General features: G+C 34.2%; 49 protein-coding genes, 2 long non-coding RNA genes and 3 other non-coding genes across 80 annotated transcripts; 33 read left to right on the top strand and 21 right to left on the bottom strand.

The window, feature by feature from the left end:
• The first annotated feature begins 4,098 nt into the window (after positions 1-4,098).
• On the top strand, positions 4,099-16,602 carry LOC129809625 (uncharacterized). Its single transcript, XM_055859587.1, has 10 exons — positions 4,099-4,189; positions 5,245-5,623; positions 5,850-6,185; positions 13,700-13,860; positions 13,936-14,134; positions 14,889-15,080; positions 15,136-15,684; positions 15,748-15,965; positions 16,027-16,286; positions 16,345-16,602. The coding sequence occupies exons 1-10, from the start codon at positions 4,099-4,101 to the stop codon at positions 16,513-16,515; spliced, it is 2,556 nt and encodes an 851-aa protein (XP_055715562.1). The 3' UTR covers positions 16,516-16,602.
• Positions 16,603-20,719: 4,117 nt separating this feature from the next.
• Positions 20,720-26,266, bottom strand: LOC129809994 (cardio acceleratory peptide 2b). The gene is made up of 4 exons (XM_055860176.1): positions 26,019-26,266; positions 21,666-21,791; positions 21,386-21,592; positions 20,720-21,166 (listed from the first exon to the last, which is right to left on the bottom strand). The coding sequence occupies exons 1-4, from the start codon at positions 26,107-26,109 to the stop codon at positions 21,051-21,053; spliced, it is 540 nt and encodes a 179-aa protein (XP_055716151.1). The 5' UTR covers positions 26,110-26,266; the 3' UTR covers positions 20,720-21,050.
• A 4,329-nt stretch (positions 26,267-30,595) lies between these two features.
• Positions 30,596-49,433, bottom strand: LOC129809993 (transient receptor potential protein). The gene is made up of 19 exons (XM_055860175.1): positions 48,658-49,433; positions 48,504-48,599; positions 48,292-48,434; positions 44,451-44,652; positions 44,192-44,368; positions 43,892-44,126; positions 43,531-43,829; positions 36,110-36,350; positions 35,903-36,026; positions 35,653-35,848; positions 35,428-35,592; positions 35,206-35,340; positions 35,004-35,091; positions 34,685-34,847; positions 34,462-34,625; positions 31,244-31,461; positions 31,155-31,185; positions 31,008-31,090; positions 30,596-30,948 (listed from the first exon to the last, which is right to left on the bottom strand). Exons 1-19 carry the CDS (start codon positions 48,994-48,996, stop codon positions 30,760-30,762), a joined length of 3,288 nt encoding a protein of 1,095 aa, XP_055716150.1. The 5' UTR covers positions 48,997-49,433; the 3' UTR covers positions 30,596-30,759.
• A 4,612-nt stretch (positions 49,434-54,045) lies between these two features.
• Positions 54,046-59,291, top strand: LOC129809992 (uncharacterized). 2 transcript variants are annotated; one of them, XR_008752694.1, is made up of 4 exons: positions 54,046-54,217; positions 54,295-54,512; positions 54,996-55,111; positions 58,818-59,291. XR_008752694.1 is itself a non-coding variant. In XM_055860174.1 (3 exons), exons 2-3 carry the CDS (start codon positions 54,979-54,981, stop codon positions 59,150-59,152), a joined length of 468 nt encoding a protein of 155 aa, XP_055716149.1. In that variant the 5' UTR covers positions 54,050-54,217; positions 54,295-54,978; the 3' UTR covers positions 59,153-59,291. The 2 variants fall into 2 exon arrangements, 1 of the variants encoding a protein (XP_055716149.1); XM_055860174.1 differs by having other exon boundaries at positions 54,050-54,217; positions 54,295-55,111.
• A 2,790-nt stretch (positions 59,292-62,081) lies between these two features.
• On the top strand, positions 62,082-88,006 carry LOC129809991 (uncharacterized). Its single transcript, XM_055860173.1, has 9 exons — positions 62,082-62,527; positions 62,595-62,686; positions 67,697-67,929; positions 68,018-68,205; positions 76,304-76,536; positions 76,724-76,864; positions 82,546-82,630; positions 82,754-83,290; positions 87,429-88,006. The coding sequence occupies exons 1-9, from the start codon at positions 62,520-62,522 to the stop codon at positions 87,676-87,678; spliced, it is 1,767 nt and encodes a 588-aa protein (XP_055716148.1). The 5' UTR covers positions 62,082-62,519; the 3' UTR covers positions 87,679-88,006.
• A 3,996-nt stretch (positions 88,007-92,002) lies between these two features.
• LOC129809990 (putative nuclease HARBI1) lies at positions 92,003-93,369 on the bottom strand. Its single transcript, XM_055860172.1, has 2 exons — positions 93,144-93,369; positions 92,003-93,087 (listed from the first exon to the last, which is right to left on the bottom strand). The coding sequence occupies exons 1-2, from the start codon at positions 93,263-93,265 to the stop codon at positions 92,112-92,114; spliced, it is 1,098 nt and encodes a 365-aa protein (XP_055716147.1). The 5' UTR covers positions 93,266-93,369; the 3' UTR covers positions 92,003-92,111.
• A 2,114-nt stretch (positions 93,370-95,483) lies between these two features.
• On the top strand, positions 95,484-99,757 carry LOC129809989 (uncharacterized). Of its 3 annotated transcripts, none has more exons than XR_008752693.1 (3): positions 95,484-95,693; positions 95,760-97,014; positions 97,080-98,117. XR_008752693.1 is itself a non-coding variant. In XM_055860170.1 (3 exons), the coding sequence occupies exons 2-3, from the start codon at positions 98,567-98,569 to the stop codon at positions 99,684-99,686; spliced, it is 1,053 nt and encodes a 350-aa protein (XP_055716145.1). In that variant the 5' UTR covers positions 96,725-97,014; positions 97,080-98,566; the 3' UTR covers positions 99,687-99,757. The 3 variants fall into 3 exon arrangements, 2 of the variants coding, with proteins under 2 accessions (XP_055716145.1, XP_055716144.1); XM_055860170.1 differs by lacking the exon at positions 95,484-95,693 and adding an exon at positions 98,788-99,757 and having other exon boundaries at positions 96,725-97,014; positions 97,080-98,720; XM_055860169.1 differs by lacking the exon at positions 95,484-95,693 and having other exon boundaries at positions 96,725-97,014.
• Positions 99,758-102,782: 3,025 nt separating this feature from the next.
• On the top strand, positions 102,783-103,932 carry LOC129809988 (uncharacterized). Its single transcript, XM_055860168.1, has 2 exons — positions 102,783-103,137; positions 103,198-103,932. Exons 1-2 carry the CDS (start codon positions 102,822-102,824, stop codon positions 103,914-103,916), a joined length of 1,035 nt encoding a protein of 344 aa, XP_055716143.1. The 5' UTR covers positions 102,783-102,821; the 3' UTR covers positions 103,917-103,932.
• A 41-nt stretch (positions 103,933-103,973) lies between these two features.
• Positions 103,974-109,258, top strand: LOC129809985 (uncharacterized). The gene is made up of 3 exons (XM_055860167.1): positions 103,974-104,465; positions 106,288-108,237; positions 108,304-109,258. Exons 1-3 carry the CDS (start codon positions 104,003-104,005, stop codon positions 108,975-108,977), a joined length of 3,087 nt encoding a protein of 1,028 aa, XP_055716142.1. The 5' UTR covers positions 103,974-104,002; the 3' UTR covers positions 108,978-109,258.
• Positions 109,259-112,267: 3,009 nt separating this feature from the next.
• Positions 112,268-113,280, top strand: LOC129809984 (component of gems protein 1-like). The gene is made up of 2 exons (XM_055860166.1): positions 112,268-112,443; positions 112,502-113,280. Exons 1-2 carry the CDS (start codon positions 112,272-112,274, stop codon positions 113,260-113,262), a joined length of 933 nt encoding a protein of 310 aa, XP_055716141.1. The 5' UTR covers positions 112,268-112,271; the 3' UTR covers positions 113,263-113,280.
• Positions 113,281-113,367: 87 nt separating this feature from the next.
• On the top strand, positions 113,368-114,552 carry LOC129809983 (uncharacterized). Its single transcript, XM_055860165.1, has 2 exons — positions 113,368-113,542; positions 113,602-114,552. The coding sequence occupies exons 1-2, from the start codon at positions 113,389-113,391 to the stop codon at positions 114,489-114,491; spliced, it is 1,044 nt and encodes a 347-aa protein (XP_055716140.1). The 5' UTR covers positions 113,368-113,388; the 3' UTR covers positions 114,492-114,552.
• Positions 114,553-116,743: 2,191 nt separating this feature from the next.
• Positions 116,744-117,811, top strand: LOC129809982 (uncharacterized). 2 transcript variants are annotated; one of them, XM_055860163.1, is made up of 2 exons: positions 116,744-117,032; positions 117,221-117,811. In XM_055860163.1, the coding sequence occupies exons 1-2, from the start codon at positions 116,843-116,845 to the stop codon at positions 117,544-117,546; spliced, it is 516 nt and encodes a 171-aa protein (XP_055716138.1). In that variant the 5' UTR covers positions 116,744-116,842; the 3' UTR covers positions 117,547-117,811. The 2 variants fall into 2 exon arrangements, with proteins under 2 accessions (XP_055716138.1, XP_055716139.1); XM_055860164.1 differs by having other exon boundaries at positions 116,747-117,032; positions 117,248-117,811.
• A 106-nt stretch (positions 117,812-117,917) lies between these two features.
• On the top strand, positions 117,918-119,740 carry LOC129809980 (endonuclease III-like protein 1). The gene is made up of 3 exons (XM_055860161.1): positions 117,918-118,383; positions 118,445-118,558; positions 119,217-119,740. The coding sequence occupies exons 1-3, from the start codon at positions 118,030-118,032 to the stop codon at positions 119,628-119,630; spliced, it is 882 nt and encodes a 293-aa protein (XP_055716136.1). The 5' UTR covers positions 117,918-118,029; the 3' UTR covers positions 119,631-119,740.
• On the bottom strand, positions 118,409-119,176 carry LOC129809981 (acylphosphatase-2). The gene is made up of 4 exons (XM_055860162.1): positions 119,042-119,176; positions 118,962-118,978; positions 118,782-118,891; positions 118,409-118,718 (listed from the first exon to the last, which is right to left on the bottom strand). Exons 1-4 carry the CDS (start codon positions 119,088-119,090, stop codon positions 118,604-118,606), a joined length of 291 nt encoding a protein of 96 aa, XP_055716137.1. The 5' UTR covers positions 119,091-119,176; the 3' UTR covers positions 118,409-118,603.
• Positions 119,741-123,050: 3,310 nt separating the features above from the next.
• Positions 123,051-130,109, top strand: LOC129809979 (programmed cell death protein 2-like). Of its 2 annotated transcripts, none has more exons than XM_055860159.1 (4): positions 123,051-123,296; positions 123,372-124,101; positions 124,165-124,321; positions 129,525-130,109. In XM_055860159.1, the coding sequence occupies exons 1-4, from the start codon at positions 123,189-123,191 to the stop codon at positions 129,775-129,777; spliced, it is 1,248 nt and encodes a 415-aa protein (XP_055716134.1). In that variant the 5' UTR covers positions 123,051-123,188; the 3' UTR covers positions 129,778-130,109. The 2 variants fall into 2 exon arrangements, with proteins under 2 accessions (XP_055716134.1, XP_055716133.1); XM_055860158.1 differs by having other exon boundaries at positions 123,055-123,296; positions 124,162-124,321.
• Positions 130,110-130,141: 32 nt separating this feature from the next.
• On the top strand, positions 130,142-135,383 carry LOC129809978 (methylcrotonoyl-CoA carboxylase subunit alpha, mitochondrial). The gene is made up of 3 exons (XM_055860157.1): positions 130,142-130,452; positions 130,514-131,789; positions 134,478-135,383. Exons 1-3 carry the CDS (start codon positions 130,424-130,426, stop codon positions 135,273-135,275), a joined length of 2,103 nt encoding a protein of 700 aa, XP_055716132.1. The 5' UTR covers positions 130,142-130,423; the 3' UTR covers positions 135,276-135,383.
• A 3,337-nt stretch (positions 135,384-138,720) lies between these two features.
• On the top strand, positions 138,721-141,387 carry LOC129809976 (uncharacterized). The gene is made up of 3 exons (XM_055860156.1): positions 138,721-139,046; positions 139,107-139,800; positions 140,719-141,387. The coding sequence occupies exons 1-2, from the start codon at positions 138,905-138,907 to the stop codon at positions 139,781-139,783; spliced, it is 819 nt and encodes a 272-aa protein (XP_055716131.1). The 5' UTR covers positions 138,721-138,904; the 3' UTR covers positions 139,784-139,800; positions 140,719-141,387.
• A 6,930-nt stretch (positions 141,388-148,317) lies between these two features.
• On the top strand, positions 148,318-157,027 carry LOC129809975 (organic cation transporter protein-like). Its single transcript, XM_055860155.1, has 2 exons — positions 148,318-149,019; positions 152,715-157,027. The coding sequence occupies exons 1-2, from the start codon at positions 148,588-148,590 to the stop codon at positions 153,945-153,947; spliced, it is 1,665 nt and encodes a 554-aa protein (XP_055716130.1). The 5' UTR covers positions 148,318-148,587; the 3' UTR covers positions 153,948-157,027.
• A 14,326-nt stretch (positions 157,028-171,353) lies between these two features.
• On the top strand, positions 171,354-185,126 carry LOC129809973 (organic cation transporter protein). The gene is made up of 5 exons (XM_055860153.1): positions 171,354-171,584; positions 180,970-181,415; positions 181,478-181,646; positions 181,712-182,184; positions 184,718-185,126. The coding sequence occupies exons 2-5, from the start codon at positions 181,031-181,033 to the stop codon at positions 185,050-185,052; spliced, it is 1,362 nt and encodes a 453-aa protein (XP_055716128.1). The 5' UTR covers positions 171,354-171,584; positions 180,970-181,030; the 3' UTR covers positions 185,053-185,126.
• Positions 172,919-178,300, bottom strand: LOC129809615 (uncharacterized). The gene has a single exon (XM_055859577.1). It carries the CDS (start codon positions 178,298-178,300, stop codon positions 172,919-172,921), a length of 5,382 nt encoding a protein of 1,793 aa, XP_055715552.1.
• LOC129809974 (transmembrane protease serine 11D-like) lies at positions 185,107-185,892 on the bottom strand. The gene has a single exon (XM_055860154.1). It carries the CDS (start codon positions 185,794-185,796, stop codon positions 185,107-185,109), a length of 690 nt encoding a protein of 229 aa, XP_055716129.1. The 5' UTR covers positions 185,797-185,892.
• A 4,168-nt stretch (positions 185,893-190,060) lies between these two features.
• Positions 190,061-198,960, bottom strand: LOC129809972 (protein vreteno-like). 2 transcript variants are annotated; one of them, XM_055860151.1, is made up of 5 exons: positions 198,806-198,960; positions 198,366-198,607; positions 198,111-198,305; positions 193,046-194,328; positions 190,061-190,412 (listed from the first exon to the last, which is right to left on the bottom strand). In XM_055860151.1, the coding sequence occupies exons 2-5, from the start codon at positions 198,605-198,607 to the stop codon at positions 190,261-190,263; spliced, it is 1,872 nt and encodes a 623-aa protein (XP_055716126.1). In that variant the 5' UTR covers positions 198,806-198,960; the 3' UTR covers positions 190,061-190,260. The 2 variants fall into 2 exon arrangements, with proteins under 2 accessions (XP_055716126.1, XP_055716127.1); XM_055860152.1 differs by having other exon boundaries at positions 198,111-198,302; positions 198,806-198,924.
• Positions 198,961-203,137: 4,177 nt separating this feature from the next.
• Positions 203,138-309,776, bottom strand: LOC129809956 (M-phase inducer phosphatase-like). 2 transcript variants are annotated; one of them, XM_055860131.1, is made up of 6 exons: positions 309,477-309,776; positions 309,063-309,344; positions 281,377-281,440; positions 208,604-209,679; positions 205,213-205,555; positions 203,138-205,144 (listed from the first exon to the last, which is right to left on the bottom strand). In XM_055860131.1, exons 2-6 carry the CDS (start codon positions 309,313-309,315, stop codon positions 204,871-204,873), a joined length of 2,010 nt encoding a protein of 669 aa, XP_055716106.1. In that variant the 5' UTR covers positions 309,316-309,344; positions 309,477-309,776; the 3' UTR covers positions 203,138-204,870. The 2 variants fall into 2 exon arrangements, with proteins under 2 accessions (XP_055716106.1, XP_055716107.1); XM_055860132.1 differs by lacking the exons at positions 281,377-281,440; positions 309,063-309,344; positions 309,477-309,776 and adding an exon at positions 216,943-217,568.
• A 38-nt stretch (positions 309,777-309,814) lies between these two features.
• LOC129809959 (autophagy-related protein 16-1) lies at positions 309,815-625,354 on the top strand. Of its 5 annotated transcripts, none has more exons than XM_055860136.1 (7): positions 309,815-310,210; positions 310,282-310,718; positions 315,264-315,645; positions 315,706-315,848; positions 616,471-617,000; positions 624,747-624,993; positions 625,068-625,354. In XM_055860136.1, the coding sequence occupies exons 1-6, from the start codon at positions 310,111-310,113 to the stop codon at positions 624,859-624,861; spliced, it is 1,707 nt and encodes a 568-aa protein (XP_055716111.1). In that variant the 5' UTR covers positions 309,815-310,110; the 3' UTR covers positions 624,862-624,993; positions 625,068-625,354. The 5 variants fall into 5 exon arrangements, with proteins under 5 accessions (XP_055716111.1, XP_055716109.1, XP_055716110.1 ...); XM_055860134.1 differs by having other exon boundaries at positions 315,694-315,848; positions 625,068-625,235; XM_055860139.1 differs by having other exon boundaries at positions 309,816-310,210; positions 624,768-624,993.
• LOC129809955 (uncharacterized) lies at positions 319,792-396,527 on the bottom strand. The gene is made up of 7 exons (XM_055860130.1): positions 395,362-396,527; positions 338,627-338,979; positions 334,224-334,384; positions 333,765-333,966; positions 323,144-324,321; positions 320,139-320,318; positions 319,792-320,064 (listed from the first exon to the last, which is right to left on the bottom strand). Exons 2-7 carry the CDS (start codon positions 338,968-338,970, stop codon positions 319,853-319,855), a joined length of 2,277 nt encoding a protein of 758 aa, XP_055716105.1. The 5' UTR covers positions 338,971-338,979; positions 395,362-396,527; the 3' UTR covers positions 319,792-319,852.
• Positions 624,310-638,386, bottom strand: LOC129809968 (isochorismatase domain-containing protein 1). The gene is made up of 3 exons (XM_055860148.1): positions 638,148-638,386; positions 637,758-638,009; positions 624,310-625,671 (listed from the first exon to the last, which is right to left on the bottom strand). Exons 1-3 carry the CDS (start codon positions 638,277-638,279, stop codon positions 625,453-625,455), a joined length of 603 nt encoding a protein of 200 aa, XP_055716123.1. The 5' UTR covers positions 638,280-638,386; the 3' UTR covers positions 624,310-625,452.
• A 31-nt stretch (positions 638,387-638,417) lies between these two features.
• On the top strand, positions 638,418-675,950 carry LOC129809949 (mucin-2). 5 transcript variants are annotated; one of them, XM_055860117.1, is made up of 8 exons: positions 638,418-638,719; positions 651,284-651,621; positions 651,710-651,901; positions 659,510-664,416; positions 668,685-668,783; positions 668,880-669,024; positions 669,107-671,107; positions 675,712-675,950. In XM_055860117.1, exons 1-8 carry the CDS (start codon positions 638,689-638,691, stop codon positions 675,727-675,729), a joined length of 7,731 nt encoding a protein of 2,576 aa, XP_055716092.1. In that variant the 5' UTR covers positions 638,418-638,688; the 3' UTR covers positions 675,730-675,950. The 5 variants fall into 5 exon arrangements, with proteins under 5 accessions (XP_055716092.1, XP_055716094.1, XP_055716093.1 ...); XM_055860119.1 differs by lacking the exon at positions 675,712-675,950 and adding an exon at positions 674,991-675,017; XM_055860118.1 differs by lacking the exon at positions 675,712-675,950 and adding an exon at positions 671,175-671,324.
• A 14,818-nt stretch (positions 675,951-690,768) lies between these two features.
• LOC129809954 (S1 RNA-binding domain-containing protein 1) lies at positions 690,769-706,412 on the top strand. Of its 2 annotated transcripts, none has more exons than XM_055860129.1 (3): positions 690,769-691,002; positions 691,069-691,991; positions 704,994-706,412. In XM_055860129.1, exons 1-3 carry the CDS (start codon positions 690,869-690,871, stop codon positions 706,331-706,333), a joined length of 2,397 nt encoding a protein of 798 aa, XP_055716104.1. In that variant the 5' UTR covers positions 690,769-690,868; the 3' UTR covers positions 706,334-706,412. The 2 variants fall into 2 exon arrangements, with proteins under 2 accessions (XP_055716104.1, XP_055716103.1); XM_055860128.1 differs by having other exon boundaries at positions 691,048-691,991.
• On the bottom strand, positions 695,594-696,037 carry LOC129809971 (uncharacterized). The gene is made up of 3 exons (XR_008752692.1): positions 695,818-696,037; positions 695,675-695,747; positions 695,594-695,613 (listed from the first exon to the last, which is right to left on the bottom strand). It is a non-coding gene; the product is annotated as an uncharacterized LOC129809971 (long non-coding RNA).
• LOC129809970 (uncharacterized) lies at positions 701,832-702,275 on the bottom strand. The gene is made up of 3 exons (XR_008752691.1): positions 702,056-702,275; positions 701,913-701,985; positions 701,832-701,851 (listed from the first exon to the last, which is right to left on the bottom strand). It is a non-coding gene; the product is annotated as an uncharacterized LOC129809970 (long non-coding RNA).
• Positions 706,413-712,812: 6,400 nt separating the features above from the next.
• LOC129809963 (uncharacterized) lies at positions 712,813-713,684 on the top strand. Its single transcript, XM_055860144.1, has one exon. It carries the CDS (start codon positions 712,956-712,958, stop codon positions 713,664-713,666), a length of 711 nt encoding a protein of 236 aa, XP_055716119.1. The 5' UTR covers positions 712,813-712,955; the 3' UTR covers positions 713,667-713,684.
• A 3,146-nt stretch (positions 713,685-716,830) lies between these two features.
• LOC129809967 (uncharacterized) lies at positions 716,831-717,985 on the top strand. The gene is made up of 2 exons (XM_055860147.1): positions 716,831-717,379; positions 717,455-717,985. Exons 1-2 carry the CDS (start codon positions 717,255-717,257, stop codon positions 717,933-717,935), a joined length of 606 nt encoding a protein of 201 aa, XP_055716122.1. The 5' UTR covers positions 716,831-717,254; the 3' UTR covers positions 717,936-717,985.
• Positions 717,986-720,516: 2,531 nt separating this feature from the next.
• Positions 720,517-721,452, top strand: LOC129809964 (uncharacterized). Its single transcript, XM_055860145.1, has 2 exons — positions 720,517-720,901; positions 720,964-721,452. The coding sequence occupies exons 1-2, from the start codon at positions 720,774-720,776 to the stop codon at positions 721,442-721,444; spliced, it is 609 nt and encodes a 202-aa protein (XP_055716120.1). The 5' UTR covers positions 720,517-720,773; the 3' UTR covers positions 721,445-721,452.
• A 5,215-nt stretch (positions 721,453-726,667) lies between these two features.
• On the top strand, positions 726,668-727,529 carry LOC129809965 (uncharacterized). Its single transcript, XM_055860146.1, has 2 exons — positions 726,668-726,912; positions 726,973-727,529. Exons 1-2 carry the CDS (start codon positions 726,789-726,791, stop codon positions 727,452-727,454), a joined length of 606 nt encoding a protein of 201 aa, XP_055716121.1. The 5' UTR covers positions 726,668-726,788; the 3' UTR covers positions 727,455-727,529.
• A 5,467-nt stretch (positions 727,530-732,996) lies between these two features.
• Positions 732,997-770,360, bottom strand: LOC129809950 (PH and SEC7 domain-containing protein). 4 transcript variants are annotated; one of them, XM_055860122.1, is made up of 14 exons: positions 770,165-770,360; positions 759,356-759,422; positions 759,213-759,266; positions 757,612-759,112; positions 753,294-753,682; positions 750,624-750,816; positions 750,347-750,540; positions 750,088-750,280; positions 746,341-746,507; positions 745,922-746,040; positions 745,572-745,847; positions 741,536-741,673; positions 741,154-741,461; positions 732,997-733,140 (listed from the first exon to the last, which is right to left on the bottom strand). In XM_055860122.1, the coding sequence occupies exons 1-14, from the start codon at positions 770,294-770,296 to the stop codon at positions 733,116-733,118; spliced, it is 3,756 nt and encodes a 1,251-aa protein (XP_055716097.1). In that variant the 5' UTR covers positions 770,297-770,360; the 3' UTR covers positions 732,997-733,115. The 4 variants fall into 4 exon arrangements, with proteins under 4 accessions (XP_055716097.1, XP_055716098.1, XP_055716095.1 ...); XM_055860123.1 differs by having other exon boundaries at positions 745,922-746,019; XM_055860120.1 differs by lacking the exon at positions 732,997-733,140 and having other exon boundaries at positions 737,280-741,461.
• Positions 770,361-773,237: 2,877 nt separating this feature from the next.
• LOC129809969 (CDGSH iron-sulfur domain-containing protein 2 homolog) lies at positions 773,238-774,395 on the top strand. The gene is made up of 3 exons (XM_055860149.1): positions 773,238-773,393; positions 773,729-773,940; positions 774,054-774,395. Exons 1-3 carry the CDS (start codon positions 773,294-773,296, stop codon positions 774,141-774,143), a joined length of 402 nt encoding a protein of 133 aa, XP_055716124.1. The 5' UTR covers positions 773,238-773,293; the 3' UTR covers positions 774,144-774,395.
• A 125-nt stretch (positions 774,396-774,520) lies between these two features.
• Positions 774,521-774,592, bottom strand: Trnaq-cug (transfer RNA glutamine (anticodon CUG)). Its single transcript has one exon. It is a non-coding gene; the product is annotated as a tRNA-Gln (tRNA).
• Positions 774,593-775,133: 541 nt separating this feature from the next.
• On the top strand, positions 775,134-775,205 carry Trnaq-uug (transfer RNA glutamine (anticodon UUG)). The gene has a single exon. It is a non-coding gene; the product is annotated as a tRNA-Gln (tRNA).
• A 5,381-nt stretch (positions 775,206-780,586) lies between these two features.
• On the top strand, positions 780,587-780,658 carry Trnaq-cug (transfer RNA glutamine (anticodon CUG)). The gene has a single exon. It is a non-coding gene; the product is annotated as a tRNA-Gln (tRNA).
• A 114-nt stretch (positions 780,659-780,772) lies between these two features.
• Positions 780,773-787,106, bottom strand: LOC129809960 (transmembrane protein 181). 2 transcript variants are annotated; one of them, XM_055860141.1, is made up of 7 exons: positions 786,969-787,103; positions 786,174-786,836; positions 785,961-786,114; positions 785,808-785,888; positions 781,977-782,076; positions 781,305-781,910; positions 780,773-781,247 (listed from the first exon to the last, which is right to left on the bottom strand). In XM_055860141.1, exons 2-7 carry the CDS (start codon positions 786,710-786,712, stop codon positions 781,108-781,110), a joined length of 1,620 nt encoding a protein of 539 aa, XP_055716116.1. In that variant the 5' UTR covers positions 786,713-786,836; positions 786,969-787,103; the 3' UTR covers positions 780,773-781,107. The 2 variants fall into 2 exon arrangements, with proteins under 2 accessions (XP_055716116.1, XP_055716115.1); XM_055860140.1 differs by having other exon boundaries at positions 780,773-781,910; positions 786,969-787,106.
• Positions 787,107-787,154: 48 nt separating this feature from the next.
• On the bottom strand, positions 787,155-794,305 carry LOC129809957 (pre-mRNA-processing factor 17). The gene is made up of 3 exons (XM_055860133.1): positions 794,072-794,305; positions 792,609-793,990; positions 787,155-787,389 (listed from the first exon to the last, which is right to left on the bottom strand). Exons 1-3 carry the CDS (start codon positions 794,234-794,236, stop codon positions 787,212-787,214), a joined length of 1,725 nt encoding a protein of 574 aa, XP_055716108.1. The 5' UTR covers positions 794,237-794,305; the 3' UTR covers positions 787,155-787,211.
• Positions 794,306-797,735: 3,430 nt separating this feature from the next.
• Positions 797,736-842,633, top strand: LOC129809952 (myosin heavy chain 95F). 2 transcript variants are annotated; one of them, XM_055860124.1, is made up of 14 exons: positions 797,736-797,970; positions 813,361-813,551; positions 821,216-821,289; positions 821,428-821,557; positions 821,714-822,138; positions 826,556-826,962; positions 827,047-828,221; positions 831,685-832,147; positions 832,238-832,468; positions 836,330-836,377; positions 836,730-836,850; positions 837,036-837,140; positions 837,205-837,328; positions 841,486-842,633. In XM_055860124.1, the coding sequence occupies exons 2-14, from the start codon at positions 813,368-813,370 to the stop codon at positions 841,728-841,730; spliced, it is 3,732 nt and encodes a 1,243-aa protein (XP_055716099.1). In that variant the 5' UTR covers positions 797,736-797,970; positions 813,361-813,367; the 3' UTR covers positions 841,731-842,633. The 2 variants fall into 2 exon arrangements, with proteins under 2 accessions (XP_055716099.1, XP_055716101.1); XM_055860126.1 differs by lacking the exon at positions 836,330-836,377.
• Positions 842,634-846,946: 4,313 nt separating this feature from the next.
• Positions 846,947-857,841, top strand: LOC129809962 (uncharacterized). The gene is made up of 6 exons (XM_055860143.1): positions 846,947-847,431; positions 847,532-847,614; positions 856,511-856,677; positions 856,751-857,028; positions 857,104-857,274; positions 857,342-857,841. Exons 2-6 carry the CDS (start codon positions 847,563-847,565, stop codon positions 857,418-857,420), a joined length of 747 nt encoding a protein of 248 aa, XP_055716118.1. The 5' UTR covers positions 846,947-847,431; positions 847,532-847,562; the 3' UTR covers positions 857,421-857,841.
• Positions 857,842-861,124: 3,283 nt separating this feature from the next.
• LOC129809953 (pre-mRNA-processing factor 6) lies at positions 861,125-867,665 on the top strand. The gene is made up of 5 exons (XM_055860127.1): positions 861,125-861,366; positions 861,433-861,492; positions 861,559-861,685; positions 861,753-863,642; positions 866,975-867,665. The coding sequence occupies exons 1-5, from the start codon at positions 861,269-861,271 to the stop codon at positions 867,593-867,595; spliced, it is 2,796 nt and encodes a 931-aa protein (XP_055716102.1). The 5' UTR covers positions 861,125-861,268; the 3' UTR covers positions 867,596-867,665.
• On the bottom strand, positions 867,611-869,003 carry LOC129809961 (uncharacterized). Its single transcript, XM_055860142.1, has 2 exons — positions 868,265-869,003; positions 867,611-868,194 (listed from the first exon to the last, which is right to left on the bottom strand). Exons 1-2 carry the CDS (start codon positions 868,786-868,788, stop codon positions 867,753-867,755), a joined length of 966 nt encoding a protein of 321 aa, XP_055716117.1. The 5' UTR covers positions 868,789-869,003; the 3' UTR covers positions 867,611-867,752.
• A 3,853-nt stretch (positions 869,004-872,856) lies between these two features.
• LOC129809948 (adenylyltransferase and sulfurtransferase MOCS3) lies at positions 872,857-874,560 on the top strand. The gene has a single exon (XM_055860114.1). The coding sequence runs from the start codon at positions 872,989-872,991 to the stop codon at positions 874,336-874,338; it is 1,350 nt and encodes a 449-aa protein (XP_055716089.1). The 5' UTR covers positions 872,857-872,988; the 3' UTR covers positions 874,339-874,560.
• A 4,294-nt stretch (positions 874,561-878,854) lies between these two features.
• LOC129809947 (fibroblast growth factor receptor homolog 1-like) lies at positions 878,855-920,598 on the bottom strand. 3 transcript variants are annotated; one of them, XM_055860110.1, is made up of 10 exons: positions 919,704-920,598; positions 908,835-909,071; positions 886,821-886,947; positions 886,163-886,749; positions 883,546-884,007; positions 883,297-883,475; positions 880,185-881,105; positions 879,928-880,121; positions 879,720-879,860; positions 878,855-879,649 (listed from the first exon to the last, which is right to left on the bottom strand). In XM_055860110.1, the coding sequence occupies exons 2-10, from the start codon at positions 908,977-908,979 to the stop codon at positions 879,439-879,441; spliced, it is 2,967 nt and encodes a 988-aa protein (XP_055716085.1). In that variant the 5' UTR covers positions 908,980-909,071; positions 919,704-920,598; the 3' UTR covers positions 878,855-879,438. The 3 variants fall into 3 exon arrangements, with proteins under 3 accessions (XP_055716085.1, XP_055716087.1, XP_055716088.1); XM_055860112.1 differs by lacking the exons at positions 883,297-883,475; positions 883,546-884,007 and adding an exon at positions 882,917-883,095; XM_055860113.1 differs by lacking the exons at positions 883,297-883,475; positions 883,546-884,007 and adding an exon at positions 882,923-883,095.
• A 34,536-nt stretch (positions 920,599-955,134) lies between these two features.
• Positions 955,135-965,030, bottom strand: LOC129809930 (neprilysin-4). The gene is made up of 4 exons (XM_055860083.1): positions 963,179-965,030; positions 959,305-960,333; positions 958,974-959,253; positions 955,135-955,728 (listed from the first exon to the last, which is right to left on the bottom strand). The coding sequence occupies exons 1-4, from the start codon at positions 964,591-964,593 to the stop codon at positions 955,552-955,554; spliced, it is 2,901 nt and encodes a 966-aa protein (XP_055716058.1). The 5' UTR covers positions 964,594-965,030; the 3' UTR covers positions 955,135-955,551.
• Positions 965,031-1,000,427: 35,397 nt separating this feature from the next.
• On the top strand, positions 1,000,428-1,004,615 carry LOC129809944 (putative hydroxypyruvate isomerase). Its single transcript, XM_055860108.1, has 4 exons — positions 1,000,428-1,000,885; positions 1,000,951-1,001,080; positions 1,001,157-1,001,329; positions 1,004,232-1,004,615. The coding sequence occupies exons 1-4, from the start codon at positions 1,000,696-1,000,698 to the stop codon at positions 1,004,537-1,004,539; spliced, it is 801 nt and encodes a 266-aa protein (XP_055716083.1). The 5' UTR covers positions 1,000,428-1,000,695; the 3' UTR covers positions 1,004,540-1,004,615.
• An 84-nt stretch (positions 1,004,616-1,004,699) lies between these two features.
• Positions 1,004,700-1,010,419, top strand: LOC129809939 (gustatory and odorant receptor 22-like). Its single transcript, XM_055860101.1, has 3 exons — positions 1,004,700-1,005,642; positions 1,009,108-1,009,409; positions 1,009,469-1,010,419. The coding sequence occupies exons 1-3, from the start codon at positions 1,004,700-1,004,702 to the stop codon at positions 1,009,586-1,009,588; spliced, it is 1,365 nt and encodes a 454-aa protein (XP_055716076.1). The 3' UTR covers positions 1,009,589-1,010,419.
• Positions 1,010,420-1,012,734: 2,315 nt separating this feature from the next.
• LOC129809607 (uncharacterized) lies at positions 1,012,735-1,017,291 on the top strand. The gene is made up of 4 exons (XM_055859565.1): positions 1,012,735-1,012,921; positions 1,012,995-1,013,092; positions 1,013,179-1,013,587; positions 1,017,091-1,017,291. Exons 1-4 carry the CDS (start codon positions 1,012,850-1,012,852, stop codon positions 1,017,289-1,017,291), a joined length of 780 nt encoding a protein of 259 aa, XP_055715540.1. The 5' UTR covers positions 1,012,735-1,012,849.
• A 27-nt stretch (positions 1,017,292-1,017,318) lies between these two features.
• LOC129809933 (uncharacterized) lies at positions 1,017,319-1,023,653 on the top strand. Its single transcript, XM_055860089.1, has 5 exons — positions 1,017,319-1,018,968; positions 1,019,024-1,019,474; positions 1,019,541-1,019,899; positions 1,020,080-1,020,204; positions 1,023,280-1,023,653. The coding sequence occupies exons 1-5, from the start codon at positions 1,017,366-1,017,368 to the stop codon at positions 1,023,355-1,023,357; spliced, it is 2,616 nt and encodes an 871-aa protein (XP_055716064.1). The 5' UTR covers positions 1,017,319-1,017,365; the 3' UTR covers positions 1,023,358-1,023,653.
• Positions 1,023,371-1,047,747, bottom strand: LOC129809929 (uncharacterized). 4 transcript variants are annotated; one of them, XM_055860079.1, is made up of 10 exons: positions 1,047,428-1,047,747; positions 1,046,573-1,047,065; positions 1,038,362-1,040,039; positions 1,038,214-1,038,311; positions 1,033,748-1,033,890; positions 1,031,195-1,033,390; positions 1,028,860-1,029,006; positions 1,027,732-1,028,802; positions 1,027,445-1,027,670; positions 1,023,371-1,024,188 (listed from the first exon to the last, which is right to left on the bottom strand). In XM_055860079.1, exons 1-10 carry the CDS (start codon positions 1,047,590-1,047,592, stop codon positions 1,023,788-1,023,790), a joined length of 6,618 nt encoding a protein of 2,205 aa, XP_055716054.1. In that variant the 5' UTR covers positions 1,047,593-1,047,747; the 3' UTR covers positions 1,023,371-1,023,787. The 4 variants fall into 4 exon arrangements, with proteins under 4 accessions (XP_055716054.1, XP_055716055.1, XP_055716057.1 ...); XM_055860080.1 differs by having other exon boundaries at positions 1,038,214-1,038,299; XM_055860082.1 differs by having other exon boundaries at positions 1,033,775-1,033,890; positions 1,038,214-1,038,299.
• Positions 1,047,748-1,050,845: 3,098 nt separating this feature from the next.
• Positions 1,050,846-1,051,479, bottom strand: LOC129809597 (homeobox protein MSH-D-like). The gene is made up of 2 exons (XM_055859553.1): positions 1,051,200-1,051,479; positions 1,050,846-1,051,114 (listed from the first exon to the last, which is right to left on the bottom strand). Exons 1-2 carry the CDS (start codon positions 1,051,453-1,051,455, stop codon positions 1,050,846-1,050,848), a joined length of 525 nt encoding a protein of 174 aa, XP_055715528.1. The 5' UTR covers positions 1,051,456-1,051,479.
• Between the last annotated feature and the right edge of the window lie 8,975 nt (positions 1,051,480-1,060,454).

Genomic DNA, 1,060,454 nt, shown 5'->3' with positions numbered 1-1,060,454 from the left:
ATTATCCTGCAATTAAACTTAATTACTGAAATAATATTTAAAATCACTTTCTCACAATTAAATAAAACTTCCATTTATATTTTTTTTAAGTTGTATTAAAATTGACCATTAAATATTAAAGCCATTCTCCGCACCAATAATTGAGATATCGGTCACATAAATTAGCAATTATCGTATAATCTGTATATCTCCCTACTACTTTACGAGAATTGCTGATTTAAGTGAAGATATGTTAATTAGACTATTTTCGAAATCTTAAAGAACTCTTAAGAAATCTTAGAGAAGACACAGGCTTTCTCGTTCGAAAACAGTCTATACATAAACCAAATATAAATTGAGGGGTTAATTTTACACGACATTTAATTAATGTGATATTTGGAATTAGTAAACGCAAAATTACACCAATGATGTTGTTTTGGGAAGCTTTATGAGATCCATTGTCAAATCATTACTCTAATCGATAATTATTCTACTTACTGCACTAAATCAGAGGAAATAGAAACTTTGCTGAATTAAGAGACGAAATTTTCTTTTCACATCGAATTTAAATAAGGTGATGATGCCATTAATTAGCATTATCGACCTAGGGGAGAGATGAGCTACATTGAGCTGGGGCTACACTGAAAACGCTATTTTGCGCACGTTTCTAAAGGAAGCTGGACAGTGGACATATCCATACATTGAGAGAAATCCGAAAAATTTAAAACAACATTCTGGAAATGTTAATTTTACCCTGCAGTATTGATCCGAAATCGGTGTAAATATTATGCTTTTAAGGTGTATTAGGGGTTAAAGTTACCCTTTTTCATGTTATTTTTACACTTGAAAAGGTGTAAAATAACATTAAAAGATGTTGATATATTTTTACACATAAAAAGTGTTAAAGTTATGAGGAAAAAAAGTGAATCTCACCCCTATTTTTTTCTCAGTGTAGGGGGAGGTGGTGTTACTTTGAGCTGTGGAGACATATTGATATAGGGAGAAAATGGGGAATCTTTGAATTAGGGCAGCTTCGAAATTGGGCTATTTTCTCTTCTTTTCAAATGAAACTAAACGTTTATTATGATATAATTCAGCTCAACAAATCAATTGTGATTCCATTTAAAAATAGGTGAAAAAAGCCCAATTTCAAAGCTGCTCCAATTCAAAGGTGCCCCATTTTCACCTACAATTTTCTTGCATCTTTCTAAAAGAAACTGAGCACTGAGGTTTAACATAATGTAATTTAACTCAATAAAACAATTGTGAAATTAAATAAAATGGACAAATAATCCTAACCGGCTTATGTAGGTGAGATTCTTAACGTGAGCTAACTCGGAATGCATGCAAATTCGATTTAGAGCTGAAGTTGGGGAACGCCATTCACTTATATTGAATCAAATTCGTGAAATTATACATTTTTTTTATTTAAACAAAAATATCAAGGATTTGGATTTGGATGGACTGACAGAAAAGTGATATATGGGTGAAATGTAGACCAGAATATTCTTTATAATTTTCCTATAGAACATGATCTCATCGATTACTCAGAAGTCAAGATAAGCGAGGTTTTTTGTTTCTTAACTCGTTTTTTCATCCAGAGTGCCCCAAGTAGTCATTTGTTGAACTTCAACTATATCAAAGAATTGTTGTATTTTGCGGGACTTTCCATTTAAAACCCTGTTTTAAGTGTCTTGGTGGAGTAGAGGCAGTCAAATAGGCATCTGCGTGATTTCAAAGCGTTATTATGGGAAAAATCAATTTTTTCACACTTAAACGGCAAAATCGGAGTGATAGCGTAGTCTGAGTGGAAAATGATGTATGGACGAAATGTAGAGATAAATGTCCTCTACAATTATGTCGAAGTAATCATCAAAATCAGTTCACAGACAATCGAGATAATTGAGGTTATGTGATATTGAAATTGGTTTTTCGACTGCAGCGCCCCTGGTGTTGGTCCCACGAAGTTCAAATGTTTCAGAAAGTTATATCATTTAGTGAGATCTTTCGTTTGAGCCCTCACTCATCAAAATCGGTCAAATAGAACCGGAGATATGATTTTTTGAATTTCATGAACTTTGACCCCTCATATCTCCGATTTTATTATAACCACAGCGCACTTACTCCCCTTTTTGGAAACGTCCTAGACTAGACTAAAACACTCTAAAATTTGATTTGAATTTTTGAGAAAAATGAGTTTGAATTTTGACGCTATCGCAGCGCCACCTGTGGTGACTTTTTGAACTTTCATCTGAAAGTGCTCATCGAGACGAAACCAAAAACCTAAAATTTAGGTCAATATGTTAATTAGAACCGGAGATAGAGGCCCGTCAATATTCGAACTTTGACCCCTTATAGATCGGGTCAGGGGTTATGGATCGACTTAAGTATTTTTTTGTTTGATAGGTATAATCAGCGTCTATAACATACTAAAATTTTAGCCCGATGCACAGAGGATTTTTTTAGTTATTTAAAATCTTCTTTTCCAATGTCCAATGTCATTTCACATCATCACGTTCGTCGCAGCGACAGTTTTTCTATTTTTTGTATTGTATAATTTCTACAGTATGCAAAAACCAAAAATTCATTGAAGTTCGAGGAGTAAAAAAAGTGGCCGGAATTGCAATCTGGCCGAAATTTGGTACACTTACCCTATATAGCAAAGAATTCTCTAGCTAAATCTGTAATAATTTAAAAATCAAAATTTTTCATGCCACTCAAATCGCAGAAGTGCGATATTCTAAAATTTCACTATCCTGGCTATGAGAGTTTTTTTTTACATCAGAAAAGTCTCTAGATCAAAGGAAAATGTGATTGCACAGTTTAAAGTAAGCATACTTTTATAATAAAATAATAAAATATAATTTTTTTAAATAAAATATAAACAAATTATTATATAGAAGAGGTACTGGACTTTTCAGATAGCCAATACCCAAGAAAAACCATCTTGACCTATATAATTAGAATATTGTTCATATAGGTTAGGGTGGGGTAGTTTCAAGCATAAATTACTTTCGAAAATACAGTAGACTCTCTCAAATTCGGGCATTTGGGACCGAAATGTCACCTGAATTAGAGAGAAATTCAGGCGACAAATTTTTTGATATACAACGATTTTTTATTCATCTGCATACACATATCGAGTTTACATACTCATGATTATTTTAAATTTCATGAAAACTCTTTAATAATGCAAAAACACATCAAAACTAAGACAAACCATAGCAAATTTGAGCATATTTGCTTCATTTGATAATCATAATCAAACTTGAAAAACGTCAATAAACATTTTTTTGAATTTAACTGCCACCCGAATTAAAAAATAGCCCGATCTTAAAAGAGCCGAATTAGCGAGAGTCTACTGCACACATTTTTGGAATAATAAATAATTATCCAAAAATAGTGCGGTGTATTTAATGATAGGCATACCCAAGAGACACTAACGTTTAGCAAATAAATCTTTAAAAAAAAAACTCACTTAGCTGCTACTGCTTTCCCCTTCCCTATTAGCTTTAAATAAGTACGCTAAATTTTAGTTTTCAATCAATATTCTTTATCCTTTCAAACTATTTTTTTCTAACTTTATGGAAAATGAGAACTTGCTTTGCTTATTTTTTTGGATGAGTACATCATTTACAGTCTGTATAATAATCTTACTATCTCTAAAATATAAAAACAACGCATATATTTTCTACTGAAACATCTTCAAAAAGAAAGTCAAAAGATACACTAATTAATTCCAATAGATAATCTTATTTTCAAGTGAACAAAAAAGGAATTATTCTGAGATTCTTCTCATATTTCCCATTTCCATGCCTCCAGGAAAATTCACGTGTAGTTTGTATCTCCCAGCAACAGCTGTTGCGTTGTAGTGGGAGAGTAAATAACGTTAAGTTAGTCGAGTTTACTTCCGGTTCCATGGAAACGGCAGAGTTCCAACAAAAAGTCTCATACTCGCTCTATCAAGTCCAGTATGAAATTGACATTCTGCAGAATCAGAGTTTGTGGAATAACCACCAGTGAAAATTATAAAAATTATCCAGAAGTTCAATTGAAAGATTAAATTATGATTTTGTGCAAGCTATGATATCATCTTTAGTGCATCATTCTCATGGACACATGATACATTCTACTATTAGTGTACTTTTCTGCATATCAGTGTTCCTCAGTGATACATATGCATCGAATTTGGAACAATATCTTACTCAAGGTATGTAACATATTCCATTTGGATTAGCTTTGGTGTATCTCTTTATGTGTAGGTAAGTCTCATATTTGAAACTTATGCTAGTTTAAATGAGAGATATGCGTGGATGATCACACTTCCGGCCACTATCCCAGTTTTTACACAGAATTTCTACGAGCACCTGAAAGCAAATTATTTACAGTGCAATTCATTTTACCTGCGGGATTAATAAAAAAGCCAATTATCTTGTCAGCTCTCAATTATAATTCTCATTTATTTCGTTTTCTATTTTTGTGCGGAATTGTGAATATTCTCATAGTCGAAAGTGGAACATTTCTAATTTAGAACACTATGGGGAAGTATTCTAAATTTGGCTTTTTTCTGGTCTCAATCTAAATTAATTATCTTCCAGCCACAGAAAATCAGGCTTCCCATTCTATGGCAACGTTTGCAAACATTGATCAAACTCGGGAGTTGTTATAACAATATCATAAAAGTTCAAAGTTCTATCATAGATATTATCTTAATAGTCTGAAGAATGATTAAGCAAAGTTTCTTCCATATGTTCCAATTTCCCCAAAAACTTTCTTCTCGATTGAAACTTATCCAGTAATTTTAAATTCATTTTTCTTAATCACAGTTCTATTTATTATGACCATGTTGGTGCATCTATCATAGTTATAAAAAAATATAATATATTATATATGTAGCGTGAGATCTTCCGTATTTGTTTAGTTCTTGTAAACAAATTGAATAAACACGAAACAATTCGCTAAAGTATTTAATCAATACTGAGTTTTCATCCTTTTATGAGTACTTTCCAAATTTGCCTTCATTCATGTTTCACATATGAATATTTTTCTATGCTATCACGGAAGTGAATTATATATCAGAAGAAATATTTGTTTAGACAATATCGTCGACAGATTCCAAAATTAAATTTGTAAACAAAATTTTGCACAAGTTCATGAACTCTGGTCTCCTCTATTTTTGGGATATTTTATTAAATTTCACAATTTATTAACGTTGAAAATTATTTTTTTTTTAATTTTTATAAATCTTTACTTTTAATTTCTCAGGGACCCATCTAAACGGGAACACGCTCCATGGATCTGAGCAAGAAATCCATCTTGAGGACTTCTTTTGGACAGGTTCTGGAGATGGTCCTCCTGCCTACTTACGGAAGCCATCAAGTGATTCAGGCTCAACCCATGTCAAACACACCTTCATTAAGACTTCCACGGTTTTGGCCACAGTTTACATCGATGGATACGCAGAAGGAGAAACAGATCCCCTTTGCGTTTTTGACTGTTCCAATGAGGATCCCAATTCCATCAGTTACTCACCGAGTGACCGTAGATACTGGCTCTTAACCGTTGTGGCGGGATTCTTCAGCACCAAAGACTTTAAGATGATTGAGGAAAAATTAGCAAAGCTCTACAGATTAGCATTCTCTCGGTAAGTTTAATAAGACTTAGGGTACAAGGAACACCTATTTGGCAGGGAACACTTTTGGCAATTTTTTAAAAATATTGAAATTTTTATTAATCTACCTCTTGCTATAATAATAGATGTTCAAATTTCATATCCAAAATGCTACAAAATAGGGTTCCAATAGGTGTTCCTTTTGACTCTACAATAAAACCGAAAATATGCATTTAACTTGAATTATAAAATTTTTCAGGCAACAGGCTCGGCATCTGGGAATAGTTAATGCCACAACCCCATTATCTTTGGAAAACCATTACCGAAGAAGAAAGAGGAACTCTCAAGAAGAAGACAACTCAAGCTTTGTAATAGCTCCGACTAAAACCCTTCTAAATGACGATGCAGAGAATAAAACAACAAACTTTGTGGCAAAAGCTAATCTTACGATGAAAAATAATACGAAAAACTTCTACAGGACCATAGATCAGACTCATCAGCGGTCTGTGAGAGTCATTATTCATAATTCAACTCAGTGGACAGAATATGATTTAAAGAACGAAGAAAATCTTGTGGATTACATCAATGAAAAACGGTAATATACCTATCGTAAGTGAGAGTGACTTTGTCCCCTGGGGGTGACTTTGGCACCCTCCTGTTCGTAAGCTTTTCTTTAATTTGAATGTTTAACCCTTTAAGGAGGATTGGGTCACGGGTGACCCAAAAATGAAATTGTTCCTACGGCCATCTGAAGTTATGTTTTGCTCGTCCTTAAAGAGTTAAGAACTATTCTCACCGCTCAGATGTAAAATCTGAACTTAAAATCACTCTCCTGATCGGATCGGTAAAGACCATCCTATGTTTTAAAAATAAAGAAAATCTTACAAAGAGGAAGGTGTCAAAGTCACCCTCAGGGGACAAAGTCTCCCGCACTTACAGTATTAATTTTATTATTAGTGAAAAACGTTAAATTAGGGCCAAAGGAACACCTATATTTATAGTAAAATGTGAGTAAACTTCATAATGTAGATAAATTTCAATATTTTAACTAAATTGCCAATAAGTATTCCCTGCCGAACAGGTGTTCCTTCGACCCTAAATGCCATTATTGTTGCAGGTAGACTTGTTCTGAGCATTTATCTTTGTAAAACGTAACTTATAGGTATTGACCAGAAGCCCATTTTTCGTCTGACAATTTTTTCAATGTCCTATTCAAAGGACAACTCTGAGATAGTTCAGATAGAATACAAACTATAGCTATCTTTTTAATGTATTACAACTTTATTTTAGGAGAAAGACAAGGAACAAAAGTGTTGAAAATTTTACATATTACTATTTCGAATTTACAGGGGCAAATATTCAGGCAGAAGCATCTTTTAGGTGGAAGAGCTTTTTAAAATCGACAGCTCAGAATATAAAATGAATAACTCGCGAATGACCAAATTTACAGGAGAGCGATTTCAAATTAAGATTTTACATAATGAGTATGGGATTTTTAATATTTGAAACCCCTATAACTTTGGGAATAATTAACTTTCCGGTTTAATATTCACAAGGAAGGTAGACGGTGTCAAGGAGTACCCTAAAAGAGAAAAAAACTAATTTTGTAAAAAATTTACTTCTTCGACTTATATTCTGGGAGGTTGAAATGTATCATTCTCTTTCTGTCCTACTCTGAAAAAAATATCTTGTTAAACGAACAAATGGACTTTGTTGAAATTTTGTCAAAAGAATGTTATTTGCCAATTTGACAAAACTTTTTCTTGCATTTTATATAGAAAAACACTCTTTTGACAAACTTTTAACAAGATCCAGTTGGCCGCCGATTTGACAAAACTTTTCCATATTCTGTATGGAAGAACATCCTTTTTACAAACTTATCTTGTTAATTTGGCAAAATATTTTTTTCAGAGTACAAGGAAGAAGAGAAGAAACAAAAAAGTAAAAAGATGAAAAAGTTTAAGAACTTCAAGAAGTTGGGATTTTAATTGATTTTGAATTTATGCAATAAGGTTTTCTTAGCTGAGTTTCAAAAAATATATATATTTTTTGAAAAGTAAAGTTCTTAACTTAAATAAATATGTAATATTTTTTTAAGTTCAGCTACATAACCGATAATTTTCGTTAAGTAATAAATTAGTAAATGTAATTCATTTATGTCAAATAATCCAAATAATACAGAAAAAAAGTTACGTTAATAAATGAAATAAGGTATCAATAGATAAAACAAACACCTATTTAGGATTTTAGGTATTCTAGAAATATTCTGGGATGATTTTAGAAACTAAATACTTTATTTTTCAAATTTCCAGATTGATATTTAAAATTTTGTGGGATTGTTTCTAGAAACCTTCTCGGTTGATTCAAAAACTAAAGGGACAGATAATCCTAACCGGCTTATGTAGGTGAGATTCTTAACGTGAGCTAACTCGGAGTGCATGCAAATTCGATTTAGAGCTGAAGTTGGGAGACGCCATTCAGTTATCTTGAATCAAATTCGTGAAATTATACAAATTTTGTATTTAAACCAAAATATCAAGGATTTGGATGAACTGATAGAAAAGTGATATATGGATGAAATGTAGACCAGAATGTTCTCTATAATTTTCCCATAGAACATGATCTCATCGATTACTCAGAAGCCAAGATAAGCGAGGTTTTTTGTTTCTTAACTCGTTTTTTCATCCAGAGTGCCCCAAGTAGTCATTTGTTGAGCTTCAACAATTTCAAAGAATTGTTGTATTTTGTGGGACTTTCTATTTAAAACCCTATTTTAAGTGTCTTGGTGGAGTAGAGGCAGTCAAATTGGCATCTGAGTGATTTCAAAGCGTTTTTATGGGAAAAATCATTTTTTTCACACTTAAACGGCAAAATCGGAGTGATAGCGTAGTCTGAGCGGAAAATGATGTATGGACGAAATGTAGAGACAAATGTGTTCTACAATTGTGTCGAAGTAATCATCAAAATCGGTTCAGCGACAGTCGAGATAATTGAGGTTATGTGATATTGAAATTGGTTTTTCGACTGTGGCGCCCCTGGTGTTGGTCCCACGAAGTTCAAATATTCTAGAAAGTTGTAGTATTTGGTGAGATCTTTCGTTTAAGCCCTCACTCATCAAAATCGGTCACATAGAACCGGAGATATGATTTTTTGAATTTCGTGAACTTTGACCCCTCATATCTCCGGTTCTGTTTTAACCACAGCGCGCATATGCACCATTTTGGAAACGTCCTAGACTGGACTACAACATACTAAAATTTCATTAACTTGCACAATGCCGTTTTTGAGAAAAGTGACTTTGAATTTCGATGAATTTTGACGCTATCACAGCGCCACCTGTGGTGACTTTTTGAACTTCCATCTGAAAGTGCTCATCGAGACGAAACCAAAAAGGTAAAATTTAGGTCGCTATGTTAATTAGAACCGGAGATAGAGGCCGGTCAATGTTCAAACTTTGACCCCTTATAGCTCGGGTCAGGGGTTATGGATCGACTTAAGGTTTTTTTTGTTTGATAGGTATAATCAACGGCTACAACATACTAAATTTTCAGCCCGATGCACAATGGAATTTTTGAGTTATTTAACTTTTAAGATTTAAAAATTTTCTTTTTAAAAAAAGCGCCCCTATCGGTGGTTTTATGAACTTACGATGTTAGAAGGGGAAGTGGCATTTCACGAGAGCTTTCCAAAAAGCCCTCACTTTTTAAATTCTGACAATTAGAACCGGAGTTATGGCCATTTTAAGAAATTTTTTTTGGACCCTTATAGCTCGGGTCAGGGGGGTCGGGGGACCTTAAGTTTGATATTGATGGAAAGCTCCAAGGCCCAGCTATAATATACTAAAATTTGAGTCCGCTGAATGCCACAGGGGCGGAGCTATTGAGAAAACAAAAAAAGGGGGGTCTTCAAAATGGCGGAAGGGGGGGTGGGGGGTGGGGGGTCTATGCACCAAGTTGCAATTTTCACCCGATATATAACCTTTGCCGAAAACCGCAAGTCGATATCTTTTTTAGTTTAGGAGCTATTAAGCTCCAAAGAGCGGCCGGCCGGCCGGCCGGCCGGCCAGCCGGCCGGCCGCCCTTTGGAGCTTAATAGCTCCTAAACTAAAAAAGATATCGACTTGCGGTTTTCGGCAAAGGTTATATATCGGGTGAAAATTGCAACTTGGTGCATTGACCCCCCACCCCCCACCCCTCCTTCCGCCATTTTGAAGACCACCCTTTCTTTGTTTTCTCAATAGCTCCGCCCCTATGGCATTCAGCGGACTCAAATTTTAGTATGTTATAGCTGGGCCTTAGAGCTTTCCATCAATACCAAACTTAAGGTCCCCCGACCCCCCTGACCCGAGCTATAAGGGTCCAAAAAAAATTTCTTAAAATGGCCATAACTCCGGTTCTAATTGTCAGAATTTAAAGAGTGAGGGCTTTTTGGAAAGCTCTCGTGAAATGCCACTTCCCCTTCTAACATCGCAAGTTCATAAAACCACCGCTAGGGGCGCTTTTTTTAAAAAGAAAATTTTTAAATCTTAAAAGTTAAATAACTCAAAAATTCCATTGTGCATCGGGCTGAAAATTTAGTATGTTGTAGCCGTTGATTATACCTATCAAACAAAAAAAACCTTAAGTCGATCTAAAACCCCTGACCCGAGCTATAAGGGGTCAAAGTTCGAACATTGACCGGCCTCTATCTCCGGTTCTAATTAACATAGCGACCTAAATTTTACCTTTTTGGTTTCGTCTCGATGAGCACTTTCAGATGGAAGTTCAAAAAGTCACCACAGGTGGCGCTGTGATAGCGTCAAAATTCATCGAAATTCAAAGTCACTTTTCTCAAAAACGGCATTGTGCAAGTTAATGAAATTTTAGTATGTTGTAGTCCAGTCTAGGACGTTTCCAAAATGGTGCGTATGTACGCTGTGGTTTCAATAGAACCGGAGATATGAGGGGTCAAAGTTCACGAAATTCAAAAAATCATATCTCCGGTTCTATGTGACCGATTTTGATGAATGAGGGCTTAAACGAAAGATCTCACCAAATACTACAACTTTCTAGAATATTTGAACTTCGTGGGACCAACACCAGGGGCGCCACAGTCGAAAAACCAATTTCAATATCACATAACCTCAATTATCTCGACTGTCGCTGAACCGATTTTGATGATTACTTCGATATAATTGTAGAGCACATTTGTCTCTACATTTCGTCCATACATCATTTTCCACTCAGACTACGCTATCACTCCGATTTTGCCGTTTAAGTGTGAAAAAATTGATTTTTCCCATAATAACGCTTTGAAATCACTCAGATGCCAATTTGACTGCCTCTACTCCACCAAGACACTTAAAATAGGGGTTTAAATGGAAAGTCCCGCAAAATACAACAATTCTTTGATATAGTTGAAGTTCAACAAATCACTACTTGGGGCACTCTGGATGAAAAAACGAGTTAAGAAACAAAAAACCTCGATTATCTTGGCTTCTGAGTAATCGATGAGTTCAAGTTCTACGGCAAAATTATAGAGAACATTCTGGTCTACATTTCACCCATATAACACTTTTCTGTCAGTTCATCCAAATCCTTGATATTTTGGTTTAAATACAAAATTTGTATAATTTCACGAATTTGATTCAAGATAACTGAATGGCGTCTCCCAACTTCAGCTCCAAATCGAATTTGCATGCACTCCGAGTTAGCTCACGTTAAGAATCTCACCTACATAAGCCGGTTAGGATTATCTGTCCCTTTAATTTTGGAAATCTTTAAAAATTTCGTAATTTTAAATTTCAAAAAGTTCCCTAAATTTTTAATATGCCTTGAGCTTTAATCAAAGATTTTAATTATATTCTAAACTAAGTTTTAATATCATTTAATAAACTATCCTCTGTCTGTACGTTAATCTTTATACTGAATTTTGTGGGACACTAATTATTTTCTTTATTTTTTTTTTATTTTATTATTCACTAAAAAACGGTTAAGTTTAAATTACTCTATATCGCCGAGCCGAATTAACTCGAAGGATATCGATGTAATTTGTACTCTTATTCGTTGTAAATTTCAAGGAGTAGAAATTGAAACAACTCTACGAATGAGTTAAATTAACTCAATGTATATCAATGAACCTCGTACTCTTTTTGATGTGAAATTTAGTCTCGACCGAAGTATATGCTTAAATGTTTTCGATTATATTTCAGTCAAGATTATTTCAATCCGTCACATGCATCATATCTGAGTATATCGCAATATGGAGACCTCGAGATCAAGAAAAACAATAAATAAAGAAAATGATAAATTAAAAGAAAACAAAAGAAAATAAATATAAATTAGTACAATCTATCAATTTTTTACGATTTGAAAAAGAGTTATTTTAACTTTTAAAAATAGTTATTACAACTTTATTTTCATGTAAACTTTAGGAGGAAAAGAGTAAAAGTTAGCCTTAAAAAAAATGAAACAACTTTATTGAATTCTAAAATATAGTTAGGGGAAACTGGGGTACCACCAAACACTTTTGAAAGATGCGATTTTGACTGAATTTCCTAAGAAAACTGTGAATTTTAGAAAAATGTTGCTTACCCCATGTTATAGTCTTAGGTATAGGCTGCATATTAATGTATACAAGGATTACGTGAAGCACTTCAATTCTCCGTGAAAGGGAAAATTGTATCACCATGCATTTTTCGGTTTTTTCCAACCACCCGGGGTACCAATAAACACGTTCTGGGGCACCAAAAAACACCTGTTTGTCTCACCCATTGAAGTCATTTTGGGCATTCACCACAACTCTTAATTATAAAGAAGGTATTGAAAATGTAAGTAATTCTCAAAAAAGCACTGCAAAATTTAGAATGAGTGACCAAAATAACAAAAAACTAAACCATTGCACACCGAACATATTTTTCAATGGATTTTTCATCATTTTGACAATATTCGACTTCTGACTGGACAGCAGCGCCACTAAAATCGTGGCAAACACTATACATAACGTTCAAATTTTGCGCGCTCTTCTGATTATTTGTAATAAAATCGAGAAATCATTCGTCAATCATTGATTAAAATCATTTAAGAATCATTTAATGCAAAATTGGGTTCTTGAAACTATATTTCTCCTGAGTCTTGAATGAAAATCCCATGAATGGATATAAATTTCAAAAATCGAACAAAGAGGGAGATGAAGAGTAAGAAAGATAAGAGGAAAAATTTTGCCATTCAAGCTACGCTCGCGACATCTGCAATTGTGAGAAATTTGCCTGTTTGTTGGAGCCCCAAACTCTGTTTTGTGATGGATTTTATATTCTTTTAAAAAAATGTGAACATTAATTTCTTTAGTAGATACATAAATATTATCCCAAAACATGTAGGAAAGTACTGGTGCAGTGAAATTTGATGTAACTTATTTCAATTTTATTTTCCAGGTAGATATATAAATGACTAAAATTATCAAAATCTCACAATTTTGCGAAAAAAGATTCTTATTTCTAAACTACTTGAACCATGTGGATCATTCTTACTCTGGACAAGCATCCCTATAGTATCTATGATTTAATATAAGTCTCATTCTCTGAAATCTTATACCTATTTAAAAAATCGCAGTGTTTGGTGGTACCCCTGTTTGGTGGTGCCCCAGTTTCCCCTAATCGAAAAACATTCCGAAGAAGGGTTAGTTTTACATCAATTCGAGAAGTTTTACTTTTTTGAGTATTTCTATAAAATGGGGAAGTGGGGCACCTTTGAACTGGGGCAGCTTGAAACTCGGCTTTTTTCTACTATTTTTAAATAGATTTATCGTGATATATTATCTTCAGAAATGGTTTGTGAAGCTAAATTATATCATTGCAAGGTAAAGTTTCAATTTTAAAATAGAAGACGAAAGCTCGTTTTTAAAGCTGCCCCAATTCAAAGGTGTCTCACTTTCTTTTAATTTAAAATCAACTAAACTCGAACACAGTTTTAGATTTATTTCGTGAAAGATCTTAAAGAAGTGCTGTGTATAACTGCCCCACACTTCTCTATCCTAAGTTCCTCGTCCTAGATATCCCTGATCTTACTCTTTCATAAAAAAAATCAAAACACTATAACCGTTCTTTAATTTTACACAAACTATTATTTGCAGGGGCAACAGTGTACCCTTGTCTAACCAAACGGAATTCATCTACACCGTGTTTGTGGGTCAAAAACCCGTGCTGGCGGTCACAGCAGCAGATGATATGAAATTGGTATCGCAGCAGGAAATGGTGAAAGTGATGGAAAACGATGTATATACGAAGGCAGAACGTAAGTTTGTTTGCTAATAGCAATTTTGACTACTTCTGACATGTTTACCGAACATTGACCAATGATTTCTTCCAGCGTACTTGAAGGAACCCCTGGCCACACCTCTGATCCCTTCAATTTTAGTGAACGGAAGTTCAGGCATTTTCCAAGTTGCTACTGAAAATCCAATTATGTTTGCAATTATTTGCACATCGTTTTTCCTCCTTATAATTCTCCTAATAAGCCTGGTGCTAATGACGAGAGCCAAAAGAAAACGAAGTGCCGAAGTTCGCAGGTGAGAAAACTTTCGAATGTAGGGGAATTTTCTGTTTGTGAATCACAAAATATGCAAACAAGATTATTAAACATCATCACACTTTTCTTTTCACTTTTTTTTCTGAGCACTGGCAAATGTTCAACGAATATGGGGTATAGTTTTCCATTGCCATTTGAAGTCAACAATAAAGTTGAAAGCTTATGTTTACCTTGCAATTTTTGTTCTTCAAATTGACATAGAACAACACTTATGCATTCCATTCGTTATTGATACGAACAATTCCCTGAATAGGGTAAGTGTGCCAAATTCCGGCCAGCTTGCAATTTCGACCACCTTTTTTGTTCCTCGGATTTCCATGAACTTTTATATTTTACGTAATCTAGAGATTATACAATGCAAAAGAATAACAAAAAATATAGCTTCGACAAACGAGATGACGTGAAAAAGATATTAGAAGAATTCCCGAAGGGCAAGGAACTATGAGAATGAAGGTGGCCGAAATAGGGTACCAAAGCTATGTCTACATTTTTATTTATTTTAAAATGTATTAAGAATGAATTTAAAGTCAATAAAGACGATAAACTGTCTACAAGGTTCTAAGGAACACTCCTTAAATAGAAGGAATGAAAAAATCAATTTCTATTAAAGATATTACATTTAAAACTTGAGACTTTGGCGCTTGCATGCAACTATGCCGAAATTTGGCACACTTACCCTAATTCAATTTTTAAATAAAGAATTTTTTTTTAATATTGAAATTATATTTTTTTAGACTAGCTACTCAGGCTCTAATATCGCAGAGCAGCACACCGACTGGGAACTTGCATACTGCCCATTCGCATGAATTGGGTATCGACAACTTTGGCTTCCAGAAGTCTTCACGCTTTGGCCATGGTCAGAAAAATGAAAAAGGCAAACCCCCAACGATCCTATTTCCACTGCCACCATCATCTCCAACTAGCAGGTATTTTGTAGCTCTGGCATTCATTTAAGAGAGTTATAGTTATTAATTATCGTAGCTCCACGTCAGATTCGTCAATCTACTATCCTAAGCGAAAGTCTCACCTGGATATCCAAGATGTCCTCGATGAGAAGTCAGCATCGCTCTTCAGCAAGAGGAACGTGAAGGTAGTAGATGGCAGTAAGGACAAAGATGTCCAAGAGCACAGTGATCATATGTATGCAACCATATCAAAGGGTCAGTCTGGGAAGAAGAATAAGTATAAGAGTAAGAAGAGCAGAATATCAGACAACAGAGTAGGGTCCATCAATGATGCTGGCGTTCAGACATCTCCGACATCTTCCGACAGAAGTGAAGCCACATACGCTCTCCCATCGCACAACGAAGACTTCAATACTCACTATTTCAGCGAGAAGTACGCTAAGAGTGAGATGTACCCTGAACACCTAAAGTCGGATGACTTCGAAGTGGCCAGTTCGGTGTTTGACTCTCCCAATGAAGCCATAAACCGAGAGATACTCAGAGTACTTCACAAAGGAGAAAAGTCCCCAGGTAGTGGGAGCATTGGCTCCTACCTCAGCATGGCATCTGTTAAGAGTTTTCCGAAGTAAGTACCAGAAATCAAGAACTTTTTTCAGAAATACTCCTAATCTTGGTTCTGCTTCCTAAGGTGTAGTGCTCCAGAACCTCTAAGTCGGATCCTAGAGCCAGTCACAGTAACGCACTTTGACTTGTACGATGCTGAGGAAAGAATGAAAGCTGGCAATGGTAACAACGCTACGTTGGAAGACATCCAGTTGATAAGGAGTCACAGCGATGGAACTGATCCAGGAGTTACAGGACCAATAGTTTGGGAAATACACAGAAAGGAAGTCCTGAGAAAAAAGGGTAAGGGTTAGATCCAGCTCAAATAATTGTGTTTAATTGTTCTTCTGATTTTATTCAACAGCAAATACAAAGAAGGATGGGGTAGCACCAGAAGACATTGATCCTCAAACACAAAACGGTCAACCGAAAGTTGGTGGTGTCAAGTTAGAAAACCGAGGCAAATCAGCTACTATATCGAGTGAAAATGAGTTATTTCAGCACAATACTTCGGATCTAATGAGACCAGTTACTGCAAGTATACCTCCGTCGGCGATAACCGAAGAGATATCACCCCCTACGCCTACGAAAAAAGCCTGGAGTAGTTCAACTCCGTCCCCATTAGTAAGGATCCTAAATTCATTTTATGATGCGATTTACTAATTTATTCTTTTTTTAACAGGTAAGACCTCTAAGTGCTGGACCATTTCATCGGCCAGCTGCGCCAGTTGTTGACGTCACGAGGGTTCTAGCACCGCAGAATACTGAAAAACCTACAAGTCTCTCATCTGCCCCTCTCATAGAGGCCATCCAGAATGAACTCAAAAAGTTCAATAGAGGAGATAAACAATAATCCAGTCAGCAATACTAATCGTTCTTCAAATCGTACTTGTGAAAGCGTAATGACGCAATTGATTTTACTTTAATTTGATTACATTTTTTTCTCGAAATTTACATTCTCAAAAATTCCATTCAAAAAAGAGCTTACACTTTTGAATTTCATTTAAAATTTTCTTTTAATTATTTTTAAATAGTTAAACTAAAAAGTAGAAGCTCTCCTTCTCAGTACTAGTAGTATTACCCCTTTAAGGACGATTGGAACACCGGTGTTCCATAAAGAAAATAATTTTTCCTGACTACCTAAAGTTATATTTTTCTTATGTTTATGCGTATTTGCAAAGTAGAAGGTTGAAGGAATCTAGGATATTTTTTGCAAGTTTTCACCTATATGCTATATGTTAAATATTTAAGCTCAAAAATTACGAATTTTTAAATTCTCAAATGCATAATTGATTTTATTTATTTTTTATACTTCCAATTTTTTTAAGCAAAATCCTTTTGGAAATAAAAACTACAATAACTCATACGTAATATATTTCATTAAAGCGAAAAATATTATTCATTGGTATTGTCAGAAAAATTACTTAAATTTTTGGGCTATTTTTATCCCTATCATTCATAGAGACAAAAAATACATCAAATCAGACTCTGTTTGCTTTTCGAAGGTTAGATGTGAGAAGTTTTACAAGTTTTGTTTATCTGTTTCATTTTTATTGCTGATTTTCGGTCAGCGAAAACTGTCTCGTCGTTAAAGGGTTAAGCAACAGTAAAATAAACAAATTTTTTGAATTTATAATTTTCGGTTTATTTTTTAGTTTTGAAAAAAAATCAGATCAAAATCAAAATTTTATCACGTTAGAAAGTTTACACGATTTTTGAATATCACTTAGAGTTTTGTTACTTCATTTTTAAGAAAAAAATTAAAAATCTATTTTTTAAAACTAAAAAAATCGAAAATACCAAATACATAGTTGAAAAATAATACAAAATTAAATTAAAATAAAAAAAAGTATACGAAATTTAAAAAAAAAAAAAGTAAAGTAACAAATACAAAAATTTTGAATTTTTTACCGTGTTGGTTTACCATTATTGTGGTAATACATTTCCTGAAAAGGAAGGCTTTCACTTTCGAGTTTAAGTACTTTAAAAAAAATAAAAAATAAAAAATATATAATTTTAGGGTAATTGCACTCAAAATTGGGAGTTTTTTTATGGAATGTCGTACTAAATTGTATTGATCAACAATTAAAAATCAGAATTTTTGACATAGATAATTTCGAGAAATATATATTTTTTATTTTTTAAAAAGAAAAACCAAAAGGTTTTTATGAATACATGAACACATAATGCCAAATCGAATACATCATCGGTATATGGACAATAAAATTAACTTTTAAATAAAAAAAAGAGCAAGAAAAATCTCAAACCGCTCCTGAGGCAGAACACACGTCAAAATTTTATCAAAAACCGCAAATTATCCCCTCGATGGCTGGCGATTTTCAAAGGCTAACAACCTCCTCTTAACTGAAATTAAGAATCCAAATAGATATTCCTTATTAACAGGTTATTAGAAGTTAACCGAAGGACACACAAAATCAAAATACGCAGTTTTTGCAGTTTATACAATAATGTACAATTTTCGAAGAAGAACTATCTTTTGCTTTTGTAAAATAATTGTGATAAAATGAGAAGAAATTTTTTGATCGAGACCCTACTCAAACCTCTGTAGAAGTAATGTACGAAATTAATTGATGAATTAAGTTTTTTAAGAAAATTGTATCAACCAACTTAGAAAAAAATTATGTAAGATTTAGTCGACAACTGGTTGAATCTTCTGATAGTAAATTCCAAAGGATATATCTCCTAAAGTCTCATTACGATCGACTTGAAGGCATGTTAGCAGTCTTTGGGTCGATTTATGAGAGGGTTCCCCGGTGGTTCCAAGTTGCGGACGGACGGACCTGTTTGTCGACGTCATAAAACTCAGAAATTCAGATTCCCAAAATTCTTCCAAATTTTGAGCCCAATAACTCAAAATCCAAAAATTATATAAACTTGTCTATCTGTAGAGTTCAAGCAGTAAAACGGTTCCATTAAAATTCAAAACCCTTGTCTCCGCTTAAAGTCTAAAATGTTTTTTAAAGCAACAACTACACAATTCACGCCGTTACTTACTTTCGTACTTAGGTAGCTGCAACTTTCATTTAAGGAACTGGGCCTCTCGCACAAACCTCCTTCAGTTCCTGTCGACTCTCCGTCAGATTGCTCCAAAACGTTGTCGTAAAGTCCGTCCCATCCGAGGCTCCTTGTGAGTTTTTGTAACAATTTTGCTTCTACGGGAAGGGGTTGTTATTGTTAGTTTCTTAGCCCGTCGCTCAACCCTCTCTAGAAAGACCAGATCCCTTGTTCGTTAGCCTCAGGTTCGTGATTTACAATTGGGATTGGTTGCCCAATCTTCTATCTCTCACATGAGTGTCCCGGACCTGCTAGGCATCTAGCCCGTTTAAAGGTGAACATAGGAATCAAAGGACAGAAACTATGTAGGGGAAAGTGCTCATGCTTGATACGATCCAAGCTTAATAAAAACTATTTTTTTCCTATGTTAATCAATAGTTATGACTCAAAGCAATATATTTCAATAGCTTGTGCTAAGCCTCACATTTCCTAGCTCAAGGATCCTAGCTCTTTTTTCCTAGTTTCAGGATGCACAAATCAAAAATGGGTCCAAACCCGTAATTTCGATACATGATATTTCATAATTATTTCTTAATTAATGTCGCTGTTCAGGAAAACTACTATCATAGGCACATAGAGGGTTCATCAGAACTAATATTTATGTAAAAATATTTTTACTTGGAGACACTGTTTTTGTGGAAGGTGACAAATTCATAAATTCTACCTGTGTCCATCCTATATTTTAAGAAGGGTCCATGAATGATAATTTTAATGTGGTAACTCTATAATTAGATGTGATTCTTTCATAATTACACCTATTGTAAACCTCCAATTTTATCGACAATTGACATAACCTTTAACCCTGTTGCCTGAATTTTAAGGTTTCAGAGTGACATTTTCATGGACTCAAAGTGAAAAAATGGTTTTCGCTAGTGCCCTAATGTCATAAAAACATGGCTTAAAAAATTACATAAAAGTGATTTTAAAACTAATAACCAGTCGTACAAACTATTTAGGCAGATAGATTAGAGTTCCGTCTAAATATTGATGTTCAATTTTTTGTATGCGGTGAAATTTTTACAGTGAAAATAGACCTCCGAATTGTCGAATTAATCATTATACAGGAAGGCCCCGGACCCAACTTGTATAAAAATCGCTACTGAATTTCCATTTTCTTCTTGAAGAAAATCTAAGGATTTCCAGGAACTATTTGAGGTTGGGTTATGAACCTAATAAGTGAGACATTTTTTTGTCACAGTGGAATAATCGTTCGGTTTGTGTGTTAATCAGAAAATATTCACAAACCTTGGACATCATTTTGCAGTATCAAGCATGGGCACTTTCCTATCACATTACCCCCCCCCCCCATTTCGACCCAAAAGTTACGCCGTTGTCATACTTAAATTACAGATGTGTGTTTAATTTAAGGCATACAAAAATTGCATACATTTTTAAGTCTGAGAATTTTACCTTTTTCAAGGTGCGTACGTTAAATTTTCATTAGGTCTTGGTAGTTAATAACGTAATAAACTTCTCAAAATTAATTAAGTCTGATTTAGTAAAGAAATATTTAAATAATTTACTGGTTTTAAAAAGATATATTTTCTACTGCACCTCTTGAAAATTCGTTCATAATTAAATATGTCACTACGGTTTCACAAGTGCGAAACATAAAGCTCTCATATTAAGAGATATCTTAAAGGACTTTTAAAATATCATTTTAAAATGACCCAACTGCATTTAGCATGTAAATAACATCTCCAAATACCTTAAAAACTCATTAATTTATTTATTTAGGAATTTTTAGAAGTTATAGTGTGTCTCATAAGAGTATTGTTATAGCAACTAGTTTTAAAAAAAATCCAAATTCTAAACAGGAAGATCTTAAAACGAAAAATTAGTATTTTTAGTAGGGGATTTACATTTTTACTAAGAATAAAATGTAGTTTCAATAAGAAATTATCATGTATAACGTTTTTGTATGTAATTTTTCTGAATAAAATATCCATCCAATAAGAGAAAAAGTTCAATAAGAGTCGAACGCTTCATGCATTTTTGCATTTATTTGCCAATATTTATACATATTTAACAATTATTATGTTTAATGCAGAAATATACTTTATTGCAACTCTTCAGCACAATAAGTAAGAAATTTCTGGTGATAGTAACTGCAGAAAATCCATTTAATGAGATTTACAAAAAGAAAACTTCAAATATGTTACAATAGAATTTTAAATCCTTTTTTTAAAAATTCCTTTTGAGAAATTTTCACCAGCCTTGTGGATTTAATGTTCTATTGTCGAAAATATCTCTTTAGTGTTAGTATCTTTCATTTATACAGTGAGAGTAGAATTTTCCATTCATTTTGTCAAATTAACTGAAGCTCTTGAGATTCGGTAGAAGGGTTAGTAGTTCGTCGTATTCTGTGTTCTCCAGTTCATCACTTTCACGTCCCAGTCGGGGTGTATAAATATCATGGCGACTTTTCACTGCAAAAGATCAATTCTCTTTCAACTCAAATTGCCTAATTTTGATTTATATGTAGCCACATAGCGTTACAAAAATAGAAGTAGAACAATTTCACTAAGCTCCTTGGCAAGGATCATGGTGAAATTTTCTGGTGAATTTTGAATGTCTTCTCATAAATAGCCAGAAGCATTTTAGGTATTTAACATCAAACAATCACCTTTACACCTTGTTTTGTTCACCTTGGATTGTGTCGTCATGGTTAGGACTGCGCTTTTGAATTCTTCCCAAGCGTGGTCCAAACCAGAGTCCCCCATTGGCACCCACACCTCCTGTCCGTTTCCCATATTCCTCCCGTGCAAGTTTGGCCAGCATTGTGCCAGTTCTGGAACGTCCTACTCGTGGGAAGGGTATCAAACCTTGACGTTTCATCTCGTACTTGGGCACATCTTTAAGAATATTTATATCAAGCATTCCAACAAATTTATTACAAAAAGGTATCATAGGGGCTTAAAAATTTACCATAATCTTCTAACGAGTACATGCCATTGTCATAGGCCATCATTTCTGGATCAGATCTACCAACTCTGGGAAAAGGGAAGAGTCCCATGTTTCCGGACCGACGGGGCTTGGATTCCTCAATATCACCTGTGGCAGAAAATTTATCAATTAACAATTTATTGCACGGTAAAACTTGAAATTCCGGACAACTTGGAATTTTAGACAAACCAATTTAGAGTTAGGATCTTTTCTCATCTGATAAAACATCAATTAAATAAAATTTTAGGATTGCATAATTAATAAATTATGGCACTCAATGGGTCAAGCGGTAGAGCACTCGCTCTATGATGCAAGTGTCCCAGGTTCGAATCCCTTTTAGGTCACCAGGAATTTTTCTGGCGTTAAAGGTGTTCGGATTACATCCAGTGAGTTTCACTGCACTTGATTCCACGGGTATGGGACTGACAACCTCATCCCGTACAAGAAAAAATAATATTGCATGTCTAGAAATCCTCTTGCAGGAAGGCCTTGTTCCTTCATGGAATGTTGTGCCAGCATTATTATTATTATTATTAAATTATTACTAAACCAAAAAAAAATATTTCGCATTTTGTAAATGTTTGTGAATTCCTACTGAAGAGTTACAAAATGTTTGCAAATCATATAACCCACTAAAAAGTTCGTAAAAATTGTATTTACTTTTTCCACAAACATTGTGTGTTACATGATAACCTGATGACCATTTCTCTTCTTTTAACAAACATTTGTACGTAAATATTCGTAAAGACACAGAAAAATGTTCGTAAATTTTTGTCATTTGTTCATAAAGTTTTACCAGACAAACCGAAATATGCGAACAAATGTTTGTAAAGGAAAGAAAAATGTTAGTGAAATGATCATGTTATGAACAATGTTTGTAAAAACATTACAAACTTTTACGAACTTTTTTGTGAGTTATACAATTTACGAGCATTTCGTAAGTCCCCAATAGGGATTCAGAAACATTTACGAACAATTTTACAAAATATTTTTTTTCCTGTGTAGATTATCGAAGTTTAAAGGTCCAAATTGATTTCATCAACCCTTTCATCCGGAATTCCAAATTTAACTCTATTCTATTCTACTGCTGGAAAGAAAGCCGTTGCAAAATGACCAATTGAATCTTGTTAAAGACAAAATGATCGATTTTGTTAGTTCAGAATTGTAATATTTTATTCTGAAAGAAAATGTTTGCAAAATTATCAACTAAATCTTTACGTTAAGAACATCTTTACCGTAAAGACATTATTCTTCAATTACATAAAACTTTTTTTTTTATATTTTATAAGTAAAAAACAAGCTTTGGAAAACATTTAACAAGCTAAATGGACCATTTTGACAAAAGTTTTCTAACTTCCATATGGATAAGCAATCTTTTGGAAAAACTTTAACAAAAAAGAAACGTGTTCTTTTAAAGTATATTTTACTAAGTTCAATATTGTTCTTTAAGAAATAATTGTAGTATTTTAAAAAGAAATTTTTGTAAATCTTTTATTGACTTTTTCTGTTTTATTCCTTACTAGAAGAACTAGAAAAGAAAAACTAGAAGAATAAAGCAAAAAAATAAGTCAATAATAATTCTTCCATCTAGGGTAAGATGGGGTGGTTAGGAATCATGTACATTTTGGAATTTTGTCAGAGAGAAAACGAAAACCACTAATAAGTATAAGACTTTACATTCGAGAGTATTTCTTCTTTGTTTTTTTCCTTTTACCATCTTATAGTATTTAGAAATCTCCCAGTTCCAAATTAAACATGATTCCAAATTACATCATCTTACCCTACAGTCTGTCGTGTCTGTCCTATCCCATCAAACCAGTAAGTAAATTTTGTCAAAAAATCAAAATTAGTCAGAATGAAGAATAATTAAAACAAGAATTATAAATTTTTAACCTTAAAAAAATGAGATCTTTTGTACGCCTAAAAGGAATTTAAGGGAACAATAATTAGTTATAATTTCTAAACTTGAACAGAGGGCAAACATCCTTATGGCGCTTTTAAATTCCTATAGATCTTGTTCTCTTAAGTCTAATATCTAATTAAAAACTCGCAGTGTTCGGTGCTACCCCGTGTCCGGTGGTTCCCTAGTTTCCCGTATTATTAATTTTGACTTATTTACTAGCCAAAATCGAATATTTTACTGACCATAAATATGTAATCCATAAAAAAAAGAACTTAAACTTCAATTTTAATCTACTGGTTTGTCCTTCAATAACAGTTTTTCAACTAAAAATATTTGAATAATAAATTTGATTTCTAAAATTCTTGCCGGAAATGAAATAGAAAATACTATATGTGAATTCTCCCAAGAAAAATTTTCTTGTCAGTATCAACCTGAAAAAATCTCTGAATAAATCATTTCGGTAAAATAAAATGATTTTTTGTAAATTCTTTTAATTTATTTTTTTTTTCAAAATGACTTGCATTCGTTACTAATGGACTACATGTTTCAAAACATAATTCGTTAGAAGTAACGAATAATTTTCAAAAAGGAAACATTTTACTTTGGGGTGATGATCCAACCTTCATGGTCGATACATTACCGTAAAAAAATCCCAGAGGAATAATTTTCTTTTAGCCTGTTTCTATGACTCTTTATTTGTCCTTAATAGTGATCCTTACAAGTAAACTGGGGACCTTATAAACGTCTTTCTAGTATTTCATAAGTATTCAAATCTAAATTTTTGTAGGTATTTCAGATCATGAGACTTTTTTTTAAATTTGCGCTTTTGGACTTCGTTTTTGATCCACAATATATAAACAGCACGTCTTCAAAAAATTCCTGTAAACTTAACCATAAGCTGATTTTGCGTAAACCACCTTCAATCTTTTCTTTCTTTAAATAAATCACTTTTTTGAAAATTCTATTTTGCATTTAGTGAAGAAATTAAGTGATCAATCTTAAGCGATCTTCAGACTAGACTCCAAAATCCTAAATAGCGAGCATTTTTATTGCTTTTTGAGAGCCTAACAGGTCATTTAGCTTTAATAATCCAATCCTAAGTAAAATTTTTCCACAAAATCGTGATTGATAAGAATTCAGAATAGTTAAGCCATATGGCTAAGCCTTAGGTCTCAAGCCTGTATTAATGTTCCAACCAAAGTAAACTTATGGCTATGTGCCTCTGATATGAACGAATGATACATCGGTTATTCGCTTTCAGGAAGTAAAATAGCTCATTTTTAGTTACAGACACATCACATTGGTTATCAATTTATTTTATAAGGATCATCTTTTTTTTTTCAATAAATAAAAAAGAAAAAAATTAAAACTGCTTTAATCAATTCATAATAAATTTATGGCCTAAATTATCCACTTTTAATTTTGAAATTTTTCATCTCTAAATCTTGTAAAAATTGCAGAGGGAATTCCTTTTTATATCCTTCAAATTTCATAAGACAAATCCTAAATTGATTGAAAAATATATACGTTCAAACACATTTTTGACAATTTCTTTTTTTTTTGTTTTGAACCTAGAAAGCGAATGCTTAAAGACATCGAATGCTCGTTTTTTTTGCAATGCATGATAAGTGAATATCAATTCGAAGTTCAAAGCTTTTTTCTTTTATTTTAAAAACATTTGTTTTTAATTTTTCTGCTGAAAACTCTTTCTTATCGAAAATATCTTAAAATTTTAACTATTTCACAAATTTTCCCTCTTCATTGCATTGTCTTAAAATATTTTTTTTAGATTAACAAAAAATGCATTGTTTTTTGGATTTATGAATAAGTACAGTAAAGACTCCAATGGAGTCAATAGATTTGATTCTTATATATCTGCAATATGCTAAGTTATTTAATTTATTACTCGTTAAAGATTGTCTCAGATTATTACACAACTAAAATAGTTTAAAATTTTGATATTAAACCTGGAATTTTACAAATTTCTTCACGATTTTTTTATGGATTGACAGTAATTTTTAAATTTTAATAAAGTTCATTTCAGACTTTGATTAATTTGGTGATAGAAAAAACGGACTTAACTCACATGAATTGGTTGGAATAGACTTAAAAAGCAAAAATATAGTTTCTCATTAAGTTTAATGTATTTCACAATAATTTTATTTTAACCAATTTTATGAACCAAGTGCGGAATTTTATCACTAATCAAAATCTAATAATTCCAGTCATTAAAAATTTTAAAAATGCACACTTTTAAACGCATATGGGGGCAATTAGTGATAATAGACTTTAAATTTTAATGTGTATCACAAGGGTGTTAGTTATTAAACTTTTAATAAAACACTTTAAGAAAGAAATTTCACTAAACGTGCACTTTCTTTTATAATTAAGTATTGCAAAATTGAAAAGCAAAATATTACAGCAGATCTTACCATCAGCTGCTGAGGCAATGTGAGTGGCCAGGAGGATGCAGAAAAGTGTGTATAAAATGGTGAATTCAATTGCAGACGATGACCGAGCCATTGTATCCAAATGAAAATTTCCTAAGTCTGAAAGGATTGAATGCCAACAGAAGTATCACTTGCTTATACAAGAAACACAAACTGAAGCACTTTGCCTCTTCTTGAGGTGTCTATTTATCAACTGCAGAGCTACAAGTCGTTTGAAGTTGGGACATCCTTGATTGAGCTTTTATATCATCCCGCAAGAAATACAATAGGTTACGCTTGCGCAAGTCCTACGGCATCCTGTGGAGGAGCAACAAAAAGCGCTGAAGACTGGCTAGCATCAGAAAAAAATGGAAATGTAACACAATTTTCTAAAATAACATTAATTCTTTCTTTATTCCTGTTTGAAAACACAAATATGATCTGCTGATCCATTTAATGCTCTGTGTAGGATGGTCTATATGCCATTACGTGAACTAATATGGTACAGAGGCCATGAAGATAAGACCATCTGGGGAGCCTCCATTGCAGAAAAAAATTCAATTTTCGTCCAGTTTCTCATACGCACACAGCTTTTTATGATGGCTAAAAATACCTCAAGAAAGACAAATTTATGCAAATCTTATAAAAGAAATCCTACGTTGATTGAAAGGACACATACGGCGTTGCACATTTTCTATTCTTATCTCTGAGATTTGTCCATTCTTCAGTTACCATCTTAACACACCCACATTCACTTAAGTATGAATCAAAATGGATTGTATAAATTACATACCGATATATTAAGCCAACGAATCCTTATTTTCTCAATTCTTACGAGAAAAGTTATGATTTTTTTCAAAAAGAAATTTTAATACGATAAGCATCTGCACTGGTTTAAAACAAAAAAAAGCAGAAAAGGTGCACTGGAGACAAACCGAACTTTAAAAAATATAACTTAGTCCAAATTTTTGCTACTTTTCAGCCAATAATAGGCGCATTTTATCCTGAGAGATCATTTTAAATAAAACATTACTGAAGGTAAAACTTTGATAGATTCGTTTTTAGCGAATTTAATACAACGATATTTTTATAATTACGCAAAAATATTTCTAGAACTAAAATAAAGAATTTTTTTTGAGAGAAACATTGCTAATTCTATCAAACTAGTCAACTAGTCTTTTCTATTGAGAAGAATTTATTCCTTTTGATAATATTCTAATGAAGTTCAAATTTCAAACCATTCAAATCGTATGAATTACAGTGAGCGAAATTCAAATAGGGACGGACCTATATGTTGGTGGTGTGGGTGGTCTGTAAGTCGGATCAACCTAATATTTTTTTGTATAATATAGGCCTATCCAACAATACTTTTTATGGTAGTGACTCACGTGCACTTGCGTTCGTGAGTGCACGCCAGCCAAAATATGAAATTTTTAAGTGATTTAAATCGAAATTCAAATTAGGGACGGTAATTATTTTATGTTGATGATGCTCGAGGTGGCACCCCTGAATAAGGAAATTTAGTAGTGAGTTTTGTGGCCTATGCTGGCAAAGTGTAATCATAGTAGGGTAAGTGTGCCAAATTTCGGCATAGTTGCATGCAAGCGTCAAAGTCTCAAGTTTGAAATGTAATATTTTAAATACAAATTGATTTTTTTAATTCTTTCTTTTGTAAGAATGTTGCTTGGAACCTTGTGAAGAGTTTACCGTCTTTATTTACTCTAAAATCATTCTTAATATATTGTAAAATGAATAAAAATATAGACATAGCTTAGGTGCTCTATTTCGGCCACCATCATTCTCATAGTTTCCTGCCCTTCGGGAATTCTTCCAATATCTTTTTCACGTCATCTCGTTTGTCGAAGCTACATTTTTTGTTATTCTTTTGCATTGTATAATCTCTAGAGTACGTAAAATCTAAAAGTTCATGGAAATTCGAAAAACAAAAAAGGTGACCGAAATTGCAAGCTGGCCGGAATTTGGCACACTTACCCTAGTGAACTTAAAAAACAAAGGTCTTAGATATGGGAAGAGGCTGCAGACTCACGGAGAACGAAAAAAGTAGTCCCACCTCCCTCTAGGTGTGAATATGTAATAATCACAACGAAAATAGCAAAGAACAAGATACATTATTACACCAAAAAAAATAATCTAAAAACAAACATGATTATTTTCAAAAATGTATTTTTTATATTGAAACTATTAAAATATTTTCTAATGAAATTTTAACAATTGATATTGTAACATAAAACATACAACCAGTGAAGAGATTTTCCATCGTTTTATCCCGGAGGTTGGAATCGACGCTAAGACGGCAATGGCCGCATGGGAAGGGGGCAAAAAGATGAAAATGAGATGAACAAATAAATGAATAATAATGCATATTAAAAGAGAAAGTATTTTTAAATAAATTATGAAACTTGGAAATGTTAGTATGGGGGTGGCTGGCTGGAACCGTCTTTGGAATGTAGTGGCTCTATGGGTTTGGGGAGAGGTCTCTGGGCGAATTCCGTCTTGATTATGCTAATCTTTTCCGTTTTTCTTTTTTATTGTGAATTTTTATTGTCCTTTTTTCTTTTTTTTTTTGGTTTTCGGAATCATTTTCTACACTAATCCCAATATGCGATATGTGTTTAACTCTAATTCCGATATGCAAAATCCAAGACGACCTCAAATTTACAATTTTTCTAAGGTTTTCATAGGGTTATCTGTTCCAAAATTGTAAATTGTAAATTTATTTTTTTTTAAGATAACGAAAATAACAAAAAAAATAACAGCAGTTACAAGTCAATTTTGTCAGTAAACACTTGAATTTGATTCGGAAATATTAAATTTAGCAAAAAATGGTTAGTATAGAGCAAAAACTGGATTAGCAAAAAAATGGTTAGTAAAAATTTTAATTTGGTCGGTATAATATTTAAAATTAACACCCAATACAGTTATGGACAAAAAGAAGAATGGTAGCTTACCTTTGATAAAGAAAATTTCATAAAATCTAAATTCACATCCCTTTCTTTCTCAAACGCTTTGCATATGTCTATCCCATCCTTTCGTTCCTTCTTCTTCTTCTCCTGAACGTCATAATAAATTTAGTTTAGAAAAAAAAATACGGATTTTCACCTGGATCCTTCTCTTCCTTTATTACTCTAACAACGTTTCGGAGCTTGTTGGCTCCTTTTTCAGGTATGCAAATTACTCAAATATGCAAAATAATTTGCATACCTGAGAAAGGAGCCAACAAGCTCTGAAACGTTGTTAGAGTACATAAAGGAGGAAAAGGATCCAAGTCAAAATCCGTGTTTTTTATCTGAATTCATCTATTGACCGAGCATCACATACTAATTCAATTTAGTTTAATCCAATTTTGATTACGAAAGCATAATACTGACATCATGCAAAATGTTTTAAGGTGAATTTTAATTTCTTGAAATTTTTCTGATCTAAAACGTAGGGGAAAGTACGCTTCTTTCGAACGTTCATGTCTTCGTATTATGTGAATTTTGTTTTATTTTTCCTAAGACACTTATACATTTCTACTAAATATTAGTTGACTTATTATCAAATATCGATAATTATGTGATAATCACGTGAAAATCTCTTGGGAGAAATAAAAAAAATCAAATTATTCGAAGGCATGGACATTCGAAAGGACCTTCCCCTATACCGGTGCCGGATGTATAAATATCTAGATAGAGCATTGATTAAATATGATTTTACCTGTCCATATTTAATTTTTTACTGATTTAAATTCAACTAATTAAAATTCTTATAAATTGAAGATGATGCAAATCTTAATTGAGTACTTATCTTTCTCCCACAGGTATTTATGCAAGCTTAAGAAATTATTTGCAAAATTAAATTCATCCCACAATGTTTTGCACAATATGTGTTAATCTTTTCTATTTCTTACTTCTGTCATTCATTGGGAAAATTGTAATTTATCAAGTGCAGATATAAATGTCCTGATTTATGTATATGGATTGATTTAACGGCCCTAAACATCACGAAGGTGAAATCACCAGGAGTATCCTTCTATTCAATGAAGTTCGAAGAATAAAGTTGAGAGAGTGAAATGATTAAATGAATGGGGGTGTCAGAGACCCGAGCTCCTGGGCGTACAGTACTTTTTCTAAATTAAGCTTTTGAATGTTGTTTTGTTTGTAATGTTCTGATGACGTCACATCCTTCCAATCTATTCCCATCAGTTTGATGTGAGTTGAATGGATATATCGGGATGATGGTGGGATTAGTTTGAGGACATGAAGGATTCTTTAAGATATATTAAAGTTTAAAATTGCTTCAAGTGAAAACGTGTGTAAATGGTATGTCTCATTAAAAATTAAAAGACTTTTTTCGCCATATCATGAAGCTTTAAAAGCACATTCGCATCTTTGATTCTCAAAGCCATTGAAAGTACACATTTGCTGCCGTTAGAAAAGAATCTTATAATCTTTGTTCCAATACATGAAGGAGGGTAGTAATCTTACTTAATCGCAAAAGTTATTCGTCTCGATAGATTGAGGGGAGGTTTGGCAAAAGTGTTGTTAAAAATACATTTCGAAACATCTAAAACAAAACACATAATCTCTAACGAGGAACATGAGAAAATTTTATTGTGAAGAAATGGTCACCGCATTAAATCAATATTTATAATCTTTCAGCAAATTGTTCTCAAATGGACGGTTCATTTAGCAGAATTTATATTTTGAATAATACTCTCAATAAGCTCCAACAAATCTGGACACTAAATCCATCCAGAGACTCTCTCTCCAGATACCTTAGATTTTCCCTTTGATGTTGCAGCCGGAACTTTGGGACGATTTGAGGTGGTTGGGTATAATTCTTTAACTTCCAAGGGCGACAATATCAACGACAGTTCTGATACAGAAGTCTCACTTTTAGCTGCGTCAACTATTCCAAAAGGATGGGTCTCCTTAAAATAAAACTTAATATTTAAAATGCTACTCAGAAAGAAAAAATTTCTTTTCTTACATTGCAATCATTCTCATTCGAGTGTTCCTGGATTGGTGTTCTTGCACGAAAATGCTTGAGACTTCCTGCATTGAACTCTTCCTCTACAATTTTCATATACAGAATATTAAAAAAAAAGTGACATCTCACATACTTCATACGCATTACCATTCATTTTTGAGGAACACTGTTGATCCTTCTGAAAAAAAAATTCTTAGAAACTTGTGATTCTTCTGCGAAGAAACGCTGCATATTACCTTTTTATTTGATTCCAGTGATTCCGCCTTATCTTTTTCTTTTATTGATCCATCAAGATTGACAATTTCAGGCAGTTGGGAAAGCTTCGAAAGTGTATTATTCCTTTGTCCATTATCATCTGACTTGTCTTCATTATCCTTTTGGAGAGTCTTCGACATGAACTTTACATAAGCCATGCGAGTTTTAGGGGTAACATCGGATAATTTCGGATTTAGTTCTAGAATAGACCAAAGAACAACGCAGAAATCAAATTCTGGTACTGATTACACAAATGTGCTAAATTAAGATGTTCTTATTACACTAAATAGCTCATACAATACATCATTTCTGTTTAATCGAAGACACTTTCCTCTCCTCTAGACAGAGAAGCTATAGAAATTACCTTCAGCCAAACAAAATTTTATCTGGTACTTCACATAAGAAACTTAGTCCAATTAGGGTGAAAGGAACCCCTATTGACACTTTAAGAATTCATCATACCGATTAAGGATATGAAATTTGTGAAATTTGCATCTCTTTCTATAAAAAGAGGGAGATTACAGAAAAACATCGTATTACCTGCATTTTATCAGATACAATAAATAAATTTCATCATTTTGACAAAAGTATCAATAGGAGTTCCCTGTCGAAGAGGGGTTCCTTCAACCCATTCAACCCTATTCAATCATTGAATTTCTGAATAACAAACAAATATTTGCAGGTGATTTTGGAAAATCTTTTGGATCATTTGCCCTTAATATACAATCCTAATAAAAAAAAATTACTAAAAGTTTGTCTTTTAATAAATAATTTAGTAAAATCGGTAATGTGGGTGCTTTTCCCTCCTGCTCTTCATAAGTTTTTCTTTAATTATAGCACTTAAGAATGATTTTCATCGATCTGACCTACCATCCAATCGGAATGGCAAAGTTACTCCCGAAAGACAAAATCTCCTGCTTCTATGACATTATAGGCTGAAAGGAACACCTATTGACACTTTAAGAAGTCGTGTCAGAACTTATTGACACCCTACTCTGTACCATTTGGAATACGAAATTCGAACGAAAAACGCAGATTAATGAAAAAACGTTACATAATACTTAGATTTTATTGGATGTAATTGAATAAATTTCAACATTTTGACAAAAGTGTCAATAGGAGTTCCCTGTCGAAGAGGTATTCCTTCGACCCTAGATAAACTTTAAATCTGACGTTCGCGTAACGCTTTTGAATTTAAAACTTAAGGAATCACTAAAATAAAACAAGCTATTTAAGCTTGGATTTTATATTATAAAATCTTGACTTAAAATTAAATTACAAATAACATAAAATAAAAATAAAATAAAGTAAAGTTATAGCAATAGAATTTATAATGAATAAAAACACAGTGAAAATGAAACATGAAAAGATATAAATATTTATAAAAAAATGGTTACATCACATATTATATTATAATACCAGAACTTTACGGTTATGAGCAGTTACAAAATCGAAAACTCATCGGCCATTGTAAGCAAATTTTACAATAGTTTATAAATCAGCTAAAATTGATTTTGGTGTAGATCGATATCGATAAACATAAAATCAAGGACTTATGTAGTGAAAAAAAACTTTTTTGAATGCTCATGAAAATGTTTTTTCCCATTAATCGCCAAAAAATATTATTTATTGTGGTAAAACCAGTTTTCAGGATTTAAAATCAAATTCATTATTTTGAATTTCATTTCACTGTTCGAACTTAAAGAGAGTGAAGTAAGTAATGTAAAATCAGTTTTTTTTCCAACTTGTCACCGTTCGCTTAAACACTCAGACACTCATTTTTCCAAGTTTGCACCGGGCGCAATTCGATCTCACTCGAACGAATAAGAGCCCAGCACTCTTACCAACTGAGCCAGTGGGTCTCCAAATTTATTTATTTTTTATTTATTTTATCCCATCCTCCTCTATCATAACCCACGCCTCTCAAATCTATCAAAAACCGTTTTTTATTTATATCAAAATTGGACCTAATATTTCAATCATTTTCGTATATGATGTATAACCAGATCAGGTGAACATATCGATCAAAGGCACCTATGACCGGAAAATGCGCAATTTTGAAGTTTTTAAGGTCAAAGATTAACTCTTTAAGGATGAATGGGATACCGGTGTCATAAAAATAAAAACTAATTTGTCGGATTATTTAGAGAACAAAATAACTTTCAATAGTTAAAAAACTTGTTTTTGTTTTTGGGACACCCTTAAAAGGTTAACTACTGATGGCGCAATTTACAACGGAATTGTTTAAACTTGGAATTTTTTCGAAGGTCTTGAAATTTTGAATTGGTTACATTGATCTCAATCGGTAATGAATCAATAAAGTTTAGGAAATTGAACTACGATATTAAAATATTTAATATATATTATTAAATATTTATATATTTAAATAAAATTGAGCCTTATCATGATATAATTTAGCTGCACAAACAGATTGAGAAGTTAAATTCCATTACGATATGCCTCAGTTCCATTTAACCCTCTAACGGTTAAGGGTCACTGCAAGGTAGCATTACAAAAATCGCATTTACAGCGACAATAAAGGTTTTATTTATTCAGAATTGCTATAGTATTCTCGGTAATACACTTGCTAACATCCGTTCAAGGTTTGAACTCATTTTGACTCTTCGTTTCGACTCTGACAGGTCAGAGAAAAAGTAGGATTTTTTGTGGAAAAAATCTCATTTCCAAAATCAAGAAAAATACCGGTTTAAAGTTATCTGACTAAAATAAATTTAATTTTTACTGAAAGATATATCGTTCTACTTTATGTATTTTATTTCAAACATTTGAAAAAAAAAATTGTGAATTTTAGAAGCACAAAGAGTTTCAAATTTTTTTTATATTTTTGCATTTTTTGCCTAAACTAAAAGAGAAAATGAAAAACGGATGGTATTTTTGAGTTTATTGAACCGTAATTAGTCTAGAAAAAATTATCACACTACATTTTTTTTGCATATTTAAAAATCGAATGTTAGAAGGTTAAACCTAGGATAAAAATCTCAATTTCAAAGCTGCACTACCTCTAAAAGGGTCCCGCTTCCCCCTATGGTTCAATTTATTTCTGATCGACTTTGAGCTTTCAATATAAATGAAAATTGTACTGAGCGTTTAGAATTTTCTACTAACTAAAATAGCATTTTTACTGGAAACACACAATAATGTTTAAATTTTTTTAGGTATAAATTATCTTGGAAATTACCAATGATCTTGTCAGTATCCATGGACATTCCTTTTCCTGCATTCTCAATAATATGCCGGCGGAAACTGCTCTTCGTTCTTCTAATCTGAGAATTCTGTGCTGTACCTATAGGATCAGTGGTGACAGTTTTAGTTGCCACAACGGTATTCCAATCCTTGCCACTTCTGAAAATGAAATCCTGATTACACACTGGAAAAAGAACTTTCTTTTGGAAATAACTTACGATCTTTCAATCTTTTTGCCACCAATTGCTTTTGCAATTTGACTGAAAACATCCTTGGGTTCTCGACTTGTGCTGAGACACTCATTTATCAACCCTTCGACAAATCCTATTTGGAAATCCTTTAGAATCCGCCTCTCTATGACACGTCCTTTTTTCCCAGCAACTAATTAGTTCGCATTAGGAAAGTGTTCAAAAGCAACAAGAGAGCAAGAAAAGAGGTTCAATTTCATTAGAAACCATTAAAATGATGGGTGTTTGTGTTGGATTAAAAGAGAAGAAAAATTGGTGATATGATTCTCAAATTAAATTTAGAACTCACTTGCAGCATCTTTCGGATCGATCCTGGGTGTCTTCATGCCATTATTATGCAAGATATCGATGAGTTCATAGCGGAAACTGTTGATATCCTGAAACGTGACAATTGATATGAAATTTCGTGATTTATTTGAGAAGTGCATAAGCCAATAATGCTCGCTTGGGAGATTTAAATATTTGGAATGTAGATCACAATTTTTTTTCACCTGCCGTATCTCCATGACGTCATCCTCCGTGATACCAAAATCATCACGTTTTCTTTGTTCAGCAGTCACATAACGCCTGACAAGTAGACGCATCACGTTATCATGACGTCTTCTCACCTTCTCCCGTGATTTCTTCTGCAAAGACAAAGAGAACAAATTGCTTTCAAATGGCAGAAGTATTTGTCCTTCCGCTTTTAAATGAAAAACAATCGGAAAGCTTACCATAATACTTCTCGAGGTCCTTGGCTTCTTCATTAAACCGAGAAATCTAAAAGCAATTTTGAGTGAAGGGAAGAGATTGAATGGAGGTGGTAATGTTGAACCATCTTCAAAATAGCTCATCCAAAGTTGAGTACGTGCAAATTTCCACTCAACATCAGACCGTTCCTAAAAGAAAAGTAGTAATTTTGAAGCATATTTCTTACTAAATCCTTATTTAAAACTTACTGATATTATTTGATAAGAGTTACTCATCATCGCAATCAACATATTCAAAAGGACTATGATGTTAATGACACTGTATGATCCAAACATTAAAAGTGCCCAGAAACGCGTAAAGCTCTTGATACCCTGCAACTCGAAAGCCATCAAATCCACTAAACCAAAAGATGCCCAGAACAGGGATTGGGACGTTTCAAATAAACTGAAAGAAATCCCATGTCACAAATCATTTCAAAAAAGAATTTTAGAATTTTACTTGGCGAATCTTCTCCAAATTGAACAAGCTTTTTCATGATTATCAAAATCAGGCACTTCTCCGGAAAGATGATAACATTTATTCTTCTCTAGATCAGCATAGTACCACATTAATTGATTTAATCCTAAAGGGGAAATTGTATAAAGGAAAATAGAATTGAAATTTAAAGATAAAGTATACAATACGAAAAGTCCTTATTTCACTCACCGCAACCAAAAGCAAATAGCACGAGCGTGTAAATAAAGAAGAACTTTATAATGTCGATAATCATTCGTCCGAGCGACACTTGGAGAGGCCCCAAATGAGGATTAATTGAGAAGATGTGGACTAATTTGAGAAAGGAGAAAATCATTCCGGCTGCAAAGGCTCCCTCAGACAGCAACATCGGATCAAAAGGGTCCCACTGCTCTCTCGGATACCACGGATTTTCACCAGATAATGCGTCCCTCTTCAATTTGACAAAAAAATACCATTAAAAAGTCAATTCATTAAATTTAATACTTATTTGGCCTGTCTAATAAAGATTTAAGCAAGATTTCACATGTTCACTAAATACAATTTTGTTGATAAGACTTAACGAAGTGCTCGCATCCAAAATTATATGGAATACCACGAAAGTTAATTTAAGACAGAGTGTTTTTAAAATCTTATTAATCTACAAAGGATTAAACTTCAATTGATTAATTCAATCCGTAAAGAAAAATTGTATAATCAGAAATTGATTCGGAATTTAAAGATAAAAATCAATATATTTAATAAAGAAGATGGGATATACCGGATATACAAAAATATTTAAAAAGAAAAACCAAAAATGAATCAGGGGCACATCAAGCCTAATAAAAAGTTAAGCTATTTTTCATTTCTCCTTGTAAAAATTTTGCAGATATTGCACAGCGACTTAAACAAATTTGCTCGTAGTTCTTGTATTATTTCGGCGAACATTATGAAATATGTATTTTTAGATAGCTTTTAATGCACAATTTCGAAATATATCAAACTGATAAGTCAATTCTCTTTAGGGAAAAACTTGCCAAGAGTCTTCAGTGCCTCTATGGAAAAACATATGGAAAATGAAATATCGAGAGGCCCCTGAAATAAATACTATTGTGTTTCAAATAAATATACCGGTTCTTAACCAGTTAATTGAGGACTTAACTCTTTATCTTCTATCGTTGAAACGATTCAAATCCATTAAAATGGATATTTGAAGGTCATTGGGACGTCTGAGAATGATATTTCGCAAGGAAAAAAGGGGTGGCAAAGCATCCCAGGCTTTGCAAATTACTCGAACTTATGACTTAGACGCTATTCCTCAAACATACTTTCGCATCATTTAACGTTTACCTGTTCCCAACCAATTTGAACCGATTTATAAATCACCCAAAAGTTCCAACAAAATAGCTTTAAGAGTGATAAATTTGATTTTCGTAGAAAAATTATTTATCGGTTCATAACCGATTCATTACCGGTCCCCAACCAATTTGAAACGACTTATAAATCAGTCAAAATATTGACAAAATTATCTTTGGAGTAATATAATTGAGTTTCGGATAAACATGAGTATCGGTTATGAATCGGTTCATTCCGAATCGGTTCAAGTTTGTCAAGAATGCCAAGACCTTTCCAACGAGCTTAAACGTGATACCAAACGGTTGAAAAATACGTTCTCTAGATTTTTTTAGCGTTTGACTTTGGAAAAAAAACGTTATTAGGAGCGATTCATCTGTATTTTTGTAAAAGACGAAATGTCCGCCTGGTTAATTCCTAAAGCATGTCCAAAAAGAATAGTAAAAATAAACATCTTTAATATAAAAATGAAATAAAAATATTCAAGCTGTATTCAAATTCGTAAAATAAATCTTGCTGAAGTGGAAGAAACTTAGGACAAAAATTAAAGAAATAATTTGCTTTCCGGAATTAAGTTCAGAGGGGAACTTTCGAAGAATGAAATCAACTGAAAAATCAACAGATAATAGCATTACCTCTAAAGAGTGCATTTTCATCTAGACATTATTTTTATTTTAAGAAAATATATCACTATACGGAACCCACATGAAAGTGCTTTACTATTTTGTATTGTATTTATTATTCATCTTGATTCAGACAACTTCCACCCCCCTTGCGGCCATCACCGTCTTAGTGTTGTTGACCAACCTCCAGAGCAAAACGATGGAAAACTCCTTCACAGGTTGTATAAGCCATAGAAATCAACATTATACAAACATTTTTACAATCATATTAGCTTTTGTTTGAGTTATGGGAAATGTCCACTGAATCAAGAGACAAAGGCCAGGCTGTGACAGCCGTTTGGCATAAAGGTTAAAAAAATATATATATTTAAAAAGAAAAACAATTAATTTTAGATAAACGCGGAAAGATAATCCAAGTCATTTAAATATAAGCCAACGAGGTAAAGAAAAAAAAAGTTAAAAAACACCCACTTTAAAACCCAAACGAGAGTGCAAAACCAATTTTAAAAAAATTAAAAAACAACAAAAATAAAAATATATGATCCACTTAAAGCATATAAACCAGGGGGCCAATTCTGAAGTTTATTTGCTATGTAGTAAGAGACTACATAGCTTCGTTGAAATGTCTCTGTGTGTGTGAGCCACAGGATGCCGAGCTTTTGCCACTTCACATTTTACTACCTACGAATACAGGCACTAAAACACTTTGGAAAAAAGATGATACCTTATTGAAATGTATTTTACAGATTCTAATCGAATTAATAGGTTTTTCCGCGATTAAACTGCACAAAACTGTTTTTTGCGGAGCTGTTGTTTTTCATTTAGTCAACAACGAAAACTCGGCGGTGACTGAGACAACTACCCCAATTGACGAAATTCAGTGGAGACACACTGATTGAGACTGAAAATCGCTATTTATTTTCGCGGTAATTATTTGAATTCAAATTGCATCTTTTTTTGGGAATGGGTGCATTAATATTGTGGGTGCATTAAATTACCCATTTTCTTCATTTAAAAAAGAAGTAAAATTGAAATAAAAATAATTCCTTTATTTCCTGCAAAATATTTGTAGTATTTGATGATAAATAATTTAATTTCTGGCTATAATCGTTATAAAAAAAATCCTAAAAATATCAAGAGAAAAAATAAAACGCTAATTGATAAGTCAAAAACAGTTTCAATTAAATTTAAATTTATTTACAACAAATAGAGTTTGACCCTTTTACAAGAACGTGGTAAAATAGTTAAATGGAGGCAGAGGGGTAGTTTACGGATAATAGAAAATGCTAAAATTCTGCATTATTTTCAAAAAAACCTTTATGAAATTTTGCTAATAAATTGACGTTTTTTCTTTAATAAAACTTTTTTAGAGTTAACAAGAATGTGTTCTACGATAATTCGTAATGAGGTGAATTAATTTTCATGAGATAGAACTATTTAATTACTTTTAATTTAAAATGCTTGCACTGGACTTAGGGAAATTTAGATATTGAAGCTTTTAAGCTTGCGGGTATTGAGAAAGACAAGGAGAAAAATTATTAAAATTCTATTATAATTTCTTATATCTTTCTTTTTTTAACAACTTTAAAAGACAAATTGTTATTTCTAAAGGATTTTTCCTTTAGAAACTTTTCAATTTGAAATTTGAAAGCAACATTAAGGCTTAATATAGTTATTTATGCATTCTTTTTATAGCTTTTACTAAAACCATATTATTGGGATTAAAAAACTCTCAAGTTAGAAATAATTTTTCTAATTTCATTTGTATTATTTATCGGAAAATCACAATTTTCAATTAATTGCAAATTTGAGTATTAGTGATTGAATTTTATCTATACTTTATATATAAATTATATTTGCATGAGAAAATTAATGCTCCCTCTGTCCCAAAAATGTCGTACATTCTTTCATATGAAATGTATTAGCGAAAGTATGAGTTTTTTCGGGACGGAGGGAGTATTAAAATTGGGCATCGTTCATAAGAAAAGCTTTTTTTTTGGTAAATACTCTATCATTATTTATTGTTTATTGTTTAATATGATATAATGCTTCTGAAAGACAACAAGAATATTGTTATAATATTCTAAAGAGATATTAAAGAGTTCTACTAATTTTTGTGTTAAGAATGTAAGTGTACTTCAGACAAAATGTACGTAGCTTGCAGAATTTTTAAGTCTTTTTTTAACAAATCTCGTGGATTAAAAACTTTTTTTTATATTTATACATCTTTATAATTCTTTATTTTCACTAATTATCTTGATTAGTGAACACGAGACCTCAAGTCTTTAAATGTTTAAATCTTCTAAAGAGGAAAATGAACAAGTTAATACATCAAAATATTTTATTTCTCTTTTTTTTTATTTAATTTAATCTTCTCTTTCAAAGAAATGAGAATATTCTTGCTCCCTCTTTGAGTTCGAGCAATAAAATTTAAGAGTGGCACATTTTTAAATAGGCAACCATACATCCATAAAAAATTAACCTTCGAAAAGAAATTTTAAATTCAAATAATAGCGACTCTAAGCTTTCAAACGTTAGATGTAAAGAAATATTCTAATTTTGAGTGGACTTTTGCATACAAAAAATGCAATTTTAAATATGTGGAATTTGTGCATACATTTCATATAACTTTAATTATTTAGCATTTTTTACATTTACTGAATGTCTTCAACTATATTAAAGACATTTTTGGTCAATTTCAGAGAAATTTTTGCCATCTAGGCATGTCCAAGAGGTGCCTAGATAGCTTTTGGCTATGTAGTCTCTTATCTAGTCAGGGGTTGTCGCGTTTTCAATTCGTTAACCAACTTAACGAATTCCAGAAACTAGATAGGGATGCGGCAACACTGAAAAATGTGTCTCGACTACACTCACACAGATTCACCAGCAGTGTACATGTACAGCTATGTAGTCAGACTACATATATGTAGTCTGACTAGATACGGTCAGAATTGGCCCCCAGATGAAAAGAAAGAGTAAACAACAATAATAATAATAAACAAACAACAAATACCAAAGCTCATGACCCCGAGAGGGATGAAAGAAAGAGAGAGAACCAGCACATCAGCACCAGCAGACAGCCCCCCAAGTCCCTCCGCAAAGACGACAGCCCCCCAATCACAAGCCCAGAAAGCATCCCAAAGGGTGTACCCCGGATACCGTGCGCCCCCGACGCGGAAATCGCGTGCTCATACCATCACAAATTGGGGAAAAGAACTCAGTGAAGCCGAGGAAGAAACCCCCTCAGTATAGGAACGCGACCATTCACTCCGGAAAGGAAGTTGAATTAAATAAAAAGAATCATCCTAAGCACTTAGCCCCGTCCATTAGGTCAACCAAGAGATGTCCAGGCAAGTAACCAAGGCGCTGCCATCAAGCAGAGAAGACCGGGGGACACCCCGACGACATAATGTACCAACCCTCTCACATATCAAACATACATCGAAGTCATGAGACGCTCAACATCCAGAGGATCAGCAGAAAACAACCAAGCTCGAACTCTACCTCCTACAAATGGGGAAACAATCTTGGCAATGTTATTTAATATCAAAGGCAGAAGGTAATTCAGTGAACGTTTGAACAGTTGAGATCTTGGCAGTGGAACAGAAAATCTATCCCTGCTACCGACCCTATTCTCACGGATGTATCCTGAATCATAACCGCTGCATCTAAAAATGTGTCTGTCACCTTATGAACATAGAGGGACCTCAAGGGTAAGACCCTCAATGACTGAAATACGGCAGCAAGAGAATCCCTACGTCTTAGAAACCTCATAGTCCTAATCACTCTTCTCTGACTCGAAATTACCGGCCTCAGATGCTGTGCACACGCCCCACCCCAGCATAGTAAAGCATATCGCAACCGAGATTCGCCCAACGCAAAATAAAAAGCCCTGAAGTCAAAGGGATTAAGTGATTTCAAAATTTCGAAGTCAAAGTGAGTAAGTGTGCCAAACTTCGGCCAGCTTTAAATTCCAGACACTTTGAGTATAACTTCAACTCAGCAAGTAAATTAATGATTATGTCCCAGCTTCTCGAAATGCTTGATCTCACGAGATAGAGCTCTCCGTTTTTCGCGTGATCTTTTGGTGCTTACTGATTTACTAGATAAAATTGATTTGTAAATCACAAAAGCGTTTCAACATTTAAAAAAAAAATTGTAAAGAAATTATCATTTTAGAATGTTCTGGCATGAGTTAAAAGCATACGCACAAATAAAAATATAAACACGAAAAAAATAAATCATTCTTGAATATTTAACCGATTCATTACTGATTTCAAGACCAGTTTAACTCTGACTTTCACAAATTCAAGATAGCGATTTTTTTAGGTCATAGCTATGTTTGGACGAAATGTTCGCTTGAACCAGCTGTAAAACATATCCAAAACTAAAAGAAATCGTAGGAGCGTTTTCGAGAAAAACCAAAAAAATGGTTTTGGAGGGGATAGATGGGGATGGGGGAAAATTGAAATCATAATAATGTTTCTTGGGTCAACTTATGGGGGGTCGTCCGAAGATCCAAAATTCGTATCCCTTCCCGTCTCGCCTCTAGATGGGTAACAAGTTTACGAACAGAAAAGGAGTATTTAAAAATATTGGTCATTTACGAGTATTTAACCGACTCATTACCGATTGCGACCGATGCAGTCGGGTTGAAAGTTTCAAGGCCTTTCCAAAAAGTCCAAATTTATCTAAATCGGTTGAAAAATAGACCCTCAAAGTAGTAAAAATATTTTTCTTCAAAAATTCAAAAAGACAATTTTTTTAGGTAATACTTAGGTATGTTTAAGCGAAATGTTTGCCTGGACCACCTCTCAAATATATCTAAAACTAAAAGAAATCGTAGGAGCAATTTCGAGAAAAACCAAAAAAAACATGGTTTTGGAGGAGCTGGAAGGGGGTGGTGGGAAAAAGAGATAGGTCTAGAGATATCGTTTTTTTATTGGGGATCACCGAAAACCGGAAGTTGATATCTCTTACAGTTTAAGCTCTAGGACCTCTAGGACGGTGACAAATTCAAAAAAAAAATCGATTAACTGCGCTCTCTTTGAGTTCGTAAGTAGGGGAAACTGGAGCACCACCAAACACGGGGTAGCACCAAACACTAATTTTTATTTCTAAACTACTTGGAATATCTCTACCATTTCTTCAATGGACAAGCATCCCTATAGTGCCTATAAATTCTTATAGGCCTTGTCCTCAGAAGTCGAATATCAGATTAAAAAAACGTAGTGTTTGGTGATACCCCGTGTTTGGTGGTGCCCCAGTGTCCCCTAATTATGTAATCGGGTATTCTCAATTAAATTTGAGCCCTCATATTTCTATTGTAGGTCAAGCCAGGGGCATGACATTTCCTATGTTTCTCATATCTTTATAGCGAGCTGAAAAAATTTTTGAGTTTATTAGCTGTTTTCTGTCATTGTAGAATGAATTAGCAAAAAATACTAATACAAAATAAAAGCCAATTTAATAACGAAGAAGCAACGGAAAACCCTAAATTGGCAATCTACGTAGTTTTGGAGATATCTCGTGAAATGTGTACGAAAACAGGGAAAAAAATACACTAAAACTGGTCGCATTTTTCAGAGCTAATGTCACCCCCTTGGGTCAAGCACTACCGATCAATAAGTCAAAAAACGATGTATAACTTCAAAGTACCTGAACTGTATACCACGAAGAAAATCTCAGACTTATCCACATGACATAAAATGCATTTGATATGAAGTCTACAATATTCCACAGGTCCTGCACATAGTCAATCAATCCTCCATTCCATAACTCTTTCATTTCCCCATATATAAGGCCAATGATGTATAAAATAACAAAGCATTCTATAAAGCCGGGTGGTGCACCTCGCTCGTGTTTCTTCCACTCATCCAACAGTGAAAGAAGCCATGGAGTCCCTATGAGTTCTAGAATCAAATACTCCACCCGCTGTGATGCTAATCCCAGAAGCACTGCAAAAGAATCACAACACTGGCTCATCCACCTAAATCTATTAGCTTGGCGTCCTACTCACACAAGAAGAAAGCATAACTCGATGAATGGCATATGAACTTTACGAAAGGTTTCTTCATAAATTTGCCCATTTGAGAGTTTGGTGCTAGCATATAAATTATGCTGTATACGGGAAACATTGCTCCAAGTTTCATCACTTGCATTATCTGACCCACCATGCCCTTGCGTCGGAATCCTGGAAGACCCTCATACCAGATTGCTGCCAAAAGTTGCTGAACATTGGGATGAGCCACAAACTATGTAGACCGGGAGATCATAAAATTATTTCCTAATTACATTACAGAATTAATCGAAATACTACCTGTTTTTGCTTGTACTTGATGGCTAATTTGAGCCGTTCCAGTGTTTGTCTCTCGCCCGGCTCCCAATTCTCATTACCCAATGCTCCATTGAAGTTCAGCATAATTTCTAATTCGTGCGATGTCCTGGTGTGATCCAATAGAGCTGTAGAAAATTCTTGGCAATTTTTTCTCATGTCCTGAAAAAACAAAAAATAAATCGCAAAATGCGTTGGTGGTACCTTACCATATTAAGTAGAATAATTAAAATGCAATCCCTACATTGTATTCTAAACGGAACTCTGTTTCCATTCGACTTAAGCGTCTCAGTTCCCATGACAATTCAAATGTAGTCAAAATAGGATCACGAGAACTCAGTGCTATCAAGGAGCTGGAAGATAAGGCCTTGTATGCATTTATCCTTGACTGTGAATGCCGCAGAGAATCTTTCTCGCTGGATATTACGCAGTCATCACAACCACACCTGAAAGTAGGATTTAAGTAATACATTTTAATTATATTTCTCTTTTTTCTGCTCATGAGAAGACACATAACCGCAAGATATTATTTTTTAGAGAGTGTGAGTTTATTATTTCTGATTACTGGTACTGCGAAATGGTTTATTACAAACTCTTTTTTGCAATCAAATACCTGGAACTGTGAGTATAATTGGCGTGTATTTATCAATTTGCACATCCTTTTGTCCTTAAACACACAAATATGCGTGTTTAATTGAAAGGATAGTGGAAATGTGGAAGCCCTTCGGCAAACACATAAGTCTCATTCAACAGCGAGATACATAAGAGGAGAAATTAAGAGATCAATGAACTATTTATACGTGGAAGTGTGCAATTGGGTATTAGGACGATGATAAGAACAAACAAATGTGTCACAGTAACGCTAAGAATGTTCTTAGATTGTAATAATTGGCATATAAGCCCAATGATACGCCTTGGATTAGGAAGGCTCATAGTCTTAAAATTAAATGCGCAGTGACTTTTCATGGTAAAAAATTATTGGCTATCTTGTCATGATTTTTACTGCAAATTCAAGTAAATGTGTAATTTTTGTGTATACTACTTCACATTTTTGTCACATTTTAAAATTTATGTAATTATACATAAGATGAGATCTGCAAAAAGAGATGGAGAAAAACTGGGAAATGAAAATTTCCCGGTTGAATTTTGAAAAGATTAGCCTGGATGGTTTCTAAAAATTTCCCAAATTCCCGAGGATTTCTCGAATTCCCTGAGTTCATGAAGGTTCCCCCATTTTGCAAGATACCCTTATACGGGCTTCAGACCTAAAGCTTAGCCATATGACTTAACATCTCTAATATCTTCTTAATCAAGATTTTTTGGAAAATTGTCACCTAAGATTGGTCAACATGCGCAAGTGATCCATTAAATTTTGAAAAACCAATAAAATTGGTTGCTATTTTGAATTTAGAGACCATTGGGAACTAGGCTAAACCTTAGGTCTGAAGCCGGCCTTAGGTTTACAAGAGTGCTTAGTATACCCATGGTTCCCGAATTTCCGAAATTTTGCAAAAATTCTGGGAGGTGTTCCGAGTTATAAAACCTTCCGCAGGATTTTTAACATTTCTTGTATTCTCGACCATTCTCGTAAGTTCTTGAAAATTTTTAAGATTTTTTCGAGTTAGCAAAGATTACCGTGAACAGTTTCTTAAAATTTACCGTGTTTCCAACGGCTTTCAATATTTTTCCGGGTTTTCGATTAATTTCTCGAGGTTCCGGGATTTGCTAGGAATAATGATCACTCGCCGTGCACGCTTGAAGAATTTATTCCAAATAACAGACTTTAACATTATATGAAATTTGTATTACGGTCGTATGAACACCTCTTCGACAGAGAACCACTATTGACACTTTTGTCAAAATTATGAAATTTATTTAATGTATCTAATAAAATGTAAGTAATATGGCGTTTTTCATTAATTTACGTTTTTCGATAAGGATAAGTATTTCGTTCCAAATGATACAGAATAGGGTGTCAATAGGTCCTAACACGAGTTCTTAAAGTGTCAACAGGTGTTCCTTTTACCCTAGATATTTTAAATTAGACGTTTTCTGTGAGTAACAAATTTATATTACAAAATTGAATATTCTATATTATTTAAAATACCAAAAAAGAATTCTGACAAACAGCTTGCACACATATCTTAAGGGGTTACGTGGGTCAAAATAGATAAAAAAAAAGCAATTTTTTCCACAATATAATAAAAATAAAAGATTTAAACTATATTTTCTGAAATTTTCATTTAAAAATTTTGAAAATTCAGCCAAAAAAACGTACTTTTCGGTGGACAAGGTTTCTCAGAATTAGTTTATCTGAAATCAAAAAAACAAATATTTCCTATTAGCAAGTGTCCTTTAACTAAGATTAAAAAAAAATTAAGTTTGAATTTTTGGGAGAATTAGAAATACCATTTTTCACGTATTTTACAAGACGTTTGGTCTTCTAGAATAAGTTGTGATCAAGTAAACATAAAATTCTTCGTTCAAGGACTAGTTTAACTCACAATCTAATAGGAAATATTTGGCTTTTGTATTTCAGATGAACCAATTCCCTGATCTCTTTTCAACCGAAAAGTATGTGTTCTGCAAAAAAATCTCCCAAAATCAGGTATCAATGCTTTAATTTTTTTTTTAATTTTTAAATAAAAATCTTTGAAAATATGGTTTAAATATTGTACTTTTATATGTCTCAGACCTTGAATTAAATAAATTCTTTATTATGCTGAAAAAAAATTAGAAAAAATATTATGTTTTATAATCTTCTTGGCGTATGTTACCCATTAAATTTTGCTAAATGTTTTTTTTTTATTTTTTGTAATTTTACAGGGTTGGCAAAGCGTCCATCTTTAAGGCAAGTGATTTTGTATTATTTGTCTTAATTAATGAAGCTTAACCTATGACGAAAAGCATCACACTTATGACCGCTACAACCGTACGAGATCAAGAATTTGTTTTTTTTTTTATTTTGTCTGTTTTTAATGTTTACTGATTTAAATCGATTTATAAAACAATGAAAATATCACCCAAAATAACTTAGAAAAATACAACTTAATTACTAGCCCCATAATTCAATTCGAAGAGGTTTAAACTTATCAGGGTTTAAAGATCATTTTAATGTATATTTTGCATCAATAGGTTAAGAAATATTCTCCGTAGAGTTACTTAACATTTAACTTTCAAAAGACGTTAGAAAACATGATCCAAAAGAAAGCATGTTTCAAAATCATTTTCTTAAATAAATAAAATATTTACTTTTAACTATTTTTTCATTTTTTTATTATTTCTTTCCTTCGCACTAATACACACGATTATGTCTAATTCAATATCACACCTAGCAAGTTTCTGACTAGCTCAAAAAGCTACAATACCTACTTGCACAAATTCTAAAACCGTAAAAGCTCTTTTACAAAATACATCTTCCAAACTTCCTCAAAAAGAAAAATAATAAATAATAATGTCCTAAAGGTAAACATTTCTAAAAATATCTTGTTCTTGTCAAATTCTTATTAATCGCAACATATATAAATCGTTGGCTTCTACTTTATCGTAAAAGCATATTTTCAAAACTTCAAGCAATATTTGCTGATTTCTCAAACAAATGACAATTAACAGAAATGCATGAGAGCTAGACCAACCCTTCGCCAGAGATGGGAGTACGTCCATGTTGTAGGTGGTGGTATAGGACTTAAAAAATTACCTAGATCCAAGTCAAAAAGGCCTGTCAGTCCTTGGAAAATCAACAATTTCCTTCTGAAAATTCATAAATTTGACCTTTAATTTCTTGAAAATGGCTTATCCGACCATAATGAAATTCGGCTAAAAGTTAACTTATGACGCTTCCGCAAATGCCCTTTTCACTTTAATCTTTTAGAACACAAAGAAAAATCCAAAATTATGGATATTTGAAACAACAAGAAAATTGTAGGAAAGCTGCGTAAACTGAAATACCTATGATAGCAGTACTATTAATTGCTATGCGTATTAATTAAATGCGTCTTGAATTTTGTCCGTCGTTGCAGTTTAGTCCTTACTACCTTATTAGTCTGCCTAGTCCTTATTATTTGAGTATTACAATAATTCTTTACCTAACATCATGAGGAATTGGCAGTGTTGCTCCTCTATCAAGCAGAATTTTCAGGATTTCGTAATTATTTTTATGGGCAGCCAAGATAAGCGGTGTGATGTCCGTGGTAAAAGTACTTGTTGCCTGATTGACCGCCTCCCAACTCTGAGATAGAAGAAAAAGAACATACTACGTAATTTGTTCTACAACAATGACCTTGGTCAGAAAGTTTACATAGGGCGTTCCGGGTTTATGGTGTTCCTCTTCCCACTGAAGGAGTGTCTCCACACCCTCCACATACTCCTCTGATATTGCATGTAGAAGAGCATCCTGAAATGAGACGCCAAGATCTCAGAGACACTCACTAAGGTTTTTCAGGATGCTGTACCTTCACTTCAATTCCTTCCTCAAGAAGCAATCTTATAAGATCAATATTCTCATTCTCAATTGCCGAAATGAGAGCAGTTCTCATAAGAGGATCAACACAGTTGATATTGAATTCCTCAGGCTGATCCTTGTACTGCGAAATAATATTCTTCACAGTCACTGTATCACCTCGCTCTGCACTTAAGAGAAATTTCTTTTCCGTGGCCGTTAGTACAATATCCTGAATATCAATTTCAGCATCACGACCACAGAATCTCACAAATGCCTCACTGGATTTTTCCTCAACATCCACAGAAGTGGAATTAACGAGTTGCTCCTTGGATTCCGATATTCGCTTCATTTTGATACACGAGTGAATAATATAATATAAAATGAATATGTAACATGAAATTCACTTTGAACTGTATCACATTTACACTAATTTAATTAATTTTATCGATTGTCTATTTATAAACATCCCCATTGTAGATTATGCACTGTCTAATTTACATCGATTAACAGGTAGAGCGAAAAGCAGAAAAAATGTAGCTCTTTTCCTTTGGGAAATAATTAGGCAATTCACCTTAATTATGATCAACTAACTGTCACCTTAGCTACATTTCGCATTACAGGTAATCCTTTTCACTAGGGAATTTATCCAAAAAATTATTTTTAGCTACAATATATTACAATAAGGCGCAAAATATTTTATGTCCGAACTATCACCAAAAGCTGTTAGTTCAAAATGTTTTCTTTTAGGGCTTTTCGTCTTTCGTTGTAGACCGCAAAGAACTGACTGAAATATTGAAGAAAAAGCTCCGTATGACACCCACTAATCATATTAGTGACTGACATAATTGTATATATTATATAACACAAATCCAGAAGACCTTTTTGAACACATGTGTAAACATAGGTGAAGTATTTGGATTAGGGGTTAAAAGCGTCTGGTCTCGCGAATTGTCTGACAAACGCAAAATGATTATAATAAAAGGGTGGCGAAAAAACAAACGGTTTTTGGAATACAGCCTGAACTAAAATTCACAAACGCATATTTACGCAGAATTTATATTACGAAGATAAATTCACCATTCAACTTACAAGAGTAAAAAGTGTCTCGGCTAAAGGCAAAAATGGTGTACTGTACGAGATATTTAATGATGGTATACTTCGGGTGATGATGCCATAAAAAATTAACTAAATAAAACACTATGCAAAGAATAAGATGAACAGCGATCTATGACGTTCGAACTAGCAGAAAAGAAACTAAACCCAAAGGAAAAATTCTCCAGGGAGTCTATTTTTAAACAAATTGCGATTTTTCAATATTATAAAGAAAATTCCTATGCGTATATAGTCAGTGTATGGTGTTTTCCTTCTTTTTGAGCGTGGTGATCAAACTTTGGCAGTCAGATTTGGTTCCCGGAAGTCTTCTTAAGAGAAGAATGCCTTATAAGAATGTTGAAGGGGGAAGTCATCTTTAAACTGGGACACTTTTTTTTTAAATGGAAATGAGATTTATCATAGTGTAACTTAGCTTCTCAATTTGTTTGTGGAGCTAAATTATATAATAATAAATAATATTAATAATGTTTATTGGTTTCTCTGTAAATTAGGTTCAGAGCCTCTATATTATATATTCGTGAATAATATTATATTAACAATGCTAAATGGGTTAGACTTATAAATGTTTTTTAAACGCTATGAGATATTATATTGGTCAACAGCTCGAAGGGGCAAGAGGGGTTGGTGAGATGTCCATTGAAGAGAAAGTTTCTTCAAAGTATCCAAGGCATATTTTCTAAAGGTGTCTACACATTGGGAGCAATTTTCGTCAAAAATTGCGTTTTTGACAGAAATTTGACGTTTCCCCCTACAACGCTGCAGGGAATTTCCTTCAAAAAAGCAATTTTTGACAAAAATTGCTCCCAATGTGTAGAGGCCATAAGATTAAAAATTTAAGTGAATAAGTTAGAACGCATACTAGAACGAGCTGACTTTCTGATGAACATGACGATAAGATTCAATTTCCCTTAAAGGTGTCTACACATTGGGAGCAATTTTCGTCAAAAATAGCGTTTTTGACAGAAATTTGACGTTTCCCCCTACAACGCTGCAGGGAATTTCCTTCAAAAAAGCAATTTTTAACAAAAATTGCTCCCAATGTGTAGAGGCCATAAGGGGTTACATGGTTTCAGGTCAAAAAAATCATTTTTATTTATTTATTTTTATTTTATAGTATAACATTTGAAATACATTGAAAAATATTTTCTGAAAATTTCAAGTCAATCGGAGTAAAACCGTGTGCGCATATTGTTGTAAAACTTTAAACGCTTTTTTCTCAAAACACCGTTTTACAACGCGGTAGGCAAAATTACTCAGAGTCCTCATAATCTACTGAACCGATCTTTCTGAAATCTTGCAGACTTGTTTTGAGAAGTATTATCTACTGTTTGAACAAAGGATTTGCACTTCCTTTAATCAGAATCATTTTTACAATACAAAATGTGTTGAAAAATAGGATAAAATTGATACTTTTTTACAAAAACTTTTGCCAAAAATCCAAATTTTGTTTTTTTCAAAAATCCTTCATTCATCCAGGGGTTCAACTAATCCTCTAACAGAGTATATTCAGTTTTTTGATTTTAGATAAACCTACTGGGAGAAATCCTGCCTACCGCAAGGTCTGTTTTTTGAGGAATGGTTCCGAAAATCAGCTACCAACGGTCGAATTTTGAAAATTTTTCCAATTTTTTTTTTTACTTTTGTTCTAAAGTTTATGTTTTATATCCCAAAAGTTGGAACTTCTAAAATATTTTCGACACAATAAATTATTAGGGAAAAGCGCGCTCCCTTCGGACGATTTATGCTTCGCACAAATCATGTTTTTCAAGGTGTTATAAATGAATTTGGCCCATTATAACATTATATTTAAATAACTAATCCAATGCCTCAAATTTTCAGAAAAGAGCTATGTGTGAAATTCGTAAGGAAAATAGAGAAAAACTTTAATTGTTCGAAGCTTAAGTCGTCCGAAGGTAGCGCGCTTTCCCCTATCAGAAAAAAGGCCTATTTTTTGAGCTGAGAGACCGATGTAACCCCTTAAAAAGAGAAGAGAAAATCCCTATTTCTAAAGTTCCCTAATTCAAAGATGCCCCACTTCCCCTACAGATCCTAGAGCCCATTTAGAACTTCAATTTCGCTGATTTCAAAGTAAAAGGTGATACTATTGAAAATTCCTTAAAGTGATCCTCTGAACAATCAACTAAATGGCTGAAATTTTTTTTGACAAAATTGGATCATACTCGATCCCTCGTAAAGATCTCACATGATTAAAAATAAACATATTATTAAATAACTCTAGATCAGCATAATATTCGCACAAAATTATCGTAATTTTCTGACATCAATATAATATTTTTGAAGTATTTATGAACGTGTTTAAATTGGCAATAAATCATTTATTGTATTGCAATTCACTCATTTAAAATCTTTTTCAACAGTTCTATTTGCATTTGCGATTCATCTGTGTAAAACTAAATTCCAATAGTTTAAGTCATTCATATTTTATTAAGCTAACAATATTCTTTTGAAGCCTTTTAGTGCTACTCGAAGGAGCTTTTTATAGAGGGGAGTGGGGCAGTTCAGGCATATATGCTTTTCGAAAATATAAAATTTTGGGATAATATGTAAATAATAGTGGAAATAATGCTACAGTATGACTCAAAAGGAACAAACCAATCTATAAAAATTTTAAACAATTTTGAATACATACTAGATAAATAGTATTCCAGTAGGGGAATTTTATAACAGTGTGTCAGTATGACAATGTCATATGACAAATTTTGAAATTTTCATATGATAAATTCCCTGAAACTATTTAAAAATGTAGGGTAGAGTCAGCCCTTTTGGCCATGTAAGCACTTTTGGCCACCTAAAGTAAAATCGCATTGTAAGGCAATTATGAGTTTATTTAGAACAGGAAAATGGGTCTTATTTCGTGACCTCTAATCTAACGAATCAGAAAACCATATTTGATTTTTTATCGACTATTAATTCTAATTGAAAGAAATTCTCGACAAGGTAAACAATCACTAAAAAAAACATGGGATTCTTAAGAAACTTGTTAATGTTAAGAGAAATTGCTTTGCATTTTCGCATATTTTTAATGAAAATATTTGATGTTATTCAATGAAAGTCCATTTCTTAATTACCTAAATTTTATTGTGACATCATCCTTAGTAAGATTTTCTAACAAATTAAATGAAAATCGGATGTGGCTAAAAGAGCTTACTTTTTTGGGCAGTTTAAGTACTTTTGGCCATTCATTTTCCCATACATTTTACACGTGGCGCACCTCGCAGATTTCAGTAAAAACAATCGTGACTTTTGTGTTCTTCTCTAGAATTTGATCGTGAAAATTTGTAACATGACATTGTCATATTGTTACAGAATTTCCCATAAGATTTGATATCACATTTTTAAGCTACTTTTGGTAACAACTCGCTTGAAATTGTAGTGTACCTCAGTGTTATGAAGTTAGCGACAGTGCAGCTTGAGCTGTAAACAATTTTTATTTTTTAGGGGAAGGCTTTCAAGCTTCGCACATACTCTGGCTTCGAACACTTCTTATTTTTCTCACATTTCTTTAAAGAATATTACCTATCCATGGTAAATTTCAATAGATAGTCATGAAAGATTAAAGCGTTCGAAGCTTGAATGAGTGTGTGCGAAGCTTGAAAACATTCCCCTGCATGTCTTTTCTGTGTTGAAATATTCATGGTATAGCTTGAGTGAATAAATATTTATTATTATTATTAATGTCACATTAATCTCGAACTATAAAGCACAATAAACAAATAATAACAAAAGTAAGATAATATGAGTTTCACCTTCTTAAACCATATATTCCCTGTTAATCCTGTCTTAGCCTGAAATTGAGAGGTAAATCTCTCATGAATTATTCCATCCATACGATTTATCGTCAAAACATCATAATTTCTCAAATTCCTATGACTAAAATTGTGTGACAACTAACCCTGTGTCTGTTTATTTTCAGATCGCTTCTGGTGATCACTCTGTTACTAAACACACGTGCTTAAGAAAGGAAACTAAAGCAAAAACCTGAAGAAAAAAACCTTATTATCCAGAGAAAACATGGTTCTCATCAAAGTTGTAGAGCACATGTGCACTGTGAAGGCAGATAATCATTAGTCCGTCGCGGCAGTTCAAAAAGTCGCGTGCTGGCTGTTTAAAATTAGCATAGGCCTAAAAATAGGCCTGTGACAAAGAAATATGTGAATAATATGCGCTTTTTGCTGAAAAATTCACCTCACAAACGTTCGGAGTATGCAGACGAGATTTTCCTAGCTTGGCAAAAATTCTCAGGCCTTTGTCTTTTGGAGGGAAAGAATGTATAGGCGCATTTAGATAGCGTTTTGGCTGATTTTTTGGGCGTAAAGAAATTTGAATAAATTAATTAGAAATTGGGAAATAAGTGGTGGGGTCAAATGACCTTACGAAACCTGCGTATTGTTTTGCGTGGTTCCATTGAAAGACCAATTTCGTGACAATTTGTATCTGTATGTGAATATTTATAAATATGTGTATTCCTGACGAGCCCGCTCTCAATATAACTCCAATATCTTCTTACAAACAGTCGTTCCACAGAACTATAGTGAGCCGGTGAAAGCAAGAATTCTACGCAAAGATTTTCACAATTATTTAATTCTCATCCTATTTACTCGCTAATACTGCAAACAATCACCATCGATCGATTTTGGATTGCTCTTCTAGTGTCATGGATTGTTCTAGTGCCTTTTCCTGTGTTCTACGACGAATTATTTCCTAATTTATCAAATCAAATAAGATTTAAAGGTGTAATAAAATTTCTCAAGTAACCATTTTTGAGTGCCTTTGTGAATATCTGTGCGCACAAAAATTCTGCCCAATTTCGACACAAAATAAAAATTAATGAGAATTAATATTAATTGGAAATAATTCACCTTGCGCTCTTAGCTTCAGTAATTCAAGACTAATATGTTAACTAATTCTGTAAAATGATGCAAAAGAGAAAGAGAGAGAGAGAAAATTTGAACTCAATAAATTTTTATTGGTGAACTAAAAATAAATTTGTGGTGTAAACATGTATTAGGTGTAGATAAATATTTTCACTAAATTTTCTTACATATATTTTTTTCACTTAATACCACCCTACATTATTGGATATATTGCGGTGATTTATGAAAATACATCTTATTGTGATCACATCTTACTAACAACGCATGATTGTTCTCTTAAAATGAACAACCAAATGGGCATTTAGTACAATTCATTTCTAACAATGCAACGAATTTTAAGCTATCAAACGGCAATGAGCATGAGGGCAACAAGTGGTCGAGATGCTCGAGAGTACATCACCAAGAGGATATGCATAAGTTTTGTATTCAGTATTGGATTCTTCACTCTAATAGCAGGTATAAATTATTTAATTAAGATAATAACATAGGGGAAGGTGGGGCAATTTCACGCAGCTTAATTTTTTTTAATAAACAGCTAGTTTTAACTGAGGTTCTTTCTCAAGAAGCAAAACACCTGCCTTATAGATCCAAGTATAGATAGCAGATTTCATGAAATTTCACCGTAATCTCCATCTAGAATAGGCGGAAAAACGTGAAATTTCATGAAATTTGCCATCTATAGATCCAAGTATTAGACAAGTCTTTTAATGCACTTTCAAAAGACTTAAAGTGAGAATTTTGTGTTGAAATTCATGTAGAAGCTTTTAAGATCCTTAAGAGTGTGCCACTTTACTTATATATAGTAGTCTCAGTGATGGAACCAAGAACGTTATAAGCAAATAAAAGAATTTTGGTTCTATAAAGCTTTACTTAAGGAATTCTACAAAGTCTTGTAAGAAGAAAAAAATGCTTCTTGGGTTATTTCTTGAGTACAGTAGACTCTCTCTCAATTAGGCATTTGGGGCAAAATGTCATCCGGTTGATCGATAGATTTAGGCATCAAAGCCTTTGTAAATTCCACAAAAAGCGGTCAATTATAAAGAATCACGATAAAATAGGAAGAACTACAGCGAATTTGACCGAATTAGCTTCATAATTAAACGTGAAAATTCTCAACAAAACTTTTCGCCCGATTGAAAAAGAGCCGATTGAGTGAGACTCTACTGTATTTGTTAGTTCAGAACATAAAAGCACATTTCCCAACAAAAAAATTATTATTACTAATTTTTACAGTTATTAAAGTGTGACATGCGTGAACTGCTTCACTCTCCCCTACGCAGGTCGATTCTAAAACAATATTTTCTCAACACTGAAGATTATTTTAAAGCTTCTAAATCAAACTCAAATCAAAGGGTAAATTAAGTGGCTCTCAGAGTGAACCGTTAGCAGCGATCGGCTTAATTGACCGATCGGGAGTTAAAGCGACAGATCAACACAATTTGTGTCTCGTTTAAACGATGGTTCGTTTAAATTTATATCGCGGAATTTCTGGTAAATTTCCACGGAATTTCGGCGGAAATTCTGCCGAATCGGCATACCGTCACGAGATCGACTGGTCGGCACGAGATCGACAAATCCGTGCAAAATCAGCATCGAAATCAGATCAGCACATCGGCACTCGAGTAAACCATGAGAAGCATAATTATCTACCCCCTGGCTCAAATTTTTAAAATTCCCAAAAGACAAAAATAAAATAAAATATGTTTGGACGAAACGATTTAAATATTTAAACTTAAAGGACTTTAATTAATTTTGTGATATATTTTGATATGAAAATGATCAGTGGTTTGTATAATGAAAGGATTTTTATTAAGAAAATAGTAGCATACTATAAGGATACGAAAAAAAAATGTTTGTATTACAGTAGAGTCTCTCAAATCTGAATCTCTCAAATTCGAACGAACGTTTGGATTCAAAATGTCAATTGTGAGGTTATGTTAGAAAGTTCGTATTCTTGATGAATGAAAATCATATTTATGTGCTTCTTCCTGAATGTTTACATGCATTATGGTCGTGTAAAATGAAAAGGAAGTATGTTACCACTAAAACTTGCGAGAAAGTACGAGAATTTGATTCAAAGTACAATTTAATCTCACATAAATTTCGATAGTTCTGAAAAAATCGTTCGAATTTGGGAGGTGAGAAATGTCAAAAATACCCCCCAAGCGTTCGTATTTAGAAGACTCTACTGTATATTGTTTTAAATTTTGGATTTATATTGTAATAATGTAGAAGAGAATCAACATAAAATTCGGAAATGAGGGAATAAAATGCTATTAAGATGAACATTTCTTGGGAGTAATTTAGTAAATTTCCCAGTAAAAAATCCAATTCATCAGCAAATAATTTAAAATGGCCAGTATATAAATCAATTCTGGTCAGTAAAAAACTAAAAAGTGAATTAGGAGGTACTGGGGCACCACCAAACACGGAGTAGCACCAAACATTATTTTTTTTTATTTTTAAACTACTTGGACTATCTCGGCCATTTCTTCAGTGTACGTACAAGCAATGCCTATAAATTTCGATAAGTCTTATTCTCAGAAGTCGAATATCCGATTAAAAGATCGCAGTATTTGGTGCTACTCCGTGTATTGTGGTGCCCCAGTTTCCCCTATACATCTCTTAAAATCAAATCAAAAATGCTATGTTTATAATTTCTTTGTTATCCCTTTGTCAAGAATATTTTACTATTTTTGGACTTTTGCAGTTTATTATTTGGGTTTTATTTATATATAACGGAAGTATTTCAGGCTTCGCACAGACTCTGGCTTCAAACACTTCATATTTTTCTTAAATTTCTTTAACGAATCTGTTTTGATTTTTATCAGGAAATGTGCAAATCTATTAAAATTTATTGCCACAGGCCAGATTCATTGAAGAAAAATGCGAAAAATAATGAAGTGTTCGCAGTTCGCAGCCAGAGTGTGTACGAAGTCTAAAAGCCTACCCCTATACCCTGGTGAAATGGTGAAGCACTTATGCTAGTATCCAAAGTGTTCCGAGTTTGTATCCCTTTTAAGTCACCTAGATTCATAATTTTACGTATTTTTTTTAATTGGCTGATTGCTACTGTTGGAGAATTATTAGATTGTTAATCAAAATTGAAAAGGGTTGGTAAAGCGTCCCCTAATCTCGTGACTCAGATGACCTCAAAAGTGTTTTCGCATCATTTATTGTTTATACCAGTTCTCAACCGATCTAACCGATTCATAAATCACTCAAAAGATCCCCCAAAATAGTTTAAAGAGTATTAAAATTGATTTTTAGACAAAAATTATTTGTCGTTTCATAAAAAGTTAATTATCGGTTCACAACCGAGCCAAACTGATTTAAACCGAGCCAAACTGATTTGAAAAAAAATTGTTTTTTTTTTTTGGCGAGAATTTTATTAAAAAAATATAATTTTCGTCGTATTTTACACCATCATTTCGTCTTGTAAAATGAGTTATAATCAACTCATCATGGACCTTCATTCAAGAACTAGTTCAACTCATTTGTTCACAGGAAATAATTGATTTTAAGACTTCAGATTCAGACGGATCTACTCTTAAATTTTTTTTATTTTTTTATTTTTAATTTAAAAAAATCTATTCTTAAAATTAAAATGTTTATTTTTCAAAAATTAAAAATCTTAATCATAAATCTTTAAAATAAAAAAAAATGTTTTTTTTATTTTATTTTAAGAGAAAAAGACTTTCAAATTTAATCATAAAGTAATCGTAAATTAGTAATCATAAATATGAATTTAAAAATCTTCCGAAAGAATTTAATCTTGAATGTTACCTCTGTCTGTTTTAGAATAGAAGTATTTCATCTTTGATCCCATAAAGCCTAAACAAGTAATGACTAGGAGTTTTTGTGGTAGAATAACGAAATATTCGCATAAGAAATCAAAATAAAATTTCTTAAAACTAGATTGACGAGAACCCTAATACGATATCTTAAACTGTTTGACTTCTAAAATGAATAAGAAAATAGCAAAAACATGTAAGCACAAATAATGGAATGCGTAAATTGATTCTTGTGGCGTTTTTCATACTTTCGCAAAAATAATGTACTTTACCATTCTTTTGAGTCTAAATGGAACTTTAATAGTCGTATTATTTACGTAAACAGCATCTCGTTGCTCAAATATTTAAATATCTGACATCTTTTCTAGGATTTCTGCTTGGAAAATTCACCACAGATCGCCAGTACTACATAAAACGTTTACAAGAAGCAGATGTTTCAGCAGTAAAAGATCTCGAACACACACTCGAGGATTTCTATACTACAGCCAAAAACATTACCATCCATCAATCGAAACTCCTGCAGCCGAATTCAAATGCAAGGCTTTGGGAGACTTACACAAAATGCGCTTGTTTGCTGCAGAAGAACGTAGATTTCGACGAGAAAGTTGATGATTTTGTGGAAAACCTCATCAATGAGCACATAAAAAGTTTCACCACTTGCCTTAAGACACTCGATGGCCTTTTGCACACAATTGATGACTGATGTATGGAAATTTGTAATTTTATTAAATTATACTAAAAAAAAATCCTATAATTATGGATTGTGTATAAAGATTTTATTCCTTTTGCAGAAAAATAAATGTGGAGAATTTATAAATTTACTAATAAACTGAAGACATACAGAACACTTTTATTGTAATCGCGCGAAGTCTATTAGAAGTCTTTCAATTTTGAATTCTGTAGGGGAGACTGGGGCAAAAAGTCACAAAACGGATATTTTATTTTTTTACAAGCTACTCGAGCGCTTCAAAAATTTCTTATTAGCGCAGTTTTATAGGAAATTTACCGCTCTACAACCTTGTGAAAGTAATTTTCCTCTATTTTGTAAGGAAATACGTATATCGAGCGAATTTCTAAAAGGTAATTTTGTGATTATTCTCAAAAATGCTGGGGCAAATAGTATCAGACATTGGGTATTATCATATTTTGATTCGCCTCATTACAGGCTTCCGTAAATTTGAAAAAAAATACCTAGAGGACATATTTTCATAGAAAATTTATTCATCTACATCTTTGTAAAACACCGTTTTCTCTGCGAGAAAGTGAGAAAACGAGAAAAGCGCTTTTCAAGCTATTTTGGAAAAAACACACAAAAGACTGCAAATCGTTTGACCAATGCAAACAAACAAGCGACGAGACATGATAATGACGTTTCTTTTCGCCGTGAGACATCAGAAATTGCTCCGCTTTTTTGTTACTTTTTGCTCTATACCTTTTGTTACTTTTTACCCCAAGTGGCCATTTTTAATAAACAGATTTCTGGAGAAAAGAACTTTTGTGAAATTCTAAAATAGATAGCGGATTCGCATTCAAATGCACAGTAGCACGGCCGGTGATGGTGGCCGAATAAGGATTCTCTTGTTAAGGGTGCCTTTGTACTCGCAGCTTAGTTCAACAGATCGTCTGCAAGAGCGTTGTTCCAAAGAAAGACATGAGTGTTCCATGCCTATAGGGGAAAGTGAGGCACCTTTGAAATTGGGAACTGAGCCATATCATAATGTAATTTAGCTTTTCAATCTGTTTGTGCAGCTAAATTATATCACGATGATGCTCAATTTTATTTAAAAATATGTGAAAAATACCAATTCCAAGGTGCCCCACTTCCCCCTACTGGGGCACTCAATGAGTCAAGTGGTAGATCAGTCTCTCTATGATGCAAGTTTCTCGGGTTAGAAGTTCTAATCCCCTTTAAATTAAATCATCCAGGATTTTTTTTGGCGTTAAATGTGTTCGGACTGCATCCAGTGAGCTACACTGCACTAGATTCTACGTGGCATGAGACTGACAACCTTATCCCGTATAAGAAAAGATAATAGGGGAAGTGGGGCACCTTTGAAATTAGGATTTTTCATCTATTTTTAAATAAAATTGAGCTTTATCGTTATATATTATAATTTAGTTTCTCAATCTGTTTGTGGTTTGTGCAGCTAAATTATATCACGATAATGTTCAATTTTATTTAAAAATAGGTGAAAAAAAGATGGCAAAGCGTCCCAGCTTTGCGGAATGCTCGAACTCACGAGATAGAGCTCACCGTGAATTAGCTTTTTGCATAATCTTTTGGAATAACTGATCTACTAGAGATCAAATTGATTCATAAAATCACAAAAGCATTTCAAAATCAAAAAATCGGTACTTAACAGATTCATTACTGATGAAGACCGATGCAGCCGGGTTCGACATTGCAGTACCTTTCCAAAAAATCCAAATTTAACCAAATCGGTTGAAAAATGAGCCTTCCAAAGTGGTTGAACTTTGACCTTCAATAATTCAAAATGGCGGATTTTCCAGTCATAGGTATGTTTAGGCGAAATGTTTGCCAGGACCAGCTCTAAAACATATCCAAAAATCATTGAAAAAACTTGGGCCAATTTTTTGCAAAATTGTAAAAACCTCATTTGTGACCTATTTTTGGGGGATAGAGAACGTACGAAAGGGGAGGGGGAAAAGTAAAGAGGTGGGGTACGAGATAATGTCATTTGAGGAGGGGTCATCGAAGACCGAAAGTCGATATCTCTTATCGTTTAAGCTCCAGAACAGTGAGAAGTTGAAAAAAAAGTCGATTATATAACTGCTCTCTCTTTGAGTTTGAGCAGTAAAATACCAATTTCAAAGGTGCCCCACTTCCTAGGGAAGGCCTAGTTCCTTTATGGAATGTTGTGCCAGCATTATTATTATTATTATATTATGTGCACTATACTTGCGGGAGGATACATGAGGATGCCTTCTGCTTCTGCAATCCTCTCCTTTGTTTTCGGATGATACTCAAACAAAGAATTCTCTCTGTTTAATTAGTATTATCGGTCGAATAGAACTTAGAAGATCAAATTTATTCATCCTTTTATAAAGATTGAACAGTTTAGTAAATTCTCATCTTTCTGCATAAAATTTACAAAATCTTATTTTAAGCAGTTTTTAAGAGAGGGCTTAAAATGCTTTTAAATTCAAAATTGCTCAATTTATTTTCCGCCTTTCAATTCCGATTATGATTAATGATTTTAATTTGTTCCAAAATCAAAGTAATAGTGCATAAAAAAATTTGATAGAGGAAGAAATATGGAAAACTAAAACGTAAATAGCTTGAAAAGCGATTGATGAAAGCCCAAGTAATTCTAAAATTACGAAGACGATAATGATTAAAATCCGTACCAAGAAAACGTCAGTTTGCTCTTCATTTTTGGATATTTTAAATAGTCGTTTAGACAGGATTTTAACCATAAAGTGACATAGATTCTTGTAAATTGTTTTTGCAAATGCAGAAAACTGTGTAAAATATTGCGTTTATAATATAATAATTTACAATAAAATCATTTCTAAAATCGCAATCCACAATTTCAAAATTTGAGCTACAAAGTGAAGATAGTAATGAACACATTCAACTAAAGGAAAAGCAAAGCATGGAGCTTTACAAAACAAAGGTATCCGTCGTAAAAATCTGTGGAATGTGTCAAATAGTGTTGTGAAGTCGCGGAAGAAGAAAGGCATTTTATTTAGTTTGATGTCTTATTTGCACTTCTTTTTGTAGCTAAAACACTCTGTTTGCTCAAGATACGAGTGTGATAGAATTCACAGTGAAATATCTGTTATCTTCCGCGAAATAATACCGTGAATCTTGTGATCGAATAAACCTTCGCTAGAACGCAGTGAAGTTCAGTGTTTTGTTGGGAGTTTTTGCGTGAAAAATGAAAATGAAATCAGCGTAAATCGAATTAGGACGGAAAATTTCTGTGATGATGCAAGTTTTCTGCTAAATAAGTATCAAATAGGAAGGCTATGAAGTAGTGGTTTGCTTTGGTAAAAAACGGATTATCATCGAGGGCTAGTGTTTCATTTGAATCCGTCCGGAGAACATGGACAGGTTGGTCCGAGGTCAGAGGGGTCGTGGAAGCTGGGAGAAATTTTAGTTGGGTTCTTGATCTCTGCAGGAAGAACAAGGTCAACAAGAAACATTCTGAGGAGAAAGACGCAGCCAGTGAGAGCATTATGCCCGGCAATGCCTTGGATAAAAATGAAAGTGGTGAGTAATTCGACCTTATTCCGCAATGAGAGTCATAAAAAAAATCGTGCACATCGCACCGGAAATCACTGGAAAACACACACAAACGCGCGTTTCGATGCACATCAATACATTTTGCACTTGTTTCCATGAAAACGCGAAAACAGAAGACAGTACTGAACTAATTCACGGTAACTGAGATTGTCTTACTGGCCTCTCAATGGGGCAGGCAAATTACTATCCCAGATCCCAGTTTGAAAGCTATTTGCAAGCTGATGAATCCCTTATAAAGTGAATCGCAGTCGAATGATTCTTGAGAAACCTAAAAAATTCGCAGAGTGGTCGAGCTAGTTCAATTAGAACGCCCAAGAAACATTTTTCTAATAATAGATTTTTTTTTAAATATTCAGTAGTTTTTAAACTTCGTTCAATTATTCTTTATAGAGATATAGAGTAACAGTGATTCTTATAAGTAAAGCGGTGCACTTATAAATGACTTCAAAAATTTCTAAAAAAAAAAGACTTTTATTAAATAATTCATTCCAGTAATTCATTTTCAACCGGCTTATCCCTATCAGAGTCGCAGACCTAGGACATGCAAGTTAGCAGCCTACGCCTATCAATCTTAAGATGCTTCAAAACAAAATCTTACGGATAACTCTACTATGGATAGTAGGAATTCCTACGTACTTATCTTTAGTAGAATTAGCCGTGATATACCCTAAACCAGTAACGAGCCACTCTGATTACTTATATTTAAGTTACCCCTTGGTATGCCACTAATTCTGATATCGTTAATGCTGGGACCTCCTGGAATGCTAGAATTCCTTATTATCCTGAAAAAATTTCGCATTCTTGCAGTTTCATAAAGGTTAATGAAAAATCTCAAATTAAAAATTTTGCAATTTAGATAAAATTAGATTAAATCTTCAAGTCTGAAACCGCCCCATAGGTCACAAATCTCTTGCAAAAATAATCATTCCTGATTAAATAAAATATCTATTTATGTAACTGACCCTTCAATTTAATGAATAACTCTTTCTTGGATTCATTGAATTACAAAAAGCTCAGCGATTTTAGTCTATTACTTCGACCTTTCGCATATATGACAAATAAATATTCTGTAGCTCAAAAATTAAATTTGAAGTAATTTGAGGTAGAATCTTCATTTGTAAAAAGAATAAAACTTGTCCAAGATTCGAAGACCCTTAAATAAATCAAAACATGTCTCAATAGATTAAGGGCAGAATCACATTGACAGTAAAATGCTCACCGTCACCGTCAAAGCCCTCACCGTATTTCGTTGATTTATGCATTTTCATTGCAATTCTTACGCAAATTTTCCATTACGATATTACCTTGTCTCATACTCGGTGGCACTAGGTGAAAATAGTATAAGAAAATTGAATAAATAAAGCGAAAATGCGATAAACGGTGAGCAAAAAAACTGTAGGATTTTTTTGCTACAGTTTTGCTACAGTTTTTTTGCTCACCGTTTATCGCATTTTCGTTTTATTTCTTCAATTTTCTTATATTATTTTCACCTAGTGCCACCGAGTATATGAGATAATGTAACACGGTAATTGAGAATTTGAGTAAAAATTACAAAAAAAAAAATGCGTAAATCAACGAAATACGGTGAGGGCTTTGACGGTGACGGTGAGCATTTTACTGTCAATGTGATTTTGCCCTAAGAAATACGCTATCCAGAACTAAAAAAAAAATTGTCCAGAAAAAACTTCTAATTTTGATTTTAAGGCCGATAATACTTCATAAGTCAATCTAAAAAATGTCAGAATTGAAAAGTCTTGACTATCCTTCTTTTAAATTAAAAATAATTTTAAAAAATTAGACATTTTCAAAACAGTTTGGGTATTGCGAAAATTATTGGCATTACGGCAGACTGGGGCAAAAAGTCACAAAAACCAATATATTATTTTTTACAAGCTACACGAACGTCCCAAATATTTCTAATTAGTGCAATTTTATAGGAAATTTACCGCTCTACAATTTTGTGAAAGTCATTTTCCTCTATTTTGTAAAGAAATACGTTTATCGAGCCAATTTCTAAAAGGCCATTTTTTAACCATTCTCAAAAATGCTGGGGCAAATAGTATTAGACATGGGGTATCACATTTTGAATTTTCACATTTGGTAACATTCTGCTTCAGTTTACTACCGACTACCGTAAATATAAAAAATACCTAGATGACATACCTTCATAGGAAAAGACAATTTTTTCCTACGGTCTTCTAAAGTTAAGTTTTGTTCTAAGATGTCATAAAGTGATTTTTTTTCTAAATCCGATTTTTGACCATCTTGCTCTTAAAAGTAACTTCATTTTTGCGATTTTGAGATATATACATATTTAGAATTGGCGTAATTTTGTTTATTAAACGCACTTGAGAAAAAGAAACTTTTATAAGCCCATTCAAATTTATTTTGAACAAAAATTATCGTAAGTGCCCTTAATTAAGAAAAATTTATCGGAATTTGTCGTAACTTCCATTTTTGGGCAAGTTACGACAAATTTTCATACAAAATTTTCTCTAATCAGCATTTGCCGTAACTTCTTTTGCTCGTTTGCGTGGCTTGTAATTTGCTTGTTTTAATGTAATAATTCTCATTAAAACGTTCACAAACTCTTCCAAATATCCAAAGACAGTGCGAATAATGCAACATTAAATCATTTTAATTCAATATTTGTGAGAAAAAAGTAAGAAAAATCCCTGCCCATCTGTCATTAATTCAAAACAAAACAGCGACACGGCGCGCAAAATTTATTCAATAAAAGGAGAATGGTCAAATCCGGTCCCGGAATCGCCACGAACGGGACCTATGTTAATGGATAGACATTGGTATAGGTAACAACTTTTGTTCTGGAACCAATGTTCTAAACTATGGAGGAAAAATTCTAGAGCATAAAAATTATTTCTTAGAAGGAATAATGGTCAAAAGTATATATGGGCACCGATTCATCTTTATCCAGAGATGAGAGTAGGCGCATTTTGCAGGTACTGGTATAAAATTAAAAAAAATATGGGGACCCAGGACGATAAACGCAGGGAGTCCTTGTAAAAAAAGCCTCTATCCTTTTGAAAAAATCGCTCTTATGACAACGAATTACGCAAGAACGACTAAAGCGATCTTGATGAAATTCGATATAGGGTCAGTGTATTACTTAAACTTTTTATCCATGCATACTACCCCCTCCCCCCACCCTCCATTCTGATAGCTCCCATACAAAATGAGAGCATTTTACTTTATAACTCCTTTCTGAGAAGAGGCATTTTCATCAATCCTCACGAAGAACTTTTTGATCGAGCTTGATTGAATGAAAAAAAAAATGAATAAGTAATAACGTTAACAATTATTTTCCAGATTTTTTATATTTCATTTTTCACCTCATTGAGATCTGTTGGTACTTGAACGATAGAAAAATATTCTCATATAATCTAATTGGCATTAGTGGTGATTTTTTTTGATATTGTAATCAAGGTTTTGGAGTTGCTTCTCGATTTATTGTCTACAGAACTTGTACTAATATGAAATTCAGTGGATTAATAATTATATTTGTGTGAAGGAATTCTTTCTATATTGGGACTATCAGACAGGTGGGTGTTGGGATGGTATGCTAGTTAAAGAATCTTCCCTAAGCTTTGTTCCCATGTCGAATTTCAGGTTTTTACCTCCTCTCAGAAAGGAATTATAAGTTAAAATCCTTTCGTTTTATATGGGGGCTCCCAGAAGGGATGATGGAAGAAGGGTTCGGTATGTATGGTTAAAAAGTTTTCTTTAAGCCTTGTTCGCATGCCGTATTTCAGAATTGTACCTCTTTTCAGAAAGGAGTTATAAAGTAAAATGCTCTCATTTTGTATGGGGGCTGTCAGAATGGAGGGTGGGGGGAGGGGGTGGTATGCATGGATAAAAAGTTTAAGTAATACACAGACACTATACCGAATTTCATCAAGATCGCTTTAGCCGTTATTGAGTAATTCGTTGTCAAAACAGCGCTTTTTCGGAAGGATAAAGGCTTTTTTACAAGGACTCCCAGCGTTTATCATCCTAGGTTCCGGCAATTTTTAAATCTTATATCAGTACCTACAAAATGCGCCTACTCTTGTTTGTGGTGATTCCGGGACCAGCGCCCATATACTTTTGACCATTCTCCTTTATGAAATAAAAACTTTTAGGGACAGAGATAAGAGTTTAATTGGTTTTTTATTCAAATAAAGGCGCTTATTACTACTAGAGTCATTGAAATTGATATAATGCATTTTTGAAAATTGTCGTAACTTCCAAGATCTACATACATTGGAAGTTGCGGCTTTATAAACAATAAAAGTTACGATAATATCTTATTGTGTTTCATTTTATAAAGATTTTCTCGAGTTAACTTACAGTTTATTAGTGCCACTTTTATTATTTTGCCTCAAAAGTATCACATTCAGGGCTCATTTTCAAGAAAAATAATGCTGGACTAAAAATTTCGTCTCCTGAAAAGTTGTCAAAAGGAAGTTACGACAAATGCTGATTTAACTGACGCAATGTGTAAAGTAGTCAGAACGAGTAAGCTCATCGATTTTACCCCAGGCATATCTGTTACTCGCAAGAATTATAGCTTAAACTGTAAATTGTGTATAATTTATTATCTATACCAGTATGGCCTGCGACAATATTTTAAAAGTGAAAATCTTTATTAAAGAAATTAATCAACTTTTTAAAAGATCGTTTTAAATAAAAATTAAAGCTTACAGATAGATTTGTCTCAAAAGTAATAATAATCAGCAATTTCAAACTTATTAATTATACTCAAACAAAATCACATAAATAATTGTACTGTACAGTATAAAAATCCCCTAACAAGTTCTAGTTCAAAATTAAATTGTTCACTCGCATGCAATATCTGTGATTTCCCAAAGCGATACAAAGCGGTGTAGAAACGTTGTTTTCATGCCCTCAACAATATACCCAGACACAGTTCTACGGCAAGTCCCCCTTCAGTCACATGACAATCGTCCTCTCTCGCAGGTGTAAATTGTCTGGGGAAGCGCAAAAAGTCATCCCGGAGCCGGCAGGTGAGTGGCAGAAGCAGCACAAACTGGAGCCTGGATCAGTGGCTGGAGAACTGTATGCATCCCGACAGTGGCATATCCAATTCAACGCCATCGGCGGGTTCGCTGATTCTCAGTCGCGAGAACAATTCATCACCGAGAATTTTTCCCACAATGTCGCAGGTGTATTCAGCTAATGTCTATGAACCGGTACTTTCGCCAGATCTCCCACATTCTGTTGAAAAAAAAAAAGATATATAGTGTATCTAATGCCATTTTAATAATCCCCCTCCAAAAGGTATTCAATCACATACCACTCAACTTCTCCACGCCAGACAGTGCAGCAGCGAAGAATGGACCCAGCACCTCATTGCATGCCCATAGCTCTGATCTCGGCAGTCCCGCCAACGAGCACGAAAGGGAGAATGCCCCAAAGTCACTGCAGGAGAATCTCCAGGGGTCGGCGGCGGAAATGGAGAAGAACAGGTGAGTCTTTTTTTTTGTTGTTGCTATTTTATTTTCAACATCGCGATCGCGCTTCACTGAACAGCAGCTCTAGAAAGTCCATGATTTTTAGGCAATCAATCGATTTTCCCGCGTTCTTTCCAACGGAAATCCATCACTTGTCGCGTGATTTTCACAATTTACCGCCAAACACTCAGAGATATCGCTTTCAGCATTGATTTGGTGGTTTGCGAATGGGTCTTATCGATTGATTAAAATGTTTTGTGGCTCGTGGAGAAATCTTACTCAAAATACTAAAATGGGGAATGCGCAAGGTTGTTCCTCAAACTATTTTCGTGATGAAGGGTGGTGGCTTTGACAGATTGCTCGATAGCTGAAAGTGAAATGAGTTTATTTAGAAGGCTTTTTTGGCACAGAAAGCCATGCCCGCAAAAGAACAATCAATATTTATGGGGAATTGTTATCTAGAATTTAGAACAATAGTGAAATAGAACAATCCAACAGCTGTAAAACGCTTTTAACGCTTTTGCAATGAAGTTTATTTTTTAATAAAAACATAAAATGTAGCTTTTTAATTTTATTGCCCACAATTTAATTTTGATAATAATCTCAGTTTTAAATTCTAAAAATACATTTGAATAATAATTTTATTATTTTTCTAATATTCATATGTTTTTTTTAATCCCAATAAATTCAATTACGGCGAAAAAGTGCTACTTTAAAAAACCCGAAATTATATAAAAGAAAATAAAAAAGAATCTTTAAAACGCAAATGTTTGGCAGTATTATGGATTTTTTGCCAAGAAAATAAATTATTTAAAAATTAATTCAAGTGTTAGAGCTTAAGCAAATAAAATATTTTTCAAAAACAACAAATAATAATCAATCTATAAATCTTTTTAGTATATCTAACAAAATATTAAATATTTATTAGTTCTGGAACACTTTTTGATTAAGAATGTTTTCAAAGTCAAAATTCACGTCCCTTTTCCTTAGTTTCAAAAATATTAGAGCTTATAAGATCTCTGGGACAAACTTAAAAAATACAGCAGAGTCTCTTAAATTCGAATGCTCGGGGGGTATTTTTGACATTTCTCACTTCCCAAATTCGAATGATTTTTTTAAAACTAACGAAAGTTTTGTGAGATTAAATTGTACTTTGAATAAAATTTCCGTACTTTCTCAGAAGTTTTAGTGGTAACATACTTCCTTTTCATTTTATACGATCATAATATATACTTAAATATTATTTTCATTCATCCAGAATACAAATTTTTTAACATAACCCCACAATTGACATTTTGAATCCCAACGTCGGTCGTTTGAATTTGAGAGATTCAGATTTGAGAGACTCTACTGTAAATAGAAAATTTGACATTTCCATTCCAACTTAGTTATTGTCCCTTTAAATTAACTGAAGAAATTTTACACTTTAAAATTAAGGAGCTTCTACTGCACGAACTTAAAAAGAGAGCAGTTACATAATCCGCTTTTTGTAATTTCTCACCGACCTAAAAGTTAAACGGTCAGAGATATCAAGTTCTGATCTTCTGTGACCCCTAATAAAAATACATCTTCAGACATTCTTTACCTTTTCACCCTGCATCCCCCTCCGCCCCATCCAAAAACATGTTTTTTAGTTTATTCTGAAAATGTCTCCTACGATTTCTTTTCTTTTCGGATATGTTTTGGAGATAGTTTACCATCAGGGGAATTCTGTAACAGTATGACAATGTCATATAACAAAATTTTTGTGATAAATTCAGAAGCAGATCAACATTAAAGCCCAATAAGCATCGAATAACCATTCCAAGTAGCTCTATGAAGCTTTTAGTAACTGATATTACTCGTATTTACGATTAGTTCTTCGAAATGTATGACATAAAAAAATTATTTGTCGCCATTGTTACAGAATTCTCCTACAGGTAAACATTTCTTGTCTATGACCGAAAAGGTTTCCAACATCGAATTTTCGAAGGTCAATATTTAACCAGTCTGAAGATCTTTTATTTTCCAACTGATCCGATTTATTTTGAATTTTTGGAAAGGTCTTGAAATTTCCAAAATGACTTCATCCAAAATGTTCTCTCCAAAACCATGTTTTTTAGCTTATTTCGAAAACGGATTCTACGTCAAAGTTTAATCTCTGGAAGATTTGTTTTTAACTAATTTGGTTTAATTTTTATTTTTTTGGAAAAATCCTTAAATTGGTAATGAATCGGTAAAGTATCCGTACATTATCTTTTTCGTATTTACTGTTTTTATTTGTCCGTATGTTTCAAACTCATGTCAAAAAATTATAAAATGCTCACTTCTTTACCAATTTACGATTTTGAAATAATTTTTTTATCGGTAGTAATCAGTAATCAGCAAAACACCATGAGAAAAAAAATTCACGGAGGGCTCTTTCTCATAAGTTCCAGGAGTTCGAGTATTCCGCAAAGCTGAGACGCTTTGCTATCTCGTTTTACTGATCGAACTCTACAGAGAGTGCAGTATATAAACCTACGATTTTTCACCCTCAAAAGTTTCCACCTTCCACTCTCCAGGGACCACTATATAAATTGGTTATGAATCGGTAATGAACCGGTTATGAACCAATAAGTAATTTTTGTCCGAAAATCTGTCCAGGTCTGTTACTCTTAAAACAATTTTGGGAGGTCTCTTGTGTGATTCATGTATCGGTTCAAATCGGTTGACACCTGGTAAACGGTAAATGATGCTTACGAGACGAAGAAAAGTGCACGAAAGACTAGGATAGAACATTTTGATTGTGTGAAAATTTCCTGCTCTAAAAAGTGAACCAAAGGCTTAAGGATTAAAATTATCAAATTCAAGAGCCTATCCCCTTAATTTTTAGATAGAGGAAGCTTTAAGGAAATTCGGAAATTCTTAAGAATTCAAAATTTTTATTTAATAATTTTGTGATCGCGTCTCTTTCTCTCTTTCTCTACTCTCGTCTTATTAAGATTAAGTTCAACTTACTTAAAATCTTAAAATTTTCATTAATTCTAAAACTGATATGAAAGACCTTTTAAAAATTTGAAAATTCGAAAAATTCAAAAATCTAAAATTATCATTATTATTAATAATAATAGATATTTGTATTACGTAAATAAAAGTAGCCGTATATCCAAAAAAATTTAAACCCTATGCAAAAATTATCTACGGCCGTAGATAATGTTCTAATCGATATTACTTCAACATTGGGAAACAATTTTACAATTTTTATTCAAAATTCTCATATTTTCCTTCCTAAAAACAACTAATACTTAGTGGTCTAAAAAATGTAAAAATACTAAAATTAAATTTGGTTAGTAATAAAACCCGTAGGGGAATTTGTAATTTTTTGAATGATGGAAGTGTCTTATTACCATAAGCAGGGACCCACGAAGCCTAATAAAAAGTGAAGCTATTTTGCACTCTTCCTTGTAAAGATTTTGCAGATATTGCACCGCGACCTAAACAAATTTGCTCATAGTTTTTGTATTAATTCGGCGAACATTATGAAATATGTATTTTTAGGTAGCTTTTAATGCACAATTTCTAAATATGTCAGACTAATAAGTAAATTCTCTTTAGGAAAAAACTTGCCATTATTTTTCGGTACCTCTATGCAAAAATGTATGGAAAAATTAATGTCGAGATGCCCCTGACCATAAGCGTGGGTCACTTTGACACCCTCCTGTTCGTAAGCTTTCTTTTACTTCTAGAACTTAAGAATAGTCTTTACCGATCCGATCTACCATGTCTGATCGATAAGAACTGTTCTTAAACATTAGAATTAAAGAAAAGCATACAAACAGAAGGGTGTCAAAGTCATCCGCAATTACGGTACTTGATTGTTTCTCATGTTTTCAATGAATCTGTTCTATATATCAACAAATAGTGTAATAAGTAGCAATTCTGGCTAGTCCTCTATGTCTCAAATCTCTGATTTTGAACTGAAGTTGTGGCTTTCCAAGAAATTTAAATGAAGATAGAAAAATATCAATTTAATGATGAACTTTCTTAAATTATAATTATTTCCAATTGAGTGAAAACTTGCAAGTATTTGCTTGGTTGCTGTCCAAAAAAAAGTCTCATTTGCACACCATTTACTTGCAAAATGACTTTGGCAGCTTATGCTTCACCTAAAATTTTTGTGAGTTTAGGAGAAACCTAATTGCTTATTCAAATACCTAGACGATTATCTTCGAAGCATGTCTACCAGTAACTGTAGATATCATTTTGGCAGAAAAGAAGCTTAAATAAGTATATTTCGAAATGCAAATTGCAACTAACAAGTTCAGCAAATATGGCAAACACACCGAAAAGAAGAACACGAATATGGAGTTTTTTTTCGCGTGAATATTGTATCAAGTTGAAAATTAGCATACAATGAATGACGTGCAATATTTTTAAAATAAAATACACGGAAAAATAAAATTTTATTGTGCATTTTTTTCATTGCTTATCGGTTTCAAATTGAAAAAAAAATGTTGACTTGCAGTATGTCAAGGCTGGTGGTAAAAAATATTATATTATTTGGAAATACCAAAATTACTCCCATTATAAATGTTTAATGACCTCCTATGAGTGCCATTCACCGAGATTATCCAATTGTAGCACCCGCTATTCAAGGTCAAACCCAATGTTATCGTGAGGCGCTTCTCCACGATGATTTTGAGGAGTATAAAAAAAGCACAATTGAAATTTAATATTATTCTAAACATCAAAATGTAGGTGTAACTGGTCGTTGATTCGGGAAGATATATTAATGGGAAACAAAAAACTAGGGATAAACTTGTTTTAGCTTAGATGTGTTGTGATTCTTATATTGGATCTTCGGTTGTAAATTCCTCCCAATGGAATGGTATTTGTAGTTTTAATTCGGAAGATATTGTATGGATTTTCGAATATGAAAAAATTATGAAAATTTGTAAAATAGAGAGCTTACAAAATTTTGAAAATCTGATAAGATTAATTTCCTTTTGTGTGCGATCCAGGAAAACACCTTGATTCCTTTTCTAAACATTTATTTTGCAACTATAATATTAGTCACTAGAAGCTAGAAGGGGTACTTACTACTAACCGGGATATCCCAAAGCAATAGAAGTCTCTCGAACCTAATTGGAATCTAATCTGCCTAGTGTAATATTCAACTCACTAATAGTTGTGATTTCATGTGTTTTTCACAAGAATTATAGCCTTAAGACGAAAAATTCTTTTCTTGCGTGATATTAAATTAAAGCTATCTTTCCACTATTAATTGAAGAAAGTTTTCGAATTTGTCTTCTCTAACTTTAAAGCGTGGAATCGAATGAATTTCCCCATGGAAAATGGCTCTCAAATCTTAGTCGCAGTAGACAAAAAGCCTAATGCAGATTTGGAAAGGTTATTTTATTGTGATTCTTTTAAACCATTTCTTTGCTTTATTCCAATGGCTGGTTAGCAAATTCCCTCACCTTCTTAATTCCCCTCATCAGGTTCTTGACAAGCTCTTCTCCACGGGCTCTGACGACGTTTTTCCATTTTTGCTTGAAATCAGGCAAACTTTTGGCTGGTTTAGCCTTTTTCCTGAGATCCACCTTCAAAATTCCCCAATAGTTTTCAATAGGACGCAGTTCCGGTATGTTGGGCGGATTAAACTATTTCTGCACATAAATCACTCTATTGTCGTTGAACCACGCAATCGTATCCTTAGCGTAGTGGCGTGATGCTAGATCTGGCCAAACCAAAGATGGAACATCATGGCTTCGATAGAGCGGCAGAAGACGTTTCTTGAGACACTTCGATGTAAATCTCTTTGTTCATAATCCCGGTCATGAAAAATTCTTGACTTCGAAGACCACACGAGCAAATTGCCATCCAAACCATGTATTTTTTCGGGAACTTGGTGTAGTTCTTGTATCGATACTTGCTGTGTACACCTGTGCGAGTCTTTGCCGTATAGTGTTGTTGTCCAGGCAATTGGTGGAAGTCGGCTTTCATGATGGTTTCGTCGTCCATTAAAACACATCTTTCAAAACCTTTAAGAAGGTGATCATTCAGCTTTCTAGACCTTGTTTTGGCGAACTGTCGTTACTTATCTGTACGATAAGTAACGACACATTCTTCTCTATAAATCATTCTGCTTCTTAATTTTATGAACAAGGTAGTGTGAAATATCCTTCTTTTCTCCATGTCGCGGTCTTGAATTCCAGGCTTCCTACCACCAGCTTGCCTTCGGACAATCGTCTTGGTACAGTAGACTCTCACTCAATCGGCTCTTTTTCAATCGAGCGCAAAATTTTGTTTACAATTTTCACGTTTAATTATGAAGCTAATTCGCTCAAATTCGCCGCAGTTCTTCCTATTTTATCGTTATTCTTTATAATTGAGCCCTTTTTGTGGAATTTACAAAGGCTTTGACGCTCAATTCTATCGCTAAACCGGATGACATTTCGCCCCATATTCCCGATTGAGAGAGAGTCTACTGTATCCTTGAATCGCAATACTACCTTTCGGACTGTTGAGCGCGACTTTCCGGTGAGTTTTCCTATTTCCGCAGAAGTCGCATTTGGATTTTGTAGGTAAATGTCAACTATCTGTTGTCGGATTCTGTCCATCTTCTTGAGATATTTCAACCAAAAATCAATATTTTTTAACGAGAGCGGTATCAAAATGAAACTAATGAAATGTACTAAAAATGACAACTGACAAACAAAAAGTAAACAATAGTTGAAACTATCAAAATCATATCAAGTGTTGGGGAAATTCAAACGATTCCACGCTTTACATAACCTTAATTATCTCGACTACCGCTTAACCGATTTTGATAAATATTGTTTGCACAACGTTCCATAGATGAACAAGGCCTTCCCACAAGCAAGATTTCCCGAATATCCACCTATTAGTTTTTTATACAGGAATGGTTTTTGTCAATCCCATGCCCAGTGGGATCAAGTTCCGTAAATTGATGCAATTCGAACACATTTACCACCAGAAAAAAAAATCTTGTAGACAAATTCTATAACAATATGACAATATCTATATGGCAAATTTTCGTGATTAAGTTCAGTAGCAGGACAACATTAAAGGTTGCTGAGTATCGTATTGCTATCATAAGCACCTCTATGAATTTCTCAATCATTAATATGAGTTACGATTTCGAAAAGTTTTGCCGAATTTACCACATAAAGAATATTAAATTTGTCATATGACATTGTCATACTGTTACAGAGTTCTCCTACTGGTAACCTAAAGGGGATTCGAACCCGAAACACTTGCATCATAGAGCGAGTACTTTATCATATGATCCCTTGAGTGCCATTAGAGACTATTTCTGACTAAAAAATCCGATTTTTGTATGAATTAAAAAAATTCAAGACTTTTACAAGATCTTGAAATTTTGGTGAATTCGGTTTTAATGAGGTTAAAAATGAAAGAATATTTATGGCAATAGCGGTAACCAAACACCTTGTAACCTTTCTATATAGGGCAACAAGATTTTATAAGATTTTTAAGGACGATTTTTATAAGAGTGGTATTGAAATTGACATTATGGGTCTCTCGGAACGGCACCAATTCCTCCTTTAAGAGTGTTCCTAGTGACAGTATGTGCGTTACACTTTCGGGATTGTATAATAAAGTATTAATAATAAGAATTAGTTCATGTTGGATAGCTGGTAAGGAGTGGTTCGTTGATAAAAACATTGGGGGTTCTGAAGGAATCCATATTGTCTTTCAACTCAAATTACAGTGCACCTTTTATATGAGATTCTTTACAATCTCAGCATCTTTTATTCATTTCAACTCGATCGGTGATGATTTGTTAATGAATTGCCGGAATACAGAAGCTGTGATCATGAAAAAAAACACAACGAACTCGCGTATATGGTGAAATTATTCATTATAGTGAGAGCATCTTCTATCGGCATTTCGTGCAAAGTCAGTGAGGTCTTTTTTTGTTTTGCCTCCAAATCCGTTTAATTTGATTGAAACGAGTATGAATGGTGGGAGGAGGGGGGGAAAGGGGATGTCTGGGGCGGCTGGAGTGAAGTGATTCATTCACGAGATACAGTGATGTTCGATTTGGGATTGTGGTCGGAACGGTGTTTAATGGATTTGTGCTTCCAATTTCTCTTCTTTTTGGTAGATTTAGCGATTTGGGGATGACCAGTATGTCGGACAATGACTCAAAGGAACGCGATGAGGAGGATGAATTGAGTCCAACGAGTTCCAGAGATCTCTCAAATGCCAACAATCGACCCCATGTCGATGGAACAACAACGGCAAAAGATGGGAAATTGTTGGCGACACTCTTGGAGCAGATTTCCCTGCTTCATGATACAAATGCAAAAATCTGCCGGAATTTGCATGAGACAAAAGGTAAGAGACTTTGTATTTTTTTTAACTTTTTTTTTTTGCTTTTTCTTGAGGATTTTTGTATTCTTTCTCTTTAGCTCTTCTTTTGAATCTTCTTCGTTGTGTTTTCTTTTCACAATTTTGAGAAGTTTTCCAGAGTGTTGTTTTTTATTTTATTTACATTCTTTTCTTTCCAATTTGGATCATTCAGTTGAGATTGAGGCTTTGAAACATGCACCTAGTTGGAGTCTACGTCACCGTAGAGATAGTAGCGTTAGTGGATTTAGCACCCACAGTCAACCATTGGGTTATGTCTTTGGCACTCACAGTCCAGCACCAACGTACCATTCAGGTATTTTTCTCTGTTGTTGTGTTGTTGTTTTCAGTGTTTTCCATGCCTTTTTCGGGGCGTTCCAGAGAGCACAAAAGTGTACGCGCTCATTTCCCACGATAAAAAACCATTTTTACACTGCTGTGGATTAACAAGAATGACCCCACGCATCATAAAAATTCAAATGTACACAAGCAATCTTTTTTTTATATTCTCAAAGGTACAAAACGCTGCAAATTCACATTAAGGCAGGGAAGAGAGCAAATAATGATCATCATCATTTTCACTTTGCTATAAAATACCCTCAAATGAAGACATTGCGAGATTTGAAAGTCAAATATCATAAATAATTATCTTTCTACAATTTTACTTCACCTGTCTCTCAGCAGAGAACACTTTTATAGATTTTTTAGTCAGACAACAAAAGAAGAAGAAAAAAAACCAAACGTAAGAACTCACGGCAAAAACTAATCTGATCTTGAAATTTTTCTCCCCATCTCCAATTTAACGGTGCTAATTGAATTAATATTTAATCCAATCATTCAATTTATGTTTGCACACAAGGATTTCTTAATTGTTCTCCATTGCATATTTTCCCAGTATTTTAGCAATATATTTTTTTTTTGTGGTTGATGAGAAAATATATTGCTTTCATTATTACCTTTTCACATGTCGCAATATTTCAAAAAATTCATAATTTTTTTGCTTATAACTTGGTATTCACATTTTTTTAACGCCTTCTTAAATCTCAAAGTTGCTTCCGCAAAAATGGACAGAGTTGAAGTATCATGCAAGTAGATTTAGAGATAATAATCAAATATTGAACATTTTCTCTTCAAAAATGCTTTATAGAGATGAAGTTTATTCAGCTGATATCTCAATGCTTCTTGTCAATTCATGTATCTGTAGCATAAATTAGAGATGCTCTACTAGGAATGTTTAACATAAAAATATTGCATTTTCCATTATTCAATGACAAAAAAAAATTAAAAGAGCTTTTCCAATTCCATTCATTAATTTCTTTTGAAATGCTTAAGGAAACGGTATATTGCATAGTTTATTTAAAAATGAGTAACTTATTGATGATTATTCATAAAATTATAAAATGCTCCAGAATTGACACACGCTGCTGTTTCAGGCCTTTCATTATTTTCTTGCTTAATAAATTTTGAACACCTAATAAAATAGAAATGTGGCATAGAAAATTAGGAAAAAGACCTTTTGGTGCACTAAGAAAAAAAAACTATAGAGTTGAAACAACTCTATCGTCGAGTTGAATTAACTCCGCGGATATTGAAGTAATTATTACACTTTTTCTATGTAAAATTTCATCTCGACTGAAGTATAAGTTTAAGTGTTTTCGTTTTGACTATACTTCAGTCAAGAAGATTTCCGTGTGACAAAGTTCATATGGAACATCAACTAGAAATATACCTAACAGTGTTTCATGAAGACATATCGCTCGGAACATAGGCTTTTCTTATTAGCTTAGAAAAGCTTTTTCCTAAAAGCTTTTCTTTGCCCTCTACTATATTAATGTCATATTGGGTCCCACAGAAAGGATCTCGGTCTCCAAAATATTTAACTCCCAAAAGCCAAAATCCCGAGAACCAAAATCCTGAAAAGCCAATATCCCAAAAGCCAAAATCCTGAAAGTAAAAATTCCGAAGAGGAAAAATCCCAAACGCCAAAATTCCAAAAAAAAAACTAACATTCCCAAAATCAAAATTCCAAAGCTAAAATCCCGAAAACTCAAAATCCCGAAAACCCAAATCCCGAAAACAAAAACCCCGAATGGGTCGAAATTCCGAAAGCCAAAAACACGAAAAACCAGAATCCCGAAAGTCAAAATAACAAAAAGGCAAAATCTCAAAATCAAAATCATGAATGAGTCGAAATCCTGAAAGCCAAAATCCGTAACGGGTCGAAATCTCGAAAGCCACAATCCTGAAAGTAAAAATTCCGAGAGCCAAAATCCTGAAAAACCAATATCCCGAGAGCCAAAATTCCAAATTCCAAAATCTGCGAAAGCCAAAATACTAAAAGTAAAAATCCCGAAGAGAAAAAATCCCAAACGCCAAAATTCCAAAAAATCAAAATTCCAAAAAATCAATATTCCAAAGCTAAAATCCCAAAAGCTCAAAATCCTGAAAACCCAAATCACGAAAATCAAAACCCCGAATGGGTCGAAATCCCAAAAGCCAAAATCCCAAAAGGGAAAATTCCAAATGTGTTCGAAATTTCGAAAGCCAAAAACACGAAAAACCAGAATCCCGAATGAATCGTAATCTTAAAAGTCAAAATACCAAAAAGGCAAAATCCCGAAAGGGTTGAAATCCTGAAAAGCAAAAATCCCAAAGACGAAATCCCAAAATCAAAATCATGAATGGGTTGAAATCCTGAAAGCCAAAATCCGTAACGGGTCGAAATCTCAAAAGCCAAAATCCTGAAAATCAAAATCCAGAACGCCAAAATCCCAAGAAGCCAAAATTCAGAAAACGAAAATCCCAAAGCTAAAATCCCGAAAGGGTCAAAATCCCGAAAACCCAAAATCCCAGAAACCCAAAATCCGAAAACTAAGATCCCAAATGAGTCGAAATCTCGAAAGCCAAAATTCCAAAAAGAGAATATCACGAATTGGTCGAAATCCTGAATAGCCAAAATTTTGAAACCAAAATTCCTAAAGGGCCGTTCTGGATTTTGGTTGGCACCGTTCAGAAGCTAATAATAAAAATATTTATTGCCATTTTGAAATGGACATAAAACGATTTATTACGAAAAAATTAATTTATCAGTAATGGCTCCAGCACAATTTTTAGATAAGGAAAATTGTATGAAATCAAAATTTACAACTGTTTCTCAAATGTTTTGTATATATCTACCCCAGTTTTTCACATTCTTCGTCTTCTTTTAAACGTCACAAGAAATTCAATTTAGGTCAATTCAATTTGAGTGAGAAATAGTGGGTTAGACTTAGACATAATGCAAAATGTTGATAAAGCTGATCAGAAGTTTGATTTCCTAATTTTTTCCTAAGCTAAATTGTATACAGGAGGGATAATTAAATTTAATTTAGTCAATACATTTTTAAATTTGATCAGTAGAAAGATAAATTAGACCAAAAAATATAAAAATCTGGTGAGTAATGGCTCCAGTATACACGTTTTAGATTAGAAAAATTTCATGAAATCAAAATTCGCATCACTTTCATTCTCAAACGTTTTATAAATGTCTATCCTACTTTTTGCAATTTTTATTATGACATCACAATAATTCAATTTAGTTTAATGCAATTCTGAGTTCGAAGTGTTTAAATGGTTAACCTCGGTATAATTTCATGTAATCAAAATTCGCGTCCTTTTCTTTCTTAAAAGATTGGTATATGTCTATCGCACACTTTCTATCTCAAAATTGGACTGAACTAAATTTAATTTGTTGTGATGTTCAAAAGAAGAAGAAGAGTGCGAAATATTAGGATAGATGGGATAGACATATGCAAAGCTTTTAAGAAAGAAAAGGATGTGAGTTTAGATTTTATAAAATTTTCCTGATTTTCTAAATCTCAATCTTCTGAATCTAAAAGGTGTGCTGGAACCATTACAATCTAAATTGGTTGCAGGTAATATGCAACAATCTTAATATGATTTAGGAACTTTACTGATTTTAGAAAATTTTTAGACCATTTAAAAGTCTTTATGTTTTTTTTTAAGTATTAAAAAGTACTATCAAGTTACCTTAAGTTAACTTATTATGTAAGTTATTGAGTTAATTAGCCAAATACCAGAAAAAATTATTTTCACTAGATTGCGGACGCAAAAACATATTAAAGTCAAAATGATAAGCATTTTCGTAAATCATTAACCAAGCAATAAAAAATAACATAAAAATTCTCACATTAAATCACTGTTGCATGGTTTTATTTACATAGCTAGTGCATTTAATTTTTTATTCATTCATTGAACGTATTTAAGATCTCATAAAAGTAATACCAAGGAAAATTGTAATTGACTGGTGAGAATTCCTAAGAAGGAAAACTCTAACTCTGTCCAACTATTTAAAAAATATATATTAACTATTTGGTCTTATTGATATCTCTGGTATCAGTAAATCTGGATATGATAATTTTAAGAATTCGGGGTTTTGTCTTTTGGTTTTTGGCTTTCTGCATTGCCTTTCGGATTTTGGCTTTCGGGATTTACGAGGCACTGCAAAGGAAGTAGCAGACTACCCAAAAACCTGATATTGCTGCTCCAGAAATCAATTGAAAAACCACCTTCAGTAATTACTGAAGTAACCTTCAGTAATTATTAGGCGTGAAAGGAGTGATGGTGCTATTCCAATGAAAATGAACTTTTTTTTAGCACTGTTAAGTGCTGCTGCATTATCGACTATTCTGTGTGTTAGTTCCTGTATCGACTGTTTTCCCCAGTGCATGCCGTGTTCTAAAACCACCAAGCAGTCGTGACAGGAACCAACACATAGAGAAGTCGATTATTTAGAAGCATTTGAGAACAGTAAATAACATTAAAAAAAGACTGTTTATGAGAAAGATTTTCCCTTTTCATTTTTCATTGGGATATCACCATTATTCCAATGAAAACTGAACAATTTATCTTAGCATTTTACTGTTCTCAAGTGTTTCTACATTATCGACTTTTCTCAGCGTTGGTTCCTGTCACGACTATTTGGAGGTTTTAAAATATGACGAGGACTTGGAAAAAGCAGTCGAGACAGAAACCAACACAAAGAAAAGTCGATTATGTAGAAGCATTTGAGAACAATAAACATCTAAAAAAAATGACTGTTCGTGAGAAAGATTTTCCCTTTTCATTTTTCATTGGAATATCACCATTATTCCAATGAAAACTGCACATTTTTCTTAGCACTTTATTGTTCTCAAGTGTTTCTACATTATCGACTTTTCTCTGCGTTGGTTCCTGTCACGACTATTTGGAGGTTTTGGAACACGACGAGGACTTGGGAAAAGCAGTAGAGACAGGAACCAACACAAAGAAAAGTCGATTATGCAGAAGCATTTGAGAACAGTAAATAACTAAAAAAAGGAATATTCGTGAGAAAGATTTTCTCTTTTCATTTTTCATTGGAATATCACCATTATTCCAATGAAAACTGAACATTTTTCTTAGCACTTTACTGTTCTCAAGTGTTTCTACATTATCGACTTTTCTCTGCGTTGGTTCCTGTCACGACTATTTGCAGGTTTTGGAATACGACGGGGACTTGGAAAAAGCAGTAGAGACAAGAACTAATACAAAGAAAATTCGATAATGCAGAAAAACACATGAGAACAGTGAAGTGCTAAAAAAACATGTTCATTTTTCATTGGAATAACACCATGAAATTTTCTATTTCTTAATCATAAATGTATAAATCGTAAGACTTAGTTCAACTCTGCTCTTTAGCACTGAAAAGACGCAATTAATTCACAAATATCCCATTCTGAAATTTGCAAAATTAACTGAGTATCAATAACAAAAGAGATAGACATCACGATATTCAAAGAGAGACAACTTGGCGTGTGATACTCTATTTGCTGAAATTTCGTGTCTCTGGAGATGAAACAGCGATACCGCCTACCTTTGAGGAAGAAAAGAAGATTACAAATGGAAATGCCAATGAGATTTTTCGTCTCAACTAGTGAGAGTGTTAACAAATTGTTTACGCTTTTGTTGTTTTCTTAGGCATGTACACACCGGGAATGGTGACTGATGTCATCCGTGAGGTGCGCGATGGAGCTCGAATACGCGAAGAAGCAATGATTCATAAGTGAGTGTTGTAGAAAAAAATAATAATACTCCTATAAATTTTCACCGAAAAAAAGAAAAGAATTGACTTGGTTTTGAGAGGGAAAAACTTTAGTAAAAATTTCTCTTTTTTTCGGATACTTAGAGTGAAATCCATGTTGGAGGAAAATTCATGGGCCATGAGTGAGATGAAGATTAAGTTGATGCGAGAAATGGAAGAATTGAAGATGGAGATGCAGCATTTGAGGACAGAGAAGAAAGAACTGAGCAATAAGGTGGCAAAGATGGAAAATGAGATGCATACCTTGAGGGTGGCATTGAGTAATTCTGCAAAGCAGCAGAAACAGACAAATTCCATTGATGTGGAAAAGCACATCAACAGTGGTCATATTAATTATGGGGTTGTGAAGCAGGAAGATGGGGAGTTTTATGAAGTGGATGTGACAAATTCACCTGTGAAGAAATATTCCACAGCTTTTGAGAATCGAATGGCAAAACCAGTGACAATAAATTCATTTTCAACTCAAATGCTCAATAACGGAAGTAACAGACCACTGGACACTATGGCCAAGAGTCTGTCTTCCGGTCATTTGGTGCAGCAGGAAAAGGATACGCTAGAGCTCAGGCGAGAACTTCAGGATGCAATTGCGGGGAGGAAGCATGCAGAAAGGCGAATTATGGAGTAAGTTTTCTCATTAATCCTTTCGCATCCTTTAGAACTTTGTGTACTTACAGGGAAAATAATTTTTCGGGCTATTTAGGATCAATCAAAATCCGATTCTTGTGGATGGTTACAAATCATAAGAATGGCTGAATCTAAGATGTTTTTTTAGCATTTTACTGTTCTCAAATGCTTCTGCATTATCGACTTTTCTTTGCGTTGGTTCCTGTCACGACTGTTTTGTGATTTAACACTACAAGGTTTGGAGAAAACAGTCGATCCAGGAAACAAGAAAAGAAAAGTCGTTAATGTTAGAAACACTTGAGAACAGTAAAGTGCTAAAATGGCTAAAATAAAGTGTTCATTTTTCATTGGAATAGCAAAGTTCTCAAACGCTTTCTCGACTATTTTACCGGTTTTACTCAGTTCTCATCGTGTTCTAAAACCACCAAACAGTCGTGACAGGCACCAACACAAAGAAAAGCCGATAATGCAAAAGCATTTGAGAACAGTAAAGTATTAAAAATAATTGTTAATAAAAAAGATTTCTCCTTTTTTTATTTTTTATCATTTTTCCAATGAAAAATCAACACATTTTTTAGAATTTTACTGTTCTCAAATTCTTCTGCATTATCGACTTTTCTTTACGTTGATCCCTGTCACAACTGTTTCGTAGTTTAACACTACAAGGTTTGGACAAAACAGTCAAGCCAGGTACCAAGAAAAGAAAAGTCGTTGATGTTAGAAATACTTGAGAACAGTAAAGTGCTAAAATAAAGTGTTCATTTTTCTTTGGAATAGCAAAGTTCCTAAATGCTTCTGCATTATCGCCTTTTCTTTGTGTTGGTTCATGTCTCGATTGTTTACTCCCATTCTTGTCGTATTCTAAAACTACCAATCAGTCGTGACAGGAACCAACACAAAGAAAAGCCGATAATGCAGAAGCATTTGAGAACAGTAAAGTACTAAAAAAATGTTAGTAAAAAAGATTTCCCCTTTTTATTTTTTATCATTATTCCAATGAAAAATCAACACATTTTTCAGCATTTTACTGTTCTCAAATTCTTCTGCATTATCGACTTTTCTTTGCGTTGGTTCCTGTCTCGACTGTTTTGAACAGTTCTCACTGTATTCTAAAACCATCAAACAGTCGTGATAGGAAACAACACAAAGAAAAGCCGATAATGCAGAAGTACTTGAGAACAGTAAAATACTAAAAAAAACTGTTTATGAAAAAGTTTTCCCCTTTTTATTTTTCATTGAAATAGCACCATTACTCCAATGAAAAATGAACATTTTTCTCACCACTTTACTGTTCTGAAAATCTTCTGAGTTATCGACTTTTCTTTGTGTTAGTTCCTGTCCCGGCTGTTTGGTAGTTTTATAACACTGAATTGAGGAAAACAGTCGAAACAGACACCAACACAAAAAGGCGATTATGCAGAAGCACTCAATAACAGTAGAGTGCTAAAAGACATGTTCATTTTTACTTGGAATAGCATTATAATTCCTGAACTGAGATATTTTTGATCAAAAATTTGTCTCGTTAAATGTGTTATGGGCCGGGAAAAGTTAAAGAAAAGGCATTGAAAATCCAATCGAAACTTTTAAAAATACTCGAATTTATCGAAGCTTACTTATTAAACTTATTAAAAATAAAAATTGGTTGCTCTTTACTTGTTTGATTGTTTAAAGAAATTTAGTGATACAATTCATAGAAAAAATCATCGTGCTCATGAATTGGAGCATTTTCAGACCAAATCACAAATTTAATGTGATGAAAATGTAATTTTCACCTCAGTAAAGTTACTTCTAATCCTTCTAATATACCCAAGTAACAAAAGGAAGTCAGCATAACGTTTTTTTATCGGATGGTTATTAGAATTATTCAAGAAGATGTTGATAATGAAGAATATTTATTTTATCGGTGGCCTATACTAAATGTTCATGCTTAAAGCGCTTTCTAAGAAAAACCCCAAAATTTCTCTATTGTTCATCAGTAACTGTAGAGGAATCAGAAAAATAATGATTTTTAGAAAGAATATCACGTTTTTGGCGACTGAAAAATGTGCACTGCCGCGTCGAAAATGTTATCGAAGAAATTTGAGTTTGGTTTCTTAGAGGATCAGCACTCCTGACACATCCAGAATTTGGTTGCTTTAATGTTACAATTTAGAATATTTATCGTCAGTTAGGGAAATGTAGGCAGCCTTCGCACATTTTTTCGTGCTTGATATTCAGGATTTTTTTCTGACTAAACTGTAAAATGGACAATGAAGTTCGCTACACCAAAAAGTTCTCTGATCTTTTAGGTTTCTATGCATGCCTAGTTCACTATCACAGAATTGTTGATTTTTCCTGGACAGGAAAATTAAAAAAAAAATATGACGATTTGTGCAATTCTTGCCCCCGGGGGCAGCGTTCACACGATGGGGGTTCGGGTTCGTCATTGCTTTTTTTCTCGAAATAAATTTTATCCACAATTAAAAATTATTTTCTGATTGTTATACTGTACCCCTGTGAAACCGCGGAAACTATCACTGCACTAAAAGAAGATCTTTAAAACACTTTTTTCATATTTTCTAGAGCACTGTTTTTTCTTCCTAATAATGAGTATCGAAATCGACTAAAAACTGTCAAAATTTCAAATGTGGCAACCAACCCCCTGGCAAGTTGTCCTTTTTATATGGAGCTATTCGAAGCCAATTCCTAAATTGATCTCGGACTCACCTCACAGTGCTCCGAGGAAAAAAATTATTTAAACAAAAATTTAGTTTATTTATCCCTTCATACAGAAAGGTATCTTATAAAACGGAAAAGCTTCTCACTTTTTAAACATTTAGCATAACGGTAGCGAGCGCAAAAAAAATCCCATATAAATTTAAATCGAAGTATGAGAAAGTGACTTCAAATTTCAGGCAACATGCCAGGGGGTTGGTGGCAACCCTAAAAAAAATAAGGTTATGATTTTCAAGTGGAGTTGCCTGATGGATGTGCATGAATCGGTTCAAATAGGCTGAGAACTGGTAAATGGTAAATGATTCGCAACTACTTTCAAGATATATTATCTAAGTCACAAGTTCGAGCACTACGCAAAGCCTTAGACTTAGACGCTTTGCCACTCCTTTTTTTATATTATGTTAAGATAAAAATTTCAATTAAAATAAATTCAATTTTGTGTGAGTTGTGCTCCTGGAAATTTGAATGAATACCACAAACGTAAAACTAACGTAAGATTGCCGTAAGTGAACTTACCTTTGGTAAATTTTTAAGGGAAAGTGATTTTGTTTTTATGAATACGCTACTGCCTATTTTATCAAAAGTTTTACGAAAACTAAAGTGCCCTTTACTTATTCACTAACTGTTAAAAACATTACTTTTTGCGTGTTTTGTTACTTGGGAGTTTTGCGAATTAGGGGGAAGTGGGGCACTTTTGAACTTAATTCAATCCGATGACTTTTTGAATTTATTCCGATTTATTACCCATATCAAAACTTGCGCATAATAACGTATATAAATGAACTCTGTTAATGATGATTAATTTTGTATCTCGGGGATCTGTTTTACATTTAAATGCCTTTTTAAAGAAAATGTCCCTTATCCTTGTAGACAGAAACATCAGAATTTTAAAAAGAGGCAATTTTTGACGAAAATTACTTCTAGTGTGTAGACACCATAAAAGGTCTCAAAAAAAAATAAAATAAAATGATAGAAAACCCCAAATCGCTATCTCTAACCATTTGGCCTCTCTCCAACGACGACGTATGAATATATCATGACGTCATTTTTTTAGAAATTGTACTTTTCGTAAAATTATGTTAAAATATAACTTTCCTGAGAAAAAAAGGGGGTGCGATTAACTTTTTTTCCTCATAACTTTAACACTTTTAAGTGTAAAAATATATCAATTTTAATGTTAATTTTACACTTTTTTAAGGGTAAAATTAACATGAAAAAGGGTATATTTAACCCCTAATACACCTAAAAAGCATAATATTTACACCGATTTCGGATCAGTAATGCAGGGTAAAATTAACATTTCAGGAATGTTATTTTAACTTTTTCGGATTTCTCTCAGTGTATGGATTTTGTGGATGAGAAACGGACTTTTCGTGGTATTGATCCTGATGATCAAACCTTTTTTTGTGTTTTTTTAAAGCCTTGAACGGACTGTGGCTAATTTGCAGAAAGGAGGAGTTAATCGTTCCAGTCCATCTGCGGATGGATCACCTGAAATCACATCAAATTCCAGCACAGCTAAAAGTATCGAGAGACACTCATCACATGTTAAAATAGATCTGGAATCACCCAATGGTAAAAACTCAACCATTGTCCCGGTCTCTTCGCAAATCCAGAATGTGGGTCCAAAGGCGAAGATTTGTCTCACAGGAATGGTGACAGATCTCTAAAGGCAGGAGATTTACTACATAGACACTCCCTCTCACACTCGAATATTTTTGGATTTATCCATGCGGAAGGAAGAAATTTGTGCCATTTTACACCTTTTTTTCGATTCTGATGTAAATGCATAATTTTTTGCATTTCACTCTTAATATTTTCACATTCAATCTTTTTTCTCACGTACAATTGATTATTTTTTTCTATTATTGACATAAACTAATATTTATATTAACGCAAGTAATGATAGTGCCTTTAATTATTGCCTTAAGGGAAATGTACATTAAGGAAATCATTCTGACTTTTTTTTGAAATACAAACGAGTACGAAAGGCAAAAACTGTGTTTTATTTGAAATTGAGGACATTGAAGGCGAGCATCAAAGGACTTTCCAAACTCCACAAATCTCACAAATTCAATACAGTGGTGGAAATAGTATAATTCCACCCCTTTAAAAATTAGTTTTTCAGACTGAAAACAAGCGAAAGCAAAGTCTATCATTCATTTTTGTGCAAAAAAATGTCTTTGAAACTTTCAAATAGCGTAAAACATGTCATATTGATCAAACTGTTAAGTTAAAAGCCTTTTTTGCAATAATTTTTAGTTTTCATGCGACATTGACCCAAGGTCACTTACGAATGCCATTTTGGGACAAAAGCATCAGGACATAACCAGACTAAACAGAAAGCATCGTTTTCCAATCAAATTTTGGTGAAAAAGTTCCTTTTTCCACTGAAAAGCAACACTGTTAGAATCAAAAAGCTCGTTTGGCCTCTAACAACAGAAGATTATAGACCTTTATTTAGGGTACCTTAAGAAGCATGTAAGGCGGATATATTGATAAATTTGACAATTATCTGATAGGACCTAGTCATTTTTCTTAGTTCTTAAAATTCATCACCACCAAAACTTAAATTTTCCCTTTACTTTTGTTCGTTAAATATTTTTCCTACGATATCTCGGCAAAAATTAATGCAAAACTTTAAAAAATGGAACTTAATTTATTAATTTTAATTAAAAATGAAATTATTAAAGGACATTAACCTAAATTTGGTCAAAAATAAATACCCTAGCGCTTAATTTATTGAGTGAAATTATACTTATTTCCAGCTTAAAAAACAAAATTCTATTATATTTCTAAAAATACAGTTGGACCTCGATAGAGCCAACTAATTACTTCCAAGCCTGTTGACTCTATTGGATTTGTTGACTCTATCGGAGTCTGAAAAAAAATCAATTGGAATGGGGTATTATTTTACATTTGTACTAGATAATTGATAAATTCAACACGATAGTAAAATATTTTATTTAATTAACCCATAAATACTACCCCCTCTGGCCCAAAAACAGTTATATGTTTTGGCAAAATTTCAAGATTAGGGGATGATTTTATGGAATGTTTTTATAATTAGTAAATATCATAAGTATAAAATACTCTCGATGTGGTAATATTGAAGTCCATCCACGATGTTAAGATATGGAAAAGATGTCATAAAGATTTTTTTTTTTCATTTTTTCTATAAGACCTCCGTTAAATACTTAATCATTAAAAATTCAAATGCAATTATCGTGATTAATTAGAATTTCTTAGCGTATAAAAGAAGAGATTGATGGTTATTTCATTATGCCATAACTATGGCTCTAAGCTTCACAAAAAGAGCAATAAAACCAATTTTACTCATTTTATTCATGTTCTGTAATATCGGCGCTAAATGGTTAGATATTGATTTAGAGTTTTAGAGCCTTCAGACGACCCCCTAAGTAAACCGGAGCATTATTAATAAGACTCTCATTTCGTTCCCATCCCGCCCTTTCACCATCCAAAATCGTATTGTCTGTGATTACAAGAAAACACATCATACGGATTTTTTTAGGAAGATGAAGGGGAGGGGTGAGACGGAAAAGAGGATTATATTAATAATCTTCAAGTTGACTTATGGGAGATTGTCTGAAGACTTCAAGTCAATATCCTTAACCATTCAGCACTTAACCCTTTAAGGACGATTTGAACACCGGTGTCCCATAAAGAAAATAATTTTTCCTGACTACCCAAAGTTATTTTCTTCTTATGTCTGTACATACTTGTAAAGTAGAAGGTTGAAGGAATCTAAAATATTTTTTGCAAGTCTCTAACTATTTGCTATGTAGTAAATATTTGAGCTCAAAAATGGTGAATTTTTTAATTTTCAAATTCATAATTGATTTTATTTATTTTTTATACTTCTAATATTTGTTAAGCAAAATCCTTTTGGCAATAAAAACTACAATACTCATACGTAATATTTTTCATTAAAGCGAAAAATATTATTCATTGGTATTGTTAAAAAAAATTATTTAAATTTTTAGGCTATTTTTATCCCTATCGTTCATAGAAGCACAAAATACACCGAATCAGACTCCATTGGACTTTCCTAGATTAGATGTAAGACTTATCATTGATTATGTTTCCCAGTTTAATTTTTATTATTAAGGAAGTTAAGGGAAGTTAAGGAAGGTTAAGGAAGTTTTAACCGTTTTCTCTTACAAATTTTAATTTTCTGTTGCTTATTATTGTTTTTGAACCAAATTTTCATTTGAGACACTAAACTTTTAAATCAACTCCATATAAAAAAAAACAACTTGCCGGGGGGTAGTTTTAAATTAATAATGTAACTTAGAATAAATTTACACATTTTTTTTAGAAGGGTAATTTTTATCATAGTTTATTATGTTACATTTTTTTAAACAAGTAATTTATTTAAACAGTTTGAATAAATTTAGAAAAAGTTTCTACACTGTATTATACTCAAAAATTCTAGCATTCTGTACGTTTTTCTTTTTGTAATTCGAGTTCATTTTTTTTTTGTTTACATTACTCTTTTAAGGCGTCTACACATTGAGAGCAATTTTCGTCAAAAATTGCGCTTTTGACAGAAATTTGACGTTTTTCCCTACAACGCTGCAGGGAATTTCCTTCAAAAAAGAAATTTTTGACAAAAATTGCTTTTAATGTGTAGAGGCCATTACAAATTAATGATGGATCAAAATTCCTTACATTGCGATCATAAGCTTAATAAAAAATCTTAAGACAAAAGAACTTTCAATCAAAACGCTTAAAATCACGAAAAGAAAATTATTTTGATGAAAAATGATTACACGGTTAATTATACGAATTTTATCATAATATTGCCATGTATACGTACATAAATGTGTTTCTTGTGCTAAAAATGTTACATTGATACGCCAAAACACTGATTTTAATTTCGATAAAATCATATAATATTATTAGTTGAATAATAAAGGACAAATTGACTCTATCGGAGTCAATTTGGGTCCAAGTTGACTCTATCAGAGTCCGTAGAGTAAACAAAATAGTAAAAATAGTTTAAAAAAAATAATGGAGATTGACTCTATTGGGGGTTGCTTTATCGAGGTCTCACTGTACTTAGAATAAAGTATCAAAATGTCGATTTTTTATGTTGGCATGAAAGGACGTTATGGTCTACGTATGAATTTTTATTGACATTTCTTTTTTTGTTGATTTTCTTTAAGGATTAAGGGGTGGAATTATTCTTATTTCCGCCACTGTAGCACGATTAATGGTAACGTATATATTTTGAAAACAAATTTACTGCGGGATCAACGAACTGAGCAACATTTTCTCTTAAGAAAAACTTTTATTTTTAATATGAAGCTGATCTTATTTTTAAGAGAAATTAAAATTATTTGTTGAAATGTTTAAGACGCTTTTTCTCCATTTTCAACATTATCCTTGTCTCTAGCTCGTCTGAATAGACATTTTTCACCTGAATAATAAATTTGTAAACTGAATAATTGTATAAAATAGACCTCAGACTTAATTTTTTATAGATGAGCTGAAACAAAAATCTGTGATAAATCCAATAATTTTTTCTCAACTGTTAAAAACGAATGAAATTTTACGGCGTTATCACACATTGCACATTAAAATTTTAATGTGATTCACATTAATTGTCGCTTGTGAGCGTCCAAATATGTTATTTATGTCTTTGAGTCACTTAATATTTGGGGTTTTTCTATTTATTGATAAAGAAGTGGATTTGGCCTGCAAAAATAAGTTTAAATTTATCTAAAGCATAAATATTTTTCACATTAAAAAATTAAAGAGAAAATCGCATTAATTTTTCGTATTAATGCTATAAATCAATTTATATCAAATTTTGCGGGCCAAGTCTACCTTTTTATCAACAAATAGATCAAATTTTGAATGTAAAATTATTCAAAGACACAAATTACACATTTGGACACTCACTAGCGACAATTAATGTGAATCATATTAAAATTTTAATGTGCAAGTGTGATAACACAGTTAAGATGATTCGGATTTCAAGGTATTTATTCAAAAAAAATAATAATACTTCAGGATAACATTAAATTTTCTATTTGGAAGTAAATGGAATCAAAGAATAGACCTGCATTCAATGATCTTATTGAATGTGATGGTCTGCAATATAGTACATGAGGTGATTTCTGGCACGTTCGGTGGGCCTTTTACGGCACACACGAGTTGGTGGCTGAAGCGGATCCCTGAGATCAGCTTCATGTGGCCGAACATTGTGGCTGAGCAGGTAATTGTGGCAAACGCAGACAGAATGGACAAGGAATATAGCGTTGTCGTGATTGCAGTTTATGGGTTTGTCGCGATTGGACAGGCACTTCCACTGCCCCCTCATCATAGCCCAACAGCGAGATATCTGGCTCCTGACTCTCTCGTGGACTTCATTGAATTTCTCCTCGATTCCAAAAACTGGATTTTGAAATGGGACAACGGTGAATTTAGTCATTTGATAGCCCAAATCCCCCAAAAGCCAAGTCTGTGGATCCTGTCGATAGATCCTCTCGAGACTCTTAAGTATTTTGCAAATTTCCAATGCCGTCCACTCCGTACAATTCGCAACATACCGAGGATCGCAAAAGATCACCCGGGAATCTGCATCGCAGACAATCAGGCACAGCAGCGAATAGTACCCCAGCGTGTTGTAGTAGTCATTCACGCGAGTTGGCAGGTAACCCGTGAAGGGGATGTGAAATCCATCGATGATCCCAACAACTCCAGGAAGACCAGTTGATTGCTTGAACTTTTCCTTGATCGGAATTGCCTGGTTGTTGGAATATGGGAATGAGACGTACTTGGAGTACATGTATTTCTCAATAGTGTGGCATATTTTCTCAACATAACCCATGGCCATGTCTTCCGTTATCATCCAGAATAAACTCATCCTTCCCAGTGGCCTTTGATAACTTCCAGTGGTGAAGAAGTTCAGGACACAGAGAATTTGAAGATGATGCGGTACCCTTTGACCGCTCTGAGCACTGTATTGGCGATTCAATTTTATTAGAGGTGATAATTCATCGATGAATTCCTTCGCCAGGAGTGGAGGGAAGCCAAAGAGTTTCCTGAACCTGGAAACAATGCAAAATTAGCCTCAAGGAACAGGGAAAAATTACTTTGTTAGTACCTTGTTTGAGGAAGAGTAAAAGGATTGGTTGGATCTCGCAGAAGGCGCCTCTCCAAACGAGCTTGCCTCTTCAACAAGATCTTCAAGAGTTCACGAACAGTGCGATGAGGACGAAGTGACATATTCTTTCACGAGATTTCCCTGATTTTTCATAAAATTTCCACAGAGCACAGCATAACACGTTCGAACATGTAACGAAGTCGCAATGGCGGGGATTGCAAAAAAATGCTGCAATTTCGATGAAATAACATAGAACTGAGCAACTCTTAGCAATAAATTTAAAATTTTTAACTAACTTAACTGTGTTATCACACTTGACACATTAAAATTTAAATATGATTCACATTAATTGTCGCTGGTGAGAGTCCAAATGTGTAATTTGTGTGTTTGAATCATTTTATATTCAAAATTTGATCTATTTGTTGATAAAAAGGTAGACTTGGGCCGCAAAATTTGATATAAATTGATTTATAGCATTAATGCGAAAAATTAATGCGATTTTCTCTTTAATTTTTTTAATGTGAAAAATATTTATGCTTTAGGTAAATTTAAACTTATTTTTGCAGGCCAAGTCCACTTCTTTATCAATAAATAGAAAAACCCCAAATATTAAGTGACTCAAAGACACAAATAACATATTTGGACGCTCACAAGCGACAATTAATGTGAATCACATTAAAATTTTAATGTGCAAGTGTGATAACGCCGTAACGAAGACATTCTTGTGCCTGAAGAAGAAAAGGTGGATTCTTAACAATATCAGCTCCTGTAATCCTACCAAAATTTCATGTCCTCCGATCGGGCTCAAACTTTGCCAAAATGTGTTTAGCCACTTCCTGGTCACGAATATATCGATGGCTAAAAACCGTTCCCTTCCATCCGTCCGTCCGGCCGCTCTTTGGACCATCTCCCGAACTAAGAAAGATATCGACTTGCAATTTTCGACAAAGTGCCATTTTAAATACCACTTTTTTTTTGTTTTCTCAATAGCTCCGCCCCTATGGCATCGATCGGGCTTAAATTTTAGTATGTTATAGCTGGGTATAAAAGTATCAAAATTAAGGTCTCCCGAACCCGAACCATAATGCCACAATATTCTGGTTCTAATTGTCAGAATTTAAAAAGTGAGGGCGTTTTGGAAAGCTCTCATGAAATATACCACTTCCCTTTTGACATAGGAAATTCATAAAACCACCGCTAGGAGCACTTTTATTAAAAAGAAAGTTGTTCAATGTTCTAAGTGAAATAATTCAAGTACTCTACTGTGCATTAGGCTCAAATTTTAGTATGTTGTAGCCGCAGATTATACCTATAAAACAAAAAATTACTTAAGTGGATCAATAAGCCCTGACCCGAGCTATAAGGGGTAAAATTTCGAAAATTGACCGGCCTCTATCTCCGGTTCTAATTAACATTTTGACCTAAATTTTGAGTTTTTGGTTTCGTCTCGATGAGTACTTTCAGATGAAAATTCAAAAAGTCAAAATTCATCAAAATTTAAATTCATTTTTCTCAAAAATCGCCATTGTATTGTGCAAATTAATCAAATATTAGAGTATTGTAGTTTAGGCTATGAAGTTTCCAAAAAAATGGCGTGGGTTCGCTGTGGTTAGAATAGAACCGGAGATACGAGGGTTTGAAGTTCACAAAATTCAACAATATGCCTGCTTTTAAGCGAGGGTTTTTTTTAAATGCACCCCACTGTGCTATGCACCGGCGAGTCTTGGAAAATCTCCCCTTGAGGTTTGTGTCTGAATAAAATCTCCCAGTAGGCTGTTATAATACTCCCATTTGTGTCTCGACTAAAATAGAACGTCTAGCAGACTTTCTATTTTATTCCGAAACGTTTCGAACTTGCTTTGAAGTACGTGGTATTGGTTATAATTTAATAGAAGTCAAAGGGTTACCAAGTAAATATTAATGGTTGATGAAAAATAAATTTAAAAAAAGATATTGTATCAAATTGTCTCACCGCAGGGTCTTCTGTATTCCACCATCATCTATTTGTCAGTTCATTTACATCCTAGATATATTATTTTAAATAAAAAGTTTGCAATTTTTCAGAAATTTGATTCCAAATTGTTGTATAATATCTCTCATCTTTAGTTCCAGATCGAATTTGCATACAATCCGAGTTTGCTCACGTTAAGAATCTCACTTACAATAAGCTGATCTAGGCTTATCACTAGCTTTACAATTTGCTTGCTAAAAAATAAATTTGCACCTTCTTATGCATCCGAAGGATTCCAAAACTTATTTTAAAAAATATTAAAATTTGTACTTAAAATTCCCAAAAATCGACAATTCTGCAAAAGCTGTTAACCTTCGCTCTCTAAAACCACTTTTGTATTCAAATGTTGGCAGCACTGCTCGTGATTTTGTGTTCAAGTTCCGGACCGGGAGGCTAAGGCTAAATGGATTTCAATAAGCAGATTATTAATATCGTGCAAGAGTATCCAATTTTGTACGATCGGAAGAACAAGCTTTTCTTCCATGAAAAAGCAAACAATAAAACATGGGATGATATCGGGCAGAGATTAGGCCGCCCTGGTAAGTTTATATTTATAATTCTCTAAAAAAAAGGATTTTATTGCAGTCTCTGGCTGTTTCTCCTAGGTCCTCAATGCAGAGCTACATACATGTCTTTGTACATGAAATTTGGTATCCACCATGTCATGGTGACTACCCCGGAAATGGTGCAGATGGGATTTCCAAAACAGAATTTTCCTTACTACAATGACATGTTGCCCTTTTACAAAGACCGCATTCATTTGGTACGGGCTCAGAAAAGGGCTAAAAACATTATTAAGACTTATCAGAGGATACATGATCCTGTGGAAAAAAAGAAGTTTGAAGATAAAAGGGCCTTTAAAATGAAAACTAAGAATCTTAGCAAGAAGGCTAGGAAAATATTGTGGCAACAAGAAATGCTCAAGGCTGATAAGGATCAGGCTGCTCAAGGGCCTTCTCAATCACAAGTCGCAAATATCCCTCCAGTGGCTCCAGCCAATAACCAGGAACCTATCAAGACTGCATCTTGCGCAAGCATCCCTAACCAGACTAAGCGTAAACAGCCAATTCCTAAAAATCAACCCAATTTGAAAAGGAGAAGAGACGATTTTTCAGAAGATTATTCACTTGATGATTTACCTGAAAACTGGGTAGATGACTCGAAAGTTCCTGAGATACCACAGAAGCCCCAGGAAAAGCCTCAAATGAACAAAAATCCCGTTCCAGTCACTCAGAAATTATCTAAGGTGGAAGAAAAGCCCCAAGGAAACCAGAAGCCTGAAGTTATCCAAGGGCCTCAGGGAACCCAAAAGCCTCAGGCTCCTCCGGTGATTCAGAAGCCCGCGAATGCTGAGGAAGTCGATTTTTTCTTCAAAAGCGTCTCTCAGCAGATAAAGAGAGCCAATATCTCGCCAAATAATTTCTCAAACTTAAAAGTATCAATCCTCAAAGGTCTTTCTGGAAAAATACCATTTAAACAAAAATAAAGGAATAATAAAAATAAATTTTAAAGATTTTGTTTTCAAAAAAACAGCTGATTTCCGAGAAGCATTCAAATGAACAGCTGATTTCTTTGTGAAATGTTGGTACCTGTGTCATTGATTGTTTTCATCAGGTTTCATTCACAAAAAAAAGCGACGGAACGATTAATCAGATTGATCGCAAACAAATCAAAAATTAGTGTAAACTCGAAAATTGTAAAATATGGATGATGAATTTGTTTACAAGAGAAGTGCAAGATTCATAAAACTTTTGCAAAAATATCCTTGTCTCTACGATGTAAACCATAAGGGTTACAACATTTCTGCTCTCCAGAACGAAATGTGGCAGGAACTGTCGAGAAGATTTGGTGATCTACCACGTAAGTCTACCATCTCCCAGAACTATATTTCCGAATTCAAACTAATCCTTTTTCTTTTCTTAAAGCTAAGGAATGCAAGAAGAAATGGGAAGACTTTATCACCAGATACGGAGAGTACTACATTAGATTAGAGTGCCAGAAAATGTACAACCATTTATTCCTGGGAAAAAAGGAACTCAAGAAGGATCAGCTTAATTTAATTGACGACATGCGTTACTTCAAGCCTCATATTCGATTAAGTGAGGCTAAAGAAAATCTACTAAAAAATCCTGAATATACCACTAAAGAAAGGCAGGTAATCATGGATTTTGAATTCAGGAGTAGATCGTCCCCGGACACTGAAAAACCGCGAGTTTCAAATCCGGACTCTGAACGACTGCCCAAAAAGAAAGAGTCCAATAAAGTTCCACAAAACTTTCCAGTGCAACCCTCTCAGCCGGCTTTCCAGTTAGTGGATCCTCAGCAAGTTTTTCCAATGCATCAGCCAGCTTTTCAGAGACCAAATTTCGAACCGGCTTTCGAAATACCGAATCCTCTGCCAGTTTTTCCAATGCAAAACCCCCATCCGGTTTACCAAATGCCGAATCCTCAGCAATTCTATGGAGTTCAGGCCTATCATTCGGCTGTTCCGGATCCTTCAATGTGCCTTCCATCATCTGAGCCACTGTATTCTCAACCAGTTTTTGAAACCCAGTTGGCTATACCAACTTTCCAGAGCACTTCCTATCAGCCACCGCAGCCACCTTTTCAACCAAATTTCCCTCCAAGTAATGCTACCTATTCGACTGCATCAGGAACCCAATCCAAAGCAAAGCGTCATAAGGAATATCTCAATGAGAAATATAGAAACTTAATTGTAATAGGCCAGAGGAAGTCTGTACTGGATGTCAAAGAGGAACACGAAAAGTCTATTGACTTATTCTTCAATGAGCTCTCCCAGCAAATTGTAAAATCAGGAATGTCTCAGGAGAAATTCAAGGAAATACAAACGATAATTGTGGAAATTGTAGCTGCTAAATTGCCCGAATACAATCAATGAGGAGCACGAGAAAATTTGTATAGAAGAAATTAATTAAAACGAAGTATTTGCAATCTTTGCAATATCTGGGACTTCTTATTGAATAGTTCGTCAATCCGCGGACTACTTTATTTTCACAATATTGGCAGCATTGGAGTTTGTTGAAGAACGGAAACAAAACAAAGCTACATGAACAAAATCCAAAATTTCAGGAAAAGTCCTCTAAATAATAATAATAATCAGAAACCTTCCAAAATTACTAAAAAGCTTGAAGGGCTTGAAGTAACCGAAGAGCCTAAAATGATCCAAAAGCCCTAGGTTCTTTAGGTAAGTCAAAAAAGCTTTAGATTGAAATGAACTTTCAGGAAAAAATCACATCAATTTAAAACAGCTGATTTTCGAAAAGCTTTCAAATGAACAGCTGATTTCTTTTTGAGATGTTAGTACAAGTGTGCTACCGCTATTCTTCATTCGGTCTTCGGTCCATTCGCAAAAAAACGGTATAGATTTGAACGATTTTTATAATAAAAAAAAATGGATAAAGATTGTATTTACAAGAAAAGTAAAAAGTTAATAAGAATCGTGCAAAAGTATCCTTGTCTCTACGATGTAAATAATAAGGGTTACAACAATCCTGCTGTCCGGAACCAAATGTGGCAGAAAGTATCGAAAGAATTTGGAGCACCTAGTAAGTGTTCCTTTCAGTGAACTTTACATTTTTCGAATTCCTACCAGATATCTTTGTCTTATTGCAGCTAAGAAGTGCAGGGAGAAATGGGATGAACTGTTCACCAGATACGAAGAGTACTATCTTAGATTAGAATGCCAGAAAACGTGTTTAATCCGAAAGAAGAAACTCAAGCGGAATCAAGTCAGATTAGTTAAGGATATGCGTCACTTTAAGCCTCATATTCGATTACATGAAGCTAAAATGAATCTACTAAGAAATCCTAATCTTTCAAATGAAGAGAGACAGGCAATCAAAAATTTTACACCCATCAGTCGTGAATTGTCTCCGGACATTGAAGAACTGAGATGTCCACCTTCGGATTCGGACACTGAGCAACCATTCGAAATGAATCAGTCAACTGAAAATCCACTGATTCCTATTCACAATATCCAAAGGCAAACCTTCCAACCAGTATTTGAAGAACTGAATCATCAACAAGTTGCCCCAATACAGAACTCCCAACCGGCTTTTCAGAGACCAAATTTCGAACCGGCTTTTGAAAGACCAAATTTCCGACCGGCCTTCCAAATGCCGTATCCTCAACAAATATATGGAGTTCAGAACTATCGTCCGGCTATGCAGGATCCAACAATATGCCGCCCATATAGACCACCGTATTTTCAACCAGTTTTTAAAACCCAGAGCACCCAGAGGCTTACTCCACCTTCCCAGACCACTTCCTATCAGCCAAATTCGACTCCATCCGGAACTCAGTGTTCCAATACAAATCGTCAACAGGGATATAACAATGAGAGGAATTCTGTGCTGGATGTCAAACAAGAACACGAAAAAGCCGTCGATTACTTCTTCGCTGATCTCTCCCAGCAAATAATAAAATCGGGAATGTCTCAGGAGAAATTCACGGAAATACAAACGATAATTGTGGAAACTCTAGCTGCTAAATTGCCCGAATACAATCAGTAAGAAGCATGAGAAAAATAGGATAAAAATTGCAGGAGGATGTTGAACTTAATAAAATGTGAAGTTACTTGTCATTAAAGATGTTTCATTCGTATTTGAAGGTATTAAAACCAATTCCACGAATTCCTTGTTTGGAATCTTCTCGCTCTTGGGCCATCCGTGTCACTGGTGTCACTCACTAATTGCTTGTAGTATACTGCTCAAGCTCACCTGGAATTATATCTGGATTATTATCCCATTCACGTCGCTGCAGCAATAACACCACGAGGCATCCCGTTCAAGTCCACACTTTATTCTTCTTCTTCTTCTCATACAATACAGTAGACTCTCTCAAATTCGGGCATATAGGACCGAAATGTCAGCCGAATTAGACAGAAATTCGGGCGACATGTGCATATAGATAATGAGTTTACACACTCATATATAACGTAAATTGCATGAAAATCCCTCAATAATGCAAAATCACATCAAAACAAAGACAAACCATGCCAAATTTGAGCATATTCGATTCATTTGATAATCATAATCAAACTTGAAAAATGACAACAAACTTTTTTCAAATGTAACCGCTGCCCGAATTTAAAAGTAGCACGATCTTAAAAGAGCCGAATTTGCGAGAGTCTACTGTACAACCCGGGAAACCTTACAACTACAGTAGACTCTCGCAAATTCGGCTCTTTTAAGATCGGGCTACTTTTTAATTCGGGCAGCGGTTACATTTGAAAAAAGTTTGTTGTCATTTTTCAAGTTTGATTATGATTATCAAATGAATCAAATATGCTCAAATTTAGCATGGTTTGTCTTAGTTTTGATGTGATTTTGCATTATTGAGGGATTTTCATGCAATTTACGATATATATCAGTGTGTAAACTCAATATCTATATGCACATGTCGCCCGAATTTCTATGTAATTCGGCTGACATTTCGGTCCCATATGCCCGAATTTGAGAGAGTCTACTGTACTTATCTACAGTAGACTCTCTCAAATTCCGGCATATGGGACCGAAATGTCAGCCGAATTAAACAGAAATTCGGGCGACAAACTTTTTGAAATGCAACGATTTTTTATTCATGTGCCTATAGATATTGAGTTTACACACCCATATATAACGTAAATTGCATGAAAATCCCTCAATAATACAAAATCACATCAAAACTAAGACAAACCATGCTAAATTTGAGCATATTTGATTCATTTGATAATCATAATCAAACTTGAAAAGTGACAACAAACTTTTTTCAAATGTAACCGCTGCCAGAATTAAAAAGTAACCCGATCTTAAAAGAGCCGAATTTGCGAGAGTCTACTGTATATATATATATACACTCGACTCTTCGTTATCCGGCTGACTTGGGGACAAAATGACATTTAGGTTTTTTGAATGATCAACGGTTTTCCTATTTTGTGCTGTGTGAATTTATTTTCTGTCTGACAAAGAACAAGAGAATTTTCTTCATGATATGCTTATGTTTCATTTTTTATCACAATTATGTATTGAAAACTTTGATACAATAATAATAATACTTTAATTCACTCTGGAGAAACTTCATGTCTAGTAAAAGTAATTTTGAATACATCAACCGCCAGTGTTTAGCAGCTGTCACCCGGATAACGAAGTGCCGGATAACGAAGAGTTGAGTGTACAATATTTACATTATGTACATAACATTGCTCATGTGCGTTCCCATTTTATGACTGTGGAGGATTTACCCAAATCCCAAATGAATCACAATGATTGCCTGATTAATTCCTGATCTATTACTGCAACTCACTTCCAGCAAACCTGCACAAATCAAAGATAATGTGAGGTTAGGTTGATTGCCTTTCTATAGAACTCCACGTGTACATACAGTACACTCTCGCTAATTCGGCTCTTTTAAGATCGGTCTACTTCAAGGTCTACTTTTTAATTTGGGCGGCAGTTAAATTCGAAAAAAGTTTGTTGACATTTTTCAAGTTTGATTATGATTATCAAATGAAGCAAATATGCTCAAATTTGTCATGATTTGTCTTAGCTTTGATGTGATTTTGCATTATTAAGAGATGTTCATGAAATTTATAATAGCAATGAGCATATAAACTCAGTATGGGTAATCAGATGAACAAAGAATCGTTACATTTCAAACAATTTGCTGCCCGAATTTCTCTATAATTCGGTTGACATTTCGGTCCTAAATGCCCGAATTTGAGAGAGTCTACTGTACACTTTACTTCGCGCGAAATTCGTTTTACGGCCAAATTATTGAAAAGAAATCCTCTGCGGGAATGTAAATGTTCTCGATGCATAATGCCATTTTGAGCGTATTTTTTTTGTCTCGAAAAATGTGCATAATCCCGGGACCCGGGACTGAGTGTACAGTAGGGGAAAGCATGCTACCTTCGAACGTCTCAAGCTTCGACAACTTAATTTTTTTTCTATGTTTTTAATGGATTTGACCGATTCGACCCATGGATCTTTTCAGGAATTTTTTAATGTATTAAAATTCTTAACAAAAAACTTATGTGGATGCTCCCGTTAACCCTTTAACGACGAGACACTTTTTACGGACCGAAAATCAACAATAAAAATTTAACCGATAAATAATATCTATGAAACGTCTTATAGGTCTTATATCGGAAAATCCATCAGAATGTGATTCGGTGCACTTTTCACCTCTACGAGCGATAGGGACAAAAATAGCCTAAAAATTTAAGTAATTTTTCTGACTATACTAATGAATAATAATTTGAGTTTGAGTATTGTAGTTTCTTTATCCAAAACTATGTTGCTTAAAAAATTGGAAGTATAAGAAATAATTAAAACAATTTTTCAATATGAGAATTTCAAAATTCTTCATTTTTAAGCTTAAAAATTTACTAGTAATAGCTGGAGACTTGCAAAAAATATCCTAGATTCATTCAATCTTCTACTTTACAATTACGTACAAACATAAGGAAAAAGACCTTAAGGTATAGTCAAAAAAAATTATTTTTTTATGGGACACCGGTGTTCCAATCGTCCTTAAAGGGTGAAAAGAACGAAGTTACTTGCAATATCAGTGACTTCTCCAATGCTCCTCGATTCCCGGAATGATTGCTTTCCTTTTTCAAATGTTGGTAGCACTGGAGTTTATTTGTTTTTAGAGTGGACGGAAGAATGGAAAACAAAACAGAGCAGCCTGAAATTGCAGATAATCCGGCAAAAGGAGTAGCCAAAGAAACACATCCTACTGAAATGGAAGAACAAGAACCTGACCAGGATCAGAAGGAAGTCCTGCTGGATGATATTGATATTGCTTATATAAAGAAGAACGAATTAAAAGTAGGACGACAGGCTGATGATATCAATATTAGGCTAGTAAATCTAGTAAAGGAGCATCCTTGCATCTACAACCGAGATCATCCAAGATATACCGATGCTAATTACAAGTATGAGTGCTGGGACAAGATTGCGAACACCCTCAAGAGGAAACGTAAGTAAAGACAAAATGCTACTCTGGATCCGGGGTACAAAAAGATTCACTTTTTTCCAGGAGGAGAATGTAAGAAGAAATTCTTGTCCCTGTACCAAAAATTTGGCAACACTTACGTGATGATACGTAAGCCGGAATTGGTGAAGCAGGGATTCCCGAAAAAGAAATTTGTCTACTACGAGGAAATGATATTCCTCAAGAAACATTTTGAACTAAGTTTGGTAGAGAATCGTGTGAAGAAACTTGTGAATTCATGGAAAAAAAATGATCGAGATCTGCTGGCTAAGCAGAAGGCTAAAGCGCTTAAGGAACAGGAAAAGAGGAAGGAAGAACAGTCTAAATTGCAACTTATGGCTTCTCAAAGGCCTCAATTCCAGAATTCCAAGCCTGATTTCTACCGAAGACCTCCGGAAAATCGACCATCTTACCCACAAAATGAGATCATGCCAAGAAATAACATACCAATGCCAGGACCTTCTGCACCACAATTCTTTCAGACAATATCCACGATATCGACTACACAGAATTTTCCAGGCCCGGGAATGATGCCACAGGTGCCACAGCCTCCCTTTAGGCAGCAGGATTATGCCGAAGATAAACCACCGGCTTCGAACAACCGAGAAAACACTGCAACGGATGATTCCCACGTGGATTTCTTCTTCAAGAGTGTAGCTCAGCAAGTGAAGAAGTCAAATATCTCTGACAAGAACTTCCTGGACCTGCAGTCAACCATTCTTTCAGCTCTTACGTACAAATTATCATACGTTTACGATAAATAAATTCCTCCAAACCCAATGTTTCATGGATGTTTCATGAAATTTTGAGATCTCTATGTTGGCAATACTTTCATCTTTCAGTGAAAAAAATGGAAAGTGAAGAGAACGCAGAGATTTGCAAATCAACCGGTTCTACGGTAAATCCAGAGGAAGTACATGAATCAATTAAGGTGGAAGCGCAAGAAAATATAGATGACACTCCAAAGGTCATCTCACCGATCCCCGAAAATCTGAATGGCAATCAGAACGGCATGGAACAAATATCCCAAGTTGGAAACATGACTGAGAAAGCCGAGAAAGTTGAAGTGCAGCAAGAAGTAGACAAGGATTCTTTTGGAAAGAACAGAGAAAATGATGAAGAGAATACAAATTTGCCAGTCAAATCAACTTATAATGTACAGAGCGCGCAGAGCACGCATGATTTCAATATTCAAGTTATAAGATCAGTGAAGGAGTATCCTTGTTTGTATGATCGAGCTAATGAAGACTTCAACAATCCTGGAAAGAAGGATGAAGCTTGGAATAGCATAGCAGACAAGTTGAAGAAGAACGGTAAGTCCTTCCTAAGAATCTTATATTTCTTATTTCCTTCAATTAAAATTAAATTGTCGAAAGCCTTCACAAAAACCGCTTTTTTGATTGCTCGATCTCTTAAGACCTAGCGCTATATATTGCAATCATCTGAATTTTAAAAACTATTAAATTTTAAATAGAGATAAAAATTTAAAGTGGATTATTTATATTGTGCATTTTAATTAAATTTTGCAAATTTGATATTTTCCAAAAAATAAATAAATAAATAAAAAGCTTAAAACAAAAATTATATTAATAATGAGGAGAGGCTACCAATTATCTCATTCAGTCAATGCACTAGTAGAAATAGGATAGAATGTTCATATTTTGGAAATAGATGGCGTTGGCACACCTTTTCAATTGAGTGAAATTCAATCTATTGAAAAACCTCTTTCTCTTTCAAATTGAAATCAGATGTAGCTGTCCCTTTCTGTCAAATGAAAATTGAAATTCCAATTGTCATTTGACAGAACGAGACAAATATATCTTATTTTAATTTAAAAGAGTAAGAAGTAAATTTTCAATCGATTGAATTTCACTCAATTGAAAAGGTGTGTCAGCGCCATTACAAATTGATAAATGATTTTTTTTTAACAAAAAATTGTCTAATATAGTCGTTGTCAAACACACATCTTAACGGTCACTGAATTTAAACTCTTTTCATTAATTTAATTCATTATCGCTCCGGCAAACCCTTTAGATGAGGAAAATTTCAAAACGCAAAATTCACATCCCTTTCTTTCTTAAAAGTTTTGCATATATCTATCTTACTCTTTCGTACTCTTCTTTTTCTTTTTAACATTACATTAAATTCAATTCAATTCTGAAAGAGTAGGATAGACTTATGCAAATATTTTGAGGAAGAAATGAACGCGAATTTTGATTTCATGAAATTTTACCGATCTAAAAAGTGTGCCGGGGTCATTACAAACTCTATTGATTTATATAAAGTAACTATTCAAGAAAAAAATTGGTAGCCAGAATTCAAATATTAAGCAAGAGGACATTCCCTACGTTAGTTCGAGCAAAAAGTGCAATAAAGCCGCGTTACTTAACCTCACTTTTGATTCCTAGAGCCTTGACCAGGGTGCGGGGTCTCTGTGCCGAGAGCTCACACTAATCAGCTATCGCGAACTATACCTTTGTCGACGGGGTTGCCTTGTTCAACTCCCCTCGTTCGTTCTTCTTCTTCGTTCTTTTTTTTTCCTCTAATTTTCTGATTTGGTGTTTTTTTCTCTTAAATCAGAGGTGTGCAAGAACCGTTTGAAACCAAATAAACGTCAAAATAAGTTTGTTCAGGTGCGTTTTGACCATTGACGTACAAGTTTCATTTGACGTTTGTTCGGTTTCAAACGGTTCTTGCACACCTTTAAATAAATAAATGAAAAAAACTGCATAACTTTCCGTGAAGAGAGAGAACAACGACAATATGTATTTCTATCTCTGTTTAAGAAAAAGAAATAATAATGGATGTTCCGAACTTCCCGCGCGGGACGGCCTAAAGTTCCTATGTGGTCACCATTATGATTATTGTACTAGTTGCTCTTCGTGAACGAATTGTTCCTCACTTAATGTTTGTGGGTGATTAATAAAATGATTCAAGAAAACGGCATATCAGTAATTTGCTCTTACGATCAAACTCTTTAATTTATCCAAAACTCATTCTATACGTAAAGATAGAAAGACAAAAATGCAGTTTTTCTATGAAGATTCGGTACTCCCTGTCACTCCTCTCCAGTATATGTTTTTTTTTTAAGAATGCATAAAATATATAGCAAAGTTATACTAAATTGCTTTACAGTCAACGAATGTCGCGAAAGATATGAATCCCTCTTTCGACGCTTCGCTGAAACCCACGTAATGCTTGAGAATCCGAATGTACTCGAACAGGGTTTGCTTAAGGAAAAATTTATTCACTATGAAGACATGCTATTCGCTAAGGCAGCAATTGATATGGAAGAATGCAGTAAGGCATTTGTTGAATCTCCCAATCAGGAAAAGTCTACGGGAGAAAAGAGATTAAGGGAAGATGAGGAAGAGTTGTCATTTCAAACTAATTCAAAATTTCAGAAACTCGAATCTGTGCAATTTACATTTGACGAGCCAGGTTGCAAGAAAAAAGATTTTAAATTCACTATGCAGCTAATTCATGCTGCAAAGCAATGTCCATCAATATATAAAAATTGTCCTTCTTACTCGTCCAAAGCACAGAGAGAAGATTGGGCAAACATTGCCAGGAAATTGAATAAAAGTGTCAAGAAGTGCCGAATGGCATATGATTCTCTCTACCAGAAATTCACCAATAATTATATAGCGATGATTTGTCCAGAAATAAGGGCACCGAGAAAAAGTTTTCCTTATTATAAACATATGAGATTTCTCGAGCCTTATTTACCTATAGAGAAAGTAAAGCAAAAAGTGATTAAAAGCTTGGGATTAAAGCCGGAGTATCAGCAGAATTATTTCGAAATGCAAAATATCTATGATACTGGGCCGGTTTTATTAAACACGTTTCAACCAAATTCTGAAATGCAAGGAGATTCTCAATCTGTGCAAATACCAGAAAGCTCCTCTCAGAATGCCGCATCTGATGCATTAATTGATAAATCTGAAGATTCTCAGCACAAGAATGAAAATACAGATATGGAAAATGTAAATACTGAGAAGTCTGAAGTAGGAAGCAAGAAACTTCCTACTATACGGGTCATTTCGGCCGCATCAGAGAAATCAGAGAACGTTCCCATGGAGCGTGCAGATTTCAATGTACAACTCATAAGAAATGTCAAAGAGTATCCTTGCATTTGGGATCAAGCCCATCCGCATTTTGGCAATTTTACAGTTCAGTATCAAGCCTGGTGTGAAATTTCAAAGCGAATTGGTTCGATACCACAGGAATGTCATCAAACCTTCATTGCTCTCTACGCTAAATTTGCCCAAATCTATACAAAATTGAAAGATTCTGAGTTAGATAAGAAAGACTTTCCAAGAGATGAGTTTCCGTACTACGAAGAGATGATGTTTCTTAATTATCAACAGCGTATCCAGGAGTTGAAATTTAATCCGAATTTTAATTATCCGAGACCAGTGCGTTATCCTCTGATATACTCTCACATCAATGCCCAAACAAAGCAACCACGAAGACTTATGAGAAGTCATCAAAGACAATTGCAATATAGCATTGATAATAGGCCTAATAGTACGATGACACAGCAATCCAGTGTGAATCAGCAAATCGAGACTACTCTGCAAACGTTCCAACTCAAATTGAACGACATAACGGCAACCCTTGACGAGAAAACTAAAACAACTGAGGCAACCAAGCCAAAAGAAACATCTGATGCAATCGAAACAACCGAGCCAACCGAAACATCTGAAACTATCAAGACAACAGATGATACAACACAAGCATGGGCGATGGACACACAAAACCAAGAACAGAACACTGAACAGTCGGAACACCCAGTCACACAAGAAAATCAAATGGAAACTGAGAAAAATGAAGCAATGGATGCAACAGTTTCTACTGAAAACAATAAAAACTCAAAAAACAATGAGGAAGAACTAGAGGATTCTGATGCCGATCCGGTAGATATTGCATTAAGAACTGAATTTCTCACTGACCACGAGTTCAACAAACAACTAATAAAGACTGTAAAGGAGTACCCCTGCATTTATGGCAAAGGCTATTTGGTCAATTTTCCCAATAAGTTTCACGCTTGGGTCAAAATTGCTGAAAAATTAAAGAGGAAACGTTAGTAACTCATTTTTTTTACTAAGTCTCCTAATCCCTAACAACTAATTCTTTCATATCCTGTAGGTGATGAATGTCAGAAGATTTTTGAATCACTCAGCCTGAAATTTGCTCAAACCCACGCGATGCGACAAGATCAGGAACTTGTAAGAAGGGGTTTCCCTAAACAACCATTCCCCTACTATAAGGATTTGATGTACCTAAAGGATTTCTTGAGTATGGACGATGCAAAGAAGCAAGTGGAGCTTATGACTCGTCCACCTCCGGTTCATCATCGATTTGGACAGCCAAAGTTTGATCTCACGAATCAACAGAATGCTTTTTTTCCACAGCAGCAACATCCAAATCCTATAAATCCAGCTCCAGGACCTCCAAAATCAAAATTTTTTGGACCAAATCAACAAACTGCTTTTAGCCCACAGCAGCAATACACAAATCCTATAAATCCAGCTTCACGACCTCCAAAACCACAATTTTTTGGACCAAATCCCGCCAATTTAGCCGCTTGGAATCAGTTTCTTCAGCAACCACCTGGGAACTTCCAACAACCTGCTGCATTTAGTCATACGGCAACGAAGGATTCTTTTATCAACATTCAGAACAACCTGCATATAGATTTCTTCTTCATGTGCTTGTGCCAGCAGGTAAAGAGAACGAATATGTCTGATAAAGATTTTGTAGAGCTACAGATTGCCGTAATGAATGCGCTATCTAACACAGTTTCTAAGCGTAAAAATTGAATTTCTCAAAAGAAAAAAAGTATAGTGGTACTCTTATCTTTCCTATGATTTTGAGCTGTTCTCAGCTCGTTTTATATTCTTCCAATATTGAATTGAAAATGAAAGGCTGAATTTGCAATTTGTGAAATGAATTTGGTAAATACTGAAATTGAAATGTTATTATGATGAAATATGAAGATGGAGTTCGTGAAATTACTGAAATATACGTTACAAAGTGAATTTATTATAACATTGTATGTAAATTATTCTTAATTAAATACATAAAGAAACCTCAGACTTGAGAAGTATACTTTTTATTTGAAAACGAAATAGAATAAGAGGATTTACCGAGTGTACACCAAATTTTAAAACGTATATAAGTAAGCAATCAGAAACATTTGGGAACGAACTATTTTGCTCCCCTGAATGAGAACTTGGCCATATGCGTGCGTGTTTGACGAGCTCCTTCCCCGTGGAAATGAACCAGCTGAAAAAGTTTGCGGTTTCAGCATATTTTTGCTGAATCGATCAGCAAAAATGTGCTGACCGGTCTGCGTCCGCCGAAGAAAAGTGAGTAATAATCGTAATAGTGAATAGTGAACAGAGTGAAAAATGGTGAATAAAAAATGAAAATTGCTTACTGTAATCCTGAAATATGTGACCTCAATTCTGAGATCAAGAATAAGATAAGATCAACAAAATTTCAAGATTTTGGTTATTCTGAAATCAAAAAATTAAGATCAAAATGTCAAATCTGTCAAATACCTTGGTATCTTGAAATTCCAGACACAAACCGTGTCGATATCAATATTTGCAAATCTGAAACTAATATTTTAAGATTTCAAAACGCCAAATTTCTTCTTTTGTTGAAATAATCCCAATAAGCAATAACCTCTTGGAAGTGCTTGGAGTTTTCGAACTTTTCAAGATAACTAATAATTTGAAGTTCATATGGAAATCGCTCTCGATGAGGAACATTTTTATAAGGGAGGGGTTTAAAAAGAAAATAACTATGAAAAATACAGCGCTTGAACAAGTTTGGTTTGCTCTCAAGAGTTAGTGGCCTGTATTTATTTTTATCAATTGGATTCACGCGTGGCGGCCTACAAGGACTTGAATAATTTTGACGATGACTGATTATTCAATAAATGTGGAGCTCAGAGGCAAAATGACACATATCCTATGCTTTAGCCATAGGATATATTTTGCCTCTGAGCTCCGCAAATAATTGTCTGATTCAATGCATTGATGAACCTTAAAATATATAACCAACATTTTAATTCATTTCTTTGAACAAGATAATTCAGTTCGACTTCTATTTGCTTCCATCAACCTCAAGCTATTTCACGACTTTACAATCTGTAATTTAATTAATAAGCTTTAAATAGGTTTTTAACATGAGAAATATCCTAACTTACGCAAATTCCTTTCCAAAAAGAATTCTATAACTCCACGTCACGCCACGCTTTCTACAAAAAGACTGACATGTGCCGGAAGAGGGGGTTATAATAAATTTTCAAATTTTTTTGCCACCCAGCGAGCACACTTAGCTGAAAAAAGTAGCGTTTTCAGCATATTTTTGCTGAATCGATTAGCAAAAATTTGCTGACTGATCAGCAATTCTCGAAGAAAAAGTGCTAACCAAATATATGGAAATGACACTGAATCGCCAATTTTGTTTCAAGGTTAGCAGAATTCAGCTGAAAATACGTATGTTTTCAGCTGAATTGCGATCTGTTAGCATTGGTGCTCGCTGGGCAGTTGGTGCTCGCATTTCCAACACGTACCACAAGTCATTTCCCTAATTTAATGGCGAAATTTCAACAAATTCAACAGAGAAATGAAGATATTTGTCAGAAAAGACGTTTTGTTAAGTGTGGAACATCTTGAAATCTTGGTTCTTAGCTAAGACAATTTAAGTTCTATAAATACTTCGCGTCAGAATATGAAGTCTTGATTTTGGAAATATTTAACATCTTGAAAATTTGATTTGATCTTGGTCTCAGAATTGAAACCATTGTTAGTAAAAGGAAAATTAAAAAAGTACCGGAGCATTTTCATATTTTATTTACTAAAATGATTTTTTTTATCTATCAAATTTGAGTTTTTTACTTTAAAAAATTTGCGAATTTAAGTCTCTGGCATACCTTTTAGACCAGGAAATTTTTATGGAATCAAATCTTTCTCTCTCAAGTCTATCTCAGAATTCGCATTCAAAATTCGATTGAACTAAATTTAATTTTGTGTGATATTCAAAAGACGAAGAAAAAAAGTCCGAAGAGTAGGATAAACATATGCATAACTTTATAAAAAATGGAGTTGTGAATTTCGATTATATGAGATTTCCTTATCTAAAAGTTGTGATAGATGAGCCATTTATTTTTTTTTTTTTTCATTTAAAATTAAAAGGCTTTCTCTCATTCTATATTGACTGCCGAGATTATATTTCTCTTTTACACGATTCAGATTGAAAAATCAAAATTTTACTTTATGACTCCGGCACACCTTTTAGATCAGGAAAAATTCATGAAGTCAAAATCCACATCCTTTCCTTTCTTAGGTTCTGCATATTGTCTATCCTACTTTTTCGTACTCTTCTTTTTACACCAAATTAAATTTACTTTAGTTCAATTTTGAGTCAGAAAGAATAGAATAGATTTATGTGAGCATTTTGAGAAAGACAAGGACGCGAATTTTGATTTCATGAAATTTTACCGATCTAGAAGGTATGCTGGAGGTATTACAATCAAATTTGCATTCGTTTTAGAGTTGCATATGCGCTCTGGAGTGGCTTTAAAAAAAATCTCCTCTACCATAAGCTAATCTGAACTTACCACCTTCTTTCGATGCCCTCTCGAATAAATACAGTATACTCTCGCAAATTCGGCTCTTTTAAGATCGGGCTACTTTTTAATTCGGGCAGCGGTTACATTTGAAAAAAGTTTGTTGACATTTTTCAAATTTTGGTTATGATTATCAAATGAATCAAATGCTCAAATTTGGCATGGTTTGTCTTAGTTTTGATGTGATTTTGCATTATTGAGGGATTTTCATGCAATTTACGTTATATATGAGTGTGTAAACTCAATATCTATATGCACATGAATAAAAAATCGTTGCATTTCAATAAGTTTGTCGCCCGAATTTCTGTCTAATTCGGCTGACATTTCGATCCCATATGCCCGAATTTGAGAGTCTACTGTAACGTATGGCTCACATAAGAATCTTACCGAAAATAAGCTAAAATATCCTAACCCGGCAATTTGATATAGAAAGGTGGTAGCACTGATTGTCATCAATTGTTTACAAAAAAAAATGTCTGTACCTGTTCCGTGGGGTCAAGAAGAAACGAGGAAATTTGAGCAGAATCTAATTGATTACGTGAGAGCCTATCCTTGTTTGTATGACCGGAAGGATCCCAAGTTTAATGATTCCAAGATTAGAAACCAAATGTGGAAGGTGGTGGCCAGTAAATGCGATAGTACAAGTGAGGTTCCTTTTCCCATCTTTTTTTGTATTTATTTTTAAATTTTAATTATTTCCAGTCACTCAATGCAAAAAGAGATTTTCGAGACTTATCAGTAGATTCCTGCAAATCCATGAACAAATATTGGCTGGATCTATAAGTCTCCAAAATGGCAAAAGGCAATTTCCGTACTACGATTCTATGCAGTATGCCACAGCTTTCTTCCAATTTGGTGAACTCATGCAGGATCCTGATGATCACCAGGATCCAGAATATGAAGATGACCCAATGAGTGAGAGATTTAGTCAAGATCGCAATTCGTATGATTCATCGTCTTACTCCCAGAATTATGGACAACCTGGTCCTCAAATGGGAAGAAACTTTCCTGATAGATTTTCTTCATTTGGACCTCCACCAAACAATCTATACCCTCAGGGCAATCCCTCAGCATCCTTCTCAAGACCAACGCAATTCAATCCCAGTGGGATGGGTGGAAGCATGGGAATGGGTATGGGCAGCAACCTGAACAACAGTGTGAACGGGATGAATTTTTCCAATAATAACTTCAACAGCAACAATATGAACAGAATGGACTTTATGAATGATCGACGTCCTCAGAATATGCCCCAGAATCCACAAGAGAGGAATTCAAACATGCATCAGCAGCCAGGAAGGAATTATGATGATTCCGGAGCTGAGCGAGATTGGTCCCATGTGGATTTTTTCTTCAGAGGCATCTCACAGCAAGTCAAGAGAGCTCATTTAAATGGAGAAGAATTTCTGGATTTGCAGGCAACAATTCTCAATGTATTGTCAAGCAAGTTGCCCTCATATAAATAAAAAGATTAAAAAAAAAAACTAGATTTTGAGCATTTTGCGAAGTCTTTTTGCTTTGTTCCCAGATGTTTTTAAAAATTACCGATTCGTTCGCTGCAAACTTCACTCAGTATTATTGATTCGGAAAATATGATTTCTGCAGAAGAATTGGAATTTGAAAAGGAACTCATCCAGAACATCAAGGAACATCCCTGTTTGTATGACAAGGACAATGCAAGCTTTCAGGATGTTAAATATAAGAATGAAAAGTGGAAAATTGTGGGAGAAAATTGCAAAAAAGACAGTAAGTTTTAGAAAATAAAAAATTGAGGTTAGGTCTACCATGTTTATTTTGATTTCCAGAGACTGAATGCAAAACGAAATTCCTGCACCTCATGAGACTATTTAAGCCGCTTTTTGAAGATGTTCTCAATGAAAAAATAACTCCAGAAATGGCACAAAGCATTTTTCCGCACTACAACTCGATGAGCTATGCCAAGGCCTTTATGTATTCCCAGGATTCGCAGGATGAATCGGAAACCAGCAATAGCACAACTCCGTCCCTTCCGGAAGCTCCTGTATCGAGACCTCCTGTCTTCTACTCAATTTCTCTATTCGATAAGAACTCTCCTGAATTGTCAGCTGCTCCTGATCCCCCAATTTTCCCATCACGCAATCATTCTCGAACAGTTTTTAGCTTTGCAACAAATGCTACTCCAGCTCCAGCTACTCCCAGTCCAGCTCCAGTTACGCCCAGTCCGGTTCCAGTTACTCCCAGTCCCATTCCAGTTACGCCCAGTTCAGCTCCAGTTACTTTCAGTCCGGTTCCAGTTACTCCCAGTCCGGTTTCAATTACGCCGAGTCCGGTTCCAGTTACTCCCAGTCCAGCTCCAGCTACTCCCAGTCCGGTTCCAGTTACGCCCAGTTCAGATCCAGTTACTTTCAGTCCAGCTCCAGTTACTCTCAGTCCAACTCCAACTATTCCCAGTCCCCAAACTAATTCAAACGTCTCTTCACAACCTTTCTTTAAATCGGTAGAAGCACGTCCAGCTCCTTCGGTTCCTTGTCATCCACCTCCTTCACAGAAGCCTCCAGTCCCTCCAGCCAATGACCCGGACAAATCCCATATCGATTTCTTCTTCAAAGGCGTTTGTGAGCAAGTCAAAAGGGCAGATTTGTCCAGCACAGAATTTCTTGAATTTCAAAAGACTGTCCTCAATATCTTGGCATCGAGGATGCCAATCTCACAGTAAACAATTGAAACTTTCTTGTCCCAAGAGAAATGGATTATTAATAAAATAATAAAATATTAAACATTTTTTTAAGTCTTTTACAGCTCAAATAAAATAATTTTTGAAAAGCCCCTAAATGTATGCAAATATTTTTCACGCGGTAAATTCGAAATGCAATTTCTTATGGCTCCGGCACACCTTTTAGATCAGGAAAATTTCATGAAGTCGAAATTCGAAACCCTTTCTTTCTCACAAGTTTTGTATATGACTATTTCATTCTTTCGCATAAATTCGATTGAGCTAGATTAAATTTGGAGTGATGTTTAAGAGAAGAAGAAGAGTGCGAGGGAATGAGATAGACATATGCAAAAGAAGTGAGAAAGAAAGGGATGCGAATTTCGACTTCGTGAAAATATCCTGATCTAAAAGGTGTGCCGGAGCCATTATGAACGGTTGGCGCTGTTGGCGCTGAAAATTGGCTGAAAAATGACGTCGAAATTTTCTTGCATACATCACGGCATCTCCGTAACTTATTCCAAAGACCTCTCCTGTGGATATGCAATTTTACTGTGTCACTGGAGTTAATTCTCGGGGTTTTTTTTATCAGTCCCGAAAAATTCTTTCAAAGCGGGACTCCCTGGTGCACTCAGTCCCGGCATTAAGTACTTCTGGATTATGCATAGCTGTAATTTTTTACTTTTTTCTGATTTCTTTAAGTACGAGTAAGTCAAAAATTGGGGGTCGGAAAAATCCATTTTGTTTTTTACTTTTTAGAATAAAACAACTTTAGAAGGCCATAGGATAAATCTCACCGGTGACCCAATTGTCCCTAACCCTTTAAGGACGAGAAGGTTAAAAATCGGGGGTCAGAAAAAGTCACTTTTTCTGTCTTTTTAGAACAAAACATACCTTTAGCTTTAGACGGCCGTAGGAAAAATTTCATTTTTGGGTTATCGGTGATTCAATCGTCCTTATAACTTAGATTAGATACTTAATTGAAAAATCTTCTTTTTAAAAATAGCGCCCCTAACGGTGGTTTTATGAGCTTTCGATGTTAGAAGGGGAAGTGGTGTTTCACGAGAGCTTTCCAAAAAGCCCTCACTTTTTAAATTCTGACAATTAGAACCGGAGTTATGGCCGTTTTAAGAAAATTTTTTTGGACCCTTATAGCTCGGGTCAGGGGGGTCAGGGGACCTTAAGTTTGGTATTGATGGAAAGCCTTAAGGTTGAAAAATCTTACGTATGAGTATTGTACTTTTTATTTCCAAAAGGGCTTTGCTTAAAAAAAATTAGAAGTATAAAAAATAAATTAAATCTATTATGAATTTGAGAATTTCAAAATTCGCCATTTTTGAGCTTAAATATTTACTACATAGCAAATAGCTAAAGACTTGTAAAAAATATTCTAGATTCATTCAACCTTCTACTTTACAATTATGTACAGACATAAGAAAAAAATAACTTTAGGTGTTCAGGAAAAAATATTTTCTTTATGGGACACCGGTGTTCCAATCGTCCTTAAAGGGTTAATCCCTAATTTTTCGCCAAACGTACGACTTATTTCGGAACGGAGGGAGTATTAAATACATAATGAAAATCATGAAAATCATGATTATAAATTCTACGATGTTGATAATTTTAAAGAAAATAATATTTCAAGTTCAACCCACCCGGCAAATTCTGCAGAAATTCGTCAGATTTGAATTCTTATCTGCCGAAAATTCTACAGAATTTATCGAGGAATTTCTGCAGAATTTTGTTCTATCGGTGGATCCGATAGTTGTATGAAAATTCTGCAGAATTTTCGGCATTTCCATTTTCAAATCTGACGAATTTTTGCAGAATTCTGCAGAAATAGCCGAGTGGGTTCTGTCTGAATGAATTTTCTGACTGAAATTAAAAGTTGTCATTTTTTTTAAATCTCTTCTGGATCAATTTTCAAATTCTAGATTTTGTGATCATATATAGGCAATTTATTTAAATCGATATAGATTGATCGGTCACCGGTGACCAAACAAAATTTCTTATGACCATCTGTAATCTAAAAAGTTTTTGCTCCTAAAAATCAGAAAAAAAATTATTTTTTCTAATCCCCGATTTTGGCCCTCTTCCCTTGCCCCTAAAATTTTTTTGCAATTAAATTTTTTTTTTTTTATTTTTGCCTCGGCCTAAAAATTCTGAAATCTATTTAAAAAAAACCGTTGGGATCGGTAAAGTTCGTTTTTTCAATCTCCATTTGAATTATCGGTTCAAAAATCTCTTCCGGAAATGTCATTTATGTGTCATTCTGCCATATTAAAAATTTTCTTTCACCCATTTTCATCAGTAATTTTGGTAATATTTGATACTTTCACAATTTTCCTGAAAGAATCATGAGACGCAAATCCGAGATTCATAAACACTTTGACGCATCTCAAGACAAAGTTCGCTGTATCTATTGCAATTACGTTATTATAAAAAATGCCACAAGGATGACAGAGCATCTGCAGAAATGTGAACAGTGTCCAGAGGTTGTTAGATATTCAGAGTTTCTCAATAGGCCGAAAACAAAAGTGGAAAATAGTAAGTATCCTTTTTGGCGGAATGAGCGCACACCCGGTACATTCCTAATCTCTTATCAGTTGGAAGAAGGAGGTGGATGTTTTTGGTGAGGAAAAATGGGGAGTGAAAGCTTGAGGATAAATGGGAAAGGGCGAAAAGGGGCTTCCAACTGGCTTGTTTTTATTAGCTAAGTCCTTTTCATTTACCAGATACCATTGAATATTCTCCATCTACAGTCAAAGTGGACGAACCAGGACCAGATTTCTCAGAGATCAATGACTGGACGGTGTTCTCCAATGATGATTCCAATGATATGATAAGAACAATGACCCCTCCGCCACCGGGAAAGAGACTGAAACCAGAGGATAAGAGCCAGAATCCATTCATTGAGATGGAAGATACCCACATTGATTACTTCTTCAAGAGTATGTCCCTGCAGGTGAAGACAGCAAATATCTCTCAGCAGAACTTTATAGACTTGCAGATTGCTTTTCTCAATCTATTTGCGTCCAAGGTAAGGGAGTACAAATCATAATTCGCGTAAGCTCTAATTTAAATCACTCCCCCGGAGTTCGGTTTGATTTTTATTTTCAAACTAAAGTTCTATTTTGTAAGATTTCCGATAACAAAATCAATAATAAAATTATTTTGCAATTTAGATGTGTCATAATAAGCAAAGTATTCTAAAAAAAATTATGCTGTGTAGCGAACGTTTTGTAGAATATATTGTAGGGTCTATCACCAATTTTGTGTACTTTTTCGTTTAAGTAAGAAATAAATTATAGGATTTACAGAAACAATTCTTTTTTTTTGCTTTTTTTCTGAAAAAATGGAAAAATAATTAAAATTTTGACAGAAATTACCGGTTATTTTTCAAATCAGTAAAACATAGAATGTCGATGAGTTTTTGGCGGTCTCTTTTGAGGTTATGTATTGCCAAAACAAAAGTTTTTTGCTGTGCAGGAATTTCAGAAAAACTGGAGAAATAGATTAAAATTCCAGTGTAAATCCCTAGGGAATGCTAAGTAGACCTTCCCTGATCAAACCAATCAAACAAATACTAAAAATGTCTCGAAGGAGGGCTGCAACGAAGAAGGGAATGGAAGAGTCAGAAGAATCCCTGCCAACGACCTCAGCACAAGTTCAGAAAGAAGTTGAAAAGTCCCAGGAAGATGTCAAAGTAAAAGTGTCCAAGTGGGAGCCGGATAATTGGAGGGATACCTTGGAAAATCTCAGGGAAATGAGGAAGGATTTCAAAGCTCCTGTCGACACAATGGGATGCAGCAAGTGCTGCGATGATGAAGCAGATGAGAAAACCAAGAGATTCTGGGCTCTGGTATCTCTCATGCTGTCCAGTCAGACTAAGGATCAGGTACAGACGAGAAATTTAGAGGCGATTTTGTGAGAAATTGCAATTTATTTCGATGATTTAGGTGACATTTGATGCGATGTCCAGACTCAAGAAAGAGGGATTGCTACCGGAGAATCTCATCAAGTGGGAGACGAAGAAACTGGAAGAACTTCTTGTGCCAGTGTCCTTCTACAGGGTAAGCACATTTTCAGTAATTCCCGGTGCAATTTCAGCCTGAATTTTAGTGTTTGACTGAGAAGCTTGAGAAGGAGTAATCTGAGACAGATTTCTCCTCACTGAAGACAGCTTTGTCGATTTTGCTCATGGGACTGCCCACATGCTGCAACCAATCTTTCCTGGAAATGCAGCAAAATTGCTAATTAATCTCCTTTCTGAAGAAAATCCGTCTTCATCCTCACATTTTCCTAATTTGATCAGGAGATCCCTCCATGATTCCTTTTACCGTTCCGGCAGTAGTGTTCATACACCATCCCCTCAGTCCCAATTGACTAGCTTGTTTGTGGGTGTGCTACCGAACAAAAACCCTCCTTTAAATATAAAAATCCTTCAGAACTTACTTGAAAATTTACCCAATTTACCTTCCTGAAGAAGACACCTGAAATCATCAAGAAAACCAAGTTTTGCTTAAGAAATCCTTAACTTTCCTACTTAAATTTACCTTGAACAATCCCAAATACTTCAAATTCACAGGATATTATTCCTGCCATCCTCTCCTTCGCCTCCTTATTGATTTCCAGTAGCTATGTGATGCTTGTTTGAGAAGTTTGCTTGGATTCCCTCTGTAAACAATTTGACAGAACCATCTAACCTCCAAATCCGAATAAAATTTCCAGAACAAGGCAAAATTCCTCAAACAAACATCTCAGATTCTCGTGGACAAATACAACTCAGACATTCCCAACACTGTGAACGAGTTGATGAAACTTCCAGGAGTTGGTCCCAAGATGGCTCATATTTGCATGAATGTTGCCTGGGGCGTAGTGTCAGGCATTGGCGTGGACACTCACGTCCATCGGATCACCAATCGCTTAAAGTGGACCAGGAAGCCCACAAAAGATCCCGAAAAGACACGGATTGCCCTCGAGGAGTGGCTTCCGTTTGAACTCTGGGATGAAATTAATTTGATTCTGGTGGGATTTGGCCAGACCATATGTACCCCAGTCTCTCCAAAGTGCGATGCATGTGCAAATAATGCAATTTGTCCATCAGCCAATGTGAAGAAGCCCAAATCAAAGGGCAAAAAATAATTTGTTTTGAGTATTTTTGGTATTTTGAGGTCTTAAGGGATTTGAAATAAATGCAACAGAATTTAATCGATTGGTTTGGTAATTGGCTAAATTCTATGTTTCTTTCGTGGGATTTTTACTCAAGTTAGATTTCACTGATATTGCAATCAGCCTCGAACTTGAATTTCTATTGAGGTAATTCTAATGAGGTAATTTGGAACCATTTACAATTTGGGACAAATTTGGACAAAGAGAAAACAGAGACGGCGAAAGAGAAGAAAAAGACGATTGAGAATAAAAGGAAAAGCTTATCTTCCTTTTAAATCTCTGAAACAGTGAGAAAATATCAAATGTCCCAAATTGTAAATGGTTCCAAATTACCTCACTTTACCCTAGTTAGGAAATTTCAAATGGCGTTTTTTTTCTAATAAAAATTGAAATGTTTTGGAACAACAGACTACTCAAAAATTCTTAAAACTTAAATAAGGGTCCCGCTTTGAATGACAATGAATTGAATGACATTTGTATGAAGTGCCTTGGAAGTTAATTTAAGACATAGGGTAAGTGTGCTAAATTTCGGCATAGTTGCATGCAAGCGCCAAAGTCTCAAGTTTGAAATGTAATATTTTTAATAGAAATTGAATTATCTTATTACTTCTTCTTCAGGAGTGTTCACTGGCACTTTGCAGACAGTTTATCATCTTTATTTTCTCTAAAATCATTTTTAGTACAATTTAAAATGAATAAAAATGTAGACATAGCATTGGTGGCCACCTTCATTCTTATAGTTCCTTCTCCCTCCGGAATTCTCCCAATGTCTTTTTCAAGTCATCTTGTTCGTCGATGCGACATTTTTTGTTATTTTTTGCATAGTATAATCTGTAGAGTATGCAAAAACTGAAAATTCATGGAAATTCGACGAACAAAAAATGTGACCGAAATTGCAAGCTGGCCGGAATTTGGCACACTTACCCTAAGTTTTAAAATTGTAAACCTATTCACAGTGTAAATTGTATACTTTTGGAAAAATCCTGCCTGTTATAAACGTTTAATGTCCTGATCCATTCATGGACCACTTCTAAGGTTCTAAGCCGTTGCCGTGTCATTGCCTTCTGTGTCTTTGTCACTGTACCTATAAATTGCAGAGCCGAGAGAATCAGCCCGGTCTGGATTGTCAGAGAAGAAGGATCTGCGGACTTAGGTCTCTCGGGAATATCTGACTGAGGCTAAAAGCTGTAGCAGCTACAGTAGACTCTCTCTCAATCAATGGGGCAAAATGTCATCCAAATTATCAAGCGATTTGGGCGTCAAATTCATTGTAAATTCCACAAAAAGTGCTCAATTATAAAGATTCATGATAAAATAAGAGAAACAACAGCGAATTTGAGTAAATTTGCTTCAAAATCAAGCGTGAAAATTGCCAACAAAGTTTTTCGCCCTATTGAAAAAGAGCCGATTGAGCAAGAGTCTACTGTAGTATCCTTACGAGAGCCCATGTTGCTCAAATAATGATTGATTGGTGTAAATTAATTTATTGTGAATTTTAAAAATCTGAATGAGTTGTTGAGATTTTATTGTTTGATCTATGTTATTTATTTCAAATCTGGAGTAAAGAAATTCTGAGCTCGTAAGTCTGTTCAGTCGGAAGTTAGCTTTGATGGCCTTATGGGTCTAAATCTAAAGAATCAGAAGAAGCCATTAGGAGAGCTCCTGAAGGAGTTACGCTTTTATTTAATAGTGGTGAAAGTAAAGTATATCATTCAACAGCCTTGAGAAAGAATTTAAAAAGACAGACTGTTATTGTGAATTGCGATTATCTGTTCTTAAGATAGATTTTTCTTGAATTAAGTCTTAATAACCCATTAAAAGGTTAAGTGGATCAACGGATAGAGCATTGACTGTGTGGATGTAGTCAGAACATCTGGCCTAAAATTGTAAAGCGAGGAAAAAGAAGATTGATAGAGCCTTGTTTCTATAATTCTGGGATCACAGGTTTAATACTAGTCAGCTCCAAAATTTTCTGGTGTCTATGAATCTCGAAGACTCAAAGTTTGCTAAAAAATAAATGAAAAAAATGCCCAATCATAAATTCGTAAATTAGTACTACAAAAGATAGTAACAAATTGGCGTTAAAAATAGGACGAAAATTTTCCAATTTTGAAAAAGCTTGTGGCGTTCCTACATAGTAACGATGTTAGAATATAACCGATACTGATAGATTTTTATTAAGGACATTTGTTTATTTTTAAGTGTTTTGGTTGTAATGGGATCTTGGTCACAATAAGCCGATAGGCTTCAGACCTATATCAATGGTAAGGGGGGGGAGGGGGTAAAAAAGGACGAAAAATTGGCGCCGAAAATATTTTGCAGATGTTACGACGTTTCTGTAATTTATTCCGAAGATATCCCCTGCACGTATTCAACTTTTTCTACGTCACTGGACGTGGATTTCCAGGCTTTCTTTTCAGCTCTGGCAATGTCACTCAAAGCGGGCCCTCTGTAACGTCAATCGTTCTGGGAGCAATTTTTGTAAAAAAAACTCTTTTTAACCCTTTAAGGACGATAGGAACACCGGTGTCCCATAAAGAAAATAGTTTTTCATGAAATCCTGAAGATATTTCTTTTTTATGCTTGTACGTATTTGCAAAGTAGTACGTTGAAGGAATCTAGTATATTTTTTAACAAGTCTCCAACTATTTGCTATATAGTAAATTTTTAAGCTCAAATATGGCGAATTTTTAAATTCTCATATTAAAAATTTATTTTAATTTTTTTTATACTTCCAATTTTTTTTAAGCAAAACCGTTTTAGAACAAGAAACTACAATACTCAAATATAATATTTCTCTTTAGATTGAAAATTATCCGTCATTGGTATTGTCAGAAAAATTACTTAAATTTTTGAGTTATTTTTGTCCCTATCGTTCATAGAGACAAAAATACACCAAATTAGATTCTCTTGGCTTTTCGAAGGTTAGATGTAAGACGTTTTACAAGTTTTGTTTATCGGTTTCATTTTTATTGCTGATTTTCGGTCAGCGAAAACTGTTTCGTCCTTAAAGGGAAAGAAACCCCTCTCCCCATCATTTTAAGCGGAAACGTTAAACAAAAAAAAGGAATTTGTGACGATAATTGCTTTCAATGTGTAGAGGTCTAGCTTGGTTCTAATATCACGAGAAAGTAGCTTCTTAAATTAATAGAAATTTTGTTCTTTTTTAAATCTATTTCAAAATATAATTCTAAAATGAAATCCATTCTTAAAAAGGTGTCTTATAACATTCTAGTTCATCTGAGTTCATTTATTCTTATATTTTTACTTGTTTTCTAGAAATTTTTAAAATTATCAATATTTGTATGAGGCCTTTACGAGATTTTCGTAGGAGAAATGCTTTTGTGTTACTTGGCACAAGATATCATGTTTGGTTATCTTGTGAATCACAATCGCCAAAAGTTTCTTAGGATCTACCAAAAGTTTTTCTTGACGTTCTCAGATGTTCCCGAAAAGATGGTCCTTTGTGTGTGAAAATTTGTGAATAATTAGTTTAAAATAGGTCCATTGTGATAGAAAATTGCAATTAGAATGGCTGTTAACTGGCCAATAGTGTACTTGGGCTATCCGGATGAGTGTGTGACTGAAAAGCATGCTTCCTCGGTGGATTTTACCACAAACAAAATTGGAGGAAATCCCGTAAGTAGTTTTGTCTGCATTTGGGGGTTTAATGGGCGCTCCTTGAAAACTTCCTTTTTGCGCCATTCTCCGCAGGATTGGCCAATTTCCGGAATAACTGTACCGAATTGCCCCCTGTGTGGCCTTGCAAGGCCACTCATCCTCCAAATCTATGCTCCCCTGGAAGGTTCACAATTCCACAGAACCCTCTATGTCTTCTCCTGCGTCAATTCCTGCTCCAATCAGTCCAGCAGCTGGCTCTGTGTCCGATCCCAGACACTGGAGAAAACCTTCGAGAAGGAGAACAGTAGGATTCCTCATCAGGGTCCAGAGAGCCAAACGATGAATGTCAATTGGTGCGCTGGAGCCAATGACTGGGACGTTCCGGATGAGTCAAAGATTGCTGATGTTGAGAATTGCAATGAAGAAAATGGGAATACTATCAGTAAGCTGGACAAGATGTCCGATGAGGATGACGAGAGCAATTCCACAGAAGTGGATCTGCTCAATATTATCGAGAATGTCCATATCGATGAGCGCAATGCAAACAGTGGAGCCCAGGAAGGAGCTGCAGCTATCAATAATTCTCCCAAAGCTTCGGCGGAAATTGAAACGGATGAAACAGAGTTGATTATCATTGACACTCCAGAGGCCCCTCAGAGGGATCTTATTGCTCTGTTCAAGCAGAACAGCGTACTCTCTTCCGAACAGGTCAATCTCACCCTCAGAAGTTTCTTCATCTCTGTCGATGAAGAGAACCAATCGTCAGTGGATAATTCTGATCACATCAGGGATCTCATTCACGAGTACCAGAAGAAGGATGATGGTAAGTGATTAAATTTGCAGTTTCTGGGCAGTTTTTAATCATAATTTGAATTTTTTTCAGCAGATTTAAAGAAGAGCCCCGAGGGAGCTAGCGCTGGCGACAAGCGAGGAGAACTCTTGGGAGATGGTGAGCAGTATGAAAAAGGTGTCCCTGCTCATGGTGATGTAATGTTTCATGCATTTATAACGAGAATCCAGGAGAATCCTGGACAAATTTTGAGGTAAGAGAAACATTTGAAGTTAGTTGCATGAAACTTCATAGAAACATCAATGAAACATTCAAAAATTCCCAAAATAATTATTTTAAAGCATTTGTTATTAAATTAATTCGTAATGCAGGTCATTATATATTCACTTATCCGTACAAAAAACTCCTTCCTAATTGCCCTAAATTGCCCAAATTACCTTAAAATCGTGCTTAGGTTGAATTATGCAGCGATTAAAATATTCATGAAGGTTTGCGCTGTAATTTTAACCAATTTAGGCTGTTTTGAACCAAAAAAAGTATATTTAAATTTAAAAGGGGATTCTCAATAATACTTTGGTATATATAGAATAGTTAGAAGGTCAAACAAGTCCTCAAGTTTCTTCAATAAAGAAAAAGTTAAAGAAATTCGCGGAATGCTCGAACTTAAGAGTTATTGAGCAAGTATATGCCATTGCCGCTTTATAACCAATTGAAATTAATTTAATTAACAATACAAAGGCTGTAGGTATATCACGGGAATTTTAGGCCTTGAAGAACATTAATACAGAAGCAGAAAAAGAATTTGCAATTAATTTTTAATTAACGATTATCGGTATTTTACCAATTCATTACACTGTGCAACGATGATTTTGTCCCTGGGTTTTCATGCTATTTTTTCTACTGCTAGGGTCAAATGATTTACGAAAATAGTTATCATTTTGATTTCATTTGGATTTTGCGCCTGGAATCTAGGCAAAACCGTTTTCGCCGTTTTTGATACTTGGGTGCCTATATCTCCGATTCTCCGATATCACCGATTATGGTGATTTTTATATGACATTTTAAATTTTTAATTTTAAATATTATTTTATTACTTGGAAACTTGTATAAAACTTTAACGTATGTGATATACAAATACATAAGTAAAAATACAAGTTCAAAAACTAGTTTTAGATTTACTTCGACGAAAATCACGTAATTATGAGGTAAAAATTGTAGGATTGTAGATAAATGTAGGAATTTTTTTTTAAAGAATTATAAAAAGAAATGAATTTAGAAAAAGGATTTTTTGCAAAGTTTCCATATGTAACTGGTATGTAAAAGGTAAAATAGATACTTATTGATTCTAAAACGTCAATTTAACAAGAAATATTCTTTGAAATATTTAAAATTTTGCAATATGCAGTTAATATGCCTTTTTTGTAATAGTCTTTTGAGATTGAAATAACACTGAAATCTTACTGAAGATATTGTTTGAGTTATTACCTTGTATTATATCTAAACACATTTTATAATGCAATAAGTATTAATAAAGTCCTACAATTGTAAGAAAAGTGAAAATAATACTCTGGGTTATCTAAACTTGAAAAGAAAAAGTCAAAATGTGCGAAATAGTGAAGTTTTTCTTTAGTTGGCTGAGTGCTCGTTTTTCGTTTGAACCTCAATATCGAGGTTAAAAAATAATCTGAGAGAAAAGTTGTACATGGACGAAAATGTAGCTGATTAAATTCTCTATCAAACCCACAAAACAGATTGTTAGGGACAGTCCTAGTTTTCGAGATATTCTTGATTAAAATTGCTAAAAATTTCGATTTTTCCATGTTTTCTGACATATTTGAGACTACAGCGCCCCTGGTGTCAGTTGTACGAACTTCATCTGTTCAGAGGATTTATCGGGCATCTAAAGGAGAACAAATTATTCTATAGTGAGAAATAAATCGGTTCAGTAGAATTGGAGATATAGGCACCCAAGTATCAAAAAACGGCAAAAACGGTTTTGCCTAGATTCCAGGCGCAAAATCCAAATGAAATCAAAATGATAACTATTTTCGTAAATCATTTGACCCTAGCAATAGAAAAAATAGCATGAGAACCCAGGGACAAAAAAAAAGTTCAAAATTGTTGCACAGTGTTATCGATTGAGACCAGGAGAGATGTATAAATTTTTTATGACTTAAAAAAATTAAAAGTAAGCAAATTTTTCAGTCAGAAATTTTGCATGGACTAAATATCCGCTTTGTTTCAAAATTGTATCGAAAAAATCCAAGGGGCATATTCGGTAGGAGGTCAGCGAAGACTAGAGGGCGATATCTGTTTCCCATTTCGATTTCAAGTCTGCGGGGGAACAAAAATATGACAATGTCATGACAAACTTTCGTGATAAACTCCTGTAGCCGATCGGCCGCAAAGTTTCACGATAACAGAAAAATTAATGGAATTTATCTCCTATTTTTCCGCGTGAGTTTCCGGGGAAATAAACACTAATATTCCGCTTGAAATTCTGCAGAGTTATCAGCTTTTTTTCGCGTGGATTTCCTTGAAAAAAAATCTCAAGTATTTTCTTGCAATTAATCTAAGAGCATTCCCTGGAAATTGAAACAAAATTTCCATTAAATATTCAGAGTATATTTTCTGGTATCTTTCCGGCCAAAACTGCATGGAAGTAAACGCGAAAATTCCGCATTTGTTTTTCGTCCTAACGCTATAATTCTTGCGAGCTAGACATATTCAAATGTATGATATGGTAGCAATATTTTCAACTCAAAATTAAAAAAAAACTGAGTGTTCGTCTGATAGCTGAATACTCTCCAAGTTCCAAGTTGCCAATTGGCACAGATCCTGCATTTATTTGTGGAAATTCTTTATGAAAATTCCACGCCATTTTTAATCAATTTTAGGAATTATTTTAAATAAAAATATTTTAAAAAAAATCCACTGGAAAAGTCGTGGAATTCCGTAATATGGAGTATATTCCGTAAAACCATGGAAACTTCTAAGGCCGTTGCATGGAAAACTCCGCGGAGAATTTCGTGGAAATAAAGAGGATTTTTCCGAATTTAAGGGCTGACTGCCGATTATACCGCTAATAAATCCATAGGAAAAGACGTGGAAATATTCGTCACAGAAAAGTCCATGAAAACTCGCGGATATTTCTTATTAGACGGTCCTATACAGAGTTCCGCAAAGGTCCATGGAACACTAGGAAGAAATTTAGCGTCAAATTCCATCTCGTAAGTACGCAGATTTTTAGCGGGAAAATCCAAGAAAATTCACGCGGATTTCTAGCGAAAAAATCAAATCAAATGGCAGAAAAGACTGCTGGAAATCCAGTGGAATCGCCGTGGTCATTTTCGACTTATTTTCCCGATCTTATCAAATAAAAAAAAATAAATAAATTTGTCATATGACATTGTCATACTCTTACAGAATTCCCATACTGGAAAATAACATTACAGTTAAATTGAAAAAAAAAAAATCTAGGACACAAACAAATCAATCCTACCGATATTTTACCGATTGGGACTAAATTAATCTCAAATTATACAAATAAAAAAGTCTTTTAGATTATTTACCTTTGAACCTTCAAAAAGGGTTTGGAAGAAATTTGTAATAGCAAAGTTTTTTGCTATTGCAAAGAAACGAAAAACTATGGTTTCGGATCGGAACTACAAAACGACGGTTCCATTCCATACTATTCTATTTCAGAGGAACAACGGTGCTAGGAACAACGAGAGCTATCTCGTAGTAATATAATTCTAAGTCGACTTAGTCGGAAAAAAGAGCCTCAAGTAGGTCAGTGGATAAAGTAGTAGCTCTAAGATTGTGAGGTCTTGGGTTCAAAGCTGAGTAGCAGCAGAAAAAGAGTTCTCATGCCATATCGGCTTTCAATTCGTCCAGCGAATGAATGAATGGTGAATATTGGCAAAGAAGTGAACCGCCTAAACAATAGAGCCTATCTATTAAATAGAGAAAAAAAGAACAAAAAAAAGAAAAAATATGAAGAGAAGGTCTGAGATTTGATCACAGAACCTTTGCATTGATGATGGCATATTTTTCGGTTGCGCCACGAACTCTCTTACTTCTCTAAGCAAATGGTCAAGAGTTTTGTATCGTCAATTTTTCTAATTTACGTGATGTTTTGTCTGTTTTCAGTAGTTACATAATTATTCTTCATTTTTCACGACTGAGGCACATTTTAAGAATCCAATGAATGATTCTAGAAGACAATTATATACAGTTGGAAATGCAAAAAATGACTAAAATCTTAGAAAAATTGCAATAGTAAACAATGAAATTTTGACAGTTCTCACACAAATTTCATTACACAAACATAATTTTACTAATATTATGCTACACTGAGGAAAAAAGAGAGTGCGATTAACTTTTTTTCCTCATAACTTTAACACTTTTTAGGTGTAAAAATATATCAACATTTTTTAATGTTAATTTTATACCTTTTTAAGGGTAAAATTAATATAGAAAAGGGTAAATTTAACCCCCAATACACATAAAAAGGGTAATGTTTACACTGGTTTTGGATCAATACTGCAGTGTAAAATTAACATTTCCGGAATGTTATTTTAACTTTTTCGGATTTCTCTCAGTGTAGTATCATACGACAAATGTAATAGTAATTTTACGATTTCCAACCAAAATGCTTGTAATATTACGCAACTTTTCCCATACACAACTTTATTTCTTACACAATTTTTTACTGTGCACAAACAAGTTCGTAAAAGTTTGTACTTTTTTTTCACAAACATTGTTCGTAGCATTTTTTGTACTTCTACAAACGTTTGTTCGTAAACATACAAAAAATGTTCGTAAAATTTTGTCATTTGTTCGTAACTTTTTGCTAGACAAATGTTTGTAAAAGTACAAAAAAAACTCGTAAAATCATCATCTCATGAACAGTGTTTGTGAAAAAAGTACAAACTTTTACGAACTTGTTTGTGGTTTATAGGATTTATGAGCATTTCATAATTATACAATATGTAAGATTAAAATAACCGAGGTCTTGGAAATCGGGCAAAGTAGCGCGACTGGTGGTGGTGGCCCAACAAGGATACTCTTGTTAAGGGTGCGTTTGTACTCACAGCTGAAGAACAACTGATTGTCTGCAAGAGCGTTATGCCAGAGGAAGGCATGAGTGCTCCAGGCCCATAGTCTTATGCACATCGGAAGGCAAGCTCACTGTAGGGCGTTAAAGATGCACACCCTTCACCTCCCACTCAGAGGGCTAACCCTAGGGACAAGGCACATTGTGTACCCAATCAGTCTTTAGGGATTTAAAATAACGGCAGGGTCTTTAGCCGCGGAACCGATTCGTCTTACAAATAGGAATTTATAAACATTAACGATAAATTTTGCGAAATATATTTTTTTCTTTGTAGATAATCTCTTAAGAAATAAATAAATATGAATGAGGAAATTAACAATTTCTGTATTTTTTTTAGATACTCTCGGAATACAGTGCCATTACTCATAAGCTACTTAAAGGAGTCCATTCCAAAGTGCACATACTGTGGCAGTGATTTAATCTGTGAGGTGCAAATATTGCCAACGATTATTCCTCATCTCCAGTTGGAAAACTGTGATGCGGCCCCCATTGAATTTGGCAATGTGCTCATATACACATGTGCTAAAAATTGCTGGGATACGCCGGACAAAATGCGAATTGAGACGGTGATTGTGCAGCAAGAAACCTAAGAAATTATTAATACCTTCCCCAGAAAGAGGAGCACTAAAATTTATCTGTAGTGTCTAAAAAAAAATAATTTAATAAAAATTCAGCTGGAGAGAGCATTAACAACTTTAGTGATTGGAGTCAATATTGAAGAAAAAAAATAGAGTTTATTGGATTGTGTGTAATAGGAACGTTACAAGAATTGCGTCACAGACTCAATAGGAATCTATATTTGAATTTAATCTTATATTGTTCACAATATTTCTGTACGAATGTTCAAAGAAAAAAAAATTTATCACGTAGAATTGTGCATCTTTCGAGGAAAGTCCTAAAATATATTGATAATAGAAATTAAGCATTGTTTTTGAATTGGTTTTTTTTTGGGAAGTTGTTGACCCCTTGGTGATCTTATCAGAGACACGCGAATACGCAACTTCTAATCCACTCAGTTTTTCTGCATTATTTCTCGAAATAACATCTGATAGGAGGAGACAGGATCGTTAGTCTTCCCAGAAATTGCATTTAGAGATCCCTAAGGGTGTGATTAGGCAACGAACTGTGATAAACCAAGTCTAGAAAGTGATTTCTAGGGAAAAAAGTGCACAATATTCGCAAAAAAGTGTGGTTATTACGTAATATTTTCGCAAATTCCTCCAAGGAACAAAAGAAATGCTGCATTTAGGGCAGAATTTGAGAAGGTCAGTGAGATTTCGAAGGGTATCCTTGTCCTCGGGGAGCTAATGAGTCAATATTCTACAGGTGGTTCTCCACAGCTTCCCAGAAGATCATTTCCCAGCCTATCAACAAGATTCTGATAGCAAATCGCGGAGAGATCGCGTGTCGTGTTGTCAAAACAGCCCGCCGTCTGGGTGTTCAGACCGTGGCAGTGTACTCAGATGCAGATGCCAATTCCCTGCATGTCCAGGTGGCCGATGAGGCATATCACATTGGGCCACCACCCTCCCAGCAATCCTATTTGCGTGCCGATAAGATAATCCAAGTGGCGAAAGCTGCCAGATGTCAAGCCATCCATCCAGGTTATGGTTTTCTGTCCGAGAGTGTGGAGTTCTCAGACATGTGTCAACAGGAAGGGATCATCTTCATGGGACCACCAGCTTCAGCAATCCGCGACATGGGTATCAAGAGTACTTCCAAGCACATCATGGCAGCTGCAGGTGTCCCAATCATCAATGGGTATCACGGAGAGGATCAGTCAGATGAGAAGCTAATAGCTGAAGCCCAGAAAATCGGTTTCCCGCTGATGATCAAGGCTGTTCGTGGCGGAGGCGGAAAAGGCATGAGAATAGCAGAAAATGAGAGTGACTTCCTAACCCAACTCAATTCTGCCCGGACAGAATCCGAGAAAGCCTTTGGGGACAGTTCAATGCTCCTGGAGAGATTTGTCAGATCCCCAAGACACGTAGAAGTCCAGATCTTTGCCGACAGGTACGGCGATGCTGTCTATCTGTTCGAAAGGGATTGCTCAGTGCAGCGCAGGCATCAAAAGATCATCGAAGAAGCTCCAGCTCCAGGTTTGTCAGAGCAACTTCGCAGAGAACTGGGTGAGGCAGCTGTGAGAGCAGCCAAGGCTGTTGGGTACGTAGGAGCGGGAACTGTCGAATTCATCCTAGACAAAGAAGATCTCTCCTTCCACTTCATGGAGATGAACACTCGCCTTCAGGTTGAGCATCCCATCACGGAGATGATCACAGGAACAGATCTAGTTGAATGGCAGATTCGTATAGCTTCCGGAGAGCCACTGCCCGTCACCCAGGAACAGATCATTCGCCGTGGACATGCTTTTGAGGCTCGAATATACGCTGAGAATCCGCGTGGGGGATTCCTTCCGGGAGCTGGACCTCTCGATCATCTTTCAACTCCCACTCCTGACCAAAATGTCCGCGTGGAGACGGGAGTCCGGCAAGGAGATGAAGTTTCTGTCCACTACGATCCCATGATCGCCAAACTTGTGGTCTGGGGAGAGAACCGTACCCAAGCCCTGGACAGTTTAATTGCTCGGCTCAGGGATTATCATGTGAGTAAAGAGATCAAAGGGTGACTCATCCAAAGAAACCATTGACATTAACATGAAACATGTTTCATGAAACCGTGTAAACCTAGTTCAGTATGATCCGGGAAACTTGAAATTTTTTCATGAAACTCAGCTTCTCAACTTCGTCAGTTAAAAGTTAAATCAGCATTTGTCGTAATTTCCTTTTGCCAACTTTTCAGGAGACGAAATTTTCAGTTCAGAATTATTTTTCTTAAAAATGCGCCCCGAATACGATACTTTTGAGTCGAAATAATAAAAGTGGTACTAATAAATTGTAAGTTAACTTGAGAAAATCTTCATAAAATGTTTCAAAAGCTGAGATATTGAGATATACGAGATATACAGTAGGTGTCAAAAGTTTTTTGCCTCATGTATGATCGGGAAACGAGGTGCAAAAAATGATAGAAAAAGTTACATTTTCGAATTTTTCTTTTTACAAATTAGTTGCCTGTAATCTATAGATTTAGATCATATTTATATATTTAAAAAAAATTGTTTCATATAAAAAATTATTGTTTTCCGAAAGTTGATCATTTTTGATTCGTCAAAAGTTTGTTACCTCATTCAAAAAACTAATTCAAAATGGTCAAAACTTGCAACCAACTTTATGTAATCCAGTTATATTTTGAGTTTATGTCATTTGAGAGGCAATTGGTGGGTTTGTATGTTTCTAAAATTGTCAATGGAGAATATATGTATATAAAAGTATTGATAAATAACAAGAAATATTCTGTTTTTTGATAATTTATAATTTAGGTTAAAAATGGCGAATTACAAAAAAGTAAAAGAAGGGAAATTGTCCAGATATACTGCCGGAATGAATCTTCGTCGGCAATTGTTTAATTTTCTTTCAAAATGAGCTTGTTTTTGTAACAGTAAAGACCTGTGTCCCTTCACTAACCAACTGTCTTTCAATTTATGAAGCAGACATCATTGGGTTACTATCAGAGCTACTTACAATGCTGTTATCAGGCCTCTGAGTCGATGCCCTAGGTCTGCCAGTAACGTTTTTCAGATGTACTCGTACCTCATTACTATAATATTTGAATATTTGATGTATAACCTTTCGTGATTTTCCATAAAATTCGGCAATTAACGACGCAGATTCATTCCTGCGGTATCTTTGGACGATTTCCCACCTACAACTATTTCTAACATGCCATTTTAACCTAAATTATGAATTATTAAAAAACAGACTATTTCTTGTTATTTATCATCACTCTTAAACACATGTATTTTACCATATACAACTTTAGGAATGTCCATACCCACCATTGGCCTCTCAAATGACATAAATTCAAAATATATCCGGTTTATTTTAAGTTAGTTGCATGTTTTTGATCATTTTAAGTAACTTTTCAAATGAGGCAACAAACTTTTGACACATGAATAATGAACAAATTTTGGAAAACAATTATTTTTTATATGAAATAAAATGAAATAATTTTTTCGACATGCATAAATAAGATCTACGGATTACAGGTAATTAATTCGCAAAAAGAGAAATATTAAAAAGTACTTTTCTCTATCGTTTTTGCACCTGGTTTCCCGAACATACATGAGGCAACAAACTTTTGACACCTACTGTATGTTCGGTATGTTCGATGAAACACAATAAGATTTTATTGTGACTTCCATCGTTTATAAAGCCGTAACTTCCAATGTATGGAGATCTTGGAAGTTACGACAATTTTCAAAAATGCATTATCAATTGTGGAGCTCAGAATGAAAAATGAACATATCCTATGCTTTAACCATAGGATATGTGTTCATTTTTCATTCTGAGCTCCACAATTTCAAAGACTCTAGTGATAATAAGCGCCTTTATTTGACTAAATTAATCAATTGAACTCTTATGCCTGTCCCTAAAAGCTTTTATTTCATAAACTTTATTGAATAAATTTTGTGCGCCACGTCGTTTGTTTTGTTTTGAATTAATGACAGATGAGTAGGGATTTCTTCTCACTTTTTTTTCGCAAATATTGAATTAAAATGATTTAATGTTGCATTATTCGCACTGTCTTTGGATATTTGGAAGAGTTTGTGAACGTTTTAATGAGAAATATTGCAATTTTGCTGCAAATTACAAGCCACGCAAGTGAGCAAAAGAAGTTACGGCAAATGCTGATTAGAGAAAATTTTGTATGAAAATTTGTCGTAACTTCCCCAAAAATGGGAGTTATGACAAATTCTGATAATTTTTTATTAATTAAAGGCATTTACGATAATTTTTATTAAAAAAATAATTTTTAATGGGCTTATAAAAGTTTCTTTTTCTTAAGTGCGTTTAATAAACAAAATTACGCCGATTCTAAATATGTATATATCCCAAAATCGCAAAAATGAAGTTACGACAAGTGCTGATTTAACTGACGACTTTTGGAGAAACTCAAGAATTCCTAATAAAGAAATAGGAGAAACAAGGAAGCATTCTAATGATTTCCTGAATCTGAAATGTTTCAGAAACATGAATTCTGAAACAAAGTTTAAATAAATCAGATACATTATGTTTCATGAAACTGACTAAATTAGTTGCATGAAACAAGGAATATCAGAAACTTTCGCTAAACCCAAGAAACGAGTAACTTAACTGGGAATGGGTTGTAAAATGAGTCACTCTTTGGAAAAGGCATCCTATTTCCTGAATCCACTATCTTTTCCGCTTTACAGATTACTGGTCTGGAGACAAACGTAAACTTCCTCCTGGACTTGGCAAATCATCCATCTTTCCGTGCAGCTGACGTCCATACTGGTTTTATTCCTCAGCATTTTGATACCCTCTTCCCGCCACTAATTGTCTCTGAGTCTTCCTTAATCCAAGCAGCCGTAGCTGTTGTTGTCAATGAGCTGAATGCCGCCGTGTCCAATGGTGCAGCTTCCGGAGGAGCTTCCAATCAATTCAACGATGCCAATAACTTCCGCCTCAACCACGTTGCTGTACGAGAGTTCCAATTCAAGGCCAACGACAAGGTGAACACTGTTCAGGTCACAAGTTCCGATGGCCTCCTAAAAATTCGTGTGAATGATGGAGAATGGAGGAATGTCCAATGGAAGTGTATTCCAGATGCTAACAGATTCTGCCTTCGATGCACAATTGATGGAGTTTTTGGGAATTTTAGTGCTGTCATCTCGCCCCAGGAAGTGGCAATCTTTACGGATGCTGGGAAAACGGAGCTAGAAGTGATCCCTCCAAAGTTCCTGAGTTTGGCTGGTGAAGGAGGAGCTGCAGCTCACAATCAGGTTGTGTCACCGATGCCTGGTGTCCTGGACAAGGTCTTCGTGAAGGCTGGGGACAAGGTCAAGGCAGGAGATCCTCTCGCTGTGATAATTGCCATGAAGATGGAGCATATGCTCAAGGCACCTAAGGATGCTGTGGTGAAGAGTGTGGGGGGGCAACCGGGACAGAACATGGCCAAAGGGGCTGTTATTGTGGCCTTTGAGAGTGAGGACAAGGAAGATGGACAGTGATTCTTTAGGGATTTTTTTCTAACACCAGAATTGCATTTATTTTTAAGTACAAACCCAGCTGTACCTTGACCAAATAAAGTAGCCTCATGTTGGCTTGTATAAATCGAATCCGAATATTTTATTACCCTTATTACCCCATTTAAACCAAAGTTTTCTTAACCCTCTAACGGTGCTATCACACTAAGATTTTCGCAATTTAATTTTAAATTTAATTGAGCATTAAGATTTCTAGAATTTACTTGAAAATTCTCACAGCCAGGACACATTTTGCAAGAAATTTGCTCAATTTTAAATAATGCCGCGAGATTTTTTGGTTATGAATGACTGAAAAATTTGTCATAGGCCTTAAAATGTCTTATAAATCACTTATCTGTTGTGCAGAAGGATCCCCAAAGCCAGAAGAAAGAATTGTAGGGACAGGGCTCATGAAGAAACTCTCATACAGTCTTATTGAAAATCTGTATAGTCATATAAACAGGAGATTTCTTGGCACAATAATTTATTTCGAATGACTGCAGGAACTTAGCAAATTGCTCTCGATACTGGAGCTTCACTCCCGTACAAGTTTATCATTGTACTTATTTTTGGCCACAAATAATATTAATTACGAGTAAAAAAATTTTGTAAGAACAATTTTCTTCAAAAGACTACTTGTTTAACTGCAATAAAATTGAAATTAATGAGCAATTTTAACATTTTAATTTGCTGAATTCAAATTAAATTCAGCAACCACATTTATGTTATTTTAACATATTTAAACAGGTTTTTGTGGACTAAGTATTAGTTTATGATAATATTTTGCGTATGATCTAACATTAATAGGTCAATCATTCCATGAATAATACGAACCAGTGACAAATTCATAGAAATTGACGAAATTGACGAAATTGACCATCAAATATTCAAAAATTGGCCCACCGGTCGAGTCGTGGAACCCGGTCGAGTGAGGGTACTTTACATTTTACTCAATAAGATTCAAAATGGACAAAAAAGAATTCTATTTTAGTATGTAGAGATGAAACTAATATAATAATAAATGAACTTGTATATAATTACATTTTGTATATTAAGAAAAAACAAAAAACCTGAAATTTCTATCAAGAAATTTAGTACGGTAAAAAAATTCTTGAAGTGGCACATATTAAGGGGACAATATAGTACACCTTATAAGAAGTGATAGTTTTCGGTTTCTACTGCAATTAACAAATTACGAATTCTATTTTCAAATAAAATTTTGATAAATTAGTATTCAGTTAAGTAACTTTTGGAAAAAATAAGCGCTTAACAACGAAGGATCATTAAGGAAATCAGGGTTTGGCACTATTCTAATGTGATTGTATTTCCTGTAGTGTGGATATCTACTTAAACTATTCAAAATTAGTCACATTCGAGAGATTTACCTTGTGGTCAATCTTTTCTTTTACCTTGAACAGAATTGAGGTCCTTAGACCGTCCTGCCCATTCCAAAAGATCAATATTTTTTTGACTGAACCACTTTTAAAAACTCTTGGCAGTGTGTTTGGGATTATTAGCTTGGTTAAAACTTAAAAACCAAAAGCAAATTCTCTTCGATGTTGAAGTACATGTCTTGTCCAAAGATATCCTTGTAAAGATATCCTTGTTAGTTTATATTGCTTGATATTCCATATACAGACCATACACCACTTCGCAAAATGTAATCCCATACTATAAAATTACCACCTCTAAGTTATACGTTCTTAATAATGTATCAAGGACAAAATTTTTGAGACATCTAATATTTTATTATGTCATATCGGTCATATCCAATGATATTAAACAGGAATACATCAATTCAAGGAATATTATTCCAGAATTAAAAGTCCTTCTGGTTCTTTAACAAAAATCAATCAACAGGTGCGGTTTTGTTTGAATATTAACTCTGTACATCTGGCAACACTTCTAAACTGGGTATTTTTACATAAAATTGACTTTTAGTAATGCTGATACATGAGTTTACTTTTTCAAATTTTGTTCAATTTTTTCCTTTATTTTCGGTACGGCAGGCAGCAAAAGAATTCAATTTTACTATAAGAACAATGGCAGAATATTCTCCATATGTAGTTATTCTTTCTCGAAATTTTCAAGTTTTTTAAGTGATTTTTAAATTGGATTATAAATACTTATTGAATTATTGGTTCTCTTACTTGAACAATACCATTTATAAAAAAAATCTTAGTTATCCTAAACTTTTTTATATAAAGCCTGTACATCTGCACCAACGGCTTTATTTACGCGATTTTTCAGTTCTCACAAATTTAATTTACGAAAATTTGTGGCATTAATGCTTACAAATGATCAAAAATACAGGAATAAGGTAAAGTACCCTCGAGTCGGCCGGTTCCTCAACTCGGCCAGTTGAATTATGTAACCATTTTTTTTAACGTTTTATAGTCAATTTCTATGAAATTTTCACTGATTTACGTTAAATATAATATAGTAGACCTTATAATGTTAGATCGGTAAGACCATATTATAGCAAATTTAAGTAAATTGAATAAATACTCCCACTGGCCGAGTTGAGAAACCGGCCGACTACAGGGTACTTTACCTTATAATGAATTCTAAAATTAAAGTAAATTTCAGGTAATATTTTCAGAGAAAACGAAAGTGTGCTATTTAAATTGGCCGCACGAATTATACCTAAACTCATAAAAACACAAAAACACGTGGTTTTCAGATAAAAATATTAAATAATTATCATTTTTATTTATAATGGGCATTATATTTTCTAAAAAAACATGATCAGGTATAAAGATTGATATTGTATCATAAAACATCAAAATAGGGAAATCGCAAAAGGTGTGTTATTTATCTTGCCGCCACTGTATATAATTACGTTAAGTCGTCTCTCGGCTTAAATCGTAAATGTGTCTAGGGCATTAAAAATTAATCATATAAAAATTCATACGTTTGGTACAATTAAAAACCAATTTTAACTCCTTCGTCTCTTTTGGGACTCTGAGTACCCAAAGCAGCATATGAATATTCAGTGAAAAATAATGTTTTTTAATTTTTCAGAACTGAGAAAAATTCAATCTTTTGGATGATTACAAACTATAAGGATGTCCAAATGTAAGATATTTTTCGTAGGACCTTAATTAATTCCTGAGCTTAGATATTTTTGATTAAAAAATGGTGAAATTGGCTTGCAGCATATGCTGCGGTCCGGAAAGAGTTAATCGTGGAATTTGCCATAATTTGTATCGCGTCAAAGTTCGAAAACTTCATGTTTCTAGAACCGAGAAGTGTATGTAAATATTTTTTATTATGATTACCCTTTCAGTGCGTGAAGAATTTTGGGACGAGACTGTACAATACAGGAAACACCTCAACAGCAAATACCGGTATGAAAACAATATTTATGAAAATATAGTTACTAATCTCAGTACCAACTAACTTTTTTTTAACAAAAGTAGTAAGGTAATTTAAATTAATATGATCATCTGTTTTTAGCGGATAACTTACTAAAAATTCAGTAATATTCCTTGATGAAATCCTAACCGACAAAAAGCATAGCAACAGTTCAAGAGGGAAGCCTTTTAACAGCAGTGACATCAAAAGATTTTTTTGATTGCTGGACGCAATCTTCTTGTAAGAATTCTAGTAAAATGCGTACCCCAGCTGACGATAAGTTTGTAGCCCTCCTGAAGTTGAATAGTGTCCTTTGGGATCCCAACCACAAGGACTACAAGACCACTGTTGTCCGGGAGAAAACATGGAAGCATTTGTCTGAGAAAATGGGAATGAGCGGTAAGGTTGCTATGTCAATTAGCCCTAGGAATTTTCCTAAGAAATCACTCTTCCTTTCAGTTCTGAAGTGCAGATCCAAGTACAAGGAGATGAGAGAAAAGTATAGGACCGAAGTAATGAAAGTCACAAGAAAGGGTGGAGAAGGATATGACCCAAATTTGAAGCAACAACTCGATTTCCTGAAGATATCATTTAAGAATCTCCCAAATGTTCCCAATCACACTGGTTTGAGTTTCCGGAGGAATTCACTGCTTCAGGCTAGCTCAAATCCACGTCGATCGACACCGAGTTCACTTAGAGCTACTCCCAGTATTCAGTTTTCTTCTGATCCCTCTGTGGATCCATTGTTTCTCGATCCTGACCAAATGTCAAATTCCTCCTTGAAGATTGAGGATTTTCCCAGTGATCTGGCAACTTTGCGAATTGTGGAACCAACAGCAAATGGCTCTCTTGACAATGCTCTAAAGGGTGACAATTTGGAGATTCTCTCCGCTCGCTCGTTGCGACCCAATAATCCCAGCCACCACAATAGGAGCCAGAGAGATGTGGAGGAGTACATTAGACTGCCTCAGGTGCCGCAGACCAATCACCATCAGCGGCACCAGCAGCACCATCCATCAGGATTTGTCCTGGCTCTGGATGAGAAACTGAAACTTTTGCCACCGAAACTGAGGTACAAATTGGAAAAGGACATCTTCCTGATGGTTTCCGACGAAGTGTCCAAGTTGTACGAATAACTGATCTTCGACACAAGGTACGTCTCTAGGAATCCTGTTTTCTTGCACAAGAACATTCAGAAGTTTTTTTATCCTTCAAACTAAAAGAAATCAATTAGAATATTTGAGATTCAAAGTCGTACTTTTCAGTACTTTTAATCTCAATTTGTCTTTCGAAGAGATTGAATAAGAAAATTAAAAAAAAAAACCTTAGGAAAGTACAAAATCTCAGCTAAAATGAAAAGGCGAAAGAGTAAAATAGTTTTTGGTATTCTAATTATTTTAAGCAAAAAATCCTTATTCTAATTTGATTTTGGTTACTCAGTTTTTGCTATTCAACCGATTCTCAGTTTCATTTTTATTTTTATAAAATAGGAAAAGAATAATTTAGGAAATTATTTTTAATCACTCTGCAGTGATAAAAGCAAATCTTTTTTTAAATTATATTTCCTCCTTAGAGCTAATTTAATGTCCTTTACACCTCTTGAGAACACTCAAAGTTCGTGAAATCGCCGTAAGTGGCGCTAAATTGTATTTTCTAAATTAATATGCCTGCAAAAATCCCTTTGAAGCATATGCTTCTTATGGGTTAAGCAAGGTGTAACTTCTTAAATTCTTTAGTCTCTTTTCTTTGAACACTTTAAAAAAAAACATTATGGTGCTATTCCAAAGAAAAATGAAAATTTTTCTTAGCACTACTGTTATCAATTGCTTCTGTATTATCGACTTTTCGTGTTAGTTCAAGTCTTGACTGTTTGGTGGTTTTAGAACACGATGGGAACTGGGTAAAACCGGTAAAACAGTCGAAACAGGAACGAATACAAAGAAAAGACGATAATGCAGAAGCATTTGAGAACAGTAAAGTGCCAAAACAATGTTTAGAAAAGATTACCCCTATTACTATATCACTGGAATAGTGCCATAATCCAATGAAAAATGATCATGTTTCTTTTTAGCACTTTACTGTTCCCAAGTGCTTCTGCATTATCGACCTTTCTTTTTTGTTGGTTGAAATCATGAATTTACTTTATTATATTATAGGCCTAGTAAAAAAAAAGCAGAAAATGTGTTTATGAAGAACTTTGAGACATTTTTTTTCGAAATAATTATTTGCGAGAATTACTTTGCATTGCAATATTTTGAGTTTATATTTTTTTCTAGTTGTTTTTTTTTTTTAATAAATTTTTGAGATAGATTAAGATATGTTTTATCGCAGTAGAACTAAGAAGAAATTATATTATTGTAATAATTAATTATAAATAATTTGTAGAAAATTTATAAAGCACACTTTGCGTGATGATTTGATTATAACTTTATTGTCTTTATCGGTGCATCAAATAAATATATCTTGGAACAAACAAAATTAATTGCAGGATTTAAAATTCAATAGACTAGGCTAGACCATTTAATTGCTCGAATTCTCAGAATGGTATTTCTTTTTAAATCCTTCATTTGTGCTTTTTTGAAATCAGTGAAAAAGTTTCCAAAATTAAATAAAGGGAAATCCCAAGTTGTCCAAAAACAATATCCTGAAGATAATTTTTTTTTGTAAAAAACTTTAAAAAAAATTATATAAAGTATAAAAATTGTATGAAATTGAAATGAATTCAATAAACTATGAAAAATAGGTTTTTGTCTTTAAAATAAATCTATTTATATTTCTTTTATAATTTTCTATTTTTAACTGTTCGAACTCAAAGAGAGAACAGTTACTGTCAAGTGTGCTAATACGGGCGCTTCGCTCTTTGGATCGTTTATGACTACGCTAACTAGATAATCCACTTAAAATAATATTTTTATTTTTATTTCCGTAATATAATCACTACAGTAACATAATATAGTTATTCAACTTTGAGAAAAGCAAAAATAATATTTTTATCCATTAAATAAGTGAGAGTAATCGACTCATTTCAAACTTGTGCCAGCTTGTTGATTGAAAACATTTATTGTTTTTTTTCCTTGTGAAAAAAGTATTTTAAATTCAAAGGTTTAATTAAAAGTGAAGTGCAATCATTCCCCTACAAGGTGAGTAAATAGATTTTCATGGAATAATAATATTTTATAAAGAAATTAGTGAATTTGTGGTTGTTTACATTTTGCTCTAAATGGGTGCTTCGCAAATTAATATTTCTTTCAGAGAATCGCATTGTTCAGAACTGTTTTACTCGTTTTACTATTTCAGATACCAAAGGGAGCAAAGATTGCCGTTCACATTAAATGTTAAATGAAATAATCCAATAAAAATTTTAAAAATGTAATAAAAAATATTTTCTCGTTTTAATATGTTTGTAAATTGAGTGATCCAATTAAAAGACCATTTGATCCAATTAGCGAAAAGGCGACCCAGTTAGTGCATGCTAACTTATTTCAGTATTATCATTATTTTATAAATTTTCTTTAATAATTTTGATATTTTTTATATTATGTTTCTGAATGAAACAGTGAATAATTCTATGGATTTAGAAGAAGTAAAAAAGAACTTCATCAGTCCAAAAACAAGCGTTTAAGTAGTACTTTTCGGAAAACGATCCAGTTACCTCACCTTACTATATATAGTATGAGGGCAAATTTTTGAAACTCTCACTCGCATCCGTGAGCTATGTAGTGGCCGAGAGAATACAACTCGCACACCCCGCAGATTCAAATCTTTCTGAAACCACTCCTTTATAAAATACTCATTGCACGTACTCAAGAATCTGCGGGATGTGCGAGTCAATTTTTCTCGGCCACTAAAGAGCTCGCGAGTGCGAGTAAGAGGTTTAAAAATTGGCCCTATATTTTTTCCCTTTTTTCCAACTTGCCACCGTTTTGGAGCTTAAACGGTAAGATATTAATTTCCGGTCTTCAGTGACGTGAAATTAATAAACAACCTACAGATGTTTTTCTCCCTTTTCCCTTAATTCCCCTCCAGCCCCTCCAAAATCATGTTTTTTGGTTTATTTTGAAAACGGCACTATAAATCTCTTTTATTTTCGGCAGCCTAGGCGAGCATTTCACCCAAACTTACCTATGACCGGAAAAATCGCTTATTTCGTAAAGTTCAAAGATCACCCACTAAAGTTAGTTTCAGTTGGGGTAAGTGGGGCACCTTTGAATGTGGGGCAGCTTGGAATTGGGATTTTTCTCCTATGTTTGAACGTCGCCTTTTGCATGATTTTTTTTATAGACATCGCCTTTTGCCTGAAATGCTGACACAAAATAAATGCGGATACGACAACGGTTGATGCAACCGACGATATCTTATATAAACATGCTTTTTAATGTTTATCGTAAATTTTAAAAAAGGACAAGTTATAATAACTTTTTAAATGTTTTTTTTACAGCTTATACGATTAATAACCTCGTTCTTTTCGAAAATATCTTACAATTTCTTAAATGTCTCAAAATTACTCTTGTAAACATTTTTAAAACAAAGTAGATACTACAATGTAACCGCTTAATTAGTTTCCAAGATAGAGACAAGGCTTTTTGTTATCAGAAAATTAAATAAATCATTAAACAATGACGATCTTATCTAAATGTCGTAAATTTATACTCAATAGAGACAAAGAAAAAATAATTAAATTGCAACAATGAGTGCAAGATAAAACAATCAAAAGAACCAAAATAAATTTGAGACGCTGAAAGATTAATAACGTCGAGCTCAACAGTTTGTTTTAAGACGCACGCTTTTGCAAGACGAAATTATCATTTTTTTTCTAGTGTGAAAGAGAAAAGGAGAAATATGCGCGAATTTATTTGATTACTGATGAGTCAAGATACTTTCTTCGACTTTGCCAACAAGTTTGGCGGTCACATTACAACCTGTAGAACTTCTTCTCAAATGAGATAAACAGTATTTATTTTCACTGAATTCATTTAAATCTGTAAACAAATACTGTTTTGATTTAGCACGTGCTGAAGATTTTTTTCACTATCAATTTCTCATTCGTGACTTAGTGAAATGAGCGAAAGTTCTTTGATGTGTAAATGTATAGTTAAATATATTAAAGATTAAAGATAATAACATTTAAGTGTAATATTTTCTGGAATAAAGATCAATTAAATTCTCTCCAGACTTTTTCAAAATATCTCAGTTCTTCGATCTCAATTGCTAAATAGATTTCCAAGCAGAGCGTAAAAGAGCGATAAGAACTGAGACTTTAAACTGAAGATTGACACAGCTTTTTTTCATTTTTTTATTGTTCGAACGGTTCGAACCTAAAAGGAGATTAATAAAACGTCGTTTTCATCAAGTGGCATCGTATTACCAGTATTGGGTTATTAAAAAATTAATGACCAAGATAATCTATTTTAAACCGTTCCATAATGGCTCCGGCACACCTTTTAGATCAGTAAAATTTCATGAAATCAAAATTTACATCCCTTTTTTTCTTAAAAGTTTTGCATATGTTTATCTTATTCCCTCGCACTTCAAATTCGTTTGAGCTAAATTGTATTTGTTGTGATGTTTAAATTAGGAAGAAGAGTGCAGAAGAGTGATATAGACATACACAAATCTTTTGAGAAAGAAAGGGATGCGAATTTCAACTTTATGAAATTTTCCTGATCTAAAAGGTGTGCCGGAGCCATAAAGAAATAAATTAAATTTCTTGTATTTGGATTGGATCACTGTAATTTTCCTCCTGCTCCATTTTAAATTTACACTTATCCATCACTAAAGGTTTTTATGGCATCTTCACCTGTTGAAATACCGTTAAGCTTTGAACGATTCTAAAACCCAGCGAGAATCAAATTTTAAACGGTTTCAATTCAGTTAAAATTTAGAATTTTTAGATGAATTCTACTAACCATTAAACGACACTTGCGAGGCAGAGTCATTTCCAAATATTCGGTTAGCACTTTTTGTTCGAGAATTGCTAACCGATCAGCATATCTTTGCTGACCGGCTTAGCAAAAAAAATCTTAAAATATTGCTTTTTTCCAGCAAACTGTGCTCGCTGGGATAGAAGTCTACTTAAATTCTAAAAGAATTTAAATAAAGACTGAGGTAATTTATTCCCATTTTCACTAACAAGGGTTCTCGAGTTTTACGAAGCAATTTTTGGGTTTCTCAGGTTTTGCAAAGCAATTTTTGGTCTTTTTTGAGTTTCTGGGTTTTGCGAATCGTTTCTCGGACAACTGACAAGGGTCTCTCAATATTTATAAGTCACCCATCGATTATTTTGTATGATTTTCGTTTCTAGAAACATGTTTTCGTACTTATTAATTGCATTTCTGCGTTTCTAATACAGTTTTTATGTTTCCTGGATATATTACGCGTATATACAGAGGTTTTTGTTTCTTGGATTTATCTCCGCGTTTCTAGAACTATTTCTGTGTTACTTTCTGGAATTGTTTTCGTATTTCCTTGAAGTGTTTCTGCATATATCCAGAAGTTTGGGTGTTTCTTGGATTCGTTTTAGCTGAGATTCTTCAGAATCTCTTCATATTACTTGTTTTCGTTGTTTCATTTCCAGGTTTTTATGTTTTTTGGTTATGTTTCCTTATTGCTAAAAACGGTAATGTGTTATTCAGATATAACCGAGATGGGGATTCCGGAAATCGTTGGGAAAATACAATTTACTCCGGGAAAATTCATCAACTTTTTCCAGAGCTTTCGGCTCGGTCTCCAAGCCTTCATCATTGGTCAAGTCTTTTAAATATTCTCTGAGATTGGTTCACTAATTGGGTCAGGATGTTCACAGGGCATGTAGAGGGAATGGTGGGCACTTTTTTTTTAAACAATTTTTTAGAATTTCTCTAATACCGTTTTTCACAATTTTTTTTCACTTTTCTTCTTGGGCTTTTTCGAGGTATCCAGCAGATTGTCTTTGTCCACACTATTCGGATATGTTTCGTTTTCGTCTCTAGAATGGTTTGCGTGCTTTTTGGATACGTTTCTTGTAAGGGAGAAACCAACAATCCATTCTAATATCTATAATAATTGGGAGTGACCTGCTTATGCATCGACTGGTGTGGGCTCCAGACTGTCGCGAGCTGTATGCACTATGTCCTATCACTTGTTCGACTCATGACGAAATCACGTCCGTACTCACTGAGATCTTACGATTGACTAACTCTAACACAGTCGTCTTCTCCACCACCAGAGGCGCTGACCTAGAAAGGAGACTGCTTCTCGAATATTCGGGTTGCCTTAACAGAGCATTTATTGCTATTAGGTGGGAAATTTGACTGATACATTCTGCTTTTTTAAAATTACTTGTTTTTTTTTAAAGATGCAGTTTTGCATTACTAGATCCGTTTGTGTTTCTTGGATTTGTTTCTAAAAACGTTTTCATGTTTCTTTGATACAATATCGTATTTTTGGGCACCATGTTTATTGATTACGTTATCTCATTTCCAGGGAGGTTTTTGTGTTTCTTAGTTAAGTCTCCTTATTGCTGAAAACGGTAATGTGTCCTTCGGATATGTTTTTTTTCCTTATCTAGAACAGTTTCCGTGTTTTTGGATGTTTCTGCATTTCTAAAATTAGGGTAAGTGTGCCAAATTCCGGCCAGCTTGCAATTTCGGCCACTTTTTTTGTTCCTTGAATTTCCATGAACTTTTAGATTTTACGTACTCTAGAGATTATACAATGCAAAAGAATAACAAAAAAATGTAGCTTCGACAAACGAGATGACGTGAAAAAGACATTGGAAGAATTCCCGAAGGGCAAGGAATTATGAGAATGAAGGTGGCCGAAATAGGGCACCAAAGCTATGTCTATATTTTTATTCATTTTAAAATGTATTAAGAATGACTTTAGAGTAAATAAAGATGGTAAACTCTTTATAAGGTTCCAAGCAACACTCTTTTAGAAGAAAGAATAAAAAAAAAATCAATTTGTATTCAAAATATTACGTTTCAAACTTGAGACTTCGGCGCTTGCATGCAACTATGCCGAAATTTGGCACACTTATATGTGTGTTTTTTTTTAAGATGCCCGCATTATGCTATAGATCCGTCTGTGTTTCTTGGATTCGTTTCTAAAATCGTTTCTATGTTTTCTTTTTTTTATACAATATCGTATTTTTGGGGCAGTTTCCATGTTTCTCGATTACGTTATCTCATTTCTAGAGAGGCATTGTGTTCCTTGGTTAAGTCTGCTTATTACTAAAAACGGTAACCTTTGAATATGTTTTTCGTTTCTAAAAGGGCTTCGCGTTCTTTGGATACATTTCAGCATTTCTAAAATTATTTATGTTTTTTTTAGATGCAGTTCCGCATCTAAGTTAGTGTTTCTTGGATACGTTTCTGCATTTCTAGAGCCGTTTCTGTGTTTCTTGGATGCTTTTCTGCATTTCTAGAAGAAATGCTTCAGGGTTAGATGCAATTTCACATTAGTAAATGATTCCTATGTTTTTTGGATACATTTGCGCGTTTTTCGAACCGTTTCTGGATTATTCAGATGCAATTCCGCGTATTACTAGAATCTCTTCGGTTTTGGATACGTTTCCGCATTTCTAAACCCCTTGTTTGGAATCGCTTCCGTGTTTCTAGAACTGTTACCGTGTTTCTTGAATACGTTTTAGCATTTTTAGACCTGTTCCTGCGTTTTTAGATTCCATTTCAAAGTATTAGAAGCGTTTCTGTATTGTTGTACAATACATAATCTGTATTTTTGTAGTGTTGTATTAGTTACCCCTTGGTACTCCTATTTCAAAGAGAAAACTTGAAAAGTATAGGAATCGTCAGGTCAAGGCCGGTTTTTGGTTGATATCACATGATCACCCACGTATCGGTTCAAATCGGTCATTAACCGATAAAAATAAGAATTAATGGTTGAAGTGGAAAAACTTTCTCAGCTGAGTATACTTGAATTTTGTAAAGGTGATACTGGTGATACTTTACCGGCTTTAGCACTTAAGATGCTAAATTAACTCTCAGGGTAAAGCATCGAACTCACGTGTACCAGCATTCGGCGAAGTTTTTCTTTTCACTATTGATTTCTTTTCAAATCCTTTTTTAATTAAAAATTCATTATTATGGGAATTTACAATGAAGGGTATCTGCATCTGAAATGCAATAGAATTACTGAGCAGCTGGGAAGAGCGTCCACCACGTGATCCAGAGAATCGTACGATGCCAACCAAACAACACTGGGTCAATACCATCAATCACACTCTATTTTCATTCTTTGGTATGCCACATGTAGTGGTGTCCACGTACGCTTCCGCCCCGAAATGGTCTCATTCTTCAGCTGAAAATTGCTTTCCAATGGCACAATGAGAATGATCAGAGTTATTACCATTGAATGAGTTTTGCTCAATTAACTCTCGGAGTGGTGTGTTTAGAGTACAAAGTCTATCTTCTGAATGGGCTGTTTCTACTAGTCTTTTTATTGCTTCTGATTTTTAAAGAAATTCAAATGGTCTTCATTATGAAGACTTCTGAGAGCTAGGGTCTTATGGATTTAGACACCCCAATCTTTCTGGATTCTCTTTGAAATTTTCTCTTTCTCTCTCTTTTGTGTACTCCTCTCCCGAATCTAGCCACTTCGGGGCGAAGTGTGATTATGCAACCGAACTGGGAGCTTCGCGGATTCACGACTTGAGAACTCTGACCACGAAATCAGTCTCTCGAAGAGCGTCGGCGCGTTGAGGAGTGTATAACACTTCACTACCATCGCTCCCATTAATCACACCACCTTTTTCTATTGCCTCATTTTTGCCTAACCACAAGACAGCTTCTCTTCAATGGTTTCGGTAGACAACAGTCCCAAAGTTTCGAGTGAGTGACCTAAGTACGTGTACTGATAACACATTATTCGTGGAAGTGAATTTGTGTACTTAATTGTAATAATTTACGCTTGTGGGTGAACACAAAAAAAAAATTCCCAAATCATGGGATACGACGATGTTTTGCCGCATTTGGGCTCATTTGGGCCCTATCAGCGTCGAATATTCTTCCTCGTGTGCTTACCGGCAATTTCGTGTGCCTTTCACAAGCTCGCGGGGGTGTTCCTACTGGCCAAGCCGGATCACAGATGTCTCTTGCCATTTGAGGCGGACAATGCTACATTTGTATCCGACCCGGACTTTCCCCCGAACATGACATACCCGTGGGATGCCGTGAACAGCAAGTGGAGCACTTGTGAACGCCTTCAGGCTAATTTCACATCGCAGTACTTTCAGGCCGGTATTCCGGCCAACCACAGTGTGTCCTGCGAAAAGTGGGTTTACGATGACACAATGTACGTGAGCAGTACAGTGACTGAATGGGATTTGGTGTGTTCAAAATCCTGGCTCTCAGCCACTTCGGATGCCCTCTTTATGGTGAGTGCATGTGGAATTTCAATTTTTATTTCTGGCGGAATATTATCATGAAGCTAGGATAAATTTATGAAAAATATGAAACTTTACGGAAAATTTCAAGATTTTTTTTTCTTTTAAGTCAATCCTATTTTTCAGGAGAATTGTGAAACAAGTGGTTTTTGTTAAACCCATTGCTAGAATATTTAAAGCTCTAAATGAAAAAGTGTTTTAGAATTTTTGAAATTAAACAACAGCCTGAGCTTTTGATTGAAAGCTGCGGCACAAGGCAGGAAACCTCATTTAAAGATTTTACAGATTTCAGATTATGGTTTAGCCATATTACTTAACTTTTCAGTTTGCTTATCAGACAAGATTTGCGTGATTTTTGGGATTTAGAGGCCTTTGAAAACTGGAATGAACCTCCAGTTTTGAACCCGTTGTTACATTTTAGACAGCCTTACGGTTTAATATGAGGGACGATTTAGCTGGAAACTAATGCCGGCTTCAGACTGGAGGTTTAGCCCAGTTCCAAAATCTAATGAATTATTTACCCTTATAATTCAATCCTAAACAACAATTTTCTAAAAAATCGTGCCTAATTAGGAATTACAGGAGTTAAGCCAAATGGTTTAGTTTTAGGTCTAAAGTCCGTATACACGGTAAAAAATTTCGGCACATATTTGTTCCAAAAATTAGCTCGTCCACGGACACCATAATTTTTGGCACAATCTTGTTCATTTTACGGGACTCAAAAAGATACCCAATATTAGTAACGAATTTGTTCCAAAACGTAGCTCGTCCACGGACAACGAAAATTTTTGGCAGCCTCCCGATTTTTTCAAAAGTTTCTGCAAAAGTTTCCCCTAACTTTGTCAATTCAAGTCTTTTAAAGTCATTCATCTAATGTTAGAAATACTCTGAAATTTACTATAATGTGTTTTGTTATTATTCCGTGTTTATCTAAGACGATTCAAAAGATAATAAATCTATAATTACTCTTGATCTGCGACGTAATTGGACCAAAATTGGTTTGTCAACATTAATTTCAAAGGAAATTCGTGTATTAATAAAATCCTTTAAAACAGTTTAATTTTTCCTGGTATTAAGTCTTATGAGCTCTAATTATCATATTTGTTTCAACTAATTTTTAAAGTTTGTTCATAAAACTGTAAGACTAAAAAAAAAAATTAAATACCAATGAATAAAAAGGTTTAAAATTTCTGGACAAATACAATTATTTTTGTTAAACAAAAACCTGAGATTTATTAAATCAATGAAGTGACTAAAACGTCCAATAATTTATTTAGTAGTCTTTAAAGTTAAACTTATAATAATCAAACACGTTAACTATTATAGTTGCACTGTAATAATAAAAAACGCTATTGCAGTATTTTGATAAAATGAACTACTGCTGGACAGGCCACAGACCTATAAAAGTTTTTTTACACTCATATTGATGTTTTTTTTAATTTTTTAATGATGTATGAAACGTCGGAGCTCTTAATTGTGCAAAAGGAAATGAGGTTGACGATCATTAATTTTTTTAGAAGTTTGAAAATTACGGTTGACTGTTGGAAGAAATAATTTTTAAATAAACAGTCTAGTGACGTCTTGCTAAGAATGTAAATTTTTTTCTCTATTTATAAAACTTTACTTAAAAGAATTCTAAAAAAAAACTTTAATATCTTATGCGCAAAACAGAATAACTTTTAATTTGTCGGACATTTTAAGTAGTTATCGTAATCGAGTTATAATTATTTCTAAAACGAATAAACATTTTTAGTCAATCAAATATTTCATTTTAAGCAATAAGTAACGTAAAATTGATCAGAAAACACTTGAAACCTGAAATATCAAGATGGTTTATAATTTCTTGGTTTTTCCTTCCTTTGCCAAGAATATTGTTTTGAGTCTCACAGATATCTCTGCGGATTATTCAGTTTTAATTCCAGGGTAATGATTACAGAATCTAAAATAAGAAAGCTTATTTTCCAGTAAAAACTTCCTAATGCTCATGCCTGAGCTAAACTTCTAGTCTAGTTAGAAAACTGCTTTACTGAAGTATGGCGTAGACGTAGGGGTTTATGGTGCTATTCTAATGAAAAATGAACATGTATGTCTTTTACAACTTCACTGTGTAGTAGGACTGTTGAGCCTAGAGGAGTTGGAAGGAGAAAGCCCCTCCTGACGAAGACTCTTCTAAGCCAACGGTACCAATCAATATTCAGTTGGGGTGGAGATCCTGAGGGATGCTATAACGGCTAACTTATGTACTGGACACACTTACGACTAAAGTTCATAAACGACTAAGCTCGTTCATATCCCAGTTTCTGACATACTACGAATTGAATTTGAATTCAAATTAAAATTCAAATTGAATTTGAATTTTAATTTAATTCAATTTGAAATTCAAATTGAATTTGAATTTTCCAAAGGAAGGATCAAATAAAGATCCATCTACCTGTATTTTAAGGTTTTGGTGGGTTTAGAACACAGTGAGCCCAAACAGGAGTAGATTTTGATTCTCCAATAGTGTCTTGGATAAAAGGTAAATGGAACTCTATTTGCACAAAAGTCGTTGAAGTTCGAAGAATTCAAATTCAATTTCGAATTTTCATACTAAATTTTCGAACAAGATGGGGAAAATTTATCAAATATCGCACTAAAAAGCTCACAAAAGAGTTACTCAGTGATTATGAAGTGGTTAAATACTGGTGCAAGAACAGTAAACGTCGTTGTTCTGTTTTTTTCTTCACAACAATGTGAAGACCGTCACATTTTGACACTTGAGCACTTCGAAATTCGAACAGGATGTAACTTCCGCCACCTTGAGAAAGTATTAAGAAGTAAGAAAGTCTCTTTTTTGGATCTTCAAATAGATTTTCGAATTTTTCAAGCTCTACTTCTGTACGGAAAGAGTACTTTAGAAATCAGTCGAAACACAATAATCAGCACAAAGAAATGTCGATAATGCAGAATCACTTGAGAATAGTAAAGTGCTAAAAAAATATTCAGGAAAAAGACTTCCTCTTTTCATTTTTCATTGGAATAGCACCATTTGTTTCGCTTTAGCTTGGGATAATAAGATCTCAATTTTGCGGTTTTAGCTGTAGACTGGGCGATCAATTGTCGAATAGGTCGCACTCACTGTATTATTCCTTCGTTGTCCTCTTCCTCATGCGGATGGATTTGATGTCGGCAAGTCCGTTTGCCATTGATCGTGAACCGTTTTTGGCCAAGACAAACTTAATTTTAGACCTCGACACGATTTATAATAATAATTGCATTATTCATTTTGTAGGTCTAAAGCCAATCGGCTTATAATGACCAAGAACCATTTCTTAAAAATGTTAAAATGATAGATAAATTAATAACAAATAACATACATAAATAAAATTGAATCACACACATTTAAAACTGTCTCTCTATTAAGTTAGATTCTAATGCCATTAGTATTTAAAAATATCACAATTTTCTTCAAGGTTTCCGACACCCTGCATTATTCTATCCGAAACAATTGAATTTCGCACAAAATCGGTTCATAACCGTTTGGATCCGGTTTAGATTTGTCAAGGATTCCAAGACCTTTCCAACGACGCCTAATTTGCCCAAAACGGACGTGCAGAAGGGTTAAACAATTTCAAATATATCTGCTTCATGAAATATTCCGCATAAATTAAGTATTTGAAAATTTCACGAAATTTTCAAATCCACAGGTGGGTGTTCTCCTGGGGAGCATAATATTCGGCCATATGTCCGACAAATTGGGCAGGAAGCCAATATTTTTTGCCTCACTCGTGATCCAAGTGATCTTTGGAGTCTTGGCAGGAATAGCTCCTGAATACCTCACATACACAATATCCCGGATAGTTGTGGGAGCCACGACATCTGGAGTGTTTCTGGTAGCCTATGTGCTGGCCATGGAGATGGTGGGACCATCCTGGCGCCTTTTTGCTGGGACTATCATGATGATGTTCTTCTCTGTTGGCTATATGCTAACAGCGGCTTTTGCTTACTTCTTTCCCGGCTGGAGAGCCTTGCAGATTGCACTGACACTTCCTGGTTTGCTATTCCTCTGCTACTGGTGGTTTATTCCAGAGTCAGCGAGGTGGTTGCTGTCCAAGAGACGGAAGGAAGATGCAATAGCCAATATTCAGAAGGCTGCTGCTGAGAACAAAGTAACCATTCCCACTGAAGTTCTGGACAATCTCATTGAGCCTGAGACCAAAGAAGACATCGACAAACCTGCTCCATCGCTGTTTGATCTCTTTAAATATCCGAATTTGAGGAAGAAATCTTTGTTGATTTTCTTCGATTGGTTCGTAAACAGTGGAACGTATTATGGCTTATCGTGGAATACGAACAATCTTGGAGGGAATATTTTGCTAAATTTTGTCATTTCCGGAGCTGTAGAAATTCCCGCTTATACATTCCTCCTGCTGACACTCAATCGCTGGGGCAGGAAAACTATTCTTTGTGGGTGTATGTTGATGGCTGGAACAATGCTTCTGCTCACAATGGCTGTTCCTGAAGATAAAAATTGGCTCATCATCCTTCTGGCCATGCTCGGGAAATTGGCCATAACTGCGAGTTATGGGACAATTTATATCTTCTCAGCTGAACAATTCCCAACGGTCATTAGGAATGTGGGATTGGGAGCAGCTTCAATGGTTGCTCGTTTTGGTGGAATTCTGGCACCGTACATCAATTTTCTGGGGGACATCTGGAAGCCATTCCCAATGATCATTTTCGGTGCTATGGCTTTTGCTGGAGGCTTGCTGTCGCTCTTCCTGCCTGAGACTCTCAATCAAACCCTACCGGACACTGTAGCCGAGGGAGAGAGGTTTGGGTTGAAGAAGAACAAGGATCTGGATATGGGCAATTCGGAGGAGATGGTGGAACTCAAGCACCACACAAATGGGGATGTTAGAAAGTCTGAAGAAGCGTAGAATGATTTCACACCTGTTTCACGATAGCATTTTCTCTGTTGCCGACGATTAATTCTCACATGTTATCTCTCGGGGACTATCGTTCAATTTCTGCCAAAGTCTCAAGAATGAGAACTTTGGCACATTTTTACAGCAATACTTTCTCAGTCTTCCCAAAGACATTTGAGTGACGTGGCCAGATGTGGCGTCATCGTTTGCATGATTCTCGTGCACGCGCACATTTTCAACATATTTCCTCACCGTCTCTCTCTATTTTTTGCAAGGGGTGTCTCATACAAGGAAATCAGTTACAATTGTCGAGCTCAGAGGCAAAATGGCACATATCCTGTAGCTAAAGCATGGGAATAGGATATGTGTCATTTTGCCTCTGAGTTTCACAATTCTCGAGTGTTTCGTGAAACCCAGAAAAGCTTTTTGAAGATTTAGAGCAGCACTAAAAAGCTTTATAAGGTTTTGGGAAACCCAATTAACCACAATAAAGGTCTAGCGCAACCCAATCCACCTTCGTGTTTTGCGAAACTTCAGAAACCGTTAGGTTTCGCAACACTTGAAAAACGTTTGGAAAAGCATAGTGAAATACGATGAACTTTGTCAGGTTCTGCTATGTCCTAAATCTTGAGATGTTTTACGAAATTTAAGAAATCCTGAAAAAGGGTTTAGCGAAACATAAGAAACCTAAGGTTTCGCAAAACACAAAACACAAAAAGTCCACTGGTTTTGGGGAAGTGGAGAAACCATTTTGAAATTTTACAAAGAAACCTTGAAAAAAGCTTCGCGGAAACAAAGAAAAAAGGTTTCGCGAAATTTGATAAAACTTTCGGAAATTTCTGATAGTTTCGTTGAACTCGAGAAGCTTCAAAAAAAATCGCGGAACATGAAAAGTCTACTGGTTTTGTGGAAGCGTAAAAGCCATCATGAGAAGAAATTTTGAAAAAGGTTTCGTGAAAACCAAGAAACAAAGTTTCGCAAAACTTGATAAAACTTTCAGAACTTTATGAAAGTTTCGATAAACTCCAGAAGCTTGCAAAGTGTTTCGCGAAACACAATAGACCTTGCAGAAGGTTTCGCGAAACACGACACATGAAACACGAAGAGTCCACTGGTTTTGCGGAAGCGGAGAAGCCATCGAGGTTTCAAGAACAAATCTTAAAATAGGTTTCGTGAAAGCCAAGAAATGAGGTTTCACAAAATTTGATAAAACTTTCAGAACCTTCTGAAGGTTTTGCTAAACTAGAGAAGATTCAAAAAAAAAAAAAATCTCGTGGAACACGAAACACGAAGAGTCCACTGGTTTTACGGAAACAGAGAAGCCATCATGAGTTTTCAAGGACAAATCTTAAAATAGATTTCGTGAAAACCAAGAAATGTGGTTTCACAAAATTTGAGAAAACTTTCAGAACCTTCTGAAAGTTTCGCTAAACTAGAGAAGCTTCAAAAAAGTCTCGCGGAACACGAAACACGAAGAGTCAACTGGTTTTGCGGAAGCGGAGAAGCCATCATGAGGTTTCAAGGACAAATTTTTTAAATATGTTTCGTAAAAACCAAGAAACATGTTTTAGCAAGACTTGAGAAATTCAGAGCCTTCTGAAATTTTCGCTAAACCAAAGTAGTTTTGCCTAACATGGGTATCCTTCAGAAGGTTCAGAAGATTTTGAGAAAATTGTGATTTTAGCTAAATCCAAAACAAAAAAAAAAAAAAACTGTGAAAAGAGCTTCTCGAACCTCGATAACTTTTGAAAAAGTCTCAATAAATACTGCGTAAGTTGCGAAATATTTCGCGAGATCTGAAAAGCCTTAAGGTTCCGCAAGAACTGAAAAACTTGTATAAAGGTACGCGAAACCAGAAAAAACTTCAGAATGTTTTATAAAATCCGAAAAAACTTAAGATTTTACTGAGTTCAAGAAATCTTCAGAAGGTTTTTTTTTTAATTTTTGATAAGTTTAGACCGTAATTTGACAGATATTAAAGTTTGTTAAGCTTGAAAAATCTTTAAAAGAGCTTTGCGACAGTCATGAAACCATGAATTGTTAAAGATTACCTGAAAAGCTTCGTAAAATCCGTAAACTTTTCAAACCGGGTTTGAGTTGAGAAAAGCAATAAACTATCTGAAAGTATCGCAAAATTTTAAAAAAAAAATTGAGAAGGTTTGACAAAATACGAGAAACATTTAAAAGGTTAGGTAAAACTTTAGAAATTCTGAAAACGGTTTCACGAAACTCAGAAAAAATTGTCAGGAGCTTCGTGTCAACTCAGAAACTTTGAAATAGTTTCAATTTCAAGAAATCCTTAATGAATGCTTTGCAAAATTTAGAAACCTTCAGAAGACCTCGGAAAACCCAAGAAGACTTACAAAGGTTTAGCGAAACCCAAGAAACCTGAAGGCTTTTGAAACTCAAGAAACCATTAGAAGGTTTAGTTGCTAAACCATAAAATCTTAGGTCAAACCCTTAAAAAATCTTGCGAAACCTGGGAAATAGTAAGAGATACCTGAGATACCTGAATGAGTGGCCCCTTGATAGATATTTCCCATACAAATTATACGCGAGAGCACGTGGCCGGTGGTGTGACTAAGTTCTTCGAAGTAGTAACGCATGCGAACTTCTTCATTCTCAATAGTTTCCCCAGATTAATTCCATTTCAATTTCAAAACACTTTCATTCATGTCTCTTTGCAGACACTATAAGAGCACGTAGGGCTATGAATTTATATTTTCCTTATTTATTTAGCAGCTTGATCTATTTTTGGTATACTTGTGCTTTTTTTATATAAGTAGACATTGTACTTCTTGACCAATCTGTACTTATATTGCTACAGAATGAAAATGTTGAGAAATTATAAGTATTAGTAGTTATTTTAATTAGGGACTCTCAATTTAGGTCATCTATCATGCGTTTTTTATCCCAAATCGTGGACTTGAGTCCACTACATATTTTGTACTTATAAGAATCTTAAGCGTAATCATGTACTTGAAGGTCAAAATGACACTCTTATCGCTGTAAATTTTTGGAAATGTAAAATCCACTGCATTTAAATTAATGTGGATTCCTCTTTTTTTTTGTAATAAATCTATTTGTATGGATGTTTGGAGTTTTTATTTGCCACAATCACCAAGTTGTTGACCCGGAATTTTCCATTCTCTCTCGGTATTTAAATCCATATTTTTTGCTTGTGATAAATGCTGAGTTCATAGAGAATTGCAGATAGTGTGGTTGGCTTCCTCTTTTACTTTTTTTCTTGTGCTTTCTTGTGGAACGCGCGCCAAAATTTTAGCAGAGACACATACCGAAATAGCCCGAATGTATGCATCTTAGCTACTGGATCTATTCAGGGCTTAATTTTTCAAACTGCTGAAATTTTGCATTGAAAGGTAATATCATTACAGAAATTTTACTATATTTATGTATTCTTATTTACAAATTTAGTCATTACGAAGTTTTGGCTGTAAATTAGCTATCCAATTTTACTGTGCGAACTCCACAGAGAGTGTAATATAATCCCTCGAATTTGAGTTCCTATATTTCGCCTCCTTACACCTAAGGAGTCATATTAGGTGAGATTCTTAACAATCTCACCTACTATAATCCTAACAAAATTTCATGTCGTCCGATCGCGCTCAAACTTGGCCAAAATGTGTTTCAGCACTTCCTGATCACGAATATATATGTGGCTATTTTACGTTCCCGGCCGGCCGGCTGGCCGGCCGGCCGGCCGGCCGGCCGGCCGCTCTTTGGAGCTTAATAGCTCCTAAACTAAAAAAGATATCGACTTGCGGTTTTCGGCAAAGGTTATATATCGGGTGAAAATTGCAACTTGGTGCATAGACCCCCCACCCCCCACCCCTCCTTCCGCCATTTTGAAGACCCCCCTTTTTTTGTTTTCTCAATAGCTCCGCCCCTATGGCATCGAGCGGGCTCAAATTTTAGTATGTTATAGCTGGGCCTTAGAGCTTTCCATCAATACCAAACTTAAGGTCCCCCGACCCCCCTGACCCGAGCTATAAGGGTCCAAAAAAAATTTCTTAAAATGGCCATAACTCCGGTTCTAATTGTCAGAATTTAAAAAGTGAGGGCTTTTTGGAAAGCTCTCGTGAAATGCCACTTCCCCTTCTAACATCGCAAGTTCATAAAACCACCGCTAGGGGCGCTTTTTTTAAAAAGAAAATTTTTAAATCTTAAAAGTTAAATAACTCAAAAATTCCATTGTGCATCGGGCTGAAAATTTAGTATGTTGTAGCCGTTGATTATACCTATCAAACAAAAAAAACCTTAAGTCGATCTAAAACCCCTGACCCGAGCTATAAGGGGTCAAAGTTCGAACATTGACCGGCCTCTATCTCCGGTTCTAATTAACATAGCGTCCTAAATTTTACCTTTTTGGTTTCGTCTCGATGAGCACTTTCAGATGGAAGTTCAAAAAGTCACCACAGGTGGCGCTGTGATAGCGTCAAAATTCATCGAAATTCAAAGTCACTTTTCTCAAAAACGGCATTGTGCAAGTTAATGAAATTTTAGTATGTTGTAGTCCAGTCTAGGACGTTTCCAAAATGGTGCGTATGCGCGCTGTGGTTAAAACAGAAACGGAGATATGAGGGGTCAAAGTTCACAAAATTCAAAAAATCATATCTCCGGTTCTATGTGACCGATTTTGATGAATGAGGGCTTAAACGAAAGATCTCACCAAATGCTACAACTTTCTAGAATATTTGAACTTCGTGGGACCAACACCAGGGGCGCCACAGTCGAAAAACCAATTTCAATATCACATAACCTCAATTATCTAGACTGTCGCTTAACCGATTTTGATGATTACTTCAACATAATTGTAGAGGACATTTGTCTCTACATTTCGTCCATACATCATTTTCCGCTCAGACTACGCTATCACTCCGATTTTGCCGTTTAAGTGTGAAAAAATTGATTTTTCCCATAATAACGCTTTGAAATCACTCAGATGCCAATTTGACTGCCTCTACTCCACAAAGACACTTAAAATAGGGTTTTAAATGGAAAGTCCCGCAAAATACAACAATTCTTTGATATAGGTGAAGTTCAACAAATGACTACTTGGGGCACTCTGGATGAAAAAACGAGTTAAGAAACAAAAAACCTCGATTATCTTGGCTTCTGAGTAATCGATGAGATCATGTTCTATGGAAAAATTATAGAGAACATTCTGGTCTACATTTCACCCATATAATACTTTTCTGTCAGTTCATCCAAATCCTTGATATTTTGGTTTAAATACAAAATTTGTATAATTTCACGAATTTGATTCAAGATAACTGAATGGCGTCTCCCAACTTCAGCTCCAAATCGAATTTGCATGCACTCCGAGCTAGCTCACGTTAAGAATCTCACCTACATAAGCCGGTTAGGATTATCTGTCCCTTTTGATAGATTTTTGGAAATCTGGAGTTCCGTGTTTTTTGATGTCACGTTGTTTGGCCATCCGTTCATCTGTCTTGCTGTTACCACGCTTAGAGCCCAAAAAGTTAGGGATAGAGACTTGGGACTTTCGAGGGACCCCCAGTATAAGTTGACCATGCGACTATTAACTTATCCCCCATTTTCCAACCACTGTTCCCCTTTCCTTCCAAATTTTCTTTTCATTTCTTGATATATTTTAGAAATAGCCTAGGTGGATACTTCGTCCTTATATAAAAATATCGTTGATTCATTCCTAATAATGGTTTTCCAAAGACAAAGGTTTAAAATCTTTAAAAACCACTAGAGCGCGTCTTTCTCAACCAAATGTTATCATGTTTGGGATTTTTGGAAAGGTCTTGGAATTTCTGATAAGACTGATCAGATTCCAATTCGTTATGAACCGGGAATGAACCGATATATAATTTATATCCGATTTTTTTTACTTCTAAGCCATTTCGGGCGATCTTCTGAGTGATTTTTGAATTGGTTTAAATTTGATTGTGAACTGGTAAATGATGCGAAAGTACTTTTGAGTATTTTTGAGGCATAGGGGAAACCGGGGTATCACCAAACACTTTTGAAAGATGCGGTTTTGACTAAATTTCCCAAGAAAATTGTGAATTTTATAAAAATGTTGTTTATCCCATGTTATAGCCTTGGGTATAGGTTGCATATTAATGCATATAAGAATGATGTAAAACAATTAAATTTTCCAAAAAAAGGAAAATAGCAAAAAACTAGAGCACTGCACACCAAACATATTTTTCAATGGATTTTTCATCATTTTGACAACATTTGACTTCTTTTTGGTAAGCAAGGCTACTAGATCGTGTCGAACATTTTACTTAAAGTTCGAATTTTGCGCGCTCTTCAGTTGTGTTTTGATAAAATCAAAAAATATCCACCAATTCTTGATTAAAAACTCATTTAAAGCAAAATTAGGTTCATTAAACTATATATTTCTCCCATTTCTCCTGAATCTTAAATGAAAGTTCAATGAATGGATATAAATTTCGGAAATCGATCAAAGAGGGAAAAGAAGAGGAAAAAATTTGCCATACAAGCTACGCTCGCGACATCTACAATTCTGAGAATTTTTTCTGTTTGGTGGTGCCCTAAGCTCTGTTTTGTGATTTATTTTTTGTTCTTTTAAAAACATGTGAATATTAATTTCATTAATAAATACATAAATATCCCAAAACATGTAGGAAAGTTTTGGTGGTGAAATTTTTTTTTAACTTATTTCAGTTTCATTTTCCAGGTGGATATATAAATGACTAAAATTATCAAAATCTGACAATTTTATGAAAAAAGATTCTCATTTCTAAACTACTTGAACTATGTGGACCATTCTTTCGCTGAACAAGCATCCCTATAGTATCTATGATTTCATATGAGTCTCATTCTCTAAAATCTTATACATATTTAAAAAATAGCAGTGTTTGGTGGTACCCCTGTTTGATGGTGCCCCAGTTTCCCCTAGCATGTAAGTCACCAGTTCGAGCATTTGGCAAAGTATGGAACACTTTGCCACCCCTTTTTAAAATATTTATATAGTAAATTGAAGTTATTATATATTTGTGATATTTTCTTAAAATTTGGAGATATACAGCATTAGACACCTTTTAAAATACCACCCAAAAATAGGTTGTAATAAAAGTAGTGGCCAAAGATAAATATCTTACGATTTTAAAGTGTTAGTTTTTGAGTAAGAAACATTTTTTTTTTACTTCAGTTCGACTCAAATTGTGTCATTCCTAAAAAATTTTAAGATCGCAAAACTTTTAAACTAATTATGGTTAAAACTTGAGACAACTTTTAACGAGTTAACTGTATTACGTTAAGTAAACACGTTGATACTATTTTAGTTTTTTTTATATTAAACAGAAACATAAAATGAGAGGTTTGAGAATTTAATTAAGGTTTGTTTTCATAAAATCTGCTAAAACGCAGGTTTGGCACAATCAAAAGTTTCGTAATGACTTAATTATTTCCTATGTTTATGAAAAAATTTAACTCCGCTATATGCTATATATTTTAAAAACTGGGTACTTTTCCCTAATTTTTCCCTAATTTGGGTCACATTTATTGAAAACGTAGGAAAAGTTTAGTCGTTACGAAGCTTAGGATCGTAAGAAATATGGGCACTTCCCCCTGTACAATCTTATTGAAATCAATTTTATATTATTTTTAAATCAAACTAAAAGAAATTGCAATTCAAAGTTCAAGAAAATGATGTAAGATTGCAGAAAAGAAGTTCAAAAAGTAAACCTTTCAGATACCCATATTTATAAGGTCAGGTTATTAAAATTGGCTTAAAAATTGATAGTCCCAAAACTAGAATACCTTAAACTGAGACTCGCACCGTAAAGTGCAATTATTTGTGCGAAACACTGTGAAAAACATGGAGAAATCTATTAGATTCCAAATAAACTTAGGCTGAGAATCAGGAATTTTTAAATTTGTAAAATTTGGCGGTAAATGATCAGCTCAAACTATTACACTTGCTTCAGACTTGAGATTTAGCCCAGTTTCCTCAGGTCTCGAAATTCTAAGTAACAAGCATTTTGAGTGCTTTTTTTCAAAATTTATTGGGTTAGTTTGGAAGATTCTGGTGATCATCAATGAGATTTTGATTAATCTTAAGACCAAAACACTTTTTTAATCTTGTGCTAATGCCAGCTTCAGACTGGAGGTTTAGCCCAGTTCCCGAAGGTCTCAAAAGTCTAAATAACAAGCAATTTTATTGATTTTTCAAAATCTAATGGATCATCTGGAGTTAAGCCAGATGGCTAAGCCTTAGGTCTGAAGCCTGTATAAGCTCTCGGTCTGCTGGATGTGGACCTTCTTTAGTGGTCTATTATATCTACAACATTCAAGCACTAGTTTAACTCATTCACTATCAGGAAATATTTCTTTTTTTCAGGTGAACCTAGCCTAGGTAATCTTGTCTACTGAAAAGCATGTTTTTTAAAAGGTTTTTTGAAAATCAGGTCTTAAATCTTCAAAATTTGTAAAAAAAAAAAAGTCAGAAAATATAGTTTACATGTAGTGCTTTCATGTGCTTAAGAGCTTGAAAAAATAGATAATATTTATTATGTTTAAAAAAAATAATAGAAAATACGCTGGGGAAAATTAGATAAAAAAGTTTGTTATCTTTACTCATAGAATTTACTCGTAGAAATACTCATGAATTAAATTAGATTACAAATTGAAGACTACGACCACAACTTCTTAAATTAATAAACGTATTTATAGATAATTGTACTAATTCATTATATGATCACAGTAAATCTAAACTCACATCGACTTATTATAATAAGCACTTTAACTCTTTCTGTTAAAAAAACTGTCTAATTTACGATTATTTTTTAATTAATTCCTCATTAAAATACCATTCATAAAAAATCTCCAAGATAAGAAATTTTCTGTGATAGGAAGCAGTTAATTATAAAAAAATGCAAAAATATAAAGTTCCCGCCTTCTATTTAGCATCTGTACTTATCACAAGCATTATCAGAGTATTTTGTTGGAGCAAAAAAGAAACTACCAATATTGTAAAACGTAAAACAGAACAATAAAAATAGTTTTTTAAACACTGCATCCGATGTGTGCTGGAAACGTGACTATTCTTAAACCGAGCGTAATAATTTATTGACGTATCACCCAAACACAGGTCATCCTATTCTCAAAGATGCTTCTTCAAATGATATGTACTCGCTCAACCGTAAAATATTCAATATGTTTTACAATTTATCAGCTATAAACGTGTTCCAGTCAATGTCAACTTTTTACACAATTTGCATTCTTTTTTTTTGTGCAATACAGAACAGAACGTGTTTTCCAAACTTTGGCAATTTTGTTTTACAAACAAAAAAAAGTTGTTTGGGTTGTTTGGTATTTGATTTACGATATGAAATGTTGGAACTTTTTACAAAAAATACCAATTAATCGGCACTTAAAGTAGCTTATCAACCTTTATCGACTTTTATAATTTATGAGAATCTTTTGGAGCAAGTTATTATCGCATAGGAACATCCATGTGGAATGCATTAGAATTTCCCAATACCCAGTGTTTTTTTTAAATTCACTGGAAATCCACAATTATTTTTGTTTAGAACAATTTGAGGTATTCAGTGATAAAGGAATATTGATTTAAAAAGTCAAACAAATTTGAATAAATATTTTGAATTAATTTCAAGAAGGAAATCCGTAGCGAAATAATTATTTTTAATATTGATAAGACAATTATTTGAATTAGGGGAAATGCTTCTAATTTTGTCCAGTTTCTTATTTTGGACACTTTGAGGATAACATTGGACACTAAAAATAAATTGATTAAAATGATGGATTTTTATTCCAATATTTGATGAATAATGAATTCTATCTAAATATTTGTTCTTTTTGGAAGATTTTAACACTAAATACGTTAAAATTTGAATATGATTTGAGTTGAAATTGCTTTGTTGAAAATTCAGTGTGAGCAATTGCTTACGAGAAATATGACAGAACTTCGTGGCTTACTTCAGTCTTATTTAGTTTTGGTGAAGTACTAACAAAGTTTGTTCGCTGTTTTTGAGTGATATTATTGAATATTCATTGAATATTGTGTTGATTCACGTTACTGATGATTTGTACATTTGACCTGAAGTGAGATTTGCCTTGTGAATTATATTTTTCGTGTGAAAAATGGGAAATTTTTTAAGACATTCACCAGTGAGGTGATGATTCTTATTTTGGACAGGTGTTTTTCTCACGAAATTTCGTGAAGTTTTAGCTTTTGTGATGACTAGGTTGGACAAATGCCTGGAGAAACAAAGGAGCATCATCTCTACGAAAGAGATGCAGTGAGAAATGCCTTGAAAGGCTCCCGGAAAGGGCAGGGAATGAGCGAATCCGCACGTACTTGGAGTACCGAAGTCAACTCACTTTAATGAATGATATGGAAAGTTTTTGGGCTTCTTGTGACATTCCACGTTTCCCTTACATGACCAGGAAGAGGACTTGGTAAGATTGGTTCATAAAATGAAGATCAATGGGCATCCTGTTGAGGCGGATTATCTGTCCAAATTTACAGACAAGTTGTAAAAATTAATAACCAAGTTGTCCAAAATAAGAGTCAAATTCACCTCTACATATCAATTCATTTTTAAACGTATTAAAACTAATTTTAGTAAAAATGAGATGATAAATAGCTTGCCAAGTTTCTAAACAATCCTTCTGAAAAGAGAGTAACAAGAAAAGTCAATTAGTATTGAAAATATGGCACTTCAAACTTAGGATATCGATGCTTATATGCAGACTGTCCAAAATTATAAGCACTTCCCCTATTTCCGACGTTTATTGCCATCAATTCAATTTTATGGCTTCAACATTTCAGTATGTGGTAAGGAAAAATTAAATTTGGCAAAAAGGTAGAATAACATTTAGAATTTCAGATAGCTGGAAATTTCGAATTAACAAATTTAAACTTCGGACAACTTCCTCAAAACTTTATAAAAACTCATTTAAATATTCTTTAAAGTATCCTCTATAATTGCATGCTTATTACAGATTATCGAAATCCAGACTTCTTAATATTACTGTAATGCCCTAGACACACTTACGACTTAAGCCGAGAGACAACTTAGTGGAAAATGATGGAAATGTAGCTTAACCATTATTTCCAATATAATCACACTAAGCCGTCTCTCGGCTAATCCTCAGGTCTGTCAAGGCCGTAACAGTAATATTGGAATTTGGTCAGTAGGGAAGGGTGGGGCAGTTCTATGCAGCTAAACTTTTTTTCAGGACTCTATTGCTAAATGTATATGAACCATATTCAAACTATATGATCCAATAGTTTATCTTTAGTATTGACTAATCTGAAGAAATACAGGAAAAATTTTAAAGAAAATATTTCTCAGTATATACATGGAAATTCGAGTAACAAAAACTGTGGCCGAAATTGCAAACTGGTCGGTATTTGGCACACTGCTATATATTATCAAAAACTTTAATAAAAATGAAAATAACATTTCAATTCACGCTGGACAAACTGCATGTTTAAAAAATTAAAATTTTGAATACATCAACCGTAAATGTTTGGCAGTTGTTAGCCGGATAATGGAGAGTTGTGTAATATTATTAATATAATAATATATTATTAATACAAATTTTAATAAGCTGCAAAAAAAATGTTATTTTTTCAAAGATAATTAATTACACTAAGAAAAAGCTGTTGAAACAGCTCTATCGCCGAGTTGAATTAACTCGAAGAATATCGATATAATTATTACTCTTTTTCGGTGTAAAATTTCATCTCGACTGAAGTATATGCTTAAGTGTTTTCGTTTTAAGAATATACTTCAGTCAAGAAGATTTTCGAGTGACAAAGTTCATATGGAACATCAACTAGAAATAAGCCTAACAGTGTTTCATGAAGACATTTCGCTCGGAGCATAAGGAACTTGATGTCAAGAAAATATTCATAAAGAAAATGATAAAATAAAAAAAAATATAAAAATTGCAAGATCTAGGGTAAGTGTGCCAATTTTCGGCATAGTTGCATGCAAGCGTCAAAGTCTCAAGTTTGAAATGTAATATTTTAAATACAAATTGAGTTTTTTAATTCTTTCTTCTGAAAGAGTGTTGCTTGGAACCTCGTAAAGAGTTTACCGTCTTTATTTACTCTAAAATCATCTTTAATACATTTTAAAATGAATAAAAATATAGACATAGCTTTGGTGCCCTATTTCGGCCACCTTCATTCTCATAGTTCCTTGCCTTTTGAGAATTCTTCAAATGTCTTTTTCACGTCATCTCGTTTGTCAAAGCTACATTTTTTGTTATTCTTTTGCATTGTATAATCTCTAGAATACGTAACACCTAAAAGTTCATGGAAATTCGAAGAACAAAAGAGGTGGCCGAAATTGCAAGCTGGCCGGAATTTGGCACACTATCCATTTTTGGATTTGAAAGACTATATAAAAAAAGACTTTTTAACTCTTGAAACGAGTTATTTTAACTCTTAAAACGAGTTATTTTCACTCTTAAAAAGAGTTATTTACACTCTTTTACCATGTAAATTTTAATATAAAAAATTTGACACAATTCTTCCGAATATTACATCTAAATAGAAGTAAAATCAACTCTAAAATATAGTTAGTCGAAAATCACAACGAAAAAGAGTTAATTTAACATCGATTTGAGTAAGTTTTACTCGTTTATTTTTCTGAGTGTAGATTAGATTAAACTCATTTCATTTAGTTCAAAAGCTTTTAGTGCAATTTTTCCTGATAATTTCACAAAATCCAAAAAAGGAGAAGTGAATAACGTATTAAGTTTTCAATGTTTGCTCGATCGCTTGCGAATACAGTAGACTCTCAAATTCGGTTATTTGGGACCAAAATGTCACCCGAATTTGACAGAAATTCGGACGGCAAGCTTTTTGAAATGCAACTATTTTTTATTCATCTGCATACACATTTTAGTTTACATACTCAAATATATTGTAAATATAAAAGTCCCTTAAAAATGCAAAATTATATCAAAACTAAGGGCCTTGACAGACTTGAGGATTAGCTGAGAGACGGCTTAGCGTAACTATATTCGAAATAATGGTCAAACTTCATTTCCATCATTTTCCACTAAATCGTCTCTCGGCTTAAGTCGTAAGTGTGTCTAGGGCATAAGTCAAATAATACCAAATTTGAGAACATTTGTCCAATTTCATAATCATAACAAACATGAATAATGCCAACAAACTTTTTTTCAAATTTAACTGCTGTCCGAATGAAAAAGTAGCTCGATATTAAAAGAGCCGAATTAGCGAGAGTCTACTTTATGCTCGGCGTTTATTTTCCACTAACTAAGCCGTTTATCGGCCTAAGTCGAGTCAGATTTGATCAATATTTTGACTTTAATTACGTTAATCCGTTTCTCGGCTTAAGCCGGAAGTATGTCTAAGGCATTACATAAATTTCACTTATCTAATTCTTTATTGCTAAATTTTACGGGCTAAATATTCTCGAGCATCAGCCTGAGTCTATTTGGGCCCTAATGTAGGAAACATTCAAGTTTGGTTATTACTGGGGCATTTTTCCCACAATCTTATTTTCCCTCCGCGAAAATTCTACACTAATACTTTATCACTAACTGACCGGCAGCCTGAAAAAAACCATTGAAAAAACCCACATTTTGCACTGTAGCTTCTCCAGAAGCGAAGCCTTTAGCACTCGTTCGTTCAACAGAGTCAGTATCAATTGACTCGTCGTGGCGATGAAGCTTCACTAGAACGCTCCCCACGTAAAGTTGCAACAGTCTTGAATTGAAATTCTGTGCAGCTCGAGTGATATAAATAATATCAAACGCATTTTCCGAGGAGAATAGTGAAATATTTTAGAATAGTTTCGTACAAATAGTTCTACGGGCAAGAATGGAAGCACCGCCTGTGTCTGATAGTGGTCTCAAATCCATCATTTTGGACGAATTGGGCAAAATTGGCTCATCTGGACCTTGGCTATGGTACACATTACCTTCTGTTGATTGTCTTTTTGTGGATTTTCAGTGTTTTTTCCACGTGAAAATTTTCAATAGTAAATGCGGTCTTCTTTGACTCTGAATCTGTCTGAAGCTCTGAATCAATTGCGGATATTAGTTGAATACGTTATTATAAGCTCTACAATAGCTTTGGCTATCTCAGTGAATTTTTACATGAAGAAAAGTTCTCAATTTGTTAAATAAATAAATTCGTCAAATCCGTTTCATTGTGTACTCATCAGTGATTGAGCTAAGAAGTTTTCGTGGGCCATTAACAATGTCTGAGAAGCTGACAATTTTGTGTCTGAGAGACGGTTTTTCGTCTGTGAGAAAGATCAAAAGTTACATCGATTGTGATGTGCTTCTCTAATTTTAAAGGCATTGTACTTGGTGAGATGGTGACTTAGAGGAAGTGTTCCAGAACTATAAATAAATCCCACGAGGAGTTTCTCATTTTGACTCCCAAAGAATTTCACTGATAAATTCTTGATAAAAAATGCTTCTATATTAGCTAATGCGCTCAAAAGTTAAATATGTGATGATGCGAAAAGGTTGAGCTGAAATCCGCCTTTTCGATAAAGTCCTGTGACAAAAGGTCATGGGTGTCGTGAACCTGATAAGATGACAATTCTGTGCCTCGTAGTAGAAAATGTAGAAAATCTCTATTTTCAGAGTTTCATTTTGTGCTTTTTTTTGTCGTGTTTATCACTCAATAGCAAAGGGGAGGCAAAAAATAAATCAATTGTTCGTTTTTGTCAATAGGAAAATATTCATCTTGTGTGTGACACCAAATATTTTGAATGGCTTTCACGTGTCATCGTACGTATTTCTGGGAGCTCTTCCCGAGACCTACTACTGTGTTGTGCCTGAGCTCTTGGAAGCTGGTTGGACACATGAACAGATGAGAAACATCACAACACCAGGGTAAATATTAACCAATAAATTGCTAGCGGCAACCGGTTAAAAAAGGGGGTTATAGTGTCCCGGTTTCGTGGAATGATTAAACTTGCAATTTTTGATACTATTCTCTGAAAATTGGTTTTTCATTTAACACTAAACCTACCGAATGTTTTTGGTCGTTTTTCGATCAAATGACAAACCGCGGTAGAGTAGGATACTCAACAAATTTGTCTTGAAAAAGAGCAAAAAATTAAAATTTAAATACTGAAAAATATAGGGTAAGTGTGCCAAATTCCGGCCAGCTTGCAATTCCGGCCACCTTTTTTGTTCCTTGAATTTTCATGAATTTTTAGTTTTTACATGCTCTAGAGATTATACAATGCAAAAGAATAACAAAAAATGTTGCTTCGACAAACGAGATGACATGAAAAAGACATTTGAAGAATTCTCGAAGGGCAAGGAACTATGAGAATGAAGGTGGCCGAAATAGGGCACTAAAGCCATGTCTACATTTTTATTCATTTTAAAATGTATTAAGAATGATTTTAAAGTAAATAAAGATGATAAACTGTCTACAAGGCTCTAAGCAACACTCCTTAAGTAGAAGGAATGAAAAAAAAATTTCTATTAAATATATTACATTTCAAACTTGAGACTTTGGCGCTTGCATGCAACTATGCCGAAATTTGGCACACTTACCCTATTACATGCATATTTTAAGAAATTCATAAAGTTTGATAGTGACATTATACCGCTTAAATATGTGTTAATTTTAAACTGGTCAATTTGACCGGGTCTTCGTAGGTTTAGTGTTAATTATTTGATGAATGAAAGTATTTAGTGGCCTAATAATAACTTTCTCCGGCCTTTCTAGTGAACCAATTTCTCGATTTTTGATAAAAAATTCCCTATAGTTATAATTCAAAAGAATCATTAAAAAATGGGTGGCAAGCGTCCCTGGCTTTGTGAAATGCTCGAACTCATAACTTATACGGGCTTCAGACCTAAGACTTAGCCAAATGGCTTAACTGCTCTAAATTCTTATCAATCATTATTTTTTGGAAAAAATTAACTTAGGATTGGATTATTAAAGACAAATGACCTATAGGATTCTTAAAAAGCAATAAAATTTCTTTCTATTTATAATTTTGAGAACTTCGGGAACTGGGCTAAACCTTTAGTCTGAAGACAGTTTTAGATGCTGTACCTCAAAAGTACTTTCGCATCATTTACCATTTGCCGGTTCTCAACCGATTTGAACCAATTCATAAATCATTCAAAAGATCCTCCAAAATTGTTTGAAAAGTAATAGAATTAATTTTCGGATAAAAATTAGTTATCGACTATGAACCGGTTTAGAACCGATTTGAACCGGTTCAGTTTTATAAGAAATTCCGAATATTTCCAACGAGCCCAAACATGACCGCATTTGCTTCATGAATGCGTGCTCTAGTGTCTTTTTAACCTTTGACCTTGAAAAACCGTTATTAGAAATGATTTAACTGTATTTTCTTGACCTCTACACACTAGGAGTAATTACGTAAAAAATTCCTTTTTAAAGAAAATTTCCCCTATTCTTGTTGACAGAAACGTCAGAATTTTTTGAAAAAGGCAATTTTTTAACGAAAATTGCTTCTAAATCTCCAAAACATATCCAATAATGAAAAAAATTGCACGACGCATTTTCGAGAAATCATAAAAAACATGATTTTGGTGGGCAGGGGAGGGTTGGGTCGAAAATGAGGGGCATATTAATGATCATTGAGTCGACTTATGGGGGGGGGGTTCCCCTAAGGTTCCAAGGCGCTATCTCTAACCGTTTGGCCTCTAGAGCTAGCGACAGCCGGACGGACAGACGGACAAACAGCATGACGACATTTCTCAGAAATCGTCTGAACATTCGGGACAATCGTCATCGAATGTCCCAAATTGGTATCTCTAGACAGACTGAATTAACAGAGAATCAGGGACGGATATTATGAGATTTATGTTTCTTAATGCAAAATAAGTTATTTGGTTTAAGTCTATTACAAATTTAAGCGAATTTCAAGAATATCGCATAAAATATTTTGGGTCAAAAAATGTTTTATACTTTGCACTTGTCAATGTAAAGAGTAAACACTTGTAAAGATTCCTCAAATTCAATAGCACAGTCGTATCATTACCTTGCTTTCGCCGCTCTTAAAAGATAAAAAAGAATTGTAATTGTAAATTCAATATGCCAATTCAATAATCACAAGTAGATTAGATCGTAATTTACTTCAGATTACCGTTTTGGTAGAGTGTTTACCCTCATAAAATACATTCGTTTTTTTTCCAGTCAACACATGACAATATTCTTGGCATATCAATTAGCAATGCACTGTTCTATTTTTTTCAGCGAAGGTTCAACAGACTCTGAAGAAAAGAAAACAATGCTTATATAAAAATGAATAAGCTGGTTTAACAACTTTTTGTTGAATGACATTAAAATTTTTACATAACATTGATAAGAATGTAAATTGCAGTTTTTTTCTTAAAAGCGTTCATTTGGATTACATTGAACGAGTTTTTGAGTTAGTTGATCTTGACCCAGCTACATGGCAGACGTTATGCGATGAATATTGATTTTAATTTTTGCAAAATTAAATGTTAAGTGAAAGTGAAGAAATCGAAAGTGGTTTTCCCGATGTGTGACATCCACTTTAAATAATTGTAAACATTAACGTGAAGTGGTATATCTTATCATATCCGCCAGTTGTGAAATTTTTACATTTTTCTTTAATTAAGACCTAATCTTCCATACACAATGTTAGTAACCTCTTTATTAGTTCTTTCTTTTGATTTATAAAAGTCAAAGATCAAGAGGGTCAAGAGTAATTAGAGATTGTAAATCGATTTAGAGAGTATTAATTTTTTAAGATATATCTGTTAGTATGTGACGAACTTGAAACGGTCTAATGATCTTACTTCATTTATCCAAATTAAAAAAATTGTTAAATTGATAATGAAAATAAAAGTAATATTTAAAATGATATTGATTTAGATCTGGAAGTCAATATTTCAAATTTTAATTTTATTTTTCAAGAGAAAATATTTTATTTAATCAAATAATTAGAAAATCTTTTAAATCCTCTTTATTAATTGATGCAAATTAAATTAATTAATTGATCTAGTTAACGTTTGGTGTTATTGAAGTCCCGGATTTCAATCAAATTCTTTTTTAATCAAAGCATTATATAAGGGAAGAGTACTCCGGATCGGAATGTTAAGAGACATGCTCGAAAATATAAGCCTCAAAATACTGTTTAGTATTTTTGTTTATGCTAATCGATATATTAGTGATCCATTTAACTATATCTGTGCATTTTAATTTTAATTTTTACAATAAATTAATAAAAAATTAGATGTATTTGCAACTACGTACTCTGTACTTTGAATCGTCACGAATTTAATCAGATGTCTCACGGAAAATTGGTTTTATAAATTAAATCTGAACTAATGCACTGCATTTTTGTGAGCTAATAATTTTTAAAAATTCACTAGATTTGGTGCAACAATATGGTAATAACCTGACGATCCGAGAAACACTGCCGATCGCTGATGTTCTTCCCTTACATCAATGATTAAATGTTGAATACTAGAAAATGTTTTAGATTTTCTTATTTTAATGTTCTTGGTATGATTACCTGTGATAACGAATGATAGCGTGTGTGAATGATAAGATGCTTGGGACTTGTGTGAATGACTGAATGCAAATACCTGTGTGAATGATTAAGTGAATGGGTTAGACTGTTGTCCTTGTTCTGTGCGTGAATGTAGTGAATTACAATACCTGTGAGAATGATGGATAATAATTAATGAATAATCTGGTTCGAAAGGCGAAAATTCACTTTTATTTAGATCACTTCAATTAGATAATTTTAAAGTATGCCAGAAGGGCCAAAAACAATATAGGATGATAATTTAATTTCAAGATATTTGAAGATTTCAGCTGAACGTCGTAGATCGTGGTTGCGTCGTGGTCGATGGCAGAAGAAAAAGTGTAGGGGTAATCCAAATGTGCTTGCCAGCTTGATAGTGTGCAAGTGTGGTGAATTTTGGGAAGAGGGGAAAATGACATTGACAACTAGCGCCGTGTCGTATCACGACATATTGCCCAAGGCAGAAGTGTCAACTTCTGGATTATTCTCTTTCGGGAACAGTGCAATCTTGGTGATGGCTCTCATGTAATTTCCGGATGAAGTTTGTACATTGACTACCCGAATTTTGCCGTCTTTCCCTTGATGAGTCTCTGTGATTCTCCCGGTGATCCAAGCGAGTGGTGGAAGGTTGTCTTCGATGAGAAGCACCAAATCTCCAATGTTGACATTTTCCTGAGGAAATTGCCATTTGCTTCTCACTTGCATGTTTGTGAGAATCTCTCGACTCCAACGGCTCCAGAAGTGCTGTCTAATCTGGTCAAGTTGTCTCCAGACCCTGAGACGATTCTTGGGAACATTGCTGACGTCATGAGCCGGCAAAGTGTTGAGTGACTGTCCAATCAAAAAGTGTCCTGGTGTGACAACTTCCAGATCAGATGGATCGTCTGATTGTGGCATGAGTGGACGGGAGTTAAGACACATCTCTATTTCGGCGAGAACTGTAGTAAACGCTTCCTGAGTGAGCCTCTCATTCCCGATCACACGGTAAAAATGTCGCTTGAAAGCTTTCACCGCGGATTCCCAGAGACCTCCAAAGTGGGGACTTCTCGGCGGTATGAAATGGAATGAGATGTTGTCATCTGCGGCATTTTTTGTGATGATGTGCCTTGTTGTCTTTTCAGACAAGAATTGCTGGACGTCAGCGAGGTGGGATGATGCACCAACGAAATTCTTCCCATTGTCGCAAAATACGTCAGTGGGTTTTCCTCGACGAGCAATGAATCGCTTGAATGAGGCCAGGAAGGCTTCCGTGGACAAGTCGGACACCAGCTCAAGATGGATTGCTCTAGAAATAAAACATATGAAGACACATACGTACATTTTTGTCGAGCGTCCTCCTCTCAAGGGCAATTTGATTTGAAATGGTCCACAAAAGTCGATTCCCACTCTCTGGAACGGTCGAGAAAATTGGACTCTTGCTGGTGGCAGGTTCCCCATGATTTGGTGTGCAGCCTTGGGATTGCACCTGAAGCACCTGATGCACTGTCTCACGGTAGCCTTGGCAACGTCAAGCCCGCGTAGTGGCCAGTACATCTGTCTCATTGTGGCGAGTATCATGTGAGGTCCTCCGTGACAAGTCTGTAGGTGCGTCATGTCAGAAATAAGTCTTGTCAGGTGGTGTTTGGGAGGCAGAAGTATTGGGTGCTTCTGCTCCACTGTCAGATTTGAGGCCTGGATGCGACCTCCAACACGAATCATCTGCGAGTCGTCCAGAAATGGGTTCAATTTGGCCACACGGGACTGTCTTGGCACCTGCTTTCCTTCCTGAAGAGACTTGTATTCACTTGGAAAAGACTGCTTCTGGATGGCTCGAATGATGTGTTGATTTGTCTTCTGTATTTCCTCCACCCTCAGTGCCGAGAAATCTAATGGGGATTTATCGACTTTGGCCTTCAGGTTTTGGAAATACCTCCTCCAGTACGTGAGATATCTGAGCATTCTTGAGTGTGAGGAAAATCTTTCCAGGATGTCCCAGAAATTCTCAGAATTGGAAACATTTGTTGAATGTTGCCCAAGGCTGACAGCGAAGGTTTTTCTCTGCTCAAGTCTCTCATCTGAAGTTTCCATGAAGACATCTGGTTGCTTGTCTAGGATTTGTGACAGGTCTGGTCCAGTCCACCATAAGTTGTTGTTTGCTAATTCCTTGGGGGTGGTTCCTCTGGAACAAATGTCCGCTGGGTTCAGCTTTGACGGCACATGGTACCAGTGTTCCCTTGGCAATTGCTCCTGCACTTCCTTGACTCGATGTGCCACAAACTTTTTCCACCTTTGAGGCTCACCTGCTAGCCAATGCAAAACGATTGTTGAGTCAGTGAAGGCTGTGATAGAATCCACCTTGATTGTGAGTGATTTTTGAACAGCTTGGAGTAGCTTCATGGCCAGGACTGCACCACAAAGTTCTAGACGGGGAAGTGTTACCTCCTTGCGCGGAGCAACTTTTGATTTGGCACAGAGCAGCTGGCAAGTTGAATTGCCGTCTTCGTCAATTGTTTTGACGTAAATGCAGGCGCCGAAAGCTTTCTCTGAAGCATCACAAAATACAAGTAGATGGCACTCTGCTGGATGCTCGAGTGATGTTAACCTTCGGGGAATGGTTATCTCTGCAACATCAGGCATTGATTTTTGATAGTTTGTCCATCTGTTAACAATGTCTGGGTGGTCAGACAAGTCATCATCCCAATCCGCCTCAATGCTCCAGATATCCTGCATCAGAATTTTTGCTCTAACCACTACTGGCGTAAGAAATCCCAATGGGTCGTAAATTTTTGAAATTTCTGAGAGTAAATTTCTCATGGTAACCTTGTCGGTGTATGGTGCTGCTTTGAATGTGAAATCATCACGTGATGTGTCCCATTTAATGCCAAGAGCCTTTGTGGTGTTTTCTCCGCCCAATTTGTCGTGTGTATTCATCTCGCAATCTTCCTCCGGAACTCCTGTAAGAGCTGCGGAATCGCTTGCCATCCACTTTGTCAAGTGGAATCCCCCTCGAGACATGAGTTCTGTCATCTGTTGACGAAGCTCTTGAACTGCTGGTATGGAAGACCCTCCGGAAAGAAAATCGTCCACATAGAAATCTGACATTGTAGCTTCCTTGGCGAGGGGTAATGAGTCTCCTTCATCGATGGCGAGTTGCTGAATGCACCTTGTACTGAGAAAACTGGCACTTGCTGTGCCATATGTGACTGTAGACAGCAAGTAGGTCTCAATTGGCTTGTCTGGAGAGTCCCGCCAGAATATTCTCTGAAGATTCTGATCCTCGTCAGCCACACGGATCTGGCGAAACATTTTGCGGATGTCCGCTTTGATGGCAATGGGATGCTGTCGGAACCTGAGCAAAATGCAGAAGATGTCGTCCTGTATTTTTGGGCCAACCATTAGGACATCGTTGAGAGCAATCCCGCTGGATGTTCTGGCCGAAGCATCGAAAACCACCCTGACGGGGGTAGATGATGATGAAAGCTTCATTACAGGGTGATGAGGAAGATAAACTGCTGGTTTATCAGACTCGTAATGCCCAGGGAGTTTTCTCATATGTCCGAGATCCTCATATTCCTTCATGAATGCAGTGTACTGCTCTTTGATTGCTGGATCCCTTTGAAGTCTTCTCTCAATGCAGCGAAACCTCTTCAAAGCAGAGTCACGAGATTCACCGAGTTGTGTGACATTTTCCTTGATAGGCAGTTTCACGATGTATCGTCCACTGCCGTCCCGGGTGACATGGTGGGCGAAATGTTTTTCGCATTCTCCTTCCTCTGACTTTGGAGATGATTTGATTGAAGATGGTTCCTCAATCATCCAGAATTTCTCAATGGCATGATGCAGTGTGTCCGGAGTCTGCGTGGAGCAGAGACAACTGCAATTCAACATGTCTCCTCCAGATGTGAAGCTGCCTGCTACCACATATCCTAGAGCTGTCTCGAGCAACGTGGGGTTGCCCTCGACTCTTCCAGCACGGATCACTTGTGTGAAAATATCCACGCCGAGGAGCATGTCAATTTTTCCCGGTTTTGCGAAGTCCGGATCTGCCAGAAAGACATCGTTGGGAATTTTCCACTCGAGGTTTATATCACTGACTGGCTGATCATCGGTAATATTTTCCATGAGCAGAAACTCGCACTTGGTGGCGAATGTGTGGTTCCGGGAGTTGATTGTCGCCATGACGGCCTGTGTGACCTTTGTAGATTGGCTTCCAATTCCGGAAATTGAATGTGCTGGTTTGATGTACGTAGGAATTCCGCATTTGTCAACAAGCCTTTTTGTGATAAGGTTTGCCTGGCTGCAGGAATCCAGAAGTCCTCTGCACTTGTGTCTCTTCCCATTGTTGTCAATCAAGAAGAGACTGACTGTTGGTAGGACTGATTGATGAACTGTTGATGGACGAGTCATAAGTGTCGTGGACACTGTATCTGACTGAATGACTGCTGTGGTTTGTGGCTGCGGAACTGCTGCGTTTCCATTAGCCTTGGGAATGGCCCCGTTGCTCTGGCTGTTGTCAGAAGCAGATGAAGTAGAGGGAGCTGCTGTATCTCCACTCTGTGACTGTGGTGTGTGAAATGCTTCATGAAGAAGCGTGTTATGACGCATGTTGCATCGTCTACAACTTGAAGATTGGCAGGATTCAACGCTGTGCGTTCCTCTTATGCAGTTGATGCAAAGCTTTGCCTTCCTCAATAGATCCAATCTTTGTGTGGAAGTGGAATTGATAAACTTGGTGCACTGGAAAACTTGGTGTGCTTCTTGCTGACAGATTGCACATTTCTTCGTTTGTGTGACGGCCAGGGTAGACTTTTGCTTCACCACATTCTTTGTTGATTTCTCTGTAGATTTGTTGAGGCTCTTCCCACTGTTCTGTGATTGAACCATCTCCAGTGAGTCGCACCGTTTCTCCAGAAAATTGAAAAAATCGTGAAGTGATGCCACTTGTGATGACGATGTCTCCCTTGACCACAGCGCTACAGATTCCTTATCCAACTTGCTGACTAGGATGTGCACCAACCAGATATCTCTTTGGTCGCAGTTGAGAGCGTCAAGAGCCTTAATTACTTTGCGAGACATACTGAACATGCCCCGAAGTGATTTTGCGCTGGCCTCTCCAATGACGGAAATATTAAGGAATGATTGGATGTGTGTCGAAACAATGTTTTGTTTCTTCTCGAACCTTTCTTGTATTGCTTTCCACGCCACTGGGTAGTTTTCGTCAGTAATGGCCAATTGGTCAATTTCTGACTCAGCCTCTCCACTGAGATATCCCTTCAGGTACTTAAACTTCTCGACTGGTGTCAAGGCGTCATTGTTGTGGATAGTACATGTGTACATATCCCGGAAGGAAGCCCAATCGCTGTAATTTCCAGTGAACTTCTTTATCTCTATTGGAGGAAGCTTGACATTGCTGCCTCGGGTCTTCATGGACTCTACCAACTTGGTGTTGATCTCGAGTTGCTGTTGCCAGAGTTTTGCTAAGTCTTCCGTTGCTGACGTGGTGGTGACGGATGGGTACTCGTCTCTACGTACTGTACGATTGAGCTGCGAGATTTTTACCTGGACTTGCACAACTCTGTCATTGAACGTTGATTCCTCACAACACTCTTGATCGAAATCTTCGTCCGTGACCTCGGGACACGTGTAGATCTTCTGCTGAACATCCTCAAATCTCTGTATGATGTTTTGAAGCTGAATCTCATAAGCGGAGAGAAGGTCTGCCGTAAAGAGTGTTCTACCATCCTGAATGTTCAACTCAAGCCTAGTCAATGATGCCTTGACTGCACCTCTGCTGCGATGCAATGTTTTCAGCTCAGCCACCGTTTCAGGATTTGCCTTGGCCATTGTCCAAACGTGTGCGTTAGTGACTTTGAGGTTAAGGCTGGAACTTCTTCTCGGAGTCAGCTACTCAGGGCGTGAGCGTGTAAACTATCCAAGTTTAGTTCACAGAGGCTCCGAAGGACCAGTTAATGGTATGATTACCTGTGATAACGAATGATAGCGTGTGTGAATGATAAGATGCTTGGGACTTGTGTGAATGACTGAATGCAAATACCTGTGTGAATGATTAAGTGAATGGGTTAGACTGTTGTCCTTGTTCTGTGCGTGAATGTAGTGAATTACAATACCTGTGAGAATGATGGATAATAATTAATGAATAATCCGGCTCGAAGGACCAGTTAATGGTATGATTACCTGTGATAACGAATGATAGCGTGTGTGAATGATAAGATGCTTGGGACTTGTGTGAATGACTGAATGCAAATACCTGTGTGAATGATTAAGTGAATGGGTTAGACTGTTGTCCTTGTTCTGTGCGTGAATGTAGTGAATTACAATACCTGTGAGAATGATGGATAATAATTAATGAATAATCTGGTTCGAAAGGCGAAAATTCACTTTTATTTAGATCACTTCAATTAGATAATTTTAAAGTATGCCAGAAGGGCCAAAAACAATATAGGATGATAATTTAATTTCAAGATATTTGAAGATTTCAGCTGAACGTCGTAGATCGTGGTTGCGTCGTGGTCGATGGCAGAAGAAAAAGTGTAGGGGTAATCCAAATGTGCTTGCCAGCTTGATAGTGTGCAAGTGTGGTGAATTTTGGGAAGAGGGGAAAATGACATTGACAACTAGCGCCGTGTCGTATCACGACAGTTCTATATCAAGTATATTAGGGTAAATGTCCTAATTCAAAACCATTTCCAGACGCTTTAACTTTGACAGAAGATTCAACACATTAAGCTGATATTTTTTTGAAAAAATTACATAAATTTGCTCCTTGACTCTTCTAGAATGCTACTGTTTAGTGAGAATTCTTTAGATATAATTTGAAAACTTCTTAAATACAAGAAAAATACGCAAGTGTAAAATGCTGCTATTGGAAACAAATTAATCCAAATGGAGACAAGGGAAAGTTTCTAATTGGAGACAAACAGTGAAAGTGAAACCGCGACGAAAGGCTTCCAAAACCTTGTTGAGTTGTTCTTGAGTTCAGGATTTGTTCTTATTCCTGCTCTTTTCTCTTTTCCCATCTAAAGCAATAGGGAAATCTCTCTAAAAAAATCATATTTCCGGGGTTTTCTATTGAAGCATTTGCAAACACTTCAGAAAAACCCTTTTTGTTCACGAAATAGGTAATTATTTCATTTGAAAACTTCACGTACCGTTAACAATAAAGATTAGCACTCAATTTAACTAAAATTAGCCAGAAATGCGACATAAATGTTAAACAAAACGAATAAACAACATTCACCTCATTGTGTTTTTTATTGGAAAACATGGTCGATCGATGAAAAATTCGTTGGTGAAAAAGTACACTTTTAATTTTTCTGAGAAATTAACAAATTAAAATTTGTGAATATGAATGGATTTTCGCTTTATTTGGAGAAAAATTAACTAAATAATGAAACTGTGGTGTAGAAAATATATAAATATAATAATTTAGTACTGTATTTATCATGAAAACAGTGACGTTTCCATTTGGAGTAGCGAAAAATTTCCATTTGGAGTAAGTTTTGAATTAGCTTAATTTACCCTATTTGACCGTTTTGAGTAAGTTTTCAAATGTGGAAACAAACTTTTGACACATACAGTATTCGAGGACACACCAATCAAAATCAAGATACACATTTAGGTAAATCTTATAGAAATGATTTGAAAATCAATTAAGAACTGTGTTAACATCGTTAACATAGTTTAATGATTATTATTTACTTGATAAAAATCATTAAGAAAGCTCCTTTGTGTGCTATATAAAATAGCAAAATTGGTTTTATTAAAGGAAAATTATGAAACAATTTAGCATATAATAAGAAAGTTACGGATTATTGCTTATTAAGCATTTTGTTATTAAATTGAAACACTGAGAAAAAAAGAGGGTGCGATTAACATTTTTTCCTCATAACTTTAACACTTTTTAGGTGTAAAAATATATCAACATTTTTTAATGTTAATTTTACACTTTTTTAAGGGTAAAATCAACATGAAAAAGGGTAACTTTAACTCATAATACACCTAAAAAGGGTAATATTTACACCGATTTTGGATCAATACTGCAGGGTAAAATTAACATTTCCGGAATGTTATTTTAACTTTTTCGGATTTCTCTCACTCAGTGAGGCTAAACGATGAGAGATGTTGACTTAAGCTTTTCAGAGAATCCTTAAATTAACCATTTGATCACGTTATAATAAAAATATTTTAGAATAGATAGAAATTCCATTTGTTGTTTGAACCTATTCGCAAAAAAAAGAAATAGTGCAGTACAATTAATTTATATAGCGATGATTAAACCTTATGATAGAATAACTAGATGTGTGACAATATTCTTTAGACATAATGGACTAATTGCGATAATTGTAATGACTATGCAGCTCCAGATTGATAATACGTATATGAAAATCAGCACAGAGAGTCTGCAATTTGTAGACCAAAGTTTAGCAGGAAGTGAAGTGAACTAAATAATAATTTAGGCTTATTTTGCTTGTTATTCTTTGATCTTTTTTCAGAGACTCCCTTCCTGACCACAGTTGCGGGATACTCAATTGGGATTACGCGAATTTTAGTCAAATGGACTACGATCAAGCTCTCTATGCAATTCAAGAGCTTCCGCAGCCTGAAACAATATCCTGTCGGTCGCGTCCTCAGAACTACTATCACTACGAGCAGGAAGAGGGAGTCTCCATTGTTCCAGAATGGGATCTCGTTTGTGAGAACAATGTCTGGCGGACAACAGTCCAAGTGGGCTTGAGTATAGGAAAGTTCCTGGGAGCTTCTCTTTTTGGCGTGATCTCAGACAAATTCGGCCGGAAGAGGGCTTTTGTTGGCGGAGCAATACTCTACATAGTTAGTGGTTTCCTCACTGTATTCACAAAATCTTATGTGCTCTTCCTCCTGGGGAGGATTGGATTAGGCAGTTCAGCTTCCGGACTGTTCTATGCTGCCTTCACTCTTTGTTAGTTATTTTCTTTTCAATGATTTTGCAAATATTCTAATATTTATTTTATCTTTCTTTAGTGACTGAAAATATAGCTCTGAAACATAGATCATGGATGAGTATCATGTTCACCATTTCCTATCCAATAGGAATGTTAATCCTGACACTTTTTGCCTATTTATTGCCCCTCTGGCGATCTCTTCAGCTAGCTCTGGTAGTTCCAGGACTTCTACTTATTGTCCATTGCTAGTAAGATTTTTTTAGGAATAATGTATGAATTTTTATTAATTATTTTCTGATTTTCCTTCCTATAGTTTTCTTGACGAATCCCCTCGATGGCTTGTCAGCAAGAATCGCGAAAAGAAAGCCTACAAAATAGTCTTTGGGAAGAAGCCCAATGTCGATTTAATCTTCAAAGCATCGAAGAAAATGGAAGATATTCCATCAGCTGCCGAGAGTGAAGCTCAAGCTTCGACTCTCGCTTCGAAGCTAAAGAATTCTTTTAAGGAATTCGCCGGTTTGTTCAGCACTTGGACACTTAGGAAGAGAATTCTTATTTGCTATTTCGTATGGTGTGTCACCTCAATGTCATACTACATTACCGCGATCAATGCAGACAATTTGTCTGCAAATAGATACATATACGTGGCTTGCACAGGCCTAGTGGACATTCCTGCATACATCATTCCCATCTTCATTCTCAAATACACAGGAAGGAGGTTGTCCTCCTTTGGGCTGTATCTTGCAGCAGGACTGAGTCTGCTAGCTGTTCTGGCGATTCCAAGAGGTAATTTTATTGCTCAAACACAAAGAGAGAGCAGTTATAATTCGCTAGAAGTCATACCGTAAAAGATATCAACTTTCGATCTTGAGTGACCTCCCATAAAAAGCATTATTTAGAAACCTTAGAAACGTTTCTATCCCCATTAACTCTTTAACGACGAGACACTTTTTTCCGACCGAAAATCAACAATAAAAATTTAACCGATAAACAAAATCAATGAAACGTCTTACATCTGACTTTGGAAAATCCGACATACTCTAATTCGATGCATTTTTTTATCTCTACGAGCAATAGGGACAAAAATAGCCCAAAAATTTCAGTAATTTTTCTGACAATACCAATAAATAATAATTTTCAGCCCAATGAAAAATATTATGCATGAGTATTGTAGTTTCTTTTGCCAAAACGGTTTTGCTTAAAAAAATTGGAAGTATAAAAAATAATTAAAATCATTTTTCGATATAAGAATTTAAAAATTCGTCATTTTTAACCTTAAATATTTGCTGAAGACTTGCAAAAAATATCCTAGATTCCTTCAACCTTCTACTTTGCAATTACGTGTACAAACTTAAGAAAAAATAATAATTTCAGGTAGTCAGGAAAAAATATTTTTTTTTATGGGACACCGGTGTTCCAATCGTCCTCAAAGGGTTAAAACGACTAAAACTATGTTTTAGGTTTATAGAAAAGACGAAAGAGGAAACGTGAACATTTCGTTTGACCGAAAAATTCGAAATTCCGAGGTTTTCGAGGTGAAACTTCGACTACTTTGAAAAGCTTATTTTTCAACCGCTTTGGGTAAATTTGGATTTTTTGGAAAGGTTTTGAAATTTCAAACACGGCAGCATTGATTTTACTCGGTAAAGTAATATTTATTAATCTTTTTGCAACATTGCTTTTTTATTTTTGAAAGTTTGCTACTGACCGACTGCTTTTAACGATTTCTTTTATTTTCATATGAAGTAATCTGGGTGAAAATTTCGTTCATATACATATCTATAACCGAAAAAATCGCCATTTTGAATTTTGGACGTTGAAGTTTTATGGTGCTGTTCCAATGAAAAAGTGACCATGTTTTTTTAGCACATTACTGTTCTCAAGTACTAAAAAAGAGCATGTCTGTTGCCATATGTCATTTCAAGAAAAATAATGAGTAGAGAATATTAATGCTGCTTGCCGACTTTTCACCTCTGAGAATTCACGGAAAAACTCATGGAAAACCTGCGAAAATACGCGGTTGAAGCTAAAGTTGCCAACTCCCGGCCATCCAACTGCATCACGCCACCAAGCTGACATGACAGGTTACTTCCACACTGACTGAATGTCAGATGGCATTGTGATCAGGTGAAAACTTAGACGGAGGGAATATTCGAATTCGGATTTCGGTTGAACCTTTTTTTTGTTTCGGTTCTTGTCATGACTACTTCGTGATTTTGAAACACGACGAGGACTGAGGAAAATATGAAGTTTTTGTGTAGAGAGAAGAACCTTACATATCGTCAATCATGACAAAGAAAAAGTAGAAAATACTATGAAAGTGAAAACATTAAATTCATCTTGTCGATTTCCCAACCGAAATCCGAATTCGAATATTCCCGCCGAGCAAGTTTTCATCCTCGATCACAATGCCATCTATTAATTGAAATAACATTTGGGAACAGTCATGGTCTTTTTAGTACTTGAGAACAGTAATGCATGTTTTTTAGCACATCTTTAGGTCTTCGGTGACCCCCATTAGATGAAATTATGTTTTCCTCCCTTTTCCTCTCAATCCCTCCTGCCCATTCAAAAACATATTTTCTGGCTTATTTCAAAAACAGTTTGCGTGATTTCTTCTATTTTGAATATGTTACGGAGCGGTCGTAAAATCGGTAACTAAAATCCTGAACGCCAAAATCTCGAAAGTCAAAAATCCAAATATTCAAAGTCCTGAAAGGATCGGAATTAGCTGGAGGATAATGTGTGGAGTCGTTTTCCGAAATACAGAAAATGTCCTTTTACCGGCAGCAAGCGCAGGCGCGATCGTGGGAGTAGCTCTGCTATGACACTTTTAAGGATTTAGAAACGATAGCTGCACTGTTTGGAACTAAATTGGATATTTTTAAAACGTTACATTCTTTTAAGAATATTACAATAAACAGTCCAACAATGTGTTAAAAGTTGATATTTGCTTAATCTAGCAGATATAGATTTACCGATACTATGATTCGATAGTATCGAAAAATCATCATTCGCTCCTTGCTTTTCAAGATATTATTTTTTCTCGAAAACTTTATAAAAGGTCACACTATTCAAAAGAACGAACTTTATAGCCATTTTTACTCTTTTGAAATGGTTTTCTAATGATTTATCATCTAGTTTAAGTCGGCAAAACACCGATTGTTATGGAGACGAAAAATACACAAACGTACAATTCACATAGAGCACTATATCGTTCGTTTGAAAGTTCTGAAAACACAGACGCTTGTCATCTTTTAAAGGATGTAGGTTAGATAATTTTTCTCTGTTAATTTTATTTTCCAATTTTCTTTAACAGAGCATACAAATCTGATCGTGGCATTCGCAATGTTTGGCCGTTTTGGCATCAGTGCTGTGTATGCTGTTCTTACCCTGCACACAGCTGAACTCTTCCCCACTGAGATCCGGAACTCAGCGCTGGGTACGAGTTCAACAATGGCTCATGTAGGCTCCATGGCGGCACCCTACATTGTCGATCTCTTGGGCATGATCGCCTGGTACATCCCTACAACAATCTGTGGGACGTCCATCCTCATAGCTGGCTTCCTGTCTCTCCTGCAGCCCGAGACTGCCAACAGAGATCTCAGGGATCATGTCCAGCAGGAGGATGAAGAGAAGAAAATGAACTCGTAGTGATTCAAAGACGTGTTTTTTTTATAACTCAAGATTGTAAATGTATATTACATTTCATATATTCCCTTGGGCAATCTGTTTTTCAATCCATTCCCTGTGATACTGAACATTTGTATAGACTCCCGGAAGCCCAGGAACCCCACAGGAGGATCCATAGGATACAATTCCCACGAGAATCCCTCCATCACAGATCAAACCTGATCCTGAATCGCCCTGACATGCATCAGTAACACCTCTTCCAGCACAGAACATTCCGGAATCATAGTCAGGCGCATAGGGATTGAGGGCTCCTTCGCAATCCTCAGCAGAAATAATCTCAATTGGAGCTTCGCGGAGACTCGCAATAATGGGAAAGAGAAAACGCTCAGAGCCGTATCCGAAGATTGAGCAATCTTTATACTCCTCCACTGGTATGGTAATTTCCGGGAGCACTATATTTGAGGGCAGATCTCGATAGCCATCTGGCAGACGGATCAATGCAATGTCTTTCTCATAGGTTGCAGTGTCGAAGGTAAGAATGTGAAATTCTTCAAGTTTAACTACATTTTCTGGCGTTTGGTAAAGATCTCTCTTTCCAATTTCTGCGTATATCTCATGCCTAAGAATTTGAGAAACGGTTTCTTTTCTAACAATGAAGATTTCAAGGTTTGATTTGATAATATTGTTTTGCAATTGAAGCGCATTTAAACAGAAGAGCGGAGCATATTTATTAGATTCCAATGAACGATAATTTTGATAATTCATTGTATTCTTATAATTAGTGAGAAAATATTAATGGATTTTTAAATGTAGGGGGAGGTTGTGCAACTTCATACGAAAAATTATGTCCAAGATTTAAGACTTTTTTACTGAATGTTACATAAACCGAATCAATTATACCACTAGGGTGAAATCACCACTTCTCGCCAGTGCCCCACTTTTCGCCACTTATATTAAAATCGCTTTTTTTCGCAATTTGTGAAATAAATGAGCCGCAAAGTTCTTTGTATTTTTACTGCGGCTACGTATAAGGCCGAAAAATTATAATTATTCTTTTTGGATTTACGATTTTGAACATTTTTTAGAGTAATATTTTAAGCAAGTGCATCGAATTCATTATTTCTTATCAAATATACTTAAGTGTCATCAAATTTTCATCAAGCAAAAAAATACCTTAATCGATAAATAATTTGTCTATTGAATATTTAATTACCCTTGTGGAATACATAAAATTTGTATTTAGTTAATTTTATATTATTTTTATTATATATAATTTTATTATTATTTTTATATTAAAAATGAGGCATGGCGAAAAGTGGTTATCTTCTGGAATTGATTTTACCACCTGTCGCCATCTCTTTTCAATAAGGCGACGCTAACTTCACTTCGTAGATTCTCAGTTGTCAAATCTGCTTTGTTTACTTTCTGCAATAGACCTATAATTTGATTTCTCAAATAAAAGTGAAGGAAAATCATTTAAAGTGAGTAATAATAAGATGATCCTGAGGTAAAAGAAATGCTGAATGTATTCTTCTTATAACATTGCCTAAAATAATCGAGTTTGGACTTTTTCAAGTGGGTAGCGAGAAGTGGTTACAAAACTGGCGAAATGTGGCGACGAAGTGGTTATTTTTGCATTGTTATTAAAAATAAGATTTTTAAGTAATCCAGCGTTAAATTCTAGGACTATTGTTTTCACGAATCTAGAGCCAATCTAAATAGTCTTGTGTCAAATTTGAGATATCTTGTAATAAGAGTTCAAAAGTTATAATAAAATTGATTCCTCTTTTTCCTAAACATGGCGATAAGTGGTTACTCCACCCTATGTCAAAAAAAATTTAACATATTTGTTTCATAATTCCACCTCACAAAATTCCTAGAAATCCTTGGATTTTTCTTTATAGGAAGATGAAAATTTAGGGGCACTTTTTGCAAAGTTGCTGTGCGTGGAAAAGTGGGATTTTTATTTTTAATTTTCAGTGGCAGAGTCTTTCATTTAAATTTTGTTACTTTTCGATAGCTTTTGGGTTTTTAATTTATTCGAGAATTCCAGGAGGTTTGAGGGCAATTGGGGTATGATTTTCAGGTGTAGTTTTTATTATAAATTAACTAGGTTATAATAGTCGTATAATAAAGGGTTGAGTTTTTCCAGATGGAATAAATATAAATTTTTTTTAATATAAAAGATATTCAAAAAAACTATGGCTACAGGCACTTACAGTCTCCTTTAAGACCTTGAACTTTTATCTACACCTAATTCCTGCCCTTTCCTCTCTTTCTTCTGGATCCCTTTAAAAATTTAATCACTTACATTTCATCTAATTTCTTTCTATTAAATAACTTCTTTTGTATTTTTGATCCCTTTTTCACAAATTTAAACTCTTCACTCTTCTCACGCATCTACATCTCAGCTTAATGAGCTTCTTTTGAGCTTTTTTCTCCTATTCTATGTCAATTATTGCAGTTGCAATAATGAACATAGAATCTATGAATATTAATTCTATCTTATTTGACAAGTGTCTTTGTTTACTAATTCAAATTTAAGAAATTCACTGAACAGTTGCCTTGGTTTGCTCAGCTTCGTACAAACTTTTACACTTATATACGCCTCATTTTCCTCGAAAACATTGCACCGGACACAAAAATTTGCGCATCACTGCGATGAAATTTTCATCCGTTTGTTTTTACCGTTTGTAAGAAGTATTATGCGTTAAAAATCAAGTTTATGCTATTTTTCTAACACATGTTTTTTGACACTTGGAAAATAACTTTGGCACTGCATTCTGACAGTCAATTAAGTGCTTGGTTAGGTGTGACTATCTCTTTTGTGATTTTCACCTAAGGAGGACTAAAAGTATTTAGTATAATGTCTTATTCCAGCCTTGTTGCCGATTGTCCGTGTGAAAAATCACGAGCTATTGCAAGCATTCCTTCGGCCATAAATTTTGCGGAATTAAAGTCGTTTTTGGGCTAACGAACCTTATATTCCGGATTTGTTAACTCTTTCCGGACCACAACATATCCAGCGAACGAATTTCAGTAACACTCACTTTATTGTAAGTCTTAGTGGTCAAATGTGATACTTTTGTAGAGAACGAATTTTTTCCGCCTCTGGGAAATTGGAAAACTCATGGGTACTCTCGTCCCCAAAAGAACGAAAAGGAGACAAACTTCAATTTTCCAAAAGCCAATAATATCAATTTTGTGAATAATTTTTGTGTGTCAAATAACTCATTTACAAGGTTGATTACTAAAACAAGAAGAATTATTGACCAGTATCTTGTGGGATGTCCAGGAAGTGGTCAAGAAAACACCAAATTCCTGCTTGCCAACAGATTCTTCAAATATTTCACACAATAACACTTTAAAACACATTTCTCTCAACACGATGTTATTGCAGACACATTAAGCTTTCTCAAAAGCATAAAAGAGACTTCCTAAACAATTAGAATTTACCAAAATCAGAAAGAATACGAAAAACTTCCCCGAAACCAAATCTCCCGCACTGCCAAATGTCAAAATTATCGGCCATATTGGCAAAAATGTCACTCCCGCTTGGAATTTTCTTACAAGGTTGGTGTCAAAAAGCAAATGGCGGTCAATGGCGAAATAACCTTACATTTGACCTCTAGATTTTTGGGGACGAGAGTATCCATAAAGTTTGAACAAGTTTTTTGAAAATTAAAGAAAAAATTATTTTTCGAATTTATGCAATCTGTAATTGTTAGTTATCATACTTATTGGCCCCGAGAGGTTTTTCCTTATTCGGGTATAGAAATATGAAAAAAAAGTCGCAATATCTGCAAGGAAGTAGAAAATCGAAAATTCACGATTCTTGACCAAAAATATCTTAGCTCAGGAGTTAATTGGGATCCTGCAAAAAATATCCTAGATTTGGACATCCTTATAGTTTGTACTTATCCAAAAGAATCGGAATTTTATCGATTCTAAATAGTTTAAAAAAATTATTTTTTCCATGGGTATCCAGAGTCCCAAAGGAGACGAAAGAGTTAAGCACTATCAAAACTATTTTAGCACATTCAAGATTGGCTAAAAACAACGTAATGTTTGTTTCTATTGCAAATCGGACTCTAGCTCTTCGCTGGGAAAGGGCTTGCATTCCGGAGGCTACCGTGTACGGTCAGAGTGCAAAGCGTTCATCGGTCAAATTAAATCCAATGCCCGTGCCAAAGGCAAACGTATACGAAAAATTTTAAATACTTTCTCTAATTTTTATTATTTTGTGACACTTTTCCTTCGCATCAATAAAAGTTGTTTTCAAATGCGTCGATCAGAGTAATTCCCAACGCACAATAACTTTTGTTTGTAAACATGTTTTCAAAATTTGCTATAAGAGAGAGCGAAATGACTAAATCTAGATCTCACTCACTCTCATTGAAATGTCAAAAACATGTTTACTAAACAAAAGTTATTGTGCGTTGGGCATTACAGATTAAAAAACATCGCGTTTTGAGAAGTTGCAGTTTGATTGGTTTTTGCAAGTTTATTTTTTTAAATAATTTAATTTTGTAGAAGCATTTAGTTTAATGTAAATCCTTTGAAAATTTTCTGACTAACTGATTTAAAACACTTAATAAGCGAAAAAACAACATTTACTCTCACTCTTCTGTTTGATTTACGCCAAATCGTTACGAATTCACTAAAACTAAGATAGAAAATTCATACTTTTCGTAATTATTGATGGTTAGACAGTGAGATGCAGTCACAATCCACCCATTTCCCACGTAAGTCCCACCACAAAAGTGCGTTAATTGTTTCGTCGAATTGAGATACTGCAGCGATACCGCAGAAGATAGTTTTTCTGCGAACGGAAAATGCTCAAATTATCAATGCAAATGTTTGCTCAAGAAGCACCTTCTCTGTATACCTTCACTTTCAATTGCATCTCCACCAACGATGCGTTTCACTCTCTTTCCCTTGCACTGACCTTGGTAACTCACTAAGAAAATAACAATGGCCAAAATGTACTTTTGGAGGTACATTTTCATAAACTGATAGACAATCTCTCTTTGGGATGAGAAATTCAATATGGAATACTTTATTTCATCTCTTTTACGCGGGATGACACTTGTGCAAATATAATTGAGCGTCATATCATATATAATTATAAAAAAAACTAAGTAATTCAACAAACTTCAGTTGTATTGAAAAAAAAAAGTTTGAGTCTGTAGAAAAAAAAGAAGATAAAGAAATACCTTACAGATCACTTTAAAGTTGGTTAACAATTTCAGGCAAGCTGACGACGTAGTCATCTTTGTCCTTCTTGAACTCAATTCTCTGTGCCTTCAGAATGTTCATAGACTTAGCAGCAATCTTCCGGAACTTTGCAGCTCGTTCCTTCGTCCACGGTTCATTACCACCTGGAAGGATAGAATATAACCGGTGAAGTGATTAGGGGAGAGTGATTTTACTTAATTTTAAATATATTTTGGAGGTAGGCTAGGCAAATATTTAGTTTAGTCCATAGACATCTATGACCGAAAAAATCGGTATTTTGGATTTTTGAAAATTCAAAGTCCAACCACTTTGTAGGGCTCATTTTTTTAGCCGATTTGTTTGAATTTTGGTTTTTATTTTTGTAAAGGTCTTGAGTTTTCGAATCACACTGGATTTATTTTAAACGGTAATGAATCGGTTAAAGTACCGGTTTGTGTTTTTTGGTTCACTTCACTCAAGCTATTTCTTTTATTTTTGAATAGGTTTTGTAGATAGCCCAGATAAATATTTCGTCCATACCTTCTTGCTTATTTGAATATTTCTTAGGTCAAAACGCTCAACGGGTTATTTATTTCTCGACCGATTTGGTCGAATTTGGATTTTTCGAAATAAATTTTAATTTTCAATTAGTCTACATCAATATCTTAAGTCTTCATGACAATGGAATCTAATTTCATTTACAATTGTGTGAAATCTGAATTCAGGGTGAACAATAACCTTTCCGATCAAAATCCTGAAAGAGCTACATTTTCTATGAAAAAATTAGATTCTTAATTAAATCTAAATTAAATTATAGCGAAAAATTACTCCACATGGATTTGGGGTTTCAGAACATGTGGAATTTTGGCTTTTTGGGACTTTAGCTTTTGGGGTTTCGATCTATTCAAGTCTTTGGCTTTTGAGGATTTTGGCTTTAGGGATTTCAATTTATTCGAAATTTTGGCTTTTCTGGATTTTGATTTTCGGGTATTCGACCCATTCGAAATTTTGGTTTTCGGAATTTTTATTCATTCAAGATTTTGACTTCCTGGATTTTGGAATTTTGGATTTTGGGAGTTCGACTCATTCAAGATTTTGGCTTCCAGGATTTGGGTTTTCGGGATTTTGACTTTCGGGATTATAGATTTTCAAGATTTTGGCTTATGAGGATTTTGGTTTTTGGGATTTTGGCTTAGAAAGGTTTTAGTTTTCGGAATTTTGGCTTTCGGATTTCGATCCATTCAGGACTTTGGCTTTTGAGGATTTTAGCTTTCGGGATTTTGGCTTTTCTGGATTTTGATTTTCGGGTATTCGACCCATTCGGGATTTTAGTTTTCGGAATTTTTATTCATTCCAGATTTTCGTTTTCTGTATTTTGTTTTTTGGATTTTGGGAGTTCGACTCGTTCAAGATTTCCGCTTTTAGGATTTTGGTTTTCGGGATTTAGTTTCGGGATTTTGGCTTTCACAATTTTGGTTTTCAGGATTTTGGCTTTCGGGATTTTAGCTTCTAAAGATTTTGGTTTTCGGGATTATGGCTTTTGAGATTTCGATCCACTCAAGATTTTCGCTTTCAGGATTTTGGTTTTCAGGATTTTGGCTTTCGGGATTTTAGCTTCTAAAGATTTTGGTTTTCGGGATTATGGCTTTTGAGATTTCGATCCACTCAAGATTTTCGCTTTCAGGATTTTGGTTTTCGGGATTTTGGCTTTCAGAATTCCGTCTCATTCAAGATTTTGGCTTTAAGGCATTTGGTTTTCGGGATGTTGGTTTTCGGGATTTTGGCTTTCAGAATTCCGACTTATTCGAGATTTTGGCTTTAAGGAATTTGGTTTTCGTGATTTTGGATTTTGGGATTATAGATTTTCGAGATTTTGGCTTTTTTATGGTTTTGGTTTTCGCGATTCTGGCTTCCAAGATTTTGGTTTTCGAAATTTTTATTTATTCAAAATTTTGGCTTTCTGGATTTTGGATTTTGTGAGTCCGACTCATTCAAAATTTTGGCTTTCAGGATTTTGGTTTTTTGGATTTTGACTTTCGGGATTATAGATTTTCGAGATTTTGGTATTATGGCTTTTGAAATTTCAATCCATTCAAGATTTTGGCTTTCAGGATTTTGGTTTTCGGGATGTTAGTTTTCGGGATGGTTTTCGGGATTTTGGCTTTAAGGAATTTGGTTTTCGTGATTTTGGATTTTGGAATTATAGATTTTCGAGATTTTGGCTTTTGATGATTTTGGTTTGCGGGATTGTGCTATTTGGGATTTTTGGCTATTCGGAATTTTTATTCATTCAAGATTTTGGCTTTCGGGATTATGGCTTTCTGGATTATGGTTTTCTGAATTTTGGCTTTCGGGATTTCGATCCATTCAAGATTTTGGCTTTGCGGGATTGATTTCGGTTTTTGGGAATTCGACCCATTCTAGATTTTGGCTTTCGAAATATTTATCCATTAAAGATTTTAGCTTTCAGGAATTCGGTTTACGGAATTTTGTCTTTCGGGAATTCGACACATTCTGCATTTTTACTCATTCGTGATTTCGGATTTTGGTTATTGGGGCTTTCGGCTTCCGGGATTTTGATTACCATCAATTATTTTCTCTTTTCTAGATTTTTCCTTGAAAAAATTTTGAAAATGCTTTTTTTATGTATATAATTTGAAAAATAAATACATTTTAATAGTTAATTTTTTATATTATTCTAAATGAAAAAAAACAATCTAATTCAGAAAATTTCTCTTGAGGGAGCCAAACGACGAAATTCCTAAGTAAAATTACTGAAATATAATTTTGAACTTACCGTCAATGCTAGCACAGATCAGAGGGCATTCTACAATCAAATCCTGCACAATTTCACGAATGTCCTTCCCCTCTACTTTGCCGACATTTCCATAGTCGACAAAGTACACAAAATAGGCATATTCATCTTCGACTTTCTTCTCAATCACCACTCTATACCAGGTTGGCTCGTCATTGCCGTATGCAAATTTTGCAATGCAGAGTTCACCCTTTTGTGGCTTGTACGGCTGTGTAGCCTCTCCAACTTCAGTGGCTTTCTTTTCGATTTCGGAGATGGCTGTATAATCAGAAGTCAGGACAAAGTAGATGAATCCCTTATCGAGCGTCTCGTCATATTGAATGGCAATGTCTACATTCTCTAGAACGGTAAACTGTTTCATTGGCACACAATCCAAATTGTACTGGACAGGCTTGAAGTGCTCAAGCTTCTTCAGAGCTTCATTTCGATTGAAGTATTCATTGATGCAGACTTTTGATTCGGTATCATAGAGCATAACTTCTGTGTCAATCCTCTTGGGTTCTCCTTCGTACTTCATCTTCAGAAGCTTGCACGTCAGTTCCTGTTTGTAGAACTTGTCTTCTTCCTTGTTCCCAAAACACGGAACACCCTTTAGCACCACACGAAAAGTCACCCGAGGAATGTTTGCCATTTGAATGGGGAATTCCCGGAGTCTGTTCCACTTGACTTCACTGGCATTGCCAAAGTCAATATAGGCGACAACGACAAGTTCACTTTCTGGATCGTAGGACTTCGCCACAACACGGTACCAGGAATCATCATCGGGATCGACGTCAAAAGGTGCCAGATAGATCTTTCCCAATTCCGGCGGCTGCTTAATCGGTGGCAGAATGGCAGCAAATTCCTTAGCTTTGGTGTGAATCTTCTTCATTGTGGCACTTGAGGCTTGTCCATGGATGAACATCTGGGAAGCTTTGTTAGAATCTGGATAGTGCAGAATGCAGATCAGTGATTCATTCGGAGGGAAATCTTCACGTGGAATATCGAGCAGATTCAAAGAAATTGTTTCAGGAAGTGCCACAGAGCGACGTTCCGGAGTGATATTTTCACTGGCAGATGGGCTCATGCCATTGGTGATTGCAGAAGTGGAAGGCCTTGGAGATGCCTTAACCTCATTCCTCTCCTGTTTCTCTTCCACATGATTACCATTCATAAGGTCCATTGGAGGATTCTGTTCAAACTGAAGCTCATGCACTGCGGCTTTAGGGGATCTTTCCTCTACGACTTCTGTTCTTACCGTAGACTCCTCAAAAGGAACCAATTTCCTGAAAAAAATTAGACGCAAGATAGAAGGTTTGACCAGTTTCATTTATTTCTGGTCTAAGTATTTTAGGCTAAATTAAACTAATAAATATTAAATGATAGTAGTCGCTTTAAATTAAAACATACTAGGGGAAACGGGGACAGTGGTAAACATGGGGTAGTAGTAAACACTGAGTTTTTCTACATTACTCTATGTTAAGTCGACCATTTTTTCAATGTACAAAGATCCATATAGTATCTATGAATTCAACAAGGTCTCGCCCTCTGAAGTCTTATATCTGATTAAAAATCGCAGTGTTTAAAACTACCCCATGTTTAGTACTGCCATAGTTCCCTCTAGGTCAGGGACGATCAAATCTATAAGTGCGGCCTGAGTTCCAGTACATTTGGGATTGATTTTAGAAATTGTACGATTGTTTATAAAAATTTTACAGAATCAAATCAAGAAACCTTCCGGATTGATTTTAGAAACTTAAGTAAACTTAACTAAAATTAAGAAGCTTTGCAGGATTAATTATATAAACTTTTCCGGTTAGTTTTAGACACAGAACCCTTAAGCTTATATTTTCACAGATCGATTTTAGAAAACGCGCACAACTTAAGCATAAAGAAAAAGGTCGAAAAAAGGAAAAAGGACATCAAATCCCAACTGTCTCAGCATGAACGACCTTAGTTGTATGTAAAATACCACGCACAGACCAATCACAAAATGGTTTAGATTGCGCTTAAAAACACGAACGGCCTAAACATAAAACGGTTCGTATTACGCTTAAAATCGCGCACAGATTAATCGTAAATTCGGTTGAGATTGTGCTTAAAATCACGCACAGCTCAATCATAAATCAGACGATACGCTTAAAATTACGCACAGCTCAATCATAAAACGGTTAACTCTTTCGTCTCTTTTGGGACTCTAGTACCCAAAGAAGCATATGAATATTCTATGAAAAACAATGTTTTTTAATTATTCAGAACTGATAAAAATCTGATTCTTGTGGATGATTACAAACTATAAGGATGTCCAAATGTAAGATATTTTTTGTAGGACCTCAATTAATTCCTGAGCTTAGATATTTTTGATTAAAAAATTGTGAAACTGGCTTGCAACATATGCTGCGGTCCGTAAAGAGTTAATACGCTTAAAATCACGCACATCTCAATTATAAAACATTGTATCATTGAGCTCTGCGTAATTTTAAGCGCATTATTAACTGTTTTATCATTGAGCTGTGCGTGATTTTAACGTAATGTGCTGTACGTGTTTTTAAGCGTAATTTTGAGCGTTTTATGTTTAGGTTGTGCATGTTTTTAAGCGCAATCTGAACCGTTTTACGTGCGTGCTGTGCGTGTTTTTAAGCACATTCTTAACCGTTTTATGATTGAGCTGTGCGTACTTTCAAGCTCAATCTGAACCGTTTTATGATTGACCTGTCCGTGTTTTTAAGCGATTTCAGAAAAACCGATATAAGGATTCTTGTTCTTTTGATATACAGAAAACGTAATTGGAAATGATTTCATCCTTATACAATAACTTCAATTCGTTCCTCCTATCAATTTTTTCGACATCAAATGTTAAAGAAAAACATATCAAATTATTTTACAGATAATGTGTTTAAAAAGAATGGTAATTAAAAAATCTTTAGTAAAATTACCGAAGAGTTCTATCTAGTAAGATCAAATATTAAGCAACACTAGTATGTTTTTCTAACTCCATTAGCAGCTTTTTAAATAATTCGAGGGGTAAATGGTACTGTGCTCTCTGTGGGGTTCGAGCAGAAACAATTGAAACAGTAAAAGAAGTTTACTTTTCAGTTGTTGAATATTGAAATTTTCTACAGATAGAGAAATTACGCTTTACAAATAAAGTGCGTAAAACATTAGTTTTACATATGCATTTTGCAGATGAACTAACACATTCTGAAGAAATATTTAAAGAAAAAAAAAAACGATTTTCGACCAAGAGTGTTTGCTTCGAATTTCTCAATGTGGATGATGTTAGCATCAAGTAGTGTAAAGGGATATTTTTATATAATTGGATTCCAAACTTTGAATGTTTTTTTTACAGCTTTAGAAATTGTATTGGTTTTCATTTCACAAGAAAAAACCTTTTTTTTAACAAAATTCGGAAATATGCAAAAATGCAAATATGCAAATAAACATGAAATATGTCAAAATATGCATTTTTAAATAGGGTTTATTACAACCACAAGAGCCCAATTCGTGAAGATAAAGGGTCTAATAGGGCCTGAGAACGCTTAATAAAAACATGCAAATACATATTTTGGCCAGCTCTAGTAATTACGTACAAACATAAGGAAAAAATAACTTTAGGCAGTCAGGAAAAATTATTTTGTTTATGGGACACCGGTGTTCCAATCGTCCTTAAAGGGATATATAATCCCTCGATTTTTTCACCCTCCAAAATTTACACCTTGCACCCACGGAGACCACTTTTCTCAACAAATCTTCACGTTTCAGAGGATTTCTGAGATATGTCGTCACGCTGTTTGTCCGTCTGTCCGTCCGGCTGTCGCTAGCTCTAGAGGCCAAACGGTAAGAGATAGTGACTTGGGACCTTCGGGGGACCCCCTCATGAGTCGATCCAATGATCATTAACATGCCCCTTATTTTCTTCCCAACACTCCCCTACCCCTCCAAAACCATGTTTTTGGTATTGCTCGAAAACGCATCGTGCGATTTTTTTCATTTTTCGATAGCAAGAATTCACGGAAACACTAGACCTTTCTTGACTTTCGCAATTTTATTCTTTACGACGTTTCGAATATAATTTTTATTACTCTAAACAATTTTGTGGAATCTATTGACTCATTTATGAATCGATACAAATGGATTAAGTTCCGGTAAACGGTAAATGATGCGAAAGTACTTTTGAGGTATAGCATCTAAGTCACGAGTTCGAGCATTTGGCAAAGCCTGGGACGCTTTGCCATCTATTTTAATTTGTAAAAAAAAATATAAGAGCCTTCTAGGGTTTCCCCTCATCTTTACAGATATTCCAAATAAATCTTTAGTCTTGAGTGCGTGGAATACTCTGGCGATTATGAAAAACAAAAAAAAAAATTAAATCGTTATTTTGTATTTGTAAAATTCCCTGATCGAGTGGAGACATGAGAAAATGCACAATGTGGAAACGATGAATTCATTTATTCATTGGAACAAATCATAATGTACTCGTGGTACTTGAGAAAATAAATAAAAAAAGGAGTGATTTCTTGTAATTTATTACATTTTTGCCCTACAGCACAAGTGGATCTAAGAAGCAAACAAAAAGAATGGCTCGTATTTTGAGCCATCAAAGGCTGATGTAGCTTGGAATTTTTGTTTTAGATTGGTTCGTGAAAGCAGTGAACATTCCGTTGTTCAAGTGCAAGTTAAAAAAGCATCCTAAATATTTCATCTTGAGTAAAAAAAAATATCTATTAGATTTGTTGCGTTTGGGAAATGTGACAAAAAATCTTTCAATTGAAATTCTGTGAACTAACTGTAGTCTATCATGTTTCACGATCGTGCTTAAGCAGCAAGTTTTTTTTTGTTACTTGAAGATGCTCTGGAGCAGACGGGAAGAAACAAAGAGTCGACAAACAAATCCCAACACTCTCTTTTCACTTTTCTTTCATTGAATTCTTTGAGAGTGAAGTTAATGACTTTATTTATTGCCTTTTTTTTCGAGGGTCAAGGGTAACCATTTTTCTTGGAAATTCATGGAGGTTTTTAACTTGGAGAATGACATCTAATAAATTCTCAAATTTCTAACTGTACTTACGGCATCCTTCGGCAGACAGCCCGATGGATTGGCCAGTGATCCCTTTGGCATCTTGCTGAACAATAGGGATCCAAGCATCTCTCGCACATGAGTCCAGCGGCTTTCTCACACAACACGCACTTGCTCATCTTGGCCGGATTCTGTTTTGATGCCTGCGTCATAATCTTGTCCGATTTATCAGAATTGTTGGATCTGCTGGATGAAGGAAAGAAACAATTACTATCTCTCTCTCCTGCATCAAATTGATCTACGAACTTGTTTTGATGATTGTCCGAGCACTGTTTAGCTGTGAATGTGATTTTTGGATTGCTCGTGATTTCCAGCAGGGCCTGTTTGCACGCTTCAGGAGTCTTGTAAGTGACGAAGATGTAGGGTGTTGGATGATCTATCGTCAGCCGGTAGTAATCGACAAATCCCCTCGGCAAATGTGCCACAAAACTATTGTCTGTTTTGGGGACATTCTCGAGCATCAACCGGCAGTTAAATGGTTTCGGCATCTGCAGTCACAAAGGTATCATTTATTTCAGGAATCGCCATGTAAAAAAGAGAAAAAATGAACAAAATCATTGTGAAATTCTGCCTCTTTTTCATTTGGAATTCTAGGTTAGAATCGCAAGATCAACTTTCCAATTGAATTGTGTAATCTAGGCAATATGATTCTTGAAGAACTTTTTCTGTCAGTAATTATTACTTACCCTGGTATATTTATCAATGATTAAAAAATGCTTAAACACAATAAAATTATAACTTCTGCGAGGGAACAACCGGCTTCATCCCTTCTTCGTCAACAAATGATGGCAATCGATGAATGAAGTTCCAGTCGACCCAAGGCCCAAGGTCGTAGAATATCGGATTTTACGATATATCGATATTTTTTTGAATTTGAAATTCTCAACGGTAATGAGAATGATCAGATAAAATATAAAATTGGAAAGAAGGTATTTTAATTAGGAGTAAATATATATCTAATAAATAATACATTTACTAAAAGAATACTGTATTTCTTTTGTCTAAATTGCACTTGATCATTTTTTTTCATTGCCTACTTTCGCCCACCCAAAAACATAGAATATCGTCAATATCTCATGGGAATACCGATATTTTTTGAATTCAAAAGCATAGTAACTGAAATAATGCTCATAAATTGAAAAAAGGAAATAAAAGAAATAAAGTCAGTAAAAAGTAAAGTTTCTTTATTAATATTATAATGCAAAAGTGGGACATGGAGAGATATATTATAATACAAATTAGAACAAAATTATCTGAAGTAATCTTGTTGAATTATGCTAGTAAACTTATCACCTCTAGACTTGATTATTTATTATTTAATAGCCCTGAATATTATTTAATTAGCCCATAAATTCTGCACTGTTTGGCCCAAAAAAGTCATATATTTGGACAAAAGTTGGAGATTGAATAATTTTACGGAATGTTTTTATTATTAGTAAATATCTTAAGCATAAATTACTGTCCATTTCATGTGGTAATATTGAGGTTCGCCCACGATGTTAAGATAAGGAAGTCTTAGAGATTTCTTTTTTCACTATTTTTAGAAGAGCTCCGGTAGATATTTAATTATCGAAAATTCTGATGCAGTTAAGGTTACTAACTAGAATTCCTTTTAAACTTTTAGTATATAAAAAAGAGATTGATAGTTGTTTTTTCGTTATAACATGGCTATAAACTTCACAAAAATAGCAATATAACCAATTTTTCTCATTTTCTTCTTGTTCTGTAAAATGAGTGCTAAATGGTTAGAGATATCGATTTGAAATTTTCAGATGACCGCCTAATAAGTCAACCTGAGCATTATAAATATGACCATCAGTTCTTCCCTACCCCTACCCTTCAACACTAAAAACATATTTTTTGTAATTACAATAAAACACGGCATACGTTTTTTTTTTGGAAGATAAGGGGTACAGTGGAAATGATGGTCGTATTAATAATCTTTAGAACCCAAGACTCCAAGTCAATATCTTTAACCATTTAGTACTTAGATCCTAAATGTACAAAAGAAGGAGGTTTTGACCGTCTCTTGCTGACCAATTTTAATTTTCTGTTGCTTTTTTATCCAAATTTTCTTTTGAGATCCTAATCTTTTGAATTAAAAATGTAACTTAAATTTATACGTTTTTTCTAGAAGGGTAATTTTTAAGTAAAGTTCTTTAAACAGTTTGAATAAAATTAGAAAAAGAAATTTACACTATGTTATACTCAAAAAATCTAGCATCCTGTGCGTTTTTCTTTTTATAAATCGAGTTCGTATTTTTTTTTGGTTTATGCCATAATATTATTCACTTCCAAAATAATGATGACTTAAAATTCCTTACATTGCGATCATAGGCATAATCAAAAAATCTTAGGACAAGAAAACTTTCAATCGGTCAAAACGATTAAAATCACTAAAGGAAAATTATTTTGTTGAAAAATGATTACACCATTAATATACGAATTTTATCATAATATTACCATGTACTTACATAAATGCTTTTCTTGTTGAAAACATTACATTGATACACCAAAACATTGATTTTTATTTCGAAATAATCATAATAAAATCAAATAATATTATTAGTTCAATAACAAAGGAAAAGTTGACTCTATCGGAGTCCGTAGAAGTAAAAAAATAGCTGTTGACTCTATTGGAGGATAACTCTATTGGGAGTTGACTCTATCGAGATCCCACTGTAATATTATCGCAGTAAATGCGTTTTATAAAATCACCGTCTTGAGATGGTCTTACCTGATTGAGATAGAGGGTTAAGATGTTGATTCTGGGATTAAAACAGGAGAATTTAATGAAATCAAAATTAGCATCCACTCTTTTTTATAGAATTGCGCATATTCATCCTACTTTTTCGCGTCCAGCCTAATTATAATATAATGGGAATATAATAGGACAGTTTATTTTTATTTCATGATATTTGGTTAATTTTAGAAGTATGTTGGAGACATTGCAAATCGTCTTAGTATTTTTGGTTTGATTTATCCCTTAAGTACAAGTAGCTTTTCACTGAATTAAATTCAATAATAAAAATTAAATTTGTAATCAGAAACAATAAAATATCAAACATTTACCTTTGGAAAATTCGACATTCATTAAACATTAACCGTTAGTTTATCCAAATTATAAATTTTGAACCCTATTATACAGTCTCAAATTTGATCTGAAGATTGGCTATGGATTCGTCAGACCAGTATCAATAGTTCTCACATTTAATGATAAACTACTTAAATATATTTATTTTAATAACAATGCAAAGATTACTCGTTCGTCACAACATTTAACTACTTTTTGCCATCTTTGTAACCACTTGTCGCCAATTGAAAAGGCTCAAAATCGATTGTTTTAGACATCATCATCATCATTATAATTTTCAACCGCATATCCCTATTGAGGTCGCGGGCCCATGACATCCTAGCAGCACACGCTTGTCGATTCTCCGCCACTTCAGGAAGATGTTCGTATGTATAATCACGCTAAGCCGTCTCTCGGCTAATCCTCATGTCTGTCAAGGCCCTTACAATAGCTTGCATATGCATAGCCTTTCTGGGGAATCTTTGTTCATTCATGCCATTCATGCGCAGAACATTTCTGTAGATATTGTAGTTTCTAGCTCCAAGAGTTTCTTGTTTAAAAAAAGTTTAAAATTAAAAAAAATATTGAAATTAAATTATAAATGAGGGAATTAGAAAATCCCTTACTTTTAAGCTTAAATATTTACTGGATAGCAAAAACTGGAGATTTGCAAAAAAATATCTTAGATTCTTGAAACCTTCTACTTTGTATTAAGTAGGGTAGAGTCAGTACTTCTGGGCACCATTAGGCTTTAATGGCCTCGTAAGGTATGCAATTTTTGTCAGATTAAAATGACTTGTTGTATAAAGATACTTTGAAAAAATATCTATCTATATATCTAGGATTTGTCTTGAGAATTTTGGTGAATCTCATTGAAATAATATGCATTTTCCCCAATTATGCCTGTTTCAGTACTTTTTGCCACTTGTTAATTAATTTTACATAATAAGAGACGTAATAACATATTAGAATAGTGTATAGAATAGAACATATTGTGAGTGTTGAAGTATAACTTATTCTTAAATTTATTGTTTTATCTTGGGTGGCCAAAAAATGCTAAAATGGCGAAAAACGTTGACTGTACCCTATAAACATTAGAAAAAATTGCTAGATCATGTTAGATAGACAGAAAAAAGATTCTTAATGAGTGTCCGGTGATCCAATCGTTTTTAAAGAATTAAAAGGGTTTCTAATCATTTTAGTTTTTTACTGAAAAAAGTGTATAATTTATTAGGGGGAAGTTGCGCACCTTTGAATGTGGGGCAGCTTTGAAATTTTCACCTATTTTTAAATAAAATTGAACCTTATTGTGATATAATTTAGCTGCACGAACAGATTAAGAAACTAAATTATATCACGATAAGGCTCAATTTTATTTAAAATAGGTGAAAAATCACAATTTCAAAGGAGTCCCACATTCAAAACACTTCCCCCTACTGACCAATTTGCTAAAATGTTAACTCTTTCTCTTTCGTCTCTTTTGGGACACTGAGTACCCAAAGCAGCATATGAATGATCTGTGAAAAATAATGTTTTTTAATTATTCAGAACTGATAAAAATCCGATTCTTGTGGATGATTACAAACTATAAGGATGTCCAAATGTAAGATATTTTTTGTAGGACCTCAATTAATTCCTGAGCTTATATATTTTTGATTAAAAAATTGTGAAATTGTCTTGCAGCATATGTTGCGGTCCGGAAAGAGTTATATCAAAAATGTTTTCCACATTTTTTAAAACATTAATAAATTATGAATTATGTACTTACCAAGTTTAGTATCCAAATTTTCTTAAAATTGACTAAATGATCATTCCAGAGCAGTTGAAGCTAAGTAGAACTCAGATAATTTCAGCAGAGTTAAAGAATTCAAAAGATTCTTTAACTTTATTGGAATAAATCACAGGAATCCAACAAAATTGCAAGGACTAATAAAACCAATTCAAATTATACTTTAAGCCATATTTTATTGGAAAAAAAATTATTCTTTATATGTAAGTATATATTACAACTTACAGATACGATTTCACCTAACTACCAAAAACGATTGTCATCATTTTCTGTACAGAGCGTTTAAAAACTAGTAAGGGTTTCTCTATTATGTTTTATATGCACTCTTTGTAATCTTTTTTTTTTCTTAGATATTTTGTCTTTTGAAGGCGCACGAGAATACAATTTGAATTTTTTTTTATACCATCCTTCTCAGGCAGTGCAAAGTGTTTAACATTTTAGCGCTGCAAAAATTTGCAATATTCTTTTTGATACATCTCCTTAATTCACATTTATTCAATCTAATTTTGGAAGAGGTTATTTTATTTAAAAAAAAATTGAACTAGAAAAATTTTAAAGACCAATTTCAAAAAAAAATTAATTTAGAAAAAAAAATAGAAGTCTTTGAATTCTCTGAAGGTGCTTAGAAGCTTTAGGAGGATTGATGTTCTTTGACCTTCTACACACGAGTACGAAAAATTATTTTTTTCAAATAAAAATTGAATTATAAAGAAAACAACTCTTCAAACGACTTTTAAAAAATATTAAGATATTAAAGGAACGCTCACACTGCACAAAAACATAATGATTTATTTTTAATTAGTTTTTTTTTCTTCCAATTCTTTCGCGCCAGGTACTTTCCCAATATTTTGTAAACCAATTTTTTTTTTCAAAAGTGAATTTTTTTTCCATTTTTCGCACTAGTGTAGTCGCAGTTTTTTTTATCTTGTCTTTTTTTACATCACAATCAATTAATTACTTTTTTTTTTAGAATATATTCTCTAAACATTTCCTAAATACATATAAATTTCTATTGTTGCACTAACGAAATTTTTAAATTAACTTTTCCATATTGTTTTCAATTGTGTCTTTTTTTGTTTTTTAGACAATTTGCTTCACAACAAAAAATATAATAAATTTATGAAGCTTAGTTATAAATTGATTATTATTTTTTTCTTTGCGTAAAATCTAAATTGTGTTTTGGGGAGAAAAAACAAAATGCTAAAATCGAGTTGTAAGTCTTGTAAATGATCTTTGATTCTTTAATCTCTTTCTCAATTTTTTACTTGTGTAATTTTTTGAATAATTTCTTTTTTTTGCAAAATATTCCCTAAAGAGTGAATGAAAAATTTTGCGGCCAAATTTGTTTACAGAAAAAAAAATTCTTCTAAATGCTGTCTATCCTCTTTCATCACAGATATTCGATTAATATTGAGGTTTATTTTTCTTCTCACTCATGGTAAAAGCAACAATAAAAAAAATTGTGAAAAATATTTAATTGAGAGAGAAAAAGTTGGTGGTAATATCCCTAAAAAAAAAATGTATAAAAAGCCTCGAAATTTTCTCCCCAAAATTCAGCGTGAAATTGAAGTAGAAAAAGGATCCTCTATTCTGTACAAGTGATTGTTTTTTTTTTGTTGTTTTTTAAATTAAATTTATAAACTAAATAGATATTTGCACTTCGAAGTATTTATCCCTGACTTTGTCACTTGAGAGCGTCAAAGATATTTTTTTTTGTAATCTTGATGATCTACGAAAGATCGCCACATTAAAATTTTCAGGCGAGTCTGGGATAAATTGCATTTTCCAGAAAATTTTGTTGAAAATAAGCGCACTGTTTCAAGTCATTTGCTGAAAAATCATCACCAACAACAAAAAGGGAAATCACCTCTGTCCCCTTTCACCCCATTTTACAGCATCAATCGCGATTTTGACTTCATAAGTCTATTGGTGTTTGTGACTTTTCCATCTCCAGTCCAGCTCTTCGATTTGGCCCTGAAGTGTTTGTACTCTTCACAGAATCCCGGATCCAGCATCTGTCTGTACGATTTTGGATCACACAGATCAGGATAAGTCTCATAGAATTCTTTGTATCCACCATGGAGTAGATACATTTCTGGATAGTGAAGCGCTGGGTAGGAATCTTCATTGCAATGCCGATCATGACTCCGCAAAAATCGAGATCTACAATCCAATAAATCCGCAATCACACCAAAATCCCCCAAAATCCCCCTTTTTCCAAATCTACTCACAATTTTGGACCACGTTCCGAGGAGAATTCACAGTGAAATACCAAGATTTGCCTCTTGTTCTCATCTGCATTCGTCACTTCAGTCTTTGATGTCACCAGTTCCTCCAGAATTTGCTCCTGAGTGTAGAGATTCACAGATCCTGCTATGTGACCCCCCTCATACTCATACGGATACCGACAGTCGATGATCTTGAAAGATGCCACGGAATCATTGTAAGATCCCTTCACCAATTTGGCCATTGTGTGCACAGAAATTGACTTGAGATCCTTATGACGTCCACCCTCCAGCAGTGGTAAGCAGAAAGGCTTACTGAAGTCACCAATCAAATCGGGATTCGTCATTGCTGGAGAGAAAGAGAAAGCTTAAGCTTATTGACCAAAAAGTACCAGACTTTTTTTTCTCAATCTCTGTCCTAGATCACTAAAAATTTTACAGCTTAATCCTGCAAACAAAAGACATGGATTTTCTACTAAAAATCCTGGCCAAGCTGAAAGTAATTAGGAAAAACCAAAGTCGCTTGTTCAGGTAGAGTGATCGCACAGTGAGAGTAGAAAACACCATTTTTAGTACAGGCATGTTTCATGTGAAAATTGAAGGTGCTAAATTGGCTACTTGTCTTTTTTCAATTTTCTTGAAAATGTACGAAAAAAATAAAAAGGATTCTTAAAATTGTATTGAAAAAACCGACGTTAGGGAAATTTACTAGAAGGGAACCGGAATTCGTCGGGGGAATGGAGTCACTCTTGGAAAAACGACAATCCTTTCCAGGATTGTCGTTGGAAAGGATTGTCGTTTTTCCAAGAGTGACTCCATTCCCCCGACGAATTCTGGTTCCCTTCTAGTAAGATTCTTAAAATCTTTCAGATTTAGCACAGCAATCTTTAGGGGTTTATTTTAGAACAGGCATGTTCCAGTTAAAAATTGAAGAAGTTAAATAATATTGGTTATTTGTCTTTTTTAATTTTCTTTAGCATGTATTAAAAAAACGGAAAATAATTCTTAAAAACCTTTAAAATTTAGTATAGAGTACAGCAATCGCTTAGTGTTTAGTTTAGAACAGGCATGTCTAGTTAAAAATTTGAGGGTCTAACATTTCATATTTGAGGGTTTCTTAACATTTTACTAAAAAAAGAAGATGAAAAAGGTATTTCTATATTGGTTTCTTAGCATGTGCTAATAAAAAATAAAATGGATTCTTAAAAACCTTTACGATTTAGTACAACAATCTTTAAGTGCTTAGTTTAGAATAGGCATGTCCCAGTTAAAAATTGAAGAAGCTAAATAATATGGGTTATTTGTCCTTTTTAGTCTTCCTTAGTTTGTACAAAAAAAAACACTAAAAATGATTTTTAAAAACCTCTAAGATTCCTTTTAACTCTTTCGCGTCCATAGGGTCATATATGACCCGGGGAAAAAAGTTTCTTTTTGGCTATTTACATTAATTGAAATCTAACTGGAGTCTTGAGAAAATGAGCCAAGAATCTTACATCCTTCTATTATGATGTCGTGCACGAACAGATAGATTTCAATTAATGTAAATACCCAAAAAAAACTTTTTTCCCCGAGTCATGACATTACCCTATGGACGCGAAAGAGTTAAGGGTTATTTTAAGGGTTAGGTTTAGAACAAACATGTCCAGGTTATTTTTGGATTTGCCTTTTTATTCTACAAATTAAAAATTAATTTACTGAATAACTATATCATAGACAATATTAAAATAATTTAAAATTTTCTATATGGGGATTTTTCTTTCTTTTGTGTACTAAAAGATTGAACATATTTTATTAAAAAAAATAATACAATTTAGGATGTATTTGTTAGTCTGATAATAAGAAGGTTTTAAAAAAAGATAGATCAGTGAAACTTTGTGACAAAATGTCTAAGTGTTTAATTTTAGTATAGGCATATGGAACTCAAATAAGTTTTTTTAAATTTTAGGTTTGTTAAGATTACTCATAAATTAGTTAGTTCTTACACCCATTGCTTATTTTATTTTATCTTTTCTCATAACATGTACTAAACTAAATTTTATTGAAAATATTTGATAAATCAGTACACGCAATTACAAAACATTTTTCATCTATTTAAATCTTTTTTCTGTTTAGTTTTAGAACAGAAATGCTCAACTTAATTTTTTATGTTGGATTTAGAGGGTTCAGACAATTATGTTAGATTATTTAAAATATTAGTACAAGAATTTGTTGAATAACCTCAATAGTTTTGTTCAAGACCGTTGTTAAGATCGTATATCTAAGCTCCCTTTTAAGCATTTTATTCCTTTTGGTAATAAATTCTATTAAAGAACTAAAAAGTTATTTTAATGCAGGGGCCTCTCCACATTTCATTTTTCCATACGTTTTTGCATAGAGACACTGAAGACTATTGGCAAGTTTTTTCCTAAAGAGAATTACTTATAAGTCTAATATATTTCGAAATCGTGTATTAAAAGTTATCTAAAAATACATATTTCATAATGTTCGCCGAAATAATACAAGAACTATACGAGCAAATTTATTTAAGTCGTAGTGCAATATCTGTAAAATTTTCACAAGGAGAAGTGAAAAATAGCTTCACTTTTTATTAGGCTTGATGGGCCCCTGTTTTAATGTTTACGATTTAGTACATAGCATTGTCTTTGGATTCAAAGTAAAATCGGAAATAAAACAAAATATTTGAGTTTTTAATCTTGTTTTCCGTTTCATTTGAAGAAGTTTCTCTTCACTGCACACTAGTTGGGTGATGATCTTTTTTAGTACATGCAGGTGCTAAACTTTTAATAGCTCAATTGTGAATTAACAGTCATAATTTGGGTATTTTTAAAATATAACAGATAAGTATAATGTTTATGAATATTCCTACCTTGCGTTTAATTTTTTTTTTCAAAATAATATAAAATGTACAAAATATATACACTGACTGAGAGAACTCCGAAAAAGTTAAAATAACATTCCGGAAATGTTAATTTTACTCTGCAGTATTGATCCGAAAACGGTGTAAATATTACCCTTTTTAGGTGTATTATGGGTTAAAGTTACACTTCTTTCATGTTGATTTTACCCTTAAAAGGTGTAAAATTAACATTAAAAATGTTGATATATTTTTACACCCAAAAAGTGTTAAAGTAGTGTCGAAAAAATGTTAATCGCAGCCTCTTTTTTCTCAGTATATATATATATATATATATATTTTTTTTTTGATATATTTAGATTTAGTGAAACAAACAATTAAGGAACTAACTTAATTTTCTATAATTAAAATAAAACTGATTTAAGCGCATTTTCATAAAATTTTCCATGCAATAGATCTATTAGTCGCAGGACAGAAGTTTGACAATAAAAAAAAAACAAAATTCCAAATAGGAAAAATAAATGAATCAGAAAAGAAACTTACATCGTGTGAGGGCATTCATGATGACCGTCTCATTGAGGGAGATGGATTTCTTTAGGAGGTTCCTCTTGGGAATATTAGCTTTGTCACGTGAATTCTCCTTGTCAGCCTGGTGATTACCACAGAGTGGAGTGAGCGGACTGAACTCCATGCTAACATTGAGTTCACTCTTGTAGCGTTTGCTTTGCACGGGACTCCCGACTAATGGTTCAGGTCGCTTGAATGCCTTGGTGGATTCCTCTGAGCGAATGGTGGCATTTCGCACCATTGACATCCTCAGGGGACTCATGCACTCTGGTGTCTTCGGCTCGAGCGGCATTCTGTGACTGTTGTCCGATGTTGAGGCCTCAACCAACGAGAGGCAACGCCTTACAAGTGGCCTCTTTGTTTCTGGCGTGGACCTGAGTGTCTTGATGTCACCACTAATAAGTGAGGTGATATTGCTAGGCATCTGAGATTCGCAGTCCATAGTCTCAATGTCAAATAACTCCATGTAGTCATCGTCCATGGACTCCATGGAGCCCGAGGATAGACTGTGGAATACACGGTATCCTCGGCTGGCAGTTGGGGTGCGATTGTGGGGAGAGGATGTACTCCTGGACGAGGTGGGTGTCTTTCTGGGTGATGGCTCAACGCGCCTTGGAGCTATGGCCAGTGGCTGGGCAAATTCAAAGGCACCTTTGTTGTCTGAGCCCCCATCACCTGCCCCAAAGCTTGCACTGTACCCACTGTCCATGGAATTGGCATCGATTTCCTCGAAAGAGCGCCTTGGGGCAGTCTGAGACACCAACACCTCTTCCGTTGGCATCACACGGAATCGCGATGGACTGACTTCTGGCGACAGCAGACCACCCATTTCCATGCACGGGCTGATGGAGCAGGGACGTGGACTAGGCTGGGGACTGCTGCCAGCATACAGTGACAGATCCTCCGTGGACATGGTACCCTTCTCCGGGGAATCATAGGAGATGCATATGGGTGTGATGTTGGCTCTTCTGCTGCCCCGGATGCGGCTCTCGCCACGACGTCCCGAGGCAGATCTCGAGCCAGAATTCAGCGTGAAGGAATTGTTGATGAGACTGCAAGGAAAAATTATCCAAAAAAAATCAGGAAAATCCCGCAGAAATTCCACATTCGAGGTTACAAATTCTCAAAGGTATGGGCAACATGAGTAAGGACAATGAAGGATAAAATGGAGGATCATTGTACAATAAAATGCATCTACCTGAAACTAGTTTTTACCACGACACTTCGACCCATTTCTGCACTAAAATTATCCTCAAAAATACCAAGAAAACTCCTGCACTTGAGAAAACTCAAAAATTCTCCTAAAATTTTCACTTAGGAACCTAAATTTTCTTCATTATTGCTGAGAAATCAAGTGAATATAATTCGTCTGAAACACTGGACTAAGAGGGCTTTCCTTCTCACTGCATTCGATAAATGGGCAAAGGCAACTGCAGCCAGAGACTCTTTTTTGCCTTCTTTTCTTCCCTCCTCTGTGTTATTCTTCACAAGTCGTCAAATACGAGTGAGGAGACCCCATAGTGCTGTCTCTCAAAAATCCCAAAGACACTAAAATAGTTGAATGGCTTTATGGGAATGGCTTTGAACAACATAAGAGAATCCCTTGGGTGCTCTTTTGAGGCTAAGACAGAGAGCTAAGAAACCCAGCTATTGTATCCAACATCTCCACCAACCCACGATAACGTCCCTATCCATGCAAATTTCCAAGGATTTCCTAAACACTCACTTCCATTCATAAAACGACGAATAGTACATGATATCCAACCCAAAAATGTACTCAGCTGGTAGACTCAAGGAAAAAAACCACGATAAATTTGATAAGAAACATTTTTTTTGTAAATATACAATTCATAAGAATACTGTAACTATATAACATTCTCTGCAAATGGTATTTCATTGAGAATGATTTTAATGGGAAACGGGAAACAGTGACTCGCAGTCAACAGACGTAAAACGGGGGATATATTTCTGCTTTGAATTTTAGGGGAAAGTTTGTATGATAAATGAGACAGACGGAAATTCAGGAGGGAAGATCATTTACCGCCAAAAACCCGGTCTCTTCATGCTCAGACCGAATATTGATTCCTGATAGCAGGAAAAAGGAATCCTTGCAGATCATTAACTGTCTTGTCTGACAACAAAACCTTCTTTTTAAACCCATCGCCTTGGAAGGGTTGAACAATTTTGCTGAAAAACAGTGACCGTTATTGATAATTGCAAGATAAGAAAGTGAAACCGAAAATAGATCATTTCATGTCTAAACTCTCTTAGGTCTCTTGAGGGGTGAGTACTATTGTAAACAACTGATTTTAAGTTAAAGACTAATACGAAGTTCAAGGAACGAATAGCGAGGTAAAGGGATAAGTGAGATATTAGACGAATAAAATAATATAAGGGAATAGTTAAAATAACGAAATTGTGATAAAAATGTTAGCGACTTTGATATCCTTGCTAAATCAAGATTATTACGAAGTTTCGAATAAGGGAGTATGACGCAATTTCAATCATCTATTTTTTCATAACTCTTCCGAAATGATTACACTGTGCAACAGTGATTTTGTCCCTGCACACAGAAAAATGAAAAATTCTTAAACAGAAACACCCAGGAATTTAATTTCAAATCCCATCGAATGAATGCCAATGTCCTATTTCTAAATCCTTGATCATTTAGTTTTAGTTGCAATTTGCAAATCTGTAGACATTTTTCATTTTCCAGCTAATGCTGAACTTAAGTTCCCGATCTCTTAACTGGAAAGAGCTAAGGATTCTAGCCCATGTCTTTGGCTCAGAGCTTCTAAACTTAAACGCCTCGGGGATTTTCTAATATCCGGGTAGTAAATTTTACTGGCCGCATATTAGATATTAGAATTTAACTGAAAGACAGTAAATTTTAACGGATGATAGTAATTTCGATTGAAATTACTATCCAAGCCAGTAAAATTTACCATCCTGCTGTTAGAATGTCATTTTGGAATATCGTGGATGCCGATGCAACGGTTCCCGATATGCTTTGAATACATTATAGGAGTTCGTGGCGCAGCTGGAAGATGCTCGACTGTCATCACAAAGGTCGCGTGTTCAAATCTCGGCGCAGGCTTAAATGTTCGAAAAAGATTTTCACGCACCAAATGGCTTTGAAATACAGAGAATATCATCCAGGGAGGGCCCCAAGCCCTCAAACAATGGTCAAAAATTAATAAAAATCACACAGAAAAATGGTAAATTCTTAAATAGAAACACCCAGGAATTTAATTTCAAATCCCATTCAATGGGCCAATGCCCTAATTCTAAATCCTTTGATCATTTAGTTTTTAGTTGCAAATCTGTAGACATTTTTCATTTTCCAGCTAATGCTGAACTTAAGTTCCCGATGTCTTCATTTGAAAGAGCTAGGGATTCTAGCTCATTTCTTTCGCTCAGAGCTTCTAAACTTAAACGCCTCGGGGATTCACGTCCAATTTAAGTTCCCAGGATCTTATATATTCTTAAATTTAGAGTCAAAATTTTTCTGTGTGTGGGTTCTCATGCTATTTTTTCTATTGCTAGCGTCAAATGATTTACGAAAATACTTATCATTTTGTTTTTGCGCCTGGAAGGCAAAACCGTTTTTGCCGTTTTTTGATACTTGGGTACCTATATCTCCGATTCTGCTAAACCGATTTATTTCTTAATATGGGAACATTTGTTCTCCTTTAGATGCCCGATAATTCTTTGGATAGATGAAGTTCGTGCAACTGACACCAGGGGCGCTGTAGTCTCATATATGTAAAAAAACATGGAAAAATCGAACTTTTTAGCAACTTTAATCAAAAATATCCTAGTTTTCGGACTAGGACTAGGGACAGTCCTAGGGACTAGGGACTAGGACTGTCCCTAACAATCTGTTTTATGGGTTTGATAGAGAATTTTATTAGCTACATTTTCATTTCAGCCAACTAGAGAAAATTTTTACTTTAATTTTTGTAATCTGAATAATAAAATTGTAAACTGAATAATGTACAAAATGGCTATAAAAGGCCCGGTACATCGAGATAAATAAATAAATAATATATATATTTTTTTAAAATTTAGACATAATTTCTAATGGCTTCGGCACACCTTTTATATCAGACAAAATTTAAATAAGATCAAAATTCACATCGCTCTCTTAAAATCTTTGCATATGTCTATCCTACTCCTTTCCACACTTCTTCTTCTTCTTTTGATCATCACACCAAATTAATTTTAGTTCATTCCAATTTTGAGTTCGAAAGAGTAGGATAGACCCATGAAAATCTTTTGAGAAAGAAAGGAATGCGAATTTCGGTTTCATGAAATTTTATCGATCTAAAAGGTGTGCCGAAAGGATAAGAACTTAAATTCAAAGATCGACCAAGAGAGAATTTGGTTTTTTTTTTATCAACTTAACATTTTGGTCAGTATGTTAGTAAATATCGTCAATTGAAAATCAAATTTGTTTTACTTTATTGCCATCTAAAATGGTTTTGCAAGAAGTCTTTTTGTACACAAAACTCCTATAAAACACATTCAACTGAGGGTTATGACATTTGGTAAGTAGATAAGCTTATAAAATTTGACGAATTGTACAGGTATGAACAATTCTGGCACCTTATGCAGGGCTTTATTAAATGCTTTTTAACTAATTTTGAGTTGCTTATTGGAAATAGTAAAAAAAATTACATGGCAAAAAATAATACTTAATTCACGACCATTCCAAATTCTTTACTGTCTAAAGATTTTGTTAATGACTATAAAATTTAGACACTGACTGTTCAAATGTGCAATAAAAATTAAATTTAGTCAGATGAAAGTCAAATTTGAGCTGCATTAAATCTAGAATCTTAAAGCACTGAAATTTTCATAAAATTCATTGCAAATCTTTTTTTTTCTCAAAATCTAATTGCAATTAATGCAATTTTTTCATATTAAAAAACCATAAACATTTGGGAAAAAGACAAATAAACAGTAAAAAATTAAACTAGATCATCAAAGAAATGAATATTAGTCATTAAAAACTTAAATTTGGCTTTGTAAATTTATATTCAATAATTAAAAGATTTTTTTTTTACAAAAATGGTCTTAATTTATTTCATTATGGATCTAGCATAGGTATCTTTTAGATCAGGATAATTTCATATAATTGAAGTTCACATCCCTTAATTTCTCAAACGATTTGCATGTCTATCCCACTCTATTGAGCTCACATCAAATTCAATTTGAACATCACACAAAATTCAATTTAGTTCAGTCGAATTTTGAGTGTGAAAGACTGAGATAGACATATGCAAAATATTTGAGAAAGAAAAGAAAGTTAATTTTGATTTCATGAAATGTTCCCGATCTAAAAGTTATGCTGAAGAGGAGTTTAACAACTAAAATGGAAACACTTTACCTACCATTTTAGTTTTTAATGACCCTGACACACCTTTTCAATTTAGTGAAAGTCAATCTATTGAAATTTTACCTCTTACTCTCTCAAACCGAAATGACAATATCGGGTCTTTCTGTCAAATGAAAATTGAAAATTCAATATTTGACAAAATGAGATAATTACATCTGACTAAGTCTGAAAGAGTAAGAGGTAAAATTTCACACAATTGAATTTCATTAAATTGAAAACGTGTGTCAGCGTAATATTGATATAAATTATGACCAATTATGTTTAAAAATAAATCATTTTCTTTGTTGACCAAAATTTAATATTTTGCTTTTGTTTTTTATGGCTCCGGCACACCTTTAAGATCAGGAAAATTTCATAAAATTAAAATTCAAACCTCTTTTTTTCTTAAAAGTTTAAAATATGTCTATCCCATTCTTTTGCACTCTTCTTCTTCTTTTGAACATTACACCAAATTAAATTTAGTTCAGTACAATTTGCAGTCGAGAGAGTAGGATAGACTTATAGAAATCTTTTTAAAAAAGGGACGCGAATTTTTATTTCATAAAATTTTACCGATCTTAAAGGTGTAGCGGAGATATTTCAGACCAAATTGAACATTTTACTACCTATATGTTTTTTTCAAATGTTTATGTTTTTTAATATACGAAAATTTTACATTAATTGCAATTAAATTTTAAAATCATATCATAATGTAATTTAGCTTCTCAATCTGTTTGTGCAGCTAAATTATATAACGATAAGGCTCAATTTTATTTAAAAATAGGTGAAAAATCCCAATTTCAAAGGTGCCCCACTTCCCCCTACAAGGTAAATGACCTTCATAATTTATATTTTTGAATTTTTTACGTGTATAGAAAGGAACTGGTTTACTTTTTCTTTTTATGTGCTTCCCAATTACAAAGCGTTTTTAGAATTAGTTTTATTTAGTCTATTAGTATAAAGCTTTAAAAAGATTAACTCGTAGTCTATGGAATCCATTAATACCAAATTTTTAGCATTTCGTCGCTTGGATTAGCAACTGTCGTATAACTTAATCGTCACCTAAATCAGGAAGTTGTTTAAACTTATTTTACAATTTGAAGCCCATAGTCTAAGGAATAGGGAAAGTCTTTTAGGTTTCGCACACACTCTGGCTTCAAAGCCTTATATTTTACCTATATTCCTTTAATGAATCTGACCTAGTGGCAATATATCGTCGGTTGCATCGACTGTTGTCGTATCTGCAGTTCTTTTGTGCCAACATTTAACACAAGAGGCGAGATCTGCATCACAGTTTGCATGAAATAGTCTTAAATCACACATTTCCTGAAAAAAATCGGATCAGATTCATCAAGGCAATATGGGAAAAATATGAAGTGTTCGAAGCCAGAATACGGGCGAAGCTTGAAAGACTTCTCACACGTAACAAAATGATCTGGCACTCATGGCGCCAAACTTGTATCTAAATCTTGAGGATGATCAATACAACAACACTTTATACATTCAGTTTTCAGAGTTCGAACACTCTGCGAAATCCATATTTCCAGTCTGTTTTCCTGTCGGCTCAGTGGAACAGATTATCAAGAGAATTTTTTTGTCAATAACCCATTCATTGCAGATTCCGTGAACGTCCAAAAGAGACAATCTCTGACACACAAAAAATAGCTCTGAGCCACATAGACCTACTGAACGAATCGAATGAAAATGAAAATGGATTCTTTTCGACCATAAGAAATATTCGCTAAAAAGAACATTCAAAGGTGGTGCTTCTCAACATCAATGGGAATGATATGTATATAGATATAGAAATATACTTGAGTACGTCTCTTCCATCTAAAGACCACTTTCCATCTCATTTTGCGAATTTTTTTTCTCTTGACTTCTTTTCCTCAGCACTCCATTAAGCTTTTGGATTATAATGTTGGCAGACACTTGTAGACATGGTATAAAAGGTGATGCATATGCCAAAAAAAATGTGTGAATAAGGCTCTTTAAGAGGTGTTAAGACCATTTCACCGAATGAAGAGATTTCCTGCTACAATTTAACAGTATCTTGTTAAGCAAATAATTCATTTTGTCACACTCTGGTATAGGTCTCGGGTTGATCTTGTTAGTTGAGATGATTCTTTACGTATATATTAAAGTCCGCGCAAATAGTGGTCAGCAAATAGACATGACCTATACCAATTTTGTGTGGTTAAATTAAATGAGCACTAATCGTCAAATTTGCACTCTTCGAGCACGTTTTATTGAAGGTTTTTATACTGAGGATCACCCTATGATCGTCCCGAGAGTTCATATACATCTGTGCATGGGTTCATTATGTACATAAAAATTTGAAAGAATGTAAGTAGATAGACTATGTTGAATCCCTTGTATTGTACCCTTATTTACCGCAAACTCAGTCATACAAGACAACTTTTTACCCAACTCTTCAGCTGTCTTCATACATTTTCGCCTTTGTTCAGTGCACTGAGACCGTCTTTTCCTTAATTATCATTTCTGTATGTTATGTACATATATAGTAAGAATAGTTTTTCCATTAAAATGGCGCACATAGGAGAGGAAACATGAAAACCGACGAGATATAGCAGGACGAATGCTATTGTAATGCTATCATTTTGTGCGATCACAACTAAATTATGATAATTATGTAAATAATTCAGAGAGAAAAAAAACGAAGGGAGAAGCAAAATACTCCAAGAAACTTTTTTTTTATATAAAAATAAAAAGAATAAGGGGGAGGAAGTTATACTATGTAGCAGGAACTGAGCACTGTGATATCAAGGTAAGGGAACTCAAACATGACCTTATCCATTTGATGAACTTCCATCAGACCCATCGAACTAATCAATTAATTAGTGGTCTTCGATAAACACAAAAATAAATAGGTTTCGATAGAGGTTAAAATATTTAAAAGATAAAAGTCTCGTACCTTGTACATTCACACACATCGCAGGGATCTTGAGCTATTCCTTCCCACATGATGAAGATGTTATGTTGTATAAAATTCACTGAACACTTCGAAGAAAATTATCCAAATAAAAAAAAATCAGCACAGAGAGGTTCCTCTTTCTCCTCACAATCTCATGGGGTCATAAGAAATCATTTGCAAAATAATTTGGTATAAAATTAGTTTTGATATAAAAGTCTTTTCTCTCCTTTCGATCTAATTTGTTGCTCTTCACTATAACACTGCAACGGGATCCATCTTTTTTGTGGATTTCCTTCGAATAAAATCAAGTCTTTTGTTTACAATTTTCCACTGATAAAGTGTTTTTGCATTTTATTTTATATAATGTAAAAAAAATAATAAATTAAAATCTATCGATACTGGACACAAATTAACCGGCTTTTAGTTGTCCATCTTGTCTCACTTATTGAGTCCGGTGTGTGCTCAACATTAGTCACTCAACAACTGAATTCATTTGTCCGTTGGAGTCCTGTGTAGAGTTCTGTGTTGCTGGTCACAAAACTCACCACCAACCGGAATATCAGTTCTTTAGGCTTCTACAGAGTCACCGCGACGAAATGTTGAACCCGACTGCCGGCTCTCAGTATACAACCCGAGGATTTTATCAATTCTCCCCACTCTTCATCCACAACCACCATCTCAACCATCTACGCACATCTCCAGGCTCATATAATATATTTATGCAGTAAGATTATGTATTCCCTTATGTTCATGTTTTTATTCAATTCGGGACATCATCATACAAGACCAATAAATCAGAGCAATTGTGGTATTGGTGACTCCTATGTAAAAGAGATTTTCCAGTGAAGTCTTTAGAAGAGAGCTTTTTGTCCTCCCTGCAAACATCTAATTTTCTTTATCAATCCCACATACCTGACACTCTCACTACCAAAGCCAGAAAGATAAGCAATTGTCCTAATCCACCAACTCTAACCCAGGGTATGATGACACCCTTTGGTACAACTCTAACTGCAGGGAGGTGTTGGTGTCTTTTGTTAAAATTTTATTTTAATGAGGTGGTCATCGCATAAAGTGGTGTTAAATATTTTGGCCTGAACTTATAGAAGAGCACAATTGTCTTTGAGAAAGGTATCCAGTTGGGTAATGGCCGATCTGCACGGCAGAAGAAGCCAAAGAGTGGTATTTTCCCTCCATTTAGACAAACAGGGTGATATTGAATTTCAGGAATGATATACAACTTATCAAATGGAAAATCAATAGAATTTGTCTTAAATCCAGAACACACAATAAATTTCCTAAAAATTAGTAAGGGGTAGAAAGACCCGTGGCACAATATCCTAGAGACTACATCTCCTTGCAGGGCATAATTCCGGATAAATGTGTATGAAGAAATAGGTTAAACCGTAATGCCTTAGACACACTTACGACTTAAGCTGAGAAATGGCTTTACGTAATTATAATAAAAATAATATTCAGATTTAATTTCTATTAATTTCTGACTAATCTGTCTCACGGCTTAAGTCGAAAAACGGCTTAGATACTGGGAGCTGATGGGAATTTAGTAAAATCATCATTTTGATTATAATTAAGTTAAGCCGTCTCTCAACTTAAGTCGTAAATGTGTCTAGGGTATAAGGCTCTCGCTCTAAAAGATACAAGGGTTCCAAGTTTGAACCCCCTTCCTTGTATAAGAATATCAGTTAAGAAGGCCCAGTTCATAATGTTTAAAATTATCTTATACGCGGGCTTCAGACCTAAACCGGTCTTCAGACTAGAGGTTTAGTCCAGTTCCCGAAGGTCTCAAAATTTGAAATAGCGAGCAATTTTATTGCTTTTTAAGGACCTTATAGGTAATTTGTCTTTAATAATCCAATAGCCAATACTAAGTTAAACTTTTCTAAAAAATCGTGATTGTTAAGCAATTAGAGCAGTTAAGCCATATGGCTAAGCCAAGCGGTATTCAGACTGGAGGTTTAGCTTAGGTCCTGAAGGTCTCTGAATCCTAAATGGCAACCAATTTTATTCCTTTTTTAGAATCTATTAGGTAATTTTCCTTTACAATCCAATCCTTAGTTAAATTTTTCAAAATATCTTGACTGATAAGAAATTATAACCATTAAGCCATATGGCTCAGCCTTAGGCGTGAAGCCAAAGTCTTTGCCATTGCCATATGACTAACTTTTCTAATTTCTTATTAATTGAGATTTTTTTGAAAATTTTGATTCAGGATTGGATTATTTCTTTTACCAAATTTTGTACTGCCAAACTTTGCAGACTAAAGGTAAAGGAGTTCATTTTGAGTTACTTTTGATTACTTTTTAATGAGTATTTCATATAAATTGGACGAAAATTTTATGCTGATTTAGTGACTCCAGTTGCAAGTAATTTTTTGACCACTTATTGTTCTCCAGAAGCGCGTCACTATTGAGTCAGAGTAATCCTTTGCCTATCAGAAATATTCTACAGGATCAGCTTGACTCTATTTGGCTGCTTAAGCGATCTTTAGACTAAAGGTTGAGATCAGTTTCCGAAGGTCTGGATTCACTACAACAAGCAATTTCAGCGATTTCAATGACTAAGTAAAAAAAATTTTCTCAAAAACTATCACTTTTTGAGAAATTTTGAGAAATGGTTCAGCCATATACCTAAGCCTTAAGTCTGAAGCCCGTAATACACTCCCCTAAAACCTAATGAACACGCAATATATTGGATCGACCGCTGTTTGGCACTAAAAGCAATAAATTAGCTTGATTTTATTAAAAATGTTGTATTATTAAGTGATTTGATCTTTACTGGAAAGAGAGAACTTGAATTCCAGAAGATTTCTGATGTTCTAAAGGTTTTTTAAAATCAATCACCTCCATGCCGCTGATTCCTCTATCGAACCCAGACTGACTCCCCTGTCCACCAGTATTCTATTTTGTAGTTCCGCTCTCGCGAGAAAATTATTGCCAACCTTCAGATAATGAGAGTTGCAAATCTTAATAGAAGAACCGACTTCTACACTTGATACGGTTTAGATTTAGATCATTGAAATCTCACTCACGATCCCTAATTTAAAGATATCATGCTAAAATGGCCGGGTAACCAGTAGGTGGAATAGAATAGAATTTGTTTGGCTATCGCCGTCTTAGCGTCGAGACTAACCTCCAGGACAAAACAGGAGAAAACCTCTTCATAGGTTTCAAATTTTATAACCCAGCTTTAGGTTTGTAGGATAGTAAATTTAGTATGTTTCGTATTATTTTGGGTAACGTATTGCTAAAAGTAAGTTGACAAAATAGTGGGGAAAAGTCTTTTGATAAATTACCGCTTTTGGTACTTACAAAATTTCAATTTTAAACTTAAACACTTAAGTTTCCAGAGCTTTTGGCGCTCTATCGTGTCTTGTTTAGTCGTTCGTAGTTTGGTGGAGCTACTTTGAGCTGTGGGGCTATATTGTTATATGATTTTTCGCCTTTTTATAAATTAATTATTACAATTATTTTATTTAGATCCACAATTGTTTTGTTTATCCAAATTACATCATGTTAAAACCCAGTTTCCTTTAGAAATGTGCGAAAAATCGTATAACAATGTAGCACCACATCTCAAAGTAGCCCCACCTGCCCTTAATCTCATATTTAAATTATTGAATTTTTTAAAATAACACTCATTATATATATATTTTTTTAAAAATAGTTTTGAGCTAATTTTTCTTTTTTGAGTTGCAAAATGGCTGGGTAATTGAGTTAAAAAAATCCAGTTTTTTTACTATCCTCTGCTTAGACTGATGATTTATTTCGGAGTACCTAGTCTAATAAATTTCTTAAGGCTTTCAAGAATTTAATAACTTTAAATTTTATAACTGTTAGATGTAAAATATTTAATAATATAGGAAAAAGTGGATCACTGTAAATGATTAGTTATTGCACCCGAGTATATACAAACTCTAAAAATCCTGCAAAAGATTAAGTATTCTAAATTGCTTTACTTTAGGTACAATTGAGAAGAAGAGAAACCTGAAAATTAGTACTGAAATCATTAAGGATATAGGGATAGAGAATTTAGTCGAACCTATGTAATCCAAATAATCAATGGTCAGAGGGAATTCTCTTCAGAGGCAAAGGATATTCAAATTCCAAGAAACAAGGATCAAAAAATTAAAAATTATTGACTTTTTAAATTTGTTTTCCGACTTTAAAAACACTGAAACATCCCAAGTTAAAGGATATATCAGGGATGGAACGTATGGGTAACAAGGGTATACTGGGTACACGGATTTACTAAGAGATCATAATTAGACTAAGATGAAGAACAATGGATAAACCTGCATTTGGAATTAGGAATTAGAGCATTACACCATTTTGGTGAGCAGATTATTAGAATGGAAACTCAAGAGTCATCCTATGCTGAAATGGGCGCGAAATATGTGACCTGCAGAAAAAGCCAGACAATACAGAGTTAACTCTATATAATGGTACACATTCGGTTTTGCCTGTGTTGGACGAATTTTATACGACTGAGAACCCCTAGCATATAAATGAACACAATATTTACCTGCCCATCCCTCCATATACCTATGGAGAATCGAATAAAAAATATATATGTACATATATATTTTTTCACTTAGCAGAAATGCGACGATATAGAGAACATCAGAAAGCGCAGCGACCTTGTCAATCAGCTGATTGATTTAATATTAAGGGTAGCAGAGGAAGACGGTATACTTGGGGAGTAATTGAAAGTGTCTCACATTAAGAAGGGTATAGGTACTCGAGGTAGAAGTAAAGACGTTTCTCATCGCAGGACATTATCCAGGGGGCATAAATAAGAGCAGTCCTCATATGGGCTCTAATGATAAAACATCCTTTTTTTTCGGTTATTGTAAGAAAAGAACCGCCAAAAGAAATTAACGAATCTCTATTCTGAGTAAAAATGCTTTAATTGTGATTGTGCCTTTGTGTCAGTGAACATTTGACCTGCTTTTGAGAAAGAAAGATCTCTCCAAAACGGACTACGTATCTATAGAATGAATTGAGTCTCTTTTTTTCTACACAGAGGTTAACGTCCAATCAATGTGTCGTATACGATTTGCTTCTGATTGTGTCTTATCATCCCAAGACAATAGATCACTTCATAGTTTAGCAATTGCATAAAGTTGGATGAATAGAGATGTATGGGAGAGGACAGGTCATTATGGGAAAACAGCATAGGAGACAATTTATTGTATTGGTCCTCATTAAAGATTCCATCATGTTATTTATCAGACTGGCACTAAAGTCTTTTGTGTTGATTTTTTTTGCCAGTATGCCCAGCTATAAGAAATATATCTTCATGATGGCAAAACTCTATACTGCACGGATTGAATACAATATTATTTGGCATGAATGAACCAGACAGGGGATGTGAAAAACCCGAAGATCCCAAAGAGGGGGATGAGGAAGTAATTTTATTCTATGGGAACCAACTGACACAGCTAAGGCGACCTTTGATGAACCTCACGAGAATTCCTTTTCTCCCGTGGAAATCCTTCCTCCCTTGTCTTTTGCCTTCAACCATTCTCATACCGTGATTTGTACCTTTGGGAAAAATTAGATCACATGGGAATCTCTTACCAAAATCGACGGCATGAGAGAAAGTCCGTGAGAAGTCATCTCACTGCAAATCATCAATTTTGGATTTATGCAGTCTAAAAAGAAATAAGGGCGGCATAGTATTGGCATTTTCATATCAAGTCACTCAAACTTGAATGTCCTGTTGGCTGGCGAAACAATTTGCGTGATATCAATGGAAAACCAGACCATCCAACCGCCAGACATATTCATGCAGCCCTTTTTGCAAAATCATATGGCATTTTAAAGAATATGTGAAATCACATTTGCATATTAAGAGGTGGACCCAGCAATTGAAACTTCAAACAATACAATATTCGAGGGAAGATCCTGAAAGAATGAGTTGCAATTCGTAAGGTGACTTTTTTGCATGGACCTCTTCGAACTGGTATTGTTTAAAGGCACAAGAATCACTCTTGAAAAGGTATAAACGTTCTTGGTACATATGGGTAGTTTCTTTTTTTTTTCATTTTCATAAACTCGTATGCAAAAATCTTCGAGACTTCTCCTAGTACATAATGGCAAAATGTACATAATATGGATCCCTAAACATCTTTGCACGAGTCAAAAATTGAAGAGTCCGTAAAATTACAAGGAATATCTTACAAGAAATACACTGTTGAAAATTGTTGCATTTTACAAGAGTTTTATTAATGGTACAACATAGCAACAATGTTCCACTTTGGCCTCCGAAAGAACTACTCTGGAAAGAAGTAGTGGACAGTGTCCTTAAACAAGGAGTGCTAAGGGGAGAAAGTTGATAGAGAGTCGTTGGAACTGAAGGAGGTTAGTGCGAGAGTCTCGGTCCCTTAAATGACGTGGCAGTAACCTGAGTAAAGTAGCTAAAACGGTCTTCAGACTAGAGATTGAGCCCAGTTTCTTAAGGCCTAAAAAATATTCAACAGCGACCATTTTTATTCAAAAAATTATGAATAATTTTCCTTTAATATCGAATCTTATGTCAAACTTCTAACAAAAATCTTGATAACTGACAGAGAATTAGAAAAGTCAAGCCATACGGCTAAGCCTGTCTAACTAAAGAAAAATTAGGTTTGTCAAATTCCCTACTTCGCATGAGGCAGGGGACACCGAATAAACACACAAGTGAGGGGTAGGTTGGATTACCTCAGAGTCACGGTGGGGCATGGTATTAGATGGTGCCACTACCCTTTTACCTTATTATCAAATAAGAGATTTATAGATTGTTTTTAAAATTATTAAAATTAAGGAAATTGGTTCTGTTGATATATTTTAGTTGTTTAGAAGTTGAATTGAGAGGTGATACATCTCCCCGTAGGCATAGCGCTCTCTAGCGAGAGTTTTACATATATAGGGGAAACTGGGGCACCACTGAATGGGGTGGCACCAAACAGTGATTTTTATTACTAAACAATTTGGACTATACGATCATTTCTTCAGTGGACAAGCATTTCTATAGTATATATAAATTCATATAGGTCTCGTCCTCTGAAATCCAATCTAATTAAAAAAAATCGCAGTGCGCGGTACTACCCCGTGTTCGATGCTGCCGTAGTTTCTTCTACGTAGTGCTCAATAGGAATATCGATTTTGTGAGATATTACTACTTAGTCTGAAAGATGCAGTTAAGTAGAAGGACTTGAGCCAGATGTACGTATTGCAGTTGGTAGCAAGCCCTAGTTGAGAACTAGTTTCCGAAACCCTGAATATCGTTGATTATTTTGCAATCGCGGTTTTTGCAAGACGGTAAGAGATATAGATTTTTAGACTTCGGTATTATTGTTAATGGTATCAAGTTGTATTACAAGGCAATCAATTTTATAATGTTATATCCCGTAGTTGAAGAATCTGTTAAGTGCTGTGTAGATGTTCCTTCCGTGCTCCCGGAGTTGTTGGGCAAAGGCGGTGCATTGTATTACGATTTTATTATATGCGAAAATTATCTAAAGCAGAGATTCAGATCTGTGCACCGGGTAGGATTTGAACTCACAACTGAGTCAAGCCGGGGATATCCCCCCAAGAGCCGGCGGTCTTGTCTATAGCGGCACTAAGATTCTTAAGACTTTGGTGACCCAGATGCATAATCGGATATTCCCTACATTAGTTACTATGACTTTTTAAAAACCTAGAATTTCGTTCATTAAAGTAGGTTGAATGTTAAGCGAAAAATTTAAGCTTTTAAGAAGTTCCTAAGTCAGCGGTAAGATGGCGGTGGCCGTCTGATCCTAGATCTAACTCAAAGCTATATATATATATGCTCGTAAGGGCCTTGACAGATTTAAGGATTAGCGTAATTATATTCGATATAATGGTTAAACCACATTTCTATCATTTTCCACTAAGCTATTTCTCGGCTTAAGCCCTAAGTGTGTCTAGGGCAGAAGTTATTGATGGTGGAATAAATATATATCTCTATCTAATCTATTCTTATTAAACGAAAAGTCATTCAAGAGCCACATGTAACTTAAAACGGCCTATAGGCAATACAGATTTTGATATTGTAAATAATCTTAATTGACACTCGCCAATAATAAATAAAGGCACAGTAGGGGGAAGAGGGACACCTTTGAAAGTGGGGCACCTTTGAAATTGGGATTTTCCACCTATTTTTAAATAAAATTGAGCCTTATCGTGATATAATTTAGCTTCTCAATCTGTTGTGTAGCTAAATTATATCACGATAAGGCCCACTTTTATTTAAAAATAGGTGAAAAATTCCAATTTCAAAGGTACCCCACTTTCAAAGGTGCCCCACTTAAACTCACCTAAGCAGAAAAATTGATTTTAAAGCAATAAGTGACGTAAAGCTTTTTTTGGAAGGGCCTAATCGTTGAGAAACAACTATTAAGTAAATTCGTAAGGTTAGGGAGGGTTAGAAGGAAGTGGGGCAACTTTGAATTGGGGTACTTTTGAAATATGTCTTTTTCTTCTATTTTTAACTGTAATTAAACATGATCATGATGTAATTTATCTTCACAATTGATTTGTAGAGCTACATCTCTATTTCAAAAGTGCCCCAATTAAAAGGTACCCCTCTTTCTCCTAACTCTTTATTATCAAATATTAAAGAAAAAAACAATAATTCATTATCAAAAAGCCAATAGGCGAATAAAATAAAAGACACTTGGCTTTAATAAGGCTCTTATCAAGGTTCTTGTCCACTTAAATATATTGGTAAATAATTAACATAAGTTAAACTATATTCTTACATTAAATTAAAACAGAAACACCAAGATGGATCTTAACCTTTTTAATTTTCCCTTTTTAAAGAATTTTACCTATTTTTTAATTTTTTTTTGATTTTCGTTTTATTTGTATAATGACCGAATTTAATTTTTACCCATCATTTTTACTAAAGCACTGTCCAATCTACTGCATCAGTATTTAACTGCCCGGCTGTTCCTTACAAACTTTAAAATTTCTGACTAAGCCAAATTGCGAAGTTTTCGAAAGCATTGTAAAGATCTTATGGACCATGAATCAGAAGTGATTGCCAAAGAGGCATTTTTCCTTAATATTACTTTGTAGAATCCTCTAAGGCATTATTAGAATTAGTTCTGTCTTTGTGACTACTAAAAATAAGGCGGAATTTTATGTGCTGGACATATCTACGGCTTAAGCCGAGAGACAGCTTAACGTAATTATAATCAAAATAATGATTAGACTACATTCCCGTTAGTTTCCCATTAAGCCATTTCTAGGATTAAGCCATAAGTCTGTCTAGGGTAATAACGGGTTTAAGAGTTTAAAATTCTAAATTCTAAATTTAAGCCTTTTAAAAGTGAATTAAAAACCTTGTCAAAGTCTTGTTTCTATAAGGCAGTTATTTTGCTTCTAGCTAATTCAGATCGGTTATACCTAAACCTTTCGACCATACTCGTTAATATCAAAAGTTTTAATTATTGTGGTAAGGAACAGAAGTAACATTAGGGCGTGACTGAATAATTAAATGTAAGTAGCAAGTCCTTGAATCCATGATACAACCCTTTCGCATAGAAAGTTGTAACATTGATGGATCAGAAAGAGATTGAAGAACCAAAAAGAAGTAACCAAGTCTTTTGGTTTTTTGCTCACTTGCTGAGTCTGGGTTACAAAAATTTTCATCCCTAAATATTTGGAGACTATAAACGTAAAGATGAGAACAATCTTAACTCTTTCGGTAATACAATTCCGTATCGCCAATATTTCACAGCGTTGCATTTCATGCTGTGTAATCAAACAAAATTGCCCTTCAACTTCTTAAATTCGCATCTGTACATTAGGCTCTAACACATACATACCATTTAATTCCAAAAGTAGATGCACTATTATACGAATTAGGGTTGATCTAACAAATACTCTTAAATTGGGTACCGGCAATTCCCTCCAATTCAATTTTCCACCGTATAGGGCACGTGCCTTTGTTCGCACCAAACAGTATACAGATTTTCCCTGGAGTGAGGCGAGAGAGCGGCTAAATATGATTTTCTGTACCATTTTCTCACAACTATATCATTTGGTATATAGCAAATATATTAGGCTTTGATACAAATTTTTTGGCGCAAAGATAGAAACGGTTGAGTAGACGGATATACAAACAAGTGAGATGAAAAATGAACCTATTGGAAATTTCTTCAACCCTTCAAGTGTCAATCAAAATACTGAAACAAACGATTTTTTTATAGCTATAATAATAATATCGATCAAATTTAGATAGTTTCGGTTTGAAAAATTTGAATAGGATTATAAAAATTATATTTAGGTTATTGCAAGGGAGATCCCTGGTACTGAGTCGATGGGACTTATCCATACTTTGAAATCACAATTTGCTGTAATGGGGGAAAATCCTGTTTTTCAGATGAGTTTGCTGAAAGTAAAATAATTAATAGTATTCAGCCCAAAGTACATAATAAGAGGTTCTTATTTTCGTACCTTGTCAGACCCATTTTAAACTGAGATCTTTTGAGACGGGTTTGTAATTGCATACACTTGGGATTCTTAAAATATGATCAGAGATTGTAAAAGAATTGATTTGAAAATTAAGTGTTAAACCGAAGATTATAAAATTGAAGAAAAAGAAAAATAATTCGAAGGAATTGTGGACTCGACAACCGTTGGATTCATCCAGATTCGTCACAACTGCAATTCTCTATTTGGTTTTTGCGAATGTTTTTGGATATATTGAAAGATATTTGACTCCCGTGTGGTTTCACTGCCTAAGAAATTTCGATACTTTCCTCTCGATATCCCAAGGGTGACTAACCCCTCACATTAAACCGCGTGCTTAGGCGCATACAATCGTCTTGCAATAAATAATCAATGTCCTTCATTACGATAACTTGGCAGATGTCTGAGTTTTTCTTCAAGAAATTCCTGTATACGCGACAATCACTTTTCGTCTATTGCAGGGTTGCAGATTTTCGAAGCCGCAGCTGCCAAAAACTCACTTTCATGCCCATCATCGCAATATCTTTCAAGACGAGGGGAACTTATCAAAGTCTCCCAATACAATAGGGGAAAATCTTACTTTACCGTTCAACTCCCCAAGTCACCGTTAAAGGTATGACACAGTTGAATTTATCCCATATGCCTAATGTCCAAAAACCTACCGCAAAAAAAATTTACAAAATTATACCCAAAAAAACACGTAGAGGTCACTGACATTCCTACTAACAATTTAATTGACAAAAATTCGTGACTAAAAGTAATGAGTGAATCACTTTTATTCCCGAAATGGTTCTGTTGTTGCAATAGGATATAAAAATTCTTTTTATTGATACGGAAGCGGTCATAAATAAAATTTCACCAATAATTGACTTCCATCCATGCACTTATGTACAAGACCACACATTTGCTCCGCAAGTAAATTTACAGAGAGACTATTTACCATATAACCCATGTGAAAGTTGACTACCCCAGAAAGTCTCACACTTTCACCCCTTGGGAAGATCTTGGGCCTGGGATTCTTTTTTGGGAAAGTCTGGTAGGACATATTTTACAACATTTTTCCATTGTGCAACGCATCAAATTTGTCTCAATAATTTCGTACAATGATAGGGAAGAATTGTGATACAAGAATTAACCCTTTAAGGACGACTGGGAGTCTGGCGAATCAAATCTTGAAGAATGTATTTATTCCTGTCGGTTTGTAGCCCTGGAGGTTCTTAAGAAAATTACAAAATATAGGTCCTTCGATTATACTTAGACTTGCTTAAAGTGTTTCTCGATACTAAAATTAGCAGTAAGATATATTCTGGATCATTCAGCTGATATTCTCATCTCATTTTTTGCAGATGGAAGTTCAAGAGAAATGTTTCAACCCTTAAGAATATTATATTGCAAAAATTAAATTTTAGTCAAGGATACGAAGACTTTAAAGGAATTTTTACTTGCTCCAATCAAATGAAAAACACGCTCTTTTAAGACTTAACCTCTAATTTTCAAAGGTAGATATCCTAATTCTTATGAAATTAATTAATATTTTTTTTCCCAATTTTGTTAGTAAATCGGAATAAAATTGTAAGGGATATAGATATTAGAAATTCCTTAAAATAAATTCGTCTGGCCTATGTCATCAAATTTTAATCGCTTTTCTGTAAAAACTTTATAACCTAAGTTCTTTACAACCTCAGCTTTTGTGGTCCGAGGTGAAATCCGACATCGTCATATAGGGCCTAAATTTTGGATCTACACACTTGATACTCATGGATCACGAATATGATATGCTCGATTTTCGTAGTCGTCCCGTCCCGTCAGTGGTATAACCGCTTCTGGACAGAGAAACGGAATAAGATACCGACCAGCTGTTTTCGGCAAAGGTTAAAAGTCGATGGAACACCTTCAAATTTTGTTTTCTCAATAACACAGCCCTTATGGCATTAATTTGTTTTAAATTTTGCTATGTTGTAGCTAGACCTAAGAGCTTTTGATTAAAAAAGTTACCTACGATCATACTGATCCGAGCGATAAGGGGTCAAAAATTCATCATCATTATGGGCTTCTCGGGCGCGCAGTGACCATACCGACTTGTCAGAATATAAGTCGAACAACTCGATTTTTAACAAAAATCGTTTTATTCGCTTTTTGAAAATTTCTAATTATTTTCAAAGTTATAGAGATTTTAAATCTCAAAAATCCTATAGTCTGCATGTAAAATCTCAGGTTCAATTCGCTCTCCTGTGAAATTTACCTACTGCGAGTTATTCGTTTCTTATTCTTGTGTGGTCGATATGCACTCGAAAATTGTATGTTCAAATAGCCACAACTCCGATTCTATTTGTCCGAATTTGAAAAATTATGGTAATTTGGAAAGCTTGTGTGAAGTGCTACAACTTTCTGAACACTTCAACATCATCCCATTTAATCGAAGATCCGATTAACACTAAACTTACCAAGACCGGTCAAATTGACCGGCTTAAAAACTTTTTAAAAATTAACACATACTTAAACGGTACAATGCCACTATCAAACTTTATAAATTTCTTAAAATATGCCTGTAATATATGTTTCAGTATTTAAATTTTAATTTTTCACTCTTTTCCAAAAAAAAATGTTGGGTATCCTACCCTTCCGCGGTCTGTCATTTGACAGAGAGCGCTAGGAAAAGCGACCAAAACCGGTCGGTAGGTTTAGTGTTAATCTAAAAATCGATTTTCGAAAATTCGATGTCGAATATTTCAAAAACTAGACGGTTCTTTTTCTTTAAATTTTAGTATGTTATAGCTGAGATCGAGACCTTTCCAACTAAGCAAAAGTTTATCTAGGTTTATCATTGGTTTTTGAAGTCAGTACACGGTAAAAAACTTTTGGACACTGACCAAAATATTGAGACAAGTTTTCCTTGGAACATTTTTTTTTGGAATCAATTTGTACCTAGAGAAGATATTTGTTTGTTCCAAAAAGTTTTCTTTACAGTTTTGTTACGAAATATAGTTACAATTTTGTTAGTTTTCTTTTGGAACCGTTTTGATACGGTGGAATGACTACAAATTTGAGTTGATTTCGTTTTATACAAATTTGTTCCTGAAAGTTGGAATAGAATTTGTTGCACTCGGCTGTTTTGTTCCCACTGTCAGGAACAAATTGGTACATTTTCTTTATAACATTATTATTCCTACATCTGTAACATATTTCTTCCAAAAATTTTCGGTGTCCGTGGACGAGCTAATTTTTGGAACAAATATGTGCCGAAATTTTTTACCGTGTACTTAGTCACAATAATTTATCTAAAATTAAAGCATCAATTTCATTGAAATTTTGCATTGGATTTACATAGAATTTATTAGAGCCTAACCAATGGATTTCTTTATTTTCTTGGATAATAACTAATTTCGCGAAACAAAATATTATGTACTCATTTTTGCTCAAATTTCATTTTTTATTACTTTTTGGTAAATTATAAACTAGTATCATATGCTAACATTTTATTTTCTATTTTTATTTTATTTTTTTTTATATTATTTTTCTCTAAATGTTGTTTTTTTATATGATTGTGGTATGAAATAAATTTTTTATAGTTTCGAAAAAAAGATTTTTTTTAAAATAATTTAGCGTTGGAAACCCATGCAACCCCTTCGAACTTGACCATTTCAGCAAGAGAAAGAGCTTTAGAAAAAAAGTGGAATTACCTTATGCTTTTGTCCGAGCTTATGTTTCGGAATTAAATTTTAAAGGAAGATCGGATATATTTGGGACATGCCAATGTTTTTCTCGTCTGCTTTTCTAAGAGAATGAAAACTATATTTAAGCTAAATTATACTTGGTTTACATATTTTGTGCAGTAGTGTTTTTTAACATTATTATATTTGGTTCAATTCTATTGGACGCATAACCGGTAATAGCTAAAAGCTGCTTAAATCGTTGCATCTAAGTTTTCAGTGGCAGCCAAAATTTAGAACGTTCAAATCTCGAAAACACTCCAATCCCTAAAGTCAGAAACCGAATAGTCAAAGTTCTGAATGGGTCGAAATCACACGGAGAATAATGTAATTTCCCTTTGCCTTCAACAAACGCGAGTGCAATCATGGGAGTAGCCGTAAGGGTTTTGGCAGACTTGAGGATTAGCCGAGAGACGGCTTAGCGTAATAATTTTCGAAATAATGGTTAAACCACATTTCTATTATTTTCCACTAAGCCGTCTCTCGACTTAAGTCCTAAATGTGTCAAGGACCTAACACTTTTAAGATCGGGATACTGGTTTTCGAGGTTTTGACGTTCGGGATTTTGGTTTTTTTTAGTTTTACCTTTTCGGGATTTTTTCTTATTGTGATTCTAACCGAGATTCTTTCGTTTCTATCTGGCCGTATATGCATTTTTCTTAATGAAAGGTGTTGCGGTACATTAAAATTGTCAGGTAGGGTGGTGCAATAACTTATGGGCAGCATGCAAAATCGTAAGTTCTATACCTAATATAGATTTCGAAATCACCAATTTTGTGATTTTTCGCAATTTGTTTTAGGTAAGAATTTAGGATTTTTGCAAGTTGTCCATAATGTCGGCTTCAGACCTAAGGCTTAGCCCAGTTCCTGGTGATCTCAAAATTCTAAATTACAACCAATTTCATTGGGTTTTCATGATTTAATGGATCACTTTCCCATATTGTCCAATTTTAGGTAAAAATTTTCCAAAAAATCTTGATTGATAAGAAATTAAAGAAGTTAAGCCATATGGCTAAGCCTTAGGTCTGAAGCCCGTATAAGTGTAGAACGTCCCATAAGGCCCATAAGTGATGACTTCACCCTGAACTTTAGGTTTCTAAGTCACCTAACTCAACTAAAAAACCTTTAAAATATATGATTAATAACGCTATAATAGATATCAATAACATTTTAAAGGATTTATATTAAAAAAATCAAAGATCTTCATTTTTTCTATATGAAAACTCTTAATAAATAATGAGTTTAATATTATTAAATAAGTGTTGAATAGAAAATTAAACTTAAGTGGTTGAAAGGAAATAAAATACAAAATTATTAAGAGTATATTCTTGTGTTTTAATGACCCAATCGTCCCGAAGGGTTAACGATAAACCCCTTGGAAATTATTTCAAAGAAAGTTGTTTTTGCAAGATCCAGGGATGAAAAAGAAAACAGTCTTGGATTTTTATATATCAAATAGCCTGAAAACCCTTGAATTGTGGGAAAAATAACGAACTTACTATAAAATTTGGTCTAATTAAGGAATTCCTCATAATTAAGGAAGGAAATTTCAGAATCAATCATACTTCTTGATGTCTGATTGTGAAAATTCCTGCAGAGGATCGTCTTTCCCACCAAGGATATCTCCCCACAAATGCCACTTTCCCGCCAAGTCAAGCACCTCTGAGGACATTTGCCGTCGACAGTTTCTTGTACATGGAAACAGTTGACTGTAGCAGATGTTAAATACCAACAATCTCAGTGAAACATGGAAAATATCGTGTTAATTTACTTTTTTCTCCTTAAAATTCCGTGGGTTATTTTTTCTAGAGTTTCCGTCAGGCGCTTCAGAGCCACGTGAGGGTCCTCCCTGAGTGTTACACATTTTAATATTCAAATGCAACATTGGCTCTAGTTTTGTGATGTTTTTTTTGAAACACTTCTTTTCATTTCGGCGATACATAAGATTTTATCTGTTCATCAGCAAAGAAAGACTGAAGAATCTTGGTGAATAAATATTGAAAACGATTACAAAAGTTACAAAAAATCAAATCAAAGTGCCGCGCAAAAACTTCTTGGTAAATTTTTTTCCTGGTTTATAAAAGATGAAACATTTCGTTATATTCAATAGCTATAATAATAAATACCGCGATACTATTAATTTAAACAGGAAATATTCAAGAACTATTTTATGATAGGACTTTTTATAAGACCCTTGAGCCCTGAACACCAAAAAAAAATATCAACAAAAACTGTCCTTAGATAAATAACAAAACATTATTTTATTCAAATTTTAGTCCCAAAAAAAGGTCGACAAAAAATAAGAAACCTTTCTTACGTTTTTTTAATATCAGTAAAGTAAGTCATACTTCAGTAAGATCCTTGCATTAAATTAAGTACGAGGAAGGTCTCATCCTTATGGTAATTCCCATTAGACTTGCATTGTGAAACAAAACCAATTCCCTCAGGATTGTCAGGGGTTCACACAGATTTCTTATGCAAGGTTATGGGGTAGAGAAAAGGGAGAGTACCCCAGGATGGGTTTTGCGCAAAGTGTAGAAAAAAAAACAAGTTGATAAAAAGTGTATTGGGAAAGTTAGAAAAACTAAGTCAAAGTCTAACGCCTTTTTCCTGAACAGCATAAATTTACATAAAAAATTGTTCACACATTTCTCTAAAGAAGAGTACCTTCAAGAATGACATTTAAGAGTAATACCACAGAAGAATTGTAAATTTATTTATACGTTTTTTGCTAGATTAAACTTACTTTTTATCCGGAAGGAAAAAATTCGAATGGTTCGAGTTTTTTCCTTATTTAAAAAAAAGTCCAAGAAAGATTAAGGATATGGATCCAGAGAAATACACTTATTTTCATTAATAGACGTGCTTTATTTCAAAATCTTATATAATAAAATATGTATAAAATCGTTAGATTTTTTTTAAGCATATATGGTGTCTTTGATGCAGAATGAGTAATGTTTAAATATTTAATTGACTTCATATTTAAACGATAATCGAAATCATATCTATTGCTTGATATTGAAAAGGTAAATCTCTAAAAAGAAAGAAAGAGTAAATCAAGAAGGTAATACAAAATAAAGTAAATTAATGCCTTTTGGATTTGGGCTTAAACTGGATATGGATTTGGGCTTTAAATGTTCTCCATTTAGTCCGAACGGTTCAAACAGCTTGTAATACGGAAGTAATAAGTAATCTTATATTTTGGTAAATCTTTTCTTTTGTTCGTGATCCGGAAATGTAAGTTACTCACAAGTTTTCCAAATTTCAATAAATTCTCTTTCTACCAGCGCATAAATCCGAGAATGTATATTATTGCCTTAGTCCTCAAAACATGTGTTCGGGAATTTAAGCCCTACTAAAATTTCTCTAATATACTCTTTAATCAGTCATCCTATTCAGTCAAGCCTTCTTCATAGAGACTTGAGGAGCTCATCATCCAGCAGCAGTTAAAGTTGGTTAAAAAGAATATGCCAACAAGTTCCAACTAAGTGGGAAAAATGTGTTCATTATATAAAAAAGGGGTCCCGGTCAAAATCCCGAAAGTCAAAATCCCGAAAAGGTCAAAATCCCGAACGCCAAAATCCCGAAAGCCAAAATCACAAATGGGTCGAAATCCCGAATAGCCAAAATCTCGAAAAGCCAAAATCCCGAAAAGCCAAAACCCAGAAAAACCAAATCTCGAAAACTCTGAAAAGATGTCATTTGACTCAGTATTTTGGCTTTTCGGAATTTTGGCTTTTCGGGATTTTGGCGTTCGGCATTCTGGCTTTCAGGATTTTTGCGTTCGGGATTTTGGCCGGCACTGAAAAAAGAGTTGGCATATCGTCCCAATATATGCGAAGTGCTCGAACTCGTGACTTAGATGCTATCCCTCAAAACTACTTTTGCACCATTTACCGTTGACCGGTTCCCAACCGATTTAAACTGATTTGTAAATCACTCGAAAGATCAAATTACTAATCGGTTCATAACCGGTTCACTACTGGTTGATTTTAAAATAAAAATTAGTTATAGGTTATGAACCGGTTCAAAACTCATTGGAGCCGGTTCAAAAGAAATTCGCTATCTAGAACCTTTTTTTTAACGTTTAAGCTTGAGAAACCGTTATTAGGAACAATTTAACGGTATTTTCACACGTGGCCAATTGTCCGCCTAGGATCCAAAAATGAAAAAAGCGCATAACGCGTTTTCCAGCAATCCCAAAAAACATGGTTTTGGAGGGGAAGGGGAGGAGTAGGGGGAAAATGAGGGGCATGCTAAGGATAAATGGGTCCCCCTTAGGCCCCAAGTCGCTATCTCTAACTGTTTGGCCTGGCGACAGCCGGACGGACGGACAGACAGCGTGACGATATTTCTCAGAAATCATCTGAAATCATCTGGAGGTGGAAATTTTGGGGGGTGAATAAATCGAGGGATTATAATATGCTGTTATCTTCGTGGAGTTCGAGCAGTAAAAATGTTTTATAGCCATTACTGTAAGTACTTAAAAAATTCTTAAACGAAAACCCCTTATTATGTACGTAAAGAAAAGCATTTTCGATTTCCTTAATACAAACTATTTAATTAAATACATATACAAAGACCTTAATTATGTACTTAGAGTTATGGCTGAGTCGTAGGCATGAGTAGTTGGTTGTTCTACAACTCCTTAAAATTAAGTAATAGAGTTAAAAACTTATTGGGTACTTAATAAGTACTTAATGTGTTAGACAGGATGTTTTTTTAAAATAAGGATTGAATTTTAAAAAAATCTTCGAAAGAAACTTCCGATATTATTTCATTCTTGATTAATTCATGAATAAATGGTCTTGAAACTAGAGATTTAGTCCAGTTTCCAAAGGTCTTAAATATATAAACTACTAGTAAATGGAGAAATTTTTTAGAGTATCACTGATCATTACCTTAATATACAATTTTAATAATGTATACATTTTTTCCAAGAAGAATTCTTGTTTTATAAAATTGAGCAGTTAGGGCTTATGGATAAACTTTCTTTAGGTCTGAAGCCCGTGTAAGGATTAAATAATATTGGATGAGTCTGTCAAAGACTTTTAACGACGCAATATTCGGTAACTTAAAACGGTTTCGAACTTTAAACATACCTAATATATCAGCTACTCCCAATGCACGTCGTACAGAACGCTTGTAATGCTTAAAAGAAGTGTAAAAGTTTTTAATTTTTGCAAAATGTTATAAATTAAATTTAAGCCCGAAAATAATTTTTTTATTTATCAGCTATTTTTAGGGATTTTTAGAGTAATGAATCGATTCAAATCGGTTGTGAACTGATTTGAATTTAATTATACGAAAGTAGTTTTGAAATTAAATATCATTTTAAAATTTTTTAATAAAGGTTAGACCTTACCAGTTTTTAACAGAAGTTAAATGCAGAATCCAAGCTATATTAAAAGTAATAATTAAAATTCCCCTTTAGAGATAAATTTTTAAGTAATCAATTAATAATGATGTAAGTCTTAAAATCTTAAATACGGTTAAAGTCATTTATAAAAACTTCAAGAAGGGTAGAATTTCTCCAACATAGGTTTGTATTGAAACGAAAATTAATGATAGGGAATAATGGGTATGATCCATAAATTTTTGAGACTGAGTCAGTAGCAGATAGTACCAAATTCAATGTCGAATCGGTTAAACCTTTATCAAGTGGTACAAAAACATTATCATGTAAAATTTTCTGTACAACGATTCCTCTAATTTTCAATTCATCTCCTAGAATAGGTCTTGGTAGATCACTCCTTAAAGCACTTTCAAACAAACGGAGAGACAAGTAGATTTATGTTGCCATTGGGAAAAGTTAGTTAACAGAGGAATAATAACGAAGGTATACATATTATTAATGCAAATTGCACAATATATACATTCTATATGTAAATTTGCTGTATGTGAGACCAACATCATATGGCTGAAGGAAGGGTAATAGACCCAAAAACATGTAACACTGAAAACTTGCACCCTTCGTGCAATTTTGTACATAAACCGAACTCCTATGTATGTACAAAATGGAAAACCGTAAAGTAAAAACTGAACGCATCTGTTCGCGAAGCGATCAATGCACGGCTAAGTGTATTCCTGGGATGGGGTTTTCCCTCCCAAAATCTATACAACATGAGTGTTGGATTAATGCAACGTGACTTTATTTATGGTGGGTCGATCCTCATCCAAATACCCGTAAAAATTCGCACACTGAAAATCCTTGTCCCCCAACCGATTAATTGAGAATGGGAATTGGAACATGTGTGTTGGGAAAAATAACAATCAACCATTTTCGTCTGCCAATGACCAAAATCTGCTGGTGTGATTCCAATTCCATCTCCCGCGTCACGAGACAGTTCATTCGCTTTCAGATTTTTGAACATCAGCCCTGAAAAATCAGTGGTATATGCGTATAGTCATTGAGATCGACGCGAGATGAAGTAGTGCATTGAGTATCAGGCGTCCCACTCCCTATATATGCTCAAGCTGCGCGCCGTGATGCCGTGGCATTATGCTTAGGGGGAGGTTATTTGAGCATGTGTAATACCAGCATTTTCCTTCTAACGGTTCAGCACAACATGCAGCATTTCTCAATGACACTGGTGGCTGTGTACTTTACTTATAAACAGCCACACGAAACACATGACTTGCTTCCTATCAAATTTTATACGTATGTATATCATTTTCCCGACCATTCAAACACCCTCGTTTATTTTAACGCTCCCATTCGAATGAGTAATCACGGAATTGTTTCGTTAGAGTGCAATTGGAACTAGAGTGTGGCTGAAAATATCGATCCATAACGAACTTTTGATCCCAAAACTCAGCCAGGGACGCGTGCCTTAATCACATCTCTGCATCGTGACAAGTTTTTGGGGGTGTTTCGGTCACTATCTCTGAGCAACAAGGGTCATATGAAGAACGATTGTGAAATTAGTTTCGGCAATATTGGTCTACTAACCCATAAATTTAAACTGATAAAGAGTTAGAACAAGGCGCAAGCTTTTTCTAATAGGGTAAATTAACCACTTTTTGCTGTTTTTCTTTTAGTAGACGTGACCTTCATATTGTTAATTTGATGTTACAGGGGTAACCCTAGTCTCAAATTTAACTTGGATGAACAGTTTTGAAATGTACCTCACCTTTTCTATTACTTTATAGAAGTTTATAGATAATTCTGTGCAAGTCTCTTAGGAAAATAACAGAAACTCACATTTTTCGAAGGTATGAACGTTCGAAGGGAATGTAGGGGAAACTGGGGCACCACCAAACACGGGGTAGCACCAAACACTGCAATTTTTTAATCAGATATTTGACTTCTGAGGACAAGACCTATAGGCATTTATAGGCACTATAGGGATACTTGTTCACTGAAGAAATGGTTGAGATAGTCCAAGTAGTTTAGAAATAAAAATTTGTGTTTGGTGCTACCCCGTGTTTGATGGTGCCCCAGTTTCCCCAACTTCCCTTTATACAAATGTTTTGGATGCATAATGCCAATTCGCATGATTTTTTTCTGTCCCAAAAATGTGCATAATTCCGGGACCTTATGTTGTATCTTTACTCGATAATAACGTTTTTGCATGTATCTAGGTTGTTTTCCGAAACCTTTTATTAAAATCCTTAAAAACAATATTTCCCGCTACCATGTAAAATTTCCCACTTTGCCGCCATCTTTGTAACCACTGTCCGCCACTGCATAAAAAATTTTAAAAATTAATCATCGGGAAATAACTAAGAATATGTTCAACTAAATAATTAGGAATTTCAGAAGATAAGAGTATAAGATCTATTGATTTCTCTTACGTAATTATATAAATAAATCCCTTAAAATCTTCTAGTCTCATCGGGTTAATTGGCTTTGAATGTTTTAAATACCTTAAGGAGATTTCCTAATTTATGAAGCCAAAAATTAGCATGACTCTTGTTTTGGATATGGAGAAATTGACCAAGTTTATGCATTTTTGGTATATATTCACACCGTTCACACACATTTTTGAATTCTTAAAAACTTTTCTTAAAAAAAATTACAGAATGGCGGAGTATTGAGTAGTTCACTAGAGCACCGAAGTTGAGCACTTCGAATTGATAGGAAGTGCTCAACTTGTAATTCTAATCCAATAAAAAAAATCTTGAAAACAAATCATTGTTAAAATAAGAAAATACGATAAAAGTGTCAAATTTTTTTTAGTGTTAAAAAAAATTATTTTTGGGCTTTATTTTGACTTTAACCTTTGACTTTGACTTTAAATTTTATATTTTTTAAATAAAAAAAAAGTTTACCACGATTGTTTTAGTTCAACTAGAAGAGAATTTAATTCAGACAAGAAAACTCAATTTTCAGCTTTATTAAAGTTTTTGAAATGAGGAGTGGGAACATAGCGTTTTAAAGTTTCCGATCTTCGACAGAGAACTTGGAAATTTGATCAACGATTCTTTGCTTTTGGCTCTGTATTTTCGAAATTAGTTAAAAAAATGCTTTTGAGCTCTTGAGATTGTTTTGGTTGTCCGTACAAAGTTTATTTATCGATTTAAGAAATAAAAAATAGATTTGTTGACCTTGTATTCAGGGCAACTGTAGAGAACTAGAGATTGCAGTGAGCTTGAAATATTTTATGTATAATATTTTTAAATAATGCTTTTAACATTACATAAAAAAGTTTTCAAAAAAAAGAGACAGTAAATGGTTTTGATATTATTTTACAGTTTTCGGGGGCAGAATAGAAATTTAGCTATAGTGAAAAAACGAAAAATAATATGACCAGTATGGGAATTCTGTAACGATACGACAATGTCATATGACAAAATTTCGTGGTAAATTCAGGAGCAGGATGATATTAAAGCCCAGTGAGCATCGAGTGACTTTTAGAAGAAGTTGAATGAAGCTCTTAGTAATGGATATGAATCTGATTTTCGATTAATTTTTCCGAGTTTACAATATGAACATTTAAAAAATTTGTCATATGACATTGCCATACGATTACAAAATTCTCCTACAGATCTTTGTAATTAGTTGAAATTACCAATTTATTATTTAAATAAATTTAAAATATTTATGGTAAGGTGAGTTTCTAAAGTCCTCTAAACATTGGGAGCAATTTTTGTCAAAAATTACATTTTTGATAAAATTTTGACATTTCCACGTACAGCACTGCAAGCAATTTCCTTAAAAAAACATTTTTGACGAAAATTGCTCCCAATGTGTAGAAGGCCATAAATTATGATTCATTAAGTAAGCATTTAAAGTGTAGTTTAATAAATAGATTTGTGATAAATATTGATATGTTTACTAATAAAAATTAGAGAGATAAAAATGCTTATTTACTGGTTAAAATCGTATTGACAGAATGTCATTGAAAATTCTTCTGAAAATCCGTTTCACATTCAATACGTTCAATTCAATAGCGGAATAAAAATTTTAATATCACAAACATTTAGAGACAGAGAAAACCGCTTACTAAAAGCGGGTGGCGGCTAATGGTAAAATGCTTTCCAATAGTTACCTCTTTTCGCCATGCCCATTTTTTCTATAAAATCAACTTTAGTCATTGATACATAAATATTATAAAATGTTTGCGTTCACTTATTTTATGGAGCTTTATAATTTATTAAAATTTCCTTAACCGTAGTTTTTTAGTTTTTCTTTTGTAATAATAATAAAAAATAAACATTTTATGTTAAGTTTACGAAAACTGGGCCAATTGACAAATATTGGTAAATACACCCTATTTTTCATATTTTTTGGGTCATTGTATGTATGATACTATTAACACATAACTATTTCTGAGTACTACAAGAGTTCGATGAATCATTCACAAATGCTCGCAATATGGCCCAAACAAAGTGGTCGTGAGATGTCCCCAAAAAGAAGAGAAAATAAAGATCCAACATCTCAATTGACTCCATTTGACACAGAGGACTTTCTCAAAGCAATAAAGCAGCACAACAAATTCGTTATAAAGTTCCTAATCTATTCAATAAGTCCAACTGATGTTTTGGGATCATTCAGCACCCATGTATATTAAATTGATGTGAGAGACATCAAGACAATCATATGTCTCACTTCTCATCTCATCCGCCGTAACTTTGCGTATATGTAACTGACGAGGGAGGCATATTTGCAAGTGCAGACTGAAACTGAAACTGGCATAACATTTTTCATTGTAATTAGTGTAATTTAGTCCGGGACGAGGAATTCCAGAGAAGTCGGCCTGGCCACAATTCTCAACAGCTGAATCTGAGATCATAAAAAGCTTGAAGGGAGACCATGCTATTTTGGAGTAAATTGCATTCGTATGCACATTCATCATCTGAGCATGAGCGACAAATGCCCACGCATTTGCTCTTTATTTGAAATAACAATCGTCTTTAATATCCTTCTTGCTTACATTGTTTTCCATTCATGATGGTGGAACATAATCAGCCATATCAGCAGGAAATTATCAAAGATTGCGAGTAAATGTTTTGCTTCTGAAAGTTCACTGGCAACAATGAACACAATTTCTCAGAGCGCCAGATTCATTTCATAAGAAAACATTATAATTTGTTTATTTTTGGTTTTGGAAATAAAGTGTTATATGTTTTGATGTACGTATTTAACTCCAAAAACTTAAACTGATAATATCAAGCATCCAACCTTATGAAGCATAATTGCAATTATAAAAGGTTTTAACAAATCTAGAACTCATTCAAATTTAAATAATAGAAATGAGATTTTAAATGACCCATTAACAATTATATTAAATTTAGATTAAAAAAGCCCATACTTGAACCCCAAATTTAGAAATCCTAATTGGATCTAAAATGGTTAAATACAATATAATTACTATAAGGATTACATATTTGAAAGAATCCCTTGTTCAATTTCAGTTTTCTAATAAAGTTTATTAATTTTAGTTTTAGGGTTTAATTTAAATAAAACTTTCTAATTATGCCAGATCTAATGTAGGTAGAGTCATCCATATTAATTTAGTTTAATTGAACAACAAATGCGATATACTGAAGGGATGAGTTTCAATTTTGATTTTTAACGAATTTCCTAATGAACCTAGGAACTGAATCCTAAAATGAAATCTAAATCCTTTCGATTATGGGATTAACTTGTATTGAAGGAAGCCTAAAAGACGTATAATTTACAATACAATTCTAAGATAAAGAAAAGCTTAAAGAATTTCTTTAAGTTCTTTAAGCTTCATTACAATTTAAACTTACAATTTAAGACTTAAAATTTCCCACATTGATTAGCTTCAAACAAGCTCATTTTAAAATTTCGAATATTGATTGGTTTAAAAACATATTTCTGTGAGCTTTAAATTTAAAGACCAGCCCCTCAATTGATCTTGAAAGACTAATTCTTATTCTCGGATAAAAATCTATAATTTTTAAAGTACTAAAAAATGACCGAAAATGCAATAAACTACACAATTATGAGGCTGATATGAAAATTTAAATTTCTTCATTTAACCCTTTAAGGACGAATGGGACACCGGTGTATCAAAAATATAAATTAATTTTTCGGGCTACTTAGAGGACAAAATAACTTTCTATAGCCAAAAAAAAGTTTTTGTTTTTGAGACACCGGTGTCCCACTCGTCTTTAAAGGCTTTTTCTAGGCTTTATAAAGGCTTTAAATATATAGAAAGTTTGATATTAAATGTAGAAAATTTTAAGATAAGATTGAAAATTGAATTATCGCACCAAGTATTAAATTTAAAACTTGAAATTCCAGAAGTGAGGGAACTTTTGAGAAAGTTGATATTACAATTTTAGTAGCTAACGTAAACTTTCCTCCCTATTCTAAGTTAAACCTTTGAGCCTTAAATCTTGAGAATGATTTTCAAAGTCGGATTCGTATAATCTTATAAAGACCTTTAATTTTGAAGTGTCAATTTTTTTGAGCCTTTAAAGCTGCTCTTAAGGACTTTTAAATCTTTCAATGTAGAAAATTTCGAGGCAAAATTGGTACAAGTAGATGAAGCATCTTTAGTTTTTAACCCTTTAAGGATGATTGGAATACACGAGTTCCTTAGAGAAAACGATTTTATTTCTGAATATCTAAAGTTAAGCTGTATGTAGAGGTTCCAATCGTTCATACAAGTAAAAAATACACAGATTATGATTTCTTTGTTTTTTCCGAGATGTTAGACATTTCATTGATTTGTTTATCGGTTTCATTTTTAATTTTGAATTTTGATAAGTGAAAAGTGTCTCGTTCTTAAGGGGTTAACTTAGAATCGTATATCTTTAATTTTGGCATTAAATATTTAACTTAAATTTTTAAGTATTCTTTATCTCAGAATTGCGGCATTTGTTCCGTTTTTGACTAAAGGATTAAAGAAATATGAGCTTCCAAAATTAAGGGCCGGTATGAAAGAATAAGCCCCAATTCTAAGATAAATCTTTAAGTATAATTTCTTAAATCGGCCTTTAGCGGTTTATGTTCTACCGGTGGAGTATCTCGAAACATTTTACGATACTATAGATTTAGAACGTTTTACTACTTGAATTCCACAACTCAATCTGAGCCATTTTTCAGGAGACAGCATGAAAGATTAAACTTTGTATAAATAATTATCTCATTTATGTATGTTAATAAAAACAATTTAATTCTTTTCTATTTGTATGAGCATTATTATAAACATCGAAACATACATATTTTTACCTTTCAAAGTATGTTTTTTTATGAGTTAGCTCTTTGCCATTCTAAATGATGCGTAAATTTTGCTGAAATTAGAATGACAAGGGATCAACTTGCTTGAGTTAGTCCCTTTTTTCCCAAAAATTTGAACGATAAATCTATTTTGTGCCCCTTGATTTCAAACAAAACCGCGCAAGCAATCATAAAGAATAAAATTTTGAAAAACTTTTCTAATAACGAAATTTATTGACTCATATCATCTGAAATTTTATTAAATTCTCTGTCTGAGTGTATTAAAACCTCAAAATCGCCAAAAAGTGAGTTGGCCCCTTGTAATTTCCAAGGAGCGATATAATCCCTCGATTTTGAGTTATATAATTTCGACTCTCTATCTCTTAAAGAGTTATATTTTGGTAGAGTCTTGGAAATGTGAAGTTTTGAGTTTTTGACGTCACGCTCTTAGTTCGACTGGTCGTTCGGCTGTTCCCACGCCTATAGAACCCAAACGGTTAGAGATAGAGACTTAGACCCTTCAGAAGGCCCTCCCCATAATTGATCCTGCGACCATTAACATGCCCTTCCTTTGCCACCCACCCCTCTCCTATTCTTTTCCTCCAAAACCATGTTTTTTGGATTGCTCGAAAATGCGTCGTGTGATTTCTTTTCATTTTTGGATATGTTTTACTAGAGATTATCCAGATGGACATTTCGTCCTTATACGAAAATACCATTGAATCATTTCTAATAACGGGTTTTCAAGGTCAAAGGTTAAAAAGATTCTTGAGAGCGTATTTATCAACTGCATGGAGGTATGTTTCCGCTCGTTGGTTATAACAAGTGTGTACCGGTTTCAATCGGTTCTGAACCGATAATGAACAGAATCATAACTGTTAAGTAATTTTTCTTTTGGGCGATATTATGAGAGATTCGATCTGTTAAAAAAATCGGTTGTGAACCGGTAAATGGTAAATGATGTGAAAATACCTTTGAGGTATACCATCTAAGCCATGAGTTCGAGCATTTTGCAAAGCCTGAGACGCTTTGCCAGTCCTTTTTTCAATAAAGTCAAAGGCGGGGTTTTGGTCTTATTTATGAATTTCGTACGATATATGATTTTTGTCTTTGGGTCACCGCTCATCACCTATAGAGTTAAAGGCTTAAAGGGTGACTCTTATGACCAGCGCACAATAACTTTTGTTTGTAAACATGTTTTCAAAATTTGCCATGTGAATGAGCGAGATGACTAGATCTAGATCTCACTCACTCTCATTTAAATGTCAAAAACATGTTTACTAAACAAAAGTTATCGTGCGTTGAGCATTATTATCCGATAAAAATATTTTGATTTACTGTTAATTTCGGTTACGGATGTCAACTTTCATAGAGTTGCCTTTCGTTTTTGACTCTGATGCCAAAGACCTTTTAAATTTAAACTTAAAACTTAAAGATTTATATGCCCAACTTGGGGAGTTGGATTTCGTAAATCATTTGCTTATTGATTTGATCGCATAAAATTGCTAAATTGTTGATAAGTATTTATCTGATACCTGATGAGATATTCTGGGCATTCTAATTATTTCAAAAATTTGAAGAAGCAGGATTTGTTTATGATTTTCAACGCTTTTAATGTCAATCCGATTAACTGATTTATTCGGGCGAACCCTATCAGAACCTCAATCTCATCTTACATTTTCTTACAGCAGACAGAAGAATAACAAAATTTAGATTGACTTTAAACAATGATGCACTGTTTGGAGGATGCTGTAATGTAGCTAAGAGGCATTGACTGGCATTGCTTCAACTGCCTCAACGTGTCTTTTGGCGGGAAAGGCAGAGCATCATGAAAAGACGGAATAATCCCTTATTAGAGTTAATTCTTCAAATTTGGAACGGAAATTATCATGATGTGAGTATTTATGTCTCCCCAGTTGTTTCACACATGATCCTAACATCCCACCAACACAATGCAGCATCTAAGGGCTCAAACTCTATGTTGAGATTCATAATTATGCATTTGAGATATGAGGGAATGGTAGGATGAAGAAAGACTGGATAAACAATTTGTGATCTGGGAGACTGCGTGAGATTGTCTGTGAGTGAGAATACAAATAGTGCTCTTGAGCCTCCTCTTGCCGTCCAAAAAAGAAAACTGGTGGAGCCACCCAAGGCCAACATAAGAGACAGCTCTGTGGGACATGCCGAAAAGCTGGGCAGCACTTAGGAGTCCTCGTAAGAATTTTTGGGGGAATAAAAATAATAATACATAGTATCATCTTGAGGTGTTACTGTGAGTGGGGTGCTCTCTTCCAACAATTTATTGTTTTCTTTTTTTTTTAGGTTCGTTTTCTCCTCTATGTTTGACTTTCTGGTTCGCAACATAACACAAACCGTCAGAAGATTGTATAAAAAGTAATTTCTTATTTCCACGAATACCACTTAAGACATTCTTCAATATGAGACCTTATCAAAAAGCACTGGTGCTCCAGTGAAATACGACCAACACATCCCGAAGCTTCTCACAGAGATTATATTTTTGAGAGATCCTAATCTCTTTTTGGGCAAGAGAACTTCTTGATAGCATTTTGAGGTCTCATTTGTTTTACGACACATTCTTCAGTGGTTCTTGCTGCCACAAGAATTCAAACCTCAACGGCCTTTTGAGCCCGATACAAATCTTATTAATGAGGATTAATTCAAAATCAGAAGCTGCTATTCATTCAGACCTCTCTGGACAATTAATCAACTCTGAAATTGCTCAGCAGAGTGATGAATAAAAAATGAACTAACGATTTGTAAATTATTAGATGTTCAACTCTGAGTATAATGAAAGTAGTAATTTCTCAATTATTTCCAAATTTTACAAGTAATTCCCAACATTAAGGCCTTTGAGTAAATAAAGTGGAAACAAGTTATACCGACATTCCTCAGCAAAGCTCTACAAAAACTTTGGTGATTCTTGAGATGGAATGGTAATAGAAATCAATTTTTTTTTGCCACCATAGACGATACCACATGCTATTTGATAGTCTTAACACGAATACCGATTCAGACGACCTTGTAGGAGAAATTTAAATTTGGTTATTATACAATTTTCAGTCATCTTCATTCAGAAATTTTAAAAGTCTGCTTTTTTGGGTAAGCAAAAACGGGGAAATTGTTGCAATGAGTAATTTCTAAGTCAGCAATTTAGTGCGAATTCTTCCTTCATCTCAAGACAAATTCTCAGAAAGCCAGAGAAAAAAATGTATTTACGTTTCACTTTTCTACACACTAAAAATTGCTCAGAATAAAATATGCTTTCTACTTGAAAGAATCTGGAATATGAAAAGAGTTCCCACATGAATTAGTTCCATTATCATTAACACAACAATACGCGGCGGGCTGACTCAAAATATTTTCATACACTGCGTATAGAAAGACATCCAATCTGGACATGGGAGACTTCTCAAAAAATATGCTCAACATCTACGTGGAGAAGCCACAAATATTATCTGAAATAAACTCGTTAGGGTGCTTGAACTGAATCTTGATTTTTGAATGACGAATCCTTGAACTGTTCCACTTGGGCTACGAAAGAATTGTGCGGGATTACATTGGTTAGAAGAATAAACCATTGGGTGTTCTACTCCAAAATACTAGTTCTTCTTGGGATGATTCTGGGGTTGGTGTGATTGTGATAAAAAAAAAAAGATTTCATGGAAACAAGAGCCGCCAAGTAACTCTCCCATGGGTATTTATTGCTCCCACCAAACTAACATGCCAACAAACTTACAACGTCACTGATTAATTTCAAGTCAATCAATCACCTTTTTTTTCGTCCATTTCATCAGTCTTAGAAAATAAAAGCACGCTTAAAGGATATTTGCCGTTTTAAATTAAGATCAGTCCATCAAATAACTGATGTTCACAGATTGTACAGATGGGTGGTTAATGATAGAGTTTTGGAAGGAAGAATTATTCCTATTCATGGGCATATATTCCTCAAGAGAGGAAAAAAAATCGCAATAATCTACACCTTTTGCGCTCCTAATAATTCTAACTCGTGCCTTTCTCACTATAAAATTCAATTTATGCCAACATCTCTATATAGGCTTTGATATAGCCGTCTTTGGATTTCCGCACAAAGGTGTATGATTTGGACATTTTGGGAATCATAAACACAATAGAAAATGGATGATCATCAATTTAATGATAAACAAATGGCAATAAAAGATGTTCGAGCAGATGCTTATTCAGAAGTTTAAGGTCAATTGGATTTTTCACGAAGATCGATAGAAATGGATCAACATTTCACACAATCCCATGAAATATTACTCCAAGTAATCTTAAGGAAGGGGCACTCAATGGGTCAAGTCAGTGTCCCGGGTTCGAATCCCCTTTAGGTCACCAGGAATTTTTCTGGCGTTAAAGGTGTTCGAATTGCATCCAGTGTGCTTCACTGCACTTGATTCCACCGGCATGGGACTGACAACCTCATCCCGTACAAGAAAAAAAAATAATAATGCATGTCTAGAAATCCCCTTGTGGGAAGGACTAGTTCCTTCATGGAATGTTGTGCCAGCATTATTATTATTATTATTAATCTTAAGGAAATTGGAGCATCAATAAGGCTATGTCGATATTTGTAATGGGTTTATTGCAGTATGTGCTGTACTCTGTACTGCGTGGAATTAAAATATTCTTGAAAGATAAAATGGTTAGGGGAAACTGGGGCATGACCGAACATTTATTTTTATTCTAAACTACTTGGACTTTAGATCTAAGACTAATAAGGTAAAGTACCCTCGAGTCGTCCAGTTTCTCAACTCGGCCAGTTGAATTATTTAACCAATTTTTTAACGTTTTATAGTCAATTTCTATTAAATTTTCACTGATTTACGTTATATAATAATTAGACCTTATAATGTTAGATCGGTAAGACCATATTATAGCAAATCTAAGTAAAAATAAATACTCTCACTGGCCGAGTTGAGAAACCGGCCGACTACAGGGTACTTTACCTTATCTTATTAAAAAATCGCAGTGTTCGGTGGTGCTCCAGTTTCCCCTATACCGGCCTATAACTGATTAGGACCAAATTTATTTTAAAAGTCGGTTGATAATTAGGCCTTCCATCAGAGTGGTTTAAATCTGACCTTGAAAAATTCGATTTCGAAATTTTTTCGGTCATACTAGGATAGGATCTCAATAGGATCGATAATAGGATTTTTTCGGTCATACTAGGATAGGATACTCAATAGGATAGTTTCAAGTCTTAAAACATATTTGAAAATAAAAATAGAAATCCTTATAGGGGAAAGTGCCCATGCTTTGCACGGTCCCAAGCTTTACAATGACTATTTTTTTTTCTTTTCTGAATAAATACGACTCCGCAATATATTTTAAAAACAAGAAACTTTCCCCTAGTTTTCAAAATATAGAATAGATGAATCACATTTATTGAAAAACATACAAAAAATTTAGTCATTGTAAAGCTTGGGACCGTGTAAAGGGTGTAAAGCATGGGCGCATTTTGCCCTAGCTATTTAAAAAAAAAAACTCTAAAAATGTTACAAGACCAAAAAGGGATGTTTCTAGAATCTAGATAATACTGATTTAAAGTAGGGCCACGGAAAACTGTTGATATTTTTTACTGTTTGATATCTAGGTCGGTAAAAATGTTGAAAAATTGTTAGATTGTACATTGTACCTCTTTGAATTGGATCAGCAAAATAAACAAAAAAAATATAAAATTTGATAATCTTCTGTTGAAATACAACAAGTCGTATTTTCAGATCAATTACAAATAATATACAGGGGTTCCGTGATTAGGGGAGACCGGGGTATTATGGAACAGGTGTAGTGTAGAACAAGGCGATTTTTCAGTTGATCATCAAAATAAATGGAATTAAAGCACTATACAATCATAGGCGGGATTAAGATGTATCTTGACCAAAAGAATTGATATTCTTGGTTTTATTGTTTGGATTCTGTAAATCATTCTTTCAAACTTGATCAAATAAATATGTTTTTGATGTTTCAGTTTTTCTCTTTGTATTCAGTAATAACTATTTATCAATATTTTGATTTATCATCAGTTAGCAGAGTATTTTGGCAAACTATTTTTATACATTTTGCAGATATTAGGGGAAGTGCTCATAATTTTTCACAGCATCTAATTTTGGACACTTCGGTGGTAAAATTGGACACTAAAAATAAATTGATTAAAATTATGAATTTTTATTTAAATATTTAATGAATAATGACTTATATCTAAATATTTGTTCTTTAGGGAAGATTATAACACTAAATTTGTTAAATTTTGAATATGATTTGAGTAAAAATTAGAAAATTAATGCTTATAAGCACCCTGTCCAAAATAATGAGTACACAGCTCTTTCCGATATCCGGCACTTTGATATCCGGCACTTTGATATCCGGCTGACAGCTGTCAAACACTGACGGTTGATTAACTCAAAACGTTTTTTTTCACGAAACATGCAGCTTGTCCAGAATGAATTAAAATGTTATTTTCACTTTATCAAAGCCTTTGACACTTAATTGTGTTACAGAATGAAACATAAGCGCACCACAAAGAAAATTCTGTTGTTATTCGACGAGAAAAATAGAAAAACCGTTGACCAGATTCAAAAAACTCAAATGTCATTTTGTCCCCACGTCAGCCAGATATCGAAGAGAGCTGTGTACTTTTTCCATACTACGTTATATTTCATTTAAACATTTTAAGTACCAAAACTACACATTGATTGGGATGTTTGTTATGTGGCGCGCATATCGTTTTACTGTTAAAATTAGAAGAAAAATAGTAATAATAAAGTAAATCTTAAGCAAAAATAGTAATTTTAACGTGGTTGTCTAGTTTCTAAATATACGAAAAGTGAAGAAAGGTGAGGAAAGTATGAAAAAAAGGTGTGAAAAGTGTTATATCGGAGGTGGCTGATAAACTGGTCAAAGAGAAAGGGATTGAAAGATTGATCAGGAAGACCACAAAGTTTCCCGGATAGTGCATGGTGTTGGGAAAACGTCTCTGGAAAGAAGACTGAAGGGATTTAAGGGGTAAAGATAACATTGTTCCCTAGGAAGTGCTTAACCTACCTTCAGCCCTAGGACAAGTACTTATCTCCAGAAATATCGAATTATCCAAGAAAAAACCATGTCTCCAGCATCTCTGTTCATGTTTCATACTGTTTCGGAATGGGGAGTTTAGAGAAAGAACGATAGATTATCTTTCTCCAAGAAATCCTATCTGATTTTCTGAGCTTAATCGAATTCTTGTATTAAAGTCAATATATGTGAGTATACTTTGGGCCATACAAAATTCTAAATCAGTTTTATGGATTTTAAAAATAATGTCTCAAAATCAAAACATGAAAAAGTATCGCAAACCTACCCGGTCTCCCCTATATTTTTATTACTCAAATTTAAAGAGATAGCAATAATCAACTCGTTTTCTTCAAATTGTTACTGGTCTGGAGTGCGAATGGTAAGGTCTTCGATAGTATGGTCTTCGATGCCCCTATAAGTCAACATTTTCTAGATAGGGAAGACCAGGGCAGATTGGTCAAGGGTAGAATTATCCAGTACAATGAATGAATAAAGAGCAGCAAACTACTCTTTATTTATTGAAATATTTATCAAATTGATTCAAAGATATTTTTTATAAATTATAGGCAGAAAAAAATCATGTGCTGGATAATTCTGCACAAATGCCCCATTTGTCCCTTTTCTAAACTACATTTGATTTAACCTGTACTGTACAGATGTGTTATAATACTGACTAAAAACGAGTGTATCAGATTTGATTCTTTATTCTGAGAAAATTGTGACATAACCTAACAATTCATTTCAAAAACCCTAATCGTAGGGGAAGTGGGGCACCTTTGAAATGGGGCAGCTTTAAAATTGGCCTTTTTCTCCTAGTTTTAAATGAAATTGGATCTTATTATGATATAAATCTAGCTCAGCAAACTAATTGCGAATTTCAGAGCTGCCACAGGTGCCCCACTTTCCCTTAGATAATTTTAGTGTGATAATCATCCTACAGACTATTCTGACATGAAAGGTAATCCCAAGGGTAATTCATGCTGATGTGTTCGTCTAGTAACTGCTCTTTTGATTCAAATGAGCATTATTCTGTGTGTCCAGAAGAAATATGAAAATTGCACGTTATTTGGGCATTTTGGGAAAATATTCATTGTTCGTTTGGAGTTATTTTGCATAAATTTAAGCTTTTTAAACGCACACTAAATTACCATACAAAAGAAGAATAAAAGACACTGGAATATACATTTTTTTGAGTTTATCTTATTCTTTTTTAGACAAAAAAGTTAAATTTTTGTGGTTTATGCAAGATCTACGTCTACGCAATAAAATTTCATTCATAAACACTAAAAATTCAAGTAAAAATTCATTGAAATTTAACGTGAGTTTATAGTCTCTGTAAATTGAATACTTTTTTTCTTGAGAACCGGTTAAATTTCCTGAGAGACTTGTGTATCATGGTGCTTTTTAGTGTCTTCTCCGGAGCACCATCCTCAATCACGCTTTCCTCAAGGGACAAAAAATTGTATACGTTAGTACACCGCAGCGTGGATGATCGGAGAATTGTTATCGACACTCATTCACCACAAATTCTCGCCTCTTCCATCCAAGATTTTCAATGCACGGCTCGTCTTGCGATGCATGTGAACAGGATTTGTAATTATGTGGTGTCACTGTACCGGTCGCATACAGATAAACATGTTTATATGCTGAAGTTTTCTTGAAGAAACTTATGCACCGGAGAAAAGTTTATCAGAGGGTTATTGAACTGGCAGGAAGTGGACGTTTACCAAATACCTTTCTTGCATCTTGGACAGGAGAAGAAGTACCAGTATTGTCGCTAAAACTGTATGGATGCTGTAGATGTACATCTCCTAATTAAGCCAATGTCCAACTACAAAGTCTTTCGCAAGAAAGTTTGTCTTTGTCAAATACGTTAAATTGCTTTCAAGTCAATAGTCGAAATTGATTCAAAAGAGTGAAAAATCATTTGTCAAATTGGTATTATGATACAAAAATGTTGTTATCAAATATTTGCTCAAGAGATTTTTCCCATCTTAGGTCCAACATTTACAAGAATTTTAAGAGCATCTCTCACAAGTTAAATACTAATAAAGAAATATTAATTTCACACATAATGAACTTTTGTTTATGCTTGCATATTTGCGGTGAAATTAGAAGGAACAAAAAAAAATCATCTTCTTGGAACTCCAATAAGAACCTGAGCGCCGAAAGAAGATGAAGAAAAATCAAATATATTGTTGCAATTCAAGATTGTGCCCTCAGTGATCTTGGTCCTAAAGGCTTTTTGGTTTAAATTACAGGGCGAATACATTGAAAACATGCGTGACAGACATCTCCGAAACTAATAAGATGATTGCGAGTAAAGAAGCATCACAGGGACAAAAACACTTTAAACTGATCGAAATGAAACATTTCACCCTTGATGCACAGCATCAATAAAAAAAATAACTCTTTTCCTCCAAAGCAATTGAGTAAATTTCTAATTTTCCAAATGTATACAATACCTTTAGAGAGACTGTCGAGGATATACCTTCTTATTTCTTGGAGTGAACGTTAAAAGAAACCTGTTTTCGAATTATTCAATTCTTCCATCTTCAAGTTTTTTCCTCCTTCTTTCTCCACAATCACGACGGATTCTTTATTTTGTGGTTGTTCTTCTTCCCTTAAACTTATCTCCTCTCCTGCATTTGTTGTTATTCTTCACCAACGTCAGTTTGGTTTGTTTTCAACTGCGTTTCTTAAGAGAATACCATCAAGATTTAACCCAATGCACATAAGAGTTATATGCATATAGACTGTTATGGTACACCATAAATGGGCGATTACGAAGCAATATTGGAACAAATCACAATGATTATGATGTTCTGCAGAACTGAAGAAAAAAAACTTATGGGAAACATAGTAAGGACATTGCAATATTCGTTTATGGGAAAATGACTATGTGGAATGTCAATACTTCCTCCTATTTGAACATACTCCAAAATTGCACAATCCAACAAAAGGTACAACACAAAGGCGCCTTGAGAAAAGGATAAGGAATAAAAACTTAATCTCTGGGAAATAAATCCTGATTTCTTCTGCCTGCACGCTACTGTTTGATCTTGCACTATGAAAATATGAAGAAAGTTTGCAAAAAAAAACCAAAATCGAAAATAACCGATTTAGCAGAGAGGGCTATCTTTAGACTATGGAAGTTCTAATTAAGCATGAGACAAATTTGTTTTGATAATTTAAAAAAAAATCGTAAAGCTAAAAACGAAATGTTACGGTTTTGCATTTGGAACGTTTTATTGTTTAAAGGAAATCAATAAAGATAAGGCTTGTATTGGTTGATTTTAAGGCCTAGGAAAAAACCTAATACGAAAGTTTACGACTTAAAGGACTTAAAGGTAATCAAGTTTGTTTTGGTTTTCACGAATTCACAAACCGTAAATGAAAGTTTGTAGGATTACGGTTTATTGATTGCTTGGGTCGTTTGTGTTCTTTGTGTTAGATAATTTTATGAAGACACCAAAGTGAACCGAAAATGGATCGAAATATTTGTTTTTGTCCTAAAATTAAGAAAAATTTGAAACCCTTGTAATTATAATAAAAAAATACTTTTTTTTAATCACAAGAAATAGGGTCATCCCACTTACAAAAAGAAGAAGAAAATCAGAAATTCCGAAGAAAATCAGAAGACAGAAAAAACTGGACATAAGAAAATTAGATACTTTCTAGGGCCCAGCTTGTTGGATTAACAAAGTACATGGTAGCCTCGTCTGCAGCCACTCCGGCAACATCTACGGGGAACATTGGTCAAACAAGATTCCATGAGGTGTATGAGCATTATCGAGAGGTAACTGTCGTCAGGCAAATACGCCTCAATAGACTCCGGTGGGCTGGTCATTTGGTTCGCAAGAATGGGGACAACCTAGCTTGGAAAATCTTTAGGGGTGGACTCTATGCTTCGAGGAAACCGACCCAGCCTCCGATGGACCAACGGCGTAGACCAGAACGCTAGTTCATTAGGGATGCGAAATTGGAGAAAAGTAGCGTTTAACAGGATCGAATGGTGACGAGTCTTGAGTCAGGCCAAGACCAGCAATTGGTTGTAGCGTCGATTAAGTAAGTAAGCCTGTTGGATTGCAGCCGCTGAAATACAGCCACTACCGGGAATCGAAATAAATAAAATGTCGCCCTTTACAAAGAAGGATAGATAGAGGCATTCACCTTAAACCTTAGGCAATACGAGTCTAGATAGGTACTCATGACCTAGAGATCACCAGATGAAACAGGAATGGAAAAGCTTCCATCTTCATTAAGAATACAGAACAGATCACAGCTAATGAAGATGAATCTATCAAGGTTATATGATCCGAACGACTTAAACCGTAGATATACCTGACACAATCATTGAAAGAAACTGTAAGACGAAAGAATTGTATCACTATCCACCGTAAAAAAGCTCTGCTCCGTACTTAAAGAAAGGAGGAAGAAGCGCTCGCGCGAAGATCAAGTGAGTATCACAGTGCGTGATACTCGCTTGATCCTCGTTTATATATAACAAAGTTTAGAGAAATCGTCAATCGGAGCAAATGACACTCAAATCATCGAGTTTATTCTCGGTGGAGATAGGAAAAATTCCTGCCTCAACCCAGAATCGAACTGGAGACCTCTAGTTAACTAGACGATAATAGTTTAACCAATTGCAGTGCATAATGCAATTGGTTAAAGGTCGTGTAGCATGTCAAGCAGAGCATGTGGCCTCTAATAGCTCAGTTGGTAGAACACTCGTCTAGATAACGAGAGGTCTCTTTCGATTCTGGGTGGAGGCAGGAATTTTTCTTCACCGAGTTTAAACTGGATGATTTGAATGTCATTTTCTCCGATTGACGATTTCTCTGTACATAAATACAATTAACATTGAACTAAAGTTCGTAAAATTCTCACAATATAACAAAGTTCATCATTAATGTTCAACATATCCAGCTGTAAATTGGCTATCTGGTTCGCAGTATGATGACGAAGCAGCTCGGAGCCTTAAGGATCGAAAGGACGAGTTCGATCAAACCTTCAAATGATCTACGTATCTAATACCCTCCAACAGAATCAAATAATTAAGAGTTCTTAGTCAGACCAACATCACAGTCAGACTAAGACAGTAATGTCTTGGTTAAGTAAACAGAGTAAACAGTTTAAGAAAGATTAAGACTTTCATTCTGGATGCTTTAGCTGAGCAACCAAGTGATTCCAATCAGAAGAAGCCACTTCCAATTAGGTATCCAGTTAGAACGTTCAAACCTCAAGCAATTTGAATTAAAAAACTGCTTTAAATATTGACCAAGTTCCACAGTTAAGACACCTTAGGTCTAAGCCTAGGCCTAAGCAGTATGTGAGCAATGTCTTTATTCAGAATAGAGGGTGTTTTGTGGATAGAACTCATTGTATCTTTTCTAATGTATCCTATGATGTTCCTTCCTAATTATGCAATTGGTTTTGCTTTCTTGAAGACAGAGGAAATGACCCAATGTTAGGGTAATATTTTCATGCTCCTTTTATGAATCCGACTTATTTTTTTCAGGAAATGCATGACTTAAAATTGACTATTAAAATATATTGCTATTAAGCCAGATTCATTAAAAGAATATTGAAGCCTGAAAACCTTCCCCTTGTGGTTTAAGTCCAGTAACAAGTTTTCAGTAACAAACTTTATAATACACAAGAAAGAAGATTACTCAATACAATATCCTGATACTAAATAAACTTTCTTGACAAATTGACCACCCTGGTTTAATGACACTGCACAAGTACAAAGAGCATTTGTCTGACCATTTTGGCAAAAAAATTGGCATTGTCTCATAGTGGCTCCAGTTATATGAGAATATCACTAAAGCTGTCTATTGCATGAACAAAATACAAATATAACATCTCAACAAAAGGCCAAGAGGAAAAAAGTACCTTTGGTAAGTTTGGGAAGAGCCATAGGCATTTCTCAGAGATTCTTTCAATTGAACATCCTGTGTCAAGGATTTTCTCAAACACTCTGATTACTTCTCAGTTGGTCTTTCCACAAACATAGCCAAAAATTTCTCGGAACTTACCAATATGGTATAAAAAACAGTAATATTGGAGGAAACATCATAAGTCATGCCGAGATTGGATTTGAAAAGAAAAGGTATCATATTGGAGCATTTTCGCGCAATTTGGAAGACTATCGTTGGGAACACACCCTCATCTTATGAGGTTTCTATTTATCTAATTTTTTCTTCTTCAAATCTCAAAATCAAAGGCATGCCCTCACACCATTTGTACTTTCAACAAAGAGTCATCTATCGAATAGGGAATAGTCAATAGAAAATTGTCATCATTTCAAACATCTTCCAATTCCCATCACCTTCAAACAAGCATCTTAAGGTGGATTCGGATGGTTTTTTTTCCTTGCATTCCAACAGATTTCTCAAGGTACAATAAAGCAATATGTGAGCAGACCATTATAAAAGGATGAAGAGAGAAAAAAAGCCGGTAACCTGTGCCTTTCTTCTTGAACATTGAGATTAAAATTCTCATCATAGAAATGGCGGGACATGTGTTTTGGCGGGAAGTTGGTGATTTATGTGATTTGCATGATGCATACAGATTTTTTTGGTCAATCAACTGAATTTAGTGGATTCATAAGTCTCCTTGGACTTGAGATCCTGGATAAACCTTCTTTCTACGACATCTTCATTGATGCAAAGTGATCTTGTGCGTGAGTTCCGCTCATCTTTTTTTTCCCAAAATACTTCCGTTTGAGAATGGGAAGAAACAAAAACAGGGGAAGAACCGTAAGTAAATATCCTTATAGTCATCTCAAATGTCCAGTTTGGATGAATATGACTTTTTTTTAAGGTATTGGAAGAAAAAAAGCAGTCCTGCTATGTCAACCGTGTATGGAAAATTACTGTGAAAAGGGATAAAGAGATCGAATATCAATTGACCACTTTTTTGGCGGTAAAATTTGGCTTCTTCTATTCATCTGAAACATGTAGCGCAGAAGCAAACATAGGAAGACTTTTTTTTGTAGATACTCCCGGGAGACCACCACATCATCCCAGAGAGATTTCACATAAAAGAACCTCTCTAAGGGACACTGAAATACGAGTGATTTATTAACTTGTAGAATTGCTGTAATGAGATCACTGGAGAATGACAAATTTTCTTTGGGGATGAATGAAGTGAGCAAACTTGCCTAATCCTCATTGACAGAAAAAAAAGTTCCAATTTTGACGATCTTTCTTTTACATAGTATTTCAATTTGTATATAGACTAATAAAAAATTTTAAGACACTCTCGAATGATCTGATGGTATCCCCCCAACTGAAAAAAATCCCATTTTTATGTCGATCCAAACCAGAAATTGTGCTTACACTCTAATTTTATAGTCTCCATGTTTTTGCTCATCAAACGGACAATTTTTTATATTTAGGGTAAAGGCTCATAATTTGGTCCAGTATGCTTATAAGCATCGATGTTCCAAGTTTGAAGTGCGATATTTTCAATACTAATTGACTTTTTTTGTTACTCTCTTTTCAGAAGGGTTGTTTAGAAACTTATTGGCAAGCTATTTATCGTCTTATTTTTACTAAAATTAGTTTTAATACGTTTAAAAATGAATTTATATGTAGAGGTGAATTTGACTCTTATTTTGGACAACATGGTTATTAATTTGGACAACTTGGCTGTAAATTTGGACAGCTAATCCGCTTCAACAGGATGCCCATTGTTCTTCATTTCATGAACCAATCATACCAAGTCCTCTTCCTGTTCATGTAAGAGAAACGTAGAATGTCACAAGAAACCCGGAAACTTTCCATATCATTCATTAAAGTGAGTTGACTTCGGTACTCCAAATACGTGCGGATTCGCTCATTCACTGGCCTTTCCGGGAGACCTTCAAGGCATTTCTCGCTACATCTCTTTCGTAGAGATGATGCTGCTTTGTTTCTCCAGGCATTTGTCCAACCTAGTCATTACAAAAGCTAAAACTTCACGAAATTTCGTGAGAAAAACACCTGTCCAAAATAAGGAGTATCACCTCACTGGTAAATGTCTTAAAAAATTTCCCATTTTTCAAACGAAAAATCTAATTCACAAGGCCAATCTCACTTCAGGTCAAATGTACAAATCACTAAAAACGTGAATCAACACAATATTCAATGAATATTTAATAATATCACTCAAAAAAAGCAAAGAAACATTGTTAGTACAGTAGACTCTCTCAAATTCGGGCATATGGGACCAAAATGTCAGCCGAATTAGACAGAAATTCGGGCGACAAAGTTTTTGAAATGCAACGATTTTTTATTCATGTGCATATAGATATTAAGTTTACACACTCATATATAACGTAAATTGCATGAAAATCCCTCGATAATGCAAAATCACATCAAAACTAAGACAAACCATGCCAAATTTGAGCATATTTGATTCATTTGATAATCATAATCAAACTTGAAAAATGACAACAAACTTTTTTCAAATGTAACCGCTGCCCGAATTAAAAAGTAGCCCGATCTTAAAAGAGCCGATTCATCACAGCTAAATAAGACTGAAGTAAACACGAAGTTCTGTCATATTTCTCGTAAGCAATTGCTCACACTGAATTTTCAACAAAGCAATTTCAACTTAAATCATATTCAAAATTAAACGTATTTAGTGTTAAAATCTTCCAAAAAGAACAAATACATAGATAAAATTCATTATTCATCAAATATTGGAATAAAAATCCATCATTTTATTATTTTTAGTGTCCAATTTTATCCTCAAAGTGTCCAAAATAAGAAACTGGACAAAATTATGTGCCTTTCCCCTACATCTTTATGGGCGAGTTTAAAAGAATTTTTATATGGTGAGGAAAAAAAGAAGACTGTGTATCCCACTGTTTTATTGATATCCAATATCCTCAAATGTGCGCAAAATAATTGAAGTACAATTAATAAAAATTCAAACAAAAGTCCCCATATTTTATCAACTAAAAATATAATGGGGTGATATTATGTTTGGCAAATACTATCTATTACTTTTCTGTGGTGTTGGAAAGTTGAGATTGTGCTTATGTGTAGTAGAGGGACGCCAAACGCAAGAATTTTCGCGCCAATTTGCTGAACCTGTTCCCAGACTCTTATTAGAAAGCACATAGTTACTAAGTAGCAGATCGAAAGATTGAAATGTGATCAATTTAGAGGCAATTAGAGCAATAAATAAATCACTTTACTTGCTGAATGTAGCGATGTAACCTTTTAGAGCCCTTTAATAGCCCTGCTCAAATATTTATTTACTACATATTGTATCATATATACTTAAAATGATTGTAAAAATAATGGAAAACGGTTTTAATAAAACCTTCTTGATAAATGGAAGCATAATTGAGAATCTGGACCTCCTCTGAGAGATGCTCTCCCAAAGAAAGCAAGTCAAACAACTTGAAAATGCGATCGTTTTTAACCGTCTCTCCACAATATGAATTTGCAAAAAATCTGGGATCGTTGCTTGCCCCAACTGTACGTTGTATGTGTGATCATTCCCTTTGCTTTAGTACATTATATACTAAAGCCCAATCATCTTGAACGCTATATATAAAATAAAGCTGCACTCATACAGCATCAACTATGCTGAATGCTTGGCACAGCCGTTTGTGATAAAGCTCAAGCGCAGGAAGGAAGATTACAGAGAGCAGTAAGTACATAAGATCACAAGTGACTTTTTTCGCGATAAATCCGTTAACGCCCACGGAAAGCACATAAGAAATCAGAAACTCTGGAGAATCATCAAATTGTCGCATATAAACATCTGCATGGCCAAAGTGTTATATTCCCCCAACAGAGATGATCGTGGGAGATCACAAGTGATCATTCGCACTTCAATAAAGAACACCAAAATGACAAATGAGTGTAAATATTTGCAGAAATTGATGGGAGATAGCATCTCCTCCATTCACAGAATAGAATCCATTAAAAATTATATATATTTAAGTTTTTTTTTCTTCTCGTGAATTCACAAAATTACAAATTTCTTATGTAATTCTGTGACATATTGTACCAACGTGTTTATTTTCATAAGCTAATTCTCTGAACACATTTCAGCACGAAAAAAAACAATAAACATGCCTTTCCGCTCTCTAACGATATGGTGAGACTCAATAGAAATTGCCAAAATTCACATTCAAACATTCTCAGAACTAAAAGGGTTTGAATTTCTAAATTGATAAGTAAATTCGATAAGCAATGTACAGTGCAAAAAAAATCAGCGACTGAACGCAGAGCGAAAGTTGTACAGTACGAAATTTAAATGCCCAGCAAAATTGCCAGAATTGTCGGTTAGACATTTTTAAAAGGCCATTATTTGCCATTTCACTCACTCCCATCGACAGAGAATTGAAGAAGAAAGCCATAAGATATATGCTTATGCTGGCATATATGACACTTTTCGGTCTCTCCTTCCATCTCTTCTCATTCCTGCAACTCCCTAATGGGCTCTTGTATGTTGAGCCCCACTACAAGTTCAACTGGATTGCATATATGTGTCTTGTAAGAACTTGAGAAGATTGGGTATATAGTTTGAAAACCAGAACCGGCATCTTGATGGTCAAAAGCAGTGGAAAAAGATTTGCACGCAGAGAGAAAGAAAAGAATTCCAGCCACATCGACTTTGATGGAAGAACCAAGCATAAAAACCTCCAAGCATGTATATGTGCATTTTCGCGCCCAAGCCATGTCAATTTTTATCAGGCGTTAACGGAAGAAAGAGAAGTTGGGATTCAAATCAAACCCCCAGTATAGATAAGAAAATTAAACAGTCCAAACAGCCCCCAACCATTATCAACTCAATTCAGTGTTAAAAGACCAAACAATTAGGATTAATTCAACATACAAAAACTGGTCTTCTCAGAATAACGATGGTTAGAAGTCTAGGTGGGCCTTATCTCAGAAAAATAACATGAGAGATCATTAGGATCGTTTTATTCCTACACCCGCAGATTTATCAAAGGCGACAGTTTTAAAAATAAGACGTTCGAAACATTTTTTTTGCTATACATAGCCAAGGTTTATATAAAGATAATTTATGCAAGACATAGCACATGATTACGTATAATGTTTGCCTATGTATGTACTATAAGTGAGCTGGGATTCTTTCATTATCACAGCTACTGTAATTCAGAGATTCAATTAGAAAAACTAATAAACATTCGGCCAACCGATCTTGCATACGATCAGCAAATTCTTCCAATGATTATGTTGTAATTCAATAAAATGTCTCGATACAATTAATAAAATTCGGAAAACGTCAGGTATATATAAATTCCGGATGAGGAATCCATAATGCAAAGTATCTTGTAATATTGAATTTCGCTTTTTCCTAGGCCGAGATCATCATTTTCATCAGTTTCTGACTAAGCCGTGTCTCGGCTTAAGTCGTAAGTGTGCCTGGGGTATTACTTCTTGGTAGTAAATTTAGATTCAACGAACGGGATGATTTCATGCTGCCCGGCAATGCAACTGTACTAATTTACCTTCGTTCATTAACTTGATATCACAGACCTGTCCTTCGATATAAAGGCTTTAGATAAAGTACATCTTTGATAACATGATAATTCATCAGTCTACTAGAATAGGCGCAACGTTATTCCCAATCGGACATCGACCAACTTTTCGTCATTTTCAGTTAAGACCAGAACATATCACATCTACCACGATCCAAGAATAATTTTATTTATGCAATTCATCAATAGGTCAATCATTTCAGTATCTACCATCGAATCGTAACTAACAATCCGGCCGATTCCTTCCTCAACATAGGCTTATACGGGCTTCAGACCTAAGGCTTAGCCATATGGCTTAGCTTCTCTTATTTCTTATCAGTCAAGATTTTTTGGGAAAATATGACGTAGGACTGAATATTATGGATAAACGATCTAGTTAATTCTGAAAAATCAATAAAATTGGTTACAATTTTGAAATTTGAGACCTTCGGGAACGGAGCTAAACCTCATGTCTGAAACCGGCCTTAGGGCCTTGACAGACCTGAGGGGGCCTTGGCAGACCTGAGGGGGCCTTGATAGATCTGAGGGTTAGCCGGGAGACGGCTTAGCGTAATTATATTAGAAATAATGTTCAAACTACATTTCCATCATTTTCCACTAAGTCGTCTCTCGGTTTAAGTCGTAAGTGTGTCTAGGATAAGGCTTCTAATGGCGGGGACCATTGGCAGGTGGGCACAGGCACCCATTCCGGCCTACCAGTTTGACCTAGACTGGTCACAGGTCAGAGGACACTTTGAGCCAGACCATCGGATTCGCCTCTCATAGCTAGGCTATAATATCCTTCTACTTCTTTCAATCCCGAAGGTTCCAAACCCGTTACTCAGCGTAGCAGTAGTTTCTCTATAACAACGCAACTGTCGAGTATGAGGAATGAAGGTTCCTCAATTACACGGTCACTACTCAGAGACCCGTAATGACCTCCTTCAACATAATCATTCAGGTTTTACTCTCGGATGTGGAAGAGATTGTTCTCAACAATCGCATTGCTCGGCTATAGAGATAGATCTCTGACAGGATACGGCCAGAGCAGTGACATGTGCTTAAGGCCCCTCTCAAGACCTTTTACAGTAGACTCTCTCTCAATCGGGAATATGGGACAAAATGTCATCCGGTTTAGCAATAGAATTGAGCGTCAAAGCCTTTGTAAATTTCACAAAAAGTGCTCAATTATAAAGAATGACGATAAAATAGGAAGAACTACAGCGAATTTGAGCGAATTAGCTTCATAATTAAACGTGAAAATTGTCAACAAAATTTGTCGCCCGATTGAAAAAGAGCCGATTGAGTGAGAGTCTACTGTACATTATAACGCTCCTACTTCATCGCCATTAACCACATCAACGTCATCTGTTATACCCTAGACAGATATACGGTTTAAGCCGTAGATCTTTCAAGGCTCTTGTCTAGCTCAAGCATGAACTGGGATTGAGTAGAGAAGTCTTTTGATAAAGGATTACTCTCAAAAAGTACTACAATCAACCCTTATAACCAGTAATAACATACACCCGATAGTTCGCGTACAGTTCCTAAGTCTATTTCAATCTATCAAGAAGATCAAACGTGTTTCAGTACAGAAACTTGAACATGAAAACCAAATTCTTGATATACATGACAGAAGCAAAAGTCCTTAGCAATCAGAATTACGATTCCCATTTATTTAAAATATAGAAGAGAATAGAATATTTATTTGGTGATTAATGCCCCGGCTGAATGCAACAAGTTGGAACTATACAATATTGTACATTTTTAATATAAAGACAGATATGTTTACAACAAAAAGTATACAATCAGATGTTTAACAAGACGATAAAAAAAGGAAAAAAAATTGAATTATAATGAAAAAATCGCCTTGTCCCACACTAACTACCTCTGTCCAAAAGCTCCCTGGTCTCCCCTATCTTAATATTCTATTCAAGTTGGCTCAGAAATCGAGTTTTCCATAAAAGAATCACAAGTGTTATAAGCTAATATAACCTTATCAGTGGATTTTTTTGTGAAATAAACATTCCAGTTTTCACTTTTGCTATGTGTGACCATTGATAAAAAAAGCTTCATTCATTAAAAGTATACAAGAAATGGGATCGCACTGATCTATTCCCAATGAATTATTAATAAGATTTTCACAAAAAGACATAGAGGACCTTCAAGGCCTGTCTGAGGTCGCTCAAGACCAAACCGTTGGGAAACAATCCAGTTTTTTCATTAAACCCAAATAAAATTCTAATTTTAAGGAGTCAATTTGAACAGGCCAAAATTTTCCTGTACAGGATAGCCCGACGAAAACTTGCACCCCATCTTGAGATCGGTCTCTGTTTTTCCCGCCACTAAATCAGTGTCTTCAACACATTCTCAACCCGGAGATTATGTGGCACGTCTTGAAGAACATAACTATTTGAGCGGGAAAATGCCACTGTATATAAGACCAGTTTTCGGCAAACATCGATACCGGCTCTCTTCCATAGCTTTTTATCATAAGACCATTCCCAACAGGAGTGCAAAACATCTTATCAGCAATTATGTTTCCACAATAGCTTCCAAAACCATTATAGCAATAGCAATTTAAAGCACATAAATATCTGTTGCGATTTTGATTGATTTACTTTGGAACATTGTTAAAATATTTAGGCGTAGAGAGATCATTGATGATGCCTTTGTGTAGGAAGACCCAACCCAGTAACAGGTCCTTGGGAGTGGAATATTTTTTTCTATTCAATCCAAAGAGACTTTTTGTGTGAAGACTCTTATGAGGAGTTTCCTCGAATTCAGATTTTGGAACAACAAAACACAAAAGAAGCCAAAAAGGTAGTCCACACTTCAGAAACGTGTCGATTTCATATAAATGTATCCAAGATAAGGATGAAAACACTACATTATGTACATGCACAGGGTGGTCTTTTGGGGAGAAAATCAGTGGTTTTCCTCAAACAATACCTGTGATGATCACCGAGACAGAATCCTCAAGAGATCTTTGATAACCGTAAAGAGTATGTGGAACAAAATTATACATACTGGCTCTTCGCATCCCTGTAGGAGGCTTCCTCTTGCAAAAAAGACACAGAGAATTCCCTCGAAACTCAATAAATCAGGAGTGGAATGTTAAGGGCGGCACTTTGAGAGGTGATAAAGTAACTGTGGAAGTTATTAAACATCCAAATTTATATTACACTTTCAGGAGAATATTCAAGAACATCCCAATTCCGCTTGAAATGCAATGGGACTGATTATTATGAAAGGATTTTTTTTCCCACCAATTTATGCGTTTGATTTTGAGATATCCTTTCTGGTTTTTTATACTTTTCCCACACATTAGGCCTCATAATTACTTAATAAACTCTATCCTCCTTCGGAGCAACAACACGTGTGTCGTCTCTTCAAGTGTTGAAAGATCACACGGGTTTTTTCCACTTCAATTCGTCGTTATATTTCAAATGCAAGGCATTTAAAAAAGACTTTATCGGTAAATGAATTAAGTTTATGAATTACACTCGGTTTTGGAAAATTGAAGGTCATATTCAATTGCCTAAAAACGACACATAGTGGAGCTGGAGCAGTCACTTATTAGTTTTAAGGTTTGTAAAAGTTCAAAGAAAAACATGGAAAAATGCTTTTTTCGAATAAGAAATTCATTTCAAAAGAAATTAATGGAATAAAAAACAAAAAACCTGAATAAAGACTAAGAGAAAATTTTATGTTTAAATATGGTTGTTAAAAATTTTAACAGAGATAAAATAAAATCACTGTGGTTTATTTTTACAATTCGTCGTACCTAAATAAATTATCTTTAAATGTTTTAAAAGGATCAAAAATTATACTAAAGAGTTCTTTAAACTCGTAAGGAAGCAAAAAAGCACATTTTTTCTAAAAAAGTATTATCAATTTTATTATTTATTTATTTTTTATTTATTTATATATACACATTCCATTTTTACAATGCTTTATATGACTAGTAGTCTTTTTTAAGACTTGTTTGAAAAATCGAAAGTTTTTTTTCTTAAGAAAAAAGAGTAATAAAAAATTATTTTATAGTTAAGTATTATGCCTAACCAACGCACTATAACTTTTGTTTAGTAAACATGTTTTTGACATGAGAGTGAGTGAGATCTAGATCTAGTCATCTCACTCATTCTCATGGGAAATTTTGAAAACATATTTACAAAACAAAGTTATTGTGCGCTTTGCATTACGGAGTAGTATATTCTTGAAAAGTCAGTGTTCTAATTGTGAATTTAACTGGTTTTAATTTATTTTAAAAACATGTAGCTTCATATTTCAATTTTTCAAAAGGAAAAGCAACGCTAGAATTTTCTCTGAGGGAATGTACTATTACTCCAATGTTACTGATCAACAATAAAAAATCATTTTTTTTTAATAAATCAATTATAAAAAACTTGGATACGTAATTCAATTACGTTTATCGTTTTAACTGAACAAAATTATCTTTGAAAATAAAACAAAAGAATTTAAAAAATCTAAAGCCGTTCCCGAAATAGGTAAAAAAATCAAAATATTTGTTAAAAATCGCAATTGACGAATAAAGCAGGAGACACAATTTTTGGTGTCCCATAACTCGAATCAAGATTCTAATGCCTCTGGCACACCTTTTAGATCGGTATAATTTCATGAAATCAAAATTCGCGTCCTTTTCTTTCTTAATAGATTTGCATAAGTCTATCACACTCTTTCGGTCTCAAAATTAGATTGAACTAAATTGAATTTGGAGTGATGTTTAAGAGAAGAAGAAGAATGCAAAAGAGTAGGATAGACATATGCTAAACTTTTATGAAAGAAAAGGATATGAATTTCGACTACACGAAATTTTCCTGATCTAAAAGGTGTGCCGGAACCATAAAATTTTAAAATAAATTGGAAATATGTTTTTTAATGTATTTTAACGTCAAATTAAAAAAAAACACCTAGTGTTGGGAATTAATTAAAATAGTTCTACAATTCATTTCATTTAAAATTTCAATTCTTCAAAATTGCATCCTAAATTTAATTCCTAACATTCAAATTGCTCAGTTTTTTTTTTTTTTTTAAATTTCAAATGTATTTCGCAGCTAACTTCACTTTAGTTCCTTTTTATAAAATATTTTCATATAAAAAGTTCATGTGGCTCTGCCCTTCTCTTTTAACCTTCAAGTTCTCTGGAAAAATCTAAACGAAGTGACTGTGAGCTAGTAAGAAAATTATAAATCCTTTTAGATTATTAGTTAGACGAGTCAGTGAATTGGTCAATCGTAATTGATCTATTTTTCTCGAATATCCATTTTTTGTGTTTTGTTTTATGTTTTGTTCTGCAGTTCAGCTAATTTTTAAAGGAATTGGAGTAAGGTTTGTTGGGTAGATATAAGGGGCTCAAACAGAATTTAGGTTTCTGCAGCCTAAAAATCTTACCATGCTCCTTATACAATCTACTAATCAAATGTTTTATGGGCAAATAAATTTTAAAATCTTATTTTTTCCTTTTTGCAGGATAACTGAGACTTGGCCATTTACAACTTAATATTTCAGTTTTATTATTTATAAACATACCAAATTAAATTTTTATTGAACAATATTTCCAAAATACTGTCCAATCTGATACAATCTAATAAACTAATTTAGAAACTATTCTGGATAGAAAATCACCCCGAGAAATTAAGAGTAGCAGAGTATAAATTAAATAATGTTAGGAAAAAATCCTTAAAGATCTGCTCATTTCGTAAATCTGGATTGATTTTAAGTTAAGTCCATAAGTAGCCGAGGTAGTGTGTCCTTTCCTTCGAAGGTAAATTTTAGAGAATGTTAATGATTTTATGGCTGCAATTAAATATAAATTTTCTAATGACCCGACTAGAAAATATTCAAGGTAGTTTCTAGAAAAGTTTAATTTGGCAATTTGCAATAATTATTAGGATTAGAGAAAATCCTGGATTACAATTTAAAAGCCACTTTCTAACCATTGTAATTTATGATTCTCAAATTTCACCATGGGTTTGTTTAATAGTTCATCCATGATATTGTGAATTTTGTTATTTGAATTGTTTTATGGAAACTGTATAAATATTGTAATACACGTTATTAAAATCGTAAACTAAGGTTTGTTTGTTTTACCTATAATAATAAATAAATATAGTGTTATACTATATAGAATAAATGGAAAATAACATCGGTTATCACAGAAATTCTTGTATTTTTTTTCTTTTGATTCTTTTTGTACGAACCGCAGACATAAGATTAGGTATAAAGAAAGGATAGAATAAAAGCATTGAGCGATGCATTCTCCGTAGACGAATATATTTTGATTAAATAAATAATACATTTGAGCCACGGAATTTGATATTGATTTATTTCTTTGAATTAAGTCCCGTCCAAATGTGTGAGATAGAAGTTAATAGGATTTTCAACGCTCTTTCTATCGGTGATTTTCTATTAAAAAAATCTCTTTTCATGGCAAAGGATAATGGAGGAAATTTAATGGTAAATAAGGTGCTCATCAACATTTGAGACGAAGGAGATGACCTTATGTGTCTGTTGGGGGCTTAGAGGTGTCAGAAGAAGAATTGTATATTTTCCCGAAGGATCCGATGGTATTGTTTGGGTTTTTATGCAAAAGACCCAACATTATATATTGGTCTCCTCATTACCACTTATATTCCCGTGATTCCTTCAACCGAATCGCCCTTACCCTCGGTGTTGTTCTCAAAATATAAATTTACGTGAAGATATGTTTATACATAATGGGTGTTGCACATAAAACATTCTCATGTTTAGTTGCTGAGTATGACCCTTTCTTTTGAAAAATCTTCCTTATGGTTGAACAAAGAAGACAAAGTATGGTCTGGGACTGCTTTATGTGACTTGGGTATTCTATCAGTCATCATTGAAAAGACATTGAAATGGAAATAAAATCCACAGGAGTGTAGAGAAACTAAGGTTGGGCCCAAAAAATTCTAGCCTTTTTTTTTAGTTGTACTTGGGGAGAGGGATATGGGAATTTTTTGGGATCTCCAAGTGGAACACGAAAAAGGAGTTAATCGAAAATCTCAACGGGCACCCAAAAAATCGTGATTCTTTTTATTATTACTTTTCTCTTTGAGTGCCTTCATCCACCATTTGGGTACATTTATTGTTCCACCATCATCGAAACATATCTCGCGACTCACCACCGCTCGCACCATCCAACTTCTTATATTGCCTAAACAAAAGACGGGTCCGATAATTATGTAACCGACAATCGCGGGCTCCACCACTACTACACCTCATCACCTACGGACCTTTTGTAGCTCTGGGTTGGGAGTTTTCGTTTCCTAACAATCGCGGCTTTTGAGGCAGCAGTCGTGAAAAGATAATATACGACGATACATAAAGTCTTGTGCCTGAGATAAAACAACCACTCAGTTTTCCTGGTTGGAAAGAAGAGAATTATATACTTTGGGCCCAAGAGAGGAATATTATTTTTTTCTTCTCTCCTATACCCAGCACAGCACACCGTGAGCCCGTGGTAGGTATATTCTTCTCCTTGAAGAACATTCATGCCCATTCTCGCCGTGTCATCAACCTTCGATCGCATTCCTGTGGGACACCACCATGGCTTTCTTCAAAACCTGGAGCCTCCACCAACTTTTGAAGTAAAAACAGATGAAAAACATACACTGGGGGCATACTTCCACTGGAACTCCTATGGGATGTCGTTACAAATGGGGAGCTTATACCAAAAGACGAAATAAAAAATTGCCCTCATAATGTTTTCTCAAAAGATATTACATAAGAGATATGAAGAAGAAAAAAAACTCATGCTCAAGTCGTTAATTTTTTCAAATCAAACACCCGAGACGTATTAAATACTTGGCACCAAATGGCGAGATATTTCTCTTATAGAAAACAACCACACTCCTTCATTATAATGGAGATCCCCGAAAGAACCATCTCACGAAAAACCTATTATTATTCCTCATAAGTGATCGTTTGATCTTAACAGCACTTCTTGTATTTCAGTCCTCAACATTGCTCTGGAGAAATTGGAAAAATCTGAGAAATCGTTTATTAATTGTACTTCAAAACAAAGGATTGCAGTCTGTTGATCGACTAAGGATCACAATTTGTATGCAACGATCGCGAGTCAAGATCAGTCCAGAAGACTCCAAGACGACCCAAAAAAAAAGCCTAAACATATTCATTGACTAAAAAAAATCTGATCAATGCAGAAAACCAGTTTAGCAATGTCGCAAGAATTCACCAATGTAGGGATCAATAGCGAATCCGCCAAGTTTGCGAATTTTTGGGGGAACTAGTTCAAGCGTCTAGCGAGATATTCGCAACGGTTTGTTTAAAAAGCGCGCCCCATCTTAACTTTTACTTCAATCTAATTATTCAGAGAGATTTTCTGTTTTCACCGTAGACACTTTAACCTCTGTCCATTTGAATAAAATGTATATTATTCCTGTAATTTGAATAATAAAACAGGTTCTGTGTCCATGCGGGAGAGACATCCCAAATGATACTTGATGCTTCCATCTCAAGAATTTTCTCACGGATCAAGTCTCCGAAAATATCACAGTGATTAAGCAAACGCATTAAAATGATTTCTAAATCTCTTTCTTTTTATGTTTTTTTTTCTCTCAAAACTAAAATGCGATGTTTAATCATTTCCAATAAATTAATTAAGGGTAAGCTGCCAGGAAATCCCTATTTAAAATGGAATGTACAATAAACCATTCACCATTTTTGTCCTGATGGATCCTTCTGTTTTTCAAACAGACTCAATGAAGGAAGTGGAAGTTCATTTTCCGAGAAAACACTTGGTATTAGAGACACAAAAGATTGCAAGAATAAGTGAAGCCAGCTGACCGGATACATTCTGACTGTGCGCGCGCCGTTTGAGCAACAGGCTTCACTTTTCTTCTAATTCTTTAGAAAACATGTACCAAACAATTAACAAAAATAATGTTGTCATGATTTTTTTATCCTATTTTTCAGTAAAATCTCCTCAATGCAAACAATATCCATTTATTGAGCAAAATTTCTAAAAAAAAAAGCTTCCAAAAAATTTCAACTAAACTACCAAAAGCAATTTTTGTGAGAAAGAATCACTTTTGGTTTATTGCTTTAATTTATACAACAATCCTCCTTGTCCATTTCTCTGAACAGAAATCTTTGGTCCCAAGAACTGGTTATTTCACGCAATATAGGCTCAACAGACACCTCAACATTTCCACTGAAGACTATTGTTAAAAATCTATTTGTGAACCGAATTAGAGATATCTTGAAGATGTCTTACATCCTCCAGCAAAAATCAACAAGAAACTACCTCTCTAGGAATATCGGATAAAAAGAAATAAAATATATTTAATGATTCATCATTTTCTTGTCTCACGTGCGTATTGGTTTTATCTATTGAATCGCCATTTCATCCATAAACACATAAATGGGATGAGTTCTGATTGATCATAAATTCCAATTTATCTTTTTGGCAATTAGACATGGCTCATCATTCGATAAAAGTACGTTAAATATATTACATATCTCTTATTAGTGCGAAAAAAAAAATTCAGAAAAATAGCTCATTAGCATGGGGAATCGTCTTAATAAATGGTGTTAACAATTGGTGTGATTGATTTACAATTGGATGGATAGCCTGTTGAGGAAGACATTTGGGAATTCAAGAAAATTCACCCATGAAATCAATTTCTACGCATTTTGTTGTGTATCATTTAGAATTTTAAAGGTTCTAAACAAGCGTCTAATGTGCAAAGAAAGACCAAAAAATGCTTAGAATTTCGTAATATTTTTTTTGCACTACAAAATAGCGAAAGACATGATATAATATATTCTAATTTATAAAACTTCAAAGAATACATTTTTTTTAGCTAAATAAATCAGACAGGTTGGAAAAATAGAATTACACATTTTTTATCCTCAATTTTATTAATTCTAGAAATTATGAGGATATTAGGAATTTTAAGAATTGTAAAAGTAAATGATATCCAAGAAAATTAAAAAATCCCTTACTTTTATTAGGTACTAACTCTGGTTCCTCTTCAAATGTCAAATAAATCTTTTATCTATTAGGTTCTAAATGACACCTCACAAAATTCTTGAAATTCTTAGATTTTCCTCTAGAAAAAATTCAAATTCAGTGGCGATTTTTACACAGTTGCACTGATTTGCTCAGCTTCGTACAAGATTTTTCCACCTATATACGCTTCATTTTTACCGCAAACATTACACCGGACACAAAATTGTGTACTTCACTGTTTAGACTGAACTTTCATTTAGTTGTTTTAACCGTTTGTAATAGAGATCATGCGTTTTAAAGCCAATTTAATTCGTATTTTCTACCAAATGCTCATGTGACACTTGGAAAACCATTTTTCACTGCATTTTGACAGCCAATTAAGTGTCATTTCCTAACAATCACACATACTGTAATCCTCGGATTTTCTCTAACACTTCCAATCTGTCTTATAAGGGTTTCAGACCTGAGGTTTAGTTATGTGGATAAAATTTCGAAAAATAATAAAATTATCAGTTCATGATGTGATTAACAATTTTGTGATTTTTCGTAATCTGTGTTAGATAAGAACTTAAGATTTTTGCAAGCCGTCCATAAATTGATGACGCTACCTTAGATTCTACGGTCTTATTGAATGATCTGTTATATGAAAAAAACATTCCGGAATCGAAAATTGTTAAAGAAACGCTCATTTCATAAATGTTTTAATATAATATAAAGCCCAGTTGAAAATAAAAATAAGCAATATTCGAAAAAGAAATAAATCATGTATGAGTACTTTGCTAATTCATTACTGATTAGGACCGCTGCAGATAGGTTGAAATTTTCAAGATCTTTCCAAAAACTCTAAATTTGACAAATTTTGTTGAGAAATAAACGCTAAAGAATAACTGAACTTTAACCGTTAAATAATAACGATTTTATATGTAATGTTCGCCTGGACTAAAGCATAGTAAAGTAAAGTAAAGTGAGAGGAAAAAGAATAAACATCTAGGTACTATTGACTTATTAGGGGAAAATGGGGTCATCGAAGACCCTAACTCGATATCTCTTATCATTTGGCCTCTATTCCGACAACAAGTTTACGGAAAAATAAAAAAGACAATACGGAAAAGTAGACAAACTACCGTTATACGAGCTTCCGACCTAGCCATAGCTTCCGTTTAGCCACACGGCTTAACTCCTCTAATTCCTAATAGGTCAAGGTTTTTGATAAAATTCTGACCTAGGATTGGATGTTAAGGGAAAGTGATTCGTTACATTCTGAAAAAACCAAAAAAAAAAATGATTCGTTTTTAAGATTTTGAGACCTAAGCCTCTAGTCTGAAGACCCTTTTATACTCGGTTTTATACGAGCGTCATACTTAAGGTTAAGTCATAAGGGGAAGTAGGGCATCTTGATTTTGGACAATTTTGAAATTGGGCTTTTTTTCTCCGATTTCAAAATGGAATTGAGCCTTGTCATGATGTAATAGAGCTTCGCAATTGGTTTGTTGAGCTAAATTATATCATAATAAGGTCCAGTTTCATTTAAAAGTAGGAGAAAAAACTTAGGGGGAATTGGGGCACCTTTGAAAGTGGGAACCTTTGTAATTGGGTTTTTCATGTACTTGTAAATAAAATTGAGCCTTATGGTGATATAATTTAGCTGCACAAACAGATTGAGAAGCTAAATTACATTATGATTTGATTCAATTCTACTTAAACATAGGAGAAAAATTCCAATTTCAAAGGTGCCCCACTTTCAAAGGTGTCCCACTTTCACATAATTTCAAAACTACCCTAATTCAAAGGTGCCCTACTTCCCCCTATGGCTTATTTTCGCTCTTTTCCGGCAAGATTTTTTAGGATTGAATATGAAGGACATGATCCATTCTGTTCTGAAAAATCACTTTCGATTCCAAGATTCTCGGGAACTGGGATAAACCACCAGTCTGTAACTCGTGTTACATTTTCCTTATTATTTGAAACTTCAAATTCGCAAAACGCGTAATGCTAGAGATATATAAGTGTCTCAAAATTCCAAGTATTGCTCTCTCTTTGACTTTGAGCAATAAAATAGGACGATTTCCAAACATTCCCTAATTTAAATAAACCAAATCGATTAACTGAACCTGAAAATATTCCACATGTTTGAATTTTAATGACATTGCGATAAGCAAAAACCAATAGAATTTTTGTGAATGAATGTATTTTTTATCGACCCTCTGGAAGTAAACATATCCAAAATTTAATTCAAAGACATATTTTTGATAAGAAGGGTTTATTGCACTCATCGTTAAACATGATTCCTTCAATCACACACTATTTGAATAATACATTGTAAGAAGAGGAAATGGTCGGTCTCTTCGAAATACAGGCTTTTACATTTTTTTTTTGGTCAAGTTCCACATGGGTCAACAAATAAGCCCTAATTCATACAGATTATTGAGAGATTCTTGGTTAAATTCTTTCAGGGGTATTTTGGATGGATTTTGGTTTCCAGGTCGTGAACGGAAAATATTGACCGGTTCGTGAATGTTCAGTAGAAACCTGTAACTAAAGTTAAGGGACGATGCCTGAGGAAAGGTTTCTGACGTCCTGAAATATGGGCAACATGGTCAATTTCTTAAGAAACGACCGTTAAAATCTAAAGCTGAGCGGTGTGACATATCAAGTTGATACTTTTTATAAAATATTCATTTTCTAATCTTCTTAACAAATCAATTTATTGTTAAATTTGATTATTAATGATTGGGAAGGTCTCGAACAGAATGCATTGCTTTTCAATGAGCACAGAAAAAATTGAGACATTAATACAGGGCCCTTATGAGATTAATTCATCCATATAACGTGTTAGGGGATTGAAAGAAATTATTCACAGTGATTGAATTATCTGACTATTAATACAAGAAATTCAGATGCTGGTAGAAAATTGGATAATTCTTTTCATTATTGCATATGTTTAGACAAATTAATACATTCTATTAAGATTGAAGATCTGATTTTTCCTTGAATCTAACTATTGGATTGATTAGAGAGTATTACATTAACAAACAGCTGTCGTGTGATAACCATAAGCTAACGATTCATATAAAAAATCGCCGATAGGCAATTCAGTCTGGAATTTCACACGTTAATTCAATATTTCTGCTATTTTGATAAAACCACAAAAATTCTCAAAAGGCAGCTGATTATACATTTGATGATGTTTTAACACATCGTTAGGCATAGGAGGCTTCTTCAGAAGAATTATGCCACCTCATCGAGCCTCTTTTGGTCTATCGGACACTGAAAAAAAATCATTCAAAAATCTCTTTTAAGATTTGAAAGACAACCGCAATGTCTATTCAACATATCGTCAATAGAAGACAACTGGTTAGTTTCTTTGTTGTTCTTCCTTCTTTTTGCAACATTTCACCCCTTTCCGCATAGAATTCTTCTAATTTCTCATTTTGCATTTCAACACAAACTTTTATGCCAAAAGAAATAGCACGAGTTTCTTATTTTCTCTCAAATTTCTATAGATTTCAAAAGAGAATTGATAGGTGTGGGATTCTTTTCTTGTTTTTTATTTGAAATATTCCTAGAAACGCAGGAGAAAATCCTTTTTTTTTAGGCATATCCATCAATAGGATATCCCTCAAAATAACACACATATTTTGTGATGCTTTTTCATCCTTAATCAGTTTTGTGAAAATCATTTAGAATAATGAAAGAAAATCACAGGGTAAACTGTGCTACAACAAATAACCAAATAATGGCATGGTCGAAAATTGTTGGGCTTCTTGGGAAGTACAACTTGTGGTTAAGATCTGACAGATTTTACCATTTAATTATAATCAGGTTATACAGGAAAAGTCAGAGGCAAAGTTGGTTGAATTTTTTCGAACATGGTCAATGAACCAGCAATCATCTCTTGGGGATGGGCATTCTGCAGTAACCAAAAGACATGATAATTGCAAATTTCTTGCAGAGTCCAATGCAGGAGAATAGTAGGGTAAAGGCACCCCTTATAAGCAATACCCCAATTATCAATATAAAATTAGAAAGCCTCTCAAATAAAACAATTCAATTTTGTCCCGGAGGTTAGAAAGGAACGCTAAGACGACGATGGTCAAGATTATAGGAAAAGATAAAATAAAGCAAAGCTTGATAATTAGTCATGAAATTTTCAGCAAAAATTAAAATCCAAGAAAAAGAATTTTGAAAATGTTTTAGAAAAAAAGTGAGACCTGGCTATAGAGTCACAAATAGAAATTTTGAAATAGTAAATATCAAAATCCATTATCTTCTAAGATTACGAAATTCCCGGCCAAAATCCCGAAGAGGCCAAAATCTCGAACGTCAAAATCCCTAAAGACAAAATAACGAAAGCCCAAATCCCGAATGGTTCAAAATCCCGAATAGCCAAAATTCCGAAAAGCCATTATCCCAAATGGGTTAAAATCCCGAAATTCAAAATCCCAAACGGGCTAAAATTCCGAAAGCCAAAATCCCGAATTCTTAAAAGTGTCATAGCTAGTCCGAGGAATGCACCCTCACTTGTTGGACGCAAAGGGAAGTTTTCTGTGTTTTGCGAAATTATTCTATACATTATCCTTCGTATAATTTCGTCCCTTTTAGGATTTTGACAATACAAGATTTTGGATTTCGGGATTATTGCTTTGAGGATTTTGACTTTCGGGATTTTAGTTTTTTGGGATTTTTTGGTCCGAAAAGACCAGAATTCCGAATAATTGGCTTTTCGCGATTTTCTTTTCAGGAATTTGGCTTTAGGGATTTTGGCGTTTAGGATTTTAGCTTTCCGGATTTTGGTTTTTCGGGATTTTGACTTTAAGAGACTTTGATCCTTTCAGGATTTCTACCAGTTCGGAATTTTGGTTTTTGGGATCTCGACCCACTTGGGATATTGTCTCTTCATGATTTTGGCTCCTCTAGATTTTGGCTTTTCGGAATTTTGGTTTTTGGGATCTCGATCCTCTGGATTTTGATTTTTCGGAATTTTGATCCATTCAGGATTTCTACTCCTTCTGAATTTTAGTTATTCGGACTTTTGGCTTTCCAGATCTTGGGTTTTCGTGATTTTGGATTTTCGGGATTTTAACCCATTCAGGATTTCAATCCATTAGGGATGCTCGCTTTCGAGACTTCGACTCACTCGGAATTTTATCTCTTCGGGATTTTGGCGTTCGGAATTTTGATCACGACCCCTTTTATCGTAGACGTCAATGAATTTTGATATTTTAGTGAAAATCTCTTTTACGTTATTTCTCTGACATGATTCTTATCCAAAAGGCTAGATAAGTCCTCTAAAAATATGGAAACCAAATCGTAGCGTTTATTGCTTAAGTTACACACAACACTCTGAAGTAAGTATGACGTGAAAATTACGTAAGAACACTCATCTGCGTTGCAAGTAATTTTCATAACGCAAGAATGCGTTTTCTTCACGTCAATTTTCCATATTTATAAGAAAAATGTTTGTTTGCGAGAGAAGTTTCCAAAACTCTTAAAACTGTTAGACCAAGGACATTTCAAACCTGTTAAAGTACACGGAGGTCCGCTTTGAAAGAAATTCTCGGGACCGAAAAAGCCCGTGAATTCACTCCAGTGACATAGAAAATTTGCATACTCACAGGAGATATCTTTGTAATAAGATACGGAAGAGAAAATTAGAAAATTATTTCAAAGCTCCTAATAATAGGCAATTCATATCAAATTCTTTCAATCCGTTTTTACTTAAGCCGGAACTCCCTGTAACTCTAAGTTTATTTCATTGTGTAATATCATAAGTTATATTAGCGCAATTTGCTTTGATAGTAGCCCTCTTTTGCTGCGGGCGATGCATTTAGGCATAAAGCAAGGTTTGGAAGCTTTAGATTAAGCATTCGTTTCTTTTCTGATTTTCTTAATCAAATCTGATATATTATAACAACATGCAGATTTGAATAATTAGTCCTGTACGGCACATTTCCTGAATAGGTTTAAAGATTAAATTAAATAAAGAACAAAGGAAGAAAGGAGTAGTACAAAACTTCCCTTTCAACAAAGCTTTTCTTTACCTTTTCTTTTCCCTCCTGAGTTTCGTCTGTTTCGTCTATAAATTGGCATCTTAATGAAGGATTTAATATGAAACTCCAATTAGGATGACAATAAAATAACCGAGGTTTTGGAAATTGGACTTCAAGAGCGTACTAGGGGAAAGTGCTCTCCCTTCGAACGTTCATGTCTTCGAATAATATGAATTTCTTTTGTTTTTTGTATAAAATTTACACAAAATTATCACGTAATTATCAACAATTGATGATAAGCCAACTAATATTTATTAGAAATGTGTAAGTTTCTTATGAAAACTACAAGAAAATTCACATTACTCGAAGGTATGAACGTTCGAAGGGAGAGTAGTTTCCCCTAGTGGTGGTGGTCCGATAAGATTTTTCTTGTTAAGGGTGTATTGAGGATCAGCTCAGGATCAACTAACGGGTGGTTCAGAGCATTGAGCATTATACGATCGGAAGGCATGATCGCTCTCTGCTTAAAGGTGTACACTCTTCATTCCCACTCAGAGGGTTAACTCTAGGGACAAGGCACTTTATGTACCCAATCAGTCTTTGGAAATCATAATAACGGCAGGGACTTTAGCGGCGAAACCAATTCGACTTACATTAGTTTCTTTATCTCGAATTTCAAGCACAATTTTTATTATATTCAAGATGTGTCCACCGCCGTCTTAGTGTAGATTCCAACCTCTAGGATCAAACGATGGAAATATCCCTTCTTTTGGTTGTACGCTTTGGATTTAGAATACGTTTTACATTTCACTGAGGCTAGGTCAGTCAAAGAGAAAGAGCCATAGCCATGAGGTGATTTAAGGTAGCCTTAAGGGGTGCTTTGACCTTATTGCTTTTTGTACATTGAGTAACAATGTATCGTCCCAGCATAAAAAAATGTGTAAAGCGCGAGAGTTTGAACATTAACGGACTATTTACTGAAAAAAGAGAAATAATGCGTCAACAAACGCAAGAACAAGTGCACAGGGCACTTCAAATATCCATGACAAGTCTCTTCAACTAATCAAATAGTCTTCCATAGATGAGAACGAGTTTTCTGGAGAGAAAGAGAGTGAAAAAGCGGATGGGAAAATATTGAAGGAACTAACCAGCATCTTCTAAATGCCCAAATAGAACAAAGTGAATTGAAAACAAACATATTTTCAATAGTTTCTTTGTGCTCACAAATACCATCCAGATATGTGCAAGAGATCTTGTGACAAAGTTATGCTTAGTTTTATCAGAAAACTTACACTGACAAGCCCTTAATCAGGGACTAGTTCTTGTGTTAGATATTTCGCAAGGGAAGCTGTTTAAAAAAGAGATCTAAATGGGAAAGTTTAAAGAAAAGCCAAGAGGTATTTAGAAAAGTGGAGATTATTGTCAGTAACACGTTCGATATTCATAGGAAGAGAATGGAAGGAATTTTGCTGGACCACACATTTGATACCCAAAGCAATTTTTGGCGCGAAACTCCCTTAGGCAATCACAAGAGAGCAATCCCTCAATCAGGACTTCACAGGAGCTGAAAAAAAAACCGAACTCATATGTTTTCAATTTTCTCCTCAACCTCACCAATAATATCCTCTTCTTTTTTTGGTCAGAAAATGGCACTTGAGGAATGTGCAAAATAGCTTTTCAGTGGCAGGAGGAAGCGACTTAAGAGAGAAATCTTATGGGAAAAATCCCATTTCACTCCCACATCGTATTATGAATGACTTGGGAGAAGAGGTCGGTGTCGAGAATGTAATTTGTGATGTTTTTTTTTCTAGTATATAACATTTTATTTTATTTTCTATTGCACTGGAGTGAGAGGGATTTCTTGGTAAAGTTCCATACAAAAATGCTCCTAAATATGGACAAACGAATTGAAAGGCTCGTGTATCAAAGGCAAGGATGCCGATTCTTATTTGTATGATGGCATTGGACATGGGCTGAGATGTACAAGAGAGGCAGGAATTCCTGGATCAAGTGGAATATCCCAGGGACACAAAAAAACGAAGGAGTACATAAAATGTTTATGTATTGTCTGTTTTGGCGCTAAAATAAACACAAACACTTTTTGGCGCAATTTCCGCTTTCTTTAACCACATCATTTAACCATAAGCATTTGGTCATTATTGGCGCCAGGACTTTCACTGGTCACAATTGGGCATCTTGTGTCTTGGCTTTCATCCTTTCCCCCAGATCATTTAATATATTCATATAATTTATGAATTAAAACACTTTGAGTTCACATAAACATAATCTCTCTATCTTTGTTTCCAGGAATCCATTCACAGTACATAGTGCTTACATTATGTGAATGGATAGGAAATTCGATAACTATTCCGCTTATAAAATCCTTAAGAAAAGACACAGAAAGGAGCCTGAGAGAGGGAATTTCGCGCCAAAATTAATGGTAGATAGTTGGGCATTATGTGTGCAAGTGCGGCAGAAAGGTCTCAGTATTTAGCCACTTTTGGAATAAAAAAAAGAGGGAAGATAGGAGAAAAACCATCCCACAAAACAGGACAGCATCAAGTGAATTCCAAGATTGTAGGGGGTTCCCTTTTGTGAATCCTCAGAATTGATTTTTTTTCTCTTAACTCTCCTGAACATTGTGTGCATAAAAACTTATCTTCACACATAAATAAAACCTTCTCTGAGAACAAAAAAAAAACATTTGAAAACTGAAGCAGGTGATAATAATCGCTCATGTGATGAATAGTGAATAGAGCAAAATTTTTGGCAAAAGTAAAGGATTAGAGAATTTATACCTAATGCTCTTTTTAAATGCCGCCCCTATGTAGACCACATAAATTCACCCAGACATCATTCACAAGAAGGAAGTGATTATGGTTGATGCTAAACCGTTACGTCCCAAAGAGCAATTCCAAAAAAAACCGCATAAAGAGCCGAATTCCAGAGATTTTGCTTTGCATAAAAAATTGCCAATTGTCTTACCTGGTAGATTTTTCCTCAGATTGGTAGGTGTTGGAAAATCCACTGTCCACCGTTGGTGAGTGATCTGGAACATACAGGATTTCATTAGAGAGCGACATATGAAAAGGGAATGAAGGGAGGCAAACATTCCATGCAAATAAATATTTGCTCTCAACACAACAAATATGAGCAATCAAAGATTTTATTATTCTTCAAGTGTACTTTATCAACAGTACCCCATATATGTAAAATATCCACAAATAATGTAAAACGGTTGCTGAAACTAAAAACGGAAGTGACATAACGTTTTCCACGTGAGAAAAAGTCCCCTCAAATGATAAGGTAATTTCTTAGGCAACATTGTATCACTGTCTAAATTTCAATCGGGATTTTCACATTCGTAATTAAAACTTGAAAGATTTTATACAAAAAAGATGCTAAAAACTGGAAAATAGTATAACAGGGTCGGAGGAACGTCTGTTCGACAGGAAACCCCTATTGACACTTTTGTCAAAATGTTGAAAATTAATTAATTAATCTAGTAAAAAATAAGTAATATAACGTTTTTTCTGTAATATACCTTTTACTATAAACAGAGATGTTCAAATTTCGTATCCCAAATGGTACAGAGTAGGGTGTCAATAGGTGCTGACACGAGTTCTTAAAGTGTCAATAGACGTTGCTTTTACCCTACCATTATTTTCGTAGAATAGCATACTTTAGAATTCAGAATATTATGAGGATTTGTCGACAATACGGAGTCAGATTAAGACTAAACGGTGAGTGATAGCGACTTTGGGTTTATGGATAATTTCTCGTAGAATCACAATCAACTCTTATGCAATAAATACCTAATAAATGTGATATAATTCAGCCTCTAATTTATTTTCAGAAACTCGAAAATAAATCCAAAAAATTATTCATTTCATTGAACGTTTTTAAGTTTATAGTGGTGTTTTTAGAGGGGAAACTCCATCCGGGTGCGGCAACACTATTTGTAGAATGTAGAGTCTACCTCTTCTCCAGAGCTTTCGACATGTTCCACATCTTCCTCTAATGGTCAAGTGTTGTCAGAGATCTGTGGATTTCATTGGGTAGGGACTGTTTTGCATTGGTGGAAATTTCTAAAATTTTCACAAAAGATCTCAACGGATGCATCAAAAACCCTTCAATAATTCGAGGACAACTGATTTTTAAGTTTCTTAAATATTTTAAAGGAATTCGCGATAAATTTCTTGTCAAAAGGGATGGAAAAGCGTCCTAGGCTTTGTAAAGTGCTCGAACTTGTGACTTAGATGCCATACTTCAAAAATACTTTAGCATAATTTACCGTATGACGGTTCCTATCCGATTTGCCCGATTCATAAATCTTCAAAAGATCCTACAAAATAGTTTAAGGAATATTTTCGCATAATATACAATTGATTTTCACCGAAAAAATTACTTATCGGTTCATAACCGGTTCATTCTCGGCTCACAATGTATTTCAACCGATCCATAAATCACTCAAAACTTTGTCCAAAATACACCTTCAGGAGTAATACAATTGAATTACTCGTAAAAATTAGTTATCAGTTATGACCCGGTTCAGAACCGATTTGAATCGGTTTATGTGTCAGAAATTCCAAGACCTTTTCAAAGGATTTTTTGTATATGGACGAAATGTCTGTGTCTGTAATCTAAAACTTATTCAAAAAATGAAAAAAAAAATCGCACGACGCGTTTTCGAGCAATCCCCAAAACATGGGTTTGATGGAGAAGGGGAGGGTTTAGGGAAAATGAGGGACATGTTAATGGTCCCAGGCTTGACTTATAGGGGTCCCCCAAAAGTTCCAAGTCTCTATCTCTGACTGTTTGGCTACTATGCGTTGTAACGGCCGGACGGTAGGACAGACGGATAAACAGTGTGACGTCAAAAAACTAGGAATTCCAGATTTCCAAAATAGGGGAAGTGGGGCACCTTTGAAATTGGGATTTTTTTTCCTATGTTTAAGTGAAACTGAGCTATATCATAATGTAATTTAGTTTCTCAATCTGTTCGTGCAGCTAAATTATATCATGATAAGGCTCAATTTTATTTAAAAATAGGTGAAAAAGCCCAATTTTAAAGGTGCCCCACTTTCAAAGGTGCTCCACTTCCCCCTACTTCAAAAATTCCACCCTATAAGGAGTAAGGAGTCGAAACGTAATATATATAACTCAAAATCCGAGAGATTATAAATAATTGCTCTATCTGTTCGAGCAGTAAAACATTTACATGAAAAGTATCTTATTTATTTTTTTTCAAATTCTGTTATGTAGAATACGTTTTAGATTTAATTTTCAATGTTTTTCTTTTAATTTTATGTCTGATCTTGTCCACTTTGGGGCTGATGCCTCAATCTATGGCTCACAGCTTAGGAAAAGCTAGCCATTTCCTCTCACAATGCTTGTTAGAACACCATAACACAGAGCAGTTTTAACTGGTTTTTTTTCTTTTTTTTCTTGATACATCGTAAATTTTCATATGAAGATTGTATAAAATTATATATCCTATGGATGATTGGCTAAGACGGCGGTGGCCGCTAAAAATTGTAATGTATTTTTGTTTCTCTTGTGCTGTTTCTTATGAGCATTGCTGATGAAAGCATGTCTATCTATCTAAGAAAAAAATATTGTAAAAATAGGGGAAGTTGGGGCCATTACAAGGAGTTCAATATATTCTTTTGTCAAATGAAAATGAACTGTAATTAATTGAACAATTATAAAATTAAAAGTATTTTCTAAAGTTAAGTCATGTTAACCTCTCTTGTTCTTCTTACTATTTTTTTATCAAAAATAAAAAAATAACTAAAAATTCTCGTGCATAATAATTTTGTTTTTTAAAAAAAATTAACATGCAGAAGGTGCTTTTCAAGAAAAGTAAATTATTACCTTGGAAAAAAGACTCCATTATAAAAAAGTTCTATTCCACTAGAAAAGCAATTTGTTTTTTTTTTGTACAAAATTAATTATTACAAAAAAAATCTCGGTATTATTTAACAGAAATAAAAAAATATTTTGTAAATTAAATTTCCAAACGATTTTTATACTTATAAAACTCAAAAACGTGGTTAAATCGTATGAAAGCTGACACATTTAGATAGAAAAGGATCTCTTTAATTTTATATGGCGTGGGGTAGTTTTGCACAACCTAGTTGCTATGATCTTTATTTCGAAAGGTAAGTTTAATGCTTATTATACGGCACACCTTTTGAATGTGCAAATCGCTTTTAAATTTAAGTCCATTATTATATGCGGTTCAACCGAAATAAAATGAAAAAATTAACATTGCCAGTACATACGTAATATCCGTCTCAATACGATTTAGTGAGCACATCTCTGTTCCAGATATTCATTTTTAGGAGCAACAAATACCGATATCATTAAAAAAGGTTTTGCTTTGATTATTTCCAGCCCTTTCAAGGCATTCATCTTTTCCGAGGACGATGAAAATAATTGTCGCTTTCTTTCTTTCGCTTTCAGGTGTATTTCCTCACGGAGAACCTGAAGGGTTTGTAGCCTACTTCGGAGAAATAGAACCAGGCCCATTTTAATACAATATTCAAATAAGTGACAAGATAATTCTTATTCTTCCTCTAAAATAGTTTATTCTAAAAATTAACATTGCTCAAAATTATTGCAAGCCTGAACTGCCTCACTCTCCCCTAAATATAATTTTTCAAAAGAAACTTTGAGCAATGGAACTGAGCGTATAAAGTAACTTTTCACGATGTATATTTATCAAAGTACATTTGTAATATTATTAATAAAAGTATCAGTAAGAAACAGAAGAACATAATTGAGACGTTAAGAGCAGAAGTGGACCGTTTTAATAGGGAAATGCATACAAAGGAGACCACTTCTGCTCTGAGTGTCTAAATTGTTTTTAAAATTTTATATTTTATTCAATTTAAGATCATGTATGATTCTAACACCTAGTTGGAGGTTGGCATAAATCGTTATCTTCTAAATCCATGGAATACCTATATCGTTGCGTTCTCTATTTAAAGAGTTTGAGCAATAAAATCGTTTAAAAAAATCAGGTTAAGGAAATGAATCCTCAGCATTATCGGAGGTATATAATATACCTCATTGTTTGCTCTATTGCGTTCAATTTTGATGTAGGTTACACGCACCGCGATCTAGCAAGTGATCTATAATACTGCGTAGAAGGAAAAGTGCACACGTGCTGTGTTGAAGAAGGGTGTACTATCTTCTTTTCCCAAAGTTTAATGACTTCTTCCCCAAAATTCAATAGATTCTCCTTATACAATTCACCCGCGCTCCCTAACGGATTTGATTGTCCCACAAAATACACACCAACAGCCATAAACTAACAATTATTTAGGGCAAGGTATATTTAATTACATTTTTTTCTGTAAAAAGGAATTGGAGGAGAATAAGAAAAAAAAGCCGAATGGTCGGAAGCATCGTCACAGTGCTTAAGCAAAATGTACGTTTAAGTTTTACTGTCTTTTGGAACGAACAAGAGAAAGAATATATGCGCCAAATTCTTATTAACAGTTTATGTAAATATGAGGCAATTCGTGCTGTACAGAGACCATGCCCTTCTTCCTGCCCGGGCAGAGGAAGTTGAGATTTTTTTCCCTTTCCTCTGTCTTCAAGGCTGAAACCTCTTTTTTTCGCATACTTGGGGCTGTCTTCAATGAACACGTGCGCACGAGACAAAATATCGCAAAGATCACACTTCTTAAGACAACATTTGCATCTCATTTAAATATTCCTATAGTGAAGATTTTGGATAAAAAAACATCAATTGTGCAAATTGATGGAAGAAAATAGATGAGATCAAGTTGAAGAACATCTTTAAGGAAGATTGAGTTCTTCTAGTTGGCAAGAGATCGTTGGAGTTTTTAGCATATTAGGTTGGGATGAATGTTTCCTGATATTGTGCAATAAGGGCAGCATTGAGTTTGCGACCAGAAAGGATAGTTAGCATAATAGTCTCAGTCGAGTGACTGTAACAGTCGTGAAACACTTGCCTGGTGTTCCGCTCTTTGACCTTCTGCACTTGATCCCTTCTTGAACACCCAGTGACCAACAAATGTAAGAACTTATGTCCAAGTCGCCTAGTGTTTCATACGCAACATAATTGAGGAAATTCATCGTCGGACTCCATTGATTTTGGGCGCAAAATTACATCCATAACACGAGGCATAAAGGCAAAATGTACCAAGGGCGTTTCTTCTTCACCTTGTCCTACTGGAATTCCTGATGATATCTTGTACAGTCCAAGGCACAAGCACCCCTTCTGGGTTTGCAAGATAGAAGTTATTAAGTAATGTCATAGAATAAATTCAATAAAATTTATTGTTGGTTTGCAGATTAACCTGCCCTAACTTGAAAGTAGCAGTGCAGTCGTTGTCAATTTGAAAATTTAAAAACTTGTCATACTTGACAGTTGTAAATGACATATGACATATTTGACATAAAGAATTTGAAGCGATTTTCTAGTAATGGTCTACCTTTATCTTTTCTACTTAATCTTGTCATATTTAAGAAAAAATACACTTGGTCTTAAAATATTAAAAAAAAAATTGTAAGACGGAACTCGCTGATTCAAGAAGCATTTTCTTCTCCATAACGTCTTGTAAAATATAATGTCATAAAATATTACTTATTATAAAGCTTGGGATCGTACGAAGCATAGGCACTTACCCTTATCAACTGACTTCTCAGAACTTGGTCAGTAGAAGTACTTAAATATTCTGTAATTATCATTTCAGGTTCTCAGATTGTCATTACCACCTGAACTCAGAGAAATTCAAAACTGTTAAAATAACATTCCGGTAATGTTAATTTTACCCTTACGGCAGTGATCTGAAATCGGTGTAAATATTACCCTTTAGGTGTATTATTAGGGGTTACACTTAGGGGCCAAATAGACTCAGGCTGAACCTCAAGAATATTTAGTCAAAAGTACAAACTTTCAGGAACTTTTTGTGGGTTATACGATTTTCGAGTATTTCGTAAGTCCCCAATGGGAATTCACAAACCCTTACGAACAATTATGCAAAAATTTGTTTCTGTGAGGGCTAAATATTCCCAAGAATAGGCCTAAGTCTATTTGGGCCCTTACCCCTATAAAAATCTTATGTTTAAAAAATTATAAAATTACATAAACAAAATGTTGATATTTTTCTTATTTTTGAAACCGTTATGACGAAAAGAAGTTAATTCTAAACTATTTTTTTCTTTGTATTAAGTTTACGTCCTTCTGTTCTTTACTGACCAAATTTTATTTTATACTGACCAAATTTTATTTTTTACTGACCAAATTTAACTTTTTACCGACCAAGTTTGGCTTTTCTCCGACCGAATTTGATTTTTTACTGACCAAATTTTGTTTTATACTGTCCAAATTTTATTTTTTTACTGACCAAATTTGATTTTTGACTGACCAAAATATAGGCTGATAAAATCTGATTTTTTACTGACCATATTCTTAATTTTTTACTGACCATATTTTATTTTTTACTGACCAAATTTAATTTTTTACCGATTTTTTTAAAAAGCTTTTTACTGAGCATATTTAATTTTTAACTGACCACATTTTATTTTTTACTGACCAAATTTTATTTTTTACTGATAAAATTTTATTTTTTACTGAACAGAAAGTCGCAGCCTATTCAAACTAACGGTTAGTTTCTCTTGAGTATTGACTATTAGAAAATATACAGAACACTCGCTGAATAATTATTTTTCGTCTTAAAAATGTTTATTTTAAAAAATAATGAGTGCGTGAAACTACCTCACTCTCCCCTAATTGCGCTATTTTGTGATTATGAATATTACCTAATTATTACGTATTTTTGATCTCCTTGTTACCAATGCTCTACGTGTTCATGGAATTCTTCACAGATCCATATCGACCGCTCTGAATAAGAGACGAATAACTCGCAGTAGGCAAATTTTACAGGAGAGCGATTTGAAGCTGAGATTTTACATGCATAGGGGAATGTAGGCATGGTTCGCACAGAGTGAACTTTCAAACGTTGTGAATTTTCGCTTTGTTTGTAAGGATCTAACTTACAATTTCTAATCTCGTCTCATGAACTTAATAATTATCTATCTTATGGCTAAGAAATGACGACCTAGCTCTTTGCAAACAAAGAGAAAATTTGCGTTGTTTGAAGGTTCACTCTGTGCGAACCATGCCAACATTCCCCTAGTATAGGATTTTTGAGATTTAAAATCTCTATAATTTTGAAAATAATTATCTTTCAAGTATAATATTCACAGCGAAAGTAGGGCGTATAAAGAAGTATCCAAAAAGCGAATAAAACGATTCGACTTATATTCTGAGTCGTCGATTTAGGAATATAGAATTTTATTTTTTTAATTAGCAAGATCTAAGTTTTTTTTAATGAAATGATATATTTAACAATCTCATTCTTTGCGTTTCAAGTAAATAAATATTCTATTCTTATTCATAGACTTTAAATAAAATTGTTCCGATTTTGATCAAGTACTGAATCAGGTTATTCTATTCTTTATACGGAAAAATGCTGTGGAACTAAGCCAAGGTACTGCTCGAATTTCCTTCTAATCTTGCCTTAATGAATTTGCTCTTCCAAGTCCAACTCACCAGTTTAGACTATCTCTGAAGTTCTTTTCGACTTCTTTAATTTTTTATGTTTACTGATTCACGACCGTTTTAAACTGATTCATAGATCGTCTTAAAATTTCGATCCATAATCGGTTTCTTACTCGTTCATAACTGGTTTATTTTTGGATCTTGGTTTATATTTGTCAGGAATTCTAAGACCTTTTCAATCAAGTATCATTAGTCTCAATCGGTTGAGAAATGCGTTCTCTAGTTCCTTTTTAAATTTTGATCTGGGAAAATCTTAACCCGTTAACATTATTTCTAAAACCCATGGAGAAAGACAAAACAGAACGTTCGTAGAGAAATGAAAATCATGTTGATAATGTGAAGGTGTACTTATGAGGGGTCCTCATAAGACCCCAAATCGTTATTTCAAACCACTTGTCCTGTAGCTCTAGTGAAGGAGGGGCGGATCAGATAGGCGAATGGACCGGAATTCTTCGTAACGTTCATAGAAAAATGTAAATCATATTGATAATGCGAAGGTGTACTTATGAGGGGTCCCCAGAAGACCCCAAGTCGCTATCTCTAACCACTTAGCTTGTAGCTCTAGTGAAGGAGGGACGGATCAGACAGGCGGATGTATGGATAAATAACGTAGCATAATTCCATATTTATTTTATGCGGAATAAATTGTTCTTTTGGCGAAAAAAGTTAAATCATCGAGTACCCTACTCTACCAAGGGTTGAAAATATTGTGCAAGAATAGAATGTGGGGTATTTGCCCAGTCAATACTCACAATTTTGGAAGCCAGGTGCAATTTTTCCGAAAAATACGCGCCATATGAATTTGAGCATACACCCCATTAGTTGGAAGTGTATAAAAATAGCGTAACTCCCCATGTGCTCATAAGGGCATCGAACTGAAACCCTAAACATAATCTATGTGTCTATTCTATTCCCTCTCCCTGGTACGAAGGGAGTCACAGTGCTCTTCAGTTATTATTGAAATGGTTTTTCTTCTACTTGAATATTCACTATACGCATATGTTAAATAGGAATATGATGAAAGACATACACGCACTTTTACTTATCATATCACTCCTTTTTTTTCTTCAGGGAATAGAAGTGTCTCTTCTATCAATGAAAGACAGCACAGTGCGAAGTTGATGAAAATAAGAGTGCTAAAAATTGCCCCATGATTAACCTAAATTATATACAAACCATATAGCGCCACTTATGTACAACAAAAATGCTAATTAATCAATTAAGAATGAAAAATTGCTGATCATGCTTCCAGAAATTAACTCGGTGCAAATATGAAGAGAGAAAATTGCATAATGCTATTCACCCAAAGGCATTCCCTTAACCCTTGTTATAATAGTCACGAAACTAAGAATATGTCAACCCCACACTGAATGTCTGGCAGCAACATATGGTGATTACTTTCCAAAAGAATACAAAATTTTAGGAAAAATAAAGTAAAATTCTAATCAAATTTCTCACCAGCTCATTATCTCTTGTTTTGTTGAAAAATTACCAAAATGATGTAATAAAAAGAATCTAAAATTTTGACACTTTTCAAATAAAAATATCTCGTTTTATCGCATGGAAATTGCAACAAATTCAATCTCATTGCAATTACATGTTAATTGCGATAGTGGCTTTAAACGATTCCGACTGTTAATCCGCAAAAAATAGCCCAAGGAACGTGAATGAGTTGCGATTAATGAAGCAAAAGCATAAATTCGGTCAGTGTTTGCAAAAAAATGCTCTCGAATGTTATCACAAAATTGTTCAACTCTCTCATTTGCGGATTCATTATGTATTCACTTATCACTGTCTCAATACTGCTGATGTTTTGCTTCAACGGTCAGTAGAATACTTGATAAAAGAACTCTTTTTTTTGTCGTCCAATTCTATTTCGAGTTTCAAACGCATAAATTCACGTAAAAATAAGTAAAATATTTCGTATGAATTATTCATGAGGATGCAGGTCAATATCTTCTTAATTTTAGCAATGCATTAAGGAAGATTATCAATCGAATCCACACTAAAATCACAGTGATATCCCATTAGATTAATTGCGGTTGAATTTGAAAATTTGAAACAATTTAAATAGCTGTCAAAGTGAAAAATTTCAAATACTTGTCATGTTTTACAGTTGATGAAGTGTCATCAGAATTAAAATTTAAAGATGTGATTGGGTGAAAGGTATCCCATGAAGAATCGAATCATTACTCACAGTTATTTTCATAAGGAAAGTGTATTTATGTCCTTATGACCCTGACAGACCTTTTAGATCGGTAAAAATTCTTGTAATCAAAATTAGTGTCTTTTCTTTCTCAAAAGATTTTCAAATGACTCTCTCATTCTTTCGCACTTCAAACTCGTTTAAGCTAAATCGAATTTGTTGTGATGTTCAAAAGAAGAAGAAGAAGGGTGCGAAAGAATGAGATAGACATAAGAAAAGCGTGTGAGAAAGAAAGGAATTCGAATTTCGATTTCATGAAAATATGCTGATCTAAAAGATGTAGCGGATACGGAGTGAAAGGCCCAGTCAGCAAATGGATAAGGGGACCACAGGATACCAAAAACGAAATTGTGAATACAAAATTGTATATACGTAGATTTAGGTGCCTATCACTCAAGATTGTTAGCGTCTATTTAATGTCAAAGATGTAATCAGAATTTTAGATAGACCAATGGTCTCCATTGGAGGATTATCCCCGAAACGAACCGTTTTTCGAACGCAAAAAAACAGCTTTCACAAAAATTTTCAAAAATAAGTCCAATTTTAATTAATTTGAGCTTATTCAAAAATTAATAAAATCCCTAATAGCACCTTTAGGAAAAACGAAATTTACTTAGGAATTCATTTCGAGGAAACTGTTATTCTTAATTCCATTTCTGCGCCAATTTTAACGGATTTAGACAAAGGGGTACAAAAACGTTCTCATGGATCAGAGTAGCTTTTTATTAGAGGAAATTGCATTTGAAGCTTTTGAGAAGAGTGTTCTTTCTTCTAATTAAATTATTTTGGACTTTTTGGAAAGCTCATGATCCGATGAAAACATTTCAGGACAAGACGGTAGAAGGGCGTTGTGTGAAAGATTCCTTAGGATGGGCTGAATCTCAATGTTTTTGAATTATTTTTGATTTTATACTTTTTTTATTTTTTGAATATCATACATGAGGGACAATGGCAAATCCTTGCTCCTCTCTTGCTAGACCGTTGCTTAGTCTTTAATTAGAATCGAATAGTATGTTCAAACTTTAAAACCTGCAATATTAAACCGGTCGGATGGATATAATCGTTCAGGGTGCTTCCTCGGGATAGGGGCCCCTTCAGTATTGCCTCTTTGCTATCCCCTATATCCGCCACTGAGTATGGATTCATTCAAAAGGTCTTTGAATTCCGTTCAAGACTGATTCGGTTTCAATCGGTAATAAACCGGTAATTTATCGATTTTAGTAATTTTCTTATTAAACAAAATTGTATTACCTTGAAGACTTTCGAGAGTTTTACCAAACTTTGTAATTCTAAATTTACAAGAGTATTAACTGTTTTAAAATTAGTATAAAGTGCTTATTATTAATTCGGATAAGTGATGTTTCGTATCAAAAAAACAAAAGCTAGATGACGATTTTCTTCAGTACATTTTTAAAAAGGCTACGTGGGTCAGAAAGACTAAAAAAAACAACATGTTTTACAACATTTAAACTGTATTTTCTGATATTATCATTAAAAATTTTAAATTTTATGCAGTTGGACCTGATTTTATCAGAGCTTATGGAAAAAAGTACGACTTTCGGTAGGCAAGATTACTCAGAGTAGAATTATCTGAAATCAAAGCTAATTTTTCTTGTTAACTAATGAGTTAAACTAATCCTTGAACGAAGGACTTTTTTTGTATCCTTGATTACAATTTATTTTTCAAGACAAAACGTGGTGTAAAACATCCCGAAAATGGTATTATTTTTTTATAAAATGCTCCCAAGAATCCAATTTTACTTTTTTCAAAAATTCTTCGTTCAACTCAAATCACAATAGGACACATTTAGTTCTCTCATTCGAGTAATTTTGATTAAACTTGCGTATCGAAATTTTTTTTTTTTGAAAAACGGCTGAATTTTTAAAATTTTGAAATGAAAATTTCAGAAAATATAGTTTGAATGATGCAGTTTTATTTATTTTTTTACAATGTTGGGAAAAATATTTAGAAAACATGTTTTTAGCTTTTCTATCCACATAACTCCTTAAATATTTCAAGTTCATCGCACAAATAAAATTTCGATCCCCATCAAACCTAGTGTAATACAATATTCAATTTTATTTTTATTTATTTATTTTTTGTATTTATTTTGGCTTTCATATAATTAGGGTATTTTTACCTATAGTTATAACTAATTTTTCACAGTGTGTCATTTTAAATTGGATGTTCCAGGGCAGAAGAGTACAAGATGCAGAGCATTCCATTGAGAAGGTTGCTCCCATGAAGGAGGGGACAGTTGTCTGTTAAAGCCACAGTGATATGATTCACTGGAAGAAGAAGCTACACAGTAAAAAATTTTTGGCTGCTTTACCATGATTTTCATTGTAAATTTTACATTAAACATGTAATCGTTTGTACTAATACACATTTGTTTTGTACACATTTAGTCTGAAAACTGTGTAATTTGTAAACCTTTTATTTGAAAACTGTGTAATTTTACACGAAATATGTAAGAAAACATACAAAATTGTGTAATCATTCCCAGTTGATTACATGGTTTAAAATTACATAAAATTTAAATTACACATTTTCAGATTACACGTTTTGTTGAAATACATAATTTGTGTAACTTTACAAGAATAATCGTGGTAAAAAAGCAAACCAACGATTATCCTTGTAAATTTTTTTTACTGTGTAGTAGCAGTGCTTGATTTATTTGCCCAGCCCAAAGGTATGCTGCCAGCTGATCAAATTTTTAGATCTCTTCGCCATAGATCTACTACTCTGACCACTTACCCACCCGGCAAATTCTGCAGAAATTCGTCAGATTTGAATTACTAACTGCCGAAAAATCAGCAGAATTTCTGCAGAATTTTGTTCTAAGGTGGATCCGATCGTTGTATGAAAATTCTGCAGAATTTTCTGCAGAATTTCTATAGAAAATTTTAAAATTATCGGCAGAATTTCTTTAGAGTATTTAGATGATTTCTACATTTCTTCTACCCTTTCTAATGTTTCTAAACATTATTTTAACTACATAAAAATATGTATTTCAATTTATTTAAAATTCAATTTTTATTCAACAATTTTACGTGAATACTCTCTTTTTTTACAATATTATTATAATGTTATAATACAATATTATTAAATCAGCCATAATAGAAAATACGAAGGGGAAGGAAATGGTTAGAAAACACGAAAGAAATTCGCGATGCTCACGAAGTCGCACGACTATCCCGAAACCACACGAAGTATCCGATTGAATGACAAGAAACGTTAAAATTTCAAAAGTGCAGAATTGCAGATCGAAGTTTTGCTGGGTAGTCACGAGATCTCCAAAAATTTTCAAAATTTTTGTTCCAAATTTACCATCTGGGGCTCAACTTGCAATTTGGAATTTTGGACAAAGTTGACTTGGAATTCGAACTCTGATAATGTAGTAATAATTTAGTATAGTGAATTTAAGAGTATTTTTAGGATTTTTTTCAAGTTTTAACGGTGTTGTTTGAACTCCAAATAATTAGTCCGAAATTCCGTGTTGTTCGAAATTCAAAACTTAGCCCTACTAGCGGGAAAATAGGGTGATTTCGTAAAGCATCTACTTGAGATTAAATTCCTATTATCTGTTATAATCTTAGTTATAATGTTATAATTTAAATACAAAAATCTGGAAAGATCTTATTTGCCTGGTGATCTCCTGCTCAAGTTCGATCAATACAAAATCTCAAAAATAAACAAGATGCAGTATTGTTGCGGGTTAGAACTGTATGAATAATAAAATTTGCAAACGTCTCCGAGAAATTCGCACAGATTGCGAATTTTTTGTTGTCGTCAAGGAAGAGCCAACTATCCAAGTCAATTAGTATTAGGAGTTGATTGATCCCGAGATACCCGAGCATTTTTGCAAATATTCTGAGATTTATCATTATGGTTATTTGCTATTTTTGCAACGTTCCACCCAACAATGTGCGGCACATAAAATGAATATATGATATTCGCTAGGTGTAGTTTGAATGTATTTTTGCATTTAAATTACCAATTCTATGCCATCAATATGATAATTTTCGGGATGACATTTTTAGCTTCTCTTCGGGGTGATACTTTTTTTTTGTATCATTTTATGCAAGAATTATTCACCCGACGATGATGAGATTGAATGTGCTATGTTTCTGTTTCATCTAACGAATTATAATTCCTGACAACCTGGAAGATGGGCATGGAGGTTTTTTTGCAACCGTCATCTCAGAAGGAGAACGAGTTTACCATCAACATGATCTTCTGCTGGGAGGATCATGGGATGCGATAATGGACATGCAGAGTTGAAAAATCCATTTTGTGTGTTGGTAATTAAATCTACCAATACGGGGTCATTGTTTTAAATATTGATTTTCAGTTGTGCGATCCTCAACGAACTTCTCTCATCCGGAGATCATTTCAAGGGAATGCAGATCACATGAAATTGATCTGCAGAAGAAGTTCCCATTCCCACAGTATTGATTTTTGATAAATTCTGGCTCTGGTATTTGATTAAATATTAAATATTCAAATTGATTCCTTCGCACAAAATGCAACAATAACTGAATAAATAATAATAATACCACTATGAACCATTTCAAAATCGTTGTGCCTTGATCAGTTCTGTTGGAAAATTCACCCCTAAATCTGTGACAGAAATAATAACATAGAGGAAAGTTTCACTGTTTTCTCCTCTCTCCTGAACATTATTGACAAGTAATGGGCCTTATAATTTTATATATTGTTGATTCCACGACGAATATTATTTTTAGGGTACCACAAATCTTAGAAGTATCAATTGCCTTTCTACCTTTTTGAGTAACGTTTCAATCTCCTGCAGAAATGCCTCAAATTGGTGAAATATTGTGCAATAAAAATTGGCAGATTCATAAATTTTAGAAATGCAGAAAGAAAATTCAGTTACAAACCAATTCTTAAACCTTATAGCCCTTAACTGATGAAATCAACTTAGGGATGGTTAGTAGTTCTTTTTTTTCGAAAGATACCAGACAAAGATCTTTTGCGCAGGAATAATTTTTTATAATTTCAATAAGCCAATCATTAGAAAGAAAAGAAACACATGTTGTATCAACCCTTTCAATTGAAAAACACATTGATTTTTGCCTATTGATCATCAAATTAAATTCGACGCGCTTTGTTATCGGGATCAACAAAGACTTCTTCATGATTAATAGATGAAAATTTTTGGTGTTAATTCGATATAGAAATTCACATGGAATCAGAGGGATATAAAAAAAGTTAAATGAACTTTAGTTTATTCACCCTACATACTGTATTATAATAATTGCCATGCTTGGATGATCTACGGGGGTATGAAAATGCGGCACGGGTCAACCGAATTCACATATGTCGCATTTATAGGAAGTATTTTCCATTCAACAAGAGCCAACCTTTTTGTCTCCCACCTCAGAGTGGTAATATTCGTCATAAGGGAAAGTGTCTGGCGCACCTTTAGTTCCACTCGTTCCACTTTATCACTAGATATAGGGGAGAGTGGGGTTCTCGTCACAAGCTTCGGGGTGATTTTTAGAGAAAATTATTGCTAGGGGGAAGTGGGGCACCTTTGAAAATCGGATTTTTCACCTATTTTTAAATAAAATTGAGCCTTATCATGATATAATTTAGTTGCACAAACAGATTGTGAAGCTAAATAATATCACGATAATACTCAATTTTATTTAAAAATAGGTGAAAATCCCAATTTGAAAGGTGCCCCACTTTCAAAGGTTCCCCACTTCCCCCTAAGCTGTATTAGTAACCAAATATAATTTACGTTTAGCAGTTCAAATTGAATCAAACACGGAAGTCTTTGGTTTCTTCTGTTTAAGGGGTTACGTGGGTCGCGCGTTCTAAGAAAAAATAGTTTCCTTGAGATATTTTTTCAACATTATTATTATTATTATTATTATTATTATTACTTTATTTAATCACAAGAATAGGGTCATCCCTTTTACAATTGTGATAATTAAAAAAAATCAGAAAAAGAGGAACATAAAAAATAGAGAATGACAAGAATTTAAAATTAAGAAAGTTTAAAATTAAATGCTTCTAGGATCCAGCCTTATGATAGAAATTACGAATAGCAGCCGCAGAAATACGGCAATCAATCGGGAGAAAATTAAACAGAATGTCACCTTTAATAAACAAACATTTAATTCGAATTCGTATGCATATAAAAGTATAACATTTTAACTATATTTTCTGAAATTTTCATTTCAAAATTTTAAAAATTCAGTCATTAGGACCTGATTTTTGGAAACAGTTTTTGTAAAATTACATAGTTTTCGGTGGACAAGATTTCTCAGAGTGTGTTCATCTGGCAATAATAAACTAAATATTTCCTATTAACAACGAGTTAAACTCGTACTTCAACGGTAGATTTTTTTTCATCTTGATCACAAATTATTTTACAAGACAAAATGTTGTGTAAAATACGCCGAAAATTGCTTTTTTTGTACAAAAAAATTCTGTCAAAAATCCAAATTTCACTTAAAAAAATAATTCTACCGCTCAAGTACAAGTTTAACTCATAAGCTAATAGGAAATATTTAGTTTTTTTATTTCTGATGAATACATTCTGAGTAATCTTAGTCAATAAAAGCATGTTTTTTCAAGTCACCGAAAATCAGATCCCAGTCTGAATTTTAAAGATTTTTAAATGAAAATTTCAGAAAATATAGTTTAAATGGTGTACTTTTATATGCTTAAGAACTTAAATTAAAATAAAAAAAATTGTGTCAAAAAATAAATTAGAGAAAATATGGTCTTTTCCAGTTTTTCGGACATACGTAACCCCTTAACAAAATAAAGGAGAAGAAACTGAAGCAAATTTTCGTATTTTATTCACTATTAATTTAATCCCTTAATCGAAAAACATCTATAGTACCTTCAATACAATTTGTATTTATAATATTCTTTCCTATGAAGAAAATACTAACCCTCCCTATGTAATTTTAATTATTCTTCTCTATGTAGGGGAGGGTTGGGTTATTCAGTCAATTGACAATTTTTTAGAAGATTATTTAACGAATGTTTGTGAAATACTACTGCAGATGCGGGTGACTTTGTCTTCCACTTTACCAATCTAAAGCTTTTTTTTGTTAAATTCTAGCACTTAAGGATGGTCATCATCGACCCGATCTAACGTGTCTGATTTAGAATTAAAAAAAAGCTTAAAAACAGCAGAGAGGGGTAAACAGTTAGGGGTAAACGCGCTACCTTCGAATAATTCAAGCTTCGAACAATTCAATTATTTCTCTATGTTCCTTATGAATTTCACCCATAGCTCCTTTTTGAAAATTTGAGGCATTGGATTAGGATTAGCTATTAAAATATAATATTATAATGAGCCAAATTCATTTAAACAACTTAGAAAAAAAAAAGATTTGTGCGAAACATAAATCGTCCGAAGGTAGTGCGCTTTCCCCTATCCCTGGAAATCAAAGTTACCCGCATCTACGTGGTATATTAAGGGGGTATGTTCGGGTGACTTTGATCCCCTCTTGGCCGTAGGCTTTCCTATAATTCTAGGACGTATTAATGGTCTTCGCCGATTTGGTCTACCATGCTAAAGTATATAGGTATATGTTATATACCAAGTAGGATGCAATAATCTGCAAACGGATACTTGTAGTTTCAGTAATAGTCAATAAAATGCAAACATTGGTATTTTTCCAAAAATCGACTCCGTCAAAAAGTTATCTGAAAGTTTAATTCCTAAATCGAATTTAGAGTAGTAAATTGCCTTAATTTGTTCTAAATTTATCTGGCTAGAATGATCTACTTCGATTTCGTTAATTCTTTTCATTAAAGTATTTTTTTTACAATTTTCTTCCTAGGAACGCATAATTTATGTCATATAATGGCATATGATGGTCTTTCTAAAGCTTTATTAGAAAAATAATTAAACAAAAATTATACAATTATATGAGAACTTAAGATAAAATGTCCGAGATCTACAAGATGGCGTGGTCGTCAGCATGATTTGACGTTTCTGTCCGCCATTTTGAATAACTGTCAAAACTTAAAACTCGACCGATTAAGCTCTAATTTTGTTATGTTGTAACTGATGTCAAAGCCTTTTCAGAACATGTTTATAATCTGACCTAGCAGTCCCAAAGAACATTTTCTGACCAATTCGAAAATTTGACAAAATATTGTCGAAATACGCTCAACAGACTGAGAGATTTCGATTTAATTTCGACGATTTGGCCAAGTTTTGCTTATTGGGGTTACTTGACTAATAAATTAAATAAAATAAATACCACTGAATTGACTTTAAAATCCATGATACCTTCTACTAACGGTTAAAGCAAGTAGATGAAAGTAACATTAAAATATTTATGTGCAATTTTTTGTATCCGATGTAATGTTTGTGGTGAAAACGAGGCGTACATAAGTGAAAAAAATTTGTACGAAGCTGAACAAAGCAAGGAAACTGTGTAAAAATCACTGGTAAATTTTAATTTTCCTCTAGATGAAAATCTAAGGGTTTTCAGGAATTTTGTGTGGTGGAATTATGAACTTAATGAATAGGGGGAAGTGGGGCACCTTTGAATGTGGAGCAGCTCTGAAATTGTAATTTTTTTCCTATGTTTAAATGGAACTCAGCCATATCATAATGTAATTAAGCTTTTCAATCTGTTTGTGCAGGTAAATTATATCATGATAAGGCTCAATTTTATTTAAAAATAGATGAACAATCTCGATTTTATAGCTGTCCCACATTCAAAGGTGCCCTACTTCCACCTAAGAGATTTTTTTTCAACATGATTCGGTTTGTGTGGCATTCAATAAAAAAATCCTAAATCTTGGACATAATTTTTCGTACGAAGCTGCACAAGCTTCCCCTATGTCTATTTCAGTAGCGCGATCAGCAAAACGCTTGCTGTACAATTCAAGGGCCTCGGTGCGATTTTTGGTCAAATCCTGACCAGTTTATGATTTCAAACAATTTTTTATGACTTTAACAGTGATATTCTAAACCTAAAGCAAAAACTAATTAAAAGCAAGGCAATAAAATGAAGAAGAAACAAAAATAAGAAAAAAATTTAAACAAAAAGATTAAGAGCGAGAGCTAAAAAATGAATAATAATTGAACAGATTCGATAAATATTTATGGAAGCACAATGTAAAATGTGTCCCGATGCATAGTAAATAAAATAATAATTTCAATTTTGTTTTCTATACGTTTTATCTATCTTACCGTTGATGTACTTAAATTTATATTTACATGCAAAAAGACTGTAGAAATATAGATGGAATGCATCTTAACATCACGGGAATAGAAACTTGAGATGAATTTTTAACCCTAACTGACGGAATAATAAAAGATCTAATTTTAGCTCAATATCCCCTTTTCTCAGCATTATCACGTAAACTTTGAGCATAACAATTTCTCAGAATCTAGTTGGGAATTTCTAAATAAATGCACGCAAGAGGAAGTAGATGTGATAGGAAATGAATTATTTTTAGGAAGTTCTATTGTACTGGTCAATTGTAAGAGAAATCTAATCCCAGTATCAATAGCATTTTCTGCGGAAGTACACTTTGGGAATGTCCTACCAATTTCAACACCATTAAATTCCTCCAGGAATAATGATGACCTTTGGCACGAAAAGCGCGGGAAATCGTAACGTCTTCCCTTGATCGTCTGTGTGGAACTGTTGAGGAATCTAATGCACAGGAGAGACCCATTTTAGACTTTCTTCGGACTCAGGAGAGGAATACACTCAATGGTGATATACCAGGGTTGTACAGGAGGAACAGGGCAGATGCGAAAATGCGTTATAACCGAGAAGCCACCCCATGGAATACAGTGGGCTCTTGCCAGGAATAAGACGACGTTACTTCAATGCGCCGAGCGACGTCTTGAAGGGGGCATATGTCACACATGCACTTAGGGTCACGTTTGTTGCTCTCATTCTAAAATTAAAACCATTTTTCCTCCATTTTCCTCCCCAAAGGAAGAAAAAAATCCTCTCCCCAGCGCACTATAAATAATTCTGCCGTGATGCTGCTCTGTACCCGAAATCAACCCGATTCCTTGAACCACATTCCTTCATCCCGGCACATTACAGCTTCTTCGAGGTGAAATCCCGCCAAAATGCACCACCCCAGTGATTTTCTTGGAAGAAACTGGTGGAAGAGTCTGAAGAAAAACCCCTTTTTTAAATGGGTGGTTTAAAGATCTCCCGGTTGCAGAAAAAAAGTGCGGGATTTTAAATTTCCTTGTTCTCTCCTCTTGCAACTCCTTTAAAGACTCAGCGAGACGGACAACCAAAGGGCCTGCCAAAAGGGAAGGCAAAAAATTGCACCCCATGCAGCTAAATGAAGTGAATTCCTGATGAGGATACAACAAAAGGCATTCCTCACTATTCCTTTCCATACCACACTCATCAATTGGACAGGATAGCACATAAGGAAGACAATTTATCTGTATAAATCAAAATCGTACACAAACTCTTACAATTTTTGGGCTGGCACGGTGAAAAATGCAGCGGGAAAACTTCACCGCCAAATTAGTCACGAACACAGAGGAAGAATCCTCGAGAGCAGACACCGATAAATCACCTGAGACAAATGACGTGAATTGCCAAGACGATATGAAACACGCGCCAAAAATCCAGTTCAACCACTAAACCAGTTTAAATGGTCTTTGGATTATCTCAAAATTCCATGAATTTTTGATTTTAGATTTTATCTAGCAAATTGCGTGATCAATAGGTAGGGTAAATGTGCCAAATTTCGGCATAGTTGCATGCAAGCGCCAAAGTCTCAAGTTTGAAATGTAATATCTTTAATAGAAATTGATTTTTTTATTCCTTCTACTTAAGGAAAGTTTCTTAGAACCTTGTTGACAGTTTATCGTCTGCATTTTCTCTAAAATCATTCTTAATACATTTTAAAATGAATAAAAATGTAGACATAGCTTTGGTTCCCTATTTCGGCCACCTTCATTCTCATAGTTCCTTGCCCTTCAGGAATTCTTCCAATGCCTTTTTCACGTCATCTCGTTTGTCGAAGCTACATTTTTTGTTATTCTTTTGCATTATAATCTATCTATTGAGTATGTAAAAACTAAAAATTCATGGAAATTCGAGGAACAAAAGTGGCCGAAATTGCAAGCTGGCCGGAATTTGGCACACTTACCCTAAGTCAATAAGATTTGAAATGAGATTGTAAGTAATTCTTAGTTACGTATTACGTAAAGAGAAGAGCGATATTTCTTTTCAATACTCTAATTTCTGTATTATAGCTGTTTTAAAATTGTTTTCTTTCCCAAGGTTCAGACTTATGTATATTTTAAATATGAAAAATATTTATATTTAATGAATTAGTTTATCACAATAAAGCCATGGTATAGATTACGATAATTGCTGATCCAAACAACAAAATATTAAATTCTACTTCCTCTGTCCCAAAAAAGGGTAACTTTGGAATAAAATTTGGGATTAAGAGGAATTCTTTCGTTGTTGGTAAAAATCTTAAATATGTTTGTGATGAGGCCTTTGCAGAACATTAAACATTCACCTTAAAATATCTCTTATTCTCAACGATTTTATCCGACAAAACAACTTTTTTTTGGATAATTTTTTTTCACAAACGTACGACTCTTTTGGAATTACAGGGAGTATAAAACATTTGATTACTATCGCATTGTCTGATTGGTAAAAGCTTTAAAAGCTTTATTTTTTTAGTTTTCGATTTGAGATCCTTAAGGGGTCTTAATTGATCTTTATCGGTCGCAAAAAGAAAAAGGTTAATTTTTTCGCACAGTTACATGTGGGCAATTTTGTCTGGTGTCAGTAGACCAAATTCCAAATTTGTATATTACAACTTCTAAATTTGAAAATTGTAACTTGGTGCATTGACCCTCATCTTTTTTCCGCAATTTTGGAAACCCCTCTTTTTTTTCTCAATAACTTTGCTCCTATAGCACGGATCGGGTTCAAGCTTCAGTTATAGCTGGTCCTTAAACCTTTCGATTAAAAAACTCAAAGCTCCATGAGCCCCCTGATCCGAGATATAAAGGGTGAAATAACGTTATGAAAAATGAAAATAAAATGTCATATCTCCTTCTAATATTGAAGTTCGTAAAACTAATACCAGGGGCGCTATTACTACAAAGAAAATTTTCCAATTTTCTAAAATAATTTATATCGGCTCTATGGGCTCTATGGAATAGATCCGGTTGAAATTTTAGTATGTTATAGCTGCACTTTATAGCTATCAAACAAAAAGAACTTAAATCGCAATTACACCCCTGACCCGAGCTGTAGGGATAGGGATTCAAAGCTGAAAAATTGAGTGGCATAACTCTTCTCTTCGGTTCTAATTAGCATTTTGACCAATGTTTGTTTTTGTGTCCGTTTCGATAAGCATTAAAACTAAAACATTAAACTCATTTTTCTTAAACACGCCATTGTTCAAGTTGATTAAATTTTAGAGTTTTGTAGTTTACCCTATAGGCTATGAAGTTTCCAAAAAGTGGCGTAGATTTGCTGTGGTTACAATAGAACCGGAGATATGGGAGGGGTTAAAGTTCACGAAATTGTAACGCCATATCTCCGGTTCTGTTTAACCGAATTTGTAAAGTGAGGGGAGTGAGGGCGCAAATGAAAGCTCTCATAAAACACTACAACTTTCTAGAATATTAGGTGAGATTCTTAACAATCTCACCTACTATAATCCTAACAAAATTTCATGTCGTCCGATCGACCTCAAACTTGGCCAAAATGTGTTTCGCCACTTCCTGATCACGAATATATATGTGGCTATTTTACGATCCCGGCCGGCCGGCCGCTCTTTGGAGCTTAATAGCTCCTAAACTAAAAAAGATATCGACTTGCGGTTTTCGGCAAAGGTTATATATCGGGTGAAAATTGCAACTTGGTGCATTGACCCCCCACCCCCCACCCCTCCTTCCGCCATTTTGAAGACCCCCCTTTTTTTGTTTTCGCAATAGCTCCGCCCCTATGGCATCGAGCGGGCTCAAATTTTAGTATGTTATAGCTGGGCCTTAGAGCTTTCCATCAATACCAAACTTAAGGTCCCCCGACCCCCTTGACCCGAGCTATAAGGGTCCAAAAAAAATTTCTTAAAATGGCCATAACTCTGGTTCTAATTGTCAGAATTTAAAAAATGTGGGCTTTTTGGAAAGCTCTCGTGAAATGCCACTTCCCTTTCTAACATCGCAAGTTCATAAAACCACCGCTAGGGGCGCTATTATTAAAAAGAAAATTTTTAAATCTTAAAAGTTAAATAACTCAAAAATTCCATTGTGCATCGGGCTGGAATTTCAGTATGTTGTAGCCGTTGATTATACCTATCAAACAAAAAAAACCTTAAGTCGATCTAATACCCCTGACCCGAGCTATAAGGGGTCAAAGTTCGAACATTGACCGGCCTCTATCTCCGGTTCTAACTAACATAGCGACCTAAATTTTACCTTTTTGATTTCGTCTCAATGAGCACTTTCAGATGGAAGTTCAAAAAGTCACCACAGGCGGCGCTGTGATAGCATCAAAATTCATCGAAATTCAAAGTCACTTTTCTCAAAAACGGCATTGTGCAAGTTAATGAAATTTTAGTATGTTGTAGTCCAGTCTAGGACGTTTCCAAAATGGTGCGTATGTGCGCTGTGGTTTCAATAGAACCGGAGATATGAGGGGTCAAAGTTCACGAAATTCAAAAAATCATATCTCCGGTTCTATGTGACCGATTTTGATGAATGAGGGCTTAAACGAAAGATCTCACCAAATTCTACAACTTTCTAGAATATTTGAACTTCGTGGGACCAACACCAGGGGCGCCACAGTCGAAAAACCAATTTCAATATCACATAACCTCAATTATCTCGACTGTCGCTGAACCGATTTTGATGATTACTTCAACATAATTGTAGAGCACATCTGTCTCTACATTTCGTCCATACATCATTTTCCACTCAGACTACGCTATCACTCCGATTTTGCTTTTTGTTTAAGTGTGAAAAAATTGATTTTTCCAATAATAACGCTTTGAAATCACTCAGATGCCAATTTGACTGCCTCTACTCCACCAAGACACTTAAGATAGGGTTTTAAATGGAAAGTCCCACAAAATACAACAATTCTTTGATATAGTTGAAGCTCAACAAATGACTACTTGGGGCACTCTGGATGAAAAAACGAGTTAAGAAACAAAAAACCTCGCTTATCTTGGCTTCTGAGTAATCGATGAGTTCAAGTTCTACGGCAAAATTATAGAGAACATTCTGGTCTACATTTCACCCATATATTACTTTTCTGTCAGTTCATCCAAATCCTTGATATTTTGGTTTAAATACAAAATTTGTATAATTTCACGAATTTGATTCAAGATAACTGAATGGCGACTCACAATTTCAGCTCCAAATCGGATTTGCATGCACTCCGAGTTAGCTCACGTTAAGAATCTCACCTACATAAGCCGGTTAGGATTATCTGTCCCTTTGAACTTTGTAGGACCAGTACCAAACTTAAGGTCCCATGACCCCCATAAGTCCGGTTCTAATAAATAGTCAGAATTTAAAAAGTGAGGGTATTTTGGAAAGCTATCATGAAATACCATTTCCTTTTGATATAGGACGTCTCCTAAAAAACCACCACTAGTGGCGCTATTATTAAAAAGAAGAATTTTCAATTTTCTAAGCTAAATAACTCAAAAATTCCTTTGTGCATCGGGCTCAAATTTTGGTATGCAGTATTCGTATATTATATCTATCAAGAAAAAAAACTTAAGTCGCTCGATGACCCCTGACCCGAGCTACAACGGGCCAAAGTTCAAAAATTGACCGGCCTCTATCTCCGGTTCTAATTAATATTTTGACATAAATTTTGGGTTTTTGGTTTCGTCTCGATTTGCACTTTCAGGTGGAAGTTCAAAAAATCACCAGTTGCGATAGCGTCAAAATTCAAACTCATTTCTCTCAAAAACACCAATGTGCAAGTATATAAAATTTTAGACTGTTGTAGCCCAGGCTATGATGTTTACAAACAGTGGCGTGAGTTCGCTGTGGTTACAATAGAACCGGAGATATCAGGGGTCTAAGTTCACGAAATTCAAAACGTTATATCTCCGGTTCTATTTTACCGAATTTAATGAATTAGTGTACAAATTAAAGGTCTCGTAAAGCGCTACAACTTTCTAGAACATTTGAACTTTGTAGAATGAACGCTAGAGGCGCTACAGTCGAAAAACCAATTTTCATATTACATAAACTCAATTATCTCGACTCTTGCTTAACCGATTTTGATGATTATTTTGGCATAATTATAGAGGACTTGTATCATCATTTTTTTTTGTTAAGATTATGTCATCTGTCCCATTTTCTCGTTTTAGTGTTAACTAAAAAACGGTTTTACCTCACAATAACGCTGCGAAAGTACACAGGTGCTGATATGACCGCTTTTACTCGACTATGTTATTTAAAATAAGGTTTCAAAGAATATTCTTACAAAATTCAATCATTCTTTGATATTGTCGTAGTTCATCACATGGACAAAAGGCCCGCTGTGGTCAAAAACGTGTTCCAAAACAAAAATTGAATTATCTTGACTACCGAGCAACCGATAAGAGAATTTTAAAAATCTAAAATGGCAAAAATCTTTAAAATAAATAAAATTGGATACCGGAAGTGCATAATGGTCCTATTCCAATTAACATGTTTTTTTTAGCATTTTTCTGTTCTTAAGTGCTTCTACATTATCGATCTTTCTTTGTATTGGTTCCTGTCTTGAGTGTTTTCTGCAGTTCTCGACATATTCTAAAACCACCAAACTGCCGAAATAGGAGCATATAGTAGACTCTCTTAAATTCGGGCGTTTGGGACCGAAATGTCACCCGAATTAGAGAGAAATTCGGGCATCAAATTGTTTGAAATGCAACGATTTTTTGTTCATCTGCATACTCATATTAAGTTTACATGTTCATTAATCGTAAATTTCATGATAGCCCCTTTAATAATGCAGAATGGCAGAATCACATCACAACTGAGACAAAGCATGGCAAATATGAGCATATTTGCTTCATTCGATATATTCAATCTAACTTGAAAAATGTCAACAAACTTTTTTTCAAATTTAACTGCTGTCCGAATTAAAAAGTAGCCCGATCTTAAAAGAGCCGAATTAGCGAGTCTACTGTATAAAAAGAAAAGTCGATTATGTAGAGACTTGAGAAAAGTAAAGTGCTAAAAAACATACTCATTTTTCATTAGAATAGCACTATAATGATACTATTCCAGTGAAAAATTAACATTTTTTTTGGCATTTTATTGTTCTCAAGTGCTTTTGCATTATTGACATTTTTTTGTCTTGGTTCCTGTCTCGACTGTTTTCTCCAGCCCGCACCGTGTTTGAAAACCATCAAATATTCGTGACAGGAACCAATATGATAAAAGTTGATTATGTAGAAGCATTTGAGATCAGTAAAGTGCTAAAATTAAGTGTTAATTTTTCATTGGAATAGCACCATAATGATACTATTCCAATAAAAATTAACATGTTTGTTTTAGAACTTTACTATTTTCAAATGATTCTTCATTGTCCAGTTTTCTTTGAATAGGTTCCTGTTATGACTTGTGCTTTTAGAACACGACGGTGATTGGGTAAAACAGTTGAGACAGGAACCAACGTAAAGAAAAGTCGATAATACAGAAGCATTTGAGAACAGTAAAGTGCTAAAATAAAGTGTTCGTTTTTCATTGGAATAGCATATAATGATAGTATTCCAATAAAAATTAACATGTTTGTTTTAGTTTACTGTTTTCAAGTGATTCTTCATAATCCAGGGGTGGAATGATGATAACTTTTCGACACTATCGAATCGATAAATCTATATCTGTTAAAATAAGTGAATGTCGACCTTTTTGCATTATTAGGCCATTCATTTTGACAGTCTTAAAAGAATGAAACTGTTGATAAATGTCTATATTAGTTACAGGAAGTACACCCATCATTTAAATTTTTCAGAATCGATAGTCGATAGTATCGAAAATAAGTTATTATGTCACCCCAGTTTTCTTTGAATATGTTCCTGTTACGACTGTTTGGTGGTTTTAGAACAAGACGATGATTGGGTAAAACAGTCGAGACAGGAACCAACACAAAGAAAAGTCGATAATACAGAAGCACATGAGAACAGTAAAGTACTAAAAAAGAATGCTAATTTTTCACTGGAATATCGCACCATAAAACTTTCTATCAATTTATTAAAAGTCAAAGCAAAATAACCAGAAAATGTTGCTAAAAAAGCCAAAGGCCATTTCCTTAACCAATTAGCACGAGCACGGTGTATTAAAAAAATGTTTTTTAACATCATTCCAATATTTCTGATCATAAATCTTTTGTGCAATTCCAGAAGCATGGAAAATGGACAATTAACTGCCAGCAAATATCTCATAAATATGACCAAAAATGATCAAAAATAAGATCATAAAAGTGGCGTCAAGTAGAAACCAATTCAGCCTAAACAAATTTTGTCTACAATATCGCATCCCAATCCCACAAAAACCACTTCATTTAATTGATTTTGGGTGGCACGACGATGAAATATTGAGTTCAGGCTGAGAAAAAAACTGAGTGAGACCTCATAAAAGAAATCTCTCGGGCCTTTCCCTCGGGAGATCAAATTTTGCCCAACATCTTTAATGCTGGGGATAGTGCCTCTCACAAAAAAATCTCATACTCCACACATGTCGCAAACGAAGGGGGTATCGAGTGTCTCTCCAACGGAAGGTTTGTTTTTTAAATACAAAACAATAAATAAAAATAAAACTTTTTTTTTATAAAAGCTTGAGAGGAAAATCGTGTCTAGGGTTGTGGTGAATATTACTGACTCACCTCCAGTGATCCTCGGGTGTTCTCCTGGTGAGTCTGGGATGGGAGTTAGGAGCTTGGCTAGGAAGAGATCATGGCTTAGCATAGACATTGGCGATGAACTGAATGAAGATTCTGAGAAAATGTGATGATTTTGTTGGGAATTTGCAAAAATTCCCTTAAAATCTTTAAATTTCTCGCTGCCTGCTTTGTTGATGATCTCCCTGGTGGTAGGGAGTTCATCCAAGTCTGTCGCATTGTCGTCAAAATCTCCCATTTTTCCGCAGTTTTCAAAATACCAACTGCCTGCAATGATAATGATTTTTTGTGAAACAAATGAAAGTTCATGGAAAAAGGCGGGAAAAGTTGAGCTTGAAAGTACAGTGGAAAAGTGGAAGATAACCCCAAAGAACACCCAATAAATGAGAAGATACTAACTCTTGTGCTTTGTACAGAATATCCAGAAGCTCTTTTGTGCAATCTAGGTTCCCGTTATCACTTTTATAGTGTCCTATTGGTCCAGGAAAGAAAAATTGTACACCTCACTTCTTGTCCAATTTTCTCAATTTCCACTGTATCCCTTGACACAAAACTGCATGGCAAATGGAAAAGAACACTTCTTTCACGTTCACAGCACAAAATATATTTAGAATTACCACTAATTTCGCTAAAATTGAGATTTTTCCGAGACCATGTTACTCTCGAAACCTCAAGAAAAACTCTTAACAAAAAACTACTGTTGATAGGTTTACTTCGATATTTTCGATGTTTTTGAACTTTCTCCAGTTTCGATGTTTTCGTGTTTATTTTTGTGAGCTCTCGCGAAAAAGGGATCCGTGTTTTTTCTTGCAAAACCGTGATTTTCTCAAGAAAATACTTCTGGGAAAACCATGAAAACTATCTAAAGACTCTCTTGTTAAACTCTTAGTGGTAGTTTTGACAGTGAAAAGTGTGAAAATTTGTGGTTTTTGGTGCAATTCCCCGGAACATAACCTCACTTCTTTGTGACGTTTTCTTATGAAATTTAACGCATTTTTTGTGTGATTATTTCTGTATATTTTGCTAAATTATCATGAATATCGAGGAGCCAATGTGGAAGAAGAAGCTCTTACAGAGCTTAAAAGAACGCAATCGCAAGGAGACATCCTTTTTTGATAGTATTTTTGCGGCAAGTAAGTTTGCTCCTGTCAGAGGAAAAATTGCAACTTTTCCTGACTTCCGGACCCTGTTTATCTGTCCCCAGACAATCGTCTGTTTGATTCTAATGTGCAACTGCAAATGGAGAATCTCCGCCTGTCCGTGGACAATGAGCAATTGCGTTCAGGAGCTGGACATTCCGCCAGTAGCGGAAGTGCCGCTTCTTCCTCCAAGATCCAGGCTCTTGAGAAAAAGCTAATGACTCAGCAAGAAGAACTGACAGAGCTCCACAAGCGCAAGGGTGAAAATGCCCAGATGATTGTGGATCTCAATGTCAAGCTTGCAGAGATGACCAAGAAAGCCCAGGATCGAGAGGAGAAGTACACTGAACAGGTGACACTCAATGGCAGCCTCAAAGCTGAAGTCCAGATGCTCTCCAATAACATCTCAGAACTCAAGGGACTCAATACAATCCTTCGGGATGAGTACACTGCCCTCCAACTGGCTCTCTCTTCCCTGGAAGACAAGCTAAGAAAAGTCCAGGTTAGTGCTCTTTGTCTAATAATAAAATAATAAAATCTGCCCCAGGGCTAGAGTGAATTGGGTCGTGAAAATAATTTGCTCATGTCTTATCTCTTAAGATTTTTTTGCAACTCAATTAGCATCAATTTGCATTTGTAGTCGTCTTGGCATTTTGAAAGACATTTTCATTGGTTTGAAATTAAGTTAAAAAATGGTATATGGGAAGAAAATGGAGAGAAATAGCCACGGATGATAGAGCACGAGATAATTAACAAGTCAGCGAAAGTTGCTCACTTTGTGAATTTCAACAGAAATTCCAGAAATTCACTTTATCTTTATTACACAATTGATTGATATTTATTACCCTTGATGCTCTGCAAAGCTGCATCTTTAGGAAGTCTTTAACCCTGAATAGAGAATAAGAAACTTGTAATAAGCCTAAATCAGGTTATTGCAAATGAGATTCTCAATTTGGGTACACTTGATTTTAACGGTTGCTCTGTAGACAATTCATTTGATTTTGAATTCGTTTTAATGACCAGCGCCCCTTGTGTTCAAGTTACGAACTTCAAATATGTCAGAGAATTTTAGAAGTGTACGCTTTTCCTTACGTGACGAAATCGGACAGATCAATAGAGAATTCTATATGGAAAAAATAAATTGGAAAAAAATAGAATGCCCTCTGGGCCCTCTGCAATCATGCCGAAGTAACTATCAAAATCGGTTAAGTGGGAAGTGAGGTTATGTATAATACAAATTTGTTTTGCGACTAAAGCTACCCTAGCGTTAAAAATCATATTTAAAGGAGTGGCAAAGCGTCCTAGCCCGTCTGACACAAAATCTCGAACTCGTGACAGACGCGCATCATTTACTGTTTACCGGTTCTCAACCGATTTGAACCGATTCATAAAAGACCGATTTCAAAAGACCCCTCAAAATTGCTTTAAGTGTAATAAAATTGATTTTCGAATGAAAATTACTTATCGGCTCATAACCGGTTCATTACCGCTTCACAACCGATTTGAGCCGATTTATAAATCACTCAAAAAATTTCTCAAAATACACCTCAGGAGTAATATAATTATATTTAGAATAAAAATTAATTATTGGTCATGAACAGGTTTATTACCGGTTCATAACCGATTGGAACCGGTTCAGTCTTGTCAGAAATTCCAAGACCTTTCCAACGATCCCAAATATGACCCAATTCGGTTGAGAAATACGCTTTTAAAGCCTTTATAAACTTTGACCTTGAAAAATTGTTATTAGGAATGATTCAACGGTATATAAATGAAATATCCGCCTGGATAATCTCTAAATCATATCCAAAAATGAAAAAAAAACAGTGATAATTTCTGTGGTATTTGTGATTATTGTGATAATTATTTTGATTTATGAGTGTCAAAACGTCCTTATCCAAAATTTGAGCCCGATCTGACGAGTTCGAATTTCACCTAGGACAACAGAAGCTGATATTGTAAAGAATCTCAGCTAAAATGCAATGTTTTACAAATTTTAGTGGATTGTACGGATTGCACGAGAATTTACAAACATTTACGAATCATTTTACAAAATATTCATCTGTGTACTCGTATTCTGAAAAAAAAAGGTTTGTTAAACGGATAAATAAATTTTGGTAAAATTTTGTCAAAAGGATGTTATTTTCCCAATTTGACAAAACTTTTTCTCACATTTCATATGGGAAAATATCCTTCTGACAAACTTTGAACAAAATTCAGTTGACAGCCGCAGATTTGACAAAACTAAACTTTCCCATATTCTGTATTTATGAATATCATTTTAACAATCTTCTTTGTTAATTCGGAAAGAAAACTTTTTTTTTGAGTAGTGTGTGATATAAGGAATCTCATATTTATCGCAAAAATGGTCTTGAAGTATTCCAAATAACGGGCATTTCAAGGTCAAATATTAAATAGTTCTAGAGAGGTTATTTTTCAACAGTTTGTGGAAAATTTAGATTCGTTTTGAAGGTCTTGAGTTTCCTAACAATTTTGAATCGGTTCCAAGTTGTTTTCGGTTTTTCCAGTTGGTTTTTTGAGTTTTTCAAGTTGGTTCCAAGTTGTTTCCAACCGGAAATTTAGATGTATCACAACTATGCTATGTTGGACTGTCTTTAACCCTTTAACCACAAGACAGTTTCCGCTGACCGAAAATCACCAATAACAGTGAAACCGACAAACAAAACTTGTCAAACGTCTTACATCTAACCTTGGAAAAGCCAATAGTGTCTAATTTGGTCTATTTTTTGACTCTATGAACGATAAAGACAAAAATAGCTAAAAATTTTAAGTAATTTTCCTGACGATACCAATAACTGATAATTTTCATTTTAATGAAAAATATTATGTTTGAGTATTGTAGTTTGTTTTTCCAAAGCGGTTTTGCTTAAAAAAAACTTGAAGTATAAAAAAAATTAAAATCAATTTTCAATATGAGAATTTAAAAATTCGTCATTTTTTGAGCTTAAAAATTTACAGCAAATAGCTGGAGATTTATGCCCAACGCACAATAACTTTTGTTTAGTAAACATGTTTTTGACATTTCAATGAGAGTGAATGAAACATAGATCTAGTCATCTCGCTCATTCTCATGGGAAATTTTTGAAACATGTTTACAAAAAAAAGTTATTGTGCGCTGGTCATTACAAAAACTGTTCTAGATTTCTTCAACCTTCGACTTTACAATTAGGTATGTGCAAACATAAGAAAGAAATAAGTTAAGGTAGTCAGGAAAAATTATTTTCTTTATGGGACACCGGTGTTCCAATCGTCCTTAAAGGGTTAAGGTGCTTTATAAATCGGTTCAAAGTGGTTGTGAACCAGTAAAATAGATGGCGCTATATAAAAAAACCACAAAACTTTTTAATAATCCAAAGAGATGATACTCTGAAAAAAAGTTTTGTCAAATCAGCGACCAACTGGATCTTGTTTAAAGATTGTCAAAAAGATCTTTTGACAAGGGGTAATTCACTCCCATTTTTTCTGACAAGGATTTCTGGTTTCTCGGGTTTCGTGATGCAGAGATTGGGTTTCTCGGGTTTTGCTATGCAATTTTTGGGTTTCGCTATGAAGAAATTGGGTTTCGCGATGCAAAAAAATGGGTTTCGCGGGTTTCGCGAAGCGTTTCTCGGACAATTGAAAGGATTTCTCAATATGAGTTACCCCCTGTGTTTTGACAATGTTTTTTGTACACTTTGACAAAATTTTAAGAAGATATATTTGTTAGACTTATGAATTTTTCTTCAGAGTAACCAATGAAAAAGTATTTTTGGATAACAGAAGCAGCAGTAGGATCAGTCAGTGAGGTCATATAGTTTTTCTTAGAAAGAATAGAGAGTAAACTACTTTTTATTCAGAGTTATGGTCTTCTTTTCTGTCCATTGAAATGTTTGTCACTTTAATTTAATCAAGTTTTTACCCAAATAAAAAGCAAATAAAAAATTCATGGGCTGGGTAATACACACAGAAAAATTTTGATTCTAATTTTAAGAATAAATAAGATCCTGGGAACTTAAATTGGACGTGAATCCCCGAGGCGTTTAAGTTTAGAAGCTCTGAGCGAAAGAAATGGGCTAGAATCCCTAGCTCTTTCAAGTTAAGAGATCGAGAACTTAAGTTCTGCATTAGCTGGAAAATGAAACATGTCTGCAGTTTTGCAAATTGCAACTAAAACTAAATGATCAAAGGATTTAGAATTAGGGCATTGGCATTCATTGGATGGGATTTGAAATTAAATTCCTGGGTGTTTCTGTTTGAGAATTTTTCATTTTTCTGTGTGTACTGACCCAGTATCTTTTATCTTACTTACGAGTTCGAGCATTCCGCAAAGCTTTTTGATTTTTTTTACTGCTCGAACTACACTGAGAGGGTATGGTTGGGCTCGTTGGAAAGGTCTTGGAATTCTTGACAAGCCTAAATCGATTTCAATCGGGTATAAACCTGTAATGTGCAAGTAGAGGGTTAATATTATAATTGCTGATTGTTAACGCTCTAGATTTAGGCCAGAGGTGTGCAAGAAACCGTTGAAACCGAATTAACGTCAAATGAAACATGTACGTCAATGGTCAAAACCTACTATAATAAACTTATTTTGACGTTAATTCGGTTTCAACGGTTTCTTGCACACCTCTGATTTAGGCTGGACAATGTCCAAAGCCCGAGCGTTACCCTCAAGTGTAAAATGTTCTTTTAGTCTATGCAATTATTGTAAAAGTGTCATTATGGTACTGGAAGCCAAACAGTGAAGAAATAAACCAAATTACCTAGAGAAAATTGAGGTTTTTTTTTTAAGGCGAATCAGGACATCTCAAACCGGCTATGAACCGATAAGTAATTTTCTAGGACAAAAAATAAGTGAGGAAAAGTCTAGGACGCTTTGCCTCCCCTTTTAATTTATTAAAAATAAATCTTAGAATGCTGAGAATCGTGAAAAAAACAAAGTAGACAATTTTCCAAGGGGAAGAAGTTAGTTCCGTGATTGCGTGCGTTTGAGAAAGTCTCAACTACGTGCGTGATAGGTTGAGCTAATCCTGTGTTCGGGTTTCAGGATGAGAATCGCCAATTGGTGGATCGACTGATGAAGTATAAGGCGAAGGATGCCGATAAGTTGAACGAGGAGAATGAGAATCTCCTGCGTAAAAGGACTGAAAAGATGCGTCGTGAGCTGGAGGATGCAGCTCAAGATGCATCCAGGCGCTCAAGTAGCCCAATTCTTCCGCTCGATCGTGGTGACAGGGGTAGCCTGGCTGATTTATCGGGGGCCGGTGCGAAGGCTGCGGGCTTTTTCAGTGTTTCACTGCCAACGAGTGTTCATCTGAAGTTTGATGCTCACGATGGGGAAGTGAATGCTGTTCGCTGGTGTCCACTGGACAGGATTATTGCAACGGGTGGGGCTGATAGGAAGGTGAAGCTGTGGGATGTGGGAACGGGTAAGGGGATGGGCGAGAGTGGGATGTTTGACTTGTTTTTGATGAAAGGATTTTTCGCAGGAACAATGGAACCCAGGGGAACTCTGGTGGGTAGCAATGCTGGAGTGAATTCTGTGGATTTTGATTCGACAGGAACCATGATCTTGGGCACTTCCAATGACTTTGCCAGCCGAGTGTGGACGGTGGCAGATCAAAGACTACGGGTAAGTTAAATACTGATTTTTTTTATCATTTATTTCATTCTTATTATTCAGATCAGATGCAACACAGTTTTTTTTTTAATTTTAAGAATGACTGTGTCAAAACTGAGATAGAATATTGCATACAATTTTTTTTATTTATTTTTTTTAATTTAATTTAAAAAAATAGAGAGTATAAAGATGTAAAAGGTTAAAAGAAGTGAAATTACTTGATTTTTTTTTAAATTAAATGTCACTTAATGTCTCAAGGCTATTTAGGGATTTAAAAAAAATACATTATAATAAAAATAAGAAGAACGAAAAATGTCTTATGATATTCTTCGTTCTTTATTGCAATCTTTCTTAATCCATTTTGATTGTCAGGGAAAATGTTCTTGTGAAAAATTCTCAAGGGGATTCTATTTTTTTTAGCAAATTAATCCCATTAAATTGTAAATTTTTCACACGAATATTATCTTGTTAGTTGACAATCTCAGAAAAAAGGACAAATGATTCTTTAATTGAGTTTGTAACATTCTTTAACTGGATGACAAGATGGGGAAGACTCTTTCCTGACATTTCTTCCACGTTGTCTGAGGACATTCCAACAGCATTTAGCGATGGAGAAAGAAATATTAGGAAAATGTTTCTCCATTTCAACCTTGTTGATCTCTTGTACAAGAATTTTTAAATTAAAATTTTCTTCTTCTATAAAAATGTTCACTCATGTTTCTTCTCACACATTAAGAACTGATCAAATAGAATTTTGAGTCAGTTGTTTATAGAATTGAGGGGGCTTGGGATTCAGGGTGGATCTGTTCTAAGCAGAAAGGATTATTTAAATGCTAGTTGAAAGATTATGACAAACACACAATCACTCATCTCATGTACAGTCGTCCTTTTTTCCAATTTTTTGTTCCTTTTTTTATCTTTTGCATATTATCTTCAATTTCTAAATTGATTATTTTTTTTTCTTCATTTCTTTTTTGTTTAAATTAAGAAAGTACACCTAATATTATTCTCTTCCAAATTTCATTGGAATGCTTGAGAGTTAATTATCGTAGAATATATTATTTTTAATTACGCTTCTTTCATCTTTTTTTTCGAGATTTCCTTTTCGTTTTTTTTTAAAATCTTTTTTTTTAGTATTCCGGCACCTAAGCAAATAATAAAATTGAGCGTTTTATCAGTTTTTCTTGTTCTTTAAAAAAAGATTTTTTTACGTTATCATTTTTAAAATTATTAATTCGCTAATATGGTAGTTTGTTTTGATGGTAAAAAACACAATGTTTTACTCCACAAAAAATAAGTATTCTAAGGGTTGAAGCACATTGACCGTCAAATCTCTAAGGCTACCGACAAAGTTTCACTCATTCTTTTTCAATTACGCATTTTTATCGACATTTTCGGACAAATCCGGAATTTTTAAGCTTAGACAGTGATAAAAAGTTTGTGTCTTTGCTAATTTTGACGATTCTGGAACATGTTTCAAGCAGTGCATGTTTTAGCTGAGTGTAACTGAGCTAAAAAAAATCCAGAACTGCTAGAAATTGCCGAATGTTACGAGAGCAATTGCAAGAATTTGTTTTATGTCAAGATAGCGCGTGGCCTGTAAAATGAATATTTCAGGAGAACCCGATAAACCAGAACGAAAATGATCTACCTAAACTTGACATTCCTTGCGCATATTTCTAGTACTTCTAAGCCCAAAACGGCTAAAAAGTATTTAGATTTCGTAGTTTAATTTCAATGTAACTTAGCTAAAAGTTCTAGTACTGCAAGTAATTGCTCATTGTTACAGAAGAAACTGCAAGAATTTGCAGTCAATATAGCGCAAGGGTTATCAGATGAATGTTTCAGAAGAACCCGATAAACCAAAATGAAAATAATCTACCTAAGACGTTCCTAGCACATATTTCTAGTACTTCTTAGGCCAAAAAGGCTAAAAAAGTACTTAGATTTCGTAAATTAATTTCAATGTAACTCAGCTAAAAGTTCTAGTACTGCAAGAATTTGCAGTCAGTATAACGCCAGGATTGTCAGATGAATGTTTCAAAAGAACCCGATAAACCAGATAGGAAATAATCTAGCTAAACTTGACGTTTCTTGCACATGTTTCTGGCATTTCAGTGGCCAAGAAAAACAGCAGCAGTTCTAGATCTGCAAGAAATTACTCAATGTTACGAAATGAATTGAATTGAATTGTAAAACAATCTAGTTAAAGTTTCTTGAACATTTTTCTAGCAGTTTTAAGGCAAAAACGGCCACAAAGAATTTAGAATTCATAATTCTTAATTTCAGTGTAACCGGTCCAAACTGCTAGAATTTGCTCAATGTCAGTATAGCGCAAGGGTTGTCAGATAAATATTTCAGAAGAACCCCGATAAAAAAAACAGAATGAAAATAATCTAGTTAAACTTGAGGTTCCTTGCACATGTTTCTAGCACTTATATTGCCAAAAAATGGCCACAGAGAATTTAGATTACAGATCACATGATTTTAGTGCAACTGAGATAAAAATTCCAGAACTGCAAGAAATAGCTGAATGTTACGAGATTAATTGAATTAAATTGTAAATAATCTAGTTGAAGTTTCTTGGACATTTTTGTAACACTCCTAAGGCTAAAAGGCCATAGAATTTAGATTTCAGAAATCAATTTCTATGTAACTGAGCTAAAAGTTCTAGAACTACTAGAAATTGCTCAATGTTATAGGAGAAACTGCAAGAATTGAATGTGAAAATGGCATCCGGAGTGTCAAATGAATGTTTCAAAAGAACCCGATAAATCAGAATGAAAATAATCTAGCTAAACTTAAGGTACCTTGCACATGTTTCTAGTACTTCAGTTGCCAAAAACAGCCGCAAAGTATTTAGATTTCAGAATTCTTAATTTCAGTGTAACCGACCTAAAAATTCTGAAACTTGCTCAGTGTTACGAGATGAATTGAATTGAGTTGTAAATAATCTATTTGAAGTTTCTTGCACATTTATCTAGTACTTCAATGGCTAGAAATAGCTACAAAGAATTTAGATTTCAGACTTGAATTTCAATGTAACTGACCTAAAAATTCTAGAACTGCTAGAAAATGCTTGATGTTTCGGGATCAGTTGCAAGAATTTGCACAATGTCAAGATGGAGCGAACTGTTAGATGGATGTTTCAAAAGAACCCGATAAACCAGAAAGAAAATAATCTGAGTTGAAGTTTCTTGCACGTGCTTCTAGTCCTTCTAATGCCAAAATTGGCTACAAAGAATTTAGATTGCGTAATTCAATTTCAATGTAATTGAGCTAAAAATTCTAGAACTGCAAGAAATTGCTCAAGGTCAAGATGGCGCGCGGGTTGTCAGATGAATGTTTCAGAAAATCTCCGTCTTCTTCCTATTCTCCATTATAATTTTGTATCATATTTTATGGTTTAATTTGTCAATTACTGTTTAAAATTGCTGAGTTTGACATTTGTCATTTATGTCAAAATATCCCACAATTGTTTTCTTGATTTAATTTTTTTGTCCTAAAAATTATTCTTTCCTTTCAACATTTTAAAGATAAAATGAACAAGTTTGTTAGACTCAGCTCTTTGACATTTGACTCTCCGATATACGGATGACAGCTGTCAAACACTTGAGGGAAATTTTCCCTTCACATGGGATTTTTTAAATTCATCATTGATTGTCAATTCTGAATTTCTCTGATAATTTCAATAAAAATGCGTAATTAAAAAAACGGTAAAACTTTGGCGTTTGCAGTAAAAATTTGACGGTCAATGTGACACAATCCTAAGTCAGAGTCTAGCGAGAAGTATTAAAAAAAAATATGGGAAAACTGGGATTTTTTGTCAGCTTATCTCATCGTTGTAAAATGTAGTCTTATTTGTCGGTTATTTCAATTATGCATCTAATTATTCCTTAGTATGTTACTGTTTGAGCGTTTGTTTGTATTTTTTTTTGTAATTTCCTATTTATCATTTCGTAGTTGTTTTTTTTTGTAAATTTGTTTTCAATTTTTAACTGCAATTACTTGGCGTGTTAGAAATGACGAGGATGTCTCGAATGGGTTGTTTCGTACAATTTGCAGAGGGAATCAGTTCGGCCGGCTGTTAGGGTAGGGGTTGGGATTGTTGAACCATACGATGACTCGTCAAAACTGCGCTGTTTTCGTCGTCTTTGCCACAAGAATGTCCAAATACCGATGACGGACACTTGGGCAAGGAGGAAGATGGCACCAGCCAGTATGAGACCTGAAATATTCCCACAATTTTGCAAAATTACATTGATGAATATGGGTGAGAATCATTTAGAGATGTGATATTACCAAAGCCATTTATGCAGAAAGCTTGATTATCGGTGGCCATAAAGACAGTCTCTTTTGTAGTGGGCTTAATCTGTGATTGTTGTTGCTTCTCAAAACCAAATTTGTCGGTAATTTCAATTGATTGCACTAGGAGCATATCTTCTGGTGGTTGCTTCAGAGTTTCACGCCGCATCCGTGAAGCTGTTTGGGAGAAATTATATAAAAAAAATACATTTTGGATATTAGCAAGCAATCATGATTAAAATTCTATCAACGTCTTGGGGATCATTTTTTGCAAATTTGCTGAAAAGAGGACAATTTCTCACTTTGCCAAATTTGCTGAAAATTTTGGGTAATATGCCTATCAAGGCACCGTAAAGCGAATAAACAAGTTTGGCTAATTAGGTGCGAATAACTGAAGGAAAATTAAATTTAAACACCTGCGGTTTTTGTTGCTTTGATCTAATACCGGCTCTAATTTAATTTGAGCACGCAACGGCTTAAGTGATAAAGCACTAGCTCAATGATGCAAATGGTCCAGGTTCAAATTCCATCTAAGTCAAGATTGGATGAATATTGAGCAACTTAACTGAAATAATTTGAAGAAAATAACACGGATTTTGACCTAGATCCTTCTCCTCCTTTATTACTTAAAATACATATTAAAGTAATAAAGGAGAAGGATCTAGGTCAAAATCCGTGTTTTTTTTATCCAAATTAATCTACTGACCGAGCATCTAATAATTTGAAAAACTTCCTCTGCTTATCGTTATTGTTTTTCATTAAATCCGTTCAAATTTTGAGGTTAATTTCGTAATCGTAATAGCTCGGATCAAAGAAGTTGATGCGGGGAACAGAACCTATCTTTGGAAAGGTCTTGGGGTCAGCTATAACATACTAAAAGTTCAATGAACTAGAACGTATAGATTTCAAGATATTTGGACTGTTGATTTCGACCAAATTCGATTAGTTCAATCGTTGTTTTCTTTCAATCGAGCTAGTTTTTAATAAGGATGGCTAGTATAAAAAAAGTTTATTGCGAATTTTCACGTCTCAACGAAAATGTAAAGACGAAATGTCAAAGACGAAATGTCAAAAGCGAATTGTCAAAGGCGAAATATCCTAGGAAAAACAAAATTACCAAAATTCTTTAAGGGATTGGCTTGCTAAGTTTATGTAAAATGCACGAAAATTATGACCAAAATGCCAAAGGCGAAATGTCAAAGACGAAGTATTTTAATCCTCTTAAAAATTAGTCTTTTGTATTGTTTTTGTAAAAACTTAAGAGATGCAATTGGCAAAGACGAAATTGTCAAATACGAAAATGTTGAATCCGAATCTGTTTTTTAATCCCAATTTGCAATTCCTATCCATGTGATCCTGTTTACGAAATTTTCCTGAAATGTCTGATAAGATCGTTTAAGAATCTTATTGTAATTTTGGTCCGTTTAACAATGGTTCTTCAATACGTTTTGATTGGCTTATGCTTCGAACCTTTTCTGGGAACTTCTTCAGAGTTTATATACATTTCCCTGATGAAGGTCTCAACCAGGGGGAGGGGTAATTCTGTATCTCTGTGAAGTGATCATCTGTAAAAATTCTGTAGCTTGAGATAGCTTCACGTGAAAGGATCACTTTGAGGTTATGTGTTTCACTTGACAATTTTTCGGTGAAGCTAGTGAAAAATTTTTCTGGCTATACGGAACCCGAGGACAGCCTTATATAAAATAGAACAAGAAGAAAAAGAAATTTTTTTCCATATTCAGCTTAAAATACAACACTGCATCCTTTCTAATTGTTAATTCCAGTGTTTTCCGTAGTTACTTAGTTGAAATATTGGTGAAAATCTTAAATTTAATGAAAATTTCAACATACTTCCCCTCTTGGATCACGCAAATTTACAGGATAACTTTTCTAGCACTCGTGAAGGAAATCTCGTTTACTTTTGACTGGTAAATCGTTCACTAGTGTAGCGTTCACAGAATTAGAGAACTTCTACCCAGGAACCCTTGCGTTAGAAAGGGTGCACACTAGTAGAGTAATACGACCAGTAAGATATTACTTTGCGAATTAATTGTTTTCTAAACCATCTGAAGACAATTCGAGATATTTTCCATGAGTGACAACTGTGTTTCGGGCAGTTTTCGAGTAGTTTTCATGTCTGCCAATTATGTACGCCAGTGTTTGCAGTTGACAAGTGCAAGTCGGAGGTATGATCAAACATATTTCTATCCATCTTTGGAGTATCGCAGAGCCACCGCAAGGATTTGAACGCTCTTGCGATGTTTTCTATTTCAAGTTCGTCGCGTCACCCTTTCATCACGAAAACACATGGCGAATTTTGACATGTCACTTAGCTTTTGACCGCGATTGAGAGAGAAAAACATTTTGTTCTTCCGTAAAATTTATCTTTCAAATGAGAGAATCATTGAATTGGATTTGCCAAATTAACATCAGTCAAGTGTAACCGCCTTTCGATCCAGATCTACTCTATTTAACGTACATTTGCAAGTATTTGAGGCAGTCCTTTGAGCCTTCCGGACAGGTTTAATCATACAGTTCTTTATCGTTTAATTCCGGTAACACATTACCAATTTTTATATTGACAATCAAAGATCTGATATTCAGATCTCTAGTGTTCCTCTACATCTTGATCGTTGTGACCCCGTAAGTATCTGACAACTGCAATTTTTCTTTTGCGTTTGAAGGATCTTCCTATTGAGTTCTCTAAGCTAAACTGGGGTGACATGATAGCTTATTTTCGATACTATCGACTGTCGATTCTAAAAACTTTAAACGCTAGGTGCACTTCCTGTAACTAATATAAGTGTTTATCATCAGTCTCATTCTTTTAAGAATGTCACAATGAATGGCTCAAGAATGCGTAAAAAGTCGACATTCACTTTATCTAACAGATATAGATTTATCGATACTATTGATTCGATAGTGTCGAAAAGTTGTCAATCCACCCCTGGTCTTGAATTTGGTTGTTGTAAATTTTGGACAGTAGGACATTTGAAACTTACCGCTAACTGATCGTCGCTTTCTGCCGTATGAAATGAGTGATCTAAGTTCTCCGCTGAAGTCTTCTTGGTCGCATTGAACGGGTTCGCAAGTAGGCATACAGGGCGTAACCAGTGCTCTGAATTGAACGGTTTGCGATGAGGGGAATTTGAAGGCATCAAAGTGTGAAATGAGAATCTTCCCTGTTGTAGAACTCTTGTAGATTGGTCCCATGATGAAGTGATCAGTTGGACAACCGTCAGAATCGATGAGGGTAATTTCGGCGTTGTCTGTGCCATCCATGGCCACGAGTTCTCGCACAAAGATCTCGTAGGGTGACTGTTGTTCGGCAATTTCGAAGCGTAGTGATAGGGCGTCTCCTACTTCGGCAGATCGCATCATGTCGTTGCCGTCGCGTGATGTGATCTTCATGATGACGTTGGGTGAGTCGACAACAACTTCCTCAGACAGCGTTGTTTCAATGTCTCCAGTTACACCGAGGTCAACGTCGTTGGACACGGTTTTGTTGGTTAGATCGTATTGGCAGGTTAGTGCAAGGCCAAGATCGGATGATGTGACAATTTTGTCGTGATGTTGGATGACGACGTCGTTCATGTAGCGACCTAGGCCATTTTGACGCACGTTGCATTCAAGATCTTGATAGCCCATACGGAGTTCGAATTCAAGGGCATTCTTGACGTCAACAGAGCAGGATTTGGGTGCACCCTTGGCGTAGACTTTGCCATCGAAGATACGCGATGTACGAATCTTGGCCACCATGTCTCCGGCACGACACTCAATGGAGACATTGTAGCAGGATGAGAGTTCGTATGTGGCGGCCTCGGGGACATCTAAGTAGGGATCTTGAATGTCGGCAAGTGTGGCACGACTGTGATGACTGAGTCGACAGACCATATCACCAGTGTCACCGTAGTCATAGGAGTGGCATCGATAGGGTGAATTGAGACACAATTCTCGGCACTCATCCACACTGGACACATCTTGATACACTGAGTCTACGGTCTTGAGGATTCGACCCGAAAGGCGTTTGAATTCACAGAGTTTGTTTGGTTCCTCAGCACATGCATTCTCAAGATAGTCAGCTTCATCGCTGTGCTTGAAGGCACTGGAGCCGGCCAATGTGATGCGATCCATGTCAGACAGTTCACACAAACCGCTAGACCGATAAAAGTTGGCAGATCTGCAATGGTCAGAGATAATGGAAAGAAAAATAAAAAAAAAAAGAATAAGAAGAGAGATGTTGAGCATTATTTCATTATTGAATATGATTTACAATTGGGCTGGAGTACCAAAGTGGAAGAGGAGGGAGGAATTACTCCTTTTGAATGTCACTTTCAATTTCACATGTGAGGTTTTTTGCCCAACAGCCAACAGCTTGAAATACAATATTGTCGGCAATTTATGATGATAATTCTGTGGCATTTATTGTGGTGGCTAATCCAAAGGTGTCTCCCCGCACTACCCTTCATGCCCCTCCCCCCAAATCCCAATCTCAATGTTCCCTAGAGTTGTTCAGCTTTAAAAATTATGCTGAATGCCGGCGAGTCAAGAGTGGTGGATAAAAGGTTTGGCGAAGAAGAATGAGAAATCATTCGGTGAAGGAGCCAAAGGGAGATGATATTCAGTGAGCAAACCACAATTGCATCCTGTGTATATGTCAAGCTCACTTATCTTCAGCTCTTCATTGGGTTCTTAACCATGGAGAGGACTGTTCTTCTCGAGTTGCTTTTTCAATTGTGTGATTCACTTTATTAGTTGAGTGTGGCAATGCAATTTTCATCAAAATTGTAACATTTTCAAAAGATATATATACGCGGCAAAGTTGTTGGGTTCTTTTTGCTTGCACTAGCGCTCCTTCACCTTGTCCATGGCCTTCCTCACCCTGTGAACCACTCTCCAACGTCCCTTCGTCCCACATACAATGCCTTTTTCACACAAAAGCATATTACCAAGTTGTTGATGACCATATGAAGTTAGGCCAAGAAGTGGCGTGTGAAATGATACCAATGAATATGTCTCATTTTGTGGTACGCGATTGCACTTCAATCCAACAAGAATTCTTAATGGAAAACTCGGGTATGATGTTGCACAGCTTCCCCCAAATTAGATGGAATTGTGTTCCAAGGTGAATAAATAATTTTGCGCTGAAGTTTGTGTGGTGGCACTCAAGGTTGATGGGTGTCTGGATGTCTGGGGCATTAGCTTAAAAATAGCAACTCATTGTTGCGATTATGATGTGCAGAAAAGTGAAAGGTGTGTGATGCAGTAAATTGATTATGGAATAAAATATGATTTTATGAACTCATCCTCATTATACAATCAACAAATATTCTCACAGTAATGGATTTGTTTCGCACTTGGCACTTGATGCCGGAGGAAGGGCTTGTCATTCTCTCTAGGCATTGTCTATTTACTTTGACAAAGTTACTTTGTTATTTATGATACTCTATCATTTGCATAAATCTTTTGTTTTCTAAACTGTCTAGTTTCGCATGATGCAGAAAGTTTTTATATGGAATACTTAGACGACTTAGACTTATAAGTTCACTTTCTCAAAGAAAAAACTACCTGCAAATAGAGAACTAGCATTTCCAATATGGCTGATCAAAGATTGAAATTTTTTGTATGCCTAAAATGACCTTTAAGGTTTCGTACATACTTTGGCTTCTTACACTTCACAGTTTTCCCATATTCCTTTAATGATTCTGACGTAATATTTTTTCTGGAAATGTGTGTCAAATCTATTAAAGGAATATGGAATATGGTATGCAAAGTTGGTGACAAAAACGTCCCTGAATTGGGAACGATTTTAAATAACTTTAACTCTTTCCGGAACGTAAGACCGTCTTCAGACTAGAGGTTTAGCCTAGTTCCCGTAGGTCATAAAATCCTAAATAGCGTGCAATTTAATTGCTTTTTGAGAGCCTAATAGGCTATTTATCTTTAATAATCCAATCCTAAATTAAATTTTCCCAAAAAACATGATTGATAAGAAATTAGAGCAGTTAAGCCATTTGGCTAAGCCTTAAGTCTGAAGGCCGTATAAGAGCGTCTTCATACTAGAGGTTTAGCCTAATTTCCGAAGGTTTCAAAATCTTAAATAGCAACCATTTTTTCTTTTGATTCAAATAGATTAATTCCCATTAATAGTCCATTTCGAAGTCAAAATTTTCCAAACATTTTCGATTGATAAGTATCTAGAGAAGTTGGCCTTATGGCTAAGCCTTGGGTCTAAAGCCCATATAAGATATTCAGCAAGTCAAACTCATCCAGTCTTACTTTTTTCAAAAGTTTGGGTTTTGAATATGGATTTCAGTAAAAGGGGGCCAAATTTGAAAGTATTTCAGTTTATTTGAGGTAAATAGATTTTGGAACGATCCTCCCGCTCAAAACAACGTTTTTATTTGAACAGGAAGAAGAGTTTTCTACAAAACTCACACAAAATACTATCGTCCTACAAGTCGATCCTACTTTTTCGGTTTAGAAATTAGACTAAACTAAATTTAATTTAGTGTGATGTTCAAAAGAAAAAGAAGAGTGCGAAAGAGTAGGACAGACGTATGCAAAGCTTTTAAGAAAGATAAGGATGTGAATTTTGGCTTTATGAAATTTTCCTGATCTAAATGATGTACCGGAGCCATTAGAAAACAATTTCTTTGAGGAAACTCTGTTCTTTGATTCATTTCTGCAACGATTTTGATGATTTTGAGGAACTTAGACAAAGCTACAAAAATGTTCTCATTGATCTGAATAGCTTTGCTTGGAGGAAATTGAGTTTTGAACTTGAAAATGTTATTCGGAAAAAAATGTTCTGAGACTTTAAAAAAATCCGAGTGGTTTGGAGAGCCGTTGAACTGAAACTGAAAGCTTGCTTAAAGACAATGGGAGCAATTTTTGTCAAAATTGCATTTTTGATAGAATTTTTACACTTGAATCTACAACAGTGCAGACAATTTTCATCAAAACTGCAATTGTTGATGAAAATTACTCCCAATGTGGACAGGCCTTTAAGGCCTCTACACATTGGGAGCAATTTTCGTCAAAAATTGCATTTTTTTCAGAATTTTGACGTTTCTGCCTACAGCACTGCAGCCAATTTCCTTCAAGAAAGCAATTTTTGACGAAAATTGTTCTCAATGTGTAGACACCTTTAAAGAAAATGACGGGAAATTGATCAAAAATTTAATGGAAAATTCAATTTAGTCTTAAATTTTTTTTTCTGTTCTTCAAGAAATTTACAAAAAAAAACACATTAATATTGCACCGCTTTTGATTATTTTTGTGCAAGACATGGGAAGTTTGACAGATTCCCTTAAAGCTCTTCTAAAACAACATTTCAGCTTTCTTAGAGAAATAAAGCCTTAAGCTTAAATTAAGCTTAAAGCTTTCTTGTCTTATCACAAATTACCCAAATTAATTTACTTGAAATTCTAAAAATTATAAAGGAAAAATTTCACAAGAAACGTTTTATACTGAAATCATTATTCTGCTAAGTATAATTTTATATCATTCAACATAACAGATTTTAAGAACCACATGATCGAATTAAGAAGGTCGAGTGTAAGCCGTAATTGCTGTGGTTTCAATGATTCATATTGGCAAGTTTTGATTTCATTTATTCAAAAAGAATGAATGTCGAAATTGTTAACAGGATGCGAGAAAAGAATTTGTGGTTTTATTCGAGCTTTGGATAAACTCGATAAATTATAAAGATGTCAGGTTTTCAAAAGTTTTTGTTAAAACGTAAAGTATTTAAAATATTAAAGGAAAATAAATCAATTAGGGTCGAAAAATCACCTTTTCGACAAGGAATCCCTATTGACACTTTTGTCAAAATATTGAAATTTATTGAATCCCTAGGTTCAGTGATAACATTACCGATTTAAGAGGTCTCCGGATGAGGTTTTTTCTATACCGATTCGAACGTAAATCAAAGAGAACTTATCTAAAAACTTGTTGGAAGTTAGGACGTTTAAACTAACGTGCTTCATAAAAGTGAATAACTTAATGAAAAGGACATTTATTTTAATGAAACTGCATTTCAAACTTTCTGCCATCCGAAAGTTCCTCAAAACTGTACAAAAACCGCCTTTTGCAGCATACGTTTATGCACTGTTGTTGACATTGTTGACGATTGAAGTGTCAAGAATACTGAAATTCGAAACGCCAGAACACTCAGCGTTAAAGCGACAAATGTGTGAACTTGCACTTTAGGCTTCTGGTATATTTTGGAATAGGTTTGGTTTGGCTTTGGAGTGGCTTTGTCTCTTCGAAAGGTTATTACTGAACGGAGCAAATATGTTTAACAAAATATAAGCAATATGACGTTTTATTTTTTTACTTAATCTGCCTTTTCCGATAAGGATAGGTGTTTTCGTATTTCAAAAGGGTCAAGGTAGGGTGTCAATAGGTTCTGACACAAGTTCTAAAAGTGTCAATAGGTGTTCCTTCCATCCTATTGATGTTTTATCGAATCATTTCCGATTGATCTGGATGTAATTGGACTGGAAGTTTCAAAGTGGTTTCTTATATGAGAATTGGTGATCATTGGGGATGTAGGATAGCACACAAAAAAGAAGAGGATTTTTCTAAGCTACCCTATATCCCCGACGCTTACTAGTCCTCATATTAGTAATTTATTCGTCGGCATTCACTTATCAGAGTGATCTCACTTCATCATCCTTGGAAAATTATAAAGACGAATTTTTGGGTCGTAGGGCTACCTCTAAATCCGAAAATTAAAGAAAGAGTTAAAGCTGTTTTTGGAATAGGTTGATCAAAAAAGCATGATTTCGGATGGGTTTGAATTTTGAGAATGCTGAGGAAAACAAAACGCGTGTGAATTTCTTCGTAAGTGGCCAAGGGGCAGGGGGTCACGGAAAATCGAAAGGCAATATCTCATACTGTTGGGCTTGTAAGGCAATGACAGATTGAAAAATTTTTGGATTTTATTTTTCTTTGAGTTTATTCAACAAATTTTTTAGAAATTTAAAATTCCGTTTTTGAACTGCAGATTGGAATAATCAAGAAACTTTTGTCCTAGGATCGGTCGCAATTATTTTTACTTACTCTTAAGAAAAAACAAATGGAAGATCGCGACTCTGATCTTTAATGATTTCTTTAAAGAAATTTTGCAAGTTATTCTCCATTTAGATACAATTGCTAATTGAACCAGTAAAATATGTTTTCTATAAGTATTTTTCAGGATGATTATTTTAATTGAAAATATGTTAGTGTAATTTTGTTACATTGTTTAATATGTACATTACTTGCAAGATGGGTAACCCCTTATTGTTTTTCACTTTATTCAATTGCCGGTGAGATTCATTGGCCCATTCCGTGTACACATTCCGATGACTAAGAAGTTATTTAAAGTGTTGTAGCGAATTTAGTTGAAAACAGAGATGAAAATTAGCAATAAAAGGTCATAATATCGTTTCACATGGGTGCTAATTAAGTTATTCTATATATACACATATATAAATTCATCTAGCATCTACCCATTTATTATAATAGAAAAAAAAGCAAAGTGTTCCATATTAATGGCCGTAGGAGAGATATCAAAAATTTTCTCAACTTCCCAAGAATATAACACATATTTATTTCCACTATAAGAATCCCAACGCCATGGTCTTCTATTATAAATCTAATTAAACAGTTTAACGCGAATTATTGTGATGATGGAGAGGAGAGGTATAGAACCATTTTGCCGTGTTACAACAATTCCGCATTGCTGAATTAAGAGCACACCACAGAAATTTTATATTAGCATTGAATGTACAGTTAATTAATTTAAATTCGTTTCTATGTTCTAACACATCAAGGCGGTGCAAATTGTGAAGACGACGACGAGCAATGTGTAACAGAATTTTCTTTCTCGCCGCAGAGAACAAAAAGAACATTGATGTTGTTTTGCCTCTAGAGAAGAGATGAAGTAGCGGGAGGAAATTATACCACAAAAGGGGGAGCATAAAGTAAAGGGGGAGTGTACGGACGATAAGCACTATATAATGTTAGGTAAAGAAATGTAGGGAAATATGTGGCTGGAGCTGCAGCAAAATAGCATACTTCTACGACGGCCAAGTTCAAGGTATTATAAAACTTGGTTAGAGGATGATGGAAGGGGTAAAAAACACATCCGTCAGATTGTGTTTGGACAGTGCTCTGAACATAAACAATTGAAATTAATTATTCGGGCAGTTTATCTTGAACTACATTGCATTATGTTGTTTACACGGTACTACACATTCAGTGTCCCACTATTTCAGTCATAAAGTCAAGACGTCTAAAATACAGGAATTTGAAAATTGTAAATTTTTTAGTACATGCATGTACTAAAAAAGATGTACTAGTGCAAAGGAGCCATGAGGGACTAATACAGATCATACGACTCTCGTAAAGGTCGGTTTCAAAAATTCTTAATATTTAGGAAAAGATCTTTGGGTCAATAGCGATATTTCTTACTTGTACTAATTGTATTAATTCACATTTAGGAACTTTTTCCTTTCGCTTTCGTCTAAGATTTTTGTTACACATTTCTGGAATTATCAAAAAATAGACTGAAATTGTTTGATTGGCCCAAAATTATTAATAAAGTAGGGGAAAGTACTCTCCCTTCGAACGTTCATGACTTCGAATACTGTGAATTTCTTCTGCGTTTCCTAAGAGATTTCCACATGATTGTCACATAATTATCAATAATTGATAATAAGCTAACTAATATTTAATAGAAATGTTTAAGTGTCTTAGGAAAACTTAAAGAAAATTCCAGGGACCTCTCGACATTTCATTTTTCCATACGTTTTTGCATAGCGGCACTGAAGACTATTGGCAAGTTTTTTCCTAAAGAGAATTGACTTATCAGTCTGATATATTTCGAAATCGTGCATTGAAAGCTATCTAGAAATACATATTTCATAATGTTCGCCGAAATAATACAGGAACTGGGAGCAAATTTGTTTAAGTCGCGGTATAATGTCTGCAAAATTTTTACAAGGTAAAGTGAAAAATGGCTTCACTTTTTATTAGTCTTGATGGGCCCCTGGAAAATTCACATTATTCGAAGGTATGAACGTTCGAAGGGAGAGTACTTTCCCCTATTCGTTAAACGTAAAAATTTGAAAGTGTTCATCAAGATTTTGTTTAGTAGAACCTGTGCTACACAATTAAATAATAATATCAAAGTAATATCGTTTAGAACAATGCATTTGAGATAAAGATAGGCGAAGAATACCGGCTTAAATTGAGTTTATCTATCTTCTCGTTCAGTAATAACCTTCCCGATTTGAGAGCTCTCTCCAGTTGAGTATTTTTCTGTACCGATTTGAAGGTAAATCAGAGAGAACTTATCTAAAAACCTGTTGAAAGTTCGAACGTTTAAACCGACGAGTTACGTAAAAGTGAGTATGTTCAAGAAAAGAACATTTATTTAAAAAAAATTCTGATTGAAACGTTCTACTATCCTGAAACTCCACAGAATTCCACAAAACTTTACTTTCTGCAGTAAACGTTTACTCGTAAATCGTGTAACTTACTAACAATTTCGTAAAAGTTTGTACTTTTTCACAAACATTGTCTGTAACATGATACTTGACGAGCACTTTTTGTTCTTTTATAAAAATTTGTGCGTTAGTAAATACAGAGAAATGTTCGACAAATTTTGTAAATTGTTTGTAGAATTTTGCCAGACAGAAAAAATATGTACGAACAATGTTTGTAACAAAAAAACGAAAAAAAATCTCGTCAAGTGATCAAGTTTCGAAAAATTTTTGTGAAAAGTACAAACTTTTACGAACTTGTTTGTGGGTTATATGCTTTATGAGCATTTCGTAAACCCCTAGTAGGAATTTACAAACAGTTACGAACAATTTTATGAAATATTTTTTTCTGTTTAGGGCTTTCAAATAATGCCATTTTTGTCGCATAATCGAACCAGAGTTAGGCTTAATGGTTTGTAAAGTGATAAAACGGGGTCATAGGGGAGTCCCTCTGTTCTCTAGTCTTGTTGCTTCTTTTTTAATCATAAAGTCATGAATTTTCAACTAAAACATCAGAGCTTCTGTATGTATCTCTGAATGAATTGAGACACAACCCTGGAACAAGTATTCAGTGTTTGGTCAGAAAATATCCTATAAATTCCAGAAATCCTAAGGTACATAAGGCTTATTGCGAACCGAATTTAATCCTGAACTTTGAGATATCCTAACGGTTTCAAACGTACAAAGACAAAAAGGAGACCACGAAGAAGTACAAGTCTACGTTCTAGATTTATAGTATTCTTTGCTGTCTTTTGCTTTTGCCCATCTGAAACAGTAAGGAAATCTCAAAATTCAGGATTAGATTCGGTTCGCAATCTCTCTGAATCAGAGTCAAATTACAAGCTCAGTCTCAATCTGATTCTTTCGTGTGAATTATTTCACTTACGAGAAGTCTCCAGTTCGATCCTAGGTGAAGGCAGGATTTTTTTCTACCATCATTCCGGAGAAAACTCGATGATTTGTATAGCAATTGTTCTGATTCATTATTCTCTTTACACTATTGGTATTGAACAAAAACTTCGCAAATTCTCACACTAAATATTTCACTTAGTTATAATTGCAATTGCTTATGTGTTGCTTTCATGAATTATAACCTTATGGCGAAAATTTGTATTTTACTGCTCACACTCGAAAAGAGACCAGTTATATAATCCACTTTTTTTCAACTTGTGAGATGGTTAGGGGTCAAATGGTAAGAGATATTGACTTCCGGTCTTCGACGACCCCCCCCCCGCCATAGTCAACATTTTCTAGGACAGTCTTTTTTTCCCTTCCAGAACCATATTTTTTTTGGTATATTTCGAAAACGGCTCCTACAATTTCTTTTATCTTCGAATATGTTTTGGAGGTAGTCAAGGTGAATATTTCGCCCTTAGGTTTTTAGGCTTCGCACATACTCTGGCTTTGAACACTTCATATTTTTCCCATATTCCTTTACTTAGGTCAGATTCATTAAAGGAATATTGAAAAACATTGAAGTGTTTGAAGCCAGAGTGTGTGCGAACCCTTGTAAGCCTTTCCCTACCAATATTTCTGCGACTCATTAAGCTTTTCAGCAGAAAATTCCAACAAAAGTCGTAATTGCAAAAAAAGAAATTTACAGATTAGAAAATGTTTTATGCAAATTTTTTAATTTTTGGGACACTTCATTCCATACATGGTGTATTCATACATCATGCTTGAGATGCATGTGAACTGGGGAAGGCAAATGGGTGAGCTTGGGCCTCTGAATAATAAATTTTCTCTATTAGCTTGGACAAGTTGTTTGACCATTATATTTTGCGATAGAGAAAATTGCGGAAACTTGTGCCGTTTGAGGTTGTTGGAAGCTCTTGTTGGGAATCAATATTCAATGTGAGTTAGAGCGAGAGAGGGAGAGAGAGAGAGAGACAGGGAGAAAAAGAAGTCTGGGGCTTAAGAGTGAATTTATTTGCGCGAACATCCAGCAATCTCTTGATGCTGGTGGTGGCTTATAAGTATATCTTGTGTTGGGGCACTTTGGGGGGAGATAAGAATTTGTAAAAAAAAAAGCGACATAAGGAATCTTTTGGTCTATCAAGTGCGTCTTCTACAAATGAAAACTTACCGGCATGTGAAGTCCGTCTCACCGAGGCACATCTCCAGGCAGTCGCGCCTAGAAGCTGCCTGTGCTGATCTTTTTTCGTATCCCACTAATTTGTAGCCTTGTACTCTATCGATGCACCAGGCACGAGCACATGGACGTATGGCCAGACATGACTTTTGAGCGTAGATGGTGAAAACGGGAAATTGTGATTTGGCCAGTGCTCCTGATATATCCATGTGCAGTTCCATTGATTGTCGACAGGTCGTCCCGGTATAAGAAGAGGTCGTGCAGGTAGGGTGGGAATGTTAATCCAACAGAGACACAACAAAACACCATGTTCCAATGAAATTGTTGTTGATGGTATGGGGGGGTGGTAGAGGGGGAGGTAGAGATAAAAAAAGCAAATTAATGTTTTTGTTTAAAACTTAATTAAATTCTCTAAATTATTGGGATGCAAAAGGGGAGGATGGTAGGCAATACCTGGTAGTTTATCAGCAGTAGAGGCAAAGAGTACACACAGTCCGGTTTCATAATTCACAGAGTTGCAGGAGTCATTAGATTGGCACGCCTCCAGGCAATCGGTGAACATTAAAGTGCCTGGTATGGAATCTAAGAGTTTTCCCGGTGCTGAGAAAACATACCTGCAAATAGATAATTTTTTATTAATTGATCGTGTGTGTGTACATTAGGAGGAAGGGACGATATTTATTAATACACCAGCCCCAACATTGCTGCTGTGGGAAAGGTGCATCTTTCACGATTGATCGATCTCTGGGAAACTTGTAGCGGGGGATCTTGTAAATTTCTCTATATAGCTGCCGTTTCTATTGCTGCAATTCTCGATACTTAATTGTAATTGAACGTTAATTAATGAATTTTTAATAGAGTGACAAATTGAACTTATTTACAGGAAGTTTTTGTAGGAAGATGAGGTTTTTGTGGGATGTAAATATTAGGCATAAGGGGCATCTATGGGGAAATTCTGAAGATTTTATTCGTAAAATTACCCCTGGTGTTGCTGTTATTTAAAAAAATAAGTTCACAATTAAATAGAGAATATTGAATATATTCAAGAATAATAGCATCCAGGAAAATGCACATATACAACAATGGTTGTTGCAAATGACGACATATTCTGCTTAGCGTTTGAGTTTGCTAAAATAACACAACTGAAAACACGCTACATTCAAACGACTCAAGCTTCGGACAACTCAAATTTTTTCCTATGTTTTTAATGGATTTTACACACAGCTTTTTTCTGGAAATTTGAGGCATTGGATCAGATATTAAAATGTGATATTACAATGGACCAAATTAATTTAATACACATTGAAAAAAAAAATGAATTGTGCGAAGTTTCAGACGTCCGAAGGTAGCACGCTTTCCCCTATTTGTTAAATTAATGCCTTATATCCACCAGATTTTTTTGCCCTTTGCTTAAATTACGTAAAAACATGTTAAGAATAATGTAGGACATGATCTATTGTTGAAAAATAATGTTAAGTGTCCCAAAACGACAAATAATTGAAGCACTTCGAACGAAAACACACATTGCAAAACTTTAAACGCGTTTTTTTCTCAAAAATATGCTCGTTTACGGCGAGCAGTAGAACTGAAGTAATTTTCATCCAGTTGACTTGAAATTTCCAAGGTATCTGCTTAAATAGATTGTCTAGAGATGTACACAGGATTTTTTAGGCACTCGGGTAGCTTATAAAAGAATAAAATATCCATTTTGTGACTTTTTGCCCCAGTCTCCTCCACCTTTTACATATTGGGCAATATTTGGTCAGATTTTTTTCGAAATTATGTCAATTTTATTTCGTTTGATTTTATTGTATATTTTCGGCCATTTGCCTAGTGTATGTTCAATTGATATTGAGATTTCGATGTTGATTTACATTTTTTTTTCGATGATCTGAACAAGTTTGACTTACAAAGGAGGTTTATAATATTTCTGTCCCATTTTAATTCGTCACTTAATCCTTGAATGATTTCTTTGACAGTTTTTCATGATTTTCAGAACCTTGTGTGAAAGTTTAGTATGAAAATTCGAAATTCTGTTTGAATTTTTCGGACATCAACGACGCTTTATGCAAATTTTATTTCCTTTTTAGCCAAGACATTTTTAAACTTTTTAATTTTTTTTAACTTAATTTTTTGAATATTATATCCTATATAGTCGTGGGTAAATAAACGTAATGAAATTTTTTGTAAGATTAAAAAAATGTTATTTTTACGAGATGGATAAGGATATTTGAAATTTTGAATATTAGGGGCCCTATACAGTCAATGGTAGCAATTTTTATCAAAAAATGCATTTTGACAGAATTTTGACGTTTCCACTTACAGCAGTGCTGACAATTTTCTTCAAAAAAGCATGTTTTGATAAAAATGGTTACCAAATGGTTTGGGGCTTTTAGGATCATGAAACGATCCTAATCTCCAAATGGTTGTAATATCCTTTTTGATATGACGAAGCTCTGCAAAACTCCATGAAATTGGGTTTGAATCGGTCTCTCAGTCAACGTATTCGCTAGATCTAGAGGGAGTGAATTTCTGAAGTGTTTCTAGTCGTAACTAATAGGTCTAGTTTCACTAGTTATATTATATTTAGAAAAAATAGCAATATTTCAGTAATTTCAGGATATCAAATACGATTTTAATGAAGAAATTAATTCTGAAGAAATGTGATTGCTCTACTTAAAATACTGATATATTACTATTTGTCTTAAAAATGTGTAACTAGTGATGAGAATAAAGCTACTAGTCATGACTAGAAGAACTAAAGAATTACACCCCTAGTCCCTAATGACTTCTGTCTGTTTCTAAACCTGAGAACATGGCTCACCGGTAAAGCGGTCTTCATTATTAGGGGTTTAGCCCCATTCCCGAAGATCTCAAAATACTAAATAAAAGCAATCAATTTTATTGGTTTTTCAAAATTCATAGTAGATTAATTTGCCTTTAATAATACAGTTCTAAAATCAAAATTTCAAAAATTCTTAACTGATAAAAAAATTAGAGAAGTGCCAGCCATATGGGTAATATGGGCTTTAGACCTAAGGCTACGTGGTTTGACTTTTCTAATTTCTTATCAGTCAACATCTTTTTTTTAAATTTTGACTCAGGATTGGAATAAGGACAAATGAACCAGGTTCTGCAAATTCAATAAAATCGGTTGCTATTTAGGATTTTAATACCCCCGGGAACTGGGCCGCACCTCTAATTTGAAGAGCACCTAAGCCTTAGGTGTGAAGCCCGTAGAAGCCATTTTACTTATTAGCCGTATTTGGGACGTAGCGTAGAATGGTCAATTTCAGAATCAACTCCAAATGGAAACTTTTCAGAAAATTTGAGGTATGTGGCTAGCTATCAAATTATAACTTAAAAACATATTTAAAAAAAAAATTATTAGAAACTTGAGTCGTCCGAAGGTAAAATGATCTTCAAACTAGAGGTTTAGCCTAGTTCCTGAAGGTCTCAAAATCTTAAATAGCGAGCAATTTCATCGCATATTTGAGAACCTAATAGGTGTTTCATCTTTAATAATCCAATCTTAAGTAAAACTTTGCAAAAAAATCGTGATTGGTATGAAATTAAAGAAGTTCAGTCTTAGGTCTGAAGCCAGTATAACGTGCTTTCCCCTATTGAGCTGGGGCTACATTGAAAACGCTATTTTTTCGCGTATTTCTTAAGGAATCTGGGCTTTAACGTAATGTAATTTAGCGTTTTTAATGTAGCCCCGTCTCTCCCTACTGTGTTCATTAAGGTATAAACTTGTTTACTATTAGAAAGTGTATAAAGTTTTCATTTGAAGTTGGTTCTGAATTAGGTCATTTTAACCTATTTTGAAGAGCTTTCAAAGAACGCTTTTCGAGAATTTAAAACTTTTTTATTTGCAGGGGAAGGTTAAACCATAGAGGGGTAGCTTAGGATTGGATATTAAAGGCAAATGATTCATTTAATTGAAAAAGTAGTAAAATTTATTTTTATTTGGAATTGTGAGACTTCCGGTAAAGCGGTCTTCAGATTGGAGGTTTAGCCCAGTTCCCGACGGTCTCAAAATCTTAAATATCAATCAATTTTATTGATTTTTTAGAATTTAATTTTTCTAATAAATTTCAATTGTTGAAAAATTAAAGCAGTTATACGGGCTTCAGACCTAAGGGTTAGCCAAATGGCTTAATTGATCTAATTTCTTATAAATTACGATTTTTTGGGAAAATTTAACTTAGGATTGGATTATTAAGGGAACATGACCAATTAGGCTCTCAAAAAGCAATAAAATTGCTCGCAATTTAAGATTTTGCGACATTCGGGAATTGGGCTAAACCTCTAGTCTGAAGCCGGCCTTAAGGCATATGGCTAAGTCTCAGGTCTGAAGCCCGTATAACTGGGTCAAACCTTTAGTCTGGAACCGGTGTAATAAACTCGATCTATAAGGTTCTTTTTACGAAATATGAGGAATAGGTTTACCTATTAAAATGTAAATAGATATTGCCAATGGTCAGATTCATTGTATTGAAAGTATGAACAAAAAAAAATGGAGTTGACCGTATGTGTATCGGACTTTCCCCTGTAGGCTTTCATTCGATCTTTGAGCTACTAAAATATTAAAAATCGTCGTTACTTTTTTTTTTATAGATTTTATCGAGTTATGGCGCTTCATCAAAAGAGATATGCTTTTGAAATGAGTAAAATTTTATTGTCTGGTCGGGTGTGAGTAAGTCTTGGGTTTTAATGATTAGTTTGGTGGTTAATGTGCTTCATGATCCCATTTATGGGTCTTTTTAAGCATTCATTCTTACATTCTCCCCGTAGGGTTATTGTGGATATGTAAGCTTGGTACCAGAGTATATGTGGTGAAATATTTTTCTTACCCTGTTATTATCTCAAATCCAATCATATCAGGATCACATTCATCCTCAATGGAGGTGTCACTCTCATCTGACTCATCTTGTCCAGTTGTATCACTTGGTATCGTATCTACTGTGCTACTGCTCTCCCCTTCTGGCGCCTTAATTGTTTGAATTGCTGGCTCTGAGCCACTTGCTGTCGCAATATTATCACTTAATGGTGCATTAGCTGCCTGCACAATAGGCATTTCTGTTTTAGATAGTCGCTTGTTATATGACGATGACTGTTGTCCCATTGTTGAGGTTGAAGTGAGAATCATGGCGACTGAGGCGGCAAGTAAAACATGCACCAGTTGTAATCGCTGCATTTTACCCTTCTGTGTAGTTTTCAGGATACCAATGAAAAGACAGAGGTAAAAAATGGAAGGAAGTTAGTATGTGAATTAATTTAATATAAATTGCAATGATAATTAATTGTTTAATGGGTATTTTGATGGATAGAGTTGATAAATTCCAATCTTACGTATTGATGGATATTGTTGAAATAAAATGGACTGCAGACGATGTGAGAAAATCAATTAAATGGCACATCGTTCGAAGGGATTGTTATCGAAGAATTTTATATTTATTTCCAGACACTAGACGCACAGTTTGTTTTTCTTTTTTTTTTGTTATTGGTATTTTTTGTGGTAGAGGAGAAGAACGCACAAATTCCATAAGAAATTGTTAGTTGACAATATGTAATTTGTCTCAAATAATTTTTTTTGCAATCCTCTGGAATTTCTCAATGTCACCCTTTGAGGGACTATAAAAGGGATGAGGAAGTAATTTGAGTAATTAGACATTGATTCATTGCTTATTGTTGATGGGGGCATTGAGGCACAAGGAAAAAAACAGTGGAAAGATAACGAACCAAGGGGGATTCTTTTGTGATGGAAGCTGAGGATTAAAGTCTGCACCAGGTATATATCGTACAACTGTGAACAGCGATTGACGTGCAAATAGGAATATTATATTGAACCAATTGAATGGCGTGTACAGTAATCAAATGCATTCCATCAATTTTATAGTGTAAATTTGTATGTAATGCACGTGTGTTAATGCTGCAGAATTTTCTTCTTTGGGTGGAAAGAAACACAGCTTGATTATCGAGATGAATGTTTTGTTCTCGTCTTATTTGGTTCGTTGTTGGAAGAGTTCGTTTTTTTCCATTGCTCCATCGTCTCTGAATGTCTTGGGCAATTCTGGAAGCTTGCACAGTTGCACTCAGTTTGATTGAATTGATTCAATTTACTCTTTCATTTTCATAGAACCGATGATGATGGCTTGTCGGTTGGTAAAGAGAGGTCTTCTTATGTAAAAAAGCTCAAAAATATGAATTCTATATATGTAAGAGAAGTGATTCCATCATCAACTCCAATCATCTTGGAGAGAATCAAGGGCGAGAATAACTATTTCACTTGTGAACCTGCAGTGTCATGCCAAAAATAGTGAAGCAAAAAAAAGTTAAGGAGGGAGAGTTTTTCTTAATTCACTTAGAGTGAAAGCACTGAACTTGTTGGAATTTTACTCTCGAAATATTAACATCAATTGCTTCTTGGATTCTTTTTTTCACTTCAGTGAGCATTTCGATTTTAGCACAATTTTCTTGTCGTGGTTATTATGCTGTGCTAGGGGCAAAAATATTACTGTATCTAAAAACATTCAGTCATTTAGACACTTGAAATGTTGCAGTTTATCTATGTCACTAATTACTAGAATTACTAGGTTACCCGTTAGAAGTTATCGTGGCTTCTTTTAGTTACAAAATTTTACTGAGACAAAAAAATGGGTTTATTGAAATTCTGTTGTCTAATTCATTTTTTCTAAATTTTGGCTTTAATATACTAAACGATTAGTGATTTTTCTAGGATTTACTAAATACTGAACCGATTAATTTTACTTTCGCCTGATCATCAACGGATTAGGGGAAAGTGAAAAAGCCGTGCGAAATGCGCAGATTCGTAGCTAAGAGGCGGCCTTCTGACAAGAAACACATTTCTTAGAGAGGTTTTTTTTTGCTTAGAATTATGAGAATCATTGAAGTGGTACTCATAAATTCGAGATCGTCGAGAATAGGGCTAAACATCCAGTCTAAAACCCATTTAAGATGTCATATTCCATAAAGTGATTTCGCATTGTACAGTAGGCGCCAAAAGTTTGTTGCCTCATTTATGTTTTGCTTGTATATTTTGTCGTGATTTTCCATATAATTTAGAAATTGACGACGCAGATTCATTCCAGTAGTATCTCAGGACAATTTCCTTTCTTTTAATTTCCTGGAACTTGCCTATTTTAACCTAAATTATAAATTATCAAAAATCACATTTTTCTATTTATTTGTCATGACTTTTAAATGCATATATTGACCAGCAAAAACTTTTAAAATATGCAAACAAACCATTTGCCTCTCAAACAACATAATTTCAAAATAGAACTGGGTGACATGATGTTGGTTGCACTTATTTTACGATTTTAAGTAACATTTTTAAATGAGGCAACAAACTTTTGGCGCATGAAATACATAAATAAGATCTACAGATTACGGTCAACTAAGTTGCAAAGAGTACTGAGTATTGAAAAGCACCGTGCTGACAAATAAGGGAATTTTGCATTTTTATCGGTTAATGATTGTTTTTGACTCAAAAACCTCTTCATTGAATCTAAATTCGTCCTTTTAACGTTTGAGTCAGGGGTCCATCAAGCTTAATAAAAAAATGAAGCTATTTTTCACTTTTCCTTGTAAAAATTTTGCAGATATTGCACCGCGACTTAAACAAATTTGCTCGTAGTTCTTGTATTATTTCGGCGAACATTATGAAATATGTATTTTTGGATGGATTTTAATGCACGATTTCGAAATATATCATACTGATATGTCAATTCTCTTTAGGAAAAAACTTGCCAATAGTCTTCAGTGCCTCTATGCAAAAACGTATGGAAAAATGAAACGTCGAGAGCCGGCTGGTTTGAGTACTACTCTATCCTGCGCTGTTTAACATTTGACCTGGAAACTTGTTTTTTTCTTGTCATCTTATACCTAGATACATTTACGATTTAAGTCGAGAGACAGCATAACGTAATTATAATCCAAATCAGAGGCATGACGTTTCCTATGTTTCCCATATATTTCTAGCGTGCCGAAAAAACTTTGGAGTTTATTAGGTGTTTTCTGTCATTGTGGAATGAATTAGCAAAAAATACAAATACAAAATAAAAGACAACTTAATACTGATTAGGTAACCGAAAACCCCAGTTTGGCAACCTACGTAGTTTCGGAGATATCTCGTGAAATGTGTACGAAAACAGGAAAAATTTACACTAAAACTGGTCACATTTTTCAAAGCTAATGTCACCCTCCTGATCCAAATAATGGTGTGAGTAAATTCCTATCAGTTTCCCAATACTAAGCCGATTCTCGGCTTAAACCGAGATACAGATTAGGCAGAAATTGATGGAAATGTAATATGATCATTATTTTGATTATAATTACGTTAAGCAGTCTCTCTGCTTAAGTCATAAGTGTGTCTAGGGCACTAGAGTAAGATGGAGTAATTTGGTATCATGTCTATTTTGGAATTTTGAGATTTTCTTACTTTTTAAAATGGTTAAAGAGAAAAAGAAAACCACGAAAATGTATAAAACTTTACATTCAAGAGTACTCCTTCGTTGTTTTTTCTTTTGCCATTTAAAAGGTTTAGGAAATCTCACAGTTCTAATTTGAACTTTATTGAAAATTACCCTATCTTACCTTACCTGTGCCTAATGGCCACTAAACACTTTAGTAATTTCTGTTCGACAGTTTTTCCTACACAATTGTAAGCAATATGCTTCAATAGGAAAATAAATCTCTCTAGTGTGTAGTGGCAAGAAGGTTTGATTAACTTATAGCCTAAAAATGACCGTAAACCGATTTTCCGCCAGACAACGGCAATGTACCGATCGTGTCGTTACTTTCCTCGCCGTTGGCAACCCTACGGCAATTTCAAGGTTGCCTCCGTGAACCGCTTCAGATTGAGTGGTATGATCCCCTGACGCCACGTGTGGTGGAGTCAGTGTGTCATGGGAAGGCTCAGAGTGCGGATGTTGATCTTGGGATTACCAAAAACAGGATTACCACCTGTTGAGTTTATGTGTCAGTAGTCTCGAAGGGCTACAATACATAAGGCTTATACAGGGGATGCAAAGCAAAGACCACCGGTAGCGCGAGCTCGATAGGCCGCCTTCTTTGGCTTGACCAAGCCCCATGGTCCTTGAAATTTTGTTTGAAGGAATAATTCAAGGTCACCGTTGTGTATTTGATTTTTCAAAATATCTTGGTTTAAGTAGGGAGTCACGAACTAGCAAAAGTCCGCTCGAATTTAATCTTCTCTATTCTCACTTTTAGTGATATTTCGTAGATCAATTGACTCCTTCCTCCGGTAAGAATAGGGAAGCTTTTGTCAGGTTTCCTATACTATTTCTAGACTTATATACTTGGAGTTTAAATGCTTTTATGAACGATATCAATCGATCCATGTCATATTGGATTAGGGAAAATGGGGTAATTTGAAACTATTTACAATTTGGGACATTTGAGATTTTCTCACTGTTTTAGAGATTCAAAATGAATAAACCTCTTCCTTTTCTCCTTAGACGTCTATTTTTTCTATTTTGTGGTCTTTGTTTTCTCTTTGCTCATTTGAAACAGTGAGAAAATCTCTAGTGTCCCAAATTGTAAATGGTTCTAAATTACCTCATTTTACCCTAACATTCTATTTCAAATTCGAACCATTCCAACAGAAGTTGTTGTTAAGCTTTCGATGACTATATCTACTTGGACTTTACCTACTCTTTTGTAAGATAACCGTATCTTACAAAAGAGTAGGTAAAGTTTAAGTAGATATAGTCATCGAAAGCTTAACAACAACTTCTGTATTCTTACCCGAAGAAAAGGGATATCAATTTCCGAAACTGCGTAATTGAAATGGATGAGCTTTTAAAAGATCTTTTACCGTGTTTTTGACTTTATATCATATAGGGGTAAATAGTAACACTAGGTAACCTCCAATGCACTAGATGTTTTTAAAGTATCTGGAAAATTGGACTTATAGGAGGTGGCCTAGAGAAACTAAAATCGCTATCTCTAACCATTTGGTTTCTAACTCTGATAACAATAGATCTTCGTAATAAAAATCATTTAATGATTTTACGCAAAGTTCATGATTTTGCTGAATTTAATCGTCATTTTCACAGCGTATTATCAGGTTAATCATCTTAATTAAGCTTGAAATATAAATCCTGATAAAAATAATGCGATGAAACGCTCAGATCAATGCTATTTTATAAATATTCTTCAGTGTGAGTGGTTCATGAGCCTCTTGGTGAACAGTAGCAACAACTTCAACTTTTCTCTCAATGACACTTATATTTAATTAATTCTCATGTCTATTCCAAAGTGGATGGATGTCTGTATTGACATTAGCATATTCATTAGAAAAATTGTCGACAGATGGATCACGCTGGTGGTACAATTTGAAAAGATGAGATTGAAGGCAGGTGGAATAGGAGGAAGATTAGAATAAAATAAAAAAAGAAAATAAAGAAAAAAAGTGGCCAAGCGAGGGAGAAACGAAAAGGATTATTTAGTAGCAACGTTTGCGGTCACATTTCTCTATAGAACTGTCGGAAATTTGTGGTCTGTTTTGCGAATCGTGGAGACTCCTTCACGTACGCGATTTTCTTATTTATTTTCCTCATTCTTTTGCAATGGTAAGGTAAAATTGTTGGATGGTTTTTCTGTTTTTTTTTTATTCTCTTTTCATTTTCGTGTGCAATATTTGAATGGAGGGCGGGAGAGAGAGTGAGAATAGAAAGGGAATAGAGAGAAGGAAACAATCTACGTTTTTAAGTCAACCACGTAGGGAATAACAAAATAAAGGCTGAAAATGGTATCAAGCATCTAGGACGTGGATCTCACTGGGAGTTGTATCAATTTAAAGTACTAGAAAAGACACTATAAAACACAAATACAGCGGTAGCATATGGGTGGTTGAGTTTGATTTTGAACTCAATGCTCACCAAAGGAATTCCAAATGACAATAAGTGCACGAAGAAGGGACATATGGACTCTGGTGGTTACAAGAGTTTCACAAAAAAAAGAAAATAAAATAAAATAAAAATAAAAAATAAATAAAATAGAATTAAGTGGAGGGAGAATAATAAAAAATGATTCAATGGTATGACGGAAAAGGAAATACATTATATTATGTTTTATAAAGAGCGAGAAGTACATGGCAAAAACCGGGGGAGGATGTAGTGTCGAAGAGGGATGGTGGGAAGATGCACGTGAAAAATGGGCAGAAGGGTACACTATAAGAGTTGAACTTGTGGCAATCGATACAAAAGTTTTCTTCTTCCGAATACTCTTGGGCTTGAAGTGAGAGAGAAAGAGAGAAATGTGTGGTAAGGCCGTAAAGTATATTCGCAACAAGCAATTATTTTATATATAAAATCCCCATTGCATTGCACCACACAGAGCTTGACAACGATATGTATCGCCTGTTTGCACAACGTGAAGAATTTGATTTTCAACTGATAGCCACATATGGGCTGATGGTGATGACGATGCTCGAGTGCGCCCTTATTATAAAATTATACGTTCGCCATGCCCACGGAAGAAGAAATAACAAAAAAATAACATCCAAGTTCATTTTGTGCTCATCTGTTTGTATCTCCCATGCAGATACTGCAAGCCAAAGTCGCATTGCATTTCCAGATGGGATGCGCTTCCATTGAGGAAGTGTGACTCACGCAAACTTTACACTTAGGCGATTCAAAGGCGGTTCCGGTATCCCTTGATCCCGTGCTCGATCAACCATAATGAAAGCTAATACAAGTAATTGTTGCTAACCTTGTCCTTTAACCTCAAATGACGTCACGCTATATTTTCAGAAATAAACATTTGAAAGAGTAATTTATAACTCTACACGGAGATCTACTGAAGGTGTATTGAGGGAGGGTGGGGCAGTTTTATATGAGGATAGTGTGGGAAAATTATACGTTTTAGGAAGACCTATTGATCTTCTAGATTCTAGTAACTATGTAAGTGAATCAAATAGAACAATTTACCCTAATACAGATCATATTCTTCATAGAAACTTTTTGTTATTCGGTTTTATTGCTTATTTTACAATGAAATGAATAATAAGAATAATAATGGTAATATTTATTTTAGAGAGTTATTATCTTTAGTAAACATCGTTTACTTCGATGAATATTAGCTATTTAACATAGAAATGTATGTTATTACTTTTATTTTTATGACTGTCTTTATGAAAAGGAGGTCGTCTATGTTATAATTGCAAAGTTTTTTTTAGAACGGATATCGATCTCTGAGTTGAATTGCTTCTTTAGTTTATATTATTGAATAGTTTACGGTTTAGAACTTTTATTTATCTCTGAATCGGTGTTAAATAAGATTCCAGGTTACCTTATATTGTCCTATACTAGGTACTCAACTAAGTTTTTTTTAAAAAACTAATAAAACGAAACGTTCTTGAACCAGAAATCAACCAGAAGAATTGGTAATCGGAATGGGCTAGGTCTAAACAATATAGTGGGGGTTGTAGCATATCTAATCCATACTATTAAGTGAAATTTTATTTATTGAACTATGTTCAGTTAGATATAAAACCAAATAGCCGTCATGGCTAGGCTTTTACACTTTTTTCTGAGCATACCCATCTTCCCACGTAAGTGACCTACGTGTATATGTACGGTCCCGAAATATAGAACCAATGAAGGGATTTTTCATCCTTTTCATCTCGGAGGTTGGAATCGACGCTAAATCAACGATGGCCACATAGGGGGATGGGATCAAAAATAGAGGTGATAATAAAATTCAATTCAATTCAATTTTCGCGTTTAACGCTTTTTAGATCGGCGCCATCAATTTTTTTTTGGTCTTTTTGTCCAATGTGTCGAAAACGCCATTTTTGAAGCGTTTAAATTGATTTTTTAAGGTGGTTCTCAGTGGTCCACGTTCGCTGTAGGCCTCTTCAACCAAATGACGTGCTTTACTTGTTTTTTTTTTGTATTCAAGTTAAAGTTCAAAAGTACTGCTGTCCGCAAATAATTTTTTAAGCACAAAATTCAAAATATTAATTATTGGAAATACATTTTTTATAATTACGATATATACCGGTATTGTGATTGTTTATCGTTAAGAGACGACTAACGTATAAAACAAATGCAACTTCGGACATGCAGGCTGATTATATGTGGCGTTAGCTTTACTGATATCTGATGCAACTACTAGGTGCAGCACACGCCGACTTATAACGACCGGTGTTCTTGTGCGACATGGTTCGTATAAGTCGTAGCTTTTTTTTCGCAAGGTTAAGGTTTATGCAGGTCTGAGTATTAATCGAGGTACGACTAAGCGTGTTTAATAATCGATAAACTATATTTTTGACAAATTTTTCACTGATTCATCCATCCACAAAGACCAAAAAAGCTTCAGGATAATCTTCGAGAATATTTATCTCGCAGAATTTGGCAGAAGGTCGGATAGAGAAAATGTATACAAGTACCTTTCAGAGTGTATACAAGTCAGCCAGAGTGTATTTAGGATTTCAAGCCGTATTCTAAATATATAGGTCCTTATGCAAAGGGATTCGAGTAGTAGCAGTAGTTGTAAAACCTAGTTTTCTCTTTATTGCTGTGGTCTTAGGTCCAGCTAGGGCTCAAGGACTCACAAGTACCTAAACTTCGTAATTTTGTTTCGGATGATAGCCGTACTTTGCGGTTTTCGTAATCATAGAATCTTTTCAATTTTATTCTATATATTTTTTCTTTTCATCACAATTGGAAAAGAGACGACTCTATTTTGTGATTTAATTGGATGTTATTATTGTTATTGATATTCTTGACCAAGTAGAACAAAAGATTTAATTAAAAAAAAACTCTCTAAACGGAAAGGTTGATTGTGAATTGGGACTTTCTTTTTGTGTCCGCATTCTTTAGAATTGCATTTTATCTTAGAATCTCTAGGATAAAAAGGAAATTTGAAGGTTTCTTGTATTAGAAACAACCCAGAAGTTTAAACTCTATTAAATCGTATATTCTCGTATTTGTCAAAGCGAAGGAAGTAGTGAACAATAGCTTAAAAGTCATCCACATGTCCCTTGATCCCCTTCTATTTGAAAATCGCAGAACAAATAAAAAATGGCGAGCAAACATTCTTTGAGTGGGCACATCGAGTGGTGCCTCCTTGTTGAGATCCCCAAAGAACAACAGTGAAGTGAGACAATGGAGTAAATAGTAAATAAACAGAAGAAAATGTTCTGGAAGATTGATATCCAAGCATCAGGGAATTCACCTTCGTCAACATATTTTGTGCTAAATCGTGTGTAGTGAAGTGATTGTTGAAATTAATGCACCTTTCGTGTTGAACGATCCACAGCTATTCACAAGTCAAACTGAAGGAACTTTGCCATCTTATGCTATTGATATGGGTACCACAAGAGATTCAATGTAAAGTCCATCAATCCAACAAACCAGCCACTGTTGCCAACAACTTTTCCCACCCATAACAATTTCTCGCGGCCCAATTTCGCGTGGAAATGCTTTATTAATGGTAGAATAGGGACGGTGCAGCATTTTGTTTTTTTTTTTTTTTTGGTGAATTGTTTTTACTGCTCGTGTTTAGGGGGAAAGCAATATAGTAGTTTGTTCGTCAATGTTGATTTTTTTTTGCAAAAAAAAAGGATAAAATAGAGTTGGTTTTTCTTTTATGACGTAAACTGCAGAAAAATGAGAAAATGATAGGTGGTTTTTCTCAAAACAATGTAGGGGAATGTAGGCATGGTTTGGACACAGTTTGATTGCAAAGAGCTAGTTCGTCATTTCTTAACCATAAATTAGATAATTATTAACCTCATGAGACGAGATGAGAAATGGTAAACCAATTTCTTCAAAAAGAAAATTCGCATCATTTGAAGGTTCACTGTGAGCGGACCATGTCTACATTTCCCTTGAGGTCGCAACTGACCTGTGACTTTTTTAAACGATTTCTTTTAACGAAACAGAAATTCTACGATGATCCTTTCCCTCGAATAGTTTTTTATGCTTAAAAGTTAATCTTTCCTAGATGGCGTAACGGTTAACTTTCAACGACAAAACAAATCAAATCGGTTATGAACCGGTAAACATAGGAGGTGGAGGAGACTTGAATTTCAAAACGTTTTGTCCATTTTTTTTGGCGAATATATTGTCAGATTCTAGTTCTCGAGCATACTGTAAAGTTTCTCATACTTCTTTTTAGTTTTTTCTGGTTTTTTTTTGCGAAATTACTCTTGGGAGGAATGTTTATCGTTTTATATTAAGCTACAAAGTAAGATTCACTTACTTGAGTGAAAACATAGGCATGGAAAGCCAGAAGAGAGAGAGATGCTCTTTTGGAGTGTCCTATAAAACCCAATATATATATTTGTGCTAACAATATGTTTCTCCATATAACTATTGTTATGCTCAGTGTCACGCATTGTTGGCAAAATTATGTCATACATACACAAACAGAGTCATTGGGGTCTTGAGGGAAAAATAGCGTCGGTTCAAGAAGCCAAAGATTTACGAGTGTTTCTCACACGCGACACACGTTCTAAAAGGTGTCTAGTTCAACAAGAATAAGTAAAAAAGGCAAAAGAAAAGAAAAAGTAACATGATATCCCCCCAATCCTAATATTTAGAAGGGAAATGGGAGAGCTAATTAATAGAAAATAGATTGACTTTTCAAGCCACTTTAATTGGTGATTGCCACTGCAATCTTATGAACCTCTGCAATTTATTTGTTGCTGCAGGAGGAAAAATGGAGATTGGTTGGTATGTACGTGGAGAGACTGAGAGTGAGAAAAGTTACTGTATGGTTGAATCTCTATGGATATAGCATTGGGTGAATGCTGTCCTATTTAATGGTAATATAGAATTAAGAAGTTTGTCGTGCCTCAAAGAAATACCACTTTCTTTTGCCTCCATACCGAAGAGAAAATTCGTTTCAGTAACACTATTTCTGCATCCAAAGTAGAATTCAATTATCTGATATAACACCATATGTTACCATATGAAGGAAACTATTTTGCATCTTTGAAGGTGTAGGAGCGGTATACCAAGAATTTGCCCCAGACCCTTTTTCAGCACACACGGTATCAAAAAGTCAGCTTTTAAACACATTAATTAAATGTGTGTCTGCAAATTTTACCTCTGATTCTCTTGTTATCACAGCTACTGCAATGTAGCGGTTTAGTCGTTTGCGATCTAACTTAAATTCAAAGGTATTATGCTCGGTATTATATTTCGTACATCCTTGATTTCAATATTAATTAAACCACTGAAACAGCTTCGACGGACCGGTAGTATAATTACGTTATTACTTGGTTTTGAAAAAGAAAATTTTCACTCGGTTTTTAAATAGTTTCACTTTCACCTCTTAAGATTTTAGAAAACTTCTCTACTATTGTAACATCTGCTTTTGCTCTAATAGACCTACATTAGACCTTTTAAAAACAGTGCCATAGGGTTCAATCGGATAATCTGGTACCGGACCTAAAGCAAAAATTTTCCTTCAGGAGAAAGGAAGGTTTCAGTGTTCAGAAACTGAAAACTTTCCACTACGCTATTATTCCGATTTGAAAAATAACACCTTGACAATGTTTTGGAAAAGCTTGATTTAATGATATTTAAACGAAGTATTGAACAGTTTTTTTTTCATATTTACTTTAAGCAGGGGCCCATCAAGCCTAATAAAAAGTGAAGATATTTTTCACTTTTCCTTGTAAAAATTTTGCAAATATTGCACCTCGACTTAAACAAATTTGCTCGTAGTTCTTGTATTATTTCGGCGAATATTAAGAAATATGTATTTTTAGATAGCTTTTAATGCACGATTTCGAAATATATCAGACTGATAAGTCAATTCTCTTTAGGAAAAAACTTGCTAATACTCTTTAGTGTCTCTATGCAAAAACGTATGGAAAAATGAAATGTCGAGAGGTCCCTGACTTTACGCCTGTATCTTAGTTTTAGTTTTGAGCATGTGGTAGGTTTACTGGAGATCTTTCAAAAACGGTTTCGTACTTGAAATCCAATTTCAAATGTTAACTATCTCAATTTTTTAAAAACATGTTAGCTCGATCTTACTAAGCTTATTTTTTAAAATTTATTTTAAAACGGTGTTTTATCAATTGATCCATGTTACGTTGTGAACTTCTGATATAATTCGGTTGTAAATAATAGGGGAAAGAGTGCTATCTTCGGAGGACTCATGCTTTGGGCAACACCATTTTCTTTCAATGTTCTTAATGGGTTTGACCGGTTTGACCCATTCGAAGCATTAAACTAGCTATTAAAATATAATGCTCTTATGAGTCAAATTCGTTAAAAAAACATTTTGAAAAAATGAGTTGTTCGAAGCTTGAGTCGTCCGAAGGTAGCGCGATTTTTCTTAACCTACTGGAGAACGACTCTAAATGGCTTCGTTCAGTAATAACCTTTCGAAGAGACAAAGCGACTCTAAAGTCGAAAGCCAAGCCATATCTATTCGAAAATCTACCGGAAGCCTAAAGTGCAAGTTCACATATTCGCCGCTTTAGCGCTGATTGTTCTACCATTTCGAATTACGGTATTCTTGATACTTTAACATTGACAACAGTGGCAACAATTTCGTGTAAACGTTGCAGCAAAGAGTTTTTGTGTCAGGATGACAGAACGTTTGAATTACAATTTCATAAAAATAAATGTGCTTTACCTGAATTTACTCACTTTTCTAAGTTCTTTCTGATATTACCTTGGTATCGGTACAGAAAAAAACCTCAACCGGAGAGAGCTCTCAAATTGGGAAAGTTATTACTACTCTGAAAGAAATAATTTGCAAAAGGATGCAAAAGGAGAACACCCACTCCATGTAATTAACCAAAAAGGGTAGTAACCCTGGCTCCAATCGACTTTTTTGCAAAAATCGATTAATTTCAATCGATTTTTTGGTCAATTCGAATTCAATCAACTTTGTTTTGCAAAAAGATGCAAGAGGATGCAAAAGTTTGCCATTTTGCACGCGACAAAATAAGCAATTTCCAATGGCTTCCAGTTCCAGTGTCGCTCAGAATTGTCAAATGGCAGACAAAATATTAATTCACAGTGCAGTTAATTCGCAAAGTGGTGATAGTTTTCGCGTGTTTTCTCAATAACTATAATAGTGGAAAATGGGAAGAAAAGCTCCTACGGTAGAGAATTGTGTTACGATTCACAAAAACACGGTGCCGACAGAAATAAGGTGAAAATTGAGCAGTGTTTTGTAGGAAAATTGACAAACATTTTTTTGGGAAAAAGAAATTTTGTGGTTCAGAAGTTTGCTCAGGTCTTTGGAGTGTTTTGTGACAAATATTTTCTGACGAAAAGACCTAAATAGTGAGATTTTTGAAAGATTTGTTCGCGAGGTTGCATCCCAATGCAAAAATTTTTGACATGTTGGATGGTTCATTCAGTAATAGTCCGACGACAAAAATTCTTGCAAATGTCAGTGTTTAAATGCAGAAAAATGGGCAAAATTTGCTAAGAAATTAGGTAAATAATAGATAAAGTGAAAAGTTTTTGAAAAAAAGTGTCTACGGTGGTAGTGGAGTAAAAATTGAAAAGTGCAATTAACATTTTCATTGAGAGTATGTGTACGTCGATTTTGTGTTAATGCAGCAGACAAGAATGCCAAATCATATTTATGGTGTTTCACCACAGATGGCGCTACTATAGTGCTCATTCGGAGGTAAAAATTTGCAAAAATTTGCAAAGGGAGGCAATAATTGGCAAATATTTGCCAAATTGCAAATTTTTGCACCCAATTGCAAATTTTTCGTTTAATTCGAAATTCATCTCCAAAATTAATCGATTTTTGCACCCTTTTACACCCTTTTGCAAATTATTTTTTTCAGAGTAAACGAGAGGAACGATTCCAAGCTTTTTGGCTTAGAATATGAATTTCTAATAAAAGAATCTCAGTTTTTATAAGCAAAAACGTATTCATCAAGAGTTTTTGTTTCTGGCCTAAATCATTTGCCTGTACCTCTGCAAGGGCTTATATTTGAATAAAGCGCTAAAACAGAGACTTTCTCACTCAATAAAAAGACATTTTCATTTGTACACTCCTCAACACGAACTAATGACTCTATCATTGTATATTTCAACACTTTTTTTCTAATCTTTGGTGCATTGTGCACAGTGCTCGCTGATTAGTAGCACTTTAGTATTCGTGCAGTATGGCGGTGTTAAACCAAGGAAAAGAAGCTGTGAAAGAGGGAGTGAACATGCCGATAGTTCATGTTAGAATTCCACACTGGGTAAGAGGTCTATTAGATAGTGGTTGTTTGGTGTAGAAGTGGCCACAATCATGATGACAATGAAATCGCCGGTAAATAATTCGCCCAAGACTCTCTCTATCGAAGTGAAATGGTCAACCGTTGATCTCTAGGGAGAGGATGGGTATTTGAAGCCACTGAGCGGCAGCTTTTGTGGTTGCATGCTGGCAACACACGGTGAAAATGTCATCGGTCACCCCCTATCTTTACAAGTGATCTCAGCTCACGACATCAAATATATTATGTACAATATTCCATGCAAACTTCCAATCCATACGACACACGACAAAAATGTGCATTTCTCCATGGCACTACACCCAAAAAGGGTTGTTCAGTAATTTGCTGTGGAATCTCTGTATTTTATGAATGCTCCAAATACCGTTGAAGATAGTGTACTCTTTGTGAACATTGGATTCTACAGAATAATCTCGTGAAATTATTCCACTATCAATCTAGGCTAAAATTGTATCTTTTTTTAGTGTATTAGCATGAAAACATCCATGAATAATTGATATTGTAAGAACTGGAGAATAAATCACTTATACAACTCTGACATAATTTACAAAACCGAAAAAATACAATCTTTAAAATTTGAAGCTAATTAAGATGTTCGTTAACATTAATATTAATGTATAGCATTACTCTTGATAAGAAATTACCGAAACGTGTAGTTAATTGCCTACAGATGGGTGAATTCTAAAAAAAAAGCATTTTGATGTTTAAAGTATGAAAAATCGCATCTGTCGTTTGATATCTTCAAAACGATTTCCATTTCAAATTTCCGGTGAAACAATTTAATCAGAATTCCCAGACTTTGGGAAAGGTATCAATTTTATTCTGGATAAAGTAGAACATTCGGATAATTAAGGGATAGGAATGTTATCTTCTATATTCAATAATAAATTTAACTTTTTCTTGGATTCTTCTTGAAATATTGACTGAGAATAAAAATACTGTGATAAATTCCTGGAGAAAAAATTACCTTCATTCTACCGTTGTAATATAAATCCTCTTTAGAGGTCTCTTATGAAATTTTCACAGTTTAGCAATGTAATAATCACATTTTAGGACATCGTTATCGATCTTCAGACCTAATGTGCTAAACAGACCTAGGGCTTATGCCGAGAGTCTTTTTAACCAAATTACAATCGAAATAATAATTAGACTAATTTCCATCAGGACTCTATACGCATCAACTGCTCTAAGTTTAAAAAAGAACAGGCGAGATTTTTAACAATTAACCAAACTGATTAAAGAAATAGATTTGTTATAAAGTATCGTAAGTACGGATAACTTTGTCCCCTGCGGGTGGTTTTGACACCCTCCTGTTCGCAAGCTTTTCTTTACTTCTAGAACTTAAGGATTGTCTTTACCGATCCGATCTACCATGAATGATCAGTGAGAACCGTTCTTAAACATTAGAAATAAAGAAAAGCTTACGAACAGGAGGGTGTCAAAGTTACCTGCACTTAGGGTATAATAAAAGTAGGTAAGCAAGCGATTGCCTATTGAGCATATCGACATGTATATCTGCAAGAATTCGTAGAATCCATGGAATTATTCCAAAGATTCTTATAAAATCAGTAATGGAATAAATTACAAAATTCTTTCTATTTAATGGGAATTATTAAAATCAATTTCCGGTAGTCATAAACGGTCGGATGTTTCCATTCGGTTGTATGCAGCAATAAAAATTTGTGAAATTCAAAAACCGGGTTAAATGGCATCGTAAATAGAGTTATTCGAAAATGTTTAATTGCACTTCTAATGTAGAATCCTTATTAAGAAAATCTTTCAAGAAACTTGCTTACAACTAAATATGAGAAATCAAGTTTAATTTGATTAAAAGATAGATAGAAAATAACAGTTCAAGTTTGAAGTTTGAACTCAAGTTAGAACGATATAATTTGATGTTTTGTTAATGTTCTGATTTGTAGTTGATTTTGATAATGTAATAGGGGAACTGTACCGCATTTCGTCCAGCTTGCAATTTCGACCACTTCCTTTGTTCTTCAAATTTCCATGAATTTTTAATTTTTGTATACTCTAGCTAGAGATTATATTATGCAAAAACTAAAACAAAACATATAAAATTGTATTCTCGATCTCTTTTTGAACAATTTTTAGTCAAAAAAAAAACACGATAGAGACCTTTTTAAATCTTATGAAATTTTTAATCTTCGTCTTATTACGTTTTGGAGATTGGTTGTGTTCGTTCTCAGGTATGGGGAAGTTCTTATCAGGTTTCTGGGGAATTACTTGGACTTGAACTTCACATATCACTTTTTGTGACGATGTCATCGCTATTTACCAAATGGTGACATCGTTTCCGTTTGGACGGTAGACCAATAGGACCATTTGGACAACAGAATGATCTGTGTCAAGTCGTCAAAACGATGACATCGTTCCAAAAGGTGATATATGAAGTCCAAGTGTATGTAATTGTCCAAATAATTCCCCTGGAAACCTGATAAGAATTTCCCCATACTTGAAGAAGCAGACAATCAATCCCGAAACGTAAGAGGAGGAAATAGAGAAGTTTAAAAATGTCTATACCGTGTATTTTGATTCCAAAACACTTCGACGAACAAGATGATGTGAAAAATTCTGGAAGGGCAAGGAACTGTGAGAATCATAGTGGCCGAAATATTACTCAAAGTTATGTCTATATTTTTATTCATTTAAAAATATATTAAGAATGATTAGAGAAGAAAAGACGATAAATTATATATAAGGTTCCAGAAACACTCCTTAAAAAGAATTAACAAAATGCTGAAAATTGGTATGATTACCATAGACTTTTTTTTTAGGTTTGTAAAACATGGTCCGTTTTTGTTATTGTCTCTGTTAGGAAATTTAACAGAACCTTAAGGAGTTCGTTAGGACATTCAACTTTGTTATCAGGAAATTTTCTGGAGTTAAATGTGTTCCATTTTGTGCTTGATTGGTCATAAAACTAAAACCCACTCGTATTTGTAATGCTTGATTTTTCCGCTTGCATGGAACTATGTTGAAAATTGGTACAGATACCCTAATATTTCTCAAATAGAATCCGAACTACAAATACCAATATTCAGTAATCATGGAACTAATAGTCGATCTTCTTGATTCTAAATAAGTATTAAAATTTTTCAGAAACAATGCAGTTTGTATAGTTACCCATTTAAAGGTCATTTAGGTTAAGTAATTTTTGGAAGTATTCATAACAGGAGTATCCGTATAATAAGATCTTTCGGATAAATTAGTTAATCTTAATCTCAAGAAAAAGAAAGTCTTACTTTAACTTAATTGTTTTACAGTTAAATAAATTAGCAATCAGGATTAATTGGTTGAAATATTTAAGATATTAGCTTCAGTTTTCTTAAAATATTGGTTTAAGATTACAGAAGTTTTCTGTAGTAATTTTCAACTGTAGTTTTCGTGTCATCTTGGCCATAACAGTAATTTCATGTCATTATATTCTTATTCCAAGAATCTTCCAAGTGCGGGAATTTTCAGTAATCTCAAGTTGATTCCTTTTACACACTTGGGGAGAGGAAGTAATTAAGAGAGTCGATCTTCTTGGCAGTCAGGGATAATTTGCAAATTTGTTGCTGCAGAAAAAAAAGAGCCAAGGCTCAACGTGAGAAAATTTTACAATTGACATGTAATATTTTGCAAAATATATCAATTTGAGTGATAGGAAACAAGGAACTGTTCATATTCATGGTGGTTATCCAGAGAGAAAGAAGAGTTTCTGTTCTGACTGAGCATTGAAGTCGTGTGTATTAAATAAGCAAGTGCTCATCTTGGGGGCAAAGAAATTACATATATGGGAATTAATTAATGTTCGTTTTTTTTGTATGGTGTCCGTGAGAAGATGGATACTGTAAATATTTGATAGTCACTTTTCCTTCATGCAAAATTCAATTATTTCGCCATAGGGGGACAGCGGTCCTTCATGTAATTTGTCAATCAGTGGATTCTCTTTTCGAAATATACCACTTCATCCGAATCAGTCATAATTTGTGCGGATCTCATATTTGGCAAATCCAAATTACACTTGTAGCCAGGGGAAAGATGATAATTTGAAAATGTTGCTTGTCGTGGTTATTGACTTTTGAGATTTTAAGATGAGTACCTTTATGATTTACGGTGTGGTCTTTTTGAGATGGAATTTCATCTTGATTTCTCATGATGGAATTGGATATCGTGGTGTAATGAGCCACTACTAATGATAAGTACACTTATTTAAGCAGTGACTGTCTTGAATTTTACTATAAGGTCCCATGTTGTTTATATCAACACAACATCTTTATTTCGATCTCATGGCGAGAACGTTCCAATATTGGCGTGGATGGAATTCATTTGAGCAGTGGTCGAGGGTATGTTGGCTAGGCTAGAGGCTCTCATACATTGTGGTATATAGGGTCTGACCAAGAGAATCTTGGTGATGTATCAGAACCGCATATATTGCTAGTATAATGCTGTGGTATCGAAATATTCAATCTTTTGAGCCATGGTGATCCACATGCCTTTATGTTACCCTATGTCAAATATTGAAATTCTTCTATGAAGTGCAGATATTTTTTCTGATTTGTATATGTCGGTATGGTACAAAGCCCTATACCCAAGTGCGGGGTTCTTTTTTTTCTCAATCTCTCCCATCCATCCACCTCCTTGTTTACTTTTGAGAGTACACTGAGAAAAATTAGATAGACAAAATTACTAAATTTTATTGAAAATTGTATAACCTGATGGCATAGAACCATAAAATTTGTGATGTAAACTTTAAAATAAAATAAAATTCATCTTAAAATTTACTTTGAGATTTTTATCAATCTTAATTGCGCAATAACTTTACTATTCGACCATATGCCTGTAAATTTTTACTAATCTAAAGCAATTTTCGAGGTAAATTTTATGTCATATTTTGTATTCTTACCGGAGGCGAATGCTATATCTCATGTCATATACTGAAGGTCAGACCGTGACCTATATGTTTCTGATGTCAGTCTTGCATCAATAATGCAGATGGATCATAAAATTGTACTTGTGAAAGGATCATAAACTGACAAAAGCCTCTCACAAAATTGCTTCTGGTTTAGATTTAATTGTTTTTCCGTTAATGGAATTTATTATACTTGCCGGACTGAGAGAACTTGAATTTTATTTTTGCTTCACTATGCAAAAGTATCTAATTGTCTGCAAAATTAAATAACAAAACGGTATGGAAAACCGATTCATTGCATCAATATTAGTAATATAATAAAAATCTTTACGAATTAAGCTATGGCATGTTACTTTTTACCTTTGACTAAAATATGCCACTACGATTATATTGTCACCAATCAGTCTTTTATTATTGATTTCCGTTTCAGGCATCTCTATGTAGACATAGTTGTATCTGTAACTGTACTATTACATTAGGATTTTTCAAATTACAATTTTTAATTGAGTCACTCATAAAAGTTCGAGATATTGTACTTTATTTGGTTCAAAAGACTTGTTTTAATTGCAAGAAAACTAAAATTATTGAGAAATTTTATATATTCTATTTTGCTGAATTTTATTATTATTATTATTAATCTTAGTAGAGTTCAATTTTAATAAGGAACTAATAGGAAATTAATTGGTTAGATTCCGCGACCCTAATAGGGATAAGCCGTTGAAAATGAATGAATGAATTGGTTAGATTAGCATATTCAAAGCGGTTTTTATGGACTAAACATTACTCTATTACTAAATTAGTGACAATCTACTAAGGGACCCTGGGGCAAAATTAGTTGATACGACAACGGTCGATCCAGCCGATGATATCTTCCCTTTTCAAACGATTTCTGAGAAATTTATTTATTTATTTATTGATAACCAACCAATAGGGCATGCCCTCTTACATGAAAATTGTACAGAATAAAAGAATAAAAATTAGAACAAAAGAAAAGAAACGAAATACAAATGAATAACAGAAATTAATTGAAAAGAAAAACAAAACAAAATGAGGTCAAAAATCACTCAATCAATGACGCAAAGCGATTCAAAAGCTCCCGCTTACGAGTTCGTGGGAGTTCATTAAAAAAATGACTCCCCCAACGAATAAAGAACAGCGCAAGATGCGACCCACCGATCTCGGAATGAGCAGACACGAAGACCTCTCGGACGGCCCGCGCTCAATCAGCCCCGCAAGATATGCCGGTCGACCTGTCCACAACAGGCGACAGATAAACTCAACAGCCCGAAACTGAAGGTGGTCCAGGAATGGCCGTCCCAGAATCCTGGCGGCCCAAGAAATGATGTCACACTATCCGTCTGTCAGTCTGGATATAGCCGGGTCTAGAAGCCAAATGGTTAGAGATATAAACTTAAAACATTCGGGCAACCCCTCGTAAGTTGATCCAAGGACCTTTTGCATGACCATTTTAACCGTTTTTGAAGATCAAATTTCGAAAAGGCTCTAGGGAATGAATTTCTCAAGCAACTTGAGTCACGTTTGAGCTCCTTGGAAAGACCTTGGAGTTTCTGACATGTCTAAATCGGTTCTGAACCGGTTATGGATCGATAAAAAATTTTTGTTCGAAAATAAATAGAAATACTGTCGTTTTGGGCGATCTGAGTTACTAGTTTGAGCATATTGCAAAGCATGAGATGCTTTTTCACCCCTTTTTTTAACAACTCTGTCCGTCAAGTAGGTTTCCTTAACCACAGGGGCATATATAGATAAAGTATTTTTTGTAGAGATAGTAACATTTGCAGGGCAACACTTCAAAAATATTGCTATATTTGTAAGAAGCAAAGGGGAGCTGTATCAAATTTCGATCAGCTTGCAACTTCGGACAATTCTTTTGTTCCTTAAATTTCCATGAATTTTTAGTATTTGTATACTTCAGAGTAGGGGCCCTCGACTTTCATTTTCGCATACGTTTGTGCATAGAGGCACTGCAACCTAATAGCTACTTTTTTTCCTAAAAAGAATTTACTTACCAGTCTGATATATTTCGAAATTGTGCATTAATAACTGTCTAAAAATATATATTTCATAATGTTCGCCAAAATAATACAAGAACTACGAGCAAATTTGTTCAAGTCGCGCTGCAATATCTGTAAAATTTTTACAAGGAAAACTGAAAAGTAGAATCACTTTTTATTAGGCTCGATGGGCCCCTGGTTTAAGTTTAGAACGATAGAATTTGATGTTTTATTTTCGTTCTGATTTTATAGTTGATTTTGGTAACGTAATAGGAGAACTGCACCAAATTTCGTCCAGCTTACAATTTTGACCACTTCTTGTGTTCCTCAAATTTTAATAAATTTTTAGTTTTTGCATACTATGAGATTATATAATGTCAAATTAAAACAAAAAATATCGCTTTAACGAGCGATATGATATGAAAAGGACATTGTAAGAATTCCGGAAGGGCAAGGAAGTATGAGAGTCAAGGTAGACTAAATATTACCCGAAGCTGTATGAAGAAAGATTTTGAAAAAAAAAAACAAAGACGATCTACAAGGTTCCAAGCAGTACTCCTTAAAAAGAAGTAACAAAAAAATCAATTAGTAATTATAAATATTATACTTCAAACTTAAGACTTCGGCACTTGCATGCAACTATGCCGAAATTTGGCAGGGGAAGGTGCCCATGCTTCGTACGATCCCAAGCTTCGTAATTACTAAATTTTTCCTATGTTTCTGAATAAATGTGACTCCGCAATTTATTTTAAAAATTAGGCACTTTCCTCTAGTTTGTAAAATATGGATGCAATGAGTCATATTTATTGGGGAACATAGAGATAATTTAATCATTACGAAGCTTGGGTTCGTACGAAGTATAAGCGTTTTCCCCTATAGTTACCCTACATTTTCTTGGATTTGTAAAACAGGGTTCGTTCTTGGGATTGTCTCGATCAGATAATTTAATAGAATTTAAAAAAGTTCATTAGAACATTCAATTAATCAAGTGGTAATGGCTTCGGCACACCTTTTAGATCAGGAAAATTTCATGAAGTCGAGATTCGAATCCCTCTCTTTCTCACGTGTTTTGCATATGACTGTCTCATTCTTTTGCATACCAAGTTCGATTGAGCTAAATTGAATTTGGAGTGATGTTTAAAATAAGAAGAAGAGTACGAGAGTATGAGATAGACATATGCAAAGTGTGTGAGAAAGAAAAGGATTCGAATTTCGACTTCATGAAATTTTTCTGATCTAAATGGTGTGCCGGAGCCACAAAGTACTCGCTCTATGACGCAAAAGTGTACCGGGTTTGAATTTAAGTTATCAGAAATTTTTCTGGAGCTAAATGTATTCCAGTGAGCTTATTTGCGCTTAATTTATTGGACATGAGGCTAAGTATGTCCCGTTCGTTCCGGTCTTTCCGTTAAGGCTTGGCTTGGACATATTACTACGATAAATTGTAGTGTAAAATATAGATTTTTTTTCTCAGTGTACTTGTGTATTCAATGTGTATTAAGTTTCCAGCCACTATCAATTTTTCCCCCAACCGTCACTCATGGGCTCTGTATTTTTCCCATCAGAATCTTACCCAGCGCATCATTAACATCATGGTCTTTTACTATTGGCGAGCGAATTAGTATGCAAGACGTTCAGTAGACAGGATAAGATTGTCGTAACGTTAGTGCTGGGTGGTTGATGGACGCGTGTCGAAATATTTGACATGGATAATGGATCGCTCAGGGACACATATCAATTCACATTCGCCGCGTTCTTCACCATAATCACCATTTCTCAATTGATCATCATTTATATTTGCTCCTTTGCAATAACGATATGCCAATGGGATAATGTCCGTGCGGCGTAATTGTGGGTTTTCCCTTTGCACAACATTCAATAAACCATTTTGAAATTAATTGTTATTCACGCATTATAATCCTTTTTCCACTCTCGATCTCAATGTTATGCGACCTATCCCATCCACCTAGCCACGTCAACCTGTGCTCGTCTTTTGCGATGGTGTGTTTTATGCTTTCTGATCGTCTATTTTTTTTTCTCCACTCCACCCGAAGCATAATTCTATGCCTAACGGAATTCCTTTGGTCATTACTGCGGCGCACAATGGAGTGAGAAGTCACATATTTACTTTTTCATGCAAATTTTCCATCACAAGACACTAGTGTCCCTTATATTTGCCAGTTAAAGAAAGAGAATTCCCTACAGTATGACTAGGTTACGACGGTGTGCATGTAAAGATAGCGATATTACAATAATGATGGGATTCTTTTATGCTGGACTCGGAGCGTTTAATAAAATGTACATTATAAATTTTCCTGTCAGCTTCTCCAAACAATTTCAAATGAATTTTCTATACACTATGTATATCTTAAATTCTCTTCCCCTCCTTTTTTTTCTCCCTGCCCTTCCCATTTTGCAAAGAGTTATTCTATTTAGAATTTATTCATGCTCTGTCGTTTGTACACAGAAATTAACCTTTGTGTATTCAATCATGTGGACATAATTTTCAAGTAGAATGAAGTGTTAAATAATTCTTGCACAAATACCTTGCAAAAACATGAGAAAAGTATATTTTAAAATTTATAATTTTACATTGTTGCATTCATGATGCTCCATGTGGATTCTGTTGAAATGTCATGTCTCTATTTAATACAATTGCAAATTAAGCCGGTGTCACACTTGGAATAAATATGGATATATTTACAATGAAAGGCACGGGAAATCAACCAATAATTGATGGAGTTATGTGATATGGTAAAGCGATAAATAAATTACTTTTTTGACACCATTGAAATAAAATCGAAGACATGAGATACCACAATGGCCGATGTAGATGACATATCAAGTCCTCAGGTTATAAAATATTATGGATCAAAGCTTTTAGCAAAATTCGTATCGAGTCTTTGTGTGTATTTAAACGATTAGAGATAGCGATTCAGAACCTTCGGGGAATTTTCTCAAGTTTTTTTTTTAGTGTTGTTAAGTTTTAGAGATTGCCTAGGTGGACATTTCGTCCATATACTAAAATAACCTTGAATCATTCCTAATAATGCTTTTTCAAGGTCAAAGATTTGAAAAGCTCTAATGATCGTATTCTCAACCGAATGGGGTCATTCTTGAGCTTGTTGGAAAGGTCTTGGAATATCTGATAAATCTGGACATCAATGGTGGATACATAGTGAAAAACCCACTTAGCAAATGGTTAAGGGGCCCCGGTACACCAAGAACAAAATTCGAAATAGGGGCGCTACATAATCGGTTGGATCAGCAACGGTGCTAACTGTATTTACATTGTGTCTGCATTCGTTGTAAATGACGCATCGCTATGCAGCGTTTGCAATGAATGCAGACACAAAGCAAGTGCAGTCAGCACCGTTGCTTATTCAACCGACCGACGACATCTTGTCCTATGTTCAATGTTGTATAGAGTGAAGTCGTCACTTATGGACGTTATACACTTATGGACAGCCTGCAAAACTTTTAAATTCTTACCTATAATAGATTTTGAAAAATCACAAAATTGTTAATCACATCACATACTGATCATCTTATGAATTTTCGAGATCTATTTTAGGTAAGAACTTAAGATTTTTGCACGCTATCCATACACTGAGAAAAATGAGGGTGCGATTAACTTTTTTTCCTCGTAATTTTACCACTTTTTAGGTGTAAAAGGGTAAAAGGGTTTTTAAGGGTAAAATTAACATGAAAAAGGGTAACTTTAACCCCCAATACACCTAAAAAGGGTAATATTTACACCGATTTTGGATCAATACTGCAGGGTAAAATTAACATTTCCGGAATGTTATTTTAACTTTTTCGGATTTCTCTCAGTGTAAGTAATGACTACACCCTACGCAGATTGCGGTGTCCATCATTCAGGATTGATAAGACGTTCTATTTAGTATCAAAAGCACAGCTAGGATTTTAGTAAGAGGGGGCTAAATTTGAAAATTATCCCCAAAAGATATGGTTTTTCGAACCTATTCGCTACGTCCTAATTTAGTGTTTAAATAGAATCGAATAGTAAATTCAGTATCATTACTCGTCTTAAAAGGTTACACATGTGAAAATATATATAAAAAGACAAAAACAGCATATTTTTTGAATTTTTTTTTTTAACTCAAGCTCTTAAGTAACGTAAAGTGATACAATTTGGACATAGTGTTACAAGTTGGACAATTCGCCAGTACAAGTTGGACAAGGATTTTTTCTTGATAAATACAGTATTAAATTTTTTTTCAGCACAAGGAAACAAATTCTAAAACTAAAGCATTAAAAATATACAAATAAAAATGAAGTACTAAATTTATCAAGAAAAAAAGCCCTATCTAACTTGTACCATTTTCCAACTTGCATCATGGTACAACTTGTACAACATTTTAACTATATTTTCTAAATTTTTATTTCAAAATTTTTAAAATTCAGGAGATTTTTTTCGGACACCTTTTTCAAAAAGTATACTTTTCGGTGCACGAGATTTCTCGGGACTGGTTCATCTTAAATTCGAAAACCATATATTTCCTGTTAGCTGATCAGTTAAACTAGTCCTTGAACGAAGGATTTTTGAAAAAAAAGTGAAATGTTTATTTTTGGGAGAATATTACACAAAAATACTATTTTTGATGTAAATTCTGATAAAATAAACATAACATCGTTCATTCATGGACTAGTTTAACTTATCAGCTAACAGATGTTTAATTTTTGGATTTCTGATGAATCAATTTCGAAAAATCTTGTCCACTGAATAGTATATTAAAAAAAACTTCAAAAATCACGTTTCAATGGCAGAATTTTTAAATTTTTTAAATGAAGATTTCAGAAAATAAGTTTAAATGTTGCACTTTTATATGCCTAAGAGCTTAATTCAAATAAATTTTTAATTATGCTAAAAAATATTAGAGAAAGTATTTTGCTTTTTTATTTTTCTTGAACCACATAACCCCTTAATTGCGCATCTTTTTTTTTTTAATTTTTTAATGATATAATATTTTCAAAAAATATATGAATTATCTTTTATGGCCTCTGCATATTAGAAAAAATTATGTCCATTTTGAAGAGTTTTTTCCCACACAATCGTAGGAAATTTGTTTCAATATGGACGTAAATTTCTCTAGTGTGTAGAGGCCATTAAACAAAGAATATTTTACCATAATACAGTGTTGTATTTTGAATTTAAATTTATTTTCATCTCAATTTTGGGTGTTTCCACCCTCCATTCGTTGTCTCAGCGTTGATTCTAACCTCCAGGGCCAAACGATAAAAGTGTCTCTCGATTTGTACGTCTTATGCCCAGCGCATAAATAACTTTTGTTTAGTAAACATGTTTTTGACATTTCAATGAGAGTGAATGAAACATAGATCTAGTCATCTCGCTCATTCTCATGGGAAATTTTGAAAACATGTTTACCAACCAAAGTTATTATGCGCTGTACATTAGTTTTGCAATGTTTTCTAAAATTAAGATTTATTTATTTATGAAAATGTTTATTTCAATATTTACAAAAAAAAAAAGTCTGTACACTGAGAGAAATCCGAAAAAGTTAAAATAACATTCCGGAAATGTTAATTTTACCCTACAGTATTGATCCAAAATCGGTGTAAATATTACCCTTTTTAGCTGTATTAGGGGTTAATGTTACCCTTTTTCATGTTAATTTCACCCTTAAAAAGGTGTAAAATTAACATAAAATGTTAATATATTTTTACACCCAAAAAGTGTTAAATTTCTGAGGAAAAATGTTAATCGCACCCTCTTTTTTTTCTCAGTGTACCTATATATTCAAAATCAGTTTATCGCGCAGGTTTTTTAAGTGAAATTCATAAGTTGAAAATAAGTTCAATATTAGTCAATTTCCATTGAAATTGAACTCGAAAAGTTTTTAAATTTTGCATTATAATTTTTTAATTAAATTTAAATTTATGTAGGAGATTTTTTTTAAATAACAGTATTAATATATAAAAAAAAATATTGTAATTGGTAAAGGTTTAAATGGAAGTTTTAAATGCAGAAAATTCTTTCGATAGTGTTTTTGCAGAAAAAGATTTATCAATGTCATCTAAAACGCTAATGAAATGTAATAAACGCTTAATGGAGAAGTTGTACATACAAACTCATAGAATATTATGCTTCAGGTGATATTGCTTCTTGGCCAAATATCGTATGTTTTATAAAAAGTTTAATAGAACGATACAGGAAACATAAAAATTAGCAATTTCAAAATGAAAAATGCGTGTAGGGGAAAGTGCTCTCCCTTCGAACGTTCATGCCTTCGAATAATGTGAATTTTTCCTAAGAGACTTACACATTTCTACTAAATATTAGTTAGCTTATTATCAATTATGTCAATTATTGATAATTAAGTGATAATTATGTGTATGTCACTTAGGCAAAATAAAAGAAATTCACATTATTCGAAGGCATGACCGTTCGAAGGGAGAGTACATTCCCATACATTTCAATTTTTGTCTTCCGCTAATTATTATTTGTTAGCATCTTTGAGATGTACCACTGTACTTATGACAGGATTTTATGATGCCTTAAGGAGGTATGAAAAATAGGGTAACGATATATAGAGAGATATATTGATGAAAAAATTGATGGATATACTTTCGACTTCTTTGGTACGTATAGTATTGAACGGATTGAACGAATGGAAGGAACTTATAAACAGAATGCAAAAAAAAAGGAGCAAGACCCTTACAAATGTTAACAACTTATTGCTGATATTCTCCCTCAGATAGTGACAGTTAAAAGATTAATAGAGGTGCTGATGGGCTATTTGTTAAATAGTGATTATTATTTAGTAAAGGATGATTGCCATGGTTCAAATTTACTCTTGTGCCTCGAAGAAATATTATCAATTTTCTGACTAGTCATGTTTTATTGATGATTTCTTTCGCATTTCCACTCTCAGGGCTGGCTTTTTTTTTTTAAAGTAGTGGCAAAGAGTGAGAGAGAGATAGAGCAAAATTTATAGCATACATTGTAACACAATAAGCTTGATGTCTCTATTTTATTATTAGCTACATCCTATGGTACTCAGTTGAATCTAACATACCGCTCAAGATTGCTCCCGATTTTAAGTGATGTATACTTGGAGAAAATATGATTTGCGAAATAATGGGTGAAACATTCTCGTGGTTTTCCTTTTTTGCTCACCTCAAAGCCATCATCTTTTTACCAATGTCTTTTTTATGTTCAAACATCATTAGAGAGAATTGGAATTTCAATTGCAGTTCATCTCAAAATAAAATATAATCATCAATTAACTCGGGCGATTTTTTTACAACATTGGGTACCACCTCCTTTGGATTATATTCTTATGTATGTGGAGCTGAATGGAAGCCCCATAAGAGACACCGGGGGCTTCGGACTTTGGAGTCAATGTCCAGAAAGTCAGACTGAAGCACGAAAAAACAAGTGTGATAAAATATTAAATAGGATTTATTTACACTAATATGCCAGACGTAAGTGCAAAAAAAAGAAGACTTATTATCCTTATTAAAGCGTAGAAATGATAATTTTATGATACTTTTTTTTGCTAGATGCGCACTTGCTCGAGCGCTTTTTGAAACTTGTTATAATTTACGAGAATTTCGGTAAAATCGAAAGTTCAAAGAACTTTTCGTTTTTGTGTATTTTTGTGGTTTTGTCTCATATTCGAGAATAAGAAGAAGAAGAGGGAAAAAAATCAAAAAACATCTGACTGGAGAATCGAAGAAAAAAAATCTCTTAGACAGTATTCAGCTGGGTATTACTGAATTTATTCGTTTGCTAAATGAAAAGAATAGAATCATATTTATAGAAGGTAAGCGGAGAAAAAAAAACATTCAAAAAATAATTTACGATTTGCAACTTTTTCTTTACACATTTTTTTTTCAATTTAATGTTATACAATAAAATATTAATTGTCTAGAAATTCTACTTTAATATTTCTTAAGCATGCTTTTTTTGCCTGCTACCATCTCACTTTTATGATATGGGAACATTTAAGGGGGGAATGATCGCAAAAGGTATAAGTATTCTTCACTTTCATGGAATGTCCAGATTGTAAAAAAAAGATAATAAAAGACAGTAAGCAGTAGAAAAAAAAAGATATTTCTTAGGAATTCGATGAAGAAAAAAGTATCTAATTTGCTTTTTTGCAAAAATTTTTGATACTAAACAAGCTTTATTCTAAACTTCAACATTCACTTTTACTAATCTCTCTTGATTGAGAGATGCCTTCTCTTGCGATACATTAAATATAACTATGTTGAAATATTGCCCTTTTATTTACGCAAGATGATTTTTCAATTTGTATGCAGAAGAAACTCAATGGGTAAATATTTGATTTTGAATGGACAACAAATGTTATTGAAAAGAAGATGGTCATTTTATATATATGAAAAGGAAGATTATTTCCACCTTATAGCATCATTTTCTTTTCAACACTGAATCTTTTATGCGAAGCATTAGATTGCATTAAGCGCAATACCTTTGGGATGGGATTGAACATTCACATTGGAAATATATTACGTGTAATAACCACAAAGTATGGCAACTAGTTCTTGTGCATTGTAACAGTTTATTTAGTGAATAGGGTTACGCATTGCATATTGCTATAAGAATATCTTAGAGAACCAAAAGGTAGTATCTTTGAAAATTGAGTATCTGGTAAAAGGCAAAAACGTAGAATATTAAAATGGGAAAACTTGTGAACTCATTTGAATAGCCAAATAAGGATTAACACAGTATGATGGAGAAAATATTGGTGGTAAAGAGAGAGATTCCCTATTAGAATTTTCTTGGGAAAATATTGCAAAAGATTCCATTGCTAACACTAAGCATTTGCCAGTCACACAAGAATCGCATTGGTGGGATATTTACGAGAGTGATTGAACTGGAAGAAATTCCTTGGTGCGACTTTTCGAATTATGCTGATATATTCCATAATTTAATGAATGAACGCTTTGTGTTGGCTTTTATCTATTCAAAATTGCTATTTTATTGCAAAATCAAAGGCAAGATTTGCTTTTTCATCTATGGGTGTGCTTATCTATATGGATTAGATTACAGGTTTAAAAATAAATTTATGCTGATGTTCCCAAATGATATTCGAATTTGTCGCGTATTTTTGAAAAATTATGTGTAAAGATTGTTATTTATTGTGCGGAACAGGTTTATTGGTTTTCTGTCTAGAAGACAGGACCCTCTCGACATTTCATTTTTCCATACGTTTTTGCATAAAGGCACTGAAGACTATTGGTAAGTTTTTTCCTAAAGAGAATTGACTTATCAGTCTGATATATTTCGAAATCGTGCATTAAAAGCTATTTAAAAATACATATTTCATAATGTTCGCCAAAGTAATACAAAAACTACGAGCAAGTTTGTTTAAGTCGCGGTGCAATAGCTGCAAAATTTTTACAAGGAAAAGTGAAAAAATAGCTTCATTTTTTATTAGGCTTGATGAGCCCCTGCTAGAAGCCTTATACTGATTCGGTCTGTCGGAATAGTTTTACTAGAAATGCTAAATAATATTGTTTTTGAAATTTCTAATTCTTGGTATTGAAAGTTTCAATTGGTTTATTTATTATTCTGTTCGAAAATTCCAATTTCAGAATTCCGGAATTGGTTTTATTTGTTGGTTATACATTTGTTTATGACCTACAAGATTCTGACTTCAGGATTTTGGATCCTCAAGTTTACTTCATTTAATTGGTATTCACAATTTGTTTAATAATGTTCCCAATTCTTTATCATTTTGATTCGAAATTTAGACACCTACCCTTATAGGAAGACGTAGGTTATTGAAAAAATCTGTTTACCTGTACTTTATTAGATACAATAATTAAATTTCAAAAAATAATATAAATAAGTAATACCTTCCATATACATAGTGGCAAACAGTTGTTTAAATTTAACGTACTTAACTATCTGTCTGACAATTTAACTATACGGACTCTTAGTTGGTCAAGTGATAGAGTACTAACTCTATCATGCATATCCTGAGTTTTAATCATCTTTTGGACAAAAGAAATTTAAAGCACTCTAGGTGCTAGAAGTGTAACCATTGATATGCTTTAGATTATGTATCTGGTGGAGTTCTATGTAGTTGCAACTCTTCCGGTGTGCGCTAGAAAATTCGTCCTTTTCGAATTAAAAGACTTCGAATTTTTGCCAAAGCTATTGACCCTTGGAGTAGATCTTCTTCCGTGGGCTGAGAATTTGTTTTATTTCAGAAACCTTTTATTGGACAATCTTCTGTACTAATTTAATTGACTAAGTAAAGAAAATTGTCCAAAACAAGTTTCTGAAATAAATCAAGTTCTCAGCCCACTGAAGAAGACTTGCACCAAGGGTCGAAAGCTTTGGCAAAAATTCGAAGTCTTTTAATTTTAATTGAATTAAAAGAACGAATTCTTTGGCGAACACCGGTAGAGCCTTGACTGGATCCAGTGAGTTTCATTAATTTTGATTCTATAGGATATAAGACTGACAAACTTATCCTTGTATAAGAAAAAATAATAATGCATGTCCCGAACTCCGTTTCCAGTAGGCCTACGTTGTCTATTAACTTAACTGTCCTAGATGGTAGTATTTGTTGATCGTTTTGTATCACTAACATATCTTAATTCCTTTGGATATATATTAAGAATTAACGTGTAATCCTAGATTTAGATACTATTCATTCCATTAGAATTCTAATTGAGAATTACAAAATGGCAAAGAAAAATTTGCACATGACCTTTATTGGTCTGGAAAAGGCTTTCGACCGTGTCCTTAGGGCCCAAATAAACTGAGGCTGATCAAAGCAAAGGATTAGGTAAAGTAACTTTATGCAAAGTACTTCTAATCGATGATCCCAAGCCCTTAGTGTATGACAGTTTAGGATAAATCTTTTCTACCAAATTCTACAGGCTAAATATTCTCGAGCGCGCAGAATCACGGTTACAATGGTATGGTCATGTGATGCGTCGCACAGAGGACCAAAGACAGAGTTCTTAGCCATACCCAAGAAAAGAGACGCCCTGATCGCTTAGTAAAGTTCGTTAAACATATAATGACGTATTTCTTAGTAGATCCAATTTCAAGATCTTGATTAGGGACTCAAATAGGTCCAGGCTGATCCTCGAGAATTTTAGCATGTAAAATTCACCAATAAACGATTATGCAAAGGAAATATATGCAAAACACCTCTAATTGATGATCCTAAGTTCTCAGTGTATAACAGTTTTAGCTACCGACAAATGTGTTCTACCTAGAGTATCTGTAAGTGTAAGGTATCTTTGTATTCATATACGCATCGTCCTCGGAAGCCTAATATCTAATTTAAAAAATTGTTGTATTTTCAACTATCCCATGTTTACAACTACGCCAGTTTCTCGTAATCTCGTATTAGTTCTTTTTATACTATCCCAATATGCTGGACACACCTATGACCAAAGTCCAGAGATGACTAAGCTCATTCATAGCCAAGTGAGTTCTTTCCATGCACAAACAAGGCATAACATTTACTGGCACTCAGAAAACACAACTTTTTTGACCTTTTAATCACATATTTTCACTGAAATGCAACTAATATTCCTTTGAAATTGAAGTTACTCTTACTTCATAACTCACATGTAATTTATAGTTTTATTAACAAGAATTATTCACTATATAATCGCGAAAACCTCACTAATAATTGTGTAATTAACAATAATTTTTGCACATGAACTAAGGTATAAATTCACAAATAGTTCAATTTTACATAAAGTACATCTACAAATGCGATAAAGATATGTACATAAAAATCCACAAAAGTTATGTTTTATGAGTAATGCCGGCTTCAGACTGGACGTTTAGCCCAGTTTCCGAAGGTCTCAAAAATCTAAATAACAAGCAATTTTATGGATTTTTCAAAATCTATGAATCATTTGCCCTTATAATCCAATCCTAAACAACAATTTTTTTTTTAAAAATCATGCCTGATTAGGAATTAGAGGAGTTAAGCCAGATGGCTAAGTCTTAGATCTGAAGCCCGTGTAACAGTGAATGCTAAGCTTCGTTTGTAGTGTGTCAGGAATTGACTTGGCTATGAACGAGCTATAATCGTTTCTGTGGGGGTATTCTGTAACGATATGACAATGTCATATGACAAAATTGCATGACAAATTTGGGAATAGGGCTTTGTTAAAGTCTAGTCTGCATCTAATGACTATCAGAAGGTCTATGGAGCTCTTAGTAACTGATATGAATCTGATCTTAGATTAATTTTATCCGAATTTACCACATAAATATTTTCAAATTTGTCATATGACATTGTCATACTGTTACAGAATTCCCCTACTGAAGGGACCTTTATCTGTAAATCGGTTATCGAAATACTCTACTTATCAATCGTGACTTGAAGATTCCGGCTTATATGATTAATTAACGGTTTTATGGGTTTAACTGTAGGACTTAATAAATATGAGGGTTATTAATCACAACTAAAGCATCATGATTAGCCGTGTCCTTTGATCATTTTCTGAACAAAGCGAGTAACGGCCTTACACATTAGTGAAATAAAAATATAAATATTTGCTAATAGAAGCGTGGTTGCATAATATCATGCTGTAGATCACGATTTACTTTTTATTATCACTTGTATTATGGGAAATGTAAGATTTATGTGAAGCAGGCATAATTCAGTGGATTGCGGAAAAAGATTGCAGATATATAGTATGAATTTCCTGGTGTTAATTTATTGCAATCATCATGATGATTTTAGGAGTCTCATTTGTGGCGGGTGTCTGCTATATAAAATGCTTTGGATTGTTTTCACTATTCTTCCCAATCGATTTGAACGTGAACAGATTATCAAAATGTGTATGGTGAATCTTTTATGTATACATTTTCGAAAAGATGGATGGTATGGGGAGAAAATTATCCCAACTAAGCGTTTCTTTAGCACAAAAATATGATACCGTTATCGGTTCTTTGGTTCTTCTGGCTTTATTATGTTGTATAAAAGTACAAAATAATTGGCAGATATGGTAGATCTCTTGAATGCTACAAAGTCTTGGGATTGTGCCATGGGATGAAATTCAATGATGATGACTACGTGGGGGCCAATCATCAAAAAAAAGAAAAATAAAGATTCATGAGAATCATATATTTGCAATTGCTCAAATATCTTCCGGATGTACAAAATTTATTCGCCATACGATTAGTTTGATATTAAGCATTATTTGTGATACGATAATGGTATTTTCCTCCTCACACTTGTTTACCATTAAACAATCATATAATTTATTTATTTATTTTTTGTTCTCACTGTTGCAATTATTTTTTTTTCACTTCTTTCGCGCCATTGAAAGCAGACTTTATGTTGTATGTGATGGTAAAAAAAAATGCGGGTGATATTGTAATTATATATTACACTTTTTCTTTTCTGCAATCTGTTTTTTTTAGGTAAATTTTATTTACAAAGTTGTATACTAGATGAGATGGCTCTATCTCCCACAAATTTATACATTTTTTTTTATTTCACTATTGTATAACTGTATTCAAGCCATTAATTTGTGGCACAGCGGTTTGTTAATATCGTTGTTCATAGCATCAAGGCATCTCCTACGTATATATATATATACACCACTCGATGCATATATAATTATACGTAGTGGAATGAAATGCATGCACATTGGCTAGTCTTCTTTCACTCCAAGACGTCCATTACTGTGGCGAATAATAAAAAAAAGGGTCTATATTGCATTCAAGTCATATCGCGTAATAATTGAAGCAATAAAAAAAAGTATCAGTCACTGGGCGCAAGATTAAAGTGAGATTGAACCTTTTCACATGATGCTAAACACACATGAGGCGTGTCTCTTTGAATTATTCAATGAAATGCTATAATTTAATATTATTCAAACGGTTCCAAAAATAATTGAATCTTAGGATGGTCTGCAGAAGATCATAGCACGAGAATTTACTACCTTTTTACAATGCCCTCTAAAGAATCTTCACTTTACAGCTCGTTCATCAATGTTTTGTATTCTGGATCAGTCTAGGTGTTCCATATATTTATTGATTTTTTTTTCTTAAAGAGAATTTGTTAATTTATTGAAATTTTGAATAAATATATTTTTTAATAGTATGACAAAATTTTAAATTATGTAATTGCGATCAGGGTGAAAATAGTTAGGAAATCATTTATTTGTTGTCGTTAACGAAAATTATGGATAACATTACGGGGAAGTGGGGCACTTTTGAATTGGGGCTGCTTTAAAATTTTGCGTTTAAATGGAATTGAGCGCGATTCTGGAGACTAATTGAGCGATCAGTACGATCCTGGAGATTGATTGTCCAATCAGGGCGATCTTTCAAACTGATTACGCAATCTGTGCGATCTTAGAGAATGAGTGTGCGATCCTGGATACTGATTGCGCAATTTTACAGACGGATCGGCATAATCTGGCAGTCTGCCACTAATGGTTCACTCGCTGGCCATCTAATTTACTCCCAGATTCGCATCGTTTGAAGGCACACCGTGTGCGAACCATGTCTACATTCCCCTACATATCGTTCATACTAAATTTATTCAAAGAAACATATTGTACTAAATTTAGTTTGACAATTATATATTGATTTTAGTACTCATAGGATAAACGTTAAAACGCTCGGTATAAAGGACAAATAAATTTGAAAGGTTGGATTTTTATAATGTAATAATAATACAATTTTTTTAAGCGCCAAATATCGAAATCTAAAATGTTCTGAATTTTAGTCCCTACAATAAGATAATTTGGGTAAAGAAATAATACTTTAGACGACTAGGGGATTTTACAAAGTAACTGTGTATTAAATATCAGGAAACTCGATCTCAGAAATTGACTTAACCAATCTTATTTTACGAAATTTAATTCAGTTCTACAAAGATTTTTGATTACTTAGAATTGATATCAATATTTAAGAATGTAATATGAGGTGTACTAAATTTTGTACTAAATGTTAATTTTCCGGATCGAATATGTGTACTAAATTTATTAGTGCAATAAGATCAATCGGCCTTAAATATTCTGATTTGAACTTCTTCCGCTAATCTTTTTCTAATTTGGTTTATTAATTTGTGGCATCTGGACAGACTCACAGCATAATGCCATTCCCGTGTTAAAAACATTAAAAAATTTTGTGAGTTTTATCTCTCCATCAAAATGTCATTGTAATTGGTAGTTGCGTGCAATGCTTTAGGACAGAAAATACTAACCTATTCAGAGACATTAATCTGAAGGGGGAAATATGAGAATTTTTACAAAGTTCAGCAATAAATCTGATGCGATAAAGTCTAAAAATATTCTATACTGTTAGTTTTTTTTCTTTAACAAATTGTTCATGAAGAATTTGTATCAAAAATATTCATGAGATTTTATGTGGAGATTTTGCAAAAGAGAACTATCTACATCTTGATATTCTCAAAATTAGTTGGAGAAAAAATTCAAATAAAAATTCCACACTATAACACGGGCTTCTTGGGGAAATTAAGCATTCGCTGGATACGAGAGATTGCCTTTCATGTCATGAGGAAATTAAGAAATTTCAATCTCCATTGAAAATTTAAATAGAAATTTTGTGTGAATAGAGGGCTAGAAAAAGATGAGATTCTGTTACCAAAATTACACAAATTAAATAATCACAATGAAGGTTTTGCTGGATAGGGCAGTACACGTGCTTTTCGTGTGAAGGAATTGTAGATGGAGATTAATATTTAACTGTAAAATGGATGAAGATGCGACGCACATAATAATATTAATACAATGCTAACTCATTACAAAACAATCAATTTAATATTATAGCCATGAATATTCTTCTCACCTATTAACACCATCAATAACAATGCACTGGAATTGATGGATGCTTATGGTGAAAAGGTGTTGGAGTAATAAGTTTGCTTTTTACCATCTAACTCAATACTATTGTCGATTATTATTAATTTACGGACATAAGTTATATATTACTGACATGCAATGCCTCTCTACACGTGATTCCTTACACTTAGACTGCGACACCAGACGTGTGTGCAAGTTTTTGAATGAAAAATAGTGTAAGTTTGCTGAGGTTCGACGTAGGGGATAGTGGGGTAGTTTCATTCATGGATTTCTAATTGGATTTTGCCAGGGTTTTAAAAATGAATAAAAAAGAAACAGAAGGAAAACTAACATCACAAAACTGCTACACATAATGAATTGTAACAAAAAGAGACATGTTTCTTGATAATTTTGCAAGGTGACTTTCTGTTCGAATTTCGAAAGTTTTCGATTATCAACGTCAACAGTGTCAATCTTCACTGTGTTCTTACTATCTACAAGTAGAGTTTGAAAAATTCAAAGATGTATTTGAAAAGTCAAAAAAGAGACATTCTAACTTATTGATACTTTCGCAAGGTGGCTGAAATACATCCTGTTCGAATTTCGAAGTCTTGAAGTGTCAAAATGTGTCGGTATTCAGATTGTTCTGAGAAAAAACAGAACAACAGCGCTTGCTGTTCTTGTTCCATTATTTAAACACTCCTTAATCACTGAGTAACTCTTTTGCTATCATTTAGTGTGATATCTAATAAATTTTCCGCACTTTCTTCGAAAATTTAATATGAAAATTCGAAATTAAATTTTAATTTTTCGAACATCGAAGAGTTCCATTTACCTTTTATCCAAGACACTATATTGGACAATCAAACTCTACTTCTGTTTGCACCTATTGAAAGGTATGAATCAGAGCAAAGATGATTGTAATATTTCTGGTTAGTGCGCTATTTCGAAAATGTTCTAAACCTTATGCGAACATTTCCTTTGATTTTTCGATCATCAACAACTTTTTGTACAAATAGAATGCTATTTGCTTTTTAGTTGAGACGCTATGAAACAGTCAAATTCCGATTTTGTTTGCATCGAATGTTAAATTCGTGACTTTTCGAATTTCGAAAAGAAAATTATTGTAGCCACCTTGTGGAATTATCAAGAAGTTAAAACCTTCCTTAGCTTGTGAGACTGATTTTCGATTTGCACATTATATTAAAACAGACTACAAACTTAATGATTTCGTGGACGTGAGCATAATGTGATGGACAGATTTATGACTTAAGCCGCGAGACGGCTTTCCCATATCCCATTAACTAACCCGATTCTCCGCTTAAGCCAAGAGACGAATTAGTTAGAAACTAATGGAACTGTAATCTGATCATTATTTTGATTATAATTGCTTTAAACGATTTATCAGCTTAAGTCGTAAGTGTGTCTAGGGCATTAGGGCCCAAACAGATTCGGGCTTATCATCGAGAATTTTTAACCTGTAAAATTTGGAAGTACAGGTTTATCCTAAACAGTCATTCACTGAAGACTTAGGTTAATCGATTAGTAGTTCTTATCAAACATTTTCTTTACTTAATCCTATATAGGATCAGCCTGAGTCTATTTGGGTTCTTACACTGAGAAGAAAATGGGGCTGCGATTAACTTTTTTCCTCATAACTTTAACACATTTTAGGTGTAAAAATATATCAACATTTTTTAATGCTAATTTTACACCTTTTCAAGGGTGAAATTAACATGAGAAAGGGTAGCTTTAACCCCTAATACACCTAAAAAGCATAATATTTACACCGATTTCGGATCAATACTGCAGGGTAAAATAAACATTTCCGGAATATTATTTTAACTTTTTCGGATTTCTCTCACTCAGTGTAGGTTCTACTTTTGAAGTTTTATTTTTCACTCTGGCAAAGAGATATAAAAGAAAAACAAAATGTAATCATCTTTGAACCGCCCTACCCTCCTCTATTGGAATTTGTGTAGCGGGACAGGTGTCACTGTTCGATGGTTATCCTATTAATCGTGCTTAATGTAGGTGTCAAAGGTGCAAAATACGGGATACGGAAATTGGATTTTAAACCAATATTTCATTTTGCATTTTGCATTGTCATATCTTTGGGTTCACTCTACAATATGATGGAGAGTGCAATGGGGCGGCAAAAAATAGGTAGATACTACATTATATAGGAGAGAAAGATGTAAAAGATGAAGAAATTCATGAAGGCCGGATGCATCGATTTCTGGACTATGAGCAATTGCACACATATATCGCAATCGGTTCTTCACAATCTTCCCAATGTCAGCCACCAGGCTAAGAAGCTATAAATTACGCATAGCTACAAGCTGAAGACTCTGCTACTTTTCCCTCGGTACTCACATCTCTTTTTCTGATATAATGTGTGTGCTCCTTAGCTTCTTGTTAGTGGCATAAGAGGCCAGCATATGTGTAAAAATGTGTATGTAATCAGGAGGAGGTTGAAGTTATATTTTCTCGATCATTATTTATCGATTCTCTAACTGTGTTTGCGAGTAACAGGCGTAAATCGTCAAATAGGTCAATTTAAATTAATTTCCGGAGATGCTGTATTTTATGGCAATGGGATATTCATATCCCTTGATAACAACATCATGCACATGAAAGAAGAAGAAAAAATTACTATTAGTAAACTCATCTAGCTGAAGATGCTTCTTGCAAGACGAAATCATCTTCACCCAAGTGCCACTTATTTATGGCAAAATTACTGACTTATAAAGCGTTTTCCGCACTTGAGATGGGTTTTCATCCTCTATTTCTTTCATCGGGATTCATATTTTAATTTATACGCCTATACGTTAGGTTGCTTCTTCTTGCAAGAATCTCCCACTTTACCTGTTGCTTCCAACCAACAAATCCAACTGTCACACTTACTTTCATTTGAAAACCATAACTCTGCGTGATTTGAATCATCTTTGAATATTTATTCAATAACCTATCGATTGCGTGGGAATTCATTCATGATTCGATTGCAGTTCCGAATACCAATACTTAATGGCCTGGGGGAGAGTTAATGTAAACTCGGGAGAAGAATCTGTCAACAGATGACTTTACGAGTTTTAATCTTATAAGGCTAGTAGGTTTCATTACATGCAAGTTCCAATGGGTTGGGCTAAAGATAGAAATCCTTAATTACAGTAAGAAATTCAATGATGTTTTGAAAACAGTAAACTGGGAAAATTCAGTTTCAAACTTAAATTAATAATCCAATTATATACGAGAGCGAATTTAGAAAATGAAAATAAATTTGAATGCAAGGTCTGAATCCTAGGATTATTCTAATTGTCTAGAATAGTTTTTTTTTGGCGAAATAGGAGATAGACTTGAGATATGTTCCACCCAAAATACATTTCTTTAGCTAAAGTTGTGCCAATGTAACTGCTAATGAGTAATTTGTTCTTTCTTTTTACTTATTAATGTTTGTTTTATTTATAAATGTTTTTATATAAAAAAAACATTTCTGTAAACTAAAACTAAGCTTTCACGAAAAAGAAAATCAAAACAATTTTAGAAAATAAATAAAATTCTTTTATACAATATCGTAGATGCGAGTAACTTTGCCCCGTACTGATTGTAGGGGGAGGTGACCCTACATTAAGCTGGGGTTACATTGAAAATCGTGGATCTAAATTAAATTATGGCTTTGGTCTATAGAATCATTACCGAAATAGGATAGTATCAATACCGAAATACCCTAAAGTCAATACTAAAATAGGATAAAATCAATGACGTAATACCATAAAATCAATATCTCAATGGGTTAAAATCAATACCAAAACTGGAGGCAGCCAAAATTCCGAAAGCCAAAATCACGAACGCCAAAATTCTGAATGGGCCAAATTCTCAAAAGACAAAATCCTGAATATTCAAAATTCTGAAAGGGATGAAAATTCTGAAAGGGATGAAATTATATGGAGGATAATGTGTATAATAATTTCCCAAGGCACAGAAAATTTCCCTTTGCCTCCAAGAAGCGCAGTTGCAATCGTGGGAGTAGCTATGACACTTTTAAGAATTAGGGATTTTGACTTTCGGGATTTTGGCGTTCGGGATTTTAGCTTTTGAGATTTTGACCAGGACCCACCGAAACACCGTAAAATCAATACCAAAAGGGGTGAAATCAATACTGAAATATCTTAAAATCGATACATCAATGGGATAAAATCCACACTAAAATACTCTAAAATCAATCCTTATTGTGATTGAAAATTAATTAATTTATGGTATTGAATCAATGACAGAGGATTTCTTCAAATGTAAGGTAAAGTGCCCTCGCTCGATCGGTTCCTCGTCTCGACCGGTAGATTTATTTATTCAATTTATTTATATTTGCTATAATTTGCATATGATCTAACACTAATAGGTCAATTATTCCATGAATAATACGAACCAGTGACAAATTCATAGAAATTGATGAAATTGACCATCAAACATTCAAAAATTGATCCACCGGTCGAATCGACGAACCCGGTCGAGTGAGGGTACTTTACCTTATCCCAAAATACCTTAGAATTTAATACTCACGAGGTATTAGACATTAGAGCCCTTCAAAAATATCCCATAAAATTGATTCTAGGGTATTTTTTTCATTGTGCAGCTTTCGTCGCAAATACACGAAAAAATGGCGTTTTTAATGTAGTCCCAGCTCAACGTAGCCTCCCTACCCTTGAACTTTTCTTTAATTCTAGCATTTAAGGCTGGTCTTTACCTATCATATCTACCATGACCGATCGCTGAAGACCATTCTTAAGTGCTACAATTAAGGAAAAGCTTAGGAACAGCAAGGAAGTAAAGTGTCTATCTATTCCACAACTTTACCATGTCAATTAACAAATGTAAATAAACCAAAGCTAATATCAAAGATTCACCTAGTTTACTCAGACCGATTTGTTTTAGACCTAAGAATTATTTAAGTGGTAGAATGATTACTCTATAAATACAAGAGATCTGGGTTCAAATCCCCATTAAGATACCATAAAATTATTATCAATATAAGTATTTGTATTTGAATTACATCACGAAGTTTAAAATGAATAAGTTTGTCAAAGGCTTGGTAAATGGACAATATGTTGACAGCAAGTTGACAATAAATTGACAGCTGGTAGTCAAAATTGACAGAAAACCTTTAACACTTTAAGGACGATTGGGTCACTGGTGACCCAAAAGTGAAATTTTTCCTACGGCCGTCTAAAGGTATGTTTCGTTCTAAAAAGTCATAAAAAGTGATTTTTTCTGACCCCCGATTTTTGACCTTCTTGTCCTTAAAGACGTCTACACATTGGGAACAATTTTCGTCAAAAATTGCGTTTTTGACAGAAATTTGACGTTTCCCCCTACAACGCTGCAGGGAATTTCCTTAAAAAAAAGCAATTTTTGACAAAAATTACTCCCAATGTGTAGAGGCCATAAAGGGTTAAACCGGTTAAACGATCTAACAAGCTCGGATTTCACCTTGGACCACAAAAGATATTGTTAGTCGCTTGAAACATTCATTATATACCGCTGCGAATATTGGTTTCAAAATGTTCCTCATCTTGAAAAGAAAGTGATTGTGAAGTTTTGTTTTATTTAAAAGTATATGGGCCATATCGTTTTAATGGATTGCAATACATTACTTGTTGACATAGCTTAACCAAAAAACATTTGTCACTCAAAATATAAGGCCATCATCGAGATAAGGGTTTGTCAAAATGGGTTCAATTTCTGGAATATGTTAGAAACATTGCCTTCAAATATGGCTAGGAAGCATTTCGGATGTATGATGTATCTAATTCAATTGGCAAGTTATCCCGCTGGACTAGTATACTAGTAGCATGGTATTCCTATTTCTTGCCATGCTATTAAAAAGGACTATTATTTTATGCTCCTCAAAGAAGTGAGCCGTAAAAGGAATTTCTAAACATAAAAGATTTTTCTTCATATCGCGATCACCCCTATCATCAGGCTAGAGAGAATTATTACTCGAATGAGAAATAAAATTGTTCATCGATGCATTCTTATTAGAATTATAGCAAGTTCTACGGGAAATCACTCATCTTTATCGCAATATATCCAAAGAGGTGGTCTTGAAAGTCTCTTCAAATCATGATAAGTCAATTAATCATGGTCTAGAATGCATTGATTGATACATAAAAGCTAATTTTTTAGCGTGAAAATGAAAGGGGTTCGCTGCTGGGAATTACAATGAGTTTGAAGAGATGAAATTTATTGTGGGATTTTATGCATGAAGTGCATAAAAGCAGATGAACCTCTTAGAAGACAGAAAGATACAGAGAGAGAGAGAGATAGCAGAGAAGGAAAAGAAGTGTCACAGTGAGAATTGACAGTATATATTTTCTTAAGTAAATCAAATTATATAAAATCACTGTCACGTAATCGAAGAAAATCATTTCATACAACCTGAAAATTATATCTTTTAACCGTGGCATCTCCCAACCTCACTCTTGATTCCATTGGCAAACGGCAACAAGAAATGGAGAGCACTTTGTTATACTTTTACGCTGGGGATCATGTGCAAGAGTATGTTTGAGATGCAGTCAGGAGGATCATGAAACTGTCGGAGATGGAGTGTAACAAAATTTTAATTTTTTTTTTTACTTCATTACCACATATTTTTATGAATTTTAATATTGATAATATGAGGAGTAATGTCTTATAATTGCACCAATAATCTCATCCATATGTCTAGAGGCATTCGCAGAGAGGTGATGAGTCTCTTTGCTGCTGATCACCATCAAGGTGAGAAGAGATAAGGTGCACATAGTATGAGACATGCAAGAGCTTTAGTTGGATGCGCGGTTTTTTTCAGTCTTTTTTTTTGTGAGCGGCATCTGAACCACTGACGATTCTTTGCTCTCAAGGACGCCACCAAGTCACTTAAAGGAATCTCACTTGGGTGATGATGACAATGATGGTGGTAAGGTCCATCATAGCATAATGCAAGAAGTACATTATATCGTTTTCATAGAAAATGTTCCAACAGTCATACATTTCATTGCACGATGTCTTGTTTCCTTTTTTCATTACCGCTAATGCAGCGATTACAGTGAATAACAAAAGTATAAACTCAAGTAATAACTATTCGATTGAATAAAGTTGTTAGGAACTTAATCAGAAATTATAAATAATGTCAAACAAAACAAATTTTAAACGTTTTCGAAAATGTTTATGTGGTATTGCAAGATGAAACGGATTTTTGAATTTTTGACAATTTTTGTCAGGAAGCGCCATCTTTATGTCATCGTGACTTGCAAATTGATGCATTCATGAAGCGAATCAGCAAATATGTTATATGCTCTTCCTTTGTTCCTGTATTTGTTGGAAGTAAGAAATTACTGTGAAGTCGTTTGCAACAAGTGCAAATAGAGAAGAAATTCAGATAGAACAGTTGCTGATTCAACCGACGAAACATATAAAATAAAACAAAAGAATAAGAAGTAGGATATAATTGAACTGAATTTAAATTTAAAGTCCAGCACAGACTGATCTGAACTTCCGATACTTAGAGAATATCGATAAATAATTCAACAGTACAAGCCTGTTTTATTCTCTGTTCTAATAACATACATTCTACAATTTACTCAAATAGGTTTTCTAGCTTTCTCTGAAAGTCTAAGGGTTTCCCAAGACATGGGAATCAGGAAAAGTCTCTCTTTCGCCCAGTCGCTGAGGAATGCTTAGGAAAAATCTGCTTTTACTGAACTACCACACACCTCCGACATGATTAGACTCCCGATAAGTTTCCCAGAATTTGACAAAAAATCGAATTTTAACAAATCTAATCTAATCTCTGAATTATTCTGTACTGTGTTTTAAAAAATCTGGAACTGGTGTGAACCTCTGGTCTGAAGACCGGTTTTTGAATGATACGATGTGGCTAAGCTAAAAATTGAAGATTTAGCTTAGCCGTAAACGAAAAAAACGATCGTTTGGGATTAACGTGCTGGACAGGCTTACCGTAGATAGGGATAACTTTGGTCCCCTCCTGTTCGTAAGCTTTTCTTTAATTCTAGTACTTAATGATGGTCTTTACCGATCTGATCTATTTACCGATGTCTAATCGATGTGGACCATTCTTAAACATTAGAACTAAAGAAAAGCTTAGGAATACTAGGGGGTCAAAGTCCCGCACGGAGGACAAAGTCACGCGCATATACGGTACGGCTCAAGCTGAGAAACGGCTTAATGTAATTGAAATCAAAATAACTACATTCCCATTAGCTTCTCACTAAGCTGTTTCTCAGCTTGAGCCATAATGTGTTGGACACACTTATGACTTAAGCCGATTTTGACTAAGTTTCTGACTAATCCATCGCTCAGCTTAAGCTGAGAAAGGGCTTTGTAAGTGGGAAATTGAGGAGAATTTAGTTATCACTATTTTGATTATGGTTACGTTAAGCCGTCTCTAGGCTTAAATTTTAAGTGTGTCAATCAGTAAAGTTTGTCTAGGGCATAAGGTTGAACTACGAAGCTAAACTACTGTAATTTTTCAATATTCAACATATTAAAAAAAGTTATACTTGGGATTGTTAGGCAATCGCTGGAACGATCGACACGACACTGAATATATCGAATAACCAATTTGAAATGAAAACGATTTTTTTTGAAAATAATTCACTGCTTTTTAGCAATTGTCTTATGCAAAATGGGAGGCGCTAGACCAACGCTGAGAGAAATCCGAAAAGTTAAAATAACATTCCGGAAATTTAATTTTACCCTGCAGTATTGATTCAAAATCGGTGTAAATATTACCCTTTTTAGCTGTATTAGGGGTTAAAGTTACCCTTTTCATGTTAATTTTACCCTTTAAAAGGTGTAAAATTAACATTAAAAAATGTTGATATATTTTTACATCTAAAAAGATTTAAAGTTCTGAGGAAAAAAAGTTAATCGCACCCTCATTGTGTAAATGACAGGTGAAAGAAGCCGAGTAATAAAAAAAATCATTTTAAAAGTGAGAATTAAACGTCAAGTGTTGATACAAAGGCATTTGACCCAATAAATTCTCAAAAGTTGCTGAAATCGATTACACAAACATCAGATCTTCGTGAACAGGGCTAAATTGTCTGAAGTTCGCTTTAGCGCTTTGTTGGAATGAATTAAGACACACACTTGCAGTGAAATATGAAATCAATATTGATAAAGGTCAGAAAAAGAATAGCATTGACCCAAAGCGGTTTATATTTGAAGTTTTGACGGATTAATTATGAAGTTATGAACTTTGTTTATGTTTTTCGGTTAATTTTATTTGGCAACCCGTTAGAATACTGTCAGTATCTAAGTGAGTATCTAAGTACAAAGTGAGGGTCTGTCATGAATCTCAAATCTGAAACCCGCATTAAAGAGAGAATTTTGGATGATGAATTTGATTTAGTTGCTAATCTATATTTTGCCGGGCAATTGTATAAATTTCTACTCAAAAGTTTTTTTTCCGTTAATTAATTCTAGCGTTCTACGAATAAAGATAAAGATAAGGAAATAGAGTGCAAATTAAATATTTGATTTTCCGCAATCATGATTTACAAATGAAGATGTGGAATATGTTAATTTTTGAAACACGTTTTAATAGCTTTATTATCAAGTCTTGACTGTGAAATATTGAAATTTTTATATTGTCTTTTGTTTTCTTCTTTATTTTGGCAAAGCAGAGCAAAAGTTTGCAACGTATTGCAAATTTAGGCTACTATTGAACTTTTTGTAGGTATTTTTATTGGTTACATTACATTAATTTGATTCCATGTTTTTGACCATTTTGAATTACAAATCGTAGGTTGCGTCTACCTCTGTCGTATCTGCATTTCTTTTGTGTCAGCGTATCACGCAAGAGGGGACGTCTGTATTGTAGCTTGCACCGAATGCAGATAAAAAACAAATGCAGATACGACGGAGGTAGACACAACCTACGATATTCGAATGAGGCAACAAACTTTTGGCACATCAAAAATAATCAAAAAATTGAAAACAATTATTTTGAAAACAATTATTAGCGGCGTAGCGCGCTTGAGAGACAATAGACGGCGATGGAGATTTTTTGAATGTGGCATCCTATGTAACTGTGGGGTGATCCAACCATCCCCCTCCCCACTTGTGTGTTTGTCCGTTGCCCCCTGTCTCATGCGGAACAGGGGATTTGATGTCGGTAAGTCCGCTTGCCATGGACGTGGCCCATTTTTGGGCTTAGGCCTCGACAAGATTAATAATAATAATCCGACGTTCGGGTAACGAGATATTCAATTTTTTCGAGAAAAATTTACACAAGCAGCATAGGAAATCGCCAATTTCAAATGGCTCACCTAAAAAGTTGTCATTTTGAGATAGAATAGTATGGAATGCAACCGTCAATAAGATCTAAGGATCACAGGGAACTCATTTGCATATCTCTAATATACATTACGGCGTTATCACATTTGCACATTAAAATTTTAATGTGTTTCATATTAATTGTCGCTTGTGGGCTTCCAAATATGTTATTTGTGTCTTTGAGTCACTCAATATTTCGGGTTTTTCTATTTATTGATAAAGAAGTGAACTTGACCTGCAAAAATAAGTTTAAATTTACCTAAAGCATAAATATTTTTCACATTAAAAAATTAATGAGAAAATCACATTAATTTTTCGCATTAATGCTATAAATCAATTTATATCAAATTTTGCGGGGCAAGTCTACCTTTTTATCAACAAATGGACCAAATTTTGAATATAAAATGATTCAAACACACAAATTACACATTTGGACTCTCACCAGCGGCAATTAATGTGAATCATATTAAAATTTTAATGTGCAAGTGTGATAACACAGTTAGGCAACAAACTTTTGGCACTCACTGCATGATTAAGTCGGTTCTGCCGTTTACCTGATGACATCGTTTGGGGTAAGTCGGCGGCAGCGCAACCAAATTTTAATTTGAAGAGAAACAGACGAATTGAATTGTTTACAAAACAAAAGCTATTGTACTTCCGACATAATATTTTGCACCGGAAGAGATTTGATCTCGCAACCGCACTGAGATAGGGATCTCTCCACTCAAGAGTTGACTCTCATACTAGTAATATTACTAAAAAATAATAAATACTTTGTCAGATATTTATAGCATGCACAAAGTCTTCAACATAAATTTATCAGTTGTCCCTAAATTTCATCTATACACTGTCAACATTTCAAGAACTGAATAAAGTGGTATGTGCTGTTGATCCTATAATAGCAATTACCCAGAATATATTTTATTTTAGAAAATAATTCAAATGACACTCGAGGGAAAATTTGTGGTGGAGAAGAGACCCAAATCTCTGTATAAAAGATGTATTATATGTTGGAAATGCATTGGGAAAATGTGTCTATAGATGCGTCAAAAGTCACGGAATTTAAATAAAATTCACTACAAATTTGCAACTTTTTCCAATGGAATTTGCGCTAGCTCAAGAGCCAATACTCACGGCTTCTGGTTTCTTTTTCAGCAAAGGGATTCCACTGTATTTTTCGCCATATGTACAATGAGATATAAAATAAAATAAGCAAATAAATCGTGATAACCCAATTTGAAGCGACAATTTCTGTTAACTTTCTTGTGGTGTTGTGAGAGACAAGTGGGACTTGTGTGAATGATGATTCAATGCAGAGAGTCTTTTGATTATTCTTTGGCGAGTGAGAAGATGTATTTGTGTAGCAACATTATATATAGATATGGTATGGATAGAACCTAACGAAAAAAAAAATGAGCGTCTTTCTCTCTTTCTCTAAACAATATTCCGATAACACAAAATAATACACGAATCAAGGTCAGTATACAGTAAATTCGCGTTGCTCAAACTATAAATAATTCCTCCTTCTTCGACTCTTTTATATGCGGTGAAGTTGCAATTGAGCACCGTTCTTAGGTGATCGACGACGATGCTTTGGAGATCGTTTGTGATCTCCGCACAGAAGTCGCGCTAGTAACCCGGTCAAACAATTGTACAAAAAGGAAATCACCATTTGGAATTATTTCACTTTGATTTTTTTTTTGTGAAAAAGAAACTTATCCCTTATGCATATAGCAATGCCTGTTGTATTTTCTAATCTCTAATGATCGTTCGGCGTTAACATCTTTTCGCACACTCACGATGATCGATCACCAGGCAGCTCGCCTACTTCCCACCGGCCTGTCATTGAGTTGTGCTGTTCAATTAAAAGCATAACTAGGGGGAAGTGTTTGAAATTGAGGGAAATTGATCATTTTTCGGCAATTGATGACACAAATAACAATTGAAGACACGTGTGTGCATATCTAGTTGAGTTATGAGAACACGGCTGAGTAAAACTAGGTTTTCGAAGATCGTCAATTTATACGCGCAATTGTAATTGACGACAAATTATATGCAAATTATCTCAGCACTGTCTTTTGAGTAGCTCACGTCGTCTTTTTCTCCATATACGTTTTTTTTTCTTCTTACTTTATTTTCCTCCAACTGTGTGAGACACGAGTAAGTGATTTTGATTTACGGTTATGTAGCAGTTAATTAATTTAATGGTGTATTAGGTTTGTTGTATACAGTGACACTTGATCAATAAAAATCCCATCGACAATTGGTGATGGTACTTGAACAAAAAAGGGGTATGAATCAATAAAAAGTATGTCTCTGGAGATAGAGAGATGTGAATGGTTTATTTTATGGCCATAGTGCAATTCTTGGCCAATATCCTAGGACGCTAAATTGCTGACAATTCTCTTTTTCACCAATTCCTTTTATTCTCACATTGTCTCCTCTGTGGTCTCTTTTGACACAATAGGGGAATACCATTGGCTTATAAAACCAGTAATGCTAATTATTTTTGCCACTAGTATTTGTCATCAATTTATCCCATAAAAGCCTCCACAGTGGCATGCCGATGGATCTATATATAATATGCAGTTTTTTTTTGTTGAAATCTTTTCGCTTTCAAAGGCCATAAATACGAGCAGGATGGAAGAACCGTGTGGCTATCGACAAGAGATTCAATAAATTAGGAATTAATGGGGTTCGTCGCTTGTGAATTGAAATCTTTCTCTATTTTTAGTTTACTCTTATACCAACAATATTGCTTAAAGATCACAATTTTATGAAAATATGCTTGCCACTGGTATTCTACAATGCACTTTGTATAGGATGTTTTCAGGTTTGAAAAGAAAAGGAAGGAAACAAAGTATTTTTGTAGGACCTTGAAAAGGTAATTCTGGAATATGAAGAGTTCTGTGACATCCAATGATTGGAAAAACATTCCAAAAAAAATAGTCAATATTTCTGCAATGTTTTATGATTATAACGATCTTGAATTTTTCACGCATATCCAACAACTTGATCTTAAGGTCATACTCATTTCCATCCTCTTTAACCACGATCATCATTTAGGGTTTTAGGTTTGATTTGAAAAATTATTTTGCTTAGACAAGCTTAAAGAAAAAAAAAACTAAAATCTCAGTCAGAACCAGCATTTTATATAATCTCTGATCTGAAAAATCTGTCTGGGATTGGGTCTCTTAATCAATCCTAATTTTGCCTTACATCTTCGAAATCACCGATCCGAAAACTTCAATCATGCCACCAGTCAATACAAAGTTTCAACTCAATTATAAACTTCACGGAGATTTATGATCGCGAGAGAGGGGTTTGGCGGAAAAATTTCCCTCCTGGAGTTTACCATTTGGAAAAATATAAAAACTTTTTTTTCTATATTAAAAAAAAACTATCTAAAGCTGAGAGTCATAAAGTATTTTTGCTTTGGATGCGCAAGAAGGAAGGGAATGTTGGAGATTTATATATTATGAAAGAAGAAAAAAAAACTGTTAGAGATGTTGAAGTATCTCAAGTGTAAGAAAATCGTGATTGAAACTCTTTTCTTCGCACTTCCACTTGGAGTGTGATGTAATGCTAAAATAATATAATTTCTCAAATGATCTCCTATTCTCGATCATCACCATCACGCGGAACATACACGTATATGCTATGCTCTTGCAATGATTTATCTCTATTTATTTCACCATCAATGCGCAATCATTATTTTTATACATTTATGATTGCTAATTAATAAATTATTCGTATAGAATAAATCTTTTTTTTTTCTTTATCGGTTTATTTCTCGATCGTTAAGAATACTGGATCACGGTGGTATTTCTTTTCTTTTGATTTTTGCAATCTGGACGCTACCTTAATTACAAAGGAAGAGTTATTTCTTCTGAAAAAAAAAAGATTGAAAAATAATCTCTCAATGAATTCTTTGGATGGATTAGATTAATTATATCAATATAAGAATCTGCGCGGCAAGAGATCATAACATCATAGTGATCTTCATCAAAATGATCTTGCAGTTGGGTAACAGTGAAATGGTTTAGGGTAAAAACGTTAACGTTATTTCTTTTTTTCGGGGGGGGTTTACCAACTCTCGATGGTGTGCACGATTACTGGGTGTTTAGTATTTTATATGTGCAAATTTATTCCTTTCTCTGGCATAAAAGTGATTTTGCTGAGTAATTTGTAAATAAAATTCACATATATATGTACCGTTTTCCCGTTCCCGGGTATACGTATTGCAGTGGAAATTTGCAACAATTTTCCCTCGTGCACTCAAAACAACCATATAACCTTCACTATTGCACTTGCGGGAGAACCGAGGTTGAATATATATTGTGCACTTCTTTTTTTTTGTACTTCTTCTACCTATTACCGATAAATTCACCGACAGCCACTTGTCTTCTCCAATTTCCACAATGCATTTTCTCCGTTCGCTTACATACGCATTGTAATAACCGTTCATTTCTTCTGTTATACACCTGAATGATTGCAAGTAGCGAAAATATTTTCATCATATTGCCATTACCCGAACCCTTTTTTTCGATCACACGGCGCGATCGAGGACTGATTGGTGTAACCGCAAAAACATATTGTAAAACTCAGGGGATCTTGGAAGAGATCTATCTCGTAAGGAATGCCGATATGTCGATCAAGAACATTAAATAATTACACTTTATGGTGGAGTCACCCCTTTTTGGACACTTTCACTAAAACAAAAAGATCGAAACTGGCTGTAATCGCTGTAGTGATAGATGGAAAAACGGTTTTAGTCAGTAAAGAGTAAAGAATAATCATGAGTTCCTTTTTAATCAATCCGAAAATGGCAAGATGATTCACAACTTCTTTATTTTCCCTTTGTCAGGAATATTTCATTATTTAATTAAAATCAAACACCGACCAAATTTAATTCTTATGGCTCTGGTACACCATTTATATCAGGAAAATTTTGTGAAATCAAAATTCGCATCCATTTCTTTCTCAAAAGTGTTTTATAACTCTATCCCATTCTTTGGCACTGAACGCACTGAAAAACGATTTAACTAAATCGAATTTGTTGTGATGTGCTAAAGAAGAAGAAGAAGAATACGAAAGAAAAGGATAGGTATATGATAGGTATATATAAGAAAGAAAGGGATGCGAATTTCGATTTCACGAACTTTTCCTGATCTCAAACGTGGGCCGGAGCCATTGCTGACCATTTTAACCAAAATTACTGCCCAATTTGATGCAACCATGATGAATCAGTAGAACCCGTAGAAAATATCTTGGAATTTATTGGCATTTAGAGCGGTCTTCAGACTAGAGGTTAAGTCCAGTACCCGAAGGTCTCAAAATCTTAAATAGCGAGAAATTTTATTGCTTTTTGAGAACTTAATAGGTTATACATCTTTAATTCTAAATTTAATTTAATTCTAAAGATTTTCCAAAAAATCACGATTAATAATAAATTAGAGCAGTTAAACCATGGCTAAGATTTAGGTCTGAATCTCATATAGGACTACAACAGGAGAAGAAAGACGATTCATCCTGTTTGTTGTTTATAAAATCAGTGGACCCTACTAGGAGAGGGAGAGGTTTATACCTTCAGATTGAAGTATTCCTAAAGTGGCCTTCTGACTAGAGGTTTAGCCCAGTTCTATAAGGTTACAAAATACTAAATACCAAGTAATTTTATTAGTTTTTCGTGATATATTGGACCACTTACCCTTGGTAAAATCTTGTCTGGGAAGAAATTCAAGAACTTAAGTCTGATAGCTTAAGCCTAAGGTCTGAAGCTCGTATAGAGGTCTCTACGCATTGCTAGAAATTTTCGTCAAAAAATAGTTTTTTGTGTTTTCCAAAATTCTAACGTAAAATTATCATACGGCGTGCGTTATGATCAAGTTTTCGATTTTAAAATTTTACGTTCTGTTAAAGAATAAATTGTAGTTTGTGATAATGATCTTTGACTTCGAGGTAGAGAATTTCTTCAACTTTTCTTTAATTTTCAAGATAGATGTAGGGGCCTTTCGAACCCCTTTGTATCCGATACTTATAAATAATTTATAAAGTCTAAAGTAATATCATCCTTTTTTCTCAATTATGACATAAATCTTTAGGCACTTCATTTTTAAATTTAAATCGTATTTTGCGGACTGTATTTTTCACTTTTAAAATTCAGTGTTACTTCGATAGTGTAACCACATTTTTCGGTAATGTTACTGCAGTTTTTGTATCCGTATTTGTTGTACTTATACGAAATTACACGCAAAAGTTTGTTACAGATTTCTAATCACTAAACACAATTTAAAACATTTATAAGCGTTTACACAATTGAAGTTGCACTGTATTAATTTTGTAAGCATCAAAGGCAAGGGATATCAAGCCTAATAAAAAGTGAAGCTTATTTCTCACTTTATTCTTGTATTATCTTGCAGATTTTGCACCTCGACTTAAATAAATTTACTCATAATTCTTGTTGGGAATTATAAATTATACATTTTTAAATTCTTTTTAATGCACAATTTTTAAATAATCGGAAAGATAAGTCAATTCTCTTTAAGGAAAAACTTGCTATTAGGTTCATTTTATCTCTGTTAAATCGTATAGAAAAATGAATCTCTATAGGCCCTTGCATAAAAGTAATTTAAACTTAAAATGTCAATTCCATCAATTCTGAAATTTATCTTTGAACGTTAAATCTTTAAATCGGCCTTAAAAAAATGTTACACATTTTCCAATAAATAATTTTTAATTTTAAAGGTTCAAATTTCTCTAAGTCTCTTCTAAATTTTAAAATAAGTTTAAAATTAGTCGTTGGGGTAAAATGTAACAGATTTCCCAATAACGAAGCTGAAATGAAAATACGATTTCTTTAATATTAAAACCGGTCAGGAGAAGGTGGAGGTCGGGCTATTTTGAGCTGTATAGCTACATAGATATATGATTCTTCCGCATATTTCTAAAGGAAACTTGGTTTTAACTTAATGTAAATTAGCCCCACAAAACAATTTGACTTGTTAGAATATAAGTCGAATAAGTCGATTTTTTGCATAATTCGTTTTTTCACTTTTCGGATACTCCTTGACGCTTCTACCTTCCGGAATATACCGGAATATCTTCTTTTCTATACCGAAAATTTAATTATTCCTAAAGTTATAGGGATTTTAAATCTTAAAAATCCTATACTCAGCATGTGAAATCTCAGCTTGAGATCGCCCTACTGTAAAGTTGGCCATTCGCGACTCATTTGTTTTATATTCTTATCCGTCGAATTGTGGATCTAAATAAAATACTTGTAAGGCCTATCTTCTTTTAGAAATATGCAAAAAAATCGTATATCAATGTGGCCTAAGCACAAAGTAGCTCTATCTCTCCCTACTGAATATTTTAGGGATCATTAGACTTTAACTCAGAATCTTCAATCTCAAATTTTGTCACAAAATTCTTTAAGCTTTTTTTTTAATCTAAGAATTGGGATGAATATTTCGGACTTGAAACACTTGAAGTCACTGACTTTTACACTAAATATTTAGGGTGATTTTATCTGCACATTTAGACTAAGGAACAGACAAAGGCTCAGAAAATTTGCATCAGTTATTAATTTCTGTTCATAAATTTCACAAATTTATCTTTCACTATCTGCACTGTTTAGGGAGCATAAATGTTTCTAGATCTGTAGCGCGATTATTTTTATGGAAAATAGAGTTCTCATTACCCTATGAGCCCTAGGGGAATGGGTTAAAGTTGTGGAATTTTGTTCAGGGTTCTTTTAATAGTTAATTTAAGCTCTTTTCATTTTGTAACACTTTATAGCTCAAGTCAAATTTATATATTTATATTTTTAAATTTGAATATATATCTTCCAATAAATAATTTTATTCAATTAACGTGAAATTCTTAGAAATATCACCTATTTAATGTATGAAAAAGTCCAGGCAAGAAGAATAAAGAAGACAGGCTAAATCTCGTTAAAATTCTATCTTAAAGTAAAATAAGTTGTTTGTTGTCGGTTTTATTGCACATTTCACTTTGAATTTTAAATTTTTGTCTCTGGCACTAACAATTTATGCCCCCTTTATCACAATAAAATGTTGAGTAAATTAGAGCGAAATTTCTGACACATAGAAACACAGAACCAAATTAGCGTTGAATTTTACTGCAATTTGTTATGCAAAATATCGTATTACATTTGTTATTCCTATTTCTTTGACTTTTCTTTTAAATTGTTTTATGTTGCATAAATATGAATTTTATTTGAAATTTTTATTTTATTTATGGTTTTTTTATGTTATTTTATTTTGAAATGCTTCACTGATTGAGAATTTTTGGATTCCAAGGAGTTATTCTTTCTGGTTTTTATGTGAAATGTCTTTCTGTTTGTCTGTTCATTAAAATGAACTATTTTTTATTTTTGAATAGTTTAGAAGTGTCGGAAAGTGGTGCCAAAGTGGCGAAAAGTGGTAAATGCGACAGTATAGTTCTTCCGTTGCATTTGGTGAGATGCTAATTGATAAAATCCAATTGGGGGATTCGGTGTGTGAAGAAATGATGATGGATGACCATGATCGTGAAGTGAATGGCGAGTAAATGGTGTTAACGGAAGAAATTCGGATGGTGTTGGGTTTTGTCGATGGGGCAATGGACATTTGAAAGAATAAATGGTCAAGAAGATCACAAAAGAAACGATCAATTCAACAATGAAAAGAATTTGTATCAAGGAAGCACAACACACAGCACTTATTTCTTCTTTTTTTTTTATTCCTATTTAGAATTTTTGGCCTCAAGACGCGACCCCAGAGGTGTTATTTAGAAGAAAAAAAAAAGAAGATGAAAAAAGAAAAACCATATAATCCACCTTTCGCGAAACGAATCGGCGCAGGTTGTTCGCCTACAACCAGTTCTTTTTTTCATGTTGATTTTTATTGATTGCTGCGGATGGGTAGGCATTTGTGGATTTGTGTATGGCACCAAGAAGAATGGACATAGATTTTTTTTTTTTTTGAAAGGGGGAAATGGCCAAAAATTTTAGCACCATACAAAATTTTTCGGTAGTGTCTTCCGCAGTGGTTCTTAAATTCCATTTATTTGGGATGTTTGTGTCGAGAGAATGTGTGGATAGGAAGAGGAAAAATTGTGTATAAGAGATGAAATGGTTATAGAGACAATCGTTAATCTCCTCCAGGGAGAGATGAGACGAGAAAAGATATCGTTGAAGAAAAACATGTTTCTCCACACATTTTTAAAATTCTGTCTTACCTGTTTTTCTGTGCGCAGATTTCCGTTTGACGCTTAACTGTTTTACTGGTAATTCGTTATTTATAAATCGACACCCTGAATCCTAGCCACGAACACGGGTTATGGGGAGATAGATTGAGAAAATAATCTATGCACCTGATCTGCAAATCCTTCCTGATGGGGATACCCAGAGGGGTTTTAGGGTGTCTCTTATTTTTTTTTAAATTAAATGTCACTTGCTATGTCCAGGTTAAGAGTCACTTTAGCATTGTTGGCTATCGACACACACCAAACAATTTTCTTTTTGTTTTTTTTTCTTTCCTTAGAAAATCCAACTTTATTTCCTTAAGCACTTGATCACCTTATTTTTGTTTGATTCTATTTGGGATATACGCGTTGATCCCGATCGAGAATAAACTCTTGATGGGTGATGTACCGTAGAGTGAAAGAACTTGAGGTTCCCGAATGCCAAGAAATAAAAACAGGTAGTGTCTATGAGAAGATGTTGGCAGAGAATGAAACACAGAGTGAAATGTTCACTGTGCTAAACTTCTTTGAGATGGTGAAGATCTGGTGCGATCTTGACCGTTCTAAGGTCGTCTTGAAACTAAAGAGTGTGCAATGGTAGTAAGTTGTTATATAAGTTCTGGCCTTCTTCGCCACTCATCATATGGTTATTCCATTGAATACCTGTGTATTCCCGAGAGTGGTTCACTTCTGCGCAGTGTTGCCGATGACGAAGACGATGGGTACGACCGAGACGACCGAACCACTGATGACGATGATGATGGTTGCACCATGCATTCGGGATAGTATGAGGTTTTGTTTGAGTGAAAACCGTAGTTGCGATCATCGGTGTCTCATTCTTTTGCATTGGGGTGATGGCTGTGTGCAAGTTGGGGAAAAGAATATATGGATTAAAAGCTAAAGAATAGGAGAGATGGGTTCATCGTTCGGGGAGAGCCATGGCACACACACAACAGTTTCACTCCTATGATCCCACTGTACATATTTGCTCTTGGACCGAAAATGACGTAAATTCTCACACTATCACTTGAAGTAAAAAAAAAAAAATTAACTCACGAAATGAGGTGCGAGAGAGGACTGAGATAAATAACCTCTTGGGGCATCTTTTTTTTTTCTTCTTATTCCTCGTTACCTTTTAACAGCTAATATGACACAGGTGAAATAATTTTTTGGGGGACAATTTCACTTGCCACAACGATTAATGGCTGGAGGTGTAATGACACTTAAGCAACATGTGTCATTATGCTATCCCAAAGGGGGAGAAAATATGCTGTATGGAGAGAAACCTCCCACAGATTTACTTCTTATACATCCTAATTATCAAGTCAAAGGCGTTGGGGTTTTGCATAATCTCACCGTCATCATTATGTGTACATTTTATGGCTCATCAGCGCACTCTATTCCCCGGCCACAATGGCAGAATTCCGGCTTTTATGCTGGTATTTTATGGCTAGAGAAAGATTCTAAAGATTATTTGCTGGAAAAAGAGAAAGAGAAGAATTGCGAATATTGGTTGCCTCCGCCTAGGTTAACCATCGGTACTATCATCATCAACGCATCAGATTTTCCACTGCTACCCATTTCCAGGGCTTGTGTATGCACATATTTTAGACGATGTGTTGAGTCGGGCATCAATGTCTCTATAATTCATCATATTAGCCATTTATTTTAAACGGTCCATCACACAGGGTTGTCTATTTCCATTCCCCCCCTATGACTTTTGCAAGTTCACTGTGCAGAAATTAAAGCTGAATCGTACAGATCTTCTGGCACGAGATAAATAACTTTCAACCATTGGAATATTTATTGTCTCAAAGATTCTTAAATTCACCATTAGAAGATGGCGCTAAGGTTTATTTTATGTACCGGGAAATGGTACGCTTAATTAGCAACAATGGCTATCAATGTCATTCTTAAATGAAATGTCAGATTAATGATCATACATAGATGCAATATATCTATTTATATCTATCTCTTTTTCTGCTCTTGCACCTATTAGTATTTGAATTGACATCAGAGATGTCTCTCGGAGCGGCACTGATTTCTCCTAATGTTCCTAGTGGAGCGTTCTTAGTGTTGGCCTGTGAGCTATCCCATTGGGAATGGTGTCGTAGAGAGGATTAGTATTAAGTATTAAGAGTTAGTTTACGTTGGATCGCCGTAGGCTAGCCACTGGCGAAGTATCTCGACCATTTCTTCAGTGGACAAGCATCCCTATAATGCCTATAAATTTCTTTAAGTTTTGTCCTCTGAATTCGAATATCTGATTAAAAAATTGCAGTGTTTGGTGCTACCCCGTATTTGGTGGTGCCACTAGTTTCCCCTAGAACTGTTTGAAGCCAATTCACAAATTGATCAGAAACTCAGCTTGCACTTCTCAGAACAAGACCCCATTTAGACAGATATATAGTATATTTATCCCTCTTTACGAGGCTCAGAGTCTTGTACACAAGGCTCGCCTCAATTTTGACATATATCGTGTAACGGTCACGAGTACAGAGAAATTCCCATACGCATTTGTATGTGAAAGTAAGAAATTGGCTTCAATTTTGAAAGGCCACTCACCGGGGACTGTCGTAGGGAATAGATCGTTAGGGAGGAACGTTGAGGGCTTTGGAGAACCTCTGGCGGTCAATACGCTTATCCACGCGATTGTCTTAAAGGTTCCACTCTTACGGCTTCTCTGACGAATCTAATCTAAGTTTGAGCGCAGGGAACCAGCGAAAATTTTAACTGCAGTTAATTTAGTTTCTCTATTGGAAAGATGGGAATGTGTCTCGGGTTAAGAAAAAAAACGGTGTGTTGTACGAGGTATTTTTCACATTGTTTCAAACAACGCGACGTTCTTTACAATTTAACCTTCTTCGTTTAAAACATTGAATGAGGTTCTCATTTGAGTATCGCATTATTTATAACGCTTAGAAGAGAGCTAAGAAAGCTAAGAAAGATATCCAGCTATTGTAAAGAGGCGTCAACCTTAGGTGAGGCCTATTGTAGCAAGAATTGCTACGGGTTCACACCAGAACATACTGGAGCACCCTTGATCGCTAGCCTCCCGGAATTGAACTCCATTGCCCATTCCAAGATAGCCACGAATCCAGCGTCCCTCCCACTTCACTGGTGAAGACCGACTGAGGAGCCGATTCGATTGTGCCTTCGGAATAACTCGTAGAGTACTCACAATCCCATCTATAGAGGAACTATAGCGATATCGTAACCTGAAGTTAGCCGTCGTTATAGCACCCCTCAAAGTTACTAACCCAGCTGAACAGTGATTGGTACTGTTGGCTTAGAAGAGTCTTCGTCAGGACGGGCTTTCTCCCTCCTACTCCTCCAGGCTCTGCAGTCCTACTACACTATGACTAGCTGACAGAGGTAAATTCAAGATCATGCATGGGATCGTCTTGAAATCGACCTCGAACATCTTTCAGTAGTGACGGAAGATCAACAGCTGCAGATTATAAACTGAATGTCCTAAGTCCGCGACCCCGAAAAAGATGAGCTGTTAAAAATGACTGAATGAAATGAACTATACAATGAACTGAATAGATAGTAACTGATTTTGACAGGTTTTGCTCAAGTATTTATAGTACCTAAAAAATGAAGAAATCCTGGAATATCATCATTGCATCATCAGTCTCTTCAATCGGTTATCCCTATTGAGGAGGTGGGCTTATGAAATCCAGTTCAGTTTATCGATTCTCCGCCACTTCAAGAAGATGCTCAGGGTGGATCTCAAGGCGCTCGAAGGGAAGATCCTGAATTTGTTCAGCCACCTCGTCCTGGATCTGCCTCGAGGTCGAGGTCTCCTCACAATTGCTTGCATAGCTTTTCTGGTGAATCTTTTTCTATCGAAGTTGTAATCTCTCAACCCGAAGTAGCAACTTCTCGAATCTTAGTTCCTCGTGAACCTCTTAACCGCCTGGAAATAACCTTATCTCGCTAGCTTATATTCGTGATCTTATACTTTCGATCATTAGCCAGATCTCGTGCCCATAGGTACGAAAAAGGATGAACACAGCTTTGAAAAGCGATAATTTAACCAAACGACTAAGTTCTGCCCAAGAGCTATCGAAAGCATAAACTCGATATCCTTAAACGTGTGCTCGCTAGACTTAAGCCCAGATATAGATAATCGGAAGTTGGCAAATTATTCGCTGCTGAATTTGACCTACGATTTCTTTTCTACAATTACCCAATGTTTAGGTCCTACATTGGAACTTCCTCAAATATCGAATTTGATTAGGAAAAAATGGGTCATCAGTTGATCCATAATACAGGTCAAAGTTAGTATTCCTCAGTATGAACTACATTTAGAACCTTTTGGATGGGCCAAACTTTGGAATTATATCAGGCGGACTATCATCCGTTAGAACAAGAGTTTTCTTGAAAAATCCCAATAACCGATTGTCTTTCAAACAAAAAAGAATTAGGAACTTCTGCATTCATTTCGAAACTTCATCAAAGATCAAATTTGATTAAGGCAAAAGAAAAAAACGGGTTATCAGCTTTAATGACCGATTGAGACAAATGCATTAAAAACGTTCTCATAAGAAAATAGCGTTCAAACTGAAAAATACAACAAAAAGTACTATTCTTTGATGAAAAAGGCTTTTGAATCATTTTGAAAAATCACAAACTGCTAGGAATTTAATCTAATCATTATTACTAAGCTTATGTCGTAGGTGTATCTAGCACATTACTTTTATATTTTTAGTTTTGTATTTTTTTTAATTCATTGAACGCCTTGTAGGTCTTGTAGGGTGCCGTTTCTCATTTAGCTCTTTCTAATTACCGATTTTCCCAGAAATATAATTCTCAGTTGACTATTAAATTCCTTATCCCCGACAGAGCCCTACAACATATTATAATTAATTAATACCTTCTAAGTCATGATAGCAATATCTGCGAAATTTTGCATACTAATCACAAGCATGAAGATCCCTACTGTTGCATTTGTGAGCATGAAGATGTACAATCCGATAGTATCAAGTGTGCAATGGCGGGAGGTATAAGTAAGGGCAGAAATGCAAGAATGAATAGGAGAATCTGGTGAAGATACACAAATATAGAGTCCAAAGTGATTAAGAGGTTGATTTATGTGTGTCCCTTTTGCTGTGGCGCTTCTTATGCTTAGTTAACAACGAAATTTGTATTTCAAACACATTACAGGTTGCACTGTTGATGCATCAATCGACACTATGAAATGTTGCTAATTAGCTATTTAATTTATGAATAATTACTCTTTTTTTTGTTAAATATATACATGGGAGAATATTGCACATGAATATCATTTGGGGAATTACTATGGGGGAAGGTCTTTAGGATTCGCACAAATTCTAGCTTCGAACACTTCATATTTTTCCCATATTTTTTTAAGGAGTCTAACTTAATTTTTTTTTAGGAAATATATGATTTATGACTAGGTTTTACAATATATTGCTACTAATTGTTAGATTCATTAAAGAAATATGCAGTGTTCGAAGCCAGAGTGTGTGCGAAGCTTGAAAGCATCTCCAAGTAATAAAGTTTAAAGCAAAAAAAAATGAAAGAGAACAATAAGGTTTTGCTATTGAAGAAACAGATGTAAATTATTAATATATACTTATTTTTTATTTTATTTCTGGACTAATTCTTTATTTTTCTCCTGTCTTTGCAGGTAAGTTCCACAGCGACTTTTTCCATCACGTCCAACATTGAATAATACCACAAGTCCGTACAAATTATCGACCCAATGTATTTCAACTTAGGTCTTCTCAGCAGGTATTGTACGTGTATATCAAGATTTTTGAGTGATTGGTGATTTTTATTGCGTGTATCAATTCATAATTTCGATCGTGTCTCTCCCTTGCAATAATTACATATATACTAAAGTTAACTTTTAGATTTGAAAAGAAAAAAAAAACAACAAAAGAAAAAAAAAGAAAAAGCAAGAAAAGCAAAAGATCGTGGATATTCTTGTGAGGTGCCTAATGGTTTTCCATCCTTTTTGTTTATTGGACCATTTTTCTATTTCAATTCCGTGCATAACTTGAAGGTTAAATTTAATTTATAGCCATTAAATGACAAATGATAAATATTCATGATTCATTCATCTTAATCAATATGTGTTCTTAGGAAGAGAAAATTATGGTTGCATATTTAAATACTCTGTCTCCATTCACTTGTTGATGCTGTTCTAATTTGTGCAAGAGAAATTGTACATATACACGGAGCAATGGAGACAACAGCAATTTTAAGTTATGGAAATTACCCTTGAAGAAAGTTTAGGACGAAGGCATATTCTCAGATAATTTTTCCCATCAACTAACTCTACTGCACAACTATTTACTTTGAATTATTCATAAAGAGAGCACAATTATTGGAACTTTTTTTTTATTTGTATGCATATCAAAATAATAAATTGATTGCTTGCGAGAAACTCTCTTGTGGTCTACATTCCATTGTTTCGGACAATAACAAAAAAGTTCCGCACATTCCGTACATGGCCTTTTAGGCAAAGTTCAGCAATCACGAGACAATCACACCACTAACCAAAAAAAAAAATTTCGCGATTTTCGCGATTTTTACGCTGTCCCATGGAACATGAGAAATTTTTTTTACTAATAGTGTCTTGAGAAGATCATTTATCACTATATAGTGTTGGATGTGAATAGAATGCCTAAACATTTTGCATTTTACTGTCAACATTTCAGTCAACAATCACTCAACATTTCATACATTTCATTTAAGATGATCTGTTTCACAGATAGACATCCAATCCCACTTGCAAGCATGTTTCTAAAATTACTTCTTATAAGCTTATGCGAAATGTGTTTAAGACCTTTTCACACTCTACAAATTTAGCAGTTATAGCGTATATAATCGAGAAAATGTTTATTTAATTGGATATATTGCAAATTAAATGGCCATTACTAAAATAAAATACCTAAAATTTTTGCTAATGGACAAATTATAAAATAAATTGTTTGTTGAATTTGAATGTAAATATAATATATTGCTTAGTTGAACCAAAATAAAATAAATAAAAAAAAGAATATAGCGTAAGACTTTTAAAATTGAAATATAAATTGTGATGCATCGCTAATTTTGTGATTCTATTTAACAGGAATTGACTATGAAAAATTGTAATTTTCATGGGTAATATTCCTACTGTTTTTCATTGAAACACTTCTAACCCAATTTAATTTGAAAATCATAAATCTCTGTTATATAAATTGATGGAAAGAGCCGTAATAGACTAATGGATTTATTGACATGACATCCAAAATAACATGAAGATGTTTAGCCCAAAATAAAAATTATGTTCTTCCCAGAACATTCGGCATTGTTGTAGGCACGTTTTGCATATTCTTTGAATTAAAATCAAAATCGAATGGTTACAGATCCATTGCCAACATTTTCCCAATTCTTTCGGCGTCCACCGCCGTCTTAGCGTCGACGGTTACAAACCTAGAAAGCATAAGTATGGAAATACTCTTTCTCAGATTTAATATGCAACACATTTTAGGGGAACGAGCGCTACCTTCGAACGGCTCAAGCCTCGGACAACTCAATTTTTTTTCTTTATGTTCCTTATATAACTTTTTTCTGGAAATATGAGGCGTGTGACTAGCTATTAAAATATAATATTATAATAAGCCAAATTAATTTAAAACGCATTGCAAAAAAAAACGATTTGTTCGAAGCTTGAGTCATCCAAAGGTAGCGCGCTTTCCTTATAGGATTTTGATTTATAGCAAAGCCTTTTAAATAAATAAACAACTGACAATTGGACAAGATTGATGGTGCTAATCCATTAAAAAATTAACATTTTTTTTTAAGCATTTTACCGTTCTCAACTACTTCTGCATTAGCGACTTTTCGATGGAAATATTACCCTGTTTAGGTGTATTTCGGCTTAAAGTTACCTTTTTTCATGTTAATTTTACCCCTACAAAGGTGCAAATAGTAAAAAAAAAAGTTCATTGAAATTGGTAAATAAAATCGTTAGAGATAGAGTCCGGTCCATATGGATATAGTAAGTGTCGGGGTACAGTGGGTTGGAGTAGAGACAGATGTGACCCACTATTCGAAAGATCTCGATCTTAGTCACAATAGATCCTGAAATTTCACTAAATTTCCTAAATCGTTTCACAAACACCGAAAATATGGTCCGGTCAAGACATTTTTGGTTATAGCTTAGGTCGGGGAACATCCAAGGAGTGCGACCCACCGTTGGAAAGCTCTCGACCTGAGCTACAACATACTAAAATTTAAAGAAATAAGCATCAGTTTAGTTTTCGAAATATTCGAGATTGGATTAATCGAAAATAGATTTTTCGATTAATCGAACTTTCGGTTAAATCGGGTAATATTGGGGCATCGGTAGGATTGTAAAATTCCACGAGAGCTTTCTAAGACATCAATATGTTTTTGCATTCCAATAATTAGGACCGGAGATACGATCACTTAAAAATTCAGTTTTTGACTCCTTCTAGCTCGGGTCAAGGTTCTATCGCCAGAAGTGGGTACACGACGGACGGACGGGACGTCCACGAAAATCAACTTTTGGCGTATATGATATTCGTGATCTATGAGTGTCAAAACGTGTAAATCCAAAATTTGGGCCCGATTTGACGAGGTCGGATTTCACCAAGGAACACAAAACCATATTGTTTAAAATAGTATGTTGAAACCACCTGTTTCAATAGACCCACTCGACCCACTGATAAAAATTTGAAAAAGTTAAAAAAAAAATCTGGAAATGTTAATTTTACCCTACGATATTTCGCCGAAATTGGTGTAAGTATTACCCTTTTCAAGTGTATTCCGGCTTAAAGTTACCTTTTTTCATGTTAGTTTTACCCCTAAAAAGATGTAAATTCTACACGGAAAAGTATTGATATATTTTTACATCTAAAAATGTTAACGTTATGACGAAAAAAGTTAATTGTACCCTCTTTTTTCTTAGTGTCTATACTAGTTAAAGTTTAAACGAATCTAAATCGGGAGTATTATAATTATGAACAAAATAGAAATTGTTTTATTTTGTAAAAGAGTTTTTGTACTCTATAAATTAAAAGAAATTACAAACATTAATAATTAATAATTAACGAAAGCAGTTTACAATTCAATCACTGAGAGAAATCCGAAAAAATTAAAATAACATTCCGGAAATGATCCGGAATCCATTTCCGGCATTATTGATCCAAAATCGGTGTAAATATTATGCTTTTTGGGTGTATTATGGGTTAAAGTTACTCTTTTCCATGTTAATTTTACACTTAAAAAGGTGTAAAATTGACATTAAAAAATGTTGAAATATTTTTACACCTAAAAAGTGTTAAAGTTACGAGGAAAAAAAGTTAATCGCACCCACTTTTTTTCACAATGATGGTATAATTACTAATTCTTTTGTTTGTTAAATAGAATATCCTGGTTAGTCATTTTTTTTGTTTGTTTGTCTCTGGTTTAGAGTCCAAATTGATTTTTAGTAGAAAAAGATTTCGCAAGATATTGTGAGGAGGCGTCGACCTCGAGGCAGACCTAGGACAAAGTGGCTGAATCAAATTCAGAATCTTTTCTTGGAGCGCCTTGGGATCGAACCCAAACATCGTTTCCTGAAGTGATGGTGCTAGGCAAGCGTGATTGATAAGCGGTTAAAAATACTGATGATCAACTTCTGGTTTTTAATTATCCCAGATTATCCTTATACGTAATACAGACCGAAGGATTAGCCATATGGCATAATGGAGGTATCAAGACCACTTTGCTTTGGTTTACTTCATCCTAATATGTCATGGATCCACTTTTTGATTCTTTCAGGATCTAAATCAATCCAAGAGATTTATTTCTTAATTGATTTACTCTAGATTGTGTAAATTTGAATGGTAGGGGAAAGTGGTCTGCCTTTGAACGAAAAATGATGTTCAAAATTTGAGATTTTTTTCAGAGTAAACTACAATATGAGTTTTACTTTTCACTACACCACAATATTCTCTTGTTCATTAAGCTTCTATGCTTACCCCATTCAGGACTCGCAAGTCCTCAGTTTTTCCTGGTGAGGAACTTAAAAATGTTATGTCGATATATTCAAAGGCAGCCTGCATGGCCTGCCTTTGAATGTGGTTGGGCAGCCTTTGAATCTTAATTTTTCACTGAGAATATTAGGGCTGTAACATTAAACGGCCCATAATTGATTAGCATGAACCCTAATGCACTCAATAAAACCACCACTGTAGTCAAAAGTTATTATACAACAACATTTTTTACATTTTTCTGAAGCACTCTTTTTCACTTGAAAATTTGTAATAAAACGCCATTGAAGTTGATAATTGTCAGTTTGAAACATCTCGGCCGGAGCAACATAGCATTTTATAAGTATTTGTATGACATTCGTCAGACCAAAGTAGGAGTTCTATTCTGCTCCCGGACAGGAAGCTGTCAGATGTTTCAATGCATAGAAAGAGAGGATTCAAAGGCACACAACATTAAGATTCAAAGGCTGCCGCAGAGCAATATTTGCAAACTTTTATCACTCACAAAATTTGTCTCATCTGAATCAAAATGTATTTGGAGAAATACAATCCAAGAATAATCTTCTATGACTCACAATAGAAGATTTGTTCGAAAAATTATTTTAATTATGAAAAAACACATGAATTGTGGAACATCAAAATTACAGTTTAGAGCTCAGATTCGTTTTTTTGCCCTAGCACCTAGAAAATAAGAGCTACGGCCTGCATTTTTTGATGACTTGTGAGGATTATGAATAGCTATCTAATAGTTAATAGAAAAGAATTTATGCTTTAAAGAAAAGTGAAAAAAATACAATATTCAAAGCCTGCCGCATTCAAAGGCAGACCACTTTCCCCTAATTGTATTTTGAACATGACTGCATCGGTTTTAGCCGGTAAAATAAATCGTTAACAATTTTCAATCTCTTTTGTCATAACATTTCAAGTTACATATCTTCTGAATATTAAATATAAAAATTTTGCAGAAGTGGATTCAAAATGGCAGATCTCGAATTATAATTACCATTTTATGCCACAATTTTCTTATGATGAATAATTATTTATTGCTGTCGTGTTTAACAATATAATATCCAGCAGTAAAACGATTGATATAATTTTAAAAGCCTAAGGGAGAATTCTTTGAACGTGTTGAACTCTTTTTTATGACATATACAACAATTTTGATGATACACTATTTGATTTTCATTTCAATTTATGGAGTTTGGCGAGAGAATAGTCCGTATATGGACAAAAAAAAAAACGAAGCTTCATTTAAAATTAATTTACAATCATCACGAACATTCTTTGGTTAGGTTTTTTTTTGCTTATGTTAACAGATCACATTTGTGTCTTTTGTAACAAAATTCTTTTCGTGATTGAAGTGTTATTTGGTCAATTAATCCAAAATGAGCATATAAATGGTGTTGAACTCACTGGTATAAAATGGGATACTTAGAGATTGTTTTCAAATCATTTCCTAATTTACTTTTTTTTAGCACTCACTTAGAAATACTTCACATGACCCTTTGGGTGAGATAAAATCCCCAATGTAATAGAGGTAAGGGACAAGAGCTGTATAAGTGTAAATTTATGATGGTTGGTGAATTGAGTGTGAAGAAGCCTTTAAGCTAGAGAAAGAGAATTTTATCAAACATCTTCAAGGTGTGAAGGTGAAATTAATTGAGCAGAATTCTCTCTTGTTTTATATTGTGAGATCACCATAATACCTTTCACGGTTTGAAGAAAATATAGAATATAGGGGTCATTTATATATTATTATCTTTGTGAAATTTTCACATGTGTCTCTTTTTAGAATTGTGTCCAAATTTGTATTTTGCGGACACACCCACATAATGCTAAAATGTTTCTTGACCCATGAGATTTGTTGGTGTTTGACCCAATTTCTTCGTTTAAACGACTTTGTAATGTTCACAAATTTTTCTTTTCTTTTGCTCTATGAGTCATTCAGACGATATATTTTTTTTTCAGTGATGCGATAATTATTCTTGTGGCGCGCGTAAAGTACTAAGAATGGGGAAGGAGGGGAAGGTTAGAAACTTAATTATATACAAGTTAGAGAGAGAGCCTATAAGCTAAAAGAACATCCTCATCATTTTTTGATATAATAATTAAATTTCTTTTTTTTTTATCTCTCCTTGACCGCACAAAACTCCTCAATGTATAATGGGACGCCCGCAGCATTTTACTATGCAATATAATACGAAAGAAAAAGATATTTTCGTAGATATTTTAACCTGTTTAACGTACTGATGAGATGAGTTTTGCGAGGCGGTTCCGCACTCAAATCTACTTTCATTGTTCTAATCTCTTTGAAGCTTTTCTCTGTGCACTTTTTTCTGATAGTGTCTCTTTCTTTTAAAGAATTTCTTCTCTTTAAAAAAAATATGTAACACCGGTGTCTCTCTGCCCAAATGGAGAAAGGTGGTTTTCAAGCAAATAAAAAGAAGAAGAAAAAGGTTTTGTTGTGTTAGAACCAGGACAGAAGGTTTTTCCCAGTTAGTATTTTATTTTAATTATACATATGCTCTTAATGGTGAACAAGGAAATGGCTGTGTCATTTTTGCACCATTATTTTGCTCTGACTTCTTGAACATTTTACGCGAAATTAGATATTATGCACATAGCGGCAGAAGACACACGCGAAAATGAAGGCAAAACATCGCGTCCACGGATGGTTCACAGAAGAAATAAAAAAAAAATGGTAGAATATTAAAGCAAAGTTAAAGAGATTTTAATCATTCGAGCACTCTTTACAAGTGACTACTGATGAAGTTTTCAAAATGATAATAATGAGAGAAACATTTGTATACAGTATTTGCAAAAATGTATGTAAAACACACCTTTGATGTCATTTCATGTTGATCTTTCTGTCTTTTTTATTCCATCTACAAGATTCTTCCGTTCTCTATTCTTCTTGGCAGAAGACCCAAATTGTGAAAAACGAATATCCCATTACTCACCAAGGGTGTAAAAAAAATCTCATGCAAAAAAAGTTCTACGGGAAGGCTTTCAGGCTTCGAACACACTCTGGCTTCGAACACTTCATAGTTTTCCCCAGGGGCATGACGTTTCCTATTTTTACCACATGTTTCTAACGTGCCGAAAAAACTTTTTAATTTATTAGCTATTTTCTGTCATTGTATAATGAATTAACAAATAATACAAATACAAAATAAAAGCCAACTTAATATTGAATGGGCATCCGAAAACCCCAAATTGGCAACCTACGTAGTTTTGAAGATATCTCGTAAAATGTGTACGAAAACAGGAAAAAATTTATACTAAAACTGGTCGCATATTCAGAGCTAATGTCACCCCCCCTGGTTTTCCCATATTCCTTTAATAAAGTAAGACATTTCATGAAAAAATAGGTCAAATTCATTAAAAGAATATAGGAAAAATATTAAGTAATCAAAACCAAAGTCTGTGCGAAACTCCAACCCCTTCCGCTATAGATGAAGAGAAATTTACATCAGTAGCCTACCTTTTGCGAAAGTATCAAAAAGAAATGCAATAAAACTTGTCGCCGAAAGAATTCTAGAAATTCCTTACCATTTTCTTTTCTCATTTAATTTCCAACTTAATACCTAAATAAATTTGAAAAATTTTTCATATAATAAAATTGTCTGGGCATCATTGTTGTATGAACAGACAAACGACCTTTCGGATCAACAAAATAACAGATCATCGAATAACCATATACCTTGTCGGTTTTTATTTGCGTGGGTTTGGGATATAGAAAGCCATTTACACGATCCATTCGAGATGTATCTCATAAATTCGAAGAAAGTCAAACTGAGTTTTATTGAACTTCAATAATCTGTTGTGCATTCGTTTGAAGCTGAACTGATAAAAACTTAGTGGAAAAGGGAAAAAGACTTCGCGGAATGGACAAAGCAAGGTGACTTTGCCACCACTGTCCGTTAGCTTTTCTTTAATTCTAGGTATCCGGATTGGTGCAGACCATCCTAAGTCCTAGAATTAAGGAAAACTTACAAATCAGGGTGGCAAAGTCACCTGCATCTACGGTACGTAAAGATTGAAAGAATCTAATAGATGTTTTGTCTTCAAACTCAAGTTGCTGTTCGGAAGTCATGTTGACCCTGTTATTGTTTTGAAGACCATCCTTGAGTACTAGAATTCAAGAAACCAAAACCACTCCCGGAGTCCAAACTCACCCTCGTCTACGGTACTCAGTTAACCAATGCTACAAATAATTTACTTTAACTTGACTGCGTTGACCTTTCACTTATCCTAAGCTATTCGTTCTTATTAAGTTTTCGTGTTGATCCTTGCCGTTGATGCACTTAAGATTGGGCCGGATCTTGTTTTTTTTACAACGTATGGTATACGTACAACTGAAAATATTTAATTGCTCTGTTAGTTGGTTTAACCTTCCGGTTACACCGACCGATTTGACCGGTCCTTTAAGACGGTAATTATAATAAGTAGGTTTGTTACGGGTGCATTGTGGATGCTCACAGGACTGGGAGCGAGACAAAAGAAGAAACTGGTATTCCTGTAAAACATTGCATTGGCACTGGGTTTCCTCCTGATTTGGGCAATTTGTTTTAGTCTTGAGTGTGATTTTGAGTGTGCTGTGTCGCGAATGGTGTTGTGTGTCTTTTTCTCTTTTCAGAATAATTGTATTAATTGGTGAGATCAAACTTATTTGCCATTTTGGGAAGAAAATCAAGGAGTGCACGAGGAAGATTAACTCGCAGAAAGTTTTCGGTATCATTTTTAATAATTTATATCTGCGAGAGTAACAACAGGTTTTAGTGTCGTGATACAAGTCATCGAATCGTCAAAGTGCAAATTTGTTTCGTTTTCTTGCTACGTAAAGGCTTTATAAATTAGATTCCTAAATTTTCGTTTGACTTCCCTATTAAGTTGCGGCGTTTACGAGCGGGTAATGAGGGTAATGAGGTCTTCTTCTTAGACTTTATGTCAAAATTCTTATCATGCTTTATGTTGTTTCCTAAAAATTGAGTAAATCTTCCGTACTTCTGAGTTTTTTGACGTCTATAGCGTCTTGTCTGAACGAGGTACGTCTAACTTCCAACAATGCTAAGCAGTCTGCTAGAAAATACTGAAACAAGTTGCCCTAAGTTGCCCTTGTCTGTTCGACTCTCGAACCTATTTAGGTTCACATGCTAGATATCGTTTACCAATAAATAGTGTTCTAATGGTCGTTTAGGTTTCAATACCGCTATTTACGGTTAAGGATCTACTTTAGAATTATCCTCGCAATTGTCGTTTTTAAGTATACTTGGTAATGATTCATTAGTGTGTACGGGGCCTTTTTGACACATGTCAATCCAGTCCACGGCCGAGTTCGTCGATCCAAATCTCTTATTCCTTTTACACATCCCATCCTTACTACCCTGATGGATGCTGAAAGATTGTTTTGGAGCTCTTATTTTCAGGTACCGGTCCTCAGTCTTCAATAAGTAAATATCAGTACCCGTGGATAGTTTATTCTCATGAAGTGAAAAATGGGTGACACGTTTAGTTTTCCAATTCTTCTTTCGTTGACATATAATCAGATTAAGTTCAAGACGGTGTAGGTGATCGTCTTAGAAACTCATGGTGCATTGACAGATGAGTTAAAAGAAGTAGCGAAAGATTGAGGCTATTTACACCGCCGCGCCGCATTAGATTGGGAATAAACTATTCCAAAACCGGATTTAGGATAATTAAGTCTTAATCTGAGGCCGCAATCTAAACGATTTCATTGAGGTCATTTAGACTGTCGTATTAGATTCTGACTGAATTGTCTCAAAAACCGATTTTGGGACAATTCAATCTCAATCCAATGTGACGGTGTAAATGGCCTCATTGTATAATATCGGTTGTTACTGGATAACAGATGTAAAGATCCTTGGGGGTACTGTTCTCAATTTTGTAGGGGCCTATTCTTTATCATATGCAATCTTAGGGAACCGAGAGGTTCAGCAAACTTTGAAAAAATAAAAGAAACCGTTGGATGTCGATGGCGTTAATAAAAAGAATATCGTGTAAGTCTGATTAGGTACACAATGCGCCTTGTCCCTAAGGTTAGCCCTCTGAGTGAAAGGTGAAGGATGTTCAGTGCATCTTTACTGCATAATAGCCCTAATGGTTAACATTCCTTCCGATGTGTATAAGGCTATGGGCATAGAGCACTCATGCCTTCCGATAGGGTACAACGCTCTTGCAGACACACAGTTGATCCTTGGCTGTGAATACGTCTACCACCCGTAATAAGAGTAACTTTGTTAGGCCACTACCATCAGTTGTGCTACTGCGTCCGCTTTCCAAGTCCTCGGTTACTTTAATGTTACAATCGGCTTTATAACTGCTACCTAGCTAGGGTGGTCCTGAAACTAGTCGGGAACCCAAGTACCTTACTCATCCCAAGCTTCACGTTTATTGGATTATATGCATATATATTCTCTTAAGAGTTCGAGCAAGAAAAATATTCGAAAGAGGAGCGAAATTGCAATCAAGCGTGTAGTTGATGGTCTTTTAGAGACCACCTTTAGAATGATGTCTGTGCTAAAAGGTCATCGAGATTGTCATCGAAAGAGCACTCGTGAAGATTTTCTACGAATTGCGGAAACTTTGCCATATTTTCATACGTAATTACGGAGATTGTAGCATCAGTCTTGAGTGAAATATTTTCCGAAGATCAGACACTTGGGAGTTATATGTATATTTTTTTGTTATTCAGTCGCGTGATTGCAAGTTATGTCGTATGACACAAAAGCTCCAGTGCACTTCATTTGCACAAATATAGGTGCTCTCGATTGCACCTATTTTGCGGACTGACTTTCATATGGAGTGTTGAGGAAATCTAAAAGAAGGCATCACTCTGTATTTATTTTGCTGCTCTTTTGAAGTGGTGACGCAATTTGGTGTGTCTGCTGAACCACGAAGCTCTCAAGCTGTACAATTATGCATAATACATTTTTTTAGTTTAGTGCTTTTTCAAGTCCAAGTATCAATAACCGTCCTTGTTGCTCTTACGTAAGTCACTCACCTATAGGCATTCCCCCCTGGTTGGCTTACATTATAAAAGTTGCGCGCGAGTGATATTGACATTGATACCAGTGAATGACGCTGAAGAATAAATCATATGATTCTCGCATTTTATTTATAAACACTAAATTATAGTGGATTTTTTTGTTCTTCTTCTGCCCAGCCAGATAATAATGATGTATACAATATGGAAAAAGAGGTATATTAAAGAAAAAGATGGGAGAAAACGAGAAATTCACACTGACCAAACAGCAAAGACGCTTGAGAATGAAAGGTGAATGTGGAAAAGTGGATTGACATAAGGGAAAACAAGTTTCACGTTTTTAATATCACATCATTTCTTTTATTGTGAACTTCATGCTTATTATTTTTAGCACAACAGTTAATCAGTGTTCCCAAATAACAGAAAAAATGCTCTCGATATGATAAAAAAGTGCACTGTCTGTTTGTGTGAAGTCTACTGGGAAGGAGAAAAAGTTCTGGGAAGGTCCTAATGTTTTGGTTAGACAGTTTCTACAGAATTTTCTGTCATTTGAGGGAATTCAATCACCTCTTGAAAGAAACATTTATTACGCATTTAATTTGCCCTGATGGAAATTTATTAGACATCAAAGCGACTTCCCATGGGGACAGCGCCGTCTTGGCAATCATCAAGTATAAAGTTATGCCATAATGCGCCAACTTAACCATAATATGCTCTAGAGACCAGTTACACAACTTTTTTTCTTTCGCTCTCTTACCATGTCTCTTTTCGGGAGACAAGAGTACTCTTTTTTTTAGAAATGATGTTGACTTGGACACAGATTGTGTCATTCTGTCTGCGACCTTATAATTTTTTTTTGAACTTGTGATCGTTGTCCATTTCTATATTATGGCCTATACGATCCGCGATTGAGACCTTTGTCTCTCTTTTATAGGACTGATTATGTGGTAAGTCGGCGGCAGCCGTATTCCAAGAACGTTTCAGGTCAAATGTGTAATGGAATTAGATTGAATTATGGTTACCGCAGAAACGTTTTGTAAATCAAAAAGGATCATTGGTTGGGCCTATTTATGAATTTAAACATGTAATGAGAATATTTACCGTGAAATTTATAGAAAACTTCATTTTTTATCATAACACTCTATGGTGGGGAAATTTATATAAAATTAGAGCAACGTGCTATAATCCTTGCAAAAGCTTATTCTTTCAAATTAACATTTTTCATTTTTTAAAATAACTAAAAGTTTTTTTTTTAATTACAACACACTGTATGGTGGGGAATAAAATTATAGCAAAGTGCTCTAATCCTTAAATGTGCTTAATATCTCAAATGATTTTTTTTATCTTTTAAAATTACTAAAAGTTTTTTAACTACATAGCACTTTATGGTGGGGAAATTTATATAAAATTATAGCAACGTGCTATAATCCTTACAAAAGCTTATACTCTGAAACACCTTCATGGCAAGTTCTCTTTTTTATATGGAACTATTTGAAGCCGGCTGCTTTACTCAGACCCGATCGGGAAAATTTGTTTAGATAGAAATCTAGTATATGTATCCCTCCACAGGGATCAGTAACTTCCAAAATGGGATCAGTCCCCACTTTTAAGTTATTTCACGTAGTGGTTGCAAAAGCAGAGAAATTCCCATACGTGTTTGCACTAAATGAACTTTTTTTATATTTTAAAATTACTAAAGGTTTTTTTTTAACTACATCACACTGTATGGTGGGTAAATTTATAATAAATTATAGCAACGTGCTATAATCCTTCCAAGAGCTTATTCTCTAAATTTAAATTTGTTTATCTTTTAAAATTATTAAAAGTTTTTTAACTGCATCACACTGTATCGTAGAGAAATTTGTATAAAATTATAGCAACGTGCTATAATACTTACAAAAGCTTATTCTCTCATTTATTCTAATAAAATCGTTGTGTAGCAATATGGAAAGACACAGACTGTACAAGACTTACCGATATAGCTAATGATGAAATTACGGCAATTGCTGCTCCAAGCGATGATATGTCATTAATGTTTTGGATTCATTGATCGACAATTCGTTGAACTTTCTTTAAGGGTGATGTTCGAAAATGTCAAATGATTGTACCGGACATCCCTGAATAAAATATTTTATGTACCATTTGGAAAATAAAAAGAAGATTAACATTTGATCGCTAACAGCAAGTGATTATTCCATGATCACTCTGAAAGTATTTCAAGGAACATGTCATCGCTTAGATCAGCAACAGTGCTAACTGCATTTCCTTTATATCTGCATTTGTTGTAAACAACTGGTAATACATCTTTGTACAGATGCAAAGAAAATGCAGAAAAATAAAAGCTCAACTGCTAATCCAAACGACAATGTGTTATAGGGTATTACTCCTTGAAGAACTTGGGATTGCTTGCGCTCTTAATGCAACATACTGCACATCTTCATAACAAATAAATTTTCTATAAAATTTACAATATTAGTTCTTGGAAGAGAGATTATGGAGAGATAGAGATGCATGAGTGAAAAATAAAGAATTCATAAGCCAAGTAGAGCCCTTTAAGACATTACTCGGCATTCTTTTATGCCACAATGGAGATTTATTTTGGTTTGAAATCATCACTAATTGAATTTACAAGTAAATCATGAAGATTAATTCCTTCGTTTGAAATAAACTCTTGATTGTGGAAAAAAAAATCCAAAATGGTAAATAGCTGAGAGGCTATAGGATATGAATTTGAGTAGCACTTTGCGTAATTATCATAATCTCCCATTTAGTTGATAGTCATGAAATGTCTAATAAATTTCTGCGTCTGGTTGATGAAAAAAACAGTGACGTGTTGTAAATTATAGGCTAGTGATTTTCCGTCACATTTCTCTTAAACATCTTTTCCGACACTTCATACAAGACACCTGCATGTTAAAAAAAAAAGTAGTGATTTTCCGGTGCAAATACACTAATTCGCAAAATACATGCACAGTATAATTTAATTATTTAACGTATCTAAATACTCAGTGCTAATTAATTGCGCTCGCGATTTCGTGAAAGAGTATGCAACTTACTTTAACCATTTGCTGCATCACAATGTTGAGTGTGCGATATTCCGAACGTGATGATCAATAGTTAAATACCGGCTATCCATTCTCAACTAATTATTCTGTGTGTAACAAATCTTAGGGATCGCCTATATGTGATGCATACACGATGGAACAAAATGCTAAATGTATACATAATTTGCAAGAATTTATTGGCACAGTTATATCTTCTCATTAATGCTGATGCACATTTTGCTGGAAGAGGTAGAACTCACACACTTGTTAGACCCACCTCTGGGTACTATTATAGTTCTTTTATTTTAGGGATAGTATTACATACCTAGGCGTTGCCTTCTTACAATTGCTTTATAGAATCCTTTTTTATTGGCGAGTTCCATTAAATCGTACATTGAATTTCACATTAGTTAATAATGCTTTCATTAAAAATCTGTATCTTAATCAACAGAGAAATTTATCATTAAATCTTACAAAGTATTCGTAAATTTATGATTTTATTGGCAAAAAAGAAGACTGTGCGGATGCTTCAATTTTTTTTGTGAGAAATTAAAAAAAGAGATGAGTCGTTGAACTTAGTTTGAGCATTATTAATAGTTCAATCAGTGTGGTTTCTATACCTTTAAAATTTAAAGATTTTGTAAGAAATTCCCTTTTGGTGAAGTTTAAAAAGGGAAGCTTTAGGTCTAAAAAGACTCAGTCTGATCTTCGAGACAGTAGAGAATTGTGAGAATTCGATAAAGGAAATTCATGCAAAAGATCTCTAAAATCGATGATCCTAATGACAGATCCTAAAGCTAAATCTTTACTGCCAACCTGAACGATCAGCCTGAGTCTATTTGGGATCCTGTACCCTTTTCACTGTTGCTTGCGTTTAATTAAAAAAAAATCAATGAAATAAAAATTTAAGATCATTGGTGCATATGAATTAAATTCTTATCGGAGAGTTCTTAAAATTTGAACGAAAAATCGTTCGGGTACGATCATAAATCCGTATTTTTCACCTTTTGACTTCTATATCTATCATAACAATCGGACGCTTAAATGTGCGCGCGAATAATCACCGTGACTTAAATTTTAGTCAATAATTCACATTTGCAAAATAATACCAGAAACTCATTCGTTTTATATTTAAAATGATTTTATGTGTCTTCAATATCAGCAAACATGTGAAATTAAAAAAAAACCTAATTTTCGTACAATCTATTTAAAACTGTTATATTTATTCAATATGCCCATAAACGAGTATTTCAGTGCGAACTTAATGCTAACTGATTTCAATTCAACTGAAAACATATTTATTTTCAGCTGAATTCTGCTAAGACACTCGCGAGGCAGGACCATTTCCATATATTTGCTTAGTACTTTTTTGTGCGAGAACTGCTAACCGGTTAGCATATTTTTGCTGATCGATTCAGCAAAAATATGCTGAAAACGTTGCCCTTTCAGCTAATTGTTCTCTCTGGGATTCTTCTCCCTTTAATTCTTATTAGAAATGTTAGATCCGTTAGGGAGTCTGTATAAGGGTGAACGCCTTCAAGTCAATCGCTTGGACGAGTGAGCGCTTTGGCCCCCAGATGTTTCTCCACAAAACCCTCAGCGTTGTTCCACACTTACAACTTAAGCCGAGAGATGGCTTAATGTAACTATAATCAAAATAGATTAGACTACATTGCCATCAGTTTCGCACTAATCCGTCTCTCGGGTTAAGCCGAAAGTCTGTGTAGGGCATAACGATTTATTTCGAAGGAAACAACTTTAACCATTTAAGGACGAGAAGCTTTCCGCTGAGCGAAATTCAATGAAATCAAGTTTCCCTCGATATTTTAGCATAAATAAGAGATTTATGGTTAAAAAGAAATTTTCCCATCCCTATGAATCCTGGAAAACGATGGGTCATATATGTCCCAATCGTCAATTAAGGTAAAAAAGCACAAAATTTTCCAGACGACTAGTTTTGATGGATAAATAACTTGAATATATTTGTAATAATAAAAAAAATATTTTACGAGTAAAAATTAAAACGATCAAGAATTAATTTTAAAAAATTTCATTAAATTTTTGGTCTGAAGAATCTTGAAGGCTGGTACACAAAAACAATAATTTTTAATGAAAAAATATATTATTGTTTACTTCATTTTTAATTTTTATGATATTCATCGAATATCATCCTGTGATAGTCGCTTTTCAGAAAAGTGATATTAATTGTGCAAAATCGTATCAAGTATTACACATCAAATTTATAATTTCGAACCTGTTTTTAATTTATGGTTCCTGAAACTAGGAGAAAAGGATTAGACTCTCAATTTTTTCAGGAAAGGTGGGATTTAAGACTAGCTATTGAAATATATAGCCATAGGTAAGATTCATAAATAAATACGGAAGAAATACGAAGTATTCGAAGGTAGCGTATGTGCGAACGATCAAAGCTTTCCCCTATATTCTTTGATAGTTTGTCTATCGATTTTAAAAATAAAAAAATATAACCCACTTTTTATCTCTTAATTGACACTAATTGATAAGTTTCTTTTCTACTCTGAAGTCCGTATAACACTAGGAACACTCTTAGGAGAAATCGGCATCTTTCCGAGAGACATCTACGATGTCAATTCATATGCCATCGGGGGGTTTAACTGTTGAGAAGAAGCTAGTTCTGACAGAAATAAATTGTCTTGAACGATTATGACTTTTGCTATATGATTTTGACCCAAGTTTAGACCTCTATCAGATAAGATCGTCTGAAGATGGTCATAACAAATATGTGATTTGTGGAGTTAATTATATTTTGTTAAGGTCCAATTCCATTTAAAAATAAGAGAAAGAGCTTTATTTCAAAGGTTCCCCACATCCCCCTATGGCATATTTTCCCTGGCTAATCATAGAAAAAACAGGAAAATTTTGGCTTATGATTGAAAATTGAGGGCAATTAATCTTATAAATTTCGAAAATCTTATCTTATCTTATCTATTTTTTGACTTCGTAGGCCAAAATATAATTTTAGAAGGCAATAGAATTTTTCGGGACACTGGTGTCCCTATCGTCCTTAAAGGGTTAAATCACTTCAAAATGGAGCATTTTGATAACATTTGCTTCAAACACTGGATTGTTTTGTCAGAAGCTTTTTTCAAGAAAATCAATCTTATCATTTTTTTTTTTTTTGAATCACTTCATTCGATTGTTTTCTGTTTAGATACATTGAAAGTTTTACAAAATGATATTGAATTGCTAAGTGTGAGTACGATAGAAGTGTCTGATTTGAGGTCATAAATTATCAAATTGAGGTTTAACTCTGATTTTTTGGGGTTAGTTGTGGATTAACATTTTACTTAAGTTTCAAGTCAGTATATCACATATATTCGTTTGCTTTCTCTTTTAATCTGTCAATGAAAGGTATTAGTGTATTAATGCTAAGATTATTATTTAGCCATTATATTACTTATTAATCTTTCTGATATAATTAATTTAGTCAATGAAAGGCATTGTGTAAGTCTTTGAAAGATTGGTTTGACTTCAGCAAATTGATACTTTTTTTGCCTCATGATGTCAACCAGCACGTCTTAACCCTATCTTTAAATTTGTTGAAATTGGATAAGAAAAAAAAATGTCGCAGCATTTTCTTTTATTAACATTCTCTCGACACTCATTAAGTGTCTCATGGACACTTTTCTCTGCCCTCATTCGAGCAACATCAACGGTTAGTCACATGCTAAGCTGATCAGTCCCGTTCGATTGCGAGGAAATTCCAGAAAATCCTAACACTACAGCAAGATGCAGCATTTTCTCAAGAGATTTTTTTCTTCTTCAGAGATGATAAATTTTTCACAAATCCCGCAATTACAGCGATATTTTACAAAATCAGAAAATGCACTTTACACAACTCCGATCACTCTGTGTAATCTCTTGTTTTTGAAATTCTCAAGTCAGATAAGTTTATATTGGAAAATGTTCAGAATAGAACAAGTCACGGTTTTTACAAGTAGACAGAAGCATATTTTTTTTGGTCTCTTACAAAATTCTTGGGTTTTTTGTTCCGAATGCACGAAGAGAGTAAATTGAATAAAATGTGTGCGTGAAAAAATCAATGAAATTTGAAATCAATTAAGTTTTTTGCGGTTATTGGTGTATCGGTATCATTATATGACGTGTTGGGTGGAATTGAGGAGTGTAATGAGAAGGTAGAGGTAACAATGAATATTTGGTATAGGAAGAAAAAAGGTTTTAAAAAAAAATATATATATATATATATGGTAAAGTATACGAGGTAAACCTCACAGAGTGAGAATAAAATCAATGGATTTATTGTGGATGTGCTCGAGAAGTCATTCAATTGTGGCTAAAAATTTAATTATAGACAATCAGTTACACACATAAAATGCTACTGTTGGGTAGCACTAAAAGGCATTTGCATAAAATTTACGTGGCCAATCAATGGTAAATGAAGCGCAAAACTGCTCTCATTAACGCCTTAACTCGATTGACCGATTTAACACTTATAGTGTTAAGTTCTTTTGTGCCACAATAAAATTGTCCATGAATTCACAATTGTCTCAAGGAGGAAGAGAGTTGCAGAATATCAAAAAAAAAAAACGGGTGGCAAACACCGATATAAGTACCACGAACCGATATATATGTTCTATAAGTGAAAATATCATATAACTGTTGAACAGTTTGTGCAGAGGAATTTCATATGTCAGCAGTATCTCGTGAAATTCAACCATGAGTGTCGGGTCGCTCAAAGACCCCTTCAAGACTTTTTCCAGACAAGGTGTGAACATACAAAAAGCGAGCTCATCTGCTAACAAAGAGAGTAGAATGAGAGAAAATACTGTACCATTTATTTACTATTATTAACTATCAATAATTATATTTTTGCGGCTATGTGCGAAGAAAGTACCATCTAACATTGTCACCAACAACAATTTCAATTGTTTTTCGAAATATTAAATTACTTAACTGTTGTTTGAGCGCATCCTCAGGAATGCCATTGGGATACAATAGTCCAAGAAATGCATATATTTTCTTTTAGCTCCTCCAGAAAAGTCATATATCTCCATATTTATTTATATGGGGAATATCTTTCTCGGCTATTTGTTTTCCTCCTCTCTTTTAGGTGAAGAAATACAAGGTGAAGTTTTATTGACATACCAATTTTACCCGAAAGCTTACATGTTATATAAACATGTCAGAGCAATCCCGTATAATTGCCAATTTTGCTTAATTAGAACTGTATCTTAAACAATCAAAACAAGTTAAACATTTTTCGACTGAGTGAAATTTGAGGACGTTTAATGCTAGAAAAATTTTAGTGACTTAAAGGGGACTCGAACCCTGGACCCTTGCTTCGTTGCCTGGAGACTCTTGCACTTAACCCATTTAAATAAGTTTATTTTATGAATAAGCCGAATTAGCAGTTATTAACGTGGAGAAAAAAAGAGTAATAAGAAAAGTTCGAATGCTTCGTACGATCCCAATATTCGTAATGACTAAATTTTTCATAAAAATACATAAATAATGGTGGCACAACGTTCCATAGAGGAACTAGGCCTTCCCACAAGGGGAGTTCGGGACATCCATTATTATTTGTTCTTATACAGGGATGGGGTTGTCAGTTGTCAGTCCCATACCCCGTGGAAACAAGTGCAGTGAAGCTCACTCACTAAGAAAAAAAAGAGGTTGCGATTAACTTTTTTCGTCATAACTTTAACACTTTTTGGGTGTAAAAATATATCAACATTTTTAAATGTTATTTTTACACCTTTCAAGGGTAAAATCAACCTGAAAAAGGGTAACTTTAACCCATAATACACCTAGAAAGCATAATATTTATACCAATTTCGGATCAATACTGAAGGGTAAAATTAACATTTCCGGAACGTTATTTTAATTTTTTCGGATTTCTCTCAGTGCTGGATGCAATTCGAACACCTTTAACGCCAGAAAAATTCCTGGTGACCTAAAGGGGATTCGAACCCGGGACCCGGGACACTTGCATCATAGAGCGAGTGCTCTACCACTTGACCTATTGAGTGCTCAATTTCATATGCTTCTCAATAATCGCACCCATATTTTAAAAACTACGGGAAAGTGTCTAGTTTTTAAAATACAGTAGGTGCCAAAAGTTTGTTGCCTCATGTATGTTCGGGAAACCGGGTGAAAAAAATGATAGAAAAATTATTTTTTTTTATTTTTTTTCTTCGCAAATTTGTTGTTTGTAATCCGTACATCTTATTTATGTATTTCGAAAAATTATTTCATTTTATTTCATATAAAAGTAATTGTTTTCTAAAACTTGTTCATTTTTCATGCGTCAAAAGTTTGTTGCGTGACTTGAAAAGTTACTCAAAAATGATCAAAAACATGCAAACAAATTAAATTAAACCGACTATATTTTGAGTTTACATCATTTGAGAGGTCAGGGGTGGGTTTGCACATTTCTAAAGTTGACAATGGTAAATACATGTGTATAAAAGTGATGATAAACAACAAGAAATTTTTTTTGATAATTCATAATTTAAGATAAATGGCCAAATAGAAGAAGTTAAAAAGAGGAAAATTGTTCAGATACTGCAGGAATGAATCTTCGTCGTCACATGTTTAATTTTAGGGGAAATCGCGTCAGAATATGTACAGAATCATCAAACTTTTGGAGATCCCATTGGCGCAATAGGCAAAACGGTTGGCTCTTGGGCGGTGAGATCTCAGACTCGACTCTCACAGCTGTGAGTTCGAGTCCCGCCCGATGCAACCAACTGGATGTCGAGAAAAGACATTTTTCACTGTTATAGAACGTAATAAAATACACCGTCTTTTCCCAAAAACCTTCAGGAGCACGGAAGAAGCATCCACTACGGAGAAGGCGTTCCTAGGCGATCTACGACCAGCAGATTTTTCCAACACGGGGTACATTGTAATGATTACATTGTAATACCAAATAGTGTCTCGATACGATTAATAAATCAAAATTTTGACAGCTTCTGTAGATTGCTGAGTCACATTTATTTTGAAACATCGGAAAAATTTAGTCGTTACGAAGCTTGGGATCGCACGAATTCACGATTTTCAAATTTTTAAAATTTTCATGTTTACTGCAACTTGTTACTCATTCACTCAAAATTGAGGACAGTTACCTAACAATAAGTGCTTAAATTCAACCTTTTAGTATCTATAGAAGTGGTAGGGATTGGACGTGCAATAGTATAAGGGATTTAGATTGGTGGGTCCGGCCGTCGACGACTGGGTTGACATGTGTCGAATAGGTCGTACGCTCTACAAGTTTAAACTTAAGACATTCTTATTTCTTTCGATATTTTTCGCAATACGATCTTACTACTTTTCCAAAAGATTTTTTTTATCACATGACAACTCTGCCTTAAGGAGTTAACGGAACGTCAGTAGGAGGAAGTGGGGGACCTTTGAATTGAGGCTGCTTTGAAATTGTTTTTTTTTCTTCTATTTGTAAATAGAAATGAGCTTTATCATAGAGTAACTTAGATTCGCAATGGGTTTGTGAAGCAAAATCATATCATGATAACTATAAAGTTTCAATTACAAATAGAAAAAAAGCCCAATTTCAGAGGTTCCCCAATGAAAAGGTGCTTTCTTTCCATATAGATCTATTTATCTAGATTAAGTAACACTTTACGATTTTTTAATCATTTTTTGTGTAATTTTTTTAAATTTTAAACCTGTTCAGATAAGGGAGTTCGCTACTTTTTACCGTTTAATTATTACAAGGATGCATTTATGTTTAATTTATGAAACTAATTATCCGTGACACACCTGATTAAATTAGTGGCGATCGGAGTAAAAGAATGCATATTTGCAGTTACACCTATTTTTTTTATTTATTTTTATAAATGGTAATAACGCAAATGAACAGAAATAGTTAAATGAATCACTAACATACCAATTAGCGTATAGAAAAAGACCAAATGGTGTTTTGTGGCATATTATTTTCAACTAATATAGTGCATTTCTCTTGACATTCCTATCCGTAGTACCCTTCTCTTACGTTCTAAAAAAATATGTGAAACGAAGTTTTCTTGAGATCAAGTGAAAAAATCCAAAATAAAAATAACCTTTCTCTACTTCAGTAATATGTTGTGTAATTATTCTCCTAAAAAGATATACAAAACTTTGATGTTTGAGTAAAATGGTTCTTTTTGTTTTTAATTAGGGAAAAGTGCGTTGCGTTGGGACATCTGAAGCTTTGCGTAACTTATTTTTTCAACATGCTTTTATTGATTTTTCCCATTATAATATTATATTTAATTACCTATAATTCAATTGCTCAAATTTCCTAAGAGAACCATGGGCCAAATCCATTAAGAACGTGAAAAAATTCAGTGGTCCGAAACTTAAGTCGTCCAAAGGTAGCGCGCTTTCCCCTACATCTCAATTTTTCGTTTGCTTCAGTATCACAATTTCGGAGAAAAATTTATTAATTTGATATGGGAGTTATTTTTTTTACATTTATTACTCGAACTTCAAAAAACTGGTAAAAATAAAAGGATCAAATTTATCCTTTTGCAAAAGATGGATCAAATTAACATCTTCTATTACGATAAATGTGCAGAGTTCGAAATTTGATCCATCCTTAGCAAAAGGATAAAATTTGGATCAATTTGATACTTTTATTTTTACCAGTAATTCCTCGATTTTTTCACTGTCGATAATTTCTACCCTTCAGGGACCACTTGTCTCAATATTTAATATCTCTACGTTTTAGACGATCTCTGAGAAATTATATCGCGCTGTTTGACCGTCCGTCCAGCCCTTACCACTCCTAAGGGTTAAACGGTTACAGATAGATTGCTCAAGAACACGCCGCGCGATTTTTTTTTCACTTTTGGATATGATTTAGAGATTACCCAGTCGGGTAATTCGTTCGTATTCGAAAATACAGTTGATTCTTTCTTAATATAGATTTTTTCAAGGTCAAAAGGTAAAAAGGCTCTAGAAAAGGTATTTCTCAACCGAATGGTATCATGTTGACCTTGTTGGAAAGGTCTTGGAATTCCTAACAAACCTGAACATATTCCAATCGATTATGAACCGGTAATGAACTGTTTTTTTATGATATGCGAAAATATCTCCATTCGGACATTCCGTTTTTTGGACTAAGCTGAACGCGAACTTACATTTGCGAAGCAAGGTGAAAAGTGATACTCTTACCAGGGTATGAATTCTGAGATTGTGAGTTTATCACGTGATAAATTCACTGATATGAGATCGTCTTATCTAAATATTCCATAAGACTTTAACAAAAATTATCATGTAAATTCTGGGATACCGTGACTGTTTTCACATGATACTTTGTATGGATAGCTCATGAAATACTCACAAAAGGCGATCTAAGAGCTGTGAATTTATCACGTGAAAAACTCACGAATTTCAGAATTCACCCCCAGGATAGATACCCGTCTAACCGTTGCCAGACCTACAAGACAAACGGTTAGAGATATAGATTTGGAATTTTTTGGGGGACCCCCCATAAGTTCATCTTTATTATATTAATTATGAGTATATTTTATAATATATTGGTAGTTTCTTTTTGCTTTCGGTACTGTCCCTATAATAACATTTTACTCTGTGTATTTTATAAATACCAATAATGGATAGACATACATAGGGCTTGTAAGTAGATTAAATTGAGCACTGTACATGTGCAAGGCTCATGTTCAGGCAATATGTTGATGCTTAAGCCATTATGGCAAAACTATAACCATAATGAACAGCAATTCGGTCGTTAGGGCAGTTACTCAGAAAATGTGTTGCAAAAGAGAGAAATTATTGCCAAGTTTAGAACAGAATGCACAAATTAGTATGTAAAAGTTTTAGTAAAATGTGGGAGAAAATTTTTGAAATATCTATTCACACTGTGTGGACACTAAACACATGTATCTGTTCTACATTATATCTCGGACGCTGTACTGAATAGCATGATTTTGCAATATATGCAATTCTGCGGTAGAAGCCAATGCTGCTGTACATTCATAAACAATATGTAATTTGTCTTGTCACACCAAAGTGCCTTCTTTCTTTTTTCCACCTATTTCAAGTCTTCCAAAGGTGCATAAAATACTGCTTCTCCAACTGTTCTCTGAATAAATATCAACATATCCAGATCCATGCATAATAAATGCAAGTCAAGAGTGTCAAAATGTGCATAATCAAGGTGTATGCCACAAGGAGGAAAAGTCTTCGTTTATGTGCAAAAAGCAGCTTTACTGTTTATTGTAAACTTTGCATCTCTTCAACATCTCTCGCGCGCCTTTTTATTTTCATTCTATCTTTTCTATATATATTGCCTTTCTTTTATTTTAATTTAAACATACAGTCAGAAAGAAGAAAAAAAAATATGTGATTTAAGTTATTTCCTGAGGAGATAAAATTAAGATATTCAGTGGGAATGAGAATAAATTCTCTTAAAGTGCATTTTCATACATATGATTTTCTGGAAAAGACATTTCTGTCGCTATCAAATTCTTGAGCTTTCACAAAGTAATAGTACATTCTGAAGCTGTTAAAAAGCAAATTTATAGAAGATATTTCAATTCATGCAATTTTGTTTGGAAAACAATTTACTAATTCCCGTACCGCAGTTGATGAACAATGGCCATCTTTTGAAACTCGATTGGAGATTATTTTGAAAGAAGAAATGAGATTTTCCGCTAGTTGACCGATCATATACTCATGTATAATTGTAAATATTAACCTTTACGAGATTAGATAAGTTTAAAAACGAGAAAATCAACTTTTTGATATGGGAAATTAGGTCTCTTACTACTCATAGATACTATTAAACTCTTATTTTCAACGGCTTCAAATGATGTCATCTCCGAACCGCTTGTATTTATTTAGATATGTACATAATCTACACTAGGATGCTGTTTGAAATGAAAATTTTGCATGTAATGGCCATCAAGGTGCAGATGTGCATGACTATATTTCAATAGAAGCATCTTACATATGACCAATCAGGAAATTTCCAATGATATGAGTGTAAATTTACAATTTACGAACAATTAAAGCTTTTAATAAACCAATAAAATAAATTTATTAGCGTACATTTAGATGTGTTAATTAAGTATATACGTTTCTAACAATTTATTGTGTGAAAAAAATCAAAATAAATGTCAAATCCGTAAATTTTACACGATGAATTAAAGTGCAATAAGCGTGAGGATATATAGCACTTGTTAAGAATGACATTTTTTATGATCGCCAATAAATTACTTATTTTTTAATTTGAAATATCGTCGTTTGCATCAGCAACTGCTAAATTGCACTTTCATTGCTTTAAAAAAAATTTATCAAATACTAAATTCTAGTTTATTAAGATCCCTAGACAAATGAATATTTAATTAATAAACGAAGTCTAGTGGCTTTGGTAGAATAGTTTTTGGAAAATAAGTCATATTCTTTTCCTTGATAGCAGCCGTGAATATGCATCATCAATATTTTCCGACACGTGAAGTTTCATTGTGTAATACTCAATAATTAAATTGTGGTACTAATAACCATATCGCTTTTTAAGTAAAGCATTGGAACTGTTAAAATCTGGAGAGGTGCATCATGTCCCGCCCAAGAAATAATAGGCCACGCCCCCCTACAAAATGAATAACTTTAAAGCTGTATTTACAATAACATTTGTCCAGCATTTTCAATGTTTTCTTCGAGTTCACGGACAAACAATTAAGCATTTCAAAATTACAGGTTATTTGATATTTATTTCAAATATACAGTGTTCCTATGCTTTACATTTACTAGCAAAACTATAAAATAGGAAAGGATGTTGTAAGAAAACCAGAGCAAAAAATTAATATGCAAAGAAAAATGTTGATTGCGATAATTTATTATTTTTATTTTAGCAAAAAAAAGCATTTTTGTAATGTAAACTGTCACCTCCTTTTTAGATTTAGTGTTACGACGATACATTTTTAATCCTCTTAAAAGTTTTATTTATATCTTTTTTATTGCTCGAACTCAAAGAGAGCGCAGGTATATAATTCTTTTTTTTTTTTCAATTTATGACACGGCTAGAGCACAAACGATGAGATACCGACATCCGGTTTTCGACGACCCCCCTCTCCATGAGTCAAGATTATTTATGACACTCTTATTCCTTCCCCTGAAAAACCAAGTTTTTTGGTTTATTTCGAAAACGGTTTTTTGATTTCTTTTTAAATTTTCGAAAAACATTTCGATATCGAATTATCGAAAGTCAAGGTTTAACCACTAACAATGTTTTATTTTACTAATTTACTAATTTACTTAAAATTGTTTTTTTTTTAATATTTTAAAAGTAACCAACTCGGCTGCATCGCATCGGACTTAAACGGTAGTTAATTGGTAATTGATGTAAGATTTTGGAAAGGGGGGATATTGATAGAAAACTCTTGTTTTAAATAGAACAACGGCTTTAATTCACAAAATGTAATTCATGAGTGAAAAAGTGCGTCTTCTCTCTCCGACAAATTGAAAAGGACTCTATGTTATTTGTTCTACTGTTCGGATGGTATGTTTTCAGTGTAATCATTCCAAATTCATTCCCACATTGATGTATCTTTGTCAAATATTTTTCAAAAATATTTTTTATTTGTTCGAAAACTTGTAACAGGGCTAGAGACCAAACACTGGTAAAAATAAAAGGGTCAAATTGATCCTTTTCAAAAGGATGGATCGTATTTGACCCTTTGAAAGGTTCACTTTTGTATCTCTTGAAATTTAGTATGCACATTTATCACGAATAATCATGTTTTATTGTAAACTTATTACTGATATCATATTTCTCTCATCTGAGCGAACACCAAAGATCACTTTTTCATTGTTTTTTTATTCGTTTATTCCGGAATTAAATAGATGTCAAAACCGTGACCCTTTCGAAGGGTACCTGGTGACCCTTTCAAAGAGTCAAATATGATCCATCCTTTGGAAAAGGGTCAATTTGACCCTTTTATTTTTACCAGTGAACGGTAAGAGATATCGACTTTTGGTATTCGATGACTCCCCCCATAAGTCAAAATTATCTAAGACAGTCTTTTTTTAATTTTTCCCGTCACCCCCTACTTCCTCACTAAAACCATGATTTTTTTGTATATTTCGAAAACGGGTCTAAGCTATTTTTTCATTTTCGAATAGTTTTGGAGGTAGTCAAGGTGAATATTTCGTCTTTAGACACTGTTCGAAAAACATTTCGATATCGAATTTGCAGGGTCTATTTGTCAGTCATTTAATTTCGATTGTTATTGAAAGATCTTAAATTTCTAACGCAGCTGTATCGGATCTACACGGTAATTAATCGGTAAATTACCCGTAATTGATGTATCTTTCTCAAATATTTTTCAGAAATCTTTTTTATTTATTCGAAAACTTATGATAAACCTAGAGGTCAAACGGTAAGGGATATCGATTTTCCTGTATTCGACGACCCCCATAAGTCAACATTATCTAAGACAGCTTTTTTTCTTTTTCCCCCACTGCCTCATTCCCACCAAAACCATGTTTTTTGGTTTATTTCGAAAATGGCTCCTAGAATTTTTTCTACTTTTGAATATGTTTTGCATATGGTCAAAGTGAATATTTCGTCCTTAGATACGTATGTTCGTAAAACATTTCGATATCGAATTTTCGAAGGGAGAAGTTTAACCACATTTAAGCGCCTATTTTTCAACAGATTTGCTACAAATTGAATTTTTTTTTGAAAGATCTTGAAATTTCCAACCCGGCAGCATCGGATTTAATCGGTAATGAATCAGTAATGTGGCCGTAAATGATATATCTTTCTCGGACTTACTTTTTGATTTGTTCGTAGGCTTTATTGCTTATGCCAAAATATTTCAAATTATGCTTGTTTTAAGCATTTTTTACTTAGGAATGGTTCTTTTTAAATTTATGAATCAATATATTCGGTATGACACCGGTATGCACTCAAAAAGCATGCGAAAAGATAATGCACAGAGAGCTCTTATTCGTGTGTTCGAGCACTCCGCAAACTCTTTTTAAATATTCTTTTAAAATTAAAGTTAAAATTTTTTAAAATTAAATTGATATGAGTGGGAATCTGAAAAGTTCAAGGTGAAATTGTTGTTACGACTATTCCTGATATAAACGACGATACCTAGAAATGTTTAGAAGAATTCCTTATGTTGGGACTGATAAACTGAAGATAAGATTATCTCAAGTCAAATCATTGAACAAGATTGGTATGATGTATTTGCCATATTAAGAGTCTGTAAAGAAAAACAATAATGTCAGGAACAAGAGTGATATTGTAGCTAATCAAGGTTGAAATGTCATTAAAAACAGTGAAGAAGAACTTGTGGTGTGTGGAACAAATTTATGCCCATGTGCTGTGAATACTGATCTAGAGGAGATGAAAAAATGCATTCAATCTTGTTCGAGTCTTAAATCACAGGGCTGTGATAGATATAATTGTGGTGTTGACTACTACAGTCTTTCCACTGAATTCTCTCTGAAATTGGTATCTTGAGCTTTTAAGAGATTAAGCCAGAAGAAAATTACTCATTCTTGTTTAAATTAGCATAATTCGAGAAACGTGTCTCTTAAATGTCATTATGAGGATGGCTAGAGTTAATTTTCTGAAGGATTAGGTACATGAGCTTTCACTTTTAATGGGTTTCCCCACTATAAACGAAAGATTTCAATAAGAGGTGAAACAACGAACCTGCTAAAAGTATAAACTATTCTCAAGCAATTTACCTTAAATGCACTTACTAGATGAACATGACATAGAACCATTAATTAGACGATAACTAGAATATTTTATGTATATATTATTTTTTTTTCTAAATGATTAGATGCTCAAAATAGAAACAGACTGTTTAATGTTGTAAAAAATTTGCAAGTTAACTTTTATGTTAAAAACGCTAAAGTAACGATGCATAACATCTCTTATGATTATGATAATTCATAAGAATCACGAACTATTTATTAATATAGGAAACTGCTTAGCTAACACATTAAGTACTTCGCGTCGCTTGTATCAGCAATTGTGCTGACTGTAGATTTTCTGGGTTTTACATATTTTGAACCATGTCACGAACAAAATTTGAAAATATCGCTAAATATAATTTATTTTTCCTATGAAAATGTTTTAATTGAACGATAGCAACAAAAAATATTAGGAATTGCGCTATATTTCAATTTTTCTGCAGTTAGCGCAAAAGTGTATACGAAGAAGCGCTAAAATATTCTTTATCAGCAACTGTTCTATTTGCTGTTTGATGTCTATTTACACTCATTTGTTTGTTATTTATCGCGAAAAAAATTGCGATTTGTAAGCTAAAGTAAGAAGTTTGTAAGTTCGGAAGCAAAAGTCTTATTTGACCGGTTTCCATATTTTTAAATTGTAGAGGAATGTAGTTAAAGATATCCGTAAAAGCAATAAAACAATAGTAAAAAAAACATCGCTATTTTGTAAAGTTGTGATGGAGATATTAAGGGATAGTATACCAGGTAGGGGAGGATGGGACAGTTTCACGAAGTTAATGATATAGTATTGTATATTAATTGCGTAGTCCTTCTTGTTATGGTATGTAATTATAAGGACTATCCCGGTTAACACGTTACTTAGGTATTTAATAACTTCTTAACTCAGTACCTGAATTTCAAAGACTTGTAGAACATTCAACTACTTAAAAAAAAAGTTATATGAAAACGAGACAAACGTTAATGCTTTGTGATAAGTAGTGAAACTAATATGGACTTAACACTAAGTACTTAATTAAGGTCTTTGTCAAAGTCCTTAATTGAGAAGTTCGTTTTAGGGACATGAAAAGTATTTTCGCTAAGTACTTAATTAAGAACTTTCAACTAAGCGCTTTTTAAGCAGTTACCCTACTGCATATAAAATATATATTTTTAGTTAATGTTTTTTTTTTTAATTTCTCAAACGAAAACTCAATTTTACACTTGTGTCTAATTGGCAAGATGAACACGCTGTTACCACAGGCCTGTCATTTTTTCTCGGCATCACACTTTTTCTCTGGTTGTGGTTGGAACTGCTATCGGACGGAACTGTTCTTATCTTAAAATTTTTCATAACAAGTATTTCAGACGCATCTGAAACAAAAAATGAATAAGACGTTAATTAAAAAATTATAATATTCGAAACTTTTTAAAATGTAGATTCCTGGAACGTGAGTTCCAGGCACTCCCGGCTCCCGGATTATACGCTGATGGGACTGGAGAGAGGATTTAACAAAATTTCGTAATTTTATGGGTAATTTACACTCTCGGATCAATCATTTGACAACATTTTGATGTAATATAATTCTGCTCTTCCCATTTTTTGCCGCCAGATGTCACTACAATTGCCCAAAAATGTCTTATTTAAGGACTTGATAAGTACTTATCAAGGACTTCTTTTATGTATTTGAACAAAGTTCTTTTTTAAGAGCATGGACAATGCCTTTAATTATAGCATTGCGCTGGTAACAATTTACATTGTGTCAGCCGGGTGTGCTAAGTTTCGGATATATTGCATAACCCTCAAAATTTTTAGATTTCAGATGAAAGATTTTTAAAATAAATTGAATTTTTCATTATAAAAACTCTTTTTACATTGAAGTTTCAATGAAACAATTTTCGTTAAATTTTATTAAAAATTGAATTAATTTTGTAAAAAAATATTCTAGAAAAAATAAATATTTATAAGAAAACTATTAAGCAAGATGTTCGAAATAATGTCCCATTCCTCTAAAAGTAAAAGAATATCAATTTCATGTGAGCTTAAGGGTCATGTGAAAGTAATGTTAACAAGGCAACCGCGAAGAATCTAGTCTATAAATAGGGTTAGATCATAAAATCCAACATAACGTCATGACATAATCGACTAATTAAGAGTACCTCCAATTTAGATTCTTGCAAAAGATACTGTCGGACCACAAGAATGAAAAGGGTGTCTGTTTGTACAATCGGAATGATTTTGTTACTTTTTATGATACCTTCAGCAATAATTGTAGTTCCTCCCATGTTGAGTGCAAATGCATCGTCATTCACCATTTCTTTTAACATCGGACAAGTAAAAGTTCATTCACATCATTTCGGTGGAAAAGATTAACATTTATTAATGTTTCGCCTTTCATCAGTCACACAAAAGCTCCTCGACTGCAAGCAAAATGGTCTCTTCTAGTGAAGAAAAGGTCGAAATGTTAATTTATTAATGAATACAGTCTAAGCAATACTTTGTGTCGGAAGCACCTTGTGCAGTAGCTTGCAAAAAGATTGGTACACTTGCATTATCAATTCAATGAACATTTTAAAGTTTACTGTGCTTGACAAAAAAATAACTAGAAGTGAAAAAAAAAACAAAAATACTTCTTGCTTAAACTCACAAGTGGCTAGGTAGACACTAATGTGCAATGTCTTGTGAAAATTGACATGGTCGTCTTGAAGATCAATTTTTATAATTGACGTTTTTTAATATTCTGCTACCTTTTAATCTGTGTCTGTGAAAAATTTGATACCATGAGAAAGATCTTGAAATTCTATACTACTATCATGTATTTCCAAAGTTTTGATGTACTTAGTCATGGAAAGTTAACGAATTTACACCCCCTACACCCCCGACGCTCATCGGTTCTCATATGAGTTAACGAATTTACTACAAAAGTAATAGGGTCGAAGGAACACCTGTTCGACCGGGAACCCCTATTGACACTTTTGTCAAAATGTTGAAATTTATTTAATGTATCTAATAAAATGTAAAATATGGCGTTTTTTCATTAATCTACGTTTTTCGATAAGGATAAGCATTCAAATTTCGTATTCCAAATGGTAAGAGAAGGGTGTCAGTAGGTCCTGATACGAGTTCTTAAAATGTCAATAGGTGTTCCTTTCACCCTACGTATTGTAAAATTTTGAATTTTTACTATGTGGATTTAGGTCTACTTTCGCAAATTGATAGAGGAAGATGGGGCAGTTTCACGCAGTTAAACATTTTTTCGAGAGTCATTTGCTAAACTAATATGAACCATATTGAAATAAAATTAGGCGCACTAGTTTCTCTTGGATATTGGCTATTTAAAATATATAGCACAATTCCTATAATCAAGCAAAATTATGAATTTTCCTGAATTCCCAATAAGCTCAAACTTGACCAAATGCTCTCACAACACACGGTTTCCATCTGAACCTAGGTCTTCTTCTCCCTTATTCTCTAGCCAACGCTTCCGTTCTGAAACACTGGCTAGGAAATAAAAAAAAGACGAGGGTACCTAGTCAAAATTCTGTGTTTTTCTATTTGAATATATTGTTAATGGAAAGCTTCTTATCTTAGAACGTTGTAAAGGTCCGTCTGGCAGTCAGCTAAAGGCTAAGTGGTCAGATATAGCGATTTGAGGTATTCAGGGAACGCATGCAAATCGGCCTTCTCTTGGCCTTCGGATCTTTAATCTAATATGATTTTGTTTGATTAACAATCCTATCTTTTGGCTCCTTTAGTCGGGTTTTTGGTCCACATATAAAAATGTCCTTGACTCATTTCTTATGAAGGACTTTCAAGGTCAAATGTGAAAAAAGTAGAGAGCGTATTTTTCAACCGATTAGGAAAAGCTGTAAAGGTAGTGAGTCTCCGGCAAGTCTGAACAGATAATTAATACAGAAGTTCTAGCAAACTCATGACCATGTCACATAAAAGATTAATATTAAGATTAATACTTTCTGAACTGCGGGAATGCCAAAAAGTGATGGCAAGTGTTTTAACATGTCTCTCTCTCTCCCTCTCGCATTTCGATCGAAAATTGACCGAATCACAGTTGACACGCATGAAAAATTGCTCGAATGGCCTGTAATACGATTCAGAAAGCAATTAATACGAACAGTAATATCTCATTTATCGTATTACTCCATTAGCGTGTACTCTTAATCTTTTATGTGACACCACGGTCAAAGCAAAATAACTTTTCCATAGCGCTCTTCTTGCTTCTTGTATAAAATCTGCATCTGTTCAAGGTAATTCCCTATTTTGAATTTAGATCTTTTTCCTTCTATGGTAATAGAGGTTACGGGAACGAGGAATTCCTTTTACCACCTCTTATTTATATTGTTACGAATATGGGTAGCGGAGCCCCTACCCCTGTCAATTGCACCCTAGCGGACCGCCTACTCCTTAGGGGTGAAGAAACTCATTCATAGCATTCATTGAGTAAAAAAATCGTTGTTTTTCTCACTGATATTTTATTGCCTAATTATGATCCAACTTCAACTTCTCTAGGCGTAGTTAGGGGATGATGTTGCGTTAAGGTGCTTGATGGAAATAAAAATATTCTGAACTCCGATGGTTTCTTGGACATGTAGAGCAGAGCATTCTCTCTTATTAACGACAGGCATTGGGTCATCTTCAAAGTCCTTTAGGATCTAAGGGGTAATTCTCAGGAGCCATTCCCTTACCGAAGAAGTTCTGCTTCTCGGCTTCTAATAACCCCCAAGGCAATAGCCTGGTCAAATTCTCTCATGGCAGGCGGATTCAACTCGAAACGTGGTATCGTCGAAACTTTCATCTTCAGGGACTAGGGGATCCGCGTGCACTGTAAGGGTTGCCACGGCTATTACAATCTCAGGAGCTTCTCTATTCGCACCACAAGCGACTCACCTAGAACTGTGATTGGTACCACAGGCGAAAATCACGCCTGGGTCATAAAGGGGCGTTTTACAGCTTCTCTTCTTCTCTATCTTCTCCACAATGCCCTCTTCATCTTTCAAAAGCATATGCGAGCCTCTCCCGAAGTATAGGACTTAAGTATAAAACTTGCAGTGAATACTTGTCACTATCCATAGCCATTTAAATGGCAAATTCGTCACAATATTTTCCTCTTTGCACTAATATTTCTTAACTTATTACTATCTTATTTTAGTTGTTTGAATAGGCTTTCAGGCTTCGCATATGCTCTGGCTTCGCGCACTTCATATTTTTCCCATATTCTTTTAATGAATCTGACATTACTTTTCCACGAAATATGTAACTTGATACTGATTGTTGTGGGAAAAAATTGAAGTGTTGGAAGCCAGAGTATGTGTGAAGCCTGGAAGTTTCATCATCACCATTATGATTTTCAACCGCTTATCCCTATTGTGGTCGTGGACCTATGAAATCAAGATTAACAGCCCACGCCTGTCGATCCTCCGCCACTTCAGGAAGATGTTCGGCTTCGATCTCAAGGCGCTCCAAGGCAGAATTCTGAATTTGATTCAGTCACCTTGTTCTAGGTCTGCCCCGAGGTCGAAGTGGAGCCTGGAAATTTCTCCCTATTATTTTAACACTGAGAAAAAAAAGAGGATGCGATTAACTTTTTTTCCTCGTAACTTTAACACTTTTTAGGTGTAAAAATATCTCAACATTTTTTAATGTAAATTTTACATCTTTTTAAGGGTAAAATTAACATGAAAAAGGGTTAATTTAACCCCTAATACACCTAGAAAGGGTAATATTTACACCGATTTCGGATCAATAATGCAGGGTAAAATTAACATTTCCGGAATGTAATTTTAACTTTTTCGGATTTCTCTCAGTGAAGTTATAGTGTTCTTGTTTTTCGGCATGCAACTGTACGATGCATTTCATGGGGTAAATTTGTGTGACGTCAACAAAGAAGGAGAAAATTTATTTTACCATTTTCCAGACAAACTTATGTTGTGTTTTTTTTTTCCTCTGTACATCCTACATATTAATCAATACGTAGCATAATTCATACCTTGAGGATTTTATTTATGGGTAATATAGATATTTCAGCATGGTATAGGATTTTTTTTTTCCTCCTTTATCACTCTTCAGAAATTCATACAGAGAGGGAAAGAGTCTCTTGGGAGTTTTATCTATTCTTATGCTGCTATTTCGCTGAATAGAGGGAAACTTTAAATTCCTTGGTGCAGGTTCTAATTGGAAAACTGATAGTGGAGTTGGCAAAGTCTGGGTGGTATTGTTGGTGAAATAAAACTGTTTTTAAAGTATGTTTATCATTTATGCGCACACAATTTTATGGCAGTGAGGAGTGAGACCATTGTAACGAGTTCGATGGGATTGAATAGGCATCCTGATAAAATGCCGGTGGAATCTATTGGCCACTCTCTTGCTGACTCTTTAGTTTGCCATGGTCAGTGGAGTTTCACAAGGCAAAGTTTACGTGTACTTCCATGCACTTGGGAGAAAATCACAATAAAAGACACAAGGAAGAGAGTTAGGCGGGAGTTTTAACAGATTTTGTGTTTCCACCGGTGTGGTAGCCTGTTACTAAAACGACACACCAATGGAGCAAAAATAAAGAAATAAAATTAAAAGGGAAAAAAAACGGCGAAATCTCGGGATAGTTTGGTATTTTATATTTATGGCTTTTTCATCGCCCGCATATGAATGTTTCGTTAAAGATTTAATGTGCAGCTGTAAAATTCTACTCTAAGGTATTTAACTTCTCTCTTCCCCATCTCTATTTTTTGCCTTCCTTTCAGTAATTTGTAATTTTATTTATATGTGAATTAGTGGGGGGAGCAAAAGGGGATGCAAAAACTGGAGGATATATCCAATTAATCATTGAAGCGGTTTTTCGTCTTCCAACCAAGCTCTTGAAGTCACTGCTGCAATTATGATTTTAATGATTTCAAAATCTCAATGCATTGCCATCATCATTAGTCAATCACTTTAATTAACTTCTGATTAGGTTTATTTTGCATTAATTGATTCACTGGGAGGTGATTCTTCATTTTTACCTTGTTCTCATCTCAAAGGGGTTCTTAAAATGTTATTGGTTTTTTAATAATGGTTTTATTGATAAATTATTAAGTTCTCGATTGTACGTTTAATAATCACACAACAACTCGCATAAAAATGTTGGTAGGGTACTTTGCCTTGAAAAAATCCAATGAACATCATTGGTTGAAACTCTAGACTATCATTGTTATTATTGGAGTTTTTTCCTATTGCATATTTCCGGCAAACTGATAATTATTCCTTTAATCTTCTAAATTCTTAAGAGATAATTAAATAATTAAATAAAATTCCATGTTGTGATATATGTCATGAGATGCATGGGACAGATATTCTATAAAAAGTGATTTAAAATGTTCATAGGATGCGATATGATATGAAGTGAATGTGATACTAAAAGCCCTTTTAAATATCATTAGGGATTCCGTCTAATGAATAATGAATGAAAGAGATCTTTTTCAATTTTCTCGAAAAATAAAAGTGAAAAGAGTATGGTGAACATGTATGTAATTAAGTTAATCTTCCTATGGTAAGATCCTATAACTTGAAATAACTGTAAAATATGCAAATTTATTTCATAATCGATGTGGTAATGATATTGAAAAGCGAAGAAGAAAAACTCAATGAACTTGAAGGTTTTCTCAGATATTCATGGCTTGATATTTTAATAGACTTTTACTATTTTTATATTGCTCGAATTCTATAGAGAGAGAGTGCAGTATACTAAATACCTTAATATTGCAATTGAATGAAGGTAGAAGTAATATTTTCATAATTTTTTGCAATGTCATTTATCCGTTATGAAATCTTAGAAGTAAATGAACAGAGGACTGATACGATAAAGTTATCTTAGGATCGTTAACTTCAAGATTTTTTACAATTTTAATTTATTCGGTCTCATTAATTGGTTGTTATCCGGAAAAGGGATAGATCGAACTTTGAAGAATATTAAAATTGTAAAAATAATATTACGAGCTCATGAGCTACCTACAACTTTCTAATTTGGTAATAAAACCACTTGATCATCATATGCCGTAGACACACTTAGGACTTAAGCCGAGAGACGACTTAGTGGAAATTTATGGAAATGTGGTTTAATCATTATTTCGAATATAATTACGCTAAGCCGTCTCTCGGCTAATCCTCAGATTAGCAAAAAGATTAAAATTGCAAATAAAGAACGCACAGTTTCAGCACAAAACGGTTAAAATTGAATATAAAATCCTCACAGCTTTCGAACGAAATGTTTAGCAATTTAGTTCGTTTTTACTCGGATTCTGTACAGATTTGATTAAAAATCGATATAATATCATATTTTCTACGTGAATTTTTGTTTAATACGTTAGTCTCATTTTTAGAATATTACTAGAATATTATTAGACTATTTTACTGATTACAGCGATATCTTGATTGAGTAAAAAAAAAATTGAACTTGATATTTTATGGGTATCAATAAATTTTACATTTTTTACATTTTAACTTTACATTTTAAAAATGTATCACATGTTAAAGGCTTTTTTTACTATGTAAAAAATTATGTCAAATGTGAAATGTAGAAAATCCGCCCAACCCTGATTGTGAGGAGACCTCGATCTCGGGGCAGACCTAGGACAAGGTCATCATCGTCATCATATTCACTGAGAAAAAAAACAGGGTGCGATTAACTTTTTTTCCTCATAACTTTAACACTTTTTAGGTGTAAAAATATATCAACATTTTTTAATGTTAATTTTACACCTTTTAAGGGTAAAATTAACATGAAAAAGGCTAACTTTAACCCCCAATACACATAAAAAGGGTAATATTTACACCGATTACGGATCAATACTGCAGGGTAAAATTAACATTTCCGGAATGTTATTTTAACTTTTTCGGATTTCTCTCAGTGTTGGTACTACAGTCCATCCTAGAACCTGGGTCTCACTCATAACTCGCCTCCATTCCGTCCCGTCTCCCGTCAAATTCCAGTGATTGATCCACCTTGTTTTTGGTCACTCAACTGTTCTTTTTCCAGCTAAGTTTCCGTCTAATGATCTTTTGTTGGTAAATTCGATTCTATTCTTAAGACTTGGCCGACACATTGCAACCCCATACCTTTACGACTTTACCAAGTTTTTCGTCTTTATCTAGACTGCAGAGTACTTCGTTTCAGCCAATTCTCCACATGCCTGGGAACTCCTCGACAGGACTATATACTTTTCTTAGAATTTGATTTCCAAAGCAACCAAGATGAGTTCAATTGCCTTCGTAAGATTCCATATCTCGCATGCATAGGTCACTACTGGGTCTACCAGTGTTTTATATAATGTCCTAGGACAAGGTGCTTGAATCAAATTCAGGATCTTGACTTGGACCGCGAACATCTTTCTAAAGTAGCGGAAGATCTAGAGAAATAGGCTGTTAATCTTGATGTCACGGAATCCGCGACCCCTATCGGGATAAGCGGTAGAAAATGGTAATGATGATATGTGGATAAGCGAAGGTGTATTGTATGTTCATACGAATAAGTAAAAACTGGTAGGTTCCATTTCCTGAACTGGTTGCTTAAAATCGCTTTCTGCTTACGATCGGCTAGACCTAGACATTGTTAATGAGTTAGAATGCCGAAGGCGCAAATAGTGATGCGCGTAGTAATAAAACTAGATGAAGATCAACGTAGATCGACAGAAAAGTTTATAGGCAGGTAGTTAAGTACACTAAAGCCTAGCTTGGGCTGTAGTATCACAAAAGAAGTACTTAAAAAGGAACACGTTAAGTCCAAATTTCTACACCGGTACACGTTCAATGGGTTGTAGGCTTTGCTGCACTTCGTAGATATTGATGAGTTTTACGGTCTTCAGACTTGAGGTTTAGTCCAGTTTCTCCAAGGACTAGGTTTTCAAAGCAATAAGCAATTGATTCGAAGCAGTGACTTTTCAAGATCTATCAAGTTAATTTTTTCTAAAGTATTGCTTATTGAAAAATTGTAGCAGTTGTCATGCCTAAGCCTTAAATCTGAATCCCGTATAACACAACTCTGTCTATCCGAACAAATAAGTCAAAAATTCAAAGCCTGTATTTTGTGCCCATAGAATCGAACATTCCGCAAAGTCTTGGTTACTTTGCCATCCTTTTTCACGATGAGACAGTTCTGTCGAAAGTAAAATCATTTAATGACAATTATATCATTATATCAAAATATGATAATTACATTAACGCTCCTCACCTGAGAATAGGGTTTTTTTTCTATTTTACTTCTTGTTTCACTGAAAATTACAGTGTTTTGTTTTCTTCATTATGGTTTATGCAATGGTTCTAAGTTGGTAGAAGAGAAATGAAGGGAAAAATAGAGATTCTTTTCTATAGCAAAAGAGACGACATTGTATGATGGTGTAAAGCTAAGGTGTTTGTTGTATTTTCATATTTTATTTATGGGAATTGTTTGTTGACATTCTCAACAGATTTATGGCACGATTCCTGTCAATGTTTATTTAATGTTGACCGTGTGAATTATAAAGGGCGTTGTCTTATCGTGGATTTTTTTCTTTGTTGGCTGTTAGATACTTCTCTCTGCACGATATTTTCGACGGGTTCCATGAATGTCTGGATGGTATAATGATATATTCCTGGGTGGAATTTGAAGTATCTGTGGTATGCTGCTGGGAAATATTTTTGTCCATAATGAAAGCACAAGGGGGAGAATGTTTTAATAGTGTTATTACTATCCATTACAATTTTGCTATTAGATAAGGTGACGCCTGATTGAATCTATCTGCGGGATCTTTCATTTGCGCTTCCTACAGAGCACAAAAGTGATTCTTGATCATGCGTTAAGTGTTAAGAGATGCACCAACAATCACTGATACCGCGTGAAACAATGTATGTAGACAAACCATGGAGGAAATCTCACAGAGGGTATTCAACGTCTTTGGACAAACTCATGGAAAAGCCACAATGATCATCATCAAATTGCAAGAAAAAAAAATACGAAGGAAAATAGAAGAAATGTATGCACCCAGCAGTCCATTATCCTCTCTCTATTCCATCTTCAAGCCATATAGTGGTGTACCTTTTGCCAACTCCTCATTGTTGCCAACAAGGTACTGAGGGAGGCATCTTATGAGGAAGAAAATATCTGTAGGCTATATTTAGAATGCTCTGCAATTTAGCTCGTTGTTCTTTTCTCCTTCGGGGTGTATTAATGCTGAACTTGGTATTAATTCAATTTTAATTCGTCTCGTCGCCTTTTGATGGCACTTCAGAAGTGAGAAAAATGATACCTTTTCATTCAGGGAGTTTTGAGAACAAATCCACACTAGTTCTGTGTGAGATATTTATGCTTGGATTCATGGTGCACAGCATATACATATCCATTTGTCTATATAGCTAAAAGATGTGTACCCCCTCCTCTTAAAGAGATGATGAAGTCAAAAGGTCATGATTCCATCCATCAAATGATGCGCGTATAGTTCCAGAGGGAAACGCTATATTGAGTTGGGTAGAACATTTTAATAAATAAAATAAAGGATTAGACTCTAAATAATTGCATAGAACACGCTATTTAGATATTAAAGACATGAGTAAAAAATCAATAGTATAACAATGCAGAGAAAAACAGAAGTGCATCTTCAATCCAACCTATTCTTTATAAACAAGATGAGTGAGTAAAATTAAAGGCTATTAAACTTCCTTTCCTTGAGTACCAAGCTATAAAAATTTTCTAAAGATTTTCATTATCTGTCGGATATAAGGCGACAACAAAAATTGTGGCTCCGGCTAACCCATTAAGTACATAATAAGTAGAATATAATAAGTATTTAATAAAATCTTAACTCAATTGTTTAATTTTAATGAGTTGTATAACAACCAATTACTTAAAAAATTAAATAAAATTGAGATAAACAACAGTGTTTTGTAGCAAGTAGCGAAAACAATATTCATGAGTTAGTCTTAACACTAACTATTTAATTAAGGGTTTTGTAAAAGTTCTTAATTAACTAGTTTGTATCAATGATATGAAAAATATTTTTTATTCAGTAATAATTGAGGATTGTTGACTAAGCACTTTTTAAGTAGTACTCTAATGGTTATAAAACTTTTTTTTTAATTTATTGTATTCGTTTTATTTCTAAAAGAAACTTGAAAAGAATCAACACGTTGCTCTAAGCTGTGTTATACCGGATGCACACTTTCCTTGAAGTAGCTTCAACTAATGCCAGACGAAGTTCTGAAATCTCTTTGCAGAAATTTCGAACGTGTCTGGAATAAAAAGATCGATAAGATAATGTGTTAAAGAAGAATATTGAAAATGTGGTAAAATCAGGTTCCCGGAACCCTATGTTTCCGTTCTTCCCCTTATACAGGCTTCAGATCTAAGGCTTAGCTATCTGGATTAACTCCTCTAATTCCTAATCAGGCACGATTTTTTGGGAAATTGTTGTTTAGAATTGGATATTAAGGGCAAATGATCCAATAGATTTTGAAAAATCAATAAAATCGCTTGTTATTTAGATTTTTGAGACCTTCGGGAACTGGGCTAAACCTCTAGTCTGAAGCTGACATTATGGGGCCAAAGGAAAGAACTTGTGGGAACAAAGAGAATAAAGGCAAGAATTTGATATTCCTTGGGACACCATTTACACCCGGATTATATGTACTTACTTACTTACTTAGGTAGCTGTAACGTCCCTTTAAGGGACCGGGCCTCTCGCACTAACCTCAGCTCACTCCAAAAACGTAACAGGTCGCTGTCGTAAAGTCGTCCTTCCGAGGCTTATAAGTTTCCGTAACAATATTACTTTTACGGGGAGGGATTGTTAGCCGCTCGCCCAACCTCAGGTTCGTGACTTCCCATTGGAGTTGGTTATCCAAACTTATATCACTCACCTGAGTATACCGGGACCTACCGGGCATCTAGCCCGCTTGGAGGTAAACACAGGAATTGATGCGAAAAGGCTATGTATCGCATTACCCCCCCCCCCCTCCATTTAGACCTCTACTCCCGGATTATGCTCAGGTGAAAATAGAGAGAGTGTTTATCGGAGAATTTATTGCATTTTCTATTCCAGTTTCACTTTTCGTTTGAAGTTGGCATTACTAGGGTAAGTGTACCAAATTCCGACCAGTTTTCAATTCCGACCACCTTTTTTATTCCTCGATTTTCCACGAAGTTTTAGTTTTTGCGTACTCTAGAGATTATACAATGCAATAAATTAACAAAAAATTTAGTTTCGATAAACGAGATGATGTAAGAAAGACATTGGAAGAATTCCCGAAGGGAAAGGAACTATGAGAATAAAGGTGGCCGAAATAGGCCACCAAAGCTTTACATTTTTATTCATTTTAAAATGTATTAATAATGATTTTAGAGAAAATGCAGACGATAAACTGTCTAGAAGGTTCTAAGCAATACTTCTTAAGAAAAAGAAATAAAGAAATCAATTTGTCCTAAAAATATTACATATCAAATTTAAGACTTTGGCGCTTGCTTGCAACTATGCCTAAATTTGGCACATTTACCCTATCTCCCGAAAAAAAAACCCTTAATTAAGGGCTTAATAACCATTTATCAAGAACTTCTTTTATGTACTTGGCCAAAGTTCCTTTTCAAGAATATGGAAAAATGCCTTTAGTAAGCCAGGCTTTAGTTAGCCTGTGCTACTAATGGGATTTTGGCTTTCGAGATTTTGACCTTTTCGGGATTTTGGCGTTCAGGATTTTGGCTTTCGGGATTTTGGCTGCCTCCGCTACTAATACCTTTTACCTTGTGTCAGCAGCGTATATCGTTTCTTAAACGGTAATTTTTAAAGAATAGATGTACTATCATTTATTGTAATTATTCCTCTAAATTGGTTGTTAACTGATTAGAAATAATTATTAAAAATAATTGTTAACTGACAATTATACTACATTTTACTACATTTTATGAATGTAGGGGAAGGTGCCCAGTTTTTAAAATATATTGGCTGAGTCACATTTATTATTATTAATATAGGAAATATTTAGTCATTACGAAGCTTGGGATCGTACGAAGCATGAGCAGAGCACTTTCCCCTAGCATGTGACATAATCAACTAATATCGTCAAGATCTTTGGCTAACTAAAGTTGATAATTTTTGTATCTTTAATCAATGAGAATGTCAGTGGTCTTGGATTAAACTAATCTTTTGCCTTTACTCATGAATGGTCACAAAAAGCCATGCCCCTTGAAAGTCATGACACTTCCCTTAAGGATTGTTAATCACCGCTTATCGTGAGAGGCTTAAATCTATGACTTCAAAGAACGATTTCTAGTAAATATTTATTTACTTAACCTGTCTAACAACCATTTTATGATAATTTGCTGTTCTTCAGTTCTATACCCCTAGTGAGATGGTATCCTGATCCACATCATCAGTCTCGTTTTCTTACAATCCTGGGGTGACATGATAACTTATTTTCGATACTGTCGACTGTCGATTCTGAAAACTTTAAACGATAGCTGCACTTCCTGTAATTAATGTAGATGTTTATCAACAGTCTCATTCTATTAAAAATGTCAGAATGAATGGCTCAACAATCCGTAATAAGTCAACATTCACTTAATCTAACTGATATAGATTTATCGATACTGTCGATACTGTATCGAAAAGTTATCATTCCAAAGTTGGCATCTTTTTCTTAAACATTTTTGGTAAGATGATCACTTGACAATAATTCATTGTTCGCTTACATACACTTGTTCGTACATTTTTGTTTGTCTGGCAAACATTTACGAACAAATGACAAAGTTTTACGAACAGTTTTTCTGTGTTTACGAACTTTTTCAAACAAATGTTTGTAAAATAACAAAAAATGCTCGTCAAGTGAATATGTTACGAAAAATGTTTGTGAAAAAAGTACAGACTTTTGCGAACTTTTTTGTGGGTTTTACGATTTACGAGCATTTAGTAAGTTCTCAGTATGAATTCACAAACATTTACGAAAACTTTTATGAAATATTTTTTCTGTGTACGATAAGTGTTAAATAATTAAAATGAGCGTGTCCTTTGAGCCACGCTTGTATTGTTTTCGTAACATATTATATTATTCCTTCTTTATTTATATAAAATAAGAAAAATGGGTATATCAATTTCAGTTGGACATAGATTTTAAAAATAGAGAGTGGCCTATAATTATTTGAAATTTGTTCGTATTTGAAAGAGTCAATTCTCCCTCTCTGCAAAATACTAAAAATTAAAAGAAAATTCCGTAAGTGTGAATATGCCTAGGTTATATTGCAATATTTCACTTATGCTAATTTCTTGCACTCTCTTTTTGCAAAATAGATACCCTTTCTCTCAATCCATTATTCCTTTGGTAAAAGCTACCCACAATTGAAGTTTGTTTATTCGCGTGTACGCCGAGGCTTTCTACCTACACGTTTTATTTATTCGAAGAATAATGGCAAAATAGAAAAATTACACATGACTTCCTGTTCGCCTTGATTTACAGATTTAATAGAATATTAAAAAACAATTTTCTATAATTTTATTACTCATGTCTTCTTGAGCACTAAAACCATCATCCATGCGCTCCATCCCTGCGTTTTCAGAATTTTTCCCGATAATGTTCTGTGGGAAGAGCATCACATGCGAATATACTGGCTTTTCGCGATATTAATACAAAATTTTCCTAAACAAACTTGCGGGATATATTGTGGTAATGCACGTTAAAGTGAAAATAGAAAAGACATTAATGAAATGTGTTGGGAGCATAGAATATACATTATCTCTTTGGACACTGAGGGAAATTTATAAATGAATTAGAAAATAATATCTATTTGATTTTGTGTTTTAGCAATGTCTCTTGAGAGGATTGTAACAGATGATAGGGATATTTTATTAAGTAATTATTAAGCACTTATTAAGTACTTAATAATAATTAATCTATGTTATTGCCGTGCTTGAGTTTAAAAGCTGTAGAACAACTAACTATAGTTAGTTAGCACTCATAAGTGCTTATCAAATATATGGAAATGAGACAATCAGAGTAACACCTTACCTTGTGTTACTCGAGTCGGGACCTAACGACTAAGGGATATTTTCCAAGAATCATTGGTACATACACAGAGAAAAATTACCCTCTAGATTCAAGAAAAAAATACTCTAAATAAGGCTTCGATTTTGCTCCAAGCAATTTTTTGCTTAAATTTTGCTTAAATTAAGAAAAAATTTCTATAAGAGCATTTTCTTAAATTTTAGAGTACTATGGTTTTGAAATTCAGTATCTTTGAATCTAGACTCTTTTACTCTTAAATTTAGAGAAAAATAGTTTTGAATTTGTAGCAAAAATGGTTTTGATTTTAGAGTATCATGGTTTTAATTTTAGAAACTTATGGGTTTGATTTTAGAAACTTATGGTTTTGATTTTAGAGTATTGTAGTTTTGATTTTAGAAACTTATGGGTTTGATTTTAGAAACTTATGGTTTTGATTTTAGAGTATCATGGTTTTGATTTTAGAAACTTATGGGTTTGATTTTAGAAACTTATGGTTTTGATTTTAGAGTATTGTGGTTTTGATTTTAGAAACTTATGGGTTTGATTTTAGAAACTTATGGGTTTGATTTTAGAAACTTATGGGTTTGATTTTAGAAACTTATGGTTTTAATTTTAGAAACTTATGGGTTTGATTTTAGAAACTTATGGGTTTGATTTTAGAAACTTATGGTTTTGATTTTAGAGTATCATGGTTTTGATTTTAGAAACTTATGGGTTTGATTTTAGAAACTTATGGGTTTGATTTTAGAAACTTATGGTTTTAATTTTAGAGTATCATGGTTTTGATTTTAGAGTACCATGGTTTTGATTTTAGAGTACCATGGTTTTGATTTTAGAGTACCATGGTTTTGATTTTAGAGTACCATGGTTTTGATTTTAGAGTACCATGGTTTTGATTTTAGAGTACCATGGTTTTGACTTTAGAGTACCATGGTTTTGATTTTGGAGTGTTTGCTGTGTTGATTGTCGAGTTTTGCTGGTTCTGAAAGTAGAGTATTCTGAGGTTTTGAATCAAGGCAATTTGAGGTTTTTTTTTGTGAATGTTATATATTTTATTCTTTACCTTTTTCCACGTGATGCATATGATGCGCGCGTATTCACTTCCATGAAACTCTCATATGCATCTTTCATTTCAATTTTCTATATGAACTTTGCCAATCGGAATTTACCTCCACTGAAGTATGTTGCTTAATCTGAAATATTTAAGAGTATAATGGTTTTGATTTTAGAGTATCAAGGCTTAGAACCTCTCATAGTCTGTCTTATTTCGATATTTTATATAAACTTTTCCAATCGGAATTCATCTCCACTGAAGTATGTTGCTTAATCTGAAATATTTAAGACTAATATGGTTTTGATTTTAGAGTATTATTGTCTTGCTTTTAGAATACTTTGGTTTTGATGTTGGTCTATTGTGGTTTTGAATTCTTTTAGAATATTGGGGATTTGATTTTAGACTATTGTGGTGATGATTCTACAGCATTGTGGTTTTGATTTTAGAGTATCGTGGTTTTGATTTTAGAGCATTGTGGTTTTGATTTTAGAGTATCGTGGTTTTGATTTTAGAGCATTGTGGTTTTGATTTTAGAAACTTATGGGTTTGATTTTAGAGTACCATGGTTTTGATTTTAGAGTACCATGGTTTTGATTTTAGAGTAACATGGTTTTGATTTTAGAGTACCATGGTTTTGATTTTAGAGTATCATGGTTTTGATTTTAGAAACTTATGGGTTTGATTTTAGAGTATTGTCGTTTTGATTTTAGAGTATCGTGGTTTTGATTTTAGAGTATTGTGGTTTTGATTTTAGAAACTTATGGTTTTGATTTTAGAAACTTATGGTTTTGATTTTAGAAACTTATGGGTTTGATTTTAGAGTATTGCGGTTTTGATTTTAGAGCATCATGGTTTTGATTTTAGAGTATTGTGGTTTTGATTTTAGAAACTTATGGTTTTGATTTTAGAGTATTGTGGTTTTGATTTTAGAGTATCGTGGTTTTGATTTTAGAAACTTATGGGTTTGATTTTAGAGTATTGCGGTTTTGATTTTAGAGCATCATGGTTTTGATTTTAGAGTATTGCGGTTTTGATTTTAGAGCATCATGGTTTTGATTTTAGAGTATCGTGGTTTTGATTTTAGAAACTTATGGGTTTGATTTTAGAGTATTGCGGTTTTGATTTTAGAGTATCGTGGTTTTGATTTTAGAAACTTATGGGTTTGATTTTAGAGTATTGCGGTTTTGATTTTAGAGCATCATGGTTTTGATTTTAGAGTATTGTGGTTTTGATTTTAGAAACTTATGGTTTTGATTTTAGAGTATTGTGGTTTTGATTTTAGAGTATCGTGGTTTTGATTTTAGAAACTTATGGGTTTGATTTTAGAGTATTGCGGTTTTGATTTTAGAGCATCATGGTTTTGATTTTAGAGTATCGTGGTTTTGATTTTAGAAACTTATGGGTTTGATTTTAGAGTATTGCGGTTTTGATTTTAGAGTATCGTGGTTTTGATTTTAGAAACTTATGGGTTTGATTTTAGAGTATTGCGGTTTTGATTTTAGAGCATCATGGTTTTGATTTTAGAGTATTGTGGTTTTGATTTTAGAAACTTATGGGATTGATTTTAGAAACTTATGATTTTGATTTTAGAGTATTGTGGTTTTGATTTTAGAGTATCGTGGTTTTGATTTTAGAAACTTATGGGTTTGATTTTAGAAACTTATGGTTTTGATTTTAGAGTATTGTGGTTTTGATTTTAGAGTATCGTGGTTTTGATTTTAGAGTATTGTGGTTTTGATTTTAGAAACTTATGGTTTTGATTTTAGAGTATTGTGGTTTTGATTTTAGAGTATCGTGGTTTTGATTTTAGAGTATTGTGGTTTTGATTTTAGAAACTTATGGTTTTGATTTTAGAAACTTATGGTTTTGATTTTAGAGTATCGTGGTTTTGATTTTAGAGTATCGTGGTTTTGATTTTAGAAACTTATGGGTTTGATTTTAGAGTATTGCGGTTTTGATTTTAGAGTATCGTGGTTTTGATTTTAGAAACTTATGGGTTTGATTTTAGAGTATTGCGGTTTTGATTTTAGAGTATCGTGGTTTTGATTTTAGAGTATTGTGGTTTTGATTTTAGAAACTTATGGGTTTGATTTTAGTAACTTATGGTTTTGATTTTAGAGTATTGCGGTTTTGATTTTAGAAACTTATGGGTTTGATTTTAGAGTATCGTGGTTTTGATTTTAGAAACTTATGGGTTTGATTTTAGAGTATTGCGGTTTTGATTTTAGAGTATCGTGGTTTTGATTTTAGAAACTTATGGGTTTGATTTTAGAGTATTGCGGTTTTGATTTTAGAGCATCATGGTTTTGATTTTAGAGTATCGTGGTTTTGATTTTAGAATCTTATGGGTTTGATTTTAGAAACTTATGGTTTTGATTTTAGAGTATTGTGGTTTTGATTTTATTGTATCGTGGTTTTGATTTTAGAAACTTATGGTTTTGATTTTAGAAACTTATGGTTTTGATTTTAGAGTATTGTGGTTTTGATTTTAGAGTATCGTGGTTTTGATTTTAGAGTATTGTGGTTTTGATTTTAGAAACTTATGGTTTTGATTTTAGAGTATTGTGGTTTTGATTTTAGAGTATCGTGGTTTTGATTTTAGAAACTTATGGGTTTGATTTTAGAAACTTATGGTTTTGATTTTAGGGTATTGTGGTTTTGATTTTAGGAACTTATGGTTTTGATTTTAGAAACTTATGGTTTTGATTTTAGAGTATCTCGGTTTTGATTTTAGAGTATCGTGGTTTTGATTTTAGAAACTTATGGTTTTGATTTTAGAGTATCATGGTTTTGATTTTAGAGTATTGTGGTTTTGATTTTAGAGTACCATGATTTTGATTTTAGAGTTTAAAGTCAAAACCATGAAACTCTAAAATCAAATCCTCAATACTCTAAAATCAAAACCATGATACTCTAAAATCAAAACCATAAGTTTCTAAAATCAAAACCACAATACTCTAAAATTAAAACCACAATACTCTAAAATCAAACCCATAAGTTTCTAAAATCAAACCCATAAGTTTCTAAAATCAAAACCACAATACTCTAAAATTAAAACCACAATACTCTAAAATCAAAACCATGATACTCTAAAATCAAAACCATAAGTTTCTAAAATCAAACCCATAAGTTTCTAAAATCAAACCCATAAGTTTCTAAAATCAAAACCACAATACTCTAAAATTAAAACCACAATACTCTAAAATCAAAACCATGATACTCTAAAATCAAAACCATAAGTTTCTAAAATCAAACCCATAAGTTTCTAAAATCAAACCCATAAGTTTCTAAAATCAAAACCACAATACTCTAAAATTAAAACCACAATACTCTAAAATCAAAACCATGAGTTTCTAAAATCATACCCATAAGTTTCTAAAATCAAACCCATAAGTTTGTAAAATCAAAACCATGATACTCTAATATCAAAACCATAATTTTCTATAATCAAACCCATAAGTTTCTAAAATCAAAACCACAATACTCTAAAATCAAAACCATAAGTTACTAAAATCAAACCCATAAGTTTCTAAAATCAAAACCACAATACTCTAAAATCAAAACCATAAGTTTCTAAAATCAAACCCATAATTTTCTAAAATCAAACCCATAAGTTTCTGAAATCAAAACCATGATACTCTAAAATCAAAACCATAAGTTTCTAAAATCAAACCCATAAGTTTCTAAAATCAAAACCACAACAGTCTAAAATTAAAACCACAATACTCTAAAATCAAAACCATGAGTTTCTAAAATCAAACCCATAAGTTTCTAAAATCAAAACCACAATACTCTGAAATCAAACCCATAAGTTTCTAAAATCAAAACCACAATACTCTAAAATTAAAACCACAATACTCTAAAATCAAAACCATGATACTCTAAAATCAAAACCGTGATGCTCTAAAATCAAAACCACAATACTCTAAAATCAAACCCATAAGTTTCTAAAATCAAAACCACAATACTCTAAAATCAAACCCATAAGTTTCTAAAATCAAAACCACAATACTCTAAAATCAAAACCATGATACTGTAAAATCAAAACCATAAGTTTCTAAAATCAAACCCATAAGTTTCTAAAATCAAAACCATGATACTCTAAAATCAAAACCATAAGTTTCTAAAATCAAACCCATAAGTTTCTAAAATCAAAACCATAAGTTTCTAAAATCAAAACCATAAGTTTCTAAAATCGAAACCACAATACTCTAAAATCAAAACCACAATACTCTAAAATCAAAACCATAAGTTTCTAAAATCAAACCCATGAGTTTCTAAAATCAAAACCACAATACTCTAAAATCAAACCCATAAGTTTCTAAAATCAAAACCATAAGTTTCTAAAATCAAACCCATAAGTTTCTAAAATCAAAACCATGATACTCTAAAATCAAAACCGTAAGTTTCTAAAATCAAACCCATGAGTTTCTAAAATCAAAACCACAATACTCTAAAATCAAACCCATAAGTTTCTAAAATCAAAACCACAATACTCTAAAATCAAAACCATAAGTTACTAAAATCAAACCCATAAGTTTCTAAAATCAAAACCACAATACTCTAAAATCAAAACCATAAGTTTCTAAAATCAAACCCATAATTTTCTAAAATCAAACCCATAAGTTTCTGAAATCAAAACCATGATACTCTAAAATCAAAACCATAAGTTTCTAAAATCAAACCCATAAGTTTCTAAAATCAAAACCACAACAGTCTAAAATTAAAACCACAATACTCTAAAATCAAAACCATGAGTTTCTAAAATCAAACCCATAAGTTTCTAAAATCAAAACCACAATACTCTGAAATCAAACCCATAAGTTTCTAAAATCAAAACCACAATACTCTAAAATTAAAACCACAATACTCTAAAATCAAAACCATGATACTCTAAAATCAAAACCGTGATGCTCTAAAATCAAAACCACAATACTCTAAAATCAAACCCATAAGTTTCTAAAATCAAAACCACAATACTCTAAAATCAAACCCATAAGTTTCTAAAATCAAAACCACAATACTCTAAAATCAAAACCATGATACTGTAAAATCAAAACCATAAGTTTCTAAAATCAAACCCATAAGTTTCTAAAATCAAAACCATGATACTCTAAAATCAAAACCATAAGTTTCTAAAATCAAACCCATAAGTTTCTAAAATCAAAACCATAAGTTTCTAAAATCAAACCCATGAGTTTCTAAAATCAAAACCACAATACTCTAAAATCAAAACCACAATACTCTAAAATCAAAACCATAAGTTTCTAAAATCAAACCCATGAGTTTCTAAAATCAAAACCACAATACTCTAAAATCAAACCCATAAGTTTCTAAAATCAAAACCATAAGTTTCTAAAATCAAACCCATAAGTTTCTAAAATCAAAACCATGATACTCTAAAATCAAAACCGTAAGTTTCTAAAATCAAACCCATGAGTTTCTAAAATCAAAACCACAATACTCTAAAATCAAACCCATAAGTTTCTAAAATCAAAACCACAATACTCTAAAATTAAAACCACAATACTCTAAAATCAAACCCATAAGTTTCTAAAATCAAAACCATAAGTTTCTAAAATCAAGCCCATAAGTTTCTAAAATCAAAGCCATGATACTCTAAAATCAAAACCACAATACTCTAAAATTAAAACCACAATACTCTAAAATCAAACCCATAAGTTTCTAAAATCAAAACCACAATACTCTAAAATCAAACCCATAAGTTTCTAAAATCAAAACCATGATACTCTAAAATCAAAACCATAAGTTTCTAAAATCAAACCCATAAGTTTCTAAAATCAAAACCATGATACTCTAAAATCAAAACCACAATACTCTAAAATCAAAACCACAATACTCTAAAATTAAAACCACAATACTCTAAAATCAAAACCATGGTACTCTAAAATCAAACCCATAAGTTTCTAAAATCAAACCCATAAGTTTCTAAAATCAAACCCATAAGTTTCTAAAATCAAAACCATAAGTTTCTAAAATCAAAACCATAAGTTTGTAAAATCAAACCCATAAGTTTCTAAAATCAAAACCACAATACTCTAAAATCAAAACCACAATACTCTAAAATTAAAACCACAATACTCTAAAATCAAAACCATAAGTTCCTAAAATCAAAACAACAATACTCTAAAATTAAGACCACAATACTCTAAAATCAAAACCACAATACTCTAAAATCAAAGCCATGATACTCTAAAATCAAGACCATAATAGTCTAATAGAATTCAAAACTACTATACTCTTATTTTGAAACCATGATTTCGCTAAAATCAAAACCACAATAGTCTTAACTCGAATCCTCTATACTCTAAAATCAAAACAATGACCTTCTAACTTTAAAACTTCTGTATGCTCTATCAGTGTTCAAAACTGCGATTCGCTAAATTCAAACCCACTGTTTCCCTATTATTAAGCACAATTTATTCTATTTTTTAAACTATCATACTCTTTTAGAGAAATTCAAGCGCAAAATATCTCAATTATAGGGGAAAATAGTTTGAAATTCTTGTACTCTTGATTCAAAACCACGTTTCTTAATTTTTTCTAACTCAAAATTTTTCTCTGTGTAGTATGTACAACATATAATATTAATGGTCATAAATTTAAATAAACTCTCAATGTAATTTGTCCCTAAACGATCTTTAAACTAAGAATTTTTACGGTTTATGTGATTTCCGTTTCCGATCATTTGCATGAAGGGGCTACGTGAGTTTCAAAGACTAAAAAGCATACATATTGTAGCAAATGATGATTTTAAAATTTCACGTATTTGTTTAATTTATTTTATTTTAAATAAATGAGGAATGTCCTATCTATTCCCCTAATAATTCCTCTAAAAATATCCCCGCTAAATTCAATTTCAATTTTATTTAAGTATTGGCTCACAAAACATAGAATAGTTCCCTTTTACAAATTTGTGGTATAAAAAGTATTAAAAAAAAGAAGAAAAATGAAGTAAAATACGGTTTATAAAGTTATAAGAAATTAGGAGTTTGATTAAAGAAAAAAAGGTGAAAAGAGAAAGTTAGTGTCAGGCGATCTCTGCTTCTGAGGGGCGAGAGAGTTATACATAATACCCTTTTGACAAATAGACTTCGTCTAAAGCACTCATGGTGTGAAATAGGGACACTCAGTCAACTGTCTCTAGCCGACCCGCCAGGAGTTAAGAGATAGGCCAGGTACCCAGGATATACCGACGCAATCAGGCGATTAAGAAAGATCACTCTCAGAGGCGGAAAGTGCATATTTACAATTAAGGCTATAATTCAAGCGCTTTACATATATAGCCTGGGTATATAAGTCACGCTTAAATATCAATTTTCGGATAGCTCTGGAGAAGCTCTTTTAGAGCAAGTATTCGGTGCAGGTGACCCCATCCCGTCTGCTCAATACGAGCATTTATTTTCACTGGGAGTTTTTGATCCTTGCAGATTTTAGTTTGTGTCGTCTGTATAGTTCAGTTGACTCAGCTGATCTCTTTCCCGCTTGTTACCTTCTCTATCTGGCCTGAGACTCTATCTTAGGAAAACTCTTGGTTCACTCACGGTGAACAACTCGGTGAGTCCATCAATCTGTGATGGACCACGCTGTAAATCTCGGCTGCCGTAGTACTTTGATATTTGGAGGTTCTGATGATCTAACTTGCGCGCGCCATCTGTGTCCTACGTCCCATATTCACGTCAGTCTTCCCTTCTCTACAGAGTTCACACTGCACGTGATTCCACGGGCATGGGACTGACAACCTCATCCCGTACAAGAAAAAATAATAATGCATGTCTAGAAATCCCCTTGCGGGAAGGTATTGTTCCTTCATGGAATGTTATGCCAGCATTATTATTTATTTACTACATCAGATGATCAGATAGTTAAATCAGATCCATGATCCCACCTCACCCTCTTTCAACATTTTGGAACAAAACCAAATTTTGTTTTTTTTTCTTTTAATAACTGGTAGGAGTCAATTTTATATCGGAATCGCAATGGTCCGGATTTAAAAATGAGATGTCATTCTTGTCCTATAGTATACTCTCTCTCAATCGGGAATATGGGGCGAAATGTCATCCGGTTTATCGATAGTTTTGGGCGTCAAAGCCTTTGTAAATTCCACAAAATCGCTCAATTATAAAGAATCACGATAAAATAGGAAAAACTACAGCGAATTTATACGAATTAGCTTCATAATTAAACATGAAAATTGTCAACAAAATTTGTCGCCCGATGAGAAAGAGCCGATTGAGTGAGAGTCTACTGTATTGGTAACGGGGAAGGGGAGTCCAGAGGTATTCGTGGAAGGAAAAGATAGAGTTCTTGTCAAGGAACTGAAAGTTTGGAATTCCGGGTTCTGCATTTTTGAAAAGTGCATAGTTCATTGTTCTGAGACCAGAGCAACTCACTGAACCCCTATGACATGGAGCGGTCTAATACTTAAGCCCCTTCCCCTGACATGAGCTATAAAGGGTCAAACATTTAAATTTCAAAAATGAACTCTCTTAAAATTAAACTCCCCAGTTCCTAATTTGAAATTTTAAAATCAAAATTTGAAGAAAAATTTGAAAATCTTTGCTGATTTGGGAAGCCCGCCCGGAAGCCCTAATTAAATTCTACAAATCTACAAGCCTTCTGGTCGTAACAACTTTATTCGATTTTATCAAAGGTCCGATTAATTGAAAAACAATTCTCGAAAATTCGATGTCGAATATCTCGGAACTTTCATTTTCATTTTCGATGAAATTTTAAGTATGTCGCACTTTGCCCTCGATCTACGCTGACTCGAGCTATAAAAGAAAATAACTCGACCGGACCATACCTTCGGTGTTTACGAATTTTATGAAATTTTAATATGTTGCATCTAATGAGATCGGGACCTTTCTGACGATAGGTCAGATTGCTCTTACTCCACCCCATTGTAGACAGACCCTTACTATAACAAAATTGACCAGACTCTATCTCTAATGTTTATTAATCGATTTTATTGAACTGTTTTTCTTTCGTTGACCTTCTGTACTCAAACTATTTAAAAGAGAAAATGTCCAGTGATAGGCTTGGTGTCCAAGCCGAAAGCTCTGGGAAAAATCTGTGTTTTTTTCTGAGCTCCTCGACGGTCATCGGTTCTCATATGGACTTTTGATTGAGCATTCTATAAGATTATATCAAGAAAAAATGCTTCTTGGGTAACCTTTAAGTCCAACGACTATTTGAGTGTCCAACTTTTCCAAAATATCGACTAAGGTGACGCAGCTCTTTAAAACTGAGGGAAATATTTTAGAAGAAAATCAAATTGGATGATTTCTCTCAGTGCGTGTGATCTCTGACTTCATCACGTCAAAAAATATTTAATGCGAATGGAAAGAATCACGAACTTTGACCACAATCGTGCGTTGTTGTACAATAAAAACTCCTGATGTTGTGTGGTCATCATTGCCCCCTAATCATTTATGTTAAATTAATTGCTGAGTTGTGCGGATTCAGCTGAATATATCCACACGGTGGTAGTACATATTTCTTCTAATATTAATGAAAGTACCGGCAATATCCGGGGCTATTTTAATTGCATTAGAGAGATGTTTCAATTAAATGGCAGTAATTCCTATCGCCTATGACTATGACGAGACAATTTAATCAAACAAAAAGTCCACAGGACATAAATATAATATATATATGGACAATTTAATTGTCAGTGGCAACACCGAAGCAGTGAAGAATTTTCAATGACTCATTTAGAAGAATCAGCAATTATTCGCTTCTCCTTCAATTCCTTCCTTTTATCTTATTTCACCGGCTTAAGGTCGAGAGACCTCGACATTGCCATGGACAGCGAGTCACTCGAAGGGATTTTTGAACTCGTACCATCGAGTTATTATTAGGTGTACCAAACGACCTTGCCATGGCATTACATACTTTTTATGCAATTTTGAATTCTCCCCCCATTCGTCTTTTTTTTTTCTTCACTCAATTTCTTTATGCTCCAATGGCATTTTATGTACATCTTCCAATATCAACTCTACTTTTTTTTCTTCATTCTGGGTTTGTATTATTTTTCTCCATTCACTTCTTTTTCGCAATTCTCCACTTGAGCATATTTTTCTTCATCATGATTATACTCCGATGGTGTTGAGATTATATATATCTTCTTTATTGTTCAATCACATTCACCAGAGTGAATTTATCTACAATAATTCATTAGAATGTGATTTTCTGATCAACACCTCAGTTCTCTGTAGCAATTGTGATGGGGATTGAATTTCCAGCTGAAAGGAAAGGATTCCTTCCACTCAACTTCAAAAGAAGGATTATAAGCTGGCTTAAGAAAAACAGTTTTTTTTTTCAAATGTATCCTCACATTAAGATCTCAATTATGAGTACTGCTCAAAGATGATATCATCATAATTAATGCTAAGTTAAAGATGATATTTATAGAAGAAGACATTGATTTGGAATCAATTAAGCATTAGCCAAGTGCCGTATTCGGTTATCGGATATCACTTAAACAGAAATTGAGAAATCCTTTTTCTGTCTTGCTCTAAAATCTTGTTTACAAACCTGCTTTAACTATTTTAGTTCATTTAATTTTTTTAATTTTAAAATAGCACAAACTGTCCTCTGTACAAGAATGGCCCTATGCAATACATTTATGTAAAGCTTTGCGATGGATTCGCAATGAATGAGTAGATGAATTCAGAAATGTGATCATATTTATAAAGCCCGAAGACATATCGTCGGTTGCGTCTACCTCTGTCGTGTCTGCATTTGGTTTGTATCTGCATTCGGTGCAAACTACAATACAGACGTCCCCTCTTGCGTGAAATGCTGACACAAAATAAATGCAGATATGACAGAGGTAAACGCAACCGACGATATCACAAACATGAATTGAAAACCAATTTACACCCATTCCATAGGCGAAAAAGGGCACAATCAGCGCCCTTGCTAAAAGTAACCTAGAACCTGTAATCTGGTAGTGAATATTTGAAAACGTCGCAATGTACTTACTATTTTTTTTTAAGATTTGTCTATAGACCAGAACCGTTAGCGGTGATCGGAAAAATTGTATCGATCTTGAACTAAAAATCGATAAATCCGAACTATTTTACTAAGAAAGTGGTAGATCGGCCCACTTTGGTCGGAAATCGGCAGATAAGTACGAGATCTACAAATCTTTGCAAAATCGACAAATCGGCACAATTTTTACAAAAGATCGGTAGATCGACAGATCGACATTTGAGTGAACCATGAGCGGCACAGTTATCTACCCCTTGCCAGTTCACTTATTAGTCCCATTATGCATTCCCTATTTCTCCACTCTATCTTAACCTCCAAGGCTCCAAGGCATCAGATCCTAATGGAGCGATCACGAAGGGGAACTTATTGAACCTGGAAAGGTTGTACTATTTACAGATGGTTCTCGTGAACAGCTAACATTATCCTGGGCTTGAGATAAGTGAAATGGTGCCTCTTGGTTGATACAAAACTGTGTTTCAAGCTTAGGTTGTTGCTATAGTGCTTGGAAAATACAAATATTTTCGGATAGCAAGGCCATGATTCTTTCCATATCTGGATGGATCACGCAGTCGTCTGCTCTTGTTTCCGAGGAGCAACCAAAATCGATCTCAGAGAGATGTGAGGTTGGACAACAATGGGTACCTGGACACTGAAGAATTGAAAGCAGTGTGAAAGTAGACCGACTCGCTATTGCGGGAGCTAGGATTTTTTTTTCATTGGATCGGAATCTGCATTAGGACTCTTGTTCCGGTGGTCTTTCGGTGTTGCGGCGATGAGGTCGCTAGCGACAGCAGGAAATAAATCGAAAGAAGAGCCAGATGATGGCAAGAAATAGACAACTTGGTATCTTACGGCGTTATCACACTTGCACATTAAAATTTTAATGTGATTCACATTAATTGTCGCTTGTGAGCGTCCAAATATGTTATTTGTGTCTTTGAGTCACTTAATATTTGGGGTTTTTCTATTTATTGATAAAGAAGTGGACTTGGCTTGCAAGAATAAGTATAAATTTACCTAAAGCATAAATAATTTTCACATTAAAAAATTAAAGAGAAAATCGCATTAATTTTTCGCATTAATGCTATAAATCAATTTATATCAAATTTTGCGGGCCAAGTCTACTTTTTTTATCAACAAATAGATCAAATTTTGAATATAAAATGATTCAAATACACAAATTACACATTTGGACTCTCACCAGCGACAATTAATGTGAATCATATTAAAATTTTAATGTACAAGTGGGATAACACAGTTATACCATACCAAGTTGAGAGTCGAATCAGAGATCTCATCCGCCCAAGACCCCAACGATCGTGCCTTTTGCGCTACTGGTCTATCAAGGTCTATCAAGCAAACTGGACTACTTGAACTACTTGTCATTTGTCCAGACCGGCCATTGTTTGAAAAAACATCTGCGTAAGATTGGCATCCAATACGATCCAATGTGTAGAGAGGTAGTCGCTTGAAATGCGGTACGGCCTAAAAGTGAATTAACAGGGATATAGTCAGTTTGATTGATGGAGTTTATCCAGAGAACGGGCTAGCTTGACCCACCCTGTTCTGGATAAGGCAATTTTACGGGATGCATAATGACCCCAAAAGTAAGGCTTGAGTGCAGTGGTCACCTTTACTATTCATTGTTTAGGGAGCGCCCCTCTTTCAAGTCTAAAATCTAAATCTTAACCCTTAAGCCGGTCCTCTAGATCTAATCTCGGCATTTGTGTGTCTTTGCACATACAGTGCCGTTTTTATACTACGGTAGATCAGCCTAGAATGGATCAGTTGCAGTGAATGTGCATTTGTATGAACAGATGTCTTGATCCCCCTTATAGAGAAGGTATAGCGTCCCTGATATGTAGACATGTTTGAGTAGGATGACCTCAAGAGGCTATAAGAAAGAGCAAGCGAAATTGTAATAGGTCTAAAATTCTAGGCGGACGCGGAAGTAGCCACCTTATTTACAATAACAATAATAATAATCATAATAATGGTGGCAAAATGTTCCATAGAGGAACTTAGGCCTTCCCGGAAGGGGGAGTTAGGGACATCCATTATTATTTTTTCTGGTAGAGGAATGAGGTTGTTAGTCTCATGCCCCGTGGAGTCAAGTGCAGTGTAGCTCACTCAATGCAATTCGAACACCTTTAACGCCAGAAAAATTCCTGGTGACCTAAAGGGGATTCGAACCCGGGCCACTTGCATCATAGAGTTAGTGCTCTACCACTTGACCCATTGAAGGCCCTACCTTACTTACAACTTATATAATTTTTTTCGAACCTTTGACGGAAAGTACATAACTGTAATTCCATCAATTTCTTATAAGTACACAGGCCAAACGGTTGGAGATATCGACATCGAATCGTTTGTGACTCCCGCGTATGATTTAATCTCAATCATTAAATCACTATATTACCAAATTTTCAAATTTATTTTAAAAGTTGTTTAAGGAGCCACTTGCCCAATATAAGGCACCCTCTAATATAAATTTGTTTTAGTATAATTTAAGCGAAAAGTGTTTTTATGCAATATTTGTCTAGTCTAAAATCGTAAACTATTTTTACATGGTGTTTTGCTAGTTCATAATAATTTTAACACAAATGAAACAGCTTGCAGAAACATGATATTGATTTTATTAAAACATAAAATTGACCTAAAAGGATTAAACCATAAAATTACAAAAAATTTAATCAATTACGGAATGCCTATGTAGACTTGTACTGTAATATCTACAAGTATAATTGTGGGTGATTAATTTTAATTGTATGCAGATCTCACTGACTGTTTTCAATTTAACGACATTATTATTTTATTTAATATTTACTCTTTACTGCATAAAACCAGTTCAAACATTTATAAGGAACAATTTTACAATAACAAAAATCCTACCTTCCCTTAATGTAATGCAACTCAATGACAGCAAAATTTAATCTTCCATCAAAGTTCTTTCTTTTTAGTTTTTCAGGTCGTTTAGTCTTACTTTATGAGCGATATATAGCTCGTGTGCAAATAATAACACTTTTATAGCTTTTCTGTTTGTATTAATAATTAAATAATGTGCATTTTTGAGAAATCTATACCAAATTTCATAATAAATTTACACCCTTATTTTAAGTATTTTTTGAATACATTTATTAAGATTTTGAACTTAATGTGACATTATCTAAGAATTAATTGATTAATGGAATATTTGACTGAAATATGCAAGAATTGATTTTGTGTCCTTCGTTAGGCGACGTAACCTATTAAAACCGTCCATTAAAAGAGACAAGATAAATAATGGCATAAATTTTTCTCATTAGTTTCGTAAATACTGCGAGACTATTGAAATATGTTATATTTATTTTACTTTGAACTCTTGAAGCCACCCTTGTTGAATCGCTGAATGTAGGAGAAAACAGAAATTTTTATTGGATAACTTAATGATGTCAAAAATTATGTATTTCTTATGATACTCTAATACATTATCTTTGCCATAAAAAGGACGCTATAAACATGTAAATTGCCATCGGCTTGCTTTACACCCTTGTTTTTGCGTTTTAATGATTTAATAAAGCAGCCTACACATTTTGAGAAAATTATGGAAAAAATTAGCTTCTAAAATTAAATTAAAAAATAAGTCCTACCCAATATAGCAATTTTTGCCAAAAATTATGCCGAAAATCAAACAAAACACTTTGATATTTTCCTAGCAACTTCCATAAGAAACAGAGAGAATGACAACTACCGTGTCAAGGTTATGAATATCACGCATACATACATTTTTTAAATTCTTCTTGAAAGTCACCCTTTGATTGTTTTATAACGATTTTTGGGTTTTTAACTTCTAAAATAATCATAAAATTAGGTTTAATAATCTTTTTACAGAAAATTGATATATTTAATTGATTTATTATCAAGTTTTTAGGGAGGTGTCTCACATTCCACACTGCTTTGTCCAACTTTCCAAACTGTGTCGCTTTAGGCAAATGACCCTATAGTAATTAAATTTGGAAAATTTAGTTAGGCAGGAGCTTTCAGTGAATAAAAATGAGTAAATTAAATCTAGTGGAGGTATTTTTCCTTAAAAAATCTTTCAAACGTTTTTGATGAAATTTGTCCCAGTATGTAGAGACCTTAAAGGTCATTTACAACCATAGACAGTTAAAGGGTCAATTTTGCAAATGGAATTTCAATAATTAAATAAAAATATTTTTCGTGAGAACTTTCAGCGAAAAACCAATATGTGAAACATATAAAATACAAAATCCCATTCTTAAACTATATAAAGTTATTTATTGAGTAGCACTTCAGAATACCATAAAATGGACGGTTCATTTTATATTTCAATTTACGCGTATGCCAGTAAGAATGGAATTTGTATGGAAATGTGATAAAAGAAGTAAGTAAAAGAGTATGCTAATTGATTTTTAGTGCAATTTGGATAGACCGCTATTTTTCTTTTAACATTTGCCATCTAGACACTGTGAAAAATATTATGGAGAATATTACCAACCCCTATTCCAAAAATTCTTCTAATGGATTAGTTGAAAAAATGAGTTTATTTATTTTAGCATGACATACCATCCGAGACACTTTCTCGAATTTAGAACAGAGCCTTCCCATTCACAGCTTGAGCTTGATTCTGCAATAGTGTCTTGGATAAAATATAAATGGAACTCTGGATGAAATGGTAAAAATGTCTTTTCTTTGGCTTCTACAATTGATCTTCGAATTCGTAAAACTTCAGCTGTGAAGCAAGTTTTGGATTTTGATCGTATCCACAGCCACACACACATTTTGCCATTTTGCCAAGACAAGGTCCCCTCTTCCTTCAGTCTCTAACCGAAAATTTCGACTGGAGTCCAGGGCTCACCCGCGACATCTGCGAGAATCAGATACTATTAAATTTTACTCTGAACTCTTAAAACCCCAATTTTGCTCCTATCCAAATTCTTATCAATTGATTAAACTTGTACACTGGAAGGTCCTAAAAAGCCAATCAATGTTGAAATAGTGAAACAACTCCTGACCGAGTGAGATTTAATGTTATGTTAACCTACGGCTTAAATAATTTTAAATACACCAAAAGGGAAAGAAATAAAAAATGAAAAGTTGGGATTATGACTAGCGCACAATAAATTTTGTTTGTAAACATGTTTTCAAATTTTCCATGAGAATGAGCGAGATGACTAGATCTAGATCTCAGTGAGATCTAGATCTAGTCATCTCGCTCATTCTCATTGAAATGTCAAAAGTATGTTTACTAAACAAAAGTTATTGTGTGTTGAGCATTAATGCCCAGCGCACAATAACTTTTGCTTTGTAAACATGTTTTTGACATTTCAATGAGAGTGAATGAAACAGAGATCTAGTTATCTCGTTTTCTCTCATATGAAATTTTGAAAACATATTTACAAACAAAAGTCATTGTGCGCTGGACATAAGGATAGAAAAATAAATAAATAAGTAAATTTATTCACTTTTCGATTTATGTTCTTTTGAAAAGACTAATTTTAAATCCCCTTTTCATGCAAATCATTCTGAATGGCCTTCATTTAAACCCTAAGAAGTTACAGGCCCTTATAATATCTGAAAAACCATTGTATGGTCCGATTACACCTCTCACAATTTACCGGGAATCCATTTCGTTTGTTGAGAAGGTACGCGATCTCGGCGTCATCTTCAATTCGTCCTTGTCCTGGTTAAACCACATTTCTCATATTAACCAAAAATTTTATTGTACTCTACGAACGCTTCTTAGATATCGTGAGCTCACGCCAAAAAATACTCGACTATTCTTGGTTAAGGTGTTGCATATAACCATAAAAACGATAAAAACCTATGGGACTGAACTATTTTTCGTAGGTGATAGTGAAACGTTACGAAAACTATCCGTGACCTTCCACGACTGTGTCAGGTACGTTTGTGGCCTCGGCCCTTGTGATCATATCTCCGAGTATCGTAACGTATTGGTAGGTTGTGATCTTCCATCCTCCATCTGAGAGCGGTGTCTTTCCTTTTCCGTTTGATAATAATCTTCTGGAGGCCACAATACTTTGCCGTACTCCTGATTCCCGGGACCTCTGCCAGGGTCCACGGACTCTTGGTTCATAAAGCTAGCTCGAATCAGCTATCTCGTATGCTTTTTGTCAATGGGATAGTTTTATATAATTCAATTCCCCCGAATGCCGGACTATCCGTTTACAGAATAGCACGCTACTACCAGTCGCAGTCCTATTGATTTACTTTTATTTTTATTCTCATTATTGCCTTTGCCTTATATCCACTTAGTTTTAATTTTAATAATACTTTTTTTTCTTTTTTATTCTCCTTTCGAACATTGTAAGAGGGGCGAACCCTATTTGTTTGAGAAATAAATAATAAAAATCATGTTAAATAAAATATTAAAAATACTTTGGTTAAAATGTAGAACCTTTATTCTGTAATCCATTCGTTTAACGTTCGGTTACTCTTAAGATATATTATAAGTTGAACAGATAGATGGCACTGAGACTGAGCTCTGTACGGAGAGAAAGAGTAGAAAATGTACTTGCGGAGGTTTCAGAGGCAGTTTTTGGGTAGGATTCGTGATGGGAAGTCGGTCTGATTCTGAGCTGGTCCTCCTAAAGTTTACAATTCTGATAATCGTTTCTCTCTGTCTATTAACAGAAAACTCTTGGATTTACGAACTAAGTGAACTTTCATTTCAAACATACTCATAATAAAAAAAAACTGCAGAAAACTATATTTTATCGAAAGGGCTTCTATATACACTTTCAACAGGAATGAAACAAGTCCTCAAAGTAATCCAAAGTAAGCCTTCAAAGCCAAAGTAATCTTTACACTCGATGGGGCTTGTGAGTAACCTCTATAAGTGTTGGAACAAGCCTCAAGCGTAATCCTGACGCTAATCCGAGTATCAAATATGCGTTGTGACGACACTAATTTTAATGACGACACTTGATCTAATGCGTGCTCGAAAAGCTTAGAATTGTTCTGTAAAAATTGTCTATTGAATTTTGATTACGAAAAATTCTAAATACTTAAATTCTTAAAATGCTATCCAAATTTTTCTCAGTGTAGAAGAGGGGGTCCGTCATTTATTGTTGGCATCCTAATGCTCTAATTTAAATAAAACTTGCTAAAACTGGATGATTAAAAATGATAAAATGAATTTTCGAGGATACTTGTGAAATTGCCCCCTTCTGAAGGTCATAAAATTTATAAATTCCATCTACACTATTTTTTTATAGCATTTCTCTAAGAATTCGGGGTATTTTAATGGTGTGTCACTTTTTTATTATTCTGTAAGTGGAAATTAAACTTATATTTTCTAGTATTTCTGCTAATTATTTGTGCTAAATTATGCATATATTAAGATTGTAAAGAATGTTGTCTGTTTCATTTAATATGAAGATTTACAATTATGGCAATACAACAATGAACCTCTTATTGCACTTGCTGCTCATAATATACGTTATAATAGTAATGATAATAACAATCATTTTCTTGCTTTTATTTTATGCTAAATGAAAATTTACAACGAATACCTTGTTTACAGGGAATTGTTTTAATGTCAGATGCGGCAATACTCCGTAGGTTCATTTTGTGAAGTGAATCTTGATCATTTACATGGGAAATTGTGAAGAAGAAAAGATTAAGGAATAAATACGAAAATTTTGCATGGATGTTTTTTTTTCGAGAGCAAAAGAACCGTTTTAATATCCATTTGTATATGAATAATTTAGTGTCTCATCCAACACATTCACATGTGGCGTCTCAGTTCCATTTAAATGAAACTCATTTGAATTTTAAACATCATGAAATGGTCAAAAATCTTGCCATTTCCAGCAATTTATGCAAAAAAAAGTATCAAAATAAAGAGTTTATTTACCCCTCCCTGGGTTGGATTCGTGTTACATGATTTGAGTATAATTATGTCTTGTAGTCCGTCAAAATTTTTCAACTTCCACTGTTTTCATTTTTTTTTTTTTGCTCTTGATACTTATTCCACAGGTGATGATCTAGTTTAATAAATTAAAACCAGATTCAAATTTATTCAGTGTCAGTGAAATACTGTGCTACGAAGTAAAATAGAAAGTATAATTGACACATTTTTTTTCCTCTATAATTTATGCAATTCTCATGATGGTGCTCTGGACATTGAAAAGTGCTCTTCTGGAAGATGAATTGCTTCTGCATTGTAAATTATGCTTTGTATTTGGCATATAGTGCTTTTGAATAAAGAGAAAAAAATTTCAAACTAATGTACACTTTTTTTTACCAGAAAATTCTCACATAAGAAATTGAGCTTTTAATTTGGCATAGAAAATTTATTTAAGATTGTTGAATTAGAACAATGACTACTCCATAAAATAGTAATTTGATTAGTATGATTGTTCACTGAGAAAACGCATGGACAGCACATCATCAGTCATGTTACAAAAAAAAAGGCATTGCATCTTTATTTATACAAACTCATTACTCGTAATTAACGTCAAGAAACAAAATATTTAATGACTAAACATTTCACAAGAATGTTTTTGAATTACAGAAAAAAAAACTTCCATTGAACCCTCAATGAGAAAAATTCTATGGTTTTAGTGCAAGAGTTGGATAAAGTCTGATATACATCTTAAAGGTTATGTTTTAATAAACTCTAAATACTCTATAATTCATTGGAATTTTAACCTGTCTTAAGTAAAAAGTAAGGATTTAAATCAAGGAGAATTGTCTTCCAAAAATAATTTTATCCAAAGATAAAATTCACGAGTTTAAGGGGTTATGTCTAGAAAAACGTCGAAATTTAACGGTTTTTTTGTAATGATTTTTTCGTGATTTTGCTGATGAATTAATCGTTATGAAATTTTCAGGTGTTATTACATGCTTCGACGAACACAAAAATATATTTTATTTCATTGTTTAATATCAATTTCAATTCGAGGAACATAGTAATTCTTATTCGATTGATTTTCAGGGTAGCTATTTAGATAGATTCTTTGCAAAAGTACGTGGGATATTTAAGAAATATTGATTATTGCAACTTTGACAGCAACAGAGCTAAAAAAACACGATAAATTGCCTTCATTACAAGGGGTAAGAGAAACTTTTGCAGCTTCGTTTTGTACAATTGCAGCTTCATAAAAGTCAATGTTTTTCTATATTTCAAAATAAATTTAACCCATGGTTACATTATTAATAGCTGATCCAACACCTCACATTTCCTGAAAAAAATGAGTCTAGACCGTACTTCCACAGTTCAAAAAGCTATAATAAAAATGGGCCCATTTCATATATTAATGAATAATGGTTTGTTAGAATTAATATTTACGTAAACACCTTTTGCTCGAGGGGGGTTGGTTTTTTTTTATTTTTCGGTCCGATTCAATTCAATTTATTTAGAAAGTTAGTCCTAAACATTTGTGATTCCGATGTTGAACTTGAGGAATAAGTGGAAGCCAAATGATTCAAGATAAGCCCCGTCTTTCGACCCCTAGGAAAAGCATTCCAAAGAGTAAGAGCTTGCACAAAAAAAGAATTGCGAAAATTACGACTTCCTGGTAGAGATCCAAGAACTACGTGCTCCGCAAGGTACCGGGACCTACCGGCGCAAAGAAACCGGGAAATAAACACGAACTTTAAGATAGGCGATAAGTGGTAGATTGAGAATGTAATTTGCAAAAGTAGAAACATGATAATTAAACTTGATTTTTCTGGAGAATTCACAAACACTGCTACCATGGTAGTTTGGGAAAATCGGACTTTTGCAGCTTTGGAAAAATATTAGTCAAAAAATACTATTGATCACTAGTTTTTTAGGATATCACATTGTCACATTATCATTTTCAGACTGCGCAAGCAGCTCTGGAATATTTGACTCATCGACGGATTCCTTAGAATGTTTCACAAAACTTAGCGACATACTAAACATTCCTCACGCAAAAACTAGATGAATAACGCGCACTTCCACAACAAAATGTGATTTCATCAGATGTTTTTTTTACTTCTGCCAATTCAGCCAATTAGCCCAAATCTGCTTATGATAGGTGTGATACTTTCGTTGCCAAAAGTTGGTGAAGTTTTAGTATTTCGTCGGTTGGATCAGCAATTATGCTAACTGCATTTGCTTTGTGTGTGCGTTCGTGGATTTAGTAACCAATGCAGACACAAATCATATGGAATTATCATAGTTGTTGATACAACTGACGATTTTTCATACAAATTTCCTTGATTTGAAATTGAATTTCCCACATTTCCCTTTAAATTTATGGTTGATCATTTTCAGAATCGGTTATTTATGCTCAAAACATTTTCTGTAAGACCGATTGGAGGTCGCGAAAATTCGGTGAATACCATAGGTGTGATTCTTTCATAATCACATCTAATTGAGTTGGTTTTTTACATTGTGACGTCCTTTGTGGTTCTGTCCTTTGTCCCCTGCTCCATCTGGAATCTGGAGCAGGAGATTTGATGTCGGCAAGTCCGCTTGCCATTAACGTTGCCCGTTTTTGGACAAGACATATCTATTTTTTTAAAGCCTCGCCTCGACACGATTCATAAAAAATAATGGTTTTTCAAACCTGACAAAAAATGTCTTAGAAGAACCACATAATAGTGATTTTAAAAAGCGTGATAGGGGGAGGCTTTGAACTTTCGCATACAAAAATGATGTTCAAGTTCAGTGATTTTTTCTGACTACCATGCAAACTGTATGGATTCTCCAACTATGCCAAAAAAATGTCTTACATATAAGGTTTATAATCCCACCAAACAAAATTCCAGGAAATCCTTAGATTTTCCTCCAGAGGAAAATGAAAATTTAATGGCGATTTATCCGATAGATGAATCAAGTTTCTATTATCGCACACGATTCACGCCATCATTGAACACCCCATTTTCACCGTAAATTTTGCACCGGACACTAAAAGTTGCACATCATTGTTTAAAGGGAACTCTAATCTACTTGATTAAACCATTTTTATATAGAATAAAACATTTTAATATCACTTTTTTGGAACTTTTCTGAGAGATGTTTTATTGACATTAAAAACCATTTTTTTGATTGGTTCTACGAGAATTTCACTCCGGAAACGGTTAAATCTGATGAATACTTTCTTAAAAAGTCCAAATATCACCAAATTTACACGAATCAATAAGTTTTTAAAGCTAAAAATTGACTAAAACTCTGCAAGCGAGAAGACCACACAAGATTCCACCATTCCTCCACGGAGCCGGATATGCACAAAAACGTTTGAATGCGCATCATTGAAGATTTCTCTGTTCCTGCAGCTGCAGGAATCGGGATTTAGCACAGATATTGAGCTTCAGCAGGTGAACAAGCTAAAATTTTCACAAAACAGCTTCTCACGGACAATTTCTTTTCTTTGTCATGCAAAACAACACAATAGTGAGGTTATGTCAAAGATTGTCAAAAAACCAGTTGTAAACTGTATGAGCTTATTGCAGATGTGATTCTTTCATTGCACATTCAGTTTGTGCAAGCTTGAAAAATATTTTTATATCAAAGAAATGCAAAATTGCTTAATAATTACTCAACTGCAGCCTATTTGAGTCAAATTACTTCTTGTTTATCAACTTTACGATTTTTAAGTTTTCCTTTTTAGTGGTGGATCAAATCGGTAGATTACAATAGATGTGAATATGAGGGATCGTATCTAAAATGAAGTTTCCTGGAAAATATCTGAAAGAAGCAGTCTTCTATGTGCGATCGATGAATCTGAGTCAAGTTTGTGAATTTTGTTCCACCCACAAAAAGTGCCTGTTCAGCCTAAAAGATTTTTACATAAATCTGATTCCTAATAACCCTTCTACCCTTTGTGATAGTAGTTTTTCAGAAAAGTGATATTAATTCTGCACAATCGTATGAAATATTGCACAGCAAAATTACAGTTTTGGACCTGTTTTTATTTTTTGTTTCCTGAAACTAGGAAAAAAGGATTAGACTCTCAATTTTTTCAGGAAAGATGGGATTTAAGGTTAGCTATTACAATATATAGCCATATGTGAGATTCATAAAGGAATATGGGAGAAATATGAAGTGTCTGAAGGTAGCGTATGTGCGAACGATCAAAGCCTCCCCCTACTTCCTTTAAATAGTTAAAACAAGTAGATAAATTTTCCATCTAAATACTATTGGAAAAAATTTTGTACCTGAGTGTAGTGTATACGGTGAAAAAAAAACGCATGAAGTTGGACAATTTTTTTACGTAGCTGAGCAAAGTGAGACAACTCTGTAAAAATTTCCACTAAACTTTGATTTTTCTGTGGAGGACAATTCAAGGCTTTCCAGGAATTTTGTGTGGTGGGATTACGAACCTTTCAAATAAGAGATTTTTTTTGACATAGTGGTATAATTGATTCGGCTTGTGAGGCATTCAGTTAAAAAAATTTAAACTTGGACATCATTTTCCGTACGAAGCTGCAAAGGTTCTCCCTAAATCTTAGTAAAAAAAACGCGTAGGGGAAACTGGGGCACCACCAAACATTAATTTTTAGTTCTGAACTGCTTGGACTCTGTCGACCATTTCTTCAGTGGACCAGCATCCCTATAAATTTCTATGAGTTGTCCTCTGAAGTCGAATATCTGATTAAAAAATCGCAGTGTTTCGTTCTACCCCGTGTTTGGTGGTGCCCCAGTTTCCCCTACACCACTTCCAGGACTTTCTAAATTTCTATGAATAACGTCAGAGACTCCACAGTTCTGGAAGTTCTATAGGTAACTTCCAATTTATTCCTGCACTTCCAAACACTTCCAAGCACTTGGTAGAATAAAGCGGTTCTTATAATTTTAATTCATTTCAAAGTCTTAAACTCCTTGAATATTATATTTTTACCATTTAATTTATTAACCAATATTCACATTGACCAATTAACACTGGTTCATAAATAAATGGTACGGCTGATTAAGTGAACGTATATCCGGGAAACAGATTCCATGTTTGCAATTAACACCTATATTAGGTGAGATTCTTAACAATCTCACCTACTATAATCCTAACAAAATTTCATGTCGTCCGATCGACCTCAAATTTGGCCAAAATGTGTTTCAGCACTTCCTGATCACGAATATATATGTGGCTAATTTACGTTCCCGGCCGGCCGGCCGGCCGGCCGGCCGCTCTTTGGAGCTTAATAGCTCCTAAACTAAAAAAGATATCGACTTGCGGTTTTCGGCAAAGGTTATATATCGGGTGAAAATTGCAACTTGGTGCATAGACCCCCCACCCCCCACCCCTCCTTCCGCCATTTTGAAGACCCCCTTTTTTTTGTTTTCTCAATAGCTCCGCCCCTATGGCATTCAGCGGACTCAAATTTTAGTATGTTATAGCTGGGCCTTAGAGCTTTCCATCAATACCAAACTTAAGGTCCCCCGACCCCCCTGACCCGAGCTATAAGGGTCCAAAAAAAATTTCTTAAAATGGCCATAACTCCGGTTCTAATTGTCAGAATTTAAAAAGTGAGGGCTTTTTGGAAAGCTCTCATGAAATGCCACTTCTCCTTCTAAAATCGCAAGTTCATAAAACCACCGCTAGGGGCGCTTTTTTTAAAAAGAAAATTTTTAAATCTTAAAAGTTAAATAACTCAAAAATTCCATTGTGCATCGGGCTGAAAATTTAGTATGTTGTAGCCGTTGATTATACCTATCAAACAAAAAAAACCTTAAGTCGATCCATAACCCCTGACCCGAGCTATAAGGGGTCAAAGTTCGAACATTGACCGGCCTCTATCTCCGGTTCTAATTAACATAGCGACCTAAATTTTACCTTTTTGGTTTCGTCTCGATGAGCACTTTCAGATGGAAGTTCAAAAAGTCACCACAGGTGGCGCTGTGATAGCGTCAAAATTCATCGAAATTCAAAGTCACTTTTCTCAAAAACGGCATTGTGCAAATAAATGAAATTTTAGTATGTTGTAGTCCAGTCTAGGACGTTTCCAAAATGGTGCGTATGTGCGCTGTGGTTTCAATAGAACCGGAGATATGAGGGGTCAAAGTTCACGAAATTCAAAAAATCATATCTCCGGTTCTATGTGACCGATTTTGATGAATGAGGGCTTAAACGAAAGATCTCACCAAATGCTACAACTTTCTAGAATGTTTGAACTTCGTGGGACCAACACCAGGGGCGCCACAGTCGAAAAACCAATTTCAATATCACATAACCTCAATTATCTCGACTGTCGCTGAACCGATTTTGATGATTACTTCAACATAATTGTAGAGCACATTTGTCTCTACATTTCGTCCATACATCATTTTCCGCTCAGACTACGCTATCACTCCGATTTTGCCGTTTAAGTGTGAAAAAATTGATTTTTCCCATAATAACGCTTTGAAATCACTCAGATGCCAATTTGACTGCCTCTACTCCACCAAGACAATTAAAATAGGGGTTTAAATGGAAAGTCCCGCAAAATACAACAATTCTTTGATTTAGTTGAAGTTCAACAAATGAACACTTGGGGCACTCTGGATGAAAAAACGAGTCAAGAAACAAAAAACCTCGCTTATCTTGGCTTCTGAGTAATCGATGAGTTCAAGTTCTACGGCAAAATTATAGAGAACATTCTGGTCTACATTTCACCCATATAACACTTTTCTGTCAGTTCATCCAAATCCTTGACATTTTGGTTCAAATACAAAACTTGTATAATTTCACGAATTTGATTCAAGATAACTGAATGGCGTCTCCCTACTTCAGCATCAAATCGAATTTGCATGCACTCCGAGTTAGCTCACGTTAAGAATCTCACCTACATAAGCCGGTTAGGATTATCTGTCCCTTTTTTATTAATTTTATAACAATAACAATGTTGGTGGCGCAAAATTTCATAGAGGAATTAGGCCTTCCCGCAAGAGGAGTTCGGAACATTCATTATTAATTTTTTTAGTACAGGGATAGAGTTGTTAGTCCCATGTCTCGCGGAATTAAGTGCAATGAAGCTCACTGGATCCATTACGAACACCTTTAAATACTAGAAAGATTACTGGTGACTCAAAGAAAATTAGAATCCGGGACACTTGTATCATAGAGCAAGGACTTTACCATTTGACCCATTAAGGGCCCGTCACTAATCAATTATGATAAAGAAAAATACTGAATAGTGTTTTGGTGCTCATAATTTCAAATGTGCAATTATGACGCAATTTTTTCTTAACCAGGCGATTCGTTGTACTCTATGTGAACTAGCATTAACTGAATTTTATCAAGTGTTTGACACCTGTCATCCGAGTATCAAAGGGTTATGAGTTATGAATGCCATCTAGTGTTAGCTATGCAAAACTCGAATATTCCAAAGACATTTTCATTTAATAAATATTTTTAGTAAATGAAATTTGACGAAAGAAATCAAAATTATTGCATAAATTACCATTTATACCACTGAAAAATTGTTTAATAACAGTTTCTTGAGAATAATTTCAGTATAATTCATGTCTCACTCTCACAGTGTAAAAGTAATTAGCGCATAGTTGATTTGTATAAATAGATGGCGATTGATGACTTTGATGATATTTGGTTAAGGTATGAGCTATATGACTATTAACACTGCTGGCGCAAAGGTGAGAGGAAAATTGAAGAGGTTTCCGCTGAAAATGATCTTTCTTGCAGAAATGTCTATGATCTATCGAGAGGGAATGATTTTTGCCACAATACTCCAAGTCATTTCCATAAGCTTCTTCTAAATGATCTTGGCACTCTCGTGCAAATATACATTTCTATTTGTACAAAAATAACTATTAATTCTTCTTTTCATTTTGCCAACAAACGAACAAATTACAGTTGATGGAATTGTGTGGCTGTTGACACTCTTGAAGCGAACTTTTATTCCCGTCCATTTCTATAGGCTGACTAATTGTGCAAACAGAACTTAAGCAGATCATAAGACATGATTTACTAAAATGTTATTTTTTAGTGACCCCAAAAAGCGAATACAGTACAATATATGGGATATTACAGCATTGAACTTGTTTGATTATCAATACTTTGAGATGGTGTCACTCAACAAAATGACCAACCAAAGAGATTGACATAACGGTTGATCAATTAAAGTAAATCTTGGCTGTTGGCACTTTTTTTTTCAGGAGCGATGACGGAAGTAGAAGACTCACCCACAATTGCTAAAGAGCCAAGATGATCAAGCGAAAAAAAAAGATTGCGCACTTTTTTCTGGCCACTTTTCTTGGGTAATGATGCCAAGTATGAAAGAAATTTTTGCGTGTGAAGATGATCGATTTCACAGGTGACTCAAGAAATCGTTAACTGTGTGATCTTTTCTTCTATTTAGCCATCTCCGCCTCAAGCACATCCAAATTATAATTGCTCCAACTCGCGGGAATAAACAAGAATGGACGGTTTTACAGTCGCTAAATCTGCTACACTTGAGCAATGTTTCCAAATAGGAGAAACAAAAATATTAATTTTTTTTTCTGCGTTCCATTTGAATAATAGACTGTGCAGAAAGGCCCAATATAATGTTGATATGCTGGCCATTTGCACGTGATTTAGATTTTCGGGACACGCATATTTTTTTTTATAGGGAGAGAAGGGGAGAAAATTCACAATGCTGTCTACATATTTTCTCATTTAAAGTACCGCAATAAATGGAGATAATTTCTGTTTTCACATTAGAATTACGTTGAGATATTTCTGCTGATTTTCGACAAATTGGCATATTGGCAAATTATTCATGGATGTTCCAATTATTTTATAAAAATTATTGGCATGTTATGAAAATTGCATAACACTTGAGTCAAATCTATTGGCTGATGGTTATATTTAATTATGTTAGAACAAGAAGGAAAATATGCTTATAGTAGGGTGGAATCACCACTTCTCGCCACTTATATTGAAATCGCTATTTTTCGCGATTTGTGAAATAAATGAGGCGCAAAGATCTTTGTATTTTTACTGCTGCTACATATAGAGTCGAAAAATAATAATTATTCTTTTTGGATTTACGATTTTAAGCATTTTTAAAGTAATATTTTAAGCAAGTGCATCAAATCCAATATTTCTTACCAAATGTAGTAAGTGTCATCAAATTTTCATCAAGCAAAAATACCTTTTTGGCTAAATAATTTGTCTATTAAATATTTAATTACACTTGTGGAATACATAAAATTTGTATTTAGTTAATAATTATTTCATTTTATATCATTTTTATATAAAAATGAGGTATGGCGAAAAGTGGTTATCTTCTGGAAATGATATTAACACCTCTCGCCATCTCTTTTCAATAGGCGACGCTAACTTCACTTCGTAGATTCTCAGTTGTCAAATTTGCATTGTTTACTTTCTGCAATAGTCTAATAATTTGATTTCTCAAAGAAAAGTGGAAGAAAATCGTTAAAAGTGAGTAATAAAAAGGTGGCCACGAGGAAAAAGAAATGCTGAATGTATTCTTTTTATAACATTGCCTAAAATAATCTAGTTTGGACCTTTTCAAGTGGGTGGCGAGAAGTGGTTACAAAGCTGGCGAAAAGTGGTGAAATGTGGCGACGAAGTGGTTATTTTTGCATTGTTAATAAAAATCAGTTTTTTAAGTAGTCCAGCGTTAAATTCTAGAACTATTGTTTTCACGAATCTAGAGCCAATACATCTAAGTAGTTTTGTGTCAAATGTGAGTTATCTTGTAATAATAGCTCAAAAGTTATAATAAAATTAATTACTCTTTTTCCTAAACATGGCGATAAGTGGTTACTCCACCCTATCTGTGGGTTCAAACTATGGATCTACTCAATCATCACTGAAAATAAATTAACAGAAGACTTTAGTTTTAATTATTTATTTGTAAAATGCAATTTTTCTCAAATCTGAAAATTTAGAAAAATGAAACTATAGGGTGATTATGCCAAATTTCGGCTAGTTGCAAAAAAAATTGCATAGATAGTTGCACTAGAGTCCTAAGTTTGAAATGTAATATTTATAATACACATTGAAATTTCTTCTCAGGGGGAGCTTGTGCGTGCAACTTCTTACGGAAAATGATATCCCAGATTTAAGATTTTTTGCTGAATGCCACACAAACCGAATCAATTATACCACTTTGTCAAAAAAAATCTCTTACTTATTTGGTTCATGATTCCACTTTAGATTTTCCTCGAGAGAAAAATTAAAATTTAGTGGCGTTTTTTCAACAGTTGTCCTGGTTTGTTCAGCTTCGTATAATTTTTTTTCCACTTATGTACACGTCATTTTCACTGAAAACATTACGCCGGACACAAAAATGCATACATCACTCTTTAGAAGAAGCTGTCACCTACTTGTTTTAGCCGTTTGTAATAGATATCATGCATTTTAAAGCCAATTTAATGCTATTTTTCCTACACATGATTTTGTGACACTTGGAAAACCATTTTTTCGCTGCATTTTGACAGTAAATTAAGTGTGATTCTCTCATAATCACACCTATTGCAATCCCTGAATTTCCTCTGACTGATTCTGAAAATAACCAGTGACCAATTTGAAGTGAGATGTGGAAAATTTTGTTTGCAAACAATGCAAATTAGTTGATAAATGCTCAAAATGCACCGTATGGGCAATGAAAGAATCACAACTACCATAAGCAGGTTTAGGCTTAAAGTTTGATTTGGCAGAAACAAATCAGAAGCGTCACATCAAATCTCATTTTGCTGTAGAAATGCGTGTTTTTCTTTGAGATTTTCATGAAACATGTTTAGTATCCCGATTTTATTGTGAACTTATTTATTGGAATCTCTGGATGAGTCAAATACTCCAGGGCGACGTGTATAAAATCTTTGGTCAATAATTGTGACAGATATTTTTGGAAATCTACAAAATTCAATTTTAATTAGGTATAGGGGAAGTGCTCATAATTTTGGACAGTCTGCTTATAAGCATCGAAGTTCCAAGTTTGAAGTGCGATATTTTCTATACTAATTGACATTTCTTGTTACTCTCTTTTCAGAAGGCTTGTTTAGAAACTTAGCAAGCTATTTGTCGTCTTATTTTTATTAAAATTAGTTTTAATACGTTTAAAAATGAATTGATAAGTAGAGGTGACCTTGGCTCTTATTTTGGACAACTTGTTTATTAATTTGTCCAACTTGGCTGTAAATTTGGACAGCTAATCCGCCTCAACAGGATGCCTATTGTTCTTCATTTGATGAACCAATCTTACCAAGTCCTCTTCCTGTTCATGTAAGGGAAACGTAGAATGTCACAGAAGCCCGGAAATTTTCCATATCATTCATTAAAGTGAGTTGACTTCGGTACTCCAAGTACGTGCGGATTCGCTCATTCCCTGACCTTTCCGGGAGCCTTTCAAGGCATTTCTCGCGACATCTCTTTCGTAGAGATGATGCTCCTTTGTTTCTCCAGGCATTTGTCCAACCTAGTCATCACAAAAGCTAAAACTTCACGAAATTTCGTGAGAAAAACACCTGTCCAAAATAAGAACCATCACCTCACTCGTGAATGTCTTAAAAAATTTCCCATTTTTCACACGAAAAATATAATTCACAAGGCAAATCTCACTTCAGGTCAAATGTACAAATCATCAGTAACTCGAATCAACACAATATTCAATGAATATTCAATAATATCACTCAAAAACAGCGAACAAACTTTGTTAGTACTTCACCAAAACTAAATAAGACTGAAGTAAGCCATGAAGTTCTGTCATATTTCTCGTAAGCAATTGCTCACACTGAATTTTCAACAAAGCAATTTCAACTCAAATCATATTCAAATTTTAACGTATTTAGTGTTAAAATCTTCCAAAAAGAACAAATATTTAGATAGAATTCATTATTCATCAAATATTGGAATAAAAATCCATCATTTTAATCAATTTATTTTTAGTGTCCAATGTTATCCTCAAAGTGTCCAAAATAAGAAACTGGACAAAATTATGAGCCTTTCCCCTAGAGGTAGTAATATTTGTGAAACACCCACAAAAACGACCCCTTTAGAGTAGATTTTCACGGTAGATATTAACCATGATAAACCTTCTATAACTTGTAGAAGGAAGTGGGGAACTTTTAAAATAGCTACCTGTACTTTTTTCTCTTATGTTTAAAGGAAATTGAGGCTTATCATAATGTAATTTGGCTTCACAATGGGTTTATTTAGCTAAATAATAGTATCATTTAAAAAGAGAATAAAAAAGCCCAATTTTAAAGCTTTCCCAATTCAATGGTACCCCACTTCCACTTAATAGTTGTTTTTTTCGAAAAGACACTTGAAACGTAAAAAGCATAAAATATTTACACATCAAAATTGTAATTCAGGGACCATTTAAATTTTTGCTTTTTGAACCAAAAAAAAGTCCTAGGCTTGTTAGTAGAAAATTTTCGTGTTTTACACTCTTCCAAAACTTTTAAATCGATTTTACTATTTTAAGCCCTAAATTGATGTTTCACTATTAATTTTGATAGTGTTTATGAGATTTTTTCCTTTTTTTATTATCAAGCTTTATGTTCCAATTAACTATGTAATATTTCTAATTATATACTTCTCCGCCTTAAAGGCTTTAATTTGATAGAGTGGCAAATGTAGTTATAAATGAAATAATATTTCTTCAACATTTTTTCTTCTTAAAATATAAAACCGTACTATTTGCTATGTAAATTTTATTTGATGAAACAAAACCACTAAAGTGGCACATGTCTGTTATTTAAGGTATTTATGCAGAAATAGAGAAAACTCGTGCAATAAAATTCAGTTAATAAGCAAATATAAGTTATGAAGATGAAACTTGCATTTTGTCATGTTGATCTTTGAAAAAGAAAAAGTCCCATTAAAACTGGTGAATGGACATCCCTTCAGCTTCTGTATGCAAAAATATAAATCATACACTGAGAGAAGGTTGAGTGTTACCAGGACACGAAATGAGTGTTGTCATAAGTCATAACTAAAATCCAACACTCGAATCAACCAACCCAGAGATGAGGCTTGGTATTACACTCGAGGCTTGTTCCAAGATTCATGAGGCTAAATTTAAGCTTCGTCGAGTGTGAGAATGGCTGAGATTTAGTTCATACCTTTATTGAGTGTATATTGCGGCCATTGGTCCAAGAGATCTTGGCCGGATTTCCCGATTTCTTGTGAGATTTCTTTTTTAGTGAGAATTTTTCCTGTACACTGAGAAAAATCCGAAAAAGTTAAAATAACATTCCGGAAATGTTTATTTTACCCTGCAGTATTGATCCGAAATCGGTGTAAATATTATGTTTTTTAGGTGTATTAGGGGTTAAAGTTACTCTTCTTCATGTTAATTTTACTCTTAAAAGGGTGTAAAATTAACATAAAAATGTTGATATATTTTTACACTTAAAAAGTGTTAAAGTTATGAGCAAAAAAGTTAATCGCACCCCCGTTTTTTCCTCAGTGTATGAGGACGGCTGATTTTAAGGTGGCGTGGAAGTAACCTCACGCCGTCGTTCGCCTGTTCCCTCCGATCATCTAGAATTATTAGTGAGCGCAGCTCAGTCCTCTTAGTCTTGTCCCTCCCAGAGCAAGACTAAGAAGACTGAGCTGAACCTCAGTAAGAATTCTAAGTGAGTGTTCTATTCTATTGAGTGTTCATGCTATGAGAGTATTGAGTGTTCATGTGACACATGCGAGTGTTCATGGAACACTAATGAGTGTTTATGCAACACTTACGAGTGTTCGTGCAACACTCACAAGTGTTAATGGAGCACTCATCATAGAAATATAAGGCTTGTACCAACACTGAGAGAGAAATACGAAAAAGTCAAAATAACATTCAGGAAATGTTAATTTTACCCTGCAGTATTGATCAGAAATCGGTGTAAATATTATGCTTTTTAGGTGTATTATGGGTTAAAGTTACCCCTTTTTTCATGTTGATTTTACCCTCAAAAGGTGTAAAATTAACATTACAAAATGTTGATATATTTTTACACCCGAAAAGTGTTAAAGTTATGACGAAAAAAAGTTAATCGTAGCCTCTTTTTTTCTCAGTGAACACTGAAATTCTGAAACATTAGGAGAGCTTAGCCAAGCCTTAGTGCGACTTGCCACAACGCTCATTTAAAAAGAAAACATAACTTTGCTTCAACACTCAATATAGGAATTGAGTGTATTATCAAGCATTCCAGACGGGGTTATTTTAACACTCATTTCCACACTAATTTATTTAAAGACCTCCTCGCAGTGTATGAACTAATTGCTCTACTTGAGAAATAAAACTCAATCAATAAAATTCATAGCTCAAGAATTTATTCACTAACATGTAGGATTTGTGGGGAAAAGGAAAAATTAATTAAAAGAATCAACAAATTTTATTATACCTCTCTAGCTCATTAAGATTCTTTTCTTTTTTTGTGAGGTATATACTTGAGAGAGAAATTCCAATTTTCGCCATCTCATTCAAATACTTTGTTGCTGAAAAGAAGAGGTGTTGCTAATAACATTGTGAAAAATTATGTGAAATTTAAATTGAGGTGCGAGAAATGTTTAGGAAAAGGTGTAAGGTAAGAATTAAAACTATGTCCTTGATGAATAGGTTTACCATTTGCCACGAAGATTTGGTGCCTTCGTGCGCTTAAGGGTATTGAACTAATAACAGATGTTGATGTCAAGAAGTGGTTAAGAAAGAAACACAATATATACTTCAAAAATTTGCTAATCACCTAAAGAGTATTCTAAAATGACCACCCGTGGTATTGAAAGTTGATTTTTGTGTAAGATTTGAGAATGAGATTCTTCATACAGAATCCACCGCAGGCAAAAGATCACTCAATATAATCCCAACAAAATTGTAACTCGATATTGCGTGGATGGATTTTTTATTGGTAAGCTCTTGGGAGAGAGCATAAAACATTCTGTGACGAGAGGATGGTTTCATCGGTGAGAGCTTTCCAATAAAGCAAAATATCAATTAAAATGCAATATCAATCTAAATGGAATTTTTTTTTGCGGCATTATAATTTCCTTTCGGTATGATTTACATAAAAAAGGAAAGTAAATCATCACTGATCGATAGGGAATAATATAGTGGATAATTTGATATCTGATGGGAGGGAAGAAAAAAGATCGTTAAATGTATGTAAGATAGAGATTTTCTTCCTTGGGAGAGATGGTGCATATTTCTCTCGCGCAATTTGATGGGCCGCAGTCTTCGCATTTATATTGTCAGCAGGTAAAGAATTTTAATGAATGACTCTCTATGTTCCAAGTCATTACTTACGATACTATCAAATAAAAAGCATGATGCGTAGAGAATTTTTAGCTACCGTCGCCCACGAATAAGACCTAAAAAAAAAGCAACAACACATACAAATTGCCTTGGCGTAGAATTTCTTGCAACGGTATAATTATTTAAAGTGATTTTTTTTACTCAATAGCTTTTTGTAGTGAAAGGCGGTGTAACTATCCCCTGTGATTTCCAATAATTTCTCTTGCACTGCTTCTGAAAGCGTAAATGCGTTGAAATCACAGGGGAAAAAATTTCCTATACCGGAGACTGTTTATCACCAATTACAATGATCCAGCCGAATAGCAATGCCTCTTTGGTTGGATCTTCACCAAAAGTTGAAACAAATTGAATTTGATTGACTGTAGGGAAATGATTTTAAATTACACGATTTTTAATGTTATACTACTATTTACGTGAATGAATAAGAGTTTGCGATTACGAGTAGTAATTTTATTAAATTTGTCACACAATGTAAAATTGACTGGATAGAATAAATTGATTTATTAATCTATAAATGCTTCAAAAATTCATTTCCAGTGAATAGAGAAGGTATTGTAGAAGTGCTTAGCGTCCATCGCCGTCTTAAGATTAATATAACAGAATTTTTAGGTACTTATTTATTCCAAAGCAAAAATTATATTCTATATATTAACCCGCTATTAACTACTACTTTCTATTAGGTTCGATGAATATTTTTTTTCCAATCAATAACGCAAATAATGTATCTTAAAAAATGATTTTAATTTTATTTTACCGTATGTTCGAAAGAGTGTCAAAGTCCAAGCAAATTGCTTTAAGAATCTTCCTCACCTTATTACTATCCTGACAATAAATATTTGAAAAAGGGAATAAAATTTGTTCCTTTCTATATCTAATTTCTATACCTTTTGTTAAAAACTTACCTCACCCGGCTAACAAATTAATTGTTAACATTAAACTCAATGACTTAATTTTAAGGAGTTGTAGAACATTCAACTACACAGTAAAAAAATTTACAACCACTACGATTGGTAATTTTTGCACGAGCGCTATGGTTGTAAATTTTGTGTATTGGAAATGTTGTGTATTGGCAAAGTTGTGTATTTTCAATTTTATAAAATGGCTTCCTGTCTATAATTTTGATTGTAGAGCAATTTTGTTCGGTTTATTTGTATTATCTGTGATATGTCTCGGTATTAAACTAAGAAAAAAAAGAAAAAAAGAATAAAAAAAGGAAAAAAAATAAGAGAGAGTCTGAGACTTGAACCCATAATCTTTGCGTTGATGGTCTCGTGTTTTCTGCGTGCGCTACCGACTTGCTTACTTCTCTTCAGCAAATGGCCAAGAGTTGCATCGTCAATTTTTCTAATTTACATGATGCTTCCTCTGTTTTCTGTTATTACATAATTATTCCTAATTTTTCACGACTGAGGCACATTTTAAGAATCCAATGAATGATTCCAGAAAACAATTAGGCAGTTAAAAATGCAAAATCTATCTGAAATCTTAGAAAAATTGCAATAGTAAACAATGGAATTTTGACAGTTCTCACACAAATTTTCCAATACACAAATTTCCTTACACAATACATAATTTTACTAGCATTATGTTAGTATCGTACCACCACTATGATAGTAATTTTACAATTTACAACCATATTGCTTGTGAATTTACACAACTTTTCAAATACACAACTTTATTTCTCACACAATTTTTTACTGTGTACTTAAAAAATATATGAAAATGAGACAAACATCAGCGCTTTGTGGTGAGTAGTGAAACTAATAAGGTATGACTCAGCCTTAAGACTAAGTACTTAATTAAGGTCTTTGTTAAAGCCCTTAATTAAGTAGTTTGTATTAAGGACACGAGAAGTATTTTCACTAAGTACTTAATTAAGTACTTTCAACTTAGCGCTTTTCAAGTAGTTGCCCTAATGCATATAAGACATGTATTTTTAATTCTTCATATTGTTTATTTCTGAAATAAAAACTTAAAATTACTCTTTCGCTTAATTGGCAAGATGACAACACTTTTTTCCCTAGTCGCAACTGTTGCGGGATGGAATTCTTGTTGTCCTCAAATTTTTCCTGAGAAATGTTTGAGATGCATCTGGAACAAAAAAACATAGGAACGAAAAAAATTAATAATATTCAAAACTTTTTAAAAAGTAGACTCCCGAAACGTGAGTTTATGGGACTCCATGAAGGTATGCAATTCCGGCTCCCGGATTATACGCGAGTGAAACTGGAAAGGGGATTTGTCAAAATTTGGTAATGTACACTCCTGGATCACGAACTGAAGGGAGGATTTAACATAAAATGGGTCAGTTATTGGAAATTTAAGCTTCCGTATCGCAAGTTGAGAGCACAAGAAGAAAAATTTAATAGATCTTGGGATACTTGTGGACTTAATAACATTCCAGGATTTCAAGTGTAGGGACTACTCGGAGAGCCTTAAAGTTATATTTACCACATAAAAATGCAAAGAAGGATGTTGAATTACACTTAACCTACTTTCACAGAACTTTACTATTCATAAATTTACGACAAAAAGAAAGAAAACTTTATAGATACTTAACGTACTTACTAACATTTTGTGGTTATGTTTTCTGAAATGTCAATTTTTCATCTCTGTCTAACCAATGGTTAACATGTGTCTATCGCATTCTCTATTCCAGTTCCCATTTTTGCCATCATGTGTCACCACTTTCGCTCAAAAAAAATCCTTGATTAAGTACTTAATAATTACTTATTAAGAACTTAATTATGGGGCAATCATCTTATTGATGAACCCCTAATTAAATAAAAAAAAAAAAAAAAAGAACTTAATTTATGAACTTGGGCTAAGTTATTATTTAAGAGCATCGACAATGCCTTTAATTATATCATTGCGCTAGTAACAGCTTACCTTGTGTTACCCCGGCAGGTTCGTAGTTAACGAAATTAGTTTAGAAGTTTGGCATTTATAACTTGGAATTATAAAATTGAAAATAAATAATTAATAATACAAGTTTTATTTTTTTTATAGGATTAGAATCTAAAATTTTAAGAAAGATAAATTAAAAATATATTATTTGGTAATTCAGAAAGATAAAATGCTCGAGATCTCAAAAATGACGTGTTCAGCAGCTTGATTTGACGCTTGTGTTCCCAATTTTGATTAACTGTCGAAACCTAAAACTTAACCGATTGAGCTGAAATCTTAGTATGTTGTAGCTGATGTCAAGGCCTCTTTAGAATGTGTCTATATTCCGATCTAGGTCAGTCAATTACCTATAGATACAGGCGCTGCAAGTTGAAAATTGTAACACCCTCCAATAAAAACCATTATTTAAAAAACCAGTAGCGCTATCGATAGAAATAAGATCTAACTAGATAAAAAAAGGAAGAGAACACTGATGTTCTTGCACCGCAGAATATTACTTGAGGATCTTAAAAAATGTTGTTACGAGGAAGAAAAATAAATAAACTTTTCAATAACTTTTGTTCGGTGAACATGTTTTTAACATTTTAGAAATCTAGATTCTAGTCATCTCTCCCACTCTAATAGGCAATTTTGAAAGCATGTTTGCAAACTAAAGTTATTGTGCGCTCGCCAATATATTTCACTTACCAAATAAATAATATACTAAAAATTTGTTTTTCTATAATATTCTTTATTTTTATGCCCAGTGCACAACAAATTTTGTTTATAAACATGTTTTTAAAATGCCCTATGAGAGTGAATGAATTATAGATCTAGTCATCTCGCTCACTCTCATGGGAAATTATGAAAACATGTTTACAAACAAAAGTTATCGTGCGCAATGCATTATATAATTACGCTTAAGCAACTCTGTATAAATACGGTCTCAATGTAATTTAAACATAGCGTTTGCAAGATATTAGTTTCAATTTCTCGAAAGATGATTTTACCAAAAATTCTCCGAGTAGCAGGAAATACAGAATCTCTTGCGAGGAACCTTCGAGGTATTTGCTAAACATCATGGAAAAAAAAGCTCCAACAAGAAAGTTGTATGCATTTTTAATTTAAATTCTTCTGCTTTTTTTTATTAATCATAGCAGTAACTAACTATATAGAGGTTCTTTTCTCTAAAGTCTTTTACCATCGATCGATTGGTGATTGATGAACATGACAGGTAGATCATTGAAAAAATTGAACTGAAAATCAATTTGTACATTGATGCATGAGGGCAACATGTTGAAATATTTAGATGAAGTTGAATCTATAAATAGTAAATTAATTTCATATACAGGAAGGTGTCTTAAATTTGTGATTGTGAAAGCTTATTCAATTTGGGTTTGTGTTATTTTCGTATTCTACAGCCATATCCGGTAATATTTGTTTACTGAAGAAGCCTCAGAATCACTCAATATTATGGGATTTTCAGTGACTTTTCTGTAATATTTTTCTGCAATTATTTTAAATTTCACGGATTGGCGATTTTGTGAATAGATAGCTCTATTTGAAATGTGTGTAGAAACTCGTTTAGTTAGTCATAAAGTCAAAAGGGAGTAGCGCAAATGTGAAGGGAACATGCAAAAGAATATACAGCATCATTCTTTGGCACTGAAAGAAGTGATCTTTTGCCACGACAAGAAACTGAACAGTTTTTGCTTTCTTACCATAAATTCCCTACAAGGACGTAGAGCTATTTTGCTTAGGTTTTACATTGCTGAAGATAACACTACAATGCATAATGTGATTCTATGTTTTAAAATATACTGTATACAAATCTAATATTTGAAATTCTAATGGGAATACTTAAAGTGACATTCCCAGGTATTATGAAGTAATTATATGTAGAAGAAAATTATTATGGAAAATGTTGTAAAGTTTTTCTTGACGAAAAAAAAAGAGAAAAAAAGGTGATGGATATAAGGAAGTAATTGCATTGTTTATCACTTTTGCGTGCCACTGTACGTTTGAACAGCTAAAGAAACATTTACATAAAAGAAATGAAACTTTATTCGAGAAAAAGCAGAAAGGCATTTCTAATACAATTCTACAATTTATTATTCAAAAATACATTTACTGTAACGTATTTCTAAAATTCCCACACATTTCCTTGTTTACTACATACGCTAATAATTTTTATGATGATTAACAATTATGGCAAGATATGCACACACAAAAACTAAACATATGTCTCCAACAAGCTTTTAATCTGTCTATTTTCTATTCGAATGGAGTTTTCCACAGAAAATTATTGAAATAAGACATTTTCTTCATTTACCCGTCACTTTATTGTAAATGGTCACTTACTAAACGTATATTGTAACAAAGAGACATATGACAATGGATGAACCGTAACAGCCATCTCTAATTGTGTTAAATTTATATTTTCGTTCTAATGTTTTATAATTTTTGTACATCTTATATGACAGCTTTCAACTTCGGTTCAGGTGGCAAAATGATCATATTTTATTTACGAGGATCAACAAATGAAATGGGCGGTACCTCAAGATTGAAAACCGCGATATGTGGGTGTTTTAAATGACACGAGCGAGCACGGTAGGAAGTTATTTTTGAATATTAATTTGATTTTTAATTTATTTGTCATCTGTTTTCCTACTCCGCCCTAAGCGTCCATTGCCATCTTACCGAAGCTTTCAACCTCCTGACTTTGATATAGTCTTGTCATTGACTGTCAAAAACAAATAGAAGGAGACACCTTTCGATTGATTAAGGTTTAAAATTTGGCATTTTTCTCCTATTTTACTGCTCGAACTTAAAGATTTGTCACCAATCTGGAGCTTAAACGGTAAAGGATATCTACTTCCGGCTTTCAGTGACCCCTAATTAAAAAACTCCATCCAGAGGTTTTTTGTCTTTTTCCACCAATCGTCCTCCAAATCTTCAAAGCCCATATTTTTTGTTTTAGTATTTCAAGTACGGCTGTATAGATTACTTTTATTTTTGGATGGTTTAGAGGTGATCCATATGAATATTTCGTCCATAGGGGAAAGTGCTCTCCCTTCGAACGTTCATGAATTATCAACAATTATTAATATTCATATATATATAATATTCATTCAAGATAATATTCATGAAATTATCAACAATTGATGATAAGCCAACTAATATTTAATAGAAATGTCTAAGTCTTTTAGGAAAACTAAAAGAAAATTCACATTATTCGAAGGCATGAACGTTCGAAGGGAGAATACTTTCCCCTAAATACCTATGACCTAAAAATATATCAATCTTGAATTTTTGGAGGTCAAAGTATAACTACTCCAAAGGGCCTAGTTTTCAACCGATTTGGTTAAAACTATTTTTTTGGAAGGGCTGGAAACGCTTGTAATCAGTAATTAAGCGGTAAAATATCTATAAATTAATTATATTTTTTTGACCGTTTGCTTATAATTCATGCCAGAATTTTCTAAAATACGAACTTCTTTACCAATTTTGATTTTGAAATGCTTTCACGGTTTATGAATCAAATTTAGTTGGTAGTAAACCAGAAGCTCGAAAGAACCATATGAAAAACCATTTGCTGATTCTTGGATGTTTTGGGTACTTGTCGTGTCCTCTGGTTAGGGACGGTTCAGCCAGGGTTCGAGGAATCACAATGTCTTAAGTTCAAGGTTTCTTCAATTGTCTTCCGAGTTGTAGCCGTATTTTTGCGAGTGCCATTCGTAATTTCTTTCTACACGCTCGATCTTAACAGCAATTAATTTATTTTTTAAGCATTCCTGATTTTGAATTTTTATCGTTTATTTTTACTATGTTTCTCTTTTTGCTGTCAATTAGCTGAGATTCTTTACAATCTCAGATTCTGTGATCCGAGGTGAAATCCGATCCTTTCAGATGGGCCTATATTTTGTATCTGCACGTGTTGACACTTATATCACGAATATCATGCGCTAAAAATCGATTTTCGTGGACGGTCTGTCCCGTCCATCCGGAGTACAACCGCTTCTGGAGAGAGAACGGTGAGAGATATTGAGAAGCGGGTTTCGGCAAAAGTTAAATGTCAATGAGTCACTAGAAGTAGTTGATGTGAAACTTACAGCCCACCCCCCTACACCATTTAGGAACACCCCCAAATTTTATTTTCTTGATAACTTAGCCCCTATGACATCGAACGATCACCAATTTTAGTATATTATAGCTGGGCCTAAGAGCTTTCGATTAAAAAAAATAAGCCCCCCGATCCCCTCTGACCAGAGCTATATGTGGTTAAAAATTTAATTTTGGAATGGCCATATCTCCGGAACTAATTGTCATAATTTGAAAAATGTTGGTGTTTTGGAAAGTTCTCATTACATTCGATAACTCCTCTGAACAGCTCATCTTCATCCGATTTAATCGAAGGTCCGATTAATCAAGAAATCAATTTTAGAAAATTCTATTTCGAATATTTCGAAAACCAGGCGATACCTTTTTCGTAAATTTCAATATGCTGTAGCTGACATCGAGACCTTTGCAACGATAGGTCGCACTCCTCCCTCAATATTCCCTGACCTAAGCTATATTCAAAAATGTCTTTATCGTCTTCGGTGTTTATGAAACGATTTTGATGAAATTTTAGTATATTGTATCTGAGATCGAGATCTTTATAACGATGAGTCACATCCGTCCCCACTCTACCTCAATGTACTTGACCACTGAGGTAGTCACAGGACGTGCCGAAAGTTCTGGAGAAGGGTAAAGTTTTTGATCTTGGATTGAAAGCTTCCAGATCATTCCAGATTATATTTTCACATCTGGACGGAGATTCTCCACGGGAATTCCACTGTTTTTTTCTTGCCTGGACTCAGTAGTATTACTAAATTTTACTAAATCCTAGGACTTTAAGGTTTTTAGAGCCCAGATAAGACTACACTTCCAACAACTCTGTCTTTAATTTCCTTCTAAAATAAACGTCTCTTCTACGTTTTGAAGGCATTAGAGAATTCTGGTAGCCCTGGTACGCATTTATGATAATGCTTTCAGGCTAACCGGTTTCATTAAAGGATTAATTAAAGGATTATGGGAAAAATACGAAGTGATCTGAGCCAGAGTGTGTGCGAAGACTGAAAGCCTTCCCTTACTGAGGTGCATTACACGGTCTTATCCTAAAGGCATGCAATTCCAGTTACCACAGTAGGGGAAAGTTCCCATACTTCGTACGATTCCAAGCTTTCAAATGACTACATTTCTCCTATATTTCTCAATAAATGTTACTCGCACTCATATTTTAAAAAGTAGAGTAAAGTGACCAGTTTTTAATATACCGTAAGTGCGGATGACATTGACTCCCTCCTGTTCGTAAGCTTTTCTTTACTTCTAGAACTTAAGAATGGTCTTTATCGATCCGATCTACCATGTCTGATCGGTTATTATTATTATTAATGGTATCGGGATATTGCGCCACTGATTCCCCAGTACTGATTTATTTCCCAGTTTGATCTATCAGAATCGTTCTTAAACATTAGAATTAAAGAAAAGCTTACGAACAGGAAGGTGTCAAAGTCACCCGCATCTACGGTATATTGCGGAGTCACATTTATTCAGAAACTTAGGAAAATTTAGTAATTACAAAGCTTAGGATTGTGCGAAGCATGGGCACTTTTCCCTACCGAAACCATCGAATTCCCAAAAGGGATAGTAAACTTATCGACAGATATAAGTAATTCACTCCCTGAATTTGGCCCCTTTAAACTTTTTGAAACACTCTCTCATGTAGCCCTGATTTTGCTTATATATTTTGCTAACTGCATTAAGTCCTTCGAAATGCGATTTTCTTTATATTTTACAAATGCAAATATGCAAATATGCAAATGCCTTCATCGATATTTCTTTCCACATATTAAATGCTGTTATTCAGTTTCGTTGACTTTAATAATAAAATCGAATTTAAGCAAAAGAATCTCATTGCTCTCGGTTTGAAATCTTGGTAATAAGCTATTAGAGAAAATATTCATAACTGTTTGTCACTTCACCTTATGACCCTTTGGAGTTCATTTAAATACATTTCGGGAGTCAGGGAGATTTATTCATTTTACTGAATAAAATTATTGTATTACCTTAGTGTAGTTGCACAAGGAGATGTATGGGAAATTCTGGTAGAATGCAAAATCAATCGGTGACTCTGTGTCACAATGCTGTGTTTAGGAAAACTTTCTTTGGATTGTTAAATTTAATTGATACTTTGGTACACGATGACTCTTTTTGGCCAAAGTATTGATGACATGGGTTGGGCGGAGGGGGGGGGGGAGTAGGAAGCCCATCAGGCTTAAAGTGATAGAATCAACAACACAATTTCTCCATATGAATCTTCTTTCTTCCTGAAGTTTTGGGGGTGAGGAAAGATATATCCTCGTAAATTGCGGATGTAAAATGACCAGCGAAAGAAACTGTCATTGCTCACAAATTTCCCATAAATGCAATTGCACGATCACGCGGAGTGCGAGTAATTTCCCACGCCAATACGCCAACTTTTATATTGTGTGGCCGTTGTTAGTTGTTTGTGTGTTTATAAGAGAAGAAGAATCAATTGTGGAATCTTCTCTTCAACTCTTAAGTCGAGTACACCTTTTCTCTCCTATAAATTCCAAATAGCTAAGAATGCAGCTTATAAGAGAGGCAGTAAAAAAAAGCATCAGACAATGATGATGGACCACTTAAACGGAAGATGTTGGAGACATTTATATTGCCAATTAATTGTCTTCAATTGACTTGAAGATTAGTCGTGAAGAATCGTGCCACAGTTTAAGGCCTATCCACAGGAAAATGTTTACTTTTCGGTATTTACCTATTCTAAGCTTCCGCACTAAAAAAACTTTTTTTTGCCAAAGAAAAATTGCAGAGGATCCTAAGCAGTAAGTCATCCCAGGAAACACAAACATACCACCATCCTCATCTCAAGTACTATTTCACGTCACTTTGGTTCTAATGGTTTCTTTTTAGTTCATTAATTGGTCTGTTCTGCCAGTAATTCAGTTTTCAATTGTTCTGGACATATTGCATTTGAGTTGCGGAAGTGCGCATGTGTTTATGCTCCTTTTTATAGAAAATAAATGTTCTGGAAGGCATTTAACCGAAAGTCGTGAAGTGTTATTGAAGTTTAAGAATATACAAACAGAGCATTGTTAATGCTGCCTCTAAACTTTCAGTCGTGAGATATTAGAATGAAGTGAAATCTCTAATCCACCACAAACACGAAGAATGAAATCGCTCCAACAACGGAATATTATTCAAAAATTGTTTTTGTTTTTACATATTATAAAGTGAAATTTCATACATACCACAATGTTGCTGAATTTCCTTTAATAAACCTATAAATATTAGTTTGTCTCTGGATCATCAGTTGCTGTATTATAGAATTTGTTTTCCCATATTGAATGACCTTTCTTCTTGCTTTCATCTTGGAATATCAATGGAGTTTACATTGTAAGGATTTACAATACAAAAAATTGTTGTTTTAAATTTTTTTTTAAAGACCCTATTGAATTTAATCGACTTTTTGTCGATTTAATCAATTAATTGCTGCAGGGTAAATTAAGCTAATTCAGAACCTGCTCTAATTGGAAATTTTTCGCTATTCCAAATGGAAACGTCATTGTTTTCAAGATAAATACAGTACTAAATTATTATATATTTATATTTATATATATATTATTATATATTTTATTATATGTTTTCCAATAAAAAACACAATAAAGTGACTGTTGTTTATTCGTTTCGTTTAACATTTATGTCTTATTTCTGGCTAGTTTTAGTTAAATTAAGTGCTAATCTTTATTGTCAACGGTACGTGAAGTTCTCGAATGAAATAATTACCAATTTCGTGAACAAAAAGGGTTTTTCTGAAGTGTCTGCAAATGCTTCAATAGGAAACCCCGGAAATATGATTTTTTTGAAGAGATTTTCTTATTGTTTTATATGGAAAAGGAAAAAAAGACCAAGAATAAGAACAAATTCTATACTCAAAAGCAACTTGAGTGTAGTTTCACTTACACTGTTTGTCTCCAATTAGAAACTGTCCCTTGTCTCCATTTGGATTAATTTGTTTCCAATAGAAGCATTTTACACTCGCGTGTTTTTCTTGTATTTAAGAAGTTTTCAAATTATGTCTAAAGAATGTTCACTAATCAGTAACATTCTAGAAGAGTCAAGGAGCAAATTTATGTAATTCTCTTCAGAAAAACATATGAACTTAATGTGTTGAATCTTCTGTCAAAGTTAAAGCGTCTGGAAATGGTTTCGAATTAGGACATTTACCCTAATTGATCTACTGTTGCTCTCACATTTTTTTCAATTTGTTAAAATTAGTTCGATCGCAATAAAATATTTTGTTCTGTTGCGCTAATACTTCCTTAGTCATACCTTTTAGATCATGAAAATTTGAATAATTAAATTTTCACTTCACTATTCACTCCCAAACTGAAATTGAATTTGTCTTAAGGCGTCTACAGTTAAGAGAAATTTTCGTCAAAATTTGTTTTTTTTTTAATGAAATCATTTGTAAGAAACGTCAAAGTTCTGTCAAAAATGCGATTTTTAACGAAAACTGCTCAAAATATGTAGATGCCTTTATTATTTACATGATCACATGATCAATTCAGATTTAAATGCAAAAGAATTGTATCATAAAATGAGAAAATTTATATGCACAATATGTTTCAGGAAAAAGGTATAAATTTTAGGATAAAAACATTTTTGGTTAGTAAATTGTCCAATTTTATCAGTAAAAAAATTAAAATATAATATTTCATAATGTTTCCATCACATCTTTTAGATCAGGAAAATTTCATTAAACCAATATTTTGCATATTCATTCATTCATTCATTCATTCATTCATTTTCAACCGCTTATCCCTATTGGGGTCGCGGGCCCATGACATCCAAATTAGCAGCCCACGCTTGTCGATCCTCCGCCACTTCAGGAAGATGTTCGGGTTCGATCCCGAGGCATTCCAAGGCAAGATTCTGAATTTGATTCAGCCACCTTGTCCTAGGTCTGCCTCGAGGCCGAGGTCTCCTCACAATGGCTTGCATAGCTTTTCTGGGGAATCTTTCTTCATTCCATGAACATGTTCATGTTGAACATGTCCATACCATCGAAGTTGTGATCTCTCAACCCGAAGAAGCAGCTCCTCGACTCTTAGTTCCTCACGAACGGCCACATTCCTCACTCGATCTCTACGAGTGATTCCCTTAACCGCCCGGAGGTACCTCATCTCGGCAGCTTGTACTCGCGATCTTACCCTTTCGGTCATTACCCAAATCTCATGACCATAGGTGAGAATAGGAATGAACACAGCTTTAAAGACCGATAATTTAGCCGATCGACTAAGCTCGACCTTCCTCAGCACGCTTCTGCCAAGCTCCCTCATTACTGCAGAAGCCTGACCGATTCGCGACGAGAGTTCTGCCTCCATCCTACCATCACTCGTGAATAACACCCCGAGATACTTGAACTTCTCCACCTGTGTCAATGAGTCTCCACTAACATGTAGAGTGCATTCCACAGATTGTCGGGAAATCACCATTATATTTTGCATATTTCTATCTTATTCTTTCGCACTCAAAATTTGATTGATCTTAATTTAATTTGGTCTGATGTGTAAAAGAAGAAGAAGAGTCCGGAAGAGTGAGGCAGACATATGCAAAACGTTTGAGAAAAAAGAGGTGTGAATTTCGATTACATGAAATTTTCTTGATCTTAAAGATGTGCCTGAGCCGTAACACCCCTGGTAAACTTTTCAAATCAGGAAAATTTCTTGAAATCAAAATCCACATCTCGTTTTGGCACTCAAAGTTGAGTTGAACTAAATAGAATACTTTGATCTTCAAAAGAAGAAGAGTAAGAAAGAATAGAACATATGTATGCAGAACGTTTGAGAAAGAAAAGGATGTGAATTTTGATTTTAAGAAATTTTACTGAACTAAAAGATGTGCCGGACCTATATTTTCTCAATTTTTATTTCGCTAATAATATTTCAGTACATACCAATCTGACCATTTTTATCAAAATGTTGCCCAATGTGTTGCAGTTAATTTTGATTCCACTTTTTCGGAATCAAATCCAAATTAAAGGTTGTATTTACGATCTCGTAATCGTAAACAATTTTTATTTTGTTGCGAAAGTGTCAGGACTTGAATTAAATAATTTTTTTTGTTTATTGAAAACGTATCCCCTTAAAATGGTTTTTACTATTTTTTTCTAATTCTCGGAATTTAATCATAACAGTAGACAAGTCTTAAGAATATCACCACTTTGTTCAATTAAGTGAGAGCTTAGTTTTCGAATTTCCAAGCTAAATACCTGGAATTAGATATTTTTATTTTTATTTAATTTCGGTACTTACATTCTAACCTAGAGGTTTTTCTATCGATAAATTGAACTCTCTGTAAGCATTCCAAACACGAACCTTTAAGTATTTAAGTATGTCTTTTTTCTGGTTTTTGCTTTACTTAATCATTATAGAACAGTGGGATAGGTATACTATAATTGTTTTTACCTAAATTCATTAATGAAACGTTTTAATGATTGAATGATTTTACGATAGTTGTATCTTCTCTAAGGCATGCCAGTGTTATTTAATCAAATGTGTGCATGCATTAGAAATGTGTCATTTAGGTGGTAAAGATATATGATCTATCATGAACTCTCCATTCATTCGTGAATTATCGAAATCGCGGGGGAGTTGAGCACTACTAGAAGTAACATGGGGATAATTAAAGAGACTAAAATAAGAAATTTACAATTATTCGCTAATTAATCACCAATGTAGAATGTGTGTGGTTTGTAAAAGCAATAGTTGCAGACTATTGGCGACCGCAATCAATTGTGCTTTTAATTGTAGTGATTTATCAATGGAGCTCCCAGTGACCCCGGCGGGTGTTTCTTCCCATGGTTTCCGCTTCTTCTATAGCAAAATGTATAAATGAAGTTTGAATTTTCTGATGTGTACCTCTTCAGTCATCGTAAAGAGGCAAGAGCGTATATATATGAAAATTAAATTTTAAACCAATGACATCTTTAATATCGGGGAATGGTTTGCAACATTAGAAATGAAATTGAGGTCGGTTGTTATAGATATTTTTTCGCACAATTTTATTAGCACTGCAGGATTTAGGTTAGTTATCTCAAGTCGCTTTGTTTTGAGATTATTTGTAACAGTCATTAAAAAATGTAGAAATGTTCACTTAATTGTGTTGAAGCGTAGTCATACTACTGAACAGTAATCGTATATAAGATATTTTTACTGTATCAGACACTGTCAATGTTTTTAATATAAAAATTTGAAAATTAGTATTTCGTTGGTTGGATCAGGAATTCTCGTAATTAATTCGTTCGTACGAAAATTCGTTACAGTGTCATTTTAATGTCTTGTTTCTTGGTGCATAAATTGTGGAAATAAATATACTTATGAACTTTACTCTCTGATTTATTATAAGGCATATTGTCGGTTTAGAATGATAGAAAATGAATGAAGAGGAGAATGCAATACAAGAGATAATGAGTGCGATGCTTGAAGGTCCCTAATCACTTTGACTTCAACTTTAAAGACTATCGATCACAAAATAAAGTAAGAGAAAATGCATATAGAGAGTAGAAGGTGTCGACATGTACGACCAATTCGCCTTTCGTCAGTCATTACACCACCATTAAGAGCACTTATAATCGGCTATAAAAAGCTGTAATATGGTGCGCACCTTTTGGTGTTCTTCCACCAATTTATAGTGGCACGATAAATATTACTATAGAGAAAATTGTGTGATCACCAGACTCTGCTGTTGTTTTTCATCAAAGCCCCATGTCGCTACATTGGAAAACAATACACATGAATTTGCTCTCTAGAAAGTATCCAAGAATTGGGGGAGTGGAAGGTGATGAAAGGAATCTGCTGAGAATCATCTGATATTCTATATACCCCCTTTCATCACCCTGCAAACACTGAATGATAGTTAAGGGGGATACGTTAGGTGACGCCCAAGAAAATAAGTGATTTGCGAACATCCTTTTATTTTATGTAACTTAAATCATTGGGTTTTAAACTAACTCGTGATTAAAAATCTTTGAAATGCTTAAAATCTAGGCACTCTAGAAAATTAGTAAAAGTACCTTCCTAAGTTTCGAAGTGAAGAAAAGTTCTATTAAACTTGTTCCTTAGCGGAGACATATTTAGGGGAATTATAACAGACAATAAGGAGGTTTTATCTCAGGCATGAACCACTGCGGGAGATTTTTCAAGACACACCTTGCAGAGAATAATGAAATCAATTCAAAATTCTCTATAACTTGGGGCCCAAATTAGCTCAGGCTGATTTTCTAGAATATTTAGCCTGCAAAATTTAGCATAGTAAAAATTTATCTCAAACTGTTATACACAGTATAACCCTTTACTACTAAATTTTATTAGTTAGGATCAGCCTGAATTTATTTGGTTATGGATTACCATAATTTAAATTTTGCATTCTTTGTTTGGTATTTATATTTGCATTCGTTTAGGATATTCAACATTTCGAGCGTATAACAGTTTTAGAATTAAAAATAAGGACTTTGGGCCCAAATAGACTCAAGATGATCCTCGAGAATGTTCAGCCTGTAAAATTTGGCATAGTAAAGATATATTCCAAACTGTTATGCACAGAGAGCTTCTTCGAATTAAAAGTCATTTGTTTAAATTTCCTTTACCTAATCCTTTGCTACTAAATTTTATTAGATAACATCAGCCTGAATTTGTTTGGTCCCTTATAGATTAATAAAATCTAAATCTTGCATTTTTATTTGGTATTTTTATTTGCATTTATTTAGGATATTCAAAATTTCGAGCGTATAACTGTTTTAAAATAAAAAAAGACTACGGGCCCAAATAGACTTAGAATGATTCTCGAGAGTGTTTAGCCTGTAAAATTTGGCAGTTAAAGATTAGGTAGGGGAAAGTCGTCTGCCTTCAAACGAAAAATGGAGTTCCAAATTTAAGATTTTTTTCTGAAGAATCCACAAAATGGATTTTATTTTCTACTACACCAAAAAATTCTCTTGTTCATTCGGCGTATATGATTACCTCATTTAGCACTTGCAAGTCCTCAGTTTTTCCTTCTGAGGAAATTAAAAAAGTGATGTCGATTTGTATGAAGGCAGCTGGCATAGTCTGCCTTCAAACACGAGGCAGCTGCCTTTAAATGTTTTTTTTTCACTGAGAATATTGAATCAATAAAACTAAATGGGCTATAAATGATTAGATTGAACCCTAACGCACTTACTAAAATCATCACTGCAGTCAAAAGACATTAAACAATAACTTTTCTTCACATTTTTCTGAAGCACTGTTTTGCACATGAAAATTTGGAAGAAAAAGTCATTGAAGTTGAAAATTGTCAACTTGAAACATCCCGGCCGGAGCAAGATAGCAGGTTATAAGTATTTGTATGACGTTCGTCAGAGAAAAGTAGGAGTTCGATTTCACATGTTTTGATGTATGGAAAGATAGGATTTAAAGGCACACGACATTAGCATTTAAAGGCTGCTGCAGGGTGATATTTGCAAATTTTTGCCACCCACAAAAATTGTGTCATCTGAACCAAAATGTATTAACAGAAATATTAAGCCTGATTAACCTTCTATGTGTCACAATGGAAGATTTATTTGTAAAATGATTTTTACTATGAAAAATCACATGATTTGTGGAACATCAAAATTACAGTTTAGAGCTCATTTTCATTTTTTTTTTGATCTAGCATCTAGGAAATAGGAGCTAGGCTCTCCATTTTCTGATGATTTGTGAGGATGATGGATATCTACCTAATAGTTAATAGAATATAATTTATGCTTTTGAGAACAACGAAAAAATCGCAACATTTGAAGGCTGCTGCATTTAAAGGCGGACGACTTTCCCCTATAGGAAATTTATGAAAATTAGTTATAATCTATGATCCTAAGGATCCTAAGTCCTCGGTGTACTACAGTTTGGGATAAATTTTTACTACCAAATTTTACATAGTAAATATTCTCGAGAATCAGCGTGGTTTAATTTGAATCCTAATACTGTCTTCAGATTGCCGATTTAATTTAATTCCAGAAGGTATCAAAATTATGAATAAATAGGAATTTTATTGATTTTTCAAAATCTAATGGATCATTAGCACTTAATGTCCATCCATACAATATTTGCTAATAAAAAAATTTAGAATATAAACCATAAGACCATATTTTAAGTTCTTAATTCTGCGGATTACTGATAAGAAGCAAAAAAAAGCCACACCGAAAACAATCTCGAAACTCGAAAACAATTGTTATACGTTTACCTTCAGCATCTTATATGATTTGTTATACTGGTCAGCAACTTTATTTCTCATCTCATTTTTGATCTTTCCCACCCCTTATAAATCCACCACCATCGCAGCATTGATTTCATAACTTTCATAACTTGACTTATTCTTAGCTTCTTTAAAGTACTACTAACTTTTAATTTACCGTAAGTGCGAGTGATTTTGACATCCTCCTGTTTTAAAGCTTTGCTTTACTTCTAGATCTTAAGATCTTTACTTCTAGATCTATCTTTACCGATCCGATCTGCCATATCTGATCGGTGAGAATCGTTCTTAAATATTAGAATTAAAGAAAAGCTTACGAACAGCAGGGGGTCAAAGTATCTGGTATCTACGTATTGTAAACCTTTAGTAAAGATAAAGTTCGTATTTGTCCCACTTGCGGACTTCGAACTTTTTCCTTTTTTGAAAGAAATCGCCCGTACTAATAAAAAAAGGACATAACATGACATTCCCCCTTGAGCTTGATAACGTAAAAAGCCGGAAAAGAAAAACTGTGCCACACATAATCGATAATGGTTCTAATACACTTGGCTAACTAATGAGCATAGTTCCTGCATGTCGCTACAAATTGTACGGAATATCAATTTTATTGTAACAAGACGATGTAGTAAATAAATTGATGATCGCTTTAATTACTTTAGTGGTGGAGTATAAGTTATGGTGAGAGACCATATGGTGAAAGATGGAACAACTTCCATTACTCCAAAGCCGTGATTGTTGTGTATTTGAGAATGTTTTTCCTTATTGTGGTAGACATTGTACTCTCTCGATGGGCTATTAACATATCTCCTTAGTGCAAGGTATACATTTGCAATTGATGTGCTATCGTTGTCGTACAAAATACACTTTGATATTTTCCCTAATATGTTACTTTTATGTGAAACGTGTTCCAATCTATCAAAGTGTATTATACTGAATTTTATAATTTTGCCTTTGCTGTTTTTGCCTCAATAAACCTCGAGAGGTTGGTGATGTGTGCTCCTTTTCGGTTAGCAAATGCAACAATTTTAGTGTCATAATGCAGAAAAGCAGGGCTTAAGAATATGGAATTTTTTGTGAAGGATCGGAAACCAATTACTCTGAGTCGAAAATAATCAATTTGAACTTTTCCATTCTTTTACATGGTGGATTTCGATAATTCACCGAAAATCTAGGTTTTATAGGAATATTATATCCGCTAAGTAGGAATGAGTAGCTTTGAAATTAGATTTTTTCTTCTTTTTTTAATGACTTGAGCCTTATCATGATGTTTGTTGAGCTAAATTATATCATAATAAAACCCAGTTTTATTTAAAAATAGGAGAAAGAGGCCAATTTCAAACCTGCCCCAATCAAAGGTGCCACACTTCCCCCTAATGGAAGCCACACACCACAAAAACTTATATCCATATTGAAGCAAATTGCCTACGCCTGTGTAATAAAAACTGTCAAATATGAACATAAATTTCTCTAGTGTCTCATATTCCAATTTATGGTTTTCAACAGATTTGAGTCGATTCATAACCGATAAGAGCATTTAAACTTTAGTGGAAAGCTTTGAAACTTCGGATGACGGAAGTTTCATCGTTCGTACTCAAGGGGTATATCCAATTTGATATTACTGACACATGTTGTCAGAATGCAATGTAGACGTCGATATAAACAATTATTATTAAACAAATCTAAAGCATCCAAGAAGTAAGAACATAGCGATTTGCGGACAGGTGTATATTGAATCTTTAATTGGATTATAAGTCGTCTTAAAAATTAGTCTACATTACTAAAATGCAAATTTACATGTAAATTTAAAGTTAACTTGTATTTCTCTTTCTTTCTATTTTCAGGTAAGCTATCACTTTTCCAATTAACCTAATTACCCTCCAACACCTGAGTATGCTATAAATACAGACTTCCTTTGGTAAGTTGCAAATTTATTGATTTATTTCTTCCAACATAATAAACATTTTTCAATGGAACTTAATTTGTTAATTCCTTTACTATTGAATAAATTAAATATATTTTAAGTTATACAGTCAATAAAATCGCCCCATAACAACGTTGTTGAACAAATACTACTATATATCTAATAAGGTACAAGTAATAGATGTGTTCTGTAGAGAGAGTTGTTAAAATTTCATATCCTATGTGGTACTGCCACAAGGTATGCCAATAGGTCATGGTACAAGTTTTTTAAGTGTCAATGACTGCTCCTTTTATTACCCAACACTGTGAGAACTTTGGATCATGGATTACAGATTCGATGCATAAATAATTTCCTTTCGGATCCTGAGTTTGTGTCTATTTGTATCTTTGAGCAGTGCTTTCTCAATGAAAACTCCAGTTTGTACCATAAACAAAGCCACTTAAAATTCAATTGCATAAATTACCGGAAGAATTTAAGGAAGTCGTACCACTAATACATTATAGTCGCACTAATTAAATTTGAACAACGCTTCATAATTAAGATTATTGCTAGGACAAATTTCCCTGGCTGGTGGGCAATACTGGGAGAGATTGGGCTAGATCTTTAACTGTCTCACCTATTACAATCCTAACAACATTTTAGATTGTCCGATTGAGCTCAAACTTTACCAAATTTTGTTTCACTACTTTCTAATCACGAATATATGGGGGGCTAAATGAGTTTCCCAACCGTCCATCCGTCCGACCCATATTTGAAGCTTAATAATTACCAAACTAATGCGCTGGACTAACCTACGGCTTAAGCCGAGAGACGGCTTGACGTAATTGTAGTCAAAATAATGATTAGACTACATTTCTACCAGATTCTCACTAAGCTGTATCTCGGCTTAAGCTGCAAATCTATCTAGGACATACGAAAGATATCGACTTGTGGTATTCGACATGAAGAAACACTAATTAATCAGGGAAATTATTTTAATTATTATCGCGACGAGCCACCAACGTCTATTCAAGAACACACCCGGGAATTGTAGTTACCCTTTGGAGTGCTCACCCGTTCGCAACCTCAAATGCACCCTTTTACGATCATCCAAAGAAAGAATAGGATAGACATGCGCATAGACCTCCTCAAGACGTCACACTCAAAGTAACGACTTCTCTCCCAGCGAGCATAGATACGAAGGTGACTACTACCCAACGAGCACAGTTCAGTCGATCAGTAAAAATATGCTGACCGGTTAGCAGTTCTCGGACAAAAAGTGTAAACCAAATATATGGAAATGGCACTGCCTCGCGAGTGTCATCTTAAGGTTTGCAGAATTCAGCTGAAAATACAAATGTTTTCAACTGAATTGAAATCGGTTAGCGTTTTGTGTACGCTGGATACTCTATAACCCAGTGAGCACCAAATCACTCGCGAGGTAGTGCCATTTCTGTATATTTGGTAATCACTTTTTGTTCGACAACTGCTGACCAGTCAGCATATTTTTGCTAATCGATTCAGCAAAATTATGCTGAAAACGCTGCTTTTTAAGTTAACTGCACTCGCTAGGAGGGGACTATATTCAAGTTCAATTAGAGCCGTTGAGCGCTGTTTTACAGACATTGATTACGTTACGAGTGAAAATTGCAATTTGGTGTATTGACTCCCCAAAAACATAAGCTGACTCCGATCAGGGATCAATTTTTTTTCTTAAAATGTCTCTACACAGAATAAAATTTTTGTAAAATTGTTTGTAAATGTTTGTGAATTCCTATGGAAGACTTACGAAATGCTCGTGAATCGTATAACCCACAAACAAGTTCGTAAAATTTTGTACTTTTTCACAAACATTGTTGGTAAAATGATCATTTGACGAACATTTTTTTGTACTTTTACAAACATTCGTTCGTAAATGTTCGTAAGCACACAAGAAAATGTTCCTAAAATTTTGTCGTTTGTTCCTATTTATTCGTAAATTTTTGTTTGTCTGGCAAAAATTTACGAACAAATGAGAAAATTTTACGAACATTTTTTTGTGTTTACGAACATTGATGAGTTTTGTGTGTTAAGTTGATGAGTTAAACTCGTACTTGAACGGTAGATTTTTTTGACCTTGATCATAACTTATTTTAGAAGACAAAATGTGCTTTAAAATACTTTAAAAATTGTATTTTTTGTATAAAATTCTTCCAAAAATCCAAACTTTATTAAAAAATATAGCGTTTTAGTACGAATTTAACTCATCAGTTAACAGGAAATATTTAGTTTTCTAACGTCAGATGAATATACTCTGAGAAATCTTGTCAATAATCATGATTTTTTCAAAAACCGTTTCAGAAAATCAGGTCCTAATGGTCTGAATTTTAAAATGGAAATTTTAGAAAATATAGTTTAAATATTGAACTTTTATTCGCTTAAGAACTTGAATTAAAATAGAACTATTATGTTGAAAAAAATATTATGTTTCCAGTCTTTTTGACCTATGTAACCCTTTAATCAAAAATGTATTTTAAAAGATTTGGGTTGCTATATTTATTGCATAGATCGCGCTAAAATTTTAGTATGCCGTAGCTGCAATTTAATCTATCAAACAGAAATAACATAAGTGGCTCGGACAGCCGTAACCCGAGCAACACCCTTCTAGGGATGATAGGGGTTCGGCAGTCGACTGGGTTAACATGTGTCGAATGGGTAGTATGCTCTATATTTGGCATAGTTATAGAGGACAATTTTTTTTATTCAGATTATGCCATTTTTCGTTTTAGTGTTAACAAAAAAATTATTTGTCCCAAAATAATGCTTAGAAATTACGCAGGTGTGATATAGCTGCTTTTACTCGACCACGTTACTTAAAATAAGGGTTAAAAGGAACTTCCCTAACTCCAAATTGAATTTGCATACAAACCAAACTTTCTCACGTTAAGAATCTCACTTACAATAAGCCAATCTAGGTTTATTACTAGTTTTCAAGAGAAAGGGGTTGTCCTTGTGAAGATCATAAAATAAACTTTGAATAATTTTACACCAAAACAAAATTTTACGAGTTTGAAGTCTTTCACTGTTAGACCATTGAGTTCTTCCTCTAAAAAGTTCACATCCCTGGCCTAATGTACATAATTCAGCACTCTATGTACAAAAAGGTGTTTTACACTTTCGGAACAGTGATATAGTTTCTATTAGAGGCCTTTTATGTTTGGCCATCAACTTCTGAATATGCTTGGTGTTACCTATAAGATCGAGTTGTTTCAATTTAAGGTAACATCTCACCGACTGATGAAAGGAATGTTGGGCATATTGAGGAAATTTTATTACATGTGTCGAATACAATAGAAATGAAAACGAATAAAAGGAATTATGCATGATAAATCTTTTGATTAGTATCGAGGCAAAAATATTATGTAGAAAGGAATCATTATTGATTCGAAAATGCCCTACTATTGGAAGAGAAAATTAAACTGCCGATTCATTTTATATTATTATTATGGAAATCTTCTTGCAGAAATTTGAAATTACAACGCTAATAAAGATATCGTATAGGGTAAAAAGATCAACTTCTTATGTATAGAGAAATAGCCACTAAACATCCTAGAAAACGGGTAAAATGTCTGATGCCATATTACGATTGCAGAATTCCGTGGTGTTGTGATATAAGTAGACAAATAAGAATATTTACATAAATCAAAATTGTGAACTTTCAGATCAGATGGTATGAAATACTTTGAATGAGGATTTGTAAAATTTAATTGGATGCTATTTAGGTATGTAAAGTGTTTGATGGAATACTTTTCTCTTAGCTTTTCAAATTGCCCGTCATATTTGTAACATTTTAGCTCTAAACTACATACTTTTAGAAGATTTTATTGCTCCATGTGTTCCACGTTAAAGATAGATTAATGCATAACATCGATTTTACGATATCTAAAATACCTCCCCCCTCCTTTCGGAGATGTTTGAGAAAATTACGATATTCTCTTTGACCGTTTTGTCCATTTTTTTTAAATTATTAGCAGTCTCTTACAGATGAACTATGAAACAATTTAACGCACAAATGGCCTAAATATCAGGATTCAGGACTTACTTCTTTAATTTCTTTTACGCTGAATATTCTTTTCGCGAACGTTTCAGGTTTGTCTCTGTTTTTAGATGAGATGAGTCTCAAATTTTAGTATGTTATACCTGGACCTAAGAGCTTTCGATTAAAAGAAAGCTTTAAGCACTTCCGACCTCTTTAACTCTAGCTGTCATAAAAAGAATCTTAGAAATAATTCTAGTTCCGGTTTTAATTATCAGAACTTAATTCTAGATGGTGATTTGGAAAGGTCTCGTTAAATGCTACAACTCTTCCAAACATAGCGTTTTCGTACTACCATCGCTAGGAGCGCTTCGATCGTTAAATCTTTTTTTCAAAAGTTTGTGACGAGTAGTGAAATTAATATGACAAGACTCTGTCTTTACATTAGTACTTAATTAAGTTCTTTATAAATGTCCTTAATTAAGTAATTTGTATTAAGGACATAAATAGTATTTTCACTAAGTACTTAATTAAGGCCTTTCGGCGAAACACTTTTTAAGTAGTTACATTAATTCCTTCAAAACATATTTTAATTTTTTCATAGTTTTATTTTTCAAAAATATACAAAAAGAAACATTTTGCTTAATTGAGGATATGAATTGCTACCAGTTTAGTTAGGTTATCCGGCATTACATTTTCTTGGCTAGCTGCAATTGTTGTCGAAAGAAACTGTTGCTGACCTTAAAATCCTCAAAAAACGTATTTAAGATGAACCTGGAACAAAAAATTTTATAGAATGATCGGTTTTAAAATTATAAACTTGAAAATTTTGTAAAATGTAGACTCCAGGAACATGGGTATATGGGACTCGAGGGAAGATTTGCACTACGGCTTTCGGGTTATAAGTTGGTGAGACTAGAGAGAATGATTCATCAAAATTTGGAGAATCGTGTTAACAATTTACACTCCCGGATCATTTTTTTCCTTTTGCTTAAACGTCAGAAAGATTTTTTTTTCAAATGATGCAGATGACTTATACAACCTGAGAAAGAGCATTTCCACCGTTTGGCTCTGGAAGTTGGTCACCAACGTTAAGACGGCGGTGGACGCAAGCATTGTTTTCTGACAAATCTTTATACATATCTTAATACATGTAATCCTTTTTTCTTCTGCTTTCAAGAGCACTAGCTCAAAAGCATTGTTTTTAATAAATAAATAAATAAATTGTTCAAATTGGTCAAATTGTTCCATCCCTTCCTATCTAATGGTCTATGTGTGTCCATCGCATTCTCTATTCCAGTTTCCAGTTTTTGCCACCAGATGTTACTACTTTCACCCAAAAAATTGCTTTACTAAGTACTTATTAAGGACTTATTTTATGCATTTGGACAAAGCTCTTTTTTAAGAGTATAGACGATGCTTTTAATCATAACATTGCGCTAGTAACAACTTACCCTGTATTAGCCGGGTAGGTCTTCTCGTAATAGAGATTTTTGTACATATGTTTTTGTTTTTCTGTTCGAACTACACGAAAGAGCAGTATATTCATACAGTGCATTTTTCCAACTACTCACCATCCTGGCTACCAAACGGTAGGAAATATCAACTTCCGGTCTTCGGTAACACATTTACAAGTGAACATACTCTAGCGAACTAACGTACTTAACCCTTTAACGACGATACAGTTTTCGCGAACCGAAAATCAGAAATAAAAATAAAACCGATAAACAAAATCAGTGAAAGGTTTTACATCTAGCTTTAGAAAATCCAACAAATTCTGATTCGGTGTATTTTTTACCTCTATGAGCGATAGGGACAAAAATAGCCCAAAAATTTAAGTAATTTTTCTGACAATACCAATGAATGATAATTTTCACTTTAGTGAAAAATATTACGTTTGAGTATTGTAGTTTCTTGTTCCATAATGGTTTTGCATAAAAAAAATTGGAAACATAAATAATAATTAAAATTTACTTTCATTATGAGAATTTAAAAATTCGTCATTTTTTAGCTTAGAAATTTACTATATAACAAATAGCTGGAGACTTGCAAAAAATATACTAGATTTCTTCAACCTTCTACTTTGCAATTACGTACAAACATAAGAAAAAATAACTTTAGGTAGTCAGAAAAAATTATTTTCTTTATGGGACACCGGTGTTCCAATCGTCCTTAAAGGGTTAAATCACCCTCACCCCCTAGAAAAACATGTTTTTTGATTTATCTCAAAATTGTCTCTGGCGATTTCGTTGATTTTTGGATATGTTTTGGAGATAGTCCAACTGAACATTTCGTCTAGACACCTTTCACCGGTTAAATCGCCATCTCGAATTATTAGTGGACAAAGTTTAACCATCCTGGAGGGCCTACTTTTCTATGGATCTGGTCAAATTTAGATTTATTTGAAAGGTTTTGAAATCCAAATCCGACAGCTTTGGTCACAATTGGGGCAATATGTTGATAAATAACGGTTATGGATTCTAGCCTATTTAAAATTCAAACGGTAAGAGATATCGACTTTCGGTCTTAGATGGACCCCTCTTAAAATGACAGTATCCCCCTCAAATACATCAAAATTAGTTGTTTTTTTTTTAATATTTCTTAAAATTGGCCCAAGTGGAAAAAATTGGAATCAAGTGCAGTGAAGCTCACTCAATGCAATCCGAACACCTTTAACGTCAGAAAAATTCCTGGTGACCTAAAGGGGATTCGAACCCGGGCAACCCGGGTCGCTTGCATCATAGAGCGAGTACTCTACCACTTGACCCATTGAGTTCCCATTGAGTCAATAAGTATGGCATGATGAATTCTTAAAGTGTCAATAGGTGTTCCTTTCACCCTATATATTTATAACCCTTGCCATATAAAAATATTTATTTTCTAAAAATATGTAATAGTGCAACCGCCCCATAGTTCCCTATTAGGACTTGTATATATGTAATGAATAATTCATTAAACGCTTTTTTTTTGTGGTGCAGACTTTTGAATGGTATTGCATAAAGCTCACAATTAGAGATATCTGTAGTAATCTCGACAATTATGAAAATTTCACCCAAGTTCACGTATTGTTAACCATGGAGGATCTAAGAGACCATAAAATTGGAAGGAGAGTTATAAAGTGTGGTGATATGTGTGAATATCACACCCTGTCGTTCTACATTGTATAGCCTGGGAGAGACGGGAAGAAAAGGCCAAAGAAACTCCTACTCTTTTTTTTTTGTAAAGAATTGTGGCATTCGTGAACTGCTGGCTGTGCTTTTGATACCGTGATGACCAATGGCAAGTTGACTGCCTACCTTTTGTATATGAACTTGGCGCTGTGGTATTGTAGAATATATGAATTGAAAAAGTCTTAGCACAATAATCTATTGAAATATTAATATTATGCACATTTTATATGTTGTGTTGTATGGCCTGTTGTTGGTACAACAATTTTCTATGGTTATAAGCCGCATATTTAGCGCTTGAAGAATTGTTTGATTTTATATGCATCTTTTTAGGTGCACTAGGAAGAGAATGAAGGGACAGAGAGACGATATGAATTTAATTTCTCTGCATTATTTCTCAAGTTAAATTTATACTTCCTCTTCTTTACTATGCACACCACATAACTTACCATATTGCCTTCATTCACGTAAAGAGGCTGGAGCAAAAAGAACAAAAAAAATAAAATAAAAGACGAATAAACATACACGAGATCATGCTTACTAAAATATATAATTCACTAGAATAAAATTCTTTCTGGTCAGAACGCAAACCATGGAGTGTAAAATCCTGTGGAGACCCATGTTAGGCGCCACTTGGGGGCCCCTACAACTTTTAGTTTTTTTTTTTCTATTTTCGCAAAACAACTTTAATCACATATGGGGGCAAATTGAAGAGTGTGTGTTACACGAACGGAGACAAAGCGTGACAAATTGAGAATGATATGACATTTGTCACTCATAAAATTAAACATGAGGTGGCTCAATTATTCAGTAGCATGGTAAATAATCGTATAAGAGCCACTTCAGCAGAACACGAACGTTGTCATGCATTCATATTAAATTGACAGAGTGGAGAAAAGCCGATAGAAAGAAGACGAAAAAAGAACGTCACTTGAAAACATTCTAACATCGTACTCATAATTTTAAAGTGATATTGGAGTGGAAATTGATGAAGCTCCCCGTAGGGCATTAGCTGTTGTTTGGATCTTGTAATAAAAAAAAATACAAATGTGTTTGTCATTTAATATTTTGAAGATTAAAATGATTAAAATTAACTCACTGAATTTTAAATACTAATTGACTCTTCGATCACAAAAAAAACTCGACAAAGTTTTCAAATTAAATTATTGATAGTCAAAAGAAGTATATTTGAAATGATAAATAAACGACATGTGAACGACAAATTACTGCATGTTACTTTGGTCAAATTCTTGGAGCAGTTCACCAAAGAACCACAATCAATATCTCAAACCGTTTGGTCCATAAACATTACATTTACGTAAAAAATGTAAGCTTCTTTGGATTGGACTTTTGTGTAAAAAACTGAAAAACAAATTTTGTGAACAAACAGTGCCATCTGTGGTGTATTCTTTTGAAATTTGCATGCCAGTGTGTTTGTTTGTAGATAATATTACTTTTAGTGGTATATGTTCTTTAGAGACCCTAGCTCTTTTTTCAAGGAGAGTATTTCAGCACAAGAAACATGTCCTTACATGCAACCCTTTTCATGAATTTTAAAAATATTCAAGGATTAAAAAGAAAAAATTGGAAAATCGCATGGAAAATGAGAAAATAGGGGGATAGTTTGTTCTAATAAAATCTTCCTTAAATCCTTCTCTACAAATCATTCTTTGACACTAATATTCTATTATACACCCTTTATAAAGATAAAATAAATTTTATAAAATATTCCTACCAAAGGGGTTATCAAGGGGTGAATAAGTGACTCTGAGAGTGAATCGTGAGCGGCGATCGTCAAAATTATGCCAACTTGGAGCTAAACATCGACCGAGCGGCACAATTTATCCAGAAATCGACAATGTTAATTGGCAAAAAACGGCAGATCAGCACAATTTTAACGAAGAATCGGCAGACTCAAATATTAGTTCGTTCTTATGAAGTATAGCGTTCGTTTAAATTCGTGCGAATCGTTTAAACTGCATGGTTCGTTTGAACTCGTGTTGCGGAATTCCTGCGGAATTTCTACGAGATTTCCGCAGAATTTCCGCGACACGAGTTTAAACGAACCACACAGTTTAAACGAGTCATACGAGCTTAAACGAATACTATAGTTCATAAGAGTGAACTGACATTAATTTAAAGATGTGGAATTTTCGCAATTTTTTCGGAAAATTTCCACGGAAATTCTGTCAAATCGGTAGATCAGCACGAGATCGACAAATCCGTGCGAAATCAGTAAATCGGCATAATTTTTACAAAAGATCGGCAGATTGGCACTCGAGTGTACTGCGAGCGGTACAGTTATCTACCCTTTGAGGGTTATTCATAGACGATTAAAGTATATGCAGTCCAGGTTGAAAAATGTATGAGTTCCCTGTGTTTCCTGAAAAATTTATGGGTTCGTCGTGAATGCCCTGAAAAATGTATGAGTTCCCACGATTTCTTGAAAAAATATATGGGTTCCCCGAGTGTACGCAAAAATACATGGATTCTCCGGGTTCCACGGTAGTTCCGCGAAAAATGTTTGAGTTCCCCGTGTTCCCTGAAAAATGTATGGGTTCCCCGGGTTTCCTGAGTTCTCCGAGAGTTTTCTGAAAAATGTATGAGTTTCCCATGTTCCCCATAAGTCCCCTAAGCAGATTGGCTTGAGTTTCCTTTAACCTTTTGAGTTACCTTTAACATTGTAACTTGATACAATTCCGTTGAGAAGTACGCTTTCTAGAGCCTCTTTAATCCTTGACTTTGTCCGTGACCTTGTCCTTGACCTTGAAAAATCGTTACTAGGAATGATTCAATGGAATTTTCTTATAGTGTAGTAGAATTGTTGAATATGGAGGGAGAAGGCCCGTCCTGTCGAAGACTATTAAGCCAAAGGTAGCAATGACTGTTCAGTTGAGATGGTAACTCTGAGGGGTGCTATAACGATTAACTTTATAGATATTGCATCGCTAGGTTCCGACAATAGATGGGGCGGTGAGCGCTGAAGGATTATCCTGAAGGCATAAACGAGTTGACTCCTCAATCAGACTTCAACTTCAAGAATACTCCGATATGTTTCGGTGAGGGGGTATGTAGCGTTCGTGCTATAATATGGACAAAATGTCGGCCTCTGTAATCCCTAAAACATATCCAAAAATGAAGAAAATCGCAAGACACGTTTCTGAGGAATCCCAAATAAGTATAGTTTTGAAGGGGAAGTAGAAGGGTGGAAGAAAACGAAGGACATGTCAACGTCCTAAGGCCGACTTATGAAGGGCTCCCGAAGGTCGATAGTCTTTATCTCTAACCGTTTAGCCTTCAGTGCAGTTTCAACAGAGCAGGGTCTTCTGTTTTTGTTTGTTTTTTTTTTCTTTTTATTGTGATTTTGCGTATTCACAAAATTTTAACATATGACTGACATATACAACCTGAGAAAGAGCTTTTCCACCGTTTTGTTCTAGAGGTCGGTCACCATCGCAAAGACGGCGGTGTACGCTGAAAACTACACAAGATCTCATTAAAACGAAACTGTACTTCGAAAGCATTGTTGATGAATAAATTTGTATATCTTATCTATTATCTAAAATTTGTTTTCTTCGATAGACAAACATTCAATGCATAAGTAAATGATAAGTTGTAATAAGTTCAGTAGACATTTCACGTGGGAAGGCTAGAGGCGCTGACCAAAATAGTTGCCCCGGACGCAAAAATCTCTTGGATCATCCACTGCGTTAGTGGAACGACCTCCGAAAATTCTTCCAGTAATTTATGCAATTGGCTTTTAAGAGGCTAGTTGTTTATGGCATAAATTGAAGTTTTAATTAAGAAAGCAACGTGTTAAGCCGTAACTAGAGTCACAGACTCAGTATCAAGCAGAGAAAATTTATGCAACGAGTGTCTAATCAATGATAACAAGGTGTCAGAGTAAGGTACAGGAAATACTCATCGGTACTTTAAAAACTTGTGTCATGACCTATTGGCACTTTTCTAGTATCATATGGGATGTGAAATTTTAACAACTTTCTTTATAGGCAGAGATAGTCTGAAGGAAACACGTTAATCACTTGCGTGAAAATTAAATAAATTTAAATATTTTGACACGAATGCCAACAAAAATTCACTGTCCTTAAAAAACAATGCATATTTAAATATTTGTTATTAAAAAAAGAAGTTTCTTATTTTTTTTTAAGTATTATGCAGTAGCAAAAATTTCAAATTAGGAAATAGTTTTGTACATTAATAAATTTTATTAAAAGAGATAGATCCACTGGGAAGCCAAATTTCTTATTTCTTCTCCATTCTTCTCTAATACGACAAAAAAAGATTATTTTTTTTTATAAAATTGATCGAAGCTGTTCAATGGTTTTTGGATATGTTTCATAGTTAGTCGACCTAACCAATACTTTAGTGATTTGTGCATAATTTAAATAAGAAAAAAAGATATGTTGGCTTCTACATGACGACACTTGGTATACTTAGTCATCAATAAGATAGATATGTATGTACAAGAAAAATTGTGGTATAATTTTCACCTCATGCAACATGAGGGAGCCATCGTGTATGCAAAAGCCCTGGGTAAATGCATCTTTCTCTACAGTGTTATGGGCTTTCGATATAAAGAATCATATGTAAATTGTGTTGTAAAGTAAACAAGGCTTCGTTAACGGATCGTTCAGGTCCATTTTGTGGAATGCAAAAAGAACTATCAATCGTTATGGTACTCAATGGTTAGTATACTGTACTATTTTTCAAACATTTTCTTTTCGATGAAAACAAGCCATGGACTTTGATGTACACATGTAAGGTACCATTTAGAGACAATGTCATATAAAATATTTCAATGGTATATTTGCGGGAAGGATAAGTGGGGAGCCGGAAAGAATTGTGTACAGTCACCTTGTCTAAAATGTGAACATTTCGTTTAACATCGTTTGTTCACATCTTCGATTAACTGTTCATATTACTTACTTTAATTGCAGATAGTAAACTTTCTAGATCGTCACATTTATATTTACCCTTTTTGCTGTCTCAATTGATCTTGTGATGTTATTTTTTCGGATTTTTAACGATTGTGTGATGTGTACTCTGCAGCTGAAAATGTTTGAATATTTTTGAAGAAGAGAGAAAAAAAATCAAATATTATTCCATGTTGATTGTATTCTTTGATAAATTGCCGAATGAGAAAAATTGTGACTTGTTGTGCATTGCATCACTCACTCCAGTCTTGTGTATTGCATTTAAATGTTCTTGATTGTGTCATTGATGTATTTCCTGAAAATTTCATCAAAACATCCCAAGTAACATTTTAGAGGAAGATGATTGATGTGACCTATTCATGTTCTTGCTCTAGATCAAGTAAAAGAAATTGCTATATACCCGTTATCAAAACGCAATTTATGTGGGATCGAAGGAGTGTGATAGACAAGAAAAAGAAACATCTTTAAAAAATGTTTTTAGGGGGGTTACCGAAGACCGGAAGTTGATATCTCAAACGATTTGACATCTAACCCGGAAAAGATTTGAAAAACGGATTATAATGCTCTCTTTCTCTTTGAGTTCGAGGAGTAAAAAGGACAGTTTGAGATATTATGCCTATTATGCCCCTGCAATTTCAAAAATAAATCAAAAATCTGCAGTGTATCTGTAATTGGTTTAAATAATATAATTTGAAGTTTGATTATTACTTAATAATTTATCTTGATAAAAAATTCTATTAATCATTTTAATTTCATTAAGATTGTTAAAGTAGTCACAGTATTTTTCACTTTAGAAATAGTTATGGTATTCGAAAATGAAAAAAAGAAGTTACGTTGACTTATATTTCAAGTAAGAACTAGGGTAAGTGTATCAAATTTCGACATAGTTGCTTGCAAGCGCCAAAGTCTTAAGTTACAATTTTTTTTTTAAATTTCTTTTTAAAGAGTGTTGCTTAAAACCTTGTAGATAGTTAATCGTCTTTGTTTTCTCTAACATAATTCTTAATACATTTTAAATACATTTTTATTATTACTATTATTAATAATAATAATTGACCTCGAAACTCTTCTTGCTTAGGGCGAATGCCCTACTACTTAAACCGTTCCATGTCCTAAAACAAATTTAATAAATTTTAGTTTGATTTATTATTATTAAGGAAAAGCGCGCTACAACTCATTTTTTTAAATTGTTGTTTAAAGAGATAGCCGACGGTGGTGTAATTGAGCTAGGTTTTTCAGGACAATCTGTCCTTCCGGTGAGTGTCGGAATTTGTTGATCAAATCCTATGAATCAAACACACAATTTTACCAGAGCTTTCGACACTTAACGTGTCTTCCTCAGTGTTTATTGGTTGGTCATTTCTCGAGGATTTTTGTCACTAATTCCTCTACTTTCTTATGGATCAGTTTTGAATTTGGTTAGAAAAACCCTAGAGAAAAAACCAAACAATAACCACTGAAGAAGACACGATAAGTGTCGAAAGCTCTGGTAAAATTGTGTGTTTGATTCATAGGATTTGATCAAAAGAGTCCGACGCTCATCGGAAGGACAGATTGTCCTGAAAAACCTAGCTCATTTTTTAAATGTTCGTAATGGATTCGATCCATGGCTCTTTTCATGAAATTTTAGGTATTGGACTAGCTATTAAAATGTAATGTTAGACTGGATCAAATTCCTTAAAAACATATTGAAAAAAATAGTTCTTCGAAGCTTGAAGGGTCCGAAGGTAGCACGGTTTCCCCTACTAAATTTCAAAGATAGTTTATATTTTCTGGTTTTGGTAGTCTATAAGTTTCCAAAATACTCATACGATACTGCTTAATTCAATCGACGTTATGCTAAATGCTGAAAGAATTATATTATATTTTGTATGGAAGTGATATCATGTGAAAGATAATGTGATTTATTCATTACCATAAAACTCAGAATCTCCCGCCAAATTTGAAAGCAAATTTCCGACAATATTTTCTCTTGTATGAGACACACGACAACGGGGATTAACGTGAAAGAATAAAAGAGACGACTTGTGGCGGAGAATTTCACAAAAAGTGGTAAAGTCTCGGCTTCTGGAGTGTAATGGAGCCCACCAAGGCGCACAAATGCTATTTTCAAATTGATGTCAACTATGTGTACATAATGTATGTATCTGTGTTTCTAAGAGCGTCGGTAAAACCATATTAATTTGCAAAAGCCAAGTATTCAGCTGTCCAATGAAGGAAGCAAAATATACAATCCATTGCTTCACATCAACTACTGTTTATAGCATATTTTCCTCCTTTTCTTTTTACCGAATCAATGAATATGATTGCCCACTAAGAGAGATATAACAAAAATATAAGTAGGGATCATTTGAAATATGAATACGTGTTCCGCTTATTTAAAACGCATGCAAATTTTATGATAGTTCTATGGGCTTGAGAAAAGTCTCTTTTCGTTAAATACTACCATTTCAGACTGTCACAATTTTAATGTGAATTTCATTTATGACCATTCTCAGAGCAATCACACTGTATAAACAGTACAAAACAATCAATAAAAGCTTTTGACAAAATAATAAGGGAGATAGTTGATTGGGTTTTGCTATTGTTAACCTCCTTATTCTTTCATCTCAAAATCAAAAAATAAAAGAAACTAGGAGACTCGCATATAATTTCTTTAATCCAACTTGTCAAAGTAATGGTCTTCCTGTCTGCCCACTTGATAATAAATATTTCTTATAAAGCACTTTTATATACTGTATAACATTTATTTCAAAAGCAATAACTTTGTTGTGGAAGAACACCCTTTTCCAAGAACGAATATTTCCATAACCTAATCCTCATGTCATGGACTAGCAACATATCGTGAATTTGTACAATAAAATATAAATATTTTTGTAGCAGAACACGTTTTGTTCTAATTAGCAAATCCCAGAATCTCCATTCGGATGGGTTTTTATTCACACTTTAACAACAATTTCGAGTCAACAGCTAGATGTTAGGTATAAAGAAGTGGAGAAAGAAGTATTCGAAATGGTATGGTTGGTAGGAATTGCGACGAAAAGAGAAATTCACACCTAATGAGATTACATGAAACTGACACCATATATTCGCACTAATTATGCATTTCTTGCACGCTCTAACTTTTATTAGTCAAAGTTCAATCTTACACTGTTTCTTGTAGTATATATTCTCTTGATTCTCTGCTTTTGGTATTACTTCTAAGGAATATCAAGTTGCTTGCATAAACTGCCATGATTCTGTCATTTTCCGTTTCGGTGAACACCAATTAAAACCCGATACGTAAACCGTCACATCAAAATAAAAAGAATTTTTGAAAATCAATCCTTGCTTTTAACGAATTATCCTTTGCAACACATACTCCATTAGTAACTAATTCAAGATATTTTACAGAAGAAAGTAATAAAAGTAACGAATAATAATTTTGAAAAAAAACTTTAATTTTGTCTCCTGATTTTGAATAAATAATAATTATCGATGAATTAGCGACTTACAACCGGGTCAAAACCATAAAATCGATTTTGTAGTGAATAAAATACCCGTCTTCCACTCAGTAAGGGGGACTCAGAGGAATGCTTGAATTAACACCCAGTTTTAGGCACTATTTTAGTGATTTTAGGTCTTATCGGTAAGCTCTGAATTTTAGGCCCGAATTAATAAACGGTTTATACCACGTATATCTATGGTGGGTGAATCAAATTGTCAAAATTGCCTGATTTTACTTCCAAATTTCATACAAACAGCTACGACAATGACATGATTTATTTAACCGGTATTAACGATTTAAGTCTTTAGTAAAGTAAAAACTATTTTTGTAAAAATTTGTCTCCTAAAAAATACACAAAAAAAAACAATTAAAATAGGTGTGATTAGAAGGAATCACACCTAAAAACATATTTTAGGATTGTAGTTTGTTTATTTTTTCTTGTTATCACTACTCTCTTCTGTTTCTGTTCACGAGACGCATCGACGTATATTTATTATTATTAATAATTTTTTTAATGACTAAGAATCTTTGTATTAATTAAAAAAAAACAATAAAATCTCTTGGGATATTCCATCTTGCCAATTACAGATGAGCAACAAAGTCGGAAACGTACCTAATTTTCGTACTACCAATACTCACCTCTACGAACGCAAAACAGTGTACTTCACATATATTTTCTAACGGAGCCAGCCAAAATCTCCAAAGCCAAAATACTGAATGCTAAAATTCCGAAAGCTAAAATCCCGAAAGCCAAAATTCCGAATGTTCAAAATCCTGAAAAGGATGAATTTATATGAAGGCTAATGTGTAGAATAATTTCTCAAGACGCAGAAAATTTTCCTTTGCCTCCTGCAAGCGTGGGAATAGCTATGACACTTTTAAAAATTCGGAATTTCGGCTTTCGGGATTTTAGCCCATTCGGAATTTTGGATTTCGGGATTTTGGTGTTCGGGATTTTGGCTCTCGGTATTTTGGCTTTCGGGATTTTGACCGAGACCCTTACTTAATAATAGGAGCCATAACAACTTTTCAGGACATACAATTACCTAGACCTATTGATGGAAGTGTACTTTAATCTGTGGAATCACTCTTTGGCACCATTAAGTAAACTCTTTAAAGGTGCTCCAATTTTAATTGGTACCAGTGGTGTTCCCTCTGGCGGATCCGGCTATTCGGGCACTTTGTCATTTAGAGGTAGTGGAAGTGTACGCGAGAGATGCTCGTTCATTCACTCTATAATCGTAAAGGAGATTAGAAGTATCAAAGTAGGTAGAAATTCTGACATAGTCTGCTCGAATATGATGTAAAATCGCTCTACCTCTTAGATATACGAGTGCTTACCAGATTTTTTATATTTAATTAATTGTGGTATGAGTGAAAATCACAAATAATTATTTTTATTATAATTACCTTAGGTCGACTTTCAGCTTAAGTCGTACAGTGCCGCTCAAGAATTTAAAGACACCCATTTTTTCATGTTTTCATATCAAATTTAAATTAAAAACCTTTAAAACAAGTATAAATTACAACTAGCGCCATCTGAAAACACATATCAAATTTAGTTTTACCTTTTTTAGCAGTTGGTAGCACTGTAGCCAGTTTAGATACTCATGTGTCCAGAACATAAGGATGGTGATTCTTTACAATATCAGTTTTTTTTCCAGTTTTTGTGGTCCTAGGTGAAATCCGACCCCGTCAGATAGGGTCCAAATTTCAGATTTATACGTTTTGATACTCATAAATTACGAATATCATGTGCGCTAAAAACTGATTTTCGTGGACGTCACGTCCGGTCTGTCCGTCTGTCGTATAACCACTTCTGGGGACTTCAGCGGTTTTCGACAAATGTTAAATATCGATGGGTGGTTAGAAGTAGGTGATGTCAGATCCACCTAGAATTTTGTTTTCTAAATAACTCAGCCCATATGGTATGGATGGGTCTCAAAATTTTAGTATGGTATAGCCGAGCCCAAGAGCTTTCCATAAAAAAACAAACTTAAAAATTGAATTTTCAAATGGTCGTATCTCCGGTTCTATTTGTCAAATTATTGTTAAATTGTTTAAATTATCAAATTAGTTACTAATTTACAAGGGGAAGTAGTGCTTTTAAATCCGACTTTCTTGTCCGTTCTGGACTCACCGGTTGAATTGTTTTAGTTTTTAAAAAAGAACTTCAAAAAAATAAATTAAATTTTATGCTTAAGAGCGAGAATTAAATAGATATTTTGTTATACTGAAAAACAAACGAGAAAATATTCTAAAACTTGGTTAGAAAATTAATATAGTACTATTGTATTTAGCCTCAATTGATACGGGATTGTTTATTTTATTCAAATTGCATTAGAATCAAGCACAAGTTAAATTTCTTCCATTAATTAGTAAGTAAGGTAATCAAGTTTTAAAATGAAGTTATATTTTAATAATCCTAATTGATACACTGTATATGAAGAGCTGTCCTTAAATGCTTAAATTGTAAAAAAAAAACGTTAATGTCGTATTGTTACTTTTAGGGCGTGTCAAGGAGATCTATAAATAGAAAAATTAAATTGATGCCTTTTAGCATCATAACTTTTAATATAAATGGTCATAAAATTTATTAGTAGAAATATTTAAAGTACAATAAAATTTTTATATTCTTTAACTCTGTGCTGTGGAAAGTGAGAATGTGTAGCAAATATTGCAAGATTAATTTATATTAATATCATGATCTCATTATTTTAAATTTTCTGTACTTAATAAATGGTTATAAAATAGGGCGATGATGGGAGTGTTGTGTAGATTTGTCGCCTATCATCTCTATGCAATAAACTAAATTGAAAGGTTGGTGGACAGCAAAACCATTTCATGAAACATTAGCATTTTATCTTTCAATGATAATAGCTTTTCTTTTAACTTGAGGAAAGAGATGCCAATTAAAATATTTCAGACATTACTAACAATTGTTTCACAAACATCCATTGAGTACTACATATATTTTTATATATAAATGTATTATGTATAGTTCAAGCAAGTCTAAAAGACTTTAATCTCAGCTAATGTTTATATATATTTTTCTTATTGGATGAAGAAAAAAAATGAAAAAAAGAGCAAGAAATTCTGTTCAGAAGCAACATATTCTCAGTAATACATAAACTTAGTGGATAGTTAGTTTGCATGGATTTAGTAATAAAAATTTTACAGATGCTTCCTCTAATAAAGAATTCTTAAATGATGCAGTTTTTTTCTATCTATTTAAACATAATATTTTATGCATGTAGATAAGAAAAAATTGTATAAACAAAATGTTATAAATGGTATGCAAAAAGTATTCAAATGCTTTGAGTACACGTGTGTATTTTGTTATAGTACATATTAGTATTTTTAATCCGTACCATTGTAGAGATCTTCATTTCAGGAGTGTGACTTTTTAAGTATATTCTATGGGAAAATGCATATTTCACAAGGAATAATTTGAATATTCAACGGAACTTGTAATATATTGCACTTGCGCCGCACATTGTAATCATACTCATTAATTAAGCATACACTGATTGTGCATAAGTTAAGGTATTCTTGCACCTTTTTTTTGTTTAAGAATATATATGCAAAAATCCAGCTGCATTTTCTTAAAAAAAAAATAATTTTAATGAAAAAAAAGTCTGCTTGAAGATTAATGTTCTTTCAACAGAATTTAATAAAATTCTGACATCAATATTATCATTAAATTAAATTTATGCACTGTGAAAAAGGAATATATAATAATATTTTTCAAAACACTTAACCGTACCAACTGTTTCCGCAACAATCAACAGTATACATCTATTTTTAAAATAATAATTCCTCACTGGAGAGGTGCAAAAATATGACCTGAATCTGCTTCTTTTACTTCCCTAGTTAACGTTTGTAAATACACTTGCAATGTTTTGCAAGAGCAGAAATTAAAATTTCAAACATTACATGATTTTTAATTGCGACTAATTGTTTTTTGCACTGGATACTACATGGTAAAATTATAATTAAAATGGCATGGCAGATGGAGAATTTCTTTACACCATCTAGAACCTTAGATAATTTATAAAATTCTCGGAAATTCTTATGCTTGATGGATTTTTTTTGCCTTCTTAAAACGCTTAGAAAACTCCCACGCAGTTTTCTTTTCACTGCGTGTATACCAATTTAACTGAAGCTTGCTAATCATTGTCTTCCTCTCTAAGCGATTATATTTTGTTTTTTGAATTATTTTCCTTTTAGACAAAAAGACATCGCATTATAATGCTTGGAATTATTTTGCACAGTTCGTGAGAGAAAAATTTTGCGAAATATCCCGCTAAAATATTCCTAAAAAAAAATGGGAAATGATAAACTCAAATAAAACATGCGAAAGTTTGTGCAGAACCATCATTATTCGATAAAAGTATTTTCACAAAGATTATTCTCATTATTATGTTTTTTAAATTGATTTTTTTTGTTTTATATTAGGCACTTTTTTGACTCGATTACTTTGAAGAAGTAGCAAAGTATCCCTGACTTTGCGAAGTGCTCGAATTTGTGACTTATATTCCGTACCTCAAAAGTAGGTACTTTCGCATCATTTACCGTTTACTGGTTCTCAATCGATTTTAATCGATTAATAAATCACTCAAAAGTTTTTATGAAATAGCTTAAGGTCTAAGAGAATTCATTTTCGGACAAAAATTACTTACCGGTTCATTACCGGTTCACATCACTGGCACTGAGAGAAATCCGAAAAAGTTAAAATAACATTCCAGAAATGTTAATTTTACCTTGCAGTATTGATCCGAAAACGGTGTAAATATTACCCTTTTTAGGCGTATTGGGGGTTAAAATTACCCTTTTTCATGTTCATTTTACCCTTGAAAAGGTGTAAAATTAACATTAAAAAATGGTGATATATTTTTACACCTAACAGTGTTGAAGTTCTGAGGAAAAAAAAGTTAATCGCACCCTCTTTTTCTCAGTAATACGGTTTCAACCGTTTTATAAATCTCTTAAAATATTTCCCAAAATAACTTAGGAATAATATAATTGAATTTCGGATAATTTTCAAAATTTATTCAATAAAATTTATGAAATAAGTTTATTTAGTTAATCTAATCAAATAAGTACAATTATTATAACTAAATTAATTCAAATTAATAATTTGCGTTATAGAAATTTTTTATAACTTCCAAAATTTCCATATCACATTCGAAGTTACGGCTTTATTAATAATGTAAGTTTTTTTAATATATGGGAAAGTGCCTTTGCTTCGTACAATCCCAAGTTTCGCAATTACTAAATTTTCCTATGTTTCTGAATTCTTCCAAGATTTGATAAAAATTGTTTTGTATATAACACACGAAATAAAATAACTTTTTTTCTTTTTTTACACTTAGTATTTCACATATATATTTATTCACCTTTTAAATGGATGTAGTTCCTCAGATTTTCACTGCGCACTTATTAATAATTCACAAATTTTGCCAAAAGATCCAAAAAATAAACCAAAGCACTTTGATATTTTCTTAGTGACTTCCATAATAAACAGAGAGAATGACAACTACCCTGTAAAGGTTACGAATATCACGCATGCAATACATTTTTCAAAATCTTCTTGCACTCTTTGATTGTAAAGTAGCGTCTTTTGTGTTTTTAACTTCTCAAATAATCACAAAATTAGGATTAATAACCGTTGGATCGAAAACTAAAATACCTAATTAATTTATTATCAAGTTTTTAGGGAGGTGTCCCACATTTCACACCGCTTAGTCCCATTTTCCAAACTGTCCCGCTTTACAAATTTTACCTTACCAAACGTTTGTCGGAGTCATTAATTTTGTTATATCACTTCTAATAAAAATCCGAGATTATGTTGAATTATGTCATAAAAGGGCTCGATCAAAATCTCAAAAGCAAAAATCCTATATGGATCGAAGTTTCAAAAGCCTAAATCCTAAAAAAAAACCAAATTTCCGTGTGAGCCAAAATCCCGAAAGGATCAATATCCTGAATAGTCAAAATTTCGAAAGGACAAAATCCCGAAAAATCAAAATTCCTTATTGGCAACAATTCCAAAAAATCAAAATCCCGTAAGGGTTAAAATCCTGAATAGTCAAATTTCTGAAAGGGCAAAAATTCCGAATGGGCCAAAAGCCCAAAAAAATTATAATCCCGAAAGGGTCATAATTCCGAAAAATTAAAATACCAAATAATCAAAATTCCGAAAGAGGCAAAATCCTATAAGTGTCAAAATTCCAAAAAGCCAAGATCCTGAATGGGTTAAAATCTGGAATAGTTAAAATACGAAAAGGATCAAAATCCGGAATGGGTCCAAATGCCAAATAGTCATAATCCCGAAAGAGCCAGATCCCTGAATGCTTTCGGAATATTGGCGCTCTGGATTTTGATTTTTTCGGGACTTTAGTGAACTAGGGATTTTAACTTTAAACCCATTCGGGGTTTTGATCCATTCAGGATTTCGACTCATTCGGAATTTGTTTTTTGAGATTTTGGCCAACACCGTTTATAAAGAAACGCAATAGGGTCGGAGGAACGTCTGTTCGACAGGGAACCCCTATTGGCACTTTTGTCAAAATGTTGAAAATTATTTAATGTATCTAGTAAAATATAAGTAATATAACGTTTTTTTCTGTAATATACCTTTTACTATAAACAGAGATGTTCCAATTTCGTATCCCAAATGGTACAGAGTAGGGTGTCAATAGGTGCTGACACGAGTTCTTAAGTTGTCAATAGACGTTCCTTTCACCCTAATGGTTTTTTTTTATCTGAGATTATTTTTAACATTTTTTGGTATAAAGTGAAATTGGACCTGCTGGACCCTCAAATTTGTCACAAAGTGTGGAGGACTTTAACTATGTTGCATTTCATAATTGTGTATGCATATACAATATTATAGCATATTATATTGTGCTTAATATAACAACTTTATATTTCCTTATAAGATAAATTTGCAAAATTAAGATTAAGATCATTGTTTAACCATCCTGAAGCATTAAGATTTTACGTGTTTAGATACTGATAATCTTCATTATATAACTTAATCTGAAAGTCGAAAAAGGAAAGAATTTATACTAATTGTTTTTTTATTTAAATTTTGTCTCATATAAATGTATTTTCTACTGATAAAATAAACTATAATTGTTCAATTTGCTACGATGATGCTCTACTTCATCGTATAATAAATATATTTATAGTATTTTAATTTAATTCAGCAAATTCTTGGATACAGTATTCGAGACTTACGGAATTCCAAAAACGATTAGCATGTTTACCGGGAAAAATACCTTTAGTACAATTAAAGTAAAAGATTGCATAGAAAATTAATGCAAATGCGATGAAGAGGAAATCACTTTGTATTTATAAAATACCTACAATAATCTAGCCATCTGTAATCCTTAAAAGAAGCTCAATGATAAGAATATTTTCTCTGTGCAATGTGCCACAAAGAGATGGTAAATATTGTAAATATGCAAGAATCTTTATAACTATTTATCTGGTAAATTATTCATGATTATATCACACCCATAATAGAGTTATTAATAGCAAATATCATCGATGGCATAGGTCATTGAATTATTGGTTTTACAATTGGTGGGTTTCTTTGGAGTCACACAATGACACGTACATTAAGTAAAAGTTGAAGAAAATCTGATTTTATTCCCATGTTTTCGCCCAATGCGATGTTCATGTAAATTATTTGCTCATGTATATAACGTATGGTGGTTGTAATCTAGCATGCAATAGGGCCTTTCTACATGTTAAATTTTTAGCTATAAGCGCATTTATTCTAGTATATCCTTTTGTAATATTCACGCACCTCACAAAAGATTATTATCAATAACATAGTCCCGCAAATTCCACCGATAATTCATATTGACATTTACTCATTTAGATATTTGCGATTGTAAATAAAGTTGTACAAGAAATTCCGTTTTTGCAGATATTGAGGGAATCAAATAGTGCTTTAAGCTCTCTTGAATATTCTAGGAAATAATTCTTATAACATAATCAATTAATTCCCTGGCGAATCATGACAGATACTTCACACTTGCTACCGATGGTATTGAAACGCAAAAATATTCGAATTTCTAGGAATTGTATGAATTTAGTGATTTATTGCTTGCTAAAATAACACCTTGATGGAATTATGCTCACATGTTACGGCTTATCTCATGTGTCTGATCCGGATATATTGGCAGAGTGAGGTCTATTTCATGATGGGGTATGATAAGATGTCTTCGGAGGTGTTACCTGGAGAAGTTGCATTTGACTTATTACCAATCTACTCCACTTTGAAAGGTGTTCTTTCTTTTTGGCTGCATATTTGTGTTTCTTCTATGATCTATTGAGATGCACACGCCTTTTCCTTATTAAACTGTTTGCACACCTTTATTGTAAAGTAAATTTTCCGTTATGCAGAGAAGATTAAGTTTTTAAAAGATAAAAAGAGGTTTTCAACCAAAAAAAAATTAGGCAAGTGGGGTAAAACTTAATCCTGTTTTTACCTACGATTTTCCATGTTTCGAGAAATCTTCTCATTCAATTGCAAGAACTGGTAAAGTTCAATTCGTGAAATATTGCACTCTCGATATCCGTGGATGATTTTGTGTCGAAGGAATTATCTCTTTTGTAGGGGAAACGGGCACCACCGAACGCGGGGTAGTACCGAACACTGAGATTACTTAATTAGATAATAGAATTCAGATGATGCGACCCGTATGAATTCATAGATATTATAGGCATACTCGTCCACTGAAGAAATTAGCGTCATATTCTAAGTAGTAGAAATAGAAATCAGTGTTCGATGGTGCCCCCCCCCCATAAGTCGATGTAAAGTTGTAAAATGATCTGTAATCAATGAAACAAAAAAAAACTTCGTCGAAATACAAGTTTAACTCATATACTCAAAGCAAATATTTGGTTTTTTGACTTCTTATGAACCTACTTTGAGTAATCCTGACTAAAGGCCTCTTTTACTAGTAAAAATAAAAGGGTCAAATTGATCCAACCGGTAAAAATGAAAGAATCACCGAGGATCCTTTGAAAGTGTCCCTGTTTTGACACTTATTTACCTCCGGAATAAACAAACAAAAACAGTGATAAAGTTATCTTTGATGTTCGCTCAGATGAAAGAAATATGGTATCAGTAATAAATTCGTGATAAAACATAATCTAACGTGATAAATTTGCATACAAAATTTCAAGAGACTCTAGTGATCCTTTCAAAGGTTCAAACATGATCCATCCTTTTGAAAAGGATGGAATATAATCTAATTTGATCCTTTCATTTTTACCAGTGTTAGACTAGAAGCAATTAAAAAGAATACTTTTTAAAAATACCTTATCATTGTAGGCAGGAATGTCAAAAATTAAAAAAACAACAATTTTTAACGAAAATTACTTCTAGTATCTATATTTTCGCCATAACGAAAAAAAAGTTTTTTCAAAAAATATCTAAGATTTAAGATGTTTACATGAAATTTTCAGAAAATGTATTTTAAATCTTGTAAATTTATGTACTTAAAAGCTTTAATGAAATAATTTTTGTTTTATTATGTTTAAAAAAGGGTCCCGATCGTGATTAAGGCCCATTCGGGTTTTTGACTTTTCGATTTTTTAGAGTTCAAGATTTTGACTTTCGGGATTTTGGTTTTTGGGGATTTTAGAATTCGGAATTTCGGCCGACCGGTTTCCATGGGTTCTGGACCCATGTAACTCCTTAGAAATCTTATCTATACCGAAATCCTAAATAAATTGTAACATCCTCCAATCATGTTCATTTTTTTATACCCCCTCCGGATCACAAACATATGGGTAGCAGAGAACCGAGAGATGGCTTAACTTATTTATAATAAAAATGATGATTACACTACATTCTCATCAGTTTTTGATTAAGCAGTCTCTCGGCTTAAACCGTAAATCTGTCTAGGGTATTAGGATATAGTCCAGATAAGCATTTCGTCCGTACAAATCCTTGACCGAAAATTTTTCAAATATTGAATTTTTCAAGATCAAGTTAAATCACTCTATAGAGCATATTTTTACCGACCGATTTTATCAAGGTAAGTTTTATCTGAAAGGTCTGGGAATTTAAAAATCAGCTGTAATCGATTTTAATTAGTGGAGAATCGCTGAAATAGTGCAATTCGTGAGTTTAAGCGTTCCCCAAACGTCGAACTTTGACCTTTGAATTTACTTAATTTAATATATTTTTATTGCTATTAGTTATTGTATTATTTTTTTCAGTTTAATACTTTTAGTATTTCTATACTTTATATATCAGCTTTTCAAATAAATAAACGAAACAGTGTTGCTGTGAATCAGTACACTTAAAAAATGCGAAAATCAGACAGAATTATATCATTGATCAATTTTATACGTTCAATCAAAAATTGCTAAAAAATTAAATAATTATTTCGCAATAACTTGGTGATTTTTCAAAAACTAAATTAGAAATTATTCATTAACAATAAATCTAATATATTTTAGTTCATATTCTAATTTATTTGTGTTCCGAATAGTGGTCGCAAATACCCAGGTAATTTGAAATTAACGGTTCTAGAACCGGTTCCACGGCTAGGAACCGATTCTAACCCATGAAAAAAAAAACCTGGCGGGTACCCAGGTATTTAAAAACCGGGTACCTGGTGCTGAGATCACTAGTTCAGAAATCGTTCCTGTGCGTGAAAGAAACTAGGTTACCGATTTTGAGTCTTTGATCGATTAAAAGAAAAACTTGAAGCTTTAACATTCCAAGACTTCTTCTCTAACAGTAAGATGGCAATCAATGCAAAATTTGTCTTTTAAAGTACTTAAGCTCAGAAAAGAAACCTTAATTGTATTAAATTTTTTCAGACCAAAGCTAACGTCAGAGAAACCTTGGGTAATAGGGGTCATTTTAAATATGAAGTGAATATCCCAAATAATTTAACCTTTACTTTCGCATCAGACAGATGGAGAAATTGAAAAAGATCAAAAGTTATTATTGGTAAAATTCTTCGTGTTTGAATTACTTTTTCTATTTGAAGCTCGAGTAATAGAAAGAATGCGACTATGACAGAATGCCAACTAAACACGATGACGGTGTTCCTGGCAGATTTTTGCGGATTAGAACTTATCACCGCAAACAGTTATATTCCATGTGGAATATAAATCTGAACAAAACAATTCTCAAGACAAACTTTTTGGAGCTATTTTCTTTCCCTGTCATACTGGCATAAGTTATGAGTTGAGGAAGAATTTGCAAATGTTTGATCTCAATTAATAATTGGACGGAGAAGCCATTTAGTCAGCTAACTTTTGTCTACATAGCAAAACACATGTATTTAACTGTCTGAAAATTGTACAAAATTCATCTTTAGTGGCAACAATGCTTAGGTGGTTGTATATTATATATTTTTTGAGAGAAATCTTTGCTGGTGGAAGAGGATTTCGAAGTGCAGTGTAAGGTATTTCTATTTTGATTAATCACCACAGTACTGGAGTGTTGTCCATTATATATTCTACATTTTATTCCTTCATTCAAGTGATATAGCCATATAAAATGGAGGCAATATTGAAAACAGCCTTCCAATTAGTCTAGTTAATCGTTAGTATGCTTGTCGTTTGGCTACCACAATAAATTGTAATTTACATACAATTTGATCAATGCTGAAAATCTACATATAAACTTTAAATTTTGCACTGTATATGTAACAAAAGGGATATTAAAGTGTATCATGCTTTGCGAACTGCTCGAATCTGTAAATTAGATAATCCATTTTAAAAGTTTACCCAAAATTGGTTATGTGTAGCACAATTGATTTCCGGACAAAAATTACATTTCAGTTCAAAACCGGTACATTATCTGTTTATAATCGATTCGAACCATTTCGGACTTGTCAAGAATTCTAAGACCCTTCCAACTGAATTAAAATGAGCCCATTCGGTTGATAAATTCGTTTTCTAGAGCTTTTTTATCCTTTGACTTTGAAAAACCGTTTTTAGGAATTATTACTAAAACATATTCAAAAAGGAGAAAATAAATTGCGCTACGCGCTTTCAAGTAATCACAAAAAACATGGTTTTGGTGGGGAGGGGCGAGAAATAAAAAACATGTAAACGATCCCAAGTCCGATGATCCCAAGTCTCTATCTGTAACCGTTTGGCCTCCAGAGCTGGAGACAGCCGGACGGGCAGACGGATAAATAACGTGTCGCCAAAAAACTAGGAATTTAAGATTTCCAAAATTCTACTAAAATAAGGAAAGAGCACTAGAGACCGGCAGTGTTCCTCGGATCGTCAGGTTATTACCATATTGTTGCACCGATTCAAGTGAATTTCTAAAAATTATTATCTACTTTTTACCATTTAAGTCTCACAAAAATGCAGTGCATTAGCTCAGAATTCATTTAAAAAACCAATTTTCCATGAGACACCTGATTAAATTCGTGACGATTCGAGGTACAGAGTACATAGTTGCAATAACATCTATTTTTTTATTATGTTTTTTTTTTTGTAAAAATGTAAAACTCAAATACACAGATTTAGTTAAATGGATCGGCAATATACCGATTAGCATTCACAAAAATACCAAATTGTATTTTAAGGCTTTTATTTTCAATTAAATATCGAACATGTCTCTTAACATTCCGATCCGAGGCGCTCTTACTTTACGATTCTTTATTAAGAGTCGACATGTCGAATAGAGTCAAAATCGAAAATTCATCTACCTACTGTTTTTTCTGTAGTATTCGAGCAATAAAAGGAAGTTGGGATTGCCCGTAAAAGATTTTTTTGTCTGCAAATGCAAGGATTCTGGGTTGATTTCAAATAATGTTTCTTATTCTGTGCCAACGTACAGTATCCGCCAAAAGTTTCTTGACAAAGCTAAGTTCGCGAAATCAGCTGGAAAATCGTTGAAAAAAAGCGCTTTTCAAAATTTTTCTTTTCGCAATTTAGTTGCCTGTAATCCATAGATATTATTTATGTAATTAAAAAAAATTATTTTATTTTATATAAAATAAATTCTTTTCCAAAAGTTGATAATTTTTCATCGGCCAAAAGTTTCTTGACACATTTGAAAAAGTATCCCAAAATAGTTAAATACGTGCAATCACCATCCTGTTACCAGTTATATTATGAAATTGTGTTATTTGAGAGACAAATGGTTGGTTTGCACATTTCTTAAATTTTCAGTGGTCAATACATACCTACTTTATTTTTAATTTATAACTTAAGTTAAAATAGAAAGTTACAAAAAGTTAAAACATGAGAAATCATCTAGAGATAATGCCGGGATGAATCTGCGTCGTCAATTGTTTTATTTTATGGTAAATCAGCAACTCATTTACAAAAGGAAAAATTTAAAAAGTAATCTTTTCTATGATTTTTTCCACCTGATTTCTCAAACATAACTTTATCAAGAAACTTTTGGCCGATACTGTATAACAAATATTTGAAATATATGTAAATAGGTAAATAATTCAATGAACGGATTTATCTGCTTAGAGTTTTATGTCTTTTCACTCGTACAACTGAAAAATGGATTGAAAATCGTAAATACGAAATTAGCATGTCTTCTATCCAACATTTTCTAATACACTTATAGTATAAAAGCGAACTTCTATATAGTCTCAGAATTGAAATGCAAATTTAAATGCATTTTATAACTCACAATATTAAATTTATTGGCGCTATGAGAGAGTTATTAAGAATACATTTCAATTTTATTTACTTCCTTTTCCACCTTTTTATTATGACTCTTTCATATTGTAAGTTTAATCGCTATTTGTCCCAACTTCATTTCAACGAATATAGTGAAGACCGGGGATATTTGGAACAGGAGTCCGTTGGAACGAGGCAATTTTTCTCATGTTGATAATAAAAATAAATGGAATTAAACCACTAGAATGAAAAAGTTATTCAATGAATGTGGTCATTAGTAACAAATTTGTTAGAAACTCAGCGAGAAAATTGATTTTATAATTGGATTAAAATATGAAGTAAATCAATGTATCTTGTTAAAGTTAAATTCTTAAAAGTAGCAAAAAAAATCTCAAAAACATATTTTATTTTAGAGTTCTGAGACGGGAGACAACCTTCCAATCCGATAAACACTAACAGCCTCTGGTACACTTTCTTTACATTATTGAATTTAAAGATTGATATGGAACTTACAATAAAATAATATTGTATTTCTTCTAATGTAATATAGGATGGGATATCTCAAAAATCACCCAGGATTTAAATTTAGCGGTACTTCTGCAATAAAGTTCCCTAACGAATAAAAAAATACATCGTGACAATTTATATAGATCAGGATTATTAAAAATGCATCACTAAAGGACAGACCAACGTGTTTTTCTTGCAGAAAAATATTTAAAAAAACAATTAAATAATTTGTTTCGATAATTGATTGAATCAATTGGTAGGCTTAACATACTTGCCATCCAAGAACAAGCCCTTCAAGATTAATAATATCGAAGCAGTGTGTTTTCCGAAAATAAAGCTCACGCCGTTATTGTAACTATCGCTCGATATGGCGACATGATAACAGAATTTATGAAGCCTAAATTAGAGGATTTATTAATTAATAATTATTTATTTGTGAATTTATTAATATTGAGGGTATGTGGCACTACTATGACATGTCATGTAGCTTGTGCAACTATGCAATTTATCTATAAGAGATTTCCTGGTTGTGACTTTCTCTTTTTGATGAATTGGTCCCCTGAATCATGTAATTTTATACCATTACATTTTTTTTAAATCGGTTATTCGAAGTCACAAGCCTAACTCAATGAGCCTACATTGAAGAGGAGTTTTGACTATACATCGTCAAAATTTATCCACATTTGTCCAAAAACACCATGGAAACTTTCGACGAAAGGGTTTATAGGCCAGCAAAGCCTTGATTAGCATCGTTAGCATCAGATCCATGGCATTAGATATATTAAAGGAATATGTGAAAAATGTGAAGTGTTCAAAGTCAGAGTATGTGCGAAGCCTGAGAGCCTTCCCCTCCAGAAAAATTTGAAACCAATCCTTGCCAAGAAGGTTAAGTTATTGAAAAAAAAACTAAATTTTAAATTTTATCTTACAAATTTCTTGCGTTAACAGTTTAGATTCGCCTGACGTCTGCTTCTCCGAGATGAATAGCCTCCTGAGCACAATAAGTTTTTGGGCTTTTTAATCAATTGCTCTTGAACCCTAAAAGGTCATAAGCTTTGATTATCTCGTATGGTAGATCCCGTTCCTCTCTCCTAGCCCTCTTTATCGTAATGATAATGGTGAAATTATCCCTTTCGTTCAAAAGGCAAAGAATCTTGGAGTCATCTTCAATGATTCTTTAGCCTGGGACGATCATATCTCCTACATCAGTAGGAGGATGAATTTTTCTCTTTTCACAATTCGAAGATATCAATTCTTCATCCGTCAGGATATTCGGCTACTTACAGTTCGTGTCTTGTTCCTTCCCCTCTTTTCCTATGGCGCCGATCTCTTTTTTTCACGTGATAAACTTTGCTGCGTAGCTTGACCGTAAAGCAGTCTTCAGACTAGAGGTTTAGCCCAGTTCCCGAAGGTCTTAAAATCCTGAATAGCGAGCAACTTCGTTGCATTTTGAGAGCCTCAAAGATCATTTGTCTTAAATAATCCAATCCCAAGTTAAATTTTTCCAAACAATCGTATTTGATCAGAATTTAGTACAAGTTAAGCCATTTGGCTAAGCCTTAAGTCTGAAGCCCGTATAACATTTAATAACTGCATTCGTTTTATTTTCACGCTTCGTCTTATGGTCATGTTTCTCAACACTATAAGGTAAAGTGCCTTCGCTCGACCGGTTCCTAATTATTATTAGAATTATTTATTTAGAATAGAATAGGTAGAATTATTTATTTAATTTATTTATATTTCCTATTACTTGCTATAATATTTAGCGTATGATCTAACATTAATAGGTCAATTATTCCATAAATAATACGAATCAGTGATAATTTCGTAGAAATTGACCATCAAACACTCAAAAATTGATCGACCGATCGGGTCGAGGACACTGGTCGAGTGAGGATACTTTACCTTAATGTGGTACTAGGATAAACTCTTCCGCTCTACTTGCAGTCACGGGCAGTCGATTTTAGGTGTGATTCTTACATAATTACACCTATTTTATGTCGCGTACTTCAATTCTCTCGTTCAGTAATAACCTTTTCGATTTGAGAGCTCTCTGCAGTTGAGGTTTTTCCTCTACCGATTCGAAGGAACATCAGAGAGAACTTACCTAAAAACCCGTTGGAAGTTCGAACGTTTAAACTGACCGACGAGTTACACAAAAATGAACAAGTTCATCAAAAGTACTTTTATTTTAATGGAATTGCAATTCAAACGTTCTGCCATCCTGAAAATCCACATAACTACGTAAAAATTAACGTTTACACACCGTTGTTGATATTGTTTACGATTGAAGAGTCAAGTATACCGAAATTCGAAACGACAGAACAGTCAGCGATAAAGCCGCGAGTATGTGAACCTGCTCTTTAGGTTTCCGGTAGATTTTGGAATAGGTTTGGCTTGGATCTGAAGTGGCTTTGCCTCTTCGAAAGGTTATTACTGAACGGAGCCAATATCGTCAGCCTCTTTATCTTGCTGAGCTGTTTCAACCTGATTCGTCAGCCAGGTCTTTCGGTCTCGTCGTCCTGAGGTCGAGGAGTCGCATTCTTCACGGCTCACTCTTTGTCTAACGGGGTGACTCTGGAATGAGCTGCCCAGAGAGAAGAGGGAGCGGCTTCTTTGATCCTTTATATCGTCTTGAATTCTGTTTTTCTCTTGCCTTGCATATTAGTTTTTCTTTTAATTCTCTGTTTAATTTGTGCTTTCTGAACTTGGTTAGCTCATATGGCTTATACAACCTGCGAAAGAGCATTTCCACCGATTGACTCTGGAGGGTAGTCACCAACGTTAAGACGGCGGTGGATGCTAACTGTTTCTTCAATTGCTTAAACTCTTTCTGTGCTTTCAAGGGATTTAATCTCAATAACACGCGTTGTCATTGTAAATAAATAAATCAATTGATTTAATTATATTTGAACCTCACGATATGTAAAGAGACAGTTTAAGACCGATCTGATAAAGTCAGATTTCACCTCAGACCAAACCAGAGAACCTGAACTGAAAGAAAAAGCAAAGGAATTAAACTAAATTTGGAATAAATAGCTATGAATATCTAATTTACTGTGTAAATAGAAGAGGAGTAAATTTTTAATGAGCTTTGGTATTGGCATTGAAATAGTGTAGATTTTATAAGGTATTTCCTTAGGCTAGAAGAATATTTGTTCTTAAAGTATTAATACACATTCCTGTATTTTTTTGAGTATGCAAAAGAAATTCTCGTCAATTGAAATCGGGGTCATATTTCATGGATGTTTCCCAGACAAAGAAGCAAAAAACAATTCATAATTTCTCCATTATTAAAAAGACATCGCATTTAATGTATTTTCCAGCAGTTATGAACAATTTATGAGAAATTTCCAAATTCATATATAAACGAACGAGGTAACTGTTAATGCAAATTTCCTTATGCAATAAAACCCAGAAGAGAATCTGTTTAAACAGAAGCCCTGGATAGTTTTCAGAACGAAATCTTGATCATTTAGTGTGATTAAAATCACAATAGAATGGTCTTGAAGATTTGTACATATATCAAACATTGTCATACACACATTCAAGATGAGTTAAGAGAACTTCTTTGAATTTCATATCCATGTTATTTCTATGTTCATTGCCTATGATAAATGAACTTCAATGATATGAAAACTGTTTTGAAATCAGTTAGTACAAACAGAAAAGTTAGCGCGCGCGCTTTTTTTCTTTATAGAAGAATTAAGTTCAGAAATTTACCTTTTCTTCTGGGAAATGAATTATAGCTTTCAAAGGTAAAACCGTACCCGGCTTAAAGTTTGAACATTCTTCCGCAAACTTTAGAATTTATTAAAGCAATTCATTGACTATAAATTTTCATTTTAAAAACAATTGGAATAACACTGTCTCGTTTTTCTGTCTTGTACCACACTAATCTGCTTGAATATATGCTGAAATATCCCACACAATAGTTATAGAGAATTGTCTTAGCAAATTCCTATACAGCTTAAGAGATTTGTCCTACATTTCTGACCTCTTGAATTAATTTAATTTTACTTTTCTTCATTCTGCTGCCGGGAAAATTTTCACCAAAAAAAAAAATTCTGTGATGCACAGAGAAAGTCTTGGAGAATTATTCTGCTGATTGTGCGTCATCAAAAAATTCACCGCAGAATCCACCTACAAATTACCTGTAATAAGTAACTCTGACGAGGAAAAGGCATTCTTGGCACTGCAACTTATGATTATGATACTATCTCTTGCCATCTCTTAAGTGCATTAAAATTATCATCTTTAGGGACAAATTCCTTTTATTGAGTTCATGGGATTTTTTACAACGATACACTGTAAATGCATCTATTCAATTAATCTTGATTGTCTCTCTATCACAGCCTTGAGCTGTCGATGAAGAAATAAGTGTATCAATCACTCTTACACAAAGTTAATTGAATGAACTAAAACATTTGTAAAATTAAACAAAGGATTACCAAATTGCAAGTGAAAATATTTATTAAAGTGGGCTGGTTAAGTCGTTTCCGCCACTTTAACTTGAATAATTAATTTTAACTTAGTTAATAAATAGTCATGATGCGTCTTGCAGGACCCAATATCCATCTTATAGATTCTTGAATAACAATATTCTTGAATATTATGTCTCAAAAACTAAAAAGAGATACAGTATAATTATTATAATATTCACAAGAAGAAACTAACTAGACAAGTTGAAGGATGATTCGCATTGGCTTTGTGTTTTAATTTTAATTTTCTCCCCGGTGAGAGTTTCATAAGATCTCAGAATTTACCCTCAGTACATTATAGTACTAAAATTGTCCATGACGCTTTCTGAAGTCGATCCCTGTCAACAAAATTTCTTGAAGCCAAAATCCCGAAAGCAAAACTTCCGAAATCTAAAATCCTGGATAAGCCTAAATCTCGAAAGTCAAAATTACGAAAAACCGAATACTCTAAAAGCAAAATACCGAAAATCAAAATCCTTAAAACCCAAAATACCGGAAAGTCAAAATCCCCCCGAAAATGCCAAAATATCCAGAGTCAATATCTCAGAAAACCTAAATCCCGAAAGTCGAAATCTTTAAAGGAACGTTGAAAAGTCGAATTTACCAAAGCCAAAATCCCAAAAAGCATGAATCAAGAAAAACTGAATGTTCCAAGGCTAAAATCTTAAAAGCCTAAATCTCTAAAACATCCAAATCCCGAAAGTTAAAATCCCGAAAAGCCAAAGTCCCGAAAATCTAGAATCCCAAAAGCCAAAATCCTGAAAAGTCGAATTACATAGAGCCAAAATCGCATAAGCCAAAATTCTGAAAACCCTAAATCACGAAAAGCCGAATCCTCCAAAGCTAAGATCCCAAAAGCCAAAATCTAAGACCCAAATCCTGGAAGTCAAAGCCCTGAAAAAACGAAATCCTGCAAAGCCTAATTCTCAAAAGTCAAAATCCTGAAAAACAAGATCCTGAAAAGCTAAACTCCGTAAAGCGAAAATTTTGTAAGCTAAAATCACGAAAGGCCTGTATCCTCAAAAGTCAAAATCTCGAAATACCTTAATCTCGAGAAGCGGAGTTCTCCAAGGTTGCAATCCCAAAAACTGAAATCCTCAAGTGAAAGTCCTCGAATGCCAAAATACCTAAAAGGCTTAAAACCCGAAAGCCAAAGTCCCAAAAATCAGAATCCAAGAAACCAAAATCCTGAAAAATCGAATTCCCTAAAGCCAAAGTCTCGTAAACTAATATCCCGAAAAGCCTAAATCCTGAAAAGCCAAAATCTCGAAAATCCTAAATCACGAATAGCGGAATTCTCCAAAGCTAAAATTCCAAAAACCAAAATCCTCAATTGCCAAAATCCCTAAAAAGCCAAAATCCCGAAAAGCCAAAATTCTAAATAGGCTGAAAGGCCTATATCCAGAAAAGTCGAAATTCAAATCCAAAATCCCAGAAGCCAAAATACCAAATTCATAAAAGTGTCATACGAGTATCTATACTCCAACGATTGCACCCGCGCTTGTTGGAGGCAAAGGGATTTTTTTCTGTTTTGGGAAATTATTCTACACATTATCCTTCAAATAATTCCGTCCCATTCAGGTTTTGATATTGACCATTTGGGATTTGGACTTTAGGAATTTTGGCCGGCACCATCTGAAGTGTATTATAGTAAATATAAGGAGTATTATTAATAATAAGTTTATGATAAGCGGAATCTGATATTTATTTCTTCAAACTTTATCCATGTTTTTTATTCATTTAAATTTAGAAATTACAGTATTTATGCCATATGGCTAAGCTTTAGGTCTTGAACCCGTATAAAAAAGCTTCGACAGTGACTAAAGTAGCTTTCAAAAGGCGTATGGCTTGAGTTTACAACATATTGTCTAGCGATATTTTTGAAAAAAATGCATTACTAATTATTAACTAATTTAATTTAAAATTGCTTTGCAATTTTGCAATTCCAGATTACTTACAAGATTACTTACTTACTTATGCAATAAAACCAATCAAATTTAGAATCTCAATTAATCTTGTGATTTTTCAGCGGTAAGCAGCTTTGAAAAATGTAGAGCTTGAGGCAAATTGATCATCGTTAACTTCCTGTTTCACTTGCTAAAGCCCTTATTGTATTGAATCAATCTTCCTTCAATGACAAACGATAAACTTTCTATTCATGTGTATAGCTTTAAAGCCAAATCGTGATACTATTCAAAAGTGGTGAGAAAATGCCCTTGGCCCATTTCCTGTGCCAAATAACTATGTCATATAGTTGAATGTAAGAGACGTCCAGATGCATTAGCTCTTTAGTATCTTTCATATCTCGATGAGAGTGTCATATAAATCTAAAAGAGATCATATGCATTTATAATCCTTTCTCATGTCAATTTTGGAAGTTTATATTAAATAATAAAATTGAGTGGTAGAACTGATAGCTATATTTGTATAGTTTTGAAAAGAAACAGAACATTTTGAGATATTACCTTCATGGAGGTTTCTATCTAACTATCGTATCATAGATGATATCGAATTGTTGAACAGTGGAATAAGTTGTGTGAATTGGCATAAAAGGCTATAGTGCAAAATCAACCGCGATGTATAGTAATTTATGTCTCTTCTAGATATCTATATTTCACGCTTTTGGTGTCACTATTCTAGAATTTCCTTTCTATTGAAAAGTCTTATTCGGATTTGTCGGTTCATCATAAAACAGTCTCTCTCTCAGTTGGGATTTTAAGTTCACGAACTGATGACGCTGTAGACGATGACCTAATTCCATCACATACGTTCTATTCAGCAGCCCGTTTTTCGCGTAAAGAAGATGTGAATTCGATATAAGAGAAAACACCAAAAAGAAGATGCGCTTGTCTCACTTTGGCGAGACAAGAAAATAAATTATACATACAGGTAAATGATACCAAAACTTCTATCTGGGTGGAATACCATCAACAATTTGACCCAATTCTCACGAAAAATTACTATAATTTCGAACACAAATAATAATAGGAATGCTAAATAAAGGGGAAAATAAGAGAATGATACAATATGTGTGTCCATATGTTATGTGATATCTATCTCTTCTACACTTCTCTTACAAAAGTGTCCGCAATCGCAAAATCTTTTAATGTTGGTAGCATGTTTCAAGAATTTTCACCCAAATCGTAGGAGTAAATTTTGTCTTAGTTGTTCTCCATTTGAGTGGATAAAACATGAGAGAATTGGCGTAATCTTAATATTTTCGCTTGACTCCAATTCATGTTTAATACTTTAATTGAATTTGATCTCATGTTGATAGGCAATTACTTGAACAATTTAATTTTATTTTAAAGAGGTATACTATGTAGATACAAAATTTGCCAAATGAGCATCTTTCGTGTGTAGTTGAATAAGGGAACACTGAGAAAAAAATTTATTTGTACATATTTTCTACAATTTACACCATCAGTAAATTCTTACCAAGTTTAATGAAATTTACCAATCATATAGTTCTCTTTAATATCCAAATAATAAATTTTAATATTTATATAGTAAAATTCACTATAAATTATAATTTACAAATTCCAAACCAATTTAATGGAATTAACCAATCAGATGGTTGATTTTAAATTATAAAGCTTGTTCACGATAAAATTGTTCCCAAAGAAAGTGTTTTAGAAACAAAAACTACATAGGGGAGACCGGGGTAGAAATAGCCACCAAATAATTTTTTTTCATTGCGTATAATTTGTACAAATAATGTTTGTATGAGGCTGATAAATATTTCAATGAATAGGAAGGGATGTATATATTTAGAATAAAGAGTGGTTTCTTCAATATTCCTTCATAGACAAACTATAAGATACCACTACCTAATAATATACGTGGCTAATTCTGCCCCAGTCTCCCCTAATATTAAAAAACAAAAATATTTTTTAAAGCTTTATTTCATTGTAGAATACTTAATGTCTCTAAAAATTTGAAACAATACACTTACAATACACTTTAAGTAATCAAGTTTTCGTTTGCTTATGAGTGGTAAATTTCAAACCAGTTTAATAAAACCTACTAAGTACATAATAGATTATAATATTTGTATAGCAAAATTGTCACTAAATTGTGGCTGGTAGACTGGAAAATAGACTTCTCTTTATTTTTCTACTTAGTTCGTTTCGATGTTTCGAGGATGGATGTTGTCTTTATTAGGTTTCAAATTATAATGAAAAATAACGAACAGACGCGAAAATTTGCTTCTACATTACAATTAAATTTAATCACAATTTTCATTTGAGTTCGCCATTCAGAAGACAAACACAGAATTTTCGTTAATACATTCCAAATGATTGTAGTAAAATTTATTATCTCGATATTTAGTCCTAATATCTAAATAGTTAAATTGACGATCAGTTATAGTTTTTAAATTCTAAAAGTTGCTAAATAATATTATGCCAAAGTCTGTAATATAGTTAATCAATTTTATTGTAAGTCTATCCTATTTTTCTCAGTGTAGAATTTTGAGCGCAGAGTAAACCACCCCAGATGAAAAACATATTTTTCTGAAGAAATGTTGATGAAGAAATGCCAAATTGATGGTTTTGGGATTTGCGACTGAATGCACTCGTATGGATGGTTCGGATGTGAAATATTTGTTTTAGCAAGAAGATTTTTGGCACAGAAGGAGAACATAATTGACGAAAAAAATGCCAACGGCGATATGAATTATTGAGTGAAAGGCAAAAAAAAAGTTTCAAAACGAAAGACTTCAACTACTGAGCGATGAACCCGAAACATGTATCTTAAGTCTTTCTTTCTTTTTTTTTTTGAACTGTTTCTGAGTGTTATTATTAATGCATCCTTTTTATTTATATTTTTATCACAGTACAGTTCTCTTAATTCACAACGTAAGGCAGTGTTTGAAAGAGTTATGGGGCGAGAGAGGAGATAAATCAGAGTGTAATGATTTAAATGAGGAGAGGAACAAAGTTGGATCTTTCGCACAACATTATAATGAACGTATAGAACGTAAAGAGTTGAGTGTTGTGGAGTGACATGAGTACTTTTTATGAAGTCGACAAGTGTTTTCGGTTCAATTTGTTCTTAATTTATGATGTGCCTAATTGACATTAACGGTTTTTTTTTCGTTACTTAGTGGACAAAAGCACGTATATATCACTGTGTAAATCACATGAGATGGTGCTCAAGTGAGGCACCCGAGACTTCTCCAATACCCATCATTATAATCACTTAGAAAACACATCTATCATATCTATTTCAACACGTTATTGTGGGTGTTCCAATACAGATCCGCGCATTAAATCTTCAGCACCTATTATTCCACATTTCTCCGGGACGTAGATATTATTTTCGTTTTTTTATAATATAGAACTATACCGTTTAGATTGATCGTAAATAGAGGATAATGGGGAGGATTCGTAAAGTAACTTTGACGTGCTGATTATTTTAATAAAATAGTAAATCGAGTAAACCAATTGCTATAGATTTGGAAAAGCTATTCTTAGTTAGAGCTGCCCTAAAACTTTCTACAATTTCAAATAATCATTTTTTAATGATTTTATTAATCCTATAAAGCATCCGTAAACTAACAACATAATTTACAATCTTGCCATAGAATTGTGATCAAGATTGTATACTATTTTTTTTTCATTTAATTCACTTTTATTGTACATTATAATTAGGGTTGAATTACCATTTCTCGCCAGTCAGTGCCCCACTTTTCGTCACTTATTCTGAAAGCGTAATTTTTTATTATAAATAAATAAGTTGCAGACTTATTGGTACTTCTTCTGCTGCTACGTATAGAGTCGAAAAATAATTATTATTCATTTTAAATGTATTAAATCTATTTTTTTTTATCAAATATGCTTTGTGTCTTGGAACTTTCATTAAAAAAATACGTTTTTGGATAAATATTTGTCCATTGACTATTTGATTCCACTTGTAGGATAGGGGGAAGTCCTATGTTTAAGTCGAATTGAGCCATATCATAATGTAATTTAGCTTCTCAATCTGTATATTTTATCACCCCTCCAAAATTTCTACCCTCCACCCCCCGGAAGACCACTTTTGCCAACAAATCTTCACGTTTCAGACGATTTCTGAGAAATGTCGTCACGCTGTTTGTCTGTCTGTCCGTTTGTCTGTCTGTCCGTTTGTCCGTCTGGCTGTCGTCAGGTCTAGAGGCCAAACGGTAAGAGATAGCGACTTGGAAACTTCGGGGAACCCCCCACTCATAGGATCTACTCAAGGATCGTTAACATGCCCCTCATCACCCCCTCCATCCCTCCCCTTTTCCTCAAAAATCATGTTTTTTTTAGTATTGCTCGAAAACGCGTCATGCGATTTTTTTCATGTTTGGATATGTTTTAGAGATTACCCAGGCGGCCATTTAACCATGTGCGAAAATACCGTTGAATCACCCTAATAACGGATTTTCAAAGTCAAAGGTTAAAAAGACACTAGAGAGTGCATTTATCAAGCGATTATGAATCGACTCATTAGGGGAGACTGGGGCAAAAAGGAACAAAACGAATATTTTATTTTTTTTACAATCTACCATAGCGCCCCAGAAATTTCTAATTAGTGCAGTTTTATAGGAAATTTACTGCTCTACAACTTTGTGAAAGTCATTTATCGAGCGGTTTTCTAAAGGGTAATTTTGTGACCAATCTCAAAAATGCTGGGGCAAATAGTACCACGTGTGAGATATCATCGCATTTTGATTTACTTTATTACGAGCTTTCGTAAATTTTAAAAAATAGCTAGGTGACATATTTTCATAGGAAATTTATTCCTCTACACCTTTTTAAAACACATTTTTCTCTGTCTAAACGAGAAAATCGCCTTTCAAGCTATTTTAGGAAAAAATACACAAGAGACTGCTAATCGTTTGACCAATGTAAACAAAAAGCGGCGAGACGCGGAAATGACGTCTCTTCTCGCCGTGAGACATCAGAAATTGCTTCGATCTTTGTTAATTTTTGCTCCACGCCTTTTGTTACTTTTTACCCCAAGTGGTAATTTTTTATAAAAGGATTTCTGGAGAAAAAAAACTTTGTAAAATTCTTAAATAGATAGTGGTTTCGTATTCAAAGAATCCAAATTATTTAGGAAATATTTACCAGTGCATAATTTTTGAAAAATAAGTAGGTCAAAATTGATATTTGTTGTAAGGAAAACATTTCAAAAATAGGGCTAAAAATTTCAATATTTTCTTATTTTCTAAATTCCTTCTTTGAATTCTAAGAAACTTACGATTATGAAGAAGGTCTATTGTGGCCATCTATGGAAAAATTTTTAATCCGCTATCTCTTTGATCTTGCAAGATATTGAATTTTCAAATTTTCAATTTGTGACTTTTTACCCCAGTCTCCCCTACCGGTGCATAACTAATTTTTATCCGAAAATCAATTCTATTACTTTTAAAACAATTTTGGAGGATCTTTTGAATGATTTATAAATCGGTTCAAATCGGTTGAGAACCGGTATATGGTAAATGAAGCGAAACTATTTTTTAGGTATAGCATCTAAGTCACAAGTTCGAGTATTTCGCAAAGGAATTCACAAACATTTACGAAATATTTATTTCTTCGCAGACGACGCTAATTTCACTTCGTAGATTCTCCGTTGTCAAATCTGCATTGTATATTTTCTAGAATAGTCTAATGATTTGATTTCTCAAGTGAAAGCAAGGAAAATCGTTCAAAGTGATTAAAATAGGATAATCTTCCGGAAATTGCTTTCTTGATTACATACTTTTAATAATATTGTTACAAAATAATTGAGTTTGAACCAGTTTAAATGAGTGGCGAGAAGTGGTTACAAAAATGGCGAAAAGTGGGGACGAAGTGGTTATTTATGCATTATTTATTAAAATCAGTTTTTTAAGTAATCCAGCGTTAAATTTCAGTACGAATGGTTTGATGAATGTATAGATAATGCATCTTAGTAACTTTGGGTCAAATTTTAGTTCCCTTGCAATATAAGTTCGAAAGTTACAATTAAATTAATTTAACGTTTTTCCTAAAAATGGCGATAAGTGGTTACTCCACCCTAATAAGTGTCTGAGATATCGGTGTATCCGGATTTTTATTAGTATATTATTCAATATTCAGACTAGTTAGGCTTTATTAGTGATAAAACAAATTAGTCAATAAAAGTGAAACAAACAAGATGCACACACCTGTTTCAACGTGCCGATCGTAAACTATTTATTTATATTTAAACATGCATGAATTTAAATTTCTCACAATGTTGTAGCCTGTAGAATTTTTACGTTATCCTACATTACACAGTAAAAAATGTGCGAAAAAATTTAACATCACAATAGTGCGACAGTCGTTGAATTTTCATTGAGATCGTATACTTCAGTCGAAATGCTTTTGACTGAAGTATACGATGGATCTTGTTCCATTGGAATAATGGTCAACTGATCAAGGACTAAGAGATTATTGTTTCCAACCCCCTCCCCCTATATTTACTACTGCACCAGTTTCCCCTATCGTCCTTAATTAGTAAATGAAAAACCCACATTATCAATAATTTAATAAAAATAATTTCTATATATGGAAAGCTCCCCAACTTCCTCTAATCCCCCATTGTGGGAAAATTCCAATTAAGCGTAGAGCATAGTTGGAATATTTGGACGTTAAACGATGGTGGGAAGTCTCTATGGGTTTGTGATGGATTCTGCAGAAACTATTTCCAAAAGGGTACAGTGCAATTTGGACGGCCTATGCAATTTATATCCATTCAAAGACATCGTCATTTAATCAATGTCCATGCATATTGTTGATAAGTTGAACGAGTACACTGACTTGTTGTCTGTCTCCATGAGAAAAGAAAAAGGAGGAGATCCCAAAACGTGATCGTTAGGAAAGTATTCATTGATACATTTTCCCTTACAATATCTACACAAATTCACAGTACTCACACGTCATGGGGCCACAATGCCTTAGCCAGTTGCAGAAGAGGTGCCCGCGATAGGGGATCGTCCTGCACAAGTTGACACAGGGATTCCACGGGCGGTCCGAGATGATCGCATTCAGTATCGTGTGTAATGTACACAATAATAGCAAAAGAGATCTAATTGATGGATTCAAATGTCATAGTGTCTGTTCTTAAAAATCTCAAGTACAATGTGCGACATTTCCTCACATTACGACTCACAATACATGACATATAAGATAGTTTCCGTGTCAATCTACAGGCACATTCGTACGTTTTATCTCTAAGCATTTTATCTCCCCAAGAACGTTCTATTTGTACAATTGTGCGAGACAGTAGGATGGATGGGATTTAAAAGTGCAGTCTTTGCGGAGGATGAAAAATTCTACTCTTGTGATAGACTCAAAGTGACTGAAAGTGCTGGAAACGATGAACTGGATGAATGTACCTCTCTAGCCGAATTTATTGCTCTGATAAGAACTATAGACTTTCACTTTTTACCACTCTTCTAGTTCAGGCATTTCTTTCAACGGCTGTCAACTTAAGATGAAATCGAAAACTCAAGGTAGTTTAATGACTCCTTCTTAAGTAATCTTCTTTATACTTCACACTCTATTACCATAAAGTATTTATCATTAATTCACAGCATTTTAAATTTTCTGGTGTGTTTGGGAGATTTTATAACAAATTGACTCACAAATTTAAGGTGAAAAGGTGATTATAATGCCTTTTGCACAAATTTAATTGCGACTGTAAAAATTTAATTTTGTAAATCCCTGTAGATCAATTTAGTTCATTTGCAGCTGCGGATTTTTTATGGATGCTGGATAATCTATGTTAAATTAAGCTAAACCTATTTATCATTTAATTTAGATGCACAATTGTTTTGTTGTATTTCTATGTAGTCCCAGATCAATGTAACCCCAGCTCAATGTAGCCCAATCTCCCCTTATACAGAGACTAATCACTAATGATCCGTATTGATGAAAATTGCTCACAGTTGTTTAGGAAAAACTATCAAAAATATGGACATTAAATTTTCAAGTGAATAGAGATTATAGATCACAAATTTTCATAAAAGAGACAAAATTTGTTAATTCACGATGTTCCATTTGGTCAAATTCGCAAATTTTAGCCACAACACTGAGAAAAATCCGAAAAAGTTAAAATAACATTCCAGAAATGTTTATTTTACCATGCAGTTTTGATCCGAAATCGGTGTAAATATTACCCTTTAGGTGTATTTAGGGTGAAAGTTACCCTTAAAAAGGTTTAAAATTAACATTAAAAAATGTTGATATCTTTTTAACCTAAAAAGTGTTAAAGTTATGAGGGAAAAAAGTTAATCGCACCCTCTTTTTGTCTCAGTGAAGAAAAACTAAAATTGGTAATATTTCTTGTCGTCGAAGTATGGTTGAATCAATCTTCCGGCATGTTATTCTTTTTAAACTGTTAAAGTTAGGCACCCGGCCCCGACCCCCTGACCAGAGCTATAAAGGGTCAAAAATTGAACTTTCAAATGGCCATAGCCCTGGTCAGCTCTTGGTTATAATAGTCAGCATTTTTTTTAAAGCTTTGGTTATTTGGGAAGCTCTCGTTAAATGCTACAACTCTTCTGAATATCCCAGGTCCGATTGATCGTAAAATAGATTTTCAAAAATTCTTTGTCGAATATTTCGAAAAATAGACTATTCTTTTTCTTTAAATTTTAATATGTTGTAGATGAGTGCAAGACCTTTCAAACTGTGGGTCGCACTCCTCCCTCCATGTTCCCTGACCAGAGCTGTAATGAAAAATGTCTTGAACTGACTGTAGGGGAAGTGTTCATAACTTTGAAGAGCTTCTAATTTTGGACACTTTTGAGGGTAAAACTGCACACTAAAATAAATTGATTAAAATTATATTTTCTTAAAATATTTGATGAATAGGTCTTCTTGTCTCGTCGTGCCAAGGTCGGGGAGTCGCGTGCTTCTCAGCTCACTCTTTGTCTTGGGAGTGACTCTTTGGAATGAGTTGCCCAGAGAGAAGAGGCAGCGGCTTATTCGAGCCTTTTTGGCGTCTTGAACTTTTTTTTCTTGTCTTTCTTTTGACATGCGTAATTATTGTAACGCGTACCCTGCGCACTTAATGTGTCGTTCCTGGCTTACACAACCTGTGAAAGAGCTTTTCCACCGTTTTGCTCTGGAGGTTGGTCACCAACGCTAAGACGGCGGTAGACGCTTGTTGTTACTCTCTTTTTCTTACACTACCACACTTTGCTTTCAAGAGATTTGTGTCTCAAAAGTCCAGAGTATAAATAAATAAATAAATAAAAAATGTATTCTTTCTAAATATTTGTTCCTGTTGAATGATTTGAGTTAAAATTTAAAATTACTTTGTTGAAACCTGAGTGTGAACAGTTGCTTACGAGAAATACGATAGAACTTCGTATTTACTTCAGTTTTATTTAGATGTGGTGAAGTACTAACAATTTTTCCTCGACATTTTTAAGTGATGTTATTAAATATTCATTGAATATTGAGTTGATTCACGTTAATGATGATTTGTTCATTTGTCCAGAAATAAAATTTGCCTTGTGAATTACGTTTTTCGTGTTAAAAATAGACAATTTTTTCGGAGATTTACGAGGTGATACTTACTATTTTGCACAGGTGTTATTTTTCTCGAAATGTTGTAAATTTTTAACTTTTGTGATGACTATGTTGTATCAATCTATGGCTCACAGCTCGGTCAGAGCTAGCCATTTTCCTCTCACAATGCTTGTTAGGGCACTATCATACAGAGCAGTATTAACTGTTTTTTTAATCTTTTTCGTAACATGATTCATTGTAAATTTAAAATAAATATTGTATAAAATTTATACATCCTATGGATGATTGGCATATACAACCTGTGATGGAGTTTTCCACCGTTTTCACTCCTGAGGTTGGTCATCAACGCTAAGACGGTGGTGGCCGCTAATAATTACAATGTACTTGTGTTGTTCCTTATAAGGATTGCTGATGAATAAATATCTATCTATCTATCTATCTGTCTATCTATCTATCTATAAATACCTAGACAAATCAAGAGCATCATCTTTACGAACGAAATGAAGTGAGAAATGCCTTAAAAGGCTCCCGGAAAGGCCCGCCCAAGAAGCAAAATAGCTGCCTTATAGAACCAAGTATTAAACAAGTCTTTTAGTGCACTTTTAAAAGACTTAAAGTGAGATTTTTCTCTAGAAATTCCTATAGGAGGTCTTAAGATCCTTAACAGTGCGCCACTATACTTATAGTAATCTCAATGATGGGACCAAGAGCGTTATAAGCAAATAAAAAGATTTTTGGTTCTATAATGCCTTACTTAAGGAATTCTACAACACTATATTAAGAAAAAATTGTTTCTTGGGCGCGAATCCGCGCGTACATCGAGTACCGAAGTCAACTCACTTTAATGAATGATATGGAAAGTTTTCAGGCTCTGTGACATTCTATGATTCCTTCTTATAAACAAGAAGAGGACTTGGTAAGATAGGTTCTTGAAATCGAAAAATATAGGCATCCTTTCGAGGCGGATTAGCTGTCCAAAATTGCATGCAAGGTGTCCAAAATTACAATGAAACTCATCTTTACGTATTAATTCATTTTTAAACTATTGAGACTAATTCTATTAAAATCAAAAACTATAAATAGCTTGCCAAGTTTCTAAACAACCCTTCTGGAAAAAGAGTAACAAAAAAATTCAATTAGTGTTGAAAATATTGCACTGCAATACATTGATGCATATAAGCACCCTGTCCAAAATTATGAGCATTTCCCCTATTTTTGGCATTTATGAAACGATAATGATATTTTAGTATATCGTATCTAAGATCGAGATCTTTCTAGCGGTGGGTCGCTTCCGTTCCCACTCGACCCTTTGTACACAGACCCTAACTAACTGAAATAGACTGGATTCTATCTAATGTTTATTAACCGATTTCAGTGAACTTTTTTTCTTTTGTTGGCCTTCTGTACTAGAACTAAACTATAGAATAACCAGTAGGGGAATTCTGTAACAGTACGACAAAGTCATATGACATATTCAATTTTTTATATGTAGCAAATTCAGAAGAACTAACCTAAAATTGGATTCATATCAATTCCAAAAGAGCTTTATAGAACTCCTTGCAATGTCCATTCGATGCTCATTGAGCTTTAATATTGTCCTGCTCCCGAACTTACTAAGAAAATTTGTCATATGACATTGTCATATCAGTACAGAATTCCCTTACAGATAGTTGAAATTCCTTGCAGGCGACAACGGAGTGCCTGCAATTCGGAATGCATGAAAATTCGACTTTGAGTTCATTTTCGAGGATAAAGAATCTCGTCGACCTAACTATTCTCAGCGGTCGAAATGGATAAAATTGACCCGTCGCGATTCTTTATCCTGTGAAATTCAATTCAGAATCGCAATTTTATGCATTGACGATTTGCAAGAACTCCGAGGTACCTCCTTGTAAACAATCTCAGCTAACTATAAGCTTATCTGCATTTATCACTGTTTTTTTGCGGTCCTAGGTTTATTATCACAATACATTTCTCTAACTGAAGGAAACTTCTTTTATAAATACTTTCTGGAACTTGGCTCTCCAGCTATTTTAGCTAGAAAGGATTAAATTATAGGCTTAATTTATTAATGACAATAAAATATCTTTGAGAAAGCTCATTGAACCTATAAAGTGGCGGGACACATCTGGCTGGAGCCCAGAGGCGACTAAAATCGTTCATAGCTAAGTCACTTCCGTACACACTATAAACGGGGTTTAAGACTCACAAAACACATTTTTTGTATATTTTAATGGAGATATTACCACTGGAATTTCCATGTACTCCATTGAAAATGAAGTTACTAGTAAATTTACTTCGCAACTCACGTATAATTATTGTTATTTGCAAAAATTATTCACTAAGAATCGCGGAAACTGACTTAAATCGCGAGATGGCTTTCATCTCAGAAATAATTGTAATTAAAAATAATAATTACATGTGAACTACATATATGAATACTACAAATAGTTGCATTATCAATGGAGTACACGTACATTGCAATATAAATATCTGCATAAAAACTCACAAAAGTTATGTTTTGTGAGTACCAGTGAGTGCTAAGCCGCTTTTATAGTGCGTCCCAGAGCTGACTTGGCTATGAATCAGCTTAGCCACCTCTGGGTTTTAGCTGTATCTGTGCCTAGCACATAATGTACAGATGGTGAGTAATGCCTCTGGCGTACCTTTTAGATTAGGAAAATTTCTTGAAATCTAAATTTATATTCTTTGCATTTTCAAACGTTTTGTATAGGTCTGTACAAATTTGTGACGCTCAAATTGCAATGACATAAAATAAATAATTAAATTTGATAAAATAGTGGATCAAAAAACCATTTATTTAAATCGGTTTAATTTGTATGACTAATACTTAAGTAGGTAAAATGAAATTTTTTTTTATATTCCTTTAGCCAAAATTCACATACCAGTTTTAGTGTTTTCAAAGTTCTATATTGACTGATAGGGGGAAGTGGGGCACCTTTGAAAGTGGAGCACCTTTGAAATTGAGATTTTTCACATATTTTTAAATAAAATTGAGCTTTATCGTGATATAATTTAGGTGCACAAAGAGATTAAGAAGCTAAATTACATTGTAATATGGCTCAGTTCCACTTAAACATAGGAGAAAAATCCCAATTTTAAAGGTGCCCCACTTTCAAAGGTGCCCTACTTCCCCCTACTCAAATTCAATTTTTAAATCTGAATCAATTAATTCAAATTGATCAGCAAAAAAATTAATTTACACAGAAGTTGTACAGATCCACTTAATAAATCAGTAATTTTTTTTTTATATTATACAAATATGCATCTTTTAATGTTTTATAACATAAAAGCTTGACTTAGATGATTTATGATAGTAAGTATAAAAGGTAGAGTTCTTACTTTTTTGTCTTACTTCCTCTTTCTTAAACTCATATAATTTTTATTGTTTTATCTCATTTTTTAAACAATTATTGGAAGTGAAAGGGAGATTTGAATAACAATAAAATCATTAATAGCTCACCAAGCTTTTGTAGTTATTCTTAAGAATGCAATAGGACAAATTAATTAAATTACTTTTAGTACGCAATATAAAAAGAGAATTGTTGTATTTTACCGAGTTCTCTATTTTCATTGGGATAGACACAAAAAGACACCAGTGCTAAAGTCATTTTAAGTAGCTCAAAGTAGGGTAGAGTTTCTCAAATTCGAACGCTTTGCAGGTATAAATGACATTTCTCACATCCCAAATTGTGAGCATCTGCTGTACTAAATTCATAATCACTTATTATAAATTAATAGAAGTACGAAATTCGATTGAGAGAAGGCTAATACCCTAGGCCTAGACAAACTTACGAATTAAGCCGAGAGACGTCTTAACGTAATTATAATCAAAATAACTATCATATTACATTTCCATTAGTTTCTGAGTAATCCGTTTCTCGGCTGAAGCCAAGAAACGGCTTAGTTAGTGGGAAACTGATGGCAATTTAGTCAAAGCATTATTTTGATTAATTACGTTATGGCGTCTCTCGGCTTAATTCATAAGTGTGTCTAGGATATACAGTGAGTGTCAATAGTTTGTTGCCTAATGGATGTTTGAGAAATCAAGTGAAAAAAATGATAGAAAAAAATACTTTTCCAAATTTTTCTTTTTGCAGATGAGTTCCTTGTAATCCGTAGATATTATTTATAATTTTCAAAAAAAATAATTAATTTTATTTCATATCAAAAATAATTGTTTTCCAAAAGTTGGTCATTTTTGAAAAATCAAAAGTTTGTTGCCTCATTAAAAAAACTAATTCAAAATGGTGAAAACGTGCAACCAACTTTATGTAAACCGGTTACATTTTGAGCTTATGTCATTTGATAGACAAATGGTGGATTTGTACATTTTTAAGGCTGTCAATGGTAAATATATAGGTGTAAAAGTGATGATAAATAACAAGAAATAATCAGTTTTTTGATAATTCATAATTTAGGTTATAATGGCAAATTACAAAAAGTTGAAAGGTGGGATATAGTCCAGAGATACTGCTGGAAGGAATCGGCGTCGCTTAATTGCCAAATTTTATGGAAATTCATGAAAAGTTATACATAAAATGGTCAAATATTATAGTTATGAGGCACGAGTACATCTGAAAAACGCTACTGGTAGACCCAGGGTTTCGACTCAGAAAGTCGATAACCGCATTCTAGGTATCTCTGATAGTAACCCCATGATGTTTGCTTCAAAAATTCAGAGTCGGCTGGTTACAGAAGGCATACAGGCTTCAAAACCAACCGCAATTTAATGAAAGTGGTAAGAATAATTACTTGGTTTGCAGGTTTCCATTGGTAAACAAAACCAATCTGGTTAAAAGGTTGTAAATTCACTTGGAGCATGCTAAAAACGTAAAAATACAACCTCTTACGCAGTTTGGTTTTGCTTACCAATGGAATCTTGCGAGCCAAGGACCTATTCTTATATTTTCTTTCATTTTGAGTTTGATTTTCGAAGCATTTGAAGCCTGTATGCCTTCTGTAACCAGCCGACTTTGAATTTTTGAAGCAAACATCATGGGGTTGCTCTCAGAGATACCTAGAATGCGGTTATCGACTTTCTGAGTCGAAACCCTGGGTCTACCAGTAGCGTTTTTCAGATGTACTCGTGCCTCATAACTATAATATTTGACCATTTTATGTATAACTTTTCATGAATTTCCATAAAATTTGGCAATTAAGCGACGCCGATTCCTTCCAGCAGTATCTCTGGACTATATCCCACCTTTCAACTTTTTGTAATTTGCCATTATAACCTAAATTATGAATTATCAAAAAACTGATTATTTCTTGTTATTTATCATCACTCTTACACCTATATATTTACCATTGACAGCCTCAAAAATGTACAAATCCACCATTTGCCTATCAAATGACATAAGCTCAAAATGTAACCGGTTTACATAAAGTTGGTTGCACGTTTTCACCATTTTGAATTAGTTTTTTTAATGAGGCAACAAACTTTTGATTTTTCAAAAATGACCAACTTTTGGAAAACAATTATTTTTGATATGAAATAAAATTAATTATTTTTTTTGAAAATTATAAATAATATCTACGGATTACAAGGAACTCATCTGCAAAAAGAAAAATTTGGAAAAGTATTTTTTTCTATCATTTTTTTCACTTGATTTCTCAAACATCCATTAGGCAACAAACTATTGACACTCACTGTATAAGGGTCCAAATAGAGTCAGGCTGATCCACGAGGGACATTTAGCCTGTAAAATTATTACAGGAATGATTTATCTCAAACTGTCATACACTGAAGTCTTAATCCGAAAGTCTTATCAAATTAGCAAGAAAAGTTTGTCAAAAGGATGTTCTTCCGCATACAGAATATACACCGAAAAAAATATTTTGTAAAATTGTTCGTAAATGTTTGTGAATTTCTACTGAATACTTACAAAATGCTCGTTAATCGTGTTACCCACAAAAACGTTCGTAAAAGTTTGTAATTTTTCATAAACATTGTTCGTAACAAATATTTGCTTATGTTGATGCTTAAGCTGGATTCACATGATGAAAAGATGCATAAGAAATTTTGCTTCGTAATTCTCAATTTAATTCCCAACTGTTCCCAATTTCAAATCAAATGCGCGCGCGACAAAAATCAGCTGTCAAACCAATTGTGCGGTGCGCGTGAAGCAAATTTGTTTGCTTTCGTGAGTGAAAATTCCCGGAGGAGAGAAATATAGAATATTTGGGCAGAGAGGATTCCAAGAATTGCCAAGGATTCCAAGCATTGCCCTTCGTGAGTGATATCTTGGTGAAATGTGTGTGCATTGTACAGAAGGACTATATGTTCGAGATGTGTCATGTGGAGCTCAATCAGTGTTATCCCCGAGAGATAACCCAGCAACCCGGAGGTATCAGGACAGGAACACCAGCAAAACATGGAAGAACCACTCCAACAATAGAAGTGCTACTTTTCCACAAGAACTCAGGAATTGAAGTGTCCAGAATTGATATTTTGAAGGAAGCTTGTGAGGTGTCAGCATCGCATCCGGAGGGAAGTTGCATCTGAGCCACAGAACCTTGGGAGGATCTATTACCAGTTGCAACAAGTAAGAAATTACGATCACTGTTTGTTAACTGCGAAAATTCGGTGAGAAGTTGAATATCGTAATCCTCATTTCGAGCTTCCAAGAGCTAAGGGGCTTCCCAATCAGAAAAAAGAGTGCCGATTTTTTTAATCAAATGATTTACGTTGTAAAATCATTTCTGAATTTGCATGAAGTGCATCAATGGATTCTTGGGGGTTTATTAATCAGTAAAAAAAAGTCCAATATTTTAAGAAATGAAATTTTAATGAGAATTAAAAAACAATTTCCATTGATTTTTCATTTCACAAAAAAATAATTATTTGATATTAATAGCATAATCTTAGGGATTACTATTTTGCGATCCTATCTATTTATCAGAGTCTCAACTTAAACTGAAAATGAAGTTATATAACAACATTCCTTACCTATTATTTTTTTTCTTTTTTTTTTGCAGGAAAGCAGATCCGAAAATGTTAGTGTATTGAGTGATGTCGACGTTAATCTGTATTCCTTCAAAGAGAAGAATAAGGACTTCACAACAGCACAAATAAGAAGACTTGAATTGAAACATCAGTGAAACACCTTGTTATAAAAAAAAAAAAAAACAAATACATAATTATTATTAAAAAAATTCAAAATATACTTAATAAGAAAATAAATTCAAAAACTCATTGAAACACATTCAAAAACTGTAAACTTTTAAAAATAAATCTCTTTTTTCAATATTTTTTATACAATTCTTTTCATTTTGATCTCCTTTTTGATTTTTAGTTGCTCTTCAAGTGCTTACATATCGATACAGAAAAAATATTTTTCCCTGATGTTTCGGACTATGTCTTGGAAAACATTTAAAATTTAAATCGTATTTTCTTCTTGAGTCCAATGGTATTAGCGGATTTCAGTGAATTTTTCCGATTGAGGTTCCTACTTCGGCTTGCTAATTTGGATTTTATTTTCCTCAAAATGGTTTCACTGCTGTGGCCAGTGTTTTATTGTTGTGCTTAGTGTCCATTTACAGTGCCCGCTTTCTAATCCAGATGATTGGGAGACAATATGACAGATGTCCGCTTCGTAATCTGGATGGATTTTTTGAATTTGTTCAACGTCTCGAAAATAATACAATTTTTTTTGTAGAATTGGAATAAAAGTCTTAAAGAAGCCTTAAAAGACAAAAATATAGATTTCTCAACTATTATACTTGATTTTTTAACACTTTAAAACCCAAAGTGGCATTTTACTCCAATTTTAAGTTTGGAGCTTCATAGTAGGGATTCTATTCAATATTATGCTAAAGTGATAACACGAATGTGTAGAGAATTTAATTAGCTTTCGTTTAGTCCAAAAAAATAGTTGATAACTTTTTTATTATTTAAAAAATTGGGAAAAAACAAAAAATGGGCGTAGAATACTAAATTGGCGTAAAATCCCATTTTTTTATATGGAGTTGGCATCCGAAATGGACATTTGAATGGCTTATTCTACATAACCTAAAAAAATGTAACCATTTTTTTTTAAATCTTGTCACGATTCGAAAAAATCGTAAAAAATACATGAAAATTTTAAAATAATTATTAAAAATTAAATAATATAAGACCTAGAATTGTTGTAAAGTAGTACTACAGTGAAAAAAATAAGATAAAAATTCACTTTACGTCTTGTTTTTCTTTTCCGAATTCCAATTGGAACTTCACATAAAATTTTTATTAAACAAAAAGCGCAAATTATATTTAAGAATTTGAAAATTTTACAGGAAAATATATAGATATGTGTTCCAAGATCCTTGCCAAATTGCTAAGAAAAAGGAAATTCAATAGAAATTGCCTTTTTGCTACGAAAATCTGTAAAAATTCACTTTGGCATTTTTTGTCCATTTTCACAAAATTTATATAAAATTAACAAGAAAAATGGGAAAATATTTATTGAAAAAATAATTTATGTGTCCTCGAATTGCTGTAGAAGTACTACGGAACGAAAAACTATTGAAAAATTGGTTTTTTTTTTGTGGAGAATATCAGCACTGGCATTTTATGCCAATTTAGTATTTTACGTGATTTTTTTGACTCGGGTTTTAAAGTGTTAAACAAAAACTTCACAAGATAATTCATTTTCATTGCTGAACACACATGCATACAAGATCTCAAAATAATTTTGAATGTAACTGTCGATAACTCGTCTAGATTAGGGCAGAATCACATTGACAATAAAATGCTCACCGTAGCCTCAAGGTATTTCGTTAATTTACGCATTTCCATTACAATTCTTACGCAAATTCTCAATTACCGTATTACCTTATCTTATACTCGGTGGTACTAGGTGAAAATAACCTAAGATAATTGAAGAAATAAAACGAACATTCGATAAACGGTGAGAAAAAAAACTGTAAGAGAAATTCACCGTACAATTTTTTTCTCACCGTTTATCGCATTTTCGTTTAATTTCTTGAATTTTTTTTTAGATTATTTTCCCCTAGTGCCACCGAGTATAAGATAAGGTAATACGGTAATGCAAAATTTGCTTAAGAATTGCAATAAATATGCGTAAATTAACGTAATACTGTGAGCATTTTATTGTCAATGTGATTCTGCCCTAATCCGGACGAGTTATCGACGGTTACATTCAAAATTATTTTGAGGTCTTGTATGCATGTGTATTCAGCAATGAAAATGAATTATCTTGTGAAGTTTTTGTTTAATAAATCAAGAATAACAGTTTTGAATTCTATAATTTTGTCTTTTAAGGCTTCTTTAAGACTTTTATTCCAATTCTACAAAAAAAAATTGTATTATTTTCGAGACGTTGAACAAATTCAAAAAATCCATCCAGATTACGAAGCGGACATCTGTCATATTGTCTCCCAATCATCTGGATTAGAAAGCGGGTACTGTAAATGGATACTAAGCACAACAATAAAACACTGGCCACAGCAGTGAAACCATTTTGAGGAAAATAAAATCCAAATTAGCAAGCCGAAGTAGCAACCTCAATCGGAAAAATTCACTGAAATCCGCTAATACCATTGGACTCAAGAAGAAAATACGATTTAAATTTTAAATGTTTTCCAAGACATAGTCCGAAACATCAGGGAAAAATATTTTTTCTGTATCGATATGTAAGCACTTGAAGAGCAACTAAAAATCAAAAAGGAGATCAAAATGAAAAGAATTGTATAAAAAATATTGAAAAAAGAGATTTATTTTTAAAAGTTTACAGTTTTTGAATGTGTTTCAATGAGTTTTTGAATTTATTTTCTTATTAAGTATATTTTGAATTTTTTTAATAATAATTATGTATTTGTTTTTTTTTTTTATAACAAGGTGTTTCACTGATGTTTCAATTCAAGTCTTCTTATTTGTGCTGTTGTGAAGTCCTTATTCTTCTCTTTGAAGGAATACAGATTAACGTCGACATCACTCAATACACTAACATTTTCGGATCTGCTTTCCTGCAAAAAAAAAAGAAAAAAAATAATAGGTAAGGAATGTTGTTATATAACTTCATTTTCAGTTTAAGTTGAGACTCTGATAAATAGATAGGATCGCAAAATAGTAATCCCTAAGATTATGCTATTAATATCAAATAATTATTTTTTTGTGAAATGAAAAATCAATGGAAATTGTTTTTTGATTCTCATTAAAATTTCATTTCTTAAAATATTGGACTTTTTTTACTGATTAATAAACCCCCAAGAATCCATTGATGCACTTCATGCAAATTCAGAAATGATTTTACAACGTAAATCATTTGATTAAAAAAATCGGCACTCTTTTTTCTGATTGGGAAGCCCCTTAGCTCTTGGAAGCTCGAAATGAGGATTACGATATTCAACTTCTCACCGAATTTTCGCAGTTAACAAACAGTGATCGTAATTTCTTACTTGTTGCAACTGGTAATAGATCCTCCCAAGGTTCTGTGGCTCAGATGCAACTTCCCTCCGGATGCGATGCTGACACCTCACAAGCTTCCTTCAAAATATCAATTCTGGACACTTCAATTCCTGAGTTCTTGTGGAAAAGTAGCACTTCTATTGTTGGAGTGGTTCTTCCATGTTTTGCTGGTGTTCCTGTCCTGATACCTCCGGGTTGCTGGGTTATCTCTCGGGGATAACACTGATTGAGCTCCACATGACACATCTCGAACATATAGTCCTTCTGTACAATGCACACACATTTCACCAAGATATCACTCACGAGGGGCAATGCTTGGAATCCTTGGCAATTCTTGGAATCCTCTCTGCCCAAATATTCTATATTTTCCTCTCCTCCGGGAATTTTCACTCACGAAAGCAAACAAATTTGCTTCACGCGCACCGCACAATTGGTTTGACAGCTGATTTTTGTCGCGCGCGCATTTGATTTGAAATTGGGAACAGTTGGGAATTAAATTGAGAAATAAAATCATGCTTATGAAAAAGTTCTATGCAAAAGTGCATAAGTCTCAGCCAATCAGATTGCTCCATTTTGGTTTATGTATTTTTTCTTATGCACTTTTTCATCATGTGAATGAGCCCTTATTTGTATATGTTTACAAATATTTGTTTGCGTATTTTTATTTGTCTGACAAAAAATTACGAACAAATGTTTGTACAAGAACAAATAATGATCATCATCAAGTACTCATGTTACGAAAAATGTTTGTTAAAAAGGAGCTTTTTCACAAAAGCTTAAAAAAAACTTTTTAGTTCGTTATACGATTTACAAGTATTTACTGTATTACTGAGTAGAAAAGTTTTGTAAAATTAGAGACCAACTTAATCTTGTTAAAAGTTTGTCAAATGGATGTTTTTCCATGTGAAATGTGAGAAAAAATTTTGTCAAATTGGTAAATAACATCCTTTTGACAGAATGTTAACAAGTTTCATTTTTGTCCGTTTAACAAGACTAAGTAGGATAATCGTTTAGAAATCCTCTACATACATTTTCTTGTCCTAATTCTTACTACCAAATTTTGCAGACTAAGTATTCTAGAAGGATCAGCCTGAGTCTATTTGGGCCCTTATATGGGCTTCGAATCGACGACACTACTTACTTATTAGTCAAGATTTTTTTGTAAATTTTGATTTGGAATTTGATAAATTGAAGATAAATGAACTTTAAAGGTACATTCTAAAACACCAATAAATTCATTGGTACTCCTATTGGCATTGTAGAAGCTTCGGAAACTGACTTAAATCTATCTAGTGTGTACCTCTTAAGGGCCAAATATTTCGCCTGTACAACTTTGCAGTAATGGATAGGAAAAAGAAATTTATGCAAAGGACATCTAATCGATGATCCTAAGTCTTCACTGTATGACAACTTGGGGTAAATCCCAAAATAGGCACAGGAATCGGCTTATGCCGAAAATAGACACAGGCTGATCCTGGAGAAAACTCAGCTTGAAAAATTTGGCGGTAAAAGATCAGCCCAAACTATCATACTCTGAGGGTTTAGGATCAAGGATTAGGGTTTTTGCGTAAATTTCTATTTTAATGTGCACACTTTGATTGCTGATATACTTTTTAAATGAAATATCAATGCATTTTTCATGCAGGCAGGAGTACTCTGACCTTCCCATTATTCCTAACTTTATGAATTTTAAGGTTTTGCGACATTGCGTACCATTGTATGTTTTCGATTGTAATTGTTTTTTTAGTTCTTCACTATGTTCTCTTTAGTTGATCTTTAAAAAAAAATGTTTCTTGAACCAGCTTTTTTTTAACCAGATTAAATTTATTTTTTTTAATCATGTACCAACATACTGGTTTTTAACCAGATTTTAAACCAACATACTGGTTATGTTATCAACTACGGATGTCGGAAATTGCAGCTTCATAAAGTACTAAACAAATTTACACTATTGAATTCTCACTTTATTTAATGTGTACGTTACGAAACCTGATTTTTATCGCATTGTTTGTTTATTACATTTGTTTCAACGCTCTTCAAAACCTTTTATTCGCTCTTAAAACAAATTATATTACATATGTCCCTGATATACCTTTTAGATTGAAAAAAAAATGTTTTGCATTCTTATCTAAATTGAATTTCTCATAATGTTTATGTGATTTATCATGAAGTAATATATTTCAGAAGGATATAGGGATGGAAATTTTTATTTCACGAAACTTTACTGGTCAGAGGCAGTACTATTGATAGTAATTTTAATTTTGCAAAAAAAACTTTGACGAATAGGAATTTGTGTTGAAGTGATGAGTATTTTCCACCATCTATTAATTTTTATTGGTGTTTTTACTAGTGAGATAAAAGTTACGCTAATCTAAAAGAGGCATCCATAAAAGTCACTCTGCAAGAACACTGTACATAAGATACTTTAGCAAAAATAAATTATGTAATTTTCATTTTCTATTAGCGTTTCCGTCTATTAAGCACAGCGATGCGTTAATCGTTTCCATTTCAGTCAGCACATAATCTTTTTTTTTTCAATTTTATATAATAATCCAGTCAAAACATAAACTATACTCTGCTCTGAATATTTTTAAATAATATCCCATGATCAAAAGAAAGTAAATATTTTCATGATACTTAATTTTGTATATTGTATATACAATGTTGATGAGCAAAATTACCTTCTTCCTATACGGCATGGATTTGATTGTGAAAGTACTCTGGCTTTTTTTTTAAATCTTTTTTTCTTCAGAGAGCAATGTCAATATAAACATAAATTGTTTTCAGCATTGAAGTCAACAGAGAGAAAAGAATTTGCTGAAATTAAAGAATAAATGTTAATAATTGGTGTTCCATGTATCTACAAAGTTATAAAATATACTCGTAAAAGTTGCAATTACGCGCTCTATCTATTCAGTTGTTAAATTGCAATAATATTAGAGGCAGCAGATGAGAGATGTTAAATTCATTCCTATGATGGGAATATTCTTTAATTGAAGATTGCAAATTTAGACCTTTTATTGATTTACTTCCTAGTAGCTACAAAACAACAGTGGGTATATGGTGGTATTAGCCAGATACTTGAAGTTGGTTAAAGGTGATGACATTGGGAATAAAATTCACGCTGGTAAAATTTCTAATACTTTGTTAGTAAAGAAAGTTATTCCGTTTGTAAATAAATACAATATATTGCCATGAACTCTGATTACAAACAAAAATTAAGAGAAATGCAGATTTGGTCATAAAGTGTTGCAATTAAGACGATAGATAAATAGAACAATGTTTATGCAAAAGACAGTGGAAAAAAGGCTATTTATTTTAATTGTGTTTCAGCCCAGAGCCAACATATTCACATTTCCGTAATTAGACAGTTTTGTGCTAATCTTTTATCTTCCAAGACATGCTATCTTGAGATTTTTGTGCATCCCACACAATTGAATCAAGTCAAGAAGCATAGTGAATGAACACTATCATTATCACAATCGTATGTTCGGATAGAACTGCACCCAACAGTCGTTCAATCTTAAAATGTATCTTGAGAATTTTTAGCTGAGATTCTCTACAATCTCTGCTTTTGTGATTCTAAGTGAAATGCAATCTCGTCAGATCGAGCTCGATCTTTGTATTTACAGCTTTTGACACTCGTACCTCATGATTATGAATATCATGTGCGCTAAAAATCAATTTTTGGGGTTGTCCTGCCCGGTTCGTCGTATAACCGGTTCTGGAGAAAACGGACTAGAAATTAGCAATGTCACTTATACCCCCACCTCCCCTATAATTTTGTTTTCTCAAAAACTCAACCCCTATATGGTACGGATAGGTCTCAAATTTTGATATGTTATAGCTGAGCCTAAGACTTTTCGATTAAAAATGGCTTGAGCTACTCCGATCCCCTGACTCGACCTACTACTATTTATTAATGCGTTGAAGTGTTCCCAAAGCAAACTCAGGTACTGCAACTGATCAGTCCGGTCAGTCTATTGTACCGATTGTACTCATCCTCTTTATCAGTGATTTATTATGGAGTCCCTAATAAAGGACAGTAAAGCTCCAGATAGGGTCGTTGCAATAACGGAGGTAAGACAAATAAAGTCGCCTAGAAATATACTCCGCTGTATCTCAAGCGATAACCAATAGAACGTAGTATATGAATATTGTCCTCTTCGTCCTCTAGACGAAATCGACAAGTCTTATTTGTGTTCATGTCTATTCTTTTTATGTGATAGCCCAGAGCACTTAGGCTATTTACACCGCCGTATTAGATTGAGATTAAACCGATTAAACTATCCCAAATTTCGGTTTTGGAACAATTCAATCTCAATCCTGTGTAAATGGTCTCAATGTCACATAAGCAGGTTCACTAGCGTTCTTAACTGTGTTTTGCTGAGATTTAAGGTCTCTTGTCGCAGTAGTTGTTCAGAACGTTCAGAACAGATTAAGACCTATCTTCGCTTCTTTTAATTTTTATTCGCTACAATGTTTCGGGAAAACGATGGCCCCTTCATCAAGTTTACAAAACGTTTTGAACAATTTTGGTAATACTTTTTTAAAAAGAATTTTGACGTTTGCAAATGAAACTTATGTTGAATAAATTAAGAAAGAAGCACGTAAGGATCTAGTTATGCTTAGCTTGTACTGGGATTAGTGAACAAAATTGAGGTCAAATTTTCGAACGTGACCAGTCACAACAGGTTGCAGATTACTGTCTATTTCATTTATCGATTGCCTGGTAAATCGAAAATAACCAAAACCAATTATCTTGTGCAACACTCCATTTTGTATAAATCTGCGACATTTTTCCTTAAACTCAGTCAAAAACTTAACTGGTAACACTCGAGAATTTGGACTGGTCTTGACTCTTTTCACCATTTTCCGCCTGGTTACAGGATTAGCTTAGAACGCCAAAGTCCAGGACGTTTAGCTCGGTGTATCTTGTTGTGTATCCTTAACGTTGAAAAGGTTCTTAATGCGGTCCCAGAATAGCCTCAAGGCATTGAACCAATGATCTTTTGTCTGGTTATGATTTTGTGGTGTGAAGTCGAAATTGTCCACTAAACCACTTAGTTCACCTTCTACAAGTTAAGGAGGGCTTAGAGTAGCCTCCATAGTTTTTCCTGCCTGTAGAGATTTGTCTTACTTGTAGACCTCGGTAGATCCTGGACGAGTTCTGCCTGGGCCATTCAGTGATTCGCTATTGGTCAGTGATCGCGGTAATGTGAGTAAAGCCCCAGAAACTAGAACTTGAAAAGTCTCGTTAAATGCTACAACACCTAAGAAAACTAAAAATTCGTACGATTTAATTGAAGGCTCAAGCCGAATAATCATAAAATCGATTTTCGAAAATTATATGTATAGTACCGTAAGTGCTGGTAACTTTGATACCTTCCTGTTCGTAAGCTTTTCTTTAATTCTAATGTTTAAGAACAGTTCTCGCCGATCAGACATAGTAGATCGGATCGGTAAAGACCATCCTTAGATCCTAAATCCTTAGACCATCCTTAGATCGGTAAAGACGATCCTTTGAAAACTAAAGCCTGAGTGGATCCGTGGATAGAGTAGGGGAGACTGGGGCAAAAAGTCACAAACTGAAAATTTGAAAATTCAATATTTTCCAAGATAAAAGAGATAGCGGCTTAAATTTTTTTCCATAGATGGCCTCCATAAACCTTCTTCAAAGTCGCAAGTTTCTTAGAATTCGAACAAGGATTTCAGAAAATAAAAAATATTGAAATTTTTAGCCGTATTTTTAAAATGTTTTCCTTACAGTAAATATCAATAAATAATAAATTAATTTTCTATCAAAATATGTCACCTAGCTATTTTTTTAATTTACGAAAGCCCGTAATAAAACAAATCAAAATATGATAATATACCATGCCTGATGCTATTTGTCCCAGCATTTTTAGGACTGGTCACAAAATTAACTTTTAGAAAACAGCTCGATAAATATATTTCCTTACAAAATAGAGGAAAATGACTTTCACAAATTTGTAGAGCAGTAAATTTCCTATAAGACTGTACTAATTAGAAATTTCTGAAGCGCTCGAGTAGCTTGTAAAAAAATTAAAATATCCGTTTTGTGACTTTTTGCCCCAGTCTCCCCTAGTGTCTCTATGGCTTGAAGTCTCGGGTTCAAAGCTGAGCAACAGGAGAACAATATTTCTCATGCCATATCGGCTTTGAATTCATTCAGTGAATGAATGACTTCAGTCGATACAAATATTCACTGTCACTGATCCAAACAACACAGAAACGAGCTGCTGTGATATAGTAGCGGCACTGATTGTCCACACAGAGCTGCGATATAGAGCGGCTACCCGTATCGGGGGATAAGATAGAATAGGACTAGGGAAACATAAGGGACCCAATTGAGGCCTGGATCATCGGTCATCCGAAATGCAAAACTGACCCCTGGGAAAGACTTATCTCTTATCTTATTTTGCTTATTTTGAAAACTACAACGATTCTTTTCTATGTATTTTAATGTATATTACCTGGGGTCAAGACCTTTTCAACGACAGGTCGCACTTAACCCTTGATATTCCTTGATCTGACCTATTATTGAAAATACATTGACCGGACTATAATTTCAGTGTTTATTAATGACTTTCAATGAAATTTTAGTATGTAGTATCTGACATAAAGACCTTTCGAAGGATATGTCGCACCTGTTTACACTTTGCTTCACTGTTCCACTGCTTTTACTCGCTTTGTTTTATCGAAATTGACCGGACTCTAACGTTTAATAACCGATTTTAATGATCCTTTTTTTGTTGACTTTCTTAATATCACTTATGATAGCCTAGATCCTTTATAGGCGACCTCGGAGTGCTTGCAACAATCGAATTTCCACACATACCAAGATTACCTGTAATGAATCTCAGGTACCATAAGCTTATCCAGGCTTACCACTGCTTTTTTCCGCAATAAGAAAAATTTCGTTCATTATAATTTGGTGGGCAAGAGACACAATAATGAGAAAAGAAAGAAAAAACAAAGTCATAGAAGATTATAAAGCAGGAAGAGATTGTGGAGCGTAAATACTTAAAAATGGAATATTGGAATGGAAAGTTGCACATTTCTTCGAGAGTGCAGTCTTTTTTTTTCTGTTCTTCTCTACGGCGATGACCATCTCATGGGATTGTTTATATAAACATAAAGTTGGAGCAAGTGGCAAAAAAGTCTTGGATGAAAAAGGAGTAAAGAAGCGTGACTCATAATTACTCTGCTATAATTAATTCATAGGTTTGCTTGCTTGAGCAATAATCATTTTCATTCACAAGTGCAAGATCTCAGGTATTGACCTCCAATCCATACATATGCAGGGTTTAGTAATTGTTGGGTCTGTATAAAATTCTAAATAATTCATAATGTTTGTGGTTCGTTGATAATAAATATTTATAACTCCACCAGATAAAGCATTATACTGTCATAATAAAATCACTATTATGGCCACAATTTGTAAATAAATCCTAATGATTTGTTTATTCTTTAGAAAATCACTTAATTTGATTTTATTGGCACGAAGGAATGAAGGAAAAACCCCATGATTTTCCATATTTCGTGATATTGCAATAAAATTCTACACTTAATGCAAAATTAATTTGTCTCTAATTTTTTTTCACCGTTCAAAATCCCCTAAGATTCTCTAAAGTTGTTCATTTAATTGTGTACTTAACCGCACGGACGATACAGTGATCATGAGTGAGAAATATTTCCTGTTGCATCTGTCTAAATGTTGAAGAATATAATTGGGTTCTGTCAAAATACTTATCTATAGCTGTAATCGATATGGGATTAATTTCTCATCAATGTTTTACAAAGTTAATGAAAATTGTTTCAGAAAGTAAATACTCAAGAAACATTTCGTCATCAGAGCAAGACACTACAAAATAATATTTATAAATTATGAAGGATGTAGATTTATTTCTCTTTGTTAATTTGCGTCTACCGCCAGCTTAACAATCGATTAAGCAATTGCAGAAGCAATATTAAGAAAATAAGGAGAAAATTCTTAAGGGCCTTATGGCCTCTACACATTGGGAGAAATTTTTGTCAAAAATTGCTTTTTTGAAGGAAATTCCCTGCACCGTTGTAGAGGGAAACGTCAAATTTCTGTCAAAAACGCAATTTTTGACAAAAATTGCTCCCAATGTGTAGACGCCTTTAAGAGATTCTAAAGGAATTTAAGTAAAAAATTCTCATTAGCGAAAGTGTTCATGCTTCATACGATCCCAAGCTTCATAATGACTAAATTTTTCCTAAGTATCTGAATAAATGTGATACATCGCATCTATATTTGAAAAACCAGGAGAAAGTGCAAAGTTTTTAAAATATATTATATTTTTATTAAAAATTTTATACTTTTCGTTTAAAGTGTAGCACTTTTGTTTCTTGGGTATGTGGATTTTACAACAAAGTATCATAAAGAATTCTTGTTTAATGTATCATAAAGCAGAAAGATATGATCATAAAATTTATTCTTGCGGTAATTTTGTTCAAATTTCAACATAAATTCTTATTTCTTATTAAAGAATTATTCAGTGAAAATTAATCTATATGAGCACCATTCTGTGAGCATAAATTTGCAAACAGTACTGTACCAACAATAGTAGAAAACTCTAAGGCAATACTTGAGGAAGGAATAAGTATATATATATATATGTACGTAAAAATAAAATATAAGAGATTATAAAACAAGAAGAATCAATTTCTTCTAAATTGATTAACCCAGGGACAAAGAAAATTCCTAACTAATTTTATTAAACCGAAGTCTATAATCTTGCGATAGCAATTAATACTGCACCACGATAGCCTCAAGAATGTTCGATTGTAAAATCGAGTGAATTGCGGAAGTGATGATAAATCCTCAATATACGTTTTACAGTCGTAGAAATAAAAGCATTTTCTGCGTACAAAATTGAAAAGGTATTTGAAAGTCGCACTCTATGGATGACTTGGTGTGCCACTGGAAAAAATGGGAAATTATGTTGGATTTTTTTTTCCACAGAAATTTACCCATATTTCTCAAGACTCATCCATCATTTAGTGCAAGTATGATGTGCTCTAGTGGAGAGGTTAGAATTAAAAGAGTATTAAAAATCTGCATGTCCAGAGAATAGAGAAAATGTGTGGTAATGCGCCTGAGAATTATTGTTCCTAAACCGGCTGACCCACTATCAAGTCCAAATAAATATGGGTGAAAATGGTCACAAAGAGGATTTAATGAATCTGTGCAATTTTCATCTGTACATACATCGCACCTCGTGTGCTGTCTTACCTGGTTGTAAGTTTTTGATCTCGCACTATTGCACGCAGTAGAGAGTCACTCAATGGCTTGAATTCACTGTTATTTGAATGGTTCGGTGGTATAAAGTTGCAATAATAATACGCGTGATTTGATGACTATGACGAAGGGGGAGAGCAAATTGGAAACTGGCCCAGCTGTAAGTTTCCTGGAATGCTGTTTGCTTGTGCTCCATGGAATTGTCTTGCACCCAATGCCCAACACCATGTCGCTCCTATGCTATTACAGAGATCCAACTCAGAGTGGACGCCCAATAGCTCAATTGGACAGTGGTCAAAATAGGGTACCGTTAGTGCAGGTGACTTTGACAGCCTCCTGTTTGTAAGCTTTTCTTTAATTCCAATAGAACAGTTCTCACCGATCAGACATGGTACACTGAGAAAAAGAGAGGGTGCGATTAACTTTTTTTCCTCATAACTTTAACACTTTTTAGGTGTAAAAATAACATTATTCAATCTTGGTTTCTAGGACTTGGCATAGTTCACAATTGCTGTGCCATTAAGGTGCAATGGTTCAACCAGCAATGGACTATATTCCTGAATGAATCAGAAGTATTTCGGGCCTTCTGGATCCCGTTTCAACGCTGAAGTATCAGACCACCCAAATATATCAAAATTTTTTAATGTTACTTTTACACTTTTTTTAAGGGTAAAATTAACATGAAAAGGGTAACTTTAACCCTAAATACACTTAAAAAGGGTAATATTTACACCGATTTCGGATCAAAACTGCAGGATAAAATAAACATTTCGGAAATGTTATTTTTACTTTTTCGGATTTCTCTCACTGTAGATGGGATCGGTAAAGACCATCCTTAAGCTATAGAAGTAACACTGAGAGAAATCCGAAAAAGTTAAAATAACATTCCGGAAATGTTTATTTTACCCTGCAGTATTGATCCGAAATCGGTGTAAATATTAGGCTTTTTAAGTGTATTAGGGGCTAAAATTACCCTTTTTCATGTTAATTTTACCCTTAAAAATGTGTAAAATTAACATTAAAAAATGTTGATATATTTTACACATAAAAAGTGTTAAAATTATGAGAAAAAAAAGTTAATTGCACCCCCTTTGTTAAATAAAGGGCTGAACTATTTTTCAGTGCTAACATTGAGATGCAAGACCGGTTCAATAAAGCTTTAAATTTCTCTGTACGGTATGTCTGCTGACTCCTTAACTTTGATCACATGTTTCCTTAGGTGGATTCAATCCTTGGTTGATTTGAAGCGATTTCAACAGAGTTGTAAATCTCTCAATATATCGATCGAAAAAGCGTAGGAGTAATGTAATTGGATTGCAGATAAAAATAAGTTCGGAATCGGTTCAGGCTTGCCAAGAATACTAAGGCCTTTCCAACGAGCCCAAATCTGATAATATTCGGTTGGGAAATGCGCGCCCTAGAGACTTTTTAATCTTTGACCGTGAAAAACCGTTATTAGGAATTATTATATACGGCATTTTCGTGTATGAACGCGTTTTCGAACAATCACGAAAATATGGTTTTGGAGAGGAAGGATTTGAGTGAGAAGAAACGGTGGGGCATGTTAATGGTCCCAGGAACGAGTTAATGAGGGGGGAGGTCCTCCGAAGGTCCCAAGTCTTTATCTCTAACCCTTTGGCCTGTACGGGTGGTAACGGTAACGGCTGGACGTAGGGACAAAAGACAAACGGACAGACGAAAAGACGTCCAGATGGACGAACGTACAGCCGGACAGATGGAAGGACGTACGTACGGATAGACGGAAGGATGTACGGACAAACAAACCGAAGAACGTACGGAAAGACAGACGAACGGACGGACGGACGGATAAACAGCGTAACATACTTTCTCTGAAATCGTTTGAAACATTGAGAAAAGGGTGGAAATTTTTAGGGTGAAAAAATCTGGGGATTATAAATATATACTGCTTTCTCTGTGGAGTTTGAGCAATAATATATAAAATTCAAGGTTTAATTGGGTTTAATATTAAAATTTTAAACATATTTTGATAACTAATGTCCTAAGATAATATTTATCGAGTGAATTGGTTGCTACAACTATTATTAGCTTAAAAATCTGAAGGAATCATCATCATCATTTTCTACCACCCCGTCAAATATTTTCGTCAGATATCTTCAAGATTTCTGCAGAAAATATCTACACCTCTGCCGAAAATCTGCCGAGAAATCTGTAGATATTCCTACGAATTTTATTTGGGCTTGGGACAAAATTCGTCAGAAATTTTTGCAGATTTTCTGACGAATCCTGGTGCACACTCCGACGAATTTCTGTAGATATTTTGCCGATTTTCTGTAGATTTTTCTATATTCCAGACTTTCCAGACAGCTGTGTTTGAAAAGATGGAATATTTTTAACTGAAGTTTGCAAAATTCAATAGAGTTATTCTTGGTGATATCACAGTGTTTATATAAAATAAAGAATTCTGCGACGCCGTGTTATAAGTGGAGAATAGTGAAGTGAAATCTTTAAACAGAGTGTCGACTTAAATTTCGTGTTTTTGTATCATTCCATGGGCGATTTTTAAGAAATTAGTAATTTTGGTTGCATTTTTTTATTTATCTAAAATGTTTAATCGGTAATGCTTGTTAAACAGAGGATACCATTTTCTTTGTAATTTCTACAGTTTCTTGATAAATCAACAATATTTTTGTTGAGACAATGGAGACTATGCAGATTTCCTATGCAGTAATTCTGCCGAAAATCTGCAGATTTTCGGAAGAAATTCTGCCGAAAATCTACAGATTTTCTAGGCAGAAACTCTGCCGAAAATCTACAGAATTTCTATAAATGTACTAGAATATACCGTTACAATTCAAAAAACCTCCGTGTAAAATCGGCAGGTAGAGCAATGATTTGACGGGACTTACCCCTTTTGAGGTCGTGGTCTATGACATTCAAATTAGTGGCCCACGCTTGTCGATCCTTTACTACTTCAGGAAGATGTTCGGGTTCGATCTCTATGCGCTCTAAGGCAAGATTCAGAATTTGATTCAATCACATTGTCCTAGGTCTACCTCGAGATCAATGACTCCTCACAATGGCTCGTATAGCTTTTCTAGAGAATCTTTATCTGAAGGAATATAAGAATCAAATGCATTGACACTATAGGAGTCGTAATGGACTTTGAAATCTCAAAATGGTAAAAATCAAATTATGTCCCTGGTATTTATAATGAGCAATATATGAATGCAGTTTGTCTTGAGCAACCGAATCTTCAATGCAACCCAGAGTTGAGAGAGAGAGAAATGTGTTACAAACCCGATGACGATGGTAGATTGCAATTTTGAAATACCACTGAAAGCTGCTTACCCAGATTTACAATAATGAAGATGATCCAATGTTCTAAATTAATCTACCTTTGAAGATGAAGAATGGATTATTGTTTTACTTCCAACATTTAACCTTTTTTTTGCCAACTAAGAACTTAATGCTGAAAGAATCGATGCGTGAGTTCCATATTGCATCATGCAATTGGAATATTTCATCTATTCTAAAAATCGTGATGAGTTATATAATAATTAAAATGTAGGTAGAAGCAAAAAAAAAGATATACGTGATATCTTTTCATGAGATTATTTCATCTTATTGTTACTTTTGCCACCATATCAACTAATTCAATATCACATTCAAATTATGCTGAATTTTTTTCACTCATTCTACTTTTTGCTTTTAAGTGGATCTGTTTCGTGAAATATAGTGTTGAAAACGTCATGGAGGTTAATGGATTATTGGTATAAATTAAATATATTGGAGATAGGGGAAATGCTTATAATTTTGTCCAGTTTCTTATTTTGGACACTTTGAGGATAACATTGGACACTAAAAATAAATTGATTAAAATGATGGATTTTTATTCCAATATTTGATGAATAATGAATTCTATCTAAATATTTGTTCTTTTTGGAAGATTTTAACACTAAATACGTTAAAATTTGAATATGATTTGAGTTGAAATTGCTTTGTTGAAAATTCAGTGTGAGCAATTGCTTACGAGAAATATGACAGAACTTCGTGGCTTACTTCAGTCTTATTTAGTTTTGGTGAAGTACTAACAAAGTTTGTTCGCTGTTTTTGAGTGATATTATTGAATATTCATTGAATATTGTGTTGATTCACGTTACTGATGATTTGTACATTTGACCTGAAGTGAGATTTGCCTTGTGAATTAGATTTTTCATGTGAAAAATGGGAAATTTTTTAAGAAATTCACCAGTGAGGTGATGATTCTTATTTTGGACAGGTGTTTTTCTCACAAAATTTCGTGAAGTTTTAGCTTTTGTGATGACTAGGTTGGACAAATGCCTGGAGAAACAAAGGAGCATCATCTCTACGAAAGAGATGTAGTGAGAAAAGCCTTGAAAGGCTCCCGGAAGGGTCAAGGAATGCGTTAATCCGCACGTACTTGGAGTACCGAAGTCAACTCCCTTTAATAAATGATATGGAAAGTTTCCGGGCTTCTTGTAACATTCTACGTTTCCCTTATATGAACAGGAAGAGGACTTGGTAAGATTGGTTCATCAAATGAAGAACAATGGGCATCCTATTGAGGCGGATTAGCTGTCCAAATTTACAGCCAAGTTGGACAAATTAATAAACAAGTTGTCCAAAATAAGAGCCGAGGTCACCTCTACTTATCAATTCATTTTTAAACGTATTAAAACTAATTTTAATAAAAATAAGACGATAAATAGCTTGCTAAGTTTCTAAACAACCCTTCTGAAAAGAGAGTAACAAGAAATGTCAATTAGTATAGAAAATATCGCACTTCAAACTTGGAACTTCAATGCTTATAAGCAGACTGTCCAAAATTATGAGCACTTCCCCTATATTGTGAGAAAATTATTCTTTTAGAATTTTCTATACCACGCATCCTAAAGATTATCTTAGTCTTCATATACAACCTCAACCTTATTATGTTAAGTTGCAGGGTATCAGCAGGAAAATTTCCTAAAAAATTTTTATTCAGTAAAGTGTTACATTTTAAGAACAGCCCGTTGGACGTATTAGGTGTGGTTATCAATAATTTGTATTATAGTGGTTCATACGGATTTTAAAGTTCTCTGATTCGACTCAAACCTGGCTTCAAATATTTATTGTAGCCAGAGGTATGACATTTCCTATGTTTCCCATATGTTTCTAGCGAGCCGAAAAAACTTTTGAGTTCATTTGCTGTTTTCTGTCATTGTAGAATGAATTAGCAAAAAATACTAATACAGAATAAAAGCCAATTCAATAACGAAGAGGCAACCGAAAATCCTAAATTGGCAACCTACGTAGTCTCGGAGATATCTCGTGAAATGTGTACGAAAACAGGGAAAAAATTACACTAAAACCGGTCACATTTTTCAGAGCTAATGTCACCCCCCTGGTTGTAGCTTACTAATCATGATGTGGCATCAAAAAATCCATTGAAATTGTGAGTGTTCCTAAAATAGTCAGAACTCGGGTATTAATTGCTGTTTTCATATTGATATTCTTGACTTTTTCATTAGTATTATTTACTGAAACTAGACGTATTTTCCTCCGCATGAGGGCGTTATTTTCCCCCGCGAGTGGCGCTGGCGACTGGTCTTAATTTCCCAAAACTTTTAGTGCTTTGCATTGCATACTTCAATTTCATCTTCGGCTTTGAAAGCACCAAGAAAGGCCTCATATTAAGAATCTCACCAACCATAAGGTGATCTGGGATTATTTCTGGATTTTCTAGCAAGGCACACAAGAAGCTTCTCAAGTTCTTAGCTCGATTGGTGATAAGGTACTTCGGTGTTGCTCTACATTGCATTAGTTAAATAGCAATCTTAAACACATCATTCCCGCAGACATTTTCTTCTCGCCAAAGTAAAAAACAAAAAAAATCCAAAAGCCTCGGCCTGATTTTAATATTTCCTTGGCAGAGGGATGTACCAAGCATCGGACAGTTTTGCACGAGTTCTTCGTAGAGCACTTCTTATCACCAAGTGTGCGGAATTCCCTTCCGGGAGCGAAGTGGATCTCGTTGTCTGCTGAATAATTGAATTATCCGTTCCACTGCCCTATCTTATATGGTTGGAAAATGGCATTGAAAGTCGGCACAGTCGGCATATCGGTGCAAGATATAAGGCTCCAACATATGTGCTTATGCCATACAGAAGATAGTGGCCGTGAACGAGCGCGCGCGCGCGCCAAAAGATCACAAGTGCGCCAAGTTCACGGCTTTTCGGATGCACACCACGATGGAGCTGCGTGCAGAGTTCCACGCATATCAGTTCAAAATCAATTCATCATCATCATCGTGGAGATCATCAGCTGTGTGTGGCGTCCTATCGTGAACCTGCGTCTTGTGAGCCTGATTTAGTTCAGCAGTGAGAGGGAGATTGTGTATGGTGATGCCTTATGGATATGGAAGTTGGATAAAGATATACAATGTGTTTTGCACGAAATAACGTTACTCGTGTGATACTTTTCGCATGGCATACACACCGTGCAAATAATTCTACCGAGATGCAGTAAACAATATATCAACAAGAAGCGCATAAGAACACATTTCTTATAGTCAAATCACATTTGCTTCTAATGTTGGCAGTCTACATAAAAGTTCTGCAGTAGAAATTCTATATAGGTAGACTTAATCAATTCCCGGGGCATCAGTAAGTCGCAATACTTTGATTTAAGGCTCATACGTTCTATATGTTCAATACAGCAGTAAATAGACCGTCAGAAATTTTCCGATACTGTTAGCCTTACAAGTGAAACTCATAATTTCGACATTGAAGAATTTTACTTGATTTACTCAAACCAGGGACCCATCAAGCGTAATAAAAAGTGAAGCTATTTTTCATTTTTCTTTGTAAAAATTCTACAGATATTGCACCGCGGCCTGAACAAATTTGCTCGTAGTTCTTGTATTGCTTCGGCGAACATTGTAAAATATGTATTTTTAGAGAGCTTTTAATGCACTATTTCGAAATATGTCAGACTGATAAGTCAATTATTTTTTGGAAAAATCTTGCCATTAGTTTTCAGTGCCTCTATGCAAAAACGTATGGGAAAATGAATGTCGAAAGGCCCCTGCTCAAACCAAGTAAGATTAGTTTTTTACATTAGAACTTTCTTGATGATTGTTTTTCTTGGCCTTCTTATGTGCTGGATGCACCTATGACTTAAGCCGGGAGACGGCTTAACGTAATTTTAATCAAAATAATGATAATTCCCATTAATTTCCTACTCAGCCGTCTCTTGGCTTAAACCGTGCCTGTCTAGGGCACTACTTTCTTACCCTTGCATCAGTAAGAAAATGAAACATAAGAAGACAATTAAAATTTAAAGGTAAAAGAAAGCAAGAATAAGAGGACGGATGACCTCAACCGTCAAGCTTGACAGCTAATTTACTTTAGGGAGATCCGGGGTATCTTGGTATTGCATCGCCTTTGAAATAGGGTCAAGGGAACACCTATTCGACAGGGAACACCTATTGGCAATTTCGTAAAAATAATAAAATTTAATTAAAGTATGTAATAAAATGCAATTTTTATTACGTTTTGTTCATTAAATCTTCCCTTTTCTATGGGAATGAAAATGTACAAATTTCATATCCCAAATGGTGTCATATAGGGTGCCAATAGGTTACGATACGATTTCTTAAAATACCGATAGGGGTTCCTTCAACCCTAGGGCTTTCTTATCCTATTTTTAAATAGCACTGAGCCTTATTATAATGTTATTAGCTTCACAGTTAGTTTATTAAGCCGTATTTCAAAGGAGCCCCAATTCAAAGGTACCTAACATACCCCTATTAAGTTGAGCTACGCCCCATTCTGGGTGATTCAAGTAGCAATTCATGTGATTTTAACACATGACTGTTGTGTAGTTGAATAGCAGAATCTAATGCGATAATTAATAATCTATAAAATTACATAGATGCTAGTGAACTATATAAGACTCCCCATGAACCTATCGGAGATAATTTGTTCTTAAATAATCCATATCCGGAGTTTTCCTATTCACAGAATTTTTCTCGTGTCCGAAAATACAGCGTAGAATCCGTGTCTCTCGAAAACTAGTTCTGCGATTCTATCTCGTTTGGTTTGTGATACCGTAACTTTTATCCTTAGCATCTGCTTGTTAGGTATCCGGTACAGCAGAATTCAGTGTGATAATTGATCATGTATAAAAAGACATAGATGATAATAAAGTCAATTTAGTTTTACCTGATCTCTCGCCTCCTTCTGTTCTTTACAATGACCAATCCAGATTATCCTTTTCGCTTGGATAAAGGACACTATGTAAAATTCACCGTAAAGCTATCAGGACACCGTTCTGACGGAGAACCCAACTGTCTTGGCTATTGCGTCACTGAAATCCATCCCCACTATTTCGATTAAATTACAAGATCAAACACAGTATTTTTCATATAGTCATTCTCTTTTTGTATCATCTCTTATAGAAATATTCCTTATCAAGAACGATTTGCGCATGAAACTCTTCAAAATTGTTAGTATCTTGAAAATTCCAAGTACCTCCGAGAGGTTCTTGGGATTATAACAAAAAAACAATAAATTTAACATCTAGAAATCTTGAAATATTGATTCCAGAATTGTAAATCTTGATATCCACACAGTTTATGTCGGATTTCAAGATTCCAAGATATTTGACAGATTTTACATCTTGATCTTGATTTTTTTTATTTTAGAATACCAAAATCTTGAAATTTTCTTGATCTTGATCTTGGTCTCAAAATTGATTGTTTTTAAATCTATTAATTATGCGTTTTAGTAAGATTTGTCAAAAATTAAAGATATACGCGAAATGAGGTTAATCCGGTATTCAAACTAGGACTTCCGGGTCAAACGTTGAAGCAGTTAAGCATGTAATGTAATATATAAACTAGATCTGAAAATCATTCAAGCCTTTGATCTGAGTACTGCATTAAAACATTTAAGCCGACCTGTAACTTGAACTGTCACCAAAGTACTAGTACAGGTACAGTATGGGGGTACTTTTTTACAGCTCAATTTGTTTCAATTAGGGTAAGTGTGCCAAATTTCGGCATAGTTGCATGCAAGCGTCAAAGTCTCAAGTTTGAAATGTAATATTTTAAATGCAAATTGATTTTTTTATTCTTTCTTTTTTAAGAGTGTTGCTAGGAACCTTCTAGACAGTTTACCGTCTTTATTTACTCTAAAATCATTCTGAATACATTTTAAAATGAATAAAAATATAGACATAGCTTTGGTGCCCTATTTCGGACACCTTCATTCTCATAGTTCCTTGCCCTTCGGAAATTCTTCCAATATCTTTTTCACATATTTTTGTTTCTTGAAGCTACATTTTTTGTTATTCTTTTGCATTGTATAATCTCTAAATTACGTAAAATCTAAAAGTTCATGAAAATTCAAGGAACAAAAAAGGTGGCCGAAATTGCAAGCTGGCCGGAATTTGGCATACTTACCCTATTGACCTAATTTTGGCCTGATACTTCATCGGTAAAGCGGGATCTAGATAGCCCGCAATACTAAATGAAAATAAAATGGTCACTATTGGATTATGGGAAAATTAAAACACGGAACTTCATACTCCTTTACTCTCCTTCCCGTAATACTTCTGGAAACTGTAGAGATTAGTGTAAAATATCACTGAAACCTTTGAGTTGATTTGAGTTAATTATGAACCAGTATTTAAACTAAATGTGCCTTATCGCCTAATTTAATTATAATGTAAGCTGCCTGGAAATGTTCAGCACTACCTCTGTTTTGATTTTTCTAATTACAATGAATCTTCCATTAATGAAACCAATCCATCCTCCTAGGGGAAGGTAAGATATGTAGGCCCAAATTTCAGGTCCGTTGCTTATTTAATACTCATACTGAATATTTCGATATTTAATTGTAAATTTAATAGATTGTTGCAGAGCTTTTGATGCAACTATCATATTGTTGAATCTCACGAGATAAACGAGTTTCCTTCGCATAATAATATCCAGTGTCTGCAAACTCACTACCGATTCGTAGGCAAATACATGTGCAATTCGCGTCAAAAGCTTTTTGCACTCAAATTGATGATTATATCTGCACATAGCCATGTACATATGCTTTTGAACCAATTTAATGTTCATATGAATTTATCTGGTGCTGCATTAACAAAAAAAAAGAAAGAATCTTCCGATCGCTTTATGCATTTTCCTGTATTGACCTGACCATCGAGGTATCTCCTCTGAAGTGAACGTTTGTGTACCTGTTTATATGTTGCTCTGAAGAGATAGATTTGATGGATATTCCGCATTTTCCATTATAATATCCCAATGGCAAACCGATTCTCATTTGGAGCGAATGGAGAATGAATGATGTGCTTCATAAAAATGAATTATGCTGATTGTTTATTGATCAATGAGTTCTGTACAATTATTTAACTTTTATCATGGTGAGATTCCTTTTTTGATTCTGTCATCCAGCAACAAATTAGCTTATTTTTTTTTCTATCACAGCATCATTTCCACCGTGAATTCCTATAAAGTAGCGGGAATCTGAGCTTTAAAATAAACTACATCACACATATGCTATGGAGTCTGAACGAGAGCAAAATGGATGGTATTTGTAATTTTCTTTTTTTTTTTCTTTCTTAATTTGTTGTTCAGTTTCTCTGGTAATATTTCCACTAGTAGCACATATGTAGAAAATACTATAAAATTATAGAAGACATTTAGCATCGTGAGAAAAAAAACTAGAACAGTTTTTACTCTCATTCAAATGCTACTTATTAGAAATTATCATGCCGTCGTCTTCTTGGGCATTTTTTTTTCCAATTAGATCAATGTGTGAATCTCACCAGAACGGGAAATCATATGTAGGAATAATGCTCAATTGAGATGAACATTCTTTTCTCTCTCCTCCAATTATGGTAAGAATTTTCACTCTACGCATTCAGTATAACCTTCCATAAATCTCACACTGAAAGTAATTTTTGCTATATCTGCACTTGAAAGTAAAAGAACACAATATAAGATAAGGTTTTGAAAGAGAAAAAAATGCACAAAAAGATTTTTATCTTATTTACTAATTGTTTTTTATTGCACTCTTCCCATAGAATTTATAACTCTTGCAGAACGACTAACTTTATTCACTGAAAGAAAGAGTTTGAAATAAATTAAAGATGAAAAATCTTATGGAAAGTACACTAATTACGAAAACAAATAAGTTTTGAAAATAAATCTCTCAGTTCTGAGATAAATCGTTAGGTGTTATACGGGCTTCAGACCTAAAGATTAGCCGTATGGCTTAGCATCTTTAATTTCTTATCGGTAAAGAATTTTTGGAAAAATTGTACTTAAGATTCGATTATTAAGGGAAAATTATCAAATACATTCTGGAAACCAAAAAAAAATTTCATAGGATTTTGGGACCTTCGGGAACTGGGCTAAACCGCTAGTCTAAAGCAGGGGTCTGCAAGAACCCTTGAAACCAAATAAACATCAAAAAAAGTTTGTTCAGGTAGCGTTTTGACCATATTGACGTACAAGTTTCATTTGACGTTTGTTCGGTTTTAAACGGTTCTTGCACATCTCTGGTCTAAAGACCGCTTTAAATCTTTCAATCGGCCTTTAGGAGGTTACGTATGAGTCAAGAAAACTAAAAAAGCAACGATTTTTCCAATTTTTTCAACGTATTTAAAAAAATATACTTTTCTCAAAAGTCCTTAAGCTTTACTTTTTTACGGTTTGCAGAGTCAGAAAAAATCACTGAACTTGAACATCATTTTTGTGTGCGAAGCATTAAAACCTTCCCCTATCTATCTACCTTCGACATACATATAATCTTTAGGAATAATGTCGCTATTCTAATGAAAAATGAAACTGGAAAATCTTTCTCCTGAAGATTTTCTTTAGCACTTTTCTTTTCTCAAGTGTTTTTACACAATCGATTTATTTGTGTTGGTTCCTGTCACGACTATTTGATGGTTTTGGAACACAATTGGATAATGCAGGAGTACTTATGAACAGTAAATTGGTAAAAAGAAAAAACAGTGTCCAGGAAAAGATTCCCCTTTTAATTTTTCATTGGAATACCACCATAATTCAATAACTCATTCCTAATTGGCATGCCCATAATTGAGCCAAATGAGTCTTCATTTCACTTACTGGCATGTAAAAACAGATTTACTTTAATTAAGGGGGTTCCCCTAATTAGGAAGCTAAAAACGAGTTTTTTTTTAGATTTCTTTTTAACGACACGGAAACGACATATCTTCTTGAGATTCTTGATAAATGTTTGTAGACATATAAAGTTCTTAAAATGATTTTCTTTTCCGAAAAAAAAATACAAAATGGCGGAGTAATAAAGAATTGAATGGAGCGCCTCGTGGTAGCAATTCCTAATTGGCTGGAAATCATTTTCAATTCTCATGAGTATATTTTATATTAAAATTATTAAAACTGAAAAAACCGTGAAATAGAATAGAATAGAATATTCTGAAGAGAATATGCTTTCATTCATTTGTTTCGGTCAAGAAGTTTTTTCTCAATTTTTCTCGCCAATTTAAAAAATTGTAACTTGTCAATTTAAAAAAAAATGTCTATTGACTTTGCTTTCGTCTCTATCTTCGGAAATACTTGTAATTAAATTCTGAAATTGTTATAGTATATTCTTAGATATTTTATCTATCGATTCAAATAATGTAGACATCCTTTTTTGATCTCGTAGTTAGGGTAACCCCCTTAATTGCCATTGCCTCAGGCTCAATTTCGGCTACTTTTATATGCAATTGTAATGCATTGAAAAATAGATTGTGTTCTTGGTAGCGAACGTCTCTTACACCTGCAATTCTTCAATAGAAATTGCAATTATCGAGTTAAGAACATCTGGTGCCTTCCTACTTATAATATTTTAAATGGTATTTATGAATTTACATAAAATATTCTGCATTAAAGATTCAATTAACGCGTGTTAAAATTCTAATTATCTAGACACTAAGAGTTATACCGGATGATTAATTTATAATTACTATCACTAATCTTATTTTGTTATTTCCTGCGGATTAGTTGATGCTCATTGAATATTTTCTCTTTTAAAGTGACGGAATCTAGATATTTCAACGATTATATCTAGAAAGAGTAGCACAAGACTAAATTAAAGTTGTCCTCAGCATTAACCTTAACACTCTGAACATCTCGGGGAGTTAATGATGTGTGAGAACTACATCAAGGAATTGAAGCATGTGTTGCCAACACTTAAACCAGACAGAATGACAAAGTTCCAGTGAGTTGTGCAACTGGATCGAGTGTTTTCCTCTGCATCTAATTAATGTTCTTTTCGATCACGTTAGTGACTTGTAGCAGAATCTTTATCTTTTCTCTCTTAAATTGCCAATTGAGTTAACCAAATGGATGGGAATGGGTGAAAGAACTTTCTTTTTCTCTACAACTCACCAGAAATGTTGGCAAATCGACTGTGACACTGTGGGCAAAATTGTACACGTAAAATAACTTTGTTGTGCTAGAAAATGATACTAAAACTCGTAGATGGTATAGATGGATTTAAATTAATGACAAAAGAAAATTCGCAAAATGCTCGCAATCCGAAGAATTTTCCTGGAGCTACGTTTATATGCACAGCTTAAATCAAACTAAACTTGAATCAAAATTTAAATGTGATCTGAAACAAAACTATTCATTGCTTGCTGTCTATTCAATTCAGTTAATGTTAAGGGGTTATGTGGATCAAAAAGACTAAAAATCAGCATTTTAATTTTTTTGCTATTAAATTAGATTTTCTTAAATTTTCATTTCAAAATTTTAACAATTCAACCGTTGAAACCTGGAATGGTATGATAACTTTTCGATATTATCGAATCGATGGTATCGATAAATCTATATCTGTTAGATCAAGTGAACATCCTAAGCCAAAATTTCTCTAAAAGGCCTTGCGTATTTTGAAGTTAAGTAACCTAAGTCAGTTTTTAACGAGTAAACTGTGAGAGATACTTTATTTATTCCAAAAATACATTACATACAATACAAATTACGTTATAACATTTTCTGCATATAATATTTTTGTGAAAAGATTATAATCAATTTTTTTTTTTTATTTTCAGGTAAGCTAACGTCTTTTTGGATAAAATAACAAAACGACCTCCAACGTATAAACATGCCTGATATTGTAAGTTTAAAGAATACTATTCAATTTTTCTTCTCTTAAAAATCATTACCTATTTTTAATCGAATTAGGGTTACTACAGATTTAATGGGGGGTACATAAAGATTTACGGAGACAATAAAATTTTAGAGGAGTTTCTTTTGGGAATGGGATCCTCTATAAATAGATGATGATTTTTGGATTCTTGAAATCCGTTCAAAGAAATACCCTACTACGAAATGAATGTCAAAGATTTTTCTAAGATTTTAATTCTTATCAAGGTCTTTAGTTTCTTTATTTCTATTGAAAGTAAAATCATCATAATCATAATTTTCATCCGCTTATCCCTATTGGGGCCGCGGGCCCATGAAATTAAGGTTAACAGCCTATGCCTGTCGATCCTCCGCCACTTACTCCATCTCGGCGAGTGATTCCCTTAACCGCCTAGAGGTACCACATCTCGGCAGCTTGTACTTGCGATCTTACTTTTTCGGTCATTACCGAAATCTCATGACCACAAGTAAGAATAGGAATGAACACAGCTTTGAAAACCGATAATTTAGCCGAACGACTAAGCTCGGCTTTCCTCACCGCAATGCTTGTGCCAAGCTCCCTTATAACTCCAGAAGCATGATCGATTCGCGACGATAGTTCTGCCACCATCCTACCATCACTCATAAATAACACCCCGAGATACTTCAACTTCTCAACTTGTTTCAATGGGACGCCACTAGCATGTAGAGTTCATTGTACAGGCTATCGGTATATTATTCCAAGTAGTGTACTCTTAAAAATCAGTGTTTGCAACTACCCCATGTTTCTACTACCCCAATTTCCCCTAGACTACATTCCCATCAGTTTCTCACTAAGCTGTATCTCGGCTTAAGCTGTAAGTCTGTCTAAGGCATTAGGATCGTTTTTTTTTTTACTAGAAGACCGTAGGTCGATATCTCTAACCATATGGCTCCTTGGTCAGTTAAGCTGTAATAAATACCACAATGGACTTTTTGTCAAATTCAAAAGAGATAATTTATTGCTCTCTCTTGAGAAATCGAGCAATATAAAAAAAATGTACGATAGGGGAAAAGAGTAACAATGTGTACAAAACATTGAAAACCCACTTAAAAGTCAACGAAAGCCTAGAAATCATCACGACATATTTTATTATTTTGCCACGTTTATGGGTCGAAAAATACACAAATCGATGTTGAAGATCGCCGAGATCGATATACTGTGGTGAAACATGAACAGAACTATGTGCAGAAGAAGATCATTTGATGGGGAAGTTGGGGGAGGATGGGGAGAGGTAATAGTTGAGAAGATAAAATAAGATTACACATTAGAATTGTAGAAAATGGCTTATAGAATTCATTGAAAAAGAAATTATATAGTTATATATATTCGAACAACATCAAAATCAGTGTGAAACGGTCTGAAAGCTCTGAAGATTAAGATAATGTTAAATGCTGTTGTATATCGTGGAGATGATTTCTTTGGTTGTTTTTTTTTGTGTTGCTTACTCTCCTGGGTAAACATCGACAGGGTGTCCTTATTACCGAGTCAGATTGGATGCAAAGAAAGACGAAATCACTGCGGAAGGCGCGCAATAACTCTATATGGTGGAAATTGAATGTGATGTGCCAATGTGCGACTTTTGCTGAAGATTGTTTAGCAGTCAATATAAATAATTGTTCCATATAGTTAAAGTGCATGATGAATTGTTTGGTAGATCGGGGTGAGATTTCCGGATGCAGCAAATCTGATCTTCAACCTGCTATTGAGAGAGGCGGGTACATGTTTTGCGCTCTCACGCGGGATACCACAGCTCAAGGTGAAAAAGGAGACCTAGGCATTGGGTGTCTATATTGACGACACCCAGGCATCTGATGATGACTTCCATCTGGTGTAACCTGGAAAAACAGTGAGGTGCGCGCGCATTCTTTAATTTTTTTTTCTTTACCATTTCTCAGGTGACTCTCTCCATTCGACGCGATGGTCGGGCCACGCTGGTGCCATGCAAGACAGTAGGTCTATAATGTAATATGCATATGCTCGAAAAATGTGCATTAGTTCGAGTTTTTAAAACGGTACATTCCACTCGCCGTTTATTTTGCGTTCATTTAATTCACATACATATTGCAAATTATCTTGTGCACCATACTAACTCTCAGAATTGCATTTTCCATCCAGATTCAACACATATTCTCCAATCCACTCATTCATATTCATGTCTCTATTTGTGTAGTCTTGGGATATATTTTATTTAACTCTAGATTGGGACATTTATTCCATAAGCCACCATCTCCTGGGGGGTAACGTGCCAGAGGTGAAATGTTAGTTCAATCGACAAATGTCGTAATTAGAATAATAGCAATAAGGAAATGACGAGTAGTTTTACACAGGGGCATCCGTAGCTAAATGACCAGCACTGGTTATGAAACGTAGGGGACGTGGGTTAGACTTATGCAATTTATGTCAAAACCGATTATAATGAAAAACGTAAATCATCAAATGGTAATTCAAAGTTGCTCCAAAACGATGTAGCAAGTCTATAAATTTGCAACTAAAATAGTAAAAATAAAGATACGGAAGAAGCATTCTTAACAAATTGAAGAGAAAGCAATCCATTATCTCTTAATTTTGAAAAAAAGTATCATGGTATTTTTTCAAGTCTTAATACAAGAGATAAAACAGTTAGAGATAATCAACATACGGTCTTCTAGAGAAATTCCTCTAATATTTTTGACTGCTCTAACTTAAACTGAATCCCAAACAGTAATCCCCTAGACACACTTACGACTTAAGCCGAGAGACAGCTTAACGTAATTATAATCAAAATAATGATTTGATTAAATTCCCATCAGTTTCCCACTAACTAAGCCATTTCTCAGCTTAAGCCGAGAGACGGATTAGTCAAAAACAGTACAGAATTAGACAGAAATTCAGTAATCTGATCTTTATTTTAAATAGTAATAGTAATATCTATTCAATCACAAAAAATAGGGTTCATCCCTCTTACAATTGTGATAAAGAAAAAAGAAAAACAAGTTAAAAAACAGCAGCAAAAAAAGGAAAAAGAAAAATAAAAGAACGATTTACAACAGTATAAGAAAGGTAAATGAAAATTAAATAAGAAAAAAAATCCAATAAGTGTTCTCTTAAGATTCAGCCTGAAAAAAGCGTCGGATGCCATCTGCAGACCTACGCAGATCACTTGGAACGGAGTTAAAAATAACTACGCCCTTTACAAATAATGACCGGTAAATATTAAATATTATTAATTACATTATGGCGTCTCTTGGCTGAAGTCGTAAGTATGTCTAGGGCATAAAAGATATTGGAAGATAATTCTTTCTTTGAGATTTAGGAATAATCGTTCAGTTTGACCTCCATCTTGCTACTAGGAATATCTAGGATGTCCTTATACAAACAATCTATACTAAGTCTTTTTAATTCTTTCTACTCAATTTTTAAAGTCAAAAGGTCATTCTATCCTGAGGTTTAGATAAATTTGTTTAGATAGTTTAGATAAAATTGAACATATTCATAAAATCGTTTTCTTCTAATGTACTTTATTAAAGTGGTCACGCGTAAACTTGGTTAATATTCGCATTATTAAGTAGCAATGCACAACGATCATCAAACTAAAGGTTTAGCCTAGTTTTCAAAGACCTTAAGCAAAGGCAGACGTATTTCAAAATCAGAATAACTGATTACCCATAATGTAAAATCCTAATTTCCCGTTTTCGATAAATAATTTACGATTAAGAAATTAGAGAATTAGAGAATGTCATATAAATTATTCTTAGATCTAAAGCCCGCATATTCGAATGGGTCCTATCACAAGGGGTGGCGATGATCTTCCAAAAATACCAACTTTTGGATGATAAATTCTATTCTATTGATAGGGACAGCTAAACTGCCTAAAAACAAGAAATTATGTTAAGTATTTGAAAATTTATTCTCAATTCCTCAATACTCAAAAGAATCCGAATCAAAAGCTTAAGCATTCAGAATCTGACCAACTCCCCCTATATTAAAATTTTATGACGATATGCAATAATTATCCCTAATTTTGTTATTTATTGTTTTCATCTTACAATTTCAAGAAATTATAGCAATTGATGATTTTTGTATTTATATTTTTCTGGATGTAGGAATGAAGGAAAACCTATTGGCACTTTAAAAACTTCTATTGGCACCCAATTCTGTGTAATTTTGGATACGAAATTTAGACACCTGGCCTTATGGGAAGAGATAGATTATTGAAAAAAACGTAATATTACTTGCATTTTATTAGATTCATTAATAAACTTTCAATATTTTGACGAAATGACCAATAAGTGTTCTCTGCTGAGCAGGTGCTCCTACGACCCTATTTAGTTTTTTTTTTAAGATTTTTAATATAGGATGTTAGTCAAAATAGGCCATAAAGCTGAAGACCTTAGATAGGGGGGGGGGGGGTCGTCAAAGAGGGGGCAAAAAGGAAAAAAACAACAATTTCCGCTAATACGGATTCGAATAGGGGTTCAACTTTGGGCTAACGCATTTTACGTAATATCTCCAAAATTACTCCAGTAGACAACTTAGGATTTTTAGAAAACTACAGAACATCATGAATCAAGTTGACTTCTATTTATTTTTGCTAAAACCAAAAAAAAACATTTACAGTAACAAATATCAACGTTTGGACTTAAAAGTTTTTGGCTTGATGAGAAACGTATTTTTCACTAATAGAATAGGGAATCGACGTAACAATTTATTTACAACAATAATCCGGTGATCGTCGGATGGGAAACTTCATACCAAAATAAAAAAAATAACTTTTCTTCCCAGAGCTTTCGGTGCCCTGCGAACCTTAGGGCACCGTAAGCTCTGAGAAGAAAAGTTTTTTATTCTGGGCTGAACTTTCCCGTCCGACGATCGCCGTATTATTGTTAGTTTTTCATTCAGTTGCATTTTTAGCTTGATTTATTTATTGGTAGAAAGGGTAGAAAAGTGAACTCGGTCCACAAAAATTTGTTTAAATTAAGAAAAATTCCATGAATTTGGTATTGCAATAAAATTAATAGGTTACTAGTGATTAATTAAGTAGTTGAATAATCTCAACTTGCAATTCGCAAATGATTGTGATCAAATAACATAGGGGAAACTGGAGCAACAGTAAACACAGAGTAGTTGTAAACACTTCACTTCTTTTAATTTTAAATACTATACTTCAGAAGACGAGAATTAAAACAATCCTTCTGAAAAGAGAGTAACAAAAACAGTCAATTAGTATTGATATTATCGCACTTCAAACTTGGAACATCGATGCTTATAAGCAGACTGTACAAAATTGTGTGCCTTTACCCTATATGAATCTATATAGGGATCCTTGTCCACTTGTGTTTCGTGGTATCCCATGTTTACTACTGCCCCAGTCTCCCCTACTTCTTTGTATCCTAATATCTATGAGAGTTGTACAGCTATTAACGGGATAATACTTTTTAGATTTTAGGAAAGTTATTTTTATTTGAATCAATTACTTGGATTTTTGCGAGGAAGTTAATCATTTGTTACCTTTCAAACATTATGTCTATATACTATTTATTTATTTCCTCTTTTTAATTTTCCTAATTCTAAATACGTAAAAATGAGTCCCACGGCTCTGTAGTAATTGTCATGCCATCCTCAGTGGTTCTCAAACACGATACTCAATTTATCGAAGATCAAATAGCCGAAAGTACCAAAAAATGTCTCAAATATTCGTAATTCTCTAAATTCTTTCAATGTTCTAGCAGAACTTTGAACAGAGATGATTGAGTCTCTCTATTAAGCTTATTACGGTGCAATATAACGTGTGATGACCCTTCTTGTCTTAAACGTCCCAATTGATTGTTGAGGTCTACCGGGTCTACCACTTTACACTCTTTAACACAATCGATATGAATATATAAGATTCCCTAGGCGCTATAAACCAGTGTTTTTCTGTGTAGGCCGATATCTTATTACAACATCGTAATTAATGATGTTGAGTTGAGAAGTTGATAAATTTCTATGAGTTTGAAAATTGGTCTCAACCGTCCTCACGACTGTTGTTGATGCAACTTGCGATATTCATGATTGTACATAAGGGTCTGTGAAATGGAAAATAAAAAGAACGTTAACACTATAGCTGAGAAATCAATTTTATGGAGGTTATGGGTAATATACTTCGTATAGGGTGATTTATACCATCAAATAAAAGTATCACTGTGAAAATTATTAAAGCCATGGAGATGTCATGTGAAGGTGCATTTATTCTATTATAATTGGACCTTTGAGGCATTTTTGTTGGTGTTTTGTTGGTAGAGAAGAAGAAGATTGTATGCATATTGGATGCGTCATTTCGCGGACCATGTGCCTTTTTGCCATTACCTTTTACATGACTTGGGAATCTTTCTCTCAATGGATGAAAGAGAGAGAGAAGGAGGATTGCACTATTCACCTAGTTGCTGGCAATTTTATTATACATGGAAGTATGAACATACAATTTTGCAACACGATGTGGTACTCTTTATCAATAAATTGCCCTACGCTCTGAAACAATCATATGGAGCCCCGTAATAACCGTGGGTAGGTCAATCGAGCAACAGGGAAATAAGTCATCAATGCAGGATATGTTAATCGATGTCCATCATCATCGATATTGTATAAACGCGTGCATCTCGGGTATCAAATTGAATATTGAACGAAATCATAGGTTGCACTTTATATGCTATTCAAGAATGTAACAGTTCACCAAAAGGTATTCTGTCTTCGGGACGTGTACACAATTTCAGACATTTGAGAATTGTCTGATTCATTTATATGGAATTCCTTACCAAAGAGTGTCTTGAACAATTGTCGACACAATTAATTGACTCTCATCTTCGAACTTTTTGGTTACCAGTCAAATGAAGAAACCTCAATTGATGCCCCATGCAAATGTGCCTTTCAATTTGACGAATTTTATGTCAGCGGGAGAAATTCTTTAAGTCGTGGTTGAATTAAAATATGTGTCGTTTCGGTGTTATTGCATATTTTGGTTTGTATTACGGGATATTTTGGTGAGTGCTTTTAATTGAAAGTCAGAGATATTGATGAGATCATGATGGGTGAATCATGGTGAAAGAGTCACGAGACTATAAAGAAATCATCCATTGCAATTCAGTGCTCTTGAATCCAGTATCAGCTTGTGGTACAATATTTCAGGTATTTTTTTTTATTTTTTCTTTTTGTCTTCAACCGATTTTTCCTTATTCTCGCAGTCATCTCTTGCGTCATCGTTGTGTGAAAGGTTTTTTGATGTCAATGACATACTTGGGGCAACAACAAAAATGTTGCACAATCATCTCAATTTTCTTAAATTGGGCAAAAATTTGAAAATTAATTTAAATGTAGAGATTTGAATTACATTTTTTAATAATTTGATACCCGAATGTAAAATCTCCTATTACGGCTAAAACATAATGATCGATAATTCTCTAGAGTTCTGTAGAGTTTCGGAAAAAACCTGCAAATAATACTGTCTAATCGCTAGAACTGATAACACGTCACAGAAGGCTGACAGATGGCACCGCTAGTGATCCATACGATTTTTAGAAAACGCCTATCTTGAAATGGTATTTGTCCGAATTTAATTTTTTTTGAACGTGTTTACTTTAAAACCGTTTTTATCAAAACAATATTTTTCGGTGTTAAAAATTATACTTGATATTGTTTAAAAAGTATTGAATTATTATTAAATCTATTTTTTATATTAACTAAAAAAAAAGAAAAAATCATGTCGTCCAGTTCAAGAATAAATTCTCAGATCAAAATCGAGTTCTTGTCTTTGGATCCTTGAAAAATTGTTTAAAAAAGAGGTAGTCCTTTTTTTAAAATAATTTTTCAAGGATCCAAAGACAAGAAATCGAACTGGACGACATGATTTTTTTTCTTTTTTTAGTAAATATAAAAAATAGATTTAATAATAATTCAATACTTTTTAAACAATATCATGTGTAATTTTTATCACCGAAAAACATTGTTTTGATAAAAACGGTTTTAAAGAAAACACGTTCAAAGAAAATTAAATTCGGACAAATATCATTTGATAATAATAATAATAATTTATTTAGCCCTTGCAAACTTGTGCTTTGGGTATATCGTTTAATATCATTTGAAGATAGGCATTTTCTAAAAATCGTATGGATCACTAGCGGTGCCGTCTATCTAGTAAAGCGCCCGGTGCTAAGCAAAATACTAGAACTCCTGATTTAGATGCTATACTTCAAAACCAGGAAATACAGGATCCAGCTGAGAAATTTTATCCGAAATTTAATGATTGATTTACTATTAACATAAACAGAAACAATCTTTAATGAAAACTAATCAATTTTCATGAAAAACGTCGAAGGAAAACCTTCTGCATTTCACCACAAATCACAAGACTGCTAGAAACACAATCATCACATTTTTTGTAAGACTCTTTCCACACTGAGTTTACAACGCAATTTAAATTCAAATTATACCTAAAATTTAACGGTCTTTCTGTTAATACATCCTAAAATGAATTAATATTTAAAAGCAAAATGAATTCATTCAAAGTGGCCGAAATTAGAAGCTGGCCGAAATTTGGAACACTTCAACAATTTTCCTTAAATTTTATCTTTTTAAAAAGGTCTTGAAATTTCCAATCTGACTGCGTCGTTTTTGATCGATAAAATCAGGGGCATGACGTTTCCTATGTTTCCCATATGTTTCTAGCGTGCCGAAAAAACTTTTGAGTTTATTAGCTGTTTTTTGTCATTGTACAATGAATTAGCAGATAATACAAATACAAAATAAAAGCCAATTTATTATAGAATAGGCAACCGAAAACCCCAAATTGGCAACCTACGTTGTTTTGGAGATATCTCGTAAAATGTGTACGAAAACAGGAAAAAAATACAATAAAACTGGTCGCGTTTTTCAGAGCTAATGTCACCCCTCTGGATACAGTATACTCGTAATTGACTTATCTTTCTTTAATGCTTTAGTTTTATTTGTCCGAAACTTAATTAACGGGTTATAGAGGTCAAACGGTAAACGATATCGATTTCCGATCTTCGATGACCCTACCCCCATATGTCAATGTTATCTCGAGATGGTTTTCTGCTTTTTTGATATTATTCTTACGTAATCACGCCAATCAATCACTAATCAATTTTGAGACGATTCTTGAGTAATTTAATAACCAATTTAAATCGATAGTTCACTACCTGCCATGAACACAAAAAATTTTTGGAAATATAATTAAGAGTGCCATCTCATTTGTTCGAGCACTTCACAAAGCGGAGATGCTTTGTCATCTTTTTATGTTAAACAATAAAAAGGTTTATGTGTCTCCAATTAGCAAAAGAAGTAATATATATTCATAATCTCTAAAAGTTTAATATTTACAAAAAAAATAGCAGAGGTTTGTCATAAGAATGTAAAAAACAATGAGATCATCTCCTCTGTTAAGTCATCGCATAATCGTAAAACTAAAAATATTTTGTTTTCCTCATTTTCGCTTTTAGTCAATTAAATCAAAAATAAATATTTACTTATTTGTTAGATAGTAATTCAAATTACATTGGTATGGAAAACCGTTATATGATCTCTAATTAGTGCAGAAAAATATCAAATATCAAAGATGGATAATATCGGCTAGAGAATTTAAGAAAGAGTTTCTGCTAATAAGCATTTTATAGATATTCAATTACAATCTCTATGGTAATCTTGAATGGTATAGACCACTCAAGGATGGTGAATTTTTGTGATTTTATATCTTAATTTTCATTAGGACCCTCCACCGAATATTTACAACTTAATTGATTTGGTCAGAGATGAAAGTAGGGAACAGTGTTGCGCTTTGCTTGGATGGTCAATTTAGCCAATTCATCCGACACAAATTGGGAGAAAATAAATGTTGGTGGCACGGCTGGGGATTAAAATTCAATATTTTCCACGGAATCCAAGACGGAATCTTTCTTTTTGGCCTTCGGCATAGCCCCAGCACAGCATTTTTCTTTGGGATATTTCTCAAGAGGCCCAGACCAGAATATGTCGCATGTGAAGCGTCTCGCAGTATGTGAGTATAGAGGGCAATTCCCACTTTAATCATCTTAATTTTGTGAGCCGCGGGTTCTCGCTGTCGGATTTCGTTCTATTGGAATGTTTGGGTGTCTAATGATGAAAAGTGATGAGAAATGTTAATTAAGATACCGACGAATTTGCACCGATTGTATCGAGACATACTTTATTGAGCATTAAATAAAACGGTTTATAAAAAAAAAGTGTGGTCAAAATTCCCATTCTTCACTTGAAGCTTGAACATACTCCAGAAGTTCTCACACGTTCTTTGTCATATGCTCTTTTAATGTAATTCTCGTGTACTTAATTGCACCTTTCTCTTGGCACTCCATAAGACCAATCCCCCGGTGACTTCTTTCGGATTCCCATTAAAGTATTCACAATGAGAAGGGAAAAATATCTAATACTAAAATGCTGAATATTCACTTTCATTGAGTACGTTATCGATCTTGGGGCAGAATTGATGGGTAGCGCATTGGTCAGGCTCTTCTGGTATTCGATATTCCCAATGCAATGTGGAGGGATATCTAATTAATAAGTTTTGTGGGAATGCGTGACAAAGTCTCAGTGAGATCTTATGTTGATCTTCTTCTAGTGCCACATACTCCCCAATGATCTTTTGCATAAATGGAGAAAGGAAACCATAAATATGACCCTATGCTCAATCGATGATAGTTTCTCCCCAAGTGAATTGTTTACCTTTTTCAACTCTATGTGCACCTTATTAATATGCAAATCGGTGACTGCTAAAGCACACAGCCTTATGGTCCTCTCTTGTATCAAACCACAAGCTTTCTGGTACAAGATGGAAGCAAATAGTGAGAAATCTCCACGTAAAAAGTCTTTTATTTATATGCAGAAGAATTTTCAAAAAGTATATGATTTTACACTACAATTATGTCCTGAAAAACCTATATAAGGGATACAGGATCGAGAAAAACCACGCGAAACGGCATAGAAAAATTTTGCATACCTTTAGGAAATTTCTGAATAAGTTACAGAAGCGTCGTAAAATATGCAAAATATTGTTGACGCCAATTTCTTGGACTATTTTTAGAATCAATTGTTCATAAGTTACGCATTTAAAATTTACCGCCACGAGAGAAATTGTATACATTTAGGAGTACTTCAAAAATGATTAAACTAGCTCCTAATGGTAGGCAAAGATGCATAAGTATCCATGCATAATCCCATCATATGCATAATCCCAGGACCGCCTATAAATACAAACGAATGGAAGCCCACCTTGTCAGTATTACTGTCACATTGTTTATACAGGGGGTCCTGGCATGCCCGGGATTATGCACATTTTCTAGACAAAAAAAAACCAAAGCGAAATGGCATTGTCCATACAGAAAATTTGCCTACGAACAGGAGATTTCTTTCGAATAAGTCGACCATAGTACGAATTCCGTGCAGAGTAGGAGAAAGTGCTCATGCTTTGTACGATCGCAAGCTTCGTAATGACAAAGTTTTTCCTTATATATCTCAAAAAATGTGAGCCAGAAGTACAGTGCCCGCTTTGTTATTCGGATTGGGAGACAAAATGACAGATTTCTGCTTCGTAATCCGGATGGATTTTTTTGAATTTGTTTAACGTCTCGAAAATATACAAGATTTATTTTGTAGAATTAGAATAACACTTTTAAAGAACATTAAAAAGACATAATTAGAGAATTCTATTCTATTATACTTCATTTATTAAACAAAAACATCACAGGATAATTCATTTTCATTGCTGAACACGAATGTATACATAACCTCAAAATTATTTTAAATGTAACCGTCGATAACTCGCCCGGATTACGGCGATCCCGATTAGAGAGCGGGCTCTGTATGTTTCGAGAACTGGATAATTTTCTCTAATTTTCAAAATATGGGTGCGATGAATCACATTTACTGAGATACACAGGAAAAATTTAGTCATTGTGAAGCTTGGGATCATACGAAGCATGGAAACTTTCCTCTAAAAGTAATCGGAACGGAAAAATTCAACTGTTCAAAAGAAATGCATAACAAATAGTACTTTTTGGCCTTAGTTCTTCAATGAATTTACCTAAATGAAAGATTTTTTTTCTGAAAAAAAACCACAAAGTGTTTTTGAATTTCCCGCGTCACCGGGTAGTATACATTAAGGCGTGTTTCAAAAATTATTTCACAAATTTACTCCTAATGGGAGGCAAAAGTGTATTAATTGTGTATGCATAATCCCGTCAGATGCATAATCCTGAAGTGCATAACCACGGCCTTTTCGCAAATAATAAATCTAGTAGGGTGGAATAACCGGCTATCGCCATGTTTAGGAAAAAATTAAATTCATTTAATCATAACTTTTGAATCCTTTTTACAAGATAAGTCAAATTTGACACAAAGTTACTCAGATGTATTGGCTCTAGATACGTGAAAACAATAATCCTAGAACATAACGCTGGACTACTTAAAAAACTGATTTTTATTAATAATGCAAAAATAACCATTTCGTCGCCACTTTTTACCACTTTTCGCCAGTTTTGTAAAATTTGTAACCACTTCTCGCCACCCACTTGAAAAGAACCACACTCGGTTATTTTAGGCAATGCTATGAAAAGAATACATTCACCACTTCTCTTTCCTTGTGATCACTTTATTATTACTCTCTTTAAATGATTTTTCTTCACTTTTATTTGAGAAATCAAATTATGGGGCTTTTGCAGAAAGTAAACAATGCAGATTTGACAACTGAGAATGTACGAAGTGAAGTTAGCGTCGCCTATTGAAAAGATATGGCGACAGGTGGTAAAATCAATTCCAGAATATTACCACTTCTCGCCATGCCTCATTTTTATACAAAAATAATATAAAATGAAATATTAATTGACTAAATACAAATTTTATGTATTCCACAAGTGCAATTAAATATTCAATGGACAAATTATTTACCCAAATAGGTATTTTTGGCCTGATGAAAATTTGACGACACTTAGTACATTTGGTAAGAGATGTTGGATTCGATGCACTTGCTTAAAATATTGCTCTAAAAAGTGATCAAAATCGTGAATCCAAAACGAATAATTATTATTTTTCGATTCTATGCGTAGAAGCAGAAACAATACAAAAAAAATTGCGACTCATTTATTTCATAAATTGCGAAAAATAGCGATTTCAATGTAAGTGGCGAGAAGTGGGGCACTGGCGAGAACTGGTGATTCCACCCTATAGTAGTGTAAAGCTCACCGAATACAATTCGAACACCTTTAACCCATTCGCAACTGTAGCATTATACATTATACGCAAAGTAGGAAATTTTGAAAAATTCATTGCAACGAAAGGATTTCTAGGTACTTTAGTTCCTAAATGACACTGGAGAAATGGCCCGACAAAGACAGAAAATGTTGCTCCTTTTTTCTCTCTCCAAAGAACGAAGCTAGGCATGGAAAGTTTAATATCGCGACGTTTTTGATAATATTTTCCTTCATTCTCTTTCTTGATTTGAATTATAGTTGACAAATTCTTTTCTTAGATAGTTACACTATGTAAATAAAAGGCGTTTGTAAGAATTCAATCTAAAGAATTTAAATATCGTAACAGTTATGATATGTACTTGATAATGTCTTACCAAATACCTTCAGAATACCTAGAATACCTTTTTTTCTCTTTTCACAATAATCTTTTATTAATCCATAAGAAGCTTATTATAAAACCCGAACAAAAATTCTTTATATCCACACGGTGCCGGCCAAAATCTCGAAAGCTAAAATTCCGAAAAGCCAAAATCCCGAAAGCCAAAATCTCTAAAAATGAAGAGACAAAATCCCAAATGGGTCGAAATTTCAAAAGCCAAAATAACGAATGGGCAAAATCCCGAATTGGTCAAAATCCCGAAAGCCAAAATTCCGAAAAGCAAAAATTCTGAAAAGGCCACAATTCTGAAAAAGACGAAATTATACGGAGGATAATGGTGAAATAATTTTCTAAAACACTGAAGCTTTCTCTTTATCTTTCTAGATTTTGGTTCATTCGGGATTTTGGATTTTTGAGTTATAACCCAATTGTGATTTTGGCTATTCGGGATTTAAGCCTTTCGGGATTTTAGCTTTTTAGGCTTTTTGGCCCATTCGGGATTCTGGTACATTCGGTATTTTACATTTTTGAGATTTTGACCCAATCGTGATTTTGGCTATTTGGGGTTTTAGCATTCGGGATTTTGATTTTGGCGTTCCGGATTTTGCTTTTTGGGATTTAGACGCTCAGGATTTTGATCGTGACCCATATCTGCTGTAGTTTTCGTAATGGGTGATTGTTAGATAATTTTTGTTGACTTAAAGGGGATTCAAGCCTCTACCTCTTGACCTATTAAATGCTCTATGCCAAGTTGTAACATACTAAAATATAAGACAAATTCAGGATCGACATGTTATAGGGAAATGCTCATAATTTTGGACAGTTTCTAATTTTGGACACTTTGAGGGTAAAATTGGACACTAAAAATAAATTGTTTGAAATTATGGGATTTAATTCCATCATTTATGGATTTCCTCCAATTTTCCTGGGGCTAATTCTTCCTCAGTCTCTTCTGTGGTAGCCTCTAGCTTATCTAATGCAAATAAAAGATAATCTAAGAGATTGATCAAATATCAAACAGTTTGAAATCCAACAATTTTTTATTTACGGCACTCTCCTTGAATATGCGTACGTTCCAAAAAAGTCACAATAGTAAAGTTTTTTTTTATTTAACAGATAAACGAGAGTCTAGGGGAAAGTGCTCTCCCTTCGAACGTTCATGCTTTCGAATAATGTGAATTTCTTTTGTTTTTCGTAAAAGACTTACACTAACAATCAACAATTGATGATAAGCCAACTAATATTTAATAGAAATGTGTAAGTCTCTTAGGAAGACTAAAAGAAAATTCACATTATTAGAAGGCATGAACGCTCGAAGGGAGAGTACTTTCCCCTATTGTATGATGTACATAGGAATGTCGAAACGTGTTATATTTCACCCCAGAGACTACAGAAGCTGAGATTGTAAAGAACCTTTGTAAAACAAAACATAGTTAAATCCAAAATTTCATAAAAGCATGTAAATTGCGTTAATTACCCTACTATCCCTTATTTAATTTTTCCCTAAAGCGATACTAAATTCCTCTTGGCTTTTCCCTTAGTCCATGTATATATAAGTCAGTCTATACGTCGGTGATGGACCTTACAAAAGGAGCCACAAAAGCCATATAATTATAGTTTACGAGGATGAGACTCTCTTTTGAGTATGGCCGTGTGCCTTAGATTTCCTAGTGGCACCGGTAAAATTTATATGCACGTATCCACTTGCTGAATTACATGTCCCGAAAGGGGAGCAAACAGCACAAGAACGCGGCTAAAGCATGAAGTCATGGATGGCATCGCTCCGGGTGCGCACTGCATTGAAAATTTGGAATCATATTTCATATTTAGTACGTGTACATGACATTTTCACGAGCTTGTGTGTCTTTCAAGTGGTTTAACGAGAGAGTAAAGACACTTCAATGGGACTTTCATCTATGAACTAATTACATGTCTTCTTATTTTCAGAGTCCTCTCTCATTCTTATTTGAATTCTCATGAATGAGCAAAGTCTGATGGTTTAAAAACAAAACACATAACTTAACCTCGAGAAATAAACATGCATTTTGCAAAATATGTAATGAATTTTTGTCAAATTAACAAAGAAAAGGTGTTCAAGAATACTTCCTCAATGAGATAATGCTTAAGAGATTATACATTCAAATGTTATAATTAGTATTCTACTCTGTATCCATCATTAAAAGACGATATGTATTTGTGTCAATATTGCAATTATGGAAATTTTAATTATTCTGTTTTTAACCGTATAACAAGCGGAAGATATCATCTTTATTGCAGCTTTTTTTTTACTCCACCGGTTATTTACGTCTGCAAGATATCAATATCAACACTTGGCTCCCTCACTGTGAACGCCTCTGCTTATCGCACCCAGTGAATAATATCGATAATTAAGACTTTAATTCAGTAGCAACATAATTAATGTCCCTCGCAACTTTGGAGAATTTTTCACTTGCAGTTAACAGCTTCATTGTGAAGTCACATCAGATCTTCTGCACATAGCCTTTGGGGATTGTATTTCAATTTACAAGTTTATTTATAAAATGACTATTTTTATGCTTATGTTCATTAGTTTTTCCCTTTAAGGTTTAATAATTTGATTTGTTGTGGTTTTTGTTTTAGGAATATTTAAATATTAACGAGTTTTATTGCTCAGAGTGTACGTACAACTTGTCGATTTTTTGATATTGCTCATTCATACGTGTGCAGGCTCCAAACACATACACAACTGGGTTACATTTTGTTCATTACTTAATTATAAAAAGAACAAAAAAATTAAATAAAGCTGTTCTACTCAGAGTATACTTGTGCTAATGCTCCTTTAGATTCAAAGAAGCGGTATGTAGGTCGTAGGACTGTCGCATGAAATAATCCTTTGACAACTAAATTCCAATATAGAGTCTCATAAAGAAAAGCAGGGTTTGAATCCAGACCGATTTTCCACGAATTTAAACTTAATCATAAATAACTTGAAAATCTTGTACTTTGAACCAGTCTTATAGTCTCTACACATTGGATACAACTTTCGTAAAAAAATAGCACTTTTGTAGAAACGTCAAAATTCTGTCATAAATGCAATTTTTGACGAAAACTTTTCCCAATGTGTAGAGACCTTTAAGGGGAACTCCCTAATTAAGGGACTATAAACGTGCGGTTTTTCATGTTTTTTTTTTTCATTGAGCCATACTTAAAATCTACCGGTTCACAACCAATTTATGACTCATATATAAGACCGCACAAAAGACCTTGGGAGTAATACAATTGATTTTCTGATAAAAATTAGTTATCGGTTTATTAGTTACCGATTGGAACCGGTTCGGTCTTCTCAGAAATTACAAGACCTTTCCAACGATCCCAAACATGACCCCACGCGGTTGATAAATGTCCTCTCTAGAGCCTTTTTAACCTTTGACCTTAATAAACCGTCATTTGGAATGATTCAACGGTATTTTCCTACATGGTAGAATGTCCGCCTGGGTAATCCCTAAAACATATTCAAAATTAAAAAATTCGCATGATTTGTTTTCGAGCAATCCAAAAATCATGGTTTAGGAGGGGATGGGGAAGGGTGTGGGGGGGGGAATAAGGGACATATTAATGGTCCCAGGATAAACATATGGGGGGGGGGTTCCCCGAAGGTCTCAAGTCTCTATCACTCACCATTTTGCACATAATTTGAATTGAAAATAAAACGCAAAAAAAGACATTTTTAAGACATTCGTTCCTCAACTTACCATGAAGACTGGACCCCAATTTTAGTTTTAAACCTAAACATTAACAATAGTTCTTTAGAAAAGATAATTGTGGTACACAAAATATGTACCAACAAACGTTTTTTGCGTGTCATCCTTGCGTAGGGCTAAGCGATTTTTTCCCCAAACATATGACTTATTTCGGAACAAGAATTTTTCCCAAACGTGCGACTTATTTCGGAACGGAGGTAGTAATATTTAACTAAGGTTTTAAAGATAATATATTTTCTAGTTAAGAAGTCCTGAAATAATTTTCAATAACCTTTAAGCAAATAAATCTTTTCAAGAGTTGAAGAAACGTACAGGAAACCCATTCCTACTTACCTTAATATATTATTAAAAATATATTAAATTTAATAATTATTTAAAAAAATAATTATTAAATATTAAAATATATTATTAATATACTATGTAGTACTAACCGTACTACATTTAACACTTAGAATCGTATTGCACTCCAGGTTCCCTTCTAAAGCCAAGGAAATATTTTGCAGTGTATCTTGAATTTCAAGAAACAAACTTTAGCTTAATTAAAACTTAATTAAAACTTTAGCTTAATTAAACCGCATATTTCCTTGACATCTTTTTTTCAATATAATAAACAAAAATTTTATTCGTGTCTTAATAAAAAATAATATTTGTTTTTAATAAAATAATAACATGTTAACTATATTTTCTGAAATTTTCATTTCAAAATTTTAAAAAATTCAGCCGTTGGTACCAGATTTTTGGAGGTAGTTTTTGAAAAATTACATAGTTTTCGGTTTTCAAGATTTGCCATAGTATATTCATCTCGGTGGCAGCCAAAATCCCGAAAGCCAAAATCTCGAAAGCCAAAATCCCGAACGCCAAAATCCCGAAAAGGCCAAAATCCCGAAAGCCAAAATCCCGAAAGCCAAAATCCCGAATTTTCTAAATCCTGAAAGGAATGAAATTATATGGAGGAAAATGTTTAGAATAATCTCCTAAGACACAGAAGATTTCCCTTTGCCTCCAACAAGCGCGGGTACAATCGTGGGAGTAGCTGTGACACTTTTAAGAATTCGGGATTTTGGCTTTCGGGATTTTGGCGTTCGGGATTTTGGCTTTCGGGATTTTGGCGTTCGGGATTTTGACCGGGACCCATTCATCTAACGTCAAAAATCTAAATATTTTCCATTAGTTGATGAGTTTTAAGTTTTAACTCTTACTTCAATGGTAGAATTTTATTTATCTTGATCACAACTTATTTTACAAGACAAAACGTGGTGTAAATTTTGGTGAAAATTGTATTTCTTTTGTATAAAATTCTGACAAAAATCCAAATTCCATTTTTTAAAAAAAAAACTACCATTCAAGTACGATTTTAACTCATCAGCTAGTCTCATATACTAAGTTATTTTTTTTTATTTTTAGTGAATACACTCTGAGAAATTTTGTCCACGGAAAAGCACGTTTTCTTTAAAAAAAAAGTTTCCAAAAATCAGGTCCCAACGGCTGAATTTTAAAGATTTGTAAATGAAAATTTCAGAAAATATAGTTTAAATAATGTTGTACTTTTATATGGTAAAGAACTTAAGTTAAAATTTAGAAAAAGAATATGTCGAGAAATTTTAAAATTAAAAAAAAATATGGTTTTAAACCTATTGCATCTCTAAAAACCGATTTTAAAACCGTCTCCAGAATAGGGCGGTTAACCAGTTTTTCCGAATCGTTTAACCATTGTTGGAATCACTAATTAACTATGTTTTTTTATTGCTCGAAAACTAGTCGTGAGATTTTTTCATTTTTGAATACATTTTATAGATTACCTAAGTGGATATTTCATCCATATACGAGAATCCCGTTGTATCATTCTTAATAACGGTTTTTCAAGGTCAAAGTTTAAAGAGAATATTTCTCAACCGAGTGACATAATGTTTGGGTTCGTTGGTAACGTCTTGAAGTTTATAAAAAGTCTGTACCGGTTCCAATCGATTATGAACCGGTTAAGATTCTATTACCAAAAAATCAAATCTATTACCCTTCAGCTATTTTCATCGATCTTTTGAGTGATTTATGAGTCAGTTCAAATTGATTATGAATCAGTAAACGGTAAATGATGCGAAAGTATTTTTGAGGTATAGCATCTAAGTCACAAGTTCGAACATTTCGCTTTGCCACCCCTTTTAATCAGTGGTGTTGTATTTGTATCACTTTATGCACAAAATTACAAGAAACGTGTAAGAATCCACAATTTTAAGTGCCTTAATTAATTTTCTGTGAAAAGATAGGGAATCATGCATATTTTCTTTTTTATTCAGTTGTGAATGCAAAATCATAAAATGCAAATTCACCTGATCAAACAAAGTATGAGGTGAGTGATACACTTATTAGTGAGCAGTTTGCATTTCTCTAACCAACTTATTACTGAGGTTACAGAATCTTTCTTGTATTTTGTTGTATTTTACAACAAAAAAACCTTCTCTCAAAATCACGTTATTGTGGTTTTAAGTGCATTTTGCAAGAGAAAGAAGGAAAAATTCAGTGTTTAAATTTTAAAATTCTTTGGTACAAACATAAAGCAAATCACACGTAATTTTAAATTAGCAAGAAAGTCCAGAATATGTTCTGAAAGTTGCTACGGCGTCTCCAACATTGATCTATATATAACCATTTTGAGAGATATAACGACCAAGCTTACAAATAACCACCTCCTTCATTGGGCAAATTTATGATTTGCAATTAAGTTCTATGTACAAAAGTAAACTAGTTGAAATGGCAATCTTACTATTTTCCACTCTCTTTCATAACTTATGAAGCTTTGGAGAATTAGATGGAAACCGTTTTACCATTCATCCCGTAATTTCCTAAACTATTTCTTTCTCTCTAAAGGTACACAAAGCGGAATTTCTTTCATTTTCTCAGCTGGGATGCCTCATTTTTGCTGTCCGTTTGCCCAAGATACTGAGAGAGAGATGACTATCCAGCAATGAGCAATTTTGCTTCCTTCATTAGAGTTTTGGTGTAAATGACCTTGTCTTTTGTGTTCTATACAGCACCTGAGAATCACTTTCACTGACGAAAATCCCGTTGAAAACATATTGCCATATTAAAGTATGGTATAGTAGACAAATTTGACCTCCACAGTTCACGAATCATCAACACTAATGATCATTTTTGGACAAATTACACCAATTTGGGATGAATTTGAGATTACACCAACTTGATATAGCATTTAAAGAGAAAAAAAAACTACGGCAAATTTGCCAAAGAGTACGTTGACGGTGATTACTTTTCCTGTATAGTTCTTTTCTTTTGCAAGTGAGTTATTAAAGTGAATTCTTGAAAGAATGCCCAAATCAAAATTTGAACCTTCACTTTCGCATCTTCCGAGAGATTAATCCAAAGTCAGAATTTACTGTAACATTGTATAGACTAGAATGAAAAATGAGTTTTGCACAAGAAGCACCCAAGCAACTTAAAGCATCTTAATTGGAAGTTAATTGTTGAAATAATTTCAAAAATTGCGTAACAATTAAAGTTACGCTTCCGAGTTTATTCCGAACAAGGAATTTCTTGTTGACCTTTCACTGTGAAGAAGAGATCTGTAGCATCTCACTTAAATTTCCTGCACTTAACAGTAAATGTGGAATTTTAAATAAATTTTTAAAATACCGCTGAGATAAAAAAAAAAACACCGTGTCTCAGTCTCAACGCAATTTAATTCTGCAGTATAACATTATGTATCAAATTTAATTCATAAATTCGTGGTTTTTTGGGAAAATCATTGCAATTGTAATGCCTTCGCTTTTGGTAGGGGAAGGTGAGACAATTTCAGACATGTGTGCTTTTATAAAACACAAAATTATTATGGGCAATGTGTCCATTGAAATGTATCATCAAATAGGGTAAGGGCTCATAATTTTGACCAGTTTCTTATTTTGGACACTTTGAGGATAAAATTGGACACTAAAAATAAATTGATTAAAATGATGGATTTTTATTCCAATATTTGATGAATAATGAATTCTATCTAAATATTTGTTCTTTTTGGAAGATTTTAACACTAAAAACGTTAAATTTTGAATATGATTTGAGTTAAAATAGCTTTGTTGAAAATTCAGTGTGAGCAATTGCTTACGAGAAATATGACAGAACTTCGTGTTTACTTCAGTATTATTTAGCCGTGGTGAAGTACTAACAATCTTTCTTCGCTTTTTTTAGTGATATTATTGAATATTCATTGAATATTGTGTTGATTCACGTTAGTAGTGATTTGTACATTTGACCTGAAGTGAGATTTGCCTTGTGAATATTAGATTTTTCGTGTGAAAAATGGGAAATTTTTTAAGACATTTACCAATGAGGTGATACACCTTATTTTGAACAGATGTTTTTCTCACGAAATTTCGTGAAGTTTTATCTTTTGTGATGACTAGGTTGGACAAATGCCTGGAGAAACAAAGGAGCATCATCTCTACTAAAGAGATGTAGTGAGAAAAGCCTTGAAAGGCTCCCGGAAAGACCAAGGAATGAGCGATAATGTTTAATACACGGGGTCTCGGGATTAAGCATCTGACGGAAATATGCATGTTTTCCTACCATTGGGAGCTAATTTGCAAAATCAATTTTGAAACACACTTAAATATATGCATTTTTTGACATAATTAATTTGGAAAGTCTGGAAAGTATTTCTTATGAACAATTAGCGCCGAAAATTGGCGCAGAAAAATTGATACCAGAGAAGTTTTTGCATATTTTACGGTATTTCTGTGACTTATTCACAGGAAATCTTCTGCGGACATGTTAAAGTGTCTGTATATATAATGCCATTTTGCGATGTATTATTGATCCCTCAAATATTCAGAAAGAATCTTATAAATGCATCAAGAATATGGGAAACTATAGAGCAGTAGTAAACACAGGGTAGTTGTCAACACTACAATTTTTTTTATTAGATATTATACTTCAGAAAATGAGAACTACACTCTGTCCCGGCATTATGCACTTCGGGATTATGCACCTCACGGAATTATGCCGTGATAGTGGACTAGGAATGTATAGAAACCTAAAAGATCAGGGAACTTTTTAACGTAGTGAAATTCAGTGCCAATTTTACAGTTTAGTCAGAAAAAATCCTGAATATGAAGCATGAAAAAATGTGCGAAGGCTGCCTACATTCCCCTATGCACTTCGAGTTGATGCACCTCACGGAATTATGCACAATACAATTATGCAAGTTTGCCTACCATCGGGAGTCAATTTATTAAATCATTTTTGAAATACGCCTGAATGTATACTATTTTGTGACACGGGAAATTTGAAAACACTGTGCTTCTTTATCAGAATAAAACTTTGATTTACTTTTATTAAGAAAAATTCTTTAAATATTCTAACAATTTATTGAAGAACTCTGGCCAAAATGTATTTTTTTGTTAATGCATTTCTATTAAAGAGTTGAAACTTTTTGTTTTGACTAATTTTACTCCACGCGAAATTCGTTCAACGGCCGATTTATTCAAAAGAAAGCCCCTGCGGGTATGCAAATGTTCCAATGCATAATGTCATTTCGCGCGTTTTTTTCGGTCCCGGAAATGTACATTTAGTCGGCAGTAGAACGAATTTCACGCGGGGTAAAAGTAGTCAGAATGCAATAACAAACAGTACTTTTTGGCCAGAGTTCTTCAATAAATTGATAAAATATTCAAAAATTTTACCTTAATAAAAGAAATTAAAGTTTAATTTTGAAAACTAAGCATAGTGTTTTCCAATTTCCCGCGTCAGGAAAACGGTATACATTAAGGCGTATTTCAAAAAATTTTGATTTCACAAAATGACTCCTTATGGTAGGCAAACTTGCATAAATTGTATGTGCATAATTCCGTCAGATCCATAATCCCGAAGTAAGTATATAATGCCGGGACTGTGAGTGTAATGGCCTGTACACAGTAAAGAAATTTATGTCCATATTGAAGAAAATTCCATACGCTTGTGCAGGAAAAACTCTTCCATATGGACATAAATTTCTCTAGTGTGTAGAGGACATAAATGGTATAGGGGAAAGCGCGCTACCTTCGGACGACTCATACTTCGGACAATTCATTTTTTTTCTCTATCTTCCTTATGGATTTCACCCATAGCTTTTTTCTGAAAATTTGAGGCATTGTAATATCTATTAAAATATAATATAATCTTATAATGGATCAAATTCATTTAGATCACATTGAAAAAAATTATTGTGCGAAGCATAAATAGTCCGAAGGTAGCGCGCCTTCCCCTATACTTATCGGTAACTCCGTTCCTAGTGATTTGCCTAGGTCTGCAGGTAGTAATCAATTTTTTAGACTATTGTAAATCTTTCTTTTCTGGTTTCCTTATTATTTTTCTCTTTTATTTTCTTCTCTTTATCATAATAATTGAAAGTGGGATGAACCTGATTTTTATAATTAAATAAATATTAGTGTTACTATTACTAAATCTAGTTACACTCCTTTGGTTATTGGCCATTTCAAAATCCACTAAACTTATTCCATTAATTAATAAATTTTTATATTTTCGAAAGTCATGCCTCTATAATCTGCCCCACCTTCCTCTACGAAAGTCCTGGTTCTGTTTATCATCTTTTTGTAAAACCGTTTAAAAATAAAATCTGAAATTTATTCCTGACACTGCCCAACCTTCCCCTAAAGATATTTTTTTTTTAAATTTTAATATAATAAATTTTTAAAATTTCTTTATGCTTTGTGCACAGTGAGAATATTTTGTCAAAATTGAGCATTTTGACGCGAATTACCTTTTTCAATTTCTCGCGATGTGTACAATACAAAGGCACATCCTTAACCTGAGAATTATCGATAAATTATCTCAATGAATTGTTTCTTTAAACCTGTCCTTTGATGCTGAAAAGCCTTTAATAAAGTGAATGTGTTTGCAAGTTTATAAAATGTATAATATTTTTGTATTAACTGCTAACCTGACTCACCCTTTAACGTGAGAACCAACGATTAATTAACTTTATCAATTGATTCCTCATGTTGAAACTGTTTTATGGATGGTGCTCGATACAATCTCAAAAATTTCTCAATTACATTTTCATCTTCTTTCACCAGCCAGCAATAGTTTGTATGGCTTTTTGCAATGAGAATAATGTGATTGTTATCTCTTGCTTTTATTGTAATGATTTTTTCGTGTTTGTTTTAAATGTAACTTCCGGTGAATTCGCTGGTATGGAGCAAATGCAAAATTTTTTCTTTCAACTAAAGTTCAAATTCATCCTGTATTCGGTCCACTTCTTTTTAATTAAGATTTTTGCTTAAGAACATGTTGCCGCGAGGAGAACACGACTTGCTTATATTGGAAAGAATATACAAAACCCAGAGAAATTGTAAGAGGAAAAAAAATTTCTCAAGTTTAAGAATATCACTTGGTGAATTGAATGGCTTTTTGCTCTCTATCGAAGAGAGGTTGAATTCTTAATTTTATTTTTTTTTTTTTGTGTTTTTGTTGTTTATCTGGTCTTTTAGTTCGGTACATCACATGAAGTTGGAAAAACTTTGCCCGAAGGTGTTAACAGTAGACAATAAAATACGACATGTATAATATTATCATATAGAAAGTCGTTATGGGTTTAACATCTCTATCAAAGATATTCTCGATATTTTAAATCTCTATTATTATTTTAAATTGATATATTATTATTTTGTAAATCATAATAAAATCCCCATTGAGTCCATGACATTCACCTCCGAGAAATGTGCGACTTTTTCTTTCTCTCTTCTTCTTCCACCATTTAGTTATTCACTAGCTTAATTGATATTCAAATTGCTATAAGGATACATTTAGATAAGTGATCAATCAAATTGCAAAAGAGAATCCAACACTTGAGCATTGTAAATTGGAATGTGTTCGGTGTGTGTGCAAAGAAATGGCATTTTAGTTTTGATTGTGTCGTTCTTATGCCTAAGAAAATTTAAGTTAGCAAACAGCACGAGATCGTGCCATTTCCACAAAACCAATAACTTTTTCACTGCAGACAGACCTACTCCAGATTGTGGATTATGCTTCATAAATTTCCAATTGAGGACTAAGCTTCATATATGCATATACATATTGGAATCAGGAGAAAGGGAGATTAAGAGATCGCAAGAAGTCGATATCGAGAGTTTGAAACATATACCAGAACGCCCACGATACTCTTCTAAACATATACAGGGCTCTCTCTAAAGTCTTCAAGAAACATAAATAGAATATTAATGAGATCCATTGGCGACTATGGCACCAATCGACAGTATGTTGGAATTTCAAATGCTTGGCAAATTAAATTGGTCAGCCCGACAAAAATTCCACCGCTCAACAATTTCACCCATACGATGTATGCTGTATGGTATTGTCGTAGACAGAATATATTGTTAGTAATTATTTATTATTAAACTAGAATCGGGAGTCATTAGTCAGATTCATTTCTTTATAAATTGATCCTAATGTGTGCTTGAATAAATTATTGCATCAAGTGTGATGGAGAATTAGAGGCGAAGGTATTTGCCAAAAGGCTGATCATTTCCAAAAAGAATACATTTAGCAATATTCTCAGTTTTTATCCAGTCGAATCTTCTAGAAAAAAAAAGATACTGGAAAGGGTTTAAAAAGTCTTTTAGAATTCTATTAATCCTTAGGGCCTTGACAGACCTGAGGATTAGCCGAGAGACGGCTTAGCATAATTATATTAGAAATAATGGTCAAACTACATTTCCGTAATTTTCCACTAAGTCGTCTCTCGGCTTAAGTCGTAAGTGTTTCTAGGGCATTAGCGCATTACTTATAAAGGTATTTAACTTTAGCCGTATTAAAAGTAATACCAAGCGCAATTTAAGCGTAAATGTCTTACTTAAAAAAAAATAAAACAATAACCAAGGGGCATTTAATATTAAAATATCTTGTTTACCAAAATTATTCAATATAATAACAAAACGCAATTTTGATACACTTGAAGAATAGGGCAAAGTGCCCATGCTTCGTACGATCTCAAGCTTCGTAATAACTAAATTTTTCCTATGTTTCCTATGTTTTTCCAATGTCCAAGGTTCTCTCCTTGGTCCACTCCTATTGTCACTCTTATTGTCACTCTTCATTAACCCATTAAGGACGAGTGGGACACCAGGGTCTCAAAAGTAAAAAGAATTTTTTTGACTATAGAGAGTTATTTCGTCCTCTAGATAGTCCGAAAAAAATAGTTTTCATTTTTGAGACACCGTCCCATTCATCCTTAAAGGGTTAATGATCTCCCGTTAGTTCTCCTCGAATGTTCTTATCATCTTTATGCTGATGATATGCAAATGTACTGTGCAAGGGATCCATGTGACATTCAGTGTGCTTTCATTTGTCTGAATAACAATTTACTGAGAGTTAAGAACTTAACGGGTTAGGGGAGACTGGGGCAAAAAGTCACAAAACGGATATTTTAATTTTTTACAAGCTACTCGAGCGCTTCAAAAATTTCTAATGAGCGCAGTTTTGTAGGAAATTTACCGCTCTACAACTTTGTGAAAGTAATTTTCCTCTATTATGTAGGAAAATACGTTTATCGAGCCAATTTCTAAAAGGTAATTTTGTGACTATTCTCAAAAATGCTGGGGCAAAAAGCACCAGACATTGGGTATTATCATATTTTGATTCGCTTCATTACAGGCTTCCGTAAATTTGAAAAAATACCTAGAAGACATATTTTCATAGAAAATTTATTCATCTACACCTTTGTAAAACACCGTGTGCTCTACGAGAAAAGCGAGAAAACAAGAAAAGCGCTTTTCAAGCTATTTTATAAAATAACACACAAAAGACAGCAAATCGTTTGACCAATGCAAACAACAAGCGGAGAGACATGATAATGACGTTTCTTTTCGCCGTGAGACATCAGAAATTGCTTTGCTTTTTTGATGCTTTTTGCTCTATACCTTTTGTTACTTTTTACCCCAAGTGGCCATTTTTAATAAAAGAATTTCTGGAGAAAAGAACTTTTGTGAAATTCTAAAATAGATAGCGGATTCGTATTCAAAAAATTCAAATTATTAAGAAAATATTCACCAGTGTATCAATTTTGGAAAATAAGTAGGTAATAATTGTTATCTTCTGCAAGGAAAATATTTCAAAAATAGGGCTAAAAATTTCGATATTTTTTATTTTCTAAATTCTTTGTTCAAACTCTAAGAAACTGTGATGTGCGAAACCCTTAATCCAAAAAGTATGTATTAAGCAATAATTGATTTGGCAAAAATTGTATTGACGGAGACGAATAAAGTTCAGTTACCATTTGGCATTCCCATCGGAAACAAGTGTTTTAATTACAAACCACCACAAAACTTACGACACTGAAGAAGGTCTATGGAGGCTATCTATAGGAAAAAAAATTTGAACCACTATCTTTTTTACCTTGGAAGATATTAAATTTTGAATTTTTCGATTTGTGACTTTTTGCCCCAGTCTCCCCTAATCTTTGTGGATGAAACTAGCGCAAAGGATCTAACCAAAGTCCGGTAATTGCCAGTGAAAAGATGTCCGAAAATCCGGTGGACATCGGGACCGAAAGCTCTGGGCGAGACATAAAATAAAAGTATTTCAGAATTATAAAAAAACTGCTGGAAAATCTCCACACTCTCATTAGAAACGCCTGTCTAACGTTTGATTCTATGACGAAAGGTGAATTTTCCATTTTGAAAAAGTGAATGAAAACAAATACAGTAGAGATCCTCAAACTAGGAACAATTATTGAATTCAAAATATTCGTGTTATATGTGAATGAAATTAGTTTTCATTGGTGCTTCTTGAATATCGTACATTAAAATAAATGATAAATAAAAGCGTCATATGGAAGCTTGTGGGAAAATAAGGAAGCTAGAGCTTCTTCCGAAACAATAATTCCTGGAATCAGTGACAATGACTTTCAATCTTGCAAATTATGACATTGTGAACTGGGAAAACCAAAGAAAAAATCTAGTTCTGTGACTCTTTTTTCGAAAATATTAGTAAAATTTTAGCATTGTGGATTTGAGAATTACTGTAGATGAAGGTGACTTTCCATCTCTGCTTTTCGTAAGTTTTTCTTTAATTCTAGCACTAAAGGATAGTCTAAAGAGCATACTTAAGAGCTGGAATTAAAGAAAAGCTTACGAAAAGCAGATGTGCAAAGTCCAAGCCCTTATTTCAAGCCAACTTATAAATTGATCTTGGACTCAGCTCACAGTGCTCTAAGGAAAAATGAAGGGGAGACTGGGGCAAAACTTGTCAAAACGCATATTTAATTCTTTCTCGAGCTCTAAGAAAACTTAAACGTTTTATAATGAGTATATTCTTATAGGAAATTTACTGCTCTACAACATTGCAGAAGACTATTTTCCTCTATCTCGAAAGAAATGTGATTTTCGAATCATTTTCTAAAAATCGATTTTGTGGAGATTCTCAAAATTACTGGAGTAAATTTTGTCAGTCTTCAGATAATTTGTGATGTTTTACTCTTGCAAAGGTTAAAAATATCAAATAGACATATTTTTATAGGAAATTTATTCCTCTACAACATTGTTGAAAATAATTTTTCTCTATCTTAACGAGATATGTGCTTAAATTGAGCTAATCAGTATTGATATTTTCTGTAAGACAAATATTCCAAAAATAGGGTTCAAAATTTTCTTATTTTTTATTTTACATAATCCTTCCTCAAATCCCTTGAAACTTTGTAAGTTTAAGAAGGTTCATGAAGGCTATCTATAATAAAAATTTCAAGCTTCAGTCTCTTTCATTTTAGAAAATAGTGAATATTGAAATTTTAGTTTTGATAAATTTTGCCCCAGTCTCCCCTATTTAAACGGAAATCTAGTGTATTTATCCCTCGAACTTCTCACTTTTAAAACATTTCGTGTAAGGTTCGCGAGTGCAAAAAAATCCCATATGAATTTAAGAGGAAGTATGATAAGGTGGCTTCAACTCTGCAGGCCACTTGCCAGAGATTGGCAAAGTCACCCGCCTTTACAGTACCTTCCAAGTAGACATGGAAATTTCAAGAAATTTCACGTTTTTCCGCCTATTGTAGATGGCGACTACCGTGAAATTTCTGAAATTTTACCATCTCTACTTCCAAGTGTACACGTTTGAAGAATTCAACTGTAAATACAGTTTTCTTCCATAAATAGCGCTGGAAACTGTTTTCCATTTTGAGTTTTTAAAACTGTTCTCAATTTTTGGAATTACCGTAGACGCTGCTGGTGATTTTGACCCCCTCCTGTTCGTAAGCTTTTCTTACTTCTAGAACTTAAGGATGGTCTTTACCGATCCGATCTACCATGTCTGATCAGTGAGAACTGTTCTTAAACATTGTGGGCAAAGTCACCCGCATCTACGGTAACAATATCATTCATATGAATCGTCCATTGTTGGAATATGTGTTCTCTGTTATGCCTGTAATGAATAATTTTGCCTGCCTTTCGCAGAATTGTCAGCCTCCTTGGGAAAGGGGGTGAAGGAGTGTGATAAAGGTGGGTTCCAGAAGGTGGAGAAATTGCCAGTGGAGGCAAGAGAGAGGGAGTGTTGTATTAAGAAGAGAAGGCATTTGTGGCTTAATGATTGTCGTCAATTATCTGACTAAGAAGAGTTGCATCCAACATGATTCCTCTTCCGCAATGGGTAAGAATAATATTTGTGCTGCTCCCAAGTGCCCCGCCAAATGGTGCGGTGGGGTCCATGTGATGGGGATCCCACAGAAGTGTCTGTATCTGCACAGCCTCCCGAAAAGAGAAGCTATGTGTGTGCATGCTCGGTAGCTGTGCACAAGAGACTGGACGTTTCGTTTTCCTAAATGGAGTACAGTCACGTCACTAATGGATTGGCATTGACTATGGCAAGTCTTGAAGTTGACACTGAAGAAGTCTAAAAAGCTGATCACCAAAGCCACTGTTATGTTTGTTTTGTGTATTTTCACCCCACTCTGGCCCCTCGGCAGAGTCCTCCCCAGGAATTTTCAAACTGCATAGAGACGCGCGCTCGATTGGGTTGCGAATGGGAGAGAAAATTAAATAAATTTCCATACTGCCAAAGAGGTATCGTATAGTGGTGCACACTGACACAATGCGAGAAGAAATTAACGATGGAATTGTACGGAAGAATGGAAGAATAAGTTGAAGCCTTCAGTCAAATGAGAATTAATTGAATTCCTGTTTAAAAGTTGTAATAAGCCCTCAAATCTCCTATATCATCTCTGTCTTGCCCCGCGAATGAAAATAGTCTCATATAATGTGATTGGGATCGGGTTGATTGGCACGATAAAAGCTCTTTTTTTCTAGTGCCATAGCGCAACCCCCCCTTCCATTTCTTTTATTTCCCAAGACATCACCAAGAACTCACATCTAATACAAAATTATTCATATTCAATTCACCTTTCACATTTCTCCTTTTCCTGCCACAATATTCTTCAAAAGCCCGATATATCAAGATGGGAAATATCAATTATCGTATGGTATGCAAATTCTAGACAAAGATTTTCATTCATGTGCATTTTGATTTGTGTACCAACAGCACAGAGAACTAGTTACAAAAAAAAATACAGCCTAATACACCATCAATGAAATATCAAAGAATTGTCAGGAAATATCACCTGGAAATGAGATCAAGAGATGAGATACCACAGAAGTTTATTTATAAGTGGCCCAGAATTGAACGTTTGTTCTGTACCGAGTGAGACACATGGAACAAATCAACAAATTTCCCTCGGCACTAAAAGAGAGAACGTTTAAGTTAAAAACAAACAGCTCCAGCAAACACACGACACATACCTTATAAGCACAATTGATAATAATTTGTAATGAAAAGTGATCAATTTGCTGTGTTCTAGCAGTTATTTTCAAGTAGGTACAGCACTCTGATTAATGTTCAATGTGACACGCACTAGAGAGGAATTTTCTGTGTCTTTTTTTTATTCTTTCAAAAGAAACAGCTAATATTTTCTCAACTCTTCAAATTCTTTGGGGTCATTTTTCCAATGATGAGATAATATATATAATATTTAGGTAAAAAAAAAAGATTGCGTGCATTTCTCACTGTGTTCTTGTGCACGCACTTAAACATTTTGTCCATCATTTTCTTTGTAAAATGCAAAAGTAACAGGTTATTAGGTCTTTCAATCAAATACTGATGATTAGTTAAGTGCCTAATATTTTCTTTTTTAACTCAGACAAATTGTCAGCTTTTGTCTGGATTACTTTTTTTTATTTTAAAGAATGACGGTTTTTCAATAATATTATATTTGCATTAATAATAATGGTGTTTTGAAACGGAAATAATATATCTTAAGTGCCTTAACATAATATGTTGCACACAATTGCATTTGTTTTGTATAAACTTGTTTTAGAGTCTGCATAAATACAATGTAAGAGAACAAGTCAATAAGAATTAATTTTCGCTTTTCTTGGTCAACTGTCGAGAATCAAAATACAAGAGAAAAATAATTATTTTATGCTCATGAAGAACGATGGAATACTACGACAGTAGAGGAAAGTGGGGCTGCATTGAACTGGAGCCATATTAAAATGCTATTTTTTGCATAGCTTTAATTTAATTTAGATCCTGAAATTGTTTTATTTTCTTTAAGAATATGCGAAAAAATAGCAATTTCAGCTCAATGTAGCCCCATCTCCCCCTAACTAAATAAAATTTTAGCCTGTTCCTGAATATTTTTGTCAAATTATAGGAAGTTGAGGAAGGCTTTCAAGCTTCGCACACACTCTGGCTTCGAACAATTCATATTTTTTCCATATTCCTTTAATATGAATATGACCTAATAGCAATATATTTTATTACCCAGTCTTACGTCGCACGTTTCCTGAAAAAAATAGATCATAGGGGAGACCGGGGTACTTTTAGCCATCAAATGAGGCTTTTTCTCGCGCATGATTTGTAAAAAAATCATAAGGTTTATCTAATATTTTTATGTTTCATAAGTAGCATTAGGATATTGGCTATATGAAACAGTGTAGTTCAAAGCTCCAAAATCCTTGAATTTTTCTAGAGAGGATAATGAAAAAAGTATGACACATTGGCTACACGTGCCCCGGCCTGGGTAGATATAGGCACTTTTGGGGTACTAATTGCCACAAGTTTTCCAGACGAAATTTTAAACTGGAGATACCAAATATTGTTTCGCTTGATACACTGAAGCCCACTGATGCTAAATATGTTACTTAAAACTAAAGAAAAGGGCTTTAGCCGACTTTTTATAACATTTTTCTGATTGCGCCAAAATTGATGCAAACGTCCTGAAAAAATCTGTTTCACTAATTGCTCATCCGATTGGCAATATTGCTTGGAATATCATCAATAGTTTTATCCCGCCACGGAAGAGTGGCTACAACTGCCCCGAGGGCTGTTTCAGTGTTTATCATCTTATATAAAAAAAGAGATAATTATTATCCAAGTGACATATATCTCTTAATTAACTTTTTTAAACCAGAAACAAAGTAGAACTATGAGATTGAAACTAAAAAATTAGAAAACCAAAAACTGGGCCAAAAACTGTAACATCAAAATTACAATTTTATATCCATTCTATAAAAATGCTTCTAAATTATAGGATAACACGATCAGACTTATAAATATTTCTGGGAATATGGGGAAAATGAATTGTTCGAAGCCGGAGTACCTGCGAAGTTTAAAAACCTTACCATAGTCCCGAGAAAGTTTTAGATGGAAGTGTCAGTAGTCGTATAGAAAATAGTTAAATTAATAATAATAAAATAAGAATAAGTATTAATAATAAATTAATTATAATTTTTTTTTCAATTTACGAAAACAGTTTCTAGAAATGGCCCCCAATTGAACTGCCTTGATTTTACCAATCACAAGTAGAGTTGTAACAATTCGAAGATATTTTTGAAAAATCAAAAAGGGGTCTTTCTTTTCTTGATAGTTCCGTAAGGTGACTGAAGTACTTCCTGTTCGAATATCTAAGTGCTCGACTGCCAGAATGTGTTAGTCTTTACTCTTTTTTGTGAAAAAAAAACAAATGAACGAAGCTTTATATGCCTATCCCATGATTAAATCCCTTCATAATCACTGAAGTCACTGAGTAACTCTTTTATCAGCTTTTTAGTGTGATTTTTCATAACTTTCCACATCTTGTGCAAAAATTTAGTTTTAAAATTCGAAACAGAGTTTGAATTCTTCGAACGTTAACAGCATTTAGTGTAAAGTTTCATTTTTCTTTTAAGTTAAGAATATAACTCCAATTGTGGTTCATTCCAATCTTCCCTTAAAATCTCTTAAAATCGCTTAAAATCTCGAAAAGAAAATTATTTTGTTGGAAAATGATTACACGCTTAATATTCAAATATTATCATAATATTGTCATGTTTACTTACATAAATGTTTTTCTTGTGTTAAAACGTTATATTGAGACACCAAAACACTAATTTTAATTTCGAAAAAAATATAATAAAATCATATAATATTATTAGTTTAATAATAAAGGAAAAGTTGACTCTATCAGAGTCTGTAGATTAAAAAAAATAGCTGTTGACTCTATTGGAGATTGACTCTATCGGGAGTTGACTCTATCGAAGTCCCACTGTAGTTTTTTCTGAAAATTCAAAACTTGATTACAATAGTAATTAAGTTACTGCAGAGCAAAAATAGTCCAACATATTTCCCTGTTAAGTCAGCTTCTTTTTGCTCTGAGTAGCTCAATTAGCATATGTATCAGAATTAACCAGCAGATTTTTGAAATTGCTATTTGACATATTTAACGTGTTTATTTAACAAGGCCTATATACTAACAGAGCCTTTATACTATTACAACAAGGAGGAAACAAATTAGAAAGTTAAATTTACCAATGTAATTTAACATAACAAAAACTTCTTTACTGCGCGACATTTGCGTTATTGTACGAGCTTCAGACTTAAGGTTTAGCGATATGGCTTTACTACTAAATCCTTATCAGATTCTTAACAGATTTTTTTTTGGAAAATTTGGATTTATATTTGGATTGTTAGGGAGAAATGATATATATTCCTGAAAACTAGTAAAATTGATTGCTACTTAGGATTTTATGATCTTTGAGAATTGGACTAAACCTCTGGTCTGAAGACCGCTTTAGAGAATGTTGTCATGCGTTTTTTTTCGTTTTTTATGAACATGAACATTTTCCAGAGCTTTAAGCTAAGGTTCTTATACCCTAGACAGACTTACGGCTTAAGCCTAGAGACGGCTTAGTAGGAAACTTATGAAAATAGATTGTAATCATTATTTTGATTATAATTACGTTAAGTGGTCTCTCGGCTTAAGCCGTAGGTAAGCACTCGCCAATAGGCAAGTTAAACAATTTTTTCTGAGATTCGTTCATAGGGTCAGCAAAAATGAAAATCAATCGAAACGTTTCTAAAGAATAAAGCAAGCATAATTCTGTCTTATAATTTATGTGCGATTACTTTTTACGGTCGGTTAGTTAATTGGGATCCAATTAAATTTCAGACAAATATGTTATTAATGTTCTGCCTGGAAATCGATTCAGGTTTCTCGTAGAGATGCAGATCAAGATATTTCTAACTAATAAGAACTTGTCCTAATCGACTGAGAAATACACCCCCAAAGCTTCGGTAAAGCAATATCATTTCAAAATCGAACAGTGGTTATCATTTAAAAAAAAATAATGTGAAAGAAAAGCCCTTCATTAAATGAACTTAGCTGCATTGTGTGATATCTCACTGAAAGTGGACGATATTTCAAGCTGTCCGAAATATTGACATGTTCCCCTGCATTTTTCTTGCAAAGAGTAAATATTTTGTGACAGTGAGCTCATGTTTCTAATATCGTCCACTTCTTTTGCTTTTCACAATTTTACAAACATTCTTGATGTTTCATTGTACAAAGTTTGTATACAATGCTAAACAAATAATAAAGCAATGCGCTTACGAACAGGAGGCTCTAGAAGAAAAATCTTAGAAGAGCTTTTTAAGGGCAAGGGACCTCAAGAATCTTGCTGTGCTGTATTTCACACAAAGTGGACGAAGTTACAAACAAGGTGTCCAATAAATATTACCCTAAGGAATCTATATATTTTTATTCCTTTCTAATCAAAAAGAAATATTAAAAAATAAATAAATAAAGATAACAAAGCACAATATCCTGAAAAGGAAGTAATAAAAAGATTTTATTTGTATTAAATATGTGACTCTTTAAAATCAGGACATTGATGCTTATATGCAAAGCTATTGTAAATATTGGCCCGTTCCCCTATGATTTTTTTAAAGCTTAAAAATCATAACTAAAGTTTTTTCTATGACTTTTTTTCTCTAAAGGTCTTGGAATTACTATTTCGAAACTCCAAAATATTATAAAAATTGGTCAAAAATTATATTTTTAATAAGTATTTTTAATACATATATAATATTTAATATATAATATGTAGGTTATTAATAAGTATTTTTAATATTTAATCTTAATTAAACATTTTCTTACAAATCTTGCCTTGTAATAAATTAGAGAAACTAAGCCACATGGCTAAACCTTAGGTCTTTCGATGATCTTACACTTCATGATCGGATCGTCCGTCCAAGCGTTAACAGAACAAAAATTTCTTATGCAAAGCATTTGAACTTTTCGCTCAATAGATTACCAAACCTCCTGATTAGAAGCTTGACCTTTCGAATTTGGGCAGCAGAAGCCAAAGAGACTGTACTCAAATGTTTCATACACTGTTTTCCCTTGATGGAGTTTGTGTGAATTGTTAATCACAGAATGTTGTTCATAGTCTCAATGTGATTGACCTCACATGTGCGCGGGAATTCCCGTACAGAATCCCAGCCACTGAGTTCCCCTGCCCATGAGTGACCAATTCTTTTTCTCTTTTGCAGCACACTCTGACGGGGCACTGCGGGAAGGTGATGGCCGCCAAGTTCCTCAGTGAGCACACGAGGGTGGTCACGGGCAGTCACGATCGCACTCTCAAAGTGTGGGATCTGCGAAATCGTGCCTGCGTAGAAACTAAATTTGCGGGCAGCAGCTGCAATGACCTTGTGACCACAGATGGATCCGGCTCGTGCATCATCAGTGGGCACTTCGACAAGAAGATCCGCTTCTGGGATACACGCACCGACTCCTCCTCCAATGACATCGTCCTCTCGGGACGCGTGGCATCTCTGGATCTCTCACGTGACTGTCGGTACTTGCTCAGTTGCGTGCGAGATGACACAATTAAACTCCTCGATCTTCGCATGAGCCATGTGGTGAAGTCCTTCAGTCACGATGGCTTCAAGGTCGGCTGTGACTGGTCGAGGGTGTCTCTTAGCTCAGACGGCACTTACATCGCCGCTGGCTCTGCCGATGGCGCCGTGTATGTTTGGAATGTCGCCGGCCGCCTCGAGACTATCCTCAAGGATCACTCGTAAGTACCTGTCCTTGATTTTCAACTAACTCTTTTTTGTGAGTACTTTCTTTGCTTGCTATTAATTCTTTTTTTTTTGTTGGTAGACAGTTGATAGTCTTCTTTTTTGGGGACTGTGTTGTATTGCAATATTTAACAAATTTGTGCAGCAAAATTTAACAATTTGTAATTGTTGATTGCATGACTTCAAGTAGATTTGTGCAATTTAAAAAAAGTAAGATTTTTGTTTTGAAAATAGTGGTAGGAGAGGGTAGGGCAGTTTCTAGATGGGGTATTTACTGTAGATGTAAATAGTAGACTGATACATCGGTGGATTTGCTAATCTCTTATTTTGATCGCAGCCTATAATTTCTGCTCTACAAAGCCCTTTAAAAAATTATACGGCAAATAGTTCTAGATTTGGATTTATTAAAGATCTAGAATACTTTCCAGTTCAACTTTTCAAATCTTATGTATCATCAACCATTTTCTTCCCTATAATGATCTTGAAGAATTCTCAAAGTACGGCATAGAACCACAATTTTCTGAATTAACGCTTGTCTAAATATAAAGTACGCGAAGAGGCCCTTATATTTAAAAATGGCGTACTTTTAAATAGCTCGAGTAGTTCTTCAAGCGAAAATGTTATAGAACAACACATTTTCTGGCAAATGCTTGTACGATACTCTAAATTTAATTAGCTGAAATTCTTTTCAATATCAGCTTTTGTGGTTCCCCTTCGACCCGAGTTAAAAGGGGTCAAAAATTGAATTTTCAAAGGTCCATATCTCATTCTAATTGTCAGAATTTGAATTTGAATTTCGATCAAGGCTCGAAGCCTAGGCCTCAGCTTTTGGAGGAATTTTCGATCTAATGGATTGTAGCAGATAGTGAAAGGAAAAATAGACCTTTCTTGATTTTTTCTCTTTAATTCTTCACGAAGTTTCGAGGATGGATATCCTCTTCATCAAGTTTCAAATGTGGAGGGAAAATCACGTACATGTGGGAAAATCTGCTGCTGCACTGCACTTGGACTTTTTTACGATTCTTCAACATCCAATGGACTAACACAAGATGACTTTCCTACTTTATAATTGATTTTTTTCCTGCACATTCGAAACCTGATGAAGAGGACATGCATCCACGAAACTTCGTGAAGAATTAAAGAGATAAAAATCAAGAAAGGTCTATTTTTTCCGTTCATTATCTGCTACAAGACCTCTGCGTCACAAAGCCAACACTTTGCCATATAACTAACGAGACCCTTTGGAAAGCTCTCGTGGAATCACTTTTGATACCCCAACTTCATGCGATTTAATCAAAGATCCGATTAATCGAAAAATTTCGATGTCGAATATTTCGAAAACTAGACGATGCTTTTTCTTTAAGTATGTTGTAGCTGAGGTTGAAACCTTTCCAGCGGTGGGCCGCACTTCTGACCCGAGCTATAAACGAAAATGTCTTGACCGAACTGTATTTTCGGTGTTTATAAAAAGATTTAGATGAAATTTTAGCATATATTGTATCTGAGATCGAGATCTTTCTAATGATGTGTCCTTTCCGTCCCTACTTCAACCCACTGTGCCAGGACCCTTACTATATTCAATTGGACCGGACTCTATCTCTAATATTTATTGACCGAAGTTAATGAACTTTATTTTCTTTTATTGGCCTTCTACACTTAGACTATTTAAAATACAAAATGACCAGTTATAAGCCCAGACAAGCTTATATGGTGGTTAAGATTCTTCACAGGCAACCTCGGAGTGCTTGCAACTTGGAATGCGTGAAAATTCGATTGTAAATTGAATTTTGGGGGTATAGAATCTCATCAAGCACCCCAAATTGCACGCATTTCGAGGTTACCTGTAAAGTATCTCAGACCATAAGCTTATCTGGGCTTTTTTGGTTTTGCCCAGAGCTTTCGGTTATGTTGGGGATCTTCTTCAATGGTCAGCTAAGTATTGTTTCCAAAGTCTTTCTTAGGAATCGTCTGCTTCATATGGGGTTACGGATTATCGTCTTCGCAGGATGTCAATATGGGGTAGTTGTCTTCCTTCTTGGAGAACTGTTCTCACTATACCTTAACTTAGCAATATTAACTTAATTAAGCTTTTTTTTGAGTGTCTCCCTTTGTCTCACCTGTAGTACCTCACACTTCTCTATAACCTCGTTTCCGTTTATGGAAACTGAAATATTTATTGTAGATCGAAGTTGTGAGCCAATTAGAATAAATTGGTTACCCAATGACCGTATTATACGGGCTTCAGACCTAAGGCTTAGTCATAAGCCTTAAGTTATCTCATTTTTTATCAGTCGAAAATTATTGGAAAATTTTGACTTAGAAATATGATCTATTATAAGGTGAATTAATCTATTTGAATCAGAAGAACAAATTAAATTAGTTGCTATTTAGAATTTTAAGGCCTTCGGAAATTAGGCTAAACCTCTAGTCTGAAGGCGGTGTTAGGTCTTGTAGGGACATATTTATTGGATGCGATTTGTCGCCTTTTCTTAGGACGCGTGCTACACTCTTTCTGCACCATCCAGGAAGCAACAGGAGTACATGGTTTCTCCCTTGACAAGGAGGAAGAGATTCATTGTGCCAAGAGCGAAAAAAGAACCATTTTATAGAGCGCACTTTATGACACAAGTGTCTCAGGTTCAAATCCCCTTTAGGTCTTCAGGAGTTATTCTAGCGTTCCAATGAGGTCAACTGTACTTGAGTACACGGGGCACGAGACTGAAAATTCCGTCTCAGTATCAAAAAATAATACTAACGCACATTCCGATCTCCCTTGCGGGAAGGCCTAGTTCTTCTATGAAATATTATACCAGCATTATTATTATTGTTAGTCCCTCTTTATAACTATACCTTCCCCATAGGGCTCCTGACTCAATACTGGGTAGTGAAAATACTCTTAACAAAAAGAAAACAACTAATGTCGATCTCTTCGGCTTGGTTTCAAGGACCTTTTAATTAACTTTCGATAATGCTTCTCCGCTGGAATATTTCCAAAAAGCTTCTTAGCTGAGACTTTTCACCAATTCACTCATCTTAGCCATTCATTCAGAGGACTTACCTAATTTTTTTTATTAAAATATTCCGATCATGGTTTATAATTGTTTCTTGAAATATGTTAATTTATTCAATTGAATATTAGTGCAGAAAATTACTAAAGGTTGTCCATATTATATACATATTGGATAATTGCAAAATTAGTCTTATCTCAGCTTCTATAAAAGCTAATGAGCTAGTTGGAAAATTTAGCTCATTAGTTTTCTGAACTTGGAACATCTGCCTTTTTGAAGTCTAATTATTGTCTTCAAAAAGCATTTTATGTCGAAAATGATACTTGGAGAGCACCTTAATTTACACTTTGTGAGTATAAATTGTAAGACAAGACTTTTTAATGAACGTGTTATTTTTTATTGACCAACATATTCATAAATTTTATCGTTATGTTCGCGAAGAAATCATTACAAAAATCCTTGACCCTTTTTCTAAGCAAATCAAATGAAAATATTACATGGGAATCTTCTGGCTATCATCACTTCCACTTACTATATACTATTTTCTCTCCCCAAACCTCTTTTTCTCCTTGAGATACTACTTCTCTTCCGAGAATAAAACCAGCCTTTTTTCACAAAATACTCTGGAAGCTAATGAGCTAAGACCTTTTAACCATTGCTTCTCATACGCCCAATTATCTGCAACAACATAAGCTGATATATAATATATTTAATATGTATAATTTTATTTTTATATTGTAGATAATATTTATGCTTATTGCAAAGGACACTAATTTTCCAATTATCCGTTTTACAATGGAATCTTCAATAAGCAACAATTGCTTTAAGACGTTATATATGGGTCAAAAAGCCTTAAAAAAAACAGCATTATTTCTAAGTTTTTTTTTTAACATTGTAAAAAATTTAACACAGTAAAAACGAAATGTGGGATTCTAGAGTGACTCTTGAATTCGTGGATTCTACGGATCCTAGCAGAAAAATGTATCGGTATTCCTAACTTGAGCAATTCCTTGCTACGGAATTATTTTTGGAGGAATAGGCTTATAGGGCTTATTAGATATCGTCTAATAGCTAAGGCGTGTACACAAAAAGATTCCCTTTAAAAATTTCTCTCAATCTAAAATATTAAGCAGTAAAAATTAAAAAAAAAAAACAACAAATAGGATCGAAGGAACACCTATTGACATTTTAATAACTCGTGTCATGACCTATTGGCACCCTATTTTGTATCATTTGAGATATGACATTTGAACATCTATCCTTATAGGAAAAATTAGATTAATGAAAAAACGTCATATTACTTGCATTTTATTAGATATTGGGCTCAATTCTGAGACCAAGATCAAGATCAAAATTTCAAGCTGTCAAATATTTCCAAAATTAAGATTTCGTATTCTGACGCGAAGCATTTATGGAACTTAAAAGGTCTTAGCTATAAGAACCAGGATTTCAAGATTTTCCACACTAAACGAAACGTCACTTCTGACGCTTCTGACAAATATCTTCCTTTCTCTGTTGAATTTGTTGAAATTTCGTCATATAAATTAGGAAAATTAATTATAGGACGTATCAAAGAATTAATGAGATGCCATAAACGGGAGTACAGGAAGTGCAAATCAAATTTCTTACCTGTGATAAACCAAGAAATGCTTATGCAAGATGTGATTATTTTGCAGGTATCCTCAGGGTGGTATACTTCGACATGTACATCTAGAAATACGTACCATTTCGATTAAATTACAAGGTCAAATACAGTATTTTTAAAGTAATTCTCTTTTTGTAAATCTTGTTTTGTAAATTTTGTAAATTTTTTTTGAAATTCTTCAAATTGTTACTATCTTGAAAATTCCAAGAACCTCCGAGAGGTTCTTGGAATTATTTCAAGAAAACAAGAAATTTGACGTCTTGAAATCTTGAAATACTGGTTTCAGAATTGCAAATCTTGATATCCACACGGTTTGTCTCTTGGATTTCAAGATTCCAAGAAATTTGACTTTTGAAATTTGATTTTTGGATTTCTGAATGCCAAGATCTTGAAATTTTCTTGATCTTGATCTTGATTTTGGTCTCAGAATTGAGGCCAATGATTCCTTAACTTATGATCGCGGCTCATCCCCAATATCATCACTAAACATGAAGAATACACGGTAAAAAATTTGGAAAATTTTTTTTTGGAATCAATTTGTACCTAGAGAAGATATTTTTGTTTGTTCCAAAAAGTTTTCTTTATAGTTTTGTTATGAAATGCAGTTACGATTTTGTTAGAGTTTTCTTTTGGAACCGTTTTGATACAGTGGAATGTCTACAAATTTGAGTTGATTACGTTTTATACAATTTTGTTTCTGAAAGTTGGAATTTGTTGCACTCGGCTGTTTTGTTCCCACTGTCAGGAACAAATTGGTACATTTTCTTTATAAGAATATTATTCCTACATCTATAACATATTTGTTCCAAAAATTTTCGGTGTCCGTGGACGAGGTAATTTTTTGAACGAAATTGTTACTCATATGAGGAATCTTTTTGTTCCCATTGTTGGGAACAAATTCGTGTAAAATCTTTCGCCTTACAGTTAAGGCTTATACTTCAGTCGAGATGGATTTCGGTGGCAAAAATTCATAAATCAACTTAAGAGTGTTTTACACAGATGCGTGCGTGACGAAATCATATGCGAGTGTTGGCAGCAGAAGGGGGAAGGGAATCTCGCATTAAAATTTCGAATTATACTAGACGAGTTATTTTTTGGAACAAATTCGTTACTAATATTGGGTATCTTTTTGTTTCTCCTAGAAGGTATTAATTTATTCCAACAATTTTCGGTGTCCGTGGACGAGCTACGTTTTGGAACAAATTCGTTACTAATATTGATTATCTTTTTGAATCTCGTAAAAGGAACAAGATTGTGCCAAAAATTATGGTGTCCGTAGACGAGCTAATTTTGGGGGCAAATATGTGCCGAATTTTTTTTACCGTGTACAGTTGATACAAAAGATATTTGCAGTACACAACTCATTTACCTTAAAGACTGTCCCTCAATTTTCCGTACAGAAGTAGATCTTGAAAAATTCGAAAATCTATTTGAAGATCCAAAAAAGAGACTTTCTTACTTCTTGATAATTCCTCAAGGTGACTGGGATACATCCTGTTCGAATTTCGAAGTGCTCAAGTGTCAAAATATAACGGTCTTCATATTGTTGTGAAGAATAAAACAGAACAACGGCCCTTACTGGTCTTGTCCTATTACTTAATCACTCCATAATCACTGAGTAACTCTTTTGCGAGCTTTTTAGTGTGATATTTGATAAATTTTCTCCACCTTGTTCGAAAATTTAGTATGAAAATTCGAAATTGAATTTGAATTCTTCGATCATCAACGACTTTTTGTGCAAATAAAGTTTCATTTACCTTTTATCCAAGACACTATTAGAGAACCAAAATCTACTTGTGTTTAGGCTCAATCTCAATTTTATCCTAAATGTACCACTTTTTTCGGAACGGAGGGAGTAATTCACAGGATTATTGAATTCAAAAGCTTGAACAAAATGCACACGGCTTCTCACTCAACTAACCGAAGGGTTCTAGAAAATTTATAATTGCCAAGTTGGCCGAAAGAGAATGACATAAAGTTAGTTCACACCTTTTGCTTTTTAAATTCCGTGTCAGAGCCAGAGTCCCAAAGGAGACGAAAGGTTTAACGACGTTTTCGTCGTTCGTCAAAATACAGCTTAATTTGGAATCCTTTTAAAAGATGATCGTTGAGTTTCCGCGACCATTTTTTTTGCCAATTTGACGCTATTTGTCGATCCGATGGGGAGCGGTCTGAGCTTTGTCGGTTATCAAACCATTCTTACCTCTTTTTAATTTTTTGGACCAAGCTCCAAAGTATTTCCATTTTTTGCCAATATCTCGCACGGAAAAGTGGATTGCTTCTTGAAAATCTCTAATAAATTCTTTTCGATGTTCTCGTCCTGAATCCTAGACTAACGGCCACTTCCTCGCTTCAGTCTTGGGTTTCTTGAACCGAATTATAATCTTCCGGATAGCGACTCTTCCCGGTCAATTCCTCGATCTCATAGAAAACCCGCCTTTGAATTCTTGAGATGGTTGTCAACTTTTAATCTTTGCATGCATTTTTTTTGCATCTTTTTGCAATTACCCGGTCAAAATTCAATATTTTTTAACAAGAAATTCACCAAAAGAAAGCTGATTAAATTTTCTTTAAACGACTTTGAAGAAAAAAAAACAAAATCCAAAGCCTACTGCGAATAATTTTTTAAGCAGAAGAATTAAAAAAAGAAGCTTTTTTTTTCAGGTAAAAATTTTATTTTCTTACAAATATTGCATTACTTACAGAAAAGAAAACATTTCCTTCTAATATCTTTCTACAAAATTTTATCAATAGTTTTCTTTTTTCTTTAAATACAAGAAACTATTTCTCCAGAGCGACTTAAATATCAATAAAATAGTTCGGAAAACCAATAAAATAGGGGTCATAAATTGTTTTAAAAAGAAAATTCCAAGCACCACAATCCCCATTTAAGAGGCTAATAACAACTTGAGAAAAAAAATGACAATACGGACTAGCCTCTAAGCATCAGACACAGGAGAAGAATTAATGGCAGAGTGAAAGAAAGCATGAAAAAAAAAGTATCTCACTAATGAAATTACTCTGCAATTGTTTTGTGCTTTAACTTTGGAATTTGGAAAAATTTATCATCTTTCTGTTGTTATATTGAGGAATGGCGCATTTTTCGGCAGGTCTGCAGTCACAGCAACATCTTGGCATCCCTTCAGTTCAGTCCTAGCCACTGTGGACCGTTCCAAGAAGTGCACAATCTGGACAGATGCCTGATTAACCCACTAAAAATAAATCGCTCTTCCGCATCTCGGTATTTTGCCAACAACAAAAAAAAAATGAAAGACAGGGGCAAAATAAAGATAAAAAGAATAAAAGTCTCGAGAGCTAAGAAAAATTGTGTAAAAGGTAACAATCACCAATCCAATGATTCTTGCTATAGCCAAAACATTTAATGCTCACTCATCTCTCTTCCTTTGCAGATTTCAATCACCGATTTATATATAATATTATAAAAGAACTTTCAACAAAAAAAATGGGAAGAAAAATAATAAGAATTGTACAAGCAAATTTATACGTACATGGCGCGCTCTGGATGTTGATATTTTTTTTACATCACAATAAATTGTTTTTCTTTTTTTTTCCTTATACATTTTTTTGTTTTAAATCTTTTAAATCAACAAACTCAACAAACAGAAATCCCAAGAATTGTACAGTTATGTAAAGTGGATTTATTAAAAAATATTTTTACCTTTTTGGTTATATATAACTTTGCTGTTTCAGCCAATTTTTTTTTGTCCCTCTTCGTGTTCCTTTTATAAATGCACCTTTTGCCGAAAAGAATCTTCCTCTTCACACACTTTCATATCACAATTTGGACAATCCCGTGTCTTCTGACGTGAATGTAACCAGTTTTCGCACTTCATTGAATTTCGGGTGGTTCTTGTCTTTCATTAACTTGAAGATGATACTTTCACTGGTGGTAATATGGCAGCCAATCTCTCTCAGACGCTGCAGCGCAATGGCCCGGTCCTCCAGAGACCGAGACATGGCACAATCAGCAGCGATGTGCACTTGATATCCCATCTGGAAAGAGAATTGGAAGAAGAGAGAATGCTGAAAATGCGGAAGGTGCCTTTTGATAATTTGTTAATTGACTGCAAAAGGTAAATGAGATATTTTTGCAGCGAAGGAAGGTATGAATCATTCAGGCTGCAACAACAGGTGGGAGTTTTTATTTATTACGCGCACAATAAGAATTTTGAATCCACATTCTTCTTTTATTTTCTTTTAATTTACATGGAAACTTTATTATCTTCAATTAACTTTATTATACAGCTTAGAAATTGGAAGCTCAGTAGAAATAGTTTAGATTTCTAACCTTATTTTTGATATTTCAATCTTAAGTTGTTATCTTCTTAAATTGTTGTAACCCGTTCATCAGAGTATGTGTTGCTCACAAGAATTATAGCGTTAGAGTGAAAAAAATCTGCATAAAAAGTGCTAAAAGGCATCCGAAGCCATAAATACAATTGCCATTAATTAAGAAATACTATAATTTATCGATACATTAGATTAGATTAGACTACAGTGGGGGCGGATTCTTGCAGAACCGTTGCACCCAGGCCTACTTTTGGGTCCATTATACATCCCCAATTAAATTAAACCCTGGTTCAAGTCAACCCGTTTTTGGGATAAATTTCATTAAACATGGCGACTTTAATTTCGATAGGTCTTCATGAGAAAGAACCGCTATTGGGTAATAGCTCATAATTTTGGACAGTTTCTAAATTTGGACACTTTGAGGGTAAAATTGGACACTGAAAATAAATTGATTAAAACTATGGATTTTTATTCCAATATTTGATGAATAATGAATTTTATCTACATATTTGTTCTTTTTGGAAGATTTTAACACTAAATACGTTAAATTTTGAATATGATTTGAGTTAAAATTGCTTTGTTGAAAATTCAGTGTGAGCAATTGCTTACGAGAAATACAGTAGACTCTCGCTCAATCGGCTCTTTCTCAATCGGGCGAAAAATTTTGTTGACAATTTTCATGTTTAATTATAAAGCTAATTCGTTCAAATTCGCTGTAGTTCTTCCTATTTTATCGTGATTCTTTGTAATTGAGCGCTTTTTGTGGTATTTACAAAGTCTTTGATGCCCAAATATATCGATAAGCCGGATGACATTTTGACCCAAATGCCCAGTTGAGAGAGTCTACTGTATGACAGAACTTCGTGTTTACTTTAGCTGTGGTGAAGTACTAAAAATCTTTACCGTTTTTCAGTGATATTATTGAATATTCATTGAATATTGTGTTGATTCACGTTACTGATGATTTGTACATTTGATCTGAAGTGAGATTTGCCTTGTGAATTAGATTTTTCGTGTGAAAAATGGGAAATGTTTTAAGACATTTACCAGTGAGGTGATGATTCTTATTTTGGACAGGTGTTTTTCTCACGAAATTTCGTGAAGTTTTAGCTTTTGTGATGACTAGGTTGGACAAATGCCTGAAGAAACAAAGGGGTATCATCTCTACGAAAGAGATGTAGCGAGAAATGCCTTGAAAGGCTCCCGGAAAGGTCAGGGAATGAGCGAATCTGCACGTACTTGGAGTACCGAAGTCAACTCACTTTAATGAATGATATGCAAAGTTTCCGGGCTTCTTGTGACATTCTACGTTTCCCCTACATGAACAGAAAGAGGACTTAGTAAGATTGGTTCATAAAATGAAGAACAATGGGCATCCTGTTGAGGCGGATTAGCTGTCCAAATTAACAACCAAGTTGTCCAAAATTCGAGTCAAATTCACCTCTACATATCAATTCATTTTTAAACGTATAAAGACTAATTTTAGTAAAAACAAAGACAATAAACCCTAGCCAAGTTTCTAAACAACCCTTCTGAAAAGAGAGCAACAAAAAAAATCAATTAGTATTGAAAGTATCGCACTTCAAGCTTCTAAAATTATGAGTCCTTACCCTACTCAGAAGCACCCGTCTAATGTTACAAAAGATGAGGCCTTTGAAAATAGAGCCTTTGAAAAAATGCATTGGTAGGTGAGACCGGGGTACAATTAGTCAGGGGTAGAAGTAGACAGTGGATTTTTCTCGTTTGCCTTAAAATGTACCTTGAGCAAAGTATTTTTTAATGAAAGTAGGAACACATCCCCATATTCCCAGAAATATTTATAAGTCTGATCCTGTTATCCTACAATTTATAAGCATTTTTATAAAATGGGTATAAAATTGTAGTTTTGATGTTACAATTTTCGGCCCTGCATTTGGTTTTCTAAGTTGTTAGTCAAAATCTCATAGTTTTATTTTGTTTTTTGTTTAATGAAGTTAATTAAGAGATATTTTTCACTTGGACAAGAATTATCTACTTTTTTATATAAGATGATAAACACTGAAACAGCCCTTGGGGCAGATGTAGTCACCCTTCCGTGGCAGGATAAAACTATTGATGATTTTTCACTAATACATGGATAATTGTTAGATGAAAAAGTACTATTGATATTTCAAGCAATATTGGCATTCGGATGAACAATTTGTGAAATAGATTTTTTCAGGATGTTTTCACCAATTTTGCTGCAATTACGAAAATGTCATAAAAAAGTCAGCTAAAGCCCTTTTATTTAGGTTTAAGTGACATATTTAGCATCAGTGGGCTTCCGTGTATCAAGCGAAATAATATTTGGTATCTCCAATTTGAAATTTCGTCTGGAAAAGTGGGACATAAACCGTTTTGACACGCGACAATCCTTAGTCGCGCCTTAATTCGTTCGATAAAGTTTTAATAAATCCTTCTGTATGGGTTTTTGACAAGTTATTTCCGATACCAAAAAAAATTGCAGTAATTTCCATAAAATATTTTAAAATTTACATAGGGGAACACGCGTACTTGGAGGGCCGAAGTCAACTCTCTCTAATAAATTATGTGGAAAGTTTCTGATCTCCTTGTAATGTCCTGCGGTTCCATTTCATAAACAGGAAGAGAACTTGGTAATTTAGGTTCTTGACATAGGCGAAAATGGTCAACGTATCAAGACGTATTAGCTGTCCAAAATTACATGCACAGTGTCCGAAATTACATGCAAGGTGTCCAAAATTATAGTTTAATACATGTTTACATTTTAAACTGCATTAAGATTCTTTAAAAAAAGAAAAACCGATTTGCTGTCAAAGTTGCAAATGGTTCCAAACAATACTTCAGAAACTTAGGGCAACTTCAAACTTAGGGCTTTGGTGCTTATAATTCACCCTGTCCCAAATTACAAACACTTCCCATTCCTCTATTATTAGTGCCACTTTTATTATTTTGACTCAAAAGTATAGCATTCGGGGCTTATTTTTGAGAAAAATAAAGCTGTACTGATAATTTCGTCTCATGAAAACTTGTGAAAAGGAAGTTACGACAAATGCTGATTTAATTGACAATATTTTAATTTCAAATATTTATATTTGCTTTGAATCCTTTTAACGCTTTTAAAGTTTTATAGGTCTCTATATGTTTTTAAAGGTTTAAATTCACTAAATCGGAAAGGTCTCAGCAAAGGAGTTAGGAAAAATCGTAAATAACATTATGTTTATGTGAAAAAAGTATATTATTAATTTACTTCAACAGCAGATGGCTTATTAGCATTCCATTTTTAGATAAAAGATTAAAAAGTGAAATAATGAAATGATTTATAAAATTCTTTGAAAAAAAAAACACAGTAAACAACTTTAATGATCAAATGAAGCAAAATAAAGAATACTTGGGTGGTCATTGACACATCCGTAGTTTTACTTTCAATTTAATAAATATAAAATAACAGAAGGGTAAATAAAAACACGTATTATTCATGAGAATAAATCAAATTGCAAGGCTCATAAATACCAAAGATGTCTCCCCAAAGGCATCTTAATCACTGCGAAAATGCCATGTATTATTTTTTTTTATGTAATTGTCACCAAAAGCCACAACAAGGAGAAAAGACATGCAATTAGATCAACTCTAATAGCATCGTAATTGCAGTCTGATCAAGGATTTTTCATTTTATTATATCCCACAAGTCGAATACAATTCAGCACCGCGAAGAAACACACTGAATTTCAGTCCATTTATGTTCGGCTCAACAATTCCAACAAGGAATTTTTACAAGAAGATGACGCTTTTGATGAAGTGTGAAGTTGAGATTCTTGAGAATTGAAGCAGGTTACGAGTTTATTTCACAGGAAATACTTATGCAAATGATTTATTGGGAAATTAATCAAAAACGGTTAATTTTTGCAATGAATTATGATATTTGCAAGGTGAACTTTCTGATTTATTTACCCATTCATCGCATTTCATCAGGACTTGCATTCTGATGAAGCATCACATTTCACTTTAAGTGGATTTCTCAACAATTTGTAAAGAGTGATGAAATTTATTGATACAGCTGTAAGATCTTAAAAGATATTGTCAGTTTTTATTACGCGAAAGTTTTCTTTTTTCTATATGCAGTTAAATTAAATGAACCGCAAGAAGTTCTAAAAAAATCAAAGTAATATCTAACCATAAATGCTTTTTCAGAAGATAAAATCTGAAAAAGTCCTGTGCACTCTTCAGATTTTTCTCTCCTCAATTCAAAAGATTTGAATTTTCTCCAGAGCTTTCAATTCAACTTTCGGTATGACCCTTCCACAATGGATCAATCAAAATATTTCAAATGAATGGGAATTGTCTTTTGGTTTTTTAAGGAAGTTCCCCATGTTAGGAAGATGTACAGATTCAATCTCAAGGCACTTCAAGGCAAGATCCTGTATTTAATTTAGTCACCTTGTCCAAGATCTGCCCCCAGGGTTGAGCTCTTCCCACAATGGCTTGCATAGCTTTTATAGGCAACCTACCACACTGATTTCTTGCTAAGATCCTTTAGAATCTCAGCTTCTGTGGTCCGAGGTGAAATGCATCCTCGTCAGACCAGGTTTAAAATTCGCATATACACGTTTTGAATCTCGTAGATCACGAATGTTATACCCGGTCTCAAATTTTAATACGGTATAGCTGGTTCTTAGGAGCTTTCGATTAACTGTTTAAGCACGAGAGGGCCAAAAATTGGGGTCAGAAAAAATGACTTTCTGATTTCTTAGAGCTAAATATATTTTTAAAAGGTCATAGAAATTTTTTTTTTGGTATATCGGTGTTTCAATCGTTCCTAAAGGGTTTAAAAAAAACTTAAGTGCCCAACCCTACGCCTCGGATTCCCTGACCAAAGCTATATGAGGTCAAACATTCAATTTTAAAATGGTCATATCTCTGGTTCAAATTTTCAGAATTTGAAAAATTTCGGTAATTTGGAAACCGGTTGCTAAATGCTACGGTCCGATCAATCAAAATATTCGATGTTTTTAAATTATCATGTCGAATATTTCGCAAACTAGGCAATGTTTTTTCTTAAAATTCTAGTATGTTGTAGCTGAGATCAAGATCTTTCCAATGCTGGAACGCACTTTGCGTTCGCTCTACCTTGACCCAAACTATAAATGAAAACAGCCTGACCGGCCCATATTTTCGATGTTTATGAAACAATTTCGATGAAATTTTAGTACTTTGTATCTCAGATCGAGAGCTTTCTGACAATAGGTCGCATTCATCCCTACCCCATTGTACCTCAATCCGACCCTTTCTATACCGAAATTGACCGGACTTTGTTTCCAATGTTTATTAGCTGAGGTGACATGATGACTTATTTTCGATAGTATAGATTGTCGAATATGTAAAATTTAAACGATAGCTGCACTTTTTGTAGTTAATTTAGATATTTCTGAACAGTCACATTCTTTTAAGATTATCACAATAATTGACCCAATTATGCATAAAAAGTCAACATTCACTTATTATAACAGATATAGGTTTATCGATACTATCGATTCGATAGTGTCGAAAAGTTATCATTTCACCCCTGATTTCAATGAACTTTCTTTTCTTTCGTTGGCTTACTGTACTCAGACTATTTAAAATACAAATTTACCAGTGATAAGCCCTGATAACATGGGCGTACCCAGCTAAGGGCAGGGGGTTTGGCAGCTGCTTCCCCTAGAAGCGTCAAAGAAGACAAAACGTCAAAGAAGTAAAAAAAAATATTTGGTCAGCAAAAAATTAAGTTTCGAAATTTTCACGAAAATTCTACTGCTTTTAATGTTGTAAATTTAGTCACTTTGTTACCACCAGGGTCACAATAAATTTTATATTTGGGGTTCTTCCACCTCCTGAGTCCTTAATGTCCTTATTTTTAATAACTTTTGTCTGAAAATACAGACACACAACACCACAAACGCGCACTCGAACTATTAACACACTTAACACGAACAACAAAACTACACTTGATGTGGACAGACTGACGGACAGACCACGACACCCTACATCTCCAGCAATTCCCTGCTTCTCCCACTCTCCGATTCAATCCTATAAAATTATAGGAGATGAAATTTAAATATATTTTTTTAAATTGAAAAACGCAACCGTAACATACTCCCCTTACTTGAAGAAAAGAAAAAAAATAAAGAAAAAAAAGAAAATTTCTTTACCCGCTCTCTCTATTTAAAGTTAAATATCGAAATAGTAATCGAGAAAAAAAATACATATATTTATTATTGACGGAAATTAAAGAAAATGTGTTAGAAAAACAAAAACTTCGATCTCCCTCTAACTTTATACCGAACAGTAACTGATCGCGGGACAATAAACATAAACACGCGGGAATCCACGCTCTTACAGCTATCTAGAAGCCCCTTGGTTTACATTATTTACAATATTATGGGAAGAAAACCCTTGAAGAGGGAAAAAGAACCCAGGACCCTAGACGCTTCCAAGAACACTATAAGATAGTGACTTCTTGACAACTCCAGATCGGGTATTTTAAATCCCTCCAATTTATGCGGACCAGAACTGCCCTAAGTATTACAGAAAGAGAAGATATAGAAGTCAGCTCGAGATATGATAAATCAAAATGAAAAACTCCTGATTTAATTTTATGTGGGATCTTCCATAATTTTCGTCAAACTGCCGAATAATAGAGCAGGACATGAAAAAAAAAGAATATCTTCATACCTCCAAAAGAGATAACCAGACCGACTAATACTAATCTACAACTATTGTCAAAAATAATATAAAACGGCCAGTTAATAGAGAGGAGGGGAAGAAAATTTCTTAAAAAGATCCTAGCTTAAGATCAGCAAATCTTCAGAAAACTGTATCTCAATACCATCCGTTTAGATGAACGCATTGAAGGAATACCCACAGCTGCAGAAAAGGAGCAATGTCCTAATGTCCTGCTTCATCAAATCAGAAAATATATATAGAATAAAAATATATTGACGAAAGAATTTACTAAATATATAATATTATAATATTATTCTAGCTGAATTCAATATCCCGAGAAAAAAATACTGAGCTTATTTTTAAAATCAGAGAAAATTATACTAAAGGAAATAAGAAGAAGCAATATCACTGGAGATACAGACACCCACCGATAAATCGAAAAAAAAACAAGAAAAAAAAAATTATCAAGACCGTATTTTAATTTTAGGAATGGTTGCCTTGTAAATGGGAATGGTTACCCTATGAATGGGAATGACTACCCAATATATAAACAAGTCGCAAAAACCATGAAAAAATATAATTTTAAAGTGAAAAAAATAAACAACTTAAAAAAAATATCCGCTACGAACATTCCGTTGGTATTTGCCTTATAAAAATTATCAAAAATTTGGCCGAAATACACTTCTTTAATTAGAAAGATGGAATAATTATAAAATTATTTGATTTCTCCTGTAGAATAAATAAGTGCTCAAAGATCATATTATTTTGTATAAAGTGTGAAAGAATGGAAAGAGAAGATGCACGAGAAATGTTGTCTAAAAAATTAATCCCTACTAGGGGAATTATATCACCAGACAAACCAGTACCCAAAATCTCCATCACTCTTTCACTTCTTCCGTTATCATTTTATGATCTTGTGACTCTAAAATTGAACAAGATGAGCAAAAATTTCCCCCTAATGATTTGATGCACTGAACTGAAATGATATAATATTGAACAATTTTAAAGAATTTCACGAATTATTTATTTTAGAAACACATGTATCAAGCGATATTCACGTCAAATCATTTACTAAATACCCTCATTAGAAATAAATCTGAAAAAAATCTTGAAAAAAAAATAATATGATAAAGAAAAATATCTTGTTAAAAAAAATTGAAGAATATTTTACTGGATACTTGATTAAAGGCAGATACCAAGGAAATATACACGGAACTAAACGAAAGTGTGTTAATAGATTTACACGGGTTAACGTGTGGTGCTAAAATAAAAGAAAAATTTGCACGTGGAGATGGAGCACATTTTGTTGGGCGCCAATTGTTACCACCAGGGTCACAATAAATTTTATATTTGGGGTTCTTCCACCTCCTGAGTCCTTAATGTCCTTATTTTCAATAACTTTTGTCTGAAAATACAGACACACAACACCACAAACGCGCACTCGAACTATTAACACACTTAACACGAACAACAAAACTACACTTGATGTGGACAGACTGACGGACAGACCACGACATCCTACATCTCCAGCAATTCCCTGCTTCTCCCACTCTCCGATTCAATCCTATAAAATTATAGGAGATGAAATTTAAATATATTTTTTTAAATTGAAAAACGCAACCGTAACAACTTGTCAAATTTGATGTTTTACTGATCGTTTGTGCAGAGTCAATACAAAAATGAGCTTATAAAAACTCAAAAACAATTAAAAGCGCAATGAGGGGAGGGCAAGGCAAGACTGTTGCCCTTACTGTTCTTCATTCACAAATTTAAAAAAAAAGTGTAAAAATAGGCAAATATTTCGCAACTATTTTTCCTTTCATTTTATAACGTAATTTCAGTAATAGATTTATTCAGTAATATATTTTTCTAAAAAAAGGAAGTTGTCACGTAATCTTTTACACAAAATTAAAGGATATTTAAGGATTTATAACGAAAATCTAAAAAGCCACAGAGAAAGTAAAAACATATGGTTAGATTTTTTTTTTAGAAAAGCCGTCCTTTTCTAGGAGGAATGAAAACATGTATGGAAAAAATCTTATTTTTTTCCTTTAAACAACTTCAGTAAAACCAACAGACGCATAGAAGAGCTTTAAAAAAATCCTTTAGTCAAACATAGATATTATATTACAGTACAAAGCAGCAAATATTGCTTCATTAATGAAAAGTTACGGTCACTGATATACAAAAACGCAATAAAAAAGTAAATTAAAAAAAAAACACGATGAAAAAGTAAACAATAAAAGACCAAAGCAAGAATCGAACTCGAGACCTTTGCGTTATAAACACCATGCGCTAGCCCGCTGCGCCACCGCTGCTTTTGCTCGTTCTGGAATCAGCTTTATCTAATGCCCTTAATACCCTTTATAAAATCATTAAGTGCTTTATTTTAAAAGAAAAAAAAATTAGCACTTTTTAAGTATGACACGTTCCTTATGATGCCTATCTGCGTCTATGTTCTTAATATGAAGCCAATCAAAATTTGATGACTCGATAACCTCCCTTACACAATGTAATCAGAATAAAAATTTGTAAGCTGAAAAATGTACAAAAATAGAAAAAAAAACTCCTAGGGTGAAAGGAACACCTATTGACACTTTAAAAAGTCGTGTCAGTACTTATTGACACCCTACTCTGTACCATACGAAATTTGAACACATATCCTTATCAGAAAATGTAGACTAAGGAAAAATCGTAATTTTTACAATTTATTAGATATTTTAAATAAATTTCAAGATTTTGAAAAAAGTATCAATAGGGGTTCCCTGTCGAAGACGTGTTCCTTTGACCCTACGTCAAAATAAATAATAAACTTCCGAATTTACCCTTTTGCAGTTAGGCTTTTGTTCTGAAAAAATCCTTAGGGGGACAAAGGCTTATCCCTTTCACGTCATTAGGGTCATATATGACCCGGGGAAAAAAAGTTTTTTTTTGACTATTTACATTAATTAAAATCTATCGTTTTGTGCACGACATCGTAATAGAAGAATATAAGATTCTTGGCTAATTTTCTCAAGACTCCAGATAATTCAGGAAAAGAAAATATTTGAGATCAAAAATCACTAATTTCGAACTTTGTGAAATGACTTTTCTTTTTCAAAATTTTTTATATTCATTTATTTTTTTCAGCAAAAAGTTCTTTAGAAACACAAAATATAATATCCAAAGATTGTATATTTCATATTTTGATATAATAAACTACTCTCAATTTTGGGACATTGTTTTTCTTTGTGAAATCCAGAAGGAAAATATCTTAATATAATAATCAGAATTATTATATTTGATCATAAAGCATTAGGAAAACTCAATTTTACATTAATTCACTTGCTGAATAAAAGTGTGACGCGAAAGAGTTAATCTCTAACTTTTGCCAAATAGGGTAGAGTAAGCCCTTTTCGCCACCTTAAGGTTTTGTACCCTTGTAATTCTTACAATTTTTGTCGAAATAAAAAGAAATTTTCTGTACAAGTGCTTTGAAGCATTGTCTCTCTAATGAACCAGGAGACTTTCCGGGAATTTTTGGGCATCTAGTTGAAAAAATACATTTCCTGCAACAATGCATGTTTCAGTACTTTTCGCCACTTTGTAAACACTTTTCCGCCACTGTGTAAGCACTTTTTCGCCACTTGTTTTTAATTGATTTTTAAGAAACAGCAGCTTTCGAAAACCCGCAAAAGTACATTGCACAGTACTTTTCTTATTTAACACCTATATTAGACAATTATTAGAGTATTTCGAATGATTTTTTGCACATTTTTTGTTTGCGACAAAAATCAATTGACAATTACGTCTGTTTCAACTAAATTCCGCGAGGTGCGCCACTTGTAAAATGCTTGGAAAAATGAGTGGCGAAAAGTACTTACACAACCGAAAAAAGTAAGCCCTATTTCACCACATCCGTATTTCTTTATTTTTTGGAAAACATTATTAAATAATGATATCAGAGCAAAGCTTAGTTAATAACAAAGTGACTTTCAGTGAAAAAATATCAAATACTGTACTGCAAAAACATAAAATATTGCAAGACAATTTGTCTGAGCGTTGACAAGTTTATTAAGACCTCCATATTTTTTTGGTGACTGTTCACCTTGTCGACAATTTCTTCAATTAACTTGCAAATAATCTAGTCGGTGGAGCACCAGTTATGGTTTTCTGATCCGTTGGACTAGAGGTTACGAAGTAATAGTCATTTCGTAGTTCCATGAGCTCATAATTCCCTGAAAAAGTGATTTTATTTGTAGGTGGCGAAAAAGTGCTTACTGGCGAAAAAGTACTGACTCTACCCTACACGACTTTGTTTGGACCAGAGGGTGCAGAATTTATGAGTTAATTAAATAAAATATTCTACTATAGTGTTAGATTTATCGATTATCTAGTACAAAAATAAAATAATACCCCTTTATATCAAAATTTCACATTTTAATGGGTTTTTTTTCGGACTCCGATAGTCATCGAATCTAATGGAGTCAACAGACCTGGAAATAATTAGTTGACTCTATCGAGGTCCCACTGTAATAATCTTCCGAATTTACCATCTTGCAGTTGTTGGGCTTTTGCTCTGAAAGATTCCTTAGGGAGACCAAGGCTTATCGCGACCAATTGCCGGGAAACGACTTAGCTCTGTGCCCCCATCCGAACACTTCCAGGCCATGTTACCGACTGACATCCTGTCAGCTAATCCCCCATACAGCGGGCAACAGAACTATACCGTCAGTAAAGCGGTCTGCAGACTAGAAGTTTAGCCTGTTCTCGAGGGTCTTAGAATTCCAAATGGGAACCAATTTTATTGCTCTTTCAGAATGAAATAAGCCATTTGTCCCTAATAATCCAATCCTAAGTCAAATTTTACAAAATATCTTCACTAAGAAAAATTATAACAGTTAAGCCATGTCTAAGCCTTAGATCTGAAGCCTGTATAAGGCCTCGGCTAGGAGCGAAAGGCGGGAAATATGAATTTCCCCCGAACAGGGAAGGGAACCCACCAGTCGGGCTCTATTTCGCAAACAGAGGAAAATCTCGACAAGAATTTACCATCAGATATTGTCATACTGTTACAGAATTCTCCTACAGGATCATGATCATCAACTTACGTCACACATATCAACGGCCGTCTGTTCCAGGCAAATGTGGGATTCCAATCCGAAGAGGACAATCGACTCCAAATCATTCGGGAAGAGCTCCTTGACCTTGTTCTTCATCTCAGGAGTTGCCATGCTGAACAGTGTCTTCCCGTAGACCATTTTGGCATGACTAACATCCAGATCCTTCACAATCCTGCCCAGTTTCTCGGGATAGTGCTCGGAAACGATCAGAGGAACGTCCAAATGTTTGCTGGCAGCAACCTGAAAATCCCCAAGGGAAAAAATATTAGAAATTTGGTGATAAGATAGTGAATATGACGGCAATAAAGATAAACCTTAAAATGAGTTAAAATAGAATAACAGAAATCTGTTATGGCGAATAGGCCTCTGAACTCTTACCAACTTCTTGCTGTTGTTCACCATTTGATCGAAAAGCTTCATGCCGGGCTTGAATTTATCCTGTATGTCGCACAGCAAGAAGAGGGTCTTCTTGATGTCCAACTGACCAAGTCTTGCCAGTTGCCGGGCCATTGTTTTGATGGTTTTCAGAGGAAAATTTGCGGAAAAAAATATACGCACAAACAAACCAAGGTCACGGGATTTTCTAGTGACATTTGTTCATGGCAGCCAACCGGTGCCAAAATGGTGCGCGTTCCATGGCAGCCAACTGCGAGATAGTGAAGTGTTGGTGGAGCAAATGACAGCAACACATTCTGCCACAAGAGCAATAACTAATAATAATAAAAATAGTGAGTGTATCTGAAAAAAATGATGTGCTACAGTGAAAAATGAATGCTGCAGATTGGGATGATGTTGTGTGCAATCTCAGTGTTCTCCTGTATGTGCGCATTGGACAGAAAAAAAGTGAAATGTGATTCGGTGTGGCCTGGAAAGTGAACAAATTCCTGGGCGCCGAATTCCTCCTGTCACACTCATATCAATGAATCGCAGACAGTCTTTGGATAAATCAGGTACTTACCACCATCTTCTACCCATGGTACATCACCTGGAACACTTTTCAATGCACCCGGAAAGGTTTTTCTGGGGAGATTTTTGAGGGCAGAAAAGTCTCTTTTTGGGCTTTTCTCACGCAGTCTCTCTCTCCTCCAAAATTGGCACAAACGGAAGACTCGCGCGACTTCACGTTTTTCTCACCTTCTCTCTCACTCGCCTGGCCACCTGAGATGGCCCGAAAACTGACCATTTGCTTGAGAGAATTGGCAAGCTTGTGCTTTACTCCATCTCGAGACGATCTTCTTGCTCGTGATGCAGAGAAGTGGCCTTTCTTTCCATCGGAGAAAGCGCCATCAGCAGCATCAAGCTCGATTGCCTTCACCTTGCTTCCAACACTACCTCACTGTATCTTCCTCCCGGACCCAATTCCAACGGATCCACTACCTTCCAGCATCCTGCATCCCTTCAATCCCAAAAAAACCCTAAACAAATTCCTCCTGGCTACCTTGTTTTCTCCCCTTTACCCCCTTCTCTCCTACCCCATTCGCATTTCCCAACTTTTTCCATCTGCAGACCCGCCCGGAAGTATCTCAAACCTGCCCAAAACCTTCCTCCTCAAATCCCCCCAAGTAGCATTTTCCTAGGCTTTTCATTGAGAATTTGAATGGGTGATGTGATTTTTTCTCACCTCACACCTAAAATGTCGAGAATTTACGTGTGCGGACGCAATTATGTTAAAAATTTGTGTTTTCAATGTTGTCAGCAAGAGAGGAGATTCTCTCCTCTCTCGCGCACACATACGCAGGGGCGTATGTGAAGGAAAAGTGCGCGAGAGAGAGATAGAATCCACTACACTTACACAGTATTCGTGTTTTGTCGCGCGCACACACGCGAGAGCCCAAATGCTTCCTTCATTCATATATCGCAGCTGCAGCAAAGCAAGAAGATCAATATAATTGCTCTCGCTCATAAAAACGTCCTGTAACAAGCATCCACTTTGTTTATAGGAATTAGGATTCTCACGGTGACCATTTTGAGAGGGTAAAGTTCCATTGACACTCGATTGAACTTAAGTAGTTCAAGTTGTTTTTGTGGGCACTCAGGTGGACAAGAGGAAGAGGTTTTGGCCAAACTGTTATTTAACCAAGAAATTATCGTAAACAGAAGAAGTTTTCTTTCGGGAAAAATTTTTTTGAGAACAATGCGATGACTCCATTCCATTCTATTCTAAGTCGATTTACAATTTTGTACTCTGGAAAATATGTAAAGGTTTCACAATCGGGTTTATCCAATTTATGAATTACTCAAAAAATTTCGGAAAACAGCTTAAGAGTAATACAAATGATTTTCTGATAAAAAATACTTATAGGTTTATTACCGGCTCATAACCGACTAGAACCGATTTAGGATTATCAAGAATTCCAAGACCTTTCCAACAAGCCTAAAACATGATGCCATTCGGTTGACAAATACGGTCTCTAGAGCCTTTTAACCCTTTAAGGACGATTGGAACACCGGTGTCCCATAAAGAGTCTTATGTTTGTACGTAATTGCAAAGTACAAGGTTGAACGAATCTAGGGTATTTTTTGCCAGTCTCCAGCTATTTGCTATAGGGTCACTGAGAGAAATCCGAAAAAGTTAAAATAACATTCCAGAAATATTTATTTTACCCTGCAGTATTGATCTGAAATCGGTATAAATAGTATGCTTTTTAGGTGTATTAGGTGATAAAGTTACACTTTTTCATGTTAATTTTACCCTTAAAATACAGTAGATATACTGTATACAGTAGACTCTCGCTAATTCGGCTTTTTTAAGATCGGGCTATTTTTTAATTCGGGCAGCAGTTAAATTTGAAAAAAGTTTGTTGTCATTTTTTAAGTTTTATTATGATTATCAAATGAATCAAATATGCTCAAATTTGGCATGGTTTGTCTTATGGCCTCTACACATTGGGAGCAATTTTTGTCAAAAATTGCTTTTTTGAAGGAAATTCCCTGCAGAGTTGTAGGGGGAAACGTCAAATTCCTGTCAAAAACGCAATTTTTGACGAAAATGGCTCCCAATGTGTAGACGCCTTTAGTTTTGATGTGATTTTGCATTATTGAGGGATTTTCATGCAATTTACGTTATATATGAGTGTGTAAACTCAATATGTTTATGCAGATGAATAAAAAATCGTTGCATTTCAAAAAGTTTGTCGCCCGAATTTCTCTCTAATTCGGGTGACATTTCGGTTCCAAATGCCCGAATTTGAAAGAGTCTACTGTACTTTTACACCTAAAGTGTTAAAGTTATGAGGAAAAAAAGTTAATCGCACCCTCGTTTTTTTCTCAATGGTGGAGTAACCACTTATCGCCATGTTTATGAAAAAAAGAATTAATTTTATTATAACTTTTGAATCCTTATTATAAGATAACTCAAATTTGACACAAAGTTACTTATTGGCTTTAGATTCGTGAAAACAATAGCCCTACAATTTAACGCTGGACTACTTAAAAAACTGATTTTTATCAACAATGCAAAAATAACCACTTCGTTGCCACTTTTAACCACTTTTCGCCAGTTTTGTAACCACTTCTCGCCACCCACTTGAAAGTTCCAAATTCGATTATTTTCAGCAATTTTATGAAAAGAATACATTCAGCATTTCTTTTTTGTAATGATCACCTTATTATTACTCACATTAAATGATTTTTCTTCACTTTTATTTGAGAAATCAAATTACAGGACCATTTCAGAAAGTAAACAATGCAGATTTGACAACTGAGAATCTACGTGGTGAAGTTAGCGTCGCCTATTGAAAAATGATGGTGACAGGTGGTAAAATCAATTCCAGAATATTACCACTTTTCGCCATGCCTTATTATTATATAAAAATAATATAAAATAAAATATTAATTAACTAAATACAAATTTTATGTATTCCACAAGTGTAATTAAATATTCATTAAACAATTTATTTATCCAGAAAGGTATATTTTGCTTGATGAAAATTTAATGACACATTTGATAAGAAATATTGGATTTGATGCACTTGCTTAAAATAGTACTTTAAAGAATGTTCAAAATCGTAAATCTAAAACAAATAATTATTATTTTTCAACTCTATACGTAGCAGCAGTAAAAATACAAATAACTTTGTGGCTCATTTATTTCATAAATCGCGAAAAATAGCGATTTCAATATTATGTGACGAAAAGTGGGACACTGCACTGGCGAGAAGTGGTGATACCACCCAGTAAATATTTAAGCTTAAAAATGGCGAATTTTTTAATTATTATATCGAAAAATAATTTTAATTATTTTTTATACTTTCAATTTTTTTTAAACAAAACCCTTTTGGGAATAAAACCTGCATTACTCATACGTAATATTTTTCATTAGACTAAAAATTATTATTCATTGGTATTGACAGAAAAAATACAAAAAGTTTTGGGCTATTTTTGTCTCTATCTCTCGTAGAGGTAAAAAATACATCGAATCAGACTCTGTTAGATTTTCCAAGATGACATGTAAGACTTATCATTTATAATGTTCACCAGTTTAATTTTTATTGTTGATTTTCGGTCCGTAAAGTGTCTTGTCGTTAAAGAGTTAAACCTTTAACCTTGAAAACACATTTTTAGCAATGATTTAACAGTATTTTCGTATATGAACCATATGAAGAAAATATCCCCCCTGAAAACCTTTGAAACATATCGCTCCTTGGAAATTACAAGGGACCAATTTAATCTGAGCCATTTTTCAGAAGACAGAATGAAATATTCAATTTGGTGTAAATAATTATCTCAACGTAATAAGTGAAAAAAACAATTTATTTCTTTATTATTATGACCAGCGCACAATAGCTTTTGTTTATAAACATGTTTTTAAAATTTCCCATAAGAATGAGCGAGATGACTAGATCTAGATCTCATTCATTTTCATTGAAATGTCAAAAACATGTTTACTAAACAAAAGTTATTGTGCGTTGGGCATTAATCTGAGCATTATGCCCAACGCACAATAACTTTTGTTTGTAAACATGTTTTCAAAATTTACCATGAGAATAAGCAAGATGACTAGATCTAGATCTCACTCACTCTCATTGAAATGTCAAAAACATGTTTACTAAACAAAAGTTATTGTGCGTTGGTCATTATGCCCAACGCACAATAACTCTTGTTTGTAAACGTGTTTTCCAAATTTCCTATGAAAGTGAATGAAATCTAGATCTTGCTCTCTCTCACAGGAAATTAAAAAAAAACATGTTTACAAACAAAAGTTATTGTATAGTAGCAGTTGTAAACACTAATTTTTTATTTCGATATTAGACTTCAGGGGAAGTCCTAACTCTCCCTACTGTCCCAATTACCCTTAAATATGTATTTCTGATTAAAGGTTTAAGTTTAACATAGTTTAACGAAGTTTCAATTAATTTCAGGACTCCGAAAAATTAATTTGTGTCTTTCCTATTTTAAATCCAAATAACTCCAAAAAATGTCGTCTGTTACGATGTTTGTGAAGTTTAACTCTGTATAACTAAACATCGGTTTTAAAGAAGCATGAAGCTCTTATTTTCCAAAATTTTGCGAGACTATTTTTTCGAAGAATAAAGCAAATTTAAATCGGTTTCGCAGATAAAAACTCTGTCTCTATTATGCTTCTTATAAGGACTGATTGTGTATAAAGCGGTCTTGAGATTAAAGGTTTAGCTCAGTTATAGAAGTTCATGAAATCAAAAAAATCAAAATTCTCCGTCAAATCTAGACCAATAAGAAATTGCAGAAATTAAGCCATATGGCTAAGTTTTTGTCCTGATGTTTGAAGCCTGTACCTCATCTCTGGGGTTGAGCCCTCTGTGTAAAAGTTCAGAGAGTGATCGTGCTTTCCGAAGGTATGAAATAAAACCCATTTCATACATGAATTGTCATTTGCTTCTTAGCCGTGTTCTAGAGAAGGAGATCCGAAACGAGAGTAATATATTTTGAACCACCACTACCAGTTGTAAAACTATGCCTACTTCCAAATCTCCTGTTGTTTCTTGTTCTCAGAATTTGAATAAACGAATACAGATCAGGTTAATTCACAGTACTGCATTGTATCGCATTATTAAATTCGAATATTTCATAGAGGAACTATACCTTCCCATAAGGGGAAGTCGGTACATGCAATATTATTTTTCCTTATACAAGAATGGCATTGTCAGACCCATGCCCGATGAAATAAAATACTGTGAAGCTCATTAGATGCAATTCGAAAACCTTTAATGTCAGAAAAATTCCTGGAGACGTTAAGGGGATTCGAACCCGAGCTATTTGCATCATAGAGCAAACACTCCACTAATTGACAGCTCATATTAGACAGATACAAATTTAAATTAAAATCTTATTAGATAAGCACCTTTAAAATGAGTCAAACTTGATCTTATCAATTTATAAGAGTAAAATTTTTAAAACTTTAAGCTTAAACGCAATGACTCGAATATAAAAAAATGCAAAAATAAAAATGTAAGAACTCATTAGAGGGGCTTTTGTGTCATAAATTGCATTCCAAATATCTTTTAGATCATGAAATTTGCATTAAATTAAAATTCATATCCTCTTCTTTCTTTCTTAAACATTACTGCACATGTCTAGCTCAATGTTTCTCAGTCTTATCTAAATTGAACATGTTGTGATGCTCAAGAGAAGAAGAAGAGGGCGAAAGAATGGGATAGACATATGCAGTATATTTGAGAATAAAAAGGATGAATATTTTAATTTCACTCAACTTAGTTGATCTATAAAAGATGTGCCAGAGGCTTTAATGACCAAATTTCATATTTATTGACCAAAGTGGGAAAATTATTATTTGTTATTAATCCAAAACCAAGATTCACTAGTCTAAAAACGTTTGAAGTTGTTCTGTCCTGAGTATTACAAATTAATTTAAAAAACGTGTGTTGAATTGTCTGCTGATAAACTACAATAAAAGAACATGTACAAAATAATGAAAGAACAATATTTAAATGAATGTTACAATTCAGGGAAGATACTACGCGAATTTTCATAATAGCTTCTGTATAAACACTTAACTTTAGTCCCCTGTTCCCCCTGTTTGATATCTTTAATGTTCGCAATGACTGTGATTTTCTGATTCATAGCACAAAATATTAACCTCTACCACTACATTGACAAAGAGATCCCTCTCGCAAGAGGGCGAAGATTTACATTTTCCTATCTTTTAAATACCAAGCCAAACTATTCTGATATTCTAATTGGACCACTCATCTTGGGATTTCATTTCTCTCATTCAAAAATAGATTATTTCTTGATAATTATTGCTTTATTTATTATACGTACATAATATCAAAATGTTTTTTTTTTTTATTTCTTTAAAAACTATGAGTAAAAATCAATAATTAAGTTGATTTTGATAAAAAAATATTGGAATTTCTTATTTATTATCAAAAATAAATAATTCATGTCTCAATAGCCATTTTAAATATTGAAAAAACGAGATTGTTGCATTTTAGGGAGTTGATTAGTGTCCTGTTTTAAACGTTCTCAATAATATGTGATAAATGGTCTCCTTGTCTTCTCAACATATGTTCATCGCATTCACGCTTATCGTCATATCAATCGCCTTATTCGCGCGAAATCAACACCAGCGCACTCACGTGTACATTTATCGAAAAATCAGTGGCACAAAGCCCACATACATAGCCATCGTAGCAATCCAGAAGAACGCATACATACGCAAGTTTTGGGTAAAAAGAGCGAGAGAGAGAGAGAGAGGCAATAAATTAAAATCAGGTAGCAGAGAAACATTTTGGATAAAAGAAAAGACCATGACGATTGCTATGTTGTCTCTCATTTTGCACTTTGCGGACTGGTTGAAAAAAAAAAGGATGAACGGGGGCACAGAGGTGGAGAAGAGAGTATTTGGTATTTGACACGCGCATATATGATTCTCCGAGACTTCTTCGACGTCCACCCGTTCTTCACATGTCCTCCCCTTTCATCGGGTATCCGTTTTGGACGCCAACACAACTCGGCACATAGGGGTTGGGGAAAGGCCTAGACACAATCTCGACTTTTGCGCTGGTGCTTTCTCCGTCTGCAGAGTTAAACACAAAAAAAGAAAAAGAAAAAACCGGAGACAGTGTATTCAAATTGAAATGAGACAGATATGTGCTCGAAAAATAACGGGTTCTCTAATAATGTTCCAAGAGAGAAGAACAGTTTTAATAATTCGTCGACGCAAAGACACAAAACGCGATCTTCTGGGATCGCGAAATTTTTGTTCTTAAAACTTCCAGACACTATATTGCTCATCATATGGCCTAAATTCAATATGAAAAAAAAACTTCAAAGTCTCTGGTTAACAGTTATGTATGCTTAACAACTTTCGCTATTGATCTTATTGAATTCTTTGCAATTGTTTAGTAGACATATTTGAAAACAGTTGTTCTATTGTTGCAAATATAAAAACGTGACAGCAAACAAAAAAGTGCGTGAGTAATTTTTTTTTTTGGAAGATTTTTATATAACTGAAAAACGCACGAAGAGCAATTATATTCCTCTTTTATCTTGATTTATCAGCAAACATTTCTTATATCAAAATATTATGGTTTTATTATGGCCCAATTTTTTGAGAAAATGTTCCCTATTGTGTGTAAAATTTGAGTAAGGAAACAATAACGGGGTTATGGTATATATTCGGTTTTTATTATCAAAATACGAAAACACAAGTCAAATCATTTAGTTCTGGAAGGGTGAAGTTTTGCCGAAAACAACGACTTTAGAATATAGGAACTCATATTAGTGTTAGACGAATATTGGGAGTGCAACTAAGTTTTATTCTTGAATATATTTAATTTAGATATGACACTTGGCCTATTTAAGGCTTACTGCCCTCTACCGGAGTAGGGCTGTTGAGCCTAGAACTGAAGAGGGAACGTCCTAACGAAAACTCTTTTAACCCTGTTACGATTAGTGGGCCACCTTTGACCCATAGAGATAAAGTTATTCTAAATAGTCAGAAATAATTATTATATTTTGGGTCGCCGGTGATCCACGGATCCTCAAAGGGTTAAGTCAAATTGCCTTTTTTGATAAGGGGTATCTCAATAGCTGTTGAAACCAACCGGTGAATCACCGTGGTGATTACACATTGCAGCGGAATAGAGGTAACCTGAAGACTGTTGGCTCTTGGACGATAGATCCTCGGCTTACCTCACAGTTGGGAGGTCGAGTCCCGCCTGATGTAAAGATAAGAACATCTGATTTAGACAATTTTCACATGTAATAATAACGTAATATTACGCACTGCCTTCTCCCAACAACTCCCAGGAACCCCAGGAAAGCACTCCTGGATGATCTACAAAGGACTTAGCAGATCCTCTCCCTACGGGATATGACGTTGTAAAAATGATTACCTTGTAATACAAATATCTCAATACGATTAATACTAATAAGCGGGAAAGTGCACGAATCTACGTAAGCGCTGAACTGAAATTCTGGAATTCTACTTCGACGAACCTATTATGAACATCATTATTTGTGTTACATTTCAGAGTTAAAATCTTCAAGAGTAAGGGAGGGTATATTGAGCCGGAAATCACCAGTAATCTCATTCAAAGCACTCCAAGGATCTTCGAAATTGCAAGAAAGAATGGGCGTCTGACTAATTACTGAATTTAATTCTTCGATAGGCGACCGTATGAAGTCCAAAGCTGGATTTCAGTCCAGTTTATACTCTGCAATTCTACTTTATTTAGCCAAAGTTTGAATCCTTGAAGGATATTGACCCGGAGACTACCACAAATATAATTCAAAGCACATCAAAATGGATCTTCGAAATTTTAAAGAAGAATGGGCGTCTGACTAATTACTGAATTTAATTTTTCGATAGACGACCGTATGAAGTAAAAAATTGGATTTCGGTCCAGTTTATACTCTGCAATTCTACTTTATTTAGCCAAAGTTTCGATCCTAGGAGGATATTGAACTAAAAATCACCACGAATCTCATTCAAAGCATACCGCAAAATGAATCTTCGAAATTTCAAGGAGGACTAGGCGTCTGACTAATTACTGAATTTAATTCTTTGATAGAGGAAGGCTGGATTTCGGTCCAGTTTATACTCTGCAATTCTACTTTATTTAGCCAAAACTTCGATCCTTGAAGGATACTGAGCCGTAAACCACCATCAATCCCATTCAAATCATACCAAAATGGATCTTCGAAATTTCAAGGAGGACTGTGCGTCTGACTAATTACTGAATTTAATTCTTCGATATACGACCATCTAAAGTCCAAAACTGGGTTTCGGTCTAGTTTATACTCTGCAATTCTACTTTCTTAAGCCAAAGTTTCAATCCTTAAAGGAGCCGTAAACCACCACCGATCTCATTCAAAGCATACCAAAATAGATCATTGAAATTTCAAGGAGAACTGGGTGTCTGACTAATTACTGAATTTAATTCTTTGATAGACAAAGGCTGGATTTCGGTCCAGTTTATACTCTGCAATTCTACTTTATTTAGCCAAAGCTTCGATCCTTGAAGGATACTGAGCCGTAAACCACCATCAATCCCATTCAAATCATACCAAAATGGATCTTCGAAATTTCAAGGAGGACTGTGCGTCTGACTAATTACTGAATTTAATTCTTCGATAGACGACCATCTAAAGTCCAAAACTGGGTTTCGGTCTAGTTTATACTCTGCAATTCTACTTTCTTAAGCCAAAGTTTCAATCCTTGAAGGAGCCGTAAACCACCACCGATCTCATTCAAAGCATACCAAAATGGATCTTTGAAATTTCAAGGAGAACTGGGTGTCTGACTAATTACTGAATTTAATTATTCGATAGAAGATCGTCTGAAGTCCAAAACTGGGTTTCGGTCTAGTTTATGCTCTGCAATTCTATTTTATTTAGCCAAAGTTTCAATCCTGGAAGAATATTGAGCCAGGAACCACATCAATCTCATTCAAAGCATACCAAAATGGATCTTCGAGGATTTCAAGGAAGAATGGGCGTCTGTCTAATTACTGAATTTAATTCTTCGATAGACGACCGTCTGAAGTCCAAAACTGGATTTCGGTTTAGTTCATACTCTGCAATTCTACTTTATTTAGCCAAAGTCTCGATCCTGGATGGATATTGAATCGGAAACAATTACCAATCTCATTCAAAGCTTACCAAAATGGATCTTCGAAATCTGAAGGAGGAATGGACGTCTGACTAATTACTGAATTTAATTCTTCGATAGACGACCGTATGAAGTCCAAAACTGGGTTTCGGTCTAGTTTATGCTCTGCAATTCTACTTTATTTACCCAAAGCTTCGATCCTTGAAGGATACTGAGGCGAAAACCACCATCAATCTCATTCAAAGCATACCTAAATGGATCTTCGAAATTTCAAGGAGAACTGGGCGTCTGACTAATTACTGAATTTAATCCTTCGATAGACGACCGTATGAAGTCCAAAACTGGGTTTCGGTCTAGTTTATGCTCTGCAATTCTACTTTATTTAGCCAAAGTTTCGATCCTGGAACATTGGACTTTTTCTATCCTTTTTCATTTTTTTTTAAATTCTATATATTTTTTTATTCTTCTGAAACTTAGAAAATATTTACCATTGTAGTAATATGATATTGTACATTCATGAATTTTTCTCTAAACACGCAACATATTTAGAATTTTGTATTTGTTAGGGTATCAATTAAAACAAGTTTTTATAATTATCACAAAGTTTCAGAGAGATTATTTTCAATTTTATGATTTCAAAACAAAACAATGAAATTTCTTATTTGGCAAATATACTTTTTATTGACACAACTAATTAAAAAGAAAAGATTGACTGAGAAAAAAAAGGTGTTATATAAAATTGTTATGCAAATTGAAAATGAATCCACAGAAACTTTGTCCTAGGTTAAAATCATAAGAACAGGTTTTATTGATAGTCATAAACGTTAAGCAATTATCGCTTGTTGTATGACAAACATTGGATGGATTTACAAGTGATGATATTGTTGATAGTATTAAGAGGGAAAAAAATGTGATGATGATGAAAATCACGACATAAATTTAAAATTTATTTCTGTCCCAAAAGGAGAGACACAAATGAGAGCGAGAGAAAGAGAATGGGTAATTTTTGGCAATTAAATTATGCCATTGTGAATTGAAGGTGTCGCGCAAGTGGTTGGTTTATCCGTCTTTTCTAACCTCTCTTTACTCTCTCGGTCGTTCAATCTTCTCTCCAAATATTATTTTCTCAATATCTAATGAGAGTGTATCCAAACGATGCCAGGTTTTCTTTTCCGTCCATTCGTTCTCTCTCTCTCTCTCTCTCTCTCGAGCATTTTGGCTTTTTCCCTCGGAGAACGTGAGTCACTGACACATTCTCATAGCAAAAAGATTTTTCTCTCTCAAAATATTAAGTGTACCACTACATGAAGTGATATGGGGTCGTTGAGAGAGGTTTTTGGTGCTAGAGATGGGACAATATTTGAAAGAAAGAGAGAGAGAGAGAGTGAGAAAGTGGCATAGAAGAGACTGAAAGAGCATCAAAATAACACCGTATGTGTAGAATTGAGCATAAATTCGATGAGAAGCAAAATTATACATATATATAGGTATAATCGTGTTGTACGATTGTTCCTGGGAATGAAATGTGAAACAGTGAAATGGGCTTTTATGTTTTCTTGTGTGTGCAAGAAAGAGAGGGAAAGGGAGAGGCTGAGTAAGAGAGGATTTTATATGTTGGGAAGAAGAGAGATTCATATAAAAAAAGAGCGTAATAAAGTGTGTGTGATTGACTACAAATGTCGATTTCTTCAATATTTATTGAAAAATTGTGTTTATTATCGCATTAAAATCACATTTGGGATCAATTGATGTGACTATTTATTGTGCAATTGATGAATATTGTCGGTAATATGTGGAATAGTGACAGATATATGGGAGACAATTGATTGGCTGGAGTGTTTGACAATATCGCTACTTTTGTTTTGTGTATTATCGCTCTTCTGAGACAAGAGAATACGCCAAAAATAAAAAAAAAGGAGGCTGAAGAAGAGCATAGAATAAAAGGTGTAAGATTTAGGGTTTTCTGACCAACACTTTGGTGCTCCTTTTTTTTGTGGCAAATACTCTCAAGATATGAGAAAAAGGCAATATTTTATGAAATATCGAGCATCTATTTGATGCACTTGTTCCTTTATGGACCTAGCAATTTTGGATCTATATCTGTAATATGTTGAAGTGTTGGGGACAAGAGAGAAAAGTCTCGCAATAGATCCACAAGAGGGGGTGAGCCCTGTTCCGGGAGTGAGAACGTAGTAGTCTGGCGAATAAATCGGAGTTGTTTGGCTCTTGAATGCTAATCGGTAAATAATAGGCTTGAACTTGGAGAATCATTGCTTTTCAGTAAAAAAAATATTTTCTCTCTCAATAAATCATATAGAAATATTCTTTGCCCTTCCTGCTAACATAAGTCACGCAATCCCCATAACCAGTGATTGCTGAGAGAGAAATAGGAATGATAATGAGAGCCTGGTCCATAGAAGGATTGCCATTTTTTTCAGTTGAGATATTTTATTTGTAGGAATTTTGTCACCGCCTGGTTCATTTATAGCGCCCAGTCCATCACCATCGATTCCGGCTAGTCCGAGACTGCAACCATCACCGTCGCAGTCACCCTTTACCCAGGATGTACTGCTGGTGACCAACAACACGGTGGTGACACAGGAGCCAGATCACAAGACAACGATCCCCAATCGGCGGCCATCCTTCCATCAGGTGGCAAATAGTCCAAATGCCGGTACGGTGCTCTTTAGGCCGAGTCCCACGCAATCACCGGCGGGGGCGAGTACGTTCATTGCCAGTACGGGCACTGAGCTCAATACCACCCTTGTGGGATCCAACAATATCGCTCTGAATAAGGTATTTCACTCCCTTTCCTTTTTGTTTTTTTTTTTTCTTGCAAAGAAAAAATCACAGTAGGCCGATTATTAACGTGAAGTTGTTGCAGAAGCTTGGAAAGAAAACATCGCAGCCTCATGGCGGCCATGGCCATGGAATGTCCACGACGGCCAGCAGCCCCAAGGCATCCAAAAAAGCCATGTCGTTGACCAATAGCCCCATAACTAGCCCGAGTCCCATCGCCAGTCCAACTTCTAATACGGCTCTGAGGCCGCCAACGCCTCAACCAATTATTCAGCAGGTAAGATCCTTTGTTCTTTTCTTTACATTTCCACAACACTTTTCCCAATTCTGAGATAAAAAAAATCAAAGATTTACCATTTTGAGTTACTCCAGAGAAGTTCTTCATAGCGGTCTTTTGAAATTACATGATTGAAGATAATTATTAAGATTATAAATGCGATTTTTCACTTTTACTTTATAATTCTTGCGAGCAACGCATAAAAAAATTTCAACTATAAAGGGAGTGAAATGTGTCACTCTGTGATTTTGAGTTGAAGTCGAGAGTTTGAGTAGACTTTAGGGATCGACCTCGGTTTGTCCGAGGGTCTTCTTGGGGGGAATATAACTACCTTATCCCCGGTGTCCTAAGTGGCTCATTTGGCCCTCGAGAGTTAAAGGAAAATGTATCAGTGAAGTAGAGTGAGATGGAGTAATTTGTCTAATTCAGAACTTTGAGATCTCCTAACAGTTTTAGATGGAAAAAGAAAAAAAAAACAGCGAAGATGTAAGGGAGACGGGCAAAAAGTCACAAATCGAAAATTTCAAAATTCAATGTCTTCCAAGATAAATAAGATAGCGGCTTAAAATTTTTTCCATAGATAGCTTTCATAGACCTTCTTCGATGTTGTATGTTCTTTAGAATTCGTACAAGGAATTTAGAAAATAAAAAATATCAAAATTTTTAGCCCTATTTTTGAAATATTTTGATGATTATTTCCTAAATGATTTAGATTATTTGAATTCAAAGCCACTATCTGTTTTAGAATCTTACAAAGTTTATTCTCAAGAAATCTTTTTATTTAGAACAACCACTTGGGGTAAAAAGTAACAAAAGGTATGGAGCAAAAAGTAAGAAAAAACCGAAACAATTTATGATGTCTCATGGTAAAAAAGAAAGTCAATGCCATGTATCACCGCTTGTTGTTTGTATTGGTCAAACGATTTGCAGTTTTGTGCGTTTTTTTTTCTAAAATAGCTTGAAAAGCGTTTTTATACAAATTTAATAACACTTTTTCTTGTTTAACTCAGCTTTGAAAGCAGGAGAGTAAGATAGGGTCGAAGAAACACCTATCGACACTTTAAAAAAATCGTATTGTGACCTATTGGAATCCTATTTTGTATCATTTGGGATTCAAAATTTGAACCTATATCCTTATTGAAAAGGGAAGAATATTGAAATAACGTCAATGTACTTGCATCTTTTTAGATACATTAATTAAATTTCAATATTTTGACGAAATTACCAATAGGTTTTCCCTGCCGAAAATGTGTCCCTTTGACCCTATACATTTACAAAACGTTTGAGAATGAAAGGGATGTGAATTTTGATTTCATGAAATCAAAGGTCATGAACTGAATGATATGACGGAAACATAAAATATTTATTTTTTTTTAAATAGGAGTTATGGAAAATTCAGAGGTGTAAGACTAATCGGCGATAAAAGTCCCTGCCGTTATTATGAATCCCAAAAAAACTGATTGGGTACGTAATGGGCCTTGTCCCTTAGGACTAGCCTTCTAAGTTTGACGTGAAGGGTGTGCATCTAAGAAAGCCTATTAATAAGCATGCCTTCCGATTAGTATAAGACTTGAGGCAAAGAGCTAATGGCTCCGCTCAGTAATAACCTTTCGAAGAGACAAAGCCACTCCAAAGCCAAGCCAAACCTATTCCAACCTAGCGCTTTAGCGCTGATTGTTCTGCCATTTAGAATTTCGATATTCTTGATACTTCAATCCTCGCAAACGTTTCCTGCAAAAAGTGAATTTTTGTCTAGTTTTGTGGAATTTCAGAATGGTAAAATGTTTTAATCGCAATTTTATTAAGATAATGGTCCATTTCATAAACTTGCTCACCATTCTATAACTCGTCGGTTTAAACGTTCGAACTTCCAACGGGTTTTTTAGGAAAATTCTCTCTGATATATACCTTCGAATCGGTAAAAGAAAATCCTCAACCGGAGAGTGCTCTAAAATCGGGAAAGTTATTACTGAACGAGAGGAATGTGTCTTTCGATGGTACGCGCTCTACAGACCGTCAGTTCATCTTGAGCTGTGAATACGTCAACATACTCTTAAAAAGAGTAATCTTGTCGGGCCATCAGTATCTGTTGTGCTACTGTGCCCGCTTTCCAAGTCTTCGGTTATTTTAATCTCAGAAAGGAAAGTTTTCTCTCAAAATCTTGAGAGACACTCAGGGCAAAAACATGGGAATAGGCAATACCTAAGGGAAGCTATTAGCCCTTGAACTATCCTCGAGGCGCCCAGAGCAAGACTGTTCTATTTTAATTAGGAAATGCTTATACGATAGGCCTTTTTTGCTCTGAATATTTCGATCTCGATGTTGAGAAGAAGCGTGCCATATAGCTTACGATGACAAGTTTTCTGTAAAAAGAAAATGGATATTTTAAGTGTTTCGGACATGGGCCTCTCGAGATTTCATTTTTCCATACGTTTTTACATTGAGGCACTGAAGACTATTTGCAAGTTTTTTCCTAAAGAGAATTGACTTATCAGACTGACTTATTTCGAAATTGTGCATTAAAAGCTATCTAAAAATACATATTTCATAATGGTCGCCAAAATAATACAAGAACTACGAGCAAATTTGTTTAATTCGCGGTGCAATAATTGCAAAATTTTTTACAAGAAAAAGTGAAAAATAGCTTCACTTTTTATTAGGCTTGATGGGCCCCTGGTTTCGGAATATATTCAAGATAAATAGGGGTATTCTGTAACAAGATGACAATGTCATATGACAAATTTTCGTGATAAATTCGGACACAAAATAATATTGAAGCCTAATGTTCATCGAATGACCATTACAAAGGGCTCTTCTACAAACTCTTTGTAACTCTTGTAACCAGAGTGGCACTGGTTCTCCCTAAAAGCGCTTCTAGTGTTAGAAAGACATCTACTCCTCGGAGAGGAGTATTGTAGCGAGGTTAGCCGATGTGAGTTCAGTTTGTGTTAGATCGTCAGGAGGTGAAGATGCAGGCAATGAGGACCGCTAAGGGTTCTGAGAGAAGTTCTAGTGGCCAAGGCACACATCCCTGCGTGCTGTCTTTGGGCTATTATCCCTCATTTCCTTGACGGTTCTAACAATTTGTCATATGACATTGTCATACGGGCTTCAGACCTGAGACTTAGCCATATGGCTTAACTGGTCTAATTCTTCAACAATCAAGATTTTTTGGAAAAATTCAACTTAGGATAGGATTATTAAAGTGACCTATAGATTCTCAAAAAGCAATAAAATTGCTCGCTATTCAGAATTTTGAAACCTTTGCGAACTGGGCTAAACCTCTAGTCTGAAGACCGCATCATACTGTTACAGAATTCCCCTACAGGACCTTAGATTTCGTGAAAACAAAATGCACATCCCTTTCTTTCTCAAACGTTTTGCAAATGTTTGTCTTAGCCTTTTGCTCTCAAATCTAAATTGAATTTGTCGTGATGTTCAAAAGAAGAAGAAGAGTGCGAAAGAGTGAGATAGACATATGCATAACGTTTGAGAAAGTAAGAGGTGTAAATTTCGATTTCATGAAAGATTCCTGCTCAAAAAGTTGTACCGGGGCCATTATAATTTAAAAGTATTATTGAATACAAAATATTTTTATAAAAAATAATTAAGCTAATTTACAAACGTTTACTTTTTATATAATTCTCGAAATTCAATTCGGGCTTTAAAATCAATTTCAGATAATTAAATTCTGAGTATACGAATCATCAATATCCAATTTAAATATAAATAAATTTATCTCAGAATTGAGGGGAAATTTTAACACAAAAAAAATTGCCACATTTTACAAACACTCACAAGTAATTTTATAAATTTTCGGCAAAAAACAAACGAGCAGTAAAAAATTCTAAATGGGCAGTAAAAAATTAAAAATGAGCAGTAAAATATCTAATTATGGTCAGTAAAAAACTTAAATCTTTACAAAAATGGGCCTAATTTATATATTTAACATTTAAAATTGTTGCAGATAGAATGAAAAGCCCTTTATTTTCCCTTTGCCAAAATTTGGACGACAATTTCACTGTTTCAAATTTTTTTGTTACTGATCAATTTTAACTTTTTACTGCTCATTTATTCAATGCCTAAATTTTCTCCTATTTTGATATAGAAACCAAAAAAAAAAAACTGTCCTATAAGTCCAATTAAAATTTTCCCACAAACTCTAAAATAATTCAATTGAAACACTTTTAGTTAGTTTATCGGACTTCAAATTAATCTGTGAAAGAGGGAATATTTATAACAAACTCAATGTTGGGTGTTACATGGACTCATTGAATTAAACTCTTGAAAATTGGTATACAATTAACATGTTTGTAAATATAGAAGCAAAATAACCATAAATATTGAGAATGATAATAGGCAAGTTCACTGCATAATGAGTATATTTCCTATATGTATTTCAATTTCAATGGAAGTTTGTCCAACAAAGTCCTGTGCAATAATTTCCTAGAATTAACAATATGAGAGAAAGAGATAAAATTTGAAGAAATATATTACCAATTCATTTTCATTGAAATATACATTTTCTAATGTTACATAACAAAATTGTTCATGTCTCATTCTAAGGAAAATTATTCAAAAGAATTTTAAGTGGCTTTACTGAGAGAAGGTATGCAGATTTGAACACAGGATGCAATTAAATTTATTTAATTATATTCCGTAAGTGCGGGTGATTTTGTCCTCTGCGGGTGACTTTGACGCGCTCCTATTCGTAAGCCTTTCTTTACTTCTAGAACTTAAGGATGGTCTTTACCGATTCAATCTACCATGTCTGATCGGTGAGAAGCGCTCTTAAACATTAGAATTAAAGAAACAGGATAGGAGAGTGTTACGATTAGTGATTTCGTTATTCCTTGCGTCCACCGCTGTCTTAGCGTTTCTTCCAATTTCTGGGTATAAAATGGTGTAAATTTCTTAGAAAAGGATAGATATGCTTAGATCAGCTTATTGTAGGTGAGATTCTTAACGTGAGCTAACTCAGACTGCATTCAAAATTGATTTGGAACTAAGGTGAGAGATATTATACAGAAATTTGGAATCAATTTCTGTATGACTAAAAAACGTTCCCGTCCGTTCGTCCGTCCGTTACACTAAAACGACAAAATCGAACAGATGGCGTAATCTGAGCAAAAAATGATGTTTAGACGAAATATAGATATAAATGTCTTCTACAATTATGCCGAAGTAATAATCAAAATCGGTTAAGCAAGAGTCGAGATAATTGAGTTTATGTAATATGAAAATTGGTTTTTCGACTGTGGCGTCCCAAGCGTTGGTCCTACTAAGTTCAAATGTTATAGAAAGTTGTAGCGCTTTGCGAGACCTTTAATTTGCGCGCTTATTCGCCAAAATCGGTCAAATAAAACCGGAGATATGCCTGTTTGAATTTCGTGAACTTTTACCCCTCATATCTCCGGTTCTATTTTAACCATAGCAGGATCTCAATGACACAATAGGCAAGACCGTTGAGTCTTGGGCGGATGAGATCTCTGACTCGACTCTAACAGTTGTGAATTCGAATCACGCCCGGTGCAAGGAACTGAATGCCAATAAAAGGCATTTTCAGTGTGATGAAAAACGTAATAAAATGCACCGTCTCTGCCCAAAAAAGAAAACTCCGGGGACATGGAAGAAGTATCCACAACGCTACTTTTTATAAATTTTATAGCCCAGGCTGCAACACTATAATTTGATCAATTTGCACAATCAATGGTGTTTTTTATAGGAATGAGTTGGAATTTTGACGCTATCGCAGCACCACCTGTGGTGATTTTTTAAACTTTCATCTGAAAGTGCTCGTCAGGCTCGTCGAGACGAAACCAAAAGACCAAAATTTAGGTTTAAAATTAAAATGTTAATGAGAACCGGAGATAGAGGCTGGTCGATTTTTCGAACTTGGACTCGTTACAGCTCGGGTCAGGGATTATCGAGTGACTTAAGTTTCTTTTTGTTTGATAGGTACAATGTGTGGCTACAACATGCCAAAATTTGAGGTCGATACACAATGGAATTTTTGAGTTATTTAACTTAGAAATTGAAAAATTTTCTTTTTAATAATAGCGCCCCTAGCGGTAATTTTACGATATTCCATATGTCAAAAATTAAGTGACATTTTATGAGAGCTCTCCGAAACGCCCTCACGCTTTTTAAATTTTGACAATTAGAACCAGTTTTATGGCCATTTTAAGACATTTTTTTTGGACCCTTATAGCTCGGGTCAGGGGGTCTGGGAGCCTTAACTTTGGAAGTGTTCAGAAGCTTTAAGACCTAGCTATAGTATAATAAAATTTGAAGTGAATCTATGCCCTGTGGGTATTCAAAATGGCGGAAGGAAGGGTGGGACTATAGTGCGACCCAAGTGTCAAATCTGGAACCAAATATGGCTTATGGCGAGGCTCTACTGTATTTTGTGACGCGGGAAATTTGAAGACACTTTACTTCTTTTTCAGAATAAAACTTTAATTTCTTTTATTAAGGTAAATTTTTTAAAAAAATATTCTAAGCATTTATTGAAGAACTCTGGCCAAAAAGTACTGTTTGTTAATGCAATTCTTCTAAACACTTGAATTTTTTGTTTTGTCTATTTTTACTCCGCGTGAAATTAGTTCTACGACCGATTTATTCAAAAGAAAGCCGGGTATGCAAATTTTCTCGATGCGCAATGCCATTTCGCGCGTTTTTTTCGGTCCCGAAAATGTGTATAATCCCGGGACTGAGTGTACATTACCCTTTTGACCAGTGAATAACTCTAAATTATGGTTAGAAATCCTTATCTAAACTATGTCTGAGATACCAAGATGGTTCATAACTCCTTTGTTCTTCTTATCACAAAAGTAATTATCTATCAAAAATTCACGATGTCTTTATTAATCATATATTCATTTCCTGACATCTATTTGGCTCTTTGAGATAATGGGACAGTTTCCTTAAAGCAGTCTTAATAGGTTAGAAGCGAATTGTTATCAAATATTCACACATCATTTATTATCAATGCTATCATTGTAAATTATCTTCCAACATACTGCATTGTCCATCTTCAATGTTTCATTTAGTTATAATATTAATTTCGATAGACAATCAAATGGTTTTGATATTTGCATTGATTATATTGTTGGTGAGTTGTAAGGTGGATGGTGGGTTTTCTGAGCTATATGTGGGAAATGAGGTCAATAGCAGCACCCTTCGACATTGACTGCAATGGGTTCAAATATGTTGCAATATCTGTGGAATGTTTCAAGGGCACATTTATACAATTTGGCAACATATTCCTATTAAACACAGGGGGGTGACATTAGCTCTCAAAAATGCGATCAGTTTTAGTAAAAGTTTTTTCCTGTTTTCGTACACATTTCATGAGATATCTTCAAAACTACGTAGGTTGCAAATTTGGGGTTTTCGGTTGCCTAATATATATTAAATTGGCTTTTATTCTGTATTTGTATTATTTGCTAATTCATTCTACAATGACAGAAAATAGCTAATAAACTCAAAAGTTTTTTCGGCACGCTAGAAACATATGGGAAACATAGGAAGAGTGATGCCCCTGATTAAATACTTTTAAAATATCGTGCCATTTTCTCCTAATGCATTCTTTTGCGTATGCTGCAGATTCCGGTGATGAGCAGTGGCAATCAGCTGCTGCAAATTATCCAAGGACCTCAGATTATTGCGCCTCAACGGCAAGCCCATATAATATCATCGGCTCAGGCTATTGCTCCGCAAACGCAACAGCCGGCACAGTTTGTGAGTCAGCAGCAGCAGCATCAGATAAAGAACAACAAGGCACCACAGCAAATCCTGCCAAAGCCCACAACTACGGTACTCCAGGTGAGTGGTGGGAAGAATACTACGACTGTAGCCAAGGGGGCACTGCAGTTGGGGCAGCAGTCACAGCAGCAGCTGCAACAGCAGATTGTTCAGTCACAGGCACCGCAGGTTGTGCAGCAGGCACAGCAAAGTGCACCACCGCATCAAGTGATCTCGGCGGCGGCACAGACAACAGCAACCGCCAATGCTACTCAAGGGAATATCATCCTGCCAACTGGTAGTTTAAATACCCAGCCATTGCTGGTGAATCAGATGCCGGTGATTGTGCAGCAGAATACCCCACAGGGTGTTCAGTTTATACTGCGACCATCGGCACCGCAGATTACGGCACCGGGGTTGGTGATTCACAACACGAGACCCCAGTTGCCACCACCGCAGCCCCAGCAACTGCTACGAATTGTCAATGCCAATGGCTCGATGCAATTGGCAGCGGCAACGCCGACATTTATCGTTTCGTCCCAGGCAAATCTCATTCAGCAGAATTTGCAGGGGATTAAGACAAATACAGCCACACCGTTGACACAAATTGGTGGTTTGCAGGCTCAGCGGCAACCACAACAAATAGCAGCGGCGATCAATCAACATTTGATTGGTCAGAGTGTGGCACAAATTCAGAATTTGCAACTAAATGGCAATCTCACGCACATTCAGATGCCCAATGGTCTCAATGGCCAGTTCATATCGCAGCTACCGCAGCAATTTCAGCAGAGTCTTACCGGTTTCAATCAGCTCAATCAGAATATCAGTTTGAATCAGATTAGCAGCACAAATTTGTCTCAGATTGCTGCTGCAGCTGCTGCATCGCAGAATATGGCAACATTTCAATCACCACCGCCACCGCCCCAACAACCCCATGGCGGTGACTTGGTGGTTAGTGCCCAGATGCAGTTTACAGCACAGCAACAGAATACGATAACGGTGAGTCAGGCACAGCAACTGGCTCAGCAGCAAATACCACCGATCCCTATTTCGCCGATTATGTCACCGCAGAATCCAACGGCAATTCTGCAATCTGTGACACCGGAACCCGTCCGGAATCCCACTCCTGTCAAACAACTCAGTCAGGGAAAGATGCCACAGGTGCTAGAGAAAAATGAGAGTAAGTGTGAGAGTACATCAATTGGAAAGAGTGATTGTTCGTCCATCAAAGGAACCACCGTGACGAGTAAGCCGAAGAAGGCGAAGAAGTCCAAGAAGAAACAGAGTTCGTCAACTGATGCAGCTGGACCAACAATGAGTACGGGAAAACTCGATTTGGCCAATGTTATGAAATTATGCGGAATTATGGATGATGATGATTTGATGGATGGCGAAGAAATGCCAATGACCACGTCTGATCCGTTGGAAATGAAGCAGACATCACCGCAACAGACATCACAGCAACAGGAACCAATTGTAACGTCCACGGCTGGAGATATTATGATAACAATTCCTTTCTCGGGCCAAAACGCTGACATTCCATTCAGTTTTACAATTCCAAATAGTGTAGAGAATAGTGATATGCCGAAGGGTAGTACGGCCGTTGCAAAGGTGGCACCGGAAATCAAAAGTGAACCCGTTGGGGGATTGCAGTCGGTACAGACGACAACTACAACATCTTCGGGCAATGGAACACCTTTTATGATCACCATTGATTCGACAGAGGGTGCCCTTGGGCAACCCTATACCATCTCCATCCCTCACATTCCATCCGATAGCGAGAAGAGTGGAGTGATAGTGTCAGGATCAATGGATACTGGCATGCCACAGACATCAATGTGTGTTCCAACGTTCGTCAACACCGTTCTGAGTAGTACGGTAACCCCAACACTTCAGAGTCAGATCAATGAGATTCAGAATCAACTAATGGGCGTAGTGACACCAACAACCTCCGCTGCACCCTCAGCAGTACTTACGTCAACTACAACAAGTGTAACGAATACATCAACCGTTGTTACGAAATCAACCCCAACAACCCCGACAACGTCAACGGGTGCACTTGGTGTTCCGGTGAAGAAGAAGAGTGCCAAGAAGAGTAGTAAGAAGTTGGAGAAAGCTGTGAAGAATCTTGTTGGTGTTGTTCCTGGACAAATTGGCAACATCCAAATATCACAAGTTGATGCATCAAAGGCTACAGCATTGTCGAAGAATGTTATTGATAATCAAATTCAGATAACCCCAATAATGGATACAACGAAAGCATCACTGCAACAGATGACATCTGTAGCGGCCCCACAGCAACCAATTCTCGTGACAGCGAGTCAGCAAGTTGTTGGTCTGCCGAATATTGTGACGACAACTGTGAGTTCGGGTGCGAGTGTTGTGCAACAACCACAAATACTACAACATCAAATTGCAACAGCAGCTCCAATTCAGTCTGTAGCTGCGCCAAATGTGGTGAATTTGCCCAATATTGTTCAGCCGAATGTCCAGATAAATCTGCCGAATAATCTTCAGCCACAGATTCAGCCTCATCCTCTGGTACCGCAGTTGACGGGGGCACTGAGTTTGTCTCTGGCTGAAGATGGGCGTTTGCTGTTACGGCATGATGCCAATGCACCCCAAGATGCTCAATCTCAGGTGATTCTGCAGACAATTCTCAGTGGTGCCCTGGGAAATGTGACACTGATAACGGAACCACCGGCTGTGGATAAATCAACCCCACCTCAAGCTGTACAACAGCCACAGCAACAACCACCGAATCAGAGTCAACCTAAGATATTTGCCAATAATATCATGCAGCAGAAATCACATTCAACACCGATTGTGCATCAGGGCAAGAGTATTGTTATTCCAGGGACGACATCACAAGGCAGTACGGCACAGTTTATGCCACAGACAAGTACATCGGTAGTTACAAGTATTGCGGGTACTTCGCAAATTGCCAATGCTATGTTTAGTACGTCACAGGGGCAAATGCTACAGACACCTCCTGTTGTCAGTCAAAATACCATCTTCCCGACCACTCAATCTGCCCAGCAGACAATGCAAACAACCACAGCAGCTTCGGTTATCCAAGCAGACAGTCAAACACTGAAGAGTGTACGGAAGATTCCTCCAACAGGACAAACATCAACAGCTACAATCTCACCGCAACCAACGGCTGTTCTCGTCAATCCCAATCTACCCAAGTTTGTCGAATTGCCAAAAATTGGCCCGAATCAACAACTGTTTTCACTCAATACCATCACAAATCAAATAACCCAGATTAATCCGGGTCTGACAACAGCTTCCCTCGGTCCAATGGAGAGGTTGTTGATTGTCCCAGCGGGAATCAATGCTCAACAGTTGGCACAGTGCCTACTGCAGGGACAGATTCATTTCAACAATATTGGACAAGTTAATCAAGCTCAAGAGCGTGAGCAACAGAATCAACCCAATCAGACGACCCATCAAATGACCCAGCAGAAACCTGTTGCTGTTGTAGGTCAGACGGGCAATGGTGCTGCTAGTGGTACCGTGGGAAATCCCGCATCTGTTGTCAGTAATCAGGGCAAAGATCAGTTGAAAGTGACATCGGCCGTGGTGAAGGTGAATGAGAATAAGGTGAAGAAGACGACAAAGGTGAAGAAACTGAAGCCAATGAGTGAGGCTAAGGTGATAAAGATGGCACCGGGGAAGAATGTTGTGCTGGAAAATCGAACACTGCAGAAGTGCAATCATTTCAATGAGAGCTCAGTAAAGGCTCCCGGACGCTTACTGGTGCATCCATCGACAGCAAGTACCGTGGTGACAACAACGAGTGCACTTAGCACAACTCTAGGCAATGCTGCAGTTCAGCTGAGTACATCCATTGGGTGTGCAACGCCAACAACATCGGTTCATGTGCCAAATACTGCAATAGTTCGTCCAAGTATTATTTCCAACAATGCCAGACACCATCCATCATCCACAAATACACATTCCCATCCAATTATCACACCGACCATCAATCAGCCTCAACCACAGCCCCTACAGGTCATTCCGCCACCGGGACAAGATCAACATGCCCATCATCAGCCCAAAATGCCACCGCAATCACCAAATGTGACCAAGACAACGGCAACTGGTGCACTTCCGCCCCTTGTCAGTGTAAATACGACTCTGCCACGTGTGCAGACCATTCAGCTGACGCCGCAGAAGCAGCAAATGCTGAAGGATGTTCAAATGAAGATTCAGACACTGTCGGGGAAGTTGCAGAACAAAACTCTCCTGTCCACTCTCACAATTCCCATTGATTACGATGCGTCAAATTCACTGCACAACCAACCACTTCCAACACTCACAAATCTCTATGCAATGACCGATGCTGACATCCATGCAGCCCTGCAGCGGTTGTTCCTGGAGCAACAGAAGATCCTGGCCACTGGCAAGATCATTCCTACTCTACCCACTCCGCATACTTTCTCCAACATGACGCCCAGTGTGCCCACAACGCAGATTCAAGTGGCTGTGGCTCTGCCAAAGCAGACAACTACCGGAACATTCCTACCATCGCCCATCGAACTCACCCCGCCGCTGTCCATTAAGCAGGATGTCATCCCAACTCCAGCTATAGCTCCCAGTTCAGCTGTTGCCGTGACAACATCAACTAATGCCCTCACGATGACAACAACCAAAGCCATTCAGGCGAATTCAAGCAATCAGCAGATTCCACAGAATGTCAGCCAGCAGGAATGTGTCAGTGCACCGCAGATGAGCCCAAAGATGAAGATTCCCAGACAATGTTTGTGAGTATAGTAGAGTAGATGTAGCAAGAGAACTCCTCTGATACATTTTTGTAAAAATATCCAGACAAAAAGTCCTTTTAACCTAATTCCTCGAGGGAAATTTGCTTTTTGGATTTTCTACTTAGCTCATTAGGGGAGACTGAAGCAGATTTAGTCAGCAAATGAAATTTTTCTTTGCTAGTAATTTGCTAAAACCGTATTTCAATGACTGGAAGGAGTTAATTACTCTGAATAAATTGTAGTTTGCTGGATATTCTTTTTAAGGAAAACTATAACACCCCAAATAGTAAATTAGCTGCCTTTTGGAACCAAGAACCGTCCGCATGTTGTTGTCCAGTGTTAAAGTCCAAGTGCCCATTGTAAGGAGATTCCCGCCTAACAATTTTCCCCCCAATAATTTCCATGTAAGATATTTGTCTGAGAACTTTATCCGTCCAAAAATTGTAAATTGTTTTTTAGTAAAATCCATATTGTATAAATGCTTTGTAGACTTCAGGAAGGAGGAAATAAGCCTCCGAAACGTCGCAGGAAGAGTAAAGGAGAGAAAAGCTCAAAGGTCAATCCGTGTTTTAATTTCCCCATGAACCAAGAACTTTTAGTGATCTCATACGAAGGTGATAGTAGGAATTATGGAATAATGATTTAAGGAGTCTCACAGAAAGCATAATATGATTCTATGAAACCCTCTTTATAAGAAAATATTTCTCAAAAAATATGTTCAATGATATTCAATTTTACAAACTCAGTCAATTAGATTCAATATGTTTTTAGTCCATTATTTGAAATTATACCCCTTTAAAAGCCGAAAACACGTGAGACATGTAAAATTATATTGAGAATTCTGCATTATCACAGAAGAACTCTATGAGCAAAATTTGAGACAATAGGGTAAGTGTGCCAAATTTCGGCATAGTTGCATACAACCGTCAAAGTCTCAAGTTTGAAATGTAATATCTTTAATAGAAATTGGTTCTTTTCATTCCTTCTACTTTAGGAGTGTTGCTTTGAATTTTGTAGACAGTTTATCGTCTTTATTTACTTTAAAATTATTCTTAATACATTTTAAAATGAATAAAAATGTAGACATAGCTTTGGTGCTCTATTTCGGCCACCTTCATTCTCATAGTTTTTTGTCCATCGGGAATTCCTCAAATGTCTTTTTCATGTCATCTTGTTTGGCGAAGTTACATTTTTTGTTATTCTTTTGCATTGTATAATCTCTAGAGTACGTAAAATCTAAAGGTTCATGGAAATTCGAGGAACAAAAAATGTGGCCGGAATTGCAAGCTGGCCGGAATTTGGCACACTTACCCTATTGAAAATATGCTATAGAAATCTCAAACCGGTAATGATTTTTTTTCTCTACAGAGCCTTACAGTATACTAGAATTTAAACTTTAATACATCTTTTAGCATTCGCAACTCAGTCATAGTACCTTTTTATAGAAAAGTGGCGCACTATTAAGGTGCTCCAAGTGCTCTTTTAACACTACTTACAAAGAATTCAATTCAATTCAATTTATTGGTAAACAATAGGACAATCTGTCCTCTATACAATTAGTATAATTTCATAGAGTTTAAGAAAAGTCTTAAACTTTAGAAAAAAAAGAAAATAAAGCTCATGTGGGCACGAGGAGCGCGCGGCACCAACAAATCTAAGGAATTCTAAGAATATGAAGCATTGTTTGAGAAATGTTGTATAATTATGTATTTTCCTTATTTCCACTGTTAAGTATTCATTACAACGATACCAAAGAACATTTTTGCCTTTAAACTAAGCTTTAGTACAGCACATCAACTTTTGTTGAGCGAATTTGCATGAAAAATACTTTGCAATCAGAAGCCCGTGCTGCACTCAGAATGTCAACAACTTCTCCTAATTTCCTCTTAAGTTTTTTAATGGGATTTTTCCCCTCATTTCCCTTTAAGTTTTGTAGAATATTCGTAACATTCCCGTAACATCCTTAAGAGTTTACACATAAGTGTAAAATTCAGTCGAGATAAAATTCGGAAGCATTTCTTCATATACCGATGAGATATTTATGTGTGGGAAAGAGACGCGTTCAGTTTACAGGGAAAACATGGATTTTCGCGGGTTCGTGGCACGCTACGAGTGACCAACTTTGTAATAGTGGTAAATGATGAAAAATAAAATTTCAAACATGAAAATAAAATAGCTATAAAACTAATAAACGATGGAAGATGAAAAATTAAGTTTTCGTTTCTTTTAATTATTGTGATTATAAAACTATAGGGGAGACCGGGGCAGTTAGCCACGTATAGTTATTAGATTGTGGTGTCTTATAGTTTGCCTGCGAAGGAATATTGAGGAAATCACTCTTTATTCTAAATAATATGCTTCCCTTCCTATTCATTGAAATATTTATCAGCCTCATACAAACTTTTTGCACAAATTATTCGCAATTAAAAATCTCATTTGGTGGCTAATTCTACCCCGGTCTCCCCTATATAAAGAGCTAATATACAACTTTATATGCGTTTAAAAAATTGAATTTGGAGTATCGTATAAACATTTTTTCATGAAATGTGTAGTTCTATATGATTTTCAGATAGAATGCTTCAGTTTCTTTGGCAGTAGCAAATGAATTTCCTTGGAAAATCCCTGAAACCCCGGAAAATATGTAGTTTTCCCAACCATATAAAATTCATAACTTTTGGCCTTTTTTACGAACTTATGGCCATTCGTGGAATAACTTATGGCCACAATTTTAAATGATATAAAACAAACTTAGTAATAAAATAATTTTATTAGAAAAGAAAAGAAAAGCATTTTAAACACTTTCATATGTTTTTATTATTTTTCTTAACAAGTTTTTCATAGTTTTTCAAACATTTTACTCATAATAGTAGCAGACTACTAACATTGATTCTGCGCACAGTGACCAGTAATCCAACCTGTCTTTCCTGATGGAATAGCCACGTTTGGTTGCATGAGGAACCCATTATAGCTCGGGTCAGGGGTGTCGGAGGACCTTAAGTTAGGTATTGATCGAAAGCCCTAAGGCCCAGCAATAACATACTAAAATTTGAGTCCGATCGATGCCATAGGGGCGGAGCCATTAAGAAAACAAAAAATGGTGGTATTCAAAATGGCGGAAGAACGGGTGGACGATGGGGGGTCAATGCACCAAGTTGCAATTTTCACCCGATATATAACCTTTGCCGAAAATCGCAAGTCGATATCTCTTTTAGTTTAGGAGCTATTAAGCTCCAAAGAGCGGCCTGCCGGACGGACGGACGGGAACGTAACTTAGCCACCCATATATTCGTGATCAGGAAGTGATGAAACATGAAACACATTTTGGCCAAATTTGAGCTCGATCGGAGGACATGAAATTTTGTTAGGATTATAGTAGATGAGATTATTAAGAATCTCACCTAATTCTAGTTACAGTAGACTCTCACTCAATCGGCTCTTTTTCAATCGGGCGACAAATTTTGTTGACAATTTTCACGTTTAATTAGGAAGCTAATTCGCTCAAATTCGCTGTAGTTCTTCCTATTTTATCATGATTATTTATAATTGAGCACTTTTTGTGGAATTTACAAAGGCTTTGACGCTCAATTCTATCGCTAAACCGGATGACATTTCGCCCCATATTCCCGATTGAGAGAGAGTCTACTGTAATAACAATTTTCAATACTTAAATATCTACCGGAGCTCTTCTAAAAAATATTGAAGGAAAGGAATCTTTAAGACACCATTTCAGTATCTTAATATCGTGGGTGGACCTCAATATTACCACATGAAAAGTAATTTATACTTTTCATGTGGTGCTTTTTATATTTACTAATAAATAAGAATATTCCGTAAAATCATTCCTTAATCTCCAACTTTTGCCCAAATATACGAATTTTTTGGGCCAGAGAGTGCAGAAATTATGGTTTAATTAAATAATATTCGATTACACCAACTATACCAATAGAATCAACTGGTCTGGAAATTATTAGTTGACTCTATCGAGGTCCCACTGTATATAGTGCTCTCTCCGTGGAGTTCGAGCAGTAAAATGATTTGTGCGAAACTTGAATCGTCCGAAGGTATGGTACTTTCCCCTACAGACTAAACTCAATATTTTATTGACTATTTCCTATTTTCTTTTGGCGAAAATGATTTTTTTACTGACCAAAAAGCAAATTTACCTCATCAAAGAGTATTTATTAACACAATGTCGTGACTATTTTTTTTCTCAAAAATGATTGATTTTGAAAAATATCAAAAAATGTCCTTTTTTATCCGCTAAATAGATTTGAGAGACAATTAGCTGTGGATCAGGAGGGCTGTACGAATCCCGACACAAAAACACCATTTAATAGCAAAGAGGACGCCATAAAACGTTTAATACGGTAATTAAATGAAATCCTGATGTTGATTTAATATTATTTGCTATATATTTATGTTGGGTGGCAAATTTAACAATTGAGAAATGGGGTTGTTTTCAGGTATCACTGTACATATGGCGATGGTGAAATTGAGGAGGAAGTGCTGAGTGAGATGGAGGCATTTGAAAAGACAGCAAATCAATTTCAAGATCAATTCAATGGCATGATTAATAAGTATCAACTTTTGCTGATGAAGGAATCAATGGTGAGGGAGAGAATTGTTGTTAATTTTTTTTCTTGATATTATTGTTGTGTTTTTGTTTTTTTTTTCTTGGGGGGAAAAATAGCATCATGTTCAAACATCGGAATTGATGATGATTGATCGTTTGCTAGTGTCGGATATTCAGAAGGAAATCTTGGATATTCAGATGAATATATCGAGTGATATGACGACAACAGCTAAAGTTGAGGAGGTTGTTGCTGATGCTGCTGCTTCTGGGTCGGTGGATGTTAAAAGTGAAGTGAAGAGTGAAGTGAAAAATGAAGTGAAGAAAGAAAATGTGATGCCAGTGCCGAAAATCACCTCTGATCAGGTTAGTACGGGTGCAGCTGTACCGGTAACACAGGTATCGGTCAGCAAGACACCAAGTAGTGCTAGTGATGTGAAACATGTATCTGTTGTCCATTATGGCTATGGAACTGGGGTTAGTGGTGGAAATCAAGGGAATGGGGTGAAAAATTCAAGTGATACTAAGAAAGAATTGGAACAATTTGACATTGAATCGGAAATAACACCGAGTTTTATCATGAAAAAGTGTGATAATCCTCGAGGAAGTGCTGATATTGTCGAAGAGGGTTACCAATTCAGTCTGGATTACTACAATCAGGCAGAAGGGGCTAAGGAATCCGAAGTGGCAGATGAAGATTCCAAGCCAGAACCCTATGATGAGTGGTTGTGTATACAGAAAGAATTGGGGTATATCAGTGAGAATAATAGTAAGAGGAATGAGATGAAGTTGAATGATGAAATTTCTCCACGTTCTTCACCATTGGATCACAATAAGTCCGTGGAGAAGCAACTGTCGGAGATTTTTGATCAGCACAGTCCTAAAAGTGTTGAACATCAACTCAATGATCTCTTCAATCCACCGTCGACGTCTGCCAAGAGCAATACTGAGAGTATTGTTACGTCAAATTCACCGCTATCGGAATTTTTCAATGCTGATTCAATTGTGGGCAATGCTCATTCGGATAAATCCGTTGAGACGCGCCTGGAAGCGATGTTTGGGGAGGCTCCCGAAGATGACAAGACAGATCTCGTAGAGACGCGTCTTGAGGCACTTTTCCAAGGAGCCGCTCATGATACATCAACTTCCTATTCCCTGACATCGCATGGACCGAATAATCTACATCCAAGCATGATGCAAACAACCACAAAGCGTCAGTGGAATAACAATGGTGACATTCTAATATCGCCGCAGAGTGGGAATGAATCAGGGGATTCGACAATCTTCCCCAAGAGAACCTTTATCGGAGCCGGGGCCAGCAGCAATGAGGGATTTGTCGATTCAAACAATCGCTGGATGAATGATTATCCAAATGCACAGAATCTCGATCATCAGCACACAATTCAGCAACAATCAAGTCAACAATATGATTTTATCGGAGACACAATGGATTGTGTCTTGGGTGAAACGACAAATCAGCACCATTCCGACGGTTCAGAAATGAACAAACGCCTCTGGAATGGCGATCTAATGGCATCGCATTCGGATGTTGTTCCATCGAAGAAAATGTGCTTCATCAGCAAAGAGATCCTCGATAGAGATTTCCTAGACATAGGACCTACTCCAACGCAGCATCCAGTGTCTGAGCTAAGCATGCAGCAGATGAATCACACTGGCTACGGCACAATGAATCCCATGGCATGTGGGGCAACAAATAGTGGTCAGAGCAATAGTATGAGTGCATCGTCAAATTTCGATGAAGATATCAGTCGTCAAGTGCAAAATGCCATTGATAGTATACTGAATCTTCAGAGTTCCGAAGCGGATTCCTTTCACTTTTCGCTGGATCAGATGGGATCATTTCTCACAGATTCAGCCCTAACGCCAATGATCTCCAGTCTGCCGACAACAAGTCAGAGTACCACCATCAATAGGCCACCGTCAGTGGCCAAGAGGAAACAGCTTCCGGCCGCTCCGCATCTCAATCACACCAGCAGCCAGATGCAGCGTCTGGAGGAACTCAATGATTGCCTAATGCACAACACCACGGACACCACGGGGCACCATATAATCATTGATTCATCACCATCGGGTTCGTCATCGTCCTCCACGGCGACTGTGGTGAGTGATTTTAATTCTGTCAGTACAGCCCATGATTCAGTCAATGCTACTGCTCTCGATGATACAGTCAAATCCATCATAACTTCCTGACAACTTTCCATTGAGTTCACAACGGCTGCTCTCTAAAGTGTACGAATAATTGAAAACGTTTTTTTTCGATACGGTAGAGCATTTAATGCAAATTTCCATTAAAAATTCAATCAAAATTTTGTCGAAATTATTAAATCTCTTTCGTCCATTTATTTTTGACAGACCTGAGGATTAGCAGAGAGACGGCTTAGCGTAATTATATTCGAAATAATGATTAAACCACATTTCTATCACTTTGCACTAAGCCGTCTCTCGGCTTAAGTCGTAAGTGTGTCTAGGGCATTATACTAATGTGCAACAGTACTAAAACTTTTGATCAATATATCATAAAAATATTTGTTTTGTTATATTTTAGTCATTGGTGACTTAAATTAGACTTTGGAATATTTCGTGGAACAATCCCTTACTTAGCAAAAAGTTTTGTCAAATTAACAAGAAAAGTTTGTCAAAGTGACAAAAAAAAATATGTCAAATTGACAAGAAAAGTTTGTCAAATTGACAAGAAAAGTTTATCAAAAGGATGTTCTTCCATACAGAATATTGAAAAGTTTGATTAAATCAGCGGCGGCCAGCTGAATCTTGTTAAAAGTTTGTCAAAAGGACGTTTTTTTTAATGAAAGTACTCTGAAAAAAAGTTTTGTGAAATTAACAAGACAAGTTTGTCAAAAGGATGTTCTTCCATACAAAACATGGAAAAGTTTGGTCAAATCGGCGGCGGCCAAATGGATCTTGTTAAATGTTTGTAAAAACGATGTTTTTTTCAAAATGAAAATACTCTGAAAAAAGTTTTGTCAAATTGACAAGAAAAGTTTGTCAAAAGGATGTTCTACCATACAGAATATTGAAAAGTTTGATCAAATCAACGACAACCAACTGAATCTTGTTCAAAGTTTGTCTAAAAGATGTTTTTTTTTTCTTAATGAAAGTACTCTGAAAAAAAGTTTTGTCAAATTAACAAGAAAATTTTGTCAAAAGGATGTTTTTCCATACAGAATAGGAAAAAGTTTGATCAAATCGGCGGCGGCCAAGTGGATCTTGTTCAAAGTTTGTCAAAGAGATCTTTTTTTCAAAAAGAAAGTACTCTGGAAAAAAGTTTTGTCAAATTAACAAGAAAAGTTTGTCAAAAGGATGTTTTTCCATTCTGAATATGGAAAAGTTTTATCAAATCGGTGGCCAACTGAATCTTGTTCAAAGTTTGTCAAAAGGGTGTTTTCCCATATAAAATGCGAGAAAAGTTTTGTCAAATTGGTAAATAACATCCTTTTGACAAAATTTGAACAAAATCCATTTGTTCGTTTAACAATTTTTTTTTCCAGAGTGCTCTAAAAAAAATATTGCCAATCGGACAAATAGAGCTTGTTAAAAATCTGTCTAAAGGATGTTGTTTACCAATTTGACAATTTTTTTTCTTATATTCCATATGAAAAAATATCCTTTTGACGAACTTTTCTTGTTAATCTGACAAAACTGACCAAGAAAAGTTTATCAAAAAAATGTTCTTCTATGCGGAATATGGAAAAATTTGATCAAATCGGCGGCGGCAAGCTGGATCTTTTTAAAAGTTTATCAAAAGGATGTTTTTTGAAATGAAAGTCCTCTAAAAAACAGTATTGACAATCGGACAAATAAGTTTTGCTAAAATTTTGTCAAGAGGATGTTGTTTACCAATTTTACAAAACTTTTTCTTATATTTCATATGAAAAAAAACATCCTTTTGACAAAGTTTTCTTGTTAATCTGACAAAACTGAACAGGAAAAGTATGTCAGAAGGATGTTCTTCAATGCAGAATATGGAAAATTTTGGTCAAATCGGTGGAGACCAACCGGATCTTGTTCAAAGTTTGTCAAAAGGATGCTTTTCCATATAAATTGTAAAAAAAAAGTTTTGTCAAATTGGTGAACAACATCCTTTTGACAAAATTTTAACAAGATCAATTTTTCTTAGACCCAGCCTTTTGATTGACAAAACTTTTTATCAGTAGAAGTAATTTCTCAACAATAGAATCAAAAAGAACTGCAATAATATTGCTATATTGAGAACGGTGGGGCAGTTTAAGCCAGCTGAAGTGTTTTTTTCAAAATTAATTTGACAAAGGTTTCAGAACTACTATATTCAAGCCAAGTTGACTAGAGACTAGGTAGTTCCCTTGAGTATTGGTTATTTAAAAATAGATAACATTTTTCCCACAAATTGATTTTTATCATAAAAGTTTATGTTTTAGGAAATTAGGCTAAAACTGCCCCTTCGAGACCTGAGGAAGATTTTTTTATTTTAATCGTCTTGTCATAAACTCAATTTCAATGAATTTTTAGTATTTGCATATTCTGGAGTTTATATAATGTAAAAAACAAAAAAAAATATGGATTCAACGACCGAGATGATATGAAAAAGGCTTTGGAAAAATTCCGGAAGATAAGAATGAAGGTGGCCGAAATATTAGCCAAAGTTATGCTTAAATTTTTGTTAATTTTTAAATGTATTGAGAATGAAATTAAAATTAGAGGAAACAAAGACGATAAACTATATCTACAAGGTTTCAAGCAACACTTCAAAAAAAGTGAAAAAAATCAATTAATGTTGGCGTTTGCGTGTAAATATACCGAAATTTCGTACAGTTACCCTAAAACCAAGTTCTCAACAGTGTCGGCTTTTTTATTCGGATGAATTTTTTAAATTTGTGCAATGTCTCGAAATTAAATAAAATTACTTTTTTTATTTTTTTAGGATTAGAATAAAAACTTTAAAGAAAGATTAATCAAAAAGACAGTTTTAGAGATTTATTTCTTTCAATTTTAAATGAAACCGTCGAGATATCATCCAAATAACTCCGATTCCTATGAGAAAGCGAGAATTATATTCCTTTTTTCTTGCAAAAAATTGTTTATTTTACTAGGAGTCTCGTGGTGTAATCGGTAATGGTGGTATTCCAATGAAAACTGAGTATATTTTTTAGCACTTTACTCCTATCAAGTGCTTCTGCATTATCGATATTTCTTTATATTGGTTCCGGTCTCGACTGTTTTCCCAAGTCCTCGTCGTGTTCTGAAACCTCTAAACAGTCGTGACAAGAACCAATACAGAAAAAAAGTCGTCAAAAGTCGATTAATGTAGACGCACTTGAGAACAGTAAAGTGTTAAAAAAAAACATGTTTATTTTTCATTGGAAGAGCACCATAAGAGCGTTCTGCTATTATGAGATAAGATGGCTCGATTATCTGGAATTTGGGTTCGAGTCCAGTCTGGTACAGAAAATTAAGTCACCTGAAGGATCATTTTTCGCTTAAAAACTGAAGAGTGTTTAAAAACAGCCAACATGGACTTTATCAAAATAAATAAAATTAATAAATAATTTGTTTTAATAATACAATACTTACAATACTTTAGAAAAATTGCACGAAATCAAAATTCAGATCGCTTTCTTTTTGATGACACGTTTTGCATATGTCTCTCTCATTCTTTCGCACTCCAAATTCGATAGAGCTCAATTGAATTTGTTGTGACGTTTAAAAGAAGAAGCAGAGTGCGAAAGAATGAGAGAAACCTATGCCAAATGTATGAGAAAGAACGCAATCTGAATTTTGATTTCGTGAAATTCAAATTCAAATTTCGACTTCATGTGTGCCGGAGTCATAAATCAGGAAATTTCTGTAACATTAATTTCTAAAATATAACAAAACAATTTTTCTATTTTCAAACAAAAAATAAAGTGAGTAAAAAATGTACTGCCTAATGGTTATTTCCCAAAAAGGAGCATCGATATATCAAATATTTTAAATTAAAAACTTCTACCAGAAACATTCTTAAAGTTTTTGAAGAAATTGTAGCTAAATTTGTGATTTTATTGGTCGTCAATAAAAAGAAAAAGTAACGTTGTTAATTTAAGTTACAAATTGTTCTTCTTGAAAATGAGAGCAATTCGCAAAGGAATCATTGTGAACTGATATACAATACACCTGAAAGAAAAACAATAATTTCTGAGAGTAAACAAAAATTAAAAAAAAGAGAATAATTTTATGATAAATGACGTTGTAATGGGATTGATATCCATCAATGAAATGGGACAATTTATATATTGTGGTAGGATCATTATTGTGTCAGTCCGGGTAATCAAGTAACTCGAGTGATGATTACATTGTATTACGTAAACAATATTGAAGTTTTTTTTTTGAAAATGATCGCGGAGTAATTTATTAAAAGGAAAAAAAAACAGAAGAAAATGTGAGATAAAAAGGATTATAGACAAGGAATAATACACATAAAACTATTATTGTGAATGAAGAAATACTACCAATTAATTCATACCTAAATTTCTACTACGCAGTACATTAATAAATGGATGTATAAATATTTTATCAAATAAAATGAATCAATGAGTCTATATACATGTAGCTAAATTATTAATATATAAAGTAATTTTTAGGTAAAAGAATGATATATATAAAATTATGTATAAGAAATTAAATTATAGTGGTATTTGTAATAAAGTGAAGAAATTTGTATATAATTGCAACAGATTAACGACAATGGCTGACAATGAGGTGGAAAGCGGTTCTTAGCATAATTTATTTTATTTTTTTCTCTCGTTCTTTGACGACTCCACATCACTTGCAGTAAATTTTGTATGTAATTATTTTAGCGAAAGAAAAAAAAGAGAGCAAAATGTTTTATTTTATCGTGGTGGATGGTAGCTATTTAAAACAAAAAAAAATGAAACAATTATTTTAGAAGAATGAAGTAACAAATTGAATTATTTATTTTCATCTATTTCTAAGAAATAACTGGCGACGTAATTTGAAATTTCGTGATGTGAAGAATTAAAGGTACTTAGTGTGATTATCTATAACGTTGAGTTTTTTGGGAAATTGTGGAATTCTTATAGAAAAGACGTTAACATAACTCAAAAATTCTCCAAATATAAATAAAATTTACATTATGCAGAAGGGTAGTATAAAAAAATCTTCTGTAAGCGCTTAAATAGTAAATAAATTTTAGGCCACGCCCCTTTAATTTGTTCAGACAACATTGTAGAAATAAAATAGATCGAAAGTTCTTATTTTGAAATCAACTCCTTTCAGTTGTGAAAAGAAAGAATAATACACACGGGGCTCCGGGATTATGCACATTATCGGAACCGAAAAAACGCGCGAAATTACATTATGCATCGAAAAAATTTGCATACCTGCAGGAGGTTTTTTTTTGAATGAGTAAAAGTAGTCAGAACAAAAAGATTCAATTGTTTAAAAGAAATGCATTAACAAACAGAACTTTTTGGCCAGAGTTCTTCAATAAATTGATAAAGTATTCAAAAATTTTATCTTTATAAAAGAAATTAAAGTTTTATTCTCAATACTAACCTATGTTTTCAAAATTTTCCGCCTCAAAAAATAGTATACATTAAGGCGTATTTCAAAAATGATTTCATTAATTGACTCCCAATGGTACGCAAACTTGCACAATTGTATATGCATAATCCCGTCAGGTTCATAATCCCGAAGTGCATAATGCCGGGACTGAGTATACCTATCAAAAGGGCACGGGAAGACGTTATCAAATACTCATCATAAAGGTCAGAGTATTTAAATTCTTTACATTTAATTCTTTCAAAAACCAATTTTTATATTGTGTAACTGACAGAGAAAAGAATTTCTCAACTGAAATTCAAATCACGAAAGAAAAAAGAGGAAAATATTATCAAAATCAATGCGATGTCAAACTTTCCGCATGGCACTTCAAGAAAATACATTGCATAACTTTCCGCGAAGTGAAAAAAGAGCAATAAAGTGCATTGCTGCTACATTTGTCGGGTTACTTTTTCACATTATTAAAGAGTTCAAATAACTAAAAATACTTTCTCGACAGCAAAATCAATAGCGGACATCATTTGCGCAGAATTATTCAAAATCGTCTAATTTGCGTATGATGTGTGATGCTATATTTGCAAATTGGTTAAAAATTACATCTTTTTGGTCGTTACATCTTTTAGGCAGTCAGAAACTTCTTTGGAATAATTTTACGATTGACTACGTAAAAGATTTTCAAAACAAATTTAAAGTTTATTAATGCATTCTATATTTTAAACTGACGTAGTAAACTACAAGATAAACGCAGGACACCAATGCAATGTCCTTTCCGGAAGCGTCAGTGATAAGGTATCAATTCAGAGTGAAATTCCTCACTTCTCCAAAGCTTTCGGCGTACTGCACGCTTTAATCAGTGGTCACAGAGGAGAAATTTTTATTGCATATTTAGCATACAAAACTAAGAACTTTTGAGAGAATTTCGGTCTATATATATTCGTATGGTTTTCTTTTTGACAGCCAAAAACAAAAAAAAAACAATAATAAAACAAAATAAATAAACAGGGATATTGCAAATTTCGCATTTTAAAGTTGCACGTCAAGATTAGAAAGCCAAAGCCTAGCCTCAGCAGTCAAATTATTTAAACTGTTTAATCCTCCATCAAACCGGCGACGTGGGCACTCATTTATAATGTGTTGTAATGTTTGCGTAGGACAACCACAATCACACTTGGGATCATCTTTGATGCCCCATTTGTGTAAATTTGCGGCGGTCCTTGCGCATCCAGTTCTAATTCTATTCAGAGTTGCCCAGTCCTTTCTTGAGAGATTAAGCCCCTCTACAGGTTTAGATGGATCGTCAATTAGATGAGATGGGTGGGACGACTGACAACCTGCACGATTGGTCCACTCTGCATGCGCTCATAACCCATAGTTATAGCGTAACCAAAAGTCAGTCTTTATAGGTGCTGCTACACAGCGATTTGACAGCAAAAATGCACAAAGCAAATTTCGGTCTGATAAGATGTAACTGGCAGTGGACGGAAAAACTTAGACCTTCTTTAATTTTTGCTCTTCATCAAGTCTACAAAGTTGAAAAAAAACAATTTTTCGTAATTTCATAATACAATTAGAGAAAAACGTTTTACAAAACAATCTTACATCGAATTCGCAAGAAAAACCACGTACAGATAAGAAATGTTTACACTATACTTGGACTTCAAACTAAGAACATTTTTCGAAAATTTTCTCTTTAATTTTTTTAAATTTATAACTAATATCTGTATAAGGTAACCTATAATTAATTTTGTACTAACAGTGATACATTTAATTTGTGCACTGAGAAAAAAAGAGGGTACGATTAACTTTTTTTTCGTCAAAACAGTATCACATTTTGGATGTAAAAATATATCAATATTTTTTCAAGTTGATTTTACACTTTTAAAGGTAAAATAAACATGAAAAAGGATAATTTTAACACCTACTGAGAAAAAGAGGCTGCGATTATCTTTTTCTTTCTCATAACTTTAACACTTTTTAGGTGTAAAAATATATCAACATTTTTTAATGTTAATTTTACACCTTTTTAAGAGTAAAATTAACATGAAAAAAGGTAACACCTAAAAAGGGTAATATTTACACCGATTTTGGATCAATATTGCAGGGTAAAATTAACATTTCCGGAATGTTATTTTGACTTTTTCGGATTTCTCTCAGTGTACTAAATACTGCCACTGATCCAAATCCGAAGCATGGTTACCTTGATATAAAGCGTTTCTGTGCTTATGCCCTAGCACACTGATACCGTCATATAAAAGGGGTTCTTAACTTTGGCGGTGAAGATAAAGCGGAGGAATAAGGAGTGCATAATGGAACTAAATAAGTGGCTTTGGTGTAGCGGTTCCGATAAGGGAAGACCCTGACCTATAGGAAAATCAGGCAAATCTTTAACTTAAACCAAAAACCTTAGAAACAGTTCGTCGCTAGATCAGCACTTGGGCTACCTATATCTGCATTCGTTGCAAATGCCACGCAGTAATGCGTTTTTTTGCAGTAAATACAGATACAAAGCAAATGCAATTAGCCTAGATGTAATCCAAGCGAAAAATTATGGAAGACCGAAATCTATCGTCTAAAAATACGTCTAAAATTCCGGAAAGCTTTCTAGAAACACGGATACGTCTCTAAAAACGTCGAAACGCACTCAAGAAACACAAAAACGTTTATAGAAAGCGGCGCAGAAACGTTTCCAGTAACATGAAAACGAATTTAAACGTTTCATCATCTTAGAAATGGAAGGAGTTCTTTCTATTTTTACTATATTTCTGCAAATAAGATTTACATCGGGTAACCCTTTTAACCCTTTAAGGACGAGAAGGTCAAAAATTGAGGGTCAGAAAACATCATTTTTCCTAACTTTTTAGAGCAAAATACGACCTTAGAAGGCCGTAGGAAAAGTTTCATTTTTGGGTCACCGATGACCCAATCGTCCTTAAAGGGTTAAACTCTAAAAAGGGGCGCGTTCTAAAATATTTGTAGACAGAGCATACGTAGAAGTTTGTATACTATCTTTTTACAATTAAATGGATTTATTAAAAGTATCGGTTATAAGGAATTCCAAAACTCAACTAAGCAGATGTCACTACAAGTAGAACTTTAGAATTTCAATAAATAAATTTTATTTTAATCATTTGGCTGTAGCAAATCATGGACATGGACAGAACATTTTGTTTCTATTTATCTTGAGAGCAACAGATTTTATTTTTAAATATTTTTTTCAACATGAAATAGACCATTGCCTAAAGTTTTGTGCCAAAATATCAGAAAAGAAAAAAACAAGAAAAATAAATAAATCCAGCGAAAAATATCAGTGCCCAAAAAAAACAAACAAAAAGGGTAAAAAACACTAACAATAAATAAGTAAAATGTTTAATAAAGAAAATAACTAAATGTAGTTAAAAACCATATCCATGACTGTGTGCTCGATGAATTAAAGAAAACAAATTGATACAGTGTATTTTCTGGAGAGACATAAAACGCATAAAACACACAAAATATTGAAAATGAGAAGGAAAATTTCTAACAAATTTTTGTAATATCATTTTTGAAATTGAAAAAAAATAAAGATAACAAATACTCTCTTGCAACAAATGTACCTTGAATTATGTTCTTTTTTTGCTAATTCGTACTTACAATATTATTCTTCTTAAAAAAAAAATGAATAAATGGTGATAAAAGAGGCACATTTGATTAAGTTGCAGACTAAATAAATACAAGAAAACAAGGTTGTTCGGTTGTTATTAATTTTTAAGTCAACATTATATAATTTTCAGCACACATTTTAATTTTAAAATAAAATGAAAATTGTAGAAAAACTATTACATCACGTAAAACAAAAAATTTCTTCCCCTCACGAAGATCATTTCGATGAAAGAGAATAATAAAAAAAAGAATATGTATGTGTACATATTGTATTTGAGAAAAGAAATCAATTATAGACAAGATTATTGTGTTCTTTAGTTTGTAAAATTTAATAAATAAGTAATAGTAGAATAAATTATTGAGAGAGAGAGAAAAAAAGTGAAAATCTTGAAGCGTAAATAATTATTGGATTCAGTGTATGTCTCGATTGTGAATGAGATGCTCACACAAAAAAGAAATTTTAAAAAAAATATAGTGTAAAAATGCAACAATTGAAATAAGAAATTTACCCGAGAAGTATAAAAAAAAACGAAGACGAAAGAAAAAGTGAACTTGTTGAATACGTCGTGAATATTGCAATGATATTTGGCAAATTTTTTTTTGACAAAGAAATTGCGGATAAAAATAAATTGTTAGTAATTTCGAAAAGTGAGAAATGGTCAAAGAAATAAATACTAAAGAAATAAACTTTTTGTTGATGATTTTTTATGTAAGATCTCGTTCATTTTCGAATTATTTCTCCCCCAAAATCCCAGAATTTGCACACAAAAAAAACAAATAATTAACAAAATAAAATCATGAAAACATAAAAAGATTGATGTCTAGTATTGAAAAAAAACATAAACTGAGAACGAACAACTTCTATAAGCTGTGCCGTGAATGAATAAATAAATTAATTAAAAGAAAAAAAATTGAAAAAAAATACTTCAGAATATTAACTAAACTTCTCCGTATAAGAAGAAAAAATCATGCAGAAAATAGATCAGACAAAATGTTACGTTTAAGACTGAAACGGTTCTGTAAATAATGAAAATAATTATTAATTAATACACCTAATAAGAGGTAAAAGAATAATTGTTACAAAATGGCCAACGGTTTAAGAGAGCAAAAGAATAGTAGAAAAAACAAAACATCTTTAAAGTGAAAACAGAAGAGTTTTTTACACATGAAACAAAAACAAAAATCATCATCCACTTAATTGTATTACTGGAGTTTTTTTTTACACACAACACACAAGAGACAAAAAAACTGATAGATATGCACAAAAAAATGATTATTTTACTACAAGATTGAAGAAGAAAAAAAATCAATAAATATGTGAATTCATATGACTCTTTCCTATTCATTGCAAGTTTCCTTTGCGTTTCTGTGAGCAAATTGATAAAACAAATATATTTTGAAAGAGAGATAAATACATGAAAAACCTCAAATGAACGATTTTGATGTGTAATTCACCTTGTAAAAATAAAGTGACTTTTATTCAAATGAATTTCAAATGTTTCTATTTGTCTACTGATTTCTACTGATTTTATTCCAAAGATTCCAGCAAAGTCCGCCCATAGTATCCGATAATATCCGATTGAAAAAACAAGCTTGATTTTCAGGTGAGTAGCAATGAGGTAGGAGACCTGCACCAAATTTTGGACATCTAGCTAAGTTTGAAATGTGTTAATTTTAATACGGCTCGAAGGACCAAAAAATATGTTTCTACTCCTACCTGAAATGGTTTAACAACCGACTCGAAAGACGTAAAATAGATGTTGGGCTTTTACCTGTCACGGTTTAATATCTGGAAATAAGGATAAAAAAAAAGACAAAGTGGCTACATTAGGTTTTCTGCTGTTTGCTCAGCGTCTTCAACGGCTTTGGCCATTATAACGGCGGTAGTTTTGAATAAAACACTCACTTTAACTATTTACAAGACTATTGACCTTGATCACACCGTAGTATGCGGGCCCCATTAACATGATTTCGAGAGCTACCCTTCTGTCGTTTTCTCTGCCGTTTTCCTAAAAAAAAACCCATACAACTGCACGAAGTTCTCTCCAAGAACATATTGTTCAATACTCCCAAGAATTGACAATGATTCACTCTTTAATTCACTTTTTATCTTACTTTTTATTTTACTTTAGCCTCTTTTGTAGTGTGTCAGGAACTGACTTGGCTATGAACGAGCTTAGTTGTCTCTGGACTTTAATCGTAAGTGTCCAGCACCTAAGTCCATGAGGTCTAGTAAAATTTACGAGAGGACTAGGAACATCAGCGCCAGTGGTAAAAATATAAAACTTCACTTTGGGTGTTTTTGGGTATTTTTTGAAATGTCAGTTGGATGATGGTATACGCAAAGAGACAAAATCTTAAAATAAATTAAAAGATTGGAGCAATGGGAAGGTCAGAGTGCTTTTATCTCTATGAACATTGCATTTGATATTACACTTAAGATAAGACATAATTCAGGACTCTCTTTTCCAACGAACATAAAGACCAGACGAATGAAATTATTTCTGACTTCTAATCATCACCATCATCATAATTTTCAACCGCTTTTTAAGGTATCTTGGTATAAAATTGCATTTTATTTAAAAAAAAAAAAAAAGGATTATAAAAATTACAGTAGACTCTCCCAAATTCGGGCATTTGGGACCAAAATGTCAACCGAATTAGAGACAAATTCGGGTAACAAATTGTTTGAAATGCAACGATTTTTTGTTCATCTGCATACTCCTATTGAGTTTACATGCTAATTGCTATTATAAATTTCATGAAAACCTCTTAATAATGCAAAATCACATCAAAGCTAAGACAAATCATGACAAATTTGAACATATTTGCTTCATTTGTTAATCATAATCGAACTTGAAAAATGTCAACAAACTTTTTTCGAATTTAACTGCCGCCCGAATTATAAAGTAGCCCGGTCTTAACTCTTCCGTCTCTTTTGGGACTCTGAGTACCCAAAGCAGCATATGAATGTTCTGTGAAAAACAATGTTTTTTTAATTATTCAGAACTGATAAAAATCCTATTCTTGTGGATGATTACAAACTATAAGGATGTCCAAATGTAAGATATTTTTTGTAGGACCTTAATTAATTCCTGAGCTTAGACATTTTTGATTAAAAAATGGTGATTTTGGCTTGCAGCATATGCTGCGGTCCGGAAAGAGTTAAAAGAGCCGAATTTAGCGAGAGTCTACTGTACAAGAGCATGAAACCTAAAAGTGGCCAAAAGTACTTATTCCACCCTACATACAGCAAGCCTACATCGAAATATCAAGAACAAATAGGGGAGACCGGGGTAGATTAGCCACCAAATTAATTTTTTCATTGCGTATAATCTATGCAAAAAATGTTTGTATAAGGCTGATAAATATTCCAATGAATAGTAAGAAAAGTATATATTTAGAAAAAAGGTAGTTCCTTAATATTTTTTCGAAGGCATACTATAAAATACCGCTATCTAATACTATACGTGGCTAATTCTGCCCCGGTCTCCCCAATCTATGTGATTCTTTAAATCAGTAAAACGTTCTAGACCTATAGTTAGCTGAAAAGTACTTTTGGCATTCAACAGTTGAATCTATTGAGCAAAATATCAAATCTTCTCATAAGCAGATTTTATATATTCAACTCCTTTCTCTTCTGCCTGTGTTTTCCTCATTAGAAAATTCTCTTTGTGCTTTCTTTAATGGTCAGTCTTTGTCTTTAAGCATGGAGCTCCTTAACAATTTAAAACTCCTCGAAGTACAGTATATGCAGCGATCCTTGATGCAATATTAAATAAAAAGCCTATAGAGTTCTTTGGAATTTTCCAGTTTGTATTATATATACCTTCACGAACGAAAAGAAACTTTCATTCACTATTTTGCATTGAAAATCTGTCCTGTTCAGGGGGTGACATTAGCTCTGAAAAATGCGACCAGTTTTAGTGTACATTTTTTCCTGTTTTCGTACACATTTCACAAGATATCTCCAAAAGTACGTAGGTTGGCAATTTGAGGTTTTCAGTTGTATTTTTTGCTAATTCATTCCTAATAAATAAGCTAATAAACTCAAAAGTTTTTTCGGCACGCTAGAAACTTATGGGAAACATAGGAAACGTCATGCCCCTGATCCTGTTAATCACCAAAGCTATATTCCGTCACCTATTTTGTGATCTTTTAGAGAACCCCTTTCTGTTAGAGTGTATCTAAGGAAAAAACGTGCTGAAATTTTAGAGTTGGATTTGGATTTGTGATATTGCTCCACATTTTATCAAACACTGAGAGAAATCCGAAAAAGTTAAAATAACATTTCGGAAATGTTTATTTTAACCTGCAAAATTGATGCGAAATCGGTGTAAATATTATGCTTTTTAGGTGTATTAGGGGTTAAAGTTACCCTTTTTCATGTTAATTTTACTCTTAAAATGTGTAAAATTAACATTAAAAAATGTTGATATATTTTTACACCTAAAAAGTGTTAAAGTTATGAGGAAAAAAAGTTAATCGCACCTTCTTTTTTTCTCAGTGAATCAATAGGGAAATTCTGTACTGATATGACAATCTTATATGACAAATTTTTGTGGTAAATTTCTGAGGAGCGCAACTTTAAAGCTCAGTGGGCATCGAATGGCCGTAAAGGCGTCTACACATTGGGAGCAATTTTCGTCAAAAATTGCGTTTTTGACAGAAATTTGACGTTTCCCCCTACAACGCTGCAGGGAATTTCCTTCAAAAAAGCAATTTTTGACAAAAATTGCTCCCAATGTGTAGAGGCCATTAGGAGTTCTATGAAGCGCATTGTAACTTGATGGTAACTGAGATGAATTAGATTTTTGATTTATTCTTTTGAATTTTCTAGATAAAAAATTTAATTTGCCATGACATTATCATACTGTTACAGAATTCTCCTACATACGCTTCCATATGGGGAGCTGCTACATGGAGCAATACAAAATAATTGTGACATGGTTTTAGGCTATTATTTGTAGAGGTACTTAGTTCAAAATTTTAATATTTTTTTTCTATTATTCCTTGTTTAAGTTAAATTATTTTGAAGATTTAAATGACCAGCGCACAATAACTTTTGTTTGTAAACATGTTTTCAAAATTTCCCATGAGAATGAGCGAGACGACTAGATCTAGATCTCACTCTCATTTAAATGTCAAAAACATGTTTACTAAACAAAAGTTATTGTGCATTGGGTATAATTATTATCGTTTTATGTTAAATACAGTAGACTCTCGCTCAATCGGCTCTTTTCAATCGGGCGAAAAATTTTGTTGACAATTATTTACATTTAATTATGAAGCTAATTTGCTCAAATTCGTTGTAGTTCTTCCTATTTTATCGTGATTCTTTATAATTGAGCGCTTTTTGTGGAATTCTCATAGGCTTTGACGCCCAAATCTATCGATAAACCGGATGACATTTCGCCCCAAATGCCCAGTTGAGAGAGAGTCTACTGTATTGAATTAATATGACATTAAGTATTCATTGTATGTATTATGTTTCAGTTAATTTACAAATCAATGCAATATTGCTTGTATATAGAATGTGTAGTAAGACATTATCCAGGTTTCTGAATACGTTTTCACTTTGACATATTGAGTAGAAGCATAAGGAACTGATACATCATCTTTAGGCACTGAAAAAATATTTTACAAAATTTAAATATTCTATCAAAAAGATATTCAAGATAAAATATTACATTAATTAAAGTCTCGAAATTGAGAAAAACCATTTTTAATGCTGATGGTTTTACAGGATTCTGCATATTCTGGATAATGTTCACGAACATCTTCTGTTTCTTCACTGAGAGTAAGTACCACTTGGTTTCGTTCACCTCCATCTCCACCTTCTGGACCTTAATCATGTAGACTCCACCGACTGCACAGATTGCAGAAATTTGCCAAAATGTTATTCCGATTACCATAATTCCATTTATCCAGAAATCGTGGATAAGGACAAAGAGTGCGATTGCAATTGAAATCATACTGCTGACTATAATTGCTAAAGAGTGAATCCCAAAACAGTCCTCAAGGATGTTCATATAACTAATAAAATGGATTTAAAATAATGAAAAAAATTAGTGATTTAAATTTTGGATAAAAAAAATATTTAAAAAAATTACTTTTTGTTCAATTGCTGGGACATCACAATGTTTCTTATCATTTTCTGTACTTGATCCGAGTCATCGTCTCGGTTGTGTTCCAGGTGATTTGTCAGATCATTGCAGAGGATACTGATGGTTTCTACTTGGCCACAAGCCAAAGCCATCGTACAAAGATAGCAATAATCACTAGCAAATATTCCAATAACACCATAAATTATAGTTATGCTCAAAAGACTAAAATTTATCCCATATCCAATATCAGAGTCATAATCCAGGAATGGCAAAACTATTCCCAGTGGAAGTAATTTAGATCTTGTCCAAATGGATAATACAATGGTAAATGAGATAAGTAATCCACCAGAAATGGAATAAAACAGAAAAACCATTGGTCTGCAGATATCGCAAAATTTTTCATATTTCAGAAATGATTGACAAACTCTTTCATTCCACTCAAAAACTTTGATAAAATCCAAACTTGTATAGAAGAGTTTTCGCATATTGGTTACACGACCTAATAATACGTAGATTTTAACGCAACCCTGAATGGCAAAACCACAAGTGACCAAAGCAAATGCAAAATCGAAAAAATCATTGTGAAATATATAGAGTGACGATACAGACATTACACAATATATCGCCACAACCACTATTAGAAGGTACGTGCGTTTGTTTGGAATTGAATCTTCCGTATTTTCGTCCATAATATTTCCTCCAATTGGCCAAGCCAAATAATTGAGTTTCCAAAATAAATCCAAACATTTTGAAGATACCGACTTCTTAGCCATTTCCGGTAGGATAATTTTTAGAACTGTTACCTTTGTTAGTTTGTCCGGGAATGATTTGAATTTCATTCTTGTAAACCTAAAGATCTAAAGGTTCTGTTCTTAGGATTAATCATTCAATGTTGCGTTTCTCACCGTTATGAATATAAGATTATCTTTTTTTGTTAAACTAGTCACGAACATACTTTTTCTTTAAATACATCTTCATGCGAATTTTCACAAACAGATAAACTATAACCTTACCCTGCACACTACTGCTCGGAATGTTTAATTTTAATTCATTAGAGACCAGTGGATAACCGATGAGCAAAAAACAAAAATATATAACATATTATTTTGTCTTTTAAAGTTTAAGTAAATTTAGGGTCACTGGTGACGGTGACCTACTGGTCCTTAAAAGGCTGATGATATGATGACAATAGGACAAATTTATGTATAATATTTTATAATGTTGATAGTGTGACGAATTTGCATCGCAACTGAGGAAGAGCAAACTGCAGTAGTAGTGCCATCATGTACCCTTGCTTCAATCGGAACTCACGGTATACCTGCTTTCCAAATACGTTGCTTTAGGTTTGCATGTGAAGTTCTGGACTTAAGGATATTCGAATATACGGACCCATTCATTTAGGAATGATTCTCGTAAATCGTCCCTAAACTACTACCAAGCTGCTATCCTACAAATTTCCCAAGCTCGACCGATTCCAAGTCCAATGATTTCGATTTCGTAAGAAGATATGTAACCTGACGCAGTGCCTCAACTGTTAGCAATTTGGCCATGCTTCGTCAATATGTGGACACAAATCCAGATGTGTAAAGTGCCTCACAGAACACCCACGTGGTGAGTGCCCAAGAACGACCCGCGATGACACTGCAAAATGCGTGAACTCTGACGAAGATCACGCAGCCAACGATAAGGAACACCGTACTAATTATAAGAAGTACAAGGCCAATCGTAAATCCTGGTCTTTAAATGGCCGAATCTAGGTTGACATAGTATGTCAACCTAGAGTATGTATATGTCAAGAGAAATACGTATTACGTATTTCTCTGCTGGGGAGGTGCTGTGGAAGATCATTTAAATCCTGTGTTTTTGCCCAGAAGGCTTTATTAGTAGATATACACTCAATCCCGGGATTAAGCACATTTTCGGGACCGAAAAAAACGTGCGAAATGGCATTATGCATCGAGAAAATTTGCATACCCGCAGGGGCTTTCTTTTGAATAAATCTGTCGTAGAACGAATTTCGCGCGGAGTAAAAGTAGTTCAAACAATAAGATTCAACTATTTAATGGAACTGCATTAACAAACAGTACTTTTTGGCCAGAGTTCTTCAATAATGGTTAGAATATTAAAAAAATTACCTTAATAAAAGAAATTAAAGTTTTATTCTGAAAAAGTAGCAAAATGTTTTAAAATTTTCCGCATCGCAAAATAGTATACATTCAGGCATATTTCAAAAATGATTTCATAAATTGACTAGGGTAGGCAAACTTGCAGAATTGTATGTGCATAATTCCGTCAGGTGCATAGTCCCGAAGGACTTAATGCCGGGACTGAGTGTATATTAGAAATAATGGTCAAACTACATTTCCATCACTTTCCACTAAGTCATCTCTCGACTTAAGTTGTAAGTGTTTCTAGGGCATTACACTTAAGAGCGCCCTCACATTTTAACGCTTTAAGATTTCACCTTCTCATTTTTCGGCGCCCTAATTTTTAGGGCGCTCTAAATTTAACCCTTTAACGACGAGCACTTAACGGACTAAAAATCAACAATAAAAATTAAACTGAGAAACATATTCAATGATAAGTGTTACATCTAACCTTGAAAAGTCTAATAGAGTCTGTTTCGGTGTATTTTGTGCTTCTGTAAACGATAGGGACAACAATAGCCCAAAAATTTAAGTAATTTTTTTTGACAATACCAATGAATAATATTTTTCGCTTTAATGAAAAATATTACGTATGAGTATTGTAGTTTTTATTGCCAAAATGGTTTTGCTTAAAAAAAAATGGAAGTATAAAAAATAACTAAAACAGGGCAGAGAGTTTTCATACATTTTTCGTACAAAAATGTGGTATATTTTTTCTTAAGTATTTTTTTTTAGTTTTGGTATAAAACCAAATGCAATCATTTTAAAACTTTTACCAAATGAAAGAGTACAGTAGAGTCTTCTAAATTCAAACGCTCGGGGGGTATTTTTGACATTTCTCACCTTCCAAATTCGAACGATTTTTTCAAAACTAACGAAATTTATGTAAGATTAAATTGCACTTTGAGTCAAATTCCCATACTTTCTCACAAATCTTAGTAGTAACACACTTCCTTTTCATCTTATACGATCATAATGTATGTAAACATTCAGGAAGAAGCACATAAATATGATTTTCATTCGCAGAATACGAATTTTTTAACATAACCACACAATTGACATTTTGAATCCAAACGGCGTTCGAATTTGAGAGATTCAGATTTAAGAGACTCTACTGCGTATCTAATGTTATGTTATTAGCACAAAATTTATAATGATTGCATGAGGATAATAGTTCCTAAAACCTCTAGGAAAAAGACGTAAAATGCGCAAATTTTTGAATTTTTCTGAAAAATTTTCTATCTGTAACACCAGTAAAATTTTAAATTCAATAAAAATATATTCTGTGTATATGTGACTACCATTTCGTGTTATATTTATTTTTGTGGGATCTAAAGCTTAAAAATTATAAAGAATTTAAGAAAAATGTACCACTTGTGAATTAAAATGCTCCATCCGTTAGTTAATCATCCTAAAATGAATTATGAATTTGAGAATTAAAAAAATCGCCATTTTTGAGCTTAAATAATTACTACATAGCAAATAGCTAAAGACTTGCAAAAAATATTCTGGATCCCTTCAACCTTCTACTTTACAATTATTTGAAGACATAAGAAAAAAAAACCTTTAGGTTAGTCAGGAAAAATTATTTTCTTTATGGGACACCGGTATTCCAATCGTCCTTAAAGGGTTAAATGTCTTAATTTAAATATCTTTTTGGTTGCTTTATGGCGCTCTTAATTTTTACGGCGCCCGGGGCGATCGCCCCCTTCGCCCCTGACCTGACACGGTACGCCTATGAGTCTTCCCCGTCGTATGCTAATTTGGATCTGAGTGAGTGATTGCACTTTACTACGAATGATATCCTCAACTCAACAGAAATGAATACTGTTTCCTGCGAAGAACTAGGTCAATTTATAACATTTTCCTAACAATTTCCACCATAATTTGCAAAAAATTACTGAAGAAAAGGAGGTGAAAAGCACGATTAATGTTTCGCGTGTTTCGCATTGCCATTATGATTTTTTTAAAAGTAAAATATCGTTAGAAGGTTTGAACATTTGAAAAGTTTGGAGGATATTCTGCAAACAACCCCCTGGCAAGTTCCCTGAAATTTGAAGTCACTTTCTCATACTTCGATTTAAATTTATATGGGATTTTTTTGCACGCGCTACCGTTATGCTAAATATTTAAAAAGTGAGAAGCTCTTCCGTATTATAAGATACCTTTCCGTATGGAAGGATAAATATACTAAATTTTTGTTTAAATAAATTTTTTCCTCGGAGCACTGTGAGCTGAGTCCGAGATCAATTTAGGAATTGGCTTCAAATAGCTCCATATGAAATGGCCAACTTGCTAGGGGCTGTCTGCAAACTTCAGTTCGCAAACAATCAGGTTATGTGGCTGTTTGGATTTGTGAGATCTCGCGTGGATTTGTGTACTTTTCTAAGAAAATACCGGTTAATTATATGTGAAAAATGTCAGAAAGATTCAGTTATATCCCTAAGAAGAGAAAGCAATTGAATTCCGGTCCAGAAAGTACCGCAAAAAGGGTGAAAAATGAAGAAGCCCCGAGAGATGAATCCGATGGAATTTCTTCTTCAAAGCAAAAGTAAGGCAATTTTTATTTTGTTGATATCAAATTTCCTTTGTTCAGCAATGTTTTGTTTCTTTTCAGGCTGCCAGCCAAGTCTATACCCTCTACAAGTCGCTCTCTTGCTAAGTCCAATGAAGGTGTTCAAGCTGCATGGTCAATTTCGCAACTTCTGGCAGAACTGGAGAATCTTCGACCAACTGTTGCTGAAAATATTGTCCAGCTCTTTGAGCAGGACAACACAATTCCGTTCATCTGTCGCTACCGGAGGCACTTGGTGGGTAATCTGGAGCCTGACAGAATGCGAGAAATTAAGACTTCCCTGGGGCAAGTCACCCAACTCAGGGCAAAAGTGGCCAGCGTAGCAAAGACTCTCGAGAAGGAAAATCTCCTCACGGAGGATTTGAAGGAAGCAATCTGCACAGTAAAGTCCATGGAGGAACTCAATCACGTTTATGAACTGTACAAGCCGGCTAAGAAAAAATCCCTCGTGGAAAAGGCCACAAATCTGGGACTCAAGCCAGTGGCTGAGATGCTGCTCTCAGGGAAGGCATTCGTGAACTTTGAGAAGCACGTGGACCCATCTGTGGGCCCATTGAGTACAGTCAATGAAGTGAAGGCTGGTGTTGCCATTCTCGTGTCCAGTATGATCATGAAGAATTCCAGGCTCCTGGATTTCATTCGAGAGAGGAGAAAAACAGCCAGAATTGAGTTGCATTCATCTCAGGCAAAAGCGAAGCCTTCAGAAGAACACAATCCCCAGGATGCCACCAAATATGAACTCTACTTCAACTTCAGTTGCCAGGTTTCTCAAATCCGTCCTCACCAGATTCTGGCCATAAATCGAGGAGAGAAGAACAAGATACTCACAGTCAAAATTGTTATTCCGACGGAAATGCAGATGAACATCGAGAGATTCGTGATGAATCTCTACAGAGCAGAAGTCGATTATTCCGTCAGGACGGAGTTCCTTAAAAAGATCGTCAGTGAAATGTATTCCAAGAAGGGTAAGTCTCTTTCAAATTACTTAATATTGCCATTTTTAAATTTATCTTTGCAAAAGATTTTTCCAAAATATATAATGCAAATTTTAGACAACATCTCATACAATTAATTTTTTAACTTAAAATTCTTGCAAAAAAGTTAAAATTCAAATTAAAACCTTTTTCGTTTTGGAATATTGAAACTGTAAGTGCAACCCACCCGGCAAATTCTGCAGAATTCTGCAGAAATTCGTCAGATTTGAATTACTAACTGCCGAAAAATCAGCAGAATTTCTGCAGAATTTTGTTCTAAAGGTGGATCCGATCGTTGTATGAAAATTCTGCAGAATTTTCTGCAGAATTTATGTAGAAAATTTTAAAATTATCGGCAGAATTTCTTTAGAGTATTTAGATGATTTCTACATTTCTTCTACCCTTTCTAATGTTTCTCAACATTATTTTAATTGCATAAAAATATGTTCAATTTATTTAAAATTCAATTTTTATTCAACAATTTTACGTGAATACTCTCTTTTTTTTTACAATATTATTATAATGTTATAATACAATATTATTAAATCATCCATAATAGAAAATACGAAGGGGAAGGAAATGGTTAGAAAGCACGAAAGAAATTCGCGATGCTAACGAAGTCGCACGACTATCCCGAAGCCACACGAAGTATCCGATTGAATGACAAGAAACGTTAAAATTTCAAAAGTGCAGAATTGCAGATCGAAGTTTTGCTGGGAATATCTTTAGGGGAAGGTGAGGCAGTTCAAGCATGAATGACATTAGAAAATATTGAATCTTGGGAAAATAATAAATTAATATGGGAAATATTTTATATTAAAAAGGTAACTAATATAGGAAATTCCGGTGTAATTTTCCCAAAAATATTTTGACATAATTAGAAATGTTTCGTGAAATCTAAGAAACCCACAAAATTTGAGAAATGTTTTATGAAACTCGAGTAACCGACAAAAAAGCATTTACTGTATTCTGTGAAACCTACAAAAAAAGTTTCACGAAACAAGAGATCGTGTACAAGATCGATACATCATGTATCGTGATATCTCATAAGAAAATTAAAAAAAATGTTTCATGAAATCTGAAATACCAGCAAAAAAATCATGAAATCCTATAAAAACTCACGAAAAAAATTCGCGAAACCAGGGAGAACAAAAAGAAATATTTCGTGAGAGCAGAAAAATATAGAAATATTTCATGAAACCAGAAAAGGCAACATAAAATTTCGTGAAATTTGAGAAACCTATAAAATAGTTCCGCAAAAGAAAAGAAACCTGAAAAATATTTCATGGAACTCGAGAAAGCCAAGAAACATTTCCTGAAATCTGAGAAACCCACACAAAAATTTCTAGAAACTAGAGAAATTTGAAAAATGTTTGATGAAATTTCAGAAAATTCAAATTATTGTTTCATCGGTTTCATGAAACCTGAGAAAGCAGTAAAAAAATTTCGCAAAGCTAAAGAAATTAATGAAAAATATTACGTATGAGTATTGTAGTTTTTATTACCAAAAGGGTTTTGCTTAAAAAAAATTTAGAAATATTTCGAGAAACCCGAGAAACAACAAAAAGTTTCATGAAATCTGAGAAACCCAGTGTTGCGAAATAAGAGGAATTTGAGAAATTTTTGCAAATGAAATGTTTCATAAAACCGTCGTTGCGGGTGAATTTGCACGTTTTTTCGCTATTTTTCAACTTTGCTCTCTAAAAATGGATAGTTAAAGTGAAGGGAGGGGGGTTTTTGAGTAAAATTATTTGTATTCAGTTGTTAATGAATGGATTTTGTGCCACTAGCATTAATTTTATAAAATTTTACTATGTTTAAAAAAAATCAAGAAAAAAGGCTTGCACTGGGGTGGGGATAAGGTGCGGGTGACTTTGCACTTTTTAATAAACACTAAAAAATCAACAATTTCTGATAATAAACGACAATGAAGATCTTCAGTTCTAAGGGTAAGATGCACGAGATCTACAAGATGACGTGGTCGCCATCTTGATCTGACGTTTCTGTCCGCAATTTTGAATAACTGTCAAAACCTAAAACTGGTCCGATTGGGTTGAAATTTTAGTATGTTGTAGCTGATGTCAAGACCTTTTCAGAACGTATCTATGTCCCAGTCTACGTCAAGTATTTACCTAGATACAGAGGCTCACATTTTAAAATTTTGAAATCATCATATTTTGGCGATCTTTATTTTAAAATCCTTAATTTTAAAATCTAAATGAAATGCTTCAGTAACCATTAAAAATGGTTGAGGCTTTTATTTTATATATTTATTTACTCTTACATAATTAGAAAAAAATAAATGAAAAGTGCATTTATTAATTTTTTTTCATTTTTGCAAAAACAGTTTTTTAGATCTTCAAATAATAATGCTGTTATAAAGAAAAACAATCCTTTTCTTTTTGTTTGTTATTTAGATCTCATCGCCTAACGATAGTACTGTCTTTTTTGTGATGATTTCGATAAAAGAAGCTCTCCGTAGTTCTGTATTAATGAAAATGTCAAAATTTTGAACTTGGAGCTCCTGTATCCAGGCAATCGCTTGACCTAGGTCGGATGTCATATATGTTCTGAAAAGGTTTTGACATCAGCTAGAACATACTAAAATTTCAGCTCAATCGGACCAGTTTTAGGTTTTGACAGTTATTCAAAATGGCGGACAGAAACGTCAAACCAAGATGGCGACCATACCATCTTGTAGATCTCGGTCACTTTATCTTAAATTATCAAAAAATTGGATAATTTTTAGCCAAATACTTTTATAATAAAGCTTTAGAAAGATCATTACATGCAATTTTATAACATAAATCATGCGTTCTTACTGTGTTATCACACTTGCACATTAAAATTTTAATATGATTCACATTAATTGTCGCTGGTGAGAGTCCAAATGTGTAATTTGTGTTTTTGAATCATTTTATATTCAAAATTTGATCTATTTGTTGATAAAAAGGTAGACTTGACCCGCAAAATTTGATATAAATTGATTTATAGCATTAATGCGAAAAATTAATGCGATTTTCTCTTTAATTTTTTAATGTGAAAAATATTTATGCTTTAGGTGAATTTAAACTTACTTTTGCAGGCCAAGTCCACTTATTTATCAATAAATAGAAAAACCCCAAATATTAAGTGACTCAGAGACACAAATAACATATTTGGACGCTCACAAAGCGACAATTAATGTGAATCACATTAAAATTTTAATGTGCAAGTGTGATAACGCCGTTAGAAAGATAATAGGCAAAAAAAATATTTTAATAAAAATAATCAACAAAATGGAAGTGGATTATTCTAGCCAGATAAATTTAGAATAGATTTGGGCAATTTACTACTTTGAAATCGATTTTGGAATTACACCTTCAGATAACTTTTTCACGGAGTCGTTTTTTGACAAAATACCTATATTAGCATTTCATTGACTATTACTGAAACCACAAGAATCCTTTTGAGGATTGATGAGGATTTACCTATTAAATTACAAGACAAAAACCGCTGGTAACTTGTTATGATGCCCTTTGGCCACCTCAGTGACGTGCTCACCTATAATTTGTAGAAGAACCACCGAAAATATCAATCACCAGCCCTTTTACTTCTGCAGATAGTCTCTCACCTATTAAAAACACAGAAACTATTACAATCCGATCGAGTAGGATCAAATGATGAGGATTTACCTATTAAATTACAAGACAAAAACCGCTGGTAACTTGTTATGATGCCCTTTGGCCACCTCAGTGACGTGCTCACCTATAATTTGTAGAAGAACCACCGAAAATATCAATCACCAGCCCTTTTACTTCTGCAGATAGTCTCTCACCTATTAAAAACACAGAAACTATTACAATCCGATCGAGTAGGATCAAAGTTTCTTTCCTCTGCTGCTGCAACTATCTCCAAGGATTTCACTGGACAATTTCCGGAATTAAAAACACTTTTATTTTCACAGAAATTATAATTTTATTCTTCACCTCGTGGATCACTTGTCTACTCACATGGAATTTTTGCCAAAGACTGGTCAAACTGTATTTTTTATACGGAAGTACTGATTGCGGTATTCAATGAGAGAGTGAAGATGATCTACAGGTTTTTGATAAATGCAATATTACCCAAGGGAACTTCAAAAAAGCCTAAAGTTATACAATCTTGTAAATTTAAATTTCAAATTCTTAACATCACTCCCCCTTTTTGAAGTTTACGTTTAGAATAATAAATTTTAGACCTTTTTTGTTTAACTTAAGAAAATGCAAAGACGCAATTTAATTTATTTCATTATCACGAACTGGTAATTTTATTAATTTTGTAATGGGTCTTGAAAATGATTTGCCCTTGACTTTTACCTGTGCCACTCTCACCCTATTATCCTTGCCAGGAAAAACTTTCTCCACTAGACCCATTGGCCAATCCAAATTAGGTGCAATGTCTGATTTAACCAAAACAACGTCTCCTGGTTCGATATTGGGAGAGTCTCGGTTCCAGCAATGTCTCTGTTGCAACGTATGAAGATAGTCTCTCTTCCATCGGGTCATGAAATCGTGTTGCAGCTTGGTACATAATTCCCATCTATGCAAACGATCCGTCCTCTCTAGATCTTGTTGAACAACTGGTAGCTGTGTGAGAGCTCCCCCTGTAAAGAAGTCTCCAGGTGTCAAACTGGTTGGGTCTTGTGGGTCATCTGTGAGAGCAACTAGGGGTCTGCTGTTCAATACTGCTTCGATCTGGATGATCACAGTGTTCAGCTCCTCGTAAGTCAAAGACACATTTCCAACAATTCGTGAGAGATGATATTTGAAGGATTTAACGGCAGCCTCCCACAAGCCACCTTGATGTGGGGCACCCGGAGTGTTGAAGTGCCACTGAACGTGTAGCTTTGATGCGAAGTCTGACAGCTCTTGTTGAGCCTGACGATTCCTGAGCAACCTTCGTAACTCCTTCTCTCCCCCGACAAGGTTAGTGCCATTGTCGCTATAGATATGTGCTGGTAGACCCCGTCTTGCGACAAATCGTTTGAATGCAGCAATAAAGGCGTGCGTTGTTAACGAAGTAATGAGTTCGAGATGAACGGCCTTGACTGTCATGCAGACAAAGACTGCCACATATGACTTTTCTTGCACACCACCTCTGGGGGCCCTTTTGATCATAATATGGCCCGTAAAATCGATCCCCGTATAACGGAATGGGCGAGTAAAAGATACTCTCGAAGGTGGAAGGTCACCCATCAACTGCTGAGATTTTGGAGGCTTTAATCGTATGCATTTCACGCAAGAATGAATGATGCGCTTCACAGTGTTTCTCCCGTTCAAAGGCCAATATCTTCTTCTCAGCGACGCTAGCGTGAGCTGTGGCCCAGCATGTAGAAGCCGTTGATGTTCACGTAGCGCGAGTAAATCCGAAAGTTTTCCTTTTGGCAAAATTATGGGATGTCGAAGATCAAAATCCTCTGAAGACAGGCTTAATCGTCCACCAACTCGTAAGATTCCTTGAGGATCCATAAAGGGACGCAGTTTTCGCATAGGGCTAGGCAACGAATTCAGGCGGTTAGCCTTGACCAAATCACGAACATTTTTCAAGTGCCTTTTCTGATCCCACTTTAATATGCGAACTTCCGCTTCTTCTAACTCTGTGACCTGCAAATTCTCAGGAAAAATCATAACAGAATTTCGGGTTCGGCGTATTCTCATGCTCTTGAAAATGGCAACTGCTCGAAAAATCCATGCGAGAACTCTACTGATCCTCAAAAATGAACCATGGTGTTCCAACAGACGATCGTAAACAATCGTGTCTGGATCCACTGTAGTTGATAATCCCATACCCGCCAAAGTCTCCGAACAACACAGGTTGGGTTTTCCCGGACAAAATTCTTGAGGCCAATTTTCTTCCGTCTTCAGCAACCACTCAGGTCCACTCCACCACAACTTATTAGAGGCAAGTGCCTTGACTCTGCTACCACGTGAAAGGACATCTGCGGGATTATGCGACGTAGGCACATGTCGCCATTGGGATGCTGTTGACAAACTCAGAATTTTGGATACCCGATGTCGTACAAATACCTCTCTTGGACGATTTGGCGAATGTATTTGATGCAGGATAACCATTGCATCAGTCCAAAAGAAACATCTTTCTATTCCCAATGATTTTGAGACAGCGTTCATTACTTGCGTGGCTAATTCTGCTCCACTGAGTTCTGCCTTTGGTATCGTCAATGTAATTTTTGTAGGAGTCGCACCCTTCTTTGATGGGATTGGCATGAGCCTGGACTTCGAAACCAATAAACTTGACGACCGAGAGGTATGACTATCTTCGCAAACCAAATAAATTGAGACTCCATAAGCGGTTTTCGAAGCATCGCAAAATGCGTGGAGCTCACGATGACTTGGATTACTGATTGTGGATATCCATCTTGTGATTTGGATTTGTTCAATATCTGCTAAGTCCGCAACAAACATTTGCCACCTTTTTTCCAACACATTAGGGATTGGAGTATCCCAATCAGCCTCAGTCTCCCATACGTCTTGCAGAATGATTTTTGCTATTGTGACAATCGGTCCGATTAGTCCACACGGATCAAAGATTCTTGCAATCGTTGAAAGAATATAGCGTTTCGTAGGATTTTCTCCGCTTGGTTGGTTGGTCACTCGAAAATGGAAAGCGTCTGTCTTTGGATTCCATAGGATACCCAAAGTTTTGGCTTCTTCATCTAAGACGAGTTCAGTGGAATTTGGAGTAATATCATCTTCTGGCTGTAGAACTTCTAACCTGTTAGTTCTGAATTTGGATAGCTTCATCCCTGCACCACCTAGAACATTTTCTAATTGATTTTTAGCATCTATGGCTTCGCCTATGGTTGGGGCAGAGAACAGGCAGTCATCCACATAGAAATTTTGAGTCAGGATTGAACAAGCCAAAGGAAACTCCGTTTTATTATCTGTGGCAATTTGATTTAGAACTCTAGTTGCTAAGTATGGAGATGCTGCTACACCAAAGCAAACGGTTCTGAACCGATAATCCACCATTTCTGAATTTTCAAACCAAACGAACCGATGATAGTCTCGGTGTGAGGGATTAATGAGAACCTGTAGGTACATCTTAACAATATCACAGGTTAAGACGACCTCATGTAATCGAAATCTCCACAAGATTGACACCAGAGTTGGTTGAACCACTGGACAGGCCATCATACAATCATTCAAACTCCTCCCAGACTTTGTGCGTGAGCTAGCATTAAACACTATCCGTATCTTGGTAGTTGAGGAATCATTCTTGATCACGCCATGGTGAGGAAAGTAGTAAGATGGCTTCTGTAATTCATCGAAAGGAACTTTCTCAATAATATTGAGGCTCAAATATTCTTTGAATATCCCATCATACTGGTTCAGCAATGCTGGGTTTTTTACCAATCTTCTGTTCAAGTAGTTCAGTTGACGCACAGCAGCCCCACGATTGTTATCTAGATCTTTCACATCATCCCTAAGTGGAAGTGATACTACATATCTTCCCTCTGGGTCCTGAAAGGTTGTGTCTTGGAAGTGTGCTTCAACTTCTTCATGTTCTGATTGAGCACCGAACTCCTTGGGGACATCCTCGATTTCCCAGAACCTTTTGAGTGTCCGATCTATGCTAGTCAATGTGGTAATGTTGCAAGAACCCACTACTGTGTAATCTGTGGAATAGCACGGACCTACTACCAACCAGCCAAAAACACTGTGTTGGAGCATGGGAAAACCTTCTCCTAGAACGTGTTTATCAAGCCCCAGGAATTGCCACGCATGGCTACCACCGATCAGCAAATCTACTTTCTGTCGCTTGAACCAGAGGGGGTCAGCTAACTGAAATTGTGGGGGTATTTGGATCCTACTGACATCTATCTCCCAATTCGGCTGCTCCCCAATGACTTTCATCATCACAAGACAATCCAATATATGGGTCTGGATTTCAGATTTGTCCTTGATCTGCAATCGAACCTGAGTTTCCTGTTGCGAGACTTGTGAAATTGACCCTACTCCGTCAACAATAAAATTTGTTCGGGTAAGTGGCAATTGTAACTTTTCGCACATGAAAGTGGAGATGATATTAATCTGGGATCCGGGGTCCAAGATAATTCGACAATATTCTTGGGTATTATTGTTGCCCAAAAGTTTTACAACAGCAGTTGCGAACAATACATGGGATCGCACCCCTCGTGATTTTCCCGCACAATTCAAACTAGTGGATGTTGAGGGACAGGGATTAGTACCAGTATCAGATGGGGTAGGGTTATCCAGTATTGAGAGTGGCACTGCAGTGGGATTTGGGCTTGTAAATGCATCATGAATCAAATGATTGTGTCTTTGCTTACAAACTTTACATGACTGATATGAACAATTTTTGATTTCATGACAATCGATAAGACAATTTTGGCAGAGCTTAAGATTTTTAACTGTTTCAAGTCTTTTCTTGGGTTGAAGACCCAAAAACTTCTTGCATTTATACAATCTATGTGGATTGACATTACAGTATTTGCAATTTTCGCGTTTCTGGTTTTCGGTTACATGAGAAGACACATGCTTTGACTTACTTGAGGACTGCTGCGGTGGACAGGACTCCATGTTCCGACACCTGGTGTTCAAGAAGTCATCAAAGTCCGCCCATGTAGGTGTAGACTGGGGCTTCTTTTCACTCCACAGTGTCCTGGTCTGATGGTCCACATGATTGAGAGTCCAGTGGATGAGCCAAGGGTCTCTTTCCGTGACTTGCAAAGCATTAATGGCCTCCAATGCTTGATTAGTAGATGATTGGAGTTTCCTTAGGGCTGAAGCATTCGGCTTAGAGATCACTTGTTGGCTTAAAAATGCATCCATATGTGCAGCGACTATCAACATTTTGTCATCATACCTCTTCACCAGGCGATTCCATGCAATATCGTAGTTCTCATCAGAGAACGGGAGTTTACTGAAGAGAGCCAAAGCCTCCCCATTGGTGTTACTCACAAGATATTGCATTTTTTGTGACTTTGTGAGCCGTGGGTTTTTATCGACAGAGGAGAGAAAAAGATTTTTGAAAGATTGCCAATCACAATATGAGCCCCCAAAAGAAGGAATTTTAATAGGCTCAAGTTTTGCCGATGACTCAGTAAAAAGAAGGTCAGTTTCGCTAAGAGAAGTATTAAGTTCCCTACGAGTCTCCAGCATTTTACTGAACTCCTCTCGCTGAACATCAAGAATTTCCTTGAGTCTAGACTCATCACTCAAGCGTTGCTGGCGCTGTTCTTTCAATTGTTTGCTCATTAAATTAAGCAAAGTCTCCAGACCTGAGCTTCCGGGGCCCGCTCCTTCTAAGCAAATAGAATCATCAGCGAGTGACCGTGGAGATTGCGATGAGATGGTTGCCAATAGCTTCGTAAATGCCATCTCAGTGACCATGCAGTCATCCAGAAAGCTCATCAATTCCTTTTGCTCTCTCTCTTTATCCTCCGGAGTGGTCGTGTCCTTGATAATTTCCATTTGGATTAATTGAAACTTTTGCTCCACCCGTCCAACCATATCACGGTGTGATACAATTTGCATCTCTGCATTATCTCTTTCAAGGAGGGTTGGATCATTCTGGAACTTCTCAAGCACCTTCTTGATGCTAGTAAGTTGACCCTTGTAGGCACGTCTACTTAGTTCCTTTTCAGGCATCGTGAAATCAAATTGTTCCCTGAAGGCGACGTCGGACCAAATGATGAGGATTTACCTATTAAATTACAAGACAAAAACCGCTGGTAACTTGTTATGATGCCCTTTGGCCACCTCAGTGACGTGCTCACCTATAATTTGTAGAAGAACCACCGAAAATATCAATCACCAGCCCTTTTACTTCTGCAGATAGTCTCTCACCTATTAAAAACACAGAAACTATTACAATCCGATCGAGTAGGATCAAATGATGAGGATTTACCTATTAAATTACAAGACAAAAACCGCTGGTAACTTGTTATGATGCCCTTTGGCCACCTCAGTGACGTGCTCACCTATAATTTGTAGAAGAACCACCGAAAATATCAATCACCAGCCCTTTTACTTCTGCAGATAGTCTCTCACCTATTAAAAACACAGAAACTATTACAATCCGATCGAGTAGGATCAAAGTTTCTTTCCTCTGCTGCTGCAACTATCTCCAAGGATTTCACTGGACAATTTCCGGAATTAAAAACACTTTTATTTTCACAGAAATTATAATTTTATTCTTCACCTCGTGGATCACTTGTCTACTCACATGGAATTTTTGCCAAAGACTGGTCAAACTGTATTTTTTATACGGAAGTACTGATTGCGGTATTCAATGAGAGAGTGAAGATGATCTACAGGTTTTTGATAAATGCAATATTACCCAAGGGAACTTCAAAAAAGCCTAAAGTTATACAATCTTGTAAATTTAAATTTCAAATTCTTAACAAGGATCATTGTACCTTACTTGGTACTTAACATATCCCTATATACTTTGACATGGTAGACCGGATCGGCAAAGACCATCAATAAGTGCTAGAATTGTTCAAAGTCTCACGAACAGCAGAGTGCAAAGTCACCCCCCGAGTGCAAAGTCACCCGCAACGACGGAACCAGTGAAATAATTTCGTGAAATATGAGAAACTCACGAGGAAAATTCGCTAAACAACAGAAATCTAAAAAATATTTCGTAAAATTCGAGTAATCTATAAATATATATTTCGCTAAACTTTGGAAATTTACAATAAAGAAAATTGAGAGGAAAAATGTAAGAATTGTGTTACGAAACCCTTCAGAAATTGAAACCCAAGTAATTAATCAAGAATCCTGAGAAATTAGAAGAGTCCTTGCAATTAAAATTTGTAACTGTATCATCTCTTGGTTGTTTTTTTTCCAAAATAGCCAGTACCAAAAAAAGAGATAAACTATATTAACTTGAATACGAAATCGTTTGGCAAGTGAGTCTTAAAAAAAAAGCTTCAGCTGCCTGAACTGCCTACTCACCCACCCCTGTAGCACTGTACAATGTACGATAAATAATTTTGTTTTTACTGTATTTAAAAAAGAAATTTACTGTTTTTACGGCTTCGTAAATAAAATACGAAATTTATTAAATATTCCAACCTCTAAAATTTGATTTAGTCTGAGTCAAAAATAAATTAAACTTCAAAATTGAATTTTAATTGTTCAAAATAATAATAAGAATATGTGAAATTATTATCTGATAGTTACCTAGATAATACTTGGTAGATTTTCTTCCTTTATTTTTAATTTTTTGGTCAGTATTTCGGTAAGATTGGTCAGTAAAATTTTGGTAATTAGGGTTAAGGGAAAAAGGTTTCGCCAGTAAAAAAATCAATTTCGGTCATTAAAAAATTAATAAATAAATAAATCAATTTTGGTCAATTAAATATACGGCACAGGCCACGAAAATTTAATGAAATCGAAATTCGCTTCCTCTTTTTCCAAGAACTTTTCATATGTCTGTCGTACTCTTTTGCACTCTTCTTCTTCTTTCAAACGTCAAAAGAAATTCAATTTAGTTTGATCCAATTTTAAATGCGAAAGATTGGGATATGTAGAACGCTTGAGGAAAACAAGTATGCGAATTTTGCTTTCATGAAATTTTACCGATCTGAAAGGTGTGTCGAAGCCATAAAAAGCGATTTTAGACAATAATAAATTTAAATCTGATTAACCCTCTAACGGGTAAGACCGCCTCCAGGCGGTCTTCACAAAAATCACATTTACAGCGACAATAAAGGTTTTATTTATTTAAAAGTGCTATAGTGTCCTCGGTAATAGTCTTATAAACATCTCTTGAAAGTTTGAACTCATTTTGACTCTTCGTTTTGTTGCTATTCCCAGTTTTGTGTGACAGGTCAGAGAAAAAGCAACAAAAAATATTATTGTAAAAAACTCATTTCCAATTTCCATAAAAATACAGATTTAAAGTTATCTGACTAAAATAAATTTATTTTTTACTGAAAGATATGTCATTCTACTTTTTATATTTTATTTAAAAAAATTGAAAAAAACTAAAAATGTAAATTTAAGAAGCAAAAAGAGTTTCAAATTTTTTTTTTATATTTTCTCACCTAGCGCCTAGACTAAAAGAGATAATGAAGAATGGATGGTTTTTTCGACTTTATTGGATCATAATTATCCTAGAAAACATTGTTTTAGAACTTTTTTTCGCATATTAAAGAAAGCACCGTTAGAGGGTTAAGTGTACAATTAACATGAAAAAGGGTAACTTTAACCCAAAATACACCTAAAAAGTATAATATTTACACCGATTTCGGATCAATAATGCAGGGTAAAATTAACATTTCCGGAATGCTATTTTAACTTTTTCGGATTTCTCTCAGTGTCTGAAGTATTTTAGCTTGAAGACCTAAAAAAAATTAGCAGTTGGAAATGAACATTTTGATCTGAATAAATTTATTGCTTCAGTGTTTAATTAAACCAATTAAACGAAGTACTGACCAGTTTACCCTTATGCCGGCTTCAGACTGGGGGTTTAGCCCAGTTCCCGAAGATCTCAAAAATCTAAATAAGAAGCCATTTTATTGATTTTTCAAAATCTAATGGATTATATTTGTCATTAATATCCAATGCTAAACAACAATTTCTTAAAAAATCTTGCCTGATAAGGAATTAGAGGACTTAACTCTTTCCGGACCGCAGCATATGCTGCAAGCCAATTTCACAATTTTTTAATCAAAAATATCTAAGCTCAGGAATTAATTGAGGTCGTATAAAAAATATCTCACATTTGGACATCCTTATAGTTTGTAATCATCCACAAGAATCGGATTAATATCAGTTTTTTGAATAATTAAAAAACATTGTTTTTCATAGAATATTCATGTGCTTCTTTGGGTACTAGAGTCCCAAAAGAGACGAAAGAGTTAAGCCAGATGGCTAAGCCTTAGGTCTGAAGCCCGTATTACCCTTAGGACAGTAGAGAAATTCTTTATTGGAGCAAGTTCTCCATTTTCTTAGGCTTCCATTGACTTTGATATTTCAGTCGTTCCCTTGATCACTAAAGAAGTCCGCCGGGAATTGTCGGAAAAGGCTGAGAAGGCCTCAATCGAAGTCTTTGCCAACAATCTGCGTCAATTGTTGCTCATGTGTCCGGTGAAGGGCGTGAAAATCCTGGGAATTGATCCAGGATTTGCCCATGGATGCAAAATGGCTATGATCTCTGAGCAGGGCAGTGTCCTAGAGACACTGGTTATCTATCCCCATACCAAAAGGGCAGACAGTGCCGATGCCATGGACAAACTCGCAGATATTATGCGAAGGCATGGTTGCAAGACCATTGCTCTGGGCAATGGGACAGCATGTAGAGAGACTGAGACTTTCCTGGAGAAAGCAAAGATTCGGGGGAAGTTGGATTTTACGTATTGTATCACTAGCGAACAGGGTGCTTCTATTTATTCCTGCAGCGATGTAGCAAAGCGAGAATTTCCCACTCTCGATGTTAATTTAATTGGGGCTGTGTCCATTGCCAGACGTTTGGGGAATCCTCTGGCGGAACTGGTGAAGGTGGAACCGAAGCATCTGGGTGTTGGGATGTACCAGCACGATGTGAGTGAGAAGTTGCTGGGGGAGTCACTGCAGGAAATTGTGGTGGAGTGTGTTAGTTTTGTGGGGGTTGATGTGAATACGGCCAGTGAGAGTTTGCTGCAGTTTGTGGCTGGATTGACTCCGGCCAGGGCGAAGAATATCATTGAGTATCGACAGAAGCATGGATCTATTGGATCCAGGGAGGAATTGAAGAAGGTCAAGTTGATTGGGGAGAAATCCTTTACGCAGTGCGCGGGATTTATAAGGGTGGATCCGAGGACATCTGGGAAAGTTAATGATCCTCTGGATGGGACTTGGGTGCATCCTGAGAGTTATCAAATTGCCAGGGCTATTATTGAGAAGCTGTCGTTGGATTTGAGGGATCTGGGGAAGTTTGATTTTATTGAGAGTGTGAAAAACTTGGCGGGAGATTTGAGGGAAGTAGAGAACATTGCTAAGAACTTTGGGACATTGCCGGAATGCGTGAAGACTGTCTGTGAGGCCCTGCAGCGTCTGCCTTCAATGGACTATCGGGATGATCTCAATAGACGATCACACTTCAAGCAAAAACTGACAAAGATGATTGATCTGAAGCCTGGAACTCTGGCGACCGGGAGTATCACAAATGTCACGCACTTTGGGTGCTTCGTGGATTTGGGAGTGGAAAAAAGTGGGTTGATTCATACGAAGAATCTGCGGGGATTGAAGCCAGGGATTGGGGATTCAGTGGAAGTTAGTATTTTGAGTGTGGATACAAATCAGGGGAGGATCCAACTGAGTCTGGAAAAGATATTCTAAACACATGATTTTTTTTGTATTTGTTTCAATAAAAAGAATCTAGTGTAACTTGAAGACACTAGAAATACATTGACGATAATTTTGTGTTACTTCTTCCTGAGAATCTCTCAAATCGCGCAGCCTGATCTCGAAGTTAGGCACAAATTCGTACTGGAATCGATCATGGGCTTCCTGAATCACGGGATTGAACTCATCTATGAATTCTTCATACCTCCCAACAATGTCATAATCACCGAGTTTCAGCACAACACTCGTCAGCAATCCCGTGGAGTATTCTTGCCATTCTTCCAGGTCATAGAAAGCATACTCCTGATGCTCAGAGACAAGCCAGAATACATCACTGGTGCACTGTCTGATCATCTCCCCAATTTCCGTACTACTCCTTAGGTTCACCAACTTCCTGAACATCTCACTTCTTGGAAGGGCTCTGTGCTGCCTCCTCCAGGTGTCCATCGTTGAGGTGAGTATTTCAAGAACTTCATCCGTGATATCCCTTATGTACCCCGCCATATATCCCTGAATTGTCATCTTCATCTCGTCGTAAAGTTCGTGGTAGTAGTTTATTGCATCCTGACTGTGGAACAGAGGATTCGGTGGCGCTTGACCATCAATATCAACCGCGAAGATGGTCACAATTATCACAATAAAAACAATTGATTTTGCCATTATTTTGTCCGTTGCACTTTACGCAATCACAGTTATTTGCAACTTTTAGGACCTTTTAAGCATTTTCACAGTTCTGCAGAAATTTACTATCTAATCGAAGAACATTATCCAATTGGAAGGATCACTGATAGTGGGACACAGGTTGGGCATTTTACGATCTATGTAATTAACTTTCTCTTGCGTAAATGTTAATTTTATTGCTCGAACTCTACAGAGAGTGAGGGCAATATAATCCATTGATTTTTGGATACCTTGAAAATACCGTCTGGCGCGGTCCCCAGTAGGGGAAAGTACTCTCCCATCGAACGTTCATGCCTTCAAATAATGTGAATTTTCTTTTATTTTCCTAAGAAATTTACACATAACTATCTTGTAATTATCTATAATTGATGATAAGCTAAATAATATTTAATAGAAATGTCTAAGTCTCTTAGGAACAACAGAAGAAAATTCACATTATTCGAAGGCATAAACGTTCGATGGGAGAGTACTTTCCCCTAGTGACTCCAACAACAGTTAACCGCCTTATTTTGAAGACGATTTTAAAACGTTTTTTAGAGATGAAACCGTTTTAAGCCCGTATCCTTCCAAAAATTTTAAAATTTCTCTTAAGCTTTAGTTTATTTCTTGAACATCAAGATACACTGCAAAGTATTTCCTTGACTTTAGTAGGGAATCTTAAGTGCAATATGATTCTAAGTGTAATCTGTAATATGGCAGTATGTTAATAATATATTAAGGATAGTAGTAATGGATTTCCTGTACGTTTCTTCCACTCTTGAAAAGAATTATTGGCTTAAAGTTTACAGAAAATTATTTCAAAACTTCTTCACTTGAAAATATATTATCTTTTAAACCTTAAAATCAATTGTATACTGAGAAAAAAAAATTATAAGACTAAAAAATCAATTGTATACTGAGAAAAAATTGTAAATGATTTAGTACAATCTTGTAAAATATTGTTTTATGTGAAAAAGTAACAAGATGTTTACCTCTCCCTGTCTTCATGGATTTTTATTGAATTTTGCTCTTATTAGACCCAAATTCACCAAGATTGTTATACAAGATTCTTGTAAAATTTTTGTCAAAATCTGGTATTTATTAGTTTCTCAACCAATGGAGTAAAAAACAACAAAGGTTTCCTTTTATAGGATTTCTTTTTTTTCCAAAATGCCTATGTGGATTTTTTGCTATCAAATTATTTATGAATTTTGTATAAATTATAATAGTGATTCTCATGATACATAATACCAAAAATTATGCATTGGTGTGTTTTCTGTAGAGAATGATCTAAAAATTCACATTAGAAACCATTCCCGATCGAAAAATCAGGATTTTTTGTCGAAAAAAGAATAATTTTGAAAATATTTTTACAAGATTCTACAAAAAAAAAACTATAGCGAATATAAGGTAGCGATAAATCTTGGTACTATCCTTCCAATATTCTTTTTTTATATTTTTGCGATTTTTTTTTCTTCCACGATTCAAATTTTCTAAACTTACGTTTAATAAGATTGAACTAGTATCCAAAAGTTTCTAAATTGACCCACTGAAGAAGATCCATACCAAGGGTTGAAAGCTTTGGAGAAAAACCAGATTCTTTTAATTTGAAAGAGGAATATCCTTCTGACAAACACCGGAAGAATTGAAAGCATAAATTTTCCCGTCAGACTCCAAAAGAAAGAAGTTCATTCGTTCGTTTATTTTCAATCTCTTATCGCTATCGGGATTGCGGGCCTATGACACTCAGGTTAGTAGCCCACGCCTGTTGATCTTCCGTCACTTCAGAAAGATATTCGCGATCTATTCCAAGACACTTTAACCCATTCCTTACCATGGTATTATATATCATACGCAAATTGAGTGATTTTAGATAATTTATTTCTGGACAATTTATAATAATCGAATTGCTGTCGGGAATGAATTTTTAATTACTCTAGTCCTTCAATTACTTGGGAAAAATAGTCCGACAGAGATGGGAATACATTTTGTTATTGTTTTCTTGCTTAGCGGAAGGTCATGCAACATTTTTGCTCAAAATGGCGTACGGAAAATTCGTCATCCCGTCCAATTATTTAAAATTGGCCTTTTTCCTCTTTTCTGATCTTTATTTTAGTTGCCAATTTGTTTTCTTGGATAGTTACTCTACCTAAATCAATAGAGTTTGTAATGAATTAATGTACAGGATTTAAATTCAGCGACCGTTAAGACGCATGTTTGAGAGAGGCTCCCCCGGGCTCCCCGCGCCCCCATAATAGATAATTTTTTTTCTTTTCAAAATCTCATCTTCATCTGTAGGAATATAATTCCAAAGTATAAACATTCTATTTCAAGTATTTCTAGTTCTAGAATTAAAAAGTAGCCCGATCTCAAAAGAATCGCATTAGCGAGAGTCTACTGTAGTTCAAGCATTCAGCAAAAACTAATACACTCTGCCACCCCTTTTTCGCAAAATGAGATTCAATCATACAATTTCATCACTTTTATCGTGTTTTGTTTCAAAAACTAATTTTGTGACTTGCGATAAAAATTAGCAAGGCTCTGACGACTGAAATAGCCTCGAAAGACGAGGACTTCTTTTAATAAAAATGAATTTATATACCACCCAATGTACATTCAATTTTCATATCAGGTAAATAGAATTTGTCCCTAATATCTTCTACATTTATTTATCGGTTAACGACAGTATTTTGATAATTACGATAATTAGTAATACTGATGCAAAGTCATTGACTTGTACATAAATTTTTATATACTTTATTGATAAGGATATTGCTCAGTAAATGAAAATATTCCGTTGTCGTCTTCGGACTCCGATAGACTCAACTTAGACCCAAATTGCCTCCGATAGATAGAACTTTCCTTTTATTATTGAATTAACAATGATTTTATTATGATCTTCTCGAAATTAAAACTAGTTTTTTTTGTGTATCAATGTTATACATTGATACACGGTAATATTATCATAAAATTCGTATATTAACCGTGCAATAATTTTTGAACAAAATAATTTTCTTCTTGTGATTTTAAGCGTTTTGACCGATTGAAAGTTCTTTTGACTTTTCCTCTTTGTTTTAAGATTTTTGAGCAATCATTAATTTGGAAGTGAATTAATACTATGGCACAACCAGAAAAAATATGAACTCGAATTACAAAAAGAAAAACGTATAGGATGCTAGAATTTTAGAGTATAACATAGTGAAGAATTTTTTTCCTAAATTTATTCAAACTGTTTAAAGAACTTACTTGTTTTAAAAATGTACATTATAAACGATAATAAAAATCACCTTGCTAAAGAAAACGTGTAAATTTACTTTAATATTTCTAGTTAATTTCCAATAATTAAATATCTACCGGAACTTTTCTAAAAAAAGTGAGAAAAGAAATCTTTAAGACACCATTTCGTTATCTTAACATAGTGGGTGGACCTTAATTTTAACCACATGGAGAGTATTTTATACTTAAGATTTTTACTAATAATAATAGCATTCCGTAAAATTATTCCTTAATCTCCAACTTTTGCCCAAACATACGGGTTAATTAAATAATATTCGACTATCGTTTTGAATTTATCAATGATCTAGATAGAGTACAAACATAAAATATTACCCCTTTCTATCAAAATTTCATAATTTATTGAATTTATTTCTGACTCCAATAGAGTCAACAGGCCTAGAAATAATTAGTTGACTCTATCGAGGTCGCACTGTATTCCTTAAAGATTTCAAGGCATTGACAATGAAAGTTTGAATGAGAGTGCGAGTGAACATTAAATAAAATTATATGTAAATTTTCATTAAGCTTAACATCATTTGCAGCTTTGGTCTTTAGTCAATCAAGGAATACGATCAAAATTGTGTTACAAGTAAATAATGCTTTATTCAATAAACAATTAAATTATACATGCAGACAGATTGAATTATTTGCTTGTATTGTTGTTAATTTTAATTTCTACTAACATTTCAGAAAAAAAAATGCCTTGGGTGCAATCTAAAATATTTTTTACTGATGTCTTTACACTACACATTGTGCGAAAGACTAAACAAAATTGTAAAACAAATTTTCAAAATATTCAGAGGACATAAAATGTATAAAACATAATAGTTTGAGTCAATTTTATATTTTTGCCAAGTTAGAAAACAATTTATAAAGTTTAAAATTAAAGCTGTAAGAATCTCGAGTTTCAGAATCTTTTTTAAATAACCTTTTTTTTAGGCCTTGTGAAGTGCTTTGTGATTAAGATGTTATACCCAAAAAGTACTTTCGTATCATTTACCGTTTACCGAATGTCAACTGATTCATAAATCACTCAAAACATTGCCCAAAATGCCTTAGGAGCAATATAATTGGATTTCAAATAAAAATTAGTTATCGTTTTTGAACCGGTTCAGAACCGATTGAAACTGATTTATACTTGTTAGATATTCCAAGACCTTTCCAACGAGCCCAAATATGATACCATTCCATTAAGAAATACGCTCTCTAGAGCCTTTTTGTTCTTGAAAAACCGACGAACTTGAACCGACGGACAGTTTGAAAAAAAAAAAAACGGAGAGACGAACAGACTGAAACTCAAATATTTGTTGAGAAAAGTGGTCTCAGGAGGATGGAAGGTGAAAATTTAGGGGTGGGAAGGCGGTGAGAAAATTGAGGGATTTAAATATACTGCTCTCTCTCTGTGGAGTTCGAGCAATATAATCGCCCTTTAAAAGTTGATTTAAATAAAGTTTCAAGACTTGGAGCTATTTTTATCTTCATAAGCGAGGGAGAAAGATTCATAAAAGAAATTTTGTGAATTCACTGCAATATCGCCCACATGAGTACTCTTCTAGCGATATGAAGCATATGCTCCATGTGAATACTTTAGGTATCGTATTTATTTAATTAATCTAACGAATGTTTGTGATAAAACCACTAGTTATTATCTTCTCAAAAAATAGTAATAAAGCAATCAATTAAGTATTTTGTAAATTATCCCTTAATCATAATTGAAAGTGAGTCTTATAAGTTTCTGTATCATTTTCCTTTATAATCGTTTGTGAGAGTTACCTAGTGCTCTAAATTTTGTATAATTTATTAATACCTGCTTTCTGTATTAATTCTTATAGGGTTCTAAAGTCTTTCGGTGATTCCATGGTTAAGGATTCGTTATAGTTTCAGTAGCTGGGGCTTTGACTTAATAATTTTTTTTATAGTCAGGTCAAAGGGATTGTAATTAAATATTTCTTACAGCAAATATTAGAATAAGATTTTCTGAAGTTCAAAATGTTCAATTAGGGGAAAGTGCCCATGTTTGATACCATTGGAAGCTTCGTAATGACTAAATTTTTCCTATGTTTCTCAATAAATGTGACTGTGCAATATATTTTAAAAATCGGCCACTTTCCCATAGTTTTTAAAATATGGTTGCGATGAGTCACATATATATTGTGAAACATAGAAAATTTAGTCATTACGAAGCTTCCAAAGGTATCAAGCATAGGCACTTTCCCCTACACCAATTGAGTTTCCGGTTTCGTGAAATGGAACACTTCTTCAACAACAGTCAGAGAAAATTCTTTTTTACAACTTCAAGAAATCTCCTAATAAATTATTATAAAGTTAGACGGATCAGAAAACTGTTCACAAAGAATTTCACTTACTTATTAAATGCTTAAAACCACTAAACTATAGTTAAATTAATTAAATTCTTCCTTACATTTGTCGCTAAATATTATTTGGATTTGACCAGGAAATTTGAACAAGCTTCTTCGCATTGAACTCTGTTCAAGCATTCTGTGAAATACTCTTCACCCTTTTCACTTAACCATCATTGAGTAACATTACAAATTATCTGTAAAGAGGCTAAAGGGTGTATGTGTGAAGTTTCATTGAGAAATTCGAAGTTGCTATGCCTCAGTCTTACTGATAAAAGGTGTAACTAATTATTAAAAGTACATACAACAATCAGAGGAAGATGGTATCAGAACTTCCGAAGTTATGGCAAAATAAGGGAACATATTCAGTGTCAGGGAACCATTCAGTTCCAGTTGTCCGTGAATCGTTGATCATCCCAATAATGCTGAAAGTCGCTTTAGTTTTGTTTGTCCTGGCTCTGGTGAGCATAAATGGACAGGAAACGAATCCCTTATCCGAGTGCCATGACTACACTCAAACCTTCTACTTGATGTTCGAAGGCACCACGGACAATGTTCGCACAAGGATGACTGAATACACAGAGATTGTCACCCAGAATTTGATGGATGTGATGGAAGAGGAATTCAGAAGCTGGGAACAAGTGACCAAACGCTGTGCATCTCTACGCAGTTCCGAAGCCATCGGAGAGATTGTCCGTCAGTGTGCTGAACAAAAATTTAATCAGCTCAATGATCTCCACAGTGGCATCTTCGATGACCTCGAGGCCATTTCAGTGCTATCCAATCAGCTCGCCATAATGCCCGTTACTCAACTGGGCGACATTAACATTGTGCTGGAATACGAAAACTTTGAGCAGCTCTGTGAGACATTCGTCCTAGATCAGTACAATGAATTGGAATATGAGATCGTTCCGAGCCTCGATGTTCACCTCACAGCTCTCATCAACGCTCGGGATACTATGCCACGGGATCTCGAGGCCTGTATCGATACCACGATGCACAAGCGCTTCCCCAACGTTCATTCATGCTAGAAACGATCAATTTTTATAAGCGACTCAGTTTAATAAATTCGTTTTAAAAGATTTATTATCATGTTTTATTTGTACATTTAATATTGAATTCCTGTCGGAGGTTGTCTAGGTCGTGTTTTCGTCCTTCACTGAGAGAAAACCGAAAAAGTTAAAATAACATTCCGGAAATGTTTATTTTACTCTGCAGTATATATCTGAAATCGGTATAAATATTACCCTTTTTAGGTGTATTAGGGGTTAAAAATACCCGTTTTTATGTTAATTTTACCCTTAAAAAAGGTACAAAATTAACATTAAAAAATGTTGATATATTTATACACCTAAAAAGTGTTAAGGTTATGAGGAAAAAAAGTTAATCGCACCCCCGTTTTTTTCTCAGTGTTCAATGACATTGACATTTTTTCAATATCAGTGGATAATCCTTGTCTAGAGAGCTTATCACTCAATTGATTGGACCAAGTTTGGTTTTTTCGGAAAGGTCTTGGAACTCTTGGAATATCCAACAATCCTAAACCGGTTACAACTGATTATGTCCAGATAATAAATCGAAAATTTTTATGCAAAATTTAATTGCATTATTCTTGAATAATTTGGACAAATTTTATGGTGATCTATAAATTGAAAATCTGTAAAAAATGACGAAATGGCAAAGAGCTTTGTGGAACTTTGTGCAAGGCTTGAAACACAATTCTTTTGATTTCATACTTGTTCGACAACTTTTTTTAATTACAAAGGAGTACAAGGAGTGGCAAAGTGTCCAATGCCTTGCAAAATGCTTGAATTCGTGACTTAAATACGATACCTTAAAAGTACTTTTACATTATTTACCGTTTACGGGTTCACAAACGATTTTAATCGCGATTGATATGTCATTCAAAAATCGCCTAGAATAGCTTAAATTAAAATAAATAAAAATTAATTAAAATTAAAATAAAGTAAAGGTATTGATTTTCAGACAAAAATTACTTATCGGTTCAGAGCCGATTCCGACCCATTCGACAACGGTCTAGTTTTATCGGAAATTTAAAGACTTTTCCAACGATCTTAAACATATTACCATTCGGTTGATAAATACGCTCTCTATGGAGCTTTTTTAGGCTTTGATCTTGAAAAACTGTTATTAGGAATGTTACAACGGTATTTGCAATGTTCTTTCAGTCCTTTGAGTCAATTGTACCGAACGGGAATCGGACTCATACAATTATGACGGTTGAGCCCTGAGCCAGCTCAGAGACTCACGTCTTAACGGTCAAATCCTCTTACCTATTACAGCACGGGACGCCTTTAGACGCCCTTGACAAAAATATTAATGTTGCGGATTTGGCCGGAGATTACGTCGGCAGGGAGGAAAAACAATTGTCAAGGAGTTAAACTCAACAACACTTTATTTACTTCACTATTTCACAGTAAATGTCAGGAACCGTAATGTACTGGACACACTTACGACTTAAGCCGTGAGACGACTTAACGTAATTATAATCAAAATAGTGATAAGATTACACTTCCATTAGTTTCTGACTAAGCCGTCTCTCAGCTCAAACCGAAAACTAGATTACAGTGACAAAATGTCATCTAATCATAATTTTGATGATAATTTTGTTAAGTCGTCTCTCGGCTTAAGTCGTAAGTGTGTCTAGGGCATAAGAGAATTGTTTTTTTTCTTTAGTGTTAAAAAGTTTTAATCAAAAAAAGAAATCCAACAGGACCTATTTCGGTTTATCAATGTTTCAATCTAGAAAGAATCTAGAATCTAGAATCTATAAAGACAAAGCTTTTTAGTGTTATAAGGCTATGATCCTGCCAGTCCCTACGTATTCGTTTGAAACGTGGCAAACAGATTTTCGCGGCTCAGGAATTTTTGGTCCCGTATGTGAGGAGGAACGACTTCAGAGCTTACAACCATGAAGTTATATAAGCGCCACCGTGAGACTACTGTCCTCAAGCAAATACGCCTCAATTCGAATTTTAAACTCCGAATCCTTTCGAATTTTAATTTTTTTTTATTCTTTGTATCGCTTAAGGGGTTATACGTAGACGAAAAAGACTAAACACAGTATATTTTTCTCTTATTATTTTCAGTATAAAAAGTGTTAAATTCAAGCTCTTAAGCATGTATAAAAGTAGAACATGTAAGACGAATCGGTTCCGCGGCTAAAGACCCTGCCGTTATTTTGAATTCCTAAGGACTGATTGGGTACACAATGTGCCTTGTCCCTAGGGTTAGCCCTCTGAGTGGGACTCATGTCTTTCTTTGGCATAACGCACTTGCAGACGATGAGTTGAACTTAAGCTTGGGAATACAAGCGCACCCTTAACAAAAGAATCCTTATTCGGCCACCAACACCAGTCGTGCTACTGTGCCCGCTATTCAAGACCTCGGTTATTTTTATCCCACCAACATTTAAAAGTTTTCATTTAAAAATGTTTAAAATTCAGCCTCTGGGACTTCATTTTCGGAGACCTTTTTGAAAATAAAAAATACTTTTCGATGGACAAGATTTCTCGAAAGGTTCATCTGTAATTCGAAAACGAAATATTTCCCGTTAGCTAATAAATTAATTTAGACCTTGAATGAAAGATTTGTAAAAAAATAAAATTTGAATTTTTACACCACGTTTTTACGTTTAGCCCTTCGTTCAAGAACTAATTTAAGTCATTTGCAAAAACGAAATATTTCGTTTTTGGATTTCAGATGAATGCTCTGAAAAAAATCTGAGATTGTAAAGAATCTCAGCCAATTTGATTCACTGAAAAGTGAGTAAAAAAATCTCCAAAAAACAAGTCTCAAAGGCTAAATACTAAAAAAAAATTATTTAATTTATGTGCTTAAGAGCTTTAATTAAATAATTTTGAATAATCAATAGTAATAAAAAAAAAGAATGAGAAAATATTCTATTTATTAGTCATTTTGATCCACGTATATCTCCTTATTCCCGTCTTAGCAAAATATTTTTCTCAATGCTTTTTGATGTCGACTTCTTTCCAATAATCAAGTTTAAAGGAAATAACTGTGAATCTTGATGCGAATTTTAATTAAATTAACAGGATACCTTGACATTTCCCTTTAATCACAAAAACCGTGAAATTGATAAAGCCACCCAATCAAACGCTGCCACTCTGGTTCAGATGAAGCTGAGATTGTAATTTGTCTTTAAAAATTGCCTAATGGAATTGATAAAGAAAACTCGCAAACCTTTGAAGGAACAGGTATTACTATTCCTCTCATACTCTTATATTTTTTATCTTTAAAATTTCACTTGGCTATTTTATAAGGACATAATGCAACTTGAAATTAAAATTTAGATTCAAAAATCAAAGAAGATAAGGGAAGTTGGAAAAGTTGACAAATAATAAAAGGAATCAATTTGTAATTTTGAAATAGATTCGCTAAGGCCAAAGTATGATCATTTTCAATAAGGTTCTGCCTCACTTCAATTCAATAGATAAGAAATAGGATCTTATCACTGATTTGTTTTGATTACTGAAAATAATTAAGTAATTTTGCGAAAAGCCCTCCACGAAAGGTACCCAACATTTCCATCAACTTCGTCACTTTTAGTTTGAGTGGACACTGGACACGGCACTGGAATGAATTACTTCTTGGGAATTATTATTGGGAGTGTTCTCCTTGGATCTGTGGCCATTGCCCAGAATCCTCTTCAGGATGCTTACTACGTCATTAACTCTTACCATCGGATGTACGAAGGCACGCAGTGAGTAGGGAATCCCTCAAGAGAATAACTTTACTTCCTAGATCAACTTGTCTTTGGCTAATTTTTTAACCCCAGGGACAGTGCTCGATTCTACATGGCGGACACTGCAAGGCCCATCCTGGAAGAATGTGTGCAGATTGTAAGTGACGAGATCGAAAGATGGGACAGCCGGAAACTCTCTTGTCGCAATTTGACTCCCAGGAACACGGAAGAAATCGGTAATGCTCTGAAGGATTGTGCCATGGAAGCTGCACAGGTAATCTACGATGTCCAGGAGAATGTCTATATGGAATTGGAGGAGATGCAGCAAGAATCTCTCCAGCTGCAACTCAGTGTCATGAGGAGGCTGAGTGAATTCGACATCCTGCGGAACTATATGGACTTCGTGGAGGATTTCATGACAGTCGTTAATGAGGCGTACAACAGATTGGAGAACCATTTTGTTCCCGTTTTGGAGGAAGCTCTAGAACCTCTTTTTGCTGCTGAAAGTACCCTTGCTCAGCAGACCCAGACTTGTGTAGATGCTATCTCCCGTAGGTTCAGAAACCTTTGTTGAGTTCTGAACATGGAGGTTTCATGGAATTTAAGTAATAAATTCTAAATTCCTCAATCTGTGTTTTTTTTTAATATGGGATCGTCTCAAGAAATCTTAAGGAAGATATATAGATACTGATTTTTTCGCTTGTTGATCAGAAGTAGAGATTTATAACAATCTGTAATTTGAAACATAACGAGCTTATTGCCCTAATACATTTACAACTTAAGCCGAGAGACGGCTTAACGTAATTATATCGAAATAATGATTTGACTAAATTCCCATCAGTTTCCCACTAAATAAACTGTTTATCGGCTTAAGGCGAGAGACAGATTAGTCACAAATTGATGGAAATGTAATCTGATAATAAATTTTGATTATAATTACGTTAAGTCGTCTCTCAGCTTAAGTCGTAACTGTGTCTAGGGCATAAAGTGGGTTTCAGACTAGCAGTTTAGCCCAATTCTCGAAGGTATCAAAGGTACTTTAAGAACAGAATTCCGGGCAGTAGCACAGGATGTTAATATTATCCACTTCGTCTTCTAGATAATATCGACTGATACAATCAAATGCCCTTGACACACTTAGGACTTAAGCCAAGAGGCGGCTTAGTGGAAAATAATAGAAATGTAGTTTAACCATTATTTCGAATATAATTCCACTAAGCCGTCTCTCGGCTAAACCTTAAGTCTGTCAAGGCCCTAATATCGTCTGTGTTAATGCCTATTCTTTTTAAATGGGATTCTAGAGAACAGTGCCCCGTAAGCAGGTCAACTAATGTTCTTAACTGTGTTTTGTTGAGATTTAGGATCTCTTTTCTGTATCTATCGTCTGGTTTCAGGATTATCCTACATCGAATATCAGGCCATTTATTTCATTGCTTATAGCCCGCTTTTTCGTTGAGAAGATTCTTGTCACGTCTCTTAGAATAATCACAAGAGGAAATTGGGCAAATTAAGGGTGTCTCTGGGTGTCTTAGAAGATCAGAGATTCAGAATTTTTGCAGCTGGATTTGCTTTTCAGATGCCTTCTATAAGAGAAGAACTTATTCAGAATATTGCACACCTCCAAAAGGCATGGTTGGTAGAAACAGAATAGAAACGATTCCATTAGTCCCATTTGAAAGTATCATTTGGTGCGGAGGCAGCCAAAATCCCGAAAGAGCCAAAATCCCAAATGTTCAAAAACCCTGAAAGGTATGAAATTATATGGAGGATAATGTATAGAATCATTTCCCAAGGCACAGAAAATTTCCCTTTGCTTCCAGCAAGCGGTTCGGGATTTTGACCGGGACCGCATTTGGTGATACATTTGAACTGTTATTAAATTAAAATTAAAGTATCAAAACATGATACTTCAGAGGGTAAACAGTTCTGCCACTCACGGTTCGTTTTTGGGTGTTGATCAGTCGATCATGGAGACTGATCTGCACTGTTCAACCGATCATGAAGACTGATCGGCACGATTAGTTGATCATGCAAACTGGCCGGCGCGATTAATCATCATGCAAACTGGCCGGCACGATCATTTCGATCATGCAAAACAGATTGATCAGCGCTATCAGTCAATCATGAAAACTGATCGACGCGATTAACCAATCGTGTAGACTGATCGACGCCGATTTGTCGATCATGGAGACTGCTTGGTATCGATTACCCGATCATGGAGACTATTCGGCGTCGATCAGTCTAACATGGAGACTAGTTTGCGCTGGTCAATTGATTTTGAACTGATCGGCGCGATTTACCAATCGTGGAGACTGATCACTGCGATCAGATGAACATGAAGATTGATCGGTGTGATCAGACAATTATGGAGATTGATCAACGCAATAAGCCGTGCATAGAAATTGATCAGCGCTATCAGTCGATCATGCAAACTGATCGGCGCGATTAGCCACACTGAAAAGAAAACGGGGGTGCGATTAACTTTTTTTCCTCATAACCTTAACACTTTTTTAGTGTAAAAATATACAGTAGACTCTCTCTCAATCGGGAATATGGGGCGAAATGTCATCCAGTTTATCGATAGATTTAGGCACCAAAGCCTTTGTAAATTCCACAAAAAGCGCTCAATTATAAATAATCACGATAAAATATGAAGAACTACAGCGAATTTAAGCGAATTAGCTTCATAATTAAACGTGAAAATTGTCAACAAAATTTTTCACCCGATTGAAAAAAAGCCGATTGAGTGAGAGTTTACTGTATCAACATTTTTTAATGTTAATTTTGCACCTTTTTAAGGGTAAAATTAACATGAAAACGGGTAACTTTAACCCCTAATACACCTAAAAAGGGTAATATTTACACCAATTTCGGATCAATACTGCAGGGTAAAATAAACATTTCCGGAATGTTATTTTAACTTTTTCGGATTTCTCTCAGTGCAATCATGGAGGCTGATCGACGCCGTTCAATCGATTTTCTACTCATGGATCACCTTGTTCACCCTCTATGATACTTTCACAAATTTTTAAACTGATGAATCAGTTTCAATACCAACATTTAGAAAAAGTGAATATGAATCGCGAAAGATTTGTGAATTAAAATTATAGGGGCCTACATCGCACTGTTACCTCAGCATAAGCTTTACCACTATAAAAATCTTGAAAAATAATCAGTTTGAATTTTTTAGCCACTGCAGTATCACTAATTCATAATTTTCTTTTTGGCACTCTCAAGCTTCACCATTTTGAATAAAATTCTATCGCACTTTTATGTAATACATACGAGCTCAAATCTTATCACTGATCAGTTTTGATTGACAAATTGGGAAATTTCGCAAAAAATTCTGCTCGAAAAGGAATGCATTTTCAGCAACTTTACCATTTCTATTTTGAGTGGACACGGCACCGGAATGAATTTCTTCTTGGGAATTATTGTTGGGAGTGTTCTCCTTGGAACTGTGGCCATTGCCCAAGAACATCCTCTTGAGGAAGCTAATGAATACATCCAATCTTATCATCGGTTGTACGAAGGAACCAAGTGAGTAAAGGTTTCCTTGAGATCCTCGATCACTTTTTTTTTTAATGATTGTGTGAATGCAGGGATAATGTTCGGTTCTACATGGCGGATACTTCACGACCTATCTTGGATCAATGTGTGCAGATTGTCAGTGATGAGATTGAAAGATGGGACAGCCGGAAACTATCTTGTCGTAATTTGACTCCAAGGAATACGGAAGAAATCGGTGATGCTTTGAGGGATTGTGCCTCTGAGGCTGCAGAGACGATCTACGCTATCCAGAACAATGTCTATATGGAATTGGAGGAGATGCAGCGAGAATCTGTCCAGCTGCAATTCACTGTTATGAGGATGCTGATTGATTTCAACCTTCTGAGGAATTATATGTATTTCCTAGATGAATTCATGACAATCCTTAATGATGCGTACAACAGATTGCAGAACCATTTTGTTCCCGTTTTGGAGGAAGCCCTGGAACCTCTTCTTGCTGCCGAAGGTACCCTTCCTCAGCAGACACAGGCTTGTGTAGATGCTATCTCCCGTAGATTCAGAAACCTTTGTTGAGTTCTGAATATGGATAGATCGTGCGGAATTTAATCAATAAATTCTAAACCTCTCATTTTATGTTCTTTTAATTCGGAAAAGGGTATTGTTCTCTGGATAAAACCGAATTTTAGTGACTCTTTTTGGTCCTGATCAATGGATTAGTTAGGTCAAACTTGATCAATTAACTTCTGTGTCTTGTATCTACGGATAAATATTTTTAAAATGGTTATACCTTTAAAAACTCATCATTTTTTACATTTCAAAAATTCTTTAATCCAAAATCTTCACAGACAAAATCACAAACAAGATCCTAAAGATTTCTTAAAACCCATTCCGATGCATTCCTCAGTTCTCTCAGGCAAGTCATCTCCAATCAAGATGAAATTGGCCAATTTCAGTCCAGCATCGTAAGCATGTGCGTCCAATCTAGCTTGGTAGTCAGCAACTATGGGATCAAAATGCGCTACAAAAGTATCATAATTTAGAACTATGTTGAATTCTGCTAGCTCCCTAACGATACTGATAGACACTTCATTTGATGTCTCTTGCATGGGATCCAAGGCATTGAAGACATCACTCTGAAGCTGTAGGACTTCCCTGCTAGCGGCCTCGGAGCATGATCTGAGAATTTCGCCCACTGCCTCAGTACTAAAGCCTTTGGGGCATCTGAGAAAGACACGTCTCTCCCAGGAGGCAATCTCATTCTCCAGAACGTCCATTATACGTCCATTGAGATCACTCGCAAGGACACCCATTGTCAGACGCGTCGTGTCCTGAAAACCTACCCCAGTAATTCACAATTCTACTTTTTCATTTACTTTTGCAATCAATTTTACCACAAATTACCTTCAAATTGTCTATACAGATAGAAGATTTGATCGAAAACTTCAGTGATGGGATCATTCTGTCCAGCAACTGTTCCCAAGATTATCAAAAGGGATGCAATAATTTTTGGGTTCATTTCTAAGCCACGTGTTTCAATTATCACAAGAATTTACTGAATGACGGGAAATTTGCAATTTTTTCCCGGGAAAGCATTTCAATTACTTTTATTGCACATGATAAGAAGAACATCATGCTAAAATAGTGAAAACAGCTAGAAGACGATTGGCATTGCGATAGAAACACCTGCTTGATTTTTTTCTTTATTTAAAATGTAATATAATCTAAATTAATTTAAATTAATTATTTATTTGTAGCAATTTAAATGTTTACGAAACGATGAAAAGTAAAGATTGTCTAAATGTTGAACAAAAGGTAGATTTTAAATAAAAGTTATTTCGTTTTAAGTTCCGCTCTATTTTCAAGATCTTTGGGAAACTAATATTATTTTTAGCATATAAAATCACATTAAAAAATACTATTATAATCTACAGCAGAATAGACAATATTTGAGCAGTAATTAAATCTAATTTGACTTTCATAAAAAAAATCAAATTAGACTTAATTTTGATCGAGAAAACAGAAAATTAATTTAGTAAAAACTAAATCAAGATTTGATCAAGAAGAAAAAATTGATTTTGAATCAGGAAAATTTCATCAAATCAAAATTCGCATCTCAAAGGCGATATTAACAAAGCCTTAAAAATTTAATAATAATAATAAAATTCGCATTATCACTTTCTTTCTCAAACGTTTTGTATGTGTTTATCCCACTCTTTCTAATTCTTCTTCTTTTGAGCATCATAAAGAGAATTCGAACACGGCTTACTTGCATCACACAGCATGTGCCCTACCACTTGACCTCATGCAAATTCGACTCAAATTCGATTTGGTTCAATTCAATTTGAATATAAAAGAAAAGTATAAATATTATGCAAAACATTTGAAAAAGAGATGCGAATTTTGATTTTGTAATATTTCCCTGATCTATAAGATGTGCCGTGAGTATAAACACTTATTTCGGACAGTAATGGCTTCGACACACTTTTTAGTTTGGCATAATTTCACGAAATCTAAATTCGCATCCCTTTCTTTCTCAAAAGATTTGCTTAAATCTATCCCACTCCTTCGGTCTCAAAATTGAACTGAACTAAATTTAATTTAGTGTGATCTTCAAAAGAAGAAAAAGAGTGGAAAAGAATAGAATAGACACATACAAAGTTTTCAAGAAATTAAGAGATGTGAATTTTGACTTTGTGAAATTTTTCTGATCTAAAAGGTGTGCTGGAGTCATAAAAATTATATTCTGGTAAATAATACCTCCAGTCCACCTTGTAGATCAGTAAAATTTTATAAAATCAAAATTCAAAATTGGATAGGACTAATTTGGATTTGACAGATACTATGCCTTGTGAATCAAGGAGACCCTATGATCAGAGGCAGCCAAAATTCCGAACGCCAAAATCCCGAAAGGGCCGAAATCCCGACAGCCAAAATCCCGAATTTTAAAGTCCTGAAAGAGATGAAATTATATGAAGGATAATGTGTAGAATAATTTCTTAAGACACAGAAAATTTCCCTTTGATAAAAATTGTAATTTTAATAATTCGGGATTTTGGCTTTCGGTATTTTGGCTTTCGGGATTTTTGCTTTCGGGATATTGGCTTTCGGGATTTTGACCGGGACACCCTATGACAAAGCAAGAAAAGAACAGACTTGACCACTGAGGAAGGTTTGGAGCCCGAGGCGAAAGCTCTGGGGAAAAACAAGATTTTTTTCTTAGCTGCCCCATCTCCCGGACGCTTACCAGAATTGATAATTATATAAGCTGCTATTTTAAGGGAATTCTAAAACAATTCCAAAATAAAAATATTTCGAATGGAGAGAACAAGGGCGTTCTCGGAAAATCCCAAAAAATCCAATTAAGTCCATTTTATAAAAATTTCAGCTTATTGCAAATTGAATAAAACCCTTCAGGGTAGGGTAGGGTAGTTTCATGCGAGTATTACCTTCGAAAATGAAGAATTTTAGAGCGAAAAATAATTATTTAGGGATTATCCTGTATCCTGTATATTTTCGGATACATATTCTATACCCAAGAGAAACTAACGCAACGTAATTGGAAAATGGTTTTTGTTCGTTTAGCAAATGAATTTTGAAAAAAAAAATTAGTTGCGTGAAACTGTCACACTCTCCCCTGCAAGACAATTTGGAAAAACAAACACTTAAGAATACACTTTGAAGAAATTCTGTTCTTTATCCATTTTTGCGCCGATCTTGATGATTTAACGGATTAAGACAAGGGCACAAATTCTCGTGTATATGAATAGCTTTTTTTTTTTAAGGGAAATTGCAATCAGGCTTTCAGATATTCTTAGACCAAACACGCTTTAGACTTTATTTAAAAAAGCATCTTTATCCTATTTTAATTCCAATTTTGATGACTTTTAAGTGATTTGTATAGCTGGTACACTTTTCATTAGTTGTCAAAGAGTGAATTATCTTTTTTCTAAAAAAATAGATCAAAAGTACTTTCAATTTTCCTTTGAAACGTTCTTTTTTGAAATTTTCTATAAACTTTCTGTTTTAAATTTTCCATAAATCCATTTCAAATGAGCTCAAATTGTTTGTAAAGTGATAACTTCCTATAAAAAATTGTTTAAAGTGCTTCCAAATTGACTTTTCGTGGTAGAAATTGGCTGAAAATATCAGTTTAAGATCTGGAAAATTTTGATAAAGAAAAATCTTTTAATGTGTTTAAATCTGTTGAGAATAGGTCCTCCAAAGTGATTTTACTTTGACGTTCGAAAATTCGATATCGAAATGTTTTTCGAATACAGGGGAAACTGGGGCACCACCAAACACGGGGTAGCACCAAACACTGTGATTTTTTAATCAGATATTCGACTTTAGAGGACAAGACTTATAGAAATTCATAGGCATTATAGGGATGCTAGTCCACTGAAGAAATGGTCGATATACTCCAAGTAGTTTAGAACTAAAAATTAGTGTTTGGTGGTACCCCGTGTTTGGTGGTGCCCCAGTTTCCCCTATAGCTGTCCAAGAACGAAATATTCGCCTTGACTACCTCCAGAAATCATGGTTTTGGAGGGATGTTGGGGAAAAAAACAGTCTAAGATAATATTGGCTTATTGAGGGGGGGTGTCGTCGAAGACTGACAGTCAATATCTCTTACCGTTTGGCCTCTAGCCGTGTCACAAACAAGTTGAAAAAAGTGGAGTATAGGAGGAAGTGGGGCACCTTTTAAGTAGAACTGAGCCATGTCATAATATAATTAAGCTACTCAATCTGTTTGTGCAAATCACAGGTGTGCAAGAACCGTTTGAATTTGAACAAACGTCAAATGAAACGTGTAGGTCAATGATCAAAACGCTACCTGAACAAATTTATTTTGACATTTATTCGATATCAACGATTCTTGCACACCTCTGACCTAAATTGTATCACGATAAGATTCAATTTTATTTAAAAATTTGTGAAAAATCACAATTTCAAAGGTGACCCACTTTCCTCTACAACTGTTCTCTCTTTGAGTTCGATCAGTAAAATAAAATATAATTTAAATCCCAATCATGATGAAGCTGATGGGTTTCGTAAACTCAAAAACTCGTTAGACACCAAGATTTTTTTTTGAAAAAAAATTTAGGAAAATGGATCAAAAATTGAATAATTATTTTTAGGATCTCAAAGGCTTTTTTGAAAAGTTTATTTCATAATTTACCCAAAAATCCAATACTAAAAAACTGAGTGCGATTATTTTTTCCAGTTGTAGAAAGCTTTAGGAGATACTCTAGCTGGAAGTTCTTTTAAAACGACATCGTAGCTTCTTTTTAACTAAAGTTGTTTTAAATCTTCCCTATATACTTTTTCAATCCCAAATTAAATGATTTTGTTCTTTCTGGAAAGCTCATAAGATTCAGCAAAGACGCGATTTTTTTTTGTGTGAAGATGCCTTAAAAAATTAAAACTTACTGGTGGCCGCACCTTGGAAGCAGCTCCTGAATAGAGACTTTCAGACTATTTTCAGAGTACTTTCAGAGAATGAAATCATTAGTCCTATTATTTGTATAGAAATTACAGGTCCGAAAATTTTAAAAGTATAATGAATTTCCAATCCTCCCTTAAACTCATCAAGTGCAAGTGAACTTTCAAACTACCATTTCAATCTCAGTTCAATCATCAAACAGATTTTAGAGAGAAAAAAATTAATTATGTTCTTGCACGAGATGATATCTTTCCCATAACAAGATAAACTTTATTATTTTCTCTTCACGATAGTTGAAAAATGAAACACCTGCAGTGTACTTCATTTGATGGAATTGATACAGAATTTTCAGGTGATTCCCGTTCTGATAAGCCAAGTATTTACAATTGAGACACGTTTAAAAGACTTGGTAGAGTACTCCCGATCGTCTTTCTGTCGCAAAGTGGAAGTGAGTGAGGAACCTAAAGAGTCACCATGAAGACCCTAATTGTACTTTCATTGGCAATTCTCGCCATAGCTGGCAAGGTCACAGCCCAAGAAGACAATCTCCTTCTTAATGTTCTGGAAAGGACTATTCAGCTCAACGATGAGTACGAAGGTATGATCAATTTGATATTCCCTTTAAAAAATTAACTAATTTAATTTTTCAATGTTTCAGAATTTAAGAATGCCACAAGATTCTTCATGGGAGATCACATTAGGCACGTCGCTTCACTAGTTCTTGACGTGGTTATTAATGAAATAGGCTCCTGGTCTGCCCGTTTCAAGAAACATTGTCCCACCACATTCAACAGTGAGGCCCAGGGAGCCATTGTAATGCAATGCAGTAACGAAGCAATGGAAGAACTTGCCTTCCGTCAAGATGGCATGTTTGACTTCCTCGAGCACATGGATGAAGTTAACAATGAAGTTTCCATCAGTGTTGTTGATCGATTGGCCGATTTTAACATAATCACCAATTCTGACGATTTCGAGAGTAGTTTTGATCCCATCTACAGTGACTTCCGCAACAGACTCGATACATATGTAGTTGAGCTTGGATATATGATTTCCGATTTGGCTGGTGTGAGCAACAACATGCCCCAAGACGTTCAAGCATGCATCGATGCAGGTTTCCAAAAGCTTCTTAAGACATGTTAATCATCTTTTAACTTTTGTGATCATTATCATTGTGGGTGAATTTCAATAAATCTAATTATAATCCATATACAAAAATGTATGATTTTGATTATTTCTTCTATGACGGATGCGTCTATCGCCGTCTTAACGGTAATCTTAACTTGCGGGATTAAAAGATGGGAATATCCTATCACTCAACCATGAAACGGTACGCGGTTGAGATTTATACTTTTTTTAAACGTTTTTAACCACTAGACCTCTCTTCATTTTCGTAATTATATTCTTTACGACGCTTCGAGGATAAATGTCTTCTTCATCAAGTCCACAAATCATGTATAAGAAAAACATTTAGACTACTGCACGCTGCACCTCATTGGACCGAAATTCTTCGTTTTTTTTTTTTTGATATTGAAAAAAGACGATAACTCTCTCCGAATCATAAGTACTTAAGCAAGCCAACTTCTCTCGACTTTACTTTTTTCAATGGTTTACATCCTAAATAAGAAATTTATAGCAAGAAAGAAATTTTCCGATCTAAAAGATCGTAAGATATAAAAAGAATTCTTTTCTTCTTGGATATTGCAGGCCCCAAAAGGGATGAAAGAGTTAAAAGCGCTAAAATTAATGATTCAAAGGCATGTTCGTGCACGGAAGAAAAGTGAGAAGGCATTAACGACATTAACCAAATATTAATGTCTGCATCCATCGGCGGCTTTCCTAAGGTTGTCCAAACATAGAATCATCACTCCCATCTTGAGAGCAAATCACGAAGATTTACCCTCTTTAGGCGGTTGTAAGACGGTTAGTCTGCTAAATCCAGTGCGAGGTTGTTTGGGTGCTGCTGAATCCTTTTGTATTGAAGGCTTATTTTCTGAATTTCCTGCGCGACCGTATTTATCTGCAAGTCAATGTGAATTACTTCATTCGTCTCATACCACGGAGCCCCTGCCAGTTTTGTCTCAATACTTTAGACTGGAAACGCTGAAGCTCACTGAGGTTTGAATCACTGTTAGATCCCCATAACTGAATTCCGTATCTCCATATAGGCTTCATTACGGCTTTTCACGCTAATGCTTTGGATGAGGTAGACAGTTTGGAGTGTTGCCCAATCAACCAGTAAAGCTTTTTGTAACTAATTTTTAACTGGGCTACCTTCTGCTTCAGGTGATGTTTACAGGTGAGTCGTTGGTCAAGGTGCATGCCAAAATAACTTAACATGCTTAGCGTGCTTAGCGCGAGGAATTTTAATCCCATTAAACTCAACTTGTGGACAAGAGATTTTCTTCACGATAAAGGTAATATGGGACGACTTGGTCTCATTTATTTTCAGCCTCCAAGTTTTCATCCACTTCTCAACTTTTTAGAGATGGTCTTGCAATTCTCTGCTAGTCGTATTCGGGTTTTTATGTGAAGACATAATTGCAGTAGTGTCATCCACGAACTGTAGCTATTGAGGTACATTTGGAAGTATAGATATATCCACAACAGGGACCTATCGACATTTCATTTTTCCATAAGTTTTTGCATAGAGGCACTGAAGAATATTGGCAAGTTTTTTCCTAAAGAGAACTGACTTATCAGTCTGATATATTTCGAAATCGTGCATAAAAAGCTATCTAAAAATACATATTTCATAATGTTCGCCTAAATAATACAAGAACTACGAGCAAATTTGTTTAAGTCGCGGTGAAATATCTGAAAAATGTTTACAAGGAAAACTGAAAAATAGCTTCACTTTTTATTACGCTTGATGGGCCCCTGTCCACAATGTAGATTTGATAAAGCATAGGGCTAAGCACGCTTCCTTGTGGCACTCCAGATTGGATCTCATAGAGATTGGACGTTGCTGACTGATGTTTCACCCGAAATCTTCTCTCTGTTAGGTAGGATTCAAAAAACTTGTGATACTGGTTGAGGAGCCTTTGTTGAATTTTGATCAGAAGACCTCCGTGCCAAACTTTATGAAAAGCTTAAGCTATCGAGAAAAACCGATGAGCAGTATTTCTTCTGATCAAGTGCTAACTGAACCTCCGCCACAACTCTGTGCACCTGCTCCACTGTCGAATGCTCAGGCCTCCAACCAAATTGGTGGTCGGGTATAATATTATTAGTTTTCAGTATACTGGCCTCAATTTTTGGAGTACTAAATTCTCGCATAACTTTGACAAAGTGGGCAAAAGACTGATTGGACGATATAAAGAGGGAATTGTAAGATCATTTCCAGGCTTTTTTAGAATCATTGTAATAGTTGAGGTTTTCCATGCAAAGGGAAAATTACCTATTTTTAGTATTGCATTCACTATGAGCGTGAAAAGTCTCACACAACACACAGGCATCATTCGACCATTTACTTACAAGGTCCCCACCTGGCGATTTCTTTGGATTGACGTCCGTTTTAAGTGTACGAATTACGTCTTTGATTTTGATTTTTACATGGTCAGAGGCAGTACTACTAGAGGGCTGATTAAACTGGTCTAAGACTGGGCTGATCACATAATCCTGGGAGGCAGAGTATGGTGGGAAAACTTCGGATACTCGGCAAAAAATTTGGGATTTCTCCTCGTCACTCCTAGCCCAGAGATTTTTCGTATTTCTAATCGGCGGCTGAGACATTTTTGGTTTCTTGTGACTCTTAACAGCTTTCCAAAGGCTATATCCCGAATCAGACGATGGCGATAAGGCAGAAAGATATTCATGAAAATCTTCAGTACGCACTATTACTAAAAGTTTTTTGACACGTTTTCAGAGGTTATTCGCTTGAAATCGTTTTCTCACAGCTCTTTTTTTTTTGTTTTATAAGGTCTAAGATTTGTTTGGATAGCTTAAAAAGCGTGGTAGGCTCATTATGATCCGTCGGAGGAGTTGCGACAGTGGCCCCTTCTTTTAAAAGATTGGTAAGATAAGTTACTGCTGTGTCCACACACTGAGAAAAAAAAGAGGGTGCGATTAACTTTTTTTCCTCATAACTTTAACACTTTTTAGGTGTAAAAATATATCAACATTTTTTTATGTTAATTTTACACCTTTTTAAAGGTTAAATTAACATGAAAAAGGGTAACTTTAACCCCCAATACACCTGAAAAGGATAATATTTACACCGATTTTGGATCAATACTGCAGGGTAAAATTAACATTTCAGGAATGTTATTTTAACTTTTTCGGATTTCTTTCAGTGTATCATCTTTGGTCTTCAGAGGGATATCCTCATTACATTACAGTTGGTCATCAGAAAATTTTTGAAATCAATCCAATTAGTTTTGTTGTTGGTCAGTTTAATTTGGTACGCGACTTTAACAGCTCTCATTCCCATTTTGATAATAAGCGGCGAATGGTCAGATGATAGCTCAAGGCAAGTGTTTATTGGTGTGCAATTGACATTTATGTTTTTAGTGATGGTAAAGTCGATCAGTAGGGGAATTCTGTAATTTTCGTGGCATTGTCACGCGTGAGTTCGAAACCTGACAATGCCATTCGAGCTTTTTTTGTCATATCATATGAGTTCAAAAATGCAATTCATTGAATTTTTAATGATTTACTTGATGATTTTATAAAAATACAGTACGTCTTGGTTGATTTGTTTAACAAAATTAATTGTCAATTGAATTGCCAGAAATCTCAAATAATGTGAATTCTGACAATGCCACGTGAGCTGAAATGGCAATGTCACGGCTACAGAATCGCATTTTCGAAAAAGCTCTCATAAGATTCGAACCCAATTTGTCATATGGCATTGCCAGAGCGTTACAGAATTCCCCTCCAGGTCGGGCATCTTTTTAATGCCGGTAGGCCAGTATGTGGGACTTCCGGAGGATAAGCATACTAAATTGTTTTTGTTTACAAACTCTAAGAGTTGACAGGCGAAATTCCCAGGCTTGGAGACCGAGCCGAAAGCTCTGGAGATAATTGATGTTTTCCTAAAACAATCGTCAGACTAGAGATTTAGCCCAGTTCCCGAAGGTCTCAAAATCCTAAATAGTGAGCAATTAAATTGCTTTTTGATAATTTAATTTAATCATTTATCTTAAATAATCCAATACAAAGTTAAATTTTTCCAAAAAATCGTGATTGATAAGAAATTAGAACAGTTAAGCCATATGGCTAAGCCTTAGGTCTGAAGCCCGTATATGTGATTGTTTCATCCCGACGACTTCCGGATTTCCCTGTTGTTGATTGCAACTTCACGTCAGTTTATTGCCACAATGAAAATTAAAACACGATGCGCTTAAACTTTCATTTCTTTTCCATTTATTAATCTCATATGATAATTTTCATAAAATATTTGTTTTCGGAATTTTTTTCATAATTATATCACCCTAAGAATATAATCTTTACAAGAAAACAAGTTAGAGCTGCATGTTCTTCATTACTCGATACAAGTGTCTGAATTATTCTTTTCCGTCTATCATGAGAAATTATGAAATAGTATTATGCAAAAATGTGAATTGGTATTAATGGATATTAATAGTAATAGCATTTACATTAAAATATCTCTCAAATAAAGCAATTAAAAAAAAACGTAGGATAACGTAAAAATATAATTACAGAAAATGATATTCCTCTGCGAAAAAAGCTTTTTTTTATCATTAAATCACTCTTCTAAATTATTTTAAAAAATTCACTGTTATTTTTTTTACACAACTTACAGTAAATGGTCCAAAATAAGAGAAGCCCTTTGCATTTTTTTTTTGTTTTGTATAAATAATTTTATACCTTCAATTTATTTTTTATTTCTTCACAAATATACACAAAATAGAAGGCATTTTTCATGACAAAAAAATTATAACTTTTTTTCTTATTTTGTTATATTCAGAAATTCATTATGTACGAATTTCTTAAAAGCTAGTATCATACGATATTAGGTATTAAAACGTTTTTTTTTCATTTAAATATAGTTCTTCCAATAAATTTTAATTTTACGCGCACCTCAATTATTTTAAATTTTTACTTTTTAGCGCTATTTCTCAATATTACAAAATTGAAAAATTGTTTTTTTTTCTTGTAAACACTGTTCCTCCTCGTCAATATTAAAATTTGGTAGTCGATCAAATTTTTGAAAAATAAATTAATATCTTTTTTTCCTTATATTTGTCTGCTTAATTGTAGAACGAAAATCTATTTTTGTGACTTCCAATTGACACTTTTTTCCTTTACAGACAAAACTTTGACTGTTAAGTTTGAAAATTAAAAGAAAAAACAAATCAAAATTACAAAATTTACAAACTAATATCACTACTAAATGTTTAAAAAAAAAATAGCACAGAATTCCAATTGGAAACGTGATGATAAAGTGTAAATGCTTTTCATGATTATGTCTTCATACTGGAAATAGGTGTATAGTTATTTCAAAAATAATTTAATTATGTCAAAAGCTAAAGGATAAACTAATCCAAAAATAATTAAAAAAAACAATGATATCAGTTAGGCAAGGAAAAATAAATGTTCTTCTATTCGTATTTCAAAAGAAACAAAAAAGAGAAACGGGATTATAGAACGTTTTAAGAATTTTTCTCCCCTTCTTAAGAGTAAATTATTTTTGTTAATGCCTTGTTTATACATTAATGTATGTTATATCTCACATTTATATATTATTTTTTAAATAATAAAATACACTTTCAATCATTTTGTTCAAGGGAACATTCACATTATATACTCTTATACGTTTATATATCTTTACACAAGTCTCTAAGTTTTATATTTGTTCTCCTTCCTGTAATTGTGAAAAAAAATAAATGCCATAATTAAAAAAGGGAAAATTAAATAAAAGTGATGGTGCTATAATATTTACTATTCACAAACTCTTTTTTTTTTAAATATTACTAAAAAACAGTATTTAATAAAACAGAAAATCATCAAAACCCAAAAAAGCATGTGCAAATAGAAAGAAAATGATAAAAAAGATAAATGTGTTTAGCAAGAGGGAATTCTCATGTTAGAATTTGCTTTACAATCATATTTACAAGATATATTTTAATTTATTAGTGAGTGGAACATTAATTTAACACGCAGAAAACAAACAAACAGATACATTTTTCACAGAATTATTCACAAAAAAAAAACAGTAAATTAATGTTCCACAGCATATTTTTGTGTTTCCAAAAGTAAATCAGTGTTTTCATTGAATAATTTCTCGTAGCCCGATAAATCAAACAGCAATTTATATACTTTTTTTAACAGTTTCAAACGGACAATTTATGAATTTGCTTTGCATATAAATTTTGAATTTATTAATCGACTTTAAAAAAAAATGCCATTTTGCATGTTGCTCATTTGGTATTACAGAGGCATATGTTGCTTATTTTCAATTCTGAAATATCGCAGTTTTCTCAACAAAAATTTTAGAAAATATTCAGTCCTAATCCCAAGAACATTAAGGGAGACTGGGGCAAAATTTGTCAAACCGAAAATTTTAAAATTCGATATCTTCCAAGAGAGAAGAAACCGAGGTTTCAAATTTTCATCATAGGTTGACTTTATGAACCTCATTAACGTCAAATGTTTTAACTCTTGCCGGACCGCAGCATATGCTGCAAGCCAATTTCACAATTTTTTAATCAAAAATATCTAAGCTCAGGAATTAATTGAGGTCCTACAAAAAATATCTTACATTTTGACATCCTTATAGTATGTAATCATCCATAAGAATCAGATTTTTATCAGTTCTGAATAATTAAAAAAACATTGTTTTTCATAGAATATTCATATGCTTCTTTGGGTACTACAGTCCCAAAAGAGACGAAAGAGTTAAGGAATTCGAGCTCGAAATATAGGAAATAAAAAATATTGATATTTAAAGCCTTGTTTTTGAAATATTTGCCCTTCAGGAGGTATCAATTTTCATCAACTTACTTAATTTAGCTTTATCAAAAACGACCACTCGGGGTAAAAATTTGTCAGAAGGCATGGGGCAAAAATTGACAAAAAAAACGAAGAATCCCCATAGGAAAATTCTGCGAAAATTTCAGTGGAAAACTAGCGTCCAAATTTCAATAATCCGCGGAACTTGACGCTAAAATTCCAGGAAGTTTTCCTTGGAATTTGGAGTTGGAAATTCCCTTGGAATCATATCTTTCCATGGAATTTCAAGTACGATCCACTGGAATTCCAGCGTAATTCCAGCGTGAAATATAAGTAACATAACGTTTTTTTCTGTAATATACCTTTTACTATAAACAGAGATGTTCAAATTTCATATCCAAAATGGTACAGAGTAGGGTGTCAATAGACGTTCCTTTCACCCTAATGGCCTCTACACATTGGGAGCAATTTCTGTCAAAAATTGCTTTTTTGAAGGAAATTCCCTGCAGCGTTGTAGGGGGAAACGTCAAATTTCTGTCAAAAACGCAATTTTTGATGAAAATTGCTCCCAATGTGTAGATGCCTTAACTCACTCAAATAAGTCAAATTAATTAAAATTCCATCTATATAAGGTACGATTTTCCCGACTTTTGCGAAAATTTTCCAAAAACAATAAATTGCACGCATTTACTGAATAATTTATGGTATATTTATTAAAATGTTCAATCCTCAATTGCCTTCTTAAAGGGTATTAAAAAATCGTTATTTAACACACAGTTCCGCTCATTTGAATTGGAATGAACGGAAATTAATTACTCCTTTTTATGGCCTCTACATATTGTGAGAGGTATTCTTCAAAATCAAGTATTTTAAAGCCATTTACTTCAAAATTCTTAATCTTTAAGTAAGTCTGAAATCAAAATTTCCTTTAAAAAAATGTCAAATTTTTCTGAATGTGTTATTTTCGAGCAATTTTGAATCTAATTCTCAGCAAAGTAAACATTCTTAGGCGATACACTTCAAAACGTTTCACTCTCAAGTAAATGTCAAGAAAATTTTTATCAAAATGGAGTATTTTGTGACGATTTATTTCAAAATATTCCACTTTGAAATAAATTTCAATTCGATTTTCTTCCAAATGAAACATTTTGAAGCGATATACTTAAAAATCTTTCAGTAATGGCCTCTACACACTAGAGGAATTTATGTCCATATTGAAGCAAATTCCCTACGTTTGCGTAGGAAAATTCTTCAATATGGACATAATTTTCTCTAGTTTGTAGAGGCCATAATAAATATTAAATAAGATTTACTTCAAAATGAAACATTTTGAAGTAAATTTTTGTTAAAGTGAAATTTTTCGAAGCGATCTACTTCAAAATCTTTCACTTTGAAATAAATTGATGTATTTTTTGACAAAGTGAAATTTCTTGAGGTAGTTTACTTCAAATTGTTTCACTTCAAAGTAAGTTTTAAGTAATTTTTTCTCAAAATGTTATTCCCATTTTATTTTCAGCGAAGGCGATTTGAGAATTGAGTTCAAAATTATTTTATAATGAAACATTTTGAAGCGAATTTATTTAAAAGCAGGGTGCAGGTAGGCACTTTTCCTATCTGTCCATGGGTGGCATTGAAGAATTGAGTGTCAATCGCCTGAGATCATGGATCAAGCGAACTGAAATTGCTTTGCACGTCTATCCAAAACATATTTCAAAATATTTCACTTTGAAGTAAATTTCAAGCAAATTTTTGTTAAAGTGGAATATTTTGATGCCGTTTATTTAAAAATGGTTCATTTTGAAGTAATTTTGATCTCAAATCTCGTTAAAATTAAATATTTTCAGGCAGTTTACCTGAAAATATTTTATTTTCATTTCATTTTCATAGAAATAAAAACTTTTAACCCGATTCACTTCAAAGTGTTTCAAATTGAAGGAAATTTAAAGTTTTATTTCGACAAATGAAGTCTTTTGTGGCAGTTTACTTAAAAATATTTCATTTTTAAGTAGACTTCAAGTAAATATTTGTTAAAATGGAATATTTTGATGTGGTTAATTTAAAAATGCCTCGGTTTTAGGTAATTTTGAATTCAATTCTCATCAAAATGAAACATTTTCCAGCAGTTCACCTGAAAATGTATTGTATTGTATTGCATTTATTTTCTTTCATGTGTCTTGATAGCAGCCCCCCGTACCATGCGTCCGCTGCCGTCTCAGTGTTGGCGACCAGCCTCCAAAGCCAAAGGGCTGTTTCAGTTACAATCCATTCACTTCAAAGTGTTTCAATTTAAAATGAATTTCAAGTATTTGTTTTGTCAAAATTGAGCATTTCGTACCGGTTTACTTCAAAACATTTTATTTTGAAGAAAATAACATTTTTGTCAAAATGGAGCTTTTCAAGGGAATTCTTTAAAAATTTTGTATACGTTTTTTGTCAAAATGAAGCGTTTTGAAGCGATTTGCTTCAAAATGTTTCACTTTGAAGCAAATTTCAAAAACATTTTTGTCAAAATTGAATGTTTTGAATAAGTTTACTTCAAAATGTATAATTTTGAAGTAATTTTACATTCTATTTTCGTTCAAATAAAGCATTTTGACTTAATTTACATCAAAATGCTGCATTTTTATGAAAATTTCTCACAGTATGGAGGCCTTTAACTTTTTGGAGAATTGTAGATACGTTTAATTTACGTAAGTGGCGCTGAAGTCGTAAAAAATTTATTGAGTTGAATTTATATGAAGCGTGTGCTTCCTGTCACGTCAAACCATCCAAAAAAAAGCAGTTAAGGATTGAATTAATCGGTTCCAGCCTTTTTATACCTTACGTCTAAAGTTAACAATGATATTTCGAAGAAAGTAAAGTTATATTAAAATGTTATTTTCAGTTCAACAATTATTTTTACACAGTTGCAATAATTTTAAAAATTAGTTTAACAGCTTATAAGTGAACTTTTTTTCTGTGTGGATAAACCATGCACTTTGCAATGAATCAGTTTAAGTTAGAAAAAAGAAATATGAGATTAAGTTAGGCTACATGGGAATAAAATTCTAGTTGCTGCATACGTTTTTAATACAAAAAAAAATAATAACAAGTTCAGAGTATAAAAAATTAAACTTACTCGTTGTTCTGCAAATTAAGAATATTACTTGAGAAAAAGAGTCTTTCAAATTCCGTGTGAATAGAGTGTAGTAGATAAAAAATAAAGTCGATGTTGTGCCATGGCAATTACTGTTAAGATAGAAGCTCTAGATTTTTTTTTACAGCTACATAAATCATAGATATGATAAATTGTATGGAGAAAGAAAATTTTTATTCTCGTAGAAATGCACTACTTCCGATTTTTTTTTAATTAGAATGACAATCCGATGCACACATATAGTGAGTGATTTTTTTTTCTTAATTTCACAGCCGTTATCAATAAACACCACATAATTTATATTTTGAGAAAACCCAGTATTTTTTGCAACTTTATTTTTTTTTGACAAATTAATAAGTTAGAGGTTAAATTACAAAAAATCTCAATATTTCTTGTCAAGATTTTTTTTCATCTTCACTTTTAAATCCCATTATTTTCCTGTTGCAAGCAAATTGGGAGTGTTTTCATAATAATTGAATTGAGATTCTTAGAATAATCTCATACGTTATTTATAAATGTAATTGTATATATATTTTTCAGTACATAATTCCTAAATGTCTAGGAGTAATTTGATTTCATGTTTAATCCTTTCAAAGAGAGAGTAATTAAATGGCAATTCAATATATATTACGAATATGTATATTTCCGCATATTATATAACTTTAATTTCATTTTTTTTTTGAATATATATCTAAGAAAAAACAATTTAATTCACTTCTTTTCCTTCCTTACACTAAACTACTTTTTATAACAAAAGAGAAAAGGAGAAGAAATAGGTTCATTTTTGAATTCTACATTGTTTTTTTTTAATTAATTAACAATATTTCATTTTCCGGGAGTTTTCACTGGAACTGTGGCGTTTTAACAAATTATTTCTTAAACTTTCTGCAGAATGAAATAAATTCTTTGTTTTTTTTTTCTTTTTAATTGGCAAATTAGGCAATTACTGTACATGTTTTCAGAGTAATTTTTAATAAAATCAAAGAGTTATGGCAATATTTACAAAAAAAGTAGAACACAACTTTACCTGGATTTTTTTTTAAATTTTCCTTTTTTTACTGATGGTTACTTCACCTTTGAATAATCCCCTACCTAAATGACTATGATTACGAAAAGATCATAGCTAAACAAAATTCCTGAATAATCTCTCAACAAATCCAATATTTTTCTTAAAAAAGCCACACCCATTGAAAAATAGGCCACGCCCCTATACCTTAGAAAAGCAACTAAAGAAACGCCGAAGATCTTGATAAGAAAAAACATTGTAACAATTTCAATTTGATGTTTATAAGAAACTTGTCTATATTTTTTTTTTATCTTGGATAACAGGAAAAATAGGCCACGCCCTTTTTAAACATCTTGATAAAGTAAGTCTTATTTTTAAAATATCTTGAAGAAATACTGCTCTTACGCCTTGTTTTTAATAATATCATAAAATAATGGGCAAAAATGAGGTTTTGATGGAAGAAAATCTTGAAAAATGCAAAAAGTATAAGGAATAATCGTCCACCGCCGGCTTTGCGCTAGTGACTAACCTCAAATGCAATCAAACGTTAAGAAGACAGTGAGCTCTGATTCCTTGTACTTTTAGCATTGCCCAGAAATTCAATCTCATGAAGATCTCAATTTCAAAAGCGAAACAATAATTTAAATAAATTTTGCATTAAATGAAAGAGAAAGATACACAACCTTAACATTGCATAACCTCTTACGACGAGACAATGAAGAACGATACGCAACATTTTCTTAAAGTGTGCAAGCTTAAATGTCTACGGCTAATATTATTAATTATCGTAATGAAGAAACTAGGGGTAACTGACTTCGGGGAAGTCGAGACAATCTGGGCAGGGAGTCCACGGGAAACTCGGGAAACTCACAGGGAACTCCGAAAACATGGGGAACCCATACGTTTTATCAGGAAACCTGAGGAACAAATACATTTTTCACGGAAACCACGGAGAATTCGGGGAACCCATAGATTTTTTAGTGAACCCACGGGAAACTCGTCTTCTTTCCTGGGAATCTATGGAGAACTCGGGGAACTCATATATTTTATCAGGAAACCCAGAAAATCCATGTACTTTTGCAAGGAACTCGGAGAACTAATACATTTTTCCAGGGAACTCAGGGAGAACTCATATATTTTTTCTAGGAACCTATGGAGATCCCGCAGATCCATAAATTTTTTCAAGGAACTCACGGGAAACCCACATGTTTTTCAGAAAGTTTGAGGAACACATATATTTTTTTAGGAGAATCCAGAAAGGAAGCTGGGGCAGCCTATACATTTTTCCAGAGAACCTATAGGGGACTAGGGGGACCCATATATTTTTTCAGGGACCTCGCGGGAAACCCGTACATTTCTCAGGGATCCCGGGGAACCCATGAATTTTTCAGGAAGTGAAGAGAACCTATACATTTTTCCAGAGAACCTATAGGGGACTAGGGGGACCCATATATTTTTTCAAAGACCTCGCGGGAAACCCGTACATTTCTAAGGGAGCCCGGGGAACCCATGAATTTTTCAGAAAGCTGGGAGAACCTATAAGTACCTCTAACCTATAACCTATAACCAATAAGAAGTCTTTAAAAGAAATTCTTGTATTAACGTTGTATTTATTAAGCAAATTGGTTAAATTTAGATATCCTGGAAAGGTGTTGCAATTATCTTTACTTCTGCTTTGATAGAGGCGCTTTAGGCAACGTTTACGAAAACTTTGAAAAACATAGTTAATTCCAGATAAAATTTGAAAATTATTTGTCAAACGAGTGGTCGAAAGAATTTCATAACAAAATAGTTACAAATATTTTCCTATTATGAGTTAAAGAAGGCGTGGCCAATTTTAAGATGGGCGTGGCTTAAGAATCTCTTTATTGATAAATCAGAAAGGACATCTAGCCCGCCACAACAACATTTTCTAAAGAAAATAATAAAAAGAAAATCATTATAAAATTCAAAAATTCATATTCCTTAAAGTGTATCCGGATAAATTTATGGGCGGGGCTTATTCAACACGTCAAGTACCATTTCCACGCAAAAATCAGCAACAGGTAAAGTAATGTCAAAAATATTAATAAATGGCAAGTAAAATAAAAAAAAAATTAAATTATCATGACTAGAATTAAAAGAGGAAAACATCAATAATAATGCCTCAAGTTTGAGTTCACAAAGAGTATTTTCAAGAGAGCATTTTAATTCATTATCAGAAAGAAAAATATCCTCTTGTAAATAGGTCAATCTCTTCCATAAGCCATATACATATATATTCGTTTTTGTTGAAAGAGAAGGAAAACATCTAATAAGAACTCTCTTGGCAATCCAGCTTATTTTCACTTTTGTAAATAAATTGAATAAATGTTTTTTTGCTTGAAATTGCAAAGATAGCAAAAGTGTAATTTTTCTTTCAAAACTCTACCCTCTTTACGTAAATAATTCAAAAACAAAAAAATAATAGTCCTGAAAAACAGGCCATTCATATACATAAAGAAACACATTAAGCCTTATCATAAATCTAAGCAGATAAATCCATCACCACAAATAGATTTTTTCTCACACATTATTTAAAAAAAAGAAATATTTTTCTTCTTGCACTCTCTATGCCTTCCCAAACACCATAAAGAAGCAGTAAATACAGGGACTAAAATGGTCATCTTGGTAAAAAAAAAAATAAAGAAAAATGAGTAAATGAAAAAGAGGCCTACACCACACAAGCCGAGAAAACCCCCATAACTCGTCAGCCGAGATCTTGCTGAGCTTCTGATCGATAGATAGCCGCTCTGTAACTATACCTGTTAGTTGCTGGTTGCTGCTGCTGCTGCATTGTCATCTGCATTGAATTTTGCTGTTGCTGCTGCTGCTGCATGGCATTTGCAGCAGCTGCACCATGGCCCAAATTAGTCCCACTACCACTATTTGAGCCCACCGGGAACCCAGTATTGGGTAACAGGGAATGATGGAAGGTATTTGACATTGTCTCATCAGCCATCATCCCTGACTGGGACTGATGCTGCTGCTGACCCAGAGCATTTTGCATCTCATGCTCACCCGACATCATTCGTGTACTCAGAATTTCTGAATACGTCTTGTATCTCTTGAGCTGCAAGACAAGGTGAATTTTTCAGTCATTCCCTGTCTGATTTCTGTGCAAAAAATAAAAAAAATCAAGGGTACCTCATATTGTAAGAAGCTTTCCTTCTCCTTGTAATTTTGCAGCGGTAGACCCTTGGTTGGCACAGGACCACGTCGATGCTCCTCAATTTCATTCTCCAACTGTATTATCTTATTATCGTGCGATATCAATTGCTCCCTCTTGAATAGAAAGCAACAAAATATTGAAGTAATTTTTGTGGAAACTTTGATTTTTTATTTATTTATTTTTTTAATCCCAATACGGAGTTGGGGTCCGCCTTGAATGACATTGTCAGAAAAGGACATTGCCGAACCCCCTTGTATGATTTTTTGAAAACAGAATATACTCGATCGGTAGAGTTATTTATTAATTTATTTATATTTGCATTAATATTTGGCGTGTGGTCCAACATTAATACCGTCCGGAGGCTGATTCTTCGATTCCTCGACAGTAAAACCATTGCGCAGAAACCTGGATGTGGAAAAAATCGGGGTATTGGAGATGGAGATTTGGGAAAAAAGGTGATCATGCGCTACAAGAACAATCCTTCGACATCTGTGAGGAATATGGCTAAAAAACTTAAATGTTCTCCCAGTTTTGTGCACAAAATCAAACAGAGGAATGGACTGAAGACTTTTAAGGTCCAAGCGGCCCCTCATCGCAAGGATGCACAAAGTCAGTCAGTTAAAACACAAGCTTGAAGGCTGCACGATAAGATGATGTCTGGCTTTAGTGGGTGCATCTTGATGGATGATGAAACATACGTAAAAGGAGACTTCAAACAATTACCAGGGCAGCAATATTACACCGAAAAGTCACGCACAGGATGTAAGAAAAAGTACAGGTACAAAAATTATGAGGTTTCCAAAAAAATGGTTTGGATGGCAATCTGCTCATGTGGACGTCAGAGCAAGGCGTTCTTCATGCAAGGCAACATGAACTCGTCAATTTACATCACGAAATGCCTCCAAAAACGCCTGTTGCCTTTGTACAGATGCCATGACATACTCCCGATCTTCTGGCCAGATTTGGCGTCGTACCATCATTCAAAAACAACCAAAGAATGGTACGAGGAGAACGACGTTCGTTATGTACCCAAGGAGATGAATCCGCCAAACACTCCAAATCTCCGTCCAGTTGAAACATATTGGGCTATTATCAAATACGATGTGAAGAAGAAGGCTAAACGCGTCGAGAACTTCGACGACTTCAAGAAAAAATTAAATGAAACAACCAAAAACCGCGGTGATGATCTTGTACAGACTTTGATGGGAGGACTCAAGAAGAAGATTCGAGATTTCGCTACTCAAATACTTGAATAAAAAACTAATATATCTAATAAATCTACAATGAATTAAAGTTTCAAAAAATATTTTTCTTTTTTTTTTATATTATGTAGATTTCATTTTTAAAGCATTATTCTTGGGAACAAACTTATCGTGCACACGGTTTAGTTAAAAATTTAATTAAATTTAATGGAACTTCTATCATCCACCTTGTTCTAGGTCTACTTCGAGGTCGACGCATCTTCACTATTCTATTTTCTATTCTTCTATTTAGAATTTTAATGAAATGTAAGAATATTGTAGCTGAGGTCAAGACCTTTGAAACAGTGAATCGCAGTTTGCCCTCGCTCTACCTAGACCTGAACCAGGGGCATGACATTTCCTATGTTTCCCATAAGTTTCTAGCGTGCCGAAAAAACTTTTAAGTTCATTAGCTGTTTTCTGTCATTGTAGAATGAATTAGCAAAAAATACTAATACAAAATAAAAGCCAATTTAATAACGAAGAGGCAACCGAAAACCCCAAATTGATAATCTACGTAGTTTTGAAGATATCTCGTGAAATGTCTACGAAAACAGGAAAAAATTTACCCTAAAACTGGTCGCATTGTTCAGAGCTAATGTCATCCGCCTGACCCGAATTATAAAGCCTGTCCGGACTAATCGAGAGCCTGACCGGACCATATTTTCTGTGGTTATGAAGCGATTCTGACGATAGGTTGCATCCGTCTCCACCCCAAATGTACCCTGACCCTTATTATAACGTAATTGACCGGACTCTAAATGAACTTCTTTTTATTTCATTGTCCTTCTGTTCTCAAACTATTTAAAATCAAAAATTACCAATGATAAGCCCAAATAAGCTTAACCGTGGTATCACACTAGAGAATATCACATTAAAATTTTAATGTGATTCACATTAATTGTTGCTGATATGTGTCCTAAAGTGCAATTTTCGTCAAGAGCTTTTAGAAATCGATTCATTTAGTGATAAAAAAGTGGACTCGAGTCACAGAAATTGGTTTAAATAGATTAAAATAGCATAAATACGATTAATAATTAATGAGAAAATTAATGAGAATTGAGCAAATTTATGAGCAAGATTTGCTCATTAAATTTTTATCAGGTACTACTTTATTGCAGTCATTCGGATAGTTTCTGCGCCACAATTTTCTCACCAATTTATTCCTGATTAAATTGTGATAAAAAGTAGTGCTAATACCTACTATTTATCGCGCACGAGATGGAGAAAGGATAAAAGACCTTGAAAAAGATCGGTGCAGAGGATAAGTAAGAAAAAAGCTAAACAAAAATGTGTTCGATCTACATTTTATATTCCTTCATAAATTTCTAGAATTTTGTGGTCAAATGAGATGGTGGCCGAATTAATTGAGGCTGTGCATCAGGAATCCGTCATTTGGGACTACAACTGGCGGGAATACAAAAATAGAGGCAGTCGATCTGATGGTTTTCAGGCCGTTTGCGACAAATTGAGTCACCAATCGCCGGAACTCACACCTTAGTCGGGATTTGGGTGATATTGGCTCCATCATTTTCGTAGTCTTCTTTTGAAAATAAAGCCCTACGATTTGAAGCAGCTCTTTAAATTCCTCCGAAGTCATCCGGAGAAAATTATTATGTCCAAAAAATCGCCCCAGAGAATTTCAACGACACTCATAAAATTTTCTTCTCGCTTAGCGGGTCCTTCTGCACGACATAAAAGTAGTGTACAAGAGGAAAACTTTCTCTAAATCGTACATTTTCGCTCAAACGACTGAAATGCTTCAAAAACAAAAAAAAACACATCTGACAATCCGTGTGCCATCGTGACATTGAGCAATTCTAGCAATGTGTCCTGACTAAATCAGCGATTTCGATTGGTTCTAGAAGTTTTAATGAGCAACATTTCACTTTAACTTTAATGTGAAATTTTCTAGTGTGATAACTCCGTAAGGTAGCTGAGATTCTTAACAGGTGACCTCGGAGTGCCTTCAACTCGAAATATTTGAAAATTCGACGGTGAGTTGAATTTTTACGAATAAAGAATTGCGTCGAGTCAATTTTATGTCTTTCGACCGTTGAGAACGCTTTGCTCGATGCAATTTTTTACCCCCGAAGTTCAACAGAAAATCGAACTTGCACGCTTTCCGAGTTGCAAGAACTCTGAAGTTGCCTGTAAAAAATCTCAGCTGCCATAAGTTCTAGGCTTATTTCTGGTTTTCCATATTTTTGCAGCCAAGCCCTTGGCAAGAGGCCTGCGATTTTGAAGCCATCTTCGCATACTTCCACTTCAATTTATATGGGAATTTTCTTGCACTCGCGACCGTTACACGAAATACCTTAAAGTGAGTTCTCTCGTATTATAAAATCGGGTACTGTACGGAGGGACAAATACACTAAATTTTTGTTTAAATACACTTTCCCTCTGAGCACTGTGAGCTGAATCCGAGATCAATTTCTGAGTTGGCTACAAATAGCTCCATATAAAAAGGTCAACTTTTCAGGGGCTTGTTTGAAACCGTTTTTGCTATACGTGGGGCAGTTTCAAGGAAGTTTGAGTGTTTTTTTTTCAAGACTCATTTGCCAAAAGTCTATGAACTGTATTCAAGCTAAATCCAAGTAGTTTCCCTTGAGTCTTGGCTATTTGAAAATATTTTTAAAAAATCCTCCACATTAATTTTTTATCCGGAAGTTTCTTGCACTTTTAAAACTGCCCCACTTTCACAATTAATTGACATTAAGAATTTTGCCATCTGAAAAATCCACAAAATAAATGCAAATTTTTGACTTACCAAGAGCAATTTCGTATGGTTACTTGGTAACAATGGCCGTTGAAAGCGTTTTTGGCTGCCAACACCTCCTTCGAGTGGAGGTGCTGAAAATGAGGCACACACACAATTGATTGTATCAATCCAGGATTGCAGTTCTTTCGAATCACTGGTCTGAAACAGAAATTCCGATTGGTCGGCTGTCTGCAATCGGAAAACATGTTGCTTCTTCGTGTAATCATTGGCCTTCGTGGCAAGAGCATGATGAATCCTAATTGCATTGTGAACATTATCAGACATCTGAAAACAAAAATTGTTAATCTAACGAAAAAAAAATCCCTAAAAATCAAAATTTTTATCCATTTGCAACAAACCTGATTTTTTCTGAAACCATGTTCATCCTTGTGCAGATACAGCACCAAATCGCGTAAGGTACAGTAGAACATCTTCCAGGAACGTTTTCCAAATGGTGCTGAAAACAAACCACAAAAGCCTACGTCATAAGTTAATCCGTGCAGAATTTAAGTGTGAATTTGTCAAATGAAATGATATTAGCACAACACTCTGCAAACATCTTACAAAAAATCCTCTCTATCTCTCCTTTTGCCAACAAAGTACTTAACAGATGTAACAAAAAACCAAAAAATAAAACACAAATTTCTAAACACTTAAAGCCACTTTCAAAAAGGCAACATAGAAGATGATATTAGTGAGCCTCATGATTTCTTTTTTTCTTTTTCAGAAATTCACCCAAATTACCTCTGTTGCCATCTTCAGAAACTAAATCACTTACTTTTCTTATAGTTAGAATCATAGCAGCACTTTCGCATCACATATCCTTTCTTATACTCAATGGCAGCGACACTGTTCATGGTATCCAACAATGAGTTTGATCCAAGTTGAGTGCCCTGAATACTGTTATCGGCACGTGATTTCTGCTGATCCGGCGACTCTTCATCCCTAAACGCAAAAGTTAAGTTGCCATTAGTCTTGTATTATTGACAATGTATTAGGTACACATGGCGGGCCTTATTCATTCAATTCATCCAAAGTTTGTGCATTTTCACTTAGATTTCTGAGCATTTCAAGATTTCCAAGCAAAAACAGCAAAGATTTCAAATTCCAAGTCAATTTTGCAAAGTGTTAGGGTAATAGCTCATAAGTTTGGACAGTTTGTAAATTTGGACACTTTGAGGATAAAATTGGACACTAAAAATATATTGATTAAAATTATGGATTTTTATTCCAATATTTGATGAATAATGAATTCTATCTAAATATTTGTTCTTTTTGGAAGATTTTAACACTAAATTCGTTAAATTTTGAATATGATTTGAGTTAAAATTGCTTTGTTGAAAATTCAGTGTGAGCAATTGCTTACTAGAAATATGACAGAATTTCGTGTTTACTTCAGTCTATTTAGCTGTGAAGTACTAACAATGTTTCTTCGTTTTTTTTTTTAAGTGATATTATTGAATATTCATAGAAAATTGTGTTGATTCACGTTAGTGGTGATTTGTACATTTGACCTGAAGTGAGATTTGCCTTGTGAATTACGTTTTTCGTGTGAAAAATAGGCAATTAGTCCTTATGTTGGTGATACTCCTTATTTTGGACAGGTGTTTTTCTCACGAAATTTCGTGAAGTTTTAGCTTTTGTGATGACTAGGCTGGACAAATGCCTGGAGAAACAAAGGAGCATCATCTCTACGAAAGAGATGTAATGAGAAATGCCTTGAAAGGCTCCCGGAAAGGCCAGGGAATGAGCGAATCCGCACGTACTTGGAGTACCGAAGTCAACTCACTTTAATGAATGATATGGAAAGTTTCCGGGTTTCTTGTGACATTCTACGTTTCCCCTACATGAACAGGAAGAGGACTTGATAAGATTGGTTCATGAAATGAAGAACAATGGGCATCCTGTTGAGGCGGATTAGCTGTCCAAGTTTACAGCCAAATTGTCCAAATTTATAGCCAAGGTGTCCAAAATTCGAGTCAAATTCACCTCTACATATCAATTCATTTTTAAAAATATTAAAACTAATTTTAGTATAAACAAGGACAATAAACCCTTGCCAAGTTTCTAAACAACCCTTCTGAAAAGAGAGTAACATAAAAAGTCGTCAATAAGTATTGAAAATATCGCACTTCTAACTTGGAACATCGATGCTTATAAGCGGACTGGACAAAATTATGAGCCTTTACCCTATATTATTTACAGGCAGTCCAGCTATCGTTTGAATTTTTCACAATCGACAGTCGATAGCGTCGAAAAGAAGTTATCATGTCATCCCAGGTTAGCTGAGATTCTTTACAATGTCAGCTTTTGTGGTCACAGGTGAAATCCGACCTCGTCAAATCGGGCCCAAATTTTGGATTTACTTGTTTTGATACCCATAGATCACGATAATCATATGCGCCAAAAATCGATTTTCGTTGACGACCGTCCCGTCCGGAGTACAAATGCTTCTGGAGAGAGAACGGAGAGATATATCCACAAGCAGTTTTCGGTAAAGATTAAATATCGATAGGTGGCTAGAAGTTTATTCTGCCATTTTGAAACACCCCAAAATTTTGTTTTTTTTAAATAATTCAGTCCCTATAGCATGGATTGATCTCAAATTTTAGTATGTTATAACTGGGCCCAAGACCTTTCGATCAATACCAAACTTAAGGTTCCCTAACCCCCTAACCCGAGCTGTAAGGGGTCAAAAATTGAATTTTTTGAAAAAATTGAATAATGGGAACTCGAAAAATTTTGGCGTTTTGGAAAGCCCTCGTAGAGTACTACAACCCTTATGACACCCAAATTTCATCCCATTTAATCGAAGGTTTCTATTAATCGAAAAATCGATTTTGGAAATTTCGAATATTTCGAAAACTAGACGATGCTTTTTCTTTAAATTTCAAGATGTTATAGCTGAGGTCGAGACCTTTCCAACGGTGGGTCGCACTCCTCCCTCGATGTACCCTTACCTGAGCTATTATCAAAGATGTCTTGACCGGATTACATTTTCGGTGTTTATAAAGCGATTTCGATGAAATTTTAGTGTATATTGCATCTGAGATCGAGATTTTTCCAACGATGGGGCCCATCCGTCTTTCCACCAACCCACTGTACCCCGACCCTTACTATATCCATATGGACCGGACTCTCTCCAATGTTTATTAACCGATTTCAATGAACTTTTCTTTTTTTTGTTGGCCTTCCCCACTCAGATTATTTAAAACGGAAAATGACCAGTGATAAGCCCAGATTTTTTTTTGCTAGCTCTAAAAACCAAACGGTTAGAGATAAAGACTTGGGGACTTCGAGGGACACTTATATAAGTTGACCCAATGTTCTTTAACATTCCTACAACAAAATGTAAAATGATTTGGAACTACAAAATTCCAAACCATTTTACAGATGGAAGACCCGGAGACGTTTGGTTCACGAGTTTTCTTCAGTCATCCAGATCTCAGCAAGCGCAAACTAAAATCCTTCTCATTGGAAAGAGCTACTGTTACTGCTGAAGACCTCACGGAATGGTTTCAGAATTGTCTTGGATATTTCATAGAACACAAATGCAATAAACTTTTAAAATAAAATACCGTTGAATCATTCCTAATAACGGTTTTTCAAGGTCAAAGGTTAAAAAGAATCTTGAGAGCGCATATCTCAATCGAATGGTATCATGTTTGAGTTCATTGGAAAGGTCTTGGAATTCCTGATAAGCTTGAGCCAATTTCAATCGGTTATGAACCGGTAATGAACCGTTTCATAACCGATAAGTTAGTTTTGTCCCAAAAACAATTCTATTACTCTTAAAACTATTTTGGGCGCTCTTTTAAGTGATACATGAATCGGTTGAAATCGGTAGGGAACCGGTATACAGCAAATTATAAAAAGTATTTTTGAGGTATTTCATATAAGTGATGAGTTCGAGCACTTTGCAAAGCCTGAGACATTTTGCCATCCCTTTTTAAATAAACAAGTTTTTATTTATTTGGAATAAGGTGCAAATTCTAAGCTATTTTGTTACACAAAAAAATCCTCAAAGGTCTTGTCAGCATTAATCGAATACAAACAACTCTGGCATTTGCGCGAATTATCCAGAAAAAAAAACTTATTAAGGCTAATAAAGAATACGCGAATGGCAAGGCAAAAAACACTTGGTTCTTATAATGTGACTCATTGAGGCAAAATAATTGTACAATATCATCTTGATTCTCTGAACGAAAACATCATTAGAAAAAAATAAATAAAGCATAATTGGATTTGCTATATTTCACGGTCAATGACTTGCGCATAGTGAAATACCTTTGGACTTTCTTTGCTGCCGGCAATGCAACCATTCAATTTATTTGCGTAGACTTGTTAAACTCAACAAATACACCAATTATAGAATTCAAGTGAAATTGCAACAGACAGAAGATCCACAATGTTAGGAGAATGAATAATGGTTTTTTGTAAATTAGAAAAAAAACAAGCCAAAACATATGTATCTCAATTGATGTGCAAAAAATGAGTGATTAGAAAGAAAATTTGTATTACTTACAGAGCCCATTCCAGTGGATGATTTTTAATAGCCTGATAGAGATACTTCAAAATATCCTTAGGGAAGTTTTCTCCATCATTCAACTCGGACAAATTATCAATGAATTCCGAGCAGGTCATCTTCCTTCCAATATTCTGACCGTGTAAGTCTGTATTAAGTAACATTATAGCACAAGTAAGCGTATGAACGGCATCTGCAAAAATAAATCCAACTCTAAGCAATATCCTGACGGAAAAACAAAGTCTGACTAACAAACTACCTTGAGAATTAAAAGTTCCGGGATTGCAGTCTAAATATCTTTTAGAGAAATGCACCAATACACGTTCTCTTTCCTGTGTTTCGCCCGATAGTGAGAATTGCTGAAGAAATTGCCTTAGAGCCTCATCTAAGCTCAATCGCTCAAAATTGAAGTACTTCAAGTATTCATCAGCAACAGCTCGTGTAAAGTCATTGCTGCAAAAATGGTATTTTCAATAAATTCTACACCTAACAAAAATGAAATCCTAATCAAAAACAAAAAATAGAAATTCTCGTACTTTTTACTTAAATGTCTAGAAACATCACTTTTCTTAAAACCATCCAGTGCATAGAGGCGTTTGGCTAAGCGAACTGCAGATGGCATATCAACAGCCTTCGGTGAATAATGATACGAGTGCAGAGAATCAACGTCGCTCCCATCGTCAGATACTGGCGGTGAGGACTCTTTAGCATCTTGCTGCCCAGAAGATTCTGCAAATTTTAAACGTTGGGCTATTGGACTGCAGCTAAACTTCTAACTTTATGGGTAAATCATTCTCTTACAATTTTTTTTAGTACATGACTGTACTAAAGTGCTTCTGCATTATCGACTTTTTTGTGTTGGTTCCTGGCACGACTATTTGGTGGTTTCAGTGTAAAAAGAATACTGGGAAAAACAGTCGTGATAGGAACCAACACAAAAAAATAGATAACGCAGAAGCACTTTAGCACAGTCATGTACTAAAAAAAGTATTATGGATGAAATTTCTCCTCTCCAATTTTCTTTCGAATAGGACCGTTATAGTGCCATTCCTATGAAAAATAACTTTTTTAGTACATGGCTGTTCTAAAGTGCTTCTGCGTTATCGACTTTTCTTTGTGTTGGTTCCTGGATGACTGTTTGGGGTTCCAGGACCAGAAGAGGACTGGGGAAAACAGTCGTGACAGGAATCAACATGAAAAAAGTTGATAACGCAGTAGCGCTTTAGAACAGTCATGTACTAAAAAAATGTTTGGGACGAAGATTTCCTCTTTCCATTTTTCATTGGAATGGGACTATTATAGTGCCTTTCCTATGAAAAATGAAAATGTTTTTTTTTAGAACATGGCTGTTCTAAAGTGCTTCTGCGTTATCGACTTTCCTTTGTGATGGTTTCCATCACGACTGTTTGGTAGTTTGGAACATAACGAGAACTGGAGAAAACAGTTGAGATAGGAACACCAACACAAGAAAAGTCGATATATGCACAAACACATAAAAACGGCAATGTACTAAAAAAAAATGTTCAGGACAAAGATTTAGTTTTTTGATTTTTCTTTGGAATAGGACACCATAATGGTGTTATTTTAAATAAAAATGAACATGTTTTTGTGTTGATTCCTGGCACGACAGTTTGGTGGCTTCAGATGAAGCACATGACTGAGGAAAACAGTTGCGACAGGAACACCAACCCAAAGAAAAGTCGATAACGCAGAAGCACTTTAGAACAGTGATGTACTAAAAATATGTGCAGAATAAAGACTTTCCTTTTCAATTTTTCATTCGAATAGGATAATTATTCTTATTTCCTGGAATCCTTAAACGCACCCTATAAGGCTACAATCCTAATGCTGGTTACAAAATAATTTTGAGATAGTTTTTGCTTACTGTAATTCACAAAAAAACAATAAACTCAATTTTTTATTTATTAAAAAGTATCTTGCGCAAAGATGAGCTTGTCATATAAAAGAAATTTCCATATTGTGACCTTTTTTTAAAAATTTAAAATCTTGGTTTTCTTTGAGAATATAAGTCGGATTTCCAAAATTCTAGGGCTATTGAAATTTCGGGATCCCGACACTAAAAGTTTATGGTGATACCCCGGGATTTTAGAGAACTTAGAAGTTCAGTATTCTTGGATTTTCAAGGTACTGGAATATTTGGAATTCCGGGATATTACGAGTTCCAGAATTTACAAAATCAAGGTTTTCCGGGAGCCCAGGATTTTCAGTCTAGAAACATGAGGAATCTTGAGATTTACAGGGGTCAAAGTTTTCCGAATTTCTCAATATTCAATATTTAAAAAAAAAATGTCAGGGAGCACTGGGGTATTCGGAATCTTGGGATATTAGGAGTTCTGGAACTAACAGAGTCCAGAATTTTCGGAGTCTCAGGATATTCAGGATCCTGGGATATTCGGGGACCTAGAATTTTTGCAGTCTAGAAATATTCGGTATACCAGGATTCTTTGGGTTATTGATTTTGAAGATCGAGGAATATTCAGAATCATGGAATCGTTGGGATCTTTCGAAATTCGAGCATGTTAGGCAGTCCTGAATTTACAGGACCGAATATCTTCGGTGTCTTGGGATATTTGGGATTTCGGAATATTCTGAAACCTAGAATTTTCTCAGTCTAGAAATATTCGAGATATCAAAATTTACGGGATTCCATGATTTTATGTGTTCTAAGGCTCACGGGATTCCAGAATATTTTAAGTTTCTTGATTTTCAAGATCGAGGAATAATCGGAATCACATAACTGACAGGATCCTTCAGAATTCGAGGATATTAAGTTACAGAACCGGGAATTTTAGGTGTCTTGGGATATTGGGGATCCCTGAATATTTGAAGACCCAGAATTTTCGCAGTCTAGAAATATTGGAGATTTCAAAATTTACGGGATTACAGGATTTTGGGTGTTCTAAGTCTCACGGGAACCCAGGATCTATTAGGTTACTTGATTTTTAAGATCCAGGGATATTCGGAATCATGGAATTTTTGGGATCCTGGTATATTTAGATTCCTGGGATATTACAAAAGTTCTGAATTTAATAGGGTCCAAGATTTTAGGAGTCTCATGATATTCGGGATCCCAGGATATTTGTAGACCCAGGATTTTCAGTCTTGAAACATTCGGAATTCCAGGACTTTGGGGTCCACGGGATAACCTTGCAATCGAAATTTTAAATTCTAAAAAAAAATCTTACCTATTTGCAACGTTGGAGGATCTTCAGTGAGCGTTGCGAGTTCATCTTCTGAATTCTTCAGTTCTGAGTATCCGTGCTGCATAAACTGATTATTCTGCTGCCGAAGATGGATGGTGATCTTGTTATCCTTATCCTGTATCCGATGAACTGTATCCGAGACGAGGATAGTGGAGTCTGAATCACTCGGATCACTGATGGCCATTGCTGCCATATCCTTGGAACTCAGCAGATTGTCCTCATCCTGATAATCAGGACTGGAAATGTTGGAAACAGCTTCGGAGACACTGTGATCCCCATTTGGTGGTCCCATCAGATTCTGTTGTTGATCTGTTCTAGCACATGCCACATTCTTCTCACCCTTTGAACTAGAGTTCGAAGACATGACAGAGCTGGAAATTTCAACAATACAAACAAAAAAAAAAAACAATTACAGGGTGGTATCGAATGAATCGTGAAACAATTCATAAATTGGGAAGAATACGTGACACTTATCTTCCTAAATCAATTCATAAAAACTCCGGAAGAATTCTACGATAAGATAGTAAAATGATGGGGCTGAAGCAAATGATGCAATTCCAATTAACAGCAAAGCATTTTTTAATCTTTTGTGTAAACATGATTCAAAAAAACCGACAAGAATTGAAATTTGGGAAAGAAATAATTATCAGACTTTTTCATTACAATATTGTTCTCATTTCACATGAATTATGACAAAATTATCTTGCAACATGGTTCTCATAAATTCTTATGTAAATTCTCTGTCTATTTATTCCAGTTACTCATTGGGTTAGAAACAAAAACTATCACTTTTTTATTGATCATTCAATGGTTAATTAGTAATAAGAATAAGTATTTTATTGATATTTGTGATTTTTTATTGGATTTTTTGTATTGTTTAAAATATTTTTAACTGCTCAAACTCCAAGAGAGAGCAGTTTCCACAATCCGAATTTATTTCTCTCACCGTCCTGGCTGCCAAACGATAAGAGATATTGAGTTCCGGTCTTCGCTGACCCCCCTCCTCCCCCCTCCACAAGTCAACATTCTTTATTGAACTAACTTACCCAAATTACCCCTCACCCCTTTATTTTCTCCAAAAACATGTTTTTTGACTTATCTCAAAATTAGCCCTGGCGATTTCGTTCATTTTTGGAAATGCTTTGAAACATTTCGTCCTTTGACACTTTTCTCCAGAAAAATCGCCCTCTTGAATTATTCAAGGACCTAATTTTCAACTGATTCGGTTAAATTTGGACTTTTTTTTGAAAGGTCTTAAAATTCTGAGTCCGACTGCATCGGTCACAATCGGTGAACATGTCGACGTTGACACGACACCTATCGCCAGAAAAATCGCCATCTTGAATTATTCAAGGTTAAAGGACCTACAGTAGACTCTGGCTCAATCGGCTCTTTTTCAATCGGGCGAAGAATTTTGTTGTCAACTTTTACGTTCGATTTTGAAGCGAACTTGTTCAAAATCGCTATTAATTTTGAAACAAATTAATCCAATTGGAGACAAACAGTGTAAGTGAAACCGCGACGAAACACTTCCAAAACCTTGCTGAGTGGAATTTGTTGAGGAAATTAATATAATGCGACAATATTTAGGAAACATCAGAGAAAAATATTTCTAATTCAGATTTCATGCAAAATTTCTTTTACGTAACCTCATATTTAAAAAAAAATACTGTTCCGGTATTTTTTAAAATACCGTCGTTGCGGGTGACTTTCCACTCTGCTGTTCGTGAGACTTTTATTAATTCTAACACTTATTGATGGTATTCGCTGATCCGGTCTACCATGTCAAAGTATATAGGGATATGTCATGTACCAAGAAATGTGCAAGGATCCTCAACAGGATTCTTGTAGTTTCAGTAGTAGTCAATGAAATGCAAATATAGGTATTTTGTCAAAAAACGGCTCCGTGAAAAAGTTATATGAAGGTGCAATTCCAAAATCGATTTCAGAGTAGTAAATTGCCCAAATCTATATTCTAAATTTATCTGGCTAGAATAATCCACTTCGATTTTGTTCATTATTTTTATTAAAATATTTTTTTTTTTACTATTATCTTCCTAAGAGCGCATGATTTATGTTATAAAATTGCATATAATGGTCTTTCTAAAGATTTATTATAGAAGTATTTGGTTAAAAATTATCCAATTTTTTGGGAATGTAAGATAAAATGACCGAGATCTATAAGATGGTATGGTCGCCATCTTGATTTGACGTTTCTGCCCGCTGTTTTGAATAACTGTCAAAACAAAATTTTCATCCCATTGAGCTGAAATTTTAGTATGTTTTAGCTGATGTCAAGGCCTTTTTTTGTCAAGCCTGATGTCAAGGCCAAGAACATACATAAAATATGACATAAATCAAGCGATTGTCTGGGTTCCAAGTTTAAAATTTTGACACTTTCATGAAAACAGAACTATGGAGAGCTTCTTTTATCGAAACCATCACAAAAAAGACAGCGGTATCGTTAGGCGATGAGATCTAACGAACAAACAAAAAGAAAAAAAATGTTTTGTTTATAACAGCATATTATTTTAATATATGAAAAACTGTTTTTGCAAAGATGAAAAAATAAAATAAATAAATAAATGCATTTTTTTGTTTTTCTTAGGGTAAATAAATTTGTAAAATTAAAGCCTCAACCAATTTTAATGGTTACTTAGGCATTTCGTTTAGGTTTTAAAATTCAGGATTAGAAAATAAAGATCGCACAAATATGACTATTTCAAAATTTCAAACTTTGAGCCTCTGTATTTAGGTAGAGGCTTGATGTAGACTAAAACATAGATACATTCTGCAAAGGTCTTGACATCAGCTGCAACATACTAAAATTTCAGCCCAATAGGACAAGTTTTACGTTTTGACAGTTACTCAAAATGGCAGACAGAAACGTTAAATCAAGATGGCGAGATCTCGTGCATCTTACCCTTAGAACTGAAGATCTTCATTGTCGTTTATTATCATAAATTGTTGACTTTTTAGTTTTATTAAGAAGTGCAAAGTCACCCCCGCAATTTACCCTAAGTACAAGCCTTTTTTCTTGATTTTTTTAACATAGTAAAATTTTATAAAATGAATGCTAGTGGCACAAAATCCATTCATTAACAACTGAATACAAATAATTTTACCCATTCACTCCCTTCCTTTCACTTTAACTATCCAATTTAGAGGGTAAAGTTGAAGAACAGCGAAAAAAAGTGCAGTCACCCGCAACATTGCAATTTAGAGAGTGCATTTATCAAGCGAATAAGCTCATATTGGGCACGTTGGAAAGGTCTTGGAATTCCTGAGAAGCCTGAACCGGTTCCAATCGGTTATAACCCGGTAATAAACCGATTCATAACTGATAAATAATTTTTATTAGAAAATAAATTGTATTACTCCTACATTGAGAGACATCCGAAAAAGTTAAAATAACATTCCGGAAATGTTAATTTTACCCTGCATTATATATCCGAAATAGGTGTAAATATTACCCTTTCTAGGTGTATTATGGGTTAAAGTTACCATTTTTCAAGTTATTTTTACCCTCAAAAGGTGTAAAATTAACATTAAAAAATGTTGATATATTTATACAACCGAAAAGTGTTAAAGTTATGACGAAAAAAAAGTTAATCGTAGCCTCTTTTTTTCTCAGTGTAACGGCGTTATCACACTTGCACATTAAAATTTTAATGTGATTCACATTAATTTTCGCTTGTGAGCGTTCAAATATGTTATTTGTGTCTTTGAGTCACTTAGTATTTGGAGTTTTTCTATTTATTGATAAAGAAGTGGACTTGGCCTGCAAAAATAAGTTTAAATTTACCTAAAGCATAAATATTTTTCACATTAAAAAATTAAAGAGAAAATCGCATTAATTTTTCACATTAATGCTATAAATCAATTTATATCAAATTTTGCAGGCCAAGTCTACCTTTTTATCAACAAATAGATCAAATTTTGAATATAAAATGATTCAAACACGCAAATCACACATTTGGACTCTCACCAGCGACAATAAATGTGAATCATATTAAAATTTTAATGTGCAAGTGTGATGACACAGTAAGGCTCCTAAGCTATTTTGGGCGATCTTTTGACTGATTCAATCGGTAAAATAAATCGTTTCAGAACCGGTTAATGGACAAAAAGAATGTTTTCTCCCAGGTGTTTTTTTTTAATTGGGTGATCAGATCCTTTGTCATTCTTATAAGGGTTGAAGGGTTAAAAGGGTTTAAGTAATAAAAATAGAATGTAATGTAGGATCGCTTTGTAAATTGGGTAAATTTCACAAAATAGAATCAAAAGGAATAAATCTTACCTGGAAACTGATGTGGGCGATGCTGGGCTATTGGTATGCTGTGGAGATGAACTGATGGAACTGGAGTGTGATGTGGATGAATGTGCTGAGATTTGCTGTACAATTGGTGCATTGTACGTCCATACAATACGATCCCTATCCGAACTCTGACTATCCTCAGAGTCATGCCGCGTATCCAGGAGAGTATTGAGCGAACTATTGACATCTTCATCAATATCAATAGGAATCACTGCACTCAAACCATCTCTCTGACTCTGCTGCAGATGATCCTCCGAACGACTTGTCCTAAATCCAGCTGCATCACACTTCCGTACAACCCCATTGTGAGTGTTATTGGTACGCCTGAGTTTTGTTTCTGGTTGCCCAGCTGATTCTGGGCTCGTGGGCACCGAATTGGCTGAATCGCGCTTCTTGAGCGCTGGTAATTCTTCAAGAACTGGCGTTGACATGGAAATGGGCGAAGTAGGCACTGAGAAACATACATCGGGAGAACTCACGGCATCACTCTTCACAGTGGACGACGAGGAAGATTTTGAGGATGTTGGAAGATGGGATTTTTCATAGGAACCCTGATCCCTGACCTGTTTTCGCATCTCAACCGAACACGAAGCACTCCCACCACCAACACCACCAACAGCGCGTCCAGCACAATCAACAACACTGTCACCCTTATGCTCCTCTTCATGCCTCCACTGCCTATTGTCAATGGGAGATGATTTCTTCCCAATACCTTCCCTATTGTGTACACTGTCACTCAATGCACCATCACTGTTGCACATTGTACCACTTCCACTTCTAACACTTTTACTTTTCTGCTGCTGAACACTATTTATAGAACCACTGTGATGAGATGCCTTTGTCTCAATACTATCTACAACTATGGAATTGTTGTCCTTCTCAATCAGACCCTTGTTGGAATTGTTGGAATCACCACTAAAGTCATCTGTTGAATAGGTTGGCGATGATGGAGATGAATCGTACTTGGCTTGTGGAGCCACAGCACCATTTCGTCGGTTAATCCTCGACGGGGAATCCCGCAAACTATCCACCTTCTTGGCATGTGACGTTATCAGGCCCGAACTCTGTGGTGTCCTCGACAAATTGAGTATCAAATCCCCTGTCATCATGTAAGCCTCAAATCTGGCCTTATTATTGGCTGGCTGAACAATTTGGCTGTTATTGTTGTTATTTGTGCCATTGGAAGCTGGGATATGGGACAGATTCTTGGTTTTTATACCATGTGGCGATTGGGGTGCACTCTTTGTCGGCTGTGCCTGAGACATTGTCACCGGTGGCACTGTCTGCCCCCGGACAATCTGTGGTATTCGCGATGGACGACTTGCTGGACTATGAGCAACCCTAACACCACCCTGAGAACTACCACATGATGATTTGGGCGACAATGCACTGTCATTGAGATTAAATGGCCGAATTTCAGCATCTGAGTGCAAATTGCTAGTCTGTTCCAGATATTTTCGCACATGGGCCTTCACATTGGGATCTACACACAACCAACAAAAACAAACCCAAAGATAAAGACAATGGATCCCCCTCACAATATTCACTGCAAAATACCTTCCCCCTCCTCCCACAAAACTCACCTCTTCTCAATTCCAATGTCACAGGATCTTGGGACAATCTCAAACATTTCAGGACTAAAAATACCCCAAAGAAGAAAGTATTTTCAATTATTCTATCATATAATAATATACAATGGGAATTGTTTAATTGCAAAAAAAAATACCTTCTTTAGTGGTGTAACGATGTACATCAATACCATTCACTTTAACAATAACATCTCCAGCTTCCACCTTTAACAAAAGCAAAAAAGAATTCTAAGTGAAAAGAATCAATGAAAGACCGATACATCAACTTAGAGAGAAGTTACATGGATGGGATTCTTAATAAAAACTAACTCGATATGAATGAAAGTTTAAATTGGAATTTGACCTATTTCTTACAAATTCGATATGAATTGTATATACTTTCTTTTCAAAAAAAAAAAATAGTGTATAGTCAAGTGTGCTAATTCGGGCGCTTCGCTATCTGGATCGTTTATGACTAATCCACTTAAATTTTTTTTTATTTTTATTCCCGTAATATAGTCACTACAGACTACAGTAACATAATATAACTATTCAAGTTTGAAACTATGAGTGCTCGTTTTTCGTTTGAACCTCAATATCGAGGTTAAAAAACAATCTGAGAGAAAAGTTGTACATGGACGAAAATGTATCTGATTAAATTCTCTATCAAACCCATAAAACAGATTGTTAGGGACAGTCCTAGTTTTCGAGATATTTTTGATCAAAGTTGCTAAAAAGTTCGATTTTTCCATGTTTTTTGACATTTATGAGACTATAGCGCCCCTGGTGTCAGTTGTACGAATTTCATCTGTCCAAAGGATTATCGGGCATGTAAAGGACAACAAATTGTGCCAAAGTAAGAAATAAATCAGTTCATCAGAATCGGAGATATAGGAAACCAAGTATGAAAAAACGGCAAAAGCAGTTTTAGGCGCAAAATCCAAATGAAATCAAAATGATAAGTATTTTCGTAAATCATTTGACCCTAGCAATAGAAAAAATAGCATGAGAACCCAGGGACAAAAAAAAGTTCAAAATTGTTGCACAGTTGATTATAAAAATTCCGGTGATCACCAGTGAGAATTTCTTCACCTCAAGACTAAAAACACCTTTTTAATCTTGCCCAGAGCTTTCGGTCCGGATATGGACCTTCTTCAGTGGTCGACTAATGCCCTAGACACACTTAGGACTTAATCCGAGAGGCGACTTAGTGGAAAATGATGGATATGCACTTTAACCATTATTTCTAATATAATTACGCTAAGCCGTCTGTCGGCTGATCCTCATGTCTGTCAAGGCCCTAAGACCATGTTTTTTGTGATTTCTTGAGGATTCGTTCACTTTGTGGGAATTAAGGGTAAACATCACAGCAGGAAAAATCAGTTGGAAAGGTTTGTATGGGATAAATATTTACAATTTTCTAATAATTTTTTATTTTTATTTATTTATTTATTTTTTTTTTATTTTTCTTTCTGCAAAGACTCTTTCAGTGAAAATTATTCAGTGAAAAAAAAGAAAGAAAAATTGTTAGTAAAAGCGCCAAACACGTCACTGAAAGAGTCTTTGCAGAAAGAACAATTAAAAAAAAATTAGAAAATTGTAAATATTTATCCCATACAAACCTTCCCAACTGATTTTTCCTGCTGTGATGTTTACCCTTAATTCCCACAAAGTGAACGAATCCTCAAAAAATCACAAAAAAATAGTCTTAGTCGACCACTGAAGAAGGTCCATATCCGGACCGAAAGCTCTGGGCAAGATTAAAAAGGTGTTTTTAGTCTAGAGGTGAAGAAATTCTCGCTGGTGATCACCGGAATTTTTATAATCAACCCATCACACCAGTTCCATTATATATTACTACATTGTTGCACAGTGTTATCATTTTCAGAATAAGGAATGTATCTTCTGAAAGGCACACTGATCTGAGCACTTTGAGAAAATCAGGGTATCACAATAAGTGTGATTATAAAGAACTCACATCTAAAATGTAAGACTTCGGAAACAAGGTTAACGTTAAACCTTGATTAACCATTAAACCTATAGTCTAAAGGCCGTATAATACTGGTTTCAGACCTCATACGGGTTTCAGACTGCAGGTCTAGCCCAGTTTCCAAAGTTTTCGAAATCCAAAGTTACAAGCAATTTAATTGATCTTTAATATGCAATGTAGGTCATATTTTTCCAAAAAAAAACTTGCTTCAAAAAGAAACGAGAAAATTTAAGTAATATGGCTAAACCTTAGATCTGAAGCTCGTATAAGGCTTAGTCATATCATTTAACTTTTCTAATTTCTAATCATGCAAGATTTTTCGGAAACATTTTGAAACAGAATTGTACATAAAGGGCAGAATCACATTGACAGTAAAATGCTCACCGTCACCGTCAAAGCTCTCACCGTATTTCGTTGATTTACGCATTTTCATTGCAATTCTTACGCAAATTCTCAATTACAGTGTTACCTTATCTCATACTCGGTGGCAATAGGTGAAAATACTATAAGAAAACTGAAGAAATAAAACGAAAATGCGATAAACGGTGAGCAAAAAAACTGTACGAAAAACTGTAGTAAAAAAATCCTACAGTTTCTTTTTTGCTCACCGTTTATCGCAGTTTCGTTTTATTTATTCAATTTTCTTATACTATTTTCACCTAGTGCCACCGAGTATGAGATAAGGTAAGATGGTAATTGAGAATTTGCTTAAGAATTGCAATGTAAATGCGTAAATCAACCAAATACGGTGAGGGCTTTGACGGTGACGGTGAGCATTTTACTGTCAATGTGATTCTGCCCTAAGAACAAATGAGCCATTAGGATTAGATTATGAAAAACCACTGAAATTGCTTTCTGTTTAAGAATTAGAGACCTTCAAGAACTAGAGTAAACCTACAATCTGAGACTTTTGTAATATGAGAGCGCAAGTTTAGTTGAAGGAGTAAAAATAATAATAACAATGCATTAATAATAAAATAAACCGACTAAAATAATTAAGACTGGATACTAAAACAAGTTCCGGTATTTCACAATTTCGCTGAAAACCAATATTCACTATTATTGAACTGCACTTTTTTAACTATAAAGATAGATAAGTAGATTAATGGTGCTATTCCAATGCAAAAGGAAAAGGGGAAATCTTTCTCCTGCACAGTCTTTTTAGTACTTTATTGTTCTCAAGGGCTTCTGCATTATCGACTTTACTTGTGTTTTCCTGTCTCGACTCGTTTCTCCATTTCACGCTGTGTTCTAAAATTACTAAACAATCGTGACAGGAACTAACACAAAGAAAAGTCGATAAAGCAGAAGTACTTGAAAATAGTATAATGCCAAAAAAATCATTTTTTATTGGACTAGCACCATTGTTTATCAACAACGACTCTTCGTAATATAAGGCAATATATAGGCAATATAAAAAGTCGAATGCCCAATGCACAAAAATTTTATTTTATAAAACATGTCTATAAAAAAACAAAAGTTATTGTACGTTGGGCAAAATTGAAAAAGCTCCCTCTCAGATGGTACATGACAATCGTGTGATACACATAAATTAAATAAACAAATTCATGTCGTTTTCTAGTGAAAAAAATAAAAAGAGAAAAATCTACTCATGTGAATTGTGCTCAGGCTGTACCGAAATTGAAATAAAAAATAATACTTCAATATTTATACGCAAATATGCAAAAAAATGTGTTCCATCAATTGGTTGGTCGAACGAAGTTGTTATGTCACCGAAATCTGTTTTTGGTATCGTCTATAATCAAATTTTATCAATGGGAACCAAAATTATGTTATTTTTTAACCCATTTGAACCATGTCCTAGAAATGCTAGAAACCCTGGAGATAAGAATGATCATATTTTGGAATTATCTCCTTAGAGATTAATAGATTATTGTGAAAATAAAAAAAAACTATATAAAAAGGTTGTTAGACGTTATCAAACACACGTCTCAACGGTCACTGAATTTAAATTCTTTACATATTTATTATAAACTTCTTTTATTTAAATTGTGTAACTGTCAAAGAAAATAATTAATCATCTAATAATAAAATCAGGAAAAAGAATGAAGGAAAATATTATCAAAATCGACGCAATGTCACACTTTCCGCATACGAAAAAAAATTTTGTTTTACAAACTTTTTTTTTGATATTCTATTGAAAATAAATTGAAATCTTTATCTAGCCTCTTTGTACAGAAATAAATTATCCAAAATCGTCTAATTTATGATTAATAAATTAATGATACATGTTAATACGTCGAATTTCTTAAGAGAAGCCTAAGAAGAAATAGCTCTAAACGCTATAAAGTTTGTGAATTTTAAGGTCCTTTGATGATAACTTCGTAATATTCTGACATTAGATTTACAGATCTGTAACCCTTTCGGGGATAGCCTCCATGTTTGAGACGCGAGTAGTTTTAGACGTGATGGATTACTCTTTGATTATTTAATTAAATGTGACAAAAACACGAATCGAGTTATTTTATTAAAGTCTATACCAGTGAGTATACTAAACGCTATAGAAAATTTAAAGGTAATTTTCTGAGTTTTGGAAATAATGCCTTAAAGTCAACACATAAAAAAAAGTGTCTAAACATGCCGGCTCTCCTCAACTGTCCTTCTTCAGAGAGCTGCACTTAGTACCTACATCTTTAGCATTTATCATTTTCGTGATCTGAGGGATTTAATACGTGTTCTCCTCGAGTCTGATGTTATCAATTTTATTGTCAATTTCAATAGGTGAGATATAAAAACGCCATCAAAAATCATAAGTCTATCGGAACAAAAAAAAAGAATCCTAATCTATTAATCGACTTAATGAATTGGCACTGTAAAACGGTTTTAATTGAAGATTCTGCATTTTTCTACAATTCGCACAGACAAACCATAAAAGTCTGCGTCACGCCTCTACAATTTCGATATCATGAGCAAAAAAAAAACATAAAACTCGAACCATCGAGTGACAAAAACATCCAACGTTAGATTAACATCTAGTTCATGTATCGAAGCAGAGAAATGTGATTTTCATTCCATTTCTTGTGTTTATGTGCACTGAAAACACTCTCAAAACTTGACCATCAATTTAACTTGGCAAATATTTAATGATGATTTTAGTGAAGAGGATGATTTTCAACAAGCGAAAACGATTCTTCTTTTTCATATTGTGTATAGCTTGTACTCAATAAACCCATTCACATTTATATTCCGGAAAAACTTTTTAAGCATTGGAAATTGAAAGGATTTAAAAGTTTGCAGAGTTTGAGGCCAAAATCGATACTGAATGTTTTTTAGTTTACATTTTGAGATACATTGCAATATCTCAAACAGACATAGAGAGGTTTTTGGCTTGAATATATAGCCAATAAATATACATCCCAGATTTATACCATTTTATAAGGTGAATTACTGGCTCTATTTAATCTTTTCCCAATTTATTAAATGCGGTTAAGAGAAATGATCCTGTACTATAAACTAAAAAGTTCAAATTCATGTAAAATTCATGTTAAAACTTTTGAATATTGTATAAAGTTGAAAAGTGTAGTAACACTGAACACTAATTTTATTGTTAAAAATTTTGTAATGTTATCAATATAATTTAGAAATAAATCGTTGTTGAAAAAAAAAAACTAAAAATCCATATTTTTAAAATTAATCGTCATTGTTATGAAGATTATATAAAAAAATATCCTGGAAATTATTCAAAAACCGTTAGATAATGTCCCGAATTAGGTCAAGGTAAAAATCTACAAGCTCAAGATTATAATAATTATTATAACGTACGCCTTTCAACAGCTAATTATAAAAATATTTCTATTTCATCTCCTCACAATCAATGAAATTCAATATAAAAAATAAGCCACGCCCCTATCAATTAATGAAAATAAAAATTAAAAATGGCATACAATATTTTCCAAAATATTCCCTTCCCCAAAACTAAATCAGACGTGGCAGTTTTTCGTAAACAATTCCTTTTTGGCCCCTCCCACAATTAAAATTATGGGAAGAATTGTCGTATATACCAGAAGTAATAAAAAATTTAAAAATAAATTATGTTGCTTGCAGTTCTTGAAAGAGGCGTGGCCAAAAAATACATTCTAACAAAAAAGGTAAAACATGCAATATTTAATATTAAAAAAAAAGTTTTTGGCAAAAGTAGCATTTTCAAAAATCCAGATCCAAAAATAAATCTAAAAATTGCTAAATCTTCGGTTTGAATTATTCGATTTTCATGATTGATAACGCAAATCAGAGGTTTCACAAAATGATATAATTCTTCTAAATAACCCCTTATTGTATAGTCCTGTTTGTTATATTATGTAACATGGGCATCAATCAATAAATTATTATTTTTATTATTATAACTCAAGTTTATACGTAAACTCTTTTGGTTTTGATAAGTTTAATAATGTTCTAACTGAGGTCAAGATCTTTAAGCTATTCGCGACATAGGTATGATACATGTTCCCAAATTAGACAATTTTATATAAATTTTTATTTTGAAAAGAATTTCTTACTTTAGACTTTTAATAACAGAAGAAATAGTTCATTTTAGGTAGAAATACTCTTCGTTACCATTTTCTTGCTTTGCGAAATATCATGCAAGGTTTGTAGTCGGGAGAAGCTTGGCATTGCGTCGATTTTGATAATATTTTCCTTCATTCTTTTTCCTGATTTGAATTTTGTGTAAAAGGTGTACTGGAGTCATTATGGCTCCGGCAAACATTTTTGACCAGGGTATGAATTCTGAGATGCATGAGTTTTTCACGTGAGAAACTCACGGCTTTTAGATCGTTTTCTGAAAGCATTTCGTGAAGCTTTCACAAAAAGTGTTACGTGAAACACTTACAGCATCTAAGAATTCACATGAAAGTTTTTAAGAAAACTTGACAAAATGTTTACTAAAGATGATCTCAAAGCCGTGAATTTCTCACGCGAAAAACTCATCATCTCAGAATTCATACCCAGGGTATGAATTCTGAGATTCGTAAGTTACTCATAAGAGAAATTCACGACTCTGAGATCATCTTTAGTAAGCGTTTTGTGAAGCTTTCGTAAAAACTATACCGTGCTTTCTTAGGTGCTAAAAGAGTTTTACAGTACTGTCTCTCTATATGCACACTCTCTATATGCACAGCTTTTGTGTCGGTTGCATTCAAAATCAATTTGTTTACATTTTGACAAAGTAATAAAGTCAATTATTTTCTTGGTAACTAATTTTTCTTGTTTTTAATTTTCTTAATTTTATTTTTTCTGTCTCATATTATATTTAAAATAACACGGGAAATTCTAGAACAATAAAAAAATGATAATTTATTAAAAGAAAGAAAAAAACCGTTGGGAATTTCAAAAAAAAGTTGTGCATACAGTAGACCCTCACTCAATCGGCACTTTCTCAATCGGGCGACAAATTTTGTTGACAATTTTCACGTTTAATTATGAAGCTAATTCGCTCAAATTCGCTATAGTTCTTCCTATTTTATCGTGATGCTTTATAATTGAGCGCTTTTTGTGGAATTTACAAAGGCTTTGACGCTCAATTCTATCGCTAAACCGGATGACATTTTGCCCCATATTCCCGATTGAGAGAGAGTCTACTGTATTCAGAGAGAGAACTGTCAAAAAAAGTACCCAAACTGTGCATATAGCGAGACAGCACTGTACATGAAAACTTAACGAAACTCTTACAAAAGACGGTTTAAAAGCCATGAGTTTCTCACGTGAAAAACTCACACATCTCAGAATTGATATCCAGGAAAATTTCATCAAGTCGAAATTCGAATCCTTTTCTTTCTCAAAAGATTTGTGTAAGTCTATTTCATACTTTCTCATTCTTCTTCTTCTTCTTCTGTTAAGCATCACTACAAATGCAATTTAGCTCAATCGAACTGTTTTAGAACAGGAAAATTTCATAAAGTCAAAATTCAAATCTCGTTTCTTTTTAATCCTTTAAGGACGATTGGAACACCGGTGTCCCATAAAGAAAATAATTTTTCCTGACGACCTAAAGTTATTTTTTTATGTCTGTACATAAATGTAAAGTAGAAGGTTGAAGGAATCTAGAATATTTTTTGGAATATACAAAACAATATAAGTTTTTATTGTTGACAATAAAAACTGCAATACTCATACGTAATATTTTTCATTAAAGCGAAAAATATTATTCATTTGTGTTGTCAGAAAAATTATTTAAATTTTTGGGTTATTTTTGTCCCTATCGTTCAATCGTTCATAGAAGCACAAAATACACCGAATCAGACTCTGTTGGACTTTCCAAGGTTAGATGTAAGATTTATCATTGATTATGTTTCTCAGTTTAATTTTTATTGTTGATTTTCAGTCCGTAAAAAATGTCACGTCGTTAACGGGTTAAAAGCTTTATAGATGTCTATCCTATATCCTACTCTTTCGCACTCTTCTTCTTCTTTTAAACATCACATCAAATTAAATTTATTTCAGCCCCATTTTGAAACCGAAAGAGTCGGATAGACTTATGCAAATCTTCTGAGAGAGAAGGAGACGCGAATTTTGATTTCATGAAATCATACCAAACTAAAAGGTGTGCCGAAGGCATAAAGAATGAGATACACAGCTCTCTCCGATAACCGGCTGACGGGGAGACAAAATGACATTTGGGTTTTTTGAATCTGGTCAACGGTTTTTCTATTTTGCGCTGTGGGAATTTATTTTCTGTCGAAAAACAACAGAATATTTTTTGTGATATGCTTATGTTTCATTTTGTATCACAATTAAGTATCAAAGGCTTTTATAAAGTGAAAATAACACTTTAATTCATGCTGGACAAGCTGCATTTAGTAAAAAAAAGTTTGAATTCATCAACAGTCAGTGTTTGGCAGCTGTCAGTCGGATTTCGAAGTGCCGGATATCGGAGAGAGCTCTGTAGACATGTGCAAAACGTGTGAGAATGAAAGGGATGCGAATTTTGATTTCATGAAATTTTCCTGATCTAAAAGTTGCACCGGAGCCATAATAAATGGTGTTTGTAATGAATTTATGAGAAAAATTTAAATTCAGTGACCTTTAATTCTGTGTCTCAACGGTCATGATCGATTAGTTGTTTTTTTGAACGAATTTTAAAATATAAACATTCTATCTGCAGTATTTTTAGTACAATATTCGAATACGGGGTGCCTCCAGTATACCTTTTAGACCAGAAAAATTTCATAAAATATAAATTTCCACTGCTTTTTCGGGGAATCTAGAAAACCGATATATTTTTCATGCACCTCACAAGAAACCGAGGGGACCTATTTCAGGGAACCTAGGGAATCCATAAATGTTTTTGGAAACTAAAGGAATACACGGTAAAAAATTTCGGCACGTATTTGTTCCAAATATTAGCTCGTCCATGGACACCATAATTTTTGGCATAATCTTGTTCATTTTATGAGATTCAAAAAGATACCCAACATTAGTAACGAATTTGTTCCAAATTGTAGCTCGTCCACGGACACCATAATTTTTGGAACAAATTTGTACCTTCTAGGAGGAACAAAAAGATACCCAATATTAGTAACGAATTTGTTCCAATAAATAGCTCGTCTAGTATAAAAGCATATCCCTCCTCTCACACTCAGTCACCCGTCACCGAAGTAAAGAGGACGCCAAATCTGGCAATTTTCGTGCTAATTTACCACGAAAATTTGTCATATGACATTGTCATACTGTTACAGAATTCCCCTTTAGGAACCAGGAACTCCAGCCACTCAAACTATCTCTAGATTCGCAATTCGCATTGTAACTTTTAACAGACAAATTTTATTTTTAGGTTTTGAGATAATTAGGCATTCTATTAGAAAAAAAACCAATTAAACCGCTTAACTGAAACACCCTGTAAATTGAGGTCAAATACGAAATCCCAACGGAAAAACATTCTATCTCTGAAGGAGTGTATTTCCCAGAATCAATCTATTTTATCATTTATAAATAGAACAACACAAACAATATCCTTTTGGCCCTTTTTTTGGCATCTGCTGCGCGTATCAAATGTCCTTTCTGATTATCACGATCCTAGGTATAATATTCTTTCCAATAGGCTATCAAATTGGAAATTTCTAATGAGACTTGCCGTTTGCCCTTCATCCTCCCAACCTTGAACCACCACGCACAGCCCCCAATTTTATTGGGAGCACCTTTGCGTGAAAATCTCGCGAAATCGTGAGAATAGAAATTGATGGAGCTGAGAGAGCTTTTATCGCATTCTCCGGCGATAAAACTTGTTCTTCATGGGTGAAAATTGAGAAAATACTGCCCATCGGGGCCATTGCGTTTTCTCTTTCTCGCCGTCCGCCTGGCAGTGTGCGAAAGTGAGACTGCAGTGGGCAAAATAGATTTCTTCTTGCCACCTTCCAATAGGTAAAAGCCCCCGCACAGCTCCGTGCACTTAATTTTCGCATATTTCCGGAAATTTTTTTAGTTTTTTCCCAACCCAAATTTTCTCACGGCCATCTCGAGACCACCGTGGGTAGAAAGTGAAGCGTGTAAGAGGGAATTTTGGACGTTAGAAGAGGGCGTAGTCCCCAAAAATTTCTCTTTCAAATTTTTTTTTGTTTTGGGGCTCGCGGAAGCAAACTTTTGCATGGGGGCGCCACGGGGGGAGGTGTTTGCAGAAAGGGAAGAGAAATTGGGTTGATTTGTTCTGTGGAGCAGAAGAAAAGGCAATGCGCAGCATAAATCACGCTACATCTTATTTTTAGTGACTTCCTTCCTGCAATTTGCCTCCACCCCCATCCGGCCCCAACTTGCCGCCATGGCATCCACATTCCGGGTCACTGGTGTCACCAGAATGGAAAGCATTTGGCCACTATGCAATTTTGCCCATTTGATCCCCAGCCAAATGTATACAAAACATACAAACGGGTTGTTGAAGGTAAAGTGCGAGTACAAAAAAAAAACAACAAAAACTCTCCATGTCGCCCCGAACAACTTTTTTTCACACGCCTCTTTTTCCACTTACCTCACCGCTTTCCGCGGCAGGTGAATTTTCAACGATGTCATAGATAACGTGTGGGAGACCAGCAGCACTTCCGAGGAGCGAAAAACCAAGGCTATTATCACTTTTCTTTAGAATTATTTCAAAATTCTCCATTTCTCTGCCTTAAACCGACTGTCATTTGGCGCTGTTTGCTACGGTGGTCGGACACAGAACTACACGGTGGTTTTCAATGGAAAATTTCATTGTGAAACTTCGGTTTGATTTGAATTTTCAGCATTTGAATGGTTTGAAATGCCATCAAAGCCCGGCCGGCTATTCATACACACTTCACAGATCGTACTGAGTATATATACAGTGTATTTATGTGAGGAAAGTACTAATATCCACACTTATGCTCTAGTCTAGACACACTTACGACTTAAGCCGAGAGATGACTTAGTGGAAAAATATGGAAATGTAGTTTAATGATTATTTCGAATAGATAATGCTATGTAATGCTCAGAAATTAAATGCAGGATTTTCAGGCATTTCAATCCCGAGAGTAGGGTAAGTGTGCCAAATTTCGGCATAGTTGCATGCAAGCGTCAAAGTCTCAAGTTTGAAATGTGATATTTTAAATACAAATTGATTTTTTTTTATTCTTTCTTTTGTAAGAGTGTTGGTTGGAACCTTGTAAAGAGTTTACCGTCTTTATTTACTCTAAAATCATTCTTAATACATTTTAATATGAATAAAAATATAGACATAGCTTTGGTGTCCTATTTCGGCCACCTTCATTCTCATAGTTCCTTGCCCTTTGGGAATTATCTAATATCTTTTTCACGTCATCTCGTTTGTCGAAGCTACATTTTTTGTTATTCTTTTGCATTGTATAATTTCTAGAGTACGTAAAATCTAAAAGTTCATGGAAATTTGAGGAACAAAAAAGGTGGCCGAAATTGCAAGCTGGCCGGAATTAGGCACACTTACCCTATCGTGAAGGAAAGTAGAACGTCTTTCAAATCTATGAGAGAAATATGCGATAGGACATTCTCTAATATTTGTGACTGGAGAAGATGGATGATTTAGTTCTTTGCACAAGCCTTCTTTCTTCTTCAGAAACATCTTTTTTAAACTTTAAGAACTAAACCGTCGATTCTTTTAAACTGAAATAAATTTTAAAGCTTATCATAATGGACAATTCACCTATAGATCTCAAAGATATTCTATCCCTACACCCCGATACTCTACTAGACTATACTAGAGATTAAAAGTCTCGCAAATCACGCAATAGTGAACATCAAATCGCATTATTCCAGAGTTCGCTTTTATTCGCTTTGTTTGCACTCCTGTGAGACACGAAAATTTTTACCAAATATCCATCCGTTATAATATGTGCCTAGCCACATTGTATTTTAAGAAAAGTTCAGAAAATCACTATTTATAGAAAATAAAAAAAATTATAGTTTTAACTTAGTATAAATAACCGAAAAATACTACACAGTAAAAAAAATGTGTGAGAAATAAAGTTGTGTACGGGAAGAGTTGTGTAATGTCACCAGCATTTTGGTTGTAAATTGTAAAATTACTATCATATTTGTAGTACGATACTAACATAATGCTAGTAAAATTATGTTTGTGTAATGAAATTTGTGTATGGGAAAATTTGTGTGAGAAATGTCAAAATTTCATTGTTTACTATTGCAATTTTTCTAAGATTTTAGTCATTTTTCGCAATTTTAACTGTCTAATTGTCTTCTAGAATCATTCATTGGATTCTTAAAATATGCCTCAGTCGTAAAAAATGAGGAATATTTATGTAATAATAGAAAACAGAGGAAGCATCACGTAAATTAGAAAAATTGACGATGCAATTCTTGACCATTTGCTTAAGAGAAGTAATCAAGTTCGTGGCGCGGCCGGTAAACGCGAGACCATCAACGTAAATGTTATGAGTTCAAGTCTCAGACCCTCTCTCTCTTCATTTTTTTTCTTTTTTGTTCCTTTTTTCTCTTTTTTTCTTAGTTTAATAAAGAGACTTTTCACAGATAATACACATAAACCGAACAAAATTACTCTACAATCAAAATTACGGTCAGGAAGCCATTTTATAAAATTGACAATACACAACATTGCCAATACACAAATCCCACAACCATAATGTTCGTGCAAAAATTACCAACCATAGTGGTTGTAATTTTTTTACTGTGTAGGTACAAACTCAGTACCAATACACGAAAAATACTTAGTATAAATAATAGAAAAATACACGGAAAATTTATTTAAAATTAACGAGGAAAATTCGGTGGCGGCGGAGGGCTTTGACCCCTAGGACCCTCTGGCAACGGGGCGTCTGATCGCTTGCTTGGTGCTTTGCCTCTCCCAATCCCATATGCTTTTAGGGTGTCTTTTGCCTCATAATTTATAAATAATACTTCCTTATGAATTTAATGAAATCCCTTTTTCTATGCTTTCTTTACGTAAATGATATTCTGTTTTCCCTCGTTGTTTCCCTATTAATATGTTTATCATAATTCCTTTTCCATTTTAGTTAAATCGTCTTTTATATTATATATTTTTTCCTATTCTATAGTTTCTTTTTGACTCGTCGGCAGCGACACGAACTCCTTCACGGAGTCCAGCTGCTGATCTCCTCTCCATTTTTTTTCGACACGATGACTGTCAATGTTTGCTGTATTTTTTTTTTACAATTTGTTAATGCTGCTATGTAAACTTTAATTTGTTTTACTGTTATAGTTATTTTGTTATGTCACTTATTGTAATATTATCAGCGGCTTATACGACTAGTGTGGTTTTCTGCCGTCTTACCCGGTGAAGTTGGTTTTAAAGTCGGCGGCAGACGCAAAAAATGGAGATTGGCAATAAATTATTATTATTATTATAAATCAAGTAAATACAAAGTAAATGTACTCAGTATAAATGTCGACTCACGCACACTAATGATGAGTATTTGGGGCATCTTTCATACAAAATCTACTATATTTTATATGGGCATACTAGTTTCGTACTAATATACTCAGTATATACTGACTTTGTACATAGTAGATAGCCGGCCGGGAGGTGTCCACATTGAAAGGTTTCTCAGTCACGGTTGAAATTTTGTAAAAAAAATCGTGATTGTAAAAATTCAGCGTGGTTCAGAGTCGAAAAATGGCAGGTCTTTTGTCAAGTTTGGTTAGGGAAACACTCCCGAATTATCTTTCAAATTTGCCCGTGCCTGATACTTTTGGAGGATGGTTCCGGCTTGGATGTGAGTATCAATGTGTAGGGAAATTATTCCTTGGATTCCCTCAGCTGTGGGATGTAAATAGGTCACGTGGGAGGTCGCTTTTTTTGTGCCTTTCACTCAAGCAACATTTGACCTTAAAATATTGCAAAATCTCCTAAATTGCACTGTCCGGGGGGATTTTAACCATCCAGACTGATGGAACAATCCCCTGAGAGTCAAATGAATCACTGGGTTACGTAACAGCTGACGCGGGGAACGCTCTATCTCGGGCAATCTCGCACAATAACATCTCGTCCGGGGGATTAAGAGATAGCGCCGGATTTTGAGGGCAGACTTTCTGGTTTCTCTACTTGCAGTTAAAGATTGGCTGTCTCTGGTGCCTCCTACGGCCGTCCTGGCCGGCTTAGGGTACATGTCATACTTAGCATTTTGTCCCCATGGACGTCCAGTACCAAGTCGCCAGAGCAATCAAAAGATCCGGAAGAATGAGGCAAAAGTCGTGGATACGATTGATATTGAAGACATTGCCGAAAAGGCAGCCTTCTGTCGGTGCTGGAAGTCCAATAATGTAAGCAGAAAAAACCGTAGCTAATACTGCTTCGTCATGGATATTTTTGGCTTGTTTTTCCATGCATAACTCTCCCCAAAAAATGAATATTAATTTTCTGTGCTACTTTCCAGTGGCCTTACTGTGACGGTTCCCACGGGGGACACAACAAGGAAACAGGTGATAATCTAGGTCCAGTGGTTGTTCGGAAGAAAGGCAACTAATTCGAGAGAGATTTCCCGGCTCTCCTTCGACGAATTTAAAAAAATTTCTGGCCCCAATCGGGATGTAGTCGAATAATTGGAGTTTACCACAAAATACCGCCAGCCCTTTTTAGTTAAGTATTCTACGCAATTTATATTACAAAAACTTTACCGGATATCATTTGGCCAGGACGTCTCTGGTCCTCGCTGTACAGCAATTTTTGGGATAAACTTCGGTTGATATTATATTTGCAATAAAATTCTTGCTTAACATTTTTTGTAGTATTGAGAATGATTTTTTGGTGAGAAATAAAGGTGAGAAATGTTGAACTTGTTCATGGTTTGTTGAAAATCCTTTAATTAATTTTAAAATTTGAAAAAAAAAAACAAAAAAGACAAGGTTCCACCGAGAGTTGAACTCGGATCGCTGGATTCAGAGTCCAGAGTGCTAACCATTACACCATGGAACCGCGATGTATGGCTGATCAACTTTGTACATAAGCTTAGTTGATGGATATTTCAATCAATATCCTCAATACAAGCCTTATAAAAGATTCCATCAGGGATTTACAATATCTCCTATTTACCAAAATTAGTAAATATAAATTTTTGAATGATTTACTCCCAAAAATTGATTTTCATCAACTACTTTAGAGTAATCCCTAATAATAGTTAGATGGCGCTACTTGTGCACTCAACATCCTCAACATATATTCACATTCAAAACAATTTAGAAAAAAATCAAGTATGAAATTTTATCCTAAAATATCCTTACACCTAAAAACACTTCTTGTCTCTTAATATAAGAGAGTATTATATTTTCACAAAATTAGCATTTTTAAAGCTAAATTGAACACATTCATAATCCATTAGATGAATAAAGAATAATTTAGAAATTTTCTTATCAATTGGGATAGTCACTAACTTTCACCTGTTTATAATTAACCAAAGAGTAATAAATTAAAGTGAGTTGGTATATTCGTCTTTATACTTAACAAACGAGCCACCACCGGTTCCATGGTGTAATGGTTAGCACTCTGGACTTTGAATCCAGCGATCCGAGTTCAAATCTCGGTGGAACCTTGAATTTTTTGTTTTTTTTTTAATGTATTGGCTCTTTCGAATATTTTCTTTAGGCTCAGAAATATTTGCACAGATCGTTGCTGGTTGTAATCCATTCATATTTCGAGAATTTACCTGAAACTGCAGGGGTGTTCGTATCACTTATATGCGGATGATCTGCAGCATGACAAGGGTGATCCCTCAAATCATTCATTAGCCTTTGAAATTCTGAATTTAAATCTGTTCAGATCACAAACTCTGGTAATTAACAATATATCCTCCACCATACCTTGCTATCCCAACTCTTTCACGGTAAAATCATTCTAAATCCAGATCAGGTGAAAAATTTAGGATTGTTTTTAATAAAACATTGTGACTTGGTCTGATCATGCTACCTCAATTTGCCATAAAATTATTCCCCGTACATTCTTTGATGCTACCAGGACATCAAGTCCTATGACACACTCCTGGACCGGAAGTTAGCTTTTCTTTCTGGCGGATAAGGCGCATAAGGGGAATATTTGCGCTCTAGGTCCTCGTGATCACTTTACTCCGCATAGGGATTTATCATCCTTGCTTGCTATCCTTCCTTCAGATACGTTCCCTAGGTTTCTTACTTCGCCTGATATCTACGAGATCCCCGGAATACCTAGCTTCCCTCTTGGTGAGGGAGGGTTCGGCGAGGGTTCTGAGCTGAGGTTTATTGTCCGAAAAAGGAACGTTATTTTTAGAGGAAATTCCTTCTGGAAGCAGGTGGAATCGAGTTAAAAATGTAGATCCCGTGCACAAAGAGAGTTCGCTGGAAACTGGCACCCCGCGATCTCGGCACCATGAAACACCGACACAGACGCCCCACAACTTAGGAGACAGAAGCGGTAGGACGGAGTCGAGGTCAGAGAAAGGCGTAAGATAAAGAGCATAGCTCTAAATTCAAGATACTGAGGCAGGTCACACCCCACAATAGACCGAGATACAGGGGAGACATGGTCACCCCGCTTCAGATTGTAAATAAACCGAAGATAAACCGAAATAAATTGAATTGAACTGATAAAAATCCTGAGGTTACATACCTATCCTTTGCTAGGAGACAAAGTATAAGTCCACAAACGAACACTAACACTTCCCTAAAGTTTCCTTTTTTTGTGGCAATAAAAGGAGTTTCTGTTTCTTTCCCTTTCCGATTTAGGTCTGTAACATGATCAAGACAAGTTTTAGCAAGGAAACTTGGAGCAGAGAGGAGTGGAATTTTCATCAATAGATTATCAGTAGAGGATCTATTTCTGCAAAAGTGCACAACACCACCATTCCTTCACAAACAATGTTATGAATCTTGCAATAACAATTGAATTATTCTTCCTCGTCGATACCTCTAACTTCAAGCTCCCGAAATAGATACCTCAGGACTTAGGGAATCCACAAAATACCCAAATCTGATTAAAAGAAAGTCCTTTGCACAGGACAAATTTAACACACGTCCACTCTCTATGAAACCACAATTGCGAATGTCGAAATATTGAACAGAAACAGAAGCTACGTAGATGGTCTCCTCACACTGGAGAAATATGTTCATATTGAAGCGAATGTCTACGCTTATGTGTAGGAGAAACTGTCAAATATGGACATAAATCTCTCTATAGTGTGTAGTAGAGACGATATACAGTAGACTCTCTCTTAATTGGGCATTTGGGGCAAAATGTCTTCCGGTTTATCGATAGATTTGGGCGTCACAGCCTTTGTAAATTCCACAAAAAAGGCTGAATTATAAAGAATCATGATAAAATAGGAAGAACTACAGCGAATTTGAGCGAATTAGCTTCATAATTAACACTTGGAAGGACCCTAGTGGCAGCCGCTGCCAATTTAATTTTCAATTTTATTCTTTATAGTGAAGAATATATTATTTCGCATGGAGACCCGATTGAATGCGTGCAGAATTTATCTGGCTATTTTTTCGTTATAAAATTTTTAATAAAAATTAAATATTAATGTAAATATATTGCAAAAACAAAAAACTGCACTCGGAAGGACCAAGTGGCAGTAGCTGCCATATGCATTTTATATGGCAGTTTGACGTTCTGCAGATGTAATTTTCTTGATTGTTAGTGTATAAAAGCCTTAAAAGAACAAATTGAAAGTGTTTTTGCAAATTATTGAGAAGAATTATGGGAAATATTGAATTGGGAAATATGTATGAAATATGAATAATTATGGGAATTATTCAATTTTTCTCTTATTTACCAAAGCTCAAAATCCATTTTGTTAAGCGAAGTTAATAGAAAATACTTAATAGTATTAACTATTGTTCATATGTAGAATTTTTGCTTTGAAAAATAAGAGAAAAATTGAAATATTCAAAGGCTGCCGCATTCAAAGGCAGACCACTTTCCCTGACGCCATGATTCTGATAAAAATGAAAACATCGAATGGTTAAAAATCTTTAGATACAGTACCCAAGGAGGTGAAATTTCTGATTCAGACACCAGAAAAGAACTGACTGAGGCTCCGAATGTTAAAATATATGTAAAAATATTAAAATATTATGTAAAATCCGATAAGTGGCAGCGGCTGCCACTTGGTCCTTCCGTGACACTTTTAGTTAGGGTTCTTCGAAGTGTTAAGCGTGAAAATTGTCAACAAAATTTGACGCCCGATTGAAAAAGAGCCGATTGAGTGGGAGTCTACTGTACACGATTTAAGGGGAAGTGGGGCTACTTTAAAATTGTTTTTTCTCCTATTTTTAAACGAATCTTCCTTTTTTTTGTTTGCAATCTTTAAGATAAAACGAAGGAAAAAATCCGTTCATTAGTTGTAATATTTTGTAAAATTTAATGTTTATAGATTGGGTTGAAACTCTTAAAAACTATTTCTCGCAACTCCCTTAACAGAAATATACTTTTGACGTTATTCGCGTGTCTCCGATATCCGGATGAGTTGTCAAATGCACGAGAAAAAAGCCAAAAAATCATGCTTCTCGCATGCTTTTATCCATCTGTTATTTTCAGTTCTAAACATTTATGAAACCCAAATAACGGAGAGCTAAATGTGCATTTTTTAAACATGAGAAGTTCACAAATCCATCGCTGGGGATATACAAATAAAATCAAAATTAAACTTTACACTTATTAAACAAAAATTGAGCTTATGAGAATCTTAGCTATAAACTTAACCCCTTCTGACAACTGGATAAGCTATAAAAGGTATAAAAGAGATAAAATGTGGTAAAGTTCAAAAATTAATGGTCCATCGTCCTGTATCTCCTTCTAATTATATCTAAATTTTTTCTTATATTTGAACGTTTTGACAACTCGTCTGACACAGGATAAGGGGGGGGGGTCAGAGTTAAGACTTTATTTAATACTCAGCTTTAGGCGATATTTTAGACCTTATCGGTAAGATCTGAATGGTAGGGCCTATGTAATGATTGGATTTTGCCACGAGTATCAATGACGTGCGAATGAATCTCTCTTCTCCTCTTGATTGTACTTCTAAATATTATCCAAACAGTAGGAGCTACAATGATAGTAATAAACGTTTTCATAAGACAGTTCAAAAATCAACCACCGGAGGTCATTTCCTCTTACAGTAGATTCTCGCTAATTCGGCTCTTTTAAGATCGTGCTACTTTTTAATTCGGACGGCAGTTAAATTCGAAAAAAGTTTGTTGATTAATTCAAGTTTGATTATGTTTATCGAATGAAGCAAATATGCTAAAATTTGTCATGGTTTATCTTAGTTATGATGTAATTTTGCATTATGAAGCGGTGTTCATGAAATATTTAATAAATATGAGTATGTAAACGAAATGTGTGCATGCAGTTGAACAAAAAATCGTCGTATTTCAAACAGTTTGACGCCTGAATTTGAGAGAGGTCTACTGTATTTCCCGAAGCAAAAATTTCAGTCTATAAACTAGAATTAATACTATTAACATTAACTGTTTTCTATTTACTGCGATTAATAAAATAGAATTTTTACTTTGGCAAATAAGAGAAAAAGCAAATATTTAAAGGCTGCTACATTCAAAGGCAGACAACTTTCCCCTATATGAAAAATCTTACAAAATACTATACCGTTCTATCCTATATCCGGATTACTTCGATATCCGGATGACAGCTGCCAAATACCAGACGGTATATGAATTATTTTTTTTTACTAAGCATGAAGTTTCTCCAGCGTGAATTAAAGTAAAAAAAACTGAATGTAATTTTCTATCCTAATGATCCGGATATCAAAGAATATGCTGTGTACAACTTTCTAGGACATTTGAACGTCATAGGACCAGTATTAGAGGCGCCTGAATCTTGATTCTCGGTTAGCAGATTTTGATGATTATTTGGCATAATTGCAGCGGACATTCATACCTAGGGGGAGGTGGGGCTACAGTAATATACGATTTTTTCACGTATTTCTAAAAGAAACTGGACTTTCACATAGTTGTCATTTAGTTCTACAAAACAAATATAGAACTAAATTAAATAATTTTAAGGACCAATTTCCTTTAGAAATGTAATAAAATCGTATAACAATGTAGCCCCACATCCCCCTACTGGTAAAAATAAAAGGATCAAATTCATCCTTTTGCAAAGGATGGATCAAATTAACATGTTCTATTATGATAAATGTGCATTCAGAGTTCGAAATTTTAAAGATTCTTGAAACTTGATCCATCCTTTGCAAAAGGATCAAATTTGGATCAATTTGATCCTTTTATTTTACAAAAGCAAAAACTCAAGTCATAAGAATTAGGAAATTATAAAGAACGTTTTAGCAGTCATTTCATCCGAACAACACTTTTCTGCCAGTCCATTTAAAGATCTAATATTTTGCTTTCACACTTTAAGAATGTTTCCCTCTAAATTCTAAATGAATAGTCAGAAAAAATAATTTTTTCTGTCTCTTCCTTCTCAAATGATTAAATGCGAAAATTATAATTCATGCAATAACATCCTTCAACTTCAGCTCCAAAATAAATTTGCAGGCGATCCGAATATACAATAAGAATCTCACCTACAATAAGCTGATCTGGCTTATCACTCACTGGTTTTATTTTTATCAAATTGTCCCAGGAATATTCTCTACGCCTATATCAACTCTTTCTGGACCGTAATATATGGAGCAAGTCAATTTCCTAATTTTTAGATCAAAAACATCTTAGTAGGGATTAATTAGGAATATCCTAAATTTGGACATCCTTAAAATTGCATTTTTATCGACTTTAATCCCAAAAAGAACTAGAATACCTAAATTTTCCTTTGGGTACTCAGAGCACTAAAATATGAAACTAAGATATGAGAGTCCGCTTTTCCTCTCTGCTGATTCCGTTATCAGTTCCTTTTGATTAAAAAATTGCAAATGTATACGTAAAAGATGTGACAAGAGTGGGTGTCGTCCTGCAAGTCGGCGGTTCCATGGTGTAATGGTTAGCACTCTGGACTCTGAATCCAGCGATCCGAGTTCAACTCTCGGTGGAACCTTGTCTTTTGCTCTTGCGCAACATTTTCCTTAATACAGCACCGCCGAATAAATTTAAAAGGTAAAAATTTTCATCGCCAAAGTTGAATAAAAGACGAAAAGTACGAAGAAATTAGTTCACAATAAATATTAGATAACTTTATTCTTATGAGACTAAATTTTAATTGATGTTTAACACCAAAAGGGCTTTTCTTTTACATCAAGGGGTTAAAATAAGGATTTTTTGGCCTGTTTTATTCGAATGACTCCTGCATAAATTATCCTAAAACTTACGCAATATTAGACACGAAAAATTGTCCACTTTACAACAAAATGTTCAGTTTACTGGTCAAATTCACATTCTCAAAATTCAGGAGAAGATTTCTCCTGGAAAAAATTCGTTCAAAATCACTCTTACCTGGAGTTAACTGAACGACTCTCTCTCTGGCCTCACGGATTCAGGAGGATGACTTTAGTCACTATCATAGTCATTTCCTTTGCCACCGGCTGAATTCAGAGGTCTCCTGCTGTCATCATCTGATCCGTAGATGACATCCTCGTCAGAATCATTGATCATGGAGAAGGCTGGATTGTCCTTCGTGATGGCAGGTTCTGAAATTAAAGTATTTTGAGGTATTCTACTGATAAATATTCCTGTATCAAATTTACCATGAACAGGACGATCATGAGGCGAATAAACATAAGCCATTGTAAAGAGGTAGAAGTTGAGGAGTCCATAGAAGCACATAAATTGTGCTGAACTCTTGTAAGTTGTCTTCAAGGTGGCCATAAAATTATCCTGCAGGATACCAAATCCAAAACGATACATAGTTACAGTTAACGAAATACTAACGACAAAGAGCATCAGGAGAGTTAGAAATTTCAAACGCATATCGAAGTACGGCATTGAACGTAATTCACTGTAAGCCCTGAGTATCAAGAGGCCCAAGTACAGAATGTAGACACCTCCTGCCAGATAGAAGAAGATCTTGAAGGAAGAGTAATTGCCCGTATCGACAAAGTGACTGTATGTTGGATCCCTCAATTCATTGCATTTCTCCCAAGTGGCCAGGACAATGGCACAGAGCCAAATGGGCGCCACAACGATCAACTTGGGCACGTAGAATGTCAGGATACGACGCTCATTCTGCCTCAGACTGTGATACATGCACAGCCAGAACATAAGTAGAGCACAGAGGAAAGTAGCCTGAAAGACAGCATCTACCATTCCCGGAAGCCAAGAGTTCATCAGAAAGATGAGCGGAAAGAGAGGATCTGAAAAACATTATTAATGCTTCAGCAAAGAAATTCACTTTCCTGAGCCAAAAAAAAAATACTAACTATCGTAAAGAAGAAGAAGAGGAAGCAGTACGGAAATCCATTTCTGCTCAATTGACCATTGATTTGCTGAATACTTTCTCAGGGTATGGGCGTACCAGCACTGAAAATTTTACATAAAGTTTGCATTTGAATACCGACAACGTTATTCATTGAATCCTTGGAAAAAAATAAAAATAAATAAATAAAAATTATAATAAAATTTCAAAGTGCTTGAATTCAAAGAAGTGGGTTCGAAGATTTTTCTAAATTTAAATAAAATTACTGCTAAATAAAAATCTAACTGACACAACAGCGTCTCTTACTGTAGTTCTTCGAAATTATAATGTTACGAAAAGTTGGATGTAATTCTAAAGTTTTTTGAAATAGCCCAAATTTATCCTAATGTGTTGATACATATAGAATTACATCAAGATTCTCTCAAAAAACCCCAAAAAATTATAATTTTGGCGTAGAACTCCAAAGACATTTGAAATTTGAACGGTCTTCGGACTAGAGGTTTAGCCTCGGGTTTAGCCGCGATTCCAAATATCTCAAAATCTTAAATAAATAAGCAATTTTATTTGTTTTTTTTTTAGCATTTAGTGGATCATCTTCCTTAATATCAAATCTTAAGTCAAAATTTTCCGAAAATTCTTAATGTTAAGCCATATGGGATATGGCTAAAGCGGTCTTCAGACTTAAGGTTTAGCCCCGATCCCGAGGGTCTCAAAATCTTAAATAGAAAGCCATTTTATCGCTTTTTGAGAACCTAATAATTCTTTCATCTTTAATAATCCAATGCTAAGTTAAATTTTGCCAAATAATTGTGATTGATAAGAAATTATACCAGTTAAGTCATATGGCTAAGCCTTGTGTCTGAAACTCGTATTAGAAACGAAAAAGGATGGTTTTCTTTGGTGAATTAATGTCCTCTACATTGAAGAGAGACAAAAAATTTGTGTTATTCTAATTTTATAATTACATATATTTCAATGAAAAAAAAATGATGCGGAAGTCAACTTATAGTGGGGTCCCTCGAAAGTTTCAAATGTCTATCTCTAACTGTTTGACCGATAACGGTAGTAACATACGGACAGATGGCTGGACAAACAGCGTCACATCATTATTAGTCAGAATTCGTCTGGAACGCAGACATTCAGAAAGGAGGGTGGAAAAATTGAAAGATTATACTACTCTCTCTTTGGAATTCAATCAATAAAATATCCTGGTTTTGTTCTGCATTTTGTACTGTTTTGTACATTGTTTTCCAATATTGTACTGTCAAATAGTGAGCTGAATAGGCAGTATATAAAATCCACTTTTTATCAATTTGTCACCGATTTGGAGTTTAAATGGTAGAAGATATTGACTTCCGTTATTTTGTGACTCCTTATCAAAAAAGAAAAACATCACTGGACGTTTTGTTTTCTTTTTATCTTTATCCGTTGCTACCCCTCCAGAATCATGCATTTTTTTATACTTCACCAAATTGACCCTTTGCGATTTCGCCTACATTACCGGAAAAATCGCCATCTTGAATTATGCAAGGTTAAAGTTAAATCCCTCTGGAGGGCCAATTTTTTAATCGATTTGGTCAAATTTAGACTTATTTCAAAGGTCTTCAAATTCAAAATCCAAATCCGACTGCATCGGCCTCAATCGGTAATGTATCGGGAAAGTACCCGTAATTTACTCAGTTTTGAAAATATCGTTCTTTGTAGCCTTTTAGGCTTTTTATCGATCTGATCTGGATACATTTTTCGACTTGTCACCGTCCTAGAGCTTAAACAGTAAGAGATATCAACTTCCAGTCTTCGGTGACGCCCAATAAAAAATGATATCTCTAGTCGTTTTCTTATTTTTTCTCCCCACCCCTCGCCAGCCCCACCAAAACCATGTTTTTGGTTTATTTCGACAACGGATCCTATGATTTCATTTATTTTTGGATATGTTTAGGAGGTCGTCCAGGTGAACATTTCGCCCCATTATACCTATGACCTAAAAAATCGCCATTTTGAGTTTTTGAAAGAAAAAGTTTTCATTACTTCGGAGGGTTAATTTTTCAACCGATTTGGTTAAATTTGGATTTTTTGGAAAGGTCTTGAAATTTCCAACCCGATTGTTTTAACTAACAATATTTAAAAATTCTACTCACAGTATTTTACTAGGTCTACATAATTGGTATTATTTTTTATTCAATTTTTTTTTTTTAAGAATCTATTTTCTGAACATTTTTCGAATCTTCAAATATCAAGGAAGATTCAATCCTATTGTTCAATAGTTTAGGTCGTTTAGGTCTCCTTAATAAAAAATTAATGTGAGAAAGAATGTTTGCGATCCAAAGCACCTAGTAATGAGAATATAAAATTTTTGCATGGTTCCGAGAAAATCACAAAAAACCTAAGGGCAGAATCATATTGACAATAAAATACTCGCCGTAGCCTTACCGTATTTCGTTAATTTACGCATTTCCATTACAATTCTTACGCAAATTTTCCATTACCGTAATACCTTATCTCATACTCGGTGGCGCTAGGTGAAAATATAAGAAAATTAAAGAAATAAAACGAAAATGCGATAAACGATGAGCAAAAAATAACTGTAAGAGAAATTAATCGTAGTTTTTTTGCTTACCGTTTATCGCATTTTCGTTTTATTTCTTCAATTTTTTATTATTATTTTCTCCTAGTGCCACCGAGTATGAGATAAGGTAATACGGTAATCGAGAATTTGCGTAAGAATTGCAGTAAAAATCGTAAATTAACGAAATACGGTGAGCATTTTACTGTCAATGTGATTCTGCCCTAATTCTTTTTTTTTTGGATTACAAAGGTCTCATATACTATATAAATATCGTGCTAGACAGATCTACGGTTTAAGTCGGGAGACGGCTTAATGAAATTATGAGCGAAATAATGGATAAGATAACGTTTCCATCGGTTTCCCACTAAGCCGTCTCTCGGCTTAAGTTGTAAGTCTATCTGGGACATAATTCTCTTCATAAAGACCTATAGAAAAAATATTAAACATGATTTCAAAGACCTAATAAAAATGTTTAAAAGCACTTGAAAATTTTGTCGAATTTGGACGATTGGGACAGACTCGGTTATGATTAAAAAAAATTGATTCTCAGGAAGAAACGCTTTAAAAAGGACTTTTAGATTTATTCAGATGCTTGCAAAAATATTCTTGGACTTGGATGTACTTCTGTTTTATAATTTTCCCCAAGAACCATGATTCTAAAAAGATAAAAAAAAGCTGCTTTTTGAATACGCAGAGTCCCGAAAAAAACAAAGGAGTTAAGTCGAACTAGACCGGAGAAAAATATTTTGTAAGATTTTTCGTAAATGTTTGTAAATTCCTACTGGAGACTTACAAAACGCTCGTAGTCCACAAAAAAGTTTGTAAAAATTTGTACTTTTTTCACAAATATTTTTCGTAACATGATCACTTGACGAGCATTTTTTTGTTCTTTTACAAACATTTGTTCATACATTTTTGTCTGGCCAAACTTTACAAACAAATGACGAACTTTTACGAACATTTTTGTAGGTTTACGAACATTTACGAAAAAAATGTTTGTAAAAGAACAAAAAATGCTCGTCAATTGCTCATGTTACGAACAATGTTTGTGAAAAAGGAACAAACATTTACAAACTTTATTTAATTTACGAGCATTTCACAAGTCCCCAAATTTCACAAACATTTACAAACAATTTTACGAAATATTTTTCTGTAGGAAAAATATTTTAACCTAATCAAAAATATTTTATAGGTTTTCCTTAAAAAAACTGCATTTTTGAGAATCATATTCAAAATAGAAAAAATACGTTTTTAAAAAAATAAGCTTACCGTAACGATGAAGGTGAAAAGCAGGAAGATGAATCTGAACCAAATCTCAATCTGAGTGAATGCTGGATTGTACGTTTTGAACTGAAATCGAAAGAAAAAGGAAATGCAATAAAATAAAGAGAGCAGTAATTTCAAAATTATCTAAAAACTTACAAAAAACTTAATTTGTTTAATGTTGTACCTCCGATGAACTGACTCCAAGCCCGAGAATCTGATGGTAACGATGTAGTGAGCGTAGTCCAAAAAGCCCAAATGGAGAACTGTGAACTCTTCGCAAGTGTTGCGTTCGCAAACCAAATGTCTCGTCCTTGAGAATTTTGCATAATTTAAGGAAGGGTTTTGTGGTACTTGGGGAGTTTTTCTCACCTGTTTTTCACGCTCTCGCCGTAGAGAATGGGCACAGGTTTGTGATCTGCTGTGAGTCCGTCGATGGAGAGGCTGACTTGGAAGCTTTTGTCGTAAGCTTCGTCGTCTCTGTTGTCCGTGAAGATTTGTGCAATGAGCCACAATTGTTGGGCGTACATTGTCATGAGGGGACTTCGCATGCTAAAAGGTCCAGTGGCCATGATGAGCTTATTCTCCATGGCTGAAGCATTGGGAAGGATGGAAGTGGCTGTGATTTCGGTGGTTGTTGTTATTGGTGGTCCTGCCAATCCAATAAAAATGCCCAATCCGAAGCAGGCAAAGAAAGCCATAAAGACCATCACAAACTCTCGCTTGTTCATGGAATAGAGGCGCATGTGGACAGATCTTTCGCAGCGATCATGATGATATGCCGGTGCGATATATTCATTGAACTCACTGAAGAGATCACTGAATTGTGCCAGGGACAGAGTGTTCCGGACACGCTGAAAAAATCCACCAGATGGAAGGTGGTAGGAATAGCCCAAGCCCATTGAGTCCATTGCTGTTCAGTTGGAAAAAGCAATTTCTACGGAAATTATTCTACTGTTGAAGTTTTACAGGGAAGTATCCATGCTAATTCGCAACTTTTCCAGTCTTTTGCGTCTTCTTTCCACCACCAATTTCCTGGAAAGCAACACAATCAATCGCAACACTGGAAAAACATCCACCAACTTTTCTCAAACTCAAATCCTTCAATCCAATCCCAGCAACATCCCAACAAATCACAAAATTCAATTTTCCAAAAATCCCACTTACCACTTTTGCAGAGAAAATTTGGAATGAATTTCTGAAAATCCAAGAGTTTTCTAACCTTTCGCCTCCATCAGCTGTATCGCATGAAGCGTTATCGATTTTCCGACTTTTCCGAGCAATCGCTATTTGTCCCTGTCTTGCGCCCTTTTCAAATTCATCCCCCATCCTCTCTTCTCAACGACTAAACAATTTTTCCTTTTTCAATTTATTTTTATTCTTATAACTTAAAAAAAAATATTAAAACTTTTAATCCCAATACTTGATGAGACCATCCCATCCGGCTGTGATGAGTTTACTCGGCTCATGAGGATGCCACAGACAATTTATACAAACTCCATCATGAGCCTTCCACTTCTTGTACAATTTTGTTGTTCTCCAATCCCAAATGTAAGCTTTGCCATCGCCATCTCCTGACACCAGGAAGCTGTAAAGAGACACGGATCAACAGGTTGGAATCATATTAACTTATCTTCAAGCAATTGAAGAAAAATATTAAAAAAAAATACACACAAATTAAGACATTTATCAGAGATTAACCAGTAAAAGTCCAATAAATTGTAAAATATACAAACAAGGAATACAGAAAAATAAGAAATTATGAACCATCTTTGCATTTCAGGTAAATACCTATACCTATATAGTGTCAGCCATAAGTTTCTTGACAAATCTATGTTCGAGAAACCATGTGGAAAAAAATGATACAAAAATAAAATTTTTAACATTTTTCTATTTTTAAATAAGTTGCTTCTAATCCATATATGTTACTTATGTATTTTAAAAAGTTTTAGTTCATTTTATTTCGTATTAAAATTAATTGTTTTCCCAAAGTTGAGCATTTTTCATCGGTCAAAAGTTTCTTGACACATTTGCAAAACAAAATGGACAAATACGTGCAACTATATAGTTGCAAAATCGGTGTAGAAATGGATCAGAGCAAAATTGCCCAAAAAACAGTTCTTATAGGTTATTATAGCTATCTTTTTTTTTTCAAAAAATCTGAGTATGGGATTTTATTGGTTCTTCAAGAAGTTAAATTCATAAAGATTCAATTAAAATTTGATTTTTTGATTTGATTTCTTGATTTTCTTGATTTGATTTTTTGATTGAGACAAATCAAATCAAATTTTAATTGAATCTTTAAAGATTTTTTGATTTGATTTCTTGATTTGATTTTTTGATTGAGACAAATCAAATCAAAAAATCAATTGAATCTTTATGAATTTAACTTCTTGACGAACCAATAAAATCCCATACTCAGATTTTTTGAAAAAAAAGATAGCTATAAGAACCTATAAGAACTGTTTTTTGGGCAATTTTGCTCTGATCCATTTCTACATCGATTTTGACAATTTCGGATCTAGGTAGCTATTTTTAGTAAAAATTGAGCTTGATAATAATTTTTCAAAAACAATTTTACAAAATTGGGTGCCAATAGGCCATAAATTGATTTCTGGAAGTGTCAATAGGTGTTCCTTTGACCCTAATCTTGAAGAAAACAAAGATATTTTTTCTTTCAATTTATTTGAACACAAAATGGTGGGGCTGCAGTGCGCGGACTGAGGGTCGATTTTTTGAAGTGCTCCACGGGAAGCAGTAGAACTGGATTGATAGATAGATTCTCTGGATAATTGAGAAATCTTGATTTTTGAAATTTTGGCAACAACTTAAAAAAATCATGTCTTTCTTGGCTAAAAAATTAACTTTCTTAAATGCAATTACTCATCAATTTTGAAAAGTCCTTTTTACTTCTCTAGAGAATCTATATAAACGCCTACCCTGAAAATTTCAAGTTAAACGGATGAAAATTACTCCAGTTCTACTGCTCGCAGTGATCGAAAACGTATTTTCGTTCACGGCGATTTCAGAGCCCCTAGGAGCTTTTTAAAAAACCTTTGATATTGATAAAGCTTTATTAGGAATGATTAACCCTTTAAGGGGTTACGTGGGTTAAAAAGACTGAAAACACCATATTTTTTTCTAATTTCCTTATTGACATAAAAAATTTTAATTTTAATTTTAAGTTCTTAAGCATATGAAAGTACAACAAACTATATTTTCTGAAATTTTCATTTAAAAATCTTAAAAATGGGGTGGGAAGGGGACCTGATTTTCGGAGACTTATTTTGAAAAAACATGCTTTTCCGTAGACAAGATTACTAAGAGTGTATTCATCAGAAATAAAAAAAAAAACTAAATATTTTCTGTTAGTTGATGAGTTATTATTGTACTTGAACGGTTGATATTTTTTTTAAATTAAATTTGGATTTTTGGAAGAATTTTATACAAAAAAATAAACAATTTTCGGCGTATATTACACCACGTTTTGTCTTGTAAAATAAGATGTGATCAAGATAAAAAAAAATCTACCGCTCAAGTACGAGTTTAACTCATCAGCTAAAAGAAAATATTTAGTTTTTTTTAATGTTAGTTAAATACACTCTGAGAAATCTTGTCTACTGAGAATTATGTAATTTTTCAAAAACTGATTCCAAAAATTAGGTCCCACCGGATGAATTTTTAAAATTTTGAAATCAATTTAAGAAAATGTAGGTAAAAGGTTATACTTTTATATGATGCTTAAGAACTCGAATTAAATTTTTGTTCATTGATGTTGAAAAAAGATGTCAAGGAAATAACCTGTTTTTCTTGGAATAAGCGACCACGTAACCCTTAAGGACGAGAGGGTCAGAAAAAATCACTTTTTCTGACTTCTTAGAGCAAATCATGACTTTTAGAAGGCCGTAGGTTTTTTTTTTGGAACACCGGTGTTCCAATTGTCCTAAACCCTTTAAAGACGAGAGGATCAAAAATCGAGAGTCAGAAAAAATAATTTTTTCTCTGTTTTTATAGCAACACGTAACTTAAGATGATCGTAGGAAAAATTTTGTATTTGGGTCATCGGTAACACAATCGTCTTTAGAGGGTTAAAATGGGTTAAAAGCGAATAAACCGGTTAAACGGATTAAACGACGTTTTCGTATATAGACGAAATATCCGCCTAGGGTAAAATGAGGTAATTTCGAACCATTTACAATTTGGGACACTTGAGATTTTCTCACTGTTTCAGATGAGCCAGATGAGCAAAGAGAAAGCAAAGACCGCAAAATAGAAGAAGAAGACGATTAAGAAGAAAAGGGACAGTTTTTTTCCTTTTGAATCTCTAAAACAGTGAGAAAATCTTAAATGTCTCAAATTGTAAATGGTTCCAAATTACCTAATTTTACCTTAAACTTTCAGAAATTAAAAAAAAATCGTAGGATGCGTTTTCGAACAATTTCTAAAAAAAAAATTTTGGAGGGTAAGGGGTGGAGTAGGGGAAAATGAGGAGTGTATTTTGTTAAAGATCCTTCACTGAAAAAAAAGGGTGCGATTAACTCTTTTTCATCATAACTTTACCACTTTTTAGGTGTAAAAATATATAAAAAAATTTTAATGTTAATTTTGCACCTTTTTAAGGGTAAAATTAACATGAAAAGGGGTAACTTTAACTCCCAATACACCTAAAAAGGGTAATATTTACACCGATTTCCGATCAATAATGCAGGGTAAAATTAACATTTCCGGAATGTTATTTTAACTTTTTCGGATTTCTCTCAGTGTTGTGTCGATTAATGGAAGGGTACCTCGAAGGTTCCAAGTCGCTATCTCTAACCATTTGGCCTCTAGAACTGGTGACAGTCGGACGACGTTTTTGTCAGTCAGAAATTGTCTGAAACGCGAAGATTTTTTAAAGGGGAAGTGGTCTTCGGGGGGGAGGGAGGGGTATGGACGATGAAAAGGTGAAACTTTTGAGCGTGAAAAATTCTAGGTATTTAGGGGAGACCGGGGTACCTATAGCCAGGGGTAAAAGTAGACAGTGGATTTTTCTCGTTTTTCTTAAAATGTACATCAAGCAAAGTATTTTTTAATGAAAGTAGGAACACATCCCCATATTCCCAGAAATATTTATAACTCTGATCCTGTTATCCTACAATTTAGAAGCATTTTTATAAAATGGGTATAAAATTGTAGTTTTGATGTTACAGTTTTTGGACCAGCATTTGGTTTTCTGAGTTTCTAGTCAAGATTTCATAGTTTTACCTCGTTTCTGGTTTAATAAACCTAATTAAAAAATATTTTTCACTTGGATAATAATTATCCACTTTTTTATATAAGATGATAAACACTGAAACAGCCCTCGGGGCAGTTGTAGTCACTCTTCCGTGGCGGGCTAAAACTATCAATGATTTTTCACTAATAGATGGATAATTGTTAGATGAAAAAGTACTATTGATATTCCAAGCAATATTGCCATTTGTATGAGCAACTTGAGAAATAGATTTTTTCAGAATGTTTGCATTAATTTTGCCTCAATTACAAAAATGTCATAAAAAACTTGGCTAAAGCCCTTTTCTTTAGGTTTAAGTAACATATTTAGCATCAGTGGGCTTCAGTGTATCAAGTGAAACAAGATTTGGTATCTCCAGTTTAAAATTTCATCTGGGAAACTAGTGGCAATTAGTACCCCAAAAGTGGCTATTTCAACCCAGGCAGGGGTAAGTGTAGCCAATGTGCCATACTTTTTTCATTATCCTCTCAAGAAAAAGCCAAGGATTTTAGAGCTTTGAACTACACTGTTTCATATAGCCAATATCCTAATGCTACTTATGAAACATAAAAATATTAGACAAAACTTATCATTTTTTCACAAGCCACTCGCGAAAAAAAAGCTTCATTTGCTGGCTAATTCTACCCCTGTCTCCCCTAATCACTGCCCTCTCTGTGGACTGTGCAGTTCGAGCAATAAAAATTTGTTTCAAGTTCCTCTTAAATTAAGAGAGTTAAGAGATTACCACGAATTAAAGTTAAAAATTATTTTGTAAGACTTCTCGAACGAATTCAAAAAAAAATCACGGAAAAGTAAATTTCAAATCAGAAAGGATCTAGTGTAACAAGGAACTCCTGAAAAATTAAATCACTTTAAAGGAACAGGCATTTTCACTTTCCTGAATTATTTCAAATATTTTTAACAAACCAAAAAGAAAAAAATTTTGGACTTATTTGGCCCAGGTGTCCCCTAATTTTGGTTTTATTAACTCTTTCGTCTCTTTTGGGACTCTGAGTACCCAAAGCAGCATATGAATATTCAGTGAAAAACAATGTTTTTTAATTATTCAGAACTGATAAAAATTCTATTCTTGTGGATGATTACAAACTATAAGGATGTCCAAATATTTAAAATATTTAATATTTAATAAGAACATATTTTTTATAGGACCACAATTAATTCCTGAGCCTAGATATTTTTGATTAAAAAATTGTGAAATTGGCTTGCAGCATACTGCGGTCCGGAAAGAGTTAAAATAGAAAACTATTTTAAAAAATTTCTCAAACGGATGGCTAGAAATTCATGAAACGTAATTTCAAATCAGAAAGGATCTAATGTAACAAGGAAGTCCTGAAAAATTAAATCACTTTAGAGGAACAGGCATTTTCACTTTCCTGAATTATTTCAAATATTTTTAACAAACCAAAAAGAAAAATTCTTGAACCTATTTGGCCCGGTGTCCCCTAATTTTGGTTTTATTAAATTGAATAATATTTTAAAGACATTAAAGGAATAAATGAAGCAAAATTCAAAAAAAAAAATAATGGAGCACTTACCTCATGTCCGGCGAAAAGTCCAAGCTGCATGCGTATCCAGCCACCATGTGGCCCGTGAAGGTCTTCTTCCTGTTCATCTTGAAGCGATTGAGGGCTGAGAAGATGACAATTTTGTTGTCCAGGCTCTGGCAGGCCAGCCACTTGTTATTCGGCGACAGCGTGACTGAAGGCATTGAATGCATCGTCGGATCAGCGATGTATTTCATGTCCACGGGAATATCCCATTCCCAGACTCTCAAGCTCTTGTCGTCGGAAGTTGTGACAAAGCGACGATTCCCATCGACAAAGGTGATGGAATTCACAGCACCCAGATGTCTATCGTACTCCTGGACAATTTCGCCACTTCGAGTGTCCCAGCAAATGATCTTCTTGTCCGAAGTGCCAGCCACAAAGAGGTACTGTTTGTTGTTGTCCGGATAGAATTTGACACAGAATGGGATCTTTCTGGAGGTGAATCGTGACACCACTTGGCCAGTTTCCGTGTCCCAGAGTTTGATGTAGCGATCGTATGCTGCTGAGAGGAATTGAGTTCCTTTGTTGTTGAAGCAGATATCCCTGACGGCTTGCCGATGGCCCGAGTAGGTCTGCACGCAGCGTCTCTCTCCGTAGACTTCCCAGAGTTTGACACGGGTGTCCATGCTGGCAGATAGAAGGAGATGTCCAGTTCTTGGGAAGAGTCTGATGGCAGCTATGCCCTTTGTATGTCCCTGCCACGTGTGGATGTGTGCCTTGGGCAGGAAGCACTGCGACGGAGGAGCATCTGAACGTAGATTGACGCCGACATCGTGAGGAGCGTGCAGGAAGGAGCGTCCCTGATAATCGATGGCATCCTTGATGTGAAGCACAGATTTCTCCTCCACGGGCTTTTCCTCCAGCAACTTCCCGCGCTTGTGCTTCTTTGAGAGTAATTCCTCGAGTTCTGCTTTCTCCTGTTCCGTGGGCACTGCAACGGTTTTCTCATCCTCAAACTTCCCCCAAGGCCCGAGAAAGCCATTAACATCTTCCGGATTGTCATTTCTATTCCTCTTCCGCTTACTCTGACTCGTTGGCAAGGTGGCAGGCTCAAAGACAGTCTTCCCGTCTGTGTCATAGGCTGCCTGGAGGTCACCAACGTAACTCTGGCCATCGCAGCCTTCCCCATCGACTGAGGGATCCAGCGCATAGCCAAAAGTATGGAAAGTCCGTCGTTGATTCTCAAACTGAAATGCACTGATATGAGCCTTCTCCACAAAGCCACAAAGCATGTTCTTCGTGGCTCTCATCTGGTCAGTCAGGAAGGGATTTTCCGGACCTTTGACAGGTGCAAACAATTCTTCATATTTTGGGTTATATTCCAGCTCTTTCACACCCGGATCCACTACTCTCGACACATCGGCATCCCTCTGCAGAGACGGCATCAATTTTAGATCACTTCCTGGTATTTTCCTTGGGAAAATCAAAGGGAAAGGACTTTGTTTACTTACCACGGGAATCACGCTTGGATTTGCACAGATTTCAATGGACTTTGCCAGGGAATATTCACCACCACCTACGGGTTTTTCAGTCACCACGAGTTCTTTGGGATCTTCTGCATCAGAATCTGTATCACTAGCACTTCCATAGCTCTGAAGACAAGCTAAACTCGACATTTTTCACGGAAATCTCAAAAACACAACATTTGCAAACGTCAAAACATTATAGTTTCCAGTACCGACCACAATGAGCGCTGGGCGTATCCTCCACTTTGTAAGAGAAGATTTTACGCGAGCTTCTCTCCGTGACGTTTTCTCCTATTTTTCCCACCTGCCTGCTCTCCGTATCCACGAATATCGGAGAGAAGCAGGTGAGTTTTTCGTGTGTGGAACTCTTAGTGGAAATCGTTTTTTGACATTCCGCGCGTTGTTTTTGGTCACAAAAAAATTTAATTTAATTTAATTTATATTTATTCCATTAAAAGTACAGGTATATATACAATTTAAGTAAGTGTTCCAATTTTGATTTAATTGCTACATCTTTAATTCAGAGTATATTATAAGTATTAAACAGAGATTTAGAATAGAAGAATATATAAAGTACAGTAGAGTCTCCTAAATTCGAACGCTCGGGGGGTATTTTTGACATTTCTCACCTCCCAAATTCGAACGATCTTTTTTTCAAAACCAACGAAATTTGTGTGAGATTAAATTGTACTTTGAATCAAAATTCCGTACTTTCTCGCAAGTCTTAGTGGTAATATACTTCCTTTTCATTTTATACGACCATAATGTATGTAAACATTCAGGAAGAAGCACATAAATATGATTTTCATTCACCAAAAATACGAACTTTCTAACATAACCTCACAATTGACATTTTGAATCAAAACGGCGTTCGAATTTGAGAGATTCAGATTTGAGAGACTCTACTGTAGATTTAGGTGACTTTTACTTAATGAATCACATTTGACAGATTAGCAATATTAGAATAGAGCTTTTAAACGCTATCATTAACTGAATTTAAACTTGCTAACACTAGTTTAGCTGTTGGATCACTGTGTGAGGCGATATGCGGCAGTTCTCGATAAATTTCAATTGAAGTTTATTGAGAAAGGAGTCGATCATTTGAACATTTGCCAGTTTGTGCAATCGGTATGTTGAATAATCTCGCGGTTTTTTATATATAATTTTAAGGAACTTGTTCTGGATAATCTGAAGTCGTTTTTTGTGGGTTTTTGCACAATTGTACCAAACAGGGCTGCCATATGTTAGCATACTACGAACTACAGTTATGAATAATAACCTTTTAAGGCGTTTAAATAATTTATACCGGCTATTAAGAAGGGGATATAAAATACGAAGAAGTTTCATTGATTTAGTTATAGCTGATTGGATATGCTTTTGGAATGTTAGTTTTGGATCTAAAGTGATACCTAAGTATTTGACTTCCGAACACCAATTCATTGGAGTAGACTTAGTGGGAATTGGGCCCTTTGGAAGAAATTTCATTTTGCGTTTCTTCGTAAAATAAATTGCCTGAGTCTTCTCTGAGTTAACACTTATGCGCCACTTTTTGCAATAATCTAAGAATTCATTGGTTGCATTACCCAGTATTTTGGTAATAACTTGGGGATTTTTATGAGAGCCAAAGACTGCAGTATCATCTGCAAAGTATGCTACTTGAACGGGTGAATTAAATTTCAAATCAGATGTGTACAAATTATACAATAGGGGTGAGAGTATACCTCCTTGGGGAACACCAGTCACAAAAAAAAACTGAATCCTGAATACTGAAGTAATTATAAATTAAATGTATGAATAAACAATTAAATAACATTGTTATAAGCTTTGATTTATTTTTGTAGTATTTTTGTAGTGCGAGCATTTTTGTAACGAGAACCTCGACAAATATTCATGATAAGTTTCGCAATGTTTGATAATCATTTCAAACTTCCGTTTTTTTAATGACAGTTTGAGGATTTTTTGATTTTTCGATTATTACAGAATTATTTCAGAATTCGGTTTTATCTCTATAAGAACACATATAAGAACTATAGTCAATTTGAGAAAAACAGAAAGATCGCTGAAAATTTGAAATTTATAAGATACTGATATACATATGATATTCGAATTTACTTAAATTATTTCCGTATACACTTTGTGCCAATTTTTGTATTTTTGTATTTCAAATATCTCAACTGTTTTCAAACTTCTGACTGACAATTACTTAGATCTATCTCCAAGCATGTTTTCCTCTTGCTCTCACCCCACTCCACCATATTTCCCATATTACCGTTATCTATCTTTTTTCTATTTTCAAATTTTCAAATTTTTTTCTTTAAGTTACTTTTAGTAATGACTCAACGACAGCCACACGAACTCCTCCACGGAGTCCAGCTGCCGTTCTTCCTCTCCGTTGCGCCATGTGACTATCACTTTTTGCTGATTTATATTGTTATTCTTCCTATGTATATATTATCTAAAATTGTTTTTATTATATATAAGTATGTATATCTAATCAGCAACCTATCCTATACGATCAGTGATTCGGAGTTTTCTGCCGTTTTCTCCGATGAGATCGGTTGTGAAGTCGGCGGCAGACGCAAATTGGAGATTGGAAATAAATATTATTATTATTATACATATTATACATACAATCACTCAAGAGTGAAATTCAAAATTGATATAAATGTTTTTCTCGGAAAATTCTAGACATTATCCGTTTTATTTTCTACTTTTCATGGAGTTTGAAGGCATTTTCTCGAATAAAAACTTTATTAACCTAAAGAAAAGAGTTTCAAATATTATAATTAGTTTTTCAATAGAGATGTAACAATTTTTCTTAGATTGTATGTCGAATAAAAAAGCATAATATAGATGCAAATTTCAAGAATCTCACTCAATATATTTTTTTCCTAATTTAAGAAGGAACACGTACATATAAAAAAAAAATTGTTTAAAATATTTGTTTTGTTGACTCTTGAGGTCTAACAATTTAACTTACTAAAAAGGACCTTTTTCCTGATAAACTCCCTATAAATTATGCGATCTTTTTTCTCCAGTTTTAGTTAAAACAAAAATTAAGAGTTCTGAAGAGTTCACGGCCAAGTAAACTGCTAAAAATCTTTTCAATTTCGTATTTATTAAGAATATAAATAGGTTAATCAAAGATCTAATCATTAAATGGCCACAACGGTTTTTTTTATTTACGAAAACTGAAATAAAATAAAACTAAAATAATAAACAATTTGGAAAATGATTGGTATCAAACTCAAAAAAATTAGACAAATAAAAACAGATAATTAAAAAAAAGTTCGAAATGACTGCCCAGTTTATTAAGAAAAAAACTTAATTGAAATTTATTATAAATATACGGAAATTGTATTTATTAATTGAAATAATCATTTAAAAACCATTTAAAACTTAAAAAAAAAACGCGATATTTTAATTTATTTGCTTATTTTCTATGTAAATTAATCAAACTCTCACCGGGAATACCACTCGAGAATTCTCTCCGGTTTTTCATGAGAAAATTTCGTGGATACCAAATAGGCGAGTTTCACACGGAGAGTTGGCTTTTCCCACAAAATCAAACTCTCACATTTGGAGGATACGGCCCTGGCAGCATAGCACACTAGCGCCACTGACGACTGAAACTCGCGTTCAGCGATTCCCCTCCGTCATTTGTGGTCTGACCGTGGACGGGATCTGACGCAAAAAGTCGGGAATATAAAATAATTTTCTCAATTTCTGTTTCATTCCCTTCTCAGTGGTCGTGGTGAGTGAATTGGTCAGAGATAAGTACAGTGAAATGCTAGTGAAGCAGTTGAATCAGTGAAAATTCTCGGATATACCGCCACATCTGCTGTTGTCCTGCAATAAATCAAATTAGGAGAAAAGTTCAACAGGTAAACAAAGGCAATTTTCGCAATAAATCTGCAGAATTTCCGTGAATTGTGCATCACCTGGGACTCCAGGGTATTCCAACGCCCACATTTGCATACATTTCCATAGGAAATTCATGCTAGAACCACTGAATTTTGAGGCGAACAATATGGGTCCGGTACATGGAAGTCACTGGACAGAAAAATAGAGAACCATATTCCCCCTTTTTTCACGAATCAGCGATAAAAGACAAAAAGAACCTAATGAGGGCCACTCTATTCATACTAATTCCCAATCACTGGCCCGAGAAAAAGTGGGCAACAGTGTCCGGGAGGCTCCACTTTTGTGACGCCAATCCGGGAAAAATGGGAGTTTTTGTTAGCACGGTGAACATGGATTTTTCAGTGCTACTTCCTCCAAAATCAAGGGCCCTATTCTCGTTTTTACACAAATTCTCCAGCTCAATCGACTTTGGAAATAAAATATTCATAAATTCAGTTAAATTTAGAAAATACAGAAAATACCAAACCAATTTTTATTGGATTAATAATTTTGGAAGAGAAATCTGAAGCAAGATTATTTTCGAATCAAGCAACAGCATCTCTATCAATTTTGTTCATTAAGACCCTTAAAAAACGCATTTTGCTCCAATCTTCAGTTAAATTGAGACTGTGAAGAATTATTTGGAATAATGAGCTTTACAGTAATTTTGACTAATGTAGAGCTTCGCTATATGCTTGATTTTTGAATTGGTTTCTCTAATTTTGTGCAATTAATCAGTGATCAGTATTTTTTCGAAAGATCAGCATAATTTGGTCATAAAGCTAAGATTAAGCTCCAAATGAAGACAGTAAGTGGTTTCATTTTACAAGTTTATTAAATTTTAGAAAACCCTGTGAGACTAAAGACTAAAGTACCAAAGAAGTTTTAAAGATCATCGAAAATAATAATATCTAAATTCGAAAAATGTGCTTCTAGTCATGACTAGTAATTATAGTCTCACTACGAGCTATATTTTATAAGAAATACTAGAACTGTCTTAGTATTTTCAGTACATCAAACGCACTTCCCTGCAGTTAATCCTTTCATTATGCCTTCGCCACATCTTTTAGATCGGTAAAATCTCATGAAATTATCATTCTTAAAAGATTTGTATTAAGTGTAGGTTAAAGTGGTAAAAGTTGAACAATGGTAAGTTGGACAGAGCTTTTTTTTTCTTGATAAATTTAGTACTTAATTTTTATTTGTATATTTTTAATGCTTTAGTTTTATGCCCAGCGCTCAATAACTTTTGTTTGTAAATATGTTTTCTAAATTTTCTATGAGAGTGAGCGAGATGACTAAATCTAGATCTCACTCACTTTCATTAAAATGTCAAAAACATGTTTACAAAACAAAAGTTATTGTGCGTTGGGCATTATAATTTGGTTCCTTGTGCTTAAAAACAAATTTTGTACTGTATTTATCAAGAAAAAAGCCATGTCCAACTTGTACCGGCGAATTGTCCAACTTGTAACACCTGTAACACTAATTCCAAATTATATCACTTTACCCTATCTCTTTCTTTCGGACTCAAAATTGGACTGAACTAAATTTAATTTGGTATGATGTTCAGAAGAAGAAGAAGAGTGCGAAAGAGTAAGATAGACATATGCTAAATTTTCAAGAAAGAAAAGGCTGTGAATTTCGACTTTGTGAAACTTTGCTGATCTAATAGGTGCGCCGGAGCCATTAGGATCGTGTTTTTGACGGGTCCCGGTCAAATTCCTGAAAACCAAAATTCCAAAAGGCGTAAAATGCAGAATACTTAAAAGTGTCATAAACACTCCCACGATTGTAGCAACGCTTGCTTCAGGCAAAACAAAATCTTCTGTGTTTTGTGAAATTATTCCACTTTAAGTACTCTACATAATTTTGTCCCTGTCAAAACTACGACCATTCGGGATTTTGGTTTCGGAATTTTGCCTTTCGGAATTTCGACCTTGGAGAGTTTGATTCATTAGGGATTTTGAAATCCTGGATTTAGGCTTTCGGGATTTTAGCTTTTCGGAATTTTGGTTTTTCAGGGTTTTGGCCATCGGAATTTCGTTGTTCGGGATTTTGCCCCGCATCAATTTCTTCAATAGAATCATAGTTTTGAAATATTGCTAGGGGAAAGTACTGTCCCTTCGAACGTTCAAGTCTTCGAATAATGTGAATTTTCTTTTAGTTTTCCTTAGAGACTTAGACATTTCTATTAAATATTAGTTGGCTTATCATCAATTGTTGATAATTCCGTGATAATTTAGAGTAAATCTCTTACGAAAAACAAAAGAAATTCACTTAAAAAGGTCTAGTTCTTAGTGAGAATAGAGGGATTTTTCATGGCCAAAAGTACTTTAGATTAGAGTTAAATTTCTGGATCTGGATTCTATAAAGTTGTGTGCTTATTTGTTGTTATTTTTCGGTTTTGGAATTTTGGCTTTTCGGGATTTCAACTTTCGAGATTTTGGCTTTTGTGACTGGCTTTCGGGATCTTGGCACAGGGATTTTGAAATTCGGGATTTAAGATCTCTACACATCGGGAGCATTTTTAATCGAAAATAGCATTTTTAACAGAATTTTGACGTTTCAACCTACAGCAGTGCAGAAGATTTCTTTCAAAAAAGTAATTTTTGACTAAAATTGCTCCAAATATATAGATGCCCTTAGGCTTTCCAGATTTTAGTTTTTCGTGATTTTAGCTTTTCAGGATTTTGACTTTCGGAATTTTGGTTTTTTTTTGGGATATGGTAACCGGAATTTTGGTGTTCAGGATTTGGGCCCGCACCGGCAATACCGAACATTGATCACCCCTCCCCCCCTCAGCCAGACAAAATTTTGGCCCCGCCCCTCGTAAAATCCTGGCTACGTCCTTGAATGTTACCGATCTCACTTAGATCATCTCCGACCTGTTTATCCTATTCTGAGATAAGGGCTAATGCAACTTCATTTATTCTAATCTTGCCTCGAAATTTCCCGTAATTAAAGATTTGAAAGGTCCTGCTGGCCATCTCTAAAATTAAAAAAAAAATTAAATAAGTTTTACATTTCTATTTCTGCTTTATTATTGTGAAGTTTGTGACATTTTATCATAAAAGCTTAAAGAAATTTTATGAATATGAATCAGTCTGTAAAAGACGATTTAAAGATATATAGCTTATAATATAAGGATATAAGAAAAGTGGGAAGGGTGATTCACATATTTTAAGGATTTTTTTAGGAAGAAGGGATATATATTTTAAATATCCAAAACACACTTTATTCTGAGATTAAAGGTAGCTAAAGATTAAAGTTAAGTTTTAAGTTAGGGGCTAAATTAAAGATTTTCAGTGAGCTGAGATTTTGAGTTTAAGGACCCAAATAGACTGATCCTATAGCAGTATAAAAGTTTGGGATAAATCTTTACTACCAAATTTTACAGGCTAAATATTCTCTAGGATCAGCCTGAGTCTATTTGACCCCTAAGGCTAGTAATGTTTAACGGGTTTCATATTTGTCGTAAAATTTTCAGTGTTAAAAAAGGTTTGAACAAGCTTCTCACGACCACTTATGAAACTAATTTATTAGAAATTTGAAATTTTCATTTATTTTTATTTATTTTTTTCTGCTGTAGAACTAAAAGACGCTTGACACTTTCCAATTAAAAATTTTTATCGATGAATATGAAACAGTTTTTAAAGGTCGATTTATAGATTTGAATTGAGTCTTTATCTCGGAATTGGGGGTAAATTTTACATAATAAAAAAATATTTTTCTAGGAAATCCAGTCCCTCTTCTCGTGTTCTATCGTCGTATTATTCATAAAGTAACATTTGCACTATCTAGCAGTATATATTGGAAATATGAAAAACACCTCACATCTCTGCAGAATAATAATTCTCTTTGTTACAACAGTCACTACATTTTCCCACAAATTTTAATGTAAATTTGCTAAAAAAAAATTTCTTTCAATGAAGAAAATTCTGAAATATTCAATACAGATACAGAATATTCATAGATATATTTTTTTTAACAATTCAATAGACAATTAAGAAATAAACTCTTGGCAAATAAACCATAGTGTCTGTGATATTGTGAAAAAGATCCATTCTCGTGGAATTCTCGTGAATTCGTCAGAATACCTGGAAAGACTTGAAAATTGAAGAAAAGTTGTTATAAGTGGTTAGATAGCAATATATAAGGTGATATTCGGTGTCGTATTTCAATTGATTACACGTACGGTTTATTGGACACAATAAATTTCATGTGATTGAATTTAAATGGGCAAAAGTCTATTAATATGGTTGAATGACCAGACTAAAAAAGCATTCCTAAATAAGTTCCTTCTGTTTCGATTTTATTTCGCATTGTGTGACTCATCAAAATGCAAAAGAAAAAAATGAATATAAATTTGTGTTTGGAAAATTTTGTGTGTGCGATGTGGTAAATTTTTCTTTATTAACACGATTCAAAGGTGCTTTTCGCACATTGCCTTTGGGAATGATTGTTACATTACAAGTTCAACTTTATCTTATCACAATTGATTCGGGGAAGGCACTTGAGATTATGATTTTTTTTTCCTCTTCTACCCCTTTTATTCGAAAAATGAAAAGAAAGAAAAGAATTCCTGTCACAAGTGGGGTTTATTAACTTTTTTTGTTGTTGTTCTTCCTCAATGTAATTGACAAGAATTTTTACCATTTCCTGCAATATGACTCTCCGATATTAAGTCGACGAATATAAAATTAGTTTTGAATGTTTAAAGAAAAAAGAAAATAAAAGGCTCAGCGTGTGGGTTTCCTCTTTGGATACAAACACTGTTTCTTTTTCGTATTTCGTTTGTTTTATTTTTATTTTGCCTGAAAGAGGAGACAAGACAGAAATGGTTAATTTTTCGTCGTCTCTGACATGAAATTTTACAGATGCTATATATATATTCATTTTGCTGAAGAATTGAGTGGTTCTTAAGACTGGTTTTGACCTCTGTTTAGTGGTATTAATCTATATTTGGCCCACTGCTCTGTTTAAAATGCGGATCGTTTCGTGTTTCAATCTTAATGCACTGGATTATTCTTCTCAAATGTTACCTCGTTTCCGTGTCATTCAATTTCAAATTGAAATTGTACATCATCTCTATATTCAACAATTATATACCATTATATCGCCTCTGTATGGTGTTATCACTATACTTTTTCAAACCAGACTGTGTTTTAATGACTCACCACAACACTGCACAAAATGAATTTATCGTCACATCTTGTTGAAAAATGGTGTGAAGAAAAATTATTTTTATAATGCGCCAAGAAAAAAAACCACTGTCTCGTATTACATTAAAACAATATGATAAAGTGATACCTCTTTTTCATGGAAAGTGAATGATTAGGTAAAAAAATAATTCAAAAGAAAGTGTTTAAAAAAAAATGATAGCAATGAATGAACATTTTGCAAGATTAATTCATTAAATACATTCCTATTGTTTCATTGAAGATGGATAATATGTTTTTAGGTTCTCATAAGCATTCAATATTGTGGTATTTTGAATCAATAAAAGTAATGCAATTTTATTGCATTTCTCATTGTGAAAACCTATAATTATCTTCTTTAAAATTAGGTTCATTCACAATTTTAATGTGATTCCAATTGGAGGTCAATTTTTTTTAAATTAAATTTACAGAAAACTTATTTATTATCATTATAATTTTATTAACTTTGAGATGTATTTAATTGTTGATCTCAGGGTTAAAATTTCATTCAAAAGTGATTAAAATGCAAGAAATATTTATCAATCATTCTGAGGTAATGATAAATGCTTCATGGGAGTTTTGAAGAATATTTTTTTAATACTTGGTATGACGTTAGAGGGAAGTGGGCCACCTTTGAAATGGGGTACCTTTGAAATTGGGCTTTTTGTTCTGTTTTCAAAAGGAATTCAGGCTTTTCATAATACAATTTAGCTTCATAATTGATTTATCAAACTGAATTATATATCATGGTAATGTCCAAAAAACCGATTTCAAAGGTACATCAATTCAAAGGTGCCTCATTCCCCCATTCCCCAACAAATACCAAATGTTCTTCGATGTTCAAATGAGCCAGCCACCACAGTCTTCCTAGAAATCACGTCTATCCTTTTGTACTGGAGGTTGGTCACAACGTTAAAACGGTAACGGTCCAAGGGAAGGGAGAAGCCCTGTTCTGATGAATAAATCAATAAAATAAATTTAATCTCATTACACAGAAAAAAAAATATTTCGTAAATTTTTGTGTACTCGGGAGATATGAAATGCTCGTAAGTTGTATAACCCAGAAAAATGTTCGTAAAAGTTTGTAATTTTTCACAAACATTATTCTCAACATGATAACTTGAGAATTTTTTGTTGTTTTACATTTTTTCGTAAATTTTGGTTTGCCTGACAAAACTTTACGAACAAATGACAAAACTTTTTTCGAACATTTTTTGTGTGTTTTCGAACAAATGTTTGTAAAAACATATTTATATGTTATGAACTATGTTTGTGAAAAAATAAAAACTTTTACGAACTTTTCGTGGGCTATACGATTTACAATAAAGTCGCCCAGAAAATATTTACAAACATTACGAACAATTTTACGAAATATTCTTTTTTATGTATACGGCGTAGTATTAATAGAAATCGATTATAAACCCTGTAAATATTACAAATGTTGAGTAGATAAAAGTAAATTTAAAAAAATATCGTATTAATTTAAAAAGGGACAGATAATCCTAACCGGCTTATGTAGGTGAGATTCTTAACGTGAGCTAACTCGGAGTGCATGCAAATTCAATTTGGAGCTGAAGTTGGGAGACGCCATTCAGTTATCTTGAATCAAATTCGTGAAATTATACAAGTTTTGTATTTGAACCAAAATATCAAGGATTTGGATGAACTGACAGAAAAGTGTTATATGGGTGAAATGTAGACCAGAATGTTCTCTATAATTTTGCCGTAGAACTTGAACTCATCGATTACTCAGAAGCCAAGATAAGCGAGGTTTTTTGTTTCTTAACTCGTTTTTTCATCCAGAGTGCCCCAAATAGTCATTTGTTGAACTTCAACTATATCAAAGAATTGTTGTATTTTGCGGGACTTTCCATTTAAACCCCTATTTTAAGTGTCTTGGTGGAGTAGAGGCAGTCAAATTGGCATCTGAGTGATTTCAAAGCGTTATTATGGGAAAAATCAATTTTTTCACACTTAAACGGCAAAATCGGAGTGATAGCGTAGTCTGAGTGGAAAATAATGTATGGACGAAATGTAGAGACAAATGTGCTCTACAATTATGTTGAAGTAATCATCAAAATCGGTTTAGCGACAGTCGAGATAATTGAGGTTATGTGATATTGAAATTGGTTTTTCGACTGTGGCGCCCCTGGTGTTGGTCCCACGAAGTTCAAATGTTCTAGAAAGTTGTAGTATTTGGTGAGATCTTTCGTTTAAGCCCTCATTCATCAAAATCGGTCACATAGAACCGGAGATATGATTTTTTGAATTTCGTGAACTTTGACCCCTCATATCTCCGGTTCTATTGAAACCACAGCGCACATACGCACCATTTTGGAAACGTCCTAGACTGGACTACAACATACTAAAATTTCATTAACTTGCACAATGCCGTTTTTGAGAAAAGTGACTTTGAATTTCGATGAATTTTGACGCTATCACAGCGCCACCTGTGGTGACTTTTTGAACTTCCATCTGAAAGTGCTCATTGAGACGAAACCAAAAAGGTAAAATTTAGGTCGCTATGTTAATTAGAACCGGAGATAGAGGCCGGTCAATGTTCGAACTTTGACCCCTTATAGCTCGGGTCAGGGGTTTTAGATCGACTTAAGGTTTTTTTTGTTTGATAGGTATAATCAACGGCTACAACATACTAAATTTTCAGCCCGATGCACAATGGAATTTTTGAGTTATTTAACTTATAAGATTTAAAAATTTTCTTTTTAAAAAAAGCGCCCCTAGCGGTGGTTTTATGAACTTGCGATGTTAGAAGAAGAAGTGGCATTTCACGAGAGCTTTCCAAAAAGCCCTCACTTTTTAAATTCTAACAATTAGAACCGGAGTTATGGCCATTTTAAGAAATTTTTTTTGGACCCTTATAGCTCGGGTCAGGGGGGTCGAGGGACCTTAAGTTTGGTATTGATGGAAAGCTCTAAGGCCCAGCTATAACATACTAAAATTTGAGCCCACTCGATGCCATAGGGGAGGAGCTATTGAGAAAACAAAAAAAGGGGGGTCTTCAAAATGGCGGAAGGAGGGGTGGGGGGTGGGGGGTCAATGCACCATGTTGCAATTTTCATACGATATTTAACCTTTGCCGAAAACCGCAAGTCGATATCTTTTTTAGTTTAGGAGCTAGTAAGCTCCAAAGAGCGGCCGGCCGGCCGGCCGGCCGGGAACGTAAAATAGCCACATATATATTCGTGATCAGGAAGTGCTGAAACACATTTTGGCCAAGTTTGAGGTCGATCGGACGACATGAAATTTTGTTAGGATTATAGTAGGTGAGATTGTTAAGAATCTCACCTAATAGTTTTAGGAGCCTTATTAAGGCAAGATGGCATTCATAAATAATCCAAAAATTAAAAAAATGCTCAAATTGAAAATAGATTTATAATCTGATTTGAATTCTTTAATAAAGTTCTTTATAGGGTCAAAGGAACACCTACACTCTTAGAAAATTTTAGGCATCATTACTAATGAAAATTAGTTGATCGGGCGATTATTATCAGATGTATTTAAAATGGTTCCTATAATCTTAAAATATTTTTCTTATAATAATTTTATTAGTAGTGAGAACATAAGGCAATATTTACGTGAATTAGTTGCGGTAATTAGTTTATAAAGGTTTCATACAATTATATTTGCTTGTGTTAATTAAATGAAATTGATATCCCAATTAATATTGGTCTCTAATTCCATTTAGTACTCACAACTAATGCAAATAAATGGGCCTATATTTTCATAAAGTTCTGACAACTTTTCCAATAGTAAAGAGTTTTTTTTTACTTATGTGTTAAAGCTTTTTCGAGTTTCAAGCAGCCACCCTATTTCAGTCTTACGGAAGAAGTGCATGTGAAAGGATATAGCGTCTTTCAAGTCCCCACTATCTTAAGGGAACTTTATACTTTATATGCCAATTTTTTCTTGTGTAATCAGTGCAAATCTTAGGTGAATATTTTCTAAAATTCATTTATGGCTTGTGATTGGATCATGGATTTTCGAAAAATATGGCATATTAATTATGTCCATCACAGAGTAATATTGTGCATCAATTTAGTTGCAAACTTTCGTTGGATGCTTATGTTCTTATACATTAATTTGTATACAGTAGAGCCTCGCTATAGGCCATATTTGGTTCCAGATTTGACACTTGGGTCGCACTATAGTCTATCTATGTCATTTTTTAAAATTATCAAAGAGTTTTAGTATTGAAATTGCTCGACGGCTTCCATTTTCTTTGCGATTGTGGTACTTGTCCTCGCTCTCTTCATTATGGATCACAATTATCACAACTACTCAATAAAGTTTGCCAAAAATATTAAAATGATGACAATATTGTATGTCGCGTACTAAAAAAACATAACCTAACTTAAAATCAGTGTTTTGGTCGGTCGATAAATTGTGGACTATAGAGCGATGACCTATAGCGGGGTTCTACTGTAAGAAAATGGAACATGACTATGAATAGCATAAAATAATTTTGAAAATTCTGAAAAAACTAACTATTACGAATTAATCTTCATAACTAATAAAATATAGGCATCACAATGAATGCTATATAGTAACCACAATTAATATGACATAGTTACTACAGCCAATAAGATGGGTATCAACCCCATTTATTTAGTTATTGGAACTAATATGTTATAGTATCCGTTACTAATCTAATTTAGTTATGATAACTAAATGAAAAGGATATTGAAACTAATATTGGTCAACTATTTCATTTAGTTACCCTACCTAAATATATGGATGGTTTCCATAACTGTATATGAGGTTGTTGGGACTAAATTTTTCTAAAAGAGTGTGCTGACACTTTAATTTATTGGTAGCAGAACTAGTCAAATAATTTTAATTTGGAGAAGCAATCAAAAAATTGTTTATATCAATTTATTTTCTAAAATATGCTCTTACTTATTTGGGGTTAGGTTTACCATAACCTCATATTCTATGATGTGAAATGATATAAAAGTGAGCTAGCATTTTTAGAAAATAACATTTTAAATAAAATTTCTATTTAAATTCTATTTATTTCTTTTTTTTTCAAATGGATCAATAATTACTCTTGCCATTGTACATTTGTCATATCCATATTTTTCACAAAGACATTTTTTTACTCTTATTTTTTTTCGCAATAGCGAGGAGTGAGCTATAAATGGAGTAGAATTATTGCGTCCGCTTTGACACATTTTTGCATTTTTTTATTTCTATCGTCTCTATAGATTATTTTGCACAATTTTCTCTCTACGAGTTCTTCCACTTCATGAGTGGTTCACCTAATTCTTCAGCAGTGAATATTCTACTGAACCACATAATGTGAATTCTCATTTTCATATACCGGAGTTTTTGAGCATATGTTTCGCCAAGAAGAGTTTCAAAAAGTATTTCAATAGAAAATTAGCTGTTATGAGAAATTTTATAGCATTCTTAAGAGGTTTTGAAATGCAACAAAAAGATTTTGCTGAAATAATTTTTGCACTACTGTATTGAATGATAGAGAAGCCGGATGAATAAATTTTGGATAAATTGGGATTTACTTTGGAGATTTCTCGCTGAAGTGGATGAATCTCATTGAGATCTTGTTGTGTACATATATATTGTTGCTGGAAACGCGAAAAGCACCGTTCCAGCATGAATGAGAAAAATGTTTCAAACTCTGCACAAAGTCCCGTTTTACCTTCCATCAAAAGTCAATGTATATAGAAGAGAATTTTCTTAAGTGATGGCAGTGTTCTGTTCAATGAGTTGCTCTTTTTTAGTCGTTTTCGCGCACTTAAACATTGCAGCATCTTTCTCCGGTTGGGTCAAAATATTCAAATAGTATTCAAAATTGCTTTTAGTGGAGATTATTGCTCTCTCAAGAAGGGGAAGTGTTGAAATTTGTGAATTGCCAAAGATGGCAAATTAAATTAAATTTCATGGCTCTTTTTTTCTGTATTTTTAAAGTTAATTCTGCATATGACTGAGGTGTGTATATTATGTATTTATTATATAGTTGTGATGTATTTTTTTGCTGAAATGCAGAAAAGCTGGTTGAATGACTCCAAGAGAGCGACCACAAATTAACAATAGCAATTGGAACAGAAGGTACATAGACATTCAAGAGTTCACAATAGTGAAATTACAACAGGTGTAATGCTAAATAGTTCTCTCCATTAGTTCACTTTTTAATGTATGAAAAAAAAAATGTTGCGAGTATTTTTGCTTTTCAACTTATAAAACGGAAGTGATTCCCATAACATCCACCGCAAAAAGTGTGTAACAAAATTAAAAACATTTGTAGAGCGAAAATAAAGAGTAAAAGCACACCAAAAAATCATGGTGCGAATCTTGCAAATTGTTGATATAAAATTTTATCAAAAAAACAAAAAAAAAAAGAAACATTTTTTAAACAAGAAAACTATGTGAAGGTAGAGTAAGTGCTTCAATATGATTAATTGCGAGTGATAAAGACGAGGTGTAATTGGTGGAGTATTTCATAAAATCGTTGATTTTAAATTGTGATATCATTTTGTAAAGCAATACACTTTAACAACATCTAAGTGATAAATATTTTCTTAATCAATGAAATGCTCTTTTTCACTTTCAATTCAATACAATGGTATGTCGTGTCCATTGTGAAACATTCTATACTATATTGCCATTTATAAATTCATATAGGTATGATAACTAAAAGACCGATAAGCTTGTTTTAGTTTATAAGAACTGTGAGTCTTTCATAGTGAATTTGGTTTGTGAAGTAACGGAAGTGGTAGCTAACTTCATTTGAACCAAATTTCATATCAAGTTGTTCACAATTTTTAGAAAGGTCTTTCGAAGGGCTAAATTTATCAAAAAATTAGCTCATATGATGCTCTTGCGAAAGATCGTATACGAAAGGAAAGAGATTGAGTTGAAATTGTTTTTGTTTTAAACCGTTCCACCAACTTAGCCCCCTAAGGACAATTGGAATACCGGTTTCCCAAAAAAAAATCCTATGGAAATCTCAAGTTGTCCTTTCCTCTAAAATGTCAGAAAATTGATTTTTAATTCGAAAATATAAAAGCTTTCCAAAGTCAAACCCAAACTTATTCGAAAATCCACTTGAAGAGATGAAGTTCCTCCATTTCAAATTTTCAGTATTCTTGACACTTCAATCGTTAACACCGTCAGAAACAGTGCATGAATGTTTCCTGCAAAAAGTGATTTTTTGTATAATATTTTAAAATTTCAGAATAGTAGGACATTTGAATTTCGATCTCATTAAAGTAAATGTCCCTTTTATGACCTTGTTAATTTATGTGCAATTCGTCGGTTTACATTTTCGAACTTCCACCGCGTTTTTGAATCGATACAGTATGAACTTCAACCGGAGAGGGCTCTCAAATCGCTAATGTTTACCGAACGTAATGCCCTAGACAGATTAACGGCTGAACCCTAGAGACGATTTAGTGGGCAACTAATGAGAATGTAGTCTAATCACTATTATGATCATAATTACGTTATGCCGTCTCTCGGCTTAAGCCGTAAGTCTGTCCTGCACATAAAGCGGTCTTCAGACTAGAGCTTTAGCCCAGTTCCCGTCCCGAAAGTCTCAAAATCTTAAAAAAGAGTAATTTTATCGCTTTTTTTTAGAACCTAATAGGTCTCTCAACTTTAATAATTCAATCATAAGTTAAATTTTGTCAAAAATCGTGATTGGTAAGAAATTAGACGAGTTAAGCCATATGACTAAGCTTTAGATCTGATGCCAGTATAAGGATTATGTTAATCTTTAAGTTGTTGTGGTGAAAATCAAAACAACAGGGCTCATAATAGAGAAATTTTTGTTAAGGAATTTTCGAAAATAATTTTTTATTGATATTCAAAAAATTAGTTTTTTTGTTTCTAGTACATTCAGCGTTATTCTTTCATCTTCCTATAAAATGTGGAAAAATTTTGACAATACAATACATGGCAATACATTGCCGAAAACAAATATTTCGGGATCAGGAAATCTTGTATTTATCTTTTGATTATATAGTTAGTAAGACGCGTTTACTAGTTATTTAAAAAAAGGCCTGTTTCAGCAAGGGTGTTTTCGATTTTAACCCTCTTATAGAAGTAAAAACAACGAGTAATGCATTTTCCCTTATCAAAAGTTTTCTCTAGGTTATATATTCGTATTCTTTCTGTTCAAACTCTACAGAGAAAGCAGTATAATCCCTCGATGTTGAGTTATTTATATGTTATTTCAATTCCTTACACCCTAAGGGGTCGTATTTTGGTAGAATTTTGCTTTATCTTGCTTACCAGAAATCTGAAGTTTAGAGTTTTCTTATGTCACACTGTTTGTTCGTCTGTCCGTCTGATCTGTTCGGTCTAGTCTCCGACGAGTGGCCTTCAAATTTGAAGCCAATTCCCTACTTTCACATACAAATGCGTATGGGAACTTTTTTACACTCGTGGCCGTTACACGATATATGTCAAAATTGAGGTGTACCTTGTGTACAAGACTCTGGTCCTTGTAAAGAGGGATAAATATACTATATATCTGTCTAAATGCGGTATTATTCTGAAAAGTGTAAGTTGAGTTTCTTATCAATTTGTGAGTTGGCTTCAAACAGCTCCGTCTAAAAAAACACTTCGCCGGGGGTTAGCGTTTGGTTGTCGCTAGCTCTAGAGGCCAGACGTTTAGAGATATAGACTTGGGACCTTCGGTGGAGCCCCCCTCCTCCTATATGTCGCCCCAAGGACCATTAATATGATCTTCATTTTCCCCCACCTCTTCCTTTCCCCTTCAAAACCATGTTTTTTTTAGGATTGCTCGAAAGGTATTTCGGACGATCTTTTGAGTGATTCAACCGGTTCAATAAATCCGTTGCAAACCGGTAAACGGTAAATTTTTGAGGTAATACGTCTAAGTCGCAAGTTCTAGCATTCCGGAAAGCTCTGGGACGCTTTGCAACCGCTTTTAACAGGTGTTTTATTTTAATGAAAAACCTTAAACGTTATTCTTCAATGAAAACCTAGTGTATTTAAAAAATAACTCAACGATATCAAGAATTAATTAGTTGAATTACCTTGTAGTTTTGTTGTAAATATTTAATCCGTTAAAAGATGTATTCCTAAACTGGGAAAAATTTTGTAGTTTTGTAAGTCTTCAAAAGCTTGGAGTTTTAGTTTTATTTTGATGTTGCGAAATGTTTAAAACAAAAGTCTTCATTTTAGCCGAGACAAATTGGAAGATTATAACAGGTGATTATGGAGATTTTATCCCAGAAACAAACCACTAGTAGAATATTCCCAAGACTTACCAGAACGTAGTACAATTAGGTGCACTTCAAATGTCCCTTTTTATGCATCTTTCAAGATTGAAAAATTGTTAAGATTTGTCTTTGTAAACCGAAGTTAAAGCGCTTTCAAAATCAGGAATTGTTAGAACGCTTAGACCCTGTGTATATAAGCTTGATTGAGGATAGTTGACTGAAGTGCAGTATATAGTAGTAGCTGTGATTAAGTAATGAATGAATTTTGTATCTAATATATTGAGTTACGTGTGACTTATCGTGAATTATAATGGTATGATCATGAAAAGCAAAGGTGTCAGTGGGAGACCTTTTAAAATTTCACACAATGCTTGAATAAAATCCATTTTAGCAGAAATAACCACGAGATAATATGTTCCTAAATGGACATTGATCGCATGAAGCACGAATTTAATTTTTTTTGTAAATGAATCATGGCAAAATTATAGAAAATTTTTCCGGACTTTAAAACACTTCGAAGAAGATACATTACTTTTGCTTTTATTTTCAATGCATAAATTAACATGATTTGTTCATTTCCACTCTTTGGAACTCTTATTATATAGAAAATTTTATATTTCTTAAACATTATTGCAAGATCACCGCGAAATTGTGGTATATTGCTCATGAGATTATTATTACTCCCACTGGGAGATTGCCGATATATATTTTTTTGTACGGTTGTGTAAGAAAAAAAATAGCAATTAAAGAGGAAGAGAGAGGTTATAGCGAGAGATAAAACAATTTTCCATTGCATGATTTTTTAATTGTAGAAGAATATAAAATAGAAAAGAATTATATTATGATATATCGTGTATTAAATGTAAGAAATTTTATGTGTAACAGACAGAAAAAAAGAATCTTAGCTATACGTATGTATTTTTTTGGTTTTTTTTTGCAGATGAAAGATGGATCTCCATATTGTTTGGGCTCGTGATAGTACTGAGGGATATGTTAAAGGACGTATTTCTGAAATAGGCAGTGATCAAGAATTTGAAGTGCAACCATTAGATAGTAAATTTCCAAAACGTGTGTGTGCTGTTCAAGACATCTTTCCATCGTGCGAGGGAGAACAAGATCACGATGATAACTGTAAGTGTAACACTTTATCTTTTGCACTGTCCTACATATTCACATTGCAATGTACTTTATGTGAGTGACAAATGTGATCATATGATACTGCAAACATTTAGAGAGAAATCATTGGTAGGAGTTTTCTCATTGCGTGATAAATTGTAGACATTTGTGGAGTATATGTTGTCTTCTCATGCTCTCGTCGTGGTTAATGGGCCAAGAATTTATTCTCTGTTTTGATTGAATCGAAATTAACAGAACTAAATTGCCCAATTTCTTGCTTGTAAAGCAATTGCGTTTAAAGTAACGTATTTTACAAAGAAAGGTATTTTGATTTATTCATTTATTGCCAACACATAATACAAAATTTTGTGATCAAGAACCTTTGCGATACAACTTCTGGAAATTCATGTTTAAATTACGAAAAAAATTGTTATAAAGGGCTAAAAACAGAATAAATTTAAACAAATGAAAATGTGCTAATGATAGAACAAAATCTCTCATTTATGTTAAAATATTTCACTATTTTATACATATTTATTCAAAAACAAAATATTTAATTACCAAACATGTAATTAGGTAATGGTGTGTTAAATAAAGCTTTCAGTTGAAGTAATAATACGTAAAATATGGTTTATTCGGATCATTTTTGTTATGTTGGAATTCTTCTAACGACTTTAATACCGGACAAACTTCAACATTTGCTTGATTTTCCACGTTAAGCAAAAATTAAGCGGTTAAAGTGGTTACAGCTTGAAGTAGGACAATATTTGGAATTTCGAACAATTTTCTAATTTCGAAGTCCAAACTTTGACAACCAATTTATAATTAATAAAGTATGCTTTCTAAACATCTTTACTGCTCGAACTCAAAGAGATAGCAGTACACAATAAACTTTTCTTCAAATTTGTCACCGATCTGAAAGCTAATAAGGTAAGAGATATCGACTTCTGGTTTTCGGTGACCCTTATACGGACTTCAGACCTGAGACTTAGCCATCTGTCTTAACTCCTCCAATTTCTTATTAGGCATGATTTTTTAGGGAATTTTTGTTTAGGATTGAATATTAAAGGCAAAAGATACATTAGATTTTGAAAAATCAATAAAATTTTGAGACCTACGGGAACTGCGATAAGCCTCCAGTCTGAAGGGCCCAAATAGACTCAGGCTGGTGCTCTAGAAATTTAGCCTGTAAAATTTTGCAGGAAAGATTTTTCCCAAATGGTCATACACTGAGGGCTTAGGATCATCGATTAGGGGTCTTTTGCATAAATTTTCTTTACATAATCCTTTATGGCTCCGGCACACCTTTTTGATCAGGAAAATTTCATGAAGTCGAAATACGAAACTTTTTTTCTCACATGTTTTGCATATGACTATCTCATTCTTTCGCATACCAAATTCGATTGAGCTAAATTGAATTTGGTGTGATGTTTAAAAGAAGAAGAAGAGTGCGAGAGAATGAGATAAATATATACAAAGCTCGTAAAAAAGAAAGGGATCCGAAATTCGACTTCATGAAATTTTCTTGATCTAAAAGGTGTGCCCAAGCCATTACTGTCCAATTTTACAAACTAAATATTCTCGAGGATCAGCCTGAGTCTATTTAGGTCCTTACGAAAGAAGCATTATCTACAGAAGTCCTTTTCGTTTTTCCTCTATCCCCTTCTTTCTCCCCAAAACCGTGGTTTTCGGTTTCTTTTATTTTCGGATATATTTCGAAGGTAGTCTATGCGAATATTTCGAAATTTCGAACAAGTCGACACTTTCGAATGTCAAAGTTTAATCTCTCTGGAGGGCCCATTTTTCAACCAATTTACTTAAATTTGGAAGTTTTGGAAATACTAAATAATATTTTATTTTTATTTGTACGAAACTTTGTTACCCGACTAGAGGTCAAACGATAAGAGATAGCGACTCCCGGTATTCGATAACCCCCTCCCTCATAAATCAATATTATTTTGAGATGTTTTTCCTCTTTTTCTTCTCACAGTAGATCTTTCCCTCCAAAACCATGTTTTTTTTTGAAGAAAAGTACAAAACTTTTACGAACTCATTTGTGGGTTATACGATTTACGAGTCTTTCGTAAGTCGATAGTAGGAATTCACAAACATTTATGATCAATTTAACGAAATATTTTTTTCTGTGTAATCTTGGACATCATGTAAGTTTACATAATCAGAATGTTCAATACGATTATTCAAAAAAAAAGGCTTTAACATGAATATTATAATGTCAAGTTAACGTTAATAAATCAATTTTTCTCGTAATATAAATTATGATCTATATTAAAGTGAAATTCTTGGGATTTAGTAAATACAGAATAATTGTCGTAAAATCATTTATATCATAATAAAACGTGTAGCAAAAACGTGAGGGATATATTGAAGAAATGCATAGCTGCAAACGACAAGGAGAAAGTAACTGATGTGAATAATAATACAATATAAAGATGAATAATATTGATTTTAATGGGGAGCGAAGTGTCATAATGATGATCTTGGATAGTAATTTTCAGAATTCTTTTATACGTTTGAAAGTTATGCAAAATTGTATCCAATTTCTGCATTTTATCTGGAAACTAAAGAGCCAACAACAAGAGGAAGAGATTTAGTCCGAATCTGGTCAGATTATTCCCTTGCTCTGATAAGAATATTCCTGAGAATTCTGGGGAATTCGTGCTCTATTCGGACTGACCCGGCTGTTTTCACGGCCTCTAGTAACAGCTCTTTCGAGCCACTGCACTGGGCTTAAGACAGGTAAAGCTCCCTTGTGGAGGCTACCCTCGGGGATGCCTCAAGAGAGTTTTAAAACAATATAAAAAACAATAATTTTCCTGATTTCGTTGTCCCGCAAATACTTCTAGAGAATAAATTCCTCAACAGGAATTTACCCAATAAATATTCATAAGTGATCTGCCCTCGGTCGTAAGGCTCTTTAAGAAGAAGCCGTTATTCTTATGGCAGTTGGAAGCAATTGGCCGTTGATGGTTTTTAAGCAAACATTATTGTTGAGGAATCTGGCCAAAGGGAGATGCGATCTGTGCCATGAGCAATACTTTAGTTTACGCGTTTTTTTCGGTCCCGAAAATGTGTATAATCCCGAGATTGATTGTAGTAAAGGTCTGTGTACAGTGTATTGAAGTAGTGACTGATGGGACCCATCATTAGAAAGATCTCGATCTTAGATACAATATATACTAAAATTTCATAGTAATCCCTTTATAAACACCGAAAATATAGTCCGGTCAAGATATTTTTGGAAAGGTCTCGACCTCAGCTACAACATAGGGGGAACTGGGGCAGTAGTAAACTGGGGTAGTTGTAAACACTGTGATTTTTTTCATTAATTTTAAGACTCCAGAGGATAAAACCCATAAGCATTCATAGATACCATGGGGATGTATGTCCACAGATGAATTGGTCAATAAAATCCTAATACTTTAAAAATAAAAATTATTTTTCCCGAAAATGTTGATATTTCGATTATTTTGGTCATTTTGATTTCCACCTGAAAATTAAAAACTGTGTAAAATAATCGAAATGTAGCAATACCAGTTCTTTTCTACATCTTTTAGGATTATATTTATGCATTTACTAGATAAATTAAGATTCACATTATTTCAAAAGAATTAATAATTGGTCAGAAAACAGCATTTGGGGTAGATGTAAACAGGCAATTTCAATTTCACAAAATGAGTAGGTAAAAGAGCGGGAAATTGACCTTCATGCGAAATATCTATAATTCATAGATTACGAAAAAAATTGGTGGTGCTGTGTTCAATAAAAAGTCACATGATGTCAAAATATGGGGAAAATCTATTGAAAAATGTCTTTAATATGCATGCTTTTACTTTTTTTGCTATTTTAATTATTCTTTGTAAAAAGTGTCGTGATTTTTTGAAAAATATGCAGTCTTTATATATCTCTTAAGTAATTAAAATAATCGAAAGTGGTGCAAAGTTAATTTCAAGGGTGGAAAAAAGGGTGTTTACATCCTCCCCAGAAAGTGTTTACTTCTACCCCAGGTATTTTGTGAAAAGAGAATAATGCACAGTGAAACAAATTTTATTTTTATGGAAAACTCAATTGTTTTCCAGCATCCGCATTACCTTCGATGTATTGCCTATACCCAAGGGTAAAACATTAGCTAAAAAAGATTTTCCAAAAAATTACGGTGTCCTTGGAAAATCACCTCAAATTCACATCTATCGAAAATGGTTACATGTGCCCCAGTCTCCCCTACTAAAATTTAAAGAAAAAGCATCTTCTAGTTTTTGAGATATTCGAAATCAAATTTTCGAAAATCGATTTTTCGATCAATCAGACCTTCGATTAAGTCGGATGAAGTTTAGATGTCAAAAGGGTTGTATAGTTGAGTTCCTCAAATTTGAACATTTGGGGGTATAGATGACATTTTTCACTCCTCAAATTCGAACAATATTTTCAAAAACGTAACGGAATTCATGTGAAATGCACTTTCCCAAATTTAAGAAAGATAATTTTAGAGAATAGGGTAAATGTCCTAATTCATCAAAACCATTTCCAGACGCTTTAACTTTGACAGAAGATTCAACACATTAAGTTCATATTTTTTCTGAAAAGAATTGCATAAGTTTGCTCTTTGACTCTTCTAGAATGTTAGGGTGGAATAACCGGCTATCGCCATGTTTAGGAAAAAATTAAATTCATTTAATCATAACTTTTGAATCCTTGTTACAAGATAAGTCAAATTTGACACAAAGTTACTTAGATGTATTGGCTCTAGATACGTGAAAACAATAATCCTAGAACATAACGCTGGACTACTTAAAAAACTGATTTTTATTAATAATGCAAAAATAACCATTTCGTCGCCACTTTTTACCACTTTTCGCCAGTTTTGTAAAATTTGTAACCACTTCTCGCCACCCACTTGAAAAGAACCACACTCGGTTATTTTAGGCAAAGCTATGAAAAGAATACATTCACCATTTATCTTTCCTTGTGATCACTTTATTATTACTCTCTTTAAATGATTTTTCTTCACTTTTATTTGAGAAATCAAATTATGGGGCTTTTGCAGAAAGTAAACAATGCAGATTTGACAACTGAGAATGTACGAAGTGAAGTTAGCGTCGCCTATTGAAAAGATATGGCGACAGGTGGTAAAATCAATTCCAGAATATTACCACTTCTCGCCATGCCTCATTTTTATACAAAAATAATATAAAATGAAATATTAATTGACTAAATACAAATTTTATGTATTCCACAAGTGTAATTAAATATTCAATAGACAAATTATTTACCCAAATAGGTATTTTTGGCCTGATGAAAATTTGACGACACTTAGTACATTTGGTAAGAGATGTTGGATTCGATGCACTTGCTTAAAATATTGCTCTAAAAAGTGATCAAAATCGTAAATCCAAAACGAATAATTATTATTTTTCGATTCTATGCGTAGAAGCAGAAACAATACAAAAAAATTGCGACTCATTTATTTCATAAATTGCGAAAAATAGTGTTTTCAATGTAAGTGGCGACAAGTGGGGCACTGGCGAGAACTGGTGATTCCACCCTACTGTTTAGTGAAAATTCTTTAGATATAATTTGAAAACTTCTGAAATGCAAGAAAAATACGCGAGCGTAAAATGCTGCAATTGGGAACAAATTAATCCAAATGGAGACAAGGGAAAGTTTCTAATTGGAGACAAACAGTCTAAGTGAAACCGCTACGAAAGGCTTCCAAAACCTTGTTGATTTGTTCTTAATCCTGGTCTTTTCTCCTTTCCCATCTAAAACAATAAGAAAATCTCTCCAAAAAAATCATATTTCCGGTGTTTCCTATTGAAGCATTTGCAGACACTTCAGAAAAATCATTTTTGTTCACGAAATATGTAATTATTTCATTTGAAAACTTCACGTATACTGTTAACAATAAAGATCAGCACTTAATTTAACTAAAATTAGCCAGAAATATTACATAAATGTTAAACAAAACGAACAGTCACCTTATTGTGTTTTTCATTGGAAAACATGATCGATCTATGAAAAATTCTATAGTGAAAAGGTATACTTTTAATTTTTCTGAGAAATTAACAAATTAAAATTTGTGAATATGAATGAATTTTCGCTTTATTTGGAGCAAAATTAACTAGATAATGAAACTGTGGTATAGAAAATATATAAATATAATAATTTAGTACTGTGTTTATCGTGAAAACAATGACCTTTCCATTTGGAGTAGCGAAAAATTTCCATTTGGAGCAGGTTTTGAATTAGCTTAATTTACCCTAATAGTTCTCGTGAGCTTTCCAAGACATCAAATTTTTTTCGAATTCTGACAATTAGAACCGCAGATATGGCTGTTTGAAAATAAAATTTTTCAATATTTTTTTGTAATCCAAAGGTCTAAGGTACAGCTCTAATATACTGAAATTTAAGATCGATCGATGCCATAAGAACGGAGCTATTGAAAAAACAAAATTTAGGGATGTTTCAAAAAGGTGGAAGGGGAGGTGAGGGGTGGGTCTGACATCATCTACATCTGATCACCTATCGATATTTAACCTTTGCCGAAAATCGCTTGTCGATATTTGTCTCCGTTCTCTCTCCAGAAGTGCTTATACGACGAACGAACGGGACGGGACGGGTCGTTCACGAAAATCGATTTTTGGGACATGATTTTCATGATCGATGAGTGTGAAACGTTTAAGCATTTTAAACGTCTCATCTAATATATTGCCATAGATAAGTCAAATCCATTTTTTAGGTGTAGGAGACTTAGGGGAGGAAAAATTAGGGAATGTAAATGGTCCACGGACGACTTTTGGGGGGTCTCCTTAAGGTCCCATTTCTCTATCTGTTACCGTTTAGCCTTTAGAGGTGGTAACTGGTAGACTGCTCTTTCAATGGAGTTCGAGCAGTAATGTAATCATAATTAGCGAACCATTTTTGTTTTAAATAAAGTCATTACTTAAACTGGTATAATTGTTAGCTTGTTATAATAGAGCTAATTATTTTCGTTGAAACTAGAAAATCTTTGATCTACCCTGTTTTATTAGTTGAAACATACTCAAGTATCTTGATTAGGATCCTAAAACTCTTGAAGTGCTCTTTTTCTTTTACCTAGTAACAACTTTGCATGAGGTAATCCATTTTATTTTCAAATATACGTAAGGGGATTGTAATCGCTATTTGTTAGTCGCTTTTTTTTATTATAACCGGCCTATATTTGACTAATAACGATTTTCCTTGTTGCAAATATTTTTTTTTATCAGTTTAATCTTTGTTTATTTATACAAATACGCGTGTAAAAGTTATTGTATTTCCATAATTTATCTAAAATCACTGCATAATTTATGTACAGTGAGATTTCAATGTGTAACGCGCTGTTTGAGGGGAATTCTCGTTAATTATATTGTAACTGATAAAAATCTACTTTTGATGATTAAATAGATTAAGCGGCGAGAGCTCATCATTTGGTGGTAAATAAACATTTCCTGGGTATGTGTTATGGAAGAAAATTACCACTGCAGTTGATCATAAAAAAGCAAACAGAGTGACTGTAAAATGATTCATTTCACTTTGACGCTTGAGGGGGAAGAACATTCATTTAGAACTTTTTGAATTGGACAACCTACTAAACTATTAAACCAAACAAAAAAATATATATATAATTTTGTTCTGTCTTAAAGGTGAACTTATGTTCTTGAATGAGGCCACTCTGTTAGACAACCTAAAGACAAGATACTACAAAGATAAAATTTATGTAAGTGTCTGAAGAGAAAAGTCTTAGTTTGTGTCTTTTTTTCTGTCTCATTTCGAGACTGTTGTTCTTTTTTTTTCTTGCTATTGTCACATGCAATTAAAGTAAGAAATAAAACAATTATGCTTGAAATAATTGCAGACATACGTTGCGAATATACTAATAGCTGTGAACCCATATAAGGAAATTGGAGATCTTTATTCATCAAGTACTATTAAGAAATACAATGGGCGTTCATTGGGCGAACTCCCACCGCATGTTTATGCCATTGGTGAGTTCAATTGATTCTAAAAAGAACCAGATTTCCAATACAAGAAAAATTCAGTGGAAAAACTTCTTGTATAATCTTTTTTTCCACTCAATCAATTTGTCAAAATAAATTTGTCAATTGCTTCTCTTTTGGCACGTTTTTTTATTGTATTCGCAGCTGACAAAGCTATTCGAGATATGAAAGTGCTAAAAGTGTCACAGTCGATAATTGTTTCCGGTGAATCTGGTGCAGGAAAGACTGAATCAACGAAATATTTATTGCGATACTTGTGCGATTCTGTGGCAGCGGCTGGTACAATTGAACAAAAAATTCTCGATGCTAATCCTATCTTGGAGGCATTTGGCAATGCTAAAACAACAAGAAATAACAATAGTTCGCGTTTTGGTAAATTCATTGAGGTGCACTATGATGGAAAGTATGCTGTGGTGGGTGGACATATATCACACTATTTATTGGAGAAGAGCAGAATATGCACACAGAGCCCAGATGAGAGGAATTACCATGTGTTCTATATGCTGTGTGCTGGTGCCCCACAGCAATTGCGCGAGAAGCTGCATCTGGGCAAACCTGATGAATATAAGGTAAGGTTGTTGCATACATTTTGTCATAAATCTCATCAGTTATATTTTAAAAATCATTTTCTTTAAAACTTTTTATCAATTTTATTTTTATTTCCCTATTTATATCATGTCTTTAATTGATTAACTCGAAATTCAGGATTAAAAACGATCTGATGAATTGTGCTTCTGAAACTTTGATGAAACTTTGGAAACTGTCCAAAATTTCATGAAATTTTCTTTTTGAAATCTTTTGTCTCTTGGGAGTATGAGTATCTAAAGGCGTCTACACATTGGGAGCAATTTTTGTCAAAAATTGCGTTTTTGACGGAAATTTGACGTTTCCCCCTACAACGCTGCAGGGAATTTCCTTCAAAAAAGCAATTTTTGACAAAAATTGCTCCCAATGTGTAGAGGCCATAAGATAAACACAATTTTTGAGATGTTTAAATTTATCAAAAATTTGGTTCTTGTGAATAATTGTAAAGTAGGATTCAAAGGGAGAATTTGGAATCATTTAGAATGAGATTAAGAAGCAAAGGAACAACTTTTCTTGGAAATTTGATAGATCACGTACTACACATTACAAAAAAAAAAGAAAACAAGAAATGAGTAGCTTTGAAAGCTCTCAAAATTATTCTTTACGCTGAGAAAACAAAACATATTTTAGCAATAAAAAAGGTCAGTGGATGTCACTGGAAAATATAAAATAGTATATGAAATTTTCCAATTTATTCAGGAAATGGCTCAAAATTGAAGAGAAATTAATTTAATCAATCTCTGGGATATGTTACGAGTGGAATTTGCACATAACCTATACGGAACTTTTTGTAGATCTGGAGAAATTTTTTTATCCAAAAATACTCGTACATGACACTGTCTTATTTTATTTTTACATGTTCAGATTTCCACGGTAAACGCGTTGACAATTAAATTAAAAATTTGACAACTGTTCGAATGCACAAAAGGTTAGGTTATGTGTAAACAAGAAAACGAAATGAGGAATTTTTGATGAACGCAATTCTTATATTGTGGGAATAAGACGACGTTAATTGCAATCAACAATAGGGAAATCCGGAAGTCGTCGGTTCCCCCTTATGCCCTCTTATGCCCTGTTATAATCCTGACCATAACCCTGAACGAGTCTCAGAGAAAGATAGCAAGCCTTGACCATTGATGAAGGCTTGGAGACCGAGCCGAAAGCTCTGGAGATACAGTAGACTCTCTCTCAAATGGGCATTTGGGGCGAAATGTCATCCGGTTTATCGATAGATTTGAGCGTCAAAGCCTTTGTAAATTCCACAAAAGGCGATCAAAAATAAAGAATCACGATGAAACAAGAGGAATTACAGCGAATTTGAACAAATTTGCTTTAAAATCAAACGTGAAAATTGTCAACAAAATTTTTCGCCCGATTGAGCGAGAGTCTACTGTAGTTGATGTATTTCACTGAGTGATTGTCTATTCCCGACGACTTCCGGATTTCCCTATTGTTGAAATTCTTATATTAATCATTAGTAGATTTTTTTTATCATAGTGAATTAATTTTGAGCTAAATAAATTGATATAAGTTAGATATTTTTGTTAAATTGTGATATCTTTGCAATCAAAACTCATTTTTTAGGTTATGGTTTAGGTTATAAAAAATGGTTTTAGAAATTGCAAAATATTTGTAGTGCAGAGAAGTTCGTGAATGTCTTATAAAAAATATTGTCTATTAGTTTTTTATTTTATGAAAAAAATATCTCTTCTTACAAAAATCAAGAATAAGCTCCAAATCAAATAATTTTTCTAGGTTGAGTAATTTTCAATACTGATTTTTTTACGTACTTAACCTCTTTTTTATTCATGAAATTTTGTCCATTGCTTTATTTAGTCTTTTCTAACCTTTACGATATTTAAATAATTTTTTTTTACCATTTTTACTGATATTAGGTTAAGTTTGAGACGTTTTATTTTAATCGTTTTAAGACATTTTCATAAGACAGAAAGCTTTTTGTTTTGCAACAGCGAGACTATACATTGAGCATACAGTAGAGTCTCGCTATAGTCCATATTTGTTTTCAAATTTGACACTTGGGTCGCACTATAGTCCATGTAATTTTTTAAAATTATCAGCGATTTTTAGTATTGAAATTGCTCGACGGCTTCCACTTTCTTTGCGATTGTGATACTTGTCCTTGCTCTCTTCATTGTGGATCACAATTATCACAAATACTTAATAAAGTTTGCCAAAAATATTAAAATAATTATGCATGTCGCATACTAAAAAACATAACCTAACTTAAAATCAGTGTTTTGAAATCAACGGTCGATAAATTGTGGACTATAGAGCGATGGCCTATAGCGAGACTCTACTGTACCGTCCTTACCTAATTTAAATCTAAACCTCTCTTAAATTTTCATTTTAAAACTGAATTATTATCAATAATTTTTACTGATAATCTCCATTATTGATAATAATGTTAGTAAATACGATTGTTTTTTATAATCTCTTTTAAAATAATTGCTAGAAACTCAAATATTTCTTTTCTGACTATTTTGAAAAGTATTTTATTCATTTTGAATACCAAACAGTAAAAAAATAAAAATTAAAAATATCCGAATGGGAACAAAATTAATTGGATTTATAAAATATATAGCAACATTAATGAATGATTTGTTTAAAATTATCTGTAAAGGTAAATTTAACATTTAAAAAATTTCCATTTTCCTTAATAATTATCAAGTTTAATAAGTATAATAAAGAATTTAAGAGGAAATTGTAAATATTGTTGCTCTAACTCTTCAGATACATCCTTGTATAAATCCAATTCATCCCTGTATAAAAATGACCTTAAATTATTCCTAATAAAGATTTTGCAAGGTCAAAAAAGCCTAACAAATTCTGATCCAATCGACGATATTTTTCATTCAATTGGGATGATTGGGAGACCTGGGTAGGAATTCTGAGATGGTGAACTTACCATGTGATAAATTCGTCGGTCTGCGATTGCCTTTTGTAGATGTTTCAAGAGATTTTAACAAAAATTATCATGTAACTTCTAGGATACCGTAACTGTTTCATATGACACTTTGTATAAAAAGCTCATGAAATACTCACAAAAGGCGATCTAACAGCTGTAAATTTATCACGTGAAAAACTCATGAATTTCAGAATTCACCCCCTGGGCTTCAATTCTAAAGTGCTTCTAGTCATTACAAGTAGCTCTAGTCTTACTGATAGCTATACATTTTTAGAAGGGATAGCAATATTCTAAGAACGGCTAAATCCCGAACATCAAAATTCCGAAAACCAAAATCGTGAACGCCAAAATTCAGGAAAGTAAAAAACCCAAAGAGGCAAAATCCCGAACGGATTGAAATCCCGAATGGATCGAAATTCCGATTGGGTCAAGATACTAAAAATACGAAATCCCTAAAACCAAAATTCCGAACATCATCCTTAAAGCCAAAATCCCGAAAGCTAAAGTCCCAAAAGTCAAAATTGCGAAATTCAAAATCCCGAATGCCAAATCCCGGAAGTCTAAATCCCGAAATCCAAAATTTCGAAAGCCAAAATTCCGAAAAGTCCAAATTTCGAAAGCCAAAATCCCGAAAAATCAAATTTCCGAAAACCAAAATCTCAAATGGTCTCAACCCTGTAAGAAACAAAATTATACGGAGGATAATGGGTGGAACGATTTCCCACACAGAAAAATTTCCTTTATCTCCAGCAAGCGTAGTTGCAATCGTATGAGAGTACCTATGACACTTTTAAGTTTTCGGGATTTTTGCCCTTTCGGGATTTTGAGTTCAGGATTTTGGTTTTTGGAATTTTAGTGTTCGGGATTTTGGCTTTCCAGGATTTTGGCTTTCGGAATTTTAGCGGTCGTGATTTTCGTTTTTCAGGATTTTGGTTTTCGGAATTTTAGGGTTTAGGATTTTGGCCTTTCGGGATTTTAGCTTTCGGTTTTGTAGCTTTCGGGAATTTGACCGGGACCTTTCAAAAATACGATCTCAATGAAAGAATTAACTCCAGAGAAGTGTGATTTATGTACTGAAAATATTGAAATATTTCTTCAAAATGTATATCTAGTAGTGAGACTAGAGTTACTAGACATGATAAGAAAGCCCTTCAGAATTGCACCCCTAGGTTCGTTAGAAAGATTCTGGAATCCCCGAAGAATCTGAATCAGTTCCAACCCCTCCCGAACCGGTTTTCTTCGGTAATGAACAGACTAAAAAAAAAGAACAGATAATTGATTTCTAAATTATTTAAATCTTTAAAAAAAATGAGTTATTTACTGACCGAAATGGACTATTTTTATGATTTATGTTACCGACCGAGATCGTTAATTTTGCACTACTTATTTTTCCATCACCCTCTCATAACAAAGACTAAATTGAAATTTAGCCATAAATCACTCAATGACCGTGCAATTCATCTTTTTGTATGCAGTATCTGAGTGGGTGTACGCAGTATTTTACCACGAGCACCACAGATAAGAAGATTCCATCAGCCTACAAGTCCAAGGATCATGCAAAACGTGGTGGACTGAGAGATCCAATTTTGGATGATTTTGAGGACTTTGTGAACCTAGATCAAGCCCTTTCACGTTTGGGACTGTCTGGGGAGAGTAAGCTTGAGATATACAAGCTAGTTGCGGGTGTTTTGCACCTTGGCAACATCTCTTTCGAAGATAATCCCGAAGATGCTAAAGGGGGATGCAAGGTTTCACCGAGTTCCGAACAATCACTCACGATAACATCCAGTTTGATTGGTGTTGATCCATCTGAATTGCGTCAAGCGTTGATTTCGCGCGTGATGCAGAGCAAGGGTGGAGGTGTTAAAGGGACTGTTATCATGTGAGTTAGAAAAGAGAGAGAGATAGAGAATTTTATTCTGGGAAATTTTCTATGTAAGACAATCTGTTTTTATTTGATTTTCAGGGTTCCTCTGAAAGTCTATGAGGCTAATAATGCACGCGATGCTCTCGCAAAAGCCCTCTATAGTCGTTTATTTGATCATATAGTCTCAATAATCAATTTGAGTATTCCATTTAAAGCATCAAGCTTCTATATTGGTGTACTAGATATTGCTGGATTTGAGTACTTCACGGTGAATTCATTTGAGCAATTTTGCATAAATTACTGCAATGAGAAATTACAGAAGTTCTTCAATGACAACATCTTGGCCAATGAACAGGAATTGTATAAGCGTGAGGGATTGAATGTGCCTCAGATTAAATTTACAGACAATCAGGATATTATTGAGTTGATTGAGAATAAGTCAAATGGAATTTTTATGATACTCGATGAAGAGTCAAAATTGCCCAAACCGTCTCCATGTCATTTCACTTCGGAAGTGCATAGTTCATGGCAGGGTCACTATCGACTCTCCTATCCCAGATCGTCACGCTTGAAGGCTCACAGAAGCCTGAGGGATGAAGAGGGTTTCCTAATAAGGCATTTTGCTGGTGCTGTTTGCTACAATACAAACCAATTTATCGAAAAGAATAATGATGCATTGCATGCTTCACTTGAATTTTTGGTGCAAGAATCAGAAAATAAACTCCTCAATCGACTATTTCAATCGGGATCGTCGGTTTCCAAGGGAAAACTGAGCTTCATATCGGTCGGATCGAAGTTCAAGACGCAATTGAGTGAGTTGATGGAGAAGTTGGAGAAGAATGGTACGAATTTCATTCGATGTATCAAGCCAAATAGTCGAATGGTGGATCATGAATTTGAGGGGAGTCTCTGTCTGGCTCAACTGAAGTGTTCAGGAACGACATCGGTGCTGGAACTCATGGAATATGGATATCCATCGCGTGTACCATTTGGAGAATTGCATAAAATGTACAAATCCTATTTGCCACCAGAACTTGCCAAACTCAGTGCAAGAACCTTCTGTGAAGCTATGTTGCATTCTCTCAAACTCCATGATAAAGATTTCAAATTTGGTATCACAAAAGTCTTCTTTAGGCCTGGAAAATTTGTCGAATTCGACCGGATTATGCGCTCTGATCCAGAAAATCTCAAAGCAATTGTGGCCAATGTGAAGAAATGGCTAGTACGATCGAGATGGATTAAATCAGCATTCTGTGCCATTTGTGTAATAAAGCGTAAGTATTATTTGCAAAATTTACCTTGAATTTCAGGCTGAAAATAGGTGAGATTCTCATTTCACACGTATTGCAATCCCAATGGAAAATTTAAGTGATACTTAACTTTTTAGGTGTAAAAATATATCAACATTTTTTAATGATAATTTTACACCTTTTTAAGTGTAAAATTAACATGAAAAAGGGTAACTTTAACCCCCAATATACTTGAAAAGGGTAACATTTACACCGATTTAGGATCAATACTGCAGGGTAAAATTAACATTTCCGGAATGTTATTTTAACTTTTCGGATTTCTCTCAGTGAAATTATAAAAATGATCAGTTTTCCCATATGCTTTTAATGAATAAGGAATATGGGAAAAATATGAAGTGTTTGCGAAACCTGAAAGCCTTGCTCTACTATCAAAAAATGAAGTGAGGTCGTTACAAGATCGATACTGAAGACAAAACGGTAACAGAACTCGACTTACGGTTTTTGTTGAGGTTATAGAAAGAAGCTCAAATATTGTAAATAAATCCTAAACTTTCATCAGTGATCCTTGGTAAAGGCCTACGTCCCAGGCAATTGAATGTCAAAAGATAATTTCACATCGAAGGATATTATTCCTAGAATGCTTTCAACTTTCCAAATTAAGTTTTTTCCCGTCTCTATTTGGATTAAATTTATGGGTTGGGAATCACTTGTTCTGATTGTCGCTCTCTGTGCATAAACACAAAATTTTTTGGGATTACGTACCAAGCGAACAGAAGTCTGTTCAATCACTTTCACAAATTAAATTCAGTATTCTGAGATCTCAGGTCCTGGTGAGCCACCAGACTGTCTGAAAATACGATATTTGGGTCTCTGAGAAAGACTTTGCGGAGTTTACGATCTTTGGAAACGAGCGGAAGATCTCCACAATCCTTGTAAAGATCAACAGATCGACATGATCTTTTCAAAATATTAAATTGATACATCTCTACAATTTTTGTGGAGATTTACAGGGCTTACAAAGTATTGGTAGATCGATACGATTTTTGCAAAAATCAGTGGATCTCCGCAATTTTTGCAGAGATTGACAGATCCTTAGATTAGCACGATCTGTGCTAAAGATAAACCGATTAACACCATCTGTGCTAAAGATCAGGAGATCGGCACAAGCTTTTCAGATATCAATAGATCGTCATAATTTCAGCAAATGATCGGAAATCTTCATGATCTTTGTAGATTGGCTCCATTTTTGTAAAAATTTAGCAGATCAGTACAATCTTAACAAAAGATTGGCGAATCGATACGATCTTTTCATAATATCAGCATATCTCCACGATATTTGTGGAGATTGACAGATCGGCTTGCAAAGCATTGATTGATTTCTCTGATCTTTGTAGAGACTGACAGATCGGCAGATTGGCATAATCTTTGCAAAGGAAATTCAGTACAATCTTTCCAAACGATGATCTTTACGATCTTTCACGTGATTGAAAGATCAGTAGATCTGTACAATCTTTCCAAATATTACCAAATCATCGAGTTCTTTACAAAAAAATGCTAAATCGGTACAATTGTAGCAAGAAATCGGCAGACTGTTCCTTTCTATGCAAAGATCAACAGATCTCTGTGATCTTCGTAAAGATAGACAGATCGTTCCGTTCTTTGCAAATGATTTGCAAATCAGTACGATCTTGGTAAAAGATGAACAGGTCCACATGGTCTTCGTGGAGATTGACAAATTGACAGATTAACACGATCTTTGATAAAGATTGGTTGGCTGATCCTTTCTTTGCAAAGATCAACAGATCTCCGTGATCTTCCTAAAGATCGTCCCATTCTTTGCAAAAGATTTGCAAATCAGTACGATCTTAGTAAAAGATGAACAGATCCACATTGTTTTCATAGAGATTGACAGATTAGCAGATTAGCCCGATCTTTGATAAAGATTGGTTGGCTGATCCTTTATCTGTAAAGATCAACAAATCTCTGCGATGTTCGTAGAGATTGACAGATGGGCAACTTGGTACGATTTTTGCAAAAAACTTTAAAGTCAGTACGATCTTTGAAAATGATCAGAAGATCTTTCCGATGTTTATAGACATCGAAGGTTAAGTAGATCAGTACAGTCTTTACAGATATTATTACATTGGCATAATGTTTGCAAGAAATTGCCAAAATAGATTCATCCTTTCTTGGGAAGATTACCGTGATCTTTGTAGAGATTAACGGATTGACATGACATTTCTTAAAAGATTGGCAAATCGGAAAGATCTTTGTAGATCAGCAGATCTACACGAATTTTGTGCATATTGACAGTTCGGAAAATTGGCACGATCTTCATAAAGACTGGAAAGTCAGTACGATCTTTGTAAACGACAGGAAGATCTTTACGATTTTTGTAGAGATCGATAGATAAGCAGATCAGTACAATTTTTGCAGATATAAACAGATTGTTACATTCTTTGCAAAATATTAGTAAATCGGTACGATATTTGTAGAGATTAACAGATCGGCGGATTGGCAAGATGTTTCCAAGAATTAGAAGTTCAATTCAGTACGATTTTTGTAAATAATGAGAAGATCTTTACGATATTTGTAGAGATCGAAGGATCAACAGATCGATAAAACCTTCGCAGATCTTGGTTAAATATCAAAATCGGTACGATCTTTGTAGAGATTGACAGATCGACAGATTAGCAAGATCTTTCCAAGAATTGGAAGTTCAGTACGATTTTTGTAAATAATCAGAAGATCTTTACGATATTTGTAGAGATTGATGGATCAACAGATCGATACAATCTTCGCAGATCTTTGTTAAACATCAAAATCGGTACGATCTTTGTAGGGATTTACAGATCGACAGACTTCTACGATCTTTGTGAAGGCTGGAAGATGAGTACGATCTTTGAAAACGACAGGATCTTTGTAGAAATCGATATCGATAGGCAAGTAGATAGATAAAATCTTCACAGATATCAACAAATCGTCAAGATCTTTGCAAAACATTGCCAAATCGGTATAACTGTAGCAACAGATCGAAACATCTTCGTGACTTTTGTAGAGATCGGCAGAACGGCGGATTAATGTGATCTTTCATAAAGATTGACTAATTGGTCCTTTTTCTTTGCAAACAGCGACTTTTGTAGAGATTGACAAGTCTGCATGATTTTTGTAGAGATCGGTGGATCATCATGATTTTTGAGAAGAATCGGAGTGGCATGATCGTCATAGCGATCGGCAGATCGGCACGATTTAATAAAAAAAATAATTATGATTTTATTATGAAATTAATTTGACATTTTACGACATATTTCGTGCAATAACTGAGACTTCAAGCTCGTAATAGAATCAGAATACGTTCTCCACGTTTTTAATACAAATATTCGCCTTTTTAAATTGCGCAACACTTAAGAATCTCACACATCGTAAGCCAAAACAGTCTTTTCGCTGACTTTGTATTGAATATAATAATTTGCATATACTTTTTCAGTGAAGAATCGTATAATTTATCGGAATAAGTGCGTCCTAGTTATGCAGAAAGTGATTCGTGGCTATTTGGCGCGCAAGAAGCATCAGCCGCGCTACAAGGGTTTGCAGAAGATAAGGGCAATTAAAACCAATTTGACCAAGATGGAAGAGGTGGCCAATCAGTTGAAGAAGGAGAAGGATGTAATGCTCAATCAAGTTAAATCCCTCTATGCTTCAATTGATGAGGCCACGAAGAAAATCAAAAGTAATCAGTCAATAACACCCAAGCAAATTGATGAGATTTATGTGGATCTCATGAAGAAGATTGACCAGAATACTGCCACCCTCAAGAATAAATTGCAAGAACAGAAGAATGCTGAGGAGCAAGAGAGATTGAGGAAGATCCAAATGGCACTTGAGGCTGAGAGAAAGGCCAAGGAGGAGGAAGAGAGAAAGCGACGTGAGGAGGAAGAAAATAGGAAGAAGTATGATTTTCAAATGGATAATTACATAAATATTTATTCACCTTGTTTTTCGTTGTTGTTTTTTTTCTGTGTGTGTTGTTTACAAAACAGAAAAGCTGAAATGGAGGCAAAGAGAAAGGCCGAAGAAGCCGCACGGTTGAGGCAGGAGGAACTTGACCGGAAGACAGCGGAAGCACTTCAAGCTCAGTTGTGTGAAGAAGCGCTTCGGGACAGCAAATACCGAGAACAGCTGGAGCAAGAAAGGCGCGATCATGAGCTTGCGACGCGTCTTGCCAGTGAATCCAATGGCCAAGTGGATGATAGTCCACCTCAAATTCGCAAGTATGTTCAGATTTTTTTAAAACTATTTTTTAAACATTTGTTTTTGATTAAGAAATCTTTGCAACCGTGAAGTAATGGATATTTTTAACCTATTACACTTTTTTAAGTAAGGGAAGGTAGGGCTACTTTGAGCTGTGAGCCTACATTAATATACGATTTTTTCGCAAATTTTTAAAGTAAGCTGAAACTTATAGCGTTGGCACACCTTTTCAATTGAATAAAATTCAATCGATTGAAATTTTATCTCTTACTCTTTCAAATGGAAATCAAATATAGCTGTCTCTTTCTGTCAAATGAAATTGAAAATGAAATTGAAATTGAAATTTACATTTGACAGAAAGAGACAAACATATCTTATTTCGGTTTGAAAGAGTAAGAGGTAAAATTTCAATCGAGTGAATTTCACTCAATTGAAAAGGTGTGCCGTGCCATTACTCTTTCAAACTAAAATAAGATATATTTGTCTCTTTCAGTCAAATGAAAATTGGAATTTCAATTTTATTTTCAATTTCAATTTTCATTTGACAAAAAGGAACAGCTACATCTCTGTTTTCAGTTCGAAAGAGTAAGAGATAAAATTTCAATTGATTGAATTTCACTTAATTGAAAAGGTGTGTCAGCGCCATTAAAATTAATTTTTTTTAGCTCCACAATTATTTTGTAAAGCTAAATTACATTACGTTAAAGACCAGTTACAGCACCTACATATGATTTTTAAGGAATTTTAAAATTCTAAGGAAAATTTTAAATTATATGACTCCGGCACATTTTAGATCAGGAAAATTTCATAAAGTCAAAATTCACATCCCTTTCTTTCTTAAAAGTTTTGCATTTATGTCTGTCTTACTCTTTCATACTCTTCTTCTTCTTTTGAACATCATATCACATAATCACACCATATTAAATTTAGTTCGATCCAATTTTGAGTTCGAAATAGCTCGAAAGAACGAGAATTTTAATTTCATGAAATTTTACAGATCTAAAAGGTGTGCCGAGGGCATTAAGACAGATTTTAAGCTCTTAAAGACTTTTAAAAATCAAATAGAGGTGTGCATAATTTTTTTATTTAGTTAGTGTTTATTTATTTGTCTATTTAATTAGGTCTTTTATTGTCTTATTAAATAGGGTAGTGTAGGGATCTGCGTAATATCTAAAATATATCCAAAAATTAAAAAAAAATCGCTCAACGCGCTTTCGAGCAATCCCCAAAAAATATGATTTAAGAGGGGAAGGAGAGGGTCGAAGGGAAATTGAGGGACATGTTAATGGCTCCAGGGTCAACTTATAGGGGGTCCCCCGAAAGTCCCAACTTGCTATCTCTAACCGTTTGAGCCCTAGAGATAGCGGCAGATGACAGATAGCCGGATAAACAGCCTGACGTCAAAAAATTCAAAAGTTCAGTTTTTCAAAATTCAGGTAAAGTAGACTCTTGCCTATCCGTAGACCCTTTTCCCGGGTGACATAAAAAAATCCGTGAGACAGTTGAATTTTAAAAATTTTTGTTGAAATATTATCCCCGTTTTGGTTTTTTTTTTTTGTTAAAGCAAATGTGCTCTATCTAATGTAATTCTTTCTCACTGTAACTTTTTTGAAACAGTACTCATTTTTAGAATGTCGATTCAGTCGGGTCAGGATTCACTCCACAAATTTTCAATGTAAACAAAAAAATCGTTCTATAACGGATAAGCGAGAGCCTACTGTAAAATCAGGGGCATCTGGGGCAAAATGTGACAAGCCGAAGTGCTTAAAAATCGTCTGTAGTTTTTCGCTCATTTAAAAATGTCTAGTTTCTGGGCCTTTTTCTTGTGAGCTAACATTAAGGAAATGTGGCTGCAACTTATATGGCTGCAAATTCCGTTTAAGGGACCGGGCCTCTCGCACTAACCACCTTCATTCCTGGTGACTCTCCGTCAGCTCTCTCCAGAAACGTAGCACTGGTCACTGTCGAAAAGTCCATCCTATCGGAAGCTTCTTGCGAGTTTTCGTAACAATCTTGCTTTTACGGGGAGGGGTTGTTAACCTCTCGAACAATCCTCTCTAGAAGGACCAGATTTCTTGATCTTTTAGACCCCAAGGAAATGTACATACTCTGAAAATATTTCAAAAAATGTTAGTTTCCAGACTCCAGATTCCTAATTAGAACCCTAATGGAAAATCACAAAATGGCAGAGAAAGATTTACATTATGGCGTTCATTGATCTGGAAAAGATTGTTAATCGTGTCCCTAGAAGACTTATTTGGGAAGCTCTTCGAGGAAGAGGAGTACCAGAAGACTACGTAACTGTAATACAGGACATACACATTCGGAGGACATACATTCGATATTTTGGCCCATTTGAGAATTTTCTTATCGGAATTTTGACCCATCAGCTATATTGGTTTTCTAGATTTTGGCAAAATTCGGGATTTTGGCTTTTCGAGATTTTGCCTCATTCGGGATTTTGCCTCATTCGGGATTTTGACCCATTCGTAATTTTGATCCATTCGGAATTTTGATTCATTCAGGATTTTTGCCTTTTTAAGATTTTAGTACATTCGGAATTTTGATTTTCGAGATATTGACCCTTTCGGCATATTCGTCTTTTTAAGATTTTGGCCCATTGGCTTTTCGAGATTTTGGCTCATTCGGGATTTTGATCCATTCGGGATTTTGGCTTTTTAAGTTTTTGGTTATTTGGGATTTTAACCCATTCGGAATTTTAAATTTTTAAGATTTTAGCCAATTCGGGATTTTGACTCATTCAGGAATTTAGTTTTCGATATTTTGGTCCATTTGGGATTTTTCTTTTCGGAATTTTGACCCATTAGCTATATTGGATTTTCTATATTTTGGCCCATTCGGGATTTTGGTTTTCTAAGATGTTGGCTCATTAGGAATTTTGACTTTTCGAAATTTTAACCTATTGGGGACTTTGCTTTTCGGGATTTGACCCATTCTGGATTTTGGTTTTCGAGATTTCGGCCTATTCGGGATTTCTGTTTTTAAAATTTTGACCAATTCGGGATTTTGGTTTTTCGAGATATTGGGTCATTCGGGATTTTGACTTTTTTAAATTTTGGTCCATTCGGGATTTTGATCTCTCGAGATTTTGGTTTTTCGGGATTTCGACCCATTCGGGATTTTGACCTATTCGGAATTTTGGCTGGCACCGCAATACTTAACTCATTACATCAAAATTATTGAAAGAACTACAGTGGAACCTCGATAGAGTCAACTAATTATTTCCAGGCCTGTTGACTCTATTGGATTCGTTGACTCTATCGGAGTCCGTATAGTAAAAAAAAAATACCTTTTGACTCTAATGGAGATTGACTCTATCGGGGGTTAACTCTATCGAGGTCCTACTGTATATCAAATACGAAGAAATGACTATCACATGAGTGAATGCACAAATCAATATCATAGTAAATTGAAAATTAAAAGAAAATTCAAACAAAAAATTAGAAAACTGAAATCTTTGTAAAACAAACATAAACAGGAGGGTTCATTTTATTAAATTAGATTTATTTTTCAACTTTTATTGATAATATTTTTTTTAGTTTTTTATGCATTTTAATTTTAATTCTTTTACGTTTTAAATAATTAAAGTCAATTTAGCTATTTATTTTTAAAATTTGTCATTCTTTTTCTTTATTAAAAGAGAAACTTATGATTATGACTTTATAGGAATATTTGAAAAATGGTTTCTTTCTTTAAAAAACTTGAAAATTAAGTATCTGATATGTTTTTTTTAATATTATATGTAAAGTAGTTTTTTTTAAAAATTCTTTTAGTTAAATTTTGAGATTGATATATTTTAATTTTTATAAATAAAATCCATAAACATTTATTCACTTGTTCATTCCTTGCTCCATTCTCAGTGTACCACTCGAAGTGTCGGCTTTGGGTAATCCAAACAGATTGATCAGGTATATCCTTCATGAAACTATTGTTTTACGCATGGTGTGCTTCCTTTAAATTGCATGCTTGATAATAACACTTCTAACAATCTAATTCTGCAAATAAATTTAATAAAATTGAAATGATAAAATGTGTTTGATTTAAATAATTTTGCAATTATTGACATTTTTAATGTTACTAAACATTGATTAAGTGGGCTTTAGCTTTAGGCTAAATACTAAACTGTAGCTTTATTATGTACAATATTTGCATTTTAACCTACAAGTATTCACAAGCTTAAATTTGTTTGCACAAATTGTGTGAGAGGGAAATATACAATGTAACTAATTTTATGCAACAATGTTGATTTTCTTTGCATAGATCAGAGAATATTCGCGCACAGCAGCAATTGATTGGAAAGCAGAAACATGATTTATCAAAATGGAAATATTCAGAATTACGTGATGCAATTAACACATCGTGTGACATTGAACTCTTGGAGGTAAGTGCTTTTTGTTTTCTTCTGTTTTTTTTTGTGTTTTGTGGCGTTCGTTTTATTTCTCCGTTATTCACGGTCAATTTTAATTGCTAAATTGGCAATTAATCTACTAACTGTGTCAATTATTCTGCAATTATTGAATTTGAGATGTCTGTGAATCTTTTTTTTTCGTTTTCTTTTTGAAAAAGGCTTGTCGTCATGAATTCCATCGGCGTTTGAAGGTGTACCATGCTTGGAAGGCCAAGAATCGCAACAAGAGATCAACAATGGACGAAAATGAGAGAGCACCAAAGGTGAAATTGACTTCAATTGGATATTAATTTGAATTTTTAATTGGGATTATTTGTAATTTTGCAGAGTGTTATGGAGGCTGCTGCGAAAGCATCATCGAGAATTCAACCACGCCAAGAGATAAATACAGTATCAGTTCATCGATATTTCCGTATTCCTTTTGTCAGGCCAAACGATACTAATGATCCTGGTAAGTAATATTTACAGATTTTTTAACGTAATATAGAGATAGGTTCTTATCTAGTATACTAATACTATATTGAGTATTCTAGTATTACTTTTTCTTAACGAAACCATAGATATAATTTTGTATGTTTGAGATATCTTATTACATGTTTTGTTGGCCCCTACCTACGTATTTTAGCAAAAAACTTGTTTTATTTGAAAAAAATGTCAAAGCAGTGAAAGTTTCGTAGCATAGAAGTCTCTCTCTTGTCTCAAAGCTAACTGAAATAAAATTTCATTTCATGATTACTATTTTTATCATTAAACTGCAACAGTTAGTGCTCTTGAAAACAAAAGTTTGGCAGATACAAGTTTACAAGGAATTCAATGTTTGTACAATGGCGGCCATCGCCGTCTTAGCGTTGGTAATCAACCTTCAGAGTGAAACGGTGGAAAAGTCTTTCTCAAGTTTATATGAGCCATCTGCATCATCCAAAGAAATTTTTGGTAGATTACTGATAGCAGCAATAGCATAAGAAAGTCAAGGAGATTTTTACTCCCTCCGGATGCGTCAGAGAGTGCAGTCCTTTCAGGACTAGAAAACACAAAATTCTTTGTCAAATCTGTGATTTGTCTTTGAAATTTCGTTCACACTGTCTATTCACTACTCCAAATGATGATTTATAGGGAAAATTGGAATTCTTAAAATGCCAACCAAAATCTCTCAATCTCTAACAATGGCGTCAGATCAATGTCCAAGAAGGAAGCACCCGCGATAAATTCCCACAGCTTTGAAATGAATGAACACAACTTTGAACAGGTGATTTGATGTCGGCAAGTCCACTTGCCATTGACGTGACCCGTTTTTGGGCAAGACAAACTTGATTTTAAGCTTTGACGAAATTAATAATTTACTGATTGCGTAAAGGACTCCACTCCCTGAAGGACTACTTTCTTCCCTGTCTTTACTCGTGGGTACGTCATCATCAGTGCCTTGTTGGGGATTGAGTAATTCGGAGTAGTACTCTTTCCAGCGACTTAAGACCTCTTTCTCTTTGGTCATAAGATTTCCTTCCTTGGATGTTACTCCTTGAATGGAATTGCTTTGACATCTTTTTTTCCTTAATTCCCTAGAATGGGGAGGGGATTTCTCAAAGTGCGTATGAGCATGATAGGCCACCTTCTAACCAAGTAACTAAGATAAAAATAAGAGGAACCCTTTTGTTATCCTCAAAAGTGTTTCATTGTCTCCTTTCGCCCTTCACTGTCTCCTGAGGATATTTGCTGCTAATTTGCATCACCAGTACCTCCTGGGGGCTCAGTTGCTCCTCCGCATCCTCCCACCGGTTGGACAGTATCTCTTTGACCCAGGACACTCTCTTTTTTCCTTTTTCGGGGGCAAATGTGTCACTTTAAAGTTCAAACTACCTTTTCCTCTCTCCAGGGGCCAGATAGACCACTTAATTAGCCGGTTGTCTTGCAAAGTCCCGATGAGGGAATTAAAAGACAACCGTCTTGCTGCTGATCTGATTTATTACTGTCTAAAAATATTTTACATACTTTTATAAATTGGAAGTGGATGATGGCCCTTTCAATTGCTGAGGTGACAAAAGGTAGCTAGTGCATGGAAAGCGTTTCAGCACTTTGAGTTAAAGACGTCAGTCCACTGCTAGCTAAGCATCTAGCAATTAACCCATCGTCCACCACAGTTTACAAGAACACCCTCGGACAAACCAGAGCAGATTTTCAGGATCTGAAAATGAGAACAAATTCTCAGTCTCGATTGAACAATCGAAGCTCTGTCTCAATCTCTTGAGTGAAATTTTAAAAATATTTCACTGACTCTAGTTACAATTACATAGATGTTCCTTGGAAGAATTATATCCTTAAGGCGAAATATTGTATTCTTGTGGAAAATTAGACATAAAATCGAAAAAATATATTCAATGTCGTGAGAAATAATTCATGAAACGATAAATTCAATGAAACTCTAGTTTGTTTCTCAAAGTACTATACGCTTTCGATCAAAATTGTCTTCAAATTAATTCTCACATAATATGTAATTACTCACTTTCAATAATATAATTCCCAAAATCAATAAGTCCTTGTCTTAAGGCCTTTATTGTTTTGTTTTTTAAGAAAATTACACAAAGCGCCTGTAGGCGGAGACGTCAAAATTCTGTCAAAAATGCAATTTTTGATAAAAATTGTCTTATGGCATTTTTATATTTATCCTTATCATAGCATAAGCGATTTCCTTTAAGGTGCCCTGCACACTGGAGCTGATTTCATCAAGAATTATTTCAAAAATTCTTGAAAGAAAAATTCCTATTTTTGAAGGAATTTTTGAAAAAAAATGTCTCCACATTGGGTTTATTTTCCATCAAAATTTTTTGACAAATTGCTATCATTCCCAAATCCCAAGTTTCTTGCTCTTGTACTTGTTTTTCATGAAAATTTGTTGTTTTCTGCTGGAAAATGTGAGAAAAGCGTTTGGTGAAGTTCTTTGGGATAGTATTTAGTGATTTTTATGGAAAATTTCCCAAAAATGCAAAAGAAGAGTGTTTTTCTGGAGATGTCGTTCTTGGTGGAATCCAATCCAGCCTTTGAAGGAACATTTCCTCTGATTTTTCTCTAGAAATTGGCGGTACTTAATACATCAGTGTATTCCTGAGGTGTTCTTCAGTACAGTGGCTTCGTACTCCATAGATTACGACATAGATGGAAAGGAGGAAATTAATAAACTCTTTGGCATCTCTATTGACTTTCCGAATGTGCGAACAGAACCTAAAAACTTTGTGTTTATTATCGTCTACAAATATTGTGTGATATTCACAGTTTTCTTCGTAAAAAGTTGTTTTTTCGCGATAATCTCAAAAACACTTTCAACAAACGAATCCGAGAAATTATCTGGAGAAGTGAATTTCTAACTAGAAACCTCATTCGTTAATTCATTAATTTTCTCTTTTCCATCACTGTTGTAATCCACGGAGTACGAAGCCACTGTACTGAAAAACACCTCAGGAATACACTGATGCATTTTAAGTTCCTCCAATCTCTAGAGAAAAATCAAAAGAAATAATCCTTCAAAGACTGGATTGGACTTCACCACCGACATCTCCAAAAAACACTCTCTTTTTGCGTTTTTGGAAAATTTGCCACAAAAAATCACTGAAATACTATCTCAAGGAACTTTACCAAACACTTTTCTCGCTTTTCTAGAAGAAAACAACAAATTTTCATGAAAAACAATCTTGAATTGTGATGGTTTCCTTCAAGAATTCTGTCAAAAATGACTTTGACGGATTTTGTTCCAAGGTGTAGCGGGTAATTTCTTTCAAAAGAAATTGACAACACATTAGACAAATTTTCTTCAAAAACCCATCTTTTTGTCAAAAATTCATAACAATGTGTAGACAAATTTTTTGATGCACGCTTCTCGGAGCTCATTTTTGACAGAAATTTCTTATAATGTATACACATCTTTACGGCGTTATCACACTTGCACATTAAAATTTTAATGTGATTCACATTAATTGTCGCTTGTGAGCGTCCAAATATGTTATTTGTGTCTTTGAGTCACTTAATATTTGGAGTTTTTCTATTTATTGATAAAGAACTGGACTTGGCCTGCAAAAATAAGTTTAAATTTACCTAAAGCATAAATATTTTTCACATTAAAAAATTAAAGAGAAAATTGCATTAATTTTTCGCATTAATGCTATAAATCAATTTATATCAAATTTTGCGGGCCAAGTCTACCTTTTTATCAACAAATAGATCAAATTTTGAATATAAAATGATTCAAACACACAAATTACACATTTGCACCCTCAGCAGCGACAATTAATGTGAATCATATTAAAATTTTAATGTGCAACTGTGATAACACAGTTAGATAAAAATCAATTTTTGACGAAAATTAATTTCAATGTGTGGAGGCCTTTAGAATGTTAAAAGTTTTAAAACGCTCTACATATTACGAGAAATTTTCGTCAAAATGAACAATTTTTAAATAAATCCTATAAAATGCTCCATTTTTACGGAAATTTCCAACAAAGTGTGTCTCTATACACTAAACGCTTTTAGATTTTAACTTCGAATTTCCAATGGCCCCACCAATAAGTCGATCTACAATATTCCCATTCAGTTTTGTAATGCAATTATTGTTTTAATTTTCAGGAAAGAAAGGTTGGTGGTATGCTCACTTTGATGGGCAGTATGTTGCTCGTCAAATGGAGCTGCACGTGGACAAACAGCCTATTCTCCTTGTGGCTGGAATTGACGATATGCAAATGTGTGAATTGAGCCTGGATGAGACGGGCTTGACGAGGAAACGTGGAGCTGAAATTCTGGAGCACGAATTTAATCGAGAATGGGAACGAAATGGCGGGAAAGCTTATCGTAAGATTGGAACTACTAATTGAGACAATAATTCTTTTTCTTCCTCCTATTTTTAATATCAAAATTATTGATGAATAGTATCTTTCTTTTCACAAAAATCTGCCAAAATGGCTCTAAGGAGTTGCACCCAGTAATTATTAACTATACATTTACAGACCAAGTGAAATTATTTTTCAGTGATTTATCATTCCGTTGATACAGCTTTTTTTATCAGTTGGACAATTTGCAAAAAATTTTCAGTGATTTTTCTAAATTTTTCAGTGTATAAAGTTTACTAGAGGAAATTAATGTGCAACTTTTAAGCGCATTGATCCAATGCATCGAAAAGTATTTGTTGAAAAAAAGTATCAGTATTTACAGCAGAAAAGTCCAAAATTCCATGTCAAAAAAAGAAATTATAGAAAAAAATTTATCTATTCCAATTTTATATAAATCAAATTGTAAACACTATCAAAAAAAAAGAATCTATTGCATTTTTGATGATTCCGTGTTAAAAGTGCCTTGTCTATTGAACACAAAAAAAGACGTAGATGAAATTGAAATGAAAAATTTTAGAATAGACTGTTGAGGCACATTCCGATATTATTCCAAAAAAAAGTCGAAGAAAAAATAATATTCCTCTATACAATTTTATCAAAATGTTTTAAATATTTGAAATATTAGTTCTTTTAGAAAGAAAAAAAAGTAATATATATATTTTAAGATTTTAGATTTTAGATTTTAGATTTTAGATTGAAGAGTTGCTTGAATTCTATTTAATGCGATTGAAAAAAAAGACTAAAAGATGTTTTCCGTATTGTCACACACTTAATATTAAAAGAAAGTATTAATTTAATAAAAAAAAAGGTGGCAGAGATTTTAGATTTTTATTAATAAGATGTTAATTATACACATATATTTAGGAATAAAAGAATATATCGAAATAATTGAAATTGTTTGAATTAAAAGAGAATAGGTTCTTCAATAATCACAGCTTCGGTCGATTTTTCCGCAATTTTTGAAACCAGGGAAAAGGGGAACAGACTATCTACCATGAATGACTTGAATTTCTCGTTACGAAAGAGGTAAAATTAAAAAGAAAATAGAGAAAAAATTGTTAACAGTTCAGACTTTATGGCTTTTAAGAATCTAAAAGGGCACAATGGGCAGAAATGTAAGGGAGCTGGTCCAACCCTTCTCCAGAGATGGGACTAGGCCCATTTTGTAGGTATTGGCGTATGATTTAAAAATTACCGAGACCCGAGACAAAAGGGACTGTCAATCCTTGGGAAATGACGATATTTATGACGATATTTATTACTCGAAAACGGCTTGACTGATCTTAATGAAATTCGGGTCAAAGTCGATATATGACTTAAGCTTTATTCAGAATGTCTCTCTGACTGCTTCATCTGGTAGCTCCCATACAAAGTAATCATGTTAATAAATTGCACATTACAGGCCAACAAAATGAAAACTTTTCGTTAAATGGCAAATCACAGGTATTTTCGGAGTCGTTGGTGTATCTTGAACATTATCCGAAGAAACTTATAGTCCATCACGTCAACTTTCTCAGATATTTTAAGAAATGGGTAGGACTATTTTTATAAAACTTGCTTGTATTAAATAACGGCATATCGTAAGTTGTTGGCGCCAAAGAACATTTTATAAAGGAGAACTGAACTCAAGGAATATTTTTCTAAAAGAAACCATATCCTTATCCCTCCATTTTTCTTGTATCCAGATTTTCTTCAAATATCTTCGAATATTCTTTAATTTCGTTAAAAATATTGCCTCGATTGCATCCTCTTCTCGTCTTTAGAGAAATATTCTCTTTAAAAAAGGAGCTAGGATTGATGAAGTTCATAGGGTTGCAAAGGAACCGTCACTAAAGAATTTTAACAAAAGGTTCTGAGTATAATTAATTAAAACATTTTTTCTCTGAATTTATTACTCATTACTCATAGTATTTAAATAACGGTATTTTTAGGACCCTGCGATCTTTAGAGGTTTTAACTCTTTTTCAAGAAGAATATTACTAAAGAAGCATTTCCCTAGATAAAATACTTTTTTTTATGAATTTGAAGTATGGCAAAAGATTTATAAGGAAGATCTCGAAAATTGCAGGGAAAATGAAGAGATAAAAATATGGTTTGTTCTAAGAAAATTTTCTTTGAGTCCTTCTTTACAAATTATTCTGAGAAACGCTCCATATACGATTAACCGTTTATGTAAAAAAGGAGTTTTGCAAAAAAAAATCATTACAATTCCTATATACATATGTTTTATGCTTTAGTATTTTTTCTATATACTTTTAGGGTTGGTCCTGGAACAAAAGTTGTTACCTTTGCCAATACCTATTCGATGGTATAGGCAGAGGTGTGCAAGAACCGTTTGAAACCGAATAAACGTCAAAATAAGTTTGTTCAAGTAGTGTTTTGTTTTGACCATTGACATACAAGTTTTATTTGACGTTTGTTCGGTTTCAAACCGTTTTTGCACACCTCTGGTATAGGTTTCATTCGTGGCGAAAGGTTGGACCGTTTTGCCCATTGTTCCTTTGGCAATATTTTAAGGATATTCGGTCCCTCTAGTGTCGAAAACTAGAATTATAATGACATAAGTACGCGTTTTTTTTGGGCAAAAGTGTCATTTAAAATTATTTTTTTTGCAAGTGACAAATTATTCATGGCCAAACAATAGATTTTTAAAATTATTTATTTTTTTTATTTAATTAATATTTATTCGGCGAGAAAATTGAAAAGCAAGAAGTTGGTTGTATTATTTGCAGACATAGTTATTAGGCAGAAACAAGCATAAAACAGATGTGGATCGTCAGACCATCAGAGATCTTCGAAAGCAAGGATTAGGGCAGAATAATAGAATAAAAAAAAATTAAAGAAATAAAACGAAAATGCGGTAAACGGAGAGCAAACAAAAACTGTAGGGGAAACTGGGGCACCACCAAACACGGGGTAGCACCAAACACTAATTTTTATTTCTAAACTACCTTGACTATCTCAACCATTTTTTCAGTGGACGAGCATCCCTATAGTGCCTATAAATGCCTGTAGGTCTTGTCATCACACCGTTTATCACATTTTCGTTTTATTTCTTCAATTTTCTTATATTATTTACACCTAGTGCCACCGAGTATGAGATAAGGTAATACGGTAATTGAGAATTTGCGTAAGAATTGCAATGAAAATGCGAAAATTAACGATATACGGTGAGCATTTTACTGTCAATGTGATTCTGGCCTAAGTCAAAAAATCATGTTTTTGGAGGGGATGAAAGGGGTGGGGGTTATTTGGGTAAGTTAGTTCGCTAGAGAATATTGACTAGTGGGGGGGTCACCGAAGACCGGAAGTCAATATCTCTTACCGTTTAGCAGCCAGTATGGTGAGAATTTGAAAAAAAAAAATTGAATTGTAGTAACTGTTCTCTCTTGGAATTCGAGCAGTTAGTATACTTTCTTTCTTGTTATTAGTTACTGTAAAGAAAACAGTCTTTTCCATTTAATAAGATTTTTTGTTATTTCCGATTTTACATAAAAAATTAGCTCCTTTTAGCGATTTTTTACAAATTTTTACAAACTTTTTTTTCAGAGTAGATATAATAACCCCTTAAGTTTTACATAGCAATCCCAGAAACTAGGGGAGGGTGGGGCAGTTTCACCCCTAAATTGCAAAATGGATTTTGAGACCATTTTGTAAAAATATGATAAACAGAATTAAAACTTTATATATTCTGTGAGTTACAGTTGGGTTTCGGGTTAATAAAAACAATAACAATAATCCTTTAACTTCATTGGTCTATTGTGGAGAAGATGATTTTATTTGAATGGCAGAATGCGTTTAAGTCCCCCGTTGCGAGGCAATTTCAAGATAAATAATGAGGCAATTTTTGAGAAAGAAAAAATGAGTTTAAATGAAACTTGCGATATCAGAATTGATTAAAATTACTATTTTAAAGCCTTCTAGGACTTTAAAACATAAAAATATAATCGAGCAAGAACTTTATAACAGAATTTTAACTCTTATTGATCATACAGTGACAATAAAATATCGCCACAAATTTCCAATCCTATTTCTCATTAATTGAGCAATTTTATTTAATATTTTATACGAAAGAAATGTCTTTTGTAGTTCTAAGCTAATTCAGAACATAAATGGATCAATATGTCGCCTTAGAACATGTCGTTTTTAGTATAACAGTTTTATAATAGTATTTTAAAATCTTGAATTGTCATAATACTACAAAAAATTATAATATCTTGCTGAAAACATTCTGAAAAATATTATAACATTTAACTTTAGCGTTTTTAAGCACTTAAAATCATTGAAAGATTGTTTTTTTTTAATTTTTTGTTAATGAGGTTTTAGAAAATCTACTTCCCAAAATTTCGAACTTTATCGACAAAAACAGCTACAAAACGTTCTCAGTGATTGCTTTAAGATAATTTTGTTTAAAAAGGTAAATTATTCGACACAGAAAACTTCTCCATGTGCTTGCTTGAAACAGCCCCTTACGCACTTTCGGAACTCAAATCAAAATTGTCAGAACCGTCTTAGAATTCATTCAACGCTAAATGCCTTATAATAAAAACCACTAGTAAATTAATACAATTATGTTACTTCGATAGATAAGTGCAACGGTTCAGAAATTGTTGAAAATAAGACATTATAAAAAGTTTCATTTTATTGCAGTTTTATAAAAATCAATTACAGAACTCAAACGAGAAGCGTTACGAAATTAATTATTTTTATGAACATGGGTCTCAGTTATAGCTTCAGTAACATAAAGGTTTTATCTCATTCCTTTCAAAGAGATAAGAAGAATATGCAAAAATTGAAACTGCCCCGTCGTTAACTGCCCCATCCTCCCCTAACTCTATTTGCTTCATATAAATTTATTCGATGAATTTTATAATGAAAAAAGAACTAAAATTTAAAGTTTTATTTTGGAACGTTCATGAAATCATCTTGGGAAACATGAATCAAGTAATTTCTTAGGTTACAATTGAAAATATTTTTATTTATTTTTTTAATTCATAATAATAGGGATTTTAATGTTATTTTAAAACGGTATTGTTTGTTAGAATTTAAATAGATATCTCTGTTGAACTCTCATGGTTGATTACTGAAACATCAAAGCTTGAAACATTGTTGAAACATTCCCCAAGGGCAGTGTGAAACACGCCTGAATCTGCTTGTTTTGGCGCCTAAATGTTGAGAAAAAGTTGCTAGCTGATTAGTTTCCAGTGTGCTTCCAGCCACGATCCTCCCCTCCAGCATAAATTGAATTGTCTTCGGTGACAAACAACATGGAGAGTCATTTGTTGCTAAGAATTTGGTGAGACGAAGAGTGTTTTAGTGATCATTTCCCAAGAAGTTCGCGCGAGTTGCACGTAACAATAATGACGGTGTAAGAAGCTCAATAGATTTAATCAATTCAATATCCAACCAACTATTGTCTTATCAGTGGGACGAGAGTGTGGTTGTGAAGTTGGGATTGAGTTCAAGCGAGAGTGAGGGAATTTTGTGTGGTGATTGATAAGATATAATATTAATGGAACATTATCAAGGTTGATTCGTTGGATGACGGAGTGAAAGAAGCTCACAGTGCAAGAGACATTTTTTTTTAATATAAATTTTACAAATTAAACTTGTTTCATTGTTGGTCTCTCCCCCGAAAAAAGGTGGAAAATTTCTGGTGGATCTGTTTGAAAAGATATTTCTAAAAGCAAGTATCAATTGATTTTGATTTGGTTGTTTGTCGGATTTTTTTTTGGTACGTTACGTTTTAATTTATCTGTTTGTTCTGTTTTTTTTTTTTATTGCAGCTAAGAATCAACCGAGGAAGTTGTGGAAAAAATGGATATGACAATTACTCTTTGTTTTAGTGTAGTACTTCTTGGGAATTCCGGTAAGGAGTCAGTCGTTTTATTAATCTCAATTAATCTATTTCAGAGGAAAAATTGCCACTAGACTTTATTGAATGATTGAAGTGAGAAATTGAGATTTTTCGTTGCAAGTACATGCGAACCCAGACATAAACATCCAACAGAGATCAGTTTATAGGGCAAACATCTCAATGCACTTTCCATGAGACAGTGAAGAAGAAGAATGTGAAAATTTAATGCTATATAGAATATTGACTTTGTCTTGGGAATCGCGCAAAAAAATTATAATCGAGAGTTCTGATTGTAAAGAATACAAAAAAAAAATCACATGATAAGATGAACGTTTCCAATTGAATTAAAATCAATTATTTCGATGATAAAGACAATGTATGGGGAGATGCGATAAATGATCAGCATTTTATGACGTCCCACGCGCTCAGGCACTTTAACGACAATTTGTTGTTAGCTGGAAAAGTGATGGTGAACACGAAGATCATCAACGTCGCGGGTACTTGATATTTTCTCTAATTGCCCCACTATCCGTCGCGGTTGTTTTGTGCTGGAAGACTTCTCTCGCCGAGTAGTGACCGAACGCATTTTTGTGTATGATTCAGATTATATTACACGTAATACACCACGAGTGGCCTATCTTATCCGGCGAGGGCATTTTGGGTGGGAGAGAAAGCACTCCACACTCGACCCTAAATACCCTCGGTTGAGCTATAAATAGAAATCCCACAAACAAAATAGCCACTTTGCCCGCGAGGTATTTTCATTCGATGGGAATGAAAAATGCGCTACATATTTTTTTTTTGAAGTTTTTATTTTGTTGATTCGTTTCTCTATCTTCACACTAATTAACATCGCGGGATGTGTTTCTTATCTCAACAGGTTCTCCGCGTATGCTTCTAACTATTGAATGTTCAAACACAAAAGTTGAGGTCAAATATTGCTCGCGTCATCTCAAAAAAAAAAAACTATCATTGTGATTTGGCGAAATAGCAAAGGATGCTGACAGTGGCATGATTTCTTAGAACTAGTGAAGATTTAGCGTATAAAAAAAATTTATGTTAATTGAATAAATAGGTAAACATTGTAGAAATGTTAGTTCCGTTATTGCAGTGACCTTCACACACATTATTTATGGCCTTTCAAGATCATTAACGCCACTATTTCAAATAGTTCTTGTTCCTCTTTTTCAAAACATTTTCAAATTAACCCTCAAGCGGGCAGGCGTTTGCATAATACTTCATCGATTTTAAATAAATCAGTAGGGGAGACTGGGGCAAAAAGTCACAAATCGAAAAAATCAAAATTCAATATCTTCCAAGATAGAAAAGATAGCGACTTGAAATATTTTCTATATATAGCCTCCTGTGTCGTAAGTTTCTTAGAATTCGAACAAGAAATTTAGAAAATTAGGAATTTAGAATTTTTCAAAAGTTGCTTTCTTAGGTCATTTATGAGAAGTTTTAATTAAATTTTGTTTTTCTGACCCCAAGGATTTTTTTAAAAATATGACATCATTTTCAAATTGAAGCACAACTACTTACCTTTCCAGCGGATGTCCATTTATTAAGTTCTGTATATTAGAACCGGAGGAATAATTTATAATATGAGACAAACCAGCAAAAACAAAAAGAAAAACTAAAGAAAATTGTGACGTATAGGAGTAAAACCAAGAACAGATTCTTGATCAGGAGACTCAACTCTACCAAACGTACCATGTGAGATTTGTGTGCCAAAAATCGTGTTGCATAGTATTATTATTATATTTATATTATAACAATTCGACGGTTCCATTTCATACTATTCTATTTTGAAATAACAACTTTTTAGGAGAGCCATTTACAGTTGGCGATTTGCTAAATTTTTCAAAAAAAAAAAATTGAATATCTCGTTATCCGAACGTTGAATGACCACCAAATTTTTACTATTTGTAGATCTCAGTCCCAGGAACAAAATATCTCTCGGAGTAATATAATTCTAAGTCGACTTAGAATAGTATAGAATGGAGCCATCAAATTACGTTCGATCGTAGTGGATACTAATGGCATCAGAGATTAGAATTTCAGATGTTGATCAAAGATAAATCATTATAGACTATACTTATTCTCCGAAGAGAGTTCCAAATCTGAAACGTCTGTCGATAGAAAAACAAAAACAAATTCTAGAACACCGTAAAGATCTAAATTTAAAATTTCTGTTGCCGTCGTTACTATAATTATATTGCTCTTATGAAATTACCGATTTTTTGTAATTTTAAGATTTTGGTGTACCTAAAACGAAAATTTAATATGTTTTTTATACATAAAACACTGAAAATGTCTGTTAGAAATACATTTTTTTTAATTTTACTCCCTTAATTCCGGAAAAAGTCGTACGTTTGCTAGAATTTTTGTTAAAAAAAAACGTACGAATATTTTTCGGAATGAAGGAAGTACACTTTTGTTTGCTTGTGTTTTAATTTATAATAAAATATCTAAAGGACACAAAATATATTAATGCTAGTAATTTTGTGAAACAGGAAACATATAAAGGAATCACGTCTAACATTTTGTAATATGTTTCAAATTACTTAAATTCATATCAAGCGAAATGATCCATTACATAGTGAAAAAAGCAACTAAAATTATTTTTCATTTAGATTTAGGCTTTCGAGATCTTTAAGACCTGGGCTAAACTTCAGTTTAAAAAACGTGTAACTCATACGATTTGATCCCCTGTCTTCCTTACTCCAAAAAGATATGCCCATAATTTGGGATAACAGGAGATCAATTTTGATCGTTTACAGAAAACACAACAAAAAATATTTTAAAAAGTATCAACGTAAAAGTTTCAATGTTCAATAATGTTGTATTGTATAGACAATTATTTATAGCACATTGAATCTTGACACTTCATTAAAAAATTTTCAGATTGTGATTTGGTGACTCGTAATTTCAAAAATGCGATATTTTGTTGTATAATTTACATAACTCAAATTAATGGAACATTGCAATGTTGGGATAAGAAGTTTTCATAAATTTGATGTAGAAAAGAAGTTAGAGTATCTTTTACTGCTCAAAATCAAGAGAGAGCCGTAGAAACAAGGGCACCATCTAACACGTGGTAGTGTCGAACGCTGCGATTTTACAATTAGATAATAGACTTCAGAGGACGAGATCTGTATGAATTTATAGATACTATAGGGATGCTTGTCCACTGAAGAAATGATCGTCATAGTTGAAGTAGTTTAGAAAGAAAAAAACAGTGTTTGGTAGTACGCCATATTCAGTGGTGCCCCAGTTTGCCCTATGCATATCTCCACTTAAATAGCTCTGTTTTTGTTCTTTTAGCGTATCAGTCGTGAATCTGTTCCATTACGACACCTAGAGCCCAAACTGTTAGAGATAGTTTTGGGACCTTCGGGAGACCCTCCCGAAGATTCCAAGTCGTACCTGGGTGGGATCATTAACATACCTTATTTGCCCCTACTTTTCTTCTTCCCTTTCAAAACCATGTTTTGGGATTGTTTGAGAACTAATAATCAGATTATAATCAGATTATTATAATCTGTATAATCAGATTCCTAATAAAGATTTTTCAAGGTCAAAAAGGCTCAAACGAGCGTATTTCTCAATCGAATATAATCATGTTAAGGCTCATTGAAAAGGTTTTTGGAATTCCTGACAATCCTTAACTGATTCCAATCGGTTATAAACCAATTTCATTACAGTTTTTTTTAAATCTAAAATTCAATTTTTGACAAGTCTAAACCGGTTGAAATCGGTTATGAACCAATAACTAATTTTTGTCAGAAAATCAATTCTATTGCCTCTTAGCCACCTTTAGATAATCTTTTAAATAATTTATTATTCGGTTTAAATTGGTAAAGCATCAGTAAACAGTAAATGATGCGAAATGTGAAGCATAGCATCTGAGGTACGATTTCGAGCATTCCGCAGAGTATTAGGCAGTATTAGGCAAGGTTCTTTTCTTACTTTTCGTTTTCTTTAGCTTCCGTCATTCCTGTGATTCCCCTATTTTTAATTTTTGAATGTAATTTGATATGATCCCACAGATTATTCTTATCGAATTCTAAAAATATCGTCGGTAAACCTGAGAGTTGTAGAGTTAGTGAACTCGAGAGCCAATCACTTCCCACAATTATCAAATCAATTTGTTTCTAGGCTTAGGGATACTTTGTACTTTACCATTTGCACGATTTTTACGTTATCACATAAACAGGAAACATAGACTTAAATAGACATTAAAAATAATTATTATATCAAATAGTTAAGTCATTAAAGAACTATTTATTCTCATTCATAAAGAACTTTTCAATTTAATTTATTTTATTTTTTTAAGGATTGATTTTTGAAAACAAAATATAATAAGTATTGACTAAAAAAAGTAAACAAGAGTATACTTATTGAAAAGAACACTATTGATACCGATAAAATAGGTTATAAATGAGTTCATTAAAGTTATAAATGATCAGTCAGTTGAGAATTATATAAAATTGAGATAATTGATTTAAATAGTTATATTTTGCATTATTAATTGCAAATATCACTTGTTTGGCTGTGAAAAAAACAAAGGTGTTTTCTATCGGTCATTCATAAAAAAAACAAAACTTGCATGTAATAAGATAAAGACATATTAGATCTGTCCCAAATTGATGACCAAACCTGTCCGCGTGATGGTTAATTATTATCTTTGCTATGCTTTTAAACATAAGAACGTTCTGAAAAAAATAAAGGGGATTTCCCTGTGGGAAACTTTCATTTTCAAGTTTTAAAGAGTGGGTATCATATAATTCCCAGATGATAAAAAAGAACTCAGATGATTTAGCAAACTATTCTATGAGGATGACTTGTGAAAAATTCCACTACAAGAGACTTTTTCATAAATGAAAAAATCAAACGTGATTCCCTTATTTGTTGTGTAATAAGCATGTTTTGAATGTTTTGATTGCTCCAAAAGGTCAAATATTTGGTATTTTCTTACAAAATGTAACATTCTTCAAACCACTTCGATGATATCACCAGCAATTTCATTAGAGTGTAGACGATTTGGAATGGCATTTTGATTGCAAAGTGCATCCTGGAAAAATGATCACGCAGACGATCACACGATCGCGAGCGAAAGTGCACAAAAACATGTCATTGGTTATCTTTAAGCTGCTATTTTGTAACAAAAGTCAACGATTTTCTGCAACTTATGGAACATTTTAATGCAAAACTAAAATTAAATTAGCTTATTTTGATTCGAAGAGTTGATGTTTTTTTTTATTTAATTTTTAATCATGATAGTGCATAATGAAAGGAAACTAGTGAGATCAAATATTATATAAATATCTTATCACTATAATAAGTTTTATATAGATTTATTGCTGGTTTTTATGTCTTTTTAAGGGCTATGAAAAACAAGGCAAGTTTGCTTGTTTATTAAACTTATCTCTTGTAAAAAGGTCATTCATGAAAAGTTGTATTTTATTAATTAATAATATCTTAAAGTTTTTATTTTAACTTGGATCACATCGATACATTGCCCTGTTTTTTTTTAATAATCGTCATCGATCGGTTTAATTTATGGGATCGTAAATATCTTTAAAAGGTTTCATTGTACCATAAAGTCATTTAAATAATAAACAAAATAACATTTACACCACAAAGAATTTTATTATAATTTAAAGATTTCGAACAATGAATAAAATGAATAAAGTTCTCTTAAACTTTAAAGTCATAAAACAGTCAAGTATCATCATTCTCGGATTCTATAGGAATTTTACAGGATTCGGAAAGTTATTTCATAGGAGAAAAATACTTTATGAGGATTACAAAATTTAAATACATATAAAACATCGCTTTAAGCAAATTTTAAAATATTTTTTTTTCTTGGCTTTCCCTAATAAATCCTCCACATCAATTTGCTTATCTTAGTCAATTAAAATAATAGGATAATACACTGTCAAAATTATTTGCAATTTTAGTATTTGGGGCACGATGTATCAAAAATTTAAAGAGTAAATAATATAAAATCTCTTAATATTTTTTATATTGCGTTTGCAATAGGGGAGACCGGGGTAAAATTAGTCAGATGTAGAAGTGTGTGGGGTGTCATAGTTTTTCTTAGTAAGAATGTAGAATAAACTACTATTTATTCAGAGTAAATAACTCCTTATCCATTGAAATATTTATCGTTCTTATGGCCACTACACACTAGACAAATTTATGTCCATATTGAAGCTAATTCCGTACGCATGTGTAGGAAAAATTCTTCTATATGAACATAAATTTCTCTAGTGTATAGAAGCCATTAAGCAAATCTTTCCCAAATTTTATATGCAAATAAAAATTTCATTTCCTGGCTATCTTCACCCGGATGTCCCCAACTTAATTTTGTACGGGTCCTTCAAAGACCACATGCCGCAATCTTTTACTGTTGACTCTACAAATGAATATACTAATGTAAGATTAAGGCTTTATTTGCCTCAGTAATATTTATTAAAACAGTATGAAAATGCTAATACAGAACAGTAAGAACTCTGTTGATCCCACTTCTGACACAAATTGTGGTGACTCTTGGAGTAAGGTAGAACCCTCCTGAGTACAAGGGAAGTTGAATAAAGATAAATGCATTACCTTTCCTTAGATCATAAAGCGGTTTTCAGACTGTAGGTTTAGGCCTGTTTCCGAAGGTCTCTAAATCCTAAATAGCTATGAATTTTATTGATTTTTTAGAATATAATATATCATTTACCCTTAGCCCTTTAACTCTTTCGTCTCTTTTGGGACGAGAGTACCCAAAGCAGCATATGAATGTTCTGTTAAAAACAATGTTTTTTAAGTATTCAGAACTGACAAAAATCCTATTTTTGTGGATGATTACAAATTATAAGGATGTCCAAATGTAAGGTATTTTTTGTAGAATCTCAATTAATTCCTGAGCTTAGATATTTTTGATTAAAAATTGTGAAATTAGCTTGCAGCATATGCTGCGGTCCGGAAAGAGTTAAGGACGATTGGAACACCGGTGTCCCATAAAGATAATAATTTTTCCTGACTACCTAAAGTTATTTTTTTCTTATGTCTGCACATAATTTTAAAGTAGAAGGTTGAAGGAATCTAGAATATTTTTTGCAAGTCTCTAGCTATTTGCTGTGCAGTAAATATTTAAGCTCAAAAATAGCGAATTTTTAAATTCTCAAATTCATAATTGATTTTATTTATTTTTTATACTTCCAATTTTTTTTAAGCAAAACCCTTTTGGCAATAAAAACTACAATACTCATACGTAATATTTTTTCATTAAAGCGAAAAATATTATTCATTGGTATTGTCAGAAAAATTAATTAAATTTTTGGGCTATTTTTGTCCCTATCGTTCATAGAAGCACAAAATACACCGAATCAAAATCTGTTGGACTTTCCAAGATTAGATATAAGACTTATCATTGATTATGTTTCTCAGTTTAGTTTTTATTGTTGATTTTCAGTCCGTAAAAAGTGTCACGTCGTTAAAGGGTTAATAGTCCTATCCTATCCTTTTTGGTTCAATTTTCCAAAATGAAATTTGGCTAATAAGAAATTAGATCCAGCTTAAGCCATATGACTAAAGTCGGCCTCAAATTTCAAATTTAGCCATTATGGCTTAACTTCTCTGATTCCTTATTAAACAAGATTTTTGTTTAGACATTTTTGAATTAGGATTGGATATTATTTATGAATCCATTTCATTCTTGAAAACCAATAAAATCTCTTGTTATTCAGGATTTTGAAATTTTCGGGAACCGGGCTAAACCTCTAAGTTTAAGTTCAAATCTAAAAACCGTCTAAGGTCTAACTGTGTTATTACACTTGCACATTAAAATTTTAATATGATTAACATTAATTGTCGCTGCTGAGGGTCCAAATGTGTAATTTGTGTGTTTGAATCATTTTATATTCAAAATTTGATCTATTTGTTGATAAAAAGGTAGATTTGGCCCGCAAAATTTGATATAAATTGATTTATAGCATTAATGCGAAAAATTAATGCGATTTTCTCTTTAATTTTTTAATGTAAAAAATATTTATGCTTTAGGTAAATTTAAACTTATTTTTGCAGGCCAAGTCCAGTTCTTTATCAATAAATAGAAAAACCCCAAATATTAAGTGACTCAAAGACACAAATAACATATTTGGACGCTCACAAGCGACAATTAATGTAAATCACATTAAAATTTTAATGTGCAAGTGTGATAACGCCGTAAGGGTTAGGTCTAAAGCCCGTATAAGTCAATTGAAATTATTTTTGAGGGTTTGGAAGGTTCTATCTTTCTCCCAGACCAGAGTCTTAACAGTGTATAATTTTGGAGTATTATAATAAAATGATTACCCATTAGGGGAAGTGGGGCATCTTTGAATTGTAGCAACTTTAAAATTGAGCTTTTTCCTCCTATTTTTGAAAATGGAACTGGACCTTATCGCGCCTGATAAGCCTTAATTCTTTTTAAAAAAAATAGGAAAAAGAAGCCCAATTTCAAAGGTAGCCCAATTCAAAGCTGCCTCTCCTCCCCTACATATTGATATTGTTATTTTAAAATATGTTAATAAATTTGTTTGTCAATCTTTATGATCTCCGTAATGGTTTTTCTAAGCATCACTTAAGACTATTAAAAATTGTCACAAGTGTTTCTTTGTAGAGCTAGAGCTTAATGGTAGAATAAATTACCACCTGCAATGCGTTGAAAAAAATGTAGATGTTCCTTGAGAGAGCATTCTTATGGAGTGTATGTGGTTTTGTTAGGAAAATAAAAAGAAAGTTCTCGAGCCTATGTAGCGTTAACGGAAATGTGTGGTGTATTTTGCATTGAAACGCGATTGTAAAATTAATTCTTTTCATCTATTTTACTGCAAAATGCAACATTTAAATGGGGAAATTGTTATTACAGTGACACTGGCGTATGATTCATCGACTGAAGCATCAACAATACCGTCTAACAAAGTTCCTCCTCTCCTATTTCCCGAAGATGATTCCCAGTATAGAATAATAACTCAAAATGAAACTGCCATCCAACATATTCTACAGATAACGAGTAAGGATGATGTCATAAGAGAGGTGAGGAGATGTGGTCGTTATTGTCCTTCTTTGTTGATTAACAATTTAACAACTAATTTGGACTTAATTGCAGATTCCTCTAACGGAAGGTCAATCAACTACTGTTGAGATTAATAGCACAGGTCACACAGATAAAGTGGAAACTACTACTTCTGTAAAACCACCCGAGACTATTCAGGAGACTCAGGAGAAGAAGGATTCATCGCCTGATGAAGACTCTGAGGAGAAGAAGGATGACGATGATACAAATTACTATGATGACACTACAGATGATCCCAAGGATCAAGTAGAGAAAATTCAAAGTGATGGAAAGTACAAGTCATCACAGGAACTCGAAGAACAATTCAATAGGTAGATTTTCTTCTTTTTTTATAAGGAAAGGAAGAATTAAGATCTATTTTATTCAAATTTTTCAATTTTTCTTAGAAATGATGAAAATGAAGAGGACCAGAAGACACCGGAAATTGTCGATATTGTGGTAGATTACTCAGCCTCAGTGGATCATACTCATATTGTAGCAATCATAGCTGTGGTCTCAATTGCTATTTTGGCATTTGCTGTCTATATTGGGCTCATTTACTGGAGATATCATCTACAGTGAGTTTTACTGATTCTTATAAGCCATAATGAATAGTTATATTAATTCCAATTGTTGAAATTGCAGAAAGATATATGGTTCTCGACAACGCCTCGTTACTGAAGAAGATTGGTATCACAATGATTCGAGGGACTTTGAAATTTAAATTCATTTAAACTAGTCAAATTTTATTTCTGTGTCCAAATGCTGTTGAACTCTTTGCAATACAAATTTTGCTGGAAAAAGAAAGAAGCCATAAGATTGAGGGTGATTTGTTTCTTAGAAGAAAATGCTTATACATTTTAATAAAAAAGATCAATTGTTATTTTTAGAGAGAGTTATGAAAGAGATGAACAATACAAAAAAATCGACTGATACTGAGGTATTCCTATGATAAGAAATAAAAGAACACTATCAGTTACATATCAAAATAGAATTTCTGCATTTCATTCCAAAAGCCTGGTTTATTTTTAAATATACACGATTTGTCATTTTTTTTATAAATACTTTATGCTAAAATGATGGATTTTATCGCTATTCTATCGTTTGTGAGGACAATACCATTAATTAATAAAGATATTTGGAAATTTTGGTGTTTTATTTAATTTTAAAGGAAAATTTGTATTAATTTTGCACGGCGTCGGTCCGAAAATCCGAAAACCAGTATTTTAAATTGAAGAGCTTGCAGCTAACTTCACATTATTGAGAAAGTCGCGCTAATCGCAGCAGTGTTGCCAACAGTGTCGCCAACTCTAGGAGATTTTCACTAGATTTAGGAGATTCGAGTGGGCATTTAGGTCCGAAAATTTTGATCTGGGAGTTAGGAGAATTATTTAGGAGAATATATTTTTTAAGAAATTATTGAAATTATCTATAAAATTTATCAGAAAAATTGCGACAAGACAATCTAACGTGAAAAATGTCAACAACAGCATTTTCAAACGAAACTCTCGCTTGAATTAAAGACTAAAAGTGTCTACACATTGGAACTGATTTCATCAAGAAATACTTCAAAAAGGTTTTAAAGAATAATTCCTATTTTTGAAGAAGTTTTAGGAGAAAAATGCTTCCATATTGTGCTTCTTTGTTCCAATTTTGTTCCAATGTGTAGCGAGTATTTTCTTTCAATATTTTTTCTTTGTGAAAATTACCTTTAATTGAATTTATTCTGGAAAGAAATTGCCTACACATTCAAATTTACTTCAAAAACCCATTTTTTTATCAAAAATTTATACCAATGTGAAGGAAAGTTTTTTGAAGCACACATCTTTAAGCTAATTTTTGATAGAAATTTCTCATAATGTGTAGAGTGTAGACAGCTTTGCGAACACCAAATGTTGAAACGCAGAAAAATATTACTAATAGTTAACAACATTTGTACAAAAATGCTAAGTCTCAGCACTTGGTGTACACTAAGGGTTATAGTCTCGCAAATTTGTTAATTTAGGAGACAAATATCATCAAAATAATGAATAAATTTAAGGCGTCTACACATTAGGAGCAATTTTCGTCAAAAATTGCGTTTTTGGCAGACATTTGACGTTTCCCCCTACAACGCTGCAGGGAATTTCCTTCAAAAAAGCAATTTTTGACAAAAATTGCTCCCAATGTGTAGAGGCCATTAGGGGTGTACGTGAAAATACGTAACTACAAGGGGTGAACGTGAATTGCGAAAATGTAAATATTTTTTTAATGTAACTGCCGTTTGAATTAAAAAACAACCCGATCGAAAAAAGATCTAAATTTATAAGCAAGAGTTGTCAAGTTTCAGATGCAAATTACAAATATGATAATTTGCGTATCCTCGCTCATTTTGATCTTTTTCAATTGGACCACATTTTAGCTCAGACTATACAGTTGCATTTAAAAAGAAAGTTTTGGTTACATTTTTCAATTTTGATTATGTTTGCCAAAGCGGAAACAAATGTTTTCTGCTCAATTGGCATTCGATTTTTTGTTGTGTTCTGATTGTTTGCATAGAAGTTTTCTTGACAAGTTTGCAAATTAAGATTTTGTAAATTTATATTCATTATGTAATTTAAAAAAAAAACTTGGTTGTCATTATTGTTCTACGTCCAAATTTCTCCATAAATTGGATGACATTTTGCTTCCAAATGCACGAATTTGAAAGATTTTTTGTTTCTTTTTTAGTTTATAAAACTCAATTTCTCTGAAACAAATTCAATGTATTTTTTATTAATAATAATAAAAGCAGTTCTATAGAATTTTGTAAAATACAAAACTTGTAATATATAAATAAAAAAAATGTCTTACTTGCAGAGAGATTTTATAAAGTAAATTAAAATAAATAGATTCTTTCTGCTTTCAGAATTTAGCAAAAAAAAATTATACGAAGAAAGTTAGGTTTTTGTCGTGGAAAAACCATCGACTTTTATTAAAAATAATAATAATAAAAATAGGGATAATCATTCGAACCATTTAACTATCCTCCTATTCCGTATTCTGATAAACAAATAAAAATTATTTTGTTTTCCATCCACCAGTAAAAAATTGCATGTGAAAATTATTAACCCTTTAAGAACGATTGGAACACCAGTGTCCCATAAAGAAAATAAAATTTCCTGACTACCTAAATTTTTTTTTCTTATGTCTTGTACATAATTGTAAAGTAAAAGGTTGAAGGAATCTAGAATATTTTTTGCAAGTCTCTAGCTATTTGCTATGTAGTAAATATTTAAGTTCAAAAATGGTGAAATTTTAAGTTCTCAAATTCATAATTGATTTTATTTATTTTTTAAATTTCCATTTTTTTATTTTTTAAGCAAAACCATTTTGGCAATAAAAACTACAATAGTATACGTAATATTTTTCATTAAAGCGAAAAATATTATTCATTGGTGTTGTCAGAAAAATTACTTAAATTTTTGGGCTTTTTTGTCCCTATCGTTCATAGAAGCACAAAATACACCGAATCAGACTCTGGGTGCTTTCCAAGTTTAGATGTAACTGTGTTATCACACTTGCACATTAAAATTTTAATATGATTCACTTTAATTGTCGCTGGTGAGAGTTCAAATGTGTAATTTGTGTGTTTGAATCATTTTACAGTGCCCGCTCTCTAATCCGGATCGGCGTAATCCGGACAAGTTATCGACGGTTACATTTAAAATCATTTTGAGGTCATGTATGCATGTGTGTACAGCAATGAAAATTAATTATCCGGTGAAGTTTTTGTTTAATAAATGAAGTATAATAGCATAGAATTCTCTAATTATGTCTTTTTAATCTTCTTTAAAACTTTTATTATAATTCTACAAAAAAATCTTGTATTATATTTTCGAGACGTTGAACAAATTCAAAAAATCCATCGGGATTACGAAGCGGACATCTGTCATATTGTCTCCCAATCACCCGGATTACAAGGCGGGCACTGTATATTCAAAATTTGATCTATTTGTTGATAAAAAGGTAGACTAGGCCCGCAAAATTTGATATAAATTGATTTATAGCATTAATGCGAAAAATTAATGCGATTTTCTCTTTAATTTTTTAATGTGAAAAATATTTATGCTTTAGGTAAATTTAAACTTATTTTTGCAGGCCAAGTCCACTTCTTTATCAATAATTAGAAAAACCCGAAATATTAAGTGACTCAAAGACACAAATAACATATTTGGACGCTCACAAGCGACAATTATTGTGAATCACATTAAAATTTTAATGTGCAAGTGTGATAACGCCGTCTTATCATTGATTGTTTCTCAGTTTAATTTTTATTGTGGATTTTCAGTCCGTAAAAAGTGTCTCGTCATTAAAGGTTGAGGATATATAACGCACGGAATATAAATATTCCTGACAAGGCAATACTCCTGGACTTCCGGTGAACATTCAAATTCAAACATTTAAAATTTAGGAGATTTTTGGAAGATTTTGAGCAACGAGGAACTCTGTCACCGAAGTGTTGGCAACACTGAATCGCAGTTGACAGGTAAATATTTTTGTTTTTTCTACGTTTGCACTCTGCGCTCCAGTTTTTCGTGAATTTTCACGGAAATGGCTACAATTCCTGCGTCAGCTCTGGCTAATAGGAACAAGAAGCATTTCCTGGGTGTCCCTGCACCACTTGGATATGTTGCTGGTGTCGGAAGAGGGTGAGAAAGACAATCTTCATGTTCTAACCTCAATTTATGCTGATTCCTTATTTTCTGGGATTTCAGAGCCACAGGATTCACAACCCGATCGGATATTGGTCCAGCTCGAGATGCCAATGATGTTTCGTAAGTTTCCTTTGGTTTTAATCGCTTTCCTTGGGCGGTATTCACTTTTTCCTTTTGTTGTTTCAGGGATGATCGACATGCTCCTCCAGCGGCTAAAAGGAAGAAAAAAGAGGAAGAAGAGGAGGATGATGAGGATCTAAATGACTCGAATTATGATGAATTCACGGGATACAGCGGATCCCTGTTTTCCAAGGTAGGATTTTGGGCTTTGTTCTGGTTTTTCCGGAAGCTAAACGTTTGCTTGTTTTCTATCTGGGCAGGATCCTTACGACAAAGATGACGCCGAGGCTGATGCTATTTATGAATCCATAGACAAGAGGATGGACGAGAAGCGGAAGGAATACCGCGAGAAACGTCTCAAGATGGATCTGGAAAAGTATCGCCAGGAGCGTCCAAAGATTCAGCAGCAATTTTCGGATTTGAAGCGAAATCTGGTAAGTGTGAGTGAAGAAGAGTGGCAGATGATCCCTGAAGTCGGTGACAGTAGAAATAGGAAGCAGAGAAATCCCCGTGCGGAGAAATTTACCCCTCTTCCGGATAGTATCCTGTCGCGGAATATGGGCGGAGAAACCACTTCCACCCTCGATCCACGGTCAGGATTAGCGTCAATGGTGCCCGGAATAACCACTCCGGGAATGCTGACGCCAACGGGTGATTTGGATCTGAGGAAAATCGGTCAGGCCAGAAATACTCTGATGAATGTGAAGTTGTCTCAAGTGTCGGATTCCGTGGCTGGCCAGACGGTTGTTGATCCCAAAGGATACTTGACAGATCTCCAGAGTATGATTCCCACCTACGGAGGTGATATCAATGACATCAAAAAAGCCAGGTTGCTGCTCAAGAGCGTCCGGGAGACAAATCCCAATCATCCGCCGGCCTGGATTGCCAGTGCTCGGCTCGAGGAGGTCACAGGGAAGATCCAAATGGCTAGGAATCTCATCATGAGGGGATGTGAGATGAATCCACAGAGTGAGGATCTCTGGCTGGAAGCTGCGCGTCTGCAGCCATCTGACACAGCCAAAGCTGTCATTGCCCAGGCAGCCAGGCACATTCCCACTTCCGTGAGGATCTGGATCAAGGCAGCTGATCTTGAGGATGAGTTCAAAGCCAAACGGAGGGTGTTCCGGAAGGCTCTGGAGCACATTCCGAATTCTGTGAGACTCTGGAAGGCTGCGGTAGAGCTAGAAAATCCCGATGATGCCAGGATCCTACTTTCCCGGGCTGTTGAGTGCTGCAACACAAGCGTAGAGCTCTGGCTGGCCCTGGCCCGACTAGAAACCTACGAAAATGCCCGAAAAGTCCTCAACAAAGCCAGAGAAAACATCCCAACGGACAAACAAATCTGGACAACAGCTGCGAAGCTCGAAGAAGCCAATGGGAACATCCACATGGTCGAGAAGATCATTGACCGTGCCCTGGTCTCCCTGAATGCCAACGGAGTGGAAATCAATCGGGAGCAGTGGTTCCAGGAAGCCATCGAAGCAGAGAAATCCAACGCTGTCCACTGCTGCCAGGCCATCATCAAGGCAGTGATAGGAATTGGAGTTGAAGATGAGGACAGAAAACAAACCTGGATCGATGATGCAGAGAATTGCGCCAAGGAGGGGGCATATGAATGTGCCAGGGCTGTCTATGGTCATGCCCTTCAGGAATTCCCCTCGAAGAAGAGTATCTGGCTCCGGGCAGCGTATTTCGAGAAGAATCACGGTTCCCGGGAGAGTCTGGAGTCTCTGCTGCAGAAAGCCGTTGCCCATTGTCCCAAATCAGAGATTCTCTGGCTGATGGGAGCAAAGTCCAAGTGGATGGCAGGAGATGTCCCAGCTGCCAGAGGGATCCTGTCATTTGCCTTCCAGGCCAATCCCAATTCCGAGGACATTTGGCTGGCAGCTGTTAAGCTGGAGTCGGAGAATCAGGAATATGAGAGAGCTAGGAGACTTCTGGCCAAGGCCAGAGCATCAGCTCCAACTCCAAGGGTCATGATGAAGTCCGCAAAGCTCGAATGGGCTCTCAATAAACTCGATGCAGCACTCAATCTTCTGGAGGAGGCCGTGAAGGTCTTTCCGGACTTCCCGAGGCTGTGGATGATGAAGGGACAGATTGAGGAACAACAGAAGAAGCCAGATCTTGCGACTGAGACCTACTCCAATGCGGTAAGTCTTCATTTTTTTTAGTTTCACAGGTTTCACAATTTTTCCTTATTGCTATTTTTATTTTTTTTTTATCTGCAAATTTATTTTTAATATTTTTAGTTTTGCCTGATTTTTTTTTAAATTCGCTAAAACGCTCTAAAAAATGCCAAGGAATTTTTTCAAGAAAAAAAAAATAATGTTATGATTTATGAAAAAGAACAATTAATGAGTTTTATTCGTCTTTAATTCCTTATGGCTCTGGCACACCTTTTAGATCAGGAAAATTTCATGAAATCGAAATTCACATCCTTTTCCATCTCAAATTGTTTGCATAAGTCTATCCTATTCTTTCGCACTTTTCTTCTTATTTTGAACATTACACCAAATTAAATTCAGTTCAGCCCAATTTTGAGACCGAAAGAGTGGAACAGACTTATGCAAATCTTTTGAGAAAGAAAGAGATTCGAATTTCGACTTCATGAAATTTTCCTAATCAAAAAGATGTACCGGAGCCATTATGAATATTTCCTTCGAATCCAATTTCCATATTTCGTAACCTCAAAAATTCCATACATTTAACCTCGAAATTTTGATTATTCGAATACCAATTTCTAAGATTTTACTTTTATTTTTGCTTTTCTAAAGAAAAAATCATTAAATCTACTTTAGAGGTTACGTTTGATTTGAAACAACATAAAGTCCTAACCTCAATAAAGTTTTTATAGGTTAGGATCTTCTGAATGTCTTATTTTATTTCAAATTATTGTCATGAAAAAAACCTCAATTCGTCGTTTAATTTATTAAAATTGAAATCAAAAATAAATGTAAGAGGGTTTTTCTCCCAAAATGTTCCCTCATTTTTAAGTTTTATTAATTAAAAAATTCACAATATTTTTTTGAGAATTCAACCAAACCATAATAAAACGCTTGGATGATAATCTGTAAAATTATATATTTAAAAATATATTATTTGTATCCTGGAGGGGAATTCTGTTCTGACAATGTCATATGACAAATTGGGTTCGAATCTTAGGAGAGCTTTTTCGAAAATACGATTCTGTAGCCGTGACATTGCCATTTTAGCTCAAGTGACATTGTCAGATTTCTGGCAATTAAAATGACAACGAATGTTGTTAAACAAATCGACCAAGAGAGATTATATTTGCATAATATCACTAAGTAAAGGCATTTCATTAAGAAATCAATGAATTGCATTTTCGAACTCATATGATATGACAAAGAAAGCTCGATTGGCATTTTCAGGTTTCGAACTGTGACAATGCCACGAAAATTACAGAATTCCCCTACTGGATAAGCAATAGATTAAAAAGAAAATAGATTATAAAGGGCACTTATAACTAATTTCATCTAAATAAATCAAGAACTTATTTGAAAAAATAAGGTTAGGATCATATAACCTTCAAAAGGCTATCCTTACTGCTATAGGGGAGAGGAACCTGAGTAAAAAACCCAAAGTAACAATAATGGAATGACCTGAAAGATTCTCCGAATTGAATTTGTTTTTAAATAAATTTTACAAATTAAGAGGCAAATAGAGCAAATTGAAATATTTCGGATTATTAATAGAATTATATTTCGCTTATAAGGTAGAAAATCTCGACAATAGAGAGTGGAATAACATCCCTAGATAACCTAGATAAAGTTTTTTGTGGGGGGTCGCCGAAGATCGAAAGTTGATATCTCTTACGATTTTATCTGTTTGATCTTTACTCCGTTAACACGAAAAGAGGCGAATTATACTGCTTTCTCTCTCAAGTTCGATCAGAAAAAGAAATGCCGTTAAATCATTCTTTTCTTAATAAATGGGATTTTTCAAGGTCAAAGGTTTAAAAGGACTCTAGAGAGCTTACTTCTCAACCGATTTTAAAAAGTATGGATTCTTTAGAAAGGTCTTAAAACCTTGGATGATACTTATACACAGTTTTATTTGGCAATAACCTGGTCCACTAGTTCACAGTTCCACCTTCCGGAACCTGCTTTTCTCAACCTATCTTCGGATTTCTGACGTTTTCTGGTAAATGGCGTCACGCTATTTGTACGTACTGTCCGTCTTACGGGTCAAACGGTTAGAGATAGTGGACTTGGCATCTTCATGGAACCACTCCAATAAGTGGAAAGTGGACCCAAGGACCATTAATTCGTCTCTTTGACCCCTGCAAAACCATGATTTTTTAAATTGCTTGAAAACGCGTCGCGCAATTTATTTTGTTTTCCTTTAGTGGCTACCTAGGCGGACATTTCGTCTAATATGAAAAATCTTAATATCAGTTTTTCAATGTCAAGGGTTAAAAAGGCTCTGGAGATTGTATTTCTCAACCGAATGTTATCACGTTTGGGCTATTCGGAAAGGTCTTAAAATTTCTGATAATTCTATACCGGATCCAATCGGTTATGAACCGGTTCTTTGGGGGAATCGGTTGTGAACCGATTTTAATTGCCTGATCCCTTTTTTTTCAAATTTAAGCGTAATCTTCGGTTTAACCCTTTAACGATGAGACACTTTTTACGAACTGAAAATATAGGGACAAAAATAGCCTAAAAATTTGAATAATTTTTCAGACAATACCAATGAATAATATTTTTCGCTTTAATGAAAAATATTACGTATGAGTATTGTAGTTTTTATTGCCAAAAGGGTTTTGCTTAAAAAAATTGGATGTATAAAAAATAAATAAAATCAATTATGAATTTAATTAATTTAAAAATTCGCCATTTTTTAGCTTAAATATTTACTACATAGCAAATAGCTAGAGACTTGCAAAAAATATTCTAGATTCCTTCAACCTTCTACTTTACAATTATGTACAGACATAAGAAAAAAACTAACTTTAGGAAAAATTATTTTCTTTATGGGACACCGATGTTCCAATCGTCCTTAAATGGTTAACAAGTCTGAACCGATTCGAATCTGTTATGAACCGGTAATGAACCGCTTATGAACCGACAATTAATTTCTATGATAGAATCAATTTTGTTCCTCTTCAGCTACTTTGGACGATCTATCTAATGAGTGATTTTTGAATTGGTCCAAATCGATTGTGAACCGATTTTAATTGCCTGACCTCTTTTTTCAAATTTAAAGCGTGATTTATGAATTGGTTTAACTCTTTCGTCTCTTTTGGGACTCTGTGTACCCCAAGCACTAAAAATCCTATACTTCTGGATGATTACAAACTAAAGGAAAGTCCAAATGTTAGAAATTTTTTATAGGACTTCAATTAATTCCTGAGCTTAGATATTTTTAATTAAAAAATGGTAAAATTGGCTTGCATCATATACTGCGGTCCGGAAAGAGTTAATTAAATTTTTCATCATTTGCTTTATGCTTTTAGTTGAAAAAGTGCCCAAGCTCCATCCCATTGTGGCTGCTCCTGGCTAAGTTGGAGGAGAATCGTGGGGCTCTTACGAAGGCGAGATCGGTGCTGGAGAGAGGACGCCTCCGGAATCCAAAGACACCTTTGCTGTGGCTGGCTGCAGTGCGGATAGAATTGCGAGCAGGGCTTAAGGACATGGCCAATACTCTGATGGCGAGAGCACTGCAGGAATGTCCAACAGCTGGAGAGCTCTGGGCAGAGTCTATCTTCCTGGAGAGTCGTCCACAGCGAAAGACAAAGTCCGTTGATGCACTGAAGAAGTGCGAACATGATCCTCACGTCCTGCTGGCAGTTTCGAAGTTATTCTGGTCAGAGCATAAGATCCAGAAGTGTCGGGATTGGTTCAATCGTACAGTGAAGATTGATCCTGATCTGGGCGATGCCTGGGCGTATTTCTACAAATTTGAACAGGTCCATGGCACAGAGGCTCAGCAGATGGACGTGCTGCAGAGATGCATAACAGCTGAACCGAAACATGGCGAGGAATGGTGTCGGGTGAGCAAAAATATTGCCAATTGGTGTTTCAAGATTCAGGATATTCTCCTGGCGGTGGCTAAGGAAGTCAGGTGTCCGAATTAAAGAGAGAGAGTGTGCTTTGGGTAATATTACACTGTATTTCAAGACGTATAATACAAATTACACTAAATTAGTCAAGAGGGGGAATCAATGGATGCAGGGGCGAGTAAATAATTCCGGAAAGGTTTTTTGTTTTCTTTTCTTTTGGAAAATGGCAATTTTATTCCTGGACTTTGGTAAGGTACTCCAGAGTCGATAGGCAGGTAGACATACTCTCGCAGTCTGTGATCATTTCGTTGATCTGGGATGCTAGGATGCTCAGGCGCTCCTCGCCAAGATGCTCTCCGGCTTGCTGCAGGGATGCTTTGCAGTGGAAGGCGAGGAGCTTGAAGCAGTGTCGTCTGACGGCATTGTGCGAATGATTCTCCCAGATTGGGGTGTTCCTGACAATTGGCCAGGCCATGAGGATATAATCCAGGAGGGCGTCAAAGTGCTGGGATTGACTGAGGATGGTTGATTGATCGGAGATGGCTTTCTTGAAAGCAGCCAGATGCAGAGCTGCCCGGGAGTAGGAAACACTGTCATTCTTCTTCACCAGCCTCGATGATGGCAAGCTCCGATAGATGCTCTTCTTGATGAAGATCAATTGGCTTTCGAAGGGTCTGCAAAAAAAAACAAATTCGAGAGAAAATTGTCAGTTTGATATGAAGCATATGCAGCAAAGCATATTACTTGATGTCTGGCACGGGAAGTTCATTGCGAATGGCCTTTTCCAAGGTGTCATTGTCCCGGACGAGCTTCTGGATGATCATAACCAACTGCTCCTGACTGTATCCCTTGAGATATGTCGATAGTGGTGTCTGTGTGTTGATCTGTGCCACGGATTTCTCCTCAATTCGAAGCTTCTTGGTGTCCTCGAGGATCATCTTGGGACAAACCGGCGATTTCCCATCAGACATGAGAAGTCTCTTGCGAGGAGAACTCCGTAGGACCATCTGGGACATATTCTTTGTGGGTGTCTTCATTGGGGACTTCTTTCCGTTGGTTTTCTCTTGGCCAGGTGACCAAGTCAGGGAGATACTTCGTCGCCCACGCTGTCTGATGATAATCTCATCGGGTGATGGCACTGGAGACACAAAACTCCGTGACAAATTGCTATTGGGACTGTCCAGGAGGGAGTCGTCCAGGAAGAGATTGTCAGAAGTGGCTGAAAGCTCTTGCAGAGCTGAACGTCGCCGGGGCATCTGAGTTGTCATTTTTCTTTGTTCCCTTTTTATCACCGAAATACCTTGGATGCCACGATAAGGTACTGTGTGGGTGTGCGGGAGTGTGTCAAGATACTAAAACAACAAACACGGATAATATTGATTGAGGGGGCTACACGAGAAAAAGCCCCAAAGAGATACCAACGGAGAACACAACACTCAAGCAACTTTGGATGCCGAAAACGCGCCAAAAAGTTAGGTTACTCTTGACATTTCTGACGGTTTTTCTGAGCCGAAAAATTTTCGGAGGCGGCTGTGGTTTTTTATTTAGTTTATTTAACATTTTTTTCAATTTTCTCCATTTCTTGAAAGTTGGAATTGCTTTCAAGTCATATAAAGAGAATATTTAAGTGTGAAAAAATAGAAAAATTCAGTAAAAATTTAAGGGAAATTCCGAGGGGTGATTAACTGTGCATTTGAGTGAAACCGCGATTGGCAAGAGTGGCAAAGCTTGCCACTCATGTCACTCCTATCTTTACGTCTTCTTTTAGGTCTGACTTTGGTCCAAGTCATGAAAAAATGTCTTAGAAAAGTTCCAAAAAAAGTGATATTAAAACGTTTTATTTCTTGTAAAAACGGTTTAATCAAGTAGATTAGAGTTCCCTTCAAACAATGATGTGCAACTTTTAGTGTACGGTGCAAAATTTAAGGTAAAAATAAGGGACAAAAGTATGGACATTGCGTAAGACATTTAAATTAAAAGTGAATTCTGCTGTATCAATTTAGGTATTAATAATAAATTTCACTATACAAATACTTAAAAATTCAATAGAAAATCACACACAAAAAACAAATTGGCGAAAATGGAAAAACTAAACAGATAAAAAAAATTAGCTGTTTTCCGTGTTTTTCACTTCATAAAATTTCTGTGACAATTCTGAAGCACAAAAGTAATTTTTTTTAGACAATTTTTGTCGTTCCGTGTTAAACTTGAAAATTTTTAGAAAACAAAAAATGAACCGTCATAAATATCAACCAAAGAAAAATTTGCATTAAATTATCCTTTTCTCGGGACGTACCAATACCAAATACTTTACGGATATAAGGCTAAGCTAAATGTATTTTCACATTTTCATATATATTTTTCTTTTACTTCATGAAAAAAACATGAATGATTATAAACAAGAAGCTCGAAAGAACAAGGCGAAAGTATATATCGACGCTTCCATTCCATACTATGCTATCTCAGAACGACAACCTTTCAGGAGGAGTTACAGTAGACTCTCTCTCAATCGGGAATATGGGGCGAAATGTCATCCGGTTTAGCGATAGAATTGGGCGTCAAAGCCTTTGTAAATTCCACAAAAATCGCTCAATTATAAAGAATCACGATAAAATAGGAAGAACTGCAGCGAATTTGAGCGAATTAGCTTCATAATTAAGCGTGAAAATTGTCAACAAAATTTGACGCCCGATTGAAAAAGAGCCGATTGAGTGAGAGTCTACTGTATTTGAAGTTGGCGATTTTCTATGCTGTCCGTGTAAATTTTTTTCGAAAGTCGCAAATATCCCGTTACCCGAACATCGGATGACCACCAAACTTTTACCAGTTGTAGATCTCGGTCTCAGGAACAACATATCTCGCGGAGTAATAAAAAGCTAAGTCGACTTAGCACAGTATGGAATGGAGCCGTCGATATTCACCTACCTATTCTTTTCTTCCCCCTATTCAACAATTATCGATCTTATTTCCATTTTAGTGTATAAATGTTATATTTATATTTATGCGTGCAGTGTCCGCTTTGTAATCCGGATGATTGGGAGACAATTTGACAGATGTCCGCTTCGTAATCCGGATGGATTTTTTGAATTTAATCAATGTCTCGAAAATATAATACAAGATTTTTTTGTAGAATTAGTATAAAAGTTTTAAAGAAGATTAAAAAGACATAATTAGTGAATTGTATGCTATTATACTTCATTTATTAAACAAAAACTTCACAAGATAATTCATTTTCATTGGTGAACAGACATGCATACATAACCTCAAAATTATTTTATATTTAACCGTCGAGAACTCGTCCGGATTACGCCGATCCGGATTACAGAACGGGCACTGTATTTTGCGATCATTTTGAAACTATTTTCATGCCCACAAAATCTATAAATCACTGGACGAACGCTTGGTGAAGGAGGTGACATGAAATTCTTATTTTTTCGTTTTTGGGGAGTTTTCGATAATTTTTTTTAATACGTATGCAAAATATTCGTGATTTTTATCACATTCCAATTCAATTTCTGAAATAAACAATATTTTTAAATAATTTATTTATTAATTCATTTTCAATCAGTTCCGTATTGGGGTTGCGGGTTTAGTAAACCCAGTGTACTAAACCCAGTAATATTCTGAATTTAACTCAGTTACCTTGTCAGGTCTATCCTGGAGGTCGTCTTCCCTCACAATGACTTGCAAAAAAGTTTTTTGAGAAATCTTTCTGCATTTGTGTAATGAATAAAATCACCATTGTGTAATGGAATTAAACCGTTACACAATTGTTAGGGGCATAAAGAAGCATCTTGACTAAAAGAATGGATATCCTCATTTTTATCATTTAGATTCTACGAACAATTCTTTAAAAATTGATGAAATGAGTATGTTTTTGATGTCTCAGTTTTTCTCTTTATATTCAAAAGTACCTATAAATAATCAAGATTTTTCTATCATTAGTTTGCAGAGTATTTTGAGAAAATATTTTGATATATTTTGCAGAGATTATGCTAAAAGTTCTTTTTTATTTAAACGTATTAAGTATGACTACACACGGGGATGTTTGACGCATTTTGAGAGGTGATGAGTGAGATGCAGAATTTTGATGAAATCGTAGCGTAGGAAGCGCGCAAATCGTTTTACCATCAAAACAAGAGCAGCAAAAACATTTTTAAATAAAATTGGTACACGGTCTTCATTCAGGATTTACAGTAGACTCTCGGTAATTCGGATCTTTTAAGATCGGACAGTAGTTAAATTTGAAAAAAAATCGATATTTTTCAAGTCTTCGAATGAAGCAAATATGCTCAAAATTGCCATGTTTTGTCTTAGTTATGATGAGATTTTGCATGATTAAGGGGGTTTCATGAAATTTACCATAAATATGAGTATATAAACTTAATATTAGTATGCAGAAAAACAAAAATCGTTGCATTTCATACAATTCGACGCCAGAATTTCTCTTTAATTCGGGTAACATTTCGGTCCCAAATGCCCGAATTTGAGAGAGTCTATTTCAAATTGTTGGGCCATTCATTGCGACATTCTTAAAAGAATGAGACTGTTGATAAACATCTATTTAAGTTACAGGAAGTGCAGTTATCGTTAAAATTTTTTAGTATCGACAGTCGATAGTATCGAAAATAAGTTATCATCCCAGCATTTGTCGTAACTTTCTTTTGACAACTTTTCAGGAGACGAAATTTTCAGTTCAGCATTATTTTTTTTAAAAATGAGCCCCGATTGCGATACTTTTGAGTCAAAATAATGAAAGTCGCACTAATAAACTGTAAGTTAACTCGAGAAAACCTTTATAAAATTATTTAAAAGCAGAGATATTGATGGGCAATGCATTTTTCTCACAAATATTGAGTTAAAATGATTTAATGTTGCATTATTCGCACTGTCTTTGGATATTTGGAAGAGTTTGTGAACGTTTTATTGAGAAATATTACATTTTTACTGCAAATACGAGCAAAAGAAGTTACAGCAAATGCTGATTAGTGAAAATTTTGTATGGAAATTTATCGCAACTTCTTCAAAAATGAAAGTTACAACAAATTATGATAATTTTTTCTTAATTAAGGGTACTTACGATAATTTTTGTTTAAAATAATTTTTGTTGGGCTTATAAAAGTTTCTTTTTCTCAAGTGCGTTTAATAAACAAAATTACTCCGATTCTAAATAAGTATATATCTCAAAATCGCAAAAATAAAATTACGACAAATGCTAATTTAACTGACGATATAGTGAGTATGGCGTGAGTGGCAAATGAATTAACTACAGAGGCAGAGATAATCACCCCTTGGTAAATTCTGCATTTTTTGTTATGAAGTCAACATAACCTCACAAATTTTCCGGAAAGCTTGTTAAGATAAACGCGGAGGATCTTCAGTTGTTTATCCTGTTTATCGCGTTTATCAGTTGTGTTGTTTGTTTGAACCTGGATATAAAGATAGTGCAAAGTGTAAAGAGTGAAAAGATGTATCCAATCCACCCAATATTTTCGCGAAGTAGGCAAATAGAGGCTGCCAAAACGATGATGGAGTATCTGGACAAGAAAATAGAGAAACTTCGGTGTGAATTGGCAGAGACCGAAGAGGAGTACAAGCTGATGAAGACTTTCCTGTATGACAAAGTGAAACCCACTCAGACCCTGACAAATAGGGAAATTATGAGGTACAGTCGTCAGATTTTGGTGCCGGGCTTTGGTGTCCAGGGCCAGGTGAAGGTGAGGAATGCCAAAGTACTTATTGTTGGAGCTGGTGGTCTTGGGTGCCCAGCTGCGATGTATCTAGCTGCAGCAGGAGTTGAGAACATCGGAATACTGGATTACGATAGAATTGAGATAAACAATCTCCATCGTCAGACGCTGTTTAAGGAGCTGGATCTTGGTATCCCAAAAGCCATTGCCATTGGGAATGTTCTGAGGGAGATGAACAGCAAGTTGCACTTTGATTCCTATGTTGAGCAGCTGACCACTGAGAATGCTCTGTACAGGGTTGAACAGTATGATGTTATCCTGGATGCGACGGACAATGTAGCCACGAGGTATCTGTTGAGCGATGCTTGTGTTATGCAGAAGAAGCCCCTTGTGTCCGGGAGTGCTCTGCAGTTCGATGGGCAACTGACGGTTTACAACTACAAAGATGGCCCTTGCTATCGTTGCCTCCATCCAAGTCCCCCAAACCCGGAACATGTTCAGAATTGTGGAGACGGAGGAGTCCTAGGACCAGTGACTGGTGTCATTGGATCCCTCATGGCCATGGAGTGCATCAAGGTGCTCGCGAGAATGGAGGGAATACTCTCAAAACGCCTCCTTGTCTACGATGGATTCGAAGGAAAATTCCGGACGCTCAAACTTCGTGGTAAGGCCAAAGATTGCATTTCCTGCTCGGAAAATCCACAAATCACCAAACTCGTCGACTACGAGACATTCTGTGGAGCTCCAGCCAATGACAAAAACCCAAATCTGAAGCTCCTGGAACCGTCCGAAAGGATTACCGTGCAGCAGTACAAGGTACTCCGTGACAAGGAAACTCCTCATGTTCTCGTGGATGTCCGGCTGCCAAATGAGATGGAAATCTGCAAATTAGAGAATTCCATGAATATCTCCATCGAGGACATCAAGAGCAAGAAGATTGAGCAAATAGCCGAGAAATTGGAGAGCAAGAATTTGCCAATCTTTGTGATTTGTCGCCGCGGGAATGATTCCCAGAGGGCTGTGAAGAGGCTGAGGGAGTTCATCAAGGGGGAAAATGCACCGAGGGATGTCATCGGAGGTCTCCATGCCTGGACCAAGAAGATCGATGCCACGTTCCCAATCTACTGATCTCCTGGTTACTTTCTGGAAGTACACGTGAATCCTCTCATTCACAGCGTGCCTCAAAATGTCCCCCAAAAAAGCCCTATTCCTAATTCCTTTTTTTCTAATTTCTGGGCTTATTATAGATTTAAATAAATGGCTATTACTTTTCACGGGTTCATCTACTTTAAGAAAAAAATGTAGTTACCTAAACAAGAATTTTGAAATAAAGTTTTTAACAGGAACAAATGATCATTTTGCAAGAAAAGTAATAAAATTTTGACCTGAATGCCCTGAATGCTTCTGAAAAAGTCATAATCCCAACGATCCCAACCAATAAAGGGAATGTCTAGGTATTGCCTGGAAGATATCCAAAAATGAAAAATACCCTTTAAAAAATTTAAAGGAACTCAAAGGTATACTGAGAGAAATCCGAAAAAGTTAAAATAACCTTCCGGAAATGTTAATTTTTCCCTGCCGTATTGATCCGAAATATGTGTAAATATTACCCTTTTTAGGTGTATTAGGGGTTAAATTTACTCTTTTTCATGTTAATTTTACACTTAAAAAGGTGTTAAATTAACATTAAAAAATGTTGATAAAATTTTACACCTAAAAAGTGTTGAAATTATGAGGAAAAAAGTTAATCGCACCCAAGTTTTTTTTCTCGGTGAAGAGATTACCTGTCTGTTCGTCATTCCGTTCATGCCATCCGCTCGTCTGGCCAGGCCATTATCAAGGCTGGAGACCAGACTTTTCCAAATATTGACTCACCATTAGCATAATTTATATTGGGCTGCAATAGGTTTGGCTAAATGGTTGAATTCGTGACTTCAATGCTTTACCACAAAAGTACCTTCACTGAGAGAAAAAGAGGGTGCGATTAACTTTTTTTCTAATAAATTTAACACTTTTTAGGTGTAAAAATATATCAACATTTTTAATGTTAATTTTACACCTTTTAAGAGTAAAATTAACATGAAAAAGGGTAACTTTAACCCCTAATACACCTAAAAAGGGTAATATTTACACCGTTTTCGCATAAATACTGCAGGGTAAAATTAACATTACCGGAATGTTATTTTGACTTTTTCGGATTTCTCTCAGTGTTTGCATCATTTATCGGTTCACAACCGATTTGAACCGATTTATAAATCACTCAAAAAATTACCCGAAATATCTTAGGAATAATATAATAATTGAATTTTGAATAAAAATTAATCATCGGTTATAAAACGCTTCATTACCAATTCATAACCGATTGGAATCGGTTCAGGCTTGTCAGGAATTCTGAAACCTTTCCAACCAAGCTCAAAAATGGTACAATTAGGTTGGGAAATACGCTTTATAGAGCCTTTTTAACCTTTGACCTTGAAAAACCGCTATTAGGAATTATTCAACGGAATTTTCGTAAAGGATGAAATCGCACGATACGTTTCGAGGAATCTCAAAAAACATGGTTTTGGAGGGGAAGAGAAATTGTCGGTCAGGCAGCAAAGGTGTCTTTGGATTCCGGATGTGTCCTCTCTCACAGCACCCATCTCGCCATGTTAAGACCCCCACGATTTTCCTTCAATTTAGCCAGGAGGAGCCACAATGGGATGGAGCTTGGACTCTTTCAACTAAAAGAACCAAGCAAATGGTGAAACATTTAATAAAACCGGTTAAATGTATTCATAAATCATGCCTAAATTTGAAAAAAAGGATCACACAATTAAACCGATCGGTTTACAACCGATTTGAACCGATTTGATTCGATTCATAAATCAGTCATAAATTGCCCAAAGTAGCTAAAGAGGAATAGAATTTATTCTGTATCATAGAAATTAATTGTCGATTCATAAGTGGTTCATTACCGGTTCATAACAGATTCGAATCGGTTCAGACTTGTTAAGAATTCTAAAACCTTTCCAACAAGCCCAAACGTGATATCTTTCGGTGAAGAAATACGATCTCTAGAGTCTTTTCAACCTTTGGCTTTGAAGAAAACGTTATTAGAAATGAATCGAACGGGATTTTCGTATAAGGACGAAATCGTACGACATATTTTCGATGAAACCCAAAAAATATGGTTTTGGAGGGAAAGGGAAGGGGTGGGTGGAAAATGATCCCAAGTCTCCATCTCTAAAGGTCTCTACACATTTGGAACAATTTTCATCAAAAAATGCATTTTTTGACAGAATTTTGACGTTTCCACCTACAACCCTACAGACAGTTTCCTTTCAAAAAGCAATTTTTGACGAAAATTGCTCCCAATGTGTAGAGGCCTTAACCGTTTGGCTTCTGAGGCTTACGAGAGCCGGACGGATCAGATGGACAAACAGCGTGACGTCTAAAAATTCGAAACTTCAGTTTACAAAAATTCTACCAAAATTCGATGCCTTTTGGGGTAAATGAGTCGAAATATAACTCAAAATCGCGGAATTCATATACTGCTCCCTCCCTCTGTGGAGTTCGAGCAGTAAAAGAGCGAATTTTTTCTATAAAAAATAATTTGAGAACAATAAAATAGTAAACTTGCTCTGTAGTATATTCAGTATCACTTACGATTAACAAAAATTACAAAGTACATTAAAAAGCAATTAAACTGGTAAAAAAATACAAATTTAAATTGGTCAGGTAAAAGTCAAATTTGAGAACTATTCAATTTACTTATATAAATTAAATCCGTTTTTGTAAAGGTTGATTTTTACTGAGCAAAATTTAATATTTTGTCTATCTGCCAAACCTTTTATGTCAAAAAGATTTCATGAAACCAAAATTCACATCCTTGTCTTTTTTTGAAGGTTTTACATATGTTCATACTCTGACACTTTTCTTCTTTGTCTTTTGAACATCACAACAAATTCAATTTAGTTCGGTTCAATTTTGATTGCGTAAGAATAACACAGACGTAATGAAAACGTTTGGAAAAGAAAAAGAGGAGAATTTTGATTTTAAAAAATTATCCTGCTGGTCAATCTAAAAGATGCCCAAGAGTTATTACTGATCAATTTTAATTTAATTTTAATTTTTTCTGACTAAATTAAAGTTTTTACTGATCGAATTTATTTTTTTGCTGGCAGAGTTTAATTTTTGTGACTCGCACACCTTTTCAATTGAATGAAATTTAATTGGTTGAAATTTTACTTCCTACTTATGCAGAGAGAAAAAAGATTGTCTTTTCTTCCCAAATCCCTCATAGGCAAATTTAAATTTAATTTTCAATTTCAATTTTCATTTGACCGAAAGAGACAATCTATTTTATTTGAGTTCGAAAGACTAAAAGGTAAAATTTCAATCGGTTCAAGTTCAGTTCAGTCAAATGAAAAGGCATACCAGTGTCACTACTTCTCATCTGTTTTTTTTTTGTTTTCTAAATGAAATTTGGCTTAAAAATAATTTTATCTCCAATCAGTTCATTGGACCATAAAAGATATTTGGTAAACGTTATATTTTTTCATTAATGATTATGTACGTTAATTAAGGCACAAATTCCTTAAAGTTTTATAAATTCTTTATTAAATTAAGTTTTTATTAAATTATTCAAAGTCTCTAAATTGAATTTCTCTATCTGATCACATAATCCAACACGTGATCATAATGAGAAAGGAAAGAAAATTTTGATCTTATGAAATGTGGCAGAGAGCAGAGGCTTTTCTTGGTAAAATTAGGTTTTTGTACTGATTAAAATTATTTGTTTTTACTGTCAAAATGTTAATATTAGTGCCTCATAAACATTTTTTAGATCATTTTTTAGATTTTTTAAATTAAAAAGGCGTGTCCATTTCTTTCTCAAAGGTTTACATAAGTCTATCCAACTCTTTCGCACTCAAAATATTACTCAAAAAACTAAATTCAATAAATTTAGTGTGATGTACGAAAGAGTAGGATAGAGATATGCGAAACTTTTATGAAAGAAAGGGATGTGAATTTTGACTTTATGAAATTTTCCTGATGTTAAGGGTCTACTGGAGCCACAAAACCTAATTTTCGTGATATATTGTCGAAATGCTTTTATAACTTTTATTTAATTTTTGAATATTAATTCTAATGGGTCCGGCACATATTTTATATCAGGAAAATTTAATAATAATAATGGCGGCACAACCTTCCATAGAGGAACTTAGGCCTTCCGGCAAGGGGAGTTCGGAACATTCATTATTATTTTTTCTTGTACGTACGGGATGAGATTGTCACTTCCATGCCCGTGGAATCAAGTGCAGTGAAACTCATTCGCATTACAAAATATGATCATTAGAACATAATTTAGAAAAAAAAATCTTTGGCTCTTGGATATTGTTCTTGTTTTAGTTTATTTATTTTTAGTATCCAATGTAAAACAACTTTGCTTTTTTTAAGAAAAAACCTAAGGATTAATTAATGCTTTTCTGGGGTTAATTTTTTTCTCCGAAAAACGATTATGGCTCAAGTCAAAGGAATTACAATAAGGGTATATGTACATTTACCTGGATTTTTTGAAGACGTATTTCTTGCAGGAACATATTTTCGTCTTAAGGGCTCCGCACATTGGAAGGAACTTTGTCAAAAAAATACGGAAATGTTGAATAGCAATTTATAAATTTTATTACAATTCTTCAATATTTCAAAGATATATATATTTACAATCTTCGTCGTCATTTGATTTCTTCTACATTCTCAAATACTGATTTTAACACTAAAATCATTTCTTAGATCTTAGATGATTACATCTTTATTTATTGTTTTTTTTGTTTTATTTGAAATTTGCAAACTTATCGCAAACTCGAAAAAAAATACAAACTCTGTGAGACCCCTTTTTGTACTTACAATTATTTAATAATTTTCTTTTTTGTCGGATTGATCTCAAAGTTTTCCGTCAATGAACTAACAATAGAGTATAATTATTAGATTTACAACGTTATTAGGAAATACAGTCTTACCGAGATTAAATAAACATGTAAAACGCTACAAGTTATGCTTAAGAACCTAATATAAACACATCAGAGATATTTTCTGCAGAAAAGCAAAAAATCTTAGTTATTTCTTTTAGCAATTTTCGAAAGAACTGATTGCTAAAGAAAATTTAGTTATTTCTTGTAAAGTTTTTTGTTCAGTCCTTTGGTTCTTTGCAAATTGCTTCTAAGTTGTTTCAGGAGTTGTTCGGACTTAGTAGTTTGAGTGAAGAAGTTCTCTGTGAGCTTCTACATCGGATTCTTCGTCGTCACTGGATGGGGGTGTCTCTAGGAGGGGTACTCCCAAGTCTAGGTATTCATCGTTGGCTGTTGCACTCAGAATCTTATCCAGATCGACGACAAGCTGAGAGAAATTTGGTCGATCTTGTGGATTGAATTGCCAACACTGCCTCATTAGCATGTAACTGGAAGGATAACGAGCAGAAAGACGAATTAGGTGTTTCTAGTTCATCTTGGTTGTCGTTCTCAACTTACATGTTATTTGAGCAGCGTTTTGGCTTGTCTAAGCGATGATCACACCGTAAAAAAACATTGAGATCATCGGCTGAGTAAATCGAAGGGTAGGGTTGTTCTCCGAAGGACATGATCTCCCACAGAAGAATCCCATAAGACCACCTTTGTGAGAAAACGAATTCGTATCAAGATACGCAAATTTCATTCTTAGTAGTTCATTGTGTCTTACACATCGCTCTTGGTATCGTAGAATTTGTCTGTCAAGGACTCTGGAGCCATCCATTTGATCGGTAATCGTCCATTTGTTGCCTTTCTGTAGTAATCGGTGTCTTGGATGTCCCTTGCCAGACCGAAATCGGCAATCTTCATGACGTAGTCATCACTGACGAGAACGTTTCGGGCAGCCAGATCCCGATGTATGCACTGTAAATTCAAAATCAAGGCTTAAGATTATAAAGTCAGGACTCAAAAACCTCTGAAACGTACCCTTCTCGAGGCTAAGTACTCCATTCCTCTCGCAATTTGGAATGCGAAAGAAATGAGATGCTTTTGGGTTAGGTTGAGTTTGTCAGGATCGTATTCCTCTTCCTCCGTCTTGGCGATGAAGGGTATGTCGAATTCAGATCGAGGTCGGTTCTTCTTCAGGAAATCCTTAAGATTCCCATGTGGTGCGTATTCTACGATGACATAGAGGGGACCACCCTGACTACAACATCCTAGCAAATTGATGATGTTGATGTGTTTTCCAATCATCTTCATGACTTCCATTTCGTGAACTAAGCTCGCCATATCAGAATCTGTGTGACCCTCTTTGACCATTTTAACAGCGACGACGGAACCAAACCCGTTTTTAACCAAGCTATTGGCTTCGGCCATAACAACCCTTCCAAAGGCACCTTCACCTAGGGTTTTGCCCAAGACCAACTGACTCCTAGGGAACTCCCAATTGGAGTCCATAGGAAACTCATATTCCGAGATTGGTTGTGGATCATTGTTAGCGCTCTGCATCTGGGTTGTTCGTTGCTTTTCGATTTTGACTATTGGTACGATAACTGCATCGGGATTTGATGAATCTGGTGCAGGTTTGATCACAATCACCTTCTTGTTCCACTGATGAACTGTCTGCATTCTATGTTTCATAATCAACTTCTCCCTGTTGAGTTTCTTGTACGTACATACTATCAAAATCGACGATAGGAGTAGGAGGACGGAAAAGGCAATCACACAAATCGTATAGATGCTGTAGTTTTTGATAGGAGTCATCACAGGTGCCTCCTCATCAACTACATGCAAATATGCACTGGCTGTTGTGGCACCTAATGTATTTGCTGTAAGACAAGTGTACCATCCTTCGTCGCTGTAGGTAACGTTTTCAAACTTCAGAATCCCAGGTGTGTCAGGATCCGTCTGAAAATTAAATATTTTAGGTTCTGCGAAGAGTTGCGGTTTCGTGACTCCTATTACTAAGATGCGAACAATGTAGCACATTAAGCGATTACTAGAAATTCGTTTCTGAATCTAATTACAGAGCTTAGAGACACTATATGTCACATAACCAGACCAAATAGATTTTGGATCCTATATTAAACAGCTAATGCACTAGGTTCTAAAAACTATAAAGCGATCTAATTTATAGTAGATTTACAAAGCCATGCATTGTTTCAATGAACGAATTTCAGCATAACAACCAGTTCCTAGAAGTCGATCTTCAGGATTGAAATGTATAGTTCGTGGATCCTAGAAGATCAGACATATTCTAGGAAGATTCTAGAAGGCGAACTACTAACTATTGCAGATCTTAAAATCAACCAAGTATCCTAGTTTCTTAGAATATTTTGTATAGTCAAGTACTTTAGGTACCTTCAAGTTTCCGAATATCAGGAGAAGTAGGTTCCGTGTAGAAATGAAACATTAAAGATACTTTTAGGAGTTTAAAAATTACTTTAAGATTAGAACTGATCACTACGGATCCTAAATGATCATAAATCAAATCAACTTGAATTGATGCTTGAAAGTAAATCATTGTTGATGATCTTACGATCTTTAGGTTCTGCTAGAAGTTAGAATTGTATTTCCCCTTATTGCTAGTTAACAAACATTTTAGCTTGACAATCAGTAATTAAAAATCTGTTTTATAGGTTGAAAACTAAAGAACCTAGATCTTAGAAAACCAGATAAAGTAGGATATGGTCTAGAAGGCAAACTAGCTACTGTTTTCGATCCTAAAATCAATCAAGTATTCTAGTTTTTAAAATATTTTGAAGTGTTAAGTATCTGCATATTTCTGGGTTTTAGAAGAAGAAGAGTCAGTTTATTAATGAAATGTTTAAAGTATTTTTAGGAGCTAGGAACCAACGGTAATTGGAAGTTTGCTTTAGAACTTATCACAACGTATCTTAAATGATAGTAAACCAGATTTGGTTGAGTTAAAGACAGAACACTGTTGACGGTCTTAGGATTTTCAAGTTTTATGATCTTTAGGTTCTGCTAACAATTACGATGTTAGTTTTTATTATCGTTAATTAACAAACATTTTAGCATGACAATCAGTACTTCGAAATTAGTTTTCTGGATCGGAAGTTAAGTACCTAGACTTTTGAAAACTAGATTAAATAGGTTTCCAATTAGAAGACAAACCAGACGCGGTTTTTGGTATGAAGATCAATGAAGTGTTCTCAAGTTCTGGTTTCTTAAAAAAAAAATTTGAAAAGTCAAATACTTGTGATACTATCATGTGTCTGAATCTCAGAAGAAGTAGGACTTCGTTTAAAAATGAAACATTTGAGGTACTTCTAGTAGTTATGGATCCTAAATAATATTCTACATATGATCTAGTTGACCTTAAGGTTAACCGTTGTTCTACGACCTACAAAATCCTCTAATAATTTTTCTAAATGATTATATAAGCCAGGTATTTTAAAGAACTTCCTGTTTACGAATTCTAGGAGCTTAGTCCGTCTTGGAATGAAATGTATTTAGGTTCTTTCGGAAGTTACTGTTTTATCTTTTTCATTAATAACTTAACAAAGATTTTTTAGTGTCTAGCAGTAAATAGGCATTAGTTTTCGGAGTTAAAAAATGTAGATCCTAGATCTTGGTTAGCGAAACAGACCTAGGATCGCTACAATCAAAAAACCACATTACTTTTCTAAAGTATTTTAAAAAGCCATGCATTTTAATTATATTTCCAAAATAAATTGGTTTTGGCATGCAACAACCTTCACCTTAGCAGACATTGTGGCATTTCTTGAACAATTGCTTTCACAAAAGCCCGCTATCCATTCAATATGTGGATGATAGTTAGACACTACTGTGCACTTCATTTCCCCTGAAGCTCCAAGTGTAAGAGTCAAGTTGCTCAAAGGTGGATTAATTATCGGCTTGTGATTTACAATTTCTGAAAGGAAAATAGAGACATTACAATCCACCACCTAAGTGAAGATCTAATTAAGTGTAGATCTTCATCAGTTGATCTTTGATGTCCTGTAATAGAAGTAAGTTTGAATGTACCCTCAACCAGACAAAAAATCGACACAGAAGAAACCAACCACCAAAAATACAGAGAAGGGGGAAGACAGTAAGAATTCTGACTCAGTACCTTCAATTTGGCATGTTCTGGAAGATCACTTCCATTAATGATCTTTGATCGGAATTTATACCATTCTATATGGACTCCAAGGTCACTCAAAGTTACACATGAGAATGTAACGGTTCTGTTCACAACTGCAGTTTGATTTTGGGGAGGATTCGATATGATCGGTTGTGAAGGATAACGATCTGATTGGAATTTCAAAAAAGGTTAAAATTGAAGATCACCTTCATTCCTTTATGATTAAAGATCAGTTACCTATTACTATGTAATTGTAAGTGAAATTTATACAGCCTACAACGTTGCAGACGTGGCAGGTGTAGTTTCCTGAGTCACTTGGAGTTACAGAATCCATCATTATCCCCATTTTAATATACCTAATATCACCTAGATGTCGAGTTATGGTTCCATTATTTTTTGTCCAAGTGATTGTAGGCGGTGGATTTCCTGAAGCTGGACATCTGAATGTGGTGGAATGGCCTGTCGGCACAGAAGTTAGCAAATTCATCTTGTCCCTTCTAGTGAATACTGGTGCACTAAATACCGTATTCTTAGTTTTATTTGCGGGATTTGCTACAACGGAACTTTCCAGTGAGGAATCTGTTATGTCGTTAGTACCATGATCCAGAACGACTTTCCTATCACTTGGAGTGGTTTCTTTCTGGACTGTTTGAGAGTATATTTCAATGCCTCTCAGGGAGGGGTATCTAGTGGTTTTGTCTGTGATCAGCAACAGAATAATTTAGGTTAATTAAGTAAACCTATAAGGGGAAATGGGGCACCACCGAACATGGGGTAGCACCGAACACTGATTGTTATTTCTAAACTACATGGTATCTATGAATTCATACAGGTCTCGTCCTCTGAAGTCTAGTATCTAATTAAAAAATCGCAGTGTTCGGTACTAGCCAATGTTCGGTCGTACCTCAGCTTTCCCTAGATCTCGGGCGTAGCCAAGGCTGGACAACAAAAGTGGATCTTAGCGACATTTGTCTTGATTTTCCATTGGGAAAATAATTACGGATAAAGTCGAGTCCCTTATCTAGGGCTTTAGTGGATCTGTGTACCCTAGAAGTGAAGTACACTGCGGTGTCGTCAGCAAATATGGAGACATTACTTTTCTCAGGTAGAGGGATATCATGGGCGTAGATGTGGGTAAGGGTAGGGAAGAGACAACTCCCCTGGGAGACTCCGGGGATGGGTCTTGGCAAGGATGTAGCCTTTTTTATCAAGACTTGGAAGGATAGCGCAAGCTTGTGAATCAGACCTTGATGCCATCATATCGTATCAAAGGGTTTTCCCATATCCAAAGTAATCATGGCGGGGAAATTTTTGCCTTTTCGCTTTGTTCGTTAGATCAGTAACTTATGGTCAGTCTTGAAGCCAAATTGGAGATTGATTCTTTCTTAGATAGATAGATTGAACGAGAGCGGGCTTTGATACCTAAGCTAGAAAGCGTTTTGTATCCCCTGTGTGCCATTTCTTGAATTTAAGACCAGTCGGTTTCTTGAATACAACCAAGAATCTTCTTTGAGAACAAGTCACATCTGTTTTGTAAGAGATGTTTGTCCCTACAGGTTTACAGTCCCAGACACTCCCACAAAGGGAGTACTCTACTATTTCTAGAGCAACACCGCAGGCTCTAGGCTGCTTATCTCATTACCCATATCTCATTACAGCGTCCTATTTCTTGAAGCCGAATTGGAAAATGCTCCTTTCTTAGCAGAGTACTCTATTACTCTATTTAGTTAATACTCTGTGGCTTTTTCTCCTGAAGTATACGCTTAAGTGTTAATTCCTTTTAAATGGTGGAATTGAGGAAGTTTTCAATGTGTCGCTGCATGTGATCTCCTTTACTTAGAATTATTTGCCGCTAAATTCATTCTAAACAAGTGCAAGTTTAAAAAGTGACTGTAAGGATACCCATCATAATCCTCAAAATATTTCTTTCCAGTTCTAGCAGGAATTTACTTCTGGTCGGCAAAGGACTCCCAACCAGGGACTTAGTTTGTCTACAGCCCTGATAGTCGTAACGTGGTAGTCATAACGTGTAAAGGACCCATGAAATCCCTCAAGGATGCCTCCCTAGCTTCCCGAATGGGAAGGACACCATATTTTACCCATATCTCATTACAGCGTCCTATTTCTTGAAGCCGAATTGGAGAATGCTCCTTTCTTAGCAGAGTACTCTATTACTCTATTTAGTTAATTTTCTGTGGCTTTTTCTCCTGAAGTATACGCTTAAGTGTTAATTTCTTTTAAATGGTGGAATTGAGGAAGTTCTCAATGTATCGCTGCATGTGATCTCCTTCACTTGGATGACTGAAGAAGAATCAAGGAGATCGCAGTGTTTTGATGAAATAGGGTTTTTTTTTGAAGAATTCTGTTGAACGTTTTGTGAGATAACGGAGATAACTGTTGACTTGTAAAGCGGGGAATAGTAGCACGACTGGAAGTGATGACCCGATAAGATTACTCTTGTTACGGGTGTGTTGACGTATTAACAGCTCAAGATCAACAACTGATGGTCTGCAAGAGCGTTATACCATCAGAAGGTATGGGTACTGACAAGGTACATAGCGTACCCGATCAGTATTTGGGGATTCATAATAACGGCAGGGATTTTAGCTGCGGAATTGATTAGGGAATTTTGAAAAGAACGATTTCGAGTGTTTGATAGAAGAGACAACTGTAATATTTCTTTGGGATCAAAGAAGGAGAACAGTCCTCGTTTTCAATCAACTTCTTGCCCATCCGATTTAAAGACCCATTTTCTTTCGTCAACCTATTTACGATCGTTCTAGGAAGTTTGAGCTCGCTGTCCTGGCTACGCCCTTATATAACCCTTAGGATCCTTGATTTTAGAAGAACCTACCTTTGATGTGAAGGTCAGTTGTGTGGTTTACACATCCTAAAATATTGCACACGTGACACGTATAGTTCCCAGCATCTTCGAGGACAAGGTCCTCAAGGGTCAGTGCTCTCTTTCCGTAGTTCACGAGACCGAATTTGCGAGTAATGGGTTGTCCGTTTTTGGTCCAGGTGACCACAGGATCAGGATTTCCTCCAGCTGTACATTTCAGTTTCACCATATTTCCCGACGGACGTGCTAGAAATCGCGGAAGGGTGCTGACTTTGGTAAAATAAGGAGCCTCAAGTTTAGTTAATGTGTTATCCCGATCACTATCGGGAGATCTTGTTGATGGGTCAGTAGGTTCTCTGAGATTCTCTTTTGTAGTTTGATACTGTTTTTCAAAGTATTCATCACCGTCAATATCATCGGCAAAGTCATCTTCTGCCACTTGAGATTGAATCTCCAGATTCCCTGTAAAATTTGTATCATCTTCGGGTGGTGATCGTGATCTGTTGTCTACACTTAGTGTCAGATTTGACCATTCACCCTCTGTGGAATGACAAGCATAAATTCCTGCGTCTGCCTTTCGGATTCTCTCAAATTTGATTCTGTTGGGGGAAGTAAACAATTTTTGTTTAATAAGAAGATACTTCTCAACAATTCTTCAAGAGGATCTTACATTTTAGTCTGTTTGGAGTTCAGTTCAAGTGGTGATGCATTTTTCAGCCACAATGGATCATCGTAGCTGCATTTAAGTACAACTCTCGAAAAGACTGGTACAGTTTCTCGAAATAGCCTTTTGTGTCCTGGCGGAAAATATAAAGCAAATTTGTTAAGAAATTGATCTTCTTTTTCCAATTTCTTAAGAAAGTTCACAAATGATCTTTTCTATGATCTCAGTCGAATTACAATGTATCAGTCAATTACGACGACGCCTCAAATGCTCATAAAAATTGAACACTCTCTCTCATGGACATTGGGAAGAAATAAAATGAATTTCACTTGAACTGAGCTGAAAATTCAATATTAGATTGGGAGTTTTGTTGGGAGGCTTCTCTCTTTGGCCTTCTGATCGGAAATAGCATTTGTTTAAAATTTATGAAAACGTTAAAAAGCAAAATGCTCCCCCATACCACAAAAAGTCATGTACTCTGCTGGTTCTGTGCTACATAAACTTATTTATTTTTCCTTCAGAAGAAAAAAAATAGCCAGTATTACCCTGAATAGTGCGTGAAATTTTGGGGGCAGACATTACAATATTGCAAATATCCATGAATCTGGAACATGAAAAGGATTACAATTTATACAGACTGTGATAATTTGCTTCGCAGATTTTTTCTTATATTCTGCGTACAATCTTCAAAAGAAAGAACACACACCTAGAGACCATCTCAATTTGAACTCAATAACATCTTGGCGGACGAAACGTGTGTTTTCTCTCAAACTCCGTGGAAAAGTTGTAATTTTAGCAAATTGGAAAAGAAATATTTGAAATAGTTGTGGCATGTGTAATGGCACGTAGAAATGTTTCGTTAAGAGGAAATCAGTTATTTAAAATGTATTAGGTAGCAATTTATAGGCTGTATCAATTTAAATAAACGAGATTTGAATTCTTAAAATGTTGCTGGTGCTTACGGGCTATTGAATTAATATTTTCTGATAATCCTTTTATGATTTTATTGTATTGAACAGAGTCCAAAATACTTCTTAGTATTCCTCAATGACTTGTTCTTTATAGTTGCAAAATCATTAAATTCTGTGCTGAAATATTATTTCAATCGAAGTAATTGAAAATGCGTTTTACAAATCACAATCACGATGAAACTAATGAGATAAACCAAAAATAAGGAGCAAATGAACTGTATCGTCGATTTTTTATGATAAGCCGAGACATACACCTAAAAGCCTTTATGTCTGTACTAAAAATATAAGTGACTATTTTTGTTAGATGTTAGATCAAGCTTTTTCCGGATATTGGATAGAAAAATTGTTGGAAAATCCTTTAAAATACGGTTTTAGTACAATATCACTTTGTATACCATAATTATCGTAATTTTTATAGCTTTCTGGTATGTGTCTTGGCTTACAGTTTCCCGATTTCTGATAAGATAACAACTTTCAAAGACTTAAAATTAAACTTGCTTCTGACTGAAAAAGCACTAAAATATTATAAGTTAAATTGTCCTAACATATCGTCGGTTGCATCGACCGTTGTCGTATCTGCATTTGTTTTGTGACTGCATTTGGTGCAACGGGGGGCACTATGGCATGAGTTTATTCGTCTTACCACCAGGGGGTTTGCAATAAATCTTGCAATGAGACATTTGAATATCTCCGACACAATTTTCCGTTCTAGAGAATATTGAATTCTTTGGGAGAAAAATAGGACAGGAGCTGCAAGTTTCCAGTAACCGTCTGAAAATCTTGAATTACTGCTAGATCTCAAAAGCTCATTGCATCATTTTGTAGGTGATAAATCTCTGAATTGAAAGAAATTGAAGGAATTTTACTATTATAGAGGGGGCTCTAGACTGCACAGTGTTATTTTGCATTAAAAATCATTTGAATTGATTGGTTTTCGCTTATTTCTTGATATAAAACTAATACTTGGCCCACCAAAACATGTTTAAACATGCTAAAATAGCATAAATGTGGTTGCTCAATTAAATTTGAATTCATCAAAAATTAAAATGTTGAAATTCCTCATTAATTTCAATTTTATTGCAGTTAAACAAGTAGCCTTATGAACCAAATTGTTCTTATTAAATTTATTCACTCGTAATTAATTATTATTTGTAGCCAAAAAAATAAGTACAGTGATTAGTGATAAACTTGTACGCGAGTGAAGCTTCAGTATCGGGAGTAATTTGCTGGGTTCCCTGGGTTCCTCCAAAGTAATTCAAAGGAAATTGTGGTGTCAAAAAATCGCAGTTGGGATGACTTCACACAAATTTTCAACAAGACTGTATGAGAGTCTCTTAATGAGCCCCCTTGCCTACAACCTTTTCTTCTGGCTTTGAGGATTCTTTTGCATAACAGATAAGTGACTTATAAGACATTTTAAATACTATCACACATTTTCTGGAGTCATTCACTATCAAAAATCTCGCGGCACTATTTAAAATTGAGCAAATTTCTTGCAAAATGTGTCCTGGCTGTGAGAATTTTCAAGTAAATTCTAGATATCTTATAACGCTCAATTTGCTCAATTAAATTTAAAATTAAATTGTGAAAATCCTTGTGTGATAGTACCGCAAGGTTTGGGAACATGCCATCCCTTTTTTTTTAATTTTATTACGATTTATCTGTAACGATCGAATTCTATCTTTGATGATTTTTGTGATATTTTTTGTCTTGAATCATGATAATGGCTATAAAGATAATTATTGAAAGAATATTTTCTAATATTGACAGACTTTTACGCCTTTTATGAGTAGAAGTTGCAGCCTTGGTAAAAAGAACTTATTAGTACTAATGTGCTTTTAAAATGTGCGAAATTTCTTTAGACATTTATTAAAATCATAAAATAAAATGAAATATATTCGGATCTGATGTAAATTTTAAAGTTTCTTAGTACTAAAAATGTTGTAAGTTTTAGAATTACATTTCTAACTACATTTTCTTATTTGTGATGAAAAAAGATTCCAGTTCTAGGCAGTTACATCTTTTATAGAGCGAGGGACTCACCATTTATCCCATTTTATGCTCCACAATATTGATATAAAATAACATAAATTCTGTAGTAATTTACAAATTAAATATTAAGCTCTTAAGTACGAAAAATTATTACAATGGGACTTCAATAGTAACCGAATTTGTATACACAATAGTGCTGTTTGAATGAAAAATGAGAAGGGAAAGTCTTCCCCTAAAGATTTAGTTTTTAGTACTTGACTCTTCTTATGTGCTTTGTGTTATTTATTTTATTGTTGGTTCCTACCACGACTGTTTTTCTCAGTATTTATCGTGTTCCGAAACGACCAAACAGTCGTGACAGAAACCAATACAAAGTCAATTACACAGAAGCACATTAGAACAGTCATGTACTAAAAAAAACATGTACATTATTCATTTTATTGACGCTATAATGGTCCTATTCCAATGAGAAATGAAAAGGAGAAATTTTTCTACTTTTTTTTTAGTACATGACTGCTTTCATGTATTTCTGCGTTATCGACTATTTGGTGTTCTTGTCACGACTGTTTTCCCCAGTTCTCTTCTTGTTCTGAAATTACCAAAGAGTTGTGACAGGAACTAAGATGAATAGTCGATAACGTAGAAACACATTAGAACAGCCGTGTACTAAAAAACAGATTTCCCTAAAGAAATCACCCTAGCAATGGCCTAGTTCCTCTGTAGGAGATTGTGTCTTATATTGACAGACTTCTTGAACTCCAATAGTGGGTGAAGAATTGTATTGATTTTCTGGCAGAACGATTGAATGAAGATTGAGCAATGAAGAGTGTGTATAATGGGGCTCTGGCGCATAAATTCAAATAAAGGAAAACAATCGGCTTTTTGTATGCAACAAAAACCGCTTGTAAAGTCAACTAATATACAGTCCATAAGTATTATCATAATTATGGAAGTTGAAGATTATTGTGGACGTTGTGAACAACAAAACAAGTCATTTAGCATTCACTCCTGATGCATTTTCTTTTCATCATCAACAAACATTCATGCACGAGTTGCAGATGATGCCACGATAGAAAATCATACGGATTATATTATTAATAAACAGATCATATGTGTTTTGGTATATTAAGTCAGTTGGATCCTTTGACTCTGGCCATGTGTGTTAGTTATGCTATGTATATTTTTTGATGTGCACATGGGAGAGATTTGAAGATGCTTCGTTAGAATGTAAAATTGAAATGAAATTTTCCTTGAAATTAATCGAGGAATTATATGAATGTGTTTTATTGTACTTTTTCCACCTACATTGGGAGTCTTTTTATGGAATTACACTATGGATAAATTCTTGTGAGGTGGAGGTTGAATAAATTGGACTATCGTCAGTTGAGAATTTGAGATGATTCGTGCACTGAATCAATAAATAAATAATTTATAGAATCACCTTTAAAGCCACGGTGAAGATGATACGCGCGGCATGTGCAAATGAAAAATCGTGTTAATCTATTGGCAATAAAAGTGTATTTTATAGCACAAAGGCGTTATTCAAGTCGCACATTTTATTTGTTCATATTTGTCAGTTTATATATTTAATGTTTGTGTATTTAAGAATGTGCACATTCGTAAATTAATGGAATGGACACTAATGCATTGAGACAAGGAGACGACAGGTCTTAAACAGCCGTTTAATTGACTTTATGACTTTTTTCACATTCAATTACCCTCCTATGCTGAGTAGTATTGAGAATATTTTGCAGAGATTTTACAATCTTCAGCTTCACTGAAGTAAATTTGGCTTTTATTCTTTGTCTTAACACCATATGAGAAGATTTTAGATTTGCTTTTAAAGAACTAAAAATAAAAGATATTGATACATGTTTCTTTGAAACAAGAAAAGCTCGAAGCTCTTGTCAAAAAGATTATTTATCAAAAAATAACTCGTCTAGACACTTTAATGATCATTAATAAATAATTGTGTTGGTGTATTTGTTAACAAGCTCGATTTTTCCCTTCGATGCATCTTCTCCACCCAACATTATCTGCGCTTCTATCGAGGCAATACACAAGCCTTTTAATTGATGTCTTATATTGAATTTTTCTTTCTTATTCTTGTTTCCGTATAAATTCAGTCATTCATTATGGGGACACACAAGTTAAGTCGTCAAACATTATCGTAAATTTGTCGTCAGGGAACGGACATGGCATAAGAAGTTGGGTGAGAAAGACACAAAATAATAATTCAGGGTGTTGGGCGAAGGTAGTTTTGAGATACAAGTTGTTGAAAAATTGAGGCCAATACAAGTTAGATAAGAAGGAGCAATAACCCATTTTTAATTAAGATACATAGTCTATTTTTCAATGGGAAGTACTTAAGTGATAAGAAAGTAAATATATTGATTGGGTTGTATTTCTTTTATCACTTTGTTGCCAAAAATATTTTAACAGATTTAATTCAACAAATTAATAAATGTTTATTTTAAATGTCAAATAAATGAGATTTCCTTTGAATCAATAAATATTTTGTGAAAATTTATGACTGGTACATAAATATTTGTAATACGTTTTAATAAGTTTTCTCCAAAATTAAACAGAATTGTTAATTTTGTTTCAGAGAAAAACTTAAAAATTAGATAATAGCAAAAAAGAATTTAAAAAAACGTTTAATTTAAATTATAAATTTCATTTATTATTTACTAATAATAAATTTATAATTTTATATAGTTATTATTTTGGTAAATTCCTCTAACACTGTCAAAGACCATTTATCAATAGCTTAACGAGAAATATGTTTTAATAAAGTTAATCAGTTCCTGTAAGAAAAGTAAATAATCTCAGCTAATATTCTAGAAAAGTGGCTTATTAAAAATTCAGTAGGGGGAAGTGGGGTACCTTTGAAATTAGGATTTTTCCCCTGTAGAACTGAGCCACATAATAATGTAATTTAGCTTTTCAATTTGCTTGTGCACCTAAATTATATTACGATAGAGCTCAATTTTATTTAAAAATAGGTGAAAAATCCCAATTTCAAAGGTGCCCCACTTTCCCCTATGTTTTTCCATGGGGTAGATGACCCATTTTATGTCACCCCCAATAAATTGGTATTCTTTTTATTTCTCTTTATACCACTTGCAGTCGGACCGGTCATATGCAGACCGGTCTGCATTTGACCGGCATGCTGGACGTATCAATTTGTTCAAAAGTAGAAGTGGTAGTTATTTTGTTCCAAAACCCGATTTGTCCTTTTTATTTTCATACCTGTGGAAAGGGAAAAATCGTCCCCGAAACGTCGTATGTGAATACAATTGAATAAATCTGAACCAGGTCAAAAATCCGTGCATTTATATTATATCAACTTCGAATTGACCGAATTTTATCGAATATTATAAATCTTGTATAATTTTTGTTGTACTGACCACTGACTGTAAACCGATTCCCCGTGAAATGTATACGTTTTCAAAATCCTGGCTGTCCTGGCTGTTATAAACATTACTATTCAAATTCGTTATTGGACCGCTTCTGTCGTCGCGGCACAAAGACAATATGATCTCTGTCACTGTACCTATAATTTAGAAATCCAAGATACCTACTGAGTCCGGTCTAGAACGTCAGAGAATGAGAGATCGCCTATACCTAACTGCGTGCTAAAAGGTGTGGTGGTTAATTACCTTAACAGAGGCCATTCGCTCCCAATCCTTCCAACTTAAGGAATCCCGACCGGTTTTAACTACCTCCAATATTCAGGTTTATTTTGTTGTCTTTAGGAACCATTATTCATAATGGTCTCTACAAATTAGAGAAATTTATGCCTACTTGAACCAAATTAACTACACTTATGTAGGAAAAACTCTTCAATATGGACATAAATTTCTCTAGTGTGTAGGGGCCATAAATTTCGGGATCCCGAAAATTTTGGAACTCCCCCAAACCGCATAAACCCAAGATCCAAAATCCTGTTACTCCAGTTATTTCGGGACCTCGAAAATTCCAGATGAGATCCCGAGATATCGGATATTCTTAGTACTTCAAAATCTTAATTCTGTGTTTAACCGTTTAACTCATCAGTTAACAGAAAATATTTAATTTTGTGACTTCAGATGAATATACTTTGACAAATGTTGTCCACCGAAAAGTAAGTCTTTTTCAAAATCTGTCTGCAAAAATAAAGTCCCAATGGCTAAATCTTTGAAATTTTTAATTAACAATTCAAGAAAATATAGTTTAAATGTGGAATCTTTATATGCTTGAGAGTTCAAATTAAATATATTTATTATGTTGAAAATGTATATAAAAATAAATATTGAAATGAAATAATTGAAATATAATATACTGCTCTTTTTAGTTTCACGACTTATAAATCTCTTAAAAGGATGTTAAAAAAAAGCTATTTTAAAGGTGTCCCAATAAAGGTGTCTTAAAGGGACACCTTTAAGTCCCAATTCCCTATTTATTTTTTTTAATTGAATTGAAATTTTTTATTTGATTTTTAAAACTTTTATTTTCGAGAAAAACTTAATTTTCAAATAAAATAAATTTAATTTAAATTATAGTGATATTTACGTATTGAAAATAACAAATTTTATTTTATTTTATATTGCAAAAAGTATTCCTTTATTGCTTATTTATTTTATTTATTTTTATTGTCTTTTGTGCAACACAACACGGAAAAAATTATTGAAGAGAACATAATAATAAAATCCTAATAGCAATAAAAAATCCTACACCTTAAGATTGTAACAAATTAAATCTTCACACATTGCTAAAGATTTTGGAGTGGTAAAAGTGAAACGTCCTACATCCGCCAATAAGTTCTACAAGTTTTTTTTTTGAAAATGACTCAATTACCACCAATTAATTTAAGAACCCATTAGAGGTTGTTTTATTGTTTAATACTCCAAATGAAAATAACAAGAAAAACTTCTTAATGAAATGTCCGTGAGGAATAAAGCAATAAAAAACTCAAATTTCGCTTTCATCTCACAAAAAGAAATGTTTAAAAAAGATTCTATATAGTCATCTTAAATGTCGGGGTGGTATAAAGCAAAAATATTTATTTTATTTATCTAGAAAACATGCACTTTTAACTTGTGTTTTTTTGTAAATCTCTTTTTTTGTCGTGCCAAGAAGGTAAAAGTGAACACTTAGCAGTTTTACTGTGAAGTGGTCTTTGTTCTTTTTATTTTATTTCTTACCGGAAATCTTTCAAGTGTGGTGAATATTTGGAGGAGTCGTATACATGGCATAAACAGGAAGGAAAACATCCAAAACCATTCTGAATACAGATTATGAGAAGTAAAAACAAGGAGCTGGTTGTACCGTTCCTCCAGTTTAGAATGCAATAAAAGTATTCTTTAGCGTTCTTTGACTTTCATTTGTATTTTGCCAAGCAATGATTATGTAATTTATGCACAGCAAGCAATAAAAATCATTATGAAATTATTATAATACTAAAGTGCCACTTTTAATTGCGCATACAAATTGATAAGCGCACGGAGATTTTTTAGCACTCCGGACGAGGCATTTCGGAAGTCGTCATTACCTGGGCTTCTACGTGTTGTTGGAGGCATTGAATGCATCCGAGGGTGGGACTGAAGAAACCTTATCTCAAGAATTTGCAATTGTAAAAATATTCTTGCATACAGAAGTACTTGGGAAGATAAATCTCTCTGCAGAGGAGTTATCCATTCTTGAAGCAGAAGAAGCTATTCACGATTCTCCCTCGTCTTTTGAGAAAAAAAAATCATCTCCCAGCACATGATGATGGCAAGAGACACCGTTTTGTAAGCTGTTTTTTCCCTCATCTGCACTTCTTTTATAACTTGTGCAGTGGAAGACATAAAAAGGCAAGGAGGGATGCCTGCACATCTGTAAGACACGTGTTTCATCAACCGAGGACCTTCAGTCGACCAGAACCACATTCGTTCTGGATTGTCTGGATTTTCGTATCATATTTAACTGGGATGCACCACGAAATATCATCTCCAATTTATCGTGATTCCCACCCGAAAAATCATTGCTGGACCCTCAAGGTTTATCAATTGGAAATTAATTAAATACACTCAATAATGATGGATTTCAATAAACCCTCATGAATCTATGCCAAAGAGTGTTACTTCTGAAAGAATACTTCATAGGGGTGAATGTTTGAGATGTTTCAGATCATACAAGTAATAGCAACTTGTATTAAAAAGCAAATTATTAAGAGATTTTTGAGTTTAGAAAGTAGTCAATATCAAAAGAGATTTTTTAAAAACAAAATAAAGGTTATTATGCAAGATAACCTAAATAGAAAGATAACCTATAGGAGGGTAGAAATCTATCGGATAATTAATTTCCAAAAATCCCTTTTGTACGAATATTATAAAGGATCTGGTCATTCTAGTCATTCTATTAATCTAAAAGGTTTTTATAAAATTTGAGGTTATATTGGGTTTAACCTCAAAAGCTATGTTCCGATTTGAAAGGAAAATTTCTATCATTCAGGTTTAATTTAATTTGTTTCTATTTTGAAATTGTTGGTTCACAAACTTAAAAAAAACTTTATCTTCTCAAAACATTCGCAAAACCAAATTTCAGCATTTTGTGTCGTCTAATATTATATTATAGACTTAATTCTTTTATTCCACCAAAAAGTGAGATACAGTAGAATCTCTCAAATTCGAACGCTTGGAGGCTTCGGAGGTATCAATAACATCTCACCCAAAATCGAAAGACATTTTCAAAAAATAGCGGAATTTATGTGAGTTTAAATCGTTCTTTAAATCAAGTGTCTGTATCTCTTTTAAACTCCGGTATATTTCGGGTTCAGCAGAAAAATGTGATTATCTATCATCCATAACAAGAATTTTTTAACCTAACCTCAAATTTGGCATTTTGAATTTAACAGTCATTCGAATTTGAGAGATTCAAATTTGAGAATCTCTTGTAATAATTTGAGGTTATATTGAACATAACCTTATTTTAGCAAATCTACTTAAACTTATACTCCTAATAAAATGGATCATTTCCCGGTATCAGGCACATTTTCGGGACCGAAGAAATCTGCGCGAAATGGCATTCTGCACCCAGAAAATTTGCATACACGCAGGAAATTTCTGTCAGTTGCAGTTGTAATTTGAGGTTAATGGGGATCTCAATAGCGCAATAGGCAAGACTGTTAGCTCTTAGGCGGATAGATCTCTAGCTTGAATCGAAAGTGTGGAAGAATCTACTGATCGTAGATCACCCAAGAGCGCCTAACCTGCAATATGGGAGCACGGAAGTAGCATCCAAATTGCAGGTTAGGCACACTTAGACGATCTACGATCGGTAGATTCTCCCAACAAGTAAAACCATTGTAATGATTATACTGTAATACAAATTGTGATATCACTCGCTAGCATCGTCCTCTTATAAGGAGGTCCCATTTTAATTGGTAACAGTGGTGCCTTCCTCCGGCGGATCCAGCTATTCGAGCACTTTGTCATCAGATACCGATCATTCTCTTGGTAACCATGCTAGGGCATAGAAGTGCCAAGTTATAAGGTAGATAGCGTGACATTGCGTGCTCGGGTAATAGGATGTAAAGTCGCCTCCCTCATTCTTAGATCCGCGAGTGTTTATAAAAATCTTTGTAATAAACAATTGTGGTCTAAGAGTGACACCACAAAATAAACTGACTCGGTACGATTATTAAAATTTTGAGGTTAATTCTAAAACTTTTATAAAAAAGAGAGTTAATAAACTTTTTAATTGCACTAAAAAGGTTACATTATTTACCTTTACTCCTCTTTAACGAGAATATAAAAGGCTTTTGGCTATTTGGCATGTAAATCATGATGAGATATTTTAGGTTACACTTAACAAAATCTCAAGTTCCAAAAATGAACTGTTTCTATACAAAAGTAACTTTAAAAACACATAATAATCAGGCTTATTTTGGACTTCCAGTTTCATTTTTAGATTGTGGCTCATTTATTTACATTTATATGTATTTTTTCTATAAAATTTTCATATTTTTCCGTCAGTTTAACCTCGCATTGTGGTAAAATCTTGATGGACTCAGAGAATTAAAGTTTTTGAGGTTAGAATTGGATGAAAATTGTCTTAATGGAATGTAAGAGCGTACCGGATCGAAGAGATATTTACAAAAAGAAATCAACTTGATGAATAAACTAGAAATTTTGCGTTTTAAAATGTTTTAATAGGTTATACGGTCTTCAGATATAGGGGAAACTGGGGCACCACCAAACACTAATTTTTATTTCTAAACTACTGAACTATTTGGACCATTTCTTCAGTATACAACCATCCCTATAGTGCCTATAAATTTCTATGAGTTTTGTCCTCTGAATACGAATATCTGATTAAAAAATCGCAGTGTTTGGTGCTACCTCGTGTTTGGTGGTGCCCCAGATTCCCTTAATACTTAGCCATATCGTCGGTTTCATCAACTGTTGTCGTATTTGCATTTGTTTTGGGTCTACATTTGGTGCAAGCTTCTTGTGTGAAATATTGACACAAAAGAAATGCAGATACGACAACGGTCGATGCAACCGAAGATATGGCTTAGGGAGAGACGGAGCTACTTTGAGCTGTAGGGCTCTATTTATATACGATTTTCGCATATTTCCAAGGGAAGCCGGAAGTCAAAGCACAGTTTCCTTTAGAAATATGCAAAAAATCGTATATCAATGTAACACCACAGATCTAAGAAGCCCCACCTCTCCCTAACTGCTTTAATTTCTTATCAGTGTGATGGTTTTTTTTTAGACTTTTTTCTTTAGAAATTTTGACTTAAGAATGCATTAAAGACAAATGACCAAATATATTATGAAAAACTAATAAAATTTGTTGCCATTTTAGATTTTAAAGCCTTCGGAAACAGTGCCAAACATAACCTCACATAACCTTAAATTATTAAATAATTTTAGATTCAGTGCCCGCTTTGCAATCCGGTTGATTGAGAGACAAAATGAAAGATGTCCGCTTCGTAATTCGGATGGATTTTTTGAATTTTCTCAACGTCTCGAAAATATAATACAAGGTTTTTTTTTTTAAAAATAGAATAAAAGTTTTAAAGAAGCTTAAAATGACATTATTTAGAGAATTCGATGCTATTATACTTCATTTAGTAAACAAAAACATCATAGGATAATTCATGCTCATTGCTAAACACACATGCATACATAACCTCAAAATTATTTTAAATGTAACCATCAATAACTCGTCCGGATTACGCCGATCCGGATTAGAGAGCGGGCACTGTACGTAGCAGAGTAATTTCCCAACTAATTAAATACGATTGTAAAGAATAAAACAGCAAATAAGGAAATCTAAGTTCTTCGAGACGCCATGTCCATTAGTTTATGTTATTTTAAGGTTATGTCTTCAATAATAACCTGATTCTTGTAACAAAAACATTACTTCTAAAAGCATGAAACCGTTATTGCAAACCAAAAGCTTGTTTGGGCAAATAACCATATAATATTCTATCTTTAAAAGTAGCTCAGACAAAATAAGTACACAGGTTCTTTAAATGTTCTTCAAAACTTGCAACTTGAACTGTTCGCAGTCATATAGACAATTTTTATGTGTTGAAAATAATAAATCAATACAGCACATAACATTTTCAAGTTAATGTGAGAATTGCAGTTGCTGCAGAATATTAAACTTCATCTCCAGAAGAAGTCTTGCAGTCTCTGGCATTGGCTTCCACTTAACATTTTTCGTGTAGAACATTGCCATAATTCAGAATATTACAAGCAATAAAATGATGAGACACGGCGTGTCCAGTGTCTCAGCATTTGCCCGTGGAATGAAACAAATTACAAAACGATGAATAATTATAAGGGTAATATAGGAAAAACGTGATTCCTCTTTGGTAGCAGATCAGCAAGAAAACACTTTGCTGATGAGCTCAATTTGTGAGCACATTGGCTGCATGTCGTGAAATATCTCATAAAATACACACCGTGCAAAAGGTGTAAATGATCTTTCTGACCAAGATGGGTAACCATGGCAGAGACAATGAGATAATTAATCTGGGGTGATGCTGATGCATCAACAGCCGTGTCCACCTTCTGTGGCAGTGCTACAATGAAGGCGTTAAGAAGATCTTCTGCTGATCAATAAATCAGTGTCGATCATTCATTTTTCTTCCCTTTTTTTCTGGAGAAGTGATCATCAATGTCAAAACAGAATGCGTTTTTCTGGAAGACACTTGGTTGAAAAGTTATTCGTCAAATATCAGAACTTTGAACTTATCACTTCAATCGTCTTTCTTTCTGGATGAGAGAATATGAGGAGAGATGGCCTAAAAAATCCAATACACTAAAGTGTGAACAGACAAATGGGACCATTAAACGGAGGAACATGAGCATGTAACCACTCTGAGGGGAGAAAGTGTTCAAGTTCCTTTCCGAAGTGTATCAGAATGTTGTGATGAGTTACAAATGCCCTCTGCAATAAGATGTTTTAATCATGTACTTACACCAATTTTCTTTTAAATGCATAGGGGATGATTATTTATCGTTCTGTTTTGAATTATAATTTTTTATAGACCTCCAAATTGGTACAAGGTTCAAAGTGTTGATGTACATCTCAATCCTAAATTTAAATTATGCATTTCAATTTTTTATTGCATTTTCTTGCAAATAAAACATCTCTCAATTTCTGCATTTTCTCAAAATTCTCTCAGATATTGAAATTTGAAGTAAGCCTGGTTATTTTTCACTGAGAATTGACATAAAGTGGATGATAAAATTTGGAATGTATGGCAGTAAAATACATCATTACATAGTCATATGTTGTGATCACAGAAATGGGGCAGTTATCCTATGTGTACAATAGAGATTTTTAGAAATGAGGGAAAAGCACTCAAAACCAAGTCAATGTCTGTTTCATGATGATGGACAGAAGATGAAGGCGAATTTTAAAATAAACCAGTGTGAACTTTCATACAACACATTTCATCTTTTTTTCGCTGAAAAAAACATGCAATGTGTTGTTCTTAATCGTCACTAATCAGTCTATTCTTTTCTTGCTCGAATTCTAATGAAGAAGTTGCATATATAATCAACTAATTTTCTCATATGAATGACATAGATTGAGTATAAGAAAAATCCAAATTTTTAATAAATTAGTAAGAAAATATGAAAAAAATTACTTTGAAACACCCGATCAGGGGGTTCTGAAGGGTTCTGAAGGGAAATTCTGTAACAATATGACAATGTCATATGACAAATTTTTGTGGTTAAATTTGGAAGCAAGACAAGAGGACATTAAAGATCGGTGAGCATTGAATAGCCATTACAGCTCTACAAACTTCTCAATGATTGATATGAGTCACATTTTCGAATAATTTTGCCAAATTTACCACATAAAAAATTCTAATTTGTCATATGACTTTATCATACTCTTACAGAATACCCTTGCAGGATTTCATTAGTTTAAATTGGAAGTCACATTTGGATTCTGAAGGTAACTAGCCACGACAACTTTTAGTATTCAAGTATAGATTTTCCGAATAGATACCGATACACATATAACTTATTTTATACCGTTCTTGATTTAAAGTTTTTGGACTGATTCTGGTATTTAAATGAGAGATCATATACCAATCTCTGACATACCTTTAAGATTAGGAAAATTTTATGAAATCAAAATTCACATATCTTAAACGTTTTGTATGTTTATTCCAATCTTTTGCGCTCAAAATTGAATTGAACTAAATCGAATTTGTTGTGACGTTCAAAAGAAGAAGAAGAAGAAGAGTGCCAAGAGTGGGATGGACATATCAAAAACCTTTGAGAAAGAGAGGGACATGAATTTTGATTTAATGAAACTTTCCTTTGGTATGGTCATGTTCGGCGCATAAATGAAAAAAAGATTTTCCAAAAGTCTATTCATGCCAGTGTGAAGAGGCCTTGATTTCGGGGTAGACCTAGGACATGGTGAATGAATCAAATTCAGGATGTTGCTTACATCTTGCTGAAATTTCAAAGGATCGACAAGCGCGACCCCGATAACGATAAGCAATTGCGAATGAATGAATGAAAGAATGAAATTGTTCTGATATAAAAGACGTGCTGGAGCCTAGTCCCCGGCAAGTGGACTTCAAAATTGAAGCCCATTTCTTACATTCACATACAAATGTGCATGGGAATTTTTCTGCACTCGTGACCGTTACACGATAAATTTATCAAAATTGAGGTATCCCTTGTGTACAGGACTTTGTTCCTTGTAAAGAGGGATAAATATACTAGATTTCTGTCCAAATGCCTTCTTGTTCTGATAAGTGTAAGCTCAGTTTGAGATCAATTTGTGAGTTGGCTTCAAGCACCTTCATATAAAAAAAAGGACTTGGCCGGGGATAAGCTGGAGCCATTAGGAATCTATTAAACGTAGAGGAAAGTGCCCATGCTTGATACCATTGGAAGCTTCGTAATGACTAAATTTTTCCTATGTTTCTCAATAAACGTGACTCCGAAATATATTTTAAAAACTGGCCACTTTTCCATAGTTTTTAAAATATGGTTGCGATGAGTCACATATATATATTGGGAAACATAGAAAATTTAGTCACAACGAAGCTTCCAATGGTATCAAGCATGGGCACTTTCCCCTATAGAGACTCTAAGTCTAATTAGAAATGTTTAAATTTTCAATATGTAGTAAAATTTTGCTAGAAAACATCCCGAATAAATTATCTATACAACATTGCAACCTAAAGCCACGAAGTACCGCCTAATAATATAAATAGGCCACGCTCCTCTTATGATTTTTGATAGAACAATTGCTGGATCACCGAAAACACTTTCACGTTACGTTAAAAATAATGCATTTTTTCGTATATTTTTAAACACTGAGAGAAATCCGAAAAAGATAAAATAACCTTTCGGAAATGTTTATTTTACCCTGCAGTATTGATCGAAAATCGGTGTAAATATTACCCTTTTTAGGTGTATTGGGGGTTAAAGTTACCCTTTTCATTTTAATTTTGCCCTTAAAAAGGTGTAAAATTAACATTAAAAAATGTTGATATATTTTTACATCTAAAAAGTGTTAAAGTTATGAGGAAAAAAAGTTAATCGCACCCCCGTTTTTTTTCTCAGTGAAGAAACCTAGGATTTAATGTAATGTAATTTAAACAGACAAAATTACATATGGATCTAAATCAAATTATGGTTAGGTCCAGTACTTTTTAGGAATATGCCAAAAAATAGCATTTTCAATGTAACAATCATGTTACTACCGTATCCCGGTCAAAATCCCGAAAGCCAAAATCCTTAAAAAGTCAAAATCCAAAATCCCGAATTCTGAAAAGTGTCATAACTACTCATAATATAATTTTAGTGGAGCTTATTTTATACAGGAAATAAAATATCCCATTGTGACCAAAAACTACTTTTACTTTTTGTTGAAACTTACTTTGTGATTTAGTTAAGGGTGATTTTTTAAGGTAGTTTAATAAGTATCACGTCCGTTATTATTCTTTTGGTGATTATAATCAGTGATATTATGTACTTCCCAAAATGATTACATTAAATAGATAAAAAATCACAGAATGCTCTATATCATTCAAGTTCTAGCATTCTGCGAATTTTCCTCTCCTATTGATCTTCATCTTTCAACGAATCTTTTTAACACCTCTAAAGTGATTTCTCGCAGATTTATGTCTTGTAGTTATTTCCTTCTCAAACAACTTAATTCCGTGTTGCCAAAAATAATTCAAAAGTTTTATTGGATTAAATTTGGAGCGTTGAAATAAGCTAATTCCAATTCAATGTGAAGTCAAAGAGTTAAAAAAAAAGTGAGATGAATTTTAAGAGAAAATGCTTTTGCACAAAATAGTTCTGTTTTCGTTGAAGTTTTTTTTCTAAGAAGTGATAAAATTCATTGTAAAAACGTTCCTTCATCCTTCACTCCATGTGCCAGATGCCTGTCTTTTTAGCATGAAACGAGGGAAAAAGTGCGCTTCATTTATTTAAATCATGAATGAAGTGATTCAACATGAACTTTGGTAGAAATCTCCTTGTCCCGACAATTTCGAGGGTGAACGAGATAGTTTCTCCTCGGAAATTCTGACTCTCTTTGGGGTCGTCTCTAAATTTGATTTATGTTGGCAATATCAGTCAATGAGTCACTTTTTTTCGAGAGATTTTTCTGAAATATCTTGGCCGTTTGAAGAGCGCGAATTCATCTCGCGCTTTGCTGTATGGTCCATCTCTCATAAATTTGATAAACTGGATTGAATTTTATGATACCCAGACCAAAAGCATAAAATAATAATTTTCTCTCTTAAACGTCCAAATAAAGTGTTGATGCACTCATTAGCATAAATTAGAAAAAAATCTGCTGAATGTTACTTTGTATTTTTCACGCTTTATGTGAAGTTTCTTTTTTCTTGGATTTTTTTTTTATCGGTCTGACCCGTTGAAAATTTTTCCATAGACGTTATATATATTTTTGTGGTAATTTTTGGTGATAAATAAAAATTTTAGAAGTGTCTAAAATTTGCCTAATGAACGTGGACTGAATAATATTTGACGAAAGTCAGTGAAAACATGCTGAGAATTATCTTACTTTAAATTAAGTGTTGAAAATCTAAAGCATAACTATATAGAGTTGTTTCATTAGAGTCAGAGCGCTTTTCTGTAAGATTACATTTGAATTTATTAAACCTTCTTTTCACAAAATCACTATATTTTCTTGGTTTTTTGAAAAGAATAAGATGGTTTTCTTAAGAAAGATTCATGGTAGTGTTCTCGCTAACTGAAACCAACAATAAATTCACAGATTAAACACTGAAAAGGAGTAAATTGTGCTATCAAATAAAGTTTTGTTTAGATTGATCGAATTGAATTCAATTAATTCACTAAACTTTGTACGTACAACTATATATTTTAAATATTCTAATGTGATTTACAAATCATTTATTGATTTGATTTCTTGGTCAATCTTACATAAACTTTATTATTCTTGAATTTAATTAACGTAATAATTTGTCTGTGTGTTGTATACCCAAGTAACATTTTCTTTCCGAATTGGAAAGCGAACGTAAGAAAACTGTAATTTTCACGTTATCAAAAATCACATTCAATGCAGTTAACTTCATTCAAATAATATTATTTAAGTGGAAATTTTTCGGAGGGAACGCAGTAATACGAACAGTGGAGTCTTCAACCCAAAAAGATAAAAAAAAAACTCACTCTTCTCCAGAGCTTTCGACACTCTCCGTGTCTTCCTCAGTGGTCGAGTGATGTCAAAGATCACTGGGTTTCGTTAGTTGGGGGTTCTTATAAACTTGGCGGGAGGGTTCCAGGGTACTCCCACAAAGATCTTGGAGACACAGCACAAGACACTCTTTAATCATTTGGAGACATCTGAAGTTTTAGGGAACAATGGACCAGTATTTCATGAGTCATACTATTTAAGTCAATAACGTAGTTTTTCAAAAGCATTCTTTTAAAGCTTATGTAGAATTTTTTCTTAAATATCTACATGATCTCCTACAAATTCTTTCATGATTATATACATAAACTTTTTAATGTATAGAAAATTTTATAGTATAGAATGTATAGTATTATGTATAGAAATATTTCCTGCGAAAATCAATTTTTTCCAACTTTGAAAAAAAAATCGAAAATTCTATTTGTCTTTTGGGTCTGGAACCCTTCTGCACCCTTTAAAGCTTAGTATCAATAAATACTAACTGTTTTTGGTAGAATACTGAAGATGGATGGTTAGATCAAGTGAATTAAGGAGCTGAATTCCCGCCAGATGGTCAGATAGTGTAAGAAGAAGGGGCCTCTCGACATTTCATTTTTCCATACGTTTTTGCATAGAGGCACTGAAGACTATTGGCAAGTTTTTTCCTAAAGAGAATTGACTTATCAGTCTGATATATTTCGATATCGTCCATTAAAAGCTATCTAAAAATACATATTTCACAATGTTCGCCGAAATAATACAAGAACTACGAGGAAATTTGTTAAGATCGCGGTGCAATATCTGCAAAATGAAGAAGTAGTAGTAGTGAATGGAAAAGTGAAAAATAGCTCCACTTTTTATTACGCTTGATGGGCCCCTGGTAATAGGAGAAATCCCTTCAAGATAGAAAACACAAAAATTCTTCGCCAAAACTTTCGGCGCATCAATGGGTCTTCATTCCAGAGGCAGATCACAGATTTGTCCACTAATGAAGGTGCTTTGAAGCACCGAAAGCTTTGGCGAAGAACTTTTGAGTTTCCCTATCTTGGAAGGATTCCACTCATTGATTCATCCGGAGTGAGTGCAGCTCCTTAACTCACTTAAATCCTGTAACGTACACATAAATTAAATACAGAGCTACTGTAGACTCTCTCTCAATTGGGCATTTGGGGCAAAATGTCATCCGGTTTATCGATCGATTTGGGCGTCAAAGTCTTTGTAAATTCCATAAAAAGCGCTCAATTATAAAGAATCACGATAAAATAGGAAGAATTACAGCGAATTTGAGCAAATTAGCTTCATAATTAAACGTGAAAATTGTCAACAAAATTTCTCGCCCGATTGGAAAAGAGCCGATTGAGCGAGAGTCTACTGTAGTATTCTGAGATAACTCCTATCCTTGCTTCTATTACATCATCATTTTTCGGATTTAAAAAGAGAACACCAATAAGGAATACAATTTAAAATTACTTAAAAATCCAAGTTAAAATAGATAGAAAATCCAAAAATACGTTAAAGTGGCAAAGTGTAGTATTTATAAGCAGACGAAAGGCGGTTTTTCAAATTGTAAAATACGACTTAATTGACCCACTCATGAAGACTCACACTAAGGGTTGAAAGCTTTGGCAAAAATTCGGAGTCTTTTGATTTGAAAAGAACGAATTCTCTGGCAAACACCGGAAGAGCTGCGACTGGAGGCATAGTCACATCACATTTACGGTATTTATTATTTATTATCTATTTACAGTATTTTCACAATTGAAGTCGTTCTGCATAATACATTGCGTTAAATTTATTGAAATATTACTCAAAATGCTATCAGTTGGTGGCCATAATGGAAACTGGAGTGAGTCGACAATAACGTAAGAATAACGTAACACTAAAGCGGTTTCTAACCTAGAGATTTCAATTCAATTCAATTCTCAAATGTCCAGTTCTCAAAAATCTGAAATTTCTGAAATATAAAGAAATTTCAGGACAAATTGCTTTTAAATAATTCTAAGTCGAAAATTTCGCAATAATCTCGATTATTGTAAAAGTACAGCAGTTAAACCTCATAGATAATCCTTAATGAAATATATGTTGTTCTACTTTGTGTATTTTATTTAAAAAAAAAATTGAAAAAAAGTTAAAATGTGAATTTTAGAAGCAAAGAGTTTCAAAAAATTTTTATATGAAATATAAAAATATTATATTATGTGAAGAATGGATGGTTTTTTCGACTTTATTGGATCATAATTATCCTAGATAGCATTTTTTTTACAACTTTTTTCCTCCTCGCATATTAAAGAAAATACTGTTAGAGGGTTAAGCCGTCCCTCGACTTAAGCCAAAGGCGTGTCCAGCGCATTAGGTATGAAGTCAGAATGACGTAAGATTTTCGTATGTAAACTTAACTTTGCCAAGTTTTTTTTAAAAGAAAGTCAACGTTTCTAGAGGACGTTATTCTTCGAGAATTCTTTTCGAAAGTATGATAGGCTGCTACCTATTTAGTAACGTAAGCATAACATTAATTTATTCTTATTTTGTTACTTGGGTAATAAATATCAACGCTTTGAACTAATCTTCTGTTAATCTCAATTAATAGAACAAATGTTTTAATTGAATCAATCGATTTTGTTTACCCGTGTATAAGCAAATATTCAGTTTTACATGCATATGCTAACTACTTTATAGAGAATCTCTTAAGCATATTTTATTCTATTCTATATACATTCCAATCGCTGAATATAAATTAATTAAAATTCAATTTTTTAGGCTGTTAAAATAGTGTGAACAGGTAAGCATAAATTTCACCTTTTTCCAATTAATTTGCAAATATCTCTCGAAAGATCCTGTTAAATAATCTTCGAGTCGTTATCACCTTCTCTGCTTCAGAGAAATCTTCGGTGTGGTTCTGTATTAATTTATTCATATTGTTAAATGATTTACGAATGAAACGATAAATCACTTACGACGCGTTTAATATATTAACAGTTTCGTTATACTTCTTTTGATTCTCCTCCCTTTTTTTTCCTTTCTCACTAGCGCTCAATGAATACTCCCCTATTATACAGTGCCTAATCCTGGGTTGATATGGTAAGACGACGTGAAATAATAAATTATATTTTTCTTGTCGTAAATTAGTACACAAAAATTGAGGCTATGCAGACAAAGTGTTAAGAAATAAAAGCAAAATTCACCGTTTTCTTTGAAAATCACTCTGAGGGACTTAAGTCTTGTGTAAACAGGGATTTAGAATTGAGGCGAAAATAAAATAAATTGCTTTTCTATGTGGATTATAAATTTTATTTATCGAGAGAGAAGTCTCTTGAGTGGGCGTTTGGTAAAATTTGTGGTCGATAGAGTTAATTAATCAGGCATAGTTGAATGGATTTCTAATGAAAAGTGTCCAAACAGTAGCATAAATATATCTACCAGCAATTCAATTATGGCCTGAATGATTCCCAGATGTCATCAGATTTATGCAAATTATGCATCTTATGCACACAACTTAATAATAATATTTTTTTTCTATAATGAGGCATCGTCATAAATAACGTGAGACCTAGTTTAGCACACAAATGGATGTTGTTATAGGAGAAAAACTCTCAAATTTCTCTTTCCAAATGACTCCTTTAGAGTCCTTTTTCGAATAATTTTGTGTTTTCTTTTGGGTCTTAATGACCTTGTGAAATGAAGATCTTCCTTTTCAAGTGATCCTTCAGAGAGAAAAATCGCAAAAAAATAGAGAAATCGGGAAGAGGATGAACATTCCCCAAATGGAAAAATTCCATTTTGTCTTTTAAAACCCAAAAAGTCCAATGCTTGTATTGGAATTTTTTGCTATTGCCCATAAAGAATGGCTAACATTTGTCACATGATCACTTACCCAAATTGATAGAAATAGTCTCAGCATCTGATGCTGGAATCTTTCTCGTGGCAACCGTTGAGACCATTAGCAAGATGTTTAGGAGCATCAGGAGAAATATCTGACTGTGCCGTATGTCCATGGTGATTCTATAAATTGAATCCATGGAAGTGCAGTGTGCTTCGCTAGAGAGTCTCCCTCACCGCAGATTCCTCACGCCGGAAGGGAAGTTGATGTCATTTTGTGTTGCTAAATTATCTGAAAGTTGAGAGGGAGACGAATGGGCAAAAAATTAGAAACAGGTGCTGCATATTAATCCAACTATTAAAGATGTGGCATTTTGCTACACTCAGAGAAAATCTGCACACTCAAATGTACCCTTATTCATCTAGGGGAAAGTGGGGTACCACCAAACACGGGGTACCACCAAACACTGCGATTTTTTAATCAGATATTCGACTTCAGAGGACAAGACTTAGAGAATTTTATAGACATTATAGGGATGCTTGTCCACTGAAGAAATGGTCGAGATAGTCCAAGTAGTTTAAAAATAAAAATCAGTGTTTGGTGCTACCCCGTGTTTGGTGGTACCCCAGTTTCCCCTACTTAATTCTCTCACACGTATTACAAGGTCAATATTATTTGTAGCATTACTCATCCATTCATTCATTTATTTTCAACCATCTAGCCCTATCGGTACCGCTGATATCTTGAAGATGAGTAATGGATTTATTGCGCGAATGAAAGTTAATAATTTGCCAGAAATCTTTCTGCCCCACAGGAAGCCGTAATGGTCCCTTTATGGCTACTTCATTGACTTACGATAACAGTTTATTAATTTATAGGTCCATCAATTTTGTCAAGAGACCATTTAAGAGCTACCTTCCTGGAAAATTGCTGATAAAAGGAATGATAATCAATAAACTGATATTTTCCAGTATAATTAAAAAGATTGCCAAATAAATATTTCTTGATTAACTTTTCTGAGAAAGGTGTCTTATTTTCGAAATAAACACTTTTTTCTTGTTCTTATGCTCAAATGGTTCAAATCTTATCTTAAGAAGACAAAATAAAAATTATATGAACTAAGAATCTATTGAATTAAATATTAATCTAGATTATTTAATCAAGATTGGGTTCAAGAATTAGAAAGTTTTAATTTTTCGGTTTTGAATTTTTTGTAGTGGCTATGTATAGTGTTAACGGGACGAGAAACGATTCCAAATAATTTAGAAGATCTTATTTGACCAACTGAGGACGGAAGACCCACACCGAGGGTCGAAGGCTTTGGAGAAAATTAAGTATTTTTGGTTTTAAGAAAAAGACAATCCTCCGGAATATCGGAGGAAGAACTTAAGATATTGTTTTGAATTTTGAAATCCTAATTGAAGTTTTTGAAAATTTAGCAGTTGCTATTTAAATCTTGGACACCCTTTTTAATTTTTAAGGAATGGTTTGAAGTATGTTTCTAAAAAAATTTTTTAAATTTATAGATCAAATATAAATAATATAATTAAAAAATAAAGATATAGAAAATCGATTCTCGAGTAAAGCTATGCACAGCTAAGCTTGTGAGGAGACCTCGACCTCGGGGTAGATCTTGGACGAGGTGGCTGAATCTAATTCAGGATCTTGCCTTGGAGCGCCTTGAGATCGAATCCGAACATCTTTCTGAAGTGGCGCAGGATCGAAAAGCGTAGGTTGTTAAATTGGATGCCATGGACCATCGACCCCATTAGGGATAAGTGGTTGAAAATGATGATGATTATGATAGAAAATGTACTACACGTTCTATGGCCAATACCCGAGAGAAACTAGTTGGATAATTTTTTTCAAAGTTTTATATAAAAATGTATTTTCCTCGGTGATATCACTGAGAAAAAAAGAGGCTGCGATTGACTTTTTTCGTCATAACTTTAACACTTATTGGGTGTTAAAATATATCAACATTTTTAATGTTAATTTTACACCTTTTAAGGGTAAAATCAATATGAAAGAAGGGTAACTTTAACCCATAATACACCTATAAAGGGTAATATTTACACAGTTTTCGGATCAATACTGCAGGGCAAAATTAACATTTCCGGAATGTTATTTTAACTATTCCGTAGATTCTAGATCGCTTAGAAGACATTTGCAAGATTCAATTCAAAATTTAATATTGTCTTCAATCTCTAAACTTTCTGAAAAATCAGTGTGTTAGTTTTAGGAAATTTGTGTTCGTCGATTTAAAAGACAGTTTTTTTTGAAAAATCAATTAAAATTGACTTTCACAACCACTCGAACTAGTTAACAGGAATTTTAAAGGTAAAGTCTTCCAACCCTTCGAACTTTATTCCAATTGAATTCAAACTTTCAGAAAATATCTTTAAAATTTTTATAATAAGATGAAATTAGAAAAAAAAGTTGAATTTTTGGATATTTCGAAACTGATCTAAACCTTTTATCACATTTTACAAACATAACAGAATAAATAGGTTCTTTTATTCAAGAATCTCTGTAGGGAAAAGTATGGTCTGCATTTGAATGCGTCAGCCTTTGAGTTTTTCAATTTCCCTCTTATTTGCGAAAGAAAAAGTTCTATTCTATGAACTATAGGTTAATACTATTAACTATTTCTTATTAAGTTCGATTAATAAAATATAATTTTTCTTTGGGAAATAAGAGAAAAATTCAAATATGCAATGGCTGGCCCATCCAAAGGCAGGACCCTTATCCGTATTTCTTATTAATTTCTATGACTTTTATTTATTTAACATTTATTTCTTTGACTTTCAGTGAATTAACTAAAAATAACCCAACTCTGAAATATCGCGAAAACTATTAATAACACTGAGGCATTTAAAAGAATGCTAAAACTGATCTTCTGATCCTAAAGACTTTGCTTAGTTTAGAGACTTTTAAGTTTTAGTTTAGCAAGTTTATACTTAATTAAGTCACATAGGGTCGAAGGAACATGTGTTCGACAGGGAATTGTTAATTTCCTCAAAATATTGAAATTTAATTAATGTACCTAATAAAATGCAAGTAATATGTCGTTTTTTCATTAATCTACCTTTTCCAATAAGGATAGGTGGTCAATTTTTTTTATCAAAAATTGTGCAGATTAGGATACCAATAACTTATGATAAGGGGTCCCGGTCAAAATCCCTAAAGCCAAAAACCCGAAGGCCAAAATCCAGAATGGGCCAAAATCCCAAATTCTTAAAAGTGTCATAGATACTCCCACGATTGCACCTGCGCTTGCTGGAGGCAAAGGGAACTTTTCTGTGTCTTGGAAAATTATTCTACACATTATTCTCCCTATAATTCCATTCCTTTCAATATTTTAAACATTCGGGATTTTGGCTTTCGGAATTTTGACCCTTTCGGGATTTTGGCGTTCAGAATTTTGGCTTTCGAAATTTTGGCTTTCTGGATTTTGGCTGAATCCGTACGATACGGTTTCCTAAAGTACTCATAGATGTTCTTTCAATCTTATTTAGGTCTGAAGACCGTACAGTATGATCTTGCGAATCGACACCTATCCCAAATTGTCATTCACTCTGAGGGTTTAGGATCATCGATTAGAGGTTCTTTACATAAAATTTCTTTACCTTGTTCTTTAATACCAAATTTTACATGTTTAATATTTTCAAGGATCAGCCTGAGTCTATTTATTTTAGCCCAGTTCCCGGCTTTACCTTCTAAACAACAAACAATCAGATGAGCTTCAGACCTAAGGCTTAGCCTTACAGATTAACAGATGTAATTTCTTAATAAATTATATTTTTGAAAATCATTAAAATCATTTGTTGGTTAGAAAATCGAGACTTTCGGGAACTGGGCTAAAGTCCTACTCTAAAAACGGCTTTACAGAGATTTTTGAAAATCTGGAATGACATGATAACTTTTTTTAGATACTTTTTGACTGTCGGTTCTGAAAATTTTAAGTGATACTTAAACATTTTATGAGTGTTACAAATCTTTATCAACAGTCACATTCTTTTAAGAATGGTACAACAAGTGGTTCAATAATGTTTATAAAAAACTATTATTCACTCAATCTACCAAAAACAGATTTATCGGCTACGGACACTACCGATTCGATAGTATTGAAAAATTAGTATTTCACAATTGCATTTATCAATTTAGCTTTAATATACAATTTTCATTAATACTTTTCCCAAAAAAGTAATGGGTAAAAAATTAAAGTAACTTAACCCTTTAAGGACGATTGGGTACCGGAGGTACTCAATCAAGTCAGAAAAAGAAGTCGGAAAAAGTGATTTTTTTGAACACCGATTTTTTAACCATCTCGTCCTTAAAGGGTTATGTTATATGATAAACCTTAAAATTATCATCATCAACTAAATAATTACACAATCAACACGATCAAATTTGACAAATTTATAAGTAATGATAAAAATGGTAATAAAATAATGAATGCTTTTATTGTTCAACCAAATAAATTCTATTTTACTATTCCAAAACACATTAAACCGTATTTTAATTACTCTAATAATTATTTTAGCCAAAGAACTTTAAGAACAAACTTGTAAAGAATCTATTCATAATTCATAATTCCAATACAAGAATTTAAGATTATTATGACTGTGAAATTGTGAGTAAAATTTATATGACCGTTTGCTTGTTTGGCAGTCGCTTGTGATCTGAAAGAAGTTAAATGGTTAGAGATGGCAACCTCTTGACTTTAGTGGGCTTTCTGTTTGGATATCGGGTTTTGAGTTAATATATTAAATAGTTTAAAATCGGCGAATTACTCAAAATATTGAAGAGTAGGTATTTAAATTTGAGTAGTCCTCCAATTTTTTGTCTAACAAAAAATAAATTTTCATTTATCAGTTTTAATTGATTTTGAGAGATAGTGATTGAAGACAACTTAGTGAATGGCTGAACCTTTGTAGCAGGATTGATTAGGTAATAATTACTGTCTTTCTTATATTATATTACTTCTTTTCCGTTTCAAAAGATCTTAAGTTTTATATTTAGAATCGGCAAAATGGGGAAAACTTTAGAACCCAAAAAATATGGCTAAAATATGCAAAATTTCTAATTTTTGCATATCCGCCAATTCATTTATTTTCCAATTTAGTATTTTTACAATTTATGCAAAATATCTATTCGTGGGAATATTGAATAGAATGCAAATTTATGATTAGTATATTCTTGTTGCTTACACTTCATCAGCTGAAAGTGATGATTCACCGAGAGCAAGATGTGCTCCAATATTCTTTATGTGAAGAAAGATACATAATAAGTATATAGCACATGGATGATTGTCTCTCTTTTTCTTCTGGAAAATCATGTGTTCCCAAGTCATTTGATATTGCCCAAAAATTCTATTTTTGGACCCAAATCTATTTTTGCAGAATGTTCTTGATCTTTTTTGAGCGAAAAATTCTTTTCAAATTTGACGGTATTTTGAGGTGTTTTGCTGATGAGTTTGTTTGAGAGCAATAAAATAAATTTGATAGAATTGACATTCTTGGTGCTTCCAGAATTAATCTGCAAGAGGAAATTCCACTCTAAATCCACTCAATTGAGCGTGTAAAATGATAGAGTTAAAAAGCATGTTTTAGAAGATGTTCTTTTGGGATGCAAATGTCGCATTTACATCAAGATTATTAATCCCCAATAAATCACAACATTTTTAAAGCAGAAACCATTTGATGTGTTTTTGGGAGAAAGATTTTATACGGTGAGCTTTTAAGCTGAAAGATAAACAAGATGGTCTTATGTAGGTTAATATTTGTGTGGCTTTTTTTTCCTCGTTGGCGTTTCTATTGACAATAAAATAATTTTCTTAGTGTAGCAAGAGGTATTCTATTCACCAAATGGTGAGATTCCATTTAGTAAATTGATTCAAAATATGCATAATGCTATTTTTGTCAGTTTCGATTCCACCTATAAACTCCTCTTTCTTATGTCTGGGACCTTTTTGTTGAAAGATTCTCCACCAAATTACAATAATGAATGTGTAACAAAAGCTTAATCATTCACACGGCAATAAATTCTCGAGAATCATCTTTTTCTCGCGCGTTTCGCTTGGTGAGGTGCGCGTGGGTGGTGGATGCTCATCCATTTAGTCTATGCTTTTGTGGAAATGCTTAAGAAATAGGTAAATAAATTACAAAATGCAGCCTATTTGTCATGTTTTCGGCTATTGCTGTTGAAAATTCTACCATGACGCTTTTCGCGGACTTTGTTACATGCGATGAAAATTGTATTACAACTTCTCCACCATGCAATCACCAACTAGATATGTCTCAGTCACTCAAGGACCGTGTTAGAAATCCGGTAATTGCCTGTTCTACAGGTTGTTCTGGGCATACAAGTTGAAATTTTTGATAAATTCTCGGTGTGAAATGAAAGTGACAGTGATTAAAATGTCTTTCTTATAGCTCTGATTCACTTAAGCGGAGGAAATTAATGTTGTTCTGAGATTTCTATCTTCTTGTATATTGTAGTCCACTTGGTTCAATATTTAATTCAAAGGTTTTCGTGGTAATTGAAACATAAGCATAAACATCAATTTTCGACCAAGCCTATGCTAAGTGAGAGGTTCTTCCACTTTTTAAACGACAATTTACTACACTCAGGAAAATTCTTTACCAAAGCTTCACAGCAGTTTACGAATTAACTTATTAGAAAATCATTAAATTCATATTAGGAATAAATATTTTTAAGCCAGTAAATCATCAGTTATAGTCAGTAAAAAATCAAAATCGTTGAAAAATACTTAGAGTAGAGCGTACGGCTTATTCGACACATGTCAACCCAGTTGACAGCCGAATTCTACCAATCCTAATATTCTTTCTTTGATACGTCAAACCCCTTCCATCTTTATGGATGTTTAGAGGTTATACCTTGGGGCTCGTTGCTTTGCATCGATTATTTTCGTATTTGCATTTCTTTTTTTAAGTGTAATCTTATGTTATAAGTACGACCACCTGCAAACGAACCCCAGTAAATAACTCCAGATGAAGGACCCCCTGCAAACGACTACCTGCACAACGATCCCCCGCAAACGACACCCTGGATTAGAAGTATGACAATAGAATTCTTTATTAGATAAATCTGTTTCGTCTTGAGAGGCTTAACTTTTTAAAAACAACCATTGACCTAACGATAAAAATCATTTTTTTCTTATACAGGCTTCAGACCTAAAATTTAGTCATATGACTGAATTTCTTAGATTTCTTATCAAGCAGGATTTTTTGCAAATTTTTGATTTAGGTTTGCAGAAATAGGTTATTTCCTTTCGAAAAAGAAATGATTTCCAATATTTATTATTTTTTTCTGGGGTTCTTTGGTTTGTCTAGAGACAGAGGTGAAAAGTAATTGTATTTTTCAGTAAAAAAAAATACAATTACTTTTCACCTCTGTCTCTAGACAAACCAAAGAGCCCCAGAAAAAAATGAAAAAATAATAAATATTGGAAATCATTTCTTTTCCGAAAGGAAATAACCTATATCTCCAAACCTAAATCAAAAATTTATCAAAAATCCATAAGCGTAATATCAAAAACATTTATCATTCATTCATTCATTTTCAACCGCTTATCCCTATTGGGGTCGCGGCCCCATGACATCCAAATTGGCAGCCCACGCTTGTCGATCCTCCGCTACTTCAGGAAGATGTTCGGGTTCGATCCCAATTAATTATAAGAAGCAATATTAAGTCAAATATGTTTAAAAATATCTTATAAAATTATACTTTATTTTATTTTTATTATTAATGGTTCATGAAAACACTGTACGGAGCTTTGAATTAAATTTTTTATTGCAAATATTTAAGTATTGGCATATAAAACAAAAAAAAAACTGTATTTAAAGTTATTTATCCTGAAAATTATTGAGTTTTTAACAAACGTTCTTTGGACGATTACGAAAATACTCCCTATTACTCAATTATTTACAGTTTTTAGAATTAATTTTGGAGAGGTTGGAGAGGGGTAGGTAGGGGGGGGGGGCATCGAAGACTGGAAGTCGATATCACTTAATGTTTAACGTCTAGCTTGGAAACAAACTTAAGGTCAAGTAAAAAAAATTAATTTCCGAAAAAAATTATTCAAAAATCGGTACCTAATAGATTCATTACCAATAAAAACCGATGTAGCAGAGTTCAAAATTTCAAAACCTTTCCAAAAAATCAAAATTTAACCAAACCGGTTAATAAAATGAGTCCTCAAAAGTTATTTAACTTTCAACTTAAAAAATTCAAAATAGCGAATTTTTCGGTCATAGGTATGTTTGGACGAAATATTCGTTTAGACTATGTGCAAAACATATTCCAAAATTATTGACAAAGCTTGGGCCAATTTTGAGAAAAACCGAAAAACATTGCTTTGGAGGGCTTGAGAAGAAAATTACATCTGGAGATAATGTTTTTGTATTGTGAGTCACCGAAGGCCGGAAGTTGATATCTTTTACCGTTTAACCCTTTAAGGGCGAGATAATCAAAAATTGGGGGTCAGAAAAATTTACTTTTTCTGACCTTTTAGTGCAAGATATAACTTTAGAGGGCGTTAGAAAAAAATTAATTTTTGGGTCACCGGTGTCCTAATCGTCCTTAAAGGGTTAAGCTTCAGAGCGGTGTCGGTGTCAAGTTGAAAAAGAAAAGGATTTTATGGGGAGAAGTGAGGCACCTTTGAATTGGGACAGCTTTGAAGTTGGGCTTTTTTCTCCTATTTTTAAATGGAATTGATCCTTATCATGATATAATTTAGCTACACAAATAAATTTCATTTAAAAATAGGAGAAAAAAAGCCCAATTTCAATTCTCACTTCCGAATAATTGTTCTCCCTTTGAGTTTAAACAGTAATAAAAAGTTGTTTAAGATTAATATTATTAACTTCTTTCACATTTAAATAAAAATACCTTAAAATGGTTTCTAACTTTAATGTTTTGAACCTTAGGTTAGTCTTTTTATGGAAAGACAAACAGAAATAACCACAAAAACAGTAAAAAACGTTTTTTTCTAATTTTTCTTCTTTTATCTATATCTACGTTATCTAAAACACATCCTTTTTGATACAAGAAAACTCCCTATTTCTAAACAAAAATACATGTTTTAAGTAAAGCTTTTGTTCTAAACCTAAAAGTTCAATTAACTAATATATTGTATCTCAGATTTTTTTTCTAACACTAAAATTGAGATAAATTTTCCCAAATTCTCTAAAAGGTTTTTCTTAATTTTAGATGATATCACCTTTGATGATTTAATTTGCTTTTTCGCTGAGTGTTCTCAGTATATTAACCCATCTGTCTATTTAATTTAGCTTCTCAAGCATTCCAACAGTTCTATCGATAAATCATTGGACAGTTTCTTTCCCTCTACTGAAATTCTTGACAATTTCTCCAACGTTACAACTCTATAACACTATTGATGAACTTTCTTCAAACAATTTGTCACACGTCAAACTCCCAGCAGGATTCCCTAATTTAAGATAATTAACCGATCAGTTTGTGTGGGAAAGACTAAAGAAATCCACGGAGTTCCCAATGATTCTAGATGAAGAGATAACGTCGCTAAACTCTTTTTATTTTCTTATTCTCGGATGCGAATCGATAAGATCTCAGGGGGACATGACGATGCACTTGGGTGCGAAATCCTTGAAAAAGTGTGGAAGATCAATATTTGGTATACGGAATGCAGGAATTTCCATTGTTTCCCATGTTTATTGTCTTGAATCGCGATGAAAAAGAATATTTTTTACAATGCAATAATTTACTGGTATTTTTCTGCGAATTTGGGCTGAAGCATTCTACAAAAACAAGGAGCAATCGCAGAGAAATGTTTTTTTGGGATTGCAGGAAAATTGTGGGATTTTTGTTTTCGAGGGGAATAAATTCCATCTGCCATCATTCACTATTTATTTATTTTCAATAAACTTTTACACTAGGAACCCCATTTTTCACTTTCCACACTTTCTGCGTCATATTTTTGGGTTAAAAATAGTGTGATTACAACTTTTTATTACTCATCTTGGGTGTAAAATTTTCTTGGTTTTTCTTAAAATAAAAGGGGATTGAAGGATTTGGTGTCACAAAATAATTTGTAAAAAAGGAATTCTGCAAATTTAGTAAATCAACAAATTATGATTCACTTTGCTTTGCAATGCAAATAGTCGTTGAATTGTCAGAACAAGAATCTTTTATTTAAACAAAAACACATCTCCAGCATAGTTATTTAAATAATTACTTGCAAAATTTTCCTCCTCATTTATTTGCATGACCTGGTATTTTGTGTTCGTAAATGCTCAAATTATTATTTAATTTAATTTTCTCGATAAAATAAATATAATCTAAAATCAGTGAATTAGGCACAAGCTTCTTAATGATATAATAACATGTTTCAGAGTAATTTAATCGTCAAATTTAGAACGAGATCTCCTTTGGAAGTTTAATTTGAGGGAACCCCTATTCCAAGAAACGCGAGATTTCTTCTGTTCCCTTTTGAATCTTTCTCGAAAAAAAAAAAAAAACAGATCATGGATCTTCAACCACTTATGATATTTTATTGATATTTGACATAATTCTAAGAACTATTCCCCTTTTCCAATACTGTGGTAAATATAAATTTTCAATCAAACTTCAAATACAATTCACTTTTCATAGAGAAATTTGTAAATATTTGGTTTAGAAAATCACTTTACTTAAATCTTCATTGGTAAACTCCATGGATATAGTCTCAGTGAAGATTTCGAGAGATATTTCAAAAAAATAAAATTATATTGCGAGGGATTTATATTTGATTTGGAAATTGAAGGGGTGTGTACTTTTAAAAGTGTTATTACAATGCATCAGGCATTTTTTGTTAATGTCTTGGGAGACAAAACGCATGAAGCACAAAAGACAAACTCATAAGGTTTAATAAAAACTAACCTTTATATAAATCGTTCTTCACTTTTTTCTTCAGTTCTCCCTTTTTTTTTTAGTAAAAAAGAGGGATAATGTCGATACGAAGATGAAGCTCTTTTAATTCCACAACAAAACGATTTATCGCAATTGATTTAAAATTCACTTTGGCGCTCCTTTTCAGGTGTAGCTTTTAATCATAGGGAGATTCTTCATTTATCTCTTTCAAGGGAATACCCACAATAAAATCCACAATAACACAAAAAAATGCACAGTGGCGATTTAAAAATATAATCCTTCCAATAAAAATTTAGTAAGACACTGATTTATGGGGGATGAACATCACTTTGATGGCACCAAAAAAAAAAGAGATACAAATCACTCCACTATCAATTTGTATACCTTTGTTACGCTGTAATCCCCTGTAAAAAGAACCTTCTTAAGCTTGTATCGCGATAAGAAGTTTACGTGCACCGTGCATCCGATTGATTTTAAATAGAGGGTTTTTTTCAAATGCTTCTTTCCCCCAAAAATTAAAGTTATTTGTTAGAAATCACTTTTTCTGTTTATTTCATTCTTCTCACTGATATTCCAAAATACACCATTAAATATTTGTTTTTTTTTTTCTTCGACACAAATTTGATTTTGGGGTAAAAAAAAAGTTGTTTCACTTTGAAAGTCAATCGATCATGAAAATTTTCTCACACGACACCGATTAAAACTCCAATTCCGATTGGGGAACTTGGAAAAAAAAAGAACTCAAGAATATTGTGTTCCTCTGAAGATTGACAAGAAACTCTGTCGACAATTTTTTTTTTACTATTTCTTCGGGATCTCTCTTTTTTTGGGGGAGAGACTATCGCTTCGAGACAGAGAGAGTAGGAATAGAACGTCTGTCAGCCAGCAAAGTTGGTGGCGTACTAGTCAAAACGAAACTCTGGGGATTAGCTTAAGTCGCCGGTTCAAGTGTGATGCCGGCTGGTCTGGATGTATTGGTGCTGGGTATCAGGCAGGTCCCAATATCTGCACAAGTGAAGGGAAATACTGAAACGGATGGAAGTTGCTATATGTACGTGCACTTGGAAGTCACTGCTGTTAGCATCCTCAAAATAATGTACATATAACTATAAATGCTTTTTCCCATTTTCACTAACTGATCGAGAGACACGCATCGCGATCGCCTTCCGAATCGCAATTTCCACACTGACTGTGCTAAAAATGTTACCACTTCAATCAAAATATTAACTCACTGATTTGCAATTCGGATTCTTCTGAATTTTCCTAAATTAGAGCATTTGTAGAGGGAAGTGGGGAACCTTTGAAATTGGGATTTTTCACCTCTTTTTAAATAAAATTAAGCCCTATCGTGATATAATTTAGCTGCACAAACAGATTGAGCAGCTAAATTATAGTAGGTGTCAAAAGTTTGTTGCCTCACGTATGATCGGGGAACTAGGTGCAAAAAATGATAGAAAAAATTTCTTTTTAAAATTTTTCTTTTTGCAAATTAGTTGCCTGTAATCCGTAGATCTTATTTATATTTTTCAAAAAATTAAATAATTTTATTTCATATCAATAATAATTCTTTTCCAAAAGTTGGCCATTTTAGATTCATCAAAAGTTTGCCACTCCACTTAAGGAGTTTAAAGAGTATTGCTGTAAATAGTTTGTTTTCTCAAGAATCATTCTTGATACATTTTAAAATGAATGAAAATATAGACATAGTTTTGGGTGATATTTTGTCCATCTTGATTCTCATAGTTTCTTGCCCTTCCGAAATTTTTCAAAGCCTTTTTCACATCATCTCGTTCGTAGAGGCGTTATTTTTTGCATTGTATAATCTCTTAAAGTATGTAAAAATTAATAATTAATAGAAACTTGAAGAACAAAAGAAGTGGCCGGAATTGTAAGTTGGTCGAAATTTTGTGCAAGTTCCCGTAAGAAAATTTAAAAATAAATCGTTAAAGTTTTCGTAAAAGTTTGTACTTTTTTTTACAAATATTATTTGTGATTTGACTGCTTGACGAGCATTTTTTATTCCTTTACAAACATTTATTCGCACATTTTTGTTTGTCTGACAAAAATTTTACGAACAAATTGCACAATTTTACAAACATTTTCTTTGTGTGTATATGGATTTAAAAATAAATGTTCGTAAAAAAACAAAAAAATGTCTGTCAAGTGATAATGTTATGAACGATGTTTGTGAAAAAGTACAAACTTTTATGAACTCCTTTGTGGGTCATACGGTTTACCAGTGTTTTGTCAAGTGGTTATTAACCCATTCCTTACCATGGTATTATAGATCATACGCAAATTGTGTGATTTTAGATGATTTATTCCTGGGCAATTTTCTTTCTGAATTGCGGTCGGGAATGGATTTTTAGTAACTTTAGTTCTTCAATTACTTGGGAAAAATAGTCCGACAGAGATGAATATACATTTTGTTTTTCATAAATATTTACGAACAATTTTACAAAATATATTTTTCCGTGGAATTTTAATTTTTACTGGCCATTTTACCAAAATACCTTTTAATCTTCTGCATCAATTAAAATTTTGTTCAAAATTTCAATAATAAGCAAATACGTTATTCATATGGAATTCTAAATTTCCTAGCCAAATTCTTCTGAAGACTTAAATTTTAATAGCACAGTGCATATTTTTTTCTATTTGTTTTATTATGAAATTTATTGAATTTCTTTTTCTGAAAGATTTCAAAAACGAAATTAATGTAAAATCGGATAATAATGATAACATTTAACTGTGCTTTAAGCTTACCAAATTTACGTATTTTTATTCCTAATTCAAATATGATCTGTTTTTTCCTGTTTTTTTCTTCTTTTTTTTAGAACACGAAGCGTAGAGGAAGAGCACCAATTGAACATTAATTATCTCAATATGTAAGTTCTTATGTTGTCATAAAATCTTTTTTGTTCTTTTTTTTTAATAATATGATATAAATATTCATAAAATGTTTGTTCTGACTGGAATGTAAAACCTATGCCGAAAAAACTAGGATGGTAAAATTCACCATCCTCCATACAAAATTTTAATAGCCAGATAGTAAAAAGTTACTCAGCAAACGGGATATTAGATAGAACAGACAAAAATCGTAGAATCACATACTCGTCTTTAGAATTTAATATCCTATGGAGAGTAAATTCTAATAGCCGGATGGTTAATTTTACTACCTTCCCTTACATTTATTATCAAGCCTCTCCTAGATTCTAATATCCGGATAGTAGATTATACTCGTCAGATAGTAAACTTTAGTAGCCGAATAGTAAACTTTACTAGCCAGATAGTAAACTTTATTGGCCGGGTAATAAAATTTACTAGCCAGATATTAGAATGAAAAATTGTGGAAAATTATTTTTAAATTTTTGTAAAATTATTAGAATCTATTAGAATTTACTATCCGGATATTGGAATCTAATATCCATAAGATGGTATGGTCTAAAATATCAAGATAGTACATTCTAAGGGAAAGTGTTTCTGGAGGGATGGTATTTTCTACTATCTTTTGAGGCAGGAAAAGTCACGATGTAGGTGTAAAATATGATTTATTGGACCAGTATAGCAACAGGCTATAACATAAATAAATCTATATTGATTTATTAGTTTACCATTCTCAAGGGGTAAGTCATATTGAGAAACCCTGGTCAATTTTCCGAGAACCACTTCGCGAAATCCTAGAAACGCGCTCTTTGTATCGCGAAACCCGAGTAACCCAATTTCTGTATCACAGAGCCCGAAAACTCAAAAATGGCATGGCGAAGCCTGAAAAACTTAGTCTTTTACATCGTGGAACTCGAAAAATCAGAAACCCTTGTCAGAAAAAATGTGAATGAATTACGCTTTTTTTTAGATTAGTTGGACCCCTGGATGAAGGATTTTTGAAAAAAACAAAATTTGGATTTTTGGCAAAAGTTTTTGTAAAAAAGTATCAATTTTATCCTATTATTCAACACATTTTATATTGTAAAAATGGTTCTGATTAAAGGAAGTGCAAATCCTTCGTTCAAAGAGTAGATAATACTTCTCAAAATAAGTATGCAAAATTTCAGAAAGATCAGTTGAGTAGATTCTAAGTAATCTTGACTACCGCATTGTAAAACGGTGTTTTGAGAAAAACGCGTTTAAAATTTTACAACAATATGCGCGCGCGGGCGGAATGCATAACTAAAACTGCTCTACCTTCGAGAGTTTTACCCCGATTGACTTGAAATTTTCAGAAAATATTTTTCAAATGTTATAAAAATAAAAGAAATTGATTTTTCTGACCTGAGAGACCCATGTAACCCCTTAATTAATCTTTTACCGATTTGTTGGTTCTTTTTATGTTAAATAGTTTTGAAGAAATATTCATAATCTAATGCCTTTGGAGTATCCAGGATAAAGATTTTGGTCCCTCTCGTGATTCTTCACCATGCTCATTTTGAACTACCTCAAGGAGTTTTTCGAAGGACCCTGGGTAGATATCCATTTAATCAACGTAAAAACCAACGGAATTTCATAATCGTGTATGCTTCTAATTTGAATCCAACCTCATGAATCACTTAGGATTAACCTTAGTAGGGGAAAGTACTCTCCCTTCGAACGTTCATACCTTCGAATAATGTAAATTTTCTTTAAGTTTTCCTAAGAGACTTAAACATTTTTATTAAATATTAATTAGCTTATTATCAATTATTGATAATTATGTGACAATCATGTGGAAATCTCTTCAGAAAAGTAATAGAAATTCACATTATTCGAAGGCATAAACGTTCGAAAGGAGAGTACTTTTCCCTATTCTCACGATCCGGTGTAGGGGAATGTAGGCATGGTTCGCACAGAGTAAACCTTCAAACGATACGAATTTTTTCTTTGATTGCAAAGAGCTGACTTACCATTTCTCATCTCGTCTCATGATCTTAATAATTATCTATCTTATGGCTAAGAACTGACGAACTAGCTTTTTGCAAACCAAGAGAAAATTTGCGTTGTTTGAAGGTTCACTCTGTGCGAACCATGCCAACATTCCCCTACACCCCATTGATGGAGATCACACTGAGTTATCATCAAACATTCATACTTCCTTCGATGCCTCTGCAGCGTCGTGAAAAATCAATTATTTCACGCAATTAATTCTGTTGATCTGCTTCATCATCGTAACCTCTTTAGCTGCTCCCCCCACGGTCAATTAACATGAGTTGCGAGAGGGAACAAAAAAGGAGTTTGGTGTATTTTTGTGTTCACAACAAATTAAGCTTTAATTATTTTCCGCCCATTTACATTAAGTCTCTTGTAAGAGAACATTGTGATTTCTTTTTTTGGGATGATCTCTTCTGGGGTTTTCTTGTGAGATGCATTTCACTTAAAGTACACTGAAGATAATTAACAACTGGGCAGGAATTCTCCTGGTGGGTCAAGTATGGGTATTAACCTCGTAAGTTGAGCAGACAGGAATTCTCCATATGTTTCCCAATCGAACTGATTCAATTAAACTGAGAACCAGGGAGAGTGCTATTTGTGGCATGCTGATTTGCCGATATTTATTGTCATTGTGGTGACTTTGGTGGTATGGTTCGGCGATTGAGAATGAGTATCACGAAAGTATTCAAATTAACCAATGGATTTTATCTGGTCAGAAATGCTCGTTTCCTGGGCAAGTAATTAATTAGAGAAATGGCAATCGATTCGATGCCACACACTGTCCAATTGCCAGTTCTGTGCGAAAAATCAATTTAACCAAATTGATGATTATAGCTTCGGGTGTTGTTGTTCCTTTGCGAATTCTCACATTCTCTCCTCGGCGCGGTTCTTTTTTTTATCAACCAGAAGGTATAACATTTTTAATTTGATCGTGCAGAAGATAACTTCTTTTCCCCCAACTGATCCTCTCTTACGGCATTTTCCAGAATCTTTCCGCAGTGCAAAGTGCGGTATTTTGCTCACAATTTATTACTGTTTGTGTTAGAATTTTCTTGTGAAAAATTTTATTGTAAATAATACGTTTTTGAGATCAAAAGCCTCCCTTTTCATGTTAAAGGTGCATTTCTATCGATATGCCCTGCTCACGAATCCTCAGTAACGCAATCTTCCATATTTCTACACCTCTTCAAGTAGGGAGATTTACATAATTTTTTTTACATCGTGTTTTGTATAAAAGATTATTGCTGCTTCACTAAAAATAATGACGGTAGTTGGGAAGGAGATATGGAGTGTTGTGAAAAAAAATATTTGTCGGTAAATGCTCAAATATCAGAGTGAAAACACTGTGAAATGTAGCATATTTGGAATACCCTCCGCTGACTTTGAGGTATCGAAAGACACGATCATTGGTGATTGTGGGCACAAGTTTCGAGTCTTTTACCCACCTACAACTTCCGTCTGTCGCGAAGAATCTCTTTTCTCACTCTCTAAGTAAAGTCCAAACGAAAATGTGGTGTAATATTTCATATTATTTATGAACATTTCACATAAGAGTTTTTCCTCTTCGTTCCGGTGACTTATGTGAACCATCAGAAAATTCTTCCCACTCTACATATACAAGCATCTGGGATGACGAGAAGGTGCATCTTCAATGAACTGGCTTGGCATATAAACATAGCGGATGGAGGAGATTCCACATTGAAGCTAAATTTAGAGGCAAAAGAGGAGAAAACTCTATCATATCTAAATGTGTGCAGAAGATGTGCATTTTGGTGGTTGATCGTGATCGCGGGGGAGAAGGATAAAAATGTCGAAGATTAATGCATAAGATAGGAAACAGAAGCCCCCAAAAAAGCATACTAACATTCCTTCTTGTGTCTGGGACAGGGACAAGACTAAAAAAAAGGCATCGGGAGTTCCTTCATTCCTCACAGGCCATAATTGGTTTCTACTGTTGATAACTCACTTAAGGTCCCCAAAGAGATCAGACTGCAGACTCTCGAGGGGATGTAACATCATTTTGGTGTTTAACAGCAATTTACGATGTAGATATTGGTCGAGATAACATCCCATTCGACAGTATCGATAAATCCTGTCAAGGAGGTTGAATCTGGACAGTGATCACTGGCACGATCGGTTTGGGTTGTATTTAGTGATCTCTTGTTTATATTCAGGGTATTTAAGCCGATTTCTGTTTTTGTTTTACCTTCTTTTGTTGAAACTTAATTATTTTGTGTTCCACTTGGCTGACTTGGCTATTCCTGATTCTATTATTGAAAAAAAAATTATACCGTCGAAGCATTTCTTGTGGTCATTTTCACTGCATAGACAAGAATATTTCGTAAAAATGTTTAGTAAAATTGTTCGTAAAAAATTGTGAATTTCTACTGGGGATTTACGAAATGTTGAAAAATCGTATAACCTACTAAAAAGTTCGTAAAGGTTTGTAATTTTTTCATAAATATTGTTCATAAGATGATCACTTAACTAGCATTTTTCGTTCATTTACACAGAAAAAAATATTTTGTAAAAATTTCGTAAATGTTTGTTAATTCCTATGGAGGAGTTACGAAATGTTCGTGAATCATATAACCCACAAACAAGTTCGTAAAAGTTTTTACTTTTTCCACAAATATTGTTCGTAACATGATCACTTGAGGAGCATTTTTTATACTTTTACATACATTTGTTCGTAAATGTTCGTAAACACAAAAAATGTTCGTAAAATTTTGTCATTTGTTCGTAAATGTTCGTAAAATATTCGTGAGATAAACAAAAATGTACGAACAAATGACAAAATTTTACGAACATTTTTTGTGTGTTTACGAACATTTACGAACAAATGTTTGTAAAAGTACAAATAAAGTTCGTCAAGTGATCATGTTACGAACAATGTTTGTGAAAAAAGTACAAACTTTTGCGAACTTGTTTGTTGGTTATACGATTTACTAGCATTTCGTAACTCCCTCATAGGAATTCACAAACATTTACGAACATTTTTACAAAATATTTTTTTCTGTGTACAAAAAATTGTTCGTAAGATTTTGTCACTTGTTCGTAAATTTTTGACAGACAAATAAATAGAAACAATTGTTTGTAAAAGAACAACAAATGTTCATCAAGTGTTCATGTTAGGAACAATATTTGTGAAAAAGTATAAACCTTTACAAAATATTTGTGGGTTATACGATTTACGAGCATTTTGTAAAGCTCCAGTAGGAATTCACAAATATTTACAAACAATTGTATACCAAGTATTTTTTCTGTGTGGAAGTATTTTCTATTTCGAAAAATTTTCAAGAAATAAAAAGAGAAAAAATTAATTTAAATTAAACTTTTTCTTTATATGAGTGTTTCGAGATAATTAAAACAGCACTGACGTAAGACGTATCTTGAGAATCAAGGAGATAAACTCCCTCCGGGATGCGTCAGGGTTGGTTATCCTTTCAGGACAGAAAAATATTTGGCAAAAATATTCGTGTTTTCCTGTCCTGAAAGAATAACCATCCCTGACGCACGCGGAGGAAGTTTACCTCCTTGATTCTCAAGATGTTTCGAGATAGTTGTACAACTTCATGAAACATGGAAGGTTCATAAAATTTCTTTGAGAGGCGCTTTAGTCAGTCTTTTACAACAAAAAAATTAAAGCATTTTTTAACACAATTTTCAAAGAACTTAGAGAACTGAATTAAGTATGAGTATTCTGATCGGAATTTATTTTGAAACTAGGCAATTTTTCGAAATTTAGGGGATGAGGGGCAGTTCACACACACATCGATAGAATATTTTTTAAGACTAAAGTAATGACTAATTTGTGGGAATTACTTTTAGATGGCTCATAACTAAAGGAATGAAAGAAGTTTTAGTTAATTATCTTGTATAAAGTTCATCTAATTTCCTTAAAAGATTTTTGAACTGCCCCATTGGCATCGAGGGTATAGAAAAGTCCAAATCCTTTCAGGTAGTAGAGCTGCATTTCTGTCTATAGCAGGATATGAGTCATGTTCTGCTCTCGCGACTGAGTGCAGGAAAATGTTAAAAACGGCCTCACACAAATGTGACATTGATCTACATTAGGTACATGAACACAGGGGTATATCGGGAAATTAAGAAGCGGATCGCCTTGCGGTAGCGGGGCAAGGACCGCCTTCATTGGTCCTGAACCCGCTGGTAGGGATTTCCTTGAAAATGAGGAAATCAATTATAGGGTGAATGGAACACCTATTGACACTTTAAGAAGTCGTGTCAGGAGTTATTGACACCCTAGTCTGTACCATTTGGAATACGAAATTTGAACATCTATCCTTATCAGAAAACATAGACTGAGGAAAAAACGTCATATTATTTACATTTTATTAGATACTTAAATAAATTTTAAGATTTTGACAAAAGTGTCAATGGGTTCCCTGTCGAAGAGGTGTTCCTTCAACCCTACTGGAAGATTTATTAAAGATTGTCGCGTGTCCAAATAGTTTATGATCAACTTCGATAAGAAAATGACAGCGTACCTGGTGAGAGGCAGTTGCTGGAGAACTCTGAAGATTACTAACCTTCTAACCGGTCACTGTCTAAACAAACAACTGCATAGGTTGAGTATTCAATGTAACAAAACGTGCAAAGAATACAATCAATCTGTGGGGACGGTTACTAATTATGTGTGCGACTACTCCAGCTTATGGAACATCAGACAGTTGCTGCCAGGTAAAGCGGTCCTGATGAAGTCCTATAAAGATTTAAGCCGCCCTGTTTAATGGAGTTTATCAGAAAAACGGGCTGGCTTGAATCATCTTACCCTCAACAGGGGTTAATTTAATTGCGGATGCATAATGGGCCCAAAAGGAGCCCTGCGCGGTGCAGCGGTTCCGCAAGGGACCGCCGCTACTGTAATCTAATCTAATCTACATAAGGACTGATCGGCATAGACAGAAAACCATGGGGACTGATCGGTACAGTCAGTAAATCATGGCGTCTGAGCGACATGATCAGCCGATCATTAAGATTGATCAGCGCGATCAGCTGACAATTGAGACTAATTGGCATGATTAGCAGATCATGAGAACTGGTCGGTACAGTCAGCAAATCATGTGGACTGAGCGGTACGATCAGCCGATTATAGGGACTGAGTGGCACGATCTGAAGATTATGGAGCCTGATCGTCACAATCAGTCGATCATGGGGACTAATCAGAACGATCAGCCGATTATGAGTACTGATCGGCACGATTAGTTTGTCATGGGGATAGATCGGCGTGATTAGTCGATTTTGGAGACTGAGCGGTATCAATGGACGATCATGGGTACTGATCGTCGCAATCAGACGATATTGAAGATTGATCGATATGACCAGCGGATCATAGTTACTGACCGATGTGATCAGCCGATCATGTGGACTGATCGGCACCATTAGCAAATCGGTCGCTCACAGTTCACCCGCTGACCAAATTTATTAACTTCCTGATTTAAATTCATTATTCTTCATAATATACTCAATATTTGTACGAATTGTACATTTCTGGGTCGATTTGGCCGAAGATTGAAAATCCTGTTTAGATTTTAGAATTATTTATTACATCTCTTTTAACGCTTGCGAGTTTATAGCTCATCATTGCAAAAATTGAAGAGATCATAATTTTATTTATTAAATAAGGTAAATGTACCAGCGATCGTCAGTGTTCCTCGGATCGGAAGGTTGTCCTGCGTATCGGAACCCCAAAATTAAATATACTTTTGAAAATTATTCACTGTATTTTAGCAATTTTCTTTAGCAAGATACATCACGTTAGTTCATATTTAATCTACAGAACCAATTTTCTCGTCGAGTTTCAAACAAAATTGCTATTATTTACCTAATTTATTGAATCACTGTATCAGAGTCTTAGCAAAAAATCCGCCATTCATCACTTTCTTAATATTTCACGCGAGAATTTGTCTGCAAAAATATGAGGAATTATGTTTGATTAAAATGATTTACAAATCTGTGTTAATTAAAAAATGAATATTCAGTGATTCTAATTTCACTATCAATACACTTTTTTAATTGTTTTGGCAAAGAATATTAAAAATAAATTATTTTTTGCGAACAAGTACGTTTTCTTTCATCTGTTCCTCGAATCGGCACAGTTTTTTCGTGGAAAATTGCGCTCAGCGCGCTCAGCTGTCATCTTCACAGCCATTATTACATGTTTTTGTTGTGATAGAACAATTTACCAGTGAAAGTTTCATTAAATTTAACAGTTTTAGAAGTAATATCATGTGAATACACAGTACACAGTGTTAGGATGACAAAAAAGCTTCGATGAGGCCTTCTAGAGTGATTTAGATGCCAAGAAAGAAGGAGAATCCTCATCAAAACATCTGCCGATCCGTGGCTCACCCCCTTCCGATCCGTGGAACACCTGATTAAGTACCTTCCGATCCGTGGAACGCATTGCATTCTTACAATTACACCTATATATTATTAATTTCCATAATTAGCAAAAGTGTTAATACACGAAAATAGTTAAATGGATCACTAATATATCAATTGGCATGTAAAAAGATACAAAATAGTGTTTTGGAACTCATATATTCAACTAAATATGGAGCACGTCTCTTAACATTCCGATCCGTGGTACACTTCCCTTATCACCTACAATTTTGTTAAAATTTATTGAACAGACGAGGGAGTTTTAAGACAAGAATATTTGTAAATGAATACCCTCTAGTAAGAATTTGACTATAATGAGTGCTTCAACCCTATCTTAAGAATGTAAAATTGTTTTGATCCAATTAAGATATTTGCCTAAATTACAATTGGCTTGTTTATTGATTTGTTTGGATAGTTAAGACATATTTATGAGGAGATTGTTTCTGGAGATAAACTTGTTCTCTTTATCTACTTGTTTTTAAATCGAATACCTCACCCACCTCACCTGTCCAAATATTGGGCAGCATATTGATAAGTTGACTGAAAGGGTTTCAATCCTATTTTTCTATCTAAAAATCTCTATCCTTAGATTGTCTGAAATGCTTGAATTGCTTTGTCAGCACCTTTTGCTTGAGGTTGTAATTAATGAAGTGGCTAATAGATTTGATGTAGAGACGCAATTAAAAATGTGTTTTAGAAATTTCGGCACAATGTTTAGAGTATAACGGAGACAGGAAAGTCCTAATAAATTGTCCTAAATAATTTGTTGTCGAGGAATATGTAAAAGAAGTAAAATTTGTCAAATTTATTAAAAATCCAACTTGTTACACGATATTTTCTATAGCAACATATTTATTGCAAGGCATTTAACTGATATACTGCTTACAAGTTTTTCCTTCCAAAAGATCTTTTTGCCTTGTCATCTTCCCAAAAAAAAAAAAAAACACGAAACAGAGCACCTGACAGCAACCATCAAAGAGATGAGTGTCATAGTGTCTTGTTACTTCTCTAGAAATTTAGATAGCAAGTGTTTGATCGAATAGATATTTTTTTGTGGTAGAGAATTGTGCAGTTTTTCGGCATTTCTGTGACTTTTTTGTGCCTGAAGAAATTATTAAATTAGTTAATTGTGTTAGCGAATATCGAGATGATTACCAAAGGATCATGTTTCTCACTCCAATTTCTTCGAATCAAAGAACGGTTTCAAATGAAGACATTCTCTATACGCGCGTTGTCTGAGGGAATACGTTAACCCCGGCGATTTTATCATTTTCCCGCTAAAAAAATCGGTTTCTTTTAATGTTCTGTACCCACTCCATTCGACAATAAACAATGTTTATCGGCTCATTAGAGGTGTGACTGCTTCACCGAAACCCTTTGATTTCTTTCCCCATGTCTGTGGCCCCCTTTTTCTGGCTCCTTCTCCACCTTCTTAGAGATAGTGGCTGCCGAAGAAGACTCTGGGCAAGTTCTTAGGACTCACTAGTGCATCATTACCACCTTTCGTCACATAAAATTCCCCAAATCTCTCAAAGTGATTTACATTTTCGTGGGAAATTATTTCCAAAAGTGTATCATAAACAAGTTCCAAAAGTATTTTTCTTGTAACGATAAATACCATTGATTGTCTTAGATTTAAATTAAGACGTTACTCCAGATGAGAAGTGAGAGCCAAAAGGGGCATATCGTGACTCAGGTGTATTTGTTATTGTATTTATCAATGTGAAAAAATGAATTCGATTTAAAGATAAAGCATATGCTTATATTAAGTTTATTCGTGCAATTTTATATAAAACAAATAAAAAATGTGCATGTTTTGCACATGCAAGTATTAAAAGTGAAACTAGTGGAACACCTTGTAAATATTAAGACTTCTCTATACAGTAGACTCTCTCTCAATCGGGCATATGGGGTAAATAATCGAGAGATTTGGGCGTCAAAGTTATTGTAAATTCTACAGAAAACGCTCAATTATAAAGAATCACGATAAAATAAGAGGAGCTACAGCGAATTTAAGCAAATTTTCTTCATAATTAAACGTGTAAATTGTTAACAAAATGTTTCGCCCGATTGAAAAAGAACCGATTGAGCGAGAGTCTACTGTAATACTAACAAAGCGATTCATTACTATTTATTTATTCGTTAAACGTAGAAAAATAGTCATAAAATAGTATAATAAATTTTTAGTACAAGTATGTGCTAAACCATAACTCATGACGCTTATGACGCAGGCGTAATGACTCGTTTAACTATAACAAAAATAATGGAATAATCATGTTATGATTTATAGCTTTTATAGTCAATCAAGAACATTTTTTCTTTACACAGAAAAAAATATTTTGTAAAATTGTGCGTAAATGTTTGTGAATTCCTATGGGGGAGGTACGAAATGCTCGTGAATCGTATAACCCACAAACATGTTCGTAAAATTTTGTACTTTTTCACAAACATTGTTCGTAATATGATCATTTGACGAACATTTTTTGTACTTTTACAAACATTTGTTCATAAATGTTCGTAAACACACAAAAAATGTTCATAAAACTTTGTCATTTGTTCGAAAATGTTTGTTTTCCTGTCGAACATTTTCTCAAAAGATTTTCATAAGTTTCTAGTGTATTTTTTCGAGTTCAAAATTGAACTGAATTAAATTTAATTCCATATGTGATGTTTAAAATTAACACCTTAATTTGTACTATTTGGAACTCGAAATTTGAACACTTATACTTATCGAAAAACGTAGATTAATGCAAAAACGTGATATTACTTACATTTTATAAGATACATTAAATAAATTTACACATTTTGACAAAAATGTCAATAGGGGGATTCCCTGTCAAAGAGGTGTTCCTTCGACCCTATCTAATTTTTGGCGCATTCGAAATTCGGTTGAGCTAAATTTAATACGTTATGACGTTTAAAAGAAGAAGAAGAGTGCGAAAGAGTAAGATAGACATGTGCAATATGTTTGAGAAAGAAAGGGATGCAAATTTCGGCTTCATAAAATTTTCCTGAATTAAAAGTTGTGCCGGAGTCATTATGAAACTAACCTAAACCTCCAGTCTATAGTATAGACTAACTAATAGTATTTTTTGTGATGTTCAGTTCAAATGAAGAAGAGTGTGAAAGAGTGAGATAGACATATGCAAAACGTTTGAGGAGTTTGAATTTTGATTTCACGAAATTTTTCTGATCTAAAAGGTATGCCAAAGACATAAGAGCCATAAAGATCGATTTAAGGTGGACTGCAATTTGGGTTTGTTAGTTCGTTACAGAATGTTTTTGCCTTGTATGAAGGGGGGGTCACCGAAGATCAGAAGTCAATATCTCTTAACGTTTAGAAGCTAAAATTGTGAAAAAAATGGATTGTGGAAACTGCTCTCTCGTGAAGTTCGAGCAGTTCAAAATCTAAAACAAATTATTATAAAGTATAATAAATAACTCGAATTAAAAGTGGGTCTATCTTTTTTATCTGTAAAAAATTAAATTCAATTAGAAAAAGCAATTTTGATCTATGCTCAGTTAAGAACTTTAAGAGAAGATTAAGACTGATCATGTAAGTTTTGCAGAGGTTCCTAAAATAATTTTAGATTTTTTTGAATCTGTCTTTGATGCTATTATTATAAATTTAGATCATTTTTGTGAATAATTAGATTTATTGATCTTTACTGATAAAATTTTTCCTATCATTGGAAATAAGGAATGGCTTTAAGGCTTTGCACATACTCTGGGGCTTGGAACACTCATATTTTTCCCAAATTATTTTAACGAATCTGACCTAGGGTAAGTGTGCCAAATTTCGGCATAGTTGCATGCAAGCGAGAGTATTAAGATTGAAATGTGATATTTTTAATACAAATTTATTTTTTTAATTACTTCTTCTTAAGGAGTGTTCGCTTGGAACCTTATAGACAGTATATCATCTATATTTTCTCAAAATCAGTCTTAATACATTTTAAAATGAATATAAATGTAGATATAGCTTTGGTGGTTTATTTCGGCCACCTTCATTCTCATAGTGCCCTGCCCTTCCGGAATTTTTTTCAAAGTCTTTTTAACATAATCTCTAGAGTATGTAATGGTGGCACAAAGTTCCATAGAGGAACTAGACCTTCCCACAAGGAAGCTTGGAATATCCATTATTATTTTTTCTTATACAGGGATGGGGTTGTCAGTCCCATGCCCCGTGGAATCAAGTGCAGTGAAACTCACTGGATGCAATTCGAACACCTTGAAACTCTAGCTAGAATATGCAAAAACTAAAAATTCATGGAAATTCGAAGAACAAAAAAGTGGCCGGAATTGCATGCTGGCCAAAATTGGATACACTTGCCCTATATGGTAATGTATTTAAATAGCTCAGTTCTTAGTGAAACATTTCTTCAAAATATTAAGTAAGATTCGTTAATGGAACATGGAAAATATGATATGTCTGAAATCAGAGTGTGCGAAGCCTAAAAGCCTGCTCCTAGTTCTATTCACCTTTTTGTTTATTTTTTTTTGGCCTCTTTTGCTTACAGTTTGACTTTATTAAGAGATTTCTTGGTCTTTCCTCTCGAATTAAAATATATTAGAACTATAACATAATTTAAGGTGTTCTAGTGAGAGTTAAAAAACCTACACAAAATCGTGTATATGGATCTAAATTGTGCATCTCACTATGATCACAATGATCTTGTGTTACCTAACTTAATGATCATCCATAATTAAACTGACAATTAGTATAGGACATGTTGTGACGAACACATTGTACAAGAGTGAATATGCTGATTAGTTGACACCATTGGGAATAAAAGTAAACAGAATAAAATGTATGGTTTATGGATTCTCATGCCACTATCATATGGTCAATCTCTGGCGAGATACTTTGAGTGTTGTCTTCTAAATAAACGCAAGATCGTGGTGCATTCGACGCGGATTATTCTCTCAGCATTTGCGTGATGTAGGTTTACATTATAGGGCATGGTTGTATATAGTGTTGAAAGGCGCGCACACGCAGCTAAAGAAGCATAAACTCATGATGGCATGGAAAATTCTACTCCCTATCTTTGAAAGACAGGAGTTTACAGAATATTGGAACTTTTCACTGGATTGTATTTCACGAAAACTTCATTAAACTGCATAAATACGTTACAATGAGAATCAGGGCTTTAGTTTGTAGGGGGTATATAGAGTGCATTATTCAATCTCAAAATACTATCTCTGTCTTGCACTTTTGTTGGGTACAAGCAGCACTATGGGTAATTTCATGTGTTGTGAAGACGGGTAGTAAAAACACTAATTAAATTTCCACTGGGAAATAGTGTTTGTTTTTTACACAAATACCCGCTCAGACAAGATGTTGAAGATTTATTGCCACAGCACTATTTTGAAATCAACAAGTTTACAAATTCATCCAAATTCTACTGGGGGTATCAGGTTCAAAATCGAATATCCCGTTGAGAATAGTGGTAAATAGGGAATTTAATTTATTTTGATTATGTCTAAAATGATCACCTTACTGATCGATCTTCGGTGTCATCCCAGGGGAGAAGCCCTTGTGTCGTTCCTTTGTGTGATAGAAAAATTTCAGTTGGATCTACAATTGATCCTCAAATACTTCTTGGCTGGTTTAAAACTTGAAACTAACCAATAATGGTGAAGAATACTTCGCAGAGTGCTCGAACCAAGAAAAGTTGCATTGAAAAACCGATTTTAAATAAATACAAAATCAGTTAGGAAATAAACTCTCAAGAAGTGTTACAACTTTATAATATCCTAATTAGTAACAGATGAAGATCATTGGTGTATTTCATCAAATTGCATTTAAATGAGCTTAAATCTACCCACAAGATAATATTCAGTGGAACAACTTTAAAATGTATTTCTTTTAACCTATAATGATAATAAAAATAATTAATATTAATGTGTATGCAGTACAACACTTTCAGAGGAACTACATCTTCTTTTAAGCGAGATTTGTAGATATGCATTATTATTTACTGTTCGAAGTTAATGTGAAAACAGTTCATAAGGGAAAGTGCTCCCCATTCGAACGTTCATGCCTTCGGATAATGTGATTTTTTTTGTTTTTCGTAAGAGATTTACACTAAATTATCACGGAATTGTCAACAATTGATGATAAGCCAACTAATATTTAATAGAAATGTGTAAGTCTCTTAGGAAAACTAAAAGAAAATTCACATTATTCGAAGACATGAATGTACAAAGGGAGAGTACTTTCCCCTATATAATTCGTTTCTTTTTTCAACTTATCGTCGGTTTATAGGTTAAACGGTACGACATACAGTCTTCCATTCTTCGTTGGCCCTCCATTAAAAAAGACATTACCTTTTGACATTTTCCCCTAACCGATTTTCTTATCAGGCTGTGTCTTATCTACCCTGTGCGTTCCGAAAATTAGTTCAGTTCGAATTCGAGATACTGCAACAGATTGAGCATTAAGCGCTCTACGACTTAACTTATACATTAGCGTTTTTCTTGCTTTAGTTTAAAAAATATACTAAAAAGACTAAAAATAAATAAAAACGTAATGAAAAAGTGGAGAAAAATGACATGAGTGGAAAATTTTTCATAGGCCACATAAAATACGCTATTTTCCAGAAATTTTATCAGGGAGTAGCGAAAACTTCCTACCATTGTGTATCAAATATCATTTCTGAATACTTTTATTCAAATTTGGAGCTTAATTCAATGAAGACATGTAATAATAAAATAATTTTGGCTCCGGCACACCTTTTAAATCAAGAAAATGTCACGAATTCATAATCCACAATTCACATCCCTTTCTTTATCAATTGTTTTGCATATGAATATCACATTTTTTCGCATTCGAAATTCGGTTGAGCTAAATATGATATTTTACTGCTCGAAATCAAAGAGAGAGCAGTTATATAATCGACTTTTTTTTCAACTTTGCACTGTTCTGGAGCTTAAACGGTAAGAGATATCGACTTCCGGTCTTCGGTGACCTTTCCTCAAATGACATTATCTCGTGCTCAACCTCTTTATTTTCCCCCCTCTCCTTTCATACGTTCCCTATCCCTCAAAAATAGGTCAAAAATGAGGTTTTTTCCAATTTTGCAAAAAATTGGCCCACGTTTTTTCAATGATTTTTGGATATGTCTTAGAGCTAGTCCTGACGAACATTTCGTCCAAACATATCTATGACCGGAAAATTCGCCATTTTGAATTATTGAAGGTCAAAGTTCAATCACTTTGGAGGATCCGTTTTTCAACCGATTTGGTTAAATTTGGATTTTTTTAATTGAAAATTCTTGTTACTTTTCTCCAGGCGTGTTGTTGGGAATCTTAAAAAATAGTTTATCATCTTTGTATCATTTCAAAAGCATTTCAATATTTCAAAATCGAGAATTAGTAAAGAAATGCGTGTTTTAGAACTTTCTGGCATGAGTTCAATTCAATTCAATTCAATTTGAGGTTTATTTCATGCCTAAAGAATTGTTCTTATTTAAGGCTATAGAAAACCAATCATAATGGCGCTAGCACACCTTTTCAATTTAGTGAAATTCAATCGATTGAAATTTTAACCTCTTACTCTTTCAAACCGAAATAAGATATGTTTGTCTTTTTCTGTCAAATGAAAATTGAAATTTCAGTTTCATTTTCAATTTCAATTTTAAATTTCATTTGACAGAAAAAGACAGCTGTATCTGATCTCATTTTGAAAGAGTAAGAGGTCAAATTTCAATCGATTGTATTTCACTCAATTGAAAAGGTGTGTCAGCGCCATAAGTTTTAATTTTCTTTAGTTTTGTGTGGTATAGGATAAATTAAGCTAATTCGAAACCTGCTCCAAATGGAAACGTCATTGTTTTCATGATAAATACAGTACTAAATTATTATATTTATATATTTTCTATACCACACTTTCATTATTTAGTTAATTTTGCTCCAAATAAAGCGAAAATACATTCATATTCACAAATTTTAATTTGTTAATTTCTCAGAAAAATTAAAAGTGTACCTTTTCACCATCGATTTTTTCATCGATCGACCATGTTTTTCAATGAAAAACACAATGAGGTGACTGTTGTTTATTTTTTGTTTAACATTTATGCCATATTTCTGGCTAATTTTAGTCAAATTAAGTGCTAATCTTTATTGTTAACAGTACGTGAAGTTTTCAAATGAAAGAATTACCTTATTTCGTGAACAAAAAGGGGTTTTCTGAAGTGTCTGCAAATGCTTCAATAGGAAACCCCGGAAATATGATTTTTTGGAGAGATTTTCGTATTGTTTTAGATGGGAAAGGAGAAAAGACCAGGGGTGGAATGATAACTTTTCGACACTATCGAATCGATAGTATCGATAAATCTATATCTGTTACATTAAATGAATGCCAATTTTCTACAGAATGTTGGGCCATTGGTTGCAACATTCTTTAAAGAATGAGACTATTAATAAACATCTATATTAGTTACAGGAAGTGCAGCTATCATTTAAAATTTTCAGAATCGACAGTCGATAGTATCGAAAATAAGTTACCATGTTACCCCAGGAATAAGAACAAATCCTGCACTCAGGAGCAACTCAGCAAGGTTTTGGGAGCCTTTCGTCGCGGTTTAACTTACGCTGTTTGTCTCCAATTAGAAACTTTCCCTTGTCTCCATTTGGATTAATATGTTTCAATAGAAGCATTTTACGCTCGCATATTTTTCTTGTATTTAAGAAGTTTTCAAATTATATTTAAAGAATTTTCACTAAACAGTAACATTCTAGAAGAGTTAAGGAGCAAATTTATGTAACTCTCTTCAGAAAAAATATGAACTTAATGTGGTGAATCTTCTGTCAAAGTTAAAGCGTCTGGAAATGATTTTGAATTAGGACATTTACCCTAATATTCACTGAAGTATCAATCAGGCTGATCAGAGATGTTTTTCACAAATTATAGATAGCGCAAAATTTCATTTGCTATCTAATTTTACCATTGTCTCCATTAGGGGAAACTGGGGCAGAAGTAAAAATTTCCTGATAACTGTAACCGTTTAATAGGTTCTTGGTCATACGGTCAGTATATCGAAAAACTTATGGAATATGTGTTACTCTATCTTCAAGTTCGAGCAACAACAGAACATTGAAAATTTGAATAAAGAACAAATAGAATTCCAACAATTTTAGTTTCAATATTTGAGAAGGGGTTTCTCTGAAGCAGTGTCATGCTTCTTCACTTGCCAGATCTCTCAACATACATCTTTTACAACTTTCAAAAGTACTCAAAGCCGTGTTGAGTATATTAAAAGTAAATTGTTTGATGGAGTAAAGTTAAATATTGTGTATATTTCGGTACATTTCAATTTTATTTGCACTCAAGCATGCTTTTGAACCCAGTACTTGAACACACGTTTTCGACAAAGAACCAGCCTCTCATTTTACATTAAATTTCGATGTTTAAGAATATTTGTCTAGCATTGTTCTTTATGTCCGAAAAGAAAACAGTCCCTGATGATGAATTTACAACTTTTCGGAATAAATTTCCAAAAGGATCATGCAATAAAATCAATCAAGCATTAATTAGTGCCCCTCCATCTGCATCTTTTATGCAAAGTGGTGAGAGCTGTATAAATGATAGTTTCTCAAGACTGGAAGGAGTTCATTGAAGAATATTTTCTCCATGGTGGAAGTTATGAAAATGATTGCACCGCGGGATTATTAATAAACTTGCAGGCAGTTGATTTAGAATTCCAAAATAGAATTCTAATATACAACACGATGTTCACATTTCCTGTCTCTCTAGTTAATTCTTATGCATTCTCCATGGCACGTTCTCACTCATATAACATTTCACATAATGAGATATGCTCTTTTCAGTGGTGAGTTTTGTTATTTTTTCACAGTAACACAAACTGCGTATTGTTACGAGGTGAAAACGACAATTTTTCTCAATTGGATTTCTTTTAGATTAAAAGAAATTATTATAGTAAAAAAGGGTGTTATATTGATGCGCTCAGGTTTGATGAAAATTTTATGTGATACTCCTACGGAAGTATATTTCCTGTTTCTGCACTATTTCTTCTTTCATATTCTATCACAATTTTTCTTTTGAAAAATATACTAGAGGAAGAAAAACAAGAGATTATCCGTTTTCCCGCAATTTTCTCTCTTTATTAGAGACAAAAAATTGCTTGTTATTGTAATTCATTCTGTGGACTTCATGTTGGGATCCATGAGAACGTCTTCCATGGCCACAGAAGGTATCGAGCCGGAAGACGTGGCTGTTTATTATTTCGGTGATGTCTCAACTTTTTCTCTTTTATTGTTGATCGAAGATTTTTTTTTGTCATGCTTAAACATTTTGATCAATTTCACGAAAAGAGAGAAACAACGCACAATTTGATGTTGCTCTGTGCACAAGGAGTGTTAACAAATAAAATCTTTGAGAAAAGAAAAAAAAGCCACACAGTCAAAGAAGGATCCTGAGAAGATTCATGTGTTGCATTAATAATGTGTTTGGTGTTACCAAGAGGCAAGTTAGTAACTTTTGCGTTCAGACTAAATTTTAAACTGCCAAATAAAGACATAACATCGGATTTTTATTACCCAAACTTTAGAGAAAGCAGCATATAATTTCTCGATTTTAAAAGACATATACCATCTCGATATAATAACCTCCAGGAGGTAATATTTTGGAATAATAATTTCTTAGTACTGCACACAGAGAAAAGGAAGTTAAAACAAAGACAAAGATGACATTTATTTAAAGAACTTAAACGGACATAGATTTTTACTTGAATTTTTATTATAGGAGATTAAATTTTATTTAAAAACGCGCTGGTTTTTTTTTAATAATAACCTTAACAATTTTTTATTGAATTTCATATTTCTCAATTTCAAGCCAAAAAAATAATTTCTTGATTTTAGAAATAAATTTAGGGAGAGATTGTGCAGCTTCGTAGGGAAAAATATGTCCAAGATTTAACATTTTTTACTGAATGCCACACAAACCAAATAAATTACATCACTATGTCGAAAAAATCTCTTACTTATTAGGTTCATGATTCCGCCTCACAAAATTCCTGGAAATCTTTAGATCTTCCTCTACAGGAAAATGAAAATTTGTGGCGATTTTTACGAAGCTGTCTTTGGTATGCTCAGCTTCGTACAACATCTTGCCTACCTATGTAAGCCTCATTTTCCCCGAAAACATTACACTGGACACTAAAATTTGCGCATCAATACCTAGCTGGAACTTTCATCCACTTGTTTTCACTGTTTGTTGTAGGTTTCACGCATTAAAAATCAATTTTATGCTATTTTTTTAACACATGTTTTCTTGACATTTGGAAAACCATTTTTTCCCTGCATTCTGACAGTCAGTTAAGAGCTCGGTTAGGCGTGATTCTCTTATAATCACACCTCCTGTAATTCTTGGATTTTCTCTAACATCTCCAATTGGTCTTGCAAAACCTATTTCGGACATAAAGTAAAGTTTGAAAAGTGGGACACTTAAGAAAAAATTCAATTGCAAATGCATTTTTAAGCCAAATAAGTGTTTAGTTTCTTTTTCATTTTATTTGCATCATGAGATACCTTGTGAAATATTCTGACAGAATCTTAACAGTTTTTATTACAAATTGTGATGAATTAATTAGAATATTCAATCAAATTAGTAAACAACACATTTTAAAAAGGTGGACAAAATTTTAGAAAGTGGGAAAAAAGTTTTTGGAAAGATGGACATAGTTATTATTAATCGTATCGAGATATTCATTACAAGGTAATCATTTTTACAATGCGTTATATCCCGTGTTGGAAGAATCTGCGAAGTCCATTGTAGACCGCCCAGGAGCGCCTTCCCGTAGTATGGTGAATGCTTCTTCCATGCTCCCGGAGTTGTTGGGCGAGGCGGTGCATTTTTATTACGTTATATCACAGTGAAAATGTCTTTTTCTAAACATTCAGATCTTTGCACCGGGCGGGACTCGAACTCACAACAGTGAATCGAGCCAGGGAATCGATCCGCCCAAGAGTCAACAGTCTTGCCTATTGCGCCACTGATTCCCCATGGACATAGTGATATTAATGATAAAATATTATATGAAATATATAGAAAATCTATGAAGGTTTTCCTGCATTATTCTTGCACGTTGGGAGGTTATCTTGTTCTCTTCTTTATTTCTGAGTGACGCTTGAGATATCCCATAATTCCAAAGAATTTCCTGGACATCCCATCAAAATGAGGTTCTGCAAATTTTGCACAGACTTGTTGAACTGTCCAGCAAACCCTTATAGAAGGATCCAACTTTTTAGCACATTTCAATACCCAATCTTCCCGTGTCCTTTTCCACTTGATTTAGGAGTATTGCAGAGGCTGTTCTCTGCCTTTCTCCAGGTCCTCCAGGTGGTTTTCCTGACCACTTTGTCAGAAAAAGTGGTCTTCGTAATCTGCAAGGATTTGGTGCCCTTCTCTAGCGGATTTCCTCCTTAACAGTTGCTACTGATGTTTCAATCATTTCTCCGGATGATTAAGGATTCTTTTCTTGCTTGTTGATGAGAATTAACTACACAAAATAACCATATTCATCCACAAAATCAACTTGTCCAAGATTTCACAAAAGTTGTTTTGAATGCAACATGAAATAAAATTACTATTTCAGCTTTTTACTTTAATATTTCACAATTTTTTTTCACCTTTTAAATGGATCTATTTACTTCGTCTTTCACTGCGCACTTATAAATAATTCACACATTTTGCCGAAAAATCAAGCAAAATACTTTGATATTTTTTTTAACAACTTCCATAAGACACAGAGAAAATGATAACTACCGTGTCAAGGTTACGAATATCACGAATGCAAAACACTTTTCAAATTCTTACAAGTCACTCTTTGATTGTAAGATAACGCCTTTTGTGTTTTTAACTTCTCAAATAATCACAAAATTATGATTAACAATCGTTTTATCGAAAATTTAAAAAATTAATTGATTTATTATCAAGTTCTGAGGGAGGTGTCCCACATTTCACACTGCTTGGTCCCACTTTTCAAACTGTCCCGAATTCCAAATTTTATCCTAATAAATTTCGAAAGTGGCTAGAAACCAATTTAAAGTAAAATATGGTAAATTCCTCTTGAACACAAAGCAAATTTTATGAAAGATGCTCAAAACGCACCGCATGGGCAATGAAACCTACTATGAGCAGATTTAGGCTCAATGCTTGATTTGACAGAAGTAAAACAAAAACATCTGATGAAGTATGATTTTGATGGGGAAGTGCGTGTCATCCTTCGAGATTGTCGTGAAAATTGTTTAATATCCCAAATTTCTTGTGAAACTATTCAGTGGAAACTCTGATGGGTCAAATATCCAAAGCGGCGTGAACAGTATGACCCAAAACAGTGAAAAATTCTCAATGTAGGTGGTCAGTAATTTTGGCAGATATTTTTACGAAGCTGCAAAATTCAATTTTCCTGAGCTGCGAAGGTGATAATTTTTGTAAACCCACAAAAAGAGAGCAAAAGATTTTCACGCTAAATGTTAACTCTGATAAACTCTCTATAACTTGCAATAAGTGTTTTTTTTTTCAAAAAGACACATGAAGTGTGAAAAATGCAAAAAATCTTACACATCAGAATTACGATTCTAGGTCCATTTTTAATTTTTGTTTCTTGAACCCAGGAAAAAGTCCTAGGCTTCCAAATTGGTCAGGAAATGTGGGATGTAGGAGCTATTGGAATATATGACCATGGATGAAATTCATTTACTAACTTGGAAAAAAGCAACTGTTACGAAGCTGCAACAATACAAAGCTGCAAAACCTTCCCCTACACTAAAATTACCTATATATGAAAATTCGATATTGCGTTTGATTTTTCGAACTACAAAAATATTTTCTACAAATAGAATGCTTATTTATCTGTTATCCGAAATACTTTAACCCTTTAAGGATGATTGAAACACCGGTGTCCCATAAAGAAAATAATTTTACCTGACTACCTAAAGTTATTTTTTTCTTATGTTTATACATAATTGCAAAGTAAAAGATTAAAGGAATCTAGGATATTTTTTGCAAGTCTCTACCAATTTTACTATATAGTAAATTTTTAAGCTCAAAAATGACGAATTTTTGTATTCTCATATTGAATATTAATTTTAATTATTTTTTATACTTCGAGTTTTTTAAGCAAAATCTTTTTGGAAAAGGAAACTACAATACTCAAACATAATATTTTTCGTTAGAGTGAAAATTATCAGTCATTGGTATCGTTAGAAAAATTACTTAAATTTTTGGGCTATTTTTGTTCCTATTGTCCATAGAGACAAAAAATACACCAAATAAGATTCTGTTTGCTTTTCGAAGATTTGATGTAAGACGTTTTACAAGTTTTGTTTATCGGTTTCATTTTTATTGCTAATTTTCGGTCAGCAAAAACTGTTTCGTCGTTGAAGGGTTGAGCGACCAAACTGACATATAGACCAAACGATTTGAGTTATTTGTTCGAGCTTCTAGGGAGACCCTTCCTATTATAGACGATCGTACTTCTGAATTATATCATAAAAGGCTTCCGCAATTTAATGACAAGTTTATTTATGAATATTAATGTTAGAATATTGGAGGAAATGTCATTTCCTAGTATGAAAATGGTTTTGAGATATGGCATTTTGAGTAAAAAGAGTTCCTTGTTTGCGGCTTCAATTCATCCATTGCAATTGCTAAATTGCATCTATTCACACTTTGTCAATTTTTCAGTCTCTTCAAATGTGGCAATTGGATTGTTCCTCTGGCATTATGCAGCCAACGATTGGAATTCAATTGTTGCAGCAGTTCGTGTTTCAATTGATCAAGCCGCTCTTTTGCTCATTTTCCACAATTCTTCCACTTTGTTGACTCTTTTTGCTCTCCTATGTACAAGAATTTCAATTAATGTCCACCATGGAGGCAAACACAGACATTTATACACTTTGACTTTGAAAGACTCGGCTGAGACGTGATGATATTTTCAGTAGTAGCACTTTATTCTGTGGTTTTATAAGAAATGAAATAGAACTGATCATTTTCCGTGCCACTATGCAGCGAGTCTTTTAAGATGTTGCCACTCCATACATATGGATAGAATTGATATTAAAGCCATTCTTGGTGAATTTGAGGTATTGTTTGATAATTAATCCATTAAACAATGAAACAAATTGCCTTTGGATCTGGCCTCATAAATAATCGGACTCGTAAATAATGCACACATAACACTTATCTTGTTAATATTCACAGTATTTTGTCCACAAGACAAAAAATACATTTCGAAAGTCGATAAGAAATCATATGCATTTCTATACCAACGGTTTTTAGTTGCAATGCGTTGGAGTTTGAACTTTTTAATCAAGTGTGACAATCAGAAAGGTAATTTAAATGCAATTCATTACCTTTTAAATGGTTCTATTTGATGAGTGAGAACATGATTTCCTACAACTCTGCACAATAAAGTGACTCAATGTTCTAATTTTCTTCCAGGAGATTTACATAAGAACCCCTTAAATCTCTCTGTGATCGTAAAATTTCAATCTCGGACAATTACTTCATACAGAATATCTAAACTTTACATATTGAGAAGTCTGTGTAGGTATAGAGATGTCATTATTTAATAGTCCACTACCAATTTTGGATCATCTCAACTCATAAATAAATCTTCTTGGACATTTTGTAAATAAAAAATGACCAATAAAATACCACCATCTTAATGGGTCATAAAATTGTAAGAGGTGACCTGCAGTAGAAAGGCCATGAATGTAATTTTGTATCATAAATTTCTAAGATCCAATACTGAAAGATTGACCTTAAATCTCCACTGAAAATGTGAGTAAAGAAGGGCCGAAAGGAAATGATCGTATGAGGGAGTGTGAGGACAAGAGTCTTTTTTACGATCGCATCTCTTAAAGATCTTATCAATCGGCATCTGAATTTCCTCCAAGGATAGACTCTCTCCCTATTCCAGAATTGTATATAAAATAAAATTCATAGCGCGTATAAAATCACATCATTAATACACATTAAAAAGACCGCACTGGCAGGATATCTCTGTTCTCTTAGAGATTCTTCGATGACTTTCTATTTGATATTCACCATAAAATCATTTTATAGGATTCCAAGTGGTAGAAGATGAAAGGAAAACGCAAGTGACTCTAAAGTATTGACGAGATAAAATTTTACTACATTTTAATCAATGAATTTCCATTCACCTGCAAAGGTAGTATTATTGGTTTTGACTCAATAGGATTATCTGAATTAAGTAAATTAAATCTATTATTTTGTTTATTTAATTTTAGTTTTTCTATTACAAAAAATAAATCAAGCGTAATTCATTGAGATCGTTATAGAATAAGTTATCTAAAATTACGTACTTCGAAGATTGTAGTTCTACATTTCGCATTATGATGCTATTCAACTGAAAAATGAAAAGAGGAAACACATTTTTTTAGTACATGACTATGCTCATGTGCTTCTGCACAAACGACTTTTTTTTATTGGTTCCTGTGACGACTGTTTAGCGAACTGGGAGAACAGTCGCGACAGGAACCAATAAAAAAAAGTCGATTATGCAGAAGCACATGAGAACAGTAATGTACTAAAACAAACGTTTTCCCCTTTTCATTGGAATAGAATTATTAGTCAACATTTTCTATTTTCGAAATTTTGTGGTGCAAATAATATTTAAAAAAATATTAAGTCAATTAAAGTTTTATTCACGCTATTTCCGATTTCAATATCTTATCGCAATCCCTTGCATCTGAATTATAAAAAAAATGTATTTTTTTTTACAAATTTGAGATGCAGTTTAATATAAACCCACATCACTCATTTGACAATGTCAATGGACAAATGATCAGTAAATTAGTAGTTTGGTCAGTAAAAATGGTCAGTAAAAAATTCATTTGATTAGTAAATACTAAAAAATTATTAAATAATCTCTTTGAATCAAATCAAAAATACCTCAGATGCTCCGGATGGTTCATGATGTTATTCCATTCAAAAATGAAGAGGGGAAAGCTTTCTCCTTCATATTTTTTTAGTACATGACGGTTCTCTTGTGCTTCTGCATAGGGGAAGTGCTCATAATTTTGGACAGTCTGCATATAAGCATCGATATCCTAAGTTTGAAGTGCCATATTTTCAATACTAATTGACTTTTCTTGTTACTCTCTTTTCAGAAGGATTTTTTAGAAACTTGGCAAGCTATTTATCATCTCATTTTTACTAAAATTAGTTTTAATACGTTTAAAAATGAATTGATATGTAGAGGTGAATTTGACTCTTATTTTGGACAACTTGGTTATTAATTTTTACAACTTGTCTGTAAATTTGGACAGCTAATCCGCCTCAACAGGATGCCCATTGTTCTTCATTTTATGAACCAATCTTACCAAGTCCTCTTCCTGGTCATGTAAGGGAAACGTGGAATGTCACAAGAAGCCCAGAAACTTTCCATATCATTCATTAAAGTGAGTTGACTTCGGTACTCCAAGTACGTGCGGATTCGCTGATTCCCTGCCCTTTCCGGGAGCCTTTCAAGGCATTTCTCACTGCATCTCTTTCGTAGAGATGATGCTCCTTTGTTTCTCCAGACATTTGTCCAACCTAGTCATCACAAAAGCTAAAACTTCACGAAATTTCGTGAGAAAAACACCTGTCCAAAATAAGAATCATCACCTCACTGGTGAATGTCTTAAAAAATTTCCCATTTTTCACACGAAAAATCTAATTCACAAGGCAAATCTCACTCCAGGTCAAATGTATAAATCATCAGTAACGTGAATCAACACAATATTCAATGAATATTCAATAATATCACTCAAAAACAGCGAACAAACTTTGTTAGTACTTCACCAAAACTAAATAAGACTGAAGTAAGCCACGAAGTTCTGTCATATTTCTCGTAAGCAATTGCTCACACTGAATTTTCAACAAAGCAATTTCAACTCAAATCATATTCAAATTTTAACGTATTTAGTGTTAAAATCTTCCAAAAAGAACAAATATTTAGATAGAATTCATTATTCATCAAATATTGGAATAAAAATCCATCATTTTAATCAATTTATTTTTAGTGTCCAATGTTATCCTCAAAGTGTCCAAAATAAGAAACTGGACAAAATTATAAGCATTTCCCCTAATCGACTTTTCTTTGGATTGGTTCCTGTCACGACTGTTTGGTGTTTTTGGAACACGACGAGAACTGGTGAAAACAATCGTGACAGAAACCAATGAAAGAAAAGACGATTATACAGAAGCATATGAGAAAAGTCATGTACTAAAAGAAGTGTTCCTGAGAAATATTTTTTTCATTTTTTTTTCTTTTGCAGCAGGAAATAGACGGAGACACTGAACCTTTCTTGATTTTCACAATTTTATTCTCTACGACGTTTCGAGGATGGATGTCCTCTTCATCAGGTATCGAATATGGCAGGGAAAATCACGTACAGGTGGGAGTTGTTACACTGCACTTGAACTTTGATCACAAATTGATCTGTGATGTTCACCATTCGACTGACCGACACAGAATATTCGATACCTGATGAAGAGGACATCCATCCTCGAAACGTCGTAGAGAATAAAATTGTGAAAATCAAGAAAGGTTCAGTGTCTCCGTCTATTTCCTGCTACATTTTTTCTTTTGAATAGAAAAACAGTATTATATTATATATTCTTTCTTTTTGCCAAAAATATTTTTGACTCTTTTTATTCATTTAAAAATTTTATATTTATTTGGTTAATTTTTTTATTGACTATTTTTATCTAAATGTGTTGAAGCTATTAACAATATTTAAAATAGAATAATATAAATTCACTTTAAAATAATCCACCTTAAACTAAACAGTCAACCACATAAAATATTCCAATAGCATTACGTTCTCTGATTGGTTAAAGTTTTCATTGCTTTAAATATGTTTATGGCCTGGCCAATCCGAGCTTTTGAGAAATACATATATTTTATTGGTTAAATTATTTTAATATTCTGAGGATTATGCTAAAAATTAACAGTTAGGCTTTATGGTTTACTGATTTTTTTTTAACATTTTGTTACGAATTGGGAATTGGTTTAGTACATGTATGTGCTAAAATAGGCTAAATATTTATATACAGTAGAGTTCCTCAAATTTGGTGGTATAGATGGCATTTCTCATTTTTGCTTAGACATATCTTAGATGATAATGAATCAGTAGACTCATTTCTTTTAATCGTATTTTTTTTAGGACATGAATGTCCTTCCGGTGAGCGTCGGTGTATTGGGTGCAATCCAAAATAAAAACACACAATGTACCATTTTTTTTTACCAGAGCTTTCGACACCTATCGTGTCTTCTTCAGTGGCTGTTGAAGGAATTTATTTTTGAATTTATAATGTATTTTTCATTTTGAATTTTTACAAGGTTGTTCACTTATTTCTTGGTTAGTCTTTCTTTGGATATTTTGTCAAGTTTTGGTCTACTTTTTTATACATCAGTTGTTTGAAATTAGTTGGGAGCGCTAGAAAAAAAAATAAATTCCTTCAACAGCCACTGAAGAAGACACGATAGGTGTCGAAAGCTCTGGTAAAAAAAAAAAATGGTACATTGTGTGTTTTTATTTTGGATTGCACCCAATACACCGACGCTCACCGGAAGGACATTCATGTCCTAAAAAAATACGAGTATCATCCACCGTCGGCTCATCTTTCTCTACATTTCTTTTAAAGCTTAATTTTTTTGCAGACAAAAAATACGTTGACTATTTTTATTTTGGAGTTTTAAAAATTCACATAGGGGACTTGTACTAAATTTCGGCCGGCTTGCAATTTCGGCCACTTTTTATGTTACTCAATTTTTCAATGAATTTTTAGTTTTTGAATACTCCAAAGACTGTACAATGCAAAAAAAGCAACAAAATGTCACTTCGGCGAACGAGATGATTGGAAAAAGACTTTGGAAAAATTCCGGAAGGGCAAAAAACTACACTGGTAAAAATAAAAGGATCAAACTGATCCAAATTTGATCCATCCTTTGCAAAAGGATCAAATTTGGATCGATTTGACCCTTTTTTATTTAGCAGAGTATGGGAATGGAGTTGGCCGAGATATTACCCAAATCTATGTCTATATCTTTATTCATTTCAAAATGTTTTAACAATAATTTTCGAGGGAACTAAAACGATAAACTATCTACAAAGTTCCAAGCAACATTCATTAAAAAGAAGTAATAAAAAATTAATTTGTATTAAAAAAATGTTGGTAAAAAGTGGATTATAAAACTGTTCTCTCTCTTTGAGTTCGAGTAGTAATAGGGGAATGTAGGCATGTTTCGTACAGAGTGAACATTCAAACGATGCGAATTTTCTCTTTGTTTGCAAAGAACTGACTTACCATTTCTCATCTCGTCTCATGAGTTTAATAATTATCTATCTTATGACTAAAAAATGACGAACTAGCTGTTTGTAAACAATGAGAAAGTTTGCGTTGTTTGAAGGTTCATTCTGTGCAAACCATGTCAACATTTCCCTATTGCATTTCAAACTTAAGACTAGCGCTTGCATATAACTATGCCGAAATTTGGTACAGTTACCCTGAATTGTCGCTACGATATTATTATATATTTATTACTCTTAAGCATACACAATTTTAACAAAAAGTATGTAGCAATAAGGCATGAATCAGGCGTCCGCCGCCGTCTTAGCGTTGGTGACCAGCCTCCAAAGCCAAACGGCGGAAATGCTTTTTATCAGGCTGTATAGTCTTTTGTCGTATATAACGATCTTTTACATTTTATCAGACAAATAAATTTCAATTACAAAATAGGCCCTATTGCAGATATAATCGGAAATATGCTCAAGGTAGATGTAACAGGAGCAACTAGGCTCGTGGCGTCACAACGAGTTGAATTCAATCAGTCTGTTTTACTGTTTTTCGGATACATTTCTACAAGCCAAATGTTAAGAGAATATCACCTTCTAGATTGAAGTGGCCCCTACATAAGTTAAAATTCTAAAGTATTTTCTTAATAACCTAAATAAAAAATATTCCAAATAATATTTTTTTTAATACGCATTTTCTATATGTATTTTTCTTGTAACAATTTTACAATACAAATTCAATCACATGCAATTTCCGAATTTAATTTATCTTTTGAAAAGCCAATTGCAACACAATGCACTCCCATTGTTTAAGTGCATACAATAATTCATAAAGCTATCTAAGACCAAACTACCGAGTTATTTATAGAAATATTTACGTGCTTCTTGCAGAGAGTCAATAAAATTGTGATTTACTGTGTGTTGTATTAAATTTGAAAGTGTGAAAATGACACTTTTGAAAAACAATGTGCAATGCAAAATTTATTGCCATTTTCCCACATTATGCAATATTGCAGCGTTTGTACTTGAGAAATCTAGCACTTTCTAAAATTGACTTAATACAAACCAATTCGCACCTCAAGACATGCTGTTGAGATAAGAGTTCTTAGCCTTTCAGTTGTTCAGTAAATTCAGATTTAGCTACAAGCAAATAGGGTAAAGTGGTACAAGTTGGACAGTGCAGTGGTACAAGTTGGACAGTGGTACAATTTGGACAGGGATTTTTGTTTTGATAAATTTAGTACTTCATTTTTATTTGTATATTTTTAATGCTTTAATTTTATAATTTGGTTCCTTGTGCTTAAAAACAAATTTTGTACTGTTTATCAAGAAAAAAGCCATGTCCAACTTGTACCGGCGAATTGTCCAACTTGTAACACTAATTCCAAATTATATCACTTTACCCTAGTCCTAGTCAGTTTGTCTGATGCTTTTGCACTTTGAGCAAAATAAACACGAATTATTGAGGGCTTGGTAAAGAGGTTTGTCTTGGATTGGCCTTTAGCGGTGTACTGCTGAAAGTGACAATTATTTTCATAAAATAGTAAGAAGCAAATCCTATTGGAATTCATTGGTTGTTCTTTTGCATGTCACCGTGTAAGAGATGTCTTGCGTGTTGTCTTACTAATTGCCTATTTTAGTCTCAAAGAGAGATTCTCCGGAAGCTATTGCTGCAGAGACAAATAAAAGATGCACAGCTTGAGTTAGGAAAGTACAAAATAGTGCAATTACAACACTTGATTTGTCCCCTTGAAATGTGTACCTTGTCTAAAGAAGAGACTGGTTTGTTGTTGGTAAAAGAGGAAGTATCTTTCACTGGGACGATTTTGATTTATCTAGAAAGTGATCCTCCAGACGCAAAAGAAATCAAAGGAATAACTGAGGTTTTTTTTGGGAAGAAGCCCTATCTATAAATATCTTTTGAGATTTTTTTTTTCGTTATAAACCCAACTGATTAATTTTACCCACTAGGTAGTCGTCTATTTGGGGTTTAATGTGGATTAAAAAATATTAAATGTCAACATTATTCACACGAAAAAATTAATTAAATCCCTTGATGCTTGAAGAAAACGTCTATACAACAAACCTTTTCTTCCATGTGACTGAGTAAATAGATTTTTGTCGAAATAGACAATTCTGAATAAATGTGTAAGCATTAGTCTTCTTATAATAAATCCTAATGAAGTGTGGAGAAGAAAGTTTCGGGTGGTCCTTTTTTCCATCATATACCCATCTATCCATATAAATTAAAGTCTTTAGATGGGAATTCTTATTGCGCGCTTCTTTGGATTCCAAATTGAAGAAGAAATCCCTTCAAAGTCCATGACATCAACATGACAAAAATTGTTTGGATTTCGTCACACGCTATTTTGACTCTTTTTCCCTTGGCTCAATTGTTATTTATGAAAGACTTACCACATCAAAGAGATAAGTCAGGAAAACAGTTTAGTGTTTGATGAGACGATGTGAAAAATGCACACCTATCTTTACAGTAAATCAATCAATTTTGAAGTGCAATTTGTATTTTACGATGATAAAATATTTATTTACGTTTAAGAGAGACATAAATAGAATGTTACCCCAATGTTTAACCACTTGTTGTGACTTTAACACTCTGCAGAAAGCTGGTATAATAAAATAAAGTGAATTTAAATGACTTGTTGATATTTTTTCTGCATTTTATGGTTTGTAATTTTATAATAAGCAAAACACGAAAGTTTATTTTGTTTAAATTGCTGTTATTTTATATTGCTATAAAATTTTATAGGATGAACTGTCAACAGTGACAGATATTGCGGGTAATCTAACAAATATCAAATTATCGGCTGTCATCGTAAACTCTCGGCTTTACGGTTCTCAATCAACCCCAGCCATAGTTTCAATTTAGAACGTGCTATAACGGCTATAACGGAAATAGCTATTTTAATCGAATTAAGGTAACTTTTGTAATACAATTTGTACTACAAGGAAAATTGCTTGAGAAATCCAATTTATTGTGCCACCAAAAATTTTCTCAATAGACTCTTGAGCATCCAATCAAGTCTTTACCATCAACAACATGATGTAAAATGATGGCATATCAATCTTTCTATTTACAAACACTTCCAGAGACAATTTTTTGATCAAATGAATAATGACACCACAAGGTCTACGCGCGTCTGGGGGGCTTTTAGTGCGTCGCTCCTGAGGTTGGCAATAAGTCACAATATTAAATTATATCATGTTATTGTAATTGAGGGAAAATGTGAACATGATAACAGAATGCCATTTGACGTGGTATTGCATATAAACAAATCTAGTTCATCTCATCATTCAATCTCGTACAACATGGCTTTTTTCTGATGGGTACAATTACTCCAAGAAATTACACTTGAGAGGAGTCTCAAAGCAAGTTGTCTTCATCTTTAATTCGCTAAATTGAATAATTGACCAGAATCAGAACAATGAATTCATTTTAATAAATATCATTGGATCCCATAAAGGCTCAAAATCTCACAAGGAGCTCTAACACATAACACTTCAAGTGTGGTCTCTAGACCCATAAATTCTTCTTAAAGAAAATTGCATTTAAATCAATGCCATATCTCCAGGAGGAATGTATATTCCTTTGTTGGATATGTAATTGCCAAGAAAAATCAAAAACAAAGACTATCAGTACATTAAACACTTCGAGAAAACATAAACTGTGCAATAAATCATTCTTTAAGCAACACTCCGCAAATACTTATCACGCATGTATACTTTTAATACTTATTGATGGTCTCAATTAAAAAGTTGATGATGATGAAAACAAATCTGCCAGCTTTAAAACACTTTTATTGATGACACCAAATCATATAATTAAGTTTAAATTACATGTAATTGAATCGTTAGAGGGGACTATTTTGTACTAAATGGAATAATACATTACAATGAGGCAATTGCTTCCATGAGTCTTTCACATGGGGCAAATAAAAAAAGATATTATTGCGCAAAGATTACTTTTGCCAGGAGGAGACATTTATCATCTCAAAATAATCCCATATTATTGAGTATCCATGGGAGAGGTCAACGGGCCATCAATTAGCAATAAATTCAGGGGGATTCTAATAAATTTTGTCATTTATATCTCAATCCTTTCGTACATTCATTTGTTCACAATGATAGATACATTCAAATTAATAGTTGAATCACAGTGGGACGTCTTTTGGCGTTCTCTCAGCAGCATCTTCTACCATCACCAGACACCGCACTTCTGGGCAGGATTCATTGGTGATAATGGTGGGCAATTGAAGGCTTTTTGGAAATCTTCAGAATTCGATACTGTACCGATAACACGGAATTTTCCGGGACTGTGAACGGCTGTTTTCAGCTTAACTTCAACGGCGGCTTTTCGCATTGCTCCACACCAAACCTGTTAAAATTTTAATTACTATATTTTTTAATTCGTAAAAGAGAAGTGTGTAGTTTTCAAAATTCTAAAACATATTGATTAAATACTGGAAATTTTGGGAAATTTAATTTCGAAAATGTATTTTCAAATTATTTCGAAATTTAAGCTTAACTAGTCCAACCGTTTTGTTTTTTTTTCGTTCGCTTAAAGAGCTTAACCCATTCCTTACCATGGTATTATACATCATACGCAAATTGAGTGATTTTAGATGATTTATTCCAGGGCAATTGATATTCGAATTTCTGTCGGGAATGAATTTTTAGTTACTTTAGTCCTTCAATTACTTGGAAAAAATAGCCCCACAGAGATGAGAATACATTTTGTTGTTCGTTTCTCACTTCTCGGAAAGTCATGCAAAATTTTTGCTCAAAATGGCGGACGGAAAATTCGATATCCCGTCGAATTTGTTAAAATTGGCCTCTTTCCTGATTTGAATTCTAGTTGCCAATGTGTTTTCTTGGATAGTTACTCTATCTGAATCAATAGAGTTTGTAATGAATTAATGCACAGAATTTAAATTCAGTGACCGTTAAGACGCGTGTTTGAGGGCAACTCCTCACGCCCCCATAATAGGTAAAATTTTTTTCTTTTCAAAAAATTCATCTCTTAATCTGTAGCAAACTAATCCCAAATTATGAACATTCTATCTAAAGTATTTCTGGTACTTTGACTGAATGGGTTAAAGAAAGCGAAAGTGTATCGATTTTCAACTAATGATTTAACATAAAACTAGTTAAATTTCGAAAAGTGACCCATAGTTCAATTTTCGAAAAAGACTTTCGAAAACAATTCGAATAAATCTGCACAGCTAAAAATTCAAAGTCTTAGAATGAGGAAACATTCCAAATTTGATAGCAAAAATCAATTACGAAAAGTGAAATTTCCAAATATATTAAGGTTTTCTAAGTACCGGATTTGAGATGCAGAGGTACTGGGTTCAATTCATCACATCGGCTTGGTGTTCAGTAAAAAAAATTAAATCAGTTAAAATTTAAAATAATAAGCTTTGACAAACTATGAAAATTTGACAAGGAAAATTCAGAAGCAGCTTCTCCTTTCAAACGGGAAGTTCCTTGAAATCAATAAAGTCAAAGGCGGGAGCCGATCGAAATATCGGCAAAATAAAGTGAAATTGCAAAGCATAAATTAGACCAAAATCTCGCCTTTGACTTTATTGATAAAACAGTCGAAATCTATTACATCATTGGGGGCCCGGAAATTGTCGGAAGTGAAAAATCACTCAGGGAAAATGCATTAACTTTTTTCAGAACTTTCCGCTCAGACTCCAATCCTTAATCAGTGGTCAAGTCTTCAAGTTCTTCTCTGAGTTTCGTTCAATTTTCAGTTTTCATTACTCTTGGCAAGACAAATTTTCTATTTTTTCCTCCTATTCTCGGGACTTCCGTGGAGCCTGGGAACTAGTCTTTGTTCGCACAAAGTGCAAAATAATTTTGACCAAATTGAGCGAAACGCAATTGATCACTCATAAAGGCTTGGAGACAGAGCCGAAAGCTCAGAAAAAAAGTTGATGCATTTTCCCTGAGTGATTTTCTACCTTCAACAATTTCCGGACTTCCATTGATACAATTAAATTTCACATCAGATTTTCTTTACAATCACGAAATCTATTACAGTTCTTAGGGATCTTAGACTGTCCACAATCTACTAGGTAATTTTTCTACTAATATCTATGAGATTACTTCGAAATAGCCGAATAAATGAATAAAAACTGAATGAAAGAATAATATGATACACTTAATAAAATCTATTTCCAAAATATCTATTTTCGAAAATAAAAAACTTTTGAAATTAACTTTTAAAATAAAATTATTAATAATAGAGCTAATCGAAATTAATAAGATCTTAGAATTTACAAATTGAAAGCAGAATCATCTTTAAAAGATGAATACTTATGCGAGAATATTTCGAAATAACTAAACAAAAGAATTTTCGATACGCTTAATAATATTTATATAGTTTACTAAACTATCTGCTTGCGAAAATAAAATTTTCGGAATTAGCTAATGAAAGGAACTTTTAAAATTACTAAATTTATCGAAAGGAATAGAAATTTAGAATTTACGACTTGAAGTTCTAAAACATTTTATACATAATTTTAGTCTAAAAGATCGTAAAAAAATTCAAACTTGTAAAAAAACATAAACTTTGGAGTATCCTTATTGAACAGAAATCTCAATTTAAATTCAATATCCAAAAAAATTTCTTTGAAGGCTGCTTTAAATTACGAAGAAAGATATTTCAAAGACCAAATTAAAAATGTAAAATATTCACATCTTGAGGCGTCGTAATCTTATTCGAAAATTTAACTTTCGAAGCTTTACTGATGTGATCAAATATAATTTTCAAACATATTTTTATTACTGGAACTTCCCAGGCTGATTTTTGTTCTATTTTTTTTTTATAGAGTTTGTCTTTTTGACCATCTGTGTCGGTGAGGTGTGATAATGCAGAGGTCAAACGGTTAGATATAGCGATATTGTGACCAATTTTCTTCATTCTTCTTCTTTGACCCTCCGTCCTAAGCGAGCGTGACTTTTCTAGGACTTTTCGAATTTTGTCCAGTTACGAAATTAAGTTCAAATACGAAAATGACCTTGAATAATTTTTATGAAATAAAGATTTTTCAACCTGCGGAACCCTTGAGAGTCTGGGGAACCTAAGGAAACCCGGGAAAGCCAAAAGAACCCCGAGAATCCGAATGAATCCGGGAAACCTAAAGAAACCTGGGGAACACATATAAATTTCAGGAAGCCGAAGGAGCTCATACCAATAGGAACCCATACATTTTTCAAATAAGCTAGGGAACTCGGGGAACCTATATATTTTTGTGGAAACTTGTGGGGACTCTAGAGAACTTGGGAAATCCGTGGAACCTATGCATTTTTTCAGGGAAATCAAGGCAACCCAAGGGAACTCAGGGAACCCACGTATTCTTTCAGAGAACCTAGGAAATCCATATGTGTTATTTATGGAACCCGGAAAACTCATATATCTTTTCTAGGAAATCTAGGAACCCATATATTTTTATTAGAAGCCCGGAGAACCCATTTTCAAATAACTTGAAGGAACACATACAATATTTCAGGGATACAGAAATTCGAGTCACTCTAATAGCTTATTTATGAGTTACCCCTTGGTTCGAGCATACCACGGAGCGCTTTGCATTGGTTCTTTTTTAATGTTACCTGTGCAAAATTGATGAAAAATAGTTGAGTGTTTGTATAATTTTCAAATCCTGGCAGTGTCTCATCTTTTATCTCTTCAGCAGTAATTTCTGGTCTTGAGAGCCACTTCATGTAAGCTCTGAAAGCCTGCTTCATGCCACCATTGTCTGCAATATTCTCCCCCTGAGTACTCGCCCCATCCACTGGAATACCCACTTCAGACACTGTATAGTTCCCATACTGATCAATCAGACAATTTGTCCTTTGCTGAAAGTTGGTTATTGCTGATTCACTCCACCACCTGCAAAAGATACTTCCTTAAGACATCCTCAGATACTTTCACTCGCAATACCTGTGAAGATTTCCGTTCTTATCAAACAAGCGACCTCGATCGTCAAAGCCATGGGTGACCTCGTGACCGATAACTACGCCGATTCCGCCGTAATTGAGAGCACGTGGAAAGTATTTGTGGTAGAATGGTGGCTGAAGAATACCCGCCGGAAACATTATTTGATTCTTATTTCGACTGTAGTACGCATTGACGATGGCCGGCGCCGTATTCCATGCTGTTTTATTGACCGGCTGTCCCAATTTTGAGTGTTCTGTCCTTGTGAGATGCTTGAGAACATTTAGGGAATTTTCAAAATAATTGTGCGGATCTATTTTCATGTCGATATATTTAGCATTGAGTTCACTGCGTGAGAGAATGTAATCTGGATAGCCAATTTTCAAGGACATGGCATCCACTTTGGCCTCTGCCAGGTGCTTCGTGGGCAAATCCATCCAGTCTGTCTCATTGATGATCTCCCTGAAGCTTTCTTGAAGTTCCTGGGTCATCAGGAGAGTGTCTTCCTTGCTGTTCTCATCGAAGTACTTCCGCACGAACATGGCCCCCAAAGCCATGCCCATGATTGTGTTCACCTGAGTTACACAATTTTTCCATCGAGGGGGAGACTGTTCTCTGCCATAGAGGGAGAAGTAGAATTTCTGTTTGGCCTCTTGAAATCGATCATCCAAATTGCCTGTGCGATGCCTGGCAAATCTCCAGAGTAAATAATTGGCAATGGTGCGTGGTTGAGTGTCGCTCAGAAGTTGCACCAGTTGCTTCATGTAATCCATTGCGTACATCACCACAGTCTCATTCTCGGTCACTGGTCGTTCCAGTACAATGGTCAGATAGTACTGGAAGTCAATCCCGGGTATTAGTTCCATGAGATCTGAGATATTTATTCGGCGATAGAGGAGAGATACATTTTGGCGCTTTTCTGGTGGCATTGTAATCTTTGCCAAAAGGATTTCAAAATCAACAATTTCAGAAGCTGTTTTCTCTGCAGATTCTTCATTTGCTCCCAGAAGCTCTATAATCTTTGCCATGTATTCTCTGTTGGATAAAATTTGGATTTTGTTAAGAAGATTCTGAATTATAGAGTTTCAGATTTTTTTTTAAATATCAATTTAATTGAGAGATTGGAGAGATTATTAAGGGAGACCGAGGCAGATATAGCCACGTATAGTATTAGATAGTGGTGTCTTATACTTTGCTGTCGAAGGAATATTGAGGAAATCACTCTGTATTTTAAACTTCCCTTACTATTCATTGAAATATTTATCAACCTCATACAAACATTTTTTGTACAAATTATACGCAATGGAAAATTTCATTTAGTGGCTGATTCTACGGAGGTCTCACCCTATAACGTAACGTCTATACTCTTTAAGGTATCAGGTATGCGTCTCGGCTTTTTTCAATTTTTAATTTTTGATGAACATATCGGTAGTATTTTGATTAAATTAGTCATAAATTAAATCCAATTTTCTGCCACAGACAGACCGAACGAAAATTATTAAAAAGCAATTTTTTTTTCATATTTGCTGATTTTTCAAAAATCTATTCTAAATATAATTTTGAAAAAAATATAAAATAAAATTATGTTCAAATACCGCAAAATAAATTTATTAAAACCTAAACAACTAACTGAATATCAAAAATTAATTTTACATTCATTAATTTAGGCAAAAATGAACTAAAACTCCACTAAACTGACCGTTAAAAAGCAGGTAAGCTGAGACACACACCTATTAAAAATGTAACATTATAATGAATTTATACTTGCAATACCTGCAGTAAACCTTTTTTCCTTTATTATTTAAAGAGCGTTTTTTGATAAATTTTACTCTACCATTTATTATTCATTGAGAAGATAATTTAAAATAATTGTAAGAAAATCATAATACGCAGAAAACCAATTTTTATGGTGTGTGTCTCAGATAAATATAAAAATTTTACATTGATAGTCTAGACGTGCGATAAACTAATTCAACGAATACGGTTAGCATTTTGAGAGTTTTAACTCTAAAACACTAAAAGAAATTGAATGATCAATTTTAAAAATATAAGTATTAGTTTAGTTTATTACGGATTTATATAAAAATCTGGTGAGTGTCTCAGCTTACTATTTTGTAATTTGGATTACATTTTTTATGATTAAGTGTAACATAATTTAGTAATCGTTTGTGAAAGTTATTTGGTTACAAATACTTTTTATAAAAAACTGAAAAAATAGCAAATATGCCACTCCATTTTTTTACGTTTAGCTGAGACACACACCATGAAAACTAATAATGATGTCACAGGTTGGTATTTTATTCGTATTTTATTTTTAGAACTGTCTTTCAGCTTCAAGTTAAAAATGGAATTACTATTTCGCTTTGCACTATGCTTCTTTGTATTTTTATAAATTGGTGTGTGTCCTGACTAAGCTTTAACTAATTTTAACGGTGACTCTTATAACCCTTTTAGTTCGATCCTTACAATTATTATTAAAATTTCGCGTTTTTTTCTTTAATGAGGAACTAATATGAAGATAATTAAATGAATAGAAAAATATAAAACAAAATTGAGAAATGATTTGTGTCTCAGCTAAACTGACTGATTTTTATGCGAAAATTTTTTGCGTTTTTTTTTATTAAAATATGAGTAAATGGCAGAAAAACGATAAGGTTTCGACCAAGGGGGAGATGATAATCGAAAAATTTATCTACTCCTTTTCCAGCACTGCCTAAATTTGTTTGCAGAACGTCAGAATTCCACAATTTGGGAAGTGCTATATTTGATTTCCAGCACTTCCTGCACTTTCAAGCACTTCCGGCATTTGAATTTAAAAGAAACGACTGAAATCTAATATGGATTTTCTTCTTTTTTGTAACAGAGGGGTTAGTTGAACGATATTTCAATGTTTTCACGAGAATTTTAATGAAGAATTGAAAATAATTCCGACAAAAAACAGCATAAATTTAGCCGTCAGGGCAAGTTTTAATTAAGCTACATGCTTACCGTAATCTATCCTATCACTGAGAAAAAAAGAGGGTGTGATTAACATTTTTTCTCAGAACTTTAACATTTTTTAGGTGTAAAAAATATATCAACATTTTTTAATGTTAATTTTACACCTTTCTAAGGGTAAAATTAAGATGAAAAAGGGTAACTTTAACCCCCAATACACCTAAAAAGGGTAATATATTTACACCGATTTTGGATCAATACTGCAGGATAAAATTAACATTTCCGGAATGTTATTTTAACTTTTTCGAATTTCTCTCAGTGTACTGTAATTAAATGAACAGCAGAAAAATAATTTATTTTTGACACTTCCACTTCCGCAGTACTTCTATCTCAGTGTACACCACTTCCAAACTAGTATCTCCTCCTTGGTTTTGACAGTCAATGTGATGTAACTCTGGCATTTAAATGTTTTCTTAAACTTATAGAGAAGGCTTTCAGGCTTCGCACATACTCTGGCTTCGTACACTTAACATTTTTCTCATATTTTTTTTAATTGATTTGACTTATTTTTCAGGAAATGTGTGGCTTAATACCAGATTTTAAAATATATTGCCATAGGTCTGATTCATTAAAGGAATATACAGTAGACTCTCTCTCAAATGGGCACTTGGGACGAAATGTCATCTGGTTTATCGATAGATTTGGGCGTCAAAGACTTTGTAAATTCCACAAAAATCGCTCTGTTATAAAGAACCGCGATAAAATAGGAAGAACTACAGCGAATTTGAACAAGTTATCTTCATAATTAAATGTGAAAATTGTCAACAAAATTTTTCGCCCGATTAAAAAAGAGCCGATTGAGCGAGAGTCTACTGTATAGGAAAAACCATGAAGTGTGCGAAGTCTGGCCTTCCCCTATCCACATGATCATAATAAATCTTACCTGTAAGCATCCAAATAAACAGCATTTGATTCATGGATAAAGTAATCCCTTGTCGGCAATCCCAGGCTGGTTTGATCAAATTGGATGATATTTTCATCCGAGTTCTTGATATCTGGTCCTACCCACTCCATGATCAGGATGTCATTGTTGTAGACTCTCAAGCGAGCTGTGAGATTTAGCCAATGGAAATCAGAGTCATTCCAGAGGGGATTCAATGCTGGCCAACCGCCTAAATTGTCAAGGAGCTCTAACAAAGGAGCAACTCCTCTCTCTACCAACAGATCATGATTCATGCAGGATCCATAGAGTTGGTTGGCTTTGATTTCAGCATCATCTGCCACATCTGCATGTTCATAGTGGTATTGGTGACGCCTTTTGCGGCCACCGACATTCCCATTGACTCTCTTCTCAGCCCTCCTTGCCTTGACATCGAGATCCTGGACATTATCGAGAAGGATCGTGGGTTCAGGAGTGATTGGCTCGGTAGGTTCTATGGCTGGAGGATATCCAATTGGGGATTCCAAAAGTTCTTTTAGGACAGAATCTAAGCTCTCTCGGAGCTTTTCAAAGGTGTCATAAATAGACTTGTCTTTGGGAATAGGGTTCATCTTTTCCCAATTCCCACAGGTATATTGGTAAAAATCTTCACAAGGTTCAACACTTAGGTCCATGTACTGTTTCATTGTCTGAGCTTGGGATTCCCGGATTGAAGCTGGAGTCGCTCTATTTTCTTGCCAGAAGGAACTAAAATCTCCCACTGGAACCTTATCTTCCACATTGACTTGCTGCTCTTCTGTGGTTTTATTCCCTTCCTTGTCTGTGGACAGGAGATCCTGTTCAGCTTCTCTGAGAGTATCATTGATGTTCCTCTTAAATCTGTGGTACAAACTAATTAATTGAGAATTGTCTTTGGTGTCAATGGTAACATCGAGTTCTTCAACGGTTTCTTGACTTTCTGTGGCTTCTGAACTTGTTTCCTCATTTTCATTTGCATCCTCATCCTCATTGAGACATTTTGGGGGCACAATCACAGATTCTGAGGGAATAAAGGATGTCCTAATGTCTTTTAGCAGATCATTCTCTCCAATATCGAGAGCTTCATGTACTCTAAATCGGATTACATGGCATTTCTTCTGGGATTCCTCAGCTTCTGCTGCCTGATTTCTATTCTGGGGATTTGTGTTGATGGTGATTATGTTGTGAGAGCTATGTGAAACAGTCTTGGACATGTCAAAGTGAGTCAAGAGGACACAGATTAGAATAATGGAAAGCAGTGTGGCGGGAATTAGAACAAGAAATCTTATGCATCTGCTTCCTGGACACCACTGAAGGCGTCCAGTACTTCTGTTTACACCCAATTTGCATCCATCACCGTAGGAACCACTGTCACTGTATCTCCACTCAATGGATCTCATCACAAGGTCTTTGCACTAACACTCCTCAGTTAAGCAAACATGGACAAATTTTGCCTCACTGCACTCTTTTCGTCAGAATCCTTCAGGATAAACCTGCTCCAGAAAGAGCTTTACCCAAGATCCAGGGATGATTCTCAAGAGGATCACGTTTAAGAGCTTCAGTGGTTGAAATAACTCTGTGCGGGGAATTGCTATCACACAAGACTGACACAAATTTGATCTCGTTGAACCAATTTAAGTCAATTCGACATCACTTGCAGAATACGCATTGATTATAATATTTCAGCCTCCACATGAGAGAGCATTTGGTCGTTATATTGTGTCTTTACAGTGACTCCACAGTATCGTTCCAAATGACCAGAATCTCATGTGTTTGTATACAATCAATAAAAGAAATTTTTTTTCAGCCAGAAGAGCTTCATGGTTTCTGCCCCTTTCTCACACTCACCCAGTCAGATCAATTAAGCAAATTCCGATAAGTGGTCTGAGGAGGCACAAAAAAACCTGGCAAATAAATTATAATGGAAATTCTCGCAAGTCTGGGCAGAAAGAATCAATTGTAGAATCTCATTGGCATCAATAAGCGCACTGACACTGCATATGATTAAGGCGAGTTTCTTTCTGGAGAATAAACGTGTGGTAAGGTTTATCGCAAATGGTAAATTGAAGTTCAATGATTTTACATTTCACCACTTACCATATTATCTGGCATGAAATGCAAAATTAAATTATTTTTACGCTTATAGAGAGGCGGAATAATCTGTTTAGCTGATGTCTCGGCTTTTGCAGACGAAGCAATGAATTCCATAAATTTTGTTTTCAAGGTGTTGTATGGCTTTTTTTTCAAATTCAATTATGTTACAGAAAAAGATTCATCTTTAGATTTTTAGCACATATCTGTACTAATTATATAATATCCTACTGATTAATTCAATATTTTACTGATCAATATTTTAAAATTTCAATTGGAACTTGGAGCAGAGAAAAAGAAAAAAGCAAAATTTTTAAAGTTAAAAAAGTATCTTATTCTGCAAAAAAATGTGTCAAATTCATTTTTTTTTAATTTTCTATTTTGTATCTTATAAATTGTTTTAGAGATAATAAAACAGAATAGCCTATATTATTCATAAATACTATTTAAATAAAAAAATGACTGGATATTTTAGTAATGTGATTTATTTAGTCATTTCGGTATTGCTTTCTCTCCCGAAGTATACGGTTAAATGTTGATTTCTTAGAAAGGATCGAACTGAGAAAACTTTCAACATGCCACTGCACGAAATCCTTTACTTGGATCACTGAAGTGCCTTTGAGAATGATCATTTTTGTCAAAGTTTTCGATAAAACCGATTGTTTTAGGCCATGATTCTTTTAGAAGGATCCTTAAAAATTTGAATAAAATAAGTTTTAGGTGCTTTAATATAAACAAGTATACTAAATTATAATCAATTTTGTAACGTATTTCTACTTGAAATAGTTGCAGTTTATTACCTAACTTTTGAAAATGTATAAAAATCTTCTCCTATCAAAACATTTTATATATTCCATAGCTAAAACGTACCGTTTTGAAGCAAGTCTTGTTAATGTTTAAATTTATTTTTTTAGTTGAGATTCTTTACAATCTCAGTTTTCGTCGCTTTTGTGGTCCAAGGTGAAGTGCAACCTTGTCTGATCGGGCCCAAATTTTGGATACGTTTTAACACTTATAGATCACTATTATCACATGAACTAAAAATCGATTTTGTTGCCGTCCCGTCCCGTCCGTCCGTTTCATTCCGTCCGTCCATCGTATAATCACTTCTGGAGAGAGAATGGAGAGATATCGACAAGCGGGTTTCGGCAAAGGTCAAATATCGATGGGCGGCTACAAGTAGGTGATGTCAGATCTATCCCCACCCAGTTCCGCCATTTTGAAACACCCCCATATTTTGTTTTTTCAATAACTCAGCCCCTATGGCATCGATCGAATTCAAATTTTAGTATGTTATAGCTGGGCCTAAGAGATTTCGATTAAAAAAAAATAAGTCCCCACGACCGCTCTGACCCGTGCTATACGGGCTCAAAAATTTAATTTACAAATGGCAATATCTCCGGTTCTGGAATTTGAAAATTTTGGTGTTTTGGAAAGCTCTCGTGGAGTACTACGTGGAGTATTACGTGGAGTACTACCCTCTTGACATCCCAATTATATCCGATTTGATCTAGGATCCAATTAATTGAAAAATCGGTTTTCGAAATTTTGATTTCGAATATTTCGAAAACTAGACTATGTTTTTTCTTTAAATTTTAGTATGTTTTAGCTGAGCTCGAGACCTTTCCAATGGTGTATCGCATTCCTCCCTCACTGTTCCCTGATCCGAGCTATAATAAAAAATGTCTTGACCGGAGTGAATTTTCGGTGTTTATGAAGCGATTTCGATGAAATTTTAGTATTGTAGCTAAAATCGAGACCTTTCCAATGGTTGATTCCATCTGTCCCTACTCCAAATCACTGTACCCTGACCGTTATATCCAAATGGACCGGACTCTATCTCTAATGTTTATCAACCGATTTCAATGAACTTTTTTTTTTCTTTTGTTGGCCTTTCCCACTCAGACTATTTAAAATAGAAAATGGCCAGTGATAAACCCAGATAAGCTAAAGGTTAGCTGAGATTCTTTACAGGTGACCTCGGAATGCGTGCAACTCAGGGTACTTGCAACTCGGAATGCGTGAAAATTCGATTGTGAATTGAATTTTGGGAGTAAAGAATCGCATCAAGCCAATTTAATCCATTTCGATGGCCGAGAACCGTTTTCTCGACACGATTTTTTACCCCCAAAATTTAATTCACAATCGAATTTTCACACATTCCGAGTTGCAAGAACCCCGTGTTGCACGCATTTCGAGGGCGCCTGTAAGAAATCTCAGCTACCATATGCTTATCAGGACTTATCATTGGTTTAGATTTCTTTACTGTTTCAGATAAAAGAAAAAGATCACCAAGAAGTGCTTTTCTTTTTCTGTCTTTTATCTCTGATCATCTCATACAGTGAGAAATTCTCAAAATTCAAAATTACATTCTGTTCAAAATTTCCCCATTGTACCCTACATATCTCAGAATTTCAGAACCAAAAATTTTGATATGAAAAAACTCATAAATAGGGTAAAGTTATACAAGTTGGACAATTCGCCGGTATAAGTTGGACATGTTTTTTTTCCTTGATAAATACAGTACAAAATTTGTTTTTAAGCACAAGGAATCAAATTATAAAACTGAAGCATTAAGAATATACAAATAAAAATGAAGTACTAAATTTATCAAGAAAAAAGCCCTGTCCAAATTGTACCATTGTCCTAATTGTACCACTTTACCCTACCATGATTATGACAGAATAATCCAGCTAAATTTGAATGAAACCCAAGATTTTCACTTTTACTAAACTAAAGGCATCAATGATCTGTAAAAACAAACTTTATAAACTAAGAAATATTCAAATCAACATTGCATCAATCTTTATGTGCTTTCATAAAATTTTCATGCACATGTGAGTCCACAATTCCATTTTTCATTGCTGAACATTTTCATTGCAAAATAGGACTCCCATGCCATAAAGCATTTGATTTTGGCGAGGGTGGATTTTATTTAGAAGCACTCTACTTATCGTGCATTAAGACTAAGAATAATATTACGATTTGCGGTTTTCTTTTGCACATAATTGTGCATACGCCTATTTTTGGCATCCCATCTGTTCGAGGCACAACCATGAGCTCCCATAAGTGACTAAATGGTTTATGTTTTGGAACGAAAACCACATATCAAATTGAGAAAACACACTTTTAAAAGATGCAATAGGAATAAAACGTACGCATTTAAAATGTTTTATTGCAAAATCGGAAAATATTTATCAATTCACGCGGTTGTCTCGGTTTTACTGAGAGCGCGTCGAATTAATTTTCCCTCAAAGTGCGTCAAACCCAGCAATTTGGCAAAAATTTTCCTTGGGCAAAAGTCGATGTTTATGTAGCATTTTTCCACAGCCACACAACAAATGCGATGAAAAATAAACCAAAAGATGTGTAAGCCCACATCCTCTTATTCATGTCTTTTTTTTTTCAACATAAGATCCCATCGTATTAAACTTGGGACTTTGGTTGTAGATTTTTGTATTTTTCACGCACAATTATAACCCTCTCCCAGACTTTTAGTTATGGCAGGGGACAAAAAAATTACTGCATCACACAGTCTAAGGATTATTCTTCAATAAAAATCCGGCGACTGTGAAACCGCAAAATTTTATTTGACAGACGAATGATGGGTCTACTGGCCAAGAAAAAAGTGAGGCACTTCATATGTCCCAGCATTTCAGGGTCAACTATGTACATATATCGTTTGCCAAATGCTCTATCTTCTAAACACTTTTCGCCAATGAAGGTTTCGGTTCTTGGGGCGAAGTATAATGTTTCAAGTTTAACCACTTTTTATGGCTTTTCGTGAGAAAATTCTATCATTCGATATGATTTAAGTGGATTGAATTTTGCATATTAAAATGATGGGTGATACTAAAAAAGAACAGATCGTTTTATAGGCCTTTTATGTCAAACAGCAGATATAGATTAATGGTCACTAAAGTAAAGTTCTTTCATCGCAATTCACATTATGATAAAGTTGACGTATTATTCAACAATTTTATTAGTACATTATCATACTTTAAGTGTATTCACATGAAGTGTATACTATTAAATCGTATAAAATATTTCAGTCCTATCGCATTCTCTGATTGGCTGCTAAAACTAAAGTATTGAATGCTTTTGAGCATTAACCTTAGAAAGGAAAACACGGAAAGGACAGGTTAGAAATTTTCCCATGTTCTTTTGATTGATATAACGTACACAGAAGAAAAAATATTTCGCTAAATTGTTCGTAAATGTCTGTACATTCCTATTGGGGTTTCACAAAATGCTCGTAAATCGTATAACCCAGAAACAAATTCGTAAAAGTTTGTACTTTTTCAAAAACATTGTTCGTAAAATGATCATTTGACGAACATTTTTGTACTTTAACAAACATTTGTTTGTAAATGTTCGTAAACACACAAAAAATTCGTAAAATCTTGTCATTTGTTCGTAAAATTTTGTCAGACAAACAAAAATCTTCGAATAACTGTTTGTAAAAGAACAAAAAAGGCTTGTCATATATGACTATGTTATGAATAATGTTTGTGAAAAAGTACAAACTTTAAGAACTTGCATGTAGGTTATACGATTTACGAGTATTTCATGTCCCCAGTAGAAATTCACAAACATTTAAGAACAATTTTACGAAATATTTTTTTTTCAGTTTATAAATAAAGTGTTATTAAAAGTTCTTCAGGTCAAAATAACTGTTTGGTCAAGAACCTAACCTTAAATTTTTAGTTTTATCTTCATTAAAATTAAAATATTAAAATTACGATATTCCTTTATAAGTTTCCTTATAAATTTCGATGTACGAAATTTATAAAGAATAAGATTTTCGGGTCCGAAGTTTTCTAAAAACATTTCTTGTTATTAAAATTTTAGCATTTTCTCAAATATTATTCCTAAACATGAATATGGGCAACAGCAATTTTTTTCTATAAATTATAAGTTCCACCGGCTTAATTAATTGAATAGCATTCCCATTTTGAACATCTTAAATGTCAAATTTCAATTCAAAATTATTTAATTAAAAATTCTGAAGTCATCAAAGTATTTTCGTGTAGATTATTATTTAGCACTTTTCGTTTTTTTAGTATACGAATAATCCTGAAAATACCCCAGATTTTAAGAGAGCGTGATATTGATTATTTTTAAATGAACGTGACAGAAACACTTCGAGTTATTTTAATAAATTTTATATTAGTCAGAATACTACGCAATGAAATTTCAAGATAATTTTCAAAGTTTTAGAAATAATGCTTTAAAATCTAAACATAAAAAAGTGTCTCAAAGAGGCCGACTCTCCCCTAAATAAATTCTATTTCAGAAGTGGAAGGAAAATCCTTCTAAATCCTTTTGTTCCTTGGATTAAAAGTTTAACATAATTTTTATTCAATTTTGAGTTTATTTCAGCTAGAAACTAGCTTTTCCCAGAAATGCATAAGGGAAGAGTACCAGCGATCGGCAGTGTTCCTTGGATCGTCAAGTTATTATCAGATGGTCGCACCAATTCAAATGAATTTTTAAAAATGATTAGTTACTTTTACGATTTAACTCTCACAAAAATGCGGTGCATTAGTTGAGATTTAATTTATAAAACAAATTTTCCGTGAGACACCTGATTAAATTCATGGCGATCCGAGGTACAGGGTATATAGTTGCAATTACATTTATTTTTGATTTATTTATTGTTAAAATTTAAAATTAAAATATACAGATATAGCTAAATGGAACACTAATAAACCAATTTGCATACACAAAAAATACCAAATAATATCTTGAGACTTATATTTTAAACTCTTAACATTCCGATCCGTGGTACTCTTCCCTTATAAAATATTTTCCAAAAATTACAATGCAAAAGATACGCATATGGACAATTCAGCTCGGATCGTCCAGTTTGCAGTACTGATCGTCTCCCCGTGTTTGTTTTAATCTATAGAAGAATTCAGAAATTCAGATTCATAATATAACAGGATTAAAAGAAGTTAGCTCTACGTATTTGACCATTTTGAGTAAGTTTTACAAATATGTCAAGAAACTTTTGGCCGATAAAAAATGCTCAGGACAACAGTTACAATAGGAAACAGGACAACAGTTCTTTTTGATAGGTATGGAAACCGGTGAGCGTCGGGTAAGAAACACAGAAAAGTTCAAATTTTTCCCAAAGCTTTCGGCTCGGACTCAAAACCTTCCTCAGTGGCTGGGACTTTGGGAAGAATTTGAATTTTTCTGGTCGTCTTCTTACCCGATGCACACCATGCCTAATGAATTTATCGGCGGAAATTACCAAAAATTATTTTTTAATATGAAATAAAATTTATTATTTTTTTTTAATCTATAAATAACAAAAAAATTAAATGCTTTTAAAAAATATTCCCATCTGGTTTTCTGGAACACAGATTTGTGAAGTTATTTCTTATTATTTTATCTAAATAATAGGGCCTCGAGTGGGTCAGTGGATAGAGTAGTAGCTCTATGACTGCGAGGTCTGGGGTTCAAAGCTGAGCAGCAGCAGAAAAAGATTTCTCATGCCATATCGGCTTTGAATTCGTCCAGCGAATGAATGAATAATAATGTCAATGGTGCTTGGTGCATATTGACAAAAAAGTGAACCGCCTAAAAACAATAGAGGCTGGTACGAAAACGAGTTTCGACATGAAAGTGGTACTTCAGTCGATACAAGTATTCGCTGTCACTGATCCCAAACACACACCGAGAAGGGATGCTGTGACATAGTAACGGCACTGACTGCTCACAGAGCTGTGATATAGAGCGGCTACCCGTATCGGGGGATAAGATAGAATAGGAGTGGGGAAGCATAAGGGGCCCAATTGGTGGCCTGGATGCATCGGAATATCCGAAATGGAGAACTGACCCCTGGCAAAATCTTATCTTATCTATCTAAATAATGAGAACTCAAATGTACAAGATGTAGATTAACGGAATGCTAAAGTTCTAATTGGCAATTCTTAAGCATTTTTCATAACTAAACGATCCCTATTCCAGTTACCCCAATTAGAAATTTATTTTAATTAGCTATTGTTAAACCCCTGAAGTTCTCGTTTGGTTGAGCGAAGAAAGATAGAAGTATCATGTGTGGAAATGGATTAGATTAGAAGTAGATGGAAAAAATTTACTATTCAGTAAATGTTGTAGGCTTTTCCCTCTTGCAATAGATTATAATTGGAAGTATCTAATATTCCAAATGATTCTAGCCAGGCTTTAAGCAGAATATCAAATTTTATTGATATAAGGTATTTGATGTGAAAGTAATTTTGATGGGATTAAGTCAGGAGAATTCGAGCATTTTATAAAGCTGGGACGCGTTGTCACCTTTTTTTTGACAGCATATATATTTGTATGTTGTATACATGATCAAAGAGGAAGCAAGTGATTTTATATTTAGCCAAATTTTATCAACAGTCATTGTAATTGGAATTATTGTTACTTAAGTTGTGAAAATGCAATGTCATTAGAGGAAAGATTGTTTATCAGAAGCTTTAAAACAAGGTCAAGTAATATCTCAAAAAGCATTTGATAAGAAGTGACGAAATATTATGGATTTTTCTGGCATTCCCAAACCTACCTACTTTCTATTTAAAGTAGTTGATAAATAAATCAACTATTGAGGGATAGGCATAGAGTATTTTATCTTTCTCTATCTTTGCTTCTAGATCCATTTATACTCAAAGTACTGGACCAAATTTTTAAAAGATAAACTGACACACTGGCAGGTACAAAATGGATGAGATTACCTTCAATTGCAAAATTTCTACTTTGTAGTTTATTATACAAGTCTTTCTTAAGTTTGTGCAATGAAATATATGGTACCTTTCCTGTTTCTGAAACATAATACTTTATAAACAATTATCAGTGTCTTGTCGGAAGATATCAATAAGAGTGACAATGGGAAAAAGATGAGAAAATTAAGACAGTTTGATGAATGTTGCATTAGGTGACTCTAGTGTTGAAATATAATACAAAGAGTTGAGATACAGAGCTGTGATTAATGGTTTCAACATCCGTAAATGATAAAGGTCAAAACAATTTAACTCGTATACAGAAGAGTTCATAAATCAGCATACAGCGAATGGTGCATCTTGCAGGGATCACTAAAATATCCTCCCCGAGATCATGACCTCTTATGCCCCTGTAGTCAGTGATTTGTTTTACCACCAAAATGATTTCTTGTGTTCACAGATTTATCAAATGTCTGGAAACGCAAACAAGAAACCTTGACCGTGAAGATATAAAATTCAGCAGTATTCTACCGCATTTTAAAGATATTTCCAACCAAATCTCCATCTCTCCACGTGATTGAGATAAGGAATGATTGCAACTTGAATATTCCCTCAACATGACTTTTCTTGCTTTTTAGCTGTTTATGGACATCGATATGATTTTTATGTTACACGGTCCCGTGTCTTTTATTTACCTGAAGTGCAGTGTTTACTCAACGATGTCCATTCTTCTGACTCTGGAGATTAACAGGGCAGGAATTATAGGAAAAATACTGAAATGTGATATGTGTAGAGGCATGGTAATTCTGATCGCCTAATTTTGAAATTTTTGCAAGGGTAATTTTTTCAGCACAGAATTACTTCTCTTAAGAAACACAATAGGGGAAAGGGCCCATGCTTCGTACGATCCCAAGCTTTGTAATGATCAAATTATTCCTATGTTTCTCAATAAATATGACTCCACAATATATTTTAAACACTGGGCAATTTCCCCTAGTTTTTCGTGTTCCTTTTATTATTAGTACGTAAAGTTTTCAATTACTAAGTAACCGGTAGTCTCCTTATCAACAACTCCGGCAACAACTACGGAAAGCATTGGTCAGGATTTCCAATTGGAACTGCAAATTTGAGGTTGTGAACTTCTTCATATACCCTAGGCTAATGATCATAACCGATCCACTCGATAGTCGAAATCCAAAAATGCCCATTTCAGTATATCAAGAGCATTTCGGTCTGACTGAGCTACTTAACGTATGGGACTATGAACCTGCTAGTTTTATCGTTTGAAACGTGGATTCTCAGTGTACAGAAATGGAAAACTTGCGAACAGGATCTATTGACGACCGGTCTTTTACAGGCCAAGACCACCGAGTAGGGCCGGTTCAGTAAATAAGTTAGAAGTTTTCCATTGATATAAATCTTTGTTTTGTAAGCAAAAACTTCTTTTGCGAAATGTAACTCAATTCGTGAATTCTGGAACTTTGAAATTATACAATTCTTCGGGGGAAACTTGAACAACAATAGGGGAATGTAGGCATGGTTCGCACAGAGTAAACCTTCAAACGATGCGAATTTTCTCTTTGTTTCCAAAGAGCTGGACTTATCATTTCTCGTCTCGTCTCATGAGCTTAATAATTATCTATCTTATGGCTAAGAAATGACGAACGAGCTCTTTGCAAATAAAGAGAAGATTTGCGTTGTTTGAAGGTTCACTCTGTGCGAACCATGCTAACATTCCCCTAGTTACAGAAAATGCTTCAAAACCGAAAAACTGGTGACTCAATCGCACCACTCACTGAGGCATCGTTATGTAATTAGGGAAGGCTGTAAGAAGGAACATTTTACAGTACTTTGAAGTCGTTTTGTGAGAACCTACAAACTGATAACAATTCTTGAACTCCCGGGGGATGATACTGAAACAATTAATATGAACAGCCTGTCATTAGATCATACCATTCTACTGCATATTTGCTATGCTAGGTTATTAGGTATGTTAGGCATACCTCGGAGAATAGCAGCTAATACCTCAAACTGATAACCTTTGTAATCTCACTGAATAAGATGGTAAACTAGTGGACAGGTTGTCATCCTCACAAAATCAAGATTTCATTGAAAAGAGAGCAAGACAGGCACAGGAAGTTTCCGTATTCTCACTAAGCCCATTAAATAAATCTTCATTAGAGACCACAGATTTACCTAGCAGCAATCGTCTAAGCTCAAGCCAAGTTCTCAAGCCAGAGAATTAAAATCATTATGCCTTCGGTACACCTTTCAGCCCGGTATAATTTCATAAAATCAAAATTCGCTTCCCTTTCTTTCTTAAAAGCTTTGGATATGACTATCTTACTCTTTCGCACTCTTCTTCTTCTTATGAAGATCACACCAAATTAAATTTGGTTCCTGATCTAAAAGGTGTGCCGGACCCATTTAGAACGAAATGCTGACACTAGAGGATGTCAAAAGAGCGGCAGCTAAGGACTTTCTGCAGTTCAGCCAGGTTTTCGAAGAATTGCAGTGAGATTTATTGGTAGACATAAGGGTCTCAAATACAGTGGGTGTCAATAATTTTTTTTAATGTATATTTGAGAAACCATGTAAAAAATTTATAAAAAATACATTTTCAAATTTTTCTTATTGTAAATGAGTTCCCTGTAATCCGCAGGTCTTATTTATATATTTCAAAAAAAATCATATAAAAAATAATTATTTCTCCAAAATTTGATAATTTTTGATGAGTCAAAAGTTTGATGCCTCATTTGAAGAAGTAATTCAAATTAGTAAAAACATGCAACCAATTTAATGCAAACCGGTTACATTTTGAGTTTATGTCATTTGTGTGGCATATTGTGGGTTTGTATACATTTCTAATGTTGTCAATGGTCAATAAATTCATAAAAAAGTGAACCAATAAATAATTAAAGTCACTTAAAATACTTAGAATTTTAAGTTTTTTAAGTCATCATTTTGCATATTTGAGCACCCAAATGGGTCAAATGGTAGAGCACTCGCTCTATGATGCAAGTATCCGGGTTCGAATTCCCTTTAGGTCACCAGGAATTTTTCTGGCGTTAAACTTGATTCCACGGGGCATGGGACTGACAAGTCCATCCCCGTATAAGAAAAAAATAACAAGGGGTGTTTCAAACTCGCCTTGCGGGAAGGTCTAAGTTTCTCTATGGAACGTTGTACCATTATTATTATTACATTTGAAATAAGGCTTTTATCTCCTATTTTTACATGAAACTGAGCCTTACATAGGGGGAAGTGGGGCACCTTTGAAACTGGTATTTTTCTCCTATGTTTAAATGGAACTGAGCCATATTATAATGTAATTTAGCTTCTCAATCTGTTTGTGCAGCTCAATTTTATTTAAAAATAGGTGAAAAATCCCAATTTCAAAGGTGACCCCAATTTTAAAGGTGCCCCACTTTCCCCTAATGTAATTTAGCTTCACAATTATTTTGTGTAGATAAATTATATCACGGTGAGGTCCAGTTCTATTTAAAAATAGGAGAAAAAGCCTTATTTCATAGGTGCCCCAATTGAAAGGTATACTCTACTTCCCTATACACACTTATCATTTCAAAATTTTCCATCTTGTTATCAAGAAAATTTAAATAATTTTTTATTTCACGACTATGGAAATGACTGAAGTTACTTGTACAGAATCTCAATTATCACAAACATTTCTGGATTTATCAATGGTTTGCCGCATTGGGTGCATAAAACCCAAAAGAATTTGTGATTTGCTTTGGAGACAAAAAGTTTATTTTTAAAATAGATAATATTTTGATTGGACTTAAGCCGTCGCAACACAAGTCGCGTGTGTTAATTACATTAAATGGGTATATTAAGATTAAATGTAATTAACACTTCTGGCGGACTTTCCCAAACACTTTCTATGCTTATCATTTGACTTTGACACCTATGCATAAATAAAAATTGATAAATTGATCCACAATCGTATTAATAGACTTGATGAAGGATTTCCATTCTTAATAATTTCGTTGCAATAATGGAAGAGATTCCATCACGAGTTTAGAGAACAGGCGCCAGAATCTTAAGATGCCTGCAGTATTTGTTCTTATCATTTCGATTTCTCAACAGAAAGGTATTGAAAGTTGAGAGCCTCTAAATGTAAAGGTCTGTAGAGACTAAAGAGCTTTATGTTAGAAGTGAAGAATATCTCCAAGTGTGGCTTAGTACATAAATTGTGTACATAAGATATTGGGCGTCTGTGCATAAATCAAATGGTGCTTATTTATTCTTCTCCTAGCACTTTGTGGTGAATACATTATTTCGATTCTTTTTGAAAGAAACGTATATCCAGCAGACTGACTCGGGGAATCTGAGGATTTGGGCATGGAGGATCAGTAGCTGACCATCAATGTGTGATCATCGAGCGGAAGATAGAGTTCTGCCAAAAATTTCAAAATTGCTTCTTTGAATGCGTGTCGTGTTGAATTTCGTGTGAGTCGAATAGTAAATTATCCACACTCTCTGCGTCCCACACAGAACACAGCATTAAGAAAAGAACTGTCAAAGAGTTAATTTAATTAGAAATTGTTTCTTTTTTATTGCTAGTCCAAAAATTAATTCGCGTTAAACAATAGAAGCTAACCAATAGAGCTCCTGGAATGAAAAGATAAATTCTATTTTATGATTCTGCACACTTAGTATTTTGGACTTTAAGACTTAAAGTATTTGTCCAACATAACAGTTACAATTTAAAACACTTTGGACTTGATGCCACCTCCGAAATCTTCTGTAAAGTCATGTTCATGTGATTTAATGGTTTCATTCAATTTTAACCTATGATATAACTTCTTATATCAATGTCGATTAGAATCACAATACACAATTTTGACTTACGAATGAACAAACCACACCACGTGTAATTGCGTATTGTGTCAAAAATCTAAATGAATAGATCTTATATTTCAATTTATCAAAGAATTAAGAGTTTTGGGCTATTGTTGAATCGAGAAAGGCGAGAAAGTTTATGCGGGACAATTTGTATCAAGAGGCTAAATATTTTTCTTGTGTGGGTTTGATACAGAGTCAAACACTACCAGTGATAAGTTTGGTTACTTTGTGAATTTATTGGTTTTCAGAGAATTTAAAAATGCAATTAGGAATTTATAATGTAATGTAAATTAGTCGTAAAAACGTACATTTAATACTCTTTTCTACAAATTTTCCAGTAGGGGAAGGCTTTCAGGCTTCGCAGACCCTCTGGCTACGAACACTTCATATTTTTTCCGTATTCGTTCAATGAATCTGACCTATTTTTTCAGAAAATGTATGACTTAAAGTTGGCTATTAAAATATGCTAGGTCAAATTCATTCAAGGAATATCGAAAAAAATATGAAGTGTTCGAAGTCAGTTTGTGCGAAGCCTCAAAGTCTTCCCCTATTAATTCAAAAGAATTCAATTTTAAAGTAAATAATGTATTACATATACTTATTTACATCTCAATATTGAAAAGTAAACAAATTACTATTTTTGTGTCAAGAAAGCTCAGTCGTCTACGAAAAAAATATACTACGAAAACTGGTCGTTAGTAATGATATTAAATGATTCAACTGACAAAATATTCTCAATTTCTTAAATAGATTGGCTTAAAATGGCGAAACCTTAGTAACAGGTCATATGTCTGTAGGATGACCCTTCTAAGTGCTTTCTCATAACGGAGAATCTTGAGTTCAGTTTCTTCAAAATTGCTTAAGAAAACGATAACCAAAACCAAATTCAAGCTAGACATTTATTAAATGTTGAACCGACTTCTGTTTGCTTGGAATGTAATCCCAAGAAATTTTGTATTTGTGCACAGAGAGCGACAATCAGAACAAGTCATTCCCAACCCACAAACTTAACCCAAATAGAGACAGGAAAAAATTTCTGCCTCCACCCAGGCTTGAATTGGGGGCCTTTCGTTATCTAGGCGAATGCTCTACCAACTGAGCTATAGTGGCACTGGCTCTGATTGTCTTTGTCACTGATCTCAACCAATTGCCATGTGCACTTCAACTCGTTTTCGATTCACTACAAGTTTTTCTATTGGATATTTCGTCGGTTGCGTCTACCTCTGTCGTATCTGCATTTCATTTGTGTCAGCATTTCACGCAAGAGGGGACGTCTGTGTTGTAGCTTGCACCAAATGCAGATACAAAACAAATGCAGATACGACAGAGGTAGTCGCAACCGACGATTTATTAACAAGATTATCAATGGCATACCAAAACGTTTTGGCGCCCACCGCGAGTATCTTAGATATTAATTGCAATATCTGAGATATTGCAATTTGAAGCAAAAACGAATTTTCAAAAAAAATCGGTTTTTTTTTTATTGTTCTTTAAACATTTATGTGCTTATGCACCTTTGTTAATTTTGTTCAATGTAGTTCAATGTAGAGCCATTGCCGCTTTAAATATTGATAGGGAAGTGACGCTCAATTCCCTATCCATATTCAGAAGAAAGGTATTACGTCTCGTATATTTTGAGTTGGCTTAGCAGAGCATTTATTGTTAATAAGCGGAATGAAGACTATTCGCCATTAATTAGGATGATTCTGATTTGGTTTTCGGGCTCTAGGTACAAACAAAAATGGTGCTGAGTTAGTAGGGGGATCCTATAAATTTTTCGGCATTGTCACAAGTGAGTTCGAAACCTGACAATGCTAATCCAGCTTTTTTCTCATTTCACATGGGTTCGAAAAGACAATTATAATTGGTATTTTAATGAAATGTCTTTACTTAATTACCAGAAATCTTAAATATGTGACTTCTGACAATGTCACGTAAGCTGAAATGAAAATGTCACGGATACAGAATCACATTTTCGAAAAATCTCTTCTGAGATTCGAACGTAATTTGTCATATGGCATTGCCAGAGAGTTACAGAATTACCCTACTGGTCGCTCAAAAGACGTCAATATTTGACAAAGCGTTGAACTATCAACGATATTGTATTGAACGATCCCAAAGTAAAATTAAAGGAGTCAGCTAAGGCTGTCATATGACAATTTGTTAAATTTCCTACATAATATTTTATGAAAAAGTTCTTAGCGCAATGGGTGCCGTATTTGCTCACTTTGGACCAAAACCAAAAAACGAAAAATGAAGCTAAATTGCATGTAATCGGATTTGAACTGATTCTTACATCACTATGTACATTCAGAAGACTAGAATACAAGGGGGTTTTATCCTAAGTAATGTTTAATCGATTAGCAATCTTACTTAAATGACGAACTAAGATCTGAAATAATGGTTTATTTTGAATGATTTATGAAAGCCTCATTTTTGAACGGGATAAACAAGTTGTATAATCGTTGAAAACGGTATAGGGTAAAGTGATATAATTTGGAATTAGTGTTACAAGTTGGACAATTCGCCGGTACAAGTTGGACATGGCTTTTTTCTTGATAAATACAGTACAAAATTTGTTTTTAAGCACAAGGAACCAAATTATAAAACTAAAGCATTAAAAATATATAAAATTGTGTCATCTGAACCAAAATGTATTAACAGAAATATTAAGCATGATTAACCTTTTATGTGTCACAATGGAAGATTTATTGTAAAATGATTTTTACTATGAAAAATCACATGATTTGTGGAACATCAAAATTACAGTTTAGAGCTCATTTTCATTTTTTTTTTGATCTAGCATCTAGGAAATAGGAGCTAGGCTCTCCATTTTTTGATGATTTGTGAGGATGATGGATAGCTACCTAATAGTTAATAGAATATAATTAATGCTTTTGAGAACAACGAAAAAATCGCAACATTTGAAGGCTGCTGCATTTAAAGGCAGACGGCTTTCCCCTACTAAATTTATCAAGACAAAAAGCCTTGTCCAAATTGTACCATTGTCCAACTTGTACCACTTTACCCTATTGACTTTTATTGGGCTTTCAAAAAAATTCAGAAAATCAAAATATACATTCCTCTTTTCTTTCGAACATCACAATAAATTCGAAAGAGTAAGATAGATATCTGTAAAACGTTTGAGAAAGAAAAGGATCTGAATTTTGATATCATGAAATTTTCCTGATCTAAAATTCGTGCCAGAGACATAAAAAATAAATTTGGTTATTAGATAATTAAAAATGAAATCGAAAATCTTTCAAAATTGGGAATTATTCATAAAAAAATTGAGAAAACATTACCTGACATTTCAGGCATGGTTTAATATATGATTTGAATTGACCAACTGAAATTTAATTCATGCTCGTAGAATTATTTCACGAAGTGTGTTTCCATTATTCTATATACGGTGCTTAGCTCATGAATTTAGGGGATCTCCTCCTACTTCACAGCATCACTGAAGCTCGGCGCTAACAAATCAATGTTGATCGTTGAACTTGGATGTATCCGGTCAAAATGCGTGTGCATACATGCATATTTTATGGGCACAGTATATTGTGTCAGGTTCAATTTGTTCCTTCTGGTAAGAGATTGGCTTGATTTTCGATTGACACTCACGCACAGCCTCCATCTGACCACAATTCCAGATGCAGTCGCCTAATAGAATATTAGCAGTCAATTCAGTGCAGTTCATATGCTTGGGCATTCACATCCCAGACATCTTTCCCAATTAGTTTCAAGTATGAAGAGTGTTTATTTAAATTATGGTAATCACTGGCAATCCAAAATGCTTAATAATTTATCTTTCGTGATGACAATCAATTACACCAATGCGTTCTTCTTTCTGGAGAATTCCTACTGTTTCCCTCAACCACTCATTTTTCATATTCATAATATTTAATGAGGAAGAAAAAAACGAAGCTTCAGTTCAACCCTTCTCTCAGCGATCATTCTTCCAACACTGTGATCATTTCCGAAAGGGGAATGATTGAATGGCTGGCGGCAGAGTATCATCGCGGTACTCTAAAATTATTTTAAATACAACTCTCCATTGCTCTGGAGGTTGAATCATATACAAAATTCGTATATATATACTTGCATTGTAGGCCGAATAAGGAGAATCATTTGGTGCACCTCAGTCAGTATAAACTCAAAATTATTATGCAGGAGGAAAATGATTGATTGAATTGTTACAGAGAAAGAAACTCTTTGTATATTCTTTCGCTGTTATTATTTTAGCACAATCATATTTCATTTTGTAACGTGTCTCTTGATTATTTTTGCTCGATAAATTTCACAAAAAACCTCCGTTGTCAGTTTACATTAGGGCGTCTTTTTTTAAATTGATTCTTGGTTCTTGTACTTTCTTTCTGTGTGTTTAAAGAATAAATGGCTACACGCTGTATAGAATCTTTCTGTGATCTTTCATTGACCCCCCAATGGGATCGTTCTTCAACGGACTTTGGCCGCGGAAAAGAAAACATTGTGCAAAAAATCAGAGCAAAACAATAAACTTACCTATCGGATATTCCACAGGCATGGCCAAAAGCAAGTTCCTGCTTAAGGTTTTTACACATATCCACATCCACCGAAATTGACCGATACGGAAAATATTGACTTTTAAAATACTACTCTAAGATTTTTAGTTTAGAATCTAAATTGCTTTCCTCAACTCTTAAAATTTATTATCTAAATCATATGCTTCAAGATAAGGGATGAATAGGTGCTGTAGGGGAGGGTGGGGCAGTTTCACCCCTAAATTGCAAAATGGATTTTGGGACCATTTTGCAAAAAGATAATAAACAGAAGTTAAACTTTGTATATTCTGTGAATTACAGTTGGGTTTAGGGTTAATAAAAATAATAACAATAATCCCTTAATTTCATTAATCTATTGTGGAGAAATTCATTTCACTTGAAAGGCAGAATGTGTGAAAGTCCCCCATTGCGGGGCAATTTCAAGATAAATATGAGGCAATTTTTGAGAAAGATAAAACGTATTTATAGGAAACTTGCGATACTAGAATTGATTAAAATTACTATTTTGAAGTCTTCTAAGACTCTAAAACCTAAAAATTTAATCGAACAAGAACTTTATAACAGAATTTGAACACTAATTGATCATACAGATAACGTAAAATATCGCCAAAGATTTTCAAGCCTATTTCTCTTTAATTGAGCAATTTTCATTGAATTTTTAAACGAAAGAAATGTCTTTTGTAATGCTAAGCCAATTCTATACATTGTTGGATCATTATGTCGCCTTAGAAAATGCCCTTTTTAGTATAACAGTATTATAATAGTATTTTAAAGTCTTGAATTTTTATAATACTAAAAAAAATTTACAATATCTTGGTGAAAACATTCTGAAAATATATTATAGCAATTAAATTCATCATTTTTGAGCACTTAAAAAACACTGAAAGATTATTTTTAAAATTTTTTTTATGAACTTTTAGGAAATAATACTTTCCATAATTTCGAAATTTATATACAAAATCAGCTACAAAACGTATTCAATGATCATTTTAAGTTAATTTCGATTAAAAAAGTAAATTGTTAGACACTGGAAACTTCTTCGTGTGTTTGCATGAAACTGCCCCTCACGAACTTTCGAAACTTAAATGAAAATTGTCAGAAATTTCTTAGATTTCATTCAACGCTAAATGCCTTATAATAATCATAAAACCACTGGTAATTTAATACAATTATGTTACTTTTATAGATAAGTGCAATAGTTCAGAAATTGTTGAAAATGAAACATTACAAAAAGTTTAATTTTGATGCAGTTTTATAAAATCAATCACAGAATTCAAACGAGAAGCGTCACGAAATTAATTATTTTTATGAACATGGGTCTCGGTTATCTCTTCAATAACATAAAGGTTTTATCCCATTTCTTTCAAAGGGAAAAGACGAATATGCAAAAATTGAAACTGCCCCGTTGTTAAACTACCCCACCCTCCCCTATGGAATTACCATTTTCGCGGTTTCAGTTTTTCTGAGTTACGTTGTCGCTTCATTTGATTTAATCTTCCCTTGATTTTGCTGTGATCGTTTAGGTTATATATTGGAGCGTATCCTGTTTTATATTAATAAAAACTTTTCAAGTATTTCAATATTGAAGTACCGATCTTTGAGCAGGCCAAGGACCAAATGGGTGTGACAAATTGAGGATATCCGAGTGATATTTGTGGAGTTCAGAGGCAAAATGGCACATATCCTATGGCTAAAGCATAGGATATGTGCCATTTTGCCTCTGAGCTCCACATTTGAGTGACCGATCGCACTCAAATATCTTCTTGAAGTGATAGAGGATCGCCTGACGTGGGCTGCTAACCTGGATATTCTAAACTCGCCCGCGATCCTTTTGAGATAAGCGTTTGAAAATGAATGAATGAACTTTGAAATAATATTAATATGACCTTATGGTGACCTTGACAGAATTTTAAACTGGGATATTTAACTATGATTTGATACTCAATCCAGGAAATCTTTAGCATTGGTCATCCATGATAATTTGTTGGGGGGCAGCCTTTCAAAATAGCGTAAAACATGTCATGTTGATTAAACTGTTAAAAGCCTTTTTTGCAATAATTTTTTGTTTTTATGCGACGATAACCCAAGGTCTGTTACGAATGCTATTTTGAGACAAAAGCATCAGGACATAACCAGACTAAATACAAACCATCGTTTTACAATCAAATTTCGGTGGAAAAGTTTTTTTTCTACTGAAAAGCAACACTGTTAGAGGCAAAAAGCTCTTTTGGCCTCTAACAACTGAAGGTTTTTGATCCTTGGGGTACATTAAGAAGCATGTATGGTGGATATATTGACAAATTTGACAATTTTCTGATAGAACCTAGTCATTTTTCTTAGTTCCTAAGATTCATCCCCACCAAGACTTTAATTTTTCCCTTATTTTTGTTCGTTAAACATTTTTCCTACGATATTTCGGTTAAAAGTTAATGCAAAACTTTATAAAATGGACCTTAATTTACTAATTATAGTTAAAAATGATATTAATAAAAGATATTAACCTAAATTTGGTCAAAAATAAATACCCTAGCGCTCAATTTATTGAGTGGAATTATACTTATTTCCACTTTAAAAATAAAATTTTATTATATTTCTAAAACTACTTAGAATAAATTGATTTTTTATGTTGATATGAAAGGACGTTATGGTCTACGTATGAGTTTTTTTCAACATTTCTTTTTTTGTTGAGTTTCTTTAAGGATTAATCGGTGGAATTATACTTATTTCAACCACTGTAGTAAGGGAAAGGTGCCCCAAATATTTCCTATGTTTCTAAATAAATGTTATTCTGCAATATATTTTAAAACTGGGCACTTTCCTCTAGTTTTAAAGAATTGTAGGGTAGAGTCAGTACTTTTCGCCACCATTAAGCTTTAGGGGCCTCGTAAGCTGTGATATTTTTGTCAGACTAAAATGAATTTTTGTATAAAGATACTTTGAAGCAATATCTATCTATATATCTAGGATACGTTTCGAGAATTTTAGAGAATATCATTGAAAAATATGCATTTTCCGCAATTATGCTTGTTTCAGTACTTTTCGCCACCTGTTTTAAAACGAATTTCAATTAATTAAGAGACGTAATAACGTATTGGGATATCAGAACAGAACATATTATGAGTGTTAAAATGCTACTTATTCTTAAATGCCTTAAATTAGTTGTTTTATATTAGGTGGCGAAAAAGTGCTTATATGGCGAAAAGGGCTGACTCTACCCTACGTGCAGTGAGTCACATTTTTTGAAAACCATAAGAAAAATTTCGTCTTTACGAAACTTGGGCTCGTAATCATATGGGCACTGGGCACCTTTGCCTAATTCATTTGAAGTTTGACCTTTTTAATATTTGATTTTAGGTATTATTAAAGTTTTTTTCTGTTAATTGAACGATTTATAAGAACACTCGAGATTTATTACATAATAAGACTAAGCAAGTTTGATTCGATTAAGAGAAAGGAATTAAGAACATATTAGAATAAATTGTAGTAAAGTTTACTGAATGTTATTCAAATTTCAAATACCTTTAATTCAATTAGAAAAGAGACGGGAAAGCCTTTGAGCCCAGATATTTATTCGAAATCAGGGCGTGTTCAGTGACGAAACGCATTTTGACAAAGATTGTTACCCGATTGGAGATCATGAGATTTTGTTAAGATTATTGTACAGATGAAATTGTTGAGAATCGCACTTGATTACAGCTAACTTGGAAAAAATTCAAACACGTGATACCTAGGGTCCAAAAAGACTTAAAGTGATCATTGAGATCCGGTGAAAATATAGGTAAAGGAAATTTATGCAAGGGTCTCTAATTAATTGATAATGTATCTATCGGTACGACAATTTGGGATCGATCTTTAATGACAAAGGACAATGGGCAAAAGTGGTCTATGGTGCGACCACCAATGAGACCTATATCATGGAATAGGCCATGGAATAGGTAACAACTTTTGTTCCGGGACCAAAGTTCTAAACCATGGGGGAAAAATTCTAGAGCAAAAAAATGGTTTTCGTAGAATAAAAATCTCTTATACGAAATGTGCGCATTTATACTGTTTCTTTTAAGGAAATACATAAACTGCAACATAAAATGTATTAAATGTCTGCATATTCTCGAAATAGACAGAAAAGCATACGTTTTTACAATACATAACATGCGTAGGAGGACATTGAAACATAAGGGGTCAAAGTCAAAACTTGATACCTTATATCACAGAGATTTATTAAACGAATTTAATCAATGAATACTCAATCGAAAGATCTCGAAAAATCCTATAAAATGGCGGTATAAGTTTACAAGTCGACGACAAGGGACGCTCCAGGTTATCAAAGTTTTCGATTAACAAGAAATGTGTTAAATTTCGAAACTATTCACCAGATTATAATGATCTTATAATATGTATGTCTCATACTTTTATAGAGAGAGATATGACCTTATTATATTCATCGATTTCAGTAGAATCATTACATATTTTGATTTATTTTTCTAACTGTGATTTATTTATTTATTTATTTTCTTTTGAAATCGTAGTCAGATTTTATAAGGCTGAATAGCCTTCCATAAACCTTGTTCCCATGACGAGTTTCAGCTTTCTACCTTTTCTAAGAGGGGAGTTATAGTGGACAATGTCCACATTTTGTATGGTGGCTATTGGAAGGAGAGGTGGGTGGAGGGGGTAGTATCCATGGATAAATAGCTTAAGTCATACATTGACTCCATACCGAATTTCATGAAGATCCCTTTAGCTGATGTTGAGGAATTCAACGTCAAACAAGGACTCCCGGTGAGTATCGTCCTGTATCTCGGTAATTTTTCATCCTGCATCATTACCTATAAAATGCGCCTAGTCCCATCTGTGGTCGCCACATAAACCAACTCCCATACATTTTTGCCCAATGTCCTTTTACAGGTTAAATATTTTCGAGAATCAACCTGTGTCAATTTGGGGACACTTACTAGACTGAGCACTCTACATTCAATTTCATTAGGTACCTATGAGAACAAAAAGCATCTTTAAAGAAAATATTACTTTGAGTTAAAAAAAAGTTTAATCATGGTGCAATGAGGATAGAATTCTTTAAAAAAATTGAGATTTGTTAAACTGACATCTGTCAAATTTTTCTGTCATTTTACAAAAGGCCTGTCATTCAAATTTCCCAACAGTTTTAACTGACAATAAGCATTTCACCTAATTTTCTCATACGCAGACTACGCAGATATATCAACACATTCATGCTATTAGCAAAAGCGTAGAAATCAACTAAAGCTCATTTATTGTTTTTGGCATAAACTGCGTGTAAATTGCTCTGCTTAGCATCTTTCATATCACGTCTTTGAGTTGCCAATATAACTAAAGACTCACATTTGGTATATTTTTGTAATGTTTAATTTTTCGCTCTGCATTTTATGTCTTCCTTCTCAGTAGCATTAACAAGGAAATTGATTCATTGTGAAAATCAACTTTAGCCACTGGGTAATCGCCTGAATTTCAAAAGAGATTAAGACAGTGGGAGATGTGAGTCCATTAAGTCATCATCATTAATATTGTGTCTATAGAGATGTTGTCTGCATATCAAATATTTAAGTGCTCCCTTTACCATGTTTTGTATCAATAAAGTGGTTTTATAGTGATGTTGGGGATTTGAGAAGATTCAAAAACTGTTGCGTTTCTTACGTATCAGCCTTAAGAACGTTTGAAGTGGTTCAAGGGTATATCCCAGAGAATTTTCTTTGCTCTGGCAGCACAAACATGGGAGAGCAAAGAAGTCGAATTGATAAATATGAATCTATTAATAGGATGAAGATTCTTTTCTCAGTCAAATTTCTCTTTCATAACCTTCCCAAATGATTGAGAAATTTGTTTTATTTTCTATGGATGATCATGAGCAGGAAGGATTTTTTTATGAGATTACTTTTTAGTCACAATCTCTCCTGGAGCACTCATTTCCTTTCCCTGTGAAAGTGATCCTTGGAAAAAAAATCTTTCTGTCACCAAAAACTCTCACTTCATTTCCTGGTTTTAACGTTTTTTATCTGTCGGAAAGATCGTTGACAAGTCAGGGAATTCTTTCCATTTCACTTTTTCTCATCAAATATTTGACGTGGTGTCGAAAATTTGAATAGGAAATAGGTATTTTGAAATAATGATAAATCCAGACTTCACAGCAGGATACGGAAATTTCATGTTGTTTAGCACGTGTCTGTAGTAAATCTTTCAGTATAAATTACTATGAATACCCTCGGTCTAATCAGTGCGAAAAAGGGGACAAATTTTTATTATTTGTTTATCCAAAACCACTTTTTTTGGGGTAAAGAAGAAATGGGCCATAACAATAAATTAAATTACAGCATTTACACCACAATCCTAATTTCTCAACACGAGAAATACATTTACCGCCTTTTTGGCTTGTGTACAAAAATTTTGAGCACTATTTACAAAACATGTCACCAAAATGTGCAAATAAATTTGAATTTTGGCAAATTTTTCCCGCCTGATTTATCCCAATGGCTTCAATATCATTTTCTTGACTTGAATAATGGTTTCTTGTTGGTAATCTTTGGGTATTTTTCTTAAGAGAAAACCATTTCGATTGCATCTTGTCCTCAAAGCAGTGCGCACATGTGCATTTTATTTATTTACCCAATGTCTTTCTCTTATTCCGCGACACCCAGAGAACTCTCCCTCCGTATTATTCCCTCTAAAAGCTTAACATGCTCCTCATGTGACAATCATTCCCCTCATGATGCCCATATACAATAAGTTAGAACAAAAAAACTGTGAAGTTATACAAATTTTGTGTGTTTATTTGATCTCCAAATGTGAACCGGTGCACTGATGTCTTCCAGTTTAAATAGGGGTTCTTTGGAAAGAAAAAAGTCTTCATTGTGATCTTTGTGAAATTGAATAGTAATGTTTTAGGGATACAAGATGTTAACTGATATACTGCGAAAAAAATAAATTTTAAAGTCAGGGGATTCAATTATGAAATTAATGTATTAGGCTAAGCTAAGCTGTTAATTAAAACGGTCTTCTGACTAAAAGCTTTTTAGACAGAATTTCCGACTGAGGTCTGCATTTCTTAAATTTTTTATAAAATTCAAAGTAAGAATTTTCTCAAACAATATTGCTTTTTGTAAAAGTTAAGCCATACGACTAAATTTTAGGTGTTAAGCCCTGTTAAAGCGGTATCCGAACTGGCCCAGTTCCTGAAGGTCTCAAAATATTGATTTTTAACGATTTATATTTTATTTTTCGGAATTGAATAGATCAGCTCCCTTTAATATCGAATCCCAAATCAAAATTTTATAAGAGGTCTGTAAGAAATTAGAGAATTTAAGTCATAAGTCTACTAAATTTCTACTATCTTACTCTCCTTCTAAATTTTGTGTTTATAGAGACATGGATCAAAATATGGCAACTCAAAAATGTCAAAATTCGATATAGGAGAAACTGGTGAAGCAGTAAACACTAGGAAGTCGTAAAAGTTGCATTTTTTTTTTAAATTAGATTTTAGACTCCAGAGGACGGAACCTATATGAATTCATACATAGGGAGACTTAAATTTCATTCTGTAGATAGTCTCCATAGATCTTCTTCAATGCCTAGAATTCGAACAAGGAATTTAGAATACTAAAAATATTAAAATTTTTAGCCCTGTTTTTAAAATATTTTTCTTACAGCAAATAGGGTCGAAGAAACACCTGTTCGGCAGGGTATCCCTATTGGAAATTTCGTCAAAATATTGAATTTCATTTAATGTGTCTAATAAAATGCGAGTAATATGACGGTTTGTCATTAATCAATATATCAAAAATAGGTACAAAATAGGGTGCCATTAGGTCATGACACAGGTTCTTAAAGTGCCAATAGCTGTTCCTTCGTCCCTATCAGTTTTTGCTTATTTATTTTCTAAAATTGAAGCACTGGTGAATATTTCCTAAATGATTTGGATTCTGTGAATACAAAGCCGCCATCCGTTTTTTAACATTTTCCAAAGATTTTTTTCTCCAGAAATCATTTTATTAAAAATGACAACTTGGGGTAAAAAGTAATAAAAGGCATAGGGCAAAAAGTAACAAAAACCGAAGCAATTTCCGATGTTCCACGGTAAAGAAGAAATATCATTGCGATGTGTCGCAGATTGTTTATTTTGAATTAGCCAAACGAGCCCAAGATGAATATCCTCAACTTACAGGTGATCACACTTTTACACATTGAATTGGTGTGCCTGTGGCTCGGAGCAAAGTGATCTAGACTGTACCAGCCTCTCTTGTTTAGGCGGTTCATTGTCAATGCATTGGGCATTACTTTTTCATCCATTCACTGGACTAATTCGATACGGCTGCTGAAAAATCAACAGCTGTCGAGTTACGAACCCGAGACCTCACAGTCATAGAAACACTACTCTATCAACTGATCGACTGAGGCTCTAATGAATAGGAAGGGAAGTATATATTTAGAATAAAGGGTGGTTTCCTCAATATTCCTTTGAAGGCAAAATATAAGACACCACTACCTAATAATATACGTATCTAATTCTGCCCCGGTCTCCCCTATAGGGATTCTTGTTCACTGAAGAAATGGTCGAAATAAGTCCAAGTATCAAGTCAAGCAGAGCATGTGGCATATGACTATGAGAGATAGAGGCCTTAAACTTTACGTTCATTTAGAGCCTCTTTCAGGCTTGATATGTGCAAAATTTCACTTGCAAATGAAAAAAAAAATTGAATAAGAAATGCGTAAAAGTGTCTGAAAATCTTTAAAGTCGATTATCTCGGAAACTATGAAAGATAAAGGCCTCAACTTTACATTCATTGAGAACCTCTGCCAGCGACATCTAATAGCTCAATTGGTAGAGCACTCGTCTAGTTAAAGAGAGGTCTCCAGTTCGTTTCTGGGGGGAGGCAAGAATTTTTCGTGTCTCCATTGAGAAAAAACTGGATGATTTGGGTGTGACTTGATCTGATTGATGATTTGTCTGTACATAAATACAATTAACATTGAACTAAAGTTTATAAAAATTCTCACAATGCAGTGCCCGCTCTCTAATCCGGATCGGCGTAATCCGGACGAGTTATCGACAGTTACATTTAAAATAATTTTGTGGTCATGTATGCATGTATGTTCAGCAATGAAAACGAATTCTCCCGTGATATTTTTTGTTTAATAAATGAAGTATAATAGCATAGAATTCTCTAATTGTGTCTTTTTAAGCTTATATAAAACTTTTATTCTAATTCTACAAAAAAACCTTGTATTATATTTTCGAGACGTTGAACACATTCAAAAAATTCATCCGGATTACGAAGCGGACATCTGTCATATTGTCTCCCAATCATCCGGATTACAAAGCGGGCAAAGTAAGTCTAAGTAGTGTAGACATATATATCATCGTTTCATACTACCCCATGTTTACTACTGCCCTAGTCTTCCCTATGACTTGGGAAAATATTAAGTATTGAGATAGTAAATTAACACATGTGATGATATTATTATGTATTTAAGACAGACTAGCTTGACATAGTTATAGCTTGAATATTTAGTGTTATTTCATAAATTTAACAAATGATTCTTTAAAAAAGAACTTCGGGTGTATATAGCTGCCCCACCCTCCCGTAAGCATTACAAATTACAATGAACTCATAGAAACTATTTTATAGCCGCTTAATTATATTATACTATTACTTGGAATAATTTTCTATATTATGTATTCCTTTTATATTCTTACGGTAAAACAATTTTTTTACGACAACTTAACATAAAATTATGCAAAAACTAAACTAATTCATCTTCTATGCTTTCAAAGACAAAACCAATTGAAATTAATTGCTGTCTAATTCAATTTTCTTTGTTGCCAGAATAAATTCTCAATTTGAATCTTTGTGTGGATTTGGTATGGTCGAAAAGCACGTTCTAATTGTGTTTTCCGCAATGGTTCAGTGAGTGAATTTTCCATGGTACGGAAAAACTCTCTGAAAACTCAAGTCTCAATGGTTTGTTGTAATATTCGTGGAACGAAATGAATGTGAAAACACCAGAGACTGACGAAGTGGTGAAAGGGGTAGAGAGAGAAGGTGATTGTTCTAAACATAAATTGCGTCCAAGAATAGAAGTAGCGTACATCTGTATTCGCATTTTGCAAAAATAAATCCAGAGAGATCTTTCTTCTCGGTGTTTGAGGCGCCTCGTGCATTTGTATGAGCATGTGCTGTTAATAAAAATTAAACACGGACACTTACAAATATGTTGAAATGTTATTAATGCGAATTTTAATTTAGGAGACCTATTGCTAAATTCACACAAAATCCGGTGCGATTTCCGTTGACCGGAAATTGAGAATTTTCAGACGATTTCAGTAGCTAATTTATCCTAGAAGTTTGCCAATTAAAAGCACGTCTGATTTACTTTATGAAACAAATTATACAGAATTTTGTAAATATGCCAAAGTTAAAAAAAAAAGATCAGAGAAATTCGTTCTTATCACTTTCTTTCAGTGTTAATTTATGACTTTTTAATTAGCCCATTAAGAGCAGTCTTTTATCATGAAATTACTACGAGAACACTTTGTGTGCCGAGAAGACCCCAAAGACCTTTGACTCCACGACACCAATAAATTACAAGAACAAATCGCACCAAGTCTAAACAGACGCAATTTTTTTTCGTAATTCCCAAAGATTCATAAGCAGAATGATTTGTCAATTAGAAAAGTTCTTTGTCTAATAGAATAAATAATTCATATCTAAGCACAATATTTATAAGGCTATGGCATCTCGTCAATTGACTTAGAAATTGCGTTTACTGGCCAATATGGATGCCATCGTCGTTATTCCGATTCCAGTCACATCGGAAGTGTCGATGGTTGCTGGTTGGACAAAAAAAAAGAAGAAACTGAAGAATATCGCATCGTATTTACTTGCAAAAGGTGGCAACAGATGCAGAATTTTAATTTTTGCACAAGGATTGCAAATAAAACTCATCAGCTCTCTCTCTTTGCCATCGTAGAACGCACAACACGTGTTGTATTTGAGGGAAAAAACTTTTCATATTTCATACAATGTGCCACGCTTACAGCAAACCTCCGTATAATTCAAATATTGATCGATATTGCAAGACATGTATTATTATGAATTTCAAACAGAGTGTAAGGTAGAGTAGTGAGTCGATGCGTCTAAAGATAAACCAAAAGTAAGTTTATAAATTTGTGCGAAGAGAACTTATGAAAATTGTCGCCAGTTTCATTTCAAATTCCAACAAACTTACAGTAGAGTCTCGCTATAGGCCATCGCTCTATAGTCCACAATTTATCGACCGTTGATATCAAATCACTGAGGTTATGTTTTTTAGTACGCGACATGCAATGTTGTCATAATTATTTTAATATTTTTGGCAAACTTTATTGAGTAGTTGTGATAATTGTGATCCACAATGAAGAGAGCGAGAACAAGTACCACAATCGCAAAGAAAGTGGAAGCCGTCGAGCAATTTCAATACTAAAAGTCGTTGATAATTTTAAAAAATGATATGGACTATAGTGCGACCCAAGTGTCAAATCTGGAACCAAATATGGACTATAGCGAGACTCTACTGTACCAACTAAAACTTTGAAAACTTAAGATTGAGAACAGTTGCCAGCGAAACCCGCGGTTGGCAACAGAGCCCTCAAGCGGAGAATAATATTGTCAGTGTCAGTGAATTCTAAAGAATTAATTATTGCATATTTCGTAGAAAAACCATTTTCTGTAAAAATAAAGCTAATTTACCCTCTCGAAATTAAACTAAAAAATAAGGAAACGGTGAAAAGCAATTTTACCAACAAACTGAACAAACTTACCAACTAAAACTTTGAGAACTTAAAATTGAGAACAGTTGTCAGCGCCACTCGCGGTTGAAAACAGAGCCCTCAAGCGGAGAAAAATATTGTCAATGAATTCTAAAGAATTAATTATTGCATATTTCGTAGCAAAGCTATTTTCTGTAAAAATAAAGCCAATTTATCTTCTCGAAATTAAGCTAAAAAATAAAGAAACTGTGAAAAGCAATTTGCATTTACCATTTTTGGCAATAAAAAAGCGGACACTTAAGAAAAATTTAAACTTCAAATGCAATTTTAAGCTACATATTTTTTCCTCGAAGGCATCTTGAGAAATATTTTAATAGAACTTTTATTAAAAAAAAAATCAAGGGAAGAATAGAAAAATTGTAAAAAATAATAATAAAAAATTCGTTTTGAAAAGGTGAAAACACTTTTGGTAAGGCGGACATGTATTTTATCAAGGACTGGATGTACCCTTTTGCTATGCTCTTTTGTATTTCTTCATAACGTTTGAGGATCCCCACGCAAACCTACCTTTACATACCTGGCCTTACCTCATCTATCTTACCTGGATACTATGAAAAGCTTCAGCTAGCTTACTGCAAGTATCCCTTTGTTGGATTAAGGGAAGCCCTTCCTCCTGGTGGGGAGACTGGAAGACATGAAAATCTCTCAATCGTTTGAGAAGCGGCGTAGCGCATTCGAAAGACGACAGACGGCTATGGGGAGTCTCCGAATGTGACGTCCTATGTGACTGTGTGGGGTGATCCGGTTTGTCCGTTGTCCTCTGCTTCATGCGGAGTATGGGACTTGATGTCGGCAAGTCCGCTTGCCATTGACGTGGTCGGTTGCAAATTTTATGCCTCGACATAAATTTCTCTAGTGTGTAGAGGAAAGTACTCTCCCTTAGAATGGTCATGCCTTCGAACAATATGAATTTCTTCTACTTTTCTTAAGAGATTTACACATGACTATCACATAATTATCAAAAATTGATGATAAGCTAACAAATATTTGATAGAAATGTGTAAGTCTCTTAGGAAAACTAAAAGTAAATTCATATTATTCCAAGACATGAACATGAACGTTCGAAGGAAGAGTACTTTCCCCTAGAGGCCGTAAGGGAATATATTTTGGTAGACCTTTGAAAATCTGATGTTTCGAGTTTTTAGCGTTATGCTGTTTGTCCGTTTGTGGGCCTGTGTGCCCGGTCGTTACCACGCTTAGAGCCCAAACGGTTAGAGATAGAGAATTTGAATTTTTGAACCTTCGAGAGATACCTCCCATCCCGTCTGACCAGGTAAGCGTGGATTATAGCCTCAATTAACCCCTATCTTTCATACCTTACTTTTACGAAGCTTCCATACAGAATACCCCTCACAAAATATATGTGAAGGACACTGTTTTGCGTTCATGGTGGTGAGTCCGAAAATCAATTTTAGTATTCCTCAGCTATTTTTAGGGATCTTTTGAGTGATTAATGAATCGATTGAAATCAGTTGTGAACCACTGAATGGTAAATTAAACGAAAAGTACATTGTGAGATATAACATTTAAGCCACTAGTTCGAGAATCTCGGAAAGCCGATTTTTCATTAATCCGCTTAATCGTTTCAGAAAACATTTTTATTTTTTCCCAAATAATTTTAATATATATTTAGGATAGAATAGCCTAATTCAGGACCTGCTCTAAATGGTAATTTTTCACAATTTCAAATGGGAATACACATAAAGTAAGTAAAGCGTATATCGATCATGAATGCTACTTTACTTACTTTATTATCTACGTTATAATATTCTAATTTGATTCCTTGCGCACCAGATAAATCAAAATTCCATTCACATTATAAGTTTTGATAAAAATCCCTTTTGGAACAGGTTCTGAATTAGGCTATTCTACTTTAATGTATTGCGATGATTTTAATGCCCAGCGCACAATAACTTTTGTTTTGTAAATATGTTTTTGACATTTCAGTGAGAGTGAGGGGATCTAGATCTAGTCATCTTGCTCTCTCTCTCATAAGAAATTATGAAAACATGTTTACAAGCAAAAGTTATGCCCAACGCACAATAATTTTTGTTTAGTAAACATGTTTTTGACATTTCAATGAGAGTGAGTGAGATCTAGATCTAGTCATCTCCCTCACACTTATGCCCAGCGCACAATAACTTTTGTTTGTTAACACGTTTTCAGAATTTTCCATAAGTGTGAGCGAGATAACTAGATCTAGATCTCATTCACTCTCAGTGAAATTCCAAAAACATGTTTTCAAAACAAAACTTATTGTGCGCTGGGCATTATAGAAAATTTTGAAAACATGTTTACAAACAAAAGTTATTGTGGGTTGCGCATTATTGTGTGCTGGGCATAATAGTTTTTTTGCAAGATATCAAACTAAAACCAATTGATACAAAAATCCGGTAAATCACAAAACAGCTTTAGAACTTTTTTTTACCATATGTATCAAGTAAGATGATGTTTCTTTTACTGTTTTTCGATATATCTTCTCTTTTGCACTTGTTTTTTTTGCAATTTTTGGCATACCGGGGTATTGTGGACAATGTTGAGAGTTCTCTGACCATTGTGGTGATTTTACTTGTTTTTCTTGCACCAAAGAAGTGAGACAAAAACCGAACAAGCGTCTCATTACATTTGGCTTCAACCAATCGACCAGCAGCCACAAAATTCCTCAAAGGTCATTCGGCCCAGAGTCAGGAAGTTGGCAATTTTGGTCTTATTTAAAATCCATTAGGCACATAAGTAGATTTATTTTCGAAAGAAGCCTATTTTAAATTGTTCACTGTCTCACTTAGCAATTTATACATTGTGTTCTAGTTTTTTTGGCACTCATCTTCTCAGTCAAAAGAACCTTTAGTAGATACTTTTAAAGATGCACCAAACTGGAGTGCATGAGCATTTTGCATTTTATGTGGGGAATTCGAAATGGAACGCAGCTGCAGCATTTGAAGTCTTGGCAGAATCTGCAAATTTTAAACCATAAAACTTTGCAATTTCATTTGGGTCTCTTTCTTTAACTTTTCCTTTTATACTCATCATGTGTAAAATCTCGCCCAAGATGTCACACTAATTTCGGTCACGAAGCAATTAAGATGAGAAAGAAATGCTGTTTTTTCGTGGATTTACATGCGGTAAATTAATTTCACATGGACATCTTGTATATCAGACTCAACAATTTGCTCTGAAAAATTTAAAATACCACCAAAATAGCACTTTTTTATAGAACTTCTCACACATTTTCATTCAGCTCTATCATCAATTTTGAAATAAAATTGGTTTATCGAATCCACCTCATCAGTCACGCAATCAAACGTGAGATAAGCCGATAAATAGTCTAAAAATGACTTATTTGTATTTTGTAGCATTTTGTACTATCGCTAAACGCAAATATGATGTTCATTGAGAAAGAACTTCATGCGCTTAGTAAGTTTTCATTCACTTGGATTAATTGCTGCGTGAAGTTCATTAAAGAGTTTATAAATTTATCTCACATCGTATGCAGATCATGAAGGAGAATGGGATGCATAAAGCCAAAAAGACGATGGGGAATTGCATGATGGACATTTTCAATCATTCATAAGGAATATTCTTGCTTAATGGTGTGATTATAAGATGGGATAAAAAATAAAATATAGCAGCGAGAGTTAAGATCGCTTGTAATCGACTTGGTATAATTTTGGAATTAAAATTGAGACATTAATATTCATTTTTCAAGTGTATTTAATCGCGATTTCTCATCTGGATAAAAATAATAATTTACGGGATTATCAGAGTGTAAAAAATAATGTAAAAAGATTATGCATTCATGGGGTTCATTGAACATTTTCTGGTGATATCTCTAACCGTTTGGCCTCTATAGGGGAAGGTGAGGCTACTTTGAGCTGTGGGGATAGATTGTTATACAACTTTTCCGCGTATTTCTAAATGAAGCTAGTCCTTACAAATATTTTATTTGGATCCAAAATTATTTTGTGTAACCAAATTACATCATGTCAAAACCCAGTTTCCATTAAAAATCTGCGAAAAAATCGTATAACAATGTAGCCCCACAGCTCAAAGTAGCCCCACCTCCCCATATCCGAACGAATAAATGATTGGACACTTTTTATAGCATTTTCTGATTCATTGACAACCAGAAGGAAGATTTTCAAAATTTTATAAAAAGGAAGAATAGTAGAAATACCTCTTAATACACTCTATAAGAACTGTACGACCTATACGACCTTTAAAAAACAGTAGTAAGAATTTCTTGGAGAAGTCTTCTAGACTTTTATCACACCATTGTAAGGAATCTTTACGAGTGGTTCTACTTAGCGGTTCTTAAAAAGCGATGTGGAGAAGAAAATAGTTTTAGGGTATTTTTCTTGATTGAAACATTTTAAATTTTCAAGGCTTTCTTCCGTTTAATTGTAGAATTGGAATTCTAATTATTAAGAATACTTATCCTTCACTTTACACTGCCATAAAATTTGCAGAGGAATAAAACAAACACACGGCTAGATTTACCTATCTCTGGTAAGTATTTGGTCCTTCGACCCAAAATTTGATGTATTTTTATAACAGTACAACATACTTACAACCAATGAATTAACTCCTTTTGTAGCTTTTTTTTCCTGAATGGATCAGTTTATAAGGAATAAAAATTTGCATTCATTCACAACTTGAGATATTAGAATGGATTTAAATAAGTATTTTATAACTTTTTAAGGCTTTAAACACACAAAAATATAATCGAGCAAGGATTGTATAACAGAATAGCAATTTTTTTATAAATATGAAAACTTAAGATGTCATAATTCGTTATTAATTGCTCAATTTTAATAATTTTATTTATAAATACAAGGGTTTAGGCACTGCTAAACTATTTCTGAATACTGAAAGATCACTATAACGTTCCATAACTTCTTTTTTGTAGTATAAAAGTCTTTTTAATAATATTTTATAATCATGAATTCATGAATCAATTTAAAATCATTCATAAACACTAAAAGACAATTTTTATTTATTTTTTAAATTTTATAGCACTTTTAGAAAATATATTTTTGAAATTTTTGAACTTAATCCATTAAAACGATCAGCGAAACCTTTTTTATAGAACATTTGAAGTTGTTTTTAATTAAAATAAATAATTATTAGTCTACGTGAAACTACCCTCTCATACCTTTAGAACTTAGGGTAAAAATGTCAGAACCATCTTAGGATCTGTATAATAATAAGTATCTTATTATAATCATGAAATAGAAATTGATTAAAATAAGGAATCTTTAAACGTTTCATTTTGATACAATTTATAAAATCAATTGCTTAACTCAAAGGAGAATCGTTGCGAAATTGATAATTGTTGTGAACATAGGGCTTAGACACTTCTTTAGTAACATAAAAGTTTTACCCCATTTTTTTTTCAAAAGAATAAGAAAAATATGAAAAATGAATACGTCGCCGTCATGAGGAAAAACATTTAGTTACCGAAATGACCAAAAAAAAAAAAACAAAGAGATAATAGAAACTTAGTATAAGGAGGTGAAACACCTTTGAAAAAAAAACTCAAAATTCTGTCAAAAATACAATTTTTGAAGAAAATTGCTCCCAATATGTAGTGGCCTTTAGAAAGCATATTGAATTAATTATCTATCTATTAGTGGCCTCTACACATTAAAGAATCTTATGTCCATATTGATGCAAATACTCTACTCTTGTGTAGGAGAAACTCTTCAATATGGACATAAATTTCTCTAGTGTGTAGAGGCCATAAGAGTAAATACTTTCCTCCCTATGCATTGAAATGTTTATCAGACTGATTGATACAAGTTTTCCGTAAATTAATAATAGGCAAAGAAAAATTTCAATTGCCGACTAATTCTGCCCCGGTCTCCCCTACCACGAATAATGTCTTAAGATCAAGGAATATTTATTTAAAAAATCATTCTGATCTATTTTAAATTCTTTACCAAAACGGTTAGTTAAACTGATAAAAATTAAATATTCTTATTAGGACAATGGCTGCTTGAATATTATTTATAACCTCTCAGTAAAATTAATTTTTGAAAAACTTGTCTTGTACAATTGAAATACCCTATATATTCTGTGTAACCTTTCAAATGTTCCGACTATTTTATGAATGAATCTTGGACTTTGAAGTGTTTATTGGGTTGATTGAGTTCTCTGTACAACTGGCTTTAAGCCAAGTTACCCACCAGTTTCCATCCCAGCATCGCTCGAAAGAGAGATTGGTAATTTTAAGGCCTTCAGGTTGAATTAGAATAAATACCAATTCAGTCATCATTTCCAATTCGTTAAGTGATTAGGCGGTCTGATAAGAAGCTTCGACGGGAGCAAACAGAGCAAGAGTACTTCTGATAAGAAGTCTCTCAGTTATTCTCAGTAATCAGACGCGAGTGTTGGGATTCCCTCATCAGAATTATCTCGTGAAAGTTTATTTTTTGGAGCGAATTATTCGTTGTGAAAATGGCCCTGAAATTCTGTGCCAACCTTTCGTTTATGTTCACGGAGAGTGGGAGTTTGCTGGAGAGGTACAATTTAGCACGCCTGGCAGGATTTCAGGGTGTTGAGAGTGCCTTTCCCAAGGGCTTCAGTATTGAAGATCTCTTGACAGCCAAACAATCACTCACTCAGGTGCTAATCAACATTCGAACAGGTGCGCATGCCTCAACCTTGAGAACACTTTTTTTTTAAATTCAACTGCAATTTTACGGTTTTTAGGGACGGTTTCTGGGGGAGAATTCGGTGTAGCTGCTCTCCATGGAGACTCCAAAGGTCCAGACTTCCGTGAAACTTTTCGTAGCGATCTGGAAACCACGGTGGAATATGCAAAAGCACTCAATTGCAGGAAGTAATGCAATTCAGTTGCATTTAACAGACTTTATTTTTAAAAGAATTGAACTGATCAAAGGCAATTTTTTCCTTAGGATCCATATTATGGCGGGAAAAGTTTCTGAACCCACGGAGGATAATCACGAAGCTTATGTTGAAAACCTCAAATATGCCGTGAAAATCCTAGAAAAGGAGAATATTGTTGGTCTCATTGAACCAATAAATCGTTACGCTGTTCCTGGATATTACCTTAATTCTTATGAAAGAGGTAATTAGACTAAAAACTGACAAAAAGAAGCATTTCACTGATTTTATCAAAACACGAATATTTCTAATTGATGTTCTATATGAACTTTGTCACATGAAAATCTTCTCGACTGAAGTATATTCTTAAAATGAAAACACTTAAGCATATACTTCAGCCGAGATGAAATTTTGCATCTAAAAAGAGTAATAATTATATCGATATCCGACGAATTAATTTAACTCGCACGAAGAGTTGTTTCAACTTTATTTTACGAAAATTTACAACGAAACAGAGTAGCAATTACATCGACATTCTTCAAACTAATTCGACTCGGCGATAGAGTTGTTCCAACTCTACAGTTTTTTTTTCTTAGTGGTAGAAAAAATATTTTATTATTTAAGTCAAGATCTAAGACATAAAAGTTCTTCGTTTAAGGACTGGTTTGACTTCATTTGCTAACAGAAAATGTTTGGTATTTTTTTGATTTCGGATAAATCTACTCAGAATTATCTTGTCTACCGAGAAGTAGGAGGGCTGTACCAAATTTCGGCCAGCTTGCAATTTCGGCCACGTTTTTTGTTCCTCAAATTTCCATGAATATTTAGTTTTAACATATTTTGATGGTTATACAATGAAAAAAAGTATTGCTTCGACTAACGAGATAATGCGAAAAAGACTGGAAGAATTCCGCTTTTCTGGAATTCCAAGACCTTTCGAATTTATCCATACTAACCCCTATCGCTTGAGTAAAACGCTATCTAGAGCCCTTTTAACCTTCGACATTGTAAATCTTTATTAGGAATAATTCAAGGGTACTTTCGCTTATGAACGAAATATCCACCAGGGCAACCTCTAAAATATTTTTAAAAATAAAAGAAATTACCAGACACGTTTTTGATAAATCGAAAAAGATGGTTTTGGAAGAGAAAATTAAGGCTAGGTTAATAATCTATGAGTCGACTTAGTAAGGGTCCTTCGAAGACTCCAAATAAACATTTCTAACCATTAGGACCGTTACAGTTACTCTTTATTTTCCTAGTGGTAATACTTAGCGAAATGGGACAATATTTCGGACAAATTTCAAGACAGGTTTCTAAAACAATTCCTAATACATTCAAAAATAAGAAGAAAAAAAACATAAAAACATTGTTTATGTATAAAAGTGTATATTGAAAACATTTTATGCGAAATTGTGCCGGGACCATTGAAAAAGATTGTGGCGTTCCTAAATAGTAACGACGTTAGAATATAACTGATACTCATAGATTTTTATTAAGGATAATGTGTTTAACTGTTAAGTGTTTTGTTTGTAATGAGATCTTGGTCACAAAAAGCCGATAGGTTTCAGATCTATATCAAGGGTACGGGGGATAAAAAATCAGAAATTGTAATATCGTCCACCTTGTGAGAAACACCGTACAGAAAGTTTTTTCGTCTTTGGCTTGTTTTTAAGGCGTTTTTCATATCATTTCGTTATTTGAGTCGATTCTTTTCCTGTTTTTTAGGCATTGATATTCCCCTAGTTATTGAAAAGCTTAAAAATTTGCAGAATTCTGAGAAAACAAAACAAGTGGACAACATTAGAAACATAATCTTCTTGCTGAATTTCTGATAAAACGTCTATTTATTTTTTACAAGAAACACGTAATTTGCATGAAAAATTCACTTTTGATCTACAAAACTAATCAATAACAAATTAAGACACAAATTGTTTTAATTTGTCTTCTGTTTTTCTTGTAAAAAAAAGAGTTGTTTTATCAGCAATTCACTAGAGAGCTTATGTTTGTAATATCGTCCACTTGCTTTGCTTTCAAAATTTTGAATTTTTTTTAAATATTTCTCAAGAACATTTGACAATTTATTTATTCAAAACATCTAGGGGCAATTATTTGTGCTTTAAATCAGCAAAATTTGTCTTTTGTTTTTCTTGTAAAAAAAAAGAGTTGTTTTATTAGCAATTCACTAGAGAGTTTATGTTTGTAATATCGTCCACTTGCTTTGTTTCTCAAAATTTTGATTTTTTTTTATATTTCTCAAGAACATTTGACAATTTATTAATTCAAAACATCTAGGGGCAATTATTTGTGCTTTAAATCAGCAAAAAAACGCAAAATTCTTTAACATTTTCGTTAAAATCCTTTTATTTTGTACTAAAATAATATTAAAGGAATAAATATTTAGAAAAGAAAAATTACTCATTAAACAAATTAAAGTTAGTCTTATAATTTTAATAAATTTAGTTGTATTGTCCGATATTTCCCTCAAAGTGGGCGATATTTTAAACTGTCCGAAATATTGCTGTATACTCCTATTGCTCAAGAAACTTTCAATTTGTGTGCTAAATACTACACTTTAAGTTATATAGGTACATATATACTCTTACTAAAATTTATAATTTAATAATTTTCACATTTATAAACCAATCTTTATCAAGCTGAAATTATTTTAAATAGTATTGATATTTGGATCGAATTATTAACGTGTTTATGATTGGGAAAGAACTGGTAATTGAATTTTCAGATATAGATTAAATTCTATATTTATTTCGAAGCTACTACAGGTCAGTGAGGTAAAGTTTGTAATTTCGGACAAACCAATTTATAAGTTTAAATTTTGATTATTTTGTATTAACTTTTATGCATTTCTGGAGTATCTACATTGCAGATTATTTAGGTGAATTTCTTTTGGCAATTTTTAAGAGAGCTGTTTGAAGTTTGAAGATAAAATTGATTTGTCCGAAATTACAATAACCGATAGTCTCAGTGAAATACAGTGAGGATGGAAAATATTTTTAAAGAAGTATTGCAATCATTGCAATTATCGCAAATAAATTGTTATAAACGAATACACTAATTTTTATCTCAGTGAAATGCCTCTTGAACCTATTGTGACCTATTTGAATTAATTGAACTTCCATGAGTAGCTCTGGATGTGATTAATGAGGTGAATAGCCCCAATCTTCGCCTAATGCTGGACATGTTTCATTTGCAACATATCCGAGGCAACATTACTCACTCTGTTAGGGATTTTCTGCCCCTTATTGGACACGTTCAGATTGCTCAAGTGCCTCACCGGAATGAACCGAATACTTTCGGGGAGATTAACTATGGCTATGTTCTGAAGATGCTGGCAGAGGAGGGATATAGTGATTGGGTTGGTTGTGAATACCATCCGAAGACTTTCACTGAAGACGGACTTGGATGGATTAAGGAATTGGGCTTCTCTCTCTGAGGCTATGAGGCTGCGTCCTATATTATTCATCTCACTGATGGTTCTTTTGAATAATAAATGAACAAACAAACTTCAATATTCAGTGGTTTTCCTTTTCTTTAAATACCGCGAATTGCCGAGGAAAGTCATCAGTTTGTGGTGTTTTCTGTGCGTGGCAGAAATGTTTCGTATCCGTGAATCTGACATTGAGGAAGCCATCAATCATTCCCTGCTCCATGGGGATATGAATAGGGTTTGGGATATCTCTCAGAAGGGCCAAAGGATCACAGGAACTGTGGATCCCCAACTGGTACAACGGGAAAAAGATCGCTCACTCAGGGCTCAACTGAGTTCAGCCAATGGAGATACTGTGGAAATCCACGATCAGTTCTATCGGGATCACAAGCTCCTTCTTGTGCTGTTTCGCGTGATGGCCGTTATGCCAATCACGAGATCCCAACCCGGAAGGATCACTTTCAGCTGGACCAGTTCAGCCACAATCTATGCCATCTTTTTCTACATCGTAACTACAGCCATTGTACTTATCGTGGGCTACGAACGCGTACAAATCCTTCAGACTACTCGAAAATTCGATGACTATATCTACGCAATCATTTTTGTGATCTTCCTCGTGCCACATTTCTTTATTCCCTTCGTGGGATGGGGTGTAGCCAACCATGTTGCAGTCTACAAAACTATGTGGGGGACTTTCCAGCTACGCTACTACCGCGTTACAGGAGAGAACCTGAAATTCCCACACCTCAAAGTTCTGATCGTGATCATATCTGTTGGATGTCTTTTGCTCGCAATTTGCTTTCTCCTGTCCCTGAGTGCTCTCATGGAGGGCTTTGCACTTTGGCATACCTCTGCTTACTATCACATCGTCACGATGATCAACATGAATTGTGCGCTCTGGTATATCAATTCCCGAGCCATCCGAGAAGCTTCCAGGAGCCTCTCGAGATGCTTCCGTCGGGATGTCAAGATTGAATGCAATGCTGCCATGATCTCAACTTATCGTTTTCTCTGGCTCAATCTCAGTGAATTGTTGCAAACTCTGGGAAATGCTTATGCTAGGACCTATTCCACTTACTGTCTCTTCATGTTCGTCAATATAACTATAGGTATGTCCGGTATGACATCCCTTGATATTTTAAGACCTCCCTTCTACTATAACAAAAAAAAACTAAGGATTTTTCCTAAGGTTTGCGCAAAAAATTCACTTCACCTGCATGTTGTTCTCTGATTGGCTAAAGAGCTTTAAAGCCCTGAAAGCTACCAATCAGAGAGAGCGATCAGGTCAAAATATTTTATAACACTAAATATTTATTAAGACGTGAATACCGCAATATTGTAAATTTTATATTTCTCTTAAAAAAATCAACCAATAATGTTTATAAAAAAAGAAAATTGAGGAAAAGAGGCATTTAAGAGAAAGCTTAAATAAAAAAAATGGCAAAACGTCCCTACTTTACGGAATGCTCAAACTCACGAGACAGAACTCTCCGTGAAACAGTGCCAAGAATTTAAAAAAAAAATTGTAACGAAGTGTACATTTTCAAACGCTTTAAGCTTCTAATTTGAAGTGTTATTAAAACGATGAAAATATATTAGAAAGTCAGGGGCCTCAGTGGATCAGTGGATAGAGCAGTGGCTCTGTGACTGTGAGGTCGAGGGTTCGGGACTAGGCAGCTGCAGATTTTTCAGCTGCTGTAATAGTCTCGAATTCGTCCAGTGAATGAATGGAAAAGTAATGTCAATACATTGACAATGAACCGCCTAAAAAGAGAGGTTGGTATAGGAAATAAGTTTCGACATGCAGAGTTCAGTCGAATACAAATACTCATTCACTGCCCAGATCCACAAACCAAGGTTGGTTTACCGTGATATAAAGCGGTACTGTGTGTATCAGAACGCACACAGAGCACTGTGATATGGAGCAGGTTTACCCGACTTGGGGGTTAAGATAGAACAGGAGAATGGGGAGTGCATAATGGGCCCAAATAAGTGGCCTGGGTGCAGCGGTTCCGCAAGGAATATAACCGACCCATAGACAAATCTTAATCTTAATATTAGAAAGTCGGAAGGGTCGGAGGTAATGGTAATCACCCAACAGATTGCATAATGCACTCTACATGTTAGTGGGGTCCTATTGAAACATTTGGAGTTCAAGTATCTTGCAGTGTTATTCACGAGTGATAGGATGGAGACAGAACTCTCGTCGCGAATCGGTATCGGTAAACCTGAGGGTAAACCTTCTCCAGCAATGAGGGAGCTTGGCGGAAGCGTAGTGAAGAAGGCCGAGCTTGGTCGTTCTGTTAAATTATCGGTTTCGGTTAATGACCGAAACTATCGCGAGTGCAAGCTGCCAAGATGGGATATCTCCGGGCGGTAAAGGGAGTTACTCGTCGATATCGATTGAGTTACGTAGCCGTTCGTGAGGAACTAAAAGTCGAGGAGTTGCTTCTTCGCGTTGAGGGATCATAACTTCGATGGTAGTCATGTTCAGCGCATGAAGGAAGAAAGATTTCCCAGAAAACTATGGAAGCCATTGTGAGGAGTCCTTGATCTCGGGGCATATTTTGCATTGGAGCACCTTGAGATCGAACCCGAACATCTTCCTGAAGTGGCGAAGGATAGACAGGCGCAGGTTGCTAACCTGGATGCCCTGAGTCCGTTCATCAGTAGAATTTTGAATGAATTGTATATTGAAGATGAGACTTTCAGTCACCCGACATGATGATAGGAAGCTTTCTTCTTTTACTGTTTGGCCGCTGAGCTCCCAAAAACTCATAAGGAGAAACCGGGGCAGTATTCGCCAGGGGTAGAATTATACAGTAGAATATTATAGTTTTCCTTTAGAAAGGAAAACTGCTCTGGACTTTTAACTGATACCTCAGAGTTGGAAATTTCAAAACCTTTTTAATAATTCCAAATATGGCCAAATTAGTTGAGAAATACACCATCTATATATTGTCGGTTTTGTCGACCGTTGTCGTATCTACATTTCTTTTGTTTCAGTATTTCGTGCAAGAGAAGGCATTTGTATTGCCATTTAGATCAAATGCAGATACAAAACAATTGCAGATACGGCATAAAGGGTATACGACATAAGAGTTCAAAAGTTACAATTTAATTAATTTTTTTTCTAAAAATGGCGCTAAGTTATTACTCCACTTTAGTTAAAAACGGTTTTTATATCAGTTAGATTTTTTCCTTAAGTTTTATACGTTGGGATGTTTTTCCTATTCCTAAAATTATTTAAGAACTAAATTTATGGTATTAATTAATTACTAAATAATTTTACTTTTTGATAAATTTGTAGTCTTTACAAAAGGGAAAAATATCCCTGAAACGTCGTACCAGGTCAAACCAGGTCAAAAATCGTGAGGTTATTTTAACCTTTCATTAATACCAGTTAAAAGTGACGAAAAGTGACGCACGGAATGTTTGACATCGGATCGATTTTGATAATATTTTTCTTCATTTTCTTTTCTGCTTTAAATTCTAATTGACAAATTCTTTTCTTAGATTGTTACTCTATATAAATAAATGGAATTTGTAATGATTCAACGTGATAAATTAAAATTCAGCGGCCGTTAAGAAGAGTAATTGAAATGGATTTCTACGTCTTTTGATGTGTATCTTTAGACTTTAGACTTAAATTATCGTGAGTTTATTATAAATATATTTTTATATTTAAGAATTCTTACTTTTCGAATAGATGCAGTAAATATTTTGTCAGAAAAATATGTTTGAAATTAGGGTGGTATATCTTAACTTCTCAACATAATTTGGAAAGTAAACAATTCTCAGAAACCATAGAGAATTAACTTTAAGAATCAGACGATTTGTTATATGTTCCAAAGTGAAACTTTTGTTCTTAGTCAACAATGTCTTCAAAAAAAAAATTCTCTTTCTTGAGTCAAGCTGCTTCAACTGAATATTTTAGCTTAAAAATTACCTTCTTAACTGTTTGCGAATTTGTTTAGATACATTAAGAATTTAAAAACCTTTCGAATAGACCACATTTTGTCCAAATCTATTGAGAAATAACTTAAGAAGCTTAAGCAAATTAAGACATAGCGTAAGTGTACCACATTCCGGCATAATTGTATATTGAATTGCCAAATGTAACACTTTTAATACAAATTAAATTTATTTGCTATTTCCTTTTAAGAAGTGTTGCTTGGAACCTTGTAGATAGCTTATCGTCTTTGTTTTCTCTAAAATCATATTCTTAATACATTTTAAAATTAATAAAAATATATAGCTTTGGGTAATATTTCGGCCACCTTGATTCTCATGCTTCCTTATTGCCCTTCCGGAATTCTTCCAAAGTCTTTTTACACATCACCTTATTCGTAAAAGCGACATTTTTTTTTGTTTTTTGCATTGTAAAATTTCTAGAAGATGCAAAAAAATAAAATTTACTGGAAATTTGAGAAATGAAAAAACTGGCCAAAATTGCGAGCTGACCGAAATTTGGTACAGTTCCCCTACTATGCTTTTGTGAACATCTCTTAAGAAACCTCTCTAAGCATCCGTTTTAAGAGTTGGTCTGTTATGTAAAAAAAATAATCTTTTAGCAATCTACGGAGCTTTGTCCGAAGTTCTGGATCATGGCTTTGGATTCTCCTTTAAAGAATTCGGTTTAATTGTCGACGCAACCTACTGCTCCGTGCTACTCTTCATTTTTGCCGATTGCTCCCACAATGCCACTCTCCAAGTGGCCCAAGGTGTCCAGGATACTCTATTGGAAATCGATTTGTTGAATATCGATCAGCCCACCCACAAGGAGATTGACTTATTCATTCAAGCCATCGAAATGAATCCCGCCGTGGTGAGCCTGAAGGGATACGCCAATGTCAACCGAGAACTTCTAACATCGGTTAGTGCGTGTAAAATGCCTATCGATTTCTATTTCTGATAACTCTATATCACTTTCAGTCCATCACCACAATAGCTATTTACTTAGTTGTGCTACTTCAGTTTAAGCTTTCCCTCATTCAGCAACAAGCTTTTGCAGCGGCTACAAGTGGGAAAGTGCTCATTGAACATCCGCATTAGAAAGCATTAAAAATGTATTATTCAGTCGATTTAGTCCTTTTTCCACTAAAGAAATTTATGCTGTGGAAATGATGGATTATGAAATCAGACACAGTTGTTATTGCATGAGTTTTAGTTAAAAAGCTCGATAAAAGTTTTCACTTTTATCGAATATTAGAGAGAATAATTGATAGCGTTCTAATAGGTGCATGCACTGATAATAATACACCTGAATCCTAAAGTTGCACCTTGTTCCTCTTGATTTTTATAGTTCACCAACTGTTAAGATTCCCATCAATAATTATTTTTTAAAAACAAGGGGTGAGTAGCTTAGTTAAATTTTTGTTAATGAGTTATTATCAAACTTTTTAATTTTCACTAAAGTGTAATAATAAATTTTTGTATAAGCTTAAAATCAATAATTAAAAATAAAGTTTCAAAGGACAAACATATTAAAAACGAACATGAAAAGCATAGGGGAAAGCGCGCTACCTTCGGACGACCCAAGCTTCGAACAACTCATTTTATTCAACACTCTTTTTATTAATTTGATTCATTCTAATATTACATTTTAAAACCTAGTTTATTGCCTCAAATTTCCTGAAAAGACCCATGGGTCAAGTCCATTAAGAACATAGAAAACAAATTGAATTGTCCGAAGCTTGAGTACTGCTACAGCTAAAGCTTTGCTTCTACTTTAATTCATAAATATGAACTTAATAAAAGATAGAATAGCAGTTCCATATAGATGAATATTAACAAGAAATGAGGTAAAGGAGAAGTACTTGTAATTTAGGACAGGGTGTATGTAAACACAAATGTCCGGTTGAAATATAATATTTTCAATACAAAGTGAAGTTTTTTTACTTCCTTTTCAGGAGTATCCTTTGATATCTTGCAAAGTAGCTTAATGTCTTTGTTTTCTATAAAATTAATCTTAATACGGTTGAAAATGAATAAAAATACAGACATGAACTTGACTGTAATTCCGGCCATTTTGCTTGTAATTTTGGACAGATAATATTTCGTAATAAGACTTCGAGTGTCACAAATTACGAGTTGTGCTAAATTATAACCAGTTCCCCTATTCAAGCTAAATTAAAATTGAAATTGGGCATAAATTGGCTAATCAACTAAATTTTTCTTTGCGTGTCTTTTTAGTAGCATAAAAATATAGTTTGTTATTACTCAAATTAATTTGCCGATCTATTTAAAAGAATTATTGAAAGACTTATTTATGCTATTAAATCTATTTAAATCAAATTTTCCAAATAATTTGATTTAACCTGAATTAAAAGAAGTTTAAAAGCTTCCATTAATGAAAGTCCGAAATAATACATTATAGATTAAATGCATATTATCAATGATAAAAATGTGTGTTAAAAAGGCAATAGTAAAGAAGGCTAAGAATTGTTCCACCAACTCTAGTGCCGAGTTGAATTAATTTGACTTTTTCGATTTACGATTTTTTCGTTTATTGGGATTTTGGCTTTTTGGGATTTTATCTTTCAGAATTTTGTCCTTCAGGCTTTCAACTTTCGGGATTTATAATTTCAAAATTTTGGATTTTCGGAACTTTGGCGTTTCTGGATTTTAGCCCAATCGGGATACTGGCTTTTTGGGATTTTTAATTTTCGGAATTTTAGGTTTCGGAATTTTGGCTTTAGGGATTATGGCTTCCAGAATTTCCAATTTCGGAATTTTAGCTTTTTGGGATTTTGGCTTTTTGGGGTTTTGGATTTCAGGCTTTCGACTTTCGGGATCTATAATTTCGAAATTTTGACTTTTCAGGATTTTGACGCATTCGGAATTTTGGCTTTCGGGATTTTGGCGTTTCTAGATTTTAGCCCAATAGGGATATTGACTTTTCGGGATTTTGACTTTTGAGATCTCGACCGGGCCCGGTATCTTGCTTGTTGTGATGAAAATTTAAATTGAAAAGTTATCCATCTGTCAGTTTTTTTCGAAACAGAGTGGCGGATACAGGGGGTAGCAAAGAGGCAATTATGACAGGATCCCTACCCTCCTAAGAGGGACGTTCTAAATAGCTCTTTTAAATATTTTGTATGTTTTTTTTATATCATGACATTTAATTTAACTATTCAGCACTCTTTAATATAATATTTCTGGGTTTTAGAGCTTGAATTTGCCATTCAAGCCCAATTTAGAAAGCCCAAAATTATTTAATTTAAAAAATAAAAATCGTTGAAAGATATTAAAAATGTTGTGCAAAATTTAATTTTTAAAAACCTTAAAAATAGACTTTTAATAAATATTTTATAAAATTTTTGATCAACTTTTCTTAAAATAAGGCAAAATTTCGTCTTGGAAGAGACTTTAGGGAATATCTAGATAGAGCTAAACCATTACAATTTACTGACCAGGACTTTTACCCTGTATTCGCCACTCATTGGTTCGAAAACAATTATTTTACGAAAACAAATTAAGACAGTAAAAATTAATAATAATAAATTTTAAGACAGAAATAGTAAGTATTGGCCTAAAAAGAGCTTAAACAACTCTTCTAAATATTACACCTTGATAAAGGCAAAATTAACCTAAAACCGAGTTAATCGGATTTCAAAACGTAAAAGTTGATTTTCCATAGGTTAGAGTAACTTTCATACAATTTTTTTCCGCGTGAAAACTAATCTGCCAGATATATCTATGACTAAAGTCGATTTTCGGCTTAAGTCGTAAGTCTGTCTAGGACATAAATAAAAATAGATGGGCAACACCTTACTAAATTTTTAAAAATATCACATTTTCCAAAGATTTCAAATATATTGTTTGTAAGAAATAAATCCATGCACAGTGTGTAAAATGTAAATCGATTTTGAAATAAAATGAGAAAAACCAATATTAAAACTTCTAAATCTATTTTAATCCTTTACATAGAATGGTCTATTCTAAAATCAATCCATATACTTTTATAATAAATAAGAAAAGCTATTTTTAACTATAAATTCAAATTTGCAAAATGACTCATGAATAAATTATGAAATAAATGGTGGAGACAACAAATTATTGATTGCAAAAGGTGATTTATTATTAATGGGGATAGTGCAAGAAATAACTCCAAAGTAATGCAAGCTTGTGCTGAGACACCCCTCGAACACTGAGCTTGGGGTGTTTGCCGGTGCCAGAAATCGTTGTCGTGAGGACATCAATTGCGTGTGTCTCTTTTTATTGTTGGTCAGCATGTCACAGTCAAATCATTCGCTTATTCAGTGTTAATAAAACCATTTACCATGACGCAAGGAAGTGTCTCGTTCTCACAAAATGCAGATTTACCTGACTTTAGTCCTTATTCTCAACTCCTTTCTATATCTCAGATGTGAAAATAATTTCCGGGTAGATTGTTCAGTTTTTAATCTAATCAGAAGTTCTTCCTGTGATTACAAAAAATTCGTGTTTTTGCTTCCAGGAAAAGCCGGAATTTAGGATCCTTTCGCCACAATTTATGTGCAATTCAAAGGATACCAATAGCTCAATTGAATCTCCACCGGAAAAAATTACAATTCGGTAATTAATATTGCAGTATAGTAAAAGTGTCAATTGATAGACAACACCAATCAATCAATAATTATTTTTTATGCATGGGGATATAGCTTTCAGCCGAAGGAAGGCAAGAAACTCACATACTTAGTGCGAGTTTATTTTGAATTCATTGAAGGATGGAAGAGTCAGAGGCATACAATTTCTCTCTGGCGAAGCATTCGAATGCTCGAAAAGAGGATTCGGAATACAAGTGAAGAGATTTCAATGAATAATCAGATTCATATAGATCAAAAGGAACTTACTCCCGGGGTGATTTACACTTTCAATATCGGCGGAAAGGATTCAGTTGGGGACATGAGTGCTGAGAAAAATGTTACTGTTATATATCGAGCGGATAATGGTGCTAAATCCAAAAGGGATATTTCACTGTTGCTCATTGGATCCGTCTACATGTACGGTCATTTGCCACTCCTCATTCAGGCCAATTTGATTTTTTGTGAACCTACTAATGACTATGTGGTGAGTTTTATTTTTATCGAATTTATTAGAGTTCATTGCATTCAGGAAAATAATTATCAAGAGTTAACGGAGAATAAAAAAGATTCGACCTATAAAATAAATGACTAGTAATAAAACCAGATAACCTCTTAATAGGGTAGGGTGGAAGGAACACCTTTAAGAACTTTTAAGAACCTTTAAGAACACTTTAAGAACTTTTGTTAGGCCTAATTGACACCCTACTCTGTACCATTTGGAATATGAAATTCGAACAATTATTCTTATCGAAAAACGCAGATTTGTGAAAAAAAAATCTTATATTACTTAGATTTTATTGGATGCATTAAATAAATTTCAACATTTTGACAAAAGTGTCAATAGGGGTTCCCTTTCAAAGAGGTGTTTCTTCGACCCTACAATAATGGGCTAATTTAAAATCGAATATAAATTGGAATTTTAAGATTTTCTCACTGTTTTAGATGATCAAAAGAAAAACACCAGGAAGAAGTAGGTACTCTTGAATATTAGGCCTATACTTCCTCATGGTCTTAATTTATAATTTGATGGCGTCATTTTTTATTTTCCAAAATTCTACTGAAAATCGAATTAGGAAAATAAGCTCTGTTACAAGGACCCCTATCATAATCGAAAAGGACTTCGCCCAACACAAGGTTCTCTGGAGGGGAATTCTGTAACGCTCTGGCAATGCCATATGACAAATTGGGTTCGAATCTTAGGAGAGCTTTTTCGAATCTTAGGAGAGCTTTTTCGAAAATGCGATTCTGTAGCCGTGACATTGTCATTTCAGCTCACGTGGCATTGTCAGAAGTCACATATTTGAGATTTCTGGCAATTCAAATGACAATAAATTTTGTTAAATAAATCCATCAAGACGTATTGTATTTTCATAAAATGATCAAGTAAAGGGATTTCATTAAAAATTCAATTAATTCCATTTTCGAACTCATATGATATGACAAAAAAAGCTCGAATGGTATTGTCGGGTTTCGAACTCACGCGTGACAATGCCACGAAAATTACAGAATTCCCCTACTGGTCTTATCACTGATTTGTCTATTCTAGAGCCTTAAAAACAGAAAAACTAGAGAAAAGTTTATCAAAATCGGTTAATAAAGACCGAAAATGTAGGAAATATTGTCCGCTCCAGCTTTAACTTTTGTTGTGCAGTTTCATAAGTTCGTATAGGATCTAGTTCTAGACATAAATTTCAACAAGAAATATTCCTAAAGAAATACAGGCTACATAGACTAAGTCAAAAGTTGTTTTGTAACGACATTCTGAGAATCAAATTATTCCCACTCAAACTATTTTTCCATAATTGGAATGATCGAAATAAATATGTTAATTAAAAGGCTAAGTACGAACCCTTACATTTACGCCAGCGATGATGAAATTCAAACGATTAGAAAGAATGTTTAAAGTTTAAATTTAAATGTTCCTTTTAAACGCTTCATTACTCAGATTAGGAGTAACTGAGGTTTAAATGTGACCCTATCATTAGATACTGTTTTGAAAAACTTTTGAATTTGAACAGAATTTTTAATTAAGATGAAGTAAAGGTCTTCCTTAAGACCGTATCCTGAATTACAAGGTCAAAAGAAATCTATATTTTTTTATTGCTTCAACAGATAGATAAACTAGGGTAAGACGGGGTAATTTGGAATCAAGTTTAATTTGGAACAGTGAGATTTCCTAACACTTTTAGATGGCAAAAGAAAAAAAAATCAACGAAGAAGTACTCTCGAGTATAAAGTCTTGTACTTCTCCGCGGTCTTTTTTTTTATTTGACCATCTGAAACAGTGAGAACTTCTCAAAATTCCAAAATAGACATGATACCAAATTACCCCACCTTACCCTATCTAAGAATATGCCATAAAATATTCAGAAGCCAATTCGAAGTATTTTAAATAGAAGATAGGGTAAAGTGTATAATTTGGAATTAGTGTTACAAGTTGGACAATTCGCCGGTACAAGTTGGACATGGCCTTTTTCTTGATAAATACAGTACAAAATTTGTTTTTAAGCACAAGGAACCAAATTATAAAACTAAAGCATTAAAAATATACAAATAAAAATGAAGTACTAAATTTATCAAGACAAAAAGCCCTGTCCAAATTGTAAATTGTCCAACTTGTACCACTTTACCCTACAGGGACGAAAGCAAATTGCGCCAAGATTTGCAAGCTTTCGGGCGAACCGGAACATTTAAAACCTTGAATTGCATTTTCTGGCATATCTTCTCGTCTTATTTTTACAATTTCTTCGAATTTGCGAAAAATATTTAGAAATAAAACTTATATACCGAATTTAACGAATAAAGACTTATTCTGTTCGGAAATTAATTCTTTCGTAGTTGAAATAAAAAAATTGTTTAAAACCCATTTTCCTCTTCTTTACTTTACAGCATGTTAAATTCAAAATTTTGCAAAAAAAAATATTTTCTTAAACCCTTAAAAAATTCTGATTACACGATTTTCTTCAGTTTTCTTTTTGTTTAATCATGAAATACACTTATGAAAATTTTTTTTTTCTAGATAAGAATTAAGAGCTGTAGAGGAAAGCGCGTTATATTCGTACGACTCAAGCTTTGAGCAAATCATTTTTTTTTTTCAAAATATTTTTAATTAATTTAACCCATTGAAATATTACTATATTTTAATAGCCTGTCCAAAACCTTAAAATTCCTGACTTTCAATGAGGGATACTTTCAATGATTACTGAGTGATCCTTCAAATTTTATCGACGCGACGTGCCGATCTCATGCCGATCTGACGATTTCTTGGTAAATTAGTGCCGAACTGCCGATTTTTAGCTCCAGATCGGTACTATTTTACCGGTCGCCGCGTACGATTCACTCTGAGAATCATTTATTCACCCCTTGAAATTACTCGTTTCCGAATCTTGCAGCCCCGAAAAAGTAATCGATTGAAGTGCTCAATGCAATTGGTTAAAGACATGTGACAAGTCAAACAGATATTATGGCCTCTATAATAGCTTAGTTGGTAGACCACTTGTGTAGTTTACGAGAGGTCCCTAGTAGGGGAATTCTGTAACAGTATGACAATACCATATGACAAATTTTAAAAATTTTATGTGGTAAATTCTGTGGAAAAATCTGTGTGAAAAATCCTTCTGTGGAAGAAGGGAAATCTTCTGTGTCTTGGGAAATTATTCTAAACATTTTCCTCCATCTATTTTCATCCCTTTCAGGATTTTGAAAATTCGGGATTTTGGCTTTCGGGATTTTGGCCTTTCCGGAATTTTGGCGTTCGGGATTTTGGCTTTCGGGATTTTGGCCTTTTCGGGATTTTGGCTTTCGGGATTTTGGCCTTTTCGGGATTTTGGCGTTCGGGATTTTGGCTACCACCGAGTAAGATTACGATCGTTGAGAGATCATTAAAGGGTTACGGAAACAATTAATGCTTTGCAAGAAAGCTAAAATCTCAGAAAAAAGGGAAGAATTATTTAATTGACTTACCTTATACAAATATTTTTCTAACAGTTCAAATGGGATATGCAAAACTTGGAGGAAGAACATCGAATATGGCTAAAGACTCCTGGAAAAACTTTCTACTTGCCGCCAAATCTTGTCAAACCTACTCAACAAGACAGGATCGATGTTCAAGTCCTTAATACAAATCGAACTGAAATCTACACACAAGTAAATACTATCAATCCAACTGATCTATTTTCTTCTAAATAAACAGTAAATGTTATTTTCAGTCAACGATGAAATTGCACATTTTGAAGAGAGATTTCTTTGCCATTCTCACCCCTATGAACCTATCTATTGGAATTGACCGTCGAATTTTGTACAAACTATCAATTTCGCAAATGGATGTTGATGAGTATGCAGTTGAGGTATCTTGGGACTGTGAAGATTTACTGAACAGTAATGATACAAGGTGTGAGAATTTCGAGGGAAGCTCTAGCCACAGGCTGGAAGTATTTTTTACCGCTTCGGGAATGTATCGTATAACTGCAATTATTACGTATCAGGAGCTTACGCAGGAGCTGTCTTCGTATGTAACCGTAGATCCTAGGATAATAGCTTCCGTGCAGTTTCCTAATATTAAGCCTGAACCTCTAGTCTCGTGGAGATCTCTAAGAGTACCAGTTATTGTTAACAACGTCATCCCTCTCTGTCACCTTCAGTGGAGTACAGTAAACGTAACTGAGGATCCTAGATATGGATTTATCGATAGATCCTATTTTCCAAGTCGGGTTATTCCGGACTTGGAGAAGAATTTTCTGTCAGACATTGTAGAAATCAGTAATGCTACATATTCTGAAGATTTTCCACTCGTAGTTCCTGCAGGATCCGAAGACTTTGCAGGGATAGAACCTGAGAAGTCCTACGTCTTTCGTCTACTAGTAACGTGTCCCGCACCTATCCAGGAATGGGATAGTGAGAGCGAAGGAAATGTCACGAGTTATACAGATTTGATTTTAGGCTCAAAACAAGCACCAATTGCTAGACCCTTGCAGGTTTTTCCTGAGGAGGGGACAGCCCTAAAAACCCTTTTTACTATGTTTACGGGAACTGCTACGGACACTCCTGATGACTATCCCTTAAGGTACCTATTTCAGTATCAAATTGGGGGTATATTGGTGGATTTAGAGGAGTACTACGAAAATATGGAGATCATCACAGAACTTCCCTATTCCGAAGAACCTATTAGGATATTTTACAGAGTTTGTGATACTAGAAATGCCTGTTCAAGGACAGAAGGACCCCCTATTAGGGTCAATTTGACTGAAGATTACTCAGATAAGGAATTCCAGTTCAAATTGGAAAAGATAAAATCAATGATTTTCCGAACAGACTACACCAATATGTTTTCAACGAGTATCTCCTGTATCTTTACGTTCAAGGCTTTTGGTAATAAGAAATTCTACGATAGATTGAAAGTTGAACTTCTTCAGGAGATCCAGAGGGAGACTAGTCGGCTAGAGACATTCAAGAGTGAAGATATGTTCATTTCTGAGCAAAAGATTCTCTCCTTTGTGAAATACAGCAAAATCCTGGCAGAACTTCTAGGTGACAGGAGCATTAAGTTAAAGGAAAAGCTACTGAACCTCTTGAATACTATCCCTCAAAGCAGATCAGATGAATATGGATCTTCAGATGAAAGTAATTTGGTCATGAAGCGATCAATTGACGAAGAATCTTTTGAAGAAAGGAATTTATCTGAAGATGACTTCCTTCAGAAAGGAATATTGGAATTACAACTCAGAGAGGCTATTATAAATTCTCAAAATAATTCAGAAAACTCCGAAGAAAACCTACAATTGAAGCAGAACTTTACCCAACAGGTTAGAGATTTTATAGGAAACCTTTTGTGTCCTTCAATGCAATTGTCAACGGAATACAAACTTGGTAAGACTTCTCCTATTTTTGAAGCGAAGTTTCGGGTAACTAGTTGCTTTTTCAGTATCGTCAGACTTTTCATTGGAAATCTACCGTGGAAATGGCTTTCAGGCTCAAGTGCGGAATTTTTCACTCCCAGCCTCTCCATCCGGAGACAAACTTTCCAGTGGATTTGTTTTCCTAAGGAACGTTTTTGATACTCAACCTACAGAGGAGTACTGTGCTTCGAGAATTGCATACTCCTCGGACTTTCTAACTGGCGATCTTAGTCAGGAAATAATCAGCGTAGATCTCTTTGAAATTGATTCCGAATTGAATTCTGCGAGGATTTTAGAACCAGGGAGAGACAGTGAAAAGTTTTCTGTGATATCCTTCCAATTGAGTAATGAAAGGTATCCGGAAGAAGTAAAATGCGTTATCTGGAATGGGGAAACCTGGACAGATGAATACTGTCTGGTTTTATCAGTAGATCCGTCTAGTATTGAATGCCAGTGCTCTACACTCGGATTTGTAAAGTAAGTTTTAACCATCAAATCAAGGTAAGGTATGAAAGGACACAATTTAAACTTTGTATCCCGTAGACCATTTTCCGATTATCGTTATGAATATTCTGAGGATTTCTTAAACGTCACAATTACGACAGAATTGATAAACACAACCCCAACAATTTCATCAACCAACGAACTAATCATGCAAAGCGAATCAACAGTGAATGATCCTCCAGTTGACTACATCTTAAAATCAAATGTCATTCAAACTGAATCTCTTGTAATCACAACTGATATCAAACAAACTGCGAAAAGTGTCTCCGATATGTTCACCTTCTCTCCAATTGTCAACAAAGGAGCTGAAGAAGTTGTGTCAGTGACGACCACAATTCAGAAAAATTCTTCAGAACCAACAGATGATCATGAAGAAATTGTCAGAGAATCCAGCTACTGTAAGTCCGATAAGTTTTTCAACTCTTATGGTCTCTACATAATAGAGAAATTTATGTCCATATTGAAGCAAATTTCCTACTCTCGTTCGTGTAGGAAAAACTCTTCAACATGGACATAAACTTCTCCAATGTGTAAAGGCCATTACAGACATTTACTGATAGTTTCTGTTGATCATGCAGCGAGCCTAATTGGTTTCATCGTCATAGGAGTATTTTGCCTAATCATTATCTTGATGCTATCATTGAATCTCTATTTTATGCGCAAAAAGAGAAAAATGAAACATCTCCAGGAATTGCAGATAATGGTAAGTATAATGTCGCAAAAACGAAGAGATGACGACGAGGGGTAATTCATAATACAAAAAATTGATATGTTAGTCTTGTTTCTAGAAATATGGGAAACATGATGTTTTTTCACCATTTCTATTTCTGTGGAGAGAAAGAAATCCAATTCTGATTTTCATATGCCTGTTTCTATACCTCTAGAAACCTCTTTGTCTTTCAAAGATGTTATTTTTGAAAGAATTACACTTAAATGCTTGGTATTCCTTGGATACGATTCTAGTTTTCTAGTAGTATCTCCGAATTTTTAAAAACATTTCCGCTTTATTTAGGACTTCCAAAATCCGGGAACTTACAAAATTAGGAATCCCGGTATTTTAATAGTTTAGGTATTCCGAAATTTCAAGATCCAGGAATCCTGGAAATGTAGGATCTTGGGAATATAAGATTTTAGGAACATTTCCGCTTTACTTAGGGGTTCCAAAATCCGCGATCTTTCAAAATTAGGGATCTCTAAATTTGAATATTTAAGAAATTCCGAAGTTTCAGGATCCTGGATCTAGGATTTTAGGAGTCTAGGATTTTAGGAGTCTAGGATTTTAGAAACAATTCAGCCTTATTTAGGGCTTTTAAAATCCGGGGTCTTCCAAAATTAGGGATCCTGGGATTTAAATATCTCACAAATTCCGAAATTTCAGGATCCCGGTATCACGAAAATTTAGGATTTTAGTATCCCGGTTTTCAGGAGCCATGCGAGATTCGAAAATACCGGTTCCCACTTATCCAAGGCGGGATCCCGGGATTTCAGCATCACAATGTTCATTTATTTTATTAAATATTTGGTTCTGATATTAATCCCGATCTCAAAAACTAATGAAATCTCGAGATATTGAGATCTTCAGATCCCGTGTTAGAAACTGTAGTACTACTTGAATACGTTTATTTGTTCTTAGAAACATTTTCGTGCTCTAAAAAACGATTCTATGTGACTAAAAACGTTTCTACATTTCTAGAAAAATGTCTGTGTAACTTGAAAGATCTTCTGAATTTTAGAAATATTACTGCAATTAGAGAATCGTTTTTTTTATATTTCTCAAACTGTTTTTGTATTACATGATTGCGTTTTAAACTGTCTAAAAACGTTTTCGCATTTTCAGAAATGTTTTCGTGTTTCTGGAAATTTTTGTGTTTCTAGAAATATCTCAGTATTTGCAGAAACTTTCTGTACTTTAAATGAGATTCTTTACAATCTCACTATGGATGCGTTCCTATGTTCTTAAAATCCTTGTTTTCTGTATTATAAAAAAGAAATATTTTCATATTTTTAAAAGGTTTTCTGATTTAGAGAAATGTTTTTTTGTGTTTTTAGAAACATTTCCTTATATTTTGGATGCGATTCTATGATTCCATGTCCCAAAAGATATTTTCGTGTGTTTAAAAACGTATTCTTGCTTATAGACACGTTTCGATGTTTCTAGTTTCATGAATACTTTTCCGAGTTTTTAAAAAAATTCTGTGTTTCTAGTAATGCTTGCGGATTTTAAGACATCTTCAAGTGTTTATAAAATCATTTCCGTGTTTTTGGATGTGTGTCTGAGTATCTAGAAACGTTTTTGCGTTTCTTGGACGCATTCCTTTGTTTCCAGAAACGTTTCTAAGTTTCTAGAAATATTTCCGAGTATCAAAAAACGTTTTCTTGTTTCTTGGATGCTTTTTTGTATTTAAGAAAACGTTTTCGTGTTTTTTGGATGCATTCTCGCAGTTTTAGAAACGTTTCTGTGTTACTAGGAATGTTTTAGAATCCCAATAAACGTTTCAATGTTTATAAAAATGTTTACATGTTCTTTACAGCGTTCCAACAAACATTTCTGTGTTTCTAGAAATGTTTTCGAATGTAAAAAAAATGTTTAAGTATTTATAATAACGTTTCTGAGTTTCTCAGATGCGTTTCTGGGTTTCCAGAAACGTTTATGTATGTCTTGTAACGATTTCATATACCTTGGATGCATTCCCGCGCTTCCAGAAATAGTTTCGTGTTTTTTTTTTAGAAATTCTTTAGAATATCAAAAAAAATATTTCAGTGCTTATAAAAAAACGTCTTATTGTTTCTCGGATGCGTTTCTGAGTTTCCAGAAACGTTTTCATGTTTCTGAATACATTTCCGAGTTTACAGAAACGTTTCTGTCTTCCTAGATTATGTTTTCGAATATCAAAAAAATGTTTCTATGTTCATAAAAATGTGTCTGTTTTTTTCTGATGCGTTTTTAGGTTTCTAGAAATGTTTTTGTACTTCCAGAAACGTTTTTGTATATGTTGAATACATTTCTTCGTTTCCAGATATGCTTTTGTGTTTCCAGAAGCATTCTGAAATATTAAAAAAAAATATTCTACTGTATATGAAAAAAAATTCGTGTTCCTTGGATACATTTTTCGGTTTTAGAAAATGTTTCTGTATTCCTAGAAACATTCTCGTGTTTCTTAAAAGAAGCATTTCCTCATTTCCAGAATTATTTTTGTGTTTCTAGAAATGTTCCCGAATGTAAAAAAAACTGCTTTAGTTTTTATAACAGTTTTTCTCATTTCTTGGATATTTTTCTCGGTTTCAGGAAACTTTTCTGTATTTCTAGAAACGTTCTCGGTTTCTAGGATGTATTGCCTCGTTTCCAGAAACGTTTCTGTGTTGCTATAAATGCGCTTGTATTTCAAAAACGTTTCCGTATTTTTTTGTTAAATACGTTCCTGTGTTTCTAGAATCGTTTCTGTGTTTAGGAAATATTTTCAAATGTCACAAAACTTTTCATGGTTTATAAAAACTTTCCGTGTTTCTTGGATACGTTTCTGAATTTCAGAAAGTGTTTCTTTATATCGAAACGTTTCCGTGTTTCTTGAATCCATTCACGCGTTTCTAAAAACGTTATTGTGTTTCTAGAAAGGATTACGTGCTTCTTGAATGCGTTTTTGATATTTTAAAGAAACATTTCAGCGTTTTTTCTTGTGTTCCCGTATTTCTAGAAACATTTCTCGAGTAAATGTTTTGCATTTCTGGAATGAGTTACCCCTCGTACAAAAATTAATTGAATTTCCAAATCAACTTGCAGTCAACCGAAGCCAGAATGCAGAGCGAAGAGATAAAATATGCTCGCTTCTACGATGAACAAATGCTGTCAGGAAATTAATAAAGACTTTGGGTTTCTGCGGTAGGATATTTTTTAAAATCTCCTTTTTTTATTTGTATTCTTAAATACTGACATTCCTTCTTATTTTATCTCAATTTCTTCCCTTCAATCATTAAAGCATTCTTTTCAATTTTTTTCTCCTTTTAAAAATCAAAAACTGTTCAATTTTTTTTCTATGGCAGTAAATTGAAAATTCTTTTCATCTCTTTTGTTATTTTTTTTCTTCATTCTTTTTCAATTCAATTGCAAACTAATCTGTTCTCTTTATCAAATAAAACACTCTTTTTCTTTTTTTTTCTAAAACAACAAAGTTATCAAATCGTCAAAGACAATTTTTTTAAAAAAATTTTCTTGTCATATTCGAGCTTAAAGAAAGATGAAAAATATAAAACAATTACATACCAGAATTGGCAATTCAATCATAAAAACTTCACGCCATATTTCCATGGATTGCAGCTTTGAGGCCACTTCCAATCACTCCTAAATTATCACCATCTCCCGCCCGGCCATTGCATCCTTCGTGGATACCAGCATCATCCAGCAGAATGTCCGACGACTGGCACGCACTGTACTCCTGCTGTTGGTACATCATCTCATCGAGACTCGGCGTGCTCGTAATGGAATTCCCATCGAGACCTCCGAAGAACATGGAAGGACTCTCGGGAGAAGACTTTTTCTTATTCAGCACAATATCTTTGAGATTGAGATTGACTTTAGGCTTATTCTTCGGTGGCTCGAAGTAGTAGTTGAACCTCTTGAATGTTTCAATATCCCTCTCCTCTGACTCCAGCTCATTCAAGTTCACTTTCTGATTTGGAGCAAAAATACTGTCTGTAATTTCAAGTTGTACGATAAAATACGTGAGATTCTGGGATTGATTGCTTTACTCCTCTTATAACTTGATAATTTTTCACAATTTTGAAGCCGAAATAAAATTAAATAAATACGAAAAATCTGATGTTTTCATTGAAATGAAAAAAAATTGCTTGGAATCAATCATTTTTACTATTCGAACTCAAAGAGAGGGCAATTATGTAATCCACTATTTTTTTCAATTTGTGGCACGACTAGAGGTCAAACGGGATGAGATATCGACTTCTAGTCTTCGACGACCCCCCCCCCCCATAATTCAACATTATCTAGGACAGACTTTTTTATTTCATAAAATTTATCTTTCAAAAAAACTTCCCCTGTGGGAAGCGCGCTACCTTCGGACGTTTTAAGCTTCGCACAATTCATTTTTTCAATCTGTTATAAATTAATTTGACTAATTAAAATATTATATTTTAATAGCTAGTCCAATACCATCATATTTTCAGAAAAGAGCTATGAGTGAAATCAATAAGGAACAGAGAAAAAAAATGAATTGTCCGAAGCTTGAGTCGTCCGAAGATAGCGCGCTTTCCCCTACTTGGACTCCAATACAAATTAATCGTTTTCGATAATGGGCGTGGCTAATTTTCTAATAGGCGTATCATTACAGGCCACTGACGATATTTCGTCAGTGGTCTGTAATCTGGGGTATAATCTTGGGGTAATTCGATAATTTTGGGAAATTATTCTACATATCATCCTCCGTATAATTACATCCCTTTCGGGATTTTGGTCCATTCGATATTTTGGCTTTTCGGGTTTTTGGCCACCAATTCAGGATTTTGGCTATTCGGAATTTTGAACCCATTTGGAATATTGGCTTTTCGCGATTTTGGTGCATTCGAAATTTTGGCGTTCAATATTTTAATTCATTCGAGATTATTTGCTTTTCGGGATTTTCTCCAATCAGAATTTGAACTTTTGAGATTTTGGCGATCATGATTTCGGCTTTTCGAGATTTTGGTTTCTTGGGATTTTGATTCACTCGGGAATTCAGTCCATTTGGGATTTTTGCTTTTTGAGTTTTTGGCCCATTCAGGATTTTGGCTATCCGGGATTTTGGGAACATTCGGAATTTTTGCTTTTCGGGATATTGACGCATTCGGAATTTTAGCTTTTGGGATTTTGGCGTTCAAGTTCTAAGTCCATTCGAAATATTTGCTTTTCGCGGGACTTTCTCCCATTCAGGATTTCGACCCATTCCAAATTTTAGCTTTTCGGGTTTTTGGCCCATTCAGGATTTTAGACCCATTTAGAATTTTGGCTTTTCAAGATTTTGATCCATTAGAGATATTTACTTTTCAGGATTTTGTCCCATTCGAGATTTCAACGCATTCGGAACTTTAGCCAATTCCGAATATTGGCTTTTCGAGATTTTAGGCCCAATCAGAATTTAGACTTTTCGGGATTTTGGCGTTCAAAATTTTGGCTTTTCAAAATTTTGGTGTTTTGGGATTTTGACCCATTCGGGATTTTGGCTATCCGGGTTTTTGGACCTATTTGGAATTTTAACTTTTCGGAATTTTGACTCATTTGGAATTTCGGCTTTTGGGATTTTGGCGTTAAGATTTTTGTCCATTCGAGATATTTGCTTTTCGGGATTTTGTCCCATTCGAGATTTCGACCCATTCGGAAATTTGGCCAATTCCGAATATTAGCTTTTCGATATTTTTGACCAAAAGAATTTTGATTTTCGGAATTTTTGCTTTTCGGAATTTTGACGCATTCGGAATTTTGGCTTTTGGGATTTTGTTGCTCAAGATTTTAGTCCATTCGATATACTTGCTTTTTGCAATTTTCTTCCATTCAGGATTTCGACCCATTCGGAATTTTATTCCATTCGAACTTTTGGCTTTTCGGAATTTTAGTGTTCTAGAGCTTGGCTTTTCAAGATTATGTCTCTTCAGGATTTTGGCTTTTCGGATTTTAGGTTCGGGATTTTGGCCAGCACCTGTTTCCCTAATCTCTTCCGGTGTTTGTCAGAATTAATTTCTCTTTCAAAATAAAAGATTCAAGTTTTTCTCCACAGCTTTCGACCCTTGGTGTAGGTTTCTTATTCAATGAATCAATTTAGAAAGTTTTAATTTTTCGAAGAACTGTTTAAGTAATTTTTAAAAATTCTTAATAGTTCTAGCTACTATATGAGTTGAATCTCTTACTGTCACCTCGTTTACTTCCTTTACTCAGTCTGTCTACTAAGGAATCGCCAGTAGTCCTTGGATATGGAAGTAAGTGTACCTTCTGACTAAGGCCTCGTTAAATAATTTTTCTGCCCATTTTATTCGAATTCCAAATTTTCAATTTTCAATTTAATTAAAATCTAATGGAAAAATCAATTTTAAATATTTTCAAGTAAAAAAAAATAAAAAAAAATCAATTATTTCAGCTTAGATCTCTTCATTGCATTTTTCCTTTGAATATATAATATGTTTTTTCTGATTTTATTTACCAAGTAATCAGATTTAAATTTATCACCGAATTTTTAAAGAAATTGTATGGTCAAGTGTGCTAATCCGGGCGCTTCGCTATCTGGATCGTTTATGACTAATCCATTTAAAATAATATTTTAATTTTTATTTCCGTAATATAGTAACTACAGTACCATAATATAACTATTCAAGTTTGATAAAAAGCAAAAATAATATTTTTATCCATTAAATAAGTGAGTGTAACCGACTCATTTCAATCTTGTGCCAGCTGGGTTCTTCACTAAAAAATTTCTAGTCAGTGATATTTTCGCTAATGACCTGGTTGATTGAAAACATTTATTGTTTGTTTTTCCTTGTGAAAAAGTATTTTAAATCCAAAGGTTTAATTAAAAGTGAATTAGTGAAAGGGTGCCCCAGTTAGTGCAGGCTGACTTATTTCAGTATTATCATTATTTTATAAATTTTCTTTAATATTTTTGATAATTATTTTTTATATTATGTTTCTGAATGAAACAGTGAATAATTCTGTGGATTTATAAGAAGTAAAAAAGAATTTCATCAGTCCAAAAATAAGCGTTTAAGTAGGACTCTTCGGAAAATGATCCAATTACCTCATATGAGTCATATGAGTCAGATTTTGGAATTTCGGTCTAAAAACTTTCTTGTTCTTTTTTCTAAAAAAATAAAAACATAAAGTACAAGAAAGTTTTTAGACCGAAATTCCAAAATCTGACTCAGATCCAATTACCCCACCTTACTATGGCAAAAAAAAAGATGTCACTTACCTCCAAATTCTGGTAAAATTTCACTGCCATTGCTGTTGCTTGAACATCCATTGCTAGCCCTGGTTTTCCCCGACCGATGACTCCCCACGGCCAAATTGAGATTATCACAAGTATTTGCTGTCGAACTGGGAATTCTGGTGATTTCGACTTTGTTGGATCCAGCATTTGCAGCTGCCGCTGATTGATTCCGCAGAAACTTCGATTCACTGATATTGTGGATGGTCACCTGAAAAGTAATCTCTATGCAAATGTCTCCGTTTGAAAGTGAAATTTTTCTGCAATAGTACCTCGCTATTGAGCCTCTGACCAGGCTGAAGATTCTGCAGAAAAGACAATTCGCTGAGTTTTGCGCTCAGTTCTGCCTCATCTGTGTCACTTGAAAAGCGACTCTGAGTGTTGATGATTGGCTGATGGCCACCACTGCATTCACTGCCCGAAGAGAAGACACTGTATCCTCCGGAAGAATTTCCATTCATCTGAACGCCACTGCTGAAGTACTCATGAGGATGAGCCTGAGTCACTTGCGACGAAGTGCCCAGGAAATCCCCATTGAACCCATAACTTTGTTGATTGTCAAAGGGAGAGTAGGATCTGGTGGAGGATTGAGGATTGAAATGCGTGTGGATATGATTGAAACCACCCTCTCCACGATCCTGACCACTGCCACTCTCTATTCCTTGATGCTGATGTGGTTGCCATGGTTTCTGCTGAACACTCCTCATCTCACTCCCAATGGCCGAATTGCACTTCCCCCCGTTCCCATTGCATCCCCCTCCTGCAGCTAAATTGTCCGAGAAATAGGAAAAGTTCTCCTGGGAATCCGTCGGACAGTACACATTCGGACTGTACTGCCGGAAATTCGTACCAACTCCACTTGACAGTGCCTGATGCAGAGCCGGATTCCGAATAGTAAACATCCCATTTTCATTCTTAATTATCGCAGCCGGAGGATCTCCAGTCATCGCCCCGCCCGATTGGGGCCTCATAGGAGCTCCACCTTGCTGACGAATAGCATCAGTAACTGCATGAAACATGGGATTTCGCAGTGTTATAATCTTTGAAGAATGCTTCTGACTATCACTTTCCCGCCGACTGCGATTGTTACAAGGCACCGCCTCCTCCTTTCCACCTTTTGTCTTTCGCTTATTCCTCTTCTTGGACTTTTTGGATTCCTCCTGGGCCGGAGGACCTGATGCCTGTTTTCTCATATTACTCAATGGATCAACCATTATCAATCCCGTCCCGTCCGGAGCAATTCCACACGGAACTGATCCATTCATGCTATTTGCCATCAACATGTGCGGTGGAGGTCTTGGAGGTTCAACCACTTGCTGTTGAGTCGAAATTGGAGTGCACAGCTGCAAGGGAAGCCCTGAATTTTCACAAAACTTTCGGCAAGTAAAAAGGAAACTTACCCTTCCGATGGATTCCTTTTTGGCCTTCACAGCCTCAGCCATGGATGGATCAACCCGAGTTAGCGTGATACCAGGAGGAAGGGTCAAACCTTCTACTTTTATTCCCCTATTCAGTTGTTCCATTATGCTGATGCCATTGGTCTGTTGCTAAAAACCCGTTGGTAATATTAAGTTTCAAAGTATAACTGACAAAAATCATACTTAAAATTTTCTATCTCAATCTATAACGCGTTTTAATCTCGAGAACCCGCAATTCTCCTAATTCAGGATCCTAGTTTTCGGAATCTAGATACTAAATGAATGGTCCTTGTATTTTATTCCTCAGGATTCAAGATTGTATAGATATTGAAAGTTATATAAGATATTGAAAGTCCTAGGACCAGGACTTTCAATATCCTGGGATTTTCGGAATTCTATTCGGAAACCCACAATATTCGAAATCCTGATTTTGGATTCCTCAGATTTTCGAGGTCCTATTTGAAAACCCGCGATTTTCAAGATCCTGGGTTATTCAATATCCCAGCATTTTCAGGGCCCTGAAGTGCTTGGTGTTCCAAATTTTCGAGGTCGTAGGATATTCGATATTCCGGTATTTTTCGAACCACGAACTTTTTGGGGGTCTCGGGATATTTAATATCTTGGAATTTTCGTGTACCTGGGATATTCGGTATCTCGGTATTTTCAGGTCCTCGAAATTTTAGGGGTCCCGGGATTTTCAATATCCTGGGATTTTCGAGTTCCTAGTATATTCGAGTTCCTAGGATATTCGAATTCCAAGGATATTCGACTTTCTAGGATATTCGAGTTCCTAGGATATTGGAGTTCCTGGGATATTCGAGTTCCTAGGATATTTAAATTTCTAGGATATTAGAGTTCCTAGTATATTCGAGTTCTTAGGATATTTGAGTTCCTAGGATATTCGAGTTCCTAGGATATTCAAGTTCCTAGGATATTCGAGTTCCTAGTTTATTCGAGTTTCAAGGATATTCGAGTTCATAGGATACCCGATATCCCGGTATTTTTAGGGTCCCGAGATATTCAGTATCCTAGGATTTTTGAGTTCCTGGAATACTTGGTATCTCGGTATTATCAGGGCCCCGAAATGTTTTGTGCGCCAGGATTTGCAGAGATCTGGGATTTTCGAGGGGATATTCGATGTCGCAGTATTTTCAGAGCCCCGAGATGTTTGTGGGTCGCAAGATATTCACTGTCATGGGACTTTCGAGGTCCCAGGATATTCGATACCCCAGTATTTTGAAGTCTACGAAATTTTGCGGGTCCCGGGATTTTCAGTATTCTGGGATTTTTGAGGTCCTGGGATTTATGAATTTCTAGAATATTCGGTATTTCAGTATTTTTAGAGACCCGAAATGTTTGGTGTTCCTGGCATTTTCGAGATCCTGAGATTTTCGAATTTCTGAAATATTCGATATCTCGGTATTTTCAGGGACCCGAAATATTTAGTGTCCTTGGATTTTCGGTTTTTGGGGTTTTTCGAGTCCCTAAGATATTCGATATTGCGATATTTTGCGGCTCCCAGGACTTTCAGTATCTTGGAATTTTCGTATTCCTGGGACCCTCGAGTTTTTGGGATATTCGGTATCTCCGTATTATCAAGGTCCCAAAATGTATGGTGTTCCAGGATTTTCAATATCATGGGGTTTTCGGGTTCGTGGGTTTCTCAAGTTTCTGAGATATTAGATATTCCGGTATTTTTAGGGTCTCAAAATTTTAGGGACCCCGGGATATTTTACGTCTTGGGATTTTTCAGAGTTCCTGGTTTCCGGTATCTTGGTATTTTCAGAGCTCTGAAATGCTTTGTATCCCAGGATCTTCAGTGTCCTAGGATTTTCAAGGGGATATTCGATATCCCAATATTTTGAGGGTCACAGGATTTGAGTATCCTGTGATTTTTGAGTACATGGGATATTCGAGTTCCTGGAATATTCGATATCCTGGTATTCGATCTGATTTACCATTCTTCAGTTACGATTTTCTGATTTACGATTTCGAAAACTTTCGCAATAAAGAAAAATCATTCGAAAGTGACTTTTGGGATTTTGATTCGTTACTTCTTTTTTGAATTTCTCTTTAACGTTTCGGAGATCGATGGCTTCTTTCTTAGTTATGACCATCTTCACGTCAAGATCGTCCAGTTGCGAGGAAGTTGTTATAAACAATTCCCCTAGTTTGCTTTTCGCACCGATTTTCCTCCGTTCTTGAGAAAGGAGCCATCCAAACTCCGAAGCGTAGGAAGGCAATTTCAAGAGAAGTACCAGGTCAAAATCCCGCGTTGCTGTTGCATCAATTACATTAGCTGATCAATTCAACTTACCTTATCGGGACTCTGACAGTCGTTGACCAGCTCAATAGTCGTATCAGCATTCAGATGCAACTTCAGCATGGATTTCGAGAGAGATTTGGCAACTTTCTCCGCCCTCGAAACATTCTTATCAACAGACGTTTTAGCAGTTGATGCTGCTGCCTCGACTTTCAACTTGGCATTCTTCTCCTGTTGCGCCAGTTTCTTCTTTTGCTTCTTCGTCAGAGGCGGATTGACTGGTTCCTCGGGAACTGTCTTCGTTGGAGCTGGACTTTCTTGAACTCTCGACTTAGCATTGTTCTTCCTTTCTGCGACCTTCTCTACTTTGCTAAAGTCTTCCTTAGACTTTTCCTTCTGCTTCTTATTCGGTTGACTTTTGGGCTCTTTTGCTATTCGCTCAGGTTGCTTCTGAACCGGTGACTGACACATTTCTGACGAAGCTGATTCAACATCTGAACCATCATCCGTGTCCAAGACGCCAAATTTATTGACCTTAAATTCTGGATCTATGTACTCGTAAACGTGCCTAGTGTTGGATTCCTGGACAGTTTCTTCGGAATCTTTGCGAGATTTAGTCTTATTTTTCTTGCTCTCCTTGTTTTCTTTCGGTCTGATCTCGGCTTCTTTCTTCTTCTCGAGTTTTGGCTCTTCCTTGGCAGGTTGCTTTGCAACTGCTTTGGACTTATTGCTCTCCTTGGACTTCTTTTCTTCCTTCTCATCCTGCTTTTTGCTGGTCGCCTTGGTCGGTTTGACTTCCTTCTCGGAAATTTCTGCGGGTTTCTTCAGCTTCTTGTTCGCCTTTTGCGTACTGGATTGACTTTCTGCGACTTTCTTGCTTTGAGCAGTTTTTGTATCTGCGGATTTGTTCTTGAGCTGTTCAGCTGGCTTCTTGGTGGTCGCCTTTGGTTTACTGCGCAACTCAGGTGGCGTTGGCGGTGGCGGAGGAAGAGGCATGCAGCATTCATCTCTGCAGACATGTCGCATTGCTTGATTGTGTTGCTGTAAGCTTGCTTGATACTGTTCTTCCATGTTGTACCGACTGGGATGAAGACTCTTGACCAAGGTAGGATCTAATGAGGAAGCAGGAACCATTTGACCATTAATGAAGGAATACAGAAGTTGATCCTTGTCCGGAGATGCTCCTTTGGCCGTTACTGTAACTTGGGGCTCAGCATGCGGAAGATTGATTCGCCGTATGGTAACCATACGCTTCGTCGGATCCAGGGAGATCTCACAGTTCATCTGAGATGGATTCTGGCTCGAAGTAACATACGAACTCACCGTGGACTTTCGATTTAGCGGATGAAATTGAGGCGGAATGAGCTGTGGAGGAACTTGCTGAGGAAATGTCTCTGATTTACCCTTTCCATCTTTCTGACTATCAGCCTGCTTTCCTGGCTTGCTTTTTGGCTCCTTAGGCGGTTGATAGTTGTAATTGAATTCCGGATTATTTTCCCGAATCTCACAGATAATCTCACAAATTGCCGATTCTGTCTTTGACTTTATCCTTGTCAGTCGTTTCAGTTCAGCATCATGCTCATTAATTTTTTTCTTATCCTTCTTCTTGACTGACTTTAGAGCCTTCAATTCTGCCTTAGCTTCCACTTCCTTGGCACAATCTTTGTGATATTGCAATTTCAACACTTCAAGCTCTTCCATCTTCTTCAGTTCCATCTTCTTCTGTCGCTGCCTCTCCTTTTTGGCTGCCTTCTTGTCCGGATCCTTTCCATCACAGTTTTTGGGTACTGGAGCTCCTTCGATAAACTGCAGAATATCATTTAGTGGTGATGTTCCATCAACTGTTCCACAACTACTACTATCCCTTCGACCAATGGAAGATGGTGCACTGCTGTTGCACGATGGAACAGGCTGTTTAGTCATCACTTTCACTTCATGATTTTCCTCCCTTATCAAATTGCCCACAGTAGCTGGTTTTATTAGCGGTGCATCCTTTCCCGGCAGCGGTGCGAGTTTTCTCTTAATCGGTGCCTGCAAAACAGCCGGATTTCCCGAATTCTGACCCGTACCCTCCTTCGAACTATCCTTCGCTACCGTATTCATTTTTGCCGTATTGGCCACCGATTTAAAAAGCCCAGGAGCTACTGCTTTAAAATTCTTCAACGGTTTCATCTCCTTCGTATTGTGTATCTGATGCAATCTCTTTCGCAATCTATCCCTCGTTTCATTATTCCTCCCATGATTGCATTCCTGAAAACCATCACAAAAACCCCATTAAAACATTCCCCCAATCCACCAATCACACAACCAAACACAGCTTCCTGAAACCCCCAAAAATGTGGATTAAGCAATGTTGTGTTACAGAGTACAAGAGCAGAAAAGCATTAAGAGACTCTTTCTACTTTCCCTATACGTCAACATCATCGGTTAATATTCCAACAGAAAAAAAATCAAATTTTCTTTTTCATAAATCTTTGACTTTAGCCTTAAAAAGGTTCGATAGACGAAAAAGAAAAGGTGAATTAGTTAAAGAAAAAAAAGTAGTAAAGGAAAAAAAAAGAAAATAGGAAATAATACTTATTCAGATGGTGAACGATTTTACAGTACCCTATTTTTACTACGAGTTTTACGTACGGTATGCCCAAATATTGTGCAGTAGTAGCACGTGCACTGGCCATCGCCTTTGTGGCAGAGCTTGCTCGAGTGATTCTCTCTGCAACTCTCCAAGATGTCCGAGTGATCAGCACAACCTGAAAATTTTTCTAAATAAATTTTCGGAAGAAATTCTAAAAATAAATGTTAATGAAGGAAAATGAGAAAAATAAAGCGAGTGCAAGACAAGATTGCACCAAATGATTGATATTTTTATGACAGATGTCACTAGCTCCGCGTTTTCTTTTGGTGAAACTCTCATCAAATTCTCTTCATTTTTCACTGAGATACGAAATAATAATGGAAAAGAGAAGGGAACTGATCGTAAAAAATCCTCGAATGAATTACGCAGACCTTGGAAAGTTCACAAATACCACACGCCAGACCGTCCGGAGGGTGATTCTTCGATTCCTCGACAGTAAAACCACTGCCCAGAAACCTGGATGTGGAAAAAATCGGGGAACTGGAGATCGAGATTTGGAGAAAAATGTGATCATGCGCTACAAGAGCAATTTGTGAGGGATATGGCTAAAAAGCCAGTGATAAGCCCAGATAGGCTTATGGTAGCTGAGATTCTTTACAGGTGACCTCGAAATGCGTGCAACTCGGGGTGCCTGCAACTCGCAATGCTTGAAAATTCGATTGTGAGTTGAATTTTGGGAATAAAGAATCGCGTCGAGTTAACTGTCCTTGTCGGTCTAAATGGATAAAATTGGCTCGACACGATTCTTTACCCCCAAAATTCAACTCACAATCGAATATAGTAGCTAACACTTTTAAGAATTCGGGATTTTGGCATTCAGGATTTTGACCGGGACCCTGTTCAAATTGAATAGGCCAATTTCTAGAAAACCTGTAAAAACCGGTTTTAAACCAGTTCAGAACCGGGTTTTCAAAAAACTAATAACATAGAAATCGTCGCACGCGCGAGTAGATATATTTAAAAAAAAATTATGAAGATATCTCTTTCCAAACCTGAGGCATTGCGAACTACGGACGGGCGGACCCGAAAATGGCAGACTTTTGACCGGGACCCGTTTTGAACATCCCTGATGCCGAAAATGGTAGTCCGCCATTTTCGGGTCCGGCCGTCCGTAGTACGCAATAATCTCTAGTTTGGAAAGAGATACCTTCATAATTTTTTTTTAAATATATCTACTCGCGCGTGCGACGATTTCTATGTTATTAGTTTTTTGAAAACCCGGTTCTAAACCGGTTTTTACAGGTTTTCTAGAAATTGGCCTATGCAATTTGAACCGGGTCCCGGTCAAAATCCCGAAAACCAAAATCTCGAACGCCAAAATCTCGAATGGGCCAAAATCCCGAAAGCCAAAATCCCGAATTCTTAAAAGTGTCATAGCTACTCCCACGATTGCACCCGCGCTTGCTGGAGGCAAAGGGAAATTTTCTGTGTCTTGAGAAATTATTCTAAACATTTTCCTCCACATAATTTCATCCCTTTCAGAATTTTGAACTTTTTTGATTTTGATTTTGGCTTTCGGGATTTTGGCTTTCGGGATTTTGGCTGCCACCGGTTCAAAACATATACCCTGTGAATTTCAGCTCAATCGGAGCACTTTTAGAAAATCGGAGTATCACAATAGGTGTGATTATGAAGGAATCACACCTAATTATTTTCTCGTTTTAATATGCTTATAAATTGAGTGATCCAATTAGAAGACCATTTGACCCAATTAGCGAAAAGGCGATCCACTTAGTGAACGCTAACTTATTTCAGTATTATCATTATTTTATAAATTTTCTTTAATATTTTTTTTATGTTTATGAATGAAACAGTGAATAATTCTACACTAAGTAAAAACCTAAAAAGTTAAAACAACTCTATGGCAGAGTTGAATTAACTCTACGAATATCGATGTAATTGTTACTATTTTTCGTTATGAATTTTAGTAAATATAGAGTTGAAACAACTCTTCGTGCGAGTTGAATTAATTCATCGGATATCGATGTAATTATTACTCTTTTGCGATGTAAAATTTCATCTCGACTGAAGTATATGCTTAAGTGTTTTCATTTTAAGAATATACTTCAGTCAAGAAAATTTTCGTGTGACAAAGTTCATATGGAACATCAACTAGAAATATGCCTAATAGTGTTTCATGAAGACATGTGCATGCATCGTGATATTTCGCTCGAAAAAATGTTAATAAAGAAAATAATTTAAAAAAAAACATAAAATTGCAAAATCTATCCATTTTGGGATTTGAAAGATTTATTTTAACTACAAAAAAGATTATTTTTGACTCTTGAAACGAGTTATTTTAACTCTGTCATTTTTAGTTTTAAAAAGCGTTATTTACACTCTTTTGTCATGTAATTTTTAAGAAAAAAAGTAAAAACAACTCTTCCGAATATTACACCTAAATAGAAGTAAAATCAACTCTAAAATGGTGGCCTCGGGATACAGCAGCTTGAGGTTATTGTGGTTTCGGCCACTTTGAAATCCGGCATTCGCTTTCTCCAAGCGGATGACCCTGTTATGTGTGGTTTGGCTGTTGAGGGAGGCCTGGAGTCAAGACTCCGAAAAATCGCGAACTCGGAGCGCATAAATTGGCCAATTTCATCGGCGAAAGAAGTAGAGGCCTTCAAGCAGAACTCCAAGAAAAAAATGTTGATGCAGTGGATGGAAAGCAAAGCTCAGGGATCCGCGACAGCAGCCTTTAAGGACAGTTGCCTTGGTAACAGCTGGCTTTTTCGGCCTGAGATGCTGAAACCAAGCGGCTTCCTTACCGCGCTGAGAATGCGAACAAACACGCTGGGAAACCGAGTGGCCCTGAACAGGTTCCGTCCGCAGCCAAATATTAATTGTCGGAAATGTGGGTCAATGCTGGAGACTCTGGGCCACATTCTCGGAATGTGTCTCCACACCAAAAGACGACGAATTGATCGTCATGACCGAATCCGCGATTTTATTGTCTCGGAGGTCGCCCGTGTGGATCCCGCGGCCGTAATCATCAAGGAGGCTCCGATCACCCTGCCGTCCGGGGCCCGTCTCAGACCCGACCTGATTGTACAAAATCGGGAAGGGCTCCAAGTGGTCGACGTGACAGTCCGCCACGAGGACGGGACGGGACTCGACGACGGACGGCAGGATAAGATCAATAAATACGGACATTTGGTGCCTACACTGGCCCAAAGGTTCGGAGTAGCCCCGGGTGAAGTGTTACCCATAGTCGTGGGTACACGCGGAGCCATCCCGCCGGCGACAATGCAGGCGCTCCAAAAGCTTGGAGTCGCCTCTAAACGCGTAGCGCACGCGATTTCTATGATCGCCCTTCGTAGTTCTATCGTAATATACTACGAATTTATGGACTACAACGGGCGGTCAAGAGTTCGGGACAATTAGTCCTGGTAAATGCCTCTAAGGTCACCTCTAATTTTAATGTGTGTGTTAGCGTTCTAAAGTTACATATGAAGTGTGCTGTCTCCTTATGTGTTTTGTATCTACCCTCTCTTTTGAGGGGTAGTTTTATGACTTGACACATAAATAGAGCTCTTTACACTCTATCTATCTCATATATACAATACTTATTTGTTTATCTGTTTATTTATTTATCTATTTATTTATTTTTAATTTTTATCGAAACGACAGCCAGTGACTTTAACGCGTAGCACTGGGAGGAAACATGACCGCTCCAATCCCCGGGAGGACAAAGACAAGGTGGACCCTCAGCCCGACTGGGTTGAGAGTGAATATAGTGAAGGGGAGGCTGGCAAATAGTTCCATTGCCTCACTGAAGGTACTGCAAAGAACCCTGCAGCCGTCCCCCCTCACTTTGCTTATGCTCACAGGCAACCGGGCCACAAGTAACCGGAAAGTCCAGCCACCATTCTGTGGCTGCAGAATATATATAGTTAAACGAAAATCACAACGACAAAGAGTCAATTCAACCTCGATTCGAGTAAGTTTTACTCGATTATTTTTCTGTTCTGAGTGTATGGATTTAGAAGAAGTAAAAAAGAATTTCATCAGTCCAAAAACAAGCGTTTAAGTAGCACTCTAGGGAAAATCAATTCGGTTACCCGGAGATTCAGTCGTCCGAAGGTACCGTGATTTCCCCTAAATTCATTTTCCATAAAAATCTATTTAATCTTTTTTGAGTTTGTGTAACGTTTTATAAAATTAATACTTGAAAGTCAATCGAACTTGGACATAGAGGTCAGGAAATATTATTAAAACATTTTTTTTAAACAGAATTTTAAATTTTAAGACAAAAAATGATCGAATCACATTTATCATTTTTTGATATTCTACTTTTATTCTTTTTTGAATCCTTCTTTTTGTATTTCAAAGTTTCATCTTTGTTTCATGTTTCACATTGAAAAGAAAACTGATTGAAAAAAGTGAAATGTACTTGGTTATTTATAGATTTCAAGGAAATGAGTTTTTTTTTACTTACATTTTGTGCTGCTCTTCTCAGCCTTTAGGAGTTTATTTTCACTCTCCTTAATTTGCTCCAAATCCCTCATCATATCCTTGAGTGCACTGAAAGAGGATCTTACATGAGTGACAATAGTAATACGTCTCTTTCAATCACAAACATCTACCTATGCTCCTTCTTCAACGTCCTCAATTCAGCTTCGAGTTTCTTATTCAATTTCCTACTGTGAGCCAATCTCATGGCCTCAGTCAGAACTTCTGTTTTAAATTCCTTCGATGGCTTCGCTACTTCCACTGCATCAGTCTTCTCTGCCTTCTCTGGCATCAATTCCGTCTTGTCGAGCCCCTCGGCAAATCTCTTCATCAATTTATCTGCTGTTGTCTTCACTTCCATCTTTATGTCCGCCAGGGCATCTTTGCTATCTGCACAACTTGGTCCACTTAATTTGAGATTCTCCATTTGAATCTTCAGATCTGCCACTGACAGACACTCTTCAGCCAGACTCTTTTTATCTGAATCCGTCTTTGATTCGAGAATCATGGCTTTTGTTATGTGAATACACTCCAACCATCCCAAATCAATTTCAATATCCGTTCCTGTTGTCTTAAACAGAAACTGGAAGCACGGAAAGATCTCTTCGTCGGGCGGAAATGTGAAATCAGTGAGGTAACATTCGGCAAAAACTGACGCTACAATTCCCGTATCCAAATTGCAATCTTCATAGAGAAGATGGAGATAATTTGAGGAATTATTATTGGGATTCCGGAAGAACTTCTTTCTCAGTTCATCCGAAAGTGGTTGGTAGGAATTCAAGAGGAATTTGGTGAGTTTAAATGGATACAGGGCCACAATTAAATGAGTCGCAACGCGACATTCAACTCGCCGGCACGGAGTTGTCCGGAACATACACAGATGCCTAAGATCGAGTTTTTTGATGGTATAGGGCACCCTATCGGGAATATGCTTAAAAACAGCCCAGGCCAGATGGTAGATAACTTGATTTTCTGCCTTAACCACAGCCACAGAAGAAGTTTCAGCATCACTCGAGAAGAGATCAAAGGAAATACACTGACGTCCCTTGTCCGTCTCCACAAAATACTTCTCTTCGTGCTTATGTATAAACTTCATCACATACGTCAAGTAATCCCGATCGAATGTCTTGAAGCAACACTTGGCGCAAATCTTGAGATTCTGCTCGTCAGACTGCGAAAAAACCGGACCTCCTGCTATCAGGCACGTCCGGCATTCGCAGTGCAACTTATGATCAGCCAATTCCACATTGCAATGCAGACACTGATTGTTCTCAATCTGTGCCGTCAGTCGCTTATCCGTGCACGGAGTCCACTTTGTTCGGATGTGCGACAGCGTATTCCGCCACACATAATCCTTATCCTGACTCTCCAGCCAATCCAGGAAGCCCCCACTACTCAATTCCGCCGGCACCGAACTCTCCCCACTCGATCGACTATTCCGGATCAATTCGAGAAAATTGTGAGCCGTCAGAATTCTCTGCCGTCGCTCAATATCTTTCTGAGTCATGTGGTAGGCCTGCAGCTGCAACCAGGACTCCTTCCACATCTCAGTCGTGAGCATTAGTTCATCACTAAAGTCAAAGTATCGCTTGAGAATTGACGGAGTGTCATCGTAGGAGATCAATCTCAACTGTGCCAGACACTGAGGGATCAAGTACTGCACCTGGGAGTAGACAAACTTGTGGTACAGTCTCTTATTGAGCTGCTGCCACGTGAGAGAGAATTGCTGCAAGTGCCCCGATTGATCCTCAAACAGCAAAGGAGTCAGCACCTTTGATGCATTGCAGATTTTTTCATAGCCATCTAGGACGTCTGCAAAAAAAATATTTCAAGGCATATTATAGCGGGAAAGTCTTCCCACTAAAATGCCTTTCTGGATGGACTTAGAGCGCCCACAGAGCTGGGGTAAATATATATAGCCGAGACAGTGACAACTGAGCGATAACCATTTCAATTCAATTTCAATTCAATTTCAATTCAATTTCAATTCAATTTCAATTCAATTTCAATTCAATTTCAATTCAATTTAAATTCAATTTAAATTCAATTTAAATTCAATTTAAATTCAATTTCAATTCAATTTCAATTCAATTTCAATTCAATTTCAATTCAATTTCAATTCAATTTCAATTCAATTTCAATTCAATTTCAATTCAATTTCAATTCAATTTCAATTCAATTTCAATTCAATTTCAATTCAATTTCAATTCAATTTCAATTCAATTTCAATTCAATTTCAATTCAATTTCAATTCAATTTCAATTCAATTTCAATTCAATTTCAATTCAATTTCAATTCAATTTCAATTCAATTTCAATTCAATTTCAATTCAATTTCAATTCAATTTCAATTCAATTTCAATTCAATTTCAATTCAATTTCAATTCAATTTCAATTCAATTTCAATTCAATTTCAATTCAATTTCAATTCAATTTCAATTCAATTTCAATTCAATTTCAATTCAATTTCAATTCAATTTCAATTCAATTTCAATTCAATTTCAATTCAATTTCAATTCAATTTCAATTCAATTTCAATTCAATTTCAATTCAATTTCAATTCAATTTCAATTCAATATATTTCTCCTCAAATAATGCTTGGTTGCGGCTGCCGCCGACTTACCACGACCGATCTCATCAGGTAAATGGCAGAAACCCTGAATCACAGATCGTTTAAGCCAAAAATGTATAAAAGTTTTACAATTTATGTTTACACTTCGTGTCTCGGCTATGATCATTTTTTTGGTAATTATTGAGGAATTACCATTTTTCGTTCCGAAAGCTCCTGGCGCTCCGAACATTTTTATTCCTGACAATTGTATGAATGACCGATTATTTTTAAATCATTAAACCGCCAAATTGAAGATCTAAGTACATTGAAAATTGTTCATTAATAGAAAATTCTTCCAGAAATGATAAAATATACTAAGTTTGCAATAAATTAAATCTTGATAATATCAAAATTGTTAACAAGTTTCGTGATTCTAAAATTAACACTCTGATTAATAGTTATTATTTGATAATAAATAATAAACTCAATCATTAAACCAATATTTTAATTATTAATTTAAGTATTTATATTTTCATTCCTTATTATCCTTAAATTAATATTTGCATTTTGTCAGGTAATAATTAAAAAATATTCTTTTTTCTGTTAATAAGCTTTAAAATATATTCAAAAATTTCGAAGGGTAATATCAAAAATCTACGGGAATCGAAAAATCCCGTAGACATTATTTAATAAATTGAAAAACTTTTTTAAAAATAAATAATAAAATAAATAATGAATAAAAAATAAAAAATGTAAATTAAATAAATAAATAAATATTAGTAATTTTTATTTTATAGGTAAGGGAAGAGCACCAGCGATCGGCAGTGTTCCTCAGATCGTCAGGTTATTACCATATTGTTGCACCAATTCAAATGAATTTTTCAATATTATTAGTTACTTTTTACTATTTAAGTTTCACAAGAATGCAGTGCATTAGCTCAGATTTAATTTATAAAACCGATTTTCTATGAGACACCTGATTAAATTTGTGACGATCCGAGGTACAGAGTACATAGTTGCAATTGAACCTATTTGTTATTAATTTACTGTAAAAATTTAAAATTCAATTGCACAGATATAGTTAAATGGATCACTAATACATCGATTAGCATAAATAAAAATACCAAATAGTATTTTGAGGCTTATATTTTCAATTAAATATCGAATATGTCTCTTAACATTCCGATCCGGGGAGTTCTTCTCTTATATTTTTAAATAATTCACAATATCTTTACTAATACTAATCAAATGATAATAAGTAAATAAATAAAAATAAAAAATTAAAGAAAAACATGATTAAAAATTTGATGTTTTATGCGGATTATTGCTTAAATTTCAAGGAAGCAGTCTGATATTTTATATAAATTTTATATAAAACTTAACTTTCAATTCATTTCGGAGGTTAAAATCGACGCTAAGACAGCGTAAATTTAAAAATTTTACAGAAGAATATTTTATAAAAGTATTTGAAAATTCATATTGACATTTTATATTTTTCTGTGTTTTCGGTTGCAGACTTTTTATTTATTTATTAATGAAACCTTTTTAGAACCAAATCGATTTTCTTAGACCCGAAAGAGAGTAATTGGAATACTAATGAAAATTTAGGTCAATTACATAAGCTGTCCCAACTATCCGCTCGAGTGTGAACAATAATAAAAAGTGAACAAGACAACTTATTTGGAATTTCATGATTCTCGGCAGGGTTGAAAGTTTGTAAACGATACCAATAGACTTATGAAAGCCGCAAATCGAAAAAATAGTGAGGAATATTTGGAAATTCCCACTAGTTTTTGTTAGTTTACATTCTCCCTGCACTGGCAGAAACATCAGCTATGATTAATTCTATTGCGAAAAGGCGTTATTTTGGTTACCGAAACTTTCAAAAATGGTTTCCGAAGCTTTCGCAAAAGGGGTTTCAGAAAGCTCGGGTAAAAATTTCTCCTAGCTCTGTGGGCACTGATTTAGAGAATATTATGCGCTTCCTGAATCCGATTTTATCTCGAAAAGTTTGTAGGGTAAGTGTGCCAAATTTCGGCATACAGTAGACTCTCACTCAATCGGCTCGTTTTCAATCGGGCGAAAAATTTTATTGACGATTTTCGCGTTTAATTACGAAGCAAATTTGCTCAAATTCGCTGTATTTCTTCCTACTTTATAGTGATTCTTTATAATTGAGCGTTTTTTTGTGGAATTAACAATGATTTTGACGCCCAAATCTCTCGATAATTTGGATGACATTTTGCCCCATATGCCCGATTGAGAAAGAGTCTACTGTTGCATGCAAGCGCCAAAGTCTCAAGTTTGAAATGTAATATTTTTAATACAAATGGATTTTTTTATTCGTTCTTCTTAAGGAGTGTTTGCTTGGAACCTTAGAGACATTTTATAGTTATTTTTTCTCTAAAATCCTTCTTAATACATTTTATAATGAATAAAAATATAGATATAGCTTTGGTGGCCTAATCGGCCACCTTCATTCTCATAGAAGATCCTTGACCTTCGGGAATTTTTCCAATGTCTTTTTCACATCTCGTTTATCGAGGCTAAATTTTATGTTATTTTTTTTTTTTGCTTTTTATGATCTCTAGAGTATGCAAATACTAAAAATTCATGGAATTCGAGGAATAAAAAAGGTGGCTGGAATTTAATACACTTACGCTACTGAAGATTTTCCAAACTTTTGTTTGCTGTGTAGAAGGAATTTTCAAGATTTTAATCTGACACAGAAAAAAAACTGTAATTTTCTTATTGTTGAATTTTAAAAAGAAAAATAAGAGTTCAATTGATAAACTTTGAAATATTCAAACAAAAACTTGAAGTTTCAATCGATCACAAAAAAGATCCCCCAATAGTTTTTCAGATTATATAGGGAGAAGTGGGGCACCTTTGAAAGTGAGGCATCTTTAAAATTAGTATTTTTACCAATTTTTAAACAAAATTGAGCCTTATCGTGATATAATTTAGCTTCTCAATCTGTTTGTGCAACTAAATTATATCACAATAAGGCCCAATTTTATTTAAAATTATGTGAAAAACCCCAATTTTAAAATTTGACCTTGAAAACCCGTGATTAGGGATGATGCAACGTAATTTCCGTATAAGGACGAAATGTCCGCCTGGGTAACCTCAAAAACATATCCAAAACTGAAAAAATCGTACGACGCTTTTTCAAGCAATCCCAAAAAAACATGTTAATAGTTGCAGAGTCGACATATCGGAGGTACCCTGAAGGTCCCAAGCCTCTATCTCTTACCGTTTGGTCTCTAGAGCTGGCGACAGCTGGACGGACAGACGGACAAACGGACAAACGGACAGACGGACAAACAGCGTGACGACATTTCTCAGAAATCGACTGAAATGCGAAGATTTGCTGAGAAAGTTGATCTCCGAGAGGTGCAAAGTGGAAATTTTGGGGAATTAAAAATCGAGGAATTATACTGCTCTCTCTGTGGGATTCGAGCGGATCAAGCAATAGGAGAAAAAGCTCAATTTCAAATCCGCCCCAACTTAAAGGTGCCCCCCTAGTTGAAAAAAAAACTACTTAGAACGTAGGTAGTAGTTTTTTACAGTGGAACATTACTGCGATTATCGTTTTAATTTTGGGAATTCAACTACTAAACAAATTTCAACTAGTTTTTACTGTGCGGATAATATTCAGGAACCTCCTTTAACATTGAACTGATTCGGGAAAGTAATATCGATGTAAAAAAAATGAAAATTTCAACTGCCTTGAATTGAAAACTTATTCTTTACAAGATATCAATTTTGACTAAATTTTTTTCCAAATTTTTCGTGTAATAATATTTTGAAAATAATTTTAGGCTGCTGAACATTAATTTTTTGTCCATTCTAGGATTTTGCGGATGGTCTTACCCTTAAAAATTCTGTCTTGGAAAAATTACTCATGAGAGGAAGTGAAAAAAATCTCTAGTTCGGGTTTTCTACCTTTTGTAAACGAAGAAAAAGTGTTTTTTTTTTCCTGGAATAGCTTTGTAAAATAGTAAAATTTCGAAAGGAAATTAGTTTTCAGCAATGTTGTAAGGCGGTAAATTTCCTATAAGTTTGTAACGCTTAAAAATTTCTTATATCTTTCACAATCTTATTAAAAACATTATACTCTCAGTCCCGGGATTATGCACATTTTCGGTACCGAAAAAAACGCGCGAAATAGCATACCCGCAGGGGATTTCTTTTGAATAAGTCCGTAAGTCCATTGAATAAGAACAAATTCCACGCGGAGTAAAATTCTCATAACAAAAACATTCAACTGTTTAAAAGAAATGCATTAACAAAAAGTATTTGTTCTGCAATAAATTGATAGAATATTCGAAAATTTCACCTAAGAAATTAAAGTTTTATTCTGAAAAAGAAGCATAGTGTCTTCAAATTTTCCGTGTCACAAAATTGTATACATTCAGGCGTATTTCAAAAATGATTTCATAAATTAACTCCCAAAAGTAGGCAAAAGTTGCATAATTGTGTGTGCATAATCCCGAAGTGCATAATACCGGAACTGAGTGTAAATACTCGTATTATCACATTTTTCCCCATGTTGCTCTAAAGCTGTCTTCAGACTAGAGGTTTAAGTCTAGTTCTTTAAGGTCTCAAAATCCTAAACAGCAACAAATTTTATTCATTTTTTCAGAATTTAATAAATTATTTCCCATAATAATCCAATCCTAAGTTAAATTCTTCAAAAAAAAAAAAAAACTTGACTGATATGAAAATTTGGTAAGTTAACTCTTTCGCGTCCATAGGGTAATGTCATGACTCGGGGAAAAAAGTTTTTTTTGGGTATTTACATTAATTGAAATCTATCTGTTCGTGCACGACATCATAATAGAAGGATGTAAGATTCTTGGCTCATTTTCTCAAGACTCCAGTTAGATTTCAATTAATGTAAATAGTCAAAAAGAAACTTTTTTCCCCGGGTCATATATGACCCTATGGACGCGAAAGAGTTAAGCCAAGTAAGGTAAGTTAACACGGGCTTCAGACCTAAGAACGTCTTCAGACTAGAGGTTTAGCCTAGTTTCTGAAGGTCTCAAAAATCCTAAATAGCGGGCTATTTCCTTGGAAGGAGTATAGAGCAAACTATCATTTATTCAGAGTAATTAACTCGCTATCTATTCATTGAAATATTAATCCGTCTGATTATTAAAACATGTGCAAAAAATTTATGGGCCAAAAAAAAACATTTGCTAAATAATTCTGCCCTAGTCTCCCCTATTGGCTTTTGATTTTAAATCACACAGCAACTTCCCTCCTCTCCATATTTGCTAAGTCTTTTACTCCAGAAAAAGTCTAGGGTCTCTAGGGTATTTTGATCTTATTATTTCTAGGGAATTTTGAAAATATTCGACAGAACCAGAAATTTATAAAACAATTTGTTAAATACGAATGATAATTTTCCTCAAAACTTGTTGAAATAACTCTCCCTTATCAAGTGATTTAATTTAATAAATAAATTCCTGTAATATATTTCACCTAAAAAATTGTCGATATCTCGTCGCTTGCATCAGTGAATGTGCTAGCGGAATATTGTGGATTGCCGAGGTAATTTCAATTTGGATATAATGCTATAATATTTTAAAATATTTTTATACAGTATCTAAAAAAAATAAAATATTTTTCCTGTCGATATTCCTGAAAAGTTCTCAATTTGGACAATTGTTGATACAAGCGACAAATAAAAATTCAATTTCGGTTATTGATTTTGGTCATTTTGGGGTTTTTTGGCACGGATTTTGATGAATAAATTAATCAATGATTGAATTGAAAAATCCACTTACATGGCGTCAATTCCAGGGAATTAAATTCCGGAGTTATCCCATCCTCCCTGTATTTGATGATGTCCTTGAGTCCTTCTGCATACGCCATTACGAGGCACCGCACCTGAATGCACAGCAACTCAAAGAGCTGATGCGGATCCCGCGAATAGAGCATACTGAACACGAGAATAAATGTCATCTCATTGGTCAGGGGCAAATTGGAACCCAGTGATATCTGGATGTTCTTCTTAAAGTCCAATTGCCCATCACTCAACCACTTTGTGGTATTCTTGCTCATCAGTTCACGGTACTTGCGATCCAGGGGTGAATCTTCCGGAATTAGATCGTAGTATTTCCGGATGATGAGCTGAAGTCTCTCCCAGAGGATATTGTACTCAAGATCTTCCAGATAGATCTGAATAATGCATTCTCTGTACTTCATGCAAATGCTGCAGTCGCATCTCTCGCGGATTATGTTATCCTCATGCATATCACTTCTTGCCACATTCTCCTCCTGCAAGGACACCGGATGAGTGGTTAACCCGGTCAATTGACTGGATTTCCTGCAGACAACGGCTTTCCGGAAAGTTTTCCCATCCCTCAGAAAAGCAAGGTTATGTCTCCTCAACCCTCATCTTTGTCTCAAATATTTCACTTAATCTCCCAAGATATCCCATAAAACACTCGAAAACTAATCAATTGCACTTCCTACCTCCCTGCTAGATCGATTCCCAACCCTAAAACTGCCCAATACTTCTAATTTGCCCAGAAATGAGACAAAAACCTCCCGATTAGCGATTGAGGAATTTTATGTAACAAAAGCAGAAACAAGAGACTTTTCCACGGGATTTTCTGCCCAAATCACACAATTCTTACCTTCTTGGTCAACTGATGATCATGATCAGCACACTCCCCATTCACTTGAGCTGTTGATGGCTCAAAAATAACAAATTTCGAGAGAAATTCCAGCGTGTTTGGACGCGGACGCTCCGATGCAACACTATCCTTGCTCATTTTGGTGCCCAAATCTCCCTCCAGCATCGTTGTTTTGGCCGCTTTCAGCAGAATTGGTGACAATGCCACGGGTATTTTGCAACAACGAATCGCTCCAAACAGAATTACGGTAGGAAAATTGATATTTTTCCACACAGAAATCCCAGAAAAATCTTCGAAACAATTTTTTTTCAGGAAAAATTGACACTATTGAGGTTGCTATGTTTTACGCTAGGCGGTGTTGATGGCGTTAATTTCAAGCGGTCTGTTTGAAATGTAACGGACAGAGGCACGTGGAGCGCAGGGAAAAATTGAGGGAAAAAAGATTAACTCTTTCCGGGCCACAGCATATCCAGCGAAGGAATTTCAGTGTAAAACTTACTTTATTGTAAGTCTTAGTGGTCAAATATGATACTTTTGTAGAGAAAGAATTTTCTCCGCCTCTGGGAAATTGGAAAGCTCATGGGTACTCTCGTCCCCAAAAGAACGAAAAGGATACAAACTTCAATTTTCTAAAAACCAATAAGATCAATTTTGTGAACTATTTTTGCGTGTCAAATGACTCCTTTACATTTACAATGTTGATCACTAAAACAAGAAGAATTATTGACCAGTATCTTCTGAGAGTCTGCAATACATTGGCACAAATTTCGCTCCCGCTTGGAATTTTGCTACAAGGTTGGTATCAAAAAGCAAATGGCGGGCATTGGCGGGATAACCTTAAGGATTGCCTCCACATTGCAAAGATTTATTGACATAAATGTTTCAATATTGAAGAAAATTGTCCAGTGTGTAGGCAAATATTGAAATATTTGTTTCAATATGGAACATTTTATTCAATATTTTATTTCATTATTTTGAATGGCTACAAACTAGGCCAAATCATTTCAATAAAAAATTTCAAAGTTACATTGAAATAAAATTTCAAAGAAATTCTAAATATCAAATTGATTTGATATTCCTTTCAATATTTTTTAATGGTCAGGAATCTTCGTCCTTCAGAACATCACAGAACTGCTGGATTTTCCTTGTTCATGAATGAAAACAAATCCAAGATCAAAATCCAAGTGAAGACACATCTCTCCTGCTTCCTCCAGAAAATCCCAGATTCTTGGAATTTGGTTATATATTTTGTTCAATCTCCTCAAGAACCCAACTTGGTCAGCACTAATCACCTGCTTCCTCCAGAAAATCTCAGAACTTCTAGGATTTTCTTGAATATTATGCCCAAAACACTTCAGATACATTCTGTGGTCAGAGGATTTCTGGAGCTTCCTCCAGGAAATCCCAGATCTTCTGGGATTTTCTTGTTCATTATGCTCAAAGCACTTCAGATACATTCTGTGGTCAGAGGATTCCTGGAGCTTCCTCCAGGAAATCCCAGATCTTCTGGGATTTTCTTATTCATTATGCCCAAAACACTTCAGATACATTCTGTGGTCAGAGGATTCCTGGAGCTTCCTCCAGGAAATCCCAGATCTTCTTGGACTTTTTTGAAAATTATGTGAAAAACCAGTCAAATACTTTCTATGGTCAGAGGATTCCTGGAGCTTCCTCCAGGAATCCCAGATCTTTTGGGACTTTTTTGAAAATTATGTGAAAAACCAGTCAAATACTTTCTATGGTCAGAGGATTCCTGGAGCTTCCTCCAGGAAATCCCACTTCATATAAGGATAATTTTATGATACGAATTGGAATCCTACAGAGGAAACGAAGGCTTGTGGTTGTAGCCACACGGTATGATACGAAGCATGATCCTGAAAGTCTGTGAGAATTCAAGTTATTAATTCAATTTGGCTTTTGTTTTTAATCTGTGTTTTTGACATAATATACAAGAAAATCCCAGAAGATCTGGGATTTCTGGAGGAAGCTCCAGGGATCCTCTGACCAACTTGGTTATTTTTGGGTGTTCTTGACAAAATACGGAAGAAATCCCAGAAGATATGTGAATCCTTGACTAGACTGGTGTTTTTAATATTGAAGCTTTAATATTGAAGTCAATTTGTGCAGTGTGTAGGAAATTATTGAAATATTGGTTTCAATATTCGCTTCAACATTGAAATTACTTTTCAATGTCACTTTGAAATGCTATTATTTTAATAATTTGTCTTAATGTGTAGACAGCTTTATGCCCTAGGCATACTTACGACTAAAGTCCAGAGACGACTAAGCTACAGTTCATAGCCAAGTCAGTTCCTGACACATTACAAATGAGGATTAGCGGGATTAGCATTCACTGGTATCCGCAAAACACAACTTTCCTGGGTTTTTATGCAGATATTTCTACTGAAATGCACTAATACTCCTCTGAAAATGAAACTATTTGAAATATCATGTCTCAGTACAGGTGCAATAATTATAGTTGATTACAATTATTTGTGAGGTGGTAGCTAACTCGCGACTTAAGCCAATTTTGGAGATTCTAGTGAATAATTCTTGTTGTTATACGTGAATTGTGAAGTCTTTTGAAAGTAGTTTAATTTTCAAAAGACACTAGGGTAAAGTGTATAATTTGGAATTAGTGTTACAAGTTGGACAATTCGCCGGTACAAGTTGGACATGGCTTTTTTCTTGATAAATACAGTACAAAATTTGTTTTTAAGCACAAGGAACCAAATTATAAAACTAAAGCATTAAAAATATACAAATAAAAATGAAGTACTAAATTTATCAAGACGAAAAGCCCTGTCCAAATTGTACCATTGTCCAACTTGTACCACTGTCCAACTTGTACCACTTTACCCTAGTGCATTTCAATAGAAATATTTGCATAAAAACCCACGAAAGTTATGTTTTGTGAGTGCCAGAAAATGTTAAGCCTCGTTTATAGTGTGTCAGGAACTGACTTGGCTATGAACGAGCTAAGTCGTCTCTGGACTTTAGTCGTAAGTGTGTCCAGGACATTACATTTGACCTCTAGATTTTTGGGGACGAGAGTACCCATAAAGTTTGAACAAGTTTTTTGAAAATTTATGAAAAAATTGGTTTTTCGTATTTATGCAATCTGGAATTGTTAGTTATACTTATTGGCCCCGAGAGGTTTTTCCTTATTCTGGTCTAGAAATATCAAAAAAGTTAGAATATCTGCAAGGAAGCAGAAAATCGAAAATTCACGAATTTTGACTAAAAATATCTATGCTCAGGAGTTAATTAGGATCCTGCAAAATATATCCTAGATTTGGACATCCTTATAGTTTGGAATTATCCAGAAGAATCGGATTTTTATAGATTCTAGATAGTCTAAAAAATTCTTTTTTCCATGGGTACCCAGAGTCCCAAAGGAGACAAAAGAGTTAATAGATTAATTCAGTTCTTTATTTTCACATGGTGGACTGGTACCACTATCACAATTGCGTCTCTCTCTCCTCTCCCGAGCTCGGCGATTCTGGAACCAGATTTTCACACGAACACAGGAAAGATTCAATTTCTGGGCGAGATTGTTGGCATCCTCGGAGCTCAGGTAAGTGGAAACTCTGTAGGCTTCTTCCAGGGCTGCTAACTGTTCTACAGTGAAGGGAACACGGGGGAGTCTTCCAGGAGTCCTCTTTACTGGTCCCAATCGCAGAGGTCCTACAAAAGTAACAGAAAAAGCTCTGAAATCCTGCTCCTTGGAAAATCCTGCTCTGCCTGTTCCCCTTTTGCACAATTCTCTTACTTGGCAGTTTTGGGGGATGGTATCTCGTGTACTGGAGCCAATTGAGGTGAGGAGTATGGCTATGTAAGTCAACAGATTTCTCCGGATGGTATTGTGAAGAACATCCTTGCCATTGATCAATAAAAGACACTTCCTGAATCTCATGCCTCCTCCTGACATTCTCTCCAGCTCTGTTGAGAATGTGATCGATACTAAAATCACTCTGTTTAACGCACAAATTTTTCTTTTCCATCACAACACTTAATAAATTCAACATCCTTCGCTGAGGATTCGTACAGAACTGGTGAAAATCTCTGGATAAACTAATCATAAACTGACCTGATCCCTCTTATTTATAGAGCAAGAGATTAGCACCACTTAAGTCCACAATCCTTCGGTAGATGAGATGAAAAGGAAGATGGAATGAGGCATTAAATCTGGGCGGATCTTTATCTCTCTCTCCTGCAATATTCCTCTAACCCTGTAACATTCGTATAAATGGACGATTGTATGCGTTTTCTGAAGAGGTATCTATTTCAACATTGGAGGGATGATCCTCTACTCGTCCTGTTGAAAAGTGTGTCTTGTTTACCCTTGTTTATATGATTACCAATCACCAACTGTTTTCCCAATCCCATTGAAATCATGCTAAATTGTGGCAATAAGGGGTGAAAATTTTTACCAGAAGAACATTATACGAGCATAAATTGATTGGGAATGATAGCCATAATCAGAGTTTTGCCTAAAATATTCAGGACGAAATTGCAGGACCATCCCCAGAAGGGTATCAATTACAGGAGTGAAGAAAATGAATTACAATATGAAAGGAAAATTAATTTATTTTGTAACAATAGTTGAGTATCAAATTTCTTGCAACATTGGACTACCGGATGGTCCTTTTTTGGCTATAACCACAAAAAAAAGTCTGCCTGATTTGCCTGCGAAAAAGGAAGAAAAGTAATCTCTCAGCGGGTGATAAAGATTATCCGGAAGATGATTCTTCCTTTTGCAGTACAAGAAATGAACAATTCCATCGAGATCTTATTGCGGCAAATCCTTGGGCAAATCTTATAGGATTGTCTCTATTATTGGGCTATTTTGTTCATCCAAAAAGCCGGTTTTGGCGCATCTTTTGATATTGATCCATTGGAGGAATCTCTTGGCCAATTTTGAAATTCTCACAAACCATAATTCCGCAATTTAAAGTCCTGGAACACTGTGTAACCATCTTCATTTTCCCAGCACATGCGACGATGATGAATTTATTTCCAGTTTGTCGAGAGGACACTCTTCAAATTGGAGACAAGATCCTTATCAGCCACAAATTGGTGAAGTGTCTCTTTATGGTTTTATTTTGCAACAATTTAATGCAGGACACAAAAGAAGAATGTGATCCTTATCGCTGTCTTTTTGGTACTTCTACCGGCGACAACATGGGAATCAGTTAGGGTTTTCTCGCATTTCACCGTAGACTAGTCAGGATCGTCAGGATGTTAAAGTGAAATGAGGATATTAGATGTCGATCTCACTTTATGCCTTTCATAAGCAACTTTCTAATTGGGGGATTTTAGTTGTCTCATTGGATAGGAAGCTATTGTCCTTGCTACAGAAGATTTTCTCTTGAAGAAGCAGTTGTTAATGGTAAGATTGACCGCAGCTGGAGATTTGATTTTTAGGACGTATTACAAGTTTACAAGGAATTTAATGCATTTTATAGGGACCTTAGGGGGAAGTGGGGCCCCTCTTAAATTGAGATTTTTCTCCTATGTGTAAGTGGAACTGAGCCATATCATAATGTAATTTAGCTTTTCAATCTGTTTGTTCATCTAAATTATATCACAATAAGGCTCAATTTTATTTAAAAATATGTGAAAAATACCAATTTCAAAGGTGCCCCACTTCCCCTATATACAAAATGAAAAGCCAAATGGAGTAAATATGTAGGGGAAGTGGGGCAGCTTTGCAGTTGGGATTTTTCTCCTATGTTTAATTGAAACTGAGAAATATCATTATGTAATTTAGCTTCTCAATCTGCTAAATTATATCATGGTAAGGCTCAATTTTATTTAAAAATAGGTGAAAAATCCCAATTTCAAAACTGCCCCACATTCAAAGGTGCTCCACTTCCCCTTAAGAAGAAATCTTGCGAGAAAATTACTAACAGAGGCACTAATTTTTATTTGTTGCAATAAATTAAATCAGGAATATACAGTGTCGGCCAATTTGACCATTTTGAGTTACCTTTCCAAATGTTTAAAGAAACTTTCGGCCGATGAAAAAAAAAACAAATTTTGGAAAAACAATTATTGCGGTATGAAATTAAATGAATCAATGTTTTTTAATACATAAATGACATCTGTATTATTTTATACAGACAATTCATTTGTATAAAGAAGAAATTGAATTTTTTTTCTATAATTTTTTCCATCTGATTTCTAGAACATAGATTTGTCGAGAAACTTTTGGCCGACATAGTATACAGAAAGTTTGACATTTGAAGGGTATTATTTTGTGAAATTAAGGTGTTCTTTTTATATTTGTGATAAGTCTTTTCAGTAATTAAATTTGGTAAATTTGACTCTTGGAAGGCTTGGAAGTAGTAAGTAGCCTAAAGGCGTCTACACATTGGGAGCAATTTTCGTCAAAAGCGTTTTTGACAGAAATTTGACGTTTCCCCCTACAACGCTGCAGGGAATTTCCTTCAAAAAAGCAATTTTTGACAGAAATTGCTCCCAATGTGTAGAAGCCATAAGGGCCTCGACAGTCCTGAGGATTAGCCGAGAGACGGCTTAGCGCAATTATATTCGCAATAATGGTTAAACCTTAAATTACTTTTCCATCATTTTTCACTAAGCTGTCTCTCGGCTTAAGTTGTAAACTTTTGTTTGTAACTTTTCCGTTATTCGACAAAAAAAACTCTTTTTTTTTTCATTGAATTTTAATAACAAATTCATTCATCGGATTTCTTGTCGTTCTAAAAGGTTCTAACTTTATATTATACAACAATTTCTGCACAAATGGCAAAATATTACGAAAGATTTTACTATTTATACAAACTTTTACGAACATGTTCGTAAAAAAAATGTTCGTTAAGAAATAATGTTGCGAACAGTTTGTGCAAAAATACAAAGTTTTACAAATTTGTTAGTGAGTTAAGAGTCAGAGGAGCCACAAACATTTTGATAGTTTTCTCTGAAATTTCCAATTTTTCTGAAATCTATTATTTTGTGTAAACGAAAGAATAGGAAAACTTAACATCATGCTACTGCTTCTAATAATAGGTTTAGTATATTTTCAGAGATTTGGAAAATTGTTAATCTTATCTCATTTATTCCTGTTTTATATTTCGATGGTTGCATCGACTGTTATCGTATCTGTATTTCTTTTGTGTCAGCATTTGATGTAAAAGGCGATATATGTGTATCGTAATTTATAAATTTACATCAAATTCAGATACGACAATGGTCCGTGCAACCGACAATAGGTGATAATATTATGTACTTGTGCTATGTATAAACTACTATATTGTCTGTTTTGGAACTCTGAGTATCCAAAGACAAACAAATTTTGCGCAATTCACTATAAATTATTAAAAAAAAAATGTTTATTGGACAATTTTAAAGAGGAAGAACATCCAAATTTAACACTAAACTTCCGACCGTTTTTGGTCGTCTTTTGGTCGAATGACAAACGGCGGTTGGGTAGGATACGTCAAAAATTCTGTCCAAAATACTTTTTTTGACGAAAATTGTTAGCAATGAGTAGAGACCTTTAGAAAGAATATTGAGCAAAATTTCAAAACAATTAATTCCCTCTCTATTCATTTATCAGTCTAATTCAAACAATTTTTTTTTAACTATTCATAGGAAAAGATACATTTTAACTGTAATTCTGCCCCGGTTTCCTCTAAGTTCTTTTGGATCAGGAAAAAATGTTTTCATCATATTTTTCTCTATTGAGAAATTTAGAATCTAAACTTATAAACCTTTGAAAGATGTAGTAGAAGAAAGTGAATTTGGCTTGCTGAATATCTTACGGTCCGGAAAAAGTCAAGCGATCTTGAAATGTGAATAAATATTTAAAGAAAGCCACACAGCGTTAAATATTTTTAGTCCAGTCAATCAAGGAATGAAACGGGATTAAAATATTTTAAGAAATTAAATCCAAAGAATGTCACTTAAAAAGCGCGTGAAAAAAATATTTTCAAAGGTTAATAATGCTCTAATAAAATTATCAACTAAGGGAACCGCCAATAATGGCAATAACCTCATAATAAAATAAAATAAAATGAAATGAAAGGAATCGTCATTAAATGATCAACTAATATTGCCGTTAATTGCATTATGATATGTTTCGGACAGTCTCGTGATAAGAAGAGAACCATAAATTTATAATCATGTAATTTAATAATGGTCTTTGGACAAACTTAAGATTAACAATATGGCTAAGTTTTTCTTATTTCTTATCAAGCAAGACTTTTGGGAAAAATTTTATTTGTGCAAATATTCCAAGTGGAAAATAAATGAAATTGAATTATTTGGAATATTGAGATCTTCTAGAACAGCGCTAAACCTTCAGTCTTAAACCCGTGTAAGCAGAAAACACTGCATAAATTGTGAAAAATAACTTAACAAAATTGCATAATGCTTCTGTGACTAATAGTATTATTCAGATTATTCACTATAGAATCTACAATGCAGAAATATTCTAATACTTTCAAAAAAAAAAAACGAAGGTCAACCTATAGATTCTATCGACTCTATATTGCTCATTATCTGTTATTCCATTATGATACTCTTGTTTCGCTTATGATTTCATGCTCTTTGTAAGATTTGCAATGATTCTCGATTTCATGAACATAACTCCCATGAACCTTTTACTGATTGTAGGCATTATTGTATATAGTAAACAATTTATTGAGAAACGATAAAGTAAATCCAGGCAAGATTTTACACATTTTACCCATCAAAAAAAAAAAAACAACTCCTTCATTTCTGGTGGTAATGACCATGGCAGTAAGACACAAACATAAAAAATTGTTTACATGTTGAGACCCACGAAACTGAGAAAAGAGGTTTGCGGTATTTGGAGAAAGTGAAAGAGTGATGTCCTATTGAGGTCAAAGCATAAATGCGATGCGTCGCGTCATATGAAATGTAAGAGGCTTAAAAATAATATTACAAATGCTAATATATTTTTTTTATTTTTGCACAATTTAATCAAAGTTGCAATTTATTAAAGAAATGAAAAAATTAAATTAAATGGAACCTCTATTTTGTGGAAATGTAGAATTTGTTTTAAATGTCTGATTTATATAATAAAAAGTAAAAACACAGAGTGTTCAAAGTTCTGATTTTAAAAGAAATAAGATTTTATGAACAGTGTTTTTCCCTGTCTTTAAGTATCTTTGATTAAATAAGTGTTGTATGATTGTACGTTGTTAAGGAAAAAAGTAGTAATTTTTCCTAAAAAGAGTAAATGTCGTGCAGGTTGTAGAGGAAAGCGGGGTAGAGTCAGCCAGAGGACGAATCATTGAGTAAACCACTAACTACTCTGAAAAAAATGTTTTGTCAAATTAACAAGACAATTTTGTAAAAAGGAATGTCTTCCATACAGAATATGGAAAAGTTTTGTCAAATCGGCGGCCAACTGGATGTTGTTAAAAGTTGGTCAAAAAGGTGTTTTTCCATATAAAATGCAAGAAAAATTTTGTCAAATTGGTAAATAACATCCTTTTGACAAAATTTCAACAAAATCCATTTTTTCGTTTAACAAGAGATTTAGACAGATAGATTTTATACAATAGCAGTGCTTATATGGAACAGCACAAAAGAGGAAAATAAGTACATTGTAGTCTTAAGCGGCCACCGCCGTCTTAGCCATATCAGTAAATTTCAATAGTCTTTGTGCGGATGTCCTGATGTAAGATTTCTTAAGTGTGATAAATTAAAGTTGTACGCATAAGAAAAACGACTATAGAGTGTTCTTTTCTGATTTTACAGACTATAGAGCCATATCAGTAAAAACGTGGAAATTCTATCACAGACTGTATGTACTTATTAGCCATAGGAAGTAAAATTTAATACAATCTTTACAAACTTTTTCATAAATATTTGTGAACCCTCTGGGCACTTACGAAATGCTTGTGAACCATATAACTCACAAAAAAGTTCGTAAAAGTTTGTACTATTTTCATAAACATTGTTCGTTAATTACTTGACGAATATTTTTTGTTCTTTTTACAAATATTTGTTAGTAAATGTTCGTATGCATACAGAAAAATGTTCGTAAAATTTTGTCATTTTTTAGTAAACTTTGTAATATAAACAAAAATTTACGAACAAATGTTTGTAAATGACGAAAAAATGCTCGTTAGGAGATTAATATTACGAAAATTGTTTGTACAAACTTTCACAATCTTTTTAGTAAGTTATATATTATTCACGAACATTTCTTAACCCATTCCTTACCATGGTATTATATATTATACGCAAATTGAGTGATTTTAGATGATTTATTCCGGGCAATTGTTATCCGAATTGCTGTCGGGAATGGATTTTTAGTTACTTTAGTCCTTCAATTACTTGGAAAAATATTCCGACATAGATGAAAATACATTTTGTTGTTCTTTTTTCGCTTCGCGGATGGTCATGCAAAATTTTTTGCTCAAAATGGCGGATGGAAAATTTGACATCCCGTCTAATTTGTTAAAATTGGCCCTCATCCTCTTTCCTGATTTGAATTCTGATTGCCAATGTGTTTTCTTGGATAGTTACTCTATCCAAATCAATAGAGTTTGTAATAAATTAATGTAAAGAATTTAAATTCAGTGAACGTTAAGACGTAATGTTTGACAGCGACTCCCCGCGCCCCCATAATAGATAAAATTTCTTTCTTTTCAATAAAAGTCATCTATTAATCTGTATAAAACTAATTCCAGAATATGAAAATTCTATCTCAAGTATTTCTAGTACATTGACTGAATGGGTTAAGTCCGCAGTGGAAATTTACAAACATTTACGAACTAATTTTGCAATGTTTTTTGTATGCTCAAAAAAATCACAATTTAGTATCATCTGTCTTCCGACCATTCGAAGTACAAAATTTCCTGTGAAAAGTTTAGTACTTCTCCAAAAAAAAAATAGAGAACCTGTGCTTTTTTTAATTAAATATTTCTTATGTTAACATAGTCACTAGTCACTAAAAAAGAAGGCATGAAAAGTTCTTTTTATATATTTTTTCTATTTATATTAACTGACTAGAATTCAATTTTAAATTAATAATAAATTAAATTAATATATATATTTTTCCTTTACCTTTATGTTACTGAAATACTCCTTTAAGGCGGAATCACATTGTCAGTAAAATGTTCACTGTATTTCGTTAATTTACGCATTTTCATTGCAATTCTTACGCAAATTCTCGATTACCGTATTACCTTATCTTATATACTCTGGGGCACTAGGTGAAAATAATATAAGAAAATTGAAAAATTAAAATGAAAGTACCATAAACGGTGAGCAAAAAAAATTGTATGATTAATTTCTCGAAGTTTTTTTGCTCACCGTTTATCGCATTTTCGTTTTATTCTTTAATTTTCTTATCTAGTTAGTAGTTCAGTTCAGAGTATATGATGAGGTTGCAGTAATAAAGAATTTGCGTTAGAATTGCAATGAAAATAAAAATGCATAAATTAAGGAAATACGGTTGAGGCTTTGACTGTGATGGTGAGCATTTCGCTGTCAATGTGATCCTGCTCTTATTTAGGGTGAAAGGAACACCTATTGATACTTTAAGAAGTCGTGTCAGGACTTATTGATACCCTACTCTGTACCATTTTGGAATACAGCTATCCTTATCAGGAAACGTAGACTAAGGAAAAAATATCATATTATTTACATTTTTAGATAGAGTAAATGTCCTAATTCAAAACCATTTCCAGACGCTTATTTTTGACAGATGTTCATCATTATTAAGTTAATATTTTTCTGAAGAAAATTACATAAATTTGTCCCTTAACTCTTCTGGAATGTTACTGTTTAGTGAAAATTCTTTAATATAATATGAAAACTTCTTAAATACAAGAAAAATACACGAGTGCAAAATGCTTGTATTGGAAATAAATTAATCCAAAATGGAAACAAGGGAAAGTTTCTAATTGGAGACAAACAAAAAGTAATAAAGAACAATCACCCTAATGTGTTTTTCATTAGAAATCATGGTTGATTGATGAAAAATTCGTCAATCAACTATATGTAAAAAACACTTTTTTAAAGTGCTTTCAAGTTAAACTGAAGATTATTAAACTTGAAAAAATTATCCATATAAAATTTAGTAAAATTTCGCAAAAACACTTTTTTATTTAATTTTCTCTCTTAAATCAACAAAAGGAACGTAGTGCCTTAAAAGAAATTTGATCACTCGTAAGAAATGTGTACTAGTGGGGTATCTTCGAAAGTGGGGCACCTTTGAAAAAATTCTGTGGTGCAAACGTACACTTTTAATTTTTCTGAGAAATTTATAAATTAATATTTGTGAATATGAATGGATTTTCGCTCTATTCGGAGCAAAATTAACTGAATAATGAAATTGATGTATAGAAAATAAATAAATAAAAATTTAATACTGTATTTATCATGGAAAAAAATGATCTTTCTATTTGGAGTAGCGAAAAGTTTCCATTTGGAACAGGTTTTGAATTAGCTTAATTTACCCTACTTCAAATAAATTTCAAGATTTTGACAAAAGTGTCAATAGGGGTTCCCTGTCGAAGAGGTGTTGCTTCGACCTTAGAACATTCGAAACAAAATAGAAAATCTACTTTACTTCTTATTTTAGCCGAGACACATTATGGGAGATTATAACAGATCACAAGGGAAACTTATCACAGAAACAAACCTCTAGGAAAAATCATCCGAGACTATCCCCATATTCCTTTACATTAATTATAAATATTTTCCCAACATTCCTTTAATAAATTTGAACTATGGCAATATAAGCCAATAACTGGAAGTCGCTATTTCCTGATAAACCTAGATCAGATGCATTAATGGAATATGTGAAAATATGACCTGTTCGAAACCAGAATATGTGCGAAGCCTGAAAGCCTTCCCTACTCCCGTATAAATGGACTTTTTATATAGTATACGTATCCCAATGAACAATTTACTAGGGATTAGGGTAAAGTGGTACAAGTTGGACAATCAATGGTACAATTTGGACAGGGCTTTTTTCTTGATAAATTTAGTACTTTATTTTTATTTGTATATTTTTAAT

This window comes from Phlebotomus papatasi, chromosome 1 (genome assembly GCF_024763615.1).
Source record: "Phlebotomus papatasi isolate M1 chromosome 1, Ppap_2.1, whole genome shotgun sequence".
Lineage (NCBI taxonomy): Eukaryota > Metazoa > Arthropoda > Insecta > Diptera > Psychodidae > Phlebotomus > Phlebotomus papatasi.
Note: the sequence above shows the minus strand (reverse complement) of the source record. Positions and strands in the feature narration are given on the sequence as shown.

Coding starts and splice junctions, on each gene's coding strand:
- LOC129809625 (XM_055859587.1), top strand. CDS start 4,099: ATGATACATTCTACTATTAGTGTACTTTTCTGCATATCAGTGTTCCTC. Junction 4,190..5,244: donor GGAACAATATCTTACTCAAG/GTATGTAACATA, acceptor TTAATTTCTCAG/GGACCCATCTAAACGGGAAC. Junction 15,685..15,747: donor TCTGTTAAGAGTTTTCCGAA/GTAAGTACCAGA, acceptor CTGCTTCCTAAG/GTGTAGTGCTCCAGAACCTC.
- LOC129809994 (XM_055860176.1), bottom strand. CDS start 26,109: ATGGCTCGGTCATCGTCTGCAATTGAATTCACCATTTTATACACACTT. Junction 21,792..26,018: donor CATTGCCTCAGCAGCTGATG/GTAAGATCTGCT, acceptor TTTCTGCCACAG/GTGATATTGAGGAATCCAAG. Junction 21,167..21,385: donor CCATGACGACACAATCCAAG/GTGAACAAAACA, acceptor GATCTTTTGCAG/TGAAAAGTCGCCATGATATT.
- LOC129809993 (XM_055860175.1), bottom strand. CDS start 48,996: ATGAAGCGAATATCGGAATCCAAGGAGCAACTCGTTAATTCCACTTCT. Junction 48,435..48,503: donor ATAAACCCGGAACGCCCTAT/GTAAACTTTCTG, acceptor CTTCTATCTCAG/AGTTGGGAGGCGGTCAATCA. Junction 35,593..35,652: donor ACTCTTATCAAATAATATCA/GTAAGTTTTAAA, acceptor CTTTTCTTTTAG/GAACGGTCTGATGTTGAGTG.
- LOC129809992 (XM_055860174.1), top strand. CDS start 54,979: ATGCAACGAATTTTAAGCTATCAAACGGCAATGAGCATGAGGGCAACA. Junction 55,112..58,817: donor ATTCTTCACTCTAATAGCAG/GTATAAATTATT, acceptor CATCTTTTCTAG/GATTTCTGCTTGGAAAATTC.
- LOC129809991 (XM_055860173.1), top strand. Junction 67,930..68,017: donor CAGCTAATGTCTATGAACCG/GTACTTTCGCCA, acceptor CCCCTCCAAAAG/GTATTCAATCACATACCACT. Junction 82,631..82,753: donor GAAGAAGCAATGATTCATAA/GTGAGTGTTGTA, acceptor TCGGATACTTAG/AGTGAAATCCATGTTGGAGG.
- LOC129809990 (XM_055860172.1), bottom strand. CDS start 93,265: ATGTCACTTCGTCCTCATCGCACTGTTCGTGAACTCTTGAAGATCTTG. Junction 93,088..93,143: donor TTTACTCTTCCTCAAACAAG/GTACTAACAAAG, acceptor CATTGTTTCCAG/GTTCAGGAAACTCTTTGGCT.
- LOC129809989 (XM_055860169.1), top strand. CDS start 96,858: ATGGATGATGAATTTGTTTACAAGAGAAGTGCAAGATTCATAAAACTT. Junction 97,015..97,079: donor AAGATTTGGTGATCTACCAC/GTAAGTCTACCA, acceptor CTTTTCTTAAAG/CTAAGGAATGCAAGAAGAAA.
- LOC129809988 (XM_055860168.1), top strand. CDS start 102,822: ATGGAAAACAAAACAGAGCAGCCTGAAATTGCAGATAATCCGGCAAAA. Junction 103,138..103,197: donor GAACACCCTCAAGAGGAAAC/GTAAGTAAAGAC, acceptor ACTTTTTTCCAG/GAGGAGAATGTAAGAAGAAA.
- LOC129809985 (XM_055860167.1), top strand. CDS start 104,003: ATGGAAAGTGAAGAGAACGCAGAGATTTGCAAATCAACCGGTTCTACG. Junction 104,466..106,287: donor AGACAAGTTGAAGAAGAACG/GTAAGTCCTTCC, acceptor ATTGCTTTACAG/TCAACGAATGTCGCGAAAGA. Junction 108,238..108,303: donor TGAAAAATTAAAGAGGAAAC/GTTAGTAACTCA, acceptor CATATCCTGTAG/GTGATGAATGTCAGAAGATT.
- LOC129809984 (XM_055860166.1), top strand. CDS start 112,272: ATGTCTGTACCTGTTCCGTGGGGTCAAGAAGAAACGAGGAAATTTGAG. Junction 112,444..112,501: donor CAGTAAATGCGATAGTACAA/GTGAGGTTCCTT, acceptor AATTATTTCCAG/TCACTCAATGCAAAAAGAGA.
- LOC129809983 (XM_055860165.1), top strand. CDS start 113,389: ATGATTTCTGCAGAAGAATTGGAATTTGAAAAGGAACTCATCCAGAAC. Junction 113,543..113,601: donor AGAAAATTGCAAAAAAGACA/GTAAGTTTTAGA, acceptor TTTGATTTCCAG/AGACTGAATGCAAAACGAAA.
- LOC129809982 (XM_055860163.1), top strand. CDS start 116,843: ATGAGACGCAAATCCGAGATTCATAAACACTTTGACGCATCTCAAGAC. Junction 117,033..117,220: donor GAAAACAAAAGTGGAAAATA/GTAAGTATCCTT, acceptor TTCATTTACCAG/ATACCATTGAATATTCTCCA.
- LOC129809980 (XM_055860161.1), top strand. CDS start 118,030: ATGCTAAGTAGACCTTCCCTGATCAAACCAATCAAACAAATACTAAAA. Junction 118,384..118,444: donor CCAGTCAGACTAAGGATCAG/GTACAGACGAGA, acceptor TCGATGATTTAG/GTGACATTTGATGCGATGTC. Junction 118,559..119,216: donor TGCCAGTGTCCTTCTACAGG/GTAAGCACATTT, acceptor TAAAATTTCCAG/AACAAGGCAAAATTCCTCAA.
- LOC129809981 (XM_055860162.1), bottom strand. CDS start 119,090: ATGGCAGGAATAATATCCTGTGAATTTGAAGTATTTGGGATTGTTCAA. Junction 118,719..118,781: donor CCTGATCAAATTAGGAAAAT/GTGAGGATGAAG, acceptor CTGCATTTCCAG/GAAAGATTGGTTGCAGCATG.
- LOC129809979 (XM_055860158.1), top strand. CDS start 123,189: ATGGCTGTTAACTGGCCAATAGTGTACTTGGGCTATCCGGATGAGTGT. Junction 124,102..124,161: donor GTACCAGAAGAAGGATGATG/GTAAGTGATTAA, acceptor AATTTTTTTCAG/CAGATTTAAAGAAGAGCCCC. Junction 124,322..129,524: donor AATCCTGGACAAATTTTGAG/GTAAGAGAAACA, acceptor TATTTTTTTTAG/ATACTCTCGGAATACAGTGC.
- LOC129809978 (XM_055860157.1), top strand. CDS start 130,424: ATGCTGCATTTAGGGCAGAATTTGAGAAG. Junction 130,453..130,513: donor TTAGGGCAGAATTTGAGAAG/GTCAGTGAGATT, acceptor AATATTCTACAG/GTGGTTCTCCACAGCTTCCC. Junction 131,790..134,477: donor CTCGGCTCAGGGATTATCAT/GTGAGTAAAGAG, acceptor TCCGCTTTACAG/ATTACTGGTCTGGAGACAAA.
- LOC129809976 (XM_055860156.1), top strand. CDS start 138,905: ATGCGTACCCCAGCTGACGATAAGTTTGTAGCCCTCCTGAAGTTGAAT. Junction 139,047..139,106: donor TGAGAAAATGGGAATGAGCG/GTAAGGTTGCTA, acceptor TCTTCCTTTCAG/TTCTGAAGTGCAGATCCAAG.
- LOC129809975 (XM_055860155.1), top strand. CDS start 148,588: ATGGGATACGACGATGTTTTGCCGCATTTGGGCTCATTTGGGCCCTAT. Junction 149,020..152,714: donor CTTCGGATGCCCTCTTTATG/GTGAGTGCATGT, acceptor TCAAATCCACAG/GTGGGTGTTCTCCTGGGGAG.
- LOC129809615 (XM_055859577.1), bottom strand. CDS start 178,300: ATGGCCAAGGCAAATCCTGAAACGGTGGCTGAGCTGAAAACATTGCAT.
- LOC129809973 (XM_055860153.1), top strand. CDS start 181,031: ATGGACTACGATCAAGCTCTCTATGCAATTCAAGAGCTTCCGCAGCCT. Junction 181,647..181,711: donor CTACTTATTGTCCATTGCTA/GTAAGATTTTTT, acceptor TCCTTCCTATAG/TTTTCTTGACGAATCCCCTC. Junction 182,185..184,717: donor TGTTCTGGCGATTCCAAGAG/GTAATTTTATTG, acceptor TTTCTTTAACAG/AGCATACAAATCTGATCGTG.
- LOC129809974 (XM_055860154.1), bottom strand. CDS start 185,796: ATGAATTATCAAAATTATCGTTCATTGGAATCTAATAAATATGCTCCG.
- LOC129809972 (XM_055860151.1), bottom strand. CDS start 198,607: ATGCCGAAACCATTTAACTGCCGGTTGATGCTCGAGAATGTCCCCAAA. Junction 194,329..198,110: donor GCTGTCTGCCGAAGGATGCC/GTAAGTACAGTT, acceptor AATTTTTTTCAG/GAAATTGGTTCCTTTTGAGG. Junction 190,413..193,045: donor GATCTGTGCTAGCATTGACG/GTAAGTTCAAAA, acceptor CTATCCTTCCAG/GTGGTAATGAACCGTGGACG.
- LOC129809956 (XM_055860131.1), bottom strand. CDS start 309,315: ATGGGAGATTTTGACGACAATGCGACAGACTTGGATGAACTCCCTACC. Junction 281,441..309,062: donor ACACCCGAGGATCACTGGAG/GTGAGTCAGTAA, acceptor TGTATGTTCCAG/ATCACTCACCAACGGTGGAC. Junction 209,680..281,376: donor TCTGAGGAAAAATCTACCAG/GTAAGACAATTG, acceptor TTTTCCTTGCAG/TCTCATCAACAATTCCTTCA.
- LOC129809959 (XM_055860134.1), top strand. CDS start 310,111: ATGAATATCGAGGAGCCAATGTGGAAGAAGAAGCTCTTACAGAGCTTA. Junction 310,719..315,263: donor ACAAGCTAAGAAAAGTCCAG/GTTAGTGCTCTT, acceptor TTCGGGTTTCAG/GATGAGAATCGCCAATTGGT. Junction 617,001..624,746: donor ACTATCCTCAAGGATCACTC/GTAAGTACCTGT, acceptor TGTTATATTGAG/GAATGGCGCATTTTTCGGCA.
- LOC129809955 (XM_055860130.1), bottom strand. CDS start 338,970: ATGCAGCGATTACAACTGGTGCATGTTTTACTTGCCGCCTCAGTCGCC. Junction 333,967..334,223: donor TACTGCTGATAAACTACCAG/GTATTGCCTACC, acceptor TGGATATATCAG/GAGCACTGGCCAAATCACAA. Junction 320,319..323,143: donor AAAGCGACGATCAGTTAGCG/GTAAGTTTCAAA, acceptor TCTCCCAAACAG/CTTCACGGATGCGGCGTGAA.
- LOC129809968 (XM_055860148.1), bottom strand. CDS start 638,279: ATGGCCCGGCAACTGGCAAGACTTGGTCAGTTGGACATCAAGAAGACC. Junction 638,010..638,147: donor TGAACAACAGCAAGAAGTTG/GTAAGAGTTCAG, acceptor GGGGATTTTCAG/GTTGCTGCCAGCAAACATTT. Junction 625,672..637,757: donor CGGCCGTTGATATGTGTGAC/GTAAGTTGATGA, acceptor TTCTCTTTCCAG/ATGGGATATCAAGTGCACAT.
- LOC129809949 (XM_055860115.1), top strand. CDS start 638,689: ATGAATCGCAGACAGTCTTTGGATAAATCAG. Junction 651,622..651,709: donor ACAATATCGCTCTGAATAAG/GTATTTCACTCC, acceptor AAGTTGTTGCAG/AAGCTTGGAAAGAAAACATC. Junction 668,784..668,879: donor GCCATAAAACGTTTAATACG/GTAATTAAATGA, acceptor GGTTGTTTTCAG/GTATCACTGTACATATGGCG.
- LOC129809954 (XM_055860128.1), top strand. CDS start 690,869: ATGTCAGAAAGATTCAGTTATATCCCTAAGAAGAGAAAGCAATTGAAT. Junction 691,003..691,047: donor ATTTCTTCTTCAAAGCAAAA/GTAAGGCAATTT, acceptor TCCTTTGTTCAG/CAATGTTTTGTTTCTTTTCA. Junction 691,992..704,993: donor TGAAATGTATTCCAAGAAGG/GTAAGTCTCTTT, acceptor TTGATATTTCAG/TCGTTCCCTTGATCACTAAA.
- LOC129809963 (XM_055860144.1), top strand. CDS start 712,956: ATGGTATCAGAACTTCCGAAGTTATGGCAAAATAAGGGAACATATTCA.
- LOC129809967 (XM_055860147.1), top strand. CDS start 717,255: ATGAATTACTTCTTGGGAATTATTATTGGGAGTGTTCTCCTTGGATCT. Junction 717,380..717,454: donor CGGATGTACGAAGGCACGCA/GTGAGTAGGGAA, acceptor TTTTAACCCCAG/GGACAGTGCTCGATTCTACA.
- LOC129809964 (XM_055860145.1), top strand. CDS start 720,774: ATGAATTTCTTCTTGGGAATTATTGTTGGGAGTGTTCTCCTTGGAACT. Junction 720,902..720,963: donor CGGTTGTACGAAGGAACCAA/GTGAGTAAAGGT, acceptor GTGTGAATGCAG/GGATAATGTTCGGTTCTACA.
- LOC129809965 (XM_055860146.1), top strand. CDS start 726,789: ATGAAGACCCTAATTGTACTTTCATTGGCAATTCTCGCCATAGCTGGC. Junction 726,913..726,972: donor GCTCAACGATGAGTACGAAG/GTATGATCAATT, acceptor TCAATGTTTCAG/AATTTAAGAATGCCACAAGA.
- LOC129809950 (XM_055860120.1), bottom strand. CDS start 770,296: ATGGAGAATTTTGAAATAATTCTAAAGAAAAGTGATAATAGCCTTGGT. Junction 759,267..759,355: donor TCGTTACACCACTAAAGAAG/GTATTTTTTTTT, acceptor GGGTATTTTTAG/TCCTGAAATGTTTGAGATTG. Junction 750,541..750,623: donor TCTAGACATTTAAGTAAAAA/GTACGAGAATTT, acceptor CCATTTTTGCAG/CAATGACTTTACACGAGCTG.
- LOC129809969 (XM_055860149.1), top strand. CDS start 773,294: ATGGCAGGTCTTTTGTCAAGTTTGGTTAGGGAAACACTCCCGAATTAT. Junction 773,394..773,728: donor AGGATGGTTCCGGCTTGGAT/GTGAGTATCAAT, acceptor CTCTACTTGCAG/TTAAAGATTGGCTGTCTCTG. Junction 773,941..774,053: donor GGTGCTGGAAGTCCAATAAT/GTAAGCAGAAAA, acceptor GCTACTTTCCAG/TGGCCTTACTGTGACGGTTC.
- LOC129809960 (XM_055860140.1), bottom strand. CDS start 786,712: ATGGACTCAATGGGCTTGGGCTATTCCTACCACCTTCCATCTGGTGGA. Junction 786,115..786,173: donor GGCGAGAGCGTGAAAAACAG/GTGAGAAAAACT, acceptor AAAATTCTCAAG/GACGAGACATTTGGTTTGCG. Junction 781,911..781,976: donor TCTTCTTCTTCTTTACGATA/GTTAGTATTTTT, acceptor AATGTTTTTCAG/ATCCTCTCTTTCCGCTCATC.
- LOC129809957 (XM_055860133.1), bottom strand. CDS start 794,236: ATGTCGAGTTTAGCTTGTCTTCAGAGCTATGGAAGTGCTAGTGATACA. Junction 793,991..794,071: donor ATCCAAGCGTGATTCCCGTG/GTAAGTAAACAA, acceptor CCGTCTCTGCAG/AGGGATGCCGATGTGTCGAG. Junction 787,390..792,608: donor GACTTTTCGCCGGACATGAG/GTAAGTGCTCCA, acceptor GTCTCTTTACAG/CTTCCTGGTGTCAGGAGATG.
- LOC129809952 (XM_055860124.1), top strand. CDS start 813,368: ATGGATCTCCATATTGTTTGGGCTCGTGATAGTACTGAGGGATATGTT. Junction 821,290..821,427: donor ACTACAAAGATAAAATTTAT/GTAAGTGTCTGA, acceptor AAATAATTGCAG/ACATACGTTGCGAATATACT. Junction 821,558..821,713: donor ACCGCATGTTTATGCCATTG/GTGAGTTCAATT, acceptor TTGTATTCGCAG/CTGACAAAGCTATTCGAGAT.
- LOC129809962 (XM_055860143.1), top strand. CDS start 847,563: ATGGATATGACAATTACTCTTTGTTTTAGTGTAGTACTTCTTGGGAAT. Junction 847,615..856,510: donor AGTACTTCTTGGGAATTCCG/GTAAGGAGTCAG, acceptor TTGTTATTACAG/TGACACTGGCGTATGATTCA. Junction 856,678..856,750: donor AGGATGATGTCATAAGAGAG/GTGAGGAGATGT, acceptor ACTTAATTGCAG/ATTCCTCTAACGGAAGGTCA.
- LOC129809953 (XM_055860127.1), top strand. CDS start 861,269: ATGGCTACAATTCCTGCGTCAGCTCTGGCTAATAGGAACAAGAAGCAT. Junction 861,493..861,558: donor CGAGATGCCAATGATGTTTC/GTAAGTTTCCTT, acceptor TTGTTGTTTCAG/GGATGATCGACATGCTCCTC. Junction 861,686..861,752: donor GCGGATCCCTGTTTTCCAAG/GTAGGATTTTGG, acceptor CTATCTGGGCAG/GATCCTTACGACAAAGATGA.
- LOC129809961 (XM_055860142.1), bottom strand. CDS start 868,788: ATGACAACTCAGATGCCCCGGCGACGTTCAGCTCTGCAAGAGCTTTCA. Junction 868,195..868,264: donor CTTCCCGTGCCAGACATCAA/GTAATATGCTTT, acceptor TTTTTTTTGCAG/ACCCTTCGAAAGCCAATTGA.
- LOC129809948 (XM_055860114.1), top strand. CDS start 872,989: ATGTATCCAATCCACCCAATATTTTCGCGAAGTAGGCAAATAGAGGCT.
- LOC129809947 (XM_055860110.1), bottom strand. CDS start 908,979: ATGGATTCAATTTATAGAATCACCATGGACATACGGCACAGTCAGATA. Junction 883,476..883,545: donor TTACAATTACATAGTAATAG/GTAACTGATCTT, acceptor AATTCCAATCAG/ATCGTTATCCTTCACAACCG. Junction 879,861..879,927: donor TACGATACCAAGAGCGATGT/GTAAGACACAAT, acceptor TTTCTCACAAAG/GTGGTCTTATGGGATTCTTC.
- LOC129809930 (XM_055860083.1), bottom strand. CDS start 964,593: ATGAGATCCATTGAGTGGAGATACAGTGACAGTGGTTCCTACGGTGAT. Junction 959,254..959,304: donor AAGAACGGAAATCTTCACAG/GTATTGCGAGTG, acceptor TATCTTTTGCAG/GTGGTGGAGTGAATCAGCAA. Junction 955,729..958,973: donor TTTTCATCAATTTTGCACAG/GTAACATTAAAA, acceptor AAATTTTAACAG/GTTTGGTGTGGAGCAATGCG.
- LOC129809944 (XM_055860108.1), top strand. CDS start 1,000,696: ATGGCCCTGAAATTCTGTGCCAACCTTTCGTTTATGTTCACGGAGAGT. Junction 1,000,886..1,000,950: donor GCTAATCAACATTCGAACAG/GTGCGCATGCCT, acceptor TACGGTTTTTAG/GGACGGTTTCTGGGGGAGAA. Junction 1,001,081..1,001,156: donor AAAGCACTCAATTGCAGGAA/GTAATGCAATTC, acceptor TTTTTTCCTTAG/GATCCATATTATGGCGGGAA.
- LOC129809939 (XM_055860101.1), top strand. CDS start 1,004,700: ATGTTTCGTATCCGTGAATCTGACATTGAGGAAGCCATCAATCATTCC. Junction 1,005,643..1,009,107: donor GTTCGTCAATATAACTATAG/GTATGTCCGGTA, acceptor ATAATCTTTTAG/CAATCTACGGAGCTTTGTCC. Junction 1,009,410..1,009,468: donor ACCGAGAACTTCTAACATCG/GTTAGTGCGTGT, acceptor TATCACTTTCAG/TCCATCACCACAATAGCTAT.
- LOC129809607 (XM_055859565.1), top strand. CDS start 1,012,850: ATGCAGATTTACCTGACTTTAGTCCTTATTCTCAACTCCTTTCTATAT. Junction 1,012,922..1,012,994: donor GATGTGAAAATAATTTCCGG/GTAGATTGTTCA, acceptor TTTTGCTTCCAG/GAAAAGCCGGAATTTAGGAT. Junction 1,013,588..1,017,090: donor AACCTACTAATGACTATGTG/GTGAGTTTTATT, acceptor TTTTTCTAACAG/TTCAAATGGGATATGCAAAA.
- LOC129809933 (XM_055860089.1), top strand. CDS start 1,017,366: ATGAACCTATCTATTGGAATTGACCGTCGAATTTTGTACAAACTATCA. Junction 1,018,969..1,019,023: donor GTCAACGGAATACAAACTTG/GTAAGACTTCTC, acceptor TTGCTTTTTCAG/TATCGTCAGACTTTTCATTG. Junction 1,020,205..1,023,279: donor TCCAGGAATTGCAGATAATG/GTAAGTATAATG, acceptor ATCAACTTGCAG/TCAACCGAAGCCAGAATGCA.
- LOC129809929 (XM_055860079.1), bottom strand. CDS start 1,047,592: ATGCTGGAGGGAGATTTGGGCACCAAAATGAGCAAGGATAGTGTTGCA. Junction 1,047,066..1,047,427: donor ATCATCAGTTGACCAAGAAG/GTAAGAATTGTG, acceptor GTGTCCTTGCAG/GAGGAGAATGTGGCAAGAAG. Junction 1,027,671..1,027,731: donor GTCAGAGGCTCAATAGCGAG/GTACTATTGCAG, acceptor ATTACTTTTCAG/GTGACCATCCACAATATCAG.
- LOC129809597 (XM_055859553.1), bottom strand. CDS start 1,051,455: ATGTTGAATTTATTAAGTGTTGTGATGGAAAAGAAAAATTTGTGCGTT. Junction 1,051,115..1,051,199: donor CCATCCCCCAAAACTGCCAA/GTAAGAGAATTG, acceptor TTACTTTTGTAG/GACCTCTGCGATTGGGACCA.